The 825,270-nt window shown below is 39.5% G+C and overlaps 2 protein-coding genes and 1 long non-coding RNA gene across 26 annotated transcripts; 2 read left to right on the top strand and 1 right to left on the bottom strand.

Annotated features, from left to right (window-relative positions):
- Positions 1-37,348: 37,348 nt before the first annotated feature.
- sox6 (SRY-box transcription factor 6) lies at positions 37,349-674,050 on the bottom strand. Of its 24 annotated transcripts, none has more exons than XM_087996511.1 (18): positions 669,084-673,068; positions 544,395-544,489; positions 474,882-474,914; positions 418,668-418,806; positions 406,188-406,434; positions 365,375-365,585; positions 270,090-270,179; positions 231,124-231,296; positions 221,677-221,745; positions 152,996-153,119; positions 140,676-140,755; positions 110,901-111,050; positions 99,972-100,152; positions 93,248-93,429; positions 71,646-71,754; positions 53,923-54,156; positions 42,457-42,673; positions 37,349-38,064 (listed from the first exon to the last, which is right to left on the bottom strand). In XM_087996511.1, exons 4-18 carry the CDS (start codon positions 418,670-418,672, stop codon positions 37,761-37,763), a joined length of 2,376 nt encoding a protein of 791 aa, XP_087852637.1. In that variant the 5' UTR covers positions 418,673-418,806; positions 474,882-474,914; positions 544,395-544,489; positions 669,084-673,068; the 3' UTR covers positions 37,349-37,760. The 24 variants fall into 24 exon arrangements, with proteins under 24 accessions (XP_087852637.1, XP_087852630.1, XP_087852631.1 ...); XM_087996504.1 differs by lacking the exon at positions 418,668-418,806 and having other exon boundaries at positions 669,084-669,169; positions 669,810-673,068; XM_087996505.1 differs by lacking the exons at positions 418,668-418,806; positions 669,084-673,068 and adding an exon at positions 673,984-674,024.
- On the top strand, positions 146,295-176,931 carry LOC148146960 (uncharacterized). The gene is made up of 3 exons (XR_015760154.1): positions 146,295-146,374; positions 169,536-169,613; positions 176,846-176,931. It is a non-coding gene; the product is annotated as an uncharacterized LOC148146960 (long non-coding RNA).
- A 114,281-nt stretch (positions 674,051-788,331) lies between the features above and the next one.
- cunh11orf58 (chromosome unknown C11orf58 homolog) lies at positions 788,332-807,900 on the top strand. The gene is made up of 5 exons (XM_043705788.2): positions 788,332-788,486; positions 790,176-790,265; positions 802,831-802,891; positions 803,786-803,895; positions 806,305-807,900. Exons 1-5 carry the CDS (start codon positions 788,394-788,396, stop codon positions 806,515-806,517), a joined length of 567 nt encoding a protein of 188 aa, XP_043561723.2. The 5' UTR covers positions 788,332-788,393; the 3' UTR covers positions 806,518-807,900.
- Positions 807,901-825,270: the final 17,370 nt, after the last annotated feature.

The following is an 825,270-nucleotide window of genomic DNA, read 5'->3' as shown; positions in this document are numbered from 1 at the left end:
AATTAAATATTCAAATATCACAGTATGGAATATTGAATTAGATGAAAGGGATTTTTGACAGGTAAAGAGTTCCCAGGAAAATGGCTGTTTCCACAGTTTGTCTGGGAGAACTAAAAGCAGAAACAGGTGGAACCCACATTGACTTTAATCTTTCACTTGTCTGATTACCACTGTGTTCTCTGTAGTACGAATTTGTCTCGATTTTGATAATACAGGTCAAACTATAAATCTCAGAACAGCTCAGGGTCAGCTTTAACAGAGTTGACTTAGCCCCAGCAGTCACTTTTTCCTCTTTGTATGAATCAATAGCAATCTTTGACTATGAATCAGGTTTACACAATTGGAAGAATGCATTCTGAATTTTCTGTCTCTTCGTCCCTTACTGTACTGTCTCTTGAAATAAAGCTGTGAGAGTTGAAAGCACTTTATTCTCATGGAGGTGATGTAACATCTACAATAAAACAAAAGCCAATGACTCTGTTAAAATCAAAGATAACATAACTGCATGTACTACTAATTCATATACTAATACCTCACAGTTATCATTCCATAACCCTTGTTTAAAATATGATTTGGTTTAAGAAAGAAGTACTTCTTTGCAACAAACATTTGCTTTTTAAGATAAATTTTGTATCATCAAAGTCAGTTTTGTTACTGTTTAGTAAGGCAATTGATTTCTCCTTCAGATTATTGTCCGTCAGTAATTCAGCCAGGTGTTTGCTTCTTTTGTACTGTGCCAAGCAGCTGGCATTTGTTGAATGGAAAATCAATTGTGAATGAGAGGAACATGTATTACTGTTTCTCTTGAAAAACAGACTTAAACTATGCTTGGAAGTATTTGAAATTCCTGTGATTTTGCTGGTCGCATTAGGATTGGAATCCTCGGGAAAATAAGACAAAAATCAAAGCTTTATATGAAAACATTAAGTCCTGAAATTATGTGGTTTGTGAAAGCAAAAATTCTTTCATGAGTGTGGTATATTGAGAAAGTCTGCTGAAGTTGTGGGAAAGACACTCCCCATTCATTATGCCATTTGTAGTACTCAAATAAGTTCAAGTTATAGTGAGTAACTGAAAAAATGTGGTAAAGGCAGAAATCGATGCAATCTAGCTACTGCTTGAATTCATTTGTTGTGTCTACTGTAATAATACCAGCTATTAAACCAATATAAATCCTGTTATTTTTGCCACTTCTCCCCTACCCACTGCTCCTACCCTCAAGGAAAAGCAACTGATCTTTGACAAGATTTGCATGGCACTAATATTCCTGCAGTAAAATCTAAGTAGGTTATCTTCATGAATAGAAATATGAACAGTAATCTTGGGGTTACTTCCAATCCCACTTGTTAGTGAGCATTGAAATAGAAGATTTAAGTGATTGAACATACACTAGAGAATGTGATGTAGGAGGGAGGGCATCATATTTCTAAGGAATTAGGACCAATTCTGGGTCAGGTGGGATCTATGTGAGATAATGAGAACAAGTGTCATGTTATTCGTATTGATTGAAAAAAAAAGAAAGGCAAAATATTTCTTAAATGGTGAGAGGTTGGGAAGTGCTCATATCCAAAGAATCTGGGAATCCATTTTCACGAGTCATATAAAGTTTACATGCAGATGCAGCAAGCAGTTAGAAAGACAAATAGTAAGTTAGCCTTCATTGCAAGGTATTTGAGTACACAAGTGATGATATCTTGCTGCAGTTGTATAGAGTCTTTGTTGAATGTTAATCTGGAGTATTGGGTAATTTTTGGTCCCCTTATCTAAGGTGAGATATACTTCTCATAGAAGGTGTGCAATGGATGTGCACTGGGTTAATCCTTGTGCCAGTTTGATTGTTTTATGAGAAGGGATTGAGGAGACTAGCTCTGTATTCACTAGAGATTGACCTAATTGGAATTTACAATGTTCTTATGATGTGATAGGATGGATGTAGATAAATTATCTTCCCTGACTCATGAGTCTAAAATCAGAGGACATAACCTAAGAATAAGAGGTACACCATTTACTACAAATTGAGGAGGAATTTCTTTACTCAAAGGCCAGCGAATCTTTGGAATTCCCTTCCTCAGAAGCTCAATTATTGACAATGTTCAGGACAGAGGTTCTGAAGACTAATGACATCAAGGTAAATGAAAAACATTAGAAATGTGGCAGTGAAGTAGATGATCAGTCATGATCTTATTGAATAGGGAAATAAGCTCAATGGCTGATTGGCCTCCTCCTGTTCTTATCTATGTGTGAACTGGGGAATGAAGGGCTTCTGCTTTCTTCCTGTGGGAGGCTGGCAGATGGTGATCCTATATAATAGTTTACATCAGAGACACAGCAGATTTTAGCTGCTAAGCCTAACTTGAGTGCTGCTAATTAGAAGCCTAACCCTTTTGCATCTGTAAGTGTCAGCTGGCTGGGAAATAAAGATGCAGATCAGATCACCTAGAGGATGCCTGGTAGCATCAGATCAAAGTTGGTAGCAAAGACTGAAGTCCAAGAACTGGGAGTGTTGCAATGAGGCTGAGGCTGGGATGGAGAAGAGGGAACACCCAGCACATTGGAAAATGTTGACTCAGCACTTCATTGTGTGACCCAGCAGTACAGGAGTGCAGCACAGGTGTCCTGCCGAAGAGCGAATTTTACAAAAGAAGGCAAGTCGCTCTATGTCTCTGAATCAGTTCTCTGACAGACATTGTATTCTACCACTTTTTTTCTGTAATATTTTTTCATTTATTCCTACTAAGCATATCCAAGTACTTACTGAATCTGCTTCCACTATATTCTCAAATCGAGTGTTCTAAATTATAAGAAAATAGTTCACTAAAACAAAACTCCCTCTCTCCCTTTAGTTCATTTGTCAATTCTCTTCAAACTTGGACCACATCAGTTCCCCTGTCAATGGAAACAGGCTTTCCTTGTCTGCTCTATCAGAACCACTAATGGTTTGAACACCTTAATTATATCTCCCTGTAGCCTATTCCATCTTCTCTCATTTCTGCTTATATCTGATATATTCATCCCTCTCCCAGTCTAGTAAATCTCCTTTATATTGACTCTAAGGTGATGACAGCCTTCCTTAAGTGTGATTTCCTGTATGGACACAATACTTCAGCACAGGTCTAACCAATGTTTTGTAAAGCTTTACCATGACGATCTTGCTTTTTTTAAATCTGTATTTCTAATTACAAAGTTCTAGCTTCCCCCAAGTCTTTTTTTAAACACCTGCCTCAGGTAGTCTTGTCAATTTTGAAGATTTCTAAAGTAAGTATTGGGTTTCTGTATTCCTGTATAAATTTAAAATCTTAATTAATTTTGCTTACAGTCTGTCCTCCTTCCAAGAGTTCTAATTCTATCAGCAAGTTTTAAATTTGATCTGTCTGCACCAAAGTTAATCTTTCTTTTTAACCTGATGCCATTGAGGTCAGCTATATCTATCCACCCCTTGTTCAACTTAGAAGTTTCAGTTCTAAAAGGGAAACGTTATTGAATGTCCTCTCATATTGACCTAATTTAAGCTGTCTCTCACTATTCAGTGACAGCTACTCGAAAATACAAATGAATGAGGATTGATGTAAGAACAAAATTGAGTTCAATTCTGCTACCCTGCATGAACAAGTAACCTGTTCAATTTACAGTGAAACAAATTACACTGACAGCTGTTATGAAGATGAGTGTAATGTACCTTTAAGAGAGTTAGAAGCTAATAGAACTACCTGACAGCACCAAGTGTTCTGAAAAAAATAATGTAACATTTCATCGAACAACACGATTAACTGGTTGCCTAGAGACAAAAACAAATTCAAATTCTGCCCATCAGTTTAAATTATACCCCCAAAAAACTAAACTACAATCAAGTTTGAAATTAGTATAGGAATAATTTTAAAAGCCAAAGACAATCCGATGCTTTGGCGGAGGGGGGGGGGGGGGTGGTGGTGTAGAAGACTTGGGAAAATTGAACAGTTGAGAGGAGAATTGCCAAGCCACCAGCATGTAAAGACTGCCCAAAAATAGCCCTCTTAAAGGTACGTTTATCGATTAGTAAACCATTAAACAGAGTCCCCAAGAAGAAGAAAAGAAGACAGGAATACAAAGAAGAACCAAAAGCTACCTGTTTTTGAGATAAGAAGTTTTGTTTTGTAAATCTAGATTGGGATTTTTATCAGATCAGTATTGTAAAGGGGTAAGTAAAAGGAAGATTAGAAGAAGGAGTTGCAAACAGTTGTTAGTTAATTAATTTCTTTTAGATTTTAAGAAATAAAGTTGTTAATTATTACTTTAAATAGTTCTTGGCCTATCGAATTTTCACAGATTACTGCACGGGATATTTTTTTTGGTGTTGCTAGCTTAAATTAAGCAGGAGAGTTTGGGATGGGGACTGTTAGCCACACTTATAGTGTAGTGCACATGCATATAGTGTCAGCTTTACACAGAGCGCCTTTCTTTGCAGATAGCAAGTACACATGCACATGTTGCATCTATTTCAACTCAACAGAACAGATAACACCAATCCTGTGATTCATTTCTCAGATAATTTCCTTCAGCACTTAGAGACAATCTGCCTGGTGTAAAATGTAAACAAAGTTTAGCAGTGAACTGTCATTCATCATCAATGGGTGCATTTTCTACCACAGAATCCACTTACACACTAATCAGCATTTCTCCTCTCAAATGCCATTTTCCCTTTGCACTGGTATTTCTAATAATTAGTTCTGATAAGTGCAACATGAAAAAAACTTTTTACAAGGTTTTTGTTGCAGCAATACTCAAATGTAAAATTTATTAAACAATATTGTTACACTGTATCTGATTGACCATAAGGTTCTCGAAAATTACTGTTCATTCTACATGTGTTATTTGGACTGTTTAAGCAATTGTTCATTTGTCCAAGTGTTTTTCTACCACACAAAGGAAGGTTAATTTATTCTAACTCTCAGCTCACCTTTGACAAGTTTACTTCTTTAGCTTTTCTTTCTCAATGGTTCATCACCAATGTCAGTCTACTGCAGTTTGATGGGCTAAAAAAGATATTTTGAGGTAATTTATTTTTATAAAAAAGGAAAGGTTCTTCAAAATTAGCATTATTACAGAAAATGAAACATAAATATGTTTAAAGGTTAATTTTGTTGAAACAAAATACTCTTGTTTATAATTTAATCCATGTAATGAAGCATTATAATGATAATGGTATTAACTCCTCAAATACTGAACGGCACATTGTAACTAGATTAGACTGCAGGTAAATGACAAAGAGACAGAACAATTTTGGCTGGGTTCCAGAATCAGTGTGAGGCAGGATATTGCCTCTGTACTCACCCTTCCAAGAGGTCAAGAGTAAATGTTAACAACAGAGCACCTCCTGTTTGGAATAGATAGAAGAATCAGGCAATTTGTTGGAAAACAACTAATTAAAATTTGGAACAAGGCATATGAAAATGTAGTAACATACCTGATGTTTCTTGTGGAAGGAGAAAACAGAAAGATGCTGATGCTTTCTCAATGGTCAAGATGCAGTTATCCAGAAATCTTACTTCAAAAATCAATGCCAAGTTTGGACAAACTTCACCCGGTTATGTTGGGAACTACAAATGAATTTATCTGTCTGGGCTTTTTTCCAAAGCATCTGGATATGGATGGATTATGAAAGGAGCACCATCTGGTACTACGTGCCCCAAATGCAACAATGTGCAGTACAAAAACAGATGCTTTTGAAGGTGCTCATACCAAGTTCCTTGGGGGATGGTGTGTGCTAAATAAGTCCCTAACAGTGGTCAACAGTGCTACGTTACATGTAACATTTTTAAAAAATTTATAACCAGAATTTAATTTATTGGATGGCTCACTAGTATACCTGCATTACAATATCAAAGACTGCACGTGAGTAGCAACTTGGGTATGTTTTACAAAATGCTGATCTTAGTAGGTTCCAGTCGTTTTAAGTTAGTCAATTCTTTTCTGTCTGCTTATTGATTACAGAATCAGCATGTTAGTCATTGTAGCACCAATGGTGCAAAACTAATGCAAACAGCTCTTTTAGTGGCAATCAATAAGATTGTAAAACTTTAGCTACAGTCAAAGTTGCTGTGCAACTTATGTCACAATTTTAAAAAATAACACTGCAGCACTTTGTGATACAATCCAGGAAGTTTCAGATTAAATTTCTCTTCTGAATGAGTTAGTGGATTAATGAAAACTTATATTTGTTTAACACCTTTAGCATAATGAAATGTCCGAAAGCATTATAAAGCAAAGTATGACATAGAGCTGTATAAGGAGATGACCTAAAGCTTGTTTAAAATTCAACGGATCATTGACAAAATAACAGTTGGGTACTGTTATGTGCTCAGGTTTTCAAGGCTTATGAGAAAGCAAAAATTAACCTGGGCTATAAAGTGACTCTTGCTGTAAAGTCTGCATGTATGGATCTGAGACACGATCTGAACCAGTTGCAACATTCTCAAATATCTATCAAGTTGTTGACACTCACTGTCCAGGTTAACAGGCCTTCAAAAAAAAATCAACCCCGTATCTCAACAATTGCTTTTTCAGAGTAGAATGGGAGCAAAGGAGAATGTTTTGCTATAATCCTTGTCTTATTGATTATTCCAAGCGATAAAATATTAATTACAAATCGGAACATAGCATAGAATACAGAAATTTACAAAGACTGAGACAATTCAATTCATTATATTTATATTAACACTTGCACAATTCAAAACTAATCCCAAAACCCTGCTTAAATTTCTGGTCCTTAATTAGCCAAGCTCGTTAATGTGACCCATTTAATAAACAGCAATGACTACATTAAAATAAAAAGCAACAAGACATTATGCAAACATGTTAACCAGTGTACTAGTCCGTGACATTAAACATCTTGTCTCCTCTTTGATCTAAATTTCAAGTTTTTCTTTTCCAACCCCTCCTTTAATGTTGTCTTATTTCTTTTCATTTGCTCAAATGCTGGCCATTCTGAATAAAATTGGGTAGCATTTAAATAAGAATGTATATTTCTACTGCTATTTTGTAAACATTAACAGAACAAGTATTGAAGACAATTATTGAAAACATGCATCATTGAATTCCAACAAACTTATGAAATTCCTTTCCCCATTACTTGAGAAACATCATTGCCTTGCATGTAATTTGATACATGCAGAAAATTGGTTTACTGTATATGTAATCTTCATTCCCTAAACCTACACTTATTAAATAGATATAACAGTTCTGCAGAGGCCATTGGAAAGACTGTGTGAAAACTCTTGTTAACAGATAACAGGATAAAAATATAAACCAGTCAATTGCAAATTGAGGGTAATTTGGCAATGTCTTTTAATTTTAAAATTTTAAATTAAGCTTTGAAAGTGATTAAGCACCGAATGTAAAATTTCTTTACTCACTGTGGTAACTCAGTTGTGAATCTAATTAATAAACAGCATCCATTGTTGATTATCTGAAAAAAATCTAATTTACTAATGTCCTTTTGGAAAGAAATTTCCTACTTGTACCTGGTCAGGCCTACTGCAGATCACAGTAATATGATTGACTTTTAACTGAAATGGCCTAGTAAGCCATTCAGTTCAAAGGCACGTAGAACTGACCAACAAATGCCACAGGTGCCATTATCCTATGCAAGGATAAAATATAACTTTTGCAGCATAATTTGAGCTTCATAGCCTTGACTGTGTTTACACTGGGTACAATGTACATTGCAGTAATTAGTTTTCATGCTCAGCAACAACTACGTTGGAAACAAACAAGAGACCTTGTCTCCATTTTTGAGGTTAATCGCTTTGCCGGGCACCTCGTGGATAACATTGTAGATTTGTTGCCCTTATTGCTTTGTTTAGAAATCTAACTACTACTGCTGACAAACAAAAGATAGACATTTCCTTTAAGGTAGTATTGTATCTGCTATGGGCACTCATTATTCCTTCTTGTTTTTGCTGTATTCCATTAATTAATATCCATAGGTCAGCCTCATTAAAGTTATTTTTTCCTTCCCTTGTTTCCTGTCTAAGGACTGAGCCTTTCTTTAAATGGCATTGCTGGGTGCTTTATCCATTGCAAAGCTTTGCAAACAGCAGAGATCAGACTGAATTCAGCCATTGCAGATAACTGACAGTCACCTCAATTACCAGAACACTCTCCTGCTTACTCATTCCCTTAGTTTACTGTTATAATCTTTAATGATTCTTGCTTTATGAAAGGATGCACTTTAATTTTCCCGATTCTGTTTTAACAGAGTTTCTCTGACTGAATCTCAAATGGATATGTAAAAATCTTCACTCCATAGTTTAGATTAGGGCTAATGTTAGGGAGTACCAATGTCATTCCAGGCACAGCAAAGCCATGAATAAGCATGTGGAAGTTTTGATTTCCAACACTGTTGACTCATTCACCACTACATTTCACCACCTGTCCTGTCCCGCAATCACTGCCCCTCAGTCCCACCTCATCAACATCATCATTATACCCCGGCTTTGCCCGCTGCAGAGGGTATTCTCACATGAGGTGCCAACTGTCACACCAGCAGTATGGTGCAATCCACTTGGGAATTTATTTAGTAGGTCAAACAAATTTCCCCCTTCTGTCAAAATGGGTCGATTAAATCATAAAAGGATTGGAGTGATTAGTACTGCAGATCAAATACAGCACCAGCTTTCAACTTCTCTGCATAATCAACTTACCAATTCAGATAATAACACAACTTAGTCTTTGGATATGAGAAGGATTCATTGTGGAATATATGAACAACCTTTTTTGTTTTGCAACTTTTCTAAGCTTCTTATCCAACAACAATATTCAAAACTAATCATCTCCAGATTATATTAAAGATTGTCAATGGCTTAAAGAAAGCATATTGGAAATATCTGTCTTTTTACATCATGTGTAAATTTGTGACTATTGGACCAAAGCCCAGTTTGTTACAAAGATTCTTACTGATGGACAGAAGGTGAAATGTTTGTGGAGAAATGAAAGAATTTGCAATTTTATAATTCCGCTCATGTTCTAAGTACATGTTAACTTGCTTGAAGCATAATCATTCTTGTTATGTAGGTATGCACTGCTGTGAGTTTACATTTATGATACAAGGAATAGCTATGACAAGATGATCGGTCAATTAGTTTTTGACATGTTTCAGGAATGAAAGTTAGTTGTGACACTGGGACAACTGCCCATCCCTTTTACGAATGGTACAAATAAATCATATAAATCTGAATAGACAAAACTTTGGTCAAACATCTCATCCAAATGTAAACAACACTCACAACAGAACACTCCTTCAGATATTGTACTCATGGCCAGCTCTAATCTTGAAGTGGGGCTTGAATTCAAAGCTTTTTGGCCTCAGAGGCAAGAATAATTTATTAATTCAAACTGACAAAGAGAATGCCAGAAAGAAAGACCCAACTGGAGATAACTTCACTATTCAATTTTGCAAAAAGGATAGAACTGATTATCAGGTAAGAACGTAAGGGTAACCTGTGAAACGGAAGGAAACATGACAATAGTAGGCATGCCAAAAAAACCCTTCTTGGTTTCTTTGAGGAAGTGGCGATCCAAATGTACTGTGACTAATGTAGGTCATCATTCATTCGGGTTTCCAAAAGACATTGGCGGTGTCTTCTGACATCCATGAAAGCCTCTCATTACATGTGCAGAAAAGTTTTGCATATGCACACTTTGTAAAATTCTTCGCTCTTCGAAAAAACATTAGAAGTGGCTTAATAAATATGAGTGAAAAGAAGGGAACAATGCCACTGGCAGTACAGGCAGGAGTATTGCACATACCAATTTTGCACACCACACCAACAGCAATTTGAGAGTGGCAACAGACATTCTGAAAGGCATTTGATAAATTTCCAAAATGTTCCTGAGCAAGTTGAAAGGAGTATGAAACTTATATCTCTACCATTGAAGTTAATGTTTCTGTCCTTGTTCGTTAATCTGTTGGTTGTCTTTTCTGTAAATAATGTACTTCAAACACTAATGAACGGATTGCAAACAAAACTTAGTGCACAGCTGGACTGGGCTCCAGAACGTACTTGCCAAAGTTTTGGCAAAGATTTGCACCCGTTGGAAATTTTAAAAGGATCTACTAAGATTGGGAGGATGTCTGGCACAGTTTGAGTCCCACTTCAGCACTTGGTGGCTATGGATGTGTAATGAGGCAGATTTGATTAAGAAGCTTAAAGTGAACGTACCCAAAGGGGACAGTGACCATAATATCATAAAACTCACCCTTCACTTTGAGAGGGAGAAGCTTGAATCAAATGTAACTGTATTAGAATTGAGTAAAGATAACTCGGAATTCAGGAGAGAGGTGTGTCCAGATGTTTTTGGCAGGACAGCCTAGCAGAGAACAGCAATGGCAGGAGGTTCTGCATAATTTAAGAGGTACTTCATGGGGAGAACAAGGCAACAATGGTTAACAAGGGAAGTCAGGGACAGCCTAAAAGGAAAAGAAAAGCAAATAACATGGTGAAAATTAGTGGGGACTCTTTAAAAACCAGCAGAAAACAATGAAAAAGGCAATAAGGGAGGAAAACATGAAATATGAGTGTAAGCTAACCTGTAATATGAAATACGTTGCAAGAGGTTTTTTTAGACATATTAACATTAACAGAGAGTCAAGAGTGGGCACTGAACTACTGGAAAATAAGGCTGGAGAAGTAGTAATTGGTAATAAAGAAATTTCAGAGGAACTGAATAAGTAATTTGCATCAGTCTTCATGGTGGAAGACACCAGTACCATACCAGAACTTCAAGCGAGTCAAGGCAGAGATGTGTTTAGTTGCCATTATTTAGGAAAAAGTGCTGAGGAAGCTGAAAGGTCTGAAATTAGATAAATCACTCTGACCAAATGGACCTCACCCCAGTGTTCTGAAGGAGATAGCTGAGAAAATTATAGATGCTTTCGTAGTGATTTTTCAAAAATTACTGGAGTCAGAGAGAGTCCCAGAAGACAAGAAATGGCTAATGCAAGTTACCTGTGCTGCAGGGAGGGAGGCAGAAGACAGGAAATTATAGGCCGGTTAGCCTGATCTTAGTCATTGGTAAGATATTAGAATCCATTATTAAGGAAGAGATTGTGGAATATTTGGAACTGCATGATAAAATAAGGCTGAGTCAACATGGCTTTGTCAAGAGGAGTTCATGACTGACAAACCTATTAGAATTATTTGAGGACATAATGAGCAACTTTGACAAAGGAGAGCTAGTGGACAGGAACTGTGTGGAATTCCAGAAGGACTTTGACAAGATGCAACACGGGAGACTGCTGATAAGACTCCATGGTATTAGGGGCAAGGTACTGGCATGGATAGAGGGTTCGTTGACTGATTGAAGGCCGAGAGTGGGAATAAAGGGATTTTTTAGCCTGTGGCTAGCGGAGTCGCACAGAGGTCAGTGTTGGGACCACAACTATTCATGTTATACATTAACAATCTGGACAAAAAAAACTGAGGTCATTGCAACTAATCTTGCAGATTTCACAAAGATAAGTGAAGGGACAGGTAGTTAGGAGGTGGGGAGGCTAGGAGAGAGGGCAAAGAAGTGGCAGTTGGAACATAATGTGGGAAAGCGCGAGGTTACACACTTTAGTAGGAAGAATACAGATGTAGACTATTTTCTAAATAGAGTCATAGAGATGCACAGCATGGAAACAGACCCTTCGGTCCAACTCGTCCATGCTGACCAGATATCCCAACCCAGTCTGGTCCCACCTACCAGCACCCGGCCCATATCTCTCCAAACCCTTCCTATTCACACACCCATTCAAATGCCTTTTAAATGTTGCAATTGTACCAGCTTCCAATACTTCCTCCGGCAGCTCATTCCATACACATACCACCCTCTGCGTGAAAAAGTTACCCCTTAGGTCCCTTTTATATCATTCCCCTCTCACCCTAAACCTATGCCCTCTAGTTCTGGACTCCTCCACCCCAGGAAAATGACTTTGTCTATTTATCCTATCTATGCCCCTCATAATTTTGTAAACCTCTATAAGGTCACCCCTCAGCCTCCGATGCTCCGACAACCCCATAGCTCAAATCCTCCAACCCTGGGAACATCCTCGTAAATCTTTTCTGAACCGTTTCAAGTTTCACAACATCTTTCATATAGGAAGGAGACCAGAATTGCATGCAATATTCCAACAGTGGCATAGCCAATGTCTTGTACAGCCGCAACATGATTTCCCAACTCCTGTACTCAATACTCTGACCAATAAGAGAAAGCATACCAAACGCCTTCCTCGCTATCCTATCTACCTGCGACTCCACTTTCAAGGAGCTATGAACCTGCACGCCAAGGTATCTTTGTTCAGCAACACTCCCTAGGACCTTACCATTAAGTGTATAAGTCCTGCTAAGATTTGTTTTCCCAAAATGCAGCACCTTGCATTTATCTGAATTAAACTCCATCTGCCATTTCTCAGCCCATTGGCCCATCTGATCAAGATCCTGTTGTAATCTGAGATAACCTTCTTCGCTGTCCACTACACCTCCAATTTCAGTGTCATCTGCAAACTTACTAACTATACCTCTTATGTTCATATCCAAATCATTTATATAAATGACAAAAAGTGGAGGATCCAGCATTGATCCTTGTGGCACTCCACTGGTCACAGGACTCCAGTCTGAAAAATAACTCTCCACCACCACCCTCTGTTTTCGACCTTTGAACCAGTTCTGTATCCAAATGGCTCTTTTGTTATGACTTCAAAAAACTCAATCAAGTTTGTGAGACATGATTTCCCATGCACAAAGCCTTGTTGGCTATCCCTAATCAGTCCTTGCCTTTCCAAATACATGTATTTCCTGTCTCTCAGGATTCCCTCCAATAACTCGCCCACCACCGACATCAGGCTCATTGGTCTATAGTTCCTTGGATTGTCCTTACTACCCTTCTTAAAGAGTGGCACCACGTTAGCCAACCTCCAGTCTTCCGGCACCTCACCTGTGACTATCGATGATACAAATATCTCAGCAAGAGGCCCAGCAAACACTACTCTTGCTTCCCACAGAGTTCTAGGGTACACTTGATCAGGTCCTGAGAATTTATTCACCTTTATGTGTTTCAAGACATCCAACACTTCCTCCTCTGTAATATGGATGTTTTGCAAGGTGTCACCATCTATTTCGCTACTTTCTATGTCTTCCATATCCTTTTCCACAGTAAATACTAATGCAAAATACTTGTTTAATATCTCCCCCATTTTCTGCGGCTCCACACAAAGACCGCTTTGCTGATCTTTGAGGGGCTCTATTCTCTTCCTTGTTATCCTTTTGTCCTTAATGTATTTATAAAAACCCTTTGGATTCTCCTTAACTCTATTTGCCAAAGCTATTTCATGTCCCCTTTTTGCCCTCCTGATTTCCCTCACAAGTGTACTCCTACTGCCTTTATACTCTTCTAAGGATTCACTCGATCTATCTTGTCTATACCTTACACATGCTTCCTTCTTTTTCTTAACCAAACCCTCAATTTCTTTAGTCATCCAGCATTCCCTACACCTACCAGCCTTTCCTTTCACCCTAACAGGAATATACTTTCTCTGGGTTCTCGTTTATCTCATTTCTGAAGGCTTCCCAACCGTCCCTTTACCTGCGAACATCTGCCTCCAATCGGCTTTTGAAAGTTCTTGCCTAATACCATCAAAATTGGCCTTTCTCCAATTTATAACTTCAACTTTTAGATCTGGTCTATTCTTTTCCATCACTATTTTAAATCTAATGGAATTATGGTCGCTGGCCCCAAAGTGCTCCCCCACTGACATCTCAGTCACCTGCCCTGCCTTATTTCCCAAGAGTAAGTCAAGTTTGCACCTTCTCTGGTAGGGACGTTCACATACTGAATCAGAAAATTTTCTTGTACACACTTAACAAATTCCTCTCCATCTAAACACTTAACACTATGGCAGTCCCAGTCTATGTTCGGAAAGTTAAAATCCCCGACCTTAACCAGCCTATTATTCTTACAGGTAGCTGAGATCTCCTTACAAGTTTGTTTCTCAATTTTCCTCTGACTATTAGGGGGTCTATAATACATCCCAATAAGGTGATCATGCCTTTGTTATTTCTCAGTTCCACCCAAATAACTTCCCTGGATGTATTTTCAGGAATATCCTCCCTCAGCACAGCTGTAATGCTATCCCTGATCAAAAACGCCTCTCCCCCTCCTCTCTTTCCTCCATTTCTATCCTTCCTGTAGCATTTGTATCCTGGAACATTAAGCTGCCAGTCCAGCCCATCCTTGAGCCATGTTTATGCTATGATATCCCAGTCCCATGTTCCTAACCATGCCCTGAGTTCATCTGCCTTCCCAGTTAGGCCCCTTGCATTGAAATAAATGCAGTTTAATTTATGAGTCGTACCTTGTCCCTGCCTGTCCGACTGTGTAACTCACGTCTGTTCTCAACTGTCCCAGTCTCAGCCTATCACCCTGGGATCCCTCCCCACCACCTTACTAGTTTAATTCCTCCTGAGCAGTTCACGCAAATCTCCTTGTCAGTGCATTAGTCCCCTTCCAATTTAGGTGCAAACCGTCCTTCTTGTACAGGTCACTTCTACCCCAAAAGAGATTCCAATGGTCCAAAAATATGAGTCCTTCTCCCACACACCAGCTCCTCAGTCATATATTCATCTGCTCTATCCTCCTATTCCTGCCCTCACTAGCTCGTAGCGCCGGGAGTAATCCAGATATTACTACTCTCAAGGACCTCCTTTTTAAATTCCTGCCGAACTCTCTGTAATCCCCATTCAGAATCTCAACCTTTTCCCTTCCTATGTCATTGGTTTCAATGTGGACAATGACCTCTTGCTGGCCCCTCTCCCCCGTGAGAACATTCTGCACCCTCTCTGAGATATCCTCAATCTTGGCATCAGGGAAGCAACACACCATTTCTGATTTCTCGCTGCTGGCCATAGAAACGTCTGTATGTGCCTCAGACTAGTGAGTCCCCTAACACAATTGATTTCTTGGAACCCGATGTACCCCTCATTGCATTAGAGCCAGTCTCAATAGCAGAAACTTGGCTGTTCGTGCTATGTTCCCCTGAGAATCCATCACCCCCTACATTTTCCAAAACAGCATACTTGTTTGAAATAGTTATCATCACAGAAGGCTTCTGCACTAGCTGCCTACCTGTCTTGCCTTTCCTGGAGTTAACCTATCTGTGTGACTGTATCTAAGACTTTCTCGTCTTCCTATAACTGCCATCCATCACATACTGTTGCTGTTGCAAATTCCTCATTGCTTCTAATTGTCTCTCCAACCAATTTGTTCGATGTGATAAGATTCACAACCAACAGCATTTATTGCAGATACAATCTGCCGTAACCCTTAAACTCTCTTTAAACTCCTACATCTGACTAGAAGCGCATATCACTCTACTAAAGGCCATTTTTGCTCCTTCACAATCTACAGACCCAGAAAATAACACTATCCTATTCCTCTAAAAAATACTGCCCCAGGTTAAATTAATAGTTATGGCTTATATTTTAAGGTTAATCAAGACACATATCTCCAAAAAACATATAATCAAGAAAAAAAAACACTCTACTCACTATTGTAGACTTTCTGCAGGCCACACTTAAACAACAATTAACTTATCTGATTCTGTGCTGTGAACTTCACCCAACAGTTCCTCCAAGATTAGTTGTGAATTTCACTGTTTGTTAATTTTCCCTCCGATGTCCAGCGATACATGAATTCAAACAGCAAAGGCAGTAACTGTGCAGGTACACTGATGTGTCAGTTTCTTTCTCTCTCATGCACTGACCTCACCATATGCTTCCTTTGTCTGTTCTTCTCCCTCTTAAAACTGCTGTTGTTTTGATTTTGTTTTTCCAAAGTTCCAAAACAATGCAACAGCATATAAAACAGTAATTGCTGCTCCTGGAATTCAAGGAAATTACCTCCAGTACCTAAAATACCTTAATAAAGGAGCAGCTGTTACAGCCAAAAATTTTTCCCGTCCTCCATCTTGGATTACCCTTGGGGAAAGGGTTTGGAATTCTGAAGCACAAAGGGATTTGTGAAGGCACAAATCTTATCTCTTTGACTAAACTTTTATCAGGCGATTAGGAGAAAATAAGGATTGCAGATGCTGGAGAAATCAAAATCGAAAAGATTGGTGCTGGAAAAGCACAGCAGGTCAGGCAGCACCTTGAAAGAGGAGAGACAACATTTCAGGCATAAGCCCTTCATTAGGAATTGCTGATGAAGAGCTTATGCCCAAAACATCGACTCTCCTGCTCCTCGGATGCTACCTGACCTCCTGTGTTTTTCTAACGCCACACTTTTTTGACTCTAAACTTTTGTTAACCTCTCTTAACTTCCACTTATATGACTCAGTGTCAAATATTGTTTGAAAACACTCCTTTGAAGGGTCTTCAGATATTTAACAACTATAAAGGTTCTATTTAAATATGGGATGCTGTTGTAATCCAAGGGGTGGTTGATCCACTACTAGCAGTTGCCAAGAATGCCAAAGTTGAAAATTACTTTCAATGCCTCCAGGAGTGGAGAAGAAGTGGAAAACCATACACTGGAAAATGTGCACAATAAATATCCCTGCTCCAACAGATAGTGTGGGATATACATAGCAGATGCTTGTTCCAGTAGATACTTGGTATGTAAGTGGGAAAACTAAATGCTCAAGTAATTATATCGATGAATAGAGAATAACTGGGCTTTCCAATCAATTTGATAGGACGAACTTACTAAAAGAGGCTGCCCAATCAATATTGTAGGATTTATATGCTACAAGTATCTCCTTCAACAGATAATGCTGGACGTATTTTATACAAAAATTGTTCTCTCCTATATGCTGTATGATGTGTACAGAATCCAGAACTTACATCGAATAGCTACATTGTATAAACAGGTTAATTTTGCCAGCTTCCGATACTGAAGAATTTATGCTGTAGAAAAAATGCCTGAGATAACATTGCATTGTCAGATAATTATATATTTTTCAGTTAAACTTCATTGAAATAATAATAACTACAATAAAGCTTGCCTTGCTTCCAATTTGGTCATGTAATTGCTGTTCTGTTGGCTCCACCAGTTTGTAATTTATAGCTTCCAGTGAAAAGTTCTTAATTATTATTTTACCTATCACAATGGATATTGGCTTTACTGATTTTCTCAATTTTCAAAGGCAAATTTGACTGCCTGGTATGGTTTAAATGAGATTGAAATCTATGACTTGAAGTTGAAAAAGAGCCAATAGACTTTACATTCCCAGGTCCAAGCAATACCAAGCATTAGTGAAGAAAGCCATGAAGTGTTGTAATACATAGTCAAATTAGTAAAATGCTAGTCTGAGGAACTTGTGGTCACACTCAGCGAGTAGTGTCTTAACGTTGCGGTACCAATGTATTAACAAGAAACAGCCCTTGTGTTATACAGTAAGATGTAGTTTATTGTGTGATAGCAATAGGCAGAAATTACATTGGCTGATTCAGCAGAATTACAAAGCCTACGGGAGCCTGAGATGGCAGATCTAACTCCATGAAGACCTTACAGTCGACTGTTTCTTCTCCACCCAAAGATTGTGTGACATCATCAGGTAGGGTGGAGCTTAATTAACTTCAATGTTAACTCTTTCAGAACCATTATCTTTTGCAACATATTTCCCAAGCTATTTTTCCAACACGTGTTTTTAACATTTATTTACATAACTTAATTTACATTTACCACAACTTCATCTTCCTCTCAAGTTTCTGACTTCACAAATTCTGGAAATATAGATTCCATAACTTTTTACCAGAATGCATTCTGTCAGAGTTGGAAAATTGTTAGGTCTTTGACTTGAGGAACTTTCCCCTTGATTCTGAATTTGATTTTTGGCTTGTGAAGCATGATGTTCCTTATTGTGTTCATCCCAATCATGCATTAGTAGGTGACTGTTCCCCAATGCTGCTTGGACAGTATATGATCACTGCTCACCTGCTGACTCTTGGATGACAGTCCCATTCCTGTTGCAGTCCTTTACAAATACCCATTTCACTTTTCTCAAATGTGACAACCAACATGCGTGGTAATGTCTATTATAGTGAGCTGCTACTCCTGATAAGACTGTTCATTGTAACAAAAATATCTGTAATTCTGTGGACTCAACTGTGCAGTCAACCTCTATGGTAGGTCAGAAAGTGGAGTTGTCCATTTTCTCCCCATCAGTAAGTCTGATGATAATAAGCTACACTGGTGTGAGGAGATCCTATAACTTGATTGATGTTAGATTGAGAAAGGGGAAGGTGCAATAAAATCTGACTGTCATTGCACACCAGTTGCTAAAAGTAAGCATGAAGTGCATCAGGTAATGAAGAAGGAAAATGTTCTGTTAGCCTTCATAGCAAGAAGATTCGAGTATGGGAGCAAAGAACCTTGCTGTAATTATACAGGGTCCTGTTGAGACCACACTTAGAGTATTGTGTGCTGTTTTGGTTTCCTTTCCTGAGGAAGGGTGATCTAGCTATAGAGTGTGTGCAACAAAGATTTATCAGACTGATTCCTTTAATGTGAGAAGGACAAATGAAGATAAACGGAATCGGTTATGACTGTATTCACTGGAGTTTAGAAGAGTGACGGGTAGGCTCATAGAAAACTTTAACATTTTAACAGGACTAGACAGGGTAAACATAGAAAGGATGTTCCCACTGACCAAGGAGTCCAGATCAGGGATGGCATTTTAAGGATAAGGGGTCGACCACTTTTGACTGATATGAGGAGAAATATCTTCCCCCAGAGAATGGCGAGTCTGTGGAATTGCCTGCCCAAGAAGCGGTTGAGGTCAAAACATCAAATGTTTTAAACAAAGAGTTAAATGTATTTATTTGGGTTAAAAGGATCAAAGGGTATGAGAACACAGGAACAGGTTACTGAGCTGGATGGTTTGCCTTGATCATGTTGAATGATGGAGCAGACTACTCCTGCTCCTATTGTTTTAGATTTAGATTTAGATTACTTACAGTGTGGAAACAGGCCCTTCGGCCCAACAAGTCCACACCGACCCGCCGAAGTGCACCCACCCAGACCCATTCCCCCACGTTTACCCCTGCACCTAACACTATAGGCAATTTAGCATGGCCAATTCAGCTAACCTGCACATTTTTGGACTGTGGGAGGAAACTGGAGCACCCGGAGGAAACCCACGCAGACACGCGGAGAATGTGCAAACTCCACACAGTCAGTCGCCTGAGGCAGGAATTGAACCTGGGTCTCTGGCGCTGTGAGGCAGCAGTGCTAACCACTGTGCCACCGTGCCGCCCACTATTGTCTATGTTTCTATGTTAATTTGACAAGACTATATAAAACACATTTTCCTTAAAATTGCTTCCTTTTCCCTTCAAGTTGCTTATTGTTTCCTTTGAAAGTGATTTGAACATGTGGATCCCATTGCTAAAGGAAAGATTAACTGGCTTTCTTCAGGTTTAAAATGAGTATTAACTGAAGAAAAGAGCAACTACAGCTCATGACATGAACCAGTATTTATGACGCAAATACAATTTATTAAACAGGGTTTTTAAAAATCTTAACAAGCAAATAACAAAGACAACACAGAAGTTTCCTTTCCTTCAGTGTCCAGTTCTGTTGAACATTAGGATGATGCTTTTCTTTCTCTGAATCTGAAGTGATGATAGGTTGAATCATATCTCAGAATAACTATACAACAGAAGCAATGATAAAACAGTACAATAATATATTCTGAGTTTCAAACTCTTATCTGTAATTCTGAGATATGTTCATTCCTCGTTAAGAAATGTTTCAAATTAACTCTGTCTATTGTTTAACATGGGGATCATCAGGTGTCATCTCATCTTTGTCCCGAGTGATACATCTAAGCAACTAACAATACATTACTTAAACAAACGACACATCTTCCTGGATACAGAATGTTATAAAAACAATATTGTATCATCTTGGCAATAAATCTAATTATTTTAAATCCATCCACCTAACATCTGCAGGAACATTAAGCAGTTAAGAACAAAGGTATCTTGCAGAGCATCAGGATTTTTTTTTTAAGAGGGTCCATTGTCGTTCATCATTTATATAAACAAATTGGATGAGAATATAGGAGGCATGGTTAGTAAGTTTGTCAATGACACGAAAAGTAGTGGAAGAATAGATAGTGAAGAAAGTTATCTCAGACTATAACAAGATCTTGACCAACTGGGCCAGTGGGCTGAGAAATGGCAGATGGTGTTTAATTCAGATAAATATGAGCTGTTGCATTTTGCTAAGACAAACCAGAACAGGACTTTCACAGTTAATGGTGGGACCCTGAGGAGTTTTGTTGAAAAGAGAGACCTAGAGGTGCAGGTAAATAGTTCCTGAAAGTGGTGTCTCAGGTAGACAGGGTGGTGAATGAAGCATTTGGTATGCTTGGCTTCAGTGGTCACAACATTGAGTACAGGAATTGAGACACCATATTATAGCTGAAGAAAACATTGTTAAGACACATTTGGAGTTCAATTCTGGTCACCCTGCTGTAGAAAGGATGTTTTTAAACTGGAAAGTGTGCAAAAATGATTAACAAGGATGTTACTGAGACTAGAAGGTTTGAGTTACAAGGAGAGTCTGGATATTAGATTAGATTAGATTAGATTCCCTAGAGTGTGAAATGAGGCCCTTTGGCCCAACAAGTCCACGCCGACTCTCCAAAGAGTAACCTACACAGATCCACTTTAGGCTGGGATTTTTTTCCCCTGGTGTGTAGGAGGCTGAGGGGTGAATTTATAGAGATTTATAAAATCATGAGGAGCATAAATAAGGTGAATGGCCAAGGTCTCTTCCCCAGGGTAGGGGACACCAAACCTAGAGGGCATGTGTTTAAGGTGAGAGAAGAAATGTTTGAAAGAGACTTGAGGGGGAACTTTTTCACACAGAGGATGGTGCATATATAGAACGAGCTGTTAGAGGAAATGGTAGTGGCAGGTACACTCACATCATTCAAAAGACATGGATAGGGCACGTTTAGAGGGATATGGGCCAAACATAGGCAAATGGGACTAGTTCAGTTTAAGAAACCTGGTTGACATGGACAAGTTGGGCTGAAGGACCAGTTTCTATGCTGTATGACTCTTTGGCTCTAAAAATATAGCTATCTTGTTCTTCAGAAACAACTGATTGACAAAGTCAGTCAGCAAATTCAGCCTTTTCAAATTACATTATTCTTGTTTAAAGATAGGGTGTCATATTCAGTTCAAGCTGCTAATTTCAAACCTTCTACTTATTTCTTTGCAGCTGACAAAAATAAACCTTAAATTGCACAGTGTGTAATTAAAACCAACACAACTGTTTAACCTCGACCCCTTGGCACCTTTAGATCATTAAACCAGGAAAATTAGGTCTACGCAAGCATGTGTCCTATTAATTGATTCACTAGCAGTAATTCAAACTTTTTAAAAATGTGGACTGAATTTTTATATTTTCTGGCTGTTTCACTTCTGGATAATTTGAAGAAGAGTTTCCTGATATGGCCCATGGTGAGTTTTCTCAAGCAAACCTTTGCTGCTCATCTCATTAATTATACAGTCACACTTCTCAACACTTTTTCTGAGAATTGTGAGAGGGCAGAGGTGCAAGTGCTTGCCAACATTTGACCACAGTTTACTGGGACTTTCCGACATTCACATCACAGACAGCATCTTTAAACCTCAGCTCCGCAGCACTTCAAATGCTGCAAGCCAGGAACTGGCCTTCACACTCTGCTACGTTGACATTATTACTGAGGATGTCGGCCAGAAAGGAAACCTGGCACTGCACATTGCCAACAGGAGACCTGGAGGTCCTGGTGAATGGGGAGGTGGAGTCAAGGGACACCTGCTTTCCTCCAAACTACCAAAGACAGCCATTCCAGTTGATGCCGACAACCTGGACGCAGGTGGCCACCTGATTCCGTGCTGTCTCCACAGTGAAATGAACGACCCAGCCATGTTTACAGATCTTCTACTTTCGACAAGAGTAAGTACCATTATCTTCTCTCTGCTACTGCACACTCACTCTAACTCTGCATACACCTTCCACCATAGCTCTCACTACTGCATGCAGCAGCTCCAGTCACTGGCTTTCACTCACCTCCATTCTTCCAAATAAATAACCCTTTCTGCCCTCTGTGGGTCCTCACACTCAATGGACACACTCACTATTTCCTCTGTTCCTGCAATGCCTAGAAATGCTTTACCAACCACTTTCATTATTTTCAGTCCCACCTTTTGTCTCATTGCAGATGTGAAATATAGCACAACAATCTCAAAGAATTGTGATCTATTGGGTGACATTTGTATCTTCACCCCACATGAAGAGAAGATCCTCAGCCTGGTTGGAGAGGATTGAGTCCGCTTGGACTGAGATGCCGAAACCTTCAAGTTGAAGCAACCAAGTAAACTTTACTGAGTTGTGCCATTTTGCTGTCCCATTATGACAACTGTTTACATCTGCTTAACATGTTCAAACTTCCACCATTATTGCACAACTGATGGCCTCTGTTTTCCAAAACAGGCACCTATAACCTCCACAAAGTCTCTACCAGTAAGAGCTCAGTCCAGTAGTCCCTCAGCTACCATTCCATCTCTGAGCAAGAAGCTACAGATCCCTTACAGCATGCACCAGCAACGCTTTCTCCTGCACCCAATACCAGCACAGAGACATTTTCCTTTAATCAGCTCTCTTTCTAGACTCTTCAGGAGCACATTCTGGGAATTACAACATAGGCACATCTTCATGGCTGGTTAAGGAAGAAATGCCCCATGCCACTTGTACTGGCACTTGCTCCACCCCAGACAGACGATGGCCCCATGATGTCAGCCATTAATAACTTAATGCAGATCCCCAGAGAGAGACACAGGAGCAATAGGCAGGGTTATTGGAGTCATTCAGTAGATTGGATTGAAGGTTGGAGGAGTACGCCAATATTGTCAGTACTGTGCTGGTTCAGATATGTGTGCATCTGGCTGTCTCTTTGAGGTGGTGAATGCCACCATAGAAAGCCAAGCCCAGCAGAATACTTATTGGTTGCCAGCGATGAATTCCATTGTTTTAGCCATTAGTGCTCAGCATCAAAGGCAAGGTGAAAAAGGCAGAGGGACTTTCACCTCACTCCAGGTCCCTTTTGCTCTCAGGGAGACAGCATGGAACCAGCAGAAGAGCACCCGCTCATTTAAGGATGACGTCCAATGCCTCATTAACATTCAAATTCTGCCTAAGCACAACCATATCCATCCAGTTCCCACAAACAAGAAAATGGAAACTTACTCCACTCACTGTGGATGTTTCAGTAGCCATTGTTCTCAGCTGAGATTTAGTGGAAGATGGTCCTGAGGAACTCCAAGCTCCACCTAAAAGTTAAAATTCCCCCAACCCCATCATGTATCCTTTTCACATTGTGTTTTCTGTGAACTCCTCAGCTTTGAGGCTTGCCATGTAGCCATTCAATACTTTTATTTAACTATCAACATCCCCTATTTTCCCCTAATTCCACTAATAGATGATGTCTTACTAATGAAATTCTTTTGTAGTTGTTAGAACCTCAGGAGGAAAGTTGGACTTCTTGTCTCAGCATAGAATTTTTTTTTTCATTCTTGCTGTAGTCTCTCAAATTTCCCATGCTATACAAAGACTGGGAAAATTCAACACAGTGTAAGAAGTAAGCTAAGGCCAAATCTTAAAACGTTACTTCGAATTGATATAGTATCCTAAATATTAGTCACAATATCAGAATCCACTGATTTATGTGTGTGCTGTAGTATACCACTGCTTTTAAGATTAAAATTATTTTTTGTTGCAAAACTGTATCCCTGTACTGCTTACTAGGGTTTTTTCTGCCTTTCTCTCTATCAAAATAGCAATTCGCCATCTTATGCAGTTGTTCCCACTTGCTACAACCGAAACGGAATCTACTCACCTTTTTTTTAAACAGGCCAATGGGATACTTCCAAAGTCTTTTCCCTGGGGTCGGGGAGTCCAGAACTAGAGGGCATAGGTTTAGGGTGAGAGGGGAAAGATATAAAAGAGACCTAAGGGGTGACTTTTTCACACAGAGGGTGGTACGTGTATGGAATGATCTGCCAGAGAATGCGGTGGAGACTGGTACAATTGCAACATTTAAGAGGCATTTGGATGGGTATATGAATAAGAAGGGTTTGGAGGGATATGGGCCGGGTGCCGTCAGGTGGGACAAGATTGGGTTGGGATATCTGGTCGGCATGGACAGGTTGGACCAAAGGGTCTGTTTCCATGCTGTACATCTCTATGACTCTATGAAATATAATACATACACCCTCGCAAAATATTTTTGATAAACCCATGGCTGTAACCTTTATAAACATTCCCATCAAAATTGTGGTTTAAATTATGTGTTTCATTATAATTTTTTCAAACTACCTTCTTGTTTTGAAATACTTTAAATTGCCCTTTCATCACTTTAAATGGATAGGTATTCTGTGGCTTTTCTGATACTGCAGCCTCCATATAAATGAATTCTCTGGTCCTTATGCTCTCTACTGAAGCAATGACTCATGGAGCCTCCTCGCAATAGCAACAATGCATATTTTGAAGGGTAGGTATTCTTTTCTTCCCTGTCTTTCATGTTGTTACTTTAAAGTTTCTGCTTCTTGTCTATAGAGATTTTGAACTTTAGCCACAGAACTTCAAATTGCCCTCATAGCTTCTACTTCTCAATGAACTCTGTCATTACTCGGTGTGACTAATTTTTAACTCTTCCTCGCTCACACTTTTTTTTCCTCTGGCTCTTACCAGCTCCGAAGTGAAGTTTTTCTAATTGAATCCTATATTTACCCTGCTGCTGTTTCCACAGCTGATCGCTTATCTATTTATGTACTCCCAGCTGTTGACTGAATCTTCTTACAGTGACAATGTTCTGATCATGGAAAACTCAAGTCCTTATTGAAACTATTCAGTGCATTGTTCCAAAACAGAATGAAATGCAACTAAAGCAACACAGAGTAAATTTTCTATCATTTTTCTTCTCTGCCACTGCAACAAGATATAAATCAGCTTTCAGTATGTGGAACCTATTTGCTGCTGTTTAAGTATCTCTTTTAGCAGCAAGTCCATGCTCTGAATTAATATGAATGTTTTCCATCCTGCTGCAATGACACCCTACTCAATGGGAGGAAAACTGCTTTGACTGCTACTGACAAATCTGATTGATTGACAGTTCTAAATAGTACAATGTGGCCAAAACTCACCAGTTTAGAACTGTTAATAGATTCACAAAGAGGTGATGGATCCCCCAGAACTCAGACTAAAGTAATCCTGGGCTTTTAGGGCAGGAATAATTCGCGGAGTGGTGGGGTGAGTTGGGTGTTTGATGGTCAGGTGGGAAGGCACAAAGGGAGGATATCATCTTGGGTGTGGGGGCAGTGCCCCCAATATATACAGTCTACTTCTCAAAAGGTGAGCCCCCTTTCCTTCTCTGTCTTTTCTCCAAATTTTATTTGAACTTCTGAATCTTGCCTGCTTACCCTTGCCAACCATTTTATAATGTGGTCAACCTAATATTTAGGCCAATAAAGAAGCTCAATTTTTCTATTGATAATCTTTTATTTTAAAATGGCTGATTGGTTGTAAAGATTTGACACCCGTTTTCTTACTACGCTGAGGTGATTGGATTGGTGGGGGGCAGGGCAGTGCATGAGAAGGTAATTGGCTAGCTTCCCAAAGGAAATTATTTGGACAGGAAGGGGACTGAGTTACAAACATAGGAAAACAGCAGTAAATAAGAATCAAAAGGAAAACAAAATGGCAAAAAGGAAAAATTGATGGCTCTTTACATGATTGCTTATAGTATTCAGAACAAAATAGTACAAATATGAATTTACAAATATGATTTAATAGCCATTATGGAGATTATGATTGCAGGGATTTCAAAGTTGTAACTTTTCAAAAGGACAGAAATGAAGGGAAGAGTGGTGTGATTGCATTATTGGTATGGGATGGAATTAAACAATAGCAAGAAATGATCTCGAATCAGAAGATGAATCAATATGAATGATGTTAAGAAATAAGAGGAAGAAGACAGTGGTAGAAGTAGTCTATAGACCCCCCCTAACATTAATAGTACAGTGGGACAGAGAATAAATCAGGAGAAAATGAAGGCATGTAACAAGGGTAAGTGCATTAATCATGGGTGATTTTAATCGTCATGTAGATTGGGTTAGTCAGATTGGTGGAGGAAGCCATCAGACAGAATTCATAACGTGTATTTAGGACAGTTTCATGGAAGTGTGCATCAATAGTGAAGGAAATGATTTTGAAAGTTGTTTTCTGGGGTCCATATCTTTAAAATATTTAATCATTCCATTACTCTGCCTGGAATTTTATTACATTGATATGGATTCAACCAGGGATAGGCTATTTTGGATCTGATGATGTATAATGAGGCAGTTTTTGTAAATTATGTCAGAGTGAAAGATCCTCTTGGAATTAGTAGCCATAACATGGTGGTATTTTGTATTCAATTTGAGTGGGAGGAACTTGGCTCAGAAACAACTGTGCTAAATTGAAATGAGGGCAATTACAAAGAAATCAGGGCAGAGCTGGCTGGAGTGGTCTGGGAAAGGGGTTTAGCAGCAAACATGGTTGAGGAACAGGGGCAGACATTTAAGAAAATAGATGATGCCCCATAGCAAAGATTTATTCCAGTAGGAAAGAAGGGGTTGCATATTTAAGACAGAAATGAAGAACTTGTTCTCTCAGAGAGTTATGGATATGTGGAATTCTTTAACACAGAGTGCTGTCGAGGCTGAGTGATTAATTATAATCAAGGCTGAAATAATTAGGAAGGGAATAGTGGGTTAAAGGGAAAAGGCTAAAAAGTTGAGTTGACGATGATCAGATCAGCGATGACCTCATTAAAGAGTAGAGCAGACTTGATGGGCTGAATGAGTCAAGACTAGAGCGGTGCTGGAAAAGCACAGCAGGTCAGGCAGCACCTGAGGAGCAGGAAAATTAATGTTTCAGACAAAAGCCCTTTATCAGGAATGAGGGCTTCTGCCCTTGATGAGTTGGATGACCTACTTCTGCTCCTACACCTTATGATCTACATGTGAAATAAAAGCTTCTGATAAAAGACCTAAAATTATCTTTTATGTATTTGAACCTGTATCATGTATCCTATTTCTACATTTTCAAGTAGAATTCCAGATTGAAAATGACTTCCTTTAACTCTTTGATATTATAAAATTCTGTGGTATTAACTGTCATGCATTGCAAAAATGATCAGTCTTCATTTTAAACTTTTTCAATGAGTTGCCCATAAAGGATTGAGCCTCTGAAGATATCACAATCAAACTGAATGCCCTTTTGTGTGATGACCTTCTTTGGGGCTTCAGTAACTAGCAATCGACAGCAGAAACATTGGAATGTTTTTTCTACTGAGCTTGGGAGATCTCCGGTCACTGGCCACTTGTTGAAATCCATCAACTCAAAACGAGCCAGGAATATAGGCTGAGACCTTCTGATTTCTGTAACTTAGTTATAAACTGTCTTTACCTTGGAACTCTGGCAAATTGTTTACTGTTGGCATTCGTGGTTAAGGATGCCGTCAGCCCCCAATGCCCCATCTGATCAAATGTGCCATTCTGGTTCTTGTGTCACTTGCACCAATGTTTCATTGTGTGGTGAGACATAGAACATAGAACATAGAACATAGAACAATACAGCACAGAACAGGCCCTTCGGCCCACGATGTTGTGCCGAACTTCTAACCTAGATTAAGTACCCATCCATGTACCTATCCAAATGCCGCTTAAAGGTCGCCAATGATTCCGACTCTACCACTCCCACGGGCAGCGCATTCCATGCCCCCACCACTCTCTGGGTAAAGAACCCACCCCTGACATCTCCCCTATACCTTCCACCCTTCACCTTAAAAAAATCAATTATTTGTTCTCCTGTTTTAAATGTTACAAAATTAGGGTGACTTTGTCATACCTCATTCTGCAAATTTTCTGCCTTAATTTCCTGGGCCAGTTCAATAGTACCTTATCCTTGATCTTGTTGTGGAGCTATCCAAACTTGCTATGACTCCCAGTGATTTTGTAGTTACACGTTTCAGTCTTGTTATTTCACCCTACTGCACTGTTGATGTTTGAAATGGCTTTTTACATTGTCTTCTTGTTTAGGTGGACTATTTATTTCAGAGATTATTTTGTTCTCCAGGTTTGTGCACAGATTTGGAGGGATGGTCTTGCTGATGCAGACTTTTAATTTAGTGTGTTATCTGCAAATTACTTAAGGAATATGTAGTCAATTTCTCCCTAATTCTGACACTACAATTTGATATAATCTGTATTGCTTGTGTTATTTATTTATGAAGTGATATGCAATGCCACGTTTGAGCAGTAATGGTGAAGGATGGATTAGAATTAGATTTTATTCGAAATAGTTTTCTTGTCACATGTTCTCAAGCACAGAGATACATGAGTACAGTGAAAAGTGTACAAAGCCACCATTTCCTTTGCCATCTTAGGGTCAAAGGTGCCTAGGTACAAAATCTTAGGTATAAATTAGAAAAATAAAGAAATAAAGTTAAAAGTTCAGCTTCACAGTCCTTCTAAAACAGAGAAAGAGAGAGAGAAAAAATAAAAACAGACAGAGCAGAATGGTGAGGCAAATGGTTCTAGATTTCTCCAAGAAGGATTAAGACAATGTAAAGTCCTTTGGAATTTAGACCAGATTTCTTGTCACTCTGACTGATGGGATGGGGCTGGGGGAGGTGTGGGGGGTGGTGGGGTGGGGGGCTGCTGGGAGGAGGAAACAATCTAAATTTGTGGCTAACCATAGTACATTGTCTAATTCAGGTTTGGGACTTGACCTTCAGTGAATCAAGATTTCTGTAAATTATAATGCTAATTTCCCTAATTATTTTCATCTGCAAAAATATACAACAGCTTTCAAGAGTTTTAGCTATAAAGAAAAATATCCTATAATTACAGTTTTATACTGAGAATGTATTAATTAGAGCGGCTGGTAAAAGACTTAATTTTAACTGCTTTGAGTTTGCACTATATAATCAGTCAACCGCTCTTGAAATCTTTCATGGTTTGTCATCTGCCCTGATTAAAATCAGCTTAGATCAGAACTGGATCGTTTTTTTTATTGTTATGAACTAAGGTCTAGTTTTTATCTGGGATGGGAACTTAAGAAGTTGCACAAGGGAAAGGGACTGAGTTGCCAGCTACAACTTTTCACTGAGTACTCAGTCTTTGTAAAATTTAAGTTTGGGGTCAGTCTGGAGTTAACAGATACTGGTTACTTGGAATGATATGTCACATGACACTGTCTTGATGACAGGTGTCTTCATACTGCCACTTATTTTGCCATTTGTTAATGGTCATGCTGCAATTCGCAAAGGTTGGAAGTGAAAGATGAGAGTACACAAAATGTAGGGAAGGCTAACATGAGGGAGTGATTAAACATTCTTGGTGAATTCCATTTGAACCACTAGTCCTTGCTCCAGTGGTGGTCTGCTTTCTCCTTCTGAGAGTTGGTCTTGTTGTGTTAAGTGTTGTGGTGAGGAAGGAAGGGGCTTGTGCTTTGTTACGATGTGGGGGCATCTACATTTAGGTCCGCATGGGTAAGATCATCTCAAAGCAGATTTTAAGAAATCCTCTGTTAAATTTGCCAGCTGTGGAAACACCTATGATTGGCAAACATATAAGTTTTTTGACAGCACAACAGTAAGCAATTGTTTCCACTCGTTGGTGCATCAGTAAAAAGCCATGATTATCAGATGAACATCAAAATGGCAAGATAGGAGACCTTTTCCAAAAACAGAGTAATTAGAATGTGCAATTGTGGTGACGATTTGGACATTAAATTATCATTAAAAAGAAGAATGTAACAAGAGGCAGGGAAATTAGATTGAAGTAGATAGTAGTTGATATCAATTGAGGGGCAGCAATATTTAGATGTAATGAGGCAACATGATTCCTTTGATACTGTAATGCACCTACCAACAGAAAGCTCAAAGTCCATTAGATGTAAAGTAAGACAGAAGAAAAAAAGTGATTTATACTTCAGAGTCTTGCTTACTTTCAAACAGCAAGTATCATTCCTTTTCCTGTCTTGTTTTCTTAATTTCATGCAGATAAAATTGCGGTAAAAGTAGGAAGTGCTAGAGAAATTCAGGACCGTTTGGCCACATCAGTGGAGAGAAACTACTAACATTTCAAGATCAATATAATCCTTTTTCAGTGCCAATACTGGAAAGCTGGTAGCCTCCAAATGGCAGGGTTAGAAGTAAGATATGACTGTGTAGCAGGACTTCTGGGAGGAGAGGGGCAATGAAATTACCCACTCAGAAGTCTGGATGGTAGGCAGATTGCTGCTGAATCCATCCCATCAGGCCTCCCGATGATGGCCATGGCAGAATTGCCATCAGCTTTCCAGCCTGTGGATGGGCCTCCTGCCACAACCATTCACCTCTGCTCTCTGTCTCTCTTTTATGTTCTTCCTGCTATATGAACATGGGCAAGGAACAGGAGTAACCCACACAGCCCTTCAAGCCTGCTCCACCATACAATTATATCATGGCCAATGTGCTTTTAACTGCAATTCTACACTCCTGCATTTCCTGAATAATCTTTTTTCAACTTGATAATCAAGAAACTATCTACCTCTTCCTTAAAAATATTTAAAGTTTCTGTATCCACTGTCTTTTCAAGAAGGAAATTCCAAAGACTCTCAATGTTCTGAGGGGAAAAAAACATTTCCTCATCTCTGCTTTAAATGGGCATCCCCCTTATGTTTAAACTATGAGCCTTAGCTCAATATTCTTCCTCATTCAACACCCACCTGGTTATGTCCTCAAGATCTCATGTGTTTCAATTAAATCACCTCTGACTCTTCTAAACTCCAGGGTATATAGCCTTTCCTCATAAGGTAATCCACTCATTCCAGAGTACACCAATGCAGTCTCACCAATGCCCTGTTTAACTGAAGCATAACATTGCTACTCTTGTTTGCACCTTCTTCTCTGATTACTCTTTGTTCTTTTGTTTCCAATGTATTAGCAGATGTATTAATCTAACAGTGACTATGACCCTCTCCACTACAGGTCTCTCTCATAACTACTTAGCTTTGCTACCCTACTTACTCTCTTTAACAGTCTCTTTGACTTTGTATAGTCTTGCCCAAAAGTTTTTGCTCAATATTAAATGCTTTACTCCTTGTTAAATACTCCAAATCGTGTATTGTTAGAAAGAGTGTCCTACAAATGCAGAAATGATGGGAAACAAACTCAAAAACTGGATTAGGCCCTCGATTAATTTTCACCATTTAGTGAATGTAGAAATGATACCTGATCTGTTTCCATACATTTGAAAAAATACAAGTTGCAAATGTTTCAAATTTGCTTCAAAGTTGCCTGATGTTTCATTGATTCTTTGTTCTGCAGATAAATATTTTTCATATCCACATTGAAGCAATTTCCAAACAAATCTGAACAAATGAGCTACCGTGTTACCTTACTCCAAGTTTACTTTTAAATTCAGATAAAGAAGTTTACTCAATCAATAAATCATAGAAGAAACACAAGCGTCATAAAACAAAATTTATCTTTAATTAAGTGTCAACAGCAGTACAAAAGATGGAGTGATGGTGAATATATATATGTATATATATATATAGGAGAGAGAAGGACAGTTTTGAGGTAAAATGAGCTCAGGCAGTCTTAGAGCCACTCCCCATAAGGCCCCAAATCCCTGTCTTATCATATCCATTATTTGTAACAATAAGAAGATGGCATTATTACCCAGAGTCTGTAATACCACCTTGTGCAAAAGGCCTTTTTTTTGAAATTGTACATAATGATAAGGTGCCTGTCAACGCCAGAAAATAACAGGTTGGTGTCTTTTGACTGGTGTTTTCAACATCTTTTTTTATTATTTCAAATATAATGGAGGCAGAGAAGGTCAGACTACTAGTACCACTAAAGTAAATTTAACCCTAATTATTTCTTTTCTTTACCTCACGTCAATACTGCAGAAAATAAAGGCTGGTTTACATTATGAATAATGCCAAGCAGGGAAAAAGTGACAGTAGGACATTGAACATAATTAAGAAGGTTGTACATCATCTTTAGCAAACAAGTTGTCTTTTGTACTGTATAAAGAGTAGAATATCAGGAACATGTGATGGAGGTTTTTTTTATGTTCAATTACAAACTTTACATGAGACTGTACAAGTCTTTTTTTTCTTTTTTTTGATAAATTATTTACATTTTGTCAGACTTTTAACATTTTCGAAACAGCAGCAGACACTATTTTTCTAAACATCCAAACATTTACCTGCTGTGGGTCCAGGTACCTGCATTGTTATAAATTCAAAATATGGAGAAGTTGAACTTTAAAAAAAATTAAATTATTAAATTCTGCTGTACAAGACACATGTGGAGCAGCTCTTTATTTCTTAAGAGCTACACCCAGTGTTGCTATCGGGACAAAAGAATAGATAGTACCATGGCGTCAAGAGTCCAGGTTGTCAGTCACACATGCGCTTAAACAAAATAAAACCTAACCAAACCTCTTACACTTTACCAGCAGCTAGCATGTCAGTCCAGCAAGTCAGTGAATTGTGCTGATTAAATTAACATGGAAAACAACATCACAATATACATCACAATGAAAAATATAGCTTCCAATGCTGGAAGATAAAAGTTACAGTAAGAAGCAATGTAGTAACAGCTTATAAGCATGTCTTAGTTGTAGTTTTTTCCAAAAAAAGGCAAATACTTAATGAATGAACCAAAACGCTATAAAAACTCCTGTTACTCTTTTTAAAAGCTGAGGGCGGGCCATTTTATAAAATCGCACACTCCAGCACAAAACACAAGTGACAAAGACAAACAGCAGATGCACATAGCAAGGCTGCAACGTGCAGGATACAAAAAAAAATGTTATTTGCACATTTCCCCATACTCCCAAGAGCGGCAAACACCTCACTTGTGTGTTTCACAGAAGCCTAGAATCTTTGCTGGCTTGTGACAATTACAGGGGAAGAAAGGTAAGTGAAATTTAGCAACAAGTCCTAATTGCATTCACCAAACAGTAAATGCACTTTGTCACTCCAAAGTTAGCCAAACGACTGGTTTGCTACAAGGACTCCACATTATCAATACTGCATTAAACAATGAAAACAGAAATTCAAATCATTTTGACACTGGGGTCAAATTTGAGACTAATGCATATGGCAGATGAAGTTATTGGGTAAAATTTCTAAAAAAGAACAGCTAATGCAAAATATGTTTTTTTTTTAAATGATGCCACAGCCTGGGAATGAAACATGTATTTATCACTGAACTGTCAAGAATGCTAGTTTCCAGGAAGGGTGTTGCTCCCAATGCATAACAACTTGTGCATCATTGCTAACTCCACCCTACTACATGTGGCATCACAAAAAGTGCAGCTACTAATCTAGGAGTCAGGACAATCTCCTGAGTCTGTTACACACATATTTAAAACATATACTGAAGCACTTCTGCCAGATTTTGGGTGAATTTGCTGCAGTCACAATTGCCCATTTTTATTCAGATCCCATCTGCTTTGCTGATGCATGAAATAATCAGACATAATAATCACCCAAATTTAGGAAAAGAAAGTGTTTGGCAAACTTATTTTCCATTTAATGTAACACATGACACAAAGAAGAATGTCAAAAATGTTAATTGCACATGTTGAAAATGACGCACAGCTCTTGGTATTTTCTCCTTTCCAAATAAAGATTTGTCAAACATCTAAAGGAAGGCATTGCCCCTTTCACAATAAACATTACCTTTCTTCTGTGTGAGATAATTAAGGAAACCTTTTTAAAGTATCTTATTCAATAACAATGAGACAAGGTTTGCTGACATGCCTGCCCTTGCATGATATTTGCAAGCAATGATCTAAACTTGGAAAGGCAATTTGATTCATGGTTGCAGCCACCAGAAAAGTTCCAAACTAATTTACTTATGCCACAAAAGCTATGAATGTTGAGGCCAATTATTATTTAAATACAAATGAGGTAAAATAATTTTAACTAGTTGAACCAGTGGCACCAAGCGAGAATCTCTTCTATTTGCCATGTTCCCTGCTTATCTTGTAGCTCATTACCATCTGGTGCTCGTTGTTATATTCCTGACTCGGTTGGCACATATTGCTACATGTCATTGTGCCAGGATTTGCTAATTCATCAACACCATCATGCCACTTAGAAACAGTTAAAAGTGAGTTGCTGGCTATCACATTCCCATAATTACAACTCACCCTGAGAAGTGACTTCGAGTAAATGAAAAAAGTTTGATTTCCACAAATACCCCCCTCCCACTCATCAACCCCAGGTTGATAAGCTTACTTTTACACAGAAGTAAAAGGTGAATACATAAAAAGAAATTACAAATTTTGACTGATTGTTTTTTTTTCCTACCATGAAATGGGCACAGTACAATGATTCAAAAAGTGATTTTTTTTTCTTTAAATAAAATTATTTCCCTACTCTGCACATTACTAACTGTAACGCTATATATATCCTTAATAATAATAATTACAATACAAAAACATGAGAAGTTGACCACAAGCAAGGTGTCTGAACGCCTCAGCTAAAGGTCCAATACTGTTATATCATTGCGGGTGTGAGTTCAGCATCTACATGAGGTACAGCGATTTGTCAGCATTTAAAAATGTGGACCAACATACAATGATGTATAACAAAACAGTAAATACATAACTTATATTTCACTATGTATCATGAACAAAAATAGAATTCTATTTCCTATGTTATATTTACAATTTTAAAAAAATCTAAAATGAGATGGTGGATTCTTTTTTGTTGTAACTTTGTTTTAAGCTCCAATTTAAGTAAATTTGTACTATTTCCTTTTTTGATTGTCTTGGTTGAATAACGCTGCAGTGATATTTTAGAGCCTGAATTCGGCTAATAAATATTACACAAACATTTATTTGATCTAGTCAACCTTAAAATGCAATTTACAAAGAAATAATTATGACCATTTAATAAAAAGTCATGAGTTTGGCAATGTCTGTTTAGCCAATCAGCGGTCATATAGAAAGTGAAGAACGTTTGTAGGGTTGGTTGGCGAGAGAGAAAAGGAAGATTTTAAAAATTCAGGATAAGGAAGAATGACAGAAGTGAGGGAGAAAGGGACACTGGGCAGGAGCTAAAACAAAGTATTCATACATAACATTTTTTTGCATAAATAAAGTTACTAGACATAAAATGACTCAAATCTGGCAACTGTGAGGCAGGCCCACAGGAGTCGGAACAGGTGACATTTTGTTCATGTAGTATTTCTTACAACAGTTTCACATTAGTCAGAAGTGATAAAAATATCATTTATATCCAGTGCTCATAACACTTTAAAACATCCTGTGTGTGTGTGTGTGTGAGCGTGTATGTAATGTGTGTGTCCATGTGTGTATGTGTATCATTATATATATTACATATATATAAAAATATATACATACACACACTACAAGCATAATCAAGTTTCAGTCCCAAAAAAAACAGTCCTTTGTTTTCCCACCAGCCTGCATTATATCATATTGGCATGGCAACAAAACAGCTAAAACAACTAAATGTTTGTGTGCAATGAAAAATTAACTAAAATATGTACTCTCAAACTACAAGCCATACACTGTCCTAAGTAAAAACTGAATTTTAAAGTTAAAAGCAGTTGAGGGGAGCTAATTATTACTAAGAATTTTTAAGAACCTTAATAAATTATATCAGGTGAAACAGAGACCATCCCCCCATTCCTCCCTCCCTCAAGTTGAAGCCAGATATAAAGTTCAAAAATTTTTTTTGAATGAAATAACTTCTGTAAGTACTTTGAATAATTTGCTAAAGAAATAGTGTGTTCATCAGTTATTCTCATTGCATGACATTCCAACTAAATCATCACAGTCCAGATTAAATGAGTCCAACATTAAATAATTTGGGTTTAAAAAAATACTGAATTCTGCCTCACTTCTCAACAATAGTTTATACCTTCTCCCCAATTTCAAATACAATTAACTATCAATAGTGCTTTTTAGATTTAATAATGGTCATTCATATTTTCCAGCACATATTAAGTATTTAGTATAGAAGATTTGAATACGCAAGGCAGGTTAATGGAGATGTACCATAATTTGTTTTAAACTCACCTACTTCTTGCATATCCAGTCACATTCATGTTTAAGACCTTACAATGTTTAATGCTCAGAGCAATGCAGTAGCTGAATTAAGACATTGTGAAATTAAATAAAATGTTAAGCTGTTAGTGTTTAGTTCCCTCCCTACTCATCCTTACCTCATTTGTGCTTATCAAGGTGAAAGCTGACAGTGCAGAGGAATGAAAATGTTTTTGTTTAAGTTACTTAACACCATTGAACGGCAGGTAAGGCTCTAGGGTCAGTTGGAACATAAATCAAATGCAAAATCAAGGCCCCTCTCTCCTTTCTCTTTCTCTCTCAGTTACCTCAACTATATTCCTGTGAGGCTGAAATAAGATTAGCCCAGTCTAGGTTTTCTAATTCAAGGTGTGTTGTGGGGGGAGGCAAAGAATGATGAATGTTCGTGCCAATTGCGAGAGGCAAATTCAGACTAAGAGTCATTCCTGCTCAAATTTAACACATTTAGCTGGTTTGAAAAAGGTATTTTCCATTTGTTCAGACTACCCAGAAGCCTATGGTTACTGATTTTACCCCCAGGTATTACATTTTTCTTTCCCCCTTGTGTTTTTTTTTAAACTCAATAATCCTCAATTGGCCCCATAGATCACTGGAATGACTAAGATACTCTCAACGGAAACCAACATAATGAGGTAAAGGGCTGGAAACAATGCTTCAGTGACAAGTGGGGCAGCAGCCAGTCATGTTGTCTACAGTGGAAAATAACTGTTGAACACCCTATTGTGACACATCGAGAAAAAGGTGTTTGGACACATGCACTCTGGCAAGCTCCTCCTCTGTCTCAAATAGAAATCCTTCGTTCATATTCCTGAGTAACTTCACTGTTGTCTGGAAAGAATCATATTTGTAAGTGTTGCTATATTTTTTTTTCCTCATTAAGATGACAGAAGATTGTCTAAGACTTTTGTAGCGTCTCCCAAATAAGACTTTTCAGAGTGTTAAGATTAAAATGTTATTAGAAGTTTGGCACTTTCTTAATTCAAACAGTACAATATGCAACCAAAAAAGAAAAGAATTTTTTTAAAAAAGGAAAGCCAGTCAGGGCTCAGCTCTTTGTTGTTCTGCTTTACGCTGTGCTCTTTGTGCACACATGCTGCCATTTTTGTTTTGGTTCCCATGCCCCCTCCCTCCCCCCCATTCTTTTTAAAACTACGAAATTTAAGTTATTTTAAATAGTTCAGATTAAAAACACATTCACAAGTTGCTGGTTGACACAGCATACCTGAGTGAGAATAAACCCCCCACCCCTTAAGAAAACAGTAACTAAAGCATTTTAAAACAAGCTCAAAAAGAGAAAGGGAAAAAACAAACTTAAGACTGCCAGATAGCTGTGAATCTATATTAAGCAACAGCTTTCAAGTCCTGAACTTTTTTTTTGTTTTCAGGCTGTAGCCAGTAATGTAAAATGTCCACGATATTTTGTAAAAATAAAAAGAACAATCAGAATGCTTCACACATTAAGAAACATTTAAGACCATTGCTGATGAATCTGTTGGAGCCACACATGCAGGCTCATCAATAACTTTTTGTTCAAAATAACAGTCTGATTGCAGTTGCTCTTCAGTTGGCACTGATGGCCTCCTGATTCTCATTGTCACTGCTATAGTCTGATTTCTGATCATCCTCATAGTCCTCATACATTTCCATTTCATCTTCACCATTTATCATTTCATTCACGCCCAGGTTGCCGCTTTCTCCCTTCATGCTGTAAGTGCTCTGGATGACTGGGATGCTTGGCTCTGGACTGCCAGATTCACTGGAACACTCGGATGTCAGTTGTGGTGATGCTGCTGTGGTTGCCATGGAGATAGCACCAGGATACACTACGCCTGCTGCCGTGGTGATTGGAATCTGAGGCTGTTGCCTATGCAAAGATGAACACTGATTTGTTAGCAACTGAAATCAACAAACAAATTATTTTGAAGATATGTTGAACGTGACTCATTTATTTGAACCTAATGATATTGCAACTGGTGGCAGTTGACAGCAATGCTATAAGGATAATGTGTAACATTCTACTTGTGCAGGACCGTTGGCACACTTCATGCTGTCAGATTCCCAGGTGTACAACCATCATATTTTGTCAGCTTACCACTTGCCACCACAGATCAGGACTGCACTTCCCATTCTACTTCCTTCAAACCATTGTTGCTTGTTTAATAATTCTAAGTTTATTGTCTTCATTTTTCTATCTGGAAATTAATTCTATATGTTGATCACTCTGTGTGTAACACAATCTCCAAATATGAATCCTAAAATTAGTAGTTTTAGTTGTTTCCTCTTGTTCTATATTTCAAGTTTAATTTCAAAGTATTATTCAAGGTTTACTTTTATTCATTCCTTTTACAACCCTATAAATGTCGAGAATGGCCCAAATAATCCAAGGAAGGCAATCACAGTCAGATCCACTGGACTGAGCTCTACAATTCTCATCCCAGAACCTTCACAAATGTGAAAAATCCAACTGTTCCCTCTTAATGCAGAAATGTCAATTTAATTGTCAAAGCTTGCCCCCTTTTCCACAGCTGAAGTTATCTGTTAAATTTGAACGGCCTAAGGCTGCCTTATTTTTTATCCCACTGTTGGAATTTCCTTCTTACTGTGTAAACACACCCTCACTCAACACGGCCCCAGTCCTCCTCCAGTCCAGTCCATCCTCAGTGCATATCCAATCCATCCCCTCCTCTCCCACACTCCTACAACAGTGGGCACACCATTTCCCCACCACAGAGGCCACTTCTCCTTTCCCCATATACCCCTAGCAGTGATTATCCCTCCATCAACCCCAACCCAGAGACTAAATACCCTTCCCTCCCACATCTTCCCAAAGTGAACACCTATCTCACCCCACACATCTCTGACAGTGACCACCACCCTATTATAATTCATATTAGAATGACTTGGACTTTTCAGCTTAGAAAGAAGTTTTATGAGACAATTGTAACTTAACTGCAACATGACACCCATGCCATATCTCCTCATCCTGTACAACTTCAATATGTCATGAAGTACATCAGACATCATATTTCATAACGTTTTTACTCTACTTCATTTGATAAAATTCCAGTAAATTCCATTTGCCATTGTTCTGCTCAATTTTCTAATTTGCTTCCTCATTTCGTAATTTTTGAATTGTCCCTCCAATTCTGGTCCAATTTCAATTTTCACAGCATGTCCAAATCTCACTCTTTAACGTTGAGTTTCTGATTTCAACAGATGTAATAGTACCAGTCCCAAGAACAATGTTTATATCCTCAAAAACATGCCCCAATTCAGATACACCTCATACTACTAGAAGTTGTTAGCTGATGGGATTTATCCAAAAATCCTCAGTTTTGAATTTTAAGCATTTGTGTATTATATGGAACTGTAGTGTAAATAGTTTTTGATTATTTTCAAAGTGCCACACATCCTTCTGCTAAAATGTTTGGTTGGAGGTCATTTCATCTGCCATATTTCTCATTGTTAAAAATCACACAACACTAGGTTGTAGTCCAGCAGGCTTATTTGGCAGCACGAGGTTTCTGAATGCTGCTCCTTCATCAGACTGCTGTGGAGCAAGATCATAATCTGACGAAGGAGCAGCACTCTGAAAGCTAATGCTTCCAAATAGACCTGTTAGACTACAACCTGCTGTTGTGTGATTTTTAAATTTGTCCATCTCAACTCAACACCGACACCTCTACACCATATTTGTCACTGTCATGGTTTTAGGCTAAATGGATCAAACAGAGTGGGGAGACAATAGGAATTGGATACTGAGTTGGATGGTCAACTATGGTGGAGCAAACTAAATGGGTAAATCAGTTATTCTTTTTCTTATTTTCTATATTTCTTTGTCATGATAATGTTTTCCCAATTCAACCAATTATCTCACTGGATTGTAGAATAAGAACAAAATGCTGAATAAAAATTAATTGCTCGCATTAAAATGAAGTTACTAATCTGTTGCCATTGGTTCAGCAATGCGTGGATTAAGTGGCCTCCTATTAGTTAAAAAAACAATATGTCTACGGTAACAAATTAGGATTGAGAGTTTAGGGTTTTTGTCTGATTGTAGTTTTCACTTATTCACAGCATCGCTGGTGAGGCCATCATTTCTCACTTTCTTAAAATGCTGCAGTTTGTGTGGTGAAGGTATTCTCCGAATGTTGTTAGGAAAGGAGTTCTAGGATTTTAAACCAACAAAAGATGAAGAAATAAAATATAGTTTTAAGTCAGAATGGTGTATGCTTGGAGTAGAGCTTAAACATGATGATGTTTGCTTGTGCCTGATAGCATATGGCAAGATTTTATAGTCTTGGGAAGCTGACCCAATGCTTCAATATGAAATGTCTGCCTCAATTTTGTTATATAAACTTCATATCACTACATACTAAACTATGAAATTATAATCATTGTGTAAACCCAATTTAGTAATTACTCATTTGATCTCTCTTCAAGGTATTCATTTTAAAATGGTAGCAGCTCTCTTAAACTGCTTCTTTCAGGCTAATCTGCATTATGAAGCACAATTACAATGTTTAGCTGTTAACCTGACCAATTCTTTTAAAAACATTGTTCAGGAACACCTTGATAAAATTAAGGTAATTGCAGCAGCTTATAAATTTAACTCATTTCAGTTGAGGTCAGTGAGGAACGAGTAAAATGTTTCAAAATGTAAGACTTTAGTTGAATGGCTGGTTTTCTTCCCGTCAAGTTAGGTTTGCATTAGTAACAATGTGAGATACTTTGTATGTCACTTCTGGTGTGAAATCTTCAATGGGTGTGGGGCTCGATTTTATTTCATATGTATCCGTACAAGGCATATTACAGATCAAATGATAAGTGAATTCACTTGAATATTATATTTGTTCCTGTAACATTTTCCCTTTTTCACACATTACAATCTTCCAACTGACCATGACCACACCATGGTGGATTTGTTAGATTGAATGTGCTATTATAGTTAGTAGACTCAAGTCTATTATAAAACTGGTATGTCAAATGTCATCATGTTTTTATTTGTTCTGTCAGCAATAAGTGCAAAAATAAACAGTCGGAGCAGTCTGTGAATTTGATGGATGCTTCTACCACACTCATAGACCATTACATCCCTCACTCTCCTACTTTCTCCATTTTATCTCTCACAACATACTGACAGAACAGACAGTATTTCCACCAATGTTTGACCAGCCAGTTAAGAATCACAAAACAGGGCCACAGGTTAAAAATTGTAGTTTAAAAATGCTGGCTCCAAAGCACCTAGGTTAGCAGAGGTTCCAGTTCACTAAAAGGGCTCAGAATATGAGGTAGAATACTTGCTGAAATTCTGTCTTTTCTAAACTGGACCACTCAACTCTGGTAAGGGGATAACAGTAGATATATCTTACTCACATCTCCTACACATGGGAATCTGACAGTTCATGATTTTCACTTGGAACTTATCCCTTTTTATTCAGAAAAGCCTTTGTAAGAACTCCTAACATTTTGACATTTGTTGTGCGTCCCTTTTTCAGCTATTTCAAAGTCCCTGTCCTTTCCTAGAGGAAGTCACATCAATCCCACAGGTAATCTACTGCTGCTATCTCTTCTGTAAAAGTTGAGTACTTAGGAGGAAAACATGTTTTCTTCAGTTAAAAGTGGATGCTGAAGAAAGAAAATGCTGGAGAAACTTATCAATTAGTCTATATCAGATCTGAAATGTTAACTGTGTTTCTCTCTCCCCAGATGCTGCCAGACCTGCTGAGTTCCTCAGCCATTTCTGTTTTTGTTTCTCCCCAGGTCTTTGGGAGAATCACATACAGAACAACAAGGCACAAGTTTGCTCTGGGATTGGCTTGGATCGGGGCAGGCATTTTTTACAGGCACTTGCTCTGAACTAAATATGTAAATTCTCCCACAGGAGAGATTGGTAAATCGTACAATGCTAATTAGTTAGACAATTTAATGAACTGAAAATGTTGAAGAGAAACTTCAAAAAGAAGTTTCAGATTACTGATTGCAAAATTATTTGAACAGAAAAGGAATAAATAATAATTAACAAGAATGTATGTATATAATTCCCAATGTGTTTCTGCTGGTTTGTTGTATTTTAACATGCAAATGGCCTACTTCCTGTCTGGAATTTATGAGAGTGGATGCTGGTTTATAGAGGTTCAGATGCCATAAATTTATAACCTGTTTGCTGCTTCTCTTGAACAACATTTCTTGCCAAATAACCTTTGAGAATCTATACTTTAGAAAATGTTTCTATTAAAAACAGAGCTATACACACCCCACAGTGAAGAACTGCCGCATTTCCTGCCTTCGGTTTCTCATTAACTGCTTATATTCACCAATACGCAATTTCTTGCCATCCACAATGCAGGTGCGCTTTGGTCTGGGCTTATATTTGTAGTTAGGGTATTTTTCTAAATGCATCTTGCTGAGCCTGGCCTGTTCCTCGTAATAAGGCTGCTTCTCTTGGTTGGACATTGATTTCCAGCGAGATCCTAGAGAAGACAGAGGAAAATCAAAAAGCAGCTCACATCAGGTGAAACTGTCTAAGAACATGGGTTGTGTGATATTGTAATCAAGGCACTGTTTGCATAACACATGGTTCAATTTTAATGCTAAGTTATGTCTGGTTAAAAAATCACTGGGAGTAAAAAGGTAACAAATATCCTTGGTCCAGAATGAATAGTTACATGTGCTGTCAATCCTTCTAATGGGTAAAAGACCACACTCCTCATGAGCAACAGTAATCTATTTTACCATGTAGGTCATCACAAATAAGTTCAATGCTATCCACACAGAGTGCTCGAATATATTTTTCAGCATGAGGTGCTGCATAGAACACATTGGCTTCCTCCATGGAATGTCACTTTGCCAGGGAATTACCATCTCAGAGTCATAGAAATGTACAGAATGGAAACAGACTTTTTGGACATGCCGATCAGAAATCCTAAATTAATCTAATCCCATTTGCCAACACTTGGCCCATTTCTCTCTGAACCCTTCCTATTCATACACCAGTCCAAATGCCTTTTAACTGTTGTAACTATACCAGCCTCCACCACTTCCTCTTGCCATCCACAATGCAGGTGCGCTTTGGTCTGGGCTTATATTTGTAGTTAGGGTATTTTTCTAAATGCATCTTGCTGAGCCTGGTAGCTCATTCCATACACCACCACCCTCTGCATGAAAACGTTGCCCCTTAGATCTCTTTAAGTCTTGCCCCTCTCACCTTAAACCTATGCCCTCTAATTTTGGACTCACCAACCCAGGGGAAAAGACCTTGTCTATTTACCCTATCCATGCCCCTCATGATTTTATAAGCCTCTATCAGGTCATCCCTCAGCCTTCGACGTGCCAGGTAAAACAGTCCCAGTCTATTCAGCCTCTCCCTATAGCTCAAACCCTCCAACCCTGGCAACATCCTTGTAAATCTTTTCTGAACCCTCTCAAGTTTCAGTGCATCCTTCCTACAGGGAGACCAGAACTGAATGCAGTATTCCAAAACTGGCCAAACTAAAGTCCTGTACAGCTGCAACATGACCTCACAACTCCATACTGAATGCACTGACCAATAAGGGCAAGTATACCAAATGCCTTCTTCACAATCCTATCTATCTGCAATTCAACTTTCAAGGAACTATGAATCTGCACCCCACGATCTCTTTATTCAGCAACACACCCAGGACCTTACTATTATGTGTATAAGTCCTGCCCTGATTTGCTTTTCTAAAATGCAGCACCTCACATTTATTTAAATTAAACTCAATCTGCCACTCCTCAGCCCGTTGGCCCCATCTGATCAAGGTCCGATTGTACTCCAACGTAACCTTCTTCGCTGTTTACTACACCTCCAATCTTGGTGTCATCTGTAAATTTATGAACCTACAACCTATGTTCACATTCAAATAATTTATATGATTACATTAGATTTCCTACAGTGTGGAAACAGGCCCTTCAGCCCGACAAGTCCACACCGACCCTCCGAAGAGTAACCCACCCAGACCCATTTCGCTCTGACTAATGCACCTAACACTACGGGCAATTTAGCACGGCCAATTCACCTGACCTGCACATCTTTGGACTGTGGGAGGAAACCGGAGCACCCAGAGGAAACCCACGCAGACACGGGGAGAATGTGCAAACTCCATACAGACAGTCGCCTGAGGCTGGAATTGAAACTGGGACCCTGGTGTTGTGAGGCAGCAGTGCTAATCACTGAGCCACCATGCCCTTATCAGACCCAGCTCCAATCTTTGTGGAACACCACTAGTCATTGACATCCCTTCTGAAAAGCAACCCTCCACCAATTTCTGTCTTCTTCCTCGAGCTATCCAAACGGTTATTTCTCCCTGTATCCTATGTGCTTTAACCTTTCTAACCAGTCTACCATGAAGAACCTTGTTGTGCGCCTTACTGGAGTCCATAAAGATCACGTCCACCACTCTATCCTCATCAATCTTCTTTGTAACTTCTTCAAAAAACTCAATTAAGTTAGTGAGACACAATTTCCCACAGACAAAGCTATCCCTAATGAGTCCTTGCCTTTCCAAATATATGAAATCCTGTCCCTCAGGATTCCCTCAAACAACTTAACCACCACTCATGTCAGGCTCATTGGTTTATAGTTCCCTGGCTTTTCCTTACCACCTTTCTTAAATAGTGGCACCACATTAGCCAGACTCCAGTCTTCTGGCACCTCGCCTATGGCTATCGCTAATACAAATATCTGAGCAAAGGGCCCAGCAATCACTTCCCTAGCTTCCCACAGAGTTCTAGTGTATAGACTAAGGGGTGACCTTAGAGAGGTTTATAAAATTACGAGGGGTATGGATAGGATAAACAGATAAGGTCTTTTCCCCAGGATGGGAGTATTCAAAACTAGACGGCATAGGTTCAAGGTGAGAGAGGAAAGACATAAGAGCAATCTAAGGGGCAACGTTTTCATGCAAAGGGTGGTGTGTGTATGGAATGAGCTGCCAGAGGAAGTGGCAGAGGCTGGGACAATTACAACATTTAAAAAACTTCTGGATGGATATATGAATAGGAAGGGTTTCAAGGAATATGGGCCAAATGTTAGGACCAGATCTATTTACAATTTCTGGTCAGCATGGATGGGTTGGACTGAAGGGTCTTTTTCTGCAATGACTCTGTGATCTGATCAGGTTCTGGGGATTTGTCCACCTTTATGGCATTTTCAGCCATCTAATCACCTCCTCCTCTGTAACATAGTCATTTTTCAAGATGTCACTATTTATTTCCTCATATTCTATATCTTCCATATCCTTCTTCACAGTAAATACTGATGCAAAATACTTATTTAGTATCTCCCCCATCTCCTGTGATCCCACACATGGGTTGCCTTGCTGATCTTTAAGATCATTCTCTCTCTCGTAAACTTTTTTTTGCTTTATGTATTTGTCAAATCCCTTTGGATTCTCCTTAACCTATTTGCTAAAGCTATCATATGTCCTCTTTTTGCCCTCCTGATTTCCCTCTTAAGTATCTCTTAAGTAACTTTATAATCTTCTCGGGATTTACTTGATCTCTGCTGTCTGTACTTGACACATGCTTCCCTTCTTTTTCTTAACCAAACCCTCAATTTCTTTAGTCATCCAGCATTCCTTACACCTACCAGCCTTGTCCTTTACCCTAACAGGAACATACTGTCTCTGGACTTTTGTTATCTCACTTTTGAGGCCTTCCCGTTTTCTAGCCTTTATCTGTGAACACCTGTCCCCAAACAACTTTTGAAAGCTCTTGCCTAATACCATCAAAATTGGCCTAACTCCAACTTTTCGATCTGGTCTATCCTACCTTATCTGATTCATTTACTCACAGAACCATTGTTTAGTTATTTGGTTAGCTTCTTTCTCTCTCCTGTTCTCAACAGTGTTACCTTGGATTAATACTTGATTTGGCTGAAGTGAATAATCAATCAGCAAATGTTATTCTACAGCTGTCTGTACTCTATAAATAAGTCCTCTGACTGTTCATGCAACTATCATAATATGAAGCCTACACCATAACTTTTATTTCTAAATCCAATCTGCTTATTAACAATTTGTAGTATTTCTATTCTCTGAGTAAGAGGCAGGACAATAATGCAGCTTGCTTTTCCTGCAAATTTCAAGGGATTAACTTGTCACTAAAAGGTATTCTGAAACAAGCATTCAATCTATTTATGATGACATATTTGCACTGTCACATACTTATTTTAAAGAAAATGCCCATAAACATCAAGCACAAATTGAACTAGTTAAGCAGCTACCGTATGTTTCATTTTATCATTAAACTCTTCCTTTTTCAGGAGACTGCCAAGTAAAAAATGTTGAAAGCATTAATTTAAGGATGTAAAGGCTTAACCCTACTGTACACTAACAATTCTCCTGGGGACAACTTCTGCAGAAAGCAGTAGCAGGCAAGAGAGAGAAAAAAATGAAGATTGCAGAACTTTTCATTGTAAATCTGACTCTAGTTCCTTCATCTTGAACATTTAGAATGAGGTGACATGAAATTTTCAACACAAGTCTGTATCCTCCCATATAAGCTGACTAATCCTTACTACGCATTATCATCATAGCCGATTGCTCTATCTCAGGCTGTGAATGTTTAACAAAGAATAATAGGGCTTCCAAGAATGCTTAATTAATTTAATCTCAACTGATTGAATGACTTTTTCTTTGTTTTGGGGAGAGATACAACATAAAAAAATCTTGTTTTTGTGTGTGTGAGATGTTGCTCATGACATTATTGCAACAAAGTAGCTGCAATGATTATAAAGGTATTGATTAAAATTAAGAGTTGGTGATTTCTGACAAAAGTTTAGTCAAGGCATTGCTAAAGACAGACTTGATTTTGCCACTCATTCTGCACAAAAGCTTAGAGCTAATAAATATACTATTACTGCCAACAGAACTGTCCTAGCTTTTATAGATAAATTAAACCACTATCCATTGAGGTATAATGAAAAATTGTGAAGGAAGAGTCCCCATCTTGGAAAATCACAACAGGTAGACCCTTTTGTTTGAAAATGGTCAAAGAAATATTATATAAAGGGGAATTAATTTGCAACAGATTGTTCCAATATGGAGGAAATAGAACATCAACAAATCATTTAACAAGAAACAGATTCTGTGGAACAATTGTGGTAAGAGTTTATTTTTCTTTCATGGCTATCAAAGATGGAATCAGCTTCATTCGGAAGGACCACAGATCTTTTTTCCATTATTTATGATTACTATGTTTTAGTCTTGCTTTGGGGCATATTCTGATTTTGCATAAGCAACTATATTCCTCTCTGCACAAGAACACTAATGTGTAGAAAGGGAGTCTTAAATTTTGTTTTGGAATGGCAGTTTAGCATGGTAATATTTCAATAGTGCATCATTTTAATCTTGGATCTTAAACAAGAGAACTTTTTCATCAAAGTGCTGATTGACAACTGTTGCCACATCAACAGACCCACTCTTCCCTAACATGCTCATTTGGGGTGATCTATGTTAAGTCATCATCCTTCAGCTTATTGTCACCCTCAGCTTTGAATTTCTCCTTGGCATCATCCCAATCTGTCACTTTCATTTCCAGTAGATCAATGCCATTATCACTTTTCTTCTTCCCTGCATCTTCACTGAGTTGGAATGAAAATGTATTGTGGTGTCTCTTGCATTTATCTCTCTCTTTTGCAGGAATTTAAAATTGCCTATATCCATCCTACATCCCACATGCTTTTAAAACTGATGTTTGGTGTCACTTAATTATTATTCTCTGATTCACTTTATCTTCCACACTACTTCCAAGCTTTGGAATTCTTACTACTACTGGCCTTAAGTTACACATTTAAACACACCCTTGGTCCATGGAATGTGCACAGAATTTTGCTCCTTTTATAACTGTACTGTGAAGATTCTAATAATGAGCCAATGAGTCAAACATCAAGAGGGTTAGCTGAGTGCCAAAGAATTTATCCTCTCTTCAAGATGACATATTGTACATTCTGCCCAACGGCATATCAGAAAAGATCCACCTTCCATGCTTTGAACCTGCACTGTTTACTACCAAAGTGCATATAAGCATGTCTGGTAATGAAACGGCTTGGTCCTTCAACAACTTTCTAAGGAGCTGGTTGTAAGTTCAACAATCAGAGCTATGCAGTGCTGAAACCTGCCTGATACATCTGGATTGCATTTTCAGTAGTACAACATGAGCCTTTAGGGTGTATGTTTTGCCTCAGGGCATGGGAGAAGAGATGAAAACATCACTTGTCTTGCCACCCATGAATTCTGCATTTCTACCATTTTTAAATACAGTGAAAAAGTTGACTTAATATGATTCAAAATGAATTTAAAAATAATTCCTATTCTGAAAACACATTCAGAAAAAACTCAACTTTATTTATTACACAAATTTAAAATGTTCTAAAGGAGAAAACTAACATTTTTTAAACAACAAATGATATTGGGTACTCAAAAAGATTGTCTTTAAAGGCTTAAAGTGTGCCGAACTAGTGGTCAGAAATTCATGTGCTATTGGATCTGGGCATATAGTGTGAAGCCTCCTTCGTTTGTATCATTACGTCACCATGTGTGATTTTAAAAGCCAATCATCTTGAAAAAAAATTGTAGAAGCAAATGCCATCACTTAATGTACTTATAGTAGAACAGGTTTTCTATTTTGATGACTGGCGATTTAATTGTGAGCAAGGTGCATAACGGCCAGTTCACGCTCTGCTCGAACCACAATATATATGCCACGGGTCTCCAGTCTTGAGAGGCCTGAGTCTTGGGCTGCTAAATGTGCAATATTTTTATTAATTGTTTCCATTCAAGTGTAACTCTTACCAGGCATTAGTATAGTCAAGGCTTCAGAAAAGTAAGGCTCAGCAAACAATTTTTGACCTAACCTTTGAATGGAACCTTGGAGGTTAACTTTGGGTATAAAATATATTTTATTCAGCAGGATTAGCATCCTTCAACTCAATGAGTACAAAAGATTTTAAAAGGATTGAGACAAAAATTGTATTAAACAAATGACTGTTATAATGTAACAAGTTATGGTCCCTAATTGGATTGAGGAGTGACTCACTGTAAAAATCACAATTTTTTTCTCACTTTCGATCCACACACAAAGGTGTGTGTCTTATTTGAGGTTGTGGAGTGGGGGAGAAGGTGGGATTTGTTTCTTAGCATTCTTCAGGGCTATTATTACTCTGTATGGTACCAAAGGTTTAGAACATTATTTCTTATAGAGGAAATAGATATAAATTTAATTGAATTCTTAAAAACTATTCATGAATTGCTTTGCTATCAGATATAATGCTTCAAGTCAAGATTCTATTAACCATGAATAAAAATTGCAAAATAGTAACACTGTGTTTCATAAGCCAAGTCATCATTCATTCGGCAGCTCAATCTCAACACACAATAAGACACAAATCTATTTTACAAACTTGGACATCAGAGTAGACTAAAAGAGCATTAGAAATCTACAGAATATTTTACACTTCTACTATGAATTTGCATTTCTGTGCTTAACAGATCAGATGTTCTCTATGACAAAAATGAATATAAATAGGTTTGATCTTTTGGAATGTTTCAAAATCTGCTCATCAGATTCTCGTCCTCAAATAGCTATTCAAAAAATTAGTAAATTTTTAGTAAACCCATAATTTGTGAAAACATTGTATAAAAAAAGCTTGTTTCAAGGAGAACCTATCATTGAAAAGTGAAATTAAATGAAGGCAAAACTTCTGCACTGCAACCACTTGAAACCAATTGTTATTGATATGTTTGACTGTAATCACAAGTGATTATCAGATGTTGAATACACAGATAAACTATTGCTATTGCAGTTTTGTATTTTCAGTGCAATCACTGTAGTCATCTGCCATGAATATCATATTTCTGTGTCTATATTGCAATGAAAAGCAGAATTACAATGTCATCATGGGATCCTTAAAACAAAACCATAATCTGATTCTCTGAAATTTCTTCCTCATTCATTTTAACAAAGATATTAGATGTTATCTTTAAAGTGGCTAAGTAATTTTGTATGACTATTCATGCTTCAACATTCCACACCATCCTTTCAAGGCACAGATCTATTATTCAGTAGAAATATGCAGGAAATTCCTTTTTGAGGCAGTCATATCAGAAAATAATCTGCATGTTAAAGTAATTCACAACAATTCAGCAAGAGTTAACCTTCCCATGTGGTATGATCCCATCTTTTATGACCAAATTACATTACTAATAAGTATTGAGATACACCATTTGATCCTATAATAAATAACTAATTGAATAAAATGGATTGACATATTTCATGATATGTTCCATTTCAGATTTGACCAATAAATATTTAAAATCTAACATAAATTCAGAAATATATCAAGGGAAATGAAGGATTTTCAATTTATAACCGAATGTATTCTTTACATAAATTGGGTCATACTATCAATGAGTTAAGCTTGAGAGCAGTGAATGGAAATGGTTCAGTAACTATCAAAAGTTAAACTTTAAAAACACTCCTCCACAGTAGAAACAATTTAATGTTAAGAAGATCTAGTTTTCAATTAATAATTATCATACTCATTGATATTTATGCTTAACATATTTATGCTTAAACATTGATATGCTTAACATTTTATTTTATGGATAATGCAATCATTATTCCTTGTAGCTATCATATGAGGCAGGGGTGTGGTGAGGGTGATGATCAGTCAGTATTCAATTAAATCAAATTAATGTTGTACAAATACCAATCAGCACTTCTCTGAAAGTAATATCTCATTTCATTACAGCGTAAATTCAGCTGCTGAACTGGAAACATAAAAGAACTGTATGTTAAATTATTGAAAGCGTTATTAGAAATTCCAAGCCAGTGGTGTCCAGACAGCAGCATGCCAGACACATCCACCCGCTTCTCAATGCTACTTGGCCTTTGGAGCTGGGTCTTTTGATCCCCTTCATTGATATAAACCGCTGATCTGCCAGGGAGCTTATGGGATTTGGGTTTTTTAAAGTGCAGGCACTACTTTGTCAGCTGGACATGACACCAGACTAAGACGTTGTGCTTGCTGCCACTGTGCTGCTCTTCTGCTTGAGACAGTAGCTGGCTCAGCAAACAAAATCCCTTGATTCTGCAAGATGAATATTTGGAATGAATACCATTTCATCTGCAAGTGGAAAATTCTCATGCCTGAGGATTTGTTTGGTTTTCCATGATAAGATTTTCCCATTCTAAGTGTATTCGATAACTTACATGATTGCTTTTGAATCTAAATGCTGCTTACAATACCAATCCATTTTTTCTCTACTTATTAAACTGAACAGCATTCTCACCTAATGGGCAGGGATGTTTGGACATTGGAGTTTACCAGCCTGCCACCAAAAATATGGCAGGGTATACACCTTTCCCGATTTCACCTGCTCTGCAGTCATTTGACATTTCTTGGCTGGAGGTTCTGCAGTCCCAGAAACACCACTAGGAGTGATGCCCACCACTGGGTCGACATGTATTTCCACGAGCCTCAGTGCTGGAAGCCAAGGTTAAGTAGAGAGGGCTTATAGCATGGACATGATGGAAGTCTTAGATGCAAGGCTACCAGGGATAATATTGGGAAGTTAAAAAAGCTGACTAGGTTGACCTCTGACTGGGGCGGGGCTGCAGACTTAGGGAGGCTGACCTAATCAAGAAAAAGGGGTAAGTAATGGGAGAACCTCTCCTTCTTTTCCACTTAAGGTACATCATCCCTGACCTCCTATTAGTCGAAAATTGCCTGCAAGGAAGCAGCTCTTAAGTAACAATTACTAGCCACTCAGTTGAGGGAATAGAGGTTAGGCCTCCTTGGGACTTGTCTATTTTGCATAAAATTCTGAGAGGTTTCAGGCAAGTGGCTATGTGGCAGTAAGGCTACACAATGAATTTATTGGGCACTTCCTACTTGCATTCTCCACAGTGACAACCTGTAAAATTCTGTTCCGTGCTTCCGCAAGGCTGATTCACCAATCAAAATAAAAAAAAGAAACTGCTGGAAAAGCTCAGAGTTAACATTTCTGGTCCAGTGACCCTTTCTCAAAACCTTCAGGTCACTGGACCTAAAATATTAATTCTGATTTCTCTCGACAGATGTTGGCAGATGCTGAGTTTTTCCAGCAATCTTTCTTTCTGTTTCTGATTTTCAGCATCCTCAGTTCAAAACTGGCAGTTTTCTTATTTAGCAGGAAGAGAAACTCAGGCTGGTCACAGTAAAACAAAACTTTAAAGTTATTAAACGTAAAAATTTGTAAGGTTTTATCTGCGCTGAAGAAATATAGCTCCAAATTATTAGAAAATGTTCTTATTTTTTCTTTCACCAACTGTTTAAAGAGATTATTTGTTAGATTAATCTAAATCTTTATTACAATTTAAATGAAAGGAAAGTTGTTCCTGAAACATGTCCTGAACTTCTTTGGCATTACTTTGCATTTATATCTTTTGATCCTTAATTTGATTAAGTAAACTGGTTAATCAATATCATCTAATATTTCATATAACTCAACAACTTTGCTGTTGAACTTCATCATTCTTATTTGTAATGGTTATGGTTCTTATTGTTAACATTCTTTACAGCTGAAATCATTTTTTCACCTTTATTTTCTTTTTACTATATGAATTCAGAAAAGCAAATGCATATATTTCATGAAAAACCAAAGTCAGTTTTGTCATGTTACTTTAAAGATTCAGTGGATCCTACAACAATGATTGAGAGAATTTGAGGGAATCCAACCAAGTGGTAATTATAAAGGAATATCATGTGACTTAGAAATGTTGATATGGTTTCCAATATAATCTATTATTTTGAGATGGACAGAATACCTTCATTGATTGACAGCATTAAGATATCATTATTACTAAGTGTAAAATTGAAAATGTATTACAATTCTAAATATCTATTCATAAGTGTGAGTTAGCTCATGTATTGATTACACGATTATAAGTTGTTTCTTATGCAAACTTACTCCATACTTCTGGTTCCCCAGTTATACAGCATATCAATAATGATTCAAGTATTACTGAAAAAAGAAACATGCTGTCAAAGCTTTTTGTCTTGCTGTCATCAGGTCAGATGCAAGAACACCAAATTTCAAAGGGAACAACATTATATACAGTTTGAGAAAAAGTGCTGTTTGGTTGGAAAGTGGGTTGTATCAAACAGCATCTCTCTACAGCATCTCTCTTTGGCTGCTCACAAGAGGCAGAGTACTAACAGTTCTCCACCTGTCCAATTTTGCAAAACTCAAAATATAGGGTTCAATATTAGATGTGATTTGAGATTGGACAGCACTAACTGAACAATCCCAGGTGTTCAAAGAATTATGCTAACAACCAATTAAATTATCAGTCAGACTCAGTGTACAGCTCACTTCTTTTTGCTGGGATATATTCTTGTTCATAAACAAGGCTCACTTCTCTGAAAACAGAATTAAACAAAACATGAGGGACAATGGTTCCCTGGTGCATTCCCATGGTAACACCTCAACCAGATTCCCCTTGCCATCCAATCAGCACCCTTTCTCAAGCGATATAAATCGTGATTCCCTTTCAAGCTTGATGTTCATGCATTTGCCCTAATGCGTGGTGAATGAAATGCTTTAATAGTATGTCTCTTTTATCAGCAATATAAGTTTACACAAGTTATACTACGACCACAGGAAGCTGTTAGTGGGTATGCATAGCATTGTTCAAAACATTTTTTTCAGCTACTCACCCAAGATTTTGCTGATGTTTGAGTTATGCATGTCTGGAAATGCCTGCAGTATCTTCCTGCGCTCGTCCTTTGCCCACACCATGAACGCATTCATTGGTCGTTTGATATGTGGCTCGTTGTTGCTGCGACCCCTGGTTTCTCTGTAAACTCGTGCCTCTGTCACCGTAGTGCTTCCTGTTGGCCAACAATAATACTGCTGTAGTTTAGCTGGAGACCCATTCATTGCCTTACTCCCTGAAATATCGGAGTAGGAAGAAAAGAGAGCAACACAGTACATTAATTTTATTTAGCATGCGCAGAGCATACAGGATAAATTGATTTCACTTTGCGTGGGCTCAGAGAGCCGTGTTTATTGTGCAGTGAAATCTAGTGTAGCATTCAGCTGACAGAATCCATCAACAGAGGGCAATCTGCTAACTGCTGGGCCAGATGAAGGCATCCATTACCCCAGCAGTGAAATGCTAGTTCAGACATGACAGCTGGTGTCTGTTCCTCAGGAACAGTTCAGAAATTTATGATGCCCTCAGTGCCATTGCTTTCTGATTGACACTCTTTTAACAGAATAAATAGGCTTGTATGCATACATAAACGTTCAGCCTTTATTCTTACATATCAGAATATGTTGAGTCATCACGTTCCTGCTACTTTTAGGAAGATAAGCACATGGTTCCTTAAGCAATGGGGCCCTCAGAGAATGCATACTCAGATCTCCTTTGGCATCAAAACATTGTTCAATGTGTCAGGAGTGAGTATTACTGACTGACAGCTTGATGAGCTGGAGAAAGCTGCAAGTTCAGGTTCAGCTGAATTTGAAATTGCTGCATTCTTGACACTAATTCATAAGGCTCACTAATCTAATGAAGGTGTGTCTTCAGGTTTGTAAGCCATGCTTTACAAGCAAAAATTGCAATGTTAGGACAGCTTTTTTTAGCTAAGCCGGAATGAACATTTTTCATAGGTTTGACTAAGAGCATGAGTGAATGCGTCTTGTCTTAGCATTTAGTCACTACTCTTGCTGTTCCTCTTTCCCCCCTCATCATGCTAGCTCTCCCTGTATGGGTTTATTTTATACAATACAAGTTTTTTTTTATTATGCTATCTTATAAGTGAATTATTACACAAATACTTGTAGAGTAACTGCATTTTCATTAAATGAGTTCACTATCAGAGTAATATTCTGATATAACTTTGTACTATAAATCACTACAGAGAGGATATGTTTCTCAGCTATCAACATGGTTCTGTCTCATATTGACTTTTTAGTTACAAATTTAAATCCATAATTTTTAAAAGTCATAATTCATCATGTGATGAGAATCCAACATTCAGTTTTCATCCATCATGAGTTTAAGAGGTCAGTTTTGGAATACAATAGCAGAGTGATTATGTTACTGGTGAAGGAATCCAGAGCCAAGGGCTAATGGATGGAAGGAGGAGTTCTAGTCCCATTAAAGCACCTGGTGGGGAGGGGGTGGAATAAAGCTGGAATCTGAATTAAAAAGCTGGAATGGCAACCATGAAGCCACAGGACAGTTGTAATAACCTACTTGGTGTTCTTTAGAGAAAAGAAATGATGGTATTTATCCAATCTGACTTGCAGCAATTTAGTTGAATCTTAACAGCCCTATGAAATGACCTAGCAAGTTAAGTAGTGGGTCTCTACTATCTTCCCAAATAATGGTCAATAACAAGAGGTGATCTATTTGAAACATCAAGTTCTTAAAACCTCGACATAGAGTCATACAGATGTACAGCATGGAAACAGACCCTTCGGTCCAACCTGTCCACGCCGACCAGATATCCCAACCCAATCTAGTCCCACCTCCAGCAACCGGCTCATATCCCTTCAAACCCTTCCTATTCATATACCCATCAAAATGCCTTTTAAATGTTACAATTGTACCAGTCTCCACCACATCCTCTGGCAGCTCATTCCATACATGTACCACCCTTTGCGTGAAAAGGTTGCCCCTTAGGTCTCTTTTATATCTTCCCCCTCTCATCCTAAACCTATGTCCTCTAGTTCTGGATTCCCCGATCCCAGGGAAAAAAACTTTGTCTATTTATCCTATCCATGCCCCTCATAATTTTGTAAACCTCTATAAGGTCACCCCTCAGCCTCCGACGCTCCAGGGAAAACAGCCCCAGCCTGTTCAGCCTCTCCCCATAGCTCAAATCCTCCAACCCTGGCAACATCCTTGTAAATCTTTTCTGAACCGTTTCAAGTTTCACAACATCCTTCCAATAGGAAGGAGACCAGAATTGCACGCAATATTCCAACAGTGGCCTAACCAATGTTCTGTACAGCCGCAACATGACCTCCCAATTCCTGTACTCAATACTCTGACCAATAAAGGAAAGCATACCAAAAGCCTTCTTCACTATCCTATCTACCTGCGACTCCACTTTCAAGGAGCTACGAACCTACACTCCAAGTTCTCTTTGTTCAGCAACACTCTCTAGGACCTTACCATTAAGTGTATAAGTCCCTGCTAAGATTTGCTTTCCCAAAATGCAGCACCTCGCATTTATCTGAATTAAACTCCATTTGCCACTTCTCAGCCCATTGGCCCATCTGGTCCAGATCCTGTAATAATCTGAGGTAACCCTCTTCACTGTCCACTACACCTCCAAGTTTGATGTCATCTGCAAACTTACTAACTGTTCCTCTTATGCTCGTATCCAAATCATTTATGTATATGTCAAAAAGTGGAATACCCAGCACAGATCCTTGTGGCACTCCACTGGTCACAGGCCTCCAGTTTGAAAAACAACCATGAAAAGTTGTTTCCCTTGGCAGGATGTCTCTAGAGCATGGGGTCATAGTCTCAGGACAGAGATCAGTCAGTTAGGATAGAGATGAGGAGAGATTTCCTCAAATGGTTGTGAGTCTTTGAAATTTGCTACCCTTGGGATCTGTGGATGCTCAGCAGTAAATTCTATTCAAGACAGAGGTTGTTCATTTTTTGTGTAAAAGAAAATTGAATGGTATGAAGATAAAACAGGAAGGTGGAAGGAAATAGAAAAATGGGGACAGTTTTATTGGAGAATGTGTTGCTGGAAAAGCACAGCTGGTCAGGCAGATTCCTGATGAAGGGCTTATGCCAGAAATGTCGATTCTCCTGCTCCTCGGATGTTGCCTGACCTGTGCTTTTCCAGCTCCACACTCTCGACTCTGATCTCCATTATCTGCAGTCCTCACTGTCTCATTGTCTTATTGGAGCAGATTTTGAGGCACAAGTGACTTTCTGTTGTTCATATTCACCATGATCTTATATTAAATGTTGGTCTTGCTAATGACATCCACATTCCATGAGTCAATTAAAAAAAAATCTAAATTTAAAAATATAGCGAAGAACATTTGACTAACAGATTCTAAAGCCATCTCTAAGTAAATACTAAACTAAATGAGCAGTTCTCTGAATTTATGCTCCCTCCTTGGCCATAGATCATTTAGAAATGTCAGGCATATAGTCCATGTCATTTTAAATTCAATAATTTTAAACAGAAGGTAATGGGAAGCACCATGCTCAAATTCTCAATATTTACTCTCAGCAGCTAAGACACAACACCAGAAACGTGCATTGATAAAAATATTCCTCAAGGCTACATTTGAGGAATATACCAAGTAAATACAGCTTCAGTGTTATAGCATTGAAGAACTTGATAAAAAAAATTGTCTGGGTCCATTGCTTCCATTTTACATTGAGTTCTCCTCCACATGTGAAAATTCTCCTCCATTGTGAAAGGAAGTGAGAACTAAAGCAGCTGAATGGAGAAATTAAAAAGGACAATGCAGGTTAGAGCTGATCAAGCATAAGAATATTTTAATTCCCATGAGAATTCCCTCAATTACCATCATAATTTGAGGTGAAACTCCAGAGAAATGGCGTCAATGATTTGTCTTCTGTCCTTTTAAAGATACCTGCAGATCTTCTGCTAAAATTGTAACAATTGCAAGAGACCCAATGGAAACTCACAGCCAAGAAACATAGCTTGGAGTGTGACTCTTGTGGCACAGTTCCACCCGATCCAGAGGTGTCGACTAACATCTCTGAACATGTTGAGTAGGCAAATATCTACAGATTAGAGTAGTACAGTCAGTTAAAGTCAATATCTTCTTCTCAGGAGAGTAAACTCATATCATATATATTCTACCTAATTTTTTGTTTTAAATAATAGCCTGGCCTATCACATCCTTTCTGCACTTTATAGACATTTAAAAAAAAAACGTGTTTGGTCACCATAGCAGGTATTGTCACTACAATTAATGTAAACACAATCGAGAATATAAATTTCCTGAGCAAATTTCCTCACTCCTCAGATGCTGAAGTTAACTATATCCATGCAGCAAGATCTGGATAATATCCAGGATTGAGCAGACGCATGACAAGTAACACTGCTTTGCATGCGTGTGGCACAAAAGACCACCTCCAACAACAGAGAATCTAACAATCACCCCTTGATGATCAATGGGATTTCCATTGTTGAATCCCCTATTATCAACATCCTGGGCTTTTCCATTGACAGAAACTGAACTAGACCAATCATATAAATACTGTGGTTGCAAGAGCAGAAATTCTGCAGTGTGTACCTCAAATCCTGACTCACCACTCTTCAGTTGTCTGAATGAGTGCAGCTTCAATAACTCTCAGGTAGCTCATCACTGTGCAAGACAAAATAGCCTTTTCATTGGCACTGTATCAATAACTTTCATCTCCAATGCACAGTGATATAGCAACGAATATCACCTATAAGATGCCCTGCAGTAACCAAGGCTCCAGCAAGAGCACCTTCCAAACCTGTGACCTGTACTAGGTAGAAGGACAATACCATCATCTGTAAGTTCCTTTCCAAGACTTCCACCACCCTGACTTGAAACTTTATCACATTCCTTGATCATCATTGGGTCAAAATCCTGGAACATCGTTTACAATAGCATTGCAGATGTCCCTACACCCTAAGGGCTGCAGCAGTTTAATAAGGCAGTCTACTCCAGAACAATTAGGGAAGGGTAAGAAATGCTGGTCCAAGCAGCAAAGTAAAACTATCCCATGAATGAACTTAGAAAATCAACCATTGAGATTGCCTCTGAATATCCAAAGTTATATGTGCTGTACCACATGAATTCTTCATGGTGAACTCTGCCTATGACACCTCTGGTCATAACTAGAATTTGACATTCACTCGAGGTTTTAAACTACAACACTCCAAAACTCACCAAGGCATTTCTGCAAGCAACATCTATTTTATGGCACTGCCCAGGGACCACACTTTTCAATATCCTTCAGAGTGTAGTGCTTAATCACACCTGCCTACAACATGCCCATTTCTACATGGAGAAGTTCCCCTAAACATATTATAAATGATTCTTTCAAATTTCTTGATTAACAGTCTGATTTGAGGCACAGATTAACACAGCTACAAGTCATGGCACTTTAAACCAAAGTCTTCTGTTTGCAGAGCAGGAATACTACAAATTGAAGCATTCATGCACCTCCCAGTTGAAACATCTGTTATGTCTACCCTGTCATAATTTTAAAGATCTCTATCAGATCAGCTCTCAGTCTTCCCTTTTCTGGAGAAAACAGCCTAGTCCATTCAGCTTTTCCTGCTAGTTATGTGAGAGTGAGGTCTGTTTTCCAGCAATAGTCAGCTAAACAATTCAAGACTATTGCAGACGCAGTGATCATTGGATAGTTAGAGATAGATTGACTGTGGATCCTTTTCGATTTCACTAAAAGTGAATTTGAATTTAAATAGAAAATGCTGTTATAGGAATTTAGATATATTGTCCTTGATTAAACAGACACTAGAGAGGCATTTGATGAAGTAGGTTTTACACACTCCTGCAGTGTGTACTGACATGTCTGTATTATCTATAGTCACATGCAGCCTGTAATATCTAAATCTATTCAATCATTTTGTGATTGCCAAACAGACTCCAGTTGTTCTAACAATGTTTTAACCTTTTAAGTTCTGCATTTCCAAAGCAACAACATGGTGTAGCATTTTGAGATTTTATTGACATAGCTAAAGCTGAATAAATGCAGAGAAAATGTTCAGAGCTTCATAAACTGCTTTCCCAATATTGCCTGAATAACCAATAAAAAAGGAAGACCGGTCAGGTAAGTTGGATCAGATTAAAGTTGACTGCGTGGTGTTTAATTACCATTCTGGCTGTGTAAAGTCATAAGAGTTGTACAGCACGGAACCAGACCCTTCAGTCCAACTTGTCCTTGCCGACCAGATATCATAAATTAATTTCATCCCATTTGCCAGCATTTGGCCCATATTCCTCTAAACCCTTCCTATACCCATCCAGATGCTTTTTAAATGTTATAATTGTACCAGCCTCTACCACTTCCTCTGGCAGCTCATTCCATACATGCACTACCCATTGTGTGAAAAAGTTGTCCCTCTCACCTTAAACCTATACCCTTTAGCTTTTGACTTCTCTACTTTGAGAAAAAGACCTTGGCCTTTTACTCTAGCCATGCTCCTTATGATTTTATAAACCTCTATAATCTAAATTAAGGGGCTGCCTCCTTACTCTGTTTGTAGCAAAATATCTTGGTGGTTTGGCAAAACATCAGCAAAGATCTTCCTTCAGGCAGAAAAGAAGAACAAATTAAGTATAGCAACTATCTGCAATGCACAGTAATCTGATCAAGAGATTCAAATAAAGAGATATGCATCAAAACCCATTTAAAGTCAGCATCACACTACACAATAGTAGGAACTAAAACAATAATGCAAAATCATGAAACTTCTTTCATCTCAGTTTTGATTAAAATAGTAAACTAGTGAAAAGGGAATACAAGCAGATCAATGTACTTATGATCAATACCAGATTTCTATTCAAAGACTTTATAAATGGATGTTAATGTCAGCTGGAAAACTCTGGCTCGGTTTCAAGGTTTGGAATTATAGAACATTGTGCCCTACTTTAACATCATGTTTTATAACTTTGAACTCTGAAATTACATTCCAACCTTAAAAATCACCAAAAGATACCCATCATCACAAACTAAATTAGAAACAATTTCTGGTCGTGTATAGATTTGCCTCCATGTTGCTCATCATCAACAACTGTATTTACATAAGAGGATCAATCATTGTCATGTCCACTATATATCCATTGAGAAATTCCTACAGAAATCTAATTGGAAACTCTATCCAGTTTGCATTGTGCAAGAGTAGCCCACTCAGATGTTTTACACTATTTGGAACAGTATTTATGATAAGTATTTGTACTGTTTTCTTTATTTTAAATGAACATAATTGGGATTAAATGAATATTATTCCTATTTTCATCAATTGTAAATAACTAAGTTGACAGGAACAAATTGTTACACCTCAGGTCAGGTAATGGGGATTTTTAGCTCAAGCACATGTATTATCAAAAATGTTGGACAGGCACATTATCCATTCGATAAGTCTTTGCGAATATTTTGTGTTTGAGAATTTGATTTATTGTGTACATTTACGCTGTGGTAACAGTGTGAGAATCTTTTTGAATAGTTCCCCATGGGGACCATAAATATATCCTTAAAACTATAGTGCCTAATCACACCTGTCTAAAGCAGGCCTGCACTTGAAACGGTTGAGATATGCAGCCAAAAATGAAACCTCTTCCCTTGATCTTTGACTATGCCTTTGTGCCAGAGCAGACAGTCTGTCACAAAGGAATCCACTGTGTGAAATGGGCTCCTGCAAAGAATTAGCACTCACGCAAACATTGTATGTTCAGCTTTAGGAAACAATGTAATGAGAGAAGAGGGGAATTTAAGGAATATAAACAAATACACTTCGAAGAAAATGATTTAATCTAAGTTTTGGAATACAAGTGACCTCTATTCATTGCTGTGGCTGTGTTGCAGGTATCTTTTCACACTGAAACATGCATTTAAATAGCGTAAGTTAACAGCAGTGAATAATATTGTGTTGCCCTGTCAGTAGAAAGCAAAGCTCTGCACAAACAGACATAATGCAGAGCTCTGGACTGCTGATTCGTGGTGAACTTTCTAACAGGACAATATCCTCTTTTCTAAAAAAGTGTACTTAAAGATGGTCTGAGGAGGCTGCTTTCAAATTCTTAAGCCAATTTCCTTATAAATTTAGTATGCACTTATTATATAATGTAGGAGGACTAAAGAGAGTGATGCAATTGAAATGTAAAAGGTATGGATCAGTTAAAGAGGAGTGTTAAACTCAGAGGTGGAAGAAAAGACTCAGAAGGACTTGCAGTCCAAAAGCAGCTTTTATCAGGGTGGGAACTATCAAAGCTAGAAAGAATAGCTGCGCGTGAGAAACTCAAGGTGGAGGCAAAGGTCCGTGGACAGATGATGAATCAGATCAGCACCTGAGACCATGGGATAGTTGAGGTTGTGCCTCATGAGGTAGATGCAAGAATGTTTGCCTGCTATGTCATTCCATAAACCAATCCCACAGTAGAGCACAGCATTGTGTCTCAAAGAAAGGAACTGACCACTCAATTTGGCCCAAATGTGACTATAGTCCATATTATGTGGTTTTCTCTTAATTATCTTAAAAAATTAGGGATCAACAATAATTAATGTACTCTCTTGATCCATAGCCCAAGACCAGATAACATAAAACTAGGCTCTTAGAGCATCACCAAAGAGACTGCTGTGAATGTAGTAACTATGTGTGATAGCAGTTTATGAAGCACAGAGTAACTTCAGTGTGAAATGTCTGCTGAATTGGATTTGTGGTGTGCTGGATCACATATTTTCCTGGGAGCTATTTAATAGCTTTCATTCGAAGTTACAGTGGGATTCCATAAATCACCTCCAATGTGGGCAAGCATAATCTGTTGATTAGTTGATGATAGGAACATATCATGTAATGTAATTCTTATGTTAACCTCCATGCTACACATATCTGATCACACACAGAAATAGGACATTTAACCCAGCCAGTATGTATCAACATTGGAACCCCACTCAATACTTCTCCTATCATGATAATGGTAAAATATGGAGTATCAAATTATAACTTTCATCATCTAATTTTAATATCTGAGGCTTTCTTGGAATAGGATAACTGTTAAAGAGTGAGGAACATTGATCTATAATGACTATAATGATCACCTGATCACAGATTGAGACAAGTTCAGGAAGCCAATATGAAATAAATAAAATCATCTGAAATGAAATTACTACTTTAGCTAAAGATATTGTAATCAATCAACTGGGTCAGGGATCAAGAAACTTTAATCTCCTGTCTTAATTTACGCTAGTATGAGAAGGCACAAATATTGGATATAGAAGGTTGCTAACATCAATCCAGTTTGGTAAAACAATGGGGCCAGACTGAAGAATACACAAAATAGCCATATTTCAAACATTGCTGACAATGCAGCAGTTGAGGAAAAAGAAGAAATGGATTGGTGACAGCAAAGACTCAAAGTGTCATCTGAAATCCTTATGAAAATCCTTGGTGACTATCATATAGTGATAGTCTCCTGTTACAATGCTACGAAGTTCGCTCAGGTAGAGTTGGGGTTGAGGAGGCATAAATAAATTTAAATGATTACATTGTCTCAACAAATAATTTTTTTTTTAATGCAGTCACACTAGCTATATCCCTGGTCGGAATTGTCACCAGAGGCCGTCAAACCTGAGCAATTATAGGAATGACTCTCACCACTGCCAAAGAAATTAAAATAACCTAGCTCTAAGAAACAATCACTTGGGGGGGTCAACATGGAAACAAAGACAACACTGATATCTGTCTGTCAAGACTCCTCACAGGTTAGAAAGGTTAGCCTAAAATGACACCAAGGGGCATCTTTTACACAGACAGGGTGGCTCACGTGGAATGAACTGCCTGAGGAAGTGGTGGCTGCAGGTACAGTTACAACATTTAAAAGACATTTGGATAGGTACATCAATAGGAAAGGTTTAGAGGGATATGAGCCAAAAGCAGGCAAGTGGGACTAGTTTTGACGGATAAGGATTGGATTGGAGGGTTTACTTCCATGCTATATGACTCTATGACTCTTTAATTCTATGATACATGCCATATTTATTCAACTGAACTTTGCCTTATATGATTTTTTTTGCATATCTTCACATTCATTTTATAAATGGATAATTGGATGAATTTTGATAGGATTGACAACCTGTTTTAAGCTGTGTGAACATTCCTTCTATAGCCAAAAAGTCTTTGAACTGGATTTAAATCCAGGATCTCCCAGCACAGAGGCAGAAGTGTGACTAACCGAATCACTCAGATTGAACTGTGAATCAGTAGCAAGACAGAATAGTGCTTTAAATAAGAAGTCCACCAGCAAAAGCTCTGTCATATGCTCTGAATTTAATAAGACCATCAAACAAATGCTTGTGTCTTTTTTGAATTCAGCTCTACATACATTCAGGCAAAAGTCTTGTAAAGTCAAATCAAAACCCTGTATCTGAATGACTGAAAAGTGTCTCCCCTGCTAGGTCCTGCTTATTCAAAGCTGAAGTGTCAACATTACAGGGAGGCCAAAATAAAACCTTCAATGATAGACTTGGGTGCTCCTTGAAACACGACAGCAGTGACATGAATGACTGCAAAGAGCTTGTTTCCAGTCATTCCAAATAGTTACGATTTGCTCATCATACTGCACCGTGCATTGAATTATAGCAACTTAGTGAGGCGGCGACGACAGAAAAAGGAAGGAAATGAATCTTCACTTCGAATCCCACCACCTCACAGAACATCCTGTCCTATGTGTACAAAGATCTGCAGGTCAGTAATTAGCCTATTCCATGACATGGAGACCTATGGCATAAACCTACAGCCCTGAGTCACAATTTCCTCAAATCAAGTGAAAGATTTTGCTCCAAATTTGTTTTTGGAGTCTGGATGACCAATGTCAGTGAGCTGTGTCTTTGTGTCAGGCTGGCAAATACAAAACAACTGGGATCCAGAAGACAGATTTAATAATGTTGACACCAGAAGCTGACGCTGAGGCATTGCACCCATACAAGTTAAAACAACAGCTATAAGAAATGGTTTTGGATGATCAGGAGTCATTGGATAAAAACCGACAGAAACTTTACTTTCTTCCACTAAATTCATTTGGAATCTCCCAGTTACCACTCCAGCAGTAATCAGCTGACCCAGCACAGAGTGATGCTGGAACCTAGAGCTTTCTTAGTGCAAATGCCTAGGTATCATCTCAATGTTTACCTCCCTGTCCCCAGAATTTGGAGAATGTATTTTGCTGAAGCAACAGACAATGTCCTCTCTGTTTTAACCACATGACATTACGCTATAAGATAAATAATTTCTTAATTTTGCTTCTCCTGATCATCCAAACAGCAGGAATGCTAAAGTTATGTTCCAACACTCTTAAAAATGGGAATTCTCATCTGATATTTGTGACACAATTTGCCTCCATCTATTGAATTTCAAGAAAACCACAACGCAGCTTTCTCGTTCCTCCTACGGCAGATTCACTTTGAACGATGTGCTGTGTACATTTGATTTGTAACCATCTCAAATTCAAGCTGGTATGTCCTAATAAAAGTAATAGCATTTCTTTTAAGTGACAATATATCATTTACAGGGCTTCACTATAATGTTACCTTCAAGCCAAAGTCCAATTTATGTTATTTATTTATATTTTGATTTAAGGATTTATTTTTCAAAAGCTTTCAAGTCGCAGTCTTTAAAAAAACCCACACAAGACATGCTTAATCAGCTTCAATTTAAATTATAATATAACATTTCAAGATGACAGAAAGCAGTAATTAGGAATTAAAATATTGATTAATAAACAGTGGAGTTTTCAACAGTCTGCAAGCAGTTGAAGGTTAGCTAACTGCTCCCTAAGTAATTAACTTAGCATCTCTAATTTATGGAAAAGTTATACCAACTGGGCTCTATTTTTGCCATTCACTGTTCCTAAGGATCACTTCACTGTCTAAATGGACTAACAAAATTGGAGTATTGAAAGCTGCTGTGAAATGAATGGCCCAAAATCAAACTGACCCATAGGTTTGACAAGGATGTTGCCAAGGTTGGAGGATTTGAGCTACAGTTAGCGGCTGGGACTGTTTTCCCTGGAGCATTGGAGGTTGAGGGGTGACCTCATAGAGGTTTATAAAATCATGAGGAGCATGGATAAGATAAATAGACAAGGTCTTTTCCCTAAGGTGGAGAGTCCAGAACTCGAGGGCATAGGTTTAGGGTGAGAGGGGAAAGATTTTTTCAAAAGAGAACTAAGGGGCAACATTTTCACACAGAGGGTGGTGCGTGTATGGAAGTCTTGGAGGCTAGTACAATTACAACTTTTAAAAGGCATCTGGATAGGTATATGAATAGGAAGGTTTTAGAGGGATATGTCCCAAGTGCTGGCAAATGGGTCTAGATTAGGATAGGATATCTGGTCGGTGTGGACAAGTTGGACCAAAGGATCTATTTCTGTGCTGTACATACCTATGACTCTATGACAACAGGTAACATTGCAATCCTGATCTTTGATTCAAGCTGAGTTAGTTAATCTCCACCTGGGTGGTACCAGGTCATGATGATTGAGAAGGAAGAGAAAACAAAATCTGACAGAGTTTCCAGTGTTAATTGTTGCCCAATGACCCCTGTACAAAAGTCTACATGTTTATAAATATTATAGGGTGAGCATTGAATCAGGAAAGCTTGTGATGACTCTCAATTGAACATCTTGCTACCACTTATTACCCAGACTCACAATGAAGACACACCAATTAAGAAAAATGCCACAGGATGGCTGGCAACTGTAAAAGCCATGTGAGGCAGCACCTCTGGGACAGAAGGAGAGTAGGGAGTAACAGTGGGTTTTAAAAATAGAGACCGACTGTAGAATTGTAATGAAGCAAGTCAGGTAATATATTACCCATACCGTTTAACCAGCCAAGAACTAAACTGTACTTTGTTTCTGAACAACTAGACAGATGTGGAATATTGTGCAATTTCCTTCATTATGATAGGATGAAAAGAAACCATTTGGATCACAAGTTTGCCATCTAAATTGTAATCAACAGTCTTGATTGTTGAGAATCTTAAAGAATTCCCTCTCTAATTCTTAGAGAGAGGAAATATGAACCATCAATTCAAACTTAAGGAAAAAAATAGACTTATTATTGTCAAGTCCATATGGAGTTAATTCCATCGTAATGGGTAATCAGTCCCTTTTTAAATTTGTCTAATATTGTTGCAAACCACGTTCGGATTAGTCCATTTCCTGCTTATATATCTTGTGTTCTTATCCCCATCCCCTTCTGACAAAATAAACTAAAACAAACACACGATCCAGGCAGTGTGGAAGCTGCAAACCCCACAAAGTGAGAGAACAAAAGGCTTCACTGAAACCTTTGTGGTATCTGCTAATGTTTTACATCTGAGCATTTTAAAAAGACCTCGGAGATTGGGGGGGTGAGTAGACAAATGGAACACACAGTTGACTGAAAGGAAAGGAAAATCTTAGTCTTTGCTTTTGACCACAGTCACTCCGGATGATAACTGTTCCACTGTTTCACCTACTCACTATCTAAAGTTTAAATTCTTGTCCAGAAATATTTATCTTTGTTCCTGGTGTAACTTTCAACATTTACTGTTTCTTGCCTTTTCTTTCTAAACTACCATGGTAACTGTTACAAATATTTATGTATGACCAATATTGGCGCAGGGGGTTTGTTTCTCTTTGCAGTTATAGATGAGAAGCACAAAAGTAGACATTGCGTTGTTATGCAGGAGCTACCACAGTTTACACCTAAATGCTGCAGGACATTAAATGTGTTATGTTATACTTGGAATTTGCTCTAAATTTGCTTCAGTTTAACCAAATATGTGGTATTTTTACTCAGTTGCTGATCCAATGAACTCAGAAGTAGCAATTTGACAAAATTGCAACAAGGCTTTGGAAAATCAAAAATCTACTGCTAATCGTATGCTCTGGGAAAATTGTACAGAAAGTTTTCTGTAAAATTAATCAAAAAACCTTGTGCCAAATTCACATGCTGGAAATCATTTTCACTTTAGTCAACAGTGTAATACATGCAATGGCAAAGTCCATGGAAATGAATTTCAGGAAAAGGATTTAACAGGTGGCTAAACTGACATCAACCAGTTCATACCATTCACTCCTGTGAGTGTAGGATAGAGAGAGACAGACAGACAGACAGACAGACAGACAGACAGACAGAGAGAGAGAGACAAGGACAGGGATTAGAGAGAAACAGACACAAGGCAGAAAGAGATGGGAGGCGTGAAAAACAAATTTAAGAAGAGAAAGACACAAACAAGGAAAGGGAGTCAAACAAACAAAATAGAGAGATGCACAAAAAGTGAGAATACACAAAGAGTGATATGCAAGCATGTCCAGCAAGGCATCATAAACACACAAAAAAGAACAGATGGGCAGAAATATTTGAGGACACAGATACAGCTGCAGACAGATGCTGACTTTATTTTGCAACAAAGCCAGCAATGGCAGCCCAGATTTGGGGGATCACTGTTATAAAGTACAGTATATAAGAAAGAAACCTCTCTCTGGAGCTTATGAAAGGGTTGCATTTATGTATAAAGCATGATCTCAGGAGGTCCCAAAGTGCTTTACAACAAATATGTTTATTGATTTGTAGTCACTGTTGTAATGTTGAAATCCAATTGTCACAAATATTGGCCAGTGCATAGCAGATACCTCTTCTATAAAAACATGGCATTGGGTCATTTTTGTCCACTTGGGAGGAAAGACTTTATTTAAAAGAAGGCAACACCTCTGACAGTGCAACACTCCTTCTTTACCGCATGGAGCCCTTGATTTTTGTGTTAAAGTCTCTGAACTGAACCAACAACTTTCCTGATTTAAAGAGATGACATTGTCTGATGTACAGTTGGCATGGATACCCACCTAAAGAGATGGTTCATGCCAGGACCCATGGATGCAGCAGATATCTCACCCTCAATTAGAAATGCAGCCACCAAAGGGAGAGGCTGTGATTCTCTCCCATCTCAGATGGGCTGAACACTCAGGAGGCTCACATGGGCCACTGATGTCCTTTCTCATTTACTGATCTGAAATGTGAAAACAACTACACAAGTCTAATTGTCTGTGTTTTGCTCCTATGCAATATCAGGTCAAAGAGGATGATTTCAGCCAATGTTCTGGTGTGAGAACCTTCAAATGATCTTAGTTAGAAGTCCAAACATACAAGACAAAGGTCGTGTAGCATCTTGGTTGTGACCCTAACTCAGAGGCAGAAGGACTGGGTTCAAGTCTTACCTACCCCAGCATTGTGTCACATCATGTCTGAAGAGGTTATTTTAGAATAGCTAAATTTCATTGAATCCCTACAGTGTGGAAAGAGGCCATTTAGCCCAATGTGTCTGGACTGACCCTCCGAAGAACCCATAAACCAGCCCCCCACTCAATTCCAGTAACCCCGCATTTTCCAATGATCAGTCCACCTAACCTGCACATTGACTGTGGGAGGAAACCAGAGCACCTAGAGGAAAAGCACACAGACACAGGGAGAACATGCAAAATCCACACAGTCACCCAAAGCTGGAATTGAACTGGGATCCCTGGCACGGTGACGCAGCAACGATAACCACCGAGCCACCGTGCATTTATTTGAAGATCATGGTGTAGAAGGGCATTACAAGGAGATGAAGGTCTTTATACCCAGCTGAGAAACTCAATTTGGTTCTTGGGTTGAATAGGCGAGTCTTACAGCTGACTTTTCAGTTCGAGCAAATCAGCAACCTCCATCTCCCCTTGTTGGCTTAGTAGTCAGCTGTGAGACTCAGCCGTTCTAACACAACACAAAACAGACTGACATGGCAGCTGACAGAAATGCTAGTCAGCTGTGACTTCTGTTTGGAGCCATGATCAGTTAATTAGAAAGGAGCAGCTTTCCTGATTAAATGGCTTCTACTTCGTTACATTCAGAGTGTGTTTTGTAAGCATTTTATTTTGTCCATTTGGGTTTCCTCCTCCCTCCCCCAAGAAATGCAATATATATTTGTTAAGATTTGTTGCCAGTGATAGGGTAACGAGATGTGCTCTTGCCTCTTCTCCCCTCTGTGCAATAAGCAGAAATCCCTCTTCCTCTCTGTACAGCATCAGCATGAAGAATAAGACCATGGAGAACTACGTAACTCCTGGTGTTGTTGCAGCTGGAACACTGACTGCTGAAAATCGGTGGGCTTTCCAGTGAATTTCTTCATAGACATTTTCCTAAAGCAAACACTTTTCCTCACTCCCCCTTTTCATGGCTTCAGCTAGCTGCTGGAATATTTCTGCTACTCACGTAAGGACTATTGAAATGCTTCTGGCCAGCAACTTCTGGGAGATCAAGCTTTTGATGACATGGGTACAAAATGCAGCTTTTGACAGCTGAGGCTGTCAGACCCAGTTGACTTTCCGCTGCGGCAGTTAGCATTGGCCAAGGAGGTAGCAAGGATGAAGGTATGCAAGTGTCTTTCGACAGCTCAATAAGTGTTACTCCTCATGGCCAGAATTGCTTGGGATCAAAACATCATCACTAGATCCTAATATGATGAGGCAGTCGCTTGTTTCTGCTGCGTGTGTTCCTGATCAAACTCAAATCTACCTCTGAAATAATTATTGAGTGGGGATCAACTTGTAAAACAACAGCCGCATTAACATCTGGGCCTATATTTTTAAAATTACATTTACGCATTGGGTCCAAATATTGTACAAATCTAGCTGAATACTTGACAACACACAGAGATTTATTCAAATTTAGTAAATATGCTATTAAGATTATATCATAATTTGTTCATTATTGGCAATTTTTGTCGGAAGAATTCCTGCATCATTTTCGAGATTTGAGAAGAGTGTGGAACCTGCTGCTATTTCATTCTTGGGCTGACACTGTCCTCTTCATTCCACCCATTTTGAAACAGTTTCTGAGCCTACAGGGAATTTACAATGACTAATTCACTGGAATAGCACGGAACACATTACTCCCATAAGGTCCTAAGAGAATTAAATATTTGCCTTGCCGACAAGACCACTAGATCACTCCGACAAATCCTCAAAACATGACCTCCATTGGATGCAAGACACATCAATCTCTACCAGCACTTACATCACCAAAAAGAAAACTGCTGATTTAGATTGCAGAGCAGCTCGTCAGATGCACCTTGAGCACGATATTTATTTGAGGGACAGGGAGAATGTAGCCAGTGATGAGGCCAAAATAGTATTTGCACTAAATGTTAGAATTAAAATTGATAGGAGTCTTTTACCTGCTCTTTGTTGGTCACACTAGATCTCTGAACTGCTTCGGGGGTTGGGGTATGCTTTGATGATTTGAGATTCAAGCTTTATTTAAGTTGTTTCAATCTGAGATCAAATGGCCCAGTATGAAATCATCTGGACACACGTACAAATATCTCAAATAGAATCATGTAATTTCAACGTGCATTTTTAAATGGGAATTGACTTCAAATTTATTCTCTGTAAGATTGTGATCTTTCCAAAATGCTTGTAATTAAACAATAATGGCAGCACAAATCATTGTGTTAATTGGAATTACAATGTGTAAGTTTCTGGTTGTGCTTAAGGCGAAACATGGGAAATAAGGATGAGAAAAGAGAAACTGCGAAACCAATGTAGAAGCAACAACATTTAACCTACTTGATTTGACAACTCATTGAACACGTAGGCTTTTTGTTAGACCTTAGGGTTACCCACTCACCTTCTGCATCTTCTGGTCTTGTGAGGTCAATGACCCCTGGACCAACCTTCACATCCTCCCCTGTTTTTCCTGTCAGCTGTTGTGCAAGATTCTCAAAGGGCACCCGTTCCTGCACCGAAAGAACAGAAAAATCTGTTAGTTTTTTTTGTGTGACAGTCACTGTCAGTCTTGGCAGCATTAAGTGCTGCTGGATCAGCATCCAGCCTTTACTAGTTATTTATCCATTTTTTTTACCCCCAAGGAACCTGACTTGTGTTTAACCACTTACTCTGCTATTTCAAACTCAAATGAGATAACATAACAGATTGTAATATTCCAGTATGTGGAAACTCTGTCGATGTTCCCTTTATCAGTATGAAACAATATTAAATGTCACATCTGCTTACATTTGGAGCAGTAAAATAGCAGCCCAGACCAGAGAGCTGAAAATTTGTGACACATTCTTTTTATCATGGTTTATGCATTACATAAGGGCAGATTATTACCTACTGCTTACACAATTTTTGAGAAACGAAGTAGCAAAATGTCTCATTCACAAGAATACAAGCTTGGAACAATACCTGGAATAAACTGTGAACTTATTTAAAACTAGCTACGGAATAGTCAAAAGATTGTGGTACAGAACTGAAAGTTTATTTCCAATTGAGAATGAATGTATCTGTTCTATAACTAAGGGGTGGGGCTAACTATAGACCAATTCATGTCCTCCTTCAGAAATATCTGTGGCATAAGTTTGCAAGTCCGTCTGTGACGAAGTCACCTTTGAACAAATCTGAAGACAGACTTTGCACTTTCCAAACACTTTGCACTCTCCCAGGGCAAACACTGCTTAATACCATCTGCTTATAGAGACTTCAATGAAAAACATTTTGAAGATTAAAGGTAACTTGAAATTGTGCAAATAAAAGTAAACTAACTGGGTTTGAACTAGATGAAACCACAAAACACTACTCCATATTGGGGAAAATGGAAGCATTAGCTGCTTTTACTTTTCCAGTCATTTTTCAGATCCATTTATTCATACTACTGATGCAGACTGATAGTTTCCAATTTGGTAAAGCAGCAATTATCGTCTCCCATAGTCAGAGTAGTCAATTATGCCATGTTATGGAAAGATGATATGATGTGGTGTTATTTGTTGATGCTTATTTATTGAGGAATAGAGTAAAAGTTATCCTAATAGCTCACTTGAATTCTTTAATTGCATTGAGAGAAGACTCTGATCCTTTCCACCTAAACCACAGTAACCTAGATCTATGCAAGATCCCTGAGATAGAACAGAGCTCTACTTCACCATTGCACAAAGTTTTTGTAACCTGAAACATTTCTTTCTGTATGTCACACAGCAAATGACTATTTTTTTTTACTCTAATGCACAATGTTTTCCCATCAACAAAGGGAAACAAATGAAAATAGACCCTCTATAGTTTGATTATACTACCTCAAACTTCAAGCTTAACTTCATTCCAGGCTTTTGCCTGAAACGTTGATTTTCCTGCTCCTTGGATGCTGCCTGACCTGCTGTGCTTTTCCAGCATCACTCTAATCTTGACTCTGATCTCCAGCATCTGCAGTCCTCACTTTCGCCTTCATTTCCTTCTACTCAATTCACAGCAACTTATGAAAGATTTATAACATTTGTTCATCAGTATCAAATGGATTCTGGCCACCTTGCCTCTTGAATGACACACTGCTCCAGTTCGGCTTACTCTGCTTCATTGCCTCCATCCAATCATCTAGCATTCTTTACAGATTTATTTCAACAAGTGAATTCGCCTCATCCGTGCACACACTTTACTTCTTCAGTTTCAAGTCTTCATCATTGTGCTAATAAACCAGCCACTAAGACTTACCTACTGTAGGGAAGCATCTTTTTTCTGCTTCCACCTCACCCAGTGTTATCGCTTATAAAGGGCAAAATAGAGACTTAGAAGTGGAAGAACATGTCTTCTTTGTTACTGAAATGCATGTTCACTCCTAATAGTTACTAGCACTGTACAGTATATTGTAGTCATTTATAAACTGAAGAGTCTTTTTATTGGGAGGTATCGTGTGGTCAAAAATTACACTTGCCCAATTACATGAAGTTCTAAGAAGTCTTTCAGCTGTATAAGAAATTTAGGGTTAAAAATATAAAACATTACAAATAAAATTAATGTATTTAAAAATATATGGTTTTACACTTACAGTAATAGGATAACTCGAAACTGCTTGAAGATTGTATGCTACATTGTACCTCACTGGTCAAGAACAGTGTGTTATCTAGAAACACTGTGGTGTCACATTGATCTGGAACACTATATACTGACCTATTATTTTAGAAGTCTAAATAATATTACGAAGTAAGCATACTAAATTGACCTAAATTGATACAATGCACTACATTGTAACTTCATTTTTTGAACAATAAGCTACATGTCTCAATGACTGGTATCTGCTTGACCTCGATCTGGTATGGGAGAGCTATAGAGTACACTACACAGTATTTTCATTGATTCTGGATAGTACAAAAGTGCTTTAATTGGGAGCATTATTAGTAACTTTCTTCTCTCAAAATAATAAATTACACTACACAATGAATATACTGATTGAAAATACTTGGTTTCAAAGTCTGGTGCACTGGTTTTAAACTATGGTTTGTGTTATGGTACCTGGAACTGTATATTATGTTTAAGTAGATCAACTGATTGATATTCCAAACAACATACCAAAACCGTACATATTTTACAGAACACAATGTACAGAATAATAAAGTTATCAATTGATTAATAGCTCTGAACAGTGAAAACATACACAATGGATTCCAATTCTCATACACTTAACCCCACAGGACATGTATTCACATAAGAGAACCTGTACCATGAAATGGCATTATTTCAATGCATGTTCAATCCAGATCATAACATTGAGGGTATTGGATGGCAACTTTGAGTAAACTTCAAATGCTCTGCAACCCCTAATAAATATTAATAACAGTGCTGGAGAGAGCCATGATTTTAATGAAGGGGCAAGTGAAGGCATTTGCCAAAGTGATCCGATGAACATATTCTAGTCTATTTTACACAAGACGTTGAATGAAACATCAATAATAAGTCAATGACTTGATAAAATGCAAAGGAGGCCTCCAAGGTTTTGTAAGCTTCTGTGTACTGGAGAAAGGTCAGTCTGACAAAAAGTATCATTTTACACAATCTGTCTGATAACACGACCTGCTGCACAGCACATGCTAACTCTCACACAGCACAGTACAAAGGATAAAGAGACAGAAGCCCTTTCTGTCAGCCTAACTGATGCTGCAATTTAACAGTATGAGAAGCTCATACATAAAGATGAGTTGGCTGTGAAATATAACTGTTCCATTACTTGAGTAAGTCTATCTAAAAAATCTTGAGCATCATGATTTAGATGGCTGAAAGATTTGCATGCTTAAAAATAAATTGTTCTTCTTGAGCCTTTATTTAAATTTACAAAATAAAGCAGATTAATCATACTATGTTAAGCTATAAAACAAGTAAAAATGACAATTTTAGAATTTAACTATTGTTAAAAATATAGACAGGCATTTTCAGGCAGAGTCTCAATACAAAGCAAGAGAATTTGAGAAAATTTACCAGATATTACAGTCTCTCCATTTGATATGCTGACTGGCTTTTGTAGGAATTTCTATTTGTTGTTATTTCATATAAGCCAAAGAATTTTTTTTTTGTGTGTAATATGTAGAGCAAAATTATAACTCTGATTTTGCAGCACCACAGAGGAAGTATTTTCCCATCTGAAATGTAGCTTCTACATTCCATCGGTGAGCAGAATATCTGAAGCAAGGTACAAACGTGTCATGAACAGGTATTGTTTCTTTCAGATGGGCACTTTTGTAACCTCACAACTATTTAAAAGGGATTATGCAGTGCAATAAGTTTTGAACAGTGAAAGAGAACTCAAAAGAACATTGTTATAAGTCTTTATTTTAGATCACAGGAAAAACACAAAAATGGAATGACGGCAAAAGGATGCTGTTTACTTCAGAAACACATTAATAAAACGATTCCATTAGATTTTACTGAACGATGTGAATATTTTGCCTGCTTTAATTGTGTTTGTGATTTAATTCTTATAGTTTCTTTTTGTTACTTAAAGTCAGTAAAGTTTCATTGCAATCCATTACACACTGACAATTCTATTACAAGATCATCTCGCAGCATATAACATACTCATTGGGTATATGGTCTTTGAAAATGTGAACCTGGCCTGAATTAACGAAGAGACCATACAGAAAGTGGCACTGTCAATTAAAAGTATAATTTTAAAAGCACAATAAAGAAAACTGAACCGGCTGGTCTGCAGATTCAAAGAAGCCAAATGTTAATACATCACATAAGTAATGTAGGTAGATATATCTACCCATGCTTCATCAGTCAATGTAGTCAGGGTCTAATGGAGATTTCTTTGCAGCAATTGAACCTCTGTGTTAAAAAGTTGCTGGGTGCATGCTTTAAGTATCTTTAGATTATGATAAACAAGATAGTGCTCATACATTGGAGGAAGAGATTGAGATGATGAAGGACTTGTTAAAACCAAAGCAATGTTAAATGTTCCAAGGACTGCATCAGCAGCATCAATCATATCTGAGAATTATCACAGTTAATGAACGAGCAGCAACAGTGATGATTAATGTACTATTTCTAACAGTGACCAAAGTCAAAGATCTGAGGAGTTCAATGCCACAAAGTGCACTTTTTTTGGTATAAACTGGAAGCTAAGAAAATAACCCACTGAGTGAGGCAAGTTATGTAGGAGTTTACAAGACATTTTCAAGTTATCAGAATGATGGATTATTCATCCCACTCTGCACAAATTAGAATTAGAATTCCTACAGCGTGGAAACAGGCCCTTCAGCACAATAAGTCCTCACTGACCCTCTGAAGACCAACCCACCCAGACCCATTCCACTACCCTATATTTACCCCTGACTAATGTACCCAACCTACACATCCCTGAACACTGTGGACAATTTAACATGGCCAATTCATCTGATCTACACATCTTTGGATTGTGGGAGAAAACTGGAGCATCCGAAGGAAACCGGAGCACCTGAAGGAAACCCATGCAGACACAGGGAGAACGTGCAAACTCCACACAGATTGTTGCCCAAGGCTGGAATTGAACCCAGGCCCCTTGTGCTGTGAGGCAGCAGTGCTAACCCCTGAGTCACCGTGTTTAACCTGGCTGATCCTCTCTTGCTCCAGCCTAGTAACCCAACAAAATGAGCATGAAGACATTCAAATTTCTTAATTAGCAGTCTTGTTAAACGAAAGCAAGATTCACTTCATCAAAACAATTAATACTTTTTATCAAAAGAGATAGTATTGATTAGAAGGAGAAAGAAAGAAATTCCACAGTCCTATTTTCTGAATACCAATCAATTTTCCAATGCCTACAGTGCAGTTACTATGGTGCGGAATTTACTGCCATTGTAAACTAAAATTATATTTTCAATATTTTAGCAAGAAAATACATGTGATGATTCCTGCTGGCCCAGAGAAGAATCAGACTGCTTTTATTCACTAAACAATACAGATCAAAATAACCCATATTGAGTTAGATGAGGTCAGCCAAAGCTGTAGTTGAGGGGTGACTATAAACTTCTTCCACTTTTCTTTTGCCTAAGGACAGGGGGGAAAAAAATTCTGCTAGCATTTATTTTCCTCAATACAACAATCCAGTGAACCCTGTTGGACAGTGTGTACGTGTAAATGGTGGATGTACAGCAAGGTCTGGCTCAGTTATGATTTCTTCCACGTAAACTGTCTTGCTGATACTTGCTGCAATAGATGAAAGGAATGAAGCTTGGCTGCTGGGTGAATGAGTGGAACCATGCACAAGCAAAGTGTCAATGTTTTAAGGAAAATGCTGACAATCAAAGATCATTGGCAGCACTAGTTTAGAAAAATCTTAGCAAAATATATTGCATCTTTTGATTCCCCTTTATCTATCTTGTTTACGACCTCCTTGTAAAATTCCAATAAATTGGTTAGGCATGGTTTTCTTATCACAAAGTCAAGCTGACTCTGCTTAAATACATAATATAATCAGGCAGAGTTTTATACTGCATCAAATTGGTTACTTGTTGGTAGAGGTTGCTATGGACAATGCACCCATTAATGCTGACAGACAGTTAATTACCAGATATTGTTGGAATTTTAAATCAGGCAGGTTGACTTTGATTGGGTAGGGTATTTGGGATGAGATTGAACAGATTGGCAACAGAGTTTATGCCATGTCTTACAATACTGATTTGTCCGAAGTGCACAAATTTCTTCTATTTTTTAATTTGATCTATAGATACAGGCTCCATAAAATCACTTGAATGGAAATGGTTTGGAATCAATGATACCAGTAAACATGTTGCAAATCTCACTGATCATGAACTGTTTCAAATTGCGGAGTCTGTCCAAGCACACGGTTTCAATTTTGGCGTGTGTTTAGCCGATATCAAACAGAAAGTTATGCTTCCTGAGTTCAAACTTCTCAACTCCAGATATTCTGTCACAAACAAATGCTACCTGAAGACAGTCAATCCTTGAAGGCATGCAATGTTTAGCACGCAATATTGCAGGTTTTCAAAGGAGTTGTATAATTTTACATGCAAGATGATTGTGTAGCAACATTGCAAGGGCTCAAGGCCAACTTAGACACACATATTAGTAAATCTGACAAGGGGACTGGAATAATCAAACTTAGCATGCATGACCATCAACAAAATTCATGTCATTCTTAATACAGTTAACCATAAACTTACCTTCATTGGTCAGTACACACATTGGATTCTCACAATATAATTTGACTGTTCTGTTAGGATGGGCTTCATTTTAACCTTGCAGGTACCAGTGCCTGTCAAATTGTACAGCTAAGTTGTGGATAGGGTTTTAAATTTCAAAAATAGGGGAGGAAGATTCAATTGAAGGGATGCCTAAAAAACCAAAAAAGCAATTAGAGAGCAGATGTGTAGGGTAATGAAGAGATAAATAATGATCAAAGTGTATCAGGAAGGGACGAACAAAAAGTGCAGTAGAAATTAGAACCAGAAAATAATTGTGATCATAAGTCATAGCTTCAGGGTTTATAGCTAGATAAATCACTAAAAGGCAAGAACAGAAATAAATGACTATGATTTGATACCTATTATGGAGATGTGATTGTAAGGTGACTCAATATTCAAGGGTATTTGAAGTCCTGGAAAAATAGACAAAAAGGAAATGGATGTGGGGTAGTGTTGTTAATAAAACAAATATCAGTGAAGTGGAGAGGTAGCATTTGTTTTATGACAGAATAGCTGGAGCTGAGTAGTGATATAACTGCAATAGATCATGATAGGGAATCAGTTTGCATGGAAATAAGAAATAACAAGTGAAGAAAGAAGGTACGTATGGAAGATATCTGTCAGCCCCCAATGGGTTGCCTCACTGCAGGACAAAATATAAATCATAAAATAATAGATGCGTGTAAGGAGGGCACCTAGGATTGTCATGAATAAGTTTAATCTGCATATTGTTTGAACAAATCAGTTGACTCGGGTAACATGGAAGACAATGTTATAAAATGCATCGGGGTTGTTTCTTAGACTACGTTGCACAACCATCCCAGGAACAGGATATTTTAGATCCAGTAATGTACAAGGAAGGAGGATTAATATGAGATCGTGTAGTTAAGGATCCTTTAGTGGCTCGTGATCCTGACAAGAACTTATTGAATTCTAGGAGATTTCCAGTGGATTGGAAAAGAGCCAATATGACACTCCTGTTCAAGGTGGGAGAGAGACAGAAAGCAGGACAATTACAGTTCCAGTTATCTTAAAAAGCTATAGGTTTGAAAATGCTAGGATCCGTTATTAAGGAAGCAATAGCAGGACATTTAGAAAAGATTACCACAATCAAGCAGAGTCAACATAGGAACTCGCAGATGTGGTGCCTTTCTATTTCCAGAAGATAACGGATCACTTCCCAATGTATATAGTGAAGTGATTTTAGTTTAGCTTTTAAGTCTTATTCAGAACTAACTCTAATTCAGAACTGCCTTAACTCAGGTGTATTTCCTGATAACTTTCTTACTCAGTTACACAAATGCTTGGTTTCAGTTTTATAAGATTTGCATAACTATCCCAAAGGAGAAGCTGCTGCTCAAGAATGTTACCTTTCTCCAAGTAATTCGATTAATTTTAATAAGTCTCAGCTATCCTATAAACATCCCAGAGGATTTTAATGGTCTGTGATTTTTCACTTAAGAAAATATACTTCCTCACTTAAGGAAATGGATAAGATATTATCTGAGTGCTTCTAATACTTCTGAAATTTTAGTGAAAGGGTCTTTTTTGCATTATTTGGATCAAACCCTCCCCATGCACAATCAACATGTGCAAATATGCATGCCAACTCCCTTGCAAGTTCTCCAACTTTCATGAGTTGCTATATCATTTAACTATATTTCTGAACAATTTGGTGAAGATTCCTTTATGAAGGTGTGGGTTTTTAACTTAGTCGATTTATTTATGATGTTTTATACTTGTTTGTCTCTTTTTATTCTCCCAATTAAAAAAATATCCTTTGTAAAAGATTTAACCATAAAGGTGTTTCATTAACTCTAAAATGAATCTTTTTATTTATATCTATAAAGGTGTGTGTCTGACCTGAACAGTTATACATATTTCCCAATCAAAAATATTTTTCTAACTAGATGTTGTTACAGTGTAAACTCATGAAACATCCTACGACAGTTATTCTGGGTATTGAAAAGTACATATTAATCTAGAAAGTGTAAGGTATCACACAAGTGTGAATAATAATTTCAATGCTGGTATGAGGTAGGTTTGTAAGCCATTCATTCTTTACAAAGATGGGCAGATTATATCAATACCATATTTCTTTGACTGCTTGCAACAACTGCAAACAGCACAACTGACCATACTCAACCAGCCTATATTTGCAAAACACGCAACACATTGTCAAACATTAGATGTTATTCTACAATCGAATAACATTTGCTGGATAACACTGAGTTTGCAAAGAAGTATCACTGCCAGCTAATTTCAGACTGCCAACCAGGCTCACATTTGCATGTACTAGAAACTAGGCTATTCTTTTCAGACAGAAAGAACATGTGTATGCACTGCACCCATTTCAAACTACTTCATTTAAACTTTAACCAAAGCCTGACAGTTAATTGTCAATCAGCAAGGGTCATTGCATTCTCCTTGGCAATGTCTCTACCACTTGCCAATGAATCAGCAGTCTCCTCCTATACAGCATAAATGTAATAGTTCCTTGAATTTTTTTTTTTTTTTTGCAAATTGTCTTGATGAGAGCAAGGCACAAAGCTTCAACAAAATGCATCAGGTTTCAGAAAGTATTCTGTAATAGTGTAAATGAGCATTACTGGTTAGGTATTCCATTGTACTCTCCTACTGATTTTTAGTACATTACAAGTGATTTAAAATTGACTATTGCGCCCTGTGTTTTTATGGCAGTATCGACACAGTTATCATCCATCCACATGCTCCATGTGCACCGATTTTCAGAGTAGAGATTAACACTTGCAATATCATGACTAAACGTTTATCAATGAATAATCAGCAAACGATTACTGAGAAATGTTGTCTCTAGCACTTATTGTAATATGTTATAATCACAAATTCAGTTCATGTGGGACACCCATTGATATTCCCATTTCAAGGCAGATTTGCAAAGCATTATTGTATAGTGCTATGCACTGGCAGATGTGAATTTGAATTTCTAACTCAGCTAGCATATGTATTTGGACTTATCCTACCATATAATGCAACAAAATGATTTTAGATGTGTTAATGGGCAATTCATTGACCAAAAGCAGATGGGAGACAAAAAGTGACTGAATGGGAGTGGGCCAAACATCAGCATATCATTACTAAAATGTTCAATAATGAGCAGCAATGACATTGCCTTTAGATAGGACTGGTAGTCATTTTGGTCATAAGGAATGGAGAGAAGACCAAAGGAATTTGAAAAGTTAAGCATCTGCAAAATTAATGTTGGGAGAAATTTATAAAAGGCCCATGACCCCAATGGCAGGGGTTCAAACACTATTTCAGCTGTGGCAGTTCATAGAGGTCTGCCTCCTTGCTGCCTCATGCTCCACTCAACTCTCCTCCCTTATTCCTGGTCTAACTCGACAATTATAATCCTTTATCCTCTTTCTCTCTCGTAAATTTATTTCACCTCACTTTATATATAATCATTTTAGTATCAACTACCTGCTGTGATGCTGAGTTCCATATTGTCACCATTCTTTGGATAACAAATCTGTACTGGATTGCTGGGTGATTACTTATATTAATGGCCTCTAGTTTTCTTCTTCCTCACAAGAAAACTCTCTTTGTATCCACTCTTTGAAACCCTTAGATGATTTTAAAGATCACTTTTGGGTCTTTCTTCAACATTCCTTTTGAACACATGTACACTGGTAACACCAATATTCACATGATGCATAAGACAGAATGCTCATCCTCACTCAGAGGCATAAAGATCAGCTCTGGAACAGATTTTATTTTAGGGTATTTTGGTTGAGGCAGTCTTCTAATTATTAGCCTTAAACTATTGCCACTTTATGGAAGAATTATAGCTTTAAAACATGAATATAATTTTTCAAACTACAAAGTACAAGCAGACAACCATTTGTATTTGTTCTTCTACCTAATTACCATGTAAGCATAACCAAAGAAAATTGAAGTTGACGAATACCATTTGTTGGCTTTTAAAAAGTGCTGCCGTCTGTACTGGTTACAGTACATCTGTTACCATTTTCAGTTTTATAGAAACATTTTCCCTTTCAATGGATTAACAGCAGTTCCTGTAAGCGGACCATGTCCTGATAATCTGCCCTTCACGAATGCATGTGGCCTGAGGATTAATAGTTAATTTTGTTCACAATAACTGCTTTATTGGATTAAGTATAAAGGCTGATATCCAAATGTCAGTTTTTGTTCAGCCAGATAGTTAACAGACTTAATACATGCAGACACTCTGCATGGCTGGTCTAGTGGATCCTCTGGAATTGGCCTTAATTACATCTTCATAACAAACCTCTGACCTATTGGGCTGCTTGCTGGGAGCTTGGATCATTGGAATGGTTGGGTGAAGGATTGCAGACCCTTTTGCATATCTTAATGGTCTGCAGTACTCTTGTAAAGGGGCTGGGTTATTAACCCAAAAAAAATACTCTACCGTTTGTGATAATCTTGTCTGTACAATTTATAGAACTGCAGCGACTAAAGAGTATGAATTTCATTGAGTGTGACTGTGGAGCAAGGAAGAAAGCAAACAAAAGGCTGTGTTGTTTAACACTTGTGCTGCACTCTGCCCTGGGGAATAATTTAGCCCGCACGGGATGATGTAGTAAAAAGAGTGAACTGTGTGTCTAACACTCCAAAAAAACTAAAAATGAATCTTGCCAGCCTAAGAAAATCAATGTATCGCTATACCAAACTGTAGCCAATATGCACACCACGAATTATTCCTCTCAGCTGGTATGTTTGCAGATGCCAGCTCTGTCAGCATGGTATCTGCTCTGGTCATATCTACCAGAACCATCTGGGATACATGGATAGATCCGATATCACCAATGCTTCTTGAATTCAACTAATTACTGATACCAAATGGTAAAGTATGTCCATGCTAAATCTTTAGCAGCAGATGAGTTTAGTCTTGATAAACGGAATAGTTTTATTGCATTAGTCTTAGTAATTAGTTATACTATATTTGAGATACATGAGAGTACATAAAACCTCAGGGTGCACTCAAGAATAAGAACACAACTGAAATAATCAGGTACACAACTTAGAGATAAACAAACAAGATGATAATTCCCCTACACACAGGTTAGCTCCTCGCTGGAACACTCCTTGTTTGATGGGCAGAATTTATCGCATAATGTCAGTTAACTCTTTCAGATATTGACTAACTTATACAACGTCAAACTCCTATTGCATCTTGATGGCTGCCATCAGTAAAATAATAAACTTATTTTCCTTCCATAGCTTACTTAAAATGCATTCCCCTATTGTAGTGTCCAATGTTGTCACACTCATATCCACAAATGAATGTTCAGCAAGCAATCTTCCAGCGAGGTCAATTTATATATGACATGTTTATCCCTTCACAGATATGCTGGGTTGCAGGACAGGCATTTGGTAATACAAATGTCAGCCTTCCAATATCTCAACATCTCTTTCTCATTGGCAGGAGAAGCTAAGACGTAAATACAGAGGCAAACTACACAACAGATTGACTCAATGACATCAAATCTTCCAACATCTTCAGCAACAATTTGGAGTACAGAACAGTACAACACAGGAATAGCCCCTTCACCTTAAATGTCTGGGCCATCTATGATCCAGTCTGCCCGCACATGGTCCATATCCTTCTATTCTTCACCTGTTCATATGTCTATCTAAATGGCTCTTAAATTATGCTATCGGATCTGTTTCTACCACCTCCCCAGCAGCATGTTTCAGACACCTCCTACCCTCTGTGAAAATATTGCCTTGCACATTTTAAACTTTCATTCTCTCACTTTAAAACTATGCCCCTCATATTTAACATTTCCACCCTGGGAAAAAGACTCTGACTATCCACCCTATCCATGCCTCTCAATTTCATGTATTTGTATCACTTTCAGTCTCTGATGCTCTAGTGAAAACAATTCAAGTTTGTTCAATCTCTCCTTAAAGCTAGTACAGTTCAGTCCAGGCAATATCCTGGTAAATACTTTTTGTATCCTTTCCAAAGCCTCAGTGGAGTGCTAGTACCTTAATCTTCTTATGGTGTGGTGACCAGAATTGGACACAATACTCCGAATGTGGGCCTAACTAAAGTTTTATACAGCTGCAACATGACTTGCTAACTCTTAGCTAAGTGCCACAACTAATGGAGGCAAGTATGCCATATGTTTTCTTTACCACCTTATTAACTTGTATTGCCACTTTCAGGGAGCTATGGACTCCAACTCAAGATCCCTCTGTATATCAATGCTGTTAAGGATCTGCCCACTTACTGTATACTTTCCTCTTGCATTTGGCCTCCAAAAATGCATCACCTCAGACTTCTCTGGATTAATCTCCAACTACCATTTCTCCACCCAACTTTCCAACTGATCTGTAACTAACTGGGTGTTAAACTGATGAAGCACAGAGAGAGCAAGACCGGCTAATATTTGGAGACCAAGCCCTAGCACAGGTTAATACCATTCTTTTTCTTGGATCCATTAACCCAATTTTCACTCAATCCTTACTGACATCATATACACTCATACAACACCATGACACACAATGCATTTCCATTTAATTACATTTTAAGAATTAGACTGTTCATGTCTCTAAAGATTCTATTTTTACAAGAACTGGATAAAGCTTTGATTAAAATCAAAGAAACCAGTATCATAAATCATCTTATTTAACTCACTCCATCTGTCACACCAATGGCACATTTATATCAATAAAAATACAATCACTTTATCTGATTTGGAAAGGCAGTTTTAGAAATAATCATGCTGAATTTCAGAGGAAACCCAAGGAGAAGAACATAAGGATGGTGTTATTCAATAAATGATCTAATAGGTGCAACCCTTTTTTAGATTCTTTCATCACTACAGATTCTAAAATTTGTCATCTATGTACATAGATGTTTACATATACAGTCAGTACATGGTTGTCTTCTCAGATGGTGAAAAATGGCCCAGGCACCAAACCAACTTATTAGAACTGCTGTGCAAAATCAAGTAGATGGCAAAAGGAAGTTAAGTACTTGATAGAGATTTCCTTATACTTGGCAGGTCTCACTTTTCACCCTGAGAACAGGTTGAGAGAGGCAGTAAACAGGATTTCATCAAATTTCTTTTTGCCCTCAAATCACTCCATGTGAAAATGGCCAAACCTAGCTAGTCATAAAAGTATTGTGTGTGAACAGAAGCTGATGCAGAGTAATCTCACAACCATGCACAGGGACAGTAAAATTACACAATTGCACAAGGCTTCCACTAACATTAAGAGCCAGTGTCAGATGTCCTGCTCTTTGGACAAAGGCACAGGGACACAATACAGAACACCAAAATAAAATCCTCCAATCGTGCACTGCAAACCACATTAATTTGCACCCTTCTCTGACATGTCCATAATTTTCTATTTTTTTTACATTTGAACTCACTTGTTGCACAACCTCTTAATTTTGTGCTGTCAGGAAATATTCTGTTATGATCTCCACATCTAAGTACAAATCATCTATACATACAAGGAATGGTGTTTCCAGAGTTTAAACTTTCTTCTAGAACATAGTACATTACAGCGCAGTATGGCCCTTCAGCCCTCGATGTTGCACCGACTTGTGGAACCAATCTGAAACCTACCTATCCTACACTATTCCATTTTGATCCATGTGTTTATCCAGTTAAATGCCCTTAGAGTTGGCGAGTCTATTACTGTTGCAAGCAGGGCATTCTATGCTCCTACTACTTTCTAAGTAAAGAAAATATCTCTGACGTCTGTCTTATATGTATCACCACTCAATTTAAAGCTATGTCCCCTCATGATAGCCATCACCATCCGAGGAAAAAGGCTCTCACTGTCCACCCTATCTAACCTTTGATTATCTTATATGTCTCAATTAAGTCACCTCTCAACCTTCCCTCTTCTTCTATCTGAGAATTGGCCACTTAACCTCTTTATTTCCACCATCTGAATTTCTATCCACGTAGCTGCATTCCCCCTTACACCATATGCTTGAATTTTTCTAATAATTCTCGTGATTCATTTTATCCAATATCTTCTAAAAGTTCATATACATTACATATACTCTCCCTTACATGTATTTGATCATATCGCAAAACGTTTCTGGCTAAATTTGACAAATACAATATCTCTCTAACAAATCTATTTGCTCCTCTCTGTGTTTAACCCATAAATTCCAAACGTGCACCCATTTAAACTTAAATTATGATTTCCAACTGTTGCTGTTGCTCACAAAAGACTTTAAACAATTTATGCCCTTGAATTTTAAACAAGACAAAACATTATTGTATTATTTTTTATTTTGTGATCTTACAACAGTAATTACTTTGATCACTATTTTAATTAAGTAGTTAACCCAATTAAAAAATTGAGTTAGTGTCTTGATTAAAGTAGAAAACAGAAGAATTCCACCCAAACATGTTAATCAATTTGTTAAATATAGCACACGGAGGAATATCTATTCCTAAAAAAACACTAAAGAGAATAAAACCTCATTCATTCTGTGCATAAAATCAAATGAAAATGTTTGTGCTGATTGAATGCTATTTTTAATTTTCTGCAGCATCCCAGTAGTTATGAATATTGTGCGGCTGTAACCACACTTTAATTTCTAATCACAAACAAATGTATTGAATGTTACTGTTTCCCTCATTCTTCCTACTGGGAATAGGCACATGGAGCCACATTGCTAAGTTGAATCCCACAATGCATTCTTTGGCAATAATCATCACCGTAAAGCATCAGGCATCACTGAAAAGAGGCAATTAAGCCTCAGAAAGGGCATGCAATCGATTTTTATTTTAAGGTTCTGAAAGAGACCAGTTTGTTAAAAATCACCAGAAGTGGGACTTGAAAATTGATTCAGTTATTGCACTCTGTAACTATCCAAACTTCTAACAAGAGGCCTAATCCAAGCCAGAGATTTGATACATGCAATTAAGCTCAATTGCAGAAATCCAGTGAACCAGCTATGTAAAGTGTGAACAATGTCTGGGGGTTCTGGATATTAGAACTGTCCACTTCTGTCAAATACAGCTTCTACTACCCAATGGTTGTATAGGTCAAAGGAGTTAGTTTGTGTAAAGTTCTGGAACTCCGTACCTTAATTACTGTATTTAGTTCTGGCTGCTTTATCACAGAGTTGTCTCAGAGGGAGTTCAAAGAAAGGAACCAAATTGAGAAATGGAAATAATAATTTCTACCATGGGGAAGAGTATGAGTGTCATGGTTACACTGAGGAGAAAGCATCTTTTCAGTGATCATATTGTGATATTTAACCTCTTGGATCCTACAGAGATGTTCAATACTAATGCAAACTTTAGGACAAGGGAAAATAGATTCAAATGTGGATTATAAAAAGGAGATGAATATAGCTCAGATATTTATGTAGAAGGTGGAGAATATGTGAAACAAATATCACAAAGCTATTGGAAACAGAGACTTTATGAGATCAACTGGGAATTTGATAAATCTTTGACAGTAATAAATATTGAAGATTAACAGAGATAAAGTGGTGAAGAAAATCTGTAACCTTGATTACAAATGGTCTTTTGTAGTCCTGTGCAGTTCTAAGTTCCTAAGTTAATTGAGATACATAAGAGACTTGGGTCGGTGAAGGGCTAAATTAATGCCAACTGTCAGGTAAGGTACAGTTGGTCACACTGATGGAGTTTCCTTGCCCTTCTTTTTAAATGCAATTAGTGAAATGCAATTATAAAAGGCCATTAAACCGCAAGACCATAAGATGCAGGATGAAAAATATGCCATCCAATCCATTGAGTCTGTTCCACCATTCAATAAGATCATGGCAGTTCTGACAATCCTCAACTCCACTTTCTTACTTTTTTTCCTAAAAGCCTTGATTCACTTACTGGTTAAAAATCTGCCTATCTCAGCCCTGAATATACTTAATGGCTCAACATCTACAGCCCTTGCAGTTAAACAATTATAAAAATTCACTGTCCTCAGAGAAGAAATTCCTCCTCATCTCTGTATTAAATACACAACCTCTTGGTCTGAGATTATATCTTCTGGTCCTAGACTCTCCCTTAAAAGGAAACAATATTTCCACAACTACCCGATCATATTTGCTAAGAATCTTTTATGTTTCAAATAAGGTCACTTCTCATTCTTCTAAACTCCAATGCGTACAGGAAATTTTGAAGCTAAGTATTGATTCAAACGAGGATGCCCAGTCCAACTCATGATTACATGAGGTTTTGATGAATGACAACTTTTGCTTCTTTGGAACTAGGCTAAGAAGAAATGATGGTCATTTTAATTTCATTTCATTTTAATGCCTGAGCAGGTTAACTTTATGGAATATGAGACATTTCTAAACAGCTTATTTTCAAGACTCAGAACTTTAGGTTTGCAAAGCAGGTTCCCCCTTCAGCCCACATGTGAGATCCAGGAATAGGTTGTGATTTATATAAGAATAGAAACAGCACAAAGTCATCACAATATAATGTCATGAAAGATGAGGCTTTTCAGCAAATATGAATGTATTTGTGTTGACAACATTTGAGAAAAACAGCATGCTCATCGTAATTCAAAGATTTACTAAATTTTTTTCACTTCAAAAACACAAACATGTGATTGAACTTGTGTCATTCTGTTCATTAAGTTGAGAGTAATTGGAAGAACCAGGTCAAGTGAGAATATGACCAGCATGATTTACTTTCATCTATTCTGCCATTGACCTTTAACTCTGATATGTTTCCAAAGTAGAAATGCTTTGATTTTGTCATGAATCCAGCACTTGTGTCCAATGCAGTAATGGAATAATAAGGCAATATAATATTACCTGCACGGGAGTTTTCAGTCAATGAAGAAAGTGACAATTAATGTTGTGATTCAAAAGCAAGTTAATATGACCGAATTTTCAATCATTTTGGTGTTGGGGCCCATAAAAGACCATGCATTTAGTGGATTGTTGGAGCTCAAATAGGGATTAGTAGATTTCTTTTACATTTGCATTGTGCAGCCAGGAGTTTGTACCCTCCCTCTCTTGTCACCACTTCCTTTAAAATCAATAATTGGTGTCCTTGACAATAATTCCCATTGATTATTTTAACCTGTTCATAAACTTAAGGAGTTGTTCTGAGAGGAGTGTAAGATACACAAGCAAATTTCAGCAGAGCAATTAAAAATTAGGCTGGATGAAATTATTTAGTGAGATTGAAATAAAAAGGACTGTGTGCAAGTTAACTTTTTTATCTACTTGTTTGAGGAAGCTAACATGTTTTTTTTTAACCTATAGTTCACTGCCAACTGGCTCATTTGCTTTCTTGGATCTCTCAACCACATGGTCATCACAGAGGTTATGTAATACAGTAAATGGTATAGAAAAGATAAATCAAGAAAATTATTTTAAACTCGATTATGAATGCATGACAAAAGGGTCACAGGCTCAAACTATTCAATGACGACTTTGAAGCTGATATCAGAAAGTTCTTCACACAAAAATAAGTACTACATGGGATGGAATTCAAGGTCAACAATTGAGGTGAAATGATTGGACGCCGCAATGAGAGAATTTTAGTGTCCTGCTCAATGGATGGTCAGAAAAAGATGGCCTAAATGGCTTTCTCCTTTCACTATCACAAGTCTTGTTAAAATAAGGCAAATTAAAGCTTTCTTAGTTGACTAAAGCAATAGGTGGTACAGAAGTTGATGATCTGCTCAAATGCTTACAAATTCATTAAGGCTGGTTTTAATGTAGTAAATTGGCACACATCAAAATCTATGCAACCATAGATTACATCCTGAAGATGATGAAAAATTCATCCTTGGGCCTCACCTAAATATACAGAGTATCTGCCATCTCCTGTAGTGCCTCAGAAAAGTCCCTACGTGGAAAGAGTTTGGTTGACAGTGGAGGTGGAGTTGTCAGGATTGTTGGGGAGTGACGATAATCGATAGTTGGCACAGATCTGGAGCAGCATTCCCTCCAGTTGCACAGGGTTGTCAGCCTTGATTCTTATGCTCAGGTCCTGGAATGAGGCTCGAAACACAAACTCAGATCTTAAAGGTAAGAATGGTACTGGCCATAGCTGACACCAAAATAGAAAACTAAGGCACATGCATTTTCTTTGTTGGAGGTGACTGGCTAATCCACATCCCGATGAGGTCCCAAAAATCTGAGTAGTACATGCCTGAGTCCTGTTCCATTCAGGGCAGCCCAATTTCTTGTGACAGGTGTTAGGCCCTCCCTAGCATATGTAACAATCCAACAACAATAATCTGGGCCAACTATTTCTCAGGTAATTTTGGGATGACCCTAAAATATATTTTTTCTTCCAGTTGCTATCAGAATGGAAGCAACAAGCACCAATTTCTAACCTACAATTTCCTATTCCAGTACTAAATGCACTGCAGCATTTAACATATTGCACAATTTTTTAGGAATGCCTTTTCCAAAACTTGTATTAAACTCCACTGTTTCAGTTCATCTGAATGCTCACTTTGTACAAGCCATTTATTAATAGGAATATATTCACATCTCAGGAAATTCCATTAAAATATTACATGCTTCACAGATTATAAATCAAATGTCAAAATAAATAGCTGTTTCCTGCAAGCTTTCTACCTGTAGGAATGAAACTGAAGTCAAAGCATGCTTACATGAGTCACATTCTACAGCGAGTGAAGTAGCAATTGAAAGGATGATTGTAATAGAGTTTCATCCTTGGAATTACTCTTGTAATGGAAACTGAAGTAGTGGAAAGTCAGTTCTGAATATTACAGAACAAGTGCTCATTAACCAGATTTTCATACCTGTGCACAATCCTAAATTCTAAGCTGCCATTCAGCCATGCTTTCCCTATTTGTAACAGAACACCTTAATTTGACAGAGCATACCCTGGGGAGATAGGTTGCCTCTGTGGTAAATACAGTACTATATATAAACCTATCAGGTTCAACTCAGACATCAACATCTGACTCACGTTGTAATTCTAATTAAAGTATTAAATGCAAGAATAACAATGGATGGGTCAACTGAAGGATTCCCAAAACATTTGTGATACTATTACCCTAGTCGTCACATGCAATCATGTAACTGAGTTCAATGGTTAGACCAGAGAATTTCACTTGACTTCACTGAAGAATTATTTAGAAAATTTTTTAATATTATATTGCTGAAACAGTTGGAATTCACTGTAGGCTTGGAAATTCCATTTTTCCTTTCCTGGATATGATAAATCATAACAACTTTAAAGAAATGCAAACACAGACTTGTTTCACATGAAATAACCTGACCTTTCCTTAATTACACTCATCTTAAATTCCATAGGATTTAATCGTGCAACCCAGTAAACAATAACTCATTGAGAATTAAAAAGAAACTAACAAGAAGCCTTAATACCTTGAAATTCAGATAAGCTTATAGCAGATTATCCTTGAACAAGTTACTAACCACAAATCATGAAGAGGCATTATCACTGTGACAACCTCTATGAAAAAAACACAAATAAAATAATTACGTCTATTGTCAATTTTGCTTTGTATGCCCCATTCCTATGAAAACGCACGTAGTCTTGTTTAAATATTGCCTTGATTACATCATCAGTAGAACTTGATAAAAATCACTGGGTTCGGTCTACTGGTGTAAGTGTAGCATTGTGGTATGGTTATATACCATTGGAACAGCACAATTGAAATCAATGGAAACAAAACTTAGGAGGTCTGCATATTGGGTACCCAGGATGACCAACCATTGCAGATTCTCTTGCATCTCTTTGGATTGCTTGGGATGCATTTTATCCTGGATTCCTCAAGGCAACAATTGAGGAGTCTGCTCAGAGTCTCCCCTGCTAACTGTCCAAGCATGTGCACAGTCCAGAGCTAATGAAGTATTCACAGCTGACACTCAGTCAATGGCTAGCACTGCCTTCTTCAGAATTGCTTAGACTCAACTAGTGGGTGTTTGGGACTGGGGGCACTTGAGGACATCTGGGGGCTTGAAGTTGAAGGTGGTTCAAGCCTGACTTCAGGGTCCCCAAGTCCACATAGGTGTCAGGAAGTGGGGGTCTGGGCAGTCCCAACAGAAGAGGAGTGCTCCAGGCAATAAAGACAAAGGGAGTCTGACACAGGCCTGATGTGGAAGGCAAGAGGATTTGAGCTGGGTGGATGGTATGGCAAATTGTGCAAGAGATTCCAGGTCCATGTTGGAGGATTAAGGAGAGATGCTGCTGAGTGAGCAGAGGAAGGAGTTTGAGGAGAGAGTGCTTCTCAGTGAGTTGACTGAGAGGATTGGAGCTGCAGGTGCATTACCAGACTCTTCCCTCTGCTGCCCCCATCAGTCCTTTGCTCTTGTTGGCAAGCTCTTCTGCTAAAGTGTGGCTGCTTTTTTATTCCACCCCCAGAGATGGTTACCCTGACAAGCAACGTCAATCTTACAGGTTCAAAAGCAAACCCCTGGAGTCTGATTATATGAGAGAGATGAATTAACATTTTATTGAGATATGCTTATAATCTAATTATGATACTCAAGTTTTGATACACAATCACTGATGATTATTCTGATCCTTTGTAGAAATGGAGGCAAATTAGCAATCAAATTTGTGTCTACCTTTGGTATAAATTATAAGGATGCAGGGGGTACTGACTCAGGTTGGTGCTGAGGAAAGTAACACTTTTTAAATTCATATATTTGGAAAATAAAATTGCTGAGGGCTGATGGCAAAATGCTGAATATTGATCATTGCCCGTGAAGCCACTTCAACAATGAAGCTCTCAAACTTCTTTGGTGTTGCTAGAAATTTCTCTGTGCAGTGCCACTACACAGACTCACCTTATTACCCGTGCAGTTAATTCCCAGGCTATTCATAGAGGATATTTTGCCATCAAGCCCAGGCTGCTGTAGCTGCTGCTCTCGTTGCAACTGCTCTCTCATTTTCCGAGCTTCCTGGATGGCCTTCATCACTGCATCCTGATCACCCAGGAAGGCTGTTGAATTCAGAGTGGAGAGGATGTCTATGGGAGGGAAAGAAATAGAAATTATTAAGATTCCCAAGAAGAAATACATTGATTTCTTCTTGGGCAAAATGGTGGATTACAACAAAAATAAAAATCACTGACTCATAAAGGTCCTTTTTTTTTTCAGTACAACTAAGTGTAATAGAAGACTCTGAACTGCAGCACATGCACTTACTAACAATCTGTTGGCGAATTGAAAACACTCAGTATGAGAAACTTGTTTTTTTTTCCAAAGTCAAGATTACTTTTATTTGTAAAAAAGCTCATTAAAACAGGCAAATTTGGATTCAGATGAGAATATCCCGAAGCCATTAATTATTAATGAAGCTATTTCTTTCAGTACATTATCTGGAACATTGATTCCTCAGAATATGCTCCACACTGCCACAGTTGTCTTTTGCAAATGGGTTTGCTTTCCTTTACTAGATGCGTTAAACTCTGTATTACTGACCCCATTCACAGCTGGCAAAGCTGAGAAAGCAGTTAAAATACTTTGCTTGCTACTTTTTTTTTATTCTTGGTGTTCTTTTTCATGTATGCCACCTTTTTAAATGAATTTAAAATAACCAATTTTTTTTGAAGATGTGAATTACTGAAATGTAGTGATCCATATAGAAATTACAGGACTTTTTGGTAATGAATAATGTTTCCCTCCGGACCCTGTTTTCAGTCACATCAGTCAGGCTTTCAGCTGCTCATCACCCAAAGCCACTAAGCACTTTTCAATTATGTTCAGCGCCATTGCGTTAATCAAAGCTACAAATTATTTTGAACTCTGCATTCCAAATGAGGACAAAGAAAAGAAAGCTTTTAGATTTTGCCCACTAGATCTTGCCCACACAGTGAAACTCAATAGTAAAGGACCTTTAGTTGGAGAGGGAAATGAATAACTCCAAAAGTCTTCCAAAATTAAGACATTCTAGAAATTGAACAGCAATATTTAAGCATAACCAACATTTTTGCAACACTGTGAGTGTGAATTTAACAATTTTGTCTATGGGACAGGCATTAAGCTGTTGCTTCAATTGGAAGGTTCACTTGATTCTTAAGCAATAGTGAACACAAGTTCCAAAGGATTTAAGGTTGCAAGATTATAGAATCGGGCATTATATTTTGTAAAAGGCCACAATCCTGAGAAATAATTTGACTGATGACCACTTACAAGACCTATTATATATCAATTCGATTTTGTCTTTGCTAAAAAGCTTCTTTTTTCCTAGCTACCACAGCCTCTCATGGATCATGTCTATATCATTACTGGAGAACTATGATCTGCATAATAAAACATAGAGACACTTTGGGCAAAAGGTCTGCCAAGGCTCATAGGTGAAGAGGAGACAATCCATGTGCTTTATTAAATGTCTGACTGATACAAGCTAACACTGTAAAGGGCACAAGATAGTCACATACTGTGAGGTAGCAGAAATAATGGATTGCTACAAAAAGCTGAGTTATTTATAGATTTGCTCAAAATCAGTAACTGTGTCACTGAGTTATTGGAAGTTATTGGAGATGTCAATTGATTTTTGGGGATTGGATAATTATTCACCAAACATCTTTGCATATCAGAAGATATGACAATTATGCATAGAATGGATTAACTGTAGACTTTCAAAATTGTTGAATCTAAAAGACAGGAACAAGAATAAACAGCAACGCATTTTCATTTGTAAATGCATCACTAGAAGCATTGCTGATTTTGTTTTACATAACCTTTGTTTATTGAGGTGAGAATCAATAATAAAACTTGCATTTGTGTTAAATCGCCTACTTTGCTCATCCATTCTTTTTCTTCAAACATTCCACCTCTCAATGAAAATCTTCATTCTCTACCTTCCTCCCAAATATGATAAAAATATTGTCACTGAAAATTCTTCATTGCTTTACTCCCTCAACATCTGCAGCAAATTGCTTCAGTTCTAGCCATTTCCAACTCCATCTGATTGCAACATGCTCTCTCCTCTTAGACTATTCCTCTTTTGTCATTGTGAACGTGTGAACCAATTTTCACAGACATGCCTCGAACTTTTCCAAATCACATGGTCCTGTAAGTCTCAACATTTCAATAACAGATAAGCACATCAATGATCATTTCATTACATCACTGCCCATGTCCCTTTGCCATAACCCAAACATATCTTCTGTATTCACCATGAAAAACTGTACCTCCTAATGCAATTACAACTACATTTTCCTAATTGTAAATATTCAGCCTTTAACCCTCGAGTCAATGCAGCTACTGATTAGATCAACTGCACCCTCATATCTACTTTTGTTATTGACATCCCTATTCAAACTATCAGTCTCTCAGCCTAGGTGTTTCTCCTAGTATGGTCTCATCTCTACTGCCTGAAGTCTAAGGGTTACAGATTTTAATGGGAGATATGATGAATAATTGTCAGAGTCATCCACAATCAGATTTGGGTGGAGCCACTGAAATCATTTTTGGGGCTCAGACATCTTGTCTGCTAAACCTGCTCACTATTCTAGAATCAATCTGGAATGCAATAATAACCCCCGTCTTAATTTCTCCACTACAAAATCTGTCCTTCAAACTTTCTTTATGTTTCCTCCACCTCACCTCCAAAATCATTGAGAACAGGTAACATCTAAACTACTGCCTCAGCAGTTTACTCCCAAATGGTCAAGCTTCCATTAATACAACCCTTGAATTCACATCTTTCTATAATTTCTCTCCAACATCCCCTCATTAATTTATCTTGTCCATAAGCCTACTTCCTGCTTTCTTAACTCTATTGTCACTGAAGTGCTGACCACTCAACTTTCTATGTTGGTCCCTATGTTTGCTGACCATGCAAACAATTGTCTTTCTTCAGTGCTTGTCTCCATATTCTTTAAACACATTGTCATTACTGCTCTCCTCAAAATCTACTATCCACCACTCCATCTCCACTTCCCTTTCCTCTCTAAAATCCTTAAGTATCACCAAATCCCAAATCTGCATTAGTCTCTCCCAGAGCTCTATCCTTCTCATATGTTTTCTAATCCTGCCATAGTACCAAAATGACTCTTAATAAGGTCATAAATGACATCTTATGTGACTGTGACAGAAAGTATCCTTTCTAATTGTTCTCTACCTAACTGCAACCTATATGACCATGAGACGATATGATAGAAGAGGATGATTAGACCATTCAGCTCTTCGAGTCTGCTCCACCATTCAGTCATGGCTGATATGTTTCTTAACCCCATTTTTCTTCTTTCTCCCTGTAACCTTTGAACCCCTTAACAACCAAGAACCTGTCTCTGTCTTAAATATACTCATTAACATGGCCTCCATAGCCTTCTCTGGCAGTGAACTCCACAGATTCACCACCAACTGGCTGAAGACATTTCTCATGATCTTCGTTCTAAAAGGTCATCCCTTCCCTCGGAGGCTGTGCTCTTGGTCCTAGTCTCTCCAACTAATGTAAACACCTTCTCCATGTCCACTCTTTCCAGGTCTCTGATTATTCTCTAAGTTGAAAATTAGATTCCTCCCTAGCCTTTTAAACTTCATTGAGTACAGAACCAGAAACCTCAAATGCTCCTCATATGACAAGCTGTCCATCCACAGGACCATTCTTGTAAACCTCATCTGGATGCCCTCATGTCTTTGTTGTTATCTTTACTGAATTGTAAATTTTTTTTCCAGCTTCTCTCCCTTTCAAACTGCAGAGTGAATTATTTCATATTACAGTTACTGGATCTTGAGGGTTTCCTTCACTTTCAGCTCCCTAATCAAGTCTGCCTCATTACATACCACCAAACCTAGACTTGCCTGATCCCTAGTGGGATCTATTAAAAGTTGCTCCAAAATAAAAATGTTGTCGACATTCCACATCCAAAGCCACAGCACTAATTTTCACACTTACTCTGAAAGCACTCAGCACCACATCACCAGCACTTCTCTCATCTCCTCCATGGTTACTAAATTTTTACATTGATCATCCAGCATCCAGTACCGGATGAACAGAAATTTCTTCCAAATAGTGGGACAACTGAAGCAATTATTCTCAGTTGTTGCCAAACTACATTCCCAGTTACTGACTCCATCACTCTCCCTGGCAACAGTGTGAGATTAAGCCAACACGTTTATAAGCTTAATGTCATGCGTGATCCTATGGTAACCTTCTAAAGACATATTCCGTGCTATCACTAAAGTCCACCTTTTTTCCACCTCTGTAACATCTGCCAACTTCACCCTGTCTCTACTCATCTGCTGTGGAAACCATCATTCATACTTTGGTTATCACCCACTCACGGCTGGTCTCCAATAACCTATCCTAAACCTGACGTCATGTAAAACTCTGCTGCTGTGTCCTAACTTGAATCTAATCCATTTTGCTCATCACCACTGAGTTCACTGACCTACACTGGCTGTCAGTCATCAATGTCTTGATTTTAAAATTCTCATTCTTGTTTTCAAACCTCGCCTGACCTCATCTCTTATTTATCTAATCAACTCCAGTCCTAAAAATCTCAGAGATATCCTACAATTCTGGATCTTTGACCATCCCTGATTTTAATTGCTAGATCTTTGATGGTCACTTTCACAGTTGCTTGCTTGGGCTGTAAGCTCTGGAATCATTTTCCATACCTCTCTAACATCCTTATCTTATTTAAGGCACTCTGTAAAACTTGCCTCTTTGGCCAAACCTTTCGACGTCTGCTCTAAAATCTCATGTGTCATACTTTGTATTATAATGCACTTGTGAAGCATTTGGGGATATTTTATTACATTTAAGCTCACTAACTATGAGATATTGCTGTAGTTTGGTCAAAACACGCCTAGCAAAACCAAAAAGAACAGGTTTACAATTTATTACAGGCTACAAGATTAGATGGGATTGTGGTTCACAAAGAGGAGGTTTTAGCAATTTTGGAAGATCTGAAAATAGATAAGACCACTGGGTCGGATGGGATTTATTCTCATATTCTCTGGGAAGCCAGTGAGGCAACTGCAGAGCCTTTGGCTTCAATCTTCATGTCATCATTGTCGATATGAGTAGTGCCAAAAGACTGGAGGATAGCAAATACTGTTCCCTTGTTTAAGAAGGGGAGTCGGGAAAACCCTGGTAATTAGAGGCCAGTGAGCCATACTTTGGTTGTGGATAAGGTATTGGAAAAGGTTATAAGAGATAGGATTTATAATCATCTGGAAAGGACTAATTTGATTAGGGATAGTCAATATGATTTTGTGAAGGGTAGGTAGTGCCCCACTAACCTTATTGAGTTCTTCGAAAAGGTGACAAAACAGGTGGATAAAGGTAAAGCGGTTGATGTGGTGTATATGGACTTCAGTTAGGCATTTGATAAGGTTCCACGTGGTAGTCTATTGCACAAAATGTGGAGTTTCAGTATTGAAGGTGATTCAGCGGTTAGGGTCAGAAATTCGCTAGCTGAACGAAGGCAGAGGGTAGGGGTTGGTGGGAAATGTTCATCCTGGAGCTCAGTTATCAGTGGTGTGCCTCAAGGATCTGTTTTGGGGCCACTGCTGTTTGTCATTTTTCTAAATGATCTAGATGTGGGTGTAGAAGGATGGATTAGTAAATTTGCAGTGACACTAAGGTAGGCAGAGTTGTGGATAGAGCCGAAGGATCTTATGAGTTACAGAAGGACATAGATCAGATGCAGAGCTAGGCTGAGAAATGGCAAATGGAGTTTAATGCGGAAAAGTGTAAGGTAGTTCACTTCAGAAGAAGTAACAGGAATGCAGAGTACTGGGCTAATGGTAAATTTCTTGGCAGTGTAGATGAACAGAGAGATCTCGGTGTCCACATGCATAAATCCCTAGAAGTTGACACCCAGGTGGATAGAGTTGATAAGAAGTCATATGGTGTGTTGGCATTTATTGGTAGGGGGATTGAGTTTTGGAGCCACGAGGTCATGCTTCAGCTGTACAAGACACTAGTAAGGCCACACCTGGAGTATTGCGTGTAGTTCTGGTCATCGCATTATAAGAAGAATGTGGAAGCTTTGGAAAGGGTTCAGAGGAGATTTACTAGGATGTTGCCTGTTATAGAAGGAAGATCTTATGAGGAAAAGCTGAGGGAACTGAGGCTGTTTTCATTGGAGAGAAGAAGGTTGATAGGTGGCTTAGCGAGAAGTATAAGATAATCAAAGGGTTAGATAGGGTGGACAGTAAGAGCCTTTTTCCTCGGATGGTGAAGGCTAACCCAAGGGAACATAGCTTTAAATTGAGAGGTGATAGATTTAGGACAGATATAAGGGGTAGTGTCTTTACTCAGAGTAGCAGGGGTGTGGAATGGCCTGCTTGCAACAATAGCAGACTTGTCAATGTTAAGGGCATTTAAATGGGCATTGGACATACATATGGATAGTAATGGAACGTTGTAGGTTAGATTGGCACCAGATTAATTTCACAGGCCTGTACTGCACTGTAACATTTTATGTTCTACAATTTCAATAGGAATACTGACATGAAAAGTACATAATTAGTTTTCTACATGTTGCATCAACAGTATGAGTAACAATAAGAGTATTAAAAGAATTCCATGTCATATCTTCAAACTTACCTAAAGATGATCCTCTTCCTGGTGTGCCACCTACAGGGCTGGGGATGCTGCTTTTGTTGGGCAGGTTGACCGGACTAGATTTGTTTAAATGGAAAAAACCCTGGGTGGGTGATGTGGGAGATCGGACGGGTTCTGAAGTCTTGGGTCGGGCTGACAGATTGAGTGGCTGTGCTGCTTCATCCTATGAATGAATCACAAACAAGTAGATTAAATGCATTGAAGGTCAGATTGCTCTGATGTAATCCTCCAATTACTGGAATCTTGTTAAAACTAACATATACATTACAGGCAATTGGAGCAAAACTTAATTTCACTCTTGTACACCCAATATTGTACCCTGAATTTTATCTACATACAAGTATATTCTTTTCCCTCAAATCATAATCATAGCTTTGTCTTCAAACTTATTACTTTAATCTGAGTAGTTTTACCCTGATTGGATGAATCTAGTATCATTTACAGACAATAAATATTCTTGGTCACTGTCATTACAACACACATAGACGTTTCACTTGTAAATAATAGAGAAAATCATGTAGGGATCTGAGCAACACAGGTTATAGTGAGATGTATGGCAGAATCGGACAAGAAGTCCAGTGAAGCTGATCTCGACATTGGGAGCAATTCATGCCATTTTTTCACACTTTCTACAGGTGGCACGATAAGCTTCTCATAAGGCAAGGGTGAATTACTAATTAAGTGCTATTATTGCTTGTTAAACAACTTACTGATGGCCCAACTCACTTCATGAATATTTAGCTTTCTATCTTACCAATCTTGCCAAGCAAGCTATAAACATCGAGAAAAGTTGACATGGAAAGTCACTTGATCCAGATGATCTCAATGTTATAAGTAGGCATAACATGGTTTATGGGTCAGACATGGACACATTCACGCATGCACAATCCAGGTGCATGCCAACCTCTAATTACCTTCACGGTGTAGAGGATGCTTCTGCATTTCAATGTTTCACCAACAATGATCATTGTAAGAACGTTCCACACTGAGGGACACACACCCAGCTCATGGACTGGACAAGGCTGCATCTCTGGGTGGTCAGGTCAGGACACTCTCCACATAAGGAGTGAAGAGTTGAATGCCAGGCAGCCCATCATCACCTTAACTCTTTCTACCCTAATGCGTGGTGCTATTCTTCTGGAATGAGCAAAAGGCAGGGATTAAGGGAGATGAACATGGTGGCAGAACTGTCCTTTCTGTTGGAGGTGTGGAGGTGGCTGGACTGAGTGATTATGCAGTGCTGAGGGCATGCAGGCTTGGTGGTGTTGAGACTTAGATGAAGTCGCTGTAAGAAATAGTGAGAGTGGGAGAGTTTGGCCATTGGTGGGAGATGACTAAAATGGCAGAAATAGACTGACAGTGAGGTATTGGAGAGAATATGAAGATACTTATGCTTGCAGAGTGGAGAAGGTCAATGACCCACATAGCTGCGCATTCATCCAGATAGCTGAGACTGCATTGAACTAATTTTGGACTAGGCTGAGACAGCCTGCTGTTTTGGCCTCCATGTTTGGCCCTGGAGAAGCAGGAAGTCTTGCCTCTGCATCATCTCATCCACCAGGATCTCCAATGCCCTGCCCACAAAGTGGATACCAATTTCCCTCTGTCTGCCATGTCTGGGCCAAATGTCAAGAGCCATATAGGGCTGCCCTAAACTGACAATGCATGTCCAGATGTACATTAGAGAAAGCACAGGCACAATGAATGCTGGAGAATCCACTGGGTAGTGAGTTGTTCTGGGAATGGCGAGTGATAAGGTAGCATCAGAATCTGGTTTGAAAGATGACATAGGGACGCAGTAGGTAATTCATGAGGGGAGTTTAGTAAGATACAGCAATAGATCTCACTAGAGTGTGCATGAAACCCTTCCAAAAAGCTCAATGCATCTTGGATTTAGTTGGAAGGTGAGATTCAGCCCAATGACTCTACTTCATATTATAAAAAATAATTTGGCAATTAGCACTTCATGAAGTTTAAGGTAGGAAAAAGTTCTGCCGGCTCAGCTCTCAAACTCTATGAGGAACAAGCATCACTAAATGGATGTTGGAAAACCCCATAATGAACTCCAAGAGTGATTTCATAAAGTTTCACAAATGCTGCTGCTGCTCAAACTGAAGAAACTAATTATTTTGCAGTAAGGGCAGGTTAAGAAAAAGCCGAAAGAGAGGAAGCAATGAGTAATTGAGCATTGATTTCAGACTGGGAATATGTATTTAGTGGAAAGCCCTGATGTTTGTGCGAGGTTCTGTTTCTAATTTGCATCCAGAGGTACAATTCAAGTTGCTAAGATTTATGGGTGATCCTAAAATGGAAGGGAACAGCTAAGTATATTAAAGCAGACAAGAGTTATGTTGCTTCATAATCTTGATTTTAAATTGAGATCCCTGCATTAGAAACCAAACAAAACAATTTGGGAAATGTAGAATTGCTTTCCCTACCATTTGTTACCAAACCCAATGCTGTAATGGTAGACAATGGCTTGGTAGTTTGTAGGATGCAGTAACTACTTATTAAAACACATCCCTCGGGATCCATACAAACCGCATTCTTGTGAAGAGAATGTTGTTTAAAAGAAAGGAAAACTTAATGGCACACACTGCTAGAGAAAGCCATTCATTACTCACATTACAGCAGTGACCACAATATAACAGAGTGCAATGATAAGCAGTTACTTACAGAAACTCTCTGTGCGCTTTCTCATAAATTCTAAAGCTAATCGCTTCTATAAATTGTAAAGTCTAAATTATCAAAGATGAACAGACAAAAATCACCACTGGAACAAATTTGAAATATTTCAATGGACATATACGTTGAGCTAAACAAACTCTTCTTTATTGTATATATTCAGAAGAACTTCAGTGTTGGGGTACCAAATGCTGTGTACTGTATGGAAGCATTGCAGGGTAGATTGTTATCTTTCATTGCTGGGTGGCAACCAGGTAGTAGCAGAGCTGCTACTTGCTATCCATCCTGTCCAATATTTTCATTTTCATTCATTGAGCTTTCTTCCTGGCGATGAAAGTTCAAATCTACTCTCAGAGTTAAGCTCTCTTGGGTCAACTACAATCTCAGTCAGAGTGAACCTGGGCTATTTTGTTCGAACATGCCCCATCTTCAGACCTCACAAAAGCTCAACTTGCTACACCACTGAAATATTTATATTACAGCGGCACTGTGGCTCATAGCACCAGGGACCCAGGTTTGATTCCAGCCTCAGGCAACTATCTGCGTTGAGTTTGCACATTCTCCCCACGTCTGCATGGGTCTCCAGTTGCTCCAGTTTCCTCCCACAGTCCAAAGATGTGCAGGTTACATGAATTGGCCATGCTAAATTGCCCATAGTGTTCAGGGATGTGTACATTAGGTATTTTAGTCAAGGTTAATGTAAAGTAATAGGGTAGAGGAATGGATCTGGGTGGGTTACTCTTTGGAGGGTTGGTGTGGACTTGTTGGGCCTAATGGCCTCTTTCCACACTGTAAGGATTCTATGCTTACCAAGATAGACTATGAACTTGGGGTGACTTTGCAGTAATTTTAAGCTTGGGGCTAGTTTCTATTTTAAAAACTGGGTAAAGGCTGCCCCTAACTCATTTGAGAAAAGTCTTTACAGCCCAGTGAGATTTGCATCACATTTCTGTGTCCATGCTGGAGTCAAACCTAAACTCATATGGGTGTAAATGTAGTGACCTGCTTACGTGACTCAATCTCCCAGATGTAATGATAACCTTGAATAAAAGATTGCATGGACTCATGTATAATTGAGTCAGCTGGTTAAGCATGTCTTCTACTGTTTATTGGGTGGGTGGTGGTAAGGTGGAAAATAAAATGGAATTCCTGTTTCTCATTACTATAAAACAACCTATGGTGGAAAATGCACTGGCATGAATGACAGAGAGCAGGGATCAATCTCTATAATAATGTCACACTTTATTGAACAGTCTGTTAAAAGTCAATGTCTGGGCTCATACATGAAGAATTATCACTTAGGTTAGGTACCAGAAAATATGTGCACGTGAGAACCTGATACAGTTAATATTTAAACCAACATGAGAAAAATGGGAGATAGAGCAAAAAGAAATATGTGTTATTTTCTTTTAAAAGTCTCTCATTTAAAATTTATGCATTTGTGTATCTGTAACTAGATCATAAAAATTGCTCCTTTGATAGTTTCAAAAAGCTGAGGTATTAACTGGGATGCATTGCATAGTTAATTGGAAAATATAGAATAACAAAGACTGAATACAACATCTGATCATTTGGTTGGATGGTACATTTTACCTCAGGGACAGAAATGGTTCTCTCCTGTAACATTCAAATAAGAAGCTAATTAGCCAATTCCTAAAAGATTTAACTAAAGGAAGGCTCATTAGTCTCTCTCTGTACTGCCTTTATTTACATAAACACAGTAATTTTATTATTGTAATGTCAGTGTTTACTCATGTTGACAAATGTAATTTGGAACTAATACACTTTGCAGATCTTACTCTCCACTCAACTAAATCTGAAATGTATTCTAACTAGCAAAAGCTAAATATCCAATTGTATATTTCTGTATTCAAAGCTGAGCTTGTCCTTCCATGTAGATGCTTAATTTAATCACTTACTGTGAAATTATTGCCTCTGGTTTAGTTGGTTGTGGGTATAAGTTCAACACTAATGCTTAAACATAGAACTTAGGGGCTCAGTGAAGTAAAGGCAGAGTCCTACACTATTATGTGCCATCCTGCAGAACATACATTAAACACATACTAAAGATCCAGCTGTTAGTTCCATAGGTTTAGGTGAATAATAAATACCCTATATTATGGAACAATTCTCATAAATATGAGTGCTGTAATATTGCTATGGTTTGGGAGTATGTGCTTAATTGAGAGTAAAGTGAAGGGGTCATGTGACCTGTCCTGTAGTCTGTTGAACAGGCCAGGGTGACACAGCTGTTACAAATTAAAGGGAGACTCAGGTTGTTTAGCTAGAAAGAAGGCGTAAGACGTTTAACTTAGAGACAACGGACTGGATATTACATATTCTCAGTTGGTTTTTATTGGTAGGGAGGGGTGAGCTTATTAAAAGCTCAATTGACCCCCAAATAACCCTAATTTTACCTTGTCCACACTATAATAGGGTTTGCAAGGGTGACCTATTTTAATTTTTTTTAAGTGATGGAATGACTTTTTGAGGTACTATCTTGAGAGGATACCCTATATGTATCAGGATCACCCCAGCACCCCACCATCCTAAACCTCTACCCACCCACCACAAGATAATACTTCCTTTCTTTCTCCCTGCATGAGACATTAAAATCCACCCCACCAGTCACCTTGCCTCTCTACTTAGAGTTACTCAACAACCCCAGCCCAATGTCCCTGACTAATCTTGGTCAGGGTTGTATTTGGCTCTCTCTTTGGAATTGTTTGTGGTTCTGCCAGTGTACACGACTCAGTTCTGGCATTGTTGGGGCTTGGCCTACTTAGAGTTGCCAGTCCCACTCTGCACACGCTCCACCAACTTAACTAACCCAAGGTTATGTTATGCCTGTGGGACTGGCTTGATCTGTGGGTGCTGCCAATTTGCTTGCAGTTGGGGATGTGGGTCACCTGCCTTTACTATGAATTTCTGTGCAATCGTTGCAAATTCCATGCTTAGTGGTTAGACTGGAAGGTCTTCAGAACGTTGGGTTTTATAGAGTTATGCTTTAAATTGTCTTTGCTTTTAATTTGCTTCTAAGACAGCACTCGGAATACAGTTGGAAACTTGTGCTCAAATTGAAAAGACCAAATTCATGAGGATTTGAAATAAGGCTGCAAGATGTGATTACCCTGTAAGGAGAATTGCCAGGAAAAGCTCCTAGTAATCCTTGGTTTAAAATTTACCAGGCTTCAAAAGAAATGAATGGAATCAATGGAAGTAAAGCCTCAGGAGATAAACTAGGTGTTTACCCTAGATCAGGGAAAATAGCATGGTGACTTAAGGGACACAATGATGGGTTTTTCAGTTGTGTTAAAAGTGTAAAAGGGAAACTACAGCTCTGTAGTTTGAAGTATAAGTTGACTACCAAGTTAATTGTGATTTTAGATAATTTGATCCAAAGCTAGATGGCAAAGCATGAAACAAGATGCTGATCCTTTTCTTGATAATAGGTTTATTTACCTGCCTAGAACCACACTATCCCAATCAACTGTCTTTATAATTTTTATAAAGTCAAGCCTTCAAACCCAAGGTAGTATTTGGTGATGATGTGTTACAGTTTTACAAGCATGTTATAGTCTGGAGCAATGGATAGTGGTGATACAGTCTTTGACATTCTTTCCATCACACAGCTGACCAGAAAGTTCTCCTGGTTTTGCAACCTGCCATTGGCCTGTGTTAAATGATTGGCAGGTTGATACGCAACTAGCTTGGTCATGTTACGAATACTCCTTCTTTGACCATCAAGTCCTGAAATAGGACTCAAACCTAGAACTTCTGCACCAAGGCAGAGAGGCTCCCATAGTGGCACAGAATCTCTAAATCATCACTCTAGGTATGTGTATAATCAATTCCCTTCCCCGGTGTATTCTCGCAATATAATTAATTGTACATAATTCTTAAAACAAAAATTAGACCCAAGAACCTGATCTGTTGAGCAGCTGGTGAAAAAAGAAGTGCAACAAGCCTCTGATCCTGCAAAGATCAACCTACACTCCTCTGATGTGGGGCCAACAGAGCTAAGAATATTTCAGATTACTTTTCCTGTCGTGGAGAAGTGCATGCTAACACCTTGATCTCTAATTCTTCCATTAAAATCCATAGCCAATACTCTCGCTTTAGCTTTATATCCTATTTTGAAGCATTTTTCTTGTATGTACCCATCTATGTGACAAGGCTAGCTATCCCCTTTTTGTCACTTTAAAATAAGCTCTGAACCCATCTAACTATCCGATTTTTATTATTTTGCCTCACCTAATAAATAATCTAAATCCATCAAAACCACTCAAAACATCTAATTACTTCTACCTGTGTTTCAAAATTGTTCCATAGACTTTGTTGTATTGTATTGCCTAGCCAAGTTACTAATCCCTAAGTTTTCCTGAGGTACTGCCCACAATAGATTTCTCCCTCTAAAAATTAAAGGGTCTGTCTCCAGCACACAGTGATTTCCATGTGCCAAACTCATTTTCAAATCTTTTATTTAGATTCACTACTTTTTTTTTGTTTTCCACTGTTTTGCCTCATTCTGTCTGTCCACTGATCTTAGCTCCTATCCAACATCTTGGACATTTAGTCACTGTTTTAATTTTCTAGTAGCTTTTCATGAATGATCACATTCTTTCATTCATTCATCTCTGCTTGTGTGTATGTCCCCTCAGTACCAACTGTGAGTAGTTGTCCTTTGGGTATTCTATCCTGGTCATTGCATCAGTATCACTTTTGCCTCATCACCTCCAGCATATTATGTACAATATACTGTTCCTCAGAATTGTCAAACATGAGTATGAGAGGTAGGGGGTGCCTCATCAGCCTCTAATTGCTCAGATTCTGGAAATTAGTAAGCAATTTTGATTAATTGAGATTAATGCATCTTAGTAGTTTGAATGGCAAGTTGGAGAAGCATCATCTTCCCATCATGCCTTACAACCTTACCCAGACCTTTCCACTCATAACTCTTTTCTACTGTTTATTCAAAACACAGAATTAAAGTTTATCTCAGATAGTCTTTTGCAAATATGTACTGCTGGTTGAATTTTCTCTGAAACATCTGCCATGATGATTGCCTTTCTCCCTCCATGCAGGACATTTAGTTGCATTAAAAAAATGAGTGGAATTAATTGTGGTCTCATCTTGGCTAGCAAATCATCACACAGCACAAAAGGTATGTAACGGTTCCTCCCAAAGACCAACTGATATGGACTATAATTCCCAACTTGCTATCAACCATTTGGAGTAAGTTATTTTCATGGACTGCCCACAGTAGGGCTGATGTTAACCTGTGATTTGCTTGGTCGAATAAGATCAAATGGGGCTCATCCATCATTGTGTGATTTCATTTTTTTTCATTTGCATCTGGAATGAATTGCCAGAGGAAGTGGTGAATGCAGGTATAGTTACAAGATTTAAAAGACATTTGGATAAGTGCATGAATAAGAAGATTTGGAGGGATATGGACCAAATGCAGGCAAGTGGGACTAGTTTAGTTTGGGAAAATGGTCAGCGTGACTAGTAAGACCAAAGGGTCTGTTTGCATGTTGTATGACTCTATGACCAGTGGTGACAACACTCTTGCCCCATAAATGCCATGCAATGGACATCCCCAACTAAAGAGACATCAAAAATTAGCCCTTGACAGGCAATGACATTACTATAATTGAATAGCTCACTATCAACATCCTTGCATTATAATTCACTAGAAACTAAACTAAACAAGCCACATAAATTCTGTGGCTACAACAGTACATCAGAGACTGGGAATTCTACAGTAAACAACTGATCTCCTGATGACTCAAAGCCTGTCCACGCACCATCTAGAGAGCAAGCTAGGAGTAGAATGAAAACCTCTCCATTTGCCTGGGTGAATACAGTTCTAACAACAATCAAAAAGCTCAATACTACCCCAGAATAAAACAGCCTGCTTCATTGGCACCCAACTTTTTACATTTTCCTTGACATAGGAATGATGTTTCAATGTTTAACACCTTGACTTCTGCTGTAAGTTATATTTTTGTAGATGTAGGTAGAGTCAGACTCATCTCTGATGCCACCATTATCAAGTAATCTACTGAACACTTGCTGTCAAGGTTCAGAAATGTGAAATATCTACCTGGGCAAGGCACTGGAAGTATGCTGGCTCATCGCAACACAAAGGATATGTTTTGGAAATTACATAAGAAAAAGAAGGGGGAGAAGGACATTAACAAGATGGATCCCAAAATAGATCTTTGATACAAGGGTCAATGTAACATGGTTGAATATTGAATAGAGACCTTCTGTAAAAAACAAAAATGAAGGATTTTTCTCCCACTGGAGCTTAATCACACCAATCACATGGCATATCAGACGAACATTTTTGATATTAAAAGGTGAAATCACTCCCAAATTTCAAATAATCTCATCTACCTTCATGTTCATATAAATTACACACCTATTATTGCAGTTGGAAATATAACATCTTCTGGGTTTTTCATGGTATTTACCAATGATGTTACAATATTAAATTGCTTGCATCCATATACCACCAGGATAATTCACATCAATGAATTATAAGATCTAGAGATACATGTTTTTGACTAACTTGAAGAACCCAAATTTGCCTTTTCATTTACATTTTCTGACCAAGTGAGATATTAATATGCTTCATAATTATTCAATGTAGAAATGTTAAGAAAAGTCTTCCAAAGGTAATTGCTCACCTTGTAGAATGCTTTTTGTTATAATTACATCATACATCTCAATATGCCAAAGGCTTTTGGGCATTATTTAAATACTATTATTTTGCATTGTGCTCAAGAAATCATGGAACAACACTTTCATGCTGACTTTAGTAACCTTGTACCTTACCTTTAGCAATTTTACTAGCTCTGTCAGTTTATAGTTGTATTGTTGATCATAAAATAAGTTTTCTGCAATAGGCTTATGTCCACTGAGAATTGGATAGATATGCATCAAATTCAACTGGATCTTTACCACCCATCAGGCCTGAAACTAGTCAATTAAATGCTCAAATGTCTTATTTAGTTTATATTTATGTCCATTCTGCTCTCATCAGTTCTGGTTTTGTTGTCTGTCTGTCTCTTTGGTAACTCATGAAGGGATAGATTCTCTAAGATCCTTTGACTGACACCAGAAATATTTACTGTGACATTTTGCTTTTGTGCTTCAATTTTGAGCATCTTGGTAATGTTATCCTTTTCTACTTATTTTCAGGGCTGTACTTGCATTTGGAGACTGTTGTTTAAATTCACTTTAAGAAATTGTTAATTTCTGAGCTTTTATAATTTTATTGCAATGGCATAAAGCCACTCTTATCAATGTAAATACACTAATCACATAGTTTTTCACAATAACATATTTTACATTAAATTTTCAGTTTATTTAAAATAATTAATCTGTTTTCCTTTCCTACTGATAAGGCATCTCAAGGGCAACTGGGGACGGGCAATAAATGCTGGCCAGCCAGCGATGCCCACATACCACAAAATGAATTTTTAAAAAATATATGCATCATGCAAATACTATTTAGGCGGGAATTATCCTGGATTTTCAGTGACTATGTCAATGTTGCTACATGATTAAAGAACTTCTCTCAAAATGCTTCAAATCAACAAATTATATTGAAGCACAATCATTGTCATGTGGATAATAAAGAGGCATTTGTATGCTACTTTTTGCTGTACTTTTCCATTTGCTTCAACACTGCACAGCACTCCATCTAGAGGTTCAACTGAGAAGTGAAGAACTCACCATGGCAGAAAAGGTCACCAAGAATTCCTGATCGATATTGAAGTATTTCACTGCTTTAACAATAGGTGCATCTAATACAGTTTCTGTATATAATACAGATATCCCTGCTTTCTGCCAATGAACAGTGCTATGAGCTGTCATTACATTTCAAGTATTTTCTAGAGAATAAGCCTGCAATTTAAAAGTGGCATCTAATCAACAAGAAGTGCTTTAACATTTGGCCTTATTGAGTTCAGGATAAGACCACTTTCTCATGGGGAAGAACTGAGCAGTGTAAGAGGACAGATCAGGTGAAACATAATGTCATCTTAGCAGCTAAAAAAATCGCACTTGTTACTCCGTACAACGCAATGAAAGATCAGCTGGTGCTATTAATGAATGTTCACTGACTTTCTAACAATGAATTAATACTAATTAAGAAGGCAGTGTTTCTGTTGGAAGAGAGACACTCATAAAAGTATAGACATGCAAACCTACCTTCACATGAGCTACAGGGCTTGTACCCTGCTTTTCATTTTTCAAAGCTGTGGGTGATAGAGCACCAGCAGGATTTGTAGGCTGTTGAGTAGAAGGGATCTTTGCACCCGGTGATACCTGCATACTGGCAAGCTGTGCTGCATACAGCTGCTGAAACAGGAAAGAACAAATCTGATGAGCATCGGCATTCTTTACTCACCTATAAGTTACCAAAGTTGAGTCAGTATTCATTCATGTAGTTAACATCACAGTGAAATGCAATTTGTTCCTATTTAAACCAATAGGTACCTATCAGGCTGCCTCTGATAGACAACTTGCCCTCATTGATAGCGATTGTAGAGAGATTGTGTTCAGTTTTAAACCTTATATATTGTGAAAAAGCTTACAAGTAACATTCTTAACTTCGAGGTATACATTTGTTTAGTTAGCTGACAAGTTACAAGGAATTAGTTATTCCATGAGTCACATGACAAGCTCATAGTTTTGCACGCTGACAGCATTATTTGCATTCTGAGGTTTGCCTCACGTCCCTTATCTCATTTACCATGAAATGTTGCTTTATTTCCATTAATGATTTTCTGTTTTCAAGGTGAGAGATGGCAGTGCTCATGAATAGAAGATGCTTTCGCTTTGCAATAACCGATACTCCCCCACTCTAGCAATGCTGATTCACATGTCCAGCCCCTTTGCTGTTACCCTTTGTAATTCTTTACCTCTCCTTGATACCCTGCTGCCTCTATTTGAAAAACAACTCTCAAAGTCGTCCTCTTCAACAGTCCTGTATGTTTCTTATGCTAAGGCTCTCAACTTTTTCCTTTCACTCAAGGTTCCAAAGTATCTGCTTTGTCTTTTTTTGTGGACCATCTAAGACATCTTCCTGAATGTGAATCATATGAGTAAATACAAGGCATTCTCCTAAAACAAACACAGCCTGCCAGATTAGGTAAAGGTAGCACAGGATGTCATCTGAACAGTGTGAAGGAATCTCAGGGGTTTCAGGTTTCTGTATTTGTTAATGTACTAGCATATTATTTCTGTTGCTATGGAAATACTAATGACAAAAATGTTCCTACAATGATAATGATGACTTCCTTTGAGTTGATGGTTTTGTTGTTCAAATGTTGGGAATGGTGTTTCTATGAATATGCCACTGTTCTATCACTTAGGATTGACAGCACAGAGACAGGTATCTGGTTGAGCAGATCTATGCCACGGTTCACACAAGTCTGGTCTCACTTCAACCTATTAACATATGCTTCTGTTCCTTACGTCATCAACTACTTATCTAGCTTCTCCTTGAATACATCCATACTATTCACTTCAATGCAGCAGCAAGTTTCACATTCTAACCACTGAGTAAAGTGAATAACCATGAAGAAAAAAATCAAATCCACCTTCTTGAACCCATCCCATCAGCCATTACTCAAGATATTAAAAGCAAATGGTTTCCAGCTTTGTCTCAACATTTCAGGTTCTGAGGAAGGGTCACACAACGTGAAACATTAACTCTGATTTCTCTCCATAGGTACTGCCAGATCTGCTCAGCTTTTCCAGCAATTTCTGGCTTTGTTTCTGATTTCCACCATCCACAGCCCTTTCTGTTGTTGTTCAGCATTTGAGGTGCCTCCCAAAAATATGTTATGTGCTTACAGACAGCTTCCATCATATTTACAGGAATACCCTACATAGAAAACCATCACTCTATTCCTACCCTGTGTCAAATAAAACAATTTTGCTCTTTAAATGACAGCTGCCCTTAGTGATTCAGAAAAGCCTTGCTCATTGGATTTGCATCTAATTGGGAATTGTGTAGCTCCGTTGAATTGCAGCTATTCTTTCAATCTGTCTCATCATAGTTGATGTTGCTTACTTTCACAGATGCTGGAGTCCTTCCAGTAACAAAAGTGAAATGAACCTCCATGGCCTGACATGGCTTTAAGTAGTTCAAACTGTGCTGCTAATGTGAACTAAAAGGTGTTATCAGTGACAGATGTCTCATTTTCAGTGTTGTGGGCTTGCTTTTGAAGCGAGGGGACAAGGAAGCAAAAATGCTTATAACGTACCCAAACAAGTACATAAATAGGTCAATGAGGAGTTGAATTTTTTCCTTGTTCCTAATATCGTACCTTTATATAATACTCGCTACCACCTGACTTTCTCTTTATTTGGTTCCCATCTCTCCTCCTTTCCTTCACTTGGAGGTAGAATTCGAACAATGAGTTACTTCAGACTTAGAATGACTCAGCAACATCAATTAATACATTGCATCTTCAACACAATAGAAGGTCCTTCAGCGTTCAGGTACAGCTGCTCATCAAGAGTGGAATGCAATGACTTCCTGCCCAAGATGAATAGGTCAACTCATTGTGTTAGGAATGTATCAACTTCCACTACATCAGTATTGCTTTATAAAAATAGCCTACCCTGTACAAATGGCTTTCCCATCATCAGTCTAGAATCTGGCCTGCCATGCCTTTGTGCGGCGCCCATGGACTCACCATTGAAAACATGGATAAGTGGGAGTGAGGAGTCTGCACACACTGCTTCTCCAATCACAAGCCATCACTCTTTCAAATTTTCTGCTGAGAGGCTCAGCAGTAATGTGAAGAAAACTAGGGGAAGGAGAAGGGGACGGTCGAGGGGGCATTATTTTCACAATACGTAGAGGCATTCTGCATCTACTTTAATAAAGGTAGCTTTTGGAATGTCACTGGCCTCATTGCCCTTCAAATCAGCAGGGTCCTTTCTCCCTCATTATTTGTTCATGATTCCTGCTGCATTGGCTTCCTTCCTGGAATAGCATGATGACCACTACAGTCAGGGTTCAGTGAGGACGAATGGCCATTTGACAGATCTTTGATACCTATGTAACAATACTTTGAAATGGATCAGCTTTCTTTCAGAAGGTGGGGAATATACTGCAGAAAGAGAATATGGAGAAAGGACACATAGTGAAGCAAATATTTAAGCAAAGAAGTATTTGATGTATTTAAAGTGCATATTGTCATTATACAACGTAAAATTTACACCTATGGTATTTATGAAGTGTAAGTATAGTCATGATCTTTCCTCCCAGTAGTATTATAATATACAGTGGCTTGTTGTGTTTTTCATAATTTATATTTGAATGACTTTTTAATTATACCAACCATATCACAATTATGATACTTCAAATTCTCCTTATAAAACATGACCTAGGTAATGGAAGTCAGCATTTACATTAGCCACCCTTATCATACACAATGCCTGTGCAGTTTTGACTGTAACTCTGCAGTTTGTCCCTCAGACATCCAGCTGCTTTACTGGGAGTATTTATTCTGAGGGGATTTGTGTATTTAAAGGTTGATAAGGAAACAGAAATAAGCAAATCGCAAGGGAAGTACACTGACTTAATAGTTTGCTGAGGGAGGCTCCAGCAGATGAACAAAAGCATTTTTCACAAAAGCATGTTTCAAAATAAAAATGCTTTTCATGTTTTGAAGTTACAAATATGAACTGCTATGAGCCAGATGTAGGACTTGCAGACTCAGAAATATTCCTGGGCTACCTAATGCATTCTTAATGTCGCCTTTCACTTACAATTGGCTATTGTTCTTGATCAGCACATGATACGCTTTAACAGCCACATAAATAGCCACAGTGTCTTTGTCTTAGGCCTATTATGATAGTACCTTACTGACTGTATTATCCTTGGGGACAGAGCAGGTCCCCATAGACTACTGATGTGCAGTTGGACCTGGGCAGCTATTGATTTAAAACCAGGACATAGCGAGCCAGTTTCCACCTTCTTCAGTGACTTGCTACATCCAAAGTCATGAGTATTGCTTTCTTTTGGCCTCGACAGATTATGCAGACTTTTATTATGTAAGCCGATACTCTGCTTTCATTCTTAACACTTTGTGTAATTGAAGCTTGATACTTTATTAAACCAGCAGTTTCACAGGCTGATCCTAATCATATCCTACACATCTAGTGTTATATTTACGTTACTGAGGTAGGTCTTTATAAGTTGTATGGCTGCTTGCTTTATGTTGCTGAGAAGACAATAGTTAAAAATGTTATAATTCCAGAACACAAGGCCTAGGCAGCTGGAGCATTGGCTGCCAATTGTGGAGTGATGACAATCTGGGATGTGCAAGAAGCCAGAATTAGAGGAACACAGATAATGTGTAAGGTTGTGAGGGGAAAGAAACTCACAAAAGTAGGAAAGTTGAAGTCTTAAAGTGATTTGAAAACAAAGATGAACAATGTTAGTGGTATGGTACAGATTCAGAGAACCAAGTTGTGATTCCACATTATAACTATAATGCTAAGCTTTAACTTTTCTTGCTCGTTTTCATGTTCTCATTATTAGTTTTCCTTTCTCTTCTCACTCTGACATAAACAGTAACTCTTTATAAATTTGTTGGAGGTGCAATAAATTCATTTTTAAGTGAGCAACTCATTGCCAAAAAAATGAATTCATTTAGCAAGGAAGGTTTACTAAAAAAGGGAAGAAAACAAAAATGTGCTGTGCCTACTGAACAAAAACTTTGACCAGCCCAATAATAGAACAATTTGTAGACGTGAACTATTTTCTTATAAGGAAATTAAAACTCAACGTTGTTTCATCACTTAATGATGATAAACATTTTGCAGGAAATATTTAATAAATCCATTTTCAATGCATTCTAAACTTATTAAATTTAGGGGCCCTAGTTTCCCATGACAGCTGGGGTGAGAGGCAGTTAAAATATAAGAAAATATTTGGGTTTTCTCCACTAACAAAACTGTGACAGTGAAATTTCAGATATAAATAAAGAAAAGAGCGTCCAAGTTGATTTCTGAACTTGTTCACTTTGTTGTGTTGACTCTAAACCACAGAACCTGAACTGCATATACCCAAGTATTGGTAATGTAACCAACATTTTTTAATAATACTAGCCCATTGGCAAAACATTGGAGAGGGCCTGAAAATGGACTATGAGAATCATAATAGTGCTCAGGTATTTCTAAATCATGGAGGGTCCTCCTAAACCACACAGCATCTTGAATTGGACCAAATTACTATTCCTTTATTGTCGCTTGGCCAAAAGTCCTGGAACTCCTTTCGTAATGGCACTGTAAGTGTACCTACAACAGTTCAAGAAGGTAGCTCACTACCATCACCATTTTGGGCGATTAAGATGGGCAATAAATGTTGGCCCAGCCAACAATGCCTTCATCTAAGAAATGAAAAAGTATGAAATATTAATGATTCAGCAATTAACCAGAAGTTTGGAAATTTTTTTTCTAAAGTTGCCTGTCTCCATGGGGATCCCAACAGTTGTCCAAAACTTGCTGCTTGAAGGCATGAAGCCATTAGTATCTGAGGAGTCATAAATGATACTGAGCAATAATGCACACTCCTGACCTTTTGATGAAATGAAGGTCATTGATGAAGTAGCGAAAATAGTTGGGTCTATGACTCAAACATGAGGAACTCCTGCACAGATGTCCTAACATTGTAATGTTTGATTTCAACAAACACAACTATAACTCTAGCCCCTAGAGATGTTTCCCATGATTTCTATTGAGTTCAATTGTAGTAGGGCTCCTTGAAGCCATATTTAGTTAAATATTGCCTTAATGTCAACAGCAGTTGTTTTCTCCTAATCTCTGAAATACAGCTTGTGTCCATATTTGGACCACGGTCGTAATGAGTTCGGATGCTGGATCTTGATGGAACCCATAACATCCGCTCGAGCCTAAAAGCAGTCACATGCATAAATGTTCATTGTCACGATGACCTTTATTCAGGACATCCTACGTTCAGTGGAGACATCTGAGGTTCCTTGCAGAATTGCTGCTTGCCACCATGGATAAACATAGACTACAATGATTCTCAGCAGGTGGCTATGTTCTCCTCTCGTTCAGCAGTTTTTTACTGCCATGTTACTTCTGCTCATTCATTCCATCTTGTGATCCGAGGTGGCTGCATACAGTTGCATCCATACCTTAGAGAAAATGGTATTGCGTATAATTCCTTGAAGCAAGGTTAGAGTCCTTTACCATCCTCCACTACATTCTCCATAGAGTTCAGTAAGCTTAATTGTCTCTGGAAGGCAGTACACTTTTATACTAATGCAGCAAGAACCAGTCAAAATCAATCAGCAAGTAACTTGATTATCCTTTTTAATCGTGCTACTGGGAGTCCATCCCACTGCTTGAATGTCTATTCAGCTGTATGAGTTAAGGGAGCATTTCAAAAGGGTTACAGTGGTGTCATAACAGCATGATTGAAGCTATTATCTACTCTCTTTGCTTACCTATAGCAATATTCGTGATATATGTGCCTTCAGTAAAAAGAAGATAGCATTAGTGAATGTCTATATCGTGGACAACATTGTGGAGACAAACAAAAGCATTCCTAGTTCAGAAAATGTGTGCTATGCATCCTTGAGTCAGGTCAGGTGTTAAAATGTCACCATAGCGATGATAAAATGCACTACCTGTGGCTGGTCAACATCAAATGCAGGACAGCAGTTATGTTAGCTGGTCACCTCTAAAAGCACCAAAAGCTTTGGGCACTTAATTGCCTAAAAAGAACCTCATGGGATCTTTGGTGGGGCAAAAACCAGCAAAAGATAGGGAGCTTAATTTGATACAGTGGTTTCACCCTTTTTTGGGTGGATGGAAGGGCTGTAACAGATGTAACAGCATCTGGCTACTTGTGTTCAATGACTGGTATGTTGCAAGTTAGTCAGAGCTACCTTCAAGCACCCTGGTAATCAATTGAAAGTACTGTTGGGCCAAGTTCTGACATTTTCTTCTACAACTTACCTCTCAATCCATAGAGTGACCATGTGTGGCCATGGGTAATTTTGTAAAACCTCCTGTCTCCAAATTGAAACTCACATCCCCTGGTCACAGGACCACAGACAATTATCATCATCTCCATGCTCGCCCAAAAGAATTCCAGGCTAGTGAACCTTTGGCTTCAAGCTGACATTTTTACGTGACCCAATCAAACTTCTGACATTTCTACACCTTCTATCTCTGTTACAACAATGAGATAATGCATTCTTGAAAAAGATATTCTGGCTAAAAAATTTCTGATGGTCTCATGGACCATAAACACAACCCCCCAACCACTCCAAAGACAGTTACTTTGGCACAATTTGGAGCATTTTTGTAGCCAAAGACCAAATACAGTGTCCTGGAGGAATTTGTGCAATTATCCTACTACACTCAGAGAGTGACAAACCCATCCTAACTCCACCACAGCTTTGTCTCACCATCACTTCATTAATATTCCTTCCTCTCCAAAACAATTGCAATAACAGCAAGATGTGGTAACTACAAAGGTGCAAATTTTTTCCTCTACCATACACAGTCCAATTCTCTGAATGTTCTTCCACTCCGTTTTCAAAATTCAGTATGTTTTTAAACTTGGGAGAAATTAGATGTTTAATTTGAACTAATGACCAAACTTGCAACCCCTGTATTAAGTATATCAAGTTGACTTCCATTAGCAACAATGCTCCAGATTAAGTATCAATCAAATATGATTTGCCCAATCCAGTTTGATCAAGGTCAGAACTAAAATTAATAATACTTTTTAATCTATGGAAGCTTGTCACTGATTAACATTATTCATTTCACAGCAATGCATTCAAGAGAATCATCACTGCGATGGCAAAGTATTAAGATGTTCAAAAGCTAATGGATGTTTGTCCATTTTTTTCCTTAAAATTTATCAAATTATATTTGGCAATGCCTTCTTTCATTTTCCCTAATTCAATGACATCTACAATATGACACAGTAAATTTTGCCAGCCTTTCACTTGCATTACTTATTTGACTTATATGGTTTTATCTGTCTCAGAGGCTCCAAGTACCACTGTGGGATATTACTTGTCCCTTCCCTTGTTTCCAGTCAGAGAACACTAAGATCGGATTTTGGACTATGACAGCAGGCATAGATGAGTTGTTGTGCAAGGACTGGAACACCAACCGTTATTCCTTTCATAAATATTTGATTAGATTAGATTAAATTACTGTGTGTAAACAAGCCCTTCGGCCCAACAAGTCCACACCGACCCGCTGAAGCGCAACCCACCCATTCCCCTACATTTACCCCTTTACCTAACACTACGGGCAATTTAGCATGGCCAATTCACCTGACCTGCACATCTTTGGACTGTGGGAGGAAACCGGAGCACCCGGAGGAAACCCACGCAGACACGGGGAGAATGTGCAAACTCCACACAGTCAGTCACCTGAGGCGGGAATTGAACCCAGGTCTCCGGCGTTGTGAGGCAGCAGTGCTAACCACCGTGTCACCGTGCCGTCCATCATGCCACCCACCATGCTTCTAGCTTGACAACTGTTCAGTGTTACGTGTTTGATATCTGAAATTTGCATGTGCAGAACCACAGAGACCCACTTCCTATCATACCAATCTACAGGATTGTGAAGCTCTCAAGAATGGCAGTTGCACAACATACTGTTTAATATTGTGACTATCACCAAATAGTGAAAATGTGCTGCATTTAATAACCGTCTGTCTGTTGGACAGCCCGTATGCGTACAGTATGTCACTGAACGGGTAGCAACAAATTCAAGTCAACTGTAGCAACTATTTTCAAGAGGGCAAAAAAAAATTCTGCAGCTGATTAAAGTCTTTCCAGGCAAAGAATCCTGCATGGAACACTGTAGAAGACAGAGAGAGGGAAACAGAGGAAGGGGATGGGGGTGGGAGAGTGGGGGACGGGAACCACACACACACACACACAGAACAAAGCATTTTGTCAAACAACACATCTTGTGATGTAAACACATATGTCTGCTATAGGAAACTTTATCACTTCCACATTATCAAGACACAAAAGGGGCTTTCTTCCACTGTACCTCGGGCAACTGCGGAGTCATCAGCATTGGAAATGAGAGCCTGATTAAGTTCCCACACAGATATGAATAGTCCTTCCTTTTTAATTTAATAGCTGCCTCTCTTCAACAGATTGCTAATTGTTTGTGACTGTACAAACAGAATTGTAATTCTTTTTCTTCTCCTTTTCATTTTTTTCAAGCTACCAAAATGCATCCTTTTTAGATGATATCCGCTGATGACTGTCAAATTCTGAAAGATTTCAGCTCACTCACAGCTGGGCAAAATAATGTTGCTGAATGAATATAGGATCCATTAAAGTTCCTTGCCCTCGCAGCAGCCAAGATGCTCTGCTGGACAGCTGTGGCCAAGGTCTATTTAAAAAAGTCATCAACTACAGAGAGTGATTTTGACCTCAATGGGGAGCAATGGAAAAGCATATTTTTATTCTCTGCCAACACAAGTTTAAAAATAAATATTTAAAGAGATCGTTTTCCTTTCTAACATCCTCCACGAAGTCAGTTCTGCACATAGATTAAGTTGTTTGCACTGAACAAATGTATTTGAAAGCACATATCCCTTTATGTGTGGAATTTATACTGATGTGTGAACTCCATTTTAACCCTTTTTTATGGTGCTTATTCTTTGGGAATTTCCAACAATAGCATCAGCGAGAATTGACCGCAAATAGCATTCTTTCATGCAGCTAACCGTGTTGGAGTATCAGGTGGAATTTCATGCATATGACATGTCAAAGCAGCTTCTGTAACAACCTGACTACATTAAAAAATTGCACAAACTCCATTTTACTTCTACGTGAACAGGTGAGATGGCCCTTTCATACACAGTTTGGATGCCAATACTATGCGATTACCCTTGTATTCTGAATTGTCATATTCAAAAGTGGGCCACAGCGAAATACAGACTGAAAACATCACTCCACAGGCCTGTTCCTTTAATAACTGCTATTTATTCTCAGCCAGCTCCACCTTTTCAGTTTTCCTTCATGACGTCTTCATGTATTAAGTTCACAGGTATCATCACAGTCCCCATCATCTAGCCTGGCTAATATTTAGTACTCTACAAAATCACTAAAATCACAGATTACCTGGACACTATTAAATCACTGTGTGATTTACCTGCACACAAACTGGCTACTGCCTTCATTACAACAGTGACTACATTTCAAACATAGTTGAATGATTGTGAAGCAGCTTATCAGGGCTTTCTTCGTCATAGCCTAATATGTAATGTTTCCCATTTCACAAGGAAAAACACTTTACTTCCATGGGCTCAAACTGATTTTTGCTTAACAATTTATGATTTCTCTGAGTATCTTCAATGTCAGAACAGAGCGTGCATTGTCACTTGATCTTCCTAGGGGAAGCTGCAGGACGCTAAGGAAGAGCAAGTAGTTCAACATCTAGGAGTCAATACCAGTTGCAAACTGAAAGAAGATTGTCTTGGGAAGAGTTAATGTGGAACAAAATAAAGTTTCCTGCTCTGATTGTCCATCATAATGGACTATGCACCAATATTTTCCGTACAACTCTAGCTAACAAGAAGCCCACCAAGTTTATATGTCAAATTGGATAATTATTATTTGAAATTATTTGAAAGCCAATAGAAAAATAATGTAAAAGTTTATTATCTACAATACAACTTGAGACTTATTTTGTCCGAACAAAATGTTATGATGGCCAAGTGTCTGCTTTAACAAACACAAATCCCTGTGCAGCTCAATATGATGAATGCGGTGTCAAAATATTTGCCTGAAAAATGTTTCTTCTTTATTCTTTGTTTTGGATTTAATCCAGCAAGGTTTTTTTAAAAAATATTCCAAATTAAGTCAAATGTGGATTCAGGAATTGGTATGGTGTTGCAATTGGCAATTTGAAGCTGCAAGAAATTTTCTCACGTGACTCCAGGACCACTGAATTGGCTGAGTAAATGGTTCGACTGCTACTCTTACATCAGTCACATGAAAATTTATTTTAATACATATCTTTTATATATGCTTGACTGTTAGTAGAGATGCAGAATATTGAGTGGAAAATTGCCTTCAGCGTTAAACTGTTTACAGTGGCATCAAAAGAGATGAAGAGAAACAAAAACTCAGTTGGTTGAGAAATGAGCCCAGACTAAAGAGACCAATGAATCCTGCAATTTTGTAGCCCACTGCCTTCACCTTTAGTGAAAGTGGAAGAGATTGCCATGCCAGAGTGGAACTACTGAGCGATGCTTCACAGAGTTGCTATCACATAGTTACTGATAACTTGCAATAATCAATCTGATTCATTGTGAGATCTTATGAATATTCCTGAGGGAAACCTTACCAAATAAGTATCAAGGTGTGTACCATCACCTCATGAGATGGAAGGCGTGTAAGTACAGTTGCATAACACTAGGCTGAAAATTGTCTTCAGTGGTAACATCAAATGGATATGAAGAAACCTACAGCCATTTTACACACTACCTAAAATAAATTCCATTGGATTTCAATAAAAAAGGTTCATTTACACAGTGCAAAATGGAGCTGCCAATATTAGATTAGATTAGATTACCTACAGTGTGGAAACAGGCCCTTCAGCCCAACAAGTCCACACCAACCCGCCAAAGCACAACCCACCCATACCCCTACACTTACCCCTTCACCTAACACTACGGGCAATTTAGCATGGCCAATTCACCTGACTTGCACATCTTTGGACTGTGGGAGGAAACCAGAGCACCCGGAGGAAACCCACGCAGACACGGGGAGAATGTGCAAACTCCACACAGTCAGTCGCCTGAGGCGGGATTTGAACCCAGGTCTCTGGTGCTGTGAGGCAGCAGTGCTAACCACTGTGCCACTGTGCCACCCGTATGTCACTGCTCATTTCATGCTACCATCCAAGACAAGTTTTATTTCATTAGCCCCAATTAGAAAAATGGTTCATATTATATGAAATGTAAGAACAGCTGCAACTTTGATAATATTTTCTTGCCAAAGCACTTAGAGTGACATTTGTAAACTTTACAGTAAGTACAATGTTGTGATATAATGTGCATGATTTTTCTCCATATATTAAAATAATTTATTTTAGAATTTGGATTTTGAACTTGTGGCATATGGGTTTTGGTCTTCACACGTGAGAAAGTTTAAGGATTAACTTGTCAGTATTTCTGGCGCCCTAATTTTTAAAACCAATATGAAGCAGAAGTATGTCAAGTGGTAATGAGAATTTGTTCATACTGGGAGAGTTTTACATAAGGATAGAGTAAACATTGAGGAGCATTGGCTTACTTTCTGATTGGAAGAATCAGGGTTTTCTTTTTCACTGACAGGAAGATCCCATAGCTTGAAAGCTTTTCTTTCATTTGGGCTTATAAGAGTCCTGGAGGTTAGAAGTATGTGACAGTTTCTCCTTAAGAAAAAAAGGTAGAAACATAAAACTAGAAAATAATCACAGGAATAGACCATTTTGCTCTTCCAGCCTGCTGATCATTCAATTCAGTACCAAGTTCCTGCTTTCTTCCATACTATTTGATTAAGTTAGATGTACATCTAAGAACTAATTCCTTCTTGAGCACATTCAGTGTTTTGGCCTCAACCTTGTGTTTTGTGACAAGAAATTCAACAGGTTCACTAGTCTCTACATGAATACACCTCTCCTCATCTCGGTCCTAAATGGCCTACCTGATATTCTTAGACTATGACCCCTGTTTCTGGAATCCTTATTCATCAAGAACATTCTTCCTGCATTATCCTGTATAGTTCTGTTGACTGTTATAGGCTTCTATGTTATTCCCCCATCCATTCTTCTAAACTCTACTATAGTCCTAACTGATTCAGTCTGTCTTCATCTGTCAGTCCAGCTGTTCCAGCAATCAGTCTAGTAAACCTTTGTTGCATTCCCTCCATAGCTAGGTCATCCTTCCTCAAGTAAGGAGTCCAAAACTGCACACAATACCCTAGGTGTTATCTTACCAAAGTCCTGTACAATTGCAGGAAGACAATCCAGCTTTAGTACTCAAACCCTCTCGCTGTGAAAGCGAACATTCTATTTGCTTTCTGCACCTACCTGCTTACTTACAGCAATTTTTCAGATAATTCAAAAATTAGGAAATAGGCTACTTCAGTATAAGGAATTTAGTTTGAACATTCCAGACCGGAACCCAAAAAGAGTTATTCTAAGTTCAGAAAGGCTAAGCTGAATTGTATGACTTATCAAGGAAGAGGCTACCAATTTTCCAAGACCAGAATTTGAAAGAAACAATCAAGTTAAACCTGCAGATATAATAGAGAAGCGAACTCTCTCGGATGTTTGAATACTGTAAAGTGATGGTTTTGTTAACAATGTTGTATTTTACAATGTGTTTTGAAATCTTTCAAATTGTGTTACATGTAAATGTCTTGGTTTATTCTGTTTTATCTTTTCTTTTGCATAATAAACTTCTGTTTTATTGTTGAAACCAAATCTACAGCATGTTTCAGTGAAAGGCCACCATGTTAAATAAAAAAAATCAACCTAGTCAGATTTCAGTCTGGAATCTGATTTGTCCAGTTGTAACAAGGTTTGGGATCATAGCAATGTTCAATATAAAATGCCTTGTTGGGATGCTCGAGAAAAAGAAATAGAGATATAAACAAAGCAAGCAAGCAAGAAAGAACTGCATTTATGTTGCATTTTTCAGAATCACCAGATGTTACAAAGTACTTTGCAACCAATTACATATTTCTGAAGTATAATCAATGCTGAAATGTAGCGAACACAAACAGACAATTAATGTGCAGCAAGCTCCCATAAACAGCAGCATGGTGGTGACTGGACAAGCTGCACTTTCGTAATTTTACTTGAGGGATAAATATTGGCCTATATACCAGGAATAACTCTGCACTCCTCTTCAAACTAATACTGTAGGATCGTTTATGCTCAAACATATAGGCATGATAGTTTGGTTTATGCTGAAGATAGCATATCTGACTAGGCAACATTTGACCAGCACTTCACTAGACTGATAGCATTGAAAGATGGTATGCAAAAAAATATGGGGAGCTTGACTTGAACCAAGTGTCTATACAAGATATAGTAAGATGCTCTTTGTAAAAGGTTTGCACACTAACGTTTGTGGTGCATTTCATTGAGGAAAAAAGATATCAGTGCTATGCAGATTAATTCTTAATTTTGTGAAGAACCCTGACTGAATGTAATCTCCAAGCATCACAGAGTGGGCAACAGCAATTTACATTTGCTCTGTGCTCAGTTACATTAACAAGCAAAACGAAAACTAAATAGAATTTTCCAGTCAGATTAGTCAACAGCTTTTTGACTATTTTTGCATGTCTCATATTTGTTACTTATCCTGAAGAGGAAGGCTGATTGCAATGACCTGACTGTATTTAGTGCATTATGTGACAGGTATGGGATAGTGATGATGCGATCAAACCATCCAAAATGTTGTTAACTGCTGTTTTAATAGCAACTCACATTCACAATTTTAAAACTTACAGTGCTTTAAAAAATGCACGGAAAAGATGGGAAAATACAGAACAAATTAGTTATTTTTTCAAGGTGAACCAGTATTGAGATTTACACTTGCCCTAAACTTCTTCAATATAAAAACAACATCCCTTTTTAGCAATATGATTACACAGTTAGGTTTTTAGCATAAAGGGAAGTGCGGTAGGATAGGGTGCATTGATGGAGGACAGGGGAAACATGACTAAATGCACTACATCATAAGTATCTTGGCAGTTTTCTCTACTACAGTTCCAGCCAGGTTAACAATGCTCATGTATTCCTTCGGTGAAATCCGACTGGAAATGTGTGCAAGATGGAAGAAAGAAACTGACACGTACACACTCATGCTGGGTGTTTCTTTTTAAATTTGAGTCAATCTGAAAGCTGGCCTTGCAGCTTTTAGGTGCTGCCCCAGTATCCCCTCGGGAACTAGCACTATTTTCACCATGTCAGTACTGAACAAAGACAAGGCCAAAGGCTGACCACAAGGAACAAAGCAAGAGTGATGAAAAGAGCCTTTCTCTTATCCATGCACTAGAGCTGAAAGCTGCAAACTGTTATTCCCCTGGCAAAGAGGCTGACTGGAAGGAGAACAGCAAATCCAGACTGATTCCACTGATTTGACTCTTTTTTTTTTCTTTTTATACTGCTCTGTGACAGAGTTAACTCTGCTGAGAAAATGATGCTAAATTCATATTCCTGTACAACGACAGAAATGTGCTTTATTTTGGAATGTTTTGAGCAGGAGACACAATACAATTGAGTGGCTGAGCTAATGCTCTTTGTCCAACTGAGCACCTAATGGGACATTGAAGGCCTGCTTAGTTAGGAATAGAAGGGTTAACAAATGCCTTTTAATTTTTTGTTTCATGTTCCCAGCTGATCTGAACATGCAATCCAATCACATGAAGACTTTTTAATCAGTATTTATTGAATCCAACACCTTTGCATATAATTAATTCCAATGACAACACCACATTTTATGGTCTCGCAGCACTTTACTTGTCCACTTGCTATCTGCCTCCACGATTCCTTCAGCGAGCACCCAAGCATTAATTCAGCATTATTGCTGCTTCAGAACACTAATCGTTTGAACAGCAGTCAGAGCCTCATACTTTGCCACGTGGTAGTTATAGGGCCTGAGGTAGGATTCCTAACTTATGATTGCCCAGATGTCGAGAGATTGGTGGGGGGGGGGGGGGGGGGGGGGGGGCGAGCGGAACGAAGAGAATTCCAGTTCCTGCTTCAATGCACGATCCTTTACTGTGTGTTCAAACAGCTGCTGGACTATTCCTTGACACTCCAGGAATAAATGTTTTGGACAGCAGACCACCATTACCACCACTACCCCTGTTTCACTGTCAACCCCCTATCCTCCTATTCCAACACATCCCCCCCACCCCCCCGCCCAACACGCACGCTTTCCTGTCAACCTATGCCTCAATACCATAAATTTGAAGTAAGTTGTGTTAGATCATCGCCAGAACAATGGATTTATAAGATTAAATTGCTGTATTTGTGGGTGAAATGTTAAACTGAGATCCTACCTGCCTTTGGCTTTCTGTACTTTGAGTTTGGTCTGTGCTGTCAGACTGTAACTCTTCTGTACTCGCTTTTAGAGTCATCCAAATGCTCTGTTTCTTTTGGAAGCCTAATGTCCACTTCTTGTCTATGGTGTCAGAAAGAAATGAGATGTCTCTCCCCACATAAGTGAATTGCTTGACAACATTTGCCTTGGTTCCCTTGATGCCAATGTTTGGTTGTCTGTATTCTTCTTAGGTTGCAGGCTGATGAAGGACTTCAGTCTTCTGTAATCTGATTTTAAGTCTGCACTGTTATGCCACCTTAAAAAAAAAACTTTTTAGACTTTGTAATTTTGACTGACTGTGGGCAAATAGAACACAAATCACTGTGAAAAGAAGCACACAACTGAGTTTTTCCTGATTCTTTTTGAGAGTCAGAAGATACCAGAGATTGAAATGACCTCAGTCAGTTCAAAAGCAAATGGAAACTCTTCCGTTTGATCTTCTATTGCCTGATGTAGCATCACGCTTGGGAAAATAACGAATAAGGTTGGTCAGGCTCTGCGCACATCACTGTTTCAGACCATTGCAGATTCAGAAAGGATTTGAGAGGTCACTGACACACATGACTTGTCTGTACTGATTTTCATAAAACTATTGCATCTTGGCCAAGAACTTGGCTCTACAAATGAGTACAGAGCAACAACAAAACACAAACCAAACTCCAAGTACACAAAACTAAAAACCTCTACAGCCTTCTATGGGACATAAGATCACGAGTCCTGTACCACTGACATGTGTACCCTAGAGATCCTCCTCTGTACTCTCAAGATCCAATGGTGAGAGCACATCATAAATACTGGAGTCCTGGAAAAAGCCAAAAGCACAAGCATCAAGTCCATCCTTCTGGAAAGTCAATGCACTAAGAAGGTTACATTACCTGAATGGATGTCGGGTTCCTGCACAAGGCTGTCTTGCAATGAGAGCATTCCATTGGTAAACAGCAAAAAAAGGTTCTCCATGTAAATGTTTCCCGGACTCCATAAAGATGTTCCTCTCTGTGTGCCACACTAAGCAGTGGCCATTAATATGAAGCCTCCACAGGAGAGCTCCAGAGATACTTGAGTGAGAAAACAGCTAGAATGATACAAAAAAGGGGGAGAAGGAGAGGTCTAACTACCCTCAGCAGTGACTACACCTTCACCTGCATCCTCGGTGAGAGAATTTACCAGTCACGGATAGGCCTGGTTAGCCATCAATGGACCTGTAGCCAATGAATGCTCTGTTCCTAAAATCTTTCTCTGTAAAGAAATGCCAAGGTGACGATGAAAATTTCTGAAAGCAAGTAATCTGAGCATTTTCTAAAACCTACTGCTCAAGACACAAAGGATCAGGAGAAGACAAAAACTAGGTTTCCTGTTTCAGGCTGCAATCCAGTAGCTCCCCCAATCACATGTTAAGTTTTAACATGTTGACAGCAGTTTAAAGAGGGCATCAAGCTCAAATGTGTTGTCCCCTTGGTACAACGGTTGGCTGTCACTCAAACTTCAGGTTCAATTGTGAAAAAATGATCCCTTGAATGAAATTCAATGAAAAGTAACAGGCACCCTACACCGATGCAATGGGATCCAAATTTAAGGTGTTCAATAAAGTATGGTACATAAAATAAATTCCCATGGTGTTGGCAGTAGTATATTAGCATGAATAGATAATTGACCACATACCAGAAGACATAGTTGAGATGGGATGGGTTGGGTAGGGGGTCAATTTCAGGATATAAGCTGTCGCTAGTGGATTACCACAGTGATCACAGAAGTCTGAATTATTTATCATATATTAATGGCTTGGGTAAATGAAGGTGCTTTAGCCAAGTTTGCAAATGACACAACAGTAGGTGGAAAGTAAGTGATGATGGTGACACAAAGAGTCTGCAGAAGGATACAGGCAGTTTAAGCAGATTGGCAATTACTTGGCAGATGCAATATAATGCTGAAAAATGTGAGGTGATGCACTTTGGCACAAAGAATAGAATAGTTGAATATTATTTAATCAGAGAAAGACCGCCAAAAACTTCAGCCAGTATTCCCTTCATGTTGTGCGGCTGTGTAGCTGCTCCAAGGTGCCTCACACAACAATCGTTGTACTGAAGTCGACATTGTGTATGAATCAATACACACGCTCCCCCTCCTCTGGGGACAGATGGACAAACTGACAGACGGAAGGACGAACAGACACATACAGTTCTGTATACAAGAATTAGAGCATCGTCTTTCTCAGGCGTACTATGTGCCAGCCAATACACTGCACAACTACAGTGCAAGTGCATACAATGAACGGTAGCGTCCTTACCTCTGAACCTATAGTCTGGGTTGAAATTCCGATTCAGGATGTGCTAGCTGCAGAGGTGTGTCATAACATGTGTAAACAGACTGATTTTAAAACACGTAATGACTCCAAGAAGATTATATCTGATCAGAAATTGAAATGTTAAACATGTAGGTTTCCTGTTTAGCCCTCCAGATAATTCAAGTTATGCAATTAGCAATTAAAAGTAGAATGGTCTTCAGATAATTTCAGACGGGTGCACCTTATTCGCATTGCATCCATTTAGCCCAAACCTTTACTCTTTAACTAAAATAAATCCCAATGTGCTGAATATGCACAAATAATACAAAATAGAAAATGCTGGAGAAACTCAGCAGGTCTGGCAGCATCTGTGGTGAGAGGGAAAGCAGAGTTAATGTTTTGATTCCAATTTTTGAGTCCAATGTGACTCTTCAAAAGAAAAATCATCTTGGCAGACTTGCTAAGTTTCTCCAGCATTTTCAAATTTGCTTTAAGATTTAAAGTGGCTGCTGTATTTTGCTTTATTTTGAGTGGATACCTCTAAACATTCATTTTAATTTACAAAGATGGACCTGAAGAAGGATTCTAATATTTTCATCAGGGCCTGATAACTGACACTGATTTCCCCCTGTGTTTTACATTCCAGTGTATACTAATGAGATTCTCAGGAAATTCTGGCTGGAATACAGCACAGAACAGCATAGAAACTAATGGAAACTTTGGCACAATTTGCCGGTTACACCACTTGAGAAGATTCCAGACCCCTGTGTCAATCAAAGTTGAAACCATTTCAAGTCGACCCAAAATATGAAATAAAATGGCCCATTAACATTACCTTTGACCTTCACAGGGCACTTTAACTTCCTGTTGCTCTGATGTGAATGTGGCAGACAGCCACAGCCACCCTGGTCATGAACAATGGCCAAACAATGTCTGTATTCAGAACCAGAATATAGAAATTGGACTCGTGCTTAATCCATTTGCTATTTGAATCTAGTTGACCAGATGCTCTGAGAGCAGCAAATAGCCCTGGCTGTTCAGACATTCCCCCGAAAGTTGCTATTCTCGGCTCATTTTCTTTTTCATTTTTGCTACAATTCATTACAAGCTGACTAAAATGATCGTGTGCAGTAATTGCAACTGACAGTCAGTCACTCAGACTACTGACCCTCACCTTTATCATGACAGACAAATGACAGTTGATCCCACTAGAAATGAAAATGCTTTGCTTGTTTTTCCCTGTTAGGTCCACAACCCCTTTTGTCACTTCTGAAAATGTGGTTTTACACATAAGAAGGTGTTAGGCCATGACTGCCTGCATGTTATGACAGATAACATCGTCAAATTGTATCTGTCTGCTAGTGTGACTGGCAGCCTTGCCAGCAACTGTCTGCCTGAACGCAGAAATTACTGAAATCCCGTTATTGTAATTTCTTAAATAAGAGCATTCTGATAAGATTTTTATATTTAGCCTCATAATCAAAGAAGACTGCTTCTAAAACAAAATAAGCGGTTTAAAATAAAACATTCCTGGTTCACTTGGTCTGAATATGCTTACATCAATTTCCAATTTAATATTGGCTTGATTTACAAGTTTGACAAATTAGATTTTCATCTGGTGAAAATAAAACCAGGGAGTGATGAAACAGGTTCTGGACGTTTCAGCCGGGGAGTGTCTACGAGTGCTTTCAGACTCAGATCATGTCCAGTCCACTTCTCTCTTGAATTGTTCCGAAAGGTTTTCAGCTCCTTATCTGAGTTCCCAGCCAGGGTGGTACAATAAGTCTTCCTGTCTTTGTAAGCATGTGTAAAGAAGTGTCTTTGTGTGCATATGTACCTTGCATCCATGCACACGTGTGTGCATGCGCATTTGGAAATTAAAAGCTTTTCTATGAGAAACACATCCCAAAACTGCTGCATTTGCAATTGTCCCAGAGGACCTTCCTCTTCGAAATCCAATCTGCTTCAACTGAATAAAATGGCTACTATACAAATGTGGCTTCGGCCTACCTTTTTACATTATTTTATCTCTTATTAATGTTAAGTTGGTGTGTCTGCAGTTTTCTAAATTATGAATGTTGAGCTTTTTGAAAATTATGTACTTTTACAATGTTTTCCAAATTTCCAGAACCTCCCTCAGGCTCACAACCGTATCACTTTCATAACATTGTTCAGTTGTAAAGATCCTTAAATAACTCAAATAGCAGGCACCTTGAGAAAGATAAATGAGCTGGATCTATATATATATATAATAATAATGCCATTTTGCAATAAGTAGGAATGATTGACAAAGCAAATTTTAAATCTGATATGTAGTGGTAGTTTCAGTTGACACCATGAGATAGTGATGCCAAAGAAATTCAAAACCATCACACTGCTGGCTGCGGTTAACAATTTGCATTTCCCTACATGCCTCCCACCAGAAGACAGCAAAATACAATTAACTGCTTCCCGTCCCCAACATAAACAAAGGATAAAACTAATGGAGAGTGGAATTCCATGCTAATGGTCCAGGACATTTAGAGAACTTATCATAAGAGAAATCTAGAGATACTACTGCTATGTCATTGACTTAATGAGACCTCAATGACCACCAATTTTTTTTCTGTTGAATCATTCCTATCTTCAGGAAGTGCTTAAACTGTAAGTTGATCAGAAGAGTTTTCGGTCAGGGCAAGGTCACTTTTCAAAAACACATAACAACTGTGCCCAGAATTTTGTTGCAGCATCGAATGCCCCAATGGTGGGGCAGAAGGACATGGGACATATGTTCATAGACAGGACAGCTGACCATACGGAATTCATCAAACAGATATTCATTAACAAGTTTCTAGCCAATTGCATGCTGTTACCTCATGAGGTCAAAGTTCAAGACTGAAATGGAATAACATCAATCTGGTTGTGCAAATTCACACATGGAAATGTGGAAATGGGAACCTTCTCATTCGGGGCGGCACAGTGGTTAGCACTGCTGCCTCGCAGCACCAGGCACCTGAGTTCAACTCCAGCCTTGGCCGACTGTCTGTATGGAGTTTGTACATTCTCGCCATGTCTGCGTGGGTTTCCTGCAAGTGCTCCGGTTTCCTCCCACAGTCCAAAGATGTGCAGATTAGGTGAATTGGCCATGCTAAATTGTCCATAGTGTTCAAGGATATGTAGGTTAGGTGCATTAGTCAGGGATAAATGTAGAATAATATGGTGGGGCAATGGGTCTGGATGGGTTACATTTTAGAGGATCGGTGTGGCTTTGTTGGACCGAATGACCCGTTTCCACACTGTAGAGATTCTAAGATTTCTATTTCAATTCGTTCATCCCTCCCCACCCCATCATAGCATTAACTGGTGCTGGCTGTATGCTTATCTTTCATCCCTTCTTCCCTCATAGATACCTACAACTGCTGTTACCACCTGCTATTCTGGAATGATGTCACAGCAGACAAGGAATTATCCCACATTTTAGCAACTCTGCAGGTTCTCCTCTATGCAGCTGGGAGGGCATGCTTCCCAATAATAGCAGCAGGGGCTTCTCCTGTCTGACCAAGGCTGCAGCATAGGTTAGCATGTGTAGGATACCAAGAGAGAAAAAGTCGGTACATGCTCAGATCTGCACTCCACCACACTATGCACGGATTCCTTATAGCAGTGATAAGACAAGCAGGGATGAGGTACTTCATTGTTGCACCAGGTGCTCCTTTCTCCTCCTGGAGTCAGAGAGGTACCATTGTGCATCAACAGATGCAGGGGATGAGTGCCAGCAAAACACTGCAGGTGTCAGCTCAGAGTGCTCTGAGGGTATAGTGTGACTCTTTTTCCTCCTTACTTCTAAGTCCACTTTACCTCGAGATGAGGCCAAAGTGGGTATAATTGCATCTGTACAGGAACCCCTTAGCATGCCAAAGCCTTCTTGGCCTCAGAACAGCAGAGGACACCAGCCAAAGTCATGCCTGGCAATGGGGCATAGCACTCAGCAGACTGCTTCTACTTCACTACAGATATCAGGGCTGAATAAAGGCATGTAGGAAGAAAACATAAGCTGAAAAATCTTAATGGCACAAAGATGTCTGTCCGTTCCATGAATGTAATAAGTCAGGTGCAAATACATGATTGGGTCACATTATGTTGAATGGTCATTATGTTGGAATTTGTAGAAATGGAATTGTGCAGTTAAGGGTGTAGCACTCCACTGAGTGCCAATGGATGAGGTGAACTTATAAAAGTAATGGTTAATTAGATTTTTTTTAACATGTGCAAGTTTCTATTTTTGGCAATCTTTGTATGATCAGGAGCTTGAAACCTAGTTGGCAAGCAATGTGTGGTGTTCACCTCTACTATCCAACAGTACAATCCATAGCTAAGGTAATACATATGTTGCTGTTGAATGTATAAAGTTATTTGCAAAAAACTGCCGCACTTGGAACTTGTGTCACTGAGCCTTGGGTGGCTTCCTTATAAATTACAAGTGTATGAGGGTTTGATAAAACCATGCATGTGGTATTGCTCATGCAGTATTTTCCTTTCTAGGTCTGGAGGTGATAGGAATGTAGGTTGGCCTGGACCGAGTCTGTTGGATCTGCTGACAATTGCACTGTAACACTTATTGAGGAAGAAATCAAGAGATCTTACAATGGCCTCATTTTTCTTTGAATCAGGTTTGCATGAGTATGTCATAGTCCTGTCTGGTGTGCCACTTCATTGTCCTGGCATCTGCAGCTGCTCACTCAAGATCATTAGGCTCATATCCTTCTTCTTTATTTGAGGAAGCCTCCAGCTCTGTCACCTTCCCATCTGGCAATTCCTCATTTCTTTTCTGCATGACGTTGTGTGGGTACCAACAGACCACAGTGAAGCAGGAAACCATCAGTGATGTGTACTGCATAAAATTACAAAGGGATATTAATAGACTAAGTGAATGGACAAAACTGTGGCAGATGAAATTCCCTGTGTGCAGGTGTGAGATTGTCCATTTTGGACTGGAAAAGGATAGATCGAGGTATGTAGTTAAATACAATTGATGTCCAAAGAGTGTTGGGATTCAGGTGATAGATCTTCAAAAAGCCATGAACGGGTGCAGCAAATAGTGAAACCTAATAGTATGCTGGCCTTTATATCTAAAGGACTGGAGTGTAAGGATGCAGAAGTTATGCTGCAGTTATACAAAGCCCTTGTTAAACCTACTTGCAGTACTGTGAGCAAACCTGGGCACCACAGTTTAGGAAGGATATACTTGTATTTCAAGAGTTTAGTTATGAGGAGAGATGTTACAAATTAAACCTGTTTTCCCCAGAATTTAGAAAGTCTTCAAGATATTAACAGAAAAAGACAGAGTAGATAAAGATAAATTATTTCCATTGGTAATGACTCTAGAACCAGGTTGTATGGTCTAAAACTTAGGCCCAGACCAGCCACTGAATCATTGAATCCCTACAGTGTAGAAAGAGGTCATTCAGCTCAATGAGTCTGCACTGAACCTCTGAAGAGAAAGCCACTTAGATGTAGCCACCAACCCTAACCCCTTATTTACCATGGGTGACCAAGTTGCCTGCACATTCCTGGACACTACAGGGCAATTCAGTTTGACCAATCCATCCAACCTGCCCATTTTTGGACTGTGGGAGGGAAACCGGAGCACCCAGCAGAAACCCACGCTGCCACAGGGAGAATGTGCAAACTCCACAGTCACTTGAGGCTGGAAATGAACCTGGGTCCCTGGTGCTATAAGGCAGCATTGCTAACCACCGAGCCACTATGCTGCCCCTCAGGAGAGATGTTAGGAAACACTTGCACACATAGGGTGATAGAAGTTTGGAATTCTCTTCTAAATGGCAGTTGATACAAGATCAATTGTTAAGTTTAAATCTGAGAATAATAATACTTTTGGTTAACAAAAAAATTAAGGCAAATGGGCCAAAGGCAGGAAAATGGAGTCAGGCCACAGATCAACCTTGATCTCTTTGGATGGTGGTACAGACATGGGGGTGCTGAATGTCTGGCTTCTGTTCCTGTGTATGCCAGCTGAGTGGTTCATGCAGAACAACAGGCTTTAACAGCTTAAAGATCTGTTTTACTGTTGCCCTTGTTGAAATAGGGGAGGTACTGTCTTTTTCTCCTCTGCTGGAATCAGATGAAATGAGGAAGAGCTTCAAAGAAAGGTCCGTCATTCAGAAGCCACTCCTGCAGTTGCTGAGGAGGGAGCAAACAGTTGTTGGATCTGGCAGTGACTGAGGATGGGCAAATCACAAAAGTCATTGGGAAGCAAGTAGGTATTCAGATGGCAGCTGGATTTAGAGAAAAGAGATGTTGGGAAGTTGTTGGTTATTGGTATAAGGTAGAAGTAAACATCCAGGGTCACGTTATCTGTTAGGTTTCAAGCTAAGTAGCAGGATGAAGATGAGGTGAAAATTGAGAATAGGCAGAAGGCAAGAACATAACATCATTCTGAATGTTCTGTGATATCAGAAACTCCAAATTGTACAACAACTGTCTGAAGATGCAAAGAAGCATACTCATGCGGAGGGTTCATGAGGTTTGGTAACCCCATTGCTTCTTACCTGCTTTTTTCCACTGTGTTTCATCTTTTCTTGCAAAAGAGAGTCAATAATTGTATTTGGGTGATGTGCTTGCTATGGCTGGAGGTATGTGGAAGCAACAAGAGACTTCCAGCATTGTTAGCTGGGTGAGGTTGATATTGAATGCCATGTACGGGTCTTTACTGTTTGAGATCGCTGTTAGTTGAATGATGGCACAGTTGTGCATTGAGCAGCATGACAAGTTAATTTTATGGTCTGCAGGGAATGTCCTTTGAACATGCGTTCACTGACCTTTGCTGCGAGGTCACTGAACGTCTTCCATTAATGTTTTCAGGTCTTTGGGGTCTGACTGGGACCATTTACTTCATGGTCACCTGCTCCCATCACTTTGTTAGCAAGTAACTTGAAGGCCTTCTGGTTCCATGCCCCCCAAAAAATGCAACTCTTCTTTTTTCCCAATCCTGAACTGAGGCCTGCAGCCTGCATCCAATTCCAAATAATTTCCCTTCCCATCCCTGGGCTCCCCTTCCAGCCCCACCCCGTCCCTTCGATTCCTCTGAACAACCCTTCCTTCTAGCTACCAACCGGATTCATTGTTCACTGACCAATCAGATCGTACCCTCTACCTATCACTACCTCACCATGCAGCCCTTCTGCCCACCCAAACCCCCCCCAACCCCTCCTCATTTATTTGCAGCTTCCTTTACACCACTCCCAGTCCTGAAGAACAGTTACACCTAAAACGTTGACTTCTCCACTTTCTGATGCTGCCTGGCTTGCTGTGTTCTTCCAGCTTCCTGCTTGTCTGCCTTAGAAAATCTGGAGCTTTTTTTGCCTATTGTCCATTTTCTAAGCTTTTGCTTCCATTCAGGCCTTTTACAGATAGTATGCAGGATCTACTGCATAATCAGTATCACTCTCCCTTAAGAGGTACAGGCTACCTTTCAAGGTTCTGAAAGAAATGCATGTTGCTGCATGCCTAACAATGGGCAGCCAGTAAGCCTGGGTGTTCTGTACTGGCTGTATCCCAATCGTATAAACGAGCTGGCAGGAAGATGTTGCCTGCCTCAGTGGGACCAGTTTAATGTAATCCCTTATCCCATACCCAAGTTTGAAAGTGGGCCTTGGTGCATTTTTCAGCCTCAATCCTTCATCTTGCTGTGCCACATCATGAAAGTAACTGGGAGTGAATTAGCTGCATCTCAGTCTCTTTAATAAATAATCCTCAAGGTCTTGGGATTTAAATTAATTATTTTACCTTCACCTTTTTAGGTTTCCTTATTTTTTTCACACACGGAGCAGAAGCTACATACTTGACCTTGAACTAGCCAATCAAGCAATGTTGCTATTGTTTGTTGCTGCTGCTTCCCATTAGGATTCATTGACTGGCCTCTGTTGCTCTGGGCTGTCAGCTGTTGATGACTACACTAAACTAATGCAGCAAAAAAAATCTCCTACTGGAACACCACTAACTTTTCACGGCTGTTGCTGAATCAGGAAGTGGCAGAATAAGATTCTGAAAAGTGATTTGCATTTGGGCACATCTGTAACTTTTTGAACAAATGAGGAAACACTAAAATCCGCCATAAGTACAATACCGTAAAATTCTCGTCAGTTGCTTCCCGTTCATTTGAAAGGTCAAATACATGTGATGCCCTCAGAATTATAGTTTCGGAATTGTTCCCAGGGTTAAATAAATACATTATCTAAATTAATGTTTAAAAGCCTCTCGTCCTTCCTTCAGATATATGACTATTCATGACTGCATCTGTTTTGCTGTTCCACTAAAAATAGAATTCTTTGGCCTTCGCTCTACCATTATTTTGTCCCTGAGGCACGTTAAGAAATGCTTCAGTACTGCTTTGGACCAGCACCCGACATTACCACAAAAGGTCATTATCCAAAAAATACTTTGTTTACGGTTAAGAAGACAACTCTTTAACCGGCATCTGTGCATTCCTCTTTCATTCTCTTTTTCCCCCGATTTGCTTCTTTCTCTTTTCGAATACTGTTCATGAATTCCGATCTGATGGTGGAACTGTTGGTGCTTGTATTGCAGCTGCATGCATTGTTAGGACTTGCCAAGGCTCATTAAAGCTCTAAGCGATAAGCAGTGAAGGACAAATTACACTACTGTATCTGGAAAAAAGTTGCATGTCACATTTTTTATAAAGTATTTGCTTTGTTTGGTAACAATTCTAGCCGTTTAAAGTTTTAATGCTTAAACATTATCTGCCGTTATCAGCTTTGTTGAAAATAGGCAGTATTCAGTCCTTTTACTCCCACATTAACAGTTGAGTACCCAAAGGCTAAATGTGAGGTTAAAGCTTTTAATTAACAATGGTAGACAAGACAGCTAGTGAATGCACTCCCCTTTCTCTCCTTGTAATATTGTGGCCAAAAAAAATCGCAGAGACAAATCTCATTAACAAGCATGACAATAGGACCTGTAGACTCTAGACTGCTTATCAGGAGAGTCTGCTACATAACTGCCTCTCTTAGGAATGTGGTGAATCAGAACATACATTCTGCACAAAAGGAGTTTTCTATTGGTGTTGTTTGTAATTCAAATTCTAGAACAGCATCAGTGAGCCAGCTTCAATTGCTAATAATATCTGAGTCAACTCTCCCCCTCCGTGTCAGAATCACAGACTTGCTTTTCAAGGCCAGTGAGCCCCATCAAATGGGACGCCAGGAATTAGCTATGAAAATATCAGACATCTGGTTCAAGAATAATCTTCTCCTCTGATCCCAAATAAAATTGCAGCAATATTAAAATGGCCACAAACTCTACAGCTAAAGTGAGGTTGAAAAAAAATACAATTTGAAGCTCCTAATGATTCATTGGATTGCATGTTTAGCTTGAGCAATATAAGTTAGGAGGTGCCATGTACAAATAGGTCACTCCAGCTGCTGGTTTCAGTGAATGACACACATACTTTCAGGTTGTCATTACCTGCATAAGACCAATCTGTTAGAATAAGGTGGTCTAAATATCCTACTGGATAGATCTGGTTATTATATTGTAAACAAAAAGCTCCAAATTCAGATTCAAAGCAGGTGGTTCTCTGTTAGTTGATCTCACCAAGGCTGCCACATCTCAAATGCCTGTGGATCCTGGGCCAGAGAAGCAAAACATCAATCACAGTTCTTGCTTGTCATTGGTATCCAGTTATACCTGCTGGAGTGAGTGAGTGAGAGAGAGAGAGAGAGAGAGAGAGAGTGCGCGTGTGTGTGGGTGAGTGAGTGAGTGAGTGAGTGAGTGAGTGAGTGAGTGAGTGAGTGAGTGAGTGAGTGAGTGAGTGAGAGAGTGAGAGAGTGCGCGTGTGTGTGTGTGTGTGTGTGGGTGAGTGAGTGAGTGAATGAGTGCGCGTGTGTGTGTGTCTGTGTCTGTGTGTATGTGTATTGTGAGTGAGAGAGACACAGATGTCTAAGACAGAATGAGACAGAAGGATGTGTGAGTGCATGGAATACAAGTGCTGAAGGGATTTTGAATGTGAGAGAGAGAGAATGAAGGAGTGGGTGTGTCCACGTGTTTTTAAGTGTGTACATTGTATGTTTTTCTGTTGGGTTACCAACACTCTCAGCTTAGGCTTGCTCTTACAAAATGGCCTTTTGTGTTAGGCTGAGAAGGAAAATCATGACTATGGCATATCTGCAACATAGTCACAATTCTATGTCAGGGAAGCAGAGCACTATGAGCTTGTGAGGAACCGGGGAATTGTGCTGTTTTAGTATTGTCACTATATTTAACCCTGTTGTGGAGCAATAAGCAGCCTGCCCAGAATTTCCTGCTTCTGTGTGACTTATGTGGCAAGCTTCCCACTGGCAATGTAAATTAGAGTCAAAGAAATGTACAGGTCAGATACAGACCCTTCAGTCCAACTTGTCCATGCCGACCATCCATCCCACATTCCTCCAAACCCTTCCTATTCATATACCCATCCAGATGCCTTTTAAATGTTGCAATTGTACCAGCCTCCACCACTTCCTCTGGCAGCTCATTTCATACATGCACCATCTTTTGCGTGAAAAAAATTGTCTCTTCGGTCACTTTTAAATCTTTCCCCTCTCACACTAAACTTATGCCCTCTGGTTCTGGACTCCCCTAACCTCGGGAAAATATCTTGTCTACTTACCCTATCCATGCCCCTTATGATTTTATAAACCTCACCTCTCAGCCTCTGATGCTGCATGGAAAACAGCCCCACCCCATAATAAAGGCTCAGCAATCTCTTTCTGTCTCTCTCTCTCTCTCTGACACACACACACAAATAAAAATAGCTTGCTTTTATTTAATACAGTTTATATTCTCGGGACATTCCATTCACTGCTGATGGTGTGTTTTTCAAGTGGAGTCACTATGGTTTTGTATGGAAACATAGCACCCAATTTGCACTCAAATGTTCCCATAGATTAATTAGCTAATAATCAGCTTTCGTGAGGTCAGTTAAAGAATAAATGTTGTCAAGGACAATGGGAAGACAGTGTCAAAGGAGTCTTACAGAGCTAGGTTTATCATCTCATTTGAAAGACAGCACCTCTGACTGTGCAGCACTCTCTCAATACTACTTTGGATATAAATGCATACACAGCTGTACAAAGGCTATACATAGACATAAAATACACTCTGGGACTTCAATATTACTACAAGGATCATCATCTCCTAACACAGTGGTTTTGTAGACCCAATGACACTGCACAGTATAAACTCGCCACATAATTTGTGCTTTGGGATTTACAGCCAGGATTCACTCAATGCATTCAATTAGCCTTTAGGAGACAAGCAGCAGACGTAAAAAATAAGGAGCTGCACTGCCCTGAGCCATAATGCAAAACACCACATTAGGAGCTGTTATTTTGTTGGAAAATATTTGGCCTAATATTTTTCCATGTTGCTGTTTATTCAGGATTTAAAGTGTTAAGTATGCTTCACGTAGATCGCAAAAAAATATCTCAAGTGATCGAACTGGCTTTCAGTATAATGTTTTGGCTTCTATCCCAGAATTCTTTGTTGTGGCACATACCTGGAGCTGTAGTGGGCTGAGTCCAGACGCAGCTGCAGCTGCCATTGTCGATGGAATGAGCTGCACAGGGTAGCTATCACCTGTCAATGAAGAACAATGCATACAGGTTCAGACAATGAGCGAAGAATAGCAGCAAACATGTGCCAACAGAACCTCTACCGCTGCTTTTGCACCACTGAGCCCAAACATCTGCCCAAACAAAAGCCTCAGCTGGGCAGAAACATGCCGTGTAGACTTGGAACTTTTGTTCACAGATGGTTTGTAGGCAAACTGGTGAGAAAAAGAGAACAAATTAGGAAGGGTCTGCTCTTTTCATGCTAAGGAATAAAAGATTTACACACACACATATAAATTAGTTGCCTCACAAGGCTCTTGTCAGTGCACTTTAATCCATACAAAATAATCTAAGTTACTGAAGCAAGTCTCATAAACAGCCTTAAATTGTGCCAATCAACCTCAACCTAAACTATTAACAATGCACGAGATGGTTGTCAATTCTGACACATTAGAATAAATACATGCCAGTCAAGCTTTTAAATTCATAAACCCTGTTTTTTTAAATAAGATATATTTTATGTGTAGTACAATGTTTTGATAGCCATTTTCAAGATAAAAACAGATTAATAATAGGACCTCAAGCCAACAGAATACTATATTGAAGAGATAAATGAAATAAGTATAAACTTGTGCTGCTAGCACAGCTAGTTCTGTTGTTCTGAAGAGATTCTGTCTGCTCCTTTCAAGTGAGCTCTTCAAGTCAGAGAGCAGATTTATCCATAAACACATTAAGAAATGAACTACCATGTCCCTCGTGTATAGGCACATTGCATACTTAGGTGAAGAATAGCATTTTTGTCATGTGATTTATCGGTTTCTGGTGCTGCACTTCCTTGTGAAAGCAGCAAACCACAACAAGTTTTCAATGACAAATAAGACTTAATGATCCTGTGGGGAAGAAAACATGCTATATCCTCCTTTCCAAACTATTTTCTAGTTAACTTACAATAAGAAAAATATACAAATTAGAGGTGGAAGTTTGAATTGACAATGATATGTAATGACAATGATTGGAGTTGACAACTGAAAGAAAACATCAAACCAAACTGACAATGAACAACCTTCCACTGATCCAAAAGCAAACTTGTAACGAAGATCAAACATTATGATTGGCTGGGGGGGGGGGGGGGGGGGGGGGGGGATAGTGGTGACGAAGGGTAAAGCCAGCATTAAAAGTAGACATTAAGTGGATTCTAAGATAATTCTCACACAGAGCTGTGACTAACAATCTAATAGTCTGTTTACTTGTGCTTTTGTTTTGGAAGTGACCATCTAAGTATGATGCTTGGTGGAACTTCATTGACTTCTTCAAAGTCTTGGATTTTTGGAAAGATGACTAAGTCTCCTACACATTTTGACTTACCAATTTATTATGAATCATTTCCGAAAGACAACTGACCAAAATGAATGGCTTCATTCAGATGTATCGTGATGTTTGTATGACTGACAGTAGTAATGAAAGTGTTTTCAGGACTGTACCATCTTTTTTACTCAACCAAAAATGTATTAGTAACTGGAGTATGGGTCAGATGATGTTTAAGAATGTTTACTATGCTTGTTCCACTTTAAACATAGGTTTAGGGTGAGAGGCGAAAGAAATAAAAGAGACCTAAGGGGCAACTTTTTCATGCAGAGGGTGGTGCGTGTATGGAATGAGCTGCCGGAGGAAATGGTGGAGGCTGGTACAATTGCAACATTTATAAGGCATCTGGATGAGTATATGAATAGGAAGTGTTTGGAGTGATATGGGCCGGGTGTTGGCAAGTGGGAATATATTAGGTTGGGATATCTGGTCGGCATGGACGAGTTGGACCAAAACATCTGCATCCGCGCTGTACATCTCTATGACTCTAAATTGCTCAATTATAAAAGAAGCATACTGAGAAAAATCTTCTCTAATATCTCCTTTTGTACTTTGGTGTCAAACTTTGCTTTACAATATTTTTTGTGAAGTGCCATGGACTTTTATTATATTCATGAGTGTAAATATAAATTCTGGTGTCATGAATTTGTTGGAACTTACCCAGTTGGTCTGTTTAAATGCAAACAGCAAGGTTTCATTGCTTTAAAACAATGTGTCATGGAAGAATATTGTCCAATAATATGAGGGAATTTCAATAATATTACTCAAAAGCACAATCTACACTATCACTGGGGAAAAGGTCTTGCCAAATAGCAAACCATAGATATCAGAAAAGAAGAACTAGTTTGCTTCTCCAGCTTAAAAACTTAGGGAAAAGTAATAACCAGGATGAAATGTCAATTAAAGAGGACAATAGTTATTACAGAAGAATACTTCTGGCACATTGAACTGCTGGCCATGTTTAATATTTCATTTGATTTTCATCAAGTTTGAATAGTGAGTTTTTTTTATTGATAAGTGAATATGCATTAGAGTGAAATATTCAATTCTGTAACTGCAAAATGGAATTCAATATTTTAAAGTGCAAGGCCAATGGGAAAAGTGAAAACCTCTGCAAGTTGGACACCGCCTTTCTCGCACATGCATTTTCAATCAAGCTCCATGTCTCATGATTCAATGAATCAAATACACACAGAGACAAATCTGTATTTCATCAATCCATGATGCACCACTGTGAGAACATACATGCTTCATAAATATCTCTCTCCTGGCTGCTTTCAAAGTCCTATTCTGCTGCATTTCCTAATACTACCTCATCTTGGTGTCCTGTGGTACAGTACTTTCGAAGACTAGCTTTTCTCTTAGGACAACTTAAGTGATAGAACAACAATGCAAAATTGTCAGTCAGCTTTGTTAGCTTCAGTTTTTTTTAATAAAGGACAAATTTTCTTTTAAATCAAAAAACTATACCAGCAATGATGTAATATGGGGTGAGTGGTGGCAGGCAGGGAAGAATAGGGGGAACTTAGTTTTACATGTACTGAATTTTTTTTTCGTCAAACTCATTAAAACCTCAATCCGAAAATCCCTTCCAGCAGCACTTTACAGCTGTGGTGGTACTACACTTATAAGCAGCTGAATTTCTGCAGTTGTTGCCTTGTCTTTCATGATGAACCCTTGCATACCACACCCTTTTGTGTTTTGGAACTCACCTGAGGCTGAAATGTTTCCCTCAGCTGCTCAAATGTGTTATTTTTATTTCTATTTAAAAAGGTTCATTGTAAAACAAATTGTTATGGTAGTTACCAGGAGCAAATTCAATTAAGAAAAATTGTGGTTTGTGTTCAAGTGATTTTGCATTGTGACTTACATTTTGCACCAAATGATAGAACACATTGTACTGTCAGGGAAGGACAAATAAGAGGAACTTCTAGTCTGTACACTTCATAAACTCGAAGCAGTCAATACAGAGAGGCACTCGTGTTTTCCACATGATCGTGTTGGATCATGAATATCTTTCAAGTATAGAAGAATGCTTCAAAAGAAAAAGTCTATTTTGGCTTTTTTATTGCCTTGGACTTTCTTCCCCTTGCTCCTGAAGATGCTAGTGTATAGTTCCAAGTGTTGAGTGTCCATTGAGAACTCACCTAAATGTTCATCTTCATTCTGAAAGCTTTGGTTATGACTGCAGGCAAGCTATTATGTTTTGGAGACCATTGTGGTCACACCAGAATCACATTCCTTCAAAATTATCTCACACATCCTTTTTATGCATGGGGTCATTGAATGACAATTAAGGTCAGAATTCTGGTTAAATTCCTCCTTAGTTCTGTAGCACAGGCCATTTCAGCCACTCTTTTTGCTGTTTTATGAAGGTCAGAAGACGATTGGAATATTCAATTGGTTTCACTCCATTGGTTTCACTCAGTTTGACTGATGTCAACTCTTTTAGCACAGATGAGGACTGGTTTGTGTGGCTTGGCTTCTGTAATGATCAGTGCACTTATCAGCAAAATCACTTGCAAAATTTATTGCCTTCTCTGTTCCAATAGTTACTATAAAATATTGTTAGCTTGCTTTTAATTTATCTTCGACTCTGTTAGTCCTTGGCATGGAGTCAAAGGACATGCTGTAGCAATCGTTTCAAATTTGTTCGTTTGGATTAAGAATGCTTGCGTGAGGAACAATTTCCATTTAATTTGTTTGGAGAACACCAGCATGTTCTAACAGGCTTCCATACTTCTGCTCTCATCGTGCAACACCATTGCCTGCATTTTCAAGATACACAATAGACTGTTGCAAAGAGTGTCTTATCACTTGTTCCTGATCCTTTACCTTTATTTAAGATTGACTAACAGTATTTTGGGAAATATATGTACCTGCATAAATGATAGGTTATCTGCGCTAGTGTCTAGATTCTTGAAACTTCATTGCCACACACTTTAGGGCATTTTAGTATAATAATTGGAAATGCTCAACAGATCATCCAAGAGACAAATAAGTTAGTATTTAGACGCTTGATTAAAATAGGTAATCTAAATGTTAGCCGATCCATCCCTAATTGCTATTTGGCTTACTGTTAGTTTCCAGCATTTACTCACTTTTTACAAAATTCCAGCATTCCCACTTTTACTTTTATCTCTGCATTTAGTGGCTTGAGGTGTACTTCCAGGCCATTGACCTACTAATCTTAGCCCAGCCGCATGGCAGTGCAAATCAGTATCTTCAATATGGGAAAAGCATCTGATGGCTTTACCACATCCTCAGCACACAATAAACAAAGAGACTCATTTGCTTCGGGCAGTGACATGGTGAGAATAATTATAACGTAAGGTGCCTGATGGAGAACAGATTGATTTGATTCAGACCTTTTTTGATATAAACAACCCCACTGCCCTCCCAAATTTAACACTCCTTTAAAGTCAATGAGTGCAAAATTAGGCAAGGTACTGATGGGCTAAGCTATTCCTTTGGGTTGTTTGGTTTCTATGTGTTGATAAAGTTAACATTTCCTCCAGCTTAATGACATAAAAACTGAAACTCTTTTTTCCAATCTCATTAAACATCTAACTTCTGTTACAAGTAGATTGGTGAGGATGAAGTCCAGTTTTTATTTATCTCTTGTTGCTTCCCTCACCAACTGTTTTACACCCAGTCTCACAGCCCTGTCCTTGAGGACTTGGCCAGCTGAGTCAGTAGTGGTTCCAGACAGTTTCTAATCAACCTGCCCAGAGATATCATTACACTGGATTTGAAATTGGACCTCCTGGTTCACAGATAGGGACACTACTACTGCACCACAAGAATAGAATAGAATAGCCTTTATTGCTACATGCACTCGAAAGAGTGCAGTGAAAAGTTTGTAATGTCACCTCTCGGTGCCATCTTAGGTACAGATACTTTAAGTGTTGTTACAGAATTGAAATAGTAAAAAGGGCTAGCATGGGAATTGAGTTTAAATAGTCCAGAACAGGAATAACAAGTGCCTTTAAAGGACTCAAGTTATAGTCCTTTTTTCAGAGTCTGTGCCTGCTAGATTTCAACACATGAGGCTTCACTGCCTCCACTTGCTGGCCTCCATCCAGGACTCATCGCCTCTGGCCAGACTGGGCTCACTCTCATCCCAATTCTGCTTCCGGAATCAGCCCGCACTCACTCTGTTGCCACTTTGGCTGCAGCTCAGGTCTCAGCTCAGCCCAAGCTCACTCAGCTCCATCTCCGGCTATGACTCATCTCCCATGCAAGGCTGGTCTCAGACTTTGTTCTCCATTTACTCCAGGTAAGGTACTTAAAGAAGGTAAAGGTTGGGGAGAGGGGGGAATTTCAGGAGTAATTCTGAGCCAATCCTAATTCCATTAACCTGCCAGCAGTTATAACAGGTTCAGCCCAGAGTTGAGTAAACTTTAACCCCGCTGATGAACCTCCCAACATGCAATCAGTTGCCATTTAGTTTCACTTCTGAAATTCAGATGCACCTGCCCTACCTATTTCCTTCCGCCATTGAAATCTTAATGTGTGCCTTTCTCATCTTAAAACTTGATTTCACTTGTCTGCTGTGCTAACCCTTTCCATTTTAACCTTCAATATCGTTGAATCACCCAGAACATTGCAGCTCATGTCTTCATTCATAGCCTATAGCCCAGAAACCCAGCATTTGCAAGCCACCTTATGTAACAAAGAATCAATTTCAAGACTGCTGTCCTCACTTTCCCCTTTGCTTTTTGAACAGGATTTTTAAATCAAATATAACGTGCCAATGATTAATGAGTGAATTAGGGATCTCATGTAAAAAGAATTATAACTATGGAATGTATTAGTTTTTGACAAGAGTAAGCTCCCTTTTGAAACCTAAAAAATTAAGTGCATTCTTAACCGTGACAGCAGTAGTACACTTCTGTTCGATGAATTATGCCATTGCATTACATAATTTTTTTTTTAAAAAAGGTAGACAGTAATGAGACAGACAGTATAAAAAAGGAAAAAAGAATCTTAATTGAAAGTAAAATGGAAAAAACAAAATGTAAAGAAAAAGGTATTTTTGTTAAAAATTAACAAAAATTGTGCAAGGGCATGGGGAGGAAAGAAAGAACTTGTGAATAAAAGTTTGATCAGCGGAATGGAGGAAAGGATGGAGAACAGAAAGAGAATAATCAAAAAGAGGATGGTTAGAAAGTGAAAAGGAAAAGTTAAGGTTTGTGCTAATTGGTCGAAACCACTATGCTTCACCAAGTTGCATTGCTACATGCAGAATAGTCTGTTCTTTTAAAACAAATTGGAAATATTTCAATTTTCAATTTGGAAGATTTATGTCTTCTCAATCACGAGCTTGTTCCAAACCTCCTGTAGCTATATGTCATCACAACAAAGATGCTTGATTAACTATCACTTCATTGAATGAGCCAGAATATAAATATCACTGGGACTTCAGAATCATAGGTTTCTCAATAGATTTTATAAAATAAAACCAATATTTGATTCATACTTAGTTAATATCCTCAGATTTTAATTCACTCTTGTTAAAAAAAGTTTATGACAGGCACTCACATGATTTAAATCTGAAAGTTCTTGCATTAATAATGTGTCTGCATCCTTAAATTGTTTACCCACAAAGTGGTTTAACATCAAATGACATGCCAAACCAGAGAAAAAAATTATTAAGACATGGAAAAAAATGTCATGGAGAACGAAACATGTTGTAGGAATCACAAAATACTGACTGCATCAGGAGTAGAACAGTACAGATTTTCTGGCTGTGGTTCTATTCACATTCTCTGCCCGCTGCACACTGCAATATGAAGGGAGTCTTAGCCTAAGCATGTTGAGATGTGGGAACTAAATAATGAAGGCCATACAGCTTTCACAATATGTGTTTAATGAGTTATTTCTCATTTCTTAACTTTCCCAGTACCTGTTAACAATGAGATATAGTTCCACTGAAGGTGCTCCCAACATGAGCACCAGCCAAGTGTCCATTGTTCACATGTAGCCTGAAACATACTGCCAACTGGCTATTAGATATGGTGCCATCTCACGGTACCCTCACCCAAACACAAGCACACCCACTTTTCAGAAAGAATCAGAGATCATCAGTCAGGCACAGGTTTTCCATATGAATACTCCCCTTCCTCATAAGGAATGCCTTGATTTGCACACCAGCTCAAATTTCCTAGTAATTCTTTGTTATTCAAGTACGTCCAAGGTGTACATAACGTAATTGACCTCTGTGGATTCTCTCATAACTGAAGAACCTGATGCAGGTAAGAATGGATTTCCATATAACTCCAATTCATTTCATTGGTGCTTGAGGTTGTTTCTGCAGTTGCACCACCTCTGGTCTTCTCTGGGAATGTCACATGTGAGTTTAGTGGGGATGGTTCTCAAAGCATACTGACTAAAATTTCATGAATCAAGGTTCAGAGCTTGCCTCAATGTGGGCTGGTCAGCTGCAACAGTTTTCTAAAAGAGACAATCTGCCATGCAAAGGTTTTAAGATTTTTTGTTTAGGGTGCCCTTGTATCATTTGTTCTGCATCAGCTTGATGCTGTTTGCTATCAGATGATTCCCATAAAATATATCCTTAGAGATTCATCACTTAGATGGAAGGTATTCTCCATGACGGTTCTCCCAGCATGATGGAGGAAATGTGAATTTCTTTCTGCCATTGATTTCTCATGATGTTCCTCAGGTGCTGTGCATGGAAGCATTCCACAGGTTTGGAATCAACAGACCAAGGATTCTAAACTGCACAGCAGGATGTTAACGACAATAGCAACATTTTAATTTTCAGTTTAATGCCATGCTTTGTCCAGATATGACCATGGGCAAAACTTGCTTCCCTCCTACTCCTCCCAGCTATCTACCAGATTCATTCCTCTCATCGACCAACCTCTCATCGACCAACCACCCTCGACCTGTCTTCACCTATCCCCACTTCACCACCCTGCCTTCAGCACTCACTTTATTTGCAGCTCCCCTTACACCCACCCCTAGTCCTGAAGAAGGGTTACACCTGAAATGTCGATTACTCCACCTCATGATGCTGCCTGGCTGGCTGTGTTCTTCCAGCCTCCTGCTTGTCTACCTTCAGTATACCTGCACCAAGTCTTCATGAATAGCAACCCTAGACAACAGATAAGGAATGAGAGTTTTGCTGCAGCATCAACCACTGGTGACATCAATGGTTATGTCTGATGCTTCATTGTGTGCGCTTAGTTTTTGCTGAAACAAAACCTCGGTTATGGAGGCACTGATTTGGAGACCAAAGCTTTGTACAACACCTGAGAATGTGTTTGTTATAATCTAGATTCTTACTACATCACTGTCAGCTGCATGCAGGAATTCAGAATATTGACTCTGGTGACTTAGATGGAGGCACCAAGTCTGGCAGACTGAAGATCTTCCATGTTTGTGGTGCCTTCCTTAAGCCTTGCAGTAAAGAAAAGAAAGCCAGGATGCAGCCTGCTTTTTTGTCTAATCCATACCAAGATGAGTCTAAGGACCCAGCAAAATATCGTTAACCAAACTGCCATACACAGCCAATGCTAGGTTAAACTCCTGAAGATCATTATGTGTGATGTTGCCTGGTTGAGTGAAAAACAGGACTCTAGTTTTGGATCCTTCTGATCTGTATTGCATTGAGATTAAAATGCAGGAACAGACCATTTCATCCAATCAATTTGTTTTGGTGCTTATCTTCAACATGAGTGGTGATTAAACTTAATCCAATATCCTTTATTCTCTTATCCTTCAATCACATCTCTAACTGATTATTTAATATTGACATCATCCTTGTTCCAAATACTGTCACCACTAGTGGCACATTCCACAATCCTCCACAATTGCAATATTTTTTTCTGCTTTTATTTTTCAATTTCTGACAGTCTATGTCCTCTGTTCTGGATCTCAAACACTGGAAACATTAGTCTCCAAACATTTAGTTCCATCCTTTATAGTTTCAAACAACCCTATCAAATAATTCCACAATCTCCTCTATTTAATTTCACAAGTATTATTTGAATGATCTCGTATCAGCTGCATTCTAGTAATTCTGGGCTACTCCAATATGATTGTTCCACCCTTTCATCACGAAAGTTGATTTCAAAACTAGACAGGCAGCATCCAAGGAACAGGAGAATCGACGTTTCAGGCATAAGCCCTTCTTCAGGAATGAGGAAAGTGTGTCCAGCAGGCTAAGATAAAAGGTAGGAAGGAGGGACTTGGGGGAGGGGCTTTGGAAATGCGATAGGTGGAGGGAGGTCAAGGTGAGGGTGATAGGCCGGAGTGGGGTGGGGGCGGAGAGGTCAGGAAGATGATTGCAGGTTAGGAAGGTGAACTCGAACTCAGCACCGCCTTCCTAACCTGCAATCATCTTCCTGACCTCTCCGCCCCCACCCCACTCCGGCCTATCACCCTCACCTTGACCTCCTTCCACCTATCGCATTTCCAATGCCCCTCCCCCAAGTCCCTCCTCCCTACCTTTTATCTTAGCCTGCTGGACACACTTTCCTCATTCCTGAAGAAGGGCTTATGCCCAAAACGTCAATTCTCCTGTTCCTTGGATGCTGCCTGACCTGCTGCACTTTTCCAGCAACACATTTTCAGCTCTGATCTCCAGCATCTGCAGCCCTCACTTTCTTTCAAAACTAGACACACTATTCTAACTGTGGTCTTATAGATTAGCCATTCTCAAACTGTAGCCTCTGGACCACAGTAGACCTGCAAAGGTCCTCCAGGCTGGTCAAAATGCATATTATGCACACACATTGACACGACTGAGGCTGCATTAACAAAAAGCCAGAAACATTTCCGTCACACACATAATGCCACACAACTGAGCTAGCTTCTGCATGTGGAGCCTAGCACGAACAAGAGAAATATAGCTATATAAATAACATTTGTGGTACTGTTCATTTTATTTGATTAATATTGAACCAAGTATTAGTTTTCCAAAAAATATTTGTGATAATTTTATAACAAGCATTAGAATATTTCAAATAAACATTTTGTAATGTAGTGTTAATATTCCTAATATGAAAATCTCTATACTTTTGTACTGGCATGAATTCATAATTTACTTATGATATTTAATTTTAAAAAGGAATGTGCATAAATTTACTACATATAGTAGAGAAAAGAGTAGCTAAATATTTATAGTTTTAATAAATTCCCATAAATTATTGAGGGTATTTTTGCATTGGCAAACAGAACTGACTGGCGGTTCACAGGGTCTAAATGCAATGCCCAGAATTGAACATAATACTCCAGTTTTGGCTAAACTACAATATGATAAAGGTTTACCATCTATTGTTTGCTTTTGCACTCTATGCCTGTATTTAGAAAACTCAAAATCCCATGTGGTCTTTTATCCAGGTTCTCAGTCTGCCCTCCCACTTTCAATGATTTGTACACATTTACTTTCTCCTGACTCTTTCTCCATTTCCTTTAGAATTATCTTTCTCATTTCTCATAGTCTCACCTTGATCTTCCAACTGAAATGTACAATTTACAGTTTTCTATTTAAAAATTCACCTGTTATGTGTCCACCATTCCACCAGCCTGACTATGCTCTTTTGAAGTTTATCAATATTCACCTCACAGTTTACAAAACTTCTACTTTTAGTCTAATCTGCAATTTCTGAATTTATGCATTGCACACCCAAATCTAGGTTATCAATCTATATCAAGGAAAGCAGATAGGTCTTGGATGTATGCTTATGGAGGTACATGCCATACTTCCTTCAGTTTGAGAAACAACCATTAAGCAGCACTCTGTGATTTCTGTCACTCAACCCCAGACATCAATGTTGTTGGCAAATAATCAAACATCTTTTATATGTCCATATACAACAATATTACTGTCATCACCAGCTTTGTTATCTCATCAAAAACATGCAATCCAATTAATCACAGTTTGCCTTTAACAAATCCATGCTGGTTTTCCCTAATTAATCCACACTTGTTAAATTGATTGGGATTTTTGTCTTAGACTATTAATACCCAAAATCTTTCCTACTGTTCAGGTTAGACAGTTTTGCCTGTAGTTGTTGGGTTTATAGTTATATCCTTTGCATCCATAAGCTTTCCAATCATCCTATATTCTGTCACCACCCTCTAATTGAGGAGGATTGGAAGATTAAAGCTATTACATCCACAATCTCCCCCCTACATTTCTAAACATCCTGGAATGCACCACATCCAATCCTGGAGACTTATGTATTGAAGACTATAAGCATGGAAGTGCAGAAGTTCTATTTATGCATGTCAAGTTAAAGAAACAAGCTGTTTCCCAACTAAAACTGGCTGTAAGGCCAGTACCCCATGCAACTCTCAATGTACTGGCTACTCGGCATTTTCACAGGTGTACAGGGTTGTCAAGGAAAGCCCTGGCCTGAGAATTTTCCCCTTCGTTCACATGCCAATTGACGTATGGTGCCACTTTTGGGCCACATTCTGACCCAAATGGACCCTTTGGAAATTTGAAACATGAGTCAAGACCGGACGTGTTCCAGTGACAGCTTTAATTCAAAGATCTTGCACTGCAATTCCAGCAGACCCCTAAAAGGACCAAGCAGCCAAGTTTAATGAGAAAGGGGTTCATTAGAAATTTGACTGATAGTTCAGTCACTCATATCGCCTAACATCACTGATGGCATAAGGTCACAGATAAAGAAATGTCACCAGAACAGTATAACTGGATGATGTGCCTTCTTTAGGAAAGGAGAGATAAGGAATAAGATGGGAAAATAAAACATGTAAAAAAGTGTACTGTGTTGAAGATCTATCTTAAAACAATTTCCTATGCAAGATAAGCCACCAATACTTTACGCAATATTATAAATAGGTACTCAATAAAATGCTTTTCTTTCAATGCAATTAAGGAATTTGTGGTTAAAAAGCCTACCTGGTTTGTATGTTATCCCTGGGGGGAAGAGGAATCCCTGCTGAGCTGCAGCAGCCGCTGCCAATGTCCGTTGGTCGTGTGGAAAAATTGGGATCATGAGTGGAGGCATGTGACCCTGAACCTGCTAAAGACAACAAGAGCTCTGATCACACACAGAACAAATGCATTTTGACAAGGATTATATAGTACTGATAGTGTACGTGTGTACACACACTCCCACAATGGTCTCCCTTAACCTATTAATCTCTACCAATTTCACATCATCACATCAAAGGCCCTCAGGCTACATTGTTTTCCCTTCTGTGTCAGGAATTGAGGATTCTTGTTGAAAGCGTTTTGCCTTCTATTTCTTGAGGTAAAATTTCCCATACTTTCATTCGTCAGAGCACCTCTGTGCAAACACAGAATAGACAGCGTTTCATAAACTATTAAAATCCTAGCTCCCTGTTAGCACACTGCATGTTCACTGGGGATTGTGCATTTATGCAGCATGTCTTTTCCTGGTGAGTTTAAAAACCATTCACAGTTTGATGGACTGATTTCTACTGGTACAAGTGTACTGAGAAACAGACAAATGGATCGCCACATGTCAAGCTATGATAAAGACACAGTCAATCAAATGGCTGCCACAGGTCACAAATATATTCAAGTTGATGGGTCTTTTTCTCCCTTCTATTGCTGAGATATGTTTCATGCTGGAGTATGGGTCCATGGGCATCAACTGCTCCCTGTACCTTCCTCAAGTACCATTTTCTTTCTTGGGTGGTGATAGACGATGAAGAGTCATCAAAAGGATATTCAGTCATGGAAAGTTTCACAGTCAAGCCCGATTTCTATCATTTCCAACAAGAATAGCAATCAGGAACAACATCCTAGATTGCTTCTTCCCCTCCCCCACCTCCATCCATTAGCCTCGGATTAAACCTTACACTGCATTTTTGGGTGTGAAAAATTAGCTCAGCATAACTGAATAATGAATTTTGGTCCTTCCTAGCCTATTTAGTTCAGTATTACATGTGGCAACAACATGTAGCTCCTCCGCTTTTCTCCCTAGCTCCCCACCTCTGTTTTTGGGATCAGATGTGTTTTGTTGATTGTTAGTTTACTTAGCTTCAGATCTTCACTAGGGTTTAACAGCACATCCAATTTAGCACAATCTAAGTTGGAATGTCCAGAATAATAAGATTGTGAGAATGACTAATAGATATGTCACAAGTTCAGGAATAAGTCAAATCCAATTCCAAGGTAAAATCTCCATTTATCCAAACTTATTTCATGTGGCTGTTAAATCAATGGAAATGGCCAATATTGCATTCTTTACAGTTGCACACACACATATGTGCTTTAAATACAATGCTATATGTCACTAAGGTTACGTACAATATAATGCATAAGTAAATAATTAATCCCCACATAGATTTTTGTTGGTGTACAATTTGCTGTCTCAAATACATGTCACAGATTGTGCACATACATTTAAATTTATTAAAGTTATCAGATCCTTGTCAATATGCAGTACGAACGTCTTTCCAGTAATTGTCATTTAAATGGACCAGTAACAAGATTGCCCCTGGTCTGCCTAATATGCTCTCTGCAAGCCTCAGTAGATAGCATTCAGATTTACAATACAACCATAGGCAACACAACATTAGATTAGATTAGATTATTTACAGTGTGGAAACAGGCCCTTCGGCCCAACAAGTCCCCACCGCCCTGCTGAAGCGCAACCCACCCATGCCCCTACATTTACCCCTTATCTAACACTACGGGCAATTTAGCAAGGCCAATTCACCTGACCTGCACATCTTTGGATTGTGGGAGGAAACCGGAGCACCCGGAGGAAACCCACGCAGACACGGGGAGAACGTGCAAACTCCACACAGTCAGTCGCCTGAGGCGGGAATTGAACCCGGGACTTAGGTCCTGTACCGGAACATATTTCAGAGTTCAATGAGCCTTCATGAACATGCATGTCAGTGAAATAATGAGATTGACATGAAGGTGATGCTTCCATTGACATGGCCAGCCTGCAGCTCCTCTTCCTTTTCCTTCTTAGTTACTTGCCATTCCTCCTCCTTTGTAGAGTCTGAAGGCAATAAAAGTTGTCTTTCCAGAGGTATGACAAAGCAAGATTTGAAAGCAGCCTCAACTTTTTTTTTGGACTATAAAAATACTTATTAGAATTTATTATTATTAGTTAAATACATACCACAGATGTTATAAACAGAGGATATCAGGGCCATCACAAAGACAGGATAAAGATCTCCACCAGCAAGCCTGACCACAACCCCACTCATTATTTATCTGGTGATGTTTATCATATCTATCCGAGTTCTGGCTGTGACATATCTTCTACATCCCTTTGCCAAGAGTAATTATCTGAAGAAGCCAAACACTGTGGGTGGTGAGAGAGGATCTAGGAGTTAATTCACTGAAGTGTCCTGTATAGCATCTGGTATTCTGGCATCTTTTCTTATAGTCTTCTTTCCTAAAACTCACCACAAACTGAGGAGCGTTCTAACAATTTGGGGTTGTCTGTATTACAGGAATATTGTCCATGATGGAATACAGCCTTGCTTTGAAATGTAGTGTTAACAGGGGCAGCTAAACCAACACAAATACGGATGAGTAGCAAATACAATATCACAAGCAAAGTCTTCGCATTTTTGCTACATACGTCCCAATCTAATCTTGAACTAGACTTTCAATTAGTACTCTTATATCAAGGATAGAATTTAGTTGACTACATGTGCGATGATATTTAAAACAAGATCAATAATGAATAACAGCCCAACTAAAGCTAAATTACTGTTATTCCAAGTACCAACTGCATTATATCAATGTCAAGAATGGTGCTATTCATTGCATAATATTGATTCAGGTATACCACTCAAGTACTGATCCACTCTAGAACTTGAACCAGTGTGTGCCTATATAGGGAGCAGCAATATCAGCAATGGTTTTAATCATCTGTGTCATGCAGTAGCTTCACTAAAGCAGCACTTTAATATCAGCCTTTAACCTTAGAAAAGGGAAAAACTCTTTCTGTTTTAAATGTCTAATGCAATTGTAAGTATCTATTAATTAAATGTGCACCACTTTCTCTTCTGAGGATCAAATTGTTGCAAGAATCCAAAAGATTCTTATCATCTTTATGCTTACTGCTGCCAGTTCCTGCTGACATTTTGGATATTTTTCCTTAAACTTAACATTATCTGTGAAGTGGCTGAAGTTACAAACTGAAAAGTGAGAGGAAACATGAATAAAAATGAAAGGCAATTATAATCATTAACCTGGGATACTTCAGCATGGACTTTGCATATAATAGTCCAGCTTTTGCATCCCACTAGGTTCTGTCACTCCTCCAAACCATTTTGTTTGATGTAATCAAGATCCATACAAACAAAAGGAGTTTACAGATACTCATAACTCTTATTAGCGGTCTAATTTGAAAAGAGTTTGTAATATTACATCGGGCAGTTGGCTGTGGAAAATAGGTCCTATTTACGTAGTTACATCTGAACACACTTCAGTGTCTCCCCCAAATTTCGAGAAGCTAAATGAAGACAGCATTGTCTTTTGTTTTGATACAAGAAAGTGATACAGTTATTATATGGTGGTGTCATATATTCCATTTTCTGTCATTTTAAAGAATGGTGAATTACCCCAAATCCTAAGAGTCCTTATTTACACTCATGTGTGGCCAAGTATGCACCCTAGCCTAATGCCTCATACAATGTTTGACAAGAAACGATTCCCCTTTGTAGCTTATTTGAAACTGCCACAACACAACAATGTCAGCGAATGTGGCATGCTTCATTATAAGAGGTTTATTGTTAGGCTATCACTCTCTGGATGAAAGTAGACATGAGGAAGATGCAAAATAGGCAGTATCATATCAGCCACCTGTTACATACTCCTCATAACATGCTGTTTCATTGACTTGAAGTAAACGGAGTATCAGTGATGTCATGTCATGTAACAGTTGACAGGGGAAATTCCAGTGTTCTGTATTCTTGTCCTTATACACTTTCATTGTTCTGGTGTCAAAAGGCAAGTCTTTGTAATTCCTTTGGAGGATTAAAACCGTTATCCATTGCCTGTTGTGATAGTTCCTTTACAATTTCCCAGAAAAGCAGCAAAGCAGAGAAATAATCAATACAGTGATGACTCTGGTGGAAGAATGGGCAACATGAATAAATTGAAGCACACGCCAGATACCTGGACTGATGTGGCGTGCTATATAAAAACTTCTAGCTACAAATTCAATGGTCATGGTACTCCATGATGCACAATTTTACCTCAGAAAGAAAGAAATCTTCATGTGCAGCAAAGTAATGAAGGTGAGAAGTAAAACCTTCAAGAAGCATTCATGGACTTCCGAGAGTTTGAAGTGAATTGAAACAGAAATAAAATGAAAGCTTGTGTCGTATATGGGTCTCAAAGGGTTAATATTGAGGATTATCATAGCAACAACCCATAATGATGATGCCAATTGGACTTGCAGCAAAATAGATTAGGATCTTGGATGAATGAGATCGAACACCCAGATCCTCTTCAGAGTATTAAATATTACATTTTTCGGATGAGTTAATTTTTTTAATTGGAAGGCTTGTCACTACAAGGTATAGCCACTTCTTTCACCCTACCTTAAAACACACCTCATTAAATACCCACCATCGTTCATGTCCAAATTCCATCCTATCTTGCTACATGCATTCGCACAATAACTCACCACTCAGCAAATATCCAGGAACCGAGTGGCATCCCTTGCACCCACACCATGTTTCAAAGCCTGTTGTGCCTCCAGACAAGCATTGTCAGTCTGGAAGTATCCTGTGCAGTTCCTGACATTTGTCCAGGGCCTGGGAGTTGGGGAAATCAGTCCTTTGCTATGTGGGTAGGTGTTTGGTGGTCTTCTTGAATGGGGTGGTGCATAGGTGAGACTTTTTCTTTCCACAGGACCAGGGATGGAGGCCACAACTCCAGAGTATTCCAAAGGAACATAGAACATAGAACATAGAAGAATACAGCGCAGTACAGGCCCTTCGGCCCTCGATGTTGCGCCGATCCAAGCCCACCTAACCTACACTAGCCCACTATCCTCCATATGCCTATCCAATGCCCGCTTAAATGCCCATAATGAGGGAGAGTCCACCACTGCTACTGGCAGGGCATTCCATGAACTCACGACTCGCTGAGTAAAGAACCTACCCCTAACATCTGTCCTATACCTACCACCCCTTAATTTAAAGCTATGCCCCCTTGTAATAGCTGACTCCATACGTGGAAAAAGATTCTCACTGTCGACCCTATCTAAACCCCTAATCATCTTGTACACCTCTATCAAGTCACCCCTAAACCTTCTTTTCTCCAATGAAAACAACCCCAAGTGCCTCAGCCTTTCCTCATACGATCTTTCTACCATACCAGGCAACATCCTGGTAAACCTCCTCTGCACCCGTTCCAGTGCCTCCACATCCTTCCTATAATATGGCGACCAAACTGCACACAATACTCCAGATGCGGCCGCACCAGAGTCTTATACAACTGCAACATGACCTCAGTGCTCCGGAACTCAATTCCTCTACCAATAAAAGCCAGTACGCCATATGCCTTCTTCACCGCACTATTTACCTGGGTGGCAACTTTCAAAGATCTGTGTACATGGACACCAAGATCCCTCTGCTCATCCACATTACCAAGTATCCGACCATTAGCCCAGTACCCCATCTTTTTATTACTCTTACCAAAGTGAATCACCTCACACTTAGCTACATTGAACTCCATTTGCCACCTTTCTGCCCAGTTCTGCAGCTTATCTATATATCCCGTTGTAACCTGCCATATCCTTCCTCACTGTCTACAACTCCTCCGACTTTCGTATCATCCGCAAACTTGCTCACCCAACCTTCTAACCCCTCCTCCAGGTCATTTATAAAAATTACAAACAGCAATGGTCCCAAAACAGATCCTTGCGGAACACCGCTAGTGACGGCACTCCAAGATGAACCTTTGCCATCAACTACTACCCTCTGTCTTCTTCCAGCCAGCCAACTCCTAATCCAAACCTCCAACTCACCCTCAATGCCATACCTCCGTATTTTTTGCAGTAGTCTACCATGGGGAACCTTATCAAACGCCTTACTAAAATCCATATACACCACATCTACCGCTTTCCCCTCGTCCACCTCCTTAGTCACCTTCTCAAAGAATTCAATAAGGTTTGTGAGGCACGACCTGCCCTTCACAAAACCATGCTGACTATCCTTGATCACATTATTCCTATCTAGATGTTCATAAATCCTATCCCTTACAATTCTCTCTAAGATTTTGCCCACAACAGAAGTGAGACTCACCGGCCTATAGTTACTAGGGTTATCCCTACTCCCCTTCTTGAACAAGGGAACCACATTTGCTAGCCTCCAATCTTCTGGCACTACTCCTGTAGACAACGAGGACATAAAAATCAAGGCCAATGGCTCTGCAATCTCCTCCCTTGCTTCCCAGAGAATCCTAGGATAAATGCCATCAGGCCCAGGGGACTTATCTATTTTCACCCTTTCCAGAATTTCCAACACCTCTTCTCTACATACCTCAAAGCCATCCATTCTACTTAATTGTGACTCAGTACTCACATTGACAACAATGTCCTGTTCCTGATTGAATACTGACGAAAAGTATTCATTCAGTGTCTCCCCAATCTCTTCAGCCTCCACACGCAACTTCCCACTACTATCTTTGACTGGACCTATTCCTACCCTAGTCATTCTTTTATTCCTGACATACCTATAGAAAGCCTTAGGGTTTTCCCTAATCCTACCAACTAAGGACCTTTCATGTCCCCTCCTTGCTGCTCTTAGCTCTCTCTTCAGGTCCTTCCTGGCTACCTTATAACTCTCAATCGCCCCAATTGAACTTTCACGCCTCATCTTTACATAGGCCGCCCTCTTCCCTTTAACAAGTCTCAGCTGTCTGGAGAAACGCCTAGCACTGGAGAAAAAAAGTCAAGGTCCTTCTCCGCCGTGCAGGGTGAATTCCACTGATACCTCTCACTTTTTCTGAATGCTACTGAACACACCTCTCACCAAAGTTCATGCTCTGCTACTCTCACAACTGCCTGCAATACTTTCCACATTCACTGACACCCAACACAATCCTGGACTTCACTAACCCAACGTAGGGCACTTATATGAAAATATAGCTTGAGTTTGATCAAATTAACCAGTATGCAGTAGGAATAGCAAAAGTTTGAAGGTAATAGACCAGCATGAGGAACTGCCATGCAGAGAGAAACCAGAAAACAAAGTAACAGCTACAACAAGGAGAAAGTGAGGACTGCAGATTTTGGAGATCAGAGCTGAAAATGTGTTGCTGGAAAAGCGCAGCAGGTCAGGCAGCATCCAAGAAGCAGGAGAATCGACGTTTCGGGCATGAGCCCTTCTTCAAGAATGAGGAAAGTGTGCCAAGCAGGCTAAGATAAATGGTAGGGAGGAGGGACTTGGGGGAGGGGCGTTGGAAATGCAATAGGCGGAAGGAGGTTAAGGTCAGGGTGATAAGGTGAGGGTGATAGGCTGGAGTGGGGATGGGGAGGTCAGGAAGAAGATTGCAGGTTAGGAAGGTGATGCTGAGTTCGAGGGTTGGGACTGAGACAAGGTGGGGGAGAGGGGAAATGAGGAAACTGGAGAAATCTGAGTTCATCCCTTGCGGTTGGAGGGTTCCTAGGCAGAAGATGAGGCGCTCTTCTTCCAGCCGTTGTGTTGCTATGGTCTGGCGATGGAGAAGTCCAAGGACCTGCATGTCCTTGGTAGAGTGGGAGGGGGAGTTGAAGTGTTGAGCCACGGGATGGTTGGGTTGGTTGGTCCGAGTGTCCCAGAGGTGTTCTCTGAAACGTTCCGGAAGTAGGCGGCCTGTCCCCCCAAAATAGAGGAGGCCACATCGGGTGCAGCGGATGCAGTAAATGATGTGTGTGGAGGCGCAGGTGAATTTGTGGCGGATATGGAAGGATCCCTTGGGGCCTTGGAGAGAAGTAAGAGGGGAGGTGTGGGCGCAAGTTTTGCATTTCTTGCGGTTGCAGGGGAAGGTGCCGGGAATGGAGGTTGGGTTGGTGTGGGGTGTGGACCTGACGAGGGAGTCACGGAGGGAGTGTTCTTTTAGGAATGCTGATAGGGGAGGGGAGGGAAATATATCCCTGGTGGTGGGGTCCATTTGGAGGTGGCGGAAATGACAACGGATGATACGATGTATATGGAGGTTGGTGAGGTGGTAGGTGAGGACCAGTGGGGTTCTGTCCTGGTGGCGACTGGAGTATTTATCTGGTACTGCCATATCACATTCTGCAAAGAAATATCAGTAAAAAGCATAATGCCTGCAGACCTTCTGCTCTGTCTACTCATGCACACTGGACACTTTCCCATCTGCACCAACAGTTGTAGCTGTACCACCCACTTCATTTATCATAATACCTGCTTCTCTCTCATTCCAGGAGAAAAACAGTCCACAATTGGGCAGAAAGAGTCAGGAGGGGTGGTGTGCTAGGTAAAAACAATGACTGCAGATGCTGGAAACCAGATCTGGATCAGTGGTGCTGGAAGAGCACAGCAATTCAGGCAGCATCCGAGGACAGGCAAAATCGACGTTTCGGGCAAAAGCCCTTCATCAGGAATAAAGGCAGAGAGCCTGAAGCATGGAGAGATAAGCTAGAGGAGGGTGGGGGTGGGAGAGAGTGGCATAGAGTACAATAGGTCAGTGGGGAAGGAGATGAAGGTGATAGGTCAGGGAGGAGAGGGTGGAGTGGATAGGTGGAAAAGGAGCTGGGCAGGTCGGACAAGTCCGGACAGGTCAGGGGATCGAGTTTCTGGAGGTTAGAAGCTAGGATGAGGTGGGGGAAGGGGAAATGAGGAAACTGTTAAAATCCACATTGATGCCCTGGGGTTGAAGTGTTCCGAGGCGGAAGATGAGGCGTTCTTCCTCCAGGCGTCTGGTGGTGAGGGAGCGGCGGTGGAGGAGGCCCAGCACCTCCATATCCTCGGCAGAGTGGGAGGGGGAGTTGAAATGTTGAGCCACTGGGCGATGTGGTTGATTGGTGCGGGTGTCTCGGAGATGTTCCCTAAAGCGCTCTGCTAGGAGGCGTCCAGTCTCCCCAATGTAGAGGAGACCGCATCGGGAGCAACGGATACAATAGATGATATTAGTGGATGTGCAAGTAAAACTTTGATGGATGTGGAAAGCTCCTTTGGGGCCTTGGATGGAGGTGAGGGAGGAGGTGTGGGCGCAGGTTTTACAGTTCCTGCGGTGGCAGGGGAAAGTGCCAGGATGGGAGGGTGGGTCGTAGGGGGGCGTGGACCTGACCAGGTAGTCACGGAGGGAACGGTCTTTGCGGAAGGCGGAGAGGGGTGGGGAGGGAAATATATCCCTGGTGGTGGGGTCTGTTTGGAGGTGGCGGAAATGTCGGCGGATGATTTGGTTTATGCGAAGGTTGGTAGGGTGGAAGGTGAGCACCAGGGGCGTTCTGTCCTTGTTGCGGTTGGAGGGGTTGGGTCTGAGGGCGGAGGTGCGGGATGTGGATGAGATGCGTTGGAGGGCATCTTTAACCACGTGGGAAGGGAAATTGCGGTCTCTAAAGAAGGAGGCCATCTGGTGTGTTCTATGGTGGAACCGCTCCTCCTGGGAGCAGAGCTGTCCAGTAGTGGTAAATGTAATGATGTACACAAATGTGTAATATACTAAAGGGGAGAAAAAGCATTGGGGGTGATATCTATGGATCTGAACAGGGTTAATACTGAGTTCTGGAACAAAAATAGCACCCACTAGGATGATGTCATTATGGAATTGTGGACAGAATTGCTTATGATCACAGGGAAGTAAGAATAAAAATCAAGGTTTTCTTCATATTTGCCAATTCACTATATTTCATTGTCAACGTAACTGTAACTAATTGCCAACATGCAATAAACTACTATATTTCAATACAAGAGGTTTTGCTGGTAAAAACAATAAGTATTTTTTTTCTTCTAACATACCAGATCAGGCAGGCCATACACATCCCTAAACTTAAAGAAAATACTGTCAGTAAATTTACCATGTGGTGCACTGCAGACGCAGTTTAGTTACACATGCGACGGTTTGGAACATTAAGTTATACTTATATTTCCATTACAACTTACATCATCAAATTAGGAACAAATCCAACCGCCCAAATTATCTCATCCTATTTGCAGCATTGAATATGTACATGGCATACTAATCAAATTGTAATCAGAGTCAAGATATCAGCAAAATATGATACAGAATCTGTCTGCCTCATTGTCTTCTATAAAAATACAGAACACTTATGCATTCAGAGCACTTACAGAAATCATCAGGGACAGGTGGGATAGATTTCTAAAGGGCAGGTCATGCTTGGCTAATTTAATTGTAAAATTAAACAGTGTGTAGACAAAGCAAATGTAATGCTGTATATACAGATTTTCAGAAACTGTTTGATTAGATGTCACATAAGAGAATTGTGAGAATTGGGGACACAGGCCATTAAAGGGCATCTAAACTCTGGATAGGGCACAGCATAGGGCAAAGGCCAGAGATATGGATGAATGAGATTGTTAATAAATTGACAGAATATGGATCGTGCCTCAAGGATGTACATTTTGTTTTCTACCTTTATAAATACTAGGTGCATTATATCAATGCTTGTTGAGTTTGTTTCCTGAATTTTAACATAGTAAAATGTATCTCAATGGCTGCAAAGTACTTTGAAATATCTAGTGATCATATAAATGACCACATAAGCGCAAGTCATTCTCTTTTTCAAATGATACAAATTTAGAAGAATAGTAAATTTGTGTGTCGTGGGGGTTTGGAATAATGCATGTAGAGGTTTTCAAAAGAATATCAGCAGTTTTGAAAATTTAAATGAAAATAAGTGAAATGTACATTTTGGGGAAAGAACAACAATGGAAATAAATGGGGGAACTGAAAAATCTTTAAACAGAACAAAAGTAAGAAGAGGCAAAGGCAATTCTTGGTTTCAAATATAGATATATTATGTATATCATATATATTGTATATAAATATTAAAACAGAGAAGTGGATTTGAATCTGAAAAATAAATTGTTTAGGTCATGGTTGTGTACAATTGTGGTTATCTACTTAAAGGAAGAAATACTAATGTTACGGAAATAGAACAGAAAAGATTAACCGGAATTATGTCATAACGAAAGGTTAGAATTGTGAAGAACCACACACAATTTGCATTTCATTTCACTTTAACAGAAGATAGGAGAATTTAATAAAAGTTTACAAAAGTACTAAATGTTTTGGGAGGGTAAACCATGAAATGTTGTTTGTACTGGTCAGTAAATCAGGAATCAGGAACAATTCTGAGCTCAGTTTTAGCTTTAGCACCAGAAGTACCAAGGGACAACTCAGAAGATTGTTTTTCACACAAAGCTTTGTTAGAACATGGAATGCTCTAACACAAATGGTTACTGAAGCACACACTATAACCTGCTCTCAAAGGGAATTTGATAAGTATGTGAAGAAGAGTTTAAACAGATACAGGATAAAGGGAAAGAATTGGAAATAGATTTGAAAAGCTAACAGCAATTGCTGTTAGAAAGAGAAACAGAAATTGTTCTTATCAAAGTCACAAATTACATCCTTTGTGACTTGGACAAAGACAAACCTTCCTCATGCTTCTTGATCTGAATTCATCTAAAATTCTGTTGGCAGCATCCTCACTTATCCACAGATAATTCATGCTGACCTACATTGGCTCCCAGTCAAAACGGCTCTATGTTTATACACTTATCTGAGACCCCTGTGCTCCTCTACCTCTTGTTCATATTTGATTGTAATTGCTCCACCTTTTATGACTGTGCCTACAGTCGCCTAGGGTCTTTTGTATAGAGTTTCTTCACTAAACTCCAATGCCTCACTTTCCTCCTATAAGACACTCTTTAAAACCTACCTCTGTGATCAAGCATTTGGCCATCTGTGCTAACATTGCCAAATGTGGCTCAGTGTCAAATTTTGATTTATAACAGTCCTATGTATTACACTGAAGCATTTTATAATTTTTTAATATGTTACATCAATACAAATGGTTTAGTCGAGGTGGGAACATACAAACAAGTAACAAGAGTAGGCCACTCAGCCTTTCAACGAGGTAAAAACAATGACTGCAGATGCTGGAAACCAGATTCTGGATCAGTGGTGCTGGAAGAGCACAGCAATTCAGGCAGCATCCGAGGACAGGCAAAATCGACATTTCGGGCAAAAGCCCTTCATCAGGAAGGCAACTCCACCATTCAATAAGAATCATGGCTGATTTGATGTTAACATCAACTCTACATTTCTGGGTATCCCCAATAATCTTTCACACCTTTGGTAATTCAGAATCTATCTACTTCTACCTTAAAAATATTTAAAGATTCTACATCCTCTACTTTTTGAGGAAGGGAATTCCAAAGACTCCCAACCCCTGAGGAAACATCCTTTCATTATCTATCCAGTCAAGTCCCCTCAGGATTTAATATTTATATTTCTCTACATAGAAATATTATGCGATGTTATTTATAGCACTAATGCTGAATTTAAGTTTTGGGCTGGGATTTTAAAATTATGCAGAATAATGTGGGCAGTCGAGACTGTGGTGCTGGAAAAGGACAGCAGGTCAGACAGCAGGAAGAGCAGGAGAATTGACATTTTGGGCATAAGCCTTCATCAGGAATGCTGTAGGCAATCAATTGAAGACAATAATTAATAATTTGAGGTCTCACTCCCATGCTGACTGGGATTTTCAGTCATAATGTATAGTGGCCCACAGTTAAGGAGACTGTTTGAGGGTGAAGTGTTGTGGCAGACTGGGGCTGGGGGGGATTTGATGGATTCTACAAGTGACCACCCCTTACTTATAATGACTGTGAGGTCAGAGGTGCAGTTGCTAGCTGTCTCCTAGAGGGAGTGACCCTCCAAGATCATAGCCAGACAGTTGTGATATCTCTCCCCTTCCATCTTCTAGCTCCCACCCCAACCAACCGATCTGCTAATCACTGACAGCTGGAGAGTAGAAGAGAGGAGAAGGCAGGTTCATAGCAAGGCAGCTGGGTGATTTACTGTTGGCCTAGCCCTGTCCTCCCACCTTCCTGATGCTGGATCACTTGATTAAGCACAAAGTGCCTTTGAATGAGGGGCACCATTAGAAGATCACGGGTAAACACCGGATAATGAGGCCTCCATCAAAACTGCTGAGCTTATTGGCAGTGGGATGAGGCATGATTTCTGTGTTGGATGGTCAGCATTCACCCTTCCTACCTCAGACTAAATTGGAGGGTGAGGCATCTCCATCATGCACCCTGTCACCCAACTACGCAACACTCCTGACTCCCTCTCAGGAACAGGCATTAAATTGAATCCATCAGATTCTGCTTTTATCATTGCTGTCAAAAAATGCTAATCCATGACTGATCTCTTAAACAGCCTCTAAATTCTTAACACAACAGAGAGAAAAACTGCTTTCTCCATAATTAAGGGAACCACTAATATTTTGGGTCCATTATTTTTTGATGTTTTCATTGACAATCTAGATGCACCAAAATCCAAATGAGAATAATTCTAGGCTTCAGGATGGCTTTTAGTGGGCATGGTAAAGGATAAATAGACAGGCAGGAGGCTGGAAGAACACATCAAGCCAGGCAGCATCAGGAGATGGAGAAGTCAATGTTTCGGGTATAAATTCCATTGTGCTGCTCTAACACAGAAATATAGTGCACTGTAAATAGTGAAACTTTAAAATTTGTAGATGAGAATAAAGATTTTAGGCTAGAATTTAATTCTCACAGTGTTGAATGGTCCATTGGCTGGACAGCCAGGGGCAATCCTTCACCACCATTGTAAGCCCTCAAGATCCTACTTAGCATCAATCAAGCATGGACATGGGTGCTATTAGGGCCTCGTTCCTGTTCAGGGAGAGCTTCCAGCCCTTTGAGAGCTGCTAGCCAATTTGAGACCAGCTCTCTAGTAATGACAGCCCCAGTAGTAGCACTGGCAGCTGTCTGTACTACAGTTCATCCTGGATTGTCATTGGAATGTGTAGGACAGGTAGGTATAGTAGGATCAAGACCACTCAAGGAAGCCTTAGCAAGGGTGTGGAAGAGGCCAGCAGGTTCACCTACGGGCAGCCCTTACTGCAGGAGGGTCACTCTGTCAGCCAGATATATCACACATAGGAGATAACCGCTCCCCAAAAGGGCATAGCCCAGGGTTTACTTGGCAACTTACCCACCTGGAATGGTTCCCATTCACTTAGTGTTGCTGCAAAATGAGGTACTTAAACAGGTTGAGGCAAAAGTGAGGACTGCAGATGCTGGAAACCAGAGTTTAGATTAGAGTGGTGCTGGAAAAGTACAGCAGGTCAGACAGCATCTGAGGAGCAGGAAAATTGACATTTCAGGCAAAAGCCCTTCATCAGGAATAGAGGTCTGACAGGTCTGACAGCATCTATTATTTTTCACACAGAATAGACATCTTTCTCCCTTCTTGCCCGGAAATTAATCTTCCTGCATGATTACACAGCCCTGACACATTCCTGCCCAATTCCAGGGGAATAATTCAATTCCACCCACAGTCCATGTACAAAAATACTCTAAAGAGAAGAATCAGAGACCTTTATTTGCTCATTGTCAGAATTCACCCGGAAGGGCAGGGATATTGATTCCAGAAATCATTTTTAAAAGAGGGGTGAACACATCCTCAGCAGATTATAGATTAAACTTTCATTCCGAAGATGTTAAGCACACAGTTAATGTAATGGTAACAAAGCATGAAATTATCAGAACTTCCATCTTTCAGTATGAGACGTTGCACTACGTCCACATCTAGCAAACATAGTTCTTGGAACTTTTGCATTTAAAGTTGACCGAGGAAACTGGGCATGGCTGGTTCTTGGCCATGGCTCTTAAAATTAAGCTTTTTTTTCCCAGCAAAAAGACACTAAGGTTCCTTTTGAAATCTTTTACTCTCACTCAACTTACTAAGAAATGACCTTCAGTATATCAATATAACTAGTAAATTCGGCTTTACAATTTTTTGAAAGAAGCATTTTTCAATTATCTAAAGTTATATTACTTCAGTGGGTTTTTTTTTCAAGACTCCTTTTCCAAACTTTTTTTTTGTGATTTTTAGCCGTGTATATAAAATGTGACTTGATTATTCTTCTTAAATATCTGGGAACTTTGAAATTCACTTTTTTTTTAAAAAAATGCTACATTGCAAAGCAATGCAGATTTTATGTTCAGTAATATAAAGACAAAAATGACCAGAGACTTAACCCACAAACAACTATTGAAACATTGAGTTGAATTTGCATTCATATCACACCAAAGTAGAAAATGATCATTTTGTTTTGAACTTTCTTTCATTCTCCATAAATTGTGTATGTTTCAATCTGGCTGAGAAGACACAATGGTGACCTCCCAATCCTTTGCCAATATTTGTCTTTGGCGGAGTTGGGTACTGCTGGAGATTAGAATCAAGTTTAGAGTGATGCTGGAAAAGCACAGCAGGTCAGGTAGCATCTGAGGAGCAGGAAAATCGATGTTTCAGGCAAAAGCCCTTCATTACGAAAGGACTGAAGCCCTGAAGAAGGGCTTTTGTCTGAAACATCGATTTTCCTGCTCCTCAGATGCTACCTGACCTGCTGTGCTTTTCCAGCACCACTCTAATCATGACAATATTTGTCTTTGTCTGGCCTTAAGGTTGCATGCAAGAGACCGAAGGAGATCAAATCTCCAACTTCCCCTCGATTGCTTTCAAGCTGACTTCTTTATTTTCCATCAATCTGATGCACAATCAAGAACAGAAATTTGCACAATTGGATTTATCTGTAAATTCATAACTTTTACCACCTGCTGTTACAAAGCCAAGGTAGCATGCAATAACTTAAGTATTCTGAAGTGAAATGAGGTGAAAAAAGGATGACATTCACAAAAGGAAAAGCTTATAAATTAGAATATTGCAATGCAAAGTAAAGCTAGTGTTCCATATTGGCAAAGGAATAATTTGTCACCACAGTCCTGAGCTGCATAAATGAATCTCTTGATCCTTCCTTTAAAAAAAATGTCATATTTCACAATACCATTCTTTGTCATCTTGCCCCTTACTTTCACGACCAAAAACCTCAGTTTAAAATAACAGACCAATTCGGGAGCCTGCTAATCACACTTGGAAATACAAAAAAGTTAGAGCTTGAAATGTTTCAACTCCGCAAATATTTCTCCCAGATTTCAGTTCAAACCCATCATAACAGAAGGTGTTTATCTTGGAACTAAATAATAAATACCAACTCATTAGAGTAGTTATTTTAGTAAGAAGTGTAGAACTTCCCTTTAAGCAATAATTCATAATAGGGTAGCAAGTGACCATTTATCTTTATTTAAAGTTATTAGAAGACTTCTTTTATTATATACTAGATTGGGAATTTCCCTGTAATCTATTGTTAAAAATAGTCTTTCGAGTGATTCACTACATTTTTATATTATAGAACTAATTCATCGTATGATGTTACACTGATCTTCAAACAGAACTGAAAAATAAAGTGAAAATTCAAAGTTAATTGAAGGTACTAATCTAATTTGATGCTCTGTTTTATTTTACTATGGTATCTTTAGTCATCATTGGAATTGCCATGTAATGCATTGAAACACATCTAATTCCCTCAATATCTGATTACATTTCCACACAGTATAGCATCAATGATCATTGATCATGCAGATGGTCATGAACAAGACAAACTGTAATGCAAAAGCCTCAGGTAGTTCTGGTAGAGGTGGTAAGAATATTGGGGACTGATGCGGGGGTGGGGAAGAGTTGTATGGGGGATGGTATATGACTGAGGTGGTGTCATGGGAGGAGAATAAAATAAAATGTTTAGAAAGGACTCTGTGGCTTTAACTTGTCAGTGAACCGTTTCTACTCGGGAAAGCTTTGGGAACTGAGGTTAATAAAGGGCGCACAAAAATTAAACACCTTACCAAATTCTGTCTGAATGAATTTCTCCATTAAACCAGTACGCAATAAAAAGAGAGTTTTGTGCAATTACCACCACATCACTGGGGCATGAAATAAGCCAGCTTTTGCTTGCTGTTTTTCCTTGGTTTCATTCTTTTCCTTTTTAGCTGAGGTAAGCCTAGAAGCACTCTACAGCGAGCAGATTACTTAACAGATCTAATTCACCACCATTACCTCCACCCCCTTTCTTGCCCTCATGGAAGAGAATTAACTACTTTTCCTCACACTTTTCCCCCAAACATGTCCAGACTTATATTCATATTGATAATATATATAATATAATACATAAATATATGTTTGTGTAACTGGTTTTAGGCAAGAAATCGGCGACATGCCCAGAAATTTTTAATTGCTTGAACAAATGCTTTCAACACCCTCTGAAAGATAGAAGAGTAACAGATGCCATTGGAACACTTCTACACTGTCTCTTTGCTGCTCGTAAAAATAGCACATTGTTGCACAGACAGCGCTTTTTTCCTTTGTCTATGCAGCAGTAAATGGTGTACGATGCAATTTTTTTTCTTCCTTCTTTTGCCATCTGCCCCAGAGCTTCATTAAAGATACATAAATGGACTACTGGCCTGATATCTTGTGAGGAACAGGTGCTATTGTTTGTCCCAGTAGACCCACAGTAAAGATCTGACTCAGAGTACTTGAGACTCAGCATCTGCAGCAGTCAGTCAGAGTGCTACTCTGTGTGACACTCGTCATCAAGCCTGCAATGCAAATAAACTGGTCGGGAGAGTAATTAAAATTTTTCTTAAGGGGCTTTATATCGTCTCTGCTCAAGCAACCAACTGGGAGGATTTGTGACACGAAAATAACAGCACAATTCATAAGCTCTAATATCAGAGTATTAAGCTCAAATAAAAATGACCTTACATGAGATGTTTCAGTTTGTTCTGACTTTGTGATTAAAGCTGGTGTTTCTCTCTCAGATCAAGAATTGTATTAAATATGAAAGTCAGCAGTAGTCACTGTCATAAGTTAATCTGATTGTGGGTGGGGGGTGGGGGTTCAGGATTTTTACTTAGTTCTCTTACTCAAGATATTAACTTCTAAAATAGGCTAAACTGAATTTTTCACGTCTGACCGTTCTGCCCAAAGTCCAGTCAGTTTCGATTTTAAGTGCTAATGTTTATCAAGAAACAAAACAAAATAACATATGTGTGTCAGAACTCTGGAATTAATACAGGTGACTGTCATGGAGTTGTAAAAGCAAGGGAATCAATTTTCATTTTTACCATCCAGATATTAGTTCTATTCAGGTTGAAGCATAGGAAGTCAAATCAGGCAGTGAGGGTTGCTTGGTATTACCGTACTCATTTGATAGCTAGTTGAAACTTTATTGCTGGAACAGAACAGCAGGTCAGGCAGCATCCAGGGAACAGGAGATTCGACGTTTCGGGCACAGGCCCTTCCTCAGGAAGGGCCTGTGCCCGAAACGTCGAATCTCCTGTTCCCTGGATGCTGCCTGACCTGCTGTGCTGTTCCAGCAATAAAGTTTCAACTTTGATCTCCAGCATCTGCAGACCTCACTTTCTCCTCATTTGATAGCTAGTTAAGAGAAGACAAATACAACAGAAGAATGGAAGAATGGAAGCTTTTGGTACTTTAACCAGAGGTGAAGGTGAAACTCTATCCCAATTCATCACTTTCACAGCTAATTTTTAAAGAAGTTATGCTCCGCGGTGCTTAATAGAAAAAGAAGTATTTTTCCATCAATGCCAGACTTTGAACAGCAGATTTCATTTGAAATAGACTGTTTAATGACAATGAAAAACCTGCGCACAAAGGCACTTAACATGAATATGTTCAGCCTAATGTTACCAGAAAATATTATTCAGATGTTAGTGTCTCAAAGAGCAACAATAGCTCAAATTTATCGACATGATTAGCTGCTAAGGAGGAACTAAGTGTTCCTTTTTTTGTGCTAACATTTCATTTCATGTCATTGTGACCTCATTTCAATACAATTATTTCTATTTCAGCAGCTGTTTAACCTCACATGACAGGATGAGCTGACTGATAAGTTGAGAATTTCTCATGGTCTTTCTCATTTTTTTGGGAAGGGTAATTAAAAATATGTTGTAGGTTCCACATCATATCACTAGTGAAAAGAACAGTTGAGCATTTATAAAGTATGAAATAAAATTAGGAAACTTACGTTTTTGGGTTTTCACTTTGACATTTTCTTAACACAGTGTTAGAGACATTTCCTGTAAATGGCCTTGCTCTAACTCGACTATACATACAGCTAGGAGGAGAAAGTGAGGACTGCAGATGCTGGAGATCACAGCTGAAAATGTGTTGCTGGAAAAGCGCAACAGGTCAGGCAGCATCCAAGAAACAGGAGAATCGACGTTTCGGGCATGCCCGAAATGTCGATTCTCCTGTTCCTTGGATGCTGCCTGACCTGCTGTACTTTTCCAGCAACATATATACATACAGCTACCCAATATCCAGTAATATAGATGCAGAAGGGAGTTACAAACGTTTAGCTCCTCCTGTTTGTAAAAGTGTTTTCAAATTTCACTTCTGAAAGATAAAAGCAAAATCTGAAACAAACACAGAGTGCTGGAGAAACTCAGCAGCTGTGGTGGCTGTAGAGATTGAAAAAGAACTAATGTTTTGAGTCCAATACAACTCTCTTCAGTTCTGCACAGCTGCTGAGCTCCTTCAGTATTTCATTGTATTTGTTTCACTCCTGAGGGTCTGGATCTAATTTTTAGACTCTGCCTCCTGATCATAAACTTCCTAACTAAAAGAAATAATTTTCTGCAGCTACTCAATCTATCTCCCTTATTTTCTTCGCAACATTGATTAAATCAGCAACAATACTTCAAAAAATGACACAGAGAGCAATTTAGACCTGATGGAAGACATGCTGTAACAGGAGCAACCTGCAGCTCCAAGGCAGAGGTACAGGCTGCATTATGAGCCAATGGTCTGTGGGAGCAGTCCTAAATCCACGTTTAGCCGATGAGCAAACAGAGAGAGAGTTTGTGAGTCAACTGGTCACTGGTACAAACGAAAAGTTTTAAATGGTGCATTGATTGAATCTGAAAGGCTGGAATTTTAAATGATATGTTGAAGCTCGGATCATACACCACCACCAAAGTGCATGGATACCATGAGGTAGCACGTAGAGAAAAGATATACAAAGCAAACAGATCTAAGAGAGAAACTTACAAAAAGCAGGAACAGCGAACTGGGAAATTGAAAACATAATTAGTTGAACCAGTAAAGTAATGAACAATTTAATGAAGTGCCTGATCTAAGGTGGGTTTTTTTTGGAATGATCCACCACACCCACAAAAGTTGGCAATTCTTGATTAAACTTGTGAAAGGTGTGAAATCCTCAATTAATGATGGAAAAAAACTGAAAAATCATCTATTACAGTCTAAAAAGGCAGTAATGTTTCATTAAAGTCACAAAATGGGGGAGACAACTTCCCCATTCCCCCCAACCACCTCCAGAACAATACTAAAGCATGGAAGCAAAAACAGAAATTTGCTGGAAGAACTCAGCAGGTCTGGCAGCATTTGTGGAGAGAAAGTAGAGTTAATGTTTCAGGTCCTGTACCTTTTCTTCACAACTGATTTTAGCTAGGAAAAGGTTGGTAAATATGCTGAAAGTCTGGTGGGTGGAGTAAGGAAGAGTAAATGGTGTGGAGACGGAACCCAGAGAGAGAGAAAAACAGTTGGGCAGACAAAGATCAGCCTGGGCAAACCAATAACTGTGAATGCAGACTATTAATGGTTGACAATGGGGTTTTTTTTGTGATAGCAGCCCATGTGTTCACAAGGCCAGGTGTGTGAGGGTTAGGGTAAGGTCATGAGAGAAGATGCTCAGGCGATAAAATTATTGTACCCGATATTGGGTCCCTAAGGCTGCAGAATCCCCAAGCAGAAAATGAGATGCAGGTCTTCCAACCTGTGCAGAATTCACTGGAGCACTGCAGCAAGCCTGAGACAGAGACGTTGGCCAAGAAACACTGTGTTGAAGTGGCAGGCAACAGGAAGCTCAGGATCTTTTTCACTTCTCTTGCATTCAACATTGTCTACTCTATTTGCTGCTCACAATGTGGTCTGGTCTATATTGGGAAGGCAAATTGGGATCTGTTTGCTTTGTATTTTTTTTCACTACGTGCTACCTCATGGTATCTATGCACTTGGGCGACGGTGTTTGGTCTGAGCTTCAACATATCATTTAAAATTCCAGCCTTTCAGATTCAATCAATGCACCATTGAAAATTTCTCATTTGTACCAGTGATTTTTGATGTTGACTCACAGACTCTCTATCTAGGCAATTGCTTTGCAGAACACTCATGTTCTGTCTGCCAAAATGACTCTGAACTTCCTGCTCCCTGCCTCTTCAACACACGACCACATTCCCTGGCTAATTTCTCCATCTCAGGCTTGCTGCGCAGCTCCAGTAAAGCTCAACACAAACTGGAAGCTGTTTCTGATTTCCACATCTTCACCTCTTTTTGTTTCTTTTTTGTCTAAAGCATGGGGAAACTGCTTTAACTAAAATATTTGCAACATGAAAATCTTTAATGGAAGTGAAATCATATTACACTGGGAAGTTCCAGTAGCTGAAATAGTATTGCCAAATGGAACACAAAATTCAATATCTTGGAGAATATCCTGAGGAACAGACTGTCTCACTGGGTTGGGAAAGGGGAGAGAGGACATGGTGACAGAGAATGTAACAAGTAAAGCTGAAAGAAAGGGAAAGAATGGGAGTGGGTTCACAATTTGAAGGTGTTGATTTCAATATTGAGTTGGACTGTGTTCACTCCAGTCTGGCAGTTGGACACACCATTGTTCTGCCATTCTCACATTCCGATCACCTAAACTGAACTATCAACATCGTTTCTCCCCCAGCACTCCACCGAATCTTCCACACACCCCCCAACACCACCCCTGACCATTCCATAAATGCTGCCCCCCCCCTCCACAGTGCACTTCAGCTCTGATGAAGAGTCATCTAGACTCAAAACATTAGCTTACTATCTCTCCACCGATGCTGCCCGACTCGTTGTGACCGCCAGCATTTTTTGTTTTCAGATTCCAGCATTTTCAGTAATTTGCTCCTAAAATAATGCTTAAGGTGTGGCTTCTAAATTGGATGATAATTCAGAGGCCAAACCTGTAAATAAAATTCAGTATAATTGGAAGTATGGCAAATGACATATTGCTTGCTCGGGAGTGAAATAAGCGATTTTCAACACTGAAGGAAGCAATGAAAGCCTTTAACAATTATTTCAGGATTTATAAAATTCTTGCAAGAGCAAGCTTTAACTGAAGAATTATAGCATACAGTGGGCTCCACAGATGATTTAATTAGTGATCTCTGCAGACTAATGAAGACAGTTGCACCTAACGCACGTGCAATGATTAAAAGTCGGAAATCACCAGTAACCAAGTTATTATCGGCACATATTCATGAGCCTTTTACATATCTATAACATACAAAGAAAACTTAATTTGAGAGGAGGCCATTTAGCTGTTAAATGAAGAATGGGTATGAAAGTAGTACAGGTCAATCCTAAGTGAAGATGATCAATTTTGGGACAGGATTTTTTTGGGATCTATTCAACTCTTAACAGATAGGACTACAAAAGAAACACAAAATAAGCGAAAGCAGCTGGTAGGACAGACACTAGACATTAAAAGTCCTTGCTAACATTGTGGAGCTATAAAACCTTGGAAGCATGAACAGTGCCCAGCTATTAAAAACAAATGGTTTTACTGTAAAATAATTGTTCACTCTAGCATATGTACCAAAGCAGAACATGGTCCCAGAAAAGTAAAAGACCAAAGAACTACTCACATAAAGAGTCACAATCTCCAGTAAGCCTAAAGCTTTCCTTTTGGGCAGGTAATGCTCCACACCAAATATTTTGCCAAACTAACACTTTTACTAATGAAGACTAATCTCCAGTTAGGTATACACATGTCGCAATGTTATCAGATGGCAAATCTTTGTTGACAAAACAATATTTACAGAACTTCAAATACATGACCCTAGGGAAACACCCTTACACTAAAAGTGTGCTACAAGCAACTTTCCAACACAAGGAACACCAAATTCTAAAAAAAATTTGTATATACTTCACAATCAGGAATTCTCACTTGAGTAGAAAGCTTGATATTGATCTCAATCTCATTCTAGAGGTAGAAGAGGTCAGAGGCAACACAAGCTTAAGAGCTCTTTCAAAAAAGAGTTATATCCCAATTTGCTCAAAGTGTTAAGAACATCAAAACCCAAAAAACAGCATTACGTGGAAAAAGATGGGAAATCCGTATGCCTTTGTAAACGCCAGGGTAAATATTGTATCTTTAATAAAACAGATGAATGAAACTTTTCTCACTTTAAATATTATGCACACATTTGTGTGAGTTTAATGCTGTGTTTTATTATTTTTCTCAGGATTAGCAACTTTACTGGAGCAAAATTCCTCTTTCTTTCACTCAGCTGGCTTGTTAATTTTCACTAGCACTGCATTTTAATTTAACATAGAACAGTACAGCCCAGTACAGGTCCTTTAACCCTCAATGTTGTGCGAATCTTCTATCCTACTCTAAGATCAGACTAACCTACATACCCTTCATTGTACTATGTTCTATGTGCCTATCCAAGAGTCACTTAAATGTCCCTAATGTATCTGACTCTACTACCACTGCTGGCAGTGCAAATTTTAAGCCACCAAAATTTAAGTACACTAAAGGTCCATGCTAAAAATTAATAATCTTTGTTGTCGCTGATTAAGGGCGTTTGAAAGAGAGAGGTGATTCATCTCTCTTCATCTCGTCTAAAGAGTGGCCAGAGCTCAGTGATCGGGGACCTCCAGGGACATTGTGGAATTCATTGTCGGTTATGAGACACGTACCAACCACTGGCCAGAAAAGAAACATTAATAACTACATTGGGAATGCATAGGAATGGGTTTGTTTACTAAATTTAATTATATAAACAAATGTGTAACAGTACTAGTTATCATTAAAAAAAAAACTTTTGAGGTAATCATGTTGTCTATGGGTCTGAAAGAATTAACATTTGATTAAGTGTAATAAGCATTATGCATTACGATGAGGTCACTAAGGATTTGCTAAGAAATTGGATTTCACAACAGGCAAATGCGAGGCTAGGTCCTCCCAACAATCTTTCTAGGAATGTACAGACTTTTAAAAGTCATCAAGATGGAATAAAGCACAACTTGTATATCCTACAAGTCTCTTCTGATTAGGCCAGAAGGTGGATACCTCACACACAAGATCACATAAATCCTGAGAAATACTGACGCTGGGTAATATGGCTGGTTGTACACAACATTTCTGCTCACCCACCCCTTTTCAACCGTATGATGTTAGCCACCTTTCTTGTTCTAAAGAAGAATATTCATCTTAAAATGCTAGCTCTGCTTCTGTCTCCATGTAAGCTACCAGAACTGTTAAGTATTTTCAGTACTTTCTGTTTTATTTTATATGGTAAATTTTAACATCTTCCATACTTGGTAGTAGATCATCAACTTGGAATGTTACGTTTTTTTTGTCTACAGAGGTCTCCTGATTTCTTGAATGATTTATTGTATTTTCTGATTTGATTTCAGATTTTCAGAGTATTTTGGGTTTGCAACACTGTACATAGGTCACTGAGTTCATCATGAGTCCACCCACAATTTCTAAAAAGCAGAAGATCAAACAATCCATCAGGCCTTCGTTTAGGTTGCAAATTACAGGACTGGTTATTAAAAAGCAGTTGTCGAGTAGAATAATAAATTAGTGTCGCAAAAATATGTATATTCTGAAACCAAAACAAGGGAATATGCAGATTTACGGTAATTTGAAAAAGAATCAGAGGTGACAAGAGGAAATCATCACAACATGATACTTAAGACTTGTGAGATTTCTGACCAGGACATTTCATGAGCTTAGTTTTGAACATTTCCTGAGTGTGAATTTTGAAGAACAGTGATTATTTTGGTTCAAATTTCAACCTGATTTTTCTTATGAAGTTAAATATGATTTCACCAAAAGCTTAACACAGAGGGGTAAAGGTTATCCAGTCACAAAAACGTTCTCCTATTCTTGCTAGCATTGCAGTTCCATTAAGAACTGTACTGCCTCCTGAGAACCTGAATTATAAGGACCAAGAATTTCTATCCGGTTTCAGCTGCGTTACAATAATTTTACATTTAAAGTCTATAGCTGATGACAAATACATGTTTCTTTCACTACTGCCAATGCTGCTGTCGGTTGTCTTGTTCTGCTGGCAGCGCAGAACTAATTTTCATGAGTTTTAACAACTGCCACCAAATTTTCCAGCTCTATTCCAATCCACTGTCGAAAAGAAGTTGGTGTCAGGTGAAAGTGTAAACGAGGCAGAAGGATGTAAGGATACCGGAAACAGCATTAACACATCAAGCCGAGGCTGAAATTCCTTAGCTGATCATTGCTGGGGAAGTAGCTGAGGCCTTACAATTAATCGCAGCACTCCTAAGCTAGGGACAAGAAAAGTATTATTCAGGATTTCTGCTCCTGATTGCTGGCTAATGACTTCAGTTGGCAAGTATGCATGTTGTATGACAACCGAGTTAGGCTAAGTTATGACTCCCTGATGTGAAAATACTCAGTCTTACTGCTGAGGTTTGCTGATGATAAATACACACTTGGATGAGTTACCACAGGGCAGCCAGAACCTTTTAAACCTGAGTTCAATATGAATTAGTGCCTTTTGTTGAGAAAAAGAAAATAGATAAAATATAAAATCTGGTCCTGATTTCGCACATCATCTCCAACAAATGATTAGTGTCAGAATGAAGATTTCATTCTTTGAGGTCTCAAAATTTGGACACGTTATTGTAATGCTTCATTCCTACCTCCCTGTAATTGCCTGCTTCTTTTCTTGGCTGGTCTCACTTTTTCCTCATTTAAAGAAAAGGATTTAAGTATCACAACAGCCACCGATTACAGTCATTTCATGGTCAATTCAGTTTTGTCAAATACTCAGCACTTATCTGCTCCCTGATAGCTTTGGCTGGAGACTTCTAAACAATGCTTAAATGTCCAACCCCGATACAGAACTCCATGCAGCCATTCAACCCATCAGATTTCTGATAGTTTTCCGGAAAAAGCTAGCTGATTTGTCCCACTCACTTTCTCTTCTCCTGTAACCCTGAAAACAATCCCACTTTAACAATTTATCCATTCCTTTTTCACAGGTTACGAGTGAATATATTTTCAGTTACAGTTTTCACATTTTAGATCATAAAAATTTAATGTGTAAAATATGATTTCCTCTTGTCGCCTCTGATTCTTTTTCAAATTACCTTAAATCTGTGTTCTCTAGTTACCAATTGCTCTCCCTTTGGAAATATCACTTACTGTCGGAAACCTCATCATGATTTTGAAAACATGGATCAAATCTCCCTCTACCTCAACTAACTTCTCCAATTCCAAGCATAATCTCAGTTACCCAATGAAGGATGTTCAAGCCAGAAAGAATCAACATATATTTAACTCTAGATATGAGAAATCAGTGTAAAATAAGTGTTGATTAGTGTTTATTCTCCTAACCAATGAATTTGTACTTTTTGGAATGAGCAGGAGAGCTATAAATGAGCAAAATTAAATGCACTGACTTCTGTTTAATGTCCACAATAAAACATTTGACACAACAAACAACAGTCACAATTTCAGGCACATTCCTAATCCGATTTATTATGGATTCAGAAAAACACAGTCAGCGAAGTGCAGTGAAGATTTTAATAAAGCAAAGTCTGACAGCAGTGACATCTCTATAAGACACCAAAGTGTGAAAGTAGACCACTTCAGAAATTTGAAATGGAGTCATAATGAACTGACATGGCATTTTACACCTCATGTGCTTTAATTTTTCACTGATGTTACTAAGGATTTAATTGTAAAATTGCATCAGATGCTGCTACTCCATTTAACTTGTAATTCCATCATCTGGTTAATGAACTTTAGAGCATTTCAGGATCATCTCACTGTCTTTTTGAAGTGAATATCAGAGACTTTCACTAAGGTACCTCCAAGACTCAGAAAAGAAGAATTAATAAGCAACATGTACTTTACAAATAGATTCCAACATAGGTCAATCACCTGGAAATCTCCATCTAATACCATTACTGGATTACATCACAACAGGAGTTCTGTGGTTCATGAAAGTGGGCCATCAACATCTTCTCAAGGAAGTTGGGATGGGTCTGTCAATATCACTCATAATCTGGAAACAATTTTTAAAAATGTTCTCAGGATTTCTACACAGCACTTATTTTCTCATTTGGGATTGAGGTTTGCAACTGGGAGAAAGACATTCTGTAATATTACAGATCAAACATCAGTGACCTACCACCTCCTTTCAACATTTCAAACAGCCATTGAAAATTTGCCACTGACTCAAAGTTGCATTTGTAATGTAAACACTTCAAGATTTACTTCCTAAATAACCAATTTTACTAACAATTTATTTAGTGAATGTCATCTTGGCTCACTGTTCTTGCATCTAAAAACATGTCAGTTCAAAACTTAGCATTTGATCTAAACTGTTTGTGCAGTTTGGAGGCAATAATGTTTTATCGGAGGTACAGGCTTTTAAATGAAATATTAAACTGAAGCTTTATCTGCTTTGTTGCAATGGGTTACAAAGCAACTCATAAAACTATTTGAGTAAAAGCAAGCTGCTTTGCTGTCTGATCAGCGCTCAGCCCTCAAACAGTTTCACAAAAGCAAATGACCCAATCAATGATCTCATGTGCTGTCTGTGGGACCTTGCTGTGTTCAATTTGACTATTATGTTGACTTACCAAACAACAAATACACAGCAAAGTTCTTTAGGATTTCCTGAAAACCTTAAAGATGTTCTATAAACCTTTGTCCTTCATTCTTCTTCCAAGCTGGTCCATGTGTGCAAAGACATTGAGAATAGCATAGTGTTCAAGCAATTCATCAGAAGTTCTTAGGTAGAAAAGTGACTAACATAATCTATGTTTAATTGATCTAATGCAAAATAGACAATGAATTGTCACTCACCATGAGACAGATTGACTTCTCAAACAGAATCTTCTGTTTTTTTAACCCATGTGTGTCAGTCGGTGTAAAAATGGGAAGGATGTTTGACACCATTGTAAATGGAAAACTCCACTGGATCTTATGTATATCAGAGTTTGCCCAGTAAGCTTTCTACCAGGATCCTGTGCTCATGACAGTGCTGCCCCACCTTTTCCTCAGCTGCTGGCCAGAGGTCAGAGGTCAGCAGCCAGCAGCCAGCAGCCATTGAGAGTGTCAGCAATAGCAACCCCAAAGTTCAGGAACATTCAGCGCAGGAGTTAATTTATCAGAGGGATTTCGTGGTGGGGTTGAGGACAATTGTGAGGGGGGTGAAGGATGCAAAGACAGTGGCATGGCTTTCAGCAGCCAAGTCTTTTCCACTCCATGTGCTCCTAGTCATCCTTATATTGAGGCAGAGCCATTAGCCCCCTTCCATGCCTACCCAATTTGGCATTCCATTTGTATCAGTGGGGAAGGCTGTCAGTATCCTTACATGTCATGCTGTGGCATTTAAAGTGCCCATTAAAGTGGCCACTTAAGAGGTCCAACAAAGTCTTCCCACCCATAACTTAAATCTTGTGATGGGGGCTGAAGGCAGCTGTCCATGCTAACTTCCTCAAGCCACCTCGCCTCCAGCATTTTGGAAGGATAAGATTCCTCCCCACCTTCACCATCCATCTGCCTCCCAGATGAACATAAAAATTACCAAGACACTAATTCACAGAAGAGCTTGGGAGTTGTCCTTGGTATGTTGGCCAATATTTATCTCTCCACCAACATCATTAAAACAAATTAGTTATCATGTTCATATTTGTAGATCTTTGCGCCATGTAAATTTTCAACCAGGTTTTCTAAAGTATAGCCATGAACTCATTTCAAACGTATTCTATTGGCTACAAAGTGCTTTGGGACATCCTGTTGTTACAAAATCTACAAGAACACAAGTGTTTTTGTTTTATATAAATTCAGCCCATAATATTACAGATCTCATTGTGTACTTTCAAAATTACAAATTGTAGCAGCAATCACTCTGAACATGTCCATTTGTTAATTATATTAAAAAAGTGCAAATTGGGAAAAAATAGGGTTGTTTGACTGGCTGGGTTGGGAATGGCAGATCATACATCAAAACCTCCAGGAGTAAATCTAAGCAGATTTGGCAACCATAAGAAGGGATTAACATCCTGACTAATTTTCTTTTTGCTGTGCATGGTCTATCTTTTAAGCCTCTGGTACCTTTGAATGATTTTTAACATGGCCATGCAGAAATAGTGTAATTAAAAGGAACAACTTGCTGCATGTCAATTTCTGAATTGTTGTGTGACCATGCAGCTTAGAAGAAACATTAAAAGGGATGTTTAGTTCAACACCAACTAGTGCCAAAACTATCAGAATGACACAGGTGGTAATTTTGTACAGGTCAGAGTCTTTTTCTCAGTGGTGTCTCAGCATCATTCCTTTAAGAAAGTCAACACAGTTAGAAGAATATTAAATTGCAAAGAACCACATTAATACTTAATATTATCATCGCCGAATCTGTCACAGTCTTGTCAATTAAATATTATTATTAAGAAGCCATAGTTTGTTAAAACCACATAAAGTGCAAGCGAGGAAAATTACTGTGTATTTATTACTCCTGGGGGATCTATTTGTCGGTGTTTTACAGAGATATCAGTGGTAAAATATGCATATTCTCAGCACATTGTTATCCCCGAGTGTATGTTTGTTTGGCTCAAACTGAACACGAAAGCTCTGTATCTGCAAGTTCTGAAACAAGCCTAAAGAACGAAGTGAGACTAAATTTAATCAGAAACAAACACTCATCACTACAAAAGTGAAGAGTTGACTATTATGCAAATTGTCACTGTCAGTGGTCACTGACCCATTATGGCTAATGAGAAAAAGCTGAAAGATATGGGGCTGTTCTCTTTTTTTCCCAGTAATTTAGTCCAGATGAGGCTCTGCAAAGCAACGCCAACATTAAGCAAATTGTTGACAGCATATTGCAGAAACATGTTTAACACCAAAGGGTAATAATAGGATTTGCAATTCATTACTATTTATAGGAGAGCAAGAATAGAAATCCCACACCAGTGCAGGTCCACTGTCTGTTGGTGTCGCCTGCCTTTAAAGCTCACCAGTATTTCAGAAAACTAGATTCTTTTTATGCAATAGTTGGCAATAGCTTTGATAAAGACACAAATTGGCTTGTTGATACGGTCAATAGTGTGTTAATCGTGCTGCACCATAGGGCAGGACATGAGACTGACAGATCCCATACATTTTGTTACAGTGACAAGGGATGGCTCTCCCCCAAATAGAAGGAGGTTCACTGTATTCCTGCAAACCTTAGAGAGGTCAGTTCCAAGAAGGCTTTGAGACACATATAACTCAGCCAGCAAAATATTAACAAGAATAGAATCAAGATAAACTTGCAGCAAATACTTAGTCTTGTGTAAAATTAGTAAATGTAATGCCAAGGTACCATGACTAAAATTGGGCAGTGAGATGTATAGGATGTGAGTCTGAGATTCACTCACATCATCATAGAAATCAGAAAGTGAAATATAAATAAACTAAAATAAATACATTCCTCTCATTTTTTGCATTGAAAACATCAGAGGAGATAGTTCTTCCTAACTTACAAACAGTATATATCAAGCATCTTTTTCTAATGAAAATTATTCTAAATATTTTCAGTTTACAATAATTTGAAAATACCAATGAACATGGCAATTCAATGATCCAATTAAAGAAAGTTTCCTTTCTGGGCTTCTTTGCCAGAAGTATTTAAACTATTTGTACAGCCATCATACACTGTTGCACAAATATCATGGGGTTCCTTTTCACAAATGTCAAAACTACTTAAATGGCAAAAAAAGGGAAAATACATGCTTTATATTTTCAGTCTGAATGCAGAATTTATTTCCCAGGACAGTTGCACGATATTTCTTTTTAGAAAAGTGAACCCTACATTTTGAGTTACTTTCTTCCAAGTGTCCATACATGCACCTGGGAGAAAAGTCACTCTCAGGCCTACACCACAATTATTTTGGGCTGTCCAGGAGACAGTGAAAAAGAGAATAGTGGCAGGGTCGATGCAGAGAAGTTGTTTCCCTTTTGTGAGTGTCTAGAATCCAAGGGCACAATTTTATAGTAAGGGCGTCACCTGTTATAATACAAGTGAGGAGAATTATTATTCTTAGAGAGTAGTGAATCTGTGGAATTCTTTAAGGCTGAAGGCTGTACAGGCTGGGTCATTAAGTATATTCAAGGCTGAGTTAGACAAGTCTTCAATCGGTAAGGGAATCAAAAGTTATGGGGAAAAGGAAGCAAAGTCGATTGAGGATTATCAGATTAGCCATGATCTCATTGAAAGGTGGAGCAGAATCGATGAGCTAAATGATCTATTTCTGCTCCTTCATCTATTGGTGTGTGGACCTTCTCATCTACTTTTTCTTTCCTCCTGAGTGGAACATCTTGTCTTTACTCAATGCCATCCCTTTGGTCCATTGGATCTGACAAATAGAGCAATTTATTTGTATATCGTTATGAAATAGACCAGGATATTCTCTACTGGGCTCAAGTCAGAAGTAAAGAAAATACGAACACGTTGTTTGTTGCAAGCAAGTGCAGATGTTTTATCTCCAACTGTGTACTCTGTAAGAACTCAAACAAATCTGAACAAACCCACAAACCTGGCTGATGACTCATCAGTGTTCATGTGACAGATCCCTTAAAAGGGCATTGTCCCAACATAAGATACCCCAACTATAATATGTAACACAGAGAAGCACTATTTTAATGATAACAGTCACAGTGTCTATCCTCTCTCAGTCAAGGAAAGCAACAATACTAAAAGGCAAAAAAAATCACCCAACCAGCCTTTCACATATGCAGGACTATTGCACTGTAACTTCCTTCTCACTTTCTTTTTAAACAAGACAGACATTAAACTGCTATGCCCACAGGTCACAGTAAGAACATTCCCGTGGCAACACTGCTGAGATGGTAAACTTATACTGAGTGAGGAAGAGGTTGTGGTGGAAACCCATTCACTCTATTGTGGTAAAGAAGATGATAGCCAATTCTAACATTCTATTTGATAATTACTTTGAATAACACCATGTAATACACAATGACATAATGGTGTTACCATTATAATTACATGGTTGTACATCACATTTATCAACTTGCTGTTTAATATCAGTCAGAAATGGAACATATTTCAGTGATATTGTAATGATCCTTCTCATAAATAAGAACTAGCAAAAGCATAATTTTGATTTTTTTTAACTCTTTAATACAATGTGGGTGTTGCTAGCAAGGCCAGAATGCCCAACCCTAAGTGAATAGCTCACTCAGTTATTGAGGGGTGGATAAGTGTCAACCACACTGGTCTGCGTATCTGGAGTCACGTGTAGACTAAACTAGGCAAGGGTGCCTTTTCTTTTGGATTACTCATTCAAGGACATTACAGTGGCACGCATATCCCCTCTAAGAACTTTTCAAAATATTTCATTTCATAAAACATCAGTAAGTTTTGCAGTGAATTGTTGACATTTTATGTAGTGATTTTCCCAAAAGGTAACATCAACCAATATGACTAAACCCCACACTCTGATATTACATCACTAAATCCTTTAATCTCCCTCAGCTCTCTCTTCCACTTTTAAAATCTTCATTAAAACTCACCCTTGAATAAGATTCAATCATCTCTCCTAATATCTTTTCTTTGGTTCAGCTGATTCGTGGGATGAAGAAGCTATTCTATGAAAATATATTGAGCAATATGTTGGTCCTATAGTTGCTGGAATTTAAAAGAAAGAAAAGTTGATCACTGATGTAAAAAGACTGTTTGTTGAAGTACTCATCAGAAGAATTCACAGGAATGCTAATATAAGGGAAAAGCAACAGTACACTGAAAGAGAGAGTTCTCATTCAGCACTCTCCTCTCATAAAGTATTAATGTGATTTTCCTTTTTAATTGGTACACTGGTGAGTTGAGCTGATGAATGCAAGAAGAAAACTTTGATAAAATGTGTCTTATCTTCCAGCAAAACTCAACCTCTGTACTACTAAGCAACTATTTGTACACCTGAGAATAGAAAAAGTGATCTCAGTGAGACACCCATAAGATGCTGTGCAGGCAATAAGAGGGTATTGAGAGTATGTTTCTTCATGATGGGGAAATCTAGAATTAACAGGTTAAAAACAAGGATCTGCCACTGAAGATAGAAATTATAGTGACTGGAAAGCAGTCAGCCAGGTGGAAATCAAAGAATATGAGTTCCTTAATTGGGGCTATTAACCTGGTCCACTTAGGGAATTCTGGCTGACAGATAGAAACAAGATTGTCAGGGGTTCTGTTCACTCTAAGAACTGGCTCTGAGCTAGCTGGGTCAGTGTCTTGTACCAGGCATGTGTTAATAAAGGATGACTTGGTGACAGGATACTGGCATTCATGGAGTTATTTCAGAAATGAAGAGGAATTTCCTCTCTCAGGGGGTTGATGGTCCATAGAATTCTGAACCATTTAACATACTCAAGGCTGATTTTGACAGATTTTTATATCTACTGTTGAGTCAAAGGCTGTGGTTGGTAGACAAGAAAGTGAAATTACGATCACTATTAATTCATCCCTGATCTCATAGAATGGTGGTGCAAGCTAGAGAAGCCAAATCATCCGTTCTTGCTCCAATTTGTGATGATCATATGAGCCATTTGATAATGAGTGAACTTTCCCATTTTGTGGCTGTGTAATTTTCATGGTAGGTGTCCTGTCATGGCTCACATTGATTTTAATCATGCTACTTCCCACTCCTCAACTCAATACCTATCTGATTAGCTGCTCTGAGATCCTTCTCATGCCATCATGTAGCAGGAGAGGTGAAATTCCTGCTCTGCCTTGATGTTCCGTTGCACAAGCCACTGTAACAATATTTAAAGCCCGGCTGCATGCCACTTCAGTCACTGCAAGCGAGCAGCAACCTCACGGACTGTCCTCTTAGGAAATCAAAACTCCTCAAAAAGGGATCTAGCACCACAGTTAGATAGGAAGCTAGAAGTCCTGGTGGACAGGATGGTGAGAGGAAGGTCATCCTTTACCCAACAGACCACCAGAAGAGGCCAAGGAGCCAAATGCACTGTGCCTAATCATAGATAGAGGTCCAGATCAGTGCTATTTCCAGGATCAGATGGAATGCACAGTACAGTAGGGAAAAGGTCAATGATTTTCTGCATTCTGCCAGGGTCACTGTCACCATCTTTTCTCTGGCAACCTCACACTCACTGTAAAACAAAGTTCACCAAAGCCATTAGACTACCCACTTCACTACTGCAGACACCATTTCAGCCAACTCGTCCTCCATAACGACCAACTCTTACAGCCCTGTGGCTAAAAGGTTATGTAATTCAGAGAGGCTGATAGCCTCCAGTAAGTGCAGAATGAGTGGCTGTTAAGAGATAAAGCTAAGAGATATAAGATGCATGCGTTGATGCATGAGATGACTATGCATCCTGGTGCACAGAGTGATGGATCAGTACACTTGTCAATGATGTTCCCGAGCTAGAAAGAGAACTCTTCAATGGCTGAAGTGAATTCTGAGTTGTCCAAGTTCAGCACATTAATGTGGTGAGACTGCTGGTTTTTCAATGCTGACTTTGATGAAGGAAGTGGGGAGAAGGATGCTGTTCATGAAGCAGTAAAGGACACATTAATGAAGGGACATTAAAATTGAGGGCTCAAGAAACATGTGCCAGATAAATGCGCTGAATTTCTAGTCAGGAATTCTCCCCATCTAGTTACTCAGGAGAGGAGTGGGGAATTGCAAGCTGCATATAGTTTTCCACCCAAGTCCTGCCTTTATACGACAAAAATTTCTGAGAGTGGGGAGTGGTTGAAATTGAAAATGGAGAGGAGGTGATAGGAAGAGGCAACAAGTGGGATAACTGTAAAATGGACAAGTAGTAACATTTATATATCCATTGTTGTGACAATCTTGAAGGATGCAATGCTGAACTCAGACAGCAGGCCACTTTGTTTCAGTGTTGGGCAGGTGATGAGATAATAACATGGAAATAGCATTAGATTTACAGGATTGGGACATTTAAATAATGGCTAGATGAGACAGAATGTACAGAAAAATGTTAAAATAAGGTTGCTATTTTGTTATCGATACTTGGCTCAAATGTTTCATGGTTGCTGTTCTTGTAATTTGTATCACTGTATGTTAATAGTTATAAGGATAGTGTTGATATAAGGAGAGTGGTGAGAAATTAAAATTAAAACTCTAATATAGTGCAAGTGTACAGAGAATGACACTCCCATAACAAGAAAGCAAAGATGAAACTAGAATGTTTAATGTTGAATATATAAATATAAGTTTTCAAAATGTGTGCACATTTATCTAAGGTTCCATTTTAGCAAAACTGCAAAACCCTTCTATGAATGCTTAAGAAGTAAATATGAACAAAGCCTGTTACTTTGAACTAACTGGAATAATGCACCAGATGAAGTGCCATGGAATCACAAGGGCTGGTATATAAAATAAGGGAAAGGGATATCAAGTGTCCTGTGTAGCCTCTTTTTGGGAAGTATTGACACATTTTGGATGTGCAGAGCACTTCAGAGAACATCTCCGGGAAACTGTCACCAATCAACCCCACCGCCCCGTGGCCAAACATTTCAACTCCCCTATCCCACTCTGCTGAGGACATGCAGGTCCTGGGCCTCCTCCATCACCACTCCCTCACCACCCAACGCCTGGAGGAAGAATGCCTCATCTTCCGCCTCAGAACCCTTCAACCCCATAGCATCAATGTGGACTTCAGCTTCCTCATTTTCCATCCCCCCACCTTAACTCCAGTTCCAACCTTCCAGCTCAGCACCTACTCATGACCAGTTCCACCCGCCTATCTTCCTTCCCACCTATGGGCTCCACACTCCTCTCTGACCTATCATCTTCCTCCCGCTCCCCCAACCTCCATCCACCTATTGTGCTCTCAGCTACCTTCACCCCAGCCCCACTCCCTCCCATTTATCTCTCTACCCCCAGGGCTCCCAGCCTCATTCCGGATGAAGGGCATTTGCCCAAAACATCGATTTTCCTGCTCCTCGGATGCTGCCTAACCCATTGTGCTTTTCCAGCCTCACTCTAATCTTGACACATTTAATGTCAACCAGGTGCTTAACTGGACAATGATAGGTCTTCTTGGAATTAAGGAAGTTGAGGCAAAATTACCACCCTTCTGAGAACACTTCTTTATTCAACAGTGTCACTGGGGATACATGGCTGTTGTTGGTGTCATATCCAAGGCCCAGAGTCAATATGGTGAGCAATGGCAGGAAAGGGTGTTGCAAGGTTGAGATCACAGACAGTTTGGGTAAGCATTCAGACACAAACTCTATCTCAGAGCCCAACACCCCATCTTCCCAATGCCAGGCCCCTTGATTAGTGCCTAACAACCAGGAATCAGCTCAAAGTCTGCAAGCAAACACACCGTGGCTTGGTCTTCAAGCTTCCTGCATGTAAAGGTGAGTCATTAGCAAAGTGGCAATGTCACTGAACCAGCAATCCTGAGGCCCTGGATAATCTTAGGAGCATATGACCACCCATAGGTCTTCCCACTATAGACTTAATCAAGATAGTGCCAGGAAGATTGCAGCATCCCCACTTATCACTTTCCTGATTAAATTAACTCAGCATTGAACGTGTAACACAGGAAGACATTACATTCTGCCCAAGATGCCTATTTTGAAAGGAGAATGATGCTTTTACAGTGTTTCAGCTTGCTATTTAACTCCAAGGCTAGCCATAACTGTAATATTTTCAACAGTTGGAGATGCTAAACACCACAGCTTCAAACATGACTTGGTATGAATGCTCAGTAGTTAGCAACCCACAAACTATACTTATCAAAATTGATGACTTAGATTAATCATTGGACAAATGCACTAAAATATGATTCTATACCATAATAAAAAACATAAGGTCCCAGGTTTGATCATAGCTGAATTAGTTCATATCATTGAAGGCAGCAATCAAAGGACTATGATGGAACTCATAAACCTGAGCTCAGGCAGGGGCAGGAAGAGAGAGTAGTGTGTGTAAAGGATCAGTCAGAGACCCAGCTTTTGTTTGCTATCCAAATGAAAAATGTGTATGAAGGCAGGATTTTAAATAACTATTTATTAGATAGTGATGAATCATCTCGAACTGCTGGAGTGAAGGTGGAGGTACTCCCACAATGCTGTTAGGTGGGGAGTTTACCAACGTTGACAGTGATGCATATCCAACTTGTGACAGTGCATGGTTTGGAGCCTCACTTGAAGATATTGATATTCCCATTCACCTGCTAGCCTAATCCTTTTAGTTGGTTGACTTCCTGGGTTTGGGAGGGCCCCTGACAAGGAGCCAAATGCTTGCATAGTGTCCTGTAGATAGTGCAAACTGCAGCCATGTTACAGAGGCAAAAGGAGAGAACGTTTCTGGGAATGGACTATAAACAGTCACAATTTATTCTTTAAGTTACTTGCACAGAATGACTGTTTGGAAATTATGCCAGGAAATGTGCAGTATCTGTTATTCTGCCCCAGGTCTTCAGGAGAGGAGGAAAGAGAAAAGGAGAAAATTGGAAATAGAGGATTAAAAATAGCTTTTGTCCTTGTCTGAGCTAAAACGTCAATTTCAGCGAAAAAGAAAGGACTGACCACAAGTGAACTATAGTATTGTTCTCAAAGTCTTTGTTATTCTCTTTGCTTCCAGATGACAATCATCTGAAGCCAAAGAAAAAAAACCTTGGTTCAATCCTCCTGCTTTCTGCTCAACTGCACAACAATAAAGACCAGGTTTGCCCTCTTAAAAAAATCTAACAAAAAAATACAGGAAACAAAGATATCCAAGAGCGTTAGTGCTTGTGTGGAAATGGATGGCAAATCTGCATAGAAATTATAAAGCAGTAACAAAGGGTTTTTGTCCGGCTTTGACTCTTTCCAAACTCCCCACCCCCCACTCCCTGTAGCCAAGGCTTATCTGCTAGAGGAAATGCCTGTTTAACTGACAGGTAGGAGATTAAATCTACAGCTGCTGAAACACAATCTCTACTCTGTTAGATAGGCTTTCTTGAAAAGTCCCACAAACACATAATTTGTTTATGTTGTACCAGCAATCTTTGACAAAGAGACTGTCTATCTGCGACAAATGTGGTTAAACCCATTTATTGTATTATTTCTGCCACACAGCACAAGCTTCTCAGAATGCAGAATTAAGAGAAGGCCATTGGGCTCCTGCTTTCTAAAAGAGGTTGAGGGGGAGGGGAAATATCTGAAGAATAGCTGACTTTTGTGTTTTAATCAATCACTTCTACAGTCCAGGTCTATCTGAATATGGCCACTGTGGATTAAAAGTTGGGGGTTAAAAACTAGTATATTTTCCCTCTAAAGTTGTGTGTTAACTATTGACCCTCTCCATTTGCAGAGCAGCAAAATACATTGTCATTTTCTGTGTTTTATGATTCATCATTCTTAGAATGATATGAAATTCTAAAGTGCTTGGACAAATTTATTGCTAAACTTCAAACAAGAACAGAAAAAGACTGGAAGCACTGATCAGATCGACTAGCATCTATAGAATGTCAATATTTTATGTGTGGTTTTTCACCAGAACCTGAATTGCAACTTTATATTTTTTTTCTGTGGATTTTTCCAAATTTGCTGAGCATTTTCAATCCTTACTTTGGAGCTCAAGCATGTGGAGTTTCCTTTTTGCTTTTTGTTTGCAAAGAATCTCCAATTGCACAAATTTCCCATTATACTAAGTGTCCACAATGTTTCATCAATCACATTAGTTAAGTTTGAATATGCAGATTGATCACAAAGCTTTCCAAGCTGCATGTTTTCTTTTAGCATTCGTATTGCGTTAACACTGACAAGTTTCAAATTTTATTCGTTTTCAGTTTTCTTCACAATAGGTTTAGTGCAAAACCTGAAACATAACTGTACTGTTAATTCCCTCAATATTTTCCTTTCAAAAAAGCAACAATCATTGCTTCTGCAAATCATGTGCATTATTTGGCAGACATGACGTCATGTTTGCCTCACAACGTACTTGTAAGTGTCATGACTAATGTTTTCATTCTATGATAATATTAGGTATTTTAAAAATGTGTTAATGTTTGGGAGTGAGGATGAGGCTGTAATTGAAACTGCCAGCTCAGATGACACCCACAATCTGTGTTTGGCAACTTCCTCATGGTTTATGAATTCATCCCATTCATTGCTAGCCATCCAGCATCTTAGTTTTAATGATTTTCATAAGTAGTACAATAAAATTAAGGAATATCTTTGCATCACATAACTCTTAAATCCTGTAAACAGAAACTAAAAATCTCTGTTACGAATACAATTGATATTGCCATTTCCTGTATTTTTCACTATTTATCTCTACAACACAACAACACAGGAAACCACACCATTGGTTTAGAGAAACACATTTCAGGAACTTTGATAGAGGGATGGCAAAATGAGATAAACTCCAAAATTGGCAATGAGGATCACTTTATGCAATTACCCCTTGTGGTCCAGGCAGCGTACAAATTTGGTGCTGCCTGCTAATCATAACAATTATGGTTCAAGTACTGTACAGGAGGAGACAGGTCTTTTCCATTTGGGGTCAGGAGGAAAAAAGACTGAGAGGGAAGATATAACAGGTAGCCACAGCTAGCAGTAGACTGGCCCCGAGGATTCGGTTGCACTGAAGTTAAATAACCTGACACAAGCGGTCAGTGCAAACATCCTCACATTTCAGATAATATGCCATCATTTACACCACTATACACACACTGTTCCATTCACTAGGACCCTTTCATTTGCTACCAATGATCTTGATCAACTATGACTCACACTTCACCTTCATATGCTTCACACTGTCACACACTTAAAATTGCAAGGAAGCATACATTCACACTCACATACCATTCAGTTTGACAGGGATAGTACGTAAACGGGTTGCACCACTAACACGGTTTCCTCAATCCTGCAACAAAGGCAGTTCCTAACAGACAGTAGTAGAAGCTAGCTGTTGAAGGTGAAAGTATGGTTTCACATTCTGACCTACATGGAGAAGATGGTGCTGTGAACAATTGGAACAGCCATCACGGATGCTATGGTTAGCAGGCTAAATGGAGCTGCCAGAGATGATTCCAGGCCACACTGGCCATATATGGTGACGTTCTGAAGGGGTATCATCTGCCAGATATAGACAGATCTTGTTACCAAGCAACCATGTTCTAGTTCAACATGCCAGTTGGAGGTTGACTGGAATGGCAGACGAGTACAGGATGACTGAATCATTGTGGCAGCTAGAAGAGTGAATGGACATGTTGGACCTAGTCACACACCAACTGCAGTTTGGGTGAGGTACCCTTTGCAGTTTTGGTGCATCTGTCCTTGAGATGTGCACTAGCTAAGATATATATATATATATATATATATATATATGTCCTATTGATTGTGCAACACACCAGAGGGAAAGCCATTATCCTGGTAAAACCAAAATGCTCTCTTCACCATGTTCTCTCTATTCAGAGAGAAGTCAATGAAGTCCCTTGTCCTAGCCAAGATTATCTTGTTCACCTTTCAGATGCAAGGATGGGCAAAGGAATTGGAAATGTTAGCTGCATCAACTGCTCCAGGCTGGAAGGAGCACCTTGTAAAAAAAAATTCAAGATCCCAGATACCTTCAATGTCAAAGGAAGCACCATCCCCACCTTGTTCAAGGCTATAGAGTTGGTTTCACAACACGGCAGAGACAATCACGAGCTCTTTGGTGAAGTCTAGCAGCTGAACACACTACTTCTTGTGAAGTAGCAGAAGAACTCCTTGGAAACCTTAGGTGGGCAAGCCTTCCTGCTAAGACCCTCTCACCTCTACAGGAAGCTTATCCTTTCAGCTACCTGTGTACCATGTATTATCTCCCTCTGATATTGTACTATAGGAGAAACTGCTTTATGACCCCCATGGCTAGGAGCTTTAGTGTTTGTACACTTACAACTGATAACTTTGTACTTGCAGCCATTGTGCCAAAAATTACAAATGTGATAGTTGAAATTTGCAGTCAAGAATTACTAATAAGTGAAAATATACAAGGAAAGTGCAGGGGAACTTTTAATGAACATTTAATATTGATTCCAAAAGATTGGACACAATCTTCCAGGCCTGGAGGTGGCAGTCAGGAGTTGGAGGCAAGAAGGAGAGAGCTTGCCTGACTGATAAGTATTGGAAGGCTGCCAGTTTGGGTGGAGACTGACCTTGGACAGGGTTTGGCTGTGAAAGCCATTCTCCCACTCTAGCTTTTGACTCCATGGTACCGGATTGCCGGATGATCTAAAAGGCTTTCTCCTCATAGTAAGCCATGGTTTCTCTCCTGGAAATTCTCCAGTTCATGGATTTAATCCAACAATAGGAAAATTGAAATCTTTGCTTCATTAACAAAGAGAAATAATTTCACACTGACTATTCTCATCAACAAAACAGATCAACCAACCAGAAAAAATGTTTGAAGAATAATTTCACTTTGACAAAATGAACTTAACATGCTGAAAACTACAACATAGCTTCATCATGTTTCCTTTATTCTTGCAATTATTAGATTTTATCCGCTATAATTGTAGGAGTTCCCCACCTCTCTGTTCTCTCTCTGTCTCTCTTATCTCACCTATGGAACAATGGATCCTATCAAACTGCAGAATGGAAAATGGAAGAGCGTCTTTTCAAATCAATGTTCTTAATTCCAAGAGTAGATCAGAGGCTAGAATTTCTGCAGTGTCATTCATTTCCTGTCTCCCCAATACCTGCCTCCCATCTACAAGGCACAAATCAGTTGTTGATGAAATGCTCTTTATTTGTCTGTTTGGGGCAGCTCAAAAAACACTCAAACAACCTGTTTCATTTGCATCGATGTACCCTTTCAACACTTCCTTCACCATTATAGAAGGAGCAGTGAGTAACATTGAAAGATGCACTTTCACAATGCATCAGGCTTCCATGTCAGCATCTTCCAAATCTTTAAACCCTAAGCTCTAGAAGGACAGAATAGTAGCAGGCACAGAGGAACACCACAACGTACAGTCTCCCAAGTCACATCACACACCTTCTAGATTTAGAACTACATAACATGGAGTCAAATTCCTGGAATGCCCTTCGTAACAGCACTGTGGATGCTGCACTGGTTCAAGAAGACTGCTCACCACTACCTTCTTCAAGTCAATTAGGGATGGGCAATAAATGCTGCCCTAGCCAGTGACATCCACATTCATGTTTTGTCCTTTTAGTTTACGTATGACATATTGGCATGACTACGGACACTTGGAAGGGAGTTTATTGTGGCTTCTTTGGAGCAGACTATTTAAAATAACTGGGCATGTCTTGTAAGAAATGTGAAGTTTACCTTGTTTAAACATTATTTTGGAATCTGTCTTAAGAAAGTTGGTTAAGCGGACCAACCAATCTACAAATGTCTCATGAATAGCAATCCAGCTGCTGTGAAATGCAAACCAAATCAAGTCTCAAAAAGGATTTGAGGCTGCAACATTCAAGAAGACAAACTGCCAGTAACCTCAATCCATTTAACTTCCACTGCTTGAACAATTTTTTGGAATATTTTAGATGTGGTCAAATGGAAAACAATAACATTTTTTTAAAAAGTATCATTTTGGGTTATCAAATTGTGTGAAGATGCAATTGAAAAAATTTGCTTTTAAATGCAAAAGTTCATTTTTATTATCCTTTGATTTTCAGCATATTCAGCTTGAAGAATTTCACCAAAAACACCCAAAGACAGTGATGGAGTATGGGATTAAATAAAACAAATGAATCTAAATTTAATTATTCAGTTGAAATGTCCACAATGATATATCAGAGAATTATATATTCACTGGACCGCAATGTTCATGCTTAGGCATGGTACAGTACTTCTATTACTCAGTGTCGAGTGTGTGGTGCTGGAAAAGCACAGCAGGCCAAGCAGCACCCAAGGAGCAGGAGAATTGACATTTCGGGCATAAGCCCTTCATACGGAATATAAGGGCTTATGCCTGAAACATCGATTCGCCTCCTCAATTGCGACTTGACCTGCTGTGCTTTTCTAGTAACATACTTTCAACTCTGATCTCCAGCATCTGCAGTCCTCACTTTCTCCTATTCAATTACTCAGTGCCAACACCTTTTGTAATTTTTAAATATAGATGTCACTGCCAACATTGGCAGTAGTTGCCCAATATACAATGCTCTTGAATGTTTGGAATCAACCACAATACTGTGAATCTGCAGTTCCATGTAAACCAGACCAGTTAAATCTTCCAGTGTTGGACTGGGGTGGTCAAGGTCAGAAGTCAGTTCCACCAGGTTATATTCCAACAGGTTTATTTGAAAACATAAATTTTCAGAGTGCTGCTCTTTCATCAGGTGAAGTGAAGAGAAGACACTGAATTTATAGGCAGAGAGATCAAAATGTCATATAAATGGTGTGAGTGGAGCATCTACCAGTTGAATTACATTCCACTCACACTATTTGTATGATATTTTCATCTCTCTGCCGATAAAAAGTCCTGTACCTGTGAGCTTCTCTTCATTTCACCTGATGGAGGAGCAGTGGCACCTCCACTCCACGAAAGGACATTAGTGAATATGAAGGGTTTTTATAACAATTGATGAAACCATTACGGAGACTAACGTTCAATTCCAGATTTATTAATTAAATTCAAATTCCACCAGTTGCTGAGGTATGAGTTGCAGTCATGTGCCCAGAGCATTAGCAAGGACTATTACTGGCCCAGTGGCATTACCATTCAGCCACCACTTCCCTTTATAGAGTCATAGAGTCATAGAGATGTACAGCATGGAAACAGACCCTTCGGTCCAACCCGTCCATGCCGACTAGATATGAAGCAATCTCAGCTAAAATACACAAACGGTGCCAAATATACCATGCATTGCCATGGTCCCATGGAGTAAAACTGCCAACTTCAAAAGTACAAATCTATACACCAAATGGATTCACTTTTTGGACTGTAAAATGAAGCCAAAGCAATCGGTTCCATGGGATAATGATCTGTGTTCAAAAGATAGCTGAAATAAAATCATACCATATTGCTGATTCCAAGCTTAGCCTACATTTTGCATAATGCCTCTAAAACAAGACTTAAACCTGGAACCTTCTGACTCAGAGGCAAGAGTGTGACCAAATGAGTCACTCTAATAGCCAAAAAAAGTAAATAATAACAGAAGTACCTAAGCACCCTCCCTTCAAAGTATGTAAATATTTTATCCTAATTAGTATCACAAATATTATTTAAAATCTACTTAAGTCATTTACTTTTACTGTTTTCAATCAACTTGAATGCAGAGTCTATTGTTTAAATAGTTGTAGATATACTATAGTACTTCAAATTGACAAGTAGTTCTTTTCCTCAACTGATTTTGACAGGCAATATTATTGCAAAAAAGAAAGAAATACATTAGAAAGTGAACATTGGATGTTCAATATTTTCCTTTCCCTCCGTTCAGCATTCTCTCTCCAACCACCCCCCAGCAAATTTTTCTTTGCATGTGTCAACAGTAACGTTACAGATTTTTCATTGTTTTAAATGATGTGGAAAGGACTGGGTCTGTTTTCCTCTTCATCCTATATTTCACAGAGACTAAGCTGTTGTCCTCACAATTGCCTCCCAGCTGCTTGAGCCTGAGAAAACAACAGACACAGCTCTGTTGTCTGCAAAAAGCCCGCCTTGTTTTAAGTGACTTTATTGCAGGCACATGAGTGTGTTAAGACTTTAAACACGCTCAAATGTCATGTGCACACCCAGTGACGGACAAGTATAATTATCAAAAACAAGAATTCAGTGTCTCTGAAATGGTGTCTGACAAAATGGTTCATTCATTGTGTTCCATAGGGAATGCTCCAACTCTCCTGGCAGAAAACAAAAAGGCGCTTTTTTGCGCTGCTGAGGTTTGAAAGCTTTGCTTTGCCACCCGAGCCCTAAGAAAACACGGGCCTCAGTCTGACTACTGGCTGGTCGCACACAGCAGAAAGAAAGTATTAATAACCCTCTTTTCCTTTGCGGTTCCTTCTGTGTAGGCTGCGGCCAACGTAAGTCAACGCAAAGACAAAACAGTTTGCTCAACACGAACAACAAGAAACATGACCCAAGAACTTCTTGGAAAAAAAAGGATCCAATGTGACATAGGCCGATATATTGAAACAGAAACACGTTTTTTCGTCATTCCCTGTGACACCAGATGCTAATTATCAGTAACAAAAGCAAAATTTGTGTTAAAAAAACAAAGCAAAGCGTTACTCTTTCCCTTTGGAGTGAGAGCATTAATAATTTATGAATTTGTTTAAGAGTACAGGCAGCATTACAATTCCAAAGCCATCCACTTAACTTAATTTCCCAACCATCACTTTCATTGCTGAAGTTGTCTCTATTAAGCCAATTTCTGTGCATCATTAACTTTTAACTGAGTCTCGATAGCTTTGTTGTTCAAATTGCCTGCAACTTTTTTTCTCCAAGTCAGCATTTCTTCTGGCTCCTGACAAGAAGTCAAATTTTATAACTAATTAAATTGATCCATCTGAAGGAAAAGCCACTAAACAGAATTATTTGCGCCCATGTGTCAATATATTAAATCAAAGGCTAATCAGTTAGGTCAGTGTTTTCTTTATCTGATAGCTATAGAAAAAAGAAAAATGCACATATCATCCCTCTGCCCATTCTCTGCTGCTAATTCTTTTTTCTATTCAGGCAGCTTCTATAAGCATTTTTTTTTCTGCAGTTGACTAATGACAGGTCGAATGCTACAATGTTCACTTAATGTGTATCTTGCAAAAATAGTTGGCTATTGATGGATGCAAGTAGCCAGTGCCATGCAGGAAGGAACAGTTATTTGAAACAAGACAGCCTTAATTTGGTCAATCCGACCCCTTGAGACAGGTCAGGTCTTATCAAGGCACATTTTGTGACAAGAGATGTTGGAAGGGCTGGCTAGTCCCCATACAAAGGGAGGGGAATTGTTGATTTTGCAATTGATGGCAGAAGGCCGCACTTAGGTGTGAAACATCACAGAACCCTTGTCCTAACCGAAGGTGTCACTCCCCAGTTATTTATTGTGTTGTCCAATTCAGCAATTTTCTCTAAGTTCAGATCACTGATAGCTACACCATTAACCAAGCCTAACTTCTCATTCCATATTTGACAATGGGGAGCTTATTGAGATATTGTCTCAGTTGCAAAAGAGAAGGCTCAAAGTATTTGACATGTTTTTTGAAACAATTCTGGAAGGGTAGACAGTTTGAGTAGGATGTTAAAAAGTGAGGTCAGGAGTTAGTTGATATTTCTCCAAAAAGTGAACTTTGAAAAGGACAAAAGTAAAGGCAGGGTGTTTTTAAAAAAGCATTGCGTGATGAGTGTAGAGTGAAAAGACCATCAATAATGAGGAGTTGTGTGTATGAGGTAACAGACCACATGACAACACAGAGAATTCTGCTAGAACACGTGTCAGGAGAATACCACATGTTGATGCATATTGAAGGTGTATGGAGGAGTCACAATTGTGTTCATTGCTGACAAGAAGACGGAACAAAATCTGAAGCTGAGGTGTGAATGGTCAGCTATATGGATTGACTGATCAGTAATTAGCATTGTCAGCATATATTTGTGAAAACCCTCTTGGTTTTGGCCATTAAATGCCCTGAAATGGAAACTCTAAAAAAGATAGCCAACACTTTCTTTTTTAAATTTCTTTTTCTTTTTTAAAAGTTGCTGCATTTCCTTGACAGTGTACATTGCCCCGGAAATGAAAGAAATCCTTATTATAATTTACCCCCAAAGTTATTTAAAATTATTAAATATAATCTGCTTACTGACAGTCCACTTCTCAGTAAGTACACGGAGGTTAGCAGCTGGATGTTTTTAATTTAGAACCGAAAAGCAGATCATGGGGAAAAGGACAGTGGTGTTTTATTAAATGGGGCTGCTGTGTTCATTGTCAATAGAACATTAGTTTGAATGGCCAAAGGACGTTTTCAAAGATGCATAGCTTAACTGCATTCTGTTTCCTCATTAAAATCTCTCCAATGTGACACAGAATATCAGAGAACATAGTGGGAGCACCGCTTACAATGGTAGCCAGTGTGGAACAAAAAGAGGATTTTTTAACTCCTATTATGTTTGGAAGTGGTGCAAAATTGCTACTGCTGTTCTTAAAGGGATAATGTGGTGCTGTAGGATCTAACTCTGAATCATTAGCAACAAGATCAGGAAATGTAATGCTGGCTCAAATGTGGGTCAGGAATAACACATGATCAAACACTCTTCTATAAGCCTATTTGCCTTTCTATCACTTTGCCTTGTGTCTAATTCATCAGTTGATAAAACTCCCTCTCTCTTTCATTTAACATCCATCAACCTTACCTCGTTGTTCATTCTTGCTATTTACCTACCATGTAACCCACCTTGTCTATTTTCCATCCTACATAAACTTTTTGTAGTTACAGAATCATAGAATCCCTACAGTGTGGAAGCAGTCCATTTGGCCCATCGAGTCCACATCAACCCTCCGAAGAGCACCCAGCCCAAACCCATCACCGCGCTCCCCCCACCCCCAACCACCCACTCTATAACCCTGCATTTCCCATGGCTAATCCATCTAGATTGCACATCTTTGACTGTGTGAAGAAACTGGAGCAAACCCACACAGACAGACAGTCACCCAAGCCTGGAATTGAATCTGGGTCCCTGGCGCTGAGAGGCAGTAGTGTTAACTACTGAGCCACATAATTTTGTAGACCAATAATAGCCTAGCTTCTTGCAACTCTTATAAGTTATTTCTTATGAAACAAAAATCAGTGCTTGTTATGTGTTAATATCTTCCTTCTTTAATAATAATGTTGATTTCTCCTGGTATTCTTGTGATAAATAAATTGATTTTTCTTTCTAACCAGGTCTGACAATGACATTGATTTGTGCTTTCAAAAATTTGAAGGTGAAAATCTTTTCAAAACTTTGCTTTAGTACATCATTAGAAAATTCTCTTCCATATAATAAGTTACTGAAATAATAAGGACAAACTGAACATAGACGTTCAGTGTTAACCACCTCTTTGATTTACATTGGAGATCAATGCTTGCCTGAAATAATCTGTACATTTGTTCAGAATTCAGAATGTCTCAGCCACAGACTATGAGCACTTTCAAATAGCTGGTATTTGCATTAAATGAAAAAGAAAAAGGCAGCAAAAAGTTCATTTATGTCCGTTTTTGTTGCATGACTTTTGTCTAGTTATGAAGTCAGGTGGTCTAATTTACCCTTTGCTACAAATGCCTTCCTCCAAATCAGCAATCACTACAAAGTAATACAATGTATTTACGGTTGAACCCTCAGAACGGAATCTATTCGAGTCCTGAATGACATTGACTATATTGAGATTTGTAGTAAAATTGCACTAGATCCATCGAGGCCTTTCTTACATCAAGAACAACTTGGAGCATCTCTTATGCATCTGCTGAGCATCAAAGTAAGTTTCTTGCTAGGCAGCAGCGAGTTGCCAATTAAACAAAAGAATATTGCTTGGTATTAATGACATATCTCACCTCATTAACTTCAAATTAGCTTTCTACCTTACCAAACAAGTTTGGGAATTCTCAACATTGAAGTCAAAACATGTACATGAGTCTTCAGCTTACTGCTTCCACCAAAGAGCCTCCACATTGAACACCAGGCACCAAATCTCAGGGCATAGTCCTTGGACACCAATCTTGCATACCCACATTTACAACACTGGCATCCAATACATGTCAGCCACTAAAAATCCACAAGGCATATTTCTGATCCATATATGAGATGTTTCTGAAATTCAATGCTGCAGTGTAGGCAACACTGACACCTATCATTGTAATGCTGCAGCAAGAACACTGTATGCTCGGAGGCACACACCCAGCTCATGGATTGGATGAGCCTGCATCACTGGGCTCTTGAATTGCTCCCTTAGAGCTCATTCATCTGAGCCTACCTCGAGGCTCACAGCATTCAAGCCTTGCGCTGCCTTGCCTTGCTTCATTGCAATTTGTATTTTCAGTCAAAGATAACAGGCTCACCATATTGCTGTATGCTATGCTAGTTAGCAGACACAAGGCAGGAAGACTGTCATGCTTGTTAGTAGTGTTCAGTCAATTCAATGAAGACAGCCTTTGGTCAGGAGGTCCCAAGCAAAATAAGTCAAGGCAGTCTCTGACACCAGTCGAGGGGTGGTCAGTCAACCATTCCAAATCAGGATACACTCCACATAGGGTGTGAGGAACTGAATGAAAGGGAGCACACTGATTGTGACTCCTTCTGTGTGAAAATTCATCCTGGAATGACAGACAGGTATTACATTAGACTAAAGTGGGTGGGTCAGTCATTACATTTATTACAGGTGGCTGGGTGTCCTGAGCAAGTGATTATGCAGCTCAGAGGACATGCAGGTTTAGTGGTGTTCGGGGATAGTGATGGGTAACAAAGAGAACGCAGAAATGCTGCAGGCCTCAGTGAGAGTGGTAAAGCAGGTGCATTGGTAGGAGGTAAGTACAGTTGCAGAGGTAGAGTGAGGATTCGGGTTGGGAGAAAAGGTGGTGGCACTAATGTTAATGAATTGGAGAAGGTCATTGATCCTCTTCCTGCATTACTGTGCATTCCTCCAGTTGGCTGAGACTACACTGGTCTGGTGTCATGACCTCTCCAGCTGGCCTTAGAGAAGAGGAGATTCCACATTGCACAGTTCATCCAGCAAGACCTTCTTGCACAACAGGGCAAAAAAGTTCCTTTCTCTGCTAGTCTTCAGCAAATGTCAAGAATTTAGGGCAGCCCTGAACTTTCAGTGCTCATTAGTGTGCATGGTGGCCTTTAAAAGATGGCACTGGCACCAGGGATATTGGTCAATTTCAGGGTATCCCAGCAGTGGCGAGTTGTTTAAGTATGGCTAGATGGAGCTCAAATCAGATGAGAGGGATGCCGTATGCTTGGTAGTTAATGAGGCGTGTTACAGTGTTTAGTGTAAGATACAGTGAGAGATCTCCCTAAGCCACATGACGATAAACCCTAAAAAAAATTTGACACAACTGACACTTAGGCAAAAAAAAAGTAACATTGAGTCTTCTAGTTCAATAAACCTAAATACTAGTATTTCTGCAGTCACGCATTGGAAGATGAACAGAGGCCTCAGATTGTCATTATGTTAACATAAGGCCTGGTAAAGATTTAGGTATAAAGACATTTGTAGTAGGTCGTCAGTAGCAACAATGTGGAATTTGTTCTATTCATTAAAATACACTTAAAGCAAATTAAAATTTGCACTACTTTTGTGATGTCTTTGAAATGCAGTAATCTAAAAACTTTTCTTTCACATCCCTCTTCTCGTCAATCTTAGTCAATTATGCTCATATTGGTATCATTCTTTTTTTTCTGCCGGTAATCAGTGAACTGCTACTATTGACCAACAGAGGCACTCTTTTATAAACTGAGAACACGCCTGTCACTTTTAGGTTTGGTAGAAGACAGAAAGCCCTTCTAGCTCTTGGCAATTTTTCAGGTCTCTATAATCTCACTACAAAATAGTAAAGAAAGAAAATCTTCCACTCATGATGAAGCCCATTGCACCACCAGTCTTTAAAACCAACACACGTTTTGCAAATCTAAACTCAGAGTTTAAACCACATGCTATTTCACATATAATTTTATTCTGAGTTAATATTTTAAACAATTATTGATGGCGTGAGTAACAAATGTACAACAACTTCATATTTCTTTGTGCACAGCCAGGGGTATTTTGGCTGTCTAAAAAGTGGCACATTAGGTAGGGGCATGCAACAATTTACACTAAAAACTGCAACAAGGTGATTTCAAATTTGAAGATAAAAAGAGCATTGCCAAGAGGATGAAAATACCAATTAACGATTGCTTCAGACACGCTCTTCAAAGAGGTCTTTTGTATTAAGAAATATTCTATAGTTCAGTACATCTTTTCATAATTCAACAATATTGTAATTTTTTTTAACATCCCAGCTGTCAGACAAAGTACAGCTGCAAAAGTTCCTGCAAAGATTTGTTTACACTTTCTCCAATTCAATTTTGCTAAGGATTTTCTCCTTCTTTCTCTCTCAAACTTCCTTTCCCTGTGCTGAGGCAACCATTCTCCATGCAATGGCATCTTGGGTTTGATTAGTCCTCTTTTACCTCTCTCAGATTGAGAGCACATTGGAAATAGTGGGTTATTTTTGATCGATTGTAGGAACTAATAACTAATTCTATTTGGCCCTTTGGACTTACTTTAATATTTGACCGATTTTATTTGTGTTTAAGAATAGCTGAGTGCCTGTTACAAAAAGCTATGAAGACCCAAGACAGTAATAACTGGGATTTTTAATTGAGGACATACTCACCATGAATTTGAGAGCCAATAAGCTAGAAGCCACAGCTCTTGATATTTGTGGATAAACAGTTAACAGTCTGGTATTTCCCTGTCTGCAATTTTGATGGCAAAGTTAACCCATGTATTTTGAATGCTTCTGTTAAAATAGCAGATGTTACATGAGCACACTTATTATAGATCTGCTAATATTAACAGCCAAGAAAACTAAGCAGGTAGTTCACATAAACGTCCACAGAGGCGCTCTTCAGAAAATCTCAAAATCTGTGCTGAAACACTAAATTGGAAATATACCATGAATATTGAATTGTGAGTTGTCACAAAAAAAATTCTAAAGCTTATGGTGCACATGAGCTGTAGGCCTTTCTCATTGATGTGATTGCTTTCGTCATGCAACAATACTTGCAAGAGATCCTTGATTTAAATGACCAGTTAAGTCTATGCATTGCTGGATTTGTTGCTAAATTGAATTATCAAAGCCTTTTTCTCCTTGTGGAATATTGCTTTGCAGATCAAGTGTAGTAGCCCTCTGTGTTGGAACTCTCCTTGAAAACAGCTGCTAAACCACGCCAACCAATTAGCCCTTCAGCATCACCTTCTCAATAATGCTTCCTCCAGATCTGGAGCTTTTAAATAGCTGTAGTCTCAGCCGCTTTGTTGGGCTTGAAAATTGCACACATATGAGAGAAATTAAGCTCTCATTTAGCAGAGACACATGCCTGTCAAGTGCAGAGGAACAAAGGCCTGTCCCAGGGGCCTACTCAATATGGCGAGGCTGCCAGTCACACGGTTAGCAATGTTTATGCTTTACGTATTCAGTATAAAACTCAATAAATCATTTCATCTGTTCAGCTCTAGTCATAGTTTGTAAGCACCAGCACGTGTGTGCATGTGTACACACACGCTAGCACATTTATATATGTCTATGTGCATCTGCATGCTTGCATTTGTATCCATCTACATTCTTATTTGTAAGCTTGCATGAATCTGTGCATCTTTGTCTGTATATGTCGGTGCTCTGATGTGACTGTATGTATATGTATGCTTGTGTATATGCCTGTGCATGTCTATGCATGCTTACAAATCTGTGTGTGTTTCTTTCTTTCTTTCAAGTGTTCAAAAGTTAGGTTGAATTAATGTAGAACCACAATAATTTATTAATTCAGGCAGCAATTTAAGTCAGCATATGGCTCTGGCCAGTACTTAAGTTTATCTTCTTATCAGAAGCCACAAAGGTGAGAGGACATCTTTTCCTGCACCGACAGTTGGAATCCTCACAACAAGAAGATCTGAAAAGGTACAATGCACTATTCCCTCTGCACAGCAGGCATAAGAGAAGCAGGTCTGGGTTTGATAAGTTAAACCAGGGCTGCACAAGGAATCTGTGTTCAAGCAGTTACAATTAACAGAGAACACAGTACAGTCTAAGTGTTTAGCAGAGGAGGGGTACCACCACAGTATCAGATCCTGTTATATGAAAATCAATGGCACAGGGAGAGGGAGGGGAGGGAGAGTGAAAAAGCGAGAAAGCGGGGGGGGGGAGAGGGAGAGGGAGAGGCAGATGGGTGGGGAAGGGGAAAAGAGAGAGGGAGTAGGGGGGGGAGGAGATGGAAGAGAGAGGGAGGAGAGGGAGAGGGGGAGGAAGAGAGGGAAAGGGAGTAGAAGTCTCCTGTATATGCATACACATGAATGCTACGCACTTCGCTGTCTTCTCATATTTTGTGGAATCACTCAGCAAAGTCACACCAGCAATCAGAGGGCCTCTTCCTCCCTCAAGAGTGTTAAATTAAACAAAAGTTAATGGATAAAATAAATAGCGCAGGCACTGAATGGAAAAAAATTAACTACCGCGCGACACAGGACCACATTTCCACAGAACACATGGTATAACCAAAGACCATGAGGCACTGATTTAATTCTGTGCTGACGACTGCTGTTATCAGGTCATTTATTTTACTTGTACCACCTGTTTCTTTTTTAAAAAGTTTCCTTCAATCCTTGTGACCATCTTCTTTATGAATTTGCTTCATGGAATGGGCATGCTTACTGCTGGTGTAGCTTTGGTGGTATAACCTCCTTGATGTGGCGATCGACTGTAGCCAGACCGCTCGTGCAACTGTTGTTCAAAAATAATCCTGGTTAAAACAAGTTAAACCACTGCTTAAATAAATCATCATTTCCAGATGCAAATAGTTGATTGGATTTAAAATATCTTTTCCTTGTTGTTTTTAAACATTTTCAGACCTTCTTATAGCACAAAGAGAGCATGTCGTTTTAAAGTTTCTACTGGAACTCTTAGTGTGGCATGACAGGTACAGCTTATTATAATGAAATGTTTGGTTTAACTAACCATTCTATCGCTTCCTAAGCTGCTACATGGAGAAATGAGGTACCTACTGCACCAGATGTAATTGGAATGGGTATAAAAACAGAGGGTAATGAATTTGCGGGATTATTTAACACAGTAACTCAGCAGATCTGGCAGCTTCCATGAAAAAGTTCCAAAGAAGAATCATATTGGACTTGAAACATTAACTCAATTTTTCTCTCTCAAAAACCTCATATTGCGATTGCTATAGCAAGTGCTTCCCCATGAGGGCAAACCTTCCAGGAGGTGCACATTGAGAGGTACAAAATTGTTTGGATTGGCTCCTTTCCCCACTCCAGCACTATTACCTCTGATATTTCCCAAGGATCTATCCTTTACCCTCCTTCTATTTCTGCTCAGCAACATAATCCAAAAAATCCATCATTTCCCATACGTAGATATTTTCTAATTAACATGTTCAGAGATGTTATTAGACACTTCCGGTGCAGGCAGAATTTGAACCAGGGTTTCCTAGCTCAGGGTTAGGAATACTACCACTGCTCCACACAAGCCACTTCATTCTCAAACGTACGCTGACAACACTTAACCCTACCTCACTACCATCTCTTCAAAGCTCTGCACTGAAAATGTTGAAAGGCTTTGCTGAGATCCAGTCCTGGATGAGAAAATATGAAGTCCTCCAATTAAAAATTGGGAAGATCAAGAGAACCAGTTACTACCACAAAGTCCATTCTCTAGCCATCCACTTGCCCAGTGTTATAATTAAGAGAAGATTAAGTTTTTGATCATATACCAGCACTATCAGCAAAACCATATATTTCTACCTGACTCTCCCTAGCAAAGCTCATCTGCTGCTCACACCCACATCCCTGATTCTGTTACTTCTGAGACAAACTATTCCAAAACACTCTGAGCTGACTAGATATGATCGATCCATTGTTAACTAGACATCATCTAAAATTCTACTGTCATGTCATACATTACAGTAAATAAACCATAATAATCTAGGACGTAGGAGCAGAAGTAGGCGATTTGTCCTACTGAGACTGTGGTGCTGGAAAAGCACAGACAGTCAGGCAGCATCCGATGAGCTGGAGAATCAACATTACGGGCAAAAGCCCCTCATTTGTCCGAAATGTCGATTCTCCTGCTTCTCGGATGCTGCATGACCGACTGTGCTTTTCCAGCACCACACTCTCGACTCTGATCTCCAGCATCTGCAGTCCTTACTTTCATTTGTCCTATTGACTCTGCTCTGCTATTCAATTAGATCATGGCTGATCCAATAAACCTTAACTCCACTTTCTTGCCTTTACCTAATAACCATTCATTCTCTTACTGATTAAAAATCTGAGTATCTCAACCTTCAATATACTTAATGACTCGGCCTGTACAGCCCTCTGTGTCAAAGAATCCCATAGATTCATTTACCGTCTCAGATAAAAAAATTCTATTCATCTACTCACATTCAAATAAACAATCCCTCACTCTGGGATTATGCCTTCTGGTCCTAGTCTCTTTTCACAAGCCTCAAAGAAACTTACATGTTTCAATAAGATGTTTTCACATTCTTCCAAAGTCGAATGCATACAGGGCCAACCGACTCAATATCTCTTCACAAGAAAATCCCTCCATACCAAGGATAATCCTAGTGAATCTTCTCTGGACTCCTCCAATGCCAATATATCTTCCCAGCAATCCAGTTCTTGCTGACATACATTGATTCCTAGTCAAGTAACACCTCAGCTTTATGATTTTCATTCTTATTTTTAAATCCCTTCTATATGTCTGCAATCTCCGTAAGCCCTACAACTCTCCAAGATATTGGGTCTGTTCCTACAATTTTGCCTTCTTGCAGACCCCTAAGTTTAATTATTCCATTATTACCAGCAATGCCTTCATGTGCTTTCACAGGCCTAAGCTGTGGAATTACCTCCCTACATCTCTTAGCATCTCTTTCATTCTTTAAGACTCTCCTTTAAACCTATCTTGCAATATTTCCTATGTGATTCAGTGCCACATTTTTCTTAGAACATTGCAAGGAAGGGTTTTTCAATGTCTCGTTAGAATAAACCATCTCATAATGGCATGTGATGCCATTGAAGGTTAAAGGAAAATGGTTAAATTCTTTCCTGTTTGAGAAAATCAATGCCTGTCACATCCATGACATGGATATTACTGTCACTTAATCAGTCCAAGCTTCAGCCCTGCCCTGGTCTTGCTGAATATGGACATGGGCTGCTCTAGTATCTGAGGAATCAAGAATGGCACTGAACATTGTGGAATCATTGGCAAACATCCTCATCTCTGGAAGGTACAAATGGAGCTGAAGATGATAGGGCCTAGAAAAATCTTGAGAAACTCTTGCAGTGACATTCTGGGACTGAGATAATTGACTTCCAATAATAACCTATGTGCAAGGTGCAACACTAACCACCAGAGAGTTTTGCTCCTCACTTTCATTGGCATCAACTTTGCTGGGGATCTTTGATGCCATGCTGCCCTGATTTTGAGAGTAACCACTCTCACCTCTGGAGATCAACTCTGCCATGTTTGGACCAAGACCACAATGAGATCAGGAGCCTTATTGTCAGGTAATTAAAGCAGGACTCATGCATCATGCAATGGTTGTATAAATCTTGACAAGAACTAAGTTATTCATTTGACATAATCTTGAATAGTTTCATTGTACCTTCAAAAGACATTGCTTAAACAACACGAACAATTGTTTGGTTCACGATAATGTGAGATAAACAGAATTTTTATGACTCGTGTTGAAATGTCATTTGCATGAACATTTGGTCAACACTGGCACAAGATCATCTTATGTACTCAATTCATTTCATGGACTGCCTCTTATATTGCTAACATATGTCATTCTGAGTTTTAGTCAAATATAATTAGAAAAGTCTTCTGAAGGAGTGACACGCTAGGGAAGCATTATTTGCCCGAGACCAAAAGAATGCTGTATAATTTCCACCAACAAAACTAAAGGGGTGCCGATAAAGCTGGTCCAAGTGATCGTCATGGATGAAAGGTTCAAATATATATCGATATAAAAAGTTCAAACAGTTTACAGCAAGCTATACTGTACAATTAGTAAGCAAAAAATATTGATTTAAATCTTCAAAATTCTCTCTAATTTTTCAAATCAAATCATTTTTCTTCTGAAATATAATTGACTTTTAAATATTAAAGGAAAGGACTTATATTGACTAAGTGCTGATATTGATGAACAAATACTCAACATATTTAAAGCAAATAAGGTATGTTTAGTAAGTAAGTTAACATCCCTGGTAATCAGATTATTCCATTTTTGGAAATTATTCCATTTTGTTTTTCCATCCACACTTTATTCTGGGTCAGTCATTTAAGGAAGATAACCATCATGTCTTTAAAAAAAATCTCCACCAGAAATGTGAACCTGTCAACAACAAATCTTCATAATTTCAGCTTTCCAGCACTGGCAGTTTTTACTTTTGAGTTCAGGATCAATCAGACATTCAAATGCATTTTAATCAATTTCTACAAATAGTCTTTCTTCAAAGTATAAGAAAAATGCTCCTGTTTAAGATTGTCTTCAAAAGGCTATGTTTTAAAAGATCCCACCCATGAATGAGTGATGCACAGTAAACCCTGAAATACTTTAAAACAATCTGGAATGAAGCCTCGAAAACCATAATAGGATATGGTACAACTGATTAAGTGAACCTTAACCCCACCCTACTGGTTACGCTCAAACTAGTGACACTTTATCTTATAATGAAACACTCCATTGCCATATGGCTGCTTATTAAATACAGAGACAGCCTTTCTTCATTCCAAGTAAGCTGCACTTTCAGACCAATAAAAATTAAATTAACGCAATGGTCTTTCAAACACCTACCAGTTTTCTCAAAGAATTTCGTTTTATTTGCTCAAAGATTTTAATGCTTTCAAATTAATTCAGATCCTGCAAGTAAAAGCAACAGATACTTTTTCCACCATTTCTAACAGCTCCCTGCACTAACTGGTAATTGGAATACAGAAGCTTTGGAGAGACTCTCTATTAACAAACCAACTTAGAACTTTGTGGGTGGTGAATGGTGGGTGGGAGCCATTTCAATAGTGAAATAAATCAAACCAATGTATAAAGTATAGGTACTTATATCAGACTTCATCATAATAACGCCAACCCCTTTGTTTCAAATATCTCAAACCAGATCTCGTTATGGAAATATACATCTTACTCTCAATGCTCATGATTTTCATTTATAACGTGAATAAAATAATATCTTGGTGAACTGCTTGACCAAAGTAACCTGAAAATTGAGGCAATAAAATTTATTAAATCTACTTATGTCGCTAATATTGTACAGAGTGTGGACAAGGTTTCTAAAGGAATTCTCTGATCATCTGTCATGCTTTCCCCTGTTAAAAATAAAAAAAAGGGGTTGCCTTACTCTTCCTCCAACGTTACAGTAGACATTAAAGGGATACCTCAAGGAAATAGAAGAGTCAACATGATTGACTGGATAAGGTAAAAGCAATGACTGCAGATGCTTGAAACCAGATTCTGGATTAGTGGTGCTGGAAGAGCACAGCAGTTCAGGCAGCATCCAAGGAGCTTTGAAATCGACGTTTTGGGCAAAAGCCCTTCACGTCGATTTCGAAGCTCCTTGGATGCTGCCTGAACTGCTGTGCTCTTCCAGCACCACTAATCCATGATTGACTGGATCCCAGGCACACCTTTAAGTCAGAAAATTGACATTTCAAACCTCATCACAATGCTTGCATTTAGTAATCCAGACTGACATTTCAGTGCTGAGGGGATACTGCATTATTGAATAAGTTGATGTACCATGGCCTGAACAGGCCAATATAGAAATAATGTTCTCATTCCCTCAACTGATGAAGAATAGTTAGTTCTATGGCTTGACCAACATTCCTCCCTTGATTAAAATGGCTGCTGTGTTTGCTAACATAACAGTGATTACAATTCCAAAGCAATCAATTGCTTATGAAATGTTATGATCATTTCAAGGATATAGCAAATGCAGAAATACATATTACTGCAATAGGACCAAGATTTCTTGTGGGATCTCATGATTAAAACAATATGCAGATGTGAGTTGAATGCACCATGTGGTTATTCCAGTCCTTTCATAGAACATAGAATCCCTACAGTGTAGAAACAGACCCTTTGGCCCAACAAGTCCACATTGACCCGCCAAAGAGTAACCCACTCAGACCCATTTCTCTACATTTACCCCTGACTAACATACCTAACCTGCACATCTTTGGACTGTGGGAGGAAACCCATGCAGACACGGGGAGAATGTGCAAACTAAACACCAACAGTTGCCCAAGGCTGGATTTGAACCCAGGTCCCTGGCGCTGTGAGGTAGGAGTGCTAACCACTGAACCACCAGGCTACCTGAGCCTTGGGTTAGAGAATTTAATATACAAATGAAAGATTTGTTTTTTTTTAATTATCAAGTTAAATTCTAGAAATATATAAATAAAGCATGCAAATGTATTAGAAAATATTCTCAAAGGTATAGCTATCCCAATAGCAACAAATCCTTAAGGCAAGATTTTAACTCTAAACCCAGTCATGTACAGAATTAAAAAGCAAGCCTTCAATGTCTATGCCTGACAGTCTTCTAGCTTTTAATGAAGAAAAAAGAATGATTCCTATTTATGTAACATCTACCACACCCACAGGAAGTGCTTTTGAGATAGTCACTTCTGTAATGTAGAAAACAAAGAGGTGTTAATTCATTTAAAATAAATAAATTGATGACTATCTGTGTTCATATTGTAGGCGACTGAATTATGAAAACATCAGCAATACTAATGTTCTAGGTCAGAGTCCCTGAAATTATATTGCACAAGTTATCCTGGGCCTAGGAATGTCACAAACATCCTAGAATTTCCTAAATGGGCATCTTGTTCCCTTTTTAAAAAAACTCTTTGCAAAAAATGTTACTTGTTCAAATTCTGCTTGATCTGCAATATCCGTCTAATTATCAGTGACTGATGTAATGTGTATAGATATCCATGTCTGCCTGATCTATTTCTTAGCATCTGGCACATCAGGCCAAATAAATTGTTTTGACATTTTGTCTAATAGTGATTAATGACCAGTATTATAATTCATGAATTATTAGGGATATTAACCCAACTGATTGATACAAGTACATTAATTACTAAAGTCCAAAAGGTCATCTCTGTGGATCCCCAGCATAAAAGTGCATGTGTCACTCTCATATCTCTAATAAAGATTTGATAATCTGAAGATCAAATTGCAGAATGTGAATTTTCTTCAAACCTTCATATTCAATAGTGATAAACTCAGAATTAGCTACCTTAGTAGATGGTTACTCTCCCCAACTAAGTTATCTAATTTTCCATTCCATCACGAGTGGGTGCTTTTCTTTATTAGGTTGGCTAATTTCTTCTACTTCCACTCAGTCATGGGCAACTCACTTCCTTCATCTCCACCATCATTGCTGATGGAAACATTTTTCTTATTTGTATTTGCTTAGTAAAGAATTCTGTCCACATTATAAAATCATGCTGTTGTTGCTCTTTTAAGAGACCTATGGTGAATGCCAATGACAACAATGATGGAGAATGGATCCAGCACACTCCAGACTCACCCCGTTGCATATTTCCACTATTAGAACAAAAAAAAATTTGTTACAATGAATTCAAAATGTCCTAAGGGCATACTTATCTAACCTAGAGTTTGGTGTTCCAAGGAGAAACACGCTGAAAATCATTTTACTGAGGCTGAATTACAGACGCAGTGGGCATAGTCAGACAGCTGCAAATACCATTCAGCACTTCAAAAGGCGAAAGCCATCTTCTATTCAATTAGCTGGCCCTTTGGTTAATGAGGGGTAACCTGTTAAAAATAAAAGTTAAATATTGGATTTCCTTTTTTTAAAAAAGGATGTCTCCGTTTGTTTAATAAAGGAGGAGGGCAGAGAGGAAAAGCATTCAGTGAGAGAAGCAAAGCAGTGCCACTTTTCAAATTACAGCTATGAATTTGTAGATAGTGCCTGTGAAGTTTACTTCAATGACGGCATGTAATGTTCGAACCTATTTGTCCTGTTTAGATCCTCTATCTTCTTTCAAAGACTCATCAGGCACTGATGCTGAGCTCATGGGGAGGGCATCATTTACACGATAAATAACAAAAAAAGGAATGGTCTCCAGAGTCAAAGAGAATAATTATAATTACTCTTGGGCTGCCCTTTCCCTGCCAAACACAGTACATAGACACAGCTCAATGACACAACAATGTTCATCAAGTGCACAACAGTGAGATGTAACTGGGCTTCCTACTGATCAAGCACCAGTATAAACTATCTTACTCTCCAAAGTCTTGCCATACCACCTGCAGTAAATCATTTCTATGCCTTAAGTTTAATTGCTGGGTGAGTAATTATTCAGATGACAGATAGCGTATAACAAAAATATTCTATGAAGCTAGGAAAGCACAGTAAGATAAAGCATAAACCCTTCAGAGTGATGCAACCACGTAATTTTCCACAAATGCTGCCAGACTTGCTGAGTTTCTCGAGTAATTTTTGTGTTTGTTTCAGATTTTCAGCACCTGCAGTTTTGCCTTTTTGATGCAACCGCATTCTTGTCTTTAGGCAACCATCAGATTAGTGACTGTCTCTAAAAGAGAAGTCTCACTGATCACAATTTATTTTAATGCTTTTACACTTTCACTTGCCTGCAAGCATCTCTTCAGAAATTGATAATATATTGGACAAATATGATGCAAACATTATTCTATTAGGTTTTAATTCTCAACTCCACCTTAATAAATTCTTGATTTTTTTAAAAACTGAGTATGTTTCTTCTCACTGCGAGGCTCACTCCAGTTTACCATCTCCTCTATTTCCTGGTCTCTGCTGTTGCCTATGTCCAGCTATGAGAAGATGAGTGAGAATTGCCTGGAGTGACATGCTTTCTGATGTTGCCTGCCTCTCAGAATGGAGAATGTGAAATAATGTTTTGCTTCTATTTGATAAACTGATCCTCCAAGCCACCACTTCCCAGTATCCAGAATAAAGGTTAAGAACAGACCCGGTTAATCCTGATGCTCTGCCGAGTCCTTGTTTCATTTGCAGCTTGAAATAACTGTTCTTCACTTCAGCACAAAGATTTCAAAGATGTCCTTTTTAAAAAAAAATTGGTATTGTACTACTTCTTGTTCGTAAATTTAGTTGTCAAGTGGCCAGTGAATCTCACCAATATATTCACTGGAGAGAGATGAACAACAGGAAATTGGTTCTGTTGGTGGCATTCTCTCCTCTAAGGCAGAAGCTTGAGGGTTCAAGTCCTCCTCCAGGACTTCAGCACAAAAAAAACTATATTATCTGTCTAGTATGGTACTGAAGGAAAATTAAGTAGTGGTGTGTTTCAAATGAGATGCTAAACTGATGTTCAGTTTCTCCTTTTAGGTGATTGTAAAAGATTCCATAACTCTAACTTGAATATTAGCATGGGATTTATCCCTGAATCTGGTCAGTATTTATACTATAATCAATATCAAACAAACTAATTCTTTCTTCATTATCATATTGGTGTTCATGAGGGCTCACTGTGTACAAACTGGTCGTCACATTTTCAGCAACAGTGACTGCACTTCAAAATATACAGGATGCAATGGACAGAGAGAATTGATCTAATCAAGGTATGCCACTCCTCATTTAATGAATGTTGGTGGACAATCCAATAACTAATAGGAGGAAGCTCCACTAATAATCATCAAAATATGGAGGAGTCTAGCAAATCAGTCAAAAAAAAACATGGCTGAAGCATTTGCTGCTATCTTCAGCTAGAAATCCATGTGGCTAACTTATCTTGGTATCTTATGGGACAGGATGTATATGTATTTGGAAAGTTAAGGACTGATTAGGGATAGTCAACATGGCTTTGTGCGTGGGAAATCATGTCTCACAAACTTGATTGAGGTTTTTTAAAGAAGTAACAAAGAAGATTGATGAGGGTAGAGGAGTAGATGTGATCTACATGGACTTCAGTAAGGCATTTGACAAGGATGCCCATGGAAGACTGGTTAGCAAGGTTAGATCTCATGGAATTCAGGGAGAACTAGCCATTTGGATACAGAACTGTCTCAAAGGTAGAAGACAGAGGGTGGTAATGGAGGGTTGTTTTTCAGACTGGAGGCCTGTGACCAGTGGAGTGCTACAAGGATCAGTTCTGTGTCCATTACTTTTCGTCATTTATATAAATGATTTGAATGTGAACATAAGAGGTATAGTTAGTAAGTTTGCAGATGACACTAAAATTGGAGGTGTATTGGACACTGAAGAAGGTTACCTCAGATTACAACAGGATCTTGATCAGATGGACCAATGGGCTGAGAAGTGGCAGATGGAGTTTAATTCAGATAAATGCAAGGTGCTGCATTTTTGGGAAAGCAAATCTTAGCAGAACTTATATACTTAATGGTAAGGTCCTAGGGAGTGTTGCTGAACAAAGAGACCTTGGAGTGCAGGTTCATAACTCCTTGAAAGTGGAGTCACAGGTAGATAGGATAGGAAAGAAGGTGTTTGGTATGCTTTTTTTTTAAACTAGTCAGAATATTGAGTACAGGAGTTGGGAGGTCATGTTGGGCTGTACAGGACATTTGTTAGACCACTGTTGGAACTTTGTGTGCAAGTCTGGTCTCCTTCCTATCGGAAAGATGTTGTGAAACTTGAAAGGGTTCAGAAAAGATTTACAAGGATATTGCCAGGGTTGGAGGATTTGAGCTATAGGGAGATGCTGAACAGGCTGGGGCTGTTTTCCCTGGAGCGTCAGAGGCTGAGGGGTGACCTTATAGACGTTTATAAATTTATGAGGGGCATGGATAGGATAAATAGACAAAGTCGCTTCCCTGGGATGGGGGAGTCCAGAACTAGAGGGCACAGATTTAGGTGAGAGGGGAAAGATATAAAAGAGATCTAAGAGGCATTTTTTTCATGCAGAGGGTGGTATGTGTATGGAATGAGCTGCCAGAGGAAGTAAAAGAGGCTAGTACAATTGCAATCTTTAAAAGGCATTTGGATGGGTATATGAATAGGAAGGATTTGGAGGGATATGGGCTGGGTGCTGACAGGTGGGACTAGATTGGGTTGGGATATCTGGTCGGCATGGTCGGGTTGGACCAAAGGGTCTGTTTCTGTGCTGTAAATCTCTATGACTCTATGATTCCTCCTGAGATCCCCAGCATGGCAAACAGCAATCTTTTGTTGATTCAATTCACTCCACAGATATCAAGAAAAGTCTGAAGTCTTTAGATACTGCAAAGTCTATGGGCTCTGATAATATCCCATCAATAGTATTGAAGATGTGTTCCAGAATTAACTACACTAGCCAAGCTGTTTGAGTGCAGTTACAACACTGGCATTTACCTGCGAATGTAGAAATTTATTCATCTATATCCTGTCCTTAAAAAATGGGCATATCTAATCCAACCAATTACTATCCCATCAATCTCCTCTTGATCATAAGCAAAGTGATGGAAGGTGTGATTACAGCAATAAACTCATCAGTATGGATTCTGCATGGGCCACTCAGTTCCTGATGTCATTACTGTCTTGATACAAATATAGACAAAAAGCACTGAATTCCAGAGGTGAGCTGATTGCCCTTAACATCAAGGAGTACTGCAAAATTGAAGTGATGGGAATCAGAGGGAAAACTCTTCATTAATTGGAATCATACTAAGCACAAAGAAAAGTTATTTTGTTTGTTGGAGGCCATTCATCTCAATTGCATGTGCATTAGATCGTGTTTTGGGACCAATAATCTTTAAAGGTTTCATTCAAAGACCATCTCTCCGTCATAAATGTCATGGTGGGGATACTGACTGATGATTGCAAACAGTTTAGTGCCATTTGTCACTCCTCTTGAAGTAATCTGCACCCAAAGAAAACAAGACCTTCAAAACATTAAGTGTTCAACATATAAGTGGTAAGTAACAGTTGGATCACAATCCGAGATTTCAGACAGACAATTCAGGAGAGATGATAGGAAGCAATTCTATCCATGAAGGGTGGTAGAAGTTTAGAAATCTCTCACACAAATGGCAGTGGATGCTGGATCAGTTGTTAACTTTAAATCTGAGATGGATAAATGCTTGTTAAGCAAAGTTATTAAGGGATATGGGCCAAAAGCAGGTATATGGAGTTCGGCCACAGATCAGCCATGATCTTATTAAATGGTGGAACAGGCTGAAGAGGCTAAATAGCCTTCTTCTGTTCCTATGTTCATAGATATGCCAGGCAACAACCCTCTCCAACAAGAGTGAATCTAACTATATCCCCATGCCATTTAATTGCATTGCCATCAATGAATTTCCCCATGCTCAACTTCTGTGGGATCATGATTAACCAGAATTTTGACCAGCCATATAAATACATGGCGACAAGAGCAGGTCAAATGCAAGAAATTTTGAGGCAAGCAACTCACCTCCTGACTCCCCAAAGCCTGCCCAGCATCCACGTACACAATTGAGTCACGGGTATGATGGAATGCCCTATAAGTGCAACTCCAACATCACTAGAAACTTGACACCATCCAGGAGCAAGTAGCCCACTTAATCAACACCATGTCCACCAATTTAAACATTCACTCCCTCCATCACTGAAGCATAGTGATAGTAGTGTGTACTGTCTACAAGATGCATGGCAAAAACTCTAAGGGTTTTTTTTTAAATGACCTTCCAATGCCAGAACCCCTAACATCTAGAAGATCAGGGCAGCAGATGCATGGAAATACCAGAATTTTCAAGTTTTGTTCCATGCCACACACCATCCTGACTTGAATTATATTGCCACTTGCTGTTCCTTTACCGTTGTTGAATCAAATATAGGAATGCACTACCTATCCTGTGAGTTTACCTAGACCAGTGGGTCACAAACACCTTCTCACCTTCCTTTTTTGTGGAAAACTAGGAAACTGAAGCCATCTACAGCTAGCCCATTGCTCCCAACTGAAATCAGCCAGTTGAATACAAGAATGGGAGTCAAATATAGCAACTTCTTGGGCTGGATGTACATAAAAATGCCTTTACCAGCCAAATATGGAATTCCATACCAAGCAGCCATTGTAGTGGAACAGGTTCTCATGATGTCAACTTTTGCAGGTGGGACAAGTCTTGTCTCCTACATTAACTTCTAATCAGACCAGAGATTAAAGAAGTGAGGACAACTTTTTGTGTGGTCTAATTAAAATGAAATCATATAACACATCCATCTGTCCTTTTATTTAACAAGACTGGAGTAACTCCCCGTGAACTGAAATACACAAAGAATTTGTTAAAAAATGTGTTTTACAGGTGTTAGTTTGCTAACTCCCAACAGATCTAGTATGTGTGAAAAGTGCCTCACACATTCCTGAAAAGTAATGCAAAAACTGAACAAATAATTAGTGTTGTAATTTGCAGTAAATTTGGAATCTTTCATTTGTTAAAAAGGACCTGAGCAGAATTTGTTTTAAAATAAAATGTGTCATTTGAACAGCACATGTGCTGCAGACCTGGTAAGCAAAGCAAAGCAGAAGATAACAACGCATTTTAATTTTCTATCTGTTAGGAACTTTGCTTCAAGTTTTGCAAGTTATCTAATCAAAAGACTTTTCTGGATAAAAGATATTTCTGCTCAAACAAAGTTTGCTACTGAGTTTCCTCACTGCCACATTAGAGGTTTTCCCAGAGCACTGAAACGCTCATCTCATTTTCCCCTGGTTCACTGTTAATTCTGCTCTTAATCTATAAGAATCTTCACTTACACATTGATTTCTTTACTCAATACACATTTTATATGCTCCAGTTGTACTGTAGACTGATCTCTCCATATACTTCCCTCTATAATAGACTGATGTGTCCCTAGAGTGTTCCTTGTGCCATGAACTCATTTAATTCCTCCTTCACAATGATCATTCCAGCCACAAGGTTCACCACTCCCCATGCCATGGACATTTCTGTGCATATAAACTCCCAGCAGCTGCAGATTGCTTCATCTGTACTCTCCCCATGTTGCAACTGCTCTCTCCCTGGGAATTCTCCTCCATTTTGTGGACTGCTTGATTCCACAAACGCACAGAAATATCAGATAACGTAATTAGCCTATGACATAGAGTCAATATGGAAAGTTCTTCTCAATCAATATTTTCCCCCTTCACAGAACATTCTCTTTATACAATAATACCTGCACCTTCAGTGAAACATTACTCAACCCTCTGCCTGTGCAGTACTGTAGTCACACATAAGCAGTTGTGCTCGGAAACAATATAAAGCCATTGAGCAAGAAGCTTTGAAAACTTAGCCCAATGTAAATGAGAAAGGCAATTTACACAGACACTCCTCCTGAGAATCAGCAGGTTTGTACAACTCAGTGACACAAACTTGTAAAGATTGTGCAACATTGTGTTTTGAAACTGCAGCCTCTAATCCACCATTAACCCATTTTAAATGAGTTAGCACTTCTATTAGAAGTAACACAGCAAGTCACTTTGAATGCTCAACACTATTTTCAACCGTTATCCCCATCTGCATTTTCCATGTGATAGAATGAATAAAATTCAGAAGCAAGCAACCTGTTTTGACTTTCCAAGCTTAGAATACTGACTCTAACTACAATTTGGAGGTGCCAGTGTTGGACTGGGGTGTACAAAGTTAAAAATCACACAACACCAGGTTATAGTCCAACCAGTTTATTTGGAAGCACTAGCTTTTTGAGCACTGCTCCTTCATTAGGTTGTCCACTTAATGGAAGAGCAATGCTCCAAAAGCTAGTGCTTCCAAAAAAACCTGTTGGACTATAACCTGGTTCTGTGCGATTTTTGACTCTAACTACTGTCATTCTATTGAAGATATCACATTGTTTTAAACATAACTTAAAAATTGGTTCTTAAAATGATCCAAGCATAATTTTAAGCTGTAGTCATAACATCTGGCACTTGCACCATATAATAAGGTAGTCATGATTTTGGAGGTGCCAGTGTTGGACTGGGGTGGACAAAGTTAAAAATCACACAACATCAGGTTATAGTCCAACAGGTTTATTTGAAATCACTAGCTTTTGGAGCTCTGTTCCACAACCACCTCATGAAGAAGCTGCGCTTGTAAAGCTAGTGATTCTAAATAAACCTGTTGGACTAGAACCTGATGTTGTTCAATTTTTAACTTATATTAAAGGTTAGAAATGCTTAACGATTCAATAATGCCTGATTTGGAATTAGAATTCTCAAACATGAGGCTTTTGAAATTCTTGAATTCCTATCTAGTCTCACTCTATCCTATCAGATAAAACCCTTCCAGCACATATGTCTCCACACACCTTCCCTGCTATCAGATCTGTTTCACTGTCAACATCTATTATTCAAGCCACTATCTCCCTGTCCTCTGGAACCTCTGCCCTAATGGCACTTGTCACCTTTTCCAACCTGTTCCCCAGCTACTTTTCTTTCATCTCAACCCCAGCATCCTCAGATTCCACTGTTTTCTACCACCTGTAAAGCACTCTTGAAATATCTTTCTGTATATAATAAGGGTATTTGAACCTCAAGTTATTAATGGCATTTATATTCACTATTAAGCGATTTGAAAAAGCATCATCCATCTGAGGAAATCTTCATCTATAGAAGATTATGTTTAATCCTTAAAGTGAAAACCTCACTTCAACAAAGATGGAGGGGTCTAGGAAAGGCAGAGAGCAACTGACCTGGATTTGCTGTTGGAGAAGGTTGATTTTGTGTTGCTGCTGTAATAATTGTTGCTGTTGTCTTGCGATCTGGAGAAGAGGAAAAATACATTAAAAAAAATAAACAAAATAAATCAAATTGTAACTTTTTTGCTGTTTCAAATAGGCTGCCAACAAGGGAGAAACAAGTTGTTTTTATTGCGCCCATCCATCTAACTACATTCCCGCTTCAATGAGCATGACAACCCAGTTTTAAGTGTCATTTAATTTTCATTTTCAAATATAATTACAAAGTGTTCACTGTAAGATATCACTCGTCTGCAAATGTGTCAAGATTAATTTGAGCTAGCTTATTCACAAGTGTCAACAGTTAATTACTGTGTCGTGTCTGCATATCTAAATGACATCCTAACTTCTTATTTTGTACGTATTCTTGTATCTTATTTCCCATTATAAGCAAGTGTATATGCTTGCATGTGGGCAAATATTTGGACATGGAAAGCTTGGTGATCTGAGCCTGATTAAAACAAGCGCTACATACGAGCTCTATTATACACTGTTCTCTATAATAATATGGTGGGGCTGTCAATATGATTTCACTAATAAGCCCCATTTAAGAAGGCATTCTTTTACTCTGGAGTGACTGTGGAGTGGGTACAATTGTGTTTTAAAGAACCGAGATGTGACGAGGGATGCCTGACTTTAGATTACAGGGACAAACTATGGAGCACAGCTGCAATCAGCTTATGATTGTAATTACTAATTCCAATCATTAATAAGGATCATTTTTTGGCTGCGACCTTACTCTTAAAAAAAATCTCTAATTTTACGGTGCCATTCCGACAATTTTCCTCCAAGGGTTAAGGTCATAAGATAGGTTTAGCTAAAGAACACACAGCCCACGCCACACCAATGGGTTACATTTTACTTTTTTCAATCCTACCATTTTCACATTTCAAGTTGTTTCTTTAGCAAGTCAAGTTGTCCTTGTCTCAAACACATTTCCTGGCCACTATTACCATTATTGGTTACTCTTGTATAAAGAATTACTATTTTGCGTGAATCCAAAGCTTTCCTTCCAAAATGTTCAATTTCTATGCTCTCTCATCCTATTGCCTTACCTATCAGAAATAATTGATGGAGCATCACTTCCCTTGTGCTGTAAGGTTTTTTATACTGCTACAATTCCCATCTGAGATATCTCTTCTGAGTGCAAGGAGTCTCAAACTGTGTCATATTACATTTCCTCAAAGTGACCTCACTGCTCTCCTCTGCACTTACCCCTAAAAGCTGGAATGTCACAGTGACCAGAACTCATAGCAGCTGCTCTGTCCAGTAAAAAAATAAAATGAAGTGAAGAAAAATTATATTTCTGAGTGGATATGTGTTAGGAGGTAAGAAGATATGGAGCACAGTATTACTCAATGCTCATATGCCCCAAAAGAAAAGGCCTGAAAAACTCACCTTTATATACTGACTATCACAAACTCAGGACATCTCGAAGTACTATATAGCCAATGAAGTACTTTTTCAAATGTAGTCACAATTGAAATGCAGAGAATAGCCAATTTGTGCACAGCAAGCTTCCACAAACAACAATGTGTTAATAAGCAGATAATGTTTGCATGATTTTAATTGAGTAATATCTATTGGTCAGGAGACTCAGAATAACACTTCATCAACTCTGTAAGGACACAATGTGATCAGTGATAGGCAAAAGGCATCTTGTTTTACTGAATTACCTGAAGTTGGAACAGCCAGTAGTGTAGCATTCCCCTAGTAGTGCAATCTGGAAATTTTTACTCAATTTTACTCAACTAAGTTTACAACCTTCTGACTCAGGCAAGTGCTACCACAGAGCCAGAGCAGACAGCAAGTCATAATGTTTTATACATACACCATCTCTGACTAAATTGTAATATCTTTCTTTGATATTTGTTGTTCAAATCTCCTACATCCTAATATCTTTTGATGTCATGACATTTCATGAGAACCTTGAATCAATTCTGCAAGTTATTACTGTGTCCACAGCCCCACCATTATCACCTCTACAACATATCATCTTTGAAACTCTTCCTAGCTTTATCTTCAAGCTTTTGATTCCTACTACCACTAACTCCCCCATTCCTCACTCACCTTGTCTACATGTTTCAGACCCATCTTCTTCCCCTTTTCCTGAAGCACTTCAATCCAGGTTTTACCTTTAGCTTCCCAATTTTAGAACTTTTTCTGAAATGTTTCTAGACGTTCTTCACATTTTTCTCTTCGTCTCTTGAGGTTATCAGGCCAAACAGAATCACAGAAGTGTTACAGCACAGAGGAATGTCATGTGTTCCATTGTGTCTGCACTGCCTCTTTAAATAAGCTTAGTGCCAATCAGTCAGACTTGTGAGCACTGATACCTTTTCTTTGACCAGTCATTCAATGCTATCAATTCAACACAACTCTTTCTCACTCTCCAAATCCATTCACCTCCTCAGACTGCCAGATCCATCCTCCTATATCAGTTCAGAAAGGTAACATAGAATTTATGACTTCTCAAATGTCATGTTCAGAGAAAGAAGTGCAATTAAATTGGAAAGTGTGTGCTCAGTCTTGCTGCCCTGTGCCACAGATCTTAAGTGGGCAGTGGAAGCCTCACAATTGCCATTGCTAGTATTAAACTAGTGGCAGGCAGGTCTGTTGACACTAGGCCTCGATGATGGGTAAAAACTGTTCAGCTTCCATGTGATCTCCCAGGGTTCTCAGTGGGACTCCTGAGAACTATCCCATTGCCCTCGCTGACACACACCAACACCCCTATCCCAGCAACCCCAGTCCTGTAAAACATCTCCCCACCATTACTTAGCATGGTCAGGGCTGTGCCTCTGGTAGGTACACTAGCAGCACCTGTAGCCTTCAGAGTGGCACTGCTTCTCAAAAAAGGCCAGTAGCTCTTGCTAGGTGATTTTTCCACCTTTGGGGTCTTTAATACTGTCTTTAATCTCCTGGTGAGCACTTAAGTGGTTCCAACCTTCCCAAAGGAGATAATACCAGATGTCTTGCCAATTTTCCAGCCAGCAGGTTTGCCCAGTGCTTCCACAAAATCTAATCTCCAAGGTGATGTCAGCCATGTGCCCGAAGTAGCACTCCTGGTTCTGAATGAAAGGTTTGTTGGGGTATCACATTCCAGAGAGGTTGTAGGACTATATTTCAGTGCAGGATGCTGTGCTGTCTGAGGATCCAATATACAAATATCATTGTTAAACTGCAACCCTCTCAGGTGAACAGAAAAGATGTCATGGAACTGTTGGATGAAAAACAAGGGAATTCTTCATGGCACCTAAAGCACCAATCTTCAACCAGCAATATTAATACACAGTGTCTGGCTATGGCTGCTTGTGTGACTCCACTGTGTGCGGATTAGCTGTGGCATTTCCATGTTACAGCAGTGATTATATTCCAAAAGTACTTAAGAAGCTGCAAGATATTTCAAGACATCCTGAGGTTGTAAAAAGCACAATGCAAAGGATGTCTTACTTTTCCATTTTTTTATTCCCTGTGCTTCCCCGACTCTTAACATGTTCCCTTACATCCTCCAGAAGCTGTTCATTCTCACCTCTGCATTTAGCAAAGACTGGCCCCCTGAGGGCAATTTCACAGAGAGGAAGATATACTGTAACTAACATCACCACAGGACTGTAATGACAACTGGTGACTGGCAGAAGCAGTGAAATTGGCTGAGAAGCTTGACAGCACCTGTCAAGAACTCCCAGTCTGAAGAAAATCAAATACTCTGAAAACAGAAGCCGACAACAGTGTCAAGCCTGCATTTCCATTTCCCGTAGTTATCATTTCCTCTCTATACTGGACACAAGATCTAAAACATTTGGTTTGGGATAATAAGCATGTCTTACAGCAGCATTTAAAATACCAGAAGGATCTTCCCAGTGACTCAACAAACTGATCCAGCCAATAGTTGAGTCACATAAACCAGGAAGGTCCCATGATTGAGTCCCACAATATGAAGGAGGTATTATTTAAAACACTGCAGTTGGGCTTGTGCTGAGAAATGAAAATTTGAACAGAATTTTGAAGAAGGGTCACTGGACTTGAAAGGTTGACTCTGTTTTATCTCCACTGATGCTGCCAGACCTGTGGAGTTTCTTCAGCTAAATCTTTTCTTGTTTCAGATTTGCAGCATCTGCATTTCTTTGTGTTGCTATTTTTGAATAGAGTTCTTTTTTTTTGTCATTCACATGATGCAGGCATTATTGACTATGTCAGAATTTATTGCTCATTCATAATAGCCCAGAGGGTAGTTAAGAGTCAGCCACATTCCTGTGGGTCTGGAGTCATATGTGGACCAGCCGAGGCTAAGACAGCAGATTTTCTTCCGGAACAAATGTTTTGACAATCAGCTGTGGTTGCCATTGGCCTAGACTTTTATTCCAGATTTTTCAGCTGAATTCAAATGTCACCACCTGCCTTGGTGGGATTCAAACCCCACGTCCTCAGAACATTAACCTGCAGTTCAGGATTACTAGTCCAGTGAAGTTAGCACTACGCCACCAAATCCTCAAACAGAGTTCATTTGTTTTTCTTTCTCTGGTATCTGTAAATGCTCTTTACACAACTGAAGATGTTTTCCCCCATCACCAAATCACCTGTTGTATTCTTTTTCATCTGTTAATCATGACTAGTAAATCACCAGCGCTTCCAACTGAATAATTTTCATGATAAACCTGTTAAGTGCAGTGCAAAGGTGAGAGAGATGTAGGAAGAGGGGGAAGGGGCTTAATAAAAATGGAGACGGAAGGGAAGATAAAGCACTCTGCCCATTGCAATGTCCATACCTCTCTAAATGCATCGAGAGCATTGCTGGATACCACATGCTCCCTATCCAAGGACACCTGTCAGAAATTCTAGACAGTTAACTTGAATCCATGACCAATTTAAATTCTGCTCTAAAAATCAACTACTGTACATGTCACCAAACTCCAGACTTTAACTCCAACTGGAGAACAAAACAGAAAGTCAGATAAAACGTAAAAGTAGGAAAAGCAAACATCTAAGGAAGGAAAACAAAGATAGATAAAAATAGGAGGAGGAAAAAAAGACAAAGGATAAAGTGAAAAATAGAACACCTACAATGCAGAAAGAGGCCATTCAGCCATCGAGTCTGCTCTGATTGTCCAAAAAGCATCCCACCAAACCCACCTTATCCCTGTAACCCCACATCTACCATGGCCAATTCACCTAACCTGCTCATCTTTGGACACTATGGGGCAATTTCTTTTTATAAGCATAGCCAATCCAACTTTGGACTGTGGAGGAAACCAGAGCACCCAAGGGAAACCCATGCAAACATGGGGAGAATGTGCAAACTCTGCACAGAGTGTGTCGTCTGAGGCTGGAATCAAACCCGGGTCCCCAGTGTTGTGAGGCAGAAGTGCTAACCACTCAGCCATCCTTTTTTTTCTGTACAGGGGAAATACAAAGATTAGATTAGACTAGATTCCCTATAGTGTGGAAACAGGCCCTTCGGCCCAACAAGTCCACACCGACCCTCCAAAGAGTAACCCACCCAGACCCATTGCCCTCTGACTAATGCAACTAACACTACGGGCAATTTAGCATGGCTAATTCACCTGATGTGCATATCTTTGGACTGTGGGAGGAAACTGGAGCACCCGGAGCAAACACAGGGAGAATGTGCAAACTCCACACGGACAGTCGCCCGAGGCCAGAATCGAACCTAGGACTCTGGTGCTGTGAGGCAGCAATGCTAACCACTGAGCCACCATGTGCCACACTATGATGGAATAATAACTCAGGCAGAAGAAAATACTGGGAAGAGAAAAAGAAAATGACAAAAGGAAAGACATGCACAAAATCATTTGAAGACATTGACGATCTTGCTAGTTAGTCTACTGATAAGGGCACTTATTAATGGAATACAAAAGAGAATTGGGAAATAATTTCCCAATTTAACTGGTCCCAGGAAGTACATTGAGACTGCAGGCCACACTGCAGAGTGTGTTGCACATATGGGAACAAAGGCTGTCCTGATGGGGAAGTCAGTGCAATTACTCACCTTATAATTCATGTTAAATAAAATAAATTTGACATTTCTTTCAACAGATTCAGAATATCTTGAATCTCAAATGACAAGAGAAAATGTGCGAAATGTTAATTAATTAATTAAATATATATAATGAATATAATTAATAAGAATTGAAGACATGAATAGAAAGATGCTAGAAAGCAAGAACATAAATACATGGCCCTGTCACCACATCCTCCTACCATCTTTTAAATACCTCACTGTCTCCTCAGATATTCTAGTGATGCTTGATTGATAATAAGAATGTAAAGAACCACATTTCTGTATTAAATTACAGATATCAAAAAGTAATGATCCTGTGAGAGAGCAAAAGATTAAGCTCTACCTTTAAGTGTTTACCAATGTATATGAATATCACCTGGCCTGCTGTGGAAAAGCAAGGGAATTAATATCGGCAAATATGGTTAATGCCTCACATTTAGTGTACTATCAAGATTCCAATGTGATTGCTGAAGAGCATAAAATAACATTCTCCTAATTCCCACCATCGGGGTAATTGGTCATTATCAACGTGCAGTTACTTACATCAGCGACATACTGAATTAACCCAAATAAGTAAGTTGAACAAACTAATAAAAATCAGCAACTGGGGATAAGAAAACCAGAGAATTGTTCCTCCTTCCCTCAGGGCACATACCATTGACAGAACTGTCCCTTAAAATAGAAAGAGGCAGATGAGGGTGTGGGAATATACAGCCTGGAGATGGGGAATGGGAATGGAAGGGTGCAAGTTCAATTGAGGCATTCAAAGTGGTTATTTAAATATAATGTCTGTGTGTGTTTGTGTGTGTATACACGCGCACACTAGAGAGACAGAGAGAGAGATAAGGACAGGGGCAAAGGCAGGAGATTTTGGCTACAGGTAACAATGAATGTTTGAAGAGCTGATGAAAAGGGCCAGCTTCACATGGCTCCTGGCCCTTACAACCTTCTGTATGTTCTTGATTAGTAAGGGGATCAAGGGTTATGGGCAGGATGAGGAAAGTGGGCAAACGGGGCTGAGAAACATATCAGTCATGGAAGTAAATTGAGTATAGGAGTTGGGAGGTCAAGTTGCATCCGTACAGGACACTGGTTAAGCCACTTTTGGAATACTGTATTCAGTTCTGGTCTCCCTGCTCTATGAAAGATGTTGTGAAACTTGCAAGAGTTCAAAAAAAGATTTACAAGGATGTTGCCAGATTTGGAGGAATTGAGCTACAGATAGAGGTTGAAAAGGCTGGGGCTGCTTTCCCTGAAGCATCAGAGGCTGAGGGGTGACCTTATAGAGGTTTATAAAATCATGAGGGGCATGAATAGGGTAAAAGGTCAAGGTCTTTTCCCAAAAGTAGGGGAGTCCAAAACTAGAAGGCATAGGTTTAAAGTGAGTAGGCAATACTTAAAAGGGTCCTAAGGGGTAACTTTTTCACACAAAGAGTGGTGTGTGTATGGAACAAACTGCCAGAGGAGGCTGGTACAATTACAATATTTAAAAGGCACCTGGATGAGTATATGATCAGGAAGGGTTATGAAGGATATGGGCCAAATGCTGACAAATGGGACTAGGTTAATTTAGGATATCTGGTCAGCATGGACAAATTGGACCGAAAGGTCTGTTTCTGTGCTGTATATCACTATGACTATGACTCTAGCCAGCAACTGTACTGAGTTAATCAAAAAAATGTACATAGGTAGCTATTATGTAGAACTTTATAAAGCTGTCATCCTGACATATAGAGATTTATGCAGAGGGGGCATATGTTGGGAATTCAGGTGGGAAGATCTCTGAATCTGCAGGATTTTTCCATCCAATATCATTCATAAATTGACAAGCTTGTCAATGTAATTGGCCTCCCAAAATTTGTCTTCCTCATCTCTCTCGATGTTTGGAATATGCACTCTGAGAGCACTAAGCTCTACATTGAGAGCATGAATTTGTAAAATCTATCATATTGCTTCATGCAAAAGAATAGGTATGATTTTCACAAGAGGTTTAAACAATTATCACGTTCAAAAGCAGCAGATTGGGAATAAGATTGATGATAATTAGAATGTGGACACGGATTGTTCTAGCTATAGCAAGTAATCTCTAGTCATGTAGCCTCTGAAACAGGAGAAAGCGAGGACTGCAGATGCTGGAGAGTGTGGCGCCTAGAAAAGCACAGCCGATCAGACTGCTTTTCCAGCACCACACTCTTGATATCCTCTGAAACAGTTTCAATTGGGTTATTTTAACTTTAGGTGATATCAAATTGGTTGCCCAAGTTGCACTATGTCTAATCTTATTCTCCATTTACTTCAAAGTAAATGAAAAGCCAGCCTGCACTATGTTTTCTTGAAGGTGTATGCATGTGTAGCTACAAGCAAGCAACACACAGTCCACTCACTCGTTTTTTCAGAAATATTTATAGGTGCATCAAAATGCTGTACACACAAAAAAGGAGAGCACATTGACATCATACATAAATAACTAATTCAATATTGCTCAGTTTACACTGTTGCCCAAAATTGGTTTACCATAACTTGTGCTCATATTTCTCAGTCTACTGAGTTTCCTATCTCAATATTGCAGACCTCGTAGTTAAGGCAGACTTGTTACTGGTACTACTCCCTAACTGCTGGAAAATGATAAATCTATCTCTTAACAGCCTATAGATAGAACTCTTCTGTGAATTTAATTATACAAAATTATTTTTAATTTAGAAGTGATAGTGGTTTTGTCTTTTGCACTGTATATCAAAGGGCTCTACAGAATACGACAAAATGACCGTGACAAAACAGTTCAATATTCCTGCTAAATAAGACTATTAATACAACTGTTTCTGTGTGATGAGAGTCAGTGAGGAGTAAATTATACCTATGGTGAACCAATATACTGAGGTTGACCACTGGAGACTAGTAATGAAAATGTAGGAATTTTGATTATCTTTTGGACTCAGAGTCTTGATTCAGAAGCCTATGATAGGGAATATTCAGCATGCTCTCTGGAAAGAATGAGTATAATGAGCTTAAATAGCTAATTCTCATTTCATGTTTTTGTGCCTAAGCTGAGACAGACTGAACAGCTTATAGGCAGAACTCCACAAAATTAATGGGAGTAAGCCCCTGATTTCAGCTCGATCACTTGAGCGGAGTGCCATGCAGAAATGTGGTGTTTGCCCCAGAGAGGAAGCGTGAGTTATTTGTTGTGCTTCTATTATATGTTGTAGATGAGCTCAGCACATTACCTGGCTGTCTGAGATGAGGTAGTTGGGATAAAGACAAAGAAACATGCTTATGAAATTTCTGATTTTTCATTGAAATATCCATAATTTTTTTTCCCATGATTGTCGAAATGACTAGGCTTGGAAAAAATAGAGTTAGTGCTCATCCCTCAAACCTACCTGTTCCTGCTGTTGGCGGGCAAGCTCCATCTGCTGTCTCTGTTTTTCAATTTGTGATGCCGCTAACTTCTTCTGCTCATCATGTGCTGCCAAGAGCTGCTCCCGTAAACTAATTAACTGATTGATCATGGCAGACAGCTGGCGTTCCTTTTCGGCAAGACTTTCGGGTGTACCTGAAGAAGAAAAATGGCATTCAGAGTCAACACAAGAGTGGAAGGCAGAACTTTGAAATATATAGTAACAGATTGGGCATAAGATCAATGAATAGGTCATTCAGCCCCTTAACCCTGTCTGCAATTTCATTAGATTATGGCTGATCTCGGACTCAAAGTTAGTGCCAAACTTGATGCACCCATTAGGGCAAGCCAGCTTATGAGGTTTCTAAATCCCATGAATCTGAACTTTCTTAATAATGAAATAGATGGGACAGAGTGGGGTGGATGGTATGGATAGGATGCTCTTAGGAGGGTTGGTGCTGACTCGATGGGCCGAATAGCCTGCTTTCACTCTGTGGGGATTTCATGATCTCCAATCATGATATAGCAAAAAGAAGACTGTCAAACACCATAGCTGACCTTTGCAATTGTTGTGCTGATGAGGGGCCAGCTAATTGTAAATGTTTGAAGCACTGGTCATAATCATCATTAAAAATTAATGCGCAGAAAATTGGGATAACCTGTCCACAATTTTCCAGAACACGTAGCCATTAAGTGAGCTTCTCTGCTAGTAATACTTGTTTAGCTTTCACATGTTTGACCTGGGCTGGACCCCTCAGCAATCCTTCCAGTTAACAGTTAAAACTCGCACAACACCAGTTTATAGTCCAACAGGTTTATTTGGAAGCACTAGCTTTTGGAGCACTGTTCCTTCATCAGCTATTTGATCAAGGAACAGCACTCCGAAATCTAGTGATTCCAAATAAATCTGTTGGACTATAACCTGGTGTTGTGTGATTTTTAACTTTGTCCACCCCAATCCAACACTGGCTCTTTCATACCATGGCATCCAGATAACAAAACAGGCTAGTATGGAGGTGAATGAATTAGAATGACAAGTGCACATATATCTCCCTCTGCAACATTTAAAATTACAGGGCAAAGCTCTAGACTAAAAACAGACAAATTGCATCTCCTGAGTGACATACAGCTCTTAAATAATTGAAGTGTAGCTGTTAGTAAAGTGCTTTTGTTTGCACCTATCCATCCATTCAGTCCCAATGTGAGAGATGTGCATTAGGCACAATCATACATGCAGCATTCTTACAATTCAGATCCAATTAAATTGTAAGTTGAATCTATTACAATATCAAATCATTAAATTTAGCCCAAATGCCCAATCATATTGGAATGGGGTGGGTTCAATCCATTCAATAAATGAGAGACAGCTCTGTCGCTATGTTGGAGTTTCCGGAACACATACAAGATTTAAATCCAGGTTCCAATCTCAAGTTGTTAACAGATTATGACATTTTAATTTACTGACCAATGAGGCAATTGTGCTAAAATAGTCCTTTCCAAACCTTCTACCCTGTCAAATTCAAACAAGCCAAAGTGGAAAATAAGAAATATAAACACAAATAGAACTAAGTAGCCTAAGATATGAGGAGCATATTATTAATACTCAGGGTCTACAGCTTGGATACTCCTGGTAATTTTGTTAACACTGTAGGGTATTCAGAATACCAGTGAGCATGTTTGACTACTAAGGTTTCCACTTCTTGAACTTTGAAGGTTACCACACATGCAGTTCACTACACTTCTCTCTTACATACAGTGAAATACTGATTTACCATGCTGCAATCATAAAGGAATTTATTCAAATGAACCTGAAGTAAATAACTATTGATTCAAAATTTGAGACAATTTTATACATCAACAACACAGCAACTAATTTTATATCAAAACAGAGCTGCCGCTTCTATGATTCCTGATGAAGGGCTTTTGCCCGAAACGTCGATTTTGCTGCTCGTCGGATGCTGCCTGAATTGCTGTGCTCTTCCAGCACCACTGATCCAGAATCTGGTTTCCAGCATCTGCAGCCATTGTTTTTACCCTGCAGTTTAATCAACAGAGTCCAGTAACATCATTCAACTTATTGGTAGATTCCATATGCTGTTGTCACAAATGAGCTGATATCAAAATCATTGTGTATAAGACAGTCATCCTTCTGACTCTTCTGTATGGTTCTGAAACTTGGATGACATATAGGCATCGTCTCAAGGCCCTTGAGGAATATTATCTGTTTGAGATGGATTCTCCACAGAAGCCAGGAGCATAGGTATACCAACATCAGTGCCCTGGAAGGAGCCAATAGCACCTGCAACAAAGGCATGACCACCTAAAAACCACTCCACTGAATGAGCACATGCTTAGGATTCCTGAGTTCTGACTACCAAAGCTAATCAACTTCACCAGCTCAAGGAAGGCCCTTGAATGAGAGCAGGTCAAAGGAAATGTTTCAAAGACACTGTGAAGGCGTCCCTCAATAAATACAAACTAGATGTCAATACTTGAGTGACCCTCATTGAGAAGAAAGTGACTTGGAGGAAACTGTTGAATGAAGGGACACAATTCTTTGAGAACTCCCATTAGCAAAAGGAAGTACAGAAAAGTAACTGGGAAAAGAAATACCAATGATCAAGGCCAAAGACCAATTCCACTTCCCAGAGTCACCTGCCAAGTGTGTGATCAGAGATCTGGCTCCATGATTGGCTCATTAGCCACACAAGGACCCACAGAATCCTTGGCCAGTGGACTGATATTTCATAGGTTAACAGTCATACTCTGGAGCGAGTGATTGCTGCTGCCACTAATAATGCTAATACATAATAAAGTAAAAAAGAGCAAAATTTAATCAATGGCTTCAAGAATGCTGGCAATTCAAAATGAAAAATCCTGAATACACCATGCAGTTATACTGTAAATATTTTTCTAACTTTAAACTTATGGTACACAGAATATTGTCATCTGGATTTAAGGTCCAGAAACAATGTAAATACTTGCCCTGGACATCAATCTGCCAGTCACTGAACTGTTTCACCTGCATCAGATGAATGTGCCAACTTGAATAGAAGAGGTGGTACACATATTCAAGACAAGAGATCTGTTTAGTCACATAAATATTGTACTTCACATAAGAAAGTGGATAATGTACACAAAATGTGCTATCTGCATAAAATTCACACAGCTAGTTTTCAGCTGAATGCATAAACCTGGAACTAACCTGACTAATATGCAGTCAGCTATCCCCTTTTGTTGACCTCTGATTACCTCTTCCCTTTTTATGTTGATCATTTCCTTGTTGGATATTTCCCTGCCTCTTCAACCATGTCTCCGCCATTTCTTCTCTATGTATCTCAACCTAGAACAAGAGACTCATTTGTTGATTGCAATTCCTCATCCTACACCTTCAGGGGTGCCAGGAATCCCATTAAGCAATGTGAACCATTCAGTCCTTAGACAACTCTTCATTAAGTTTATCCCATAAGTCCTCTATTCCCCTGAGTCCAGCCTCTTGTTCATACATCCATTCTTTCATTCTACCACTGATGGCTGTGCTTTCAGCCATCAGCCACCATGTTCCAGAATACCTCTCTTTCCTCCTTTTAAAGCCCTCTTTGAAAACTACCTCTATATCAACGATTTTGATCACCAATTCTAAAACCTATGTTGTGTCACCTTCTATATTTGTCCTTTGTGTATCTGTAAATCAAACTGGATGCTCTTCTACATTAAAAATGCTACATAGATGTGAATTGTACTTGTTCATATTAATCTGCTGATTAAAGCCAAATCATATAACAAAAGAAACTGGAATTCCTCGCTTCAAATTAGTCGATAATTCCAATAGTTTTAGCGAATCAAATTATTGCAAACTGGAAAAGGACTTTAATTCCTTGTTTAACATTGAATTTAGGTAAAGATATTACATGAATAATATATAGCATAATGCTTCACAATGCCATGAAAATCACTGTCCAGCATCTAGGGCTGGTTTCTAAGTGTACCACTAGATGCAGTGCCACTTGTGGCACAAGGTTTACACAAACTTGACCCCTTTCAATGACATCTACATCCCTGTCAGTAAAAGCACTCAGCTTTTTGCTAAATTGGTGGGCATCAGAAAACAGGGTCAGCTTCATTCTATTCTTGGTTTAAAGCATTAAAACTGATTTCATGAGGTCGCAAGTGCGGACAGTGAGATGTTTTCAAATCAAAGTGTTCAGAGAGATGTTACTACACACCTCTAAAGCAGATGGCACTTGAACCCAAGATCCTGACTCAGAGATAGGGGCACTGTCATGGCACCACAAGAATATATGGCTAAATCTCTCAGATTTCTGGACATGTGTGCACAGGATGTAAAATATGTAAAAAGCATTTGCATGGCATACATATGGCATAACTCCATTATACTCATGTCAACATTTATACCAGTAAGAGTAAATGGACAAAGTATCTCAGTTGCATGAGAAAAATTTAAAACTTATAGCTGGAACAAAACAAAATGGTTTTAATAAACCCAGAAACTTAGTAAAAGATGATAGCACCTCTCTAAGTTATACTATGCTCCTGTGACCTTACATATGGGAAATTCCACTTGTTCACAAGGTTTTTACGATAACAGTTATCAAATAAAGCTGGAGGAAATGTAACAGTGATTCTATAAACAGACTTTAGCTATAATATTTGTACCATTCATATGGTGTTGAAAACAATTTTAAAAGTCCATGTGTGAGATGCTGCTCTTTCATATTGAATTACAGCAACTAAAGATTTCTCAGTTGTTAGTACAAAGCAGCTGAAAGACGTATTGTCACCTTTTCCCAATTCCTCTGTCATTTTGTTAACAGTGAAACAAGCCTTCCAGGTGATATATTAATGAGACACAATGAAGAAAATGTAGAAACATTTTCTCCACACAAAACAAATCGACACATCCTCACTATTAGCGTTTCACAATTTTAATTTGTTCAATTTCCAGTCGACAAACGTTAGCTTTTTTCTTTTAGAAGCATGCTCAAAAACCTGGACTCACACCAAATGTTTTTGCAGATTGCATTCTTGGCTGATGCTGAATATTGGCAAGTTTACTCATCTAGTCCAACAAAGACATTTTACGCAAAATAATGAATGTTCGTGAGGAGCACAGCAGTTACTAAGGGTTCAGATATCAGAAATGTGGACATCAAAGCACAGACAAGCCACAACATCAGCTGAAACATGAGATTGCAGTGATAGTCAGAATATTCCTTTCTTCTCTCCTGTAGGTGAAGACGTTTTGCTAGTGTAGTGATACAAGTGAATGACTAGCCCTTAGGTGCCCTCCTCTAAATGTTATTCTGCCACTGACCAAAACTGTGGCTCCTGGTATGCTGTTCTAACTATAGGAGGCATCAGAGCTCTGGGTGATCCTTTAGCCATACACACAAATGAGCAAATGCACACATAGAAAGACACACAAATTTTCACACCAGATAGTGGCCATGAATCGGAACCCCAGCCAATTTTGACCATGCATACTCGTAGGAGCATCATCTACTTCACTTTACTTTCGCACAAACCAACATGAACCTTGAATTCAACTTGAGAATTTCTAGTCTGTATGAGGTAGAATTGCAATGCAGGTTTCTGTAAGGAGAAAGTGAGGTCTGCAGATGCTGGAGATCAAAGTTGAAACTTTATTGCTGGAACAGCACAGCAGGTCAGGCAGCATCCAGGGAACAGGAGATTCGACGTTTCGGGCACAGGCCCTTCTTCAGGTTTCTGTAAGCATGGGATCAGGACAGTCACTACAATTTAAAGTTTTTTTTGTTTATATTAATTCAGAGAATAGTTCCAACAGTACAGCAGTAAACCCCTTCCTGAAGGAACCAAATTTTAAATCCCACTTTTGATTGGTAGTGATTTTCATCTAGCTGTCTTCCAAAGAGCTAGAGTCATTGTCCTACTTATGAATACAAACTGAAGCTACATTAAAATACTCTTCCCTCCCATCTACAACAAGGTTCATTATTCAGGTCTCAACAACATCCACCGGCTAGTTTGACAGAAGCTCAACAACTGGAACTAGAGAAAGAGTGAACAGTAAACAGAAGTCAAAGCTCTCTCGAAATATGACTATCTCATATTGGAAACACATATTGATCTAGCACCTAGTTAGTAGTCCTCAATATAAATTAACTGATGTGGAGTTAATATGTATAGAAAGGCAGTGATTGGTCATCATTTTATTGCTTAAATCATATAGGATTAATAGATCCTTGGGAATGATAAGAGATTAAGCTTATTCAGAAGATGAGATCTCACCAGAAACCACAGACAGAAGCTCCAAACATTTATAGCCATCATCTGAATCCTAAAATGTGATTAACATCTTGAATTTACCTCCATGTAGCTGTTAAATGATTTATATACTAAAGAGTTATGATATAATTAATAAGCTGTGATTAGCTGAGAAAGACTTTAGGCTATTAATAAAGCCAATAATATTACAGGGTGGTCTGTTATAGCTGTTCTGTTTCTCATGAGTGCATATACCACAGATTTGAGGCTATCAAGTTACTCTGCCCTTTAAAAAGCTTTTGTCTTGTAAGGAATCCCAAATAGATTTTCGTTGATGTTGCAAAAAACAAACATTTTGATGACAAAGAACAAGTACTTTTATAATCCCAATACACTTTCATTATATAGCACATAGTAGTTCTGACTTCTCTACAGGAATGTCACTGAATTCGTCATTCATTTCACCTCATTGGCAAGAGAAGGAAGAAAGAATTATACAATTGTGCCACAGTCCCAAGACGTTTGCTGTATGAATTTCACAAAGTGCCAAAATGAATAATATACAGACCACCTTTCAATGTTTATTCATTTATTTGTTTTATGACATTATGTTTATCAGAGTTGAAAGGCTTGACAAACAATTCCAATTCTTAGGCTTACAGGATGATTTTTATGCAACTAAGGTGAAGGATGTCAGTGCTGGTAAGTGCTGTCAGTTAGAGTCATAGAGTCATAAAAATGTACTCCAAGGAAACAGACCCTTCAGTCCAACTCGTCCATACCGACCAAATGTCCTAACCTAATCTAGTCCCATTTGCCAACACTTGGCCCACATCCCTCTAAACCCTTCCTATTCATATACCCATTCAGACGCCTTTTAAATGCTGTTATTGTACCAGCCTCTACCACTTCCTCTGGCAGCTCATTCCATACATGCACCATCCTCTGCATGAAAAAGTTGCCCCTTAGGTCCCTTATAAATCTTTCCCCTCTCGCCTAAGTCCATGCCCTCTCTAGTTCTGGACTCCCACACTCCAGGGAAAAGACCTTGTCTATTTATCCTATCCATGTCCCTCATGATTTTATACACCGCTATAAGGTCACCCCCCTCAACGTTCCAGGGAAAACAGTCCCGGGCTATTTAGCATCTTCCTTATAGCTCAAATCCTCCAACCCTTTATAACATCCTTGTAAATCTTTTTTGAACCCTTTCAAATTTCAAAACATAATTGCTATAGCAGGGAGACCAGAATTGCATGCAATATTCCAAAAGTGGCCTAACCAATGTACATCAGCAAGATGACCTCCCAACTCATATATACAATGCTCTGACCAATAATTTAATGACTATTGGATGAAATTTGGCCAATTCAATGAATTGTATCTGATGAATGGCCCCACCAAATATCTTTCTTAACATAGCATAGACAGAGGTTTGGTTAGCTAAACAGAAGCAGACAGTTGAGATAAATGGGTAATTTTCAGGTTGGTAAGCTGTAACTTGTGGAGTACAATAGTACTAGGGCCTCAACAATTTACAATTTATATCAAAAACATAGATGATGGGTTGGAATGTAGCTAAACTTATTGACAAAAATAGGCAGGAAAGTAAATTGTCAAGAGGACATACTAAATTTACAAAATAATCTAGATAGATTCAATGAGTGGGCAAATATTTGCCAGATGAAATATAATGTGGAAAAATGGGAAGTTGTTCATTTTGGCAGGAAGAATAGAAAAACTACATTATTTGAATGTAGAGAGACTGCAAAACCATAAGATACACAGAGGATTTGGATGCCCTGGTACACAATCACAAAATGTTAGTGTGTAGGTGCAGCAAGTAATTAGAAAGGTAAATGGAATATTGGTGTTAATTGCAAAAGGAATTAAATACAAAACAAGGGAGGTTGTGACAGTTGTACACAGCATTGGTGAGACCACATCTGGTGTGTTGTGCACAGTTTTGGACTCTATACTTAAATTGCGCGGGAAGCAGTTCAGACAACATTCGCTCCTGAGATGAAGGAGTGAAATTTGGGGGGAGTGTTAAGCAAATTGGACCTTTACATTTGAATTTATAAGCCTAAGAGTTGATCTGATTGAAACACATCCTATGCAGAATTAACAGGGTGGATGCTGAAAGGATGTGTCTCCTTGTGAGGCCAAGTTAGGCAGGTTTTTGATCAGTACGGGAGTCAATGGTTTTCAGGGCAGCCAGAAAAGTGGAATTAAGGCCACTATCAGATCAGCCATGATTTCATGGAATGTTGCTGCAGACCAGCTTGTAATTATCATCTGGATGAAGGAACAGAGGACAGTGTTGTTAAGTTTGTAGATGATACAAAGATAGGTCGAGATAGGTCATGTTGAGAAAGCAGGGAGGCTGCAGAAGAATTTGGACAGTCTAAGACTGTGGGCAAAGAAGTGGCAGGTGGAATACAAAGTGGGAAGATATGAGGTTATGCACTTCGATAGGAAGAATAAAGGTATTGACTATTTTCTAAGTGGGTAAAGGCTTTGGAAATCTGAAGCACAAGGGAATTTGAGAGTTCTAGCTCAGAATCCTCTCAAAGTTAACATATAGGTTCAGTTTGGACCTCATATTTAAGAAAGGTTGTGCTGGCATGGGAGGGCTCCCGAGGAGATTCACAGAATGATCTTGGGAATGAAGTCTTGTCACATGAGGAACAAATGAGGATTCTAGGTCTGTACTCAATGGAGTTTAGAAGAATGAGGAGGGATTTGATTGAAGTTTACAGAATATTGAGAGGACTGGTTAGAGTGAATGTGCAGAAGATGTTTCCACCAAATGAAGAGACGAGGATGCAAGGACGCAGCTCAGAATGAAGGGATGACCCTTTAGAACTGAGATGAGGAGGAATTTCTTCAGCCAGAGGTTGGTGAATCTGTGGAACGCATTGCCACAGGAGGCTGTGGAGGTCAAGTCATTAACAGTATTAAAGACAGAGATAGAAAAGGGTACAATACAAGTGAAAACAACCACTGTTGTGTAGTGCCAATGGATATGTGGCACCAAGTGATTGATTTCATGGCTCTAATGAATAGGTTTTTTAAATATAAATTACAGTGTGCTATATATCTACATTCTATATATGTGCTATATATCTACATTCTATAATTCATATATTACAGTGCTTTGAACCAATGCTACTATATTGTCTACATTTTATGTTACATTGATGACTGATTTTTAAATTTCTTAGTTGTTTTTTAATCAGTCCATTTTTTATTGGTACAATTGCAATAACTCTGCACAGATTACTTACAATAATTGATTGGTTATTAAAGGAACATTGTCTTAATAAAGTATCCAACTCACATCTGTGTATATAGTGGTCAATTTAAGATATCAGATGATTCAATCAATACCTAAGAATTTGCTCTCTTCATCGACAGATATCTGGTCGCACAAGAAATTCAGCCCATTGAGTCTACACTGATCCTCCAACGAGCATCCCACTCAGACCCACCCAACTACCTTACTCCTGTTACCCTGCGTTTCCCATGGGTAATCCAACTAGCCTGTACATCCCTGGACTACGGTAGGAAACTGGAGCATCCAGAGGAAACATAGATAGATATAGGGAAAATATGCAAACTCCACACAGTCACCCTCAACTAGAATCAAACCCAGGTCCTTGGCACTGTGAGGCAGCAGTGCTAACCACTGAACCAATATTCTGTCAGGGCTTTGGCCACATAGTTAGCTTCTTTTAGGTGTAAGGCAATATAGACTGCACACTTACTGTTTTAGGAGCACATCATTATGCATTTTATGTCATCATCTGAAATAAGTTCCATTCCATGAATAAGGGAGTTATCTGTACTCATCAGTACCACATAGAGTCATAGAATCATAGTATGGAAATAGACCCTTCGGTCCAACCCATCCATGCTGACCAGATATCCCAACCCAATCTAGTCCCACCTGCCAGCACCCGGCCCATATCCCTCCAAACCCTTCCTATTCATATACCCATCCAAATGCCTCTTAAATGTTGCAATTGTACCAGCCTCCACCACATCCTCTGACAACTCATTCCATACACATAGCACCCTCTGCGTGAAAAGGTTGCCCCTTACGTCTCTTTTATATCTTTCCCCTCTCACTCTAAACCTATACCCTCTAGCTCTGGACTTCCCCATACCAGGGAAAAGACTTTGTCTATTTATCCTATCCATGCCCCTCATGATTTTATAAACCTCTATAAGGTCACCCCTCAACCTCCGACGCTCCAGGGAAAACAGCCCAAGTCTGTTCAGCCTCTCCCTGTAGCTCAGATCCTCCAACCCTGGCAACATCCTTGTAAATCTTTTCTGAACCCTTTCAAGTTTCACAACATCTTTCCGATAGGAAGGAAACCAGAATTGCACATAATATTCCAACAGTGGCCTAACCAGTGTCCTGTACAGCCGCAACATGACCTCCCAACTCCTGTACTCAATACTCTGACTAATAAAGGAAAGCATACCAATTGCCTTCTTCATTATCCTATCTACCTGTGACTCCACTTTCAAGGAGCTATGAACCTGCACTCCAAGGTCTCTTTATTCAGCAACACTCCCTAGGACCTTACCATTAAGTGTATAAGTCCTGCTAAGATTTGCTTTCCCAAAATGCAGCACCACTTGGAAGTCTGCACCAGGTAACCTGGTTGCTGAATTGGTGCTTACAACCTTCAGTGCTCCCATGTTCCTGGTTCATTTTTTTTTAACCTCATAAGGATAGTTATTGGAAGACAAGGTCTATCCTCTGCAACAATGGTTGATTATTCTTGTACAAAAGCCTGACTGAAGCAGAGTGTCAATACAACGTAGACCATCCTTTATCAGGGCATGCAAGTTGACATTTCAATCTTTGGATCATTTGGGGAAGGGCCTATCAGTACAACCCAGATTGAGTATGCTGCATAATCCTAGCACTCTGAAAAAATAGATCAGGCAAAAAGGAGATGTGATGGAGATTGAAGAAATGGGGGAGTGACAGCAGTCTTCCAAAGAGGAAGAAAAGGACATTGAGAAGGTAAAGCATTTGGAATATTATGAGCAATTGGCAGAGATAAATAGTTTTTTGATTTGTTAGAGGATCAAGGGTTACGGAGAGAAGGCAGAAGAATGGATATCAGCCATGATCAAATGGCAGAGTGGACCAGATGGGTCAAAAGGCCTAATTCTGCTCCTTTATCTTATGGTCCTATGGTTGGAGGTAAAAAGGAAGTCAGAAGCATGAACATATTTTGTGAAAGGCTGAGGTGCAAATACTGATCTTTGCAATGCCCTACAATCTTCCAATGCGAGAATTAACTGTTTATTCCTTGTATAATTTTCTTCCAGTTAGCCAACGATTATTGCATGCCAGTATATTATCTCCTATGCGCCATGCTTTAATTTTGCTAAACAACCTCCTCTGGGAGATCTTATCAAAAACTTTCTGAATATCCATGTATGGTATATCCATTGTAGTGCTTTTCGAGCATAGTGGCAGTGTCCCTGCCTCTAACATAGAAGGTCCAGGGTTCAAGTCTCAGCTATTCCAAAGACGTTGTAATATATCTGGACAGGTTGATTAAAAATATCTGCTATGTCCATCAACTCTCCTTTATCAATTTTGTTAGTAACATCCTCAAAAAGCTCCAACAGATTCATCAAGCAATTTTGAATTCGCAAATCCAGTCTCACTATGCCCTATCAGGTCTTTTTTACCCAAGTGTTCAATTATTACATCCTTTATAATAGATTTTGATATTTCTCCCTACTACTGATGAAAGGCTAACAGGTCTACAGTGCCTGTTTATTTTCCCTCACTCCCTTCTGAAATAATGGGGTGAAATTTGGTAGCTTCCAATCTGCAGGTATCATTCTAGAATCTATAGAAATTTGGAAGATAATCATCAATGCACTAATCAATCCATAGTCACCTCCTTTAACACTCTGAGATGTAAACATTAGGTCCCAGAGATTCTTACATATTCAGCCTCATTGATTTCTCCAGTGTAACCTTCTTATAAATAATAACTTTCTTTAACTCCTGTCCCCACTCATTTGGATCTCCAACACTGGGATATTTCTTGGATCTTTCTCAGTGAAAACAGACTGAAGTAATCATTTAGCTTCTCTACCATTTCCCTCTTTTCCATTATAATTGTTTTTGATGCTTTTTACAAGATTAACTGTTACCTGATTTTTCTGCTTGTCCTGTTTCCTTTTTGATGGCAACTGGCTTCCACCTTTCAGAGCATAGAGTTTCTTTTCTTTTACTTGAAGCACAAAGGTGTCTAATAGCTATCCCCAATATGTGACCTTCACAGCACACTTGACCACACCAGCACATCAACTCACTATCAGATGCAGAACAGTGTTCTGTAGTTAATATTTAATCCCCTTTTTTGTATATCCCTGGAAGAATAAAACACAAACATGTCTTTCAACTCATGTCTACCGTCTAGAATATGGATGTTTTCCTGCTGCAAGGAGATAATTAGATTGCCTTGAACCTCTGCCTTTTGAAATCTCTCTCTTTGAAGCTTCCTTTTCCTTGCCACCCTACAAGGTGCAGCGTTCCATGGATTCACACAGAGAATCTTTGAGCAAACATTGAATTCCATTACATTATATAGCATTAGCATACATTATCATCTGGGCTTAGCTTACAGTGTGTACTTAAAAAAAAGGTGTTGTTTAAAAGTTCAATATGTCTGCAAGTAATTCATGACACCACCTCTCCTAGCCCCACCATAGACAAAGCTGCAAGAGACCACACTGAAATCCCAATGCTGTGGAGACCCACCCTTTATTTTATTGACCCTGGCTATAAATTTGAGATGAGATCAAAGTAACATAAGACTGAAAGGCATAAGTTCCACCTGCCTAGGCACCTAACAGGATCACTGTATACCTTCAATTCTCAACTTGCTATCTTCACATGAAAACGAAGTCACTCTCGAGACACTACTAGGACATTCTGAGATTTTGTGAATCAGCTCTAAATTGCCCAGTTCAGCCAGCTAAGTATAGCTATATTGTTTAGAACTGAGCTTAGCCATATGGAGTTGATGATTTCTGTCCAGGTGATGGTAAGGACCTTGTGATCGGACCTCTGATAAAGAAAATGGTGTAATGAACAGGCAGGGTTTCTGCTGCTGATTCTTAGCAACTACTACTGTTGAAAAATGTATATGGGTCAGAAAGGAATAAGCTCAGTTGTGAGGTTGAATAGCTTGTCAAAACATGTTATGTGGGCTCAGTCAGAAACTATTCTATGTGGGTAAGGTAGCAGAGGGCTAGTAGCATCCACAGAGCCTTAACCAAATTTGAGTCAAACAGATACAAAGAACTTTGGGTTTTATTGGAGATTGGGAAAAGGGGGAAATGAAAAAAAGTATAACATGAAATTCAGGCAAAATATTTTTATGCATAGATTGCCCCATTAAACTGGTTCAAAATTAATATTACAGGTGCTTTTCTATTCTGTGTTCTGCAGTGATCATGATTCATTTCCAAGAACTAATGGTTTGACAGCTAATATATGCTAAGGGAAACACCTCTTTAATCAACTCATTGGTTGTTATGTGAAGTTTGCTATTAAATCCACTTACTACTTGTAAAACATTTAAAATGAGGATGAAAATTGCATGTTTTACTGTTAAGAGGTGGCAGCACTAATATACTATGCGGCAAGTAGGAATATATTATCGATAGTGCAGGACTGTGATATGAAGACAGTAGCACAATAGAAACCTATTTTAAATCAGTCCTTACACCACACAGGCCCTATCTATTAACACGTCTCGTTAATAAGTTACAATATAATATGTACTACCATGGTGTCGTTTATTTATTAAATTACCATAAGCCAGTATTACAAATAATTGGGGTTTTACTAAGGTCTCCAGCTGACCTGACATATTTAAATATGTGCTGCTCAGTTTATGGCATTTTAATTAAATAATTTCATATTGTTTGAGTAATGGTTCCTACAGATTTCACAAACCATGACCTAAGCATCAAAATCGAAAATATCATAGCTTCAAACATTCTATGGATATGGCTTGTGCCTGACACACAGAAATAGTACCCACTCCACCACAAATCATGAATACTTCACACTCTTTTCATTAACGTTCAAAGCAGGGCTATTTTATTCATACATTTTATTGATTCTTCATAAAATGTAGAATGAAATAAATAATATGAGACAATATTGCACGTTGCAATCAGCAAAAACCCAGCCAGTTATCTTTGGCTCTTGCAAAATACAACCCTCACAAGAGACCCCCTGTGAATCTGTCACTTGTTAATATATTGTGTACCTTGAATGGATGCACAAATGGTACAAGTATATTTAAAAAGAAAGACCGGGGTTGTCTCATTTCAAACTGATTTTGACATAACAGTAGAGTTGCTCTCACTCAAAGGATTGCAAAACACCATTAGTGAAGTAATTCCTTTCTACCACACTTTTTAAACTGTTTAAAGTGTTTCTTTAGTGCTGTTTATTCCCCATGGTCTGTCTGCACTTACTTTTTCTGCTCCATTTGCCATAGATTTTGTTCATGCTCAGAACCGCTCAAATGTTAATGAAAAGAGTGTGAAGTATTTGTGATTCATGATGGAAGAAGTGCTAATCATGTTACTTTTAAGTAATACCTTTACTGAATGACATAGAATTCACAGCACAGAAATGGGCATTTAGCCCAACTAGGTCATGCAAGCTTTCTCCCACCCAGCTTCATGTAAATCTATTAGCATATTTCTCTAATTCATTATAAGATGTGATTTTGTTAGTGAAATGAATGAGAACTACAAAATAATAAGGTGCTGCAAATAATATGAGGTGGTGGTCCTATTGCTCAGAGCGAGCAGTGGCTCAACATCCAAGTTGTGCTGGTGTCAAAGAGAATTGCTGCTTGTCCTGGCAAGAAGTGAGCAAATATGTTTTAACAATATGTTTTTAATCCCTAAGCAATGTTAAAGAGGGAGGAATGGGTTATATGTACAGAGATCGCTGTACGTTCCTTAACCTGCAATTACAATTGGGAGTACAAATCTCCCAGCAAAAAAGAAATGAAACATGAATTGTTGGTCGAAATTCTTAACCATCACCCCTGAAGTTTGCATCCTATGCCTCAAGACAGTGACATATGCTAGACTATGTCAATTGGCAGCAGCAGTCATTCAATGTTGCAGCATTCCACCTATTTGATCCCAGGAGGAATTTCTGGGTAAATGTATCTTGGGGTATGGCTGCAACAAAGCCAAATCACACCATGTCATCAGTTGACATTTCCCTTTCATAATTGGTCCACTGGAAGTGTGGAAGCTCTGGCTGATTATTATTATCTAAGTCTTTTAATTCTACTATCATCGAACCAGCTATAAGCATCTAACCCGGCATACACCGGAGTTCGAAGCCAACCTCTACCCTGGATGCCTCTGAAGCATACCAGGCAGTCTTAGCTAATCCATGGAACTTATGGTTACTTTTTGAAATTGATGTTACATGTTAACAAGTTGTGAAATGCCAAACTGCAACCTTCTCACAGATGGACAGCCATGCAGAAGTAGGGAAATCCCTGTTTACCGAGAAATATTCTGTGGTGAATTATACAGGAATGAAAGAGAAAGCTCAAAATGGCATTTAAAGTGTTAAGTTTTTCTCCAGGTCCTTTAAAAAAAATATCAAGGCACATCTGTCTTGAGTTTCTTCTGGATTTGTCAGGTGGATCAGTGCTCCCAAGAGTCTGGTTCAGCAGAAGTATTTTAATTTGACTAAACACCTGATTTATTTTATCTGTCTAACAAGAAGGGGCAGTTTGTCTTAATACTGCTTGTCAGCTGCTGGGTCTATTCACAGCAATTTACAAGCAACCTCTGCCATTGAAAGCAAGGCTGCACTTACCCTTTCTGAAGCACCCGAAGGGATCATGCTGTGGAATTACACATAACCTTTTTCAAAAGAACTGGCCAGTTACTTAGTTCAAAATTAGCAAATTGTGGATCAAATTATTCACACACAACTTTATTTACAGCTCTATATAACACCACCCAAGGAATGCTGACCCATTGGTTAACAATGGCATTCAAAGCATGCTAATCACTCACAAATGTTACTACAAACTGTCATACACTGTCTAGTTGTCATTAGATTATACTGCTGTGTCCACTTATTATTTGTAAAACAGCTAATATGGGGATTAAATATTTCATGTTAAATGGAGGTTGTGCTAATTTAATGTGGGACAATTTCTAAATATATTACTAACTATGTGGGGTTATGATCTCAGGAATCTCGCATGGAAATTTGTTTTCACTCAGTCCTTACACTGAACTTGACCCTAGTTAGTAAACCAGGTCTTGTCAATAAGCTGCAATATGTTATGAATTACTTTCCTTTTTTTATTATTAAATAGTTGTAAGCAGGAGTTAAAAAAGATATGATGTTTTAGAGATTCTTAAACATTCATGCTAATCATTGATTCAGGGAGTTCCTGACAATTTATCATGTTAAATTGAAGACTCTGGCAATGTAGTTTCATGAAATGCACTTCATTATAATCAACATTAAGGCATAATAATATAAGCAGTGTCAACAATGGAAATAACCAAGAGTATCCCTCTTAATATCATATTCACAAATGCAACTTATGCTCAGACTTTATTTGGATGTTGTGAGCTACATTCCCTTTTCAAGTAATGCACTCCTCATTAAACTTGGGATGCCACATTTTGTCTCTAGCTGCCCTGAATTTAAGGACAATTCGAAGGGTGAAAGATTATGCTTCAGATGACAAACCCTATGAGCTTATTCTGTAACTATTGCCCCTCACTTCCTTTACAATCTTCAGTAGAGACATTAGTCAGCTGTCTTGACAGCACGCTATTAGAACACTTTTTTAAAATGCTGCTTTCCCTCATCAATGAGAATACCTGTTTAGGAGCATTTAACAATAATGTTCAAAAACAGTTGGCTTATTCGTGTCAACTTAGCCTCAAGTGTGAAAATTTGTGACTCTATTTGAACAACCTCTTCAATTTGTGACCCACAATCAATAGGTTGTAATATTGCTTTTGCTTTCAAAAAGGTACAAAGGTCAGGAGGTCCCTTAAAGCAAGTTGTCTCATTTTACAAGACAGAACAGGTAAATAGGAGGAAAGGCTAAGTTTAATTCAGCAACAATCATCAAGCAATATCAATCTTTGCCTGCAGATTATAGGAAGAAGAAAAGAGTGGATTTGAAGTTGTGCAGTTTTGAGGGAGCAATAATGAAGAGAACATTTTTCCGTTAGTGTAATGAGTGATAATTTCAATGCATTAAGGGCAGTTTTTTCCCTGTGGTGATATCTTTAACAGAGTGATTACTTTCTTTCTGAGTATGACTTTGCTAGATAGTAGATGGCTACTGGTTGGTGGGGAGAGGGAGTGGTGTGAGTTAACACTGAGTTGGCCTAGATACTACAAAGGGCCATAGGGATGAAAGGCTATGGGAGCTGGGTAGATGACCGTTAGGCGTATTACAATTGGATGGTTATGGAGCACAGATTGGCAAAGGATTATTAAGGAGGAGAAAGTGAGGACTGCAGATACTGGAGATCAATGTCGAGAGTGTGACGCTAGAAAAGCACAGCAGGTCAGGCAGCATCCGAGGAGCGGGAGAATCAATGTTTCAGGCTTAAGCCCTTTATCAGGGTTATGAAGAACCATACAAGCGAATACAGCAGCACAGGTGAATGTTGATAGATCATGGGGTTGAAGGGATGAGATAAAGTAGGATATTTATATTCTAATATTTATTTTTAAACTTTGCTCAAAGTGCTCCTCCATTGACACCTCAGTCACCTGCCCTGCCTTATTTCCCAAGAGTAGGTCAAGTTTTGCACCCTCTCTAGTAGGTACATCCACAAACTGAGTCAGAAAAATTTCTTGTACACACTTAATAGATGGTGACATCTTGAAAAATGTCCATATTACAGAGGAGGAAGTGCTGGATGTCCTGAAAAGCATTAAGGTGGATAAATCCCCAGGACCTGATCAAGTGTACCCTAGAACTCTGTGGGAAGCTAGGGAAGTGATTGCTATGCCTCTTGCTGAGATACTTGTATCATCGATAGTCACAGGTGAGGTGCCAGAAGACTGGAGGTTGACTAACATGGTGAAGGGTGGTAAGGACAAGCCAGGGAACTATAGACCAGTGAGCCTGATGTCGGTGGTGGGCAATTTGTTGGAGGGAATCCTGAGGGATAGGATGTACATGCATTTGGAAAGGCAAGGACTGATTAGGGATAGTCAACATGGCTTGTGCATGGGAAATCAACTCTCACAGACTTGATTGAGTTTTTTGAAGAAGTAACAAAGAGGATTGATGAGGGCAGAGCGGTAAATGGTCTGTTTCCATGCTGTACATCTCTATGACTCTATGCCCAGGTCCCAGGCAGGCTTTCTGTTCAGCCAATCTCGGGAACTGGTAAAAATCCTCTTCTCAGATTGGCTTTAAGAGATTGAACGTCCTGTACATGAAATCCGAAGAAACAACACTCTTGTCAATGGCTACTTCGCAACTGAATGAAAGGACCACTAATCTACCTCACAAAGGTAGGCAAATTAGACAGGAAACAGCAGGAAGTACACAGAGAGGCTGATCCCTATGCTTTTTGTCTTGGTTTTGGACCCACTTTAATTGTTAATTTGTGTATTCTGTTACTAATTCTTTTCACATTTAGTAACCAATAAACTTATTTTTGCTAACTCAAGAAAGTTTGGTTAAATTGGCTCCTTTTCAAACATAAATCTTTTGGTCTGTGAGAAAGTTATCTACAAGGGAGTGGATAATTTGTAAATTAACCTTGTTGAGACCAACCAAGGGGATGGGTGAAAAAAGGAAGGGAGCCTGTTCATCACTCTCTATACCCAGGAGCTTAAAAAAGTAGGGCTTTCATTGTAACTGTAATAACTTGGAAAACCTCACTTGGATCTGATTGTAATGATAGATAGCCAGTTGCAGCATGGTGATGTGCACATCACATGAGGGTAGAAAAAGGTGCTGAAGAAAGCGCAAATAGTGTAGAGTTCCTATTAGAGAATGCAGTACTTTCTGAGCTCTGCTTAAGTGGATGCAGATACTAAGCCTTGGAGATTGTTGATAAAGAGAGCAGTCCTGGACGACAGGTTGTGTTTGTGTTTTCAGTAACATTGTGACCCTTGGAAAGAAGTTGGAACAGCCTCTCTCTATCATGACTGCACTGTTGACTATGGGAATGATTTGTTTTAGGAGTAGCATAGGAAGGCAGTGAGCATAATTGCCTGATAGTTCCACATACAAGTCTACCTAAAATCTGCTTGTATGAGCCTACTGCGGGCTTCTCTAATAGCCAAGTGAGTGGTTGTAGGCAATCTGGCTGCAATAAGCATCTCCACTTCCCCATCCAAGGGTGCAGAGCTGTCAGCATTTTACAGCTGTGGTCCCATTCCTTCAACACATAATATTGTGTAAGGCACAGTAGACAATAACTATTCTGCAGTTAATTGTTGGTGCATCCTGCAAGCCTGCCCATGTATGTAAATCATACCTTCAGCAACGTAACTGCTAATTAATGTTTTCCCTTGTGCTCATATGGCTCCAATTGTATTTTTCCCTTGCATCAGTGATAGGATGTTCACCAGCGATATTAGCCAGATCCTTAGAGGACAACCCTTGCCTTTGAGGAGTCACTTATTAATACGATGTGGGGGCTGTGAAAATCTGGAGAATGGAACTATCCACTGAATGAGGAAGTCATGGCCTCTTCCAGAATACCTTACACAGACATGACGTAAAATGTAATATCAGTGGCTCTGTCAAAAATGGCTTTTGTCAAATGAGGCAATACACTCATCGGGAACCAATTGTGAAAATAAGCAAAAGTCAGCAACAGATTCTTGGGATGCGCTTAAAGTGAAGAAATTTAGAACTGTGATGACTTTAATTGACTTTAACAGCTCATGCTTACCAGTCTGTCTGGGAGGTGTTATTCCAAGAGGGTACAAGTATTAGCAATTACCTGCCACAAAAGATGGAGGGTCCTGAGGCACTGGTGCACACTATTTTACAACAGCTGAACCTTTGGCTGTATCCCCTGTGAAACAGCATTGGATGTGAAGAAGGTAGCTGCTGTTGCTATTGTTGTTACTATTGCTGCTACTGGTGTTAGTATTGTTGCTACAATTGTTCCTCATCGGCGATGTTATCAAAGATCAAGGCGGACTAAGTCCAATATAGGTGAAATGACATCTAAATTTGGAAATCACGTATTAAAACATGAAAGTGCGATCAGAACAATTCCTGTGCACCCAGACCTTTCACATAGATAGGGAAGAAGCAGCTATGAAGTTTCATTATCTACTCTTTAAAGCCTTTGCAACCTGCCAGTTTCATTGATGTACTCTTGCCTTGTTAACCCTGGCAAGTTCCAGATAGCTGGGCAAACTCGGGAAAGCCCAAACAGGCAAGCAACATTTTGTTTTGGTTGGGGGGGTGCGAGGTGGAGTGCACGCATCACATTTAAACCGGACCCTCCTTCCTCTGGAAGTGAAAATTCAACATAATGAAAGCCCACGGAAAGAACTTACTATAAAAGACAAAGTCAGAACTTATATATTATATATAAGGAAGACTCATTGGAAACTGACCACAAATACCCTCATATTGATTCTAACTGAGCTGTACAGGATGTGGTAGTACCTGATACTGTGACAAGGTGCAAATTGTGAAGAATTGGGGAAAAAAAAATCACTCACTACAACTAGTACCAGTTTAAAAAAAAGAACATTAACTTCAATGTCATTGCCTGTCTAAATGCTGCGAGGTAAGACTAGAGATTGATTTGAATCCACTTAGGATAAATGCATAAATATACACAACTTGGAACTTGTTCTTTCCAGGTATAAAGATATCATTTTACCTTCTGTCGAAGAGGCTGTTAATTATTAATAAATGTAAGTATTGCTTTAAACAGATGCTTAATTCCAATCTGACCATTTCTTGGCATCACATTATGTTCTCCATTTAAGAGAGAGCTAACAATGTCAATGTGACAGGGGTGTATTTAATCTCTCTGCTGGTCAGAGGTGACCCAGTGATACTAGTTTGACAGACAGCGGTGTCTAACCGACACATCTGATGGGTTGTGATGTCTCCACTTCAGAGGGAGCCTGGTCAGCATTTAGCATTTGCTTTGCTGCTTCTTTGTTTTTGATTCAGTCTATTTTCAAAATGCCACAAGTACTATCTATGAAGGGCAGCAAAAGTCAACAAATCGAAGGTCTGCTAAGATAAAAGCCTCTTTGTGATGAGTGGCAATGGTATCCTATTTCCTCCCCAAACCCCAACCTCCATCAGTGCTCTTATTTTTCACCTAGTTACAATCTGAGTTGGAAGCACATCATTTATAAAATAAGCATTCGTTCCTCTTTGAAGAGTCCCAAGTGAATAATAAAGATGAAAGATTTGAGTGTAAAAACATCACAAAGAGCTTTATTATCTTATCTCCCTTTTAGTCAGGGCAGCTGAACCATTATGACTAATTTCATTGACTTTTTTTAAAATAAATGAACACTGGAATTCCTTTGTTGCAGCATCAGTTGGCTATTGTCAAGGCTTCCATATGCTGCTACCCCATACCCAGTAAATTAAGATTTTATAAATGCTGCAATTGTGCTTCATTATGATACATGGCAAGCAGTGAAATAGTTGGCATGCCTAGAGTGCAAGGCGTTCAGGCTGACCACTTAAGACGGCTGGTCATATAGAGAAGGTGTGCCCTGAAATGCTTGTCAACCTGCGAACAATACACAATAATTGTAAATGAGGGCAACCTTTCCTTTCCCTTTGCCTTCTTCCTGCTGTCTAACAGAGAACTGAGTTGGAGGGGGGAGAAACATAAAACCAATTTTACTTGAACAGCCAGAACCTTCTTACCAAGGCAAGATTTAACAAGTGAAAGAAAATGTCAAATTGAAGAGAAACAGCTTGTTTAATGGCAATGCTTCCAAGGTCACTATAATAGCTGTTGTTGCTGAATGTTCTGTAGCACAGTGTCAATGCAAATCACACCTGAAAATCGAAGGCATTCATGGGTTAATGCATTTGTATGATATTCATTATGGGCTATTTTAATGCAGTCCCAAACCCATTTATTTGTAGTAGGTTAAATTTATTTGAAATGGTTTAAAAACTGCATTGAAGTAGCAGTTGTATGCAAAGTATTCACCAGAGAAAACTATACCGTGGAAGTATTTATCAGCAATAAAATAAAGGGGGAGCTCCAAACTATTAAATTCTAAATTATTTATTGCAATCCTAACTCTATTCTACAATGAATACTTGCAACTAATTACGAATGAGCTTACTACCCAGCTATTCTCCACTGAGGTCTGTTGAAAAGTGCAGAAGTAAGAGTGTCAAGTGTGAACCAGATTAGGATCAGATGCTGCAGCCTGCTGCTTTTCATCATGTAGGTCCATACAAGCGCTGTACCTGCCAACAGACACTTGGACAATGGCAGGAAGGATGTTGCTGCTTATAGAGGAGTTAAGAGTCGGTACTTTAAGAAAAGTGAGATTACTGGTGGGAGTGGGAGTTCCGGAAACATCAAAACATGTTTAGGAGAGGACTGCATCTAGGCTTAACATGAGCAACATGACTACTTAAATGGAGCAATAAAGTGATTGTAAACTATTTAACGCCATTGAGAGTCCTTGCATTGAATTGGAAGATAGTTAAAGATACTAAAACCTCTACTGACAACCAAGTGATTCAGATTCTCCAATAATCCTCAAATATTGAACACTTGAACATTACTCAGTACATTTTTCCTCACCACCATAGCTTATTTAACAGTGATACATCTTGGAACTCCAATGGGATTTGAAGTCTCCTGTTCTCCCAATATTTTTTATCGGCATAACTAAATCCAGAATAATTAATTTGCCATTCCTGTCTGCATTAGTTGTCAAATATACTGCCGTTCAGAAGTCATTTCTAATGAATTGTTTGCAATTGTTTAACAAAAATATCATAAAATCAATATATACATATGTTGGGAACTTGGTGGGGTAGGTGTTGGATTGTCAAAGTGGGTCTCCTAACATCATTTTCATTATTTCTGGTAATAATATTAAAATTTGCATGTGGTTTTGCTACAAACAGCACACAAAGGAAATCTTTCCCATTTATTTTTTACACTTTTCGGTTTAACGAATACACAGGGTTAGTTAATAATTAAATATGCGCCGACAATCCTGAGCTCTTTTAGATACTTTTTAAAAATTTGATTTTAACAACAAAATCTTACCCTGTGAGAGAAGCTGTAGCAGAATTTAAAGTAAGAGGCTAAAGTGTGCACACCTTGTTCTTGTTTGCTTCTAGCTTCGTGGCTTGGAGCTCTTCCAAATTATGTATTTTTTTTATTTTGTGGTTTTGTATGTGAGAATACCATCCCTGATTCATTGCTCGTTTTGATTGTCAAACATAGCCAGGTATGAAAGTACACGTGTGTCTCTGGCAAAGAAACTTTCGGCTGTACTACAACCAAGATAATATTCACCCTTTAATTCCTTCATCAAGCTCCCACTTTCAGACCAATAATTGAAAGGGAAGACAGTTTTTGAAAAAAAAACATGTTATATGAACCCAAGCAATTAATTCTGCCTCTGTACTTGCCATCTGACTGAGCCAATTGACAGCACAGCTCCCAGACCTTCAGCAGTGCCTGCTCTATAACCAGGAGCCAACAGTTACTCAGGTAGAATGTAGGGTTGACTTGATTCCTAATTGTAATTGTTGCCAGGGATTTCTGGCTTGTAAGTATGAGCCACTGGTTTGGAATTGGCAGTGAGATTGTAAGTCTGCTGCAAATTCTTCTATTAATTCTGTACTTTCAGATTTGTTTTTGCCTTTCAGCATCATACACTTCCTGGGCCTGAACCACATACTTGTCAAGAATAAATGAGCAGGTAACTTACCTCAACTGGTTTTAAATAATGCTGTTATATATCTGGCAATATAGAAGCATGATGAGTGAGAGGTTTTCCCAACTAACCTGTGGGAAAACTTTTCGCCTTTCCTCAATGCTTGATGCTTTGGAACTCACTGTGTGTTGGAATGTTGGTTGTGGGTCCATTGCTTCCATTATACCTTCACTTATTGAAGCTGTACCCGAGCTCATTTCTAGAAACCTTTGCTGTGGCACGCTAGTCAATACACTACTTACTGTAGAACAGATGAATACAGAACATTTCAGGTTTCATTCATCGGTTGTGTGAAGTGGTCTCACCTGATGTGGCAGTAATTGATACTATTAATACTAATTGATATTGATAGATATCAGTCAGGGTTCTGCTCTTAACTTTTATATGACCTGGACTAGAAAGTGCATCAGTATGGACATGGATAAGCACGGTAGTTTAATGTCTGCCAATGCACATTCACACTTAATAAAAGACTTTTGGGGAAGAAAATTACCAGTGGGAGGTTGGTGTTTATTGAACACTACTGAGGCATGTTAGTGGAGAAAATGAAAATTGAAGAAATTCTGCACTTTTTAAAACCTTAAGTGGGAAAAATTTGGGAGTAGAAGGTGGGCTGATACAGGAAGAATATTAGGACTCATAAATTCCTTTCCCCCACCAACTCAGTAGAGATTGAACTCTTGCGCAAATCAGAGGCTCTGGATTCCAGTCCAGCTCTTTAGCTTGCACCTTATCAAGGCTGGCACTGCAGCGCAGCACTGAGAGAATGCAGCAACTTCAGAGAAACTATCCTACACATGTGTAATTGGGGCATAAAACCTCTTTTATATTAATGGTCTCTTGCTTATGATCCAGTCTTTATGCAATGATACTATCGTTAAACAAGATGGTTGTGATTGTTGGAGGTCAGTCATATCAGCTTCAGGACATCTCTGCAGCAGTTCCTCAGGGTAGTGTCCTAGATTCAACCATCAACAGCTACGTCATCAATGACCTTCCCTTCACCAGGGCTTCAGATGTGGGGATGTTCCCCAATGACTGCATAATGTTTGGCACTATCATTGACTCCTCAGATACTGAAGCAGTCCCTGCCTAAACTCAACAAGATCTGGATAATATCCAGACTTTGGCTGAAAATTGGAAAGTAATTTCATGCCACAGCAATGACCATCTCCAATAAGAGATAAACTAACTACTACCCCTTAACCTTCAATGGCATTATCACTGCTGAAACTCTGATAATCGACATCTGTGGGTTACCACTGACCAGAAACTGAACTGACTTACTATATAAATACTGTGGTTCCAGTTAGAGGCTACCCAAAGCCTGTCCACCACTATAAGGCACAAATAAAGAGTGTATTGGAATACTCTCCATTTGCTTGGATAAGTGCAGTTCCAACAATACTTAAAAAGCTTGACACTAACCAGGCCTAAGCAGCCCTCTTGATTGGAACTACATCCACATACACCCACTCCCTGAATCCACTGGTGTTCAAGTCAGCAATGTGTACTATCTATAAGCTGTACTGCAGGAATTTGCCAAAGATCCTCAGACACAACCACTATCTTCTGGAGGACAAAGGTAGCAGATACATAGGAATACCATCAACTGCAAGTACACCTCCAAGTCACTCCTGACTTGGAAACATAGCACCCTTCCTTCACTATTACTGTGTCATAATCCTGGAGTTCCCTCCCTAACAGCATGTGGGTGGACTACATGGACTGCAGTGGTTCAAAAAGGCAGTCACCACCACCTTGTCAAGGGCAACTAGAGACGGTCAATAAATATTGGGATTCAGCCAGTGATGTCAACGTCCCACAAGTAAATAAACAAATTTACTCATAGTGATTCAAATTCCCCAGCAGTAGGATCTCAGTTTGTAGTGCTTTGGTTAACCAAACTCAATGGAGAAACTGCAAACCCAAAAAAATCCAAAATATTGAACCCCCAAATGAAGAAAGTCCCAAAAAGATTCAATGGTATTGCTGTGTTTAACATCAATATGAATCAAAATCAACATAATTATATATGAATTAGCAAGCTAATGACCAAACTAAAAGGTACCATACCTTAAATAATCAATGCAACAAAGATATGCAACCATAAACATTTTTCTTGGGCAATGTAACTACACCTTTTCATAATATGCAGTTCTTTATTCACTTGGGGTAGGTCCTATCTGACAACAGCTTTCAACTTAGGGTTTCACAGGTACAATTATCATCTGAAAGGCACATTTCTAAAAATGCTCTCTCCCTTATGTCATGACACACCTGGTGTAACTTTCCAGAGCGTCTTGTCATCCAACGATCAAAATTGTTCATGTTTTGACCATTTCTGTAGGAGGAAAGTTATACACACAGCTTTCCTGGTTTAGACCAAGTTTCCTGAAGAAGGGCTTATGCCCGAAACGTCGATTCTCCTGTTCCCTGGATGCTGCCTGACCTGCTGCGCTTCTCCAGCAACACATTTTCAGCTTAGACCAAGTTTAGTAAGCTCACACTGCACCTCCAAGAACTCCTGTCTCCTTCCCAGACAAACAGAAAAACTAACCTCCTCCTGAGAGTGATTCTAATCCCAAAACTTCTGTGTTCGTTTTTATTTTTTTGCCTGCATGTACGTACTCATCAACTTCACCCTCCAACTCCTCTCCTTGCAGTCCTGTTTTATGTCTACCAACTCCATTGCTTCTTTTTTCACTTTCTTCCTGTCTTTCTTCACTTTCTTCCTGTAGGTACAACTTCCAGAATTCAGCAAGTCACATGGACTTGTACTTCTTATTATCCAATAAAATTACAATTGATCCATTCACAACTGATAAGGTCTTAACTGTTCTTTCCAAATATTATAAAAAAACAAGTGCAAATTCCAGACATTTCAATAAAATTATAGATTTTTAATTACTTTACTTCACCTGGGCGAAATATCATCACAGTAAGGAAGAAGAGACTAAAAATTATGCCTAAACCTTTAATTGTTCAACAAGGAGATCTATGCCTCAGGCATTCCATAGCCAAATATTAAACAGAAAGATCATTTCAAATCATTAGATCATTTCAATTAGAACAGTTAGTGACAATAAGCTAAAATATAAAGTTTGTACAAATAAATTATTTCCAATTTGAAATGAATGGTCTTAAACTTTACAATATAATTTCATACGTTCAATTCATGTTGGATCTGCCATTTACAGCATGACCATTAAATATTGTCAGTGTAAATTTCCATCCACCTCATTGGTTAAAGCCTGTGTATTTTCCTTTTCCAACCAGTTATTCACACTTTAATTATTCACCAATCAAAGCCTTTCTTGCTGAATATACTAGCATCTAGAAAGACAAAGGCAGCAGGTACATAGGAACACCATCACCTGCAAGTTCTCCTCCAATCCACTGACAAACTTGACTTGGAAATATATCAGTATTCCTTCACTGACGCTGGATCAAAATTCTGGAACTCACTCCCCAAGAGCATGGTGGGTCAACTGATAACAGATGGACTGCAGAGGTTCAAGAAGGCAGCTCACCACCACTTTCTCAAGCACAACAGGGACAGGCAATATATGTTGGCCCAGCCAGTGACATCCATGTCCCATGGGAGAATAAAAGAAAGCAAGAATAAGTTCTGCATTACAAGTTCTTACCTTTTACGTAAAAGAGATGTAGAAAATAGATGGCATAAATACAAATAAAAATCAGCAATTCAGGAAAAAAATCATAAATTCCACTTTGCAATTTTTCCAGCAATTTCCATTCATTCTCCTTTCATGTATGTCCATGCCAATAGGGAACATTATTAACTTTGTTATCCTCTCCATACTTCATAGCCCAATTGTCCCAAAAAGAGGCCCAACATTCTGGGCAAAATGTCTACACACTCAATTCCCTGTGAGCAAGCATGATTGTTTTGTAAGGCTGGGTCTGCAGGACCAAACAGTCAGAACTGGAATTCTATTGTAGGGATACCATGGGTTACCGAGGTATGGAGCTGAACTTAATGTGCCCACATCAGGTGCTTTTTCAGTGGGAGAACATGTGAAATAGGTTGGATGGCCAGTCTACCACCCTCCTGCCCCACCCACAGTTGACCCCACCATCCCCAAGACATAATATACTTGTGGGTGGGCACAGAAATTGGCAGTTGCCTGCCATATATAACTGGAAATTAAAGATCAAGTTAACATTGTTGGCATGTCTTATAAACTTGATAATATACTATCCAGGTTTAAATACAGCTGGAGTTGGCAGATCTTTATTTATGGCCTGGCTGAAAAAGGATGGGAATGAATGTGAGATAACACAATTGAATGTTGCCCTGCATGCACTGGGGGTAATACTCCCTGAGATGTCACACCCCTCCTTCTGCACTTCCTCCAATACCTGGCCTATGCCCCCTCCTGGGTTCGTTCTAAAACCCCATGACTTACTTCCTTAGACCACAGGGATCTTCCTTGTATTTCTTCCTGTTTTCAAAACAGCACCCACTATTCAGCTCAGATTGGCCTGCAGCCCCTGGGAACAGTGAGAGATTAGATCCCACTGTTCACCAATTTAGCACAGGGAAGGCTTACTCCAGATGCGTCTGCTTCTAGCTGGTTTTCCCCATTGGGTGGGGGCATGGCACCAGAGGCAAGCAGTCTGGCTTCAATAAAATGCAGTTTTTGGAAGAAAAGGGACACAAATAATTTAAACATGAGGATAAGAATTCCCAGTCAAAGAAAAGCCAACGTGGGTTGGAAAGAATAGGGATTTCAGGTGGTTGGAAACTGGTGCAGGACAGAAAATGAGTGGCTGATGATGGCAGGCCACCTTGGACAGCATTAGACTTTTTGAGCTTGACAAATGCAGAGATGAGATTTTCATCTGCAGATGGGCTGAGGCAACAACAGAGGCAGATAATGTTCCCAAGGTGTCAGTTGGTTGTCTATGATGGAAAGCAAATGGAGTCTCAAAAGCTCAAACCAGTTAAATAGAATGTTGGAGTACAGGAGCAGTCTATTTCAAATTGATACAGTGCTCAAGGAAGAGAATGGAATTGATGGACAAGGGTGCAGATTGAAGACAACGACTCTGGTTTTCAGAAAGCTTCAACTGGAGACAGCTCATCCAGTACTATGTGACAATCAAGCAATGTAACGACCACGAGACAGTGGAGTGGTTGGGAAAATGCCACAGTAAAGGCAAGATGAAGCTGTATGTCCATCAGTACACATGTCATAACAACACAAATCTAATATTAGTTAAGGAAGAATACATTAATAAAATTGTTATTGAGAATAAATAAGGTAAAAATAATCAGGGAGTAGTATAGCAATGTAGTATTTTGTTTACTGTTCTAAAATTATGTTTAACAGCCTGTCAGCAATGCCACAAGAGGCCAACTAGTCTTGTTTTAAGCACTGATATTGTTAGTATTTGAACTATGAAAAAAAGAGAATGAGAACATGCTAATTGATGTTCGAATTAAATGCACAATAAGCACTGGAATTCTAGACGTTGTGCAAATATTTAAAGAAACTTTTGTGGGAAATGTTATTTTGGTTTAATTAAATTAAATTGTTGAATAAAAAACTCATGTTGCAAATGATAGTACAATTTAATGCATTATTTATAGATTTGTTCCCAGTTTGTCATCCGTGGTTCCATTATATTTTATTCTCATGAGGATAGTTCAAAGCAAAACAAAAGAAGACATGGAGAAAACAGGCATCAGACCTTTGCTTTGCCCGAACCTAATAGAGTTTACAGAAGTCAAAATCTAGTAATATTGATGCAGTTTTACCTGTATGTACATTCCTACCATCCCAGAATAAAGTAAAGAAAATCTACTGAGCTTCATTTTCTTTGAATAATGGTGCCAGATTGACCTCCATTGACCACTTCAACCTCAGCTTGAGACTGATTCACAGCAACAAGGTTAACGGGAATAACTGGCAGGTAAAAATAAACAAAATCCAAAACACATTGGGCTCAATTGAGATGATCACATATAGAGGGATTGTTTTATCTGCAAAGATTGTGATTTTACAAATCAGAATTTGGAAGAATGAAAGACAATATCATTGAAACATAGAGAATTCTGAAGAGATTTGGCAGGGTACACACTGAGGAGATGTTTCCTCTCATGGGACAGTCTAGGACCACAGGCCACAGGCTCAGAATTAAGTGGGGCCAATTTAAGACTGAGATGAGGAGGAATGTTTCCTCTCAGAGGGTTGTAAATCTTTGGAACTCCTTATCACAGAGAGCTGTGGGGGCAGAGCCCTTGTGTATATTTCAGGCTGAATTAGAGAGATTCATGTTCAGGAGGGGAATCCAGGTTATGGAGAAAGGGCAGAAAAGTGTAAGAAGTATCAGATCAGCCATGACCCTATTGAATGGCAGGGCAGGCTCGAGGGGCTGAATGACCTATTCCTGTTCCTATTTCATATGGAATCTGACATTTTTGAGGGAAGTGAGTTGCATCAAGTGTTTTTGGGGTTTTTCACTCTAAGGCCAGTGGATTTCTCACCACATCTTACCAAGTATGCCTCATTAACTTCCCGCACCTATGGCATCCTTCTTGTCCAATTCTAGCCTCATTTTATCAAACGTCATTCCAGAAACATCGTGTCATGCACCGGACAGCCTAGAGTTGACCACTATCCCACTCCTGGATGCCATCTTTAAATATCATTGTGCACTTGGACAAGCCCTATCAGCCCAGAATGGCCCTGGATGTGGTAGACAGGAAGAAATTAGCACCCCTCTTTGTGGACATCGACTTGGAGGCTCAGCCAAACACTGGTGCACAGGCAAGATGTCCTCTTACCACGGAACTAGCAGTGAAGGAATAACATAGACCAGGCCAGTCCAGTCTGAGGTTGCCCTTCTGAGTTGGCACAGTTTTAGCCATCTGGAGGAATGCCCAGCACAGTAGGAAGTAGATTAATGACCTTCTCCATTCTGCCAGTGTAAGCACCCCCATCATCTCTGATACCTCACACTCAGTTTAACTGTGTTACTCTATCTACTTCCCATTAACACTCATGCTCTGCCAAATTCAGTATTTGCCTTTGATTTCGTCCTCACTCAGTGTCACCAATCCAAATCGGCAACATCATACCACTGATTCTGTTCCGCACTACCTATTCACTCTCTCGGGATACCAACCCACCTTCACAGAAAGTAACAGATCTGTCAGCCACTTTCAACTCCTGAAATACCTGCCTCTCTCATTCCAGGATGAAAACAGCCTACAATAGGGCAGAAAATGTCAGATCAGGGAGTGGATTGGCTAACATTCAGCTCTTCATCCTTTTCTTTGGAGAGCATCCTATCTCTGACTGACCTGAGCAGCTGACTCACCATATCCAAGCCCCTGAACTGGTGTCGGAGGCAACTGTTAATTTACTGTGCTGGCATTCCCTGAGAAAAGGTGCTTCTTGACATGACTGAGACCTTCATATCAAGAATACTCAATGACTAGCTTGCTCGATATGATTTGCTAATTCAGAGGCTAAAGGTTTATAAGGTGATTTGTAGCATTAATGGGGTGTTTAAAAATTAATAAGACATTGGGCAGCACGGTGGCTCAATGGTTAGTGCTGCTGTCTCACAGCACCAGGGACCCAGGTTCAATTCCTCCCTTGGGTGACTATCTGTGTGGAGTTTGCACACTCTCCTCCTGACTGCATAGGTTTCCATTGGGTGCTCCAGTCTCCTTCCACTATCCAAAGATGTATAGGCTCGGTGAATTGGCTATGCTAAATTACCCATAGTGTTCAGGGATACGTAGGTTAGGTGTGTTAGCCATGGAAAATGCAGGGTTACAGGTAAAGGTAGGGGGATGGGTCTGGGTTGGAGGGTCAGTGTGGACTTTAGGGCTGAATGGCCTGGAGGGATTCTATGATTCTATAAGCTACAATCCTTCTTAACTTGTTGCTGCCTCACTGCTCGGCAACTGCATGAAAAATGCTGCAAGTTACTCCAGCTCTCAAGATAGGCCCCAGCAGATTTCTTGTGTAATTCTGCCACAAATCTCACCATCATCCACATTGCTCGGGCCCCTATAGGATTCCACCCATCATGTTTGGTCTACAACCAGTGAAGTGGTTGGACTAAATCTGTATTTTGGGAACCAAACTTTCAGAATAAATTAGAGGTTATCTGTGGAAAACAGTACATTGCTTTTGGTGCATTTCATAATTGAGACCAATGTAAATTTGATTAATGGTACACTGATGTCTCAATTTGAGAGAGAATTCATCCACGCAGGAAATGCATTCAGGTGAGACTGGCAAAATATGGAAACTATGAGAAGAGTCCTACTGCTGCGAAGTAATTTATCACCAATTCAATCGTGGCAGATTCAAGACTAGATTCCTCATTTGCCCTTTCAGGTATGGACAACATCAGGGCACCTCAACCATTCAAACAAAACTCCAAATATACAGCTCGAAGACACAAAAGTACCACTATCCATCTCACAACTGAACATCTTATCGTTGGGTCCAATTTCAATTCTGTTTCTGTGGCTGATAGTTGACTGAGATGAAGTCTCAGCCATTATTTTTACAGAGGGGGAGAAATCTAAAGACACAAAATAAAAGTAATAAACCTTTTGCTAAGGAAAAGAATAAGCACAGACAGGATGCGCCAAGCGGCCTCCTTCTGTGCTGTAAACCTTTATAACTTGATATATCTTGATTTCTCTGTTAATGACAACATATTTGTAAAAGGTTGCAATGTTTTAAATCAAAGCATAGTAATTGTCAGCAGGTTGGACATCTTAAATTAGCATGACAATAAAATTATTTGAGCAGCCACCAACACAAAGTGAGAATGAAATTTCCATCTCAAACCACAAAAGATATATTCTTAAAGGTGCTGACATGCTATTGACCCATGAAGTTGATCTTGACCTCCCTGACTCATTGCCAAATTGTGTTCCATAAACCACAACTCACATTTATTTCAGGAGGCATTACTCATCTTGACAGTTTGGGTCTTTGGATAGTTTTCATCCAATGCTGGGTTTATACAGGAGATAACATTAGCAAATAAAGCTGACAGAAGAACAGTTCAGTATTCCATCGTTATACAATATACAATTCTTAAAAGTAAAGCTTGATATTCACTTTTCCACAATACCCTGAGTTACATCACCTTCTGTCCTATTCCTTTCAACCACGGTGGTATCCTCCCCTCTTGACATCTGGCTCCTGGCCCTACAAACTATGTTTCCCATCAGACAAAAATCTTGTGCTTTGGAAACTGCAAACACAATGGATCATTTATAGACAGCAAAGATCAAAGAAGCTAAAAAGACACGGAACACATTTTTAAAAAAGTATTTAATTCTATTTGGAGTTTGGTGTCTGGATGGAATAATATTTCATTATAGTGTAATGGCAACAATATTCTAAGCATGTTTGTTCATTGTTTAGTCAGAAGCACTCACATTTCTCTCCATACAGTGATTAACTTTTATTTGTATTCACACACACAGTTGGAGCACACTTTCATTCAAAATTCACTAATGGATGGAGCCAATGGGCTGGATGGCCTCCTTTTGTCCAAGAAATACTTTTGTTTCTTTCAATGTAAAATATGGTTGAGTCATTAGCAACCATTTTACACTTCTGCACGAAGTCAAGATATTCCCTACTTGCTTCTAGAATGTTTTCTTTAAAAAAAACCTGGTTTCTTGTCAGGTGACTGACCTTTCTCTTTTGTTGCATTTCCCCAATGCTGCTTACAATCCACTTAGTACAGCCACATTCTGTACCTAATGCAAAGAACCCTGTTAAACACTCCTGACAAGAAAATGAAGTATATTGCTGAACAGGTTGTCTGCTTACAGAAGCTGTGTGTATTTTATTTCTTGTTTTTAAAAATGTGTTGCTGGAAAAGCGCAGCAGGTCGGGCGAATGCCCGAAATGTCGATTCTTCTGCTCCTTTGATGCTGCCTGACCTGCTGCGCTTTTCCAGCAACACATTTTTAAGCTCTGATCTCCAGCATCTGCAGTCCTCATTTTCTCTTATTTTATTTCTTGTTGCCTGTCTCACTTTCTCTCTCCCTGCACAATACATCAGGAAGAATTCTGCTATCAGTTGAGACAGCAGGGTATTAATTCTGTCTTGCTGGCAAGCTGCCCAACTATGTACCTTCCCATTGAGGCACTACCACAGAATACGAACCTTGGGCAGTTCTAGAGGGACAGTGAGCTCAGGTTATCTTCTACTAGCACAGACTCTTTCCTCCAAAGTAAACAATTCCCACTAACAGTAATGCAAACTGCCATTGCTCACAAAGGCTCCAGGAGTCCTGAGAATTATGACAAAACCCTTATTCAGACCTCATTCAATTTTGCTAACAGCTATATTCCACACTAATTAAAACTTTTTAATAAATACATTTCTTGGTCTGTTCCCTCAGTAGATAATAATTCTGAACTCAGTGGACTAAATTTAAATATATAAAAGGAAAAGGTCAAAAATCTTTTGACTTTTTTTTAAATGGATGCATTCCAGAAAGTCACTGATCCCGGAAACCTAATTTGGATTTCTATATATAATTGGCTCAATTTAGTATGATATCATTCTCAAAATAACTTATAAGTTCAAGCATAAGTGGTTCTATTTCTATTTAATTCACTCTGAGGTGTTGTCGCTTTATTTCCCTCAGCATCCATATGCAATCACAGAGACAAAAGCTTTTCACTTATTATATACCTGTATTCCAAGACACAAGTTCATCTTTAAACTAACTGCAATGCTATTACTTGATACTTTTTGGTTAATGTTCCCATTCTGTTCACTAACATTATTTCTACTATTGCAGTTAGGTTTAAGGTGACTCCTAGACAAAATTGTCCTTGATCTTAAGACTTTGGACTGCTGTTCTTTTCATAAAATAATTTCAAATGTGCCCTGTCTGACTACAAACATGCTTAATAATAATCATTAGCATAGGTGAATATACTTTCTGAACCACTTTGAGTGATTGTGTGTGTACTCTAAATCAATGGTAAATACATTCAGAATTTAGATTTAAGCTGTGATTTTAACTCTGCCTACTAGCAGAAGCTGGATGCTTAGTATTGTATTCAATTATTCGATTTTTTTGATGTTTCATTGTGTGTGTGTGGTATCTGTTCTCTCCTATTTGTCAAGACGAGGTGAGCTAATTGAGAAAAAGAAACTAAACTGAAAGCAGGAAGCTGTAAGCTGGAAAGAGTAATCAGTTTAAAAGCATCGTAAATAAAACTCCTATTTAGACACAGAAATTGCTGTTATCTCTGCATATCTCTAAGACATAAACCATTTTCATAGATTTTACTTTAAACTTGAAGACCTGATTGGATAGTAGATTTACATGATCAATGACACTTTCTAAAACCAACAAAATCCTTTATTTCCTAAATTTGTTCTATTTAAGGGGTTCATAACAATTCTGCCAGATGTGCAAACTTTGGTTGCTAATTGTGATGTGTACCCTAATACCAAAGGGGGTGTAACAGCACAAATGTCTTAAAGCAGATGATATAATTGAGTGAATCAATTGACCACTGTGGATTTGGAACCCAGTCACTGTGTATACGTTGGCAAACTTAATCTATGTGTCATCCTTCAGAAAGCCAACAAAACAATTGTTCCAGATATTATCTATTTTACATGATCCAAGAACCATCAGCATATTTCATAAATATATTAGTTTTCATGAAGCTCTACATACAATGAAGCTATATTTAAATGTCACTAGGGAAGCAAAATTGGTATGATACAGCTTTTGTTACTCACAAAGGTGTTTTCTGGTATTGCAGTATCACCTTCTGTCTAAGTTCAGCACCTACCACATTTCAGAGGATCATTTTGTTGGTCTTGTCATGCATTGAGGGGATACCCTCAATGTCGATGGAAAAGACAGAGTTGCACACAATCAGCAGTTCTCACTTCAGTTGAACACAATTTGATACTCCACATCTGCATTGTCCTTGACTGATTTCTTATGGTACAGAGTGACAGCAGCTGAAGTAACAGCTACTGTATGTATGCAAAGATTGCTTAGTCACATCTATAACTCGTGTGAGAAGTTGCACAGTTGGAACTTACAATTACAGAGTAAACACCATTGAAATGTTAAAGGTGAAGACAGCATCTCTGCCAATCCTTACACATTCTAACCCACATTCTGAACCATATGTTGCAAACAAAAATATCAAGAAATGTGAAAGTAGCGGTACTCTCACTGTGGATTGAAGGAAGGAAATGACAATTATTTGTACATCATGAGCATTGTTGGGAATTGCAAAACTGCTTTCAAAAATTGGGAAATTCTATTTTGCATCTACACCATGAACATTGGCACGTGTATCTCTATGGTGGCAAATTCAATTTCTGCAACAATCACCGAGTGCTGACTATGTTGTGAGCTCACCAGAGTACTGGCATTGACCTTTAAAGATCTATAGATGGATTGTCTTCATCAGTACAACTTTGAGGTTGGATATCTCAGAGTTTGATGCAGCTGTGTACCTATCATGCTTAGTTGTGTTGTTATCTCATACAGTATTAGCAACAGAGAAGCTATTGAACACTATGGTTGCAGTGATTCCTGATATGACTGTATCTGTTCTTAAACAAGAGGGTTTCAAGGATGAATTCACAACAACCAGCACATTGCAGAAAGTAGGCCAGTACCTAAACCTGTCCTAAGAATTGGAGGAAGAATAGGTTCCACACTAGATTATGAAATGAACTCACATTATTTAATAACGACTGTACTGCGACGTAGTCAAAATGTTATCCTGAAAATACTATAGCAATGTGAATTGATGTCCTTCATGGGAAAGAGGCAATGTGTTTTTAAGATGAATGATGATCCTGTGATGTGCTCTGGGGGGTCAGCAATAAATTGTGCTATTGAAGAGCTCCTTAGAAACTCCATGTTTGTACACTCAATAAAAAACTTGATAAATTGGGTTCAGGACCATTGCAACTGACCTGGTGGTCACTTAAACTGTGGCAACAATTACAAATAAATATTTTTGGAGGTGAATAGTTTTGTCATCTACTAGCAAATCAATGAAATCACTATCAAATTCTACTGCCACAAATTCAGTCACTGATATTCTACACAGGTTATTTGCAAAATTAGTTTGGCCAGAGATTATCACTGTAAAAGACCACAGTTTCCTGTCAGTTCAGGAAGTTTCTATCAAGAATTCACCATTCTGACATTGCAATACAATCTGAAATCAAATGACTGCTTTGAATGAATCAACAATGTATTCACAAACAGTCTGAGTGGTAGTATGTCAGAGGGGAAAACATCTGAACAATCCACTCATATCCATTTTTTCATATATCGACCTATAGCAGGCACAGTGACTGAAAAGATACCAGCCGAATTCATGATTGGTTAGAATACTTGCATGATACTGACCATCCTTAAATCATAAATGTTATCTAAAGATAATGTCAGTGTGAAAACAGAGGAAATCAAAAAGCAACAAGATGCCACAAAAGCATACTGAAACAAGTGAACACTTGCAAGGGAACCATGATTGGAAATTGGAGATTGGGTGTGCATCACAGGCCAAATCATGACCATAAACTGACATCAAAACAGATCAAGCAGTTGCTTGGTTCCATTGTTTGTCTGTAAGATGACAACACAAATTGGAATGCAAGTCATTTGACTGTGAATAGACCAGGATAATTTTGAGGACGGCGATTATGAGGATACATTTCTCTTTCCAATGTGTGACCATATGTTATCAACTGCATAACTGAGCTTATCACATAGAACCACACCTCAAGTTCCTAAATCTATGTGCCATCATGAATAACATTCATATCTCAAAAACTACTTTTGTGCTTAAAGAAAAAAAACACAACTCTTAAGAAATGATTAGATGTAGAAATATTTGTTGTTTACAATGACTTGATTTAAGATAAAGTTCTTTAGTTTTACAAGGGGTGGCAAGATTTAGCATTTAGTTTATGGGTTGATTAGGTGCATCTGTTGACTTTACTGTGTGTTACTGGCCAACCAAGGTGTGGTAACAAACTGAAAGCAGTGCATTAAGATGTACAGGTCTCAAGATTGCGAAGTCAGAGGAATTTTACAGTCACTTCCATTCCCTCCATCTAATTTCTGCTGTACATTAAAATGGGATGTTTGGACACTGGGACAAAATGCAAGTTAATATAAAATGTGTCTAAGACATCAAAATTAGGAAGTCTTTGTGTTATTGTAACAATAATTTTATATCCTGGAGTATCCTCTGCATTAATAACCAATGACACATATGGCACTGCATGAGTTACTCTGAGTGAGCCTGATACAAAGGTTATGCACTCAGGTGCAGTCATGGTGAAAATATTCCATTCAAGTTTACGATGGTTATAAAAAGAAGTCTAACCATACAGAAAACACAAGTGGACACACATGTTATTGTCCAAGACATTGAATAAAAAAAGAAACACCTTCCCTGCACCCTACTAACATAAGGGATATCTAGCCTAATCCCTCTAATTACTACAGAATTAATTTAGTTACATTAGTTTAACTAGTTGTTCTCCATTATGTGTTGAAAAGTTTTTTTTCTTCGGAATATTATTGTCCCCTGAGAGTCAGGCAACGGTTCAAATTGACGACATACCTTTGATCTCACCAAGTATTTCCCCTGTATTGAGTCCAGCCATCTTCTCTTTCCAGTCCTTTGAGAGAAACTTCTCAACACAAGATGATTCTGTGGAGAGAAAAATAAAAATCACATGAAATAAATCAAAACTACTGCCCAACGAAAATATACTGATCCTTTCATGGAATTACTTTTCATTGGCGTCTGTATTAATGAATAGCATGCACATTGTCCGAACATAATCACCATTTATTACCAATTAGTTACTAAACAGCAACTCCCCAAATTCCATTGATAATTGCCAAAATGTTTATTCAGTTTGGCCCCATGTGAACCATAAGTTTAAGGGCCCACAAAGCAAAGCAGCCTTTAGTTCACACTAGTAGACAATCACATGGTTGTTGGTATGAAACAGAACACTTGGTGTTTTATGTTTAAAGCAGAATGCTTAGACAGAGTAGAGCAGGTTTACTAGAGCTGAAGGACATGTTCCCAATTTTGGAAGCACAAATCAAAACTATTCCCTTCCACAGAACTAATAACTTCAGTTGTTGGTAAAGTGTTGGAAAAGGTTATTAGAGATAGTATTTATAATCATCTAGAACAGAATAATTTGATTAGGGATAGTCAGCACGATTTTGTGAAGGGTAAGTCGTGCCTCACAAACCTTATTGAGTTCTTTGAGAAGGTGACCAAACAGGTAGATGAGAGTAAACCAGTTGATGTAGTGTATATGGATTTCAGCATGGTGCTCAATAAGATTCCCCACAGTAAGCTATTGTACAAAATGCAGAGGAATGGGATTGTGGGAGATATAGCAGTTTGGATAAGTAATTGGCTTGCTGAAAGAAGACAGAGGGTGTGTTTGATGGGAAATGTTCATCCTGAAGTCCAGTTACCAGTGGTGTACCATAAGGGTCGGTGTTTGGTCCACTGCTGTTTGTCATTTTTATAAACAACCTGGATGAGGGCGTAGAAGGGTGGGTTAGTAAATTTGCAGACGACACTAAGGTCGGTAGAGTTGTGGATAGTGATGAAGGATGTTGTAGGTTACAGAGAGACATAGATAAGCTGCAGAGCTGGGCTGAGAGGTGGCAAATGGAGTTTAATGTGGACAAGTATGAGGTGATTCACTTTGGTCGGAGTAACCAGAATGCAAATTACTGGGCTAATGGTAAGATTCTTGGTAGTGTAGATGAGCAGAGAGATCTCGATGTCCAGGTACACAGATCCTTGAAAGTTGCCACCCAAATTGACAGGGTTGTTAAGAAGGCATACAGTGTTTTAGCTTTTATTAATAGAGGGATCAAGTTCCAGAACCATGAGGTTATGCTACAGCTGTACAAAACTCTAGTGCGGCCGCACTTGGAATATTGTGTACAGTCTGGTCACCACATTATAAGAAGGATGTGGAAGCTTTGGAAAGGGTGCAGAGGAGATTTACTAGGATGTTGCCTGGTATGGAGGGAAGGTCTTATGAGGAAAGGCTGAGGGACTTGAGGCTGTTTTTGTTAGAGAGAAGATGGTGGAGAGATGACTTAATAGAGACATATAAGATAATCAGAGTGTTAGATAGGGTGGACAAGGAGAGCCTTTTTCCAAGAATGGTGACGGCGAGCACAAGGGGGCATAGCTTTAAATTGAGGGGTGATAGATATAGGACAGATGTCAGAGGTAGTTTCTTTACTCAGAAAGTAGTAAGGGTATGGAATGCTTTGCCTGCAATAGTAGTAGATTTGCGAACTTTAAGTACATTTAAGTCGTCATTGGACAAGCATATGGATGTACATGGAATAGTGTCGGTTAGATGGGCTTCAAATTGGTATGACAGGTTGGGGCAACATCGAGGGCCGAAGGGCCTGTACTGCGCTGTAATGTTCTCTGTTAGATGTTCTATTAACCCTCATCTAAATAGGCAAACAAACTTTACGTCTTCTAGCTGTTGTGTTTGAAACATGCCATGATTCAGCCATCAAAGTGAAAAATATCATTCACAGTACTTGGTTAGAAAATATTGTCCTGTGAGCTGCTGGTTGAAGCTGTATTATTTTGCAAATTAAATCCCATGAGGGTTTTCTTTTCTCATTCATCATCAGTTTCTATTTCCTATGCCAAAATAGCTCCCAATCCAGCAAGTTAATTTGCCATTAATTCGATAAGCTCTGGTCATTTCTGGACATTGAGTATGGAGAACTTCATAAACATGCCCTTAGAAAATCCAAGTAAAGTGCACCTACTCATTTACCTGCTCAAAGAATTCCAGTGAATTTGTGGGGCATGAAGTGTTGCCACTAAATTCATGACGACAATTTCTAATCGCTCCTTTATTCTTTTACGTGAACATTGATAGCATCTCATAAAATTCTTTCAACCATTTTTCCCATTATGAACATTAAGTGAACTTGTTTCTAATCTGTCAATTCATCTCTTGCTTTCTTTTATATTCGGAATTTCATTTACTATCCTAAACTACAGTTTCTGCATGCGTACATCGAGAGACTGCAAAAACATGAACGAGGATCCAGTAATTTTCATAATGATTCTTAAATGCATCCCTTTGACTCCAGGCACCCTGTATGCATGTAAGTCTTTGAGGTTCTTTATTACCCATTGTTGTGATAGTAGTAAAAATAGACTATACATTTTCAACATACAGTATCTCATTTTCAGCTCATTGACCTTTTGTGTACTAAATATTTAAGGAAAGAAAATGACATAAGATGGCCACAGTGATCACCTGATCACCAGTTAAGTCAGCTCATGAACCAAACAATAAGCAAGTCTCAGTCTGAGTTTAAATAAATGTCATTAAAATAGCTGGAACCCAGTCACCTAGATATGTATCGCTTGATTGATTTTTTTGGAAGTTTGAAATAATCGGATGGAAAACAGGGAAGCCAGAGGCAGGAAATTGCAAATGAACTCTACTTCAGAGAACCGATATTGCAAATGAGTAGCAACTTTCATAATAGCAAAATACTGCAGATGCGAGAAATCGAAAACAAACACAGAAAATTCTGGAAAAACTCAGCAGTTCTGGTAGTATGGGTGGACATGAAACAGTTGTTGTTTCAAAACATGACAACTCTGCTTTAGTTCTGAAGAATCAATACATTAACTCTATTTTTCTCTCTCCATACATGCTGCCAGGCCTGCTGAGTTTCTCCAGTATTTTCTGAGGAGTACTCTTTATGAATGAACTTGGTACTCAACAGTGAATACAGTTGCACTTGACTGTATTGACCTCATATTTGTCCATGCACTGACTTCCTCACAGGATAAAGAATAGCAACAGTGTCTCTTGGCTCATTTTCCAAACTCCTGAGCCTCTTCAAATACTCCATCTCCAACTACAAGTAAGTGTTTCTTGTTTAAAAATATTTGGCTTTTAGATTTCACTGGACTTCCTCAGTGAGCTGGAATAATTTTGACTTCGTTATTTTTTTCCTAGCGATAGATTTTGTTTCTTTAAGGAAATTATCCAACCATAAAATTATTTTTTCTCTGTCATATTGCTTTCTAGTTTAACTTACACTTTAATCCTCCATATTTATGTTTCATGGTAACAATTTGCAAAGCCTATTGTTCACCATTCATTTGTTCCAGTTGAGGTTTTTATTAATTTTAGCAAAATTAGGGTGTTATCACCAAAACATTTGAGTCAAATTTAACACTTAACACCTCATCAAAGTCTATAGTTAAATTGTGGACAGAGTCCAGTTTTTGAATGTTATGTCATAGGCTCAACTAAGGTTTGAGTAAAGTAGTAATTGCCATTAGAAAGATAAAACCCCGGCTTAATACATAGCAGATCTGAATCGCTTCTGAAGTAACATATTCACTTAATTAATCTAAAGTGTTGGAATTCGAATAGTTATAGAAACCTGGAGCACTTGGAAAATAATGTTGAGAAAGTCAACTTTCTGAGGTGTAGGCAAATGAATCTTAAAAAAATCAACATTTCATGTGAGAGATATTTTCTGATCTTGGTTCGTTTTCTGCTTTAAGAGTTTGTCTTTGCACAGCCATCCTATTTCCACTAAAATTGAAAGCATTAGATTTGGCATGTCATTTTATGTCATGTGAGCAGGGAAGACACTTTACAGAAAAATATCAGAGATTATATTTTTCTAATAAAAATATTTAGCCCTTCAATTTTGAGGAAAAAAGCACTATCATCCAGAAAGAAGGAAAATAATATTGTTTGGATCATTCTGTCTCTGTCACCTTATTGATGCAGTTTGTAGTTTATTCAAAGAGGACAAGTTATCTCAGGCTGACAGCTTTAGAAAGGTGGATCAGAAGACTGTCTGCACTGATAAGCAACACTACAAAGCAAACGTAAAAGCAAGCTCTAGGTAAAAGATGACATGAAGTACACACTATTGGTATCCAGCAATGAAAACAATTAACATCTTCTCCCTCTGTAATGAATCAGGCCAGGAATTGCTGGAATGCCGTTTTCTGTCGCAACGTCTATGATAAAGAGCATGTTGCTAACAATCAAAGCCCGAGCTCTGAAGCCTTCTTCGAAGCTGGGGGTCAGCTTGTTCTCATCAAGTTGAACTTTTTCTTGTGCAGTCTTGTGTATTTTTATTTGACAGCACAGATCAGTTCTGGGACCCAGACATTGAAAACTAAAGACAGAAGATCAAAGGATGCTTAGCAAGGCTGATGTGCCTCCCCATTAAAAAATACATGCAATATTGCATAAATAAATTGACTCACTGAGTTTTATCCCTGTGGGGTAGCTCTGGTAGGCAGCCTGGGTCTATAAATCTGGAAAAAGCAATATCTGGGAACAATTGTGCTCTGTATAAGTCCCCTCCCATTTTGATCTGAAAGGCTACAGTGTTCAAAGCAAAGGCAACAATCATATTGTGCAGTAAGAACTGGACTGTTCCAGAAATTAGAGAACACAATACTAGTGGATTGGCTTCTTCTTTTGCATTGTTTAATTTGCACATTTACAAAAGTTGTCATAATACCAAAGATATCTCATGCTGTATTTGCTTTTACCCTCCATTTTCAAAAAAATAATGAAAGTCTTTCATTTACAAAATGGGGTTAAGAGGAGAGCTCGGTTACTTAAATTACAGCAAGTTAGGTCTTGTCACTAATCAAGAATATAACATAAAAATACTCAAGGCAGTAGATCTGACATTATTCTGTCATTTGCCATTGTTAATTACCACCTTTGTCCACAAAACAACACTCACTGACCCCCAGAATAAATCATCAGGAAAAGTGTTTCGAGACATTTTCACAGCATAATAAGATGCTCTCTAAAAACAAATCTTTAGTTTCTTCTGCTCTTTCTTTCCAGATGAGTGTCATTATCTATAAAGAGTACCAGGATTAAAAGCAGAGAAGTGAATGGGTTGGTCAAATTGATTGCACCACCTCCCCATATTTTTAACTATAGGTGAGTATCAGCATGAGACTGTCCCTCTCTGTTACATCAGCCTCACTCTAAGACCCTCTGACATTTTGTGCATTAGTTTATGATTTCCTCAAGAATTAAGAGATCAAATAAAGATAATCTGTAACATAATGCTGGATAAAACAGCATACCACACAGGTGGACTTTGAGATCCACCAGACTTTTCAAATTGATCATGATAATTTTCCAAGGTGAAGGTGAAACACCTCAAAGTAAAAGGAGAAATCAACCATTTGTACTCATTACATAAGGACCAGCATTAAGGATTGCAGGATTAATCACCAACATCAAACATGTCATTTCCGGTTGAATCTATGCTTGAAATAAGGAAACCCATTTCTTTCAGTTGCCAATGGTTCATGTTTTGCATGTACTTCAACCGTAGGAGTTCAGCATTCAAAACAGCAAACAATTAAGTGATGCTGAGTATTAGCCACCATGGACTTTTAATAATATTCAAAATCGTAATGGTATTCAATGCTCAACAGCTAGCTTAGTGTTCTATAGTAAGCTCTACCTTGGTACAAATGGCTTCAGCAACCATACAGGCATTATACATGAACAGCAGTGCATAATTTGAGCTGTAAACATGATCTGGCCCAGGCACAGGAACCACAGATGGGATTCTGCAGTCCTCTTTGGAACTGCAGTGATCAATTTATTCCTGGCTTTACAAACTGATCTCTTGTATTCTATTTGAAGAGCTGATAATATGTGGAAAGCTATGGAATCTGAGCACTAATACAATGATCAACTTCTGCACTGGATCCTGATGCCAATATTTGAAGTGATTACTTCAGTTACAATGGAACAAGCTTCATGAGGATATGTTTCAAAATGTTTGACCCTCAATTGAAGTCTCTGTATTAGTGAATTTTCAAACTATTCCATAATTAAAAAAACCTGTCTCAAATAACTGCTTTTAAGAAAAATCTTCATTGTGCCCAGGTTCAAAGGAGTGGCACTATACTGCCAGCCTTCCTGTCTTGTTGTCCTGCTTTTTTCACTCGGTGCTATCCTCCCTCAGGTGCCAGCCAGAGGTGACATTCACAAATTCTACCATAGATTCTAAAACTGCCCAAACAGTGGGGTCTCTCTCTTCACCAGAGGAAGGTGGATCAGGCTGATGGATTTTACCTGCAGTTGACTGTGAAAGAATCACACACATACAATACCCATATTTTTGCCGTGTATAACCACCTTAATTGTGGTGGTGTAGCAGCATGTGTCAGCTATGATTGGAAAAACAACAGACGTCTCTTTGTATGAAATTCTGATAGTTTACCATTGCTAATGATTAAATAGCATCAGTGAAAACACTACTTACAACACAATGTATCATATTAGAACAAATGATATCCTACAATACAAATTCTGTTTAGATTCTTTTGTTTTAAACAGCAAATAAGTTACCTTTATACTTCTGGACATTTTGCAACTTCGATATCAGTATATTATCAACCCATAGTTGACAAGACTTGTGTTACACCTCGGTTTTTAAGGAGCTCCACACACTGATGCTGTGAGCATTCACTCAACATTGCTGCTTATGCTTTCTCCCATTTTCTGTTGAAATGTAAACAGTGAACAATACCATAGGTTGCAGGAATTTAAACACAAATGGAGGTCAAACAAGGCAACCACCCATCTGGTTTTGAACCTGTCAGACTAAAAATGGAAACACTGGCATGTATGTAGCACCTCTCACAAGCCAATGAATAACTTTTGAAGTATAGTTGCTGTTGCAATGTAGCATAACAGTTTTATTTGGGAGGGTGACCATCTGCTCATTTTAATAATTGAAATCTGGACAGAAAAAGTTTTGGTTTCATTTGCTTAACTTTAACGACTGGTGCAGGCATGCACCAGCAAGGTTTGATACATTTTCCCACATGAACAGGTGGGCCTACTTGCTGTTTCACACTCGTGTACAGTATTCAAAATGTGTGCCTGCCAACAACATTTTTAGTGACTGACCCTGTCTGATGTTGAACTGGCTAAAAGCTAGTCATTACTAATCATTGAGCTCCAGTCATGCTTTCTCAGAATTATATCTGGAAAGACATACAGTTGAAGAGCAGTCAACATTCAAAACATTAAGTCTGCTCTTTCCACAGTTACTGCTTCCACTGACTCTCATTTTCTATTTATGTTTTGTTCCTTGCTTCAGCTTTTACAAATACCACCCATTGTCTTCAACCAAGGGGTGCCAAATCCAGCACTTCACACAACATCAAAAGATCCCTCCTGATCACAAAGGCACATAATGTGATTGACTCCTGGTGATTTATTCCTGGCTGCCTTGAACTGCACAGTAGTCTAACATTGATATAATGCATTATCAATCAATAACAGTTTGCATCAGTAAAGAACAAAGATCACTTGAAATGACTGGACTACAATCAATAATAACAAAAGCAATTCTTTCTTTGCAGTCAAAATTCTGTCAAATCCCAAATAAGGGCAAACATTAAAGTTCACTTCTCACCAGTTATAAAAACTCAACACCATGCAAGGGCATTCAATTATGAAGGACCTTGCTGTTACAAGAACTGCAATGTATAATGGATGCCAACAACTTTATTATTAACTCATTTTATTACTTTCCTTTCTCTTTTAGTAATAAAGTTGTTTTTATTTGTTGTGGTCCTTTTAAAAGTGGTCACAATTATTTGGTTTGTAGTTGAGGGATACCCCAATGTCTCCTGAATAGTGAAAGACCTTTGAAACATTTCCCGGTTTAAACTAGGAAGCTCTAACCCTAGTGGTAACAGCTTAACAAACGGAGTGGCTCCACTGCTGCTCATGGTGTGGGCAACTATCCCATAAGGCATTTTCAACTGCATCACTAACACGTAAGAACCTTCAAAGCTGGTCTCGCAAGACAATCAGCTACTGCTATCTGTCAGGTTACCCTGGGGTTTTGAAGTCACTGCTTGGTACAAACCTTAACCAATTTAAGGTAAAAGCTCAGAATTAAAAGCCAGAAATATCACTTTTGAGCAAGTGCAATATGCTACAAAATCCACCCTACTTGTAAAGTAGCAAAGCCCTGCAGTGCCAACAGCTTGGACAAAAGAACCACTTCTCCATAATGTAAAGGTAACACAATAAGAGCATATGGTCTGGTTAGTGTATAGCTGTTAACTGTACAGCCTGTCTAAAGGTACAATTGTTCCTTGTTCAGTTCAGTGAGAGTCTGTTCTGTAAAGTGCATTCTAATAAGGGTCATTTTCGACGTGCTCGATGGGTTGCAGCTACAAACACAATACCCTATGCAGATTAATGGCTCTATTGTTACCTCTTGTAAATGCTAATCTGTCAATTGTGTATCTAAATAGGTCACTTTAACACCTCATTATTCACTAACATGAAGCTCACCACTGAGAATGTCATGCCTATGATTTCCTCAGCTATATTGTGACTGCAAATATGATTCAGATTTTTTCTAAATAACTCTGTTTGACAGAAAGTACCTGCTACTTTAAAGGTGTTTTTTACATTATAGGAATGCAGCCAACTGTGGATGAGAATTTACATTTCCTGTTCTGTGAGAGATTAGAATCTGCACGATCTGCTCTGTTATGGAGAACAGTAAATGTGGAGAGCTGGCTGGTTCACGTCATGCCCTCTGGGTCTCTATTAACTTTGCAGCCCAGCAGCCCGACAAAGATTGCCTGCTAAAGTTGGAAAGCATGAGGCCACTCTCCTGAAACAGGATCCCAGGTCTCAATGTTGAAACATAATAAACATAAAACTTCTTTTTTCATCCGCACACCCTACATTCTGACGAAGGAATTTGTGTTAAAATAAGTTAATGATGCAAGATTATTAATCTGAAATGCTAACTCTGTTCTTTTCTCTTCTCTGACACTGTCTGACCTGCCAGCATTTTCTGTTTGTGTGCCAGAACTTTTGTCACATGGAGATAGAGTGTTAATTGTATACTATTCTGGGTGTTAAACTATATTCAGGTGGTAAGGATTAATCAGGGATTCACGTGCGCTCATAAATATAGGAACAGCCTGAAACTGTAATTATTGAATTGGAGGTGCACAATATATGAGGTGTGCTTGTATAAATAAAAAGCTTGTGCATAGCGTCCTGGATTCAATTTGATCCTTCACTACTTGACTGAGTTGTAACACAGATGCAAATTTTGTCTCTCGTCAGCAATACAATGACGACATTTGATGCAATTTACCTCACCACGGTGTGTTTGGTAAAAAGAGATTTTGGTACTTTTAGCAATATAGTGCCACCAACACAAATGGGTTGAAACGGATATTATGAATGAAAATCCTCATTGACTTTCTCTTAATTGTTAATGTTGTTCAGAGATATCCAAAGCACCTGATTGATTGCAAGTTAAGGAGACCCTGAATGACCATAAAGGCTTCAGGAGCATACTTTCTCCAGACAGTCTGTTGCATTTGTGAAACTGCTCTAATCATAGATTGATTTAATCCACACAAAATGATGTGGTTAAAATTAAGAATGAAATCCAGAATATTCAGCTGCTTTGCTGGACAACATTACCGGGAATATGTGAAGAGTGAAAATTCTTAGTCCAACATGGAAGCTGAAATATGCCTATTTCTGAACTCCACTGTCTGACTCCATATATTAGTCCAGTTCTGCATTTGTTAAGTTAGGTACTAGTGTGTTGGTTTCCAAGTTCCACAGAGACTAACCACATTATTGGGAGATATATGAGAAATAAATTAGAGAATTTGTTGTGGTGCCAGACTGAGTTCATATGATTATATTGGCACGAGATTTTACTTTTCAATACCAATTAGTATAGTTCATGCAGCCAGAATAATTTTATAATAACTAACATATCAAAATAAGAGAGAGTGGACATCAACCAGGATTTAGTTCACTTTGAAGTAGACTCTTGTTCGTCAATTTGATTATCTTTTAATCAGAGTGATAATTAGATGTGGGCACTTAGTATGGCCCTCAGTGGAATATACTTGTATTGGCTCACCTCACCTTTATTTCTTTTTCTATCATGAGTTATCTGATTTCAGATGAGACTGAGACAAGGTGGGTACAATTGGCTTCAACACTCCTGAGATGGAGGAGAATTGTGAATCAGCTTGGCCTCCCCTTTTAATGATTGCTAGTCAGTGACCTTTCTGGGGAGTACACAGGATCTGGTTTTGCTGGCAAGCTGTCCACTATCAAATGACCTGTCATCACTTATTGCTGGGTTCATACATGAAGACTGACCATTTGGATGAATGTGTGGGGTTACCCACAGGCTCACTCTTCACTTTATGATGAAGGGGGAGTGAAGAAAAGTGGAAAAAGGTTAAAAGAAAAACTGCCAGAGCTTCAACATCAAAGCATGTTAGATGTCTAAATTTTCTATTCAAAAGATTGGTGTGGTTAGACCTGTTTTTAAAACATATTTTATTTGCAAATATTTGCATTCTAATTTTTAAGAATAGTTTTATTGAAATTAATGGGTTAATACATTTATAGTGGACAGTTGTGGCTGAATGAATCCCAACTATTAAAACTAAACACTAAGTGTAAGCTCTTAGCAATAAAGGCATCACCCTTGTTATTTATTGGTATGAGTCAAAAAGAATTACAGTCCATAATTCAGGTCTACATCTGTACTTAATTCAAACAAAGCTATACTACTAAATTTAAATTCATAGTTTTATAAATACAACTGACAGGACCTTATAAATACGAGAAACTGCCTGAGAGACATAATTTAACTTTAAATGGCTTAAACCCTTGAATTGTTAGGCAGTAAGGCTTATTTTTCTAATAATAGGGATTTATGCTTTGGAGAAAATGTCCCCAAAAGCAGCTGGTTGCTGCCATAGTGACCTGCCTCTTGGTTCCTCTGAATTATTTTATTTCTTCCCATATAAGAAGTTATTGACATAAACATCAACACAGATGCTCCAGGAGAAGAGGCCTGGGTTTCTTGAGCTCTTGATCATCCAGGAATGTGTCAACTGTTTAAGATAATCTAGTGCCAGCTCAGTTTGTGCACCATGCTCCCCTCAGGGAGGGGCATAATCAAGGCTAGTCCTCATTTTTCACTTTCCACTCCCTTCACCTCAAACTTTAGTTTGCAGGGAAAGAAATGCATTGTATAGAGAGTGGCATAATTTGAATGGCTTTTCTCAAATATAACAAAGTCGGGAAAGAATTAACCCTCTGACTTCCAGGGTTATTTCAGATAAATAATTCTGGTCAGTTGTACATTTAAGATATTTAGCGAGTTTTCAGTTGAATTTTCTTTTGTCAATTATTATTTCATTCCTGTTGTGGTTCTGTTCGCTGAGATGGGAATTTGTGTTGCAGACGTTTCGTCCCCTGTCTAGGTGACATCCTCAGTGCTTGGGAGCCTCCTGTGAAGTGCTTCTGTGATGTTTCCTCTGGCATTTATAGTGGTTTGTCTCTGCCAGGGTTTGGGTTGAATATGCGGTAAGACTGTTTGTTCTACCCAAACTCTGGGTCAGATATGTAGATGACACCTTTGTAATCATTAAAACACAGAAATAGAAAACACACACTGGATCATCAACGCCACACTCACAGGAATCAGATTCACTAGAGAGGAAGAAAAGGACAACCAACTCCCATTCCTAGACATGATGGTACAGAGAACACCTAATGGAGAATTCACCACAAACGTATACAGGAAAACCACACACACAGACCAAGTCCTGAACTACGAAAGCAACCACCCCAACACACACAAAAGAAGTTGCATCAAGACACTGTTCAAAAGGGCCACAACACACTGCAGCACACCAGAACTGCAAAAAGAGGAAGAAGAACACCTCTACAATATATTCGCCAAAAACAGATACCCCCGCAATTTCATCAACAGATGCCTAAGGGAAAGACAATGGAATGAGGACATGCCACAACCCAAAGGACTAGCCACGTTACCATACACCAAGAACATTTCTGAACTGACAGCCAGACTACTACGACCACTAGGACTCATAACAGCACACAAACCAACAGCCACTCTCAGACAACAACTCACCAGGACAAAGGACCCGATACCCAGCATGAGCAAAACCAATGTAGTGTACAAAATCCCATGCAAGGACTGCACAAAACACTACATAGGACAACAGGAGACAGCTAACGATCCCCATCTATGAACACCAACTAGCCACGAAACGACACGACCAGCTATCCTTAGTAGCCACACACGCAGATGACAAACAACATGAGTTCAACTGGGACAACACTACTATTATAGGACAAGCCAAACAGAGAACAGCCAGGGAATTCCTAGAGGCATGGCACTCATCCACAGATTCTATCAATAAGCACATCAACCTGGACCCAATGTACCGACCACTGCAGCGGACAGCTGGAACTGACAACCGGAGGCGGCAGGGACAAACCACTATAAATGCCAGAGGAAACATCACAGAAGCGCTTCACAGGAGGCTCCCAAGTACTGAGGATGTCACCCAGACAGGGGACGAAACGTCTGCAACACAAATTCCCAGCTCAGCGAACGGAACCACAACAACGAGCACCCGAGCTACAAATCTTCTCACAAACTTTGAATTATTTGACTCCCTTCAGTGTCCTCTCCTAGATGAAATTAACTCAAACTCAGATGCTGGTTTATGAGAGGTTCTTTATTTCTACCTAGTCGCATGTCACTATTCATATCGATCCCAGGTAATTAATTTGTGGGATAGACAATTCTGCTAAACCCAATGCAGCCATCAATGTTCTCAAATGCACTTTCAAGTTGTGACTTATAGCTCACTTCTCAGCCAAGGGTGTTGCAGTAAATTGTAACCACTTTGTTAAAATAAAGGCAAGGTAAGGCAGATGTTGCAAATCAAGGTGCTTGAAAAATTCAGCACACTTGACAGCATCTGCGAAGAGAGTAACACAGTTAACATTTGAAGTTGAATATGCCTTTTATTCAGAACTGAACAGTGATGGTCATCATTCTGTAGAAAAAAATGGAATGCAGGCAGTGGAACAAAAGAAAAGATCAGGGAATGTCAGAAGGTGAGAGGTGTCACAAAAAAAAAGACAAAGGTTGTGATGGTTGTAAACTTGGTGTATAGATTACGTGTCAATGGTTGTTAATAGCAGAAGAGAGGCCAGCTATGCTGAAAGCAAAATGAAGAAAAGACATAGAAATGGGGATTGATGGCAAAATGGTGTTGGGGGGTGAGGAGTGGGGTGTGGTGGTTGTGATTTGAAGTTATGTAACTCAATGTGGAGTCCAGAAGGTTATAAAGTTCCAAAATGGAAATGCATGCTGTACCCTCCAGCCTAGGGTGGATTTCACTGGAACCTTATGATAGAACTAGGAGAGAAATGTGAGAAATGAGAGAAAGATGGTGGATTAAAATGTCAAGTCTTTTGAGGTTAGGGTCAAACCTGAGCAGAGGTGTCCCATTAAGCAAGGAGCTAGTCTGTGTTTGGCTTCCAAGAGTAGATGGGACCACATTGTGAGCAGCAGATGCAGTACACTAGATCAAAATAAATCCAGGCAAATTGTCACTTTGCTTGGGGGAAGGGGTTGGTTGTGATCTTACACAGTGAGGAGGGAGGAGGTCAAGTGGGCCAGTAGAACCCATGACTTTGCTGAACTGATGGCTCAAACTCTCCCAGTCATGTCTTTACAAACTGAGGCACTGGAGAAAACTCAGTTTTGGAGACTAGGGAATTTGCAGTGGAGCAACACTTCCGTTCAAACTCATCATGTTGAACTTCAGATTTAAACCTTGTCCAGAAACTCAGCTCTGCAGCTTTTGATTGCATGTCAGAAGGCATTTTAGAGGTAAAAACAATGACTGCAGATGCTGGAAACCAGATTCTTGATTAGTGGTGCTGAAGAGCACAGCAGTTCAGGCAGCATCCAAGGAGCAGCGAAATCAACGTTTCGGGCAAAAGCCCTTCATCAGGAATAAAGGCAGAGAGCCTGAAGCGTGGAGAGATAAGCTAGAGGAGGGTGGGGGTTGGGAGAGAGTAGCATAGAGTACAATAGGTGAGTGGGGGAGGGGATGAAGGTGATCGGTCAGGGAGGAGAGGGTGGAGTGGATAGGTGGAAAAGGAGATAGGCAGGTAGGACAAGTCCGGACCAGTCATGGGGACAGTACTGAGCTGGAAGTTTGAAACTAGAGTGAGGTGGGGAAAGGGGAAATGAGGAAACTGTTGAAGTCCACATTGATGCCCTGGGGTTGAAGTGTTCCGAGGCGGAAGATGAGGCGTTCTTCCTCCAGGCGTCTGGTGGTGAGGGAGCGGCGGTGAAGGAGATCCAGGACCTCCATGTCCTCGGCAGAGTGGGAGGGGTAGTTGAAATGTTGGGCCATGGGATGGTGTGGTTGATTGGTGCGGGTGTCCCGGAGATGTTCCCTAAAGCGTTCTGCTAGGAGGCATCCAGTCTCCCCAATGTAGTGGAGACCGCATCGGGAGCAACGGATACAATAAATGATATTAGTGGATGTGCAGGTAAAACTTTGATGGATGTGGAAGGCTCCTTTATGGCCTTGGATAGAGGTGAGGGAGGAGGTGTGGGCGCAGGTTTTACAGTTCCTGCAATGGCAGGGGAAGGTGCCAGGATGGGAGGGTGGGTTGTAGGGGGGCCTGGACCTGACCAAGTAGTCATGGATGGAATGGTCTTCGCGGAAGACAGAAAGGGGTGGGGAGGGGAATATATCCCTGGTGGTGGGGTCTTTTTGGAGGTGGCGGAAATGTCGGTGGATGATTTAGTTTATGCGAAGGTTGGTAGGGTGGAAGGTGAGCACCAGGGGCGTTCTGTCCTTGTTACGGTTGGAGGGGTGGGGTCTGAGGGCGGAGGTACGGGATGTGGACGAGATGCGTTGGACGGCATCTTTAACCACGTGGGAAGGGAAATTTTGGTCTCTAAAGAAGAAGGCCATCTGGTGTGTTCTATGGTGGAACTGGTCCTCCTGGGAGCAGATACGGCAGAGGCGGAGGAATTGGGAATACGGGATGGCATTTTTGCAGGAGGTAGGGTGGGAAGAGGTGTAATCCAGGTAGCTGTGGGAGTCGGTGGGTTTGTAAAAAATGTCAGTGTCAAGTCGGTCGTAATTAATGGAGATGGAGAAGTCCAGGAAGGGGAGGGAGGTGTCTGAGATGGTCCAGGTAAATTTAAGGTCAGGGTGGAATGGGTTGGTGAAGTTGATGAATTGCTCAACCTCCTCGCGGGAGCACGAGGTGGCGCCAATGCAGTCATCAATGTAGCGGAGGAAGAGGTGGGGAGTGGTGCCGGTGTAATTACGGACGATCAACTGTTCTACGTAGCCAACAAAGAGACAGGCATAGCTGGGGCCCATACGTGTGCCCATGGCTACCCCTTTGGTCTGGAGGAAGTGGGAAGATTCGAAGGAGAAATTGTTAAGGGTGAGGACCAATTCGGCCAAACAAATGAGTGTGTTGGTGGAAGGGTACTGTTGGGAATGTCTGGAGAGGAAAAAACGGAGGGCTTGGAGGCCCTGCTCATGGCGGATGGAGATGTAGAGGGATTGGATATCCATGGTGAAGATGAGGTGTAGGGGCCGGTGAAACGGAAGTCTTGGAGGAGGTGGAGGACGTGGGTGGTGTCTCGAACATATGTGGGGAGTTCCTGGATTAGGGGAGATAGGACAGTGTCGAGGTAGGTAGAGATGAGTTCAGTGGGGCAGGAGCATGCTGAGACAATGGTTCGGCCAGGGTGGTCAGGCTTGTGGATCTTGGGAAGGAGGTAGAACCGGGCAGTGCGGGGTTTCCGGACTATGAGGTTGGAAGCTGTGGGTGGGAGATCTCCTGAGGTGATGAAGTTCTGTATGGTCTGGGAGATGATGGTTTGGTGATGGGGGGGTGGGGTCATGGTCGAGGGGGCAGTAGGAAGAGGTGTCATCGAGTTGGCGTTTGGCTTCAGCAGTGCGTCAGACTACCACTGCGCCCCCTTCACCCGCACCAATCAACCACACCGCCCCATGGCCCAACATTTCAACTCCCCCTCCCACTCTGCTGAGGACATGGAGGTCCTGGATCTCCTTCACCGCCGCTCCCTCACCACCAGATGCCTGGAGGAAGAACGCCTCATCTTCCACCTCGGAACACTTCAACCCCAGGGCATCAATGTGGACTTCAACAGTTTCTTCATTTCCCCTTTCCCCACCTCACCCTAGTTCCAAACTTCCAGCTCAGCACTGTCCCCATGACTTGTCAGACTTGTCCTACCTGCCTATCTCCTTTTCCACCTATCCACTCTACCCTCTCCTCCCTGACCTATCACCTTCATCCCCTCCCCCACTCACCTATTGTACTCTATGCTACTCTCTCCCCACCCCCACCCTCCCCTAGCTTATCTCTCCACGCTTCAGGCTCTCTGCCTTTATTCCTGATGAAAGGCTTTTGCCCGAAACGTTGATTTCGCTGCTCCTTGGATGCTGCCTTAACTGCTGTGCTCTTCCAGCACCACTAATCCAGAAGGCATTTTAGGTCTAAAGTTAATTGGTAGCAAATGTTAAATAGCAGCATCGCAAACCAGCTCTTTGGCAATCTACTGCACTGAGCATTTTGCTGTTATGTGGATGGTTTTGGATTTAGCTCATGTGTATTCACTTTGATATTGTTAGATAGTAAAGCCAGATTTGTCAACTGATCTTTTGCAAAATAACATTTCATCCATGTCCTAGATTTAATATGCATGCTCAGCAGAAGGTACTAACACAAATTGCCTATTATAATAGCCTAAATTATTCCACTTTGAAGAGTGCTCAAATTGGGAAATCTTTGAATACAGTGAACTTGTATCTGATTCAAAAGTCAGCAGGGCTATAGGATTAGCAATATTGCTGAACCCAAAGTTTGTGGAGTTAGGAGATGGATTCTTCAACTGCAAACATTTGGTGTGTGTGGGTACATCTATAACTTGATTGAGAAAGGTACGGGTGTTTGATTCCTCACAGCAGGTGCATTGTGTCTCAGGATTCACTTTACAATTCACAAAGGAACTCATACCAAGGAAGTCAATCCAGGTGTTCACCAACAGGAAAGCCTGGATGAATCAGGACATACAGAGGGTAAAAACAACGACTGCAGATACTGGAAACTAGATTCTGGATTAGTGGTGCTGGAAGAGCACAGGAGTTCAGGCAGCATCCGAGGAGCAGTAAAATCAATGTTTCAGAACCTGCTAAAAACCAAGTTTGAGCCTTCAGATCAGGAGACCCACTCAACAATAAGGAATTCAAGTATGACCTTCACAGAGCCATTAAGACTGCCAAGGACCAACACCGATCCAAACTAGAGACCCAGACAGATACCAGGCGACTATGGCAAGGACTAAGTGACATCACAGTTTCTAAAAAGAGGCAGTGCAAGATAGCAGATGATGACACATCCCTCCCAGATCGTCTCAATACCTTCTATGCTCGCTTTGAGCAGAATTTCGGTGGAGAGGTAACTAAACTTAGTGCTTTTGGACTAAGCCCCACTCTCTGCAACTGGATCCTCAGTTTCCTGACTCATCGGCCAGTGAAAGATTGGGGACAATATTTCATCCTCACTATCATTCATTACTGGAGCCCCCAAGGGGTTCGTACTCAGCCCCCTACTGTACTCACTGTATACCCATAACTGCATTGCCAAATACCAGACGAATACCATTTACAAGTTCGCTAATTACACAACCATAGTCGGTCGAATCTCAGATAGTGATGAAACAGACTACAGACGGGAGGTGAAAGACCTGAAAAAATGGCGTACTGAGAACAACCTAGCTCTCAATGCCAGCAATACCAAGGAACTCATTATTGACTTTCGGCGGGATGTTGCTCATGCCCCCCTACACATTAACAGCACAGAGGTGGAACGAGTGGAGATTGTCAAGCTCCTGGGAATGGTCATCAATAACAAGCTTTCTTAGACTCTTCATGTGGACACATTGGTTACAAAGGCCCAACAACATCTCTTCTTCCTCAGGCAGCTGAGGAAATTTGGCATGACGCCGAATACCATTGACGGCTTTTATAGGTGTGCCATAGAGAGCATTCTGTCTGGATGTATCAGTACTTGGTATAATAACTGTACCATTAAAGATCGGAGACGGTTACAGAGAGTGGTGAACTCAGTCCGGACAATCACAAAGGCCAACCTCCCACCTATAGAATCCATCTACCAGGCCCGCTGTCTAGGAAAGGCAGCCAGCATTCTCAAAGACCCATCCCACCCTGGCAATGCTTTTCCACAGCCTCTACCATCGGGGAGAAGGTACAGAAGCCTGAACACACGCAACAGCCGGTTTCGAAACAGTTTCTATCCAACTGTTGTTAGGATACTGAAATGACTCACAAACTCTTAGCATTCACTTGTACCTGTGTTTTTTTCTGTGTTTGCCGCTGTTTACCTACTATTTACTTATCTATGTTATTTAACTATGTGATCTGCCTGTATTGCTCGCAAGACAAAGCTTTTAACTGTGCCTTGGCACACGTGGCAATAAATCCAATTCAATTCAAAGAATAATCCGCCCTCTATACTCTTAATCCTCCCTGGGGAGGCCAGTTCTTGATCTGTCTTATATCACTCAATGATACCACCTTCAAAGTTACAGCAATCCCTGGAGGGGGTGAAAAAAACACAAAGAGCCACAATAGAGAGATCCTGCTATCAACTCCACCCCATTAGAGTCAGCAATCTTGCTTGGATGCAGACAGAGACTTCACCTTCAGGCATGATTTACAGAAAAAACTCAGTCAGCTTGGCCATTGGCATCTCCTGTCTTGGCAAAGTTAGTGCCCATTCTGTTGGATCCTTGCTGCACTAATTTTCTCATTTCTTTTCCATTGAAGTCAATCATTTTTCACCTAATGACAAACATTAAAATGATCATGATTTGGAGATGCCGGTGTTGGAGTGGCATGTGAGCTGAAAATGTGTTGCTGGAAAGGCGCAACAGGTCAGGCAGCATCTAAGGAGCAGGAGTATCGACGTTTCGAGCATGCGCCCTTCTTCAGGAAGCACTCATTCCTGAAGAAGGGCTCATGCCCGAAACGTCGATTCTCCTGCTCCTTGGATGCTGCCTGACCTGCTGCGCTTTTCCAGCAACACATTTTCAGCTCTGATCTCCAGCATCTCCAGTCCTCACTTTCTCCTTGGAGTGGGGTGTACAAAGTTAAAAATCACACAACATCAGGTTATAGTCCAACAGGTTTAATTGGAAACACACTAGCTTTCGGAGCGCCGCTCCTTCATCAACCATCTGATGAAGGAGCGACGCTCCGAAAGCTAGTGTGCTTCCAATTAAACCTGTTGGACTATAACCTGGTGTTGTGTGATTTTTAACATTAAAATGATCCTACGATATCTCATTTACCAAACAAACAAGACTAAGTCTCTCATCATGGAGAATGCAGTTTTAATCATGGAAGCTCATTTTCCTCTTCAAGAATGGGAAATATTCTTTCCGATCAAGATCAAGCTGTAACTCTATGGCATCTCATTTAAGGAGTTAATTCTTGTGCATGAACCAACAGAATGAGGACTAAGAAGCTGGCTAATAATAGACGGTCTTGTCTTCATCACTGTCTTTGCATTTGCAGCAGCAGCAGTTGTCACTGAACAATTATCAGAAAGGAAGATGATTGCTGTATACCAAAGGTAACCACAAAGGTAACTTCAATTGGCAATTCATGGTAGGGAAGCTTCTTTGGAATTTATGAAGCTGTGAGCTGTTATATAAATGCTTGAACAAAGACATTGCTGGAAATGCTCTGCAGCACTTGTGGTGAGAATCAGAGTTAACAGTTCAGGTTAACACTTTTTCATCAGAGATGTAACAGATCCTGGGAGAGTACAGAAGCAGAATAGTAGGCTCATGGGTGAGGAAAAAGCAGAAGAAAAGATGTGTGATCAGGTGAAAGAGAGATTAAATGATAAAAGAATGGTAATGGACAATTAAAGAATTAAAAGGTGTGTCAGGGGAAGTCCAATTGGAAAAATACAATTATTACTAATAATTGCCATCCGAAAAGAAATGGAGTGGTCAAGATCTAAAATTGTTGAATACACTATTGGGTTTAGAAAGATCTAAAATGCCTAATGGGAAGATGAGATGCTGTTCCTTGAGTTTATGTTGAGCTTCATTGAAACAGTGCAGGAGGCAAATGACAAAAAATAACCTGTGTGAATGGACCAGAAAATTAAAAGCATGGAAGGCTAAAAGCTTGCATACAGTCACAGTAGACTGAATGGTTGCTCACAAGGTGGCCACATAGTCTGCACTGGTTGCTCAAGTATAGAGGAAAAAGCATGATTAATAGCAAATGTTAAATTGAAAGGAGAATATGTAAATCGCTATTTCAGTTGGAGGAAGTGCTCAGGGCTGATGGAAGATAGAATGGAAGAGGTAGAAGGACAGATATTGTTGAAGGACTCCTTTGCTTGCATGTTAAAGTGCAATGGGAAGGGAAGTTGAAGAGTGTTGAGTTTAACTAATAAAGTTCAGTATAAGCTCAACTCCATCTTGTGATGTTGCTTTACAACCTGCTGTTTCCCCATTCTGCCTCTGTACTTGCTTAAAACCTGGGTGAAAAGGTCTGAAACAGCAACAATATGCATTCCTCTTCAGGTGCTGTCCAGTGCAATGATGAATATTTCTAGCATTTTGTGTTTTCATTTTAGATTTCTAAAATCTGCAGTATTTTTGTTTAAATCACGAAATGTTGGTTGTTTCTTTCTTTTATTTTCTAATCAACCTGTTCAGAGATGTTATTACAAACCTCCGGAGTAAGATGGATTTAAATTTAGCAGATTTATTTCCCTCTTGAAATTCCTTGGACATCGAGGCCCCAACTATAGAATATGCTTGGCTAATTTCTGGGAACTCAGCAGGATCAAACCTAGGACCCTACTGCTCTGAGAAGCTTCGAACCACAGTTTTCAGTAAACTTACTATCAGAGTCATTGATGAAGCTATTGACATTTGTGCTTCCTTTGCTTTTGTGAAAGGGTTAAAATTCAACTTTGTGGGCTGAAATGCAACCAAATACTGGGGAAGCAATGAAGAATGAAGACAAGAATGTCTTCCAAATAACTTGAAAACTCCAAAAGAGTGGAATGAAAACAATAGCTCATCCCTTGTCAGTATTTACATTCTCTCAAGGTCTTCACAGCATACCATGCAGTCCCTCAAAGAGATTGGCTCAGATCTGGTAAGCCCATGGAAAAAGCTGCATTTGGAATGCATTCAAGACTTTACAATATCCCACTAGACTGTCACTGTAGAAGAAAAGGAAGAAACAAACGTTTTTGTTGGTCTATTATACGCAAGACTTAATCATCATTAGCCAGTGTTTAGGGATGATAGAAAGAGCAGACTGTTACAGATAATTATTTACAATGATCTGTTTTAATCCATCATTGCCACAAATGCAACATCATACACTAGAATTAAACAGCAACTCATCTGATGTTAAGATTTTATTAAGAGTTCTATTGTTGACTCAAGGAGTATTTACAATTATGATTATCATCAATCAAGACATTCTGATCAGTAGGATCACAAGTTCAATTGACAGATGCTGGGGATGTGGGGGACATTGCATTTGGCCTTTCAGTCCTACCTTGGGGAGGGGCAATAGTTTAATAGAACTTTCACTTCTATATACTATCTCGCGAACTGCTGGAAAGAGCACTTCCATGGATGTCAAGTGAGGGTAATAGCAGGCACACAGTGACAGTCACGTAATTGAATGCTCACTCTCAAAACTTACATGTTAATAATGCTTCAAGGTTTGGAGCCAGAGTTTCCAAAGCCGTTAACCCTTTTGGATAGCAGGGAAAAGCAATAAAACTTGTGAGGAGAGTGCTAGTTTTTTTTTTCAGGGGTCATTATCCAGAAATATGAACTACTATTCCATGTTCCTTAATTAAAATTGACTTGCCTAGCAAGGAGTCAGAAGCTATAAAATAATGCTTGTTTTTGTAACCTACTGGCAAAGTTTTGTGTAAAACATTTATACATTTGGAAAATTAATAACATTTGGATTTGGAACAAGAATTTCTGAGCTGTCAGTTATTAGTGAGGACATTGCTCTGTTTAAAGTGAACATTTGCCTGTGGACATCACATTGTGATTTATGATTTATGACAAAACTGAAATTAACCTTCTAGCTACTATAGTCTTTGAGGGCTTAACTTATTCATTTTCAAATAAAAAATTCTTATTCAAATATCCATAGAATCCTTCAGGAGGCCAATGTTAGTGGGGGGATGTGCAGTGAATGAGGAAGCTTTCCTTTTGTTCTTCATTGCTTTGATCATAATACTTTTACTTATGTTTTCTTACTTAATATGAATTACTGTCAAAAAAATGTACCTGCAGTCTTGTAGTTCCTATGTGAAGCTTTTCCTGATTATACTATTAACCTAGCTCATTAGACAGCACCTTTTAAACTAGACAAAAAGTGACGATTGCAGATGCTGGAGATCAGAGTCTAGATTAGAATGGTGCTGGAAAAGCACAGCAGGTTAGACAGCACCTGAGGAGCAGGAAAATTGATGTTTCAGGCAAAAGCCCTTCATTAAGGAAATGATTCCTGATGAAGGGCTTTTGCCCAAAACAAAGATTTTCCTGTTTTTCGGATGCTGCCTGACCTGCTGTGCTTTTTCAGCACTACTCAAATCTAGCTCCTTTTAAACTCATGACCATGACCATCTAGAAGGATAAGGGCAGGAGATACATGGGAACACCAGCACCTGCGGCTCCCCCCCCCACCAAAAGTTGCTCGCTATCCAGTCTTAGAAGATATATTGCCACTCCATCAGTATTACTGGATCAAAATCCTGGAACAGGGATCCCCAACAACATTGTGGATCACCTACATCAAATAGGATGCTGGTGAAGCCACACCTGAATTACTGTGTGTAGTTTTCTTCTCCTTACTTGAGAAAAGATGGACTCGCACCAGGAGAGGTGCATAGGAAGTTCATTAGATTGATTCCAGAGTGGAGAGGATTGGCTTATGAGGAGAGACTGAGTAGACTGGGACTGTGCTCATTAGAATTTAGAGGAACGAGGGGGGAATCTCATAGAAACATATAAAATTATGAAGTGAATAGATAAGATAGAAGCAGGGAGGTTATTTCGACTGGGGGATGAAACTAGAATAAGGGTGCATAGCTGCAAAATTAGGGAGAGCAGATTTAGGCCTGAGTTGAGGAGGAACTTCTTCACCCAAACGTTTATGAATCTGTGGAATTCCCTGCCCAGCGATGTAGTTGAGATAATCTCATTTGATATTTTTAAGGCAAATTTTTGAACAGTAAAGGAATTAATGGTAATGGTGAGTAGGTGGGTAAGCGGAGGTGAGTCCATGAAAAGACCAGCCATGATCTCATTGAATGGTGGAGCAGGCTTGATGGGCCAGATGGCCTACTCATGCTCCTGTTTCTTATGTTTTTACATGGACTGTAGTGGTCCAAGAAGGCAGCTCACCATTCTCAAGGGCAATTAGGAATGTGTAATAAGTGCTGGCCCACCCAGAAAACCCCACATCTTATGAATGAATAAAGAAAATTCACATTAGCTGTTATTCTTGCTTTATTCATGGATCACTTGAGTTCCGTAAATACTTCATCATTCATATTTGCCAATTCGGTGGGAATGCTTGCCAAGAAACTGCTGTTAAATTGCATGGTTTTAACTGACTAAGCTTGAGCTTTAACCCCTTTAAATTCCCTATCTCTTGCTTCTTGCCAATCAACAGCTAAATTTCCTAGGCTTAGATAAGTGATATGTATTTCTATAAGGAGAGAGTTTACATTCCACATCAAACAACTAGAAATCACATTCAAATGTATTACTCAACAACTTGATTTCAGTAGGAAGTGTATAGTTCTAACCTTGGTCTGTATAGGCAAGAAGCAGGCTGGCAGTAAAGATGCAGAACAATTGTGAATAGAAAGAAAGTTTCATTTCTAATTGCTGTTCAACATCCTCTGTGCATGAACACCACGGAACTGGGTCATCTTTTCATTTGTTCACAAAATGTGACCATTGCTGGAAATGTCATCACTTATTTCCAAACTATACTTCACCTTGAGAAGGTGGTGGTGGGCCAACTTGGCTACGTGTACCCATGGAATGGTTAAACAGAAGAACTCCAGGAACTTTACCTAACAACAATGAAGCTACACCAGTCCATTTCCAAGTCAAGTTAGTATAGTGCATGGCTTGGAGGGGAACTTGCAGGAGCTTACACTCGTTGTTCAATCTTTTAGCTGCTTTCCTAATCTAATCAGACAGACAAAAAAAGAGGCTGAGTCAATTCAGATGCCTATTTTACATATGCCTTCATTTTGTTATCCATTGGCCTATTGGGGAATGAAGGGAAGGAGATTTTGTAGGACATAGCGTGGTTAGGAGTTGGTGGGGGAGAGGAAGATGTGAAACAAGCAGTCAACTTCCTAACAAGCAGATTTGATTAAAATTACCCCAATAAATTTAGTAATTGGTGACATGCTAAAATTTTAACATCAGCTGGAAAACAAAAGCTAAAAAAATCCTTTGAAGCAGGATGCATGGAGGCATAAGGGAGAAGAAGGATGGAAAATGTGAGAAATAATTAAAAATAAACCACTCAAGCACAAAGAAGCTAAAAGCATATTTCCAGGGATACTCTGCCATTGGAGTGTTGTTCTCCTTTAAATATATTGTTTGTGATAGCACAAAGCAGGTCATACTGTCCCAGATCAACAAATTATAAACCATAAAGTAAATATTTATAAAAGATGCCAGGACACGTGATATATGTCTTACTATCATAATGGAGGAGGGGAAAGAGGACAGTGTGAATCTCTCATTCCACTGACCTAGAACACTATGTGATAATTCATAGTTCTATATAAACATACTTAAAGCAGCTCTCATCAAATTGTTCACTTCATGGGAGCAATAGCATGAGAATAAATACGTTCAGTAGCCAAATGGTTAAGACAGACTTAAAATGAGACAGTTTAAAGGTATATCACCCTTGCATCAGAGGAGAGGGCTTATTGAAGCTGCATTTTTCATTATCATTCAGATTACATTCTTGTGGTGGAATTAGACATTCTGACATGATTGGCATCTTTGAGTCACAATGCTTGACAATACAGAGGAGAAGTTTACCAATTTTTATTTTAATGGTGAAAGTGCCCCTTTAATCAGAACATTCATCAACTCATTTTCAAAATTCCAAATATGTCTCTGATACAGAGTATTTTTGAAGTTCTAAGAAAATGTAAGTAAAGAATGAGTTCCAAGTATAGGACAATACTGATGAGTTAGATAAAAACTGAAAGAACTGTGGATGCTGTAAATCAGAAACAAAAAACAGGAGTTGCTGGAAAATTTCACTAGGTCTGGCAGTGTCTATGAAGAGAAATCAGAGTTACAGTTTTGGGTCCAGTGACCCTTCCTCAGAACTAATGAGGTACAATTTCCTACAGCTTGTGTGTGAAACTTAACACATTATGAAAGTTTCAGAAAATAAAACATGAAACAAGAATTTAATGAGAGTGATAAATCTCAATTGAATACTATGATCAAGAGAGATTTTACATTTTTATTATTTGGCTCTGCACATATGCTTTATCCTTAGGCTACTGGTTGAGATGCCAATCTAAGTTGGAGACTGAAATGTCAGGAAGTAGCTTGAAGGAAGTTGGAACAGAAGTAACATCAGATCAAGAGAGCGAAGTTGACATGGGTGAGATTAAGGACAAGTCAATTGGTGAAACTAATCCATTGAGGTTTTGATAAAGCTACCAATCAAGTATCTATGAAATAGTGGAAATGGTCAACCATGGTCCTTTGGTAGTAAACTTCAAGAGGAATGTTTAGTGGATGTAAATTTGCTTGCTGAGCTGGAAGGTTCATTTTCAGATGTTTCGTCACTATACTCAGTGAGCCTCTGGTGAAGAAATATTTAGTATTAAATAAGAAATCTATGTTTATTTAGATACTTTGAGGTAATACATTGAAAGAATTGTACCAATCTCCTTAAAAGATAGATGTTGCTTAGAATATGGCAGATGTTAACATCTCTTGGTTGGGGAATCAACAAACATTTTTTGCACATTTCCTCAAAAGGATAAAGAGAGGTGCATGTTCCATTTGTCAGTATGCCAAACAACTGGTTCTTGCCTAAACCTGAAAGATAGACAGGTAAGTTCAATCTCAAAGGAACCACAGTGAATTTTACAACTTGTTAAAGCATTAGCACAAACAGAACCTTTGCCAGCACTGGCAACAAACTGAAGTGGGTGATCCCTCATAAAACAGTAAGGAACTGACTGGATGATTCACTGTAAATCCCTCATTTCCGAAGGAACTGTTGAACAGATGGAAAAATGGTTTGTCCATGAGCCATTCCAGCTCTTTGTTTGGTTTGAATATTAACGTCATCATAAGCTCCAATGCACACACTTGCCCTACAAATAACAAAATGCCAATAGTCTCCTGCAAAGTTGTAGAATACTTAAGTCACTCAGAGGTTTTAGTTCTTTCTATAAGCCTCTGGTATTTCTGTAGGCTTCTTTGAATAACCATCTTTTCAAAGTAAAATGAAATAATATGAATCTGTGGTAAATGCCAAAGGTTAATCTGTTATGCATTATTTAAGGAAGTAAAAGCATCTTTCAAGTTCACTGCTTTTAGATGTATGCAATAATGTCCATCAGGGCAGCTGGTGATGTTGGCAGCTCGTATTTTCAAATGCCTTCCAGTTCAACCAAAAAGATTAAACGCCTGCTATTTGTGATATCGGTGAGACTTTAACTGTCCTCATGACTGTGCTATTCTTTGTGTGACTCAACAGCAAGTGAATTACAACCAGTCAGTCAATGCTATTTAAGACTTAAGTACGCACTCTGAGATACACAATCATAGCCACTGACACAATCCATCACCTGCTGTAGCCACTAAAAATGCCTGAACACTCTTTATGCCTTTGTTGGTTCTGATGACAGGGCATAGATCTGAAACAGTAACTCAGTTTCTCTCTCCACGGATGCCAGACCTGCTGAACTTTATCAGCATTTTATAATTTTACTTCAGATTTATATCATCTTCAGGATTTTGCTTTTGTGCAAAGGCACAGATTTAACCTGCCATTAAAGATTACTGGTTGATCAGTGTGGTAGCTGAAGGAGAACTGTAGTAAAGCCAATTTGGTTTGCAACCACTCTGGCATAGCTACTCTCCCTTTACCTAGAAGGCAACAGTCCTTCAGCTCATAGCTGGCTCATTGACCAAGGGCTCTGGGTTATTGGCCACAGTTTACCAGTTCAGTACCAATGAGGACCAGTATTTAAAAAGGAAGCAGCCTCACAATAGGACCATCAACTGTCAGTGTATTAAACTGATCAGCGCCCAAAAGGATTACACAGATTTTTTTTTAAATTATTCACTCATGGGACATGGGCATCACTGGCTGGCCAGCATTTATTGTCTGTCCTTAAATTCAACCCATAGGGATGCAGACAAGAGAAGCATCAAAACGGGAGAATGAAAATCCTTCCATAAAAGCTGATTTGACTATTAACAATTTTTTCAGAAGGGAAGGTAAAGATTCCCTTCTTTACCTTGCTTGTTTGTAATCGCTCAGCTTCTTGTGTGCAAACAAGGAACAGGAGTAGGCCATTCAGGCACACTGGCCTGTTCCACTGCTCAGTCAGATCTGATGGCAAAAGTGAAATGGACAGAAACCCAAGATATAGACATAAGTCTGTAAGTCGCAGCTCAGTATTCACCCAACTGGTCGATGGCTACAGAAGATTGTTGTGAGGAGTAGAGAATGACATTAACTATAGACCACTCATTAGCTGTGTAGTGTGCTAATGGGAGATGGTATTTGTTTACTGGCGACAGCACCTCACAGCCATTGCAGATGGAGGAGTTTACTTCTGGCTGCAGGTGTCTTGACAAATATGAGCAATCAGCTAATGGAAGATTGACAAAGCAACATTGTCTCCCTTCAAATCGTCTCACTGGAAAATAACGTGCAGAATTTAACCTGACCCCAGGTAGAAAGATAATGGGGAGGGTCCCCAAGTCAATTCTACAATCAGGGAAGTAATCTTTGAAGCAGGCAGTTTTTACACTTAGTGATCATTTCAATGTCCATTTTACAGAGCCGCCAGTGTTTTGGCAATAATGAATTTGTCCCTATCCAAATGGGAAGTTCACCTGGATCATGGAGGCTTCCCTATCCAACATCGAGATCCAAGAGCCCATGGTAAAACTCACCCCAACAGGTCTATCTGATGAAATATCCAGCACTCAGATTAGTGAAACATTCAAAGATTTTCTTTCTGCCAGCCAGTGTGCTATGCCAGCTTCCTCTCTAAATAGAAGCTGCCATGTGAACCCATTTTCTGCCAAGATGAAGGATCGGCACTTCTGTATGCACATAAGGATGTGCAGTTCTGGGAGGTGGAGATAGAATGCCTTTGTCAAAGCCGGCTCTAACTGGCAACTCTCTATTGGTCCTCCTCTTCTTTTACCAAACAGATCAAAAGGACATATATTCTTTCAGAAGTCCACTAGATTCAGTTATGGTGCTAATGAAAAATGACAATAGGGATGCATGAAGGCCTAAGCAACAGTACAAAAAAAAAATTGAACAAAGCCAAGAAACACACATCCCTTAAATTGTCTGCCTTATTGTAATGAACTTCCATATAGTTAGTACTATGTAGGAATTCATGGTTAAGACACATTTCTAAGAAATTAAAGCTTCCATTGCAGTATGAATTGCTAAGACATAGATGCATAAACTGAGAACAGATATAGTCACACAGCTCATTTTTCCTGATTTCCAGCATATGTTAGGTGACAAAAGTCCAGAATTTTATAAATATCTATTGCCAGTTGTTACTATGTCAACTGAATTGGGCAGAAATCTGTGCCATTGTAGCTCCTCTCATGTTATATCCAATTAAGTTGCACTGACAGACATAGGAGGGAAAAAAACTGAGAAGTCAGGAAGACGCGGGTCTGGAATAAGTTTAGCAATTGTGGCAGAGCAAATAATGTCAACTATTTGCTCCCTGACCCTTCCTTGCAGTCTCCTCATATGGATGGCATGCATCAAGGAGTCAGAAATAACAGCAGGATCTAACAAAGGGTATAGAGGCTTTCTAGAAGTTAAACTCTGGTTCTGAAGCCTGTTGTCTTAGACTGCTTGATCCTGAAAGTAACACACTAACATGGAGGCAATGTGAACCATGATGGAGGAATGGACACAGATTCTAGAGGTGACTGTAAGATTCACTGATACCCTCAGTCCCAATTGTTGGGAAGAATTCAACATATTGTAGTGTTACCTGAAATTGGTAAGAGTGTTATGAACACATTATCCTCACTTTCCAACAGAGAGATTCTAACCCAGGGCATCAGGCAGATATTTTAGAGAGAGCTGTAGAAAGTACTCTCCAAGAGCTCAGAATTTCTCAAACATTTCTCAACGACATTACTCCAGACATGCAATACCTGATGGATACAAACTGATGTCATCACCTTCCATTGATCAATGTGCACTCAGAATCAGGATCTAGCACATGTTAGAGTCAAGAGTGTGGTGCTGTTATCATTGTACTCATTGAAGTTTGTGAAAATGCAAGACCTTTTTGACATATATAAGATTCCTAAGCAGCTTGGCAGGCTAGATGCCGAAAGGTTGTTTCCCCTTGTGGGACAGTCTAGGACCAGAGAGTATAATGTCAAAGTAAGGAGTTGACCATTTGAAACAGAAATGAGGGGTGTGTTTTTCCCCTCAGAAGGCGATGTATGTGTGGAATTCTTTGATGATAGAGAGAGCAGTTGAGGCTGGTTGTTAAGTATATTCAAGGCTCAGATTGACAGATTTCTAACCATTAATGGAATTTAAGTTTATGCGATATGGTAGGAAAGTGACGTTGAGGATTATCAGATCAGCTAAAAATGTATCAGTTCATTGAATGGCACAGCACACTCTGTGGGTTATATGGCCTCTTCTACTCCAATATCTTATGGTCATGTGTTGTATCTAGAGCCCAGCTCGATGATGTTACTCTCTCCATGACAGCACTATTGTTTGTCAAGACGAGTCAGGATACAGGTCCAGCCTGCTCCTGCAGCTGCATTGGTGTTTGAGGTAGCTGAAGAGCCTGCCCACGTTATGGATGAGGGTTATCTTTATGCTAACAGACTCATGTCACCACTGTTAAGTTTCATGCCCCTGACATTACTCGATTTCAATGAAGCACCATGACAGTTTAAAAGCAACATAGAAAGGCATTAGGAGTAGGACAGGTGGCAACAGAAGTGTGCTGCTTTTTGATATGCACTATTTACAAAATAAGTTGTTTCTTTCTGTTGAGGCAGTATTTGATGTTGGGTTTTAACAGAAATAGAATTCATTTTATGTCTCCAAACTACTGTTGCCTTCTTAAAATGACCTCTGTTTAGATATTGTCAAGGAAGCAACACGGTCTGCAATCCTAGTAAAAGGATACGTCTTTTTTTGACTCTGTACCTCTATCATGTATTGCCACTCATTTACTCTTCCTTCTACTCCTTTTTGACCTCATCATACTGACATAAGACTCCATGACATTCGTGTGGGAAACAAAGACACAAAAAGGCAATCTGCAGAACTCTTTGCATTTCATAGTTATGAAAATATTGTTTTCATCAATTTAGTCAATATTTCCCACAACATTTTTGGATATTCAAAGCTGTCAGCTAAACCAAATCCTGGTTTGAGTTGTCATGATCCTTCTCTTCAACCAAGTTAAAAGAAATCAAGGTAAAATCCTGGTCGAAATTGTTGACTGCAGTTTTGGACTCCACGACACTGTCATTTGCATCCTGTGCCAACCTTCCGCCTGCAGCCAAATCTACCAGAATTTAATATGTATGCTAAAATGGGTGTAACGCTGACATTTCTGAATTACACCTCAAATTCCAATCTCTATTCCAAAATACATCATTTGTAAAATGGAAAATAATTGGTGTTCCTGGTCGTCATCTTTAAATAGAGATATTTATTAGTTGTCTACCTAGATTTGCTGTGAACCAGTACAACAAGAAAGTTTGAAATGCTGGTTTCCCTGACATTCAAAATTGTTGAAACTGAAGTGCGCAACTAAAGCAGAGCTGGGAGTAGCTCCAATGACTTGCCCTGCCAGATTAAACCTTTTTCGCTTGAATCACCGCATCATATTCCAATGTCATACTAAGTAAACAGGATACTGGGTTAGGCTGGTAGAGTATCCAGAGTTCCAAAGCATCACAGGCTTGTGTGTGTGATGTGCAGACCTTTACCATCTCATGGAAATAGGCACTGAGAGCAAATCACTCTTTGCTCTACTTCGAATAGAGAACTGAAATGACGTCAGCACACTCTCTGCAGCACAGACTACTGTGTGATCATTTGTATATGTATATTACTGTTTTATTAGCATTCCCAGTCCACCTATTCTAATTAGTGAAATTATTGTGCAAATTAGAAACAGGAAGGACATGAAGGAATGGCAGCCTAAAAGTTGTGTGAAATCAAATATACACAAAAAGTCAGATTGGTCCCATTCTTTGCAAGTTGCATGATGACCATTTGATTTATCTGATGATTCCCTCCCCCATGGTGCTCCCCTGTGGCTGCAAGAACTGACCATGGATCATTGCTGGCAGCAATCCTTTGGTAGATAATCTAAGCAGCTGGTTATTCTTCATGTCGAGGAGTAAACAGAGTTTATTGCCCATTCAGCTGTGGAAAATATCATAACCAAAACCCACTCAATCTTCAACTGCCCATTCAGCTGTGGAAAATATCATAACCAAGTCCCATTCAATCTTCAACAAAGCCCGCATAGTACAATGTCCAATTTGGGTCATTGGACAGCAATCTGGAATGTGAAAACTGGCATTTAAAAAAAAACTCAGCAATTCTGAATCCAGAATTCTGAAAAAATGTAGTTTCAAAACGATTGTGCCAGAGATCAAATGACGAAAATGTGGAATCTTTGCAGTGTTCAGGATAAAAGTAAAGGTAAAGTCACCATAGGCTTACTACACCATAGGTCTACTCTCTTGTAAAACAAAGAGCGAGAACATACTGGTGGTAGCTTCCACACCTTGGCTGAGGAGAGAGGTTGACAAGGAGAGTCCTTCACATGGTTGATGTCACTGTGCACCACTAACTAGCCATCCAGTCAACTGAGCTAATTGGCCCCAAAGATGCTTTAAAGAATTACAAACCATAACTTCCCATAATATAATGAGATCAGAATGACATCAATAATATGACATCTTCTAGACATATTTCAGCAGAACAGTCAAATCAAATCAAACTTCAAGTTTCATTTCCATTGGCATAAATTAGTGAGGTTAATAAATCATTGTCAATCTCAGATAATAAATCCTAATTTCCACATTCATATTTTCAAGACGGAACTTCATTAAGGCTGTCCTCAATCATCAGCTGCTTTTACTGTATCAGGAGCCCAATAGAGCTCCCCATAGAGCTTAGTGAACAAGTAGGGTAGCATTGAAACATTCAGAACAGCAAGTAGAAATTCCCTCTACACTACTGGTAATGTTTTTGTTCATTTGCCCAAGTAATGTCTTTGTTTGCTATTTTAATAAAGTCTTTAATCCATTTATTTTAAATATCTTTGTTACAATAGCATTGGAATTTGGTAAACACACTCATCAATTCATTCTAAATTGATTGCAGAAGAATTTCTATACCTAAAAAGTTTGTACTCAATTCCCCATTTATGCAGAGCAACCTGATCACTTTCAGTGAGTCTCTAGAGATACTCCAACTGGCTTCAGCTAGGTTTGCCATTCTTCATCCTACTTCTACAGATAACCTTTTCTACCTATGGGAGCATGATATTTACAATATTCCTCACCCTCTTTATCTTGTTTGCGATGCAATGCAACATAGAAACCTAGGCTGAGCTTCTCTCACGTCCATGTGGTTTCCAGCTGGCCTGAAGGTCTACGTTGATCTGATAAGAGTCTTTATTTGAATTTCTGCCAAGAGCTCTGTTCACATCAAAGTTCCAATCTGACTGGGCAATGTTGGGTCATTTCTGTTATATCAAGCCTGTGGATGGATATCAGGCAAAGATGGGTATTTCTACATTGTCCATTACAGTTCAATTTCATGCTACTGCTTGATATCTATAGTCACACAAAGAATAGCCACTTGGGTGATGTACAGGAAGACTTCCAGTGACCTTACGACTATCTGGTAGCATGCTACCTTTAAGGAAGAAGTAACAAAATAGAAGGATGGTGAATGCATTTCTGTTCACAAACTGTACAAATGCCTCCAATTACCTGCAGTTGGATTATCCATTTTCTTCAAGGTTTCAAGCTTTTCAATAACTTGATGAATAACCCATGTTTTGGGGCAAGAGAAATGTGGAAAGGAAGTGGTTTTTCATTTTGAAATTTGTTAGAAATCTCATGGTGAGACTGTTAACCATTATGTGCCATTCACAAACCTCACCCATCATGCCATGGCAAGCTGCCAAAACAACTGTCAGACAGAGTCATAAGATTCCGTGTGTTATTATAATCCCACGCAACAGGAACAAGCCAATGTTGAAATTTTCCAGTTGGAACAATGACTTATTCAAGCAGCAGCCTAGAAACAAATATGGAGTTCTTTTATTTTCTGAAGTGCTAGGATAGTTCTGATACAAGTAAATGACCAAGCAATTACACCCAAGAGGTCAGACTTTGCAGCCTGAATAAAATCCTTCACTACAGTGACCCACACCCTAACATTAAGCCACCCTGCACCATTTCACAAGCTCTACCATGCAGACCCCTTGCCTAGGAATCACATGAGGGCATAGAGTCTGGTGATAGAGTTTAATTTTAATAATATATGATTAGCCAATAGATATAGAGAAAGTTTATGAGAAACCCTTAGGTCACAGTTGTGCAACCGAATGTATTCATTCAAATGTTCAATTTAGACTAAAAGCAATAGAAAAGATTTAACAAAGAGAATAATCTGATTCACTTTTGAAACTGTGGTACTGGTTTCTGTTGAAGTTTGCAGAAGACTAACTATATTTAAAGAGCTTGACATTTAAACCGGAAAGCTGGAGAATATTTTATGGTTGGAGCTGGAGTTCTTTAATATTGGATTTGGATTAGGAATTCTGTACAATGGCACTGACAGGTTGTGCCCTTGTCCATTGGATCTGGTATATGTTTATGTTCACATAGTTTTATTACGCTTACTTTAAAATATAGAAATTTAAAAATGCAGACTCTAACAATGACTCTGTTGTTAGTGGTTCTAGGTTAAGAGGAAAATTCAGCAATGGAAAAAAAATTGAGCCAATACACTCACTCATTGCTCCTCCTAAGGTTAGGATTGGGGTTAGTGTTAGAGGCAGAAAGTGAAAATCGCTTGGGTCCTTTCTGTTAAAATTCTGCCTGCTGCCGGCTTACATTGCCAGGCCTAATACCGAATATCTCCATCACAATCTGCAAAATAAATCCGGTTCCAAACATTGTCATCGGTTTTTGTCTTTTAAATATTAACAATACTCTTGCCTGCATGTGGCAAGCATCCTCAGAACTGTCAAAAACCAGACTAACAAAATGACAGCAGCCACAAGCACACCAAAACAAGTGGTGAATGTTAACCAAACTATTTTCCTAAACTCCCATTACAGGCAGGTAATTTCACAAAGAGCAAGGTGTGATTTCTACTTGTATCTTTATTGACATGACTCTAATTATTCCTATAACTATAATCAGATTTAGGAAATAATTTTATATATGGTTGCCTATTTTACTGATGTACTTTCAATATATATTTTAATTACTGGGTCCATTTCACAAGCTTAATGACAATTGCTCCAGCATCACTACACACAAAGACAACTGCAGTGGAAGCTAATCTGATTAAATCATCTAATTAAATAAGTTTCTTTTGTTCTCTACACATCTTGTGTCTTGTACAAGAATATACTAAAGGGAGGCCTACTGAATCCAGAATATATTAAAGGTGTGGCGAATTACAACCATAGGTCACACCTGCAGCTATCCAAGATCTGGCAAACCTCTCAAGTAACTGCCCCTCAAATTCAACTCAAAACAGCCAGACTCAAAGACACGTAATTGGGCCAATTTGTCTCGTCATCTAGAATCAGCTGAGCTCATTCCTGACAGACAAATTCTCAATCAGATTTTAATTCGATTGTAATTTTCCTGGATATTGTATGAGTCCAGGTCAAACGCCTCAGTAAATATTCCCCCTCCCAATGGGAGTAGGAGTTAAGTTCACTCAGCATTTGCTACACAAGACCAGAGCTAATTTTATAGCATACACAAACTTCTTATAGCAAAAACGTTATGCAGCTTGGTGGTTAGATTAAATGTATAAATTGCAACTAAATAAATCTTGAAAATATATTTTGCTTTTATTTCTATAAAAGAACACAAAGTTTAAGCTTTACTTGTTACAGATAAGATTTTTAAAATAGCAAGGATACAAATCAAGTATTAAAGATCACCTTAATACTAAAACGTATGAGACTTGTTAGCTTCAGAATGAATATGACATTAGATCTGATTAGATTAATGTTATTTAAAGTCATAGAGTCATAGAGATGTACAGCATGGAAACAGACCCTTCAGTCCGAATTGACCACACTGACCAGATATTCCAACCCAATCTAGCTCCACCTGCCAACACCCAGCCCAAATGCTTTGTAACCCTTTCTATTCACGTACCTATCCAGATGCTTTTTAAGTGTTGCAATTGGAGCAGCCTCCACCACTTCCTCTGGCAGCTCACTCCATACATGTAAGTTAAGATATTTAAAATTGATCTTTTTTGGGGATTTTGAAATGAATGGTTACATAGAAGATGCTCGTTTAATCAATACTAGATCATTTTAATTATTACCGCATATTTGATGAAAGGACCATCTGTTTAATGAAGATACCTGTTCAATTTCTATGAAATGTTATTTTTAATTTATTCTCGAAAACTGGTGTTATGTAGTGCTCACTTGGTCAATCTTGCTAAGTCAAGGCATAGGTTCCAAAAGGATACTATAGTAGGACTTGGGGCCTAATATTCTTTGATCTGATTATTGCTTTACTAATAAGGGTGAGCATTGTATATTTATCTATTTGTGTAATTGCATAGACTACAATATTGGGTACCATTTTCTTGGTAAGTGTATTTCTTATTGGCAAATTCACATTTTCATGAAGGGAGTTGTGTTTGGCAAAATCAACTTGTAAAAAACTATATTCTGCTGTAAGTTCTATGGTAAAATAACTAACCATTTAATATTCCTGTATATATCCCATACATTTTGACCCTTGTTCCTTCACAAAGGGATATGACCAATTAAAAGTAGTAACACAGCATGTTGAGCAGGAAGGCATTACAGCTTTACTCAGGCCTCAAAGTGGTCAAAACATTTTTCCACTTTAATAAGATTGCATAAAGAGGAGGGAAAAGAACAGATGGAGAAAAGTCAAAAGGACAGACAGCATAATATGGAGCCACAATAACCAATCTGTAGGCAAATGGTACCGTGGCACTTACACTCTTTTGATGGCTGGCAAAATTGAGATTCTGCTGCAAGAAATGGGTGCAAGGAAGTCTACCCTGTTTGGCATATCAGGGCAACATCCTTGAAGGATAACAATTGAAACAGATGTGGCAGCTAGGAGCCACCAGACTGATCACTTTCTATCATATCTGCTGGACCTCAAGACAGATATGGAGGAAGATAGCACAGTTTAAGGATTCTAGCACAAGAAGTCTAACCAACATTATTTTATAATAGATATAAGGCCAAACCTTCACATAATCTGACAGCTCTTTTATTTAGTCTCATGCATATTGGTACCTTAGTACACACGAAAGGAAAAATAGAGTCAAAAGGCTTCCCACGACAACACCCTGCAAATTCTTCATTATTGAACTCCAGGAAAGGCATTAATGTGATACTCCTGGCAAAAATATTCAAATCGAAGAAAGATAAAGGTACAGAGCACATGACCAATATGCCCAGTTGACCATAAATCACATTTTTGATTCATTTGTTACTTGATATTTATGTACTAATTTGGAAATAGTGGCCGGCAAATAAATAAAAGCTATGTGATTGTATTCTGCGCTAAATTTATTTCACATTCTTTTGCTCCAAGTGATAAAACTAAAGTGAAGCAAGCTAAGTTAGTTATCCTGACTACAATGTGTTAAGATCTGAAAACATCATGTAGGGACATCAGGAACTCGCTTGTAAGCCTTTTTTGCCCCCTTTTTATTTCTTTAACTCTGAGATGCCAGACGCGAAGCTGTTCAAAATCAAAAGTAAATACTGAAACATCAAAAATCTTCCCACAACCAAATAATTGCATTGAGGAACATGAGAAAACACAGTAAACATAAGTTTAATGTAATTCTAATAGTTATGCATTTAAGGCATGTATTTTGATAAACTTGAATCTTACTGAGCGCAAGTACAAACTTTCATAAGTACTTCATTCACTCAAATGGCAAGAGTTACAGAATGTGGATTGCAAGATTTAATGGGAAATCTATCTAAAATATTAGCAAATATTTCAAACTTCCAGCATCTGCAATATTTTATCATAAAAATTGGTACTGATTTAATTAGGCTACTTTACAGGATTGCATCGTATCTTGGGTTTGAATGAAATTTGTTAAATTATTTTGGAAAGAAGATTGTTGGGAGTGATGATGGTTTTGGTTGGAAATTGGTTTTTAGTGGGAACTTTAAGGATTATAGTAGCTCTACTGGTCTGCAGTAATGATGTGACTGAAGGCACTGGGGAAATCTCCTGCATCCCTAATATTACAGATTATAGAAAGTATTGTGCAAGTGATAAATTTAAACATTGTTTTTTATACTTCAGTAGCATAGTTGTAGGGAGATTTGACTGAGTTGTTTAAGATAGGAAAGGGTTGAAAGCCTGCCTATGTGTACAGATAATGTGAATGAGATAGGTAATGAAGAACTAGTGGAGAGAATTATAGAACCACACAACTAAATGACATATAGGTTTTTCTTTCCAAGACCATTGGAATAACTTGTTGACTTCTGTGGTAGGTGTGACTGAGTGAAAGTTGCTCAAAGCGAGCTGGATGAATGTTTAGCCATGGCTGGTGTCACATTGTATAAAAAAAATACATTTGGAACTGAAACTAATTGTTTTCAATTGTACTTTGGATTTTCTGTACAAATTCTCATAATTATATAATTATATTAATATCTAAATGATCAATTATACTATTTTCATACATAGAGTCATAGAGATATACAGCATAGAAACAGACCCTTCATTCCAACTCATCTATGCCGACCAAATATCCTAAATAAATCTAGTCCCATTTGCCAGCACTTGGCCCAAACACCTCTAATCCATTCCTATTCATAAACCCATCCAGATGCCTTTTAAACATTGTCATTGGACCAGTCTCCACCACTTCCTCTGGCAGCTTATTCCATATAATTACCACTCTCTACATGAAGTTACCCCTTAGCTCCCTTTAAAATCTTTGCCCTCTCACAGCAAGCCTATGCCCTCTAGTTTTTTTACTCCCCCACCCCAGGGTAAAGGCATTGTCTATTTACTCTATCGATAGCCCTCAAGATTTTATAAACCTCAATAAAGGTCATCCCTCAGCTTCCGACGCTCCAGGGAAAACAGCTCCAGCTTATTCAGCCTTTCCCTATAGTTCAAATTCTCCAACCCTGACATCATGTAAATCATTGTAAATCTTCCTATAGCAGGGAGATCAGAATTGCACACTATATTTCCAATAGTGGTCTAACCAATGTCTTATACAGCCGCAACATGAACTCCCAACTCCAATACTCAATGCTCTAATCAATAATGGCAACCATACCAAAGACCTTCTTCATTATCCTATCTACCTGCAATTCCACTTTCAAGGAAATTTGAACCTGCACTCCAAGGTCTCTTTATTCAGCAACATTCCCCAGGACCTTACCATTAAGTATAGAAGTCCTGCCCTTATTTGCAGCATCTCACATTTATGTAAATTAGACTCCATCTGCCTCTCCTCAGCCCGTTGGCCCATCTGATCAAGGCCCGTTGCACTCTGAGGGGAAAGTGAGGGCTGCAGATGCTGGAGATCAGAGCTGAAAATATGTTGCTGGAAAAGCGCAGCAGGTGAGGCAGCATCCAAGGAACAGGAGAATCGACATTTCTGGCTGCCTGACCTGCTGCGCTTTTCCAGCAACACATTTTCAGCCCGTTGCACTCTGAGGTAACTTGCTTCGCTGTCCACTACACATTTTCCAATTTTGGTGTCATCTGCAAACTTACTAACCATATCTCCTATGTCCACATCCAAATCATTTATACAAATGACTAAATGCAGTGAACCCAGCACCGATTCTTGCGGCACACACTTGTCACAGGCTTCCAGTCTGAAAAACAACTCTCCACCACCACCCTCCATCTTCTACCTTCAAGCTAATTCTGCATCCAAATGGCTAGTTTTCCTTCTATTCCATGTGATCTAACCTTGTTAACCAAGCTACCACGAGGAACCTTGTCGAACGCCTTACTGAAGTCCACATTGATCACAGCCACTGCTCTGCTCTCATCATCTTCCTTGTTACTTCTTCAAAAAAAACTCAATTAAGTTCATGAGACATGATTTCCCATGCACAAAGCCATGTTGACGATTCCTAATCGGTCCTTTCCTTTCCAAAAACATGTAAATCCTGTCCCTCAGAATTCCCTCCAACAATTCCAAGATGGAGGATGGGAAAAGTTTGTGGCTGTAACAGATGCTCCTTTTTTAAGGTATTTTAGGTTTTGGAGGTGATTTCCTTGAATTCCAGAAGCAGCAATTATTGTTTTATAAGCTGCTGTATTGTTTTGGAACTTCTGAGGAAATAAATCAAAACGGGCACTTTTAAAAGGGAGAAGGACAGACAATAGGCATCACATGGTCAGTGAAGGAGAGAGAGAGTGAGAGAGAGAGAGAAACCCACACTGCCAACTGACAGAGCAGTGAATCTGCACAGTTACTGCCTTTGCTGTTTGACATTGGAGTGGAAATTCACAACTGATCTTGGAGGAACCTGTTTGGGAGAGATCACAGCACAGAAATTTTAGTGGTAGAATCTACAATAGTGAGTAGAGTTGGTCTTTCTTGATTATATGCTTTAGTTTAGTGAACTCTGTCTCTTGATTAAATTTTTAAAATATAAGCCATAAGTATTAAGTTAGCCTGGAGCAGTGTTTTGTAGAGCAATAAGATGGTGCGATATTCTGGGTCTGTAGATTGGAAGTAGCCCTAGAGCATCCGAGGCTGAGGGGTAACCTTATCGAGGTTTATAAAATCATGAGTGGCTTGGATAGGATAAATAGACAAAGCCTTTTCTTTGGGGTGGGGGAGTCCAGAACTAGAGGATATAGGTTTAGGGTGAGAGGGGAAAGATATAAAAGAGACCCAAGGAGCAACTTTTTCACACAGAGGATGGTGCATATATGGAATGAGCTGCCAGAGGAAGTGGTGGAGGTTGGTACAATTGCAATATTTAAAAGGCATCTGGATGGGTATATGAATTGAAAGTGTTTAGAGAGATTTGGGCCAAGTGTTGGCAAATGGGACTAGATTGGGTTGGGATAGCTGGTCAGCATAGACGAGTTGGACCGCAGGGTCTGATTCCATGCTGTACATCTCTATAACTTTATAATTTGCCTACCACCGATGTCAGGCTCAGTGGTCTTCAGTTTCGTGGCTGCTCCTTACCACCTTTCTTAAATAATGGCACCATGTTAAAAAAACCTCCTGTCTTCCAGCACCTCACCTGTGGCTACCAAAGACACAATATCTCAGCAAGGGGCCCAGCAATCACTTCTGTAGTTTCCCACAGACTTCTAGGATACAGCTGATCAGGTCCTGGGGATTTATCCATCGTTTTGCATTTTAAGACTCCAGCACCACATCCTCTGTAAAACTTTTCAAGATTCACTATTTATTTCTGCACGTTCTCTACCTTCCATATCCAATGAAGACCATTGCAAAATACTTGTTTAGTATCTCTCCCATCTCCTGTGGCTCCACACATAGGCTGTCTTGCTGATCTTTGAGGGGTCCTATTCTCTCCCTTGTTACCCTTTTGTCCTTAATGTATTTGTGGAATCTCTTTGGATTCTCCTTAACACTATTTGCCAAAGCTATCTTATGTTCTCTTTTTGCCCTCCTGATCTCTCTCTTAAGTATATTCCTGCTGCCTTCACACTTTTCTAGGGAATCACTTGAATTCTGCTTCCTTCTTATTCTTGACCAAAACCTCAATCTCTCTAGTCATCCAACATTCCCTACACCTACTCTTCATCCGAACAGGAACATACTGTCTCTGGACTCTTGTTAACTCATTTTTGAAGACTTGCCATTTTTCAGCCATCTCTTTACCTATGAACATACTGTCTAAATATTTCCTCTAGATATGAGGCTTGATTTTATCCTTAAAACCTCAAAACAGGAACAATGGAAATAAAATGGAAATATCACTAATTCTAATCCCACTAAAATGTAAGTGAACAACTTAAATAAAGCAAAGTTAATAAACTGATCAAGATCAAAGAACAAAGCTTAAAATGATACATTACTTATAGAATATCAATATTTTACTGGAATTTGACTTAGGTACAATATATAAAAAACATAATTAGTATCAAGAGGAATATGTGTTTAGAACATATAAAACTTTTAAATTAAAAGCTTTTAATAATTTTTGAGGAATGAACAATGAGAACTAATAGTAACATGCTGATACTTGGAGAAAGAATTACTCTAAGTTGTTAACAAACTACTCCAGACAGTATAAATGGCTCCTGCTATTCTGAAGCTCCTGTCATTTGAGTTCTGTTTACATACAGGAATTTTTGGCATGTAAACCAGAAATTCCATGTGACAATGGACCTTGAAAGACATCTTTTAGTCAAGGAGGGAATGCACTAAAAATTGTTCAAGTAAAACCTTTTGTTTTCTGATGTGTAAATAGATTAACACTAGAATCATAAGGACTAAATAAATTGGGTTTTATTATTTCTTTTATTCCTGTGATGTGGGTGTTGCTAGCAAGGCCAGCATTTGTTGCCCATCCATCGTTACCTTTCAACTGAGTTGCTTGCTGGTCCGTTTCAGGGTTCAGTAAGAAGTCAGCCATTATGGGTCTGGAATCATACTGGGGAGTGATGGCAGATTTCTTTCCCCAGAAAACATTAGTGAACCAGATGAATTCTTATGATAATTAACAATGGTTGCATGATCTCTATTAGGCTAGATTATCATTCCAGATTGTTACTGAATTCAAATTTCACCAGTGGCTGTGGTGGGATTTGAACGCATGTCCTCAAACATTAGCCTGGGACTCAGGATTACCAATCCAGTGAGATTGCCACTACTCCACTACCTCCCTTAAAGCAGAATAACATTGGTTATTAAGCACAAAAGACCCAAACATTAGCATTAATGAGCTCCTGAAGTCCAATAATTTGCTTTAAATTAATCATCATTTGTCACCCTTAAATTTTCGCTTCCTTTCAAGTTTTGTTATTGTCATGTTGTAATCTTGCTTCATTTATTTCTTTAATGGTAAAAGTCACATAACACAGTATATATTTTAATCATATTAATTAAATTTACAAATGATTCCTTTAGCATTTGATCCCATGTCCTGTTGCATAAAACTGAAAGATTAATCACCATCTGCCCTTGAGTACATGCCCTACAGCAGCACTGGCATCTCAGCCAACCCTTCTAGTTCTCTACAGACCACATAGGAAATTAAATAAGGATAAGGCACTTCGGAGAATGCATGCAAATCCTAATTGAAAAACATTCTCATTTTATCGTACTAAACTAAGGGTACGAATGAGAACTGATCTTGTATAATATTTTAAGGTAAGATATTGCAATTTCAAAAAAAGTAATTCTATAAACTGCAAAAATATAGTTTAAGATAATTCTAAAAAACTCAATTCTATCTTTTCACTATAAATAGATTACTCAATTCTGCTGAAAAGGTTGCTCAAGTTCCTGTTATTATTGAATTAGCCAGAGACTTAGTATGTTTTATAAACTGAAGAGCAGACTGAAGGTGTATTATAGACTACAGCCCTTTGACATACAAAACTGTAAGGCAGCTGCTCGATATTTTACAAACAACTGATATGTTTCCTTTTTAAGAGAAACAAGAGAGTAAGGAGGGACTTTTGGTTTCTTAATCTGTCTTAGTAAAGACCTGCGTAGGTCAGTAAGATAATACAGCAGCATTTCCATTCTATCCAAAGACAAGGTCAGCAATCTTCAGTTTATTATTAGAATACTGTTAATTAAGCAATCTTCCAAGTATAATTATTCATGATCATATTTCCAAACAGTACTTCAGCTGGCTGAAAGACATTGCAACCAAGCAAGCTGCTATACATATTTGGTACTTTAAAGTGTGGAACAAATTTTGCACATTCCAAAATGATGACAGGGTTTTGAGGATACTGCAGAGGAATAATGAATTCTGAACTTTTATCCTTCTTCCCTTCAGCAATATTCTGCCTTATAATCCACATAATAACTATCTTAAAAAAAAAGTCTGTGATGAAAAAAAGTCTCTTTGTGTTACAATCAGGAAAGGCATTCAGTATTTGAGAGGGTGAAGCTGACCTCTTACTGACACGGCTGAAGGAAAAACAAAAAGGGGAATAAATAAAAGGATTAATTGAAGTAGAAAAAGTGGATGAGAGAGAGCAACAAATATGTGAAACTAAATAGATGGAACTGAAAGGATGTCAGAGAGAAACACGAAGAAGTGATAAAACATGAGGAAAAGAATTAAGGATACAGAATTTGACGAAACATAGACTGGATAAGAATGTGAGAAAAGAGCAAGAGAGAATAAGTGAAAGAAATATTGAAGAAAATAAAACTAGTGAAGAGAGAATGCAAGATAGTGAGAGAAAATGATAGAAATTATCAATGTAAGAGAAGTATGTTAACACTTAAGAAAATGAAAATGAGGGAGAATAAAGGATGAGACAGTGAAACAATGAAAACGGAAAGATAATAGGAGGAGAGAAAAATGAGAGAGAGAAAATGAGAATGTGGGAAAGAGACAGAAATGATAAGAACCAAAAAAAATGAGAAATTTGGAAAGAATTTGAGACAGAAAATGGAACAAAAATAATGAAGAAAACTGAAATTATAATTTAATGATAGCTATCAAATGAACCCAGATAGGATTGAATATAGACACTGTCAGCTGAATGAATAAAAGTCATACTTGTATAAACAAAATATAAAAGGCTTTGTTTAACCTTCCAGATGCAGCTATGTCAAATCATTTTAGGAGCAAATCTTTTCCAGTGAACCTAAATTTTAATAGGCAGTAAAGCATCCAAGTTCTGTTTGATGCTGAACTTACTTAATAATTCCATGTGTCCTTCTAGGGGAAACTAATTCCTATCAGACTAGCTTTGTCTCATTCTAATAAACATTATGTAGCAATGTCCAGCTCTCAACTGCATCACAGCATCAACATTTTAGCCGAGTTTCTTTAAGCAGCTTCCAATAATCTGACAGAATGTACTCATTATATGCATTTATTTTCCTCTGCCTATTTCTTTGATTCACCAGAACTTGACTGCAATAAATATGAACAGATTAACAAGTTATAACCAGGGCTAAGCTAACGTGAACTTGAAATAAATCTACTTTACAGTCAGATTGTAGATCTAATAGAATCTAAATGAGTTGAATCCAAAATGTCAAATCACTAATCTGAATTAAACTTTAGAAGTATTGCTATGCACAAAAACAGTTTGTAGTGATTGCTATTTACTCTAAGTACTAATTCCAGTTGGACTACACTTTTGAGGGGAGCATTGTCTCAAATACCTCACCCTGACAAATATTCATCAACTGTGGGCCCATACAGGCTTCTTAACTTCATACATCCTGAGTGAAACTCCCCTTCCACACTTTGTTGGAGTCTGATAATCTTACCTCGCTGTGAGGGTACACAGCCACTGAGGTAGATACATTCTCCATGTACAGCCCTTGAAATAGGCACCGCCAATGGGAGCACTGTCCTGTGGACACATCTTTATCCTTATTCAGAATCGAGAGTGAGGTGCTAGAAAAGCACAGCAGGCCAGGCAGCATCCAAGAAGCAGGAGAATCAATGTTTCGGGCATAAACTTTTCTTGATGAAGGATTTCTGCCCGAAATATCAATTCTCTGTTCCTTGGATGCTGCCTGACCTGCTGTGCTTTTCCAGCACCACACTCAACTCGGATCTCCAGCATCTGCAGTTCTTACTTTCTCCTAATTCATCCCTATTCAGTCAACAGCTCTGACAGTAGACACTTAATTAGAAAATTGGGACTCCAGGTCCTGCCACATACTAAAGTGGGGTCGCCACCATTTCCCTCTCCTAGTTATGGCTCGTGGTTAAACTTCTGCTGCTTCTGCAAAATTCTAGCCCAAGTACTGCAATTCTATTGTTAGCTCAGCTGCAATTAGCTTTGTATAGACTGGGGATTGAACTTGTGATTGTTTCGGTCTGCATGGCATTTTACATTAGATTTGATTAGATTAGATTACTCATAGTGTGGAAACAGGCCACTCGGCCCAACAAGTCCACACCGACCCTCCGAAGAGCAACCCACCCAGACCCATTCCCCTACCTTTACCCTTTCACCTAACAATGCAGGCAATTTAACATGGCCAATTCACCCAAATTGCACATTTCTGGACTGTGGGAGGAAACCAGAGCACCCAGAGGAAACCCATGCAGACACGGGGAGAATGTGCAAACTCCACACAGACAGTTGCCTGAGGTGGAAATTGAACCTGGGTCTCTGGCGCTGTGATGCAGCAGTGCTAACCACTGTGCCACCGTGCCGCTCACCTGTGCCACCATGCCTCCCACTGCCACTGTGCCGCCCAAAATTGCCAATTGATAATTAGGAGAACTTTGATTCCTACTATAGTTGTGAACTTATCAGCAGTAGTAACCTTGATTTATGCAAGTTTAAACCAAACCAGCTGAATTCCTGAGATCCAGAATAATCAAAGTGCTTCAATTTTTAAACTTGCATCGGTCTCAATTCTTAATAGTCATCCTAAGAATCCTTAATTAATGCATTCTTCTGACAGCATAACACCTATAAAATATGAAAACGAACTCTTGAAATAACTTTTTAAAGATTATATAATGAATTGGCTTCTCTTTTTCCCAAATGACTTACATTCTTAATTAAGTGCCCCAAAAGTTTTCAATTGTTCTACATTGCAATTACACACGGACTTTGTGGAAAACTTCTTCAAGTCCGTGGAAATAAATTATACTTAGAGTCATAGAGTCAAAGAGATGCACAGCACAGAAACAGACCCTTCGGTCCAACTTGTCCATGCCGACCAGATATCCTAACCTAATCGAGTCCCATTTGCCAGCATTTGACCCATATCCCACCAAACTCTTCCTATTCATATACCATGGACCTGAATCTTTAGTAGTGTAAATGTCTAATACTTTTCAGGCTTTTATATAATACGTTTGACTGTAGTATTGAAAAATTTAATTTATGTTTTTGGAGCTCACTTGGATTGTGTATTATTGCCTTTTTCAAAACATTTTAAAGTGCATGCTAAATATAAGAACATAAGCCTCCTGGTTAAACCCAATCTAAGTCCCTACGGACAGGAAACAATATTTCTGTAAAAAACAATTTGAAGCATGATACATACTTCTAAAGATGCACTGTGTGATATCACCCTAGTTCATGACATAGAAGGAGCTTAATAGAAATTTTACTAATAAAGAATAATAATAGCTGTTACGCAATAAAGAGTCCAGTATTTCATTGCAAAACATTCAAGACATCAATACACTTCCATCATCATAAGACTGCTAGATTTGCCTATGACATATGTAATCCACACTCACACATTGCTTCTGAGAGTGTATTTCCATCAGCCCATCAGTAAATTGCTGTTAACTTCCAACCGGTTTGAATAGGCATAAAGTATTACTAAAAAAGAATCCATGAAATAAGAGAGAGTTAAAGAGTGTAACACAATCTCTTGGTTGAGGTAACTTATACAAATCACTTGAGCCTTGCCTTTGCTCTTTACAATGTCATCTGAACCCCTTGGCTGTTTTTGTGTCCTGCTAGCTTATTACTACTTTGCCCACCGCTCAAAATACAAATGCTTGTAAAAAAAATGAGAATTTAAAAATGGAGGACTGCTGTATGGAAGGTTTCAAACTAAATGCAAGTGACTTTTTTAAGGCTCTCGTCCATTTTAAATAATTAGTTGAGTAGCTGGAAAGCTTCTGTGAAGAATGACAAGCTTGTGTAACTATTAAATGGTGAACTACATTGTAACAAAAACTGTAATAATAATTACATTAATCTTCTCAAACTTTCAAAGAACACTGTAGGGGGAGAAAAAAATCAACATTTGCTCATCTATGATGAAGTTACTTCACAATAGAGAATAGAACATACATCAAGTGTTTTCAAATCTCTCATAATCATAGTCTAATTGAATGCAAGACAAAAAGGGCTAATTGCAAGGGAGCAATCTGAATGCAATAGGCTAGACTCAGCCAGCTTAGCACAATACAAGGAAAACAAAATTCTCTCTGTACAACAGAATCTGATCTCTCATTTTCAGGCAATTACCCTTTTCTTGTCAACAGTTTTAATAACCTCCATCATCTCTGAAAAGACTTTAGTTCAGTTAAATAATTTCAGGCCTCTTTAATATGCAAATGTAGTTCATATGCATGGGTGAAGTGCCTGCACTATTTGACATGTGTCAGTACTTTGTGGAGCACCTGCACCTCAGGGAATTCTGATTTCAGTGACGCCAAATATCCATCATTATTCCACTTAATGAATACAACTAATAGTCACCTGTAGGTTTTCATTTAGGTGGTGCCCAGATCACCAATAGCAACTGTGCTCATTGCCTATAAATAGACAAGACTTACATTGTAAATCCATCATATGTAATGGTAGAGTGGATTTGACACTGGAATGTTCATCAAATTTAGAGTCACACAATGCTTAACCATACTTTATAAATGGTGCTATTCTAGAATCCCTTTCAAGTGGCAATAAAAAAAGTCTATGGTTCACAGTGAAACATGGCTAAGAATTTTGTGTCATACACGTTCCTACATTTTTCATAATAAGAAGCATTTAATGCAGTTTACTAAATGGTTGACATAATAAAACAGGTAACATTAAGTAGAATGGATCCTTCAGTTAACATGAACAAGATTAAGTACAATGGATGTAGACAGAAACAGTTTGTGATTTTCAGTTTCTATTGACTTAAAAGAAATATTTACTTACCAGGTATTCATTTAAGTGGAGTTGACTGTAGCTCAATTCTGGCTGCCCGATACTTAGACCAGATGGTTTTCATAAAGACTGCCATATAACTTTACATGATATATTTCATCCTCAATGATAACAAGAACTTTTTAGCATAAATCACTTCCACAAGGGTGCCCTTATTTTGAGTGCAATAATGATGTGATCTTTCAGGAACAGCTTAAGATGTCAGTGTTAGGACAGGAGATATAAAGACATGGATAGAACACAAATACAGGCATTTGAAGTTGGGATCTTTAGGAGAAACGAGTTTTTCTTAAGTATGTCCTTGTGGAATTTATCTTTCAATATTGAGATAGAAACTGGAAATTGAGCTCATTTGCCCTTTGTTATAGTGGGGAAAAGAATTATGGTTTTAAGTATTCTAATTTGATTTGAACTAGGGAGGTTAAAAGAACTCCAGTGCTCAGCACTAGACAAAGCTTCCCGAGTAATTAGAAGTAATATTCATACATAATACTAGTAAAACTGCAAATTTTAATAATTTCCAATATCTGGGAATTGGGCATAATGTTCGCTGACTAGTTGTGTTTTTGCAGGGTCCGTGAGCTCAGGAGGAGGGTTGCCAACTTTTTTGAAAGATATATTGAAAGCGCTCTGATTTTACAGTTTCAGTGGTAGAGAGTTCCAGCAGAAAATCTCCAGATCTATTCTCAAATGGCATTCTCCCAGCATTGTATACACCCAATCCTTAGTAATAAAATAACACAATTGAAGATGATGAGTTATTAAGTATGAAAATACCCAGTGCCATACTCTACTGTCAGAATTATTTTGATAAAAGTGTGAAATAAAACCTGTGTACTTGTATTATGGACTGTATGTTCACATACCCAGAATGATATAGTCGCCCCACCTTTCATACAAATTCACTTTATTGGGTTTTAGACAGCAAAGATGCTCAGTAGATTGGTGCCTTATGGATCTGCATATGACAGATAGATGTTAATCAGGAAGATTGCTTTCCCATAAAATCCATCAAATTTTTTAAAGTTTTTTTTTCTTGAATACTGCTTCCACAAAAAGTATGCAGAGCAGGCCTTCCCACAATGGGACAAAAGTGAGGACTGCTGATGCTGGAGATTAGAGTCGAGAGTGTAGTGCAGTTTTCCAGTACCACACTCTCGACTCTTCTCACAATGGGAGTTGAGTCCTGAAATAAGATTAGATTCCCTACAGTGTGGAAACAGGCCCTTCGGCCCAACCAGTCCACACCAACACCCCGGTGCTGTGAGGCAGCAGTGCTACCATCATACCCAGCCAGACCCCATTTCCCTCTGACTAATGGACTTAGCACTATGGGCAATTTAGCATGGCCAATTCACCTGACCTGCACATCTTTGGACTGTGGGAGGAAACTGGAGCACCCAGAGGAAACCCACATACACACAGGGAGAATGTGCAAACTCCACACAGACAGTTGCCCAAGGCTGCAATCAAACCTGGCACCCTGGTGCTGTAAGGCAGCAGTGCTAACCACTGAGCCACCGTGCCACCTGTAAGGTCAAGATTTGAAATTTTGGGGTCTTGAAACCTAAGGCAGCAATGGTTGAACACTTGTCCCCCTATTCCCTTCCTTGTTGCCCAAACACTAGATACTCACTGAGGAGTAATAATTTTGAAGCCTTGAAACAGCATCAGAATAGGAAAATGTCTGGAAGTTCTGAGTTATATAAAGGGTTACATCAATATATTTTGTGATCCAGAAGTTTATTCACAGAAGTTTAGCAGGGAAGTAAGCCTGCACAGAAAAGTGGAGATATATAACTGGAGATTGTTGCCTTTCCCCAAGGACAAAAGCAAAATAGACTGTAAACCCTCAAAAGAATACTAGATGTTAGAAAGCTAAAATAAGAGGAAATTGAACAAATTTCACTTGCATGCGTTTTAAGTTTTGAAGATAATGGAGCAATATAAAACAGTGTTTTAACTGTTTGGAAGGATTCAGTTGAGCAAACACAAAGAAATTATTTCTTTTGTTGGATGAATTAAAAATTAGGGCATTAATTTTTAAATAAAATCAGCCCAGTTAGAAAGGAACTCAGGAAGTACTTCTTGAACACAATGGATGGTGAAAATTTGTGACTGTCTCAGCCAAATGGCAATTGGGGAAGTTAGAGATTTTGACAGTGAAAGTGAAAGATTGTTGTTTATTTAAGGGCATCAGACAAATGGAACTAAGGTGAAGGAAGGTGAGATAGAAGACCTGACATGATCCACCTTAACTGTGGTACAGACTAAAAGAGCTGAGTGGACAACTCCTGTTTCCATGTTCCAAATAAACAATTGTCATGGTAATGTAAGTGAGTGATTAGTGCCACGATTTGCTGAAAGCATTCAAAATCAAACTCAATGCTTTATCACATAGGTACCACCAATGCCAAACTTAAAAGCAATGGACAATATTTATGAAAAATATTTAAATTTGGTCTTTAATAATTAAACAGTTATAATCACTTTCTCCATAAACCTAAAAATTTGAAGTAATGCATGTCCAGAGATATGTGTAACCTGTTGCAAACTAAACGCATAGCTGAAACAATCTCGACATTTTGAGTGTAAGTATTTGTGGCTACAATAAGTCCAAATCTTCTCTATCTTTTGCAGCCATCCATCAATTCCCCTCTGAAACACATCTCCACCCATAATACTGGCCACACCGCCATCTTACACAGACTCAGATATCGATTTCCTGCAACTGCTCAGAGCCTTTCATCAAATTATGACAAGATTTTCAGGTGTGGCAGGAAGTCAAGTAACTTGTCTAGTTTTGTATTACGACTTGTTGAAATTTTAAAAATATTTTCACTGAGATATGCACTATATTTTCTGGTTCTCTTCATGCATATTTATGCATGAAATCAAGCTAATTTTAAGAATTGAAATCTTTCCCCCATTGCAGGTGAGTAAACAAGTGTATCTAATATGAATAAATGATGGTTGCATTTGTTGAAAGCTTAACTTGCACATTTAAACAAGTTGCAAGCATGATGCTTTCCTTGGTTTATCTATGCCAGTTTTTACATTCAGGTGCAAAATCTTTGAGCATAACTTGCTATTTCTGGGTTACAACCATGGAAGAAATTCCAAGTGAATATTTTCAAATATCCAAAGAGACTTCTAGCAGTCTTCAATTCTGCACAACTGTAATGACTCAAGAAGCCTGAATGGAAAGGAACATCATTTACTGTTAACACCAAATAGAAACACTACTCATGGCATCCATTGGCTAGGCCCACATGGGAAAGACAATTCTGCAGACCCATCCCAGGCTCTGCTTTATCCTTTTCTGGAAATGTTCAAGATGTGCCGAAGGAGACAGCTTTACACTGGAGACGGGTTGCACATGAGGGTGGCAGAGGAACAGACAAGAACCAAAACTTCAGTCAGAGAAACAGCTGTTGGAAGCAACACATCTACTTTTGGGAAATGCAAGAAACAATAGATAGACATGGCAAACTGCCATCAGCATTCAGTTAGTTATGTTGACCGATATCCTGGATGGTTACCAGCTTATTGTTGGTATGGATAGCATATCAACATTTATTATTCTGTTCTGAAGGAGGATCACTGGACACCTCGGTCTTCTTTTCTTTTCCTCCTAGCTGTTTTTATCATTACACCCAGAATTGCTTTTATGCACAACTGAGCAATCTTCCACCACTAAAATCACCAGAACTTATCTTTTTCCATTTTTTGAAAACTAATAATCACCACCAGTAAAAACATTCATGTAGTCAATCCAATATTTACATGAAAAGCTTATTATGGGGATTGCAAACCATCAAAGGTGAGCTGGGTGTATGGAGAGCCAGAAGGGACTAAATAAAAATGGAGTTGGAGTGAGAAGTAAAGCAATGGTGCCCACCTCTCTCTAAAGACATCGAGAGCATTAACGGACACCATGTGTTCCCTCTCCAAAGATACCCGGACCCGAAAGTAAGCGTGGAATGAGGGGCAGACAGTCTGTGGAGATGACCCCCTCCACAGTCTACTGCTTGGATCTGATTCTGGGTCCTCCAGCATTTAGAGTCATAGAGATGTACAGCATGGAAACAGACCCTTCGGTCCAACCTGTCCACGCCGACCAAATATCATGAGAACCTTTTTCCACGTATGGAGTCAGCTATTACGAAGGGGCATAGCTTTAAATTAAGGGGTGGTAGGTATAGGACAGATATTAGGGGTAGATTCTTTACTCAGCGAGTCGTGAGTTCATGGAATGCCCTGCCAGTAGCAGTGGTGGACTCTCCCTCTTTATGGGCATTTAAATGGGCATTGGATAGGCATATGGAGGATGGTGGGCTAGTGTAGTTTAGGTGGGCTTGGATCGGCACAAACATTGAGGGCCAAAGGGCCTGTACTGCGCTGTATTTTTCTAAGTTCTATGTTCTATATCCTATCCCAATCTAGTCTCATCTGCCAGCACCCAGCCCATATCCCTCCAAACTCTTTCTATTCATATACCCATCCAAATGCCTCTTAAATAGTGCAATTGTACCAGTCTCCACCACATCCTCTGGCAGCTCATTCCATACACGTACCACCCTCTGCATGAAAAGGTTGCCCCTTAGGTCTCTTTTATATCTTTTCCCTCTTACCCTAAACCTATGCCCTCTAGTTCTGGACTCCCCGATCCTGGGGAAAAGACTTTGTCCATTTATCCTATCCATGCCCCTCATAATTTTGTAAACCTCTATAAGGTCACCCCTCAGCCTCCGACACTCCAGGGAAAACAGCCCCAGCCTGTTCAACCTCTCCCTATAGCTCAAATCCTCCAACCCTGGCAATATCCTTGTAAATCTTTTCTGAACCCTTTCAAGTTTCACAACATCACTGGGCCAAGGAGACTGCAGGCCTATCAGAAAGAATAGATAGCCTATGTGACAGCTTCCCAGAGGTCATTAATGAGTCTGCTGCAAATAATCCAGATGAACTTTGTTTGGGCAGTTTTCCAAAGAAGGGAAGAACAAATGTAATCAACTTGGTTCATTTTCGGGCCTTACGGACATACACCTGTCATTAACAAGATGCATGGAGGAGTCTGGATCCAGTGCACAACTCAGATTTTGAAGTTCACCTTTTCCAGTGCAGCAATGGGGGCTGAATGTATAGCAGTACTTGTGGGTTCAGCTGTATTGCAATGAATGGTGGTAGATGTCACCATTTCTATCTCAATACAGGTGGAAATCACCCAGTGTCTCATGGAGGGTCAAATGAAGGTCATGAGGTTCAAGCTTGCTGCTTTACAGACACAGGCTGCTGCCATTATTCCTGTGGATGTCAAAGGGTTATTGAGGGTATTATGTTATTCCTGTAATCTGTACTTTAACAGATTATTAGAAGTGGTTAGGTACCATGGCAATGGCAAAAGCGCCATTGAGCAATCCACACTGCACTGTCTCAGAATGGAATTTCTGATCCCATTTATCCAGCGTCCTAGCTATGTTTTTTTTCTTTTATGGGATGTGGACATTGCTGGCTTTCCCAGAATTTATTGCCCATCCTAAATGCCCCTTGATCTTATGGCTGATTATATAGGGCAGCTAAGAGTCAACTACATTGCTTCATGTTTGGAGTCAAGAATAAGTCAGGACAACAGGACAGGAAGGGACATTAGTGAACCAGATGGGTTTTAAAATGACAATGACAGTGTTATATGGTTACCAATAGGTTAGTCTTTAATTCCAGACTCCTTGTTTATTGTATTCAAAATAACCTTTTACCATTGTGGCATTCAAACCCATGTTCCCAGATCATTAATCTGGAGTTCTGGATTACTAGTTGAGTCACGTTATCCCTACACCACTAGCTCCCCATAACTGTTGTCAGTTAGTTGGCCAGCTGAGATTGCTTATGCTCATGTCAATCTAATGTCATATGTAAGCAAGCTCTTTAGGCTCAGTGCAGCTTGAGGATAACGTCCAATGCTATGTGCAGTCTGCCTCCCACCCCACATTAAAAATCAGCAGCCTTTCACCAGTGATACTGCAGCAGCACTGTGTCAGTACATCAGGCCAGCCTAAGGTATATACACACACAAAACAGTCACTATAATGAAGGGTTAGCAGCTCATTTTTGTTTCTTTCTGCTGATGTGTGTTTAGATAAAATGTTCAAAAAGATTTACTGGAGTGGCTTTCATTGCAGGATCTTGGTCAAGAAAGTTCATGGATGAGGTACTCAATATTGTGCTAAGGTGGAGAATGTAGAATGGCTTCTGAAGGGACATTTCCCTCAGGAAAAATAAAGAGACAGCCCACCTAGAGTTAAGGAATCCCAGATTCACCCAGCCTGCCTCATTTGACGTTGTCTAGTATTTAGTAGAATGAAAGGTGATTTAGAAGCATGCAAAATTATTACAGGACTTGACAGTGTAGATGCAGGATGTTTCCTCTAGAATTGGTGGACTTAGAACTAGGGAACACAGTCTCAGAATAAGAGATAAGTCACTTAAGACAGAGGTGAGCAGGCATTTCTTCTTTAGAGCGGCGTGAATCTTTGGAAATCTCTATCCCACGAGGGCTGTGGATGTTATTATTGAGTTAATGCTTCCCTGAGCAACTATTAAGCTTGAGTGAGTTGAAACCATCTGAAATCTTCAACTTTAATGGACCTTTTTTGAAGTCATCAGACACAAGGGAATAGCCCATCAGAAAATTCAGGCTCCTAGGCAATTCCCTCAGAATCAATTGTGTTGGGTCAAACTCTTTGTTCTGACACATAACTCCAGTCTTTGCTACTCAAATGGCTATTTGGCCATTAGTGTCTGGCCATTGTTTCTTGTGCTGAAAAGGCTTTCATGATATACCTGTTATCTAGTTAAGAGTGATCAACATGTTTGTACTGAACAGTGAACATTAAAAAAAAGTATTTAGAAAGTAAAATTATAATCTTTGCCCTCTCAATACTTTCAGTGAATGCATAGCACATATGTGGTTACACCGTTCCCAGACTCCTTTGTTGCTTGGGTCTTGCAGAAAGGTGTAACTGAATGTGCTTTTTTCACTTTGGGGCTTCTGGCACCGGTAAACAAAATGTTGTTCCCAAGACTGTAACTAGTAAAGAGCACTCAATAAAAAGTTATATACAATTGCAATATATGTCACTGCGTGTTGCTGCCTGGCATACCTGAAGTCTGAATGAAAAGGCTTTTTAAAGACATTTCACCCAGTACATGCATTCTGTATCATTTGGAACTAAACACAAACTGTTTAGTTTGTGGGCGGCACGGTGGCACAGTGGTTAGCACTGCTGCCTCACAGCGCCAGAGACCCGGGTTCAATTCCCGCCTCAGGCGACTGACTGTGTGGAGTTTGCACGTTCTCCCCGTGTCTGCGTGGGTTTCCTCCAGGTGCTCCGGTTTCCTCCCACAGTCCAAAGATGTGCAGGGTCAGGTGAATTGGCCGTACTAAATTGCCCGTAGTGTCAGGTAAGGGGTAAATGTAGGGGTATGAGTGGGTTTCGCTTCGGCGGGTCGGTGTGGACTTGTTGGGCCGAAGGGCCTGTTTCCACACTGTAATCTAATCTAATCTAATCTAATCTGTATTGTACTGAACTTCAGTATAAATATCATATCCAAGCAAAGCATAGTATACTTTCTGGGGTCTTTATATCCTATTGTTTGAACCTTTTAAAAAATATATCTTTATTGGATTTTTAGTTTCTGTCAAAGATTTATTTTTCCAGTATTAAATGTGCCATTAAGTTTTATCTTTCTTACATCTTATAATCTGTCCTTTCAACCATATGTGCATGGAATTTAGAGTTTGCAGGCAATAACTAACTCTGAAAGCATAAGTTTCAGAACTTGTGGTGCTAACCATCTGGAGTTCCTATTAATTTGTCAGAATCAGGGTTAATACCAGATGGTTGATTTCAGAGACAATACTTTATCTCAAGCAAGGTTAATTAAAATCCATGTACTCCACTATACAGCCTTAATGTCACCTTTTCATTATGCCCAGGTGCTAATCCAGCAGTGCTGTCCTGTTGCAGTTAATGCTGCGTAATGCATGACCCTTGACCACAATGACATTTTCACTCATTTCTCAGTTTACAACAGTGGTCAAGATTATAACCCTTAGGCCAGAGTTAACTCTTTCCAAACCAATAGCTGCACTGAACAAAAGGCTATCACACAGAATGCAAGCAATTGTCTGAGCATTTAGCAAACTTTAAACAAGACAACTACACTTATTCACATTATGATGCAATACTTTTAAAATGTTCCCTTCACTAAATTTGCAAAGTGTCGCATGAGTCAAATGGACACAAACTTGATGACCAACATAATCCAAATCTTCTACTCTCTGAAATGTTCTATCAGAGACATTAGGTAAAATCATGATCCTATTTCTTGAAATCAGTTAGTAAGAATAGTCAGAAAAGCTATTCTAAGTAATTACTTTGAATTTACAAGGAATGCTTATTATAGAATTGCATCAGCTTTGGAGGAGTTAATGAATCAAGACTTCATTTCAAAACACACTCACAAGCAAAGACTGACTGTAATCAGTGAATGTCTCGAGCAAACTGAACTTAAAATCACAGCTCAACTTTCACTAGCTGGCTGTAAGTCGAATGGAAAAAGAATGCTGTAAGGCTTAACCCTCACTGTCCCTGCTCAGTCACTCCAATCTCCACTGAGCTGGAGAATGGCAGCTGGCTGAACAGCTGGCAAATAGGATTAATATCATAAGAATAGAATAAAAATCAACATATGTATCAGCCTCCGGTGTTTGGACTCTGCATGATTGTGCCCTCATGGATGTCATGTTTGCAGCTGTGAAGTGCCAAGATGACATACTTCAATGCACCACAAGGTCATCTTCAAAGAACTAAACATGTTTAGGTTTCCTCTTCCTTCAAATAAGTGTCCATCTTGCATGATACCTTGTCCTCTTGTCTTTTTCTTCAGAATAAAGCCCTTTTTTGATGGTTTTATTCTTTACGAATGAATAAGGAGCAAATGTGATTGTTGCCTCACATCTTCAGCTGACAGAATGGAATAGCCTGATTCCAGACTTTCTTCCTTGGTTCGATTTAACATTGCAGTGACTTGATGGCATAAATTATATTACATTACTTTGTAACAGAATGAGTTGACTGTTATTCTTTCTCCAACTCTTGTGCATGTTGTGTCGTGCTGTGCCGTGACATAGCATTATACTGCAACTAGCAGACCAGTTGAGAGTTGACAAAATTAATTTTAATGGCAGGTAGTCGTCACAGAACATAAGCAGTGTCATGTATTTATATTGTACCTTTAACATAGTAATACTTCTCAAACAATGCCACAGGAGTATTTTCGGACAATTTCTGACACCAAGGAACAAAGGAGTTTCTTCATCTAGTGATCAAAAGCTTAGTCAAAAGGGTAACTTGAGGAAATTTCGGAAAGTGGGGCTGAGACAGCTGCAAAGGAACTTAATCTGTCAAAATTGGAGGAAACTTCACATTCCAAAAACTTTCAGAACTGTATGAGGCTCCAGAGATAGGGAAGATGAGGCCATGGAGAAGCTCTATGGCTCCAAACTTGAATTTCCTCATTTTTTTTCTCCCACATATAACTACAAAAATATTTTTTTTTAAATCCTTCAAGTGTTGATTAAGATACTTTATATATCAATGAAATTATCACCATTAATATCCTCCTACAATGTAAAAAGTCATGATAAAATTGGTAAAATGAAATATTGAAACATTTGCAGCCATCCTAGGTTAGTTAAAAAAATTCTATTCCATCATCCATTTAATAATACTTGCAGACAACGGGATTCAAAATAAGCTAACAATGCATGGGAGGGGCAGGGTAAGGGGGTTATACTTAAAGAAAGTACATCAAGCTAAACTTTCTGGGCAGTATGATAACTGAAACATATTTCTTGTAAGGAGTTTGAAATACTATGCATAAAGAATAAATTTTAGAAGTTGCAAATCTTAATCTTTTGCTGTTTTGAGTCATTATTAAAAGAAACCCTTAGATGATAGGGAAGTGGAAGGTTGTTGTCCCAATAATAAGATTTGAGTCAAAATTTTAAATTAGAAACGTATAAACATCATCAGAAGCTTCAATTTCATCCCCATGTGTTGGCCAGTTTGGTTTGGGGTTTTGACAAGCTCACTTGCTTGTTTGTTTTTCCCAGGGCTGACTTGACCACATTGAAAAAGAAACAAATATCTCAGTGAACCCAACTTTCAATACCATCACAGAGCTGGATTTAGGGCATTGGTTGTTTTCAGCAACATTCAGCACAAATGACTGGAGATGCACATACCTGCAACCACCCCATCATTAAACCACCCCCATGTTCAATTCCAGTGATGATTGACCAGAGGAATGGATATCAGCAATTTCAAGAAATCAGATGAAATTCAGCATTGATGCACTGCAGAAGCAGATAATTATAGCATTTTAATTAAATCAACTCAAGTTCAGGATTGATACTATTGGCAAGCAATTAGTTGTACTACTTCAATGAGATGAAGTCAGGCTCACACCTGATAGACTGGTGCAGTAAATACTCACAGTATGTTAATTAGATAAGGTCACATTTTCAGCGAATACACTGACACAGTAAATACCTGTAGCACTTTAATTAGATAGTCAGGCTCACAGCCAATATGCTGGAGCAATAAATACCTGTAGCTTGTGGATTAGATAAAGTGAAACAGCTCATCAGCTGGAGCTGTATGTACCTGTAGCATGTTAATTGGATAAGGTCAGATTCCCAGATTGTAGACTGGAACAATGAATACCTATAGCTTGCTAATTAGACAAGGTTAAGTTTACAGGCCAGAGACTGGAGCAATAAAAAAACTTGGAACTTGTTAATATGATTAAGTTATGAATAGATTTGATTTAGTAGCTAAGTTTGGGTTGAATCATTTTGACATAAAAATCATGTTTTGCATCTACTTAATACTTACCATTTAGTTATCTATTTCTCAATATTGTACTAATTTTCAGAACTTTCCAGACAAAGCAACAAAAATTGGGGAATGGTAGATTATTTAGGCAACCCACCACTTTACAAGAAGTCTATCTGCTTGTTCTGATAGATCTGAAATTGTCTCAAAATGAGTTTATAATGTTCTGATTTTTTTTACTTATTAATGTCACAGGACATGCACAAACATAATATAGAAAAGATGCTGTTCTTGGAATCACATTGTGTTGTAAAGGCTGGGTTTAAAAATATTTATTTCACTTTAACTTGCTCCTTTACCCCAAGAATGTACTACCTTTCCTTTTCTCCCACAAAGGTGCTAACCTATAATTCCAGTGGCTTTCACCTTCCCTCCATCATCCCCTCAGAAGTGGGGATGTTCTCTGACAATTGCACAGAGTTCAGCACCTTTCATAATTCCTCAGATACTGAAATAGCTCATGTTCACACGCTGCAACATCTGGACAACATCTAGACTTGGGCTGTTAAGTTGCAAGTAACATGAACTACAGCAGGGTCAAGCAATTAGCTTCTCAAACAAGAGAAGGAATCTAAACTTCAATAGCATTACCGTTGTTGAATCTCAAACTATCAATATCCCAGGGGTTAACATTAACCAGAATCAGAATGGAACTTCCATACAAATACTGTAGTTACAGGAACAGATCAGAGATTAGGAATTCTATGGAAAACAACTCGTGCGTTCTGTCCCTAATATCTCATCCACAAGTTATAAGGTATAAGTCAGGATTGCCTGATGACTGCCGCTCCAACAACACTCAAGAACAACACACATCCAGCACAAAGTAGCTTGTTTGATTGCACCCCATCTATCATCTTCAACTTGCAACATTGTGGCACAGATATACAATGGTAGCGATACATAGCATCTGCAAGTTGCACTGGAGCAACCCACTGAGACTTCTTCAGCAGTCTAACCTTTGACATCTATCCCCAAGAAGGATAAGGGCAGTAGAGACAGAGGAACATCACCACATGCAAGTTCCCTTCAAGTTACTCATCATCCGGGCTTAGAATTATCCTGTCATTTCTTCAGTGTTGCAGTGTCAAAACCATGGAAAACCCTACCTGACAGTCGCATGAATGTCCCTACATGCCAAGGTTTACAGCAGTTCAAGAAGGCAGCTCACCACCAACTTCTCAGGGACCGTTAGAGATGGGCAACAATGCTGACATAGCCAGTTTAGTCCTCATCCTAAGAACTTTTTTTTTTAAATGAGAGCCATGAATGAATGATTGTTTCGATTTGCTGGTCCAAACGTAGTGAAAAGAACTGCTTCAATACAGATGAGGATTGAACTAGGAGCCATGCTGGTTAGTATGGATTAGTCCCACACCTGAGAGTGTATTTACTATTTCAGTAATCAGAATTGTTGTTGATTAGTTTGAATAGGATTTCACACCACAGAATCAATTTTAACTCCACTCATAAGATATAAACTGTGTGGGTGCTGTTTAAACTCAAATAGGTTTGTTTTTAATTTACTCATGGAACGTGGGCATCATTGGCTGGTCAGCATTTATCGCCCATTGAGAAGGTGGAGGTGAGCTGCTTTCTTGAAGAGTTGTAATTCATACGCAGGAGACAAACCTATAATGGGAGGAATTTCCAGGATTTTGATCCAGTGACAGTAAAGGAATAGCAGTATATTTCCAAGTCAGGATGATGAGTGGCTTGGAGGGGAACTTGCAGGTGTTGGGATTCCCATGTGTCTGCTGCCTCTTTCCTTCCAGATAGTAAAGGTTGTGGATTTGGAAGGTACTGTCTCAGGATGTTTGGAGAATTTCTGCAATGCACCTTGTAGATAGTACACATTGCTGCTGCTGAATGTCAGGGTGGAGGGAGTGGATGCTTACAGGATATGATGAATCAAGCAGGTTGCTTTGTCCTGAATGGTATTACTCACCACTTCAATTTCAAAGATTACCTGTAAGATTTTAGGGAGGACCTAGGTGGACAAATTATCGAACTTTCATGCTGGACAGAAGCAGATCTCTTTTGGATTTGAGACAAAGAATCTGATTGGAATGTTTCTTTTCTGGAAAAGCTGGAGCTGAATACCAGAGGGAAAGTTTCTGTTTTCTGATCAGAAATTCCCTTCACCTGTTCCCATCCCCTATTTGCACAATACAATAACCCTCTCTTATAGCACTGGCTACCATTACTTCAAAGTCTGAAGATGGCCAAGGGTTGCCTGACATTTGCTGACCAGTCACCATTCTTTCTATTTTTGAACATGTCATTTGCAGAAGGAGACAAGAAACAATGACCGGGAAATTAAAATATCCCAGTGAATGCATTCCAAAAAAACCTCAACATTTCTACCCTACCACTCCCCCAAACCTTTCATCCCTCTGCACTTGAAATCCATTCTGGGTTTTCTTGAAAAATTTCCTGTTTGCACAGAATGTTCTCACTGTGGAATATGCATACAAATCTGTACTTCTCAACAATCACTGATCTCGAGGTTAGCAATACCAACACCTAAGATAATGTTTACATGCATTGTTGAGATTGGATCTTCAGAACAATCAATCACAAGGTCATTATGGAGGAGTAAAATTTTGAAAATCCCTGTATAATGTCTAAAACTATTTTGAGTGGAGTTTTAATTGTTTTCCAAGTTTTAATGTTGATTGAACTCTTTTCACTGTTTTCTGCTACTGAAAATACTGTTGAGATAATATTCTCAAAGACCCAAATGTTAATTCTTCATGACTGAACCCATGCAGTGCATGTTGACAGGCTAAATTGACCTTAGGAAAAGTCTTTCCTTTTACAGACAGACCGGAATCAAAATTATAAGTGTGCAGCTTCACTTTTGCAAATGCACTTTTAGCTGTTGCACATGGGACAAAAGCTGATATTCTTGTTTGTCTAGCAGTATCTGATCAATTATGCCAGTAAAAGGTACTTGTATTACTGAACAAATTTTAAATTCCAAAAGGGGTCAGTATAAAAGAACAAACTAGTGAAGTTTCTAACACAAATTCAAAATTCTTGACTATGTATATAAAATAAATGTTAAAAGAGGGTCCTCCCCCACTATGTTTGAATGGCTCTGGTAATGAATCCAGCAGCTCTCACTTCATGCTTGAATTAGCTCTTTGTGTCCCATTCCAGTATAAAACCTGCTGGATCACTCACTATAGACTTATTATCATGTGTCAATGAGTATTTTATACACAGCACTTGGCACAATATATTGTGGCATGCATTGATGGGTGTAAATTCAGCACTGTCAATTAACCACAGCCAAATTTCAAAATGAATTGAACCAAATTTATATGCACCTTGAAACACAAGAAGTTTCAGAGCATCATAGTTTGGATCTTAGCCTCATTTGCAAAATATGTTTTCATCAGCTCAAGACATCATTAGGCTGTTGATTTAATAGACAAATACACTGGCCTGGGAATTTCACAAGGGGCCATGATCATCTCCTGCCATTACCTCCACAGGAACCCAAAGGAAATTTCCAGATAAACTACACCAACAGTCAGCCATTTATTCACCTATGAAGATTCCAATCAGCTCTTGTTGATTTGCACTTGTAGAACCTCCTAGTTGAAGTTCCAGGTGATGTCCACATCTCCCCCCAAAGCCCCCAATACTGCTCTCATTTTTAAATAGTAATCCATTGGTTGTGATCTAGGTTCAGGGTATAGTCATAGAATCCATACAGTGTTGAAACATGCCCTTCAGCCCAACAAGTCCACACCAACCCTCTGAAAAGTAACCCACCCAGACCCATTCCCCTACCCTATATTTATCCATGACTTATGCACCTAACCTGCACATGCTTGAACACAATGGGCAATTCAGCTTGACCAATTCACCTAGCCTTCACATCTTTGGATTGTGGGAGGAAACTGGAACACCTGGAGGAAACCCACGCAGACACAGGGAGAATGTGCAAACTCCACACAGACAGTCACCCATGGTTGGAATTGAACCCTGGTGCTGTGAGACAGCAGTGCTAACCACCGAGCCACCATACCACCCACAGTTACTGCTCACTGGGTGAGGTATTCAAAAGAAAGTGCACTTGCAGCTGACGTGAATTGGTATGAGATAGAGAAAAAGAGAATGAATGTGAAAATACCACCAACCAGCAGCACAAATTGAACTGTGGTGTAGCCATCTAATCAAATTACAGGAAAATAGAAAAACAAATGTACAGAACCCTGAATTCCCATCCTGTACATGGGGTCACATCAGTTGCCCTGATTCCTTCAGTTCTGTTATGTGACAGTTAAATATCTGCCATGCAGAACCTTGTGGCTTTATGGAATGTCCTGAAGCATTGAAAGTATTTTAAAGGGAATTTTTTTTTTAGCTCTAACTCTGGGAAATATTGCACAGGCTATCATGTCATTGGCATGTTAAGCACAATTCTTAGCATTTGCCCTTTCTGACCCCTGCACATGGGATCACAACAGATAAAATTATGCACATCAACATCTGTTCTTGTTCACACTGATTTTTCAGTTTTAAAAAAAAATCTTAGCTATTTCTGAACCAGACTCCATAACACAATGACAGATTTAAGGTCTTCAATGTAACATTGGTTCCCATAGTCTACACAGTATTATACTGACGATTATTGTGCTCAGATAGGGCTTACTTTCAAGCACAGAATCAGTCTGGAGCAGACAAGAAGTCTGAAATGTTATGAAGTGCAGACAACGCAGTAATCACTGGTTGAACAGTGAAGTTCACAAACATATGCTTGCTTGTTTGAACAGATCTAAGGACTGACTGACCAACACAGTCTGATCTGAGGCTCCACTGATAACATAGCGCTATGTTCTGATACAAACTTGAACCATAATCACACAACAGCCAAAGTTTCCAATTCCACTGTGTATCATATCTGTGGATTAAAACTAAAACTAATTTTTTTCAACTTGAGCAGTATAGGGTGAAGAAAGATTCAAGTGCCACACCCAATCCTCACCTGAGGAAATGCAGACCAAAGGCACCAGGAATGGATGAAAGTTAGTGAGAATCAAGAGTTAATTTCCAACTTCTAAGGACCAACTTATTGAGAACACTCATTATCAGTCTCACTAAGAACTCAGTCATTCAGAGGGGACAGTGATGGCCTAGTCACTGGACTGTTAATCCATAAACTCAGTGAATGTTCTGGGAATCCAGGTTCAAATCCCGCCACAGCAGATGGTAGAATTTGAATCCAACAAAAATATTTCTGGAATTGGGGGTCTAATGATGACAATGAGTCAATTGTCAGGAAAAACCTGCCTGGTTCACTAATGTCCTTTAGGGAAGAAAACTCCCATCCTTACTTGGTCTGGCTTATATGTGACTCCAGACCCATACAACAACTGTTTGATTCTTAACTGCCCTCTGGGCAAATTAGGGATGGGCAATAAATGCTGGCTAGCCAGTACACCCACAGCCCAGAGATGAAAAAAAAAGACACGGGTAAATGAAGGAACTCTGAAGTGAAGCAGAAAATACTAATAGTCAACATCTGAATGAAAAAGATAAGTAACAAGTTTAAGTGGGCTTAGCTGGACCCAGACATGAACAAGAAGTTCACTGAAGAATGCTGGTTACTAAAGAGAGATTTCATTGGTAGTCTCAATAATAAGACAGTAGGGAATATGCCTTTTGTCACAATGTGAAACCACACAAACTACGGAACAAACTGTACATCATTCAGTATTTACTCACCATAGACACATGTTAAGCTGCACTAATGAAGAAAGGAATCAAGAAATCTGATCAATAAGTCTCAGTGTATTTGGTCAAGTCAGCTCTTCAAAACCAAAGAATTGCAGATGCTGGAAGTCTGAAACAAAAGCAGAAATTGCTAAAGATGCTCAGCAGGCATGGCAGCATCCGTGGAGAAAAATCAGGGTTAACGTTTCAGTCTAGTTTTGAAGAAGGATCACTGGACCAGAAAAGTTAACTCTGATTTCTCTCCACATATGCGGACAGAGTTGCTGAGAGAGTTGTTGAGCTTTTCCAGCAATTTCTGTTTTTGTACTTTGAATTAAAAGTCAGTATGTGTGGGCCTATCCACAAATAGAATATTAAATGACAATCAGGATTTCAAACTAATTAATGTGTTCTGCTTTTGCTTTGTACTTTAAACAATTTTCTGTCCCTTATTTCTGTACTGCTCCTGTTGGATCATTCATTATTCTATTAAGGCAGTCAGTCACTAAATAAGTTATTATGTATGAAATTTTACATCTGAATTTAAAACATATGTCTTCTTTGTGCTATATTAAGGTGCTAAATGAGCCTTTTTAATAAGGCGATCCTATATTTAGAGTCGGCTCAGAATATAATATGCTGCCATTTTTTTAAAAATGCCGACATTAAATTGCTGTTTGTGATTGTACAATTACCACAAGACAACATTTAAATATAATTTAAAAAGAATGTTGTAATTATTCTCCAATCCTAAGATTTACCATAAAGTGTGTGCCCTCTAATTCTGCAGTGTATGTCAGTGTGACAGTATGTGGGTATGTTTATATGAATGTGGGGGTCTCCATGACACAGGGAAGTGACTCAACACTGAAGTATTTCGTTCGGTTACTTTTGATTTTTGTAGTCCTGAAGATCAACTTGCTAGGATGAGATGTAACCACTATATAATCAGACCACTGTCCTGAAACCCAACATTCAACACTGCTTTGAAATTGTGCTGAGCCACCAATAATTGTCAACTTAAATGTATGCTTGTTAAATCTCTGTATTTAAAAGAGTATTGTTTTCCCATCATCCTTAAGAATTCACTTTATAATGATACTACCAATTTTGGTGCTGAAGTCTACAGTCCAGTGATATTTCAACTTTGATCCACGGTCAGCATTGAGTAAGGTAGAAAGAGCATGTATACAATTGTCAAGCGATTACAATATCTGTGGTTGTGTCTTTTGTGTTAAATGACCTGCTAGCACACACTAACCTGCCTTATGCATGAAGGATAGCTATTTGTGTAAGGTACCAGAGGCTCAATCCATGGAACTGTAACAACGAAGGAAGGAAGCAGGTGAGAAAGTGAATTCAGTTTTCAGTTCTTTGTTAATATATTATTTATTACAATGTACTGTGCTTCCCAATTTTCCAAATGCACAGTACCACCACCACAATACAGATAATAACAAGGAGGACAAATTGCATGGAAATCGGATACTGGTGATCCTGTGCAGCAGGAGAGGAAGATGGAAGATTAAATGGCATGCAGTATTCACCAGTGTTAACTAAACAAAATTGGAGACAGTGGAAGGCTTACATTTATGGATTCTAAAGGAAGAGCCTATCTAAGGGCCAGCTGCAAACTTTAAAACCATTGTACAAAGTTATTTAAAGATAAACTGTTCCATTTTAAGGCATTCCTGTGTTCTATTTACAGAGTTTTTTGTGTTTTGAAGAAACCTTCTTTTCAGTTCAAATAAACATTTTATCATAATGTTTGAAAGGACTGACATTGTCCCACAGGCCCATGTGAAGCTACACAATGTCTGCAACAGCCTGGGTCATTTCCAAAAGTGACACTTTCTTCATGATGTCACCCAAAATACAAAGAAGTAATCTGGGCAAAGCATCCATGCTGAAGTACAGAACACTGGTAATTTAGAAATCAAGAAGACAGCATTTGTTTAATAACAGTGATGGCCTTGTTCCTGTTTTTAAAAAGAAAGAACCGTTTCCTTTTTTTCTTCTTGGAGGGCTGATAATCCTGCTACTGAGCATGCTAGTCTTTCAAACTACCCTGCATAGAAGCAAACAGGACAAAAAGTATGGCATCATCATATCATCAGAAGTTTCTACACTCCTTTGTAGTCATGATATTAAGATTTCATATGCCTTTACAAAAAGAGTTTGGATACTGTGGAAGTACAAGTATACATAATTCTGGATGACTGAAGCCAATAAGGCATTTGGGGCTGGCAGTGGAACTCTGTACTGCTGACTGCTGCTGCTGCTCTAACAAAAGTACCAAATGCACATGGAAGTCATCAATCAAGTGGATTAGACTAAGGTACTTTTTCAATTTCTAAGTACTTCATTAATTTATTCACATGTGTAATGTGGACATCACTGGCATTTACTGCCCATCCATAGGGTCCTTGAAAAAGTAGTGGTGAATTGAAATCTGGAAACACCACACCTCACTGTAGGTGCTCCAACAGTGCTGTTGGCTAAGGGGTTACAGGGCTTTGAACAATCAATGCTGAAGTAACATGATTTATTTCCAAGTCAGGATAGTGAGCAACTTGGAAGGGAATATGGAGCTGGTGGTAATTCCATGTGCCTTTCACTCATGCCTTTCCAGATTCTAGATAGTGGATAGGGATTTTTGGAGATCCTTTTGAAGAAACTTGGGTGAGATGCTGCAGTACATCTTGTAAGTGGTATACATCAATGTTACTATCTGCTGATAGGGAGATAGTACATGTTTAAGGTTCTAGATGAGTAACCATTTAAGTATACTGCTTTCTCCTGGGGCTTTTCAGCTTCTAGATGTGTTGGAATTGCTTTTATCTAATCAATTGGAGAGTATTTAATCATTCTTGATTTGTGCCTTATATATGATGAAAAGCATTTGGGGTGTCAAGAAGTGAGTCATTCATCATAGAACATCTAGTCTCTCTCCTGCACTTGTAGCCACAGAATTTATATAACTTATTGAGTTACGTTTCAAGTCAATGTGAGGGCCAAGGTTGTTAATGATGAGGAAACTTGGCAGTGATAAGGCCATTGAACTTTAAGTTGACATTGTTGGATTCTCTGCTGTTGGATATAGTCATTGCCTGGCATGTATGATATGAATATTACTTACCAATTATCAGTGATAGCATTGGTATAATAATGTGTAGGCCTTGCTGCAAGTAGACATAAACTTATCTTGAGAGTTGCAAGTTGTGTTAAACACTATGTAAACATCAACAAAAATTCTTACTTCTAATATTTTGATACAGTAAAGGTCAATGATAAAATAGCTGAAGATGGTTATGCATCAACCACTACCTTGTGGAAATCTTACAGTAATGTCCAGGAGTTGAATTAATTAGCATCCAACAACCACAGCCATATTCTATGGTCATGATTTGGAGATGCTGGTGTTGGACTGGGGTGTAAAAAGTTAAAAATCACACAACACCAGGTTATAGTCCAACAGGTTTAATTGGAAGCACACTAGCTTTCGGAGCAACGCTCCTTCATCAGGTGATTAAAGGAGCGTCGCTCCGAAAGCTAGTGTGCTTCCAATTAAACCTGTTGGACTATAACCTGGTGTTGTGTGATTTTTAATATTCTATGGTAGTTGCTATGACTCTAGCAAGTGGAGAATTTTTCCCTGATTCCCATGTCTTCAATTCAATTCCCATGCCACACTTAGCAAAATGCTGCCTTACTGCCAAAGGTAATCACTCTCACTTCACCTGTGAAATTCAACTCTTCCATATTTGGCTTAAGCTGCAAAGAGGTTTGCAGCTGGGTAGTGCTGGCAGAAGCGAAACTCAGCATCAGTGAGCAAGAGATTTTGGAATTGGAAATAAGTAAAACTTCAAACCAAGATGAACAATTGCCCCTGCAAAATGTCAATAGTAACAGCAACAACAAAAGCTAGCACGTCTACTTGAAGGAGTAGTGTGGTGTTCAAGTTCCAGATTGGCCAGCAAAAAATGTATTCATGGTATTGTTTAACAGGTTGATAATTAGCCCACTAATCCTACCAACACTTGCCCACTGTTAATAAAAGGATGAACATCATCATGATGGTGACAATAAAGTCATACTTAAGATTTTTTGAAATCACATTCTATTAAGCCAAAAAGATTTTTTAAAATCACTCATGGGACATGGATGTCACTGGGTGGACAGCATCTATTGCCCATCCCTAGTTATACTTGAGAAGATGCTGGTCAACCCCCTTCTTGAACTGCTGCAGTTCATATTCTGTAAATTGACCCACAACGCCCTTAGGAAGGGGATTCCAAAATTTGATGCAGTGACAGTGAAGAAACAGTGACATATTTCCAGTTTAGGATGGTGAGTGGATTGGAGGGAAACTTGCTGGTGATAGTGTTCCCGTGTATCTGCTGCCCTTGTCCTTCTAGTTGGAAGTGGTCATGAGTTTGGAAAGTGCTGGATAAGGATTTTTGGTGAATTTGCGCCATGCATCTTATAGATAGTACGCACTGCTGGTACTGAATAGCCTGGCGGAGGGAATGGATGTGGTACCAATCAAGAGGTCTGCTTTGTCCTGGATGGTATCAAGCTTCTCGAGTGTTGTTGGAGTTGCATTCATCCAAGCAAGTGGGGAGTGTTCCATCACAGTCCTGACTTGTGACTTGTAGATGATGGGCAGCCTCTGGAGAGTCAAGAAGTGAGATATTTGCCACAGTATTCCTAGCCTCTGACCTTCTCTTATAGCCATTGTATTATGTGGCAAGTCCAATTGAGTTACTGGTTAATGACAACTTCAAGGATATTGACAGTAGGGGACTCAGTGATGGTAACACCACTGAATGTCAAGGAGCAATATCAGTACCTCTGACCATTTTTTGATATTGCATGGAGTGTATCAAATTGGCTGAAGACTGATATCTGTGATGCTGGGAACCAGTGGGGGAGACCAAGATCCATCATTCACTTGGTACTTCTGGGTGAAGATTGCTGCAAATTCTTCAGCCTTGTCTTTTTCCCTAATGTCTTAGGCTCTTCCATCATTGAGGATGGGGATGTTTGTGGAGACTTCTCCTCTAGTGAGTTGTTTAATTGTCCACTACCATTCATGATTGGATGTGGCAGGACTGCAGAGCTTAGATCTGATCTTTTGGTTGTGAGATTGCTTAACTCTATCACTTGCTGCTTATGTGTTTGGCATGCAAGTAGCCATGTTTGGTAGCTTTACCAGGTTGACACCTAATTTTTAGGCCTGCCTGATGCAATTCTGACATGCAGTCCTGCACTTTCCATTGAACCAAAATTGATCACCTCTCTTGATAGTAATGGTGGATATGCCAGGTTATGAGGTTACAGATTGTCCAAAAATACAATTCTGCTTCTGTTGATGGCCCAACGCACCTCATGAGTGCCCAGTCTTCGGCTGTTAGATCTGATTGAAGTCTGTCCCATTTAGCACGTAATAATGCCACAAAACTTGATGGAGGTTATTCTCAATGTAAAGGTGAGACTTTTGTCTTGACAAGGACTGTGCAGTGGTCACTCTTACCAGTACTGTCATGGACAGATGCATCTGTTGCCATAAGATTGGTAAGGATGAGGCCAAGCATGTATTTTCCCTCTTGTTGGTTCCCTTGAGACATACCACAGACCCAGTCTGGCAGCTATGCCCTTTTGGACCCAACCAGCCACTTTTGGTGGTGGGCACTGAATTCCACACCCAGAGTACATTTTACGCCCTTGCCATTTTCAATGCTCCCTCCCAAATGTTGGTCAACATGGAGGAGTACTGACTCATCAGCTGAGGGAGGACAATACATGGTAACCAGCAGGCGCTTTTGCTGACCATGTTTAACCTGATACCATGAACCTTCATGGGGTCCAAAGTCAATGTTGAGAACTCCTAGTGAAACTCCTTCCCAACTGTATACCACTGTGTCACCACTTCTGCCGGGTCTTTGCTGCTGGTGAGACAGGACATATCCCAGGATGATGATAGTGGTATCTGGGACACTGTACGGTTGATTCCATGAGTATGACTATGAGTATGAGGCTGTTGTTTGACTAGTTTGTGAAACAACTCTCTCAATTTTGGCACTAACCCCCAGATGTTAGTAAGGAGGACTTGGCAGGGTTCGATTGGGCTGTTTCTGTTCTTCTCTTTTCCAGTAGGGAGGTCGATGCCAGCTGGTGTGTCTGGTTTCATTTCTTTGCTAAGACTTTGCAGCAATGGACACAATTGAGAAGCTTGCTAGGTCATTTCAGAGGGCAGTTGAGAGTCAACCATTTTGCTGTGGGTCTGGAGTCACATGTAGCCAGACTAGATAAGGATGGCAGATTTCCCTCCCTGAAAGATATTAGTGAGCCAGACAATTGCTCTCATGACAATTGTCGATGGTTTCACTGTCACCAGTAGATTCTTGATTCCAGAGATTTTTATTGATTTGTCATGGCAGGATTTGGAGTGGAGTTCCCAGAATATGACCTGAGTTTCTGAATTAATACTCTAGTGATAAAAAACACTCGGCCATTGCCTCCCCTAAACAAATCATTTAGCAACAAAATTTGTCGTATAGATTTTGTGGCATTTCATGTTGAGCTGGTCCAGTGTTTATACTGAGGGAAGAAAAATCTATTTTATGTCTACCTAATAGGACAGTGAGAGAACCAAACGGGAGAAAGTAAGAGAGTGATGTTTGATCATAAGTTTAACAAGCGATTCACCATTTGTCTCTTCAGCTGAATAAGTCCACATTACAGATTCAGGAAAATGTGATAGGCTAGCCATTATATTACTCTGCTCACATCTCACACAAAAAGAACAAAACATTATAAAGTTCCTGATCAAATGCAGTGGTCTTCACAAGACAGGCATGTTGACTAAATCAAAGCCAGGCAGAGCGAACTACATAATATTAAAAGAGAGAAAAAAATGAAATTGAGTGATGCTAAACCAGTTTGAATTGCTCTCGAGACCCACAAGACAAGAAAAGCAAAGGCAAATCTTGAGTAGTGATTTATTGTTAAAATTCTTGTTTTATTTTATTGAACGGAAAGGTGAATATATAACAGGTATTTCTTTACCTGAACTAAAAGAAGTTCTAGTATGGGAATTATGCCATTCTGCTTGCAAGGATCGTAATGCTTAGAGAATTAAGGAGTAATCCTGGTCATCATGGAACCACATGAAGAATGCATAAATTCTCAAACAGGCAGCTACTGAAGTATTCTGAGATCCAAAAGGAATTAATTTTGAAAAAAAAATGAATAGGCCTGAAACCCTCATTAATAAAATTAAATGATATCAATGCCTGCCCACATCCTGTGTGGGCTATCCCTTTACTAAATGACTTGGAGAAAGGACTGCAGATGCTAGAATTCAGAGTTGAAAAGTGTGGCGCAGGAAAAGCACAGCAGCTCATTCAGCATCTGAGGAGCATGTGAGTCAATGTTTCGGACATAAGTCCTTCATCAGAAACGTGGGGGTGAGGAAAGGGGGCTGAGAGATAAATGGGAGGGTGGGAGTGGGGCTGGGGAGTGCCATAGCTTGGAAGGCCATAGGTAGATGGAGGTAAAAACAAGGACTGCAGATGCTGGAAACCAGATTCTAGATTAGACTGTGCTGGAAAAGCTTTTGCCCGAAACGTTGATTTTCCTGCTCCTCGGATGCTGCCTGAACTGCTGTGCTTTTCCAGCACCGCTCTAATCTAGAGGCATAGGTAGGTGGAGGTAGGGGGTGATGGTGATAGGTTGGAGGGGAGGGTGGAGGGGATTGGTGGGAAAGAAGATGGCCAGGTAGGTCAATTCAAAAGGGCAGTGCTGAGTTGGAGCATTGGATGTGGGATGAATTGGGGGGAGGGAAGATGAGGAAACTGGTGAAATCGACGTTGATGCCATGTGGTTGGAGGGCCCCAAGGTGGAAGATGAAGCGTTCTTGCTTTGTGCTGATTTATGTTTGAAGGTCTTAATCCAATGAAAATTCTCAGACACATTTGGTACACAGAGTTATCGATCATAAAATCAGAACTGTTACAGCATAGATGTCTCCCTATGGTCCTGCACATGCTTCCTTTTCAGGTAATATTCCAACTTCCTCCTGAACCTGCCTCCACCACACTCCGGCAGCGATTGCAGATTTTTACTACTTGCCGCATGCCAATATTTCTCCTCATGTCTCCAATGCTTCATTTACCAATTCTATTAAATTGTGCCCTCTCATTCTTGACCTTTCCCCTATCCTGAAGAAGAGCTTATGCCCGAAACGTCGATTCTCCTGCTCCTTGGATGCTGCCTGACCTGCTGCGCTTTTCCAGCAACACATTTTCAGCTCTGATCTCCAGGATCTGCAGTCCTCACTTTCTCCTTTCCCCATCTACTCTACCCAGACCCCTCATGGAGTTGAATAATTTTATTATGATTTGGAGATGCCGGTGTTGGACTGGGGTGTACAAAGTTAAAAATCGCACAACACCAGGTTATAGTCAAACAAGTTTATTTGGAAGCACTAGTTTTCGGAACGCTGTTCCTTCATCAGGTGGTTGTGAAGGAGCAGTGCTCCGAAAGCTAGTGCTTCCAAATAAACATGTTGGACTATAATTTGATGTTGTTTGATTTTTAATTTTATTACGTCTCTCTAATATATATCATAGAGTCACAGAGTCGTATCATAATTCTAAGAAATTGGAGCAGGTGTTTAGCCATTTGGCCCATCAGGCCTGCACTACCATTCAATAAGATCATCACAAACCTGATTTTGGCACTAATACCATATTCCTGTTTGAACCTCATATCCTGTGACACCATTATAAATCAAAATTCTGCGTGACTCAGCCTTGAATATATTCATCAACTGCTCTCCTTGGGAGAGAATTCCAAAAGATAAAATGCCTTCTAAGCAAGAAATTTCCACCGAAAACAACATTAAACTTAGTTCTGCAATTTAGATTCATCTATTTACCATTGGCCTGTGCCATTCTGCAGATTGTCTTCTGCAAACAAAACATTTGTTATTTCAATGTCATACTTGAGTTGTAATCCACTTCTGTGTGAAAGAGTATCAAACTACTAATGAATTGCAGAACTATTATCACTGCATTTCAAAGAGGTTCATTGTATGCTTTGAGATGTTTCTGAGAGGCTTGATAAGGCATTGTATAAATGCAAGTCTTTCTTGCTATAGCAAGTTGGAGAATCTTCCACACAAAGGTCATCCATTCACAAATAAACTTCAAAACTGGCCCAGCTATTACCGGTTTCAAAAGAACCTTTGCTATTTACGATCCAATGTGCAATTGGCACTGTCAGACGAGTTTCATTGACCTCCAAACTCATGTACCATCATAAACCACATTATTGTCTGTTATCTCCCATGATACTCTGAAGTGCAATGTTTATAGCAATGCAACATAAAAAAGATGTTTTCTTGCAGATGGGCAAGATATCTGTTACTTTAAACGTTATCGCCTCAGTGATCCTGTATATTTCAAGCAAATGATATGATATATAGTGGATTAAGATTTGAAGATTTTCACATACAAACGAATGTGCTTGAACACTCAAAGCCAAAAATGTACTTTTAATAATAAAATACATTGAGAAATCTAGGTGAACAGCCAAGGCCAACCAAATGCAGGACACTGCCGTGGTTAAAAAAAACCGTATGAGAGGAGATAAAGCAGATCATGTAAGAGTGTTTAAATGACATAACTATAAATTTCAAAAAGCTTTGCATTTTAGGGGAAAGGGAACATTGAGAAATACAGGCAAGTTCAAAGTTTTGAAGTCCTGCAGAAGAATTGACAATGGAACAATAAAGTCCATGGGTTGAAACTTACAATCTTTGGCTAGGTTTAAGTTGTGTCAGGTTTGTCGAGCAATTCTGGGAAGGAGATCCAACAAGTTTTCTTGCTGAAACTTACCAAAAGCCTCCCATTAACAATCTATTCTGCCGCAATGGCACCCTCACATTTGATTCTATTCCTATCATGTTATGCACCATTCTCATATCAATTTGCCACTCAGCAGATATCCACAAAACACTGGCATCCCTTGCATCCGCAGCATCTTTGAAAGGTCACAATGCACCCAAGAAGCATTGGCAATTCAGCATTGCCTCTCACTGGCAGTGTAAAGCCACATCAGCCATACTGTCATGTCACATGTGGCTGACACTCCCTTGCACATGAAACCCCATTCTCTCACCCAGGTTGCATTTGAAACTCCACACCACACAGTTTACCTGTCCCTGAGATACATCTGAAGACCTACTTTGAGTTACCACTATTATTTCGACAATGTTCATGGGTGCCATAGGGTACATCATAGGCAGGAAAGCATTCAGGCAATTCTAAACATGAACTTTAATTGAGAGCCAGCAAAGCAGAACACAAAGGCAATGAATACAGGCTGCAGTTCACATATATGACGCAAGCCAAATATCGGCAAATTGACCTTGACAGTCTATGACATTATTCTACACTGAGCTGAAAATGTGTTGCTGGAAAAGCGCAGCAGGTCAGGCAGCATCAAAGGAACAGGAGAATCGACGTTTCGGGCATAAGCCCTTCTTCAGGAATCCTGATTTTCAGCTCTGATCTCCAGCATCTGCAGCCCTCACTTTCTCCTCGACATTATTCTATACCCAGCTAGAATCCACCAACACTATTCCCCTAAGCACCTAACCACTCACTCCTAGCATGTTCCAAGCAGCAGTTCCTGAACTTCAACAGTCCCTCGTCACAACTATTTTTCAACTGCATTTCATATTTACAGAACGGGAAGTGATGGCAGGGAACAGAGTTTGAGGTGGACCGTGTCAGCACAGGCTCTGTCGAGTTGCTACATACCTACCCCCTCCATCCCTGGAGCATATTCTATGCAGCAGTAGGAAGGAAATGTTGGAAGGTCTTTCCCAGAAATAGGAGGAACATTCAAGTCTTTAGCAGATCAATAGTGTTTCTGCTTGCCATGAGGTCCATGGCTATGGAAACAATTCAGGACAGGTACAAGATTTCTAATTCACAGGAGCAGAGCACTCACATTTCTAAATTTAATCGACTATTCACCAAACTTGACACTCAAAATCTCTTTTTATCTGTTCTCGGAGCGTAATTGATACTGACAAGTCTGCATTTCTTCTTCTCCACGTTATCCTCAGACTCTTCTGCTTGATTCTCTGCAGTTCACAACTGTGTTAAATTAGATTTCCTTTCTACTTGTACTTGTGCCAAAATAATATTAGAATTATCTCCAATAATAAAGCAGAATTAAGGAAAACCATGCTTGCAATCAGGTATGTTATAGTAAATTGAAAAACATATATTTAAGGGTTATTTGAATGGATTTCTTATCAGCAAATATATCAGGATGAAGAATTAATGCATTAGAAAATTGTTGATAGGCATCTGTTGCAGTTTATTTCAATGAAATGTGTTCGGAAGTAGTAAGAAAATTTAAATCGAAAACCCAATCGTTGATCAGAACAATTGTCTGATACCTTTTTAAATGGAGTTTAATAGGATCACTGGGGTAGATTTTTCTTTTTAAAACCTGATTGTGGTGTGAATTCAAAGACAAAACAAGTGGCAAGAAAATCACAAGTTCTTTTGTTTCATTTCAAATCTATTGAGGCCAATTTAGCCTGACGGAGCTGTTTATCAAAAGCTAAAGAACAGACAAGACTCTAGTACGGTACATTTTGTTTTGCTGAGATAGGTTAATTATAACAGGCAGGCAGATGGAAGTATTTATAATGTTGTTTTACCTCCCTGGATTCCACAGTCATTGTTGAACTCTACATGTTTTTTTCTGCATCTTCTTGTGAGGGCCTAGAAGATAGGGGTTCAAATTGATAAAACCTCAAAAACAGGATTTCCCAACAATGCCCTATGATTGCAATGTAGGAAACACAAGACTTCTTCTCATCCTCCTCCTCCTTCTTCTTCCACTAGTTTGTCCTGTTTTGCCTAATCTATGTTAATATTCCACTATAATGCTATATTTCAAGGGAAATGTCTATTGTAGCGCACCCATATCCAAGACCAAGTGGTAATATTTAGGCATAAGACAGCAAAACATGCATCAGCACTTAGCACACTCCTTCTTGTAAATACATGAAACTTGAAACAACTAACGAAAGCAACAAAATTTGGCAGAATTATAGCAATAGCTAGAAAAGAAAACAGCAACTAAACTCCAAGTAGTTGATGATCTCCTTATTTCGAGTTATGGTTGGAGGTCCTTCCAACTGATTAAAGCATGTTTTAGTTGTGGAAGGTTAAGAGAGAGTGTTGCACTACAATCCAAAGTGACAACGCTGAAATCAAATAAGCATTCCATGTTTATTGACATCCTAGTCTGCCTACACTCTTCAGTTAAAAATCACACAACACCAGGTTATAGTCCAACAGGTTTAATTGGAAGCACACTAGCTTTCGGAGCGACGCTCCTTCATCAGGTGATTGTGGAGGGCTCGATCGTAACACAGAATTTATAGCACTCTTCAGGTATGTGCTCACTGTGAGCTGCCAACAGCTACATCGATATGACACCTGGACCAATTTACCCCACATTCATGCACAGATGCCACAGACACTATTTTAGAGCTCCAAGAGCAAGCATTGGCCACAAACTAACACAATTTCACACCAATGGTATTGCATGATGACACAGGCAGTCACAACTCATAACTCAGTTCAAATTTTACAGTTCTAGAAGCATTCCTTGTTTTTATATTTCCAGTATGAAATTCTGTCAATATGTATAGTGGAAACAGTATTATGTAGTAAGAAGTGAACTTCCCTGGGAGGCTTCACAAAGATATGAAAAAGTGGCTGAAGCCACTGTATACTGCAATGGTTATTGGTCCTGACAACATTCCAGCAAAAGCAATGAGTTTCAGAACTTACAGTGCACCTAACCAAACTATTCCAGTTACAACAGCTTCAACACTGTCATTTACCCAATAATATGGACAATTGCATTGGGATGTCCTGTATACAAAAAAAGGACAAATCCAACCAGGCCAATTACCCCACATCACTCTATTTTCAACTATCAGTAAAGTGATAAACCAAGAATCTATAGGAATCAGGAGGGAAATTATCTGCTGGTTAGAAACATGTTCAGTACAAACAAAAATGGTTCCGTTTTTTGAGATCAGTTATCTCAGCTGCAGGACATCTCTGCAGGAGTTTCTCAGTACGTTCTAGGCCCAACCATCTTCAGCTACTTCATCAATGAACTTGACCATAGCAAGGTCAGCAGTGGATATGTTCGCTGATGGCTGCGCATGTTCAGCACCATTTGTGACTCCTCAGACACTGAAGCAGTCCATGTCCAATATCTAGGTTGGATTGACAAATAGCAAATAACATTCACATCACAAATATGTCAGTCAATGACCATCTCCAACAAGAGAGAATCTAGCGATCACCTTGACATTCAATGGTATTATCATTCTGAGTACTATATGATCAACACCTTTGATGATACCATTGACCAAGAACAGAACTGGACAATCCACATAAAAGATAAGCAAATCCAAGATTAGGAATCCTGCAATATGTAACTCACCTCCTGACTCCCCAGAACCTGTCCACCATCTACAAGATGCATGTTGGGAATGCAATGGAATAATCCCCACTTACGTAGATGTGTGTAGCTCCAACAAACTCAAGAGGTTAGGTACCATTCATGACAAAGCAGTGCACTTTATTGTCATCACATCAACAAACATTCAATCCTTCCACTGCTAACACACAGTAGTAGCAATGTGTACCATCTACAAGATGTACTGCAGAAATTCTCCAAAGCTACTTGGGCAACTCATTCCAAATCTAGAAACACTACTATCTAGAAGGACAAAAGCAGCAGATATAGGGAAACACCACCAATTACAAGCTTCCCTTTAAATCACTCATCAAGCTTACTGCAAAATATATTGCTGTTACTTCAGTATGCAGGTTCAAAATCCTGGAAATTAATTTCTAACAGCTTTTTAGGTCTACTGACAGTAAATAGGCTGTAGCTGTTCAACAAAGCAGCTCACTATCACCTTCTCAAGGGAGCAAACGAATGCTGACTCATCCAACAAAATCCACATCCCATGACTGAATAAAAGAAAGCTGCTAATGTAAACTTGTATAGTAATGCTTTAAGTACATCTTCCCAGCAGTGGCAGCATTGTTTGTACTTACACTAAATGGAGAATGAAATCACAACATCAAAAATGTTGATGGGTATTTTCTTTACTTGGCATAGTTAACGAGTCCATTTTTAAGATGGGTGGCATTGGTTAGCACTTCTGCCTCACAGCACCAAGGATCCAGGTTCAATTCCAGCCTCAGCTGACTCTCTGTGTGGTGTTTTCACATTCTCCCCATGTCTGTGTGGGTTTCCTCCCACAGTCCAAAGGTGTACGGGTTAGGTGAATTGGCCATGCTAAATTGCCCATAGTGTTTGGGGAGTGTGTAGGTTAGGTACATTAGTTGGGGTAAATATAGGATAAAAGGGTATGGTAATGGGTCTAGGTGGGGGTTACTCTTCAGAGGGTCAGTGTGGACTTGTTGGGCTGAAGGGCCTGTTTCCGCACTGTAGGGATTCTCTATTCTAAGATTTTAAATTATTTTTATTATATCATACAATAATAGAGGATGAAGCTCAGTTAGAAGGAGCAAAGCCAATATTAAAGAAAACCCTTTTGTGTACAGTGAATCGACAATGCTTATTAATACTGTTGCTTTACTATCTCAATTTTTCAAATGCAGGAAGAATATACAGAACATTATGTCATGCCATTGTGACACACTGGTTTGGAGAAATCTATCTTCACTTTCTTCCCTGTCGAAGATATTGACTCATTCTGGAATAGTTTCATAGATTAGATTAGATTACTTACAGTGTGGAAAACAGGCCCTTCGGCCCAACAAGTTCACACCAATCCTCCGAAGAGCAACCCACCAGACCCATTCCCCTTTCACCTAACACTATGAGCAATCTAGCGTGGCCAATTCACCTAACCTGCACATTTTTGGACTGTGGGAGGAAACTGGAGCACCCAGAGGAAACCCATGCAGACACGGGGAGAATGTGCAAACTCCACACAGAGAGTTGCCTGAGGCAGGAATTGAACCTGGGTCTTTGGTGCTGTGAGGCAGCAGTGCTAACCACTAGTGCCACCGTGCCGCCCCCTATTATCAGCTATTTGGTTTGTTCTCAAATAGACATTCTTTACGCATGATGGTGCCTTCATGGTGAGTGCTGGTGGGCTATGTGACTGAGAACATCACCGTCGAGCCCAATCCTGTCTTCACTATATGTCCACATGCACAATTTTTAAAACTGCATAACAATCATTTGTGGGAAATTTGACAGACTTCTTTTTTCAACCAAGCTCAGGGGCAGTGGAGCTAATTATGGGCGGCACGGTGGCACAATGGTTAGCACTGCTGCCTCACAGCGCCAGAGACACGGGTTCAATTCCCGCCTCGGGCAACTGTCTGTGTGGAGTTTGCACACTCTCTTTGTGTCTGCGTGGGTTTCCTCTGGATGCTCCGGTTTCCTCCCACAGTTCAAAGATGTGCAGGTTAGGTGAATTGGCCATGCTAAATTGCCCATAGTGTTAGGTGTAGGGGAATGGGTCTGGGTGGGTTGCTCTTCAGAAGGTCGGTGTGGACTTGTTGGGCCGAAGGGCCTGTTTCCACACTGTAAGTAATCTAATCCAATTAGAGCAATACTGCCAAGCCCCAGATGAGCTCATTCAATGTAACACAAATCAAATATTAAAGCTGAGGCCTTCAGAGTCTGTCTTAGTTCCACATTGAATAGTTTCTTAGTCATTCTGAGCAACTCAAACAATGTGATTGTTCCAATGTAATTTTTTTTATGGTTCTGGACAAGGACATGGACTGCCCTCCTCTTCAAGATAAAGAGTAAAAGGCTTTGACATCCTGCTTTTTCACACTTTAAAAATAGCACCACTTATAATTTAGAAGGAAAGAAAATGAAAGTCTAACAAGGGATGCTTGGTTGCCGAGCATGCAATATCATTTTATACCACGTGAACCAGAGCACTGCTTGTTGGTTACATTGGTCGTGTTTGCGAGTGCTAGAGCAGTCTTATTGTACAGCTGGCAGCCATCTGTTCTATTTATACTACAAGTTTTTTTTTATTGTGGGTTGAGAGACTCATCTGTGGTATATGATTTTTCAACCACAGTTCCACGGGTTAGAATTGTGGACTAATGAAGATGTATATTAAAAGGTTTTCTCTTAAAGGGGCAGGTGGCATCCAAAAGGGATTCAGTTTAATGTGGCTCTTGTAATGTTCAGAATCACATAGAAAATTGTCTAAGTGAGAAGGAAAGGCTGTGGTTGGGGGCCATTTCTATTTAGGCATTGCGACTTTAGGGTAAACCTAAATTTAACTCAAGAGCACTTGTGTAAAAAGCTCTAAGAGATAATCAACAGAGTGTGCATTTATTTGTTCATTAATGACCTTGTCAGCCTCACTGATATACCATGAATGGGAAATTGTTTCATATGTGTAAAGTATGCTAGTCCAAAAGATTTCTTTTCAAACATATGTAATTTTTGAGAGCCAACAGTTAATTTTGATATTTATCATTAACAATGTCAAAGTACAAACAGAAAGTTCTCATATAAAGGTCAAAAATGTTCTAGAAACTTTTGGAACTATAGCTGTAGTCAAAGCAATTATAGAATTAACAGCTGAATTGTATGAATGCACATACACAGGATAAACCTAGCCAGCTTAAGGACTGTGCAATGAATAAGTTTGGTATAATTACATTGCATTTAGCTTCTCTATCGACAACCTGCTTTATATCTTGAGTAAATCTGCTTCTCTCATCTTCCGTCTGGGTTGTAACATAAATCTGAACATATTAATCCTGAACTTTTTTAAAGTCATGGGCTTGCTTTCTGATAGTTTTAAGTTGTGGATGATAAAATATTAACATTAGGGACCTGTCAAGTATAAAGGAAGTCAGGTCATTTTTGACATAATATTTAACAATCTACTAAGATGAGAATAGATATAAATAAAACAGAAAAGGTGATAATGCCTAAGCATAAAAAGGAAAATCCATTATCGCCTTCAGAAAAAAGTAGAAACACATTAAATTTACATCCACAGTTAAACTTTCAGTTACTGTATGTCCGAGTTACATCCTCTTCAAAATGTGCCTGCTACCTGCATTCAGATTATATCTGGTACAGCTTATTGAAGGAAATTATCAATTATGAGGTCTAAATGCAATGCAGCTTGACTGCGTATGACTAAACCTTCATCAATAGTTCATCACATCACATTGTTGGCCATGGCTTCATTCCCCAGGAAATATCACCCATAACTGGCCTTTGTTCCACTGGAAATAGAGCATTGGATTCATTAGAATCAAAGTTAATTTTAATGACAACGTTAAGACTGGCAAAAACATTTAAAAACGGAAATGAAAACAGGAAGTGCTAGAAAAACTCAGCAGATCTGGCATCATCTATGGAAAGAGAAACAGAGTTAACATTTTGAGTCCAATTACTCTTTCTCATTACGTATAAAAACTGGTCCTCTTTTGTAGCTCTCATTGTAACCAGGTAATACAGGGAACTAATTCAACATTGCACTCAGGATTTGGTGCTATTTGATTCAGTAATCAACAATTCAAAAATGCTAACACACTAGAATTTAACAATAAAATAGAAAAAAACTGAGCATGACTACAACATAGAAGGAGAAGGATTGGAGTCTAGAGTAAATCAGCATCAGTAAATATGTGTTTCAGAACAAAAACATTCACCTACAATATCCACCAGCTTTGTGGGAAATCTACTGAACAATAGAGAGTAACAATAATTAGAATGTTAAAACTTATTATCCCCTTTATACTTGATTGATCATCAGTAGATCTAACAATTATGCAAAAGCATCCACTTCTCTGGCATTTCTCTACAATCAGAACAGTTTTTTTTTAGTTTATCCAAAATGTAAATGCTGCAAATTAAGCCTAGTTAAAATGCAAGCAGTTTGTAAAAATAACAACATATGGATTTAAAGACAGCTTCTGAACTGCCTACAACATCAGCCAGAGAATTCAGAGTCATCAGTTCTTAAGCCAACGCTACTGGCAATTCCTGCAGGCTTGAACAAGCTTGTTAACTGCATATGGTGAGGCATGGGGACATTTGAACTACAGTCACTCAGGGCAATGCATGAGCTGATGTTACCAAATACTTTTTTTCTGCTCCAGTACTATTGTAACCTTTATCCATTATAGAAATTGCTGCAAAACAGATTTCAATGGAGATTATTTCAAATGGAAATTGCCTCTCCACCCTTTCCATTGGCACCACAAAACTTAAGCAAAGAATATCAATTCATGGCATAGATACACTAGGATCAGTGGGCCATCTTGCAAAGCTTTATACGGTCACCCAGTATTGAAACTAGTTTTGTTGGGTGCTATTCTTACTCTTTAATGATAAACATTTTCCATTTTCTGTACTTCTCAAATTGCTGAAAGCACTGGAAGAAGGGTGATCAGATTATCATTTCGGATACTTTATTCTTCAACTGTGTTAAATTGATCAAACTCAGCCAAGGGAGGCTGTCTATGGAGGCGCATTAACAGGCCAAGTGAGGAAAAGAGATTGCAAGGAGCTAAGTAAATGAAAATGAATTTTACAGAACAACAGGATGATATTTCATTGTGGCACCATTTGCTTGGATCAATGAAAATAATCTGGCTCACCGGACAATGTGCAATTGGTGATTAGAGACTTTTTGATCTCAGTTATAATGGTCTATCTCTTGTGCTGAATTGCAACCACTCGCTGTTCTCATTTTCATACATTTGTCTATTCATTTATGGAATGAGGGCATTACTGGCCAGGCCAGGCCAGCATTTATTGTCCATCCCTAATGGGCAATTTGGAGTCAACTGGGTCTGTAGGCCAAAGCTTAATGGATGGTAGTTTTCCTCCCTAAAGGAGATTAGTGAGCCAGATGGGTTTTTCTGACAATTGACAATGGATTTATGGTCATCATTAATCTCTTAATTTAAATTTTTATATTGAATTCAAATTCCAACATATGCCATTGCAGGATTTGAACCCAAGTCCCCATAACACTACCTGGGTCTCTAGATTAGAAGTCCAGCAATAATATCACTATTCCATCTGCTCCTCAGAACTTTGCTATCCTGGTTCTCCTAACCCCCTTAAATTTTCTTCCTCCTTATATCTTGAATGATAAACTTATCAATTTCAATATTTCCTTCCTAAACTCACTTACTCTTAGATCTTAAAGCTATGGAACTTCTGACTTCACTCCTCTTAAAATCCACCTCAGCTTGTCATTCCTAGGCATGATTTCTTGGCTTAAAGATTTATAATACCTAATGTTTGGAACCTTGGTAGTACCCTGAATTATATTTCTTTCATTTTTACTTGTATTTCCCCATTTTTTTGAAGTTCAAACATGCTATCTTGTGGTGCGACAGGCTTTTATTCTCAAGTCGGTATCATCTGACAATTGGATTCCCTGGAACCCTGAGCATGCTGCAGCTCATTAGGTGATGCTTCACACACATATAAAATGGTTTTGTTTTTACTAGTTTGAAATATTACCTTTGGGAACTGTGCAAGAAACGATAGCCACAACATGCAGAGAATAAATATGGTCTTAAATGAGGACTGGGAACATCTTTATGATTTTTCCCTCTGTAAAATATTGTAGCTTTAAAAGTTAAACCTTATTTTTTGTAATTGGGACAAGCTCCAGTGAGATCTCTTCTCATAAATAATACATAAGTGTTATACAGTAAATACTGCACACAGTTTTTACTTACAGGATCTTCCTCCCACTTTTGCTACTAGCACTTTATTGCTAAGGTGACAATTCAAACTAATGGAGTGCTCTGGAGCCATTTTCATTCATTACTGTAGTCATAAGCACTTACAGCTCTTTCAGACTCACTAAAGGTCCCAGTTACCAAAACAGCAGCGAATGAGAACTGCATTGGCCACTTAGACAGACTGAATTCAGCTGAACCAGCTCTCCATCAGGGCAACTGAATAAATGCATCAAGATATACTTTCTTTAGAATGCAATTGTAGAGCAAATGTTCTTAAAGTAGTGCACGATCAAATTACCAGCCACAATGACAAGGAAAGATCCAATAGTTCGCATCACTGCATCAAGTGCTGTCTGAAAAAGGACAGCAAAGTGCAAGTAAGTGGAAAGGTACATGACAACAAGATTTTGAGCTTGTTGAAGGGGTTATAGCATTGTATTGCTCTTGCTATATTTTTGGTAAGAGAGGGAGCAAAGACAAATAAGCACTGATTAACAAATCTAACCACCAAGATTCCCTAATTGTTTAATAGATAAAAGTCATTACCCAGTGTTTGACTGAGTCAATCATATCGAGCAGAAAATCTTGGGTTCAATTCTTACCTTATGATGAATTATTTGGATCTCAGCCAGGATAGCAGCGTAAATGTAACAATTAGCATCGGGCTCTTGGGTCGGGAGAAAGAAAATCAAAAGAGTCCCCATTCAGGACTCAACACTAGCATGATTTAGAGGTGGGAATGAACAGTGACACAAGCCTAAGCCAGCACTGTTAGTGTATACTTTTGGAATACCCACACCAATGCCTCAAAATTAATATGTTCATCCTGTTTTTAAATACTTAGGGGTTCATCCTTCCCACCTCTCTTACTTTTTTAGAGCTACAACTCCTTTGATAAAGACAAAGAACTGTGGATGCTGGAAATCTAAACAAGAAAAAAACAAAGTGCTAGAGAAATTCAGAAGGTCTTGCAGCATCTGTAGAGAGAAAAATAGTGTTTTCACTGGACTTGAAACATTAACTCTGATTTTCTCTCTACGGATGCTACCAGATCTGCCAAGTTTTTTCCACAACTCTTGACTCTGGCTTCTTCCAAACCTTCCCTCTCTTTGATGGTGATGCCTTCAATTGCCTACACTCCACACACTCAAACTCAATGTCTTCTACCTTCCTTTCCTCCATTAAGGCTCTCCATAAAGTTAAAAGATTAGGAAACTTTCGGTCACTTCTTCTTTGGCTCAATGTCCTTTTAATTTTGCTTTTGCCATTCTGGGGCATGTCAGGGCTTCATTTTAGTGGTGTTTTATTCATCAATGCAGAGTAATTAGATTGGAAACAGTATGGAAACAGTCCCTTCTGCCCAACAAGTCCATTCTGACCCTCCGAAGAGTAACCGACCCAGACCATTCCCCTACCCTGCCCCTGACTAATGCACCTAATGCAATTTAGCATGGCCAATTCATCTGACCAGCACATCTTTTGATTTTGTGCATCTAGCTACTGGGGTAGTGACAGAAATGAGACTTTAATGATATGATGCATTTATTCCTGGCTATTTTTTTTTATAGGTGTAAAAATCCTGTTTTCAAAAACAACTAATTAATCACATTATATTGCTCTCTAAACATATATAATTCTGCAGCCAAATAAATGAACATTTGTGACAATGGCAATCTTTTACTCTAATATGATTCAGTATGTCTCAAGAGAATGATCTAAGATTAACTATTTTATAAGGAAATCACTTTAGAATCAGTCGGCCACTTTTTCCAGTTCCTATGACAGCTTGAAGGAGTTCTGATTAGACTGTTTCTGCTTTGAGGGAGCTGCGGTTATCTGCTTTTGGCAGTCAGGAAGTTACAATCGAAATGGTACATGCACAGGAAGTGTGAGTGAAAACGGAGACAATAGTAATTATTACTGCATGATCCAAAATGAATGGATCAGAATATCAGTTCAAATTTGCAGACTCCTACATTGTTTTTAGTCTTGTCAGTAGCATCAAAAGCAAGGAACCATGCAATGTGAAGATTGTGTGTAAATCACACTATCCTGCTTGGTAGAGTGGCCTTCGTAAAGATCTTGAAGCATATTGTAATCTATATTAGTTGGGTGACACCAACTATGTTTATTCTTTTGATGTTAACCACACCCCTTGGAATCTATGAGCATTGTTAGTTATTTGTTCGATGCTGCTACCTATTGATCAGACATTCCTTGGGGGATTGAGGTAGTGTGCATCCTCTCATGAATTAATGCATTCTGGTATAAAAGACACAGATGTAGCCATATTTTGGTACAAGCAATTTAAGAATTGAATGCTGTAGTATAACAGATAGTTTCTCTTTCTCCTTCAATTCATGTGCAACTTCAATGTGCTGAGTTGGATTTTCACCATCACCACCTGAGTTGTAACTGAGCAGGGATAGAATACATATCTTTTATGGATGTCACCTGATTTTCTGTCCAGACCACCACCCAAAGAGTGAAGATGAATATCTACCCTATGTCTCTCACCTGCCTTAGTGAATGGAACTTGGGCATATGATTTGCTATTTTATAGGCAGCTCACTGGATTGCATTTATTTGTATTTTATATCCTTTTCCAATTTGTGAACTGTGCACTGCGATAGAGTTTTCCTTCTTTCAGCTGAGAATTGAAGGCAGTCTTGGGTAGCCCTTCACTTGATTTTGTCAAATAGTCTCAACTGACCCTTAACAATGTGGCATTGGCACAGCTACCAATAATGAGTCAGGATCTCGGTATTGCAATATTGCTGTGTCAGCTTGCTTATCATAGTGGAGGTTGACATCTTTGATGGAGTGTGTATAAAATGTTTATTTGCTAAGGTAAAAGGTGCCATTATTTCAATTATTTTAATCTAGATTTTCAGAACCTGCTCATCTCGTGTATTCTTATCTTCAGATGACCATTGTAAGTGCAAATCTTTTTTTGCTTAATGAAACAATTCTTTTTCCAGCTGTGCATCTGGTGATGGTATTCTGCCCAGAGAAGAAAACTATTGGATGCGACCCAGCCATGCTTCCTCTGCATGAAGTTGGTTACGCATTAAGTCTTGACTGCAATATAGCCTCAAACTTCATCAAACTGTTGGGTATTGCAATTCTTGGATGCAAGCGCAAAATGGTTTGTTTTGGGTTGAAAGTCAAAAACATTTACAGCACAGAAAAAGGCCACTTATTTGAGCCAGAGGGTCTGAGTCATACAGCTGTACAGCACAAAAATAGACCCTTCAGTCCAACTTGTCCATACCAACCAGATATCCTAAATAAATCCTGTCTCATTTGCCAGCATTTAGCCCATACCCACCAAACCAGATGCCTTTTAAATGTTGTAATTTTACCTGCCTCAACTGCTTCTTTTGGCAGCTAATTTCATACACACACCACTCTGTGTGAAAAAGTTGTCCCTTAGGTGCCTTTAAAATCTTTCACTTCTCACTTTAAAACTGTCCTGTAGCTTTGCATTCCCCTCCCCTGGGAAACTGATCTTGGATATTCACCCTATCCATGCCCCTCATGATTTTGTAAACCTCTATAAAGGCCACCCCTCAGCTTTCGATACTCCAGTCTATTCAGCCTTGCCTTTTAGCTCAAACCCTCCAATCCCAGTAACATGCTTGTAAATATTTTCTGAACCCTTTCAGGCTTTACAACATCCTTCCTATAGCAGGGAGACCAGGATTGAATGCAGTATTCCAAAAGCAGCCTCACCAATGTCCTGTACAGCCACAACATGACACCCTAGCTCCTATTTCCAGTAAAGGCAAGCATACCATTAACCTTCTTCACTATTTTGTCTACTTGTGACTCCACTTTCAAGGAACTATGAACCTGTTCTCCAAGGTCTCTTTGTTCAGCAACATTTCCCAGGGCCCTACTAGTAAGTGTATAAGTCCGGTTTTGATTTGCCTTATTAAAATGCAGCATCTCATGTTTATCTAAATTAAACTCCATCTGGCACGCCTTGGCCCATTGGCCCATCTGATCAAGATCGTGCTGCTCTCTGAGATAATATTCTTCACTGTCTACTATCTCCATCTAAGACCCAAGTAAAAGTTATTATAGATTTTGCTTTCATGACAATATTAAAAACAGCATTTCACATCTTACATCTCTGTGGATGGCACAATCCTTCTAAAATTGTCATTTGCTCATTTGGGGATGGAGTTAGTTGTAAAACCTCAATGGACTCATTCAACTACCAGTGCAAATAACATTTTCAAATTTATTTTATCCCCATGATTTTCAATATTTCTATCCATTTCTCGTCCTTCCTCATATTTGAAGGCTCTTATCTCTGTTATAATCTTAGCAAATGTCCTGAACTCTGGCTCCACATGACCTTGAACTCCAAACTAAAGTATGATGTTGAAGACAATAGTTTGCAATATTTTAGCAAATATTTGCATTGACTTAGTATTTCATTTTTTTACTTTACGGTCCTGTTATAAAGTCTAAAGTATCATACATGGTTCTTAAATGTTGTCAACTTTCTGTCCCCAGTCAAACTCCTGTCTTCCACCGTCCATAATCCTGAACTCATCCAAAACTTTGTTGCATAAGTCATAGTAGCAAATGTTGTTTGCCTAATACTCCAGTTCTCACTGACCTGCATTACAGAATGAGCTGGTAATACTTCAGCTTTGCGTTTCTTTTAATAACCACCTCCAGCCACCAAGCTTCCGAGATAGAATCACAGAAATATACAACACAGAAACAGACCCTTTGGTCCAACGTGTCTGTGCGAACCAGATATCCTAAATGAATTTAGTCCCATTTGCCAGCACTTCGCCCATATCCTAAACCCTTCATATTCATATATCCATCCAGACACTTTTTAAATATTACAATTTTACTAGTCTCCAGCACTTCCTCTGGCAGCTCATTCCATACATGCACCAGTCCCTTTTAACATTTTCCCCTCTCACCCTAAACCTATGCCCTCTAGTTCTGGACTCCCCCACCACAGGATGAATAGCTAAGGTCGGTTTCCCAGAGAAGGGGAATGCAAAACTATAGGACATAGTTTTAAACTGAGAAGTGAAAGATTTTAAAGGCACCTAAGGGACAACTTTTTCACACAGAGTGGTGTGTGTATGAAATGAGCTGCCAAAGGAAGTGGTGAAGACAGGTAAAATTACAACATTTAAAAAGGCATCTGGATGGGCAAATGAATAGGAATCGTTTGGTGGGTATGGGCTAAGTGCTGGCAAATGAGACAGGATTTATTTAGGATATCTGGTTGGCATGGATGAGTTGGACTGAAGGGTCTGTTTTTGTGCTGTACAGCTCTATGACTCAGACCCTCTGATTCAAGTAAGGGGCTTCCTTCTGTGCTGTAAATGTTTTTGACTTTCAACCCAAAACAAATCATTTTGTGCTTGCAGCCAAGAACAAAAAACAAAGAGAATAAAGAAAATTTACAGCCCAGGAACAGGCCCTTTGGCCCTCCAAGCCTGAGCCAATCCAAATCCACTGTCTAAACCTGTCACCAATTCCTAAGCATCTGGATCCCTCTGCTCCCCGCCTACTCATGCATCTGTCCAGACGCATCTTAAATGAATCTACTGTGCCTGCCCCTACTACCTCTGCAGGCAACACGTTCCAGGCACTTACCACCCTCCGTGTAAAGTACTTGCCACATGTATCCCCCTTAAATTTTCACTTCTCACCTTGAAAGCGTGGCCTCTCAGTATTGAATCCTTCATCCTGGGAAAAAAGCTTATCTCGATCTACCCTGTCTATACTCTTCATGATTTTGTAGACCTCAATACTCATCAGTTTGATGAAGTTTGAGACTATATTCCAGTCAGGACTTAATGCATAACCAACAGCATGGAGAAGAAGCATGGCTGAGCTCCATCCAACAGTTTTGTCTATTTACTCTATCCATGTCCCTCATGATTTTATAAACCTATATAAGGTCATCCCTCAGCCTCTGATGCTCCAGGGAAAACATCCCCAGCCTCTCCCTGTAGCTCAAATCCTCTAACTCTAGCAACATCCTTGTAAATTTTTTCTGAACACAATATTGCCCACAACATTTCAAAAGTGGCCCAACCAAAGTTCTGAATACTCCTCCACTCTGGCGTCTTTAGTTTTTCCAATTGTAATCTTTACACCTTAGGTGACTGACTTCAGCTGTCTAAACTCTGGTGCCTAAACTCTGAAGTTTCTTCCCCTTACTTCTGCTCCCTAACTCTTTCTCCTACTTTAAGGCACTCCTTAAAATATAGCTATTTTTCAAACCTTTCAAAATTTGTCCTGCCATCTCATTACATTAATAACAAATTTGTGACCACCTTTGTGAAGCACTTCAGGATAATACACGTTCTATATAAATATAATTTATTGATGCAGTCTTCCCACTTAAAAAGATTTACAAATCTGAAACTGGGGTCTCTTTGTTTATCTATGTTTTAAAAAATTGTTTTACAAATTAGTCTTTATGTACCTCTTTATCCTTCCCCCAAAATGGACCACTTCACATTTCTCAGCATTCTATTTCCTACAATTTCCATCAATCCCATTTACTAAACCTGTTCACTTTCTCCAGAAGGAGCTTTCAGCCGCCCTATAGTTAAAGTGGCCTCTATTGTACTATTTGCAAATTTTGATACAATGTTTCCTATATAAAAAAAACAGAAATTTTAAATGTATTAAAGGAGTAGCAATCTAAATATGGACCACAGTCATCTGCAAACAACTGTCAGAAAAATTGACTCTTTAATTTTGTCTTAATTTGATCCGTTTAACAGCTATTTGCACCAACAAGTTTCTCTTGGAATTTGACATGAATTCCTTCAGCATTGGCAGAAAAGATGAGGAGCAAGACACATTTTTGCTTGACTCCACTGATAATCAGTTATTGCATTGCACACCTACTGAATCACATTGATAAACAGGTCAGCCAAACTTATAGAGTCATAGAGATGTACAGCACAGAAACATACCTTTTGGTCCAACTTAGCTATGCCGACCAGATATACTAACATATTCTAATTCCATTTGCCAGCACGTGGCTCATATCCCTCTAAACCTTCCCTATTCATATATCCATCCAGATGCCTTTCAAATGTTGTGATTGTACCAGCCTCCATCTTTTCCTCTGACAGCTCATTCCATACACACACCACTCTCTGCATGAAAAAGTTGCCCCTTAGGTCCCTTTTATATCTTTCCCCTCTCACCCTAAACCAATGCCCTCTAGTTCTGGACACCCCACCCCAGGGAAAATACCTTGTCTATTTACCCTATCCATACCCCTCATGATTTTATAAACCCCTATAAAGATCACCCATCATCCTTCAACACTCCAAGGAAACCAGCCCCAGCCTATTCAGTCACTCCCAATAGCTCAAATCCTCCAAACCTGGCAACATCCTTGTAAATATTTTCTGAACCCTTTCAAGTTTCACAACATCTTTCCAATAGGAGGGAGGCCAGAATTGTGCACAATATTCCAAAAGTGGCCTAACCAATGTCCTGTACAGCCGCAACATGACCTCCGAACTAATTTACTCAGTGCTCTGACCAATAAGGGAAAGAATAGCAAATTGTTCACTATCCTATCTACCTGCGACTCCACTTTCAAGGAACTATGAACCTGCACTCCAAGGTCTCTTTGTTCAGCAACACTCCCTAGGACCTTACTATTAAGTGTATAAGTCTTGCTCTGATTTGCCTTTCTAAAATGCAGCACCTCACATTTATCTAAATTAAACTCCACCTATCACTCCTCAGACCATTGGCCCATCTGATCAATATCCCATTGTACTACTCTTAGGTAACCTCCTTCACTGTCCACTACATCTCCAATTTTGGTGTCATCTACAATCTTACTAACTATACCTCCTATGATCAAATCCATTTATGTAAATGATGAAAAGCAGAAGACCCAGCAAAAATCCTTGTGGCACACCACTTTGAAACATTTTCAATGTCAATCCGCTAATGATACCAAAGACTTGTATCAGGCTAATGAAGACCAAGATAGACCTGTCCTTGTTTTTTTTTTGTATATTTCTCGACAATGCAAACCATCCCAGGATTTTTAAAAAAATAAAATTTGTACTGGATTTAAAGAAGACCATTGTCTGAGATTGTTACCAGCAAGGACTTTTCTACAAGAGGCAGGAACAAGTATTCACACTGGTTTTCAGATTCAGAATAATCTCAGATTTGTACAGCGTGACAACAAATCCATTTTTCAGTTCTCCCAAAATCACTTCTTCGTAACAAATTAGCTTGAAAGTCCTGACTGAACTAACAAACTTGCATATTTCTGTTGGAAAGTTATTTGAGCTTTATATCTTACAATCGTTGATTGTAAGGTTATGTTATTGTTAGTTGATAGCCTTGAAAGTGATGTATGATATCACACAGTTCTGCTGGTCTGGAATTCTGACTCCTCGGCCTATCACTGATTACTATAGAGGGACTTGACATTGCTTATTTATCCAAAGGCAAGGCGATCTAGGTTACCTATCAGTTCTAAGAATCCAATATGAAATAATTCTGGACAGCTTCAGTCTAGTCCCTAGTGTTACAAATCCATAGAATCTGGTTAATAGAGATCCTAAAGCTATATGGCGCATTGTGTCACGTCAACATTATAGAAAATTCTTGTCTGATTGAAAGTGAGGTGAATTGTTGGCTGTGTTGAGGGACAGTCACACTGTACTTTAGTTATGGGTACTTGCAGTTGACACTTGGTAAGCTGGTAAGACGTGTCTGCTCCAATCAACACAAAATGAATTCAAAATTTTGAAAAAAGTCTTTCCGATATATTCTGTGTCTCATTTGCTCAAAAGTGATTATCACAATCAACACAAAATGAATTCAAAATTTTGAAAAAAGTCTTTCTGATATATTCTGTGTCTCATTTGCTCAAAAGTGATTATCACACTTACACACGCACACTATTTTATAAGTTACATATCTGAGCAGAAAATGGATACTTTGAGTTTTAATTAAATATATAATTGTTTTTATGACAGCAGATGATTAGTTTTTTTTTAAACATAAGACACTCACGTATGAAGTATGTGCCATATTCTTACATCAAAATATTCTTGTTAGCAGCCTCTGTGAAGGATTTTTTTAACCCCTAGACATTCAACTGAATAATAAAAAAGTTCCTTCTAATATCCAAGAAGATGAAAATAAAAATTCAACAAGTTGGTCATGTGGAAATTTGAAAGGTCAAATATTAATATTGGTAGATACGTGTATACACATCTCAGCATTTCCTTCCTTCAACAGTGATTTAGTACTGCTTCATTTCAGACATTCTATTTTAAAACCAACAGCTCAACATATGCTTAAATCAAGAAACTATTATATCTTTTGCTGCATAGGGTTTTACTTAAACTTTTTATATTTTAATTCAGTTACTCCTTGTTACTCTTTCTGAGTGTGAATTGTATAATGACTGAAAACCTTAAAGACAGATTGGAAGATGAATTATAATGCGGTGAAACATCTTTCTTCTTGCCACATCAATGAAAACCACAGATAAGATGGTTCTTATTACTCTGGTACCACCTCTTAAAATAAAGAGAAAGTTGTATGCTTCATAACTTAGGTAGATGAGGAGAAGGACATTGAAGTATTTTGGCTTTGGATAGTAATTTCATTGCACAGTATTACAATACCAAAGAAAGAGATATCAAATTACTCTAATGGACCTAAAAGTGACTTGGTCATGGTGACCATTAGACAACTGTTTTAATCTGTCAATTTCACAAACCTATCTTGGCCACCTCCCCAACACTTTTCTGTTAACCATGTATGGAACTCAGAAGTGAAGTATAGCCCATGCATACCGTCTTGTTCAGTCTTTGTCATTTCTTCGAGCTTCTTCTGTTTCAGTGTGTCCACCACGTCAGCTAAACTTCCTTTGCGGCGCTCAGGTGTTCCAAAGACTGCACCGGTCATAACGTCACCGCGTTCACGGGCCCCTTCATCTGGCTTGTGTGGTGAGGTAGTTGCATTGCGGAAAGAGTATAGGGAACAGACTTTGTTGTTGTCAGAATCCTATTAAAAAAAGATAAAGCATAAAGTAACACAGACACACTCACAAATGAATCAAAAAAGCCAAAGCATCTTGTTTAAATTATTTTATAATATTTTATTTTCCCCAATGCATAATTTTCTTTTTCTCTCCCCTGCCATTATCCTCAGCTGTTGGTACCAATACGACAGTGAAAGTGTATACATCCAAGGACATCACAATGCTATTCTGCAATTTGCTTGTCTGGTATTCAAAGGGGTTCCAGTAGAAGAGTCATCTTTCCAAGCTAATGCAAATAGTTTTGTGAACACGTGTTCAGATGTCAGTTAAGGCTGGAAATAAATGCAAGTATTTTTTAAAATCTGGAATCTAACTCTGATTGAGTCAAGTAATGTAACATCTGGTTTGACTGGTTTAGTTATAAAACCAGTGGTGTTAGATGAATTTTTAAATGCCTACTGAACAATTATATATCAGAGAAATATCCACTGTCAAATTTTATGATAGTAATAATGATCAGTATAACATTGACAATCTGCAGTAGATTTCACTAATTTAGCTGATAAAATTTGTCAATTATCACATTTGCAAATTGCACAAAGATATTGCGGAGTAGAACATCATCACTGGAAAATGTCAATCCACTTTTAATCCTTGAACACAATCACATACTCCTGAAATTTTGCCTTGAGAATCTGAATAATGTTCCGTTTCTTAGGTTGATCCAGCAATTGATCGAAAATTTACAGAACACATGTCAAGGAGTCATAAAGCATGGAAACAACTCGTCCAACTCGTCCGCACTAACCAGACAACTCAATCTAATCTAGTCCCATTTGCCCATATTTGACCCATTTCCTTCTAAACCTTTCTATTCATATGTCCATCCAGATGTTTTAAAAAATTTTTGTAAGTATACCTGCCTCCACCACTTCCTTTGCTAGCTAGTTCCATACACACAGTATCCTCTGCATGAAAAAGTTACCCCTCAGGGTAATTTTTAATTTTCTCCTCTCTCACCTTAAATCTATGCTCTCTAGTTCTGCACTCCCCTACCCTCTGAAAAATATCTTGGCTATTCACCCTATCCATGTCCCTTATGATTTTATAAACCTCTACAGGGTCACTTCTCAGTCTCCAGCGCTCCAAGGAAAATAGCCCCAGCCAAACAACCTCTCCTTATAATTCAAACCCTCTGGTCCTGGCAATATCCTTGTTAATCGTTTCTGTACCTTCTCACGTTTAGCAATATCTTTCTATAGAATGGTAACCAGAACTGTACACAGTATTCTAAAAGTGGCCTCACCAATGTCCTGTACAGCCGCAACTTGATATCCCAATTCTTATACTCAATGTTCTGACCAACGAAGGCGCGTTTGCCAAATGCCTTCTTCACCACTCTCTGTCGACCTGGAACCTTGCACCTGCCCTCTTCGGTCTCTTTATTGGCAAAACAGTCTCCAAGGCCTTACCATTAAGTGCATAAGTCCTGCTCTAGTTTTCCTTACCAAAATTCAACACCTTACGTTTATCTAAACTAAATTCCATCTGCCATTCCTAAGCCCTTTGGCCCCATCTGGTCAAGGTCCATTGTATTCAGAGATAGTCATCTTCACTGTCCACTGCACCACCTATTTTTGGTGTCATCTGCAAACTTATCAACCATGCCTTCTCTATTCACATTTACATAAATGACAAAAAGCAGCAGACCCAGCATTCATCTTTGTGACACACTGCTGGTCACAGGCCTCCAGTCCAAAAAGCAACCCCCACCACCGCCCTCTTTCTCCTACTGTCAAGCCAGTTTTGTATCTAATTGGCTAGCTACCCTGGATCCCATGTGATCTAACCTTACTAAGCAGTCTATCAAGAGGAATCTTGTCGAACACTTTGCTGAAGTCCATACAGAAAATGTCTACTCCTCTGCTTTCATCATTCTTCTTTGTCGCCTCTTCAAAAAACTCAATCAAGTTAGTGAGACGCAATTGAAAAATGATGTTCACTATCCCTAATCAATCCTTGCCTTTCCTGATGCATGTAAATTCTGTCCCTCAGAATCCCCTTCAAAAACTTACCCATCACTGATATGACGTTCACTGGTCTGTAGTTCCCTGGCTTTTCCTTACCACCTTTCTTAAAAATGGTACCACTTTAGTCAACCTCCAGTCTTCGGACACATCATTTATGGCTGTCGATGATACAAGTATCTCACCAAGGAACCCAGTAATCACTTTCTGAGCTTCGCACAAAGTTCTGGGAAACATCTGATCAGGTCTCAGGGCTTTATCAACCTTTATGTGTTTTTTTTAAGAGCTCCAGCAACTCCTCTTCTGTAAGATGAACTCTTTTCAAGGCATCACTATTTATTTCCCCAAATTGTCTAGCTTCCATGCCTTTCTTCACATAAAATATTGTCGTGTAATATGTGTTTAGTATCTCACCCATCTCCTGTGGTTCCACACATAGACGTGTTGGTCTTTAAGGGGCCTTAATCCCTCCTGAGTTACTCTTTGGCACTTAATGTACTAACAGAATCTTTTTGGATTCTCCTTAATTCTATTACCAAAGCTGTCTTATGTCCCCTTTGCCCCCTCCTCATTTGCCTCTTAAGAATATTCCTGTCCTTCTGCTTCTTTCCACATATAATATTTTTTTTAAAAACTCCAAACAAATTGCATATAAAATTAGCATGGCAAAAAAATCAGTAACTTATTCGATGAATGCTGTTCAAAATTTTCATCCCCATATTGCTCCATAGATAACCACACTGCAATCAAGATTGACTGCATTGAGAGCAAGATCCATACGTAATGACTATATCCATATTCTGGGGGTACATTTCAATAAGTTTTCTTAAGAAACTTGAAACAAAACTATTGATTCTCATTAAGCAACAAGAATGGGATTTTTTGGTGAGATGCTATTAAAACATTTTCTTTTAGTTAATGTACGAAGTGTAAAATTCTACAGTTCTATTATTGCCTCTGATATTAACAACTTTTTTCAGCACAGCCCTCCCTATCCTCCCTCTCAGCACTCAAAGTGAGAACCAAAACCTATACATAGGTGTCTGTTGGTGTTCCCACACAAGGAATGAAGGAATGGTGTTCTTTGACACTAAGACCAAGCCAAATGTTGCATCTTTCATGTGCGGTTAGAAGAAGTAACACAAGAAATAGCAAGTACCACCAAGCTTACCGTATGAAGGGTGTTTAAGAATGGCAGTGAGTTCCAGAGCAATTAAAGTATTGCAAAACACACTGTATTAATCTTCAAAATTAAATTCCTACATGTTCGATTTTGAATTTATTTTGTTTTTGATTTTCTTTTTATTTGTTGAGGTCTATAGAGAAAGGAACTATGTAGAGCTTCATTGTACCCTGCAGGCACACTTCTGACTAGAACTGGCGACGATGTCAGCAGAGTGCATCTGTTCTCACTGTGTGTTTGCCTGCTGACATATGTGGAGCAGCCAGTTAACATAAGATTGTGCATTATAGCCAGGAGCTGGTTGAATCAACTGAGCCAGTAAGAGAAATGAGAGAAGAAACTAAGTCACTTGCACTGAAATTGTTGCACCCTCATCTCTGAGTCAGTAGATATGAATTCAGGTTCCTTTCCATAAACTTAAACAAAACATTTAGCCTAACACTCCAATGTAAGGTTGATGGAGTGCTGCACAGTTGGAGGAGACACCTTTCAGATTGGACATTAGACTGAGGTATCAGCTGCCCTCTCAGGTGAATGTAAAAGGTCCAGTGACATCTTTCAAGAAGACATGGTTCTCCATGTCATGACCAATTTCTGACATCTCAATCACCATCACCAACCAAGAAGTAAAAACAAAAACTTTGTAGAAGCTCAGCAGATCTGGCAGCTTCTGGATTAGTGGTGCTGGAAGAGCACAGCAGTTCAGGCAGCATCCGAGGAGCAGCAAAATCGACGTTTCGGGCAAAAGCCCTTCATCAGGAATAAAGGCAGACAGCCTGAAGCGTGGAGAGATAAGCTAGAGGTGGGTGGGGATGGGGAGAGAGTAGCATAGAGTACAATGGATGGGATGAAGGTGATAGGTCAGGGAGGAGAGGGTGGAGTGGATAGGTGGAAAAGGAGATAGGCAGGTAGGACAAGTCCGGGCAAGTCATGGGGACAGTGCTGAGCTGGAAGTTTGGAACTAGGGTGAGGTGGGGAAGGGGAAATGAGGAAACTGTTGAAGTCCACATTGATGCCCTGGGGTTGAAGTGTTCTGAGGCGGAAGATGAGGCGTTCTTCCTCCAGGCATCTGGTGGTGAGGGAGCGGCGGTGAAGGAGGTCCAGGACCTCCATGTCCTCGGCAGAGTGGGAGGGGGAGTTGAAATGTTGGGCCACGGGGCGGTGTGGTTGATTGGTGCGGGTGTCCCAGAGATGTTCCCTAAAGCGCATCTATGGTAGGCAAGCAGGAAGCTGGATGAACACAGCAAGCCAGATAGCATCAGCAGGTGGAGAAGTTAACATTTTGGGTGTAATCCTTCTTCAGAATTCTGTGGACAGAGTTGGTGTTTTAAGTCCAATATGACAGATATTCAGACAAACAAGCGGAATTTTGGACACAAAATATTAACTCTATATCTCTCTCCATAGATACTGCTGGACCTGTTGAGTTTCTCCAGCACTTTCTACTTTCATTTCAGATTTCAGGCATCGACAGTATTTTGTTTTCATCATCGAAGAGATTTTCTGGTCATTATCATATTCTTGACTTATGGGAGCTTGCTGTGTGCAAATTGTTTGCTACATAATAACAGTGATTACACTTAGTTGACGATAAAACACTTTGAACATAAGAGGAGAAGAAATAAGAACAAGAGTAACGATTAGCTCCTTCAAATCCTCTCCACCATTCAATAAGTTCCTGGCTGATATTTTATCTCCATGTCATGTTCCTCCACTATTTCCTTGATATGCAAAAGTCGCAAATAATTATCTTGAATAAGTTACCTGTATCCACTGCTTTCTAAATAGAGAATTCAAAATATTTATAACCATTTGAATTAAAGAATTTCTCCTCATCTCAATCCTAAATAGCTAACCTCTTATTCTGAGACAGATGCATAGATACCACAGCCAGCAAAAACATCCTCCCAGTACCTAGCCTTCATAAATTTTATATGTTTCAATTACAGCACAACTCATTCTTCTCAAATCTACAAAATATAAATTTAACCCACTCAATCATTTCTCCTGGTATAAACTCTACCTTTTAGAAACATGTCTGTAGAATCTTACGAGGTCTGGACAATGTAGGCTGTGGAAGCAGTGTACCTGAATCAGGTGACAAGTGTGGTGAGACCCATCTCAACATTGAGATCATCTCACTCCATCATTTATGCTTTCAGCAATTAGCGTAGTGAGATTCTCACCAAATCAAAGTCATTATTGTTTGTTAAATGCTTTGTAAATGTCACAACTTGTCTAATTAATATTCAAGCCCTATCTCATAAACCCATCAAACAAGGTCAAAATCAGGGAGAGTTCAACTATGACACCAGAGCAAGCACCTGGTGGATTCAGCTTGCCACTTCTCCGAATGACCTGCATGTTGGAATCTGGGCATAAATCTCAGGGCATTACTGCATGGGCACTGGGCACAAGCATCACACGTTCCAATTCCCTTATCGGTCACTTCCGCACTTCAATGCTGCACCTCAGGCTGCTCTGGTACCTATCACTGAAATGGTTCAGCAAGGACTCAGCGCACTCAAGCACATGCGCCCAGCTCATGGACAGGACTTTAATATATGTCTGGGCTCTTCCATTGCGGTCATAGTGCACATTTACTGTGAATCTTCCCAAATGGTCAAAGCATCCATGCCTTGCATTGTCTTCCTTTGCATTTCTGCACTTTGCTCACTCAGCCAGGCTCAAATTACTATCTTTGCTGTTGCAAACACTAAGCCAGGAAGCCTGTCATAGCTGGCAGCAGGCCTCAGCCAATTCCAGGGGACAGCCTTTTTCAGGGAATTCTGACATAGTAAGACAAGGTCCACTGATTTCAGTCCAGATGCTGTTGAGGTGATCAGAGTCAGGATCCTCCCCTCATAAGATGCTAGAAGCTGAATAATAAGCAGTAGATCCATTTCTCATGAATCTTTTTTCCTTATTATGGGCTGTTCTCCTGGAATGAGAAAGAGGTAGATACAACATTGGATGAAAATGGATGGCACAGTTGGCACTGGTGGGAAGTATCCTGAGTGAATGTGCAGGCAGCACAGAGGACATCAGGGCTTATGATATCAGGAGTTTAAATGGTTGGGACGGAGTGGGGAAGATGTTGCAGGCAATAGTGGGAGTAGTAGAGCATGAACTATCGCAGATATCGAGTGGGTATGAGGTATTGGAGCAAAGATCGTGGCACCTACCCTGGCAGAGTGAAGAAGAATATTGACCTTCTTACAGGGCTGGGCATTCTGCAAGGAGGAGAAAGTGAGGACTGCAGATGTTGGAGATCAGAGTCAAGAGTGTGTTGCTGGAAAAGTACAGCAGATCAGGCAGCATCTGAGGAGCAGGAGAATAAACATTTCAGGCATAAGCCCTTCGTCAGGAATGACGAAGGCTTTTGCCTGAAATGTCGATTCTCCTGCTTCTCGGATGCTACCTGACCTGCTGCGCTTTTCCAGCAATACACTCTCGACATTGGCCACTCTTTAAGACAACCAAGAGCTCTTTAAGCTGGGTAGCATTATTGGACCAGGCTGGAATAGTTTGGTGTTATGGCCTCCATCACTGGTCCTGGGATGTGGGTGTGGGGGTGAAGAAGTCCCACCCTTGCGCTACCCCATCCAGCTGAACCTTCAGGACCCTGCCTACAAAGGAAGCACTCATTTACCCCTGATTTTCATACTCAAGGAAACTGCCAGGTGGCATGCAGGATAGCTCCAGACTGACCGTGCTTGTCCGGAGGTAGAACACACTTTTAAAGGTGGCATGACTTCAAGAGATGCGGTAAATTCTGGGATGTCCACTGCATAGCAAGTTGTTCAGGTCGTCAATCAGATGTGAGAAGATACCATAGGGGCATAGTGGGTAACTACTGAGGTAAGTTTGATGAAATGAGGTAAGAAAACTCTCCAGGGCTCAGCAACAAACCTTCCAAAAAACATGACAACTCAGACTTGACCAAAAGATTTAGCTGTTTGTTACAGTTCCTTAATTATAAGTATGCCTTTTTATATGTAAGACGACCCAGGTCCCTATGAATGCCAACATTTTATATTTGCTTGTCATTTTAAAAAGAAATTTATTTTTCCTACCAAAGTGGATAAATTCACAGTTTTGCACAAAAATCTTGCCTGATCACTTAATCTACCTTCATCTTGTTGTAGATGCCTTGCCTGTTCCTTACAATTTACTTTCCCACCTAACTCTGTATTATCAGAAAACTTGGATACATTACTCATGCTTTCATCTGGTTATTTTTAATAACCCGTACAGATATGTAACAACACACCGCAAGTGGGGCTTGAACCTTGACTTCTGGCCCAGAGGTAGGGTCACTAAAACTGTGCCAGGAGAGCGCCTCACACCCTTAGCTAAATAATGAATACAGATTCTAAACAACTGAAGTCCAGCATTGAGCCTTGGAACACATCATTAGTAGCAGCCTGCCAATCTGAAAATGATCAATTCCGAATCTCCGTTTCCTATTTATTAACTAATCCTCAGTTCCCACCATCGTAAAACAGCGAATCCCATGATCCCTAATTTTGTGTGGGTCCATATCAAGTGTTTTTTGAAACTGCAAATGCATTACTTCCACTGGTTCCCTTATTCGTTCTACTTGTAACAACATGAAAGACCTCTCAAAGATTTGTCAAACATGAATTCTCTTTTATAAATCTGTGTTAATTCTGCCCAAGCAAATTACGACTTCCTAAACATCTTGTTTATGATGTCCCTACTAGTCAGTTCTAGCAGGTTTTCTAATTCCAATGGTGGAGCACCCGGAGATCAGACAGAATTATCCTTTAAAGCTTTTACAATACAAGCAAGTAATCTTCTTTAGAAGAAATGTCAAAATTCAAACACAACATTTTAAGAAAAGTATTCAACTGAACAGCAATGCTCATCTTTTCTATCCACCTCCAAAATATTTGTAGCGAACCTATTACATTTATTGTTCTGTTTAAATTGGGAAATTCTAATCTTATAAACAAAAAGACAATTGCAGCATGGTTTCCTAGCTTTAATTGCACTTGCAATCTGCTTGCTTTCCCTCAGTACAAACAAGTGCTTCTTCAATTCAAGGCAGTGCACTCCCACATGTGTAATATTACTTAGTTAATTAGAAAGAGCTTATATCTGCTCAGATTGGTGTGGGTTTACCATCTACTACTGAACAGTCCTATCATTTGCAACCACAGTGATATTACATAGGCCCTCAAAGTACAAACAAGTACAAACATCTTGGGATAATTTCTAACCAGAGACACATCTTTTAATTACCTTTATTTTAAATATTTTAATTAAAGAGTATTAATTACATCATGAAGCAAGAGTTCTATCAGAGTTGCTGCTAGGTTGGATGAATTGACAAAATCTCTGGGCCTTTTGCCCCTCCACCAGCATAAACCTATATTTAAACCAGAATGACTGAATGTTAGCTTGTGCTGCTTCTGACTTTCTTTTGCCAAATCAATCCTATTTCACATCTGTATAGCATTTTTGAGAAGGCAGCACATGACAAGCAGATGCAATTCAAACATACAGATCAACCTCTAACCATTGAAGAATATGGTGCCATTACATTCCCAAACCAGGCATGTTAAAGACTCAGCCCTCAGCATGATTTCTTTCTTATGTAAAGCAAAGATGTCGCTAAGGAACTATCAAATGCAAAGATATCATTCTGAAGAAACACTATTGTTCCTCCCAAGATTCCATTGTCTGAAAAATATTTATTGCAAGTGATCTAACATTATCAACTAAGAACAAATTCCACAGACACTACAAATTTCCAGTCTCTTGCTGGGTCTTTAAAGATTCAAGTTAACTTATGAAAGGTTGAGAAGACCAATTAAAGATAGGAGGACAAGGGTTGGCTGTAAACCAAGATAGATAATCCTTATAAACATGCAGGAATGCAGTAAGCTTAAAGTGAATGTTGGCTGATTTGCTGCAAGATTCATGTTACACATAGCACACATCCCAGTTAGGAGACTCTTTTCCAATATACCCAACCATCTAACCTCTCCTCCCTCAGTCTCAGTATTGAGTAAACAAAGGTACTGTTTCTCTAGTTGGATGACATATGAGATTTTATTGCTGTGTTGTATTATGAAGTAAACATCAATGGGAAAAGAAATACTTGAGTGTACATTATTGAGAATTGTTTTTTGCATATATTGGCAGATATTCAGAAAAGTAACTGAAACCACCACCACACACATTCACAGACTAGAGTAATTGATCAACATGTATACCTGATTCATTGACCCAGTACAGAACTACAACTTACAATAGGTTTGTCCAGGCAGCAATCCTTTGAACAGACATATTATGAAATTACCAAATGTGATCATCATTAATTTCTTCCCTTAAGCATAAATTTGTGATATAATGCACATATGCAAATAGTAACATTTGAAGTACTCTTCAGCTTTGGTTAGAAATGAAAGAAAAGGAATTTACAGTATTTGGGATTTTACACAGAGAACAACAGCTATATTCATTGTCATTTGCGATAGTTGCCATGGCAGCTCCAGTATTTTGAGGTGCAGCTAAAACAGCCCAAGGAGTTGAGATATCTTTTCCAAGGAATGGCATTCTTGCAGTACACCTAATTCAATATTCACATTCAAACCATCCTGAAAGCCTTTGTGGTAACTGATGACAAGTTTTATCCAAGAAATGGCATCTAGAAGTTCAGATGATTAACAAACTACAGTCAACTATCAGAAAAATTACAGTTCAACATTTTCCAAAGTAACATGCAAAGCAACAGAACAGCAGCCAATAACCCCTGAGGGAAGCAACAATCAAAAGCTGATTTCCAATGTCACAACACATATGTCTGCCCTCTAAGCTTTACCATAATGAAGTGGTGTTAACTTGCAATGTCACATTAAGGACAACAGCCAAATGATTGCTGTCACAATAAAATGGCCTTAACTTCCAATAATGCCAGAAAGATTATTTAACTGTTTGCTGAAATGACTCATTATGGTAATAAAAAATCTGTATTTGCCCATAAAATGCATATTATCAAAAAAACCAATGTGTTTTGTAGAAGTCACATTGCAATCACATTTATCTTTTGAAATACTAGTAGCACACAGAGAAAAATTCAAATGGCAGGGGTATATTGAATACATATAATCTGAGAAATAGTACATAGAATTTTTTTTTAAAATGTGGCAAAGAAATGAGTAATTCAGCCCAACTGATCCAAGCTGTTGTTTGTAACCCACTCAAGCCTCCTGTCAACCTCCCTCCTCTAACACTATTAAGACCCTTTAGTCTCATCTTCATGATACATTGAAACTAAATTCCTCTTAAATGCATATATGCTACTGGCCTTAACTATTCCCTCATCAACATTCTTATCACTTTCTGAGTGAAAGCTTTATTCTGATTTTCCCATTTGTTTACTTAGTTACTACTTTATGGGAATAGACATTGATATCATTCTTTCTTTTTTTTTGCACTATGCCAAGCTTTGACCCGGCAACCATACAGTAAGGAAAATCTGTAATTTCTTTACAACATTAATTGTGCCTGTAATTATTTTTAAGAATATTTGAAAAAGGACAACGAGGTGTTTGTATCAATTGTAAAAGGATGAATTGTATTTCAGAAACACAGTACAGAAGTTAAGCATTGCTGAAAAAGGCATTTTGCCTTGCACTGATGAAAACAACACCTTTACTGTAGAAAAGGGGAGTACTGATTAGTTGGCTAGTGGATTCTGATTGATAGAGGTGATGCCATGAAGAATGCAGCACTTACATAATGACTGACAACTGCAAATTTTGATCAATTTTAAACTAGACATGCTGATACTAATTGGTCAAGGCATTTCCCTGCAAAAGTATGAGAATGACTATCACCTATTTTGTTGTATCAAAACAAACACAGTGTACACAACAAATTCTGTCAATTAGAGTGATGAGTGTGAGATGAAAAGGCACAATAAAATAGTTTTCATCAGCAATAACTCAAAACAAAATCATGTGACTTGATGACCCTTAATTTGGACCTAGAAGCACTACTAAGATAGATGCCATATGGTTAGCAGATACACAGGAGAGCCACAATGAAAGTGGTCAGCATACAGATGCAAGTACAGTGAGAAGGCAGACAGACAAACACAGAATTCTTGCAAGGAGAAGCATCAAATTCCGTCTAGGAAGAGGCCAATACTTGTTCTGTTTGGCAGGGAAGGAGATAGGAGCTCATGGAGACAATATAAAAGCTAACTAAAATTATATAAAACCTGAAAAAAAAATCATTTGAAAAACTTGGAAATGTTAAAGAGCTGGATGTTTTCTTAGACAAAGCCAAATTATGAAGAGAGGTGTTATTGATTGGTTACTTGAAAAGGAACCTAGGAAAGCTACACTCTCAGAACTGTTATGATGCAAAGGAGAGAGTGTTTTTAAAAGTGTGTCTTTATGATTACAATGACATCCATGAAACATAGAGCTGAAAGCTGTTGACAGATGAGACTCCTTGCTTACTCTGAGGAATAAAGGACAGCATATTGTGGAATTGTGACACATGTCTGCGGGAAGCATTGTGGGTACTTGAGATTCTATAATGTCTATCTTTTTTGTTTGCATGAGAGTTAGGATTATTCACCGTGTAATTCAGCTTTTTAAAATCATTTGCCTCTTAATTCATGTTTGATTTACAATGGTTTTGATCAGTATTTAGATAAAAGTTACATGGAGTGAAATCTTGCGAGTAATGTTTTTATTTGGGGATGTCATTTGGTTATTTTGCTTTATTGTTCTTCCACAGGGACTGAAATATCCACTTCTTTTTACAAAATTTTACAATATGGTATCTAGAAATGCTCCCAGCAATTAATTGTGATCTAACAGAAATAAAATTGTAAAATTCTGAAAGAGATGATCAATTTAGGCAGCATCTGTAGGGAGAGAGAAACACTTCAGGTCTTTCACAGTTTTTAAGCAAGGGCAGGGTGGAATAAGGGAAACATGAAGAATGGGATGGAAGACTGGAAGCTAGGCAAGATTCATTCCACATTTAAAACTGTTTTTATTTCATATTGGCAGCATCTTCAGTAATCTACCATTCATTACGTGGTTCAAGTGTAGTCTGGTGCAAGTTTAGCGCAGCTTCTCTAATTTTCAATTCTATTCACCTGTAAATAAACAGCTCATTTATTCAACCACATTAAATATTGGAATGTCTCAAATCTGCTTTCACAATCAATGATTTCCAATACATTCCACATGTGCTCACTGGACAGCAATACACCACAAACTGAGGATAAGTGTTTAAATTCTCTTTGCTATTGTCTCCAGTTCAGGTACTGAAATGATCCTCTACATATTGCAGAAGTGACTTCAAGCGTTTGACAATATATTATCTTAAAGTCAGTATTTTGAAACACAGTCAGTATAACGGCTGAAGAGAATTTACAGACACAATGGAAATATTGGGTACATTAAGCAAACTTTTTTCACACTGATGCCAGAACAATTGACGCTATTATATGTTGTAATATACCACTAGACTACAGCTACTTAACTGTATGCATGATAGGTAATACAATCACCCAAGTGTTGAAAGTACACTGCCAGAGGAAAAATTCCAATGTTGTTAGATCAAGGTATGCCAGCTTAATCATTCCATTGTTCTAGTATAGAGTAAAATGTTAAAATACTTGACTATATTTTAGTGCTAAAATGGTATTTTAATTCACAAACAATTTAATCATATGTGAATTATATAGAATAATACTTGCTAGTAATATAAAAATTATAATTTACATAATTATACATAGAATAGGGTGACTATGTCACAGGTGTTTACGATAACTCCTTTCTCAAAGGAATGGAACATTTATGGAAAGTAAAATATTTCTGGTTGTCTTTTATCAAAGGATTGCATGGATTTCTTTTCAAATAAATGTTATTTCCTAACATACTGTCAAATCCTTAATCTAGGTTCTCTACCCAACAGAGCTACTCCATTGCCATCAATGCTTGTGAGGAACTACCTGTTTTTGTGTTATGTGGGTACTATACTATATTAGTAACAAGCATTCTTCAAGTCCAAATCTACAAGGACACCAGCCTGATGTTACAAACCCCCATTAGTATCGATGGAGCACCTGACATCTTCAATGACAATCACAAACATATTTTATCTCTGTTGAGCTGAAAGTTTGAAGTTTTCTTTTGGAATTTACATCCCCATTTTATGTTAAAAGAACACTTCAAATAAATAAGACTTCTTTTAAACTTTCCATCACTTTTTTAAGGCTAGTATTTTGTTTTAGATAGCACCTTTCGTGATATTAGCTTTCAAACTTAAATTTGTTAAGAACTCTGGAAAAATAGCAAACAAATGACATGAGCATTAATCTGTTAGCACAAGCAACATTAATTTCCATATATCTATGTTTTAATCACTAAGAATAATTGAGTTGCTTTATAATGTTATGTAGAAGATGCTGTGATATCAGAAGCAAAGTGATAATGGAATCATATGCATTCTTCCCTGGAAACACTCTCTTTATTTCTTCTTTCCTTCAGTGCAGCTTTTTCGTTCTCAAAATATTAACTCTATCACAAGCCAGCATTGGTCAATTTGAGACTCACAAAATGCCATCAGGCTGTTTTTTTTTTGGCAGTTTCTTTCTGAATGTTGCTTCTAACAGTTAATTACCACAAATTAATTTTTCATTTTGCTAAAAGTGGTGTTGGAATACACTAAATTTCTTTCGCAGATTTGCAGGCCAGTGGCATCTGGATCGCTGTTGGCTTCCTAGCTTCTGCCAATATTTCTTTCCTAACTGGCAACTGGTAGGTATGAGAATTAGAGATTTTCTCTTTTTTATGAGAAATCCAGGTGATGAGCCAAAGCCTTGTACTGCATTCATCCAAACACTAGAGGGGGAATGAAGAGTTTTCTGTTGGAACTAAGCCACTGCCCTTGCTGATCACATTAATTGTAACCATCAAAGTATTCCTTTGCATTGATATGTTCAAAAGTAAACATTAAGCTTTCTTGTCATTTTCAGTTCCAAAGTATTAACAAGATGTATATGAATAATTTAAAAACAATTAATGAGTGAATAAGTTTAAAATTTGACCAACTGCTATTTGGAGATTTTGTTTAGCTATAGGTCACTGCTTGACTGGAATGAGTCACAACTAGTGTATCCTTTACAATATCTGTTTCTGTCTATGTAACAATATAATTCAACTGGTGATGTGACTTAGGGGAAACTTCATATAACACAGTTCAGTGACCTTCATTCAGTCCCTTTGAGGTGGGAGAAATTGAAGCAATGTTTATGTGTCATGACAGACTTTAGTTTCAGCAATTAAATTCTAATCAATTTTGCTTTTGTATAATTAGGGAGAACAATTGCAAGGTACATTTGGCACACTGATGCTGAGAATTATGCAAACTATAATATGCCAACAAAGCCCAACCAATCTTTTCACTGCCAAGAAAAATACAAAAAAATGAATCAATCATATTTCTGCAGAGAAAGTGCATAGTCAATATTGGATGCTCCAAAACCTTCTGTACATGCTTATGTCAACAACTGGCAAAATATAAATTCCCTGATAGAGATCTTAAAAACAGAACATAGCAGGTGCACGAAAAGGCCCAGTTGAACGATGGTCATTATATCAGCATTAATAAGGTAGGATAAAGGGAAAGTTAGGATATATAAAGGTTGAAAGTGAGAGATTTAAAAAAAAAATCATTTGATTTGCTTCCTTGAGCAATGGCTCTAACTTTGACAATTACATTACTCTAAGGAACTCATCATGAGGAATGAATCCCTCTCGTCAGTATTTGAAATGTGCAATGAAATCATAAACGTCCTTTGAAATAAAAAAAAAAATACAATACCATATATAGTATTTATAATACAAATATATTCAGGGTCAAGAGCAATTCTGCACCATGCAAAGGAAATGTGGATACATTCTACATTCTGTAGTTTACCACACTCAATTGCAATACTGCATTTCAGTTTTCCTTGAATATTAGTCCCTCTCTTTCCTCACTCCTGCTTCATTCTCCACAGAAGAGATCAGGCAATAAGATAACAATGTGTAAGTAAGTCACTTGTTATTTCAAAAACAACAACAGAAATTGCTGGAAAAATTCAGCAGGCCTGGCAGCAAACATGGAGAGTAAGTAGAGTTAACATTTTGGATTCAGTAAGCTTTCCTCAGGACAGTTCTGAGAAGGGTCCCTGGACCCAAACACAGATGCAGCCAGACCTGCTGAGTTATTCCAGCAACTTCTGTTTTGTTTCTGATTTCCAGCATCCACATTTCTTTGTTTTTTTTTGTTTACTTGTTATTTCAAGTTCACAGGGAACCTGATCTGACAATGTCACTAAACTGGAAATTCTGCTGCAGCCAACAGTGGAAAGAAAATTGCAACCTAAATTTATTGTAGCCTACCAGTTTCAAGATTTTGACCCAAGGGTGTAATAATAAAATTATTACTGGATTCCATGCATAGTTAACATGTAGAGGTCAAATAACAAGCACTAAATATGTTTTGATTAGATATGGACTTCCCTAATGCATCTCATATTGTTAGGAGAACACAATACATTCCACTCCCTTGGTGCAATAAGATTTGAAAAACAGTTGAAAAATGCAGTTCAATTGCTGCCAGGTACCTCTTTTTTGAGAAATGTGATAAATTAAGAAACTGCCACTTCTTTTGCAGAATATCCTAAATTCTTCAGTGAATTAGAGATTCACAACATAAAACTACATTAGTCAAATTTCACTGTAATTGAGCTGATATTTTCTGTCAATGAACAGCAAATGAAAAGTGATTTAATCCCAGAATTAACACTGTTACATATGGAACAATAGACAGACAGTTGCAAGGTAACAGCATAAGCTTTTGACACTAGGGTAAATCACATGAGAAAATGCAAGAATTTAATAAACTTTAACTGAAGCCAAAGCTTGTTTCAGTCTTTAGCTTTCTCTCATTTATTACTTATTGGACAAATATAAACCAATAAAAATAAAACTGATAGACTAAATCTCCTGTTATGTGCAAAAAGCAAAATTCCCAAGAAAATAGAAAATCTGAAATATAAACTGATAATGTACAAAATACATGGCAGGTCTTGCTGTATTTGTGGAATGAGAAACTGAATTAACATCTCACAAGTTTGATTATAAGTGGAAATGATAGTAACGTATCAGAGCCTGAGCAAGTTCAGAGGCAGGGAATGTGGGTGGAGGTGAAAGGGATGGTGGAGAAGAGGAAGAATAAAACAGAAATCTTGTGATAGGAAGAAAGTCTTCACTCCATTCTATTGACTTTTGTTCTTCCCTCCCTGCCACTCCATTTTGCCTTGCTTCTGTATTTGCATGAAAACTGTTAAGTCACTAATTATTTCCAGTTCTGATGAAAGGTCATTGACCTGAAATAGGCAAAAGTGATGACTACAGATGCTGGAAACCAGAGTTTAGATTAGAGTGGTGCTAGAAAAGCACAGCAGGTCAGGCAGCATCCGAAAAGCAGGAAAATCGATGTTTCGGGCAAAAGCCCTTCATTAGAAATACAGGCAGGGAGCCTCCAGGGTGGAGAGATAAATGGGGGGTGCTGGGAAGAAGGTAGCAAAGAGTACAATAGGTGAAAGGTCAGAGGGAGGGTGGAGTGGATAGATGGGAAGGAAGATAGGCAGGTAGGACAGGTCATGGGGACAGTGCTGAGCTGGAAGGTTGGAGCTGGGGTGAGGTGGGGGAAGGGGAAATGAGGAAATTGGTGAAGACCACATTGATGCCCTGGGGTTGAATTGTTCCGAGGCGGAAGATGAGGCATTCTTCTTCCAGGCGCCGGGTGGTGAAGGAGCAGCATTGGAGGAGACCCAGGACCTGCATGTATTCGGCAGAGTGGGAGGGGGAGTTCAAATGTTGAGCCATGGGGTAGTGGGGTTGATTGGTGCGGGTGTCCCAGAGATGTTCCCTGAAGTACTCTGCGAGGAGGCGTCCAGTCTCCCCAATGTAGAGGAGACCGCATCGGGAGCAACGGATACAATAAATGACATTGGTTGATGTGCAGGTCAAACTTTGATGAATGTGGAAGGCTCCTTTGGGGCCTTGGATGGTGGTGAGGGAGGAGGTGTGGGCGCAGGTTTTGCAATTCTTGCGATGGCAGGGGAGGGTGCCAGGACGGGAGGGTGGGTTGTTGGGGGGCATGGACCTGACCAGGTAGTCATAGAGGAACGGTCTTTGCAAAAAGCGGAAAGGGGTGGGGAGGGAAATATATCTCTGGTGGTGGGGTCCATTTGGACGTGGCAGAAATGTCAGTGGATGATGCAGTTAATTGACCTGAAATGTCAACTGAGTCTCTCTCTGTGCAGACGTTGGCAGATCTGCTGAGTATTTCTAGCTTTTTCTCTTTAGATGTTTGTCATATACAAATGTTTTCTCACTCCCAGATTTGTTCCTTATCTAGTCAACATAGCATAATCAGAGACAGCTCTGGTTAACTATAGCCATTTGGTTTGTTCCTGCAGCAATTAAAAAGATCACTGTGTATGGAGAACTGAAAAAATATCTGCCTGTTAAAACCTGAGAATTACTGAGAATAAGTACACAAGAAATTGTGGAACAAGAAAGGAATATCAATCAAGTTTCCACTTGATGGCTATACAGTAAACCTTGCTGGAAAGTGGGTATGCAAGATGATCAAATCAGGATCAGATTGGCTTTTCTGTAGTGTCCATTTGGTGAATGGTATATGAGCTCTTGCTGTCAAGATTAATGCATGATCAATGAGGAGATACTAAACAGTAAGTTGCACCTACAAACCTTATGAGAGAAGGCTTACCTTAAAGGATGGGAAGGAGAAAGATAAAGTGACAAGGATAAGTAATAATAAATCAAGAAACTTTGATTACATCATGTAACATAGTTAGTACCTTCCAAACCTATGAGCACTGGAAGGATAAGGACAGCAGATCCATGGCACACCACCACCTGCAAGATTCCTTTTAAGCCACATATCCTGACTTGGAAATATATTGCTATTCCTTCAGTGTCAGTGGGTCCTGAAATTCTTTTCCCAATTATATTGTGGGTTTACCTATAGCACAAATTCAAGGGATGGCTCACCACCACCTTCTCAAGGACAAGAAGAAATGGGCAGTGAATGCTGGCCCAGTCAGTAATATCCACATCCCATAAGTGAATTAAAGAAAATGGTGAAGTATTGCTAGGCAAGATTGTGGGAGATGGATCAGAGAACTACTCACAAGAGAACATGTTCATTTTTTTAAGCCAGAAATGCCATAACAAAGTAGCACAGATTTCTTCACCAAATGCACACTCACTTTGAATGAGACTGCAATGGAAGCAAAGACTCACAAAATATACCTTAGTTTTTTTTTAACAAAAATCTAGATTCCAGAGCAAGTAAATAGTGATTTGATACATTTTAAACAGTTTCCTAATTGTTTCTTTTGAGAAAGTGTTTCCATGTGGTAGAGCTGTGCTTGAGAGGTTTGACAATGCAGGATAGGAGCAGCAATATACAGAGAGAAGGGCATGGTGATAATCTAGGAAGGCTAACCTGACAGAGTTTAAACAGGGGCGTAAATAGGGTACAACTTGCCGTTGATTTTTTTCATGATTTTCCCATGATTTTATAGAGCTTTTCTTTTTCATAATCATAAATATGTCAGTTTGATCTGGAGAATGCAAATGGCTTCACTTCCACGTGGTATAAATCAGGCCATAGCATGCAGCCAACTTTCTGCAAGCCTATTATTCACTTTACATTTGTGAATGAGATTTCAAAATATAATTCATTTTTAATTAAAGCAGAAAATCTCTTATGGAGTAATATTTTCAACATTTCCTTCATTTCGATTTCCGGAATAATGCCCGACTAGTTATATTAGGCAATGCACCATAACAGTAACACTTTTCATTTTTTTCTTGTCACTAAGTTTCTTTATCCTGAAAATGCCAAGGTAATGTTCCATCGCTACCAAATTCCTTCCATTACTTCATCCAAATGAATATTGTCAATGTGTGAGCTTAAGGCAATGAGTGAGAGCAAATTATTCAACTACATTACATACAAAGCAGATTCTAGTCCAGAAAATACTGTAGGTAATATTACTGGATGAATGCCTAATATATTCATATGACTTTTTTCTTAACATATAATTTTCATTTATATTACACCATTAATTTAGAAAATATCTAAAGGTATTTCACAAATTGAGGAAGAGAATAGAAAAAAGATAAGGCAACAGATTATTAGGCAACAAAGGAGAGATAAGAGTCTGATCAGATACTTTTTTGAAAAGATGAATTTTGTGAAACCTGTAGGGGCAGCCCATGGCCAGAGGTGGCACAAAATGGTTGGCCATGGATTTTTTTAATTGGCACAAAAATGCCAAAGAAGATTTTAGTTGCAGTAACAAAATTAAGAGTGAGATCATAATTTAGAACAATAGTAGATTTAAGAATAAAATAAACCAAGGTAATAGAGAGAACAAAGAATCTTACAAATTAAAATACTGGAAGATTTGTACAAACTCAAAGCGGCAGATATCTGTAAGAGACAGTCTGATAAGAGATGTTTGGGAACAGACAGTATGAAGTTTGTAGTTTATCAAGAATTAGCAGTATGATCCCACAATAAGGGAGATACTCTAAGTAATTGAATATGAAGAAATTAAGAAATGCAATCTACATCTAATGATAAGAAATTTGGTTGAATTCCTTTAAAACAAAGGTTTATACATAATGGACAGGATCCTCTATCTCATTGGCAAGAGGGACTGAACAACAAATGGGTAAGCAGATGATCTCTAAAGAGCACCAGCTTGAATTCGAGAAAATAAACAATGGCAGCTTCACAACCTAAATATGCAAACCTAGATAATGATAATTTGAATAAATTCTTAGATCCTAAGATCAAGGTAGGGGGAGGACAGAGATATTTTATAAAACCTTAGGAATTCACATAAGATTCGTGAGCTGGGAAAGTGATTGAGCTTCAGTCTTATTAATGGAATTTGAATAGATGGTATTTTATTAAGTAAAATAATGTAGAAATATTTAGAGTAGGGACAGTAAATTTTGTCTTAGAAGCAATATCAATGTTTAAAACACACATACAGACAGCTTGTGAATAGAAGGAATTATAATTGCAGCTACAAGATAGAGGGGCAGTGTTTGGTTGCATTCCAAGATTAGGTGAGAAAGAAGCTGCACACAGCTTATTGGATAAAGAATTTTAACATCAGGTGTAACCATACAACTTTTTATATAACTAAGTTTATATTAGAACCAACGTAATGAATTTTTTAGCAATTAGTAAAAATTAACATCATTTTGTATCTCCTGTAATAACTGCAAGGATTAGGAGTAAGTGAGGACTGCAGATGTTGGAGATCAGAGTCAAAACGTGTGGCACTGGAAAAGCACAGTAGGTCAGGCAGCATCCGAGGAGCAGTAGAGTCAATGTTTCGGACATTACTGATGAAGGGCTTATGTCCAAAATGTTGACTCTCTGCTCCTCAGATGCTGCCTGATCTGCTGTGCTTTCCAGCGCCACACATTTTGATGACAATAACTGTAAGGATTGGAAAATAAATTAATGAGATGCATTACAAGATCCCAAGGACTAGTCAGAAAGGTGTTTGGTAAACATCATGAGATCATGGGAGAACCTAGGGTTGTCCACGAGGGTGTCCATCATTGATTGGGCATTTGCAGGATTGGATATATAGATTAGGATGAATGGAACAATGACATCAATGTTGCATGTAATTATTGTAATGCGAAAGATATCAAAATTATGTACTTTATGGGACAGTTGGAGTGTCCTAAAGACTTCTCCTCTGATCTGAGCTGTATTAAGAGGGCAACAGGACTCCAAGTGAAGCCAGAGGTCTCTGGCCTCTCCCAAATGTGTGGTAAAGGAGTTCTGAATAAAGATCAATTTGTGTTACCAATACCAAAACTGAGACTCCTCTTTAAAATCACTCTCCAACATAAATGCAGAGAAAAGTGGAGAGGTGAAGGCCTTTAGAGAGGAAGTACACCCATATTGGTTACTCATCAAGTGAGGCCCCTGAGGCACTGTTCTGCCAGAAAATTGTGTCTTTTATATAATTATTTATCTCCTGCCCTATTTTCTTTTCCTTATTTCCTGCAGTAGTGTCATTCTGTAATATTATTGGTCCTATGATTAAATTCAAAACTTTGTGCGTGTTTAGCTAGTGAGCGGTTAAGGACTCGCTGCCTGGTTTCATCTTTGCTGGCTCACCTGGTTTGCTTTGCTCAACAATCGCCTTGGCAACCCGTGGGAGGATTTTGCACCTGAAAGTTCACAGGCCTGCTATTAAATTAAATCCTGCCTGAAGAATGACAAAAAATTACAGGGTTGGTTGTGAAGTCAAGGCGATGCTATGTGTCACAGCATTTACAAGCAAACTTACGATCTTGCCTGCAAATAACATTGTGTTGGCTAGAAAGTTGATGTGGCTTAAGAAAGGCCAGGGATACATCTCTAGCCAGAGTCTGGTGCAGTAGCAGGAAGAGAAGCCTTTTCTGCAATTACATTAGCCAAATTCACAAAAGGAAGGAGTTAAACCACAAAGGGAAATAGAATGGATCAAATAGCTGGGAGATGATAGATCAGGATGATCTGGTCGACTGCATCAGATGTTTTGGTGAAATTAAGGAACACAAGGAAAGATGACTCCTGTAATCACACACATACAGAAGAACATCATTGTATTTTAGGTGGACATTAACTTAGTTATATCAAAATAATTGGCACCTCAACTAAAATTTCAGGCAAAGAAATGCATTAAGGAATTGTTCATTAATGTCACAGGAAGGATCCACATCCAGTATCCACCCATGTATGTATTGTAGTCAATGCTTATGATTGGGGAACATTCCCTCGTTCCACTCCTCCCACCACCAGCCCACTCCACTTCAAAGGATGGATGCTATTTGTTGAGTTCCGACTGTCTCTCCAAACTGACGCTAGCTAACTAACAGAGCACAGAGCAAGAATTAAATCTGACACCTTGCTGTGTAAATGGCTCAGTAACACATAAAGCAATGTATTTGCCAAGCAAACCACTGGAAAGTCTAACAAAATGTGTTTTTAATCTCATCGCATTATTTCAATTACCATAATATTGTCCCAGCAGCTAATAGTAGTTGGATCTTAAATGTAAATCTCTTTGTTTTAAGGCTATTAGTTTTGTTAATCTAATATTTATCTTTCATATTCATCAAATCAAACTCAGATTTAGCTAGGAACACAATCTCTATCAAGCAGAGTTGGCCAATCCTGAATACTGAAGTGGTTTGTTTTTGCAAACGGCTGCAATCAGACAGCATTTACATTAAAGTGGCTGAGGCTGCTCACTCACACAGAACAAAATGAAAATCTGATTCAAGAAAAGCCAATCTTCAACAGTAAATAAGTCTAAATTTGAACCTGAGACACACAAATTTATCAAGAGATGTTAACACAGATTGTAGAGAACCTTGTATTGAAGGACTTTAAGCTATCATTGAAGACACAATACATGATCACAGAATTATTACAGTGCAGAAGGAGACCATTCGGCCCATTGTTCTTGCACAATTTCAATGATCTGGTGCCAATCTTCTCCCTTTTCTCTATATCCCTACACAATTTCTATCCAAAAAATTATTCAATGCTCTCAATACTTTAATTGAGCCTACCTCCACCACATTTCCAGGTACTGCTTTACATACTTGAACTACTCGCTGTGTGAAAAAGATTTTTCACACATCTCTCTTGCTTCATTTACACATCATTCTAAATCTATGCCGTCTTGTTCTTTTTTCTTTTACGAGTGGGATACAGAGAATAAGTAATATATATATATTTCAATAAATATATTACATACACAAATATTCACACTTAATACATACTTTAAAAGCTTTGCAATGATGATATAGAGTTGGACATTGTTTGCAGTCACAGAGATCAGAGGCACTAATAAATGGATAGGAAACTAGCTGCAGGGCCACCTCAAAGACAGGTAAAAGTGGCAAGTAGAAAGGAAAATCAATTTAGGCAGTTCGACCTTGTGGCTGCTGTGTCATTACATTGCCAGGTAAGGGGAAACACCTGGTTGCTGGCACATGCATGTGTGGACAGTGGCCTTTTAAAGATGGCTGGAGTGGAAGGGATGCCAGTCTTTCAGCAAATATTTGGAGAGTGGCAAGTTGCTCAGGGAATGGCATGTGGTAAAATGGAGATAGAATCAGATGTAAGAGGGGCTATGGAGGTGGGAAGGTTGCAAATGAGGTGCATTTATTAAGGTACAACAAGAAATCTCATCGAGCCTCACAAAGAGAATCTGTCGAGAAAGCTCAATGGAACATAAACTTAGCCAAAAAAAAAAATACGATTCAGCCCAATTTTTCAGGTCTTCGATCTGCACGAGTTTGTAAGGAAGTGTCATTGTCCTCTGTTGCTCACTTTACAGATGCTAACGGATATACTGAGCTTTTGATTTTATAGAGTCACAGAGATATACAGCATCGAAACAGATCCTTCGGTCCAACTCATCCACGCTGACCAGATATCCTAAATTAATTTAGTCGCATTTGCCAGCATTTCACCCATGTCCTTTTAAACCTTTCCTATTCATGTACCTCTCCAGATGCCTTTTCAATATTGTAGTTGTACCAGTCTCCACCACTTCCTCTGGCAACACATTCCATGCACACACCACCTTCTACATGAAAAAGCTACTCTTTAGGTCCCTTTTAAATTGTTTCCCACTCACCTTAAACCTATAACAAAGTGAGTACTGCAGATGCTGAAGATCAGAGTCGAGAGTGTGGTGCTGGAAAGGTACAGCAGGTCAGACAGTATCCGAAGAGCAGGAAAATCGATGTTTCAGGCAAAAGCCCTTAATCAGATTCCTGACCTGCTGCCTGACCTGCTGTACTTTTCCAGCACCACACTCTCGAGTTAAACCTGTGTCCTCTAGTTTTGGATTATCCTACCCTGGAAAAAGACCTTGGCTGTTCACCGTATCCATGTCCCCCATATCCGTTAGCATCTGTAAAGTGAGCAACAGAGGACAATGACACTTCCTTACAAACTCGTGCAGATCGAAGACCTGAAGAATTGGGCTGAATCGTATTTTTTTTTTGGCTAAGTTTATGTTCCATTGAGCTTTCTCGACAGATTCTCTTTGTGAGGCTCGATGAGATTTCTTGTTGTACCTTAACAAATGCACCTCATTTGCGACCTTCCCACCTCCATAGCCCCTCTAACATCTGATTCTATCTCCATTTTACCACATGCCATTCCCTGAGCAAAAGGTCACCCTTCAGCCTCCAGGGAAAATAGCCCCAGCTTATTCAGCCTCTCCCTAAAGCCCAAAACCTCCAACCCCAGTAACATCATTGTAAATCTTTTCTGAACCCTTTCAAGTTTCACAACATCCTTCCTAAAGGAGGGTTCCAAAAGTGGCTTCACCAATGTTTTGTATAGCACACATTGACCTCCCAACTCCTATACTCAATGCACTGATGAATAAAGGCGAGCATACCAAATGTTTTCTTACCTACTCTGTATACCTGCGACTCCCCTTTCAAGGAACTATGAACCTGAATCCTAAGGTCTCTTTGTTTGGTGACACTCCCAAGGACCCTCTCATTAAGTGTATAAGTCCTGCCCTGATTTGCCCTACCAAAATACAACACCTCACATTTAAATAAACTAAATGCCATCTGTCGCTCTCGGCCTATTGGCCCATCTGATCAAGGTCCCATTGTACTCTGAGAGAACCTTCTTCACTGTCCACTACATCAGCTATTTTGGTGTCATCTGCAAACTTACTAGCCATATCTCTTATATTCACATCCAAATCATATATATAAATTATTTTTTCAGTGCTGGAGTTTAACTAACACTGACTTTGTAATCACTTCTGGTGGTGCACAGTCTTGCTGGCCTGGACTCTGAGAATGCATCTGTATGTGAAGTTTAGAAGCAGATTGCCTTTCAGCTTTGGCTTTTCTCCTCTCTCTGCCTAGATAGAATTTTGGGGATGAAGGAGGAATATCTTCCCATACTGACCAGCCTGTACATCCAGTTCATTTCCCGACTCACTTACTCAGTCTCACACACACACAAAAGTGGTTGGGAAGGAATGTAAGAACATTGAAACCGTAGAATGACTCAGCCTCAGAAACACCTTTGCGGGAAGTAAAGCTTGAAGCTGTACTAGAAGAGAAAGTTTTCAAAGAAGCTATGGTAAAACCTTCATCTCCTTTTCTGCCGATGTGGTGGTTGTTGTAGCCAGGACTTTTTCCTGAATTTCAATAATGAGTAAGAAGCTGCCTGACAAGGGCAGTGTTCCCAAAGCTGGCATTATACTTCGTTTGTCAAAGCTCTAATCTTGACCAGAGACAAAATCAGAAAGACAGATACCACCTCAAGGCATCATGATCAGCAAACTTTCAAATGGCAGGGTATGCCGCAACTGGGGCCCAAGCCATGTTGCAATGAAAATGAACTGAGGATACAGATATACAGCACACATTCTAATATCCTGACTGTCATTGGTTATTGCTCATGAAGAGGAAAGGACCAGTCATGGAGCAGGGTCAACACAGCATATAGGGCACAGGGTCAGTTTGGACCAAAAGAAGTGAGGCACTCAGAACTTTGCCTTTTATCTTGTTTTCTATTGGTCTCCAGTCAAGTTTAAAAAAAATCCTGAAAACTGAGGAAACAGTATTTAGTAACAAGGTCCCAACTGAAGCCCACAAGTTGGGCAAGAGAAAAGTGACTAGGAAATCTGATAGGACCTCCTACTCAGCCAGAACCTGAAGACTATTATTCATTCCTTCATTATCCTGTCAATTAGGCTCATCTAAATGCCATATTGACTACTATGGACGCTGATAATCCAGAAGACCAGCTACAGCCGCAATGACCCAGTTCCCCCAAAAGCATGGGCTTCAATGATTAGCATTACCTGCCCCTCTACTTTCTGGACCATGGTGTCCTCAGCAACAAGATGAAACATAATTGCCACAATAAGTGTATTGTGGTAACTCCTACTCATATTGACATGGACACATGCATCAGTGATTATCAATACTGAAACTAAGAATTTCCAAGGCCACTTCCTCATGGCTCCATATCACTCAGCAATCACCACTGCTTGGCCCATCCTGCTGGTGGGAAAGGACATATTCAGGGACTACAATAGAGGTATCGAGGAAACAGGCATAACATCGGATTTAATGAGTATGGGCGGCACGGTGGCACAGTGGTTAGCACTGCTGCCTCACAGCGCCTGAGACCCGGGTTCAATTCCCGCCTCAGGCGACTGACTGTGTGGAGTTTGCACGTTCTCCCCGTGTCTGCGTGGGTTTCCTCCGGGTGCTCCGGTTTCCTCCCACAGTCCAAAAGATGTGCAGGGTCAGGTGAATTGGCCATGCTAGATTGCCCGTAGTGTTAGGTAAGGGGTAAATGTAGGGGTATGCGTGGGTTTCGCTTCGGCGGGTCGGTGTGGACTTGTTGGGCCGAAGGGCCTGTTTCTACACTGTAATGTAAGCTAATCTAATCTAAACTATGTTGTTTGACTAGTTTGTGACACAGCTCTCCCAAACAAAAGCCTGTAGATGTTAGTAAGAAGAAATTTTGCAGGATGAACTGTGTTGCTGTCACTTCAGGTACCTAGATCGATGCTAGATCATCTGCTTGATTTTATTTTTCTTTAGAATTTCTGTAGTAATGTTGGCCAGCCTTTCATCGATTCCTTGAATGCAAGTATCGCTGGAGAGGCCGACACTTGTTGCCCATTTCTAATTGCTTTTGAACTCAATGGCTTGCAGACCATTTCATGGAGCAGTTAAGGGTCAACCACAATGCTATGAGTCTGGAGCTCAATGTTGACTAAACCAGGTAAGGACATGGATTTCCCTCCCTAAAAAGGTATTAATGAACCAGGTAATTTTTTTGCAAAACCCAAATCATAAGTCCATAGATATATACAACTCATCCCTTGCCTCAGTTATCTCCTGCTGAAACCCTCATTTCTGACATTATTTCCACTAGACCTGATTATTGCAAAACTCTCCTACTGGCTTCATGTCTCCTATCCTTCATAAATTTGAGGTCATCCAAATCTCTGCCGCCAGTCAATAACTCAGAGAAGGCCTCATACACACTCAGTAATGCTTCTGTGCATTTGATAAGATAAATTTTAAAAATAGACTTTCAATTTAAATAAACACCAGAGTTGTTTGTGCTTGAATGCTGAACACATTCCTTTGTCTGGTAACTGAACCAAATCTCAGCTATCACATATAAACAACAAACAGATCACACAAAGGAAATTCATGCAAATGCATTAAGAATTAATGGGTTAATATCTCAACGTAAACACAAACCCAAACTTATTTCGCGTCTTTTAATATTTAAGAGGGCTATATTTCTAAAGGTTCCAACTCCACACATGGAAATTGGAAAGAAAAACTACAAATGTCAACCATCTAAACTAACAGAAAGTATTAGAAATATGTGGTAGATCAATTAAGTACAAAAGGAGAAAGACAGATTAATATTGTTTTGGATTCCAGCGAATGATCCTGTACACCTGCAGTGCAGTTCTGGCATTTTCCATTTCTTCCCCGCAAAATGTTTGATTTCAAAGATTACTTTCTTGTATAATCCTAAATAATTTGAAGTTCAGTGCTGTGAGACTGAGTGTGAAAAACAAAAGTTAACCCCACTAAAACCCATCAAACAACTATTCAATCACAAGGGTGTGGTTTGAATAATCGTTTGATCCAGCTTTACCTCAATGCGCATCAGCACACAAAAGATGCTCAGCATGTCTGGTATAATCTATGACTGTAACAAGATATAGCCTAGCACAAAGGCACCACTACATCGATAAAAATCCAATGCTGTCAATAACTGTAAGGCAGGAGCTCAGATGTTTATCAATAAATTCTGTGCAGGGTGATAGGTTTAAGCATGCTTCTACCTTTACTTATTACATTTAATTTTTTTGTGTATTTGATGGGGAACTCTCTTTGTGTGTGCTTTCTTTTCCTGCAGTCACTTAAAGCTACACTGGGATTGTCCCTGTGATTGGAAAATGTTTTTAAGGTGAGAGACCCTGGCCCATCCACACTCCTGAGAAAAATCTATTAGATTAATGTGTCAATCAGGTGTGATTTTCTGGCAGGTTTTTCAACCAATTCAGGTCCTGTGGCAGGAATATCCCATCCCCATTTGAAATTGCTAGCCAATCAGTGCCTTGTAGCCACTATGTGCAGTACCATCAGGTCAAAGGTCCAAGGCTTCCTTTTATGGAGTGGGAAAGGTTGTTTTGTGGAGGGCCACAGGGAAAAGGGGTCAGAGCCAAGGGCACAGGTGGGATGGTAGGACATTTCAGTAGGTGAGCCCTGCTTCTTCATCTGAGCCCTGGATTATTGCAAAACTGGAACAAGTTGAGGCACCCACCAAATCGAGCAGGCAGGACACCCTATTCTCCCAATGCAGAAGGCAGCTCTGCTTTTGGGTGAAACCCCTAAACTGGTCATTACCTGACTATTTAAAGGCTTCAATTGTTGGCAAAACAGGAAGGTTAACCATGGACGTTGCCGTCCAAACCTTAATTGTGAGGTAGCCGAACTTGGGCAGGTATCTCAGCACTGCTATCACTTCTGTCAGTTTCCCCATTATCTTCCCCACCATTTTTCAGGGGACAATAATCCCATCCATAGGTTTGGTCCATGGTCATTTTCTCGTTTAACTTTCCATTTTTGGTTTCAGTCCCTAACTTGGTCTCAACTACTGGGGAAATTATAAGGCAAGAATGTCACATCTAATTTCCTTGCTATGACTTCAGCTCTGTCATAAAATTTCCATCTCAAACAGCAGGTGGTCTTGCGCTTTTTTTTTGAGACAGATCCTAACTGAGAAAGGAAACAGGAAAGAGAAACAAAAAATGGCCTTTCCAGTTTCTCAAAACAAAAATTGACAGCAAATGGAAAACAAAACTTTTTGTCAAACATATACAAAGAAGATAAGCTACAGAGCTGTGTAGCAGGGTAAATCCAGAAGCTGAGAATAAACAAGGACACAGTTGTTTCAGCTGTCTCTGTTACTTGAAGATAGCATTGGTGGATCTGTACCATCCAAACTAAGTTAAGGAGACTCTGCAAACATGTGCATGCACATGGAACTCAACTGTGCACTGCTATTGGCTTGGGATCATGAACAAAAAGAACTGAAGTTCTCTTAAGGGTGACAGTGTTTCGAAGGACTGCATGATTGAGTTTGATGATGGATATGCAGAATGGACTGCTCAGCCAAGTTGCAAGATCTCTTTTAATTATATCTGCAATTTCATGTGTAATTTATAATTTATAATAGAGCACAATTTGTCCTTTAATTCTCATTTAACAGGTATGGACTCTGGGTTTTAGAATAAAGGAGATTACCTAAGATAATATATAATGTCTGCGTTGTTTGGAAAGATGAAAATATAAAATCTTGTATAATAAAAATTCTTCTATTTCAACTGTGAAATCTTGTGGCCACAATCAGTTCAGCGATGGTCTTATCAAATTATCGAGGAGGCTTGAAGGGGCTGAATGGCCTTGTCCTGCTTCTAATTTATATGTTTGTATCTTTGTCCTTTCAGCAAACTGCGATTTAAAATTACTTCTTCAAAAACAAGGTTACTGGCCTTGACTGTTATCAGAACAGTTTGAACTTCAAAAAAAAAGACCGTATAATATGATCAGTAATATTAAAGAGGATTGTTTTAATATTGTAAGCAGGGAAGTTAACACATTTCTCATACAGAAACCCTTGTAAATAGCATTTCAAGCATACTGTTCCTTTCACATCCATTGGCTATCCTCAAGTAATTCACACCCAGTGACGTACTTTTGAAATATAGTCACTATGTACAGCAAGGTCTTACAAACAGAAAACCTAGCAATAACACATTGACCTGTTACATGGTCAGACTATAGAGATGTTACTATATGTCAATTACAAGGGTTACTGTACAAAATTACTAGGCTACTGTACCACTGTACAATACAAATTCCATAGTGCTTTACCATATGACTTGTCTGTGGTGATATAACAAAACTGAATTACAGCAATGTACTTACTACACGATCTTAACGATAGTATCATGAAACTATATGGTCTAAGTGACAGCAAATTTGGACTATTTTATGTAAAGCACTGTCAACAGCAAACTATCCTTGGGTAAATATTTAATATTTTTCCTCATCCTTCCCTTCCCTAATTATTAATTGGACCGCATCCCTATCACAGACTACCTCACATTTTTGTAAAATATATAGGTTCATTGTCTTCTGACTGCCATCTATGCACTTAATCTCTTAACAATTTCAAAATTCATCATATAAAACGGTCAATATGGCTTTGTCACAAATATTCTCCCCTTTCCCTGAACTCCATTCCTCCTTGCTGGTCACAAGGCTGCAATATATCAAAGAAAATAGGCTGGAGTTAGCAATCCAAATGATGAAAGGAAACCGACCCTTCCTTTTTTCCCTAATTCAGGCATATCTGAATGAAACAAACAGTAATGTGTTCAGAGCAAGCTCTAAAAATTCAAGTAGTTAAGTTCTCTGTGGATTTGTATATTTTAGACATAAGTGACAAGAGTGAGAATACTTGCATATTGATTATTGCGCCATGACAGCTCCTCAGAATCAACAATGCACACTTTGTTAGGCTGTGAATGCCATTTGTTTTCTGAACCTGCGGGAGACTTTCAGTTTGCCTTTGATCAGTAAGTCGGTGTCTCTGAGGACCACTTGAGCCTCACTGCTTTTATTTATCTCTATGACATTAATAATGCAATTGAGACTGAAGCACATGAAGTCAGATCATCAATTTCACCCACACGAGTGGAAAACTAACATGTAAATTATGCAACTAGATAGGAATATATTTCTTGAATGAGTTATAGATTTACAACTCAGTTTGAGGGCTAGAGGGGGGAGCTTATTTCTTTAAATTTCTGATTTTGAAATCTTTGTTTTTGTTTCTTTGCTCATGAATGTTTGGGATGTTCACACTGTGAAATAGATGTGCTTTGTTTCTGATCAGACTCAGACTAGGATCAGCAACAGGCAATCCCAAACCAGGAGAAGTTCACAAGTCTTTATCATAATCTCAGGAAAACACCCATCTTAAAACCTTAGAGCTCCTTACTTCTCTCAACTTCCTCACTGCTACAAACTATAGCCTTTTCGATCTCAAACCTGGCATTATTTAGCCACTGTACATTGGTGCAACTTAATTTAATCTCCAAAATTGAAACTCGCCTTGATTTAGTCCATAGGCCGTGGCCCCACACTTGGGACCAAATAATACCATGAAACCAAATAATATATCACACTTATCACTCAGAGCAGTGGGACTGAATTAGAAAGATCAGAGCCTGCCAAAAAAATTATCTGATCCAGTAAAGCCTTTACATATTTCATATTATTATTATTGAACATCAATATGGAGGAATTTTATGAATTCAAAGTAAAAGTTAACATTTATTATTAAAAGCATCAATACAGAGCCATTTCTCTGTTCAATTCCATACATAAAATCTAATTGGCACTGACTTACATACATCAAAGCCAGGCTGAGGCACAATGTCTTGTGCTGAGCATGTTTATTGAAGTTCAAATTTGTTCAGGCTCTTCTTCTCTCCCCCACCCTTTAGAATGCTAGTTGAATTAAATTAAATTAAAGAGGACAAAGTTATTTTTGAAGCAGTCATCCTGTTTTCAGATGTCTGCAGAAAATAAAATAATATTTAGTAACATTTAAATAGGTAATTTCAATTATCTACACTCTGGCTTGTTATTCAGGCTGGGATATGTCAAGAGGCAATATCCTTTTGACATACGCTCAACTGATAGTGGTGTCACGGAATGCCTCTCCTCTCCACAAATCAAAGCTTTAATAATATAAAATTCATCAGAACTTACCATAATAAATCAGTCCTTAAAAAATGATTCTGTTTGAGAGATATTACTGTCAGAAGGAGGTTAGATTAATGCAAAAGTGATTTTTGACCATGTCAGAAGGTTAATTTTGCAAAATCTTTAAAAATCATGTTAACATTAAGTACTATGGGATTTTTTTTCACTATGTTGCTCCCAGTTGAATTACAAATATTGCAATTTTTGCGCTAATAGTGTGACCATTAAAACAAGACTTGGACCAAAACCCTTGCTGCCAACTGTATGGCACTTGCCTACAACCTGACAAATCTCACACACTGTAGTTTTCATAGCGAAAGACATGTGAGGTTCACTATCAGAGAAAGTTCGAAATGTTTGTTATTTCTTGTGAAATTGTGAATGTATTCTTTCAGAATTCACTTAGTCTTATGAGAAATAGCAAACATGGAAACTCCTCTTGCAGCTTGTAAGTGTTATTAACACTTGGGGACTAAAGCTCAAACATTTGCAAAGACAGAAGGGTTCCACATCTTTGCCAAAATGGTGCTGGATCACCGGATCCTATTGTCCCTATCCTGTAAGCAACATTTCCATTTACTGGCTGGAGTGCACGGGGAGTAGTTCAAGGAGTACAGGCACATTTTAAAGTGTGGCTGCCTTCACTCAGAACCAATTTTCTTTACCTGAATTTCAAAAACACAATTCACGGTATTTATGATTGGGAGGAAAAGGTCTGAACCTGGCCAGAGATCTTTGAAGAGTGCTGGCTTGTCTTCAGTATTGGTAAAAGCGGACATCAATGAACTATGAAGGAGCTACCATGAGGAGGGATGTATCTAATGGTAGAGGTGGGAAGAGAGGAGATATATTGGCATGGAGGGTATGACAAGACACAGTGGATTAGCTAGAGGAAATAAAATGGGATACAAGCATAATAAAAATGGGGAAGTTGAGGAACTGTCAAGCTGTCAAGTCATTTAAATTTCTTGTATTTTTTAAGACAAGGCTGCATTTGAAACAAAATTGGTGTTTGCAATTTCAATAAATGTTCGCTTATATACAAGTGCAAGCCTTCATTATACTATTGGTACTGCCTGATTGTTTCCATACCCTATCATTATCACCACGTACGGCTTGTAAGATCATAATCTGATTGACACCTTCAAGTGATTCTAAAGGGAAGCTGTCTTTAATGTAGGATTAAATACATTTTTTGAGGTGTATTTCAAGGGATTTAAAATGTATTGGATGGATTTATAAGAATGGGTGTTTTTTGAAATATAGTGAAGTCCATAATAGATATTTAGAAATGTATTTGTTTCCCAACGTCTGTTCATGATAAATTGTCATGAAGAGTCTAAGGGAAAATGTTGGGTAGTGTTGTTGGCATGAGTTTTCCTCTTAGCATGAGACTATAAGGCAATAGAGGTGTGGGAACCAGGGATTGGCATTGGGACTATAAGGGTAATGAAGATGAGTGATACCATGGGATATCACAGAGAATTTAAGAGGCCATGGTAGGTAGGAAGATTGGCATATGGAGACTATAAGGGAGCATGGAAGCTGTAATTGCGGAGCCTGAGTTGCCATGGATGGAGCCTAGGGAGATTAAGGACTGAAGTGTGTAACTGTTTTTATTATAACTGAGACAAAGTCCCAGAATGCCAGGGCAGGACTTTTTTTAATCAGCCCAGTTTTGCATTTGACAGCCAGCATGGCTGCCTGAGAACTGTTTCTGGAGACAGAAGGTCAATTCCAGAGATTTCTTCAAATTTGTGTCTGTGAAGTCAGAACATTTCCTAACTCTGCAAAATTTAGCCCCTTAGCTCAGGTTGACACTTGACAATCTGGAATGGAGAACAAACTTATTGATGTGGTTGAAAGCTAGAACTGACTTTTGCCTTTGTAACTACCATAATTTGGAAACAAAACAGAATGTTAGAGCTACCTTAATGGTTTAATAGGAAGATACACTGCCCTATCATGTGCCAAGCCATAAGGAAGACCCCAGGTTTAATCTGTGCTGAGTTATTTAATCTCAAGTAGGTTGACAAAAAGATACTAAATGACCTCAGCTCTCTGCCAGCAGAGTGAACCTTTCTGTCAACAACAGGACAAGACAGGAAGAACTAGCTACAGCTGTAATGTCAAGGGCAGAAGGGAAGAAATTAGGAAAAGAAGGGATAGATTTTTAAAAATGCAATATAACAGATTATTAATAACCCCTCTTAAAGTCAAAAAAACTTTCCCAGAGAGATGAGGATGCAATCTATTGTTTTATAAAACCAAATACTTATGCAATCCAAGGGTTAATTTAGCAAAGCTTGATATAGCCCCATCCCTGATTCATACTCCCATCAACGAAAGCTGTGTTCTAGCAGCAGGTCTGAGGATCTGTACTCAATGTTCAGCAAGGCCACATTCAAGGCGCAGTTTTCAGGAGCAAGGCTGTATTTGACTTTCAGTCCAATCTAATATGTACCATGATTTTCAGGTTTAAGGCATATTGATAATCTATTTCCTTTTACATCTATTCACATTTCAAACTGACTTATTGTTGTCAGCTTCTACTTGAAAATCTCTCCTCACAAATGTGTTGCTAATTGTCATAGAAACAACTATTTATTAGAATTAGTGTACAGGAAATAAAAGTAATCAATTAATATCTGACAGTTTAAAAATACGGGATGGTAAACTGACTTGGGCATCATAGGGATTTTTAAAAATCTTTCAGGAAAGCTCACCAAATATCAATGCTGCTATTTAATGTATTTTGTGATATCTGGAACAGTTTGCTCACAGCAGCAATATCACCTATAAAGAACCAAACTAGGTAAGTCTGACCATAATAAAAGTATTCAAGAATGCCAAAAGAAATTGTAACTGACAATGGGTCTTTGAATCACAACTTGTGGCAGTATTAGGCCAGAGGACTGGCGGCTCAGCACTGGAACAAAGTGTGAAGGAAGGTTTTCATTTCACTTAGCCAAAGCAATGTCTCACTTGGGAGTGCTCAATTGCATAAAGGGATTTTACACAACATGCAATCTTTGCTGTGCCTATAAGAAAATAATAGAGTAGCATAGAAGGAGTCTTGTCCTACATCTGGCTGACTCTATAGTCAGCCTGGGAGTACTTGATGCAGTAAAGAGAGCATTTTCATCCATATATAACCATGCTATAACTGATAACTTTGGAATACACAATACCGACATTGGTGCCAAAAATGTTCCATTCACCAAAATTAAAATACACTCCAGGGAGAATATAAAGCTCTCCCAAAATATATCAGAAATTTTAAAAAAATATTGTGCTAGTTAGTGAGCCCCACAAAGAACCATTTGCTTGATTTAATATTTTTCCAGTTAGAATACACTAAAATAGACAGTTCCCTAAAGGGTTTGAATGTAACCTCAAAACTCTTTTCCATTTTTATCTGAAGACTTTGTTCCCTGATTGATTGGTAGTGTCAACTTTGCAGAACACTAAACTGCTAACTTGCTACCTGCAATTTAGATCTGGAGTTAGGAGAAATTATAACAATAAAATTATTTCCCTGAACCTTGCTTTTGACTAAAAGTTAAAAACTAAATGTCATCTTCCCATCTCTGTGTGTGACGCACAATTTTATCATTCCTAACTCTCTTTTATGTTCAGTCTCTCTCTCTCTCTCTCGCACACTCACAGTAGGCTCACACCCATATTTCCCTGTTCTCATTTTTGAAGATGGAAGATGTCACATGACCTTTGCTCCCTAGCACAGAGACACAGATGCTAAAATGCTTTTAACGGAATAAGGGGAAACATAGAGAGGGATGAAAACTGATAACGATGTGTTCTGACAGAGTGGAGTTGTTCTGGTTCCCAAGTTGCTGACTTAGTGCAGTAAAGGCAAAATAAGTTTTGACCTTTCTGGTTTTGCATTCTTTTGTAATTTTATTTCTCAACAAAATTGATTGGCTGGGTAAAATAGCATGTCCAATCATCCTCATGAATCTGGCCATTTTGCCAAGTGGTCTATCTCAGTTTAGTTAAGGAGGTTTGGCAGAGTGGACCATTGTCAATAGTAATCATAACCTGCATTTCCATGATACCCATAATCTGAAAAAACATCCTGAGGCATTTTGCAGGATCTGATAAATTTTGGAACATGGAGGATGGGAAAAGAGTTAAGAAGGGAGCAAACAGCAGTAAGAATTGGAGGTGGTGCAGGCTCAAAGCTATGAGTAGGGTGTCTCAGTGGTTAGCACTGCTGCCTCACAGCACCAGGACCTGGGTTCGATCCCTGCCTCAGGTGACTGTCTGTGTGGAGTTTGCACATTCTCCCCGTGTCTGCATGGGCTTCATCCAGGTGATCTGGTTTCCCCACACAATCCAAAGATGTGATGGTCAGATGAATTAGCCACGCTAAATTGCCCATAGTGTAAGGAGCATTAGTCAGGGGTAAATATAGGGCAGGGGAATGGGTCTGGGTAGGTCACTCTTTGGAGAGTCGGTATGGACTTGTTAGGCTGAAGGGCCTGTTTTCATACTGTAGGTCCAGTGTTAAACTATAATCTATCTATTGTTCAAATGGGGTGAATGAGGAAATGTCATGCTGATTATGACACTAAAACATTTTCAGTAATACCTGTTAGATGCTCTTGCAAGTAAATCAATTAGAATTAGCACCACAAAAGTGGTTTTAGAGTTGAACTGGTTCCCAGTGACTTGTTTAGGCTATCAGACAGCTTCAAGGCAACTGATTCTCTAAACTAGCAGATTAAAGGTGACAGAATCATATAATTATTCAGAAGGAGGCCATTCAGCCCATTGTGCTTGCACCAGCTCTATTATCTAGATTCAGACTCCTGCCTTTTCTTCATATCCCTGCACACCATTACTATCCAAAAATAAAACACCCAGTGATTTGTTGAATGACTCAACTGAACATGCATCCACCACATATCTGGCACAGCAGTGCATACCCTAACTATTCCACGGGTGAAAAAGTTTCTTCTCACATCACCTTTGCTTCATTTGCACAACACCTTAAATCTATGACCCTACATTACTATTTCTTTTACAAGCAGAAACAACTTCACTCCATCTACTCTATTCAGCCCGCTCAAGACCTCGAAAACCTCAATAAGATCTTACCTTAGCTTTCTCCACTCCAGGGAGAACAGTCTCCGAGTTGTTCCATCTACCCACAAAGCAAGGGTTTCTCATACCTGGAACCATTCTAATGAATTGCTTCTGCACTCTCTCCAATGCATTATCTTTCCTATAATGTAGCGTCCACAATTGTACACAATATTCCATCTGAGGTTTAATAAGTGGCTTGTACAAGGTCGACATCACCTCCATGCTGTTGTACTCTATGCCTTATTAATCAAGATGAGAACATTGCATGGTTTAATTACTATTCTTTACACCAGTATTGTCACCTTCAATGATCTGTGCACCCAGGTTCCACTGTCCCTGCATCACTTTTAGAATTGTATCTTTTATTTTATATTGTCTTTCGGTATTTTCCCGACCAAAGTGCATCACCTCACACTTCTCTGCATTGAACCTCATCTGTTATCCATTTACCCACTCCTTTTGGAATTCCACATTACCCTCCTCACAATTTAGAATTCTTCCAAGTTTAGTGTCATCTACAAACTTGGAAATTGTCCCCAACACAGCAAGACCCAGATTGTAAAGCTATATCAGGAAAAGTAAGGGATCCAACACTGACCCCTGGAGAACTTCACCTCAAGCCTTCCTCCAGCCTGAAAAATGTTGATTTTCAGTGGTTTCTTGGACGAGGTTGGTAATTATCTTTGGTGCGATTGGTGAGAGGTAGAGGCTATGCAACACTCTGATATGACTACTCAATACAATGTAACATACATTCTTCGCCTATTTTGGTGAAAAGAATTGTATGAAACTCACTGTGGAATAAGAGTCAGAAGGGGAGGTGCTAAATCACCAGGTGGGGTAAGTTTAATTTAGAAGTTAAAGTTATAAAACACATAAACTAACTGCACTACTCATTTTATAATGACTTCCCTTTGCTGTGGTATTAAAGGAGGCAGTCAGTCAATATGTTTGGCTTCTTCTGAAGTGTCGGCTTACATGCTTTAAACTTTACTCATTTTGGTTTATCGCATGTCTATGGAAAGATAGAATTACTCTATGAAACATTTGGATAACTATCTGAGCATAAACTGTTAGGTTTAGTCTTAATGTTATTTTTAAAAATATGTAAATAAAGTTTTAGCACCATGGCTAGACTTTGTCAAAGTGCTGTATGTTCTATGTTGTACAAAGAATTTGGTATGCATAGAGTGAATCTGAAATGTATGGGAAATTCCTATTTCAGTTCCTATTCTTCATTTAACTATTAAGGGGGAGTAAGGCCACTGAAGCAAGTATGGGAAGTGTGTGGTGATGGTGACAGAAAGAAATAGAATAACCATCATTTTCAATCTCGTCACTGGGAATTTATCTGAACTATTCCTGGTCTTTGGCTTTAGATTTTATGAAGGGCTAAGTTCTAGAATTTTGAAGTCGAAATCTACTGGGTATTATAGTCTTCACAAATAATGCACTCAGGCCTGCCATCTGAATCTTGTGGTACAGAAGTAGTGTTCCTATCCCTGAACTGAGTGACCTGGGTTCAAGTCCCACCTGTTTCTGAGGTATGTAATAGCACCTCTGAACACGTTGATTAGGAAAATATGTTAAACTAAAAAGAAGATAAAGGTTCTTCATCTCGTCCTTTTTTTTGTAAATAGCAGTTTATGAATAACAGATGCTATTTTAATCATGTGCATAATACATTCCCAGTAGTTCAGGAGAGTAAATTTAGTATCTCATGCACAACAGTTGGACACAAACTAAAGTGACAATAGATTATAATACCAGCTCTCAGTTGAGGCTATGAGAACACAATTATTGATTGCATCATGATATGACTGAAAGTTACGAGACAAATGTACAGTATTTCCATAGAAAAGAAAAATACTGCCAATGATGGAAATCTGAAATGAAAACAAAAAGAAACCTGGAGGTATGCAGTTGGTCAGGCAGTCCCTGTGGAAAGAAAAAGGTTTGAATCTAATCGGTAAGGATATTACTCACCTCACCTTTGCAAAAGTTAGATGAGAGGCAACAGGCTTAAAAATAGTGCAAGTGATAAAACAGTACCAGCCGGCAGAAAGTGGGACCCACAGCCCTCAGTGGGAGGTAGTCTCCTCCTTGATAGCACCAGAACTGAGCAGGTGGTCTGCAAGAGTGCACATTGGCCCTGGGATGAAGAAAAATCTTTCGTCCAGGGAAGTCAGGAATCTTGAATGGGAAGGGAGCAGTGAGTCTAGAGAGGAGGTTAGAGTACAGGTATTGGGGGCCATGTTGGGAGGAATAAAAGTGGTGGAAGTGTCCCCAAAGTGCACATAGGGCCTCCTGAAGAAAGTGAGCCTCATCACCCTTTTCCTAAGGATTTTGTTTTTTTTAAAACGTGGCTTTCACAATCCTGCCTGACCAACCATTTTATGGCATGGGTAGCATCATATTCATGTGACATTAGTAATAAGTTCAATTGTCTGTTAGTTATTTATTGAAAAAGGATGAATAGGCTGCCAACGTTCACCTGGCATCTTTAGGAAACTGGTCAGGGGTGAGCAGGAAGGTATTGGCCTGGCACGCTCTTCCCATTGCCAAAAACACAGCTGGTTTGGTGGGGAATGGTGAGGTGGGGCATGTAAATGGGGAAGGAGTTTGTCTAAACTCCAGCCGTGAGAAACATTTCAGGCTGAGGTCTTTCCATCAGCACTGATTAAAGTACTTCCAGCAATTTTTGTTATTTCATGGTGTGTTTCTGTGTGAGTGTGTGAGTGAGTGTGTATGTGAATGAATGACTGAGTCAGAAAAGGAATGTGTGTACATAAGCGAGAGTGTGTGAGTGAGTGTGAGCAAGTGTGTGTGTGAGAGAGAAAAAGATAGACAGATATAAAGAGGTGTTCCTGTCATACTCAGATGTAAACAATGATCATCTAGTTGAGTAATCTCCAAGCTGCTTTGAACCTCTACCAAAGGTTATTTTGTTCAGGGGAGAAATCAGAGAATCCATTCTGCTATCACAGAATTGTGTCTGGTAGTAATGGGTAGAAAACAATTCGTAGTATTCTGTGGATATAGAAATCGGCTAGGACAATCCATTTTCACTCAGTTTCCATTGGTGGCAAAACTGAGAGGCAGGTATCTCACCCAGGGGGCAGAATATCCATTTAGCAAATGGGATCTATGATTGAACATATGAATGAGCAGTGGAAAATCAAAGCCTGGAAAGCACAAAGATTTAACTTTTGTAGATGAAAAAGATGCTACATGAAGACATTTGGGCTGCCTTACCGTTCTGTGTTGGGTGGTCGCCATGTTTTCCCAATCACTGTCTGCTTGGAGGCTGCTGACAACAGCGGGTAGCTCCTCAGAGTGAGGTTTGTTGATTACTAATGTATGGAGGGGCAGATGTGGGGCTGTGTGTTGATCACTGAGCTCCTCCCTTTCCCTCTCCCGTACCAATCGTTCCTGGACCATTGCTTCCTCTCCATCAGCAGAAGGAGCATATGGAGAGGTGGCTTGCTTGGAAGACATTCTGCTGTTGAACATAATGGAGGACACAGGTTTAGTTACAATAACAGAGTGCTTTAAAATATTGAGAAAGTTGTTTTGAATTTTTCAAAATGTATGATTTACTATATATATTATGTACAGAGTTATTATTTTTAACATGGAAAGCATCGTCAATTCTGAATCACATATATACTGCACTCATGCCTTATATCTATTTAAAAAACAAACTATGTTAAAAAAATGTTGGCTAAAATTATCTTTGTTTTTAAACAAATTTATTAAACAAAATCATGTAACCAAATCAGTATTACATTAACTGAACTTTCAATTCAATGAAGACTTTTCTAACTAGTCTCTACAAAGTTTTTTCATTCAAAAAACAAAATAGTTATGCATTTCTGACATTTCAATCATTGTGATGATGGCATTGTCAATACTAGTAGTGATCAGCACCGATGGCAAAACAACAGTGGGGCAAAGAATCTCAACCTCCCTCAGTGTGCCTCTTTATCACAAGGAGACAGGGTGGTAGGTACCTAACAGGAGGGAAAAGCCACATTCAGAGAAGCCCGAAGTCTCCTCTCAGGACATTCCGATGATGGCCAGGCCTTCCATCTCCACGCTTACTTTCACCTTCAGCTCCAAAGGAGGGTGCAGCTGCCTCTGGGCAGGTTACACTCAGCATGTCTTGGTCCTCTAGCTAAAAATAATCCCTCAGGTCACCCAACCAATACTCCAAAGACCAACGGGCCTACTGTAGGCCAGGCTCCATCCATCCCAGTCGCAGACCATGAGACTGCAGCAAGACATAACAGGAACGAAAGGAGAGGTAATATCTTCTGAGGGCATTTAGATGATACAGTGAAACTTCATTGTAAATGAATTCGCAAGGTTGTAAACATCTGTTGATTTTCATCACCAATTGTGTGAGTGAATGTCATTGAAGCTGAAACAACAGGAATGTAATCTAGCCATCTCCAGCACCACAGGATGTTTGATGGTACAAGGTATGAAGTGAGCAACCATTTTAACCTCCAGAGAAGAAAACAGCAGTCATGCCTCACACAGTGAGTCTGTCATTCTCTCATTGTAGGTGGTCCCTTCAAAAGTTCATAGTCCCTGCTTTGTGGCCTTCTTCATGAACCTAATTGGCTTTGTTCATTATCATGCTCCCACCCAACCTGGTTATTTAACTATTCATCTTCTGCAAAATGGAAAGGCAAGACAAAGATGCTGTGAATATCAAAGCAGGCATAAAGCGAGTAAGCACTGATTTTCATGAGCAAGAAGCTATGAGAGGCATGCTAGTCTAATCCCTGAGATGGGTGCATGTCCATGAGTGCAAAGTGTCCTGCCAGCGGCATTTCAATTTAAAGAGGTGGCATGCTCCAAAGTACAGGATCGAAGTGCAGACCTGTATTGCAAGTTTCTTGGTGATTTACCATGAGGGTGTGGAGAGGCTGGTACAAGTTCAATGCCATCAGGAACAAGTCCTGAGATGTTGGTGACTAATGTCTTGTTGAGACATCACCATTTTTCTTTATTTTACTTGTGTTTGATTTAGAACTATGAGCTGAAGTTGAGAATCAAACTTAGAACTTTGAACAGCAGCCTTTTTTTATAAAAAAAGAACAAGCAAACTGATGTTTGCATACGGGATTTGGCATGGAAAGATAACTGCAGGTTAATTATTGTTCTGAGAACACTGCATCGTTTTGACATCAGGATGTGTTACGTGCAACGATTGGTAACAGGTTAGATGTTTCACTGGTCAATCAGGGGGATGTCACTGCTGGCCAGGCAACCACACAGAATGTGGAAAAGAGAAACCATAAGTTGAACTGATTACGACTAATGTTTGGGAGTGGAAGGCTATCTACTTGGAAGCTGTGGGACTGGAAAGGTGTGTTTGAGTTTTACACTCTCTAGTTTTATATTCGGTTAAAGAATAATTACATGTTCAGAGGAGTATCCCAGTTTATAAGAATAGGTGAATATTCCTCAGAGTCTGCTGAAAGCTGCTTGCATTGACCAGTGATTTTGGAATTAAAGCAAAATACAATTCCACATACCTACAATAAAACACAGCATTTAAGGATTTAATTAGGACCTGGTACTCATCATTTGAAACAGTTAGTGAACTGGCAAAGTACAATTCTTATTTTCTTTCTAATTTATCCCTTAGCTGTATCTATTTGGATTGAGAGTGAGTTGTGATTGTGTGCTCCAATCGTATGATTAACTCAGACATTAGTTTATCTTGTTGTTTAGCTTTACTCTATTAATGTTACAGCATTCATAATAAATTGTTAATTTCTGTCTAAGTTATAAACTTGGTGTCTTAAAGGCTGGTGAGGAGCACTTGGGTAATTTTGAGGGTCATTGAACATTTTAATTTCACTGTGTCACAAATCCAGTGATAGCAAATATGATTTGGTCTAGCTTGGTATCCTAGTGTTGTATAGTGATTAAGATATAGGGCCAGAGAAGCAAGTAGTGAGCTGAAGTAACCAGGTAACTGCTCTGACTTTCATGTTGGAAATTGTCACTGCCCAGTCTCGAACTGATGGATGAGAGAATAGGAAACTGCACATAAATGAGGTGAGACTAGTTCATAATAAAAGGCTAATTAATGTAAATGGAAGCAAAAACGCCTCTCACTGCACACTAGCAAGATTTTCATGAGCAGGTGAACCAACACTGATTGAATGAAAAGTGCAGGAGAGCTTGCATGGAACAGTGTCAGGCATACCCAAGCTTGAGGTGACAATACAGTGAAGCTATAAATGAAGGCTACCTGCATGCCAAAAATCATAAGCATCAAGCTAAGCAATTCCACAACTAATGGCTCAAAACTAAGCTCTGCAGTCATGCGATACCCTGTGTGGATGTGAATGGTGATGGACAATTACTGAAGGACGAGGCTTCTAAGATATATTGAAACAGTCCACCTCCAAAAGAAACGGGTTTTTGATGATATCCAGGATTGGGTTGACTAGTGGCAAGTTTCATTAGAGTCACCTGAATGTCAGACTATGACTGTCTCCAAAAAGAGAGAAACTAACCATTTCTCCTTGATGTTAGCAGTATTACCACAGCTGAATACCCCATTTTCAACATCCTGAAGTTTACCATTGACCAGAAATTGAACTGGATTAGCCATACAAATACTGTGGCTAAAAGGGCAAGTCAAAAGGTTAGGAAATCTGCAGCAAACAAACTGACCTCCTGACTCCCCAAAGTCTGTTCACTATATATGGTACAAGTCAGGAGTAATGAACAATCTCCTGGATGAGTGCGACTTCTAACAACACTCAAGAAGCTTGAAGCTATCCAGCACAAAGCAGTTTATTTGAATTTCATCACATCCACAAACATTCACACCATCCACCACTGATGCCTAATTGTAGCAGTGTGTACCATCTTCAAGATGGAGTCATAGAGTCATAGAGATGTACAGCATGGAAACAGACCCTTCAGTCCAACCCGTCCAAGCCGACCAGATATCCCAACCCAATCTAGTCCCACCTGCCAGCACCTGGCCCATATCCCTCCAAACCCTTCCTATTCATATACCCATCCAAATGCCTCTTAAATATTGCAACTGTACCAGCCTCCACCACTTCCTCTGGCAGCTCATTCCATACACGTACCACCCTCTGCATGAAAAAGTTTCCCCTGAGGTCTCTTTTATATCTTTCCCCTCTCACCCTAAACCTATGCCCTCTAGTTCTGGACTCCCGACCCCAGGGAAAAGACTTTGCCTATTTATCCTATCCATGTCCCTCATAATTTTGTAAACCTCTATAAGGTATTTTAAGATATAATACAGAATTCACTAAAATTCCTTAGAAAGCACCTTCCAAACCCATGACCACTACAATTTGGAAAGCCAAGGGCTATAGATAAATGTGAATATTACTATCTGCATGCTTCCCTCCAAGCCACTCATCATTAGAAATATATCACCATTCCATCAGCATGGTTAGGTTGAGACTCTGAAACTCCATTCCCCCATGGCAATTTGCGTCCAACTACAGCAAGTGGACTGCAGTAGTTCAAGAAGGTAGCTGACCACCATCTTATCAAGGACAATTAGGAATGAGCAATAATTGATGGTCCAGACAGCGATACCCCCATCTCATGAGTGAATAAAATTAATGTAAAAATAAATGGAAACATCAGATGAAGTACGAAACCACATCAAAGTAGGAGGTTAATCAGAAAAAGTAGTGAGATTTGGAGATAAGCAGATCCTAGTGGCCATCATACCAAAAGATCAGCAGATATCACATGGATGGATAGAATGAACGAAATGTAAAATGAAATTAAAACTAATGTAATGATAACGCGAAAATGATAAAAAGTAACGGTGGGAACTAGAGGTTAAAATAAATAGTCAACAGCTGTAACATGCACACAGTATAATTATCTGAGAAGCATTTTTACAGAAGATGGTTAGTGTCATGAGTAGAGATCTTAAGAATTATCAATTATAACTTGGAGTATCTTGTTGTAAGTGGTTGGAAAATAGACCTTAATAAAAATGAACATCCAAAGACTAGAGTTGTGAAATGTATTTCTGGAGAAGGATGGATAAAGAAGTCCTTTGGATGCTGCTGGTGAATATCATCAAGAAAGGATAAGGTTCTATTAGCCATATCCTAAAGTCAGATGTATGTTACAAGTCATAATTCTCTAGGTGTAATGAGACAAATTATCTCCAAAGTTCTTTGTGCAACATATAGGGAAACTGCTCATTCTATTTGGTACAATATCAAACAAGCATGTCATAGAAGAGACGATGGATGATTATTTTATTCATAAATGTGAAGTGACCATCACAGGTACGCCAGCAAATGTTTCCCATCTCCAATTATCCTTGAACCATTGCAGTCCATATGAAGTCGGTATAACCATTGTGCTGATATTAAAGGAATTCCATGTTTTTGATCCATAACAGTGACTATATGATTCCGAAACAGGTTGGTGCCGGATGAGGAGGGGTACTTTTAGGTGGTGGTCTTCCCATCCATATGTGGCCATTGTCTTTCTAGAGAGCAGAGATTGCAGACTTGGAAGGTCTTGTTGAAAAAGCCTGGATGAATCACTGCAATGCATCTTGTTAATGCAGCATGTTGTGCTTCTAAGGGTGTAATGCCCAAGAAAACAGATTGCTTTATCTGAGATTATTTCAAGATTCCTGAGTATCTTTGGTATTGCACTCATCTGGGTAAGTAGAGAATGTTTCATCACTTCTGACTTATAGATATGCTTTGGGACAAATTATTTGCCATACAGTTCCCAACTTCTGGCCTGGTCTTGTAGCCATTTTATTTATATAGCTGGTCCAGTAATGTTTGAGACAATGGTAGGGTTAGGATTCTGATGGTGGTATTTCAGCCATGGCAACCCCTCTTAATATCAAAGGGAGCTGGTTAGATCCTCTCTTTGAGTTAGTCACTAGCTAGAAACAAAGAAAAACTGCAGATGCTGGCATCCAAGGTAAACTGAGACAACATTTTCAATCCTGAAGAAGGGTTACACCCAAAACGTCAACTTCTCCACTTCCTGATGCTGCCTGGCCTGCTGTGTTCTCCCAGCCTCCTGCTTATCTACCTTAGTCATTGCCTGGCATGAGTGCTACTCATTTCTTATCAGCTCAAGTCTGAATGTTGTCCTGCTCTTGGTACATATGGACAAAGACTAATTACTTGCATATTTGAGGAGCTGCTTGACACCATTATCAATGACAACTTCCATCACCATTTGATAGCTAACAGCAAGCTGTTGAACTGTAATTGGCTGGATTGGATATTTCCTGTTTTCTTTTACGAACAGGACATATGTGGTCAATTTTGCACATTGTCAAGTCATTGTAGCTGTACTCAGTCAGTTTGGCTAGAGATTCTGCAAAGTTTAGAGTCCAATTCCATGGTACTGCACCTGAATCCCTTTGCTATATCCAGAGCTTGCACCTGATTAGTGATTATAACAAACTGGGTAGCAGAGAACTGAAACCAGAGTGTATCAATTTGAAATGGAAGTATTTTCCATGCAGACAAAGGTTCAAGGCAAGTAATAGATAATGGAATAAGGAAGATTTTATACTCACTGTTTGGAGACAAACCTTCTTTTCACAAAGAGCTGGGTTTTATTTAGTAATTTTTTACAAGTTGGCTCCAGGACTAATTATTATTCTGTTAGGGCATACACAAGTATTGTCTCCCAAACTTCCATAAACATTCCCATGATTAAAATTTTCAATTTTAAACTTAATATCACACTACTTCTTTTCTCATTCTGCTGTGCTATTTCTCTATATGATACAATGGAACTCCCTCCTCCTCAACGATCATTAATAGATTTTCAAAAGTGGAGTATAGAGATGTTTTCAATTCAATAGAATTCATCATGTGAACCCATAATTTCAGTAGTGTTCACAAAATAGGAAAATCTAAAATTTTCCTACTTTCTGATCCTGAAATGAGGCAGAGGCTGGGACACTATTATAGGCTTAAAGATCTTTCACTTAAGAGAAGAATTTAAAAATCAGCACAGTTCTTTATTGCTATTCTGTGACCCTTAAAGGAAATTGTCTGTGTGTCGGCATCTGGTGAGTAAAGAATTGGTCTCATAGTCAATGAGGACAAGCCCACATATGAAGAATGGCAATTTGGGCGAGGTGCTTGAGCATTTTTGATCCCTGTGGAACCCAGCATGAGCCAATGCCTTCAAAAGAGAAAATTGGAGGGGAAAAAAATCTATAGTTGAAATATGAACATTAGCAGTATGTGAGCCAAAATAATCTGTCGCTCATCAGGGTGAGGGTTAATTCACTACTGGAGAATGGAACTTATTACACTTTCCATCTGGCAACACTTTGGCTCTGGCAGCAATACTAGTCATCCCTAAATTAGTGAAAAACTTATAAAGAGATTTGAAAATTGAGGATCCCACAGAATTTGCCAGTTCTGTAGAAAAAGCCACTCCAAAGAGTTTGCGTGTGCACAGCATGTGCACATTCTACAAGGAATCAAAGTGACAGTGCACAGTATTACAATCAAGCATTGACAAGCTGACAAAAAAAGCCATCCTGTATCCAACACACGTTTTACTCACTGTGATGGTGAGCAAAGTGTTTGCCATGCATCTGCTAATGTCCAAGTTAGCCAGGAACTAGCAGGTCTTCTTGGCTTATGGTTAAAACTCGTTTTCCTTCTTCCGAGACAAAATAGCGAGATTAGAATCTTTACAATTTCTGGTTCTTTAGTTATTAGAGGAATTGTTTGATATGCACCTCTCCTTCCTGACTATCTCAAACAGATTCTTAGCTCTATAACTGATACAGAGTGGAGTAATCCCTGGTTCAATTGTTGAGTCGGCTCTTCCAGGTCTAGGCAAACTAGGCATGATCTTCTACCATGGTCAAAATTGCCCAGTGATACAATCTAGACACTGTACGATATACCACTAAAAAACTAACACACTGGAGTAGCATTATGTCATGTCACCAATGGAGATTATTTCCTTACATTATGGTTGCAACATCAAAGGACTATTGGAAACAGAAAAATCAGTGAAGTTAACTAGATTTTGAACCCGATCAAAAAAAAATGAAAGAATCCCGTTGACAATAATACATCAGCACACATTTTTCAATAACCTTTAGAATCAGCCTCTGCAAATAACTAGTGGATCAGGTAATTCCCTATTGTTCCACACAGGGCAAATACAGTGGTCTTTAATGGAAAATTGTATTCCAGAGGGTTATTTGATGTTACTGATATAATCACCAGGGATTATACGACTCCCACAAAATGTTAGAAAACAGTAGAATATACCAAAGTGAAAACCAGAGACTCAATCATTTAAAGTTCTAATCAGGAAAGGCTGAATGTGATTAACTAGTTACATTACGCACACTATTACATAGACCATTACTTGGTGAAAAACATAACCTTTTCCATTCTGACATGTGAGTATACAATATATAAAAGATTACGCTGCCTGTTCAGTCTTACATGTGGGTTCTCAATTTGTCATCAATTTACATATTCAATTAAACAGGAAGTTTTCAAAAGCAAAGGGAATAAGTTATTACAGAACAAACTGACCAAAGGCAGGAACTTATGGGACCTAAATGATATAGACCATGGCACAACTGGCATGAGATTTCCAGTGAGGCCTATCTCAATGCTATGCAAAATAAATGAAGGGCAGCCTCCAATAGAAGTCCAGGATCATGGACACAGCCAGTTAGCCAATTAGGGAGATCAGAATCAAGCTCCTCTCCACAGAAAAGGTGAGAAGCCAAATGTTGGACAGCCCACTACCCGTCTTGACATTTTCTGGTTGTTTTCCTCATTGAATTAAAGACAGGCAGGTAGGCACTAAGGAAACTAAAAGTTTTGGGGTTTTTTTTGGTGGAAGTTCAGAGATGTCACAAGCAAGTGAAATGGTAGTGCAGAAGAAGCAGGGCATGTGATATTGGAGGTTGGCATGGGAGACAGCCAGTGAGAGAAGATATTGCAAGTATAAGTGTGAATGGTAGTGCATTAACCTTGATAAGAGATGGGTACAGTGGAAGAGATGGAGTGAGAGTCAGGTATTGAACAAAACTTACACTGACAGAGTGAAAAAGGTCATTAACCTTCTTCCTACAGTGCTATGCATTCCTCCAGATGGCATAGTCTGCACTGACCTTACTGTATTAACCTTGGACTAGACTGTCATGGTCTAGTATTATGGCCTCCACTGTCATGTCTGGCAAGGAGGACATCCCACACTTGCACCATCCATTCCACCTGTACGCCCAGGGTTCCAACCTGCAAAGTGGGATGCCAATTTTCCCTTGTGTGCTACTTCCAGAGCAAATGTCAGGAACCACACAGGGTAGCTGTACACTCACTGTGCTTGTTTAGGTACACAACAACCTTTTAAATATCATGCTGGCACCAGGAATGCCATTTCATTTTGGAATATCCCAGCAATGGTGATTTGTTCCAGATATGGTGAGTGGCAGAACTGGGCTAGAATTGGGTGAGAGGGCAGCAAAGGAAGTTTAGTAAGATGCAGTGTGAAAACTCGCTAGCTTCACGGTCTGAAACCCTCGATGAAACTCAGCAAAACTGGCACTAAGCCAAAGAAAACATAAGATTGTGCCCCAAATATCTAAGTGAATATGAGTATGACAGTATGTATGAGTAAGAGAGAAATAGAAAGAAAGGAAGAAAAATAAAGACAAAAAGAGGAAAGAAGAGGCATAGTCCTTACAGGTTGATTTCAATGACCTCACCCATATTGTCAATTAATGCTGAAAGTTTATTTGGCTATGTAGGCATCAAGACCAAACTGATTCTGACATTCCTCCACTGTCTACGTTACATTTTTCCAGATGTAGGCACTAAATTGCAATTAGCAATAGGATATATTGATGATTTTTACTTTAATAGATCCAACAGTGCTAACACCATTATTCTGGAAAAAAACAAAATCTGACAGGACCTCAAAATGTTTAACAACTCAGCCCGATTTTAGTCCTAAGTTGTGTACATTTATTGAAGGTGAAAATAGACATGCTTACATGATTAAAATAACTTGCCACTAAATCATTCATTTCACTTCCCCTGACTGCTTATATTGAAGGCTGTATAAAAGTTGTAGGTATACTCCTTCATATTTTGCATGAATATTTTGACTATGTGTTGGTAGTCTGTTGTAAAATAGATTGTTAATGTCCTAAGGCAATCTTCACAGTGATGTAAAGCCATTCATCTCCCATTCCAATTTATGTTGACATGGTTCAATCCTGGCAACGAGTTTATTCGGTACATCACAGATCCACTGGAATTATATCAGAATTTAAAGAGTTAATCTGAAATCATATTTGGTTTTTGATTGAAAATGGGATAAGATAAATAGAGCCCAGTGGAACATGCAGCCTAGAACAAGTAGGCGTAATTTTTAAAATTACAGTTGGACAATTTAAAATCAGGACACACGCTTTCATAAAAAAAAAGTGGAAATTGGGAACTCTTTTCCCCAAAAGTTTATGAGTGCCATATCAAATTGAAATAATCAAGAAAGAGACTGAAAATAATATGCTGGTATTTCTCCCCTCCTTCTCTCATCAACATTCTGATCCCCATGTTCCATCTTCCAGTTCATGGTAGTACTTCACTTCCCTTTGCAATCTCATACTGGCAGTGATTTTCTACCCCAGTATTACAGAACATGTGTTTAATAATTTTCAAGTTCCAAGGAGAAGATTCTGAATGTATTACTAAGAGGGGAAGAACAAGGCATTGCACCAAAGGAGCAGTCAGAAAGAATGTTAACAGAAAGGACCAGGATTGATACGAACAAGAGGAACTTGAAGCAATATTGAAGGGAGGAATCAGGAGTGCCACTAATGGAAAAATAGTGCGAAGAGGAGGAGTTGGTTTTGTCTGCAAATGCTGAAAAGCAGACACTGATTGTTCATGACAAGCACTGATTGATGGCATTTATGTGAGGTCAATTGTCGCATCTGTGCCTGATTTGTGCGGCTCAGTATTACACTGGATAGTGCATTAACCAATTGAACTATCACAGTAGCAGCAGACTCAAGTTTTCTTAACAGTTTAATAATCTTTTCAGATGGTTTAGCATGTTATTTGTCATAATACACAGTGCTGCATTTGTCTAGAATGGACAGAAACTGTGTCCTAAGACCAACCTGATTTGACCTGGATACAATTAAGATAGCAACAAATTGACCCAAATCTCATCAAGATGCAATGGAAAACATTTTCAAAAGCCTTTCCTTGCTTTTCACTTCAAGTTTGCCAGGTGCACACTCACAGTGGGTTTCACTTCAAGTGCTGGGACTGATTGAATCACAATATCCACTGTGCACAGGAACTCTGCCAGGTCCCAGTTGGGGTTGTATTACTTTGCTGAAGAGCTGACACCTTCTCTAGTCTACCTGACCTCCTCCATTACATATAATGCTTCTGAGACAAACTACTGACTCAAGCCCATAAAGGATCAACAGTATACTCTCCAAACTAAAGGATGTTAGTTTGGATTGGGGTATCAGATGTACTTCTGTGAAAGACGTTTAAAGAAATTATCACAGCTGATGAAAACAAAATGGAAAAGAAGGATGAGAAAGAAATGATTGAGAAAAAGACAGCTTTTTTTTAAAAAACACAGAAAAGGCATTAAAAAAGAAACAGAAGTATAAGAAATTAGAGAATTATAAGAAAAAGAGAGAAATGAGTAAGAGAGAAAAAGAAAAAGTAAAAGAAGGGAATTAGAGGGATGAAAAAGGAATTTTAAAAACACTGTAAAAGCAACCAGAAATATAAAAACAGAGGTGCTTCTCTTTGATTGCTTGCCACAGAGTAAATTTACTTTATACTGTATTCTGTAAAATGCACAAATCAGTTAACCTTAGGTAATCATACCAGCATTTTTCAAATTAGCAAAATCATTAACTTCCTCGTATGGTTTCTTCAAGCAAATACATCCTGATTAAAAACGCTCATAAAGCAGTGTATAACTGTTAAAGACAAAATTTACAAATCTGTCACATGTTTTCATGAATATTTCAGTGAATGAAGTGCTTGAAATATCAGGTGCAAGATAAAATAATTAAGCTAATCCCAATTTAAATAGGAGTTTTATGGAGCAGTCCATGTTTCAAAGAGGGTTTAACAGCTATTGGTACAATTCTCAATTAATGGAGGTAGTGCAGTGATTCTGCCTTCCAGGAGAAAAAATTAATAAAACATAGGCTTAAAACTGAATATGAGATTCACTAATCTAATTATGAACTTTTAAAATAAATATATCTTGAAAAACACATTATTCTTCAAATACTGGAAGAACACTGGCCACAATTTTGACCTAAATAAGCTTTATAATGAGCAGATACTCCAATCAATTCATATTTTTAGATGAAGAGTCCATATTGCAAAGTAAAGACTTGGCAGTAAATTAAGGAGCAGTAACTGCAATTCAGCAGATCCAATGTGGCATCAGCAACAAGACTGAAGATGACAAGCATACAGCGCTACGATGTGATAATTCCACTGGAGTGTCTTTGATTGGATGCATACACTTCTAAGGCCTCCACTGCTGATAGACTTCACTGTAAGATAAGTATCTGTAAGATACATGATAACAAGACCCTGAAGAAAGACCAGCAGCGTGGAACTAATTGTATAACTCTTTCAAACAGTTGGAAACAGACACAATTGGCTGAATTACCTCATTCTGTGCTGTAAGATCAAAGTTTGTCTACATGCAGCAGCAAGAAAGGATATTGATCAGAAGCTGTCCAAACTTTAGGTTCAGTTGATTTTGTTTTACCATCTAGGCTCTCCATTAATGCTGTTCCTTGACATCACTTTTAATGAAATGAAGAAAATAATGTCAAAGTCTACATATAGAAAGTAGCAAGGTTCACAGACACAGTATGCCTATAATTTATGGTAAAGATGAATATTGAATGTATCAAGGTGGCATTAGTGCTAAATAAACCTGCTGTGAGTGTTCTAATCACAGAAACAAAAGTCAACAGAAATAGTTTCCATTATAAGCAAGGTCACAAAAAATGAAATGCCAATTGATGACTTGGATTCAGCTCAATTTCAAAGATCTGAAAGAGATGGAATATAGGCTGATTTAGAATCTCACAGGGAGGGCCCAAAACCATGTATTCCCAGCAATTCTTGTGAAATGAACATTGTTATTCAGAAAAGCTACAGTTTGATGAATAACAGTTTCACACAGCTACAGTAGCAAATTTGGAGAAGGTGTGACTACACTAGTCAAAGCTTCCAGAGAAGAGTCCAGAACCAGGGGACAGAGATTTAAGGTGAGTGGCTAATGAACGTTTTGTGACATCAGGAAAGGACATTTTTTATGTGGTGAAGGATTTGGATCTGGAGTGTAGTGCCTGAATGGGTGGTGGAAGCTGATTCAATTGTCATTTTCCAAATACAATTGAATGAACGGCTGAAGACAAAAGATTTGCAGGACTGTGGTGAAAGGGTGAGGGCTCAGCTGAGTTGCTCTTATGGAGGGCTGATGTAATATCCCAAATGTCATCCTTCTGTGCTATAATCATTTTAAGGTTTTCTGATTGTTTGAATATGTAGTCATCTATACTCTACTGACCTCATCTGATGCAGCCAACGAACATTATCACATATGTGAAGATCAAAATTGTACCAGTCACTAAAACAGGCTGAGACATGCTTTTCTTTTGAGATAGGGGAAATGCAAGACTTCTATGAAATTTGTATATTTTGTCTTAACCTTCATTGTACTTACTTCCAGTATTAAGTCTACAAGGAGTGAGCAGGTTTACTCTACAAATAACATAACACACAATTGGCAACTATAAATATATATATACAGGAAACTCAATTTGAAACAATTACAGGGTTTTATTTTCACTTGATTACCATCCATTGATAGAACTTTAATGGTTCTAGAGTGGAGCATTCACTGGCAAAATGTTGGATTGCTATGGAATTAAGTCTTGCATTTTCCAAGCACTGAAAGCAGGAGTAACTCAGCTTCTGTGACAGTGGGACCAAGGACTGCATCTTCCTGGCAGTAGCCAGTTAGATGGTTGCTGCCAGAATATTAGCTTATTAACCAGGGTGACCCAGCTCCAAGAGCGGATATCCCAATCAGAGGGCTGGTGATTCAGCAGTGGTCTCTGGGCCTGTTCTTGGCGGGAGAATGCATGGCACCATCAAAGCAACGTAAGTAAGTTCTGGCCCACTTACCTACATGACAGCCTCTGGTGAGATTGAGTGGGTTGGGATGTTACTGAGGCCATACTGCACCATTGCAATGGGGGAGGTCACGATAGCTGGGGCAGGGGGGTGGGGTTAGTGTCCTACATGGACCAAAGAGTACACAAAGAAATTCCCTCACCTGGAGTCCACCAGAAGGATGTCAGTGTTTATCTGACACTCTTCCCACACAGTGGAGATACCTTTCATCGCTGACGCATAAGTACAACAGGGTAAGTTTCTAAATTGGCCTCTTAAATGGTTCACATGGGCTCCAGGCAGGAGACTGTCTGCCACCTTTCCTGCCAATAAACATAATGGCATGGCATTGGGAAGATACAATGCCTTTCCTCGTCATTTTACCAACCTTTATAGTATTAACCCCACTTCAAAGACCCTGTAAAATTCTGACCATAGAATTTTTTTCTAAATCTGAAGATGTATAGCTACGATCATTTCAGAAAAAGCAGTCAAAGTCTCTCTCATTACTCAACCATTCTAATTAAGCTATACTGTACATTTTGTTAAGAATTTGATGCATTTCAATTTATCTGATGTGAGTTAACATAGCAAAATAAATGCATTCATTCTGTTATTATAGAATCCATACAACTAGAATATATTTTAAAATACTTAAATGTAATGGAAATCTCTTACTTTATCTTAGTTTAACAATGTGGCAGGTGAACATTACTTTTGACTGTGAAGTGATACACAAATAACTTTGATCAAAGAATAGGAGGCTGGAAACAGTAACACAACTTCTCAGCGCATCAGAAAACTTGATAGCATATTGTGCAAACCTCAGGGTCATGTAACACAACTATCACATTATGGTGGTGATGATATGAGATGGCCAGGTGACACATGATGTGTATGTTACAAATACTGAACTGTTAGGGATCTAAACCCCTGAGATGAAACCCCAGGCTATTTCTAATAATGGTACAGGTACAAAAACATAAATGTTGCTTATGGAACTATTACTGAGGTGTTTCGTGGGCAAAATTCACATACATTGCTATAAATAATCAGTTGTTAGATCAGTAAGATGAAGCATCTTAAGTATTTGTATAATTAAGCAAGTTATGCTATCCTTCATGACTGTTATTTCATAAACAGATGCAGTAAAATGAACGTTAAGTTACAATTCATGTTGTAAAACATCCTGCTTTTTTCTGCCAGGCAGGTTTTTAAATGTTGCACACACCCTGATTACCGTTACAAAATGACTTCCATGATATTTTGTGAAATGTTCCCATATTAGTTTGATAAAGTTAAATAATTACTTGCTGTTGTGATGTTGGTGTTTTGGAGGAAAGTTTTTAATCGCAAACAAAACAGAAATTGCTGGAAAACTTTAGCAAGTCTGGCAGCATCTGTAGAGAGAAATCAGAGTTAACCTTATGGGTCCAGTGACCCTTCTTCAGAACAGGCATGCTATCAATGAAAAAGGGTCACTGGATCTGAAACATTAACACTGATTTCTCTCCACAGATGTCCCCACACCTGCTGAGATTTTCTAGCAATTTCTGTTTGCATTTCAGATCTCCAGCATCTGCATGTCTTTCAGTTTTTAATCACAAGGTTTCTACTGGACAAGGCAATTTCAAATCTTAAATATGTCTTTTCACTTGATTGATATTGGCAGTAGCCAATCCATTTGTTCCCTATGTAAGGCATGCTTACCAATACAATGGTACTACAACTCTTTGACCTGATTTGATGAAGGGCTTTTGCCTGATACGTCGATTCTCCTGCTTCACGGATACTGCTTGACCTACTGTGCTTTGCCAGCACCACACTCTCAACTTTGACAAGATTTGATAAAGCGTGCTGTTGGAAAAAGCACATCCGGTCAGGCAGGATCTGAGAATCAAGACAGTCAACATTTCAGGCATAACCCTTCGTCAGACAACAAAAAATAAATGATACCAACATTCTATCCTAGATACCTTCTAAGTAGCAGGAGGAGCAAGTTGCCAGGAGGAGAAAGTGGCCAGATGTGCAAATTAATTCACATTGTTGCACATTAAACAATGATAGCGTAACAGCCATATCCCTTTGTGATCTGATCTATAGATTCATTTATTCTGTATATGTGCTCAATCAATCTCTCCAAAGGTGGACAAGCAGGTATTAGTCAGAAACAAAAACTGAAATTGCCGCCAAAACTCAGTGGGTCTGGCAGCATCTGTGGAGAGACAGCATTTGGTTTGGGTGACCCTTCTTCAGAACACCCCGTGGAGTTTCTCCAGCAATTTTTGTTTTTGTTTCAGATTTCCAGTATCGGCAGTTCTTTGTTTTATTTCTGGTATTAGTCAGATGAAGTTTGATCCAAACAGTTAAATTATTTTGCTAAGAGAGCTTGAGAATACAAAGCAATTGATATAAATGAATTTACTTCTTATAAACAGGACAATTAAGCAGCATTCTTCAGGTGATATGACACAATGAAGAACATGCCAGTCTTCCTCAGATTAGTGGACTGTTGTACTCAATTTAAACAATGACTTCCAACTGCTCACAAGTACTTGCAGTCTTTGAGAAAGCCTCCACAGCTTTCTCTTTAAAACTCATCTGCCAGTGTCTCTACTTTGGTCGATAAAAATCAAAAAATGCTGTAAATACATGGTCAGAGACCTGAGACATTAACTCTGTTTCTCTCTCCACAGATGGTGCCTGACCTGTTGAGCATTTCAGATTAACAGCACCGGCAGTATTCTGTTCTTCCAGTCTCTGTACCTTGGTGTTTCATCTCTCACTGTTCAGAAATAAAAATGAATAAAGGAACTTCAAAATAATAGGCAAACGCTGGTTAATGCATACAGTGACAGGTTTATGAATCCCTTATTGTTTCGTCTCTGCGAGGGGTGGGGAGCTGGGATGGGAAATTTCAATGGCACATTAAGCAGCATTCTTCTGGGTTGATTCTTTTCAATGCAGGGATATATACATTTTGCTTCGAAAATACAACATTAAAAATAAGTTCTTAGTCCAAATCCCTCTGTAAATAAAGGTCAAAATCATGTCCAAAATAGGACAGAATATTGGGATAACATTTCAGGTATGACCCCAATAAAAGGCCAGACCTGAAATGTTAACCTGTCTTCCCCTGAATGCTGTTATTTAATCTACTGCACCCTTCTGCTCCGATTTCACATTTCCAACACTTGCATTGTTTTTCTTTCTATTCTGTCTCCAGTTTCATTCTAATGATCAATTTACTGACAATGACATTCCCTAATTATACTGAATGCACGGATGTCATTAGAATGTAGGAATCCCAGTTCTATAGAATTGACAGGTCAACTACACACACCGTTCTAATTGTGCATTATACGATTCAGCATTAAAGATTCGCAGACATCTCCTTTTAGAGGTCAAACAGGAAAAATGTGAGTATTTGGAAAGCTGCAAAGGACATTCAGTACTCATAGGGATAACATGCAGTTCTCTAAAGAATTTCAAGTCCCAGGACAACAGCAGCTTCTAAAATGCTACATCTGTTTTTGAAATTCTGTACCTCAATCCTATTTAAATTTGTAAAGTGTCATTTTTTCATTCCAATCCGCCACAGCAAAGATTGAATTTACATTTTCATATTTTACATGGTCTAAGCAATGATTGGTATACCAGGGTTATCACCAAGCCCTCTTCTATCTCAGAGTTAAAACTTCATATTCTGAACAATTCTCTGAGCCACAATAGGTTGGAAAAGTTAAGAAAAATCATAAATGTGAGAAATCTAATTTTTTTGAAATGGCAAATTCACAGCAGCTCAGTCAGAATCTGAAAGAGGATGAAGAGTTCTTATTTTACGTTGGACGTCCTGAGTAGGATCGCGCGTGAAATAATACTGGATCATTTTTCATTTCAGGTACTAACCAACCTGCTGCATATTTCAAACATATTCATATTTTAAATCTGAATGTATAGATTCAGCTCTGTTGGAACATAACACTTGAAATGGGGAATTGAACTGATGGGTGGGGGGAGCTTTTGATTAGAGGAGAAGGAAACTGATTAAATTTGGAATTTGTTATGAATATGTATTTTGACTGTAGGTGAACAGAATTCGCTCAGTTTCCACTCCCTAGTCTATGCACTGTTGTTGGTTTATTCTTTCAACTGCAAATTCCTCTGTGAGTACCACTCATAAAATGAGCAGGGCTTTGTGGTGAATTGATTATTCACTTTACAGGAACCTGACTAGATTCAGGAGATATTAGTGATGGTAGATTGAGAAACATAAACAAGAGCCTTTCACCTCCCATAAGTAACTTTCAAATTACCAGTGCAGAGTATATAAAAGAAATATTAAAGTTCTTAAAGCATGACATGCTTATGCACAGCTGTGAAAATAATCTGGTGGAAAACTATAATTTAATTTCTTAAAAAGTTGAGCTGTGAGGTGTTTTCTTTAGTAATAATGCCCCTCATTTTCACCTGGCCAATAAAGTTGTTTCCTGTAATCAAATTAAACTGAAAAGTATTTATATAAGAATTAATTTAAAATAAACCCATAGACAGATACTAAAAAGATTGTTTTTCTTAAAAAAAAGAAATGTCACTCAAAGTAAATTTTCTGAAGACTTAAACATATTATTTTTCCCAGGCTGAGATAGTTTCTGTATCATTTTCATTCAGGTAGCCTCTATTTAATCTAGATGAAAATTCTAAGGAAGCACTATCACTGCTGAGTCAAAAGGCTGGGGGTCAATTCCCTGCAGACCCAAACACCTAATCAACACACCATCGAGGGGGGATGCTGCACTGTTAGAAGCTCTGTCCTTCGGATAAGTGAATAATATGAAGATCAAGACATTAAAGGACCTGCGACACAAAGGAAAGCAGGAGCATTCTTCAACTCCCTTGCAAATATCACTCAGCCAACACCAGCAAAAGACAGACTACTTGGTCATTCAGTCATTGGCCATATAAGACTTTGTTATTTGTAAATTAGCTGCTGCATTTCCTCCATAACAACAGTTTCCTTCAAAAGTAATCTATCGATTGTAAGGCACCTATGATATTCTGAGTATTCTTTCTTAACACTTCAATTCGTAAGAGTATCGTATTATCAGAGATATTGCACTTGGCATGAGCCATTAAATAAAGACCTAGTGTGATGTAGATAGATGCAAAAGGTTCCATCGGTTCACTTATTTGAAGATGATATGGAGCTCTCATTTGCTCTGACCAACATTCTCCTGGAAAGAACAATAGGGTGACTGACCATTCATCTTATTGTAGTTCCCCACTTCTTGGTTTCAGTATATTTGCTCCATTTGTTGACATAACAGGATTCACTGTTCTTCTAGATAACTGATTGTATGAGTTACACGTTTCTGAGAAATAATGTGCAGTGATTTATACATTAAATCTGCAAGACTATTAAGCTTATATAGCATTACTTTTGATCAGTGTTAGCCTTTCATTGAGACAGTCACTCTCTACAGCTCATCTACTCTTTAATAGTTACTCCATTGGCTCATTTGGTAAGATACTTTATCCTGAAAATCCCCTCTTCAGTCTATGCTAAATTAGAAATCACTGTTTCACTACACCCTTCTTTTGACTTCAGTGTCATTTAGAAAGTTCTCCATAGTTCCCACTTGTGACTGCTCAGTACTGACTCCTGCTGAATACTATAGACTTCAGGTGATGACTGCTCTAATTTCAGCATTTTGTCCATTAATTAACTTGTGTTGTAAATGACTAATAAAACTCAAGTGAGGCAGTAGATGGCAGCCAGTGCCAGATTAAATGACTCATTTAAAAGTGGGGCAACCAAAGATGTAAAAGAAATGCTTTAAGATAGTTTTAAAACCTGTCAGAAACCAAATTCATATGGCTGTTAGGCCAAGTACTGATATCCAGTTCATACATCTTCCAATCAAATCTCAGCTTTGACTACTATTGGAATTTGATTTTGTTCCATGGGTGAGTTTTAATGGGGATAAATCAAAGTACACAAGGAAACACCTCACACTGATTGTGTCATCAGAATGCAAATATATCTCATGCCATCCTTTCGTATCTGTGTAAAGTACAAAAACAGGAGAAATTTACAATTGATGTCGACTCATCTGTGAAGATAAATAAATTGGTACTTCAAAGTTACCAAGCCTTTAAAAAGAAAACTTGAGAGTTATTTACAGCACAAAAACAAACAGACAGGCTTGGTTGCCTTGTCCTAGCAACGAAAATGTCTCTCTGTAGCATCATCATAATTAAACTATGTGTGAATATACCACACCCTGACTTTGAAAAGAAAATCCCAGAGTGATTCTGTCTGCAGTCTAGATCCAGCTCAAGCTATTTGCCAATCAACTGACACACCACAAATGAGGGTATTATCATTTGTGATCTGACATTCTGACTAAGGTACCTGGAAAATTAGTAATGACTTTTGCCCTGATAATTTCCTTCAATCTCTGTTACTATAAATGGAAAGGGAACAAGCAAATAGAATTATTTTCAGATTGTTCCAGCAAGGAGTCAGCACAGACAATATGCTTCAAGGGACTGTCTCCTGTATTTCGTCTAAATTATTAAGGTTCCACCTGGTGAAGGGGCTTGAAGAGTGTCTGTTAATTCTCAATGCTCCACATGAAGTGAATAAATAAGGTGTGAGATTGTTATGATAAATAGGAATTGCTAGTAACATTATTAGGATGTATTGGTTGAAATATGTTACTGTAAGTGTGCCTGAGCTGAATTAAAATTCACAAATACTGTCATTAGCCTTGCAAACTTCTCTTTGCATGAGTTAATTTATCACCCTTATTCCAGGCTGATCCAGCCAATCAGTTCCCAAACAATATTTTTAATGGTCACTGCTTAAAAACACATGCAAAAAATATTGATGAATCAAAAGAAAGTTTCTACTTTCTAATTTTTAAAGAGGCATAAAGATGGGAGCTTCTTTCTTTAATTGAATTTATCTTGCTTTATTTAAATGATCCATGGGGGGTCTTCTAATGTCAATTTACCAGTTTGATGTCTTACCAGCGTTTCATGATTCTTTTTTACCTCCTGTTATCATTCACATTTCTTTTGTTTTGTTTGCTTTGTCTCAGCAGCATATCCTCATATTTATACAAAGGTTACTCATCAACAAGAATGCTTCCTAGGCAAAATAGTTAGCCCTTGTACTCATTAAAACAGGTTACAAACAAATGGATGCTTGATCAAGATGTGTTTCTGTATATTACATGTATCGAAGTAGACATGGAAAAAATATTGAAGCTGATGACAAGCAGTTGAAAATGCTGCAAGAACTATGGTCTATCTATGAAGTCTGGAAAGGTTACTTCATCACACAGCCTGCAAACATGGTAATTTTTTAATGAAATGCATTTAAACTTGGGTGATTCTGTCACTGGGTTTCAGCAGCCGAGGACTACTCTCTCCTTACAGCTCGGATGTGATGGAATGTTTTGACTTGCGAGTTGTCCCTGCAGATAGCGTTACATTCAACAACTACTTGTGTATAATTAGTTAGCATTATGGTCTTACTGCTGTCTGCCTTTACAGTTCAGTAACAGCGCCAAGTGTCTCTCCATATCAAAACGGATATCCTATTTCTTCCGAGTTTAAGTTGTGGTTTTTTGCCCTGTCTTGTAAGCCATAGACCTTTCTTGATAGTAATGGTAGCATATCATTTCTCTTGTACTGTGACAGCACTCTATGATGCTGCTTGCCACTGATCTCACACATGATCCTTTTACCAAACTTATTTTATTTATTTCAAATTGAACGTGCAGAAGATGTTTTAATCCTTTTGAATAGAGAGCATCTTTTGTCTTCTTTTGCATTTAGGAGTAACAGGCAGGAGTCCTGCAAGGGCACTGGAGAGTTTGTACTCGACTTGGTGATACTGGGTCGGATTTAGGCCCAGAATGTCTCTTTGAACTTAATGACGTAAATGATTACAAGTACATCAAAACCATGACAATTTTAAAAAATCTTTACTTCTTAAGTATTCAAGAAATATTACCCAACATGCACATTTGGAGAAGCATGGCTGTTGGTAAAATACAAGTAAATGGGTGACAGAGTTGGCACAAAGAACTGCACCAGTGAGACTGGAACAAAAAGCACCGCTTGTAAAGCCAAGATATTTAAATAAGAATACTGCACCACTGAAAAGTCTATTCAAAACCGCTAACAATTAAACTTTCTTCCAAACAAGATGTAGAGTACACTCTCCAGCATAAAGCTCCATCCCTCCTTTAATTAAAGCAGAAATCAGAAAAAAAGACCTAAACTGCAACAAAAGCTCGTATGTATTTGTGACAGTAAATTATGAAAGCAATAGGTTCCAGAAGCCTTCGACTCACTTCTATATGATTATGGTGTTGGGAAGCAACTAGCCAATGAGGTAGTTCAATAAACGGCCCCTTTGACCTCTACTTCTCATGAATCTATGACATCAGATACAGTACTTGAAGTAAAATCTCATATCTATTTTTAAGCAACATTATTATAAGTTGTTTGTAGGAATACAATAGTTGGAAGCAATCCATATAGCCAGATTATGATACATAAAATCCACTACATCTCCACATCCCACACTCTTAATGCAGCATGTCTATTCCCTAATATACTACTCTCTCCCTTTCGCATTTCAGTCTGGTCTTGGTTATGCTGGTTTCTGTTGTACTGTGTGGCAACCCAACGGCATAATAAAGTGTAACTGAAGAAGTGTGCTCCTGGTATTTACATTAGTGAAACCAGCTCCCTTAACCAGACAGCACATGTACAGATCCACCATGCTATGGTCTAATTTGCTGCTAGTTTCTGAACCACTCACATTCATACTGAGAGAAAATTGAGCAACTGTGTCCCTGTAAGGTAATACCACTTGTAGAAATGTGCTGAAAGAGGTAAAATTCCTTCTAACAACTCTGGTCATGAAAAGGCTATCACAAGTACCAATAGCAATCTGCCAACTGTTTTCCAAAAAAGACTCATGAGAAATTCCATCCTAAATCTCTTAATTGCTTTGATTGTAGCCAATAATAGTGGTTATCAAACAATCGAAAACCCCACTGAATTTTTAACATCTCATTGATTTAGGTTTCTGTGTCAAGGTGAGGGATGGTAATGATGGAAAATGGAAATTTGTCAATTTCTTATTTCTAACCTCTAGAACTCCCAGTGTATGATTTAGATTTGAATCAACCTTTCAATGCCCCTGCTCATTATTGTTTCTTAACCCTCGTACTCAAGCAAGATTGCAAATACACATTGGCAGTCCAAACCAGTTCCCAGAGGAAACAAGGCACTGCAATATCCACTAAACCACCCAATGTCTCTTTGCAAAAGGCCTTAATGGAATAATATTCAAACAAATAAAATAATTTTATCCAGAAACATTACTAAAGCAGTGTCAAATTCCCAGCATGGTTCATGCAGCTTTTTGACATTTTAAACTCTCAGCACCACTTATACCAATTGTAATGTTAAGCAGATGCTGTTCTCTTTCCCGATAGTGTAAAAAGTCTGTACTTTGAGCAAACATTAATTTTCTTCACAAATACAATTTAATTTCTGACAAAATTCTAAATGCATGGAAGTAGTTACACTGAGTTAATTTGAATGTTAATTGTTTTCAAATTCAGGCAATGTAGCGCAATGAAATGAAAATAGGATAAGCTTTTATCACCACACAGTGACTGATTAATACATACATACAGTAAAAGCTTATAATCCTACTTGGGCCATTCATTATACAACAATTAGTCATGTCACAGGAATTGAGAGGCTCTTACCTCCTGGCTCTATTAGTAGCTGCTGAGAAATCACATTCCTGCAGGGAGATTGGAACTGCAGGCTATCTTAGGGGAGGGAATGTCCTGATGTATATCAATTTAACAAATCTTATTTTATTAAGCAAAGAAATATTTGTGGCTCCCAGTAGAAATTCAACTGCTGATAAATTTTGCACTCTTTCTCTCAGGCATCCTTCTATTTAAAGGATTTGCCAGTAAAATTGGCATAATCTGACATTTTAACAGATAAATAGGTAACTGCTGTTAACATGGAGCTGAGAGTCCTGTCTCCCTGGGGCAACATTCAGCTTCAAATTGGTTGAGAGTTGGTTACAACCAGGAAATGTTGTTTTAGTGTAGACAGTGATTATGACTCGTTTGCAGCTTGTGTCATAACATTGCAAAATTGATACAGTATTCCGTCCCATTTACACCACTTTTGATGCCATTGGGGATAATACTATCAGCACTAGTAGTTCTTCACCCAGGTGGACATTCATCATAGCTAAGAATAGACAATGCGTTTTGACTAGGTATTTGACCACAGAGGCCATCACAGTCAAGATTAATTGTGTTCTCACCTGACATGTATGATCATGCACTTTCCAGCAGAAGTGATCTAATTATAATTAGGAATAAGGATCCCAGTTAATTTCCTTTTCTCTTTTCCTGGCCCAACACTGAAGCTAATTTCAGGGTTTATACTCTACCCTGGACATCATCATTGAGAGTAAGGATCAAACTTGAGACCTTATCAGTCTGGTTCATTTTTGCCCTGAGGAACTAAGACATCAGGGCAGTCAGTATAAAAAGTATTTAATAGAGCAACATGGAAGTAACAGGAAGTCATTTTCCATAGTATAACATAGCACTTTTACAGTTCAGAAACCGACCATTTGGTTTATAGGTCCAACATAAGCCTCCTTCCCTGCCCCCATCCCCTCTGACTTCATCTAATCCTATCAACATATGCTTCTACTCCTTATGCTTTTATGGACTTCATTACTTTCCCCTTAAATGCACCTAGGCTTTTTGCCTCAATAAACATTTGGGATTCTCTTTATCATTTTTGCTTCTTTAACAGCATCTCAAATGTCCATTCGGCAGCAATTGTCAGGACTTCCACTTAAGCCAAGAGTTTAATTTTCTTTGCCAGGATCCTAGAGGCTGAGGAGGCACAACATAACTGTGCTGTTTTAGCAATATGCTCTTCCTTGCATAAAAATCAAATAATTTCACACTGAATCCCCGCCACCTGTTTTGCATTGTAAATTGTAAAACATTTTTCTGGCAGTCTACCAGCCAGGCTTTAGACTATTTACTTCGTAGCTTCATTCACCCAGTGGAAAGACTGTCCACACACTGTCAATCATACTTTATTAGTCAACTGTAACACTCCAATGCCATGCTGACACATTTTATGTGGATGAGCTCTTTTCAGAGATAGAAAAATGAATGTATCCAACAATAAGAAGCAAGCACCATGTCAAATTTTCATGGAAACCATATCGACGGACATTATTTCAACTGCATGACTGAAGTTAAGCAGCAGTTCCCATAACAAGAAGTCATTTTCAACTCAAAAGAGGGTGTTTTGTTGCCACTTTCTATTTCTGTTCAATACTGATACATCAATATCAATTATTGTTTACAATATTTGCTAAGACAACATTTTGCATTTTTTTTTGCTCATAAACAATGTGATCAGCAAACGACTAAAAAGTTCAAGGCAATACAAAATAATCCATAAGCAAAAGCAAATCACACCAGAGTGATGCAGTGGGTAGTGGGAGAGGGGGTAGAGTTGTTGTCACAATAGTTGTTAAGATGATTGTGCATTTGTGAGGTTTGTGTTATTGATTAGGTTCCCCATGGATGTGTGCAATCAAGTTTGCACTGTTATCTTCAATGATACAGTGGAAAAAGAAATGTAAATACCCAGATGGTTGTATCAGTGCTGTGTTCATTACTTATATTCAAGAATGTAGTGCCTGTATGATACAGGTCTAGCAGTGTTGCAAGTATTATCTACACAGTTCTAACAGTGTTTTTTGTCTTATCTCCATGCCAGTAGGTCTATCAGCAGTATATGCCTTAATTACACACATACAGGTTTGGCATTGTGATGTGCCATACATATATTCATATGGATTTAGCAATACTATAATTATATCCGATTAGATTCAGCAATACAACCTGAATTTTGAATATCCATATAAATCCAGCAGTGCACACAAGTTAATGGTATGTGTCCACTGTTCAAAGTGTTAAATGCATTATCATCTGCATCCATTTTTGCCTTAAGTGTCAACCTGGTCCATGGATAGCAATTTCTCCATTGAACCAGAAAATTATGGACTTCAGCCCAACTCCATGACTTGAGTACCTAATTTAGGCTGACAGCTCAGGACAGTACTGAAGCAATGTTAAAACATCAAAAGTGCCAACATGAAATATGAAACTGTGATTCCTTTTACTTATTCACCCAGAAGTATAAAATCCTGTTCTGGAGTACTAGACTGATTACAGTTCAGGGTGCCACACTATAAGAAGGATGTGAATGCATTGGAGAGAATGCAGAAGATGTTTATGAGATAGTTCTAGAGATGAGACACCAACAGTTATGAGGAGAAGGAGGAGCAGCTGGGACTGCTTTCCTTGAGGATGAAAAGGTCAAGATGAAATTTGATAGAGGTTTTGAACATCATGAGGGTGAACCGGAAGAAATTATTCCCCTTTATAAATGATTAAGAACCCAAGAGCACAGTTTTAAGGTGTTTTACAACAGAAGCAAAAGTGAACTGAGAAAGCACTTTTTTCTGACACTGAGTAGTTAGATTTGGAATGCACTGCCTGGAATCTGTTAGAGACAGGTTCAGTTGAGGCATTCAAGATGATGCTTATTTAAATATAAACAATGTGCAGGATTTTGAGGAAAAGGCAGGTGAATGGCACTGAGTTAAAATGCTCAGAGAGCCAATGCAGACATGAAAGGTCAAATTACCTTCTTCTGATAATTGATTCTGTGATTCTGTGATTCTGTGGTTCTGTGAAGTAGCCAGCACTACCATTAAACACTCATTTAGCTCACTTCATATTTTCTAAGGTCCCATGGATAAACTAGCTGCCATGTCTGCCTATGTAACAACAATAACAAATTGGACTTCGAATGTAATTCATCAGCAGCAAAACATTTTAGGGCACTGATGATACAAAAGGTATTTATATTAAAAATAAAATTAAAGTACTGCAGCTGCTGGAGATCGGAATTAAAAACAGAAAATGCTGGAAAAACTCAGGTCTGCCAGCATCAGTGCAGAGAAACACAGAGTTAATGTTTTGAGTCCAATATGACACTTCTTCGGAACTGAGTTAACTCTGTTTCTCTCTGGCAGACTTGTTGAGTTTCTCCAGAAACTCTGTTTTCTTACATTAAAGAAGTTACTTTTTCTATATACACAAGCAAATTTCTCATGCGACAAGGCACAGTCTAGTTTTCAAGTGCAAGATTCAAAGATAGGGCCTAAGGTTGTCATAATTTAGAAGTTATAAACTATCATTCCATTTAAATAATATTTCGATTTTATGTTAATATTTACAATATAAAAGCAAGAGTCAGGTCAGTTTAGGAAAGAGAGAAGTAAGGCAAGGATAAAGTTTCCATAGTCCCAGGGAATGTACGGTTGCTCTCTCTTGTTAGAGGTAAGACCAGAAGACCATATAAGCAGAAATTAGGCCATTCGGACCACAGAGTCTGTTCCACCATTCAATCGTGGCTAATAGGTCTTTCAAACCCATTTTCCCACTTTCTCCCTATAAACTTTGATCCCCTTGGCAATCAAGAACTTATCGATCTCTGTCTTAAATATACTCAATGATCTGGCCTCCGCAGCCTTCTGTGGCAATGAATTCCACAGATTCACCATTCTCTGGCTCCAGAAGTTTCTCCTCATCTACATTCTAAAGGGACTTCCCTTTAATCTAAAGCTCTACACCCTCGGGTCCCCATCTCTCCTGCCAATGGAAACATCTTCCCAACATCCACTCTGTCCAGGCCGGTCAGTATTCTGTAAGGTTCAATCAGATCACCCCTCATCTTTCTAAACTCCATCGAGTATAGTCCCAGAGTCTTCAAACGTTCCTCATATGTTAAGCCTTTCATTCCTGGGATCATTCTCATGAACCTCCTCTGGAGCTACCCCAGGGCCAATACATCCTTCCTGAGGTATGGGGCTCTGAATTGCTCACAATACTCTAAATGTGGTCTTATAAAGCCTCAGAAGTACATACATCCCTGCTTTTATATTCTAGTCCTCTCGAGATGAATGACAACATTGTATTTGCCTTCCTAATTACCAACTCAATCTGCAAGTCTACCTTAACATGATCTTGGACTCGGACTCCCAAGTCCCATTGTACTCCAGATTTCTGAATTTTCTTCCCACTTAGAAAATAGCCCGTGCCTCTATTATTCCTTCCAAACTGCATGACCTCATACTTTCCCACACTGTACTTCATCTGCCACTTCTTAGCCCACTCTCCTAACCTATCTAATAGATAACTGTTGGTAGTTTTACTGGAGGGTCGCCATGCCTCAGGTGAGGGGTGACTTTTAGAAGGTAAGACCTCCATGGTAAATTCAGCTGGTACAGGTTTCATGCAAACAGAGAAGGAGAACATTTTGGAAAATAAAATTTCCCGACTGAGGTACAGAAATGTGGTATTAGAACATTGGCGGTGGCAGGAGAAAACAACTATACTGTGACAAGTCTTTGTACCCAAGTTGCCATTCCAAAAATGAACATCGAGTTCTATAACAGAAAAAGCTGACACAGAGTGTAATGAGGATACAACAACGGAAAGTAAAGTGTTATAAACAGGAGTCATACTCAAGTGTGTGATTTTGAGTGTACTTTACAGTGTGGGCACCTGTGACTTTGTACAAAGGGAATCTAGTTTTGTTGTATATTTTGCATAAAGTGAGGTCTGGTTTAAAATCGGTGGATAATTAATTCAATACATTGGACATAATTCATCTTCCACTTTAAAGTTATTTCTGTTCTTATCTTTGTATTTTTCCATTGATGGTTTAGCAATATTTCCATTGAAAAGTGTCATTGCAAACTGAAGTAGGTAGTTTCAATTCTAAATCTAAACATAGTTTTATAAACAATTGATGGAGGGCTTAGATTATAGTTTTTTTTGTTTACTCTAGATAAAACTAAGGTAGTGCATATTATTTATGCATTTACAGTATGATAATATTTGTAATACAACTTCAGCGGTGTTATAGGATTTGCTCATATTCCAGTTTCCTTGTAAGGGATGTTATCGATTCAAGTCCAATAGATTTGTTATTAGCCAAATCCAAAGAAAGAACCTGCATTTACATAGCATTTTTTATTACCTTAGGCAATCATAAAGCATTTTACTATCAATTAACTATAATCTGAACTGCAAATACTGTTGTAACACAGAAAAGCACAGCAGCCAACCTGAGCATTGAGAGCTCCCACAAAAACAATAACAACTAACCAGGTAATCAATGTTAGTGATTGAGGAATAAATATGCACAAGGAAACCAAAGAGAATTCTCCTGTTCTTGTGGGAGCCTTCGGTTCACCATCTCATCTGAAAGTCAGCAACTCCAATAGTGGAGCCCACCTTCAAAACTACATTGAAGTGTCAGCATAGAATTTGTGCTGAACTGGAGGGTTTTCAGTTTTGTGTGCAAGAACGCTGATGTCAGGGTTAAAGAGGTGTCACAATGTTGTACGGTGTGGGATTTTCCTCAAATTAGCCAATTAATGGCTAGAGATCAGACTTGCTATTCACATAAAGACAGTGGCTGGGCTCTCAAAAGTGGACAACCAATAGGAGACAATCCAGTTCCATTGGAAGGAGAAACCGGTTTTCCAGATAAGACATATAGTACTCTCATGATGGAGAAGCCCATTTGTCCAACTTCTTAAAACTTATAAATAAAGGTGCCCTCAGTAGGCCACCACTATGGACAGGGAAGCCAGTATGGGGAAAACCTGCCTGGAGTGTCACCATCTTCTTTCAGCCCCATTCTCCCACTGGGAGGGTCCCTCTAGAAGAGGGAACTAGTCCCTGATGCCTTTTAGCCTCTGACAGTAGGCCTGAGGTGGCTATTAAAGTCCAATAATTATTACCACTAATATTGCAAACAGCTAGCCCAGCTCTCTGCCATCTGCTTCTCAGAAAATAGTCGGGCCATGACAGTGCCAACAAACCGGCAAACTTCCATTACATGGATTTTCACAGTTATCGCTGCCTCTGCACTTGACCCAAGCTGGAGTTGAAACTCCTTTCCAACATCTCTGGAATGGGATGTGAGAATGTTCCTACAGAGTTAAAGATAACACAATTCTGCATGTAAAAACAGAAAACACTGGAGATACATGATTTCACCAACCTGTAAGTTCCCCTCCAAGCCACTCACCACCCAGACTTGGAAATATATTGCCATTCCTTCAGTGTCATCAGGTCAAATTTGTAGAACTGGAAATGTGTTGCTGGAGAAGCGCAGCAGGTCAGGCAGCATCTAGGGAACAGGAGAATCGACGTTTCGGGCATTAGCCCTTCTTCAGGAATCCTTCCTGAAGAAGGGCTAATGCCCGAAACGTCGATTCTCCTGTTCCCTAGATGCTGCCTGACCTGCTGCGCTTCTCCAGCAACACATTTCCATCTCTGATCTCCAGCATCTGCAGACCTCATTTTCTCTTCAAATTTGTAGAACTCCCAACTGAATGGCATTGTGAGTCCACCTATACCAAATGGACTGCAGTGGTTCAAGAAGGGAGCTCATCACCACCTTCTCAAGGATGACTAGGGATGCACAAATGCTGACCAGCCAGCAATAACTATATCATAGAAGTAAAAAAAGCTCAGCAAGTTTGGCAGCATCTGCAGAGAGAGAAACAGTGTTAATATTTTGAGCTCTGAAGAGTCATATTGGACTCAAAACATTAACTCTGTTTCTCTCTCCACAGATGACATTCTGAGTATTGCCAGCATTTTCAGTTGCTGTGTCTGACTTCCCATCTACAGTAGATTAGATTACCTACAGTGTGGAAACAGGCACTTCGGCCCAACCAGTTCACACTGACCTTCTGGAAAGTAACCCACCCCCCTCTGATTAATGCACCTTACACTATGGGCAATTTAACTTGGCCAATTCACCTGGCCCACACACCTTTGGACTATGGGAGGAAACCCACGCAGACACAGGGAGAATGTGCAAACTCCACACAGTCAGACACCCAAGGCTGGAATCGAACCTGGGACCCTGGTGCTGTGAGGCAGCAGTGCTAACCACTGAGCCACCATGCCAGCCTGCAAAGTATGTTGCTTTTACTCAACTCTGCATGTTTGATAATATCATTAAATGTCTTAGTGGCTCCAAAATATCGAGCTCTGCTTTTTATGAAATTCAAGGGTTGTATTGGTACATACAACATATAATTAGCATGTCAAATGAAAAGACACATTTTGGATTTGCAAATTACAATTCAAAATGTGATATTGCTGTAGAAATTAGAAACTGTAGGTCCTAACTTTACAACAGTCGAAAAATACAACTGGCTTTAGAATATCATATTGATGACCAGTATTCGTTATTTCTAATTTACATGCATCAGTTTAACAAGTCCCTGTAACTGGAGCCCCACAAGTCATATCTTATGAAAATCTAGATACAGTGACCAATGGGTTAAATCTAATCATGGTTGAAATATAATTTCACCTAAAAAAGACTTCAATTTATTAAATACAATTTATTTTCTTACATCACATTTTTTCTTACTTTTCCAAACTAGAATCTTGTTTAAATTATTTAATAAACACCATATACGGTCATTCAAATACTGAGTGGGTTTGACTTTATTTAATATAAATTTATTTTAATGCTTTAGAAGGGAATCTTTATTTTCTGGGGTGTGCAAGGGGTTGGGGCAAAGGGAGAAGTTGTTAAAGCAACTGAAATAACATAAACTTGTGAAAATCTTGAATGAAGATGATAATTAACATTGGATCTTCAAATGCAATTCAATGTTATTGTGTTACAAAAATGTAAATATTGGATTTAGCTCCTTTCACCTTTCTTGCTCTCTGTTCACTGATTTTAGCAAACAGCTAATTCCTACTTTTATACTCAACACATCAAATTTGATAACAAGGACCAAATGATCCTTTTACTCTTGCACTGATCAGAACAGGAAAGTAAAAGCTTCGCTCAAGCATTGTCTTCATAGCTGAGTGAGACAAACATTATCAAATCCTGCCAAATGAACAAAGGTCACCAGTTTAAAGAAATTGTGTGGTTTGGCAAACTAACAGTTAAAAAATTAATTCAGCATCATTTTACAATCTAGGGATTTATCAGTTAAAAACTCAAACTGAAGTACCTTAACCTTGCTCCAAGCTGAATTAATGATGTCACTCTAGGGTGATTAATTATTTTTAAATAGTTCCTGCCTTTCACACAGCGTTTGACGAGCATGATGTTAAATATTCTATCACACCTGCTTTGTATCTCAAAGTGGCTGCCATCAATAACCCACAGTAGTCTCCTTGATTATTGTTAAGCATTTTAAGAAATTTAGCATTCAGAGGGTGCCAACCATTGCAAAAAGAACTTCCATCCTCCCTGGGTAATAGCAAAGCTGAAAGAGTTACACGCAGTGGAAACTGCAAATACTGCACTGGCATTACTCTCCATTACAGAACTGCTTTCCTCTCCCTCCTTTTGTTTAGAATCAAATTGTCAAAAGCTTTTTCAAGCATATTGTAAAGTCTTCATACTTATCATGACAGTATTAGCGTAGTTACTAAATTTTTCCTTCATTCCAACAATGCTGCCACTCATGATGTTGCATTCTGGCCGCAGCAGGATCGCATTTGACTTTAGTGTGTTCTTTCCTTACTAATTGATTTTGACACATATAAACCAACTAAATAAGGAGTAGCTATGAACCTGTAGAATGATTTTGTCTGACTTTATGACATTTCATTCGTGCATGCACTATTAACTCTTTCCCTGTCAACTGAGCTGGAAAGATTCCAAAAAGTTGATTTGTAAAAAAAGATTTTCCGTCATACCTCATTTATACATAATTACATATAACTTGATGAAGCCACTGTGGTCTTTTTCAACCACACTCTGAATCTGACAAATAGACTTTTTGACTTGCTGGTCATTCTTACTAGATATTCAGAACTGTTCATTGCTATTTCCAAAAAGAAAACAATTCCTTCCTTATCTCCTGCAGGTTGGAGCTCCTGCGGCAGTATTCTCCATAAAGGGTCCAACATCCAGTGCTGGATGACAAAAATTTCCTCCAATGAAATATTGGAAAACTGAGCAATCTTCTTCGAGCCTTATCACATGCTCCATTCCCTAGCTGCTAACTCAATCCTTCTCCTTTACAACAATCTAGGCCAGACTGTTGACAATATTGATGTTGCATTTGACACAGGGTTAAGCTTCCAACCACATATCTTTCTCATCATAAGACTGTTCCTCCACTTCTGTAGTATTGTTTGAATCTACTCCACTATTCAAATGAGCTCCTAGCTGATTTCTCATCTTTTCATAAATTAATGTTCAACAAAAACTTCACTCCAAAATTCCCGTTTGTCTATCAACTCTGAGCTAGCTATCTAATTTTTGCTCCCACTTGAGCGACACCTCAATTTTAACTGTGTTAGACCAGACTAAACCCACCCAAAATATATGAAGGAGATAGCCTAGATCCTAACTTTTTCTTATTTTAAAGGCAAATGTGTTCCAGATGCAATTAAATTGGTCAAATCACCAGGCTTAAAGCAAAACACACTTTATTCATATTTCATTCATAGCTGAGGTACAACAAAAAAAGGAATGAACTTGACTCTATTAGAAAACAGAATAATAGATTATTTAACTACTAAACAATAACTCTTCCAATGTAGTAACATCCTATAAACACATTCTTTGCAAAGACAAAATCAGTAAAATAGATTGTTTGTGTAATTCTAGCAGAAGGGAGAGAACCCCAGCCTTTAGTTGTAATAGAGAAAGGAATAAGAGCTTCATATCCAGCTTCAAGAAACTCCAGCTCAATAGCTACTGAAAGTTAAAACTAAAAAGAAAAATGCCGGTTCTGTGGGAGCTTGACACTACCCATTCAAGGTGCTTCCAATGTTCCACTTTAAAAAAAACCTACGGCCTTGCAAGCTTCTTACATTTTGGCTTTGCAGCAGACTGCTCATCACCTCTGCCTCAACATTTCTTCATAAAAAAGGACAAGTACACCTGTTAAAGCCATTGTGTCATCATACCTGAAATGAATGAACCATCAACATACAAAGACAGTTTCATTTTCAAAAACTTACACTCTTAGTACAATATGATATGTATAATTACATTGACTCTAAGCCAACTTATTATCCGTGCCAACTTCAGAGGGTTAAGTCTTTAAGGATGTTGTTTAATTGGAAAAGCATTTCCTCTATCTACATCATATGTAATTAGTTTAGTACTTCCCAACTTATTCTGATATATCTTCCCATGTGACTATAATTAGTCTTTCAAATTGTTTTGATTTTCCTCTAGAAGATAACTCAATAATTTACCCTAATTTTTTGAGACCTTCCTCATTGTCCAATGTAATTTAAGAAATGTCCAATACAGAATCATCTGAACTTGGTTCTTCATTCTGTATAGTAACCAATAACATATTCTCCTTTTGCTTTCCTTCCCTATCAAAATACCTTTTGAGCAATTCACAATACAGAGTTTGAGAGATTTCTTTCTATCTGGTGTTCTTATCAAATAATTCAACTCACTGAATTTCCTTTTGATTTTATAAGACCCACTAAACATTGCCTTTAAAGGCTCAACTACCACTGGGTGTAATACTATTTCCACTATTAATGTTAGGAAATTTTGGTTTCTTGTCTGCTTCCTGTTTTCATCACACGCTGTGCAACTGTTAAATGCTATCTAGCCAGTTCACCCGCTTTATTTAACCTTTCCCTACAATTTGCCACATAGTCTAAATATGTGGTCTCTGAATTCTGACTCATTAATTTCTCATCAATTAATTTCAATAGTCCTCTCACCTGACGCTCAAAAATTAGTTCAAATAGACAAATTTGGTTGATTCATTAGGTGCATCCTGAACTGCAACAAGTACAAATGGAATTCCTTTATACCAATCCTCCGGATAGTCTTGACTACAAGCCCTCAGTGAAATCCCTTTAAAAGTTTGATGCCACCATTCTAATGCTCCCTGCAATTTTGGATGGAATGCAGTGGATTTGAATTGTTTTACTCCTAAGCTATCCATAACTCCCTTGAAATATTTTGATGTACAATTTGACCCTGGATCTGATTGTATTTCTGTGGAGAGTTTGTATCTAGTAAAAAAAATTGAGGAACATTTCTGCATCCTTTTAGACATGATACTGTGTTATGGAATTACCTCTGGATACATTCATTATGGTCAACAAATACTGATTCCTACTTTTTGTTTTGGGTAGGGATCCTACACAATCCATTAAGATTCTTGTAAAGGGTTCCTCAAATATGGAGATGGAGATGAGAATTAAGGGTGCTGTTTATCACCGCCTGAGGATATCCAATTACCTCACACATATGACATGTCCGGCAAAGGTCAAAGGCATCCTTATGTAGTCCAAGCCAATAAAAACGGTTTTGTATTTTGGTTTGAGTTTTCCTTACTGCCAAATGACCTCCGGCTGGTAATTCATGTATTACCCACAAGACCTCGTTTCTATTGCTCACCAGTAGTATAACTTGAAATTCTGCCCATTTCTCATCTGCCTGAATATATGATGATCTCCATTTCCTCATCAAGACTCCATTCTGGAATACACTCAGATTCTTTTTCTGTGTATGCTTATGATACAGCTGCTTTAGTTTTTCATCTTTCTGTTGTAATTCAGCTAATTTGTCTAAATTTAAAATTTAAAATATTTACTTTGTCCCCCACCTGTTCTTGTTTTTTTTCTCAACCAGTTGATCAAACATAGTTTCTGATAATTGAGCTTCAACATCCTTATATTTAGTCTTGGATTTCTCCTCCTGCTTCCACCTATGGCTTTGAGACCTTGTTACCACACAGGCAGGAAAATCCCAGGATATCCTTCCTGTAACACCTCAGTTTCTTGATTTTCCACTGGCATTTCAACCACAGTAGGCATCACACCCACCTGTAATACAGCTATATACTAAGGATAAACCAAAAGTTTCTCTATTACTCCTACCACCACTTCTCCACTTTTCACTTTTCACCAGACTCACTTTATATAATGGAACACTGCCCTTTCATGTTGAGTCCCACATATTACCACCTTTTCTGGTAATACTCCTTCTGAATTTTACATCTCCTCATCTTTCAAAGATAGACTTGCTCAGTATCTTTTAAAATTTTAATTTCTTTACCTGCTCCTCCTGGCATACGTGAGTAAACATTGCCTATGTAAGTAAATTCTTTCAAGGGATCTGGCACTTTCTTCTTAATCAACTCCTTTTGCAGCTTTAAAACTTCCATTGTGTTTTTCTTTACCACTTCTAACAAAATTCACTGGCTTATGTTGCTTATCCACATCCGTCTTCACAATACTTTTTCTAAGCCACCAACACTGCAACCTCACATGTCCTATTTCTTACAGTGGAAACACCTGAGCTTTTTTTACTTCTCTTTCCCCTCATGGGTTTCTTTTTTACCCTGTGGTAAACTATCTTTACTATCTTTAATAAGATCTCCTTTTCACTTACCACCTGAATATTTCTCTTTTACCCAATTTCTATCCCTCACAAATTAGAATTGATATCAGAAGCCAAACTTTGATTATAAACCAATTCTTGATCATAGGCCATTTCCACTGCTAGACTGGCACTCTTAACTCTCTAATCTTCTACAAAGGGTTCTCACGACTTCAGGAAATAAATTTTTGAACTCCTCCAAAATAATCGGCTCTCTAAGAGCATCATACATTTGATCTGTTTTCAATGCCTTTCTTCACCTACCAAAATTACTTTGTTTGATCCTTTCAAACTCTGTATATATTTGAGCAAGTTCCCTCCTTGCATTCCTGAAACGTTGTCCATAGGCTTCTGGCATTGTCTCATCAAACGCCCCAGATACCTCCTTTGATAGTGTTGCAAATACCTCACTAGCTCTACCTACCTGGATCAAAAATACTCACATGGTCATTTCATTTGTTTAGCCAATTTATCAAATGAACTGATTAGGGATAGTCAATATGTCTTTGTGTGTGGGAAATCATGTCTCATGAACTTGATTGAGTTTTTTGAAGAAGTAACAAAGAGGATTGATGAGGGCAGAGTGGTGGACGTGATCTATATGGACTTCAGTAAGGTTTTCGATAAGGTTCCCAAAGGGAGACTGGTTTGCAAGGTTTGATCTCATGAAATATAAGGAGAACTAGCCATTTGGACAAAGAACTGACTCAAAGGTAGAAGACACAGAGCGTGGTGGTGAAGGATTGTTTTTCAGACTGGAGGCCTAGGACCAGTGGAGTGCCACAAGAATTGGTGCTGGATCCACTAGTTTTCGTCATTTATATAAATGATTTGGATGTGAACATAGGAGTATAGTTAGTAAGTTTGTAGATGACACCAAAATTGGAGGAGTAGTGGACGATGAAGAAGGTTACCTCGGATTACAACAGGATCTTGATCAGATGAGCCAATGGGCTGAGGAATGACAGTTGGAGTTTAATTTAGATAAATGCAAGGTGCTGTATTTTGGGATAGCAAATCTTAGCAGGACTTATGCACTTAATGGTAATGTCCTAGGAAGTTTTGCTGGACAAAGAGAACTTGGAATGCAGGTTCATAGCTCCTTGAAAGTGGAGTCGCAGGTAGACAGGATAGTGAAGAAGGTGTTTGGTATGCTTTCCTTTATTGGTCAGAGTATTGAGGAGTTGGGAGGTCACGTTGCAGCTGTACAGGACATTGTTTTGGCAACTTTTAGAATATTGTATGCAATTCTGTTCACCTTCCTATCAGAAGGATGTTGTGAAACTTGATAGGATTCAGAAAAGATTTACAAGGATGTTGCCAGCATTGGAAGATTTGGGTTATAGGGAGAGACTGAACAGGCTGGGTTTTTTTTCCCCTGGAGCATCAGAGGCTGAGGGGTGACCTTATAAAAGTTTATAAAATCATGAGGGGCATAGATAGGATAAATAGACATGTTCTTTTCGCTGGGGTGGGGGAGTCTAGAACTCGAGGGCATAGGTTTAGGGCGAGAGGGGGAAAATATAAAAAAGACATAAGAGTCAAAATCTTCACTCAGAGGGTGGTATGTGTATGGAATGAGCTGCCAGAGGAAGTGGTGGTGGCTAGTACAATTGCAACATTTAAAAGGCATCCCAATGGGTATATGAATAGGAAGGGTTTGGAGGGATATGGGCCAGGTACTGACAGGTGGGACTAGATTGGGTTGGGTTATCTGGTCAGCATGGACGAGTTGGACCAAAGGCTCTGTTTCCATGCTGTACATCTCTATGACTCCATGACTCTGAATGAAAAAGGCTTCGACATCCTTTTCATTTGGCAATGCTTGGACATACTTAAACAGATTCCCACTAGGCCTTTGGTAATGATGGGATTACACTCCATCATGGTCCTCATCACTACTCATACTTTTCAACTCTACCTTCATTTCAAGTTGACTTTAAGTTTTCAGTTCCCACCTCTCTTTCTTCTGCTGGGGCCTTCCTTTCCTTTCCTTTTTTCTTTGCAATTGAATTTTAGCCATTTCCAAAGAGTACAATGGCATTTCTGGCTATCGTAAATGTTGAGCTATTGTTGCAATTACCTCCCTTTTTTGTATGGACAAAGGCAACTCCAACTCCAGCTTGACTACCAAATCAAAAGCATTATCTTGCTCACCTTCTGTAAAACTCCCAAAGTGACTTCTTCCACCCCCAGGAAACTCTTAGTGACTGAAAGAGCCATTATTACACAAGACACATCCTATTTAAGCCAACCAAATTCAACACCCAAAATGGGTATACCAACATTTAGCACTCACTGCCTTTGAGTCCAATAATCCTAAACCGAACATGGAATTAGAGGTTTTGATCCCAACAAGAGCCCCCAGTTATTATGGACCAGACCAAACTGCCTTAAAATATATGAACGTTTTCTTCTTCTTTTAAAGTTTCAGCAAGTGCCAGGCATTGCTTTTCAGATGCAATTTGATTGGTCAAACTACCAGCCTTGAAGCAAAACACACTTTATTCATACACTATAGTTAAAATATAACAAAAGAAATTGGAATACCTTGACTCTATTAGAAAATTTAACAGAATAACAGATTATTTAACTACTAAATAGCAACTTTTCCATCCTAGTAACATCTTGTAAACACACATTTAGCAAAGGCAAATTCAGTAAAAGAGCTTGTCTACATGCTATTCTAGCAGCAGGAAGAGAAGCCTAGCTTTTAGCTATAACAGAGAGAGGAATAAGAGCTTCCACATCAGCTTCAAGACTCCAGCAACTGCTTCTAAAAGCTAAAACTGAAAAAAATCCGGGTTCTATGGAAGTGTGCCTCCACCCATTCTGCAGTCCTCATTTCCACCTATTCAGACTGCTTCTATTATTCCAACTTTGAAACAAAACCCCAAGACCTTTCAAGCTGTTGACTTTATTGGTTTTGTAACAGACTGCTCAGCACCTCTGTCTCTAACTTCCTTCTTAAGAAAAGGACAAGACAAAATACATCTCTTAAAGCCATAGTATCATTACATAACCAAGAACAGAAATTGTTGGAGAAACTCAGCAGATCTGGCATTATTTGTGGGAAGAAAGCAGCATTATTATTTTAAGTCCAGTGACTCTTCATTAGAATGTTTAAATGTTCTCATCCTTGTTTTCAATCCCTTGTTTGTGCTTTAAGCCTCAACAATGTGCAAACATGACAGACCAGTTTTAATTTTAAGGAGGAGTTTTACTTCCAATGTTTTAAATCATCTGCTCATATCCTTCCAGCTTCTAGCTTTTGGTTTAGTTTCAGGCTCCTGCTGAAACTTGGTTTGATTAATAGCACAGTGAAGACAGAAACAAACAGTTAAACATCTATTAATTGAACAATTGAATACTACTCAAGCCAAGGCATCTCCTCTCCCTATTTCTGTAACCTCTACCAGCCCTTTTACAATTTGGAATATCTGCATTTTCTGAATTCAATCTTCTTGCAAATCTTCAATTGTAATTATTCCACCATTGACATTGGCTTGCATTGGCTCTAAGCTCTGGAATTCCCTCTCCTCTCTCAACCTGACTTTTTCTTTTTAGACGCTCCTTAAAATTTATGACTTTGACCAAGTTTTGGCTCATCTGCCCTAAACTGCATAATGTAGTTTGGTGTCAAGTTTAATTTAATCACACTTCAGGAATTATGTTAAATGTGTTACGTAAAAGCATGTCGCTGTTGAGGAATTTGATTGCAGGATAAGCCATGGCTATGTCCAGTCCTGCCTTTACACAGCATCTACATATGGATACTTTACAGTACTGTATCACCAAATGAATAGTAAACTGACATTTCTCTGCACTACCAGGGATCAGTTAATTTAGAACACAGTGAACAATCAACCCATAACTTTGTTTGTTTGTGAAATTCACTGTGCAACAAGTTTCTCAACCATGTTAACATCTCTTCAAGCCAGCAGTTTTAAACAAGGAATTGTATCATCGGTAGGTTCAACAAATAAGGAGCCTTTCACTTCAGCTTAAAAGCTTTGAAAACACCACAACGATTTTGCGAATTTGAGGTGATGAGGTTGCAAGATCATCTGGAAACCCATCCACTGACTGCTGTGGAAATCGTTCCTAACTATTTTAACTTCTGGACCTTATTAATATATTATTAGTCAAATTGTATAATTGATAAATGTGACTGCCAGTTTCTGGAAAATCAGGTAATCCTATGCATGCGTGGAGAGAGTTATGGTGAACGAGATTCCAAGAGAGTCACTTAGTTCTGTCTCAACAAAGTACAGAAAAAGAAATAGTCAAGATTTCTGGACAACCTGTTTTTCATCTGAATGACTTCCATCTGATGAGAAAAGCTCAGGTGATTCCCTACTCAGGCACAAGTTAAAATTGTAGTCAGTGCCAACCCAATTGACTGACTCCACTCTAAAAATTTAACAAAGAGCCCTATGGTTTTCAATTCATTGCATTTGCCACCTGTACAGAACTGACTAAATTCAGATTCAGTACAAATTTGGTGAGAAATCAAATAAAAACTCATCCCACCATTTATACTTGCATCAAATGAATTAAAATTCTTGCCTTCTGTCTTAGGCTCACATTAAAATATGTAGAACAGATTTGAAATCTCAATTTTTAGAGCTTATCTTCTCATTGAAATGCTTTCACATAGGAACTTGCTTCTTTCTTTAAAAAAAACAAACAAGACATCAATAAAATTGTTGCAACCTCTCTAAAAAGTAATACTGATGAAATAACTATCTAAAGAGGCAAATCTTAATTATCATTTCAAATTGCATTCTATGAAAGCACAACAGTTCTTCAATCACCTTGTCTACTGTGCCATGCAGCCTCATGAATCCATCATCAGCCTGTTAATTCATCAACAATTTCTTTGGCAAATGTGGTCAAAACATACAACTATAACCATCACTGCACAAAACTGTCAAGTTTTCCTACACCCTTTCTCTCAATGAGGTAATGTTGACTCACTGAGGTTGCACATGCAGGAAGGAACAGAGTGAATTAGGTGTCAAGCCATGTTGCCAATGGCTCCCTAGTTTGTGATTTACTGCAACCTGACAGCTTTGCTGTTGTAATATGACTTATTCCTGCTATTGAGGGCAATCAAATTGTCACCGACTACAGTGCAAGAGTACAATCCTTGCTCAACTGTACAAAAATATCAGTAAAATGACAAACTAAGCTTATGCTCAAGAATAAAGTCATAATTACAGTTATTTAATTAGTACCCAGCAAACAAGGGTCAGGGAATCTCATGATTACAGTTATTCAATTAATGGCAAGAAACTTCAAGAAGCGGCATGAACACAAGGTTTAGAATTGCTGGATCTCTTGAAAAGACATTAACTGTCTTTTTTAGTCTATTTTTAATTATTATTGTCATCCATAGCTTGGTATTTCACTTCTATCTCAACTTCCAAGGATTTTTTTAATCCAATAATCCGACAAATGGCCTTTCATAATCATTATGTACAACAGTACAGAATTGCCTTGAAAATGTTAAACTGAAGTTGTCATAGAGTCATAGAGTTATACAGCACGGAAACAGACCCTTCGGTCCAACTCGTCCATGCCGACCAGATGTCCTAAATAAATCTGGTGCCTTTTTCCAGCATTTGCCCATATTCCTCTAAACCCTTCCTATTCCTATACTCATCTAGATGCCTTTTAAATGTCGTAATTGTACCAGCCTCCACCACATCCTCTGGCAGCTCATTCCATACATGCACCACTCTTTGTGTGAAAAGGTTGCCCCTTAGGTACCTTTTAACTCTTTCCTCTCTCACCTTAAACCTATACGCTCCAGTTTTGGATGACGGCACCCCTTGTCTCCTTACCCTATCCATTTCCCTCATGATTTCATAAACCTCCATAAGATCACCCCTCAGCCTCTGTCGTTCCAGGGAAAATAGCCCCAGTATATTTGGCCTCTCCCTGTAGCTCAAAAGTTCCAACCCCGGCAATATCCCTGAATATCTTTCTGAACCCTTTCACAATTTGAGCCATTATTCCTATAGCAAAAAATAATACTTCTTGGAATATTTGATCGAGTATTCTTTAGATTTTCATCTTCACCACCTTCAAGTCATCGTAAGTTTTGAAAACAAAATTGAAGAAAACAAAGTAGTGAAAAATTGATCTTGTACATAAATGCGAGGTGCTGCATTTTGGGAAAGCAAATCTTAGCAGGACTTATACGCTTAATGGTAAGGTCCTAGGGAGTGTTGCTGAACAAAGAGACGTTGGAGTGCAGGTTCATAGCTCCTTGAAAGTGGAGTCGCAGGTAGATACAATAGTTAAGAAGGCGTTTGGCATGTTTTCCTTTATTGGTCAGAGTATTGAGTACAGGAGTTGGGAGGTCATGCTGCAGCTGTACAGGACATTGGTTCGGCCACTATTGGAATATTGCATGTAATTCTGGTCTCCTTCCTGTTGGAAAGATGTAAAATTTGAAAGGGTTCAGAAAAAGTTTACAAGGATGTTGCCAGGGTTGGAGGATTTGGGCTATGGGGAGAGGTTGAACAGGCTGGGGCTGTTTTCCCTGGAGTGTCGGAGGCTGAGGGGTGACCTTATAGAGGTTTGCAAAATTATGAGGGTTATGGATAGGGTAAATAGGCAAAGTCTTTTCCCTGGGGTCAGGGAGTCCAGAACTAGAGGGCATAGGTTTAGTGTGAGAGGGGAAAGACATAAAAGAGACCTACGGGGCAATGTTTTCACACAGAGGGTGGTACTAGTGTGGAATGAGCTGCCAGAGGAAGTGGTGGTGGCTGGTACAATTGCAACATTTAAGAGGCATTTGGATGGATATATGAATAGAAAGAGTTTGGAGGGATATGAGCCGGGTGCTGGCAGGTGGGACTAGATTGGGTTGGGATATCTGGTCGGCATGGACAGGTTGGACCGAAGGGTCTGTTTCCATGCTGTACATCTCTATGACTCTATGACTACATGAATGATTGCACACCTTTATATTCATTTCCTAGTCAAACTGGACTGCAATGTTACATCTGTTAATGGCTACTGACAGATGGACGTGTGGTGGAGTACATCAGCACTAACTGAAGTTTGTCATCAAAGAAAATGAAGTGTGACCCTTTGTTCTAATGTCAAATTAGTAAAACGCATATAGCGCTGCCACTGAATTTTTGGTACAGACAATCTCTATATGACTATTATTTTCTCTTGTAATAAGAGTACGACTAATGGAGAATGTGCCAAACAAACAAACAGTTCGATTGCCAACTTTTGACCTGTGCAGGATATGATGTACATCCAGTGGGATAGTATTTATGGTATATAATTTACACTAAATCTCTCCTCTACATCACCCCATGTGCTTGTTTATTAATCTGACCATGGTATGCCCATTGTATTCAGCAACTTATCACACTTTGGGCAATGTATTGATTATTTTCTATGCATATTTAAGTGAATATTTAAGGTGATGTTTACCAACTTTGTTGAGACTTTAGAATAATTCCAAATTTACCAGAAAGGAATGAAAGCTTTACAAATTACCTGTTCTGGAACTTTTTTTTGGAAAACAAGAGAAAGGGTTACTGTATGTTAGTATATTGCCAAGCAATATAAAATCGGACCGTTAAAACTATTATTATAAAAACAGAAATACAAACAAGCTGAGACAAGCTGAGAATTCATAAGGCCAAGTTAATGTTGGGTCTAAAAATATAATCTTGGTTTGAACTTCTTTTCATGCTGTGGAAAAATGTTGGGTACAATAGTGTGCTGTCAGAGGAACAATGTTTACATTGACAGGGGTTGGAGGGCTGAGTGCAGCGTATGAAAGCACAGGTTGTTCCCTTTGGAGCAAAATTTTCCTGAGTGAAAACCTGTGGCTCGCATACAGTTGAGACACAGTCTTTTTACAGGCGATGTGTAAAAACAGTCATTTGCCATAGTTTAACTTTCCATGATTTACAGCCCGCTTCGATTTTTTTTCGCCTGACGAAAGATAAGTTCGAGCCGTAACCTTGTGTTGGGGCCTATTACTGATAAGGTGAGCTTTATTAATGGTGGATAAACTTTTTTTTAAATCAAGAGATACAGCAGGGATGGGTAATCCTTGCACAACTGTACAAGAGTAGACATACTCTCGCAAAATCAAAAACTTAAGAAAATTAAAGTGGTTTTATCAGTAAAAGTACACCAAGATTTCCCAAATAAAGATTGCTCATGGGTTAGCAAGGACATGAAACAGAAATGTCCTGTTTTTACATTGAAATCTCAAATTAAACCTCATTGTTCAAATACAGACAAAACATTTATTTTTAAAAATCTCTATTCCGATTCTTTTTATCTGTTGTTACTGTGTAATGAATCCTAACTGGCTAGTCATTATTTAAAAGACCACTAGCTTTTAAAATCTTTTTGAATTTTAAGAATTATTCTATTGTGACTAGTTACTACTAAATAACTCCATGCTGTACTCTAATAATCCATTATACCTTTTTGAAGGCCGTCAGTTAAAAAGAGTTGACTAATTTACTATTATGTTACTTTTATTATCATTTTGTTTTTTTTTCAAAAAGCCCTCAAAATGACACGGTGATAATTGGGAAAGGGATACCATCGCTTTAAACACAGCACAGCAGCACGCCTATCACCGAGGCAGCAGTACAAGTTACCGTGATATTAAATTACCTCAGGGTACGTTCAGCTCAGAACTGATTGCAATCATGAATGTCACTCATCTCCAAACCAGTCACATCGTCCCACAAAAAGATTAAAATAAAACCACAGCGCATTCTGAAATATTCAAATAGCGTGAATCAAGTAGACAATTTTGAGATTTATTACTGAGAAGGCACAAATGTACTTGGAATTATTTTTAAAACATCTAACTGATAAGCCTGACTGACCGGCTGACAGACTTGCCCACTAAACAACTGAGGTTCACTTACATAGCGTCGCCGTTCTCCCACTTTCCTTTTCTGCTTTGGCCTATCGCAGCATCCAGCACTTCAGAACTTGACGGCATAACACCTCAGGGTCGTCTTGCCTACCTTATGAATCACTGCAAGCCATTGTCACTGCGGCCGAGCTCTGCTTGAATCGCTGATTGAAATAAACCACCCCAAACCTTTTCTTGTACTCATCCACAGGAAGGAAGGCGAGGGGGTGGGGGGCGGGGGTATGGATAAACTTATTCAGGGCTCCTTTGATCAATAAAAAGTAGCCTTTCCTCCTCACTAACCAAAAAAAAGGAGAAAGATACAATTGATCCAAGGGTGAATAAGTGGCAAGTCTTTCGGAAGAATCAGTGCCTAACGTGGCTTCTGCCACTGCTGCCTTAGTTAAGCAAACTTTACAGCCAATCGAGCCATCATCCAATAGTGCCTATTTGCTGAGCAACAGTGGAGCTTTGTGGTTTGCCTCACAGTTGACAGTAAGTTATGAGCCCTTTGTGAGCGCAGGGGAAGGAAAACAGAGATCGGAATTTGGCAGGAAAATATAATACTGAATTCTCCTGTCTATGGAACCTGAATTTTCGTGAAAACAATCAAGCATTGTTGAAAGAAAGAAAAGCAACTTTGACAGATGAAATATAGAGGGGCCCTTCTAGGAAAACAGTAAACAAAGCGCCATTCAGGCCAGGTCCATTTTGTCATTTATAAAGATAGTTTCTTCTGTGTGGTGCGAGTTTACAGCAAAGAGCTCAAATTCAACAAATCAAGTGTAAAATCTCCCACAGCCCACATTAAAATGGCTAGCAAAAGAGAGAGAGTGAGAGAGAGAGATGATGCCAAAAGGAGGGGGGGGGGGGGGGGGGGAAGAAAAAGAAAACAAGTTTCTCTGATTGAGGGAATAATTAGTGGATAGGGTAAAAAGGAAATCTGAAAAAAAACACACTCACAAAAAGGCAAGCCAAAATCAAAATGCTAACAATTGCAAATTAAACTTGGCGAATTTAGCCAGCCACCGGAAAGGAGATGAACGCAGAACATCATTGCATGCAGAAATGTGAAAAGGAAGTGGGCATCGTGACCATTGTTTGGAGCACTGTGCCTTATTTTGTGGACTCTAGCGCATCGATTAACCATGAAGTCATTGCTGGCAACAGAAAGTCAGATACTTGAATTGGTACCACTGCCCTTCAAACATCTGGGATGCTTCAACAGAGTGGGCCAATGTTCCTCCACAAACCTTGCATCCTTTTCTAAAAACAAAAATAAGTGCAAGTTTGAACTGGGTTCAGGCACACATACTGAAAAAGAAAGACTCTCAGCATGTCGCACAAAGAAAAGAGGTTTTGTGCCCTTTTCGTGCACAAATCATAATTAGATTTCTGCTGAGACAAATTGAGGAAATTACCTTGAACACTGTTTCGATTAAACTGCTCTGTGCTCATAACAGAATGGACAATAGTTCATTAGTTACAGCAAGGCCCTCCTCTACTTACGTTGTTCTGAAAAATTGATCTAATTTGACTAAAAATAACAAGAAGTGGACATTTGGCCTTCCCGTTGTTGTTGCTGGAATTAACTGTCAACACTTTGCAGCAAAGAAAGTCCAGAGGAGAGAGAATTTTACTGCCATAGTCCACTGACACATCACTTGTTAAAATCAAATACTAACTGTTCTACCCAAAACAGTCATAGTTATTAATGAAATGAAAAGCCTTGCAGACCACACCCACTATTCTTAGTAGACTGAAGTCTTGTATTATGCAAATAAAACAACATGAAGTAAAATAATGGATATAGGCAGCTATTAATTACAGAGAATGATATATTTAGTAAAATTATTTAAGAAATTTAAAGCAAGGAAAACTAATGGAAAACGTTTCATATTCCTTCAATTCGTCACTGATAATTAGTAAAAAGATTTAATTTAAAACACTTAATTAGGGAAATTATGAAGCCACCTATGTTGGAGTGTGCATTAGTGAGCATTTAGCACTGGAGCTTATATGATGCCAACAATAGTAAACTATATGCAGAAGAGCTGGAAAACTCTTTGTTATAGTGAAATCCTGTAACATAATCAGTACAAAAAATGGATGTGACTTTGAGTATGAGTAAAACTACACTTAATATCTGAAACTGGCTTAAACTGATCAAGGTTGTTATACGGTGATATTTATTTAAAAATGCTTTTCCATGTAATGTAATCAAAAGCCTAAATCAATGCACACAAGAAAACAGATAATGGTGAGTGGAAGTGTTAGCGTGGCATTTGAAGTCATGTGTAGGTAATGGCTACATCTAACGATATTGACTGACTATGAAGTATAATTTTTATTTCCTTGAACTAAAGAGAATGAACTTATTAGAAAATTGCAGGTGAATTGTCCTTTACTTTTGTTGCAGTATCACCCAGCTAATATTAGAGTTAAGTTTAAGATGGTTTATCTAGCTCTCAGTGCCAGCAATTATGCCTGTAAATGAGTCCTCCCTCCTTAAAAGCTGGAGCATGACTTCATGTAGACAATATCTGGTAATGTATTACTGTCCAAAACCCAAACAGAAACCCACATTATTACAATTAACTTACTAAATTCTCATAAGTCTTCTCTTATTCTCTTAATATTTTCATTGCAGAAAAGCACTCTATCAGACAATATGAATTAGGGCACAACCTAGAAATTGCTTATATAGACGTAGACAGTAGTGGAAAATCAATATAACAGATTTGACTGATTATAGAACTTGTGACTCATTTCTCATTAGATACAAAATGTAAAGAACTTACATTTTACTCCATTCTTAACAAACATCTGGGATATAACTTACAGATGAGGTTTAATCTATTAGCATAGAGTATCCAGCCCCTGTAATGATGGTATTGGAAGAACTGGTGTACTGGGAAAAGGCGATCACATTTATCCTGTGAATCAACAACTAATACCTACAGAGCTATCCATCAAAGAATATAACACCTCTCCCTTCAAAAAAGTCTCATCTTTCACCATATCTTTAATATAAAAATCAAATAGACAATGGAGAACAAAAAAGTATCTGATCCACAAGCAGGTACATCCATCCCTCACTGTAGAATTTAGAGACTCACTGAGACTGTCTCCATCAAATAGGAAAATAAACTGATGATCTGCTCACTTTAATAGACTGAGATCTATCACAAACGGCTTCCAGTGAAATCAATGCTAATGGTTTGCAATTAAAAGTGCTACCACATTGAGGTTGACTAGATTGATTGCCAGAATCTGTGGAACAGTTTTCCATAACACAATTTGAGTCATACACAAAATGTGTGAATTCTATCCCAGCCAGGTATACTCTAGCTGCCTGCTGTACCCCAAATTTAAAGTGTCCTTCCATGTTTCATAAATAGCTATTAAAAATGTGGGCATTTATACAATTCAAAATGTATAGATGTCCTTCTCTGTCACAGTAATATCATACAGCAAACCTTTGACCATTACATATGATGGTTCACTACCTTTATTTATCAAGAAAAAAATGAAACTGATGCTCCCTAATAAAAATTTATTTTGTTGCTTACATAGAGTAGATATTTAAAGACATTTGTTGTACTACAAGACAAAATCTCCACAGGACCAAATCAGGGTGTTCATCACAACACCTAGAAGAGCCCATACTAATTTCCCCAACATTTTCAAATTCATTACCAAAATGATTTAAACACATCACATCAGCTCAAAATATAACTTTGAAAAATAAAATGTTTGGAAAAATAATATTGGGCCATTTAGGTTAAGTAACTGAAAGTGGAGAAGTGCAGAAGTTCAACAGGTCCAATTTGATTCACTAATTACAAACTTTGTCATTATATCCTTAAACTCTAAACCTTAATACCTGTGATCAGCTGTGATATGAATAGTGTCAGCAGAGTGCATTATTCCCCCATCTTACCGTGCTTCTCTCTTGCTCTCTCTATCTGGCTCAAGCATGCTTAAATAACTAGTGTAAACAGGCAAAGGCAAATAGCTTGTGAAGGCCGGGCAAATATTTGAAAAGCAAAAGAGATTCTGTTTCTATCTCCAGATCAGCCTCCCCTTTAGCCTTTGCTGTAAAGGTTTTCCAGAACACTATGGCAGATGTGCCTTTCACAGCCTGCGGAATGTACAACCAATCTACAAACAATAGCTAGGGACTAACAAAGGTCAACTTTTGCAATCCACCAGTTAAGTGATAACAAAACAGGTCATAAAACAATGCAGCCAGTTTGAGCATCATTCAAAATTTTATGAAGAACCTGGTGAGGAGATCATTTATTCAAATTATACAAACCCATCATAAGTAGTCTTAATTGGAATCAGAAGTAGTTATTTCTAAAGAAGTGCAAAACATATATATGCTGGTTTTGCCTTATCAGGTTTGCACTATTTATTTCTCTATAGCATAATCACCTACATTAGAATAAAACAAAATGTTCGTTAATTTAAAAGATTCAGCTTTTTGCATTACTGATTTGAAACATAAACAATTTATGTATTGACTGAGATATAATTTCCATAATGTTATACTTGTTAATAAATTTCCTGGTATCATACTAGGCCATACAATGTGGGAAGATTCAAAGCAATCCTTTAAAATACCCTCGATCTGCAGTAATTTCATTGATCTTAGCGAGGGTGATTAAAAAATAGATCACTGCATCTGGTCCTGGTGTGCTGGGGTGAAAAAAGAGAAAGCTTGCCATGTTTCCTATTATCTATCAACCAAAGCGATTCTTGTTGCTACATTTGGAGGATGAACTTCAAAGTGAGGTTAGAATTGAGCTTGTGAATGGTAATCTTACTGTCAAATGAACCTGAATTTGGTCACTGCTTATACCCTTACAAGAATAAGAGGATGGTGGAATGACAGCCCTCCAAACCTCGGGGGAAGAGAAGCACAACTAGTCAAGGAATGTTGGTGCTAAGGCATGGAACTCTTCCCATTTCAGACACCCACTGTCAGCACCAAAGACTCCCAGGTCAGTAAATAAATTATAAATAAATTCATCTGTTCAGCCCAATATAGTTCATTTCCCACAACCATCTGGTTGTCATAATTTTCCTTTACAGACAAAATAAAGTTTAGACAGTTGGATTACATTTGCTAAGATTCAACTTGTTTCAGTTTGGAGAGATACATGGAATTTACCTGGCATATAAGCACTAAATAAATCTTCGCTTGAGACACTTGCAGTTGAAAGTCAGTTGATCCAAGTCAACCTTTATTATATAGTAATATGGTGACAGGAAAAGTTTGAAAAATTTCATTACAAGTGCCTATGTCATCTGATCTCTCTATATTCATAAATCTTCTCAGACAATATACTGCCAGTGATGACATCTTCAAGACTGTTGGCAAAATGAACAAGATATTCAATTGTCACCCATCAAACGAGATTATTAATCTGGTCCTTCTCAATGTTTCTTGGTTAATCCTTATTTATAGAATAAACTAATCATAGTTACATCCCATAGTTATTCTTTCCATACTGTGCTTTATCCTACTGAATAACCTTCACAGGTTCCACTGATCTTAGAACAGCCTCTATATTTGCTGCATATCATTTTGTAGGTTTTGATACCTCAGGTGATTTCTGGAAGTCTGGTTATTTCCAGTTGGCTATCATTAATGAGTTCCATAGCCCCTCAATAGATAACTTGTACTTACCCCCACTGTTTCCCACCAATATTCTCTACATTGCCATGCTTGCTTATTAAACAGTTTTAGTTAGACCATGTGAATAATTTTGCCTATTCTGTTACTTCCCCGATATGAACACCGACTCCTCCACATCATGTTCTCCAGACAGCATTCTCAGTGTATCTTATTGTATTCATTTTATTCATTCATGGGGTATGACTGTCAGTTATGTCCCGCATTTGTTACCAAAGTCTAATTGCTCACAGAGTCAACAATGTTAGTGTAGGTTTGGAATTATATGTGGGCCATGCCAGGTAAAGATAACACATTTCTTTGAAGGAAATGAGTTGACTCAGTTGGCTTTTCCATTAGCTTTATTGATTTCAAATTTCACCATCTGCCATGGTGGGATTCAAACTCATGACCCCAGAACAATAGTCAGTGGTTCTGGATAGTCCAGTGATGTTACCACTATGCTACCACCTCCGCACCTTACTGGATTTCCCATTGCTGTCCATTATGCAATTCCCAATCGAGCATCATCAGTTTCTTCCAGATCATCATAATGTTGCCAATGAAATAAAATGTTTCCATGTCTAAGTGAGTGGGCGGAATATAGTAGAAGGAATTCACAACGTGAAGGAAATGTGAGGTCATTCATTTTGGATTTGAAGACAAATTGGAATATTTTTAGAATGCTGAGATGATTATAGACTTTGGAGGAGAGGAGAGATTTTGGGTAATGGATACAGAAATCACAAAACGCTAGTGCATGGATACAAAAAGTAATCAGAAAATGAATAAACAATTGGCCTTTATCTCAGTGTAGGAAAGGTGAAATACAACATGCAGGAAGTAACGCTTTAGACATAAAGAACTTTCATCAGACTCTATGTGGAGTACGGTCTTCAGTTTTCTGCACCAGAGGGTACACTGCAGAGTCTTAGAGTCATGGAGTCATAGAGGTGTACACGAAGGAAAAAGACCCTTCACTCCAACTCGTCCATACAACCAGATATCCGAAATTAATCTTGTCCCATTTGCCAGCACTTGGCCCATATCCCTCTAAACCCTATCTATTCATAAACACATCCAGCTGCCTTTTAAATGTTGTAATTATACCAGCTTCCACCACTTACTCTGACAGCTCATTCCATACATGCACCAACTTCTGTGTGAAAAAGTTTCCCCTTAAATCCCTTTGAAATCTTTTCCATCTCATCCTAAACCTAAGCCCTCTAGTTCTGGAATCCCACACCCCAGGGAAAATACCTTGTCTATTTACTCTATCCATGCCCCTCAGGATTTTATAAGTCACCCCTCAGCCTCTGACGCTCCAGGGAAAACAGCCCCAGCCTATTCAACCTCTCCCAATAGCTCAAATCCTCCAACACTGGCAAGATTATTATAATTTTTTTCTGAACCCTTTCAGGTTTCACAAAGTCCTTCCGATCAGAGGGAGACCAGAATTGCACACAATATTCCAAAAGTAGCCCAACCAATGTCCTGTAAAACTACAACGTGACCTCCCAACTCCTATACTCAATGCTCCAACCAATAAAGGAAAGCATATCAAAAGCCTCCTTCACTATCCTATCTACCTGTGACTCCACTTTCAAGGAGCTATGAACCTGCACTCCAAGGTCTCTTTGTTCAGCAACATTCCGTAGGACCTTACCATTAAGTCTATAAGTCCTGCCCTAATTTGCCTCTCCCAAATACACCATCTCACCCTTATCTAAATTAAACTCCACCTGCCACCCCTTGGCCTATTGGCCCACCTGATAAAGATCCCGTTGTTCTCCAAAGTAACCTTCTTCACTGTCTACTACACCTCTAATTATGGTGTCATCTGCAAACTTACTAACTGTACGTCCTACATTCACATCCAAACCACCAGAATGATGCCAAAATGTAAAGGGTTGAATTTTGAGGACAGGGTGTATTACATTTAGCTGTATTCCCTTGCATTTAGAATGCTGAGAATAATAAGTTGAGACACTCAAATGTTAAGGGAATTCATAGATTACATTGGTTACATGGCACAAGAACAGGCCACTCTACCCACATATTTTGTGTCAGTGATAATTCTCCACACATGCCTCCTCCCATCTCAATTAAAAATACCATCATAAATTGTAATTCCCTCAGTTAAAGTCCGGAACTGAGTCAATCAAAGCCTCCACCCTTCCCAAATATTGAATAATCCTTCCACAAAGCTGTTTACTGTCTCTGTCTCTCCCGTATACCTAAGCAGATTTTTTTCATATTTGTAAGTCAAAATATCAGATTTTTAAAAAAAGTTCTGGTAAATATTCTGTGATATTCTTTGGAGGCCATGCCATTAATGATGGACATGCCACTATAACAATAGGAAAACTGAACAGTAGGTATTCAGAGTTATTTGTTCAAAGGATTGGAATCCAGCAGTTGTACCATTACACTTTATACTATAAAAATCATGAGGTAAATAAACATATTGGAAAAAAAAAATCCAACGTTGTGCACATAGAGACAGATATAACTACAATCAAATATTTTTGGTAACTAGTATCAAAATTAAGGACGGAGACTAATTGGGCCAACTGCTCTGCTTTTGCCTTGTATGTTTTATGTAAATTATAATTATGTCTCACAAAATGTTGCCAAACATAAATCTGAATTCTGTTTCAAAAAGATGAAAGAACGACTTAGTAAATTAAAACTGTATAGAGCCGTAGAAGCCTGGCTGTCTACTGGTTCAAATATAGCTTCTTGCTAGGTTTGCTGATGTGAGCTGGATAAATGGCATGGCTACTGCAGTAGACCTCATTGTTCTGATCGACAGGAAGAATTTTTAAAAATGCCTGATGTGGCGTTATCAGAATCAGTACCCACTTCTGAGCCACAATGATGCCAGGTGGTCTAAAGTATCTGCGTGATTACTTAGAATCATAGAGTCATAGAGATGCACAGGACAGAACTCATCCATGCCGACCAGATAGCCCAACCTAATCTAGTTCCACTTGCCAGCACCCAGCCCATATCCCTCCAATTCTATTCATATACCTATCCAGATACCTTTTAAATGTTGCAATTGTACTAGCCTCTACCACTTCCTCTGGCAGCTCCTTTCATACACACACCACCCTCTGTGTGAAAAAGCTGTCCCTTAGGTCTCTTTTATACCTTTCCCCTCTCATCCTAAATCTACGCCCTCTAGTTCTGGACTCTCCCACTCCAGGGAAAAGACTTTGTCTAATTGTCCTATCCATGCCCTTCATGATTTTAGAAACATCTGTAAGGTCACCCTTCAGCCTCTGATGCTCCAGCCCCAGCCTATTCAACCTCTCCCTATAGCTCGTGGGCGGCACGGTGGCACAGTGGTTAGCACTGCTGCCTCACAGCGCCAGAGACCCGGGTTCAATTCCCGCCTCAGGCGACTAACTGTGTGGAGTTTGCACGTTCTCCCCGTGTCTGGGTGGGTTTCCTCCGGGTGCTCCGGTTTCCTCCCACAGTCCAAAGATGTGCAGGGCCAGGTGAATTGGCTATACTAAATTGCCCGTAGTGTTAGGTAAGGGGTAAATGTAGGGGTATGGGTGGGTTTAGCTTCGGCGGGTCGGTGTGGACTTGTTGGGCCGAAGGGCCTGTTTCCACACTGTAAGTAATCTAATCTAATCAATAAAAAGCTCAAATCCTCCAACCCTGGCAACATCTTTGTAAATCTTTTCTAAACCATTTCAAGTTTCACAACATCCTTCCGAGAGGAAGGAGACCAGAATTGCACACAATATTCCAAAAGTGGCCTAACTAACATCCTGTACAGCTGCAACATGACCACCCAACTCCTATACTCAATTCATTGCATGTATTTTACTTTGAGAATACTTTGGATGCAGTTGAAATTTGCAGAATGTGAACTCATAGGAATAGCTTACACATATTGCTCTTTGATCAGTTGGTTTTTCAGGAAATTGTACAACTCACCCAATAAATATGGAAGGCATGAAATTCATAGGGTTTTAAAAACTATAAGTAACTGAGATTGTAAAAATTAATGCCACATAATATAACTGCAATTCCATACATCTGGTCCTGGCTGCAAGAAATGAAAAGAGAAAACATTGGAAATACTCAGATGGTCAGGTAGCATCTGTAGCGAAAGAAACAGTTATTATTTAAGTTGAGGCACTTCTGAACTGATGCAGAACCATCAACCTAAAAGGCTAACACTGTTTTCCTCCCCATACATGCTACTAAATCAGTTAAATATTTACAGTATCATCTGTTTTAATCAAAACTTTCCAGCATCTACAGTATCTTGTCCTTGTACTGGAATACAAAGTGTTGGCTCCTTGCAATTTGTGATTGACTGCAATTTCGTACCTAAATATTATAGCTGAATCAGCTAAAACAGCTGGGTATTAATGACCAACCAATAATGTTAACAACTAAGCAACTGAATAAGCACAGGTTCTTCACATGAAACTGCTTTAAAGTAATTTAAGCAAGTTGTGTTCCCAATTGCAACCATCCTTTTAAAAACTATTTTATACAGAATTTTAAAAATATATCATATTGAGGTTAAGGTGTCTCCAAGACTGGACAGGTGGTCCTGTTGCTGAATTTAGTTCAATTTCCTACAGAATTCTTTGAGTTCTAGATAGGTTTGGACTTAACTGTGATACCCCGTCCAGTCATAAATTGTGTTCTGCAACATCAGTTGGGTGAGATAAAACAATCAGTACCAAAAGCATCATGCAGCACCTCATAATGATTTCATGTCTTAGAGAGAGGAGAAAATTGAAGAGGAATAAAAGCCATGCACATCAATATCTTCCAAACAACAGTTGACTCTTAAAGGGCAGATAAAGTCTCATTATGTAGTGTAGTGCTGCATGTTAATATTTAGATCATAGAAATTCCATCATCACACAGGAAACAAAAGTTAATAAAGTTATTTAAAGTCTTCAATCCTCTCTCTCCCAGTGAAGGACATTAGTGTAGGGCACTGTCACATGCGGCAGTTGTTTATTATGTTGGCAATACACAAGACATTTGGATTTTACAGAGAGCCATTGTATTTTCAGCAGACACCAGTTTATTCCAGGGCAGCTTGCAGCTGGCTTGGAGAATAAAGAATTGTAGCAACAGTTATGTATGAGCAGCAGACACAGGAGTTGACTATTATAAAAGCAGGAACTATTTTGGAATTTCAGAACTTTCCTTAACAAACCAAAGAACTTTTACTCTCATTGTATCCATTTAAAATGAACAAAGTTAAATTTCTTCTAAGATTTTTAGAAGTTTTGTCAATACATTTTACACATTCAAAGTGTTCCATAACACATTTTGTAGTGTTGCATCAATGCCAATTTATGGTCATTTAGGGCCAAAAGAAATAGGATCAGGAGTAGGCTGATTGGCCTTTCAATTCAATTCTGCCATTCAATAGTGTTATAGCTGATCTGATACTCCTCACTTCCATTTTCTTGCCCTTTATTCCTTTCCTGAATTCATCTATATCAGCCTTAAATATACACAAGAACTCTGTCCCCACAGATCTCTGTGGTGAATAGTTCCAAAGACTCACAATCCTCTGAGAGAAGAAATTCTTCCTCATCAGTCTTAAACTGGTGCCCCTTAATTCTGAGACTATGCCCTCTCCTGTTGGACTCTCTCATGAGGGGAAACATCCTCTCAGCATTTACTCTGTCAAGCTCCTGTCTTCCATATGTCTCAATGAGATTACCTCGTTCTTCTAAAAGCCAATGAGGAGAGTCTCAATCTGTTTAATTTTTGCTCATAGGGCAATCCTTCCATAATAAGGATCATTCTCATGGACCTTCACTGAGCTGCCTCGAATGAAATGACATCTCTTCTTTGATAAGGGGGCAAAACTGTACCAACAGTACTCCAAATGTGGTCTTGCCAGTATCTTGTAGAGTTACAGTAAGACTTCCTAAATCTCATATCTCAACCCCCTTGAAATAAAGGCCAAAATTCCACTAGTCTTCCTGATTACCTGCTACATCTACATGCTAGCTTTTCATGTTTCACGCACAAGTTCTCCCAAGTCCCTTTGTGTGGAAGAAGATCCTGTTCTAATCAAGCCACGGCAAAACCTTGCAGCTTTAGACAATTGTGTTTATTCTAACTATTATATAGTAGAACCATACTAACTGCATTCTCAGCCTGGTATTCAGTCTTAATTCAACCTAATGGTTATGGCAGTGAATAGCAGCAGATAATCAAAGTCCAGGAGGCCATTCAGCCAGGGGCATTCATGCATGTTCTCTGCAAGAGCAAAAATCAGGTTCCACTCATCCCCTTTATCATGTGGTTTGCATTTTTATCTGCTTATCTAACTCACTATTAAATGTCATTGTTAAATCTGCTTCCACACTCCTCCCCAATCCAATCCAGAACCTGTCCATTCATGTATAAAGATACATTTTCTCATATTGTCTTTGATCCTTTTGCGAATCAGTTTAAATCTCTGCCCTTTGGTTCTGACCCCACTGCCAAAGGAAGCAATTTCTCCTTAAATACAATTTCTAGAATTTTTATGATGTTGAAAATATTGAACATATAGTCTCCACCTACTCTTCTCCTTGAGGAAGTAATATGCGTAACCGATAAAGAGGAATCATTGGATGAATGGTATCTAGATTTTTAGAGGTCTTTGATAAGGTGCTACCTCAATATTATTGCATATATTAAAAGCTTAGCATGTAAGACGTAACATATCGGCATGTTAGAATATTGGCAGCTAACAACAAAAAAGCCACAAATAGGTCATTTCTGGTTGGCAAGATGCAACCAATGGTGTGCCACAGTGGTCAGTGCCACAATTTTTTACAATCTATGTAATTACCTTAGATTAAAAGATGAATGTATCCTTGTTAAATTTGCTGATACAAGGATAAGTAGGGAAGTAAGTTGTGAGGAGGACATAAGAAATCCATAAAAATATTTGGATTGGTTAAGTGAGTTGGCTAAATGGAGTATAAAGTGGGAAAATGTCAATTTTGACAGGAAGAATTAAAATGAAGCACATTATCTAAATGGTGAGAAATTACAGAGTTCTGAGAAACAGAGAAATTTGAGTGTCTCAGTGCATTAATTAGAAAGATTAATATACAGGTGCAGCAAATAATTTAGCAGAAATTTATCATTTATAAACCTAATACTCCCAACACCAAATGGCTGGTGATGCTTGAGCAGATAGGGCCAATGACACAATTGGCCGCAACACGGCTCAATATTCATCTGTGCATCATCACATTCTATGCACAGTGATATCAGTGCCAATGCATGTGCAGACTGCCACACCTTTACACATCCCTTCCCAGCTGTTTGCACTGATTCAGTCTGAGGAGGGATGAGGGGAAAAAGTCACTATTCAGCAGGAAGGGAAGCCACAGTGTGATTATAGCAGCAGTGCCATATAGATTAGATTAGATTAGATTAGATTACTTACAGTGTGGAAACAGGCCCTTCGGCCCAACAAGTCCACACCGACCCGCCGAAGCGCACCCACCCAGACCCATTCCCCTACATTTACCCCTGCACCTAACACTACAGGCAATTTAGCATGGCCAATTCACCTAATCTGCACATTTTTGGACTGTGGGAGGAAACCGGAGCACCCGGAGGAAACCCATGCAGACACGGGGAGAATGTGCAAACTCCACACAGTCAGTCGCCTGAGGCGGGAATTGAACCCGGGTCTCTGGCGCTGTGAGGCAGCAGTGCTAACTACTGTGCCACCGTGCCGCCCACCGTGCCATGATATGCATGATATGAATGATAGCCACTCCACTGCTGGTTAGTGATATTCCTGTGCATGCATGCTCAATGCTCCAAATGATGGTAGCATTCACAATAAACATAGTTTATCATTTATTGTGAGGAGAGTTGCATACAAAGATTGGGAGATTGTGCATTAGTTATACAGGTGAGTATACTGTGCACAAAATTGGTCTCTTATTCAAGGAAAGATGTAAATAGGTTGGAAGTTATCTAGATAAGGATTACCAGATTAATACCTAGAATCATGGATGGACTTATGAGAAAAAATTAGCGAGGCTGAAGAGTGAGGCAATTTGATTGAAGCATAAAATCCTGAGAGTTTTGATATAATGGATGTGGAAAAAATGTTTCATCTTGTGGAAGAATAGAGAACTAGAGGTCACTATTTAAATAAAAATACAGGATAACCTATTTAAGATGGAGATGAGGAGAAATGTTTTCCTCATGTAGGGGTGAGAGTCTTTGGAAATCTCTTCCTCAAAACGCAGTAGAAGAATAGTCTTTGACTATGTTTAAGGCAAAGGTAGATAAATTCTTCATAAACAAGGAGATGAAAAGTTATCAGGGGTGGGTGAAAACATAATTAGATCCAGCCATGAACTTATTGAATGGTGGAGTTGGTTTAACAGATTGAGTGGCTTATTCCTGCTCCTAATTTGTTTGCTCATACCTATGTTCACGTGTTTAGGAAATCCACATTATCCTCATCAATCCTTCCTAATACCTCATCAAAAAGCTCAAGCAAGTTAGTTAAAACTAATTTGGCTTTAACAACTCCATGCTGGTTTTCATTAATTAATTCACATTTATCCTGAATTATTGATTTAATTTTAACCCATTCAAAATTGATTAAAAGAATCCCTACAGTACAGCCAGAGGTGATTCGGCCCATCAGGTATACACCAAACCTCTAAAGAGCATCTCACCTGATCCCTGTAACCCTGCATTTCCCATAGCTAATCCGTGCAGCCTGCACATCCCTGGACAATACAGGACAATTTAGCATAACCAATCCACTCAACTAGCATATCTTTGGACTATGAGAGGATTACAGGGCATCCACACAGACAAAGGGAGAACATGCAAACTCCACACAGACAGTTGCCCAAGGCTGAAATCAAACTCGGGTTGCTTGTATTGTAAGGCAGCAGTGCTGAACACTGAGACTCTGTACCACCAGTTCATTTCAGAGAGTTAAATTTGGGCCAATTGTTTCTAAATCATTCCCACTACTTAGGTTAAACAGACTGTAGTTATTGAGTTTATTCTTGCATGCGTTTTTGAACAAGAATTAACATTTTTAATTCATCATTCTTCTGGCATTCTTCTATATCTACGAGAGTTTGGACAAACACAGCCAGTATCTCTGCAATGTGCTCCCCTACTTCATTCATAATTAGTGCATCCATATTTTTGTTGATTTTTCAATTCAAGTATAGCTAGCTTTTCTAATAATTTAATTTTACCGACTTTTAGCTTATCCTGTATATCAAAAACCTCCTTTTATCATAGGGGCTTTGGCAATGTTTTTTTCCTTGTTAAGATGAGGCACATAGCATTAAGTTAGTACCTCAGCTATGTCCTCTGCCTGCATGCATTTTGTTTTATCCCTAATTAAGCCTACCTCTTCTTTTGACAATCTTTTACTATTAAACAGTTATAGACAACTTTTAGAACCATTAAATGTTAATTATTAGCATCTTCCAATACTCTGATTGCCTCTATTCTTTCCTTCTTCAACCTCTCCGAACTTTCTAGTCAACTTGGTTCTCACGTGTTGTCAACCTATGACATTTGCCACACACTCCTTTTACCTGCTTCATCTTACTTCGAATTGCTTTTATCATCAAGCAAGTGCTGGCTTTAATTGCCTATATTTTTGTTCTTGAGCGAATGTATCTTGACAAATGCTCAAAACACATGGGATAAGGGCCCAGAATTTAGATTGTAAAACCACCAAAATGGGGATGGGGCCATGCCAATGCTGGCGAATTGGAGCTTGGAGAGGAAGGCCAAAGGCTTGAGGGACTGTTGAGACAATGAGGCTGTAAACTGCGGAGAGGGGCTACGAAGGGGAAGCAGTGGCTGCAAAGGTAAGGGAGGGCCTGCAAAGGGGAGACAGAAATTTAGAACCTTTTACTAAAAGAATACCCAGCTAACTAACGAGGAAAAGTGAGGTAATAAATTCCTTGCAAAAATGGAATCTCTTGCTTAAGGCTGAATAATTCAGGTGCCACTACTTGGAGGATAAATGCAGTAAATGCTATTGTATGAGTGCCATAACTTAATATTGAACTTAATGTAAAGGTTTGTATTTGTATCATCATTTCTCAAAGTGTCTCACATACTGTGAATTACTTGAGATGCAGTGACTATTTGGGGACAAATACACAACTGTTTATTTGTGATCAATCTATAGAAACTGTGCCTTGTAGGATATCCTTTTGTGTATGCAAGTGTGTGTCAGTTATTTTCTAAAAAAAAAATTGTAGCAAACTAATGCTTGTCGACTTGTGCCAATTTAAAAACTGTGGTGTCCAGGAAGTTAATGCTTTTCTCGCCTGTTGCGGCTTGAAGTTTAATGAATCTTTGGACTATTGAGAATGTCCTAAATATGCTTCCTCCATATGTTAACAAATACAGAAGGAACCTTCATTGAAAAAGAAAGGTCATTTTGGGATCTAAAACATTTTGCTCTCCATTGTAGTTGCCAGATTAGTTGACTTTCTCTGCACCCTCTTGTTTTACTTCAGGTCTCCAGCATCTGCAGTATTTTATTTTGGTTTTAGTGACAAAAGTGGTGGGAATGGTTGCACATGACTGCCTCACCAAATGGAGAAATTATAAAGAATGATAAAAGAGCTCCTGGAAACAAAAATGTAATTGACAAAAATCAAAACATAAACCAAGAGAAAATCTCAAGAGTTGTACTTTAAAAAAAATGCAGTTTGACCCCTGCTCTCAACTGTGCAGTCCATGACTCTTACACATGTTGCCTGCTGATTTTTAATTCCAATTTTTCTAAAACAGACTCATTCTCAACCCACTGAAATTGGCTCACCACCAATTAAGTATTTCTAATCTAGATTGCTCCTTGTCCTTTTCCATAGCTAATTACAAAAAACATTCTGACATTATAATCACTGTTCTCTAAATATTCCCCTACGAGCATTTAATACATTTGACCTACCTCACTCCACAGTACTAGATTCAGCAAAACCCTTTTCCTGATTGGTTCTGAAATTTATAATGAAAAAGTTCTTCCCAACACACTTCAGAAATTCTTCTGCTTGATGGTGCTGCACAAAATTGCCCAAATTTATATTAGGATAATTAAAGTTCTCAAAATCACTTACTTAACTATAACTTGTGTACAGATTTGTTGTTCTATAACTCTCCCAATATTGGTGACTGAAGGAACACACCCAAAAATGTAATGGTATATATTATTTGTTAACTGTTCCTAAATATGTTCTGCCCTTATCTACACTACAACATCCTATCTCTACAAAGCAATAATTTCTTTCTTGATCAATATTGCCACTCCTCCTACTTTCTTTCTTATTTTTCCTGAACACTTTGTATCCAGTGATATTTAGCTTCCAGTCCTGCCCCACTTTGAGTAAGTCACTGCCATCACCAGCTCATCATGTTCCCAAGCAGTTATTTGTGCCTGCAGCTCACTGATCTTATTTATCATCCTCCAAACATTGATATACATATACTGCAAACCTGCATTTCCTCTTCATCTGGCCCCACATGATAATTTTATTATTCCTTCGCCAAATACTATCCACCTCTCTCAATGTTTTCTGCGCTTTGACTCTTCTTAATGCTCCATCTCATTTACCTCTAAAGTTGGTTTAAACCCTCCACATCAGCATGAAGACTTTGCTCCAGTCCTGGTGAGGTGTAGGTCTCACCTGTCCCAGAACTGGTTCTAATGTCCCAAAAAACTAAAGCTTCCCTCTGCCCTATCTTTTTGGCCTGTGCATTCATTTGCTTTGTTGCCTAATCTCTATGATGTGCTCATGAGTGCATGACACTGGGAAAAATCCAAAGATAACTATCATTTGGTCTCCATCTCTCTTTCCACAGAAATAGTTAGTAATAATATGGACCACGACCTTTGACTGCTCACCATCTCCCTGCAATGTGTACTCCTGTTCACCAAGGAGGCAACATCCCATGCTGAATTCACACCTGCAGCTACAAAAAAAAATCCTCTGCATTTCCCGTAAAATAAAATGCCCTATCACTATTGGTTTCCTAATGTTCCTCCATCCCCACTAGCTAAACTCCTCAGATGAACAATCATCCTCACCAGTAAATATCCTTGCGATGCCTTGAGGGAACTCCTGCACTAGCCACATGGTCCTTCTTCACTGGCTGGTGGCTACCCATTCACTCTCTGCCTTCACAACTTTAAACATTGGGATGCTCACTCCTACAAATATACTAGCAACAAAATTCTCAAACATCACAGTTGCTGCTTGAGCTTCAAAAGTCAGAGTTCAAGCCGTTCCAGCTTACACTTTCTGCATATACATTTATTCAGGATGTGACTGGTAGAGTCTAGTTCTCAGATGCCATAGAGTCGCACATTCTAACATTCTCCTTACATTGTAACCCACGATGCACAATGTAAAATGATAAATCCCAGGCTCTTAACTGGCAATCTTATTAACGATAAGGGAGAAAATATTGGTTTCCGTCACTGGCTGTTGCCCCACAGGTAGGTTGTTTATTATTACATATAATCATAATTTTCTTCTAATTGCAGTCACAAGTACCATGAACGTTCATAAGGTGATTAGCTGGAAGTCTCCCAGCAAAGAAAAAATGGATTCATTCTCTGTCTGTCATAGTCCATGGGTATGTAGCCAAAGGACCTGTCCAATTTCCAACTAGACAGTCCATTCACTTTTTCAATCACAAGACATTTGACATTATGACACATGCTCATGTGACATTTTAAAATACCAGTAATACTCAATGTTTTTAAATTTGTTGAGTTTTTTGAACGAACCAATCACAATTGTTAATAGAGGAATTAAAAAGCACAGTCTCCATTAAGTTCCAGTCACATCTTGGTAAGGAAATGATGAGAGTTATTTTGCTGCAATATACAGCCACCAGTAACTTCCTTGAAGCTCTTCAGACACATTTCCTTACTTCTGAATCAGTCCATGTACAACTGAGGCTGAAATGAAATGATTACTTGTAGCAAAGGCTTTTTAATCCCCTCTCCTTCACTTTATTTCAATTAAGCCTTTTCTTCTGTTTTGATCACCATGCATGGAGTTACATTAATTTGCATTATTAAACTGACAAAGAAAGACAAAACAATTTTGTAGCAATTAATTCCTTCATTAATCTATGCAATGTTCAAAAAAAATCTCTATTCTTCCATTATGTAAGTACTTGGGGTAAAATTATGAAAGAGGCAAAGATTTAAATTTTTTAGCACCTTTCACAACCTTAGGACATCACAAAATGCTTTCCAGCCAATGAAGAATATTTGCTGTGTAGTCACTATTTTAATGTAGGAAACAGAAACTTGTTTGGACATAGCAAGCTTCCACAACCTGCAAAGTGCAAATGACCATATAATCTGTTTTTTTTTAAACTCACTCATGTGATGTAGGCATTGCTGGCTGAGCCAGCCATTATTGCCCATCTCTAGTTGTCCTTGGGAATGTGGTGCTGCAGCCCATGGACTGCTGCAGGCCGTGTGCTGGAGGTAGACCCACAATCCATTATGGAGTGAATTCCAGGAGTTTGATCTAGCCAAAGTGAAGGAACAGCAATATATTTCCAAGTCAGGCTGGTGAATGACTTAGAGAGGAACTTGCAGATGGTGGCGTTCCCATGTATCTGCTGCCCGTATCCTTCCAGATGGAAGTGGTCACGGGTTTGGAAGGTGCTATCTGAGGACGTCTGGTGAATTTCTGCATGCATCTTGTAGATAGTACATACTGTTGCTACTGAGAGGTGCTGAAAGGGAGTGTTTGTGATGCCAACCAAGTGGGCTGCTTTGTCCTGGATGATATTAAGCTTCTTGAGTATCAATGGAGCTCCTCCATCCAGGGAAGTGGAGTGTATTCCATCACACTCCTGACTTGTGCCTTGTCGATGATTGACAGGCTGTGGGGTGTCAGGGGGTGAGTTATTTGTTGCAGTGGTCCTAGTCTCAGACTTGCTTTTGTAGCCACCATATTTATGTTGTGTGTCCACTTCAGTTTCTGATTAATTAGAGCCTCCAGGATATTGATTGGGGTGGGTGATGATGGTGGGAGGGGGTGTTCAGCGATGATAACACCATTGAATATCAAGAGGTGGTTGTTAGATTGTCTGTTATTGGAGATGATCACTGCCTGGCATTTGTGTGACGTGAGTGTTACTGCCACTTTTCAGTCCAAGCCTGGATATTGTCCAGAACTTGTTGCATTTGGACATGGACTGTTTCAGAATCTGAGGAATCACCAGTGGTGCTGAACATTTGTAATAATCTCCACTTAGAGTCATAGAGTCATAAAGATGTACAGCATGGAAACATACCCTTCGGTCCAACTCATCCATGCCGACCAAATAACCCACCCCAATCTAGTCCCACCTGCCAGCACCCAGCCCATATCCCCCCAAACCCATCCTATTCATAAACCCATCTGGTTCCCTTTGAAATGTTGCAATTTTACCAGCATCCACTACTTCCTCTGGCAGCCCATTCCATACACGTACCACCCTCTGTGTGAAAAAGTTGTCCCTTAGGTCTCTTTTATATCTTTCCCCTCTCACTCCAAACCTATGCACTCTAGTTCTGGACTCCCCCACCCCAGGGAAAAGACATTGTCTATTTACCCTATCCATGCCCCTCATGACTTTATAAGGTCACCCCTCAGCCTTCGATGCTCCAGGGAAAAATGCCCCAACCTAGTCAACCTTTCCCTATAGCTCATATCCTCCAAACCTGGCAACATTCTCCTAAATCTTTTTTGAACCTGTTCAAGCTTCACAATGAGGTAGCATCCAGGGAACAGGAGAATCGACATTTCGGGCATAAGCCCTTCTTCAGGAAAGAAGGCCCTTCCTGAAGAAGGGCTTATGCCCGAAACGCGATTCTCCTGTTCCCTGGATGCTGCCTGACCTGCTGCGCTGTTCCAGCAACACATTTTCAGCTCTGATCTCCAGCATTTGCAGACCTCACTTTCTCCTCAAGTTTCACAATGCCCTTCCGATAGGAAGGAGACCAGAATTGCACGCAATATTCCAAAAGTGGCCTAACAGAAGTCCTGTACAACTGCAACATGACTTCCCAACTCCTGCACTCAATACTCTGACCAATAAAGGAAAGCATACCAAAAGCCTTCTTCACTATCCTATCTACCTGCGATTCCACTTTCAAGGAGCTATGTTCCTGTACTCCAAGATCTCTTTTTTCAGCAGCATTCCCTAGGACCTTACCATTAAGTGTATAATTCTTGCTCAGATATGCTTTCCCAAAATGCAGCACCTCGCATTTATCTAAATTAAACTCCATCTGCCACTCCCCGTTGTAATCTGAGGTACCCTTCTTTGCTGTCCACAACCTTCTGCAATTTTGGTGTAATCTGCAAACTTGCTAATTATACCTCTTATGCTCATTTCTGACCTTTTGACGGAAGGAAGGTAATTGATGAAGTATCTGAAGATGGCTGGGATTAGGACACTACTCTAAGGTACTTCTGAGAGGTCCTGGAACTCAGATGAGTGATCTCCACAACCACAACCATCTTTTACATGTCAAGTATAAATCCAACCAGTGGACAGATTTCTCCCAATTCTCATTGACTCTAGTTTTGCTACAGATCTTTGATGCTACGGTCAGTCAAATGTAGCTTTGATGTAAGGGCTGTCACTCTCACCTCACCTCTGGAATTCAGTTCTTCAGTCATGTTTAAACTAAGGCTGAATGAAGTCAGGGGCTGAGTGCCCCTTGGCATCACTGAGCAGGTTGTGGCTGTGTAGATGCTGCTGATAACGCTGTTGATGAGACTTTTTATCACTTTACTGATGATCGTGAATAAACTAAAGAGGCAATGCTTGGCTGTGTTTGATTTGTCCTGCTTTTGACTTTAGAGTATGTACCTGGGCGTTTTTCCACATTGTCAGGTAGATACCAGTGTTGTAGCTTTACTGGAAGAGCTTGGCTCGGGGAGCAGCACATTCTGAATACAAATTCTTCAGTACTTTGCTGGAGTATTGTCAGGGCAATCTCCAGTCTCCAGTGTAATTTTATGATATTGATGGGGGCATAAATACTGAGCAGTATACTGGGGTTAACTCACTATTCTTCTTTGAAAGAGGCCACAAGATCTTTTACGTTCACCTGAGAAAACATATGGGGCTTTTGTTTAAATGCCTCACCTGAAAAACTACACCTCCAACAATGGAGCACTCCCCTGGAATTTTGCACATAAATCTTTCAAGTGGGATTTAAACTCACAATCTTTGTCCTGAAGTCAACTGTACTACCAATTGAACTTCAAAAATAGAAAACATGCTAGTATTCAGTCTCAAGCTATATATAGTGCAAGCCAATCCTTTTACTTTTCTGCAGGGATCCTTAGAGGGTTATATTCAGAAACAATTCACCATCCTAACCCTTCTATTCTCCCATCTGGTCCCTTGGCTGATCAGTGATGATTTCACCAGAGGTGTAGCATGCTCCATTTATAGCAATGAGAAAACTGACCATGAGCAAATTCAGACTGAAGTGGAAGAATGCCAGTGGGGACAGCAGGACAATAATAAGAACTAAAAGTATTGACTCTGGAGGCAAGCAGGCGCATACTGCACATATCAAGTAATCTCCTCTTGGGTCCCCCCCAGAAACGTCCAGGCAATCTGAGAAGGCTTGCCATCCTCACTCCTATCCTGCTTCCTCAACCTCAGTTTGGACTGAAGAAAAGGTAGCCAGATTTACTCCAAGTCCTACCTTCTGTCAATAAACAGGGATACAAGCTAGAATTTTAAAAATCAGCGGAGAAGGTTTTATTTGCCTTACGGCAACAGAATAAGTTAATATGAGGATATACAAAAAGACAAGGGTGTGGTGATGTTGGAGAGAGGGTGTGTGTGAGAAATTGAACAAATTAAATTTCAATAAAAAGCAAGGTTTTTTTTAGGAAAAGGACCCCTTAAATTTTTTGAATCGTGAAATATAAGTCTCTTTAGATGAGCCCACCTGGTACAACTGAAATATTTGTTTTTCTAACAAGCCAGCACCTTTCCTTTAGCTGAAAATTACAGAAGACAAAGTATTGTTATAATAGCGGTGACCTTTGCTATCCTTGGAGTCTGCCGTGACCTTTCATCTCTATTATCCCCAGTGGTCTCCACTAACAGCTCTCATGCTCCATCCTGCTAAGCTGAATTCCAATTCCTCATAAAGCCCTTTCCTCTCAAAACAAAGCCAATTTCTACACCAAGGTGGGAGAGAAACACAAGTGCATTGTTCTCTGCAGATGGGAAGTGGGAGTTACCACAGCAACTGGCCTAATCCCCTCTTTTTACCACCTTTTAGCCAGCCAATCAAGTACGTCACCTTTAAATTATGTGCTTGAATACCGGTGGCCTATCTGGATGCTTTAATTAGCTGTGATTTTTTTTGTGTGTAACACATACAACATGATGGGCTAATCGAAATTTGCAAAATAATGACGTACCTCCACAAAATATTCCTCCTCCCGAGGCCCAGTCTAAGGAGAGAAAAAAACAATAATGAGACCATTATTAAGAGAGGGCATTAAAATGCTGGTCTACCATTAAACACAGAACTTAATTGTTCTGGCCTTGTCCACACAATCAACAACCTATTGTTTAACAGTTGAAAAAATAAACGATTAGAGAATGGGTACCATAATGATCAGTCTGTGCTGCCATACACGCACCATCCAGAACTGTCAACAGGGGCTATTACAGAATCTCTTGACAGACAGTCACTTTTTGTCAGAAAAGGTAATTTAAACAGCAATGTCTGGGAGCTGCTAAAACAAGCCTTTGTTTGTTGTTTTATTATTGTTCAGAAACAGCTAATAGAGAAGAGGACAGAAGAAAAACGGGAGAAAAGGAGACATAGAGAGAGGGGGGGGTAAGACATTTTTGCATTGTGGTGTTATCAATAGGATATGCTGCAAATTCCCACCATTGATGACACTCTTTAATAGAGAGAATTGGAGTCAGAGAGAACTGACGCATCTGAGACCCAGATTTTCGTGGCTTTTGTGATCTGTCGTTGGATCTCCTCATAAACTAAATGCATGGGCTGAATCCCCTCGCAGTTACATTGGGAATTAAATTTCCATCAGGTCTTGATTGAAGATAGTAAAAAATATGTTTAAAAGGAGAGAGAGGGAGAAAGAGAGAGAGCCATGTGCTGATGTCACCGATCTCGGTTTATGGACCATGCCCTAAAATCAATAATTACATATAAAATATCAAGGCAGAGGCAGGACGGAATACAGTAAGAAAGTGAGAGAAAGAAGGAAGAAGAGGCAGATAGTATTAAATGGACCTCCCTTGTTGTCAAGAGTTCACAACATGCTCCATTTATCTTCATCTCGTCAAACAAAATTAATTAAGAATCTGACTGTTACGTACTTTCTCTTTTTATTACATCAAATAATGTCAGATATCTTGAGGGGAATGAGAGAAATCGAAAATCTCTTGCTGCCGAGATTTATTCAGAACCTACCTGAGAAACAGATAACCTGTCTTAATTATTTTTACATCATATCTAAAGATATGACAGCTATGACAAGGTTTGAATTTTTGCATTTAGTAAAAAGTACATCCTCAAATTAATTATTATTCTCTTCTATATTTAGTTGCAAATTATTAAAAATTCATTCACGGGATGAGGGCGTCACTGGTTAGGCTCGCATTTATTGTCCATCCCTGATTTCCCAGAAGGCAGTTAAGAGTCAATGATATTGCTGTGAGTCTGGTGGCACATGTAGGCCAGAACCGGTAAGGATAGCAGTTTCCCTCCCTCAAAGACATCAGTAAACCAGATGAGCTTTCCCAGCAAAGGTTTCACAAGCATCATTGGACTCCTAATTCCAGATTTTCATTGAATTCAAATTTCACCATCTATCATGGTAGGATTTGAAGCTGGCTTCCCAGATCATTACATAGGATTCTGGATAAACACTCTAGCAATTATACCACGAGGCCACCATCTCCCCATCAGGAAAAATGAGCTTTTTGCAACCTGAAAAATACTCAAATATTCATGTGTAACATAACACTTAGTTTTAAAAAGAATCAGTTCAATCCAGAACACCCCACCAAAACTACGCTTATCCTCCCTTTCCTGAAGGATAATCAAGAAATATGCTTCCACGGGTCTCATCACCCACTTGTAACTCCCTAATATGGTCATTCGTTACATTGCATGACTTCAAATTAGTGAAGAGCTATTCAACTTGAGAAGTATTACATCCAAAATCAATATCCAGCATTGGCTGAAAAGTGGCAAGTAACATTCACACACGCAAATGCCAGGCAGTGACCATCTAGAATAGGAGACAATCTAAACATTGTCCCTTGACATTGAATGACATAACCAACACTCGTTCCCCCATTATTAACATTCTGGGTGTTACTATTGATGTGAAACTGAACTAAATTCATCTGATAAATACCTGTGGGAACAAGAGAAGTTTAGGGGCTATGAATACTGCGGCATGTAACTCACCTCCTGACTCCCCAAACCCTGTTCATCTTCTATAAGGTACAAGTAGGATTATGATGGAATATTTTACACTTGCCTGGATATGTGCATCTCCAACAGCACTCATCCAGAACAAAGCAGTCCACTTAACTGGAATGACATCTACAAACATTCAGTTACTCCACCACCAATGCTCAGTTGCTGCAGTATGCTTAATGTACAAGATGCAGAAATTAGATTAGATTAGGTTACTTTAGATTAGATTAGATTACTTACAATGTGGAAACAGGCTCTTCGGCCCAATAAGTCCACACCGACCCGTCGAAGCGCAACCCACCCAGACCCATTCCCATACATTTACCCCTTCGCCTAACACTACGGGCAATTTAGCATGGCCAATTCACCTAACCTGCACATTTTTGGATTGTGGGAGGAAACCGGAGCACCTGGAGGAAACCCACGCAGACACGGGGAGAATGTGCAAACTCCACACAGACAGTTACCTGAGGCGGGAATTGAACCCAGGTCTCTGGCGCTGTGAGGCAGCAGTGCTAATCACTGTGCCACGTGCCGCCCACTGGCACAGAATTCATCAAAGATCCTTCGACAGTACCTTCAAAACCCATGACTACTTCTATCTGGAAAGACATGGGCAGCAGTTACGTGGAAACACCACCAGCTGCAAGTTCCCTCCAAGCCACTCTCCATCCTGACTTAGAAAGACATCAGAATTCCTTGGGTGTCACTGGATCAAAATAGTGGAATTCCCTCCCCAATGGCATTGAACTACATTACATGAACTGCAGCAGTTAAAGAAGATAGCTCACCACCAACTTCCCAAGTGCAGCTAAGGATGAGCAATAAATGCTGGCCAGTCAGCAATGTCCACATCTCATGAGTGAATAAAAAACAAATTCTGACTGGAACAGCATTGGCTTGTGTTTCTGGTGTCGGTCAATGGTTAGAACCCAGAAGTAGGAGTGTTAGCCATTTTTTTTTTCAATTCTCTCTGTTAAATCCACAAATATTATTTCAGCACCCCTAGTAGTATTTCTGAGGCACTTGTATATATGTTGCTGTTACTGTAAGTTCAAATTCAGAATTGCCAGTCAACACAAATAGCAATTACCTTATAATCACCTGTGTTAAAGGATATTTTACATATTTGCTTAATTCACTTATTGTGTATGTAGGAAAAATGATTTGATAACAGGGTCTTTTTTTCTGTCAGACTGTTCAAATCATTAATCCTATTTTCTTGATTCCAATTTGAATTGGTCTTTGTAAAAACCTTAAGGAAACATTTCCTATTTTGCCGTCCAGTTGATCTTGCTCGACAGTTCTAAACTGCATAACCTTCCTTATTGATGAAATGCTTGTTTAAAGTTACTTCCACTTTGTTGAAATGGTTGATGCGATATATTGGAATACTTCAACATGCAAGTGAAGCAAGCTAACAAAAGGTAGACTGTCCTATTACTGAATTTACATATCTTGTTGGATGCTTTGCACTTTAATACACAGTTGTATAAAAACCTTTTGGAAAAGTTTCCTTTTTTGCAATATTTACTCTGTGCAATAAAAAACCCAAAACATCCCAAAATTCTCAAATTGATTAAGGATGGAAAGGTTTCCAGTCAGACTTTGGGCAGAATTCAGTTTTTTTTCTGGGATCCCACACTGGTTTTATTAGCTTTCAGGGATTTCTGGCAGGGGATTTTGGATGGATCTCTTGTTGGCCTCTTCTACATGCAGTGGGCAAGCCCTGCAGAGCTCTGACTTTTCCTGAAAATCTTATACCCTTATTTGGCACCAGTGGAATTCAGGCCAATTGATAGTTGGTGAGAATCCTGCTGGCAGATTTAAAGGGGTCTCAAAATTTGACTAAGGAAATCATCTTACAAGCAATTAGTTGTGGTCACTGTTGGTATGTAGGAAAAATGATATTGAAGTTCCACACAGAGAGATCTCACAAACTGCACTAAGGTAATGGCTACATAATCTGCTTCAGTGATGAGTTGTTTGAGCGATAAATGTTGACTCGGGTAAACCCTCTTGCTCTTTTTTGAAATTGTATCACAGGATCATTTATGTTCACCCAGTAAAGCATAGGCACCAGCTAGTAGATCAAGGGTCACTAAAGGAAAGCTTGAGAAACATTCAAACCCTTACAGATGATTGCATGACTTATCTGGTGTTATCTGGCAGTTTCTGTTACATCCCCCCATAAATTTTCAACTGGTTTCTGTGGGAAATGGATTATAGAAGGGCTGGGAATGAAAATACTTTGGCTACATCTGAAGCAGGGATCAATTTTAACTTGCATCACAATCCATTGCTCAAATGAATTAGGACTGAAGTCCCTGAGTCAATATGTCAAGAGGATTCTTCTGAATGAGATATTATTTGTGCAGTCACTGGGACCAGTGGTATAAGGAAGAGCAACCTGCAAAAGATAGATTTTTATTTTACATACTTTAAGAAGCAAATGTAATAAAAATAGTTGGGCGTAATACAAAATTAGCTCAAAGCTAGGGACTGGATGGACTGTCCTCAAGTAATGAGTTGGAAATTCACCAGAGTCCTTAGGATTTTGATATTATTCTCTGGGGATCCTGGAAAGTGTGGAAACATTATCAACATCCTCAAGATCATAACAATATTCATGAAAGGTCTTCAGGAGTAGATCAGATTTTTCATGGTTTTCTCAGTAACATTTAAAAAGGGTCCCTGTGATGGAGTAATGTTTTCTGAAGGCTCACAGCATTGTGTTGATATTAGAAAGTGGTGTCAGATATTGTCAATGCTCTCAGGGCTCCTTTGGGAATGAACTAGTAGTTGGTTGGGAAGGTAGTGGTAACTATAAATATATGGCCCAAAACCCAAATTAATTAGTCATATAGTCACAGAGATATATAGCACAGAAACAGACCCTTCAGTCCAACTCGTCCATGCTGACTAGCTATCCTGAATTAATCTAATCCCATTTGCCAACACTTGCTCCATATCCCTCTAAACCATTCCTATTCATGTACCCATGCCTATTAAATGTTATAATTGTACCAGCCTCCACCACTTCCTCTCGCAGCTCATTCCATATACGCACCACCCACTGCATGAAAAGGTTAACCCTTAGGTCCCTTTTAAATCTTTCCCCTCTCATCCTAAACTTATGCCCTCTAGTTCTGGACTCCCCCAAACCAGGGAAAAGTCTATTCACCCTATCCATGCCCCTCATGATTTTATAAACCTCTGTAAGGTCACTCCTCAGCCTCCGACACTTCAGAGAAAACAGCCCCAGCCTATTCAGCCTCTCTCTATAGCTCAAACTCTCCAACTCTGGCAACATTCTTGTAAAACTTTTCTGAACCCTGTCAAGTTTCACAACTTGGAGGAGGGAGATACTTTTTTAGATTAGATTAGATTAGATTACTTACAGTGTGGAAACAGGCCCTTCGGCCCAACAAGTCCACACCGACCCACCGAAGCGCAACCCACCCATTTACCCCTTTAACCTAACACTACGGGCAATTTAGCATGGCCAATTCACCTGACCTGCACATCTTTGGACTGTGGGAGGAAACCGGAGCACCCGGAGGAAACCCACGCAGACACGGGGAGAATGTGCAAACTCCACACAGTCAGTCGTCTGAGTCGGGAATTGAACCCGGGTCTCTGGCGCTGTGAGGCAGCAGTGCTAACCACTGTGCCACCGTGCCGCCCAATACTCTGAAGACATGGGCTCAAACCCTACCAGTGAGTAATATTCAATAATTAAAATCAATTTGGAATTCTAAGCTCATTCCCAGAAACATTAACCATGAAACTGTCATCATTTGTGGTTCATCAATGTTCTTAGGATCAGGAAATGAAGGAAATCTCCCATTCTTATCTGATCTGGCCTACACGTGACTCCATACCCATAGCAAAGAGATTAATTAACTCTTATCTGCTCTAAAGGAGAATTAGGGACTAACAACAAATTTAGAAATGCCACTGATGGCCACATCCATGAAGAAATGAGAAGAAAAGGCGCAAAGCAATTTCTTAGCAGTGAGGCAATCTTAAGGAGTTATCAGCAGAGGGGCATGATCTGGTTAGCTCAGGTGGCTTAACAGCTAGTCTGTGGCACAGATTATTGCCAACAAGGTCTGCCTCGTCACCCAACCTCAAAAAAATGAAATGGTACTTTGCTGTGGTTCAATAAACACTCGTTAATAACCTGCCTGTAGGCAATACATTGAAGAAGAAACAAGCTTTGCAAAATATTGTTTTAAGTACTTGAACCACTGAAAAATCATCTTTATTAAACATATACATACACTTTTCAATTTTGGATATTCTGTTTGAATAAATTGTAGAACATCAACGTCCAGGTACAATATGGTTTCAATGAAACCACCTTTTCCAGTTGCCACAGGGAGTCAATGTAATTTTTGATAAACATTGCAGCTGATAGAAAAGCAAATTACTGCGGATGCTAGAATCTGAAACCAAAAGAGAAATTGCTGGAAAATCTCAGCAGGTCGGGCAGCATGTGTAAGGATAGAAAAGAGCTGACGTTTCGAGTCTAACTGACCCTTTGTCAAAGCTAAAATAGCTGATATAGCCTATTACACAATTTCGGCAATAAGTATCTTCAGACAGTGACTGCAGTTCATGACAAATCTGAAACTCTTGCTTGTGTTGCAGTCTGAAGGCATCCTCCCACCCAATTTTATTCATCATGCATGTGCAGAGCAGAAAGCAATAAAAGTAAGAAATAACCATTCTTTAATCACAGTTTAAGTAGCTAGAACCCAACTGCCTTTTATGGCTAAATCAACAGCCAAATAAACGATACGAAAAAAAAAGAGATCTCAGTTTAATCTCAATCTGATCACCCAGTCTTTCTCACTCCAATCACAGCCTTGTGTGTGAGATCTTTCTGCTGGCATTTCTCATTTAATTAAAGTAGACGTTGACAGAAGGACATGGATTAGGCCTGTAATGATGCATTTACTTAGATTAAACGGAGTCTCCTTTTGGAGTAATAGCTCAAACAAAGAACAAAAGGAAATTGTTATGAAACAGCCTTTTATCCTAGGCAAAGGTCACATTGTAAGGTTTTTAATTTTGTCAGCCGCTGTTAATCTGGTCTACGCTGATGGAACACGAGAAGCGCATTTCAAAGCCAGTTATCATAATACAGCCATTAAACCTGCAAATTAAAATGTCTGATTTTACACAGGTTGCTTGGATTCAAAACCTCTAATTAGCATGTGGTGCGGAGTTTTTTTGTGTGAGGAGAGAGGGGCTGAGGGAAATGCTAATGACTTGCTGCCAGGTGACCATTACGCTCTGTGTGTTAAAAAGGGAAACCTCTGAACCAAGCTGAACACTTTAAAAGATGTCACTTTTTCCACTCATTTCACCCTGTTATTCTTCCTCCCTAATAGCACTAACTACTATTAAAAGTCTCCTTAAAAAAAAGCAAAGATTGTGGAGGGAAGGAGGCATCAGCTAGAATCAAGAAAAGGCTGAAAGATCATGTTCATAGGGAAGGATGGAAAGACAAGTTCGATGGTTGGTACATTAAATAGAAGCAAGGAAAAGAACAGGCCAGGAGTGAAGATGGGCAGCATATGCCAGCATAATCTGTATGGAGAACGGACCTGGGGTGAGGAAGAGGAATAACAAGGACACATGATGTGTGGAGCAACTTGTGCTCAGGAAAAGAGGAGAGTTATGAGTTAAGGGAGGATGAAATAAGGTGGTGCTTAGAGGTGAAACAGCAGAATGAGAAAGATCAAGAGAAGGGTAAACAAAGTTGCATTGAGGGGACAGAAAGAAGTGAGAGGAAAAGAGGACTGAGCAGAATCACAATGAAAGGACACAGAGAGCTGAAATTGGCCCCGCAAATCTGGCAAGGTATTTATGATAGCCTTTTACTTCATAGCTGCCATCTTTATTTCCAGTACTTGTGGGAAATTAACTGCACATGTGTACAATTCAATATGAACACCATCCCATAGACATCTGATGCCTTGGGAAGTGGATGGCACAGTGTGGGTAATGAATCATATCGAACAGGTTTGTTTTCTGGCCTATGCTGAGCTGGTCAATCTCAAGAGAGTTCTGCAAGTGCATAATTGGCTTTGGCACACCTTTTCTAAGGCAAAAAAAGTCAACCAAGGTTCCCACTGTCAACCATCATCCACTATCATGAAATGCATAAATGTGGAGATCAGCTGACAACTAGTTTATCTGTGATAACTCCAGCAGTTGAATAATCTGCTACTAAGTGTTTGAGCACATTCAAAAAAATGTATCCAGTTATGAAAAACTCTTATAACTAGTCAGCATCCATGAAATTATATCCCAGCAATAGTCAGAACCACAATTAGAGGAATTAAGAATGTAGAAGTAATTAAATATGTATAAAACAGCACCCGGATCTTTTGTATTGTATACTGGTAATTTCCCACGTTGTTGCAGACAGTAAATACTCTTTTTTTCAAGAGTAGAAGTGTTATATCATGTAATGCATAAGGTGTGTAATTCTTCCGAGCTGCAATAGAGATTTTTTAAGATTAGAGTTTAATTATTGTCAGGCAAATAGAGGCACATGTTATTCAGCTTTTGATTGGTGTTTGTCCATGCAGATTATCATGTGCTCATCAGTCTCAGATTGCATATGAGAAGTACACATTAGAAGCACCTAGCTTTTTAAGATTATTTTGTATGTATAACGATGTATGACGTTTGGAGTGTAAGGTCTGCATTTTGCCACTGTTGCCACTTTCATCTGACACCAGTTTCATATGGTGTTGCTCGCAATAGGGCAGGGGTGACATTACAAAACTAAAATGCAATATTTTAATAAAATACAGCCCTTGACGTCTCAAGGAAACACAGACTGATTGTTAATAAGCAAAAACATGATCAGATCAGAAAATGTTTAACTGTTGCTTGGTTGGAATATTTGTTAACTATAAAAGGCCTGTTCCTTTTTTGGCTCAGGTCAAGATTCCCCCACCTTCAATACTGGTTGTTCTTTTTTTCTCTCTTCTTTCAGTTTGTACTTGTAACAGAGTGTGACACTTGGTCCACACTGCAGCATTGATTTTATGTTACAAGTGGAACTCCTGTGGTATTGGTCACAATAAATTGGATTGATATTCTGTTTGGAATGACATATTCTGTGGTGCCTTGTCCCTTTAAGAGTGAGGCTTATAGTTATTATTTTGGCTCCCTATCCTTCTGACTGATGTTACAAAGCCTCCTTGAGTGCAGTCAATGAACTATAGTGAGGCCTCCTGAAATTCACTCTTTTATCACACAAACACTTCCTCACCAAACAACAAGCCAGCTGAAATCAGGAGCTCACCTGGTAAAAAGTGATGGCTGCTACTCAACATCTCATTATCACTGAACTGCTAACAGGATTGGATTTGGGTATTTTCAAGTGAAAAATGAGTCTATGTTTGCTGGTGTAACAGTTAGGAGTTGAATCTATGAAGCCCACTTGAAATTGACATATACTAAATCGACACAGGCTCAGAAGAGTAACATGACAGCTTCAAGCAATTCTGTTCTGTGTCAATATATACACAGGGGACATGAAGTAGCCCACAACCCCCATCACTGTGCTCCCTCCAACCTCCAATCATTTGCCCCTCACACAGCCACCATTCTATTTCATCTTCTATCTCTACTAATAAATGTAAATAAAAGAAATTGGCCAGTGCTCTATGGTAAAGGTTAATTACACATTGGTAAAGGTTAATTACACAACGGTAAAGGTTAATTATGGTGCTTTTATTTTATGAGTGTGAAACACCCGTAACTGACAGGTGATGAAATCATGCACAATGTCTTTCTGACTGATCTAACCCCAGCAATCAGCTTCTAATGATGTCAGTTTGAGTTTGCTGTGTGTCACTTTGTGACTCGCTGCTGTTTGAAACATGGCACCATGCTGGTTTGAAACGAACAAGCTATTACTCGGCCCTGGATACAATGCAGCTAAGACATTACTATGTGTGCATGGTACATCATTTTTGTGTTGCATTGTGGTGAATCGTATACTATGGAAGTACCCCCCTGAACCAGAAAACATCTTGAGTAACTAATCACATTTATCATTAATGAATTTCCAAACCGATGATGGCTTGGACTGCAAGCTTTGTAGGAGCTTTACTGTACAGTAAATTATTTTGCAGTTTAAAAAGGAATGCAATGTCTGAGGGTGCAAATAATGTAATCAATAACTGCATCTTCTCTTAAAATATTTGGAGTTAGTTTTGACTTTGGGCTGCCCATTATACACTATCAATGCAGATACACAACTACCTGATCTAAATTCATACATTTTATTTACATCATTACTCAAAGTCAAAATTACACCATTGGAATTGAAATTAAAGTATAAAACTGTGTTATACAAGTATTTCCTGTTAGCCCATGTTGACAGCTGTTGGAGCTAAATATTCAGAAAACTGTTTCTGGCTCTTCCCAAAGCTGGACCCATTTGAAAACTAGCCAGTAAAGCCATTATATTCATCAGATCACTTTAACTAAAGAGACAGCAGATGGGGGAAAAAAACTTATTTCAGAAACCAAATTGCTAGTTATGTATATGAGCTATATTTCAGAATTGGTGCAGTTACAGCATATTGTTTCTTTGTATTATTTTACTTCTGTAGTGTTAATGCAGAGAAACCCTTTTCAACTATTCTACTTCATGTGAATATTGTAGAAACCACAGAAACAATGTAACTGGAGCCATATAGATAGGGGGTTGGGAAAGTTCTTGCTAAAACAGAAGTATCATTAAAAGAAAAGCCTAACATTTTCTCCAACCCATTCAATCAGCTTCTGACAGTATAAAAGATGAAAGTACAGTAAATCTGCTCATATGGTGATGGACATTGTCTCCATATTTCTATCCATTTCCCTCAGAGAACTCCCTTCTTTTCCTTCAATTTCTGTTAATTCCCAAGCATTTATCTTTCTATTATTCTGTTGGCATTTCAGACCAAACTTAAGGGATGAATTTATTCTGTTACATTTATAACAAAGCTTTCAGAAGCAATTCCTCTTTGCAAAATATGCATTAATATTTCAATGGGTTAGTGTATGCATCAAATTTGAAGGTTAAAGGAACCTGCCACTAATGGAGTAATATGATCATTGTAAGTAATGTTAAGATCAATTTGCCCAGAAAGATCCTTCGATTGTACATCTGGGAAAGCACCTTGGCATGAGCCTGATAGCTTTTCCTCTGTCCACACCCCAGTTTTGGAACATTTTCATCATCACCTCGTGGCAGATGCAGCCGTTGGCTGAACTCACCTTCTTGGAAAATTGCGAGCAACAACCTGACAGCATCATATCAGTCCAAGATTCATCGACCAAGCAGACTGTTTTACTTTGCAATCAGTACCAGACCTGCATGGAAAGTGAACTCCTAGTGCTAAAATGATGTAAAACATCTGCTTATATCAGCATTGACCTTGATATTATGTTCCTAATTAAGTGCTAAAAGGAATCTTTCACAGGGCAGAAGCTTATAGGGGTGAGATGTGGGCAGAAACAGACGAAAATCCCAACAGATCCCATTTAGACTTTGGGGGTAACTCATGCCATCTTTTATGATTTCCACAAGCTGCATTGGGAGTTTCTCACTAGGCTATAGTGAGGTGCCAGTTAAGGGGAATTAGTGCTTGCCAAGCACCTTTTGATGCCACATTTTGCATCATTAATAGTCAGCTTCTTACCTTACCATACCTATCATACAAGGTAGACATCAAGAAAACCTGACAAGGGAAGCAGAACACTTAACTTGAGAATTCAGCTTGCCACAGGCTCCGAACAACCTCCATATTGGATTCTGGGCATCTCCATGGGCACTGATCAATTGCAGCTCACAACCATGGGCATTGGCATCCAACATATGCCAACTTTCCAGAACTCTGATCCACTTACAGAATGCTTCTATACTTCAAAGCTGCACCAACAACTATCAATGTAAAGCTGCAGCAAGGAAACTCTGCACTTATGAACAAGCACGCAGCTCATGGACTGACTGGGCTGCATCTCCAGGCACTTCACTCAATGTCAAAGCTCAGTTGAACCCTACCTGGATGCTCACACTAGCATCGCCTAGCTTTGCCTTTTTGCACTTTTCTCCCCCAGCCAGAGATACCAAACTCATATTACCTTTGTTTCACCTTGCTATTTAGTGTAGGCATAATGGAAGGAAGCTTGTCATAGTTGAAATGGATGATACAGCTGTCAATCTTGGTGCAGATACAGAGGGTGTGCTGAGTGATTAGGCAGCATGGAGGGCACACAGAATTAATGGTCTCAGGGGTTGGGTGGATAGTAATGAGTGACAGAAGATGTTGCAAGCAATATTGAATATGGTGGAGCCTGAACCTTGGTTGGAAGTGGGTACAGTAACAGAGATAGACTGAGTGTGACATATTGGAGAGAAGATAGTGGCACTCATGCTGGCGGAGACAAGAAGGTTATTGAACTTCTGTTATTGACCGTGCTGGGCATTCCTCCAGATGTCTGAGATTGCACTAACCTGGGAAGCAACCGGGGACCAGTTTCGCATGGTCTGGTATTGTGGTCTCCATCCAGCAAATGTGATAGATGCCATGGGTGGAATGGATATTTAATGCAGCAAGCTTGGTCAGATATGGCAAGAGTACTCACAAAGTCTTCCAGTCAAAACCCCTCCAAAAGACTCAATGCAACTAGGACATTGCCTGTGGGCTGAATCTTGGCACTGGTTTTAGTAACAAGTCAAGCATAGAACTGCACCTAAGAGCCACAATAGGTTGGCAGCATATAAAGGATGAAGGAAAACATTGTTTATTATGATTTGTTATAAGTGATAGATGGAATTAAAACCCCCACCCAAACTTTACATAGCTCGAGAAATTTAACTATGTCATAATTTTCTGTATGTTATCTTTACCTACTCAGAAACAGATCCCCCCCAACTCCCACCACCACCGTTTTCATGCACTAGTAGCAATTGAATTAAAACTTTACCACATGTATTAACGTTAAAAAAAAATTAAGGAAAGGGTCAAGCTCAGTTGGTCTTCAAGATTTCTTTTTAAAATGGTTAGTTTCCAGCTTGTGGATAAAAAGGGTTTTATTCATTGTATTGGATGTCATAGTTACAAAAAAAAAGGCTTGTGTTGGATCTGTTTACAGAGTTTTGATGAAAAGGCCATGTATGATCCTGAAATCTCTGATATTACACTTGCAGAAATCATATTATTCCTTTCCTTCTTAGTTAATCTGAACCATGTCCACCATTTTCGAAATTATGAAGCTTGTAGTGTGGGACACCCATCATCTACTGCTAGACTTGGTACCATCTGAATATATTCACTATTATATTAGTATAATAGTTGGAAAACTTCTAAGCAGTCAGTATAGAGAAACTGTGAGCCCTGGTTGAATTTCGCAAGGTCTAGCTTAAGTATTCTGCTCAACTGTGTCACATGAAGTCAGCTAATAGCACAGATCAGAGACTGAATCATGGAGGATGGAATTTAATGTTGGCAATATTAATGTTGGGCTTGCCAAGTGGATGGAGAATTGATGGGTTCCATTGGGGAACTATGTGCCCGTAAGGCACTTTTCCAAGATTCAGGTCTTAAGTGCATTAAACCTGTCCCATTAAGAGTTGCTAGCTAATCAGGGGAGGGGAGTCAATGGCAAGGAGTGAGAAATGGGGTCAAGATAAAGGGCAGGGCTATTGCTCACAACAGCTGCCACCCTTCTTCACAATGCAGACAAAGATTACCTTTGAGTGAGGGATCCTCTCAGAAGTCCATATATCACAAATTATGTCTCTTAATCCTTAGGATTCAACATATGTATTTCCATAAGACACAGAGGAGCAGAAATTAGGCCACTCGGCCCATCGAATCTGCTCTACCATTCGATCAACCCTATTTTCCCACTTTCTCCCTGTAAACTTTGATCCCCTTGGCAATCAAGAACTTGTCTATCTCTGCTTTAAATGCATTCAATTACCTGATGGCAATGAATTCCACAGATTCACCATTCTCTGGCGAAAGAAGTTTCTCCTTATCTCCGTTCTAAAAGATGTTCCCTTTATTCTAAGGCTATGCCCTCAGGTCCTCATCTCTCTTGCCAATTGAAACATTTTCCCAATGTCCACTCTGTCCAGGCCATTCAGTATTCTATAAGCTTCAGTCACATCCCTCCTCATTCTTCTAAACTCCATTGGGTATAGTCCCAGATTCCTCAAATGTTCCCCTTCAGGCTTCCATGTACATACATTTTTCTCCCTTTTAATTCATGCCTGGAATGCTGGATACATTTGTCACTTACTTTACAAGCCAAGCATAACCATACCCACTTGTTTTCACATATCATAAGTGTGTCATGAAGGCCATTCTTGAGTTGTCAATCTTATTAGAAGCCAGTATTGCCTGCTCAAGGCTATTGCTAATTTTTCACATTGGTATGTTTGATGCCCACTGATAGACTAATTTTCTCACTAAACTGAAGAGCATCCCAATAATAACCTGGTGAATAGCATCTTGCAATCAGCTAGCACAGAATCATTTCTTTTCCTTGTCTTTCTGCTACCATTCTGAACAAAGGTCAGAGATTAAGTGAATGGGTAAAAATGAGGAACTGGTTAGCTATTGTATAGTACTTACCAGAGATCAACATAGAAAAATTCCTGTTAATATGCTTATTATGGTGAAGCATTCATAAAATATAGAGTTTTATTTGTAATTTAGATTTTAAGTTTGCATTTTAGTGAAACAAAGAAATCAATGAATTATTTTAGAGATTAGTGCACAGATAGTCAAAAAACATAATGGGATGAAGTATAGTTGCATAGATACATAGAAAATAGGTACAGGAGCAGGCCATTCAGCCTTCAAACCTGCACCACCATTAAATATGATCATAGCTGATCATGCAATCTCAGTATCCTATTCCCACTTTCTCTCCATACCCCTTGATCCCTTTAGCCACAAGGGCTACATCCAGCTTCCTCTTGAATATATCCAATGAATTGGCACCAACAGCTCCCTCCGGCAGAGAATTCCACAGTTTCATAACTCTTGAGTGAAGAAATTCTTCCTCATCTCAGTCCTGAATGGCTTATCCTTATTCTTAAACTTAAAATGCAGCCAGCTCAGTTTCCACCCTCAATAAATATCCACAGTCTACATCCTACCTGCAACAGGCCTGAGGAGGACAGAGAGCAGTGGATGGCTGGTGAAGATTGGGTAGCTTTGGCTGCCTACAAGATTGCATCTAAGTGGTGGTGAATGGGGTTTCGGGAGTGTCTCACTGTTGGCAAAGTCTTTTTGTGGGAATCAGAGGATCTCTGTAACTCCTCATAGTCTCACAAAGGGAAGTTTGACACTTACTCAAAGTCTGTCTTGGAATATAAGGAGACTTGCTTTTGCCTAGCAGGAAAGCAGTGGTATTTAAAATTGAACCAAAGTCCAAATCATAATATTCGGTCAATTTACAAATACTTAAGGCTTCTGCCTAGAGGTTAACAATGGATTGGACCTGAGTGGTTAATTAGCTTCATTGGTTTTAATTTATTGTTTCCACGTAGCAGGTAAAATGAAAATTAACCTCAATAAATAAATACAATGAGTGTGTGGTGCTGCATCACATAGATCAGAAAATTTCCAGGTTAATTTATTGGTCTGTGCACAACTGACTACTTCAGCCAGACTAACAATAGAGATTCATAATTGATACAAGTGTCCTGCAGCTAGGAAGGGGACAAAGCAGTCAATTTTCTATTTCAGGTTATATGTAGCACTTTCTAAGACAGAAAGATCATGTGTGAAAATTTTATATGAGAATTTTAGATGATACCACCATCCAGCCCCCATTTAACTGCGCCCCCCACCCTTCAGTCAACAGGATTGACCAAGAGTTAATGGTTAATCTCTTTGAGACTCTTGTGAGAAACCTAGGGTAAACAAATCACTGGGGTCTTTAAAAATAAGCATGACTTTCCATTTTCTTTCAACACTTTTGAAGATTAATTGCACCAACTTTGAATTAGGGGGAAAATAGGCTGTTTTACTGGGTGGGGTGATTGAAGGTGAGAAGTCATTTTATGACTATGCCAATCAAATAAGCCTCAAACACGCACTGTCTGGATTACACATGAATAATGTCCATTTGGGCATGGTACTGGAGGACTGCCAGTCCTCATGTAACCATATCCTAGCATGAGTCAGCACCTCCAAGCCGAGAGGGAGAAACAAAAAGTACAATGTATTCTTACTTTTTTAAACAATGCTTGGTTTCCTTAGAAAAGTATTGTTTGAGCTAGTAGAATTGGTGTGTTTCAAAGATCACAGTGAGTCTGGATACTAAAATCCTGAGGTACTTCACATGCTGTTATTGGCAGGACCGCACGTTCTGAAAGCTGAGAATGGTCGTGTGGTGCTGAATGAGTTAATATGAGGGAATCACTTTGAAGGATTTTACAAAGGAAGTTCAACACAGTTGTGAATAAAGAACGCTGCTGAGTTCTGCAGTACCAGTGTCATCATCTTCAATCGAATTCACTTGAAACACAGAAAGGACTGTGTGACAAGTATGAGGTAAGCAAAAGAGAATGTCGGGTAGGTCTGATGCACAGTATTCTGACTATAAAGACCAAAGCAAAAAAGAATGACTGTACTGTCTCTTTAATAATAAAATTAGGCAAGGTCTTCAAACAAGTGTACATTACATACAGCAGCATTTTACTGCAGAGGATGCACATGATTTAAACTAGTAGTTATGAGTGTTTGTAGTGCACCACAAAATTGATCTAATTATACCCTAAAATGAAAGCAGAGAAATCTATACCTAAAACAAATCCAGCATAAAGCGGCCTTTGTAAAATAGTGCCCCTCTTTATTGTTCAAAAAAGAGAAAAACTTTGTCAGTACCCAAAAGACAATTCTTGCTAATAGTGGTAGAGAGACAAGAGGGATCCGTAAGCATATCACATGTCCTATTAAGGGAAACAAGGCTATTACAAGGGAGAACACAATTGACAGGGGAATAATGAAATGAAACTCACCCAGTTCAGCCATGTAAAGCAATACTCTTTTCAAGAGAAGCTTTGTATTTTCTCTCATCATCCATTCAATGTATTCCAAGTGTGCATACATTGGATATTTGAGTCGTGGAAATATTAGATATACATATTTAAACCTTCCCTCCCAAGGTACATCAGTGTGTTGTATAAATCAATTCCGTTTAAAAGGGACTCACTTCATGTTTTTTTTAATATTCACTGTGAAAACAATCCACAGTCTCACTTGTTCAACAGTCAAAGGTTGTTAAACCTCGGTACGCTTGGAAAGCGTCATTATACATTGGCTAAAGACAGAACATAACAAAATCTGGTCAAGTGCCAGGCCATAGTGAGGACTGTGTGATTGCTAAGCTACTAATTCTAACACAGGCCAATCAATGTGCTAAACGAACAATGTCACAATAGGCTATTCCTTGTTGCCAAGCCAGGCCAGTGATGTCACTGGAAGCTATTTTCAGTTGCTATTTCATTATAAGGCATTTCTTGTTGCTATGTTTGTGATGTCACAATAGTCCATTTCTTGTTATCACATTAATGACATCACGTAAAGCTACTTCTTTTTGTACTTATATTAGTGAGCTCACAATATCCCTTGTTGTAGTCATTGATAACAAAATAAGACATTTATTCAGACTATTAATATCGCCATAGGCTGACATTTATGAGTAAGGCAAAGATCTTTCTTCTTATGGAAAAATGCACAGCTACAGCGTCATTTTAAGGGAAGCTAATGGCAAACACCACATTATCCGGTATTACCATGGCCTATGTCTAACCAATATTGCAACACTTTAAAATAAATTTCATCCTAGTACAGTTGCAAAATGGGCAGTACAGACTGCTGATGCACACAACATGATTTGTCTTACCAATGAAAAGAAATATCAGATGGGATGCATCAGTAGCTGGCAAATTCGTTATTTTATGCATCCACCAAGGTAAAATTTTTCTCAATATGTTTTTAATGTTTAAAAAGTATTAAAATTGTCACGAAAGATAGGTCATTGGCAATACATGTGCACAATTTATGAGAATGTCATAAATGCAGAATTTCTTTGTAAACAACTATTAAGGTACTTTGCAAGGATTTATCTCGTTCCCATCTCTTTATGTGAAATCTCTTCTGACACACACACACACACACAGATATACACCTTTAATTCAAGATTCAAACTTACAGCTTAAGGAAAACTTCAGCCTTTAGCACTTGGACAGAAACTGGTAGAGTGAACATTTGCTTGTTATAGAATCCATTCTCATTTATTTCCACTAAAATTAATTAAAATAAAATTGAAAAGAGATTCCCTAAGTGTTTAGTGTTCCTTTCTGTCAGTTTAATGTTCAATGATAATGAAGAGGATACTCAGTTTTAATTTGTGTCTGTGATTCCTTGGGGGTCAATGTTGTGGGAAGAGGGGCAATACCAGTCACAGCTGTACCAGTGTAATTAAAATCCCTACCTACAAATGGTTATAGGGAGATCAAAGCTGGGAACTAAGTGTGAGAGGTAATTTCGATTTAAACTTTAAGATGTGCCTGGACCACAGACTGATCTATAATTCAGATAAATGCGAGGTGCTGCATTTTGGGAAAGCAAATCTTAGCAGGACTTATACACTTAATGGTAAAGTCCTAGGGTAAAAGTAGGAGACAGAAGGTGCTGGTGAAGAGTTATTTTACAGATTGAGACCTGTGACCAGCAGTATGCCGCAAGTCTCTAAATGCTTGCAAGAGCTGGGGGAGATACTAAATGAGTATTTTGCATCAGTGTTTACTGTGGTGAAGGACATGGAAGATAGAGAACTTGGGGAATTAAATAGCGACATTTTGAAAAATATCCATGTTACAGAGAAGTCTTCAGGGGTATGTGAGGTAAGGAAAAGGTGGCGAGATAGCTTGATCATATAGGATGGAGTAAGTATGATAATAATAAATGATCTTCGATCAGAATCCAAAGGCATGCAAGTGTGAAATAGCAAAGGAAAAAAGACACCTGTGGGAGTAAACTATAGGCCCCATTTTTATTCAGTCACGGGATAAGTCATTGGCTAGACCAGCATTTATTGCTGATACTTAATTGCCCAGAGTGTAGTTAAGTGTCAAGCATATTGCTGTGGGCCTGGAGTCACATGCAAGCCAGACCAGATAAGGATGGCAGTTTCCTTACCCAAAAGACATTACTGAACCAAATGGGGTTTTCAGTAGCTATGTTATAAGACAGTGGATAAATCATCAATTTATAAATCATGGGTGACTTTAATCTTCATGCAGATTGGGAAAGTCACAACAAAGAATTCCTAGAGTGTACTTTCGACAGTTCCCTCGAACAATATATCCCAGATCTAACTGGGATCAAGGTTTTTTAGATCCAGTAAATGTAAACGTAAGTCCCAGCATGAAAGATTCCTTCGGAAACAGTAATGAAAACATGGTGGAAGTTAGCATTCAGTTTGAGAGTGAAAAACTTGGGCCAGAAACAATGTGCTAAACTTAAATACAGATTATTAGAAAGGAATGAGGGCAGAGTTGGCTAGAGTGAAATGGGAAAAGTATTTAATAGCAAAGATAGTTAAGAAACAATGGCAGACTTCTAAGAAAATAATTTGGGACTCACAAGAAAGGTTTATCCCAGTGAGGAAGAAGGATTCTAGAAGTAAATAAGCCCCATGGCTGAAGAGGGGAATTAAGAATAATATTAAATTAAAAGAAAAATATACAATGTGACAAAGGTCAGTGGTATGCCAGAGGATGGGAAAGCTCTACAAGCCATCAGGTGGCATGGTGGCTCAGTGGTTAGCACTGCTGCCTCACAGCACCAGGGACCCGGGTTTGATTCCTGCCTCAGGCAACTGTGTAGAGTTTGCACATTCTCCTTGTGTGTCTGCGTGGGATTCTTCTGGGTGCTCTGGTTTCCTCCCACAATCCAAAGATGAATTTAGCTGAATTGGCCATGCTAAATTGCCCATAGTGTTAGGCGCATTAGTCAGGGGTAAATATAGAGTGATGGAATGGGTCTGGGTGGGTTACTGTTTAGAGGGTTGTGTGGACTTGTTCGGCCAAAGGGCCTGTTTCCATCCTGTATGGAATTTAATAATTTTAAAATTAAAAATGAGAAAATAAACATTGAGAATAAACTCAGAAGTAATTTAAAGACAGACAACAACATTCTTTAAATGCACAAAAGGGAAGAGATGCCAAAGTGAACATAGGCCCTTTAGAAATTGAAGCTAGGGAAATAATAATGGGGAAACAGAAAATGGCAGAAGAAGTGAATAAATACTTTGCATTAGTCTTTATGGTCAGAAGTCACATGACACCAGGTTATAGTCCAACAGGTTATTTTGAAATCACAATCTTTCATAGCACTGCCCCTTTACCATGTGGCACCTGCACATGCCCATATAATGAAGGGGCAGTGCGATGAAAGCTTGTGATTTTAAGTAAACCTGTTGGCTACCTATAATAGAGGACATTAATATGGAATTCATAAGTTACTAAGTTGTGGAAAATGTACTAGAAAAGCTAGTGGGCTGAAAACAATAAGCCCCCTGGACCTGATGAGATGCATCCTATGATATTAAAAGAAATAGCTACAGAAATAGTGGATGCACTGGTAGTAATCTTCGAATCATCTTCAGATTTTGGAAACGTCCTGGAGGATTGGAAAATTGCCAATGTAATACCCTATTCAAAAAGGGGAGGAGACAATAAAACAAGTAACTATTGGCTATAAAAACAGACGTTGCTGGAAAAGTTCAGCAGGTCTGGCAGCATCGCTGGAGAGAAATTAGAGTTAACGTTTCGGGTCAGGTGACCCTTCCTTCAAACTGTCGGTCAATTAATTTAAAATTTGTCACCAGAAATAGGTTAGTGTCTATTATGAAGGATATAATAGAAGAGTATTTAGAAATGCATATATGATCTAGCAGAGTCAGTATGGCTTCATAAAATGGAAAACATGCCTGATAAATTTATGAGAATTCTTTGAGGAAGTTAGAAGCAGGATAGATAATGCTATTTAATAAGATAAAGCCTACGGTGTAAGTAGTGTTTTCGTAACATGGACTGAGGATTGGCTAGTAACCATCAGAGAGTTGGGATAAGGGGTGCACTTTCAGGATGGCAACATGTAATTAATGAAGTGTGACAGGACATCTTTGAAAAGAATGCAATTATTTACAAAATATTATTGCCTTGGATGAAGGAAGTGATGTCTTACAATCAGATTTGTGAATGACACAAAAACAGTTGGGAAGGTAAGTGGTGAGGATGAGACAAAGAGTCTGCAAACAGGTTAAGTGAATGGCAGATGGAATATAATGTGGGAAAATGTGAAATTGTGTAATTTGGCAGGAGGAATAGAATAGCTGAATATTATTTAAATGTATAAAACTGTAGAATGCTACAGCACAGAAGGATTTGGGAGTATCTATGTTCAAATCATAAAAGAAGCTAGATTACATGTTCATTGGGTAAAAGTGAAGGCAAATAGATTGTTGGCCTTATTTCAATAGGAATGAAGTATAAAAATAAGGAGGTCCTCCTAAAACTGTACAAGGCACTAATTAGGCCACTCCTGAAATACTGTGAACAGTTTTGGCCCCTTTATCTGATGAAAATATACTGGCATTGGAGGCTTCCCCAAAAGAGCTTAATCACTTGATCCTGGGTATAAAGGGATTTTCTTATGAGGAAACATTGAGTAGGTTAGGCCTTGTCCCATTGGAGTTTAGCAGAAAGAGAGGCAACCATATTGAAATATATAAGAATCACAGGGGTCTTGACAGGGTAGATGCTGAGAGGCTGTTTCACCTTGTGTAAGAGTCTCAGGTCAAAGGCATAATTGTAGAGTAAGGAATCACCCAATTAGGACAGAATTGAGGAGGAATTTCTTCTTTTAGAGTGAATAGTGAAATTCTTTAGTGCAGAGAACTGTAGAGACATGTCATAAATATATACAATGCCGAAACAGACAGATTTTTAATCAGTAAGGGAATCAATAGTTATGGGAAAAGCTAGGAAAGTGGAATTGAGGGTCATCAGATCAGCCATTATTTCATTGAATGGTGGAGCAGATTTGATGGCTCGAATGATCTACCTCTGCGATGACATTTTATGGTCAAACTTCCACATATGCAGAGACACTACATTTTCCACTTAATCTTTAACCTCATATCTTTACCACATTATCATACACTGAACATCATGGGCCAATTTTGATGTGAGCATCTGGAAACCAACATTGGGATCATTTTCAGGCCCTAATGGCATGCTTTTCAGTAACATACCCACCAGCTTAATTTTACTGGCACTGCTTTTGCTGCAGAATTAGGGACTGTAGGTGGGAATTTGCAGCTTTTATTGTGATTAAGACTGGGCTAAAAGTCACCATAGTCTCACTCTCTCATCAGAGAGACAGCAAGGTTCTGATGATGAGTTTAACTTGATAGTCAAAATGGGTGAGGCAAGGGGTGAGGCTGAGAAGGCAGAACCTTCATGGTGACCTCAGTTGGTACAGGACGTAAACTCTGCTGTTGGCATCAGTTTGCATCACGAGCCAGCCATCCAGCCAACTGAGCTAACTAAGAACACAGCGGGAGAACAGCACCAGTGAATGGAATGAAAGATAGATCACAACAAAGAGAAAGAGATCATCATTTAATTCACAATACTCAGCAGTAACAGGCTGTAATGACAGACCTCTGCTCTTACGCTTGACTACAAGTTCCCAGTTGTCTTCTGATTATTTATGGAATAATGCAAAAACAGTGTCCTCCTGCTGTGCATTCACTTACTCAGAGTGAACATTGCATGAGTCCAGTCTTGCAGGGAAAACTGGAATTGGGTCAAAGGATCCAGCCTAATTATCTCCTTAGATTGACTCTCAGCCAATGTTGGGCATTCAGAGATCACAGGTACAACACATAACCCACCTCTCCCTACCAGTAAAATTGACAGAGGCAGGGACTCATCAGGTAGCCAGTCTGACATACTTTACTGTCGCCTCTCCAACCACCTATTCAATCACATATGCATGGCCAGCTACCCTTCATAGGCATGCAGATATAATCTTATAAGGAGAGGTTGAGTAGATTAGGACTGTATTCATTGAAATTTAAAAGAATGAGAGACAACCTTATTGAAACATAGATGGTTCTTCAGTGTTTTGATGGGGTAGATGCAAAGATGTTGCTTCCCCTCTTGGGACAATCTAAGACTAGAAGACCTAACCTCAGAGTAAGAGGTTATCCAGTTTGGCTTGATAGGCTGAATGACCTAATCCTGTTCCCATGTTTCTATTAACATTATTATTCTATACAGAGTAGGAATTCAAGAATTGCTGATTGATCAAACGGAGTCAATCTGCCTGGTTTAAAATTTAAACAAGTCCTAGCTGTTAACTGTCAATCAGCATGAATGGGTACTTTATGGAAACACTGTAGCAATCAGAGTCCACTTGTCAACAGCACTCTCCTCACATGCAGTAAAAAGTTTAGTTTACTTTTAAATTTGTAATTGTGCAAAATGCTCTGACGATTGAGTGCAGGATGAAAAACTTTAAAAATAGTCTTTTTTCAACAATTCTCAAGTTCTGTATTGCCAAATGACTATTTGTATAATAAGAAGAATTGGCCATTTCAAATTGCATTTAATTTCCAATACCCCAATGACTAGTAATGAGATTGTTTTCCGGTCTACATAAGGAACAAACTACTGTTTGTATTAGCATTGTGCTTTTGCCAGAACTTAGAAAAGGATTAATCATTTTTCTGTGTAATTTTTGAGACTGCAAAAGACAAAGCAATCATAGATTATATGACTAAATTCTACCAGATATATTCAGACCCATTCCTTTGTAAAATCTCCAATTGCAAAGCCGTAAAACAAAACAAAAATACAAGATTCAAAGCATCGTGAACTGGTTTGAACAAGGCTACCCCATTTTCAAATAACTTCAATAGTGTGGGTTTACATTTTGCAAGCCATCCAACTTCATGTTACATATATTGCATTCGTCAGTGAAACAGTTAAATCTTTGCCCGCCTCCTTTCAAACAAAGTAAAACATGTCATTTTTCACAAGGCAGCTCCTATTTCTATAATGCCCTTCATTGTCAGCCTCTTGTCTAGAGAAACATTTATGTTCCTGTTCAAGAAAACAAACGCCTATTTCTTCCTCCCTCATTTTTATGCCATTTACATTGGGCGCTCACTGCCTCACCTCCTCTACCCTCTGTTCTCTCTAAACAGCACAAGCAACTCCAGCTGGGCAACATGCACAGCCAGGTAACTCCAGTGTTCCCAGGATTTTTCCACTGCAGTCTTGAATCGTACTTGGCGAACCGAGATTGTGGAGGTTCAGATGAGAACTCAAAACCCACAAAAAGGATGTGGTTAGAATGCACTTCTTTCCCCACATCTTTTCTGCCTGCCGTTCATAAATTAGCACTCCAGCTCCTCAAGTGATTTGGTCTGTGCATAGCGCTAATCTGAATTTTCTTTCAGTTTAACAGAGGAACTACTAATAATGCACCATGATTCTCCAAACCAGCTTCTTCGTAACACAAGCGACAATTTTACAAACCACAATTGCAACATTAAAGCCACTGGGAATCTTCTACCACTCATAGCTCACAAAGTCTTAGATCTGCATTCATTTTGGTGCATGAAAGATTCAAAGTTAGAAACTTTTTATATTTATGATTCATATTTTCAAATGAAAATGTTGTTCATATTTTCTCAATTACAAAATTGCCTTGCCGCAATTGTACAGTAGTGTCATATATTACTAATTTTCTCCCATCTTAGCCGAAAGTGTACATACTAAGTGAGATATCTTCCATAGGTGCCAGTTGCTCTCTGGTCTCCAGCTTCCAGTGTGATGGCTGTAATTAACTGTGACTTTTGACAGTGAGCAGTGGCAAGCTACATAAGGGGAGATACACAGTCACTTAACCCTCTTCCTAGCTAACAACTGAAATTATGCACTCCCCAGCAGGGGTCACTAATTAGCAAAAACAAAATACTGAGGATACTGGAAATCTGAAATAAAATCAGGAAGTGCTCAGCAAGCCTGGCTGTATCTGTAGAGAGAGTAACAGAATTAAAGTTTGGAGTCCAATATGATTGGTCTTTGGAACTGAAGAGGAGGAAAAGTGATGGACTTCTGTGATATAGAAAAGGTGGTGAGGAGCAAGTGGAACATGGAAGGTTTGAGGCTAAGGGAGATCAGATATTACAGCTGTCACATAACAAAAGGTGGTACTGGTTGTAGAAAAGAGAAATATGCCCAGATGTTAATGGTATTAAAAGCAGAGTGTAAGTCAGCTCTGCTGCAAACAAAAGTATAAAAAAAGACACTGTTGGGGAGTGGTGAAGAGGGAATGAGATGGAGGACAGAGTCCATTGTCTGAAGTGTTGAACTCAATGTTGTGACCAGAAGGCTGTAAAGTGCCGAAACAGAGTGAGGTGCTGTCCTGCCAACTTGCATTGGGCTTTACTGGAACACTACAGCAGATGTAGGACAGAAATGTGAGCATTAGAGCAAAATGATGTATTAAAATGGCAAGCAATTAGAATGCCAGGGTCTCCCTTGTGGACTGGGTGAATGGCTTGAAACTAGGTAGCAAATGGGGAGTGGTAACTTTGGTTCATTTCTTTCCCTCCCAGCCAAAGCCACAAAGCTGGATTATTGCTGAAATCAGAATGAAATAGGCAGGAAAATTGTTTCTGGTCCATTTGAGTCTCATCTTGATTTGACCAGCAACAGTCTTGTCTCTGAGAAGATTATAGACTCAAACCTCACTTCTGGTAATGGAACACATAAACTAGGCTGTGCAGGTCTGTGGGAATGTTGTATTGTTAAGTTTCCAATCCTTGAATGAGATGCTAAATGAAGGCTCTCTTATTCAGTTGCACTGTGAATTGCATTGCGTTATCCTCAGTGGCACGACCTGGTGCTATGTAAATGCAATTCCGTAGCCCATCAATACAGTTCATTATTTTATTTTTCTTTTATAAGCTTGAAGTGAATAATAATGCGAATGCACAAGTATTTGCAAGCAATAGCAATTCTCCACCTCAGAGAGTTAGGGCCTTTGCAGACATTTGACTTAATGTTGAATTTGAACTTCCTCCAATTTAGTGCACCTGATACCAAAATGTATACAACAATAAGCAAATCTCTCTCCCTGTGGCCTAGTCAGGTAGATGCACAGTCTGATGTGATATAAAGTTATACAGATCACGAAATTGACATCAGACTCTATTATGATGCTAATTTTCTTTCTATTCTCCTTTCTGGTCAAAGGCTGTCTAACAAGTCCATATTGCACATACTGGGCTTTCGATCAGGCTTCTCTCATTCTGACTTTCAATCTCCAATTAAAGAAACCAAAGCAATGCGTTCTGGATACATGGACCTCCCAAAACGTAAAGTATAATGAAATGAGCTCCATTTAAAATAAAGTTTTTTCTTTTACAGTGGATAGTTTTCAAAATCTGACGTTGGGTTTGTTTTGTTCTAAACAAGGCTCTCCATCTCTAATCTCCAAAGGTCATTGTCCACTCCTCCATGTTTAGAATATTAAGCAGCTTCATCAATGACCTTTCCTCCGTCTTGAGGTCAGAAGTGGAGATGCTCACCAATGATTGCGCAATATTTAGTACCATTTGCAACTCCTCAGATACTGAAGCAGTCCATGTCCAAGTGCGACAAAGTCTGAACAATACCGAGGCTTGGGTTGACAAGTGCCAAGAAATTTTCACACCACACTGGTGCCAGGCAATAACCACCTCCAATAAGAGACAATTTAACGACCAATCCTTGACTTTCAATGGTGTTACCATCACTGAATCCCCCACTATCAACATTACCCTCAACCAGAAACTCAACTGGATTCACCACATAAACACAGAGGCTACAAGAACAGGTCAGAAGCTAGGAATACTGTGGCAACTAACTCACTGCCTGACTCCCCAAATCCTGTCCACCATCTATAAGTAAGGAATGTCAAGTCAGAATACGCCCCACCTTTCTGGATGAGTGCAACTCCAAAAAATGAAAGTTTAACACTATCCAGGACAAAGCAACATGCTTCATTGGCACCATATCCACAAGATTCCCCTCCCTCCACCACTGACGCTCAGTAGCAACAGTGTGTTCTACCTACGTGATGCACTACAGATCCTTGGACAACACCTTCCAAACCCACGACCACATCAATCTAGAAGGACAAGGGCAGTATCTGTAAGTTCCCCTCCAAGCCTCTCATTATCGTGACTTGGAAAAATATCACCCTTCCTTCACCGTTGTTGGATAAAACACCTGCAATTCACTTCCAAAGGGCATTGCATGTCAACCTACAAGATGTGGATTGCAGCAGTTCAAGAGACAGCTCATCACCACTTTCTCAAGGGCAACTATGGACGGGTAATAAATGCTAGCGAGCCAGCAACGCTCACCTGCTGCAAGTAAATGAAAAAAATTTAAAATCCCATCATGTGCACTCTGCCATCAGCAACAGAGCTTTCAACACATACTCCACAAATGAAACTGACGTGGATTATTGTATGTGTATCTTGTCTTTAAAAGAGTTCACATTTAAGGATTCCATGTGCTGTGGTATTGTAACTCTGCCTGACAGCTAGTCAGTGTGTGCCTGCAAGTTGGCACACTCAGAAGTCAGTTAGTTTGCTCAAAACATTACTTCATAACAACCACAGAGTTAATTAATTTCTGACAAGTGGTAGATGATTAGACTATTATCATTGACATAACATGGTATAGAACAATGGAAAACATCATGCTGATGAAACTTACCATGTGTGAACAGACAGCAAGAAAGTTAATCTACAGGTAGAGCAGATACAAAATGTGTGGCGCTGGAAAAGCAAAGCAGGTCAGGCAGCATCTGAGGAGCAGGAGAGTCGTCGTTTCAGGCATAAGCCCTTCATCAGGAATGTCAGGTAGAACAAGTAGTCAACAATATTAAATTGTGCTAAAGTGCATGAGACAACCCTTAGTGTCTTGTTCATTTGAGTGTTAGAGAGCATTGAAAGTACAACTTGCTGGTCAACAGACAAATCCCGATTGAGAAGTCAGTTCAACTCACTTCAGAAAAGCAAGTGATCTGGTTATGTACTGGATCAATAGTAAGCAAGGGAAAGTCAAATGCACATTGTCAGAATGTCCACAAAATTTCCAAATTTAAATGGGGATACAGCAAACCTTCTAAGAGAATTTAAAGTGTTTAAGCAGTGGTCGGAGATATAGCTTTTAGATTTGAGTGTGTCCAATACAGAAAAGCCATCAAAATTTGTTTACTAATTGGGAATAAAGCATTACACAGACTTCACCCATCAGAATGAACAGCTGAAGAACTAAAATATCCCCAAAAGAACGGATCAGATTGAAAAACAATTCAGAGTCAAATTAAACATGCGTATTCAGTGACTAAAATCCATGTTATTTAGATAGAAACCAACAGAGTTTGTAAGCAGGTGCAACAAAAAGGGTTCATGCTGTGATTTTTTAGATGGGGAGCTAGCAAAGAAAATTATTGAGTTGATTGCATCAACCCCCATGGAACCTTTCCAGAAATATTTGCGAGATAAATTGAAGAGTTATTGCATCGGGGAGGAATTGATGGCTTAGTGGTATTAGTACTACACTATTAATCCAGAGACCTGGTAATTTTCTGGGGATTGGGTTCAAATTTTGCCATGATAGATGGTGGAGTTTGAATTCAATAAATATTTGGAATTAGGAGTCTAATGATGACCATGAAACCATTGTTGATTGTCAAGGAAACACTCATCTGGTTTACTAATTTCCTTTTCGAGAAAGGAAACTGCCATCCTTATCTTGGCTGGCCTACACGTGACGCCAGACCCACAGTAATGTGACTGACACTTAACTGCCCTGTGGGTAATTAGGGATGGGTAATAAATGGCCAGTGACATCCACAACCTGTGAAGGAATAAAGGAACTACTGAAAGATGTCTGCAAATGTAAAGTGATCTTCACAGGTTGACAAAGCTTGCAGGTCCCAAACACTATCTCAGTACAACAATAGAGTTCCCAACATAGCAATACATATAGAAGGTGTGGCCTTTTGCATACACCAAGGAAATTACAAGTTTTCAATCAATTTTGCAAGGTCGGTGGTAGAAAATGCCATTGACACTGGCAGTGCAAAGGATGATGCAGCTAAAAAAGATGTGCATTGACCCAAACAGACTGCACACAGGGATACATAATGACCATCTGGTATCCTGGTGTCATGACATATACATGAAATAATCTAATGCACACAACAAGACAAAGAATGATGAACACATGTCTGACACTGTCAAGAGTTCAAATTATCTGTCCTCAGGAAACTGATGCCTGTTTGATATTGGGTAAGATTGATGGAGAATGTAAAACCATAAGCTCCAAAATGAGCTATAAAATACAAACCAACACATGGTAAAAGTAAAGGAATGTCTCAAAACGCTTGTGCAACAAAACCAGTCAGTGGCTAATCTAGATTAAAACTTTGCTATAGCCTGTCAGCATCTGTCTTCTTTTTTGGGCATTCCTTTGAGATTAAGAATGCCTTTAAACAGTCTAATGCCGAATCTTCACATCCTGCCACATGTGGGGCAAGTGGTGCTTGCAAAGACATGGAACCCTCAGGTTTTCACACAGTCCTTCCATTATGTGCAGTTCTCACCACTAGGTCTGGGAGAAATACTCAAGATGGTTGACACCTTAATGGATGCTTGTTTTCCAGTTTGAGAGGCATAGGCAAAGGGATTATCATGAACAAGTGCATGTTGCATTTATTCAAGGAGACTTTTAGATCATCCTTGAATCTTATTCTCTACCCTCCTGGTAACTGTTTGACCTATCGAAGCTTGGAGTAAAAATCTTGTTTTGGAAGTCTTGTGTCAGATGCATGGAGGATGTGGCCCACCCATTGCAGCTGATTGGTAGTAACCAATGACTTGACGATGGGGATGGTTGCTGAAGAGAGGTCACTGGAATTTCAGGACATTGGATCCACTGGTGATATTTTCTAGGGATTTAATATGTTCGTTGCACACTGACCATGTCTCTGATGCTTACAGAAAAGCAAATTGCACAAGTTCTCTGCAGACCATTAGTTTGCTGTTGAGTTTTGAGTCTTTGGCTATTGTATCAGGCTAAGCAAATGCTTGTATATTAACCACAGTTCATGAAAGGAAGGCTTGACAATACAAACAGAACCAACAGACATTACCACTGATGACTGTGGGAAATCAGAAGCAACTGCAGACAGTCACCATCATAATTCACTGATATATCCAAATCTTACCCGTATACTATAGAGACTCATAGGCTCACATGCTATTTTAAATGTTTTTTATTCATGGAATATATTCATTATAAAAAGTGCATCATGACTCTCAATCACAACACATTATAGCATACTTGGCCATGATGACACTTGATTTTAAAGTTATTTCGACTAAACCAAAGGAGCATTTAACAAAACAGTGGAGGTTCCCTGCGTGTTATTGCACATTATTTCTGCTCAATATTTCCTCAAAATCCTATTCTGCACCAAAAACGGAAGGAAAATTAAAGAAATTTCTCTTCAGTATTTCCACTCCTTCCCATTTTGAAGTAGGTTTACAATGTGCTTTCTGTAAGAATTGCTGCCAGTGAGCAGTGCATTCAAAGAGACCATCCCATCATTTTTGATCATAGGTTGCCACAAGCTTAAGAAATTTCAAGTTGATAAAATCCTTTTCATTAATATTTAAAAAGAGTGAGAGTGATTTGGAGGTTTTATGTCATAGTTAATACTCCTGTATTTAGCCATTAGCTGCCATCAGCTGATCTATAGAATGTGACTCAACTGAACTTAGTTTTGATTTTTTGTTCAGTATGACCGGAGGCAATGTCATTGTCTTTGAACTCAAAACCACACCCAAATTGGCAAAACTGCGATCCAGGCGATGAGGTACCTTGGCTGGTACACTAGTGCAGCAGGTTTCAGCCGAGACTGTTAGAATGCAAATATCTCTGAGATGTAATTGTCCTTACCAATTCTGGGTATCATGCTCATGATCACTTCACAATCACTGATGTTCAGCTATATTGCCATATCACGGAGAAGATACAATTGGCAGGGAATTTACAGAATACATAAATTAAGCATAGATCACATATATACGACTCCTGTCTCCCAAAGCTTGTTCCTTCTAGACAGAAGGAGATGCAGTTTACTTTGTATATAATGTCAGCCTATAATTCAGATAATTGATGACAGCACAAAAGAAAAATGCTGCGGATGCTGGAAATCTGAAAAAAGACCAAAAAAAAAATGCTGGAGGTCAGGTCAGGCAGTGTCTGTGAAGAGAAACAGAGTTAACTGGCAGAATCCTGTAAGGCGCTGAGTGACATAAGTTATGGCGAGATGTGTGCAGAATTTGGTAAGGTGTTTTTTGCCCTGTTTTCCTCATGGAATGAGAGAGAAGCAAGTATTATGGAAACAATAATGGGTGACACAGCTATTATGTTTGGTACAGATGGGGAGATGTGACGAGGCAGTGCAGGACGCATGCAGGAGAAGTGGTGTCAGGGATTGGGTGTATGAGAGTGGGTGCGGGAGATGTTGAAGGCAATAGTAAGAGCAGAAGAGCATGAGCCTTGAAGAGAGGTAGGCACAGTAGCAGAGACAGAGCAAGTGTGAGGTTTGGGAAAGAAGGTAGTGGTGGAAAACATCATAGATCTGCTTCCTGCAGCACTGTGCATTCCTCCAGATGGCTGAGAGTGCTTTGACCCCCATAACAATGTCAGGCTAGGCTGGCATAGACTAGTGTCATGGCCTCCACTGCTAGTCCTGGGAGCAGAGAAAAATCTGCCTGTGCACATCCCCATCTAGCAGGACCTCCAGTATTCCAATTTACCACCTGTTCTGGCATGTTCAGAGCAAATGTCACAAACCATGCAGGACAACTCTGGACTGACAGTGCTTGCCTGAGTCCACAATGTCCTTTTAAAGATAGCATCTGTGCCAGGGATACCAGTGAATTCCAAGATATCCAATGAGTGAAACGCTCTTCCAGAAATGGTGTGTTGAGGCAGCAACACCAAATACTGCAGTGAATTTGGTAAGATACAGCGAAATAACGTGATCATCCTCAAGATGCGAATCAGTCCACCAAACCCAACACAACTTAGATTTAACCAATAAATTGTAAGATTTACCTCACCACTTTAGGTCAATGACCAGAACTGAAGTAAGATAGAGATATAGATACTTTCAGCCTCTGGAATGGAAGGGAGCCAAGAAGTACAAAGGAGAAGGTCTGTAATTGGCTGGAAGCTAGCAGACATTTAATAACAAAGTATGTCATGATGCAATAGCCAAACAGAGTGACAATGGATAAAGTGAAAAAGCAATGGCCGTATCTAAATGAGACATAGTTTGCTACATAAAAATCATTTAATGCAAATAGAGGGATAAAGAAAGAAACAAGATGAAAACCAATGCAGCAAAACAAAAAAAAAACAGAACTTGATATGGAACAAGTGGAGACAGAGGTTATGATATATGGCTGCTAATATTCAAGCTCAATGTTGACTTGGTTCTTATTTAAGAATTCATGCTGTATTTGGCACAACGCTTCTTTTCTTTATCCATCAGAATCAAATTGGCTGTTGCATCATTAAATCATTTGTTATTTAATCTCTCATGACCTCTGTCCTATTACAGTGCTTCTACCTGGGTCTTCCTTTCACTAGCTTTGAAGTTTTTACGTTGCTATCCTACTTCTTATTAAATGTCATCAATCTGAAACTTTTACACTGTTTCTCGCTTCAGTTCCTACCAGATCTGCTAAGTTTCTTCAGATTTTTTTGTTTGTATATCATTAAGCTATTAAAAAAACTATAATGTGTAATATACTGTATACCACTGCTCTCTGCCAACACAAAATAAAACAAGTAGGAGAGAAGAGGAAAAGTGCAAAGGGAAAGAGGACATTGAAAGTCACAGTTGCAAGCAGCTAGTGCATATGACTCTTACTTTTATAAAAAGTAAAAGTCATACTGTATTATTAACCTCAAAGAAAAACTAAAAATAACTTGATATTGCTGCATGAACATTACATTCAATTGCAATTTACCAAATATATTTCTGTTATGAATGATTATTTCGCAATAGTTTCTTCCTACATTGCCTGTTCTACACGCTTAAACAATTCACAGACCAGATTAGTCTTTGATAGTGAAGTTGCTTTTTCATGCAGTTACACTAAAACAGTACATATACTCTTCCTTTACCCAATAACTGATCATTTACTTCTTTTAAAGCACAGGATTTCCACATGATTTCATTCAAATTATTAGATTTTCACTTCAAATTGACTGAAATGAATGTGCCGATCTGTAGATTACCACTGCAGATTCAGAGTCTTGTCGCTGTTAAGCAATAATCATAATTCTCAATTACAACCCATTCTGTCATGTACATGCTGTGTCAGAACTATGACATTCCACTTGATAGGTTAACGTTATACATACCATAGGCATCTACAGGTTTGTACTGAAGGGGTTAAAGTCAAAGACCATCACACATCCCATACAATACTGAGCATGCCTGTGGGATAGATTTAGTTTTTTCTCCCCCAACTTCCGTTGAAACACAAGAGGTCAACATGAAAAAATGCTTAACATGTTTCATATCAGTTACACTGGATGTCTCCCAGACATCACCCATACTTTTCTTTTGGAGGAGTTTTACTAACTCCCATAGGTGCTGTTAAATGAGTTAGAACTTGAGACACAGCAGTACCTACCAGAATCACAAGGTAATTTCAATCTTACCTACCACTGACAGAAAGTAAAATTGCGATGCACTCTGAAATGCATTGTGTCTCTAGGCTCGTAATCCAGAACCCCAAGCTAATATTCTGGAGATGTGGGTTCAACCCCACCATGGCAGATGTGAAAACTGAATTCAATGAAAAGATGGAATTAAAAATCTAGCCTAATGGCAACCATGTAACCACTATTGATTGTCATGAAAACCCATCTGGTTCACTAATGTCCTTCAGAGATGGAAATCTGCCTTCTTTACCTGGTCTGGCCAATATGTGACTCCAGACACATAACAATGTGGTTGACTCTTACCTGTCTTCTGGCCAGTTAAACTGTGCAATAAATACTGATCTACAGAGCAAAGTTCACATCTCATGGATGAATAAAAGAAAATGTGACTGCTTCAATCATAACACTTTCCTGCAAGGTGGATGAAGTTTAAGTTTTTCTCTACAGTCAACATGATTTAATATATATTGTGGAATGAGGACAATGGAGAAAAGCTGAAATGCATCAGAGTAGTCCTCTCACTACTGTATTAGTAGTATTCTGGTTTATTTGCAGTGTTTCCATCTCAATCCATGATTTGAGAACCAAAATTGAGGCTCCCACTCTAGTACAAGGAAGGCTGCATGGTCGGAACTGCGATCTTTCAAGTTAAACATTACACTGTGGCTGTGTGGTGGGAAGAAAAGATTTCACTGCACCATTTCAAAGGGGAGCAATAACCTGATGTCCTGGCCAGTATTTATCCTTCAAACAACATCACAAAAATAAACTACGTGATCATTATGACATTGTTTTGGAAAAGTGGCATACCAGGTTTGAAATGTTAACTCTGTTTCCCACTCTACAGATGTTATTAGACCTGATGAGTTTCTCTAACGTTCTCTGTGTTTCTTTCAGTTTTCCAACATTTGCCATTTCTTTTTTGCTGCACAATATATGGGAGTTTGCTGTGTGCAAATTGGCAACTACATTACACCAGTAACTATGCTTCAAAAAATACTTCATTGGTTGTAAAGCACATTGGGGCATTCAGTGTTTGTGAAAGGTGCTATATAAATGAAAGTAGTTCTTCAATACTATTTACTGCATACATCAGCAACAGTCCCTTAGTAATACTTAGAGCACAAATCAAGTTCATTCCTTCCTCTTTTGCAGCATGTACAACATGTAAGCATTATTTTGTATGTTTTTACAATTTAAGGAAAAATATAAAATCAGCCAGACTTCCAAGTAATGACTGCCAATCAATGATCAATTCCTAGAAGAGCATGAATGTAGACATTATAATCAAAGGATCAAGTTTGATTGTTTTGTCCTTATTGGTCAAAAATCTTGTTAAACATTTAGTACTTCACACATGAGGAATGTTAACCTGGACAACTGCTGCTCCTGTAACTCAGTAAGAGAAATGAAAAGTGGAAAACCCAACACGCTGAATCAAACCTTAGGAAACCCCTTGCCTGACAATGACAAATGAGATTGTTAAATCTGTGGTGCACACTTACCAATAATCTACTGAATTCTCCCAAGTTGTATCAGCAGCATTGCACAGAGTGAAGAAATGGTGTAAAAGTATTTCTCTACGCTTCAGAAGAATTAGATTTCCAGATTGTATTTCATTATCTCAGTCTGGCTGGTGAGAGGTTTGAATTCCCTGTAGGGTTCTACAGAGTAGGGCATCCCTCACAGTGCAGAGAGAGGGATAGCTTGACAAGTTGCGAAAGGCTTGTGTGTGTGTGTTTTTAACAAGCTGAAGCTGTCTAACTGGTTACTTTTCAAAATGACATTTTAACTATTTAACTAAACTGTGCAAAGGGAAGTATGAAACAGAAAGAACCTTGGAAACAAAACACACACAGTTCTTTCACACCTCTCAAGTCCACAATGCTAAACTGACTTATTTAAAGACCCAGACAGCTTAAAACAAAACTTTTAATATAATCAGGTAAAAAAAGACAAAAGTCGAACAACAGATGTCCAATATAGATAGCAAAATGTACTTCAGTGACAATGTGCAAAAATAACAGGAAAAATGACTTTATAAAAAGAGCAAAAGTCACTGAACCATATCTCCCCTTCACTTAGCAATTGCCAAACAAAAGATACATTCAGACTGTGTGGTTTTTTTGCCACATGTGTTACTATCTAAAAGTAAAGCTGAGCACTTGCAAGAACCTTCACAATATGAGTAATCCACCACTTGTGTTTTGACAGATGATGATTGCTTAAGCTGTTGGCTAGCTCTGTCACACCTCACAGCAGGTGCTTGCTGGGACTGAGGTGCTTTGACACTGAGGAACAGTATCTTTGTCCTTCTCATTAAGGGTTGATGACATCTTCCCCACTCCATTTTCTTTCTCATGATTGGCCCTGCTACATTTTGTTTGAAGAGAAGGGAGCAATCTTCATCTTTCCCTGTAGGGCACGCTGGAGGAACCTAATTCAAATGGTTATGCTGGTTCCTTCAGCACTGCATGCGACCAGCAAACTCTAGGCTGGTATTTCATTATCAATGTCACCATATTAAATGGAGTCTCAACACAGCATCCAACTGGGAGTTTTCAGATATCATTGAACAGAGAACCAGCAACAGAAAAATCTGTTGCTTCAGTCCCAATTCTTTTCTTTTCTGAATCCAATCTTTATGCACGTTCTCTATATGGCCAATGGGGCTACTTTATTACCAATAACAGTGCTCTCTCTATATATATATGTTTATATTTTCTATTAGTCTTCAGTTCCTTACATCTAGGAAGCTCTGGGTCCGCTTAATTTTTCACATACATAATGGATAGCAATACAACATGCCAGCACCTGTCGTTCACAGAACCTTTGTACTTATTATCCGATAGATGAGTTAAAGCCATTGAAATCTAAGTAGACTATAATGTAGTTAAAATAGTGTCCAAAATAGTCATCACCTACATAAAGCAGTTACTTCATGAAAGTTACTTTTCCCTAAGTTCGGTCCATATTGTTAAGGAAGAAAATTTGCATACTGTCGCCATATCACCAGAGCATTTTGTCATCATCAGCAGACTCTTAATTCAATCCAACATCTGCTCAGGGTCTTGAGTTTCAGCAGAGGATCTTTATGTTTCACAACAGGTGCATTCTTGGCCCTTCATTGCACCTCAAATGCTTCACAGACAATTGATCATTTTTGCAGTCACTTTGTTAAGCAAAATAGCAGAGAAAACAAAAAGCCATGAACAATGACCAGTTAATCTGGTTTGGAGTTGTTTGTCAAAGGATAGATATTGGCCTGGAACACTTTGCATCTTTTTTTTATTATGCCACATGATCTACCACATGAGTCAAGGCCTCAATTTAACATCAGGGCCAAAAGATAGAACTTCCAACATGACAGTTCTTCTCCAAGGTTTCACTGAAATATGGGGTTAGGTCAGGTGCCAAAGTCCACGAATGGGATGCAAACCCAACGAAAGGAAATTGGAACTTTTGTGTCTATTCATTGGGCATTAAAAGTTCCCTTAGAGTTCACAAATGGGATTTCATCCCCCTGTGGAGAGTTGGATGGACAGTTAATCAGGTAGGAGGGTAGTGGGTCATTTCTCCAGACCATCCCTACTGCTGTCTCAATTAAGTGGGAAGACCTGTGGACCAAGTACCCAAATAAGCCCCTCATTCCTCGAACACTTGTATTCACCCATGGGGGAATCACAATGTAAGAAGGCAAACAAGCAAACCCAGTTGCGATTCCCTGAAGGCTTCTGCAGATAACTTCATTCAGAAGGCACCTGGTACCTGATTGTGGAGCCCTACATTGTGAAGGGGAGTGGGTACCTGCTAACAGTTTGCAGTTTTAAGTTGCCAGCCTCTGACTGGCAGGCAGCTCTCACAGTGGGATTGCTGTCCTCGGTTCCTTGATGCTGGTGACAGTTCAATTGAGTGCCTTTTTGAAAACGAATTGGTTTTTCTCTGATACTTACATGACATTTTGCCAGTGGTACCTGCTGCATGCTATGGGGCAAACCATGCCAGGTGCTATGTTGGTGAGGGTGTTACCATATCCAGCAGGATTATGTAGAATAGACATCTGAAAGTAAAGCTTCAGATTCCTGGGAATGCTGAATTCAAAGAGTGCCATACATCCAAAATTTGTGTCACACTGCACATTAAACAAATTAAATTTGCAAAGGGACCATTGCATGAACAAGCTACAAAAGCCATGTATCACCATGGATCACAGTACATAACTCCAGCCACAAGCTCAAATACGTGCCTGCCAAAACAATTAATCAATTAGCCTCTGTGATAAGCCAGTATGTAGAAGACAATTTAAGTTAAATGTACAACCCAAGAACAACAGTCATTTCAAACTTAAAACGAAATGAACCATCATTGCTCTTGCCTTCAACATTGCATCAGAGCCTGTAAACGCACTATCTTAATTTGCCTCAATGCAAAAGAGCTTTCAGCAGCATTGATGCACTGCATCAGTGATCACACATTTGATTGAATGTATGTGAGATACAAATACATTCATAGTACTGCTAACCAGGGTTACTGCTTTATCATATTTTCCCTTCTTCATTTGCAGGGTAGCTTTAAGAGAGAGTAACCCTGACAACGCTAACACTAATATGCTTCCAGTTTTTCATGCAATATGCTTTCAGAGGATCACACTAATGTTTAAATGAGCTGACTTTTGCATTATAGTGTGAGCATTTCTCATTACACTGCCAGCACTTGTACACAAAGAGCAGTGGCCCCATCATCAATGCACCAGGCCGACATATTTTACTTGCACAAACCTTTATTGTGCTTCATAGAATGTAGAACTCAATCTATTACAGTCTGGACTCTCAGAAGGGAACTGCATGAGAAGTAGCTGAGTTCTTGCAGAGAGCAGGTTCAGGCAGATGGGCTAAATGGCCTCCTTTTGTACTGTAACATTGTTATGTTTCTAAACTTTCTTAAAAAAGAATAATTGGTTTCCATCAGTTTCTGAGGCAATACAGCCTACAATCTCACAACCTATTCAGTAATGACATTTCTTTTATGGATTGATTTTTAACTTGCTTATCTTGAATTCTCAGGCTGTATCAGTAAATCCTTTAGGTCCAGTTCCATAGCACCACTTGAATATAATGCTTGGACTCATGAGAATCACAAAGATTTCCAACGATGCATGTCAAATGCACGTGTATCTAACCTATCATTCTGCTGAAACATTATTTATTTTAGAAAAATATTTGGGAGATTCAGGGATTGCCAGACAATTGAAAGAGGAAGGCAAATAAGAGACATGCGTGCAGCATGGATGGATGGAAGAAAAAAGCACCACGAAAGATAATAATTTATTATAAGACGAAATGTTCCACTGGCAAAATGCAAAAGTTCTGGCACAGGGTGCAGGAGATCAGGGAAAATATTCCACACGTGTTGAAGTGACTATACATTACATAAGTCAGAATGATGTCACATTCATTCTCGCTTTTCTTCCCCCCACAAATTTGGCAGAACATTAGAAAATTAGTCAGGTTTTCCCATTTCTGTGTGACTAGGATGTGAAAAGTGGACAACAGCCTGGGTGAAGGCTTGCTTCCTAATATTACTATGTGAATGAGAGAGAGAAATATGTGAATTCAACACAGATAAAGGCCTAAATTTTTTCTTGTGAGGCACTCCAAGCCATTCAAATCAGCCACTGTACGTGTGAAACATTATCTATTGGCTTATCCCCTCTCCTCTTCCAACTTCTCAAAGCAAATTTAAACATTAACACTTATAATGACCTATTTTACTTAGTCTTCCCCTACTGAAAATGTAAATTGGTTATTTATTACTAATATGTGCAGCCATCAAAAGATACAATTCAAAGCTTAACAAAAACATCTATACATAGAGCTTGATGTGCTCGTATTGTGTATATGTTTCACTGAGGCACAAATTTATCTCACTTCTAACTCCATCAGTGCTCTTCAAACTTTGTGACAAAGATAACCGTTATCGATGTTCCCTTAACCTGAAAAACATTTATTGTCACACTGAATTGCCAAGGAACTGGACGGCTCATTCAAGTTATGTTACAGTTATGTTACCATTGTATAAGTCATTGGTGAGGTTACATTGGAGTATTGTACATAGTTTTGGTCACCCTGTTATAGGACACACATAGCTAAAATGGAAAGAATGCAAAGATTTTACGAGGATGTTGCGAGGACTAATAGGCCTGAGTTATAGGGAGAGGTTAGCCAGGATAGGACTTTATTCTTGGAACGTAGGAGAATGATGGGTGCCCTTAATGAGGCGTATATAATCATGAGGGGTATAGATAGGATGAATCCCTTTTTCCCAGGGATGAGGAATTGAAAACTAGAGAGCATAGGTTTAAGATGAGAGGGGAAAGATTTCAAAAGGGCCCAGGAGGCAACTTCTTCATGCCGAGAGTGGTGCATATATGGAATGGGCTGCCAGGGAAAGTGGAGAAAGTGAGGACTGCAGATACTGGAGATCAGAGCTGAAAATGTGTTGCTGGAAAAGCACAGCAGGTCAGGCAGCATCCAAGGAACAGGAGAATCGACGTTTCAGGCATACGCCCTTCTTCAGGAAATTCCTGAAGAAGGGCTTATGCCCGAAACGTCGATTCTCCTGTTCCTTGGATGCTGCCTGACCTGCCAGAGAAAGTGGTTGAGGCAGGTACAATAGCAACATTTAAAAAACATTTGGATAGGTACATGGATGGGAAGGGTTTAGAGGGATTTGGACCAAATGCAGGCAATTAGAGTGGGCACCACGGTCAGCATGGACCGGTTTGGGGCAACGAGCCTGTTTCCATGCTGTTTACTCCATGACTTCATGGGGGAAATCACAACTGAATATCTTCATAGCCACCAGGCCGTATTTTCTGCAACATCTTGCCCTGCTATCTATATACCTCAGTCTTAATGCTGTTGTTGTGTTATTCTTTAATTTACTCAGAAAAAGACTTCTCTCTGCCTCAATAGCAGTAGGATATGAGGCAGCGTGGATGGAGTCAGCCAAGCTTCTCTAGTATTCGTCTGATAAATGGGACCCCTTATCATTAAGGCAGCTTTGCTACTTGAAGTTGGCCCAATTTGAGCTGAAGCATGTCACTTCCTACTCTCCATGGCTCAATGCCTAATTGAACCATCCAACATGAAACTCTTGTAAGTCTTATAGCTATATTAGATGTAGAGAAATAATTATAAATTAACTTTCTTTTATTCACTTTTGGAATGTGGATGCCGCCGGCTGGCCAGCATTTATTGCCAGGCCCTAATTGGCCTTCAGAAGGTGATAGTGAGCTGCTTTCTTGTACCCCTCCAGTCCACCTGCTGTGGATAGACCCACAATGCTGTCAGGGAGGGAATTTCAGAATGTTGACCCAGTGACTGAAAGAACAGCGATATATTTCAAAGTCAGGATGGTGAGTGGCTTGGAGAGAAACTTGCAGGTGGTTCCTATATATTTGCTGCCCTTGTCCTTTGAGATGGAAGTGGTTGTGAGTTTTGAAGGTGCAGTTTGAGGATTTTTGAAGGATTTCTGCAGTGCATCTTGTAGATAGTACACGCTGCTGCGACTGACTGTTAATGGTGTAGGTGGTTATGTCATAGAATCTGACCAAGAGTGCTGTGATACCTCCCTCATTTATGTGAATCAAACTATGTATTGTCATAGGTTTCATACACTATTCTGGGCCATGACAGTCAAACCTCAGAAGTATTTATGTTTGCGCAGTAAATATTTATTTCTGCCATGGCTTGTGGATATGTAGGTCAGAGTTCCTCGACGGCATCATGCAAGACTGAAGAGAAGAATCTTCTACATTGGGACTTTCACAAGGTATTTGCTTGTGCTTTTCAAGTTTGATTACGGTTGAAGTCACAGTGTTAAAACACATGGGTCCAAAAGGATTCACACATCCTTGAGCAGTATTGAACAATGTTGTTGAAGGCAAGTGGACGAAGAGCAATTTGTTTTCTTTGATATGCTGGACTTCCCAATAGATTGCAACATTGCAGTGAGTGATGGAGGAGTGATATGTGATAGCATTGGCAACAAGATATTAGGATTGAATTGAGGGCTCCATTGGATGTCAAAGGTGGAGTGCAGCTACACCTGCTCCACACTGATGTATAGTAAAATCACTGTAGCTCCAGCAAAGCATAGGGCTGCTCCCTCATTAGAGAGAGATGACTGGTGGTGGTTTAACCTGAGGGTCACCACACCTTGTGTGAGGGGAGAGGTTGACAAGGAGAATCCTTCATGGTAACATCAGCCATTGCTGGAATCAAACTCATGTGGGCTTCACTCTACATCACAAACCAGCCATCCAACAAACTGAGCTAACCAATCCCTGTATGCACAGTATTTGACCATTGAGTATACAAGGGCCATTGCTGATTTTGAAAGCATTGATTGTTGTTCCATCTAAAATCTTGTTGCTTTCCCTTGACAGTTTTTCAGTGAATAATGCCTTTCAACTTTTTTATGCAGTGGGAATAAGACTTGTGCAGTGCCTTACATGTTGCTATGCTGTCAGGTGCACCTGCAGCTCAGCAGGAACGCTGTAACTGATGCTGATACTCCCCAGCTTCTACACACAGGTTTCTGGCCCAGTTTGGCCTTTGTCTCCATGTACAACTGTATAATTATAACATTATATATTTTAAAAGGAAGGCAATCTGACCTTTCGAGATCCCGACTCACTAGATGCCTTTCAGAAATCATGTGACGGTCCTTGTTAATTCACTATCAGTCACAAAACAGACAGACTGGCATATTATTTCAGTGTCAATCACAAATGGAGTTATTTATAATTCAACTAACCCTTGGACAACACAATATATCCTTAAAGGTGTGAGAATTCAAATCTCTAAGATAAACAGGAGCGTGGAAGATCAACCACCCCCTCCCCACATAGGAAATTCCTTTGCTTCGTAGGAAATGATTCATCAAAATTTAACATAGAAGCCATCTTGAGTTTGATCTGTATAAGACTCTGAGCATTTTAAATAGAACATCAAGAACAACTCAAACAGAATATTATCAGAGAGAGGGTTCTCAAAAGGGAGAGGAAATGACAAACAATCTGCCGACTGCTATACTAAGCCAGGTTACCATCTGAAATGCCATAGAAACAAATCTAAAGTATTATTTATTCCTTTCCTGAATCTCAGTCCATCTGAGGGACAAATGTCCAACTACTTAACTACAGAAACAATTGCAGTTACTGAACTTGATGTTAAATTTCAACCCCTTCCCCTACAAAAGAAAATTTCAAGTAACAGTCCTACAATCAAAATGGACCGACCTTATTCTCATCTTTATGTTTGTTATCCCTACCGAATTTAATTTTTTGGTCTGTGTTTTATCCACTAAGTGTATAATAGTTTTACTTAATAACTTACAGCAATAGTGTAATAAACTAGCTGATCTTGTATATAATCCTGTTTATGTCGTTGACTATTTTTATGTTGAACAAACATAAAACTGAAAGGGGGCTAAATAACAAATTCACAGTTCATGGGCCTTACAGCAGACAAATCTGGTGTAGCAGTGACTCTCCAGCTTGGTTTTAACTGAACAAAATGGGTCACTTCCAGTCTATGGATAATTTCTGTATGACCAAACAACTATTTAAATTCAATACAAAATAAATTTGGATACAAAGAAGATCCCAAAATTATCTTACTGCTCTATTAGTAATTCCTCACATGGAGAACAATGAGACGATTACCAGTTGGCATCAGCTTGAGAAAGAGAAATCGTCATCAGCTGGGGTTTCTGTGCCCCCGTGTCCAGTTAGCTGGGCGAGAAAGTACACATTTTGATTTGGGGTAAAGACAAGATTAGATTTGAGTGTCGTTCTTCCAATGAAATAATGGGTCAACATTGAACAGGGCATGTTTAATTTTGTTATCTGGCCAGTAACCTAAGGGTGGGCTCTGCAATGGATGGATGATTTTCTCAGTCAGGTACCATTCAGCTGATGACAAGAAAAATCATCCCCTCAGTATCGAAACTGAGAAACTTCTTGGATGAGATATTGAAGAGCTACCAACACCTATGAAATTACCTACTATCATAAATTTCTGCCTTCAAAATAAAATGTGTAGAAACTGAAGGAAAGTGACCTCTTGTTTACAGAAAAACAAAGCAAAATAATGAATGTTGCCGGTGGCTGAGTGGTCTTCAGACAACTGGCATTGATCTGATTAATTGGTGACAATTTTATACTGTAATTCTCTGCAAGTGCCATTTTTTCTCACAATGGCAGAGTGTAACACTTGCAGGATCAAGCATATTGATAAGCCAAGAAAACTAGTGCAATGGGTTTTGATTCTTTTGAGGTCCAGGATCTTGATTCTAAATATTCCAGAGGGTGTAAATACACTCTATTTGATAGTGCTCAAATGAAGATGTGTATGAAGTATTGAAGAGTGAACAATACCAGCCTGAACTGTTTGTGCACTGATCTTCTGTTCCTCTGAGTGCTCCTGGCTAGGATTTCATTACTGCAACTAAACAAGCTCACAGAAGCTCCATGAAGACAAGGATTTCTTTGAAATGCTGTTTAAACAGCTATGTCCCCTCTTCTTTTTTCTTTCAGATTACTGGTGTGATTTGAATCTGTATTTTCATTTGTGTTAATGGGGGAGGGGAGGGAGGAGGTTATCAGGAGTCAGAGAAAAAAGAGAAGAAGGATGACCGCAAATATCATAATATTTGCTTTTCATTGAGACCAAGTTTAAACAAAAGAGGCTAACTAGACAGCACAGTGATCCCACTTCAGGGCTAAAAGAACTGCACATAAAAGAATGTAACAAACAGAACAGTTAAACATTAAAGTTTAGTAAATTCACAGTATGAATCAGTCAGAGGCAGTTTAGAAGCTGTCCAACTCACTTTCCGACCATCTGCACTGAATGTGCTCTGTTAAAATAGAACCATATGGAATACAAGCTAGCAATTAACACAGCTTCTGCGCGTTCCACTAATACTGCACAGATTTTTGACTTTTCAGTAAATTCGGCTGCTGAATTCATTCCATACTGTGGTGCCTGCAACCTGGCAGCTTTCACTCCTCCCAGCCTCAACCCCCACAAACCACCCCCTTCCCCCTCCCCTCTCCCCTCCCCACCACTCACACACCCCGATGCCAGCAAGAGATGAAATGCTAGGCAAATGTTTCTGCTTCAAATCAAAATAACTTAAATTCATAGATTATCTTTTGTTTTCTCTTAAATGCTTCTTGCCACGATGGAATTCAGTTCCTACCTGAAAAATTATGGACATTTTAAATCACGTATCTATGACTCTTACATTATTTATTAAATTATATTTTGTCTAAAAGCAAATCTAAACTGTTAATTTTTTTCATATCCCTGACTGCTTAAGGTTTTTTTTCTCTTGACAGGTTCCCTTCATCACACATTTTTCTCTACAAAGGGAAACGGGACTGGTGAGCTACAGGGCGATGCTGGATTGTAGGAGTAATCTGAACTACAAGAATGATCTGGGCTGCAGATTTTGACTGGTTGAATTGGGCTTCAGTGAAATTAGAATGGGAACTCTGTTGGTGATTTGGTTTTCCTACTATCTCTGCATCTTTTGATGGTGGCTAAACTAGAAGCACAGCTCAAGACTGATCGAGGAAAATGAAATCCGAATGACAAATCAGGCATCAAGACTTCAACTGAACTGAGGTGGACTTGTACAGGCCAACATTGTGTGCCTCATTTTTTTATATATGTTTTAAAAGAAAAATGTTTAAGCTCTTCTACATAGCTAAATTTATTGTTTTAAACCATCCCCTCCTTGATGGTCTATAGGAATATAGTTAGTACTAACTTCTATCAGTGAATTTAATCTAATGAAAATACCTAAGAATCTCAACCTACCCTATTAAGCACTTATTTTAAGCTTAAAACCAATTACTACATTTTGAGGAAGCCCAATATTATTGGCCGTTAATTCTCAAACTTGTGGTGTACTCTGAACTTACATCTCTCACCAGCCTGCCCCCCGAAGCTCTGCTGGAAAACCTCTGTCTCTGCAAACTCCAGTTTGAGAATAAACATTATAGACCCTGTACGTATGAACCGAGCTATGTTCTTGGGACTCTAATGTGCACAGTTGTGTACAACATTGAATGAATATGATATCTTGTCTACTCATCAGCATCTGCACATGAAACCATCATAAATTTAACTCTCCTTCTAGAGTACTCCAACCTTCCTCTTGCACAACTATGATCATTCTTGGCAAAGTTTCTGAATTATCTTATTTTTTTTTAAAGTCTATTGTCATTCATAACAAAAAGTTTGGTTTTTTTGAAGAAAACAGCTATTTTGAGTTCACCCAATCAAGGTTTAAAATTACTCAAATGAAGCTGTTAATCTTTGACGAGGCAGATCAGTATACTCTTATCTGTCACCAAGCTAATAGCAATAAATAATAATTCTGACTGTGCAGTAATAATGAATTGACTCATTATTAGCATTGAAACATTTTGATTGGACCCTTGGCTTGGAGGTATCATCCTGGTGTCCTTCAAGCAAATGAAACTTAAACATTCTTTACAACATTTTATCAATGGATTTATTTACAGTTTTGTGTTCTAATGAACCCTAATTTTCCCCTTCCTTCGATCTGGTATATTTAAAATGCAAATAATTTACAAATATATGAAGAAAAGGAACAGGAAATGTACTTATCAAACCTCGATCACAGTACACCAACCGATTTTGTTATTAACAGTTTTCTAATTTTAAACATTACAACATGTATCTTTCTTAGTCATCTCTCTGGGAGGGAGACAGCAACCTTCTCATGGTCTTCCTGTTAAAGTACATTTCCCAGTCTGAAAATGTGAAAACTAATGATGTCAATAAGGCAACTGAGCCCCGGTCATAGGGCGTCCAAGCAGTAAAAAATCCAAGAAAGAAGACAGTAATAAGAACATTACCCATTAAATGTTGAAAAGGCATAATCTGGACAAACATAAACCATTCACTAAAGAACCGTCTGACATAGTTAACCTACAACAAACTCACCTCATGAACAATGCCAGCCACTAAGATTAAATTCCCAGGTACCAAAATGTTACAAGCAGGGGTAACAAGAGAAATGGCCTAGTCAACTATATCAAGGAAAGCCTCACCAAAGACACAGAAGACTTAAAATCAGATAACACCTATTTCAATTTCATTAAGATTGTTCATCACAAACATCTAGAGCCAGCAAGTGACCTGATACCCCCTGATACCCAATACAGTAATACAGCCTGCAGTATATCCAAACATCAAACTAGCAATTTCAATAGTCAGCATCATATGAAGGGTACCTCAGCAACTCAAATGTTGGAACAAAAAAAAATGAGTTCAGGCATCTGTGCTTGGCCCAAAACATGTGCAGAATGTAAAGCAGCCCAACACATTCCATTCCAACATGTGAAATACAACCACTCACCAGACCTTTGCTTCATGACACATGATAACAATAGCTAAGGGAAAAGCGCTACCCATTTTCCCCCATGTCCAACTTTACCTAGTCCCCATTTGCATTAGTCTTGAACACTGTCCTTAAACTAAAAGCTGAAAACAGGCTGGAATCTGTGGAAGAGCAATTGTTTCACCACAGTATATAATTACAAACCACCGCTAACTGAATCCTACCCTTCTCTAAAAACTACATTAGCATTATTTTAATTCTCAAACTGGTCGCCAGCAAATTTGCTCTGCAGGGCTCCGAAAACTTTCATCTGTGCTGGGCCTGAGAAGTGAATGATTAATGGAAGAACCCAGAGAAACTGAAAATCCCGATGTGGCAGCACAGAACTTGAATCTCTTAACAAAGAAGACATCATAAAATGGTGGGGAACAATGGAGAAAATTGATGTCACTCAAGTTGAAAGATGTAGAAACTCAGAATACAACCTGGGAGCAGCTAAGTAATAACCACACCGGCAGACCAGAATCAACACTGTTGTCATTGGTTCCTAGCACCTAAAACACTCAAACAAACTGGCCAGCAGGGAAGATAAATGGATGGTTGAAAACAACCCTGATGTATTATCTCAAAGCTTTTCCAGAGCAAACATCTCAAAACCTTATACACAAGAGCAAGTTCATAGCATCCTAACAGTACCCAAACCAAACAAAGCAGCAGGGGTCAATGAGATTTACCCTAAATTCCTGAAAAAGAATGGATCTAAGGAAAAGAAGTGACTAGAAAAGCTGTTTAGAAACATCCACAGCACAATCATCATTCCAAACATATGTCACCAATCCAATACTGTGGCAAATGCCAAGATAGGGAAACTACTCAGTAACCCACGCAGTTCCCACTCCATCAGTATGCTTTCAATTAAACGTAACATTCGGAACACCTCTTGCTAAAGAGATTATTTCCCACTCTGGAATCAGTGATTCTCCTCTCACATTTTTCATTTAACATCGTTAGTGTCACAAAAGGCCTGAAGACAGGAACCACCTTCACTTATCATGTGCGTAGGACACACTGTGATGCACAGACATGCTGCTGAATCTCTCTAATCTCATGTGCAACATGAAAATAATGCAACTAATCAATTCCACATTGATTTGTGACAGTTCCAAGAATACCCCTTGTAGATCAAATCAGCCAACAATAGAATCCTAGAAGTATCAGTCCTCACACCAGCTTCCTTCAAAACATTTACTAAAGACCTCTCCCTCACAAAGCCACTGCTGTTATGTTTGGCTGGAGCTCGAACTTCAGGATATTGAGTGGACACTCACTGCAGATCTACATTCTCTGAAAGCCTACTGCAGAAAATTAAAAGAAAACTCCAAATTAAAAAATGGATATCAGTTAGCTCAGTTGGTTAGACAGCTGGTTTGCAATGCAGAGTGACACAACCAGCACAGGTTCAATCCCAGCACTGACCAAGGTTACCATGAAGGTCCAACCTTCTCAATTTCCCCCCTCGCCTAATGCATGGTGACCCTCAGGTTAAATTCACTACATGTCCTCTCTTTCAAAGAGAATGGGACTATGATGTCTTTACCTTTTACTTGAGAAAATGGAAACACCAACTAAACACTACCAAGATTAAATTCCACCTGAAAAACCTAAAGCCCAGGGAAGATCACAATGTCCCGACCTGTGACTGAACACTTAATCATGACCCAATGCTAAATTATCTTGGAATCTCTCTTGACTGCACTTTGATCTGCCAGAAACACTGCCAGAACACAAGAGTCAAGATTAATATGAGAGGGAATCTTATATAGAAACTAATGGATACTATTAGCAAACGCGGAGCAAATGTATAATGCAGGGCTTCACTTGTCCAGGTCATCTTTACAGTGGAGCACTGCTACTCAACTTGGCTCAGAAGCCATCATACAAGCCTTCAGGAAGCCACTTGGATTTTGCCTTCCTGTATTAGCGTTGAGACTTCTAATCATCTGTAGCAAAAAGATCCTCTTCAGGAATACCACTAGCTGGCAGTTTACAAAGCACATCAATTGATAAGGAATCTCAAAAATAAAATCCACGCACTCATCTTAAATTCCACAGTTCCTCCTGAAACATTCTCCACACCCTACAAACTGACAACAGACCCACCTCTAGGTAATGCACCTCCTGGCTGAACGCAGAAATCACCAGCTGCAAACTGATCTGAGTGTTGAAGACCCAGATCTCAGCCTTCCACAGAGAATCTCAACAACTCACAGCTATTTGAGGATGAGCCTGGGATGAACAGCCACTTGTTCCACAAATAAAAGATGAGGAACAACATAAATTTAAATGTGAACATTGAAGTCAGACCTTTGGCCACATGCCGAAATTCAGAACCATTCATGCTGTCAATGAATTGAGTTGAATGGATTGTTCATCTTGATGTGCAACTATAACTGCTTCCTCAACCACACAAATATAAAATGTAATCTCCCTTTTGAGCTATTGCTGGCTACAATTAAGATAAAAATTGTCACTTGCTTTATTTGGGAAGGGGTGGACAGTGATCTAGGTAGGCACCATTATCTATTTTTTCTGTTCAGAATTTTAAAAATATCAAAATAATATAAATTATAAATTATTGACAATGCAGTGAAATATTGGTGGGTCCCATATTTCATGTTCGTTTATTTCAATGCTGTTTATGAAATCTTACTCTGAAACGGACTCTTGCATTCACACAGAAAAGAATAGTGAGACTGCTTTTAAAAGTAAATCACAGTAATTGACATATTTTGAGAAGCTCTATGAGCTATAGTAAGGTGCTAAATAAATGCATGTGTTTTTATTATTGTCAAATCCCAGTTCTCCCACCTGTAGTTTCTCTGTAAAGTGTCATGGTACAATTTGATAAGAATTGTACCAATTCTAAAATAAATATTACAGCTCATGTCAAAGTCCATCTTACATCAGATTTGATTAAAACAAGTTGAACTTTCCATCAAGGCTTTCCATCAATGGACAGTGACAGGTGTTGACGGAGGTTTGAGAAGTCAATCAATTCAATTGACATTTTGAGTTCTGTTCACATTCGTTTATTGCAGAGATAAAACTACTCAAGGAGAGTGAGGTGCAACCAGTAGAGTGAATTAAATGGTCAAATCTGGTCTTGCTCTGTGATCTCACAAAACAGAGTTCAGTGGAAATAAATATGCTTAAATGGATAATCTTGGAATTATATTACTCAAGTTTGTTTCATCTACTTTCCTCACAGCTGGCTGATAAGCAGGATGATATGAGCTGAGAAGTCCATATCTCTATTTGGTGATCCTATATCACTCTGAGTTGGCTGATTTTGTTTAGGCTGGTGATCGTCCTAATGCAATTGGTGTCATTTGTAGCTTAGATAAGGAAAAGTCAGTTAAAGTGCTACTCCTGATTGTTATTTCAAAGCCACAAGTTAGGTACAAATGAGAAGAGCTAGGCTGATGCATGTAGAATAATCATGTTATCTGAACTATTGCTTAAAAGTTCCTGATTTTTTTTTTATCACCAAGACAGCACCCTCAGAAGTCCATTCTCTATGTTAATCATAAGCTTTTGAAGGAGCTCCAAACTTCTAAGGCCCTGTATAATTTCAAATGGGCATCCTTTATCCCAATGTCACAATTTAGTTTGAAGTAAAACACTGTCGTACTTTTGGATATCATTCCAAAGTAATTTTTTCTTTTTTTCATTTGTCAGCTAGATCCTTTTGAGGCTGAGTAGGTTTGTTTTTCTAGTCTTTCCTCATAATATAGCACTGCTACATTAGGAATCAATCTTGTCACTCTTTTCTGAATCATCTCCCTTTTAATCTAGTGACTAGTACACAACACTCGGGGTTGGTTAGTTCAGTTGGTTAGATGGCTACTTTGGAAGGCAGAGTGATGCTAACAGTGAACATTCAACTCTTGCACCATAATGGACTCTCCTTCCTGCCATTCACCTTACCTGAGGCTCTGGTAACTCTGAATATAAACCACTAACAGTGACTCTTATCAGACAGCAGCCGTATGATCTGGTAAGAATTCAGTAACTTTACTTTTCCTCAACAAATACTGAAGGTGTGGTCACATCAAAACACTATGATCATGGCCTCCTGCCTTTTGTAGGTCATTGTCGTGATTGGAATTCTAGTTGCTTTTCTGATTTCTCTGCAATATTTAGGCATTTTTAATGTCATGCCTATTCATGCTTGAATCTCTCTTAACCTTTGTATTAGTAATTTTGACATAGTGTGTAGAATACTTTTTCTTGCTAAACTGTAGTTCATTATATTTAAACATCTTCCAAATTTGACCTGTTTTAATTTATTTTGTACTTTATCTAGTTCACTTCATTTTTCTGCCTTTCAAGAACTAGCAGTCACTTCTAGTTTGAAATCGCCTATAAATGGAGCCCATCTGCTTTGAGTTTCACAATCCAAGTCCTTGAAATCAGGTGATAGCTCAACATTGAACCCCAGGATCCTGACACCTCCTTCCATGTCACCACTCAGCCCCACCCTCCACCTACATAATTACTTCAATCATTATGTGCTGTTCCCACCCTTCAATCAATATCTTATACATTTTCAACTTCTGCCTGAATGCCCCATTTTGTCAGCTGTTGTTTGGAATTCAAGGTAGACCTTATAAGGTGTTCATGGCCAATTTAGTTGGAATTTTCTTGAGCAAGCCAGAGGAACCAGCAACTCTTATTGGAAGTGATGCACATTTGGTGTGAATTGGGCCAAGATATAATTATCCCTTCAAACTACTGCCAGTGCAAATAGCCTCAAGTGTGGAACAGGAAGTTTGCAAGTGCCTGTGAAGATTTCCCCAACAAACGAGTCAATACCTTCAGGAGAATAGGGCAGAGGAACATCTTTTAAAAAATGTTTGCTCCTCATCAACTGCAGCAGTATTGCAGCCAGAGCAGAGTTCAAGTGATGCCAGGTTATCTCCTCAAGGCAACCTCACATTATATGCAGCAACTAATCTCGATGACTTTAATCCAGAGTCATACTGCATGTAATTGACCTAGCAAATAATGCTCCCCGTTGAAAACTGTGTTGCAGGCTGTTTGTGAGCAAAGTGTATGTATAGCAATATTAAACCCAGTCATTTACTGTGCACCAGGAAACATTTGCTTCAACATGACTTCAGTGCAGGAGAATCCAAAGACTTCAAATTTATTCAATAATAAATTTCATGACTTTTCTATTTAGTGCAGTCCTCTACGCACAGGATAATACAGCAGAAGTGGGGCAGATGTCTCAGCAGCATGGTATCAATGGTTGACTAATGTATTGAGTGCCCTCTGCCACAACTCCTATTATCATCCAAACAACAACAGGTGCAGGCATTGGCTGCCCTCCGAGCATTCAAATTCAGACACAGCCATTTGCTTTTATGAGACTTTGTCCCATTAATAAAGCGTTTGGACATTTCTCACAGCTTTGATGTGAAATAAACATTTTTTGGTGGACTTTTAGTTAAACTGTTGGAATTAAGATTAAAATTAAGTGTTTATCATTAAAATATGTTGAGATCTAAGTATACAAACTGATTGCTATTATTATTTTAGATTACAAATTTTGCACACTGAAATACATTGTAATTAGTAGTTACAGCATGTAGGGCAAAGTGATGAAGCAACGCTGAAAATTGAAGTAATAATTATTTGTAAAACTACGACAAGATAAAGAGTGAAATACAGTAAACATGCCTCAATTTTAAGTTAGTCAATTCAAGTACAGCAGAGTGGTTAATATTGCCGCCCTTGACATTTCATCTTATACGTCGGTATACATGTTGGTCACTGCACTCACCTCTTCTGAGTTCATTCAGATATAGCAGGGCACTTACTAATCTCAAGCCTTCCTCTCTCCATCCACACACACTTTGGCAATGAAGTCAATGATCGCTGGTCTCAATCCCTCCCCCGCCATGAAGCTCATTAAGAAACAAACTGTTCTAAGTTGTAATGGAACTGATAACTGCATCCAAATGAAACTTTTCCCCACAAGTCTGGTATATGCCAGCTGGCCAAGTCCCATTGACGTGACATTGTGAAAGTGTTTGTTTCCTCCTCCACATTCCCTGCTGCAAACAAATACTTCACTGATTCAATTGCCAGCAAAAATAGCAAAACTTTCAAGGAATGAGATGAGATCAAATGGCACTTTTTCTTTCTGATCTCAATATACTATTGAACCAGCAGTTAACAGGTTAACTGATTGTAACTGAGTAGTGAGTCTATCTAATGAACTCTGACATCTGTATATTCAACTTTCAAACACCAACTGAGAATTTCCCATTAAGAGATGATCTGCCATTTTTCTCACTGATCTCTACTCTTGTACATTATTGGTCTGTTACTGATCTTTGCTTTATACAGCACATGCGTATTATTAATCTTTGATCCTGTAAATAAGTGACCTATTATCAGTATTGCTCTTCTCTACTATAGGCTATTAGTTGCAGATTTCTGTTCCTGTACAATATTGGGTCAGTTATTAACTTCTATCTGCGTACAGTATTGTTCAGATATTATTCCCTCTGTTCAATATTGATATATTACTGATCCCTGCTCCTATATGATATTGGCTGTGTCTGATCTCTGCTCAAAACAATATTGACCTGTATTCATTTCTATGATAACAACTGCCAATCTGAATCTGCTACAAGACTAATGTGTCCTTAGATTTCACTGATGCAAAGACACAAGTGAAACCTGACTCTACATTTCACAATGCATGTGACAAGAAATATAATATTGCATGTAACAAGATCTAATTCCAGCATTAATGATACTTACTAAAAATACAGAAAGAAAGGAGGAGCAGAGAGAAGGCAGTGTCCTTGCGTCAGTTAACTAGAGTTGATCTCCAGTTGGATGCAGTAGCTGATACTCACCTGAAGTGGTGCAGAACTCTTGCAACACAGAGAATCACATAGCATTCATAGTGAAGGTTGTGGAGTCTTTTGCTGGGATTATGAATTTATCTGTGCAATGCAATGTTCATTAGCAGAGGCATGTCTGGTATGGTTCATGTTAGCCACACAAAAATCTATAGGCCAACAAGCTCCATTGAAATAACACAAGGCATTCAGACATTTCCACAATGACTGAGACAGATCATGTGGGATTCATAGTTGCACAGACCTGGAACATCCCAGTTTCAGTCCCAAATCTCTTCCAAATGAGTAGACTGGCAATGCAGCCAGTGTCTCCAAACAGCTAACTGCTCAAAGTGTACAAGAACCTCATCAATGGAATGGCAATGAAGCCTGTCCATAAACATTATGGTCAATTCACCATCGGCTATGTAATGCCCACCACCTGCTCCATGTCTGTCATAGCCAAAGAAATGGACCTTCAGCACCCATGTACACAGATGATGATGCCCACTAGATTCAGCTGCATCGGCCTCAGGGCCTGTCAGCATCATGCTGGCCTGGAACTGTTGAGCTGTACTAGGATCCCTTGTGTAAAAAAGAACATAATAACTTAATGAACAGAAACAGCAAAAAGACATTCAACACTTTAAGCCTTCCCTGTTAGTCACTAATATTGTGATTGAATGTCTGCTTCAACTCCACTTCTCTGCACTATCTCCTATATTCTATGATTTGCTTTGTATCCAAAAATATGTGCCCCTCTCATGAATATAATCAATAACTAAGCATCCACCCTCTCTAAGTTATAGTATTCCAAAGTTTCACAACCCTTGAAATGCACCCAAGACTGAAATACATATCTTAATGAGGATCAACACTCCAAATAGATAATGCCTCCCACTGAGAAGCTACCTTTTAAGCTCTGACAAATAGGCTGCCAATATTTTATGAAAGCAAAATGCTGAAGATCTGAAATGCAAACAAAAAGTACTGGAAAAACCCAAACAAGTCTGGCCAGATCTGTGAAGGAAGAAGCAGACTCCCAGACTTTTCAAGTCACATGAGTTCTATAAAAGAGCAGACATTGGAGACAAATTTAGAATCAAGTTCCTCACCACAGCAAACACTAAGATTTTCTAATTGTAGAACACTTTAGTATTTTCTCAATAAGTTTGAAGATTTGGATTCTGAGCGGTCTTATCTGTAATACATAGCTTAACTCCTATGTTAATGCTTGTCAAAGTGTTGCAACATTTTTTTCTTAGTATTTATTCACAAGTTGTGGGCCTCGCTGTCTGGGCCAGCATTTATTGCACATCCCAAATGGCCCTCAGAGCAATTAACAGTCGACCATATTGCTGTGGGTCTGCAGTCACATACAGACCAGATCAGGTAAGGATGGCAGTTTCCCTCCCTAAAGGACATTAGTGAACCATTTGGGTTTTCCTGACAGTCAAGAATGGATTCATGGTCATCAATAGAATCCTAATTCCAGATTTTTGTTGAATACATCTGTTGTGGTGGGATTCAAACCTAGATCCCCAGAAATTATGGTCTCTGGATTAACAGTGCAGTGATAATATGACTAGGCCATCTCCTCCCCTTGTCAGAATATGTGTGTTGAGAATTGGAAGAAGAGTACATTATTTCCGGTGAATTATTTCCAAAACTTTGCAACAGAACAAAGCCTGTAAATCCCAGTGTTTAAAATTATTTGTAATCATAGATCAATTTACGTGCAGAAATGCAATTGTACCAGTCTCTTAACCACTTTTCTTGCATTCAAAGACAAGAAGGAATTTCATGTTGTAACTTGTACTGCTGAGATGATATTTTGTACATTCTATGTATTGATAAGAGAAGCACGGGTTTGTTGCATACTTAGTTTTGCTTATTCAAGTAAGATACCCTTTCATATTTGTCATAGAACTGAAATATTTGCCTGTTCAGTATATTCGGTTTCTTGCGAGAAAACCAATCTCTTTGTTAATCTCAAATTTTGTTTGTAGATATGTACCATTTTCATAAGAAAGAAGTCATTTGCATAGACTTTTCCCCTCCCTCCTCCAAGTAAGTATTATTGCTGAATTATGATTGCTGCTGGGCCCAAGGTAACTTCATTTGTGAGCTCTGAGAAGAAGTATTGTGGCCACAGCTGATGCCCTTCCCCCTTCTCTGTCCTGAGATCACAAAGCCAATTGTAATATCTCACCATTAACTCTATGAAATCATCAAAATCAGCACAATTCTGTACTCAGTGCAACATCATATGATGTATGCCCATGCACAAAAGTATTAGCCTACTGATGGGCTTTGAATAACCAATTTTCTCCTTCCCCACCTATAAACTACCCCATCCCATGGTGGAAACTTGTGAGGGTGAAGGAGGGAAGCCTCAGCCATCAGCTGGATTGCCATCAGAAGCCACATTGATGCATTTTGGGAAGACGCATTGTTTTACTCTAGGCATTTGACAGGGCAGCAGCAAGCTTATCCCTGAGGATCAAGGACTCCAGGTGAAAAAGTCTAACCAATAAGAACTGTGAGCCAATCAGAAGCAGGCAGCTCCTTTGTGCTCCAGCAAAGTCTGTTGCTTCTGCCAGTATGGCACGTACCTAATGCCTAGGATTGCCACATGATACCAGGCCACAGGTGAGTGATGAAGAAAAGAATATCAGGGAAGGAGGGAAGTGAGAGGGTTCAGCACAAAAGACTGGGGAAGGTTGGCTCTCACCAGGTCTTTATGATGTTCGATCCCTCAATCCGGTGCAGGTTGATATGAATAAGAAGGTTGTAGTGATGTCCCAGCAACACCCTCCTGTCTGATTAAATGACCTGGTTACCAATTCAGAGTGGAGGGGATCTCACAAGATTCCACCCCATTAATCCCGATTGATAAATTTTCCTATTGAACCAGTTTGGGTGCCAGTAATCCCCCAATGACAAAATTCCTTATTAATTTTCACTATCCACATCATTCTGGTTTGATTCTACTGCGGTAATGCTGCGGGAGATGAAGATGTCTCCAAATCTGTTTGTTTTTTTCTCCCTCCCTGGCTCCAAGTTTGAGGAAGGGAGAAATTGAAAATAAGTATTTCAGAGTTGGTAACTGATTGCTTTCTTAAATTGACTGAAAGGGGAAAAAAAGTTGCTATTTGTTAAAACCTCAAACTATTCGAGCTGTGTTTGTGCAATTAATGAAAAACAGTAGGTTAAAAAAATAAATTACAGCAATAAAAATTCCTCTTGAGAAGCCAACACCAGACTGGGAGAGAAAAATATACTAACCCCGAGGCTAAGCCGCTAAATAAGTTGTGAATTAATTTTTGTAAAGCACTCCCATATTACTAAGGTGTGTTGAAAGGTGTCTACTCATGTTTCAAATTAAACGCACTGCTGGTCAGCATTAGCACCTCAGTGCTGCAACACAGCCACTTGCCTATAACACTTCAGGGGCCGGGAAAGTAGGTTTGCCATTCACACTGGAATAATTAGAACATGTCAAGAAGAATTAATTTCCTCATTTTTCAAAAGGATACACAGAAATTACCATGTTATTATATGACAGGGTCCCTCGGAGAATTGTATTAAATTTAATTTCTAACGCAGCCCACACAACAAATTAAAGTCATAAATAAGATGGAAAGAAGCAGGACGCAGAGCATATGTTTATGGCAATGACTGAAGCCAAGGGACCAGAAACAACTATCTTCATTTCATTTTATTTAAATCAGCCAGACACTGTGTGTCTGAATGACAGCAATTGCTAATGGGAGCTGAGATTAGGCTGTCTGATACCAGGAAACAGAAACAGCCACTTATCCGATACTTAAACCAAAGATTTGACAGCAACACTGGGATCTGCCAATACCTGAGCTCAGCTCACAGGCACTACTCATACATGCTTGTTAGGTGTTGAAACAGTCAATGCCCAACTGTAAACTGAATGCTTTTTTCATGCCAGAGGAAGAGGGAAAACTCCTGTTGTTAGCCTGAGTGCTCCCTTGGGCATAACAAACTTTAAATAATTTGCAAATCAATTAATTGGTTACTTGCTACATAATACAGATTTCACACTCCCAGGTCACTGGATTGCAGACATGAGAGAAATCATAACATTTTTCAAGAAGTTCATGATTGAAATCATTAATTAATTTAAGTGGTGCATTGCATTAAGCAGATGTGGAGGTACAGAGCGTAATTAGTAGTTTCTTGGCTATTATTATTATTAAATTCACGGCTGGGAGAATATCTCCTCATTTTCAGAAGTAAAAGCAGAAATCTCTGTAGGGATTGTTTGATACATTCTGTTTAACTGAACAGCTAAATCGAGTGAATCGGGTATTACATCAAGTTACTGCAGCCAAGTTATTTGCAAAACTTTTGTCACTGCCTATGTGTTGGACCCCGTTTGTTAACGTCATTTTGCACTAACCCGATCGCAGCCCTGCTGAGCAATTCACAGGTGTTCACTCACCTGCCAATGCCTCATCTAATGGTCATTTGCATCTTGTGATTTTCAAGTAAACAGTGGCATGTTGTTCCACCAAAAAAGACAGCATATCTGGCTTAATACTGTCCATACTCAATGTCCATGCATGTGTACTGAACGCACAGGCATGGCTGAGCAGCAATGAGCAAATGATTTCTCTGGCTGGTTTTGTTTTCTCTGCAAGAGTTAAAATAAAACCTCTAAATGATGAAAATACTCCCTTTTCATCAGCTGAAAATAGAAATAGTGGATTAACATCTCAATTTGGAGCCCTTGTCTAACAGAAGGCCAATCTCTCAAATTATAACATAATGCTTCCAAAATGTTCTGCCCTCTTCCCTGATTCAGGGGTAATTAGAAGATCGCCCCATCGGCTGAAATAAGCTACCTTAGCATAGGCTATTGTTTGAACCAGAGACAGATTGGTCATATTGATCTATATACCACTGTGGGCTGTAAATAGCATTATTGAGTGAGGCTCCAGCTATGCTCCAATATTTATTCATTTGCACAATTTACATTTGTTTCAACCTGTTTTTTTCTGCACTGAGACATCAAGTCATCAATCCTGGAATTGAGACATAGCAACATAGGACCCATCAGGCAAAGCACATCACTTTTGATTGCTAACATGGGACCTGAAAGTATATCATAATGTGACAAATCCTGTTCTTTCTCAATAATGTTTTATTGCTTTATAAGCTAAATAGTACAGATTATAACAGTTTTTTTTGGATTGCAAGTTAGAATTTGCTGATGGCAGTGGCCCTTTAAACTGTGTTAATGGCAGAAAAGAGTGGCAGAAATTCTGCTAGAAAACAGGCAATGACACTACCCTGTGAAATCCTGTCAAAGGGCTGTTCCTGAGAAAAGATACAATCTGTGCTGCTTTGCTTCTATAAACATCACCTTCAAACCAATACGTATGGGCCATGTGAAAATCAGGCTTGCTCTGAGTAGTACACTTGCTCATCATCTTTCTGGAGATCACTATGAGTATTCTGTTATTAGGCTCTTGTGCCTAATTCTCAAAGTTGAATTGCAGGGAGAAGTCAATGCAGTGTTGGAGGTCAGCCCCTACATGTCCTGTGATGACCTAATGGTAATGAATTGGCAAAATATCAAGACTTAAGCAAGTTCCAAAAAAAAACCAGGGCAACAGCATTTCTCCTCATAATTTTATTCTTTTCTTTTACGCTGATTTTTTTTCCTGCACGGAAAGAATTCTGACACTTATGTTTTAATTCCATAGTTACCAGTTTGGACAATTAGCATTCCTTTACTAGTAATTGGACTCTGGAGCATTCTTTGGACAGCTGAGAGGTACAGCTCAACGTGAGAGTGAATGTTGTCACATAGCAGTGAGGTAAAGCTTATCAGCTGTCATCCTGGTTACACTGCTGCTTGTTACATTGGACTTTCAAAATGTTGTAGTGATACACACAACAGGGTTAATTGGAAAGCAAATTAAATTCAACAGCTGTTTGATAATTTAGAACATGTAACAATGGCAATGTGTCACCTCAGTATATAGGGACAAAAATAAATGAAGCCACCCTACAGTCTCTTGCTTCCCAAACTAGCAGAATCACCTCTTATTATCTTTCAGGTTACAGACTAGTATAATGTTAGTCACCTGTTAGCAGATTACTCACTGTGGTGAAAACTCAATTATCACCCATATAACCCAATTATAAAACCATATAAGTCCAACTTAAGCAACAATTAATGCATAGGCAATACATTGAAAGGAACATAATAATTTTTGTATGAATGTGGCGTTCTGAATCCCCTGCTTAAATATCCCAACTACAGATAAATAAAGGTTCCCAAGCAACTAAATAAGGCACTCAACCATATAGACTAGAAGTTTCCTTGGTCTAACTTGTTTAATGCTTTGTCTTCTGGTTGGGGGCAATAGGAAGCATGATTGGTTTTCAAAAGCCTTGACTGTGTTCACATCAACAAAAACCTTTTACTTACAGATGTTCTATTTCCTGTACACAGTTACAGTTCCACATGAGCTCAGATTGTCTCATTTGTGAAATCTCCAGACTCTTTCTGCCTTCACCATCATTACATCATGATCTCTTAGACTCATGCTGTTAACCCATTGTTCCCTGATCATAGCCCAAGTTGTTATCATAAGAGCAAATTCATCACCAAGGGTTCCCACCTTTATCACTTTCGATGGATACATGAGTGGACCTCAGGATCCAACTTAGTTTGAAGCCCCATTCTCTATGATTAAGCAAATAATTGCTGTTCACTATCTAGCTCCAGAAGTAGAGATTGACCATTTGAGCAAAATAGTCAGAGCATGCAGTAGCCCATGGAAACCTATCAAGTAGGAGAGACTGCTTTTAGGATAAGTAGAGAAGAAATTAATGGGGGTGTGTGGTACAGATACTGGAAGATAGCATCTAAGTTAAGCAGCTATATGAATTACACTTGATTTATGTCCCAAATCAACCAGAAACTAATCAATTGGTAACTCTTCCAAACCCAAAGACTTAATTAAAAAATAATTAGAACATTCAATTGTGAGGCATCATCATTTATTCGCCCCAATTATTAACAGGAAATATTTTTAAAAATCAAATGTCAGTTTGTAAGAACATAAGGAATAATAACAATTTCATTAACATGGAAGCATACATTATTACTTAATTCATTCTTTTAAAAGGAAGGAATTATCACTGTACTAGGTTAGTTACACAGCAATTATCAAGTCACTGGACAGACAGGGCAAATTGTGGCTAATTTTCAAGAAAAGAAAATTAGGTAAACTCTAATTTCTGAGCCACAACTCAGACCCCTCCCATTTCCACAGACATCTGTATGTATTAATACTTAAACCGACAAGAGTCAGTTTAGCTAATGCGGCAAGTAGGAATGCAGCCAGAGGAAGCTGCCCAGCAACATTAACCAATTTGACTATTGGCAGCAAAAATTCTGTTGAGCAACAGTCTGCTCCTGACCCATAATACAGAAACCTCTGTTTGATTAGAGCAGAAACTAGTATCTTTCTCTGTAAAAAAAAATTTTGTCATGTTCACACACCAAGCCATCGCCAAAACCATGAGTTTCTTTAAGTATACATAAGTGGTTCTCAAAGTTCTTCCACTGCTAGGTGATGGAGACTGCAGTGGTGACCCGTGCTTGACTATGCCCAGTCTTTGCTCAACAGAATAACTAAAACTCAGAGCTCAAGGAGACTAGGACAGACAAATGAAAATTGTCCATGTAGCATCCATGCAAAACCTTTGGTTTGAATCCAGTGAGCATTGCTGGACTGTGCATATAGTGGTAAGAATAGGATGGGGCTTTGCTGTGCTGGGTTTCTTTCAAGGTTTGTTGAAGAACAGTGAATTAAGTGAAGTATCAAATGACATCAGCCTCCCTGACCCTGTAATCACTGCCTTTTAGGTAAAAAAAGAGGGAGAATTGGAGGAGCAAAGGAATAACCCAACAACATGTACAATTTAAACAAACAATTTGTATTTATATAGTGTCAGAAAGAACCTTAATTTAACATCTCAGATAAAGGCATCAGTTTCAGGTCACATCTAAAAATCAACATCTTCAACAATACAGCACTTTCTCAGTGATACACTGAAGTGACAATCTGGATTATGAGCTCAAGTCCATAGTGAATTGAACCTACAACTTTCTGAAATAAAAGGTAATTTAAAAGAAACAAAAGAAGACATATGACATTCCATTTATTGTTTACTGACATTCTGTATTCTTTGTGGAATTAAGTATGATCCTAGTTGACACTTCCTTTGATAGTGGACTGAAGTACACTGACAAAAAATAATTTATGCTTATTCAAACCACTCTAGACATCTTCAGGTGTTTCCAAATGAGCTCACAGTGGAGTGATTAAATGCATCTGATAACAAGCCACACATTGCTGAAATTACTTACTGCCTCATTTTATGATTAATTAAACATGTAGATTAAAGTTGCAAAAGAATTTAGATTAATGAGTGAGTTAAGTCTTGCTGATATAAGTGAAGTGGGAATTGGATGATCCCTGGAACTTTATAAACATGCATTCTAGACATGGATACATGTTGAATCAGGGCCGCCTGGGCTTTTGATTGTGCAGTCATGTTTAACATGGTTTGACAGCTTTCAAATAATATATGCTACTAACTCTGAAAGTTTGTGAGTAAAAGCCATCAGTAGTTATCAATTAAAAAGTGAAACTGCAAGAAAGCCAATTTGTAATTTGCTAACTTTTTGAAGTAATGGTCTTATATGAGTGCCACATTATATTATATAGTAGGTAATGATATTAGGTCAAATCTACTGTTTCATTAGCATGAAGCAGATTCGCAAGCAATACAGCAGCAGAGAGGATTTTCAGAAAGGTTTGTGAAAGACATCAACAAGGATAATAATGCAAATGCTAAAACGGTTAACAGGCTGAAGCATATCCGAAATATTAGGGGGAAAAGATTGAGTATCCAGTGATCAGATTCATAAGGGAGCTAACATTGTTGAAAGAACAGCAGAGGGATCTTTACCAAGGAATATGAGGCATGAGGGATTAAAAGATTAGCTAAAACTCAATGCTCGAAGTCTCAAAAATGCTACCAGTATCCTTGCTAAGTCATACAAAGAAAAAGTTCACTATGTTGAATGAATGTTGGTAGGTGTAATTAGGAGCATTTTAAAGATGAGGGAGGTTGCATACTTTGAAACAGGAGGTGGTTTTATAAAAGGATGGACTCCCAATGAACTGAAGTGAGGCAATACCAAATGCTAGCATTTGTGCGTTTTCATTGAAATGAATAAACCCAAGGGACAAGAATCTTGGAATTATCTTAGGTCATGTAGGGAAGTGTTGCGAACAAGTACTCGAAGGGAGCAAACCAATGTAAGATAGCAAATTCAATTATGTACCTCAGTGCAGATCAAGAGAAGAGAGATAGTGAAGAGAGATTAAGGAGCAAAGGAGAGTAAAATATACAGAGAAGTATGATTGTGTTTTTATATTCAAATATGAAAAACAACAGAAGTGGAAAACAAAAAAACTGGAAGCAGTAACTTTAATAGGGACACATGGTGTTCTGGCCTTGAATATAGCACAAGTGAGTCATTCATTAAGCCCCTCAAATTTGATCTGTCATTCTATAACATTATGGCTGCTTGTAATTTGGCACTTGACATATGTTCTTTATTCCTTTTCATATTTATCACAAAAATATATATCAATCTCGGTCTTGAAAACTTTAATTGAATTCCAGCTCACTATTTTTTGGAAATGTTGAAGGATTGTTGAAGAGGGATTCAAAGCCCGATTACACTTGTGTGAATGATTGCTTCTTGATTTCACAATAGAATGATTTTATTCTAATTGTAAGATTATGCCACCTTGCTCTAAATTACTCCATTAGAGGAAATAGTTTCTCTTTATTTGCCCTAACAAGGGCATCTTTAATACCTTAATTAATCTTCCCACAGTCTGAGCCCAAGCACGTAACAATAGGTTGGTAAATCATTACTATAGGGATAGTAAATCCTATAGGCGTATCTACTCATGCAGATCAATGGAGACAGCTCTAGTTAGAGAAATGGGATGGATACAGATGTGATGTGTCAAATGCATTCTTTCTACCACAATTTCCATGATTCAAAATATATGTATACATTCAAAATTTCCTGCAGAACCAGATTGCTATAGAGTATGATATTTTAATTCATTTATGCTGCCTTTTACAATATCCTGTTTATATAATCACATAAATACTTTTTTAAAATCAACCCTGTAGGAAGATTTCTGCACTTAAATTATTATTTTTTGAATTATATTTGTACTCTGCCATTGTTTTCTGTCGTGGTCATACAATAACAATTATCGTTTTAATGTTATAAATAGAATTACTGGATTCAACAACAACCTTGTGGATAAATATAAGATCAGAAGAGATTCTAATAACTATTGGATAGGATACAGTGGCCATATATTCAACAGAAAATAATGTTGACAATATATATTCAACAAAACATGGCATGACCACAATACATTGCATATAAAATAATATGGCAACTGCATTCCAGAAAAGATGTTGCAAATGTAATGTATCTTATGTGGAATAACAAAGCAATTGCATATAGTGCTATCATTGTACAGTTTATACATGATACCACTTCGCATTTTTTATTCCATGTATTAACACAGCCACTAGATATTTAATAAGGAATAATACCACTATTAGGTATTACACAAGTGAGAATAAAGCTCCAATTTATATCATGCAAGATAATGCAGATTCAATATATTCATAAAAACCTATGGTGCTCCTACATATCAGAACCAACATATGTGTTATGTTGGTTCAGTGAATTTCCTTTTTAGTAATTGAAAGGAAAGTCATATTTCACGTGATTTCAAAAATACAGATGATATTTATCTTCCTTTTTTTTAATCCCCACTGTACTTCACTAGTGCCTAGAGCTCATACGTAATAAGTGGCAAAGTTATGTGTGGGCTGTGAAGGTCAGATTCTAAGTCGATGACATCTGATATTCAAACAATTAGATGTTGCATATTGGGATTATATTTGTTTTTCCAAGCAATATTATTACATTACCCCTTATTTCTATACCTCCCTTCCCCACCCGGATTTCGCATGCTGAAAATTATTTGAATTGGAGCCTAATTGAAAAAATATGATCCAGTCTGATGGATTCAGCACTCATCTCGAATCATGTTAACCTAAATTTCAGTTCACATCGGAATTGTGATGTTATCTTTTTGGTCTGGGCCTAATTTTGGATTATGGCAATAATTAAGAATTTTTTATTGCTTGGTGTAACTTGATGTATGTGTTTACACAATTAAAAATAACAGTTTTGTTCATTCACAGTATGTAGCCATACTATTTTCACTCATAGTTGATAGAATAAGATCATAAAATCATTGTCCCTGTTTATGTTGAGAGTAAGAAAGAAAATTTGCCTCCAAAGGGTTAAGTCTGCTTACTTGTTCTAATTTATGTCTTGGAGACCTTAAAAGTCATCCCCAGGTTCAGTGAATCACTTACACTTTCCAGCTGAGAGATCCAGCCTTGATTTACCATGTAGGCCAAAGTTGACATAGGAGCTTAGTGGTTTAATAAGCATTTAAATGTCAAATTAGGTTGTTGCGCCTGCCATAGACCAATATTACTGGCATTTTCTCTGGTGCATATTGAGAATTTAAAAATCCAGCTTTACCACATAGCAAGCAGCTCTGCACCAGAGGTTACTGTTTTTGGAAGGAGATAACCATCAGGTAAGATGTCGCTGAACAGAGCTAACAAAGAAACTGCAAACAAGCCTGTGTTTGTACCAGAGACAAACTGTCAATTGTATTTCAGAAATGCAGTTTGGAATTTGAATCACATCAGCTTGAGTTTTGGTATTCGTCCAGTATTATCGCACATAATGAACATTCTTAGTAATTTTTTTTGTTTCTTCCCAATTCTGTTAAGCATGCCGATAGGGCAAGGAGGGAGTCTCAAAGCTCCTGATCGTTCACCTTATGTTAGCCAAGTCATTGACTGCCATTGGCACATTCAGCCATGAAAATGTTGAATGTTCGGCTAATGACCAAAGCTTTACATTTTCCACTATGAATCAATGATGATCAAGAACATGACCTCTCATTTATTTTTTTCTTTCCTTATTTCACAATCATGCAGGTTAATATTATACCTAACTAGTTGATATCAGTTAATCCAACATAAATTGTGCATTGAACCTCAAGTCTTTCTGGTCTGTACAGTTCAATTCAACATTAAAAATGCACTCACCAACAGCAAATGCATAAGCAAAGCTGCCCAAGATGTGATGTGAGTGCCCAGTGTTTTTTTTTAATCCAGTCTTAATGGCCATTTATGTACTCAATCATTGGCATAGATTAAGCCTATTTCTTGCTAAGCTAGTTCTACCCATAAGGTTGTAAAGTATTATGTAACAATTAAATCAGCTTAAAGTAGCAGAGGGACTTTGGTTGAAGCAATGTTAATGAGAAATGGAAGAGGGGAAGTAAAAGCGATTGAAAAGTGATAATGATTAAAGGGAGGGAGGAAGGATGGTGAAAGGGAATGTGAAAATGATAGGAAAGGGATGGGACAGGGAAATTGAAGGAGGAAGGAAAGATGAGAGGATAGAGAAAGGGTGGCAGTGTCATCTTGAATGAGATGTGGGAAAAAAAAGTATTAAGTTGAATGGAAGGTAAACTTTGTGCCATTTCAAATTGGGTTGGAGAGCTAGGTGCTAGGTTGGAGAGAGAAGGAAAGTTGGGAGAAAAATGTCCAAGTGTAAACTAGGAAGGTTATAGATTGAGAAAAAGAGAGAGATTCTCTGTAAAATGCAAAGTTGAACATGAGAGGATAACTGGTAAGAAGGCTTTTGGGAACAAAGGCTTCCTTGGTCTTTTGAAAATCTAAATGATTTAAAATCAAAATCTATTGGTTGAGAAGAGCTCCTTACTACAGGTGACAAACTATTGGAGGTGGGTTCACAGCAAGTTCCTCATCTTAATAATACTGCTGAGATGGGTAGTAAGGAAACATCAGATATGTTACTACAATAACTACGGGAACAGGAAATCTTACTGAATGAGCCAACCTATGTCATTCTTTTGAAACTGCATGTTTTTACACTGTTCATAGCAGGCCTTCTCTGTAGCTGTCAGGAAGTGGAAAATTATACACAGAATGGAACTGTTACTACCTTCATTCTATGTCATGGAAAAAATACCAAGACCAGCTACATAGTACGCAAAGGGTTTGAAAATGTAAACAATTTTCTTCTATGAAGAAAGTCAATATGATTCCAATTTCTCATCAAATTAAACCACTCACTTCGTAGTAAGTTTAGCACAGAGATAATGAACAAAGAAGAGAGGTTACTGCATCCAGGGACATTTTGTAACTCACAGTCAATGATACTTCCCCTCTCCCTCCCCCTCTCCCTCGCCTCCTCCCCCCTATGAGAGGCAGGTGTTGCTGTGTTCATTCTCTAATCTAGACTGAAAAAGGCCTCATTAACATTATAGTACATGTCTAAAATGTGAAAGAACAAACTTCCGCCTTACTTATTTCCTGAACTTGCTTTGTGCCTCTCTGTACTGGGTGGATGGGGTCAATTAGATTAGATGGCTAGCATATAGCTCAGAGTAACTGCAAAAATGTAATTTAGGTGCTTTTTCTGGTTGAGATAGATTTGTGAAATCATATCAAAGTTCAGCAAACTTGTATCTTGATGTTTGCAAGCATGAGAGGTTCTGCTCCAGTTAGTGCTTATTACAAACATCTAAAGGTATATGCCATTTGACATAATTACCCCACTCTTTGGGACATCCTACACATCTAGCATCAAACTGACACTGCAATTCATATACTACATGACTTATTTATTTGATTGGCAGAACATCTATTTTGGCTTGTAAACAACATCCTGTTAGTGGTGAATACTACACATGTTGCAAAATTGTTGTGTCCAATATTAGATGTGATTCCAAATTGGGCAACATTTGTTAAATAATCCTGGGTGCATGAAGAATTATAACTAACAACCAATTTAGAAACACCAGTTCAGCTCAAAGTGAGGTGTAATTGCACATCCTGAAAGCTACATATATATGACACAGGGGCCTGTTCTTTGCATACAGAAAGAATATGCACAATACACTGAACCTGGTTCAACTTAACAAAATAACTGACAGACACTCTTTGGTCCATTTCTCAGCCAGAATCAACCTGCCTGGTTTTAAATTTAAATAAACTTGGTAGTTAATTAGCAGTCATCATCCCAGTGGTACATTCACCATGGCAGTGCCTCCAATCACAGTTCACTTCTTAACAAATCAATATTCTCCATCTTACAATATCAATGTTATTTTACATTTGCCTTGATTTCTTGAAAATTCTCATGAGTGCACGATGAAAACCTTTGACAAAATGTTTTTTTCAACAATACTCAAATTCCATACTACAAAATAACTAAAGGATATGTAATTCTACTTAGCACTGAACAATTTTCCTATTTGAATACAATTGCAAATCTATAGGTTCTCTTAAAGCATCATTGTCTCTAATAACGGTGTAACTAGGTTTCCCAAGAAGCTTTTTCCTTTTGGTTCTAATCTAGAAGACTGTATGTTCAAGGTATCCTGATAAAATATTGGCAGTTATGCAACAAATTTTAATGCTCTTCAATAAATATTATCTTGGTATCAAGACACCTTAGTCCAAAGCATGAATTCTACACTCACATCTTGTGTAGCCGTCCAGGTTCTTATATTTCAAGAGTGATTCCAGAGCACATTTACCATCTTTTCACTTCATTCCTTTCACCTCTACTCTCCAGTTTATCCCTCCATTCAAAACCTTTTCTTATGATCAATACTGTTCTGAACTTTGTTAAATTGTAAGATCCAAGTCCTCTATCGTTCTCTTACCTAGAGTCTTACTATTTAAATAAATGTTCATCATGTTATCACCTCCTTCAATGCAGGATCTCAGAGCTTCATCATACTAGCCTCCCGTTATTTAGATACATTGGCACGTTTTGAAAAAGAAACCTTATCGTCTAAGCACCATTTCTTACATCATCTTTCCTTCATTCAATCTGCTTATACTTCTCTGCCCCTACCTCAGGCCATTGCTGTTGGGAAGCTTAGCCATGCTTTGGTCACCTCTAGACACGATTTCGCCAACGTCCTCCTTGCTGACCTCCACTTCTCCACCCTCCATAAGAAAGAAAGAGAAAGAAAAAACCTGCATTGAGTATAGAGTCTATTAAGTCCTCAGGCTGTCCCAAAGTACTTCACAGCCATTGGATTCCTTATGAAATATAAATCACTGTTGTGAAATGTAGCAACCAAGTTGCATACAGCCAGGATTCACAATAACAATAAGGTAAATGATGAGTTCCAACTTTTCCAAAGCCCAGCCTCCTGGACTGCACTTAGTTCCAGTGAGCCATCATTTAATCCTCAATAATCTGCATTATCTTCATCTTCAAAACTCAGTGCCAATTTTAACTTGGAATGCATGGTCAGAATGGCAAAATAATTTCTATGACCTTTATTATCTATTCTCATCAGGTATGGGGTCTTAAAATCAGAACCACTGTGCTTGAAATCTCTATTTCTTTTTTCATACATCCCTTTAAAGCCACCGCCTACTTAATTTCCATAATCTACAGCTGTTGTATGCCCCACCTTCTCTTTCATTAACCCAGCACCATCCTCACCACTCCACAAGCATTTTGATCCCCTACTTGAACTTGTGTACCATCCTCGATTAGCAATACCTTTGGTAACAGAGTGTTGGCCTTACTCTCTGAACCCCACTCTCTAAATCCCTCCAGCTCTCCATTCTTCTATCCATACTTAAAATTTCTGAACATATTTTTGGTCATCTCACTAGCCTCAGGTTTCTTAGCACTGCTCCCACTTCCCCTGCTTCTGCTCCTGCTTTGTTTGTGACAGGATCACAGATTAACATCTGTATTGTGCCGACATTGTCTGGCAAAACCAGCCTTCACCTGCTGAGATGGCAGCCCTGATAATAAAGAAAGCTTATAAATTCTTATTTTCTTCCCATGATTAATGTTATTTTTTATTCTCATCCCTCTATAAATAGCATGGAATGTGTTACATGCTGAAACTTTGCCATATTGATGGATGTTGATGTTGTTAACATCTCTCTTCCCATGATCAATATTATTTTTTATTCTGATCCCTTCATAAAATGGCATGGAATGTGTTACATGCTAAAACTTTGCCATATAGATGGGTGTTGGTGTGTTAACATCTAACTTATCAGTCTTCCTGTCTTACTGTCATTTTACCTAGGGTTCATATTAAAACAGTACATGCCAATCTGATTTATTCATATTCTAATGACAGATGTTAGTGTTCACAGATTTTCTATCAAGGCTCATAAATAAATTCACCTTGAATTTGCAGCCATAATAATAATTTTTATGATTCATCATACACTATTATCATCTGTATTATTTAGCTGGGATTGTCACCATTTTCCTTCCTTCCCTTTCTGAAATCACAGAAATGTGTGGGAAATGGTTCTCAGGACCTTCTGTAGGTGTTCAGTTTTCACATGACTTTGCAGTGAAAGCCACTGTGAGGAGCAACAAAGTAAGATCAAACCAGTTTACCTACGTAAACTTTCTTGGAGGAATCACTAAATTGGAAGTAGCAGAGGGAAGCATTGGCTATATTTTTTCTGAAGAAGGGCTTTTGCCCAAAACATCGATTTTCCTGCTCCTCGAATGCTGCCTGACCTGCTGTGCTTTTCCAGCACCACTCTAATCTTTAATTCTAATCTCCAGCATCTGCAGTACCCACCTTCGCCTATATTTTTTCTCTTTCATACTCAAAGACACTGAGATGAATTTCACCCCAAAGTGTGTAGACTCAGCATTGTCAAGGAGTTGCTTAATTGCACACTTCTACTGTGGAAAAAGTTAGTTACCAATTAACACTTGCATTAAACTACTGAGTGGAGAAATCAGAGAAATGTTAATCCATGATATATGTGCATGAATATATGTGTATGCATGTATGTGTATGTATATGCACTTGCATGTGTGTATTTGTCCATGTGTGCAATATGAGAGAAAGGCCAATAAATTCCTTCAATACTGACATAAGTTTAGACCTGAAATATTAACATATTTATTCTCTCCACAGAATCTGGCTAGCCTCCTGGTATGTTTCCAGCATTTTCTAAGTTTTTGTGTCAGATTTCAAGCATTTGCAGATTTCTGCTTTTTGTTTGTCTCTCTTGCCAACCTGAGCACTGATGCATTTTGCTATTTGTAGAATTTGTTCATCTCCGCTAAAGCATTCTCAAAAACCTAAACCTAGGATCCCTCCTATAAAACCATAAAAGACGTACTCTGGGAGTCCTGCAAACTCCCAATTCAGCAAACATTTCCAAAGAATATTTGGTTTGCCCATTGTGCTGGAAAGTTATCTGATAAACATAGCCTTTTCAGCTGAATGTCACAAAGGTTAATAGATGCACTAAATTGATGAAAACTGTAGAACTAGTTGCTTAAGTGTGTGCTATGTAGAAACTGCCTCTATGTGACATATGACATTATTATGTAGCCCTTTCATGTCTTTTAAACAAACAATAAAAGGTCTGATTTTAATGAAAAACTGAATCAGTGCCACTGCCCTGGAAAAAAAAAGTATTTAAAATTGACTCTATAAAGTAAATCACATATTGAAATTATCAGAGCCATACAGTGACACAAAGCCTGTTTTCATCACATTTCTCATTGATTATGCACAACTAGGATAGGATTTTTATGCCATATTAAAAAGAAAATGTCTTCTTTTTGATGAAGAAATGTTTTATGACATTTTCCAGTGAAGATGAATTTAAACCAAACTTACTCTTTACTTACTTGTATTTACTTGTTTTTACCTGAAGTATACAGTATCCAGCACAGCACATAATGTGTTATCCTTATGAGGAAAACTGCAGAGATCTTAGACTGATCTGATAGAATTCCATTTATTGTTGACCATTCCCTCCCACTAATAACAGGGAAAAGAATGCCACTTCATTGAAGGTCGTGCTTAAGGTTAAAAATGTCCTGACAAAGTGTTAAACTGACAGCTTCTGCAACAGAATCTAAAAGACTTTGTCCAAGTATTTTTGAAGGAAAATCATATTCAAATAGGATGCCACTTGCATTCAGTTGTCAACTCCACAGTTAGGCTGTCACTTAGCCATATAGAATAAGCTCCATGAATTGAATTTATCAGTTTCAGCTGGGGTGTTAGGAATAATAGTTACAATTAGCTTTAAACAAAAGAGGGGGAAAATTCCTGCTCCTACGTACTGTCCATCAAACTATTAGAAAATAAGCATGAATGAATATTTGGTTAGAATATGGTCAGGCTTTTCTGTGATTTCTCAGCTCCGGCTAAGCTCAGCACTAATGAATAATCGCAGTACCTGTGTGATTGCCAACCATACAAACCAGTCCCTTCAAGAGAAAGGCAAAGGGAAATTAAATAATGTAGACCTTTGTGATCTATGTAACTCTATGACATGCTATCCTTACAATCCGAGTAATGTAGATCCATCCAATTATGATCCTTGTTTTAATCACAATGACAGAGTACAGCTTTTGTATGAATATCATCAACTCTCTTAAGTAGCCTTGCTGAAATAGGCAAGAACAACAAACTAATGGCTTATCCCAATACAACAAGAAGTTGTATTTCTGTTGTGGTGAAAATGTCTGGAACTGCTTTGCAATAATAAGAAAAAAATAACAAATATCAAATAGGAAGGAGAAAGGAAAGTGTAAAGTTAGTATGGGGGGTCAATGACACAGTTAAACAGAAGGGATGAAGTCAGTCTACATCAACAGCATGTAAAGGGTCCAGTTGAGTTGGCAACCTGCTATGCATTTTACTTGTTTTTTTTATTTTTCAATGACTTGAAAAATATTGTCAAGATCTTCAATTTCATATAAAGTAGAAGTGACAGTAAAACTATAGGATGATTCTCCAAAATGAGATTGAACTGTCATGCTGTAAATTTCAGTGAAAAGAAGATTGGGTTACTCGTCTGTTTCATGTTGCTGGAATAGGTCTATTTCATCCCAAGAATGTTTTGTGGGGGCTTCTAAAGATATAATGACAGAGAGAACAAGATAGGGTCATCCAGAGGACAGGATGAATATACTGGCTAAAGAATTGGTGGACCAGAGGGAGACAAAGGAAAGCTAGGTGTTGGAACAATAAAGTTTCCATATAAAGAGGAGTTCACTAAGCTTTAATGGAAACAAGTACAATGTGGAATGTGAAAGAAAGAACAAGTACTTTGAATCATTGGGATTGGGTGAGTCAATGAAATCTTAAGAGAAACCGAAAGAACAGAGGATGCTATAAATCATAGACGAAAACAGAAATTGCTGGAAAAGTTAAATCTAACTGTCAGCATCTGTGGAGAGAAAGAGAAATCAGAGTTAACATTTTGTATAGAGCAACCCTTCCTCAGAACCTAAAGAAGATAAGGTGATGGGAAATTCAGATTTTGTGCAGGCCACAACACAGGCTGTCGAATCAGGCAAGGAAGATAGTCTTGATGATAAAGGAATTGAAGCTGAGTTTAGCTGCAGTTGGCAAAAAAATTACAGCAAAGAACACGATGTTCCAGAATTAGGGAAAAGAAAACTTAGTAAGAGTTTGCAGTGGGACCAGGTGAGTCAAACACTTCGTCAAAGTTGTGTGTCTCTTGCCTCAGCAGATGGAGAACAACATATCATCAGGATAGAATTAATTTTAAGATCCATGGGACACATCCATTCTCCCTTTCATTAGTACCATTTGGTTTGTAGATCACCTTGAATTTACTACTTTGTGACAGAAAATAATTTGCTGCTTTAATTTGAACCTACAAATTCTAGTGTAAGAAATAATTTAACAACATATATTTCAGTGTAGCACTGAAGAGCTGTGCAAATATCACAAAATACTGTACTAGACAATGCATCACATGGACATTAGTACTGCTTCAGCAACTAATCCACTGTCCACATTGATACTGACCATGTACTCTTCTGGAATCTATCACTAATTGGAGGAGACTTTCTAGTTCAATAGGGTTTATGTTATCTATTTTGTTTCAAAGGTTATGCATGTATTTGGTGAGTAGGGGTGGAGTTCAGGTCCCGCTACTGTTTGGGGTGTGTCTGGCTTTTTATGGTGGGCTATAACTGGCCAAGCTCAAACTTTAGCAGAGAACTCCCCATTATTTGTACCACACTAAAAGAGCTCTTTGCATTGTATTTAGTCACATATATGAAGTGCTCCAAGAGTGAATTGCAATGAATTATTGATACTGGTGTTGTTCACACAAAAGATGTAAAGAGAATCAAAGCAATCCAGTGTTTATTCAATCACTGTTCCAAAACCATTGTTGCTAAAATATAGTTTGGTATTGCTGAACAAAGAAGCGTGCAGCTGAAGGTTTTCATTGGAGTGATCAACCTTCAGTCCCGAAAATGCACAATCCAACTATCCTGCAGCGGGGAAGTGTCACAAAAATGTGAACAACAGGTGAACAGCTGTTTTACTGTGTTCCTAAACAGTAGCAATACAACCGCTTTTGCCATGACCAGGTTTCTGTTGTCAAGCCAAAAGAAGTGACCTCACAGAGGTTTATAAAATCATGACGGGTATAGCGAAGGTTATTGGTGGGTGTCTTTTCTCCAGGATGGGAGATTTCAAGACGAGGGAGTATATTTTTAAGATGAGAGGCAAGAGATTTTAAAGACTTGAGGGGCAAATCTTTTACACAGAGGATGTTTCACGTAAGGAATGAACTTCCTGAGGAAGTGGTGGATGCAGACACAGTTACAATGTTTAAAAACTACTTGGATAAGGACACGAATTGGAAAGATTTGGGATAGATATGGGCCATGAGCAGGCACGTGGGACTAGTTTAGTTTGCGATTATGTTCAGCATGGACTGGTTGGAGCGATCCAACCAGTGTTGTATGTTCTGTGACTAAGTTTTCTGCCTACCTCACAAATGGGTAACGTTGTGTCAGAGTGGCAGCATGTATGTGATGCCAAGTATATCCTGATGTTGGGTGGACCAGATCATCAGAATGTCCTTTCAACTATTAGCAGACAGAGTACTGACTGTGTTAAGTTCCATCATGGCAACAGCTGGTGAAATTTAATTTCAATTAATAAAGCTGAAATTGAAAGCTTGGCTCAGCAATGGTGACCATGAAACTATAATTGATCGTCATTAAAACTCATCTGGATCACTAATGTCTTTTAGGGAAGGCAGTCTGCCATCCTTACCTGGTATGGCCTACAGCAATGTTAACTCTTAACTGCCCTCCAAAATGGCCTAGTTGGCCACTCAGGTCAAGGACAATAAGGGATGTGCAACAAGTGCTGGTTCCCGCATCTCATAAAAGAAAGAAAACTGTAGTACTGCAGATTTTGGAAAACTGAAGTAAAAGCACAATAACCTGAAAATATTTAAGCAGTCTAGCATCACTGGTGGAGAGAGAAGTGCTGAAATTCTAAGCAATGTGCTTGATTCTGAAAAAAGGCCTGCCAGGAGTAGTCCGACAGGCAGGTATAAAACCAAGCAGCATGGTGGCAGCATTTGTGGGCTTAGGGATCTCCCCTCCTCTTCATGTACTCTATACCTATTCGAGCACTCCCATGTATGACATCATCCCTCCTCTCAACCCCGAAACCGGCCTTCCAAGGCCAGCCAGCCTTTTCCATAAGAAAACTACCTTTATCTTTTTCCTGACTGTGAGCTAACTGTGGCTACACAGTAGTGTCTATTTATCCCAGCACCCATTGTGTGTAAGTGCAGAGACTCAATGAAGAAACCATTGTGCAAATAATTTTATTCAATATTTCCACCACCAGGAAAAACACCCATGTGGCCAGGGAACCAGTAATATGCACATTCCGGTAGGGGCAGTACTTACATGAAAGGGGAGGGGAGGGATTGAATCAAAATACCTTTACCATATAGTTCAACTCCACCTCATTGATGTAGACTGCCAAAGTTTCAGCAGTGGCTATTGTTCTTGATAGACAAGAGAGCTAGCAAGCATCTCATTGACCAGTAGCTATTGGAGGGAGGACTTATTCTCAGAAAGAGGAAGAATATTGCCTTGATCCAATTATTGGCTGGTTGACTATTAAATTAGTTCACAGTGGCCAGACATGTGGAGGCAGGCCTCAACTTTATAAATTGGTTGGGCTTCAACAAGGGGTGTGTTAAGGTCTTGGTGTTATATGAAGCCCATTGACTTATTTTTCTCTCAATAGAAGCTGCTTGGCCTGCTCATTATTTCTAGAATTTGCCGTTTTGTTTCAGATTTCCACCATTGTGGTATTTTGCTGTTTACAAATGTACTTGAACACCCTTCTATCACTCAACTTTGAGGACACCTGACAGAGAGAATGCTAATAGGGTCTTTTGGGAGAGACTATAACAAAGAGGCACAGTTCGAAAATAAGCAGTTTGCCAATTAAAAATGAAATTAGGAGAAAGTTGTTTTTTTCTCTCTGAGAGCCTTTATTCTGTAGAATTTCCTGCCTGGTAGAGAAATTGGGGGAGAGTCATTCAATCCAAAAGCAAATTACTGCGGATGCTGGAATCTGAAACCAAAAGAGAAAATGCTGGAAAATCTCAGCCGGTCTGGCAGCATCTGTAAGGAGAGAAAAGAGCTGACGTTTCGAGTCTAACTGACCCTTTGTCAAAGTAGCATAGTGGCAGCATTTGGGCTTTGACAAAGGGTCAGTTAGACTCGAAACGTCAGCTCTTTTCTCTCCTTACAGATGCTGCCAGACCTGCTGAGATTTTCCAGCATTTTCTCTTTTGGTTTCAGATTCCAGCATCCGCAGTAATTTGCTTTTATCAAGAGTCATTGAATGTTTGCAAGATTGTGTTAGATTCCTTCAGAATGAGGAATTCAAGTGGGGTGTCTGGAGCAAGTAGAAAAGTGGAGCTGAGGCTACTCTTTGATCAAAGCTGAAAATGTGTTGCTGGAAAAGCGCAACAGGTCAGGCAGCATCCAAGGAGCAGGAGAATCAACGTTTCGGGCATGAGCCCTTCTTCAGGAATGAGGAAAGTGTGTCCAGCGGGCTAAGATAAAAGGTAGGGAGGAGGGACTTGGGGGAGGGGCGTTGGAAATGCGATAGGTGGAAGGAGGTTAAGGTGAGGGTGATAGGCCGGAGTGGGGGTGGGGGCGGAGAGGTCAGGAAGAAGATTGCAGGTTAGGAAGGTGGTGTTGAGTTCAAGGGTTGGGACTGAGACAAGGTGGGGGGAGGGGAAATGAGGAAACTGGAGAAAGCTGAGTTCCATCCCTTGTAGTTGGAGGGTTCCTAGGCGGAAGATGAGGCGCTCTTCCTCCAGCCGTCATGTTGCTATGGTCTGGCGATGGAGGAGTCCAAGGACCTGCATGTCCTTGGTGGAGTGGGAGGGGGAGTTGAAGTGTTGAGCCACGGGGTGGTTGGGTTGGTTGGTCCGGGTGTCCCAGAGGTGTTCTCTGAAACGTTCCGCAAGTAGGCGGCCTGTCTCCCCAATATAGAGGAGGCCACATCGGGTGCAGCGGATGCAGTAAATGATGTGTGTGGAGGTGCAAGTGAATTTGTGGCGGATATGGAAGGATCCCTTGGGGCCTTGGAGGGAAGTAAGGGGGGAGCTGTGGGCGCAAGTTTTGCATTTCTTGCGGTTGCAGGGAAGGTGCCGGGAGTGGAGGCTGAGTTGGTGAGCGGGTGTGGACCTGACGAGGGAGTCACGGAGGGAGTGGTCTTTTCAGAACACTGATAGGGGAGGGGAGGGAAATATATCCCTGGTGGTGGGGTCCATTTGGAGGTGGCGGAAATGGCAACGGATGATACGATGTATATGGAGGTTGGTGGGGTGGTAGGTGAGGGCCAATGGGGTTCTGTCCTGGTGGCGATTGGAGGGGCGGGGCTCAAGGGCGGAGGAGCAGGAAGTGGAGGAGATGCGGTGGAGAGCATCGTCGATCATGTCTGGGGGGATGTTGTGGTCTTTGAAGAAGGAGGCCATCTGGGTTGTTCGGTATTGGAACTGGTCCTTCTGGGAGCAGATGCAGCGGAGACGAAGGAATTGGGAATATGGGATGGCGTTTTTACAGGGGGCAGGGTGGGAGGAGGTGTAGTCTAGGTAGCTGTGGGAGTCAGTCAGTTTATAGTAAATGTCCGTGTTGATTCGGTCGCCTGAGATAGAAATGGAGAGGTCTAGGAAGGGGATGGAGGAGTCTGAGATGGTCCAGGTAAATTTGAGGTCAGGGTGGAAGGTGTCGGTAAAGTGGATGAACTGTTCAACCTCCTCGTGGGAGCATGAGGCAGCGCCGATACAGTCATCGATGTAGCGGAGGAAAAGGTGGGGGCTGGTGCCAGTGTAGCTGCGAAGGTGGACTATTCCACATATCCTACGAAGAGGCAGGCATAGCTGGGGCCCATGCGGGTGCCCATGGCTACTCCTTTGGTTTGGAGGAAGTGGGAGGATTGGAAAGAGAAGTTGTTCAGAGTGAGGACCAGTTCAGTTAGTCGAAGGAGGGTGTCAGTGGAAGGGTACTGGTTGGTACAGCAGGAAAGGAAGAAGCGGACGGCTTTGAGTCCTTCGTGATGGGGATGGAGGTATACAGGGACTGGATGTTCATGGTGAAGATAAGGCGTTGGGGACAGGGAAGCGAAAATCATGGAGGAGGTGGAGGGCGCGTGTGGTGTCCCGAACATAGGTGGGGAGTTCTTGGACTAAGGGGGACAGGACCATGTTGAGGTATGCAGTGATGAGTTCGGTGGGGCAGGAGCAGGCTGAGACAATGGGTCGGCCGGGGCAGTCAGGTTTGTGGATTTTGGGCAGGAGGTAGAAACGGGCGGTGAGGGGTTGTGGGACTATGAGGTTGGAGGCAGTGGATGGGAGATCCCCTGAGGTGATGAGGTTATGGATGGTCTGGGAGATGATGGTTTGGTGGTAGGAGGTGGGGTCATGATCAAGGGGGCAGTAGGAGGAGGTGTCCACGAGCTGGCATTTAGACTCAGCGGTGTAAAAGTCAGTACTCTTTGATCAGCCAAGATCTTCTCAAATGGCTGCACTGACGCAATGGGCCAAATGGCTTGCTCCTGCTCTTCCTACATATGCTTGTATATGTTTTTCCTGTGGTAGAGGGCTGAAAACCCAAGCTGCACTATTCACGGGGTTATCAAAGTATACAAAATTCCCAAATCTGCCTGTTTTTAAAGACCCAGGTTAACAGTAAGCATAGACCAGGTTTCTGTACCTAACCAGAATGACTATTGATTACGAATAGATAAATTCTAACCTGTGAATTCTCATATATAACTTGACAAGTTGAACTCTAGCTCCTTATAAAACTCCCCCTACACACCCATGCAGACAGACACAAAAGAAAATTGGTGTTACGGGTAGAGGGAAAACCTGCAAAGGCAGTTTAATGCTGTCTGGCAACAAGATTCGTTGAGATGATCTTTTTGCTTGCCATGATCTGCTGTTCCTCAATCTTTCTTCTCCAGGTACTTTCACTTGCTTGTAAGAGGCACATATGTTTACAAATGTTAAGTTTCTGACTTATTTATTAAAATTACAGGTCACAGTAATTGGTGAGGGAAAAAATAATCTGACTTTCTTCAGGCTTTAAGTATTTTGATTGCAGAGAAAAGAACGCAATATTCCCTTACAGAGCTCTGAAGGATTCTGACTATCTTGTTCACACCCACAGGTTGGTTGTAGAAACATTGAAAACAGAGCAGGAATAAGCCATTCAGGGCTTTGAGCTTGCTTCACCACTCTCTGGGTGAAGAGATTTACCATGTATCCTTAGGTTTGGACATCCATAGAACATAGAACATAAAACATTATAGCGCCGTAAAGGCTCTTTGGCCCTCGATGTTGCACTGACCTGGGGAACCAATCTGAAGCCTATCTATCCTGCACTTTTCAATTTTCATCCATATGTTTATCCAATTACCATTTAACTGCCCTTAAAGTTGGCGAGTCTACTACTGTTGAAGGCAATGCATTCCATGCTCCTATTACTCTCTGAGTAAAGAATCTACCTCTGGCATCCATTGTTCTATGTTCTATACTCGCCAACTCTAAGGGCATTTAAATGGTCATTGGATAAATATATGGATGAAAATGGAATAATGTAGTCTAGATGGGCTTCAGATTGGTTTCACAGGTCGGTGCAACATCAAGGGCCGAAGGGCCTGGATTGTGCTGTAATGTTCTATGTTCTATATCTATCACCCCTTAATTTAAAGCTATGCCCCCTCGTGCTAGCCATCACCATCCGAGAAACATGGCTCTCACTGTCCACCCTTTCTAACCCTCTGATTATCTTATATGTCTCAATTAAGTCTCCTCTCAACCTCCTTCTCTCTAATGAAAACAGCCTCAAGTCCCTCAGCCTTTCCTCATAAGACCTCCTCTCCATACCAGGCAACATCCTAGTAAATCTCCTCTGTACCCTTTTCAAAGCTTCCACATCCTTCCTATAATGTGATGACCAGAACTGCACATAATACTCTAAGTGCGGCCACACCACAGTTTTGTACAGCTGCAGCATGACCTCATGGCTCCAAAACGCAATCCTTCTACCAATAAAAGCTAACACACCGTATGCCTTCTTAACAACCCTATCAACTTGGGTGGAATCCTTAAGGGATCTATGAACATGGACACCGAGCTCTCTCTGCTCATCTACCCTATCAAGAAACTTACCATTAGCCCAGTACCCTTTCTAAAGTGAATCAGCACACATGTTTCCGCATTAAACTCCATTTGCCACCTCACAGTCCAGCTCTGCAGCTTATCTATGTCCCTCTGTAACCTGCAACATCCTTCAGCACTATCCACAGCTCCACTGACCTTAGTGTCATCCGCAAATTTACTAACCTATCCTTCTACACCCTCATCTAGGCCATTTATAAAAATGACAAACAGCAGTAGCCCCAAAACAGATCCTTGCGGTACACCGCTAGTAACTGAACTCCAGGATGAACATTTCCATTAATCACCTTTGTCTTCTTTCAGCTAGCCAATTTCTGATCCAAACTGATAAATCACCCTGAATCCCTTGCCTACTGTGGGGAACCTTATCAAACTGAAATCTATCAACCAACTACATTACATCAGCCACTTTGTAGAAAATTGTGCATAAGTTCTACGCATAATTATGATACTGCCATCTTCCCTTGACCGTTTGTACTTGTGACGACCCATTCTCTTTTCATAACAGCCATTTCTCTCTAAGTCACAGCTTCCCTTTCCCTTCCTGTGTACTCTCACTCAGCACACTTGTAGCCCAATGTTGAGTAAACATGCCCCAAAAACCTCCAGTTTGGTTTCCAGGAGCCAATCACATAGTTGGCAGATCTTGTCATCAACAACTAGTCACCAACCCACAGACAAATCAGCCACTTGTTGCAGGCTAAATCTCATTTTGCATGCACCCTCTTGGTGTCAGTTGATCTGCAACTAAACATTTCCCACTGATTAAACAAACAACAGTGTAAACAGCACTTACACCAAGTGTTGGTAGCTTGCCTTCAAAATGTGCAGCAATCCCTTCCACAAATCCTTGCTATTTAAATCACCCTTTTCCCCACTTCAGTCCACAACTGAAAATACAGAAAAATGAAAGGAAACAGTCTTTGCCTATGTCACTGTTTTAGTACCATTGTGAAAGCCAGAAATAAGATGGCTGTACGACCCTGTGAGACTGAAAGTCTCCACCAGCTGTGGCAGTGGGAAAATGAGGTGAAGAGGGTTACTTGGAATCGTAGTCTCTTTCTCATTTGTACTTAAATTTAAGTGCACAAATTTCTTAATTCACCTTTTCTTTTCCCTTCTGCATTTCTTCCCTTTGCCTTGTAAGTTTTGAATTGCTTGTTGTGATTTTACTTGAAGAGCAGATGGGAGCCTTTTGATGCAATGATCAAAGTGATTTAATTCATTTTGGATGAAGACTTGTAAAGCATGCTTAGATTGCTGTACAGTGAGGTTTTGACTAACTTCACATTATACACCAGCCAAAGGTTTCTACTTTGGACATGATTGGCCATTTGGGTACAAATCATGCTCAAAATTGTACACAGTTTGCAAAATGAATTCTGCACTCAATTTTGAAACTTGTATAACCTGCCATAAAACCTGCACAATTAGATAGCATTTTTGTGTATACACTTTTGAAATTTCACATTAACAATATTCCTTGACATGTTGAATGGTAAGCTAATGTAATTATATTACACAGCTCAAATCGGGTTTACTACCAAAAATAAGTAATTTTACTCAAAGTGCCTCGTTCACCCATGTGTGACATTACCAGTAGGTCATTACATGGTTAAGAGCAAGGCCAAGTATTTTGATATTTGGTAATGGGTGAGTGATCAACCCCAAAACTGGGCAGCTTGAGCTTATCCCAATATTGACTCTCCTGATGTCCACTGAGAAACATCCACCTCAAAAAACACCACTGGCTGACAGGTCCTGGGCCTCCTCCATCACCACTTACTTACCACCCGCCGCCTGGAGGAAGAGCACCTCATCTTTTGCCTCAGGACCCTTTGACCCCATCGCATCAAGGTGGACTTTACCTGTTTCCTCATTTACCCTCTCCCCACCTTACCCCAGTTTCAACCTTCCAGCTCAGCACCATCCTCATGACCTGTCCCATCTATCAATCTTCCTTCCCACCTATTCGCTCCACCCTCCTCTCCGACCTGTCACCTTCACCCCCATCTCCATCCACCTATTGTACTCTCAACTACATACCCCCAGCCCCACCCCCCCTCCCATTTATCTCTCCACCTGCGAGGCTCCCAGCCTCATTCCTGATGAAGGGATCTTGCCTGAAACATCGATTTTCCTGCTCCTTGGATGCTGCCTGAGCTGCTGTGCTTTTCTAGCACCACTCTAATCTTGACTCTGATCTCCAGCATCTGCAGTACTCACTTTTGCCAAGCTAATGGAGCTTACGCATTAACATAGGACATCAAAATAAAAATCCTTGCACTTGTCTGAGGTCCCATGTACCTTTACTGGAACACACTTTACACTCTACGAACTGACAACAGTCCCACCTCTCGAAGTGCCCCTTCTGATTGACTGCAGGCATCTCCTAGCTGAATCTGGAAACTGACCTAGTTGATTACAGGTTTGAACATTCCACAGAAAATATAAACAACCCTGAACCACTTGAAATTGAATCGGGGAATATGTGGAACACGTGGAACAGCCCTAACTATAACAACCTGACCATTGGCCACTTGTTGATTGTCCGCCCTGTGAAGTCCATTCTTGGTGGCTTCACAACTGTTCACATGATTATTAACCTATTAAACTTCAACTGCTTCCCCAAAGATCCCGTGAGTAATCACATTTTAAACAACTTTTAAAAAGATGCTCACAAAATAACATGAAATCATTTGGTTGTTATGTTGAAGAACTGAAGTCAATTTCTCAATCTAAAAGAAATTAGAAACTCAGAAAAGAACCCACATAATGACCTTCCAACTAAAAGAACAAATATATTTTAATTACTTCCTCAAAGGCCTGAAAACAGGCACAATTATTAGAAATGTGTAATTTGACTGGGGATGTGGCTAGTTTTCTGGGGAGAGTTAGTGTTTGAATTAATGCAAGATTGTGGAAAGTCAATTTGAAAGGATGGAACTTGGACTTGAAATATCAGAGTTTTGCAATGGTTCAGCTGATTTTGGGTGAATTGAGCTGAAAGTACCTATATGATCTCGCAAAACTTCCTGACCAGTGCATCAATCATTCTCCTTTTCAGATATCGGGTGTGACCCATGGTACTACAGCCTCCACAGTTTCAGCAAGGGAGAATCTGCTTCAGGCTGAAGGAGGATCACACGCTGCACTGTTGATCCACATCAGCTATCCTACCACTGAAACAGTTGGCAAAATCCCACTGGACTATGCTGTACTGTGGCAAAATGTACTTTTACAAACATGTTGCAGCCTGGATATAAGGATTGTGATGGTAAAGTCCCACTTTTTTCCCATTACATTGTTGAACAGGAATATCTCCCACTATCTGTCATTGGAATCTAGTGAATGAATTTTCAAGTTAATCCTCAACCTGCTGGACCATGTTACTTGAACCTTGCGCTTCTGGCTCAAAAACAGAGATGCTACCCCTGCACTACATGATATCTTAATTATATTAGACTAGATTAGATTCCCTACAGTATGGAAACAGACCCTTTGGCCCAACGTCCACACCGATCCTCTGAAGAGTAACCCCCACCCGCCACCCCCCCCAACACCCATTCCCCTACCTTATATTCCTGACTAATGCACCTATCACTATCAGCAATTTAGCACATCCAATTCACCTGACCTGCACATCTTTGGACTGTGGGAGGAAGCCGGATCACCCGGAGGAAACCCACACAGACACGGGGAGAATGTGCAAACTCCATACAGACAGTCGCCCGAAGTGGGAATCGAACCTGGGTCCCTGGCGCTGTAAGGCAGTTGTGCTAACCACTGAGCCACCATGCCATCCCTAAAAGTTAAAAATATGTAACATTTTTAAATGTTTGCATGAATACATTACCTTTAGGTTGTTTCAAACAGTCTTTGCCAATGGTATCCTACTACTCAACAATCCATTCCTACCTGCCAACCAGCTGGGTATTTCCATTAGTTTTGAAAAGGCTAAGAAGTTAAAATTTTCCTGACCTTGTAATGCTGAGGTTAAGGTGTCTAACTCTCACATTTGTTCACTTTGTGTTTTGGGCATTATAGCAAAATGATGGTACTTGGAAGGCAAATTTAGCTACACTCAGCAAGTGTTGACATTCAGCTCTATTGTAGAAATGGTGGATTGGCTCATAGGTAATACTCTTATTTCTAATTCAGGAAGTTGTGACCAATAGTTTTGCACTTACCAGCCATAATATTTCAGTCATCAATTTTAAAGGCAAGTATTGGCCTGTGAGTTAACTTTTTGTTCAAGAATTGACTGCATAATTCTTAATTCTGAGAAAGTACTCTACTGCTGCAATTGCGGTCTCTTGGATAAATATCGACCAAGTCTTTGTCTGCCCGGTCATGTCACTTTTTAAAGAATAGCAAAGATTTTACTTGCTTTAACCATATAAACATTTAAAAGACATCTAGATGTATGTATGAATAGGAAGGATTTAGAGACATATGGTCAAATGCTGGTAAATGGTACTAGATCAGTTTGGGATATCTAGTCGGCATGGATGAGATTGTCCAAAGGGTCTATTTCTGTGCTGTTTAACTCTATAACTCTAAAAACTGGTGGTTAAGAATCATCTCTGTTGATTGTGAGACCTTGCTTCTATATTTCACTGCATGCCAATCATGGTGGTATTTCCAAAGTAATTCATTGATTGTCAAGTGCTTTAGGATGTCCTCAATGTGTGATAAAGTGCTGTAAAAAGGAGAGCTCTCCTACATGTGGGGATATATTGTGGGACATCATATCACTGCAAATCACTTGCCCTACGAATGGTCATTTTATCAATTTCTCATACTCCAATCACTCTACAAAATACATCACCTTCAAAATGGCAGTGAGTTAAACAGTGAGAAAAGGGAAAAACTTGCGATTCTATTATGTCCAAGCATTGGTGCCAATATATTCTCAATTAATATGAGCATGTTGAGAAAATACCATATTATAGCATCTCACTGTCAAATACATTGTGAATTGACATGTCACAACAAAAACTGGACCAAAGTAACAAAGCTGTCCTGTATCCCCAACATGGCACATTATGTTGCCCAGATGAGGACATTTTTCTACTAAACAAGTATAGTTAAACGTGATGCTCATTTTGGTAGAAAGTTAATGGCTACTTATGACAACCAGCATGTGGAACATCATGCAGGATGCGCCTGTGAGTAATTTAAATTGTAAATCCAGTGAGCTGTGTAATCTGAACAAAGAGTAGTCAATTAAGGTAAAAGTGTTCAGTTTACAATTTGAAAGTGAAGGATGTGGTGTGGTGGACAGAAGGGACAATGGTTAAGAAGCAGAGCAAGACCTCAGAATAAAAAAAATCAAAAGATGAGGAGATTCAAAGCCCGCATGAATATGTGTATACATCTAAGTATCCACATGTGGTAAAAGCAAGCTGTATTGCTCTTCTACTGTGAAAATTAAAGCATTTTGTAGCAGTGATATACTCAATTCTAACCCATGATGTTTGCCTGATAAAGTTTTTTTTGCTTCACAATATCCATGGTTACATCGCTGCAGAACTTCCAAGCACTAACAATGCTGTTTATTTTCATTGTCTGAATCCACACAGCACCTATTAGCCATGCTTAGAGAAGCAAGGAGTACAATGGCCAGGCCAGGCTATTTTTAACATTCTGTTCATATTAACATCCTTCTTTTTAGCAATGTGAAAAGGCTGGGAACCTGCACACAGCCAAATAATCAGGCCCCATTCAAGAAAGATGAAATGATTCACGAATTAGACTTTCCTCGGAAACAGTCAAGCTCCCAGAGCATGGTTCAGTGGTCAATTGATAGTCTTTTTATCTTTAAAAAGGCAATGTCTTAAATGTTTCTTGTTACCAAATCTTAATTCAAGTTTTCTTTTTCACGTATATGTGTCATGAACAAAAGGTAATGACATAAGTGTCTCTCTTTCAGAACATTGCAACATCATAATATACACATGAAATTGGAATGTAAAAGGCCTCAAGTAAATTGCAAAGCATAGGCTGAAAAATATATTTGGTGTCACAACACTGTCTTTCAAAGACCATATAAAGCCTACCTTAACATAGGTCCTATTAGCTTAATTTTTGAGAGAATATTTTATGGAAAGTACACTTTCATCACCAAAGATAATCAAGCCGAAAAAAACCGAACTTTTCTACACAGCTCACCATGCTGAAACTCTTTAACTGTTTTCAAGTTCAGATCTGATCCCCAGTGCCTCTCCCATAAGTTTATTGCTATGCATTCTTCCACAGAACTGACAATGCAAGCTTTACTTTCAATGCACCCTGGAGCAATATAACAGCAGTTGTTTGATGTCTGATCATCTCATTGGACATCACCACAGACTTCTCAAGGACATTTCAAGATGGACAAAAGATGTGCTATCTGTATTCTGTGAATGAATTTTAAAAAGCTCAGGACAATGAAAGGATGAGATATAGTAGATTTTTGCATTTATGAGTGAGACCACAACCAACGGTTATAAATATAAAACAGTTACTTATAAATCCAAAATGATGTTCAAGAGAATTTTGTTTTTACATAGAGTATTCAAAATGCAGAACACATGACTGCAAGGACTGATTAAGGTAAAGTACATTGATGCTTTCAAACATGAGAGAGAATGAAATTTAAAATTATGCTGATTGCATTAGTTGGAGAGAAGTGGAAGAAGGCTTATGTGAAGCATAACACCAGCATAGGCATGTGGGTCTAAATGGTCTGTTATTATCCTATCGTCAACCCCAAGAAAACCTAAGCACATAATAGAAAGTGGATCACTAATACCATTGCCTCACCAGAGGCTCACTTATGATGTTACCTAGTGTGGTGATGAAACATCTGAAAACGAAACTTCCAGCTCAGCGGCAAACTCACATCCAGTACATATGTATTTCATTTCTATGATTCTTTAAGTAGACATAAGCATTAACTGAAAGAACACATCAGCCTACATGAACCAAAACCCTCTGTATGCAAGCAACACTGATCAGATCAAAACTTTGGCCAAAGAGGTAAAGTGTTTCAGCTAATGGTGCAAGGTATTGTTCATGATAAGACTGATACTACAGTTTTAAAGCATAATTAGTCAGAGGTCCTAGAGTACATTGTTGGACAATTAATATGTATCATGTTATTTAGTGCTACAGAACTCGAATATTACTGATATAAAACACAATTTGCCAGAGCCTCATCTTGCATTCGACAGAATAATTCCCATGAAACACCAATATAAAAAGAAAATGCTATTTATGCTATATGAGAGGAGTTTATTGATTATTTGGCGAATGAATTCTGATTGGTGGAGGTATTGCCATGGAGTATGCACCAGATAATGATGGCTTGGCAGTTAATTGCCATACTTTGTTTAAATTTTAAACCAAGCAGATTGATTCTGATTTGTCAAGGCATTGTCTTGAGAAATGAACCAGAGAATGGCAGTTAGTTGTTTCGTTGAGTTAAAGTAGGTGCATTTCTCAAAGTTGGTGAGGCCACTTTTGGAGTACTGTAGTTCTGATTGCCCCTCCGTAGGAAGGATATTATTAAATTGGAGAGGTTGCAGAAATGATTTACAAGAATGTTATTGGGGCTGGAAGGTTTGAATTATAAGGAGAGGCTGGATAGGCAGGGACTTTTTTCCTGGAAGATGTGAGGTTGAGGGGTGACCTTACAGAGGTTTATAAAATCATGAGGGACATGGATAAGGTGAATAGTGAAGATCTTTTCCCCAGGGTAGAGGAGTTCAAAGCTAGAGGGTAAAGTTTGAGGGTGAGAGGACAAAGATGTAAAAGGAACCTGAGAAGCAACTTTTTCACACAGACAATGGTACATGTGTGGAATGAATTGCCAGAAGAAGTGGTGGATGCAGGTACGGTTACAACATTTAAAAGACATTTGGACAGGTACATGAATAGGAAAGGTTTAGTGGGATAGGGGCTAAATGCAGGCAAATGAGACTAATTTAGTTTGAGAAATCTGGTTGGCATGGATGAGTTGGATAGAGGGTTTTTTTTTCCATACTGCATGACTCAATGACTCTATACTACATCAACCAAAGTCAAAAATCCTGTTGCCGAGGCAGAAAGTGAGTGTATGAACACAGGAATACATTAACATTAGAAACAGAAACACAAGTAAACCATTCAGTCGCTCAAACTTGTTCTGACATTCAATGACATCACAGTTGATTAGTTTAGTCCCATTTGCACATTCTCCCCGTGTCTGCGTGGGTTTCCTCCGGGTGCTCCGGTTTCCTCCCACAGTCCAAAGATGTGCAGGTCAGGTGAATTGGCCATGCTAAATTGCCCGTAGTGTTAGGTAAGGGGTAAATGTAGGGGTATGGGTGGGTTGCGCTTCGGCGGGTCGGTGTGGACTTGTTGGGCCGAAGGGCCTGTTTCCACACTGTAATGTAATGTAATCTAATCTAATCTAATCTACTCTCAGTAATCTTTGACTGCCTTGATATGTTTCCACTTTCAGGAGATGGAGAAATCTTGGGGTGTATTTTGTCAGTGGATAATGACAGCATCCCTTAATATCCTGCTCCCTGCCTGCACCAATTTCCTTGCTTCTCTGCCCTCCCAGCTCATCACCACCAATATGTTTCAAAACTTCCATGGAGAAGGTAATAGGACAGGAAAGATGAAACCAAATGACTTAATGACGTTTCTTCAACCAAACTATTTTGCAATCATGGATCTGACAAAATATAAATAGTGTAATAGTGTATAGTGCATGTAAAACTTTTGGTAGGTACAGAATTGAAGAGAATGAATCTTACCTGGACATTTGCTTCTTGCTGTTGTGGGACCTTATGCTGGCTGCACTTTTCCCTATGTTATTAAATTAACCACAATAAAAACAAGGTGACTCACTGGCTTAGAAATGCTTTGGAACAATGTGAACAATATGCTGTAAATGACTGTTCATTCATTCATTCAGTAAAGAAGATATGTAAGAACAAAGGAAATAGAGGAGTAGACCATACCATGCCTGAAACCTGCTCTATCATTCAATTTCATCATCAATTAATTTTTGCACTCTGCTTCCATACATTCTCAACAATTCCCTTGATTTCCTGTCTACCTTAACTTTAAATATACTCAATGATGGATGACCCAGGCTCACTAATTACATTAGGAGAAAGTGAGGACTGCAAATGCTGAAGATCAGAGTCGAGAATGTGGTGCTGGAAAAGCACAACTAGTCAGGTAGTATCCGAGAAGCAGGAGAATCAATGTTTCGGGCATAAGCCCTTCATCAGAAATGAGGAAAGGCTTATGCCCGAAACATTGATTCTCTCACTCCTCGAATGCTGCCTGACCAGCTGTGCTTTTCCAGCACCTCACTCTTGTCACTAATTCCATTCACAATCCTCTGAGTGAAGAAATTTCTCTCCATCTCAATCCTAAGTAATTCACTCTAACCATGCTAGCTTCCTCAAGACAAAGGAAACAAATTTTCTGTGTCCACCCTGTGACGTCTCATTTTACATCAATATGTTTCATTTAAATGACCTCTCATTCTTTCAAACTCCAGAGAATTTAATTATAAAGTGCACAGGTTCACATCAGGAAGCTACTCTTTCATGCCCAGGAATAAATCTAGTTAGCCTATGTTGTGCCATCCCCAAATAGATATTGGAAACAAAAACTGCACACAACACTCAGTCTCACCAAAGCCCACTACATCTACAGAAAGACATTTTTAGTAAGCCAATCCACATGATTTAAAGCCAACAGAGACTCCAGGATATACACCTATTTGGCCCAAGAAGGGTAGAGCTAGAGCATTTCTGATTTAGCAGGTTCAGCATTTGGGTCTGATTGGTTGTAGTAGAAGGCTATTGAATCTTAAATTTACGCATTAGGTTAATCCCATCTCATAATCCTGTCAAACACTTGCCACAAAATGGTGAGGTGCACTACCTCCTGATCAGTTTTATATTATTGAAAGCAGGCAATTGGTGCCTTTTTGTTGTATGCGTGGCATCTTGAAGCAGCTTTCACATTCAAACTTCCACCACTAGCAATTATATTCAACGTAGCATACAATTGCTAACAGATTAATATTGAAATTTGTTAGCTTGGCAGTCAGGAAGTGAAATTTCGCTCTTTCCTGAACATTTTAAACAGCTCAATCAAGCTGCAGCTCTCTTGGGGATAGTGTCACGTACATGCTGAATTCCATGCACATTTTGGTATCATTCCATCATTATCCTCAATAATTGATGATGTAATGACAAAATTGTCACTTCTGCAATTTGATTAGATTACTTACAGTGTGGAAGCAGGCCCTTCGGCCCAATAAGTCCACACCGACCCTCCGAAGAGTAACCCACCCAGACCCATTTCCCTCTGACTAATGTACCTAACACTATGGGCAACTTAGCATGGCAAATTCACCTGACCTGCACATCTTTGGACTGTGGGAGGAAACCGGAGCACCTGGAGAAAACCCATGCAGACACGGGGAGAATGAGCAAACTCCATACAGACAGTCGCCCGAGGCTGGAATCTAATCTGGGACCCTGGTGCTGTGAGGCATCGTGCCACCGTTTTCGTTGAGACTCCAGATACACATTTGTTGCAGTTCATCAAGTAACACAATTTGATATTAAGTTTGAAGAGCACTGCTTTTAGGACATTCTCCCCTTACATAACTTCAAAAATAAAAGACCCATGAGATATGTAGCTATAAGCCATTTTTCTTTTTATGCATGATTGATAAGTGCTGGTGTCTGTGGAAACATCACTGCAATAGGATTAAAATAAACATTGGAAGTGGTAATAGGAAAGATACTTCAAATATCAGTGGGTGCAACTTTTGCAGAAATTTATATTAACTTGTACGTGTTAAAAAGGTAACAGCAAACTTTATATATTAGATCCATGCTGTAAGTGATGGTTGATGTTTTATTAGCTCTCATTAAGTAAAATCATTATGATTAGGGGTGCGGAACAAGATAAATCTTGAAACACTAGCACGCTCCATTTAATACCATAATAAGGACTGACACAAGATTAAATAAAGCTACAAAAGCACTTATCAGTGGATACCTTTGTCTTAACACCAGCATCAAGCAAAATGTTCAAAGGCAAACAGGTGCAGACCCATTTTACATTTCAAAAAGGGTGACTGTCTGTTGTTCAACATTTTAATTTGGGTAGCAAGGCTGACAGGCTACATTGTTATGATTTTAAATGAATATGTTATTAAAAAGTGTACAGGTTTTTATGCTATAAACCAGCCCCTTTTCCTTTGAACTTCCCACCTTTTATTTGGTGGACAAAAAGAAATAAATGTGAAAAGAAGAGAAAGGATTGATTTATACAACATTTTCATGGTCACTGGATGTCTGAAAGTACTTTACAGCCAATGAAGTTCTTCTGAAGCAAACTTCAGAAATGCAGTCACCAATTTGTTTGTACAGTGCACTAATGCAAATTGATCATAATCAGAATTTTTCTTGTGATATAGTTTGTGATAAATATTGGCTTTAAATCAGTGATCACTCCCCTATATTTCTTTAAAACAATGGCAAGGTATCTTTGGAGGCGACAGATAAATCCTTAACTTTACATCCAAAAGACATTATCTCCAACAGTGCAGCACTCCCTCAGTACTGCAATGGAAATTCAGACTTGAGCTTTATGCTCCGATCCTGAGATGGAACTGAAAATCAAAGATTTATGCCTCTCTGGAGAGAGACAATTAAGATTTTTTGAACTAACTTACAACATAGAAGAATTTTGCATATTCATCAAATCTTCAGTAATGAAAGATAACAGTTATAACAACAGATGGTCAAATAGATTCTGATTCTGAAAACTATTCAAGTAGTGTAGATTCATATCTGTCTCTAGAAGTGGTTAATTCTAAAATGCTTCCATAAGGAGGTAAACTGAAGTGAGCAGGTTGTTTTCAGTAAAGTCTTTTTGATTCATTCATTGTGCATGTTTTCATTTCAAACTAATCTGCGCAGTTTGTGTCTGTTGAAGAGACAGAAGTGTTTTATCACTCCATTGTTAAACATACTTGACAGTTTTGGCCTACAGCCGTCGGCAGATTCAGACAGTTAGTTTAAATATTTTGTGAGGTTGAATCATAGAATAATTGTATTCTTGACAATAATTTGCAATAATTTGTAATAAAAATAAATGTCCTCAAACATTGAATGATGCCAAGAGAACATAAAATATGCTGCAAGTCTCTGCAAGACCTGAACATCATCACGCCAGTACCTGTAGTAAATTATGTCCCAAGTTACATGGTATAAGAAGTGACTCAGAAATAATTTATTCCAATGCTTCTTACTGTCACCTAGGAACCTCTAATAAGTAAGTTGTGGATAAGCGCAAAGCAATACAGTTGAGATTTTGTTTATATGAGTTTTTAAAGACACTAAGGTACTGTGATGGCCTAAGCCTCAGTTGCTATTATGACAGTGTTGTTTCAGCTGATGCAATCATCATAATACTGCCCAGCTATCTTCAGAATGTAGATTCAAATTGAGCAAACTCACTCCCTCTCTATCCAGCAACATTCTCCTTGGCGCAGATACAGTCTTATTCCATCATCTCCAAGAGTTTGACCATAAATCCCAAACAAGCATAGAATGAAAATTTTCTGTCTTTTTATCTTTTTTTGGAACACAGTCCAGTTATCATTTGAACCTAACCTTGAAGCATATCCAAGATGAACAAGACAAATACCTCTCTTTCTCCCTCCCTTTATGATGGTTGTCAAGGGTCCCATGTGAGATGTTTTTCTTGTAGGTAAAGTCCATACTTGCTCATTTCAACATGTTATGTAACAGATACTAATCATCAATGTATAGGTTAAACAATAGTTTCTAAAATGTTAGGTTTAGTTTATTAATTTGTGGCTTAGACTTATAGAGTCATAGAATCATACGGCATGGAAACAGACCCTTGGTCTAACCAGCCCATGCGAAACATAATCCCAAACTAAACTAGTCCCATCTGCCTACCCCTGGCCTATATCCCTCCAACATTTCTATTCATGTACTTATCCAAACGTCTTTTAAACATTGTAATTGTGTCCACATTCCACATGTGAACCACCCTCTGTGTGAAAATTTTGTCCCTTTTTAAATCTTTCTCCTCTCACCTTAAAAATGTGCCCCCCCAGCCTTGAAATTCCCCATCTAGAGAAAAAAAACTACCGTTAACTATATCTATACCTGTCATTATTTTTATAAACTTCAACAAGATCACTCCTCAACCGCCTCTTCTCCAGTGAGATATGTCCCAGCCTATCAAGCCTTTCTTTATGAATCAAAACTTCCATTCCTGGCAACAACCTGGTAAATCTCTTCTGAACCCTATCTAGCTTAATAATATCCTTCCTATAACTGGGCGACGAGAACTGAACACAGTTTTTCTGAAAAGCCTCACCGATGTCCTGTACAACCTCAATATGACTTTCCAACTCCTATCCTCAAAAGATTGAACAATGAAGGTAAGCATGCCAAATGCCTTTTTAACCACCCTGTTTAAATGTGATGCAAACTTCAAAGAATTATGTACTTGCACCCTCTGTTCCACAACACTACCCATGCCCTACTATTAATTGTACAAGTCCTACATTTACTTCTTGTCCCAAAATGCAATACTTCACATTTATCCACATTGAACACCATCTGTCATTTTTCAGCCCATTGACTCATTTGATCAAGATCCTTTTGTAATCTTAGAAAACCTTCTTCACAGTCTACTATGCCACCGTATTTGGTGTCATCCACAAACTTCCTAATCATGCCTCCTACATTCTCATCAAAATTGTTTATATAAGTGACACTCAAAAGAGGACCCAGAACCGATCCCTGTGGAACATCGCTGCTATGGAAATACTAAGGTATAAACTAATTACAACTCTCAATAAGCTTTTATCAGCAAAAAAGCAACTAGGAAAATGCAAGATGTAATATCCCGTTATACTCATTTTGCACCTATGGAAAATGACAACCTCGGTTGACAGTGGTTGACCAGTCACATTGAGAGCAGCTTTCTCGGATACACCCTATAAAACCTACGCTGCTGCACTGGGTAGCACATTTTCTGAAGCTCTTGTTTGAACAGATCAGTATTCAGAATGCTAGTTGTAACTTCAAAAGAAGTGCAAATGTTTCTGTCCATATTTTTTATGGATGCATAGCTGTTTAACACATCATAAGCAAGTATTCCCAAATATTTAAGTTGCAAGAAGTGGAGATGTTAGTTGCAAGCCACTTTCACGTAACCAATACCTGCAGTCTTTTCTTGTATGCAAGATTCTCAAGATATTGAGCCACAGGTGCAATGGTTTGTACTGAAATTTAACTGAGAATGCTTGATGCCAGAATACAGAGTTGGCAAATGCTCAATTGTCCAGGCTGTTGTCTGCATGTGCAAATAACCTCAAGCCAAAACAAAGATAATGGTTCACTTAATCGCTTCATCTGTGATGAGTTAACTGGTCTTAGCTAGGCTACCAGCCGAGTCACTAGAACTGGCTTCAGTTCATGTGTGGTTGGGAGAAGGAACTATTAATAAAGAAGGATTCCAGCTCATGATTCTAATCATTTGTGTTGGAAAGTTTGTGCATTGAGAATCTAGATATTGAACAAATAGTCTGTTAGCATTCATTTTCTGGATTCATACATGATGAATGGTCAATTGGCGGGCTTGAAGGGTTGCTGGTGACCAGGAGATTATAATCTAATATCAATCAAGAAGGAAAATCACAAAGGCGGAAAAGAATGCAAATAAAAATTAATCTTCTTCTCAGAAAACCCAAAAGCATTAAGGATGACTTGTTTCCACTTTGATGCAATAGGTTCTCAGAAGGCCAATAAGTTCAATGTGCGATCTGTGGACTCTACCATAGATGAGCAAGTAATGCTTGAAGACTTGTGTATATTGTTTAGTTTGAAGGTGTGTGCATTCCCTCTTACACCTTGACTTTGCCTCTCCATGTTAATGACTGAATCTCTCCATGTGTTTGGTTTCCAAATGAGCCTCCCCATTTTGATCAGCTGTAAGACAGTTACCCATGGTATGTTTGACCTCTTCAAGGATGCTTTGAAGACATCCTTAAAGGGTTTTCAATGTCTCCTGGAGTCTCCTGCCCCAATCAAGTTACCAAGCAAATCAGTTGCTTCTGAGATCTGAACAGACATATGAATGACATGTCCCATTCAGGGAACTCATTTTAAATGGTCAGCACCTCAATACTGGACAAGCTACCTTGGGAGACAACATTGTTATCAGACTGTTCTTCCTGCCATTGATCTTGGAGAATGTTACAAAACACTGTTGACGGTATTCTTCAAGAATAAACAGTTCCTGAAGAAGGGCTTATGCCTGAAACGTCGATTCTCTTGCTCCTTGGATGCTGCCTGACCTACTGCGCTTTTCCAGCAACACATTTTCAGCTCGGTATTCTTCAATGTCTCTTATCTGAGAGGCCAATTAATGTTTGTCCAAGCTTCTAAATCAAGTAGGAGTGTGAGGGTACAATAGCAATATCATGATTTTAATGCTATATCATCCATCATAATGATTTGCTACAACTCAGTATTGCACTATGTCACCTTTAGGAAATGATAATAGACATCAGTGGAAAAGCCAATTGGACTGTAAAAATGCTGATGATTTTAATTCCAGACAAGAGCATTCTAAGATAATCTCAAAATATATCCTTTCCTCTCCTTTCAGTGTCATTAATGTGAGTTACACCAGTAACCTGGGCTGTGTCCTGCCCATAATGCTTACTTCTTTGGCATTTTTGTGATCCAGTTGCTGAGTATAGATGTCTGAAAGGACATTCATGCACTGTTACACCTACAATCAGCACTCCTCCCAACTCTGTATAAAAGCAGAATCCTGAAGCCTAATACGCTTCAGGTCCAATAGAGCCTCAGGTTCACTGTCAAAGATAAAGATTCTGGAGTAGTTAAAGAGAGAGAGGTGGATCAGTGAAATTCCATGACTGCTTTGTAAACGAGGCATTTGACTTAATAGTTTTGACATGTGGCCTACTCAGAACAGCTTAAAGGGGTGCTATTATCCAGCAATTATTTACTGGCAAAAGCTTGCATGTACAAGGGATTTGTCAAGTCTTGTTTGAAAATCAGTCTCTCCTGCATCTGCACATCGGTGTGCACAATACACATTATCATTGATTCTTCTCAATATTAACATAATTATTATATATTTCTGTAACAACAGCCCTGAATCTCATTAGAGGTTGATTTATGCCATTAATCCGTTTCTATGCCACAAATTAAACAAAGGCCGAGGCTCTTGAGGTCACGGCAAATTGATCTGAGTCATTAAATATGCTGCTTAGTACACAGTGACTGAGAGGCAGCCTGGCTGACAGTGACAAAACAGCCTTATTAAAATAAGTAAACAATTGAGAGTGAAAACAGTAAAACAGGATCATAAAATGAAACCTCATTTTAAAGTTCTTGAAGAAAAGCACAATGATTTTCCAAGATGTAACTGACTAGGGGATGTAAGGGTATGGAAAAGAGAGAGAGAGAGAGAGATGACAAGAGAAAAGAGCACACTGTAGTGACCTTGATGTCCGGAAGTGACAAAACAAGTGAGAAGACAAACAAAGATAACCACGCCCATTGACCCTGAATGACTGAACAAATTCTGCTCTGCTGTCAACTCGATAACACCTTCATCAGACACTCTGCATCAGGCCATAACGCAAAAGGCTTGAGAGGAAGTTGGGTGGAGTGGGAGAACAAAAGAAACAAAAACAGAAAACAAACTCCAAAAGGAAGGAAAGTAGTGAACTGGAGCAGTTCTCGTGGATATTTCTGTTTAGGAGATTCATGTTCACTTAAACCAATTAGTTTATGTGTATCCCAAATTGACTTTCAAAGTTGTAACTTTTTATTCAATGAAATCAGCATTAAGCTGTTTCACTATGAGCTACATTGTTGACCCAGAGGTATGGATACTACCACTATGCCACAAGAGTATGTTGCTTGTGAAGCCAGCTGTTTGACAGCTTTCATCTGCCTGCCTATTTCAATGTTTTCACTATCCAGTCAGCACTAACTGTGCTGTGTAATGGCTAGACACATCAGCCGGAGATGTCTTGGGCAAGTGTTAATGATCCCAAGGAGCAATGTAGAAGATGAGCTGGGGAATCATCCCGGGTGATTATCTGTTTTTTTTTTGTCCTTGTGGAATTTGCTGTGCAGAAATTCGCTGCCATATTTCCCACAGAACAACAATGACTACACTTCAAAAAGTACTTCAGTACTGTAAAGTATTTTGAAATGTCTGCAAGTTGTGCTATATGGCAGCAAGTCTTTCTGTTTTTACTCTCCTTTACTGACGGTAAGATTGTGCAACATGCAGCAGACTGCCAAAAATCTAGACACCCACTCGGAGGAGTTTCTCCAGAACAGTCCAAGCAGAGGTGGTATGTTTCAGTGTACCAAAGGATTGTTTGTCACATTTCATGAGGCTTCATTGCATTCATGTCATTCATATGAGCAATTATTCTGCACCAAAGCCATCAGCCATCTGGTCAGCTGATGTCCCTTGCCACCCTTTGGCTTGCTGTGGTGGCTTAACCGCAGCTGGCACAGTGACTGCTGAAGAAAGAAGGCATCATGACTGTTGTCAGACATAGATATCAACTTGCTTGATTCGTGGTCACAAACTGGCTAGACCTTGACAGCTATTGAATTCATATGCGCTATTGCCCTCACCAAGAAGGTGCTAATATGAGTCACCCTGCTCATTCAGCATTAACACATTTTGGAGGTTCAACAACACTCAATAAAAGAGTAATAATGATCCATATTCTCATCTGGCACAACAGCAATAATGAAGTTCTGAGGGAATGACGTGAAGTTAAAGTTTTAAAAAAGCATTCAAAATGCAAAGATAACAATTAATTAAATGAATCAATACTTTGTAGTAATAACTAATCATTAAATGACAGGCTTAAAATGCCAAAGCACAGACATTTAACCCCGATGTTAAAACAATTATTCTGCTTCCTCCAAACAAAATATAAATGCTTTCTGTCATTTCTCATTCATGCCTACAGATTGCAAGTAGTTCATTGATTGAAAGGTCAGTCCATTTAATGTTAGTAACCAGCACTCAGCATGCTTTATAATAGTATGTGCCACAGTGTTGTGCAAATATTGATGCTGGCCAGTTACCTGGTGTACAAAAATAAGGAAAAAGAAAGACTTGCCTTTATGCTCCTTTTGTTTCCTGCAATGCTGATGAACTGATCATTTTTAGTATTATCACAAAGAAGTCAGTACTATTAACATCAATGAATAACAAACTAGCCATGATGAGTTAAAATCCTAATCTCAAATCATGCAAACCTGGTCAAAGCTGACCACAGCATAAATGCTCATTCACTCTCACAGTACTCTCAACAGTTATGATTGCATGAAATACACCTTAAGTTGAGGAGGAGTTAAAAAACAATAAAGCTAAACTTACCTTAAAAGCAAGTCTCTGATAAGTCTCAGATGACAAAAAAGTGTGTGCTTTATAAAGCCGTATACATACTCCACTTCCTGCTAAATGAATAGAAGGCAGATCGATGCAGATATAATTCCATTTTAATCAGGAAACACATTGGTGATCCAATGCATTGTGTCAAGCTTGGACATAAAATTGGTCTCCAGCCAGAATTATTCATGCACCAATTTCCCAATCTTGATCATATCATTAGGGAAAAGTATATTGAACAAAGGCTAATCTCTCCCTTAGTGGAAACAGAGATGGGTGGCACAGTGGTTTGCGCTGCTGCCTCACAGCTCCAGGGAGTTGGGTTTGATTCTAGCCTTGGATGACTGTTTGTGTGGAGTTTGCACATTCTCCCTGTGTCTGTGTGGGTCTCCATTGGATGCTCTAGTTTCGTCCTACAGTTCAAAGTTATGCAGGTTAGGTGGGTTGATTATGATAAGTGCAGGGATAAGGGTGGGTCTGAATGGTCAGTGCAGATTTGAAGGGTGTAACGGCCTTTATTTGCACTGTAGGGATTCCATGATTCGAGGCGATTGAGAGCCATGGTTTGGGTATTGTGGAATAAGCAGATGATTCACCATTGGTAAACTCCCAAAGATGAACAGCGACCTACTGAAGATGAGCAATGACAATGAGTAGGCTGCTTGCATACTGTGTAGACTGAAAAATGGTCCAGGGAATCAAACCACAATCAATTGATAATGTCAGCCAGAATTTATTTGTATAATTGCACCAAGGTGACATTAGTTTTATATCGAATAACTTGCTTTTAATTTGAGAAAGCAAAGCATTACGGAATGTTTACAGTAGGTACGGTCTAACATAGTCAAGCAGAAAATCTGTAAAAGAATCACACTTCAAAGTCAGCTCTAACCCAAATTCATGGAAGTCAGTGGCATTTATATCAAAGTCTGGCATTTTGTTCATCTAGGACAAGTGTCAGGGCAGTCGTCAGTCTAGTATGGATACAAAGTTCTTTTCAAACTGACTCTGTGTAGTGACCTCTTTTAGAAACAAATCAAGCCACAATAAGCAAAGAATACATCACAAATATAAAAGAAAATTACGCTCCCACTTTCAGGAGAAATCAAAATCAATTGGACGCATTTACAGACAGAATGTACGGCAAATTAAATGATACTGATTGTGTTAATTGAGAGGGAGGCAACGATACAATATGTACTAATTTAATGTAGCCCTCCTGCTGGGAGCAAAGGCAATTTTACCCTTAATACTCAAAGAGGTTCCTTTTATTTTGCTGACTAGTTCCACTGGGGGACTATTCAGCACAATAGCATTGTTTAATAACATTGCAGTCTATTCATTGTCACCTCCATTCTGAATAGTCTCACTCCAGAATCTTTATTGTAATGCAACAGTTGATAAATGACCTCCTCAATACAGAGTTGGTCATAAATACATTGCTCAGTATAGAAGTGAGTGACATATTTCCAACAAGATTCCAGGTTACTGGTTTATGCCAGCTTTATTGATCTTTAGATACAAGGTGGTGGAAATACTATAATCAATCATATTACCAGGAATGGTGGATAGGGTTACCAATTCTCCATGACTGGAGAATTTAGTGATTAAATATTATTTTCCAGAAATATCTGCAGGCATCTTAGGAGAAAATCTGAGGAGACATTAAAAATTGTGTGTCTAAAAATACTTTTTGTAGTAATGTATTAAATATATGAATATTCATGACGGATGAATAAAAGGTTTTACTAGGAAGGGCAGTTGGCAGTAGGAGGTTATATGATGAAAACTCCAGAAATCTACTAAACTAGATTTTCCAGCCTAGGCAGATTGGTCTAATGTTTTACTCACTGGTTATTATTGTACAGAATTGCCATTCAGTCATAAGCTTTCAAATTCTGGCTTTTTTGTTGACTATTGGATGTGAAAAAAATGGATGTCGTACTGGTTTGCCCTTTTAAAAAAAAGGGGTGGCACAGTGGCTCAGTGGTTAGCAGTACAGCCTCACAGCACCAGGGACCTGGGTTTGATTCTAGCCTTGGATGACTGTCTGTGTGGAGTCTGCACATTCTCCCTGTGTCTGCATGGGTGTCCTCCCACACTCCAAAGATGTGCAGGTTAGGTGGATTGGTCACGCTACATTGCCCATAATGTTAGGCGCATCATTCAGGGGAAATGTAGAGGAAATAAGGAAATGAATCTGGGTGGGTTACTCTTCGGAGGTCAGTGCAGACTTGTTGGGCTAAAGGGCCTGTTTCCACACTGTAGGGATGTTCAAAACAATTTCCATTGACTTCCTGGTACTTGTCCTGTACCTACCTAGTAATGCAGGTGAGTTTTTATTGTAATTATCTGCGGCTTGCTGCCATTGTCTGGCATCTTGCTGTCTCCTATTTGGCTGATGCTCCTGACAGTTTCATAATCTGCCTACAAGTAAAACCTTTCTAGGTCAGATGAGCGAATTTGAATGGGAGTTAGTTTTGGACTAGATTTTGAACTGGGGTTTTAGTTTGAGTTAGAAGTTTAGAGCATTGACTAAGGGTCAGGGATAAGTTTGGGCTTCATCTTAGTTTACAGTTACATTTAGAATAATTAACTTTTGAATTGATTGCCGGTTGAAATACTTTAAACATGGACCAACTTGAAAAGACATCTCTGCGATTGTTTAACATCTTAAGATAACTTTAATTTAATTGAAGGGTGAACGGTAAGTGATCGCAGATGGAAATATAACTGAGGCAATGTTGCTGTAACTTGCAAAAGAAAACTTCAAACATTTTCCAGGTGACACTTGATGTCCAATGTAAGATTACAAATGTAAAATCTCTCCTAATCATGAGGTGCCTTTTAATATCTACCACCAGCAGATATTGGCCAAGTTGGTTCATTCAGTTGACACTGATAATGGGGCCATATTGAAATCAATGGTGACCACTGCTTCAAGTATTCTACATCCAGGTTATCAGGGCTGAAGTCTAAACTGCACCTATTTTTAGAAAAATATCTCCAACCTGCCCAGTCAATGAACATTATGCTGGGAGCCAGAGCTCCAGCAGTAAATTCACACCATTGCCCATGAGGTGTCCAAAGCTCTTGTGCAGCCCTCCAATTTTTCAGTTTCTGACAAGTCATTTGACCTAAAGTATCACCCTGCAAACTCAGCATGTGCCTAATGCTCCATGGTTTATACATTGAGAAAAGAGTTTTAGTTTTGTAATGAGGCTTACGTCCATTATGGGATTTCAGACATGAGCATTGAAGTTTATTAGCCATCAACTAAGAGCTGGTTTCCAGGAAATAATGTTATCAGCATGTATTTCTATAAACACCTACAAGACATCTAATGCTGGGATACAATGAAGTTCAGATGATGCCTTAAGGCACTACTGTGCAACACAACAATTTATAAACATTACTTGAACCCCCAAGAATGTGAACAGCGTTCAACTCCCTCTGCTGGCCCAGTTCCTTTCAATACCTTGTGCTCATCTTATTATTCTTCAGGCTTAGAATTGTCAAAATGCACTGTCAATGAAAAGGGTATTGCAATACTTTTTGTTAAAAAAAGGATAGTTCTGTCACATGATTGACAGAAGCAGTATTGAATAGTACATTGTAAAATGACTGAGCATTCTGTGTAGTTTGCATTAATGCTTTTCTAACATTCTAAGGCTACTATCTCAGACAGAGACACGGAGTTCAAATTTAACTGGCAGTGAATTACTTTCAGAAAAATGTGGAGCTGAACTTTACCAGTTGGGTTGCGACATTAAATGGTAGTGAGTTATTTGCAGGATATGTTGGACTGCACAACAGTAGCACAAATTAGAGCTCAGGAGCTCACCAGGGCTACTGGGAGTGTTGGCCATTGTTGAGGTAGCAGGGCCTTGCAGCTTTCAACGTGTGGAAATGAAGCATCTTTCAAAAATATTGGAGGGGAAATCTTTCCAACAATGTCATTGGAGCCACAGTACTCCCTTTCCTGCCTGTAAAACCCATTTTTATTGTTTTACGAACTCACCCCCTCTGGTTGTCCATGGGAGGCAATCTCCATTTAACTGGCTACCTTTGCACATGACAGGCCCACATCAGTAAAATGGCCCTGAACATGGACTTTACAAACTGGCTTGTCTGCCTCCTGGTGTCAAGCAGCCTTTTCAAATGTGGTGCCAACATTTGTAACATTTCCAAATAAGGGGCATGACCAAGAATCCAATGTGATATGGCTCCCTGCAATTTTACCACACCAACACCACACTCTCTTCCATTCCCTCTACTACCTCCATTCCTGTCAGAGGGGGCTGGTAAATTTCTGCCCATTAGTTTCTGTTTGGTTCCTGTAAACTGACAGCAGAATAACACCCCCGTGATATATTAACCATTCATTGACATGTCAGCATTTTGCCTTCAACAGTGGAGAAGCCAGCTAATAGTAGCTGCTGACTTCCGCAGCCATTGACCAAACCAGAGCTCATTTTAACTTAGCTAGAGAGGTGCTAGGATTTTGGACCAGGAATAAACTAAACTTTCCAGATCTGATTTGGTTATAAGCAGAGAGTTGCATCTAAAAGCAACAATATCACAGGGAACCAATTCCCCAACAGAATTAGTCCAATAAAAGCTATTTAAAATTGACATGACATAAAGAATTCAAAATATACACACTGAAAATAATTCAATGCTCTGCTGTGTGTGTAAGTATGTGAACAGGCGGGGAGTCATGATAAAATGATAGTGTACAATGGCAAAACTGAATCGATTTATAGTTTGAACGATTATTATGAAAATCCCACTCAAATCTGCTAAGGTAATGTAGCATGTCAGACAGTACATGGATCTTCATTCCTTCAACAAAGTTCCCAACCCACATCCCCTGGGATTGATAACTGCATTCTGGCCTGAACTTCCCCATAGCAACATCCGGAATTCCTTGCCATTATTAATGCAACAGGAATTTCTAAACACTTTCACTGTTTTTCTGTAGCAAACTCTCAGGATTCACTGTTTGAATTTGAATAGAACTTCTCTGATCCAATAATATCAATTTCTGAAAAATATAAAGCAGCATAGAACCGCAATAATCTCTTTGGACATAAATCTCACTGAATATAGTTACTTCCAAAACATTTGACATTCTTTCTAATGCATGTTTATATAGAGCATTGTTTCTGACATACAACCTCTTATGATAATGCTGCATTCTCTCTGATATACAGAACTCTGTCTGGTTATGCCCTACATACACTATATAAGATACAGCAGTTCATGTGCTGCTGAGCTTTTCAAATATATAGTAATTATTCTGATATCACTTTGTTCTCCCTGTAAAATCCATTAATCTTTGTGGTACATAATTGTAGATGAAATACAGCACCTATGATGTCCACTCATATCTATGGTGTGCAACAACCTCGGTGTTATGCAAACTTCTCTAAATACAGAACAACATCTCTAATATAAGCATACTCAGTGACATATGATAATCTCTGCAATACACAGCATTCTCTGTGACACACACTAATCTCTGCTCCCCCGATTCCTTCATATATAGCATTTTCAATTTGGAAGTCTTTATGACATACAGTTTGTTCCTCAGTATGCAGTAATCTAACTGATACACAGCATTTGCTCTGGTACACTACATTCCATTTGATATACAGAGATCTCTCTGATATTCAGTACATCTGTACATCATAGAACAGTCTTACTAAGAAATGATGTGTCTGTGATGCACAGAAATCTCTGTGACATGGGAGCAAGTTCTCTGGCAAATAGGACCTCTATTAGATGATTAGCTACGTGGTGTACAGCATTTCTTCCAATATACAGTAATCTGATAAATATAGCTTTCCCTTATACAGAATATTTGTGGCATACTGTAAAGCATTTCCTCCACTATGCAGAAGTTTGTGACATACAATAATGTTCATGGTGGCAGAGGCAGAGTGAAGGTAAAAGTGTTACAGAGGTGCTAATAATTCAATGATGGAGGAGATGTTGGATTTAAAACTCAGTCGAGGATGACAAGATTATAAACTAGCTAATTGATCATGTAAGAGTGCCTGCAGAGAGAGAGAGAGAAATTCTTTGGCAAGAGGCCAAAGCCATGGGGTTAAGGTTCTTGGCACCCAATAATCCAATACTGAAATTATGTAGCTGAAACTCATCCGGATTTGATTTTGAACAAGTTGTTTGCCAAGATGATAGCAATTCAGGGGTTAAAGTAAATACCAGGTATTATCTCAGAGGACAAATATCCCTCCTGAATATTCATTTCCTCTGACTTTTGAGCTGTTATGTACTCCACTCTATTTTATCCAACATTGGTGACATAGCCTTCAGCTGTCTCACTGTACTCCAGCCCTGTATGTCCTGGGCTTTCCTTAAGACCTCTTCAAAACCATTCCTTTAAACATCTAATGTTTTCCTTTTTAGCTCAGTATTAATTTTATTATATGTATTTTTTGAAGGAGCTGTTAATGATACCTAGATTTCTCTTTGATCTATGTTCATGTGTTTATTCTGATCAGGGAAGGAAACATAAATAATTGCTGATAGATTCTGAATTGCAAAGTAAATTAGATGTAAATAGCAGTTTTAATTTTGTAAAGTATCCCAGCACTTGACAGGCACATAATAAATCAAAATATGACACCAGGCCATATAAGACTGAAAGCTTGGTCAAAGAGGTAGATTTTAACAAGTGTCTTAAAGGAAAATGTAAGGCAAAGAGCCAGAGAGTGGTTGGAAAGATATTCCAAAACCTAGAGCTGAGGCAATTGAAGGTGTGGCCTACAATAGGATGTGGGTGGTGCTGTCAAAGCCACTTTATCGCCTTAGACCAGTTGGCCTGATAAGGTAATGTTGAGCTGCCTTCTTGAACTCTTTTTGTTTTTGTGGTGAGGGTACTCTCATAATGACTCTATCTAAGGAATTTCAGGATTTTCAGTTAGCAGCAATGAAAGATTTTTTTCCCTTCCAAATCAGGATGGTGTGTGATTTGAAGGGGAATCTTGTGATAGTAGTGTTCTCACAATCTTGCTGTTCTTCTCCAGCAGAACTTGGAGCTAGAGTTTAAATAAGTTTGGTGAGTTATTACAATGCATGCTATAGATACTAAACAATGAAGCTACAATGCACAATGGTGAAGAAGGGTGGTTGAAGGCTGGGGGGTTTTTCCTAATGGAAATAATCATTACCGTCAAATATATGGCACAATTATTTCTCAACCTGAGTGTGCTGCAGCCTGGCAAGTAGTGTTTCATTAGTGGGAGAACTCTGCATGGATTTCTGTACTGGAATTATCAGTAAACAGACCCATGACTGATTTTGGTGGAGTGAGAGTTACGGATGAAGCAGCTGAAGATGGTTGGACTGAAAATACTTCCCTGAGGAATACCTGCAGTGGTATTTATCTGCATTGTCACCTTTGGCAAACAGCAATCATGCAATATATAGTTATTTCTCTGATATATATATGTGTACCATAATTTTTTTTTCTCTGTGATGACAACAATCTTTCACTCTGTTGGATACATAGCAATAGCACATGCAACAATCTCTCAGATGTATTGTGTGATCTATCAGTCTGTCTACTACAGTGATCACTCCAATATAGTCTGATGTATTTTTTCTTTTGGAAATACAGCAATCTCTCATTCTGTCTACTGCAGACTGATCACTCACATTGTCAGTAATTCAGTGATCACTTAATTTCCAACATGCAGTCGGCTCATTGCTGAGTTATGCAACAATCTCGAGTTCTCTGAAAAATAGCAAACTCTTCATATGGAGAAACAGTGATCCCTCACATTCTTTGTCTTGAAACAATCTATCATTTCCTCTGTTACAGTGATATCTTGCCTTCTCTATTATACAGTGATCTCTCACTCTCTCTGTCCACAATGATCTCTCACCCTCAGTTACACTGTGATCTCTTAAACTCTCTATTAGGGTGTTTCTTACCTCTATGTTTCAGAGAGATCTCACCCACTCTTGCACTGTAATCTCACCCTCTGTATTACAATGATCTCTTTGTTACTCAGTCTCTCTGTTGTAACATCTTTTGAGCATGGTTCCTTCATTATTAGAAAATAATTATAGACAACCTCTTATGAATGGTGCACAGCTCCCAGAATCAGCATTACTGTACTTAACTGAAATACCAATTACACAGGCAGAAGGCTCTGTGCTTTCTTCCAAACTCACATAAACATTAGCAACATGAATTCGATTTGATGACAGATCTTTCCAAAACACCCGCCCCCATTCAGATACACACACCAGAAGCAGCCAGAAGGCAGCCAGTACAGCACTCACTTTTTCAACATAAATAACTTGTTTCACTATTCCTAACCAGTTAGGAACTGTGGGCAGAAGAAGCCATCAGTATAAACCCTAGAGTGAGTACCTCCTCTGACCTCTGTTTGACTCCTGCACTGGCCTTGGCAGAAGTCGATGGAGGGTTGCCAGCTTACTCCATCACCAAGGGAGCAATGTGAGGTCCAGCAGTGACTTGAAATTAATCTGGGGAAAATGTATTTATTCAAAAAAACAAACTTGTTTGATTTCCTTTGAGCCTCATTAGCTTGGGCCATTCTCCTGTCCTCAGGCACCTAGGACTTCTACTTCTGTTGTTTACTTGTTTTAAGTTTTTAAAGTTCTTTCAACCATAATGGCTGCATACCACTGTGTAACTTATGATTTGCTATTTGTTAATTTTGTATTGAAAATTAATAAACAATGTTTTTTTAAAAAAAAGAAAGGAAGAACAGAATTTGCATTTACAAAAAGAAGCAAGAAGCCAGAACAGTAACATGAATCCAAGATGTTAAAAATTAAGCTCCCACAATTTGAAAATGCTCTCCCACAGCCTCCCCTATGAAGTTAATTACTGGCCATGGAGTAGCATAGATTGAATACAGGCTTCCCTTTAAGAGAGCGCTACGTGCTAAATAGTTAAACATGTGTTTGTGTAAAATCCCATCCAGAAATGGCACTGCCCGCTGGGATCAAGGCCTCCAAACTGAAAAAAAAATGGCAAAACACACCAGTAGCAGAAAAGAAAGAAAAGCAGGAGAGGAACTACAGCTTGCCTTCCAATAGTTTCTGAGCCTGTTGTAATGTAAGATGCCACTATCACTCCTGTGGAGAATAAACCACAAAGTCCAATCAGCGAAACTGCTGTTCCAGCTGAGAAATCTTTTGTAAAATATCAACACTGACAATTTCTTTGGTGTTTCTTACAGTTAGCCACTATGACCATAGCAGAATGTATCTCTATCTCAAGATAATCCACATAGGCAGAGTCTCTGATGGTCTTTTGCCAAAGTTATTGTGACTGATCAAGAGATGCCCTTTGGAAATTTCAGGTAGGCATTTCATTTTGGATATTGACCTCAAATGCTTGGCTCCTTTAGTTAGATTTTTTCAATCCTTCTTTTTTCTGCCTTTTTTGCCTTATCTAACAATTATGAACCATAACTATAACAAAATGACAATGCGTCCCATCCAGGCCTGACACAGTTCCAGATTTACACAGTGTAACTCATTCAGCTCAGACACAGTACTAGTTTTAAATGGAATGTTTGCCCAAGTTACGCGGAGTGGCAGTTTTCCACAGTGTGAGAGGTCCAATTCACAAGGCTGTCTTTAATGGGATCCTGCTGGTGATATGTCTTTAAAAGAAGTTTGGATGAAATTAGCTCAATGGTAGAAGTAATTCTGATGGTGAATTTCATTAAAGATGATATTGATAGTGTGACATCCTCCTTAAACTAGTCTTAATAGTACATCTGTAAAAGATATTGTAGGTTTGGGATTCCCCTTTTGAAATGGAGCTCAATTTAACTGTGCACATTCATGTCACCATATGACTGACTTTTTAAAACTGGAAATTCTAATTAGACCCTGGTGTGGCTGTCATTTGATGCTAAGACTAAACCTAGCTACTATGTCAGGCATGCAAGCATGAGCATTTTGTAACTGAACCATCTTATTTTATAAATATAAATATCACAGCCTCAAAATTCAAACTAAAAAAATTCAAATAACAAAAGTCATACATGATGCTTTTACTTGAACTGAATAGCTTTCCTTTGTTAACTGACCAGACATCTTTGCTGTTGTTCAGTAGCAGTATTCTTACCTCACAGCTGAAGGTCTTAAATTCAAGTCATATTGCAGGACTTGAGCTCTAATCATGACTGATAAGCTAGAGTCCTACTATGGGAATGCTATTCTGTCACAGGTGCTTACTTCTCAATTAAGAGGTAAACTGATGTCCTGAATGCCTGTCTAACTGGACATAAAAACATCCCATATAATGATTCAGACAGGAGAGAGGAAGTTCTCCCTGTGTCCTTTGAACCAAAAACAATTAACTGGTCTTTCTTCCCAACTTTGTCCATACTTTAATTGGTGCCATCCTCCTCCACAGAGCAATAATCCTTAATTGGCTGAAGAATACTTTGAGACAACTTTGAGGAATGAAATATTCTATATACATCTAAATTCTTTCATTACAAAACAACAGAATTGTCATTACAGCACCTTATGTACAAATATGCAACATATTCCAGCACCATATGGTGGCACAGTGGTTAGCTCTGCTACCTCACAGCAGCAGGTATCTGGATTTGATTCGAGCCTTGGGTGACTGTCTGGGTGGAGTTTGCATGTTCTCCCCAGGTCTGCATGGGTTTTGCCAGATGCTTCAGTTTCTTCCCATAGTCCAAAGATGTGCAGGTTAGGTGGATTGGCTACTCTGAATTGTCCTAAAGTGTCCAGGGGTATGCACACTCGATGGATTAGCTGTGATAAGTGCAGTGTTATGGGGATAGAATGGGGAGCGAGAGTCAGTGCAAACTCAATGAGCTGAATGGCTTCTCTCTGTACTGTAGATTTCTATCATTCTATCACTGATGTACTCACTTAACTATGACAATTTCATGACATAGCTAAGGCTTTCATTTAACTAGCAGTACCCATCTATCTTTCAATTAAGTTATGGGGAGGCAATGACATAGAGGTATTGTCAAGGAACTAGTAATCTAGTGGCCCAGTCGAACACTGTCAGTTGTATTCCCACTATGCATCGAGAAAATTTAAATTGAGTTAATTTACTGTACTTATAAAGTCTGAAAGTGTAAAATAGTCTCAGTAATAAATGATGGCAATAAATTATTGTCAATCATTGTAATAAATTCATTGGTTCACTAGTGACCTTCAAGGAACAAACCCTTACATGGTTTAGCTTACACGGGACTCTAGATACACAGCAACGTGGCTGATGCTTGAATGCCCCTGAACAGAATAAAACTGGACAGAGCACCACCATCAAGGAGCCCTAGCAAAACTGATACCAATGGGAATCAGTAGGAAAGTTCTCAACTCTTTGGAGTCATACATAGTAGAAAAGAAAATGGCTCTGATTGTTGGAGGTCAATCATCTCAGATCCAGAACATCACTGCAGAACTTTCTCAGGGTAGTGACTAAGGCCCAACTACTTTCAACTGCTTCATCAATGACCTCCCCACCAGTATATGGTCAGAAGTGAGGATATTCACTGATGTTCCCACAATGTTCAGCACCATTCAGGGCTCCTCAGGTACTCTGGCAGTGCATGGGCAACAAGACCTAAAAAGCATCCAGGCTTGGGCTGATAAGTAGCAAATAACATTTATACTACACCATGCCACGATCATCTCCATCAAGGGAGAAATCTAACCATTTCCTTTTGACAGTCCAAGCACAAAGTCCTCCACTGTCAACATCCTGGAGGGGGTACCATGGACAGGAACCGAATCAGACCAGCCATATAAATACTGTGGCTGCAAGAAAAGGTCAGAAACTAGGAATCTTGCAGCTGGCAGCTCGCCTTCTGACTCCCCAAAGCCTATCCCCCATCTGCATAATCATCCTTTGTCTGGATGAATGCCGCTCTAAATACTTGAGGCTCAAAACCATCAGTACCAAGTAACTTGCTTGACTGGCACCCTATCCACTACTCATCACACAGTGGCAGCTGTGTCTACCATATACAAGGTGTACTGCAGTAACTCACCAATGCTCCTTTCACACCACCTTCAAAACCCCTCACCCTCTACCACCAGAAAGACAAGTGCAGCAGATATATGGAACACCACCTGTATCTCCTCCAAGCCACAAACCATCATGACCTGGAAATATATCAACCTTTCCTTGCTGTTGCTGGGTCAAAATCAAAACAGCATGTGGTTGTACCTACACTACAAAGTCAGCAGAGAGGTCTCAATCACATTCTCAAAAGCAATTTGGGATGAACAATAAATGCTGGCCTAACCAGTGATGCCAACATCCAATGGAAGAATGAAAAGAAACACACTTCTTTCATTATTCTCTATGATATTAAGCTTTCACCTCAGTTAAGTTATGATAAATCTGTTAATTACCTAATTGTCTAACATGATTACAATTACAAAAATAGTAATTTTTGCCTGAAGAATGTTGAAGTCTGTTAGTAATTTTGCAGAAAAAAATAAAGGAAATTTGTATGAAGGTACATAAAGTCTATGAAGATGTATCATAGTAGAAGGAACTTCGAGGCTAAAGTGTTCCTAATCCATAATATATAGGGATTTGATGGAGGAATGGAGAAGGATCATTTGTTCCTACACCTAATGTTAAGTTGGACAAGGCAAGTATATTGCCCGTCCTTCTAAAGGACTTAGTGAGAATGACTTTGGTGATGGAACTTCTTCGAATCTCACAGGCATACTTTTCCAGCTCGTAGGTTTTCATTCGTTTCTAGTGGGGCTAATCCTTCTTTGGGATGAGCTTGTTCAGTCAGAACAAGATATCCTTTGTTTTGGTGAGGCCCTGTGGGGTGTTTAATATTGAACATTCAGTCAGAGATTGCATACACAAATGTACCCAGGTTTTCATAGGCATTGTTCCAGATCCTGCTGGAGTAATTGGATCACAGGTATCAGAGTCTCTCTAATGACTGGTAGCCTTCTTAAACACAGCTCCTCATTTAAATATAGGTACATCATTCCTGGTCTATATACTCTGTGTGCTGAATATGGATGCCTCATGCTGTTCCCATCTTAGGTGGTCCCTTCTGTGGTTCCATTGTGGCTGTTTGTGGTCTCTCCAGCAGCTGCCACAGATCTTCCTCCTCATGCAAACAGCAGTGTGTTCCCAAAACCACTGTCATTTGCCAAAGTACTATGAGAGTCTCTCAGTCTCCTAGATTCTTGCAAGTAAAGAAAAGGTCTGCCCCACACAAACCCCTGGCACTATGAAGACACCTAGATGTCCAAACATTTGCAGATGTATGTCTTTTTAAATAGCACCCTAAATGGTATGTTCCCTGTTGTACTGCCCACTTTGCAAGCTGGGTTCTGTACAGCAAAATGCCTGCCATTTAGTTTGAAAACTGTTGTGGACTCCTACCTATATCATAAAATGATAATTTTCATAACATAAAGAGATTTCAACTGGAAAGACGCGGGCACCAGGGCATTCTTACAAGATCCTATGCAAGCTGGTGACCAGTATTCACAAGTACAAAATGGTTTGTAATATCAAAACAGTTATTTTAAGGCTATCACCACTTCATTTATCACAGGGAGAACAAGTCTAAGTCAATTTCAATGGAACCTCCCACTCTTGTGGCCAACATTCTTCCATAACTGACACCATGAAGAACACACTAATTAGTCATTCATCTTATTGCCAGTTGTGGGATCATGCTTTACGTAAATGCCTGCCACATTTATCTATGCAACAACAGCTGCACAATATTATCCATTATATATGTAATGCTTTGATGACAAAATAAGGCATTGTAAAATGCAAGATTTTTTTAAGTCTGAATCTTCTCCCTGCTCTATATTGTTAAAGAACACACTAACAGTTTAGGGCTTAGACTCACTAATTGAATGTTTTCAAAAAAAATTGTGGCAAATAGATTATTAGATTGAACAGGAACTGGCTACAGTAATAATTTTACTAGTTGTAGCTTTAATAATATTAAATGCTAAAATGTAATATGTAGGATGGAAGCCACAAGTGTGTTCAATGCTAAGGCTTTTGAAATAATACAGACTTATGATACTTGTATCATAACTTAATTACGTGGGTATTATTCATTTCAGCTGAAGAGACAATTGAACATGTAAGGAGTCAAAGTGTTATGAAGATAAGCAGTCTTATTAGAAATTATAGCACTGTTATTTAATTTAACATTGTTATATAAGGAGGGTACCATTGTGGTTATGTTACTGGATTCATTTTCCAGAGGTCTGGAAAAATGATCCAAGGTCATGAGTTAATTTTTCCATTATGATAGCTGGGGATTTGAAATTCAGTTAGTTAAATAAATGTAGTATGCAAAGCTAATACAGTATCTGTAATGGTGACCATAATTTCATTCCTGTATTCACTGGGGCTGTAAGGTGTAAAAAAAACTAATTTGCAGATCCCTGAAATCTCATCTTGATATCCATTAAAATAGTAAATAGTCTCAGACTTAAAACCTTTCTGAGGACAGGAGGAGTCAAGATGGATTTTCAGATATCTTACTGCGCCACAGGTGTGATATGAGCCACATAGTACACAAAAGTCCTAGATCAATGTCTAATAATTTCTGACACATCGTCAAGAGAGTCAGTATATAGATTAGACAAAGGGAAGAATCCCTAAAGGGTTTCTGTCACCTGTGTTCTACTAATTTGAAACCAAAGCAGATTACAGCCTGGAAAGAAAAGGACGAAATTACCTTGTAACATACTACAGTATTGTAGGTCATTCTGCATTGACATTCCTATCAAACTGATTAAAAAATGCACCATAAATCAGAATTACCTTAAAAAATGAAAATGAAAATCACAATGTAAACGCCTATAGTGGAAGCCTATAGTGAAAAGAAATGAGGTAAATCAATAAGTATTTGTTAGGTATCAACAAGCTTTTACCTTAAAACTGCCTAAGTACACAGATGGGGAGAAAGATTAAAGAAGGTAATGAGCTGTACAGCTTTGAGGTTCTGGAAAGAATCAGAGTAGAAAACTGTTCCATGAATTTTGATTTCAATACTGCAGGATGCTGGAAGAAGGGATGGCATGTAGAACAGCATATTTGGACTTAAGAAGGAAGAAAAGTTCAAAGAAACATCATAGTAGTTTTGAATAAATAAAGAAAAAAGAAGAAAGTCTATGATGGAGAGAGAGAAAGCTAGAGATGAGAGAGATATCATCTATCAGACAATCAAGGTTTTTCTTGTATCCTGTCCGAGGCGTGAAAAAGTTACTAGAGGAGCCTCCAGGTTTAAACAGACGGGGGATGTTACAAATAGAATTATTCAGAAGATAAGAAGTACTTGGCTTAGCAGTAAAAAACATGGTTCTTGAGTGTAACCTTATCAATAGAACTGCCATTTGAAATCAAGAGGAAATAGTGAAGTCCTGAATGTGATAGGTGAAGGAAAGTAAAGAATGAAACCATCGCATGTGCTACCTATTTGTCACACCTGTGAAATAGATGGAGAAACTGTCTTAGATTGAAAGAAACAGGATTTTTAATGACCCATTGATTGTCAAGAGGGTCAGCTATTGCACTGGTGGTATGTGATGCTCAGAGAATAATTAATGCAGAGTGTAATCATCAGAGAGAAAGTGGGAAAGCGAATCTAAGAATAGAGAAGATTATTAATATGGAGAATCTTAATGGTGGATTTGCAGAGGTCACAAGTGATAGCCTTTGGTAACAGACCAGAAGGTGCAGCTGCTGGAAGGACAAAAGACTTGCAGTTGACACTTTTCAATAAAGTTGTGCTTAACAGCTCAGATGGCAGCAATACATCAGTTACAAGCAACGATACAGTTGGCTCAGAATGCTTCAGACTGATCAAGGTGCCAGATAGATATGCAGATTTTTTTTTATAAGAGACTGTAAAACGACAGACATGACTGAACAGAGATGCTACACTCAACAGGACAGAAGGGAAGAGCAAGCTATAAGACCTTCCATGCCAACTAGAATAACATCAGTTACTTAGTTGGCACAGATAGAAGGGAATGAAGAGTGAAAGCAGCTGTTGGACTAGAAAAAGGCAGCAAAGAATTCTCAAAGACTACCACATTCACTTGATCTGTAATGCTAAACAAAATGGAATTGCTTTACAAAGTGTGATTTGTTTCCACCGAGAGGTAGATTTGGCAAGTAGTCAAGAGCTCATGGATCAGAGGTATGAGTAGGCTGATTGATAAGTTACTCAAGGTCATTCTGGATAACAAAGAACTTGGAAATTTTTGACAGCTTGATCAGTGGACAAAAATAAGCAACACAGCCATTACTGAAAACACATATGAAACCTGAAGGCAGCAAGAATGGGTTTTTTTGTCAGCAGTGCAAATGGATTTGATTCAGCTTGATACAGAGTTTAAAGATTTTAGAAAGTTATCAAGATTAAGAGGATGATAGAGGAAATAAATAAAGAGTGAGGTAAGGGATAAATCTTTTAGTTGTGGAAACTAAATGTTTGATGAAAGTTACTGAGCTAAAACAGCAGGGACATCATAATGAACAAGAGTATTGACCCTTCTTTTGGATCTAATATAAGAAGGGAATTAGAAATGCAGGACTTAGGAGAAAATTAAACTTCATGTTTTAGAATAAACCAACAGGAGCAAGATGACTGAAACTTGAAGTGGACAGAATCAAGGTTTAAGAAGATGTCATTGATTTTGCAGAAGTGCAACTTGGGGTGAAAAGTGGGAGCTGTGGACATTTTCTTTTTGTTTCAGGAGTGCTGGTAAGTTACAAATCTTAATGTTGTACTTTATTGTTGTTCATGATGTTAACAGGGAGTTGATGCCTCCAGTGACCACACAATATCAAAGATGAACAGAAGCCACAGAGGAGGTTTACAAGTCAGCAGTCTGGATTGGAGAATTTTTATTATAAATAAAAATTTGACAGATTTTCTTTGGAATAGAAGAGACTGAGAAGAGACCTAACTGAAGTGAGCAAAATTATGAGGAGTCCTGAAAAAGTAGATAGCAAGCCCCTATTTCCCTGGGCTGAAGGTCTATAATCGGGAGGCATAGATTCAGAGTAAGTTGTAAAAGGGGATTCAAAGGGAAGTGTTTTACCAGAGGGTGCGGTCATCTGGAACTCACTGTCTCAATGGGTGGTTGAGATGGAAACCCTAATTTAGGAAACATCTGAATATAAACTTGCAGTGCCATAGCTACAAGACTACAAAGCAAGAGTTAGATTGGATGACAGCTTCTTGGTTGGCTGGGACACAATGGTGCAAAAGGCCCTAATCTGTACTGTAAATGTTAATGATTTTATAAAATGAAAGCAAGATGCTGCCACTACAATAAGAATTTTACCCCTTGTAATAAAGGAGGAGATTTTGGCACCAAGGTTGCAAAAGCATTAATTGTGTTCATAAAACAGAAAATAAGAGTAGTTTTGATTGTTCAAACTTTTGCCCACCTTAGAAAGGTTGTAATTACATCGTTTCTGTATTTGAATGAGATGGCTTGCTAGTTCAGGCCAGCGGGTAAATTGCTGTGTGGATATTTTTCCACAATACAGAACTGCGAGTAAATCATATGGTAAATTAAACTAGAATAGAACCAATTGATCCATGAACGATCAGGTTAGACTGAGCCCCATCAGTCTCCACAAAAATTATTATTGTCCTCCTCTATTCAAACAGTAATATTATAGTCCTGTTGTTCATTGTCATTGCTACTGCTGCCAAATATCAGAATTCTATTGATTCTTGAAAGGCAGTCTCTGCTAAGGGTGACACTTTCATTTGTCTCCTACAAAAATGTCTTTCCAAACTGAGTACAATGTTTGAAACTGCAATGAGAATAATTGAAACCCATATTGAGAACTTCTCTCCTCTTCTGGTACCTTCGGATTATATTCTTTTATGTGAATGATGCAATGGAAAGAAAAATAAGTGATCTTTGGGTTTAACAAAGCAAGATTTCCACATTCCCTCCATTTTTAAGGTCACCTCAGCAAGCTTTCAAGCCCACACAGACCAGAAAAATCCTCACATTCCATTCTCTTTGACATAGCTGATTTCAATGAAGCTAATAGTAGAAATGTTACATCACAATTGGCTTCAACAATCCTGATCAATGTACTGAGTAATATTGCCAGGCTCCTGATCTGTATACCAATCTTGTTGGGAAACCAGGGTGTGGAACCATCAGACAAGCTCAGGTTAAATTCAGCTCCCAAATCACAGAGTCATTTACCCATTCATAAATCACATTTGAAAAATGTTCACTAAGGGAAGGTGTCTGTTTTAGGAATACATTTCCTTTTCACACTAAACCTAAATAGCTCCAGAGTTGACTAAGAGCAGGTAATGCTCATTGGACTTTGTACTTAAGAACTGGGCCATCCCCAGTGTGGAATTGGCTTGTGGGCATGGAAAGGGTTCAGAATGGGAAGGTGGGAACTGCTGTTTGTGTAAAAGACTAGGTATATAATAAAACCCTTGTAAGTCTGGCGTTGGCTAATTCAATATATGACTATTGGTTTGTTACCAGAAGTGAACTGGAGCTTGTGAATTTGGACCTAGCATAAGTCAGCATCTTTGAGTGAGATATGAGGAGACATAGAAGAAAGGAAATTATTTGTAGTCGCCATATGTGCGAGTCCAATTTACAGAAACAAAAATTTTCAAAGCTGGCTAAATCTTCTGTTATTGTGCACACAATAGATGTACTGCATGGATAATGTCTGGTTAGAGTACATTCAGTCTTGGTTTTTCAGCAGTTACTTTAAATGATGAACATGGAGATGATGATGCTAAACTCCATTTTCATAATTCATTACTGACATCACAGGTGTCTGCTTCAATCAGACAATTTCTGCACCAGTCAGGAGAGCTGCTTATTAGTTGTTCCAAAAACTAATACCAAGAAAATTGATTAATTGGAAGCTTCATGTGTGAGATGGATTTCCTGATACACTGGAAACTGCAAGCTACTTGCATGCACATACATCTCATATAATTACCCAAAACTGTTATCTTTCAATAGATGTTGGTCCTATTTGTTTTGGGAATAATGGTTGCATTATTGTTTTGTACAGCATCTTTGAAAGCATGCCCTCCTCAACACTTTTTATTTACTTTCAAATTTCAAACTCATCCATTAACAATGAATGTTAAAATGCTGATTCATATCCTTTAGGCACAAAGCATGGGATAGGTGACATGTGTTCAGCCCACCAATGACAACACCAGATAGTTGGCCAAGATCTTCACCTGGCAGCAGCACCGACTCAATTGAGAGATGTGAATATGGGCAGGTTGGATGTCAAGGAGAGGGAGTCACTGGTGAAAATGAGGAAAAGGTATTGGATGCAAGGGCAGGGGGTGGCTCTCAGCAGGCATTGGCCTTCTCAATTCTGGTCCCCTCCATCATGCATTAAGTGCCTTTTGAAAGAGGGGCCACTCCAGGCCTTTAATTAATAAAATAAATAAAAGTGGGAACATTAGTCGCATGTGGCTTCCTTCAGGCTCAGGTGATACCTAAATGGGTGTTAGTTTGCCCACAGGAAGAAATAAGCTATTCAACCTCCCTCAACAGTTAAATGAGCCCACCACTTAGCTTAATCCAGCAGGGCTCCATGAAATCTGAGCCAGAGACTCCCTCCCATTTTCACTTATCCCAATCTGCTATATCCGAATGGTTCTGTTTGCTGACTCAAGAAAACATTATAACTGAAAAGGATATGATGTTATTTTAACATGATGGTAACTGCAAAATCTCATGAAGGAAAAGCAAGTGACCATCACCTAGTGTGTCATATTCTGAAAATGTATTTGGACTTTATGAAAATAGCAAACTAAATCAGCAAATAAAAAGAAACATTGTCCAAATGGTATCCAAAAGGCATAAAGTGCATCTATAGCAAAGGATTTCTGGATGACAATGTAATTCTTTCCCAATACATTAGACTGAAAAGGTCTCAATGGTAAAGCTGAAGTGAGTTTGTGTGGATTACGTTGGTGGCTGATTTTTTTCCTACCAAGTTAAAAATCACATAATAACAGGTTATAGACCAACAGGTTTATTTGGAAGCACTGAAATAATTGCATGACACTGTAACCTTTTGCTATAAATTGTGTCTTATGATTCTGTTCAACAGCTGCCTGATGAAGGAGCAGCGCTCCAAAAGCTAGTGCTTCCAAATAAACCTGTTGGACTATAACCTGGTGTTATGTGATTTTTAACTTTGTCCACCCCAATCCAACACCAGCTCTTCCATATCTTTCCTACCAAGGGAGCCAAACATCTTTTCAGCTCTTTTAGCATGAATAATATTGCATTTTTCAAACCAAAATTACTGAGATTATTTGTACCAAAGTATTCTCAGATACTTTCTGCTCTGATGAGAAAAGATGATGTTTATTGGCTTGTGTAAAACCCTCAGCTACAAACAACGGATTTAATTCCTACAGTTCCATGATTGGGCTGTATAAATATCCAGGACCAAATGGAATTAAATGTACAATAAATATCAAAACCATGTATTTAGGAGGAGGAAAATGTAGGGGCAAGATTCTATTTCTGTCTGGAACCTCAAGTGAATGGACTTGACCTTATAATATCTTAATCCTATCTCTGGCTCACATTTTCATCCAGCAAGACTTCACAACAAAAGCAGAATCTTACTCAAGTACTCCTATAAAATATGCTGTGTTGAAGCTGTATAGATTGTTACTGGGAATCAATAACACTGTATTGGCCTAAACTGAATGTTTTGATTTGGAGAGTGGATTTTATTAAGCCCTTATGATATGAGGATAGATTGTGAATGCACTGTATAGATAAAATGTTTCACAAGAATGCAATAGCAGCAACTGACATCAAGTGAGGAGTACTATGATCTACTCTGCACTGAACTGCATTATTAACATTATCCCTCAAAAGACCTCCCCACTGCTTACTCTCTTTTATTTAAATGTTACCACCCAAATTTTATTTTGCACTTCGGATCAAAACAATTGTAAAATGAATTGTAACATCAAGGTTTGGCCCATTGTCCATATTCCCACTGATGGAACCTTTAACTTAAAACATAAAGGGAGTAATTTAGACTTTGAGCAATGATGTAATCCATTTGTATGAAAACTGGGTAACTGAATCTATACCCCATATTTTATACCAGTGCCCAAATTTCAAAGTATTCTACCCATGATCAGATAACATACACACAAGAAACTATGGGTGAAATAACAGGATTCTGCCTATCAAGCACATATTCTGCACAGATCATGCGCTTTACCAGATCACCTGAGAAAGTTTGCTGCAAAGTTTCCCAAAAAGTAAATTAATGCCTTATAACAATCTAACCCTCTTTATTACATTGCATTACATATCCCAGATTGATTGATATCTTTGACATGGTGCCTCAATAGTTCCAATAATCAGCAACTAACATAACTTGCCGGTGCAAATGTTGTTGATAATCTAAATGATCTTACAAGTAATTGGAATTGATATTACACCATGTGCACCCAGACCACCAAAACCTTGGATAAGAATGTTCAGTTGCTTCCAATATACAGCAGCACTTAGGGGTACAACAGAGGCTTCAAAAATTACATTTTCTTGTGTTGGAGGTTAAAATAACATAAATGGGAACTCTAAACCTTTGGCTTTAATGGCAATTGAAAGCCCTTAGTTAAATATTTGATTCAATTGTCTTTACTGTTTAACAGCTGCTATAGCTGAATGGTTCTGTTTGCTGCCAAGCTGTTTCTTTATAGAAAACAAATGTAGGGCCTGCTCACTGTGCTCTGACATAATTGAGTTTAACGCTCTCTTCTAAAAACTATGCTCTTGGAATTGTAGAGGTCAAATTACCTCTCCAATCAAGCAATCAATATGTTGAGAAGGTAAAAGAAGCTGCCAGGACCTGTTAGAAGTAAATCTGATTACCAAACACAGATTGCTCTCTCCTCACTACCTGGAGATACATTACTGGTAGAGCATCACCATAGTGAAAATTTAAGCTTGTACATGTCGACAACACTGTTTTTTCAATCATTTGTGACCCTCCTCCTGAAGGTATTAATTCATGCACGTTCTAACATTTCACAGATATCTCACCTAAGCAACGATTTCCATTTCCAGATCTAGACATCAGAAGATTCTTAAAGCATGGTCAGTAACATGGACACAAGCCTCATAATTTTCCTCAGCACTTGTCTTCACAAGCACACTGTGTAGTAGACTGTAATCAGAAATGAGTACTGATTTTCTTGCTCCCAACCTAGGCAACAGGCATTGAGATCAGTTCTCCCATCCATATTGCCACTCCAAGCAAATTTAGTAATTCTGTGTAGAGCAGGGATCTAGGGCTCAGTATTTCACCATGCAATGTATTTATCTACTCACCACACTCTTTTTATGCCATAAGCCTGAGGCATTGATTTGTGGTTAAATCTTGTGCTTATATTATAAGACAGTTGGATCATAAATGAAGGTTTCATTACAACATTGTGAAGGTTATGGTTCTTTTCCAAAGTATTATTGGAAAAAGCAATGGGAACTGGGGAGAGGACATTTGGTTAAAATGATAAATTCTGGAAAAATCACACCTTAACTGCACAAAGAAAACACATAATGTAACATATCTAATATTGTTTTGTGTCCCTCAGTGGAAGACATACACCTGTTCAAAGGAATGAGAAAGAATTAAAAATTGAATGCTGAGATCCAATTTATTGGCAACAGGTTCCTCTTATTCCAGATTTTTTTTTGTGCCTTATCAAGTGATATTCCAAAATTGAGTTCTAATAAATTTGTTCCCGACTACAGAGTTACAGCTCTTTAAAACATTTTTAAAAATCACCATCCATATAATAAGTTATGCAAAATCTGCTGACCAGAGCTAAAACTGTTGTTTCCATGCAGTAGAACCTTCGTGTTGTGCAGGGGTAGAGCTTTAATGCTCAGTTTTCAATGCATTATAAGTCATTCACAGTTTAAAGAGTACAACCCGCAAGGCTGAAATCAGAGCAAATTTTCTTGTTTCTTCCTGTGACCAGACGCTTAGAGCGAGGGCTATTATTTTTCCAAATGAGCAGCACGTCAATTACAGGTTAATTTCTGGAATTCAAAAAATCAACCGATGTTCACTAAATGATAAGTAATCTCTGATGTTAATTCAAATTAACTTCAGGGACCACCAGTAAATAGATAACTTAATAAGATTATTACTTACAGACAAAATCAGAAGCAATCCGGATAAACAAATCCCAGTTAGTGAGAAGCAGTGTTGTTTGGAAAAATAGCACTCTAAATGCACTGGGGCCAAGACGTACACAAGAGTTGCTGGCATGAATGAACTGTCATGACATTCTTCTCACAAGATGTATTTTGTTTTTTTATTGCTTCTCCCAAGTTGCCGATTGTTTATATACTTGAAGGATTTTTTTTTGTTTTAATTCCTTTTTGGAGTCAGTGGCCTACTGATCCACTTCAAAAACATGTGGAATTATTAAAAACTCAAAAGCAAGAACAAATGTGCTTATTTTCAAGAGCAGAAATATTTATTACCAATAGATTTAATAATAAATTGTGGGTTCGACATACTGCCCACTGAGAATGAATATGCAGAAAAACCAAACCCTGCGTACTTACTACATCAATAGGTTGAAAGTACCTTTTACGTTTTGCACTGGTTATCTCAGTCTCTGGTGCTGCTAGGTAAAACCTCCTGTATAATGCCAAACTCCAGAATAGTTCCCCTGTCATTAAAAATGCCCTATTAATTTTTAACTTAGGTTTGAAAAGATACTGGAGTGAAACCCCATGCAGTGCCAAATCCAAATCCAGATCTAGAGAGTTCCAAGCAGTGAACTTCAGATTTAATACATGGAGTTGAGGCACAGATAAGCAATGATCAAATTGAATGGCAGACAAGTTCATGGCAATGAAAGCCTATTTCCATTCTTGTAGACATCCCCAGACATGTGTTTTTTTTGCCTCATTACCTCATATAAATGATATGTTTTCTGATAATCTCAAATGCCAGAATGCATTTGATGTGTTCTACACTGTTAGCTAGAACAAACAGAGTTGTTATCTCTGGTTTGTTGCCTGTGCCACGTACTAGTGAAGTGAGAAACAGGGAGAAAGCAGAGCTGAACATGTGGCTGCAGGGATGGTGCAGGAGGGAGGGCTTTGGATTCCTGGATACTTGGGGCTCTTTCTGAGGAAGGTGTGACCTCTACAAACAGGATGGTCTTCTCCTGAACCAGAGGGGTACCAATATCTCAGGGGGGGGGGGGGAACTTTGCTAATGCCCTTCGGGTCTTTTAAACTAATGCAGGAGGTTGAAGGTAGTGAGGTCAGGGATAGGTTTACAAAGTCGCGAGAGGGCACCAGCAATCAGGATATTGATTTGAAATGTGTGTACTTCAATGCCAGGAGCAGCCAGAATAAGGTAAGTGAACTTGCAGCATGGGTTAGTACCTGGGACTTCGATGTTGTGGCCATTTCAGAGACATGGCTAGAGGAGGGACAGGAATGGTTGTCGCAGATTCTGGGATTTCAGCAAGAACAGAGAAAATGGTAAAAGAGATGGGGATGTAGCATTGTTAATCAAGGGTAGTATTACAGCACCTGAGATAATGTTTGAGGATTCATCCACTGAGGTACTTTGGGCTGAGTTTAGAAACAGGAAAGGAGAGGTCACTCTGTTGGAGTTTTCTTTAGGCCTCCAAATTGTTCCAGGGATGTAGAGGAAAGGATAGCAAAGATGATTCTCGATAGGAGCAAGAGTAACAGGTAGTTGTTATTGGGGACTTTAACTTCCCAACATTGACTGGGAATACTATAGTTCAAGTAGTTTAGATGGGTCAGTGTTTGATCAATGTGTGCAGGAGGATTTTGCCATATTGGATTTGGTACTGGGGAAAGAACTCAGCCAGGTGTTAGATTTGGAGGTAGGTGAGCACTTTGGTGATAGTGACCATAAGTCGGTTATGTTTAACAATAACAATGGGCAGCGATAGGTAAATACCACAGGGAAAGAGGTATAACTGCAGAAAAGCAATTATGATGCAATTAGGCAAGATTTAGGATGCATAGGATGGGGAAGCAAACTGCAGGGGATGGACACACTTGAAATGTGGAGCTTATTCAAGGAACAGCTACTGCGGGTCCTTGATAAGTATATACCTATCAGGCAGGGCAGTAGTTGTCGAGAGAGGGGGCTATGGTTTACTAAAGAAGTTGAAGCTCTTGTCAAGAGGAAGAGGAAGGTTTATGTGAATATGAAGCATGAAGGCTTAGTTAAGGGCTTGAGAGTTAGAAGTTATCCAAAAAAGATCTAAAGAGAGGGCTAAGAAGAGCCAGGAGGGCACATGAGAAGTTGTTGGTGGATAGGATTAAGGAAAACCTTAAGGCCTTCTATAGGCATATCAGGAGTAAAAGAATGACTAGAATAAGATTAGGGCCAATCAAATATAGTCGTGGAAAGGTGAGTTTGGAATCTGAGGACAGCGGGGAAGTGCTTAATGAATACTTTTCATCAGTATTCACATTGGAAAAGGGCAATGTTAGTGAGAATATGGAGAATCAGACTACCAGATTAGATGGGATTGAGGTTGACAGTAAGGAGGTTTTAGCAATTTTGCAAAATCTGAAAAGAGAGAAGACCCTGGGCTGGATGCGATTTATCCTCGGATTCTCTGGGAAGACAGGGAGGAGATTGCAGAGCCTTTGGCTTCAACCTTTATGTCATCATTGTCAACAGGAATAGTGCCAGAAGACTGGAGGATAGCAAATGTTGTTCCCTTGTTTAAGAAGGAGAGTCGGGACAACCCTGGTAAGTATAGGACAGTGAGCCTTCAGTTGTGGGTAAGGTGTTGGAAAGGGTTATAAGAGATAGGATTTCTGGAAAGGAATAATCTGATTAGGGATAGTCAACACGGTTTTGCGAAAGGTAGGTCGCGCATCACTAAACTTATTGAGTTCTTTTGGAAGGTGACAAAACAGGTGGATGAAGGTAAGGTGGTTGATGTGGTGTTTATGGACTTCAATAAAGCATTTGATAAGGTTCCACACGGTTGGCTATTGCACAAAATAAGGAGTTTTGGGATTGAAGGTGATTTAGTGATTTGGACCAGAAATTGACTAGCTGAAAGAAGACAGAGGATGATGGTTGATGGGAAATGTTCATCCTGGAGTTCAGTTACCAGTGGGGTGCCACAAGGATCTGTTTTGGGGCCACTGCTGTTTGTCATTTTTATAAATGATCTGGAGGTGGGCGTAGAAGGATGGGTTAGTAAATTTGCAGATGACACTAAGGTAGGCAGAGTTGTAGATAGTGACAAAGGATGTTGTGGGTTACAGAGAGGCATAGATAAGATGCAGATCTGGGCTGAGAAGTGGCAAATGGAGTTTAATGCAGAAAAGTGTGAGGTAGTTCACTTCGGAAGAAGTAACGGGAAGGCAGAGTACTGGGCTAATGGTAAAATTCTTGATTTGGAGATGCCGGTGTTGGACTGGGGTGTACAACATTAAAAATCACACAACACCAGATTATAGTCGAACAGGTTTGATTAGAAGCACACTAGCTTTCGGAGTGTTGCTCGACAACCACCTGATGAAGGAGGGGCGCTCCAGAAGCTAGTGTGCTTCCAATTAAACCTGTTGGACTATAACCTGGTGTTGTGTGATTTTTAACTTGGTAAAATTCTTAGCAGTGTAGATGAACAGTGCGATCTCGGTGTCCAGGTGCATAAATCCCTGAAAGTTGCCACCTATGTTGATAGGATTGTTAAGAAAGCATATGGTGGTTTGGCATTTATTGGAAGGGGGATTTAGTTTTGGAGCCACGAGGTCATGCTTCAGCTGTACAAGACATTGGTAAGGCTGCATCTGGAGTATTGCATGCAGTTCTGGTCACTGCATTATAGGAAGGACGTGGAAGCTTTGGAATGGGTTCAGAGGAGATTTACAAGGATGTTGCCTGATATGGAAGGAAGGTCTTACGAGGAAAGACTGAGGGAACTGAGGCTCTCTTCATTGGAGAGAAAAAGTTTGAGAAGAGACTTAATCAAGATGGTTAGATAATCAGAGGGTTAGATAGGGTGGACAATGAGAGCCTTTTTCCTCAGATGGTGAAGGTTAACACAAGGGGACATAGCTTTAAATTGAGAGTTTAGGACAGATATCAGCCCCCTTGGGCCCCCCTTACACCATTCCTGATGAAGGGCTTATGCTTGAAACATCAACTCTCCTGCTCCTTGGATGCTGCCTAACTGGCTGTGCTTTTTCAGCATCACACTTTTTGACTCAACTAAATAAGAACCCATGGGATTCAAGGGAAAGTGGAACTTTGTTCCAAAATTAGCTAAATGCATGGATGACAAGAACACTGATAGGGTGATAAATAGTGAGGATAGCCATAACTGCAGGAAGATCAATGGATTGCTCAGTTGGGTAGAACAGTGGCCAATGAAAGAAAGGACGCTGAAGATTATAAGGGTCTTGGTGTGCATATCCACAGATCACTAAAGGCAGCAGGGCAGGTACTTAAGGAGGTTAAGAAGACATGGGATACTTGTCTTTATTAGCTTAGGCGTATAATACAACAGCAATAAAAGCAAATTACTGCGGATGCTGGAATCTGAAACCAAAAGAGAAAATGCTAGAAAATCTCAGCAGGTCTGGCAACATCTGTAAAGAAAGAAAAGAGCTGACGTTTCGAGTCTAACTGACCCTTTGACTGACAAAGGATCAGTTAGACTCGAAATGTCAGCTCTTTTCTCTCCTTACAGATGCTGCCAGACCTGCTGAGATTTTCCAGCATTTTCTCTTTTGGTAATACAACAGCAAAATGGTTATTTCAGAACTATATAAAACTCTGGCTAGGCACAACTGAAATACTGGATTAGTGGTGCTGGAAGAGCACAGCAATTCATGCAGCATCCAAGGACAACTGAGGTACTGCATGCAGTTCTAGTCATCTCATTATTAGATGTATGAGATTGCACTAGAGGGGATTCAGAGATGAATTACCAAGGTGTTGCCTAGGCTAGCATTTTCTTCCATCAGTACAGAGGCCTTGGATCCCCTCCAAGGCCAACATATCTTTCCTTAGGTACAGGGCCCAAAATTGTTCACATTATTCCAAATGAAGTCTGACCAGAGCCTGACCATTATATCTGATTTGTATTCTAGCCCTCTTGAAACAAATGCCTTCCATCCTGCCAACTGAACCTGCATATTAAACTTAAGAGAACCCCAAACTAGGAGTCCAAAGCCACCTTGTAGTTCAGATTTCTGAAGTCTTTCTCCATTTAGAAAGTAGTCTATTCTTCTTACCAAAGTGTATAACATCACACTTTCCCACATTGTGCTCCATCTGCCACTTCTTTGCCCATTTTCTTAGACTGTCTAAGTCCTTCTGCAGCCTCCCCACCTCCTCAACACTAACTGTCCCTCCACCTATCTTTGTGTCATCTGCAAACCTTGCAACTTTGCCCTCAGTTCCTTCATCCAGATCACTAAAATATAATATGGATAGTTGTGGTCCTAACACTGACTCCTGCAGAACTCCACTAGTCACCAGCTGCCCATCCTGAAAAAAACCCCTTATCCACACTCTTTGCCTCTTGCCAGTCAGCCTATTCTTTATCAATGCTAGTAAACTGCCCCTAACACCATGGACTCATCTTCTGTGCAGCACTTGGTCAAAGGCCTTCTGAAATCCAAATAGATCACAGCCACTGGCTATCCTTTGTCTAACTTGCTCATTAATTCCGCTAAGAATTCTAACAGATTTGTCAGGCATCACATACCCTTCATGAAGCCACGTTGACTCAGTCTTATTTTACTATGCACTCCCAACTACTCTCAAATCTCATCCTTAATAACGGACTCTAAAATCTTACCTATGACCAAAGTCAATATAACCAGCCTGTAATTTCCTGTCTTATGCCTCCTTCCCTTCTCAAACAGGGGTTTTACAATCACAATTTTCCAGTCCTCTAAGATCCTTCCTGACTCTAGTCATCAATCTTCACCATCAATCTTCTTAGCTATTACTTTCAGAACCCTAGGTTGTCATCCATCCAGTCTGGGTGATTTGTCCATTTCAGATCTTTCAGCTGCCCCAGCACCTTCTCCTTAGATTTGGCCATGACATTCACCACTCCCCCTGACTTGCATGAAATTCTGTTATGCTACTGATGCAGTTCCTCTGCCATTTCTTTGTTCACCATTACTACTTATCTAGCCATATTTTCTCATGGTCCAGTGTCGGCCTTTGCTTCTATCTCACCTTCCATATATCTAAAAAAAAACTCTTTGCAATCTTCTTTTGTGTTACTTGCTAGCCTATCCTCATATTTCAGATTCTTCCCATCTGATGTAGTCAAATACACATTCTGTTTTATCTACAAATTACGTAGTATCTTCTCTTTTCTAAACTAGTTTCCCATTTAAATTCTTGCGATACAGGTATTACTCCATGTTAGTCCTTTGCAATAATGTCTCTTATCTAGAATTGACACTAGTCCAATGAGTCCAATGTATGTTTCCTTTGATATCCTTTTCAAGGGTAGTGTGAGTGAGAGATAATGCTGAAAAGAATGTTTATTGTTGACTAAGAAAAAGTATCCGCCTGAACCCATTTAAAAAGTATTGTCTGAAGATATTTGATTCATGAAAATGGTTGCTTCTCCAGTAGAACACTTTCCACCTCAAAAAGCACATTAGCAATAAATTAGGCGAGGTATGCATCCCATACCTCATAATCGGAAACCAAAAGGACCTTAAAATTAGCCCTACCATAAATTGAACTTGTTCAATGTAATATATTTGATCAGGATTAAAAATAGTAACTTTATATTCTTTGAGACCCTAACAAAAGTAAATTTATAATGGCAATGTTTGTGTTTAAAGTAACTACTGTATATTTATTGATGCTGATCCTGCTGTTCCTCATTAACACCCAAAGCACTCCTTCATGTGAGCAAACATCATTCTATGTATTTCCTTTCTGGTCTCCTTAATGTGATCTGGCCCATTCTGTTTAGTGATTTTAGACCGTTTGATTGATATGTATCTTTTGCCGAGCTGAAAATGTGTTGCTGGAACAGCGCAGCAGGTCAGGCAGCATCCAGGGAAGAAGGGCTTATGCCCGAAACGTTGATTCTCCTGTTCCCTGGATGCTGCCTGACCTGCTGCGCTGTTCCAGCAACACATTTTCAGCTCTGATCTCCAGCATCTGCAGACCTCACTTTCTCCTCATGTATCTTTTGCCCTCTTGCTGAGATATTTGTATCCTCGATAGTCACAGGTGAGGTGCCGGAAGACTGGAGGTTGGCAAGCGTAGTGCCACTGTTTAAGAAGGGTGGTAAGGACAAGCCAGGGAACTATAGACCAATGAGCGTGATATTGGTGATGGGCAAGTTGTTGGAGGGAATCCTGAGGGTCAGGATGTACATGTATTTAGAAAGCCAAAGACTGATTAGGTATAATCAACATGGCTTTGTGCATGGGAAATCATGTCTCACAAACTTGATTGAGTTTTTTGAAGACGAAACAAAGAGGATTGATGAGGGCAGAGCAGTAGATGTGATCTTTATGGACTTCAGTAAGGCGTTCGACAAGGTTCCCCATGGGAGACTGATTAGCAAGCTTAGATCTCGTGGAATACAGGGAGAACTTGCCATTTGGATACAGAACTGGCTCAAAGGTAGAAAACAGAGGGTGGTGGTGGTGGATTGTTTTTCAGACTGGAGGCCTGTGACCAGTGGAGTGCCACAAGGATCAGTGCTGGGTCCTCTACTTTTTGTTATTTACATAAATAATTTGGATGCGAGCATGAGAGGTACAGTTAGTAAGTTTGCAGATGACACCAAAATTGGAGACGTAGTGGACAGTGAAGAGGGTTATCTCAGATTACAACAGGATCTTGACCAGATGGGCCAATGGGCTGAGGAGTGGCAGACGGAGTTTAATTCAGATAAATGCGAGGTGCTGCATTTTGGGAAAGCATTCATAGCAAGACTTATACACTTAATGGTAAGGTCCTAGGGAGTGTTGCTGAACAAAGAGACCTTGGAGTGCAGGTTCATAGCTCCTTGAAAGTGGAGTCGCAGGTAGATAGGATAGTGAAGAAGGCATTTGGTATGCTTTCCTTTATTGGTCAAAATATTGCGTACAGGAATTGAGAGGTCATGTTGCAGCTGTACAGGACATTGGTTAGGCCACTGTTGGAATATTGGGTGCAATTCTGGTCTCCTTCCTATTGGAAAGATGTTGTGAAACTTGAAAGGTTTCGGAAAAGATTTAGAAAGATGTTGCCGGGGTTGGAGGATTTGAGCTATAGGGGGAGGTTGAATAGACTAGGTCTGTTTTCCCTGGAGCATCGGAGGCTGAGGGGTGACCTTGTAGAGGTTTATAAAATCATGAGGGGCATGGATAGGGTAAATAGGCAAAGTCTTTTCCCTGGGGTTCGGGGAGTCCAGAACTAGAGGGCATAGGTTTAGGGTGACAGGGGTAAGATATAAAAGAGACCTAAGGGGCAATGTTTTCAAGCAGAGGGTGGTACATGTATGGAATGAGCTGCCAGAGGAAGTGGTGGAGGCTGGTGCAATTGCAACATTTAAGAGGCATTTGGGTGGGTATATGAAGAGGAAGGGTTTGGAGGGATATAGGCCGGGTGCTGGCAGGTGGGACTACATTGGGTTGGGATATCTGGTTGGACCAAAGGGTCTATTTCCATGCTGTACATCTCTATGACTCTATATTGGCTTCAAAAGCTTCTTCAAAATCTCAAACAACCTCATGACGTTAAACAAAAGTTTCCCTTCTCTAAAGACACATGTCTATACTTAGATTCAAATAGCAACCTGACAATGGTTTAGATTACTTACAGTGTGGAAACAGGCCCTTTGGCCCAACAAGTCCTCACTGACCCTCCGAAGAGCAACTCACCCAGACCCATTCCCCTACACCTAACACTACAGGCAATTTAGCATGGCCAATTCACCTAACCTGCATATCTTTGGACTGTGGGAGGAAACTGGAGCACCCAGAGGAAACTCACACAGACACGGGGAGAATGTGCAAACTCTACACAGACAGTTGCCTGCAGCAGAAATTGAACTCAGGTCTCTGGTGCTGTGAGGCAGCAGTGCTAACCACTGTGCCACCATGCCACCCAGGTGTCTCTGCAACTGTTGCTGCTCATGTGTTGAAGTGTCAAAGTCCCAATGTGTAGTTTTGTATAATGAGCTGTGAGGCAGAAGTAAACTTGTTTAGCTTGATATCCATGAAGATCGAGTGAAAGTGGGTCTTTCTGACTGTTAGCCATGGTGAATCCGAACATGATTCTTTTCTTTTCTTGTGGTTGTTATATGTGAGCTGTAAGTTAGGAGTGAGTGATACTAGCACAGATCTTAACTCAATAAAAATAGCTGTGTTATACTGGCAGCATTCTAAATAAAATGAGATACAATAGAAAACTTCATAATAAGGGTATATGTATGTAAGAAGAGATAAGCCTAATTTTTTTTCATTTCTTTTTAAAGTTTGTGTAACTTCCAGAATCATACAAACTAAAGAGATCACACATTCCACCATGGCTGGGCTGGTCTTTGTAGAAAACATCCATTTGACAATGTTATCTTCTCTATCCCCATAGCCCTGAAAGTTTCTCCCCTTCATTTAAAAAGAGGTTAATGTCAACCTAAAAATTTAGGCTAGAGTCAAACTCTCTGAGTAAGTCGAAATTAGTTTTCAGCTCAATATGATTAAAACCAAAGTTATCATTTTTGTCCAACTTACCATCCCTACCAATAGCTCTACATACCTCTTCAAAAGTCTCTCAATCAATTTCCTGGTACTAAACCTGGATGTTCTATTCAATACTGAAGCGATTTTTTAAAATCTCCTCTTTAGTTTATTGTCAGACCCCACTCTTCCACCTCCAGATATGCAGTAATATGTATAGCTCTCCCGAGCTGCTGTTAAAATCCTAACTCGTGTTTTTATCTCTTCACCAACTGAGTTTTCCAACACATTCGCTGCAAGCTTCCCACTTTCTCCTTTCAGAAATTTCAGCAAATCCAAACCTCTGCAGCCTGCATTCCATTCTACACAATGCAGTTGTGATGAGGGCATTGTGGCAATGTCATCAGCTCAGTAACCAAAGTGCCCAGGCTAGAGCCTTAGTAACATAGCTTCAAATCTGATCACAGCAGCCAATTGCATTTAAATTGTATTAATTATTCTGGAATTAAAACTTAGTCTGTGATGATGACCAGGAAGCTATCATTAAGTGAATTTTTTTAAAAGATCTGGTTCATCAATGTCTTTACCTCATCTTGCAGTCACTCCTGACCACCAACAAAATGGCCTAGCAGGCCATTCAGTTCAGGAATCTGGCTCAGTGTCTATTTATTAAGGACAATTGGAGATGGGCAACAAATGCCTAGCTAGCAATGCCCACATCCCATTAAGGAATAAAAATACTACTCCCATACACCTGAAACACATCCTTGTCAAGTTTCATTGGCTCATTGTGCCCCAGCAAAATAAATTCATACACTTGCCATTAAATTGTCTCATGGTTTTAGTCTATCAAATGAAGCCTCACCCTCTGTTCCTCAAACCCTCGATTTATTGCTTCCTTTATGGTCCAATTTTGGCATCTGGTTTTTCAGTCACTACAACTCTGGAATTCACTGCAAACACCATTTGTTTGCCACCTCTCTCCTGGTCTTCAAAGGCCTTCCAAAAATGCATTTCTTCAACCTGCAGTTTCCTCAATTTAAATTCTTCCTCTTTCTATTCCAACCTCCTCTTATTAAATGCTACACATCATTAATTTATGTGATGAAGTTTGAATAAATGTACCATTTCATTGCCACACGCCAGGATATTGTAAATAGATTGGATGAACACAAATCACCAACAAGGTGACAACAAAAAATTTCACGCTTCATATAAGAGCAAGATTTAAGCTGTATGTACAATAGTCATCACATTGGCATACCTATTTATACAGATTGTTACAGAAATGGGGAAGAATAAGCTGTTACAAGTAATTGGTATTATGGTGCACTTCAGATCATGGTAGCATGAGGTAACCATTATCATTTGCGAGAAGTCGACAGGTGGGTCACATGAAAGGTCACTACAATTTGGCTCACAGAATTAGACACAAGGTTTTCATTATTTTCAAGTCAAATAAGAGCAGTGTTTTGAGAAAATAACATTACTCAGTAATAGCTACCAGTAAAATTAGAAATTGGGGCTCTTTTCAAAAGAATATTTCAGACACTCAGCTGAGAAAGCTTTGCAAGTCCTAACACTAATATGCCATGTATGGCATAGTTAAAAGGGTTTCCTGATATTTTAATGTTTTACCTGATATTGAACATAAAGACATGGAAGGGTTCCCTTATCAATCCTTTTAAATACTGAGTAGGCTGAGCACTGCTACATAACATTGAGAATATTGCAATTAAGCAGTAACAACCCTGATCTGAAATGGAAAGATTGAGTCAAGATTATTCTTTAATATCTAGTCACTCCTGTTGGTGACTATAATGACAGGTGAGAACATGAAACCTGACAGTGATGGTGCTGTCCCATCCATTTCATCATCTGCAAACAAATTGTTGACTAACATTATCCAAACTCATCCACAAAGAAAAGCAAGTTAGGTAGAGTACTTGCAAGGCTGATGCTGTTAGTTGAGCTGGACCTCAGCACAAGTCACCTTCTGCACAGGAGAAAACATAAAACAAACTTTTAAATAAAAGTGCTTAGGAAGGCTGGATGAAAGATAAAATAAAATAAAGGAAATTAAAATAGAGAACATATGAATGAATGAATAACCAAATCAGAAATAAAAGAGGTCAGAAAAAAATCCTTGAATCTTGGATCACCTGACCTTCTTGGAATGTATGCAGGATGAGAAACTCAAATTTGCAGTTGTGTCAGGAAACAGTTTCTAGTTTTGTTTTATAAAATATATTGATAACCTGAACTACTCACTATTTAAATCTGAAATCAGAAACTTTTCATTAGTCTAAATCCATTGAGGGTTTACTCTGCATACCAGTTTTGACTCAAAATATATGTTCTGAAACTTTGTTTCCAGCACACAAATTCCAAGATGCCACAGTCAGTAAGGAAATACTACAGTCTCAATGCTCTCTCTTATGTATTAGTTTACAGAGTATAAGGAAAGATACAATTGCTGAAGAACAACGTAAAATCCACTTATTAGCACATGTTTTATTTGGGTGCCATCCCTTTGTACATTTGTTTCAGGTTTCTCATTGTTAATAAGTTCATAGCATAGTCTTTTAAAATTTTCAAACTGAATAAAGGTGCCACGCACCAAAAGCTGAGATATACACATCCATACACACCAAACTGCACATTGGAACCTTTGAACACATGTTACAAATGGTCACCGGTGCTGTCCTGATTCCTAGTCTATTCCAAAATCACACATTATTGTCCATTGTTAAAAGTTTGAGATTAGTACTTCTTCAGTGATGTATAATCAGATGTGTCCAGTTATACAGCTAGCTCCATACTGATCACCAAAAAGACAAATGAAATTCTATGAATTTGCATGTATCATGGTTTAATATTCAAAATATCTGTTTGATTTCAATTTTTTTAAAGTGTTTTCCATAACCTATTTCAAAGCTAAAGTGGCAAGACACTATTGTCTCAAGATATCTCACACCTTTTTTCAACATGCAATGCACAATCTGTTTGGTTACAATCCCAGCTTTATTGTAGTGATTAACATTGCTTCACATTGTCACTCTCCTAGATAAAAATAAAATTGTAAATAAAGCTTAATTGTGTTTTAGTGATAAGGATAACATAAAAATAGAAGAAAGTTACAACTGAAAGGGAAATATAGTCAGATAAAATTATTAGGATGTTGCTGGAATGGAGGGTTTGAGTCATAAAAATAGGCTGAATAGGCTAGGACTTTTTCACTGGAGCATAGGACATTGAGGGGTGGCCTTATAGAGGTTTATAAAATCATGAAGGCCACAGATAAGGTGAACAGCAAGAGTCTTTTCCCAAGGGTGGTGGAGTTCAAAACTAGGGAGCAAATTTTTAAGGTGAGAAGAGAAAGTTTTAAAAAGGACATCAGGGGCAACCTTTTTTACACAGAGAATGGTTTGTGCATGGAATGAACTACCAGAGACAGTGGTGGATGCAGATACAGTTAGAACATTTAAAAGACATTTGGGTAAGTATTTGAATAGGAAAGGTGTGCAGGGATAGGGGCCAAATGCAGGCAATTGGGATTAGCTTAGTTTGGGAACATGGTCAGTGTGGATTAGTTAGACCAAAGGGTCTGTTTCCATGCTGTATGACTCAGTGTTATCCAAACTAGGTATTGTTTGTGATGTTTTTCATGGATGCATGCAGCAATACCATAAACTATTACATTACAGAGCCTGGGGGCTCTCTGTAATATATTCAACCTTGAAACTACCAATTTCTAAGAATCATTACCCAGACTGATGGAACACCTGAATCTAAGCTTTCTGTATCCATTATCAACATAAATCTCTCCAAAACTGTATATAAAGCAGCCCCTTTTCTTTTTAACCTGTCCTTTGACTGTTCCTTTGCTCTTTCAGAAGCACAACTGAAACACATTGCTTTACAGATTTAACATCTGTTAGCATCTTTGAATGAGGTTGCTACATTTGTTGACAAATTTTATGTTGTTGTCCAACCTCATCTCGTACTCAGATCTGAATTGGGTTTGAAGCCTAAAGCCACAGTGTTATAAGTTTCTGAACCATCCATTCCTCATACAAGTCCTTTTTAACATTGGCCAGCATTTGAGAGATCTTTCACAGGTGGTCTTCTGCTGTCATAAATGTTCAACTTCAGCCCAGAGACCAAAATAGTTGGTTATTCAATCAATTAATAAAAACGTTCAGACAGAGGAAGTGTTTTGAATATTATTTTACTTTTATTGGCAGGTTTCCCCAGCTGCTGTCATGACTCACCCCTTTCTATGGCATGTGCAGTTCATACTGCATAGCCAGACACACACCCACTCCATTAGTATGTGATGTCTTCATGGAGGGAAACACATACAGACGTACTTGAGTAATTAAATGCAGAGCATCAGGACAATTCCCTTGGCTGTTCTCAACATGTCCACAACTGAGATAGTCAAGGGGCACCACATTGCATTTGCACACACACGGAATGCAAAATTTACTATAAAACTACTTCACAGAATCCCCACAATGTGGAAAAAGGCCATTTGGCCCAACAGGTACGCACCAACCCTCCAAAAAGCATCCCACACAGACCCATCAACCCTGAGCCTAATGCACCTAACCTACACACCCCTGTGGACAATTTAGCATGACCAATCCACCTAACATGCACATTTTTAGGCTGGCGGAAGGAGACCAAAGCAGCCAGTGGAAACCCACACAGACAGAACATGGAAACTCCACACAGACAGCGGGAATTAAACCCACATCCCTGACATTATGAGGGAAGCAGTGCTAACCACTGAGCCACCATGCCACCTTCTCATTCACTGCCATTAGAATGTTCTTTACTGCCATTTTGATCACACTGACGCAATTATTCTACAATTAGCCATTTTATACTCAAGATGAATTTTGTTTAGTTTCTGCTGTTTCCCATTATGTTTTGGCAAGTTAAAAACAATTGGTTCAAAAACATTAAAAATATTAAAATGGAACAGGTGAAATAAATTTTAATTGAATAGTGTATATTTTAAGGCAAATTATCTAATCATGGGGTACTCAACCAGTTTAACATCACAAGGGAATAGTTAAAAGGTGGCCATTCAGGTTGTGTATCTGTGCTGACTCTCTTCAAGAGCAAGTCAGCTAGATTAATTTCCCCTCCTTTTCCCTGTTGCCCTATAAATTTCTACTCTTAAGAGAATGATTCAATTCTTCTTTAAAAGTCACGTTTGATTCTGCCTCCATACTTACAAGCAATGCATTCCAGATGCTAACAACTTACTGGGTTAAAAAAAGTGTTTCCCTGCATGACTGCTAGTTAATTTGATAATCCCTTAAAATAAATATTTAATTCATCCACACTTTTCAAAGTGACTGTTTATTTTGGTTTCCATTATCATTTCACCACCCAATTTCAATTGACTGCTTGTATTTGCTGGATTTAGCTTTATATCTTGCTTTGGACAAGAGTGTAGCATTTGCATTTCTCCAGTTTTCTGGTATCATCCCCCTAAGTAGAGACGACTGATCAGTATTTCTACAATTCATACTCTTACTTGTCTCAGTATCCTCAGAAACCCCCTCACACCCCATCAGTTAAGGTGGCATTTGAATTTTAAGAACAGCCAACTTTTCTAAACCTCCAAACCTCCTGAAGTTCTGAAACAAAAACAGAAATTGCAGGAGAAATTCAGCACTCTGAAGATGACTCACAGGATTCAAAATGTGAACTTTGCTTTCTTTCCACAGATGCTAAGATTTTCTTGCAATGTCTGTTTTTGTTTTCTGAACCTCACCCTCACCAAGTTTTTTGCCCAATCAATCCCTCATTCTTATCAAATTTTGCCCACCTAGTACCTTGTTTTTCCCTATGCCTTTAACAGGATTTTCTTTCTTGGTAAAGATAAACTCTAAGCATTCATTTAATACCTTAGCAATGTCCTCTGACTTCATGCATGTGTCTCCTTTCTAGTCTCTAATAAACTCCATCTTACTACTTGTTTTTTATTATTCATTATGATGACAATATATTTTCTGACCATTCTTTTACGACTTATAGAATCCCCACAATGTGGAAAAAGGCCATTTGGCCCAACAGGTACACACCAACCCTCCAAAACGCATCCCACGCAGACCAATCAACCCTGAATTCTGTACAAAATTCTGTAATCCCTTTCATGTTAGCTACCAATATATTCTAATACATTCTCTTATACACTTTCCCTCAGAATTTTTTCCCATTTAGTCTACTTCTCAACTGTCTTAGCAATCTGACAACTGCTTTTTCTTGCTTTATCTTACTCTTTATATTTTTTGTCATCATGGAGTTCTGGTTTTGAGTCTCCTTCTTTTCCTCGAGGGATGTACACCAATTGTACCTAAAACATTTTATTCTGTTACAGTTTACCTTCAAACCTTTGATTTCAATTTACCTGGGACTGATCCATTCTCAGGGAGGAGAAAGTGAGGACTGCAGATGCTGGAGATCAGAGTTGAAGAGTGTGGTGCTGGCAAAGCACAGCCGGTCAGGCAGCATCTGAGGAGCAGGAGGGCTCCTGATGAAGGGCTTATGCTCAAAACATTGATTCTCTTGCTCCTCGGATGCTGCCTAACCGGCTGTGCTTTTCCAGCACCACACGTTTCAGCATTGATCCATTCTCACCCTAATGATAGTCATTTCATCCATTTTATGTATTTTTATGCTAGATTGTTCTGTGTTCTTTACAGAACTAACCTAAATCTTATTATGCCATGATTATTATTGTCTAACTGTTCCCTGCTATAATGTGACCCATTGGACCCACCTCATTTGGTGGAACCAGAGCTCCCAATATTACCTTCCTTGGATCAGAAACAAATTGATCAAGAGAATTTTCCAAATACAATTCTAAAACACTTCCCCCTCAAACTGACTACCCATAAGTGATATCTCATCACACCCTAACTTATCTATGTATAGTTCTGTCTAACATGAGTGTGATGATAGGTAATGAAGGCTATATATCCCAAAGACTTGCAAATTGAAACAAACAGCGTGTCCCTTCAGCTGTTCACAACAGGCAAAATACTGACTGTACAAACTATCTCAGAATACATGGCCAACAAGAGAGGTAATTGGCCAACATTTGCTAAATATTCCTGAGCATTCTAAATATTACAATGACAACAAATTTAATATTGCAAAATTTGGCTCACACTAAGTCGCACTTGCACAGACCTGAAACTACAATATTATTCACAGGGCCCTGCTCGTTACAGACTGAAAGAACATGTACACACATTGTATCTACTTCAACTCGACAAACTAGAAGGCAGCCACTCTCTGGTACTTAGTTATGATTTAAAACATCAAAAGGGTAGAAAAATAATTTGATCTTAAGGCAAAGTGAGATTTTTAAAAGGCAGGAAAGGAAATGAAAAAGCAAAGAGGTAGTAGAAGAAAGTTTAGTGGGAAGGAGCAAAATGTCTCAAAGATTGTTTATCAGTGGAATGAAGGGATGACAATGAGCAGTTATAAGGGAGACAGGACTGGGTGGCTGGAAATGTATGCTCAAATAGGTTGGGTCCAAAACTTTGCCGAGGTTTGAAAGCGAAGGCAAAGGATAGAAGTCGATTCATTAAGATTCAGAAAGCCAAAGGATGAAAATATGAGCGTGTAGGATATGATAGGATGGAGGTTACATGAATTGTGAATGTAACCAAAATAAAAATGAAAGATCAGTCCAGAAAAGTAAGAGTGAATCTGGTCCTGTTAGTGAGCTGTTTTTACTCCAACCTCAGCACTGGCAGTGGAATTTTAGATAAGCAGATAGCTAAATAACTCTCTTAAATCCCAGATATTATTTCATGGAAGTATGTTTAAACAGATTTTGCGGGGGTGGTAAAATAGTTTGAAGGTGTGTACCTGACTCTTGTTTCTAACACTTTGCAGAACCTCTGTTCATTCTCTGAGTCTCTTAGAGACACTTCCTTCACCTACACATAATAGAGAATTTAGTCATTTTTTCATAAGAGGAATGGAATAACATTTATTTATTTTTAAAACATAGTATCATAATTATCAAAGGTTATTGAAGTAAAATGGATAATAGATTGGACAAACAGCCTTTACTTTAATGATCTGAGCCAAATTGAAATATTTGCTATTAAAATTGGTCTCGATGCCTCTGCAGTATGGGCTGTCAGAGAAATTATCCACAACTACCACTTCTCATCACTATCCATTGGTGCCCATTTATTGGTGCTAGAAAATTTGTATTTGTAGACACTGAATGACAGCAAAATTCATTTTTGTCTAATTGTTTCAAATTGCCAAACAGACCAATAAACTTGAAAAACAGCCATTTGGACAAGATATATCTCCTTTATCAGTATTTGCACTCATTCTCAGACTTTATTCTCAGCCACAGTGTACAGCTCCCTGGGTCAAATGTCAGGGTGAACCAATTTACCCCATATCCATTTAACAGTTGATAGGTCATTAAGTAGCTTTATGTGAGATTTATACTTTGATCCAAGTAAATGGGACATAGTTCTTGGGCCTCCATGGTGCTATCAGCTGTGATGTCCATTGCTGGGACAGCAAAAGCACTCAATAGCAATTATTTGTTGGAGTGGGTGCAAAGTGAGAGAGCTGAGGGGTGGGTGGAGTCGAGTGTCTCACTAGGACCAGATTGGCAATGGCTATGGTGAGGGTGTGCTGACCAGGATCAGGAGGGGTGCACAGGATAGTTAGGCCTGGTGGAGGAGCAGGGTAGTTAATCCTGGTGGAAGACAAACATGGAGTAGCAAGGTGATCTTTGCGAGAAAGCTATCAGGTTTCATACATTGCACTGGTCTCTACCTGCCCGAGAAAGAATTGTACCAATTATGTTGGAAAGAGGCCATTTTCATGCCTCACTTGGCTTATGTAGACAGACTTTCTAACAAATCTCCTGCTGCTCATAGAAGTATGATAGGAGCAGGCAAGTAAACACCAGTAATGGTACCCATAGCATTGCACCAATTTTATGCTTCCCACTTGCTAACCTCAAGGAAATGTAAAATTCAGCCCATGCTTTTTCATCAGGGTGCAAAGTTTATCACACTGGTACAGAATCTGTGGCTAATGTTTGGATTTCTAGTGAGGAATATAGAAGCAAAAATTATAAAACCTATGATGATAACCAAATTCAAATGGGTTAATTCATTATGGATTCAAGTCTGGATTTCGTTCATGAGACAGGTGCACAGAGTCAGAGAATTTCTGACTCCATGAGACTGAATTTTAAAAGAGTTTTGGACTGGGAGGTGGGATCATTGAGAAGCAATGGTGAACAAACCAGAAGCAAGAGGAGGATCCCAGGTAACAAGTTGAGATGGGCAGCAGGCCTGCCTCAGGGTAGTGGCACTGCATACAAAAAGTTCTGTAAATGAATAGAATGAAAAACATCCCTCCTAACTCCTCTCACCCTACATGATCCCAATGTCCCTGTAATCACATCATAGCCCCTCAAATACTCCATACCAATCTATATCCCTGTACCCATATTCCATAATATCTTCTACTCTCAGAGCCAACCTTTTCACCCTCACCTTTTCCTTTGGTTCTTTACTGCTCCTTTACTGACTTATTCAAACCTATGTACCTCACCCGCCACCATTTGCTCTTACCCAGTATCAACCATAGGCAGATTGTAAAGCCCATACAGAGACAGGTAAAATAAAGTTCTTAGTGACTACTTAAATTTTCATTATACTGAAAAAATGTCCTGATTCATAAGAACCAATTTACTACAATTATAGCGTCATAGAATCACAGAGGTGTGCATCACCGAAACTTCAGTCCAGTTGACCTTTTGGTTGTCTAAATTACCTAGTCCCATTTGCCAGCACTTGACCCATATCCTTCTAAACCCTTGCTAATCATGTACCCATCCAGATGCCTTTTAAGTGTTATAATTGTACCAACCTCCAACACTTCCTCTGGCAGTTCATCCATACACACACCACCATTTGCCTCCTAGGTTTCTTTTAAGTCTTCCCCTTTTTGGCCTAAATCTATGCCACCTAGTTCTGGACTCCCCCAACCCAGGAAAAAGACCTTGTCTATTTACCCGATCAATGCCTCACATGATTTTATAAACCTCTATAAGGTCATCCCTCAGCCTCTGATGCTCCAGAGAAAACAGCCCCAGCCTATTCAGCCACTCCCGAGAGCACAAACCCTCCAACCCTGACCACATCCTTATAAATCTTTTCTGAACTCTTTCACGTTTCACAACATCCTTCCCATAGGAGGAAAACCAGAATTACACACAATATTCCAAAATTGGCCTAACAAATGTCATGTACAGCCACAACATGACCTCCCATCTCCTGTACTCAATGCTCTGACCAATAAAGTAAAGCATACTAAATGACTTCTTCACTATCGTATACATTTAAATTCATGTACTTAGTGCCTTAAAACCACAATGGCTTATAACAATGCAAGTTGGAATTCATATTCCTACTTCACAGAGTCTACAAACACATATGGCTAGCAAGCAAGCTGTTAAATGGCAGACATCCCACTGTAATAATGAATTGTTGCTAAATCAGTCATGTAGCAGTAACTAAGTAATGGAAGTCCTCAGGCTAATGTCAATAAATGTTTTTGTTTAATTACTAGATACTTCCCAAATATTTTGAAGTGTGGGGCTTTTACATTCCTCCTCAGATACTTTTGACAGTTCCTCTTGATACTTTTGACATGCTCCCTTGACAGTTTTGACAAGTCAGTTTGATGGATCCTCTTGACAGTTTTAACTCTTGATTTTGAAGATAAGTTGGTAGTTCTGATGAGCTGACAGTTAATAAGATTATGCACTTTTCTACACATTCATGCCTACATTTAATAACTGTAAAATAAAGTTCTTAGTGACTACTTAAATTTTCATTATACTGAAAAAATGTCCTGATTCATAAGAACCAATTTACTACAATTATAGCGTCATAGAATCACAGAGGTGTGCATCACCGAAACTTCAGTCCAGTTGACCTTTTGGATGTCTAAATTACCTAGTCCCATTTGCCAGCACTTGACCCATATCCTTGGTGGGCGGCACGGTGGCACAGTGGTTAGCACTGCTGCTTCACAGCGCCAGAGACCCGGGTTCAGTTCCCACCTCAGGCGACTGACTGTGTGGAGTTTGCACGTTCTCCCCGTGTCTGTGTGGGTTTCCTCCGGGTGCTCCGGTTTCCTCCCACAGTCCAAAGATGTGCAGGTCAGGTGGATTGGCCATGCTAAATTGCCCCTAGTGTTAGGTACGGGGTACATGTAGGGGTATGGGTGGGTTGCGCTTCGGCGGGTCGGTGTGGACTTGTTGGGCCGAAGGGCCTGTTTCCACACTGTAAGTAATCTAATCTAATCTAATTGACTCATCAAAGGTTCCCTGGAACCATACTCAAAGCAACATGGCTATCCAAAAGAGCTTCACAAAGTTCAGAACTGCTCTTACCTAGTCTAACTCTACACATTTTTGGTTATGCAATCCTGCATTACCAAAGTCCAACTTGGGTGGAGGCAGTTGATGATTTAAATGGCTAGCTGTTTCTGTCAACCATGCAAGCATGAAACACAACTCAGCAACTTCCTGCCCTGTGAAGAAGAGATGAGTTGTGTTCATGGGTGATTTCATCTGCAATTTTTGCCACAATGGAGAGGCGGTCCTTTATTGCAAAAATGCATGCTTAGGTATCAGACTTAGGATCTTCCTGGCCCAGCAGTTCAATGCTGCACTGAGGAGAATAGTTACTAACTGGCTATTCATTGGATATAGTACAGTCTTTTCCATGCCATGATCATAATGTAACATGGTTTATTTAATTTTTTTCCAACCAAATGACCACAAACTCTATATAGTTGATGCAAAGTTATTAATGTAGATGTACAAATAAGCTGTCGATTTCATGTGAAGCATGCAAGTGACTCTCAACATCCATTTTTTACTTAAAAGTAATCTTGGAGGGTACATTAAAAATTATTTTACAGATTTTCATGAATATGCATTCATCATGAGTATAAATAATATATCCTAAAAGAACAATATTAAATATTTATGAAATCCTTTGGGGAAATCAGTACTTTCACCAACTACTTCAATCCCTTGTATGAAGCCAAATCTTCTTTACTTAGACTGAACAGAAAACTGCTACAAGGCAATATCATTAACTGCTACAATATGAATCATTAACAAATATGCAGCTAATAGTCTCAAGATTTATGTTACATTTGTCTCTCTGCAACCTCAAAGACACATACTCTTACTCAGGTGCAGGTCTATGAGCAACTTCAGTTCATTGGTGTCCTTCTCCAGTAGATACATCTCGCAAATGTTGACTTCTGAACATGAGCAGTGAGGGATCAACTGTGTGAGACATTATATTGGGCTTTGATCCTAAGTATAATTCTATTCTTTTCATCTAATATCCACATTTTCCAGCAAACATCACTTAATAGTTGTCAGGAAAGAAATTTTTTTAATAATATTTTCTTAGCTACCACCTTGTGTCCCCTACTCCATTTATCTCTTTCTTTTACCTTTTCAGTTCACTCTTCTCTTTTTCGCATCTGTTATTTGAACCAAAGCCAAATGTAGCACCCAACTGCTGTGCCTGAATGAGATTAGCTGAGAATCAAACAGGAGCTTTCTATCTGTATAATTTGGTATCTTACCAGGCCGAACTTTCTATAACCAACCAGTCAATCTGGGACTTTGAAATGTTTCTACTTTTTTATGAGATTACCTGTGCAGGGATTCATTAAATTGCAAACTACTCAATTCAATTGAAACATCTGTTTCTTACGAGTTCTTATTTTAACCTGATCAGGTTCTGATGTTTATATGGTATTTTTATGACTTTCTGGCACTACTTTAAAACATAACCCTCCCATTCTTGATTAGCAACATTTTGGCTAAAGATCAACATTTTACAATTTGTGACATTTGTGGGTTGAGATTTACTTGTATAATTGCTTCAACCTGGTACAAGATGAGAGGGCTTTCTGAAGTCACTGTCATTCAATGTTTTTGACGTCCTACATAATTCAATACAGAGAGATTATTCAAAAAGGAGAAAATGAAAGATGAAAAGAAACAAAGGGGAGTGGAGAAAAGAGGCAAGACGAGACGAGTGGGAGAAGGGGACAGAAGGTGACAGATAAGAGGAATATTGCAAAAACCCTAAAGTCTGAAAATAAATTTGGCAATTGTCAGGAATCTCTAGATTGAATCAATTTTGCTTTAAAGTAAAATCTGTATTAGAAGTTGCTGGACAATTTCAGGTCAATGTCCCTCATTAAAAATCATCCAAACTAATGATCTTTGTGTAAGTAACCTGAAATATAGACAGAATATTTGGAATTATAATTTAAACGAAATGTCAGTGAAGCACTAGCAGAGATTGAGGCTTATCCACAGCCTTTAACAATTAACCACATTTAGTGACCTAGAAGGTGGAGAGAACTTGTAGAATGACTGAACAAAATGTTAACCTGTTGCTGTGATTATTCACATTACTTCACTGTTAAGTGTAGTTTTTTTAAAATAAAATGTTCCATTTCTTAAGTGCTGTAACTGCATAGTATTGTAATTTATAAATTTTATTTTTGCTGTACTTTTTGTAGTTCCCTATTGTGCTGCAGCTTACAAGATGCATGATCAAGAGTTCAGGCAGTCTGAAGTAAATATTTGTGGTCCTTTTTCTGCTTCTATGTAGGATGTAATGATGGACAGAGAAACATTCTAGCTGTATTAATTTAGGTTTTCTGTTGACAAGGGCGTAGTTGACACTATTTATTTAGCGAGTTTCCAAGCATAAAGCGGCTGCTAAGAAGACTGTACTGTGGATCGCATATCCATTAATGATTCTCTTATGGAGTAACTCCATGCGTTGTAGCAGCAGTTTCAGTAGCTCCTTAGCACACAATGAGCAGTTTCAAGCAAGTTCAGAGCATTTTCATTATCAGTAGTTGGAAATATGCCTGCAAAGGTTCCCTGCCTAATAAGATCCTGAACGTGCTCCTTCAGGAACCTTCAGTTGAGGTAACCAGTCATTTATGAAAGCTGAACAAAGTGTGCATTCAGGGTTCAGTTGCAATTTGACACAACATGAAATTTAGCATTTAGCTTTCACTCCCTAACATAATAATACATTTATATTGTGCATTCATATAAAATATTTCACATATAACTCTACACACACACACACATATATACATATTTATCATTAGACACAAACTACTGGTATAACATGCATCATGATTTCACATAAAATCATAACATCATAAGAATAAGAGAAGTTTTTGTTTTATTGGTCCATCAAGCCTCCTCCACCACTCAGTGAGATCCTGACTGTTCTGATTGTGGCCTGAATTCCATTTTATTGTCTGTACCCCATAACTAATGTCAACCAAAAGTCTGTCCAACTTAACTTTAAATACATTCAATGATCTAGCCTGGCCTTCTCCCTGTGGAACAAATCACCAAAGATGAAGTGCATACAAACTAAGCATAGAGTTGAAAAGCATACAGACTGAGAGCACACCACGCATAGGAAAATACAAATTAGAAGCATGAGTAAGCCATTTGTCCCCTCAAACTTGCTCTGTCATTTGATAAAATCGTTTCATAATATTGTGGTCTAACTCCATTTTCCTGTGTACCATTTTTAACCTTAGACTTTCATGTCAATCAGTAATCTATGTAACTCAACTTTTGAATATATTCTACAATTCTCTGGGGACAGAGAATTCCACAGAGTAATGAGATCCTGAGGGAACAAGTTTCTATCATAAATGGTTCACTCCCTCTTTTTAACCTATGCATCTTGCCCCTGTCCTAGACTACTGGATGAAAGGAAACATACTCTGCCATTGTTTCTCTACCATGTTAACTTTCAACCTACTTTTCCAGTCCACTTCCAGCCAACTCTGTCCTCATACTTTTGTCATTGTCTTTATTTAAATTTAAGACACTGGTTTTAATTCCACTCCCCCCAACCAACACCAAACTTTATGTGAAATTCTATCATTTTAAGATCATTGTCACAAAAATGATTCTTTGTACTGAAGTAAATTATTAATTTAGTCCCATTCCAAATTGCCAGGTTGAAATAGTCCATTGTTTTGTTGGTTGACAATGTGTTGTTATAAAGCACTGTCCTAAAAACGCTCCCTGAACTCATCCTCCATGTTACCTCTGCCAATTTGATTTTCCCAATCCATATGAAGATTGACATCTCCACAAATGTTGAAATACCTTTCTTACAGGTGTCAGCATTTCCCAATGAACACCCATCCTACAGTATAGTTACTATCAGGAGACCTTTTCTCATCAATTACCTAGTTCCTTTGCTCTTTCTTATCTCAAACCAAACCAATTCTGCATTTGATGCTCTGAACAAAATCATTTCCTTCCGGCCTTCCTGATCTCAATCTTGATTTACAGAGGTACAGCACCACTTTTTCCTTTCCTCCACTTTTTCCTTCCAAAATGTCAAATACCCTAGAATTTTCAGATTCTAGCCAGGAGAACTTTTGCAAACAAATCTACAATGGATATCATATTGGATTCATAGTACAATCAATTCATCCATCCTGATGTGAATGATGAATGCATTCAGATGAGGAGAGTTTTTAGTATAGTCTATTTTTACTATTTTTCCCTATTGTGACATTACTTGCTAGCACACTTATGCTTGTATGCTCCATCCATTCCTGTCATACTCTGATTTGGAGATGCCCGTGTTGGACTGGGGTGTACAAAGTTAAAAATCACACAACACCAGGTTATAGTCCAACAGGATTAATTGGAAGCACACTAGCTTTCGGAGCAATGCTCCTTCATCAGGTGATAGTGAAGGAGCATTGCTCCGAAAGCTAGTGTGCTGCCAATTAAACCTGTTGGACTATAACCCCCTGGTGTTGTGTGATTTTTAACTTTGTTATACTCTGGTTATCATTAACTGCAGTGCTATCTTGAACTATTGCATTGATCTTCCTCTTTAACTTTTCAAATATCTCCAAGTGAACTCCATCCTCATTATTTAATTTAAAGTTTTCTCTAGAACCCTAGTTATATAATTCACAACTACTCTGGTCCCATTGCAATTCACGTGAAATAAAACCAAAACGAAAATTGGAAAGTTTCAGCAGGTCACTTTTTCTTTTTCTCCTTGTTTCAGATTTCCAGGATTTGCAGTATTTTGCTTTAATATTAGCAGGTAAGATCCTAACAATACAGTTCCCCTTTTTTCCCAGTATTGTTATCAATGTCTGTTGAGTCAAAACCCATCTCACACATCAATCTTTGAACCAGGCATTCAAATCTCTGCTCTTATTTTATCCGAGGTTAATTTGCTTGTAACTCAGAGATTACCTTTGCTGTTCTGCTTTATAATTAAATCCCTAGCTTCTCAAAATCTCGTAACAGGATCTCCTTCTTCCTCCTCACTATGTGACTGGTACCCCTCCTACTCCAATTTCCCCTCCAACATTGAGAAGATGTTCTTAACCCTGGCACTATGCAAGTAACGTATTATTTGGGATTTACAATGCAGAGAACAGTCTCTATCCCACTAACTATATTGTCCCTACTGCAACTACATTGTCACTCTTCCTACTAGAATTGCCTGTTGTACTTGATATAATATGCTTCCATCCAATTTACTATACTGCTTTATTTTATATTCAAAATAACTCCTGAAAACTGTAAGTTTTTTTGGCAATTAATACAGACACCAGCTCATTGATCACATGGTGAGGCCTGTATCACTGATGTTTTTCAGAATCAGAAACAATAGCACAGATACTAAACAAATGCTGCAGCTCTAATTTTTCCATCGAGCACAAGCTTCAGCTTCCTGACAGATAAAGAAATAATATAAGTTTTGGTGGCAAATTATCCAACCAAATGTCTAACCCATTAATTTGTTGTCCTATCCATCATGGCATAAATATTTGATGCTCAAAAATGCCATACTGTGAGCTTGCAGGGCCTTTCACTCCTATAATCATGCCAAAAGGAGTTACCAGTCTTTCCATCAGAAGAAACATTGACTTTCTCTACAGGAAAATAGGAGGTAAAATTATCTTCTAGTGTCAAGACCAAGAACAGAAACAAGAAGAAGCATTTTTCTAAATCATTTTAGACTTATTGTGTATGATGACTTATTCTATTTTTTAAACTTATATGTTTACTTTCTGTCTTTTATTATAACTTTCCACAAGGGTTTGTAGTGATTCCAATTTCAGCTTAATATTTCCCAGCTTTCTGTTTTTTTTTTCGGGGGAGGTTATTTTCCAGTTATTTCTTTGCTCTCAGGAAAAAGACCATATGTGAAACAGTTGGGCTGCATTAAAAAAAAGACAGCTAGATCTCTGCAAGATACTAGTTTCTTTGGCACAGCCAAAAACCTTTTGGTTTTCTGTTGTGCTAATAAAGCTAACTACGCTTTGTTGAAAAATCTAGGCGAGACTCTTACAGATTGGGAACTCTAAGAGTGAAAAGGGTGAACGAGATGAGACAAATTAAGAAAGAGTGATTAGAAATAACCGACTATACAAAAAAGATAAATACAGAACATTCCTGCAAGTTAAACAATAACAATAACTCAAAGAAAGTGCTGGTCTAAACTGGAACATAGAATATTTAGGACTAACGTCAATCAAACAAAGTTCTAAAGGGCAAGTGCAGGAAAGAACTGGAGAGTAATTTTTAAATAATTGAACACTTTGGTAGCATTGGGAATGGTGACAACATAACTCTGGGCAGAGTTTTCACATATTCTTTTCAAATGTAGACGAGAGTGTGTTAGCTGTTGATTAACACATCGCCCCCACTGGTGATATCACTCTTCCAATTGCCGGTCAATTAGCTTATTAGGAGCTGTCAGACAAGTGAGGGCAAGAATCTTGCCTTATCGCAGGCCTTAACATTGGTGAATGGAATTGCCAAAAGCTGCCAGCCAATCAGAAGCCAGCAGCTTCTGGGCCCTAAACATTGCCGGTTGAGAGCTAAACCTAGTGGAATCCAATGGCAAGAAGTAAGTACGTTACTTTATCTTCCTTTAGTGGGGTGTGTTGCAGATAGAGGGATTTCAGGATTGTGGGGAGGCGGGGGTTTTGGAACCATTATAAATATATGTTTAAGGTACAAGTAGACTATTGCATCCATTTTTTTCACTACAATTTACAAAGGATGAAATAGTTTTTGAGATGTTGCAGAGGGTTTTGACCAGAATGGTTCCAGGGATAAGAAAATAAAAGGTTAAGTTAGTATTACTGCCTTTGCAGCAAAGAAGTTTGAAGGGTGATCTAATAGAGCCCGTCATAGAGATGTTCAGCACGGAAGCAGACCCCTTGGTCTAACTCATCCATACCTAGCAGATATCCTAAATAAATCCAGTCCCATTTGCCAGCATCTGGCTCATATCCTTCTAAACCCTTCCTGTCCATATACCTATCCAGATGCCTTATAAATGTTGGAAATATAGCAGCCTCCGCCACTTCCTCTGGCAGCTCATTCCATACACACACCACCCTTCGCATGAAATAGTTGCTCCTTAGATCCCTTTTAAATCTTTCCCCTCTCACTCTAAATCTATGCCCTTTTCTTTTGGACTCCTGCACCCCAGGGAGAAGTCCTTGTCTATTTACCCTATCCATGCCCCTCACTATTTTTTGCCTAAAGAGTTGGAAGGATATGCCTCTCCAACAAGCATTGCTGCATAATCATTCTGTTTCAATAAACATCAATGGTTGGAATTGATAAACATTCCTTAGGAAATAGCCTTGCCTCAGAGAGATGCCAGTCAATCAGATTGGCTGGAAGAACTGTTGTCCCTGCGGTATTACTAGGAGCAGTGCCTACCACTGGGTTTGGAAGTAATCTCCCAGTCTAAATACTGGAGATCACAGGACTAAGTAAGTGTGGGGTCTCGCATTAGGGATAGAGCAAGGCCCAGGGTCAGTAGAGAGAGAGAGAGGGGGGGGAGTTTGCTATTGAACGCCCAGAGAGCAGTCCTAAAGGAATTGATATTTGCTTGGAATGCCCAATCTGGAAGTGGGCAGTAGTGGAAATAGTTTCCCCCACTTTACTGCCTAAGACCTGAGTAGGAAGATCTGCAAGGCCTCTCCATCATTCCTGAACTTATTTACGTCTGTAGCAGTTGACCATCAAAGTACCTCAGTTGGGCAAAGAATGAACAGGCCAACCTAGGTCTTGTCAAACTCCAAAAAACTGTGGACACGTTGAGGGTAGTAGGGTAGTACAGGATGACCATCTGGAAAATTTAATGGACTCTCCCATTGCAAACCTAAAGTATTGCTATCAGTTTTATGAGGGAATGATGGCAAACACTGACTGTTTTGCCACCATAATAACCACAAAATTCAGGCCACTGAATCCTTCTATTTAGTTTAGATTAGATTACTTACAGTGTGGAAACAGGCCCTTCGGCCCAACAAGTCCACACCGCCCCACCGAAGAGCAACCCACCCATACCCCTACATTTACCCCTTACCTAACACTACGGGCAATTTAGCATGGCCAATTCTTTGTGACTGTGGGAGGAAACCAGAGCACCCGGAGGAAACCCACGCAGACACGGGGAGAACGTGCAAACTCCGCACAGTCAGTCGCCTGAGGCGGGAATTGAACCGGGTCTTTGACGCTGTGAGGCAGCAGTGCTAACCACTGTGCCACTGTGCCATCCACGGTGTTGATCCCGTTTAATGAGTTTCTTTGAAAAAAATGGGTGTGGTGGATTGAGCAAGCTAACTACACTTCTGTATTGATGCTTTCTTATCATTTTATTCCAGCATTGCTACATGGGCAAGCACATTCTATTATTATTTGTAACTATTGTAAAATTGTTAAATTGAACATACCAATGCTACTTTGTTTAATGTCATCCTGGGAGCCACTTTGCAATTGCTACATAGACAACATGGTAAACCACCAGATTATATTCTCAGAGTGTGCATGGCCATCATCACAACAACATTAAATAGTTTTGCTGGCATGAGCAAGTAGAAGAAGGAAACTTGGATTTTACACCTCGTTTTTAAGCAGTTACATTTGCACAGAAGACATCAATAATGCCATTTGCTACAATTCAATAGTGTTGAATTGTTAAACTGACTCCACCTGTCATTTATAAAGGGTACCAGCAGAATGTCTGACAAGTAACTTGATGTTTCTGTGTTTGTTTGATCCTACACATTCCAAACTGGTGAAATTAAGGCTGACTGTAAAATGGGTAGAATCGGCAATCCATTTTACATGTCTACCAACTTTTATTTCCACTGAAGTCTTTAATCACCTGTTATTTTCATTGCATGGTATCTCATAATTTTTCTTGTGGCAAGGTTTGACTAAAGGTACTGGGGATTAGACTGTAATTTTATCTGTGATGATGCATTTTCAATCTGGCTTTCATTGAAACTTATTTTGCTTTAAACCAGAGTCTGAACTTGAGAAGATTCATTGTGTGTTCAGGGCTAGAGTTTATCCCATCAGAACTCAACTTTAATTATTTTGAATGTTCAATGCCTTCCAGTTGCAGAGTTAAATTTAATGAGATCTAGCATTTAAAAGAAAATCCTAAGAAAGGGGCTAAAATCGCTCTCAGGGCTGAGGAATGGCATTTTGATTTATTCCACAGAATAGTGCCAATAAGGAGATACTCTTCTGTACAGTTCAAAATAACAACTCCTCTTCATAACATTTACTGAGTGCAGTTTGCAAACTGTTATTTTTGCAGAGGTTATTTGATAGGAAATGTACATATTTTGAAAGCTGCAAAGGAAATGTACTACAGTACTTAGCTGTTAGACCGTAGACAAAGAGCCAGCTGCTACCTCACAGCTTTGTTTGGCTAACATTTTGAGGGTTTCTCATTCCACATTTGACAATCTGCTAATTTAGTTAATGCATAAGTCAATGTATTGTCATTGTTTAAGATATATGGATATATCTGAGTTTGAATGATACTTTCTATGTGAGTAGATAAACTTCAAGATTGCTCAGTAGCAACAGTGCTAGAACACTGGGCTTCCAACCAGAGACATTTCTTTCCTTAAATGGCATTACTGATGTCTTCTGTGCAAATGTAACTGCTTAAAAACAAGGTGTAAAATCCAAGTTTCCTTCTCCTACTTTCTCATGCCAGCAAAACTATTTAATGATGTTGCGATGATAATGGCCATGCACACTCTAAGAATCTATTCTGCTGGCCTACCATGTCGTCTGCATAGCAATTGCAAAGTGGCTCTGGACAGCACTAAACAAAGTAGCATTGGTATGTTAAATTTAATAATTTTAAAATCGTAACAAATAATGATAGAAAATGCTTGCCAGTGTTCAAATCCCAAACATTTTAATTTCTTTCTTTAAATTCTCTACTGCATTTAGTCAATTGTAGTTGATGCATGCAAAACAAAACTCTGGCTTAAGGTTTTATTCTCCCTATATAACTATCCTATATCACATTGGCTATGATCATTTCTCTTTGAAGACATCCTCCGCCTGGCATTGGGGAAAATAGCATAATTGGCTGTCCACTGGGGAATTGGTGTTCATTCCAAGCTGACTCTCTTTGTGCTATGGCTTCATTTATCGTTTGCCAAGCCTTAGTTGGCTGCCCAATGTAGCATGTTGCATCACTAGTTATAGCCATGACCATTTTTTAAGTAGAAAAAGAACACTATTTATCTAGCACCTTATTACATTACTCATAAATATTTTAATATACTTCACATGAAATTAACTGATCACTTGGCAGTCTATTGACTCTTGTCAAGGAGACTATTGTGGCAGTTACTTTGCATATATTAAGATCCTATTACCAAAGATGACCAATTAATTATGTTTTGTAAGTAATGGTCAAGGAAAGACTATAATCCAGGACCCTGGAATGTGTTTGACAACCTTGAAATAGTATGATCATATCTAGGATCACTGGAAAACATTAATTGAATTTTAGTTGAAAATCTCAAGGATGGCATCTCCAACTATGCAGCACTCTCATAAGACTTCAATAGAATGTTAACCTAGATTATGTGTTCAAATTCTGGCAATATTGGTTATCAGACATCGATCTTATAATCTTAATTTTATCATAGAACAAAATGTATCAGAAAAAAATTGGATTAATTGAATGTTTAATTGCACTCGAATTATATCCAGTTAAAAATTAAATTATATGATCAAAGATTCATGTATCTCTAGTTGAGTGATTCTATAAAAAAAATTGTTGAGGTTATTTAAATTGCCCACCTACTTTGAGAGAATTATAAAAATTGTCACTATTCTGGAGGGTCAGCACTTTATTTCACTGCTCTGTAAATTTCTCATTGGCGAAATATATGTCACATATGTAAAGGTACTTTGTCAGGCACAGGCTAAAGACCAAGCTAAAGACTTTACTATTGATCAGTGTTCTGAGATATGGAAAGGAAATGTAAGTCAATTATTCCAGCTTCAGTAAATGTGAGGTTACGATTGATCCAAGTCAAAACCTTTAATAGAGTTTACCTAATCCCAATTAGACTCAAATGTATTAGAATTCAAAGAACATAGCATGTTGCTGTTGCAAAATGAGCAAGGGGAATCTGCTCGAGGATTGCACCACAACAATGATGTTCTACAGAGACACTTTTAAATTCTCAAGACTAATTCAATATAATCATTAGTAATTCCGTGCCTTGATACAATTTAGTAATGCAATTCAATAGCATGGATCTGTTCCCTAATACCAGCATAGCCCTGCTCCTCCACCCATTCCCCCCAAACTTCCACAATAAGAGCTGCAGGAGATAGGGGAGATACTAAATTAGTATTTTGCATCAGTGTTTACTGTAGAGAAGGATATGGAAGATATAGAATGTGAGGGAACAAATATCTTTCAAAATATCCAAATTACAGAGGAGAAGGAGTTGGATGACTTACAAAATGCATAAAGGTGGATAAATCCCCAGGACCTAATCCGGTCTAGAACTGTGATTGCTGGACCTCTTGCTGAGATATTTGTATCAATGATAGCCACAGGTGAGGTGACGGAAGACTGGAGGTTGGCAAACATGGTGCCACTATTCAAGAAAGGTGGTATGGAAAAGCCAAGAACTATAGACCATTGAACCTGGCATTGGTGATTGGCAAGTTATTGGAGAGAATCCTGAAGGACAAGATTTAAGTGTATTTGGAAAGGTAAGGACTGATTAGTGATAGTCAATATGGCTTTGTGTATGGGAAATCATGTCTTACTATCTTGATTGAGTTTTTTGAAGAGGTAACAAAGAGGATTGATGAGAGCAGAGCAGTGGACGTGATCTATATGGATTTAACTAAGGTATTTGACAAGTTTACTCATGGTTTGACAAGGTTAGGTTGCATGGAATACAGGGAGAACCAGCCATTTGGATACATAACTGGCTTGAAGGTAGAAGACAGAGGGTGGTGGTGGAGGGCTTGTTTTCAGACCGGAGGCTTGTGAACAGTGGTGTTCCACAAGGATTGGTGCTGGGTCCACTGCTTTTCATCATTTATATAAAAGATTTGGATGTGAATATAAGAGGTATGGTTAGTGAGTTTGCAGATTACACCAAAATTGGATGTGTAGTGGACAGCCAAGAGTACAATGGGATCTTGATCAGTTGAGCCAATGGGCCAAGGAATGGCAGATGGAGTTTAGTTTAGATAAATATGAGGTGCTGAATTTTTGAAAGGCAAATCAGGGCAGGACTTATACAATAAATGGTAAAGTCCTAGGGAGTTTTGCTGAACAAAGAAACCTTGGAGTGCAGGTTCATAGCTCCTTGAAAGTAGAGTCTCGAGTATAGATAGGATAGTGAAAAAAACATTTGGTATGCTTGCCTTTATTGCTCAGTGCATTGAGTATAGGAGTTAGGAGGTCATCTTGAAGCTGTACAGGACATTGCTGAGGCCACTTTTGGAATACTATGTGCAATTCCAATCTCCCTCCTATAAACAGATGCTGTGAAACTTGAAAGGGTTCAGACAAGATTTACAAGAATATTGCCAGGGTTGGAGGGTTTGAGCTATTGGGAGAGGCTGAATAGGCTGGGGCCTTTTTCCCTGGAACGTTCGAGGCTGAGGGGGTGACTTTATAGAGGTTTATAAAATCATGTGAGTCATGGGTAGGGTAATTGGGCAAGGTGTTTTCCCTGTGGTAGGGGAGTCCAAAACTAGGTTTAAGGTGAGAGGGGAAAGGTTTAAAAGAAACCTAAGATGCAACTTTTTCACGCAGAGGATGGTGCATATTTGGATGAGCTACCAGAGGAAGTGGTGGAGACTGGTACAATTACAACACTTAAAAGGCATCTGGATGGGTATATGAATAGGAAGGGTTTAGATGGATATAGGCTAAATGTTGGCAAATGGGACTAGATTAATTTAGGATATCTGGTCAGCATGGATGAGGTGGACTGAAGAGTCTGTTTCCATGCTGTACAGCTCTATGTCTCTATGACTAACTACCAACACTACCACAAATATAAGCCTGAGCTAAAAAAAAGATGTGCAATATGTAGGAAGTGTTTCAAGATTTATCTTAGAAATGGAATCTGTATACCACCATGTATGGAAGAATGAGATATAAGAAATGCAGATTTCAAATTTCTAGCCTTGAGTTCATATATGGAGCAAGCATCTCTTGGGGTCCCAATCTTTTTCCACCTGCCCCTCCTCTCTCTTCTGTATGAATGCCCAGTTATTTCAAAGATATCCTTGTAAAGAAGTATTAATTGCACCGTCGATCTGATAGTTTTGTCTGGCATTGACAAGAAAATCTAAACATAAACTTCACAACAATCAAACTGAGTGCATTGCTCTGCTCTATGTATTTGTTTTCTGTGGAAGGAATTTCCTGCTTGAAGCAAACAAATGAGTATAACGACCATGGGCAATGGTTTTCTGAGTGATAAGATGACAACTAATGACGAGAAAGTCAAAATGAGACTTTGCAAGATAAAATTTGTGCTGATCAAGATTAGGGTCTCGACATTGCCAATGGAATACATTTCTAATTTTAGTACTGAATGCTGCCATTGAGTGCTCACACATCAGATGCAAAGTTTACTTTATCCAAGTAATATACCTTAACTCCAGCAACATACCTTAGCTACAACCTCAGGAAATTAATCCTGATTGCATCGGTACAACTTTTCCATTTTCTAAAACAGCCTTCATGTAAGTGTGAATAATTCTATACAGCAGGTTCATGTGTACCAGAAACTTGTTTGAGACTGTCCATATCTTTCAATAAAGTCATTACCATCAGCGCAGAGAAGAAACTTGCATTGGAGTGTACTTCCAATTTTTGATGGGGGAACTGGTTAGCCTTATGTCTTGTAAGGTTTGGACAATGTCTTAAAAATGTAGAGGGCACAAGATATTTCATCACAGATTATTCTGAGATGCAAAATTTGAAGGTCTGAAGTAAATAAAAGAGTGTTGTGACATCCACATTTTATATAATGGATCATATTTTAGTCTTTCCTAATATTCACTGATGACTCACTTTAATGTTAATGTTGCAATGGTAATTAGAACCAAGACATGACTCTTCTGTGAATTGAATGCTGATTCTCAGCACATTTGTTTTGAGCTAGTACTCTGAGGATTGTGCTGATAACACCATTAATACTGAGTTCAAAAATGGGCTGTTAATGAAACATATTTCACTTCTGAAGATCAAGATGGTGCCAACAATGTTAAATGCACTCCTTCCTATCTCAGCACCACTGACTCTTAGTGTTCCTAACCTCCATCTATCTCAAAACAATCTATTTTCCCATTGCTTCTTTCTGCTTTTATACCCTATTGCTTGTATTATGTTCTGCTCCCATTCATTTCTATAGCTCTGTCTTGCTGTCAGTGTCTCTCCCATGTTCCTGTGTCTAATGCTATCTGTCTTATTATTTGCTTCGCCGACTGTGTCTTATTTTCACTTTTCAGCCTGTTGTATGTTTTTTTTGGTTTACTCAGTGTTGCACAGCCCCTCTACTTATTTTTTCTGTCTTTGCCTTTCAAGGTGCCCTTTTTTACTCTCTCATTCAGTACACGTATATTAGTTGTTATTTTCAACATTTCCACATTTTTTGGATAAATTTTGGATAATTATTACCCGCCAGCTGGAGACAGTATTCCATGGAGCTCTGGAGATGCTACTTTAATGTCTTAATGATAAAATGCAAGGCATGCAGAGGTTGCATTGCTGTGTATTCTGGCATGAAAAACTAAATTAAACTTTAATAACTTGTGTTCTGTAGTCACATAGAAAAGTCTTATTATTTTATGGCCTCAGAAATGGACTGCGTATCGTCACACTGCAGTTGGGAGTTCGCTAACAGGTCAATAAGATTCACTAATGATTTTAAGGGTCCACTAGTAAAATATTAATTTTACATAAAAATCTGCTGCCTTGACTACACATTTACCAAGCCTTTCTTTTCAGAACTTTTAACAAAAAGAAAGTACATGTCAGCTACTGTACACCAGTTTAATTTAATTAATTTTCCAATACACAATTTCAGTAACCAATTATTCCAAGAGTTACAAGCTGCAAAAAAAAAGTTAGTCCAGACAACAAATTCCATTTTTGGCTTGACTAATGACTGTCTAAGTGATATACTCTCGACAGACCTTGAATTGTGCATACTGAATTTATTTTTGTGATTTCCTGTGCATGACACTTTCCAAAAGCACAATAAAGCGTTTTATTGTAATGGGGCTGATTTCACTGAGAAAGTATTTGTGGCAAACCTAATGCCACAATGTTTAGAGGGGGAAAATGAGTCTATAAAAGCAACTTTCACCCCATTCATGCCACTGACTACCAAATACAATGCAGGTCTGGGATTCAACAAGTTCCCAGCATTAAACTTCACTCTGTTTCTTGTTTTATTCCCAAGCCTATGCCAGCTGTATCAAAAAAAAACTTGAAAGACAAGTTTTTTGCATTTTCACAACTAATTTACAATTGGGAGTTATTTCTCTCAAGTTCAGGCAGCAGTAGGGGGTGGGGAGAGGTGATGTATGAGGGCAGCAGGAAAATTCAGAAATGGTTTCCTTTACCTGTAATTGGAATAAAAATAACAACACTTTATCAGTGGGGTAGATTCAAAACGGTATTTGACATGGTTGACTTTTACTAATTTTTAAAATTGCCTTTCATAGACCAACACGGGGATCCAATCAAATCTCATTAGCTCTTATTACAGCAGTGCTCGACCCTAAGCCTGCAGAATGAACCAGAGCACTCTATGATTAGCACAACAAGTACTTTAATATATTTCTACTCATTAACAGGACAGCAGGCACACTCTTTTGGGGAGGGTGGGGGCACATTACTTCCTCCAACTTTATTATACTCTGTTTAGTGCCTCAATTTGTGCTGCTTTGTAATGCGGTATTGCTGAGTTGTATTTTTCTTAACCTACAGTCTTTGTATCCAGTCCCCAAAGCCAAGAGACAATGAAACATCCCTGCAGATCAGACTTTTTTCTATGGTCATATTGATCAGATTAAAGCTGTTATTCACTCAGCTGGTACATAGGTTCAATGCCAATGGAATTTATTTTTGATTTTAGTTCAAAGGTTATTTCCCATTTTGTGGGTCAGGAATTCATAAGCGATAAATTTCACAACAACTGCTAATTCTCATTCTGTAGGACAAGCTGAATAAAGTCATTTCCTCTTTCTTTTCCATACATCTGAAAACATCTCCATGTTCCAGTCAAGTGTGATGCCCTTACTGCTCTCTCCTTAATATTTAGTGGCATTACCATCACCAAATCTCTGACCACCAACATCCTGGAGCCATCACTAATCAGAAACTGAACCAGGTGAATAAGTATCATAGTTGTGAGAACAAGACAAAATCCAGTAAATCTATTGCAGCTAACTCATCTCCTGTCTCACAAAGCATATCCCCAGCCTACAAGCACAAGTTAGGACTGTGATGGAATGTTGTTCACCTGCATGGGTAATATAGCTCTCACAACTTTCAAAGAAGTTGACACCATCCAGGTCAAGATAATTTTTTTTCATCAGCAGCCCAACCACGTTCTAAGCAATCACTAGTGCATCATTTCTGCAGTATTTAACATTCTCAAAAGGCATTGCTGCAACTTCTCAAGGCTTCTTAGCACTTCCCAAATCTTCAACCTCCGTCACCTAGTGGAATAACAGCAAGAGGGGCATGGTATCCAAGTCATACACAAAACTGCTATCCAAGTCATACACAATCTTGACCTAGAATTTTATTGCCGCTTCTTTGTTTTTGGAGACCCTGCATCCTGGAACTCCTTGTCAACAGCACTGTGAATGTACCTTCACCAAGTGATTGAAGCACTACAGAAGATGGCTTAATACCAAACTATCATAGGCAATATGGTCTTCACAATAAGTGCTAGCCTTGCTAGTGATGCCCACATCCCATTAAAGAATAGAAAAGTGAATCATAGGCTGGACTTAATAGTTTTTAAGCATAGAAGGGGAACAGGAATGAAGTGATAGATTAGTTTGTGCTGCCCCTGTCTTCTCAGCTCAGTGAATCAAGCAGCCATCCAGCAGGAAGGTGGACATTAGCTAGAGTGAAAGTGGCTCTGCTGGTAATCAGTAATCTAGACTTTGACATCCTATAGGAGAGCCTATGCCAGAACAAATCATCAATCACAGCTACAAATATAAAGGCCTTCTCGCCTCTGAATCTGACTTTATTTCTTATGGAAAGCTCAAAAGAATCAATGAAGACAGAAATTATATAGTCACTGCCACCTTCATCAGCAGGCTTTGTTGCTAAATGCAAATGTAGTTCTGATAGCAGCCATTGCATTCCACCCTTGTACCAACTTGTCAAAACTGCCATAGAACACTCGCATATGTTTTCCTATCTGAGCTCTGAAAAGTGCAGCAAACAATAAAAAGTTGCATTCAAACAGTTCTTTAATATGTTCAATAATCTGTCTGTTGCTAATTTCAAAATGGCAGATTGGCTTCCAATTTCAGCACTCACAAGGTTGGGGCTGGAGATTGCCGGGGGTAACCCACCTAACTTGCAGTCGCAATAACCAGTCCATGGCAATGGGAATGGTAATGGCTGAAGTTTATGTCTCTATTTTTCTTTTCAATGGAGGACTAAAACCAATGCAGCAAAATTCAGCAGCTCCAGCAAAAAATAGACGAATACTCCATACTCCACTCGTAGGCCATGACTTTTAACAAAACACCAATCTGATTAGACATGAAAGCTAAACTCAGTTCTATGCTCCCAATACATATATGAAGAATAGGCTGATTTTCTCCCAAGTAGTAACATCAATTATTGTTCCACTTTCTTTCCTTCAATGGAGAAAAGCTAATTCAGTAGAGACTTGGCCTTGAACCTAATGCCTTCTGCACTTGCAAGGTCTGGTATTACAGCATCCAGTTCTCTTACTCACTGAGGCTTTGGACAAAATTTGACAGGAATTATTCAAAGCCAAAATCCTACACTCGCTATTTAAATTGCATTCCCCAAATTGGTTTGAGGCAACTGTATCAATCATTGGAGGAGGAGGCAGATCACAGCTGCTCTAAAAACAAAGAGTTCTTATGGTCTGATAGAGAATCAAGACAAAATGCTGGCTCCAAACTTGTCTTTTAAAATAACACAGTTGGTACTTTTGGTTCCCTCATAGACAGAAATTAAGAGATAGGCATTGCATTTTTTACAGATATGAAACAATGTCACATGTTCCACAGGCATGCAGAAGCAAAATTATACATATCACAAATGAAAACCAAGCCGAGAGTCTCCAATTTGCCATTCATTCACTGTAGCTGTGTAATCAAAACAATTGTTCTTGTGACTAACCCGCACCCTCTAATCGGCACTTACATTCTCGTGATATAGAATTATAAATAATATTAATGAACAAAATGTGTGTAATGACAGCTAAACACACAGTGTGCTGAAATATTATATTTAATTTAGTATTACCATCAATTGCACATTCCATTCAGGGTACCAGTCCTCTGGTCTGGGTCACCAACAGCCACTAATCCCATCTAAAGTAAACATGCTGAGTTTTTTCACAGTAGCAGCACATAAAACCACTATTTCACTAGGTTCTGCTGGGTGCTGATCAACTTAATGATGCTCGTAAGTGTTGTACTGTGGTATGGCATTGACATTTGTTGAAACCAGGACATTGTATTGTGGTATTAATGAGTACAGACATATTCATTATCTTCATGTTAATACTAGAAGGCAGCCAGACAGATTCAGTATTTTTATATTAATGTCATAAGGCAACACCAATGCTCTATTAATTACATGCTGGACAAAATGTCACACAGGCAGCTTGCAGCATGCCCTTTGGGAATAACTCCCAGTTACACCAGCAGGACAACTTAGGCTCCTCTCCCAGAATCCATTTATTAATGCCAAAGGCCCATTAGTCTATAGCAGCCTGCAAAATGCAGAAATAGTAAAAGGAAAACCAAACTGGTCTATTAGAATCCAAAATCTACAAGCCAAGCAGAGTGTGATTCAAGGAAATGGTCCTGAAAAACTGACTCCCTGTGAGAAGTTGGCCCATTTACATAATGGTACAGAATGTATTTTAACATTATTGTCTTTAGGCACATTGTAGATGTGTACAGTTAGTTTAAGCTCATATATTGCTATTACAGTGCCTTGCCCACTGGTTGGAGAAAGGCTGTGTGGGCCTGTGATCATAAAAATATCAGGCTTTACAGGGTGGGCATTAGACACGCTTGAGTTGGTCTCTGTTCTGCTACCCTCATGCACTTGGTATGGTACAATCTGCCTGTGTAGCATGTAAAACAACACTTTTCACTGTATCTTGGTACATGTGACAACAACAAATTAAACTCAAACTTAAAGAAACAAGTCTGCTGTCAGCAGTATGCTCACTGTACACTTGTGTTTGGAGATGGTTGAGCCATCAGACACGCTTGAAGAAATAACCTTTATTTTGAGTTTTTTCAGCACCTGTACTTAAGTCTGTCATCAGCAACAAGCCAGCAAAGTAAATGCCACTTTAATTTACTCAATTCTCAGGAGATCCCATCTACTACAAGAACAAAGCACCACAATACCCAGAACTTCATTTTATGCACTGAATATTCCTTAGGACTTTTTAAAAATATGTATAACTAGATGGAAATTACCCACTCTCTCACACACACAAGCACACATACACAAAAAGATCAGGATCAAAACTCTGTCTCACTACCAGCCCTAGGTTAATCATGTACATTTCATTTCATGCCTGAAAAGGTCCAGCAGAAATCAGGACTAACCTAGGACTGCCCTGCAAGTCGATCTTTGATGTCGCAGCATAATGGCTCCTGAAAGAACAGCACTAACACTTAATGTAACATGAAACCAGGGCCCAGCAGAGGGGCTGTCTGCTGTCAGGAACAAACTGCTTCTCTGCTGCTCTCTGGGGCTGACAAGAGCAAGGGCTGGCAGGGCAGCAATGCTGTCATGACTCCAGCAGCCAGCACCGTGATGAGTGCAAATGGTTCTTTTTTTTCCTATCAGTGTCATGCAAGTACAGAAATGTTCAACCTCACAGATTGATAGTGCTGGTCTGTGTGCATTTTGGACAGTCAGCTCCTTTTAATCAAATGTTATCCATCCAAGGAAATAAAATCCATACATCTCAAAGTAATCCTACCATGAGTACATGTGGACAATTTGCAGGGCTACAGGGACAGAGTAGGGAACAGAGCTTAATTTGACATCTCTTTCAAAGTGCCAGCACTGGTATAATTCACTGTGTGACATTCTTGGAAATTCATATTAAAATACACGATGATTAATAATGATTGTTGTTTCATCAGTGTATCAGTTGCTAACAAACAGGTTGTTCTAAGATGCTACTGTACTCTCTTCTCTGTCAATTTCCCACAGACATCTGTCCATTATCTTACTTCCAAAGAGGCCTCGTAATCCCTGTATTTCAGTTTAGTGCTGGACTCGCACATAATATGCTTGGAACCCCATGCAACCCGCTCCATCACCTTCTAAGAGCGATTCTGAACTATATAATACCTGTGACTTGTTACTCACAATCTTCTTTCTTTATGTTGTATTACTGGTTATGGAACATGCCTTCTTAGTCCTCCTAGCTGACACCCGACATCCAAGGTATACATCAAAGCTATCCTGCTTCACCTCAAGTATCTATATCTGGATTCAACTCTTAGCATTTCACTGGTGTGTCCTGACACTAGTTTTTTCCTCTTTTTAACACGTCATTTTTCCACTGTACAACTTGAACGTGTAAAAATTATATCATATGTTAAATAACAGATGAATGTTTAATGCAGTTAAATTGAAACACTTTTTCTGTCATATTAATAAAAGCCTTAAACCATTTAAAATAACCAGGTTAATGGCTCTGACAAAGTAGCAGACAGAGTAATTTCATACAAACACACACGTTAATATCACACTGTGTCATTTCCAGGCCATAGAGAATAACAGATGGCTGCAAGTGTGTTACACAGCTGTCAACACAATCATGGTTCTAGGTGGCAAAAGTGCAATTGGGAAGCTTATGCTGTTTATCCCATTATTTGACCCCCTTGAGTGTACCTTGAATCTCTGAGGTATATTTTACCAATATTTAACCATTCAGTATGTAGCCATACACTTACAAGGTTAACATTTTTTACTATTAGGGTTTCATTAGACTTTCAGTATTTCCACCATTTTCTACGGCCACTTAATTTTTCCCCATTGTGTATACTATAGAAAGGTATGTGTAAAGAAAAGCAGAATAATGCTGGACCATTTTCTTCTTTGTTAAAAATATGGTGCTTCTGCATGACACTAAAGCACTGTTAAAATAAAAAAAGCTTGCATTTTAGCTTACTCTAACGATTCCACAAAATAGATTTAGAATACCATATAAACCACAATACTGTACAAAAATTAAAACTTCACATTATTTTTGGAGTAGCAAGATAAAGAAATGCATGTCTGTGTAGAGTTTTACAAAGACATTTGTTGTACATATACAGGAAAAGGCAAAGAATATAGGTGTGATATATTTTAAAAAGAAACAGACTTGTAAAATAAACTATGGAGCAAGATTTTCAGGGAGAGATGAAGAGTAAGGAAGAGGGCAACAATGCTGGATGGCTGAAAATTGAAGCTAGTTACTGGAAATGAAAAGACTGGCACAGGATTAAAGTAAAGGCTACCACAATCCCAGAGGGCTACTCTCTCATGAGAGAGAGAGACAACTGGTGGGAAGTTTATTCTGAGGACCATCAAGCCTCAGGCAAGGGGTGAGATTAAGAAGGTGAGACTTTCATGGTGCAGGAATTGAACCCACACTGTTAGCATTGCAAACCAGTGAACCTGCTAACTGACCTAACCAACCCCACTGGTACAGGATAGAGATACATAGGAAGACTGCTTTGACCCAAAAACCTGCCTGCAGCAGAGCACACATGCTTATCCTGGTGATGATAATGATGAATATTAGCCACCGGTTCTATTGTAAATCTTCCTGTTTAATATCACAGCGAGCTGTAATACATTAAAGAAAGACACCTATCCACTGACCATATTGACAAGAGCCTAACTATTACAAATTAAAAATCCCTGGGAGTGAAGTAAGGTGTGTGAGTTTGTGTGTCTCGGGACTGTGCAGATATTCTGCTGTCATCAACTAATGATTTAAGTTTGTGTTTCTGTGTTTTTATACTGAGTGGCAATTCTGTCACAAAATAGCTGTTAATTCTGTCATTCACTCTGGTTACTTCCTACTGTCAATTGACTCTCAACATACATTTTTCTCTTCATCACTAACTCTGGGTATGCTATGTTCTCTGTTACATCTGTCAGTCACTTCTCAAGAGGTCATACTTCATTCTCTTATTCACAACGATGCTCACACTCAAGCTTTCTGTGCTTTCTGCTATTTACTCCCAAATCAAGAATGGACATGTGTAAGAAAATGTATCTTATTAAATCACAATCTATTATCAAAATTCAATTGAGTGATACCTAAGAACCCAAATGAACAAAACAAATGAATACTCTTTATTACCTAAAACTGTTTAGTCAATACCTAATTGTCCTGACAGTTTTATTTCCATATTTTGGATTGCACTCTAATTGACTGGATCTAAGCATCTTAAATTATATGTAGCTGCAAACTACAATACAGACTCAAAGGATTTTGCCTATTAGGTTCAAACCAGCCCAAGGTCCAACCCTAAGCACTCTTCAATTTAGAAGTTGCTGCATTTGTTTGTGTTGGTTGACAGTACCACTGTAACCATCTGTATCTTATTTTGAATAACAAAGCGGCTTCATAACTGCAGCCTCTACACGTGTCCCTGTAATTTATTCTGCGGATGTAAAGGATCATTTCACTGTCTGCAAGGGTGCTAATTCACCACAGCAAGCTTTAGACTCTGGTGCACTATGGTAAATTATAGACAAAATTCCAATTCCAGACCATATTCAGCAATCAAGAGCAACTCTTGCCCAATGAATAAATAGGGTTGATGCAATATTTCTGAACTACAGAGAGCTTTCAGTCGCAGACCACTGGAAACATTCTGCACAATATTCAGCTGAGATGAGGAAGGTGTCAAATTTAATTTCAGATTTCACGTCAAGTTCACAAGGATGACAGTCAGGGTGTTACAGTTGGCCTCGGCGCAACAAGATTAACAGGGAACAAAATGAGCCAGAGTTGCTTCTGCTAATTACTATCCAATGATTACTGCTGCAAAGTCTGTAAGAGTAGCTATCAGGAAAGAGCAGAATCTGGATTGCTTTGCCAGATAACCTGCTTACGGTAACTAGGACTGCACTTTGAAGAATGGTGAAGTGTTTCACCTTATCATGAGTTGGCCCTTCCAGAAAACCAGAAGAAAACTGGGGAGACAAATGACAATAGACTGCAGTTCACTTTGAGGATTTTCATAGTTGTTAGTAGCATCTCAGATTGCTACTTTTGCTGTTGTCATCTTCAGACAATAGGCTGTTTCTGTGCTGGAAAAATGCCACTTAGCTCCTTATGTTTATGTGCACCCACACTGCTGTCTAATGGGATGTTCACTACAGTGCATCCCTACTTCCATGGATCTTGTTTTGATTTGATTAAGTATACAACACACCTTTTAATGAACTAGAAAATCTTGAGTACCCAAGTTTCTACTCTAATTTTGATGTACTTATATGTCACCTTAACAGTAATCAGAATCAGAATATTATATATTTTTAATAGGAATTAAGAAAAGAATATCAACAAAGGCAATATTTGTCTTCCCAAGAATAGGGCTGTTTGACAGGCATCCCACACCAAATCATAATTTTGGACTGAAATCTTAATTATATTGATGAAATTGGTTTATGATTTGACATGCTTTCATCTCCTCTCTCATTAGAATCTGTCTGCATCATTTTTATCTATATCCCACATATAGATGGCTTCCTTCAGAATAGCTGGATCAAAAATAGGTTATTCCTACTGTTGTGAAACTCTTCACCTCCAATCCTATGACTGTCCATGGAAAGTGATAATGAAAGTGATCAACCTGGACATTTTTTATTATACATTTATAAATTTCTCAAGCTTTTTAAAGAGGGGATTTGCAACATAAGGGACCTGTAAAATGGGAAGTATTTTGAAATGAATGTTAATGAGGGTGGCAGAGCTTCTTTAAGAGAAGATTGCCACATCAGTGTTCTTTTTAAAAGAGTCTCACCTAGAGGTGCTTATCCTCAAATTCTCGCAGAGAATTTATTTTCTATTTTTGAAATTCTTTCATGTAATTGGAATAACCATTGCTGAAAACTTTATCTTATAATATTGTTCCAATTTTTTTTTATTTCTGTTCACAAGGTGTTTACACTAACTAAATCCCCAAAAATGAAAGTGTTGATCAAGAATGGGCAATTCTTATGTGCTGTGTTTTGGGCTTGTAAAGGTATGGGTTGCTTTGCTTTATTTTATTATAAATTACGAAATAAAAAGTTTTGAAAGTAGCATTTTCACAGCAAATTCTGTTGGATTTGAGAAGTGTGCAATTCCATTACTAATAATCACATTTGAATCAAAATATACCAATGCTTTATAGTGCAATCTTTGGCCAGCACTTTTTCACACTGATTTTGTTGTAGTGCTGACGGCAAAACAGTCAACGATCACTATGGCCCTGAAAGTTTGATAACTTATAGGTATAAAGAATAACTGGAAATATAGAAACAGCTGCTAGCCTCCTTTATAGGATGCAATCAAGATGTCTACAACCTGCAATCTCCAACAAAATCCAGATTAGATTAAAATTTCCATTTCTATGCTGATAAAACATTGTAAAAATCCTTTAAAAAAATTATACATTTTTGAATGAGACGTTGCCTGAGTTTTTAACAGTCTTTAGAATTACTATGAAACATGTTCATTGCCCTTGAAAAGCTTGTTTCCTATTTGTAAAATATCAAATTTCGGATTAATTATGAAATGTCCCCATCTCTGAAAAAATCCAAGCTATCTGAAACCTTAAATTGAAAGTGAAGGGATTCAGTGGTTTGTAACTTTCTGGTTTGTTGTGAGCGTTAATGCTTCAACATGTTTGGCTCCTTAGTTGCTTGTTGACATCACTTTTTCTGCACACCAAGAACTCCTTTTGACTTGACTTCAGATTTAAACGCTGTTGAGAAAATGGAAAATCAAACCATAGAGATTGCTGGACCTTTTATGGGCAGTTTTCCTCAAGGTCAGTGAAGTGTCATTGCTTTACTGCTGATTGCAAAATTAAGGCCATTTCAATATTTCTTTCAAATGGAGGTGTAAATTTCCAAAAATGGGGTGACCAAAAATTTTCAGAACAAGGCAACACCTCCATTTAATAAGCACAGAAAGCCCCTCATCTTGGTTTGTTACTACATATTTCACCAAGAAATCACAGCAGCAAATTACAATTTGACCTTCTTAAAGTGCAGATACAAACACATGCACACAAGTAAACATGTGCCCACCTTGCCAAAGAGAACTTGTGGAAGTATCCTCACTGATGTAAATGGTATCAAGTTTCAGTTTTGTTAAACACATGCTCAACATTGACCTAAGTAGACCCATAATATTCAAGTCTGATTTCATGCAACGCACTCCCCCAGCCCTGTCAGTCCAGACCTATTGTGCATGAGAGGATTCCACTGTGCCTGTAATTGCTTTCACTTGTAATTGTTCACCACAATGACAATGTGGCGCCTTGTTGATTACTGGAATATACCCTGCTCTCTCTGTAATTGAAAACATCAATGAGAATTCAAATTCAGAGAACAACAAACTGCAGCTCACTGAATTTTACTTGACACCAAATTATCTAAACACAGTCACTCCCTTGCATCTGTAAAATCTATTCTCACCAGACAGTCCAGTCTTAAGTCCAAAAATTTCTAAAATGGAAACTGGGCTCCAACATACTGATTATTAAAATAAAAATTGTTTCCTCTACATCATTCTCATATTTTTCTCTCGCCATTAAGCTGTGAAAGTGCCAGTTGTGAGGTCTTCAATTCTGAATTAGTTTTCAGCAGAAATAAGCAGAACCTACTGTCTCCTGTCCAGCTTTAGACATGGCAAAAGTTGATGAACTCAAAAGTTAAGTAGAGCTGAATGAAATGCAATCAAGTCTTGAGTTAATCAAATCAGTTACATATTTAGGTGATTTGGTTTTGTGGGTGTTGGACTAAACTCCACAATGTGTCAACTGTTGCAAAAGAAAACTCTGGCTCTGCAGCACATTGATTAAAGAGATTGGCAGAATAGTATATTACAATGTGAGCTCGAGGACAATACTTTGCTACTTTCTAATCTGAGTGATACGATGATAGCAACCAAATCTTCCTATTAACTTACAAAACAGCAAGTGATGTTAAATTGATGGTCTTAATCATATGCAAAAATTCAATGAACATGGCTGTGGACATTGAAAAGCTATATGGGTTAGCCATGGATGTATGTTTCATCCATTCATCATAATTCCTAACTCCACCATTATACCAGAGTAATTTATTATAAATGAGTTAGCACTTCTCTTAAGATAGTGGAGACAGACTTTCATACAGTCAAGTAAGCATGCCTACCATGATGTCTCACAGGTAATTTAATGGCCAATGTTTTTAAACATTGAAGTAGCAGAAGATTAAGAGAGCACACAGCAAAATGCAAGATGTCCGGACGGAGTGATCTACTCATTGTGCAAGATTTTTTGCAAGATCACACCTCCAGTGTGGGCATTAGGCCAGGGTTCTGCACAGGGACAAGCTGCACTTTGAATAATTTCCAGGTAGTATTTTTTCTCGATGGGGGGCAGGATGTTAAGGAATACCCTGGGATCTTAATCATTGGATATGTGCATACTGAAAAAGTAATATTTAACATAGTCCATAAAAGAGAAATACACCAAAGCTGTCAGATACACTAAATCCAACAGAATTAAGATGGGAATTCTGGCTTTGTGTGGATTCTGCACATAAATCTTGCTGTTTTTAATATCCTAATTTAGTAGCTATACTTTTTGCATATTAAAACTTTTTCCATGAGTTACAAATATTCCAGCAGTTTGCACGAAAGGGAAAGAGTTTGTTTAAAGTGACCCAATAGAGCTCCCCATGTTAAGAGTCTCCTTGGACAAAATAAGTCAGGCTTTTATCATTTTATGATGATATCCAACACTCATGTACTCAAGGCAATAATGTCTCAAAACATTTCATGTATTGAAAACTTAAGCATTTGCAATGGACACTGTTGTTTGTGAAAAGACCATGAGCTGAATTTTGACATTGTTTGGCTACAAGTCAAATCTGGGGAGTTTCATGGAGGATTTCTGGTAACCTGATGGGGCCAGGTGATTTTTTTCCCAATTCTTTGCTGTTCAGGTCATTAAGTATTTCATCAGCATTCCTCTTGCATTCAACAGCAGTGGAATTGCTGACTGGTGCTGGGACCTTGTGTATTCATGCTGTGGTTGCCATGTTTAAACACCATCTGCACACTATTTCCAAAACTGCAAGCCAGGATCTCCACTTAGTGGGTTGTTAATCAATTCAGAACAATATAGGCTAAGAGAGTTGTGTTGCCATTCTGCTTCACAGACACGGACATGGAAGTCCTGATGGATGGAATGGTGGAAAGCAGGGCTGTCCTCGTTCCCCAAGATTGCTAGACAAGACCACAGCAGCAAATGCTACAAATTTGCTCAGAAGCAGCTCATCTGGATTAGAACGGTCATCCGTGATCCAGAAGAAAACACTGCGATACCACACGAGGTTAATGACCTTCTGCACTCCACAAAGTAAGTGCTATTGACTTCTCTCTGCTACCTAATATCCACTCTAGTTTTATTGTTACACCAATCTCCCAACAAGGCTCATGGTCTACCATTCCTACTACAGCAAACAGCATTTTCCTGTGATGACTCTTAATCACCCCACTTCCCCAAACTGCATCCCTTCATGCCCTTTGTACTTCTTATTCATATCACCATTTTCCTGACTGTGGACAGACCAACCTCCTGAATGGCCATAGTCCTCTTTGACTGATCTAAAGACTACCCCTTACAGAGTTTCAGACATAGCAATTCAGTTAGAGCAAATTCCATATGTTTGCTAGGTTATCTACTGGCACATTCTATAGGTATTTGACATAGTACAGTTGCCATACCTGCCCTTTCCATTGTAAGACAAAGGAGAGGTGTTGTGAACATCCAAGTTAGCACAAAGTGAGTGATTGCTAAGAAAACCAGCTAAGAATTCTTGCAATGTATCCTGTTCCAAAGCATGAGATTTTAACACACAAAGAATGTTACATTTTAATGTGAGAGGAATTGAATGCAAAAGTAAGCAGATTATGTTTCAGTTATACAGGACATTGAGTCTGGGATTTGGGTACGATACCAGTGACCTTACTTACAGAGGGATGTTAATGCATTGAAAGCAGTTCAGAGAATGTCCACTACACTAATACCTGGAATGAGAAGATTGCCTTATGAAGAAAAGTTATACAGGCTAGGCCTGTATCCTCTGGAGTTCAAAAGAGTCAGATATGACATAATTGAAATGTATAAAATCCTGAGGGGTCTTGACTGGGTGAAAGTGAAAAGGTTGTTTCCTCTTGTGGGAGAATCTTGAACTAGGGGTCATAGTTTAAAAATAAAAGGCTACTCATTTATAACCGAGATGAGGATTTTTTTTTTCTCTCAGATGGTTGTGAGTCTTTGGAAATCGCTTCCTGAAGTGTCAGTGGATGTAGAATCTTTAAATATTTTTTAGCAAGAGGTTAGTTCTGAGTATGCTTGAAGGGCCAAATGGCTTATTCTTGTTTCTTGCTTTTATGTTCATAATAAAATGTACGAGAACTTTCAAAAAAAGAGCTGATGCAAGGTTCCTCTCAGCTCTTCAACTGGCAGCCAAGACCCTCCCCACCTCCACAAAATTCCACTCATCATAGGACAACCTTCTCAATTCTCCAATCTACTAAATCTTTGTTGTACTATCCCCAGTGCAAATATATGCTTCCTTAAATAAAACAAAACAAACTGCACACAATACTCTGAGAACAATCTCACCAAGTCACCATACAATTGCAGCCACACACTTAGGTTTTTGGCACTTCTTTCTTGAATGCTACCCAATCAATCAAATCATCAATATCTGTTTAAACATTAAATGGATTTACTCAAGACATATAGCCCGGAATCCTCTGAGCAACAGCAATTATGTGCAGACTGGTACTGAGTTCTTTCAAACTGACACTGTTGTGATCTCTTCCTATACAGGGCAACTGCCGTAACTGTGAAATCCTTTTCCAGGGTTTACCCGCGGTTTACCACAGGCCAAACATATTAAATGGAATATTCTAGAACCGGGACCAAGAGGCAGCTGGGAATGTAAATTTCCCATTGAAATGTATGTGTTTGCTCCTATCCACAGTTTCGGGTTTCTGTGGTAGGTCTTGGAATGTATTGCCCGTGGGTATAGAGGGACTACCAGATGTCAAATAAGTGCACTGTGCAGTGTCCTTTGGTGAGGTCCATCAGAGCAGAGTCTAGCAGAAGACAGGGCACAATGCTTTTTTTAAAAAGGCCCAATCTCTGAATGTGAGTGAGTGAATGGATAGGTGAGGGAACGACTGAAGTAGGTAGGTAGGTAAGGTGGGTGGATCAGTGGATGAGAAGGGTGTGGTGAATAAATAGGTAGGTAGCTGAGTAGGCCAACAGGGAGGGTATATGAATCGAGTGAGTAGGCATGTAGTGTGGGGAGGTGAGTGAGTAGCAGATTTGGTGGGTGCGATGGGCAGCTAAATTTGTTGGTGAGGACGATTAGTGGGTGAGTAGTTGGGTAAGTGGTTTAGTCTGTGGTTGGGCCATTGTTGCATGGGTCAGGTGTTAATCTGGTTGGTGAGAGAGTCAGGAATTGGTAGTCCTGGCCAGTCCATGGTGTTGTCGAATCAGGTTGAGTGGGGGATTGGAGATTTTTGATTGGTTTAGGGATTAGTTAAGGCTGTAGTTGTAACATTATTGAATTGAGTCCAGGGGACAATCAGAAAAGAGGATAGTTGGGTCAGATCATTTTGAGGAAGGCGTAGTTGAGTGAACGAGGGAATAATCAAAAATAACTGGAGGAACTCAGCAGGTCCGGCAGCATCGGCGGAGAGAAAGCGGAGTCAACTCTTCAGGTCCAGTGACCATTCTTAGGAACAGATACCTCTGAAGAAAGGTCAGCAGACCTGAAACATTGGCTCAGCTTTCTCTCTACAGTTGCTGCCAATTCTACTGCATTTCTCCAGCTATTTTAGTTTTTGTATCAGATTTTCATCATCTACAGTTCTTTGCTTTTTTTGAGGGGATAGTCAGGTTGGGTCAGTCACAGTTTGGTGATTTTCAGGTCAAGAGGGTATGTGGGTGGTTGTCGGGTATTTGGGTCAGGGGGTAGTTGGCTGGGGTGTCTAGTTGGGGGACAGGATAGAGGGAGTGATTGTGGGGTTGGATAGGGGTTAGTTGAATATCAGGATGATTGGAGGGTAGTCAGGTCAGGTCAAATCAATCATGTTGAATAGGATAATCAAGTAGTTAGAGCACTGGTAAATTGATTGCAGAAGCAGAGATGTGGGTTGTTAAACCAGGATTTGATTTAGGTTTTGTTTTCTGTCTAACATTTTCTGTGTCTATGAAGCAAGTACTGCAGAACTGTCCGAGGTCTTCAACTCTACACCAGAGTCAAATGTTTGTAGAGGGCCCTGGGGAGCAGAGATATTTAAAATTGTCAAGCAATTCCACAAGTTAGGACTTCCACAGAGTCCCAATGCACATGTTTCATCATGCAACTAATCTACAATGATCCAGAGACCAGAAACTGTGGTCTATAACATTTCAAAAATTGCAAGATGAAACACAGTTAAAAGTAAGAATAAGGTATAGGTTGAGATCTCCCACAGTAATATCTGCATTGCAGTTGTATTGCATAGCTCTGATCAAGTCCTCAACCTCCTCCATCTGTGGCAAGGCGTTATATTGACAGCTACATATCCTTCTCAGGTTTTGTAAAACAGAGCTTTATGTGTGAGTGCTTGTAGACATGTGCAAAAACCCATATTATTTATTTTAAGCAAACAGGAATTTATTTAAAAATAGCAGACAAGGAAGCTTTGTTAGCAAAAAACATTGCAAAATAGAGTTTTGTGGCATTGGTTTTCAAAGGGTTACTTCATCACTTAAAGAAGGAGTGCAAATTCAACTCAAGTGGAGTCTGCTTCCTGAAGCCACTATTTTTCAGGCTAACAAGAGTAGTGAATTGGCACCTACCTCATGTCTAACCCCACTTGCAAGACAGTGCAACTTGCAAGGAGAAATTAGATAGATGCATTGTCAAATCTGACCTGGAGGCTGATACAGCTGGGTTGAGAGTGAGTGCTAACAGAACACGTTGGGAAAAAAAATTGCTTATTTAAGAGGGGAAAGAAGCTAATTATTTTAAACACTCTCAGGAGGCATGAACACAAGTGTTTAAATGATTTTTTTCTTTTTTATTATTATTCCTAGCCCCTGTTATAAAGTGTGTCATTAATAATGTTTCCCCCATGAATTTGCATTGCTGTTAGTGAAGGGCAGCTTCACGTCATTCAGCAATGTCTGCTATAAGTAACGTTCAGGTCGTTTCAGGCAGTTTTACCACAATATTACGGGAAAGGGGGCAAGAGTTAATTAAAATGTTGTGTAACAGCTGCACAGTAACTGCTAAATGGCCCCTCAGAGTATGGATATTTGTGGCAAGGATTACGCCACATAATGTAAGTACAATACTGGTAAGCCTGTCCAATACTGGCTTTAAACCCATTATTTTTAAACTTTTCTATTTAAAGGGGATCCTACTGATGCTAACAACATCTGCCGCTTTTTATTCAAAGGATATCATTGTAATTGCAAATGCTATTAAGAATATCAAAGCTATTTAAACCAGTAGTTGCTGCTGAACCACAATGCAAAGCAAAAACATTTGAGTGGTCTTAGTGACTTAAAAACCCGTATGTAAGTGGAAAGTCTCAGCAGTGAGGTGCTTTCCTTCATCAAAAAGGATGTTGAGATGCTGACAAGTTCTTTTCAGTATTCAGCCTGTTCAAATACTCATTGGGCAAGATGCCTAGGCCACATTTTCTTCAATTTTCTCTCTTCCTCCCTTGAAGGTGCTAACTTATGCCGGGTACAATTCCACAGACGGAATTTAATCTGGGATCTTGCTGGCCTGCTGGGCTCAGTTTCACTTGGCCAAGGTATTTAGCAACTGAGCCATTGATGCACTGTAGAGGGCACTTTAATTTGATATGATCCACTAATAATTAACTCTTTGATGATGTCTCTGTGAAACTCCTTACTTTGGCAAGCAAGCAAAGTTCAAAGTCTTGACATTCACCATTTCATCTTGAAGTAGATGCATCATCCATGCTTTGATACTATTTTGGAATTATTCATCAAGTTCAAAACCTTCACCCTTTCTTATCCCATTTACATGCTGTCCTTCAGTAACATTATCAATAAATTCCTAGCCAACTTTGATTTGTAAACCGATAACACTTAAGCTGTTTCTCCCTTTTCCCCTAGTATCATCCACTATTGTGTTATACACTGATTGTTTGACAGGAAGTCATAGATGAGGCACAGCTTTCTCCAAATTAACATTGGTAAGTTCAAAGCTGACCTGATTGATCATAGAATAATACAATCCCCACAGTAAGGAAAGAGGTCATTCAGCCCATCAAGTCTGCATAGACCGTCTGAACAGCACCCCACCCAGACCCAGCAGCCCCCTATCTCCCCAACCCTGCATTTTACCATGGCTATTCCATCTAGCTGCACATCTCTGGACACTACAGGGCAACTTAGCATGGCCAATCCACCAAGCTTGGACATTTTTGGACAGTGGGAGGAAACCGGAGCACCCAGTGGAAACCCACACAGACATGGGGAGAACATTCAAATTCCACACAGACAGTCACCCTGCACACAGGCAGTCACCCAAGACTGGAATCAAACCCTGATCCCTGATGCTGTGAGGCAGCAGGGCTAACCATTGAGCCATTGTGCCACCCCAATTTGCTTTCTTGCAAAACTCCTATAACCTTGACCATACCAAGAGAAATCAAAGTTAACGTTTCAGATCCAGTGGCCCTTCCTCAGGGTTCAGAGGTGCTGCCAGGCCTGCTGAGCTTTTCCTGCAACTGCTATTTTTGATGCTAACAACAGCTCTCATTTCCTGGCACTTAACATGTTAAGATGATTCAAAAGCTTCATTAACCAATACAAAAATAACAGACAATAAGCAAAAGGGAAGAATAGAAGAAAGTGGGGAGTGGGATTAAAATATGGACCAATAGTAAAGGTTGAAAGAGATTCTAAAGCATGGAAGTAAGCAGCAGGAGTAGGAATTAAAGCGAGAAGAATAAAGCTATGAAGTAACTGAAAGAGTAGCCAAAAACAGTGGAGCAAAAGGAATGAGCAATGAGTCGTGAGCTAATCCCAAGAGGTGGAGAAAGCAGTGAGGTAGAATGGAACATGTCTACGCAAGGATTTGAAGATGAAGGCAAAATTCTTGAAATTAATTTGCTAACCCATCATCCACATGAAAAATACAGCTGGCAGTCATGAGTGTGCACTGAGGAACTACACACTGCAGTTTTTTTAATATCATGGACTAAACTTTCTGCTAATTATATCAGCAATTCAGTTGGAAATTACTTTGTTAAAACAAGAGACTTTGGTAATAGCTAATTGCAATCAATTACTATTAAGTACTTTAAAAAATCACTTCATAAGTTTTAAATACTTGATTTGATGCTTTCACTTCAGTTGAATTACTTTTTGAATAATAAGAGACATCAGTTGTTTTTAAAAAATGTAATGAAAATAAAGTATCTGGATAAAAACAGAAAACTGTATTTATGTATATTTTAGTGTTTTTATTTATTTTTACATCTTGTACAGTTAGTACCCTTGATATGTATTTCATGCCACTAACTACAACATTTAGGCCCTTTCTTCAAGAAATAACCAAGAACTGATTTCCTTCATTCACTAAGTTTAACACAGACTGTTTATAATAGCAATGGTATCACACCACACACCAGTAACAGTAACTGGATAACACACCAGGTACTTTCTAAATGGGGAGGGGGCATTCAAGGGGAATAAATCAAATGAAAAGAAACAACTCTTTCAATGCAAACAGAAAATGGTCTCATTTTAATTTAGTGAAAAGAAATACAAACAAGCAGAATAAAAATAGTCAATGCACAAACCCACAATGAGAGGGTTGATAGAGAAAAATACTTTCAACTCTGAATGGTTTTGGATTGTAAGCAAGTCAGCCACAGAAGAGCGTGGACCAGCATTAATGTTTGTAGAAAATTATAAGTGTATTTGGAGAAAAATGCAGCAGGGTAACCGCCTGCACACTGCAGTCACTTTCAACAACGCTCGATCTCAATGCCAGTACAGACAGACTAAACCACTGCATTTTAATTACTGTACTGCTGTGCACATGTGGCTGTTTGATATGGAAATGCTCCCCATCCTGAACAATCCACTCACACAGCTTTAGGTACAGCCTTGCTTATCTGATTCATAAATAGGAAAGTAAAATTGTATTTCAAAACCTGGCCATAAAGTATAGAAATTTACTGAAGTGTGGCATGTGTTTTTATTTATTAAAGGTTGCTACTTAATAGTCAAACCTAAAGACTGTTTTATCTCCATACCTTGAACAGAAATTCACAAATATCTCTGTATTCATTTGTGATGAACCAGGTGGTCTCATTTCTTTCTTTCCTTTAGACAAGTTAACTTTGATTGACTTTGATGGAGATTTCTTTCTTATTTTCACATGCCTCTATCAATGAGTTGAACCCTCTTGTTCAGTTTCTGTGCTGGCTGACCAACCAGTATCTACATCTATAGCGTGCAACTAGTGGTACAGTCAAAAAATCAGTATTAACCAAGTTTGGGATCCATGCACTCAAAATCTGTTCAGCAAACTATTTACTTTAAATTATCACCTTCAAAGGCAATAAAAGGTTTTCTAAAGTATCTCAAAAGGTACATCACATTCAATGGCTGAGTGTTGGCAGTAGTCACATTTTCTAAGAAGCTCACAAATCTAAATTTCGATGCTTTGTCGAAATCCTATATTGAACAAGAATTAGTGGCTCATACTTGCTAGTATCAAGCAGGGCATTTGCTGGAATATACAAAATGTAAATGCATTTTTGCATTAACTGACAATTGTATATTCCATCTGCATACTGCACCTTTATTCAAAGTGGTAGATTTGGCAACAAAATACTTGGTGTGGTTCTGTCATTAAAATACATTGTCATTCCTGATGAAGAGCTTATGCTTGAAACGTTGACTTTCCTGCTTCTCGGATGCTGCCTGACCGGCTGCGCTTTTCCATTACCACACAAATACAACGACTTGGCACTTTTAAAAAATGGAGGAACTGTATTGGTGAATTAAGGACTCAAGAGACACTTTCAAAATCTACACTTGAAGCCCAGCCTGTAACCTCTATTGGTCTCTGAGACAGAAAAAGAAATCTGAGCTAGGACAGGCATTATATCAACTGCAGTACAAATATTTATAATGCAAGTCTAAGATTATGTCAGGATTGGGGAGTGGAAAGGTCTGCATTTAAAGCATTTGCAGGGGCCCCAACAACAGCATTCAAACTTCCTAGATCAGATATAACACAGGAAAATACAATGGAATACTTCTTCAACTCTGCCCACCCATGGTAGTCTATGCAACTTAATGCAGTGATTTAAAACAACTAATTTGCAACAGATGGAAGTAGCAAAACAATGACATCTTTATATCAGCCATCAAGTCATTGGGCCCTCCTTCAAGATCTGGTAACTTTGGTGGAGGCCATATAAGGTTACCGCATTCCACTCCTTGCAAGGTAGTGGGCTAAGTGCAAAAGCTTGGTTTGGTTTTCAATGAACAATATTCTAACAGCCCCTTATGTTAGTGCACTTCATGATTTGGGACAAAAAAGAAGAATCCTTTCTTATATATTTACACTTAATAGGTCTCTGATATTTTGTCAGGATGTGGGCAACATCAAGTTATCCTGAGGGGATTAAAAATGTAACCTTGCGTCGACATCATCAGATAGGAGTTTGCAGGCTTTATTCCCAGAAAACACGAATGATTTCATTGCATTTGTTTTAGTAATAATCTTTAAATTACCAGCTTTATTGAAGTCAATTTTATTAGTTGTTATGGTGAGATATGAACTAATAACATAATGTTGCCAGTCCAGCATCAAAACTAAGAGGATACCCTATCAAACACCAAGATAGAAAAACAGGGGATTCTCAATCTTGATTGCTATCTAGTATTCCTGGTGAACAATAAGTTCTTTGAGTTCCAATTTATGATGATATGGAGTTCATCCTTAAAATTATTATTATCAAAAAACATGTTAATACTCATTGGAAGTCTTTGTTACATCACAGAGGTGGAAGACAGGTTGAGGGAAAAGCATTGGGATAGATCGGTGTGGATTGCACACTACATATCCCATCCAATTTTATTTTCCATGTAGTCAGATGAACCAGGCTGTATGATGAATGATCAATTGACAATTATCTGACTTTATTAAACATACCAGATTCTTAGGATGCTTAATAGGAGAGATGCTGTTTCTCCTTGTTGGATAGTCTAGGACCAGATTAAAAATTGCAGAATAAGAGGTCATCCATTTAAGTCAGAAATGAAGAGGAATTTTTTTTTTCTGTCAGATAGTTGTGAATCTGTGGAATTCTTTACCACAAAGGGCTCTCAAGGCTAGGTTGTTAATTATGTACACGGTTGAAATCATCAGACTTTTGATCAGTAAGGGAATCAAGGGATTTGGGAAACAGGTCAAAAGTGGAGTTGAGGGTATCAGATCAGCCATGATCTCATTGAATGGTCGAGCAGACTCAATGGCTGAATGGCCTACTTCTGCTCTGCGTCTTATGGTCTCATCTGCTTACCAACTGACAGAAAGGTAAAAGGAGCCCTACTCCATGGGATTACATTTTGAACATGAAATTAGGAGAACCTAAGATCTAAACCCAAATATTAGTTGCTACTATCAGTAAATGATGGGAGAAAATGGGGAATTGGAAGAAATTGTTTCAATATTTATTAATTTTTGCTTACACAAAAGACCTTTGTTTTTGTTTAGGTTCTCAGGCAAGTCAGCTGCATTAGTCTTGCAAGGGTTAACCAAGAATATATGCTCTTAATTATCTACGAGTCACTAAACCGCCACGCAAATTTTGGCTAGAAAACAGAAATTCTTCTTTTCAATTAAAACTTCTCATTTCATTTCACTTGAAAACCCAGTGGGCAAAATATTTGGCTTGGCACAACAACACTAACACTGTTTGCGCCAACGCAGTTTGACCCGATTGCTGACACAAGTGCAGATTCTGCACCAGCAGCTATCGAGGAGGTAGTTTCAACCTTTCCTGTCCAGACACTAGGAAGTTAGCATTGCAGGTATGTGTGGGCAGGAGAATGTCAGGCTGGTATGGGATACTTGGCTTCATTTTGGATCATCTGATTTTTGTATATCTTAACCTCATCTCTCCATTTTCAAGCTGTATGTTGGGAAGAGATGGTAGTTAATATGAAGTTGACAAAATGTGAAATAATTAAAATCAAAGAATATACAATCATTGACCTCTTGCCATGGATAAAATAAACTAAACTCAAAAGATTAGAAAAAGGCCTGAGATGTGAAAGAAAGAATTCTCATCTCATTAATGAATACATTTAAATGGAATGGGATATATCAAAAATTCTGCAAAAAATAATTGTAAAAATATGGCTAGCACTGAGAACAAAAATAGAACATTCTTTCCCAGTGAGATCCAAGTCATTTACTCTTTTTGCATTAGGACCAACATCTCTATAAATTAAATGTGAAAATTTAGCCTGGTTTTAGTTCCAACCTAAACAGACTGAATTTAAAATAGGCTTTACAGCGCTGGCGTTCAGTGTATATATTATTGGATGACCTGAAAACAAAAATCTACATTTAAAAAATGTTAATATAAATATATGCTACGTTAAATGTGAAGTAATACATTTGCAAATTGCCATTCAGCTAAGGGTATTAAATAATTTGTATCAAGTTTATTCTTTTTTTTTTAAAGAAACCTTTGCAGCACTTAAATTGTGGTTTTAAAATAAATTATTTGAAGCTTTGGACATGAAGGCATCAAAACCTGAGATTCACTTCATTATTAAACCAAAACAAAGTCCAGATAATAGCCCCATGTCAATCATGCAAAAAGTACGTATAAGGGTCTAATTTTCTTATAGGAACATCATGTTCAAATAGATCAGGAGTCTTAGGCACATTATCCATCTCAGCCTTAAACCAACGCGACATGCATAATCTCCTAATATTGTATTTGTGCAATTTTATTGCTTGTGTGTGTCAATGCCTAATTTGGTGTTATGAAATGTTAACTGATACAACATATTTCCTCTATTATTTTCATTATATTTTTCAGAAACAATTATTTATTTGCAAACATTTGCAGAAATACTGACTCTGTGGACTTCTTGTAGAAGTATTCTTAAAATATGATATTTAGTACATTGTTTGATATGAGAAAAAAATCAAAGTTTTACTTTTTGAGTGTACACATAAAAGTACAAGTAAAAGGTCTAAAAGCAAGTACATGTATCTACTCTGATTCAAGTGAAGAAAATTACTCTATTTCAATGACATCATGTTGCAACTTTACTTGGGAGGTTGCTGAGGAATATTTAAATTGTGTGGTGGTGTAGGAGGGTTAAGAATGGATCTAAAATACATCCATACTTGCGCTTTTATAAGGTAGAACTCTATCAATACAGGGGTCCAAGCACTGTCCTGTTATTGTAATAAACTATCTGCTAATAGAATTATTTAACACTATGGTGGATGGAATATTCATGAAGAAGAAAAGTGCATTTTGCACTATTAAAAACATCTCATTGCTGTAGGAATTTATTAGCTACTAGACATACAAAGATATGTAGATTAGATACAGTATATCATTTAGTCACGTGGTACAAAGCTCCAACAGGCACAATTATATTTTTAGATAGGATTTATGAGGAAAATGGGTCTGCTTTTATTATTTTAGCATTAGTGCTAGCTCTTACTGTAAATTTAATAAAGCAAATGGCATTCCAGTGCCTCCAAACACTGAATTGTACTGATTTCAAAACGCAGCAACAGGATAAAATACCATTGCTGGGCTTTGCCTTTTTAAGGTGTGAAGTGTTGGTCTGCACAGTTTTTAACATTCCAGACCTAAACATTAAATTTTTAAAACTATGCAAACTGATACATAGCACAGTCAGACGTAGATAAACACATACCTAATGTTAAGCACAGAATACCAGGGCACGAAATCATTTCTCTTCTAACATTAACATGTAACTAACAATACCTTAGCATTTATCAAAACTCAACTTTATTAATCCTCAATAAACACCTTCAAAGGATTCTGAAATTACAAATTACAGTGAGTAAAAGGAGAAACAGTAAAAATAATAAAAGCACAAATAGTGATTCCATTGGGTGGAATTCCAGACAGCAAGCTGGGCCTTTACAGTTGTAAAGGGAAATACTTAAACTTTATTTAACAGCTGAATTGTGTATTGATAAATTAAGCCTCACTAATGCCAAAGAGGCAAGATCTGCCTCCATGGAGTAGTGTTAGATTCAGAAATTGTTTCTATGAAATAAATCACTGACAGTTTCAATGTTGGTGCTTAGAACAATGTCTGTTCGCCTTCATGTTCTGTTTACACTTGTGGTTGCACTCTAGGACAGCTTAGTAATACTGTTTTTATGGTGTGGTTAAAGTTGACATGAAAGTTGCACTCAAATGAGAGACTGAAGACTAATGAGCTCTGAGATCCCTGTTTGGGCTCTCACTGTGATACTTATTGGGAGGTGCAATATGGAGGCAATACCAAATTTTGCACTTTCTCTAATGGCAGTCTAGTAATGCATGGGTATTTGGTTCCCAGAAACCACAAGAGGCATGTAGTTTACATTTTTTATATTGATGGCTATGACAAGAGTACAACCTGGATGCTGCCAGTGACAAATTGTCCAAATGACACCATACTGAGATCTGAATTGAAATCACTCTCCAAGTGTTTACACAATTGCCTATTCTTATTCAGTACACATTGTGAGATTGTCTAACCAGCACACAAATTGGACATTTTTTTTTGTTCCAATGTTGTATACTTGAATATATCATTTTCTGTTTGATGTTATATACAGTTATGTCCAATTTTAGTGTAGGTGTAGTTTGAGACTAATACCTGCATTGAACAATAATGGATCAATAGGCATGAATTATACTAGCAGTTTCATATTGTTCTCTAATCAGGTGAAAATGAAACAACTGTTCATGTGCACATTACTATGTGTGCAGAGTTCCATTCCTTTGCAAACACCAGTCACACTTTAATGCTATGGAAATGTCAGTGGGAGAGTCTGCTTTGCTAACATTGAAGCAACTAAAATTAGAAAGAAAAATAATGTGGATTTATAGAGTAGTTTTCAAGGCCTTAAAACACTCCAAAGTGGTTTGCAGACAATTAATAACATTTTTTTTTTACGTATACACAATATTGTAGGAATTGCAACAGACGATATGAAAACTACAAGATTCTGTAAACTGCAATGAGATAACTATCAGATAATCTCTTTCTAAAATTAGGGTTAAGTATTGTACAGGATACCAGAAAAAGTCATCTGTGAATTCCATATGAATACACCAAGGTACGTATGCTGTCATCAAAATAGCATTAGTGTCTGACATAGTTATTTACATTTTAAATTTCCTTGAAGACAATTAAGAGTTGGTCACAGGTAACAACCATTTAGGGGAAGTCAAGACCAAAATCATATGAATAATAGTCACTGCATACAACATATCTGGCTCTCTTTGCACAGCTGAAGCCAGGAACTCATTGCAAACACAGTTTAACTGGCCCAACAATGAGAAAGGTTCTTTTTAATTTAAAGAAGGACAAAATGTGTTTTCTGCAATCTGGGAACCAATGGAATCACAGCCTGAATGTATGTGGAATTAATTTGCTTCACACAAGAAGCTAAGTATTTTTGTCTGTGCAATGAGATTGCTCACAATTATTACACCTATCATTACAAGTAACAGAATTTTTAAATGGCAGATTTTTAAAAATTGTTGGTCCAGGTATTCTCTTTTATAGCGTGGAGCAGTACCTGTTGCAGGCTAATGATATAGTTTAAGGCACAATTATGCTAAAGTGGCAAGCATTTTTATGGAAGTATCAGATGTGAGATTGTAGGGTAGGGAATCACACTGGCCATGGTTCACTTTGTGCACTTAAGCAATGATAAATAGACCATTAACAAGGCATTTACTCTATGCAAATTTGGGCAACAGAAATATGGCCTTCACCATACTTGTCAGCCATGTCACAACAACTTTTTAATGTGATTATTATCAAAAGGCCTAATCAATCAATCTTAATAACAGCAGATATTAAACCATTAATTTAGACTGCTATTAGAATAGTTATATTAAGTCCAGTAGTTAATTAAAATTTGACAAACACCCAATATCTTCAATCTCTATACATTGAGCTCAAAGAAAATGGTGCCAATTATTTTTCATGGGAATGTTACCCATCATAACTACAATTTGCTTTTAAACAACACTTAATTGGAAGTGTATCCAAGATTACTTTACAAAGAGAAAATTCATAAATAAATAGAACTTAAGAGAAAAGATAAGGAACTGCTAAACATGGGCTTGAGAGGTTTAGTTTTATAAGGCTTTTGAAAGTGAGATATAGGAAGGTATAGGGAGGATTCAGAGAGTTAAGAGGAGAGTTACAAAGTAAATGGACATAGTAGCTTGTCAGTGAAGTTACTCTTCGCAAGGTGTTCAATGTGGTTCAATGTGTTACAGTTTATCACCATATTTAGATCTCAAATTGTACTTTCAAATCATTTTAATGTATCTGTTATTTTTGACAACTTGAATGTAATGTAACATTCAAGAATATTCTTAATCAAATGAGTTTTTACCTGTCAGTCTTTTTTATGATATTAATGCACAATGGTGTTCACATTGAATCATTAATGATTTTACATCATTATTGCAAGCTTATAAAAAAGTAATTTCCAGCTACTTAATGTCTCTGGGTAAATATACTGCCTAGAGCTGCACTGATCAAAACAATGTAGACATTATACATCACCTGCCACCACTCATTTATTTTGTGTTAAAAAGGTCCTACTGTATCACATCTAATACTTCCATAAAAATGCTTGCCACTTTAGCATAATTGTGCCTTAAACTATATCATTAGCCTGCAACAGGTCCTAAAAAGGTCCTACTGTATCAACAGTGGCCAAAGGAAGAGGAGGGTAGAATGTAGGAAAAATATGTAGTCACTCAACTGCCATGAACTAGATGTGGAACACATAAGAGTGTATCAAGAGGTACCTTTTATGTTTCACTCATGACAATGACCATAATTCATGTATGGCGAAAGTGAGGACTGCAGATGCTGGAGATCAGAGTCAAGATTAGAGTGGTGCAGGAAAAGCACAACAGATCAGGCAGCATCCAAGGACCAGTAAAATCGACATTTCGGGCAAGGAAGCCTTTTGATGAAGGGCTTTTGCCCGAAACATCAATTTTCCTGCTCCTTGGATGCTGCCTGACCTGCTGTGCTTTACCAGCACCACTCTAATCTTGACTCATAACTCACACATGACTGTTGCTTTGAGTTATCATGTCTAGCCATTTGCAAGATACCAGATCATAATCCTTGCATGGCATATAGGGGTAGGATTCCCAAGATACATATTCCCAAAGATGAGAGAAATGTCAGGCATGAAACATATCTGTAACATCATCTGCACTGTCATCATCTTCTCTGATATCAATAAACAAGAAAAACAATAAGATCTAGGCCAATATAATCTAATGTTGCATGAATATGTTTTATGTGTAATATACTTAATTGATCATCTGAAATTTCTCCAACCTCCAAGAACATATCCATAAGAATGATACTTGACACTATAGGTTAAGAGCTTTATTTGTTTCTTTCCAAATACAACCTGCTTAGAAGGTCAAAAGTTATACTGATCATATTATTAAGGATTTCTAGTTTCAAATGCTAAGGTTTTCACAATACAAACACCATTACACTTTCCTGAAACCCCAGCAACAACACTGATCACTGTATTTCATTTCACAAGATGCTTGAATTAAAACCCTAATCAGACAGAAGAAGGCTTATTTCTTACTCAGCAGTTGGGTATTTCTCAGAGCAAAAAGAGGCTATTCATTTCTCTAAATCACAGGTTAGAGCCTTTATTAGTCAAAAGAATTCTTAGCTCAAAATAAACATTATGTAGTTAATATTGACCACAACTTGTGGTTTACAAACTGAAAACTTGGCATCTGGTTTATAGAATTGACCTCAGATATGTAATAATATTCAGTCTACAGAGTTGGGTATATTAACGTACTCTTAATCATGCTACTACTGGATCAATATTGTCCTGCTTCCGGCCTCAAGTGTCAATAACTGAATGATATATATCATGCCTTTTGTAAATTTAATATAATCTATTCAACTACTGATTAAATAAGGCATAAGAGTTAAATGCTACCTAAACACAGCAGATTTTTGTTTAAAAATGCAGCTGTATAACTGTATGCACAAGGTGCAACCTTGGGATCTGTCTGTTAATTACTATTGAACTCTCTAAGGATTATAGAAGCATATTTGCATCATGTCAAGACTACACACATATATAAAATCAGCTTCAGAAATGGGCACTTTCTCCCTAGAGTACAAATAATTAAACATTATTCCATTTGTGCACCTAATGCTTTTGCTTATGATTAGTCTTCTGTTGCAAACTTGAGCATTGCATGTTTAATAAGAAATATGATTTGTCAACAAATAATTACCTCCATATGCTAATGAATCCAAGTTTGCTCCAATAGTATTTTAACAGCTTAACAAAAAATGTCAAACCATTGAGTCGAATAGAAGCAACTTGGATTACAGAAATTGATCACAGCTTTTGACTAAATTCTTAGAATAATTCCTATAGGTTTAATCCAATTATTTGGCATCAAAACATATTCTACCGTATAGCAGAAAAATCTAAGAAAACGCTCATAGCTGGTGCTTATTCCCCGTTTTCCCACAATATATACGTTAATGTGTTATCAAAATTGCGTAAACCTCAATGTATTTGTAAATACAAGTTATAAAATGTGTGTTTATAAACTGAATCTGCTGGCAAAAAAAATGAAATTGATCGTTGTAAACTTCAGAATGCTCGCATTTTCGATGGAGTTGGCTTAAATTCACAAAACGGTGTGTGAGTACTTTATGACCTGATTCTAGAGCAGACAGTGGGGAGTCGCCTCCTCTCTTTCTCTAACACACAAGGGCCAATTGGAGAGTATTTTCAATGGATATTGCCTGTTACTTCGGATGTCTCATTCTCCGGAGCTTGCAGAATGAACCGACTCTGGGCTTGTCCTGTTTGCAGTCGACTAAACCTTGGCGAAAACCACACGCGCCCTCCTCCTGAGAGTTCGGCCAATCCAGGGATGGGGAAATTGCCGAAGACTGACCTGCTCTGAACTGCTCCCTGAACAAAATCACACACAACAGAGCACCACAAAAGGGTGCCTGCTAAATTAAAAAGTGGGTTATCCAAAAACAGTATTTTAACTTTGCATTCTAGCAATATTTTCTATTTTTGCAAGTATGTGATGGAACTTGGGTTGTCCAAGCTTTGTGGTTGGCTCTTAGACCTTGGACGTCGCAAAGCTGAATTATACTAATCGGCACAGGGTTGGATTGAACAGCCCCGGCACCACACTGTCCTTTCAGACCCACTCGCTCTGTTGCTTTGACTCGCACCCGCTGTGATAGGAAGTGTGAGCTTCTGTCAGAGTCCCAGGCTCGAACCCCCGCCTAACTGGATACTCTGCTGTCCCGCTCATTGGCAACCTCAGCTTATCACATCTTCCTTTCTCATGACAATTCAGGTGGATTTGTTTGAAAGAGAAATGCACTTCAGATCATCTTCTTTCTCCGGGGTACATTTTATAGCTGTATCTGAATTAATCCGTTTTTTTTTAAAATTAGGCATCGTTTTTCGAATAATGTTTTCTCCACCATTCTCTGAGGTCCATCAAGATGCTGCATTTTCCCTTTAATGTTTTTTTTCACCCTCTCCATTCTATTCCTTCTTCCCTCCACCCTTCACTGGCCTAATGTTAAAACTCGTTATCTCCGTCCAGTTACAAAAGACAAGGATGGGAGTGAGCGCTCTTTGAATGGGCGTTGCAAATGAAGGCGCTTCGGATGCACATAGGTGGGGTCCACTTTTCCGTCAAAGGAAAAGAAATTGTGCACTACCTGCAATTCCTAGAGTTTACTGTGAGTGAAGTGGCCCCGGGCTTTCGACCAAGGAGGGGAACCTAGCCCGGCTGTGGGTGGAATTTGGGAGGAGAGGCTGTGGCGTGCTGGAGAACTATGAACTCCGATTGTACTCCTCAGGTGAAATATTTCAAACTGTGAAAATATTTTAAAAGTAAACACCGCAAAGGCAACTTGCAAACCTAGGCGTGTGACCTGAGCTAACTGCAGTAAAACGAACCTACAATAGCTTGGATTATGCCGGCCCGGCTTCAGTTCCTAACGGTACAGCAAGTCAATTAACCCCAAAAATGCTGGTGGGCACATCAGGGAAATGGCATGTTCAGCTCATTGGTGACATTTGAATTTCAATGGCATACCTGGTAGCTTTCTTACTTTTGGACACGCCTCCTCCCCACCCCCTTTTAAAATAAGAGTGTTTTGCTTATTTTGATATATCAGTTTGACACCTCCTAGACATTAGATTACATTAATTGTATTAAACGTATCCCATTCTAACCTAGTGCGGCCCTCGCCGTATGACTGTCAGTAAAAGTATTCACTTTCGACCGCGATAATTAATCAAACTGTTAGTTAGAACTGAGACAGTCATTTTGAATGACAGTTTTTTTTATTAAATGCACATGCACAACAATTAATGCAAGATCTCTGCGCAACTGATCTATAAGCCATGGACTTTAGCAAATGATTAAATCGACATATTTACAGGAATCAAAACAAAGGGGCTTTACTTTATGTCCTGCTAGTTAATAATAAATGTCGTTGCAGATTACTTTTAACTTTAAAACTTCAAAAGGTTACTGTCCTTTTAATTCCCATTACCTCTAAATTATTCAGCATTTCATTCCATGTAAAATATGACGAGGATATTAAACTGCGCCTTGCTGATGGTCCCTCTCCAATTTTGCCTTTGAATCATATTCTCATTAAGTTCAATTTGTGCCTTAAATTAGACACGTTCCTTGAACAAACAGTAATGATGATGGTGCACTTTAGCTCATTCAAAATGGGTGCACTGTACTCTTTTTAACAATATTTATATACGCCGTTTGGCTTAGAGTTGAAATGTAAGAGATATTGAAATCCAGGTTGTTTTTCAAATGATCATAGGTCATACAACCAATCTGAAGAAACCTCGGTCACAGTGATATGCGAAACCAGATTATTACTTTTAAAAGGCCTTGATTGAACAAGACGGTAGCCAGCAGTAATCAATACAATTGAGCCGTCCATTGGGAGAATTAAAATCATTTCAAAATTGCTCACTGTTTATTTTAGTTTCGTAGCTGTTCCTGCATTGCCCTGACTACAAACATCTAACTTTAGTTTTCACTAACTATCCTAATATCCAGCATGTACTCCGCCTGACACATTGTAAAATGTCACGTTGTAAAATAAAATTAATATAAATTCTCAAAACGCAGTGTTATATTAAAATAAATTTCATTTTATCGTCAAAACGTGTAAAATATATGAAACTGTAATTTAAAGTTGCACTCCTCTCTATAATACTATATAAAATATGAACTAAATTAATAGCATGTAGTTGCGTAGTCTATACCAATCAACAATTTAAATATCACACTCCTGCTGTTAATTCCAAACTTTAGCTTCATAGTTCCGCCGTAGGTGTTTATTATGTGAAATGTATACTGTCTTAATCAACTGTCCCCGCTGTTCATTGCCTTTGGCTGCAGGTATTGAAGAATGTGAAAGGGGAATTATCCAAGACTGAGTGGAGTCTCTTTTTAAGACTCCTCTATTGAGATCCCAGACTTTGCAGTTTAGCCTGTAGTATGGGCACAATCTGCTGAATTTGCAATCTAATTATAAATGTGCCATTTGGACCTCCTTTCAGCTTCAGTGCCACCATACCTTATGAGGGAAGTTACTTTAACAGCAAGCAACAAGTCAGACAGCTGTTCAAAACAAAATGCCATTACCAGATCAACTTTTCCTTAACACTGGGACTAGCTAGGGTATTGTTTTACAAATAGCCTTACTGGCTAATTTGTATTATGTAGAGCGAAGAATGGCTACTAAATGAAGTGAGCCTAAACAAATTCGGAATATGATAAAATCTATTTTCATGATTGGTTGCTGTACTGAGATATCACTTGATAACTATCGTGACTAGATATGGTTTTTGAAACATATTTTAGAACCTGCGCCATTTACATGTTTTCTGCGAGACTCATAATGCAAGTGCTACTTATTCCGAATAAATTCTCTGTTACTATAGCGGATACAGTATGTTTATACACACACGTACGGTTTTATACCTGCTTATGACGAAAGTAAAGATTCAACGTACTTAACAGTTCACCAGGACAGTTTCAACGCGTTGTTTACCTTTGTGTCTATTATTAACCTCTATTTATGAATCACGAATAGATTTCATGACGAGAAAAAAAATATTCATTTACAGAAAGTGTTGCCTTAACACTATGGGCGTTTTGATTACCTTTCAAAATCACTCGAAGATGACAACACTCAATTGCATTACCTTTAATTCTGAAAGCGACGTGTGCGGCGTATTATAGGAATGGGAGAGGTGCAATATTACAGATGACTTCTAAATCTTACAATAAACAGATGTGGTGTGGTTAAACACGCTGCTTATCTCCGTTCAACACGCGAGTTCTCTTTTATTTCTGGCGAAAGTTTTGACTCAGTATTTTGGGAAACACCCCTGACCCAAGAGTTAGAAAGAACTAATCTCCTTTCCCCAGACAACTTTCACATTCACTCTCTTCACTTCGCCGACAACCGACCCCCCCCTTCCCCGTCCTACCCGCCCCCTCTCGCCAAGACAAAATAGTAGAAAGCACTACCAACACTAATTGTCATTTCAAATGTCCCTTTCGTCAACCAAAAAAGTGTGAGCAAAGGAAGGTCAGTTATCAGATCGATAACATCAGAGCCTTTGACTGTTCAACAGGCAATGTTGCATTTAGAGATACCAATTAACGCTTTCCTTCTCTTGTGACTCAATACGCGGAATGGTCATTCCAGAATGACTTCTTTTTAAAATATTCCAGAGAGATTAAAAAGTGCTTTAATCCCGTTACACACGACGTCATCTGACGGGTTCGCGGGGGAATAAAGCAGCCCAAGGTGTTATAAATGAAGAATATAAAGTTTATAAAACATATGCCATCGCATGCTGTAAAATGACTGAAGCAATTAAAGATATGTTACAAGCCAAACAAAATCGAAACAATTTAAAAATTCTGATTTTTAAATAAAAATCAACAAAATGAATTTAAACGTGTAAAACTGCAGAAAACTTTCTAAACAATATAGTTATTGTTATCGCTGTCCACATAGTTTGATTAAAAAAAAGCTCATGGTGTCCTGCATTTTAACGACGACATATATATGTGTGTTGATTCAAAGTAAATTTTATGACTCACGTATGGCCCTTTTAGTTGACAGAAGTGAATGGTCGCGCCAAGGAAGCGGGCTATATAGAAAGGTTAGGTATTGTCTCCTTATGGGTCGGTCACTGCATGCCTGTTTTATTTTAATTTACGTGTTTTTGCATTCTTTTCAGATCAATTTGCATGACCCTCCCCGGATAGAAGTAACTAAAAATGAGATTATCTCAGTCGAAGGCAGGAGTGCGTAAAACTGCATAGTGGCGACGTTACAAACTTTCTTCAGTATGTGTGTTTGTGTTGAAGTGCTTTCATATGAACAACAGACAACGTTTTAAAGTCCAGATTGCAACTTTAAAATTCTGCACTCCGAGCCTTCAAGGCAGGCGCTGCTTAACATCTAGTACCGCTGTGTGGAGAGAGTCGAAATTGCCGCCCATATAGACCAGGGAACTGTTGCTAATATGTTTAAAAAGACAGCATCGATGGCCAGTTCAACATTAACTTAAACTTTATGTGATTAGTTCAAGATGATGTCGCACACGGTCATTTATCATTTTCGAAAATGCAACAATTAAACCCCCCCCCCCCCTCCCCCCACCCACCCCGCTCCGTATTTTTCACTTGTGTTTGGGGAATGAATGGGGATTTGTCCCTCGTTCCTTCCGACCCCAGAATGCAGGACAAAACTCTGTGATTCCCCGCGTGAGAGGGATGATCGCCTTTTGAAGCGTGCGGCTTGGCAGTACAGTGGGATCGCGGACTGAAAGAATGGTGATTGGGGGGGGGGGTTGTGGGGAGGGAAGTGAGGAGGGGGTGTGAAGCTTGGGAGTGGGGGGGGGGGGAGGTGGTGGTGAAAGACTTTTCCTGCATGTGTGCTTGTGTATAAAACAGAAAGACTCCAATCTGCTAGAGCTCGCTTGGTTTCTTTGCATTCTAAATGATAAAATGGAGAGGGGAGGGGGGGTTGGTGTTTGTGTGTGTGGACAGAACAAGCTCTGGGCGCGCTGTCGTTTGCAAATAAACTGACCCCAGCCAGAGAGAGAGAAAAAAACAGCTTCCAGTCACAGCGCAGCCTTTAAGTAGAAACCCGGAGAAATGTACACGAGCAAAGGGCGCTAGACACAACAAGCAACACACACACACACAGAGAAACAAAAACACAAGGGGGGGTTTGCCCGGTTACCTTAGTAGCCAGTCTAGCGAGAAGCAGCTCCTTGCTATCCCGGGTCGTCAAACGTGTCTATTTTTTTTACAATTTTAAAACAATGTCTATATATTGAAAAAAAACAAAAGAGCTGTAAACGAAGAGCTTAAAGTCAGCTGGAGCTTCCCCGGGCCATGGAGAGGAGGGTGCTGGGGGTGGGGAGGGGAGGAGGAGGGGGGGGGGGGTGCCGCCGAACGCTGGCAGAAGTTGCCGATGGGTTGCCGGAAAAAAAATCTTGCTATTCTCTGTGAAACAAGTGAAGGCGATGGTTACTGCTGTCAATCTTGGCGATCAATTCCAGCGGCCATGTCGCAAGTATTCAAAGCATTTCCCGTCGTGCAACATCAGAAAGTGAATGGCCAGGGCACTGATGTTACGGCTCCCCCCTCGCAACCAGGCTTGATGTCTACTGCTCCCAGGACCAGCGCAAGAGAGAGAGAGAACACACACACACACACACGGAGAGATCAGGGATTGAGGCGAGAGGGGAACAGATCGGCACTCATGCTAAACACACACAGACAGACACACGCATGGCCAGCGAGATTACTGAACTCCGCCACCGCGAACTAATGGAAAGCATCAAAACTGAAAGAGAACTCCGACTTGCCCTGTCCACTCCGCTCCGCACTCAGGACCCCTCTGTCTCCCCTGTATGCCAGCGCATTCAATTTACAATCTCTGACCATTTCCCAATCCGTGTACCTGAACTCTGAAGACAATTAGTTCTTTCAAAACAAAACCAGAACCACGTTATAAACGCGCCGGCCTAGAGGGGGCAAATGTAGCCCTTTCCGGATACCAGTGACTATTTACGGTTAGTGCTAACCGCCACCACCTCCCTTCCCCACCCCCGAGACGGACAGAGAGGGTCCATCTCCCCGTCTGGGGTCGGAGCACGGAGAATTGCTTGAACTTATTGGGGAGCCGGCGCTTCGCCGGAGCTGTGATTGGCATCGCGGAGCGCGCCTCCGAGTGCTTCCACTGAGCAATACTGCGCCGATCATCTGGTGTCGAACATATTTTCTGATACTGAGCAACTCGGAAAGCTGATAGAGTTACACATTAACCCTCTATCTGCCACCATTCGGAGATTTTCTACCGGTCCAATGGTAGTCAATTCTCACTTTCCCACTGAAACAAAAATGAATTTCACTTAAAGAGGAGCAACCCCATTAGTGCCAGACACTCCTGCCTGTCAGTTTAGCGCGGCACACGCACTCAGGTATTCGCCTTCAATTCCTGTTTCTGCATTTAAGACCATCGTCACGCACCACAGCTAAAACTGTGGTTTTAAACGCTGAAACTTCAGTGTTCTTTCCGGTTATGTGAGTAAAGTTTAACCCCGTTGCTGTCAGCCGCTACCAAGATAGGTGAATCGGCAAACAAAGGTAAATCAACGGAACTGATAACGGAGTAACAATGTGATAGATCTGCCACCGCAAGGGTGCACAGGTTATATGCACATCCAGCACCCCTCTCCTCCACCTAACGCACACACGAGCAATCTTGAAACCACACTGCGAGTAACATTGCACTGATTTCAGACAGATATGGCAAATCGCATTTATGCCAGACCTTTTGAAACGGCACAAAATGACCCTAGGCTACCCCCTGCCTTGGCAGCTGCTATTCATACAGATAAACTCTTAGCTCCTTGTCAAACCGCTGTCGAATGGCAAAACCTCCGTCATCTGCTGTTGGATGTACTGAGGTAGGTTTTTTTTCTTAACAAAGGGCAGATTTGAACAGAAAGGGAAGCCAGGCAACGCGTAACAGGTAATGATCACAAAACTGGTGCGTGGATCAATAGTCTTCTCACTCCCAGTTTAAAAATGGCACTATACGCGTACACACAATGCATCTTAACATCTTTATACCCAGGTTGTTTTACATAACATATTAACCTGTATTGATACCAGTCTGATAAAACTGTAACACCGCGCGAATCGCTCAGCAGCTTACCCATATCAAAGATAACTCTTAAACATATGGGTATCTTGATTGCAATCTTAACCTGGCATAGACGCGTGCAGACTGATGTGATCAGCTTCATAACAAATCAGCATTATCACCAATAACTGTGAAAGGCTTTTATTTTCTAAGAACGTTTTGTTTCTCGACTTTAAATAAATCGTAAGAGTAATAAGCTTCGCTGAAATTTTAATCCTCTAATGATAAAATTATTGTTTTATTTTACGGAAATGTTCTGATTTTTTCCTTTATATCTATTTGTATTAATATTTATTTAGCTCCACATTAGGCTTGTAATGAACTATAACTAGGGATCCAAAGTAGTCCGCGAGTAGTCCTTAATTCTGATGCATTTATATAATTTTAGCACCGACTTATCCATCAAATTGACGCCGACCTGAACATACTGTCCCCATCGTATGAGACTTCACCTCACGTTATCAGATCTATTGCTCTCAAAATATAGCATTGTCCAAATTGACACACTGGAAGCGAGTTCAGAGGGGAAAACGCTTATCCAACTTAATATAAGAATGTGACTATATTTAATATCACAACTGGAGGCCCCGTGAATAAACTAGAAGTGTACATCTTTTTTGCTCCTCACTTCACGTATTGGCACCAATTGCACGAATTCCCATTCCATGGAATTTCTTGAGTCTAAAATATTGACGGAGAAGTACACTGGGACGTCAGGAGATGGGAACAATTAATTACATGTGCAGAAATTGTACTCTTTGGTTAAATGTGCAAGATGAGGTTATGAGGGTTGCAAGGAGTTCCTGGCGTTGCTCATTGTGGGTCACACGAATCAACTTTCATACTGGTTCAGCTTGTCAGGAAGGAGTGCGTAAACAAAAGGTTTCAGCTCGTCCCATCCAGCTTTAGTCAAAATACATTGTATTTAGTTGAGGCCAATAGAGCTCGCGTCACCTCGGTTCAGGTCCATCCGCTAACCCTATTCGGGAGCAGATTGAAGGTGAAACAGAGGGATTTGATGGGGTGTGAGCGTTTGAGTGTGCGACAGTCTCTCTCTCTCTCTATCTCTCATTCAGGCGAGCTTTAGTTTAATGTCGCAATTGTTCTTTTGTTGTTGCTGCTGTTTAAGTAACGCAAGCATTATCTTTCTCATGATCTGAGAAAGTGGCTAACATCAAATCGCGTCCGCGGCAGTGGTTGATTTGAAGCATCCCCTGACTCCTACAGGGTGGCACCACCGCTAACACTACCCTGTCGGTTCAGCAATACAATGTCAGAGCCAGCGCGGCAAAATGTTCTAATCAAAAAAAATCTCACTATCAGATTATTATTGATCGACCATCGATCGGGTCAAATTCAGTGATTTCCACCCTAACCCTTCTCCAAAGTGTGGATTTAGTTGGTGAAAGTGAAGGTTCCTTAATTACACACAGTTTATGCACCAATCCCGAGCAGCTCCGACACACTGTTGCTCAGTTCGTGCTGGAGGCAGTTGGAGGAGTCTAGGGTGTTTTGGAGGAACTTTTACCGCGCGACATTTCTCTTGAGCTGGGCACCTCTTATCAAATGCCGTGTGTCCCTGGCATCTCATCCCGAATATGTGTTTGCAAGTACGCGAATGTTGGATTCACAAGTGCTTGTGTCTGTACGTGTGAGTGAGAGTTAGTAATGTTGCGTGTGCAGTTTCGAGTCGGTGCGCTTTAGAATGACTGCTGCTACATCGGCGTTCAAACTTTATCAAAGTGACAACCGCGTCCTTTTAGAAACTTGATGGCCGCTAACAGACTGACATTGTAACTTGGTTGTAACCTTCGGTTTTCAGTCAGACACATAGAATCGTCCATGGCACAATCTTGCGGAAAGTTAAGACGAATTCGGAACAAATCGCCGACTGTACTATTATTCCACTTACACGATCGAGAGAAATCCAATCCTTCTACTCTGGAAAGAAGTGCCGGGTTATCATGGTTTTTATACATAATACGACCAACTTTTATCAACCCATGCCAAGCGCAGGCTGCTGTCACCGATGTATTGTGTGTAATCGATACGGTTCGCCTTCCCTCCTCCTCACACGACTAGTACATTAACATCTGACTTCCCAGCCCCTCACATCTATTCAAGCCTTTTTTTTTCAGAGCCCCCACAGTCAGAGCGACGGTCTAGGTGAGTTGGCGCGACTGAGTGCGTAAAGGTGCAAAGTCCTCGCCAGAAAATTTGGACATGTAAAGGAATGTCGAGGAAAAGAGAAAAACTGTTAAGTGAAAATTTTAAGACAGTTGTTGGTGATTGTCTTTAACAAAAAAAAGCTGGAATAAAACCATAAATTACGTATGGTGAAGACGCCAGGTATGTTCAAGTCTAAGAGACTTACCTACAAGAGCCTGTGATATTTATTCGGCTTCAATGCATTGGACAGGTTGCTCATAAAAAGTGAACGCTGGGTTTAATAATATAAACAGTGGTCTTCTATTTATCGATCAACGTTTGTCTTTTTCAACCTTGACAACAGGCCCAGTATGCACCAATGCCGGGGGGGGGGGGGGGGGGGGGTGAGATGTGGTGGTGAGGTGCACACGTTATTCAGCAAGACAAAACCAAAAGGCTGAAATAAGGTACAATTGAAACACAACTATTTCTGTTGGCATCTGACCTCCCCCCATCCCAAGCTTATTGCAAAATAAACACAAAGGGTGCAAGAACAGTCCAGCGCACTATAAGATTTACCCTTGAATACCAATGTTACTAAAACGCCAAACATGCTTAGAAGGGATTGAGTTTATATAATGTGCAAGACTCAAGAAGTGGAAAGAAAAGTTGCACCGATTCCTCTTTGGTGCTGGTGTGAGCACGATGGCACCAGACACACACCGACACAACACTGTAAATAACATTGGCATGCTAATAATAGGATGGCTGTACTTACAAGGAATGAGGGCTGGATGCTGTTGGAAAAGCAGTTTGTGCTAATGGAAGAGTCATCCAGGCCGGTGTGAGAGGAGTGGCACTGACAGACTGGAGGTTTACCTTTACCAGCTGATTCTTCAGCGTCAGCTCCCCATCTCCACCCCCTCCCCACACACACACACACACTCACACACAAAACCCACCCACCCCCAGCCTCTGCCTTTCATTTTCACATTTCCTTTGTTCTATAACTCACGCGTCACCATCCTGCACCAAAAAATGAATAATTAAATCAAATTGTGTATTAACTGCACGGCATCCAACCCGTTGCACTTACCAGCAATGTGCAGACAATAACTGTTCTTGTAAAAATAAACTAATGTAAATTGAATTAAAAAAAAAACAGGTAGTGGAAAAAAAGGAACCTTCAATTCACTTTCGCCAAACTAAGCCACTGAAATTGGAGTTGCGCAGAATGGATTCTGAAAGTGGAAAGTAAGCGATGTCAACCCTGATGCACTTTTACTAAGACAGAACTGTCAGAAGTGAAATTTACCAGACAACAAAATTTGCAACAATATCGAGAATAAATAAGTCACTAACTTGAAAAGAAATGTTTCTGGTATGTTTTTGTGCTCGTGAAATAAATAAAACAGAATTGCTGGATTAAAACCCCATCCCAGAAAACACCAGCTAAAGTATTTTCAGTCACTAGTATAATTCACGTATAAAAGAAAATGTGTTTAAACAAAGCCTGGTTGTCAATTTCAGCCGAGTCTCCAGGAGGAATAACTGTACCCTTCTAATTAGTTTTAAATGCAGGAAATGGAAAATAAATCCAGTTTGCTTAGCGACAGTGTACAAGATAGAGGCAATACAGAGACATCAGCCAGTTTTTTGGACACTTAGAGTGATTTCACTGAATTGTCATTAAAGCTTCTATGAAAGCAATGAATGAGAAGGCGCTACACGTCTGTTCACAGCATCAAATTCATGAATGTGCCAGTGCGCCAGGATCTGACACACGGATTCTGAGAAATAATGTGACATGATTGAGATGGAATAAATGTACAGTGAGGACTATCTTGCAAAATGTGAATACTTTTGAAGGGGAGAAAGGACAGGATGGGGCCAATGCCCATGTGACCTTATGAAACAGACAGATGTTTTAAGTTTTCTCTATTGGTTGTTAGACAATTGATTCCGAATCAAACTATTTGTTGAAACTTTTAACAATGGTTTTGGAAGTTATCGAAGACCTTGACTCAGATAAAATATTAAGCAAATTACACGCTTGTGAATGGTGTTCAAAGTCAATGAAGTATTGTCGCGCGCAAGAAAACTAAACATTAACCTTGCTTGTCTTCCCGAAGGACGTTTTTAAAAGAAATTGTTTACCACTCGCGTAAAATGTTTAACATTATATTCAGGACTGCAAAACTCGATGCAAAATTATGGACCAGAATTCCAGATGCAATGAAGGAACGTAATAAATCGCCAATTCACCCAACTGCGGGGTTTGAATACACTTTTAAACACAGAGCTTTTTCTCTCCCGGTGCATTACAACAGTAGCTATTGCAATGTGTGACTGAAACATGTAACATGTCAGAGAAACGCTGGGGTATGTTACACTGCACGCGTCGAAGGCGAAGCTGTTTGGATATCTCTGAGCATAGCAACCGTTTCACATTAATTCAGATACATGGCATGTCTACGGGAACTGGAAAAAGCCAAGTCGTGATCCTGACGAACATTTCAACAATTAATATACAAAGCCAATAACTTCCCGTGACCGGTAAAACATGGACAGGGGTGAGCCTACATCAAGTATGGAAAGTCTCGAGGTACAGTTACAGACTAAGCTGTGAAAATGGTATTACACATTGCTTCAATCTATCGCGGCACGAACAATCGGCTTTTCATCGGAAATTAACAGCGTGTGCACTTAAAATTGGCAACATTTCATTTCAATTTCGGTGAATTATATGTACTTTTAGAAGTTGCATTAACAGAAGAAGGTTCTACCACGTAATAGCTGGATCATTCAAAGAATATATGAGATTCCCTTTAGGAAAATAATAGATGCTGTCAGTTAGTTCGTTTCTTCTTTCGAGTTGGGCACTTCAGGTATTTATTTGTATTTTTTTTAATTAGATTTGCAGTAACTTTCTCGAATGCTAAAACACTAACGCACCAGAGGTCAACGTTTTGTTCACTGTAACCAGAGGTTGTTCAGCATCGTATTATACTTTATTGTTGTTTTCCACTCTCCAATTGCGTGAACCTAGCTTAAAAGGTAGAAACGTTTCCTGGTTATCATACGTCAAATAAGCTAAAATAAATTTGTTCAAAGACTTTGCAAGTTTTTTGTCTACATTCTTAAAACATATTGAATGTTTAAACATCAAGCAAAATCCCGAAGATGTGTTTGCAGGATGACTCTACCTGGGATTTATTTTAAAATCGAAACCTTCATAGACAGGGAAGTAGGGCAGGTAAGTTGAACAGAATTGAACCACAAGTCGGTCGATGTGCCTCAGACGCCATCAAATGTTCATATTGAGTATTACACCCTGTACAGTTGAAAATCAACTACTTTGATATTGGTATTCTCTTGAAGCAAAACAAAGCAAAAACAACTCATGTTCAAAATTACTTGTTTTGAACATTATATTTGTTTTGTTGCACAGCTAAGTGCATGCTTACAAAGTTCAAAATATACTTACAGCCGACAATATGGGTCATGATAACCCAGAAATGTAGACAAAATACAGTCATGGAAACAAATAAACAAAAACAGTTTGTTAATTTACGAATTTACTTAACGTTGCCCGAGAAGAACAGATAAAAGACAAGACATTATTCCATCTTACAAAATGCATCATAACTTCTGTATAGCCACATCCCGGACCGCGCCGAAACACACGCACACACACACCAAGTTTAAGGTGAATTGCTTAAGCTTAGAATTGGCATTGACGTTAGATATTAGCCCTCTAAGTCTCATTGCTGAAAGTTTACTAAAGAGTTGACTGTGAAGTCTATTAACCCACAAAATGCCTATTTCCCGAAGGAAGAAAAAAGCATGAAACCAATTTATGAAAAGAAGAACACGTTGTACTACTTTATTACTCAGTGGTAATCATGAGAAAGAAGGTCTGCATTGTATCCCTTGTCTTTGCATTTCGGTTTCTCAGCAGTTAAAGGTTTCTGATAACGTGCAGTAGCTTCTAATTGGAGCGTTATTTCCGTTAGATTTGAAGCTCGTTGCTCACTCAGGGTGATCTCAATTTATATTTCGAAAACCTATTCACTGCCATTAATTTATTGTTTCTTTTTAACATAATTGCCCTGTGAGCAATCTCCGAGACTACCGCTGCTCCAAATTCGGTCTAAATATTATAGCTAGCACAAATGTGTATGTAAACTTTACCTTCTGGTGGTCCAATGTGCTGCCACCTGCATCCATGTGAAAACTTACTACGAGGGGATAATCTAATGGGAAGAATCCATTACAGTTAGCGTCCTACGTTGAATATCGCTTCTGTAGAGATTTGCAGCTCACTGTTCTCTATAGTAGTTACATCTGTACAATCCAGGGTCCATGGCAATAGCAGCTGTTTTCACGGTTCGCCATATACTTTTATTATATATATTCAACCTCTTTTACTGTCCCACTGACGCCACCTATGAAATAGCTTCTAATTATATATCCATTTTACTGCATATTCTTCCTATATTTCTTTTTATTATGGAATAAACCCAACTAGAAAACTGGAGCAATCATTACAAATGCTGAGTATTGAACCTGCGAAGTTGTAGATAAAGTATATTTTAAGTGGAGTTCTATGTCGTTTAAAAGCCAGAACGATTAGTTCGTCTCAGAATTCATGGAGATTTAAGAAGGAATTTCTCGTCTCAGATTCAAAATAACAATCCTCCTTTCGAGATTTCTTATTGCTGCAGAAAACGTTGCCATTCGAAACATAGAGACAGAGGGTCGAATAAACGGATACTTCTAACACTTGTGGTTATCTAGAACTGCGAATAGTTGTTCTTTGCAAGTTATGCACCGGTTTGGATCGTGCAGGTAAAGCAGCCACACACCACTAATTCGATAAGGAAGCAAAAGTTTTGGAAAAGTACGGGTTTACAAGTTCAGTATTTAAGATGAAACCAAACTGTCCCTCTAGTATTCTGGGTAATGTAATAACCTGAAGACATGAGCAAAATCATATGAATTGGTCATTCATCTCATTTTACCGCCGAATATGGCTCTGCCAAATCGATGCAAATTTATCTACCCTGGGTAACAATTATTATAACCTTTTTCTCAACAAAAAGCTTTGTGGCGTTGCAGGGCGCTATTTAAATGAAGCTATTGTTCCCTTTAAGTTCCACGAACCAATGAACCTTAAGAAAGAGTGACACAGAAGTTGTCTCGTATGTCAATGATTAGGCATCAGATATGATCGTACGACTTGCTATTGTCGGACAACATTCGCTGCAGGTGAGCTTTTAAGCAAAATAACTTCATTCACCTTAATTTCAGTAGCAGCAGCTCATTGTTTGGACTTTGTTTTCGCTGCTGATCTTGGCAGGGAAGTATTGGCCAGAGCATTGGGAGCACTCCACTTTTATTCATACCAAGCAACAAACGAGAAAGAAAGTGTTTCATTTTATTTGATTACACAATCTCAACTGTTTTTGTTATACAAAATTATCACACATGGCTCATAAGTCAAATAGAGAAATTTTAAATCTTGATTTCTGTTCTGCAAAGGATGTAACGAATCTTCAATTACTGAATAAGTATTAAACCTAATTTGCAAAGCAGTTAATTCGCAAATGAAAACGGAAGAACGCAATGAACGTTGGAAATACTTCTTAACCCAAATACCATAACCATCATACAGTACAAGAATATGAGGGTTAATGAATAAACAGAAAAACATGGTTTAATTACTCAAGTCAGAGGAAGTTATGTTTCTCGTTCAACCTACTGTTTGATTTTAATGACAGTGTAGCAAGGCATTATAATTCAATGAATAATCTCCATTACCTGGGATTTATGCAACCGAGGTACACTAAACTGAAAGGTATCACAGGATAATTAGCTTGGAAATGATGGTCAATTATGAATGCTTAACATAATGGCTTACATAACTGTCGAATCTACTTTAGCCCTTTTCGACCTTATTAAATAAACTGTTTGTTGTCATTAACAAAAGACTGTTAGGTGAATCTGAGATATAAAATAGAATATATGATGATACATTTCTGTACCATATTCAGCAGTAACTATAACATCTACAATTAGCTTTTGCTGTCTCACCCTCCCCCCCCCCCCCCCCCCCCCCAAACCACACACACACCGGCACACACACACACACCAGGGATTATCACCTAGGCCAACAATGCCAAATATGCCTCTGGGAATTTTCTGGATGATTTTCAGAGTTACACCAAGAAAGCACATATAAAGAAATAACTTGTAATTAACAGTTTTCACAATCTGAGGACATCCTAAGCTGCACACAGCCATAACAGGACTTTCAAAGTGCAGTCACTTTCATCTATATCCATTACTCTATCCATTATGGTCAATGCATTTGAAAAAAAAAGTAAAGCAGATGGAGCTCACGTAATTTTAATCTGGATTCAAATGCTTGTGGAAAACACTAGGCGTGGAACTCCAAGAAGAAAAACAGGTTTATTGTAAAGGAAACAAAAAAGTAGTTTGTGGGTAAATCCAAAGACTACAGACTAGTCAGTTTAAGCTTGGTCATAGGGATCTGTTTAGAGATGGTAACTCAGCGCAAAATTAATAGTCACTTGGGTATATGAATTAAGGAAAACGAGCATGGATTACTTAAGGGAAACGTGTTTAACTAACTTGTTTGAGTTTTTTAATGAGGTTAGAGAGAAGGTAGTTGAAGGCAATGCAGGACTTCCAAAAGGGATTCATGAAAGTGTTGTAAAACAGATACCCACATGCCATTAATGAATTACAAAAAGAGATTTGGTCACAAAGTTGGAGCTTATAAAATAAAACAAGCAGTAGTCCCATGGAAACAAAATTGGCTGAGTGTCAGATGGGTTGTTTGGACTGGAGAATGTTCTTCAGTGATCAGTATTAAGGTTGCTGCTCTTCTACATATATGTATCAATATCTAGGCTTTGGGTACAGGGCAAAATTTGTACATGAAATTTGGAAATATTATGAACTTGAGGAGAGTGTGAAGCTTCAAAAGGGCAGTTTGACGGAATGAACAGACTTAGGAGCATATGAAATTTAATGCAGTAAAGTGTGATGCCATTCAGTTAATTAAAAGATACAAGTCTAAAAGCCAGTGGACCTAGAGACATGTGTATAAATCATTGAAGGTGGAAGAGAAGGTTGAAAGAGTGAAGTTAGCAAAAACAAAGTATTTGGGGCTTTTTAAATAAGAGCATGGAGTACAAAAATGTTATGATAAACCTGTGTTACACATTGTTTTGGCCTTGATTATCACCATCCAGTTCTGAGCAACACACTTTAGGAAGAAAATGAAGGCATCAAAAATGGCCCAGAAATGATTGATGAAGATGATTCCAGGAATGAGCAGCTTAAATTACATGGACAAATTGGAGAAACTGGGACTGATCTTTTCAGAGAAGGCAAGATTGAAAGGAGATTTGGTAGAGGTGATCAAAATCAGGAAGGATCCAAAGAGAGTTGATAACAAAAAAACTATGGAAATATGGTTAAGAATCTGACAATGCCAATTTAATGTGATTGACAAAAGAAGCAATGGCAATGTCAATAATTTCTTGACACATTGAGTGTGTCGGATTTGGAATGCACTGCCTGGGAATGTGGAGGAGATAGATTCAGTTGTGGTTGTCAAAAGTGAATTCGAACATTATCCAAAGAAGAAACATTTATACTGTTACAGAGAGAAGGCAGAGTTGGTACCAAGTGAGTTATTCTTGTAGGGAGGTAGCAGAGATATGATGAACCAAATTATTTCTTTCCATACTGTAAATGTGCAGTGATTCTATTATTCAGTAAACTATTTTAAGTCAGAATAAGCTTGTCAATTGGATACAAAGTTGGTCGAATGACAGGAGACAGAGACAGATGGTATAGGGTTGTTTCTTAGACTGGAGGCCTGTGACCAGCAGTGCTCCACAGGAATCAGTGCTGGATTCACTTTTGTTTGATACTTATATAACTGGTTTGGATGAGAATAAAGATGGAAAGGTTAGTAAGTTTGTGGATAACACCAACATTGGTGATATAGTAGAAAATGAAGAATGTTATTTAAGCTTACAAAAAGATCTTGATCAGTTGGGTTAATGAGTTGAATTTGGATAAATGCAAGGTATTGCATTTTGGTAAAACAAATAAGGGTAAGACTTATACAGTTAAAAGTAGGGCCTTGGGTAATGTTGTAGAACTGAGAGACCTAAAGGTTCAGGTACATAATTCTTTGAAGTTTGTGTCACATGTAGACATGGTGCTTAAGTAGGCATTTAGCACGCTTGCTTTCATTGCTCAGAGTTTGAGTATAAGAGTTGAGATGTCATGTTGAAGATACACACGGCATTCATGAGTCCTCTTCTGGAATACTGTGTCTCGTTCCGATTGCCCTGTTATAGAAAGGATATTAAGCTAGAGAGCGATCAGAAAAAGATTTACCAGGATGTTGCCAGGAATGGAGGGTTTGAGCTATAAGGATAAGCTGGATAGACTGAGACTTTTTTCACTGGAGTGTAGGAGGTTGAGGGGCGACCGTATAGATGTTCATAAAATAGTGAGGGGTATAGATAAGGTGAATGGCAGGGTTTTTTTCCCTAGGGTGGGAGGTTTCAAGAGTAGGGAGCATATTTTTATGGTGAGAGGAGAATATTTTAAAAAAGACATGAGGGGCAACATTTTTGCACAAGTATAAGTGTGTGGAATGAACTCCCAGAGGAAGTGATAGCTGTGGGTGCACTTATAATGCTTAAAAGACATTTGGATAAGTATATCAATAAAAAAGTGGAACTAGTTTAATTTGGAATATGATTGACATGGACTAGTTGGATTGAAGGGTCTGTTTCCATGCTATATGATTCTATGACTCTATGACTCAAGAAAATAGCCTCCCTATGATGAGATTGTCAAACCATTAAGCAAAGGTTCTATAGATTCGAACAAGAGTACTGTGAGACATATTCCATCTCATGAGAGTAAGTTAAATAGGCTTGTCATTATCTGAAGTTGAAGAGCTGCCTCCTGAAATAAGTATCTACATGAATTGAAGATAGTGGGTTATTGATTACTCTCAGAATTCCGACACTGTACAATATCATATTTTGTTCATAAATGCTTAAGATCTGAGGAGAACTTTATTCCTTTAGACACAGCGAGAAAATAAGGTCATCATAATGGCAAAGTAAGTGCTAACATCTCAAATGCATAATATGAACAGATAGATACAGTGTTTACGAATGAATGAGCCAATAACTTCTAAAATGTGTAGAATAAAAGAGCTCTGCACTTCCTACATACATAGAAATACAATGGAATGATCAACTTGGTCATGATATTATTTTCAATCATCTATAGTATTTTCTCAATTTTATGTTGCAAACATGTAAGAAATTTAGTTAAAACAGAAGGGGGATCTTTACTAAATTTAAATAAGAATTGTATTATCTGTGTCATATTATGTAAACTCATTGTACTGCTTTTTGTGGATAAGGTTAAATACAAAGGTAGCATAACCTTTATTTTACCTACTTTCTTGTGAAAACTTTGCACTCATGAGAGTAATGAATCTAAAATATTTTTGAGGGTCAATGATTCACACTTACTGGAGTTGGATCGACAGAAGCTTATGTTTGTAACCACTAAGGGATTTGCATTAACAATTGTGACTGAAATTAAATGAACACCTCAAGAAAGAGAGCTCACCAAAGAAAATGAGTACATTGTTGGTCTTCGCATGATAAACATTATGAATTAAGCAGCTAAATGATTTCCACTTATTCATATATTTCTTTCCTGAGCAGATGTGATCACAAGACAACTCTCTCAAAGAACAAAATAGTTTGCTTCCTGCTAGTCAGCAGTAAAGAGATCAATGCCACCCCACAGAATCTTAATTTCAATTGTCAGGATGCATCCTGCAGTCATGATTTCAAGTGACCATCTACCATGTAAGTTGCAAGTCAGCTTTGTCTCTGTAAATAACAAGGAGAGGCATACTTATTAATATTAATTCCCTGGCAATTCCACAGTGGCAGTACTGCAGGTCAACTGAAAAATGTGGAACTATGTTGCGCTAATGAGGTAGTAATTCCTCATCCACATCAACCATACCCCTTTCCCTCTTTATACTGTTAATTTGCTGTATGTTAAAGGTAATTGTCTTTCTGCCATCTTTACTCCATTGCATTCTAATGGAGCATGTACAACAATATCATTATTTTGGATATCTTCTCTGGTGTGTACCGATTGGAATGCAAACTGCACTGCCTCTGGAAGTATCTTTCAGCTATTGGATTTGTTTGTATGTATTACATCATTACTATTGGTTGTATTTATGCTTCACGTTGACATTTATAAATAGAGAATTAGTTGCATCTATCTAAAAACCTCTGGTTTGTTTGGTAATATCTTCACATTCAAAGAGAATTTGATATCATGACATGAGATGATATCCAATCCAGTAAGCAGGTCATTGAAAGTGCATTTACTTGAAGCTCTCAGTATGCAAGCTTGTGATAACAGAATATGGAAAAGGTACAGCTTCCAGATCCAAGAAAGCAGGCATTGCTACATGAAAGGACACTGAGAGAGATGGTAACAAATACAAGCTAAAAGAACAGCAGAAACAACTTCTATTTATCCCAAACATTTCCAAGAATACATGTCCCAAATTGGTGTGGCATTATAAAATAAGATGCTGAACTGCCTAAAGATATCTTAGACCAGGTGACCAAAATCTTTACTCAGGAAATAGTTCTTAAGAAGTGTTTTATAGCAAGAGAATTAGTTAGTGAATCAAAGAACTTTGGGTGGGAATTTCAGGCATCAGCACCCAAACAGCTGAAGACCCAGTCACTAATGAGAGAGTGATTATAATTAAGAGGCTGGAATTAGATGAATGGAAATTTTGCAGACGGTTAAGGAATAGAGGAGATTTCAGAGATAGGAGCAATGCCAGGGAGCAATTTGAACGCAATAGTGGGAATTTTGGAATGCTTAATCAAGAGCTTACATTGGACAGCAAAAGTTGGCATGTTGGGCTTGAGATTTGATTCAACCAATCGAGGAATGTGAAGCACCTGAATTGAAAATGTTGTTTTGATAACGTTTCCTAAACCTGTAAGGTTTCCTATAGCTTGATCATTTCCATTTTGACAAATAAAAATCAATGTGAAATCTCTCTTCAGGACAAAACCATCAAAGAAAACTTGGAAATGCAGCACTTTTTTCCTTGAAGAACAGATGATCTGATTATTTTTCATCTGATCACAAAATCATTAGAACACTGGTTTTAAATATAATGTTTAAAATCATTATCAATTCAAAGAATTATAATCCTTTTGGGCCTTTCAACTCCCAACAAGCCTTGTGATATGAAAGTTTTGTAAAATTGCATTGCTTGCCATTTTGAATAGTGATAATAAAGGACTATCAATATCCAACTTCCATCATATGATTTTATTACCAAACACAAATATTGACCTAAAAGGGCTGCCATGATCATCTAAGCACGGACTGAGGCAAGTCCAGGGGACCAATGTGGAAAACAAAACCATTTGCACTGAAATTAGTATTTTATCTAAAAACATCAAAACCAGGTACCTAAATCATCATCAAGAAATTCACATTTCCTATTTCAATTCACAATTGTATGATAATTTCATATTTTGGGTAATGAAAAGTTCGCCTGCAGTATGCCTGTTTGGAAAGTCAATAGAGCTATACTTAAGAACTTGCTTATTCATCACATTTCAGAAGCTGCCTTTGAGCAGCAAAGCGAGATTAGAAATGATGCATTTATAATAAGTGATATCAATAAGTCACTCAGTCAGTCTCTCTCTCTGAGTTTCTGGCAACATTGTTTCTGGAAGTCATTGCCACATATGCAGCAAGAAATTAAATTAGAGGCACATTGGTTAGTAGAAAATAAATTCCTCTTTCTTTCCCATATAAATGCTTGTAATTGGCTGTCCAATTTTAATGCATGCCTTGCTAGTGGATCAAACATACCAAGCATCATTGATGAAAGAACCTGTTGAAACGAGTCAATCGTATGGCCAGCCAGTCCAGGCAGTGATAGAACATGCTGATTGCCCTTTGACAGTTATTGCAGTAATTGTATGTTAATTTTATGATGGAGATTGTTACAACAAAATGTCCATACTTCACCGACATTTGCCTCCATACCTACCATCGTAAATGGTTGCAAGGTTAGGTTGGAATAAGAACTGTGTGATTTGTTTCTATCATTATGGTATGGCGTCTAACATCAGTGTGTTAATTACTCAAAATGCATTGGGGTTAGTTACTCAAATATGCCTCGTGCTGCTGTGGAAGCTTTTGGTCTCGTACACAAAGATGTAGTTATGGTTAAGTTTAACTTGTTTGAAGACAGTCCTGAGGAAGGAATTTGAGACTTCAAAGATAACCACAATTCTTTATTCTTTCAAGTCAGTGATAATTGTGTGGAGAAACCTTCTACCACAAGCATGCGAAGAATAACAAATGACCAGTCAGTTGGTACATTGCTTGTCAGCAGTTCAGATGCTATCCAATAGCTCTACTTGAGTGAATGTACATATCATCTTTGTACAGTTTTGGTCCACACTGCATTCAGAAAAGAAAATACAGGGCGACCCCATATCCGCAGAATCATTTTCTGTGGTTTACTGTGGCCCGAAAGTATTATTGAGAAAATTCCAGAACCAGGAACCAGGGGCTGCCGGGCAGGTAAATTTCCCGTTTAAATGAATGGGTTTGCTCCTATCCATGGCTTTGAGCTTCCGCGGTAGGTCGTGGGTACAATGGGACTACTTAGAACATAAAACAGTACAGTGCAGTACAGGCCCTTCAGCCCTTGACATTGTGTCGACCTGTGGAACCAGTTTGAAGCCATTCTATCCTACACTATTCCATTTTCATCCATATGTTTATCCAATGACCTTTTAAATGCCCTTAAAATTAGCGAGTCTACTACTGTTGCAGGCAGTGTGTTCCACACCATTATTACTTTCTGAGTAAAGAAACTACTTCTGATATCTGTCTTACATCTACCAACCCTCAATTTAGAGCTATGTCACCATCCAAGGAAAAAGGTTCGCACTGTCTACCCTATCTAACCCTCTGATTATCTTGTTTGTCTCAATTTAGTCACTGCTCAACCTTCTTCTCTCTAACGAAAACAGCCTCAAGTCCCTCAGCCTTTTCTCATAAGATCTTTCCTCAATAACAGGCAACATCCTAGTAAATCTCCTCTGCACTCTTTCCAAAGCTTCCACATCCTTCCTATAATGCGGTGACCAGATCTGTATGTAATATTCCAAATGCAGCCTCACACAGTATGACATGGTGGCTCTGAAACTCAATCCCTCTACCAATGAAAGCTAACACGCCATATGCCTTCTTAACAACCCTATCAACCTGGGTGGCAACTTTGAGGGATCAATGTACATGGAAACTGAGGTCTCTCTGCTCATCTACACTACTAAGAGTCTGACCATTAGCCCAGTACTCTGCATTCCTGTTGTTCCTTCCAAAGTGAATCACCTCATATTTTTCTGTATTAAACTCCATTTGCCACCTCTCAGCCCAGCGCTGCAGCTTATCTATGTCCCCCTGTAACCTGCAACATACTTCAGCACTATCCACATCTCCAACAACCTTAGTGTCATTCACAAATTTACTAACCCATCCTTCTACGCCCTCATCTAGTACATGGCTTTGAGAGAGCTCCATTTTATTTAGTACAAGGTTTACGTGGCTGTAGCTAAAGATGCTGGTAGCACAGCTTGCTTTACTCATACAGCTCACAACTTACTTATGAAGTCATCTGCAATTCTACTTCCCCATCTACAGTATCACATAAAAAGGGGGGAGCATCCACAAACCAATGGAGACAATTTTGGGGTATTTGGGAATCATTAGAAAGTTTTCAGATGACATGAAATTCAGAAATGTAGTTATTAGTGCATAATATTTTAGCAGATTTCAAGAGGCCTTTTGAGAGGTGAAATTTAACATAAACATTCGGGAAGAAAGGATGTTAATTAAGTAACTGCTGCAAATAGTCCCTGGGCAACAGTTCCCAATTCATTATGATCCCAGGTGAGGTAACGTCAACATAATCTCAAACGACCATAGGACTGCTTCCTCATGAGAGGAAGATTCCTGGTGTTGATTCTAACCCAAGGATCATCATGCACCAGATGAGGGTTGAGATTGACAAAGTGGGACCTTCATTGTGACCTCAGCCTGTACAGGAATTAAACCCACGTTGTCGGTGTCACGTGGCATCACAAATCAGCCATCCAGCTAACTGAGTTAACCAACCCCCTTCACAGATAAGGAGGGAAGGATTGGCTTCCCTCTTTATTCAGTAGTTCCCTCCCCTGTTTTGCTCACAACAAGGTTATCTTAAAACAAAGGACCCCCTCATTCAAGAATACCTTTCCTAATACCAATATATTTCTGTTTTAAAATAAGCAAAATAAACCAGTCTTTCTTGAGTTACATAAAGAAAGAATGATGTTATTAATTAATAAAATATGCAGATTTAACAGAAGGGGTTGTCTGTGACTGCTGAGTTGACTGTGGTTTTTGATTGGTGACTTGCTTCTTGGAATTAGAAAGAGAGAAAGGGATAGAGAGAAGCTTTCAAATCTCTTCCTTTAACCTGCAAGTACTTGAGTGTCTAATAAATGTTCTCAGAATAGTTTCAAAGATGATTGATTACAATTACATGGATAGACTTGAAGCTGGAGTTGCTCTTTGTGAACGTGGAAAAGTTTAAGGTAGATTTGATAGCAGTGTTTGAAATCATGAAAGGTTTAATAAATAAAAATAAACTGTTTCTAATGGTTGAAAGATCAGTAACCAGAAATCACTCATTTTGGGAGATTTGAAAAAGAATGAGAAGCTGCAGGAAGCAAGCTTTTTTTACACATCAGATGGTTAGAGTTTGAAATGTCACAAAACTGGGATCCTATTGAGACATATAGATCCGAAAAGGACTTGTCATGTTGGGTGCTGAAGTGATGTTAACCTTTGAGAGCAAGACTAGAACCAGTTAACACTAGTTTAATGATAAAACAATTTCCATTTAAAATGGAGATGAGGAGAATCTTTTCTTTCAGAGGGCTGTGAGTGTTTGGTATTCTCTTCCCTGGAGAGTGGCGAAGGCAGGATCATTGAATATTTTCAAGGCAGAGGTAGATTGATTATTAAATAACAAGCTGAAAATGTGTTGCTGGAAAAGCGCAGCAGGTCAGGCAGCTTCCAGGGAACAGGAGAATCGACGTTTCGGGCATAAGCCCTTCTTCAGGAATGAGGAAAGTTTGTCCAGCAGGCTAAGATAAAAGGTAGGGAGGAGGGACTTGGGGGAGGGGCGTCGGAAATGTGATAGGTGGAAAGAGGTCAAGGTGAGGGTGATAGGTCAGACTGGGGTGGGGGCGGAGAGGTCAGGAAAAAGATTGCCGGTTAGGAAGGCGGTGCTGAATTTGATGGATTAGACTGAGACAAGATGGGGGGAGGGGAAATGAGGAAAATGGTGAAATCCAAGTTCATCCCTTGTGGTTGGAGGGTTCCTAGGCAGAAGATGAGGCGCTCTTCCTCCAACCGTCGTTTTGTTGTGGTCTGGCGATGGAGGAGTCCAAAGACCTGCATATCCTTGGTGGAGTGGGAGGGGGAATTTAAATGTTGAGCCACAGGGTGGTTGGGTTGGTTGGTCCGGGTGTCCCAGAGGTGTTCTCTGAAACGCTCCGCAAGTAGCCGGCCTGTCTCCTCAATATAGAGGAGGCCACATCGGGTGCAGAGGATGCAATAGATGATGTGTGTGGAGGTGCAGGTGAATCTGTGGTGGATATGGAAGTTTCCTTTGGGGCCTTGGAGGGAGGTGAGGGGGGAGGTGTGGGCGCAAGTCTTGTACCTCCTGCGGTTGCAGGGGAAGGTGCCGGGAGTGGAGGTTGGGTTGGTGGGGGGTGTGGACCTGACGAGGGAGTCACGGAGGGAGTGGTCTTTACGGAATGCTGATAGGGGAGGGGAGGGAAATATATCCTTGGTGGTGGGGTCCGTTTGGAGGTGGCGGAAATGACGTCGGATGATGCGCTGAACATGGAGATTGGTGGGGTGGTAGGTGAGGACCAGTGGGGTTCTGTCCTGGTGGCGGTTGGAGGGGCGGGGCTCAAGGGCGGAGGAGCGGGAAGTGGAAGAGATGAGGTGGAGGGCATCGTCGACCACGTTGGGGGGGGAAATTGCGGTCCTTGAAGAAGGAGGCCATCTGGGTTGTGCGTTTTTGGAACTGGTCCTCCTGGGATCAGATGCGGCGGAGTCGAAGGAATTGGGAGAATGGGATGGCGTTTTTACAGGGGGCAGGATGGGAGGAGGTGTAGTCCAGGTAGCTGTGGGAGTCGGTCGGTTTGTAGTAGATGTCCGTGTTGATTCGGTCGCCTGAGATAGAAATAGAAAGGTCGAGGAAGGGGAGGGAGGAATCTGAGACTGTCCAGGTGAATTTGAGGTCGGGGTGGAAGATGTTGGTGAAGTGGATGAACTGTTCAACCTCCTCGTGGGAGCACGAGGCGGCGCCGATACAGTCATCGATGTAGTGGAGGAAAAGGTGGGGGGTGGGGCCAGTGTAGTTGCGGAAGATGGACTGTTCCACATATCCTACGAAGAGGCAGGCATAGCTGGGGCCCATGCGGGTGCCCATGGCGACTCCTTTCGTTTGGAGGAAGTGGGAGGATTGGAAAGAGAAGTTGTTCAGGGTGAGGACCAGTTCAGTCAGTCGAAGGAGGGTGTCAGTGGAAGGGTACTGGTCGGTACGGCGGGAAAGAAAGAAGCGGAGGGCTTTGAGTCCTTCGTGATGGGGGATGGAGGTGTACAGGGACTGGATGTCCATGGTGAAAATAAGGCGCTTGGGACCGGGGAAGCGAAAATCATGGAGCATGTGGAGGGCATGGGTGGTGTCCCAAACGTAGGTGGGGAGTTCTTGGACTAAGGGGGACAGGACGGTGTCAAGATATGCGGAGATGAGTTCGGTGGGGCAGGAGCAGGCGGAGACAATGGGTCGGCCGGGGCAGTCAGGTTTGTGGATTTTGGGCAGGAGGCAGAAGCGGGTGGTGCGGGGTTGTGGGACTATGAGGTTGGAGGCGGTGGATGGGAGATCCCCCGAGATGATGAGGTTATGGACGGTCCTATTAAATAACAAGAAAGTTTAACATTCGTGGGGTAGATGGGAAGATGGAGTTGAGGCCACAATTAGATCTTATTGGGTGCTGAAGCAGGGTCAAGGAGCTGAATGGCCTACTGCTGTTCCTAATTTGTTCCTAATGTTTGTATGAGCACTTTCGATTGCCATTTCAATTTTCACTTGTATGTCTTTCAAATAAATAAGTGTTTCATTTCTTGCAAAAGCAGTAAGTGCCTTTTTTTCCAAGGGAACAAAGAACATACATATGGATTGTGTATCTGGACACAGAAATTTTGAAGAAAATGGAAAATTTTCATCTCATATTATTTTTGGACATAATGCAAAATTTCAACTGCAGTTCTCAAAGGATTAGTCACCTGCAAGTATATTTCTTATTACAAACTGGGACTGATCAGCTTGTGTTCAAGGATTAGTATCACACCTCTCGTTTAAGTTAGCAGGTTCAGGTCTGCAGACTGCTTGTGGGAGTAGCTCAGCCTCTTCCAGTAACCTCTGGAGGTGTATGGCACACCCATACATCAAGACTGATGACTGGCTGAAACCAGATACCTGATTAGTTCCAGATACTTGCAGTTAAAATTCTGTCCATACTTGTAATCTTACTTTACATTAAATGATAATTCAACAGTATATTACAGTTTAAAATAAACCTAAGGAACTAAACATTTTTGGTATCATATTGGTGTTAAGTTGTACAAACAATTAAACAGTACAAGATTCTAAGATTGATACAGGACAATAATAGGAAACAGCTTCAGCATAGTGACATAGAAACCTTTACTAACGAATGCTGAATTACATTTTGGATAGTTTCTTTGCAGGGGGATCATTAGAGAAAGAGATTTTGAATGTGGGCAACCTGGAAAGTTTTGATACCATAGTATGTCTCAGGCAATCTCACCACCTGTTAAACAGTACAATTTATACTGCAGCTATCCATGAAGGACTCCTCCAGCTGTGACATCATGAAGTTGCTCTTTAGCTTGGAAACTTAACAACAGTAACTTTACTTCAAGTGCTAATTAATTGGACCTGACATGCTTTGGGATGTGATAAGGTGAAGTATTTCACTTGCTTGTTTGTTCTCATTATGAATAGGGGTGAGAGCTAAGCACATTACACTACTTTTTTCATTGCACTCGTGAAAGAAGTATTTGTACATGTGTCAGTGAAGCTGAACTTTGCGGTACCAGCACATGAGTACTCAACAAAATGTCCCCTCCTAAACTGCCTTTAGCTAGCAATTAAATACTATTAAAAGTTCAGATATCTTAACTTGTAACACCTGCAAATAATGAGAAATTACGTAGGCAATGTTTCCTCTTTAAGACACTGTTAATGAATGATTAGGCTTTGATTTTGTTTCATCTGCAAACTAATGAAATGCGAATGAAAGAAAATATACTCCTTTGTTTAACTATATAATATGGCCACATAGCTTGATAAGATTCCCTACAGTGTGGAAACAGGCCACCTGGCCCAACAAGTCCACACCGACCCTCTGAAGAGTAACACACCCAGACACATTACCCTACCCTACATTTACCCCTGATTAATGCACCTAACACTATGGGAAATTTAGCATGGCCAATTCACCTGATCTGCACATCTTTGGATTGTGGGAGGAACCAGAGCACTTGAAGGAAACCCACACAGACACGGGGAGAATGTGCAAACTCCACACAGACAGTCGCCCGAGGGTGAAATCAAACCCAGGTCCCTAGCACTGTGAGGCAGCAGTGCTAACCACTGAGCTACCTTGCACTGTGCCACCTTACTTTATATATCCAGACTAAAATTCATCAACATTCAGATACAAGAACAAACTTTGGTGCATTATTTGCCCAAAGCAGAAAATAATCCTGTGTTGCATTTTAGATCACCCTGCCATGAATAATATGTCATTTTTAAGTAATAGCATTAAACTAAATAAGTGAACTGCAGTTAAGACTTCAGCATAGTCTGCACAATCAAACTTGATCCGTAATGTAATTGGGCAATTGTTCATGCATTTTGCAGAAAGGTAATACAAATTTTGTTTTCTTTCTTTCTGGAAACAGAAAACCAAGACTGTCCCAAAATATCATTATTAAATACCATCACACAGACTACAGAATTTGCTCAAAGAATGCTGTCTATACATTATAGATGAATCAGAAGAATACTACATTTAGCAGTGGGAATCTGTTTCCTTTCACTTTTTCACAAGTCCAATGAAGTAAGTAGTGTAACATGAATGTAGCATGTTTTACCCAATAATTCACAAATTGTAGGATTACTGCCTGCATTTTCAAAGAACATGTTCACCACTTCAGTTGACAAGTCTCCACATAACTACTGAATAATATTTGTAGAGTCAAATGACTGCAGGCAAAATACAGAGTTCATTCTTTAGTTAGGGAGTAAGGTTCACTTCAATAACTCTGGGCTCAGAAAGAGGTTTTGAAAATAGAACCAGCCTTCTTATATTTAATTGTTATTCAATGGCACAAAGAATGTATCAATGGATTAGGTCAAATTATGAGCAATTTTCACAATTTAGTTTGAAGTATTATTTGGGCTCATCATGATGTGTATACAAGGTGAAGTACTGGAGTGTTTGACACTTTTGGCATGGTTTGTCAACAATAATGTCAACTTCTGTAAAGCTGGGTGAAACAATCAAATTCAAATCACATTGCTAAATGCAGTGGAGGGACGTTATACTGCTTCCGTGAATATCATTCCAAAACAACATCAAACACACTCATCATATCATTATGAAAGACTCAGGTTTTGTCTCCTGAAGGGAGGGCTACATAACCAAGTCCTGGGCCTGTTCCTTATGTCGATACACTCCTGTGTTCTGCAGTAGCTCAAATAGTTAGAAAAATATACATTTTTATATAATGCATCTATCACATCTCAGCAATGTTCCAGTATTTCACTGCGTTCATTACTGTGGTAGCAGTTATTATTGTTATGTAAGAAAATATCCACAACCATGATCAGTAAAGCAAAATCCCTGAAGCAGTTGAATCTGATTTTGATGGCGCTGTTAATGGAAAGAATGCTGGGCAGCATATCAGAGGAACTCCTTTTTAAAGAGTGCACAGGATCTTTAACATCTTATCTAAAGAACAGATGATTAATGTTTTTTATTTGACTTATTATCAGAAACTCCGTAAAAGGCCATGATGTTTCACTTCTTCAAATGCTGAAGAATGTAAGTATTTAAAAGCTTTCCTCATAAATCATTCCTTTGACTTTAGGATCAGCTTTGTGACCAACTTTGTACTTTTCCAAGGCTTTGATATTTCCCCTGTTCTTTGACAGCCTCTGTTAAATTGTATATTCACAGTGTGTCTTGACCAGAGTATAATACAGTTTCATCATGATGAGCTCAGAATTATCCTGCATTGATTTGGCAATAAAGCTAAGTATTCTGCTTGTTTTATTATTTGATTATCTCTAATAACTGGATTTGGTCACTGTTAATTCTATCACAATCTTTGTTTCTTCCTTTGTTCAAAGCCTAACGCTAAGGGGGTGGCACAGTAGCTCAGTGGTTAGCACTGCTGCCTCCCAGCACCAGGGTCCCAGGTTTGATTCCAGCCTCAGGTGACTGTCTGTGTGGAGTTTGCACATTCTCCCTGTGTCTGTGTGGGTTTGCTCTGGTTTCCTCCCACAATCCAAAGATGTGCAGGCAGGCCATGCTAAATTGCCCATAGCGTTAGGTGCTTTAGTCAGAGGGAAGTGGTTCTGGGTGGGTTACTCTTCGGAGGATCAGTGTGGACTGGTTGGGCCAAAGGGCCTGTTTCCACACTGTAGGTAATCTAATCTAAATATGTCTAGCTTTATTTAATCCAGTTAGTAAGGTGTTGTGATTATTTATATTAAATTTCACGTATCATAGTTCTGCACAGTTGCAAATATTATTCTACAATATTTTAGCTGTTTCAGATTTAACCGTTTCCTTCCAAACGAAATGCAAGTAGAATAACAGCATTAATTAATCAAGGGTTGTTAAATAATGAATCAAAATTGCTATTCATCTAGGAAACTAATTGCAATGGAATGATGGCAATGAAAATGGCAATGCATCAACAATAAATGGCTTATACAATGCACAGCAAACTATCAACAAAGCAAATTGAATGTGCAAGATTGATAGCCAACTAAACTTGAACGAAACAACAATCAAAATATACCTGAGTCAATAACTCAGCATTTGTGATTTACCAATTTTCTCTCATTTCCTTTGGTTCCAAACAAATAGTTACAGCCATAAGGTACTGTTGCAAAGGCAGTAAGAGCTTTCTCGCATTCCTCTCCAACGTGAGTAATATCCATGGAGTGAGTCTTGTTTGTGAAAGTTAGCTGTGACAATGAGCACTAATAGGCAAGCTGTCTGTTGAGAATACCACAAGCCCTATTTCTGTCCTGCAAGGGCTCTGTGGTGCAATGGAATTGCCCCTACTTTGGGCATGAAGGTGCAGGTTCTAAATCCCAACTACCACAGGTGTATGTCATTACATTTCTGAACAGGTTGAAGTTTGAAATAAATAGCTATCCAGTACTAATATCTGCATCAGATACACAAACATATAACTTGTAGCTTGCTGTGAAACAATCAAAGGTAATTTGGCACTGTTCCATCTGAGTCATAAAGTGTGGTGCTGGAAAAGCACAATAGGTCAGGCAGCATCTGAGGAGCAGGAAAGTCGATGTTTCTGATGAAGGGCTTAAGCCCGAAACATCAATTCTCCTGTTCTTTGGATGCTGCCTGACCTGCTGTGCTTTTCTAGTGCCACACTTTTTGACTCTGATCTCCAGCATCTGTAGTCCTCACTTTTCTAGTCATTGTTCCTTTTGAGTGTTGTTAGCTCAACAATTATATCTACAATGTTTCTGACCGTCATTGGCTATACGATTTTTGACTATGCTCTGACATTTAATAAGACTATGGATGATCTGATTGTAACAGATTAAGTTTCATCATCAGTCCTATGTAACACTATTGTTATGTCCTACCAACTTGACAAAGAGCCTTTATACCTGCCCTCTGCTTCCTATTAGCCAGACAAACTGCTATCCCGATGAATTTGCTACCCCTTCAGCATCTGATTTTAGTTTTCACATTGATATTTGATCTGATACTTTATCAAATGTTTTCTGGACATCTAAGTACAGTACATCTATAGTTCTCCTTTTATCTACAGTATGTGTTATTCTTCAAAGAAGATAAGTTGATTGAACATGATTTTCCTTTCACAAAATCATGTTGATTCTTCCTGGTTGCCATGGAACTTAGCTAAGTGCTATTATGGGAATGAGAGTTTTTAAAATAATTACTAATATTGACTTAAGCAAGTGGGGAACTAAACTATATTCTTTTTGAGTGTGGTTAGTGGTAAAACAGTTTCTGTAAGAAAGTTCAGATCAAAGTTAAAGTTTTATGCTTCAGGCTAATGTAAACTTACACGAACACAGTGAGGATAGTTTGAGTGTTACTCAAAGATAAAACTATAATTTAAAATAGTCAGTTTTGTAACTTACGTAACTGGGCTATATGTATTAGATTGTACGATTATTTTTAGCTATAATTTGTTTTAAATATCAATATTATGGTTGAGTCAAATGAGGCTATTATCATTAAAGGATAAATTTTGGAGAAATCTTCACTGAACCACCTGGAACATTTGGGTAGAAAGATAATCACTGGAAAGTGACACACGGTCTTAGGGAGTGTTGCTGAACAAAGAGACCTTAGAGTGCAGGTTCATAGCTCCTTGAAAGTAGAGTCGCAGGTAGATAGGATAGTGAAGAAGGTGTTTGGTATACTTTCCTTTATTGGTCAGAGTATTGAGTATTGAGTACAGGAGTTGGGAGGTCATGTTGTAGCTGTCCTGGACATTGGTTAGGCCACTTTTGGAATATTGTGTGCAATTCTGGACTCCTTCCTATCAGAAGGATGTTGTGAAACTTGAAAGGGTTCAGAAAAGATTTACAAGGATGTTGTCAGTGTTGGACGATTTGAGTTATAGGGAGAGGTTGAAAAGGCTGGGGCTGCTTTCCTTGGAGCGTCGGAGGCTAAGGGGTGACCTTATAGAGAATTATAAAATCATGAGGGGCATGGTTAGGATAAATAGACAAAGTCTTTTCCTGGGGTGGGGGAGCCCAGAATTAGAGGGCATAGGTTCAGGGTGAGAGGGGAAAGATATAAAAGAGACCTAAAGGGCAACTTTTTCACGCAGGTACGTCTATGGAATGAGCTGCCAGTGAAAGTGGTGGAGGCTAGTATGATTGCAATATTTAAAAGGCATCTGGATGGGTATATGAATAGGAAGGGTTTGGTGGGATATGGGCCGGGTGCTGGCCGGTGGGACTAGATTGGGTTGGGATATCTGGTCGGCATGGATGAATTGGTCCGAAGGGTCTGTTTCCTTGGTGTACATCTCCATGACTCTATGACTCTGTAACGTCCACTAAGACAGACTCAAAAATTGTTTTACTGGGGTCATCTTATCTGAGGTGTGGACAATTGTAAACGAAGAAGAACAAACTGTTAATAAAACGTTCATTGTGATCACTAACAGTGTAGGCAGGCCAAAGGAAGATGTCTCACTTAGTCAAGATGAAGATCAAGACACCTAATTTAAAAACAGCACTTCAGAAGCTGTTGTCTTTGGATTATTAAGACATGTACAATTTAGCATAGAAAAAAATACAAGTAGCGAGAGATAACAGCATTTCAAAGATTAGTGTGGGGCAAGTGCTTTCCAGTTTCTTGAGCTCTAGCACCAGTACAAGAGAAAACTAGCCAGGAATATAAAAACAGGTATTCAGAATTTCTATAAATATTTTAAAAAGAAGATTCCAGACATTAAGAGTGACGAGTTATTTCTCACAATTCTTTTGATTTTTGCAGTGATGATACTAGGCTGTCTGCAAAATGATAGTTGCTTTTTGAGTCAACAGCTGATTGGATGGACCTATGTCTTTTATTGTATCAAAACTCTATCTTTTTAAAGCCTGTGGATTTTTTTGTCTTTTTAGCCTTATAGGGAGAGATGGTGTGAGATCAGTACACCCAACTTCACAAACATACAAAAATGCACAAAACTGCACCCACTACTCGCATACCTCAATTGACCACACCCTATCAATGATTCAACAGTAGTCCCTAGCAGTCAGGATTCGGGTCTGACAAATACTCCACCTTACTCTACACCCATAGCCTTCCACTTATGTCTCATAGAATCCAATTATTCAGTTATGTCAGACAACTTCCTCAAACATAAAGTAAAGCAACCCCTGACATTATTCCCTTCCTCTTGCAAGACAAAGTCATACACTATTGCAGGGCACAGAACAGAAGTGGTGAATGGTAAGGTGTAGGATTGTTACTGAGTGCGTAATTGTGATTATGTTCACAGATACTGAAGGCAGATGAGCAAATCATTTACAAGCTGACACATGAAATATCCCAGTTAGTATTTCTTCCCTCTCTTCACTGTACATCTGTTGATAATGTCTGAGCTCTCATGACAGCAAATTAGTTAGGATACAGCAGATCATGACACATAAAGTCATAGAATCATAGAGTCATAAAGGCATACAGTATGGAAACAAACCCTTCAGCGCAACCCATCCATGCCAACCAGGTTTCCCAAACTGGACTAGTCCTATTTACTTGCATTTGGCCCATATCCCTTTAAACCTTTTATATTCATGTACCTGTCCAAATGTCCTTTAAATGTTGTAATTGTACCCACCTCTACCACTTCCTCTGGCAGTTCATTCCATACATTTCACTGCCCTATGTGCCCCTCAGGTCCCTTTTAAATCTTTCCCCACTTACCTCAAAATTATGCATTTTATTTTGGACTCTCGTATCTGGGAAAAAGACGTTGGCTATTCACCTTGTCAATGTCCCTTATGATTTTATAAACCTATATAAGGTCACCCTCAGCATCCCACATTCTAGAGAAAAAGATCCCAGCCTAACCAGCCTCTCCTCAAAACTCAAACCTCCAGTCTCGGTAACATTCTTGGAAATCATTTTTGCACCCTTTCCTGTTTAATAATCCTCCCAATAGCAGCACGACCAGAATTGTATGCAGTACTCCAAATGTGGCCTTATCATTGTCTAAGGACTGCGCTCTGAAAGCTAGTACTTCCAAATAACCTGTTGGACTATAACTTGGTGTTGTGTGATTTTTAACTTTGTCCACCCCAGTCCAACACCAGCCCCTCCACATCATTGTCTAGTTCAGCAATGACATGGCATCCCACTCCTGTACTCTATGCTCTGACTGAAGGCACATGTTCTTCTGCATACTTCAGGGTAGTCTGGGCAGAGGAAACTTTGCTTTTACACTGCAATGCTGCTCAATGATATTTGTGTGTTGGAAGCCTGGTACCCTTTATCTGCACATTGCCCATGTGAGCATGGGTGATACCAGAGTCTTGAGCCAGGTGATTAGCAGAGAAATCTCTTGCTTAGGAGCAACACTCTGTTCTCTCATAGTGTTTGAATGCTGATAGTACAGTACGCTACACTAGGACTAAATGAAGGCTTCAAGGCTGCCACAGAAATAATGAACATTGACTTACATGATGCGCTGAGCTTGGTCACACCCAACTACACTCGGTCAGTACATAAACATAGGTCATTGATTATATCATGGAGTTTAAAGTAGGCTCCACAAAGCAATGTGTGTGCAATCATCTGACACCCCACACCACAGGGAGACTTCAATCTTAATAAAACCAATTGTGTGCTCCAGGTACTTTAAGAAGGAAGAAGGCAATGTAAAACTCTGTATGCCAGTTAATATAATTGTTTCACTCCTAGATGCTAAAAATGAATGGTTAGAGTGCCCACCTTTTGCCTCCTCGCTGCATCGCTCCTATTCATGAATTTCTCCACCACCACCTCTTGTGACTGCCATCGTTTCCAGCTGCTGCAGTCTGAATGGCAGCTGAAGGGTAGGAGGGACACAATCAATGAGAGGTGACTTTTTAAAATAAGAAGCATGCTTCACATGGGGCACTTTCACAGCAGATGCCTTTGTGAAGTTATCTTAATTCTTTTTCTACAAATATAAATCAACCTCCAAGAAACATCATAAATTTCATTTGGTGAGCTTTAGTTAGGTCCACATGAAATATAAGAAAACATTTGTATTATAAACCTGAGCTGTCAATTGTAACACAGACAAGTTTATTTTAGTTTTGAAATACTTTCTTCTGTTGCTTTGGGAATAAACATATTTAATACTTGTTGTGAATGGCTGGTAAAATAGCCGTCAATAAAGGTGAGGGTGTTTTATAGGATAAAGACAGAAAGTGCGTAAAATATGTAGCAGGTCAGACACTTATTTGAAGGCATAAATAGAGTTGACAGAATACACTTTACGTTCAGAAATTGGGAAAGGTGGCATCCCACATATCCATAAAAGCGGCCATGATAGTATCAAATCATGCACTTGACCATTCATGGTACAGATATCGGGTGGGCATCAAAACTGACAGCCTGTCTGCCATATGTTACAAGCCAAATGTAACAAGCTTATTAACGAGGCCACAATTTCATGTTGCTCACGCCATAAAACAGTTGGCACATGTGAAAAATGTTGGGAAGGACTCACACCTGGCATCCAGGTGGAAGACCTTCATAGTGCCATCACACTATCGCATTTATTTCGCACATATTTTAACTTGCTGTAGGATATTTTCTCAGGGAAGGGAACATTCAGGTAATGCTAACATCAACATTATTCAGTACAGTTTTCAAGCTTTACGATGCTGTCCATCGAGGAATTGTTCAATCAAAGATGGCTCCTCCTGCAGTGTGGCAAGGGAGAAGGGCAGTTGACAGTGATGCGCTGTAGCCCAACAGTGTGGGAAATGTGTTGCTGAATAATGGCTGTGGAGGACAGGCAGCAACATCAGCTTGCCATTGGCTAAGGCTGTACTCCCCCAACCAAGCCTACAGGTTGAGGTTGCAATATTTCCAGATAACTGAACAACAATACCTCCAAAGACTGCATCTTTCGAAGGAGGCAGTCACAACCCTGATATCAAGGTATCAACCTAGATCTTTTGGGTGGCTGACTGCCATGAGGCAAGCGATATTCACTCCAGAGTGAGTTACACTCGTGAAGAATCTCCATATATAACCTCAGAGAAAGTATACCAATAGCCATGCATCCACCAGGGCCCTTTTGGTACTTGGACAGATCAGATAGAGCTCTGTAGCATACGTCTGCTAGAATCTCACTCATGGTCATTGGCTGCTGTATTTCACACAACAGACTGCCCAAAGAGGTCAAGCTTGGCAAAGTAGGATTGAATAGAGACAGTTACATCCTCTGACAGGAAATCTGCTGATGAAGACGGTGAGCTAATTGTGCAAGCCAGTCATCAATTTGACATTCTCTCCTATTGCGACAACACGTTCTGCCCCCTACGCCTTCACCACTGGCTGTGCTGGTAACAAATTGCTGACACTTATGCTCCTTTGTCTGAGATAACTTCAGCAGCTGAGCCCTGTCCCATCTCGCCTGAGGCCATGAGTGCCCTAGCATGGTGGCACCTTGACAGGAGACTCCTTTGTTCGCATTTAAAAAAAACCTCTTACTGGCTGTGTTAGTACTCCTATAAGTGCAAGAAATTCAAAGATAAGATTTTCCGTCTTGACCATTTAGCCCCCAGAGCACCCATTCTGCCACACTCCTGGACAAGGCCCTTTCAAGTGGATAGGCATGACCGATTTATGGATCATGCCCCCTCTGTCCCTGGATGTCCAGTCTCTTATTCCTCACTATTGTTGATTAGCTTCATGGATTGGCCACAGAACCTTTATCTGGCATCTTTAAAACCTGGAAGCAGACATCAGCAATTCATGTATCTCTGTGTCAGGCTCCTGCCCTTCGTAAGAAGCATAAAATTAAACACATAATTCCAGGTCAATGATCTTTCATCAGAACGCTTTTTAAAGTGTTTGCAATGTGAACCAGCTCATAACTGCCCATGGACAAACATGTAGAAATGCAAGAAGTTGCCCAGAAAAATAGCAACAATGCTAGTTACCTTTTACTAAATCTGACCTTGTCTTTCTCGTATCTTTAGAAAATATGACTCATTCAGGTGTACGATGCCAGAGGTACTGATGCTCTTCAGTAAGGTTGTAGTTCAGAAACAACAATTTGAAATTAGTACAACTAATGTGGAAAATACTTGAGAAACTCAGCAGGTTTGGCAGCATCTGTGGAAAGAGAAGCAATGTTAGCATTTAAAGTTTGATATGACTTCTTCATAATGTTCTGAAGAAGAGTCATAACAAACTCTAAGCATTAGACTCTGTTTCTCTCTAACTGTTGCAAGACCAGCTGAATTTCTCCAGTATTTTCTATATGTCAGATTTCTGGAATTCACTGTAATTTGCTTTTTATTTGAAACTATTGTTGTAAGAAACCCCAACATCTATCAATCATGTGGAAATAGAAATTCACTGGCAAACATTAGTGGCAAGAAGAAGTTTGAAATATTAAAGGTGAGATCAGTGCATTTGCACTTCCCCTACCACCATCCCCATGTTTGAAAATGGCATCTTTAAAACCCGGGCTTTGACCTTTCACCTCACCAGCAGGTGTTCATACAATTGCTGTCATTTTGCTTGATCACAGAAGAATGAAAGAAACCTTATAAAATAAAAAAGGAGCAACCTCAATCAGGAGAAATTAAATATTAAACATGCAATATTTTTAAACAAGAATTTTTGCTTTGTCAAATCTACTCTACCAAAGACAGAATGACAGAAGCTAATAACAAGAGAATGCTTGGTGATCCCACATCATGAAATAGATTTCAAGCTGTTTTTCTCACAAGTTTGCTATTGATGTAACTCTTTGTACACAACATCCATCCTCTGTTCAGGAAAATTGAGCTGACACTCAGATGTAAAACAGAAGTATTCATATTTCTGCAATAATGCACCTTAGAATTAATTTTAAATGTAGTGTCCCTTATTTAAAATGTACTTTCCATTTTTTAAAGAAAAGGATAAATCACACATTATCTAGAAACAATTTTCGAGACAACATCCCATACCACACAAAAGGTGATTCATAAATTAGAGATCAGTTCCCATTGTAATGTTACCAAATAAAAACATGCCCAATTGATCTGTTTCTAATTTCTGAAGTCATAGAGTCATAGAGATGTACAGCACAGAAACAGACCCTTTGGTCCAACTCATCCATGCTGACCAGATATCCCAACCCAATCTAGTCCCACCTGCCAGCACCCGGCCCATATCCCACCAAACCCTTCCTATTCATATACCCATCCAGATGCCTTTTAAATATTGCAATCGTACTAGCCTCCACCACTTTCACTGACAGCTCATTCCATAGACATACCTGCGTGAAAAAGTTGGCCTTTAGGTCTCTTTTATATCTTTCCCCTCTCACCCTGAACCTATGCCCTCTAATTCTGAATTCCCCCACCTCAGGAAAAAGACCTTGTCTATTTACCCTATCGATGCCCCTCATGATTTTATAACCCTCTATAAGGTCACCCCTCAGCCTCCGATGCTTCAGGGAAAACAGCCCCAGCCTTTTCAACCTCTCCCTATAACTTAAATCCTCCAAACTTTACATTCTTGTAAATCTTTTTTGATCCCTTTCAAGTTTCACAACATCCTTCTGATAAAGTTTGTGCGAAGATTTGTAGCTCAGGTGCTCGTTGCTGTGGTTCTGTTCGCCGAGCTGGAAGTTTTTGTTGTAAACGTTTCATCCCCTGGCTAGGCGACATCATCAGTGCTTGGGAGCCTCCTGCGAAGCGCTTCTTTGATGTTTCCTCCGGTGTTTATAGTGGTCTGTCCCTGCCGCTTCTGGTTGTCAGTTTCAGCTGTCCGCTGTAGTGGTTGGTATATTGGGTCCAGGTCGATGTGTTTGTTGATGGAGTTTGTGGATGAATGCCATGCCTCTAGGAATTCCCTGGCTGTTCTCTGTCTGGCTTGCCCTATGATAGTAAGATTAGATTAGATTACATTACAGTGTGGAAACAGGCCCTTCGGCCCAACAAGTCCACACCGACCCGCCGAAGCGAAACCCACCCATACCCCTACATTTACCCCTTACCTAACACTATGGGCAATTTAGTATGGCCAATTCACCTGACCCTGCACATCTTTGGACTGTGGGAGGAAACCGGAGCACCCGGAGGAAACCCACGCAGACACGGGGAGAACGTGCAAACTCCACACAGTCTGTCGCCTGAGGCGGGAATTGAACCCGGATCTCTGGCGCTGTGAGGCAGCAGTGCTAACCACTGTGCCACCGTGCCGCCCATAGTAGTGTTGTCCCAGTCGAATTCATGTTACTTGTTGTCTGCGTGTGTGGCTACCAAGGATAGCTGGTCGTGTTGTTTCGTGGCTAGTTGATGTTCATGTATGCGGATTGTTAGCTGTCTTCCTGTTTGTCCTATATAGTGTTTAGTGCAGTCCTTGCATGGTATTTTGTACACTACATTCGTCTTGCTCATGTTGGGTATCGGGTCCTTCGTTCTGGTGAGTTGTTGTCTGAGCGTGGCTGTTGGTTTGTGTGCCGTTATGAGTCCTAGGGGTCGCAGTTGTCTGGCTGTCAGTTCCGAGATGCTCCTGATGTATGGTAGTGTGGCTAGTCCTTTTGGTTGTGGTATGTCCTCGTTCCATGGTCTTTCTCTTAGGCATCTGTTGATGAAGTTGCGCGGGTATCCGTTTTTGGCGAATACCTTGTATAGGTGTTCCTCTTCTTCTTTTTGCAGTTCTGGTGTACTGCAGTGTGTTGTGGCCCTTTTGAATAGTGTCCTGATGCAGCTTCGTTTGTGTGTGTTGAGGTGGTTACTTTCATGGTTTAGGACTTGGTCTGTGTGTGTAGCTTTCCTGTATACCCTTGTGGTGAATTCTCCGTTTGGTGTTCTCTGTACCATCACGTCTAGGAATGGGAGTTGGCTATCCTTTTCTTCTTCTCTCGTGAATGGGATTCCTGTGAGTGTGGCGTTGATGATCTGGTGTGTTTTTTCTATTTCTGTGTTTTTAATGATTACAAACGTGTCATCGACATATCTGACCTAGAGTTTGAGTTGAACTTGTGGTAGGACTGTTTGTTCTAACCTTTGCATAACTGCCTCTGCTATGAGTCCCGAGATTGGTGATCCCATGGGTGTTCCGTTGATTTGTTCGTATATCTGGTTGTTGAATGTGAAGTGTGTTGTGAAGCGGCAGGGACAGACCACTATAAACACCGGAGGAAACATCAAAGAAGCGCTTCGCAGGAGGCTCCCAAGCACTGATGATGTTGCCTAGCCAGGGGACGAAACGTTTGCAACAAAAACTTCCAGCTTGGCGAACAGAACCACAGCAACGAGCACCCGAGCTACAAATCTTCGCACAAACTTTGAACACTTACGGGCAAGAGACGCTGAGACAAGTCAGGAAATGGGAATCCTGCGCTAACCGGCTAAGCGCCACATACGAACAACTCCGGTTCCTGCATGAATGCCGAAAGAATCGAATCCTTCCACAATGTGTCAGATACAGACCACCAGTCAACAACCCACAAGCCAGGGAAACAGCCAAGCAGAACGGATTCAGGATGATCCAGGTATTGATCACAGACGCACACAACCGACTTCACAGATACAGACATGAAATTGCGCGCCAAAAGTCGTTAATTTCAAAAACCACTAATCGTGAATGGACCCGGACCATAGAACAGGCTGTCACCATAGGACAGAACAGGACTACACTCCGCAAAAAAACGGCACTAAAAGAAAAAATGGCCAAACTAACACACAACAAAGAGGACAGTACAACACACACCTGGGTTAAAAACCTCTCCCACAGACAGCTCACAGATACGGAAAGAACAATACTGGCCAAGGGGCTCAACTACAACCACAGGGATGCCAAGACAGCAGACTTCCTGGCAGCACTAGAATGCACATTCAGGAACAATGGACTGACAGAAGAGACACAACAAACAGTGAGACAAACTATCGTACCTATGATAAAAAGGAAAAGACAAACACATAACCTCAACACCAAGGAGAGGGAAGCACTGAAATCACTAAGAAACGATAAGAACATAATCATACTACCAGCAGATAAAGGCAGAATGACGGTCATCCTAGATAAATCTGATGACATCCAAAAAGCACAACAACTACTTGCAGATACCAACACCTACCAAAAGAGGGAGTTTGACCCCACCCCACAGCTCACCAATAGGATAAATAACACACTAAGGAATCTACAAAAAAACGGACAGATAACCAGAGCTGACCTACAAAGAATGAAACCGGAAAGCAACAACACCCCCAGATTCTATGGATTACCTAAAGTACACAAACCAGACATCCCACTCAGACCCATAGTATCACTGCCAGGGACACCATCACACAAACTGGCCAAAGAACTACAACAGAAACTGAAACACCTGGTCAGCGGATCCAAACACTCCATACAATCAACACAGGAATTCTTGGACATCATCAGAAATATACACATAGACAAAGAAGAAATCATGATATCATTCGACGTGACGGCACTGTTCACTTCGATTGACAAAACCCTAGCCAGAGAAACAATAGCCAACCTACTGGACATACAGAACAGAAAACAGGACGCTCAACCTATCAATAAAGACGGCATACTTAAACTACTGGACTTGTGCCTCACAACACACTTCACATTCAACAACCAGATATACGAACAAATCAACAGAACACCCATGGGATCACCAATCTCGGGACTCAGAGCAGAGGCAGTTATGCAAAGGTTAGAACAAACAGTCCTACCACAAGTTCAACCCAAACTCTGGGTCAGATATGTCGATGACACGTTTGTAATCATTAAAAACACAGAAATAGAAAAAACACACCGGATCATCAACGCCACACTCACAGGAATCCCATTCACGAGAGAAGAAGAAAAGGATAGCCAACTCCCATTCCTAGACGTGATGGTACAGAGAACACCAAACGGAGAATTCACCACAAGGGTATACAGGAAAGCCACACACACAGACCAAGTCCTAAACCATGAAAGTAACCACCTCAACACACACAAACGAAGCTGCATCAGGACACTATTCAAAAGGGCCACAACACACTGCAGTACACCAGAACTGCAAAAAGAAGAAGAGGAACACCTATACAAGGTATTCGCCAAAAACGGATACCCGCGCAACTTCATCAACAGATGCCTAAGAGAAAGACCATGGAACGAGGACATACCACAACCAAAAGGACTAGCCACACTACCATACATCAGGAGCATCTCGGAACTGACAGCCAGACAACTGCGACCCCTAGGACTCATAACGGCACACAAACCAACAGCCACGCTCAGACAACAACTCACCAGAACGAAGGACCTGATACCCAACATGAGCAAGACGAATGTAGTGTACAAAATACCATGCAAGGACTGCACTAAACACTATATAGGACAAACAGGAAGACAGCTAACAATCCGCATACATGAACATCAACTAGCCACGAAACAACACGACCAGCTATCCTTGGTAGCCACACACGCAGACAACAAGCAACATGAATTCAACTGGGACAACACTACTATCATAGGGCAAGCCAGACAGAGCTGAAAATGTGTTGCTGGAAAAGCGCAGCAGGTCAGGCAGCATCCAGGGAACAGGAGAATCGACGTTTCGGGCATAAGCCTCCCTGTTCCCTGGATGCTGCCTGACCTGCTGCGCTTTTCCAGCAACACATTTTCAGCTCTGATCTCCAGCATCTGCAGACCTCACTTTCTCCCCAAGCCAGACAGAGAACAGCCAGGGAATTCCTAGAGGCATGGCATTCATCCACAAACTCCATCAACAAACATATCGACCTGGACTCAATATACCAACCACTACAGCGGACAGCTAAAACTGACAACTGGAAGCGGCAGGGACAGACCACTATAAACACCAGAGGAAACATCAAAGAAGCGCTTCGCAGGAGGCTCCCAAGCACTGACGATGTCGCCTAGCCAGGGGACAAAACGTTTGCAACAAAAACTTCCAGCTCGGCGAACAGAACCACAGCATCCTTCTGATAGGAAGGAGTCCAGAATTGCACGCAATATTCCAAAAGTGGCCTAACCAATGTCCTTTTTTGGCCACATTATGACCTCCCAACATCTGTACTCAATACTCTGACCAATAAATGAAAGCATACCAAATGCCTTCTTCACTATCCTATCACCTGCGACTCTACTTTCAAGGTGCTATGAACCTGCACTCCAAGATCTCTTTGTTCAGCAACACTCCCTAGGAATATTGTGCATGAAGTCTATAAAAAGTAAACGGTTCTTTTTAAATTTTAGAAATGTAGCCCAGACATTATGAGAGGTGGAGTTATGTCATATTGATTGGGATCTTATTGGGTTCTGAGAGTCATTAGCTGTGGTGTGATTTGTCGCAGAATCAGACAAAAAGTTCAACGGGGCAGATCTGACTCTAGGATCATCTCACTCTATATTTTATGTTTTTGACAAGCGGTGAAGTTACTTTCTCACTAAGCAGCAGCAAGTTGTCAATTAAGGGGAATTAGTGCTCATTAAAGGCAATATTAATAGCCCAACTCGGTTCATTAATATTGAGCTTTCTATCTTACCAAATAGATTCGACCTTGAGCAAACTCAGCATAGAGACCAGAGCATGTAGCTGATGACTTCTGCTTGCCACTTGCTCTGAAGGACCTCCCTTTCCATATGACCAAATTGTATCTCAGGGCATGATCCACGGACATCTGCCACACACATTCCTTGACCATTGGCATTTGCTAATCCCTCACAATTGTCATGGCATCCTCTCCAATACACAGGCAGGCTGTTTCAGAAGCACAGAGTCATGTTGCATGGTGCATCAGCAACTCGCATTCAAAGATTACAACACAGACACTTTGCATGAATGACCATGTATTGGACCAGGCTGCATCTCAAGGCTGCTTTTTTTGCATGCCGGCAAGCTTGCAGCATCCATGCCTTACTTTGCCTTGCCTTACATTGTCATGCTGTGCCATGTTAGTGTGTTGGGGCTTCAGCCAGAGAGAAAGGCTATCATTACTGCCTCACTGATGTGCTCTTTAACACAGATATTCAGACTGATTGTCCCGCTTGTCAGTAGGGATCTGCTGGGATTCAGGGAACTGGGAGAACTGTTGGATATGCTCAGTAAAAAGAGGCATGGAGATGGGGAGGGAGTTAATTAGTGACCAGGTAGGAGCCAGTGCTGATGGTATCCTCCATAAGCTGCATTCTCTGCCATCACTTTCCTTACTCTAAATGTGAAATGCAAATGGAAAATAGCTAGGATAGTGCCCAGAATGGGTGGAGACAATATTATTTTGATGATGAAAGTACGGGATCCATGTTTGCTTGATGCCAGGACATTCGAGGAAGAAATACATGAAGCAGCTGTTTGCAAACCGCAGTTACATTCAATATTGCATCATTTCATTACCCATTTACTATGCCTGCAGAGTGATGGAGCTTAAAGGCCAGATGCTGGTCAAAGGCAATTTGCACTGGTGCTTGCAAATTGAATACTGACGTCTCAAAAATGGGGAAGTTCACAGCAGTGATCTTACAATAGGTCAGTATTGGTCAAAATTGAACAATTATTTTTGCAACACGCAATGACGCTGTGGGAACCACACACTATTAGTTCATCATCTGTCATGGTCTGCACTGAATCCAGTGAGAGGTTGAGATTTGATCTAGGTCCGGGGTCAGAAAGGTGTTGGAGCTCTGCACATACTCTCCTTTTGGTGATTATTGGATGGTCACTCAGGTGGCGCAGCACCTTCACCAAGTTACTGCACAGGCTGAGCCTGAATGTGGATGGATGAGGAGACATACTTGTCATTATCACAATGCAGTATGTCTCACTGTGTGGTGGAATATGCTAAGCCATCATCTTCAGGGATGCTACCGATGATTCTTCTGAGGTCGAATAACCTCCTTCGCTCTTTGGGATGCAAATGTAGGTTATTTCCACTGTTGGTCCTGGGACCTGTTGCTGGTGGCACACTGGTCACGGAGATAATCTACATAAGAAGGTGAAGGAAGCTGCATGGGGACCAGGGCTAATAGGAAGCTGAAGAGCACTAACAGACTGGCGTGAAGTATGAGTCACAGCTAGCTCAGGGAGCAGTTGCTGCAGCAGGTCTGTTAAGGATACATAGAGTCTGCAGGACTGTCAGAGAATTATCCAATTACAAATACAGGCCACGCATGGATCTTGTGAAATTGCCGAACACTGATTTATTTCTCACGATATCGTGGAGAAGAGAAATTGACTGGATTGATACAAAACAGACACTTGCTCAGTTAAGTCAAGGATTCTCTTCCTTGAGCTTAAGATACAGACAGTTCTTATAGGGTGACAGTAATGAAATGTTATATACAAGACAATGCAGTTTTGATTACAGTTAATAGAATGCAATTGCTTGTCCAGCAGTATCCATCAGTTAACAATTGTAACAAGAGGTTTAGCTAATCTGGCTAGCATCCTGGCTTAAATAGATCCCTAGGGTAGTGTTCATTCTTGTCCGGTATCTTGGTCCCACCTAGTCTGTGTGGGCTTTGTGGGGATTGAGTACCTGGGGGGATAGGGAACGCCTTGGGGCTTCAGGAGCGGTGATACTATTGTGAGATAGGAAAACCAGTTCGCAGATCATCTCGGTATTGTACTCCTTCAGTCGGGAAATGGCTTAGATTAGATTAGATTAGATTAGATTCCCTACAGTGTGGAAACAGGCCCTTCAGCCCAACTAGTCCACACCGATCCTCCGAAGAGTAACCCACCCAGACCCATTCCTCTAACTAATGCACCTAACTCCATGGGCAATTTTAGCATGACCAATTTGCGTAACCTGCACATCTTTGGACTGTGGGAGGAAACCGGAGCACCCGGAGGAAACCCACGCAGACACAAGGAGAATGTGCAAACTCCACACAGACAGTCGCCCGAGGCTGAAATTGAACCCGGGTCCCTGATGCTATGAGGCAGCAGCGCTAACCACTGAGCCACCGTGTCACTTAGGTAATGTCTCATTTCACTGTTAGTTCCTGAGCTGAGTGTGGTCAAGTTGAGGTTCCAGTGGCGTTATGGGTAGGCTCTGTTTGGCTAAGAACAGACATGGCTTCTGTAAGCAAGTGCCGGGCAGGCAGAATGGTTTGTTATTCTCCCACAAGGGAGGTCAGAGATTTTCGGCCCAGCTCCATTTGGCCCAGGAAAATGTTGCAAAACTTTGCCAGATGTTAGAGCAGGAGCAGACGGCTGCAGGAGTGGCAGGCCAGCCTCTCCAGCTGGTTGTGAAGTGGACAGGTCTATGTGACTGGCTCCTTTCAGGAAATGATGTGTAACCTGTGTTGGATCTCTCAGCCATGCACCCACAAATACATCAGGACAGTGACTGATGCCATCTGTACAAGATCACGCTGGTTCATTTTGCTTCCTGTGCTGAGGTCAGTGCTGCAGCCTGGGCAGTAGAAATCAGGAACAGAGCTGGATTCCCTCAGGTCCAGGGTGCCATCAACTGTATACACATAGCACTATAAGGGCCACACTGTGGAATTCATCAGGTGAAAGTGGTTCCAGTCCAATTAAAGTTCAGATTATTTGTGATCAAAGTTACTGCTTCCTGGAGGTGTTTGCCCACTGCCCTGGCAGCTGCCAAGACTCCTACATCCTGAAGCATTTGAGAGCCCAGGAGCCTGACAAAGTTGGTTACTGGGGACAACAGCCACCCACTGTGACCATGGCTCATGGCACCATTGTTCAACCCCCTAACTAATGTGGCGTGCAGACACAATGCAAAATATGCTTCTCCCAGGGCCATGGTGGAGCAGAGTAGAGCTGCATGGATGAGTCTGAGGTGTGTCCTTCAGTATAGTCTGGACAGACTGTGCCAGGTCAACCTGATGTACTGTGCTCTGCACAATTGTTGCAGGCAATGAGTTGATGTGCTAGACGTTGAGGACTGGGGAACAGGGAGAGTCTTTCCAGGGAGGAGAATTAAGACATTAGGGAATAGGAAGCTGTGCTTGTCAATGAGAGAGCAGAGCTGTGTCTGGTGCTAAAGCCAAATAAAACATCATTGACACTCACTTCTACAAATTCTAAAATGAAAATCTGACACATTTTCTAATCATTGAGAGCTGCCAGTCCAAATTATTCTTAGTAAATAAGAGTAAAATGTGAGGAAAGGAAATCACAAGCCAGTGTCAGAATCAGTAGGTCTTAACTAAGACACTGCTAAAATGATTTAAAATATAAGTCTTGGAAAATTAACTTTGACAATATGGATGTTGCTATAGCTCCTCTGGTGTAATATAATTTTCCAAGCCTGGAAAATGCAATGGGAATACAATCATATTGCATCAGTTCTGGCAGATAAAGTGGAAATTAAGAGTAAACATTCCGTGCATGGTTGACAAAACAGAGGCTAAGTTTGCATCACTCACCTTGAAAATCTGGAAAATTTTGGGGCATCCTTTTTGATCTTTTTGACTAAGGAATATCCATTTATGAAAAGTTAAGTTTTGTAAAAGAAAACAACGCAGAACTCCCGCAGTAGCTTTCATAATTCGGCTTCTCAGGACAGCAGAATGTTTTGAGTAAAGAAACGATATTATGTTCAAAACAAAAGGAACAAACCAATAAATACCGATACTGGAAGAGGTTTTGAGCAAACCTTTGCAACTAGTAACTTAATATTAGAAATGTAGTGATGTGGATTTATCAGATAACAACAAAACAACAAAAAATTGTCCATAGCTATTCAAACAGTCGACTACACAGACAGATGAGTGTCCCATTCACTCCTCAGGAACATTGTAGTTAAGTCCAGCAAATGTTATAGATGTGAGTCATATTGAATAGCAGGGTGAAGTACCCAACATTAAGTGTCAGATGAGTCAATAGAACACACATTTAGCGTATGTGAATGGTTTAAAAAGAAACTGAAAGGAAATGCTCCATGATCTACTAAAAAAATTAAGAGAGTTTAAAACTGGTCAACATGGAAGTACATTATGCCAAACTGAAAGAGAATCACATGGTGTACATGGGGTGCCTGATTCACTCTCGATGCATTTTGCACTGGTATTGTTGACCTATTCCACACACGACTGGCAGGAATTATCCAGGCATCTGGAGATATGTGGTGCAGACACAACCAAAGTGTTATTGGGAAGGGAATTCACAGAGTTTGACCCAACAACAGTGAAGGAATGATAAATAGTTCCAAGTCAGAATGCTGTGTGGCTTGGAGAACAACCTGCCATTGCTGCAGCTACTGCCATTGTCTTTCTGGATCGTGTTTAGCAGTTTGGAATGTGCATTTGTAAAAACGTTTCTAAGCTACTGCCGTATATTTTGTAGATACAAATTACTCCTATATACCAGTGGTGGAGGGAGTAAATGTTTAAGGTGATGGGTGAAACGCAAATCAGGTGAACTATTTTGTCATGAGTAGTATTGAGCTACTTCTATACTTTTGGAAGCACACATGTCCATGCAAATGGAGAGTATGGTATCACAATTCTGCCTAATAGAAGGTGGACAGGCTTTAAGGAGTCAAAAGCTAGGTTTTTGTCTCAGTATTCCCTGACCCTAACCTGTTCCTTTATCCACAGTATTTGTTTGGCTCGGGCAGTTTTACAAGGTCAGGGTGATGCTTTCAGTAGGTGTTACCAGCAGAAGAAGCAGATGGAGGTATGCTGTATCACTAGAGCAATGTACTTGCATCTAGAGACTTTACTGCTTTTTAAATGGCAAGCAACAATTGGAAGTATCCAGGATTTGTTTAGCAGAATGCTTTGAATACTCCGCCTCAGCTATTGAATTAATCATGACATTTGCATCTTCAGTATATTGCGAATAAATAATTAAACAAAAATTGATCATGTGACCAACATTACTGGTTTGGTATATTTCAGTGACAAAATATTTTCCTACTCTCCTTAATGACTTCTTCCAAGGTAAGTGTAAATCATTGGACTGAATTTGACCAAAAATCAGCTAAGTATCAGTTTCGATGAGTGTCATGGCAGGCTTCTCGTGCAATACTTCTGCAGCTCATCTCATCATGCATGGCATTACGGTACCCCGCTCACACTCTCATGCGCTCAGTAATGGTAGAGGTATACTTTATTGCTGGGACCTCCCAGGTTTGCTGGCAGTGATGCCATATTTACAACAGTTGTGTACCAGGCTGCCAACCAGGAATTGCCCTTCACAGTGTATGTAGTCAGAGAGGAATGAAAAATAAAAATCTGTGAATGCACATAGGTGGCATGGGTGACATCTCATTGTAAATGCAAGTTCACATTTGCTAAAGTATTTTATCTTTCATCATCACCTGCCTGATCGGCATTCATTGTAACTATTGCAACAAGAATCAAGCCATATCATCTTAGAACCCTGTCCAAGGGAATGCTACTCTTTCCTTAACACCCAGTGTAGCATAACACCTTCTCATTGTTCAATTTGGGAGCATCACAAGATTAAAAATTTTCAAGGGGTTGAAAACATTCACTTTAATTCAATAACAGAGAGAAAACAAGCTTCAAAAGTTGCATTTGCTTCTAGGAACAAGCAAAGACTGCTTACCTTTTGACAAGTAACAAATTTACAGGCAACAAATGATCATTACAACAACCTCAAACTTACTAGACTGAGTCAAAAAGTGTGGCGCTGGAAAAGCACAACAGGTCAGACAACATCCGAGAAGCAGGAGCATCAATGTTTTGGGCATAAGCCCTTCACTAGGCCCTTCCTGATGAAGGGCTTATGCCTGAAATGTCAACTCTCTTGCTCCTTGGATGCTGCCTGACCTGCTGTGCTTTTTCAGCACCACACTTTTCGATTCTTATCTCCAACATCTGCAGTCCTCACTTGATCCTTACTAGACCTGAGTGTCAAGTCAGTCTTGTCAGAGTTGTTGCTTCAGATCTGTGCTGCTCTATCATGATGAAGGAGATAGTCCTCCTCTTCAAAGTCCACAAGAGATCTGTACATCAGCAGAAAACATTAGAACGAATGTTGGGCAGTAAGGAACATCCACACATTCACACCCAACAATCTAATTTGCATATTCTTCCCAACATTACCCCCTTTGCCTCAGCCCTACTACATAGTCATGTCAACTAACATGCTGCACTGTGCCCCCCCACCACCCCCATTGAAGTCAATGTGGTTGTGACCATCGATGAACCCCTTCCCACAATCCACATTCTCCAATCCTCTCTCAACCTTATATATTGAATTGTCATAGTTCTTGTCCCCCAGAATGTTGCCTCCTATCTCCATATTTGACTTCCTAAGCTTCTCCAACATAGCAGTGAACCTTTATAACCTGCCTTGACTTTCATTGACATCCAGAACTGACCATCAGCACAGCATCTGCCTGTCCCTAAAGACCTTCATTGTGCTGGTGAATTCTATATGCTTCCTCTCATGGGTCACAGCGCAAACATAACCATGGGAAGAGGGATAGAAAGTTAAATGCTACAACTACTCTCAATGTTTGTTTGCAACAAAAGGTTCTTCAAAACCTTCATGTTTTTGTACTCTTTAATCTTATTTATAAAGCCCAGCATCAGTTAAGTCTTTTATAACTGCTTACTCAAACTGTTCTGCTACTTCCAATGATTTATGCCCACATAAATGCACACATGGTTACTGCAACCCACTTAGACTTGCAACTTTGATGATTTCTTGTCTCTTTTGCTGATAAATTGCATCATTTCACCTTCTTTGCATTAAACTTTATCTGCTTAATTTTCACCCATTGCAGTGCCTATCTATTTTCACTGGAATTAAATTACAATCCTTCTTACAGTTTGCAATAGTTCAAAGTTTTACATCATTTGCAAATTTTGAAATTGTACCCTCTTGACTCAAGTCTAGGTCATTAGTATGTCTCCCATGGTGGGTCTAGTACTGATCCTAAGGAGCTTTATCGATTGACGCTACTCTGTTTCCTGTCATTCAGTCCTTAAGACCAAAGGACCGTAAGATATCGGAGTAGAATTAGGCCATTCGACCCATCAAGTCTGCGCTGGCATTTGATCATGGCCGATAAATTTCACAACCACACTGTCCTGCCTTCTCCCTGTAACTCTTGATCCCTTTACTAATGAAAAGCCTATCTATAGCTGTCTTGAATACACTCAATGACTTGTTCTCCACAGCCTCTGTGGTAATAAGTTCCACTATCTCACCACCTTCCAGCTGAAGAAATTCCTTCTCATCTCAGTTCTTGAGGGTCTTCCCTTCACTCTGAGGCTGTGCCCTCAGGTTTTAGTCTCCCCTACTAGTGGAAATATCTTCACCATATCCACTCTATCCAGGCCTCCCAGTATTCTGTCAATTCCAATCAGATCCCCCTTATCCTTTTGAGTGCAGACCCAAAGTCATCAACCACCCCTCACATGAGGAGCTCTTCATCCCCTGAAACATTCTTGTAAACCTTTTGGGCCCCCTCCAATGCCAGCACATTCTTTTTTAGATATGAGGCCTCAATGTGGTCTGACCAGAGCCTTATACAGCCTCAGCAGTGCATCTGTGCTCTTGTATTCTAGCCCTCTTGAAATAAATGCTAACATTGCATTTGATTTCCTAAGTGGCAACTAAACATTCATTTTAACCTTAAGAAATTCCTAAACCAGGACTCTCAAGTCCCCTTGCGCTTCAGATTTTCAAAGCTTTTCCCCATTTAGAAAATAGACTACGCTTCAATTTTTCCACCAAAGTGCGTAACCTTACATTTTCCCACATTGTATTCCATCTGCCAATTCTTTGCCCACTCTTCTAGCCTGTTCATGTCCTTCTGCAGCCTCTCCGCTTCCTCAACACAACCTGTCCCTCCATCTGTATTTGTGTCATCTGTAAACTTAGCAAAAATGCCCTCAGTTCCCTCATTTAGATCATTAAGTATCATTTATGCTGTCCCTGTCCATTTTATTCCAAAGGCTTCAACTTTATTGACAAGCATATCCTACGGCCCTTTACCAACTTTTGTTTGAAGTTCACGTACACCACAGTGTAGGTGCATTCTATGTATACCTTAGAGCAAGTACATTCTAACAAACTCACTCCACAATCATCAAAAAGTTAATTCAGGTAAAATGGTAAATTTGATATATCATTAGAAAATCTGTGCTTGCTTTTCTTAACTAATCCACACTTTCCCAAGTGAAGTTATTCTGCCATTTGAAGTGTTTTCCACTTTGCATTAAAGCAGAAGTGACATATAACTCTGGAGTCATGATGTAACTTGAATCTGTAATATGATGGCTCTTGGAAGATGCAATTTTAGCTTGACTTTAGGTTGATGTCAAACCTTGTTAAAAAGTGATGAGGGGTATTTTGGATACTTTATCACCTTAAAGAGGTTTTAATTGTTTTTAGAAAGCAGGTTCACGTACAGAGCTCGCTCCTGGCTCTAAAGATTTATATCAGCACCTGTCAGTCATCAGCCGGGGTGCTGTATGAACATAGCCTCAATGCAGTCCCAATGCAGTCCCAATGCAGTCCCAATGCAGTCTTCTAAATAATTCTAACACTAAGATATTGATACTTAAACATTCCCAAATACTGCAAAGCTTAGATCAGTTAGAAATGCAATACAAACAGAGTATAAAATATAGATTACTAGATGCTAGATATGGTATAGGTAAAAACAATGACTGCAGATGCTGGAAACCAGATTCTAGATTAGTGGTGCTGGAAGAGCACAGCAGTTCAGGGAGCATCCAAGGAGCAGCGAAATTCTTGATGAAGGGCTTTTGCCCGAAACATCGATTTTGCTAATTCTTGGATACTGCCTGAACTGCTGTGCTCTTCCAGCACCACTAATCCAGAAGCTAGATATGGTATGATACTTGATCTAGATACTAGATCTAGTATCTAGTAAGTAGTACTAGATCTAGTATGTATACTAGAGTAGGATTTCTCTGGTAAGCATTGGTGAGTTTTTTTGCCAACTGAAATCAGGTTTCACATTTTGTATATAACTTACTACTTTTTAAAGAAAATATAGAATATGTTGTCTATGCCATTTTACAGAAACTGCCTGCACATAGCAGTTAACTATTAATCAGTTGTAAATGATTGTCTGAAGACGTTGACTGTGAATTGGTTATTGAGTCAGTATGTGTAACTTGGGTGTAACTCAAAAGGATTTGTGAAAATAAACAATATCCACTGTCGCAAACAGTACTTGTGAAAAGGGAGAGTGTGAGAGCTGAAAATTTGGTAAGAGTGGAATTTCAGTGTGGAAGAGAAAGGAGGATATAAATGATTTCTAAAATCTATATTATGGCTGAGCATGTAGTGTTTTCTGAATTGGCGTATGTAGGAACTTGTTACTAGTGCGACTGGCCTGAGCAAGCATATCTGCAATAGATATCTCCAGATAAAATCTCTCCAACTCAGAATCGTTGATCTGGAGTAATAGTTACAGATTCTCTGACACATAAATAAGGGGAAGGAATATCTCAAAAATATGGTCCAGATTTTCCGTACCTCACCAAGAGGTGTAGGTTCAGAACAGGGTGGTTGTGAGTGGACAAATGCAGAATATGGGGTATTCAGATGAGATAGAGCCTGTAGATTTGCAGAAACTGATCATTTGAACAAGTACAAATTACTTGCGACTTATGAGGATAAGGATAAAACTATAGGAACGACAGCCAGCAAGTGCACCTGGGGCAATTGGGAAGTGCAGTGGAGGGTGGGGTGGTTGCATGGAGTGAATAGGAGGGGAAAGCATAAAGTCGCAATTCAATGAATATGGGGACAGATACAATCTCTGTGAGCAGGATTGAGAGTGCCACATGTTAGTTTGTTTGCAAAGGTGAAGGATGTCTTGAACTGGCTTATATATCAATATATTTCAATGATCTGGATGAGGGAACTAAGTACAATACCTTCAGGTTTGTAAATGACACAAAGCTGCATGGGAAGATGAATTGTGAGGAGAATGCTGAGTTGAGTGAGTGGACAAATCCCTAGCAGATGAAGTATAATATAGATATGATTGCAGGCAGGTTATAATCTGAATGCTGATGGATTGGGAAATAGAAGGTGTAATGAGATTTGGGTGTCCTTCTACACTGACCATTGACAGTAAGAAAACAGGTGTAACATGTGGTGAAGAAAGCAAATAATATTTTGGCCTTCATAATGAGAGGATTCAAGTATTGGAGCAGGAATGTTTGGCTGCAATTGAATAGGACCTTAGTGAGACCATAGAGTTAAAAACAATGACTGCAGATGCTGGAAACCAGATTCTGGATTAGTGGTGCTGGAAGAGCACAGCAATTCAGGCAGCATCTGAGGACAGGCAAAATCCGAGGACAGGCATGCCTGGAGTATTTGTGCTGTTTGTTATCCTGATCTGAGGAAGGGTGTTCTGGCAATGGAAGGTATGCAAAAAGTCTTACTACACTGATTCCTGCCATATGAAGAATTATTGGATTGATTATAATTATAATACTTTCGAAGAATGAGTGGGGATATTTCATAGAAACCTACAAAATTCTAACAGGACTAGACAGAATAAATGCAGGAAGGATGTAACAATGACCAGGGAGTCCAGAACTGTGGTCACAGTTTAAGGATATGGGCAGACCATTTAGGACTAGGATGAGGAGAAATATTTTCATTCAGAGAGTGGTGAACCTGTGGAATTCTCTGCTGCAGAGGCCACAACACTGCGTGTTTTCAGGATGGTGTTAGATGTAGTTCTTAGGGATGAATAGCAATGGGAAGAATGTTGAAATTAGGTTCTGTGTTAGATGATCAGACCTAATCATATTAAATGCAGGCACACAGGACTGAATGGCCGCCTCCAGTTCCTATTTTACATGTTTCTTTGAAAGGTAATTGGAGAGTGAAAGCGTGGATCCCATTGACAACATCCATGTTGGACTAACGTCATAGAGTAAGCACATAAGTAATTGCACAATGGACACCTGAACTAGGCTGGTTCCAGAGTCCTTGTAGAAACACTGAATAAGGCAGTCATACGGATTTTAAACTAGCATGTTTAGGGTAAGAGTAGAGAATATTTTGCTTTAATAGTTGAAAAACAAATAGCAGGGAAAGGAAAAGAGTTACAATCTGAAATTGTGCTTTTAGCAATACGGACAATGAGAGAACTAAATGTTGAGATTCAACCGGAAGAGAGAAATAAAAATCCAGTGAGTAAAACATTAGAACAGCAGCACAGGTAAGAATGAGTAATCAAAATAAGCAATTCCTTGTATAAATACTTGGAATAAGCAAAAAACTGACTGGTGCAAATTCAATTTCAAGTTTATGACATAATAAACTTTACTGAGAAATGGCTGCAAGACACCCAGACATGTGCGTTAAATAACCAAATTATAATGTCAACAGTAAACATGATTCAAATCTCCTGGTCATTTTTTTTTCTTTTTTATCCCCACACTACTGCCTAACTGTGGTAGTGCTTATATTTTCCCCAGCACCCATGCTGTGTGTGTGCAGGTGTGAGACACAGTGAAAGACACAAGGTGTACAAATCTTTATTCAACGTCCACCACCTGGAAGAAAGGAAACACTCGAGTGGCTAGTGACAAGCAATGCCCTTCTCATCAAAGGGCAATGCTGCGTGATCAAAAAAAAAGTGAAGGTAGGGGTTGGGAATAAATGAAAATAGAGTTGGAGGGGGAAATAAAACACTCCACTCTCCTGGTCAGTTTTTTTTTTGCAGCACCACGATAAATTCAAAGAAAAATGAAGAAATAATTCCTTATAATCAGTATCAAAACATCACAATCAGGAAGAAATAAAACATGAAATATGCTTATTTTAATTGCATTTGCTTTTTTAATTCTACAGTTTTCAAATTATCTCCTGGTCATTTTTTTTCTTCTTTTCTTTCACACTACTGCCTAACTGTGGTAGTGCTTATTCTCCTGGTCATTTTTTTTTTTTTTCTTTTTTTTTCCCTTTAACCCCCACACTACCACCTAACTGCGGTAGTGCTTATTCTCCTGGTCATACTGGTCAACCAAGGCTTTCCTCATTGGCCTAGGCTAACAATCCCAATCAACAGTCTTATAGTCAATGAGGTCAACCTGGTTCCAATCACTATAGTTATCAAAGGAGTCATGAATTGAACTGAACACTGTGCAATCATCAAGAAACATTCACACTTCTGATGTAAGGCATCGATGAAACAGTTGATCACATTGTACTGCTGAATTTCTGCAGTGATCTGCTGTAGCTAAGATGATTGTCTTTGAACAACCATAGCCATCTTGATTTGTGCTCAGTAGTGTGAATAGTCCAACAAGGGAGGGGCCATACTGACAAGTAGGAAAAAAAAAGAAATTTATTGTTACTTGTACTTGTGAAAATACAGTAAAATGTGTATAAGTCGTGAAAAAATAGTGCCATTTATTTTATTTTAATTGCTTAAATTATATATTTTAAAAAATGAGATGACTTAAGACAATTATCTTTTTTGGTTCAATCTTAATTTCATGAACTGACTGCTGCCAAAGACTGGTGCCTGCCCAATTGCTGAGGACTGAGACCTTCTCCAACTTCCAAGGACTGGGTTCTTTCTCCAACTGTTGAGGGCCAGAGGCCTGTCCAACTACCTAGGATGGGGGCCCTGTTAAAACCGCCAAGGACTAGGTCAAAACTGCAGAGGACTGGGGCCTGTCAAAACTGGCGAGGACCGGGCAGCTGCCAGAGCCACCAAGGACCTAGTGTTGGGAACTGAGCCTGGCCAAGTGATCAAAGTTTCAGCAGGGGATCATTTTGGGAATGGTGACTGTAATTCTAGATATTTTCAGATACTTATAGATAAGGACGAGACTACACCTCGATGAAGCTGTTAAATTGGGGGAAATGAATTAGGCAAGAATTGGAGAATATGGACTGGGAGTGGCTATTTGATGATAAATCCACATTTGGTGTCTTTTAAGGATCAGTTGATTGGAGCGCAGGACAGACATATTCACATGAAAATGAAGGACAGGAAAAGTAGGATTCGGGAACCTTTGAGGAAATTATCAGCTTAGCCAAAAAAAGGAAGGGTATCGAAGGATTCGGCAACTAAGTCCTTGAAGAATACAGGGAGAGTAGAAAGGAGTTCAAATGCGAAGTTAGATTAGATTACCTACAGTGTAGAAAGGGCTTAGAAGGGCTAAAAGGGGTTATGAAATGTTCTTTGGCAGAGGATTAAGGAGAATCCCAAGGCATTTTATATATATAAGGAGCAAGAGGGTAGTTAGGGAAAGAGTAGGCCCACTCAGGGATAAAGGAGGGAGAGGGATAAAGGAGCCAGAGTAAATGGATGAGATCCACTTTATATCGGTATTCACCAAAGAAGGGAATATGATGTATGCTGAGGTTAGGGAAAGCTGTGTGAATACCCTCGCGCATGTAAGCATAATGAAGAGAAAGTGTTGGGCATCTTGAAATGCATTTAGACAATACGTCCCCAGGGCTAGACAGGCTCTATCTCAGGATCCTGTGGGTGGCAAGGGAAGAAATAGCTGCGACCTTAATAGATATCCTTGTACCCTCTTTGGCCTCAGGCAAGGTTCCAGAGGACTGGAGAATGGCCAATATTTTTCCTTTGTTTATGAAGGGGAAACAGAGACAATCCAGGTAACTACAGGCCAGTGAACCTGTTGCCTGTGGTGGGGAAGCTGTTGGAGAAGATACTGAGAGGTAGGATTTATTGGAAACAAATGGACTTGTTAGAGTGTGGGCAACGTCATGTGTCACCAACTTGATTGAGTTTTTTGAGGAGGTGACAAAAATGGTTAATGAAGGAAGGGCAGTGGGCGTTGTCTCCATTGACTTTAGTGAGGCATTTGATAAGGTAGGAGACAGTGAGGTCTGCAGATGCTAGAGATCAGAGTTGAGAGTGTGTTGCTGGAAAATCACAGCAGATCAGGCAGCATCCAAGGAGCAGGAAAATCGATGTTTCAGGCAGGAGCCCTTCACTCTGATGAAGGGCTCCGGCCCGAAATGTTGATTTTCCTGCTCCTCGGATGCTGCCAGACCTGCTGAGCTGTTCCAGCAACACACTCTCCCATTTGATAAGGTACCACATGGCACAGAAGGTAGAATTTCATGGGAGCTCTGAAAAAGAGTCATCTAGACTTGAAACATTAGCTTGCTCTCTCTCCATGGATTCTGCCTGACCTGCTCTGACCTCCAGCATTTGCTGTTTTAAGGTCATGGAGTAAGGAAGTGGAGTTTAATTAACCAGTTAAGTTAACTTCTTGGCAGAAATCAAGCCACCATTTTTTCCACCACTAGCTTTGCTTACCTTTGGCATTTTTTCACTCCCTTAGTCTGTATTGCAGAAGTCTCTAAGCTTCAAACAATCTGACAACTCTGAATTGCCATGAAGTTTATTTGACCGTAAACAACAAAAAATTAGTGTTCTACAAAAATCAGAATAGATTGCACGATGTCTGTCCAATTATCCTCAACCTGAAGGCTACAATTGACCTCAATATCAGTGAAACCTTACAAGAGATAGACTTGTGAATTTTAATTTACAAATATATACTTTGTGGTTCAAATTCAAATAAAGATTTTGTAAATTCCAATTTTCCAAATCGTAGTTGTCATACTCATTCATTTTTGACATAAAACCATTACATGCAAAAAGTAAACCACACTGAGGAGAAGATTAAGGCCTCTACCCATCAATTAAGGATTGAAGCCAAACTTGTAAACATGCACAGAAGCAGCTTAGTAACCAGCCTAAAAGCCACTGAAGTTGAAAAGGTCCAGAACATTAGGAAGAAAAAATTCTTCACAGCCATCTTCATAATTGCTGTGACATTTATTGCTCATTTATATTTTTCCTTATTGAATTCCACAGACAATTATGTCAATGTCGAGAGAGCTGCTGCTTGATCCATGGCTCAGTAATCTAACAAAAATGATATGTCATAGGTAAAATAAATAAGCACAGACAAAAAATGCAACCATGTTCAAACACTTGGTACAGCATTGTGACATGACTTCTTCAGTCACAATTTATAGTACGGTATACAAGGAATCTGAAAAAGAAAAAGCCAATATCGCCACCAATTTTAATTTTACAGTATTGTGAACCACATTATGACCACATTGGCTAAGATTTCCATATGCAAGTGAGTTTGTTTATACAGGTACAAAAATACATTGACTTTATTTAATTGCCACTTCTATGAGGTATAATATGCTGCTTTTTTTTCTGTGATCTCTTTTGTCAATATCTCAGTTTTCATTATTAGCTATTACTATTAACAAGGTTAAGAGGTGTCAAATCACCAGAGCTTCATCTGTTGTTATGTTAATGGTCTCTTTGATAATCTTATCAGGTTGTAGGAACCTAAGTTTCTATTTATTAAATTTTAAATTTGTGTTTTTTCTAATCAGGTTCACACATTCCATTATTCCAATAGGATTAATTCTGTACATAATGAATACTGGATGAATGAGCGTGTAAGAGCTGTGAGGTGATATAGAGATTGAGTAATCATATGACGTGGTTGGGTGTCTTGAGATGGCATTGATTTGGCAAGAGAACTATCATGGGCCATGGGAATGACTGTGAGGTCATGAGTTGATATTGAAATGCTATGGAGGAGGGCCTGGGTTCATGGCTACATGGATCAAATAACTGAATCCAGACTGTGATTCATGATTCCGCTGAAGACCCATGGGCCCATGAATCATTGAAAGTTGGACTGCATGAAGATTGCAGGGGCTAACTATGAAATGAAGTCAGACAGTTCAGAAATGCAAGGTGGGTTCACTACCCACACCATTATCTTGCACTCTCAAAAATTGGGGGTGGGGATTGGGATATGTGTGTATATGTGTGGGAGGGAGGAGGGGGAGGCATTGTGCAACAGGGTGTGGGGGGATGGATAGGAGTAGGAACAGAAATTCCAGAATTGAATCCCATTTTTACATGAGTCGAGAATACTTTTGACAATGTGAAAATCCAACCAAAAAAGTAGTGTTGATGATGGATAAAAGTTGACCATCTATTGAAAAGCAGAGAGAAGACCAAAAGTACATGTACTAAAACACGTTAAGCCCAATATTGTCCAGTGAATATGTAGTGGTGGAGATATATGATGTAGACAGTAACCATGACACAAAAAACATAACCATGAGCAACAGAATTGTCCCATAAACAGCAATTACCCATGGATAAAAGTGAATATAAGCAAAATAATAGGTAGTTAATAGTTGAAAGTAACTTGAAAAAATACCCTATTCTGTGCTGACTGGAAATCCTGAAAGTGGGTTACGTGATACCTGCCGGGGTGAGAAATATAATGAAGTCAGGAAAACGTTTCTGGACAAGGAAGGAGAATTACCAGAAATCATGGCTAACTTGGAAACCTAAAAATAAGGAAAAACATAATGGAGATCTTATAGCGGTATTAATTACTAAATTAAAGAGATCTCAGGTTTGAGCCTATTAAAATGAGTTTACTTTGTTGCTTTTCTAGTCAGATCACAGGAGCATGATGTCTGTATATCAATCTGCTCACTTTTCCTAAGGCATAACTGAACAATTCCACCACTATATGGTAATAATGAAAGTATTGTGAGCCAACGCATTGATATGATTTTCTGATCAAATTAAGTAAACCAGTGCCAATATAAAAACGCTTTTCAAAAGCCGATTCAAGCATCCCTAAATGAAGGTAGAAGAATTTATTGTTCATGGTGAATTGAATGAGCTCTAATTCAGGGACAAAGCTGCACTGCAAAAAAAGATTTAATGTGAATCCATTAATACCGGTGCCCAGTAGAAAGGATAAATAATAACATTGTCGGAGCATTCAATTAGTAAGTGTAAAGGGAGAGGGGGGAAACAAGACTTTAAAATAACATATGGGATGAAAAGTACATAGGAGATGTAGAGCAAAAAGTGTCACACAGGTTAAGCAAGATTTTAAGTTGACAGAAGCAAAAAGACAAATGAAAGTGGTAATACAGTCAACTATCATAAACAAAGGCCAGGGATATTTCTAATTGTGTGAAGGTTAATGCTTAAATTCAACTTAGAGCATTGAAAATTTGAAAACATGCTCAAAATCAAGATTTTGGATATAAGTGTATTTTTGATTGAATGGATGTAGAAATTATTAGTATATCTGCAGATTTAGAAAGAGCTTAATTTGAGAGGAATTAGAAACAAGTATACAATCCTAGAGAGTGCAGAATTTCTGAGTTATGCAACAATTGATATTACTGACAAAAAAGGGAGGGATATTTCCAGGCAAAGGTAAATGCAAAAACAAGTACTTTAGTATTGTAGAAAGCACCAATATGATGCCGAGACACTGAAGATGTAAGTATGAAAGAAATATGGAGAAGAGTAATTCCAAGTTTTTCATAAGCATGTAAAAAAAATTCAAGAAGGAGATGGAATAATTTTAAAACTGGATGTAGGTAGACAGACGAACATTCTTAATGTATACATAGAGCTATATAAAAACTTTACTCCAGTTTTTGCAGCAATAGAGGTAAATAGTTCACCAGTAGAATAGGGAAGATAAGAGGTTAGGGAAGGGAAGACACTTACAGAAATGGATGAAATAATAGACTTGAAGCCAGGCAGAATTGCAGGCCCATATAATTTCCATCCAGTGCTGTTAAAAGAAACAGGCGGGAAATTATGAAATAATGTGAAAGAGTGGCCCTAACTTTGGTGGTCATGACGTGCTTTGAAAGGCTGGTCATGGCATTAATCAACTCCAGCCTCCCCACTCTCTTGACCCACTCCAATTTGCATATCGGACCAACAGATCCACATCAGATGCCATATCACTTGCCCTTCACTCAAACATTTTGACACCAAGAACAGCTACGTAAGAATCCTACTCATTGACTACAGTTCAGCCTTCAACACTATTATCCCCTCGAGATTGATTACTAAACTTAGTGATCTCAGACTAAGCCCCACTCTCTGCAACTGGATCCCCAGTTTCCTGATCCACAGGCCACAATCAGTGAGGATTGGGGACAACATTTCATCATCACTAACACTCAACACCAGAGCCCCCTGGGGTGCATACTCAGCCCCCTACTGTACTCACTGTATACCCATGACTGTGTTGCTAAATACCAGACTTTGCCATTTACAAGTTGGCTGATGACACTACCATAGTCGGTTGAATCTCAGATGGCGACGAAACAGACTATAGACAGGAGGTGGAAGATCTGGGAAAATGGTGCACTGAGAACAACCTAGCTCTCAATGCTAGAAAAATCAAGGATCTCATTATTGACTTTCGGCAGGATGTTACTCATGCCCCCCTACACATTAACAACACAGAGGTGGAACGGGTGTCAAGCTCCCGGGAGTGGTCATCAAAAACAAGCTTTCTTGGCCTCTTCATGTGGACGCAGTGGTTACAAAGGCCGAGCAACATCTCTTCTTCCTCAGGCAGCTGAGAAAGTTTGGCATGATAGCAAATACCCTTGCCAACCTTTATAGATGTGTCACTACCTGGTATGGCAACTGTACTATTCAAGATCAGAGACGTTACAGAGAGTGGTGAACTTGGCCCGGGCAATCATAAAGGCCAACCTCCCATCTATAGAATCCACCTACCAGGCCCGCTGTCAAGGAAAGGCCACCAGCATTCTCAAAGATTCATCCCACTCTGGCAATGCTTTTCTACAACTTCTACCATCGGGGAGAAGGTACAGAAGCCTGAACACGTGCACCAGCCGGTTTCGAAATAGTTGTTAGAATACTGAAGGGACTCACAAACTCTGAACATTTGCCTGTACCTGTGTTATTGTTTTGCCGCTGTTTACCTATTATTTACTTATCTATGCTATTTAGCTATGTGATCTGCCTGTACTGCTCACAAGACAAAGATTTTCACTGAGCTTTTGTACACGTGACAATAAATTCAATTCAAATTTAAATTTAATATAATCTTTCAAAGCTTGCTGGATTCAAGCACAATATCCAAGGGTAGGACAGAGCATGAGAATTACATTGTTGCTGCTGCTTGTTTTTACAAATCTACAAACAGGAGAAGGCCATTTGGCCCTTCAAACCTGCTCCAAATATTTCTGCCTGCATGTTAAATAGCATTTCAGTTGGGAACAGAGAAGAATGAAACATCTGAGGAGGTCTGCATTGTCATTGTTACTTAGTGAAATTTTGAAAATCCAGAAGCTTTTGCTGGAGAGGATACAATCCTTCCTATCAGATTATTAATTCAATATTCTGACCAGTTGATTCTTAATGCCCAGGCAGTATTTATGAATGGAATATCGACACAAGAAATGACTTAACCATTATTTGGTGGCTTTACACCAGAAGCATCTTATTTTTAAGTTCATGAAAGCACAATAAAACTTCACACTAAAGGGGAAAAAAATCAAAAAGCAAGAATGTAAATTGCTATGCATGATTACCCCACATCCAGGCAAGCCCAACTTTATGTTGTTTGCTCATCAAAATGATAGCAGTATGCAACCAAATGCAAAATGCGACACTAACTGAATGCAAAATTAGCAGGGCGCCTGGGTCCATATATAGCTAGAGTGACTTTCAGCTAGACGTCACAACTAAACCTGCCCCACACAAAATATTAACAGTCATGCTTCACTATCTGGTATAACCATGTCTGAAAATCATTGAAAGATGAAAGATGACTGTCAATAAAGCAGCAGCTAGAGGTAGGGGGTCCCACTTCCTCTGATGTGGTTTTTGATGCTTCAAGTCAAGAGATTGAGAGCCAGGGAGAGAGAGGTCATATTTTCACATGGGGCTTGGAGACCCTCATGGTACACTCTACAAAGGGATTGGGAGCAGTTGATTAGGAAAGTGAATTGCCAGGAACCTGTCTGCTATGATGTGTATAGAGGAACATTGATTATCTGAAGGACCCGGGCGGGCAGTGTTTCGCTTGGTTAATCAAATTCCGGATAATTGAATGCCAAATAACATAGTTTAGCCTCACATCGGCACCTTGTGATCCTGCCGGATAATCCGATATTCAGATAATCAAATGCCAGATAACCAAGGTTCCTCTGTAGCATTCAATGATCTCATATGTTAGTGTCAGTGAGTGCATCTTCCAATGATATCTCCTGCACACCATACCACAGACCCATCACACACCAATCATGAATAAGTATTCATGCTAAGCATGCAGATGCTCCACCTCACCCTCACACATCAAATCTTCACATCAAATCTTGCAACTTCACATATATCTTGCTATTCAACTCTGACATCATTGAAATATTTTGCAATGAAAGGACTGACATTCTTTACCTGGCGTGGCAGAACAAGGTTACACATTATAGATGGTAGCAGTGCAAAGCTATTGAGCAACAAACCTAGCTGCATTTCATGAGCCTTCTGAACAGACACTTGTAGAGACCATAACTTCTTATTTTTCGATCGCTTCTCGGCCTCTTGGCTAAGATCAAGTGTCTGTTCTTATCAGGACAGGGGTCGAGTTGCGAGTCATCAGAGCTAGTGGAGATCATCGCTGGATCATGATTGGACGTTGGAGGATCGTTTGGTTGTGCTGATCTGCTATTGGTGGATCTTCATGCTGGCTTCGGCCTAACGCCAATTCAGGGACCAGCCAACCTCAGAGCTATGGCCTCAACAGCTGCGCACAGCCCTGGGCAGGGGGTTCGAAACACTGTCCGGGTGTCTGTCAAGAAGGTGGAGGAGCGTACACCAGTCGATCGGACGGTGTTCGTCAAGAAGGTGTTGTTCGAGTGCTGTGGATTCGCCGCAGCAGACGTGTACTGCCTGCAGGATTTCCCTGGGGCAGGCTACTTTGATGTGACCTTCAGGAGCTGAAGCAATGTGAGCAGCTCCTGAAGGTCTTCAAAGAGAAGGAAGGGGAGCCGCTGTTCTCCATCTTGTCGGCGGTCCCGTTGTGTGTGCTTCCTGCACAGAGGAGCCGGGTTGTTACAATCCACATGTACAACCCCTACGTGCCAGCAACTGATGTCCTGACGTTCCTGGGAAGATATGTGCAGGTCGAGGGTCAAAGCACCGACGTGGTTGACCCTTTCGGGATCTGGACCAGCAAACGACAGGTCAAGGTAACCCTAAGGGTGGACGCCAGCGGGAATATCCTCCACCCACCCTCCAGCTTTGCTATCGGAGGGAGCAGAGGGTACCTGACTTATGCAGGGCAGCCGAAAGTGTGCCGAACCTGTGGGAGGTCAGGCCACATGGCGGCGGACTGCAAGGTCACGATCTGTCGCAATTGCAAGAAGGAGGGCCACCCGACCAAAGAGTGCAAGGAGGAAAAGAATTGCAATCTGTGCGGGGAGGCGGGCCACGTGTACAGGGCCTGCCCAAGACGAGGGGCCGCCACCTACACACAGATGGCCGGAGGTGGGCCACAAAAGGACGGCAAGGCACCGCAAACCGGCAAGGGAATGGTGTCAGGAGGCATGCAACAGGAAGGACAGGCCGGAGCAGAGCAGATGGCAGTTACCGGAGAGGTACAGCTGCCGAGCGAAGCTCCGACAGGACAGGAGGAGGAGGTGGAGAAGGGAAAGAAGGAGGCAGAGGAATGGACCGTGGTGAAAAACAGGAAGAGGAAAACCAACCCGGTCACCAAGACCTCCCAGAAAAAGGGGAAAAGGCAGCTGCAGGTGGAAGACACGGACAGCTCTTCGGAGAGTGAGGACGGAAGAAAGGAGGGTCGTCACCAAAAGAAGAGGCAGAGCGCTGCGAGGAGAAAGGAGAGCAGCAACTGCCAACCAAGGGACGAACCTCCTGAGGAAGTGGGAAACCACCACCCCCCACCAGGTGAAAGCCAGGAGTGTCCCACCGCCCCACAGCTCCAGGTCACTGGGAGCAGCGACCCTCTGACAGCCCCGCTGTCAGATATAGAAACAGACAGCGTGGACCCTGGTCTCGGCCCGATGACACCGAAGCGGGCAAATGGGCCGAGTGAGGAACTGGACAGCTACCTCAGCCCAGCGAGGGTCCAGCAGTTTGCGTACTGCACGGGGATGCAGACAGCTACCCCAGAGGGGCAGGACCAGCGACAATCGGACATGGGTAACCTTACAACCTGTTAACAAAATGGGGTTTAAAATTGCAACTATCAATGTGCGCAGCATAAAATCTGCTGCGCGATGTGTTTCAACTCTGGCCTTCCTGGCCAACGTAAAAGCCGATGTCCTGTTTCTGCAGGAGTGTGGAATACCGCACCTCAGCAGTTACAGGAGATGGTCGAGCTTGTGGGCCCATGGGCCGTCAGTGTGGTCGGGGGGTAACGATAACTGCTCCTCGGGCCTGGGTATTCTGTTACGGGGAGGCAACTTCACCATCTCCGAGGTTAAGGAGGTGGTGGGCGGGCACCTCCTCGTTGCTGATGTTACCTACAGAAACGCTCCCGTGAGACTAATCAACGTGTACGCCCCAGCGGGTAAGAGTGAACGGTTGGCCGTCCTGCAACAGCTTCCACTGTTGCTGGCTACGTCCAGGCCGGTCATTCTGGCCGGAGACTTCAACTGTATCATCGATGCAGATGGGCGATCCGGCGGGGGGGACAGTAAACTGGACGCCACGTCCAGAGCCCTGATGGACACGGTCAAAGACGCCAAGCTGCACGACGTCTTCAGCACCCCTGCAGACGGAGCGCAGCGTAGATATACATGGTCACGGGCAGACGGGTCTATCCGCTCAAGGATAGATTACCTGTTTGTGTCCCGAACGCTCTCGGTCAGATCCACCGACGTCAAGCCGGTGTTCTTCTCTGACCACTGCCTCCTGCTGGCCGACTGTCACCTACAGGACGAGCAGCGGGCTGGTAAGGGAACGTGGAAACTGAACACCAAGCTGTTGACCCCGGGAAACATTGAGGAGCTCAAGAGGGATTACGCAGGTTGGAGAACCGTGAAGTCCCTCTTTGAGTCTCCAGCAGACTGGTGGGAAACAGTAAAAGGGAACATCAAGAGGTCCTTCATCCTCAAAGGTGTTCAGGAGGCGAGAGAGAGACGGGGAAAACTGTCCCAGCTCCAGGAAAGTATGCAGAACCTGCTCCTGCTGCAGACGTTGGGGGTCGATGTCACGGAGGACCTCAAGGAGGTGAAAGGCCAGCAAGCCTCGCTCTTTGCCTCGGAGGCCTCCAAGATAATCTTCCGGTCCAGGGTCCGCTCGGTGGAGCAGGACGAGACGTGCTCACGTTTCTTCTTCCAGAAGGTGCACAAAGAGAGCTCCGTGCTCAGCAGCCTGAAGGAAGAAGATGGCTCGGTAACGTCAACTCAGGCTGACATCATGAGGATCAGCAAATCCTTCTATGCCAGTCTGTATGACTCGAAGCCAACCGACAGCGCGGCCTCCAAGTCGTTCCTGTCCTCTATCACGGAGGTCCTAGACGACGGAACACGAGAGAGGCTGGACCAGCCGCTATCTCTGGATGAGCTGACCAAGGCCCTCGAGTCCTTCGAAAAGAATAAAACTCCCGGAAGCAACGGCTTACCGGTCGAGCTCTATTCCGCTCTTTGGGACTTGATTGGCCGGGACCTGCTGGAGGTGTATGTCAGTATGCTTCGGGCAGGTACCATGAGTGAATCCATGAGGAAAGGCATCATCACCCTCATCTACAAGCAGAAGGGGGAGAGGGAAGAAATTAGAAATTGGAGACCGATCTCACTGTTAAACACAGACTACAAAATCTTGTCAAAGGTCATCGCCAACCGGGTCAGGTCTGCTCTGGGATCGGTGATTCACCCTGACCAAACCTGTGCTGTACCGGGCAGGAAGATCGCTGAGAGTCTCGCACTCCTCAGAGATACGATTGCCTACGTGCAGGACAGGGGGGTGGACACCTGCCTCATCAGCCTGGACCAGGAGAAAGCCTTTGACAGGATATCGCATACATATATGAGGGATGTCCTCTCCAAAATGGGCTTCGGGGAGGGAATCGCTAATTGATCAGACTGCTCTACACCAACATTGTCAGTGCAGTCTCAATCAATGGGTGGGAATCAGATAGCTTCCCAGTCAGATCTGGAGTCAGGCAGGGCTGCCCTCTCTCTCCTGCCTTGTTTGTGTGTTGCATAGAGCCATTTGCCGAGTCCATCAGGAAATTTGCGAGCCTGAGATGGGTGACTATTCCTGGCAGCGGGGGTCTGCAGGTTAAGGCCTCCCTGTACATGGATGATGTCGCCATTTTCTGCTCGGATCCGCTGTCCGTGCACAGACTCATGTGCATTTGTGACCAGTTCGAACGGGCCTCGGGGGCCAAGGTAAACCGAGGCAAGAGCGAAGCTATGCTCTTCGGGAACTGGGCCGACCAATCCTCTATCCCCTTCACCGTCAGGACTGACCACCTGAAGGTGCTGGGTATTTGGTTCGGGGGGGCTGGGGCGTGCGCCAAGACCTGGGAGGAGCGGATCAGGAAGGTGAGACAGAAACTGGGCAGATGGGAGCAACGGTCGCTCTCCATCGCGGGTAAAAACCTGGTCATCAGGTGTGAGGTACTCTCAGTATTGTTATACGTGGCACAGGTCTGGCCTATCCCCAGAACCTGTGCCGCCGCAGTCACCCGGGCCATCTTCCACTTCGTGTGGAGATCAAAGATGGACCGGGTCCGAAGAGATGTAATGTACAAAGACCGGTGCAATGGGGGAAAAAACACACCCAATGCAACCCTCACCCTGATGGCCACCTTTGTGTGTGGCTGCATCAAGCGGTGCGTGGATCCCCGGTACGCAAACACCAAGTGTCACTACGTACTGAGGTTCTACCTGTCCCCGGTGTTGCGAAGGATGGGCCTGGCCTTGTTGCCACAGAACGCTCCGAGTAGTTGGACCGTTCCGTACCACCTGTCCTTCGTGGAGAAATTTATCAAGAAAAACACCTTTGACCACAAGTCCATCAGGAAGTGGTCAGCACGTAGTGTCCTTGAGACCCTTCGGGAAAAGGAGAGGGCGGATCTGGTCGAGCGGTTCCCTGAGCAGACTGTCAAAGCCATTTGGCAGAATGCCTCATCGCCAGAAATTTCCAACAAGCACCAAGACATGGCTTGGCTGGTGGTGAGAAGGGCTCTGCCTGTGAGGTCATTTATGCACGCCCGGACTCTCTGCCGCACCGCACGCTGCCCTCGAAGCGGCTGCGGGGGGGACGAGACTGTCACACACCTCCTTCTGGAATGTACCTATGCAGAGGAAGTCTGGAGAGGGATGCAGTGGTGTCTGTCGAGGTTCGTCCCGAGCAGCGCCGTGACGCGGGACTCCGTGCTCTACGGCCTGTTCCCCGGGACGCACACCGAGACGAACATCAACTGTGCCTGGAGGATCATCAACTCGGTGAAGGACGCTCTCTGGGTGGTCTGAAACCTGCTGATCTTCCAGCTGAAGGAGTTGACCCCGACTGAGTGTTGCAGACTGGCACATTCCATGGTCCAGGACTACGTGTTGAGGGATGCGCTGAAGCTTGGGGCAGCTGCCGCCAAGGCGCGGTGGGGAAAGACCACCGCCTAACATCTGTCTGCCTAATGAAGAACAGGGGACCCACGCAGTCATTTGGGCTCCGCTGGCGTCTGAGCTCAATGTAATCGCACCAACCTGTGAATATGAATGATTACCCTGTTTCGATACGTAAAGAAATGGAATGTTTACAGAATGATGACATGTCCAATTGTATAGATTAAATATATATGAATAAAGTATATTTTTGAAATAAAAAAAAACTTCTTATTTTTCAGTATTTTTGATTATGGACTGAAATGACAAAAGGACTATTTTTAAAACCAATGATTGTGGAAATGATTATTGCACATTTTAAAAATAAAGCAGGTTAGCTGACACTCATTGTAAGTGCTGTTCACACTGGTGTTTATTCAAGCAGCGGGAGTAGTTACTGCAGATTAGCTGGAGCCAAAAGGGTGTGTATGAAGAGAGATTTAGCTGGCAACTAGTAGCCGATTGTTCTGTGAAACAGTGACTAGTTATTAAAGACAAATGCTTTCTGCCTGCTAACAACTACATGATTGACTCCCAGGTGGCTGCACAGTTTGTGGGTATGAATGTTTGGGTCAAAAGCCATTGAACCTCCAGAATGGAAGGAACTATCCTTTCTCTGCCATAAAAATCACCTGTTGCTTAATGAAAGCCAGTTTATTTACCTCATCAGTTGCTCTAAGTTGTGTCTCTTAACTAATAAGTCAGAGACTTTCAACATGTAAATCAGTTGTCCTGTTCCTCCTGCAAGCAAGTGAAATTACCTAGAGAAGGAAGGTCTTTCAAGCCAAAGGATCATCTTAGTGAACCCTGTGAACAGAAACCATTGAACTACCTTCCCAGCCTTTCCTTCCACCTATAACATGCATTCTTTTTTGTGTCTGTCTATGTCTTTCAGGTATGTGTGTATAGTGGGAGTTTTATAAGGGTGTTCACACTTTAACTAGTTTTGCTTAATTGTCAACGATTCAGAGTTTTTTTTAACCTGTAGTTAAGCATCTATTTATTTGCAAAAAATAGCAACTCTTGTTAAGTACAGGAACCTAGTTCATGCTTTCTGTCAATGTTGGTCTAAAATGCAGGTGAGTTGGGGAATTTTGCAACACAGTGGCTCAGTGGTTACAACTGCTGCCTCACAGTGCCAGGGACCTGGGTTTAAGTTTACCCACAGGTAAATGTCTGTGTAGAGTTTGCACATTCTCCTCAGTCTGCATGGGTTTCCTCCTATAGTCCAAGGACATGCTTGCTAATTGGATTAGCCATGGGAAATGTAGAGAAGGTTGGTTCTGGGTGGAATGTTCGTTGGACTAGATGAGCTGAATGGCCTGCTTCCACATTGTGGGTATTCTATACCAAATCTTATTCTTTTCTGATAACACCAGGAATATTATGGCTTTACTTCCAGTATGCTGTCCCAGTGAGGCCTTGCACAGAATTTTACATTCTACAGCCACAGTGAATGGCACCATTGCCTCTAACCTTGCTAAGAATAATCAGGATGATGCATGTTTATGCCTGAAGCATATTCACAAATACACCTCATCTGCTACCTGTAATCTGGCATGAACTTCATGGTATGACTATGGACCTTTTGCTTTCTATCCCACTCACGTTCCCTCATCATAAGCTTGCCTTCTGCATTTTGACTTTCAAAATCCCTCAAGAACTGCTGTCTAATTAGCCAGCACAGCAACACCATGATGGGCATGAGCAACATCAATATTTATTTGAAAGCATTGTTAACTGATTTGACACTCAGAGTCATAGAATCATTACAACATGGGAGGTCATTTTGCTCATCGGGTTCATGCTGGCTCGCTTGACAGCAATCCAATCTGCCCAATTCCACTGCTTTATCCCTTTAGCCCTGCAAGTTGACTTCTCTCAAATGTTCATCCAATTTTCTTTGACTTTGCTTCTGCCAACCTTGCATGCAGCAATTTCCAGATCATTATCACTCACTAGATAAACATTTTCTTCCTTACACTGCATCATTTGCTCTTCATCCTACTTCCATTAGTTAATGGGAACTGTTTTCTGTGTCTAAACTTCAACTTCTCCAATTAACTTTACAATTAGGCTCCTTCATCTCGAGAATTTCATTGTGGTTTCTTTGTACTCTCTCTTGCATTTTTCCTTAAGTGTTGTGATTAAACTGGACACAATGCTCTGTGATCTAAACAGAGCTTTTAAAAGCTTCAGTCTCCCTACGTTTGGACTCATTATAAAGCCCAAGATTCCATTTACTTTGCTAACTCTCTCACAATATGTTCTCTCATCCTCAAAACTTGTGCAAATGAACATTTAGTTCCATCTATCCCTGTACATTCTTTGGAACTTTGCCATTTATTTTCAACTGCCTCACTTCTGCCAAAATACATTATCTCAAATTTCTCTTTACTAAATTCAGTCTGCCACTTGCTTGTCCATTCTGCTGGAGTATCCACATCCTGTTGCAATCAATTGGCATCATCCTCACTGTCAGTCACACTTCCACATTGAATATCATTGATAAATTTGGAAATGTTACTTTATACTCTAGTTGGATTAATCACTACTGTCCACCATTTTTCAGTTTGAAAAATAGCAATTTCACATAACCTACTTTTTCAATCATTAAACCAATTTTTAATCCAAACTGACATTGACCCTCCTACTCCACGAGCTTCAATTTTATTACTCAGCCCTTAATGTTGTACTTTCTCAAATGTTTTCTTAAAAACCATATGGGGGAAAATCCATTGCTATCCCTTCACTAACTTTAGCTGTCATTTTCACTAAAAAGTTTAATATGATTGGTCAAACCTTTTATGAGTCCACATTGGCCCTTGATGGTTAACTCAAACCTCTCCAGAGCCTGTTGACTTTTTTTCCTTGATTATTGTTTCTAAGTCTTACCATCACTGAAGTTAAACTGACCATCTTATAATTAAAGAAATCTGATCAGCATTTTTGGCATTTTGGCATTTTCTAGTTCTCTAGCCCCTTGTCTATTTCCAGGGAAGATTGGAAGCTTATGGCGAGCCCTTCCACTATCTCCACCCTGCGCTTCCTTTGAGAAGCTGTGATATAAGCCATCCAGACCAAGCATAGCCAGCGTTTCCAATCGATACTGCACATCCATTTTCACCCCTTCCATTATCTCTACCATCCCACTTGCACCAATGTTCTGTTAACTTCCTCTTAGAATCACAGAATTGTTACAATGGAGAAAGAGACCATTCAACCCATAATTTATTCCTTAGCAAATTGTGAAATAAAGCATTCTTAAGTATTTTACCTTTGTTCTATACCTACTAACTCGGCATATTACTTTTTATGATTCTAACTGCCTCTATCCTACCTCTTGCTTTCTGTTTTCTATCAGTTTAACTAGTAATCTATTCTCTCTTTGCCAGTTTTAAAAAAGATTTCTGTTAACCTTTCTTCTCAACATATTGTATTTGGTTCTAGCTTGAAGAATTCACTTGACATGCATCATACATTCACTTTTATTTCATTGTACTTTCTACCTGCCTCGTCATTCAAAGAACCTGGGTTTTGATGGACTGTATTGGTACCTGGTACATCACCGAGGAGAAAGTGAGGTCTGCAGATGCTGGAGATCAAAGTTGAAACTTTATTGCTGGAACAGCACAGCAGGTCAGGCAGCATCTAGGGAACAGGAGATTCGACATTTCGGGCACAGGCCCTTCTTCAGGAATGAGCAGAGAGTGTTCAGCAGGAGAAGATAAAAGGTAGGGAGGAGGGACTTGGAGGAGGGGCGTTGGAAATGTGATAGGTGGAAAGAGGGCTGAAGAGCTTCTGTGCAGAGGAGATGACCTGGGGTGTGCAGTGAGAGAGGGACTCACTGAAATCTTTGTAGAGAGAGGCAGAGAGCTTCTTCAAGGAAGGCATCCTTGTAAGAGGATTCGCAGTAGGTTGAAATCTTCGAGGAGAAAGTGAGGTCTGTAGATGCTGGAGATCAAAGTTGAAACTTTATTGCTGGAACAGCACAGCAGGTCAGGCAGCATCAGGTCAGGTCAGGTCAGGCCAACCAACTCCCACAGCTACCTGGACTACACCTCCTCCCATCCTGCCCCCTGTAAAAACGCCATCCCATTCTCCCAATTCCTTCGTCTCCGCCGCATCTGCTCCCAGGAGGACCAGTTCAAAATACGTACAACACAGATGGCCTCCTTCTTCAAGGACCGCAATTTCCCCCCCGACGTGGTCGACGGTGCCCTCCACCGCATCTCCTCCACTTCCCGCTCCTCCGCCCTTGAGCCCCGCCCCTCCAACCGCCACCTGGACAGAACCCCACTGGTCCTCACCTACCACCCCACCAATCTCCATGTACAGCGCATCATCCGCCGTCACTTCCGCCACCTCCAAACAGACCCCAGCACCAAGGATATATTTCCCTCCCCTCCCCTATCAGCTTTCCGTAGAGACCACTCCCTCCACGACTCCCTTGTCAGATCCACACCCCCCACCGACCCAACCTCCACTCCCGGCACCTTCCCTTGCAACCGCAGGAGGTGCAACACTTGCGCCCACACCTCCCCCCTCACTTCTCTCCAAGGCCCCAAAGGAAACTTCCATATCCGCCACAGATTCACCTGCACCTCCACCCACATCATCTACTGCATCCGCTGCAGCCGGTGTGGCCTCCTCTATATTGGGGAGACAGGCCGCCTACTTGCGGAGCGATTCAGAGAGCACCTCTGGGCCACCCGGACGAACGAACCCAACCAACCTGTAGCACAGCATTTCAACTCCCCCTCCCACTCCACCGAGGATATGCAGGTCATTGGACTCATCCACCGCCAAACCACAACAACCCGACGGTCGGAGGAGGAGCGTCTTATCTTCCGACTGGGAACCCTCCAACCGCAGAGGATGAACTTGGACTTCACCAGTTTCTTCATCCCCCCTCCCCCCACCTTGTCTCAGCCGGATCCCTCCAGCCCGGCACCGCCTTCCTGACCTGCAGTCTTCTTCTTGACCTCTCCGCCTCCATCCTACTCCGACCTATCACCCTCACCTTGACCTCTTTCCACCTATCACATTTCCAACGCCCCTCCTCCAAGTCCCTCCTCCCTACCTTTTATCTTCTCCTGCTGAACACTCTCTGCTCATTCCTGAAGAAGGGCCTGTGCCCGAAACGTCGAATCTCCTGTTCCCTAGATGCTGCCTGACCTGCTGTGCTGTTCCAGCAATAAAGTTTCAACCTGGTACATCACCTCCTTAAAGTCCACCCATTGCTTAGTTACTGTTATTCTTGTCAGTATTTAATACTGTTGTACCTTGATTAGATTTCCTCTCATCACATTAAGGTTCACACTTATTCAGAAGTTCTACTTTAGATCACACCTTGTTCTCCATTGCTCATCTGAACCTTATGATATATTGATAATTTTTTACTCAAGTTATCCCCCAATGACATTTGGACCATTTGGCCCACTTCGTTTCCCAGCCTAGATCCAGCAATGCCTCATTCCTAATTGGATCAAGAACATATCAGTCAAGGAAGTTCTCCTAAACTCATTTTAAAAAATTCCTTCTGAAATCTTAATGTCAATGTCTGAGGATGTGTGTCAATTCTCAGAGTTACAGGTTACAAAATGCGGCTTTTATGCTCTCAACCCAATTCCAATGTGCAGAGCAATAGTGTGTGACAATGATCCTAAATGTCACTGGCAACATTTTCCTCAATTTAAGATAAAATAAAAAACTGAGGATGCTGGAGACCTGAAACAAAACAGAATTTGGTGGAGAAACTCAGCAAGTCTGGTAACATCTATGGAAAGAAAGTAGAGATGATGTTTCAACTCCAGTGACTCTTCATCAGATGTTGTCTTTCCACAAATGCTGGCAGACCTGCTGGGTTTCTCCACTAATTTGCCTTTGTTTGCCCTCAATCTGCTGTGTAAACGGTACATCCCATTTTAGGAGATAATCCAGTTCCGTTACCACCTCCTGTCTATGATAAAGATTGGAATAGAGGTTGCTAAAGCCACAAGTTGCCTGATTGTTATTCAGATTCCCATTCTATCAAACTCACAAAGAAGCTTGAAGCTGTGAAAACTTGCCAAGGCAACTTTTACTATTCACTGGCAATGTGCTCTTGAAGCACAGAACTGTAATGAAAGGGTACCACAGGGACACTTGAACACATGGACTGGCGCTCAGCTCATAAAGTGGATCAAGCTGCATCTTTTGGATGTTTGCTTGCTCCCTTAGTTCTCATTCACTTAGCACCTGCCTGCACACTGATTGCATCCCTACCTTGCCTTGATGTGTCAATTAGCACAGTCACTCTCAGCGGTCCTCCATGTAGGGGACACAGACCTTGCTTGGAGAAAGTGAGGCCTGCAGGTGCTAGAGATCAGAATCGAAAAGTGCTTTGCCAGCACCACACTTTTCGGCACAGACCTTGCTGTATGGCAGAGTATAGTCAGTCTCACACTGCTCTGTATGCCAAGAGTTCACACAGCAATAATGCTGTATGTGCAGCAAGCAAACAGCTATGTCTCAAAGTCTTAAGGGAGTAATCCTCACTGAAGTCCATGTGGGTCAGGGAGTTCCAGTGCTGTAAGTCAAGGGCAGCTTCCCATTGGAACCAAGGGATTGGTCATGGCCAGGCATCCAGCCAAGGTTTTCTCAGGGGAGATCAGTGCCTGTCCAGTCCAGGAAGTGGGCCACAGTCAGTCTGTGAGCTTCTTAGCAGCAAGCCTGGGGTTAGGGCTAACCTGGTCTGGTAGGTATATAGACACCAGTCAAAGATCTGGGCATGTCTTGTCCAGGGCTATCTGGTCAAGTCACTTTAAAGGTGGGTCATGGTCAATCCAACCAATCCAGCACAGAAACTAAGAGGGAGGAAAGGATGGGAATGATAAGCATGGCCATTAGAACATAGAACATTACAGCGCAGTACAGGCCCTTTAGTCCGCGATGTTACGCCGACCTGTGGAACCAATCTGAAGCCCATCTAACTTACACTATATACTCGTTCATATGCCTATCCAATGGCCATTTAAATGCCCTTAAATTTGGTGAGTCTATAGAACTGCATGTCCGATCCTTAGCAAGACAGTATTCGTGTTTGGGAGCTGCAGGCTTTAGGCAGAAGCACAGTAAAATTGTGAAGGTGGGCAGCTGACCTGATGTGATGCATCCTAGAATATTAGAAGAAGTAGAGATGCTTTTTGATCAACACCTCTTGGTGCTTGGACATAGTGATCTTGGCAAGCTAATTCTTCCCAGACCTAGATTACCTTACAGTAAAATGCCATCCCTAGTATCTGCCGTGAGTGTTCACCTCTGCCATCCTGACAGCAGTCTAGATACCACCCCTTGCAGATGTGAAAAATGCCTTAGATAGAATTTATATCGCCACAAACTCTCTGGAGACAAAATTCCCTGAGCCCTTATTCATCATGGTCAGCAACTTCAAACAGGCCAACCTAAAGAAGGTTCTGCCAAAGTAGTGCCGACATATTTCTTGCCCCACCAGAGGATCGAACATCCTGGGCTGCTGCCATACAATCATCAAAGACACCTACAGCCCTAACCCCGACCAGGATTCAGAAAAGCAGATCATAGCGCCGTGTTCCTCCTCCGAGCTCACAAGCAGAAGCTGAAACAGGAGGCTCCTTCACAAAAAGAAATATAATGCTGGTCAATGGCAGTGGAAGAGCATCTCTGGGACTGCTTGGAATCAGTGGACTTCACTGTATTCATGTGCTCAGCGGAAAACCTGGACATATATACCACCACTGTCACAGACTTCATTAGCAAATGCATGGAGGACTGTATATCAAAGAAGTCAATCCAGGTGGAGACCTTGGATGAACCAAGAAATCCACTCCCTACTGAAGACCAGGCATGCAGCATTCAAGTCAGATGACCAAGGGCTACACAGAAAATCCAGATATGACCTCCACAAAGCCATCAGGGATGCCTAGAGGCAGTATTGGAACAAGTTAGAGGCCCAAACCAAGCATATAACCTCCCACTGTCTGTGGCAAGGGCGAAACAACATTACAGAATATAAAATGAAGCAGAGCAACATTGCAGACAAAGACACATCCTTCCTTGATGTGCTCAATACTTTCTATGCTCAGTTCAAGAAGAATGCTAGTGGCATGGTGTCTTCTGAGCCAACAGCCCGAAAATATTTGTGCCTATTGTTACCGCTGGAGACATCAGACCGGTCTTCCTGCAAGTCAATTCAAAGAAGGCAACGTGAATTGGCTCACAAATAGAAAATGGAGAATTGGGATCAGGGATGGGAAGACACTTTCAGCATGCCAATATGTAATTAATGGAGAGATAGGGATTAGTCTGAAAGCTTATAATTATTGACAACATATAATAATGACTTGAATTAGGAAAGTTAATACACAACAGCCAAGTTTGCGGATGACACAAAAATAATTGGGATGGCAAGTGGTGATGGTGTCACAGTCTCTAGAGGGATATAGACAAGTGAAGTGAATGGGCAAAAACTTGTCAGAAGAGTATAGTGTGGGAAGACGTGAGATTATGCATTTTGGCAGGAAGAATGGAGCAGCTGAATATCATTCAAATGGAGAAAGACTGCAGAAAGCTACAGAATAGAAGGATTTGGAAGACCTCATCCAGGAAGCTCATAAAGTTAGCACCTAAGACAGTGAGTAATGGAGAAGGCAAATGTAATATTGGCCTTCATTGCAAAGGGAGTGGAATATAAAATTAGGAAGGTTTTACTAAAACTGTACAAGATACTAGTCAGACCACAACTGGAATACTGCAAAAAGTTTCAGAACCTTCATTTAGTGAAAGAAATACCGGCATTGGAGGCAATCCAGAGAGGGTTCACTGGGTTGATACCAGGTATGGAAGGATTGTCTTGTGAGGAGGATATTGAGCAAATTGGACTTATATTTGTTGAATTATAGAAAAATAAGAGATTACCTTATTGAAACTTGAGTGAGTAGATACAGAAAGATTGTTTCCCCATGTGAGCGAGTCTACAACCAGAAGACATATTCTCAGAATTGGTTGGGGTGGGGGGGTGGGGGTCCGCAGTGTCATACATTTAAGACAGAGATGAGGAACAATTTCTTCTGTCAGAAGACGGAATTTCTTACCTTAGAGGGCTTTTGAGGCTGGGTCATTATGTATATTTTTAGACTGAGATAGATAGATTTCTAGGCAGTAAGGGAATCAAGGGATATTAGTAAAAATAAAGTGGAGTTGAGGATTATTAGATCAGCCATGATCTCATTAAATGGTGGAACAGACTCAATGGGCTTATTGCCCAAAATAAAAAAGCACAACTGGAATGAGACAATTCAGAAGAAGGAGTTATCAATGATAAGTAGCACCCTAGTTCAAGGTGGGAGGCAATAAATGACCACATCTGGCATGGTTCCCTCATATAGCAGGGACTGGGTGAGAAAGGTAAGCAGTTTTAGCTGCATGGAGATGGTTGGGGAAGTCTTGGGCAAGTGTGAAGCCTCTGGAGTTAATAAAATGGGCTACTAAGAAGGCAATGTGGATGTTTGGGTACTGATTGGCACATTCAGCTGAGGCTGAGGCTAGAAGAGGAAAACTCACTCTCCTACTCTCTCCTACAAAATTGTACCATGAAGTTAAAAAAATGGTTATGACTATTCTCTGTGTGGCTGGGGTAAATGATGACCTGAAGGAGTAGGCTGCAGCAAAGTCTGATCATAGGTGTTTTTAAAGGAAAAGAACAAAGGAGTTCAATAAGAATTGGAAAACGCCATCATATAATAAAATAATAAATCTGCCATGGCATATGTTGATGATTCCTGTTTGGTGAAAGCTGACACCTATGGGAGCTTCAAGGACATGCTTTACAAGTTCACAAATGGCCATTCAGATGAAGTACCAGGAAACGGACAGCATGCGCTGAAGAGTCAAAGCCTTCAGGAAAAGAGACAGAAAATTTCACAAGTAAAATCAATATTCTACCCATCACTCATTTTTATTATTACATGCAATAAACATTAGTGAGAGCACTCTACCCACTGTTTGAAAGAAAGAAACAGTTACTCATTTACCTAATTAACTGTCACACACTATCGAAATTTTAAGAGTCTAACTCTGCAGCCTATCAGATTAAATGGGTTTGTCATCCAGTGTCAACATTTAAATATATATTTATATATAGGCACATACTGTTTTCTCATTTCTCAATATAAACATACAGAGTGAAGTGAATGACTCTCATGTTTTATACAGTATTAACATAGATAGGATAAAGATATATAGCTGTTATTTGTAATAAGTAAGATCTGGCAACGTGCAATACAAGCAACAGGGGAGTCTAGTTGAATAAACATTTTCTGAAGGGATTAAAGACCTTTCTTTACTTTTAAAAAAATGCAGAGCTTCTGTGATGTTTGGAATAAAAAAGAAATTACCAGACAGCAGTAAATGCCACAGGCAATTTTCCTTCCCCTTTGCTGCTTATGTTAGTGGAAAGTGTGGTGTCTATAACACGCATTTCAGGAATATAAATTTGGTTTGAAATGTATTTTTATAGCCAGATCTGCTTGAAAATGCTTACTGAAGCTTAAGGAGGCTGTAAATTTTTAATCAATTAGGTCCTGTTCAATTTGCTCAGGTCCAGTGACTTCAGATCAAATTCAGAAAAGATGCAGAGAATGAAAGCTGATGTCCCTTTTCTTTGTCAGCCTGATCTTCAGAAACGTAATAAGCTGTTTTAGTCTACTCCCTCCCTGAAGTAGTTGGGTTAGGTTCCACTTGCAATTAGTTCTTCTATAACTTGGTGGTTGCGTTCTTGTACAACGTTAGAAAAATTGCACTTTAGAAACAGCGCTTAAAGTGATGTAATCGTGTTACAGCCAACATACATTTTAAAAGTTTGCATTTCGGAATGCAATTCCTCAATCATTTTGCAGTGAATTCATGTTAATGAAACGTGCATTATAGCAGAATGATATGTACTGAAAATCATCAAATGCTAATTTCCAGAACGTGATTATCGGTAGGTCATGCGACTGCAGATGCTATTACAATCTCATATAGTCATACAAACATACAAACAAAAATTAGGTCACTTAACCCATCAAGACTGCTCCACCATTCAATATGATAGTGGCTGGTCTGTTTAGTGTCAAATTCTACATTTTGATTTACACCTTATAGCCTTTGATTCTCTTGCCTGACAATAATTTAAATATCACCACCTTAAATGTACTAAATTATTCCATCTCCACAACTTCTCAGGCAGAAAGTTCCAAAGTTGCACAATTTTTTCAAAGAAAATAATTCACCGCATCATCACCATAGTTTACAACAGTGTCTCCTATGTCACCCTCATGAGGAAACATCCTTTCCATATTTACTTTGTCAACACTATTATATACTTCAATGAAGTTACTTCCCACTCGTCACAGCCCACCGGAAACAAGTCTGGGCTGCCTAATTTATCTTCACAAGACAACTCACTTATTCCAAGTATAAATCTAGACAACCTCCTCTGTACAAACAAAAAATCAGTGTTTTAAAAATCCTTCCTTCAATAAGAACAAAGCTGCATACAGTATTTCAGATGTGATCTCATCAATCTCATCCTGCATTACTGAAGCACATCATCCTTACTTTTGTGTTCAATTCCTCTCATAATAAAGGATAACATTCCATTAGTCTTCTTGATTATATGCTGTGCCTACATGCTATTCGTTTTGTGATTCCTAGATCTCACTGCATCCTGGAAATCTGTAGCTGTTCTCCTTTTAAGTAACACTCAACAATTTTATTCCTCCTACCAACATGAACAACTTCACAATTTCTTACATTGTACTCCATCTGACAGATTTTTTTCCCTACTCACTCAACCTATCTATGTTTGTCTACAAACTCCTTCTGTCTTCTTCATGAAAAATGTCCTTGCCTATCTTGATGTGTGAATTTAGCATAACATGTTATCATCTAATTTGTTGATGTAAATTGTAAAGGCTGAAAGCCCGAGGACAAAGTCCTGCATGACTCCACTCATCAAATCCTGGCAGCAGACAATGATCCAATTAAGCACATTCCCTGTTTTGAGTGAGCTAGCTAATCATCTGGCCATGCTAATAAGTTACCGCCTACACCAACTGGAAATCCAAGTTCAATATATCTACAGGCTTCCCCATTGTTTACAGTACTTCATCCATGGGAACATAGGAACGGAGTAGGCCATTTAGCCACACAGGCCTGCTCCACTATTCGTTGAGATCATGACTGCTCTGTGCCCTAATTCCATATTCCTGTCATTGGCCCATATCCCTTAACACCATTGTTTAACAAAAAAACTACCTCAAATTAATTAAAATTAACATCTGATACAGCACCTATTGTGATTTGTAGAAGAGAGTTCCAAACATCTACCACCCTATATGTACAGGAATGCTTCCCAACATGTTTCCTGAATGCTACAGCTCTATTTCTGAGACCACGCGCCCCCCACCCTGAATCTAGAATCCTCAGAGAAAATTGTTTATCTATATCTAGCTTTTTCTCCTGTTAATATCTTGAAGACTTCAATCAGATCACACCTTAAGCTCCTAAATCCTGGAGAAAGCAGGCCTAATTTGTATAATCTCTCCTCATAACTTTACCGTTGAAGCAGAGGTATCATTCTTGTAAATCTGCATTGTACTCCCTCTAAGGCAAATGTATCCTTCCTGAGGTGTGATGCCCAGCTCTGCTCAATACTTCAGGTGCAGTCTAACCAAAGTTTCATATAACTACAGCATAACTTCTGTGTCCTTGGATTCTAATCCTCTAGATATAAAGGCCAGCATTCCTTTAGCTTTCTTGAATATTTTCTGCACTTCTTGTGACATTTTAAAGATCAATGTACTTGAACCCTCAAGACATCCATTGTGCTCAACTTCATCCCATCTTGAAAGTACCCTGATCTATCCTTGATTGGTCAAGAATGGATACTCCTTTGAAGAAGTCTAATAAAGTGGTTAAACATGATTTCCCTTTCACAAAACCATGCTGACGTTTCCTGATTACCTTAAGTTTTCCTATGTGGCAGCTATAACCTATTTAAAGAGTAATTCTAATGCATCCCCCATTATAGGCATCCTGTTTCGTGCCTCTCTCCCTTAAGATATTAGACATGCATAAGTCAGACTTGCATGAGCAGGATGGCAAAAGCAGGAGATGAAAACTGGCGACAAAGAGGCAAATCAAACCATTTCAATCTGTCAGAGCCAAAATGCAACATGACAGGAAAATAGGTTGGTGAGGTTTGGCTATTTAGAGTTATTGAGTCATAGAGATATACAGCACGGAAACAGATCCTATAATCCAACTTGTCCATGCAAACCAGATATCTTAACCTAATCTAGTCCCAACTGCCAGCATTTGGCCCTCTAAACCCTTCCTATTCATATACTCATCCAGATGCTTTTTAAATGCTGTAATTGTACCAGCCTCCACCATTCCATACATGCACCATCCTCTGTGTGAAAAAGTTGCCCCTTAGGTCCCTTTTATATCTTTTCCCTCTCACCCTAAACCTATGATCTCTAGTTCTGGACTTCCCCACCCCAGGGAAAAGACATTGTCTATATATCTTATCCAGGCCCCTCATGATTTTATAAACCTCTATAAGGTCACCTCTCAGCCTCCAATGCACCAGGGAAAACACCCCCAGCCTATTCAGCTTCTCCCTATAGCTCAAATCCTCCAACCCTGGCAACATCCTTGTAAATCTTTTCTGAACCCTTTCAAGTTTCACAACATCCTTCTGATAGGAAGGAGACCAGAATTGCATGCAATATTCCAAAAGTGGCCTAACCAATGTCCTGTACAGCCGCAACATGACTTCCCAACTCCTATACTCAATGTTCTGACCGATGAAGGAAAGCATACCAAATGCCTTCTTCACGATCCTATTTACCTGCGATTCGACTTTCAAGGAACTATAAACCTGCACGCCAAGGTCTCTTTATTCAGAAACATTCCCCAGGACCTTACCATTAAATGTATTAGTCCTGCTCTGATTTGCTTTCCCAAAATGCAGCACCTCACATTTATCTAAATTAAATTCCATCCTCCACTCCTCAACCCATTGGCCCATCTGATCAAGATCTCGTTCTATTCTGAGCTAACCTTCTTTGCTGTCCACTACACCTCCAATTTTGGTGACCTCTGCAAACTTATTATGCATACCTTCTATGTTCAAATCCAAATCATTATATAAATGACAAAAAACAGTGGACCCAGCACCGATCGTACTTCTTCTATGTATCTTTTGATTATAGAATAAGAATATAGTTATGAAATTCACTTTTAAAATATTTAACATCCAATTAGAGATATCTAGGCGTCTCTAAATATGTGGCAGCTTGTGGATGCAGGTGAAATCCATAGCAACCATATCTGTAGCAAGTTTGGTTGCTCGAAAAACTTCAGCTCAGAGTTGATTAGTTGGATCCTGAGCCCTGGACCCTACATCACCTCAGGGAAAATGACACTGTTTCAGAAGACCATTACACCCTTTAATTAATTACATGAAATTTTGTCCATGGTCAGGGATAGGAGATGTGACTACAATTGAGACAAATATGGGTATCCAAAGTTTAGGTTTAGAGGAGCCTCAGCCAGTGTCATTGTCTATTGGGTATGAGGTTCTGGTTCCTGGTTTGGACAAGGCACAGACTGTAGAGAGGAAGAGCACAGAACTATGGTCCAGACTGTCATTCAAGTGGAAGCTGAAGAGAAATATCTAGTGGTAATAGGGGATAGCAGAGTCAGGGAATAGATACTGTTCCCTGCAGTGAGAACAGAGTGTCCTGAAGGCTGTGTTGTCTACCTGCTACCAAGAATAAGTACAGTTTGTCTAGGCTGGAGAGAAACTTGAAGTGGGAGGGAAAGAATCCAGTTGTCATGTCCATATTAATTTCAAGGACATAGATAGAACTAGGAAAGAGATTCTGCTGAGGGATATCAGCATCTTGGGGCTAAATTAGAAAGCAGAACCACAAAAGTAATAATCATCATATTAATACCAGAGCCATGTGAAAATTGATATGAAGTAAATAAGATTAGAGTGATAAATACATGGCTTCAAAATTGGTGAAGGAGAAGGGGATTCAAATTTATGAACACTGGTAACAGTACTGGGGAAAGAGAGCTTTTCTGTTTGGATGGACTTCATTTGAACCATGCTGGAACCAACATCCTGGAAAATCATATAACTAGGATTGTAGACAGGGCTTTCAACTAATTAAAGGAAGTGGCTGCAAGGATAATGGACACATTGGTCAAAATTCTGAGAGGGTTCCAGTAGAATAAAAAACTGTTCAAGTGTTGCCCCTGCTCAAGAAGAGAGGGTGACAAAAAGCAGGAAACTAAAAGTCAGTAAACAAACATCTATCATTGGGAAAATGCTAGAGCTCATTCTTAAGGAAGCAATGGCAGGACATTTAGAAAAGCTTAATGCAATCAAACAGAGTCAACAAAGGGAAATCAAGTTTGACAAATTTGTTAGAGTTCTTTGAGGATATATCAAACACAGTTGATAAAGAGGAACCAGTGGAAGTAGTGTATTTGCATTTCCATAAGACATGAAATAAAGTGCCCCATGAAAGGTTATTGCCCAAGATAATATCTCGTGGTATTTGGAGTAATGTGTTAATATGGATTGAGGATTAAGTTAACACACCAATGACAGAAGGCTAGGATTAATTGTCTTTTTAATTTTGGAAAGACATAACTTCAATTATTTACAATCTATTTTTATGACCTGATGGGATGGAGCATTAACCAAATGTAGATTACAGAGTGAAACTGGAATTTCCCTGTAATATGAATAAGTTCTAAATTTGACAGTGCACTTTCAAACTGAGTCTTTGATGGTGCAGAGTGACCTATTCTCACAAACCACAAAACAATGAGTCCAACTTCTAACAACACTTTCAGGCAGTACTCTAGTTTTTGAATACATACCATAGTTTTATCATACTTAAAACTATTCTTATTAGTGTATTAAAGTATTTCAAAGTAACGCTATAAAATTCCAGGCAAGACACAGAGCTGATTAGCATATTGATCGACCGCATTAGTGTCCCAAGACAGGATTCCATAAGAAATTGCACTGACAGTGTTAAACCATGTGTTTTGTTTAGTTAGTGTGTGATTAACTGAGGAAAATTTGGCAGTATCTCATTTTTCATGACAGAATCTCATCTCACTATTCAAGAATTGCTTGGAAAATGAGACCTTCTGCTTTCAATGGTAGGAATTTCCTAATGAAGGGCTTTTGCCAAAATGTAGATTCTTCTGCTCCTCGGATGCTGCCCAATCTGCTGTGCTTTTCCAGCACTACACTCTCGACTGTAATCTCCGGCATCTGCAGTCCTTACTTTCACCTTGGAATTTCCTCACTGCCAATCTCAAAAGAATCTCCCAACTTTCTGTCAATGCCCATGTCCGGGAAGTTTTCAGTCCAGAGTTCAGTAATTGTTCAGTAAATGAGTTCAGTAATTCACAATTTGGATTGATAAATAGGTATTGAATCCTCAGACTCAATCCTTGGTCTGTGATGGCTCAACTGATCTCGGTCGGAGTGGCTTGGGATAACAAGATTGCTAGGCAGAGTCAAGGACTTCAGTAATATCCTGGGAACTGCTGATATCAACTCATGACTAATGTATTACTGGGGATTTTATCAAATGGCTTCCAGCCACCAAAAATGTGCCATGCGATGCTCACTACATTCAGAATACATGGTAGTTTTACTGTCAGCCAATTGGAGTTTTAGCTCAGCAGACCGATCACCTTTAGGCAGGGAAGGGATTCAAAGAAAGCATCTGATGAAAAGAAATCCAAAAAATAAGTAGTCTGATGAAATGCTACTACTTCTAGAATTTTGGAATTGTACTATTTGACTCTTAATAAATCTACCCTGCTATGATAATGTTGAAACCTCAATCAAATGACTAACTGCATTTGCTATGTTGCTCTATTGGTTTCACATAGCTGTTTTTCTTGTTCACAGACTCTCTGGAGTCCATACAAATATGGAGAGCACAGACACAATTATTTTTCTATAGATCAATACCCATTTAAATAAATGGGAAATGACATGTGGTCAGATTTTATTGTGCTGATGATAGGACAACTGTATACCACACCCAACCTTTAGGCTTAGTTTAGACAATGTCAACTGGAACCTTATTACTTACTACATTACTGTATAACCACACAGACATACTTTAACAGTTTGAGGAATGTCAGAATATGTGCTTTATTGGAAAAATGTTGCTAGTTTTATAAAGGCGTATCAGTTCACTACACTAACTCCAAAGTAATTCTTAAACATTTTTAAAGAAGGGCATAATATTTATTCTAAACGTAATGTTTTGGGGTCATTCAATTCAGAAAATTCTTTGTGAAGTGGGATTAAAATGAAAACTAAAAAGCTGGAAACCTGAATAGAAAATAAAATGTGGCAGGCGTCATGCAGGCTTTTTAGCAGTTATTAGAAAGAAACAGACAAACCCAACAGTCACAGACAATGACAAAATTCAGATAAATCTAATTGATCTATGTAGAATAATGGTATTTATTACTAAATTAAACTTCAGGAAAATGTGTACAACAGCAGTCTAATCAACAACAGGTCAACAGGGTTGAACAGCCCTATTTAAGCAAACTCCTTGATTTCTCTGAGGAAGTGACAGCTAAAGTAAACACTGTTCACACTCCTGATTAAGGGCCTATGCTCAAAATGTTGACTCTCCTGCTCCTCGGGTGCTGCCTGACTGGCTGTGCTTTTCCAGCACCACGCGTTTTGACTCTGATCTCCAACATGTTCTGTCCTCACTTTCTTCTAAACATTGTGCTTTTGGGTACACACTGAGACCTTTGAAAAAAAGTCTTTATGTAAGGTTCCACAAAAAAGGCTACCATTTAAGTTCAAATCTTCAACAACAAGGGAAAAAATATGCCTTGTTCATTTTTAGTGCTACCTGATTTTTCTAGCTTCCTGGATCAGCTCTTGCTCTTCCACCATGTCAAATATATATAAAAGAATGCCCTTTGGATGGCATTCCTCTGAAAGCTACCCTGAGGGTGTCTGCAGAAGTACTGTATCATGAATCTCAAAAGAAAATAATTTCCAGAAATATCATAGCAGAGTTACAACTTGTAACTTAAATATCCTAAGTTAATCATCAGAAAATTACTTCCAACTGTGCCATCAGTTAATCCAAGATGAAGGACAGGAAAAATTTCTGGCTGGAACAGGCTGATCCTTTTTTGAGGTATTTTAGGTACTGGAGGTGATTTCCTTGAATTCCAGGAGGAGCAATGACTATTTTATATGCTGTTGCAATTCTTTTGAAACTTTGAAAAAAAAGTCAAAACAACAGCACTTTTGAAAGGGAGAAAGACAGACAAAGGCAGCAAGCACATGGTGTGTAAGGGAGAGAGAGAGAGAGAGAGAAAGAAACCCACACTGCTAACTGACACAGCAGCGAATCTGCACAGTTACTGCCTTTGCTGTTTGAATTCATATGTCGCTGGACATTGAAGTGTATCTTGGAAAACTTAACAAACAGCAAAATTCATAACTGATCTTGGGGGAAACTGTTTGGGAGAGGCCACAGACAGAAACAGATTAGTAAATAGTTTTAAGTATAGTCTTGCTGTAAATATACAATAGTGAGTAGAGTTCTTTCTTGATTATATGTTTTTATTGGGATCGCTCTCTTTATTAAATTTTAAAAATATAAGCCATAAGTATTAAGTTAGCCTGGAGCAATATTTTGTAGAGCAATGAGACAGTGCTATTTTCTGGGTCTGTAGATTGGAAGGAGCAAAATGTCCTTTAGTAGAGTGATATTTTTTTCTTGTCAGATGTAGGGGTTTCGGGAGAATTTAAGGGTTACTGAGGATTATATCTGCAATAAATGTCGTTGGTTGCGAATCCCTTCAGATCAAATTGATCGGTTGGAGCGACAGTTAGAGGCAATGAGAAATTTACAAGAGCTGGGGGTGTGATGGATGGCAGTTATAGGAAGGGGAAAAAGCAGCAGATACAGTCAAGTAGATGGATTAACTCCAAGAAATTTAGGAGAGGTAGGCAGGTAGTGCAGGAGTCTTCTGTGGCTATCCACATTTGAAACAAGTTTGCTGTTTTAGAAAATGTAAGGGCTGATGGACTTGCAGGGGAATGTAGCACGAACAGCCACATTTTTGGTATTGAGACTGACTCTAATGCAATGAGGGGTACATCGGGTTCTAAGTGATCGATTGTGTTTGGGGACTCTCTAGTCAGGGGCACAGACAGACCTTCCTGTGGCCAGCAATGAAAAATCAGAATGGTGTGTTGCCTCCCTGGTGCCTGGATCAAAGGATGTCTCAGAGAGGGCGCAGAATGTTCTCAAGGGGGAGAGGGCCCAGCAAGAGGACATTGTACACATTTGTACCAATGACATAGGAAGGGAAAAGGATGAGATTTTGAAAGGAAAACATAAAAGGTAGGCAGGAGTTTAAAAAGGAGATCCTCAAGGGTAGAAATATCTGGATTACCCCCAGTGTTACGAGCTAGTGAGGGTCAGAATAAGAAGATAGAACAGATGAATGCATGGCTGAGGAGCTGGTGTATGGGAGAAGGATTCACATTTTTGGCTCATTGGAATCCCTTTTGGGGTAGAAGTGACCTGTACAAGAAGGATGGATTGCATCTGAATTGGAAGGGGACTAATATACTGGCAGAGAGATTTGCTAGAGCTGCTCGGGAGGATTTAAACTAGTCAGGTGGTGGTGGGTGAGACCCAGGGAGATACTGAAGAAAGAGATCAATCTGAGACTGGTACAGTTGAGAGAAAAAGTGAGTCAAACAGTCAGGGCAGGCAGGAGCAAAGCAGAGAACAATGTAGGACTGATAAATTAAACTGCATTTATTTCAATGCAAGAGGCCGAACAGGGAAGGCAGATGAACTCAGGGTATGGTTAGGAACATGGGGCTGGGATATCGTAACAATTACAGAAATGCAGCCCAGGAATGGACAAGACTGACAGTTTAATGTTCCAGGTTACAAATGCTACAGGACGGATAGAAAGGGAGGTAAGGGAGGAGTGGGAGTGGTGTTTTTGATGAGCGATATCACTACAGCTGTACTGAGGGAGGATATACCTGGAAATGCATCCAGAGAAGTTGTTGGGGTTGAACTGAGAAATAAGAAAGGGATGATCACCTTATTGGGATTGTATTATAGAACCCCTAATAGTCAGAGGGAAATTGAGAAACAGATTTGGAAGGAGATTTCAGTTATCTGCCAGAATAATAGTGATTATGATAAGGGATTTTAACTTACCAAACATAGACTGGGATTGCCACAGTGTTAAGGGTTTATACGGAGAGGAATTTGATAACAGTTGACAAGAAAATTTTCTGATTCAGTATGTGGATGTACCGACTACAGAAGGTGCCAAACTTGACCTACTCTTGGGAAATAAGGCAGGGCAGATGACTGAGGTGTCAGTGAGGGAGCACTTTGAGACCAGCGACCATTATTCTATTAGTTTTAAAATAGTGATGGAAAAAGATAGACCAGATCTAAAAGTTGAAGTTCTAAGTTGGAGAAAGGCAATTTTCATGATATTAGGTAAGACCTTTCAAAAACTGATTGGGGGCAGATGTTCACAGTTAAAGACATGGCTGGAAAATGGGAAGCTTTCAGAAATGAAATAACGAGAGTCCCGAGACAATATATTCCTGTTAAGTTGAAAGGAAAGGCTAGTAGGTATAGAAAATGCCAGATGACTAAAGAACTTGAGGGTTTGGTTAAGAAAAAGAAGGAAGCATATGTCAGGTATAGACAGGGTAGATCAAGTGAATCATGAGAAGAGTATCAAGGCAGTAGGAGTATACTTAAGTGGGAAACCAGGAGGGCAAAAAGGGGACATGTGATAGCTTTGGCAAATAGAGTTAAGGAGAATCCAAAGGGTTTTTACAAATACATTAAGGACAAAAGGGTAACTAGGGAGAGAATAGGGCACCTCAAAGATCAGTAAGGTGGTCTTTGTGTGGAATCACAGGAGCTGGAGGAGATACTAAATGAATATTTTGCATCAATGTTTACTGTGGAAAAGGACATGGAAGATAGAGAATGTAAGGAAATAGATGGTGACATCTTGAAAAATGTCTGTATTACAGAGGAGGAAATGCTGGATGTCTTGAAATGCATAAAGGTGGATAAATTCCCAGGACCTGATCAGGTGTACCCTAGAACTCTGTGGGAAGCTAGGGAAGTGATTGCTGGACCCATTGCTGAGATATTTGTATCATTGATAGTCACAGGTGAGGTGCCGGAAGACTGGAGGTTGGCTAACGTGGTGCCACCATTTAAGAAAGGTGGTAAGGTCAAGCCAGGGAACTATAGGCTGGTGAGCCTCTCGTCAGTGGTGGGCAAGTGAGGGAATCCTGAGAGCAGGATGTACATGTATTTGGAAAGGCAAGGACTGATTAGGGATAATCAACATGGCTTTATGCGTGGGAAATCATGTCTCACGAACTTGATTGAGTTTTTTGAGGAAGTAACAAAGAGGATTGATCTATATGGACTTCAATAAGGTGCTCAACAAGGTTCCCCGTGGGAGACTGGTTAGCAATGTTCGATCTCATGGAATACAGGGAGAACTGTACAGCACGGTGGCACAGTGGTTAGCACTGCTGCCTCACAGTGCCAGAGACCCAGGTTCAATTCCTGCCTCAGGTAACTGTCTGTATGGAGTTTGCACATTGTCTGCGTGGGTTTCCTCCGGGTGCTCTGGTTTCCTCCCACAGTACAAAAATGTGCAGGTTAGGTGAATTGGTCATGCTAAATTGCCCGTAGTGTTAGGTGAAGGGGTCAATGTAGAGGAATGGGTCTGGATGGGTTGCTCTTCGGAGGGTAGGTGTGGACTTGTTGGGCCAAAGGGCCTGTTTCCACACATGAGTAATTTAATCGAAAAAAATCTAGCCATTTGGCTCAAAGGTAGAAGACAGAGTGTGGTAGTGGACAGCTGTTTTTCAGATTGGAGGCCTGTGACCAATACAATGCCACAAGGATCAGTGCTGGGTCCACTTCTTTTCGTCATTTATATAAATGATTTGTATATGAACATAGGAGGTATAGTTAGTAAGTTTGCAGATGGTACCAAAATTGGAGGTGTAGTGGACAGCAAAGAATGTTATCTTGGATTACAATGGGATCTTCATCAGATGGGCCAATGGGCTGAGAAGTGGCAGATGGAGTTTAATTCAGATAAATGCGAGGTACTGCATTTTGGGAAAGCAAATCTTAGCAGGACTTATACACTTAACGGTAAGGTCCTAGGGAGTGTTGCTGAACAAAAAAACCTTGGAGTGCAAGTTCTTAGCTCCTTGAAAGTAGAGTCGCAGATAGATAGGATAGTGAAGAAGGCATTTGGCACGCTTTCCTTTATTGGTCAGAGTATTGAGTACAGAAGTTGGAAGGTCATGTTGCGGCTGCACAGGACATTGGTTAGGCAACCTTTGGAATATTGCGTGCAATTCTGGTTTCCTGCCTATCGGAAGAATGTTGTGAAACTTGAAAGAAAAGATTTATAAGGATGTTGCCAGGTTTGGAGGATTTGAGCTAAAGGGAGAGGTTGAATAGGTTAGGGCTGTTTTCCTTGGAGCGTCAGAGGCTGAGGGGTGACCTTCTGCAGGTTTATAAAATCAGAAGGAGCATGGATAGGGTAAATAGACGAAGTATTTTCCCTGAGTTGAGGGAGTCCAGAACTAGAGGGCATAGGTTTAAGGTGAGAGGGGAAAGATATAAAAGAGATCTAAGGGGCAACCTTTTCAAGCTAAAGGTGGTGTGTGTGTGAAATGGGCTGCCAGAGGAAGAGGTGGAGTCTAGTACAATTGCAACATTTAAAAAGCATTTGGATGGGTATGTGAATAGGAAGAGTGTGGAGTAATATGGGCCAGGTGCTGGTAGGTGGGACTAGATTGGTTTGGGATATCTGGTTGGCATGGATGAGTTGGACTGAAGGGTCTGTTTTCGTGCTGTACATCTCTATGACTCTAAGATCTTGATTGAGTTTTTTGAAAAAGTAACAAAGAGGATTGATGAGGACAGAATGTTGGATGTGATCTATATGGAATTCAGTAAGGCATTCGACAAGGTTCCCCCGAAAGACTGGTTAGCAAGGTTAGATCACATGGAATACAGGGAGAATTAGCCATTTGGATACAGAACTGGAGGCCTGTGACCAGTGGAGTGTTACAAGGATTGGTGCTGGGTCCACTACTTTTCATCATTTATATAAATGATTTGGAAGTGAGCATAAGAGATAGATTTAGTAAGTTTGCAGATGACACCAAAATTGGAGGTGCAGTGGACAGCAAAGGAGGTTACCTCAGATTATAATGGGATCTTGATCAGATGGGCCAAGGGGTTGAGGAGTGATAGATGGGGTGTAATTTAGATAAATCTGAGGTGCTGCATTTTGGGAAAGCAAATCTTAGCAGGACTTATACGCTTAATGGTAAGGTCCTAGGGAGTGTTGCTGAACAAAGAGACCTAGGAATGCAGGTTCATAGTTTCTTGAAAGTGGAGTCACAGGTAGATAGGATAGTGAAGAAGGCATTTGGTATGCTTTCCTTTATTGGTCAGAGTATTAAGTACAGGAGTTGGGAAATCATGTTGCGGCTGTACAGAACATTGGTTAGGCCACTGTTGGAATATTGCATGCAATTCTGGTCTCCTTCCTATCGGAATGATGTTGTGAAACTTGAAAGGGTTCAGAAAAGATTTACAAGGATGTTGCAGGGTTGGAGGATTTGAGCTATAGGGAGAGGCTTAACAGGCTGGGGCTGTTTTCCCTGGAGTGTCGGAGGCTGAGGGGTGACCTTCTAGAGGTTTACAAAATTATGAGGGGCATGGATAGAATAAATAGATAAAGTCTTTTCCCTGGGATCAGGGAGTCCAGAACTAGAGGGCATAGGTTTAGGTTGAGAGGGGAAAGATATAAAAGAGACCTAAGGGGCAACTTTTTCACGCAGAGGGTGGTACGTGTATGGAATGAGCTGCCAGAGGATGTGGTGGAGGCTGGTACAATTGCAACATTTAAGAGGCATTTGGATGGGTATATGAATAGGAAGGGTTTGGAGGGATATGGGCCGGGTGCTGGCAAATGGGACTAGATTAGGTTGGGATATCTGGTCGGCATGGATGAATTGGTCTGATGGGTCTGTTTCCATGCTGTACATCTCTATGACTCTAAGTATCTGGTACATGTGTCAATTTATTGCATGGGTGGATACGAAGGTAGATTGACATGATTTAGAATGTCTTTCATTACTTGCAGCATATTTTAATCCACCTATTTTCCTTAGAAAATTTAATAGGTTGTATATTATATGAGAAGACAAAGTGCTCAAAATACTCAACTAATCCAGCAGAATTTGCAGAAAGACAAACAAATTAAAATTTCAGAGCAATGACAGTTCATAAAAAAGATCTTTGGCCTGAAATGTTCTGTTTTTCTCTGTCCACAGGTACTACGCAGATCTGATGAGTATTTCTGGGATATTTTGCTTTTATTTTAAATTTAATTTTAAATGCATCTGCAGCATTTTGCTCTAACAGCGCATATCATGGGTAGATTCCCAATGGATCCAGTATCAAACTCTGTGTCCTGGTCAATCTTTATAAACAAACTGTTAAAATAGATAATCCGGTCTCTTGCTTTGTTGCTGTTTGTGGGACCATTCTTTCATCAAATTGACACTTACTGACATTACCTCAGTAACCACATTTCAAAGCATAAAGCATCAAAGTCACCAACAATTTTCAAAGGCCTGTACTACACATATAAAGGAAAACACTTGCAAATATTGTTGGTCTAAACTTATAAATAAAAATACTTCGAGAGTTTTATTATTTGTTCATGGGACGTGGCATCATTGGCATCATTTATGGTCTATTCTTATTGCCCATGAGAAGGTGGTGGTGAGCAGCCTTTTTGAACTGCTGCAGCTCATATGGTGTAAGTAGTCTCACAATTCCATTCGGAAGGGAATTCTGTGAATTTGACTCAGCAACAGTGAAGGAATGGCAAAATATTTCCAAGTCAGGATGGAACTTAGAGGGGAACTTGCAAGTGGTGGTGTTCCCATGTAACTGTTGCCATTGTTCTTCTAGATGGAAGTGCTCATGGGTTTTGAAGATACTGTCTCAGAAGCCTTGGTGGATTTCTGTTGTGCATCCCATAGATGGTATACACTAGTGCTACTTGGGGTTGGTGGTGGATGAAGTGCATATTTATGGATGTGATGCCAATCAAGCAAGCTGTTTTGTACTGGATGGTGTCAAGCTTCTTGAGTGTTGTTGTGTCTGCAAGTGAGTAGTATCCTATGATACTCCTGACTTCTGGCTTGTAGATGATAGCCAGACTTTGAGAAGTCAAGAGGTGAGTTACTTGCTTCCGGATTCATAGCCTCTGATCCAATGTTGTGGCCATTGTATTTATATGACTCATTTAGTTCAGTCTCAGTGGTAACCTCCAGGATGTTGAAAGCAGGTAGATGCCATTGAATGCTAAGGGATGATGGTTAAATTGTGTCTAATTGGAGATAGTCATTGCCTGGCACTTGTCATGTGAATGTTACTTGTCACTTTTCGGCCCAATTGTGAAATAAATCAGTCAACATCGGTAAAAGGAAAGATGTCAACATTAAAGGTATCCTCAAATTTCTATCAGATTTGAAATCTAATTATAAAAGGAATGCTTTAGCTTGGTGGGTATGAGCTTTGGCTATGAGATGTACAAATGTATTGTTTCCTGTTTCATGACTGACAACCATAGATTTGTTTCAGGCAGCTTGTACTATACATGCTAATATGCCACACTGGTATTTCATACTGTGGAACATTTTTGGTGCCAAACAGGTAGCCTTCCTCCTCTACAGCTATAAAAAATTTGGTTTAACCATTAGCATCAGAAAGGCAAACATTATGGTGCAAAATGTTGCCATGTCATCATCTATTAGCATTGACAATGTGACACTGGAGGTTGTTCATAGTTAAAAGTCCTATCAAAGTTAAAAATCACACAACACCATCTGATGAAGGAGCGGCACTCCAAAAGCTAGTGCTTCCAATTAAACCTGTTGGACTATAACCTGGTGTTGTGTGATTTTTAACTTTGTACACCCCCCGTCCAACACCGGCATCTCCAAATCATTCACCTATCAAGTCTCCATAATTACTAGCAATCTGTCACTTGATAACAAAATCAATATGTGTCATAAAAGTTACAAAAGCTGTTATGTCCAAGCAAAGCAAGTGAGTGTGAAACAATAGTAACTTGACTGCAAACGGTAAATTGCAAGTCTACCATGCTTGCATCCTCAGCATACTCATCAATGGAAAATACTTTCCATGTAAGAGAAAAGGTTAAACAGTTTTCACCTTGCCATCTCTTGGCAGCAGAGGTGATGGCGCATTGTAATTCCAGAAGCATTTACTCACTGATAAAACTACAACATCTGCACTGGATTTGCAACATTCATGTAATGGGTGATGTATACTGTATTCAAAATCTATCTGTGTGGCAAACTGGGCCCTGGGTAAACATAGTAAGCATCAAGACCCTCTTAACAATGATACCTGCAAGAAAGATATGAAGATGGTGGCTATCGACACTGACAACTGGGAAACAGGCACTGACAGCCATGTTCTCGATAGCCTGAATAATTGAAAGAACTTTAGGAGAGTCAAGTAGAAACAAAAAACTCAGTCGGCTGAGAAGAGAGTCTAGAGGAAACAGAAGCCAGTGAATTGTGCACATTAATTGCCTTCCTCTGCAGCAAATGCAGCAGAGACAACCATGCCAGAGTGGCGCTGCTGAGCCATGACAGGAGATGCTTAACACAGAGTTGACCACTTCATCACAAACCATTGTCTTATGAAACAGAAGGTTACCACTAGTTTGCTACTCTGCACTCTCTCATTGTCCAGGATAAAGCATTACAAAGATGAGATACAAAATATTTGTGCTTGCAACATCTGAAAGCAATGTGTCCTGGAAGAAATAGGATGCCGAAAAGTGCAGAAAGATCATAGATTCTCTATGCTCCACAAGGGTAAGTGCCACCATTTTCTCTCTGCTACCTTTACAAGGCCACCACTCACTCTGAACCTGCCACTCTATACCCATCTCACCAGGGCTCAGAGCTTGTATCGCTCAGTTTTTCATCATGTTCAAACGATGAGTCAGCCACCTTCTCCTTTCAAACTACAAATACTTCCTGCCCCCTGCAATTTCTACTCACTCACTGGAGCCACTTCACCACCTCTCCTGCTCTTTTAGAGCCAATAATTGCTCTTTATTCCACTTCCATTATGCACAAACTCTGGCTTTCTCTCATTATAGGAAATATTGGCCTGTAACTAGGCAAAGAGGTCCAGAAATGGCAGAGGATTGGAAAACATCAGGCATCTTACTACCAACAGGGAGAAGATCATAGAATCCCTACAGTATGGAAAAAGATCATTCAGTCCATCGAGTCTCCAAAGACCATCCTACCCGAGCCCGTAACCCCACATTTATCAAGACTAACCCACCTAGCCTGTACATCCCTGGATAATACAGGTAATTAAACATGGCCAATCCAACTAACCTGCACACTTTTGAACTGTGGGAGGAAATCAGAGCACCTGGAGGAAACCCCTGCAGATATGGGGAGAATGTGCAAACCCCAATACAGTGTGTTTCTCAAGGCTGGAATTGAACCCAGGTCCCTGGCACTGTGAGGCAACAATGCTAAACACTGAGCCTCCATGCCCCTGCTCTGCTGGCACAGAATGCAGGATATGGTTTGAGATGGGCACGGTCCATCTTGAGAGCCTGCAATTGAACAGAAGATTCACAGTTATAGAGTCATAGAGATGTACAGCTTGGAAAGAGACCCTTCAGTCCAACTAGTCCATGCCGATCAGATATCCCAACATAATCTAGTCCCATGTGTTAGCACTTGGCCCATATCCCTCTAAACCCTTCCTATTCATATACCCATCCAGATGCCTTTTAAATGCTGCAATTGTATTAGCCTCCACCACTTCCTCTGGCAGCTCATTTCATACACATACCACACTCTGCATGAAAAAGTCACCTCTTCGGTCCCTTTTAAATGTTTCCACTCTCACCCTAAAACTATGCCCTCAAATTCTGGACTCCCCCATCCCAGTGAAATGACTTTGCTTATTTACCCTGTCCATACCCTTATGATTTTCTAAACCTCTATGAGGTCACCCCTCAGCCTTCGATGCTCCAGGGAAAACAATGCCTGCCTATTCAGCCTCTCCTATAGATCAAATCCTCCAACCCTGGCAACATCCTTGTAAGTCTTTTCTGAACCCTTTCAGTTGCCCTGGGCCATTTTAACCCGCTGGCTATCGTGACAGTACATGATACATTGACATAATATCCTGACAAATGCACTATGGACTACCTAAACATGGCACTTCATAATATTAGTGTACTCTCTCGCTGAATGCTGCTGGTGGCCAGTAGCACAAGATCTGGATTAGATTAGATTAGATTACAGTGTGGAAACAGGCCCTTCAGCCCAACAAGTCCACACCGACCCACCGAAGCGCAACCCACCCATACCCCTACATTTACCCCTTACCTAACACTACGGGCAATTTAGCATGGCCAATTCACCTGACCTGCACATCTTTGGACTGTGGGAGGAAACCGGAGCACCCGGAGGAAACCCACACAGACACGGGGAGAATGTGCAAACTCCACACAGTCAGTCGCCTGAGGCGGGAATTGAACCCGGGTCTCTGGCGCTGTGAGGCAGCAGTGCTAACCACTGTGCCACCGTGGTTAGCACTGGTGGTGAGGCCCAAACCAAAATGGGCAACGTTTGAGCAGCCAGGCCTGGTGGGACCTTCAGGACAAGTCAAGCAGAAAGGCAGGCAGGTACATGGCCAAACGTGCACTGGAAAACAAGGCTGGGCTCACCATCACCATAGGGGACATGCCCTTGACACATTGGAGGATGGATTCTGATGTAGCCCCAGCAAGTTCCATATATGACATTGAGGATTCCATTGGATACTCTGACCTTAACCTGGGAGATCAATTGACTGAGGGCCAGAGAATGTTCTGGATGGATTCAGTAGAATGGGGTGAAGGGAAAAGAATAGTGCACTCCTTTAGTGAAGATCCGACTTGGCCCAGCAGCAGAGCTCTGGCTACCTGGAGAGCAAACAAAAGATGACCATGTGCGAGACCAAACTTCAACACCTTTATCAGAGCCAACTACATAGCATGGCCAAGCTTAACTGCACAGGTAGTACCTGGTACTAGTTTGGCAGCCAGTGGTAATTCAGATAAGGATTGCAACAAAGACTTAACATTGCGACACAAGGAGTAATTAATGCAAGAACTGGCAGTTTTAATGCAAGGACGGGGGTATTTGATAATATTTCTTCCATACAATGTCTTTTGAGCCTTTAGTGTATTTTGCAATTCAATGCAACTATACTCACAAGTCAACTCTGACACTTTTGTTCCTCTTACAAGTATAGCACCTGAGTAAAAAATCTGTTTATGTAGAAACAGATTGAAATGTTCAAAGTACAGACAACGTGCTTTTCCCTGTCTGTCAGTAGTACATGTTTTGCATAGAAACTTGAAGGTGGAATGATTAGAACATATCAAGTGGACGTTTAGATAGATAGAGACATTTGTTCAGTAACACAAAAGGTCAACTCCTGCAAAAATAACAAGGCCTGAATTAACTTTGTATTAAACAGGGGCTGATAGCCAACAGCATTTTAAACAATTAAATGAAGTCCAAAGCCAGAAAATTAGCCTTGTGGCTAATGTCTAATGACATTCCCACGATACCCACTGTCTCCACTGGAGCTGGTTCCAAGAAGGACACAAGGATAATGATAGGTAGTGTTCCCATTTAATCCAAAGGATACCATAGTGACATTGCTTATGGAATATTGAGTAATAATATGTTGCTGTTACATAGTTCAGGTCTCACATCGTACAAGAGAATGGTGGCAACAACAGCTCCGCACTCTGGGAATGTTGTTAACTTAAGAGTTTCCTGTCACCAAATATGTGATGCTCTAATTTAGAGAATGTTGAGTTAAAGTTATAGATACATAGAGATATGCAGCACAAAAAAAAGTCATTTTGGCCCATCATGCCCATGCCAGTCAAAACAGCCATCTAACTATTCTAATCCAATTTTCCACCAGTTGACCCATGGTACAAGCACACAGCTGAGTTGCTCCAGTAGCTTTTGAGAGCGGTAGCTGCCAAGCTATTGGAACTGCTCACCACACTCCAGAGGACCACCTTCAAGATAAATTGGAACTGAAATATTTAACTAACCAGCCATGGGTTACTATCGTAGTTATAGAGTCATAGAGATGTACAGCATGGAAACAGACCCTTCGTTCCAACTCGTCCATGCTGATCAGATATCCCAACCCAATCTAGTCCCACCTGCCAGCATCTGGCCTATATTCCTCCAAATACTTCCTATTCATATATCCATCCAGATGCCTTTTAAATGTTGCAATTGCACTAGCCTCCACCACTTCATCTGGCAGCCCATTCCACAAACGCACCACCCTCTGCGTGAAAAAGCTGCCCCTTGGGTCTCTTTTATATCTTTCCCCTCTCACCCCTCTAAACCTATGCCCTCTAGTTATAGACTCCCAACCCCAGGGAAAAGACGTTGTCTACTTACCTTATCCATGCCCCTCATGATTTCATAAACCTCTATAAGTCTGTTTTAGTAGCATTCAAGGATAAGCCACGTTTTTTGGATGCAAAATGGGTAATGGCATTGCAGTTATCCCCAAATTTAATATGATATATTAATATATTTAATATGACGATAATATATTTAGTCAGTTTGGCTTTGGTACAGAGGAGACTGAGATTAAAAGATTAAAAGAGCATTGTAAGAGTTAATACTGATTGAGTTACTTCTATCCTATCACAATGCCCATAGATATCAAAATATATTTTAGTGTCTTGGCTGAAATTAATTAACCCAGTTGAGATTTGTGATTAATCTTCAGATGTTTGTAATGGGGTGGCACAGTGGCTCAGTGATTAGCACTGCTGCCTTACAGCACCAGGGATCGGGATTTGATTCCAGCCTTAGGCAACTGTCTGTGTGGAGTTTATACATTCTCCCCATCTCTGTGTTGGTTTTTTCCAGGTGCTCTGGTTTCCTCCAACAGTCCAAAGATGTGCAGATTAGGTGAATTGCCCATAGTCTTCAGGGATATGTAGTTTAGATGCATTAGTCAGGGGATGTATCAAGTAATCAAGTAGGGGAATGGGTCTGGGTGGGTTTCTCTTCGGAGGGTTGGCGTGAATTTGTTCTGCCAAAAATGGCCTGTTTCCACTCTGTAGGGGTTCTATGATTTTAATCTGCCTGTGACAAAATTTAATCTATTTATATACTCACCTGTAAAGTATCTTAGTATCTGCATTACTAAATGAGCATAGTAATAACAATATTTTTAATCAATAATTGTGTTAAAGGTTGCACTTATATTCCAACTTCTGTGGTGGCACAAGTTGATTTCTACTCTCACTGATGCAGTTGTTGCAATGCAAATTCATAGTTAGGAGGCATAGAGGTTAGCACTGCTGCCTCATAGTGCCAGGGACCCAGGTTCAATTTTACCTGGGTGACTGTCTGTGTGGAGTTTGCACATTCACCCTGTGCTTATCTGGGTTTTCGCCAAGTCAAGGGATATGCAAGTGAATTAGCCATGGTAAATGCAGGGATAGAATGCTCTTTGGAGGGTTGGTACAGACTCAATATGCTGAATAGATCTGCGCTGTAGGGATTCTATGATTTCCACGTGATTCTGGAGAAGTATGAAATAAGGCTCTCTGAATAAGGAAGTGCAAAGCCAGAATTTAAAAATAAAGTGCCTGCTGCATCCCCTGATCCCTTTTTAAACATGCTTTCAAATAATTTAAATTAAAAGAGGTTATAAATATTGCTGTCTAAAGTATCATAACAAAGAATTTTTAACTCAGAAAGGCTTTTGCACATGCATGCAAATATTTATGTACAGTTCCTTCTCCCACTTTCATCCAGACAATCTGAGCAGTGCTGGCTGTCTAGAAGAAGCATTTTGTTCCAATTGCTGATGTCCCAATCTGGTATTTGCAATTGTACACCAGAATATGTCATTTTCACTTCCTTTTTATATATTCAAGGTCCGCAGGAAGTAATTCTAACTGAAGTCTGAGTTTCTCTTGATTTTTCTCCTTCAGAATACTGGGACTGGGAAATTTTCATGGCACGTTCCACACTTCCTGTGAATGCCACAATAATTATAGCTGCAATTTGTTGTAATGAGGTAAAGTACATTATGAATGGTGGCATGGGACCTGCAAATCTGTTTGCAAGCTCTGACAAAGTATTTAGCTAATAAGTTTAGTTGTAATCACTGAAATATTCTGGCATAGTCATCCTTAATTGGTCATTATGAAAACCTTTTACGTTTGGTTAAAATTTTATAGGAGAAATCTGTTAACTAATTGGAAAAAGCTTAAACCTTAACATGCTTGATGTTCAGTTTTACAATCGTAAATTCTGGTGATGCCAGCCACTCTCTGTTAATGTTCATATGCCTCAGAGCACAGAAATCAATTTGCAAATAAGCTGCAGTAAGCATCACCATCATCAGCATTTCGCCACCTATTCTGAAGGCTACCAGACAGACAGAACAATAAGTTCACACACAGTACTCAGCCTTCCTGCCTGTCTACTATCACCATCCTGATGTCCTGAAGGAGGAGAAAACACAGCCAGAGGCTCGGAATTCTTACCTAATCCTGACAAAATGTTTTCATAGTCATAGAGATGTATAACATTGAAACAAACCCTTCAGTCCAACTTATCCATGCCTACCAGGTATCCTAAATTAATCTAGTCCCATTTGCCATGTATTAGTCATTGTAGATTGAGGGCAGTCATCTCTGTGAAGTTAAAGTATTCACTTAAAAGTGGTAACTGTGACCCACAATTCACAAAGACAACCGAGGGTATATAACTGATGCATTAGGGTATGTAACTGATGCCCTCTCACCTTGAACTGAGGTATTCATCAATTTCCCTTTACATGTAATGCTCCCTTTCTTGAGAGAAGTGGACTTGAGAGGACAAGGAATCAGTAATCACACAATACTCATATCTCCTTCTGTATTTGTACTACATTCAATGAAAATGTTTTCCAAAATCTGGACCTGTAGCAACATCCAATAGATGCCAAACAGATTCTAATGAAGAGGTTACAGCTGAAGGTCCCCTCAGGATGCACAAAAGATACAGGAGGCCCAGTGTGCTTCATCCTCAATGCCATTTCCTCCAGATGAGTGAGGCACAATATCGCTGCAAACTGAGGATATCTTGGAACACTGTCACAGAACAATGCTAGCTGCTGGAGTGGGACTTGAAATCTGAAGGAATAGATGGTCATTCTATTCTGATGGCCATCCCTGAGACCCTCGCACTAAACTTTTCTGCAACTGTCTGTTTAAGAGGAGCCACTGGGGATCTTTATGAGATTTCAACTCTTGACCCACAAAGGTATCAAGGCTGTTACCAATGCAATTTGTACCAAGATCACATTGCTTCATCTCATGACAAGGTCAGCGATTTTATCAAAATACACAGAGGCTCAGCAACAGCAGGCAAGTTTGTCAGAGGTGGTCAGTAAACTGGAATAAAGAATGAAGGAGTCCATCAGCATTCAGTTCCATGCAGGGTTTAGTACGTGTGCATCTAGCTGCCTCCACAGATAGGCTAGCTATCTCTATAAACAACCAGGTCCAGCACACTGTCAGCCAGAAATGGATATGAACCTGAACTCCTGAACATGTGTTCAGCATCAATGGCAAGGTAAGAGGCGGCAAGGGACCTTGACATCACAGTAGGTGCGCCTTCCTCTCAGAGAGGCAGGGTGGTGTCAATCAGTACGCAGGCGAAGGAAGTACCACATAAAGGCCTTCAGAGGTTTCCTCTCAGAACACTTGTGGTGCTGAGCTCCTCCACCCTAATTACATTGCAGAAGCCTGCAGAAGACCTAAACAAGGGGGTGAGCCTGCCTCCAGGTAGGACAGTCTTAGCTGGCCTGGGTGGAAAAACCCAAAATCCCATGGGGATAATGAGCCAAGTCTTCCAGGCCAAAATGGACAACTACAGACTGTGTGGAGTTTGCACAATCTCCTCGTGTCCGCATGGGTTTCCTCTGGGTGCTCCGCTTTCCTCCCACAGTGCAAAAATATGCAGGTTAGGTGAATTGGCCATGCTAAATTGCCTGTAGTGTTAGGTGAAGGGGTAATTGTTGGGGAATGGGTCTGGGTGGGTTGCGCTTCAGCGGGTCGGTGTGGACTTGTTGGGCCAAAGGGCCTGTTTCCACACTGTAAGTAATCTAATCTAATTTAATCTAATCTAATCTAATCTAATCTAATCTAATCTAATCTAATCCCTCCAATTTAGTTGTGGTGATTGGGACTCCATTTACATGTAGGAGGGAAAGGAACAAAGAAGAAATTACTGAGGGCTTAACATTACTGAGTTGCACAAGGGACACCTCATTCAAAGTAATCTTGCACTTCTGAAAATATATTTTCACTGACATTCGTGAAATGTCTTTATAGCTGAATTTACATCCATTTGACATATGAGCAGACACTTCAGACATTTCAAAGATGAAAATGTTGTAATAGACAAATATTGCTCATCTCACAAGAAACTGACTGCTTGAATGCAGATCACATCAGATGACAAGGATCCTTGAACCATGGTGACGATGACTGCAGCCAATGTATTGCATTTTAATCTGGACAACATTCAGGCTACAAATAGTGTGCAGAGATTGCAGTAGGGTCTGCCCTATGAAGCTCATCCACACTTACTACCACCCTATGAGTGAGAGGATCAAATTAGTAATTACTTCACATACCTTTGTCAGCAGCATTGCATTCTTTCAGGTTTATTTGGGAACACATTTCAAGGTTGGGAAATATACAATGCAAAATTTAAATCTCCACTCTCCCTCATAGCTCAGTGGCTGGCGCAAGTTGCACAGAGTATGCTTCTTTCAGGTTCAATGCCATCCTACAGAATGTGCCAACATTTCAGAGCAATTGATCAAGCGCTGCAAATTCTGAAATGCTAAAGGTGAACCCATGATGAGAGAGTGCAAAGAATATGGCTTATGATTTCTCTTAGTGCTGCCTATTGTAAAAATCACAATTTTTGCAATGAAACCTGGAAAATGGAAGTCTTGAACAAAATTATACCTGGGGTGAAGAGTTTATCATGTGATGTTTTTGGAACTCATAACAAAAGTGGAACTATTTTGTGCTTCACATATTGTTTACAACAGATCAGGCGACCTTTGAAAAAGTAGGGTTATTTAGAGAAATACAAGATGGATTTGTTACTTTACTAGGCAAACAGGTGGAAGCAGCTTTGGGCTGAAGGTAACCTAGCAACAGGCTTGGATTGTTAGTTTCTTTTTTGCCACGGACAGGGGAGTGGGGAAGATGAAAGGAAATATCTAACAAAGACAGGATTTGCTGTCTCTCAGAAAAGCAAAATCCTAACAGTTATGGAGCGTTTGCAAGGAAGCAGTGATCTCTCGCACGTTCTCTCTCTCTCTCCCTCTCTCTTTTTCTGAGTAAGACAATGCAAAAAGACTTTGAAATTCAAAATGGCTAACTCAATAGTCCTGGGTCTAACTGACCAGCTACCTGAAGGGAGGATCTTCCATTGTCTTGCAGCTGACAATAATGTTATCACTTTTATGGGATCTTAATGAACTGAGAATGTTACTTCATTCCATCTTTATGATTTGGACTATTGATGCACAAGATTTTCTTTTTTGCTTAATATATTTCCCACCTGTAATAACTGCAGTTAATTTGTCCCATTTCATCCTGAATGTATTTAAGTATGTGTTTGTGTTTGATGGGGTTACAGTTTAAATTACATAGTCTTAGTTAATAATAGAATGCTGGTAAAGGATACATTCATTCCTAATAAATGTTTATTGATTAAATCTGATGAGAATCTCCTTTTTGTCTGATAAATCTGTAAATGTAAAGCAATTTAGCTGTTGTGCTGATTCAATTGGACATTTACACTTTTAGGACATATTGTGAAGTGGCGGGACTTGATTTACAGATGCACACTTAACTGACAGAGTTCTATAACTATCTGGAGAGGCTGCACAGCGCACAGATTGCATTTGCTGGCTGAAGCCTTAAAAACCAGCCAACCTCAGTACTATACCATATGACTGCCCTAGCTTTTGGAGCGCTGCACCTTCACCGGGTGAAGGAGCAGCACTCCAAAAGCTAGTGCTTCCAATTAAACCTATTGGACTATAACCTGGTGTTGTGTGATTTTTAACTTTGTACACCCCAGTCCAACACCGGCATCTCCAAAATATGACTGCCCGTCTCACTAACTGCTCCCAAAAGGTAAGGAGGTTCTATAAAATGCAGATAGTTCAAGCTGGCATCAGCTGAAGATATCATGCATACTATCATTGTGGACTGACCAGCGGCTATTTACCACAGAACCTACAGAAAGAAGCACAATGAAAGGAATTCTAAACCTAGCTCATTCCTCATGGAGTAGGTTTTGACAAGATTCTGTCTGATTTCTCAATCTTAACAGTAAATAACACTATCACGATTTCTTTCATGTTCCTTCAGGTAAATGACTAATCCCTCATTGTGAAAACTACACAATGAGTTAAGAAGAGATTTTGGATAGATAAAAGAGCTGGTGGGGACAGCAGTGCAGGAAATTTTGAAGAAATATAAATAAACCTCGTGTCAACATTCATTATGAGAAAAGAAGAGAATTCGCATGGAGGCATTGCAAATAGATACTAATTGTAGCAATAGTACACTGTTTTTAGGACGCAAGGAATTAGAGAAATTCCTGTATGGCAAAGTTGGCAAACCAATAGGCTAGATGCAGAGAAAGAACATCATCAATGTCTTCCGTTGTGCTCTGTGGATGAGAGTTAACCCAAGCTACCTTTTGGAATGAATAATCGAATTTCAAGCTTAAGTTAAAGAGTAGGCATATGACCTTCCTTGTTTTGTGTGTGGACTTTGACATGAGCTGGCAGAATGTTCCAGTAGAAGTGAGGAAAAGCTGTTCCCTCTAGTCTTAACAGCTATGGTTTGAATGTGCTGAGTCGTCACTGGCAGAAGAAATAAAAATGAAAGGCCTTTGAATTTCAGCAGCAAGAAGACACTCCAGCCACATATTTAAACATCATCTCAGTTAAAGATAACTGGAACATTATGCCAAGCCATAGATCAGTGAAAAGCAGAAATGGTCATTTAAAGGGATATTTAAGAATATTTACATATCTACAAGAAAGGTACATTCCAAGGGGAGGAACCACATCCGTGTTAACTAAAGAACTTAAGAACAGCATCAAACTTAAAGAAAATAGATGTAATTCCGGAAAGCTGAACAGCAGGTTAAATAATGACAATGACTGTTCAAATTGCAAAATACAGAGAATGACTCAAAATTTAATCAAGTCACAAATTAGAGCATAAGAGAAAGACAGCTAGAAACGCTGGGCTGAATTATACCAAAAGTTGACTAAATATCAATTTTGACAAGTTTCATGGTTTTCCTCTGTGAGCCCTAGCAAGTTTTCTCATGCCATTCTCAGCAGTTTGCCTTATTCATTGTGTGCCATACATTTATCATGCCCCATTTGATGTGGGCTTCTACTCAGCAATGGTAGAAGTATTTACCATTTCAGTGATTCCCAGTGGGATTTCCAGTGCTGGCACCATTTTGAAAGCCCAGGTAAACACAAGGTTAAAAGTTGCCTATCAGAAACTGTGCTTCACAGTGCATGTTGTAGGAATGGAATGAGAAAGAAAAGTTTCACATAGGTGGCACAGCAGACACCTCTCACAATTACAAGTGCACATTCATAAATGCATTGCTATTTTACATCATCATGTAGTCAATTGACAGTCATTGTAACTGCAGCTATAAGAACCAAAATACACAGGTTATCTGTCCTTCATCCCATCTTGGAATGTTGTCTCAGGGAGTGCAATTCCTTCTCTATTTCCCAGTGTAGCCTAACATTTTCTCATTACATCCTGGAAAGTCTTCATATGTTTGAAAACATCCACATTTGTTCAGCAGCAGCAAATCCACAGAACATAAAACAAATAAGAGCTGCATTTGTTTCTGGGAACAGACAAGGACCACATATATTTTGATCAACAACAAATTTACAGAATGAGTGAGCACTGCACCCACCTCACATCTGTTAGAACTGGTTTTCTAGTAAGTCCTGTTGTGACAATACTATGGTTTTAAGGGGTGTATTTTGTCCTGGTTTTTATTTTATTATTGAAAGTTGAGACAGAAGTGCCGAGCACACTGTTCCAAGCCAACAAAGTTAACAGCTTGTGAAGCCTTGGGTATTTTTTTTAAAGTTGGAACAGTAGAAGCAGCATGTAGGGGTGGGATCAATCACCCACAGAACCAGGATTTTAATTTAACTTTCAGCATTTGCTAGGGTCTTGAAATTGGATATGGAAGCTGTTATACATCTCTCCCTGTTCAACAGGACACTGGAGTTCTCCCTCTCTCTTTCGTTGAGTTTTCTCTTAATACTCTTTCCTCCTGGACTGGAGAATTGCATGTGAGATAATCTATTTTACTGAATTTGCCTATGCCAAGGGCATGTTTATGGGAAGTTACTATATTGGAATAGTTGACATTTAGTAGTTAAATTATCTATTATTTCCCAATAGAGGTAAGTAATTCCAATTCTTCTTTCTTTTGTTTGTATTTTATCTGTAGTGTAAGAACAAAGTGCATTTAACTTAAAGCCTGGAAGTTTGACCCACTGAATTGCATCCTGAACACAACACCTTACCCTTGCCTTTAAAAATAAGAAAAACTTGGGGTTCAGGCTATCTTCTTAATATATTTTGAGGGGATTTTGTCTGGTCCATAACATTGTCTATCTCATTAACCCTGACACTGCAATGGCCTATCATGATAATGTTCCTCTGCTCAATGTCCTCCTCTTCATCCTCTGAGGACTGCTGCTGTTCTCTCATCTATTCAGTGTCCACAATATTCCCTCTTTGTCTGCTTCAGTTGTGCAAAGCCCAGCACATTCAGATTATGCAGCACACCATCTGGATGTACTGCAATGCTTAGTCCACCAGATTGACCCAAGCATTGCAACCTCACCTTTAGCAGACATATCGTCTGCTCCACAAATGGTCCAGGTTGAAGAATGGTTAAATAATTCTTCAGCCTCAGTTATGGGCCTATGTATCAGAATCATCAGCCATGGTAGCAGACCATGATTTTAACATGTATTCTGTAACTACCTAATTAATGCAATTGCCCATTGAGGGCCCTCATCCCTCAGTAACTCTTGCCTCCAAATAACCAACTAATTCTTGTAAGGTATTCAGTCTTGAAGTGAAGCAAGAATGCAAAAGTCCAAGGACATAGGATTTAAGGTAGTTTCCAGGATACTTGTACGCCTCTAAGGTGTGGCACTGATGATCACAGATGACTTGCACATTGATTGAATGGAACCCTTTTTGATTGATGAAATTAATCATGTTTTGATATGGTACTTTCAACATTATGTGTGTACTGTACCTGAGGAAAGCCTGCTACATTGGCAGAGCCTACTCCTTGGGCCTGTTGCCATTGACCTCATCATGACAAGATGAGATGAAGTGACGTGATGCAGCACAAATTGTATCGGTAATAGCCTTGATACACTTGAGATTGAGATTGTGAGATCTCACACAGGTCCCAATTGATTCATTGGAAGCAGTCAATTGCCAAACATTTTGTGCAGTTCTTACTTTAACATCCACCAGATAAGACATCCACCCACCCTTTCAGGCTGCAGGGCCTGTTCTGCATTATGTGATGTTGTCCTGGGATATCTGCAGCTTGTGGCAACAATTTGCCTCACTCATTCTAGGAAGATAGCATTGAGAATGATAGCCATTGGGCCTTGTGTACATTCTGCCACCCTGAGGGGATCTTTAGTTGCAAGTCCTTCATGTGGAGGCTGTGGAATAGCAACCAGTAAAGACTGCTGTTCATCTTGGATTTTGTAGCACATTCCTCAATTGCTTTTTGCCTTCATAGCACTGCAGAAAATGTGTTGCTGGAAAAGCGCAGCAGGTCAGGCAGCATCCAAGGAGCAGGAGAATCGACGTTTCGGGTAGGTGCCCTTCTTCAGGAGGGAAGTGAGGCAAGTGTGTCCAGCAGGCTAAGATAAAAGGTAGGGAGGAGGGACTTGGGGGAGGGGCGTTGGAAATGCGGTAGTGGAAGGAGGTCGAGGTGAGGGTGATAGGCCAGAGTGAGGGTGGTGGTGGAGAGGTAAGGAAGAAGATTGCAGGTTAGGAAGGCGGTGCTGAGTTTGAGGGATTTGACTGAGACAAGGTGGGGGGAGAGGAAATGAGGAAACTGGAGAAATCTGAGTTCATCCTTTGTGGTTGGAGGGTTCCTAGGCGGAATATAACCTCCACTCCCAGCACCTTCCCCTGCAACCGCAAGGTCAGGTCCACACCCCCCACCAACCCAACCTCCACTCCCGGCACCTTCCCCTGCATCCGCAAGGTCAGGTCCACACCCCCCACCAACCCAACCTCCACTCACGGCACCTTCCCCTGCAACTGCAAGTCCACCACCAGGGATATATTTCCCTCCCCTCCCCTATCAGCGTTCCGAAAAGACCACTCCCTCCGTGACTCTCTCGTCAGGTCCACACCCCCCCACCAACCCCACCTTCCCCTGCAACCGCAACAAATGCAAAACTTGTGCCCACACCTCCCCCCTTACTTCCCTCCAAGGCCCCAAGGGATCCTTCCATATCCGCCACAAATTCACCTGCGCCTCCACATACATCATTTAATGCATCCGCTGCACCCAATGTGGCCTCCGCTATATTGGGGAGACAGGCAGCCTACTTGCGGAACCTTTCAGAGAACACCTCTGGGACATCCGGACCAACCAATCCAACCACCCCGTGGCTCAACACTTCAACTCCCCCTCCCACTCCACCAAGGACATGGAGGTCCTTGGACTCCTCCATCGCCAGACCATAGTAACACGACGGTTGGAGGAAGAGCGCCTCATCTTCCGCCTAGGAACCCTCCAACCACAAGGGATGAACTCGGATTTCTCCAGTGTCCTCATTTCCCCTCCCCTCACCTTGTCTCAGTCAAATCCCTCGAACTCAGCACCGCCTTCCTAACCTGCAATCTTCTTCCTGACCTCTCCGCCTCCACTCCGGCCCATCACCCTCACCTCGACCTCCTTCCACCTATCACATTTCCAACGCCCCTCCCCCAAGTCCCTCCTCCCTACCTTTTATCTTAGCCTGCTGGACACACTTTCCTCATTCCTGAAGAAGGGCTCATGCCCGAAACATCGTTCTTCTGCTCCTTGGATGCTGCTTGACCTGCTGCGCTTTTCCAGCAACACATTTTCAGCTCTGATCTCCAGCATCTGTAGTCCTCAGTTTTCCCTTCATAGCACTGCAGCCAAAGTGACAATGACTCTTATTTCATTCTGGTTGGATCCACTGGTCACAGCTCCAATGAACCTGTGTGGGGAATATCAGAAAGAGAACAAATACTTAGTAATATATACAGTTGTGGGTGCCAAAATATACGAAATATGTGAATGCATTGGAGAGAGTGCAGATGCGACTTACACGAGTGGTTAAAGGAATGAGAAACTTCAGTTCTGAAGATAGATTAAAGAAGTTGGGACTGTTCTCCTTGGAGAGAAATTGAGACAAGGTGTGTTAGAGGTTTTCAAAATCATCATTGGGCTGGAGAAAGTGGAAAGGGATCATAAAGTAAAAAAAAATGACAAAACATAGATTTAAAGTGATGTGCAAATGAAGCAAGGGTGAAGTAAGAAAAACGTTTCTGGACAGCTAGTATTTACGGTATTGATTGCACTGCTTAGTAATATGGTGGAGGTAGGTTCAATTGAAGCATTCAAAATGGCATTGGAAGAAATGGTGAGCAGGAATATGGGGTAGAAACAGGAGATTGGCCCCTGGATAATAGAATCTTTGCAGACACAATGTGCCACGTTACCTCCATCTGTGCTATAATAATTGTGATTCTCTAATTCTGTAATGTAAGCAGTCAGCATGAACTAATCTGTAATAACCAATGACTTGGTCAAGATTGCTTGTGACCAGATTTTGTATTCCACATGCAGGGCATCATGATTACAGATGGTTTTAACATAACTGTGTAAGAGCCTTATTAATAAGATTGTCCACTGAAGATCCGCACATCACTCATGTACAACTTGCATGCCCAGTGAGCCATTTTCCACTTTCATGATTCACATAATTCACATGAATATGGAAGGCAAAGCAGATTTTTCTTGGTACAGAGGACCCCTCAACTACTTACATTTCTCATTCTTCTTTAGAATTCCTGTCAAACCATTCAGGAATATCACACATTGCAAGACAACATTTACCATTTCATCTCTCAACACTATCTCCTGAACTCCAGCTGTACAGATAAGTTATGTCAGCCATTGAAAACCATTGACAACACCGCTTCCCCCAACCTGCCCCCTCCCCATAACATTGAACAATGGTTCTGACTCCCTACTCTTGAAGTAATGCATGACTTTATCTCCCTGCTTATATACTGAATGGCCCCCCTTCGCAATTATTGTTCTCATTGCATCTCAATATGCTGCCTGAAATTCCCACAACTGACTTGCCACCCAACTTCCCTACCACAATAGTGGCCCACGATAACACCCTTAAACCTTCATTGAGCTGACCCTAGAACTGACTGTGGCCTAGCTCATGAAAAGAAACCAAAGCAAGATAGAGATGCTGTGAGTACCCAAGTAGGTGCAAAGTTAATGAAGGCTAAGAGATCAAGCAAGGGGCCCTGAAAAGCAACCTAGTCCAATCCATTACACGGATGCTTGTCCTTACCTGCAAAGTGGCCTGTTTAGCAGCATTAAATGAGAGGTGCCAAAGAACTCCAAAGTGAAGCATTGAAGTGGAGACTATAAGATAAGTGAGTCAGAAATATGCCATCAGGATGTGGAAGGACTGGTAAAAATACAATACAGAGGGATGAGAGCAATCACTGCCCATGGAGTGTGCCCTGAAATGTTGGTGACTATTTTTCAAGGAGGCCCAGAGGACCAAGTGGCAGAGTGGTGTGAGATATTGTGTTATTGGCCACCTTTATTCACTCATTCACCAGCTTGCTAAATTCATTAATACTGGGTTGCCGTTCGTTTATTCATTATCCTTTACTAACCTATTATTTATTATAACAGGGTCTCACTCATTCATTCATAAAACAGTGGTTCTGTAGTATCCAAATTTAAAAACAATCCTTTCAGACTCATTACTGCATTTTCACCCCTTATATGCCCTTGCCACAAACAGTGTCTCTGATCTTCAGCATGTGCAGTCCTCACATTCTGCTACTTGTTACATGCAGTGTTTACCTCTGAATAAGTGAAGCATATACAACAATACCATTCCATCAAGTTTCCATGAAATATTATAATATCAATCAGCCCTTACCAACCTCTCCTGGACCTGAGTAGATAAAGTACCTATTAATTACCTTTTTAACTGGGCCATTGTCCCTTTAAGAAACAAACTGACAAAACTGTGCTTCCATGAAATTGCATGAATGAATGAAACTCATACCGGCAAATAGTAAATAAATTTCACAACCCAACTGCAGTAATCAATTTAATATCCTTGATTCTTTTATGAAGTGCAGGTACAATTTCTAACCTATTTAGAGCACATAGGCATAGTACTTTTACTAATGTTTATTAATTTAAAACACAAAAGGATTAACACTTCTTAATTATGCAAGCAAACCGGACAGACATCCTTAATCCCATCAAAAGTAACAGCCAGCATTTGGCACATTTTAATCCATCTCCTGTCTCCCAGGACAGAAGTCCCTCAAACCTTTGTGTACTATAGATAAAAATGTAATAATATAGTAATAGAATTTTACTATATATAAGAATTGTGCATAAAAGGGCTCTTGTAAGTACTGTTTCTCGGGATTCTATCGCCACCTCGAATTTGTGCTGTGATTGCTGAATAAACGAGGCTCTTTTTACCACTCACTGATTTCAGGCGTTATTTGAACACAATCCCACAGTGGAGTCGTCAGGCATCTGTTTTGACTTTCATATTGAGAATTGTAGCTGTCTAGTTTCTAACCAGCACTTGGTAGAATAGGGAAATAAGTACCAATGAGGCAAGAATGGGCACTAATGTCATGCAAATACTATACATGCAAACCGGCCTTTCACCATTCACAACCAAAATTGGGCTTTTCTTTTCTTGATGTTGAGAATCTCATTTCTGCCAATCTCACCATACTTTCCCACTGACTTGCCATTTCCCAAGTCATTCAGGGGCAGAGGAAATTCCACTCAAAAATTGTTAGAAAGAGATCTGTCGATTCCTCAAAAGAAAAAGAGTAAGTCTGTTGAGTGTCACCCCTCTGGAGGGTTAGTATGAATCTCATCCATAGATTCTATCAACAAACACATCGACTTGGACCCAATATACCGGCCACTGCAGCGGACAGCTGGAACTGACAACCGGAAGCGGCAGAAACAAACCACTATAAAAGCCAGAGGAAACATCACAGAAGCGCTTCACAGGAGACTCCCAAGCACTGAGGATGTCACCTAGACAGGGGACGAAACGTTCTGCAACACAAATTCCCAGCTCGGTGAACAGAATCACAACAATGAGCACCCCAGCTACAAATCTTCTCACAAACTTTGAACAGGTTAGTATGAGAATTAAAGTGTACAAGTCAGGAAATGGAGAATGTCAAGAATAAATACTTTGCTTCACTATAGAGGATACAAAAACACATCCCTGCAATACAAGTTAATCAGGGGCTTGAAAGAAAAGAGAAACTTGGTGAAATTATAACCACTAGGGAAACAGTACTGACCAAACTAATGAAGCTAGTGTTGATAAGTCTTTGGGTCCTGATGGACTTCATCCTAAGGTCTTAAAAGAAGTGGCCAATGAGGTGATAGATGCTTTGGTGACAATTTCCAAACTTCATTAAATTCTGGAAATGTTTCATTAGACTGGAAAGCAGCAGCTATAACCCTTCTCTTCAAAAGGGATGGAAGTTAAAAAAAACAGAAACCTCCAGGTGAGTTGATATCCATCATGGAGAAGGTGCTAAAATTGATCATTGAAGAGAATATAACCGAAAACTTGGAGAAACTCAATGTATTGAGGAAGAGTCATTTTTGTGAAAGAGAAATCATATTTAACCAATTTATTGGAATGTTTGAAGGAGTAACATGAGCTATGGATAAAAGGGATTCCATTGATGTACTGTATCTGGATTTCTAGAAGGCATTTGACAATGATCCACATGAAAGATTCTCATACAAAGTTGAACCTCATAGTATAGGGGGAGCATACTTGAATGAATAGAAGATTGTCTGACTGTCAGATCATACAGAATGCATTAATGGGTCTTTTGCGGATTGACCCATCCCACGAGTCACATCCCACAGGGGTCTAGCTGGTCCTCAACTTCTTACAGTTTATATCAATTACTTAGATGAGGGGAACAAAATGTATGATTGTTAAACTTACAGATGTTACAAAAATAGGTAGGAAAATGTTGCAAAGATGACATAACGTTCCATACCAATTAAATGGTTAAGTGACTGGGCAAAATATGGCAGATGGAATATAATGTAGGAAAATGTGAAGTTGTTCACTCTGGCAGGAAAAATTAAAAAAAAGAGAACCACTTAAAAGGGAGTGACTGCGGAATTCCAAGGTACAGAGACATTTATGTTTTCAGTGCCTGAACCACAAAAAGTTGGTATAGAGGAATGAGCAAGTGATTATGAATGCCAATAGATTACTATCATTTATTACAACAAGAATGCTAAGATTCAATTCTGCAGGCTATTGGTGAGGCCACATCTTGAATCAGTATGCCATTTTGGACTTCCTATTTCAGGGTGCAAATGCATTGGAGGCAGTTTGGAGAAATTCATACCTGGATTGTCTTATGAGGAAAGATTGAACAGGTTGAGCTTATTTTCATCAGAGTTTAGAAGACGAGAAATGATTTGATGGAACCTTATAAGAACTTGAAAGGCCTTCACAAGGTCAATATGGAAAGAATATTAGGCAAATCCAGAACTATGGCCCACACAGTTTTAAACTAAGTGCAGAGATGAGGGGATTTTTTTGTTTTAAGAAGTTTGGAAAAAGTGAAGACTGCAGATGCTGGAGATCAGGATTGAAGAGTGTGGTGCTGAAAAAACGTCCGAGGAGCAGGAGAATCGACATTTCGGGCATGAACCCTTCATCAGGAATGAGGCTTGTGGGCCAAGAGGGCTGAGAGATAAATGGGAGGGGGGTAGGGCTGGCAGGAAGATAGCTGGGAATGCGATAGGTAGATGAAGGTGGGGGAGAAAGTGATAGGTCGGAGAGGAGGGTGGAGCAGATAGGTGGCAAGGAAGACGGACGGGTAAGATCATTCAAGAGGGTGATGCTGAGTTGGAATGTTGGGACTGCGATAAGGTGAGGGGAAGGGAAATGGGGAAACTGGTGAAATCCACATTGATCCAGTGTGGTTGGAGGGTCCCAAGGCAAACGATTAGGCATTCTTCCTCCAGTCATCGGGTGGTTAGAGTTTAGCGATGGAGGAGGTCCAGGACCTGCATGTCCTTGGCAGAGTGGGAGGAAGAGTTAAAGTATCCAACTTCCACAGCTACACTGGCACCATTCCCCATCATTTCCTCCGCTACATCGATGACTGTATTGACGCAGTTCCCATGAGGAGATTGAACACTTCATCAACTTCACAAATACCTTTTACCTCAACCTCAAGTTTAGTTGGACCAACTCTGATACCTCCATCCCCTTCCTGGACCTCTCCATCTCCATTTCCGGCGACCGACTCAACAAGGACACCCACTACAAACCCACCAACTCCCACAGCTATCTGGACTACACCTCCTACCACACTGCCTCCTGTAAAAACGCTATCCCTTATTCCCAATTCCTCAGCCTTCACCGCATTTTCTCCCGGGGGACCAATTCTACCACAGAACATCCTTTTTCAAAGACCGCAATTTCCCCTCCCATGTGGTCGATGATGCACTCCAGCGCATCTCCTCCACTTCCTACATGTCCGCCCTTGAACCTCACCCCTCCAACTGCAACAAGGATAGAACCCCCTCCCGGTCCTCACCTTCCACCCTACGAACCTCCGGATACATCGCATCATCTTACACCATTTCCGGCACCTATAAACAACCGTACCAGAGATACATTTTCCCTCCCCACCCATATCTGCATTTCAGAGGGACCATTCCCTCCACGACTCTCTTGTCAGGTCCATGTCCCCCACCAACCGCCCTCCCCTCCCAGCACCTTCCCCTGAAGTGCAAAACCTGCACCCCCACCTCCCCCCTCACCTCCATCCAAGGCCCCAAAGGATCCTTCCACATCCACCAGAAATTTACCTGTACTTCTACACGTCATCTACTGTATCCATTGCACCTGATGTGGTCTCTTCTGCATTTGGGAGACAGAAGACAATTTGCAGATTGTTTTAGAGAACATTTCTGGGAAACCCACACTTACCAACTCCACCATTCTGTGACTTTAACTTGCCCTCCCACTCCGCCAAGGACACGCAGGTCCTGGGCTCCTTCCATTGCCAAACCCTAATCACCTGACATATTAAAATATAGAATATAGAATATTCCAGCGCAGTACAGGCCCTTTGGCCCTTGATGTTACGCTGACCCTGTGGAACCAATCTGAAGCCTGTCTATCCTAAAGTATTCCATTTTAATCCATATGTTTATCCAATGACCATTTAAATGCCCTTAAAGTTGGCGGGTCTACTACTGTTACAGGCAGTGCGTTCCACGCCCCTACTACTCTCAGAGTAAAGAAACTACCTCTGACATCTGTCCTATATCTATCACCCCTCAATTTAAAGCTATGTCCCCCATCACCATCCAAGGAAAAAGGCACTCGCTGTCCACGCTATCTAACCCTCTGATTATCTTATATGTCTCAATTAAGTCACCGCTCAACCTTCCTCTCTCTAATCTGGAGGAAGAACACCCCACCTTCTACCTGGGGACGCTCCAACCACACTGGATCGATGTGGATTTCACCAATTTCCCCATTTCTCCTCCACCATCTTAACCCAGTCCCAACCTTCTAACTTGGCACCGCCCTCTTGAATGGTCCTACCTGTCCATCTTTGTTCCCACTTATCTTCTCCACCCTCCTCTCCAACCTATCACTTTCACCCCTACCTTAATTTACCTATCGTATTCCCAGCTACCTTCCCCCCAGCTCCATCCCCCTCCCATTTATCTCTCAGGTCCCTTGGCCCACAAGCCTCATTCCTGATGAAGGACTTGTGCCTGAAATGTTAACTCTCCTGTTCCTTGGATGCTGCCTGATGGGCTGTGCTTTTCCAGCACCACACTCTTCGATTTTTAAGAAAGTTGTGCAACTTTGGAACTCCCTGCCTTGGAAAGCAGTGGAAATATGTTAATTCAATATATTTAAGTTAGCGATAAACATTTATTGTTAGTCAAGGGAATCAAAGGTTATCAAAGGTCATATAGGTATGTGAAATTTGGAAGACAGATAATTCAGCCATAACATTATTGAATGACAGAGCAAAATTGAAGGGCTGAATGGCCTATTTTGGCTCCTAACGTGTGACTTTGTATGTATGTTTGCATGTTCAGAATGCCTGTGAGTTACAGTCAGACCAAAATACCAGCTATAGACTGTGAAGTAACTATTTTACTTTTCATTATCTAGTATTTGGCCAAGTTTACCTACCTCTTTTAATCTGTAGTTGTGTGCAGGGATTTTAAGTGGATTTGTTGCATTTCATAGCTTATATTATTAGTTTAATGTTTTTACCCAGGCCACTTTTCAAACTCACCAGTTACAATCAAACAAGGAGAGAAACAAAACATTTCATCTGTCCTTGATTGGTCCTAAGAATATTCATCGATCTTTCTACATTTCAAATAAGTTTATGTTGCAAAAATATTTGTTAACTGGCACATTTAAACAGCATATGGATAAATTTTGACAATTCTTCATTCAGGTCTGGCAGCAAACCAGCTGGCAAAGGTATTCACTGACATCTTCAACCTCTCCCCGTTACAAGCTGAAGTTCCCAACTGCTTCAAGGAGACCACCGTCATCACAGTACCTAAGAAAGCACATGCAGTGTGCCTTCATGACGACCGCCCAGTTGATCTGACCTCCATAATTATGAAGTGCTTCGAGAGGCTGGTCATGGCCAACATTAACTCTATTCTCCAAGTCTGCCTTGATCCCCAGCAATTTGCTTACTAGCATAATAAGTCCACAATGGATGCCATATCCCTAGCCTTGCACTCATCCCTAGAACATCTGGACAACAAGGACACCTACGTCATACTCCTGCTTATTGACTGCAGCTCTGCCATCAACACCATTATCCCCTGTAGACTAATCTCAAAACTCTGAGGCCTAGGTCTCAGTTCTGCCCTCTGCAACTGAATTCTCATCTTCCTGACCCACAGACTGCAATCAGTGAAGTTTGACAACTCCACCTCCTCCACAATAACAGTCAACATTGGAGCCCCCTAAGGATGCGTTCTCAGCCCCCTATTGTACACCCACAACTGTGTTGCCAAATTCTAAATGAACACTATCTACAAATTTGCTGATGACACCACCGTGGTAGGACAGATATCAAACAATGAGTCAGAATACAGGGAGGAGATGGAGGGCTTGGTGACATGCTGCAATGAAAACAACCTCTCTCTCTTACTGTCGGCAAAACGAAAGAACTGATCATTGACTGCAGAAAGAAGGGAGAACAAAGGAGGAGTTTGAGAGGGTTGAGAGCATCAAGTTCCTAGGAGTGACTGTAACCTGTCCTGGACTTCTCATGTAGATACTATGATAAAGAAAACAAAACAATACCTCTTCTCCCTCCGGCAGCTCAGGAAATTTGGCATGTCCATAAAGCACCAACTTTTACAGATGCATCATTGAAAGCATACTGTTCGAGTGCATATGGTCTGGTACCGCAACTGCTCTGCCCAGGATCATAAGAAACTACAGAAGATTGTGTGCACAGCCCAGGCCATCACAGAAGCCAAACTCCCACCCATGGACTCCATTTACACCTCTCATTGCTGCGGAAACATCATCAAAGATCCATCCCACCCCAGCAATGCTCTCCTACAACTCTTCCATTAGGCAGAAGATACAGAAGCTTGAACACATGCACCAACAGGTTCAATAACAGGTTCTTCCCTGCCACTATTGCACTGATGAATGGACTCTAACTTCAAATAATGTTGATCTTGTTAATGTTGTTTTTGCCTGGCAAGGTGTAACTTGTATGCCTCACTCTGTCCAAGTTTTTTTTTCACCCTCTGATCTGTACATCCTTGCTTACTATGATCTGCTTGTACTGCTTGCAAACAAAGCTTTTCACTGTACTTAGGTATACATGGTAATAAATCAAATTTAATTTGGAAATGTATGAGACCTGCAGAGCAGCATTTTAACAAAAGTTAGCAGCTTCAGTTGAGGAATGGAAAAGTACCATATATGTGCACTTTTTAAAAGTTCGAACCAGTCTCAAAACAATGTAGATGCACAGGTAAAACAAAAGCGTTAGCATTTCAGATTGAAGCTCTTCTTCAGTTTAAAGCCATCAACTTCAGTTTATCATGCAGATTTATAAAACTTTCACATTTCCCTTTATTCAGTTTCATGCTTTATTTTTGATAAAATTAATAACTTTAATTGTAAGTTTGCAATCTGGATCTCAAAACTAATGCCAGCAGCAACTTAAAATTTATATATTCATAATTCTTAGAAAGTGAGCATCAGTGGCAAAAGCAGCAGTTTTGCTCCATCCCTAAGTGCCCTTGAACTGACTGCCTATGTAATTCTAGGAGTTAAGAGTCAACCAGTGGGCCTGAAGTCACAGATCAGGAATAGACTGATTTTCTTCTGGTGAACCAGATGAATGTGTGTGGCACTCTGATGGTTTCAATATTATTTTTCATATCAAGTTTTATTTCATTTTAAAATTTTATTTCAAAAATATACTTTATTCATAAAATATTATGATGATCTGTACAATTGGTGGTGCAATTCATAGGTGCACTTTCCATTCCTTTACATACAGAGATCGGAATTAATCATTCGTATATACAGGTCTGTATGTTTACCATCCATATATTTAGCTGAGGCTTCAGCAGAACCCACTTACTGAGTGGGCCCTCTGTTCTTCTTTGGCAGGCAGACGTTACACGGTGGTCTTTCCCTAACCGCACCTTGGCAGCAGCTGCCCCAAGCTTCAGCGTGTCCCTCAACACGTAGTCCTGGACCTTGGAATATGCCAGTCTGCAACACTCAGTCGGGGTCAGCTCCTTCAGCTGGAAGATCAACAGGTTTCAGACAGACCAAAGAGCGTCTTTGACCGAGTTGATGATCCTCCAGGCACAGTTGATGTTCGTCTCGGTGTGCGTCCCGGGGAACAGACCGTAGAGCATGGAGTCCAGTATCACAGAGCTGCTCGGGATGAACCTCAACAAACACCACTGCATTCTTCTCCAGACTTCCTTTGCGTAGGCACATTCCAGAAGGAGGTGTGTGACAGTCTCGTCCCCCCCACAGCCGCTTCGAGGGCAGCGTGCGGTGCGGCAGAGAGTCTGGGTGTGCATAAAGGATCTCACAGGCACAGCCCTTCTCACCATCAGCCAAGCCATGTCTTGGTGCTTGTTGGAAAGTTCTGGCAATGAGGCATTCTGCCAAATGACTTTGACAGTCTGGCCAGGGAACTGCTCGACAGGATCCGCCCTCTCCTTTTCCCGAAGGGTCTCAAGGACACCATGTGCTGACCACTTCCTGATGGCCTTGTGGTCAAAGGTGTTTTTCTTCATGAATTTCTCCACAAAGGGCAGGTGATACTTGGAGCATTCCACGGCAGCGAGGCCAGGCCCATCCTTTGCCGAGGACAGGCAGAACCTCAGTACGTAATGACACTTGGTGTTTGCGTAACGGGGAGCCATCAGGGTGAGAGTGGCATTGGGTGTGTTTTTTTCCCCCGTTGCCCAGATTTTTATACATTGAGTCCCTTTGGACACGGTCCATCTTTGATCTCCATATAAAATGGAAGATTGCCCAGGTGACTGTGACGGCACAGGTTTTGGGAATAGGCCAGAGTTGTGCTACATATAACAACACTGACAGTGCCTCACACCTGATGACCAGGTTTTTTCCTGCAATGGGGAGCGACCATAGCTTCTATCTGCCCAGTTTCTGCCTCATTTTCCTGATACGCTCCTCCCAAGACTTGGCGCAAGCCCCAGCCTCTCCAAACCAAATACCCAGCACCTTCAGGTGGTCAGTCCCAAAGGTGAAGGTGATGGAGGATTGGTCGGCCCAGTTCCCGAAGAGCATGGCCTCGCACTTGCCGCAGTTGACCTTGGCCCCCGAGGCCCGTTCAAACTGGTCACATATGCACATGAGTCTGTGCATGGACAGTGGATGCGAGCAGAAAACGGCAACGTCATTGATGTACAGAGAGGCCTGAACCTGTAGGCCCCCGCTGCCAGGAATAGTCATCCCTCTCAGGCTCTTATCTTTCCTGATGGACTCAGCAAATGGCTCAATGCAGCACACAAACTAGGCAGGGGAGAGAGAGCAGACCTGCCTGACTCCAGATCTGACTGGGAAGCTATTTGATTCCCACCCATTGATTTAGACTGCACTGACAACATTGGTGTAGAGCAGTCTGATCCAGTTACAGATTCCCTCTCCAAAGCCCATTTTTGAGAGAACATCTCTCATATACATATGTGATATCCTGTCAAAGGCTTTCTCCTGGTCCAGGCTGATGAGGCAGGTGTCCAATCCTCTGTCCTGCACATAGGCGATCGTATCCCTGAGGAGTGCGAGACTCTCAGCGATCTTCCTGCCTGGTACAGCACAGGTTTGGTCAGGGTGAATCACTGATCCCAGAGCAGACCTGACCCAGTTGGCGATGACATTTGACAAGATTTTGTAATCCGCATTCAATAGTGAGATTGGTCTCTAATTTCTGATTTCCTCCCTCTCCCCATTCCGCTTGTAGATGAGGGTGATGATGCCTTTCCTCATGGATTCATTCAAGTACCTGCCAGAAGCATACTGACATATACCTCCAGCAGGTCGTGGCCAAACAAGTCCCACAGAGCAGAATAGAGCTCGACCGGTAAGCTGTCGCTTCCGGGAGTTTTATTCTTTTCGAAGGACTCGAGGGCCTTGGTCAGCTCATCCAGAGATAGTGGCACGTCCAGCCTCTCTCGTGTTCTGTCGTTTAAGACGTCCGTGATAGAGGACAGGAACGACTGGGAGGCCACGCTGTCGGTTGGCTTCAAGTCGTATAGACTCGCATAGAAGGATTTGCTGATCCTCATGATGTCAGCCTGAGATGACGTTATCGAGCCAACGTCATCCTTCAGGCTGCTGAGCACGGAGTTCTCTTTGTGCACCTTCTGGAAGAAGAATCGTGAGCACATCTCATCCCGCTTCACAGAGCGGACCCTGGACCGGAAGGTTATCTTGGAGGCCCTTCACCTCCTGGAGGTCCTCCGTGACATCGACCCCTATTTCATTTTTTAATTAAACTACATCCCTGCAACTGCTGCAGTGAGATTTGTATCCATGTAGCAACATGACTGCTCCATGCTCTTTAGCATCCACCTTACAAAAAGTCCCTGGGTATTTCAAAGTGGGCAGTTGGCAGCTTACCCGGAGCCATCTGGAACTGTGAAAAGCATAACATGGTCTCATTTGGACACTGACAATGAAGTGGCCATTTAACTTGTGAAGTTTATTGAAAATTACTCATATCTTGGATTAACTCCAACCAAAAAGCCTCCTCAGTTTGGGTTGGAAGGGGAATACTTAAGCAGTTGCCTTTCTATTAGTGACCCTCTTGCAATGCACCAATAGCCTCATTGCTTTTATTTGAAGTTGGCAATGTAACTCTTGCGGCACAGCAGGCAGTAAATGGGGGCCTACGCGAGTGGTGCATGCCGGGAATTGTAGTATGGGTGAGGAGACTTCGGCAGCAGTGAGGGAAGATCGGGACTACAAGCCCCAGGGTGCAGCGCAGCGCAACTCGGCCAGTGCGCGCTGGGAAGGCGGGCCCGCACTTGGGGGAAACGGGATCGGGATCGGGATCGGGATGAGCTCGGCGGATGGTGAGAAGGCGAGAGGCCGCCCTCGGGAGCAGGCCGAGTCCGAGCCGCACGGCGCCAAGAGGCCCGCTTCTCCGAACGTAATGCACCTTTTGTTTTTCGGCCCGGGCCCGGGGTTGGGGTTGGAGCTGGAGCTGGTGGTGGGGCCTGAGGCCTGTGATCTCGGGTCGGATGCGGGTGGTGCAGGAGGAATCCTGGGGGAATCTCCCACCAGCTCCAGGTCACCCACAGCCCCTTCGTACTGATTACTGAGAGCCCCCGGGAACGTGTTGTCTTTCCCCAGATACTGGAGCATCTTATTTTATTCCTCCACCACCTTTGTTTCTAGACAAATTAAAAACAAACTTCCACCCCCCACCACGTTTACTTGCTGCAGGGGTCGATTAAAGTGATGCTGGAAAAGCGCAGCATCCGAGGAGTAGGAAAACTGACGTTTCGGGCAGGAGCCCTTCATCAGGCGTTTACCTGCTGCACCCAGCCCTGTTTATTATGAACATAAGAGATGGGAGCAGTACGCGACCATTCAGTCCGACGAACCTGCTTTGGCATTTACCTTGATCCTGACTGAACATCTGCATCAATACTCATTTCCTGTGTTATTCCAAAAGCCTTTGATATCTTAAATATCAGGAAATATGAGTCCACTCCAAGATTAAGGCTGTACAGCCCTGCAGGTAGAATTCCAAGGATTAACCAACCTCTGAGTGAGGAAATCTCACCTTATCTCAACCCCTAAGTAGTCCGCCTTTCATTCTGAGGCAATGGACCCTGGATCTATACCTGCAGCAGGTTAAACAGCCTCAGTATTTACTTTGTCGAGTTCTGTAGAATGTTGTAAGGCTTAGCAATGGCATCTCTCATTTAGTTAAACTGCAGGAAATCTAGACCCTGTCTCTTCAATCTCCAAATGGGATGATCCTGCCTTTGCAGGGATCAGCCTAGTGAATCTTGGAATGCCTTCTGTGTATGATATTGCAAACCTAGCTGAACACACAGCTGTACTTATCCTGCCTTCCTCTTTTCCCCTTGGATTTGCTTCATTGCTGGGGTATTATTCAAGTCTTTTTGTCAGTGTCTCTTTTGTCAAAATAGCTGGTTAGTACCTGCTGTCTGCTCAGAGACTACTTGACCATGCAGCTTGATATGTGCAATTTTGAATGAGATAAGTAGTGCCAAATGGCCTTCTGTGCTGTGAATAATTCTCTGAATGACCATTGAAAGTGGGCACACTGCACTGCACTTTCCCTAAAACATCTGACAATCAGCAGTGATTTCATGACATGCAGAGGGTTGTATGTATATGCAATGAGCTGCCAGAGGAAGTGGTGGAGGCTCATACGATTGGAACATTTGAAAGGCACCTGGATGGGTATATGAATAGAAAGGGTTTGGAAGGATGTGGGCTGGCTGCTGGCAGGTGGGACTCGATTGGATTGGGCTATTTGGTCGGTGCGGAAGATTTGGACCGAAGGGTCTGTTTTTGTGCTGTACATCTCTATGGCTCTATTAGACTCTTAATTCTGGAGTTTTATTGAATTCAAATTCCACCATCTGCCCTAGCGGGAGTTAAACACAGGTGCCCAGAACAAAATCCGGGTCTCTGGATTAATAGTAGTGCGATAATACCACAAGGCCATCACCCTCCCCCTTAGATGTTCAATCACCAACACTACAATTATAGTGCACATGGTCACAAAAAGTAATTACTCAGATGTGAGTGAGTTTTTTTTCTTCTTTCTCCAGTGTTTATTACCTTCTTTCTTTTGCAGAATAAAGGATGTAGCACAACCTGGGAATCAGCTGATTTGGGTGACGATGAGCGGAAGTTAAAATTCTTAAGGCTCATGGGAGCTGGGAAGGTAAGCTGAAAGTTTGTTTCTGTACTCGATTATAATGGTGTATGGGAAAAGGAAGATGTGAATTTGCTATTCAATTTACTTTTGAAAGCCCTCGCAGTACTTTGTTTGTCATTTAAAGATAGTTTTGGTTGGAATATGTTTACGCTAGTCACAATTTATATTCGAATGCTATAAAGATAGCAGTCAATTGCACTTTTGCTTAGTAGGTTTGAACTACATTCCAGGTATAGTATTGAAAAATTGCTGCATTGTCAGGGGTATAATCCTTTAGAGATCTTTAAAAAAAGGCCCATTCTGCTTTTTCAGGTGAAAGGTAGAGATTCCATGGAACAGTTTGAAGAAGAGGAGCTCAGTTCTCCTGGCCAGCATTCCTCCATTTAAACACTGCCACCAAAAACAGCTTAATTGTTTGTGTATCCTTACTGTAGGCACTGACTGCCATATTTGCCTGCATCATAACAATGAATACATCTTAGAATTAATTAATTGACTGAAGTGCTTTGGAACATCCAGGGGATGTGATGAGGTACGACATAACAACTGTAAGTTTGTTTATTCTTTATCTCCACCTAATTTGTATGTCAGTGTTTAGTTGGTGCAACAGTTCCAAAACATTCCACACTTCAGTTTGATGGGAAGACCATCCAATGTTATACAGATAATCTTGAGGTAGAAAGAGTTTGATTGCTCATTATTGACTCAGTTTTAAATTCCTAGGATGGGCTGTGCAGGAGATAGCACCTGTACAGGCTGGAAAGGTTGCACCTGAACAGAGCCAGGACTGTTATGCACGATTTAAACTAACTCTAGCGTTGTATGAACCAGGAGCAAATATGAGAGGATGAAATACCAGGGTACAAAAAAAATACTTGAAGGTACGGATAGCACTGAACTAGAATAAAGTAATCCATCAATGGATGGAGTCCAAGTAAGGGAGAAATCAAAACATTCTAAATCAAGGTAACACTGCGTGTATGTGAATGCACAGAGTATAGCAAAGAAGATTTGTATGTTAAAGTTACATATTGCCATGTGGAATTATATTTTGGTACTGGAGGCTTGGCTAAAGGGAATGTGAGACTGAGTGTTGTATATTCATGGTTACGAGGTGCTGAGGGAAGGATAAAGTGTCGAGGCCTTGGCAAAAGGAGCACATTGCAGTCTTGGAGGATTCAAGGAAGTAATTGATTTGGCTAGATCTTTTATCATTTACACATTTTCTTAATGATTCGGAGATGCCGGTGTTGGACTGGGGTGTACAAAGTTAAAAATCACACAACACCAGGTTATAGTCCAACAGATTTAATTGGAAGCACACTAGCTTTCGGAGCGACGCTCCTTCATCAGGAGCATCGCTCCGAAAGCTAGTGTGCTTCCAATTAAACCTGTTGGACTATAACCTGGTGTTGTGTGATTTTTAACATTTTATTAAGTATATGTTATCCCATAATGATCAGTATTATCAGTGTAGTGCTCAATAGGTTTTTTGATCCAATATTATTACTATGAAAAAATACTAAGAGCAAGAGTTTCTGCTGTTAAGGTAATTGAAACTACTTTTCTGTTCTTTTTCACTTCCCAAATGAAAGAACCTTTAAACGACCTTTCTAAGGTCCATGTAGATTTACACCACCCTAATCTGTCTGCTTGGTCACCTTCCAAATAAAAACTCAAAATTGAGATATGATTGCCCATTCACAAAACCATGCTGACTATCCTTAGTCAGTTCTTGCCTTTCGAAATGCATCTAGATCCTGTCTCTCAGAATCCCCTCCAACAACTTAACCACCACGGATGTTAGGTTCGCTAATCTGTAATTCCCTGGTTTTTCCTTGCAGCCTTTCTTAAATAATCTTCCAGTAACTCCCCCATGGTGGTCCATGATACTATTATCTCGAGTAGGGGCCCCACCATTCCTCCCCTCGCTTCCCACAATGTCCTGGCATACAGTTGATCAGGCCCCAGGATTTATCTGTTTGTGTTTTAAAGACTTGCAACACCTCTCCTGTAATGTGGGCTGTTTTCAGTGTACCCTAGAACTCTGTGGGAAGCTAGAGAAGTGATTGCTGGGCCTCTTGCTGAGGTATTTGTATCATCGAGAGTCACAGGTGAGGTGCCGGAAAACTGGAGGTTGGCTAACTAGATGCCACTGTTTATGAAGGGTGGTAAGGACAAGCCAGGGAAATATAGACCAGTGAGCCTGACGTCAGTGGTGGGCAAGTTGCTGGAGGGAATCCTGAGGGACAGGATGTTCATGTATTTGGAAAGGCAAGGACTGATTAGGGATAGTCAACATGGCTTTGTGCATGGGAAATCATGTCTCAAACTTGGATTGAGTTTTTTGATGAAGTAACAAAGAGGATTGATGAGGGCAGAGCAGTAGGTGTGATCTATATGGACTTCAGTAAGGCATTCGACAAGGTTCCCATGGGAGACTGATTAGCAAGGTTAGATCTCACAGAATACAGGGAGAACTTGCCATTTGGATACAGAACTGGCTTAAAGGTAGAAGACAGAGGGTGGTGGTGGAGGGTTGTTTTTCAGAGTGAAGGCCTGTGACCATTGGAGTGTCACAAGGATTGGTGCTGGGTCCTCTACTTTTTGTCATTTACATAAATAATTTGGATGCGAGTATAAGAGGTACAGTTAGTAAGATTGCAGTTGACACCAAAATTGGAAGTGCAGTGGACACCGAAGAGGGTTATCTCAGATTACAACAGGATCTTGACCAGATGGGCCAATGGGCTGAGAAATGGCAGATGGAGTTTAATTCAGATAAATGCGAGGTGCTGCATTTTGAGAAAGCAAATCTTAGCAGGACTTGTACACTTAATGGTAAGGGCCTAGGGAGTGTTGCTGGTTCACAGTGCAGGTTCACAGCTCCTTGAAAGTGGACTCCTCGGTAGATAGGTTAGTGAAGAGGGCGTTTGGTATGCTTTCTTTTATTGGTCAGAGTATTGAGTACAGGAGTTGGGAGGTCACGTTGCAGCTGTACAGGACATTGGTTAGGCCACTTTTGGAATATTGTGTGCAATTCTGGTCCCCTTTCTATCGGAATGATGTTGTGAAACTTGAAAACTGTTCAGAAAAGATTTACAAGGATGTTGCCAGGGTTGGAAGATTTGAGCTACAGGGAGAGGCTGAACAGGCTGTGGCTGTTTTCCCTGGAGCATCGGAGGCTGAGGGGTGACCTTATAGAGGTTTACAAAATTATGAGGGGCATGGATAGGGTAAATAGGCAAAGTCTCTTCCCTGGGGTTGGGGAGTCCAGAACTAGAGGGCATAGGTTTAGGGTGAGAGGGGAAAGATATCAAAGAGATCTACGGGGCAAATTTTTCAAACAGAGGGTAGTAAGTGTATGGGATGAGCTGCCTAAGGAAGTGGTGGAGGCTGATACAATTGCAACATGTAAGAGGCATTTGGATGGGTATCTGAATAGGAAGGGTTGGAGGAATATGGGCCAGGTGCTGGCAGGGGGGACTAGATTGGGTTGGGATATCTGGTCGGCATGGACGGGTTGGACCGAAGGGTCTGTTTCCATGCTGTTCATCTCTATGACTATTTACTTACGTGAGTTTCCTAGCTTCCATGCCTTTCTTTTCAGTAAAATCCTGATGAGAAATATTCATGTAAGATCTCACCCATCTCCTGTGGGTCAACCCAGAAATGACCTGATTGATCTTTAAGGGAGCCTATTCTCTCCCTAGTTACTCTTTTGCCCTTAATGTACTTGGAATCTCTTGGATTCTTCTTCACCTTCTCTGCTAAAGCTATCTCATGTCCCATTTTGCCCTCCTGATTTTCCTCTTAAGTAACCTCCTAGCCCTTCTGAACTCAAGTGATTCACTTGATCCCAACTGCCTATAGCTGACATGGGCGTCCTTACTCTTCACCAGAGCCTCAGTCATCCAGTGTTCCATACTCCTGCAAGCCTTTTCCTTCCCTCTAACAGGACCAAGCTGACTCTGAACTCTTACCTCACTTTTGAAAACCTCTCATTTGCCAGCTATCCCTTTACCTGCTAACAGCCTCTGCCAATCAATGTTTGACAGTCCCTGTCTAATACCATTAGAATTAGCCTTGCCCCAATTTAAAACTTTAATTTGTGGAACAGTCCTTTTCCATAACTAATTTAATAAAATTATAGTCCTGGTCCCAAAGTGCTTCCCAATAACTAGGAGAAAGTGAGGACTGCAGATGCTAGGGATCAGAGCTGAAAAATGTGCTGCTGGAAAAGCGCAGCAGGTCAGGCAGCATCAAAGGAGAATCAATGTTTCGGGCAAAAGCCCTTCTTCAGGAATAAGGAGGGTGTGCCAAGCAGGCTAAGATAAAAGGTAGGGCATTGGGAATGCGATAGATGGAAGGAGGTTAAGGTGAGGGTGATAGGCCGGAGAGGGGGTGGGGGCGGAGAGGTCGGGAAGAAGATTGCAGGTCAAGGCGGCGGTGCTGAGTCTGAGGGTTGGGACTGAAATCTCCATTCATCCCTTGTGGTTGGAGGGTTCTCACTCTTAACAACTTCTCCTTCCAATCCTCCCACTTCCTCCAAACCAAAGGAGTAGCCATGGGCACCCGCATGGGCCCGAGCTATGCCTGCCTCTTCGTTGGATATGTGGAACAGTCCATCTTCCGCAGCTACACTGGCACCACCCCCCACCTTTTTTCCTCAGAACACTTTAACTCCCCCTCCCACTCCGCAGGTCCTTGGCCTCTTCCATCGCTAGACCATGGCAACACTACGCCTGGATGAAGAGCCCCTCATCTTCCGCCTCGGAACCCTCCAACCACCAGGGATGAATGCAGATTTCTCCAGCTTCCTCATTTCCCCTCCCCCCACCATTTCGCAGTGCCAACCCTCAGACTCAGCACCGCCTTCTTGACCTGCAATCTTCTGCCCGACCTCTCCGCCCCCACCCCCTCTCCGGCCTATCACCCTTACCTTAATCTCCTTCCATCTATCGCATTCCCAATGCCCTACCTTTTATCTTAGCCTGCTTGGCACACCCTCCTTATTCCTGAAGAAGGGCTTTTGCCCGAAACATTGATTCTCCTTTGATGCTGCCTGACCTGCTGCGCTTTTCCAGCAGCACATTTTTAAGCTACTTCCCAATAACAGTCATTTCCCCAGCCTTATTTTCCAAGAGGAGGTCCAGCTTTGCCCCTTCTCTAGCAGGACCATCTATGTATTCATTGAGAAATTATTCCTTCCAATACAAGCCTTTAAGACAATGGCAGTTCCAGTCTATGCTTGGAAAGTTAAAAACCTCTATTATTGCAACCCTGTTATTCTTACAGGTATCTGCAATTTATTTTGAAGTAAACCAAACTAGTCCAAAGCCTTGCTTGAACAATGACTGAGCAAATAATAGTTTGGAAATAGCCACCAGGATTTACTTACCAATCAGCTGTTGGTCTCACTCAATTTCTGAGCTGTTACATCTGGTCTTTGTCTGTCCCCACCGTGTCTTCGGAAGCTAGGAGCACTATAGATCTTGCATTTATACTCTCTGCCTATCCTGTCTCTAAAATTAGATTTAACCATTTTACTTAATTTGCTTAATTAGCTGCCCCCTATAGTTGCTACAGCACTGAGAGCTTGTTTTAACTTTGCTTAGACCTGCCCCTCAGTTTTTTTGCAAATACTTCCCAATCACTAATGTTAGCCTCACTGACCTATAGTCCCCTGGTTTATCCCTACAGTCTTTTTTGAAAAATGCTAACACATTAGTTGTCCTTCAGTCTTCTGGTACCTCTCCTTTGGCCAGAGAGGATTTGAAAATTAATGTCAGGGCCTTTGCAAGCTCATCGTTGCCTTTTCTGATTTTTAACAACAAAATAGATCTTGGACATAAGGGACAATTTAGGTTGCAGGAAATATGAAATTTGGAATCATTCTAATTGTAGGGAGGACTGTGGGACTTCAAAAGGACATTGACAAGTTGGTGGAGTGGGCTGATAAGTGTTTGTTGACATTTAATGAGAAGTGAGAGATGATGTGTTATGGTAGAAAGAACACAATGACAGTATGCAATCGAGGGTGCTATTCTAGGGGGTGTGAAGGAGTGGAGGGTCCTTGTGTATATATGCTCAACATTAAAAGTAATATGACAGATGGAGTGCATAGTTAATAAAGCATAGTGTCCAACGTACTTTTAATAGGGATGTAGAGTGCAAGAGTATAGAGAACATTTGTAGCTCAGGTTGAGGTTCTAGATGTAGGTTTGCTCACTGAGCTGGAAGGTACATTTTCAGACGTTTCGTCACCATACTAGGTAACATCTTCAGTGAGCCTCCAGACAAAGCACTGCTGGTGTTTCCTGCTTAAATAGAAAGCAAGAATCACGGGTAGTGCTTCGTCCAGAGGCTCACTGAAGATGTTACCTAGTATGGTGACGAAACATCTGAAAATAAACTTTCCAGCTTAGCAAGCAAACCTACATTCAGCAGAGAAGATATGCAGAGTATAAATCCGACACTAGTTCAACCTTACGTAGGGTATTGTGTACAGTTCTGGGCGACACACTTGGAAGGATGTGAATGCATTGAGTGAGGACAGATGAAACTTACTAGAAATAGATCAGTGGATGAGAAACTTCAATTATGAATACAGATTGGAGAAGATTTGATTGACATTTTCAAAATCATGAGGGGTCTGGGCAGAGTAAGCAAGGAGAAAGTGTTTTCACATCACTTGTAAAAGGATCAAGAACATGAGTACACATTTTTAAAGTTTTCTGCAGTAGAAGTAAAAACAATATGAGAACTTGTTCAGTGGTTAGGATTTGCAATTTGCTGCTCGGAAGTGTGGTGCTAGGAGGTTCAGTCAAGGCATTGAAATTGACATTAGATGACTGTTTGAACAGAAGTAACATGCATGGCAATTAAGCCAACATGGTTATTTCAGAGAGTTGATGTAAATATGATGGGTTGAATGGCCTCCTGCACTATAGTGATTCTATCATTTATTGCTGATAGCAACAACGTAGCACCTTTTGAAATAGGCAAATATCCCAAAGCAATCCAGAAGGATGTAAGTTGAAATCCAGTGGAAAGGTGACAATTTTGAAAGGGATGACCAAATACTTAGTCAAAATGTTAATTTTTAAATTAAAATTTGCATATCATTGTGAATTGACAGTTCAACATGATCAAGCTTTGACCTAACCTCCTCAGTGTTAAAGTTGTACAGTGGTGCCATCCAGAAAGCTCATATGGCATTCAATTTTTAGTCTGTAAAAATTGATACTGCAACACTAGGTGGAGCATGCCATCCAAATTGCCCTGCTTTGCAATTTACTAGCATTAACAATGAGTCTTCTGGTGGATAGAGAGCTCTGGAGAAGTCCAAACATCATACACAAGGCTTCTTGCTGACTCTGGTAATTGCAGTGTAGGTATATGCCATGTGATTAGACATATATGTGGCTCCTTATGTTTGCATTCAGTATTTTCTCTGGACAGAGAGTCTACAAGGGGCATCACAGAGGCTCCGTTCAGCACTGCAGCCTCACAGCGCCAGTGCATTTGATCCCAACCTAGGACGACTTTGTGGAGTTTGCACATTGTACCCGTATCTGCACGGGTTTCCACTGGGTGCTCAGATTTCCTCTGCAGTACAAAGATGGGCAGGTTAGTTGTGTTAGTAATGGTATATGCAGGGTTACAGGGATAGCGTGGGGGGAATGCTGTTCAGGGAGTCAGTGCAGACTTGCTGGACCAAACAGCCTGTTTCCACAGAGTAGGGATTCTATGAATTAGCTTGCTATCATAGTTAATAAGTTCTATTCATTGAAAATGAAGATTTGGGGATATGTTTTCTTGAGCACAGAAGTGACATTCTCGCTTACTGTCAGTGAGGCAGCTTATTATCAGAGGTGCTAAATTGTTGAGGAAGGATTTGTTTTGTTTGTATCTAACAGGTATGCTGGTTAGATGAATGGGTTGTTTTGATTAGACACTCAGGTGCCACATTAAGTGGCTATTATGAAAAGATGCCTTTGAGGCAGTAATAAATAAAATTTGTGGATTGAGTTCAAACAAATCTCTTCTTGGTTACCTGGTATTGCAACGGTAAGATATTTAAATTTTGACTCCAGATGCTGGTTTGATTGTCATTGTACATGCACTCATAAGGTTGCCAAATGGTATTTTTACGACACGGGGTAAACTCCTCTGCTAATTTAAACCCGACACACAGAAGTTCATTTCGCACCATAATCTGTTAAATTGAGAGGAAAAGAACTATCCCAGGTTTCACTATTAAAGTAAAAAATTAACAATTTTATTCTTTAAAGTTCAACAGTGAACATTAAAACCACTATTTACAACTCCTTTTTCTTAAACCTATCTTTTACTTCCCACTCTATAATACTGGTCCGATAAAATATCCCAATTAAGATTTACAAACAAAGATTGCTTCAAAACCAGTCAGCTTTGTCAATTTTCCTCGATAGATTTACCTCTAAGTTTTCCTGGGTCATCTCTTCTTTGCACTAGCAGAAATTGAGGACTGCAGATGCTAGAGATCAGAGCTGAAAAATGTGTTGCTGGAAAAGTGCAGCAGGTCAGGCAGCATCAAAAGAGCAGGAGAATCGACGTTTCGGGCATAAGCCCTTCTTCAGGAATGAGGAGGGTGTGCCAAGCAGGCTAAGATAAAAGATAGGGAGGAGGGACTTGGGGGAGGGGCTTTGGTAATGCGATAGGTGGAAGGAGGTTAAGGTAAGGGCGATAGGGCGGAGAGGTCGGGAAGAAGATTGCAGGTCAAGAAGGCGGTGCTGGGTCCAAGGGTTGGGACTGAGATAAGATGGGGGGAGGGGAAATGAGAAAGCTGGAGAAATCTGCATTCATCCCTTGTGGTTGGAGGGTTCCTAGGCGGAAAATGAGGCGCTCTTCCTCCAGGTGTCGTGTTGCCATGGTCTGATGATGGAGGAGGCCAAGGACCTGCATGTCCTTGGTGGAGTGGGAGGGGGAGTTAGTGTTCAGCCACTTGTCCTTGGCGATTGGAGGGGCAAGGTTAAAGACCGCAATTTCCCCTCAGATGTGGTTGACGATGCTCTCCACCGCATCTCCTCCACTTCCCGCTCCTCCGCCCTTGAACCCCGCCCCTCCAAATCGCCACCCCACTGGTCCTCACCTACCACCCCACCAACCTCCAGATACATCGTATCATCCTTCGTCATTTCCGCCACCTCCAAACAGACCCCACCACCAAGGATATATTTCCCTCCCCTATCAGCGTTCCTGAAAGACCACTCCCTCATTAGCTCCACACCACCAACCCAACCTCCACTCCTGGCATCTTCCCCTGCAACCGCAAGAAATGCAAAACTTGTGCCTACACCTCTCCCCTTACTTCCCTCCAAGGCCCCAAGGGATCCTTCCATATCCGCCACAAATTCACCTGCACCTTCACACACATCATTTACTGCATCCGATGTGGCCTCCGATACATTGGGGAGACGGGCCGCCTACTTGCGGAATGTTTCAGAGAACACCTCTGGGACACCCGCACAAACCAACCCAAACGCCCCGTGGCTGAACACTTTAATTCGCCCTCCCACTCCGCCAAGGACATGCAGCTCCTTGGCCTCCTCCATCGCCAGACTATGGCAACACGATGCCTGGAGGAAGAGCGCCTCATCTTTCGCCTAGGAACCCTCCAACCACAAGGGATGAATGCAGATTTCTCCAGCTTTCTCATTTTCCCTCCACCCACCCCCCCACCTTATCTCCGTCCCAACCCTCGGACTTAGCACCGCCTTCTTGATTTGCAATCATCTTCCCGACCTCTCCGCCCCCACCCCCTCTCCGGCCTATCACCCTCACCTTAACCTCCTTCCACCTATCACATTCCCAACGCCCTTCCCCCAAGTCCCTCCTCCCTACCTTTTATCTTAGCCTGCTTGGCTCACCCTCCTCATTCCTGTAGAAGGGCTTATGCCCGAAACGTTGATTCTCTTCTCTTCTTTGGTCTTCTGCTGCACAACTTATGAACAGGTACCTTTCAGACAGCTACTTGGCTAGCAATCTATACTTGGTGCTTGGCAGTTCTCCCCCGAACTGTTCAAAACATCCAGTTTTATACCCCAAAATATTGTGATCATTTCATTGGTCTGCTGTCATCAAAAATCTAAATTCAAATTCCATTGGATTTTGGTATCTGGGCATAATTTAAACTGGCTGAATTGGAATGTGTTTTTGTTCCATGGTAATGCAACACTTGCTACTTGTTTAACCAAGTATTACATTTTTACCTTGTTCAGCACTTTTTGTGGTTTGGGTCTAGCTTCCTCACTTAAAGATATAGTACACACCTACACCTTCATAACAGTATCAGGAATTGGTGCTTCAGTTTATGCTGATTTGTGTCTACATTAAACAATGATAGCAATCTGCACACACCATACATTTTTCAGTGTTTGGAGAAAGCAGATGTCCTTCTTTGGGTGACACAGTGGTTAGCACTCCTGCCTCGCAGCGCCAGAGACCCGGGTTCAATTCCTGCCTCAGGTGACTGACTGTGTGGAGTTTGCACAGTCTCCCCATGTCTGTGTGGGTTTCCTCCAGGTATTCCGGTTTCCTCCCACAGTCTAAAAATGTGCAGGTTAGGTGAATTGGCCGTGCTAAATTCCCGTAGTGTTAGGTGAAGGGGTAAATGTAGGGGAATGGGTCTGGGTGGGTTGCGCTTCGACGGTTCGGCATGGACTTGTTGGGCCGAAGGACCTGTTTCCACATCGTAAGGAATCTAATCTAAACCTCATTGAAAAGGAATATAGAGATCTGGACAGATCCAAACATCATGCACAGGGCTTCTGAGCTAATGTAGAACCATTGAAAGTGCATTGAGATATTTTCTGTTCAGACATGTTATGATAGATCTCTGGAGCGAAATGGGACTTGAAATGAGGTCTTCTGGCTCAAAGGTAGGGACACTATCACTGTACCACAAAAGCTCCTGAATATGCATTTATAATCATGAAGACGACCCTGCCCTTGCTGATGAACATACCAAGTTGTTCCACTTACTCTTAGTCTTCAATGCATCCTAAGTTAGGATCAATTCAAATTGCAAACCGTATGCCATCCCCTTAGAACAATTCTATGTCTGAAAAGGTCATATTTTCATATTGTGGAGCCATGGGAAAGAAAACCTTTTGGATAAGGAATATATTTTGAGGCTAGCAGATATGCCTAAATGCCAAAAATGTGAGCCATTTCAACTCTTGAAACAACTTAGCAATTAGTGGAGAGTGATTTTGGGAGTGATATTCAATGTCCATATACTATCCTGCTTAGTTAATGCTTCTTCAGCGTTCCAAACCAAACCAAACTTTGGTGTTTGTTTGACACTGATTCCTTTCAAGCTTTTTTTAATCAGTTATGAACTTCACGGTTTCATTTGCCTTTTCTCTAAAACATTGTATAACTAACAAAATATTTTTGTGAAAATTGCCATTCTCATCAGTTCACTGGGTTTCAAACAAATGCACCTTGAGCTGAGCTCTTCAGGAGATATCAGTTCAAGGAATGACAGTAACTGCTTGGGTCAGAGTACCATGTTAATTTCAGCATAAAATAACTAAGATTGAGATATTGCAGCTTGATAATATTAGAAGTGTGTTGTAAAGAAATTTGGTTCATATTGAATATAAATTATTAATAAATACTGGTGCCATGCTAATATAGAAATACCTTTAAAAGCAGGACATTTACTGTTACTTCTCTATTCTTTAAGTTCTCAGATCTCTAAGTTCTAGTTTAGAGTTACTATCTATCCCAGTCAGTCTGGTGACTTGCTTTCCTTCAGAGCTTGTTCAGTCATTAGAGAATATTTACACACTATCTAACTGGGTGCAATCAAACTTCAGGAGAAATGGAATAATCCAGAAAGGAGTTGGGCATAAGTTAGAAAGAAAGACTTTTATGTATTTGAAAGAATATCTCAAGAACAATATTTTTAAAAATGCTGCTGTTAAAAGGTATTGCATTTGCAAATAGCTTTTAAAATGTAGTGTGTAACAAGTCAACTTAAATTACCTGTTACCTTCAGATGCTATTTGGCAATTATAATTGAGTACAGTATTCAGTAAAATTGCATTATTGTTAGTGCAATTCAGGTATGCAGTTACAAGATGCAGTGTGCAAAAGTGATCACTGAGTACTATATCTGGAAGTTTTCATTTGTTATGATCTTGTATATTGCTCACCTGTGTACCTACCTTAGTTGTATGCAGTAAACTCTGTTTCATTCCTGATCTCAGGTTAAACCATTGTTCAGGATAACTAATTCTGTGGCACATGTTTATTTTAACTTTGCCAGTCCAAAATATTTACAATTAAATCTTTTTTTTCCCCCAAACTGAAGATAGAGCTATTTGGGTATTCTTTTGTAATGTGGAGATTGTTTCATCATTTTCTGATGCTTAAGGAGAAACAGGTTTCACGCATAAGTGGTACAATAAAATCTGATCCCTGAATTATAGGTGAGTCAGTATATTGCTGATATTTTCCTGGAGGAATTGTGTCCAAATATTTTTAATGTGAAATGCCATGTCTTCTTTTCCTTTAGAAAGATCAGACTGGACGCCCACATCCAGGAGACCATAAATCAACCTCACTGTTCAGGACAGGTGAGCAATAGAAAGGAATTTTGTTGAATTACTGATTTTTTTATTATTATAAGCTCCACTCAAATGTGCACACACTTACAATTCTTTCAGTAATTTCTGTTTTAATGCTACCTCTTTAGCTTAAATACCTCTTAGAAACAAACATCTACACTATTATAGTACTTTCCATGTAGGAATTAGACAAACTATCTTTCAGTCCCTCAAAGTTTGTTTCAAGTGCTTTGTCTGTTTATAAAAAGCCTTATTCACAATTCAAAGAACCATACAAAAGCAGTTATTACTTAGGGAATCTTTTAAATCTACTTCTAAAATCGACGTTTCGCAATTGACCAGTTTGTTTTTGCTGCTGCTGATATTTTAATTGGTACATTTAAGAATAACTAATTAAATTATTGCAAAAAAATTGGGGCATTAATTTCACTGCTCAGTTTTAGTCCAATAGTGACCAGAAGTTACAAAATTTTATTTTTGTCATGCATATTAATATGTTAGAAACTGAGCTGTTTAGTTGGGAGTGGTGGACATATGGCTTTCATTTTGAAGCTAGAAGACCTGGATAACTTAGCATTGTGATTGGTAATGGTCATATTAGATACAGAGTTGTTAAAGAATTAGACCAAGTATAATTTGAAGGTATTTACTTATTACTGAAAAGAATTTACATTAAGCATGTGTAATTAGTTTTTATGTTGTTCAGTCCCAGTGATCATTTCTTTAAGGTAGGAACTTCTTACCCTGGACGTGGGAGAAGGAATGAGGTTTTGTTTTAGAGGGAGCCAACAGACTGCAGTTTTTTCTTGACTTTCTTGTACTTCTCTGATAAAAGTAGTTTTTCTAAATCGGTTCAAGGAATGGCTGAAATTGCATTTTGGAGTGACGGCATTTTTTTTTTAGGTGATGAAGATAAGAAAATAAATGAGGAACTGGAACATCAGTTTCATCAGAGCTTGGACAGTCAGCTATCAGGAAGGAACAGACGGCACTGTGGATTAGGCTTCAGTGAGGTAAAGGAGAAGCTGTACCCAGAAAAAAATTAACCTGTTTTCAAAACTTAATTTGTCTTTTCTCTAGCCAGCCCTGCACTGCTACTGGTGGTGATAACAATGAAGAAAGGAAGTAAAAATATGGAACTTTTTTCCCTCTTTCCCCAAGGGCTGTGTTTGCTTGGCAATTGTAGCTGTGAGGTCAATTGACTGTCAGTAGCCTACTAGTGATCACGTAACCACTGTGTTGCTGGAAAAGCGCAGCAGGTCAGGCAGCATCCAAGGAGCAAGAGAATCGATGTTTCAGGCATGAGTCCTCATGCCCGAAATGTCGATTCTCCTGCTCCTTGGATGCTGCCTGACCTGCGCTTTTCCAGCAACACATTTTCAGCTCTGATCTCCAGCATCTGCAGTCCTCACTTTCTCCTATCATGTAACCACTGCTGTCTTTCACTAATGTCCTTCAGGGAAAGAAAACTGCCATTCTCACCCTGGTCTGGCTTACATGTGACTCCAGATCAACAGTGGTTGACGATTAAATGGCCTCTGGCCACTGCATGCTGCCTAGCCACTGACAACCACATCCATGTGTGAATACTTTTAACTGAAAATCTCTTTTTTTTTGGTAAGTTGAAATGAAATGGAATTTTGTTGTGGAGCAGCTTTAAATGATGAAGGAGCTATCTCAAAAGCCTGAATGGCTGACACTTGCTCATTTATCAATTGATTGTGAATGAATGTAGTTCGCTAACTTTCCATTTCTTTCATCATCACCCCCACAGAGAAATAGTTAGCCCCAAGTTGCTGGTCTCCAAGTGATATTTATGGGCACGGACTTGAGATATAGTCTGGTGGGTTAGACTCTAGTGCACTGGCCTATAGATCCAGTGGAGGGACCATAACGTTTAAAGGGTGAGGAATACAGGCCATTCTGCCATAACATGCGTTTCATCAATGGAAATGTGATTGACTAATTGGGAATACTGTTTCTGAAGTGCAAACTTTTAAAACATGTTGGCTGTAATGCAATTACATTGCCAATGCCAAGCATTGTTTCTAAAGGGTAGTTTTTCTAACATGGGGTTGCACAAGAATGCAACCAATATGTTATAGAAGAACTGACTATATGAAACAATGTGCAAAAGGTTCAGGAAGGCAGTTACTCCTCCCAAAGTAATTTTCTTTCACATGCTTTCAGCAGTACCTAGGTTGCACTAATTTCAGCTGCATGTAATATGCAGGTTGAGCAAACAAATCGGTTCTGAAAATTACATTAACAGCAGCTGCATTTACTTGGTTTGCTGAGGTTCTTGGCTGTTTCTGTAAGAAACATTGGTTACTTAAATAGATTTTTACTTGAAAATCTCAGAAACCAGGAAATTGGTGGTGGTTGGAATTTTTTAAGATGTCAGTTTTGTTACTACTCCATTTGTGCTAATAAAATATGGAGGTAGTAAAATAATTTGCAAACAGCAAAGATATCTCTCTGATTTAATGGATAGAATGTGCTCACTGATAAAAATTAAATGTACAGGATCAGGTGTGAAGCTTGAGCTTTTGTCTTCATTGTTAACTAATCTTGGCTCTAATAACATTAGAGATGATCTTGGGTTACATAACCTGATGTTCTTAGGCTCCCAAGTCCTCAAATAGATCCTTTTTTTTTTACACCTCTATGTCAATACATCGGTGTAGGAATGGTGTTGATGGTGGAGACATAAAGCTACTCTATTCTAATTTGATTCACCAAGTATGTTTGAGTTTCCCTCTACTGTGGCACTTTGGTATTCCAGACTATTTGTTTGTCAAGAAATGCAACGGTCAGGCTTTGGAAAAAATTATGTAAATAACTTTTTTTTTTTGCATTATTGGCCAGGACAGCATTTGTTTTTCATCCCACTGAAGCACTGGTGTTCGTGACCTGTTTTCGTTTTATGTTTAGGTTTCCTTCTCTTTTTCTCGGAGGGTGGTAAATGATTTCCAAGTCAGTGTTTGTTGACAGAGTTCCAGTTGAAATGCCATGCTTCTAGAAATTCTTGTGTCTCTCGGTTTGGCTTGTCCTAGGATGGATGTGTTGTCCCAGTCAAAGTGGTGTCCTCCTTCATCTAGTGAGAGTGGGTCATGTCTTTTTGTGACTAGGGGATGTTCATGTATCCTGGTAGCTAGTTTTCTGTCTGTTTGTCCAATGTATTGTTTGTTACACTTCTTGCAAGGTATTTTGTAAATGACATATGAACAGGCAGAGAATAGAGGTATACCCATGTACAGGGAAATGAGGTTACTTTAGAATGGGGTTAAGGTGGGCAGAGACAGGGTGGGCAAAGGGCCTGTTCCTGTGCTAAACAGTTTTGTTCATCAGTTAAAATTTCAAACATTTAATTCTCTCAAATAATAGCAAAGTATAATCTGAAATTTCCCTTTGTTTTGCAGCCAGAAGCACATGAACCAGATGTGCAGCAAATTAGTGCTACAGATTCAGCAATCAACAGCTTGAATGATTCTGAAAACAAAGGTCACTCAAAAGATTCTTCAAACAGCATGAAATCTAGCGGTGAGGAGCATCAGTCAGAAAATACAGATGCAAGAAAGCAGGACATGAAAAGCAGTTATAAAATGATGTTTGTAAAGTCATCTACAAACTAATTCAATCCCTTAACATAATCTCCTGTTTATTATTCTGGATTGTACAATTAAAATGCATTTTTACTGACCCTCGATCGCGTTGGGTTTAATTTCCAATTCATGATACATGATGTAATCTCTTACCTATATAATTTTGTTCCAGTGTTCTATTTCGTAAGTTCAGGTTTTTTTAGTGACCCTCATTTTTTTCACTTTGTTTTTATCGTTACCTGTTTTCCAAAGTTTTCTGCTCATTTTGAGTTCCAAGTATATAACGTTTAAATGGAGACGAGATACTTCTTATGACTAATTTATAAATGCATATCATTTGTGCAGTTTTTTAGTGAGTAATGTCCAAGACATAGAAGTTAATCCAATTTAAACAGTGAGGACTAAATGAAACTCAAAATAATTTTTATCTGTTGATATATTGTATATAAATTAAACTTGGGGATGGGGGTATCAGTTACAGGTTTTGCTATTGTCACATTTGCTCTAAAGGAAGGAGTTTTTGGCATATATAAATATTGGATCATTGTCAGGTGGTTGCAGTTTGAGTGAGAAATTCCTATACAAAACAGTTTTATAGAATCAAATACCTCTATATATCAGAAGTTTTTTTTTTCTCTTTACTGTTATAACTGTTCAAACTGTTTAATCTTGACTAGTGGAAAAACTGTTTTCTATGATTCTGGAATTGAAACACTGTAACAGGCTTCTATTTGTGGCACCAGATATAATCCTCCAAAATAGCTGTTGTTGGAGCCAGGAACGTGTGGTGTAAAAGCTGGTAGCATGCAGCCAGTGTTACAAAACAGTGGGCAGCTTTTACATTCATAGGATTGCTTTGACCTTCTATTCGATTGGGTTGATAAATGATTCACATTTCATTGCAATATTTCTGATCACTTCGTAGCTATTTGTTGAAGTAACTAGCGCATTGGGCAATACAATTTGTTACTCTGTATTTCCCTGACTGTAAAGTAGTAGTGATTGTGAAACTCAGCATTTTCTGTCATTAGAGGTTGGTACAGATGAAAGAACAGAGTGCACACATGAAGTTAAATGTAGAATATGCTGTCATGATTGTGCATTTCCCTAAACTGCTATTTGTTGAAAGTCTACAAACTAATTAGACCTTTTGTTTTAGTTTCATAGTCTTGCTGCAAAGTCCTTCAGCAACTGCACTTTGTTGAATGAGATTGCATAGGTTTAAATAGTGTACTAAGTTCATAACTACTGCTGAATGGCCTTACTGGTCCTGAGAGTAATTTTGAATGTCAAATTTCTTCCACAAAGGTCAGAAATGCCGCAGTTTTAATATTTTCTTCTTAATTGCATGTGCATGTCCTGATCATGTGCTTTATTATCTTGTATTAAAAAAATAAAACTACAGTGCAGGGATTCAGTGGTTTTTACTTCCTGGTTTGTTATCCAAGAGAATATTTCAATGTAATAAGTACCTTACCATTTTCACAATAGTATCTCTGCTACTGTCTTGATCTCAGTGTCAGATTGTGTGGACACCACCTTTTCCATTTCACTTTTTTGGGGTGGGGGGGGGGGGGGGGGGGGGGGGAGGAGTTTGGGGAAAAAGGAAGATAAAATGATCTAGAAGATCCCAATTTGTTTTCTTGTTCCCTATCACATGAGTAGTGTACACAAACTAATTTGTGAAATTCTGTTCAACTAAAAAGTTGCACTGCTGTGCGAAAATCAACTTAGTCAAAAATTGCAAGTAATATCTACTGTTTAGAAATCTTCCTGCTTTGATTTATTGGTTACCTCTAAACTTGCTTTACAAATTGTTAGAAAATTCACCATGGATGTTAAGTTTTTTTAAAAAAATGCCTATTGCACTGCTTCAAGTTGCTCAACTTAAAGATTTTCAGGACTCAATTTCAAGAAAAACTAATGTTTTCCTTCCCAAGAAACCTAGAATCTGTGCAGGAATAACCTAGCCAAAGTACTTGGGTCATGTCAAAAGCTAGTGAAACAAAACAGGTTTGAAGGGCTGAATGACCTATTCCTATTTGCTAGTTTTCTGTCAACTGCATTACCTTAGTAAAACTCGACAGTTTATCTTAATGAAATCTATGTTGGTTCTTAATTAATATACACTTAAGGTGACAGCTCTTTTCTGTATTATTCTTTCTGCAGGTTTTCCCACCACTTATGTTAAACTGGCTAGCCTGTAATTATTGGATTTACACTTACACCTACATCCTTGTCTTGTCCTCCAGCAACCTTCACCCCCTCATCTTAGAAGGATAGGATTATATAATTCAACAACTTCCACTCTTAGTACCCTCACTGTCCTTGAAGTCAAATCAAACAGTTTCCTTCTGCATCACATGGCCCCTGATGATTTATCAAATTGGAGTTCAACCAACATTTGCACATCACCTCTTCAATTTTTATTCATTAAATTAACTATCCTGTCTTTCAAATGACTGGCAGCAACTTCTTCCTTGGTCAGTGTGTAAAGTTCACCTTTAGTTCCACATTTAAATTTCCCTGTTTAGTTCACACTCTTACTATTTATGTGTCCAGACAAAAGTTCTGAATTCTCTTTTATATTAGCATCCAGTGTCTTTTTACTTCAGATTTCCAATTTCCCCTCTGAACATTGTTTACTCAGTCATGTTCTCACATGTATTCTCAACCTGATCTCAGTCATATACACTCTGTTTCAACTCCGTTTCTATCGAGGGAGTGCTGACTTTCGACCTTTCACCTTAATGAAAATATACCTCCATCTCTTTAAGGCAACTCAGTGTGAGATAACATTTTTTTTTCCCAACAATCTTTGTATTCAGTTTACCCAAGGACAGATTTGTTCTTAACAGTGAAATTGGCCTTCCTCTGATTAAGTACTTTTGCTATGATTGCTCCTGGTCCTTTCCATAGCAACACAACATTTGGTTTAGCTGTGATTAATATTCTTCACAAGTTACCCAATGACACTATCAGCTTGAACTTCAGGGTTCAGACAAGATTTACCAGATGTCGCCAGGACTGGAGGCTGAGAGTTATAAGGATAGGCCAGCACTTTTTTTTTACTGGAGCATAAGAGTTTGAGGGATAATTAAATAAAGGTTTATAAAGTCACGAGGGGCATAGACTAAGTGAATAGCAAAGGTCTTTTCCCTAGGTTGGGTGAGTTCAAAATTAGAGGGCATAATTTTAAGGTCAGAATAGAAAGATTTAAAAAGGACTAAAGGTACAACTTGGTGGACACAAAGGGTTTTGTCAATACTGACATGGCTGGTCCATTCCAGTTTCTGACTGATGCCAACTCTCAAGCTGTTCATAATTTAGAACTTTGGCAACAGTAATATTGGATGTTAAGGGGGCTAGTTGATTCTTTCTTGGCAGTTCTGTAATGTGAACATTACTGTCCAGGTCTATCTGCACCTGGCCATGAACTACTTCAGTATTTGAAGAATCACAATTAGAACTGACTGTTGTTCAATTATCAAACATACTTCTGATCTCATAATAGGAAGATCATTAATGAAGCAACTGAAGGTAGTTGGGCCTGGGCCACTGATCATTTCAGCCGTAGGACATGGCAATGTCCATCAAACACAACCCTCTCACTTAGTACCAGGTGTGAGTCAAACTAGTTGAGCGTTTTCCCCTGATTACCATTGACTTTGGCTTTGCTAGTGCTCCTTCATCACATACTTGGTTAAATGCTGCATCAATGTCCAGGGCAGTCACTCTTGCCTCACATCTAACATTCAGCTGTTTTGTCCTCGTTTGGACCAAGACTGTAATTAATTCAGAAGCTGAGTGGTCCTGGCCAAAGACTCAAATGTCAGTGAAGAAGTATTTTTGTTTGAAAGTGCAGCTCGATCGTTGATGACCATTGCTTTACTGTTGGTCAAGAGTAGTAATAGTCTGGGTTGTGTTTGACCTGTGGGCAGTACGTACCTAGGCAATTTTTTGCATTGTTAGGTAGATGGCAGTATTGTAGCTACATTGGAATAGCTTGACTGGGGTCTGGCTCATTCTGGAGCTCAAATATTCAGTATTACCGCTGATAAATTGTTAGGTCATATTAGATTTTGCAGTATCCAATGTCTTCAGGTATATCTTGATACAATGAGGAATGAAATGAATTAGTTGAAGACTGACACCAATGCTACCACTAATCTTAGGAGGAGGATGAGAGGGTCCTCTGGTGGTGCAGTGATAGTGTCCTAATCTTGGCCAGGATGCCCAGTTCCAAGCCCGACTTGTCCTACAGGTGTGTAATAACATCTCTGAGTGGGTTGATTAGAAAAATAGGTTAACTACAAAAAAAAAACTGAGATGGATCATTCATGCAGACATTTTGTCTGAAGGTTACTGCAAATATTTCCACTTTTTTTGCATCGATGTGCTAGTTTCCCCATCTTTTGAGGATCAGGATGTTATTATAGTTGTTTAATTGTTCACCACTATTCATGACTGGGATGGCAAGAGTGCAGGACTTAGATCTGATCTGTTGGTTGTGGGATCACTTAGCCCCATCTATTTCATGCTGCTTCCACTGTTGTTTTGCACACAAATAATGCCATGTCACTTCATCAGATTGACACCTCATTTTGTTTTGCTTGCTGCTACTCCTGGCATGTCATCCTACACTCTTCATTGAACTGGGGTTGATCTGACTTAATGGTAGTGGTAGGTTTGGGGATTTGCTGGGCTATGAGATTACATACTGTGGTCTGATACAATTCTGTTGTTACTGATGGCACACTGCCCAATCAGTGCATAATCTTTGGTTGCTGGATCTGGTTTAAGTCAGTGTTATTTAGCATGGTGGTAGTGTTACATAACACATGGAGGGTAACCATGTCTCCATAATGACTGTCCTGTGGTTATTCATCCAATACAGTCGTGGACATACACATCTGTGATAGATTAGATTGATGAGGGTAAGGTCAAGTACATTCTTCCTTCAATGCCTTCCGCAGATCCAATCTAGTAGCAGCTATGTCCTTTCACAGTCAGTCAGCTTAGTCAATTGTAATCAAGCCACACTTGATGGATTTTGATGTCTGTTAAGCAGAATACATTCTATGCCTCTCAGTACCTCCTCCAACTGTGTTCAGTACAAAGGAGTACTGACCGATCAGCTAACAGGATGCAGGGGTAATATTCATAAGATTTGCTTGCCTATGTTTAACCCAATGCCATGAACCTTAATGGACTCTGGAGTCAAAACTCAGAGCTCCAAGGACACTGCCTTCCTGGTTGCAAATTACTTCCACCACTTCCAGTGGTTCTGTCCCATTAGCAGGACAGATCTTACCTAGGGAGGATGATGGTAGTGTCTGGAACATTGCCTGTATGGTGTGATTTCCATGTCAATAACTGTTGGGTTGTTGCTTGTCTAGACTGTGGGTCAAGCCTTTCCAATTCTGACATATACCCCCAGATGTTAATAAGGACTTTGCAGTGCCAACAGGCAGATGTGTTGTTGCTGTTTCAGGAGTCAGGATTGACACCGGGTGGCCTGCCTGATTTTATTCCTTTCTTTATTGTATTAAACTACGACAATATCTAGAGTGTCTGGCAATGCCATTTCAGATGGCAGTCAAGAGCCAACAACTTTGCTGAGAGTCTGGAGTCGCATTTAGACCAGATCATGTTAGGATGGCAGATTTCCTTCCCTAAAGCACATTTATTGAACCAAGTGACGATGACTTGTTACAAGGTTAACATTAGTTACTATTAGACCAACTTAAATTCCAGAATTTCACCATCTGTCAAGATGGAATTCAAACATATTCACAGCCTGGGTATCGGTTTTACTGGTCCAGTGACATCACCACTACACCCCTAATTACAGATTAACAATTAGATTATATTTTGAGTCATTTTGCACATGGGAAATACAATTACAAACAGTCTGCTGCTTTGGATAATCTGGGATATACATTTGAATAAGTTATGAAATATGAAAATCAATTAATTGTATGTAATAGTAATTGGCTTAAAGCAGATATTAAGAATGCTGGAATATACAATTTTAAAATATTAAAAAAGGACATTACTCACATACTGTCTTATTATTGGCTTCACTGTTAAATTGGCCTCATTTGTGGTGAAGGTAATTTGAAAATTGAGTTCTTGGCATTCTAGTCTTTGCAGTGCTCTCAAAAAAAAAATCCTGATGACTGAAAACAAAACTCGTGCAATTCAATTGCTGTCAGTGAGTTTCAGTTATTTCTTAGTTAAATTTAATGTGGAACAAAAATACTAAGAAATACAGATGAGTGACCATCTGCAAAAAATAAAGACAACGACCTGAGTTTTAACCTTCTACTGTTTGTGGCAACCTCAGTTAACAGAAGATGGAAACACACTTTTTTTTATTGCAGGAAGTGGAATGTGCAGGGCAAATAAGAGATAAGGGAAGAGCTCCCTTTTTTTTTCCATTTCAGATCTCCTAAATCTGCAGAATTATTTTTTTTACATGTTATTCAATTCTATGCTTTTCTTTACATGCATCAGCATACTAACCATCTTATATCCCTTTATTCTGTTCCCTTTAATGACTTTCCATTGCCTAACATCTCATGTAATTCATTCACAAGTTATTCAATTTAATAATTTATTTTCCGTCTTTGGATTATTTTCTGTTCCTCCAATTCCCCATCCCATTTCCTACCAATGATTATATCTGAAATTTTAACTGATCTTTTCACTTTACAAATGAAAACTTAATTAGAATCAAATCATAACGTTTTCCATTATCCATTGTGCCTGTGCTGACTCGAGCTATTCAACATTGTCCTATGCTGCAGTAATATCCAGACAACCCTGCGAATGACTCCATTTACAGTACACTAGAGAAAGTGAGGACTGCAGATTTGGAGATCAGGGTAGAGTGTGTGGTGTTGGAAAAGCACAGCAGGTAAGGCAACATCCAAGGAGCAGGAGAATCAACATTCCAGGAATAAGCCCTTCATCAGGATGCCCAAAACATTGATTCTCCTGCTCCTCAGATGCTGCCTGAACTCCTGTGCTTTTCTAGCACCACACTCTCAACTCCATTAAAGTACATTCATTTTGAAAAATCTAGCAGAATCTGCTTTCATTAACCTCTCAGGAAACACTTAATTACTGAATGTGAGTGAAAGAAACTTATTTCTTGAATAGTTCTTTTGCCAATTAGACCTCCAGTCTGACACACTTAGTAAACTCAACAGTTTTTCCTTTTTTGCACTGTAAAGGGAAGCATTTCCAGCTTCTCAGTCTAATCCCTTATCATTAATAAAATCTTTAATCCCTAGTTTCAGCCTAGTAAACATCCTCCACCCTGAGCCCTAACCGGTGATTTGTAAAGGTTTAGCAAGAATTCCTTGTTTTGTATTCAAAGTTTACCCAATACTTTAACAGCTTTATAAATTTGCCATACTACATTTAGAGATTTGTGACCATGCCTTTCAATTTCATCTGCTTTTGCATTCCCCTCAGAATATAATCATTTAGATTTTACTGACTTATTTGATTGATTATCCCAAAGAGCAACTCACAAAGTCCCCTTTAATATCATCTTTGAAATCCACAATCTCTACAACCTGGAAAGTCAAGGACCATAGATGCATCAACCATTATGGACAATTGTAACTTTGCTAACATCAGAAATAGTAATTATGCTGGAATTTATTATAAAGCATATGATAGCAAAGCACTTAGACAAATAACACATGAATAAACAGAGTAAATATGAATGTATGATTTTTTAACAAGTTCTTTGAATGTATAACTGGTAAGTTGACAAAGGACAATGAGTCAAAGTCCTGTTTTCAAAAAGTATTTGATGAGCTGACACAAGATGCTTTTATGCAAAGGTAAACCTGTATGATTCAGAATAATATAGAATAAAATTAAATAGCATGGAATGAGGATTGGTCAATGGATAAAGACTAATGAGAATGAGAAAAAAAAGTTCTTATTGCATCAAGTTGATCGATCGACGATTCTGGATGAAGAGAAATTTCTTTGTTCAAGGACTGAGTCTCTTTGGAATTCTCGAATCAGAGAATTATACTTCAGCATATTTAAGCCAGGTGTTGATATGTTTTTGGATACTAAATTAAGGGATATGGGGATAGTGCAGGAAGGTGGAGTTAAGATAGCAAATCAGTGACGACCTTGCTGAATCTAAGAATAGACTTAAAGGTCTATTTCAGTTCCTACTTTTTACATGAAGTTCTTATCTACCAAGAGTTACAAAGGCATACTCTGAAGTAAAACTTCAATATAGAGATTCTAGATCCTAATATTCAAAAGATTTTGATTTTATCACATTACAGCATAGATGAAGGATTACCGAAAAGTATTTTAAAAATAGGAAGGGAGTTAGATGATGGATTATTCCTCCTGTCAGACATTGCAGGAAGTCCAGTACTTTCTAAATTATGAGTAATTATGAAAAAATAATCTGCCTCTTGCCAACATTCCAAAAGATATATGTTCCAGTTCGCTAATAGGACACTTGATTCAATACAAACTAGCATTAAATGCACAATCAATTGACATTGCCAACTAATGGAAACTTAGAAAATGATTCTATCCATATCGACTTATAAAACAGGCATCTAAAATGGGAAAAATGAGAATTGGATTGAATTTCTATTAATTTCATTATCACATCATAGACACTTCCACAAAATAGCATTTTGTTTTGCAGTTGCACATAATTCAGCATAAAATTATTGATGTCACAAAGTTCATACCTGGACCACGGATTACTGCTTTGGTGTCTTACACGTGAAGTGGTTAATGCTTGTCCGAGTTATCTAGACTGGTTCCTGGAATGGAGGAGAGATGAAGTGGACAAGACCTGTCCACAAGGTTCAAAGAATGAGAGGTGATATAACAAACTTGAGTACAGCAGATTATGTTTCTGCTGGTTGAGGAATCGAGACTATAACATTACAGTACCAGATTGATCATTTGATTATATTGAGCAGAGATGAGAAATTACTTCACTCAAGGATAGTGATTATTTATGACCTCTTAAATCTATATAACGCATGTCTAATATTTGTCACCTTTAATTTAAATTCAACATCATTAAATTTTTTTGGGACAGTGATAGCAAATAACCTTTCAAAAGCAGCATCGAATCAGACAAATTGGGTGTCTTGAGCCAATAAATATTTTGTTTTCGTAAATTTAATTATGATAATGATATACGGGAAGAGAGATTAGATTAGATTCCCTCTAGTGTGGAAGCAGGCCCTTTGGCCCAACCAGTCCACACCGAGTAACATACCCACACCCATTTCCTTCTGACTAATGCACTGAGCACTATGGGCAATTTAGCATGGCCAATTCACCTGACCTGCACATCTCTGGACTGTGGGAGGAAACCCATATCGACACAGGGAGAATGTGCAAACTCCACACAGACATTCGTCAGAGGCTGGAATCAAACCTAGGACCCTGGTGCTGTGAGGCAGCAGTGCTAACCACTGAGCCACTGTGATGTTGACCAAGTAGTAATAACAAGGCCTCCTCACTTTCAGACTGAGCTAGGCTCCTGAAACTGAAGCCTCCTTGCTTGGCTATACCTTCCATTACTTGTCCCGATCACCAGAGTGGTAGACAGTCCTTAAAACCAAATCTCATCTTGATCTGTCCTCTTAGGTCTTACCTCTCTAGCACTCTCTCTTCCATTAATCATCTCTCCTCACTCCACTTTTTCAGTCTGCACATGAAGCTTTGGTACTCTGTCCAAGAAACATGTCAATTTCAACAACAAAACATCTTCATTGATTTCCTCCTTCAGCCTCTGCTTTGAGCAAATTCATATACTGGGAGACTTCAATCTTCAAATTAAGTTGTCACATTCTTTCTCCTCTGAATTTAGTGTTTTATCCTTTGTTAATCTTTGCATTCATTTGAATTTCCCAATCAATATTCACAGCTACCTGTTCAGGCTCACTCTCACATGGTTTTGCTAGTCTCATTGCTTCATTCACAGAATGAATCAGCATTTCCTTGTATCTCTACCTATGTACATCCCACAGTGCTTTTCACTTTCTTTCTGTATCAGTTCATGGAAAAATCTTCCTACTAATTAGTTTACAACTGCAATTTCAATTTCCCAGTTGTCCAGTCTTTTATCTTTTGTTTACCACAACACTTCTGTAGTTTTCTGCGTAACCACTCAATCACCCTTAACGTTTGATGCCTTTGTCTTGGGTAAGCAATAATCTCTTAAACTGCTAATTTCCCTGGTATGGCCCTCACCGCTACTCCCTTAAGTCCAAGAAGTTAATGTATGTGGTAGGCAACTGCTTTAGCTATTCATTGCCAATCTGCCTGGACTAGCAAAAGCATGATTAGATGCTGCGCCCATTTCTTCCAGAACCATCCTGAAATGTAAGTTAGCAGCTTCTTAAACCACTCTCCCTTGTCTCTTAGATCCTCACTTCCAACAATCAGTGAAGAAAGTCCATGGATTTCTATATCACCAGATTTGTGAATGTCTAATCAGCTGCTCCTGCCATTTCCCTCCAGTTACCTCGCCAACCAGGCTGAATTTCCTCCTGGCTCTAACATGTGCTAGCCCCAAACATGCATCTTCCCCTAACTTCTAATCTACCTTCCCTCAGGCTCTTTTTGAGCTCATCATCCATGAGTCCCACCACCTGCTCCCTCACTGTATTCCTACTAATTACTGATCACTTAACTATCCTTCCTACACGACATTTTAGATTATATTGTTAATGGTTCTCTTTACTCAGCTTCTTTCTTTAAATCTGCTACTTGCCTGAAAAAAAACCTTGCAAACTGCCTCTTTTCCATTTCCTCAAACACTGAGCATGATCCCATCTTGTGTCCATCTTTCAAGAAAATCCATCCTTAATGCCCTCCAATCAAGTATCGGTTCCTACCTTTGTAACAAAAGTGTTCTTCTCAAAGTCTCAAAATATCGTTTCATGACTGTGACAAAAAGGAAAGCCTCTGCTATTGTAATGGTAGCCTGGAAGAGTTGCTGGAGGCGAAGATCTTAGGATTACTTTTTATTCACCATTCTAGGAACAAAGTACACTTAGGCTTATGAGGTCTCCACAGCAGCACTTAACAAGATCTCTTCATGTGGTCTCTTACAAATAACAGCATGGTTTACTGTTTACATATTTAAATACTGACCATCTACTCTGCATTTTCCACCAAGTTGCCGTTTCATACAATATCAACACCCTCCTGCACCTCTCCCAAACAGTGTGCCACTTGAGTGAATGTTATGGTGGTTTAACCAATTTCCTTTGAGGTGATTAAGGATTATTGACTCGGGAATTTACATTTGTTTTCTATGAATCATGATTTAAGTGGTCAGGGATCATCATTTCATTGGTCCTGTTATGTCCCTATATGTCTGGATAGCTGTTCAATTCTGCTAATGATTTTTATCTGAAAACTAATGCATTCCTATTTTATCTTCTTTTCACTTTTATCAGAATGGAAAGTGTTTATTCTATGGACTCATTTTCACATCGCCTTTAAAATTTTTCTGAGCTTGTCTAATTTCCTGTAGTTTTCTCACTGTTGTAGGCTAGAACCTGCTTTTTTTTTAAAAAAAAGTGAAGGCCTTGATGTCTTCAATTTGGTTCCAGTCATCTTGCACTGATTGCTCAATTAGAATTCTTGATAACGTATTTGCCGTGGTCTGATTTTTGCATGAATGTATTTTCTTATAACACTATACCTCACAAATTGTTATATCCTCAGTTGCATTTTTGTTATATCTTCAGTAGCATTTTTGTGATTTCCTTCATGACTTAATATGATTAATGGCTCAGGGTCTATTTCTAATGCAAATTTCAAGTCTAGCACATATGAAAATTGTTTTCAAACCATTGTAGTTGCTATTGCTGTTCCTGCTTAAAAAAAAATACAAGTAGAACATAGCATACCTCTGTTCCATTTCTATTAACAATCGGGATGCACAGATAACAGGTCTATATTTTCTGTCATTCTGATTTGGAATAACACTGCTCCTAATATGGTTGATGCTGCTTCAACCACAGCTACTGTTGGTCATTCAGGGTCATAATGAGCTAGCATTTCTAAGAAACTAAATGAAATGATTGCAGGGCTTGTGCTGACTTTCAATCCACAGCAGAGTTACTCATGTCTGGGGGTTGGTGCAACATTGCATTTCCTGGGTGAGGATTGGTTAAAAATAATTACTCAACTAGTGAGCTTTTTCCATGAACTTCTGCAATGCTTATTGTATGAACAATATGCCACAAGAACTGGGTGGTACGCCTATCCCTTGAAGAGAATATGTTAGGTATGTACTCTCTCCAATTCCAATTTGACCAAACCCAATTTTAAGTAAAGCCCACTTTCCCCATCCAAAACTCTTTTCTACAGACTATCCTTTTCCTCTTCCAAAAGAAAAAAAACTTCAAACATATCATTTTGTGGGCACTAAAACACTCCATCACTACCATCTGTCCAGCTTCAATTCACAGAATTAGATCTTTTGATAGACATTTTTGAAATCTGTCCCTCTAAGCCTTTTATACTATCTCAATTAATGTTGGAGAGGTTGAACTTCCTGAATATAATTTTGTATTGTATTTACATACCTCAGTGAATTATCTACATATCTGCTCCTCTATTGCCTGCTGACCGTTTTGGGGTCTAAAATACACTCCAGCACCGTGACTACTCACTTTTTATTTCTAAACACTACTCACGAAGCCTTAATTGGAGGGCCTTCCAAGACATCACCACTCCTTCCTGCAGTAACTGACCCCCTCAATTAATAATGTTTCCCACCTCCTCTTTTATTCCTGCTTCTTCAAGGCTGGAGCAGATAACGTTCAAATCTTCCGGTTTGACATCAACAGTCACTATAGGGGATTATTGACACTTCTGTATTCAAAACCAGGTGGATAGTTTGTATTCTTTAATTGGCAGTTGAAGCGAGATCAGGTGTTTGACTTCATCAGGAAAAGAAATTTCCCATGATGCAGGCTGCACCTGACTGCATGTATGTTGCTTTTTGCACTCTGTTTTGGCTGTACATCTGAGTTCATGTGCAATGGGTTCCACTCCTTCAATGTCTATCAATAATTAATGGATCATGCAAGTTTGTGCCCAATATCCTGGCATCGGTCATCATGCCTACATTCTGCATCAGTCTGCTATGCCCTCAGTATTAGAGTGGCTACTGGTAATCTGATTACCAAAAATAGTACTTAAGACTAGCTTTGCAGAATTTGCTTCCTTAGCCAAGCTATTCCAGTACAGGTTGGAGTCTTTCTGACCATACAAAAGATTACCCTGGAACAAAATACAGGATAAATCTGAATTGATTAGTTACCGATCTCAGTTTACCCTTGATCATCGGTGAAGTGTCACTGACAGTGTCATCAAACACCATTTACTTAACAATACTTGCTTACCAATGCAGAGCTTAGGTTCCATCAGGACCGATGAACTCTTGGCCCCATTATAGCCTTAGTTCAAGCATGTACAGAACAATGGAATTCCAGAAGTAAGGTGAGAGGAACTATCCTTGACATAAGGAATCCTAGCAAATCGGAGGCTACGACAATCGGAGGATCTGGTTGGCGTCATGCTTGGCACAAAGGAAAATGGTTGAGATTGTGGGCGGTCAGTCATCCTGGGTCCATGATGCCTCTGCATGAGTTCCTCAGGGTCATGTCCTTGGCTCAACCATCTTCAGCAGCTTCAATGTCCTTTTCTTCATCATAAGGTCAGAAGTGAAGACGTTTTCTGATGATTGCGCAATATTCAGCACCACTCATGACTCCTTAGATACTGAAGCAGTCCATATATAAAAGAAAGAAAGATCTGGACAAAACGCAGGTTTAAGCTGACAAGTGGAAGGTAATATCATGCCATACAAGTGGTAAGCAATGACATGTCCAGTGAAAGAATCTAACCATCTCCTTGACATTCAAGTGACTATTCCCACTATCAACATCCTGAAGTTATTGTTGATGAGAACTGGACTGAACGAGCCACAGAAATTCTATGGCGAGAAGAGCAGGTCAAAGGCTCTGGATATTTCAGTGAGTAAAATTCACAGTCCAAAGATGTGCAAGGTCAGGTGGATTGACTTTGCTAAATTGTTCGTAGTGCCTAGGGATGTGGGCACCTCTGGCTAAGTCAGCATTTATTGTCCATTCTGAATTGCCCAGAGAGCAATTACGATTCAATTGTTGTGGGTCTAGAGTCACATGTAGGCCAGACCAGGTAAGAATGATAGATTTTCTTCTCTAAAGGACATTAGTGAACCAAATGGGGTTTTCCCCAACAATCAACAATGGTTTCATGGTCATCATTGTACCCTTAATTCCACATTTTTAAAAATTGAATTCAAATTCTACTATCTGCCATGGTCAGATTTGATCTGGCCATTTTATTTTCCTTCCTGACAAAACATTTTATAACCAAGCAAAGTTAAGCAGAATAATTAATTTCTCATTTGATTAATCAGGTTAAAATTACTGTAAAATAACTATTCCATTCCTCTGCACAATACACACACCTGTGTGCAGCATGCAAATTATGAGGGATGGTACTGCCATATAAAATATCAAGTAGATCACTTGGATTCTGAAACAAAGCTTCCACTGCTTTGGCCATCTTGGAGGAATCCGGAGTACTCTCTTAAATCCGTGTTGTAACTTATGGTGGTCTGCTGTATCCTAAACAACTTCACCAAAATGAACCCTTGCCGAGTTTATAGGAAGCAACTACCAATCTCTGAAACTAACCTGTGCCACTCAGCTCAAACATCTTTACCTATATTAATTATCCTTACCTTTACTAATCAAATAGAATGCAATGTATGAAATGTTCAAGAAGGCAGCTCAGAGACACCTTCTTAAACTAACTAAGAATAGAAAACAAATGCTAGCCTGGGAGTAATGCTCAAATCCAATGAAAGAAGAAATGGAAATCCAATGGAACTTATTAACTTCCAAGACTACCAACTCTCCATTTTATGACTCCAGCCACAAATATCTGTCCTTCCTTTGCTCCACTTCTGGAATCTCCACATCTTTTACCTACTTAGAAGCCTTCCTTAAAATCCATCTCTTTGACCAAGGTGTATCCTTTCATCCTTCTTAATCAGTTTTTCTTTGCATCATTTACTTTTCTTTTTACCTCTGCAAAGCACTTTGGAGTGTTACTTACTCCAACAACTGTCCCATAATGACGCATGTTATCATAAATATGACAGTGATAGGAATGATGCATTGTTAATGTTACTGTCATTGCACTCTATCAAAACCTTGAAAAGTCATTAAAAAAAAAACCATGGCAGATCTAATTCAGACCAAGGTCTATTTGTTTGCGCCACCATGTACACTTTTGAGCATTTCTGCCACTAACAGTCATGATACAATCAAAGGTATCAGGGAAGAGGCATGAAAGTGAACTGGCTGTCAGTCAAATACAGTGCATTGAAGTGGTTTCTGAATTTGGCAGCAAACCCAGCTTCTAGCAGGCTGTAAGTCTCAGAAGTAGTTCAAAATAACGTTCCTGGCCAAACTCCAGGCTAAGAGGTGAAGGAGGAAGCAGGTGGTGATTCTTTGAAGGTTTGTACCCTTCCCCCTGTTGCCTCATCTCAGCATCTCTATTTGGCAGCACATGCAACTAAAACAAAAACAGCTTGTACACAGCAAAGCCAGCTCTCAGATCCCTTGCAAATGTATCTATACATCCATACATTATGACTTTGTTAACATCGTATTCTCCAGCATAATACACCATGGGGCCCCAAATTAAAAATGCCCTTTAAAAATCACAGGCTTTGAACTCAGTAACATCTCAAGAAATGTTAATAGAAACTACACATCAGTTGGCTCAAGATGATCAATACAACGGTTCAAACAGAATTGCAGGGACTGTGATGTATGTACATTTTGTCTTTTTTCTTTGTACTTGGGTTCTAAGAAAAATTGCCTTTTGCCTAAAATGCAATGAAAGTTGTTGCCCTTTTCAACACAACAGCTAGTTAGCTCCCACACAATTGTTGCTCAGGTGAGGAGTGGTGTTGTGCCTTATGTACAGTTTGGATGCCTGCAGGCTTCTGTACTTTTGATTTCAGTTCAGCTAAGTTAACCATTTCAAAAGGACAAATAACATACATTTCCACCTGCTGTGCCCAACCATAATTTTGTGGAAATATCAACATGATAAATATTTAGAAGAAAAAACTTCAATTATAAAACAAGAATAGAAAATACCAAAAATACAGATCAATCCAGATATGAAACACAAAAAGAAATGTTGGTACCCTAGGAGTAACCATTCATTAGCATCCAGGTTTTATTTATCAAAATGTATTGATTTAACAAGCAATACCAATGTCTATTTGGTTATGTCTAAAATAGACGCATTTGCTGATAATTACTTGCCTTTTAAAATATCTTGAGAACACACACAAACTGAAAATAAGCCCAAACTTCACACTTAATTTTAAAGCATATCCTTCATGACACTTATTACAATTTCATCTACTTGCTCCTCTACAATTAATGCACTGTTCTACTGAGGGGGCTGTTAACAATTTCCTTCCAACTGATTTCCCTCCAACTCCACCTTCACCCCCACTCCTGATACTTCATCAATGATTCCGCTGTCTGCACAAACGTACATAGTTCTAGTATTCTAGTGAACAATATCAAGAATTGCAATTCAGACCTCAAAAATTTGCATCTGCTCAATTTCCAATAATTCATGGTAACCAAATAATGATCAAAGTGGGAACTCCAGCTGACGCTCCTTTGTCCAACAGAGTATCATTCAAGGCAATTGAAGCAGCCAACTGTTGCTCCACTGATTAGAGATTGAACTTGGGATCTTCTTTGTTGCACATTTCAGCATCAAGCCATGCACTAATTATTTGAAGCAACATTTTTCTGCTCTACTAAGAAATTCTCCATCAGCTCAGCTCAGGATCAACATACTTTCTAGCCTATAGTCCCTCAGTTCCAGCTAAGTTAAAACTGTGCTCATCAGAACTGAATTTTTTCGACATGCCCATGGAAAAGATGGCGCACACTGACCAAATGAGTAATCTTCAGATTAAGGGGATTCAACACTTACTTTCCGAAAGTCACTCAAATATAATTAATACCTAAGGAAAAGAAGAATGGGAAAAATGAAAGGTGTAATCAGAATAAACAAAGAATAGAGTTCACTACTGCCACTGTTTATAAGGGCGGAATGCATTCAGAAATGATATTTAGTCACAATGAGTAATTTTTTTTAACCAAGAATTGGCCAGTCGGACCCAGGAAAACTATATCTGGTTGGGTGCAAAATGATGTTCCTATTTGTTATTGCACTATCGTTATTGCAGACAGATTTCAATTCCAGTAAGACCACAGCTAAATGGCAGTCACTTTTATTCAAGATGGTGTGGTATGGCAAAAGCAGTATTTTACAAACAGAGTCCTCTAACATTAATACAAATACAGTTGGTGGTTATTCTCTAAATCTAACTCAGAACAAACAAATTAAAAGTAACACTTCAGTAAAATATATCGTATGATCCTATTGTAGCAAAGTATTAAATAGAAACCTAAAACATGGACTCTTTTCATTATTGAATGTTTGTCAATGATTTTACTTTCAACTATCATAATTCATTTTAATCTGGCAAGTTACAAATTATGGATCAGCGGTGCTGGAAGAGCACAGCAATTCAGGCAGCATCCAACGAGCAGCGAAATCGACGGTTCGGGCAAAAGCCCTTCATCAGGAATAAAGGCAGAGAGCCTGAAGCCCTCAGACCCACCCCTCCAACCATAACAAGGACAGAACGCCCCTGGTGCTCACCTTCCACCCTACAAACCTCCGCATAAACCAAATCATCCGCCGACATTTCCGCCACCTCCAAAAAGACCCCACCACCAGGGATATATTTCCCTCCCCACCCCTTTCCGCCTTCCGCAAAGACCGTTCCCTCCGTGACTACCTGGTCAGGTCCACGTCCCCCTACCACCCACCCTCCCATCCTGGCACTTTCCCCTGCCAACGCAGGAACTGTAAAACCTGTGCCCACACCTCCTCCCTCACCTCTATCCAAGGACCTAAAGGAGCCTTCCACATCCATCAAAGTTTTACCTGCACATCCACCAATATCATTTATTGTATCCGTTGCTCCCGATGCAGTCTCCACTACATTGGGGAGACTGGGCGCCTCCTAGCAGAGCGCTTTAGGGAACATCTCCGAGACACCCGCACCAATCAACCAAACCGCCCCGTGGCCCAACATTTCAACTCACCCTCCCACTCTGCCGAGGACATGGAGGTCCTGGGCCTCCTTCACCGCTGCTCCCTCACCACCAGACGCCTGGAGGAAGAACGCCTCATCTTCCGCCTCGGAACACTTCAACCCCAGGGCATCAATGTGGACTTCAACAGCTTCCTTATTTCCCCTTCCCCCACCTCATCCTAGTTTCAAACTTCCAGCTCCGCACTGTCCCCTTGACTTGTCCAGGCTTGTCCGACCTGCCTAGCTCCTTTTCCACCTATCCACTCCACCCTCTCCTCCCTGATCTATCACCTTCATCTCCTCCCCCACTCACCCATTGTACTCTATGCTGCTACTCTCTCCACCCCCACTCTCCCCTAGCTTATCTCTCCACGCTTCAGGCTCTCTGCCTTTATTCCTGATGAAGGGCTTTTGCCCGAAACGTCGATTTCGCTGCTCGTTGGATGCTGCCTGAATTGCTGTGCTCTTCCAGCACCACTGAT

This window comes from Chiloscyllium plagiosum, unplaced genomic scaffold (genome assembly GCF_037043375.1).
Source record: "Chiloscyllium plagiosum isolate Xiang-an unplaced genomic scaffold, Cpla_swu_hap1 HiC_scaffold_18, whole genome shotgun sequence".
Taxonomy (NCBI): domain Eukaryota; kingdom Metazoa; phylum Chordata; class Chondrichthyes; order Orectolobiformes; family Hemiscylliidae; genus Chiloscyllium; species Chiloscyllium plagiosum.
The sequence above is the reverse complement of the archived record's forward strand: the minus strand, read 5'-3'. Positions and strand labels throughout refer to the sequence as shown.

Coding starts and splice junctions, on each gene's coding strand:
- sox6 (XM_087996498.1), bottom strand. CDS start 674,039: ATGACTCTTCCATTAGCACAAACTGCTTTTCCAACAGCATCCAGCCCT. Junction 474,915..673,983: donor GCATCCAGCCCTCATTCCTT/GTAAGTACAGCC, acceptor TTCTCTCCTTAG/ACTGGGCCTCGGGAGGAGGA. Junction 270,180..365,374: donor GACAAAGACTGAACAAGACG/GTATGCATGGGC, acceptor TTCTCTCCACAG/AATCATCTTGTGTTGAGAAG.
- cunh11orf58 (XM_043705788.2), top strand. CDS start 788,394: ATGAGCTCGGCGGATGGTGAGAAGGCGAGAGGCCGCCCTCGGGAGCAG. Junction 790,266..802,830: donor GGCTCATGGGAGCTGGGAAG/GTAAGCTGAAAG, acceptor CTTTTCCTTTAG/AAAGATCAGACTGGACGCCC. Junction 802,892..803,785: donor AACCTCACTGTTCAGGACAG/GTGAGCAATAGA, acceptor TTTTTTTTTTAG/GTGATGAAGATAAGAAAATA.